We start from the raw sequence: 1153433 nt of genomic DNA, 5'->3' as shown, positions 1-1153433 counted from the left end.
TTCATATGAGAAGCCTGAATGTATCAGAACTGAGTAACTGAAGCAGATCTGTAAGAGTATCTCATTCATTTTCCCTCTTACATCACATTTTATCACTGATCCATATCCCTATGTATATTTTATTTTCTGAAATACTTGAGAATGGTTGTTTTTTTTTTTTTGACAGGCAGAGTGGACAGTGTGAGAGAGAGACAGAGAGAAAGGTCTTCCTTTTCCGTTGGTTCACCCCCCAATGGCTGCTGCAGCCGGTGAAGCCCGCTGATCTGAAGCCAGACGCCAGGTGCTTCTCCTGGTCTCCCATGGGGTGCAGGGCCCAAGCACTTGGGCCATCCTCCACTGTACTCCCTGGCCACAGCAGAGAGCTGGACAGGAAGAGGGGCGACTGGGACAGAATCCATTTTCTTCATCCTTTCCACTTGTGCATGCATCCTCTAAGAAGAAATTCTCAAACATAGTGTGGTTACAGACTTCAAAATATGTGAGGTTGATGTGATATTTGATCAACCCACATGGCATGCTTTAATCATTTCTCAAATGGAATCATTTCTGGTGTTCTACTACTCTGAGATCTTTTCTGGTGTTGCTTTTTCATTTCTCTTTAGTCTCTTTTGGTTTGCCAGACTATTGTCTCTTAACTAATATTTTGAATATAGGTATTTTATAAGATTCTTGCTAATTTGAGTTAATATGTCCTCATGATCTGTTTCAATTCATGCTTTCCAGATGGATTAGACATGATATGCCTGCAAAATGGTATCCATCACTCCTGCCGGTGATAGATTTTGACTATCTGTTTGAGGTTTTTACCTGCTTCACTCTAAACTTACTCTTTTCCCCTTAAGACAGCCACAGTGGGAATCTTAATGTCAAATGTCATTATCACAGGTACATATTCAATTCTACCATATGTGCAAAATATCTCAGAATCACTATACTACCAGGATTACAAGAAGAAAATGATAGGAGGGAGGGTCAATATATGTGTGATTCAAGTGATCAGAGATGACTGACACTTTTTCAGCAATTCTGATAATTAAAAGCTGATACAAGCTTTCGTGATACAAATAGTACATACAGCTCATTTTATTGATTATTTTCTAGAATATTCCTCTAAATGAGTAAGCTGGCTGTCTCTGTGTAACAAATCACTTAATGATTTCCTGATTCTGTGAGTGGAACGGTTAGGTGTGGCTCAGCCTGGTGGTTCTATGGAGCTAGGCTGGCTCGCAGCTTTGTGTTCAGGGAGAGAGATGGCCATAATACTGGCAGGTCTCAATGATCCCATTCACATGCTTGGCAGTTGTCTGGCTGTTGGCTGGGACAGGAGGCGACTGGGTCGTGTGTTCTCATCATCCAGCTATGTCAGCAGTGGTTATTCACGTGGGAGCAGAAGCTTCCAAAGGATCAGGTACAGTGGACATGAACTCTTGAAATCTGTGTTTGGAGTAAGCTCACCTTCATGCTATTGCATTCCATTAGCTGAATCAAGGCATTAGACTAGGGAAATGCAGAAAGTGGAGCAGCACACTCTACCCTTTGAAGAAGGCTATGATGGGTTGCATTGTAATGGGCATAGCAGTAAAGAAATAGAGAATTGTGTCTGGTTTTGCAAACTACCATGGATTTATTAAGTTTTAGGAGAAAGTTTTAGGATTCATTAAGTTTAAAAACCAAATCAAACAAAAAAGCAAATTTTGTATGTTAATATAGATTCATGGGTGCTTATGAAAATCCACCTTTCTTGGTCACTGCTTTGTCTCTCCAAGTATGTATTGCCAATACCAAAATGGCTTACATCTTCTGGGAGGGATTATCTGAGGGATGAAGGCACTAGGAAAAGACAATTTCTTTCTGACATTCTCCTCATATTAATGATCACAAGAATTTGTCATTATTTTACTATGTGAACACTAACACTTGAATGACCTTTCTGTGATAACTGCATGAGATATGGGAAGAGACTGAAAATCTCTAGTTTTCAAAAACAAATGTTAACCTCATTAATTCCTTCTCAATGTTTGACATATTGTTTGACATTGACAAAGGTTGCTTTTAGTAATAGAGTTTTAACCTTTTCTTTATAGGATTATTTTCATATCACCAGCACATTCAAAGGCAGTTAAAATAAAGAAATGTCTTTAATATTTGAGGCAAGTCTATTGTAACTAGCATATAATTTGTCAGTGATATTTGTCATCTTTTGCTATGCTTTCAGTGTTTAAGCAATCCAGACATCCCTAGCTCAAGTCCAAACTAAAGTGCCTTTGTAAGGAGTATTTGCTTTTACTAAATTAACTCCTGTCTGAAATATCTCAAATCTAAAGCCACTAAAGGAAGGTTAGAGCACAAGAGCCTGCTGTCATAGGTCACCTTCAGATCTGCTGGGCGGTGTTTCCACTTGAGCTAACCCAGTCTCCCTCAGGGGACACATTCCTCACACTGCACCTGCTCTAGAGAATGCTGCTCATCCTCATTAGTACCTGGTCTCTACCCTTGCACACCGCCCCCTCCCCACCCCCACCAGTGTTCACTTAGCAGATATCTTTACTGTTCATACACTAATCACCCCCTTTCACACTACCTGAGATGCCACACCATAGTTGTTTTGGTTTTTTTTTCTGATAAGTGCTACGTTTGTTGGGACTCTGACAGGAAGGAGATAGCCCCCAACAGGGCTCACCCTGAGAATGTTTAATGAACAGACTCTGGAGTGAATTTCCTGGGAACACCCAAGGAGTGGGGAAAAACTGGAAACTGAGGGAAGGCATTAGTGTCCTTATGCTTAGAAGGGAGAATCCAGGTTACAGAAGGCAAGGGGACTGTATCCAGCAAAGAACTCATTCAAGACAGGAGCTGCGGTGGACGGTGGAAGATTGCAGCCACTTCTCAAGACTGGCACGGAAGGTGGGAGGAGGTGCCTAAGGAGTGTCCACATGGTGCTTTTCCCTCCTTGCTCTCCAATTTCCAAATCCAAACAGAACTAAGGTTAAAAAGTCTGGAGTAATGCAGTTAATAGAGGTCAGCCTTCCAGGACACGGCAGAACAGAGAAGCTCAGAAAAATCATTCCAGGGTTGCAAATAGAAAATAACTGGCAGTGTAACCTCAATGAACGTCTGTTTCTTCCTGAATAAAATGAGAAAAATGTGCAAAACTTTGGTCCTGACCAGATCTTTAAAAATACTGGGAAAGGAATCGGGCAGCATTGTATACAACATTGGATTCATAAACTGAGCTAATGTAATTTTTTATTTATGTGTTTAAAAATCAGTACAGGGAGAAAGGGGGAAGAGGAGGGTAGAGAGAGATGGTGAGAGATCTTCCATCCACTGGTTTACTCCTGGAATGGCCACAACAGCCAGGGCTGGGCCAGGTTGAAGCCAAAAGAACCCCTTCCGAGTGTCCCACATGGGTGGTAGGGGCCCCCACGCTCAGGCTCTCTTCCACTGACGTCCCAGGCACACTAACAGGACTGATTCAGAAGTGAAGCAGCCGTGACTTGAACAGGTGCTCAAGTGGGTTGCTGGCATGGCAGGTTGCAACTTAACTCTACACACTGCACTGCCCACTCCTAGTGTAACTTGTTTAAAAACGTTTGTGAAAGGCAGGGTTTGTGTTCCATTCGAATGCAGCAGTTCAGGTGCAAAGAAAAATTTTGAGGAAAAAAACCCTAAATTTTGATAAATGACCATATTCAAATGCTTTGAATGTTATTGCTCTAGCTCTTCCCTCCTTCCTGCATTTGTCAGGGAAAAGAGTATAATTATTTTTTGAAGGGAAGGTTAACCCATAAGAAAAGACTTTAGAAATCTATCCTTTTGGGGGCCGGCACAGTGGCTCAATTGGTTAATCCTCCACCTTGCGGCACAGGCATCCCATATGAGCGCTGAGTTCTAGTCCCGGTTCCTCCTCTTCCAATCCAGCTCTCTGCTGTGGCCCAGGAGGGCAGTGGAGGATGGCCCAAGTCCTTGGGTCCCTGCACCCGCAAGGGAGACCAGGAAGAGGCACCTGGCTCCTGGCTTTGAATGGACGAAGAGCCGGCCATAGCGGCCATTTGGGGAGTGAACCAACAGAAGGAAGACCTTTCTCTCTGTCTCTCTCACTGTCTGTAACTCTACCTGTCAAAAAAAAGAAATCTATCCTGTTGAAGGATAATTTCATAAAAGAAGGCTTTACAGTGGTAAGTGTGGCTTTGGCAAAGGGAACATTATAAAATATTTGAAGAACTTACAACATGTCTTAGCCTGCTTGGATTGCCACAACAAAATACCATAGGCTCAGTGGTTGAAGCAACAGATTTTTCTTAGAGCTCTGGAAGCAGAGATCCAAGCTCAAAGTTCCAGCATGGTTTGGTTTCTGGTGAGGGCTCTCTTCCTGGTGTGTAAACTGCTATGTTCTCCACTGTGTCCTCCAACAACAGATGGGAAGTTCTGATAGCTCTCTGCTTAAATGGCACAGATCTGTTGGCTCAGGGCCTATGTTTATGACCTCAAATCAATTTCTTAAAGGCTCTAGATCTTTAAACCAGACACACTGAAGGGTAAGTCTTCAAGATATGATATTTTGAGAGACAATTCAGAGAGCGATACCTTGCATCTGCTGGTTCACCCCCTCCCGCCCCCTCCCCCCACCCCCCGGTAGTTGCAATGGCCAAGTCTGGGCCAGGTGGAACCCAGGAGCCAAGAAGGGTCTCCCATATGGGTGGCAGGGGCCTAATCATTTGGGTCACTTTCCGCTGATTTTCCCAGGTGCATTAACAGAGAGATAGATTGGAAGTGAAGTAGTCGGGACACAAACCAGAGCCCATATGGGATCCTAGCATTGCAAAGGCCTTACCTGCTACCTCACAATGCCAGTCCCTCAAATAAACACATTTTAAAAGAAATGGTGTGGTTGAACAGAGTTCAAAGGAGTATGCCAACCCAATAGCCCGTCTCAAGCGTGTTGCTTCTGCCTGTCATGTTGGCCCCAACACACGTGCAGAAATCTCAGAGTTGAACAGTAACTCACGGTACCTCTTACAACTTAGGCTCCAGGATAGTGTGCTATTTCAGTGTTCAGATATGGACATTTGCATCTTGTAGAGAGCCGTATAATCCAATTGCTTTACTGATTATTAGGTAATTTTGTGAGGATAGTGTTAGTAAAAGGCAAACAACTCATCAGAGTTCATTAACAACCATATACCTGGCATTTGCTTGGTCGACATATCAAGAGTCAACATATATGAAACATGCTCTAGTTAGTTTGGAAGACTGTGTGCTACAGTTGGATTTCGGTATACCTTGGGTTTCCAACAGTACCTGATCTGTAGTAGCTTTACTGGACACTGGCCAGTGTGATAGATTTGATTGAGCAGGATAATTAGAGCTGCCTTGCTACATAAATTCTCAGTTACTGTTGCCTCGTTTGCGAGAAGAGGGATGGTACCAGCACAGGTGAGGACATGGTAAGTAGTTCATGAAGTCGCTCCTCCAAAACAGTACCTGATTTTAGTTGTTTTCTCAAATTCATTAAAAATACTTAACTGTGACCACAAGAAAATTGTATTAATCAGTCAACTAATTAATTTGAGAGGCACAGAGGAGAACACACATTTTCATCTGCTGGCTTGCTTCCTAAATGATTACAATGCCTGGGCCTGAACCATGACCAAATCTGGGAGCCAGGAACACAACGCAGGTCTGCCACATGGGCAGCAGGGACCTAATTACTTCAGCCATCACCACTACTTTCCAAGGACTGCATAGGGAAGAAGCTAGAATGATAGCTGGAGGAGAGAACCAAACTCACGTGTTCCAGTGTGGCATGTGAGCTCCTGAACTACCTAGGTAAATGCCTACGTAGCGATTCTTAACTGTCTGTGTTTACCAAGAGATAGCTTTGCACTGAACAAAAGTTTAGAGAGCATATTACTATTGTTGGCTCTACTATCCTCTGCACCAAAATGCCTAGAGCAGATAATAAGAAAAGCTAATAGGTAACTAACGTGTCTCTCATTGCTCATACCTTCCATATTATATTCTAGAAGTAGTAGACGAGAGGCACGGGGGGGGGGGGGCAGAACACAATGGTAGCAAACCCTAGATGATTTCCAGTCTGAATGAAAACACCAGATGATTTCATTTAGTTTAATATTATCTCTCTGAGATAGAGATCTGATGGCTAGTGTTTTCAACCAAATGAGTCAGCTCTGTGTGAATCCAGGGGCTGCCTTAATATTGAGGGGACGCAAACTTTTACAGGTAGGAAAAATTCACAGCACCATGTCCGTCCCGTGTGAGACTGTTCAGAGCAGAATTCAACGTCTGTCTGACTATTGGAGGTAAGGTATTTTTTCTATTCACAGTAAAAAAACTTGAACTAATTTTCAGTATTTTTGAAGACTAAATAATTATATTTTCTTGTATCAGACTGGTGTAGTGCTGTCTAGTACTAGAACTGCTGAATACTGTCACAGAAGAAGTCGCCTCTGACAAATTGCTGGGTCATACACAGACGACTTCACATACCAAAAAAGAAACACATAAGTGATTGATGAGTCTTGCTTCTTGCCTTAAAATGGCATCATCAGCTGTCTTCAGGAATAATAAAAACAAACTGTGTGAATTATATATTTACATGTTTTGAAGAAGAAAAGGGGAGTTCTTTCTAAATTTTTAAATTTTACTCTAGGGGCCAGTGTTGTGGTATAGCAGGCTAAGCTGCTGCCTGAGACACTGCCACCCGTTATGGGTGGCCGTTTGTGTCCTGGCTGCTCCTCTTCCAATCCAGCTGACTGTCAATGACCTGAGAAAAACAGTGGAATATGGCCACCCATGTGGGAGACCTGGATGAAGCAACTGGCTCTTGGCTTCATTCAGCCTGGCGCAGCCCTTGACCATTGCAGCCATTTGGGGAATGAACCAGTAATGGAAAAATCCCTCTCTCCATGTCTCCGCCTCTTTCTCTGTAACTCTGACTTTTGAACAAGTAAAATTTCAAACGAAATTAACTGTAGAGAGAAGGATCTCACATCCACTGGTTTGTTGACAAAATAACTGCCGTGGCCAGGGATAGGCAGGGTCTGATGTCAAAATCCAAGAACTCAACGCAGGTCTCTCACATAGGCAATAAGCATCCAGTGAGCTACACCACCATTGCCGTCCCCAGGGTCTCCTTAATAGAAAGCTAGAATCAGGAGCCACAGCTGGGAATCAAATGCATGTACTGCAGTGTGAGATTCGGTCATCTAACTGATAGGATAAACATCTATCCCAGTAAACAAGGAATTCTGATCCGATGTTATCTTCAGTGTTCCGTGAAATTCCAAAGGAAGGCAATCAGGATGAAAGGGTGTGAGGAAGGAGGTTCAAGACGACAGGCAATAGTGCTAATCACTTACAGCCTTAAATCAGGCAGGAGGACGTCCTACAGACACATGCTGACTGTTCAGATTGTAGGAGTAAAAGAGTTGCTTTCTGGCCGGTGCTGTGGCGTAGCAGGTTAACACCTTGACCTGAAGCGCCGGCATCCCATATGGGCGCTGGTTCAAGTCCTGGCAGCTCCATTTCCAATCAGCTCTCTGCTATGGCCTGGGATAGCAGTAGAAGGTGGCCCAAGTCCTTGGGCCCCTGCACCTGCATGAGAGACCTGGAAGAAGCTCCTGGCTCCTGGCTTTGGATTGGTGCAGTTGTGGCCAATTGGGGAGTGAACCATCAGATGGAAGACCTCTCTCTCTGCCTCTGCTCTCTCTGTGTAACTCTTACTCTCAAGTAAAAAATAAATAAATCTTGAAAAGAGTTGCTTTCTGATTACTAAAGAATCAAAAATTAAGTAGAATTTGCCTATGACAAAGCTATACTGTGATCCAGTAAAATAACCGTCTTCAGGGATAATTATAAAAACGAATATAAGACTGCTACACACTCTTAATTCTTTTGAATTCTACATTGTGTCTTTCATTTTTTGTTCCCAGTCAAGGTTTGTTGTCTTTTGTTTTTCTCGTCTATGATAGCCTTTCATACTGTTTGTTTTTCTCTTTTAAAATGTCCATCAGTGAGATAATAATACCAAATACTGACAGTAGGCAAGGCTTTTTAAAAATATTTGACTCAGTAGCTGGAAACATTTTGAGTACTCTTGAAACCTGAAGTCATCTTTTGTAAATAGGTTTTTCATATGCTTTCTGGTCTTATTCCATGTTTTTCTTCACTAATGTATGAGGCATTCATAAGCGTTTTCTAAATACAAAATATTTTCTCTACTTACATTGGTAAACAATCATTGAATTTCTCCATAGTGCCCTATTAAACACAGCAATAAATAGCAACTGGATAAAATAACCATGTGTACCACACTACAGAAAAATAGAGTCCATGACAGTTTTAACATTCAGACACATCTTAATCTTTTCTCTAACTTCCTTTGTTTGTGTGTCTGCAGCTGAAAATTATATATCAAGAGTATTCGTTTAATATACTAGTTATATTCTAGTTTCCTGATAGTATACCTGTTTAGAAAATTAATTAAGACCTGATTTTAAAAGAATATTATCTTGGAAAATTTGCCCCTTTGAAGTTGGTAGTACTAAAAAGTCTTGCCCTCCAGGGACCAGTATTATGGCCTAGTGGGTTAAGCTGCCACCTGCAATGCCAGCATCCCATAGGGATACCTGTTCAAGTCCTTGTTGTGCCACTTCTGATTCAATTCCCTGCTAATATTCCTGGGAAAGCAGAGGAAGATGACCATCTGCTTGTGTCTTTGCCATCCAAGTAGGAGACCCTGATGGAGCTCCTGGTTTGGCCCTGGCCCAGCCCAAGACTTTGTGGCCGTTTGGGGAATGAACAAGTGGATAGAAGATCCATCAATCTATATAATCTCTCTCTCTCTCCTCTTTCTCTCCTTTCCCCTCCTCTCTCCTCCTCTCCCCTCCCCATCCACTCCCCCTCCTCTCTCTTCCCCTCCCTTTACTTCCCTTCCCTCTCTCTCTCTCTTGCTCTCTCGCTCTCGCTCTCTGTGTCCCTCTCCCTGTAATTCCACCTTTCAAATAAAAAGTGACACCAGGACACAGATACATATTGTTGAAATTTTAGGAGTTAACAGGTTGCTTTCTGAATTGCTATTTTAAGTACACTGTTTAGTGATGCCCCATTTTGAGAAATCCCTGCTGAAATAGACAAGCTTCTGTCCTGGGGGTGACTCACTGACATCACATACAAACCTTTCCTGAGGAATAGATTCTTTACATTGCAAAAATTGTCCATAATATTTGAGATACTAAGGCAATGTTAATTGTGTCTTAAAATTAAAAAATGCAGTTATCTCTGTATATTTGGGAAAACACCGCATGTTTTATAGTAGCATAAAAATCAGAGATACTAAAATATTGCAACGTACAGCAGTCCTGTTCACCTCCACTTAGACTCCCTCAAACTCACCATATTTTTTCAAAAAGATTTATTTACTTATTTGAAAGTCAGAGTTACACAGAGAAGGAGAGGCAGAAAGAGAGAGAGGGAGAGAGAGAGAGAGAGAGGGAGGGAAGGAGGGAAGGAGGGAAGGAGGGAGGGTGTCCTTCATCCACTGGTTCAATCCACACTTGGCCACACAGCCAGAGCAATGCAGATCTGAAGCCAGGAGCCTCCGCCAGGTCTCCCACACAGGTGCAAGGGCCCAAGGACATGGGCCATCTTCCACTGCTTTCCCAGGCCATGGCAGAGAGCTGTCTTGGAAGCAGAGCAGCCGTTACTCGAACCAGTGCCCATATGAGGGGCCACAGTGCCAGCCCCTCACCATAATTTTTTAAACTAAATACATTAAGCAAATGTCTGCATGTTATTATCACTTCGCAGTCTGACATGCAATCATATTATTGTTGAATACCCAGGTATGTGTGCAGTCCTCGCTCATTCCCGGTGTAGAATGTCTTAGCTTTGTAATGGAAGGACGGTGGCACCTGCTCTGCTAGCACACACTGTGCAGAGGATCCGGCAGGAGGGCAGATGGGAAAAGCAAATCTGTAATAGGGAATTATGCCAGGTGTTTTTCTCATTAGAGCCACCAACTTTAGGCCATCCATAAAGTCCATTTCTCTGGGTTAGTCACAGCAGTTTCTGAACTAGATTTCAAAGACATTTATAACCGAGCGGTCATTTCCCAGCATGGTCCTTTGCGTAATGTCATTGATTTTAATTCCTGCAGGTCAGTATCCCACTGAGCAAGTCTAAATTCCTCTTCTTTCGCCCAGCTGGTGCCTGGCATTCTGAGGCTTGCAGTATCCCAAGTCACCTATTGTGTTTCTGATTAGTGTGGAATGAGCAGTGGGTGTTTATGCACATATATCATGTGATTTCTTTAAATAGATTTCCTGCTGACTAATATATGTCTTCCAGAATAGACTGGTGCTGTTTCATGTTCTTCTAGGCCACCACTCCATCAGAGTGATTGAAGAAAATTCTAGGGCTCAAGTCACGGTGTCTATGATTCCCATATATAGACTCGTTCCCAGACAAATAAGAATTAAGTGATCATAGCAAAACTTATACTCAAGTATTTTGCTGTGAATATTTCTGCTTTTGTTACCTAAATAATTTTGTTTGGCTTATTTGGGCTAGGAAAAAGTGCACTTATCTGTCACTAATTTGCATCACTATGTACAACCTAGAAAAGAAAAGGACACTGGGAAAGGAGAAGAGGAGAAATCTGGTCCAAGATTCCAGTAGGGGATTCAGTAAGCAATGTTTCTTAGACAGTACCCATATCTGTTCTAGTTGATAGAGAAGATATCAAATGACTGTTAAGGCCGACAATGTTCTTATGATGAATTGTTGCTAAATAGAGTTAGCCAAACCAGAAATAATTTTCTACAGACTAAGATATTCATTCTAAATGATTTTAAATATAGCAAAAAATTGCACAATGTCACTATTGAAACTAAAATGCTAAAAGCGTTACAAGGCTAATTGTTTACATGAAATACAGCAAGTTTATCCTTTTCTAGATGGCTTTGTGTTACTGCTATTTCAGTTCTACAATGTGCGGAGAGTTATATACCTTGAAATCATGATGCATTTCCCATCAACCTTGGATTTACTGCCATTCTTTCCTGGATCTCACAGTCCAGGTCCTGAACTCTCCCTCTCCACATTACACTGAGTTCTCTAGTTATGACTTGCTTCTCAAATGATAACACTGGACAGATACTCATCAAACACAAATGCATACAATCAACCTTTACATGTGTTGCATTCTGATCTCATGTGACTGCTAACCATAGCCTTCTGTCTACAATGAATTACAGTGTAGAAGCTGGGGGTAGCTTAATGTTCTAGTCTGGGGTTCCCAGGAGAGATTAAGGCTGGGGATTTATGTTTAAAAGTTATCAAATGGGCCGGCGCCACAGCTCACTAGACTAATCCTCCACCTGCAGTGCCGGCACCCAGGGTTCTAGTCCCAGTTGGGGTGCCGGATTCTGTCCCAGTTGCTCCTCTTCCAGTCCAGCTCTCTGTTGTGGCCTGGGAGTGCAGTGGAGGATGGCCCAAGTGCTTGGGCCCTGCACCCGCATGGGAGACCAGGAGGAAGCACCTGGCTCCTGGCTTTGGATTGGCGCAGCGCTGGCCGTAGTGGCCATTTGGGGGTGAACCAATGGAAGGAAGACCTTTCTCTCTCTCTCTCTCACTGTCTAACTGCCTGTCAAAAAAAAAGTCATCAGTATGGAGATAGTATTTGCTGCCCATAAAGATTTATCATGTGATCCTCAGAAGTAATGGACCCAGGTAGGAACCTTGGACGACTCAACTATATTGAAGTTTTTACTGAAGGCTTCTTGCAGACAGAAGAGCCCCTCAGTGTATTGTCGGTGAGAATAAATGAAAGCCAGGAGAACAGGCCTCAGGAAAACCCAGACATGAAGCATCAGGGAAGAAGGAGATGTCAAATGTTGAAATGTCAGGGAAGAGTGGAAAAGAAACTATTGAGTTTGTTAAGATGGTGATCAATGATGACCTTGAAATGGGGATGAAAATCCACCTGGGTCTGGAGGAGGAGAGAAGAAGTAGATAATTAGGGATGGCAGTACAGACACACTGACTGCGTGTTGTTGACTCTGAATGGCAGGTGCAGGAGGCTATTGTGGTGAGGAATGTTGGCTTGTTTATCTTTTAGTTGTAATTGATGTGTGTACATGTCAAAGGCAATGAGGCCCCAGAGAAGGAAATACTGAGAAATGGGGTGGATAGGAAAAGCCTTTTGGACACAAATCTGAGCAGAAGAGAAGACTGGTAGTGCGGCTTCTGTGGGTCAGAGTTTGTCCCATAAAGCATATTTTTATAGACTATTTTAAAGCAGTTTTAAATTCATGTGAAAATCGAGCAGCAAGCACAAAGATTGAACACAGGCTCAGCCTCCCCCATTATCGTTGCCCTGTCACAGGGTCCACATGTTGAAACTGGCACATCATTACCACCCAGAGCCCATAGTTCACATTAGGGTTCACCCCTGCTGTTGTGTTTTCTTGAGTTTGGGCAGATGTATGATGATGTGTTTCCACCACAGTAGTGGAATTACTCTTGATTGCTCCATCAACAGTGAGTCCACTGTCCTAAAAAATCTGTGCCCTTCTAATCCCCCTGATTTTGCTTTTTACTGGATGTTTTATAATTTCAAGCTAGTCGAATTTTACCCAGGTAATGAGTATCAAATACCTTAAGGCCGTAAATGTATGTATCTATCAAAGCATCACATGGGGCAGCAGATATTTGGTACAGAGGTTAAGAAACCTGGAGCCCACATCACAATACCTAAATTCAAGTCTCAGCTCTGCTTTCCAGCCAACTTCCTGCTAATGCATACCCTTGGTGGTAACACCTGATGGCTCAAGTACTTGGGTTCCAGCCACCCTTGTGGGAAACCCACACTGAGTTGCTAGTTCCTGGCTTTGGCCTGGTCCAACCTTGATGGTTGTGGGTATTTGGGGAATAAACCAGTTTATGGATGATCTATCTTTGTCTTTCTCTTTGTCTATCATTCTGCCTTTCAGATTTAAAAAGCTACATGGAACCCCAGAAGAATGCATATTTTATGTCAATATAAATAAAAATAAAGTTAAAAGATTTTGAAGTCAAATATCATAGATCATATCCACTCACACAGAGCTTATAATAAAAAAGGCTTGACTTCCCTCACTGAGAACATTCCTAGTAATTGATGGGAAATAAGGCATCATTTCTTTGTGAACTGACACATAAAGAAATTGTACCTCTTTATGGTGATGTGATATGTTGATACATGTATACACTGTGTAATATCCAATCAGGGTATATACACACACACATCTTCAAACATTCCTTTATGGAGAAAAAGTTCCAAATTCTTTCTTTCAGCTACATTTTTATAAAAATATAAAGAAAATTACATTGACTATGGTCGCCCTAGTGTGCAACAGAACCCCAGAATTTGTGGCTGATGATGTGAAGGAAGGCGCCAAATCTCAATTAAAATTCCACCTTAGATAATAAACTATGTCATCTTGTTCATGTTTACATTGTGCTGTACTTCATGTAGCTTAGATTTTAAAATAAAATCATAAGAGGCCCTGTTTATTTCAATTTTTATAAGTGACATTGGCATAGAACAGCACGTGTAAAAGCAGAGAAAAAGAAGAAAGTGCCATCACATTCAATCCCCTTTTCCATAAGAAAAAGAAACTACTAACTCTTGTTAAATTTTGTTTCATATCTGTGAACATGGCATAATTGTGTATGTTCACATGAAATAATTATGTTCATACGGCATGCACATACAAACCTCAGGATATTCACACAACCCTAGAATTATATTTACTCATTCGTATATGCTATTTGCTGACTTCTTTCAAATATTTCTATCAGATTTGATCTTCTGTGTAAGTACTTACGTTCCAGTTACATGACAGCTTGTTCCTGCCATATTGGAGAATCTCTACGACAGTCAATTCATGTGACAACCTTTGCTGCCACCTCAGTGTAGGATCCACTGCATCCCACAGTCTACTCCCCATTTCACAACTTCCTTGCCTTGGGAAAGAAATGCCAGATTGCAATTGGAGTTTCGGATGTTTTGCCCATTGATTGCTTTGCAGGGTGAGAGTGATCAGAGGAAAAGACGCGTTCTGATCTGAAAAGGGATGTAAGTCACCTGTGCCCTGTTTCTACCCCTGGAGTGTATGCTTCAGAAAAGGAGAAATACACTGGTGACACTGAGGAGAAAAGCACAACTTGCCTTATTATTGGTATGAAACACAGAGGTTACACTCTGCATGCCTAAAGGGGCCACAGCTTTGGGCATTTTCCCATTGTCTGATAATATGTTTATTTAACCTTCCCAATACATACATAGATGAATAAAAGGAATATACTAAGAAAAAAGTTAATTCTCTCTTTATAAATTCTAATGGATAATTTTCAAAAAATTTGTAATAGTTTTCCTTTTTCTATATATGAATCCATGCATGTATAAATAGACTTTGAGTAAGGATAAACAAATAACTTAATATTTGAAAAATCTGGAATATCAATACAGGCATCAAATATGTAACCCTTCAATGAAGAAAGAACAAAAAAAAAAACTTCAAGAGTGCAGAGATGAGACTGTTGGTCCCTTGGTGAAGCATCTCACACTGTGGTGCTCTTGGAGTGACTGCGTTTCCTCTGTACTTTTTCCTTTCTGCTCTCACTGACGTATCTTCCTGTCAATTGGGTGCCTCCATCAAGGAGCCTTTTCAGTGCCAAATATGCTGTTCTGGCCCAGGAAGCTGCACAACCCCACAGAGCCACGAGGAGAAAGTCAGCGAAGACCTCAGCTATGAGAAGAGGACCAAGAGCCCGAGTATCTGTCGGCCAGAAGACAAGGATGTGCTCATAACAGAAGAACACATCGTCCAACGAGCACAGGTGCTCCCAATGGCCAAGGGCTGCGATGACTTGAGCAACATAATCAACAAGTAAGCACTGGATCACAACCCAAGGCAGAAAATAAACAATACATGGGGAGAAAGAGACGAATCCTCCTAGGCAGGAAGAAATCCAAAGAATGTGTGTGGATGTGTGCTGGCCTCCAGGAAGGAAGTCAAGCATCAATCCCCATTCCTGGGTGAGCTCTGCCTCAGGCTTCCCTTCCAAAGAGTGCAGTGTGGAAAAGGGGGAAGACAGTAATGACACAGACGCGAGCCCTGACCAGCCGCTCCTCAACTGGCTGTCCAAGATATTCTGTTGAAGAGCTGTGGTGAGAGGGGCAATTTGCTGTGGTATCTTCACCCCAAGAAGCCATAACCCCTGTCCAACCTTGAAGACAGTGTCAGGCCAACCCCAACTGAAGAATGGTTATCAACTACCTAATTGGAGCTGCTCACAGCTGCCAAATAAGCAAACAACATGTGAGAAAAGCTGTCTTGGTCAAGAGAGGACCAAGGAGTCAAAACAATTAAACGTAACGTGGTGTCCTAGATGGGATCCTGAGGCAGAGAATGATGATGTCAGATTAAAAACTGAAGAAAATCTTTAAGAATTGGTCCAATTACATAATAATTTTATTATTTGTAGTTAATGTCATATTATGTCATGTGGTTCCAAAGACTGCAAAACCAAGCTGGGAAGCTGGTGTTGTGGCTAGTGGGTTAAGCCACTGCCTGCAAACCAGCATGCCATACAGGGGCACTGGTTCAAGTCCCAGACCCTCACTTCCAGTGCAGCTCCCTGCTAATGCACCTGGGAAAGCAGAGAACCATGCCTCAAGTACTTGGGCCCCTGCTCCCCAGTGGGAGACCTTGATGGAGTTCCTGGCTTCAGCCTGGCCCAGCTCCTGCCATTGTATCTATTAGGAGTGAACCAGAGGATGGGAGATCTCCTCCCTCCACAACTCTGCCTTTCAAATAAATAAGTAAATCTTAAAAAAAAAAAAAAAGCAGATTTGGGGTATATGGAACTCTATGTACTATCTTTACAAGTTTTCTGCAAGTCAAAAGCAACCCTGAAATAAGAATATCGCCATAAAGCCTTGAGTGCCTCTTTGATAATCTGAGTGTAACGGACTTCACAACATTTACTGGGGATATTGTGCAATTTGTGGTTTAAATAAGTTTCAACCTGATGGAAAATTAGTGAAGTCCTCCGAAAATCTTAGAAGTAGTTAGGAGCCTTGCTGTGTGTAAGATTTCTTGAAAATAGCAGTTGACACCCAGATCCCACACAGTCCAAGTTGATTTCTCTGTGTGTACCTGTGTAACAAGATTTTTAAATGCACCTCGGGTTTGGAAGGGTTGGCAGGGTTCCCCACTGTACTTAAAATATGAATAATTGAACAATTATATTGGTGTCCTTAGAGAAGCTTGTTAAATATGTAACTTCCAGAAGTCAGAATGATCATCTTGCGGTTTGGAAGAAATTCAATTTTATCAGAAATAGCAGCAAATGGCACTCAGCTGAATCCAAATTTCAAGTGGCTGCTGGTGTTAGGACGAGGAATGAGGGAAGCAAGAAGGATAGACTGAGGTAGGGAAGGGACAGGTTGGGAGCCCCAGGAGGGAAAGACACCTTTAAAATGAGAGGAGAACAGGGGGGAATGGAACAAGGCAAAGGAACCAGAAAGGACAAATTGCTGATTTATGGATACCCATCCAGCTCACATATTTTCAACATTTGATCTTACTAAATTCTCACAGCAATCCTGCGAGTTGGGACTGTCTTTCCAGTTTCACAAGATGAGAATGGAGATAGGTGATGACTGCAAATTTGCTCTCTTGAACAGCTGGAAGATCTGGTGAGCTGGAGAACATACAAGGATGAGGCAGAGGGGAGGCTTCACACCAGTGCAGCGTGCACCCAGGCAGGAGCAGAGGGCTTTGATGATGTAACTGAAAACTTTGTGTCAATGACAAGATAAACTCATGGAAAACTCATAGCAACTCTGATCCCTGACTCCGTGCACCTGTAGAGCACTGCTCTTTTTAAGTCAATATGCCTGTGGAGATGGTTGATATGGAATTACTGGGTGGACTGATATAGTGTGTGTTTGTCTTGACCTTTTGCTGGTGTTTTCCTTTACTTGTTAAGTATTCACTCACTAAAACCATGGTTTGTTTCGTATAAGCCTTAAGGATTGTGAATAGCCACTGGGTGGTTCCAAGCTGTTGATGCTTCCCTCATTGGCAGGGCTTCTATGCAGTGGGGTGAAGAAGTCCTGAGCCAGGATGATGTGTGCATGTAGGAGTGGAATCCCCATGTGGGGTCTCCCACAGTGACACCTGAGGCTGTGGTGAGGTGATGGGGGATGGAGCAGGAATAGGTATGTGTGTGTACGTGTTTCAGATGCCAATATTGTGCAAATGACTAGAATAAAGTTTTGCTAGAGCAGGCAATCAACCCATTTGTGAAGAGGACCTTGTTCCACATGAATGTATCTGGGTTTTGTTCCCAACTCAAACTCCTTGCCATTGCATACGCTGGGAGGTAACTCTGTTCCCAGCACCCACACGGGAGTCCTGGATTGAGTTCCTGGCTCCTTCCTTCACCCTGGCCCAGCCTTAGGCATTTGGAAAGTAAACCAGGAAATAGAATCCATCTCTTCATTCATTCATGTCTCTCTATCTCTGGAAATAAAATAGTCTCCAAATGACTGAAAAGACAGGAAATCAGAAAGGTGGATGGTTAGGGAGAAAGTTAAGACAGAGGAAAATAAAATTTCATAAGAAAGGACATTTATATTTGTGGAGATATTTTCAATAGAGAATAGCTGCTGGAATGATATGATTTGCATTTTATTCATTTTGTAATTTTTAATAATTGTTTACTTTTTAATTGGCACATACTAATATATTTATAAATTTATGATTTACCACGTGATGTTTTCATTTACATTTACAATGTGAAATTAAATTAGATTTATTAACATATCCATCCCCTGGCATACTTATTAGTTGCAAACTAGGTGTTTTTGGTTCACTCCTTTGTGCACATTATTGCATTATGTAGATCTTGAAGCTCTAGGAGTGGATAACAAATGTCAACATCCATCTGCAGGCTATGAAAATATGAACTGTGCACCCATGAGCAGTTTCAGAGCGGTGAGATAATTTCCTCCAGTTAACCTGGTGCCCTGCAGAGGTGGGTTATGTGTATGACAGTTGGGCCCCACCTTCAGAGTTCCAATGTCATGGGCATGTGACATTTCACATTTCATCCCAGGACAGCTAATCCTGTGTCCAGAGATGACTAGCTTTTGGAAAAGACTAGGTTGGTGGAGTCTTCCAAACCTCAGATGCTGCAACTCTGAGTATGCGAGTGTCTTTGTGACTCTGTGATGAAATAGTATATGTATATGAGTGTGTGTGTGTGTGTGTGTGTGTGTGTGAGAGAGAGAGAGAGAGAGAGAGAGAAACGGAGGAAAAGGGAGAAAGGGAGATTGTTCCTATAAGAAATTGGCATTATATAATCCTCCTGTGTGACGGTAGGTGTTACATCTCAAGTTGACTGGCTAAGTGATGCCCGGATGGATGATAAAACATGTCTGGGCATATCTGCAAGGGTGTTGCTGAAGGAGATGAGCATTTGACTCAGTAACAGGCTTGAGCAAGGGAGACCCATACTCAACAAGACAGGCGTACAGCATTCAAGATGTTGGGGAACCAGTAGAACTACAAGTGGATTAAAGGTCAATTTTCTCTTTTCTTGACCTGAGCGGTCGATCTTCCCTGAGTATCACTGCTCATGGTTCCTGGGCCTAATGCTTTGGATTGCTATGCCACCAACTCCGCAGAGCCTCCGGCTGGCAGACGGTGGGACTTCTCAGACTCCGTGTGTATGTGGCACATCCCCTGATTGCATAGTTGTTATTTGGGCAAAGAAAGGTAAAGCCTGGGTATTGATTCTGATTTTCACACAAGTATTGGTGGAAAATAAAATCATTCACTAGAAAATAACTTTTTTCCCCCAAGCAACATGTATTAACCTTATAGTTCTCCAACTTCCTCATAATGGGATTGCTACTTCTACCACTGAGCCCCATCACTTATCAACAGGTGGAATTTCAGCCAGGAAATCCAAGCATATTTTCAGATCTAACAATCTGGCTCATCATCCACATGTCCATTTCTCCCCAGTTGTGCCTATTCATTTTCTACACAGCAGATTCTTCTTTCTTCCCAAGGACACATAAGATACAGTTTCTGATTCATGAAGGACAAGCACATCAGGAAGTGTTGTGGGACAGGATCCTTGGAAATGAAACCTGAATAAATTTGCAGCTAGAGTGGTCTCCATGTTAAATTTGGCCACTAGCATCTCCCTCGTAGCCACTTTGAGGACAAACATGGTGACTGGGTAGAACACAGAAGATGTTCCTCCCACTAGACAGACATCACAGAAGGCCAGCTGTCTGTCGACCCCCAGAATGGCAGGATCCATGTTTTCTCCAAACCACGTTATGTGAGGTCTCAGAAATCCCCCATAGCCCCACTGCATACCAGGGAAGTTTCTCTGGCTTCTTGAGTTTCAGGTTTTGGAGCAACTTCAGCTGATAAAGCTAGAACTGGACTCTTAGAGTTATTAGCCACAACTCCACAAGAGGTACATCAAATTTTAAATACGTTACCATGGATTTCCAGAAGGTTCTTGATGCCAGCCTTGCTGTATGGCTTGTCAACATTCTGAGTGATGGCCATGACACATCGGCTGCTGAGCCTCACACTCAGCAGTGGTGAGATGCCCAGCACTGGGGTCTTTGCTTTGCATGACCTCCCATACCCAACTTCCTACGAGTAGTGGTAAAACTCCAACACCCAGGTTGGATTGCTGGCAAAGGCTAAATTGGTGGCCAGGTCTCTTGAGCTTGCCATTTCTCCACCACTAATCTCTGGCTTCTTAGAATGTTAGAAGAACTCTACTTTCAGCTAACACCAGATGCTAAAATGATAGCTTTGTGTTTTGCTTCTGGAAAACACTTCTGAAAATCAGTATCTTGAACTTGGATGAACTGTCATTAGGAAAATCTTGGTCCCTGCAGAGACTGGAGGCTTCAGTCTGCAATGCAGCTGGGAAAATAATTGTCTGGGGACAGTCTGGGTAGGTCACATCAGGTTTTCTTTGTAGTGATAACTCTCAACATGGGCCCTGCTGGAGGTGAAACAGGAGGATACAGTGAAGTGTGGACCTCAGTCCTGGAAACTTAACCATGACATGTAATCTTTCTTACATTATTCACTGATGATAAGTGGGCATTCTTTAGAGGTTTTTCAAGTTTAGCAAACAAAAAATTTAGAAGTATCTCTGTGCTCCTAAATCTGTATACATGAAGTATATGAAATGTGTTCATCTTATGTTTTAGAAAACAAAAAACCGAGTCATGACTGTAAGGTCATCAAAATTCTTGAAAAATATCCTTGTTTGATGAGAGGAGTGATCAGGAGTATTGTTTCTGTGGTAGAGAGGACTGTCTGGGCAAGCTTTTGTGGGTGTTTTATCTGCTAAAGCATTAGCTGAGTTTCTACAAAAGCTCTCTTGATAAACAGATCCTGCTGCTGTTCGGCCTGTTAGAAATTCAGCAAGAAGAATGTGTGAGCGTCACCCCCCAAAAAGCTTGCATGTTGCTCCCCACTGAGCCACTTTGGCTTTCCGTGGGCCGCTTCCTCTTGAAAGCCATTGCTTTGCTTTTACTTTGTCTTCAGAATTATACTGGTAAAACCATGATTCACAATTTTGTAGTTCTTTAAAGAAATGCTTCAAGAACTTGAATCTGCTCATTTAATATTTCCACCGAATCTCTGCAGCTTCTCTGAACATAACAGTTGTACACGCACTTGGCAGAACGTGGTTCTGACAGAACCAGTGGAGGGGTCTGTGATGTTGACTGTTATCTCTGCGGTTAACCATAAGCCCTTTGCGATGAGGGCATGAATATGAGTGTTTTTTTTCCATCACAAATTGATGTGGATGGCTGGCTACACTCTTCATCTTCAACTTTGTCCCATTCCTACTAAAAACAAGTTAACTATTTGTATTCTAATGGTTTCTCTGGGGGAATTTCCCTCCAACTTTTCATAAAACATCAGTGATTTCACCATTCTTCTACCTCAGTGCCATCATAAATTTGATGTTTTTTTCTTGCTCCAGGTTGCTTAGATTGGGGCTGTTTTTAAATAGATATCTTATTCTTTGTGCTGCAAATTAGACCTTGTTACACCATGACGTGCCAAGTGGGAAAAATTGAGATTCATACATAATTTGACATGCTTTAATCAGTTAATGAGAGTTTATTTTGGTAGAAAAAATTAAGTTCATACATAGTATTTATTTATTTGAAAGTCAGAGTTACACAGAGAGAGAAGAGGCAGAGAGAGAGAGAGGAGAGAGGTCTTCCATCCACTGGTTCACTCCCCAATTGGCTGCAACGGCCGGAACTGCGCCGATCCAAAGCCAGGAGCCAGGAGCCTCCTCCAGGTCTCCCACATGAGTGCAGGGGCCCAAGGACTTGGGCCATCTTCCACTGCCCTCCCAGGCCATAGCAGGGATCTGGATGGGAAGTGGAGCAGCAGGGTCTCGAACTGGTGTCCATATGGGATGCTGGTGCTTCAGGCCAGGGCATTAACTTGCTGTGCTACAGCACCAGCCCCATACATAACATTTTCTTAAGATGGTAGAGTTAGAAATGTGCCAGGGCATTCCAATTCAATTCCATCAAGGTTGCATGTACCAATGCCATTTTACTAGTCAAAGTGATCAGTTTCAGTTCCCAGTTGATCATACTGATAGGTCTAAGAGTCAAAGGGATCACACAAACAAGACTAGTGTCTGCTAATACTAACTGATAGAATCAAAAAGGGAGAGAACGATCCCACATGGGAAGCGGGATACACAGCAGACTCATAGAATCGCAGATGTCCTAAACAGCACTCTGGCCTCAGAATCAGCCCTTAAGGCAGTCAGATCTGGCTGAAGAGCTCATGAGAGTATTTTAGGCATGGAAAGCCAAGACACTCTGGTTAAAAAAAAAAAAAACAAAATGAAAGATCTCTGTGAGTGAGATCCCAGTGGAAAGAATGGGGTCATCAAAGAAGGAGGTACCTTTCTCTCTCTCTTTTTTTTTTTTTTTTTTTTTACAGGCAGAGTGGACAGTGAGAGAGAGAGACAGAGAGAAAGGTCTTCCTTTGCCATTGGCTCACCCTCCAATGGCCGCCATGGCCTGCGCACTGTGGCTGGCGCACCACGCTGATCCGATGGCAGGAGCCAGGTACTTATCCTGGTCTCCTATGGGGTGCAGGGCCCAAGGACTTGGGCCATCCTCCACTGCACTCCCTGACCACAGCAGAGAGCTGGCCTGGAAGAGGGGCAACCGGGACAGAATCCGGCACCCCGACTGGGACTAGAACCTGGTGTGCCAGCGCTGCAAGGCAGAGGATTAGCCTGGTGAGCCGCAGCGCCAGCCTGGAGGTACCTTTCTCTAAAGGGAGGAGAGAACTTCCACTTTGACTATGACCTTGTCTAAGATCAAAGTTGGTGAACTCAAAAGGCTTCCATAGCCTTGGCAACTCATGACAAGAGCCTAGGGAGATTACTGACGCCATAAAGAAAAGTGTCAATTTGTTAAGTCAACAACAGGAGTCACTGCACTGACTCATGTAGGATCTCTGTCCTAAATGTGTTGTCCAATGTGAATTAATGCTATAACTAGTACTCAAACAGTATTTTACACTTTGTATTTCTGTGCGGGTGCAAATGGTTGAAATCTTTACTTAATATATTCTAAATTTATCTTCTGTATATAAAGATAATTGAAGATGAATATTGATGCAAATGGAATTGAGAGGAAGCGGGAGTTGGGAGGGTTGTGGGTGGGAGGGAAGTTATGGGGGGGGGGGAAGCCATTGTAATCCATAAGCTGTACTTTGGAAATTTATATTTATTAAATAAAAGTTTAAAAAAAAAGAAGAGGAAAGGAAACCAGAGCTTCCTCCCCCACCATGTCAGGACGCAGTGAGAAGATGGCTGCCTGACCTGGCAGGTTCTTACCAGACACCAAAACTTCTGACACCTTCATTCTGGACTTTCCAGCACCCAAAACTGTGCAAAATCGGTGTCTCTTCATTTAAGCAATCAGTTAATAGTCTTTTTGTTACAGAGCCCAGTTGAGACATTGCCACATCAGGTCAAAACATTCCACTCTCACAGGGTCACAGGCAAACCAGCTCCCAGAGAAGCCTCTTGTTGACATCTACCTGAACGCCTCTCGGATACCTCTGTCTCTGCTGCTTCCTGTCCTCCTCTAGTTCATTCCTCAGGGTACACCTTCGTTTCTTTCTCCTTCCTCCCTCCATGTCTCCTTTCTTTCCTTTTCAAAAGCTACGGTAACATCATGCCCTTTGACATTTTTTTTCTCTTGCCAGATGAAGGAAGAATTTTGCTACTGTTGAGTTTGCGGTTCCAAAGACAGACCTTCCAAGTGGGTAAGAAGCAGTTGTCTTTATTGTCCAAATCATGATGAGACCTTAGGGAACCTTGTCCCTGGCTGGGTTGACAGATCTTGGTTTGAACCTGGATCTACCACCTCACAAGCGTGCAACCTGAGACAAGGTACTTAACCCCTATAGTGTGAACAGAGGATGGAAACAGGCCTGTTCTCGTAGCACAGCTGAGATGAATGAGGCAATTATTGTTAAGATGCTGTCATTACCAATGTGTTAGAAGAATAATTCAATTAAAACTAAAATATATCACCTATGTATCATTTATGTTTATTAGGAAAATATGTTCTTTGTTCTAATTACCTTTGACAAAGAAAACTTTTCCCTGAGGGAAAATATTACTGCAGTAAGTTTTTTTTTTCTTTGCTTGTTTTCAGTTGAGATTCACTGATTGAAAGTCAATAGTTTCATATAACCATACGTGTCCTAGAGGCTTGACCAGGGGTTTTAATGTTTGAAGTAATCCCAGTTTAGCATCAATACTCAACCCTGTCTATAACACATACATGCAAAAAAATGTTTCCAAAGTCTAACATTATACTTCCTTTTGATAAATAGTAAATAAAAGCTTTGTAGGATGGATTTAAAGGGGCAGCAAGAGAGGTGAGAATCTAAATATTTTTGTACCAGTTAGGATCAAGGGGACAGAAATCACCCAATAATTTAAACAAGAAATGAGATTGTTGAGAAGGAGAGAGAGAGAGAGAGAGATTAGGTATTAAGAAGAGGTGGAAAGGACCTGTAGAGTTTGTAGATGTACAAATGAGGGGGAACAAGTCTGGTTTGAAGGTCACATCCCCACTATGCCCTCTGTGTTTGAGAGGTTGTGGTTTCAGTCCACTGGGTGCCATGGAAGTGACTTGGTGGCACCTGGTCACAGCCAGCCCCCCATCAGCTAGCTGAGCCTAGTGTTCAGGATTCCACTGGAAACACCGACGGCGACCCTGCTGGAGGGTAAGCATAGCGGCTCCCCTTGTCTGCCATAAAGCAGGCACAGTTATTTCTTCATGCAGTGTTCCTGTAGCGCCCTCTCCTGACCTAGTCCAGCATCCTGCAGCGGGAAATGGGGAGATCAGCAGTCCAGCCATCATAGATTAAGACAATGAGGTCACATTGGGCGAGAAGAGACACAACATTTACAACTAGTGTAACTGGTTCCCTGCTATCATCTAGGGTATGCTTTACTGACTCAGGCATTCTCATTTGGTAGTTTTAGTCTTCCGAGATGCTAAAACCTACCCTGAAGGGGATGATGCGTCTCTGTCCTTAAAGACTAAGAACTGATTCACGGAAGAGCTACTCGCAACATCTTGCAAGTGTGCTGATGCCCAGGGCAGGAAAGCGATTGAGGCATGCACATGGCAATGAGATCTTGGCCATGACAGGTCACTTGTTCAACAATACTTATGTGTGAATAACAGAGTCAGACTATCGGGAAGTATTAGCACCTTATTTTTTATAAAAGGAGTCACATATTTAAAAACAGGCTTTTCAAGAACCAGGAATAGAAACATATACTCAGCATTGGATTACAATCACCATGATTAGCTTGCAATTGCACTGGGGAGCTCATTAATGCAGGAGAAAACCTTCCACTCTGTCAAAATATGTATAATGTCTTAAAATTATTTTTATAAATTCAGAATTATAGCACTTGACTTTCATACAACTAGATGATAATGAAATTTGTTTGCCAAATATACTCAATATCATCATTCTGTCCTTTTGTAATTATGACTGATCTCAGGTCATTCTTCTCTGATAATGCCAGGCTGTTACCTTCGCAAAGTTATCCCTCCTGCCCAGGGAGGGCAGGATAAGAAATGACTTTAACTCAGGCCAGAGCAATGATCTGTTGTTGAGATGAGCTCACTACACAAGCCAGCGATTGTTTATCCAAAAACAGCCTGGGTCACAGCCTCTGAAAGTTTCCTGAAGGGTAGGTAGAGTTGCAGCGATCAATGTCGTGAGCTGTGCTTTTACACCCAAGAAAGGAGAGGCCTCCTGACTGGCATCCAGTGAATTGTTCTGTATCTTGGAATAAATCAATTGCCAAAGTATAACTGTTGGGAGATTTTGTGGGAGGAGATGGGAGTAGGGGAGGGTTTTGGGACCAAGGCATCAGTTGCATTGGTTCTGGGACCAAGGCAGTCACTCATTTATCCATTGAATGATTTCATTGGTGCTTCCAATTACTTGGGAAAATGATAAATCTTGAATAATGACCCTTCTTCTCAATGCTATTAACCCTTGGTGATGAAAGTAAATCAAGTTGGTTAAATTATTTTGTTTAAAATGGGGCAAGTAAGTTATTTCATGTCTTTATAAAGATGCTCCACTACTAAGGTATACATTGAGCTTGAATAAAATGCCAGTGAACATCATATATCAGGATAGCTGGCCCTTTACGATGCTTGAAGAATTCTGAATGATCTCAGACCTCCCTGTTCGTTTTATTCCCACGGCAGAAGTTCAGTAAATGCAGAGTAATTGTCAGAATCTGTGGACTGAGGCTCTAGACTGAAAATCAAATTCCAGGGGCAATATTCTCTCTTGGCTGGAGGATTCTTCCACGCTCTAGTTCCTGAATTGCAAGGAAGCTCTCGGGGGGGAAATGTCAGGGTCCTCTAGAGGATTATTTACATTTCCAATAGAGTGTGGGTTAAAAGTCCCTCAAAGAAAAATGGCATATAGAAGCTTGGGCCCTGGGCAGAGTGGGGACCTTAGGATGATGGGGCCAGAGTGAGTTATTTGAAGAATGTAAGGCAAATACCACCCTGCTATTAGTGCTTTCAGAAGACCAGTTCTGGGAGAATAAGTCATAAATAGCTTCGCAGGTGTCAGTCAGGAAATAAGCTATTACTTTGTCCAAAGTGAAGCAGTCAGGGACAGCAGACCCGAATATTGTGTGTCTGGATGCCTCTGTGAGCTCTGGGTACCATGACAACCAGGCCAGGAGTGGAACTGACCATCACTCCCAAGGGCAAATGCATCACAAAAGGTCTCGCTCCTTCTGCACAGGAATACAGAGGCTAAGAGATATAAATGGATAATTCCTTTCATTAGCTCCGTGGCTGACACTCCTGGGAACATCCAGCCCCCTGGGGATGGCTGGGCAGGTGCACGGTACTGAGAGAGCCTGACACAGCCCCTGCTCCAAGCTGCATCTGTCTCTGTCCTTGCAGTGAAACTCGGCAGCATCTCCTTTGCTCTCTGTAAAGCAGCTCTGGTCGCAATCTTTGCTGACTGCTTCTATGAAGACAAAATGAAGGGAATCAACGTGTTTGAAAATAATTTCAGGGAACTCATATTTTTACATACAATGGGAGCTGTTTGCTATCCTGGGATGATACTTTTGAAATTCCCAAAGCTTCCCTCAGCCAAGAGTTCTGTTGTCTTTGTGAAGAATAAGGATCTGTGTGGCAGGGGACAGAGCATTCTCCTTTTAGTTAGGTCTGTGCTTCTTCATTTTGAAGGGCATTTCTCTTAATAAAAATACATAGGATCTCGTATTTGGACCTGAATGAACAGGAGTGGGCCAAACTGAAGTATACCATGGAATCCAGCTGCAGTAAAACTTCACTGTATTATTGGCAGTCACCCTCCTATCATGGTTGACATGGAACTAGCAATCTGTCAGTTGAAAGTCAGATAACTAGTTTCAGATGCAGCTGGGTTACTGGGGACTCTACCAAAGCTGCCCTTGAATTGCCTTTTTTTTTTTTTTTACAGAGAGAGAGAGAAAGGTCTTCCTTCCATTGGTTCACCCCCAAAATGGCCACCATGGCAGGCACGCTGTGCTGATCTGAAGCGAGGAGCCAGGTGCTTCTCCTGGTCTCCCATGCGGGTGCAGGGCCCAAGCACTTGGGCCATCCTCCACTGCCCTACCATGCCACAGCAGAGAGCTGGCCTGGAAGAGGAGCAACCGGGACAGAATCCAGTGCCTCAACCGGGACTAGAACCCGGGGTGCTGGCACCGCAGGTGGAGGATTAGCCTAGTGAGCTGCAGCGCCGGCCCTGAATTCCTTTTTAGACCTTCTCAAGCTGTAACTTCTATGTTCTGTATGCACAAAGATCTTATGTCTAAGAATTCTATAAAACCTTTCTTCTTTAAAAAATATTTGGGTCAAGTATTGTGGTGCAGCACGGGATTTAGCTGTGGCCTGGGATGCCCACATCCATATTAGCGTACCTGGTTTCAGTACTAAATACTTTGTGCTTCTAATACAGTTTACTGCAAAAGGTAATGACTCAAGTACTTGGGCCTCTGCCACCCATATCAGAAACCTAGATGGAGGGGGAGTGCATGCCACACAGACAACAGCGGGGAGACTTGGGACGCTCAGGGCTCCGAGTCCACACATCGGCGCTGGAAGGGGAGGTGAGCTCAATAACCCGAGACATTGGTGGGGAAACGGGGGTCAGAATCTAGAGGGGGGCCGGAAAGTGCAGCAAACTCACTACCGGAAAGAAGGAAAAAAAAAAGCTTCGGGGTTTCTCTTCCCCCTAACCTTGCAAAGGTTACAAGGCTGCAAGGCTTGAAGAATTCCCAAGAGACAAAGAGCAGGCCTCCTCTCTGGATTTACATATCAATGGGGGAGAGCTAAGGAACTGAGTCACTACAATTCAGTAGCCTAGGCAACCCAGTGGGAGTCCAGAGGAGCCAAAGACTGGAAGCTAAATACCATCAATTCTGCACAGCCATGCCGTGTGGTGTTACTTACCCCCTGAATAAATAAAATAAATAAATAAATAAAAAGAGAGAGATTTACCACACATAACCTGAGGGTGTCACCTTTGCACACCCTTAACCAGGAAGAACCAGGCAGAGCTCTCAGGCCGCACCCATCTCAAGCCTCCAAGGCTCCTCCAACAGCAGGCAGTCCACTTAACACAGACACAGTATTAAAAAAAAAAAAAAAAGAAAAAAAAAACGCACAGTGATGCAAGAAGAATTAACTATGCCGAGTAACAAACACAGAAATAGAGGGAGCAAGATCAACGATGACACTATGATGCCTCCAAATAAGCAAAACACCCCAAGCCAAGAGTATGAAGATGATGAGATAGAAGAAATGCAAGATACAGATTTCAAAAAATTTATGATAAGAACATTTAGAAGTTTTCAAAAGCAAATCCTTGAACTACAGAAATCCTTAATGGACAAGATTGAAAATCTCTCTCGTGAAAACGAAATTTTAAGGAAGAGTCAAAATGAAACTCAGAAACTAGTAGAACAGGAAAGTGTTATAGTGAAGAGAAATCAAAATGAAATGAAGAGCTCAATAGATCAAATGACAAACACATTAGAAAGCCTTAAAAACAGAATGGGTGAAGCAGAAGAGAGAATATCGGACTTAGAAGATAGAGCACAGGAAAACATACAGTCAAACCAAAGAAAAGAAGAGGAAATTAGAAACCTAAAAAATATTGTTGGGAATCTACAGGATACTATTAAAAAAACCAACATTCGAGTTCTAGGAGTTCCTGAAGGCATGGAGAGAGAGAAAGGATTAGAAGGCCTTTTTAGTGAGATACTAGCAGAGAACTTTCCAGGTTTGGAGAAGGACAGAGATATCCTAGTACAGGAAGCTCATAGAACCCCCAATAAACATGACCAAAAGAGATCCTCACCACGACACGTGGTAATTAAACTTACCACAGTGAAACATAAAGAAAAGATCCTAAAATGTGCAAGAGAGAAACGTCAGATTACTCTCGGAGGATCTCCAATCAGACTCACAGCTGACTTCTCATCAGAAACCCTACAAGCTAGGAGGGAATGGCGAGACATAGCACAGGTGCTAAGAGAGAAAAATTGCCAGCCCAGAATATTATATCCTGCCAAGCTCTCATTTGTGAATGAAGGTGAAATAAAGACCTTTCATAGCAAACAGAAATTGAAAGACTTTGTGGCCACTCGTCCGGCCCTGCAAAAGATACTTAAAGATGTGCTACACTCAGAAACACAGAAACACGGCCATCAATATGAAAGAAGGGAAAGGAAGAACACCTACCAGTAAAAGAGCATGGGAAGCTCAAAGCATATACTAGAAAATATTTCCGGGAAAATGGCAGGGCAAAGTCACTACGTATCAATAGTCACATTGAACATTAATGGTCTGAATTCTTCAGTTAAAAGACACCGTTTGGCTGACTGGCTACAGAACACAACCCAACTATTTGTTGCCTACAAGAAACACATCTCTCTAACAAAGAGGCATGCAGACTGAAAGTGAAAGGTTGGAAAAAGATATTCCATGCCAACAGAAACCAAAAAAAAGCAGGTGTAGCCATATTAATATCAGACAAAATAAACTTTAATACAAAAACTGTTAAGAGAGACAAAGAGGGACACTATATAATGATTAAGGGTTCAATTCAACAGGAAGATGTAACTATTATAAATGTATATGCACCTAATTACAGGGCACCGGTCTATTTAAAAGATATGTTAAGGGACTTAAAGGGAGATTTAGATTCCAATACAATAGTACTGGGGGACTTCAATACTCCACTCTCAGAAATAGACAGATCATCCGGACAGAAGATCAACAAGGAAACAGCAGATTTAATTGACACTATTGCCCAAATGGATCTAACAGATATCTACAGAACTTTCAACCCTACATCTACAGACTTCACATTCTTCTCAGCAGCGCATGGAACCTTCTCTAGGATTGATCACATACTAGGCCATAAAGCAAGTCTCAGCAAATTTTAAAGAATTAGAATCATACCATGCAGCTTCTCAGACCACAGCGGAATGAAGCTGGAAATTAGCAACTCAGGAAACCCCAGAAAGTATGCAAACACATGGAGACTGAACAACATGCTCGTGAATGAACACTGGGTCATTCAAGAAATCAAAAGAGAAATCAAAAACTTTCTGGAAGTAAATGAAGACAACAACACAACATATCAAAACTTATGGGATACAGCAAAAGCAGTATTGAGAGGCAAATTTATAGCAATAGGTGCCTATACCAAGAAATTGGAAAGGTACCAAATAAATGAGCTTTCAGCGCACCTCAAGGACCTAGAAAAACTGCAGCAAACCAAACCCAAATCTAGTAGGAGAAGAGAAATAATTAAAACCAGAGAAGAAATTAACAGGATTGAATCCAAAAAAACATTACAAAAAATCAGCCAAGCGAGAAGCTGGTTTTTTGAAAAAATAAACAAAATTGACACCCCATTGGCCCAACTAACTAAAAAAAGAAGAGAAAAGACCCAAATCAATAAAATCAGAGATGAAAAAGGAAACGTAACAACAGACACCACAGAAATAAAAAGAATCATCAGAAATTACTACAAGGACCTGTATACCAGCAAACAGGAAAACCTATCAGAAATGCATAGATTCCTGGACACATGCAATCTACCAAAATTGAACCATGAAGACATAGAAAACCTAAATAGACCCATAACTGAAACAGAAATTGAAACAGTAATAAAGGCCCTCCCAACAAAGAAAAGCCCAGGACCAGATGGATTCACTGCTGAATTCTACCAGACATTTAAAGAAGAACTAATCCCATTTCTTCTCAAACTATTCAGAACAATCGAAGAAGAGGGAATCCTCCCAAATTCTTTCTATGAAGCCAGCATCACCTTAATCCCTAAGCCAGAGAAAGATGCAGCACTGAAAGAAAATTACAGACCAATATCCCTGATGAACATAGACGCAAAAATCCTCAATAAAATTCTGGCCAATAGAATACAACAACACATCAGGAAAATCATCCACCCAGACCAAGTGGGATTCATCCCTGGTATGCAGGGGTGGTTCAACATTCGCAAATCAATCAATGTGATTCACCACATTAACAGACTGCAGAAGAAAAACCATATGATTATCTCAATTGATGCAGAGAAAGCATTTGATAAAATTCAACACCCTTTCATGATGAAAACTCTAAGCAAATTGGGTATAGAAGGAACATTCCTCAATACAATCAAAGCAATTTATAAAAAACCCACGGCCAGCATCCTATTGAATGGGGAAAAGTTGGAAGCATTTCCACTGAAATCTGGCACCAGGCAGGGATGCCCACTCTCACCACTGCTATTTAACATAGTTCTGGAAGTTTTAGCCAGAGCCATCAGACAAGAAAAAGAAATCAAAGGAATACAAATTAAGAAGGAAGAAGTCAAACTATCCCTCTTTGCAGACGATATGATTCTGTACTTAGAGGATCCAAAGAACTCTACTAAGAGACTATTGGAACTCATAGAGGAGTTTGGCAAAGTGGCAGGATATAAAATCAATGCACAAAAATCAACAGCCTTTATATACACAAGCAATGCCATGACTGAGAAAGAACTGCTAAGATCAATCCCATTCACAATAGCTACAAAAACAATCAAATACCTTGGAATAAACTTAACCAAGGACGTTAAAGATCTCTACAATGAAAACTACAAAACCTTAAAGAAAGAAATAGAAGAGGATACCAAGAAATGGAAAAATCTTCCATGCTCATGGATTGGAAGAATCAATATCATCAAAATGTCCATTCTCCCAAAAGCAATTTATAGATTCAATGCAATCCCAATCAAGATACCAAAGACATTCTTCGCAGATCTAGAAAAAATGATGCTGAAATTCATATGGAGGCACAAGAGACCTCGAATAGCTAAAGCAGTCTTGTACAACAAAAACAAAGCCAGAGGCATCACAATACCAGATTTCAGGACATACTACAGGGCAGTTGTAATCAAAACAGCATGGTACTGGTACAGAAACAGATGGATAGACCAATGGAACAGAATTGAAACACCAGAAATCAATCCAAACATCTACAGCCAACTTATATTTGATCAAGGATCTAAAACTAATTCCTGGAGCAAGGACAGTCTATTCAATAAATGGTGCTGGGAAAACTGGATTTCCACGTGCAGAAGCATGAAGCAAGACCCCTACCTTACACCTTACACAAAAATCCACTCAACGTGGATTAAAGACCTAAATCTACGTCCTGACACCATTAAGTTATTAGAGAACATTGGAGAAACCCTTCAAGATATTGGCACAGGCAAAGAATTTCTGGAAAAGACCCGGGAGGCACAGACAGTCAAAGCCAAAATCAACTATTGGGATTGCATCAAATTGAGAAGTTTCTGTACTGCAAAAGAAACAGTCAGGAGAGTGAAGAGACAACCGACAGAATGGGAAAAAATATTTGCAAACTATGCAACAGATAAAGGGTTGATAACCAGAATCTACAAAGAGATCAAGAAACTCCACAAAAACAAAACCAACAACCCACTTAAGAGATGGGCCAAGGACTTCAATAGACATTTTTCAAAAGAGGAAATCCAAATGGCCAACAGGCACATGAAAAAATGTTCAAGGTCACTAGCAATCAGGGAAATGCAAATCAAAAGCACAATGAGGTTTCACCTCACCCCGGTTAGAATGGCTCACATACAGAAATCTACCAACAACAGATGCTGGCGAGGATGTGGGGAAAAAGGGACAGTAACCCACTGTTGGTGGGAATGCAAACTGGTCAAGCCACTATGGAAATCAGTCTGGAGATTCCTCAGAAACCTGAATATAACCCTACCGTTCGACCCAGCCATCCCACTCCTTGGAATTTACCCAAAGGAATTTAAATTGGCAAACAAAAAAGCGGTCTGCACCCTAATGTTTATTGCAGCACAATTCACAATAGCCAAGACCTGGAACCAACCTAAATGCCCATCAATGGTAGACTGGATAAAGAAATTATGGGATATGTATTCTTTAGAGTACGATACCGCAGTAAGAAACAACGAAATCCAGTCATTTGCAACAAAATGGAGGAATCTGGAACACATCATGCTGAGTGAAGTAAGCCAGTCCCAAAGGGACAAATACCATATGTTCTCCCTGATCGGTGACAACTGACTGAACACCAAAAAGGAAACTTCCTGAAGTGAAATGGACACTATGAGAAATGGTGACTTGATCAGCATAGCCCTGACTGCTAATGGACAACTTAATACATTATCCCTCATAGTATTTTTTTTTGTCTGTTCTACTTAATATGACTGGTTTAATTCTGTAATTATCACACAGTTATTCTTAAGTGTTGAAAATTAACTGAAATGTGATCCCTGTTAAACATAAGAGTGGGAATAAGAGAGGGAAGAGATGTATAATTTGGGGCATGCTCGGGCTGACTTGCCCCAATTGGTAGAGTTGGAAACATACCAGGGGATTCCAATTCAATCCCATCAAGGTGGCATGTGCCAATGCCATCTCACTATTCCAAGTGATCAATTTCAGTTCACAATTGATCATAATGAAAGGACTAAGAGTCAAAGGGAGCACATAAACAAGTCTAGTACCTGCTAACACTAACCGATAGAATAAATAAAGGGGAGAGTGATCCAACATGGGAAGTGAGATACTCAGCAGACTCATAGAATGGCGGATGTCCTAAATAGCACTCTGGCCTCAGAATCAGCCCTAAAGGCACTCGGATCTGGCTGAAAAGCCCATGAGAGTATTTCAGGCATGGAAAGCCAAGACACTCTGGCAAAAAGATCTCTGTGAGTGAGATCCCAGTGGAAAGAACAGGTCTTCAAAGAGGGAGGTGCCTTTCTCTGAAGGGAGGAGAGAACCTCCACTTTGACTATGACCGTGTCTAAACAAGATAAGAGTCGGAGAACTCAAGGGGCTTCCATAGCCTTGGAAACTCATAACTGGTGCATAGGGAGATTACTGATGCCATAAACAGGAGTGTCAATTTGTAAAGTCAACAACAGGAGTCACTGTGCACTTACTCCTCATGTAGGATCTCTGTCCTTAACGTGCTGTACACTGAGGCTTAATGCTATAACGAGTACTCAAACAATATATTTCACTTTGTGTTTCTATGGGGGTGCAAACGATTGAAATCTTTACTTAATGTACACTAAACTGATCTTCTGTAAAAAAAAAAAAAAAAAAAGAAATTATCAATTCCCAACTTGACTCTCACTGGGATTAAACATGACAATAGGTCTGATCTGATTTCATCATCATTTAAAAAAATCATCTATTATTTTTCACTTTATGTTTCTGTGTGGGAGCAAACTGTTGAAATACTTACTTAAGGTATACTAAGCTGATCTTCTGTATATTAAGATAATCGAAAATGAATCTTGATGTGAATGGAAGGGGAGAGGGAGTGGGAAAGGGGAGGGTTGTGGGTGGGAGGGACGGTATGGGGGGGGAAGCCATTGTAACACATGAGTCGTACTTTGGAAATTTATATTCATTAAATAAAAGATAAAAAAAAAAGAAACCTAGATGGAGTTTGAGACCCCCAGCTTGGCCTGGCTGTTGGGGGCATATAGGGAGTGAACCAGTGGCTGAAAGACAGTCATTTATATTCTCATTCCTTCTCTCCCTCCCTCCCTCTCTTTCTCTCTCTCTCTGAAGCAAATGAAAAGAAATAAACATTTTTTTAAAGATTTATTTATTTTACTTGGAAGAGTTACAGAGAGAGAGAAGGAGAGGCAGAGAGAGAGAGAGGTTTTCCATCCGCTGGTTCACTCCCCAGTTGGCTGCAACAGCCAGAGCTGCACCGATCCGGAGCCAGGAGCCTCCTCTGGGTCTCCTACACAGGTGTAGGGGCCCAAGGGCTTGGGTCATCCTCCACTGCCTTTCCAGGTCATAGCAGAGAGCTGGACTGGAAGTGGAGCAGTTGGGACTCGAACCAGCACCCATATGGGATGCTGGCACTGCAGGCAGCAGCTTTACCCACTATGGCACAGCACCAACTCCCGAAATAAACATTTTTTAAAGTATTTTATTTGGCCTAACAAGAACAAAGTGATCAAGACAGACACAGAAACAGAGGGCTCCCATTCACTGGGCCCCCAATAGACAGTCTTTCCCTCCAACCAAGGAGTCGGCACACTTACTGCCTATTATAACACCCAAGTTCTTGTGCTCAGAGTTCCCTTTCTCCAATGCAGCCTATTGCTCATGCAGACATTATCTCATCTAGCATTCCTTGTGCCTGCCCGTGCAAGCGGAAAATACATACTTGAGATTACTTAGACAAAAGCCAGGGAATTCCAGATTAGAAATATAGCTGTGGAATTCAGCTAATGAAAGTGGATGCAGGCACTCCGATTCCAAAGTCAGGCCTGGAAACTGAGAAGGAGCTATAGAAAAGCCGATCTCAGGCCACAGGTTTGGGACCGTTGGAGCTGACGGACACTGACTTGATTACTTCCCAAGGAAACATGTTCCTGGTTCTTCAGGGAGAGATGGTGTTGCCTGCAGGAACCCCGGCAGCAAGTGAGCTCCATGCATCATCCTCACGTTGCTTTGTTCAGTGGCTGAAGGACCAAAGCCTCAACACTGAGACTGATTGACTCACACACTTCACATTACAGCACTGAAAGCGTCCCAAGAATGTAAAGCCGTAAAGGTGTTGAGGATGCGTCTGTTTTTGCACCTTTCCCCAGACCATCCCCAATCTCCTTTGTTTAATCATCTTCTGGGGAAATGGCAGAAAACATCCATATTGAGAAAAATACAGTTTGTCACAGAAACGTGTCATATACCATTTGTCTAAGTTCTGCCTGTAGGGGTGATGCCAGCACCCTTTGTGGTGGTTGTGCATCTAAATGCAGTTGTCAAAACTTGGGTGGTTGTCAAAAAGCTGAATTTTGAGTGTTAATTAGAGCAAAATATTTTAGAAGCTGACTTCTGAAAATTTTTTGGTACGAACAATCTTTTGAAAAGGGAGATTTTTACCTCCCAGAAATTCTTTCAAACCTTCTAACAAAGCATGCCTTCAGAGCTTGCCTTAGCGGGATCCTGCCTCACACAGGCGATCTTACTGCTATTCAGAGAAGTGAGCACAACATTCATGTTGCACTGAGAAGAATGCCAACCTTCAAGTAGGCATGAAATTGGATTTTTCAAGGAATGGGGTCACTTACTAGTTGAAACATCAGTGCTGGAAATAGGAAGACTGCAATGAGCCTGGAGTAGCAACTAAGAATCATTGCAAAATTATAGACATTGACAATAAGTCCTGGTGTCAACCAGGAACTGCAAAATGTCTCCTGCATTCACATAATTAGTATTTCCAAGAGCGCCTACAGCCCCCACAGGTGAGTTTGCTGGGAGTGGACCCGGCCTGGGCTCCATTAGAAACACAGGGGAAGTGGGTGTAGAAACAAGGCAAAGTAGGAAATGCCACTGACGGCAGCTGAGGGGAACCTCCCCGCCACGGAATCGCACCAGGAGTGTGGAGAGCATTGCGGGGGAGTGGTGCCCCGTGGTGGGGGCCCGAGCCTCGAGCCCTGGCTGTTGCGGAGGACAGGGTCCCTCTGACTCAGGTGCGGAAGCCTTAGTGGGCAGGACTCTCACCAATCCTAACGGCCCCAGTGCCCAAGCGCTGCTCCCACCTCAGGTCTCCCTCGAGAGAATCCTAGTGAAGCTCCTGCCTCCCCAGAGCCTGCTCTCCACTGTCCAGAGGTGACTCTTCTCCTGCTGTCAGAAGCCAGTCTTCAACACTGTTGCTCCCCCTCTTCGTGGAGGAACGACACAGGACCCTGCGCTGTTCTTTTGTCTGCTCGGCCCTCCCCGGGTTTGCTGCTGGTTCTTCCCGGGTTGGCTGCCGTCCCTTCCACCTCCGTGGAAGGGCGGTTCCCCCTGCCACATACCCCACTTCCGCAGGGGAGCGGCACACCGCCGGCCGGCTCTCTCGGGGGCTGCTCAGGTGTTATTCAGATAGATGTTCCCCTTAGATGTTCCTGGTGCATGCCGTCTCTCTCCTCCTTTATAGTCCTCTTCCACCAATCCCAACTCTGCTGCCCACACGCCGAGTACGCTGCTCTCCTCCAATCAGGAGCAGCTCCTGCTGCTTATTGGTTGAACTGGAGGCAGCTGCGTAGAAGCTGTTTCCTCCTCTCCCAGCGCCATATTGTGGGAGAACAGATGCATAGAATAAGTCTTAATTCCAGTAACTTAGTCTAGTCCGAGTTGCTCCCCACAAACACACAGCGGAAAGTTATGGGGAAGGCATCGGAGAAGAACGGCAGTGTGCGTGCTGAGCACAGCCCGCTCTGTGACAGCACCTGGATCCTCGGCTCCGGGTTGAGGAGCATCAGAGACGCATTTTGCGAGCTGGGCACCAAGCCTTCAATTGGACTGCTGTGAGTTACTGGCCTCATCCTCAACCTGCCTTTCCTGGCTTGTTACTCCAGACGTGGCCAGGTCGCTCACCACGTCCCTGTGTCAGAGGCACCCAAGACCTTTGTGATGGAATCCCTCAGGTCATGTAAGACCTGGTATCTGTGCATTAAAACTCTCCACTGAGGGTTAGCCACAGGACGAGGAATAGTGGAAAGCACTGGCCACCAGCTCCGTAAGAAAGCAGACACTGAGAGGCCCAAGAGCTGCAGTCACTCTGCTGATGGGAACATGCCAGTGGCACAAAGACGGCCCTGCACCGGGAGACGTGGAGAGGACCCGGACCTTGGAGCAGACCCTGGAGTTGTGATTTGATTGACAACAAAAGCAGTGCACACTGCGAGAGGAGCAGACCGTTGGAAGAGATGGAGTGTGTAAAACCCTTAAGGCGGAACAGCAGAGCATGGCGTGGCTTTCTAGAAAGTGTTTGGAAGGCAGAGGCAGAAAGGGGGAGAGACTGAGTAACCTCTCATTCACCGGTTCACTCCTCAAATACCTGCCTGTGGTGGGGAGGGGGAGGTGAAACCAGGAATTGGAACTCAATCTAGTCTCCTGCATGGGTGACAGGGACCCAACTGCTTGAACCTTGCAAGGTGTGTGCTAGCAGGAAGCTGGAGATGGGAACAGAGCCAGGAGTCTATCCCAGACACGGGTATGGGCTGTGGATGTCTCAACCACTGCACCAAACGTCCACCCCCCAGGCATAAGCTACTCACAGAAGGTAAACCAGCATGGCTGGCAGGTAATGACCAGCGGGAGGGTGGTCCGAGAAAAGCAGACAGAGGCAGTCCACGTGGGCCCTTTTACACCACACAGAGAAGTTGCTCCTGAACAACCTGAAATGTGAAATGACAGTTGCTTGTTGGTTTTGATTTACAATTTTGGCAGAATTGCTTCTTAGGTAAACAGTGGTGGAATGGAGAGACAGGCTCTGGGAAGCTGTAACAAGGTCCAGAAATGATGCCGTACTGGCGTGGCCTGTGTCATTAGTCCTCGGAACGTGTGAAGTAGAAGGACGATGGGCACACACTGATGGGACCTGTCTAGGTGTCCCATGAAGCAGAGAGCAGCAGTGAAGCTAAAGCACCATGAAGGCATCAGGACAGCTACCGGGTGTCTGCTTAGAGCCGTGAACGAGGTGGGAAAGGCTTTGGAGGGACAGGTGTGTGTGTGCAAGGTTTGGCGTGGAGGAGGGAAGGAAGCCTTCAGCACTGTAGTTAGGCGAGAGTAAGGGGTTATGCCTGATTTCATGTCCCCTCCCTCCTCCTCTCCCTGGTTCATCCACGAGGAGGTTTAGGTGACACCATTTCCAATTCGTGTCCTGGTTTTCCCACATGCCCCTGCTGTAGCTGTTTCCCATGTAACCACCCTCAGCTGGGTGTCCGTCCCATTTTCCACGTGACAGTGGTGATCCTCCCAAATGCAAACCTTGCTGCTCAAAACCCGTGAGGTAAATAGCCAATCCTGGCTCACTGAGGATCTCTGTGTCTGGCCCTGTGCCTTTCATGCCTAGCCACACCTGCCTCCCTCTCCTGCCACTCTGGGTGACAGTCTTCTTGTGCCTTCTCCCTGAGCTCCAGTCTTTGCCAGACCATGGAACTAGCGGTTATGTTGGCTTGCAATCCAGTAGCTGGGTTCTTTCTATTACTCAGATCCCAAAGGAAATGTCATTCTTCAGAGAAATTTGCTCTGCCCCCCATGACTTTCCATCAGAAAACTGCACAGAAATTCTCATTATTGCTATTGTGACTGGGGTTGTTAATTTGTTTATAGACCATCTCCTGAAAGTGAAATTAAGTTCCATGAAAGGGGGTTGCGTCTCTCATGGTGCAAGCTGAACCACACCTGACACCTAAGAAAGCAAATAGCATCTGAAAGAAGTAATCGTTATTTCCCTCGCACCCCACATCTGCTCTTGGAAGAAAACAGAAGCTCAGCGAAGGCTTTAAAAGTGTTGTTGTTCTAATAAAGGAATCCAAGAAGAGGGAACCTGAGGGACACTTGAGAATCACGCGTGTGTTTCATTTGTCTTCACTGTGTCACTTGAGTATGCACTATCAAGTAATTGTCCTAATCTTTGAATCAAAATGCCACGTGCCATCTGTCTGCTAAGTACTCCGATTTACCTATATTTTCCTTCCATTTAGGAAAAGCATTGTTTCAGAGTTTCCAAACCCAGCTTGTCTTGCACTGTTAAAAATAGTCACTAAGCACACCATCCATCATGGGTAGGACTCTGTCCTCACGGCTTCAGGTGTGGGCTGGTACGCCTGTCAGCATACAAACGGAGCCTCAGCCTCCTTAACTAGGGACGTTTCACTCTCAACCGAAGGGTCTAATTCGTTTCAGAGTAAGGAAATGAAAGAGCTAACATTCTTGTACTTCCCCTAGTGAAAGACAAGAGCTAATTCAAGCTGAATGATTATCGGAATCAGGTCTTGCTAGACCAGCCAATTATCAAATTGACTCCGTTGCACTCAGGTCCCAGTTGACCCACATACAATTAGCTTGACTTGGACGCATTGCCAGTGTTGGGGGAGGGGTGAAGGAGGGAGAAAACAGTGCTGAAAACCATCACCTGCCTGGAGCCTATACCCCCCGAGTGCAGTGAGGTGGCCAGCAGGCTGGAGGTAGCATGGTTTTTCACACTAGAGCATAGATTTACCTCAGAATGTGGAGAAATGTTAGACAATTACACTTAAAAGTATGAAAAATAAGCATCTTTTTTTAAGTTAACACCATGCTAGGAAATGAAACAGAATTAACCTTGACGTGAACTAATGTGATAAAAGATGGAACTAAAGGGAGATGTCTCAGGTAGAAGGACTGCCTAGGCTATGTAAGCAGAGCTCGTGGACTCTCCCACTGCCAGAAAGGTTTCACAGAAAACATTTACGTGTTCAGCCGTGAATACAACCTCCCCTCTGTTGCCCCCATTGGCGATCCCAACACACACAACCCTACCCACCTACCTCTCGTGAGGCTGTCCTTTTTCACAAAACGCCAACTAATGCTTTTGTGACCCACTGATGAGCACCCCAGAAGGAAATATTCCCAGAAAGAACAGGTGGTGCCTGCCCTGCCTTCCATGAGCACCTGAGACTCACCCACTCCAATGCCTGGGAGCTCCTTGACTCTGGAAGCTGACTCTCGTCTCTCCCGTACCACCTGGGCTTAATAAACACGTGCAGATTTCATGGACTGGCTTTTCCGCTTTGGCTAATTTGCTGATCTTAAAGAACGGTGGGCAGGGAAGTCATAGGATCAAGAAGAGGTGAAACTAGAGGGTAGGGAATGAGGGGGCGTGTTGAGAGATGCATCTGAGTTGATAAGCAAGAGCCAGACTGTGCAGACCTCAGAGGTCAGGGTGAGGAATTTGCTTCTGGAGTAAGTGCAATGAGAAGTCCTGAGAGTTTTCACAGGAACACTCATAAATTAGGGAGTTACCGTGATTTGCATGTTACAGCTGAAGGGTATTTTAGAAAGTACTGTTGAATCTGAAATTTTTATGTAAAATACTCTAAATGCAGCCTTCATTATAGTGTGGTAACAATGTCTTCCATGAGTAACTAACTGAAATTTGAATTTTAGAATTGGGAATGGTTTTATTAAAATATTTAATAAGATTTTAATTAAAGCTAAATCAATGGCAGTATTTAGATAATTTGACAAAATCCTATGTTCATTGTTTCCATTATCAATTTTCAAATATACCTTTTGATATTTAAGCCAAATTTTAAAAACATGTGACAATTTTAACTTGTTAAGTTTTGTTACATTTAATTTAAATGTTTGAGGAAAATTTAATCTTATGTACTTCAAATACAATGGAATTTTACTTTTAGCCTTTTAAGCCACTAGTATCAATAGTATAAAAATGTGAATTTGTGTTACACAAACATGATTTTCATACAATGATATGAAAATTTTTTTAATTTTTATTTATTTGATGAGAAGTTAGCACAAGCACTCCCATTCGCTCCCAAAATGAGCAGCTGGGTGGGGCCAAAGCTGGGAGACAGGGGCTCCATCCAGTCTCCCACGTGTCTGGCAGGAACCCAAGTACTTGAGCCATTCCCAGTGCCTCCCAGTCTGCATCAGTAGGAAGCTGGAGTCAGGAGCTGGAGCTGAGTGGTAGACTCTGGGACTCTAACATGGGAAGCAGACTTTTAAACCACTCTGCTATATGCCCGCTCCTTTTTTTTATTTTTAGCATTCTTTTTTTTTTCTTTTTTCAACTTTTATTTAATACATATAAATTTCCAAAGTACTACTTTTGAATTATAATGGCTTCTCCCCCCATAACCTCCCACCCACCCGCAACCATCCCATCTCCCACTCCCTCTCCCATCCCATTCTTCATCAAGATTCATTTTCAATTATCTTTATATACAGAAGATCAACTTAGTATATAATAAGTAAAGATTTCAACAGTTTGCACCCACACAGATACACAAAGTATAAAGTACTGTCTGAGTAGTAGTTTTACCATGAATTTGCCAAATGCAACACATTAAGGACAGAGATTCTACATGGGGTTAAGTGCACAGTGACTCCCGTTGTTGATTTAACAATTGACACTCTTGTTTACGACATCAGTAATCACCCAAGGCTATGGACGCCTCCCGAGTTCACAAACTCCATTCTTAGACAAGGCCATAATCAAAGTGGAAGTTCTCTCTTCCCTTCAGAGAAAGGTTCTCTCTTCCCTTCAGAGAAAGGTACCTCCTTCATTGATGGTCCGTTCTTTCCACTGGGATCTCACTCACAGGGATCTTTCATTTAGGTGGTGCTGTGTGTTTGTTTGTTTGTTTTGTTTGTTTGTTTGTTTGTTTTTGCCACAGTGTCTTGGCTTTCCATGCCTGAGAAACTCTCATGGACTTTTTAGCCAGATCCGAATGCCTTAAGGGCTGATTCTGAGGCCCAAGTACTGTTTAGGACATCTGCCATTCTATGAGTCTGCTGTGTATCTTGCTTCCCATGTTGGATCATTCACTCCTTTTTAATTCTATCAGTTATTATTAGCAGACACTAGTCTTGTTTATATGATCCCTTTGACACTGAATCCTATCATTATGATCAATTATGAACTGAAACTGATCACTTTGACTAGTAAGATGACATTGGTACATGCCACCTTGATGGGATTGAATTGGAATCTCCTAGCACGTTTCTAACTCTACCATTAGGGGTAAGTCCTAGTGAGCATGTCCCACTCCTAATAATGCAATCTTGGTAATAAAAACATGATTAATGATTTTATCTTAATATCACTTCCATTCAAATAATTGAATACCTGGATATAGGAAATACTTTAACAAATTAATATTTTGCCTACTTCATGTAAAATCATACTGTGTTAGTACAAAACACTACAAACCAGGTGATTTGTAAACAACGATTGTGTATTTTTTATTTTTTGACAGGCAGAGTGGACAGTGAGAGAGAGAGACAGAGAGAAAGGTCTTCCTTTTGCCGTTGGTTCACCCTCCAATGGCCGCCACGGCTGGCGCGCTGCAGCCGGCGCACCGCGCTGATCTGAAGGCAGGAGCCAGGTGCTTCTCCTGGTCTCCCATGCGGGTGCAGGGCCCAAGCACTTGGGCCATCCTCCACTGCACTCCCGGGCCACAGCAGAGAGCTGGCCTGGAAGAGGGGCAACCAGGACAGAATCCGGCGCCCCGACTGGGACTAGAACCTGGTGTGCTGGTGCCGCTATGTGGAGGATTAGCCTATTGAGCTGCGGCACCAGCCAACGATTGTGTATTTATAACTGTTCTGGGTGCTGGGGAGACCACAACTGGGATGTGGTGAACTCTGTCACAGACAATGCTTCTCACTGTGTTCTCATGATGGCCGGCTCTCTGGGGTCCCTTTGATAAAACCAATAATTCAAACCACGAGAGTTCTGCCCTCTTGGATTCTTCCTGCCCTGGCTGTTATAAAGGCCTGCCCATCTTGCTTTCACTGAGTATACTCCCTCACCCAACTGCAGCTCCGTTGTATCTGTCCACTGGCTCTACCTATCAGCTTTTAAACCAATTTATAAGGCTTGTAATCCAACAAGTTCACAAAAGCAAACCCAACTAGCTCTCTGTTCTGAAGCATTTCACCTCCCTATCCTGTCTTTCTATGATTTTAATGTGGTAATTTTTACTAAGGTGTCTGCCATAGAAGTGAATAAGAGGGGTTTTTCTTTGATTCATCAAACCAAGCTTTGTACTGTTTGGTGTGGCCTCATGTTTGGATTCCTGTCTATTCAGGTAATGCAAATTCAGACCCCTTACTCCTGTGTGGTAGAGATGTAGTTTCTCCACCATTCTGCAAACACTGATCGTGGGTGAATGATAGCAGAGTGAACCAGTCAAATGCCTGTCCTTGTGCAGCTCCCATGTTCAGAGCACAGGAAAACATCATCTCCCATGTGAGATCACAGTGAAAAGCATCATCTGTGACGGAGTTCACCAGCTCTCACGCCACTCTGGCTGGTGTGGTTTTCCTTGCATACTTAGATGGGTGGCATTGAAAGGCTCCCAGCTCTGTGAAAGTGAGTATATCTGTTTCCCCTTGGTTAGACTCAAGTCCACAGGGCCTGCTCTTCAATGGAACTGACATGCTATGTTCATGTAAAAGATTCAGCCTGAATCCCTGATTTCCTGGGCCGGAAACTGAATGCTGTACCCTCACCCCCCAAACTCCTGTGTTGAAATCCTGACCCCATGTGAGGGTATTAGGAGGCGGGGCTTCTCTTAGGTCATTAGGCCAGGAGCACAGAGCCTTCCTGAGTAGAGTCATCACCCTCCTAGGGAGCTGGCTGGCCTTCTTGCCATGTGAGGATACAGTCAAGGCATCAGGAAGCAGGGCCTCACCAGACACCACCTCTGCCAGTGCCTTGATTTTGAACTTCTGGGCCCCAGAACTGTAAGAAGGAAAGAAAATCCATTGCATACGAGCCAGTCCGGGCCATCTGTCAGAGCAGCCTGAGCAGCTAGGAGACTCCTTGACAACAGCAATCCCCTTGCTTCTGAGCTAAACAACTGACTGAGGCCATTCCTACCATTTTCCATTGAGCACATGTCAGGGTGTCCATGAAGCCTGGAAACTTCTGGTTGAAGATGACCTAGTTAATTTTCTGTTTTATAAAGCTGTGCTGCCTGACACTGCAGACATACCTGTCCTTAGGATGTGTGAGGGAGGACCTTTCTTCCTGACTCAGCCGTGTCCGACAGCAAGATGTGGCATGAAAGAACCTACACTCTGCTCACTCTGCTGCTCTTTCCAGCCTCATCCCCTACCTCAGCCTCGCCTGCTCTCACCCCTGTGCTCCCAGGCTTCACCCATGCTGCTGTTGTCTCCTTTATCTAAATGTGCCGCATTTTCTTCAGTTATGGGATTTGTGGGCTTCTCCCTGGGTTCCCTCCTGTGTTTTAGTCTAATCTCCATTGCCACCCTTCACCAGAGTGACTTGTATCCAAGAGAGTTTTGTTAAAGTTGGAAAAGCTAGAAGGAAGGAAATCATGGGATGAATATTAATATAAATATGCACTTACTGTTAATTTAAAAATTACATTGCTAGGCACTTCATAGAAAATGCTCAGCTCACTAGGCTAATCCTCCGCCTGCAGCTCCAGCACCCCGGGTTCTAGTCCCCGTTGGGGCACTGGTTCCTTCCCTGTTGCTCCTCTTCCAGTCCAGCTCTCTGCTGTGGCCCCGGAAGGCAGTGGAGGATGGCCCAAGTGCTTGGGCCCTGCACCCGCATGGGAGACCAGCAGGAAGCACCTGGCTCCTGGCTTTGGATTGGTGCAGTGCGCCGGCCGTAGTGGCCATTTTGGGGGTGAACCAATGGAAGGAGGACCTTTCTCTCTGTCTCTCTCTCTCACTGTCTAACTCTGCCTGACTAAAAAAACAAAAAACAAAAAACAAAAAACAAAAAACAAAAGTATTCCAACATGATTGCACTCCCAGATTATAAACAGGTATCAAAATGACATGGTGCTGCATAAATGTGTAATATATATGATTATTTTTAAATTAAAATGTATTTTATATTACAGAAAAAAAACGGAAAGGACATAAATGTTTGTTCACAAGAGACTTATCATGAAATGTTTTGTAAATCCATGCAGTGGAGTAGAAGGCTCCTGCTAGTGAGTGGGAAATTCCATTATTAAAGCGCGTGAAAAAGAGGCAAGACTGGAGTGGCGTGGAACACTGCTTCCTAGAAAGACTTCCATGTTGATTGCAATTTTATTACTTGTTATCAGAAAAGCATATCTGTCACCTTTGGAATGTGGACTAGTGTAGGGAGCAACTGAGACTAGACTAAATTACTGGAACTAGGACTAATTCTATGCATCTGCTCTCCCACAATATGGCGCTGGGGAGGAGCAAACAACTACGCAGCTGCCTCATCAGTTTGATAAGCTGCAGGAGCTGATCCTGCTCCTGACTGGAGGAGAGCAGTGTACTCGGCGTGTGGGTAGCAGAGTTGGGATTGGTGGAAGAGGACTATAAAGGAGGAGAGAGACAGCATGCACCAGGAACATCTGAAGGAACCCCTGAGAGCTGGCCGGCGGTGTGCCGCTCCTCCGCGGAAGTGGGGAAAGTGGCGGGGGGTGCCGCCCCTCCACGGAGGTGGAGTGGCTGGCAGCTAACCTGGGACAGTGTCGTTCCTCCACAAGTGAGGAACTGGCAGCTAACCCGGGAAGAGCCGGGCAGAAAGAACAGCGCAGGGTCCAGTGCCGTTCCTCCGCGAATGGGGGAGCAACAGACTAGATGTGAGGTTAGAAGGTTCAGTCAATCTCAACTTCTAGTTCAGAGGTAGAAATGTCTCATCTGTGGTCAAAGAGACTCATTTTTTCCCCTTGGCTGTGCTCTTATTTTTTCTTTGCTTTATGTTGCTAAGATGCGAGAAAGAGCCATAGACTACAATTAGCTGTGTTTGAGGAGTTACTTCCATGTGAAACTCTTGTTATTTGCCACTTATAACTTATTTTAAAAGTTAGCCCTCGACTTAAAATGTCTCTAGCTGTTTCCAAGCCAAGAGTAAATTTTGTTTGGAAAGCTGAGGGGTAGGAGAAGATTTAGCGCTTTCAACAGTTAGTGCTTACTCCATTGTGGTCCTTAAGGCACTGATGAGAGAAACAAAGCGACATTTGAACGTTTTTGTTTATCAGTTACCTGAACAGTTTTCCATTAAATTGTCTTAAAGTCGCAATAAATGCAGACTGAATTAAAAAAAAAATACTTTTTCTACCCCTACCTGTGTGCAGGTGAGCAGAAATGAACAGCAGCAACTGAATCGCCTTTGCCTTCGTAGCCTCTCTGGGCAAACATCCATTTCCACATGGACCCACTCAGATGGACACACTGCTTCCTGGATGCAGTTTTGCCTCTGTGTTTAATTATGACAGCAAACCATTGTGACATCTCTTTGGGGTTTCCCTGTAGTCTCTGTCTTCCTCCATTCTGTGTCTGTCTCAATTTGGAGTATCTGCTTTTCGAACCCAGGAGTATTCATTATTCAGCTTAAAATTGTGATCTTCGCTTATCTTTTATAAAACGCCATTTGTCACAGTCACAAGATTTGCTTTCTTTTCTTTATCCCTTTTTATACTCTCTTGTGAGATACCTAAGAGTGCCAATTTTGAGCCATTTAAGGAATCTGCCATGTGGATGGATGGAATTCCCAGCATATCTCACTATGAGCTGAGAGCTCTTACCTTCTACTTCAAAGCACAGGAAAAGTTGGCCTCCGATGTCACATGTCAGTCATTAACATCTTTTTCCAGTATCCAAAAGCTGTTGCTGTCCTCACCTCTCTTGTTCTCACACATTTGAGCTTTGTATCTTCTACGCGAGGTTCCGATGCTGGTTTCTGGAGAAGCATATATACTTTTTAGAATTTGAATTCTGCTTGATGACTTTCCAAGAAACTGTATAATTTTTAATGCAAGCACAATGTAATTCTTTGTTAACTGACCCTGGAAAGCTGAAAAGAGCAAAGAAAACCTAACCATGACTGCTGCTTTTATTCCTTATTATTTTAGGTAGAAAATGGGCCTGAACTACTCAGAGCCATGTGTAATGGGCAGAATAGCATCTTATACAACAAACTACCCATACCCCCAAACAGCAGTACAAATGGTTTTAAGTCCTTGTGTTATTGAACTTAATCTATTACATATCAAAATACAGTTAAGAGCTAACCTATAAAATATACAAATCAAGTTAAAATAAACTTGAAGAGGATAATTATTGATAACTTCCCAGTTCTAAGGTATTTATGTTTTAAACCATGAACTAGAGGAACTTTTGAAGTGAGTTTTGTAATCTATTTTTTATTATCCAATTTAACTTCTCTAAAAGAAATTTATGAGTAAGGAATCAGAAATCATTAAAGAGTCAAGTGGATATCAAATTTCTAATTCATGGACTTTCAAACTTTTAGCCTTTTGCCCTTTTCATTGATTAAAACTCCTCCTGACTAATCCCCATAAACAAACAATTGAGCTCTAATTTGTCACTGCCAAATGCATGCAGAATCCTTCCACATGTCAATGTCACAATGTAAGTGAAGCCAAACAACACTCTAAAAGACTTTGTGTTAAATGTATCCGTCTATATAGAGAAAGACACGTAACTGGGCCCATATGTATATCATCCAGAGCCATGTGTGATGATTCCTTTGGCTCTCTGCTTCCAGCAATGTGACAGACTGAGCACAATACAACTAGGTCTTGCGTGAATTCAAACAAACACTCTTTAAATGTATATGACGATCCTAGACATAGGGCAATTAGCTAAAGAGAAAAGGGAAAACAAAAAATTTTCAGGGAAAAGATAGATGAAGGGTCTTCAGAAAATTTAAAAAAAAATATATTATGAAAAATTATGCATGCATTTAAAAATAGACCAAGTAAGCCAGCAGTTAGTTCCAATCTCCATGATTTTTTTAAGTACTCGTGTATTATAAAATCTAACATCCTGGGAAAATGTCAACCTTGGGGCTGGTATTAAGGAACTGAACCAAACAACTGTGAAAGCTGGAAACCTAATCACATGACTTTCTTTAAGCCTTGACACTTTGGAGGCCCTCAGAATTTCTGTGATTCAGTTTAATCAGTGGGGGAAAACTTTGGCTACATCAGTTGCAAAAGGAAATAAGTCACCAATGAATGAGAATTGGATTGGCAGAAATAATCCGAAGTGCATAAAAATCTCTCCAAACTGTCAGATCTTAAAATTATAGAATGGAAGTGCTATATGTAAAATATCTTAAATAAAATGCGAACTCAAATGTTAAGCACTGGTATGTTATCAGAAGTGGCGAGGAAGCTTTGGAAAAGGCTAAATAAAGCATGTGGAGATGAAAATGCAATCACTAGTGATAAGCCTCAGTTGGTAAGTTTAATGTCAATTAGGCATGGGCTGCTGGGGTAACTGGTGTCCTTGGAGAGGGAATGGAAGAAAGTGTGCAGAACATGGTGAGGCAACTCATACCAGAGGATGAACAGACTTATTCCAGACTCAATTTCGGGGTTAGCAACCTATCCCGAACTAAACAGCTTATGCCAACAATGATGTCGTTATGCTAAAGGAGTCTGAAAGTGAGCTGTTCCTTCAGGCCACAACTCTAAGCAAAGCTGGCTTGTCTCTGCTCAGTGCTGTCGGGAGCCTTCCATCCCAGGGATGAAGCTGAACTCATCTGGGTGGCATGTGCCCACATGTGTCTGATGATTGATGCTAGTTGTCAGCTTGTGCCTTAGTTGAGTTGCCTACAAGAACAACTACACATGGACACTACAATGGGGTTTTAGCTGTGTACCACATGGGGTTTCTCATACTATGGGACTGGCCCCCCAGAACAGGTGTCCCAAAAAGAATGTGATATGGTAGTAACTTAGTCTTGGAAGTCAGAATCACATCAGCTATACTCTGTTGGTTGAGACAGTCATAAAGAGTCAAAAAGTCGGGGCCAGTGGTATGGCAGAGTGGGTATAGCTGCTGCCTGCAGGGCTGGCATCCCATATGGGTGCCAGTTAGAGACCTGGCTGCCCCACTTCCTATCCAGCTCTCTGCTATGGCCTGGAAAAGCAGTAGAAGATGGTCCAAGTCCTTGGGCCCCTATGTGGGGGAACTGGAGGAAGCTCCTGGCTCCTGGCTCTGGATGGGCTCAGCTCCATCTGGGGAGTGAATCAGCAGATGGAAGACTCACACTCACTCACACTCTCCCTCCCTCTCCCCCTCCCCCCATCTCACCCTCTCCCCCTCGCCCTCCCTCCCTCCCTCCCCTCTCTCTTCCTTTCCCTCTCTCCCTCTCTTTCCTTCTTCTCTCCTTCCCTCCCTCCACCTTTGCCTCTCTCTAGCTCTGCCTTTCAAATAAATAAATAGATCTTTTTTTAAAAAAAAAAAGACCTTCATTAAAAAAGTCAAAATTCAGAAAACAAGAACTCAGTCCTCCTGTTGAGCCCGACTACTTTATCCACCAGCTGTTGCCACCCAGGTCCTGCATTAGCAGGAAGCCAGAGTCAAGAGCCAGAGCTGGGAGTCAATCTCAGATGCCGCTGTGTGAGATGGAAGCATCCTAGCCAGCACTTCAACCACTGTAGGCTGTTCTTGAGAGACATGGGCTGGAGTCGGGCATTTGATGTAGCAGCTGAACCACCACGTTGTAAAGCGGTTGAGAACCATGACATGAACATGGGATGCTAGCCACCCATGTAAGACTACCTGGATTTGAGTCCCAGCTCCACTCCCAATCCCAGCTTCTTGTTAATGCCCTGGGAAGCAGCAGTTGATGCCCAAATAGTCAGGTTCCTGCCACCCACATGAGAAATGCACATTGAGTTCCCAGTTCCTGGTTTAGCCTGGTCCAGCCTCTGCTGTAATGGGCATTTGTGGAGTCAACCAGTGGATGGAGATAGCTCACTCTTTCTCCATCCATCTCCATTTCTGTGTACGTGTCTGTCTCTACCTCTGTATCTCTCTGTCAAATAATTAGATAAGAAGAATAAATAATTAAATCATGGGTCTGTCTGGTGCCAGGGATCTAAAAACAGCAGTCTTGGCCAACAGAATTGGTGGAAAATGCCCTTTAACCAAAGATTTAATTTCTAAGGACTGAAGGAGTTAGGATACTTTTGTTTGGCATGTTACTAAATATAACTGGAGTATTATCTGGAATTCTGAGTACAACGTTTAGAAGTGTGCCAGTTCTACAGTAAGCAGAGATCCCACTGGGGGAAAGGGGGTCCGGGGTGGGCCACTCGCACTCAGCCGTTCCCCAGCACTTCCTGAATGCCCAGCCTCGCAGTGGTTTTGGGCAGGGAGAGCCCTTGCCACCATGCCTGAGGCTGTCTTCTTGTCCATCTCCTGTGGACTGGCAAGGTCGTGAGTTCCAGATACCACAGACACCACGGAGAACCTTGACGTGGGTAAAACATGCTGTCGAGGTGCCGAGATCTGGGATCCTGTCTGTCATGGCGCTAACACTGCCCACCCTGAGACACAACCCAATGCAGAGTAACAGCTGCACCTGCTGCACATGGAAACCGCTGACAGCGCTGAACCACCGTGAACCAGTCTGCACCGGCGTTTTCCAAGGGAGTTAGCCATATTTGCACACAATGTCATTCAACAGAAAACGTGTCTGGTTTTTGTGTTGGAAGTCAGAGGAACTTTGCACAGAACCTCTGAGTGGCCATTCTCACAGGAACGTGCAGGCCTGGTAGGTCTGACCCCAGCCCACCCCTCAGGCCCCGTGCACCTGCCCCAGGGACTGGGGACCATGCTTCCCGCCGGCCATCCATCTCGCTCCCAGCAAGCCTCTCTGCCGGCAGCTCTAGGCCCTTGCTTGCACCCAAACCTTCCCGCTCCATCCCAGCCATGACCCATGCCCGGGGCACCTGCTTCACTGGCTCCTGTGGCTTCCTTCCACTGGGAAAAGAGGACGTAAGAAGCACTTATGGGGGGCTCACTGTAGAGAATAAAACTGGAATCCCGTCAGGACTGGAAACACAGGGGAAGAAAACAAGAAAGACACCCCCTCCAGGGAAACAAATCAGACTCAAGCCCCTGATACCCCCTTTCCGCACCGAGGGCTGCCTGCCCTGCGTGGCCACAGCTGCGGACCACAGGGAGCTGGGCACCTGTGGTCAGTGGTGGTGAGGACATCGCAGGTGGATCCTGGAACTCGGTCAGCCGAGGTCGCCTGCACGCTCTCCTTGTGAACCCCGCTCATGGCCTTGCCTCCAGGTGCGACCTTGGCCGCAGGGATGGGCCAGAGTCCAGGGCCTGCAGACGGCTCTGCCGCATGGCGGGTGCCAGCTGCAGGTGCGGGGCACGAGGAGCGATTGAAGGAAGAGGGAGGACAAGCGAGGGTGCTCCCATGCCAAGGTTCCCCGGGGGGCTGCGGGCATAGCTGGTCCCGGTACCCCGGTTGCCGACCTCGACGCTCATGAAGGAGCATCTGGGAGAGGCCGTTCAGAGTGATGGTTAGCGCCACTCTGGGGGTGTCTCACAGCGCAGGCCAGGCGACTCTCATTCCTCTTCTGCCTCCTGCTTGCCTGAATAGGCGCCAGGTACGAAAGACCTGGGCGGGTCACCTGTAGAGGAGCCGCGCGGGTTAATTCTGTGCTTGGTGTTATTGACGACGAAACAGAATCAAATCCATCTTCCCTTTTCCCCTGGTGGAGGCGTTAAGTTGTTACCGTGGCAACGCGGCCCACCAATTTAGTAATAATTAAAAACCAAATAGAAGAGCAGTCTTGCCGACCTGAAATAGGAAATGAATCCTCTCAAGCACAGACAAGAAAGGTAAATACTGAGCCAGGACCCACAAGAAATAAAGCCCCTGGGCATCCCATGGGAGTCAACCATGATTTTTTTTAAGCATTTCATGATTAACGCTGCAGAAATAAAAGCTTGTCAATCACAACAGGAATTCATGAAATATTTTTACAACAATATCACGTGGGGGTGTGTTCTTCAGAGAAACCGAACCGTTAAGATATGACTTCAGGAAGTTGGTGGAAAATGGATGTGATAAAAACGCTGTCCATGGACTTCAAAAATTTTCACACCAGCATAATCGTTTAATTCCATTTCTGTTAACTGTTTTTGAACGCTTGTGTGTGAGAGAGAGAGAGAGAAAGGGAGGGAGAGAGAGAGGGAGGGAGGGAGCGAGGGATTGGGAAGAAAGATTAATTTACTGTAAAAATTAGCCCACATGGTTCTGGGGGCTGAGAAATAGAAAAGTTGTGCAGGGAACAAGCTAGAGACCCAGGGGACCGTGGTAGAGTCCAGTCCAAACGTGAGTGAAGTCAGGTCAAGGTCAGTGTCCCAGCTTAGAGTGAGTTCTCCCTGCCATCACTTTTTTGTTCTGTTCGGCCTGCAGTGGGTGGCAGAGAGTGCACTCACACCAGGGAGGGCTCTGTTTTACTCAGACTATAAATTCACATTTTCATCTCATCCAGAAATTTTCTCAGAGACACAACTGTAATATTGTTTAGCCAGATATCTGGAGACCCTGTGCTTGGTCCAGGAACACAAAAAATTAACCATCACATGATATATTTATGATTTGCTGTATCTTGTTTTATATATACATATGCATATGCATGTATAGATAGATAGACAGACAGACAGACAGACTTCGAAGGCAGAGTTACAGAAAGAGGGAGAGAGATCTTTGATCTGCTGCTATAGTCCCCAGATGACTGCCACAGCCAGGGCTGAGCCAAACCAAACCAAAGCCAGGAGCATCATCTGGACCTCCCACATGGGTAGCAGGTGCCTAAACACGTGGGCCATCCTCCACTGCTTTTCCCAGGCCATTAACAGAGAGCTGGATCAGAAGTTGAGCAGCTGGGACACAAACCAATGCCCATATGGGATGCCAGTGTCACAAGCTTTACCCTCTATGCCACATGCCAGCCCCATTATAGTATGTATTTAAGGAATTCTACCGGACGTTTTGATATAGATGAATATGTAACCATTGAAATGGTCAGTCTACTCAAACGTACACACCCAGTATCTTGCACAGTTACCTTTGTGTGTGTGTCAAGATCACCTGAAATCTCTTTTAGCAACACCCCCAAGTACAATACAATGAAGTATAGTCAAGTTGGACATTAGATCTCTGGACTGTATTTATGCAGCTTGTATCCTTTGATGTCCACCTCCCCATATTCTCCTCATTCTCATGTCTAATAATCACCATTTTATTCTTTGAGTATTCAGCTTTTTTATATAAAAAGTCCATATATAAGTAGGATCATGCAGTATTTTTCACTGTGTATTTGGCATATTTTATTTTGCGCAATCCTCTCCAGGTTCATCCGTGTTAGGGCAAATGGCAAGGTCCTCTTTTTGAAGACTGAATAATATTCCACACTGTGCAGATACCACAGTCCCTTAATCTGTTCATCCATCAATGGTCTCTTCAGCCATGTCCATGTCTTGGCTGTTGTGAATGTGCTGCACATGAACTTAGGACTGCAGATCTCTTTGTAAGGTGGTGATTTAATTTCCTTTGGGTTTATGGCCAGAAGATTCACTGGATCAGATGGTGTTTCTATTCTTAATGTCTTCAGGAACCTTCAAGTGGTTTTTCACAATGGCTGCACCATCTTCAGTCCTACCTGCAGTGCACAAGAGCCCCTTTCTCTACACCTGCCAACACTTGTCATACAATCTCAATTAATGCATAAAAAGCATTTGAAGGGGGCCGGCACCGTGTGCACTAGGTTAATCCTCTGCCTGCGGCGCCAGTATCCCATATGGGCACCAGGTCTAGTCCAGATTGTTCTTCTAGTCCAGCTCTCTGTTGTGGCCTGGGATGGTAGTAAGAAGATGGCCCAAGTGCTTGGGCCCCTGCACGCGCATGGGAGACCAGGAGGAAGCACCTGGCTCCTGGCTTTGGATCGTCACAGCTCCACCCGTTGCAGCCACTTGGGGAGTGAACCAACGGAAGGAAGACTCTCTCTCTCTTTCTCTCACTGTCTGTAACTCTGCCTGTCAAATAAATAAATACAATCTTTAAAAAAAGCATTTGAAGAAGTTCAACATCCTTTGTAGACAAAAACTTTACAGAAATAAATTTCTTTGTGATAAAGTTCTCAATGAAATCATAATCAGTGGAGAATAAGGGAAAACTTTTCCTCTAAGATGCAGGACAAAATAAGGATATATACTCCCATTAATTTCATTCAACATAGTACTGGAAGTAATCAGAGGCAAACAAATTAGAAAAGAATGTGTAAACTGATCTCTATTTTCAGATGATGTGATTTTATGTTTGTTTTTTACTTAAAAAATCAATATGATAGGGCCAACATTATGGCCAAACAAATAGAGCCTCCACTTGCAATGCCAACATTCCGTGTGAGCACTAGTTTCAAGTCCCTGCTGCTCAGTTTCTGATCCAGCTCCATGTTAATGCACCTGAAAACAAAGCTGAAGATGGCCAAGGTTTTTGGGCCCCTGCCACCTGTGTGGGAGATCAGAATGGGATGCCCAGCTCCAGGCTTTGACCTGGCCCAGCCCTGGCCTTTGAGACCATCAGGGAAGTGAAACAGCAGATGGAAGGTCCGTGTCTGTTTGTCTGTCTCTCTCCAACTCTGTCTTTCAAGTAAATAAATCTTTTTAAAAAATACTGTAGGAAACATGCAGTAATATATTCTATAAACTATGTGACATTATGTTTACACTGTAGATTTTTTTGAACAAGCTATTTTTTCTTTTACTTATTTGACAGGCAGAGTTAGACAGTGAGAGAGAGAGAGAGAGAGAGAGAGAGAGAGAGAGAGTCCTCTTTCCATTGGTTCACTCCCCAAATGGCCGTCACAGCCAGTGCGCTGTGCCGATCTGAAGCCAGGAGCCAGGTGCCTCTTCCTGGTCTCCCATGTGGGTGCAGGGGCCCAAGAAATTGGGCCATCCTCCACTGCCCTCCTGGGCCACAGCAGAGAGCTGGACTGGAAGAGGAGCAACCGGGACTAGAATCCAGCACCCATATGGGATTCTGGTGCCGCAGGTGGAGGATTAGCCAAGTGAGCCACGGCACCAGCCCCTACACTGTAGATATTTGAATATTCTGTTAAAGTTTTAGGAAAAGTCCAGGCTCATGCTGCTTCTACATCTTGTATCTTTGGTATCTTGGGCCACATCTTTCTTTGTGTCCAGGTAATGTCCCATACACCACCTGGGTTGTTATAGCCCCATTCTTGGCCTCTACCTAGTAGATGCTAACAGTTATGTCACTATAGTGAGTTATGTCACTCAGAAACGCTTCCAGATACTGCCGACTGACATAACTGCCCTGGAAAGTGCTTCTTTGACTTCATTTTCCTTCTTCTCCATTTATACTTCAATGAGCAAGGACAACACCAGGCTCCCTCAAAGAGACTCTGAATTCACCTCACAGCTGTGGCAACTGGTCCTGAGGAACCTTCTTGGTACCAGACTGGTGGGGACGTGATGACTCCTGGGGACAATTCAAAAATTTCTGGTCTATCGCCTTGGGGTTGGCTCTCTGTGCCTTCCTCCCAGCATCTTGGCATCCACCACAAAGCTAAAAGTTGCCCCTCCATGACCTGAGTTTGCTATAGTCTGCTGGAAGTGAGGAATGGCAGAAAAGTGAGATTAAAACATTTAAAATAAACTAAGCCAGTCTCTCATACATGGCTGATAAAAACGAAAATTGGTACAGCATTTATTGAAGATGTTTTGGAAACACCTACCAGAATTGCAAGTGCATATACACTTTGATCTAACGAATTCTGTATGTATTCCATCCATAGTCTTGCACAAGTATTGAACGATACTATGCATAAATATTCTCCATGAGACACTCATTGTGATAGCAAAATGTAGAGGCCAATTCGTGAGTAAGATTGTCTACATAAACAGGCCATACTCATAAAACATAGCAACAAAATCACTTATCATTATTTACTCATTTGTATGTCACTAATACAAGAAAGAACTATAATGCAATAAGCTAATATCCTCCAAAAATGAAAATCTGTAGAGCAAAATCCCATGAATATTGCCATCATTATCATCTATAATATATTTTAGATGTGTTAGTTAGAATATAAAATTATTTTATACATAAACATACTATGGTACAATTTTGATGCTTTTTTTCCTATTTTCCCATTTGTGCTATTACTCTATGAAACAGAAGTTTTGCTAGTAATGACCTCAGAAAATCAGCTACGTAGCACAGCTCCGATTACTCTCTCTTTGCTAGAAGTTATTTTTTTGTGGGAGTGGAAATCACGGGGATGTATTAATATATCATATGGTTTTAACTTGCACATCCCTGGCATGGTGTTAAGCAACTTTATTTATTACCGATAACCACTTTTTTGTTTTCAATTTTGCTTCAACTATTTTGTTTTGACCTTTCTCTTTGTTCCTTTGTCATTTTTAAGTTGGTTGTCAATTCATTGTTAGGAATATGTTTGTGAGATATTCTCTACCAGTTGTGACTTTTTTTTTCATTTCCATAAAACTATCTTCCTAAAAAGCAGACATTAAAACAAAGGAATACATGTTTTAGAAATTTTAATGATTCCAATTTATTTCCATTAATGTTTCATTTGTATAATATCCTACATAAGAAATCTTGTTTAACCCAAAGCCCTCAATATTGTGTCCAATGCTTTTCTAGAAATTTTGTAATTTTAGTTTTACATTTAGGTCTCTGGTCTACTTTGTGTCCATTCTTTCTTAGGCTGGCCTGGGTATGGCTATCCATTGACTGTTTAGCTCCATATCTTTGTATTATATTTTGTAATGATTGTTCATAGTAGTGGAAATATACATACTCAATTCTTCATGGTCTACTTAAAGTTTATATTGAACTCTTTTTGTAAAATATAACAACCTAGGAACAGAAAGTATTAACATCTGATTTTTTATGCTATAGTTGACATATCTATTTATTTCACATAAACTACACCTAAAATATCAGTTTTTGCTTTTATAGTCATCTACTTTAGAATAAACAATAGATGACTTCTTATGTATTTTAGTTTCCTGTTTCCAGTATTACCATACATTCTGGAAAATTCAAATTTTTAGCTGTCTCAACTTTTCCTCAGCCTGATAAAATTACTTTCAGCGTGACTTTGTGGAAATGTTTGCTAACAGTTTTCCCACTGCTTTGAGTGATGCCTAAGCTGCCTTTCATATTTCTGCTCCTTGGTATCCTTTGTGGTTTTTTTTTTCTAATTTCTAGATTTACTTTTCATCTTAGATTTCCTTCAGATTAACTATTTTGTGTCCAGGATGGTGAGTTCCTACTTGTATATATCTTTTTTTAAAGAATTTATTTATTTATTAGAAAGAGTTACACAAAGAGAGAAGGAGAGGCAGAGAGAGAGAGAGGTCTTCCATCCGCTGGTTCACTCCCCAGTTGGCAGCAATGGCCGGAGCTGTGCCGATCCAAAGCCAGGAGCCAGGAGCTTCTTCTGGTTCTCCCACGCAGGTACAGGGGCCCAGGGACTTGAGCCATCCTCTACTGTTTTCCCAGGCCATACCAGAGAGCTGGATTGGCAGTGGAGCAGCCAGGTCTCGAACTGGCACCCATATAGGATGCCGGCACTACAGGCGGAGGCTTTACCCACTACACCACAGCACTGGCCTCTGTATCTATCTTGATTTGGGATTGCTTAATGTCTTCAGTATATATACACTTAAATATTTTGAAAATATAAGTTTTTATTTCCTCAATTTTATTTTCTACTTCAGCATTTCATTTCTTTCAGGAATTACACTTTTACTGTTCCATAGATAATGGATGCTCTATTCATTATTCACTTTTTGTCCTGCTTTCTGTCTTCAGATTGAATAATTTATTTGTATTGCTCTTATTTATAGTTCATTATTTTTAACTATTCTTAGATCTGTGGTTAAATCCATCTAATGAACATATTTTATAAGCAATTATTTTATTGTTATTTGTTTGAAAATCAAAGACACATGCAGATGGAAATCACCCATCCACTTGTTTACTGGTCAAATGCCTCTAATTGGCCAAAGTCAGGAGCTGGGAACTCAACCTGATTGTCCCACACTGATGGCAGGAATGCAACCACTGAGTCATCACCTGCTCCCCACCCCCCAGGGGGGATGCCTTAGCAGGAAGCTGGAATCAGGAGCAGAGCCCAGACTTGAACAACTAAGCATTCAAATACTGGATAAGAGTGTCCCAAGTAGTGTTTTAACCACTATGTTAAAGGCTCATCCCTTGGCCGGCGCCACGGCTCACTAGGCTAATCCTCCGCCTTGCGGCACCGGCACACCGGGTTCTTGTCCCAGTTGGAGCGCTGGATTCTGTCCCAATTGCCCCTCTTCCAGGCCAGCTCTCTGCTGTGGCCCGGGAAGGCAGTGGAGGATGGCCCAAGTGCTTGGGCCCTGCACCCCATGGAAGACCAGGAGAAGCACCTGGCTCCTGCCATCAGATCAGCGCAGCGCTGGCCATACGGCCCCTTGGGGGGTGAACCAACCGAAGGAAGATCTTTCTCTCTGTCTCTCTCTCTCTCTCTCTCTCACTGTCTTAAATCTGCCTGTCCAAAAAAAAAAAAAGCTTATCCAAGCTTATCCCCAGTGAACCAGTGAATACATTACCACATTATTCACTCCTCAAATTTCATAAAATTTGCATTTGTTACACAATAAAATTATAATACCAATTTTATACAAATTATTTGTATTTGTTGTCTTCAGAAGCATGTGCTGTTTAATAAAATCATTACAACTAACAAAAATTTTATATATCTTGCATTATTTTCCTCTGTCAAAGTTTCCTATTTGTTACCTCACTAAGGCTGTATTTTTCCTTCTTTCACATTTTTCCTTTAAGTCTTTGAACAAATTTGAAAAACTGCTTTCTAGCTTCCACGTCTCTACTTAGATTTCCTGTCCAGTCATTTCAAATATATTTTTCTTGATGTGCTTGATATCTGAAGATTTATATTTGATAAATCCATTTCCAGGTAATTCTCTATTAACATTTCTCTATTGACATTTCTCTTTCCCATGAATTACATTTTTCTCTCATTGTATAGCTATTAATTTTTATTGCATCCTGAAAACTGTGAATATTAGCTTATAGAGACTTCTGTTTTATTTCTTGTAAAGAACTGAAGAATATTGATTTTTCTCCACTTAACAAGCCTTTAATTTCACTAATCACAGACTCCAAAATTTCTCCTTACTATTTTCAAAATCTGACAAATGTTATTTCAGAATGTCCTGGGTTTCTTGGAGTCTGTTCTACACATGCATGTGTAAGGGGCAGTCAATGATTTGGGCAAGTTTATACAGAATCTATGGTTCCCTCTCTTTGACTTGTTCTTCGTAGGACTCACTCTGTCAATTTCCAGCTTACTTTGTCTTCTGGTTAATCCACTGGTATCACACAGGGTTTGCTCAGTATTCTTGGCCAGTACATTGGGGCTGCCTTCAGGCCGTGAGCCCCAAAGTAAGAAAATCACCCAGTGTTGCTACCGTCTAGCTAACACCAACTCTCTCTGTGCTTCCTGTGGATTTTTCTCCATCATTTGGATTTTCTTTCTTCCTTCCCCAACATTTATTATTGTCATCATAATCCCATATGAGCTGTGCTTCTCTTACCTAAAGCAGAAATTCGCATAGTGGTTTATATTTTAGGAATGAAGATTCTCCCACCAAAAGTGTTGAGAAGAGTTTGCTAGGAGAAAGATAGAAGGCAATAATAGAATGGACTTGTTAGTGGCAAACGATGCAATATTGGAGTGCAGTCATAGCTTTTTAAGAAGCATTGACTTTTTGTTTATCTAAATTTACTTTTGCAAAACATATTTCATTTCAGCTGTGTTTTTTTTTTTTTTTTTAGGAGGAAGGGGTTGGTTGTTTTCAATAAAGGGTATGAACTCCTTAAAAGTACATTGAGGGAGAGACTATTGCTGGGGAAAGTTGTGGAAAATGAACCAGGAATGAAGGTAAGTAGAAATTAAAAAAGGAGGATTAAAGAAAATAATTTTTATTTCATCTCTCCGTTGAATGTGTCATTTTGCATAAGCAGTCAAATAGAAAATTAATTTAATACATGATCAAAAATTTTAAATGTTCTTAATTGCTTTATTCATTGATTTCTAAAATGCTTAATGATAGTAAAATTCATGGTTATAACTATTATTACTATGCAAAGCTGAAACAAGGTATGCTTTTTTCAATATCCAGAGAATACAGAAACTATTTCTAGTCCTTGCAAGGCACTGCCGAAGAGCCTCTGCCTTACTGTGTCTATGCTTCTCTCCTCCTAAAATAGTTTTAAATATATCCATTTGGGTCTCAATGTGAAATCGTCCAGATTTTTCCTACTGAATGAAGACTGTATTTGGAAATCTCTGAGGCTTATAGTCAGTACAAATACCATTTATTTCAGGAGAATGACAAATTCTTTTACTTTCAAAAATAGGAAGGCATAATTAATGTATACATTTTATCTCAGAAAAATAATCTGTTGGGGGCTGTAGTAAATTTCTATTATATAAAAACATATTATTAAAAATTAGGGGCTATTCCATGACATTTGATATTCAGGGTGATGTTTATGAGACCTCATAAAGTCTTGACTTTTAGGCAAATCAATACTTAACAACCTTCCAAGTTCCTCCCCCAGGATCCCAATAAATAAGAGTCCTGAAAATGGGACTCAGACATCAATATTTTTTAATTTTTTCCTGAAGATAATGTACAGGCAAGATTGATAGTTACTGACAGATTTCATCAAATTGAGATGAGTATATGCTAAGTTGTCTGGTAATATTTATATGATATACACAGCAACCATTAATCAGAACTTAATTCTAAGTCAGGAAAGTTTATATTTAATACTTGCTTGTTAAATAAAGTCTATCAGCATAAAAAACACTCAAAATTTGAGATTTAATAGGGGATAATAGAGTAAAATAAGAATGCCTAGAGGGGTAAAGAAAAAAGATAATAAATATGCTTTTATTTAATCCTTACAACAAGCTGATAAGATATCATCATCATTTTCATTTTACTGGTGAGGAAGCCCAGGAACTAAATAGCAAAGTTATTGCCCTGGAAAATGGAGGAGCTGATAAATGGACCCAAGAAAACTGGCTTCAGAATGTCTTCCCCTACCTGATACTTCTTTTCTGCTCTTCTTTATCCTATGGAAAAACCCTTCCTGGAACAGCCATTCTGTCCCTGTGTGAGTGAGGACTCTATTAATACCTCTCAGCATTACCAAGGGGACTGGTTTTACTCATGTTTTCTTCCCTATATCTAAGAATCCCTTGCCCTATTTGCCGTGTACATATAGTTCAATAGCTCTTTAAAATACTGCCTGCTCTTGGCCAGCATGCAATTGGCAGAGGCTTCAGGCCCCTGTCCACAGCCCCTCAGCATCCCCAGATCCTACCTGCATCACTGGAGGAAACTGATAAACACATCTGTGTCATCATTCCTCTCGCACACATGTCCCCCTTCCTGAGGGACAGCCTGGGGTGTGGGAATGTACAAGAGTGTGAAAGAGGTGGACCAGGTGTAATGGAGCTAATGCATCAGAGAGCAGATCTATACCATGCAGTGATTGGCAATAGTGGAAATCGCGGATTTCTTTCTTAGTTATATTTTATTTATTTTAAAAATATTAAAAATAATTTGTTTAATAATGGTCATACCTGTTTATTAAGTGCAGTGTGGTATTTCTATTTCTTCAAGTGTTTGTTTATATGAAAGGCAGAGACAAGAGAGGGAATGAGATGAAGGCAGGCAGAGAGAGATCCTTCATCTGTCGGTTCACTTCCCCAGTGCCCAAAACAACCAGGGAGGGTGTATAGGAAAACATTGGTTTGTGTTTATCAACCTTTTAACCTGCAAACTTACCATCACTGTAATTAGTTCAAAAGTTTTTTGCAGATACTATAAGATTTTATGGATATTTGTAAACAAAGACAATTTTATTTCTTCCTTCACAATTTTTTTAAAGATTTTATTTATTTATTTGAGAGGTAGAGTTCCAGACAATGAGAGGAAGACAGAAAGGTTCTCCCCAGATGGCCACAACAGCTGGAGCTGTGCTGATCCGAAGCCAAGAACCAGGTGCTTCTTCCTGGTCTCCCATGCGGGTGCAAGGGCCCAAGGACTTGGGCCATCCTCTACTGCCTTCCCAGGCCATAGCAGAGAGCTGGATTGGAAGAGGGGCAGCCGGAACTAGAACTGGTGCCCATATGGGATGCCAGTGCCACAGGCGGAGGATTAACTTACTGTGCCATGGTGCCGGCCCTCTTCCTTCACAATCTATATACCTTTGATTCCCTGGTATGTCTTCTTGCATTAGCTAAGACATTCATTTGGAAAGTAGTAGTGAAAAGGAACATCCTTGCTTTTTCCTGATGATAGTGAAACAAATGATTCTTGTTCTTCACCATTGAGTATGATGTTAGCTGTGTGGAAATTGTATATAGCCTTTAGCTATACTGTATATGGCTAATTGTATATAGCCTTTAGCTATATTGTATATGGCTAATTGTATATAGCCTATTAAAATATTCCTTCTATCCTAGTTTGCTGATTTTTTTATCCTACATGAGTGTTAGATATTTTTCAAGTGTTTTTTCCACATCTATTGATATGATGGTATGATTTTATTTTAGCTTATTGGTACAATGGAGCATATAATTAATTTTCAAATTTTGACCCAGCATTGCATGCTCAGAACAAATTCCACTTGATCATGGTTTTTAATTCTTTTTATACATTATTGGATTCAGTCCACTAATATGGGGGCCAGTGCTGTGGCATAGTAGGTTGGGCCTCTGCCTGCAGCACCAGGATCCTATATGGATGCTGGCTTGAGTCCCTGCCACTCCACTTCCAATGTAGCTCCCTGCCAAGGGCCTGAGAAAGCAGTAGAAGGCGGCCTAACTGCTCGGGCCCCTGCACCCATGTGGGAGACCTGGAAGAAGCTCCTGGTTCCTGGCTTCAGATGGGCCCAGCTTCCAGCTGTTGTGGCCATTTAGGGAGTGAACCAGTAGATGGAAGATCTCTGTCTCTCCCTCTCTCTGTCTATAACTCTGCCTCTCAAATAAATAAGTGAATCTTTTAAAAAACCACTGATATGCTGTGGAAGTTTTTGCATTTATCTAAATTCTTGAAGAATATTGATATACAGATTCCTTTATTGCAACACCTTTGGTGCTTGATATCACAGTTCTGTGGCCTCACAGAATGAGTTAGGAAGCCTTTCCCCTGACTATCTTCAGGTGGAACTCCAGGTATGCAATTGGTTTCATTTCTTTTTCTCACTTTGGTTTTGCTTTGTTTTTCTTTTTTCTAGTATCCTAGAAAAAAGCTTAGTTTATTGATTTATGATGCTTCTTATTTCTTTGTATCTGTATTCAAAACTAAAAATTTTCTTGCAAGCATTGCTTGCATTTCATCCCACAAATTTTGATAAATTGCATTTTCATTGTAATTCAACTCAAAATTACTCTTGAGATTTCTTCTTTGATTTATGTGCTACTAAGAAGTATCTTGTTGAGTCTGCAAGTATTTGGATTTTTTCCAGTTATCTTTTGGAACTTTAGTTTAAATGTATTGTATTCTGAAAGCATACATGGTGTTATTTTTATTTTCTTAAATTTATTAAGAAAATTTTATTTATGTACAGATATATGATTTATCTTGATGGCTGTTTCACATGAGAATTAGAGAATAGCTAGATGAAGTAGTCAAATGCATGGCAATTATTTCCAATTGGTTGAGGATACCATTGAGCTCTGCTTTGTCCTTATTAACCCTGCCTGCTAGATCTGTCCAGTTCTAATACAGTGGTGTGTAAATCACCCACTGTAAGAGTGAATCCATCTCTCCTTCCTTGAGTTCTACCAGTTCTTACTTCATGTGCTTTGATACTCTGTTGTTAGGCAATACTTAAGAAGGATCATTATGTCTTCTTGGAGACTGACCTCTTTGTTAACATATCATTCCCCTATTTTATATATATATATATGTGTGTGTGTGTGTGTGTGTGTGTGTTCTGTCTGAGTCTTAAATTCTCAGAGTATAACAGGTGCCCAATAAGTGTTTGCTGAATTGTTGAGCCCAGCATTGCCCTCTTTTTAAAAAGATTTATTAGAAAGCAGGAGAACATCTTCCATCCACTGGCCCACTACCCAAGATAGCAGCAATGGCCAGGGCTGGGCTAAGACTAAGCCAGGAGCCAGGGACTTCATCCAGGTCTCCCACAAAGGTGGCACTGGCCCAAGGACTTGAGCCATCTTCCACTGCTTTTCCCAGGTCATTAACAGGGAATTGAATTGGAAGTGGAGCAGCCAGGACTTGAACCAATGCCCATATGGGTTGCAAGCATTGCAGGTGGCAATCTCTTTACTTTCCTCTGCTATTCACTAGTCACTACTTCGTATAATATAGTCTATTTACTCAGAATATTTAGACCATTGTCATCTAAAGTGATTAATTACTTAGTGGGATTAATATCAACCATCCTATTTGTTGCCATTCTTGTGTTTAGTTCAGTTCCTTTGTATCTCTTTTTTCTTTGTATGCTTTTGCTACCTTAGTGTGTAGTTGAGCATTTTACATGATGGTGTTTTCTTCCTTTAACATGTCAATCAACCTAAATTAGTTTTTTTTTTTTTGCTTTCTTGTAGTGAATGATCTAGAGTTTGCAATATACATTTTCAACTAATTCAAGATAACTTTCAGATATCACTAGACCACTCACAATTAGTTGAAATATAACAAAATATTCTGAATTCTTCCCTCTCATAACCCGTAGCATCGCTATCATTCATTTTACTTTTACTAAGGTACCATAAGCAGATCAAGGGAAATTTTCTCTGATCTTTAATATGAAAGCCTTGCAGAGCTCCAGGAAATAAAACTCACAAAGCTGTGGGGGCTTCCCTAAGAATGGGTCCCCATGGCATTTTTTGTAAAGAATTATGTAGGGGCCAGAGCTGTGGTATCAGAGGCTAAGCCTTGGCCTGAGGCTCCAGTGTCCCGTATGTTTGCTGGTTTGAATCCCAGCAGCTCCTCTTCTGATCCAGCTCTCTGTTATGGCCCAGATGCATGGGGCCCTGCACCTGCGTGGGAGACCCAGAGGAAGCTCCTGGCTCTTGCTTTGGATCAGCCCAGCTCCAGCCATGCCTGCCATCTAGGGAGTGAAACCGCAGGTGGAAGAGCTTTCTCTCTGTCTCTCCCTCTATCTGTAACTCTACATCTTTTTTGAATTATTTATTTATTTATTTGAAAGAGTTACAGAAAGGGAGGAAGAGGCAGAGAGAGAGAGAGAGAGAGAGAGAGATCTTCCATCTGTGGGTTTGCATGATGATGTGACAGCATCAACCAAGACTGGGCCAGCTGAAGCCAGGAGCTGGCTTCCAGATCTCTCACATGGATACAGGGACCCACAGGCTTGGGCCATCTTTTGCTGCTTTCCCAGCATCATTGGCAGGAAGCTGAATCAGAAGAGGAGCAGCTAGGACTTGAACCAGTGCCCATATGGGATGCTTGCACTGCAGGCAGAGGTTTAACCTGCTGCCCCACAGCAACCCCTCACCTCCCACTCCCATCCCCCACAATTTGTCTACAATGGGCCTCTCAGAATGATGATTTTTGGTAAAGTTTTCCCACCCTGATGCTAGTTCCTGCAGAAGTTTCTGCTCATGAGATTTTGGTCTAGTAGACTGTGACTCTCGTGTCTGTTTCTCTGTCTCTCGTACTGGGGATGGCACTTTGCCTTGTGACTTCACGACTCTGAAGGATTTAAGAATAGTTGTTGGCTTTTCAATTTCTTCAGTATTTTACTTGTTCTTAGGATGGAGTGAAGACTTTGAAGTTCCTTAAGAACAGGCTAGAAACCAGAAGTCTACTGTTCAGTATTAATTTTTACACTGTTTCATTGTTTCAACTACCTACAAGTAAATAAATAGCAGGCTATTTAAAGTATGAACTAGTGGTGCTTTTAAGTATTATCAGTAAAGAGCAATGAAATGAAGGTATAGATGACTTGTTGTATTTATTTTATTTTACTTTACTTTTCTGGTATCACACATATGGTTTGGAAGAAAAACTATAGCAATAGAAACTATACAATTTAATATCTATCAACCGTGGTATTAAATAGATGCTCCACTGGACACTATACATTATGTGTAGCAAACCCTGAAGACAAACACATAGGTAATTCCTGGTACCATGTTATAAATGTCTGCGAAATACCTATTTCATACTGTTTTGAATCATAGCAGTAATGGGAGATAAAAATCTGAATCCCTTGTGATTCTTGGCATGTCTTTAAGAGACAATTTTTTAAATTGTGCATCATGTACATAATTGGAAATATTAATGGATAATACACTAATACACTATATAAGAAGTGGCTTAGGAAAGGGAGAAGATACCCCTCATTGATGAGGGAAATGCTCTATCTATATATGGAATGCTGCTGTAGAGCCGACTGTCCAGGAAAACCATCTCTCACACCAGGTCACTTTAGCTTTGGATTTAATCCAATTCTAACGAACTTCTCTGTAAAGGCTTTTCCTCAGTTGCACCGGCTCTTCGGAAGTTCTTCTCAAATTTAGCCACAGCTTGACTTTAAGTAACGTATTGAAGCGAAAAATGTTTTAAAATTTTAAATTAAAAAAGAAATTGGTGCAGAATAAAAAGAAATCTAATATTTTACTTACATTGTTATTATAATGGGCACATCCTTACTGACTCATCTCAAAACATATTTACATTGGGGCTGGCACTGTGGCATAAGGGTAAGCCGCTGCCTGCAATGCAGGCATCCCATGTGGGCGCCGGATCAAGTCCCAGCTGCTCCTCTTCAATCCAGCTCTCTGCTATGGCCTGGGAAAGCAGTGGAAGGCTGCCCAACTGCTTGGGCCACTGCACCCGTGTGGGAGACCGAGAGGAAGCTCCTGGCTCCTGGCTTTGGATTGGCCAAGCTCTGGTCGTTGCGGCCACTTGGGGAGTGAACCAGCAAATGGAAGACCTTGCTCTCTCTCTGTCCCTGCCTCTGCCTCTCTGTAACTCTGCCTTTCAAATAAATAAATAAATAAATATTTTTTAAAAATTTACATTTAAGAGATAAAATGCGTGTAACCACCTCCCATTATCTCTTAATCTTGAAATTCTCTCTCACACGAACACACATGCAAACAGATACACTTATATATACACATCAAGAAGCCTCTATAAAAACATTTTCCCAACTGCATGTTAATTCTTCATAAAATTTAAAGAAAATTTAAAAGATAATTATTGAGTTGATTTATGATAATGTAAATACAAATAATTTTAATTATGCTATACTATGTCCAAAACAATTTAATACTTTGTATTCATATGATGCTAAAACAGCTTTATATTTTAATATTGTGTTACAGGAGGGGAGGGAGACCTGGCCACAGACTCTATTAGGCCCACAAAATCATTTGATCTGGTTCAGTGAAGACCAGCACTGGTGGGACTTGAAATTCAATAAATCTATAGCAGGCTAATTTTTTAAAAGAATTTTTATTTATTTATTTGAGAGAGAGATTTACAGACAGTGAGAGAGAAAGGGAGAGAGAGGTCTTCCATCCACTGGTTCACCCCACAAATGGCCAAATGGCAGAAGCTGAGCTGATCCGAAGCCAGGAGCTGGGAGCCTCCTCCTGATCTCTTGCATGGGTGCAGGAGCCCAAGGACTTGGGCTATCTTCTGCTTTCCCGGGCCACAACAGAGAGCTGGATCAGAAGAGGAGCACCTGGGAATAGAACCGGCGCCCATATGGGATGCCGGTGCCACAGGCAGAGGATTAATCCACTGCACCACAACACCGGCCCCAGCAGGCTAATTTTTCAGTTGATAATTTTTATGGCCAATGAATGATTTCATAAATATACAAATGACCCTTGGTGTAAAAAGTGATTCTCCCACCTCTAGATGGATATATAAGATAAATGCAACCATTGATTTCTACTTCAGTTTGATCCTTTGTGGAGTGAATAAATATGAAATGTGACTTTTAAATTCTTTATGCTTGCATTATCTAAAAAATTATTGACTTATTTAAAATGTAGAAACATTGAGATATGCAAATAAATTGAGCTGATATCTCACCTAGAATTAACATTGGGAATAAAAATAGCTGTTATATCATCATATGGACAAAATAGACAAAACTAGGATAAATTTCTTGTTATTAATACTGCATAATTTTATAGTAAGAATATGATTTCACTAAAATGTATAAAGGATAAATTATCACTCTGCTTAGACTGCTCTTTGGTGTATAGACTTAAAATGTCAGTGCTATTTAATATACAAAGCAAAACTTAACCAAAAGATTAATGTACCCCAATTTATATATGTTTAGAGCTCAGATGAGCTTCTGCACCTAATTATATTTACATTTTGTTTTAAGCTATGAAGTCTTAGTAATGAAATCACTTTAAAATACTATAAAGTAATTATTGTTATAATAGAAACATTTTCCCATTAATAAAAATTATTGCAGAAAATAATTTTACATGAAAGTATAGCTTTAGCCTTACAATATAGCCTTCTTCATAAATTATAACTTATAATAGAGGAACAAAAACAGAAAATTCTTCCTGTGTGGTTTTCCCCCACGAATTGATGACAAAGCAGAATGCAGATACTGATGCGATTAGAATGTTACCTATTTTAAGTTTCCCATGAGAGTAGCTTGGCAATGGCAATGCATACCCTTCTCTCATAAATACACTTGTAGCTCCAAGAATTCAGATTCAAACAAGACACACTGACTTGCCCACTGTCTGTAATTGTGATTGACTGATTGACTAACACTCAGATGCTCTGAAGAGTGAGTGAGCTGTTCACGTGAGCACCTCCACCTACACCTCAATATAGCTACAGTGTTAGTCAAACACTCATGCTTTGCGAAAAGAAAAAGAACTGTAGCCATGAAGAGAGTGCAGTCTACCTAGCCATCTGGTGTTGAATGCTCTAGTAATTCACATTCACCTGTGGGAATTCTGACCTTCCATACATTTGCAATTTGCACAATTATACAGCTAGTAGACACATTTTACATGAGATCATGTGGCCATTCTCCTATAATTCCTCTTTGTAGACTCTTAACTTTGATTTTCAAGGTAGAGACAAGCCCACACAGGAAAAAGAAGAAACAGCATTTATGCTTCTACCATCATAGAATCTGAGGAACTGCTGACAAAATACTGAAAACACTCCCTGGTGTGGGCGTAGCATGTACCTGTCATATAAGACAAATGGCTGCAGTATCAGAAACAATGAGGGTAAAAAGCCCACAGCTTGGGCCATGCCCCTGCCACATTTATTCCGTTGTTCTAAGGGAACAGATCCAGTTGGAGCCTGGTCAGAGGAAATTTATGACTACACACAACCTCTTGATTGGCTCTGTTTGGGAGCTTTTCAAATTATATCCAATGGTATTATAGCTAAAACATATTTTTATGAAATTCTCCATTACTTTGCAAATTCACTTGCTCTATAAATGAGTAAATTTTATTCCAGCTCTCTAAACCAAGGTAAAGTAAAAAATTTTCAGAGGACAAAAATTGTCCTTTTTGATAAATAGGTGCTTTATCTTTCTCTTTCTCAAAATTGGCCTTTCTCCTTCTCAGAATTGATAGGGTGCATGAAGGCTAGAACGTTCCACTAAACCTTTGCTTTGGCCAAATTCTCTGCAGCACTTCATTCACTTGGCCTCCTAGCTGACTGGTTACCCCCTCATGCTAAAAATACGCTGGATGAGATGAGATGGGGCGCATTCAGGGTTGTAACTATACAATCATTAAGTAAACTGAAAATAGTTCTTTGTAAAAAGAGTGGAAATGGGAGTGGGAGGAGGAGGAAGGTACGGAGTATGGGTGGGAGGGAAGGTTGGGGGGAAGTATTCATGAAACTTGTATAGCTTAAATAAAATTTAAAAAGTAATAATAAATTTAAAATATGTTGGATGTGCTACATTCCAAAGACCTCAAAACTACAGGGTCAACTGACTTGCAGGACTAGGTCACTTTAGGGACATTCGGTAAATAAGGCAATAGGGAAGGAATTACGAACTGCGATGTCTAATAAAGGGTGCCAAGATGGGGAGCATGATGAGAGTGCTAAGCTGGCACTGGAAGGAGCCGCAAGCTTCCTGAAATGATGAGTTACACTGGGCTCCCAAGAGAAAAGGAAACCAGAGGTAAGAGATCAAGGTTTTAGGAACAAATTGTGAATTCTAACTCCAGGACCCTGGGTCCATAACCTCCTGTCTGTATTATTGCACCGTGGACAATAAGCCTGTACTAGAGCATTGTAGGAGGTGTTAACACTACATCTATTACACTTTCCTTTTCTTTGTTCTTTTACAATGTACTTATTCTCATTTCTACATGGATTCTGGAAGAATTCTTTGGGTCTCCCAGGAGTTTTTATACTCTTTTAGAAAACTGTGTAAAGAATAATTGAAATCTATCTTACTAACAAATTTTAAGTGCAAAATAAAGAATTTATAGGCATAATTTTGCACACTAGATTTTTAGACCTTATTCACCTTACATAATTGCAACCTCATACCCATTGCACAGTATTCTACTTTCTGAGTCCTTTCAGATGGAATCACCCAGGGTAGCACATATGTGAGCCCACCTAATAGAGGAGATAAGCTCTGTGTTAACGAAAACCTCAGGCAAGCCTCCCCTATGTCAGTGTCACAGGAGTTCAACATACTGAGCATGGAACTAGGGAGTCACAAAGACATTCCCACTCACAATTCCAGAATAACAAACCAGAACTATGGACAGCAGCATTAGTGGCGAATATTACTGTACTGATACATCATTACCCTCTGAGGATTGGCCACCTAGTTTCCAATCACGGAGCAGTTCAGGGTCACCAGGTCACATAATTCGTGTCCTCAAATTTTAGGTGTAGTACAGACACTTATCAGGGCAGGTTTTTGGACTAGTTGTTAAGAAACCGGCTGGCACACCTGCATTCCACACCAGAGTGACTGGCTTCAACCTGGCTCTGCTCCTGATTTCAGCTTCCTGCTGATGGACACCCTAGGAGACAGCTGTTGATAGCTCAATTAGCTGAGTCCTAGTCATCCATGGTAGAGACCCAGGTTGAGTTCTCAGCTCCTGGCTTTGGCCTGGCTCAGTCTTGGCTGTTTCAGCATTTGGAGAATGCACCAGTGAATGGGTCCATGGGTTGTCAATCTCCCCCTTCTCCCCTCCTCTCCATGCTCCTCTCTTCCTCTCCCCCAACTCTCAACTAAATGAATAATTCCTAAAAAGTTCAAAGGACTGACTTCTACCATGTTCTACTTTGACCATGAGTCTGTGTTGTAGGTAGAATAGCAGCTCACAAAGCTGTACACTCACTAATCCTGGGAACTTAGGAATGTTACATTACAGGACAAACCAGGAACACTGTGGGTGTGATTAGCCAAGGGCTTTGAGAGGAAGATATTGTCCCTACTTTCTGGATGAGCCCAGTCTGGTGAAGTGGATCCTTGAAAGCAGGTGACTTTTCTGGCTCTGCTCGGAGAGATAGGTGGGCATGGGTGAAGGGTCTGGGAGCTACGATGTTGATGGCTTTGAAGACAAAAGTCAGGAATGCTGGTGACCTCTGGAAGGTAGAAAAGGTGCTGAAAGGGCTTCTTTCCTACAGCCTCCACAAGGAGCCAACCCTGACAAGACCTTGACTTTCGTCCAGCGTGGTCCATTTTGGACTTCACCTCCAGATCTATGAAATCATTTTGAGGATTTTTTTAAGCCACTAAGATTATGATTATGTATTATACAGCAAGTGGAAGCTCTTACAGTCTGTGATTAAAGGGAAATATTAGCCTATTTTTTCAGTCTCAAAGGGGAGGACAGTGACTGGAAGAGGGAAAAAACAGTTTATAAGACACATAGTCATGCATATGAGGAGTACCATGAAAGGCTCATGGAAAATTGATTTTACAGACAAGTTTACTTTGGTGCAAAAAAAATTTTTTAAATGTCTGCATTCAAGGGATCTCAAAAAGTTTATGGAAATGCATGTTATAAAAAATGCATAGATTTCAAATTTCAAATTTTTGCACAAAAGCTTATTCTTTTTTTTTCCTAGTGCATTTCTTTTTTTTTTAAACTTTTATTTAATGAATATAAATTTCCAAAGTACGACTTATGGATTACAATGGCTTCCCCCCATAACGTCCCTCCCACCCACAACCCTCCCCTTTCCCACTCCCTCTCCCCTTCCATTCACATCAAGATTCATTTTCGATTATCTTAATATACAGAAGATCAGCTTAGTATACATTAAGTAAGGATTTCATCAGTTTGCTCCCACACAGAAACGTAAAGTGAAAAATAATAGATGATTTTTTTAAATGATGATGAAATCATATCAGACCTATTGTCATGTTTAATCCCAGTGAGAGTCAAGTTGGGAATTGATAATTTCTTTTTTTTTTACAGAAGATCAGTTTAGTATGCATTAAGTAAAGATTTCAACAGTTTGCACCCCCATAGAAACACAAAGTGAAATATATTGTTTGAGTACTCGTTATAGCATTAAATCTCAATGCACAGCACATTAAGGACAGAGATCCTACATGAGGAGTAAGTGCACAGTGATTCCTGTTGTTGACTTTACCAATTGACACTCCTGTCTATGGCATCAGTAATCTCCCTATGCTCCAGTCATGAGTTTCCAAGGCTATGGAAGCCCTCTGAGTTCTCCGACTCTTATCTTGTTTAGACAAGGTCATAGTCAAAGTGGAGGTTCTCTCCTCCCTTCAGAGAAAGGTACCTCCTTCTTTGAAGACCTGTTCTTTCCACTGGGATCTCACTCACAGAGATCTTTTGCCAGAGTGTCTTGGCTTTCCATGCCTGAAATACTCTCATGGGCTTTTCAGCCAGATCCGAATGCCTTTAGGGCTGATTCTGAGGCCAGAGTGCTATTTAGGACATCCGCCATTCTATGAGTCTGCTGAGTATCTCACTTCCCATGTTGGATCACTCTCCCCTTTATTTATTCTATCGGTTAGTGTTAGCAGGTACTAGACTTGTTTATGTGCTCCCTTTGACTCTTAGTCCTTTCATTATGATCAATTGTGAACTGAAATTGATCACTTGGACTAGTGAGATGGCATTGGTACATGCCACCTTGATGGGATTGAATTGGAATCCCCTGGTATGTTTCTAACTCTACCATTTGGGGCAAGTCAGCTTGAGCATGTCCCAAATTATACATCTCTTCCCTCTCTTATTCCCACTCTTATGTTTAACAGGGATCACATTTCAGTTAATTTTCAACACTTAAGAATAACTGTGTATTAATTACAGAATTAAACCAGTCATATTGAGTAGAACAGACAAAAAAACTACTAAGAGGGATAATGTATTAAGTTGTTCATTAACAGTCAGGGCTATGCTGATCAAGTCACCGTTTCCCATAGTGTCCATTTCACTTCAACAGGTTTCCTTTTTGGTGTTCAGTCAGTTGTCACCGATCAGGGAGAACATATGATATTTGTCCCTTTGGGACTGGCTTATTTCACTCAGCATGATGTGTTCCAGATTCCTCCATTTTGTTGCAAATGACCGGGTTTCGTTGTTACTTACTGCGGTATAGTATTCTAAAGAGTACATATCCCATAATTTCTTTATCCAGTCTACCGTTGATGGGCATTTAGGTTGGTTCCAGGTCTTAGCTATTGTGAATTGAGCTGCAATAAACATTAGGCTGCAGACCGCTTTTTTGTTTGCCAATTTAAATTCCTTTGGGTAAATTCCAAGGGGTTATCTTCAGTTTTCTGAGGAATCTCCAGACTGACTTCCATAGTGGCTTGACCAGTTTGCATTCCCACCAACAGTGGGTTAGTGTCCCTTTTCCCCACATCCTCGCCAGCATCTGTTGTTGGTAGATTTCTGTATGTGAGCCATTCTAACCGGGGTGAGGTGAAACCTCATTGTGCTTTTGATTTGCATTTCCCTGATTGCTAATGACCTTGAACATTTTTTCATGTGCCTGTTGGCCATTTGGATTTCCTCTTTTGAAAAATGTCTAGTGAGGTCCTTGGCCCATCTCTTAAGTGGGTTGTTGGTTTTGTTTTTGTGGAGTTTCTTGATCTCTTTGTAGATTCTGGTTATTAACCCTTTATCTGTTGCATAGTTTGCAAATATTTTTTCCCATTCTGTCGGTTGTCTCGTCACTCTCCTGACTGTTTCTTTTGCAGTACAGAAACTTCTCAATTTGATGCAATCCCAATAGTTGATTTTGGCTTTGACTGCCTGTGCCTCCTGGGTCTTTTCCAGAAACTCTTTGCCTGTGCCAATATCTTGAAGGGTTTCTCCAATGTTCTCTAGTAACTTGATGGTGTCAGGTCGTAGATTTAGGTCTTTAATCCATGTTGAGTGGATTTTTGTTTAAGGTGTAAGGTAGGGGTCTTGCTTCATGCTTCTGCACATGGAAATCCAATTTTCCCAGCACCATTTATTGAATAGACTGTCCTTGCTCCAGGAATTCGTTTTAGATCCTTGATCAAATATAAGTTGGCTGTAGATGTTTGGGTTGATTTCTGGTGTTTCAATTCTGTTCCATTGGTCTATCCATCTGTTTCTGTACCAGTACCATGCTGTTTTGATTACAACTGCCCTGTAGTATGTCCTGAAATCTGATATTGTGATGCCTCCAGCTTTGTTTTTGTTGTACAAGATTGCTTTAGCTATTCGAGGTCTCTTGTGCCTCCATATAAATTTCAGCACCATTTTTTCCAGATCTGAGAAGAAGGTCTTCGGTGTCTTGATTGGTATTGCATTGAATCTATAAATTGCTTTTGGGAGAATGGACATTTTGATGATATTGATTCTTCCAATCCATGAGCATGGAAGATTTTTCCATTTCTTGGTATCCTCTTCTATTTCTTTCTTTAAGGTTTTGTAATTTTCATTGTAGAGATCTTTAACATCCTTAGTTAAGTTTATTCCAAGGTATTTGATTGTTTTTGTAGCTATTGTGAATGGGATTGATCTTAGAAGTTCTTCCTCAGCCATGGCATTGTCTGTGTATACAAAGGCTGTTGATTTTTGTGCATTGATTTTATACCCTGCTACTTTGCCAAACTCTTCTATGAGTTCCAATAGTCTCTTCGTAGAGTTCTTTGGGTCTCCCTAAATAAAGAATCATGTCATCTGCAAAGAGGGATAGTTTGAGTTCTTCCTTCCCAATTTGTATCCCTTTAATTTCTTTTTCTTGTCTGATGGCTCTGGCTAGAACCACCAGAACTATATTTAATAGCAGTGGTGAGAGTGGACATCCCTGTCTGGTACCAGATCTCAGTGGAAATGCTTCCAACTTTTCCCCATTCAATAGGATGTTGGCTGTGGGTTTTTCATAGATTGCTTTGATTGTATTGAGGAATGTTTCTTCCAAACCCAGTTTGCTTAGAGTTTTCATCATGAATGGGTGTTGAATTTTATCAAATGCTTTCACTTTGTGTTTCTATGGGGGTGCAAACTGTTGAAATCTTTACTTAATGCATACTAAACTGATCCTCTGTAAAAAAAAAAAAAAAAAAAAAGAAAAGAAAAGAAACTATCAACTCCCAACTTGACTCTTGACTCTCACTGGGATTAAACATGACAATAGGTCTGATCTGATTTCATCATCATTAAAAAAAATCATCTATTATTTTTCACTTTATGTTTCTGTGTGGGAGCAAACTGTTGAAATCCTTACTTAATGTATACTAAGCTGATCTTCTGTATATTAAGATAATCGAAAATGAATCTTGATGTGAATGGAAGGGGAGAGGGAGTGGGAAAGGGGAGGGTTGTGGGTGGGACGGTATGGGGGGGAAGCCATAGTAATCCATTATTCGTACTTTGGAAACGTATATTCATTAAATAAAAGTTAAAAAAAAAAAAAAAAAGAATTTTATCAAATGCTTTCTTGGCATCTATTGAGATAATCATATGGTTTTTCTTCTGCAGTCTGTTAATGTGGTGTATCACATTGATTGTCTTGCGCACATTAAACCATCCCTGCATACCAGGGATAAATCCCACTTGGTCTGGGTGGATGATCTTTCTGATGTGTTGTTGCATTCTATTGGCGAGAATTTTATTGAGGATTTTTGCATCTATGTTCATCAGGGATATTGGTCTGTAATTCTCTTTCAGTGCTGCATCTTTTTCTGGCTTAGGAATTAAGGTGATGCTGGCTTCATAGAAAGAATTTGGGAGGATTCCCTCTTCTTCGATTGTTCTGAATAGTTTGAGAAGAATTGGAGTTAGTTCTTCTTTAAATGTCTGGTAGAATTCAGCAGTGAATCCATCTGGTCCTGGGCTTTTCTTTGTTGGGAGGGCCTTTATTACTGTTTCAATTTCTGTCTCAGTTATGGGTCTGTTTAGATTTTCTATGTCTTCATGGTTCAATTTAGGTAGGTTGCATGTGTCCAGGAATCTATCCATTTCTGATAGGTTTCCCTGTTTGCTGGCATACAAGTCCTTGTAGTAAATTCTGATGATTCTTTTTATTTCTGTGGTGTCTGTTGTTACGTTTCCTTTTTCATCTCTGATTTTATTGATTTGGGTCTTTTCTCTTCTTTTTTTAGTTAGTTGGGCCAATGGGCTGTCAATTTTGTGTATTTTTTCAAAAAAACCAGCTCCTCGTTTGGCTGATTTTTTGGAATGTTTTTTTTTTTTTTTTTTGGATTCAATCCTGTTGATTTCTTCTCTGATTTTAATTATTTCTCTTCTCCTACTAGATTTGGGTCTGGTTTGCTGTAGGTTTTCTAGATCCTTGAGGTGAATTGAAAGCTCATCTATTTGGTGCCTTTCCAATTTCTTGATGTAGGCACCTATTGATATAAACTTTCCTCTTAACACTGCTTTTGCTGCGTCCCATAAGTTTTGGTATGTTGTGCTGTTATCCTCATTTACTTCCAGAAAGTTTTTGATTTCTCTTTTGATTTCTTCTATGACCCAGTGTTCATTCAGGAGCATGTTGTTCAATCTCCATGTGTTTGCGTATGCTCTAGGGATTCCTGAGTTGCTAATTTCCAACTTGATTCCTTTATGGTCTGAGAAGCTGCATGGTATGATTCTAATTCTTTTGAATTTGCTGAGACTTGCTTTATGGCCTAGTATGTGGTCAATCCTAGAGAAGGTTCCATGTACTGCTGAGAAGAATGTAAAATCTTTAGCTGTAGGATTGAAAGTTCTCTATATATCTGTTAGATCCATTTGGGCTATAGTGTCGTTTAAATCTACTGTATCCTTGTTGATCTTCTGTCCTATTGATCTGTCTATTTCTGAGAGTGGAGTATTGAAGTCCCCCAGTACTATTGTATTGGGGTCTAAGTCTCCCTTTAAGTCCGTTAATAAATCTTTTAGATAAACTGGTGCCCTGTAGTTAGGTGCATATACATTGATAATTGTTATATCTTCTTGTTGTATTGATCCTTTAATCATTATATAGTGCCCCTCTTTGTCTCTCTTAACAGTTTTTGTGGTAAAGTTTATGTTGTCCGATATTAAGATGGCTACGCCCGCTCTTTTGTCATTTCTGTTGGCATGGTATATCTTTTTCCAGCCTTTCACTTTCAGTCTGTATGGATCTTTGTTGGAAAGATGTGTTTCTTGTAAGCAGCAAATAGATGGGTTTTGTTCCTTAACCCAATCAGCCAATCGGTGTCTTTTAACTGGACAGTTCAGGCCATTCACATTCAATGTGACTAATGATAAGTGGTAACTTTGCCCTGCCACTTGCCAAAGATAAGTTCTAATATATGCTTTGAATTCCCTGCGATCTTTTGCTGTGAGCTTTCCTTCCTTGGTTTCCTTCCTTTACTTTCTTTCATATTGATGACCGTGTTTCTGTGTTTCTGTGTGTAACACATCTTTAAGCATCTTTTGCAGGGCTGGACGAGTGGCAACAAATTCTTTCAATTTCTGTTTGCTATGAAAAGTCTTTATTTCACCTTCATTCACAAATGAGAGGTTGGCAGGATATAATATTCTGGGCTGGCAGTTTTTCTCTCTTAGTACCTGGGCTATATCTCGCCATTCCCTCCTAGCTTGTAGAGTTTCTGATGAGAAGTCAGCTGTGAGTCTGATTGGAGATCCTCTGAGAGTAATCTGACGTTTCTCTCTTGCACATTTTAGGATCTTTTCTTTATGTTTCACTGTGGAGAGTTTAATTACAACGTGTCGTGGTGAGGATCTCTTTTGGTTGTGTTTATTAGGGGTTCTGTGAGCTTCCTGTACTAGGATTTCTCTGTCCTTCTCCAAACCTGGGAAATTTTCTGCTAATATCTCACTAAAAAGGCCTTCTAATCCTTTCTCCCTCTCCATGCCTTCAGGAACTCCTAGAACCCGAATGTTGGGTTTTTTAATAGTATCCTTAAGATTCCCGACAATATGTTTCAGATTTCTAATTTCCTTGTCTTTTCTTTGGTCCGACTGTATCCTTTCCTGTTCTCTGTCTTCTAAGTCCAATATTCTCTCTTCTGCTTCACCCATTCTGTTTGTAAGGCTCTCTATTGTGTTTTTCATTTGATCTATTGAATTCTTCACTTCAGTCACTATCACAGTTTCCTGTTGTACTAGTTGTTTCGTTTCATTTTGATTCCTCCTTAATATTTCATTTTCACGAGAGAGATTTTCTACCTTGTCCATTAAGGATTTCTGTAGTTCAAGAATTTGTTTTCGAGAACTTCTTAATGTTCTTATCAATTTTTTGAGATCTGCTTCTTGCATTTCTTCTATGTCATCATCTTCATAATCTTGAATTGGGGTGTCTTTTTCATTTGAGGGCGTCATGGTGGCTTCCTTGTTTTTATTACCTCGGTTTTTGCGTTTGTTATTTGGCATATTGGAGATATTTGGTTTCTTCACTGTGGTGCTTTTTCTTGCTATACTATGACTCTAGATTAAGTGGACTATCTGTTTTTGATGGAGCCTTAGGGCTTGAGATGGGTGTGGCCTGAGAGCTCTGTTTGGTGTGCCAAAGGTGACACTCCCAGGTTAGGCGTGGTAAATCTCTCTCTCTCTCTCTCTCTCTTTCTTTCTTTTTTTGATTCAAAAGGGAAGTAATTCCGCACAGCTGAACGAAGTTGGAGGTAGTTAGCAGGCAAATGATATACCCACAGGAGCCAGAGATCAGAAGCTCTTTCCCAAGGACCACACAGGGAATCTGTTTGGCCCTCAGAGTGGGCTCAAATTCTCCTTCAGTCTCCCACTGGGTTGCCAAAGTTACGGAATTGTTGCATCTCTGGAGAGTGCTCACGTCAATTCCATGAGTTCTCTCCCCCACTGTCTCTTTTTTCACAGTCTCAGTTCAGTAGCACCACAAATTTACTAGGTCCTAATCTCCTGTTAATTCGCCCCTCCCAGAGTCAGGTTTTTCTGCTAGGCTCAGGGCCGGTGCAGACCTGAGGTCGCTCTTCTTATGACGTATGTCCAATATGGCGCCTGCTCTTTGTCTTGCTCGCCCTTGAGAGGTGAGCAGAGAGAGAGAAACCCGTGTCCATACCAGTCACCTTTTTCTCTCTCTCTCTCTCTCTCTCTCTCTTCCAGTTAGCCTGGTGAACTTTCCCCCCCGCCGGGGGTCGTTCCCTCTAGTCTCCTCTCTCCGCTTGCCTGCCGGTGTCTCGGGCTATTGAGGTCCAGCTCACCTCACATTCCAGCGCTGGTGTGTTGAGTCTGCCGCTGGTGTCCCGAACTGTGGGCTCCCATGCTCTCCACGCAGGTCCGCTGTGAATCACACGTTCCGGAAGATTTTCTTCTGCTGTTTCCTCCCCTACTCTTCCTTGAACCTGCAGTATCTCCACTTTCATTAAACTATCTCTCCCCGGACTATCAGTGTGCTCCCTTCCTATTCCGCCATCTTGCCTCCTCTCACAAAAGCTTATTCTTTAATTCTTTTTTTCCAAGAACCTTTTGAAGTATCTTCAAATGCCTCTATGAAGAAATGTGTGTGAGGGAGAGGAGAGAATGTGCTCATAGGACAAATTCTCCCTATCTCCCACGTGGACCCTGGTATGTATTGGAGCAAGGTCAAGTTCAAATCAGCAGTGGGGAAGTGTTGTAACTAATGACCATCCGATGCTGATATATCAGCTGGGGCACTCTCCTCATCACAGTCCATCTCATGCTGTAGAAGCTGGAAGTTCAGAGTCCCCACACAGGCTCGGGAACTACCCTGGGGTTGACATCTCTGCTAATCACTCCTCTACGTGACCCTGGGCAATTTACTGAGTCTCCCTGTGCCTCAGCTTTGACATCACCAGGTGAGCACAATAAACATTACCTTCTCAGGTGACCTTGAAGATTAAGTGAGTTATTGTATTTAAATATTAGGACAATAGTGGGAATATAATTAGGACCAGTAAACCATTGCTACTAATTTTTTCCCATGACATTTACTTTAAAGAGGAAAATTTGCAAAAAAAAAAAAAAAGGCAGTTAGACTCAGATGTTGACTTAGCACACAATTTTAAGACCAAAAGGACTATGAGTCCAATATGCTCCAAATTCCTCATTTTCTGAAATAAGCAGAGATATTTTTATCTTGTGTTGGATGCACTTAGAGCATGACCAGACTAGAAAAAAAGTCTGAGTGCTGGGTCAATGGGATTCCTGTGCTCTAATCCCATTCTATAGGATCTCCTCCCAGAATGCAAGGTGGGAATTTATCTGAAAACCAAGAAAAGTCAGGTGATAGACCAGGTTTGCAGCATGCACATTTTCATGAGATTTTCTGGCTTGTTTGTCACTCCTGTAACTCCCCTCTCCTTTTTTCTACTTACAAAACAAGGAAAATTACTCATTATTGACTGTTCTACACTGTGAAGAGATACAAAACTACCTGTACACATCTTATAATCTCAGCCCAGGAAAGAAAGGCCATCTATGTTATCAATCATCAAAGTTGCCACTCTTCACAGCATATCCTGTGTGATGTACCTTCAGATGTCACAAGACATAAATTTCTAGTTTTGCCCCTTTGGCTCAACAGGTCTTTGAACACTTCAGATAAGAAAGGACTTTAAAAAAAAAAAAACATCTTGAACGTGAAGATACACACAAAAACAATTACACCAAGAAAATAGATGAAATTGGAAAACCTAGTTCATATTTTGGCCATTTATCAAGAGAGTTCTACATAAAACTGGCAAGTGTTTACACAATGAGTGTTGACAGGTGCATCAGTATTCCCTCCAGGACCCAGAAAGCTGTGCCCTTTAAAAGTCACAGAATTCCTTTGGCCTCCAAGCAAATGAAATGTTATTCACGAATGCCTAGGGGCAGAAGACTAAAGTGACTAGAGAAAAGGAGTGGATATGTGTATACCTGGATTTCCTGAGTTTGAATCACTGAAATAAACTTGAGCTATTAACCAAGATATGCATACCCTGAGCTTTTTAACTGCCCACATTTCCAGGGCATGGGAATCCTTGGCTGGCCAGGATGCTGCCCACCGTTGCTGGGTGCCCATGCATACACTGCCCCATGGCTCTGTTCCTCCTTCCTCACCCCAGTTGAGACTGGCTCATTACTGTTTTTCTTCCAAGATCAAGTTCATGTTTTTCTTCTGAAGTACCTTTGTTGACGTCCCCTAGAGCAAGTTGGAGATGCTCCAATGTGAAACTCTATTCACCTCGGTCTTCCTTGTCTATTCTGTGTATCCCTCTCAGTTGTGAAACTCCTGAGACACAGGATATGAGTTTAACCTCCATCTCTCTGACACCGAGCATGACACCTAGGAAATAACTGGTCTTCAGTGGATGCCCAGGGATGTCTCCAATTAATTATTTAAACCCCAGACCTTTCTGCCATCTGTTAGGGGTTTGTGCTCTCATAGTCTCAAGGGTTTACACTCTCATACTGCTCCTAGATAAGGATTAAACCACTAAAATGTTATGGGGAGTTGGCAGCTTAAATATAATACTAGAAAAAGGGTCAGAGTTACGTCACAGCAGGTTAAGCCACCTCTTGAAACGCCTGCATGTGATATCCAAGTGCTGTTTTGCATCCTGGCTATTCTGTTTCTGATCCAAGCATTTCCTACTAACGCATACTGAGAGGCAGCAGGTGGCTCAAGTATGTGCGTCACTACCACAGACACGGAACATAAGTTACAGATAGAGGTATGGAGAGAGAAAGATCTGCCATCTGCTGGTTCACCCCCAAAATGACACCACTGGCCAGGGCTGGGGCAGGCTGAAGCCATGATCCAGGAGCTTCATCCAGGTCTTCCACGTTGGTGACGGGGACCCAAGAACTTAGGTCATGTTCTCATACTTTGCTAGGAATGTTATCAGAGAGTTGGATAGGAAGTAGAATGGTGCTCCAGTGGCGCAATGGTAGCGTGCGGTACTTATAGGAAGTAGAATGGCAGGGACTTGAACCGGCACCTGTATGTGATGCCAGAATGACAGGCAGCAGCTTAACCAACTGTGCAACAGCACCGCCTTCTCCTCCCCTAGCACATACACTTACACATGCTTGCCTTGCTCTGCTGACTCATTGGGTGAGGTAGTGTTTTTGAAAACCCAGCTGGTTGGGGCAGCATGAGTCTGAGTTCCTGAAGGCATGGCACTAATTCCCAGTGGAAAACCCCTTTGTCCTCCCTAGCACCCTATGCCTGGCTTTTTCACCCATCAGTTGGAACAGTAATGTTTAAGAATGATGCTGACATGGCTTTTGAAGGTCCTCAAGGAAGATCTGTTCTCCGTGTTGGGCTCAATATTTCTCACAAGGGCAGGGTCACTTGAAATTTAAGGCTGAAGATTGACATGAGACTAAATAGCACAAGCCACTTAATTCCCAAGTGTCCCAACACATGCACATCCCAAGTGCTGCATATCACAAACTGGACGTATGCATATGCACTGATGTATGCTCTCTCTCACCCGTGTTGCTCTAGTCATAATGAGGGAAGCTAAATGTAATAATTATGGTAAAAAGGAAATAGAGGAATCTCCACTTCCAACAGCTTCTGGTTGGCTAGTCCTGCACCAGGCAGAACAGAGGCTGATGACGGAGGGAGGGAGGGAGGGAGGGAGGGAAGGAGGGAGGGAGGGAAGGAGGAAGGGAGGAAGGGAGGAAGGGAGGAAGGGAGGGTGGGAGAGAGGGAGGGAGATTGATTAGAGCATGCATGCTGGTCAGATTGGTAGTGTGTGTTTGTGAATGTGAGTCAGTATAAATGCAGCTAGTGATTGTGTTCTCTGAGAGTGAGAGGAGTGTTGGCTAAAAGCTGTGTAGGTATGAATGTCTGTGTTAGTGTGTGCTGGGGCATCTGAGGTGTTGCTGCAATATGGGGGTGGAGGGAACCTGTCAGCCACTTAGGCAAGACACTGGACTTCATCCAGTTGAGTGTTCCTGCCTTTCTGAAGCTGCTTGCCCACTAAAAGCCCAGGAATTGCATGGGATGACCCCACAGAGTGGAGGGGCCCTGTGGCCGACACACTCCCGTTCTTCACTGTGCGGTGCCCTTGTCTTGCCAGCCCCTCGGAATTGGCCCCGTGGATTCTCCTGACCTATAGAGGCAGCTGGAAACGGCCATGTGGGTCTTCCCTCCTTCCTTCCTCCATTTCTCATCTTGTATTTTTAACCGCTTCATTGCTTCAAAGCATATGATGCTGAGTACTACGAGTTAGAAAGTTCTCTGTTTAAGGAAATGACAGGGAAATGTCTGTTCATTCTACTTTCTGCTTCTATCCATCTATTAGAGCATCTCAAGTAATAAGATCAGCACAAGAGCCTCAGGGATTTTGAATTCGGGGTTTCTGTTTTGCCCTGAAGAAACCCCACCCCCATCACTGGGCACTGGGAGCTCTCAGCAGGGGGCTGGCTGCAGGATGTTGCCCTCAGAGGAAGAACCTTCCTCCTCCTGCTCTGGGGAGCTCACTTTCACTGGGGGCTCTGAAGGGCTGGTGGAGCCAGGGCAGGAGGGGCCATCTCAGCCAGCTCTTCTGCTGTCCACGTTACCCCAAACGGCTTCTTCCAATCCAAGACTTCTTATAGAAGACAGAAGTGTATTCACTTAGGGAGCACACAATGACGCAGGCACAAGAAAAACAGGCACATGAAAAAATGTTCAAGGTCATTAGCAATCAGGGAAATGCAAATCAAAACCACAATGAGGTTTCACCTCACCCCGGTTAGAATGGCTCACATTCAGAAATCTACCAACAACAGATGCTGGCGAGGATGTGGGGAAAAAGGGACACTAACCCACTGTTGGTGGGAATGCAAATTGTTTAAGCCACTATGGAAGTCAATTTGGAGATTCCTCAGAAACCTGAATATAACACTACCATTCAACCCAGCCATCCCACTCCTTGGAATGAACCCAAAGGAAATCAAATTGGCAAACAAAAAAGCTGTCTGCACCTTAATGTTTATTGCAGCTCAATTCACAATAGCTAAGACCTGGAACCAACCCAAATGCCCATCAACATAAAGAAATTATGGGACATTTACTCTATAGAATACTATACAGCAGTCAAAAACAATGAAACCCGGTCATTTGCAACAAGATGGAGGAATTTGGAAAACATCATGCTGAGTGAATTAAGCCAGTCCCAAAGGGACAAATATCATATATTCTCCCTTATAGGGGACAACTAACTGAGCACCAAAGGGGAAACTTGTTGAAGTGAAATTGACACTATGAGAAACAATGACTTGATCAAGCTCTTGTACTGACTGTTGATGTACAATGTAATACTTTATCCATTTTAGTATTTTTGTTTTGTTCTAGTACTATTGGTTGAACTCTGTAATTCACACACAATTATTCTTAGGGGTTGAAATTTTAAATGAAAAGTGATCCCTGTTAGGAATTTGGAAAACATCATGCTGAGTGAAATAAGCCAATCCCACAGGGACAAATACCATGTGTTCTCCCTGATCGGTGACAACTAACTGAGCACCAAAAAGGAAACCTGTTAAAGTGAAATGGACACTATGAGAAATGGTGACTTGATCAGCCCTCACCCTGACTGTTGATGAACAACTTAATACGTTATCCCTCTTAGTATTTTTTTGTTTGTTCTACTTAATACTTTTGGTGGAATACTGTAATCAATACACAGTTATTCTCAAGTGTTGAAACTTAACTGAAAAGTGATCGCTGTTAAATATAAGAGTGGTAATAAGAGAGGGAAGAGATGTGCAATTCGGGACATGCTCAAGCTGACTTACCTCAAACGGTAGAGTTAGAAACATACCAGGGGATTCCAATTCAATCCCATCAAGGTGGCATGTACCAATGCCATCTCACTAGTCCCAGTGATCAATTTCTGTTCACAATTGATCATAATGATAGGACTAAGAGCCAAAGGGATCACATAAACAAGAATAGTGTCTGCAAATACTAGCTGATAGAATAAAAAAGGGAGAGAACATGGGAAGTGAGATACACAGCAGACCCATAGAATGGCAGATGTCCTAAACAGCACTCTGGCCTCAGAATCAGCCCTTAAGGCACACGGATCTGGCTGAAAAGCCCATGAGAGTATTACAGGCATGGAAAGCAAAAAAAAAAAAAAAACACTCTGGCAAAAACAAACAAACAAACAAACAAAAAAAAAACAAAAAACAACAACTAAATGAAAGATCTCCGTGAGTGAGATCCCAGTGGAAAGAACGGGTCATCAAAGAAGGAGGTACCTTTCTCTGAAGGGAGGAGAGAACTTCCACTTTGATTACAACCTTGTCTAAATATGATCAGAGTCGGTGAACTCAAAAGGCTTCCATAGTCTTGGCAACTCATGACAAGAGCCTAGGGTGATTACTGAGTCCATAAACAAGAGTGTCAATTTGTTAAGTCAACAACAGGAGTCACTGTGTACTTACTCCTCATGTAGGATCTTTGTCTTTAGTGTGCTGTACATTGAGATTTAATGCTATAACTAGTACTCAAACAGTATTTTTCACTTTATGTTTCTGTGTGGGAGCAAACTGTTGAAATCTTTACTTAATGTATGCTAAACTGATCTTCCGTATATAAAGAGAATTGAAAATGAATCTTGATGTGAATGGAAGGGGGGAGGGAGAGGGAAAGGGGAGGGTTGCGGGTGGGAGGGAAGTTATGGGGGGGGAAGCCATTGTATTCCATAAGCTGTATTTTGGAAATTTATATTCATTAAATAAAAGTTGTTTTTTTAGGCCAGCGCCGCAGCTCACTAGGCTAATCCTCCGCCTTGCGGCGCCGGCACACCGGGTTCTAGTCCCGGTCGGGGCGCCGGATTCTGTCCCAGATGCCCCTCTTCCAGGCCAGCCCTCTGCTGTGGCCAGGGAGTGCAGTGGAGGATGGCCCAGGTGCTTGGGCCCTGCACCCCATGGGAGACCAGGAAAAGCACCTGGCTCCTGGCTCCTGCCATCAGATCAGCGCGGTGCGCCGGCCGCGGCAGCCATTGGAGGGTGAACCAACGGCAAAGGAAGACCTTTCTCTCTGTCTCTCTCTCTCTCTCTCACTGTCCACTCTGCCTGTCAAAAAAAAAAAAGTTTTTTTTTTTTTTTTAAAAGAGGAACATTGGAACTCTGCACACATGATATCTGCAGGCAGGTGGCCAAGACTGGAAGGTCCACCTTCAGGATTCTGTCTTGAAATGTCTGAGTTTTAAAATATTGACAGTCCCAATTGGAAGTGTTTATGATTAATTTTGAAGAAACTTGGGCCGGCGCCGCGGCTCACTAGGCTAATCCTCCGCCTAGCGGCGCCGGCACACCGGGTTCTAGTCCCGGTCGGGGTGCAGGATTCTGTCCCGGTTGCCCCTCTTCCAGGCCAGCCCTCTGCTGTGGCCAGGGAGTGCAGTGGAGGATGGCCCAGGTGCTTGGGCCCTGCACCCCATGGGAGACCAGGAGAAGCACCTGGCTCCTGCCATCGGATCAGCGCGGTGCGCCGGCCGCGGCAGCCATTGGAGGGTGAACCAACGGCAAAGGAAGACCTTTCTCTCTGTCTCTCTCTCTCACTGTCCACTCTGCCTGTCAAAAAAAAATTTTTTTGAAGAAACTTGCCTTATTCCGTGAGCATGAAAGCCCATATTAGAAAGGTTATTTACTAAAGTAAATAAGCAGCATCTTAACCACTGTGCTAAATGCCCCACCCCCTACCACAGAGTTTGAGACCAAAACCATGAGCTGTCAGGGGAGGAACTTCATGCATGAGTTCCCAGGACAATCCAGGCAGCCCCAAGCAACAAGGCACAGGGACCATCTCACCCTCATCTGGCCAGTGTCTTTGGTCCATTCTGCAGCTTACACAGTGGCCACCACCCTTGCACTGCTAGGAGTCAACCTCCCCAGAGCAGGGGCAGAATCATATCCCTCTGACAGGTTGTGTTAGTACTGTTCTATCATGTGGTGGTGGCTGCATTGTCTTTTAGAGAAAAGGAAAATAACATCTATCTTTCCTTCATGAATTTCAGATATAGTGTATGTTTAGTACAATCTGTGTTGATGTCATCGAGCCTATCAGAAGAATGTTGCTTGTGAATTGCTTCTGTGTGGGTTTTCATTTTTTGTGATCTCTGTGACTTTGAGAGTAAATCCAGAGCCAAAGATAAAGTCCCCAGTAATATTGTGAAATGCCTCTTCGTGTCATTTGTAGCACTTTAGATAACTAAGATATTTTCATTTCCATGAAAGATATCACTTGCAGCAGGGATCTTCACCTTGAACTTTTCTTGCCAACTTAAGATAGGAGCCCAGAAGAATTTTTCAAACCTCATGGCTGAAGAATGCAGGGATGAGGCCAGTTCCACAAACTAACGAGAGCTCTGGAAAGTTTTCCAGGTCACCTGTCAGAGCTCTTTCCTCTTCACGCTGCCCCAACACCCCTGGGCATGCAGTAGGGTTTCTCAGCCACAGAAAGGCAGCCTAACAATCTCCATTGTTAGCATGCGCTGATGAGAATGGAGAGGGGAGAAAAAGACGACAAACTCGAGATTCTACCTAGAACAGCAGAGTGATTTTTATTATGAGGTCAAGTACATTCAGATGTTGGCAGTCCCTGTCTTGCTGTGTGATGACAGCACTTTCTACCCAGGGACAAGTGCAATTCTGTCAGTGAAGCTGAGGACAAGGGTTTTAGTCTAGGCAGCTTTGCTCTTTTTATTCATTGATGAGAAACGAGGTTGCAATCTCTGAGCTGATGCTGAAAATTATCAGTAATTATTATGTTTGGAGGTAAAAAACATACAAGTCAGAATTCTGAAAGGGATTCTCAGGATTCACGGAATTTGGAGGAATGAAGTGCTTTTAGGGAGACCTCAAGCTGAATTTTTAAATGTGCATCCTGACATAGTTGAAAAGAGTTTGCTTTTAGAATGTATGGAAAATACAAAAATAGCTCTGTGTTATGCTACCAAAACAGGCCCAGGAAAAGGTGGAAAACACAAAGATTTAATTCAGATCACTGTGGAGACTGGGAGAGGACACACTGCAGAAAACCAAGCAACCCAATTGCTAATCTATGAATTTTAAATGAAATCCCCATCTAAAGAAGGATGTGTTTCAACGCAACTAAAATAGGAGTGCTTATTATATTGCCCTACCACATCCATTTCAGGTTTAAATGCACTCACTTCATATTGCTTAGGACAACTTGGTGTTGATTCCCTAAATTCTGAAAGAAGAAGGTGACTTGGAAGCTTGTGGGAGAATATTGCATCCCTGACTAACTCGGGAAATCTATTCTGCTACTCCTTAGCATACCTTCTTGGGGCTGCATATTTAGCCAGGAATATAAGATTGCTTAGTGCAAGGTGAACCACAGTGCTTACGTATTTCTAATGCTGTGGAAGAAATAAAAAAATAAAACACATGTAGGTATGACGTTCATTTTACTTTTGCTGCCATGATAATTTACACACACTTTGAGCCTTAAAACAACAAATGTGTTCTGGCATAATTCTTTAATCTCTCTTTTAAAAATATTTAATTGACATATAAATGTACATATATGTATATGTATATGAGGTTCAATGCCATGATTCAATGCATATATGCAATGTGTAATGAACAAATCAGTGTAATGAGTGTTTTGGTGCATTTAATTTGAGAACCTTCAAACCGCCTCTTCTTATTTCTGGAGGACAGAAATTCAGGCAGCTTATTTATTTGATTTCTCTGCTCTTGACCTCAAGGTCTGAAGTCAAGGCTTCTGCAGGGCTGTTTTCCTCACTGGAATCAGCGGAGCATCCACTTCGAGGACCGCCTGGATTCCCTGTCTGCTGCTCTCCTGCATCTTCAGTGCTAAAATCAAGCCTCTCTCCCACCTCTCTGCTGTTCTGTGCTGCATGTCTCCATCTCAGCTGGAGAAGGCTCTCTGCTCTGAAGGGCTTCTGTGATCTGATTGGGTTGACCACCTGGTGACTGCAGAATAAATCACCTCTTCAGGTCCACACATTTAATTACATCTGCTAAATCTCTCTCATGCAGTGGAAGCAATTTCGAGGTCTCAGGGACTTGGGCATTGATATCTTTGAGGAGTCATTATTCTTCCTAACTGCTACTGTTTTTAAGTAATACAGAAGATGTAACAATTATTCAAACGTAAGCATGTGCGATTTGGAATGAATATTAGAACTTTGTGATTAAGTTATTTGGAGTTAGTTAATATCAAATTATAGCATTTAAGACATTGGTAGGTACATAGTTTTCATTTGATTCTATTTAGTTAGGCTCTTTACTTTCCATATGTGTATGTCTTATATATTTATTTTGTTGAAACTATACACTGATAAATTGCATATATGTATATACAAGTGTGTGCATGCTAAAGATATGAAATAATGCTCACTGAATCTTTTATCTATATTGAATCAACTTCTGATGATTCATTACGTTCTACTTTTGCTTGCTCTTTGATGTTTGCTTGCTGTTATTCTTGTTGTCATTCATTTTTATGGCTGGCATTCATTATTCAAATCATCAGCAAAACTGTTCAAGGTAGTTTTGCTGGAGAGACAAATAAGTGCCTGATAAACATGAAGCCGATCTCGCTGTCTTCAGCGCATTTCCCTCTATAATCAGGAGACTGCCTTAGGAGTCTTACAATGCAGTGCTTATATCTCAACTCAAGTTATATTTTTTATTATTTTAAATTGAAAGAAGCTAAAACAATAATGGTTTTTACCTTCCTTGTAGAGATCTGCTTTATTTTTTAAGGCCATAAAGTTTTTGTATTCATATTTTTTTCAGATAGCAAATGAGGGTGATATCTTCATTATTTATGGACATATGGTTGACATGCAACAGGTGCACATAGTAAATGTTTACAGTTTGGAGAGCTTGGTGATAGGTGTACACCCATGAAACCTTCCTGCAGCCTATACTATACAGCTCCCTTTCACCTTCTGCCTTCTTCACTTATTATGACTATTTTTCTACACAGTCCTGCCTGCCCACCTGCAGGTTACTTTCTTAGAGACATTTTCCCATAAGGTTCCGAGGCCATACATAGTACAAAATCCAGGCCAGTCGCTAATCTGTGGTGCTTCAGACATCTCGATTCCCACTCACTGACTGAGGAAGGTGAAGGCTTCCACATACCTGCATTCATAGGGTAACTTTGAAAATACACAAAAATGCTGGGGGAGTTTCATTGCCCTTATAATTTGTCATAGTTAACTTGTCTGTCCTAGTTTCTGAAACAGCCCTGAGAAGCAGTCACAATATTACCAGCACTGGCTACCTTCTTTTCCTCTTTTAAGAAAATGTAATTCTTTTTCTCACAACACCTTGCAATTTCTGATCAAAATAAAACACATATTTTAACTTATTTACTACAGAAAATTTCTAGTGAAAGATAAATTCAGAGTAAAACAAATTGGATTCAATTTCTTCTACTGTATTGCTTCTTGAAGGCAAAGATTTTGCAAGAAGAAAATTACAGTGATAAAGGTCCATGAAAAGAAATGATGAAAAGAAAGCGACAGAAAGGAAATATTAAATACAAGAAAACCTGCCCTGAGCAAACGTTGTACATTGATGTTTGATTCCATAGTGTTTCCAATATCAATTGTAAAATTGTTCTGCAAATAGCCTGTAATGTTTTGAAAGGGATTTGAAGGGTTCAGGCAAAATGGAGAGAAAAATCCACCCATGGATGCAGTTTCCCTTGGCTTTGGAGACAAACCAACATAGCCACCTGGCTTGGGTGGAGTGAAGGTGGAACCAGCCCCACGTTGGTACCAGCCTCACTTGTAGGAATGAGGGGATGTGAACCAGACTGTGCCACCTCATGTGTAGGCAGTGGGGTGCCAGGGAGACGAAGGCGGTGGGTGTCAGGGGCCCCCAGTACAGTCCACTGCCCCGCATGGGCTCAGCATCAGTGTGGAGATGAGCAGACGCCCCATCAGAGTGTCAACCCCATTCCTGACAAAGGCTGCTGGGAGAGAAGAAAGAGCACTCAGGGAGCAGTGACTCTGCAGATCCTCCTCTTCTCGCCTGGCCACAAGCAGGACCTGCAGGACAGCCACATGCAGGCAGGCAGGTGCCCCCAGAGAGGGTTAGGGCGTGAGGGTAGGGCAAGGGTTAGGGCCAGGGCCAGGGTCCAGCTCTCAGCCTTCCCAGAACCCCTCTATGTCTTGCATAGAGGCCCTGAGTCACAGGACCCTTCTCTCATGTCAGATTCAGCGTGACCCAAGGCCTTTCCCCCTTACACAGGGTGGCTAGACTCCAGAGCCATGACTGACAGCTGCCAAACAGGGGAAATTTACCTGCTTCCCACAAGTTGTGTTCATTCTCCTTGCTCACTCACCTGCTCGCCCTCACACACACACAATGGGAAGACAGTGAAATATATAGATGAAAAAACAGGAGTTCAAATAATGTGAAAAATCTAGTAGATGCCTAATGATTGAAGTAGAAATTGCCCCTGTGAACCAAACACATATTTAGTCACTGGTGTTTAATTGGTAGATATTCATGGATAAACACTGGACTGGCCACGGTCACCAACACACTGTCACACAGGCATCTATTCGAGCTTATTCCAATAGTTGTCTTAGAATCCTGGCCCTGGGTAGCCCTGTGGCTTCAGCGAAGTACAGGCAAGTGACAGTCGGTGGTAGCCAGGGCTTCCAGAAAGAGGCCTGTTGCCATTCTATCTGCTTAATGTGCCACATGGACTTACCTTTCTCCACCTTCGCAGACACAGCTGTGGAGCAGACCCCTCCCGCCTGTCCTCCCAAATAGTCTTGGTCACTGGTCCCCTCCCATCTCTACGCAAACAAATCGCCAGCATTTCTTATAAAGCTGCAAATCATTGCAACAATTTCCATCTATTTCTTTTTTTATATTTATATTTTATTTTATTTAATGAACATAAATTTCCAAAGTACAGCTTATGGATTACAATAGCTCCCCCCCATAACTTCCCTCCCACCCACAACACTCCCCTCTCCCACTCCATCTATTTCTTGTCAAATTCTAAGCCCTGCTTTGTTCTATACCTATGTCAGATGCAGTCACCTCCTGGAATCCTGGGCGCCTTGTGTTCTGCCTGGACCAGTTGTCCACTGGGTCCTCCCTTGGGCACTGGCATTCTCATTTACACCTCATTCTCCTCTTCTGGCTTGGTTCATTTGTACTAGTTTTTGTTTTGTTTTGTCTACCCTCAGATTAGAAAGACTAGGAAACCTTTCCCTGATCTCTCAGCCTGGAATAAGCACCTCCAAGGGTGGAAAACCCAAGGCATCACCCTACAAGCTCACCGGTTACCCTATTATCATCATTTAGAGTTTCCTGTCCCCCTAGACCAGTTGCCCCCTGAGAACACTGAAGGCGGCATTTCATGAATCTTCTCACTGTGCAGCACGGTGAGTCTACCCCAGATCTGGGCCCAGTTCTCTCTGTAAGTGAGTGAATGGGAGGCAAGTATGTAACTTTACTTCCGTGACTCTTTTTTACCCCTATTCAATATTTCCATCGCCCCCATTATTGCCTTTCCCATCCCACCAATGAGCTGTTATAATCCTTTGCAGGACCCTACCCCTGGTGTAACTAGTGGCACTGCTCTCAGTTCTTTACTGCGATGGCTGGGATTATAATCAAGGTCAGATCCACCATTCGAACACTGTAGTGTGAGCAGTAGAATTCCCATTATAATGACTGAAAGCAGAATCTACTTGGTGAGTTAACTGTGAGAAGCTTTTTCTCTTGGGACTTCTTCCTCTTTGATTTCTCCTCTTTCAGACCCTGCTCTTGCACTTTCTTCCTTTGCTTCTGTCTTGTTGGCCTGGTCCCCTCTGACTGTTCTTTTGACTTTCAAATCGTAAGTTTTCAGCAACTTCCTGCTTCCTGTGCTAGAATTAACAATGAACAACTCCAGAAGGAACACGGAAAGATCTAGAAAAAGTGAGGAAGTAAGTCAGCGCTTACTCAGTCCATTCTTCAGGAAGAATGTATTTCATTCCCACATGGCATTTTCCCCATTCTTTTCCTCATTCAAATGAGAAAACTATTGAGTAGCAAGAGGGCAAATGTAAGACACTAGACACAGGTGAAAGACACTGAACCAAGTGGCTTTCATTTCAGGTGATCTGATCATCCTGTCCAGGTCAGAAATAAGATTTTGCAAGTATAGCCATCCAGAATGGTTGATCAGGTGCCATATGCCCCCCCCATTAGAATCCTGCCTCAAAGGATAAAATAATTAAATATTGATTTGTTCTACTTGTCTCTCATGCATGCCTCCTCCAGCTCCTGTAGAAATGGATGGTAGATAACTAGGGGGAGTGTTACAAACCTTGTATCCAAGCCATCTCTCAATATTGTTCGACCCTGGACAATGAGAGTGTCTCCCGGGCCGATGAAAGCCAATCCCTTTCCTTGTGTCTTCGACTGTAACTTACTTTGCACCATTAAGCACAATGGCCGGTTGCTTCCTTCCCTGAGAATAAAACAGGCTTAGCTGTTATCAAACCTAAAAGACATTTGTTCTCAATTTTCTCATCATTTCTCCCTCTAGTGGAGTTGAATATTTTCTATGCTTCCCTTTATTTCCAAACTTATACAAGCTGTCATCACACTTGTACAAAGGGCCACTGTCTCTACTTTCTTCCCATTTATTGACCAAGTTGTACATCTGTTACTTCCTGGAAATCAATTCTTGAAATTGCATAGGCCGTGGCCAACAGTGGCCCATCATTTGCCAATGGGATTTTTTCATTTAAGAGATATTTTCTGATATGTCTTATAGGCTTCCTTTGGTTTGGACATTGCCCTCCCTCCCTGACATCCTGTACTGATTTCACCTCATAGCTTCTCTCTCAGTCTTTTTCACCTGCCCTTCCTCCTCCACTGTCTTCCATTATGTGCTGTTACTCATGCTGAGTCTGGCATGAGCCCCAATTTCTCTCTCTCCTTCTTGTTTTCAGACAATAGTATCCGCTGCCATGTCTTTAGTTACCACTGATAGCATCTAAGTATCTTTCTATTTTTTTTTTATTTTTATTTTTTGACAGGCAGAGTGGACAGTGAGAGAGAGAGACAGAGAGAAAGGTCTTCCTTTGCCATTGGTTCACCCTCCAATAGCCACTGCGGCCGGCGCACTGCGCTGATCCGAATCCAGGAGCCAGGTACTTATCCTGGTCTCCCATGGGGTGCAGGGCCCAAGCACTTGGGCCATCCTCCACTGCACTCCTGGGCCACAGCAGAGAGCTGGCCTGGAAGAGGGGCAACCGGGACAGAATCTGGTGCCCCGACCAGGACTAGAACCCGGTGTGCTGGCGCCGCAAGGCGGAGGATTAGCCTAGTGAGCCGTGGCGCCAGCTGTTAAGTATCTTTCAAAACCTTGATTTCATCCTGAGATTTAGGTCCATATTTCTAAACTCATACAGAATATTTCATCAAAATATCCTAAGGCAATTGAAATTAAAACTTTTCAAACTTAATCTCATTGTCTGCCCCTAAACACTCTCTACATTACCAAATCCTTTATGGAACTAATATGATTTACTATTGTTATTTGATAACTACTGAAAATTTTACAGTTTACCACCAGGTCCTATAGAGGGGGTAAGGAATCCTGGTTGAACTGTGAAACATTTTCAGGTGAGTGTGGAGCTTAGTTCATCAATGGAAGCTGGAGTAAGTGAAGGTTCAACATAAACAGAGCATCTGGGTTCTATCCAGGAGGAGTGAGGCATCGACACAGCATTAGGAAGGAAAGAAGGAACCACAGGTAGAATAAGGACCTGGGCTATAAATTGGTGGAGAGGACTTAGTGAGAGACAGTCAGGGTCAGGTAGCTGAAACAGATCAGGTCATTGCAAATTCACCTCATGCGTGATGCAAGGTGAGCCCTCCTAGCTCTCAGTAAAGTCTTCTACCAAATTTAGCAACTGCCCTAGATAACAGAAATAAAATAGGAAAATTATTCATTGGACCTAGGATGGTATCAGGGCAGTGATGTAAGGACCACTTCAATGTACACAAAAGGCAATCAAGTGCGTAGAGGTAGTTTATTGACAGCAAAGCTACGTTCCGTGTGTGGAAAGATGTGGGAGATATTTTCACTGTTCCACAGTTGTTGGAATCAAGATTGAAATCGATCAGTCTTGCATGTCATGTGGTCAGGAAAGCTCCACTGGCCAGGGTTTCCTTTATCTGAGTTGCAGCTTGTTCTCAGTAAACTGCCCAAGCCACATCAGACGCAGGGAGACTCACCACCAACTTCTGCTCCCTCAGCCTGGGCTGCTCATGGACCTGTTGCTGCTCATCCCATTCTTCACCCTTCTCTGCCCTGTCTCCGTCACACACCTGATCACTGTGGACTGCATTTCCCATCCTCCCAAGACAGTTTTGTTCTGGCAGAACCCATGTAGCAGAAAGCCAGCAGGAAGTGGGAGGGTGAGGGAAGGGAGCAACCATGCATTTCTATCCCTCCTCCTTTCTTTGGGGGAGTCAGCAGAGGCCAGATCCCCCTCTGTCTTGCAGTGGAATTTCATATTTGCGCTTACCACTGGGGGACCCAGTGCGCTGGCTTCCAGTGACTGACGCTATATCCTAGGGTGGCAGCAGCTGCCTGCTGTGGTTCATCTCTAGGTGGTCTCATCAACTCCAGTTTGGATTCCAAACATTTGCTGGATACATTCAACAACACAGTTCACTTTTTCCTTGTTTAAAAACACACAAAAGAGTCATGTTTGTCTTATTTAGACCCTCACTGAAAAACTACTTTTACCTAGAATTTCCCTGTAAGCCCAAATGAGAAATGCATGCTTGTGTTTCACTTTAGATGTTATATTTCAATAAATATCATCCTTGTATTTAATGTTAAAAGGATATCTGAAGCTTAAGTGTAAAATGTCTTCCAAACATGTCAAGGATAAAATAGATAGTGAATATAAATGTTTTATTTAACACTCTGAGTAAACAGGGAAAGGCAATAAAGTCTTTCATTCATCCATCGTTACTGCATCCACCCACTTATTTAACAAACACCTACTAGCACCTTTCATGAAACAGAAAATCCCCCCTTTGGGAGGTACACAGGGCCAGAGACCACTGCATACCTGTGACCCAGAGCAGCCGGCAGAGGTGAATAGCTCTTCAAGTCTGCAATAAAAAATGGCTTCGAATAAAACTATATTGCAAAAAATGGGAACAAAAAAAATGGGATGGAAAGTGTAAAAAGGTCGAAGAGGCAAAGACTGAAAAAGCTGTGTTCTAGAAAACACTGGACCGAGGTGTAGTGAGTGGGAAGGTAAAATATTTCCTGAAGTGGGAGATGGAGAATTTCCTGAAGATGCTGACAACACTTGGGAACCTGAAGAAAATTAAACTGTCCAGAGTTCATTGAAATATTTCTTAATTCTCAAAAAGCTGTAAAGGAAAAGATGGTACAAAAAAAGAAAATTTTTGTCTCACGGTTGAATCTGTTGATAGCAAATAAAGAAGAAAAGAGATACTACTGACAAACAAAGAGGCTTTGCCAGAGGTCTTGATCCTGAACAAATAATTGGTTCCACGGACAGCAGTGGAGAATTGATGTTTCTCAGAAATGGGAAGATTCAGATGAGGCTGAGGTAGTGCTGGAAAAACAGGCAAATATGCAGTGTCTTCAGGTTGTAATTGCTTTTTATGAAGAGAGCCTAACATGGCATTGTTGTCTAGAAGATGAAGGTCAGTAATTGTTTTGCATATAAAATCAGGGTCTTGGTTTTTTATTTACTAGCGTGAATAAACAACTGTGTTCTAATGAAAATCAAATTTGATACATTGGTTTGATACATTGATATATTGGTTTCAGGGGAGTTGTGGAATTATTTTTGTTTCTTTTATACCAGTAGCATTGGCTACTTCTAACAAAAGCTGTCTATAGTTCTTCCTTTATCAGAACATTCCTGCCCTAGACAGCAGCTTTGGTGAATATTGGGAAAAATTTCCACAGTCAATATTCAACCAGAACTTGATTTTTAAATGCCTAAGGACCATTTTGGGTTTTTTTTTAATTGTTTACATAAAGTACATATATAAATGGTTTTCATTTCTTTGTTTTTAAACATTCACCATAAGAAGAATCATAGGAAGATTCATGTTTCTGAGATGTCACCATTTTTGAGCAATCTAAGAAATTAGGCCCTTCAAGTTAAACTGAAAATTTTCCTGAAGCCATAAACTTTCTAATTAAATAATGATTATAAGTCATTTGGACAGGTTAATTTAGATAATTTAAAATAAGGCATATCAGCATTCATATCTAAATCTATAGTCATAAATGCAATGACTTATTATATAGTCAAAAACCTTATTGTACTAACAATCTCCACACCCCGGTGAGAAAAGTAGATGTCCTGGTGTGCTGAAATAAGCTTAACAAGTTAAGTGGACATTTGAGAATCTCTTCTGGCGAGTCTTTTTTTTTTTTTTTAAGATTTATTTATGTATATGAAAGTCAGAGTTACACAGAGAGAGAGGTCTTCCATCCAGTGGTTCACTCAGTTGGCCAAAATGGCCGATCCAAAGCCAGGAGCCGGAGCTTCTTCTGGGTCTCCCATGTGGGTGCAGGGGCCCAAGGACTTGTGCCATCTTCTACTGCTTTCCCAGGCCATAGCAGAGAGCTGGACTGGAAGAGGAGCAGGCGGGTCTCGAATGGGCACCCATATGGGATGCTGACGCTTCAGGCCAGGGTGTTAACCCGCTGAGCCATCAGCGCTGGCCCCATTCTGGTGAGTCTACTAAAGTAAAAAAATCCCTGTGCTATATTGAGTAAAAGACATGACTCATGGAATGTCTAAGCCTTGGCTCATGAAAACTTGCTCAGATGGTTAGAGACATGAGAAGTTGAGGGCCTGCTGGCAAAGAGGGTAAACAAGCTATTGTGATCTAAATTGTGGACTTCATGTTCTTTTTTCTTTGTCTTACTTCGTCCCTTACATGTAGACTCCATTTTTGTGGTATTTGGGTTACTGTTAGCAGATGCCAGGAAGAGCAATAACTCCGCAGTAATCAGAATGTTACCCAACTGCATGTTGTTTACTTTATTGTAAATATTGTTGAATAGTAGTCAATAAATAGTTTTATATTTAATTTTTTTTACTTTGGTGAAAGGATTAGAGGATCCATGCTCAGGGATAGGTGATAGTTAAAAAGCACCCCATGGGAGACCAGGATAAGTACCTGGCTCCTGCCATCAGATCAGCGCGGTGCGCTGGCCACAGTGCACCAGCTGTGCAGGCCATTGGAGGGTGAACCAACGGCAAAGGAAGACCTTTCTCTCTGTCTCTCTCTCTCACTGTCCACTCTGCCTGTCAAAAAAAATAAATAAATAAAAGCAAACACATGCAATCAGTTCCTGCCTCTGAGGAGTTCCCATTCAAGTGCAGGAAACATAAATAAGTAATTTCTATGACTTGTGTATCCCATAGACAGCCATCTGGAAAAGAAAGGGGCCCCCAAGCCATTCCTCATTGCAGAGACAGACATGGAATTTTAAATAAATATTTACTATCTCAGGATGTTTACTGAAACTCCATTTTCTGCATCTTCTCTTTGGCTTGCTTAAGCCTGTGTGATGTTGACACCCCCTCCAGGGTAAGCCCTGAATGCTCATGGCCTTTGAAGGAGTGGGGTCTATGTTTCTATGTTTTTGTGTTAATTTCTCTGATCCTACAACAGATAAATGTGTGCTCTGGCAAAGTAGCAAAGCATCCACATCGTGAGACTTTTTCTTAATTGACTACATCATTTTTTTCCCTCCAATTTACTGTATATTTCCCAGAACAGATCTACATTTAAATTTGATGTTTCACAGACTTATCTGTGAATCACCAAACACACCATTTCATCTGATTTAAAAAACCCACTGCAATCTAAGATGCAACCACATCTTTCTTTTTAAAGACTTACATATTTATTTAAAAGGCAAAGTTACAGAGGCAGACACACACACACACAGAGAGAGAGAGAGAGAGAGAGAGAGAGAGAGAGAGAGAAAATCTTCCCACCAATTCACTCCTCAATGGCCACAAAGGCCAGAGCTGGGCTAATCCAAAGCCAGGATCTAGGAGCCTCCTCCTGGTCCCCCATATGGGTGCAGGGGCCCAAGCACCTGGGCTATCTTCAACTGCTATCCCAAGCCACAGCAGAGAGCAGGATAGGAACCAGTGCCCATATGGGATGCCAGCACCGCAGGCAGTGACTTCACCCACCATGCCACAGTGCCGGCCCCATAACCACATCTTTGATGTAAGTGCTGCAGCATGAGGCAAGCCTTCAAGAAGCACAGACTCGGTGATGTTGGTGGCTCTCCCCAGCACAGAAGGACACTGGAGAGCCAGAGAGGTCCCCATGTTCTGCCGCTCTGAGCGTAATTTTCAAAAGGGGAACTCAGTGCATTTATAAAAATCAACTTTTAAAGCAAATGAAGAATGGTCAGGCCATCTGTAAAAGTAGAAATCTGGCTACAATCCAGAGCACTGAGCCTGGGAGATGCAGCCCTTACCTATGGTAACCAGCCCAGGATGCTGGCTTGCTTGTAGGCTGGCAGAAAGACCACCTAGCAATGACCCAGAAACCAAACCATGGCTTTAAAAAATGGGCCCAATATATCCAGGAATTGGTTAATAACTGACAGTTTCCTGAATATCTCCATTTCCATTGAGGGGCCAAACATAGAGAGCCAGATACACTCTCCTAACCAGTCCCACAGGAGGCCCTGCTTGTAGTTGGCCCACCTGCAGCTTCTGCAGGCCATCAGCCTCCATGCCCAGTCAGGCTTACTTGGGACTTCCCTCTTGTCTGCCGTGAAGCTCCTACTCCCCACGTGCCATTGAGCATCCACCAAGCACAAGTGACAGGGACCGACAGTTTGCTCTAACAAACTCAGAACAGTTTTTAACTTTTGTGTTAGTTAGTTCTTCCTTGATGTCCAACTATGCTTTCTCTGCTTTCTCTTTCCATATTCATTAAATTTGCTAGATGCACATTCACTCTTGTGAACTGGGAACTCAGGTTGCTAAGACCCCTATATGAGAGCTTCAGTGAGCCACTTCTAAAAGAGGCTGTGACACTACTTGTTGTGCGATCTGAGCTCTAAATCTGAATACTTAGTAAGCCCAGTGCGGTTGCAAACAGACTGTGGTATGAGCCATCTGGGCTAGGAAGAAATGAAGGTTCTTGTAAGAACACAAGCTAAGGGGGTGTAATTGGAATGAACCAAAGAGCCACTATGCCATACAAGAGAGCATCAACCACGTTGGTATCTAAAGAGAGAGTGACCAGGATACCGGAATGGGTCTGGAAACCTCAACAGAATGGGCCAGTTACAGCAAGAATCAGTAAACCTATTGCAGAATTCAGAAAAGAATTTCTTTTTTTAAAAAGATTTATTTATTTATTCGAAAGAGTTTCGCAGGGGGGGGGGGGTCTTCCATCCTCTGGCTCATTTCCCAGATGGCTGCAGTGGCCGGAGCTGTGCCAATCCGAAGCCAGGAGCCAAGCGCTTCTTCCAGGTCTCCCACACAGGTGCAGGGACTCAAGGACTTGGGCCATCTTCTTCTGCTTTCCCAAGCCAGAGCAGAGAGCTGGGTTGGAAGTGGAGCAGCCGGGTCTTGAATTGGCACCCATATGGGATGCCGGTGCTTCAGGCCAGGACGTTAACCCACTGCGCCACAGTGCCAGCCCCTCAAAAAAAGAATTTCATTAGGAGCCTCCATCGCAGATTTAAAGGGATCTATGGTGAAAAGGCAAAGCTATTTGTTGTGATGTTCAAAAATAAAGATCAAGGTAATGTAAACCTTGATGGAGAAAAAATATCCTTAACTCGATATAGCAAAATATTTCAAATGCATGACTTTTTAAGACATTAGGCTGGCACTTAAGACATTCAGATCTGGCTAAGAAGCCCATGCGAGTTTCTCAGGCAAGGAAAGCTGAGACACTGTGGCAAAAATGACCTAAATGAAAGATCTCTGTGAGTGAGATCCTGGAGGAAATGGGGGCCATCAAAGAAGAAGGTAGCTTTCTCTGAAGGGAGGAGAGAACTTCCATTTTGATTATGGCCGTGTCTAAATAAGGTGAGAGTTTGTGAACTCAAGAGGCTTCCATAGCCTTGGCAGCTCAGACAAGAGCCTCAGGTGATTACTGATACCATAAACAAGAGTGTCAATTGTTAAATCAACAACAGGAGTCACTGTGCACCTACTCCCCATGTAGGACCTCTGTCCTTAATGTGTTGTACTATGTGAATTCATGGTAAAACCAATCTTCAAACAGTACTTTATACTTTGTGTGTCTGTGTGGGTGCAAACTGTCGAAGTCTTTACTTAGCATGGAGTTGATCTTCTGTATATAAAGGATTAAAAATGAATCTTAATGAAGAATGGGATGGGAGAGAAAGTACGAGATGGGATGGTTTGCAGGTGGGAGGGTGGTTATGGGGGGAAGAACAGCTGTATTCCAAAAGTTGTACTTTTGAAATTTATATTTATAAAATCAAAGGCTGGACTGTTTTAAAGAATCTTGTGAGTCAACTTCAGTTATTATACTGAGATGATAAGATTACCAGGAATTATAGGGGGAAGTTCAGATGTGATGTTTTAAAACAGACTATATTGCAAGTTAGTTTGACTGTTAGCACACTCCAAAGCTACTGCTCTAACTTATCTTCCAGTGTGCATGGCCTCAAAAAGCTCAGGAGTCCTGTCAAAGCAGGTGGCAGGCTCCCTGCAGAGCCTGCTTAGCACCACAAAGAACATGGTCAGAACAACAGGTTCAGTTTCCAGGTTGTCCCTGACCACACCAGGGAGTGGGCTCAGGAGACTCATAAGCCTGGCCACAGGCAGCATTGCCACGTGAGGTGCAAGGAAACTGAAAGATGGGAGGGATCAGCACGTTTAGCATCAGGAATAGATTCAACTTTCAGCGGAATCTCAAGTTTGGAGACTCTCGTATGAAATTGTAAACCATCAAGTATGGACGGCTCCACTGAGCAAGATTTGCACTTCAGGGGGAGCATTGTCCCTCAGAACAGGCTTTGTAAGTAGATGAAGAAATCTGATGTCATACTCCAGGTGATATCTGGGGCAGCAAAAGGATATTGGAGAAAAACTAAGACATTATCCAAGTCAAGTCCTGAGTGAGTTAGTACTAATAGATCTAATTAGTTCATTAGTTGTAACAATCATGCCACAAGACTCAGGATGTTAACACTGGGAAAACTAAAGTGTAGGAATATGAGGATTCTCCAAACTATCTTTTCACCACTTATGTAAATAGACTATTAAAAATTCAATGTTTATTTTAAAAAACTAGAGCTCCTTAAGCACAAAATGGCTGATGGGCTATGTATTTTTATTTCATTTCCACTAAGGATATTCATGTAAAAATATTGTCAAGGATATGAAGGTATCAGATAATATCATACTACATTCTAATCTAAAGTGGGGACTTTGTGAATATAAATAATGTTGGAATAGCTCATCTTATATGGATAACTAACTCACACTGGTCTTCAGTATTTTTTTTTTTTTTTTGACAGGCAGAGTGGACAGTGAGAGAGAGAGAGACAGAGAGAAAGGTCTTCCTTTGCCGTTGGTTCACCCTCCAATGGCCACCGCGGCTGGCGCGCTGCGGCCAGCGCACTGCGCTGATCCGATGGCAGGAGCCAGGTACTTCTCCTGGTCTCCCATGGGGTACAGGGCCCAAGCACTTGGGCCATCCTCCACTGCACTCCCTGGCCACAGCAGAGAGCTGGCCTGGAAGAGGGGCAACCGGGACAGAATCCGGGTCTTCAGTATTTTTTAAAGTGTTTGGTGCTGTTAGTTGATTTCTGCATGTAAGCCATTCTAACCGGGGTAAGGTGAAACCTCATTATGGTTTTGATTTGCATTTCCCTGATGGCTAGTGATCTTGAACATTTTTTCATGTGTCTGTTGGCCATTTGGATTTCCTGCTTTGAAAAATGTCTATTGAGGTCCTTGGCCCAACTCTTAAGTGGGTTGTTTGTTTTGTTGTTGTGGAGTTTCTTGATCTCTTTGTAGATTCTGGTTATTAACCCTTTATCAGTTGCATAATTTGCAAATATTTTTTCCCATTCTGTCGGTTGTCTCCTCACTTTTTTGACTGTTTCTTTTGCAGTACAGAAAATTCTCAATTTGATGTAATCCCAATTGTTAATTCTGGCTTTGACTGCCTGTGCCTCTGGGGTCTTTTCCAAGAAATCTTTGCCTGTGCCACTATCCTACAGGGTTTCTCCAATGTTCTCTAATAATTTGATGGTGTTGGGTCATAGGTTTAGATCTTTAATCCATGTTGAGTGGATTTTGTGTGAGGTGTAAGGCCTTGTCTAAATAAGGTTGGAGTTTATGAACTCAAGAGGCTTCCATAGCCTTGGCAGCTCATGACAAGAGCCTCGGGTGATCACTGACATCATAAATAAGATTGTCAATTGTTAAATCAACAACGGGAGTCACTGTGCACCTGCTCCCATGTAGCATCTCTGTCCTTAATATGTTGTACTATGCAAATTAATGGTAAAACTAGTACTCACACAGTACTTTATACTTTGTGTATCTGCGTGGGTGCAAACTGTTGAAATCTTTACTTAGTATATACTAAGTTGATCTTGTATATAAAGATAATTGAAAATGAATCTTAATGAAGAATGTGATGGGAGAGGGAGTGGGAGATGGGATGGTTAAGGGTGGGAGGGAGGTTATGGGGGGAAAAGCCGCTATAATCCAAAAGTTGTACTTTCAAAATTTATATTTATTAAATAAATTAAAAAACAAAAAGTGTTTGGTGTCAGTTATTACCATAGTTACAACCTTGAATAATTTTTATTTTAAAATGAAATCATTATTATAAAATGTATAAAATATTACAAAATGGGAAAGGTTTGAATGCTATTTTACTGATAGATCCACTTTCTAAATAGAGTGAGAATTTACGCTCTTGGTCACAATACTAAGTAAATTCTTTTACCCAAAGACTCTAGATAAAATCATGTTCTTTAATAAAAAACTCCTAATGATATTAATTATCTAGAGGGAGGATGCAGCAAAGCCTACCACCTGCAGGCTGCTCTAGATGTGGTGCTCAGCAGGATACTACTCCAAGCAATTAGTTATCTTTCATGACCCAAGCTTAATTAAAGGCAAAGAAGCCAGAAGCTCAGAACCCAATCCAGATCTCCCATGTGGGTGGCAGGGACCCAACTACTTGCACCATCAATTGCTGCTCCCAGGATGCACATGACAGGAAGCCTGAATCAGAAGCAGAGCCCGAACTCCAACCCAGGCAATCTGACACAGGACACAGGTATTCCAGGTGGCATCTTGCGTCCAATTCCCACTTATGTAAAAAATGTTTTAAAGAATAATGTCTTAGTTTTGTTTTCTGAAATATGTATATGATGTTGGAGGCTTAAAAAGCTTCACTGAGATAAAATTGACATAAAATAAACCACATAAATAGAAGTTGTAAAATACATGCAGAAACATCCACCCACCACCACAATCAAGACGTCAGTCTCATCACAACTCTGTGCCCTTTGCTTCTTCCCTCCCTTCAGTATTCCCATCCATAGGCAAACACTGTTCTACTTTCTGAATTTTCCATAATTTAAAATGTAGGAGACAGAAAGATAGATGGATGAATACACGTACGTTCAAGGAACATTCTCCACTTACTGAATGCATTTTGTGATTTGTTCATGTTGCTATGCATATAAATAAACTAGCTGATTCTTTACCATTGCTGAGTAATATCTTAAATAGTTCACGGTGTGGATATGCTTCAGTTTATCCTCTCAATACAAATATTAGAAAGATTCACCTTTTTCTCTTAAGAGAGTATCTTCTCTTGCCTTCAGTATTGGTGCCTATAATGACTTTGTTCTAAGGGATATTGTCTGGGAAGAGAAAAAAAAAAAAACAACTTTATGGTGGAGACACCTGCCAAACACTAGCCAATCTAGATGAATCAGGTAACATCAGTAGGGATTAGTTATGTTGACAGCATGTATCCTTGATAAAGTGTGATATAAATGGCATTTTTATCTCTTATAATATTCTACCAAAACAAACATAGTCCTGGTCCAATCAAGAGAAACAAATCAAACCCCAGTGAAGGGATTTTCTACAATAAACCTGATTGACCCACCTCAAAACCTTCAAAGTCATTAAAAAAAAAAAATCAAAGTCTAAGAAAATATCATGGTCAACCAGAACCTAAAGAAACATGACTACTAAATTTGGCGTGGTATTCTGGATGGGGTGCTGGAACAGAATAAAAAAGACATTTGGTAAAAACTAAGAAAACTGAACTTAAAATAATCAATATCATTCATTAATAGCAGTATATGCACCATAGTAATATAAGATGTCAATGATGGGACAATGGTGTAAGATATATGAATGATCCCTGCACTGTCTTTCAAGTTGTTCCTTAATTCTATCAGACTTCCATTATAGAAAATATATTCAAAAGTAAGAAAAAGAACCTAAGGACACGAATTTATGTGATATCATTCAGCTCCTCTTTGAATGTAGATGTTACAAACTGAAAGGTCATTTTCTGTATTTGTTGTAATATATCTTGATAATCCAGGGCCATAAGAGTGCTGATCACATCCTTGTAAGACATCAAAAGTTCCCTTGGCCACTGCTTTGGGCGCAAGTGTGTGACTGTTCTGAGAAGTCACTCCCATGATTTAAAAGCATAGATGACCTTTCACTTCAAGAGTCTCCATGACTTATAGACTTTTCCCTGTTTCTGAAGTTGAAATTAAAAATGTAACAAATATGATCATAAAATCATCACAAATTTTGAAGGCATCTGAAGAATTGAAAGCATTTAGTAAAACAGAAAAAATAGATCACTCTTCTTCTACAGTATAGTCCCTTTACTTCTAAACAGGACTAAACCTTACTTCCCAGTGCTATTTCACACTTTCTTTTAAATTAATTACAGGAAGAAAGAACATACTGTATTTTGTAGTTAATCACTTATGATTCTCATCATTACTGCTCTTAGATCCAAGTTTCCAACTGACTTCATTTTTCTTCAGTCCCAGGACAGCTATTAGCACTTCCTGTACTGCACATCTGCTGGCAGAAATTCATCTCCACGTCTGTTAACATGAAGATATTTTAAGTTCATCCTCATTTTTGAAGGGTACTTTTGCTGATAACAGTGGATTTTTTAAACCTCCACACTTTAAGAAAATATAAGTCATTTATCTTCTGAAACATCGAGCTATTCATATTCTTATTCCACTATACATAATAGCTCTGTTTTCTCTGGATACTTACCAAGTCTGTTTTCCTCTTCTTTAACTTTGGTGTGTAGTACTTTAACTATGATTTGTCTAAGTGCAAACATTTTGATTTATTTATTTACTTATTTATTTTTAATTTTTATTTAGTAAATATAAATTTCCAAAGAACAGCTTTTGGATTACAGTGGCTTCCCCCCCCCCACAACTTCCCTCCCACTCACACCCCTCCCATCTCCCACTCCCTCTCCCATTCCATTCACATCAAGATTCATTTTCAATTCTCTTTATATACAGAAGATCAATTTAGTATATACTAAGTAAAGATTTCAACAGTTTGCACCCACACAGAAACACTAAGTGTAAATAAGTACAGACATTTTAATAATTATTTTGTATGGATTTCCCTGAGATTCTTGAATGCATAAGTAACTTCTTGTAGTTGTTACATTTATTTATAAATATATAAAGAACAAATTCCATGAATTTCATAGATATATTTTCAAGAATACAAAGATACATTCCTCCGTTCCTCCTTTCTTCCTTCCTTCCCTCCATGCTTTATTTATTATTTTTCAAATATTTTGTGTTGCTCTACTTTTACCTCTTCTCCTGAGGAACTAACAGCAAGTACCCTAGATGATTTGATATTGTCTACAGGTTCCTGAAGAACTAACCAATCATTTGTTTCGAAATGGTTCTCTTTGTTATCTACATAGGATACTTTGTATTTTATGTCTTCTAGGTTACTGACACTTTAAATCCAGTCTACTGTTAAATAATACCATATGTTTTTCAATCATGTTGTTGAAAGTTTAACTTTCAGAATTTCTATTTTTTTTTTTTGATATACAGTACAAATAGACAACAGAACCAAATCTTGGTAATAAGTTTACTACTTGACACCCAAATTGTCCACAAAAGGCCTCACTATATTTACACACATATGTAGAGTAATTCTATCAAAAGTAAAGAGAATGGTTTTGCTTCTATTTTTAAAATAATTTGCATATTTTGTGAGATTTTTGACTTGTTCTATCAGTAAGACCACAAAGTACTTCAGACAGCCAAAGCAATCTTGAACAAGAGCACTCTCACTCTGTAACTCTGCTTTTCAAATAAATAAATCTAAAAAATATAGATAAAAATGAGACATATAGACCAGTGAAATGGAATAAAGAGCCCAAGAAATAAATCCACACATTTACAGGGGAAGGATAAAATCTTCAATAAATGATGTTGTGGTATCCACATGTGGAAAAATAAAATTGGACCATTATCTGATATGATACACAAAAGTGAACTGAAACTAGGCTAAAGATTTAAATGTAAGACCAAAAACTACTAAAAGAAAACATGGGGAGAAATCTTTTGACATTGGCCTGGCAATGATATTTTGAAGGTTATACCCAAACTGCCGCAACCAAAGCAAAGATAGACAAATGGAATCTCATCATACAATATTCTGCACATCAAAGAAAACAATTAGCAGCTTGAAGAGACAGTCTACAATGTGGGAGAAGACATCTGAAAACCACATACGGGCCGGCACTGTGGCACAGCAGGTTAATCCTCTGCCTGCAGTGCCGGCAACCCATATGGGCATCAGTTTGAGTCCTGACTGTTCCTCTTCCGATCCAGCTCTCTTCTATGTGCTGGGAAACCAGTAGAAGATGGCCCAAGTGTTTGGGCCCCTGCACCCATGTGGGAGACCTGGAAGAAGCTCCTGGCTTCAGATTGGCGCAGCTCCAGACGTTGTAACCATTGGGGAGTGAACCAGCGGAAGGAAGACCTTTCTCTCTGTCTCTCCCTGTCACTGTCTGTAACTCTACCTCTCAAATAAATAAATATAATCTTTCAATTAAGAAAACCACATATCTGATATATGGTTACTATCTAAAATGTAGGAAACTTGCATAACCCAATAAATCCATAAGCAAAATAAATGAGTAATGTGGCTTAAAGATGGTAAAAGGGCCTGAGTATTTTTGAAAAAGAATATATACACATGGAAAATGGCTGTGTTAAATGGTGTTCAGCACAGTCATTGGTGGAGTTCCAATCAGACCACAACGTAGTATCACATCATCCCTGTGAGAAAGATAACTCTCAAAAAGGAGGAAAAGTGCTCATGAAGATGTGAAGTAGAGGATCACTTGTAGACAACTAATGGGAGTGTAGACTGGTACAGACATTATAGAAAATAGTATGGCAGTTCCTCAAAAGGTGAAAAATAGTTAGCTTATGATCCAGCAATTCTCCTTTGATATAAATATTCAAAGGAAATGAAATCAGTGCCTCCCAGTTATCCGCACTTCCACGTTCGCTGCAGCATGGTCCACAGTCACCAAGATACAAAAGCAAACCAAATGTCCACTGATGCATGAACATAAAAAGAAATAATGGTATATTATTCAGCCTTTCAACACTTCCAATAGGATGAACCAGCATGACATTATATTAAGAGGAATAAGCCAGACACAGAAAGGAAAATTCTGCATTATCTAACTTACAGGTGGAATCTAAAAGATTTGAACTCAGAGAAGTAGAGGTAGGTTGGTGGTTTCCAGGAAGTGGGAGATGGACAAGAGGGGAGAAATATTGTGAGATATCTAAGTTCTGGAGATCTGTACAGCAATCTCACTACAGGTGACAGCACTTATTAAATATCTTCAGGGCCTCCAGAATTTATTCCCTGCTTATAAAAATGCATAATCTATAATATGCAAAAATTTTATATGCATTTTATTCTAGTAATTTATTTTTATATTCAATGTTGGGTATTTTTAAAATTTATTTAATTTTTTAATTTTTTGACAGGCAGTTAGACAGTGAGAGAGAGAGAGGTAGAGAGAAAGGTCTTCCTTCTGTTGGTTCACCCCCCAAATGGCTGCTACAGCCTGCGCACTGCACTGATCCAAAGCCAGAAGCCAGGTGCTTCCTCCTGGTCTCCCATGTGGGTGCAGGGCCCAAGCACCTGAGCCATCCTCCACTGCCTTCCCGGGCCACAGCAGAGAGCTGGACTGGAAGAGGAGCAATTGGGACAGAACCTGGGCCCCAACCGGGACTAGAACCTGGAGTACCGGCACCGCAGGCGGAGGATTAGCCTAGTGAGTCACGGCTCCAGCCCAGTGTTGGGTATATTTAAGGCATGGATCCACCTACACTATATTCTAAATGACTGGCTATTTCCCTCATTAGTATTTGCTTCAAAGTTTATATTTCTATCACTTATTTAAATGGTTTATTATCATAAGGTATCTCCATAAATGTAAGCGTTATTGAAGAGCAATATGCATGTACCTATTTTGGACATCCTATTTTTGCTTCAAATAGCATAAATTCACATGCATTTTGTCCAGGAGGTTTAGTTCGTCCCTTGCTTCCGTCCATCTTTCCTTCCTTTTTTGGAGACTAAAATTCTGCAGCAGTTTAGTTGAACTTGAGTAGAATCGTCCTTGATTTCCTGAACTCATGCTCTGTACTGCAGCTTGCTTTGGTTGATAGAGTGAGTGAAAACACGGTGTGGCACTCAAAGGCACTGCTGTCAGAGACAACAGATCCTTCATCGGGTTCACATCCTCTTTTCTCTTTGCCTTGTTCCAGTCGAGTTCTCCTCGTACTGAGACTGGCATGAAAATGACAGTTATGCAAGGCAAAAATTTGTAATAATCTGAGCAAGGACTTAAGTTCTGTAGTCTTAGTTACTCAGAGGTAGGTGTCACCTATTACTGGAGCAAAAGTAAGTGTGTCCTGGCTTACCCCAAAGTTCAAATGTGTGTTTATTCACTAAGGTTTTAGAATATCTTCTGCCTATCCTTCTCTCTGTGTCTAACACTGACTTTTAAGTAAATAAATAAAATCTTAAAAGGGGGGGGGGGGGGGACGGTGGCTGGCACTGTGGTGTAGCAGGTAAAGCCACCGCCTGCAGTGTTGCATCCCATATGGGTTGGTTTGAGTTCCGGCTGCTCCACTTCCGATCCAGCTCTCTGCTATGGCCTGGGAAAGCAGTGGAGAATGGCCCAGGTCCTTGGGCCCCTGTGCCTGCTTAGAGACCCGGAGGAAGCTCTTGACTCCTGCCTTTGGATCAGCTAGGCTCCGGCTCGGTTACAGCCAATTGCGGAGTGAATCAGCGGATGGAAGACCTTCCTTCCCTCCCTCCCTCCCTCCCTCCCTCTCTCTCTCTCTCTCTCTCTCTCTGCCCCTCCTCTTCTCTGTGTCTAACTCTGACTTTCAAGTAAATAAATAAAATCTCAAAAAATATCTTGTCAGGTTTAAACATGTTTCACTACATTAATTTGGGGAGGGAAGCTTATTAATCACATAGAATAACTCAAAAGAATAGACGTATTTAGAATACTAAATCTCTCTGTTCAAGAGCATAATGTGTCTTTCCATTTATATAAATATTCTCATGCCATTAAGGGGCATTTTAATGTCAGTTATAGCATAATTTATTTCAACCTTTTCGTAATGAAGAGCATGTAATTATTTTTATCTTCAATGTATTATGGTAGTGTAATGAAAACATTTTACATAAATATTTGACTTCTAATTAATTCCTCATCATAAATGCATAGAGCAGGACTACTAAATGAAAGATAATAATGATCATGAACTTCTATTATTATCAAATAATATCTTTCTAGACTACATAAATTTAAACTCCCACTAGCAGTGTTATCTACTTTGATATTTTAATACAAGCTTAGTGTTACTCAATTTTATCTTCTTCTTGGTAAGGCATTTAGATGGAGAGGTAGACAGACACTGAGAGAGATTACATGTGCAAGTATGTGTGTGTTGGTAACGATTCCCAATGAATAAAAACGTATGAAATGTGTGTGTCATGGCAGGCTTTGTGGCGTGTTCTACTCCACATCCGGCTTCTTGCCCATGCAGTAGATTATGGCTCAAGTACCTGGGGCCTTGTCACCTGCATGGGACACCCATGATGGAGTTCTTAGCTTCTGACTTCAGCCTTGCACATCCCTGGCTATTGTGGAAATTTGGGGAGAGAACTAGAGATTGGAAGATCTCTCCTGCTCTTGCTGTGTCTGTCTATCTGTCTCTCTCACTCTCACCCAGTCTTTCAAATAAATCAGTAAGTGTATGTCCATATACAAACATTTTAACCCTACAAAGTGAAATATACAGACATACATTTAGATACATATTCACATATATATGTATTTGCCTTTACATATTGTTTTATTGTTGATGTCTCAGAGGGCTAAAAACCACTATTTGGCAAATTTGGTTCCATTTGTACTTTCCTGTACTCATACTCACTAATCCAGTGGAGCACTTGAAAGCAAATCGCAACCATCACACCCACAAATTCTCCACCACGAATCTGCAGCAGATGAGGATGTAATACCAGTATAAAATAATAGCATTCCCTTAATTCCAGCTAATATTCACTCACCATCCAGATTCTTTCAAGTATCTCATTAATTTTGGGGGTGTGAAATTGTTTCCAGTTCCTTCTGTGTTTCTCTGGCCCTGTATTACTTGTAGGAACCCAGGGTATTTGTTTTACACAATTTTCCATTACTCGGGCGCCATCCCTCCCCTCTGTTCCCAGAGCACTGGTTCTTAGATGCACAGGCTTGGCCAGGCAGGTCCCCGCAAAGGTGCCCCTGCAGACAAGCACACAGGTGGGGACGTCCTGCTTGCTGCTAGCCCACTCAGGGGGGTGCACGTGTATTCTTCCTTCGTGTGATGTGGTTATTGGTCAGTTACTAAGTAGCAGACATTGTAAAAATCACTTTGCACTCATTCCACATCCTTTTCCTCCCTTGCCTGACAGTAACACACTCCAATTCAATAGAGATGTGTATCTGAGAAAAATTTAATGAATTTTTACATTTTTAATTGTGAAAGCAATACCATACAATGCCCACACTTTGGTGGCAGGATTTTAATTCAATCCTTTTTTAGATTTACCAACATATATAAATAATACAAATTATTCATGAGAAAATATTGTGTTAGTCATCCATTACTCTACCAATAAAGTTTTAAAAATTATTACAAATAAAGCTGCAATTAACATACTTGAGCATATATCCTTGTTAACATGTGATCCTTTACAAAAAAGAGTTATTTATTTATTTATTTATTTGAAAGCCAGAGTCACACAGAGAGAGGAAGAGAGAGAGAGAGATCTTCCATCTGCTGGTTCACTCCCCAGATGGCCACATAGGATGGGGCTGGCAGGCCAAAGCCAGGAGCCAGGAGCTTCTTCTGAATCTACCATGAGGGTGGTAGGGGCCCAAGTACTTGAACCATCTTCAGCTGCTTTCCCCAGGCCACTAGCAGGGAGCTGGATCTGAAGTAGAGTAGTTGGGACGTGAACCAGCTCCCATATGGGATGCCAGCATCAGTGGGCGGCTTTGCCCGCTACACCTCAATGCCAGCCTCAGTATGTGATCCATTTTACTTATGGTGTGTACCTAGAACTGGAATTGTGTGATCATGAACAGAAGTATCTCCTTCCCTCCCTCCCTCCCTTTCTCCCTTCCTCCCTCCTCACTCCCTCCTCCTCCCTCCCTCTCGGGTGGTGGTAAATTGACTCTTACAAGAGTTTATACTTAACTCTCAGATCTGCAATAGTGTTTGATAATTGTTATTGACCTGCTTCCCAGCCGGAATGTAGCTGTGTCAGACTGCTTTCTACCTGTGTTGAATTTCCCATTAGTGGTGGAATTGAGAATCATTTCACGTTATTAACATGTTACTAATGATTTGGAGTTCTCCTTTGATTTTTTGCTCAGATACTTTGCCTGTGTTTTTCTAATAATAAACTTCTTTTTATAAGGCATCCATATATTTACTGTGAATATGAATCTCTTTTAATTGACAACGATAATCTTTTCTTCTAATTTGTGGTTTGACTTAACCAAGGGTTTGGTGTCATACAGAGCTTTTACATTGTAACAAACCCCATCTTCTTCTTTATGATGCATGCTCTATGATTCCTGTAGAGAAAGTACTTCACATTACAAGATTTCATATCCATATATATTATATAACTATACATGTTCTCTTTCTATTTCCTTTTATTTATTTTTTTAACTTTTATTTAATAAATATAAATTTCCAAAGTACAGTTTATGGATTACAATGGCTTCCCCCCCCCATAACTTCCCTCTCACTCGCATCCCTCCCATCTCCCGCTCCCTCTCCCATTCCATTCACATCAAGATTCATTTTCAATTATCTTTATATACAGAAGATCGATTCAGTATATATTAAGTAAAGATTTCATCAGTTTGCACCCACACAGAAACACAAAGTGTAAAATACTGTTTCAGTACTAGTTATAGCATTACTTCACATTGGACAACACATTAAGGACAGATCCCACATGAGAAGTAAGCACACAGTGACTCCTGTTGTTGACTTAACAATTTGACACTCTTGTTTATAGCGTCAGTAATCTCCCTAGGCTCTAGTCACGAGTTGCCAAGGCTATGGAAGCCTTTTGAGTTCACCGACTTCGATATTATTCCGACAGGGTCATAGTCAGAGTGGAAGTTCTCTCCTCCCTTCAGAGAAAGGTACCTCCTTCTTTGATGGCCCCGTTCTTTCCACTGGGCGAGCACTCTTACCACTGACTCACTCCCCAGACGCCTGCACTGACAGGGAGGGGCTGAGGACCTGAGCTGGGTGGGAACTGAACCCACACCTTTCACGTGTGTTGCAGGAGCCCAGCTCCTTGAGCGGCCGTTGGCTTCAGGAAGCTCGAGTCAGAAGCTGGAGCTGAAGATGGGACGTGGGCCCCTAACGTAGGACTGGAGCATCTTAACCATTAGACCAAACGCCTGCCCTTATGTATCTACGTTCCTAGGCATTGTAGTTTGCACTTATTTCTTCTCATTATTTTATCTAGAAAACAGAGCATTTTAAGCATTTAAAATGTTGTTCTCACGTTGGAGTTTTCCCCATTTCTTTTTTTTTTTTTTATCTTTTATTTAATGAATATAAATTTCCAAAGTACGACTCATGGGTTACAATGGCTTCCCCCCCCATACCGTCCCTCCCACCAACAACCCTCCCCTTTCCCACTCCCTCTCCCCTTCCATTCACATCAAGATTCATTTTCGATTATCTTAATATACAGAAGATCAGCTTAGTATACCTTAAGTAAGTATTTCAACAGTTTGCTCCCACACAGAAACATAAAGTGAAAAATAATAGATGATTTTTTTAAAATGATGATGAAATCAGATCAGACCTATTGTCATGTTTAATCCCAGTGAGAGTCAAGTTGGGAATTGAAAATTTCTTTCTTTTTTTTTTTTTTTTATACAGAAGATCAGTTTAGTGTACATTAAGTAAAGATTTCAGTCGTTTGCACCCCCATAGAAACACAAAGTGAAATATACTGTTTGAGTACTCGTTATAGCATTAAGCCTCAGTGTACAGCACGTTAAGGACCGAGATCCTACATGAGGAGTAAGTGCACAGTGACTCCTGTTGTTGACTTTACCAATTGACACTCCTGTTTATGGCATCAGTAATCTCCCTATGCACCAGTTATGAGTTTCCAAGGCTATGGAAGCCCCTTGAGTTCTCCGACTCTTATCTTGTTTAGACACGGTCATAGTCAAAGTGGAGGTTCTCTCCTCCCTTCAGAGAAAGGCACCTCCCTCTTTGAAGACCTGTTCTTTCCACTGGGATCTCACTCACAGAGATCTTTTTGCCAGAGTGTCTTGGCTTTCCATGCCTGAAATACTCTCATGGGCTTTTCAGCCAGATCCGAGTGCCTTTAGGGCTGATTCTGAGGCCAGAGTGCTATTTAGGACATCCGCCATTCTATGAGTCTGCTGAGTATCTCACTTCCCATGTTGGATCACTCTCCCCTTTATTTATTCTATCGGTTGGTGTTAGCAGATACTAGACTTGTTTATGTGCTCCCTTTGACTCTTAGTCCTTTCATTATGATCAATTGTGAACTGAAATTGATCACTTGGAGTAGTGAGATGGCATTGGCACATGCCACCTTGATGGGATTGAATTGGAATCCCCTGGTATGTTTCCAACTCTACCAATTGGGGCAAGTCAGCCCGAGCATGTCCCAAATTATACATCTCTTCCCTCTCTTATTCCCACTCTTATGTTTAACAGGGATCACATTTCGGTTAATTTTCAACACTTAAGAATAACTGTGTGATAATTACAGAATTAAACCAGTCATATTAAGTAGAACAGACAAAAAAAAAATACTATGAGGGATAATGTATTAAGTTGTCCATTAGCAGTCAGAGCTATGCTGATCAAGTCACCATTTCTCATAGTGTCCATTTCACTTCAGGAGGTTTCCTTTTTGGTGTTGAGTCAGTTGTCACCGATCAGGGAGAACATATGGTATTTGTCCCTTTGGGACTGGCTTACTTCACTCAGCATGATGTGTTCCAGATTCCTCCATTTTGTTGCAAATGACTGGATTTCGTTGTTTCTTACTGCGGTATAGTACTCTAAAGAATACATATCCCATAATTTCTTTATCCAGTCTACCGTTGCAATAATCACTTTTCTCATTGCATGTTTTTCTCCTGTGTTTCCCCAATATTTGTGCCATTCCTAAGCTTTATGGTTTCATGTTCCTGTTTCTTTTGTCTCCATTTTCCCCTTTTAGAAATATATACTTCTCCCTGAAGAAATGTCAAAACTGATTCAAGATAAACGTGTTATCCAGATGGGACAAATATTATTGCTCTTTTTCCTCCAAATTTATTCTTGTTTTTCCCAGCATTTTGTTCTTCCATATAAAATTTTAAATCAGCTTATAAAATTTGATTCATGATTTAATTATTTTAATTAGTGAATTACTGAATATACTAATTTCTATTTCTAATTTCATTTATTTTCCAAATTTGTATCCATTTCTTTGTTTTAATAACTTTTCTTTTTGTTCTGTTTAAATATTCTTATCTTTAACATCCAAAGTGACAATTTCTTTCCAAAAAGTGTTTTAAGAATTAAGACAAATAATAATATAAGGTAGTTAACACAGAAATCAGTCCATTTTAAATGCTTATTATCATAACTGTAGTTTTATCTAATTATTTTTGATTTATTTTTATTTTTATATTATGATTCTTTTTATTTTATACAATTTTATAAACATTTCTGGATTAAAACATACATCAGGTATTTATATAAACTAATTTATATGTAGTATATAATATTGATATGAAATACATCAATATATGATAAGGAACTTCAAAATAAGAGAAGCTTATGTTTATTTTTTAACCTTTTACTTAATGAGTATAAATGTCATACGTACATCTTTGGGAATATAGTGATTCTTCCCACCATATCTGCCCTCCCACCTCCACTCCCTCCTCACTTCCCCTCCCTCTCCCACTCTCAGTTCCATTCCCCACTAAGATTCATTTTCAGTTAACTTTATACAGGGAAGACTAACTCTGTACTAAATAAAGATTACAACTTTTGCACATCTGTACACACCAAGTATAAAAACTGTTTGAGAGCAAGTTTTACAGTTAAATCCCATAGTACAGCTCATTTAGGACAGAGGTTCTGCATGGGAAGTAAGTGCACAGTGACTCTGGGTGTTAATTTAAGAATTAGCACTCTTTGTATGACGTCAGTGGCCACCAGAGGTTCTTGACATGAGCTGCCAAGGCTACGGAAGCTGTGTGAGTCCACAGTCTCCATCAGTATTTGGACAAGGCCATAAGCAAAGTGGAAATTCTCTCCTAACTTCAGAGAAACGTACATCCTTCTTTGATGACCTCTTCTTTCCACTGGGGTCTCATTCATGGAGATCCTTTATTTAGGACTTTTTTTTTTGCCACAGTATCTTGGCTTTCCATGCCTGAAATGCTCTAAAGGGCTTTTCAGACAGACTAGAATGCCTTAAGGAATGATTCTGAGGTCAGAGTGCTTTTTAAAGTGATTGTCATTCTATGAGTCTGCTGTGTGTACTGCTTCCCATGTTGGAACATTCTCTCATTTTTAATTCAATATTATTATTACCAGACACTTCATCCTATTTATATGACCCCTTTACCTTATTCTTTCTGATCACTTTAACACTTAATATGGTCACTTTAACACTTAAGGTGGCATTTTTACCACCCAGCTTAATGGGATTTGGGGTCCAATGGCAAGTTTTTAAACTGTACACATGGTAGTAAATCCATGGAAACATATGCAGAATTATGTGATTTTATGGTTGTAATCTTCCTCCTCCCTCTTTTGTTCCCACTCTTATTGTTAACTGAGATCTATTTTGTCAACTGACTTTATACACATATGATTAATCCTATGTTGGGTAAAGAGTTCAACCAATGGTATTAAAAAAGAAAAATAAATAAATAAATAATAAATAAATAAATAGAAACTGTCCCTCAACAGACAGGACAGGGCTGCTCAAGTCATTGTTTTTAAAGTGTCAATTTCACTTTCAAAGGTTTCCTTTTAGCACTCTGTTAGTAATCACAGATCAGGGAGATCATACAGTATTTCTCCCTTTGGGACTGGCTTATTTCACTAAGTATGATGTTTCCTAGATTCATCCATTTTGTTGCAAATGACCGGATTTCATTTTTTTTACCACTGTGTAGTATTCCATGGAGTACATATCCCATAATTTCTTTATCCAGTCTTCAGTTGCTGGGCATTTAGATTGATTCCATGGTTTACCTATTGTAAATTGAGCTGCAATCAACATAGGGGTGCATATAGTTCTTTTATCTCTTTATTTCATTTCCCTTGGGTAAATTCTGAGGAGTGGGATGGCTGGGTCATACAGTAGGTCTATATTCAGATTTCTATGGTATCTCCAAACTGTCTTCCATAGTGGTTTTTCTGGTTTACATTTCCACCAACAGTGGGTTAGGGCACCTCTTCCCCTACATCCTCACCAGTATTTTTTGTTTGTTGATTTCTGTATGTGAGCCTTTCTAACCGGGGTGAAGTGAAACCTCATTGTAGTTTTGATTTGCATTTCTCTGATGGCTAGTGATCCCGAGCATTTTTTCATGTGTCTGTTGGTCATTTGGATTTCCTCTTTTGAAAAATGTCTGTTTAATCCTTTAACTCTTAACTGGGTTATTTGTTTTATTTCTGTGGAGTTTCTGGATCTCTCTGTAGAGTCAGATTATTAATCCTTTATCTGTTGCATCATTTGCAAATAGTTTCTCCCATTCTATCAGTTGCCTCTTTACTTTCCTGAGTATTTCTTCTGCAGTACAGAAGCTTCTCAATTTGATGTGATCCCATTTGTGAATTGTAGCTTTGATTGCTTGTGCTTCTAGGGTCTTTTCCAAGAAGTCTAGGCCTATGTCAGTGTCTTGCAGGGTTTCTCCAATGTTCTCTAATTATTTGATGCTATCAGGTCATAGATTTAGGGTATTTAATCCATTTGAGTGAATTTTGTGTTAGGTGTAAGGTAGGGGTCCTGATTCATACTTCTGCATGTGGACATCCAGTTTTCCCAGCACCATTCGTTGAAGAGACTGTCTGCTCTAGGGATTGGTTCTAGCTTATCAGCCAAATATAAATTGGTTATTGATGTTTGGATTGATTTCTGGTGTTTCTATTCTGTTCCATTGGTCTATCTGTCTGTTTTATACCAGTAACAGGCTATTTTGACTATAATTGCCCTGTAGTATATCTTGAAATTCGGTATCATGATGCCGCTGGCTTTATTTTTCTGGTATAACATTGTTTTAGCCATTCGAGGTCTCCTGTGTTTCCAAATGAATTTCAGCATCATTTTTTCTAAGTCTGAGAAGAATGTCTTTTGTATTTTGATTGGTGTTGTATTGAATCTGTAAATTGCTCTCAGAAGAATGAACATTTTGATGATATTAATTCTTCTAATCCATTGAACATGGTAGTTTTTCCATTTTTTTCTTTCTTCTTCTTTTTCCACTTTTTGGTATCCTCTTCTATTTCTTTCTTTAATGTTTTGTAATTTTCATTGTAGAGATCTTTGACTTTTTTGGATAAATTTTTCCCAAGGTATTTGGTTTTTTTTTGTAGCTATTGTGATTGGGATTGACCTTAGAAGTTCTTTCTCAGCTGTGGCATTGTCAGTGTATACAAACGCCATTGTTTTTTTGTGCATTGATTTTGCATCCTGCTACTTTGCCAAACTCTTCTATGAGTTCCAGTAGTCTCTTAGTGGAGTCTTTTGGATCCCCTATATATAGAATCATGTCATCTGCAAAGAAGGATAGTTTGACTTCCTTCTTCCCAATTTGTATCCCTTTGATTTCTTTTTCTTGCCTACTGGCTCTGGCTGGAACTTCCAGGACTACATTGAATAGCAATGGTGAGAGTGGGCAACCCTGTCTGGTACTGGATCTCACTGGGAATGCTTCCAACATTTCCTCATTAAATAGGAAGCTGGCCATGGGTTTGTCATGAATTGCCTTGACTATGTTGAGGAATGTTCCTTCTATACCTAATTTGCTTAGAGTTTTCATGATGAAAGGGTGTTGTATTTTATCAAATGCTTTCTCTGCATCTACTAAGACAATCATATGGTTTTTGTTCAGCAGTTTGTTGATGTGATTATCACATTAATTGATTTGCAAATATTGAACCATTCTCACATACCAAAGATAAATCCCACTTGGTCCAGGTGGATGATCTTTCTGATGTATTGTTCGATTAAAGTAGCCAGAATTTTGTTGAGGTTTTTTTGTCTGTGTTATTCAGGGAAATTGGTCTGTAGTTCTCTTTCTCTGTTGCATCTTTTCTGGGTTTAGGAATTAAGTTGATAGTGGCTTTATAGAAAGAATTTGGGAAGATTTCCTCTCTTTCAATTGTTTTGAATAGTTTGAGGAGAATTGGAGTTACTTCTTTAAATGTCTGGTAGAATTCAACAGTGAAGCCATTTGGTCCTGGGCTTTTTGTTGTTGTTGTTGTTGGTAGGGCCTTTACTACTGATTCAATTTCTGTCTTGGTAATGGGTCTGTTTAGGTTTTCTATGTCTTCATGACTCAATTTAGGTAGGTTGTATGTGTCCAGGAATCTCCATTTCTTCTAGGTTTCCCAGTTTGTTGGCATATGGCTCTTTGTAGCAGTTTTGGATGATTCTTTTTATTTCTGTGATGTCTGTTGTTACATTTCCTTTTTCATCTCTAATTTTATTGATTTGGGTCTTCTCCTTTTTTTGGTTACTTGGGCCAATGGTGAATCAATTTTGTTAAATTTTTTTTAAAAAAACAGCTCTTCATTTTGCAGATCTTTTGTATTTTTTTGTTTAAATTTTGTTGATTCCTTCTCTAATTGTTTCTTTTTTCCTACTGGTTTTGGGTTTGGTTTGTTGTTGTTTTTCTAGATCCTTGAGGTGCATTGATAGCTCCTTTATTCAGTGCCTTTCCAATTTCTTGGTGTGGCACCAATTACTATAAACGTTTCTTAACATTGCTTTTGCTGTATCTCATGTTTTGATGTGTTGTCATCATCATTTGTTTCCAGAAATTTTTTGATTGCTCTTTTGATTTCTTCTGTGACACATTGTTCAGGCAGGAGCATGTTGTTCAGTATCCCTGTGTTTGTGTGTGTTCTAGAGATTCCTGAGTTGCTGATTTCCAGTTTCATGGCATTGTGGTCCAAGAAGATGCATGGTATAATTTTTATTTTTTTTAATTTGCTGAGACTTGTTTTATGATGCAGCATGTAATCAATCCTAAAGAAAGTCCAGGCATGGGTGAGAAAAATGTGTATTCAGTGTCTGTAGGGTGGAAGGCTCTGTAGATATTTGTTAGGTATATTTGGTCAATAGTGTCAATTAACTCTGTTGTTTCCTTGCTGATTTTCTGTGTTATCTGTCCATTGCTGACAGTTGGATATTGAATTTCCCCATTACTATTGTATTTGAGTCTGTCTCTCCCTTTAAATCTTTAACATTTCTTTTAGATAGCCTGGTGCTCTGTAATTAGGTACATAAACATTTATAATAGTTATATCTTCCTGTTGAATTGATCCTTTAATCATTACATAGTATCCTTCTTTTGTCTCTTTTAATAGTTTCTGTGTTAAAGTCTATTTTGTCTGATATTAGGATGGCCACACCAGCTCTTTTTTGGTTTCTGTTGGCATGGATTATCTTTTTCCATCTTTTCACTTTCAGTCTGTGTGCATCTTTTTTGGTGAGATGTATTTCTTGTAGGCAGCAGATAAATGGATTTTCTTAATCCCTTCAGCCAGTCTGTGTCTTTTAACTGGGAAGTTGAGACCACATTCAGGGTGACTGTTTTGAAGTACCAAGTTTGTGCTACCATGTTTCCATAAATAGTCTTAATTATGTATTTCTGAGTTTCCTTTGTGCTTTTACTGGGTCCTTTTCTGCGTTCATCTTCTTTTGTAGTGATGTTCCTGTCTCTGTGTTTCTGTGTGTAGCACATCCTTGAGCATCTTTTGTAGGGCTGGGCGAGTAGTTATGAATTCTTTCAGTTTCTATTTGTTGTTGAAGATCTTTACTTCTCCTTCATTCATAAATGAGAGCTTTGCAGGGTACAGTATTCTGGGTTGACAGCTTTTTTCTCTTAGGACTTAGAATATATCTCACCATTCTCTCCCTTTCTGTAGAGAATCTGATGAGAAGTCTGGAGTGAATCTAATTGGTTTTCCTCTGATTGTGATTTGGCATTTCTCTCATGCAAATTTTAAGATCTTTTCTTTATGTTTTACTGTGGGGAGTTTTATTACAATGTGTCATAGTGAAGATCTTTTCTGATCATGTCTTCTGGGAGTTCCTGTACTTGGATGTCTCTTTCTTTCTCCAGCTGTTAGTATTTCATTAAGAAGGTCTTCTAATCCTTTCTATCTTTCCAGACCTTTTGGAATTCCTATGTTCCATATGTTGGGTTGCTTGATTGTGTCTTGTAGATCTCCAATTGTGTTTTTTAGTTTTCTAATTTCTTCTTCTTTTTTCTGGTCTGCCTGTAATATTTCCAGAAATTTGTCTTCTAGTTCTGATATTCTTTCTTCTGTCTCACCTATTCTGTTGTTAAGGCTTTCCACTGCATTTTTTATTTGGTCTATTAAATTCTTCATTTCTAGTATTATGTTCTGACTTCTCTTTAATATCTCAATTTCTTGGGAGCATTTTTCATTTAGATCATGAATTTGTTTCTGATTGCTTTTAAGAAATCTGACAATTAGTTTTCTGAATTCTGTTTCTGGACTATCCTCCCTCTCTTTTTCACGTCCTATTATTGGGGAGTTGTAGTGCTACTTTCGGAGGCTCATAGTGTCTTCCTTATTCTTATGTAGGATTTTTCCTTTGCTTTTCAGCATTTGTGTATATATGTGTGTGTATATACATTTATATTTATCTGGGGAAATTCTCTTGGGAGGCTTCTGTCTGTTATGAGGTGCTGTGTTTGTGCCTTTCAAGTAGAAGCACGTATCGCCATCTACTGGAGCCCTTCTAACTTGTCAGTCATGGTGGAAGCAGGTATGAGCTCTGGTTTACTTAGCCCCGAATACTGGGACCTGGCTGGCTTCTCAGTGTTTGATGGAACAGGTTCAAGTTTCCAATATTCAGGACTTTTCCTTGTTTGGCTTGCATAGCAGAGAAAAAATCCTTCTGAAATGTTGTGGACCTCATTCCTGGGTTGGGGGGTGTGGTAGGGTAGCCCCTGCAACTGATGGGTGTTTGCTCAGGATATGTTATATTGGGTTATGTAGAGAATCAAGATGGCTTCCCTCAGCCAGCTGTAGGTCTGGGTGGGGTGGGGTGGGGGGAAGGAGGAGAGAATGCCCGACCTCTCTGTTTGCTTTCTGTACCTTCTCTTTCCACCCCTCAGCGTGAAACTTCAAAAGCAGTTCGCAATCTCCCCCTCCCGCTGCTATTTGCAGCTCTGTGGGCCACAATTTCCTATCCAACCTGGTCTGCGGGGGGCTGGCACCAGCCACCCGATCTGCACCTCTGCCCTACCACTGCTTCCCTTTCCTATTTGCTCTTTCATTGTGGGCCTGACCAGTCCATGTTGGCCTCCTGGGCTTCCCATCATGAATTTCCCATGGCTCTATCTCTGGCGTGTCATCTTCTCTTTTTAACTATTTTTGTCCTGCATGACTTGGATTATCCTGTTGCTATGCCACCATCTTGAAGCCCCCTTATGTTTGATTTTTAAAAGATTTGTTTATTTGAAGGCAGAGTAAGAGAAGGAGAGGGAGAGGGACAGGGACAGGGGGAGAGAGAGAGAGAGAGAGAGAGAGAGAGAGAGAGAGAGAGATCCATCTTCCATCAGCTGGTTCATTCCCTAAATGACTGCACTGTGCGATGGCTGGGTCTGGTGCAAGCCAAATGCAGGACCCAGGAGCTCCATCCATATCTCCCATGTGACTGACAGGCCCAAGGGGCTATCCTCCACTGCTTTCCCAAGGGCATCAGCAGGGAGCTGGATTGGAAGCAGGGCAGCCAGAACTTGATCGATGCTCAAAAGGGATACTAGCATTGCTCCCAGCAGCTTAGCCCACTGCGCCACAGTGCCAGCCCCTAACTGTTTCGTTCTGTTTTGTTTTTAAGCTAAAATCAGACAGCGGTTATTTCTGGTCACCCACCTCCTCCTGTTTGGACTTCCCCCCTCTCCCTGTGTGGCCGGAGATGCCTCCCCTGCCAGGTCTCGCATCTCACCACGTCTCCTTCCAGGGCCCTGTCCCCAGTGCTTACCAGCCACTCACCTCCTCATGAGGATTCCTGCTCTCACTTTTCTGGGTCCTTTTATTTCCCTTATCTAAACAGCAGATGTGTTTTCTGCTATTATTTCAGCCAAGCTAAATTATTATTTGAACTTTAAAATTCTATAAAAATTTTAGATAGTGTGATTTTCTTGTAATAAAATTTTAAAGTTGATTTATTTCCATTCATACTATAGGCCTTGGAAAATGGAATTGTGTATCCTCTACTGAACCTAATAATTTGTTTACTGTCCCTCCCTACTGTCATCTACCCTGAGATCACTGCCTTTGTGGCCATTAGTCAGCAGGTCTCCAGGGAAGATGCAGATGTCTAATCAATTAATCCTCAGTGATAAGTCAACTCTGTGTCAAATCTGCTAGCTGAATGAACTTTTGGAATCAGGTCCTTACGTCCGCTCTGAGTTCTGGGGCTTGCTTTCTTCCTTGTCTGTATACAGGATGGAGCTCTCCAGAAATGCCATCCTCAAGGGCAAGGCACCTCTCTGCTGTTAGAGGCTCTCCTAGTTGAGCAGGGACCTCCCACATGCCAGCATCTTCAAAGAACAGGCACCGTCCTTTTAGCCACACAGCCACCTGGGAAGGAGGAAGTGCAGGTTTACCAATCCTCACTCCTCTCTCTGTCTTGTGGGTCCTAAGTCACCCTACTCCTGTGGCTACACTGCAGAGCGGCTGGCAGGCAAGAACAATTAAGGCCAGCTCTGCACGCTTGAGCCTGGTTCTCCTCCACTTTCCCATGTTTCTCAGCACCCAGGAAGAGGGGAAGAAAACCCTGCGGATGGATCATCACCTCCCCTGAAACACACAGCTTCTGCCCAGATCCCCTGGGCTGTGCATCCCCTCAACTCTGTATTTGCAGCAGGCGGTGGGCACTTGGAACACTGGCACATTTAAAGCAAAGCAGTGTGTTTGGACCCAGAGTCTCCACCCTCCTCAGCAAGGATGGAAGAAGGAGCAGGTGCCCTGGGTCCTGAGCAAGGAGACACCAATGCCCTCTCAGGAAACAAGGCCCCCACGACAGCTGCTTCCCGATGAGTCAGAGAATCAGGCTGTGCTTTGGGTTAGATGTTTAAATACAGAACCCAGAACTGAAGCCAGTTTGAAGGAGCCAGCCCATTGCCTTCAAGGAGAGGCTCTGCCCTCTCCAAGTGAAGGGGTGCCCTTCCCCAGCTGGGGTGGCAGCGCAGGGAAGCGTCCCAGCAGCCACAAGCAAGGAAGGGAAACGAGGAACATTGCAAAACCCCTCAGCAAAATTGGGAGCAAAGCATTCAGACCCTTCACTCTTCTACCTAGACCTTCCCCAAGGTGGGCCAAGAGGAGGTCCAGGATGCGAGGATTGCTTCAAAATGCATTCCCACTCGGGAGTGTACTTCACATCCCGGGGGCCAAGAATGACCTGTGAAAGGTTTCAGTGCTCCACGTCCAGCAGCAGAGCCCAGGGCTGCCAGGTGGAGCAGCAAGTCCCTTCATGGGTCATGGCCCCTTAAGTCTGCCCTCAGCCACACATGAGTTACAGTAATGTAACATTGTTGCATTGATTAATTAGACACTAACACCCCTATCAAAAACAATCTTCAAAGGTAATAGAAATTGTTTTCTAACTTTTTATCTTATCTTCATGGTGGTGTCTTTGACAGTCTTTTTTTCTTTTTAAATGTAAATTAGAAATGAAGCTTGCTTCCTCCTGTGCTGCCAAATCATGACCATCTGTGTGGCCAGGAATAAGGCGCAGGGACACTAGGCTACACTGACAAAGTGCATGTCCCTCCTTCACCTGCAGAAAACCTGGTTGGAACTCTGAGATGATCGTTGGCAAGGACTAGTGCCTTCCTGAGAAAGCTGCTGCCGTTCTCGGCCTCTGCCTGGGACAAGAAAGGGGCACTCTCACCTTGCGTGAGACAGGCGGTGAGGAAGCCAGGGCCACCCTTTGATCGGGAAAGTGACACTGTCCAACTGAAGTCCAGCAGAAGAACTTCCCAGTGGCAGTGTGCATTAGAAGCTGCAGAAAGGGAGGGTGGGAATGGAACAATTTAGGAGACTGCAGCCAGGAGCAGGAGCTGGGTGAGAAAGCGGAGCCTATCAGAAATCTGGAAGGCTCGCTGTAGCTGCAGGCGATGGTGCGGGTGACGTGTTACTCCCTAGCTCACTCTCTGTCACAGGCATCACGCTTCTCTGTGTGAAGATTCATTGTGCAGTCATCGGCTGCTGACCCCAGCTCACCTGAAGTCTCTCCTGCTGCCTGAGGGCCCGGATCCCATTACCAGCGCCTGGGCCTGTCACAGGTTCCTCATTGTGCCAGTGACAGCTGAAGTCCAGGAGCTCTTCCTTCCTCCTGCTGCTAGAGGCAGCTGTTCCATGGCGGCTTGTACATGTCTTAAATCAATGTGGAAAGACATGCCAACTTACCTGTTTCTGGCTTGTCTCACCTGAGCACCCTCCCTGTTTATAGTGACAGAAAGCTGGACAGCAGCCCTCACTTCCTGTGAAGTGCCTGCCCTGCCTTTTTCTGTGTCGTTTCTGTCTTTTCTAGAGACTGTAGCCCAGCAGGAGCCGCAGCAGTAACTGATGAGGTTGTGAATAATCCCCAGTAGTCTGATTTTGCTTTGGAATGCTTTGAATGTAGCCATTGGGAACCAACAGCAGGTTTGGGGACTTACTCTGAGAAGGATCTCTTCTTTAAAAAAAAAAAAGATGTATTTATTTATTTGAAAGGCAGAGTTACAGAGAGACAGAAGCAGAGAGAGAGACAGGGAGAGAGGAGAGGGAGGGAGGGGGGAAGAGAGGGAGGGAAAGAGAGAGAGAGAGAGGTCTTCCATCTACTGGTTCACTCCCCAACTTGCCGCAATGGCCAGAGATGAGCTGATCAGAAGCCAGGAGCTTCTTCCAGGTCTCCCACATGGGTGCAGGGGCCCAAGTGCTTGGGCCATCTTCTGCTGCTTTCCCAGGAGCATTGGCAGGGAGCTGGATCAGAAGTGGAGCAGTCAGAATGCGAACCCATATGGGATGCCAGCCCTGCAGGTAGTAGCTTTACCTGCTATGCCACAGTGCCAGCCCTGGAAGGATCTCTTCTAAGTGGGTGGTTTAAGCCCTTTTCAATAAGTTAAATGAAATGCTAGGGAAAATGGTATGCATATGTGTGTGGGGGCGGGGAGAGAGACACAGAGACAGAGACAGAGACAGGGAGAGAGAGAGAGAGAGAGTAAGAGAGAAAGAGAGAGAAGCAATGCTTTCTTATTAGTTTGTGAATTGAGGAAAATAACTGGTGTTTCCTTAGGGCAGGAATGCATATGAGGCAGGAGGACTATGAGATGCCACCCTTGAAGTCAGAGCCAGGGACTCAGTTATCATGAAAATTAGCCACCTAGGGTGCATTTGTGACAGCTTCACTGTTGCCACTGCACTTTTGGTCCCTGGATCTCTATCACTGAGAATCTGTGTTCAGGAATTTGCACAGAAAATCCTTGGGATAAGGTATTCCCATAGCCCAGGAGATTTCTGTCTACTTGTTCTGTGATCATCCTGGACATCCAAATGTTGAAAATGTTCAGCCAGGATCAGGAATCCCTAATTTCGAGTCATGTGCTTATTGAATGTCAGACATTCTTTTCCAAAACTTCTTTTTCCCTTCCAGTATTTAGTATGGATTGGGAAAGAAAGAAGTAAACCTGTTTATTTGCAGGTGACATGATTCAGTACGAGGAGAATTTCAAATGTTACACATGTACATATCCTGGAGACTAATAAGAGTTTAGAAAGATCAAAAAGTATAAAATCCATGTGCAAATCTCAATTTTGTTTTCAAATATCAGTACTTTGAAAGTTGACTCAAATATAGGATTAGTGAGGCAATTCTATTCACACAGACTCTATCAGTTTCCAAAGAGCTTTCAGTAAATGAGTTTTCTGGTATCAGTGAAATGTCAATTGAGGTGTAGCACAGTTCTTCCTGGGAGAGTCCTTCCTTTGCCAAGCCCAGAAGCAGAACTCCAAGGGCTGGCCCAGAAGCTCAAGTTCTCTTTACCACCTACAGATTTTTTGACTTGCCAATCCTCAGGGTTAAGATGGGTACCATGTGGACCTGCATCCTCTACCAAGAGATTATCCACATCACACTCATGAGAGGGGTGTGTCTTCCTCCTTCACAGTGCATGAAGACAGGGACCTCCTTCCCCTTTTGAAAGTGGTCTAAGTGTGACTTGATTTGGCACTGGAAATGTGAATAGAAGCAAAATGCAGTGCATAGCTGCAGGATAGAAGCTGCAAGAGCCAGTTCACGATTTGCTACATCCCCATTCACCTGCTGAAGTAATTGTTGTCAGGTGCGCTGAGTGAAGAGTTTGTTACTCTGGAATTTGATTATCACTGGCAAAGTGTGTTTGACAACCATTTTATAACATAGAAACATACCGTAGCCACTTTAAACCACCAAAATTGTGGCATTGTTTGTTATTGCAACACCACGTAGTTGTTTCTGATAGATACGGTGTAACCTAACTTCTGAGATTTTAAACTCACATTAGTTCAGTATCGCATCATCCAGAGAAGGAACCTGTGTTCCTCTGTAAAACAACCAGGGATGTCGCAGCCATAAACTTTCTGAAACCATTATGCTGCAAATGTTTTATGTCTTACAGACTCAAATAGATTATGATGATGAATATTCTGATAATGTGTTTTTGTGTTTACTATGACAGAAAAAAGATCAGAGTTCATGTGCAACTGCCATAAAGCATGCTTCTGACTTTATTTGGCAATTTTAGTTATTAGACAAATGTGATTTATAGCCTTCAGTCTGTTCCATCATTTTCTGATTGTGAGACCCAGAATTAACAATTATGAAATATAATCAAAATTATATTTTCTAAATGACAATCATCAAAGAAACAGCAGGAGCAACTTTTGTAATTTAATGCCAATGATTTGGACATCAAAGTCCACAGAAGTTATGTAACAGAAGCTTCTATAGAAGCTCATTTCCCTTCTCTGAGATCTCTTTTTATTGGACTTAACATTCCATACTTGAGATGTGTTATTAGTTTATACATGTGGCAATGAACTGGGGTGGGAGGTATTCAGTTGAGATCAAAAGCACAGAATTACAATGGAAAATTAAACTAGTAAGTTTCATTTGCCACAGCTGCTTGCTAATGAAGAGATGTTACTAATGAAAAGGCTTACCCAGTGCCAGGAACTTGCACCTGAGGCTGCAAAAGTAAAGAAGAGCCGGGCAAGCTAAGACCAGACGGAGTCCTGGGGAGTGGTTCCTCCATAAACATCAATCCCGAATTTGCTGAACCTCACACACTGCCGTGGAAACATCTCTGGCTGTATAGCAGGGGAATAGACTTTCCTCTTCTGGATGATGCAGACCTAAACTAACTTGAGTTTGAAATCTCAGTGCACTTTTTCCGGTGCTCCTGTCATTTAAAAAGGCAATTCTTTGTGTCTCTACTCTTGGCTATGCATTCCAAAGTAACGCAGTGGAATACCAAACAGAACTCAAAAATTTTAATTAGCAGCTGTGATAGCAACAAATGCATCCTTTATTTGTTTTATTCTTCTACTGAAGATACTGAAATGCCATTACCTATCAGAGTCAAAGTGAAGTCTGTCTGGTAACGTCTTTCTCTTAAACACAACCCACAGTGTGTAGTTGCTTTATAGAAGTGGATGGTAAAATTGAAGGGAAAAATTATCTCATCTGGATATTTGCAGGGGTGCTTGGGGAACTAGTAAAGCATTAAAAGCAATGAAATGATCATCGCTAAGATTGTTAGGTTGGACACAGTATTATGCAATACAGCAAGGCCAGATGAACTAATGAGGGGGTGACTGAAAGATATGAAGGCTGAAGGACCATATAGCCCCCAGCCCAAGCACGGCTGACTGTGAAGGCTTACCTGTTAGTAGACAGCTTGATATTTTTACCTGTTGAGTTGTTGTTCAAGATGTCTTGGGAAACCCAAAAGGGAATCTGGTAAAACATTCAGGTGAAAGTTTATGTCGAAGATTTCTTTATAATAAACTTAAACATTAGCCAAGACTTTGTTTTGCATGCAAGATTCTCCTGTGTACAGCAGTAGACTGTAAATGATCCCTGGGTATTCAGGTCCACTCAACACATAAAGGTCATCTACTGTGTTTCTGTATGGTAGAACCGAGGATATAAAAATGAATATGATGGAGACCTACTTTTTCAGTGGCACAAATGTGAAGACGAGTTCTCCTTTCATTTAGGAGCTCGACAGAGAAGTGGTTCAGCTCCTCAGAGTTAACTCAATAGAAGGGCAGGCTCACACCAGACCAGACACAGCTCAGCTTTGCTACAAAAGCCACTTCTCAAGCCAAGGAGTACCTACTGGTAGTAGTCACACAGGTATCTCTCTCTGACCCTATCAATGGGTGCTAAGATGTGGGTGCTGAGAGTTCAGAGATGTGGACATCCTCCTTCTTGGCTCCTAAGATTGTCCCCAGTGGACTACACATTCTGTCTGTATGGCAGGCCAGTGGTGTCTGACCACTTTTCACGGCTCAGGAAGTTACAGACAAATGAACAATTAAGGTGGTGCTGAATTGAACATTCAGATTGCACAGTAGCAAGCGCTAATTCCATCTGGAGTTGAATGGACAGCTTTGTGAAGTCACTGGTTGTTAGTTTGGGCCCTAAAGACCGACTATAGTTTGGACCAAGGCAGGGCAAGAGACAAATGAAGGACATGCAGGGGTCTGGATGGGTGAGATGTGCGTGGGTTGTGAGAGGCTCTTCAGGGTTTGGGCATCTGTGTCCTCAGCAGATAGCAAAGGGCCCATGAGGTAAAACCTTCATTGCTCATACCATAGCCCTCCTAGGAATAACCACACCAATAGAACAGTTACCGACAGGGAATCCTAGAACATGGAGCTGAAATGGTCCTGAGAACCATTAGAATATTTTTTTCTATCCATCCTGATTTCCACATCCTCTTCAAGGCTCTGCTTCCTTTAAAGGGGGCAGTCTTGAGCTTATAAACGCAGCACACATTGAATTAAGTGGTTCCTGTAATTTTTGTTTAGTATTCAAGAGTATTAGGCACCACTTCTCTGCCAGCACGTGGATTCGTGGTGTTTTTCTTCTGAAAAATCTGCAGTTTCCATTTTCAGCTAAAATAGACTCAAAGTTGCGAGTATCGGAGGAGAAAAGATCAGTCCCTTTTGAAATGTCTGAGAAAACAGAAACTCAAGACCCACAGAAATTATACAATATGTGATATGCCATGAAGAGTTGTCATTGTCTAGTAAAGCATTTTAATATTACTGTAGCGAAAGACATACCAAGAAAAGTATAAAAGTTATATTACTACTTTTTCATATCTTTCTCTCAAAAACATACAATTCCATTGACCTAAAGTAAGATTTTTAATTGAACTAAAAATTCCTTTGAATTGTTGAAAAAAGCTTTGAAAGATTTGAGGTTGAGTGAAGATTATAAATCTAATAATGCAACTCAACTTGAAATACCCTAGCATCTGCTAATAGTCCATGAATTGATAAATAAATATTAATACCTGCAATGTGCAGTATTTTAAAAGGAGGCCAAAAAATTTTAACTGTACTTTTTTAAGCCCAGTGTTTCTCAATTCCCAAAACCATACAAACACAGGTAAATAAAGCTCCTATTTCCAAGAACATATATGCAAAATCATTTACAAATCTGTGTTGTTTAGCAAAACAAGTGCAATAATACATTAAAAAACTTAATGCTTCAAGGTCATGCGACATTGCTCCAGATATACAAAGTTGGTTTATCATTCAACATACAGTCATATCAATTCTCCACATGAAGAGACTTTAGAAGAACTACACAGTTACCTCAATAGTAGATAAACACTTGTCAGAATTCTGTAACCATTCATAACATTTTTTAAACCCTCATTCTTTTGCATATGAAAAATTTGCATTTTCCCAGCAGCATTTATTAAAGATATCTTTTCATTGTGTCCCCTTGGTGCCCTTGAAGACAATTTTTTGACCATATATGTTTGGGTTTATTTCTGGGTTCACTATTCTGCTTCCTTGGTTTATGTATCTTTCTGTTTTAATTACCTTAACTTTTTAAGACTATCTTAAATCAGGAAATGTGATGCCTCCAACCTTGTAGATCTTTCTTAGTGCAGCTTTGACCACTGGGGTTTTCACATGCAAAGAGTACAATGAGACCTTGCAGCACACACAAAACTCAACTCATAATGGTTAAAAGACCTAAATCTAAGACCTGAGAACATGAGCAAAAGCAAATCAGCATTGTCCTGGGCCATGATTTCTTTTAACATCACACCAAAATCTCAAGCCATAAAAACAAAAATAAATGAGATTATATAAAACTAAAAAGCTCTGCTGGGTAAAGAAAATAATAAGCACATTGAAAAGCAACCTATCGGTTGAGGAAAAAAATACTTGTAAACCACATGGGATTAACACCCCAAAGTTATAAAGAACTTTTACAAACCAATAGCAGACAAACAACCTGTTTATGAGGGCAAAGGATCAAAGGACATTTCTTGAAGAAACATGAAAATGAGCAACATGTAAGTGAAAAGGTGCTCAACACATCAGAGGCATGCAGATTACACCACTAGAGAACACGTCACGCCTGTAATGCCTGTAATAGAGAGTGGGGTGTTGGTTACCAGAGGCTGGGTGCTTATGGATAACAGGGGCTGGGGAGAAGCTGGTCATAGAATATAGAATCAAGTTCAATAGGAAGAATGCATTTCAGGAGATCTATTGTAGGGCGGCTATAGTTAGTGATGATATATTGTATTACTGGAAAAAGTAGACGGGGTTTCAAGCATTCTCACCACAAAAATATAACTATATGAGGTAATGTATTTGTGAATTAGCCAGCTTTAACCATTTCACAAGTTATAAATACTTCAAAGCATCACATTGCACATGATAAAACCATTCACTGTCATCAATTTAAAAATAAAAATAATAAAACTTTCAAACATAAAATAATATATCAGGATAAAAGATTCTTTTTTCTTGGGCTGGTGAATAAAAATGCATACTGTTGTATCATTGATTTTCAGTATGCATTATCTTATGTGCCAGCCACCTAGGGCCAGTTCATGCAAGGATGGCATTTAATTCTCATGTGTTTCACCACCATTAGAGGAAAACAGTGATAAAAACTTGTGTTTTTCAAGAACCTATCACATCAGAAGAATAGGAAGCAAAGAATCTCTTGGAAGCAGCGTGTTCTTGTACAGGTACAGCTCCTTAAGGTCCTATTTGAGCCCAAATCCTAGTGCATGTGGTCTCAGAGCACCGCTCACCACCCCACCTTGTCACACAATCACAGAAGCTGTTATGCAGTCGTACAGTGGATGAGGACTAAGCAGGAACCAGCCAGCAGCACCGTGCTCCCCTCTGAAAGCTACAAAATCGAATCAGGTACGGTGTCTCCTGGTAGGTGTTCCTGTGCTTTCACTGACAGCCCAAACATCACTTGCTGTTTTCCGGATGCCATTTACTTGAGATCAATGGGTTTAAGTTGGGAACTTTCCAGGCAGAGTTGCTCTGATAATCATCTCGGTAAACCCAGGATCGTGAAGTTGGTTTTTTTGCTAAAGCAATCAGCCAGGAGCAGGCAGTCACATTGCTGGTTCCACCCCTGGAGCTTGTTCATGCTCTGATAGTTTTATTGACCACTCTCAGGCTGTGCTTCACACAACTGCTGGCCATACTATAAATTGTTGAGCAATTACCCCAAATAACACTCCACTGGGAAAATGTCTTGAGTCCCCCTATTAAAGTGACCATGGTGAAGAGATTAAAGCTACTCATAAATACAGCAACTCAAACAAATGAAACACTAAGATAATTTAAAGATGAAATTTTTTTGTAAATATGAGTACACTCTCTATATGCTTCCCTCAATGAAAAAAAGTACAAGACAAAGTTTGGGAGGATGTATTTCCTTGGCTATGTTAACAGCATGTAAAATGGAATTTACAAATACTTCAATGTCCCGTCAGACTATTTCCTCTTTTAAATAGATCTAAAGCAAGTCGGGATGAGGAGCAAGCAGGCTTTGTTTAACCGTAGAGCTCACTCATCACGGGGGATCCAACTTAAAGAGCGGGGAATACAGTCATTTCCCACCAATAACAGTCCCCGCCACGTAGGGGCTGCAGATCCCCTGTAAGGCACGGAAACTTCCCGCTGAAGCCTCAAGCAACAAGCTCGAAAGCACGCTGTGCCCATCCTGTTCCTGACGGCACACACAACGTCGTAGCAGAAGACCCCACTTCACACAGGCATCCCAAATAAAGGTTACACCTGCTGCCAGGTTATTAATTACCAAACCACGGTGAGTCACGAAACCATTTGTAGGCTAATTCCCTGTATGAGGCTTGCCAATCCTCAATCTTTCACTTTCTTCTGATACTGTATCAAAAGAAAAAAGGTAAAGCAATCACGAATGAAGGGAAACCAAGTCGGGACCACTGCCAGGCTCTCTGTCCAGGAGGACTCTGTTCTCTGTACACAAGACAATGATGGACCTGTTAACCATGTGGGCAGATTCTAATACTATTGCAGACTGCAATACTGACTTGAGGATAAGCTACGGAGCTGGTGCTGGAATCCAGGGTTATAAATACTGCACATTTCCTGTAATCATGTAGGACAAATTGCAGAATTTACAATTATTATAAGAAAGATAAGTCTAACGTTAATGGGCAGAACAGATAAGCCTGGAATCTGTGACTCAACACAATAGAAAAATACTTCTGGCTCCCACGAAGCAAAGTTACACTTTCTGTGGTCTTTCAAGAGCCTATGCCAGTGGAAGCTCACATACAGCAACCAGCCACTAGGCCATGTGCATCCTAATGACCTCTTCGGCTGCTGCATAGACACAGTGGAGACTCTGGCTGGTGGCTTTAAGATCAGATTTGGAAGCAGCATCAATAACATCTGCCACACCCGTTTGTTAAGAAGTCAATACTGGCTACATCTAGATAAAAAGTGACAGAAAAGGCAGCAGCATTATTGAAAAGATGCCCTTGTCTTTGATGGCCGTAGAGCTCATTCCTACAGATACAAAACTACTCTTTGAAAATTACTTTCAAGACCATTAATGCAACAAGTTATATTTATGAGTCAAAACTAGAACATGCTTGCCTTGGACACAAACATCCAAAATAATTAGATTTGATTATCTAAAAATTATCTGCTAGAAAGACTTGCCTTTGGGTTAAATAATGCCCACTTCAGCGGAACAAAAATGAGCAAAATTTAATAGGACATGAATATATGAGGAACCTTCCAAAATTCATGAAAAATAAGTATTATAAAAACACAACATGGATTTCAAAGATTTTGGCTCCCAAATAATCTTATCTTTATTTTATTATGTGGGAGGCAGAGCAAGAGAGACAGAGAGACAGAGTGACAGAGAGACAGAGTGACAGAGAGGGAGGGGGGAGGGGGAGGGGAAGGGGGAGAGAGAGAGGGAGAGGGAGAGGGAAGAGGGAGAGGGAGAGGGAGAGGGAGAGGGAGAGGGAGAGGGAGAGGGAGAGGGAGAGGGAGAGGGAGAGTTCTTCTCTAGCAGTTCACTCCCCAGACACTCACAGTGGTCTGAGCTGGGCCTACACTGAAGCCTGAAGCCATAAACTCCACTCAGGTATCCCATAATAGTCTTATGTTTACTTGTGTTTGAGATAGTATGCAAACCTTTTGGGTTCTTTTCAGATAAATGAACAGGTCCACTCTGTTCATTACAGCAGCTAGAGTCACCTTAACAAGTATACGGAGCTGCTGTCCACTGATACCTTCCTTGCAGATTTCACAGGACTCTAGAGCCCATATGGGATGCCGGGACTGCAGGCTGTGGCCTTACCCACTATGCCACAGCACCGGCCCCATCCCACCATTTAAATTGATTCGTCCCCAGTAGTTCTTCTCCCATCTCCTCTCACATACAGCCACCATTGCCCAGTTCATATTCATATTATCTCTCATCTGAACTTAACAACATTTCTGCTTCCAGATAGCTCTCTGAATTCTCTTTCTATAACAGAAATCTTTAAAACTGTCCCAACCCTCTAAGCCCTCCAACTGTCCTGAATTTCTACAAAATGTCCAGACATTTACGACTGTGGAGGAAAAGGGGGAAAGCTATCCTGAGAATTCCCCCAGTCATGCGCCATGAGTGCTCCCAAGCAAAACTAGTGATCTTATTCAGTGAGTCTGCCATGTTCCTGAAATTCTGAGGATGTCACCATGTGCTCTGCTGCGAGGTTCACTTTGTTTTCTTTTTTTTAAAAGATTTTATTTATTTATTTTAGAGGCAGAGTTACAGACAGTAAGAGGAAGAGACAGAGAAACAAGTCTTCCTTCCGTTGGTTCACTCCCCAAATGGCCCCAATGGCCAGAGCTGCGCCACTCCGAAGCCAGGAGCCAGGTACTTTTTCCCAGTCTCCCATATGGCTGCAGGGGCCCAAGGACATGGGCAATCTGCTATTGCTTTCCCAGGCCATAGGAGAGAGCTGGATTAGGAGAGGGGCAGCCGGGACTAGAACCAGTGCCCATATGGAATGCCGGTGCTGCAGACAGAGGATTAACCTACTGCGCCGGCCCCGGGAGGTTTCGCTTTGTGTTCTCTGCCTGGCACATTCTGTATTGTTCTGGGGACTTCTGGGAACTCTACAAAGAGCTACCTATGATTCTCCTTCTTTAAAGGGAAGCCAAGACTCCAGTGATAGCATTGTAACCCCTTTACTAATTCATATGGTGAAGCCCTAACTTCCAAAGTGAAGATTTGTAGGTAAGGTCTTGGAGAATTCACTGGGGATAGAGGAGCTTATGAGGTTGGAGAATTCCATGATGGTATTTGTGTCCTTTTAAGAAAAGAAAGAGATGACAAAACTCACTCTTTATGACTTGTTGAACTACAGCAGGAAGGCTACGTCTGCAAGCCAGGAAGAGAGCCCTCACCGGGAACTCCCCATGTCAGATCTTGCTGTCAGATTCCCAGCCCCCAGCCCTGTGGAACATCAACTTCTTCCTTAATGCCCAGTCTGTAGTATGTTACTACACAGTTCAAGTTGACCAAGACCCTAACCCTCGTATTCCAGGGCTCAGCAATAGGATATGAAGTCTTTAAAGACATGCGATTTTATCTCTCTTAAGCACATATATTCTATTTGTTGCTAAACCTTCCTGTTAGAATTTGAAACAATATAAAAGTAAAGCTAGGAAAACTTGTTTTATGCCATTATTAACTTGGAGAAAATAGTTCTTTCCATAAAAATTAGTTTATATGTTTATTTTTCATGTACGTAAAAGGTGGAGAGACAGAGAGAGAACTTCATCTTCCATCAACTGGTTCACTTTCCAAATGCCTGTAACAGCCAGGGCTGGACCAGGCCAAAATCGGGAGCCCAGAACTCTATCCAGGTCTCTCACTTGGGCGGCAGGGGCCCAGCACCTGAACCACTATCTGCTACATCCAAGAATGTATTAGCAGGAAGCTGCATCAGAAGCAGAGCAACCAGGACTTGAGTGGGGCACTGTGATGTGGTCTGTGAGCTTCCCCAGCAGCACCCGAAGCTTCTGCACCACAATGTCCAGCCTGGAGAAAGTGTTCTTTGTTTCATGTTTTTTTTTTTTTCAAGACTTCATTTTCTCTTTTGAATTTATTTATTTTGAGAGGCAGAGAGCTCCCATTCTCTGATTCACTCTCCAAATGCCCACAACAGCTCAGGTTTGGCCCAGACCAAAACTGGGCACCAAGAATGCAACCCATGTCTCTCCAATTGATAGCAGGAAACCAATTACTTAAGCTACCACTGTTGCCTCCAAGGGTTTGCATCGGCACAAAATTGAAATCAGGAACTGGAGCTGGGATACAAATTCAGCCACTCCCAGGAGTGAGATGGGCATCCTACCCTCTAGGCGAGACACTGCACCAGGGTCTCCTCTTCTTACAGTGATTGTCAACATACAGCACAACCCCAATTGCTGAGAACTCTTGAGTTAATAAGCCCTGAGTGAGACATTGGTGTTTTCTGCCCTGAAAAACATGCTTGGCATTTTAATAGCATATGTACACCATTTGAAGTTAAGCATCTGAGTCAAGTTAATTGTTTAAAAGACCCAGGAACTTAACCTATGGAAAAACAATGACTTTGGTAATAGCAGTCTTAAATAGAGTTTGCTTACTTTAACTCTTTAGATACCGTAACCCACCCAAGGAGAAGGAAGCACATGACAAACACAACAGCTGTGAAGATTACACAGCAGCAAAATACAGAAGCACTATGGCCAACTAATCAGATTCATGAGAAATCCAGCTATATATTCTGCCAAAAAAATATGGAGGTAATATCATGGATTTAAGAAATAATAAGCAGTTGCTTGCATCCCATCTATAAAACCAAAAACAACTCCATGGGAATTCAGATGCAGTTTCTGTACCAAAGACAATGATTGCAAGAAAACTAGAATCAGTCACAAAATCTAACCCTTAGAAAGGTACCCAAGGGGCATGTACCAAAGGTACCCAACTGGAAACCATCAGGCATCACTGTGTGTGCACAGACACACACACACACACACACACACACACACACACATCCAGAATTACACCAAGCAGTCTGACCCAGAGATATCAAACCTATTCAAGCCTCCAAGGAGCCTGCCTTACAGAATCCAGAGCTTCATCAAGTCCCTCTGTTTCTCTAACAAAAATAGAAGAATAACCCTATGAAAATGATAAATAGCAAGATTCTCCATGTGGAGATCTTCTGTACTCTTTTCCTGGTTTTGTTTTTAATTGTGCACCCTGCTTCCAAAAGGGTTACATTTGCCTCCTAATCCAGGGCGTGAGCACGCCTTCTCATGATTCTCTAATGGGGCAGGATAGCTGGATGGCCCATGTCTTCCCTCTGTGCCCGGTGCTGGAGCACTTGTCCTGTGTGGGAAATCTCTGATATGCCACGAGCCAGGCTTGGAAGGCTCTTCAAACAGCACTTTGATCTGTGATCATCCTTTGTGCCTTCGTGCAGCAGAATCAGATCTTCTACAAGTGTTCTCAGGTCACGGTGCTCTCAGCACCCGTGGGGCAACATGAAACGAAGGACCCGCCCTACAGATGAGAAAAAGTGTGCATTTCTTCTCTGCCCTTGAAGTTTTCGCTTGGCTGGATTGGTGATTGAAAATAGACTTTGAAACTAATGAACCTTTTATTTCATAAAAGAAAGGTTTCATTTTTACATGATTCATCTGGACTCAGATTAATTAACTGAGATCAGTATAATGTGTTTATACTTCTTTATGAGGTTTATTTAGGTAAATTTCAAAGAGAACTGGTTTTGTGAAGGCTAGTTTAACTCCATTTTAAATGGACCTCAAAATTTCTTGTTTCTTTTTTATCTTAAATGGCAGAACATTCTACAGAATTCTCACCAATGAGTTACCATGATTTTCTGTAACAAATATTCTCAATTATTTTGTTCCACAAGGAGATGGCTCAAAATTCTTCATCACTGAGTCTGTGGCATTGTGTCCTCCCCCTCAGTTTTTTCCTGCAGCTTCTGGGGAACCCCTTATGACAATTTGAGAAAACAAAAACTCAAACCAGGTTCACAGTGGATCTACAGAGTATGTGGGTTGTCCTTGAATGTTGATGGCTGTAATATCACAGAGGCACTTGGAGAATCTGCTTTGATCACCATTCTCTTGGCGTTACCTGCTGGTGCTGGGGTCAGCCCCTTTTCCCTCTTGACTGCTGTGCAGAACCAGCCTGCAACCCCAAAGCCCAGACTCTCTGAGACCTTATCTACATCTGCAGTGTTCTTGTAAGGTGGAGGTGACCAAAGGGATTTCAAGGGGCTTTACAGACAGCTCAGTGAGAACTCAGAGAGAAGGGAAAAGTGGCAGGCTAGATGAGTACGTGCACACACAGGGTGAGCTCTGAGGACTTCTAGGAATAACCAGGTGCCCTTGGGGAAAAAACTAGCATGCTATCTTAATACAGAAGCAGTTTGTCAATGCGATGGTTGCAGATTACATCCTTATTTCACTCTATACCCCACAAGCAATCCTTGTGCTCTCCTGGTTGAGGTGGTTTTCACCACCGTACAGCTGGCCTCATCGTCTAATTAAATGCATGCATTTATAGCATCCCTGACTATTATAAAAGGATTCTGCTATGCAGGGCCGGCGCCGTGGCTCACCAGGTTAATCCTCCACCTGCGGTGCTGGCATCTCATATGGGCGCCAGGTTCTAGTCCCAGCTGCTCCTCTTCCAGTCCAGCTCTCTGCTGTGCCCGGGAGGGCAGTGGAGGATGGCCCAGGTGCTTGGGCGCCTGCACCTGAGTCGGAGACCAGGGAGAGGCACCTGGCTCCTGGCTTCGAATCAGCGTAGCTCCAGCCATTGCGACCATCTGGGGGGTGAACCATTGGGTGGAAGACCTTTCTCTCTGTCTCTCACTGTCTGTAGCTCTACCTGTCAAATAAATAAAAAAAGAAATAAATAAATGAAAAGATAAACTATTCTGCTATAAAACTGGCAAAGATTTTTATACTAAAAAATAAAATAAGATGAGTCCCCTGGACTAGTGAGGGATTTGGGAAGAGGGTGGGCATTTAACTCAGGTAACCCATCCGAAGAATAATTCAGCCGTCAAATTAAAAGCCTCACAAATGGCCAAATTCTGATCCCGTGACTTCAGTTACCAGAAATGTCTGCAGCTTAGAGTCTTCCCAGATTTGTTTGCAACAAATACACTTGGAAACCACCTAACTTTCCGTAGGCAGGGACTCCCAGTATGGAAACAATAGAGTCATTAAGTATGATGGAGAAAGACTGAACTGCTTGTTGTACAGAACACATCCCTGAGTAATATAGAAAAGGAGGGAAGTAGATCAAAGAGAATTCAGTGCTGTATTGTAAAAATATGTATAAGTGCCTAATAATACAAATACCTTTACTCAAATAGACACATATTGGATACTGATTTGCCTTGTCAGAACCACCTCTCCGAGGCTCACAGAATCCTTATTATTATCATGGTATTCCATAAACAATACTTCTGAGCAGGAACTAACTTCACTAATGCACACAATATTGGGCTTGCAAGTATGGGATCAACTGTCTTATCCTATATCCTGTCACCTGGAAACAGATGGCGTTAGTGTCCTATTTGCCAACCCCAGCCTGTGGCATCACAGCAACCTTCACTGCTGGTGGACAGTGGTTGATGCTGTTGATGGATTGGGGAGGGTGGATAGTGGGCCATGGATATATTCTCCTCAACAAGGTTTGACTCTCAGTTTCAGGGCTTGGGTGCTTCAACTGTACCATTAGTTCCTTCTTTAGCTATGTTCCCTTAGCCGTCAATACCAATGTCAATAACGTGCAGAACAAGTAGACAGAAAATCACCAAGGAAATAGGAGGCTTGAAAAACCTGATAAACCAACTAGATACAGTAACACCTGCAGGACATTCTGCCCAACAACAGCAGAATGCACACTCATCCCAAGTGCCCTGGAGCAGTCTGCAGCACAGGCAAGGCTGTGCCATAAAACAAGCCTGCACATACTGAAAAGGATTGAAACTATACTTCAAACATCAAAATCACACATAGCTTATTTTCCGATCATTTTGGTTTGAAATTATAAATCGAGTACAGAGTAAGTGTATGTGTGTGTATGAGAGACAGAGAGAGAGGATGAGTTAGATAAGATACTTCAAAATAATCAATAGATTAAAGTTGTAATCACAATTTATATTTAATTTTTGATCTAGAGTTGATAATTTTATACAGTGTGAGAAAATACTAATTTTATTTTTCATGCAGATGTACAGTTATCTGAATCATCTTTTGCTAAAGAGACTTTTTCCCAACATTGCTTGTAATGCTACTGACATCGGATATCATAGTGCTGGTTCTAGTCCTGGTTGCTCTATTTGCAGTCCAGCTCCCCACTAATATGCCTGGAAAAATACAAGGAGGTTGGCCCAAGTACTAGTCCCTGCTACACACATGGAGACCCAGATGGAGTTCCAGGGTCCTGGCTTCAACCTGGCTCAGCTTTGGCTATTGCTGCCATTTGGGTAGTGAACCAGCAGATGGAAGACTCTCATTTTCTCTCTCTCTCTCTCTCTCTCTCTGCTTTCAAATAAATAAAATTGGAAAAGTAACTACATAAATATTTTTAAAAGGAACTTACACAAAAGAAAAATGCAGGAGCAGATGGTCTTATTTTGAATTCTATCAGACACTTAAGAACTAAGATCAATCCTTTATGAAATCTACCAAAAGACAGAAGGAACATTTTCTTACTCATTCTATGAACCCAATATTATCCTGACAAAAAATAAAAGACATCACAAATAAAGATGCTATACTCCAATATGCCAAATAAATACGTGGGGAAAAGACACAAATCTCCAATGCAGGATCTCAAATAAGTAAGTACACACTTCACTCCAACAAAAGGAAATCATGACTGACTCCACACTCAAGTCTGGACTGAAAACAGTAACTTCCTCCCAAAGACTGCAGTGGGGAACGAAGGAACAGAAACATGGCCTAGACAATGGGGACACTTGTAAACACTGTGTCAGCCTGGTGAGGCAGCAAAAATTGAAAATCGTGTTTAACATATGCACCCTTTCTATGATGAAAATGCTCATAACACTACTCTAACCATGGGAAAACTACCAAACAAATTTCAATAGAAGGACTTCCCACAAGATACTGAAGCTGTACCCCTTTGTGCTGTAAAGGTCATCAAATACAGAGAAAACCTGAGAAAACTGTCATATTCAAGAAGCTGAAAAAGACAATCACTAAATGAACGCTGCATCCTGGATCTTGGAAAAGTAAAGACTTTAGATAAGAACTAAGGAAACCTGAATAATTTATACACTTTAGTTTGATAATTGTAGAAATATGCACCATGCCAGCATAACATGTTTATTATAGCGTGCAAGGCTGTATGAAAAGATATATATGGAGATTTTATTAGCTGCTCAATTTTTCTGTAAGTAGAAAATTATTCTGAGAAATGAAATCTCTTAACATTTAATCATTTGGGATAGGCATTGAGATCCATTGAGTTAAACCGTTGTTTGGGATGTCTGCATCCCGTATCTGAGAGCCTGGCTTTTAGGCCTGCTTCTGCTTTGGATCCAGCTTCCTGCTCATGTGTACCTGGAAGGCGGTAGGGGATGGCTCAAGTGCTTGGTCCCTGCTACTCACATGGTAGCTTTATTTTGGACCAACCCCAGTTGCTGTGGATATTTGGCTTGTGAACCAGCGGATGCAAGATCTCTCTATGTATCTATTGCTCTACCTTTCAAATAAATAAACTTTAAAAATTAATTTAAACATTTTAAAATTGGGTAAAGATTTGAGTAGATATCTGCAGCAAAGGTATTAGCTCATGAGAAGATGTTCACCCTCATTAGTCAGCAGAGAAGTACAATCAAAACTATAAGGAGATACAAGTCCTCATGCACTAAGATGGCTAAAATATGTTTAAAGGAAAAATAACGAATGTTCGGCAAAAGTGTGAGGAAATTATGGCCATATCCCTTTGCTGGTGGGAGTGCAGAGTGGTGTGGCCTCTGTGGAACAATTTGGCAGTTCCTCTGAAACTTAAACACAAAGTTACCACCTGACCCAGCAGTTACACTTCTGTGTGCTCCAGCGGATTGAAAACATATGTTCGTACTAAAACTTGTGCATGAGCAGTCAAAACATTAAAACAACTCAGGGTCATCAACTAAGAAAAACAAGAATTTCAGATATGTGGTCTAGCTATACAATAGAAAATAATTCAGCCAAAAAGATGAATGAAGCACACGTATATACTACAACATGACTGAATCTTGAAAACATGATTAGTGAAAGAAGCCAGGTATATAAAGCTGCAAATTGTATGAGTCCAGTCCATTGATGTGAAGTGACAAAAACAGGGAGATTCACAGAGACAGTGAGCAGATTAGTGTTTGTGCCCAATGAGGGAAGAATAGAAAGTGATTGTTAATAAATGCAAATTTTGTTGGGTGGAGTAATAATGTTGTGCAAACAGACTATAGTGGTGGCAGCTGAACCTTGTGAATATACTGAAATTGTTTTGTGTATGGTTTACGGAGGAGAATTTTGGTTTTTGTTTGTTTGTTTTAAGATTTATTTATTTGAAAGACAGAGTCACAGAGAGAGGTAGAGACAAAGACAGAGAGAGAGAGGTCCTCCATCTGCTGGTTCACTCCCCAGTTGGCCACAATGGCTGGAGCTATGCCAATCCGAAGCCAGGAGCCAGGAGCCAGGAGCCTCTTCTGGGTCTCCCACGTGGGTGCAGGGGCCCAAGGACCTGGGCCAACCTCCACTGCTTTCCCAGGCCACAGCAGAGAGCTGGATCTGAAGAGGAGCAGCTGGGATTAGAACTGGTGCCCATATGGGGTGCTGGTGCTTCAGGCCAGGGCGTCAACCCACACTGCGCCAGAGCGCTGGCCCTGGAGGAGAATTTTGAAGACATGTGAACTACATCTCAATTAAAACACAAAGTAAAAGTGGGAATGGAGTATCAGAAACCCATCAGCAAATCTGTGGAGAGAAGTGGGGATTAGACCAAGGAGGTTGACTTATAACAGATTGTAGGAAGGCTTTAGATGTCCCACTAAACCAAAATCTTACACTAAAGCCTAGGAGAACTATTTTAAACAGGAGACTGATTTCTTAATGCTCCCTGAGATGAGATACAGATTGGATCCTGCTACGGCGGTGCAGGGGACAGTGTGTACTAAGACACAGCAATACAATGTAGAAAACATGACCATGGAAACAGACCCCAAGACAAAGTGACTGTTGTGCCTATTAGAAAGAATCAAAGATCCCTATAAGTTGCTGCCTAAGCTCTGAATATAAGGTGAATGAAGGTGCCATTATTCAAAGAAAGGCTTAAGAAGGGGGAATTCTTCGGATGGGGAAGCCGGGAGATATTTTTGATGTGCTCCACTGAGGAGCTTCTGGTATGAATACTTATTTCTGAATTTCAATAAAGGGATCTAAGCTGGAGATACGATTCTGTGTAATTATATCATTATACTTTTATATCTGAATCATAACTTTATACCTATAAGTATAATGATAATTAAAACCAGTGAAGCCCTTCGACTCACTAGTTGAGTCCTTTAATTTGGAACAAGTTGTGTCAGTTCCAAACACATTAAAATGAACTAAAAATGTAGACAAGTATTACGGAATTGAGAGACAAAAACGCTAACAGAGAACCCCAGAGAAGACATTATCTTGAGGTGATTTCAGTGCTGTCCCCAAGTCTGTAATTTAATTGCATCCTAGGTCTCTCATTACCACATGTTCTAGAAAGAAATCTTCATAATGATTTATAGCATTTTTTTATGGTAGCAAATTCATCAGCTTTGATGCCAAAGCTTCTAGTTTTGTTGTCCCCTAAAGACCTCTGTGTTAACAGCTCAGTCCCCAAAGTCTTATGTTGACAGTTGGTGGATTATAAGTAATGGTTAATGGATTAAGGGTGAGGACCTAATCCAGTCGTGCTGTGTGAAGCTGCCATCTTTGGAAGTGATTCCAGTGGGCCAGCTTGCTGGGGTGGAGCCCCATGACCAAATCAGAGCGACGTCATAAAGAAAAGCTGCAGAGGCAGAGATGGTGCTGTCACCAGGCGATCCTTACCCTGCATGTGCTCCCCATTGTCCTGGCTCACCAGTGGAGCTACACTCTTGGACTGTGAACCTACAAATCTGCGGGCAGAAATAAGCCCATTTCCTTCAGAAGTGGCCGGTGCCAGGTGTTTTCAGTGATGAAAAGTTAACTAATACGATAGATATACCTGACATGACCTAGATGTACTGGTAAGTGTTTGAATCTATTACTTTTCAATAACATGTATACTCATTATACAATAAATATATGGCAATATATAATTATGCATTATTACATAATCTTCAAAAGCAAGGCAATCCCATGATAAGATCATTTATTTTGCTGTCTCCAGGTGTGAGATGAAACTTCCTCTAACCAGTTAGTGAGGTGATGTTTACATTGTCCATGTCCACAGAGTGTCCAGCATGGGTGTATGGTTGTGTGGGGAGGAAGGGCTGGGAGAGTTGTTTTCTTCTGCTTAATTGTTGTCATCTAACTTGTGTGCCTCTATGTACTACTATTGTTGCTGTCGTTATATAATTCTATAACAGGCCACTGGATAATGAATTACCCTGGAATCATGGTATGAGTATTTTTAAAATTTTTATTAATATAAAGGAACACGTTTTCATGTATTTCAGGGATACAGTTCTAAGAAGATAACCATACCTCCCCTCCTCTTCCCTCCCTCACTCACTCTCCTTTCCTTTTTTTCTTTAATTTACTTTATAATCACAGGCTTATTATACCACTAACCATCATGTTCAACAAGTGAAAAGTAGAACATTGTTCCACAGGAATATAGGCTAGGGCTATAAACAATAATTAAATCATAAGTTATCGGCTGGTGCCATGGCTCACTTGGCTAATCCTCTGCCTGCAGCACCGGCACCCCAGGTTCTAGTCTCGGTTGCTCCTCTTCCAGTCCAGCTCTCTGCTGTGGCCCGGGAGTGCAGTGGAGGATGGCCCAAGTGCTTGGGTCCCTGCACCCGCATGGGAGACCAGGAGGAAGCACCTGGCTCCTGGCTTCGGATCGGCTCAGCGCCGGCCATAGTGGCCATTAGGGGAGTGAACCAATGGAAGGAAGACCCTTCTCTCTGTCTCTCTCTCACTGTCTATAACCCTTTTTCTGTCTCCCTCTCATTGTCTAACTCTGCCTGGCAAAAAAAAAAAAATTGTAAGATATCAGTATGACTCCTATACATTGATATTTTGTTTTCTATATTAACTGCCAAGTATCAAAGAAAACATAACATTTGTTTTTGAGGATTGTCTTATTTTACTGAGGATTATCTTATTTTACTGAGCAAAACGTTCTCCAATTGCATTCATTTTGTTGCAGAAGACAGGATTTTATTATTCTCTTATGTCTGAGTAATATTCCATTGTGTGTATTTACCACATTTTCTTTATCCAGTCATCAGTTGATGGGTATCTGGGTTGAATCTCTATCTTAGCTATTGTGAATTGAGCTGCAATAAACATGAGTATACAAATAACTCTTTCACATGCTGATTTCATTTTATTTAGGTAGATTCCCAGGAGTGGGATGGCTGGGTTATATGGTAGACCAATTTTCAGATATCCAAGGAATCTCCATAATGTCTGCCATATGGTTGCACTAGTCTACATTTTCATGAAGTGTATTAGGATAACCTTCCTCCACATCCCTGCTGGAACATACTGTGTTTTTTTTATGATAGTCATAATTGGGATGAGGTGAAACCTCAATGTGGTTTTTTGTTTGCATTTCCATGATGGACAGTGATCCTGTTCATTTTTTCATGTGCCTCTTGGCTATTTGAATTTCATCACTTGAAAAATGCCTGTTCATGCCCTTTGCCATTTCTTAACTGGATTGTTTGTTTTGTTGTTGTTCAGCTTTTTGATCTGTTTATAGATCCTGGATATTAATCCTTTATCAGTTGCATAATTTGCAAATATTTTCTCCCATTCTTTTGGCTGCTTTTTCACTTTGTTGCGTTTTCCTTTGCAATACAGAAGCCTCTAAGCTTGATATAATTCCACGTGTCTATTTGTGCTTTCATTGCCTGTGCTTCTGGGGTCTTTTCCAAGAAGTCTTTACCTATTGCCAATACTTTATAAAGTTCTCCAGTAATTTTATTTTATTAGGTAATAGATTTAAATCCTTGATCCATTTTGAGTTGTGTGGGCTCACCACGCAAGGCTGCACACTGTTGGCATGGGTGGGGCGGTGGCGCTCTTCAACAAGAAGTGCCGGAGACAAGCTTTGGTGAGCATGTCTGTGTATCAAGGATCAAGCATAGACTTTTCAAAGGCAGGCAGAGGGGGTATAGCTAATTCAGGGCAGCACTGATTCTACAGGATGAAGCCAGTGTTGGCACGGCCACGTTTTTCCAATCAGCTCGAAGATCACGTAGCTAGGATAGATTTCCAGGTGGTCCTAATGGGCCTGAGCTACACCCGGGAGCTGTTTACCTGATTGGCAGAAGGTAGGGGTAGGGAGAAATGTGCCCAGGGCTCCCACTGCCTGCCAGCAGTTGGGCTAACCTTCTGCATGGGCTATGCAGGCAGACTCGGGATCACCCACAGAGTTAATTTTTGTATGAGGTGTAAAGTATGGGCCTTGTTTCATACTCCGCACATGGAGATCCAATTTTTCCAGCAACAATTTGTTAAAGAGTGGCATTTCTCCAGGGATTGATTTTAGCTTGTTTGTCAAAAAGTAGTCGGTTGTAGATATGTGGATTAATTTCTGGGATTGCTATTCTGTTCCATTGGTCTACATCTCTATTTTTGTGCCAGTATCATACTTTTCTGATTATAACTGTCCTGTAGTATGTCTTGAAATCCGGTATCGTGTGCCTTAGGTTCACTTGTGTTCTTTAAGATTGCCTTAGGTTTTTACAGTCTCTTGTGTTTCCATAGAATTTTAGGATCACCTTCTAGATCTGAGAAGAATATCCTTGGTGTTTTGATTGGGATCACACTGAATTTGTAAATTGTTTTGGTTAGTATGGACATTTTGATTATAGTAATTCTTCCAATCAGCAAAAATCAAAGATTTTTCAATTTTTTTGTGTGTCTTCTCTATTTCTTTCCTTATGTTTTTTAATTTTCATTGAAGAAATCTTTTACATCCTCATTTAAATTTATTCCAAAGTATTTAAATTTTTGTAACTATTGTGAATGGTACTGATTTTATAATTTCTTTCTCAGGCATGTCATTGTTTGTATATTATAATCTCAACGGAGACTGTTGAACTCTTATGAATTCCAATAGTCTCCGTTTGTTTCTCCTTATATAAAGAATTATGTTATTTGCAAACAGGGATAATTTTACAACTTGTATTCCTTTGATTTCTTTTTGTGCCTTCCAGAACTATATTGAATAGCAGTGGTGAAAGTGAGCATCTTTGTCTGGTTCTGGATCATAATGAAATGCATCTAACTTTTCCCCATTCAATATGATTTCTAGCCGTGCACTTGTCATACATTGCCTTGATTGTGTTGAGGAATGTTCTTTCTATACCCAATTTGCTTAAGCCTTCTTTTTTATCATAAAAGGATCTTGTATTTCATCAAATGCTTTCTCTGCATCTGCTGAAATAATCATGTGATTTTTATTCTTCAATTTGTTATTGTGGTGTATTACATTTATTGATTTCCATATGTTGAAGCATCCCTACATCCCTGGAATAAATCTGACTTGGTCCGCGTGAATGATCTTTTTTTATATTTTTCATTTGATTAGCCAGTATCTTGTTGAGGATTTTTGCACTTCTGTTCATCAGGGATATTGGTCTTTAGTTCTCTTTCTTTGTGGTATCTTTTTCTGGTTTTAGGAATAATGTGATACTGGCCTCATTGAAGGAATCTGGGTGGATTTCTTCCCTTTTATATAGTTCAAGAAAAATTAATGTTAGGTCTTCCTTAAAAGTTTGGTAGAATTGAGCAGCAAAGCCATCTGGTCATTTTCTTTATTGGGAGGGTCTTTATTGTTAATCCAATCCCTATATTGGTTATGGGTCTATTTAGGTTTTCTAAGTCTTTGGGCCTCATTTTTGGTAAATTGTATATCCAGAAATCAATCCATTTCTTATGCATTTTCCAATTTGTTGGTGTATAGCTTTTGTAACAGTTCCTAATGATTCTTTTTATTTCAGTGGCATCATTTGTAGCATTTCCTTTTTCATCTCTGATTTTATTAATTTTGGACTTCTCCCTTTTTTGCTTAGTTAGGCCAATGGTTTATCAATTTTGTTTATTTTTTCACAAAACCAGCTCTCATTTTACTGAATTTTTGTATGATTTTTATTTCAATTTTGCTTATTTTAATTAATCCCTATCCTACTAATTTCAGGTTTACAAATGATAGCTAAGGATACACTACATGTGGAAATAGAAAAGATAATCAGCATCAAAGAATGTGAAGACGAAAATCTTCCTAATAATTGTTCAACGGATATCCAAAACAAACAATAGGAATATTTATGGAAAAATGGCAGGGCCAGGTAATTACTTATCAATAATAACCTTAAATGTAAATGGACTAAAGTCCCAAATTAAAAGATACAGACTGGCTGAATGGATTAAAAAGCAAGATCCAGGCCGGCGCCGCGGCTCACTAGGCTAATCCTCCGCCTAGCGGCGCCGGCACACCGGGTTCTAGTCCCGGTCGGGGTGCCGGATTCTGTCCCGGTTACCCCTCTTCCAGGCCAGCTCTCTGCTGTGGCCAGGGAGTGCAGTGGAGGATGGCCCAGGTGCTTGGGCCCTGCACCCCATGGGAGACCAGGAAAAGCACCTGGCTCCTGGCTCCTGCCATCGGATCAGCGCGGTGCGCCGGCCGCAGCGTGCCTTCCGTGGCGGCCATTGGAGGGTGAACCAACGGCAAAGGAAGACCTTTCTCTCTGTCTCTCTCTCTCACTGTCCACTCTGCCTGTCAAAAAAAAAAAAAAAAAAAAAAAAAAAAAAAAGCAAGATCCATCTATATGCTGACTGTGAGAAACACAACTCACCTACAAGATACATACAGACTGAATGTGAAAGAATAGAAAAAGAGATTCCATGCAAATGGAAAGCAAAAAGGGCAGGAGGGGCCAGCACCCATATGGGTGACAGTCCAAGCCCTGGCTGCACTACTTCCAATCCTGCTCCCTGCTAATGTACCTGGGAAAGCTACAGAACAAGGCCCAAGTCACTGAGCCTCTGACAGCCATGTGGGAGACCTGTAATAACCTCCTGGCTTCTGGATTTGGCCTGGCCCAGCCCTGGTCATTGAGGCCATTTAGGGAGTGAATCTGTGGATAGATCTTTTTCTTACCCTCTGTCCTGTGTGCGTGTGTGTGTGTGTGTGTGCTTTTCTCTTTCTATAACTCTGCCTTTTAAATAACTAAATAAATCTTTTTAAAAACCAAACAGTATGGGGCCAGCATTGTGGCACAGTGGGTTAACCTGAGAGCATCCTGTATGGGAGTTGGTTTGACTCCTGGCTGCTCCACTTCCAGTCCAGCTCTCTGCTAATTAGCCTGGAAAGCAAGATGGCCTAAGTTCCTGGGCCCCTGAATCCACCTGGGAGACCTGGAAGAAGTTCCTGGTTTCTAGCTTCAGCCTAGCGCAGCCCCAGCTGTTGTGGTCATTTAGGGAGTATACAAGTGCATTGAAGACCTCATTCTCTCTATTCTCTCTCTCTCCCTCTCTCTCTCTCTCTCTCTAATTCTGCCTTTCAAATAAATTTTTTTTTTAAAAGATGAGCAGGAGTAGCTATCTTAATACCAGAAAAAACGGACTTTAAGACAAAAACTGTTAAAACAAAGAAAGGCATTATATAATGATTAAGGGATCAACTCAACAGGAGGATGTGACTATAGTGATTGTACATGAACCCAATGATAGAGTATCCAGCTATCTAAAACATATGTTAATAAATCAAAGGGAGATACATCCTCCAGTTCAATAATTATGGGAGACTTCAACACCCTATTTTCATCAATGGACAGATTAGGCAAAACTCAGTAACAACAGAGTTAATCTACACCATTGACCAAATGGATCTAATCAGTATTTCGTCAGTGCATGGAACATTCTCTAGGATAGACCACATGCTAGGCCATAAAACAAGTCTCAACAAGTTAAAAAAAAATGAAATCATAGCATGAAGCTGGAAATTGACAATATAAGAAACTCTAGAAAATATACAAACACATAGAGACTGAACAACATGCTCCTGAATGAACAGTGGCTCATAGAAGTCAAAAAGAAAATTTAAAAATTCCTTAAAACAAACAAAGATGACAGAATAACATATCAAAACTTAAGGGATATAGCAAAAACATTGTTCAGAGGAAAGTTTAAAGCAATTAATTGTGCCTGCGTCAAGAAATTGGAAAGGCATCAAATAAATTATCTAAAAATGCACCTCAAGGACATATAAAAATGAGAACTTTAAAAATATATTTTTATCTGTGTAAGACAATAAGTTATCTTCATCTGATACAAATGATGAAGAAAATACAAGGGTGAGTAAAATATATTCTAAAAGCTTTTTATCCCCATACTGATGAATGTATGGAAAATAAAGGTGGAGGCCGGCGCCGCGGCTCACTAGGCTAATCCTCCACCTTGTGGCACCGGCACACCGGGTTCTAGTCCCGGTCAGGGTGCTGGATTCTGTCCTGGTTGCCCCTCTTCCAGGCCAGCTCTCTGCTGTGGCCAGGGAGTGCAGTGGAGGATGGCCCAAGTGCTTGGGCCCTGCACCCCATGGGAGACCAGGAGAAGTACCTGGCTCCTGCCATCGGATCAGCGCGGTGCGCCGGCCACGGCGGCCATTGGAGGGTGAACCAACGGCAAAAGGAAGATCTTTCTCTCTGTCTCTCTCTCTCTCTCTCACTGTCCACTCTGCCTGTCCAAAAAAAAAAAAAAAAAAAAAGAAAAGAAAGGTGGAAAGAAAAACTAGTGGATGTAAGATCTATGCCTCCCTTCCTCCCTGTTTCCTTCCCTCCCTTCCTCCTCTCTCTCCACATCCTCCCTCCCTCCCTCCCTCTCTCTCTCCCTCTCTCTCTCTTCCCCCTCCTTATCTCCTTCCCCCTCAAACAAATAAATAAATCTTAAAAATAAAGACAATGATGCTTTTAGAAAAAAGCATCTAGTATTTCATGCTATGAATATGTGAAATATTTATTGAAAGAACTATTATTGGTATAAAATAAAAATTACATTAAAGGCTAAAAACTGTGAAAGCTGACTTGTGTGGTTGTAGGTCAGCTATTAATTCTTCTTTCAAAAGATCTTTGTATGTATTTGGGACATACTCAAGCTGACTTGCCCCAAATGGTAGCGTTAGAAACATACCAGGGGATTCCAATTCAATCCCATCAAGGTGGCATGTACCAATGCCATCTCACTAGTCCAAGTGATCAATTTCAGTTCACAATTGATCATAATGAAAGGACTAAGAGTCAAAGGGATCACACAAACAAGTCTAGTGCCTGCTAATACTAACTGATAGAATAAATAAAGGGGAGAGTGATCCAACATGGGAAGCGAGATACACAGCAGACTCATAGAATGGCAGATGTCCTAAACAGCACTCTGGCCTCAGAATCAGCCCTAAAGGCATTCAGATCTGGCTGAAAAGCCTATGAGAGTATTTCAGGCATGGAAAGCCAAGACACTCTGGCAAAACACACACACACACACACACACACACACACAAAACCTAAATGAAAGATCTCTGTGAGTGAGATCCCAGTGGAAAGAACAGGTCTTCAAAGAAAGAGGTACCTTTCTCTGAAGGGAGGAGAGAACCTCCACTGTGACTATGACCTTGTCTAAACAAGATAGGAGTCGGAGAACTCAAGGGGCTTCCATAGCCTTGGAAACTCATGACTGGAGCACAGGGAGATTACTGATGCCATAAACAGGAGTATCAATTTGTAAAGTCAACAACAGGAGTCACTGTGCACTTACTCCTCATGTAGGATCTCTGTCCTTAATGTGCTGTACATTGAGATTTAATGCTATAACGAGTACTCAAACAGTATTTTTCACTTTGTGTTTCTATGTGGGTGCAAACTGTTGAAATCTTTACTTAATGTATACTAAACTGATCTTCTGTATATAAAGAGAATTGAAAATGAATCTTGATATGAATGGAAGGGGAGAGAGAGCGGGAAAGGGGAGGGTTGCGGGTGGGAGGGAAGTCCTCGGGGGGGAGCCAATGTAGTCCATAAGCTGTACTTTGGAAATCTATATTCATTAAATAAAAGTTAAAAAAACAGATCTTTGTATGTAACACATCTAGGTTTTATCAATAATAAATAAATAAAATGTAACATTTTCAACTATTGAAAGTTGAAATTGGTACATCTGGAGAGTCAGATGTAACAAGATAATTAATATCAGTTTTAAAACAATAAAAATGAATATTCTAAGGTAGGTGTTTGGCCTAGTAGTTAAGACACCAGTTGGAAAACCCATGTCCCACATGAAATTCCCTGGGTTTGGTTCCTGGCTCCAAACACTGACCCACAACTTCCTGGTAATGCAGACTCTAGGAGGCATCATTAATGGTCCACGTGGTCAGATTCTTGCCACCCACTTGGGAGACTTAGATATTGAGTTCCTAGATCCTGGCTTTTGAGGGCATTTGGGGAGTGTGCCAGCAGGTGGGGTTCACTCTCACTCTCACTCTCTACCTTTATCTCTCTGTGTCTCTCAAATGAATTAATTAAGAAAAAAAAAGGTATGAATGGTCTTTGAAAAGAATCTCCAATTTTATTTCTGTAAATTCATTGTTTTATGTTAGAATTGAAGATGAATTTGCAGAGTTGAATATACCAGTGAGCAATGACTAACCTTGGAATTCAAAAGCCTGAGCTCAAATCTCAACTTTGCTAATCTCACAGATTACTCAAGTGGAGAGTGACTTTTCTCTTCCTAAAAACAGGTTTAATATCCTTTGCCATAATACTCCCTAAGGGTTGTTTTGAAAATTAAATAAGTTAATGTACTGCACTGAAATTCTTGTGAAATACGGAGCTCTCACTATTAACCTAGTGGTCAAAAAACAGATGTTGAGGTCCACCCAACACTCAAGACCTTCATTTCTAGCACTGGGTATAAATCTACCAAGAATAAAATAAGGCATGTGTATATTTTGTCATGAAACACATGGAATGTCAGAAGAACTCACATTGCCCTGTTGTACATATTTTAAATCTGCTATCTCATCTTCCTGGTGATTGACAAATTCAATATCAGTCAGAAACTGTTAGTGTCCTCTGTCTCCTGCTCCTGCTCTATACAGGTTCCGCTAAATACCTGGTTGGTGCTGCTGTGAACTTCTTGGAGATACAGGCATAGGTGGAGTCCACATGTTCTGGTACTGGAGATACAGGCGTAGGTGGAGTCCACTTGTTCTGGTACTAGAGATACAGGCATAGATGACATCCACGTGTTCTGTTACTGGAGATACAGGCGTAGGTGGAGTCCACATGTTCTGTTTTGTAGATACAGGTGTAGATGGAGTCCACGTGTTCTGGTACTGGAGATACAGGTGTAGATGGAGTCTACATGTTCTGGTACTGGAGATACAGGCGTAGATGGAGTCCACATGTTCTGGTACTGGAGATACAGGCGTAGGTGGAGTCCACATGTTCTGTTTTGTAGATACAGGTGTAGATGGAGTCCACATGTTATTGTACTGGAGATACAGGCGTAGATGGAGTCCACATGTTCTGGTACTGGAGATACAGGTGTAGATGGAGTCCACATGTTATGGTACTGGAGATACAGGCGTAGATGGAGTCCACATGTTCTGTTTTGTAGATACAGGCATAGATGGAGTCCACGTGTTCTGGTACTGGAGATACAGGCGTAGATGGAGTCCACGTTTTCTGGTACTGGAGTTACAGACATATATGGTGTCCACATCTTCTGTTCTTTTAGATGCAGGCATAGATGGAGTCCACATAATCTGTTAGAATTTAGGGTTTCACTCCTAGGTTCCAGTCATGGATTTCATCACCCTCAGGGTTCAGCCTCCAGATTTTCTCCCCTCCACTGCAGTGCATTTCAAATCAGCACATCCCAGAACGTTCAGAATCCACCTCCTATCTGGTGTCCCAGGTTCAGAGACAGTCACTTTCCCTGTCTTGAGCTGGGGTCACTTTGGCTCCCTCTACTCCTAGCACTTCATTCCTAGAAATCCCAGGGTTTGGTTTTCAATGAACCATAAGCATAGAAACTATTCTTCCAGCACTCACCCTGCAATGTTGAAGCCAAATGAGAGTTGTTAAATCTTAAGTTAGGACATAGGATAGCTGATGTTGCTTGCTCTTTCCTGGTACCCTCCCTCTACAACCAACATGACAACAGTTCACTAACAGCACCAGTTGGTTTACTTTCTCTGTAACGACTCATGAGACAAACATACATATTTACACTTAATTTATTGTGTACATAGCATCTGTTTCATCATTTCTTCCTTCTATCAGAGCTCTAATTTTATTCAGGCATCATTGAAATGGAATGATTCATCAGAAGCTATTTCTGACCTCTAGAACATCCATCCTTCACTCATTGACCAACCTCTTTCACAGCTCTTATTTTTTCCTGACATTTAGTTTTAAATATTAATTAGGAACTCATCTCCTGTTGCAGGCATGTCTCTAATATAATCTAAGCTCATAAGCTTCAGTCCAAGCCTGTTGTCAGTGCTCAGACATGGAGTGAAACCCAGGTCCTATCTCAGCCCATGAAGCATAAGGAGAGATTTGCCATTGCCCTCAGTTGAATTCTTTGTGGCTCTCCTAGAGAAGTGACCAGGGGGAGCCTTCTTCATTCTTAGGGGTGAAGGGGAAGCCATGAGCTGAAGGTCCTGGTAAGTCTACCCTCATGAAACCAGGCCTGGGAGGAGCTGAAAGGGCGCTAAGTCTGCATCCCTCAAGACCCAACTAAGTAACATATCCCATCAGCACCATGGCCAGCTGCCTCTGGGAGGTCCAGGCTGTGACTCCAGGGGTTTCTTCTTTCCTTCCTAAGCAGTTAGGTGTAGAGGTTCTGTCTCCCAGCCTCTGGAAGTACATGCTTCCTAAATGCTGTGGCCTGCGAGAATCAAGTTGTTTCTAACTATATGGTCAGTCTACATGAATAAAGAGAAGCGCCCAGTGGACTATGCCTTGCAAGTTTACTCTAAATAGGAAACCAAGTCACAAAAGGCAGATGCCTTTTAATTATAGTCAAATGTTTATTTTCTCTTTCCTTGCTTTAAGCCTTCCTCAATCTTAACACTCAAGTAAGTGAGAAAAATTATTCCATGGGACTTGGTGAATATGCAAATAACCAACACAAGTTCATATCCACACAAAGTCAATTATAATTAAATTTATCATGCTTTTAGCTTGGTCTGATTCATTATGGAAAGGTGATTTTTTTCAGACAGCTTTGAATTAACTTTAGAATAGAATTTTGCCCGCCAGTTCTTTCCCTTGAAGCCCTATTAACAGTCAGCTAGTGGCTGTGATTTAAAATGCATTCCATCTGGAAGCCTGCTGGAAGAACTCCCCTACAGAAGTACAAGGAAATGAAATAGCTTGGCATTTTCATAGGCCTCTTTCAAATTGCATCTCAAAAAATTTCCTTGAAAATGTGTTTAAAATTCAGGTCCCCAATCTGTTGATTCTTGTATGGTCATATTTCCAGGGAACTGTTAAACACACACTACTTCCCAGAGTCATGGATGAAATTTCCAGTAGTACAAGAAGTCAAGTATCAGTGGAGCTCAAAATGTGTGACTTTTATAAATTGGCAAGTACCAGGGTCAAGTTAATTATTGTATTTGTTTTCTTTTTTGTAAAATGGGAATAAACTCATCTGTTTCAAAATTTGTGAACCTTAAATGAGATCATCTGTGTTATGCTCTGGACCATGAGTGTCTCATAGTAGGTGCGCAATGGCTGTTTGTGTTCTCAATACCAACTCAGCCTCATATTCAACTTCCTCGTCAACTAGGCTCCAGTTTAACCTTTAACCTTGTCTTCCACTTTTCTCTTACTCTGTCCTCTCTCTGGAACCCTCCACATACCACTGTCCAGTCAGGATGCGTCACTGTCACAGCTGAGCCTTGTGTTCCATACCTCCCCTTCCAGGCCAATTCCCCTCCCTTTAGCCTCCCCATGCCATGGCTTCCCACAAAATCCTTGCCCTACTGCAGATTCTAGGGACTCTGCCTTCACTGATGAACTCTGTCTGCTCCTGCTACTCTTCCTCAGAGGCTGCCTTGGCCACAAACCTGCTGTCCACAGTGTGGCTCAGCCTTGGGCATTTCACTCCTCACCAGCTAGACACGGGGTTCCCTGAGGGCAGGGATCTGGACACAATACCTCTGCCATGTGGCCCGAAGCTTGGGGAACAACACAGTCAAGTCAATATATGATAAACCCATACCAGCATCATATGGAATGGGGAAAATTTGTAAGCATTTTCACTAACACCTAGAACCAGACAAGAATGCCTGTTTTCACCACTGGTACTCAATATAGTTCTGGACATTTTAGCCAGAGCCATTAGGCAAGAAAAATAAATCAAAGGGATACAAATTGGAAGGGAGAACATCAAAGTATCCCTGTTTGCAGATGACATGATCATATATATATAGGGAAGCCAAAAGACTCCACTAAGAGGCTATTGGAACGCATAAGAGAATTTCATGAAGTTGCAGAAAATAAATCAATACACAAAAACAACCCTTTTCATATACAAACAATGCCATGGCTGAGAAAAACTTGTGAAAATTATAAAACATTAAGGAAAGAATAGAAGATGACACAAGAAATGGAAAAATCTTCCATGTTTGTGGGTTGGAAGAATTAATATTATCAAACTGTCCATATTACCCAAAGCAATTTACAGATTCAGTGTGATCCCAATCTCAATATGAAAGACATTCTTCTCAGATGCAGAATCAGCTATGCTAGAATGCATAAGGAAACACAAGAGACCCCAAATCGCTAAAGCAATCGTAAACAACAAAAACAAATCTGGAGGAATCACAATACCAGATTTCAATCCCTGGAGCAGTCTCTTCAACAAATGGTGCTTGGGAAATCAGATCCATGCATACAAAATATGAAAAAAAAAACCCTACAAGATACCTTATCAAAAGTAAATTTTAAATGGATCAAGGATCCAAATCTGAGATGACTTATCATCAAATTACTAGAGGAAAGCATTGGGGAATGTCTGCAAGACACTGGCATAGGCAAAGAGTTCTTGCTTAAGATCCCAGAAGCACAGATGATTAAAGAAAAAATAGATAGATGGGATTATACCAAGCGAAGAAGCTTCTGTACTGCAAAAGAAATGCTTGGCAAAATGAAGAGGTAACTGACAGAATGGGAGAAAATATTTGCAAACTATGCAACTGATAAAGGATTAATATCCAGGATTTATAAAGAGCCCAAGAAATTCAACAAAACAACCCAGTTAAGAAATGGCAAAGGACATGAACAGACATTTTTCAAAGACTGAAATTCAAATGCCCAACAGACACATGAAAAAATATTCAGATCACTAGTCATCAGGGAATTGCAATGAGGTTTCACCTCACCCCAGTTAGAATGCTCTCATACAGAAATCAAAAATACAATAGATGCTGGCAAGGATGTGGGAGAAAAGTATCCTAATCCACTGTTGGTGGGAATGTTAACTAGCAAAACCACAAGAAAGACAGTATGGATATTCCTCAGAAATTTGAAAATAGAGCTACCATATTACCCAGCCACCCCACCCCTGAGAATTTACCCAAATGAAATGAAGTCAGCATATGAAAGAATTATCTCTAGCCCCACGTTTATTGCAGCTCAGTTCACTTTACGGAAGATGTGGAATCAACCCAGATGTCCAGAACTGATGATTGCATAAAGAAAATGTGGTACAAATACACTATGGAATACCACTCAGCCATAAAAAGGAATGAAATCCTGTATTTTGCAACAAAATGGATGAAACTGTAAATGATTATGCTCAGTGAAAAAGCCAGTTCCAAAAAGGCAAATACCATAATTTTTCCCTGATACATGGCAGTTAAACTAGAACACAAAAATATATAGGAATGAAATGGACATCCTGTGATATATTTGTGGGTTTTAACCCTTGTTTACACTCTTGGAGAAACTGTGGCCTTCCTACTTTTTACTTGTTGAATATTATGGTTAGTGACGAATTAAGCCTATGATTATAGGGTGGATTGAAAGTATGTCCTTCTGGGCCAAGCAATGAGGTGTAGCTGGTAAAGCCACCACCTGCAGTGCTGGCATGCCATGCGGGCAATGGTTTGAGCCCCAGCAGCTCCACTTCTGATCCAGCTCTCTGTTGTGGCCTAGGAAAGCAGTAGAAGATGGCCCAAGTCTTCAGGCCCCTGCACTAGTGTGGGAGACCCAGAAGAAGCTCCTGGCTCCTGGCTCCTGGCTTCAGATCGACTCAGCTCCAGCTGTTGTGGCCAACTGGGGAGTGAACCAGCAGATGGAAGATCTTTCTCTCTCTCTCTCTGCCTCTCCTTCTCTCTGTGTAACTCTGCTTTCAAATAAATAAATAAATCTTTTTTTAAAAAAAGAAAAGAAATTATGTCTCTGCAAAAATTAAAGGAAAAGGAGAAGGAAAGGGAAGGGTGAGTATGAGGGAGGGAGAGGTGGAAGGGGAGTAGTGTGGTTGTCTTCTTAGAACTCTAGTGTAAAATACACAAAATCAGTTCTCTTTATATTGATAAGAATTAAAGGAAAAAATATTGACCTGGTTTCTAAATTGAACAAAAAAAATTACTGACCTTAGAATAAACGATTTCCCTTTAATATCCTCATTGCCTTTTTTTTTAAACAACAATACAAATGAAACACCTGCCTTCACTGATTAATGCATTTATTGAGAGTTTGGATCGAAATGATGGACAGGAAATACATGTAGGAACTTCGAGCCAGGATAGAAGTGAAAAGGGCCTGTCACGAAGCTGAAGCCAGACACTGTGCTTAAATAAAATCTTGCTGGTGACCGGCAGTCACCATGTCAACTATTCAAAGTTGACACAAAGCAAGAGGTTGTTACGTGAGTCTAGTTGTGGGGCTGGCTTCTTGGAATTCACATTCAAATCAAACTGGAGAGGAGAAAGTGTGGACCTCTACATTTCAAATCTCCTTTTTGTTATTAAGCTGTATTGATTTGTGGGTTCCTGTGTAAGGACAAACCACATAGCCATACATGTTCATTTCTATGCTCCCTGGAAAAGCCATGATAAAAGCCAGGTGATTCTGCAGACAAAAGCTAGTCAACAGTTGCATGAAAGACAGTAAGAAAGCACGTGGAGGGGCAGGGGTGTGGCAGGGTGGTTTAGAAGCTCCTTGGGACACCCATGCCCCATATCAGAGTCCCTGTTTTCATGCTAGTTCCACTTCAGTTCCCAGCTTTCTGCATTAGCACCCGGGAAGGCAGCAGGTGATGGCTCCAGTACTTGGATTCTGGCCACCCATAGGGGAGACCAGGATGGGGTTCCTGGCTCCTGGCTTGGACTCTGGCCCAACCGGGACAATTGTAGGCATTTGGGGTGTGAACCAGAGAATGGAAAATTCATATTCATTCATGTTGTCTCTCTCTCCCTCTCTCTCTCTCTCTCTCTCACTCTCTCGTATAAATAGATAAATTTTTTTAGTGAGCAATGCCATGTTTACCTCAAGCTGTTTTCTCCATAGGACAGGCAAATTGACAGGCAAACCATAGTCATTCAAGTACCGACACTTGGCACATGTTTTCTTGAAAATGAATGTAAAGTGCATCACTAGCACCAAGGGAAACGGCTGACAATGTTTGTTTCCAGTGCTAAAATCTGAGCTTTCAGATGAAAATTCAAACTCCGGAGAACTTGTGTCTTCCGCTGTAAGCTTGACAGCTTCTGATGTTTAAACACTGCTTCTTGTGAGGTTGGAAATCATATACACGAATCTGATATGTGTGAGCGTGATATATTTATCATATTTATCATATATCTGTGTACCCACAGGTATAAGCAAAGGAAAATATTTTTCAGAAGACCCATTCTTTTTTAAAAAAGAATAACGACATCCAGAAACCTATTGGAAAATTTGGGGAGTGCATGTGTCAGAGACAGATGAAGTGAAAAGTCAATCATAATCATCAATCAAAACAGAGGTGCTTCTCTTACTTAAATGTAGCTATTGGTTTTAAACTGTGCTTTAGTGAGGAGGGAAATTTGTACAATAATCAAAGTATTTTTTATGTGGAGCCATTTTAACCCACATGTGATTGAACCAGTGGCTCATAAGCTGTGTCTGAGGAAACTCAGGCCTCACAGTGAGGCTATAAAGCCCTTTGTCATGTTTGTCTTGTTATATACAAACATTTGACACATAGATGACATTCTAAGAACTTTATTCCAAATTGATGGGAGATTTGCTCATAAGGAGGTGTATCATTAAGCGAGATAAAGATAAAATGATCGCGGAAGCCGAGCCGCGGGACCGAGCTGCGCAAGCTGCAGGGTCTGCGCGCAAGTGCTCGAAGGGGAGTGCGTGCCACACAGACAACAGCGGAGAGACTTGGGACGTCCAGGGCTCCGAGTCCACACATCGGCGCTGGAAGGGGAGCGGACCTGCGTGGAGAGCATGGGAGCCCACAGTTCGGGACACCAGCGGCAGACTCAACACACCAGCGCTGGAACGCGAGGTGAGCCGAACCTCAATAACCCGAGACACCGGCAGGCAAGCAGAGAGAGGAGACTAGAGGGAACGACCCCCCCGGGGGGGGGGGGGGACTTCACCAAGCTAACTGGAAGAGAGAGAGAGGAAAAAAAAAAGGTGACTGGTACGGACACGGGTTTCTCTCTCTCCGCTAACCTCTCAAGGGCGAGCAAGACAAAGAGCAGGCGCCATCTTGGACATATGTCATAAGCAGAGCGACCTCAGGTCTGCACCGGCCCTGAGCCTAGCAGAAAAACCTGACTCTGGGCAGGGCGAATTAACAGGAGATTAGGACCTAGTAAATTTGTGGTGCTACTGAACTGAGACTGTGAAAAAAGAGACGGTGGGGGAGAGATCTCACGGAATTCACGTGAGCACTCTCCAGAGATGCTACAATTCCGTAACTTTGGCAACCCAGTGGGAGACTGAAGGAGAATTTGAGCCCACTCCGAGGGCCGAACAGATTCCCTGTGTGGTCCTTGGGAAAGAGCTTCCGATCTCTGGCTCCTGCAGGTATATCATTTGCCTGCTAACTACCTCCAACTTCATTCAGCTGTGCAGAATAACTTCCCTTTTGAATCAAAAAAAAAAGAGAGAGAGAGAGAGAGAGAGAGAGAGAGGTTTACCACGCCTAACCTGGGAGTGTCACCTTTGGCAAACCAAAGAGAGCTCTCAGGCCACACCCATCTCAAGCCCTAAGGCTCCATCAAAAACAGATAGTCCACTTAATCTAGAGTCATAGTATAGCAAGAAAAAGCACCACAGTGAAGAAACCAAATATCTCCAATATGACAAATAACAAATGCAAAAACCAAGGTAATAAAAACAAGGAAGTCACCATGAAGCCCTCAACTGAAAAAGACACCCCAATTCAAGATTATGAGGATGATGACATAGAAGAAATGCAAGAAGCAGATCTCAAAAAATTAATAAGAACATTAAGAAGTTCTCAAAAACAAATTCTTGAACTACAGAAATCCTTAATGGACAAGATAGAAAATCTCTCTCGTGAAAATGAAATATTAAGGAGGAATCAAAATGAAACGAAACAACTAGTACAACAGGAAACTGGGATAGTGACTGAAGTGAAGAATTCAATAGATCAAATGAAAAACACAATAGAGAGCCTTACAAACAGAATGGGTGAAGCAGAAGAGAGAATATCGGACTTAGAAGACAGAGAACAGGAAAGGATACAGTCAAACCAAAGAAAAGACAAGGCAATTAGAAATCTGAAACATATTGTCGGGAATCTTAAGGATACTATTAAAAAACCCAACATTCGGGTTCTAGGAGTTCCTGAAGGCATGGAGAGGGAGAAAGGATTAGAAGGCCTTTTTAGTGAGATATTAGCAGAAAATTTCCCAGGTTTGGAGAAGGACAGAGAAATCCTGGTACAGGAAGCTCACAGAACCCCTAATAAACACGACCAAAAGAGATCCTCACCACGACACGTTGTAATTAAACTCTCCACAGTGAAACATAAAGAAAAGATCCTAAAATGTGCAAGAGAGAAACGTCAGATTACTCTCAGAGGATCTCCAATCAGACTCACAGCTGACTTCTCATCAGAAACTCTACAAGCTAGGAGGGAATGGCGAGATATAGCCCAGGTACTAAGAGAGAACAACTGCCAGCCCAGAATATTATATCCTGCAAAGCTATCATTTGTGAATGAAGGTGAAATAAAGACTTTTCATAACAAACAGAAATTGAAAGAATTTGTTGCCACTCCTCCAGCCCTGCAAAAGATGCTTAAAGATGTGTTACACACAGAAACAAAGAAACACGGTCATCAATATGAAAGAAGGTAAAGGAAGGAAACCAAGGAAGGAAAGCTCACAGCAAAAGATCACAGGGAATTCAAAGCATATATTAGATCTTATCTTTGGCAAATGGCAGGGCAAAGTTACCACTTATCATTAGTCACATTGAACGTGAATGGCCTGAACTGTCCAGTTAAAAGACACCGATTGGCTGATTGGGTTAAGGAACAAAACCCATCTATTTGCTGCTTACAAGAAACACATCTTTCCAACAAAGATCCATACAGACTGAAAGTGAAAGGCTGGAAAAAGATATACCATGCCAACAGAAATGAAAAAAGAGCGGGCGTAGCCATCTTAATATCAGACACCATAAACTTTACCACAAAAACTGTTAAGAGAGACAAAGAGGGACACTACATAATGATTAAGGGATCAATTCAACAGGAAGATATAACAATTATCAATGTATACGCACCTAACTACAGGGCACCGGTTTATCTAAAAGATTTGTTAACGGACTTAAAGGGAGACTTAGACCCCAATACAATAGTACTGGGGGACTTCAATACTCCACTCTCAGAAATAGACAGATCAATAGGACAGAAGATCAACAAGGATACAGTAGATTTAAACGACACTATAGCCCAAATGGATCTAACAGATATATACAGAACTTTCAATCCTACAGCTAAAGATTTTACATTCTTCTCAGCAGTACATGGAACCTTCTCTAGGATTGACCACATACTAGGCCATAAAGCAAGTCTCAGCAAATTCAAAAGAATTAGAATCATACCATGCAGCTTCTCAGACCATAAAGGAATCAAGTTGGAAATTAGCAACTCAGGAATCCCTAGAGCATATGCAAACACATGGAGATTGAACAACATGCTCCTGAATGAACAATGGGTCATAGAAGAAATCAAAAGAGAAATCAAAAACTTTCTGGAAGTAAATGAGGATAACAGCACAACATACCAAAACTTATGGGACGCAGCAAAAGCAGTGTTAAGAGGAAAGTTTATATCAATAGGTGCCTACATCAAGAAATTGGAAAGGCACCAAATAGATGAGCTTTCAATTCACCTCAAGGATCTAGAAAACCTACAGCAAACCAGACCCAAATTTAGTAGGAGAAGAGAAATAATTAAAATCAGAGAAGAAATCAACAGGATTGAATCAAGAAAAACATTCCAAAATACCAGCAAAACGAGGAGCTGGTTTTTTGAAAAAATAAACAAAATTGACACCCCATTGGCCCAACTAACTAAAAAAAGAAGAGAAAAGACCCAAATCAATAAAATCATAGATGAAAAAGGAAATGTAACAACAGACACCACAGAAATAAAAAGAATCATCAGAAATTACTACAAGGACTTGTATGCCAGCAAACAGGGAAACCTATCAGAAATGGATAGATTCCTGGACACATGCAACCTACCTCAATTGAACCAGGAAGACATCGAAAACCTAAACAGACCCATAACTGAGACAGAAATTGAAACAGTAATAAAGGCCCTCCCAACAAAGAAAAGCCCAGGACCAGATGGATTCACTGCTGAATTCTACCAGACATTTAAAGAAGAACTAACTCCAATTCTTCTCAAACTATTCAGAACAATCGAAAAAGAGGGAATCCTCCCAAATTCTTTCTATGAAGCCAGCATCACCTTAATTCCTAAGCCGGAAAAAGATGCAGCACTGAAAGAGAATTACAGACCAATATCCCTGATGAACATAGATGCAAAAATCCTCAATAAAATTCTCGCCAATAGAATGCAACAACACATCAGAAAGATCATCCACCCAGACCAAGTGGGATTTATCCCTGGTATGCAGGGATGGTTTAATGTGCGCAAGACAATCAATGTGATACACCACATTAACAGACTGCAGAAGAAAAACCATATGATTATCTCAATAGATGCTGAGAAAGCATTTGATAAAATATAACACCCGTTCATGATGAAAACTCTAAGCAAACTGGGTTTGGAAGGAACATTCCTCGATACAATCAAAGCAAGCTATGAAAAACCCACAGCCAACATCCTATTGAATGGGGAAAAGTTGGAAGCAATTCCACTGAGATCTGGGACCAGACAGGGATGTCCACTCTCACCACTGCTATTCAATATAGTTCTGGAGGTTCTAGCCAGAGCTATTAGGTAAGAAAAAGAAATTAAAGGGATACAAATTGGGAAGGAAGAACTCAAACTATCCCTCTTTGCAGATGACATGATTCTTTATTTAGGGGACCCAAAGAACTCTACTAAGAGACTATTGGAACTCATAGAAGAGTTTGGCAAAGTAGCAGGGTATAAAATCAATGCACAAAAATCAACAGCCTTTGTATACACAGACAATGCCATGGCTGAGGAAGAACTTCTAAGATCAATCCCATTCACAATAGCTACAAAAACAGTCAAATACCTTGGAATAAACTTAACCAAGGACGTTAACGATCTCTACGATGAAAATTACAAAACCTTAAAGAAAGAAATAGAAAAGGATACCAAGAAATGGAAAAATCTTCCATGCTCATGGATTGGAAGAATCAATATCATCAAAATGTCCATTCTCCCAAAAGCAATTTATAAATTCAATGCAATACCAATCAAGATACCGAAGACCTTCTTCTCAGATCTGGAAAAATTGGTGCTGAAATTTATATGGAGGCACAAGAGACCTCGAATAGCTAAAGCAATCTTGTACAACAAAAACAAAGCTGGAGGCATCACAATACCAGATTTCAGGACATACTACAGGGCAGTTGTAATCAAAACAGCATGGTACTGGTACAGAAACAGATGTATAGACCAATGGAACAGAATTGAAACACCAGAAATCAACCCAAACATCTACAGCCAACTTATATTTGATCAAGGATCTAAAACTAATTCCTGGAGCAAGGACAGTCTATTCAATAAATGGTGCTGGGAAAATTGGATTTCCACGTGCAGAAGCATGAAGCAAGACCCCTACCTTACACCTTACACAAAAATCCACTCAACATGGATTAAAGACCTAAATCTACGACCTGACACCATCAAGTTACTAGAGAACATTGGAGAAACCCTTCAAGATATTGGCACAGGCAAAGAGTTTCTGGAAAAGACCCTGGAGGCACAGGCAGTCAAAGCCAAAATTAACTATTGGGATTGCATCAAATTGAGAAGTTTCTGTACTGCAAAAGAAACAGTCAGGAGAGTGAAGAGACAACCGACAGAATGGGAAAAATATTTGCAAACTATGCAACAGATAAAGGGTTAATAACCAGAATCTACAAAGAGATCAAGAAACTCCACAAAAACAAAACCAACAACCCAATTAAGAGATGGGCCAAGGACCTCAATAGACATCTTTCAAAAGAGGAAATCCAAATGGCCAACAGGCACATGAAAAAATGTTCAAGGTCATTAGCAATCAGGGAAATGCAAATCAAAACCACAATGAGGTTCCACCTCACCCCGGTTAGAATGGCTCACATACAGAAATCTACCAACAACAGATGCTGGCGAGGATGTGGGGAAAAAGGGACACTAACCCACTGTTGGTGAGAATGCAAACTGGTCAAGCCACTATGGAAGTCAGTCTGGAGATTCCTCAGAAACCTGAAGATAACCCTACCGTTCGACCCAGCCATCCCACTCCTTGGAATTTACCCAAAGGAATTTAAATTGGCAAACAAAAAAGCGGTCTGCAGCCTAATGTTTATTGCAGCTCAATTCACAATAGCTAAGACCTGGAACCAACCTAAATGCCCATCAACGGTAGACTGGATAAAGAAGTTATGGGATATGTACTCTTTAGAATACTATACTGCAGTAAGAAACAACGAAATCCAGTCATTTGCAACAAAATGGAGGAATCTGGAACACATCATGCTGAGTGAAGTAAGCCAGTCCCAAAGGGACAAATACCATATGTTCTCCCTGATCGGTGACAACTGACTGAACACCAAAAAGGAAACCTGTTGAAGTGGAATGGACACTATGGGAAACGGTGACTTGATCAGCATAGCCCTGACTGTTAATGAACAACTTAATACATTATCCTTCTTAGTAGTTTTTTTGTCTGTTCTACTTAATATGACTGGTTTAATTCTGTAATTAATACACAGTTATTCTTAAGTGTTGAAATTTAACTGAAATGTGATCCCTGTTAAACATAAGAGTAGGAATAAGAGAGGGAAGAGATATATAATTTGGGACATGCTCAAGCTGACTTGCCCCAAATGGTAGAGTTAGAAACATACCAGGGGACTCCAAGTTAATCCCATCAAGGTGGCATGTACCAATGCCATCTCACTAGTCCAAGTGATCAATTTCAGTTCACAATTGATCATAATGAAAGGACTAAGAGTCAAAGGGAGCACATAAACGAGTCTAGTACCTGCTAACACTAACCGATAGAATAAATAAAGGGGAGAGTGATCCAACATGGGAAGTGAGATACTCAGCAGACTCATAGAATGGCAGATGTCCTAAATAGCACTCTGGCCTCAGAATCAGCCCTAAAGGCATTCGGATCTGGCTGAAAAGCCCATGAGAGTATTTCAGGCATGGAAAGCCAAGACACTCTGGCAAAAGATCTCTGTGAGTGAGATCCCAGTGGAAAGAACAGGTCTTCAAAGAAGGAGGTACCTTTCTCTGAAGGGAGGAGAGAACCTCCACTTTGACTATGACCTTGTCTAAACAAGATAAGAATCGGAGAACTCAGAGGGCTTCCATAGCCTTGGAAACTCATGACTGGCGCATAGGGAGATTACTGATGCCATAGACAGGAGTGTCAATTGGTAAAGTCAACAACAGGAGTCACTGTGCACTTACTCCTCATGTAGGATCTCTGTCCTTAATGTGCTGTGCATTGAGATTTAATGCTATAACGAGTACTCAAACAATATATTTCACTTTGTGTTTCTATGTGGGTGCAAACTGTTGAAATCTTTACTTAACGCATACTAAACTGATCCTCTGTAAAAAAAAAAAAAAAGAAAAGAAAAAAAAGAAATTATCAACTCCCAACTTGACTCTCACTGGGATTAAACATGACAATAGGTCCGATCTGATTTCATCATCATTTAAAAAAAATCATCTATTATTTTTCACTTTATGTTTCTGTGTGGGAGCAAATTGTTGAAATCCTTACTTAATGTATACTAAGCTGATCTTCTGTATATTAAGATAATCGAAAATGAATCTTGATGTGAATGGAAGGGGAGAGGGAGTGGGAAAGGGGAGGGTTGTGGGTGGGAGGGACGGTATGGGGGGGAAGCCATTGTAATCCATAAATCGTACTTTGAAAATTTATATTCATTAAATAAAAGTTAAAAAAAAGATAAAATGATCTTCCCATTATTGTTATATCAAAGCATTATACTGAAAGTGATTAAGACATTGCAATAACATGTACTTCTTTAAATAATGTGGGAAAATATTTGAATAAGGAATCAATCTTTGATGCAAGTTCAATGTAAAGACAGGAGAGATCACTAACCAATGTATTCTTAAAATATTAATGAATAATAATCTATGTTTACGTAAGTTCTTAGTAAGCACTTTCTGGACTTTTGTTAACCTACGATGCTATCAGGTCATGTCCAGGACCTGGTCATTGAGGCAATCCTACCAAGTCTGGTACCTGTAGAAAGGCAAACACAGTCCACTGAAAGCACTACCTGGTTGCTTTTTTAAAGCTGACTTTGCATCACAACAGGGTTGATCACTCTTTTTAGTCAAAGATCATCATAGACATGGAGTAGGAGGATACCATCAGGCACTGACAGAACATCCAGTGGCGTGGTGTGTACAGAAACTGGGGGTCTTGTGTGATACAGTTTTCGATTCACTGCAAATGCATTCTTCCCCTTGAATGTTAGGAGGCATGAAAGATTTCCATCCATCCCACCCTGCACTTATTGGATCCCATCTGGACTTTGGACCAAGTCACACACAGTGGGCTTCAAATTCGAACCTTGTGTGTGAAGTCTGTGTGGTTGTAACCAATTTCTGTCATTTCTCAGAGTCTGCAGTGTTCTCACCGCTATAGGGAGAAGGATGTTTTTCCCTCTGTGCATCATCAAGGGCACCGGACTCAGAGTGCTCAGCAGAGAAATCTGTATTTTACCATTTGGTCTTTGGAATGTTACAGACTCTAGGCTCCCAGATATTGCAGGGCCTTATGGGAAACCCCACTTTCTTACATAACATACTGCACTGGTGTTAGGGCCAAAGAATGACTTAAATAATAACCAATATTTAATTTACAAAGGTCATTGCTGTAAAGAAAATTACTAGACATAAACACAGTAAAACTGGGTTTTAGACATCTGCAAAATAGGCTTAATGATCTCTTTCTGGTCCCACATATTTTTGTAAAATTCAGATGCAATAAATGAGAGTCATTGAATTACACAAAAACATAGGGGAGTGATTTAATTGAGAATTGAAGAGAAAACACTGCATTAGTCAACTTTTCATCACTGTAACAAGCACTTGAGAGAAGGCATTTGTGAAGGAAGAATGTTCATTTTGGCACACAGCTTTGTGGTTCACAGTCCACAGTTGGGTTGCCCATTGGTCAGGTCTCTAATAACGGCAGTGATTGGCAGAACAAGTTCAGAGGAGAAATGGCATGGCCAGCAGGATGCAGAGAGAGGAGAACACTAGTGTTTCTTTACAAAGCAAGGTCTCCCTTGGTAAAGCCCTCACGACTGAGCCATAGGCAGCTCCATCCCACCTACTTAATCTGATACAATCACTTCCCAAAGGGTTTGCCTTCAGACACCACCGTCAGGATTGAGTTTCCATGCGTAATCCAGTCACCATTAACCTTAATCCACTGACCACAAGCCTAAGACTCTGAGGATAAAACTCCTAAATGCACAAGTCATTGGAGGACACCCAAGATAATATGCAAGCTACAATAAACACATGGAAAATACGACAACACAGGATAAAATATTTCACTGTTTTCACTATACTGGGAAAATTAGAATAGTTATCAAAGAGCCCATATCATGTATTCTTTTCCAACAGTTATTTATCAAACTCTCTTCTGGACTCTGACAGGCAGGGCATCTGCCTTTACAAATAAAAAGGATATTTGGTTTTCAGAAAAAAAGGTACATCAGTCAAACAGTCTAATAATTAAGCTGTTTTAAGTCCCATAATTGAAAGCAATGAGTACAGATTAAAAAGGATACCTAGGGTGGGGCATCCACTCTGCCTGGGGCAGGGCCAGTCCCCTGCAAGCTGATTTGTGAGCTTACAGGAGCAGGAGGGATGGCAGTGGGGCATGTGCAGTGGCAATTCGAGAGAGCAAAATCCTCAGATCAGATAAGGGGCTGTGGGGATGAAAAATATGGAGTGACATGGGAGAGAGTCAGGAGTTGGGAGTCTGAGAAAGGGCTAAACCTCGGTCATGCAGGGGCTCAAAGGGCCCATTAGGGAGTATTGACTTGAATTCACATGCAACGGAATCTGTCCCATGGAGGGGCTTCAACAGGTGAATGGCAGGATCTAGGATCTGCACAAAGCATGAAAAAGCCAATGTAGTTGTAGTGCACAGAGTTCACAGAGGGGTGAAGTAACACCAGGTGGATCCATGAGGATAGCATTCCAGCCAGCTGCAGGTTAGGATGAAATATTGGACCTGATGAGACGGAAGGAGGTGGTCAAGACAAGACAGACTTTGCAGGTAGAAGAGCCAGGTGAGTGCTAAGAGAGAACAGTCAGGCAGCAGCAACATCCCCTGTGCAGAAGAAAATGGTAAACAGTAGGAAGTAACACGACTCTGGTTGAATAAACACTTCTGCTGGACGAACGACTTGGAGATTATTTGTAAATACGATTTTCAATATTTGGATCACTCTTTTCCTCAGAAAAAATTCTAGCAACTTCTCAAAAGTAAATAAAAGCTAGATATAGGCCTATGCTAAGAGAGATCATCAATTTTGTTCTATTCAATATTATCATTTCATTTATCCAAAAATGAATTTCTATCATGATGACTGCTCTCATGATAAGGTTTCATGAGCATACTTTAGCAGCAATATCATACATTTTATTTGACATCTCTACTTTTCTAAAGTTTCCTTACATATGCTTTTTATAGAGGTATTTATATGTTAATACCTTCACTATGTAAGTTTTCCATAATTATATTACCAACACCTCTACTTACATTTTCATCCAATTTTCTTTTATTTGCTTTTATGGGGAGAATAAAAAATGGCAAGTTTCTCACAACCATTTCAAAATATGCAGGATGATATTTCTAGATAACTTTGTCACCGTAAAAAACATCATTGTGACTGATTTTCAAGGAAAGGAGTAAGGAACGAGAAGTTTTCACTACATATGCATACATAAAATCATGTAGAATTCTATAGTCAACCATCCAGCCAACAGCATCTGCAAGAAATGTGCCCAGGTTCCCAACACCACTGTATCCAAGCTGCTTATCTCCTCTGCATTATGAACAAGCACAGAATTATCTCTGACCCAGCGTGGCTGCTCTCGGGGATCCTTCTGAGACAAGCAGGCAAGGAGGGTGCCCATTCTGTCCCGTGAGGTACTTAAAGTGTCCATAATTTCTCATCCCCTCAGCGATTTTCTCACAGTAAATGTTTTCCTATACTCCTTCCTTTTCACCTTATCTAGTGATTGATTCTTTCCGTAATGCATCTTTCATTCGCCCAAGCACATATAAAAATAAATTACAGTTTACTCGGGGCATCAATAATAGGGCAGCACTATTGCTTTTTGCTGGAACTGAAGATGCTGTCTGTCAGCAAATTCCTGTGAAATGCATAGATGGGAAGAGCAACACTCATAAAGTTGTACATCAGCCTCGCGTGTCTGAGAATTGTGAAGTATGGCCAAAGCAGTAAATAATTAAGAATCAGGCAGCAAGCATTTAGCTTAGTGGTTAGAACGCCCTTAAAATGGTAACAGTAGAAATCAAGATTCACAATGCAGAACAATATTTTTCAACCAGGGAGGACTTTCCCTCTCAAAGGATGTGAATTTCTGTAGGTATCTGTGGTTGTCACAACAAGGGTGGGGCTTTGCTACTGACACCTGTTGAGTAGAATACGAAGATGGCTGGTGACATTCTACAGTGCAAAGGACAGGAACCTCCAACAGGTGTTTTTTCAGCCTCTAATGTCAGTAGGGCTGAAGTTGAGAAACCTGCTCTACAGTACCCAATATTAGAACAAAACCCTGAGCATATGCACATAGGATCACCTAGCAAGTTTACACCTAGCGTAAAGTGCATGCAAAATCCAAGAGAATTGACAAGAATTCCAAACATCATTTGGAATCAAAAACATCAACTGGAAATTGCTCTAATGATCAGTGACAGTGGACTGTCTAAACAAATTATGTTTCACTATTCATACAGTGGAACTATATACAGGGATAAGAATGGACATACAGGGGACATACACACCATTCATATAGTGGAACAATATACAGGGATAAGAATGGACACACAGGGAGTGGGTGTTTAGTCAAGAGGTTAAGATGCCTGCATCCCATGTCAGAATATCTTGCTTTGATTCCTGGCTCTGGTTCTTGACTTATTCACCACCAATGAAGACCTTGGAGGCAGCAGTGATGACTCAACTACCTGGGTTCCTGCCATCCACATGGGAGACCTGGATTGAGTTTCCAGCCCCCAGCATCAGTGCTCACCACCCCCCTCCCCTGCTATTGCAGGCATTTGTGGAGTAAGATAGCAGATGGGAGGGCCCTCTGCGGTCCCTCCCAAATAGTAATAAAAGGATGGACATATGACAACATGAATGGTCCTCAGAAACACACAAGTAGCAAGGCACAGCACAGTACATGCTTCATGATCTTCTTCACCAAAAAATTTCAAAAGCAGTCAAAGTCATCCATGATTTCTGGAATGAAGATGGTGTTTTATATTTCAAGGAAGAGGAAGAACTGATGGGGAAGAGAGTTTTCTGTGTGCTAGGAATGCTCTCTTTCTAGATGTAGGCGATGGTTACATACAATGTTCACTCTGTAATGTATGCAATGTTCACTCTAACAGTTCATCAAATTCAACACCTATGATTTCTACACTTTTCTGTATATATGGTTATTCCAGTTTTAAAGAAAACATGCCATTTTAAACTAGCAGCAATGAAAGTTCTTGGCGTCTTATATCCAGAGTAAAATCTGATGCCCTGTTCTAGGAGGCATCAAGATTTTTACCAGGGTGGAAATTCTGCAGAACCAAAACACTTTAATTTGCAAAACACATGTTGGAAATTGTCCTGTATTCCTACCAGGTTGAAATGTCAGGTTTTTGTGGGATTCTGGAAGGAAGAAAGAATAGGGTAAAAGAGGAACAGCAGTCACCTGTGTACAATGCATGAAGGTGAGCCTGCACAGTGTGTGGGATACACAAGTGTGAGTTGTGAGTTTGTACAGAGTGTGGCACGGATAGGGTGAGCCTGTACAGAGTGTGGGATACACAAGTGTGAGTTGTGAGTTTGTACAGAGTGTGGCACGGATAGGGTGAGCCTGCACAGTGTGTGGGATACACAAGTGTGAGTTGTGAGTTTGTACAGAGTGTGGCACGGATTGGGTGAGCCTGCACAGTGTGTGGGATACACAAGTGTGAGTTGTGAGTTTGTACAGAGTGTGGCACGGATAGGGTGAGCCTACACAGTGTGTGGGATACACAAGTGTGAGTTGTGAGTTTGTACAGAGTGTGGCACGGATTGGGTGAGCCTGCACAGTGTGTGGATACACAAGTGTGAGTTGTGAGTTTGTACAGAGTGTGGCATGGATTGGGTGAGCCTGCACAGTGTGTGGATACACAAGTGTGAGTTGTGAGTTTGTACAGAGTGTGGCATGGATTGGGTGAGCCTGCACAGTGTGTGGATACACAAGTGTGAGTTGTGAGTTTGTACAGAGTGTGGCACGGATTGGGTGAGCCTGCACAGTGTGTGGATACACAAGTGTGAGTTGTGAGTTTGTACAGAGTGTGGCACGGATTGGTGAGCCTGCACAGTGTGCAGGGTGCAGAAGTGTGGACTTGGAAAAGGTGCCCTCCCTACCGTCTGAGGTAGAGCTATGCTTACAGAGCCATTAAGTTATAATACATTTTGTAATTGTTATATAAAATTCCTCGGAATTAAGTGTAAAAATTAGGATAGTATCATTCCCATTTATAACAATATCATCATTATTCATTTTAAGATCCTCTATAGACAATATCCACATGGTATAAGACTAGGTTGAAATGTGTTTAATGTTCATGAGTAATGAGATTATTTCCAGTAAAATATTAAATAGGCAACCTGTGGAAGTCCCAATACTCTTCATTAGATTGGAAGTAATGCTTTTATAAAGTTAGCTTTTAAGCCAGCATTGTGGCATAGCAGGTAAAGCCACTGCCTATGACGCCCCCATCACATATGTGAGCCAGTTCCATTCAAGTCTTGGCTGTCCCACCTCTAATCTAGCTCCCTGGTAGCTTGGAAAAGCAGCAAAGGATGGCCCAAGTCCTTGGGCCCCTGCACCCATGTGGATGACCCAGAAGAAGCTCCTGGATCTTGGCTTAGGACAAGCCCAGCCATTGCTGATTTGAGCAGTGAACCAGCAGATGGGAGATCTCTATCTCTCTCTCTCTCTCTCTCTCTCTCTCTCTCAATTTTACTTTCAAATAAAGTGACCTATTTCTTTTGGGGTTATATTTATTCATTTATTTTTCATTTTATTTGAGAGACAGATGGAGAAACAGAGATCTTTGATCTGGTGGTTCACTCAGCAAATGTCTGACATACCCAGGAGCTGGAAACTCAGCCAGGGTACACAGTAGCAGGAGGTGGACTAGGAAGCAGAGGAAGTGGGGCTCAACCCACGCCTTCCACTATGGAACGTGGACATCTCAAGTAAAGGATGCACAGAATGCCCACCTAAGTTGTTACTTACTCTTTAAAAATCCTTCTGTCATTCGTAAAAATAGGGAGTGATGTGAAATTAAAATGACTGAAAAGCTTTTCTTCCACATCAAAACTAGCAATTGAACAACGCTATTCATTTTTTAACTTTTTGTTTCTTACGTATATGTCTATGAAACCCATGGGCTTTATGAGCTGAGAGAAAAGTCACACTCTACCAGGCCCTTCCAAAAATGGACGTGGGGTGAGATGGAACCAGTCAGGAACACACTGAGTTCAGACTGTTTTCATCCTCATTCAAACTTGTACTGAATTTACTGATTTTTTTCAAAGTTTATTTCACAGTAAAAATGGCGAGTATGCCAAAGATCTCTTTACAACGACATCCCAGAACGGAATAAGAATGTATTCTGTTTTAATCCATCTGAGTCTCTGTACTACAACCAACTCATTTTCCCGTTCTCTCTAGATGATGACAAATGTTTTCCAACTTTTGAAACCGCTGCCTCCATTTCCACAGAAGCCATCATTTTTGCCCTCTCTGGGCGTTCAGCTGCTACTTGAACTCAGATTTCTGCACCATTTGTGCACATCTCCCTTCATTTGTTTTCATCTTCTCTTTCTTCCCTCCTGTCAGTTGGGAGCAGGTGCTCCTGGCTATAGTCCAGCTCCTCTCCAGGTAATGTAGGACTCCCCTACTCCTCATCCCCTCAGTTCTCAGGAGCCCTGATCTTGTAAGTCTTCTGTCTGCTCTATATTCAACTTCACCTTCTTCGTCTCCTCCGAACAACACATTTTTAAAAATGTATATTTATTTTGAAAGAGTTACAGGGAAGGGGCAGGGGGAGAGATTTTCCATCCAGAGGCTGATTCACTCACCAGATAACCACAACGGCCAGTGCTGGGTCAGGCCAAAGCCAGGAGCCAGGAGCTTCATTCTGAATATGTAAGCCATCTTCCACTGCCTTTCCCAGGCCATCATCAGGGAGCTGGATGGGAAGTGGAGCAGCTGGGACACGTACCTAGTGTCCATATCGGATGCCAGGGTCCCTGGCTGTGGCTTTGCCTGATATGCCACAACACTAGTCCCATCCTCAACAGAATTTTAAAATGTTCACAAATTAGGGCCAGCACTGGTTAAGCTGCCATCTGCTATGCCAGCATCCCATGTAGGCACAGTTTAAGTCCTGGCTGTTCTACTTCTGATCCAGCTCCCTGCTAATGCACCTGGGAAAGCAGCAGGAGGTGGCCCAAGAGCTTGGGCTTCTGCAGCCACATGGGAGACCTGGAAGAAGCTCCTGGCTTTGGTCTAGCCCAGCCCTAGTTGTTGCAGCCATCTGGGGAGTGAACCAATAGGTAGAAGATTTTCTCTCTCTCTCTCTCTCTCTCTCTCTCTCATTCTGCCTTTCAAATAAATAAACCTTCAGAAAAAATGTTCACAAATCTCCCATCTTTAAAATATACAACATTTAAAATCTCTTTATAAATCCCTCCAATTAACCACATGTCTCTTCTTTCCCCTTGAAAACTTCCTGGAAACCTGGCTGCACCCCTTACCTGTACTTCTTCACCACCACTCCCCAACCCACTCATCTTTTTTGTCTTGCAAGCAGCAGTTCAAACCGCTGAGAGCAAGGCACCTGCAACTACCTGTAGCTCCACCCACTGAATGGTTTCATGGCTCCCCAGGCCTGTCTTCCCCAGTCCCAAGTTTCTCGGAGTCACCGGGTAACTGTCCTGAACCTTGGCTTTGGCTCTGCCCCTCTCTCCACTCCTCTGTGTGCTTGAGTGAGTCAGGTTCCCTGGCTGGCAGTGAGAGCAGAAGGGGCCTTGTTCCTTTTCCAGACCTTCCAAGGCAGCGACAACCCCACGAGTGCATCCAGAGGTTCAGTGCCCAGTGTCATTGCTGCCTCCTGTGCACGCGTCATGTGCCTGCACTGTGGGATCCACAGACCAAGTACCCGCACTCATCAGGGTTCTGACTCCTCACATGACCCCACTGTGGCTCAGCTTAGAATCCTGTCTGTCCCTGTGCCGTGTCTCACATGCCTCACTGTCCCTCAGGGCTGGCTCTCCTGTGGCAGGACGTGCAGGACGCAGCCCTGCGGGATGGGTCCAAACGTCTGCAGGCCACCTAGCTCCTTACTGTCTTAGAAGTCTAAGTGTCACTACACATATAAACTGCATCTCTGCCTGTTGTGGTATTGCATTGCCAAATGCAGACCTGTGCGGTCACCTTCCTCTTGTCCCTGGATACTCCCATTGGCAATGGTCACAAATCCAAACAGGGACCCTGTCCCGGGTTCCTCAGCCTCACCACCTTGCAGAACGGGGCCCTGCACTCTCACCTGGAGCTCCAGTTGACACGGGTGGGCCTGCTGCCTCCTACCTGGGTGCCCTGAGGTCCCACTGTGTGCAGAAGGCACAGTATTCTGAGGCTCATCCACACCAGGCTGGACCTGTCAGGCCTGGGGCTGACCTCTCTGCAGGTGGTCCGCAGCACCCACGGGGCCCTCACCTGATCTCCCTGGAGGTAGGAGCCCAGTTGCAGGTTTGTGAGGCTCCCAGTGAGGACAGGATTTCCCTGGGGCTGCCTGCCCTCACTGAGCACTGTGTGCCACTGTGGAGAAGTAGAAATCATAGGAGCACCACGAGAGGAGACGCCTTCTACCAGACAAGGCAAATGAGAAAGGCAACTGGGAACTAAGCTTTTGTTATAGTTGGGAGAACGGTCCCTTTCCCAAAAGCTTTCTCTGGTGATGCAAATTTCACCACCTGTTCCCAGTGAGCGGTATGCAGAGCAGGCATATCGTCATTATTCTCACCAAAATTCCCAGCCCTGACACAAGCACATTTGGATTTACTTTCATCAAACTGTAAGAAATCTGGGTATGCAGTCAGCTGCAGTGCAAGGTGCCCAGGTGTTGGGACTGCACATGCCAGCGTGTGGCTTCCAGACTCAGTCTTGGGGTGGCTGCTGGTCCACATTCCAGGCAAGGGAGGGGCAGAAGGGTTTCTTCCCGTGAGTACTGGGGCTCCCTCGGGGCCTGCCTGCCTCAAGGTTCAAGCCTGTCTCGGGCTTTCCCACACTCCCTGGAGGGATGGCTGGGTATTTTCAACTGGGAATATTTTACCACCAAAGAAAAGAGAGTCTGGGTTACTAAGAACAAATGGAGACAGGTACATGAGGTAGGCAACAAGCCCTGGCTACCACAATGGGAGTACTTTCCTCACCCAAGTAGAGGACAATGGAGCTCACGCTGCTGCCACGTTTGACATTGTTAGCAGCTGTATTTTACGCAAGTACTCATATTCCTTGTCTCTTTATGTCTGTGTCAAACACCTTTTCCCATCTCCAAGCTTTCTGTTCCATCAACAGTATGCATGTAAGGAAGTGGACAGGGCCAGCATTGTGACATAATGGGTTAAGTGGCCTCCTGCAACCCTGGCATCCCATATGGGCAACTGGCTCAAGCCCCAGCTGCACCGCTTCCAATCCATCTCCCTGTTAGTGTGCCTAGGAAGGCAGCAGAAGATGGCCCGGATGGCCCCTGCACTCATGGGAGACCTGGATGAAGCCCCTGGTTCCTGGCTTTGGCCTGGCCTAAGGTTGCTGAGGCCATTTAGGGAGTGAACCAGCGAAAGGAGGATCCCCCCTCCCTGTAACTCTGACCTTGAAACAAATAAATGAATCTTTAAAAAAAAAATGTAAACACTCCACACGTGCAATGTGTGTGACCTAGCGTGACCCAGGCATTTCATTTTTGTTGTGCTTTGGCAGTTTGTCTGTTTCAATCTGTAAGTTTCTTATTCTATTTGTCTTTCCTGTGAACAGGATTTGAATCTCCAGGGGTAGAACTCCACTTTGCTGTTCCACATCCTGCCTCCTCAACCCTCAAGATGAACCCCGGAAAAGAGAGAGGAATGAATGAAAAGGAAAGGCCAAACGCCAAGAGGTCATTCAGGCCAGATTCACGTGGTCTTCAGATGGTAAGATGTCCATAAACGGAAGACTGGATAAAGACAGTGTGTCAAATACCTGATAGAATACTACCAGCCACAAAAAAGAATAAAGTCCTGGCATCTGCAACAAAACAGCTGCAACCGGGGATTCTTAGCTAAGAGAAATAAACCAGACCCAGAAAGAGAAACATCGTATGTCTTCCCTGACGTGTGGAAGTGTGTGTGTGATGTGTGTAGAGAGAGAATAGAAAGGTTGTGGATGTCGTGTTACTTGGTGTGTGATCATAAATGCTGCTTTACTGGGTTACGCCACTCACATGACAACATGCCTTCTTTCCTCACTTTATGACCATAGTCACACATCCTGTATTTGTGCTATTAATATCAATACCCCTGTTTTCAAGAAAAAAGAATATATGTTTATATGTAATATCTACATATAAAGTGGATAAGGAAAATGTTAAAAATGGTTAAATCTTTAACAAAGAAAGAAAAACTTAAAATTAAAAACAGAATTGCTTAATACATCGGAACTGAGAAACCGTGGCAGTTAGTCCCTCTGTAATTGCAGCACATAGAACATCAATAAAACATTTGGTTGGTGACTTAAGACACAGAAACTTAGAAAGGTTTATATTCATGCAGATCAATTCATATCGACTTCTCACAGAGTCTGATTACCTAGGTCAAATTGAGGAGGAAATGTCATAATTATTCCATTCGTGTCAAATATGGTAATTTGCAAAATAGCCTTATTTCATGTCTTGCTTATTAATGGTCACTCATCCTTGCTATTTTCCCACAAGGGGGCAAAATAGATGATCATTCAGTCTAGTGACTTCAGAAAAAATATAAATACTAAGAAAACTAGTGGTTTTTTTCTAATTCTGACATAAATAGCAAATTTTAGTGTTGTTTCTTTGATTTCCCTAAAAAGCAAATAGAGAGGAAAGTCTGCTAACAATCCTACCCTTTTACCAAAACAATAATAATGACCAACAAAACATGTTATGACTATTATATCAACAAAAATAAGTGGGTGTGGGTGTGTGTGTGTGTGTGTGAGAGAGAGAGAGAGAGAGAGGAGGAGGAGGAGGGGAGGGGGAGGGAGAGGGGGAGGGAGAGGAGGGGAGGAGGAAGAACAGGAGAAAGAAGAGAAAGAAAGAGGAAGAATGAGATGGAGAGGAGGAGAGGAGAGGAGAGGGAGGAAGACGTCAGAAAGGTCCAATGAGGGCCGGGGAAGTCACGTGGGTCGCAGCTGCCTTCTGTCCGTCCAGCTCTGTGTCTCCTCCCTGTGTACCTTCCAGGAAAGACCTGAGGTAGCACCTGGCTGTTTTGCCCTGGCGAAGAGCACCAAGATGGGAACGCGAGGAAGAAAACGTGAGGAAATTTACTTTATTCCTAAAAAGAGGGCAAAGGTTTCCGAATCACGACTTCAAGTCAGCCACGCAGAGCCCCGTGGGGACAGGTCTCTGAGGGCTGGGGCTGTGTGTCAGTGCACTCGTGTGCATCCGATTTCTCCGTGACAGCTGCCTTTTACCTGCCCCTTTCTCCACAGTGAGGATGGACCCAGTACAATGAACCCAGAACTGCTCAGCGGATTCATGGACCTACGGAGCTTGTTGAATGTAGCTGGAAGGATTTTTCCCCTGGAGAGAAACCCAGGCCAAGGTAACTTACTGGAGAATAACGACTGAACGGCTTCCAGGGCAAATCCTCAGCCGCAGGTGGATCAAGTGTCTCACAGAGGTCAGAGGGCACCTCTGTCTCCCCCGTCTGTCCACCACCCTACAGGCGTCGCCCTCAGCACTGCTCACTCCATGCATGTGACGCTGGGTTTCATGAGTCAATCTGGGCTGTAAGTCACAGTTTTTGGTTAAAACTTACTCCTCATGTAGGATCTCTGTCCTTAGTGTGCTGTACATTGTGATTTAATGCTATAACTAGTACTAAAACAGTATTTTTCACTTTATGTTTCTGTGTGGGAGCAAACTGTTGAAATCTTTACTTAATGTATGCTAAACTGATCTTCTGTATAGAAAGAGAAATGAAAATGAATCTTGATGTGAATGGAAGGGGAGAGGGAGTGGGAAAGGGGAGGGTTGCGGGTGGGAGGGACGTTATGGGGGGGAAGCCATTGTAGTCCATAAGCTGTACTTTGGAAATTTATATTCATTAAATAAAAGTTTAAAAAAAAAAAAAACAGCAGTCTGGATGCTGCTGTGAAAGTGTTATGTCGATGTGTTATTAAGATGTGCCTAACACTGGAGGACCCTGGAATCCGTGTGGATATATATAAAGACATAGTATATGCAGCTAACATATACTATATGATGTGAGAGACACCTGCTCACCGACTGCTCACTGCACCTTGTCTCTCCATCCCTGTGAAGCAACTCAGGGTCCTTGGAAGGAGAGTGGATATTCCCAGCTCACATTAAGGAGTTCTGACAGGAAGGGAACCGATTAATAGTGATAGCACACATGCTGTGTCTCCCAGCCGTGGTGACACAGTCGGGTCGGATCACACCGTCCTCTGGCCCACCACTGCGGCAGAGACAGCAGCCTGCAGGAGGCCCGTTCTCTCCCCAGGAGCCCCCACGCTCTCTGCTGCAAACTCAGCTTTCTCAGCATGTCTTTTCATAGAGTCACTTTAAAATACAACCAATTTATTCTCTCTTTAAAATATCCATTTAGAAAGCCTGATAACTCCTGGGACTCACTGGCCATGTTTCATGTTGACAAGAAAATCACCTGTTTATATGCATAGTCTACATTCCATACACAAAGAGCCAGTCTGATTCTCTAGAAGGTAATTTAGTAGCATAAATTGGGAGCAAGTGAATTTACACATCTAGAAATAGATGCTGAGGTCTTTTATTCCTTGACTAATTTTCAAAAATTATTTTCCTCATGTCCCAGAACTTTAAATTTGATGAAATATGTTTCCTCCACTCTCTTCCTTTTCATACCTGCATTTACCAGAGACAAAGACAAGGCTCTAAGTATTGTCACCACTGCCCCTGGCGTCTCCTTCTGACGGGATTTCTTCCCCCAACAGACGTCTGCCCCAGCACGTAGCACCTCTTCAGTCCAAAGGCAACAGCTAGTTTATAGGCCACAGTGTGAAGCACCACTCTAACTGGCTCTGTGCCAGGCTGTTAAGAACCATGATGGGTCCTCTGTGCCTCTGATCCAGCTTCTTACTACTGTACCTGGGTAGCAGCACATGCTAGCTCACATACTTGGGCCTCTCCCAGCCTATGTGTGCAGCCTGGATGAAGCTCCTGGCTCCAGGCTTCTGTCTGGCCTAGCCCTGGCTGTTGCAGGCATTTGGTGTATGAACCAGCAGCTGGAAGACTCTCTTTCTCCCTTTCAAATAAACAGGTAATGAAATTGTTGTCATCAATTATCAACATTAAGTTGACATTAATAGAACCAATGATTAAGAGATGATTTTTTTAACCTTCCTTGGGACTTTGGGACATATAAAGTTGTGTATCAGATTACATTGTAACCAAATTATTCTTTAGTCTTCTCTCCCCACGGTGGTGATGGCTACTGGGGAATGGTCCTGTGTCAGAGGCTTGGACATATTGATTGTGAGCTGGGAGGTCACTTTGATACAGGGGAAACCTGGAACCGGTAGCATTTAGGGGAGGGGCACAATCCTAGGACACTGGACTGTATCTGTCATGGTTTCACCTGCACGAGATAAAGCAGTAGACTCATGGAGCTCCATGGAGTATTTATTGGTGGACCTGCCAAGAATCGTGTCTACAAAGATACAATTCTGAGGACCCTGGCTGTTATCTTTTAATTTTTAAGATGTATTGAAAGGTGAAGATACAGCAAGACAGGGGGAGACAGACAGACAGAGAGAAGGGGGGAGGAGGGAGGGAGGGAGAGAGAAAGAGGGAGGGAGGGAGGGAAGGAGGGAGAGAGAGAGAGAGAGGTCTTACATCTGCTGGTTCACTCCCCAAAATGGCTGCAATAGCCAGGGTTACGCCAGGTGACAGTCAAGAGCCTGGGAAATCCAGCTGAGTCTCCCACGTGGGAGCAGGGGCCCAAGCACTTGGGCCTTCCTCTGCTGGTGTCCCGAGTGCATTAGCAGGGAGCAGGATCAGACATGGAGCAGCCGGGACACAAAGAGGTGCCCATGGGGGATGCTGGTGTTGTAGGCAGTGCTACAATGTCAGCTCCACAGGCCATTATCTTTTAAAAAAATCTGTAACAGGATCTGTGAGATTACTAGGCATGCAAAATATGTATGTTTTCATAAACGAAAAAATGTTTAAAAGGAAATTAATTTTAAAATCTAGGTATAGGGGCCAGCATTGTGGCGTAGTAGGTAACACTGCTGCATCTGATGCCTGCATCCCATATGGACACCAGTTCCAGTCTCAGCTGCTCCCTGATAATGGCCTGGGAAAACAATGGAAAAGGCCCAAGTGCTTGGGCCCTGCAAACATGTGGGAGACCTGGAAGAAGCTTCTGGCTCCTGGCTGTGGTCTAGCCCAACCCTAGCCATCACAGCCGTCTGGGGAGTGAACCACAGGAAGGCAGTTCTCTGTCCCTACCTCTCACTCTGTAACTCTGCCTTCCAAATAGATATTAAAAACAAGGTCTAGTGGGAAAGGGGAGGGTTGTGGGTGGGAGGGATGGTATGGGGGGGAAGCCATTGTAATCCATAAGTCGTACTTTGGAAATTTATATGCATTAAATAAAAGTTTAAAAAAAAAAAAAACAAGGTCTAGGTATAGTCAAAGTCAGCCCATTCTATGTACTGCCACAGTCAGGGGCAACTTGTGAAGAAATCCACAGGCCTTTTCAAATAAAACATTCAAAAGTTGAGACCACTTTTCTGCAGCACTGGCAAGAGGCATGAAGGATTAGGGGAAGCAACAGAGAGGATCCCATCTGTCCTGAGCCACTGGTCTCTCCTGTGGCTCCCTCAGGCACCCAGTTAGAAAGCTCAAGCCAGCTGGTGCCGCGGCTCACTAGGCTAATCCTCTGCCTGTGGCTCTGGCACCCCGGGTTCTAGTCCCGGTCGGGGCGCCGGATGCAGTCCCGGTTGCCCCTCTTCCAGGCCAGCTCTCTGCTGTGGCCCGGGAGTGCAGTGGAGGATGGCCTAAGTGCTTGGGCCCTGCACCCCATGGAAGACCAGGAGAAGCGCCTGGCTCCTGGCTTCGGATCAGTGCAGCGTGCAGGCTGTAGCAGCCACTTGGGGAGTGAACCAATGGAAAAAGGAAGACCTTTCTGTCTCTCTCTCTCACTGTCTAACTCTGCCTGTCAAAAAAAAAAAAAAATAGAAAGCTCAAGCCTTAGGAACCGAGAGGAGAAATGCAAATTCACCGTAAAACTAGCCGGCACTTCAAGACAATAAACTCCTAATGTAAACCCATCAAATATTTACTAAGGAAATCAATACTGGGAAAGATAGCACGAATTTGAGCAGCTATCAACAAAGATTATAATGAGATCACATAAAATAGAAATCGTGCTGCATTTCTAAAACCCTGACATAGCTTTGAATTCCGGGTCCTTAGTTACTTACTCACCTTCATTTATCCTATCATTATTCAATAATTGTGTTATTGTTATGAATAGTATTGGAAGAATACTGCTGTATGCTCTTCCATGTGCAACTTCTCAGTTAATTGCAGTGACAGTGTTACCATTTCTGATTTTACAGAGGAAGAACCAGAGGCTCCATCAGCTCACGTCATGTCCACCCCACACACGCAGGGTGGTGGAGCCAGCCATCAGAGTCTGTTCAGCTGGCCCCAGAGCCAACCAAACACCTCCAAGTCCCTGCCACGCAAATCCCCATTGCTAACGGCCTGCAATTTAAACAGAGAAGTTCCTTTTAACCCAAGTTTCTAATTCCACCCCAGAAAATCCTCCCTCTGAGAGTGACTTACTTTGAAGATGTTTAAGTCAACTTTTGTAGAAGGACATAAAGAGCACGTCCCCAGGACCAGGTAGGCATCCAGAGTGTGAAAAGTCCTTGAGTCTGAGAGAAGAGAGCTGTGATGTCCATACACCCTCCTGCATGCCAGCCACGCATTCAAACTGACACTGTGCTGACAAGAGAGAAGCCCTCCATAGCCACAGTGCACCTGTGGCCCTCGTTATAACATCTGCATTCAAACCAAGCAGGATAAGTGCTCAGTTAAATCTTCACTCAAAGTCCAGCTTGTTAAATGGAGACTTAGAGATGCTTTGATGCAGCTTCTCAATGCGGAGGCTGAGCATGGGTCTTCTCTTACAAGATTGGAAAAGAAAACCACTGGGATGAGCTAATAAAATTATGCTGTCATATTGAACAGTAGTGGGATAGAACAATTGAGTAGCATGAATATTCTAATGGGATGCATCTTTGAATGCTGTTAGTGTCTCAGGATTCTGAGCTTTCAAGGGTTAACATCCTTTGCTCTCATCAGGTATGAAAAGTCCGTGATTATTACAAAACTTGGGATGCCAAAATGGACTATGTAACTTATGCAAAATACTTTATTTTTTTTAGCTAAACAATGATTTTATTGCTTGAGTACACAAACTTATGCCACCAGGGCAGAAGCTGTGGATGACTCATATTTGGTTTTATATTATGGAGCCAATCGGCTATCAGAATCAGGGGGAATTTAGCATCCTTATCCTTTGTGTTCCTCCCAAAGTGCTTTCAAACAGCAACAGATTTATGAATTAAATGATAAAGATCCACAGGAAGACCAGAGCAAGACCTTTGGACTTCAGGATTCTCAAGATTTTATTACCTGTCAGAAAACACACTTGTAGGACGCCATGGGAGTCCCTCGGGATCACATGGAGAGGTGGCCAGTTTGTAAATCTACTCCTACATGTCGTCATATGTGAGCCTCAGCCAGGTGGAGGCGCTCTGGCGATAGGGCAGAGCCATGGGACAGGCCCTATCCCAAAGCATGCATGCCACGGACCCTACTCTCTTCTGCACCACATTCACTAAGAAAACTAAGGACTTGCACTTCTCCAGTCCATCTGTTTGAGTTGGTATAAAATGTGCTGCCAGTGAATCAAAGATACTAGAGATTGCATTGAACAGGGTGGGAGAATATTGATGTTCATTGTAGGGAAGGCAGAGCCAGACGGTGGCCGTGTAACATGCTCCAGTGATCGCCTCTGCCCAGAGAGAGCAGTTGGGACAGCTCCCCACACACCGAGCCACTTTCCCAAGAGCTCAGGAAGTCGGGTAGGCGCCACAGTGCCTGGACTTGCAGTCCCCAGCAGAAAGGCATCGTCAACCAGGTGAGGTATGGTCACATGACTCTCACGTGGATCCTGTGAAGTGGAGATCAGTGGTTCCAGACCCGCAGAATCTGTGGTCATCACAAATGTTTGCTTCACATTGCCGAGCATTAGGCTAGGGTGTTTATTGCACAGCTTTAAGGACCATTCCCTCTTTATCCCTTTACAGTGTTCCCAGCATTGATTATTCTTGTCTCCAGAGCTCAGGACAACAGTATAATTCAGTACTTTTCTCCCAAGAATTTCATTAGGGAATAACGCAAGTATAGGTGCACCAGCTCTGCTCTGCCAATGTTTGTCTTTGGTGCCTGTTGTTAATATTCACTTGCTATCCAGCTGTATGTAAATAAATTGGAGGTGTTTTTCAAATTCAGGGTTGTGGGGGATAATTTTTCATTAAATTTACGGTAACAATTAGGTGCCAGCAGGGTGGGGAGAGTCTCATCTCACACCTGTTCCCACGTTCTTCGCAAGCCCAAGGTTCAGTTGGCCTCTGCTTTCTGAAGTTAGGGGAAAAGCACTTGCACAGTGCTTGTCCTCATTACAATAATGTTCCACCACCAGCCACATGTAAAGTGTTCTCTTCTATTTATGTACAAAATAAGTACATTTCTAAGACCAAATCTAAGTGCTTTCCACATCAACTAGAAATTAGATGTGTGAAAAGTGAAGTCCAGTCTGAATATATAAATACTCTTAATATTTCTGTGAAAGTTTTACTATAAATTCTGCAGTCAGATAAAATGACACAGCATAGGCTGTTCTTTAGCCCGTCTTATTTCTATGTTAATATTATTTGAGTCACTTAGCATTTTTGCTATTATGCCCTTATTCCTGAAGCCAGCATCACAGAGGCAGTCATTCAAGTGGCAACACAAACTGCGAGTACCACGGCTGCTGTCAGGATCAGGTATTCTCATCATTTTCCTTGTAAGAGACCCAGACTCTGCTCAAGTTCATCGACTCCGTGCACCCAGTGAGCTTGATTTCCCCAGTGGAGCTGTGAAGTGTGCATTTTCATAGACGGTGACACAAGCCCTACACAGACCCTGTCAGGGCGGACTTCAGGGGTAAATGCTACTGTTGTGCTGAAATGGTTCTTACAGGTCCTGCTCAGGCCAGTTTAAATTCACTGTAACATCATACACTAGAAACAGTGAAAAAAGGTAGCAGCTGATTAAACAGCTGGGTGTCTAAACAGGGTAGCAAAGATAGAGTAAGAGTAGAGATGTCTTTGGTGTTAGGGAAGCCTGGGCATTTAATTCCCCAAGACTTATGATCAAGTCTTCTACGATGCCCAGCGGTGCCCTTCTGCTTGTGAATAATGACGTCACATTCAGTGTGGCCAGAGCCACAGTTTCCTCCCTTAAGTCTCTATGTAGTTATATAGTTCTAATCTCTTGACAAATGGGCTAATGGTGATCCAAAGCTGTCTATTCTCATTATCTGTTTTCTGCTGCCATTTTTCTCTAATGAGGCTTAAAATATAACTATGTGCACTCTTTTTTACACAGAGGCAGGACACTGCCCATTGCTGGTTGTGTCACTGGTAATTCAGTACCACACATCTGTAACATGCTGACTTCCAGAGTCTGCAACAAACCAGAGACCTGCACCTTGTGTTCAGTTCAAGTTATGTGGAGTTAGGAACTCTTACAACATGACTATAATACATCAAATACTCCCCTACCAAAACTGAAAAAGTTGATGGCTCCCTTATTAACTTGTTTATTCACTTTTTTGTTTTGAATTTTTCATGTATCTGCTGTATGCCAGACTACATTACATGTAGCAGACATGAGAAATGATAAAAATCATTTATGAATAACAGAGCCTACATTATGAGAAAGTAGATGCTAACTAGGTAGAAAATAATCTACAAGCTGAAGTCACATTGCATCATCTCCTTTCCTGAGTTATCCATTTTTCTAAATTAAGCAGTGAAGTTGTTCCTTAGATCTAATGTCACAGTTATCTATCATGGGAATGGAATAAATAACATCATAGGAGGTCAAGGAAAATACAATTTGTGGTTACAGATGGAAGAAGCAAAACCAAGGGCATTGTTTCTACATCCTTAAAATTTTAAATCTTAAAACTAAAAATTTCCTAAACCTGTTAAAATATACCTCCAAATTTTAATGATAAAGTTTCAAGTTCAAACTACTCAATTTCACACTCCCATAAAGGATGCCCATGGGTAGCCTCATTTTTGAGGCAAGGAGAGTGCCTTTGAACGTTCGGAGCTGGAATGCACAGGCAAAGCTTGCCCCCACCCGGAGACGCAGGAGCTTCCTGTGTGCACTCAGCCCCTCCTGCAAGCCGCCTCCTCACGTGCTGCCATCTTCATTTCCTCCTTCTGCAGCCCCCACGGGAAGCCGACTTCCCCTCTCCTGAGCTGGTGTTTCACTCTTTACCACTTTTTGGAACTTACCAAATGTCTCCCTTGTGTTCTTAGAGAAAGATGAATTATGAACCCCTGGAGGACACCATCTATGACTCTGTTGAATGCTTTACTCATGGTAGATCCTGTGCTGGCTTCCAGGTATGAAAAGATCAATGTCAGCGTCCCTGAGGGTGCTTGCCATCCCCACCCCGCCCCCCAGCAAGGCAACAGCAGCCTGCAGATGCCTCCATTGAGGTTAAGAAAGAGAATTCTTCCCCAATATGAAAAGCAATCTTGTATTTTCACTTGTCTCAATACACAAGTTTTCACTGAAGGTCTGCTTTCTGCTTAGTTTATAAAATACACTTGACCTAGACTACCAGCTTTTATCAATGGTCTCTTCAGCACCTCTGATTCATTCTCTCTCACACTCTCTCTCTCTCTCCACATGCTTCAAAAACCCATATTACATAGACATAAAAATAAAAGTGTAAACATTATTTCTCAGTGCAGGGAACTGGTAACAGTAATAACAGAAGAGTACAGGTCTTGGAACTCAACCACATCAATGCAGTCTTTTCTGTTATTAAGAAATGCGATGTCCTGTAAATATTGTTTAAGACTAGAAAACAAAGAGATTTCTGGATTAGAATGATTTCCCATCAAATGCACATAAAATTGCCCTGGTTTGATTAAAAGGATGAGTAGGAGTATGACAGGACACTCTGGAGAAGCTGTCCTGCCTGGTTTTTGTTTGTTTGTTTGTTTGTTTGTTTTTGTTTTTGTTTTTTTGCTAAAGTTTTGGCAGACTTTCTCAAAACATCCTCAGAACAAGTCGACTTCCTCCTTGTCTGGCCCTCCAGAAAGTCAGCAACCAAGTGCCTTGGGCATCCCCAAAACACGGTGGCGATGACCTCTACTCTGGACCACTGTGGTTTTGCTTTGACCAAAGCACTCGCATCTCTTGGTAGACATTGCTGGATGCTTTCTCTTCAAGAGCCATGCTGGGAAACCCGTGTTTTATCCTCTGCTGCAATTCTTCAAAGAAATGCTTCAGGATCTTGATGCCACTTGTTGAAAATTACCATGGAAAACTCCACCCGTGTTTGCAGCTAGTCCAGGTGTAGCTGTTTTTTTTTTTTTTTTTTTTTACATTTATTTATTTATTAATTAAAGATTGATTTATTTATTTGAAAGGCAGAGTTACAGAGAGGCAGAGGCAGAGGGAGAGATAGGTCTTTAATCTACTGGTTCACTCCCCAAATGGCTGCAATGGCCGGAGCTGTGCTGATTCGAAGCCAGGAACCAGGAGACTCCTCCAAGTCCCCTACATGGGTGCAGAGGTCCAAGGGCTTGGGCCATCCTCTACTGCTTTCCCAGGCCGTAGCAGGGAGCTGGATCAGAAGTGGAGCAGCTGTGACTCGCACCCAGATTTACCCGCTTTGCCACAGCGCTGGCCCCTATTTATTTTTAAATGTTTATTTGGGAGGCAGAAAGAGTGAGTGAGAGCGAGCGAGCGAGCATGCTCCTGTCTATTGATTGACACCCCAGATGCCTACAACAGTTGGGGTTATACTAATCTGAAACTAGGAGCTGAGAGGTCAATCCAAGTGTCCCATACGTGGCAGAAGCCCACTTACTTGAGCCATCACCAGTGCTTCTCACAGTCTGTACTTGGCAGGAAGCTGAAGTCAGGAGCTGGTATTAGGTATGCTAATGTGACATGTGACAGCCGCTCTACTACTACTGTGACAGCTACTCTAATGTGAGATATGGATGACTTCACTGGCATCCTAACTGCCAGACTAAGTGCCTGCCCCAACTTACACTGTTTAAAGTTCTTTTTTTTTTTTTTTTTTTAACTTTTATTTAATGCATATAATTTTCCAAAGTACGACTTATGGATTACAATGGCTTCCCCCCCATACCGTCCCTCCCACCCACAACCCTCCCCTTTCCCACTCCCTCTCCCCTTCCATTCACATCATGATTCATTTTCGATTATCTTAATATACAGAAGATCAGCTTAGTATACATTAAGTATGGATTTCAACAGTTTGCTCCCACACAAAACATAAAGTGAAAAATAATAGATGATTTTTTTAAATGATGATGAAATCAGAGCAGACCTATTGTCATGTTTAATCCCAGTGAGAGTCAAGTTGGGAATTGATAATTTCTTTTTTTTTTTTCTTTTTTCTTTTTTTTTTTTTTTTACAGAGGATCAGTTTAGTATGCATTAAGTAAGGATTTCAACAGTTTGCACCCCCATAGAAACACAAAGTGAAATATATTGTTTGAGTACTCGTTATAGCATTAAATCTCAATGTACAGCACATTAAGGATAGAGATCCTACATGAGGAGTAAGTGCACAGTGACTCCTGTTGTTGACTTTACCAATTGACACTCCTGTCTATGGCATCAGTAATCTCCCTATGCTCCAGTCATGAGTTTCCAAGGCTATGGAAGCCCTCTGAGTTCTCCGACTCTTATCTTGTTTAGACAAGGTCATAGTCAAAGTGGAGGTTCTCTCCTCCCTTCAGAGAAAGGTACCTCCTTCTTTGATGACCTGTTCTTTCCACTGGGATCTCACTCGCAGAGATCTTTTGCCAGAGTGTCTTGGCTTTCCATGCCTGAAATACTCTCATGAGCTTTTCAGCCAGATCCGAATGCCTTTAGGGCTGATTCTGAGGCCAGAGTGCTATTTAGGACATCTGCCATTCTATGAGTCTGCTGAGTATCTCACTTCCCATGTTGGATCACTCTCCCCTTTATTTACTCCATCGGTTAGCGTTAGCAGGTACTAGACTTGTCTATGTGTTCCCTTTGACTCCCAGTCCCTTCACCATGACCAACTGTGAACTGAAACTGATCACCTGGAACAGTGAGATGGCATTGGTACATGCCACCTCGATGGGATTGAATTGGAATCCCCTGGTATGCTTCCAACTCCACCACTTGGGGCAAGTCAGCCTGAGCATGTCCCAAATTATACATCTCTTCCCTCTCCCATTCCCACCACCATGTTCAACAGGGATCACATTTCAGTTAATTTTCAACACTTAAGAATAACTGTGCATCAATTACAGATCTAAACCAGTCATATTAAGTAGAACAGATAAAAAAAACTACTAAGAGGGATAATGTATTAAGTTGTTCATTAACAGTCAGGGCTATGCTGATCAAGCCACCATTTCCCATAGTGTCCACCTCACTCCAACAGGTTTCCCTCTTGGTGTTCAGTCAGTCGTCACCGATCAGGGAGAACATATGGTATTTGTCCCTTTGGGACTGGCTTATTTCACTCAGCATGATGTGTTCCAGATTCCTCCATTTTGTTGCAAATGACTGGATTTCGTTGTTTCTTACTGTGGTATAGTATTCTAAAGAGTACATATCCCATAATTTCTTTATCCAATCTACCGTTGATGGGCATTTAGGTTGGTTCCAGGTCTTAGCTATTGTGAATTGAGCTGCAATAAACATTAGGGTGCAGACCGCTTTTTTGTTTGCCAATTTAAATTCCTTTGGGTAAATTCCAAGGAGTGGGATGGCTGGGTCGAACGGTAGGGTTATCTTCAGGTTTCTGAGGAATCTCCAGACTGACTTCCATAGTGGCTTGACCAGTTTGCATTCCCACCAACAGTGGGTTAGTGTCCCTTTTTCCCCACATCCTCGCCAGCATCTGTTGTTGGTAGATTTCTGCATGTGAGCCATTCTAACCGGGGTGAGGTGAAACCTCATTGTGGTTTTGATTTGCATTTCCCTGATTGCTAATGACCTTGAACATTTTTTCATGTGCCTGTTGGCCATTTGGATTTCCTCTTTTGAAAAATGTCTATTGAGGTCCTTGGCCCATCTCTTAAGTGGGTTGTTGGTTTTGTTTTTGTGGAGTTTCTTGATCTCTTTGTAGATTCTGGTTATTAACCCTTTATCTGTTGCATAGTTTGCAAATATTTTTTCCCATTCTGTCGGTTGCCTCTTCACTCTCCTGACTGTTTCTTTTGCAGTACAGAAACTTCTCAATCTAATGCAATCCCAATAGTTGATTTTGGCTTTGACTGCCTGTGCCTCCCGGGTCTTTTCCAGAAATTCTTTGCCTGTGCCAATATCTTGAAGGGTTTCTCCAATGTTCTCTAGTAACTTGATGGTGTCAGGTCGTAGATTTAGGTCTTTAATCCATGTTGAGTGGATTTTTGTGTAAGGTGTAAGGTAGGGGTCTTGCTTCACGATTCTGCACGTGGAAATCCAATTTTCCCAGCACCATTTATTGAATAGACTGTCCTTGCTCCAGGAATTAGTTTTAGTGTTAAGAGGAAAGTTTATATCAATAGGTGCCTACATCAAGAAATTGGAAAGACACCAAATAGATGAGCTTTCAATTCACCTCAAGGATCTAGAAAACCTACAGCAAATCAGACCCAAATCTAGTAGGAGAAGAGAAATCATTAAAATCAGAGAAGAAATCAACAGGATTGAATCAAGAAAAACATTCCAAAAAATCAGCCAAACGAGGAGCTGGTTTTTTGAAAAAATAAACAAAATTGACACCCCATTGGCCCAACTAACTAAAAAAAGAAGAGAAAAGACCCAAATCAATAAAATCAGAGATGAAAAAGGAAATGTAACAACAGACACCACAGAAATAAAAAGAATCATCAGAAATTACTACAAGGACTTGTATGCCAGCAAACAGGGAAACCTATCAGAAATGGATAGATTCCTGGACACATGCAACCTGCCTAAATTGAACCAGGAAGACATCGAAAACCTAAACAGACCCATAACTGAGACAGAAATTGAAACAGTAATAAAGGCCCTCCCAACAAAGAAAAGCCCAGGACCAGATGGATTCACTGCTGAATTCTACCAGACGTTTAAAGAAGAACTAACTCCAATTCTTCTCAAACTATTCAGAACAATCGAAGAAGAGGGAGTCCTCCCAAATTCTTTCTATGAAGCCAGCATCACCTTAATTCCTAAGCCAGAGAAAGATGCAGCACTGAAAGAGAATTACAGACCAATATCCCTGATGAACATAGATGCAAAAATCCTCAATAAAATTCTGGCCAATAGAATGCAACAACACATCAGAAAGATCATCCACCCAGACCAAGTGGGATTTATCCCTGGTATGCAGGGATGGTTTAATGTGCGCAAGACAATCAATGTGATACACCACATTAACAGACTGCAGAAGAAAAACCATATGATTATCTCAATAGATGCCGAGAAAGCATTTGATAAAATACAACACCCGTTCATGATGAAAACTCTAAGCAAACTGGGTTTGGAAGGAACATTCCTCAATACAATCAAAGCAATCTATGAAAAACCCACAGCCAACATCCTATTGAATGGGGAAAAGTTGGAAGCATTTCCACTGAAATCTGGAACCAGACAGGGATGCCCACTCTCACCACTGCTATTCAATATAGTTCTGGAAGTTCTAGCCAGAGCTATTAGGCAAGAAAAAGTAATTAAAGGGATACAAATTGGGAAGGAAGAACTCAAACTATCCCTCTTTGCAGATGACATGATTCTGTATTTAGGGGACCCAAAGAACTCTACTAAGAGACTATTGGAACTCATAGAAGAGTTTGGCAAAGTAGCAGGGTATAAAATCAATGCACAAAAATCAACAGCCTTTGTATACACAGACAATGCCATGGCTGAGGAAGAACTTCTAAGATCAATCCCATTCACAATAGCTACAAAAACAATCAAATACCTTGGAATAAACTTAACCAAAGACGTTAAAGATCTCTACGATGAAAATTACAAAACCTTAAAGAAAGAAATAGAAGAGGATACCAAGAAATGGAAAAATCTTCCATGCTCATGGATTGGAAGAATCAATATCATCAAAATGTCCATTCTCCCAAAAACAATTTACAGATTCAATGCAATACCAATCAAGATACCGAAGACCTTCTTCTCAGATCTGGAAAAAATGGTGCTGAAATTTATATGGAGGCACAAGAGACCTCGAATAGCTAAAGCAATCTTGTACAACAAAAACAAAGCCGGAGGCATCACAATACCAGATTTCAGGACATACTACAGGGCAGTTGTAATTAAAACAGCATGGTACTGGTACAGAAACAGATGGATAGATCAATGGAACAGAATTGAAACACCAGAAATCAACCCAAACATCTACAGCCAACTTATATTTGATCAAGGATCTAAAACTAATTCCAGGTGTAGCTGTTTTGGCACCCATCAAGCAGAAAGTTTACTCCACTTTTTCAGTAGAATTGTATCAGCTGAACAGATTGAAGTGTCTAGGGTGTTGCTGTCATCAGGCAAAAACAAGTTTAATTTTTTTCCTTGAAACTTGATAATGGATGCTGTGCCACTGTGGGCTGCATTGTCACAGTGGTCTCATCCTGTCTTAAAACAGCCTCTCCATTTGTAAACTGATTATTTCTTTGGGGCATTGTCCCCATGTGCATTTGGTACAGGAGCGCTTAATTCCCAATTCTTTCCTCCCAACTTCTGATGTTTGTTCTTGTTTCAGTTTTAGAATCCTTATTGCCCTATTCATACTTCTTTTCAAACAGCTGTCTCATCTTTCTTAGTGCCTCAAACTAGATCCATTCAGATGTGTTATAAAAATTATATTTTTGGTTTATTTTGGTATAAAATGTAGTTTTTTTTTTAATTTCCCATGCACTTTTTGAAGAGCTCTTGTTTAACAGTCTTATACCAACAACCAGCACAGCAGTCCTCCATGAACTCATGCATGCCTCTCCTTCATCCAGACAGAAGGCGGTCATCCATACATAGCCAGGGGTAAGGATGAGGACCATGCAAGCCCAGGTTACGGCAATGAGCATCTGCACCTTCAAACAGCACAAGGAACTTCATCCCCTTTGGTTGGCCAAGCTGACAAGAGAGATGGTAGGGTCCTAAGTGAGCCTGATAGGAAGGGACAGTCCCATGGGCTTCCTTACACAGGTTGCTACAATGTGTTAGGACAAATGCATACTCAGCAGACTCCATCCCAGGACTCTGTATGCAAGAGAAACAAGGAACATTCATTCATTTGGGTGAAAATCAGAAGGTAGGGTCCCAACCCTGCTACTTTCCCAGTGTGACCTGGGAAGTCACATAGCCACTGCTACCTCCACGTCCTCAAGGGTCAGAGGACACGGCAGTGACTATATCAGCTCCAAGGGCAAGTTGACCTGTTACTCTGTTCATTCAAAAGGTTGGGGACAAAGAACGGTTATCCTCAGGTCTACCAGATGTCGATGAGTTTTATGCTTTTAAACAACTCAAGAAAATTGTCTCTGTCTAGGACAAGGGCTAAAATAAGATTGTGCTGTTTGCTGTGACTGATGAGCACCTGAAGATCATCAATGGTCCTGTAACTGGGAGGAAACACAGGGCACACAGTGTTCCAAGAACTCCAAGCCTAACCCAAGCATTCATAGAAGCCAAGGGCTATAGATCCTATTCTGAGAAGAGACAATAGGAAGAGGTAAGCCCAAGCATCGAACTGTGTGAGGTGCCAAGCAGTTAGTGGGAAAGAATTGTGAACCCAATTTTTGGCCAGTTTGGGGGTTTGAGGGTTTTTTTTTAATAAGAACTTTTTCATAAAAGTGATTTAAATTTTAGTACTGTGAAACACACCAGGACAAACATGAGGTGATAGAAATCAAACAAGTATTAGGAAAACCATTTTATATTATATGTTGCCACTTAATGCTTAGAACTGTCTTGTACAGACTTTGCTACAGATGTAACTCTTTTGTTCCTAAGGGTGCAAGTTTCGTAAACTTCAATTTGGAATTGAGTTTTCTTTAAAGAAACACGTTTCTAAAACCTATTGTGTGCAAAACATAAGTGCTCTTTGGTGCAAGATGTAGCAATTTTCTGTCGTATGTATTTCTAATTCCATTACTGATGCAGAAGATTGTAACAAGGCACAATTGTGTCCCAGATGCTGCTCTTGAGAGTGATTTAAACACGCCTGCCACCTCTACTCTTCCCCCTGAGAAGTGACAATCTGTGAGGGATAAAGCACACACAACCACCCACAGGACACAGCACTGCGAGCTCAGGCCACTTGATGTGCTTCTTGTCTCCATCGCTCATTCTTAAGCATTAACTTTGTGGCTCCTCTGCACAAATCTGTGGAATACAAATGGGTGGATAGTGTTGCTGTGAGTTTACCAATAAAGATGTAAACTCAAATCACCCAATTACACATTCAGCCACTGAGAAAGGTGGATTTTTACTTCCTCCCAATACACAAAGTATAGTTACAATGCAGGTTTGAGAATAGCTATGATATGCACTTGTCAATGTTAGTAATCAGAGAAAGCTTTAGATTTAAGTCAGGAAGCACAGGGGTGAAATTTCTTCATGGAATTCAGAGTGTTGAGACATTTAGATGAAAAGGAACCCAGGCAAAAATACCAACATAATAAATCACAAAGGATATTCAGATTACTTACGGGCAATGCACAATGGCCAATGTGTGCAGTCCTATGCAAGAATAGGGCAGGGCAGCATGGGAAGGAAGGCATCATGTGTCCAGTCCTCTTTGATTTAGAAACAGAAATCATGAATCCCTGGCAATGTTTAACCAACATGGTGAAAGATTGATAATAGGGAGGAGTAATTTGGAGGACCCCCACATACTAACCTTGAGATAACCTAGCTGGGAATGTGAAAGAGGGGAGCTGGCTACTGGAGGGAAGTGAGAATAAATGGGGTATGAGATTATGAACTCACTTGAGATTATTTAACCATAAAAGAGAGGTCAATGTTTTACAGAACTAAAATGCTGAGATGTGCTGAGTTTGAGTCTGGATACTGTAACTTCGTCCTTATATGGCTGCCCCTCCTGTTCATCTCCTGGTTCTGCTTTCTCCGCGTTGACTTCTTTGTCAGGAACACTTTTTCCAGCCTGTGGACAAGGAAACACCCAGAGTGTTTGTGAGAAGCATACAGCACGCACAGCCTGGCATCCCAAAGGAAAGATATAGTCCCTGCCCAACATCACTTTCTATCCGTGAGAAAGGAGACAGATCGGCTTCTTATAGCATCTCCTGCTCTCAGCTCAACAAGTCCTTTGGGAAAGGGGCAATCAGATTAGTCAGTTAGGCCTCCCACCCTATGATCAGGTTGAGATATACAGAAATAGCAAGACAATCCAGACAGTAGGGGTTTAAATCAGCAGTCTGGGTTCTGCTCACTCTGCATATGCCAAGACTCAGCTTGGGCTCTGCCCTGGCTCATCTTCATCGCTAGAACCTGCCATGTCAAGAATAACGAGCAACCACCAGAACTGGTGCCAAAGCCGTTGAATCAGTAGGCAGCAGCTCAACAGTAACCCACTGTCACAGCTGCAGGATCACAAACCTCCAAATTCTCCCCACATTAAAGCCCACCAATCTCAGTAGGGGGACTGGGTTTAAAAGTCTTTCTCTTCCTTGCTTAAGCAACTAAGAAATTCTGGTATCTATATTGGAATTTGCATGGTAGCCCCTTCCCTAGACAAAGTCCACAAGGTTCCTTTTAAGACCCTTCTTTGTTGTCATTCTAAGAAGTCTTCAAACAATAGGAAAGCTCAGAGGCCGCTTTGAGCCTCAGGCTGTGATAGGCCTTTTGAACTGCTGCCCAGGAATCTCCCAACTATCATATCAGCTCTGGCTGTTTGCATTGCTGAATTTGTACCAGTATTGTATGATTTGATCTTTTTAAAAATGCCATTTTATAAAGGAATGTGACCTCTTTTGGAGAAATGCATTATTAGGTAAATATTCTCATCAATTGTATTCTGTTACTACTCGTCTCACTTTCACGTTTATTCATCTGTACAGAGTCTTCTTATGTGCTTCCACTTCTTTCAAATGTTATGCCCTTTGAGTACATAAGTTAGACATGGAATTGTAGAACAAACAAGTTCCATCAAGCCAGTGGAACATTTGGGGGTCTGGTAATGTAGCAGTCCCTTTGTACGGTGACTTCTCATTAGTGCTGGAGTTTCCATGCCCAATTACCCCTAACAAAATCCATGTGAGGTCATTTTTTTGTATTAGTAAATCATGAAATAGGTCATTTTGCTAACTACATATTCTGGGGTCAGATTTCCAGGTTGTCTATCGACTGGCTTATTCCTTGCCTTAATTTTTCAATCACCCAGGGCAGTATATGTTAGCTTAGACCTGTAACCAAGTGTACCCTTTTTGTGTTTGCAATGGGCTTGTCCACATCAAAGCTACAACCTCCTTGCATACAACCCCTGACTGATAGATAGGCCCTCAAAATAATACTGTGATTAGCTTGATGATTCGCAAGAGTTTCTAGGGAAGATTTAGAATTATGATGGCCATTAGGAACATATTTTGATATATAAAAGATACATTTAAAAGAAACTCTAGGGCCAGCGCCACGGCTCAATAGGCTAATCACCTGCGGTGCCGGTACACCAGGTTCTAGTCCCGGTCAGGGCGCTGGATTCTGTCCCGGTTGCCCCTCTTCCAGGCCAGCTCTCTGCTGTGGCCCAGGAATGCAGTGGAGGATGGCCCAAGTCCTTAGGCCCTGCACCAGCATGGGAGACCAGGAGAAGCACCTGGCTCCTGCCTTCAGATTGGCGCGCTGCGCTGGCGCACTGCGGCCAGCGCAGCGGCCATTGGAGGGTGAACCAACAGTAAAGGAAGACTTTTCTCTCTGTCTGTCTGTCTGTCTCTCTCTCTCTCTCTCACTGTCCACTCTGCCTGTCAAAAAATAAATAAATAAATAAATAAAAGAAACTCTAGAAGAGAAATAAAATATCAAATGTTATGATATGCTGTCTTTGACTACATGCTAAAGTGTCAACAAGAATCAAGACTCAAAGACTATACAGAGAAAGCAAAGAAAAAATGTCTATTGCCTCTCAAGCCCTCTGAAACTCACATTCTTTGCAAGTCTCTATATAACTGGCCTTTTCCACACTGCCCTCCCCAACTAATCCTTTCCATTGCTTCTGCTCCTCCACCTCTCTTAAGATACTGCATGTTCCTTGGGGGTCCTGCTTGTATTTTTACTTTTAAACAGGAAAAAATATTGCATTGAACAATTACCCTGTACAGTGCCTAGTTCTGTTGATGATGAAAGCTGAAGATTCAAAGATTTAAACCCTGGTCTTAAGATTACTTGAGGACTTCACCATAACTTTTAAAAACATTCAGAGACAGAAGACAATGACAGAATTCAGGGCTTTGTTAGATAATTATTGTCCTGGAGCCTCACATCCACACCACACAGTTCCTTTAATCCATAGGCTGTTAAGATGAAAACACTGTTAAAGCAGCCAGTGAGGAACTCCTGTGATGTTTTGTTTGGTCATGCACAGTTCAGAAAGGGCTGTAAGGGGTCATTTTTAAGGGAAACGCATTATCCAAGGCCCTTTATGAAGGCTTTCCCTTAACTTAAGATTGGGCAAGTATACAAAATTATAGACAAAGTAAGATGAGTAAGATATCAATATTTCAAATAATGTTCCGTGGTACATGAAGAGCTGAAGTACAGATAATCTCTTTCCTCTTCCAAATGGGTTCAAGTACACAAAAGAATTGTAAAAAGTGGAACTGCAGATTGCCAAGTTAGAGGATTTTAACTCTATGAAGACATTTTCACCTATCCCTAGAAAGTACTTCTAAATCATCGAATTGATAAGGAATTACAATCAACACACATAAGAATTCCTAAAACCAAACAACAAAATGATAAACAACCCAATTCAACAGTGAGCAAGGGACTTGAATAGATATTTCTCCAAAGAGGTACCCATAACCCACAGGCACTCAAACAATGCTCAGCTTCACTAATCTTCAGGGAAATGCCAACCAAAACTCTAATGAGACACCATGGCACACTCATAAGAATATCCATCATCCCCAGAAGCATAAAATAACAAGTGTCTGCAAGGATCTGGAGAAATTGAGAACCCTGTGCATTGGTGGGAGGAATATAAATGTGCATTTTCTAAGGAAGACAGTGTGGTACTCGAAAATTCAGCAAAGAATCACTACATAACCCAGCAGTTTTACTTCTAATTATATACTCAAAAGAACTGAAAGGAAGCATGCAAATAAGTGTGCACCAAAGGTATTAGCAGTACTGTTCCCAATAGCCGAAAGATGGAAATAACCCAAACGTCCACTGAGAAGTAAAAAGATAAGCAATGTGTAGAATGAAATTCTAATACATGTGACAAAACAGATGCGTATTACACACAGTATGCCTTGTGAAATGAGCCAGATAGAAAAGGGTTAGTACAATTTGATTTACATAAATATTTACAAATTATATGGAGTATGCACAATAGTCCATTTCATAGAGGATGAAGGCAGAATAGTGGTTTCCAGGGAACCAGGAAGGACCAAAGAGTTAGTGTCTAATGGGCACAGAATTTCAGTTTGGGAGGGTGAATTATTCCAGAGATAGGTAGCAGTGACAGCTGCATAGCAACACAAATGCGCTTAATGCCATTGGATTTAACATTCAAATGGGGTTACAATAGTACGTTTTGTGTCATGTATAGTATATTTCACCATCATAAAAACAGCCCTAGAAAGTAAACAAGCTAGGAAACACCACAAATGTGTAGCCCTCAGACTAAGAAACAAACCAAGGCCAGACTCTAAAATAGAAACAAGACCAGGAGGAGCTTTGCTGTTTGAAAATTAGGAGTCCAGGGGTCAGGACACTCGGGTATACTCAAAGCACATACACGTTCACCTGCTGGAAGGACCAGTTCCCTATGTTGCCCAAGAAACAAAAAATGACCTTGTAAATCTCTCTGTAGACAAAGGAAACATCAGCAACTCCAGAAACTTTACATACACCTGAGTGTTAAATGACATGTCTTCCTTCTTGTCATGGTATCTGTAGTTTCCATCAACCTTGAACTATGACAATTTGAGTATCAGTGATTTGTGCCCAGGTGACTGAGAGATGATGTAGACAGGTCAAAGTCACTGAAAGAAAAATTTAATGTGACTCACAATAACTAGAACTTTACTAGTTCAACTGGCAAAAAGTGGTGGACCATGCAACGTAGGAGCACATGAAGGACACCAGTGTCGGTGACGAAGCAGGAGTGCAGAGAAGGCAAAGACCACAGGGGTTTCCTGGAGAAGGCAAGGCAGGATAGGGAGACAACTTTAGATGGGCTCCAATAGGCTTTGTTGCATAGAGGCTGTCTGCCTGGGTTGATGTAGGACAAGAGCAATGTGGACGTGTTGTATGAGAGTTACATCAAGGATGGAGCCAGGAGTATGAACTTGAATTGCTTGGTTTGTATGTGAAATCAGACATGCATTGTTTACTATCTCAGGAATTATCTAGTCTACAGGGAAGTAAAGTAAACTGGGGCCCATCAAATTTGTCTAAACATTATGAATATAGGACATTTAAAGACAGGATTAAGACAATTAAATCCTTTGAAATTCTAAAATCACTCAAGTAGTAGAAATGTTTTCTTCACTATATAAACTGTGATTGTTATTTGGGGACTGTATTAGCCAGCTTTTCATTACTGTAACAAACATTGGAGAAAGTAAATGTTTAAAGATAGGGAGCTTGTTTAGCTCACAGCTCTGGAGGTTCACAGTCAAAGACCCGCTGGTTCCACTGGTTCAGCATCCACCGCTGGCATTCTTGCTGGCAGAGCCCTGGGGCAGTGCAGAGCATCAGCAGGGAGAGGGAGTGCCTATGTCTGTGAATGTGTGTGTCCACACTGCTTATGAAGCCACCAGGATTTCACCTAATGACACAAGCCAATCCAGTCACTTCCTAAAGGCCTCACCTTTAGACTATCTAACTGGATTAAGTTCCCACTCTCTTAGTACCATGCACATAGGACTGGAGACCAAATACTTCAGGGACATAAAACGTCCAAGCTAATATCCTAACAAAATCGGGGGCTATTACCAGAACAGAGATTTCTGAAGCCCAGCCTCTGCAAAACGTAACAGGTGGAGATACACTCTGCCGAAGGACCACAACGGAAATGTCCCACAGAGTGAGTGATTCTAGAAAAGCCTGAAACTTCTGTACTCGCTCAGATTATGGCTGACCTAGATGTTAATAAAACTGATCCAAAATAGAAATTATCACTAATTCTATTCCAAGCAACCTTGAAACCAAAGACTCCCCAGATGTAGGCAGAGTGGTTGGAGAAGAGCTCTTTACACATCAGACTGATTTCCCCCAGCATATCACAGCTGTCCTCATGTGGCACATGAAATACCACACTGGGCTTTGGTCATAGCTTCCTCATGTGGCACATGAAATGTCACCCTGGGCTTTGGTTATGTCAACCTGACAACAGGGAAAGCTTATGATTGTGACTGTTTTTGAAATCTGAGATGCACCTATCCCTAAGGTGTTATGCACAATGTAACAGAAGTGTTAGGCATTTCCATAGAAAATTCTAATCAAATGTTGTTATGCTATGGGTTTCATCTGAAAAAATAAAAAAAGAAAAAAATGAAAATGATAAAATCAGTTTTGTTTATAATAATACTCCACAGTCCCATGTAGAATCAATCTCTCACCAGATGGAAACTTATTTCAAAGGACTGAACTTGTGACCTTAGCTGAGGCACATTAGCTTGGTAAAAATTAAGTGGTAAATACGTCCACTTAGAACTGATGGCTTTCATAGTAGTGCATGACTTCAGAATGCTATGGGAACACAGTGTTCTTCTGTAGGCTATCCTATGAAAATGGACAAAAGAAAAAAAGAAGAAATAATTTAGCAGACTTTTGCACAAAACACTTTGCTCTGGCTGAAGGAATTTTTATAGAATAGAAAGATAACTTCATGAAAAAAAAAACTTCACAGCTAACAGAACTCTGTCAACATATCCAAATGGATTTTATACAATTGCCTGCTTCTATGGGCTATAGATGTGAAGTGCCTATAGTACATTTGTTTTATACATTGTGTGAAGCAATCCTGTTTTTAAGCCTTACCACTCAGAGTGGCTTTAAAATGATCACATCTTATGTTCCCTAGTGAGGGAGTTCCAACTTATCGTGGAGTGACAGAAGAAATACTTTACTGGGCAAATAAATCAGAAGTGTGCCTGTTCTTTGCAAGAGTGGAATGAGTAAATAGGATATTGGATCAAAAATGATTTGAGCTAAGAGGTATCAGCTATCACACAGCCTAAATTACTACCCTAAGTTTTCATGACCCTGCGTGTTCCCCCTCAAGAACTTACATCCCTCCGAATTGTCAGGACCACATGTGAACAAAAAATATCCACTGATTTTACACACACACACACACACACATTCCCAGGCAGACCTGGCTGAATACTGCAAAGGATTGATCCAGCACACTCAGTTCTGCCATGAACATGCACACAACGCTCATCTCCACCAGTCCTCTCATCATCCCCTAACTGACCTAAAGCCAGAAGAGCCAAAGTCCTCAAAAAGACACCAACAACCACCTTCAGCCTCTCTGAGACCAGCTCATCCAGGACACCCAATTAGTCTAATGGCATTAAATGGCAGGAATTGGCCTTCAAATGCATATTTCTCAATTAAAACCACATTGCTCATTTCCAAATAAAAAACAACTGGAATGTTACAGAAATCAAAGATGTTAGCCTGAGGTTCTCCAAGGAATCCTGGGAGCAGACAGTACATGGAAGTTGAATGATGATTCAAGTTCATCAGCACAAGCAGGAAACTGCACAGAACAGCTTCTCTCCCAGACGACAGAGCAAGATTGTCTTCCCTCCCTGGGACATCCCCTCTGTAAACTCTTCTGGTTGCCCAGAGTCCTGCATCTATTGGTCATCTTCTTCTCACAAGAGATACTGTATACTTCTCTGGTAATACCTCATGTTTCTCTAAGTAAGAATAATTAACTCGTCTATTTTTTCTACAACCACAGTGTGAATTTTATAATACAGATCTTATAAGCTATTGCTAAAACTAAGTTTTAAAAATTATCAACTGTATTACCACTCACTAATTCTTAGGAACTCACAAATAATGGCCACTACAGCAATTAATGCATTTAAAGTATGAAGGAGTTTTCAGAGTTCATGGGAAGTGCATATGATGAAAAAGTTAGGCATAGATTTCAAAATCACTTTGCACCAAAATAAATTGATCTTTTATTTCATTTTATATGAAATTTTATACCTTCTATTTAAGGTATACAAACTTCATGCATTTCATAAACAGAACTTCAGGAACATAGTGATTCTTTTTGAAGTCTCCTCAGAAAGACTCAACACATTAGAAACCACATCCATCACTGTAAAAGGTCAGAAACTCAACATGTCAGGCCTATACAAAATAGAGAGCAAAGCAAAGATCTGTTATACCAGACTGCCCAGTAATAATTCAATGGCAAACATGGGTAAAATACCGACACTCAGCGTATACATCCATCCATTCTGTAATTAAATCATTCTGGGAATTAAGTCCTAACATTGAAGACAACCAGTATCTTTGGTAAGAGATGGCTAAAAGGGAGATTCTGGGTAAGAATTTCCTCACTTTTGAGAAATGGTGGCTGTTCCTGTAATCACAGTGACAGTGAACCACCAGAATCAGTTCTAAATCGCGTCTAATGAATGAACCCATGACAACTCCCCTCAACGACATTGCTTCTGAAAGCCAGCCACTGCGATAGGACATGCTCAGAAAATGCACCGATGGGCAGCAAAACATGTTAGGAGCCTGGTGGGGCCAGCCGCATGCACACCAATAGCAAGAAGGACCCAAGTAGCAGTAATAAATGCCCTTACACTGCTATCTCTCAACGTCCACCCACGGTGTTCACTGCACACTTCTCGAATCCTGTGCAAACACCTGCTCTGCTAGGAGAGATTGTTCTTGCACATGTAGCTCTCTTTGATTTGGGCATGTAATAAGTTCAGCTCTATTTAGTAATGGCCTCCTCCTTTGGCAATATAATGAAAAGTTTCCAATTATTAATTGTTTTCTGCTGATCTTGTTTCTTTTTTTCTCTAAAATATTAAGAAAATTAACGTAGGAAATAGTAGAGGACATGCTGTCACCAGTGGAGAAAGCCATCAAATCTTTTGAATTCTGTCAAGGAAAAATTTTTGGCTATTTTTTAAAAATGAATTAAAAGATAATAGTTTTATTATGGAAGGCTAAAAGACACTTAACTGGGTTTCTTTTAAGAGAAACAAACAAGCAAACAAACAAAAAGCAGATTTCTCTCAATAGTGCTGCCTTTAAAGAATATTAGAGCTGGCGCCGCGGCTCACTAGGCTAATCCTCTGCCTTGTGGCGCCGGCACACCGGATTCTGTCCCGGTTGCCCCTCTTCCAGGCCAGCTCTCTGCTGTGGCCAGGGAGTGCAGTGGAGGATGGCCCAGGTGCTTGGGCCCTGCACCCCATGGGAGACCAGGAAAAGCACCTGGCTCCTGGCTCCTGCCATCGGATCAGCGCGGTGCGCCGGCCGCAGCACGCTGGCCGCGGCGGCCATTGGAGGGTGAACCAACGGCAAAGGAAGACCTTTCTCTCTGTCTCTCTCTCTCACTGTCCACTCTGCCTGTCAAAAAAAAATTTTTTTTTAATTAATTTTGTTTGAGAGGGGAGCGAGAAAGAGAGAGATTGCTTGATTCAACAAGACTGTGGGATAGACCAAGCTCCCCCCTGCTGGTTCATGCCACACATGCTGCTACAGCAGGGGTTGGGCCAAGCTCGAAGCTGGCATCAGAAGCAGACCTGGAATTGGAATCCAGGCACTATGGTATAAGATGTAGATGTCCCAAATGGGATCTGAACTGTGAACCAAATGTCCACCCCTCAATTGTTAATACTGATGCTGTGAAAGGATTTCTGACGGAGTGGGGAGGAAATCTGTTGGAACCCAATTTTCCAGACATGCCGCTCGCACTTTGACTTTAGCTATCATTCTCTTTTTTCCTAAGTCCAGTTTCGTGGAGCTTACCGAACACCACATTTCCTGTGTTCATGAGTCTCATATCCATCAGCGGCGATACCCTGATCCATCCTGGAGCTTCCTGTGTCCCCTGCAGTGCTTGTCTTTTGACCCTGGTCCAGCGATGTGCCTCCCACTCACCTCCAAACACAGAGCCAAGTTTTCAATGGCTGCTCGATTCACTTCCACCAGTCTTTCTAGATCAATCTAAGACTAGAGCTGTATTTGCGTTCAATTCCCTAAACAAACAGTTTAGCACCCAAGTCCGTTTTCCTCATTTTCACCTCCAGCAGTTTTTCTAGCTAGGCTGTGCCCTCTCAGACTGCTCTCTGGCTCCTGGCTTCCCTTCTGCACTTCTCCCAGAGAAAGTCAGATCCCTCACCCCTTCTTGCCCCTCCTCCCTGAGCACAACTCAGGAGTCCCACTCACAGCTTTTCCCTTGAAATGGCTTGTATTGTTTTAATCAAAATATTACTTTCTGACATAGCACAGGAAGAAGCTTGTCCCACTGCAATTGTCAACAAATGCTTATTTGCAGCAGAAGTCACAGGTGACATAGGACTTGGACCAAGTTCTGTCTCTCCATTAACTCCGTTAACCAGTGAGGTCCCCTCCCGGCAATCACCCACAATGCCTGGCCCAGCCTGAATCAATCCTCACCATGAGGCTGACCCCCAGCACTTTGCCTTATCAGAACCTTAACCCTAACCTTCCTCACCGTGAAAACCGCCTCGCACTGGAGAGTGAAGGAGGGTGAGGAATGTTGAGGAAGGGGTAGGAGGTGTGATGGGAGAGTGCTCCAGGGTCCTGCCCACCTCGGGCGGGGCACAGCCTTCAGGCCACTGCTCACTGACCGACCGTGCAGCTCCCAGAGTGTTCCAGAGTGTTCCAGAGGCCCTGTTCTTCACCTCTAAGCAGGGTGCTAACAATCTGCCTCGGCCGCCAAGCAGCAGGAAGTAAATGAGCTAAGGCGCCTTAATACTGGCGGCACATGCAGCCCGGCCTGCGCTAGGTCCCCAGCTGCGCTTTATTTACCAAACACGGAGGTTTCCCCGCAGGTTCAGGCGGGGAAGAGCTGCCCCTACTCCCACATTTTAGGGGTAATTCTTCTCGCGGATGGGCGAAAAGCGAACAGGTGGCCCTGGCAGCCTGGTGAGAGTGAGGTCAGCGGCCAGGCCGGTCTTCTCCCACAGAGGAGCCCGCTGCCCTTACACAGGCTCTCGTTTCAGACTTGCACACGGGAGGTGGACGTGCAATTTTTTTTTTTTTTTTGACAGGCAGAGTGGACAGTGTGAGAGAGAGACAGAGAGAAAGGTCTTCCTTTGCCGTTGGTTCACCCTCCAATGGCCGCCGCGGCCGGCGCGCTGCGGCCGGCGCACCGCGCTGATCCGATGGCAGGAGCCAGGAGCCAGGTGCTTTTCCTGGTCTCCCATGGGGTGCAGGGCCCAAGCACCTGGGCCATCCTCCACTGCACTCCTGGGCCACAGCAGAGAGCTGACCTGGAAGAGGGGCAACCGGGACAGAATCCGGCGCCCCGACCGGGACTAGAACCCGGTGTGCCGGCGCCGCTAGGCGGAGGATTAGCCTATTGAGCCGCGGCGCCGGCCCTGGACGTGCAATTTTACGTTGCCTTGCATGCACTGGGAGTCCAGCAGCAGGCCCCGTGCCCACTGGCAGGGTTTCCGGCTCTGCTGGAGGAGGTGGGTCCAGGTATTGGCCTCCTTCCACCGCTTCCCTAAGGGGCAGCTGCGCGCAGCCTGCGGACACGCCCGGGGAATTCAGCGCGCTGCGCGGCCGGACCCTGGGGGCTCCCTGGGGGCCCCTGGGCCGTGCCTGAGTCCTGGAGCGTGGAGCCGCCACTGGAACTCCCTGCAGGGAGCCTTTAGGCTGACGGGGCCTCTCTCTCCGGTCTGTAAGGAGCTGCGGGTGTTTTGTTTCCTGCCCCGTCTTCCTGCAGCCTTCATTCCCCTGCCCTGTGACCTGGCCCACTACCGGGTCTGGGGGATCGGGATGCGGAGCTCTGTGCAGGGCTTGGGGTCACTCCGTCCACCACATCTGGCCTCTGATACAAACGACTGCTTTGCTGACTCAAACCCACTGTGAAGGTAGTTTGAATTTCCTTTGGTAAGAAATTACAAACATGTTGAAGAGATTTTTAAATTTCACCTGTCTTTGCTACAATTAGGGCCGAAATCGTTAATTAGCCCAAGGAAAGCCACTCTCACACTCCTCTTTTTGAGTGTTGGGTTGACAGTAACTGTACGTGTGTCTGGGCCAGAGTGCGTTTCCGTTCTTGTACAGTGAGTTCTGATCAAATCGAGGTGGCGACATTGCTGCTGCTTTGACTGGAGGCTGGGGGCAGAGTCGGGGGTCACTGGTGATTTGTCCACAGAAGTGGTGGCTGGTTTAGGAGGACACGTAGGGCTGGGAGGAGGCCTTAGGGAAAAGCTCTGATTCTCCTTCAGAGACCGGGGACTACAGTGGGGATCACTACCTGCAGCTCCCCCGTAATCCCGGAGGGCTGGTTCCGGAAATCTCCATGGGCACCCAAATCTGCACACTCTGAAGTCCCTTACAGAAAGTGGTGTGGGCTCTGCATAAAGTCCACACTGTTCTCCTGTAGACTTCAAATCATCTTTACCCGACTTAAACTACCCACTGCAGTGCTCACTGTATAAATCATTGTTACTCTGCGCGTTTTAGGGAATAATGACACGGAAAATAAAATCTCTGTATGTGTTCTGTACAGACACAGTTCTTAGTATTTTTGGTCCTCAGTTGACTCTGCAGGTGCACACCTGCCAAAGATTTTGCATTCAAGCTTAGCAAGCTTAGCGCTGCCCCGTGAGCAGGTCAGGTGATCTCAGCTGGGCGGGTTGGTGCCGTCCACACAGCTGAGCCTCGCCTCCTTGAGTGTCTGCTTTGTGCCAGCGCCCCCTCACAACTCCTGAAGAATTTTATCAAAGATTTAAAAAAAATAAAATTCCCCTAGTGCTGGCGAGATTCCCAGAAGTAGGGTGGAAATATGATTTGGGGATAAACTTTTCAAAGGGCACTTGAGCAATCCAATTAAAAGCCTCAAGTATGTTCATAATTTTGATATAATAATTTACAGGAAATATTCTAAGATGTACTTACAAATATACTCATTATAACCCTGTTTGTAATAATGACATTGGAAACCACCTAACTTCCCCCTGCAGGGATTGCACACTTCTTTTTGAAAAATATTTATTGATTTTTTTTTTTATTAAATGGTGACACAGAGAGAAAGATCTTCCATCTGCTCGTTCATTCCCCAAATGGCCCCAACACTTGGGCTGGGCCAGGCTGAAGCCAGGACACAGGAACTCCTTCCAGGTCCCCCACATGAGTGGCAGGAACTCCAGTATTTGGGGCATCATCTACTGCGTCCCAGGTGCATAAGAAGGGAGCTGGATCAGAAGCAGAGTAGCCGGGACTCAAACCAGACACTCAAATAACGGATGCAAAGGTCCCAAGCAGTGGCTTAACTGTCCGTACCACGATGCCGGCCCCGAGATGTCATCTCAGCTGCAGAGTATGTGACAGGATGGGCGTGGACACCTGACTGCTGGTTGCAGGGAGATATTTTCTGTCAGACTAACAGGAAACACAAACGTAAACAGTATTGAAACCCATGTTGTACTGGAATATTCCCATGTGATTGTCCTCTTGGAACTGGACATTTGGGATGCATAAAATCTGTTCTCTTTAAAAAAAAAAAAAAGATGGCCGGCGCTGCGACTCACTAGGCTAATCCTCCACCTTGCGGCGCCGGCACACGGGGTTCTAGTCCCGGTCGGGGCGCCGGATTCTGTCCCGGTTGCCCCTCTTCCAGGCCAGCTCTCTGCTGTGGCCAGGGAGTGCAGTGGAGGATGGCCCAAGTGCTTGGGCCCTGCACCCCATGGGAGACCAGGAGAAGCACCTGGCTCCTGGCTTTGGATGAGCGCAGTGTGCCAGCTGCAGCGCACCGGCTGTGGCGGCCATTGGAGGGTGAACCAACGGCAAAAGGAAGACCTTTCTCTCTGTCTCTCTCTCTCACTGTCCACTCTGCCTGTCAAAAAAAAAAAAAATGACATAAACGGCAGCCATCATCTCTTGGTGCAACTTCACGTGGCAGCAACTACTTTTCTTCCATAAAGGAAGCCCCCTGCCCTTGTTCCTGAGAATCTTTGGAGCTGCATGTTTGCAGCGGGCACATCTGAGCCTGCAGGAGTAACCACGGGAGGGGTGCAGAAGTCCTCCCCAGTTTCTAGGACAGCTTGCTGGGTCCAGTTCCCTTGGCTTTCTTCTGTGCCCTGACTGACAATTGCAGAACACCTTGACCACTCTGGCCAGGCCAGCTAAAGGTTTTTCCCAGCAGGCTTGAGCCCAAGCTGGGACCTTAGACATGCTCAGGCCCTGATAAAGACACTGAGATTCTTGGCCCAGATCCTGGGAGAAACTGCCCTGGCCCTGAGCCAGATTGCCCAAGCCCTCGCAGATGTTCCATATGTTGACCACATGGCTATGGACACTCCTCGCTAGATCCTCCCTTCTCTCTCCTTGTCCATTGTGAGGACACGTGCCACACTCTGTGCAGAAGCTACCCTAATAAAACGCTTGGGACTGTTCACTGTGGCGTTTACTGCATCCTTATTGGTCCTGTTGGGATGGCTTGGAGCAGTCGGCTATGCGAACTTCCTGCTGCTGCTTTTGGGGCGACTCCAGCCATGCTGTAGTGTGAAGCAACACTGCCCTACTGCCCGGCCTGCCTCTCCCTCTCATCTGGGATAGAGGAGACAAAGGCCAGTGGCTAGGAAGAACACAGCCTAGAGTGAAGGAGTCCTTGCCCCAGAAGCCCTGGACAATCCACCTTGCTAGTCCCAGATGCCAGCCTTCCACCTGCCCATCAGACAGGCAGCCTCCTGTGGTCTCCTTGGTTGTCTGGGGTGACCTGCTATTCATACCTGATAGAAATGTTTCTGTCCATTTTAAAATGTAGGCCAAATAATCCATTTGAAAACATTTTAAACACATTTAGGCAAAGAGTATTTTAAATCACATCAGCAGTGAGAGACTGTGTCTGGACACCCCCAGTAGGTGAGGGAGGGGCCTGGCGCCTCTTCTAGTCGGGTGTGGCCCTCGATGGGCTCTTTGGAGACTCCCACCTCCTGCCCTTCTAAAAAATAATGGAAGGGATGAGATTCAGTGCTCCCGCCTGTGAAATCTCCCTTCACTTTGACTTTCTAGCTTCCTTCTCTTGTCTTTATTCTTTTTTTTATTTATTTTTTTATTTTTTGACAGGCAGAGTGGACAGTGAGAGAGAGAGACAGAGAGAAAGGTCTTCCTTTTTCTGTTGGTTCACCCCTCAGTGGCCACTGAGGCCGGCGCACTGCACCAATCTGAAGCCAGGAGCCAGGTGCTTCTCGTGGTCACCCTTGCGGGTGCCCGGGCCACAGCAGAGAGCTGGCCTGGAAGAGGGGCAACTGGGACAGAATCTGGTGCCCTGACCGGAACTAGAACCCGGGGTGCCAGCGCTGCAGGCGGAGGATTAGCCTATTGAGCCACGGTGCCGGCCTCTTGTCTTTATTCTTCATAAGTCCAATTTATTCATCAAAACACCACTCTTTGGTGTATAAGAACACTATTGATTTTTGTGTTGTCTTTATAGCATGCAGCTTTGCCAAATTCTTCTGCAAGTCCTAATAGTCTTTTAGTGGAGTCTTTTGAATCTTCTGTATAAAGGATCATGTCATCAGGGCCGGCGCTGTGGCACAGTGGATTAACGCCCTGGCCTGATGCGCCGGCGTCCCATATGGGTGCTGGTTCTAGTCCTGGCTGCTCTTCTTCCGATCCAGCTCTCTGCTATGGCATGGGGAAGCAGTGGAAGATGACCCAAGTCCTTGCGGCCCTGCACCCATGTGGGCGACCAGGAAGAAGCGCCTGGTTCCTGGCTTCAGATCAGCGCAGCTCTGGCCGTTGGAGCCATCTGGGGAGTGAACCAGTGGATGGAAGACCTCTCTCTCTCTCTGCCTCCCTTCTGTGTGTAATTCAGACCTTCAAATAAATAAATACATCTTTTAAAAAAAAGGGTCATTTCATCTGCAAACAGGGATAATTTGACTTCATTCAAAACAACAACAAAAAGCAAAACAAAACACAGCAGTTAGCCTTACATAGCATACAGAGTGCACCTTGTTCTGTTTTATACCTTATCTTCCTGGACTTGAGCCTCCTCTCATCAAGCTACCTGTATTTGCCTTTTTTCTAACTTTTTCCATCTGATTTCTGGCACCAACAGCATCCTGGAGGCTGGGCCACCACTCAGGTGCAGGACTTGGCCTTCTCCATCACTTCCACCTTAACCATGCCTCTGTTCCACATTGTCATGTCTTCACTCCTAAAGTATTTGTTAAAACCAGTGTCCCGGGGCCAGCGCTGTGGCATAGTGAGTAAAGCTGCTGCCTGCAGTGCCAGCATCCCATATGGATGCCAGTTCGAGACCTGGATGCTGTACTTCCAATATAGCACTCTGTTATGGCCTGGGAAAGCAGTAGAAGCTGGCCCAAATCCTTGGGCCCCTGCACCCATGTGGGAGACCTGGAAGAAGCTCCTGGCTCCTGGCTTCAGATTGGCATAGCTTCAGCCCTTGTGGCCAGTTGTGGAGGTGAGCCAGCAGATGGAAGACCTTTCTCTCTCACTCTCTCTCCTTTTCTCTTTGTAAACCTGACTTGCAAAAAAAAAAAAAAATCTTAAAAAAAAAACAGTGTCCAAATAAAACTATAAAAAGTCCTTCAATATCCTCTTTAAATAAACTTTGAAAGAATTTTTGACATTTTTTTAACCTAAAATCTCTCTGCTTAGGTTTATTTTAACTTTTAAGCACATCATTTTTTCTCGTTGGCAGCATAGTGGATTGGGACTACAAACATGCATTTTTGTCCCTTGTTAATTATGCGCACTGTTTGCAGGTGTGGTGTCCGCCTAAGGCTTGGGAAGTGAAGCTGTAACCTCTTTGAATGGGTCAGCAGCAGTCTTTGCTAGGAAAGCAGTGCTATTTCAGGAAATGCTGCACAATTGCCCTAAAAAAAAACACCTAGAATTCTCCTCTGATTAAACAAATTCTCTCTGTCCCTTGTCCGGCTGTCCTGTTGCACACGTTTCTGAGCTCTGGGCTCGCCAGGATGCCTTCTCTCTGCCAAGCTGACCTCCCTACAGGCATAGCTGTAGTCCAGTCCTCCTAAGGCATCCTCCATCCCAGCAAAGCGATGGTCAGTCACCTCCAGAAGGTCTGCCAGTGTGTTTCACCTTCGTGGCTAATCCATCCTGGGCAGTGGCCACTTGCCTGATGCTTGGATGGCCTGGGAGCCTTCTGTGTGGGTCAGGGTTGGTGCTCTGCTCTGACACGTGGAGCCTGAGAGCCTGTATTTGTGTCCACTTTATCTGCTGAAGTTTGACAGAAAAGACAGGGCCACCTGGAACTTCAGCTCTTTCAAGATCAAAGAACCAAGTGCATGGAAGTGGTGCCCGCTGCCAGCCAGAAGGGTTCCAGGCATCATGGCTAGAAGACTAGTTTTACCATTAATTCTCATAGTACAACACATTAAGGACAGAGATCCTACATGGGGAGTAAGTGCACAGTGACTCCTGTTGTTGATTTAACAATTGACACTCTTGTTTATGGCATCAGTAATCACCCTAGGCTCTTGTCATGAGCTGCCAAGGCTATAGAAGCCCCCTGAGTTCACCGACTCTGATCATATTTAGACAAGGCCATAATCAAAGTGGAAGTTCTCTCCTCCCTTCAGAGAAAGGTACCTCCTTCTTTGATGGCCCGTTCTTTCCACCAAGATCTCACTCACAGAGATCTTTCATTTACCTGAAACATTTTTAGTCAGTTATACATGCAGCAATTTTCACCTCAATGTAATTCAACGGAAGACTGTAATGTCCAAATTATTCCAGCAGATTAATAGTACTGAAAATAAGTTCTAACTCACGTCTGTTTTATCTAATGTTACCCATTCCTCTACATTTCACTTTTTTGTCATTAAATTTGCATAAGTGACATTGCCTTTGTTTGGATGAACTAAGTTTTAGAGCATGTGTGGAACTGTCACCAGTACCACAATCAAGGATTCCAAATTTTCACCCCCAGAACTCCTTAGAGAGGCTCTTGTTTGGTTACACTGTCCCCCCAAACTAACCCCTGGCAACCACCACTTTAATTCTCTGTCCCCCCGAGTGTTCCTCTGGCAGAGTGTCCTATGAATGTGATCCTACAATATAACCTTCCAGACCAGTCTCTCCATGGGACTCTGAGATGCATCTGTGTTGGGCTCATGTGCTAACTGTTCGGTCCTTCTTACTCATAAGTTATATTCAGTGGTTGGACCATGGAAGGCTTATCCATTCACACACTGAGAAACCTTTGAGTTATTCAGGGGAATTTTAAGAGAGCTGCTATCAACATGCATATGCAGGTCCTTGAACATAAAACTGCAGTTCTTTTTAAGTGAAATCACTAAATTACGTATAAATATGTATGCAATTTTTAAGAAAAAGCTTTATTCTTTGACGTTCTACCACTTTGTGCTTCAGTATTGCAATGATTGATCAAGGATGGAGCTGCACGCTGGCACCGTGGCTCACTAGGCTAATCCTTCGCCTGTGGCACCAGAACCCCAGGTTCTAGACCTGGTTGGGGTGCTGGATTCTGCCCCGGTTGTTCCTCTTCCAGTCCAGCTCTCTGCTGTGGCCCAGGAGTGCAGTGGAGGATGGCCCAAGTGCTTGGGCCCTGCACCTGCATGGGAGACCAGGAGAAGCACCTGGCTCCTGCCTTCGGATCAGTGCGGTGCACCGGCCATAGCGGACATTTGGGGGGTGAACCAACGGAAAAAGGAAGACCTTTCTCTCTGTCTCTCTCTCTCTCTCTCTCTCTGTCCACTCTGCCTGTCAAAAAAAAAAAATGGAGCTGCACCTGCTTACTTCTAGTTCCAGGGTCTTTTTCAAGATGACTCCTTCTAATTTCCTTTTTGGCATCTTCGTATTCAATCCAATGCTTTAATATAACTCTACAGAAGGAATGGTATGAAATCACTATGCAACTGCTTCTTATGCTAGTATATTTCCACACTGCTTCAACATTGTCTCCCCCAAAACTGACTTTGCATCATTTCTATCTTGTCTAAGTCAGAGGAATAAGGCAAGCGAGTAGATACAACAAGGACTCCGTGGCCATCAGCTGCTGGATTTGTTGGCCTCTATAAGCTTAGTAATTAAAATTTCTAAAAACACAAATCATAGCTTCATTCATTAAAAGGTTTTCTTTTCCTCTTTGAGGAGTATTTAAAATATCATATAAAGAATGCTAGAAACTTATTTTTAATTTCTCTTCAATGAATAATTTTCATGAATCCAACAGTGATTTTCAACAGAGGCTTAACATAAAAGGTACTGAAATTCTCTGTAGACTGTGACCTTCAGGAATTCAAAACCATAACATATAACCTGTCTCTTCAAGATAATAACATCGATCTTGTAATAAAATCCTTTCATTATTTGGAAAAATATATATTGTATAAAGTCGAGGTGTTTTTAGAAAATGGAGTCATTTTAGCACTATTTATTTCTGATGACACAGTAGAAGGAACTTAGCAAAAAATCATCTTGAAAGACCCAGCAGTGATCTTGATACAAAATTAAAGCTGTTGCATTCCTAGCATGTGAATCTGGTTCTGTAGATACACAGAAACATTTCAACTGATGTTTTGGGAACTGGATAAGCTGACTCATTTAACATTTAGACCCAAAATTGCATAAATGCTAAAGCAACATAAAAGTTTCTTACATCCACATTTATGCTTCCGTGTCAATGAGAGAAGAATGAACTGTAGATAGAGCAGCAACAGAAGTGAATCTCAAAATAATGATGTTGAATCCCCTAGGGTCCCCAGCTGGAGTGCTGATGCTCTGATCAGTGTGGGGCCAGTGATTCTCTGGGCTTCTACAGCTGGCCCTGAGCGGAGGCTGGGGGCTGCTCACACCAGAGGAGAAGTACATCGTTTCCCATTGCTCATATCCCATTGGCTAGAATGGGTTACCTGGCCCTACCTGGAAGCACTGAGATACGGAAATCAAGTCTGAGGTTGGGCAGCCACCTCCCAGAAACAATTCTAACCTATGAATAGGGGAACAGCCATGTTCAATGGACGGTAAACTTTGAATAACTGAGTGTTATTCAAATAATTTGTTATTCTATTTATTTACAGACTACAGTGGGATGTTGAGACAGGTCCTATTATTTTCTCCTAAATATTTTCTCTCTTTCCAAGTATGTCATTGTTTTATTTCTGTTAATAGCATTAAGTCTAGGAGAGAATGTCAGCTGGTATCTAACACTGATTTGAGTAATGCTTACCTTGTTCCTTGCTTCTCATTTTCAGCCTTAGCTGGATCTTAGATCCTGTCATTCCCTTTGTCCTGATTCTTCTTAGATACATCTGTGGTGCTGTTTTGGCTTGTTTTTTTTTTTTTTCTTTCAGTTCTGTCTTGTGATTATTTATGTCAGTAATACACAATTTACCACTTGCAAATTTTTGGAGATATTTTTCAATGTTAATAGTTTTTTTCCCCCCTAGAACTTTGATGGGTTTTTGGAATTTCTGGTTTGAGTGCCAGCTACACTAAATGTGCTTGGAGTCTCTACTTTTTTTTTTTTTTTTTTTTTTTTTTTGACAGGCAGAGTGGACAGTGAGAGAGAGAGACAAAGAGAAAAGAGACAGAGAGAAAGGTCTTCCTTTGCCGTTGGTTCACCCTCCAATGGCCACCATGGCCAGCGCGCTGCGGCCGGTGCACCACGCTGATCCGAAGGCAGGAGCCAGGTACTTCTCCTGGTCTCCCATGGAGTGCAGGGCCCAAGGACTTGGGCCATCCTCCACTGCACTCCCTGGCCACAGCAGAGAGCTGGCCTGGAAGAGGGACAACCAGGACTAGAACCCGGTGTGCCCTGCGCCACAAGGCGGAGGATTAGCCTAGTGAGCCACGGCAACGGCTGGAGTCTCTACTTCTGATCCACCTTCCCCCTGATGCACCTGGGGGCACAATGATGGCTCAGTTACTTGGGTTCCTGCCACCCATGAGGGAGAACTGGATGGAGCTCCTGGCTCTTGTGGCCATTTGGGGAGTGCCACAGCTTATGGAAGATCTCTCTCTTTCTCCCTCTCTGCCTTTCACATAAACAATAAGCATTTTTAAAAGTTACTAATATAGAAAGAACAGGTTTCATGAATTTCATATCTATAATTCTAAGACGCTGGCCACACTCTCTTCCCCCAACTCCCCTTCCTTTTTTCCCCTTTAATTTTTGCAATAACAATTTTAATTTACTTCACAATCACAGGCTCAATGTATACTAAAAATAACGTTCAACAAATAAAAAGTAGAAATACCAGTATTCCTCAGGAATATGGACAAGGGCTATAAACAAAATTGAATCATAAGATGTCAGTTTCTTTCTCATACATTGTCTTTTTGTATTCTATGTTAACTACCACATATCAGAGAAAACACAATGCGTGTCTTTTGGAGAGTAGCTTATTTCACTGTGCATAATGGTCTCCAGTTGCATCCATTTTGGTGCAAAACACAGGACTTCTTTCCTTTATTATGGCTGAGTAGTAGTCCATAATCTTTTAAAAAATAACTTCCCTATTTGTATCATATCCTCTTCTTTCTCAATGTATAGACTGTTTTATTTTAAATTTTTAATATCTCAAACATACAGTTTTAAACAGAGCCAAATGAGGCAGACCATGGTCTGTTCCCACTGTATGTGGGGGCTGTCAAAGGACAGCTACTTTGCCCTCCCCCCTTAGTGGAAACCTATTAATGGGAGGGTTTTTATGTTTGTCTCTGCTTGGCCTACATCAGTTCTAAACCAATTTGTTTCATCAGTGTTACTGAAATCAATAACGCAAGATGAATTTTAAAGGTAAAATTTTAGAAAATTGTGAAACATGTACATTCATAGGTGTGTACTATGACCACAGCAGTCACTGACATTTCCTTTTTTTTTTTTTTTAAGATTTATTTTATTTATTTGAAAGTAAGAGTTACACAGAGAGCGAAAGAGAGTCAGAGAGAGAGAGAGAGGTCTTCCATCTGCTGGTTCACTCCCTAGGTGGCCGCAATGGCTGGAGTTGCGCCGATCTGAAGCCAGGAGCCAGGAGCTTCTTCCGGGTCTCCCATGTGGGTGTAGGAGCCCGAGGACTTGGGCCATCTTCTACTGCTTTCCCAGGCCATAGCAGAGAGCTGGATGGGAAGTGGAGCAGCGGACTAGAATTGGTGCCCATATGGGATGCCAGAGCTTCAGGCCAGGGCTTTAACCCGCTGTGCCACAGCACGGGCCCCTCACTGACATTTCTATCTGGCTCCACTATAGAGAACACGTTCTCCCTCCCACCCAGCCCCAGGCAACCCAATTCTTTCTCTCGGTCACCTCCACTTGGCCTTTGTCAGAATTTCATGTAAATGGACTCGGAGCATGCTGTTTGTTTGGATGTGACCGGCTTTCAGTGTGTTACTCTTAATGCTCACTTGTGTCAGTGGCTGATTCCTGTTTATCGCTGAGTCATTTTCCTTCTTACGGCCATGTCACATTTGTTTCTTCATTCACTGGTCGCTGGACATCAGTGTGAATTTGTGTGCCATAAAATTTGCATAAAGATCTTCCTGTGAATATATTGTTTTCATTCTGTTGAGTAAATATCTAGAGGGGACTGCTCGATTACATCGTAAACACACGGCTGACTTTGTAAGAAACTGATAAGTTACTTTCCAATGTGGCCATACCATTTTGCATTATCACCAGTATGTGCAAGAATTTTCTTTGCTCTGTATCTTTCCAACTCATAGTCAATGTTCTTCGTTTTATCTATGTGGTGGAATCTCGGGCTTCAATTTACAATTCTCTACTGACCAATGATGTCAACTTTTTTGCCGTGTGCTAATCATACGTATTCCTTTTTGAATGTTCAGATCTTGAATCCTATTTGTTGCATTTTTAAGTTGTAACTATTTTTTTGTATTTTCTGGATGTAAATTAGCAGATTTGATTTTACAAATATGTTCTCCCAGAATATAAGCAATCTTTTTATTAATATCTTTCATAAGGTAAAATTGCTTATATTTCATGAAGTAGAATTTGTATCTTTTCTTTATAGGTTGTGCATTTCGTGTTTCGGGAAATGTTTGCCTAACACAAGATCACAAAGGATTTACTTAGAGAGTATTACAGTTTTAGCTTTCACCTTTCAGTGTACTCAATTTTGAGTTAATTTATATTTAATGTGCACTGTAATTGAGATTACCCTTTATGAGTATACCCAATTATTCCAGAATTATATTTGAAAATATCATTTTAGCAATTAATTACTTTGACTTTATTTCATATATGTCCTCCAATATATTGATCTATTTCTGGATGTCTATGTCCCACCCTTCTTCAAATGTGCTATTCTTGATGATGCTACACATAACTCTACACATGCAATGAATATATAATATATGGTTTTTTTTTTTACTTTAGACAGTCATTTATATTTTAGGATGATAAACTGAGAAAAATATATGTTTACATATTCACTATTTCTAGCATTCAGTATTCCTTTATTTTAAAACCATTTTCCCATCTGGTGCAAATTTAAAACCATTTTTCCATCTGGTATAAATTTTTCTTTCTATATAATTTTCTTCAACACCTGCTGTACAGAAAGTCTGTTGGTGATGAATTTCCTCCTATTTTGATTGTGTGAAAAATCTTCCTTTTAAGACATGTTTTCACTAAACAGAATTCTGAATTCACAGGATTTATTTTTCAGCGCAGACAATTCCCTTGTTGTTACGGTTCAACTTGAGGATTGTTCAGCTCTATAGGTGGTGTGAAAGTGATAGTCACTCAGCAGAAATTACACTTCAGACTGAATTCTGATCCAGCCCTGGGCGACTGGCCTGCAGCGCCCTCCTCCTGCGCGCTGTGGGCTGGCATCAGGGCGCCCTGCTCCGCGAGGGGAAGGAACTACACGCGGAGTGCACCTGCGGCTCCTGGTGCTCTCAGCTGGCAACGGGTTTATCCGGGCATAAGCCCACCGGAAGCCATCCCGTTTCCCTGTCTGCACAGTCAGGAGGACGCTTTCCTCGTAGCTTTGTTCCTCTGTGCAGTGTCATTTTTCTGTCGGTGTTCTTATGATTGATTTCGGTTTTCAGGTATTTGGTTACACTTTGGTGTAATTTTCTTTCTTTCTTTCTTTTTCTTTTTCTTTCTTTTTTTTTTTTTTTTTTGACAGGTACCGCGCTGATCTGAAGACAGGAGCCAGGTGCTTATCCTGGTCTCCCATGGGGTGCAGGGCCCAAGCACCTGGGCCATCCTCCACTGCATTCCCGGGCCACAGCAGAGAGCTGGCCTGGAAGAGGAGCAACCGGGACAGAATCCGGTGCCCTGGCTGGGACTAGAACCCCAGAGGATTAGCCTAGTGAGCCGCGGCACCGGCCTGGTGTAATTTTCTTCATGTATCTCTGAGAAGTTTGTTGACCTTCTTGAATGTGTGGATTTAAAGTTTCCCACAAATTTGTGAAATGTTTGGCCCCTATTTCTTCAAATGCTCTTTCCCATGCTCCTGTGAGCTGGAATGCTTGACGTTGCCCGGCAGGCCACGAGTACTCTGCTCTGCGTGTGCTCTCTGCCCGCTTGCTTCATTTGGAATCTTCATTGTAACACCGTTAAGCTTACTGATGTTTTGAGGTGCTGCATTTCAGTTGTTGCGTTTAAACCTTCAGAAGTTTTCCTTCCACTTTATATCTCAGTTTACTTTCTGTATCATGTCCATGTTTTGCTTCGTATTCCTGAGTGTCAATGGCAAGTTGATAGTCAATGTCTGAATTTCCTTGTATGTTGATTTGTCTGTCACTCTCTCAATTCCTAGTGAATTTGAATAGCTGATTCCTTTCCCTGCTAGGAGTCATGCAAGGTGATTCAAGAACAGATGGTGTAACATTCAGTTGTATTCTTGTGTAAAATGTTGATTTGTTCTGGTGATCAATTATATTGCTTTAGATTGCCTAGAGTGTTTTAAGGTTGACTCTTAAGTTATTTTTTTAAAGTTGGAGTAGAGCTTATTTTAATCATTACAGACTAATTTTCTTTCTTTCCCTTTTCTATTTTTGATATATTTTAATTCACATTATAGTCGAAGGTTTAATGCTCCACTAAATAAAAGAATCCAAGTAAAAAGGAAAAAAATACTTCAGCAGGAATATAGGACAGGCCTATAAACAATAATGAAATAAAGAAAACATGTCTCTTTCATATGCAGTAAATTTTTAAATAGCCACAGATCATTAAAACTATAGTATATTATTCTTAATTCTCTCAACAAAAATTTAAAATAAAGTTTGGATAGAACATTTTTCAGCAAAACTGATACAGACATTTTTTTTCCTTTATTTTAGCTCCCACATGTAAGGGAAAACATGTGGTGTTTGTCTTTCTGAGTCCTGATTATTTCACTCAACATGAATCTCCTGCAGTTGCAACAGTTTTGATGCAAATGATCAAATTTCATTTTTACAGCTGAATAATATTCCCGTGTGTGTATCATATTTTTTTTATCCATTCATCTAATGATTAACACTTTGGTTGATTCCCTATTTTGGTTATTGTGAACAGTAATGCTGCTATAAACATGGTGGTGCATGAATCTCTGATACAATGTGTTCATGTCTTTGGTTGTATACCCAGTAGTGGCACTGTAGAATCAGAGGGCAAGTCTATTTCTAGTTTCTTAAGAAATCTCCATACTGTTTTCCACAGTGGCTGCACTAATTTACTTTCCAACCAACAATGGTTGGCCATTTGTATTACTTCATTTGAAACCTATCTATTTATTTATTTGACAGGCAGACTGATGGAGGGAGGGAGCAAGAGATCTTCCAACTGTTGGCCCACTCCTCAAATGGCTGAGGCTGATCCCGGAGCCTGGTGCTCCATCTGGGTCTACCTTTGGGTGGCAGGGGCCCATGTATTGGGCCATCCTTTGCTGCTTTTCTAGGTGCATTAGCAGGGACCTGGATCCAAAGCAGAGTAGCTGGGACTTGAACTGGCGCTCGGGAATGGGATATTGGTGTCACAGGTGGTGAATTAACCCACTAAGCTGGCCCCTAGACCTCTTATCTCTCTATGACAAACCAGCTACAAATCAGAGATTACTAAGGTTAAGTAATTTGGTAAAATGGCTCGCAAAAACTCAGGGAAACTTTATCTGAGTTTACAACTCAAAAACAACCCAATGAAAGAGATGCACCGGGCAGGGAATGAGAAAGAGTGCAGAGTTTGCTCCCACCCTGCAGCTCAGTTGAGGTCCTTTGCCCATGTCCTTTGGAAAGCACTTTACCCTGCTGATTGTTTGATTTGACGTGCAGAGCTTCTGAGTTTGGTACAATCCCATTTGTTTCATTTTGGTTTTGTTGCTTGCACTTTGGGTGTGTGAGGTTCTTATCCAAGAAGTCATCTCCTATACCCATGTCTTGAAGTGTTTCCCCTACATTTTCTTCCAGCAACTTCATAGTCCCAGGTCTTCAATTTAGGTTTTTGATCTATTGTGAGTTGATTTTTGTCTATGGTAAGAGGTAGGGATCTTAATTCATTCTGCATATATGCATCCAGTTTTGCCAGCATCATTTATTGAAGAATTTATTCTTCATCCACTGTATGGTCTGAGCAATTCTGTCAAAAATTAGTTGGCTGTAAATATGTGGATTAATGTCTGGTCTCTCAGTTTCATTGGTTGGGATTTTAGGACAGCCATGCTGTTTTAATTGCTATGACTTTATTGTATGCTTTGAAGTCAGGCATTGTGCTGGTTCCAGCTGGCTTTTTTGTTTGGTTCGTGTGTGCGTGTGCATACACATACATGCTCAGGATGCCTTTGGCTATTCTGGGTCTTCTATGATTCTGTGTGAATTTTAGAATTTTTTTTCAAATTGTGTTCAAAATATCATTGGTGTTTTGATACATATTGCTTTGAATCTGTAGATTGCTTTAGGTAATATAGACATTTTAATTTTATTTTGCCAATCTGTGGGCAAGGAATATCTTTCCAGTTTTTTGTGTTCTTGATGATTTCTTTCATCAGTGTTTTATAATTTTCTTTGTAGAGGTCTTTGACTTCTTTGGTTAAGCTTGTTCCTAAATTTTTGATTTTTCTGTCTGGATGATCTGCCATTGATGAGAGTGGGGTGTTGAAGTCCCCCACTATCACTGTTTTGGAATCTAGCTCTCCCTTTAGGTATAATCATATTTGCTGCATATATCTCGGTGGTCTTGTATTGGGGACATATATATTTATGATTGTTAGATATTCTAGCTGAATTGATCCTTTATGAGAATATAATGTCTGCATTTGTCTATTTTTACAGGTTTTGATTTGAAGTCTGTTTTATCTGATACCAGGATAGCTATTCCAGCTCATCTGTTATTTTCATTTGCCTTGTATATCTTTCTCCAGCCCTTCTCTTCGAGTCTGTGTGTATCCTGACTTGTGAAATGAGTTTCTTGTAGGCAACATATAGAGGGGTCTTTGTTTTTATCCATTCAGCTAACTGAAATCTTTTGGCTGGGGATTTAATCCATTTGCATTCAAGGTTAGTATTGATAAAATCTAGCCTTGTCATTTTGTTGATTGGCTGCTGATTTTACCTGCTCTGTTAGTAAATTTGGTAATGTTATGTAGTTCATGATGTTTATTTCTCATGTAAAACTCCCTTTGGAATTTATCACAAGGCTGGTCTGGTGGTAGTGAATTCTCAGTTTTTGTTTATCTGAGAAATACCTTACTTCTCCCACACTTTTAAACATGGCTTTGCTGGATATAATACTTATTGTTGGAAGTTTTCTTTTTTATTTTTATTTTAAAACCTTGAATGTATTATTCCACTGTTTTCTGGCCTGTAGGGTTTTTGATGAAGTCTGCTGTTAGTCTTATTGGTTTTCCTTTATATGTAATTTGATTGTTTTCTCTTACTGTCTTTAGGATTCTCTCCTTGTTCTTAATTTTGGATGGTATGTAGTAGAGAAGATCTTTTTTGGTTAAGTCTGCTTGTGGTCCTTTGAACTTCTTATAACTGGGTGTCCACGTTTTTGTCAAGACATAGAAAGTTTTCAACTGTTATTTCATTTAGTAGGTCGTCAATGCCTTTTTCCTTCTCTTCTTCATGAATCCCTACAATATGAATATTTTTGTGCTTAGAAGTATCTCATGTTTCACCTAGGTTTCTTCATTCTTCTTAAAATTCTTTTTATTTTTGTCAGACTGGGTTGTTTAGAGGGTCTTTTCCTCAAGGCCAGGAATTTCTTTCTCTACTTGGTCTATTCTGCTTTTTAAGTGCTCAGTCATATTTTTATTTCATTGTTTGAGGATTTCATCTCAATTTTCTGGTTGTTCTTAATGATTTCTTTCTCCCTAGTGTTTCATCTATGTTACTCATTAATTTTCTCATTCCTTTCAGCTGTCTACTAATAGTCTCTTGCATTTTGTTGTTTCCTTACAATTTTGAATTCTATTCCTGACTTCAGATCAGGATCTATTTCTGGAGAATTGTAGTGTTCTTTTAGGAATGTCGTGGTACCTTTCTTCCTTATGTTTCCTGTGTCCCAGCACTGACATATGTGCATCTGTTGTAACAGTCTCTTCTTTTTTGAAGAGTTTGTGATTAAGATGGAATGCAGGGTATCAGTTGGCTTGTTTTATTTGAAGAGAGTTTATGATTAAGATGGAATGCATGGTATCAGTTGGCTTGTTGCTTTGGCTTTGGTTCTACGTGAGCCCAGATATGTAACATCAGAGTGATTTGTGTTTATCAGTGTCAGCAGTGTGATACAGAGGTCTCTTCTATAGCAGGTCATAGAAGTATAACTTTGAGGTGAATGTGGGCTTCCTAGGACATGTATCTTTTGTCCCCAGAGAGTTGGATATCAGTTACACTAGGAATTGTAATAGTCAGGGCTTTGTTCCTGGTGATAAGGCACACGAAGTGGGATGTTCCTTTTCCCACTGGTAAGCCTGAGTGAAGCTGGGGCTTGTGGAGCCAATAGCCATGGCTCTGGATGGGACCTTCTCCATGTCCTACTGGGAGAATGCAACTGTTGCTGGGGCTGATAACACAAGTAGCCCTAGTTCAAGGACTTTAGGATGTGAAATGTGACTACAAGGTATTCAGGAGACTGTAATGGCAGGTATGTGTCTGGGGAGCTGGCATGCAGACAACTTCTTCCCTAATTCCCACTAGGTAGATCCCAGTAGGTTTGAGGAAATTGGTACTGATTACTACAGTCCTGATGTTGCAGGATACAGTAGGGTTCTTATTCAGGTTTCCTAGGTTTGAAGCCAGGTCGGGGATGGTATTAGCCACCTGCCTGAAGCAGAGTGATGCAGATAGAATGAATCCACAGCAACAATGCTCGAGAGGAGGAGCACAGTGAGGGCAAGAGGCGTGGAGTCACCACACAGACCCCAGGAGTTGGGTGAAAGTGGGCCAGAGGCGAGCAGCCAGCAGACTGATTTATTTCAGTTGGTACAGCAGTTTATATAGCCGAAGCATCCAATCCAGTCAAGGGGTGGTTTATGCCCTAACCAATCACAGCCTATTGCCAGGCAGTATCCAAAGCCATCCAATCGCAGCCTATTGCCAGGCAGGCTCCGTTGCCAGGTGGGTTCTGAAGCCATTCCTGAGTAACCGAGGCTCGTTTGCCAGCGGCCATCTTGGCATGGCCATCTCATTCCACCACAGAGCATTCCGGACCTCAGAGAGTGCATCACTCCAGAGACTGCACACCTGGAACTTCTATGTTGGTATTACAAGACACAGATGAAACTGCCCCTAGTTCTCATGCGACATGCAAGATTGGTGCTGGGGCTCGTGCACAGGGCTCCCAGCACCATGAGCTATAGGGTACAGATGGTTCTATCCCTAAGCAGCTAAAGGGAAACCCCTGGGTCACCTAGAGTGAGTGAGTGCTGCTCCTGGGTTCACACCCAGAACTCTCATAGCTACAGGATACCGTGGGTCCACTCTCCACCTTCTAAATTGCCCTAACTCTGGTTCCGGTCACTTCTAGTGGCAGCATGATTATTTGCTGTCCGCTGATGCAGAACAGAGTTCAGCCACGACTTTCCCATCATCAGTTGAGTCTGGTGTTTTGGTAGAGTGGGGGTGAGGAAGGAAAGGCAGACAATGTCTCTTCCATTTTCAGATCTCGTGAACTCCACCGCTGGCCTTGAAGCCAGGGGATATGGAATTCCTCCTGGGTTAAAGCTGCCACTGGCAGGGGACCACCACAACTTGTTCCTACCTCATCTTCACAAGAAGGCATTTCCTGGCCAGAAGCCAGCTGAAGGGGTGGCAGGAAGCATAACCAGCTATGGCGGCATGTCTGTCTCCATTGTGTCTGTTCTGTCACTTCTCTGCTGACAGTCAGTCCCCAGGGAATGTAGTCCTGCTTTTGTTTCTGTGGTGTCTATGTCTGGGGTCAGGGTGGCTTCTCACTGTTCAGTCATCTCGGATGTCTCAGGACACAACCTTTTGCAGTGCCACAGACAGCAGGATGTGGCGTGCTTCTGCCGCCTGGCTCCAGAAGTGTCCGGCTCCCATGATGAGGGAAGGTCAGAAACACCGTAGACTGACTTACCGGGGGTCTCACAGCAGCAGAGCTGCCTCCTAGGATCTCTCTCCACGGCAGAACCGGACAATGACTCCAAACTAATTGTCCATCTCTGTTTCTGTACTGGATTCTTCTCTACCACAGGCCATGGTGTCTGTCTCTCTTGGGCCAGTCTTTTTCAATTATAGCTCAGGATTGGTTCCTGCATAAGCCTTGGAGTCCCATCCTGTGTTACCAAGGAGATGATTCCCAGTTTATAACCCCATAGTGGAAGGAGGGGAGTTCTGGTTCTGCCCAGCACAGAAGAATTTTGTAACTGTAGAACCATGGTCTGACTCCACCTGAGCCCTTCTCTTCCCTATAGGGATGCCCACCTCAATTCTCATGTGTACACTCCTGCTTTAATAAACCAGTGTAAGGGGCAGTAGGCATTTTTGGTAGTGCTTTTTGGGTGGTAATGACTTGAATAGCATAGTGTTTTCTGTAAGTGTATTTGCTTGAAGCCACTCTGAGTATGTGCACAAGGGACCACAGGGATGTAGGTGACCTTGTTCTAGATTATGTTGGCAGTACCATCTCCCAGATGGTATTAGAACAATGTAGACCTCTTCCAAATATATCCAGTGTATCAAACTACTAAATAGAAAATCCAAGCTAATGTGGCAGATATGACAGTTTTTTTCCTAGAGAGGACAGAAACTGGCAGTGTTCTGTGATGGATCCATTTGTGGGTAATGTGTGTTGACTTGCTTTTTGCTTTAGGCTGCCAAAATTTTGAAAATGGTAATGCCCAGGTCTGGAGGGATCGTTGTGGAATTGAGACATGCCCTGGATTTTCTCCCTACAGCCCTTCCTCTCCATGTTTTCAAGCATGTAATCCTTTCCTTTCCTGTAGCCACATTAAACTTGGAAGGCAGGTGTGCTGTCACCCCTCAGGGTACTAGAAACGGAATCAAAGGGCATTTCCAAGGAGGTTTGGTGAAATCTCATTGTTTCGCAAAGGATGACCTTCACAAGCTCAAAACACTTATTATGCGGTTCAACAATAGGTTTATTGTTACCTGGGTCCCATTTTAATTTTATTACACTCTTTGAACTTGTTTTCTGAAAGGCTTCCAGAAAATAACCTGACTGAATTGGGAAGTTAGGAGTGATGGATGTAAAGATAAACAAGGCAGCTGGCTCCTGTCAAGCACTCAACACGCACCCCTGTGTCCTGATCTCCAGGCTTAGTGAGCGGGCATTTGCTGGCTGCCAACAACAAAGAGCCCATCCCAACCAAAGCTCCGTGCCACCTCCCGCCCCCAACACATACACACAGAAGGGTCTTCTCTGAACACACGGCTCGTCAGCGCTGCTCTCGCTGTCATCACAAAGCTGTGTCCTCCTGGCTGTGCTGCCTTCAGTGCCTCTGGCTCAGTGATGGGCTCTCGGGCCCCAGTGACGTCTCCCAGCTGCTGGCTCTTCCCGGAGCAGCCGTGTGATCTGCGACACAGGCCTGCAGGGGAGGTGCTCAGGACGGCGTCTCTCTCTCGCATGCAGCTCCAGCTCTGCCCTTAACGCCGCCGTATGTGGGTCCTTCACACAGGGTTGCACTATCACTTTCCAAAGAACCTAACACCATAAAGCAATTAGTGCCACTCAGGAGTGAGGTTTTCTGTATGTTTCTGGTTTTTGGCAAAGGCACCCAGAACCTGTGAGAAGGGCTCATCAGGATCTCTCTCTCCTCTCTCTCCTCTTCCTCTCCCCACAGAAATGCCCTGTGCCTGTCCAGCCACGCCAGGAAGCAGCCCTAATACCTTTCCCGTGCCTGCAGTGTGCAGCCACTGACCCTCAGGCCCTGCTCCACCCCGTCAATCATTCCCACCTCACAGGTCCCACCGAGATCGCCGCAGCAGCCACACAGCACGGCCTGGAGGATGCTGCTCCCTCGTGGACCCCACAGGTGTCCATGGGCGACTCGGCCATCCCTGCCCTGTGGCTCTCAGCTAGTCCTGCAGCTGGGGGACACTCAGCAAGGAGTGTCCACAGTTGAAACTTCCTTCCAGGAATTAATGAAGCCGCTCAGTCTTGCTGTTCAAGTGATTTTAGTTGAAGATCCGAGTCACCAGAGATGTGTCTTCCTGCATTTGCCCTGCCTAAGCTGCATATTTAAATCCAGCTGCTTGCTGAGAAAGATGGAATTCTGTGAAATTCTGCATTGGTACCAGTCCCTCCCCAGCACGGAGACGTTTGGATGCAGTAGGCTGACGTGCTCTGACAAGGGGCCTCCGTCTTTTGCCAGGAAGGCACCGATGATCAGTGAGCAGGAGAGAAGTGTGCTTGACCAGGGCATTCCTTCCCAAATGCCGGTCACTTCCTGGCCTAGGCCTCATTACACTCACTCGACTCCCCCTGTTGGTCACACTGGTCTCATCATGCCGTCCTGTCCCCTGTCGCCTTGATAATTATGAAGACTGCCACAGCACGTGCAGGCACCTGAGAGTGTGCTCAGAGACAGACCACCCACATCCTACAGACTGCACGTGGTCATGGGCGATGGCCCTTGCACCAATCCAGGCCCACCGCCATACTCGGCTCTCCTGCTTGGTGTCATTCTCCAACATATTCTTATGATAGAACGTGGTAGTTTACTGCAGGTTCTCCTCTGCACTGAGGACGCCAGCAGGTGCAGCTCTCTGCACCCACCTGCCCCCCCAGAGCCCCAGCCCTGCTGCCTGGCTCTCTGGTGTCCATGGGCAGGAGCCTGACCCACAGCCACACCTCAGGAAGACTTCTGCTCCCTTCACCTGGGCCCACTTCCCTGCCTCCACTCTGTAGCTGCCTCACCTTCATCCGCTGGCAGTTGCCACCCTTGGTGAGAAAGCCGGAGCCTCCACAGAGCTGCCTCGTGTTCGCAAGTCGGTGATGTCTCAGGCCAGGGTACTGGGACCCCCACAGAGACCCCCACAGAGCTGGGAGTCAGCCTCACCAGCACGACGGATCTCTGCTTCCCCAAGACGCTCAGCTCTGCCTTCCGAGAGCCTGGCCCAGCAGGGTTTCCTGTTACGATGGGAAGACGACAGCCCAACCCTGGGTCAGCTCTGCCTGTGGCCCAGCCCTCTGCATCCTACCTTACAGGGACCCAGATTCCTCTCAACATCTGCCTCCCCTTAGGACTCTCACAGCAGCACACACAAAATAGCTGCTACATACAAGCCGCTTGTGTATCCGCGGCCTCTGATCTCGAAATGCCTGCTCCGAGACTCATGGCCGTCGCCCCTCTCACTGCACTCTGTCCCTCACCACCCCTACCCACCGGCCAAGCCACACCTTAGCCCTCCTGGCCTCCTGGCTTGTCCTGTCCCCAGTTAGCTCATCTCGCGTGTCTCCCATCATGGCGCAACAAGCACCTCCACTTCTGCATCAGAAGAGATCGGGGACGTCTGTGTCACCTTGGCCATGTCAGATACAAGGAAGACCTGAGCTTCCCCTGGCCTCTTGCTGCAGCGTACACAGACTCTGCTGGAGCCATGGGACTCCCAGTACAACCGTGGTCAACAGGGACAGGCGGTAAGGAAAAAACCAGGTAACTGGGAGGAGAAATGCAAACTAAGTTATTGCAAGTTTTGTCCCTGGGCATTTTCCTTCCAGGGCAATCACTGGGCCTCTGACTCCCTGTGCTGATCTGCTCCAAGCTAGTGCAGTGGATTCCCTCACCCTCGTTTCACAGAATCTCATCTCGCAGTTACTGGTCATCTTCCTGAGGCCCCGCCATTGGGGGCTGGGGTGCACGGGCAACGGGCATGGCTGCCCTGGAGCTGGTACTGCTCCTGGTTACCCAGGAGGGTCTGCACGTGGCTCTGTCCTTGGGTTGGAGGGAATTGATGCTGTGAGCTTCCAAGTGCTGGGCTACCCACGAAGTTCTAGACTGAATTCTTTAATCGGCAGCTCTCCCGTTGGACTGAGTCACAGCAGGTAAAAATCAGGTTTACATTTATTTTTGTTTTCTACAAAGTTGTCTTTTTTCTTTCTCTCCACTCCCAGAATTTGGCAGGGCTGTTGTGTATTTGTGTATGCAATTCATATCTTACTAAGTGGTTTTGGGTTTTATTGTGAATGAAGTTCACATGCTCCCGTTTTAGCTGGCTTCACTTTTTCGTACATTGTCCTCTCACTGGTGTCCCTCTCTCCCAGTAAAATACTCCTGGGAAATTGTGCACTCGGCGGGTGCCGTCAGAATCTTGGTGTACTTCACAAACTTCTCTAATTGCTGTAAAGCTTTTGAAAAATGTGAGGCAGGGAAAACTCAAAGATCAAATGAGAGCAGTATATGCGCTCAGAAAGTGAGCTCGCGTTGGTAGTCTTCCCTTGAGCAGCTTGTGCGGTTTGGCAGAGACTTTCCTGAGGGGGAGGGTCAGAGGTTGGATTCTCATTCTTTTTACTCCTTATAGCTTTCCAACAGCATCCGTGTTGACTGAAGAAAACTAGACCAGACAAACAGCCAACTGAAACCGCCCTGCCTTTAAAAAACAAAATGTCGCTCCCCCATTCGCGGAGGAACGACACTGGACCCTGCCCTGTTCTTTTTGCCCGGCTCTTCCCGGGTTAGCTGCCGCTCCCTCACTCGCGGAGGAACGATGCCACCCCGGGTTAGCTGCCAGCCCCCAGCCTCCGCGAAGGGGTGGCACCCCCGCCGCTTTCCCCACTTCCGCGGGGGAGCGGCACACCGCCAGCCGGCTCTCTCGGGGGCTGCTCAGGTGTTCCTCAGGTGTTCCTGGTGCATGTTGTTTCTCTCCTCCTTTATAGTCCTCTTCCACCAATCCCAACTCTGCTGCCCACACGGCGAGCACGCTGCTCTCCTCCAATCAGGAGCAGGTCCTGCAGGTTATTGGTCGAACTGGAGGCAGCTGTGTAGAAGCTGTTTCCTCCTCTCTCAGCGCCATATTGTGGGAGAGCAGATGCATAGAATAAGTCTTAATTCCAGTAACTTAGTCTACTCTCAGTTGCTCCCCACAACAAAACAACAAACAAACAAACAAAAACACCTTCTTTCTCTGATTCGATGAAGAGGAGGGAGTCTATGATAGCTGGCACCTTTGACTACTGGCCAACAAAGCAAAACCTACGTCGCTCATCACTCTTAAGACTTATTTATTTGAAAGGCAGAGTTATAGAAAGAAGGGAAGAAACAGAGAGGGAGGGGGAGGGAGGGAGGGAGGAGGAGAGAGAGAGATTGAGAGAGATCATCCATCCAGTTGTTCACTCCCCCAAACAGCCCCAACTGCCAGGGCTGGGCCAGGCCAATGCCAGGAACTGGAACTCCATGCTGGTCTCCTGTCATGAGTGGCAGGGATGCAAGTACGTGACCCATTCTCCACTGCTTTCCTAGGTGCATTAGCAGGGAGCTGGATTAGAAGTGGAGCAGTCAGAACCGGTGCCATGGCTCAATAGGCTAATCCTCTGCCTGCAGCGCCGGCACACTGGGTTCTAGTCCCGGTAGGGGCACCGGATTCTGTCCCAGTTGCCCCTCTTCCTGTCCAGCTCTCTGCTGTTGCCCGGGAGTGCAGTGGAGGATGGCCCAAGTGCTTGGGCCCTGCACCTCATGGGAGACCAGGAGAAGCACCTGGCTCCTGCCTTTGAATTAGCGCAGTGCACTGGCCGCAGTGCGCCGGCCGCGGCGGCCATTGGAGGGTGAACCAATGGCAAAAGGAAGACCTTTGTCTCTGTCTCTCTCTCTCACTGTCCACTCTGCCTGTCAAAAAAAAAAAAAAAAAAAAAGAAAGAAGTCGAGCAGCCAGTGCTTATATGGGATGCCAGCATCCCAGGAGGTGGTTTAACTTGTGCCAGAAGACTGACTCTTCACTCATTATTCTTGATTAAGTTAAAGAACCTCCCACCCTGATAGTGGTGCATCACCCAGATGAACAGATGGTCTTTCTCCCTGAGATGTGGAAATTTCTTGTGTTTGAGGGAGTCCTTCCAAGTTCAGGTGAGGACACAAAACTGCTCTGACAGGTGAGTTACTCGTATTTCAGAGAAGAGTGGAGTATCTGAACATTGCCCCCCACTGTGGCACCTTTGTTATGGTTAAACACAGCTGTTTATGTTTGACTGAACTCTTAGTGTCCTCAGAATGTACTTCTAAGCAATCTTAGCCACGCTTCTTTGTTAGGTAGACATAACCACTTGGATTTTCACTCCATTTGTAAGTGAAATTCACTTCTTCAAACATGGTGGGATTTAAAAAAAATTAACCAAACATGGGGCTGGCACTGTGGTATAGCAGGTAAAGCCACCACCTGCAGTGCTGGCATTCCCTATGGGCACTGGTTGGGGTCCTGGCTGCTCCATTTCCCATCCAGCTCTCTGCTATGGCCTGGGAAAGCAGTGGAAGATGGCCCACGTGCTTGGGCCCCTACACTCATGTAGAATACCTGGAAGAAGCTCCTGGCTTTGGATTGGTGCAGCTCTGACCGTTGAGGCCATCTGGGGAGTGAACCAGCAGATGGAAGACCTCTCGCTCTCTCTCTGCCTCTGCCTCTAACTCTGCTTTTCAAATAAAATAAATTTTTTAAAAAATAACCAAACTTTCCAGTTGCCACAAGAAACATTTAATGAAACACTAAATTTTTTTAGAATTTATTTTTAATGTATATTATAGTCAAAAGCATAATGCTCCATTGAAGAGTTCAGCAAGTAAAAGGACGATAGATCAGCAGGAGTATAGGCAGGGGCTACAAACAGAAATCAAATGAAAGCATGGTAATTTCACTTATAAACAGTGAATTTATTTATTTATTTATTTGACAGAGTTACAGACAGTGAGAGGGAGAGACAGAGAGAAAGGTCTTCCTTCTGTTGGTTCACCCCCCAAATGGCTGCTATGGCCGGAGCTATGCTGATCCGAAGGCAGGAGCCAGGTGCTTCTCCTGGTCTCCCATGGGGTGCAGGGCCCAAGCACTTGGGCCATCCTCCACTGCACTCCCGGGCCACAGCAGAGAGATGGCCTGGAAGAGGGGCAACCAGGACAGAATCCGGCGCCCATATGGGATTCCGGCGCCGAAGGCGGAGGATTAGCCAAGTGAGCCGTGGCGCCGGCCCAAATAGTAAATTTTTTAAATAATCATAGATCATTAAAACTATGATAGTATGTCATTCTTCACAGTTAGTTTGACAACAATTTAAGACAAACTTTGTCAAAAATATATCTACAGTTATGCTGTTACAGGCGTTTCTTGTTTTTGTTTTGATTTTGATTTTAAATTTTAACTCCCAAATATAAGGGAAAACACAAGTTTGTCTGTCTGTGTCTGGCTTATTTCACTCAACCTGATGTCCTTCAGTTGCAATCATTTTGATGCAAATGATAGAATCCCACTCTTTATTATGACTAATACTCCAAGGTGTGTCTATGCCACATTTTCTGTATCTGTTCATATGATGAACACTTTGGTTCACTCCCTGTTTGGCTGCTGTAAACATGGTGGTGCTGGTGTCTCTTTGGTGCAGTGTGTTCGGGTATTTTGGTGGTACACCCAGGAGTGGGGTTGCTAGATCGTATGGAGAGTCTATTTCTAGTAGGTTGAGAAATCTTGCTACTGTTTTTCACACTGACTGAAGTAACTGACCTTCCCACCAACAGTGTCTGAGAGTTCCCCTTCACCATGTCCTTGCTTCACTGTTTTGATTGTTTCCTTTGACGTGCAAAAGCTTCTGAGTTTGATACAATCCTGCTTGTCTAATGTTGCTCTTGTTGCCTTTGCTTTGTGTGGGGGGAGGGGGGGTGGGGGGGGGAGTGTCTAAAGAGCTGTTGGAATTGATAAGTGAGGTTGCAGCTTATAGGTTATATATACAAAGCAGTAGCTTTTTATATGCTAATGGTGAACTCACTGGTAAAGAAATTTTAAAATCTCATTATTATAGCCTCCAAAAACATCAAGTATTTAGGAATAAACTTAACCAAAGACGTGAAAGATGGGTGCAATGAAAATTATTCATCATTGATGAAAGAAATCAACAAGAAATCTACCCAAAAGTAGAGTGAGACTCCTTGCTCATGGACTGGAAGAATTGATATCATTAAAATATCTGTAATACCGAAAACAATCTACAGATTCAATTAATCCGTATCAAAATACCAAAGACATTCTTTACAGAATTAGAGAAAATAATCCTAAAATTCATACAGAAGCACAAAAGACCCAAAATAACCAAAGCAGTCCTGGACAAAAAAAAAATTAAGCTGGAGATATCATAATACCTGACATCAAAGCATATTGCAAAGCTATAGAAGTTAAAACAGCATGGTACTGGGATAAAACTGAATTACAGATCAATGGAACAGAGTAGACAGCCAAAAAGTTAATCCATATAGATACATCCAACTGATTTTCCACAAAAGTGCCCATTGGAGAGAGGATAATCTCTACAATAAATGGTACTGGCAAAACTGGATGTGTATATGTGGAAGAATGAAGTAAGATCCCTACCTCTTACCATATACAAAATTACCCAAGATGGATCAAAGACTTAAACTGAAGACCTGAGACTATGAAGTTGCTGGAAGAAAATGTAGGGGAAACACTTCAAGACATTCATATAGGTGATAATTTCTTGGATAGGAAACTGCTTCTTTATTATTTACATTATTCTCTAAGTTTTGTTAAAGATAATAATAGTAATTAACAAATTTGAGTACTTCCTATGTGACCAAGAATTTTTCTATGTGCATTGTGTGAGTTAACGAGTGATCAAAATAGCTGCACACATGAGTCTCTTACTAGTCCCATTTTACAGAAGAGAAACTGGAGCACAGAACAAGTCAACAGCCCCAAGACCACCAGCAAGGAAGGAACAGAGCCACTGTGGGACCCCAGCTCAGAGCCTCCCTTCTGCCATCAGGATTTCCAGGTCTTCCGGAAAGGAAACACAAGCACAGCTGTGTCAGGCACCTCTCCTCCCATGGTCCGGGAACAGAGTTGGACTGCCATGGAGAGGCTGGGTCCCAAGTGTCAGGGCCCTCACTTGCTCACTGCCTTGGTTTTCTAAAATATAATCAAGAATAACATATAATCTAAAATATAATCAAGAATAACATATAATCTAAAATATAATCAGACTTCTTCTCCCTTGAGTTAGGTGATATTGGAGCAACCATGGGCATTTATGGCAGGTTTTTAAGGAGAGGGTGAGATAAGGGTGTGTTTAATTTGGGTTTAGAGGAATAGATGGCTGAGGGTGCTTCAAAAAGTTCATGGGAAGGAATGCTAGCTTCATTTTGGTGCAATAATTTCCAATCCATGCAGATATTTCATATAATACATCATGTACTTTCCATAAACTTTTGGAAGAACCCTGTATTGTGTGGATTTTAATTTTTTTCTGCACCAAAATAAATGATTTCCCTTTCCCATGAGCCTTTGCAAGGACTGTCCTCTGGGGCTTGCAGAGTTGTTGCCAGCTGTCTTTCAGGCTGCTTCTGGGGCAGGCCATGCATGTGCCCCCGTGGGATGCAGGGTCCCAGGGGCTGTGTTCAGGGCATGGCCCAGGAAGGATCTGAGCACGGAAGCCAGTCTGTGGCGATCCTCCTCATCTCCCAGCTCAGATGTGAATGAAAGCTGATAGAAGTATACAAAATTTTATAAAAATACTAAAAATTTACACATAGCTAACAAAGATACATCAACCTTGGTGAACAATTATTTTCTATTGTTGCAAGAGAAAACATTACAGAAATAGCACATGATTCATAGCATACCTGGAAAGTAAATACAGGGAGGAAAATCACAGATGTGTGGCTGGCACTTAACATGAATATCTGGCGGTAGACATTTGTCCTGGCGGGTAAGACACTGGGTTAAAATGCCCAGCCCCCACATCAGTGCACACCGCCAGCCCCTGACTGAGCTTTCTGCTAATGCAGTCCATGGGAGGCAGCAGTGATGGCTCCAGCCATTGCATTCCCACCCCAGTGTGGGTGTCCTGGATTGATTTTCCAGCCCCTAGCTTCAGCCTCAGCTCAACCCTGGCGATGAGAGGCATCTGGGGAATGAATCAGCTGATGGGAGCCCTCTCCTCTTCCCCTTATGTCCTTGTTCTCTCTGCAGCTCACATGAATTCCTATACAGATAAAATAACAGCACACTGTTCTTGTTCATTAGATAGATGGTTTCTAGCTGAGGTTCTAAAATAGGAAGTTTGTAGTAATTTCTCCTTTAAGTATTTACATTCATACTTCACTTGTTGGTGTTAATTTTACAGTCCTGGTCTGGCTCTTGTGTTGTGTGCTCTGGCTGCCACAACAAACCCCACAGGTGGGTGATCTTTGTTATTGGGGTTCATTTCTTCACAGTTCTAGAGGCTGCAAGTCCATGATCTAGACGCTGGCGTTGGATCCTCGTGAGAGCTCTCCTGCTGGTTGGGGAAAAACCACGGGCTCTCTGCATCCTCACGTGGTCTTTCCCAACCTGGAGGGAATGAGTGAGCTCTCGGGTGTCAGGTAAGGGTCTACTTTCCTACTTCTGCACGCAGATCCAATTTTCCCAGTACCAGTTGTTGAAGAGACTGTCCTTGCTCCAGGAATTGATTTTAGCTCCTTTGTCAAAGATGAGTCGGCATGGATTGATTTCTATTCTGTTCTGTTGGTCTACACATCTATTTTTGTGCCAGACCAGACTCTTTTGATTATAACTGTCCTGTAGTATGTCTTGAAATCTGGTATTGTGATGCCTCTGGCTTCGTTTTTGTTGTATAAGGTTGCTTTAGCTTTTCGGGGTCTCTTGTGTTTCCATATGAATTTTAGCATTGCTTTTTTTTCTAGATCTGAGAAGAATATTGTTGGTATTTTGATTGGAATTGCATTGAATCTATAAATCGCTTTCGGTTGTATGGACAATTTGATGATATTTATTGTTCCGATGCACAAACATGGAAGATTTTTTCCATTTTTTTGATGTCTTCTATTTCTTGTTTTAATGTCTTGTAATTTTCTTCATAGAGATCTTTGACCTCCTTGGTTAAATTTATTCCAAGATACTGAAATTTTTTGTAGCTGTTGTGAATGGGACTGATCCTACAGGTGCTTTCTCAGCCATGGCATTGTCTGTGTATACTAAGGCTGTGGGTTTGTGTGTGTCCTCTCTTAGGGACATTGGTGCTGTTGGGTCCAGGCCTGACCTGTGACCTTGTTTAGCCTAGTGACTTCCTCAGAGGCCCTTTGTGCAAACACAGCCTCACTGGGGCACGAGGCCTTTGCTGTCTGAATTTGAAGGGGACACAAGCATTCAGTCTGTGACAGAGGAGTTTGCCTTCAAGTTGAGACGTGCATGTGTCTCCTCCACCACCACAGGCCCTCTGCAGTGGGTGTGGGTTTTCAAATTCCCCCAGATTTATTCAGGGTTAAAAAGCCACTGGGAAGCAGAGCCAGCTGTGTGCTGCATAACCGAGGAGGGCTGCCTTGCTCCAGGCATTTGGCCTTTCTTCTATATTACGTTTTCTCAATATGACCTCAGTTCCTCCTCCTGTCTCCAGTGACAGGTGCGCCTTTCCCGGGGGCTGATCTGCTGTTCCCAGTGAGGCCCACAGCTTCTCACGGAGGCTGAGCTGATGCCCGGGCTGGCCTGTAACTCAGGGGATGCCTCCTCCAGTGAACCAAACATGCGTGGTTCCTTGGCACTCACCTGGCCATCCCCTGGACTTTGGCCTACTGGGTTCCAGGGAGCCTTGTCATCCTTCTCCTTGTCCCCTCTGGCATAAACACCACTGTGTCCCCTGCAGGTCTGGCAGTGTGGCTTCTGCCCCATTCCCAGGCCATTGGTGAACACACTGGTATGCCAGTCCCACCAGCCCTGTCACCCCAACCATTCACCTTTCTGCGCTGGGAACTGGCCCTCTGTGCTTCCCCCAGAAGACTCTCTGAAAAACAAAAGGTTGGTCTCTCCTGTCTCTCTATGGACTGTACGTTCCTTATCCGTCTCTTGTGAAGGTGTTAACCCTAAGTCAAGGAAGTGTTGCCTCCCAAATAAGTTACACTGTGATTATTTAGGGAGCAAACCAGCAGATGGATGGATGGGTGGATAGATGACATGTGCGATCTTCTATCTGTTTTATCTCCCTCTGCTGCTCCCCCCTCCCCCCTCTCCCCTACCTCCTCCTTATTCTGCTTTTCAAATGAACAGATACATCTTTTTAAAAAGCATTTATGTCTCTCAAGCTTCTTTTTGCCACTATGAATTTCAAAAGTTCAGTGGTACATGAATTTTATAAGTGTTATCACTCTTTTCTGGTTTTATTAACTCTGTTGCTCAGGGGTTTAGTTGATTTTCCTTGCTAGCTTTGTCTAGCTTCCTCCTGATGTCAACATTCAAGATTAACTGTGTACACTGGACTCACACTCTGGGCAGGCCTTTTTTTTTTTAAGATTTATTTATTTGAAAGGCAGAGTCACAGGCAGAGAGAGAGAAAAAAGGTCATCCATCCACTGGTTCACTCCTTAAGTGGCTGCAATAGCTGGAGCTATGCTGATCTGAAGCCAGGAGCCAGGAGCTTCCTCCGGGTCTCCCGTGAGGGTGCAGGGGCCCAAGGACCTAGGCCATCTTCCACTGCTTTCCCAGGCCACAGCAGAGAGCTGGAGTGGAAGTGCAGCAGCCAGGACTTGAACTGGCGCCCATGTGAGATGCTGGCACTGTAGGCAGCGGCTTCACTGGCTATACCACCACAGTGCCAGCCCCATGGACAGTCCTTTTCAAAGCATTCCTCTCCTCACTGAATTTCCGGTTCTCCTGTAGCATCGGTCAGTAATATCTTTGGATGCCTTTGATCAGGATCTGTGGAGCAGCCACCAGGGCATTCTTATCCGATGTTAGCGTTTATTCATAAAGTAACACTTGTACTCCAGATCAACACCTCATCAGCCCAGCACACAGAGCCAGATGTCTCTCAGCCCTGCTCTGAGGCCACTCATGTCCACAGTGATGAGGACCACGCTGAGGTCTAACTAAGAAGTCCCCCACTGAACATTAGATCCAACTATGTGAAGTTGATTTTTCACCAAAGAAAGGAGAATGCTGAGCTATGAAGCAGACAAAATACCCATCACTTTTGAGAAAAGCCCGGATTACCTTCTCTCTGGCCTATGTGCCATGTGCTGTTCAGGGTTCAGAAAGTCTTGCATGGCGACTTAAGACAAACTTGGGGTGAGGATCATGGGATGTCAGCCCTCACTGTGCTGTTTCCGGAAGAATCTCAGCAGCATCTCTGCAGAAGTTAAAAATCTGATCCAAAAAATCACATGGAAATTTCAGCACCCAGAATAAGGGAAACAATTCTTACTACTCAACTCCAAAACTTCATATGAAGCTATAGGAATTAAGATGGCTGGATACTGACTTACAGGTAAACTGAAAGCTCCATGGAGTATATTTGAGAGTCCAGAAATCTTTACATTGACCATTGATTGACTTTTGACAAGGTGTTGTCACAGTTCAATGGAGAAAGATGTCTTTTAAGAAAAATCTGTCCTGGGAAACCACATAATCTCATGGAAAAGAATGAAACTGGACACCATAAGCTGTTTACACCATTTACAGCCTGAACTCACATGGTATAAGGACTTTAGGAGCTAAAACTGTAAAATTGTTGCAAGAAAACATGGGTATAAATCTTTATATGATCTTGAGTTAGGCAATGGTTTCTTAGGAATGACACTTAAAGAACAAACAGCCAAAGAAAATATGAAGATAAATTGGACCTCATGAAGTCTGAAAATGTGTGTCTCAAATGACAGTATCAATAAAGGGAAAAAATAAATTCCCAGGGCCGGTGTTGCTCTCAGTGGGTGAAGCCACCATTGGGACTCCTGCATCCCAGCTCCTCTGCTTCTGATCCGGCTTCCTCCTAGCACATCCCGGGAGTGCAGATGATAGCTAAAGTTCATGGATCCCTACCACCCAGGTGGAAGACTCAGCTGGAGTTGTGGATTTCCGCCTTCCGCCTGGCCCAGCCATGGTGTTGTAGGCATCTGGGCTCTGAACCGATTGGTGGGAGATCTTTCTCTGTCTCTCCATAAGCTCTGCCTTTCAAATGGATGTCAATAAGTAATAACCTTTTTAAAATCACCACATAATGAAAGAACCTGTTTGCAGGGGTCAAGCTGAGTTCTGGCTTAGTCCTTGCCGTTGTGAGCATTTGGCAAGTGAACCAGCGGATAGAAGGTTTCTCGTAATCTCTCTTCCTGTCTCTCCTTTGCTCTCTGTCACTCTGCCTTTCAAACAAGAATAAAATACCTTTTAGAAATATAAATCTGGCCGGCGCCGTGGCTCACTAGGCTAATCCTCCGCCTTGCGGCGCCGGCACACTGGGTTCTAGCCCTGGTCAGGGCGCCGGATTCTGTTCCAGTTGCCCCTCTTCCAGGCCAGCTCTCTGCTGTGGCCAGGGAGTGCAGTGGAGGATGGCCCAAGTGCTTGGGCCCTGCACCCCATGGGAGACCAGGAAAAGCACCTGGCTCCTGCCATCGGATCAGCGCGGTGCGCCGGCCGCAGCAGCCATTGGAGGGTGAACCAACGGCAAAGGAAGACCTTTCTCTCTGTCTCTCTCTCTCACTGTCCACTCTGCCTGTCAAAAAAATATATATATAAATCTGAACATTTAACAAAAAAGGTAATGATTGAATTCTAAGTCAGGTAAATGATTCAGTTTTTTCTACAAAGGTTGCATGCTAATGGAGAAGAAGCACGTGACAAAGTGCTCAACATCAGTCACTGGGGAAGTGCAAGTCAACACCACAATAGATGCCGCCTGCACCCACTAGGAAGGCAGTGATCAGTCAGTAACAAGCCCTGCTCAGGACAGAGAAAACCTGAAATGTTCATACACTGCTGGCATTGCTTTACAAAAGCGGGCAGTCTGTTGCAATGCTGGAGTTCCACGGAGGCTGGGATATGGCTTGTCTCACAGTCTGGAAGCTTGGTTTGCAGTGTAAGAGTGGTAGGGCCCAGTGGTGGTCATGAACTCGGGGGCATCACCCTTGGCAGGGGTTGATGCCTGTCTCCATCTGGGCCCATTCAGAGAGAGCAGGTTGAACATGAAAGAATGAGCTTGGCTTCTCGATGCGTCTGGCTGCGTCTCTTGCCATGTGATTTTGTCCACACACGCCACTCTCACACACATGTTCCCGCCTTGATCCCATGGCTGTGCTGTGCTGCAGGCCAGGGGCCCTCATCACATGCTGGCGCCATGCTGTTTGGACTTTGCAGCCACAGGAATTGCGAGCCACATAAATCTTTTTTTCTATATAAATAACCCAGCATCAGGTATTTTGTTAATCAACACAAAGTAGACCAAGTTCCCTTGTAGCTCAGCAACTCTATGCCTGGTTATGTACCAAAAATAACAGAAATAAGATTTTTAAAAAGTCAGTTTTCTGCTACTTAACAGAATGCTACAGATTGTGTAATTTATAAAGAAAAGAAATTCACCTCCTATAGTTCTAGAGACTGGAAGTATCCTAGCTTACTGGTCCAGACCACGGTAGAGGACATCCAATGGCAAAAGCAAGGAGTGTGCCGGTCCTGGTTGCTCCTCCTCTTCTTTCAAGCCACTAATCTCATCATCATGTCCCCATCTACCCTAAATAGCTCCCAAATGCCCTACCTCCAAATACTATCAACATACAAAGTTGGGGATTAAGTTTCAAACACATGAACTTTGGGGACACATTGAAACCATAGTGTATGTCCACACGAAAATACATTTACACAAGTCTGAAGCAACATTATCCAAGTAAATGTCTATCCACTCAGTTAATGCAAAATTTGGCATACACTTACAGTGATGTATAATCCAGTCCTAAACAGGAATTATTCAATCTACCATAAACATAAACTTTGAAAATGTATTAAGTGAAATAAGGAAGTTTGAAAAGGCCAATATGTATGCTTCAGTTCATAAGAACTATCAAGAATACTCAAATTTATAGGAACTAATAGATTAGTATTTGCTCAGGGCTAGGTAGGGGGCGATGGAGAGTGACTACGTTGTAGGTTCTCTTTCTGCTTTGAAGAAAATGTTCTGGAGTTAGATAGTGATGGTGCTTGTACAATCTTGTGGATATACCGGGAGGAATTGAATTATACACCAAGAAATTACATTTGAAAAGCAGATGTTCCCACTGGACTCAGAGGCGTGTGTCAGGATTCCCTGGAGGAGCAGAGAGAGATACGCCACTTTGTGTCTGTCGGTTGCAGAGGAGGCCTTCAGGGGCACTTTGTGCTCCTTGGAACATGAGACACAACTCAGCAGCCCCAGATGCATTGAATGACACTCGTTTCCTGAGCTGATAGAGTGATGTTGAAGGCATGAGGGAACCTTGAAAATCGGTGAGCAATATCACAGGGTCCCCAGTTCCCAGGCCCTGTGCATCTTTACACTACAGAGCCTTAGTGTCTGTTGGGGATAGGGACTGGGGAGAAAGTGAGAATAGCTGAAATTTGATTTTGCATCACATAAGGTATAACTGTAACTGGTTCAGAGACTCAAAATTAGTTAATTCTTATATATGTGAGTTTAGAGGACTGACAGTCATGTCTTATATGTATCATTGCATATTTAATTTCCTTCCTTAGAGTATTGTGAATAATTTCATTCTTTTTTCTTGTGCAGTATTCTATTGTTTGTATATATACCACATTATCTAGTCATTACTGATGGACACCTGAGTTGATTCCATGTCTTTGCTATTATGAATTGAGCTGCAATAAACATGTAGGTACAAATAACTCTTTCATATACTGATTTCATTTTGTTCGGGTAAATTTCCAAATTCCCAGGAGTGGGATTGTTGGGTCATATGGTTGATCCTCATTCAGCTTTATGAGGAATCTCCATACTGTCTTCGACAATGGTTGTACTAGTTTACATTCCCACCAGCAGTAGATAAGGGTGCCTTTTTTTCCATGTCTTCACCAGCATTTGAGGTTTTTAGCTTTTTGGAAGATAACCATTCTAATTGGGGTGAAATGAAACTTCATTATGATTTTGATTTGCATTTCCCTCATGGCTAGTGATCCTGAACATTTTCTCATGTGTTTGTTGGTCATTTGTATTTCATTGTTTCAAAAGTACCTGTTCATGTCCTTTGCCCATTTCTTTGTTGTTGTCGAGTTTAAGTGCTTTATATATCTTGGATGTTAATCCTTTATCAGATGTATAGTTTGAGAATATTTTCTCCCATTCTCTCTTGCCTCTTAACTTTGTTGAGTTCCCTTTGCAGTACAGAAGCTTCTTAGGTTGATATAATCCCATTTTTCTGCTTTTTTTTTTCTTTAATTGCCTGTATTTCTGGGATCTTAGCCAAGAAGTCTTTGCCTATGCCAACATCTTTCAGAATTTCCTCCAATGTTTTCCTCTTGTAATTTGATGTTATCAGTTTGTATATTTAGGTCCCTGATCCATTGTAAGTTGACTTTTGTATAAGGTGTAAGGTAGAGGCCTTGTTTTGTACTGCACATGGAGATCCAATTTTTCTCAGCACCATTTATTAAAGAGACTGTCCTTTCTCCAGGAACTGATTTTTAGCTTGTTTGTCAAAGATTAGTTGCATGTAGATAAGTGAATTTATTTCTGAGGTTTGTATTCTGTTCCATCAATGTACATGTGTGTTTTTGTGCTGCTTTGATTATAACTGCCCTAGTATGTGTTGAAATATGGGATTGTGCTACCTCTGACTTTGTTTTTGTAAGATTGCTGTAGCTATTCAGGGACTCTTGTGTTTCCATATGAATTTTAGCATTTTTTTTCTAGATCTGAGAAGAATGTCCTTGGTATTTTGATTAGGATTGCATTGAATCTGTAGTTTACTTTGGGTAGTATTGACATTTTGGTGAAATTAATTATTCCAATCAGTAGACATGAAAGATTTTTCCATTATTTTTGTGTGGCTTCTGTGTATTTCTTTAATGTTCTGTAATTTTCATTGTAGAGCTCTTTCACATTCTTGATTAAATTTACTCCAAGCTATTTAAATTTTTGTAGCTATTGTGAATGGTACTGATCTTACAAGTTCTTTCTCAGCCATGACATTGTTTGGGTACACAAAGGGTATTGATTTTTGTGTATTGATTGTATAACCTGCAATTTTGCCAGACTCTTATTAGTTCCCATAATCTCTTAGTGAAGTCTTTTAGTTGCCTACATATAGGATCATGTCATTTGCACATAGGGATGATTTGACTTCCTATTTCTAATTTGCATTCCTTTCTTTCTCTTGCCTGATAGCTCTGGCTAAAACTTCCAGGACTATACTGAAGAGCAATTGTGAAAGTAGGTATCCTTGTTTTGTTCCAGATCTTAGTGGAAATGCTTCCAGCTTTTCCCCATCCAATATAATGCTGACTTTGGGTTTGTAATATATTGCCTTGATTGTGTTGAGATAGGTTCCTTCTATACCCATTTTGCTTAAGGTTTTTTTTTTTTTATCATGAAGGGATTTTATATTTTATCAAATGTGTTCTCTCCCAACTATTGATCATCATGTGGTTTTTATTTGTCAGTTTGTTAATGTGATGTATCACGTTTATTGATTTGCATATGTTGAACCATCCCTGGGATAGATCTGCCTCTGGGCAATCTTTCTGATGTGTTGTTGGATTTGATTAGCTGGTATTTCTTATGGATTTTTGCATCTATATTCATCAGTGATAGTGGTCTATAATTCTCTTCGTTTTGTCTTTTTCTGGTTTTGGAATTAAGGTGATTTTGTCCTCATAGAAGGAGTTTGGGAAGACTTCCTCCCTTTCAGTTGTTTTGACTGTCTTAGAAAGAAAGAACTGGTTGTTCTTTAAAAGTCTGGTAGAATTTGGCAGTGGAGCTGTCAGGTCCTTGGCTTTTTTAATGGTGGAGGGGGAGTCTTTATTCCTGATTCAGTCTCTGTCTTATTGATCTGTTTAGGTTTTCTATGTCTTCATAACTCATCTTCTTTGTAGAGTGTAGGTGTCCAGGAATATCCATTCCTTCTAGATTTTCCAATTTGTTGGCGTATAGCTGGTCATAGTAATTCCTGATGATTCTTTTTATTTCTGTGACATCTATCGTTACCTTCTTATCTCTGATTTTTCTAATTTGGGTCCTGTCCCTCTGTATTTTGGTTTGTTGGGCCAATGATGTATCAATTTCCTTTATTTTTCAAAAAACCAGCTCTTCATTTCACTGATATTTTATATTTTTTCTGTTTCAGTTTTGTTGTTTCTTGTCAATTTTTATTATTTCTTTCCTCTACTAATTTTAGGCTTCATTTATTCTTTCTAGGTCCTTGAGATTCATTGTTGGATCATTTTTTGATATCTTTTCAAATTCTTGATGTATGCCATAATTGCTAAACTCTTTTAATGCTGCTTTTGCTGTATTCCATAATATTTATATGATATATTGTTATTTTAATTTGTTTTGAGGAAATTTTTAAATATCTCTTTTGAGTTCTTCTATGACCCACTGTTCATTCAGGAGCATGTTGTTAAGTCTCCATGTGTTCATATATTTTTTAGTTTCTTGAGTTATTAATTTACAGTTTCATTCTATTATGAACAGAAAACAATCTATGAATTAATTTTTTAATACTTTGTTGGGACTTGTTATATGGCATAACATATGTTCTATCTTCAAGAATATTCCAAGCACTGTAGAAAAGAATGTGTTTTCTGCAGCTGTGCAATGAAATGTTGGGTGGATATCAATTAGATCTATTTGGTTGATAGTGTAGATTAGCTCTGTTGTTTCATTGTTGATTTTTTGCCTAGTTGATCCGTCCATTGATGAAAATGAGATGTTGAACTCTCCTATTATGGTTGTATTGGAGCATAGTCTCCCTTTATATCCATTAACACTTGTTCTAAATAAATAGGTGCTCTAGCATAGAGTTTTTCTGATACATGATAGTTAAGATAGAATACAAAAAAGGTATAAAAATGAAACTGACATTTTAAGATTTGATTTTTGTTTTTATCCCTTGTCTCCTATGGAACAATGGTCTTTCTACTTTTTACTTATGAACATTAGGGCTAGTAGTACATTATGTTTGTGACTATAAAGTAAACTGAAATTATATTGCAAAAATTAAAAGATGGAAGAAAAGTTGGGAGAGGGATTGAAGGAGGAAGGGATGGAAGTATGGTTATCTTAAAGTTTTTTCTGTGAAATCTCTTCATTAATAAATAATAATAAAAATAGTATGAATGATGCATAAAAGTTTCTAGAAGACAATCTTCCATTGCATTTATAGCTACTAACACAAAGGAAAGAATAAAAATAAGGAAACTTTGACCAGAAAAATTCATTGACTCTGTTGTTGCCTTAACCAAATGGCTAGTTTAATCAACAGTCAAATAATTTAAATTGTATCTAGTGAGTTGCATTTCACCTGTTTCTTTGTATTTCTCCAACTTTACCCAGGGTACCCTTCCTGACCTCTCCTCCCTCACCCCAGACTCCTGATGGGTTTACTTCCAGCTCACCTTGTAAAGTGTCACCCAGGTTTGTTTCCTCTGCACTTGCCTGATGTTGATGAGTGTTAACAAAAGTTAGAGACAGCTCATGTCTGGCCACAGAAAATGCTATGAAATGATGAGAATTACTTGGCCAAATTGGCTTTCTGATATGTACATTCTTTGTGCCTGGGCCATGTCGTCCCACATGGAGAGTGTCACTGTTGTCAGAAACGGAAAGGCAGTTCTGGCCTTTTACGGCTTTTATGGCTACCTGATTCTCTTTAGCATTTTGTGTAAAGCAAATTCCAGTCAGAGAACTTGTCAATTAAGGTTCACCTTAAAAGTTGCACTTAAATGAAAACTATTTGCATTTAGTGGAAAAGATCTTCTCTGATATCTTTTTAAGTTTATTTGAAAGAGTTACAAAAACAGAGGGACAGACAGAGATCGTCCATGTGCTGGCTCACTCCACAAATGGCTGCAATGGCCAAGCCAGAGCCAGGAATTTCTTCCAGGTCTCCTACGTGGATGTCAGTGACCCAAGTACTTGGGCCATCTTCTACTGATTGCCCACTCCCATTAGTAGGGAACTGGATCATTAGTGGAGCAACCAGGACATGAACCAGCGCCCATATGTGATGCCAGCTTTTCAGGTGGTGGCTGAACCCTCTGTACCACAATGCTGGCTTCTCCCATATGTTATTGCATTGTTTCTTATCCATGGTGTCTGTATCCACAGCAGGATTTGATACACAAAGTCTCATCTCAAGAATATGTGAAGGAGGCCGGCGCCGCGGCTCACTAGGCTAATCCTCCGCCTAGCGGCGCCGGCACACCGGGTTCTAGTCCCGGTCGGGGCGCCGGATTCTGTCCCGGTTGCCCCTCTTCCAGGCCAGCCCTCTGCTGTGGCCCGGGAGTGCAGTGGAGGATGGCCCAGGAGCTTGGGCCCTGCACCCCATGGGAGACCAGGAAAAGCACCTGGCTCCTGGCTCCTGCCATCGGATCAGCGCGGTGCGCCGGCCGCAGCGCGCCGGCCGCGGCGGCCATTGGAGGGTGAACCAACGGCAAAGGAAGACCTTTCTCTCTGTCTCTCTCTCTCACTGTCCACTCTGCCTGTCAAAAAAAAATAAAAAAAATAAATAAAATAAATAAAAATAAAAAGAATATGTGAAGGAGAGTAGGTTAAATACTCAGAAATGGTCCTCATGAAGAAACAAATTAGCCTCTCATAGAAGACACTGGTGCTCTGGGTCTTTGACAGGTTGCTGGTTTCCAGTTCTTAGACCTGCATTTCCCCAGAAGTGACACAAGATAGTCATTATGCAAAGATGATGCTGTTACCCTCACCTGAGCAGGTGGCTGTAGAAACAAAGTAAAACCAGAGCTGGAATTAATCAGAGAATGGATCCACTTTTCTATAAGGGGATGGTCTCTTCCAGTCATGGATGTGTGACGCATTCAGCTATAGAATGTTAGAAGTTCTCATCTGGGCTGGTGATAACTGCTTCCCGAGCACATCGCTGCCTCTCTAATTGGTGACCTCAATAATGAATTACTCATGGGCCTCCCACCAATGCATCCTCATTTGTACAGAGCCTGGATTCCATTCAAGGCTCAATGCTTTTACAGTCTCTCCTTTACTTTGAAAAATTGGTTCCCCTATGACTTCAGAATCTCTTTTTCAGGGAAGAAAATTGGCCCACACTGCTCAGGTGTAGAAAAAATGAATACTAATGGAGTGAATTCCTGAGTGGTGAGTGACAGCCACCACCACCATTTATAAGGAATCTACTGTACATCAATCACAAAGGTGTTTTATCAATTTTGTTATCACATACACACATACTAGAGGCCACTGACTATGATGAGATTTAGGTTCAGGAAAGGGAAGTAAACAAGAGCTGTAGTTGAGGTTTATTTTTCATTTTATTTTCTTGAAAACAGATATTAATATCGCAAAGAGAGATTGATGACAATGATCATTCCATGGGCATATTGTCTTTTCTTTGTATGAGTCAATAAAGTAGTATTTTAAGTATATACCAAATTATATAGCATCTAATAATTTTATATTCTATGCTAACTTACACAGATAAGAGAGAACATGTTGTTTGTCTTTCTTAATCTGGATTATTTCACTTAGCAAAATGCTCTCCGGTAGCATCCGTTTTGTTGTAAATGTCAGAATTTCGTCCTTTTTTATGCTTGAGTTGTAGCCTGTCATGTATGTGTATATATTTTCTGTATCCAGTGCTCAGGTGGTAGATATGTAGGTTGATTTTCTATCTTTGCTGTTGTGAATTGAGCTGCAATAAACATATAAGTGCAGGTACCTTTCAGGTACTGACTTCATTTCCTTTGGGTGTATTCCCAGGAGTGTGAGAGCTGGTAGGTATCTTTCTAGTTTTCTAAGGAATCTCTATACTGTATTCCACAATGGTTGTAGGGTACCTTCTTCTCCACAGCTTCACCAGCATCTGTTATATTTTGATTTTTGAATTACAGCCATTTTAACTAGACTGAGGTGATACCTGTCTGTGGTTTTCATGTGCATTTTCCTGATGGCCAGTGAGACTGAGGGTTTATCACATGTCTGTCGGCATTTGTATTTCATCCTTTGAAAAATGCCTGTTCATGTCCTCTGCCCATTTCTTAACTGGATTGTCTGTTTTGACATTGAGATTCTTGAGCTCCTTATATGTTCTGAATATTAAGCCTTCATCAGATGCATAGTTTGCAAATATTTTCTCCCGTTCTGTAGATGGGCTCTCAGGGCATATGAGCTGCAACAGCCTGACTTGCCTTATTAACATGGTGCTTCCTCCCTGCTGGTTGCCAAGAGCCCTTGTAGGGGGATGGCAAGGAAGCAGGCCGTGTGCTCTCCCTCCACAGGGTTAGGTGGGCACCCTGCCCAGACTAGTGCTCCAAGCTGGACTCCCAAGTCGGTGTGGGCCACAAGGTTCTCCCTCAGGCGATTCAGCAGTGACATGGGTTGCCATAGACTCCTCTCACCTGTCTCTAGGAAGGTGGCATCCCCTCCTGATTCAGATTCTGATGCTGGAAGGAGAGGAGCAGAGGCACACTGCTGCTGAGCATGGTGCTCTGTGAGAGTAGGGGAAGAAAGGAAGCAAGCCAGGTTGTCTGCTTCAAACCTGGCAGTTGCTCAGACACCAGTCAGCTCCCCAGGCTGGAATAAAAGTCAGTGGGTGACCGTGGAATTCCTGCTGGCTAAAACTGTGGATGTGGGGTGCACAGCCGTTTCTTTCTGCCTTGATGTGGAATGATGGTGACTCACAGCCTGGGGCTCACTGCACAGCTGGCTGCAGTGAGGTCTGTGTCTTCTCCCTTGATCCATGGAGTCTTCAATGTGCTTTCACGTCTTTATTGAAAATCCCCACCAGTCAGAGCCCTGGAACGTGGTCCTTCCTTTGTTCTTTCATATCTCAGTGTAGCTATAGTGTACCTATGCCCTATTCAGCCATCTTAGATCCGTTTCAGTTTGTTGAGTTTTTCCTTCGCTGAACAGAAGTTTCCTAGTTTGATATAATATCACTTGATTATTTCTGCTTTTATTGCCTGTGCTTCTGTGGTGTTACCAAGCAAGTCTTTGCCTGTGCCAATGTCTTGCAGCATCTCCCCGAAGTTTTCCTCTTGTTATTTGATGGTTTCAGTTCTTAGGTTTAGATTTTTGCTATGTTGTGGGTTGAGTCCTATTTCATACTCCTGCATGTAGAAATCCCCCCCTTTTTTTTAAATACCATTTGTTGAAGAGGTTGTACATTCTCCAGCGAGTAATATTAGTTCATTTGTCAAAGACCAGTTCGTGGTCAACGCATGGATTCTTTTCTGGGGTTTCCGTTCTACTCCACTGGTCCACATGTTGATTTCTGTGCCAACACCAGGCTGTTTTCATTACCAGTTCTGTAGCTGGTCTTGAAATTTGGTATTGTGATACCTCCTGCTTTGTTTTTTATTGTTTAAGTTTGCTTTGGCTACTTGGGGTCTCTTGTGTTTACATATAGATTTATAACAATTTTTCTAGATGTGAGAAGACTGGCATTGATATCTTTATTGGGATTGCATTGAATATGTAAATTCCTTTGGATAGTGTGGTCATTTTGCTGATAATTATTCTAGTCCCTAACATGGAAGACTTCCTCATATTTAGTGCCTTCCTCTAGTCCTTTCAATAATGTTTTGTCATTTTCATTAAAGAGATAATTCACATCTTTGGTTAAGTTTATCCCAGGGCATTTAAATTTTTTAGTATCTATTGTGAATGGTACTAATCGTACAAATTTTTTCTCAGCCAGAGCAATGCTGGTCTATATGAATGCTATTGATTTTTGTCTGTTCATTTTAAAACTTGCAACTTTGCCAAATTCTCTCAAATACCAGTAATCTCTTAGTGGAATGATTTGGTTCCCTATATAAAAGGTATGTCATTGACTTTTCTTTGTTAAGAGATCTTTATTATTGATTCAATCTCAGCCATGGTGACTGGTCTATTAAGGTATTTCTTATTTTTGTGCCTCAATTATGGTAAATTATGTGTGTCCAGAAATCTATCAATTTTTTCTAGATTTTCAAATTTTATGCCATACAGTTTGTAATAATTCATGATGATTTTTTTATTTATGTGGTAGCAATTATAGGATCTCCTTGTTCATCTCTTATTTTGATAATTTAGGTCTAATCCCCTTTATGAGTTAGCTAGACCAATGGTCTATCAATTTTATTTTTCAAAAATCTTCATTATACTGATCTTTTGTAGTATTTTACTTCCATTTTCTTTATTAATTTGGGATTTCATTTGTTTTTGGTTTTCTAGAACCTTAAGATGTATTTTCAGATCTTGTATTTGATCTTTCCAATTTTTTGACGTAGGCACTAATTGTTGACTGTACACTTCCTTCTTAATACTGCTTTTTCTGTACCCCGTAAGCTTTGATATGTTATGTTAGAATTTTCATTCACTTCAAGGAACTTTTTGATTTCCCTTTCAATTTCTTCTGTGACCCACTGTTCATTCAAGAGCATGTTGTTCAGTCTCCATGTTTTGTATATTTTTCTAGAGGTTCTTTTGTTAATTTTCAGTTTCATTCTATTGTCAGAAAAGATGATACAATTTCAATTTTTGACATTTTTTGAGACTTGTTTAATGGCCTAGTATATGGTCTATACTCAAGAATGTTCCAGGCACTGAAATGAAAAGAATGTGTATTCTGCATTTGTGAGATGGAATTTTTTATAGGTATCAGTTGGGTTCATTTGGTTAATAGTATATGTGAGGTCTGCTTTTACTTTGCTGATTTTTGTGTATGGTTGATTGTTGCAAGTTGAAGTCCCCCATTATTACTTTACTGGAACTTTTGTCTCCTTTTAGATCCATTAACTTTCTTTTCTTAACAAAAGTTCTTTATTGAAAAAATTCTATCTTGTTTCTGTGCAAATTTAAAGACAACTCTTAGTGAGCAATTGAATGTCAGCAACATTTGTTTTAAGTAACTGGATGTCCCAAGATTGGGTGCATATACATTTATTATAGTTCCATCTTTCTGTTGAATTGACTTGTAAATTGTTATGTATTGGTCATCTTTATCTCTTTCAACAGTTTTTGTCTTAAAGGCTATTTTGTCTGATGTGAGTATTGCTACTCCTGCTTGTTTTTTTGTTTCCATTTGCATGGAATATCTTTTTCCATCTTTTCACTTTCAGTCTTTGTGTGTATTTGTTGGTAACATGTGGTTTTTATAGGCAGCACAAAGAAAGGTTTTGTTTTTTAATCCATTCAGCCTATCTGTACCTATTTTTAAGTGTCTAGCTCTTTTTTATTTGTTGACAGGTAGTCATAGAGACAGAGAGAAAGGTCTTCCCTCCACTGATTCACTCCCCCAATGGCTGCCACGGCTGGCGCCGCACCGAGCCAAAGCCAGGAGCCAGGTGCTTCTTCCTGGTCTCCCAGGCTGGTGCAGGGTCCAAGCACTTGGGCCATCCTCCACTGCACTCCCAGGCCACAGCAGAGAGCTGGACTGGAAGAGGAGCAACGGGACTAGAACCCGGCACCCATATGGGATGCCGACACCACAGGCAGAAGATTAACCAAGCGAGCCACGGTGCCGGCTCTGCAAGGTTATTATTAAGTAGTGACCTAATCCTGCCATTTCTCCATAAATATTCCTATTATTTTCTACATCTGCTTTGTTCTCTTACTAGGAGGGTACTTTTTTAAAGATGTATTTATTTATTTTAAAAGCAGAGATATGGCCGGCGCCGTGGCTCACTAGGCTAATCCTCCGCCTAGTGGCGCCGGCACACTAGGTTCTAGTCCCGGTTGGGGCACCGGATTCTGTCCCGGTTGCCCCTCTTCCAGGCCAGCTCTCTGCTGTGGCCAGGGAGTGCAGTGGAGGATGGCCCAAGTGCTTGGGCCCTGCACCCCATGGGAGACCAGGAGAAGCACCTGGCGCCTGCCTTCGGATCAGCGCGGTGCGCCGGCCGCAGTGTGCCGGCTGTGGCGGCCATTGGAGGGTGAACCAACGGCAAAGGAAGACCTTTCTCTCTGTCTCTCTCTCTCACTGTCCACTCTGCCTGTCAAAAAAAAAAAAAAAAAAAAAAAAAAAACACACAAAAAAACAGAGATACAGTGAGGGAGAAATCTTTGATCTTTTGGTTCATTCCTCAAATGGTGGCAAGGCCAGGGCTGGGCAGGCTAAAGTCAGCAACCTCTAACTCTATCCAGGTTCCCAAATGGGTGGAAGGGGTCTAAGCATTTCGGACATATCCACTGCTTTCCTAAGTGCACTGGCAGGGAGCTGGATCAGTAGTGGAGCAGCCAGGACTCCAGCCAGCATTCGTGTGGGATGCTGGCAGTACCCTAGTAGGACATTTTCCGCCTTCACATTTTTTACTGATGCTGCTTGTCTTTCTGTGTGTAGTGCACCCTTAAGCATCAAACTGTAAAGTTGGCTGGGTGAACTCTGTAATTAACACACAATTATTCTTAGGTGTTTAAATTTTAACTGAAAAGTGATCCCTGTTAGGAATTTGGAAAACATTATGCTGAGTGAAATAAGCCAACCCCAAAGGGACAAATACCACTTGTTCTCCTTGATAGGTGACAACTAACTGAGCACCAAAAAGGAAACCTGTTAAAGTGAAATGAACACTATGAGAAATGGTGACTTGATCAATCCACAGTATTTTTCTATACTGAATTCTTCATTTCTAGTATTTTGGTTTAATTTTTCTTCAATATCCCTAGCTCCTTGCAGAGTTTCTCATCCATGTCATGTACAGATTTATTTCATGTAACTGCTTCTCAATTTTTTGAGTGATCTTATATTCTTTTATATTTTTCATTAATACAAAGAGAACAGATTTCGTAAGTACGGTTCTAAGGAAAGAACCATATTTCTCCACCTCCTCCTTTCCCTCCCTCAATACCTCTCCTTCATTCCTTCCTTTTTTTTTTTTCCTTAAACTTTTGCAAAAACATGATTTTAACTCACTCTGCACTCACAGGCTTAACTCACCATTAACTATAATATTGAACAAGCAAAAAGTACTTCTGAATGGCTTCTCAGGCATTTCATCAGTCTCCCCTTCTTCACAGTCAAGCATGACCGTATTACTGTATTCCTTTTGGGGAGTCCTACTGCCTTCCTTGTTCATGTTTCTTGTATTTCTGCATTGATTTTTTTTTTTTTGACAGGCAGAGTGGACAGAGAGAGACAGAGAGAAAGGTCTTCCTTTGCCGTTGGTTCACCCTCCAGTGGCCGCTGCGGCCAGCGCACCACACTGATCTGAAGCCAGGAGCCAGGTACTTATCCTGGTCTCCCATGTGGGTGCAGGGCCCAAGGACCTGGGCCATCCTCCACTGCACTCCCAGGCTACAGCAGAGAGCTGGCCTGGAAGTGGGGCAACCGGGACAGAATCCGGTGCCCCGACCGGGACTAGAACCCAGTGTGCTGGTGCCACAGGCATAGGATTAGCCTAGTGAGCCGCAGCGCCGGCCTGCATTGATTTCTATGCATCTGGAGAAGCACTTGTACCTATATGCTTGGAAGGCTTTGATCTTAGAAATGCGTCTCTGTGGCTTGAGGAATGCCACCTTCTTGCATCAGAGATACAGAAGTGTGTGCTGATCGTGGCCAGGGAGCACTGGTGACCTCTGGTGGGTGGGCACGAGTCCAGAGTGACACTCATGTTGGGAATGGTGGTTCTCCTCTGATTATAATCAGCAGGGGAAGGGATGTTGATGCGGCTTGTGTGCTCAGCACCTCAGCCCTCCTCTGTGCCAAGGTAGACCAGCTGGTTCATGGCTTAGAGTGAACTGTGCATCCCACACACTCAGGCACAGAAACCACAGAGCACTTATGTGTTGCCTAGTGTGACCCCTGGGCCCTCTGTGGGGTTGATCCCCAACACTATAGGGATTCCAAGCTTCCCAGTCAGACGGGGCTGGTGCCCACACGCCTTGTTCTTCTCCGTTCCATGATCTACACCAAGGACTCCCAGTCACAGGGCTCAGGGGGTCTGCTCTCTGGCCTGCGACGTGCCCTGTCCCTGGAGGGAGCCATCCGCCACATCTGAGTTGATCGGGGTTAGTCGGAGTTCCACCTCAGCAAACAGTCTGCCCCCTTGGTGGCTGGCGTGCAGGGAAGCAGCATGGGCTCCTTCCTGGAGCTGAGTGCACGCCCTGCCCCTGAGAGCCCAGACTCAGAATCACAGGTCAGTGTGGGGTTCTCCCTGATTCAAAACCACCAGTGGTGCAGACCAGCACAACCTCTTCTCTCCTTGCCCTGGGAAGATGGCACTTCCCCACCGGCTGCCAGGCACACAGTCACTGGCAGTGTCTAGCTGCCTGTTGTGTGTCTGTCCATGTCCCTAGCTGCTTCATAGAGTCACTTTCTGTCCTATCCACCCTCCTCTGCACATTTCTTTCAATCAACCCCTTGGAATGTGGTCCTTTTTTTTTTTTTCTTTATGGTGTCTTCAGTGGCTAAAATACATCTCTCTGGTTAGCCATCCTGGATCCTCCTGTTTCAGACTTCTGAGACTGACATCCAGTTTTCCTGAACACTTGGTGAAGAGATTTTCCTTTCTCTGGGAAATTACTGTAACTCATTTCTCAAAAATTAGTTGGTTGTAGATGTATGGATTAATTTCCAGGGTTTCTATTTTGTTCCATTCATGTACATGCCTATTTTTATATCACTACCAGGCTGTTTATTTATATATATATATAGACACACACACACTATATATATATATATATATATAGTATATATACATATATATACAATACATATACAATATATGTAGTATACTACACATGTATAATATATGTATATGTATATATACATTTCTATATGTATATATGTAGTGTATATATATATATATACTATATATATATGTCTTGAATTCTGGTTTTGTGGTGCCTCTGGCTTTGTGTTTATTATTTAAGTCTGTTGTGGCTATTAAGGGTCTCTTGTGTTTCCATGAATTTTAGGTCTCTTTTCTACTTCTATGAAGAATGTCTTCTGAATTTTCATTGGAATTGCATTAAAGGTGTAACTGCTTTGTGTAGTATGGACATTTTGATTATATTAATTCTTCTAGTCATGAACACAGATTTTTCCATTTTTATGCCATCTTCTATTTCTTTCGTTAGTGTTTTGTAGTTTACACTGTAGAATTGCTCAGTATAGATTTCCACTGTATATGTCTTTTTCTTAACCTCTATAAAGGTTCACGTCACCTGCAACAGGCATAATGTGACTTCTTTCCTCCTGATTTTTAACCCTTTGATTTATTTTTCTTGCCTAGTGGCTCTGGCTAAAACATCCAGAATTATATTAAATAAGTGTTAAATGTGGGCCTTCCTTCCTGTTTCCAGATCTTAGTGGAAATGCTTGCATCTTTTCCCAATTCAATACGATACTAGCTGTAGATTCGTCATATATTACATTAATTGTATTGAGATATATTCCTTCTGTGTGGGGAGCAACCCGGACTGGACTGAGTTACTGGAATTAGGACTTATTCTATGCATCTGCTCTCCCACAATATGGCGCTGAGAAGGGAGAAACAGCTTCTACGCAGCTGCCTCCAGTTCAACTAATAAACTGTAGGACCTGCTCCTGATTGGAGGAGAGCAGCGTACTCGGCATGTGGGTAGCAGAGTTGGGATTGGCGGAGGAGGACTATAAAGGAGGAGAGAGACAACATGCACCAGGAACATCTAAGGGGAACATCTAAGAGGAACACCTGTGCAGCCCCCGAGAGAGCCGGCCTGCGGTGTGCCGCTCCCCCGCGGAAGTGGGGAATGTGGCAGGGGGAACCGCCCTTCCACGGAGGTGGAAGGGTCGGTAGCCAACCCGGGAAGAACCAGCAGCAAACCCAGGGAGGGCTGAGCAGACGAAAGAACAACGCAGGGTCCTGTGTCGTTCCTCCACGAAGAGGGGGAGCGACACTTCTGTATCAATTTTTTAAGGTTTTTGTCATGAAAGGATTTTATCAAATGCTTTCTCTCCATGTATTAAGATAATCTTATGGTTTTTATCTTTCATTTTTGCTAATGTAATACATCACATTTATTGATTTGCATATGTTGAACCATCCCTATATCCTTGGGATAAATTCAACTTGGTCTGAGTGAATGCTATTTTGATATGTTACTGGATTCAATTTGTTAGTATTTTGTTGAGGATTTTTGCATCTGTGTTTATCAGGGATATTGTTGCATAGTTCGTTTTGGTTTCATTTTTGCCTGGTTTTGAAATTAAGGCAATGTTGGCTGCATTTAATGATTTTGGAAGGGACCCCTCACTTTTAGTTGTTTTGAATAGTTGGGTAAGAATTGATATTAATCTTTCCTTAAAAATGTCGTTTTCAACAGTGAAGCCATCTGGTACTGGGCTTTTGTTTGTCAGGAGATTATTTACTGCTGATTCAATTTCAACCTTGGTTATTGGTCTAATCAGGTTTTCTATGTTTTCATTCCTCAATTTGGGTAAATTACATATGTCTAGAAATCTACGTCTTTTAGATTTTCCAATTTGATGGTGCATCTCTCTCTTTTTTTGATTCCTAATGGTTCTTTGTGTTTCTGTGGTATTAGTTGTAACATCTTATTGTTCATATCTGATTTTGTTAATTTGGGTCTTTCTTCCTCTTTTTTTTTTGGTTATTTAAGTTATTGGGTTGTCAATTTTATTTCTTCAAAAACCTCACTCATTATTTCACTGATCTTTTGTATAGCTTTGTTAAATTTCAAATTTGCTTATACTCTAATTTTAGTACTTCTTTCCTCTTTACTAATTTTGGGTTTTTTTCTCACTTTTCTAGTTCAGTGAGATGCATTTTTAGGTCATTTGATACTTTTCTAATTTTTTAATGTAGGTACTTACTGCTATTGACTTTCCTTTTAACACTGCTTTTGCTGTAAATTCAATATGTTTTCAAATGCTATGTTTTTGTTTTAATTTACTTCAAGGAATTTATTTCTTTTTTTGATTTCTTCTGTGACCTATTGCTCATGCAGGAGCGTGTTGTTCAGTTTCTATACAGTTGTCTGTGTCCTAGAGGTTCCTTTGTTGTTAATTTCTATCTTCTTCCCATTTTGGTCAGAAAAGATATGTGATGATGATGATGTGGTTTCAATGTTTTGAATTTGTTGAGACTCATTTTCTGGACCAGTATGTCTGTTCTAGAGAATGTTCCATGCACTGATGAAAGGAACAGGTATTATCTGACTGTGGGATGGGTGTTCTGCAGATGTCTATTATGTCCATTTGGTCTTCAGTTTCTTTGCTGGTTTTTGATTTGGTTGATCCTTCCATTGATGAAAGTGGGGTATTGAACTCCTTCAGTCTTATTGTATTGGAGTTTATGTCTCCCTTCAGATTCATAAACATTTGTTTTTAAAAGTTTGGTGCCCTAGTGTTTGTTGCATATGTATTTATTATATCATCTGGTTGATTTGACCCCTGATTCAGTGCATAATGACCTTCTTTGTCTCGGTTTACAGTTTTTGTCATTTTGGGATTTTTTTGAATTGGAATAAAAAGTATATTCAAGCTGCCTGGTGGAGGACCGCAAGTGAAATCATGGAAAACAGAGCCCTACCAATTATTCTCCACACTGAAATGTTCCCTCGGTTGCTGTTTAATCTTTGTTTTTTTTTTTAAATTTTTATTTATATAAAGAGAACCAAGTTCATGTATTTCATATGCAGTTTTAAGAACATAATGATACTGCCCCTTCCACTCCCTCCCTCCAGACCTCCCTCCTCCTTCCTTTCTTATGTTTCCTTTAATTTTTACAATGCCATACTTTGAATTTACTTCATAATCACAAACTCAACCCTCCACTAAATAAAGAATTTAATAAGTAGTAAGTAGAAAAACCACAGTTCCTCAAGAAAGACAAGGGTTATAAACATTAACCAAATCTCAAAATGTCAATTTCACTAATATACATTACAATTTTGTCCTGCTTGCTTTTGATTTCCATTTGCATGGGAATGTCTTTCTGTCTTCTGACTTTTGTCTGAGGATCTTTATTGATGAACTCTCTTGTAGTAGGCAGCATGCAGTTGGATCTTGTGTTTTTTTTTTTTTAATCCATTCAGCCAGTCTGTATCTTTTAGAACTTCATCTATTCATATGCAAGGTTATTATTGATAAGTAATGACTTGGTTCTGCCATTTTTCCATAAATATTCCTGTTGCTTATTTTGAATCCCCTTTGTTCTTTTACTAGGGTGCTTTCTGCCTTCCCTTTGTTTCTTGATGCTAATTGCTTTTCTATTTCTGTATGTAGTACATCCTAAAGTATCATTTGTAAGGCTGGCTGGGTGGTGACAAATTTTGGCATTTTTTACTTGTCTTGGAGAGTCTTTATTTCACTGTCACTTATGAATGAGAGATTCATTGGGCAAAGTATTCTGGGTTGGCAGGGTTTTTTATTATTATTATTTGTTGAGAATCTGTACTGTATCCTCCCAATCTCTCTTGGCCTGTAGGATTTCTTTTGAGAAATCTGCTACTCTTCAAAAGTGTATTTGAAAATTTTCTCTCCTACAAATTTCAGGATGTTCTCTGTTTTACTTTTGAGTTTGACTATACCATGTTGTGGTGAGGATCTTACATGACCATACCTTTTTGGGGTTGTCTGTGCTTTCTGTATTTGGATATACACTTTTTTTTTTTTTTTTTGTCTAACTGGGCTATTTCAACATACCTGTGTCCTAGATTGTATGTGCTTTCTTCTGCCTCATCTATTCTGTTGTTAAGACTTTCCAATGTAATTTTATTTGATTTATTGGGTACTTCAGTTCTTACATTCTTATTTGGTTATTTTTCCATATCTAAACCTCTTTGATGAATTTGTCATCCATGTCATTTTTCTGATTTCTAATTTCATGCAACTGCTTCTCTGTATTTTTGAGAAAACTTAGAATCATTCTTCTGAAATCTTTTTGAGGCATTTAGTTAATATCCCTTTGTTCACAGCCCAATATTAATGCATTATTATGTTCTTTTTTGGGGAGTCAGAGTGCCTTCTTTGTTCATGTTTCTTGTGTTTCTATGGTGATTTTTATGCATCTGGAAGATGTCATTTCTATCATTTCCGGAAGATTGCTTTTGTTGATTGTAGGCTTTTTGACTGTAGATGTGCCCCTTAGGAATTGGTTTAGTACAGTGATTTTTCTTTAGTTCATGTTAGATTTTGTAGTATTGTCTCTCTGTGCCTTTACTTGCTATAGTTGATGGCAGCTGTGATAGGGATCTGGGGTGTTCCCTTGGCTCATCGTCACCGTCATCACTGTCTCTAGGTATCTCTTGGGTGATGGACTGGCATGATGAGCTTCTCAGGAGTTGGGAGCCAGCCTTGCTGCTCTTGCGGGTGAGCCTGGCACGTGGATTCCCAGCTCGTGTCAAAGTCAGGCACTGGGGATGTGAAGCCAGTGCTGGCTCCAGAAGCTGAGTAGACTTAGAGACTCTTGGCTGTCACCCTGTTCCAGAGCTCCCAGCATTGCACTAAAAACAGGGGGAGGTGGGACCCTCAGGTGTCTGGGAGAGTAGATGGATCTGCAGGATAGACTTAGGCTCTGTGCCAGCAGGACGTGCTGTCTCGGGCAACTTTCTGTGTGCTACTTGTTTGAGTACAGCAACCTCAGGCTTGAGCACTGAGTGTATCGTGGGACCCAAACTGTGGCAGCGTCCATGGGAGGGGCTAGAGCCTGAAGCCCTGTGTCCCGTGCTGGGCTGGGGCAGAGTATGAATTCTGTAGACCAGAGAACCCAGAAAGATAATGTTTTATTGTGTTAGGTTTACTGCAAAGAGCCCTGTTGGGAATCCTGGACAGTGTGTTGTTGCTGGGCGAGGTAGAATGCCAAAGCAGTGCTTCAGCTCCAGGAGTCTGTCCTGGGTGGAGCCAGGGGGATGGACCACCGTTTTAGATTGGGGCAAGAGTCCAGAGTGACACTGGAGATGGTGTGCTGGAGTGCCTCTGGCTACCGTCAGTGTGGGGAGGTGATGTTGGAGCCCACTGGCGTATTCGGGGTCCCACATTTTCCCCATGCCAAGGGGAGCCAGCTGAGTGACAACTCAGAATGCGCACGTGGTACCAGTGCACTTCACCTGCATAGGTGTGTGCACAGACCAGAATTCTGACACCATGATGTATCCTCCATCCCTCCTGTGAGAGCCATCCACAGTGTGCAGGGAGCTCTGAGCCTCCACAGCCAGACTGGGCAGGTGTGTGGGAATACAACCTTGGGATTTTTGAAGTGGTTGGGGCGGATCCTAGTGGCTTTGCCAGCTGCCCTGCCCCCAGTGTCCAATGCCGCTCATAGTGCTATGTGGCCCTGGGCTCTGGGGTGGTAGCTTCTCTGCTGGGCCCAGATGGAGGTATAGGGCTCGCTCTGTCCTGCTAGAATGCAGGAATATCTCTGGGGCCCTTGGAAAGAAGAAAGCAAAAACTCAGCAAGGGTGAGTGTCCTCAAGATGGCGCCTCCCCGCCACAATCCCTGCCCTGAGTAGTGGGGGAGGGAAATAGTAGGTCCCCCCCCTGAAATCTGGGAGTCTCAGTTTTTCCAGGGAGTGCTCCCCGTGAGATTCTGGTCTGGGCAGGATTGCCCAGGTGAGAGTCTGCCCATGGGCTCTGCCTATGCTCTCTTGCTCACCTTCTCCCCAGCAAACTGGGACTCCCCTAGACGTGGGCCTCAGACACTGCATGATTGGCCTCGTTTTTCCTCTCGAAGCTGCTGTGCCAGTTTTAAATGTCCCCTTTCTTCCTACTTCTCTCCCACTACTCCCGGCGTTCTTCCAGCAGCTCTCACCTCCAGGCAGAGCTGCTTCGGAATATCGTGGAGGAGGAGGAGGCAGACACTGGGCTTCTCTAAATGGCCATCTTGAAACGCTTTAGTTGAGCCTTTTGTCATTTTCTGCATCCGCAGGCTTGGTCAAGGCCATCTGAGCTTCAAGTCCATCCCCATGGTTCCCTCCCTTCTCCATGTGTCCATCTGGAGATGCTGGGGAGCTTGAGGGAATTCCTCTATGACAAAGCCGTCTTCCTGGTTCCTGAGTTTATCAGGTGTTCAGGCAGAGCACAGCAGTCTTTGTGATGCACATACCTCTCCTCTGCCTCCGCCAAATGCCCAATTTAATGAACCCTTCCAAAGAATTATGGTCCAGTTTCAAGTACAAGTGACAGTACTGCCTACCAGAGAATGACAAGCCCAAATTTATGCCCTGTTATAAAACCTTGTTGGTGACTGGCAATGTTTAATTGTAATGGGCTTATTCCCTGCCTGCATAACTGCTGCTGAAAATCGTTTTCTTCAAACAAGATGAGCATTTTCCCTGTTTGGGGGATGAATTGGCATAACATGGTGGGTCTCAACCTCAGTCATCCAAGCTTAGGATATGTAGGACATGTGTCCATGATTACGTTGTTGAACTATAACAGCCAAGATGTGTGAGAGGACACCATCTAATAGGGACAAGTACTTCTCATTCTGAGAATGGCTCGCCAAGACTGGTTAGCATCACGTTTTCTGTTCTCAGGAAGCAGTGTAATTGATTCGTCTTTTTTTTTTTTTTTTTTGGTGGGGGGGAGATGGAAAATGAGGAATACGCAGCTGGGTGTGGAGAGATGAGGCTGAAAGCAAAGCTTGGCACCGTTTCTTAAACTGACACCAAATGGGGGGGGGGGGTTAGTTGACCTTCAGGTTAACTGAGTGTCTATTGGGAACTTTGTTACGCCCTCTCCCATCCTATGCATTTCTTCCATAAACTTCATCTTAGAAGCTGGAGATGCTGAGGGAACAGACACAGAGCATGAGCCGTGCCCTCCATCACCACGTCCCCATCTCTTAGCATAGCTGTGGAATACTGGAGGCTTTCCAGGTGTCTGTGAGCACACGGATGTCTTACTCTGCCTTATTTGCCTCCAAGTTATCTTCAGATCCCAGAAGAATGGTACAGCCTCCTAAATGCAGAACCAGGCACATACTGGAGCAGAGGGAGCTGGAACAGTGTATTCTTAGGGAACACTTTCTAAAGGCCTTGTCAAGACTGAAGATGTCACTGATTTTCTCAGGCAGGAATCTGAAGTTCACTTAGGTCTTCCAGGTGAGCAGAACTCTGCTGATAGGGAGTTGCCAAGCTGCCCCCATCCTTGCTTGTGGTCTTTAGGGTGTCCTTCCCTCCTCTGTAGAATAAGGGGACTTAAGATAACTGCATTATTCCATAAAACACAGAGTTCTGAGGGTCTAAGCTAGAAAGAAAAGAAAGGCAGGCAACCATTTGGGTGGTCAAAGGGAGGAGGGCACATGCTGTGACACTGGGTGAAGGAGCCCTGGGAGCTGTGGGGCTACGTCAGATCCAATCCCTGAATGCCCATTCCACCATGGTCACCATGGATCTGTTCCAGGGGACATGTTGCTCCCACCACCATCCTTCTCTCAGTGCAGCCTGCCCACTAGGGGGCAGCAGGCCTTAGAAGAGGCGCAAAGAGATGCATCTACTGGCAGGACACAGGAAGTGTCACAGAGCAGCTCTGGGTTGCAAGAGAGGAGACAGGAAAAGTAAGCTGATGTTGATGCCTTCACCATGCTTCATTTGGAAACATGGCCCATGAATTGATCACTGAAAGTCTGCCTTAATAGGCTTGAGCCACATAAAGACTAAGAAAAAAATCATAATTCAGCATTTTTCTCCATGTTCTATGGTAGGAGCCATTTTCCAAATATTAACAGCATTTTCTGAACCTAGAGACAGACTTACAGTTCCCGTGCACTGTGTGAGGAAGGATTGTTAAGGGTCATCTTGGAGCTTTCTTTTCTCCTGAGCTACGGTGATCTTGTTGGTTCCAGTTCTGACTCGCTGTGAGTACAGGGATGAGGCAAGGGCTTCAAGTGCTTCTGGGGAAAACGTACTTGGAGTAGATGAATCGGAGACCACGTCACAAAGGCAGGACGGGCTCCTGTTCCAGATACTTCAAGGACAATCTCCTACTGCAGTTGTGGAGTCAGAACACTCAATCACTGCTGCTCTACTTCATATACTGGGCTTGAGGGGATATTTTCAATGGACAGTTATATGTTTTAAATAGGTCTGGAAAGAAATTGTAATTTTAAAATTAATTTTATTTGAAATGAAGAAAGACAGACAAAGACAGGAGAGGCAGAGGTCTCCCATCTACTGGCTGGTTTACTCCCCGAATGCACACTTGTTACTCAGCCAGGTGGAAGCCAGGAGCCAGAAACTGACTCCAGTCTCCTGTTCTGGTGACAGGAACTCCACTACATGAGCCATCACTTGCTGACCCCCGGATACACATTAGCAAGAAGTTGGAATTGGAAGTAGAGTTGGGACTCAAACCCAGGCAGTCCAAAGTGAGATGTGGGTGTCCCATACCCCCTGTGCCAAATGCCTACTTCCAGAAAGAAAATCAACATTTCAATTTTATATTTTAGGAGCAAATAAAGGCTCCTAAAGAGTAAGACAACTGAGATATATGGGCATTGTGTGAGACTATCTAAAATTCGGAAGATATATTACCATGAACACAGAGATTCAGAAAAATATTAGAGAAAAAACATGGTACAAAACTTCATTTTTTGATTTTTGTTTTTGATCTGCTGGCATTTGTTTTTCCATGTCCTCCTCTTTTTTAAGATTTATTTTATTTGTTTCAATGACAGAGTTCCAGAGAGAGGGGGAGGGGGAGGGGAAGAGAGAGAGAGAGAGAGAGAGAGAGAGAGAGAGAGAGGGAGGGAGGGAGGGAGGAGACACAGAGAGGTCTTTCATCCACTGGTTCACTCCCAAAATGACTGCAATGGCCAGGGCTGAGCTGATCCACAGCCAGGAGCCAGGAGCTTCTTCCAGATCTCCCACATGGGTGCAGGGGCCTAAGGACTTGGGCTATTATCCACTGCTTTCCCAGGCAATTTTTTTTTCCTTTAGCAGGGAGCTGGATTGAAAGAGGAGCAGCCAGGACTAGAACTGGTGTCCATATGCAATGCTGGCAGTGCAGGCCATGGCTTTAACCCACTGTACCACAGTGCCAGATCCCTCATTTTCTTAACTAACAGGCACATAACATGTTCTTCTCAGAATACTTTGTTTAGTAATTCACCAGTTCGTAGTAAAAATTAGTTTGACCTTTATAACATGTTTTACTAGTGTACATATTTGCATACTTTAATTTCATTAATTTTTGGCCTCCATATTTAATGGACATTTTCAGCTTGTAGTCATATGTATATATATACACAAATGTATACACCAAAAATATATTTACACATATGCATGTGCCTGTAATGAAATCATGAATATTGAAATATGCCTTCATTCAGTAGATTGATTTTCCAGAGTTGTATTCATGCCCACTATACCCAGAAATTACTGGAATAGCTTTTATGTCTGCAAAGAATCAGATAAGGTGTGCTGAAGAGAATGTGGGTGTAGTACAACTAGAATAACATTCATCAACAGGACCTGACACCAACTCCTTGTAACTGGGTAGTTTAATGGGCTTTCCTTGCCATGCATTTCTGGTTACTTGTGGAGATGTTTCTAAAAGTTCTTTTCTTCATCATCCTGGAGCACTTTGGTCTTCTCTTTGCCACCACTCAAATGGTCCAAAGATCTTAAGATCAAACGAGTCTTCTGTATGTAGCTGAAAGTTGGTCCATGGTCTCACTCAGATGAAACCAACTCCTTCAGTGCAGCATGTCTTGGGAGACAGAACACTTGGAGGCTATGCTATGCAAAGAAAAATGCCACTAATTTGTTTCCTAAGTAGTAGGATTTATTTCAATGCTCACATACAACTGAAAGGGACAAACTATTTACATGAAACATAAGTACAAAAAATATAATACAATTTATACTGTACATAATCAAGGTTCTCTTATTTTGTTCTCCGAAGAATGTTGGCAGATAGAGATGGCGAGGAGGGTTCGCTCTGAGAGGATGAGTGTGGGGACTCTGAGCAGTTCTGTCAGTCTTGATGCACTGTGTACAGAAGATGAACAGGGTGGAGGCGGAGTCATTGGCAGTGCCTCAAGAGCAGTGGCTGAGCATGGTATTTTCACTTTCGTAATGATAACTAATGTCGTCTTCTAAATCTGTTTTCCCCAGAGTTGAGGTTAGGGACAGGTGTGATTTAGTTTGCACTGATGGATTGGTAACCCTACTGCCCATGGTTCCTCTGAACTTCCATAATTAACCCAACACAGCAGAAAAACAACCCCTTGCCCATGTTGCCATCATTAATGTCTTGAGCTGATCTCTGAAAACAAGGTTATCTGGCAGATTTCAGAACGCAATAATCTGAGACAAGGACTTGGACGGCTCTTGGGGAGCATTTGAGAGGACCATTACCAAGAGGACTTCAAAGGAAATCTTCACAAATACTGAGATCAACATGGCACACCCAGTGGCCCCTTGGGGAATTGCCCAGCAAAACATGAGGATCCCACTGAGCAAGGAGTGTTCCATGTTGTCATTAAAATGAGAGGGGAAAGGAAACTTGTATCATTGTAAAAAACACTCCAATTATGGTGCATTTGGAAAGTTATTTTGAGGTTCAGTAACTTTCTACAAGTTAACCAGGGTCAGAAGTTGGAGATGGTTCAATAAATTTAAAAATAGAAACAATCCCAAATAAGTTTATTTTGTATCACAAAACAAGCAACAGCAAATAAACACAGAATGAGGCATATAACATTTCGTAACATCAAAAGTGGTTTCGAGTGGCATAACGCAAAGTTTGCTACATGGTTTTGAGAAATCATTGGACCACAGGTGACAGTCTCATGGCTGGTCTAGGTGCATGGGCAGAAGGGTCATACTGTGCTTTCCAGGTGTGGAGGTTGAAGCTTGATTTCATCCCATAGTCATAGGGAAAGGCAGTTGGCTTTTCCAGAGAACACACTGTTGTATTTCCAGCCCACATTAAGATCAACACCTTTAGCGAACTTGTGGAGCAATTCAGTTTTTGACACTGACTTCTGAAGGTTAAAATAAGGTGATTTTGGTGGTTCTCCTCCCACACTCACCATACCTGCCATGTGTCATTTCTCTGCCTATGGACTTGCCTGAAGGGGAACAGAAACAAAACTCTCTAACTTCTACAGTGGTTCTTAATACGGAACTTGAGGGTATTTTGTGGAAGATGTAGGAACTAGAGTGATGCATTTCTGGAAGGCTGAGACTGGCCTAACGTCAATTCTAAACACACCTGTGCACCTGATCCATAGCTAGGTCCCCCGTGGGGGCAAAGTCACATGTGAAGGTGGTGTGCTTTTTGGTGATTCCTGAGTTCAGAGAGGCAAACAGAACACTTTTCTTTAGAGTGTAGCCAATCAATCCTCCGACTTTAATTGGACTTGGTAATACTCAGGTGAAATGGTACAGCATCATCTTCGGCAAGACACGGGGGACTTGTGCAGGAAACTAAACCATTCACATTCACATGGAGGGAAGCTAACAATGTTCTTTTTTGCAACAAAAGGATAGATTTCTCCAAATTTCTACTTGCACTAGGCACTTCAGATAGCTCATGGAACATGTGCGTTATCTTTGCATTCTATTTTTCTGTAAAAATTTTGAAGTCCCCACATACTTACCTAACATTTAAACTATTTTATTCCTATAATCCAGCTAACATTTGGGCCACTTTGGCACTAAGTTGTCAGAAAGCTGAGAAGGGAAAGGATAGTATCTGAACTGCTGGCCTCGCATTTCTGACTAAAGATGAAGAGGTGGCATACGTTTCCTTTCCTGACCTGTGATTTAGTGTAAGAAATGCCACCAGGCGATTTTCTCCTTCCAGCTCTCAAAGTGTCCTAGACTAGTTACGTTCTTTGTATCAACAGTACAATAGGTTTTCTTGAGCAAGAATGGCATTGACTCTGAGTAGAAGCTTGGCTGACTTCTAAGGGAGAATATGGTCTTTCTAAAAGACTGTAGGAGGCAGCTTTACTGGGGACTGTCCGCTTTGTGTCAGGCTCTGCATCTGGCATAAGTGATGTTGCAGTGGGAACTGAATTTTCAAAGAGAACAGGTCTCCACTCCTGATATTTTTTGAAATGTGACCACTGAGCAAAATTTTCACCCATCTGCCTAAAAATATATATGATGCCTCTTTAATGTAATTCCGTAATCATTTTTTAATCACTACCAATAATCGCATGTTTCATCTTTTTTTTTACTTTGCAATTTCCAAAAGAGAAAAGAAAGATTAAAGTAAAATATTTTTATTAGGTTATCTGGAGATAACCGGAATTCCTTGGCTCAGTATTTGTAGTTACAAAACATCTTTAAATCAGTGGCATCAGGAGAAGAAAATCAGACATGAAGTCCATACTGGCCCTGGTTTCTAAATATTTTATCTTACATGGTACTGTGTTGTGCCTGGCATTCTACTTTGTGCCTTTTTTGGGTCAAAGTGAGCGTTACTTTACAGTCTCCCCTCTCACACCGTTGTCCAAAGACGTAAAGTGCTCAGAATGGCTTTTAGTGTCTGAGTTCAGAGCACCCTAGGTAACTGAATACTGAAAAGCCAGCGTAAATTTCCTGGTGTGTCACGGCGCAGTGAGGAAGTGAGGATGACGGAAGCAGCTGGGCGTGACCAATGCTGTCTGTGAAAGAGAATGGCAAAGGTTTTGCCAGTGAGTTGGTTTAAAGTTAGCATTTTAATCTGATATCTCCATGGGAGTCGGTTGTTGAGGCTCTGAGACCTAGGCACAGTCCTGTCACTTGGAAAATGGCTGTTCTCACATGCACCTTGTGGTACCAAACATCGGTCTCTGTGGCTCTGGATAGCCCCTTTGGGAGAAACTCAATGGAGTCACCCTAAACTCCTCAAAGCCAAGCCCCACTGATGGGTAAAGGACGCACTGAGGCTAAAGACGGCTGCTTTCCCTGGAGCAGTGTTGAGGAAAAAGGAGCCTGGCAGTGTTGGGGAAACACTGATGATTTATTCTAAAACCAAGAAAAACGAAGACCAAGTAAAGCAGCATAAAGACCTCTGTAAATTCAAACAAGCTGTGTTCAGACGAAACAATTAGCTCGTGTAGAACTGATCTAGTCTTAAGGTAAAACTTCTTTTGATCTTCAATTATAATTTATCCCCTTAGGTGGGATCTTCGGGCCAGGGACACCCCCGAGCTTTGTCCAAGATTTTGAATGTGAGACCTGATAGTTCTGCCGAAGACTCTGATGTAACTACTCAAATAGGTTTTGACTCCCGTGATTTTTATTTTGGCAGAAAAATAAGGAAATAAGAACACCCTTGGCTACAAGTCTTGTATGCTGGAAGAGTCCAAGGGTCAGGCTCAGAGGACAGGGCATGAGGGTGATGGCCTGTGCCCCTGCCCCCCACACCCCACTTGCTTAGGCGTGACCACTTTGTCAAGTCACCTGCTTATCTGGCCATTTCACCCATTTTCTTCTCTCTGGTATCGTCCAGCCCAGACTCTGTGTTTACTCCAGTGCTTCCTAAGGACAGAGGCTTCTCCAGGGCAAAGATGCCCTCAGCCCGTTCACTGTGCCTGCTCTTCACTGCCTTTGGAATCCCACACGCACACGCACGCACACGCACACACACGAAGCCCTGGTTTACTCTGGCCCATGTTAATGCTTTTCGTTGTCTACTGGAGCAGGTTTTGAAACCTCCGGCAGCAGGGGAATTTCAGTGCCTTGTTTTGAAGGGGCAGTGACACAGAGATGTCCTGGAGTGAGAAGGGAGTCTGCGGACTGTGGCTTTTCCACCCAGCCAGTTCTAGTGCCCTCAGTTTCCTGGAGTTCACTGAATTTCATTCAGGAGGCATAAAGCAACCCCCCCCCCCCATCCAGATTCTTGTCCCTGGAGCCCTTGGGGAGGCCGTGCAGTGTCCACAGGTAGAATTCTGCTCTTCCTACAGGACTGATGGCGGAACAAGCACTGGAGAAACTGGGAGGCACTGACATCTACAAAGGAAGAAGGCTCCCTGATGGAAACCAAAGGTCAACTCTATTCAGGTTAAATCAGGTTCCAAGAGGTGCAGCCTAAAAATATTAGTGTCTCCTTGTGTTGCTTGTGCAGAAAGAGAGAGGGAATACAGAAACTCAGAAACGCTAAATGGGACTCACAGGTCCCATACAAGCAGGAAAGCCCCTGCTTTGTAGGTAGGCTTCTCTGGAGGGGGGCGTCCTGTGGCTGAGCCCATCATGGAGCTCACTGGGAGAGCCCCCATGAACCCGATCTGACCACGGTTTCCCCCAGGAGCCCCTGTGGTCCCACCACAGGAGGGTTCGTGTGCCAGGAAGTCTGCAGTATGAAGCAGATGCGTGGGAGTGAAAGCTTTGCAGTGGAAAACAGAAGTCATGCTGTTAAGCTAAGTAACCCACGTGGAGCATACATGAAATTATTCTAAACGAACTGCTATGCTGTGAGATAAAGAGAAACAATTCCCGTTTGAACACAGTGTTGGAGCACAAACACAGGTGAGGCCCCTGTTGTCATCATGAGGCAATTCTGCGCTGGGGTTGAGTGTTTGCCTCACTCACTGCAAACACTGCGTGAGATCCTTAGCCAGCATTTCCTACCAAGTCCCGTGACGCTATCCTTTCCCAGAGGAAACAAAACGACCTTTTCACTTACAGAATGCTGGGGGTGGGGGCGTAATTTCTACAACAGCTCAAATGCAGTACACGGTGAGGATGTTTCTTCCTCTAGGAAAGAAAGGGGCTGAAGCATGCGAAGTCCAGCCCAGGAACCAGGAGGAAGGCAGCTGCCGAGCCTTGGCCACCAAACGTGGCCCGGGAGTCCGTGGACGTGGCAGAGGTGGCTTCCACTGTGAGTAAGCCTTGCAGGAGGCGGACACGGAGACGCTGCGTGCCAGCCATCTGCCTCCCACACCCCACCTGCCGTTTTAATCTTTAAAGAGTCCTTTCTGCAAATTTGGGTAAATGTTGAACTATTCATTGGGGACAGGATTTTTCCAGCACTTTCTGATTTTTTTTTAATGGAACAGGGTGAAAACACAAATGCTGACAGAATCCTGCACTCCTCAGTGCTCCCACTACATGTGTTGGCAGGACTGCAGGTGCCAAACCGGTCAGGACGTGGTTTTGGTGATTCCCCAGGCCTCTATCAGAGCCCAGAGGCATCATGGGAACACTTACAATCTCATTCTCGCTTTTGATAATTATTGGACCAAATGTCTATTTGCTGAGTACCAGTTGTTTGGGAGTAATTTGTCTTTTGTTCTGAAGGCCTCTCTGAATGGCCTCACAACACCTGAAATGCTGATTAAGGTTCAAGGCTGAGACTTCTGGGACCATTAAACACCTCACTTCAGCATCTGCAGCTTCTCAGGTGTGTCTTGAACTTCTCTGGCCTCCTTGCAGGGAGAAGTGGGGTTGGACAGATTGGGTGGACAGCAGGTGGGGTTGGGAGGGACTGGATGGGCAGGAAGGCAGCGCTGAGATAAAGGAAAAGGCACCAGAGCTAAGCAGACTCCGCCCCTGGCCTGGAGGCAGCAAGTGGCCCCATGGCACGAGGGCAGTTTCAGTGTGGAAAACAACAGGCTCCAGAGAGCCGGCTTCATGTCTCATTAATGCTCCTGGAAGGGGCTGATTGCCACACATGAATTACATCCGGGAGATGGAAAACAAAACACTGCTTCTCATGAAATGTCCGTTCTTTCATACTTTCCATAGCTCGGAGAATTAATGTTTGGTTCTAGTTCGGTACTGGGATAGTTTCCCTCGTTGGTGTCACAAATGTGCCCGGTTTTTCTTTGCAGGGAGATTGGCGGCAAGGATGTATCGACGCAGTTATTTTGCAGACTGGCTCTTCGGGACGCCACTATAGCCCAGACAGGTGAGGTTCCTGGCAAGGAGCTCACACGAATGCCACGAAATCCACAGTCGCTGTGAGGCAGAGCATGGCTGTGTTGCACTGGGGCTGCACCTCTGCTCTGCACACACACCTCCTCCATGAAGGCACCGGCACTGCCTCCAGACCAAGGTGCAGGCCTCACAGGTGACCTTCACCTCTGCAGGTGCAGGTCCGGTGGAAACTCTGGGCTTCCCGGACCAGAATCATTCCAAGTCCAAATGCAAATGCTTCCAAGAATCCACAATACTGTCCCAGTGGGGGGAATGGGAGCTCCCTGGGAAAGAACTGTTGGGCCACACTGTCTTCATTGACTCAAACACCATGGCCCTGGTGGAGGGAAGGGGGCTCTCAGATAAAGTGCCTATTTTCTTGAACTAAAAAATCATGAAGGTTTACACTTAAAAGCAAGAGGACAATTGCATTTCATAAGATCCCTCCCCATCTCTGGAACAAAAACAAAGCCCAAGGAAACCATGGAGTTGTTTGGAGAAATGGGCAAACACAAGAAAATACTGCATACCATGGCTCAGCCAGCAGCAGACCAGACTTTCATGACGTCACAGCTGGTGAGGATGCGTATTTTTGGTAACAATGGGACACTTGTGGCTGGAAACGTACTTGAAATGTATCCAGACTTCATCTCTGAAGCCTCAGGATTAGGGGCAGTCATGGAGCACAGGCCTTTAGGAACTGGGGATTTACAAGAAGCCAAAAATATAAGAGCTATTAGTACTCATCATAATTGTTGAGATCTGTAAAGTAGGCATTAGAGTAGGTCTTCCCAGTGAGATGGGGGTTGAAGTACTTGTTTCTTTCCTCTAGGATCAAGTTGTTTTTGTTGAATGCCTGTAAAATATTAGGAAAAAAATTTGAGAATCCTCAGGGAGTAGTATTTCAGAAGGAATACGAGGAGGAGACTTCGGTTGAATCTGAGCTCTCTCCTGAGGTTCCCCTTTCTCTCTTTTTTAAATGATTTACTTATTTATTTGAAAGTCGGAGTTATACAGAGAAGGAGAGAGAGAGGTCTGCCTTCTTCCATTGCTTTCCCAGGCCACAGCAGAGAGCTGGAGCAGCTGGGACCCAAACCGGTGCCCATACGGGATGCCAGCACTGCAGGCAGCGGCTTTACCCACTATGCCACTGTGCTGGCCCCTCCCCTTTCTCTTAAATGTGTTGAGTCCTTTTCTTGCTTCCCCCCATTGATTGCCTCACATTAGAGTGAGGCTGGCTTTTCTGATGTCTCGGTCTACTCTTGAACTTTAGTCAAAGTTTCTGAGAGAAGCAGGTGGCTAGAAACCTACTCTGTGGTAGGTGTCTGGCTCAGGGTTAAGAAGACACTGCATGGGATATACACACACACGGCAGGGAGAAGACAAGACATACTAACCCCCTGAAGTCAGAGGGCTGAGAATATTCCCTATTCTTCCCAGGGAAGGAAATTTAATTCCAGAGTTCACCATCATAGCAGTGAAAGAACACATCACAATGCTAAGATTAGCTCAGGAGACCTTCCAGGGGCAGTAGCCAGCTACAAACCACCCTGACCTCTTGTGGGCACAATGAGAACAATAGTGGCTGTTGGCTGAGTGCTGGGCCTTATGTACCGCAAATCAGTACCCTGATGACAAATGCCATGGCACCAAGGTTCAAAGAAATGTAAATTTCCTCTTCTGATTCTCATTATCTCCAATTTACAAAGGAGAAAATGGGGTGGTAGTGTGGTGTAGCAGGTAAAGCCACCACCTGCAGTGCCAGCATCCCATGTGGGCACTGGTTTGAGTCCCAGCTGCTCCATTTCTGATCCAGCTCTCTGCTGTGGCCTGGGAAAGCAGTGAAAGATGGCCCAAGTCCTTGGGCCTCTGCACCTGCGTAGGAGACCTGGAAGAAGCTCAAGCCGTTGTGGCCTTTAGGGGAGTGAATCAATGTATGGAAGACCTCTCTCTCTGCCTCTCTGTAACTGTGCCTTATAAATAAATATTAAAAAAATCCACAAAATCCATCACCCTCCACCACTTGGAGCACGAGCCTTGACTATGCGTGAGGACAGTTGGATCATAATGCCAAGCTTCTTCTCTGGCTGTGATTTCTGGAATGAACCTGCCACCCCCTAATTCCTGCTGCCCAGCCATAGACAGCTTCTGGACAGGGAGTTCCACTCTGGCCAATGACCCAGTATATTCCAGAATTTTATTTCTTGGCGTTTTTGAGCCCCCTTTTAAACTCACATACGCAACATGCGACGCCGTCTTGTCTTAGGCAAAGCAAAGCTGTAAAGGCAGCTCATGCTGAGGGTCTACTTGCCTTGAGGGCACATCTGGCTGCAGCCGCCACTGCGAACCCCTTACCTTGATGGCTTCCACCGAGTCATACTTGTCCAGTTTGTTGATGTGGTTGGTGATGCTGGTGTTGAGAGGGGCAGGGGAGACTGGGTGGATGACGGTGGCGTCGTGGGACTGCTGCTGGTAGCGCTGGCAGTAGGTGTAGACGAGCAGGGTGAGGAGGCAGCCGAGGATGGAGCTGCTCAGCCCCACGGCGATCATGTGGAACATGTTGAACTCTGGAAGACAGGACCAGAGTGATGCACGCTTGAACCACGCTACGACCCGCGCTCAGAGCACGAGAGCCAAAATGAAACGTGCTTTGCCCACCCCAGAATGCAAGAACTCGGAGCAGTGCTTTGCTTGGCAGCGTCACGCACGGCGCAGTGTATTGCACGCTCATGCTTTTGTGGACTGCAATCCGTGGCCCTTCGTGCATGACCAGAAGCAGGCTTGTTTTCTTCAGCGGTCTATGCAGCACTGTCCTCCCTGGGTCTGAAGGGCTTCTCGGGACAGTGCGTTCACCGCCTCCAGTACTGCTCCCCGGCAGCCCAGCTCTGTTTGCCCCTGCTGTGGTTACTTCCTTTTATGTAGAAATGTTTTACATGTGTGACCATGAATACGCATGCATTACATAACACAGCAAAGTGCAAAAGGGAAAATAAGTCTTTGTTCCTTCGTGGAGGTAACTGGGATAGACAATTTCCTCTGTGCCCTGCCAGAGACACTCTGCTGCTCACTCTCCGTGGGAAAATAGAATTAGAAGTTGAGTTTGTTTTGACGCAAACAACTTTTGAAATCATAAAATCATGAAAACATGCATAGTTTCTTCCTAATACACATTTCCCATGAACTTTCTGAAGACCCCTGATGGGTGCGTGGGCATACATATTATCCTCTGTATTACTTTTCCACTGGCATTGTATTTTGGAGATTTTAATGAGAAAAAAGGGTTTGTGTTAAAGGAGTAAAATATCTTTTAAGTGGTCATAACATGACTCTCTTCTTTCTATTTGTTAGCATCTATTCTGTATCTTCCACTTATTTTCCTTGAGACAGGAACGCAAAACATTCAGACACTGCTGACACAGATGTCTGTCTGTGAAATAGGATTGGCTTGAGTGACACCAAGACCTGCAGGGTGTCTGAGAAACCGCAGCAGGAACAACAACCAGCGCACCATCCTGTGTTGGCAAAACACTGGTCAAACTAAGCCTTCTGGACCGAGGGCAGCACTCAGCACAGCCTTGCGGCTGCTGTGCCATTATGGCTCTGTGCCACGAGCCATTCCTGGACACCAGCTCTCTTCCATGGGTGCAAGCAGGTGCAGTGTCACCTGATGCCCTGTCCTCTTCTGTCAACCGTGACCCAAGCAGGAGCCTGCAGATGCTGTTGGGCTTCAGCACGGGCGCCGGGGGAGCTGGCCTGGCCCCGGGGAACAAACGGTCGAGGAGGATCCAGGTCTGTCCTGACCTCCCGTCCATTCCCTGCGGGGCTCTGACAGTCAGTCACTGTTCAGAGTGTGAGCCCAGGGCCTGGCCTGCAGGGAGAGGTGGCAGAGGCCAGGGAGATGCCAGCCCTCCTGCCATACTTGATGGGGTCGACCAGCCCCTCCTCGGCCCCTAAGCCCTGAGCTTTCCTTCCAGACACCGCATCCTGGGATTCCCGGGCTGTGGATGGATCCACCTCCCGGGCAGATGGACACTTTGATTAACAGCAATCCCGAGGCAGGTGGCTGTCAATCGATCAGAACCCTGACATTCCAAGTGAACATGGCAACTCCTCCTGTGGGGGTCCACTGTACCTCGCATTAAGGTCTGGACAGTCTAGATGGACATTACTAGAATATTCCATAACTATTTCCCTGAGATTCTAGCAGATTTGGTCATGCTATGAAAATATGGGTGGAAGGGGTTGTGGTGTAAAGGGTTAAGCTGCAGTTTGGAAGGCCTGCATCCCGGATCAGGGAGCCAGTGTGAGTTCTGGCTCCACTGACTCAATCCAGCTTGGTCTCTGCTTTTGTTTCATGTGGAATCTGGAGCTGTGTGTGTGTTATACGAATCACTGGCCGGTATGAACTGTACTGAGCTCTGCCTGATCCATTCTGTTTGATGAGCCATCTGTGAGTCTACCCATCCATTCATTCTTTCCTTCAGTAATCTTTGATGAACACTCACTCTGCACCTGTGTGTTTTGAAAGGCAGAGTGACAGGGAGGGAATGAAAGGGAGAGGGAGAAGGAGGTCTTCCATCTACTGATTCTCTCCCCAAATGCCTACAACAGCCAGGACTCAGAAACAGCGGGTGATGAACCAAATACCTGCCACCCCTGGGAGAGACCTGGATGGAGTCCCTGGCACTTGGCTATGGCTTGGCTCAGCCCCAGAAGTTGCTGTTCTTAGGGGGTGAATCAGTAGATGGGAGATCTCCTTCTCCCTGACTCTGTATTTCAAATAAGTCTTTAAACATCAGAAGTTTTTGTCATTTCCCAACTGTGACATTTGGACAAAGCGTCCTGGGGCCATTCCATCAGCAGCCACCAGGATCTGTTACTGTGACACTGGAGCTGCACTGAGATCCACCAGCACCGACCTCACACCAGTTCTCAACTCTGTACTGTGGCTGTGAGGACTCCCCAGGGTCAGCGCCACGCACTGATAAAAATACTTCCTGCTGCACTGATCACTCGTATTTTCACACAGGGAAGATATATGAAGGTCTCCATATGCAGATACTTTGTCATTAGTCAAATGAATCACTCCTGCAGGTGCCTGGGGAAGGCTGGGGCAGCTGACATCTTTATGACGGTTATATAGTCTTTGTGTCTCCCGCAACTAAAAATAGCTAAGTTGAAATTTTTCAGTGGGAGCACATTTTTCTACAGAGGAAAAAATACTGCCTGTTAGGTCTCATCAGAGTCGTCTTAGTGTGGCTCTTTCCTCTGCGTGTGCTTTGCTGCTGCTGTTTTGGTCAACAAGCTAGAATAGAGACTGCTTACCCAGGAGGGTTGTCTGATTTATTGTAGAAATTCTGATTCCTTGGCCGGCGCCACGGCTCACTAGGCTAATCCTCCACCTGCAGCGCCGGCACCCTGGGTTCTAGTCCTGGTCTGGGCGCCGGATTCTGTCCCGGTTGCCCCTCTTCCAGGCCAGCTCTCTGCTGTGGCCAGGGAGTGCAGTGGAGGATGGCCCAAGTGCCTGGGCCCTGCACCCCATGGGAGACCAGGAGGAAGCACCTGGCTCCTGGCTTTGGAGACCTTTCTCTCTCTCTCTAACTCTGCCTGTCCAAAAAAAAAAAAAAAAGAATGGGACTGGGCTTTGTACCTCTCCCAGCATAACCCAGGGCGGCCTTGAGGTGCCTTGAATGGTCAGCCTCTGGCAGAAGGCATGGATGGGCAGTCAGCTCTGCTGAGGCCCCCATCATCTGCCCCAGTTTCTGCCTTGGCCTCCACATGGATGCAGCACTCCTTACAAACACTGCTCCACTCCTGACCTCCACTGCCTCCACGCGTTCCAAGCCCTGGATACCCCGAGGGCAATGATTCCTAGCCAGGGCTGCTGGACGCAATCCCCAGATACTTTACTTCCAGAACCATTGCCTAGGGTGTTTGGGATTAAAATTTGCCTGGATTCCACCTCTAGAATCCCATCCCTGTCTGCATTTTGTAGGACCTGTGTGAACTTGGGCCAGGGATCACCCCTGAGTCTCTCAGTCCTCATTTCAAAAATGCACATTAAACTACACAGCCACCACTCCTTGTCTCCAAATGCAGAAGCCCTGAACAGTTAGTTTTCATCGATATCAGGCAGGAAAATGTGACCTGGACTGACCCACACTGCTGCCAAGCCTGAGCTGAGCTGGGGATCAGGACCACATCTTTACTTAGCTCACATCCCATGGCAGAGAGGAGAGCAGCCATGGAGCCTGCAGGTGTGTGATGCGATATAGAGCCTCACCGCACCTCTCTGATCTGAAAAACAAGCTGCAACCCCCTTCTCCCTCTCCAAGGAGTTCACGTAAAAATCTACAGACCTCCGCAGCTTTGTGAATGCTCTTTGTAAGGACCAGGTGGGACACAAAGCATTTAACAGTGACTGGTAAGTGACTGGATGAAAAACATTAACAGATTATCACTGATTAGCTACAGGATGAAAACACATGTGAAAAATAGAGTCTACAAAGCAACTGTGTCACTTAAGTCACTGAACTAAACCAAGTCAGGTCCTAGGTGCTGCCTCTCGGGTGCAAGGGTCTCTCCCCATGTGACTGTTGGGGCTGGGGCTGGAGGGGCCAAACTGGCAGGGGTTGGGTTGGGCACTGTGGCACAGTGAGCTGGGCGCTGCATCCCTTATCAGAGTGGGACAGAGTCCCACCATCCAGCTTCCTGCTAATGTGCTCAGGTCCCTGCCACCCACATGGCAGACCCAGGTGGAGTTCTAGGCTCCTGGCTTCATCCTGGTTTAGTCCTGGCTGTTGTAGGCATTGAGGGGAGAGAATCAGTAGATGGAAGACCTCCTCCCTCTCCCTCTCCCCCGTCCTGTCACTCCGCCTTTCAAAAACACACAGGTGCAGAGTGGGTGTTCAGCAAAGATTACTGAATGAAAGAATGGATGGATGGATGATGGATGGACTAACAGATGGCTCACCAAACAGAATGGATCAGGTAGAGCTCAGTGTAGTCACCCCGGTCAGTGATTATTAACACTCAGAGAACTCCAGGTTCCACATGAAACAAAGGTGGAGACCGAGATCTGTTGGACGGAGGTCTCTGGGACACCCTGGGGGGAAGGGTTATAGGAGGAGAGGGCTGTGGATCCTGGTTCACACCATGAAAAGTGGACATGACCGTGCTCTGGGCACTGCACAGGGAGCCCCTCCATCTGGGCATGTTCACAATTCAGCACAATTCAGGCAAGCACTTTATGGGCATACCTTTGGAAGGCAGACTGTAAAGTCTACATTTATCATGGACGGACGTGAACCATAGAACCAGACTTGTGATATCCAGGGTGGCAAAGCTGGAAACATCCCTGGCATGGTACAGACAGAACCTATGCCCAGGACAATGGAATCATTCCACGGGGCTGGAAACTGGAGCCTAGCTACCCAGTATTTGCATTGTAAGTCCAAACAAAATGATTTGCTGTCTGTTTTACTCATGGGATATCTACCTGGCACCAATACCAAGTCCTGGAATCTGACCACTGATTCACATAACAAATATGGACCGCTGCCATTTATCCCAAGGTGAATGCTGTTTGTGTATCACTCTCTGGGGACCCAGGAGTTTCCACAGTGCAGCATCCTTGGACAACAGAAATATAATGGAAAAGTGATTAGAATATATCAGGATAGCCATTAGAAATGACTTAAAAGGAAGAACTTACCTCCACATCTTTTCTCTTCTACACTGCTGGATCTAGCCACAGATACTTCTGGAAACACAAAATCCAATCAAAATTTGTAAAAGTCAATGGGAAGAAAGTTCACATTCATGATTAGTTCACCAAACATCTAATGATTTTGCATTTTATCAGAGTACAAATGTCAACATTTTAAACAGCCTGCCATGGATTTGGGTCAAGCCACCATGACTGGAAGAAGTGAAACTGGTTACCATAGAAGGAAGATGCTTTGGCTCACACTGTATCCTGCCATGGGCGGGGGGTGGGGGGTGGGGGCGGGGGGGACACGACCGTGTTTGCCTGTAGTTTCTGCCTCAGATACTTTGTTTCATCAAAGTCAGTACTGTCACATTCCCTGCAGCGGGGTGAGCCGTTCATCACAGCTCAAAGGAAATCACCCAGCAAACAGTCACCACCCAGGAGTCCATTCATGCTCCCTGCTGTGAGCACGAAAACCCCATGGAAGACGCTGTGAGGGCACACCTCTAAGTGTTGGACTCCTAAGGCTGAAATGCCATGCCAGGAGTCTGGAATCAGTGTTCTCTTCTGCTGTGAGTGCTCATTAGGAAACAAGAATTTAAAATGTGTCTATGGCTAAACAGAAACATTTACAAACACTGTTAAGGGCCCCATCATATATGAGCATGATGCCCCATAAGGCTCTAGCTGATATTTTCTCTAAAATATATTTTCAACAAATGGAGGAAAAGAAAGAAAGTATGGCTCATAGAACTGGACTCTGTATCACAGTCCTGAGGCACACAGTGGGCACGTGGTCTCTCCACTTGCAGAGCTGAGTCTGCAGTGGGCTGGACACGGTTCCCTAGCTGTCACTCACTGCTCAGCATTGACTTCACATGACAAAGCCAGAGGCAAGAGGGCCAACCAATCTCTTCTCGAAGGTAAGAATGATGATGGATTTTCATTTATCAGATATAATAAAAGTGCCTAAAGAAAATGATCCTTTATCACTGCGTGTAATAAAGCACATGTAGAGCATTGCCAAAACATTTAACCCAATATTAACACAGCCAAAGCAAAATCTTCTGACCATAATCGAGTCAACAGATTATCGAAGAAATTGTGCTTAAAAAATTTTGAAACTCCCTTTGACTCTTAGACCTATCAGTGTGATCAATTGTGAACTGAAATTGATCACTTGCACTAGTGAGATGGCATTGGTACATGCCACCTTGATGGGATTGTATTGGAATCCCCTGGCATGTTTCTAACTCCACCATTTGGGGCAAGTCCGATTGAGCATGTCCCAAATTGTACATCTCCTCCCTCTCTTATTCCCACTCTTATATTTAACAGGGATCACTTTCAGTTAAAATTTAAACACCTAAGAATAATTGTGTGTTAATTACAGAGTTCAACCAATAGTACTAGAACAAAAAAAAATACTAAAATGGATAAAGTATTACATTGTACATCAACAGTCAGAACAAGAGCTGATCAAGTCACTGTTTCTCATAGTGTCCATTTCATTTCAACAGGTTTCCCCTTTGGTGTTCAGTTAGTTGTCGCTGATCAGGGAGAACATATGATATTTGTCCCTTTGGGACTGGCTTAGTTCACTCAGCATGATGTTTTCCAGATTCCTCCATTTTGTTGCAAATGACCGGGTTTCATTGCTTTTGACTGCTGTATAGTATTCTATAGAGTACATGTCCCATAATTTCTTTATCCAGTCTACTGTTGATGGGCATTTGGGTTAGTTCCAGGTCTTAGCTATTGTGAATTGAGCTGCAATAAACATTAATGTGCAGACAGCTTGTTTGTTTGCCAATTTAATTTCCTTTGGGTAAATTCCAAGTAGTGGGATGGCTGGGTTGTATGGTAGGGTTACATTTAGGTTTCTGAGGAATCTCCAGACTGACTTCCATAGTGGCTTAACCAGTTTGCACTCCCACCAACAGTGGGTTAGTGTCCCTTTTTCCCCACATCCTCTCCAGCATCTATTGTTGATAGATTTCTGAATGTGAGCCATTCTAACTGGGGTGAGGTGAAACCTCAATGTGGTTTTGATTTGCATTTCCCTGATTGCTAGTGATCTTGAACATTTTTTCATGTGTCTGTTGGCCATCACACAAACAAGACTAGTGTCTGCTAATACTAACTGATAGAATCAAAAAGGGAGAGAACAATCCATCATGGGAAGCGGGATACACAGTAGACTCATAGAATGGCAGATGTCCTAAATAGCACTCTGGCCTCAGAATCAGCCCTTATGGCATTCGGATATGGCTGAAGAGCCCATGAGAGTATTTTAGGCATGGAACGCCAGGACACTCTGGGGGGGGGGGGGGGAAGAAGACCTAAATGAAAGATCTCTGCGAGTTAGATCCTAGTGGAAAGAACGGGGCCATTAAAGAAGGAAGTACCTTTCTCTGAAGGAAGGAGAGAACTTCCTCTTTGACTATGACCTTGTCAGAATAAGATCGAAGTTGGCGAACTCAAAAGGCTTCCATAGCCTTGGAAACTCATGACTAGAGTCTAGGGAGATTACTGACGCCATAAACAAGAGTGTCAAATTGTTAAGTCAACAACAGGAGTCACTGTGTACTTACTTCTCATGTGGGATCTGTCCTTAATGTGTTGTCCAATGTGAAGTAATGCTGTAACTAGTACTGAAACAGTATTTTACACTTTGTGTTTCTGTGTGGGTGCAAACAGATGAAATCTTTACTTAATATATACTGAATCGATCTTCTGTATATAAAGATAATTGAACATGAATCTTGATGTGAATGGAATGGGAGAGGGAGCGGGAGATGGGAGGGGTGCGAGTGGGAGGGAAATTATTGGGGGGGGGGAGCCATTGTAATCCATAAACTGTACTTTGGAAATTTATATTTACTAAATAAAAAAAAAAGAAGGCAGGGGAAACTACAGGATGATTTATCTGGAGCCTTATCAAACACACTTGTACTAACTTGACATACACTGTTTACACTTAGTCTCTTTTCCATATTTTTCTTGTATTTAAAGAGCTGATTGCTTGAAACTTAGGTAAAATATGAATGTTTAAAAGTGAAAAAAATTTTGAAACTCATGGGGGCTTGTGTTGTGGTGTAGCGGGTAAAGTTGCCCCCTGCAGTGTCAGCATCCCATATATGGGCAGTGGCTTGTGTTCCAGCTGCTTTACTTCTGGTCCTGCTCCCTGCAAAAGCACCTGGGAAAGCAGCAAAGGATGGCCCAAGTGCTTGGGCCCCTGCTGCCCACATGGGAGACCTGGAAGAAGCTCCTGGCTTTGGCCTGGCTGTCGAGGCTACCTGGAGAATGAACCAGCGGACAGAAGACCTCTCTCTCTTTTTCTTTCTCTCTCTCTCTCTGCAACTCATTCAAATAAATAAATATTTTAAAAATGTTTGAAACTCATAAAGTATAAAACTGCATCTACACTGTAATCACAACAAACCTGCAAGAGCTGCCAAACTCATCTCTATTTCACCTAATACAGCCTCAACTGACCTATGAGTCACTTTCTCTGTGCATGCTGGAAATGGTTTTGTTCACACTGATTAGCCTCTCTGCCTTACCTGGGATGAAATTGGAGTCAAAAACGCATGGCCGGCTCTCAGTAGCATTTCCCGAACACTGGCTGCCCACGGGGAATAGGAGGATGCACTGGCGGGCGCGGATCTGGATTCCGGACGCATCGCACATGGTCCAGTCTGACCACTCGGACCAGCTCTCTACAGTGACGAGAAAGGGGGAGATGGGAGATCACGGAGGCCAATCAGCCCGAGGCACTGCCAAGTTACAGGCACTGCTCCAAACTTCACGTTACGTGGTTAATGGCTCTGTACATAAATAAGGCATGGCTGTAGCTTCTGACCAGGCCAATAAGTAAAATACAGTTGAGGATGAATTAAAGTACTGGTGTATCTGATAATATACCAGTATATAACGTGCTTAAAATAAATTTTCTAAGAACCGTGTTATTTCAGTGCTATGAAGTATCCGTATTTAGACACCGAATGTTAGTCCATGAGGGCCAGCTGTGCATAGACCATCCGTCGTGGGGGCCAGAAACCATCCACGTGGACTGCATTTCTTACAGGGCAACACTTCCCTGGGCACGGCGGTGCTCTGTCATCGCTATCCCAGAAAGTCCCCACGGGCCTTCTGCCCAGACAAGAGAAAAAAGTGTGTGTTCATGTGAAGCAGGAGCCGGAAGCTACCCTCAGCACTTTCTCTTCCATCATCAGCACCGTTCTGCAGGCTGGATACCCCACAGTCGGGCAATCCATGGGGGACAGTTCATTTGCTCTCAGGGTGCAGTCACAGGAGCATAAGGTCAACACAGGGTGCAAAGTCACCTCACCCTGACGGGGAAGGCCACTGGGAAGTGTGACAGTCACCCAGGCACACAGATGCGTCAAAGGAAAGGAATAACCCTCAATTTTATTCATGAAATACTAGCCAACAGAGCAAAGATCCGTTTCTATGCAGTTTGCTTTCTGCCCCTTTTTAAGTTGATGCATCACTTTTGTAGGGGCAGGAAAAGTGGGAAAAGTTGGAAACTTTTGCCTATTTCCAGGTAAAGGGAGCATCTTTTCCTTGGGAATGTGTTAACCATCAGTTTAGGGGAATGACTTGGGGAATCTGGTTTCAAGTTCCTGCTCCATATGAATGGAACCTTCTAGAAAGATCTGCAGGAGAAAGTTTAACAAAAATGTAGGGGTTGTTCAATGTCAAAGCTAGACCCAGAAACGAATGGTTCATTTTTCTTCCAAATGGTCCCTCCATGCAGTAAACCAAGCTACTTCTTGGATGGGAAGCCTCCCGCCATGCATCCTTGGGGTTCATTAGTCCTGGAGTCTGGAGCTTGGAGCTCCCACACCTGCACCCTCAAACCTATCCCCCAAGGTGAAGTGCATTTTGCAAGGGTTGTCTGTGGTTCCCTGATTTTCAACAACAAAATCTCAGATGTTATCAGCTTATATATTTGCATATTTAAGGATGTTTTGTTAATAATCAGCTGCTGCGGCTTGCTTTGCCTTGCTCCTTTGCCTACTGATTGAATATCATGCTCCCTGCTCCCCCCTAATTTTTTTTTCTCCCTAATCACACAATCTCAGGATCGTAGCCCATTGACCTTGGAGGAAATATCCTCCAAGCATGCCTGGTGTTCCCATTTAAAAATGTGGAAGTCATTCCTGGCGCACAGCCTGGGGTGCTGTGGCTGAGTCTGGGTGGGCTGTGGGTGCTTCCCCTCATAGAGGCCCCAGACTTAAGCAGGAGGGCACAGATCCTTGTTTCTTCTTTCTCCCGCAACGCAGCAAGGGGTGGCCTGTGAGTCATTAGTGACAATCAGCAAGGTCGAGGCCAAAGCATCCTAATCAGGTAGTTTGGATATTACAATATAATATGTACTGTCTCTCACTGATGTGATAAAGGCAAGATGAGACCTATTTTATGGTACGGCATTGCGTTATGAAGCCGCATCGAGAGTGATACAGTGGGGGCTGGCTTCTTCCCCACTTTGAGTATTAACCATGATACGGTGTCCACGATTTCATATCACAAGTTAAGGAAAGAGCAAGTCTGTCCCAAAGCCCGGGAGAAGCCAGGCGCAGCTCACCTGGGCAGGGCTGTGTGTTGCAGAGGGCCTCTTCGGTGTGCAGCCCCAGGCAGATGTCTCCTCCGTAGGCAGGGGCTGGGTTTGTGCACGACCGGGTCCTCATGTAGTGTCCGCCGCCGCACGTTGCTGAGCACTGTGACCAGGAGGACCAGCAGGACCACATGCCGTCCACTGGGGGGGACACAAAGTCACAGCACTTATGAAATCCGGATGGAGCCAGTCTGGTGCAGCTGCAGATAGAACCTGCACTATGCAAATGCGTCGATGCCATCACAGCAGGGATACTGGCCAGGAAGGGGACACTGAGAACCAATTTTGCAGGTTCTCCACTCCACCTACTCAGTTACCTCTATTCAGTCTTTCAGAAAAGGCTTCTAAACACAAAGTACTCATGCACAAGGATAACGAGGAGTCTGATGTCCACATTTGATACAAACTCCCAGTCCCCGCGTCGTGTGGTTAACAGGGTGAAGCCCTGACCTAGCTCTCACTTTACTCCTGCACAGTCTAGTTGGCCAGGCAAGTCGTACACCCAGGACCAGTCAAGCCGCAGCCCTCCTTACCCCCGGACTACCGTCTCCTCCTCGGGACTCAGGAAAGCTCCTAAATTCTAGGAAACAGGTAATGATGCAAAGAATGTTGATGAATTCAGGCACAAACAAAGTACCAAATCAAAGCCTGGGTGGTGTTTCAACTAAAGAGAGGGATCTGATGACATCAGCCACACCCTGGGTTGACATTAAGGGTGCAGATTCCTGGACTAGGTGTTTCCATGAGGACCCCTGGCCCAGGGCACTCTCGGTCTACCCACATTGTCTGCCTCTCTTCAGTGCTGGGCTCCTGATGTTGGTGGCCCAGACTCCTGAGGGATGGAGTCGGCTTGCTCGCTTGGATGTGGGGCACCTCAGTGCTCTGGACTGTGTTAGCCGACACTGCTCAAACTTCGCTCTCACGTTGGTGGGGGTCTGTGACACTGTCCGGGCAGATTTGCTGTTTCACTGATGCCAGTCTGAGCTTTGCTGCTGCTGGCCAGCCCTGCTCTCCTACTGCTGAGGTCTAGAGCAACACTAGCAAGTGCTGTCAAAGGCGGCACTCCATCCTAACCAGGGGACAAAGCCAATCACAGCCATGGCTAAATTCAGCTGATGAGAAACTAATACTAAATGTAGGCAGTGGCATATTTAATTTTCTCTATGTCCCAAATAAAGAAAGAAAAGCAATCATGACAGGGAATGCCGGAATTGTTCAGGACACAAGGTTGCTTTGGTTCGAATAAGTTAGATCGCCTTGCAAACATCCGCCACGGTGTATCTTTGTGGAGTACTATTTCTCTTTAGAGAGCGGCACAGGTAAAAATAAGCCATTTTTGAGAAGTATGAGTAAAACCATCACCTTTATGATGATATCTGAATTTCCAAATAGGGAAAGCAAAATGCAACTATTTGAACCCAATGGAGAAATGAGCTTTAACTGGAAATTTTGTGATTTTATTTAAAAAGTTGTGATTTTATATAAACTTGCAGAATTTAAGAACATTTTCCCCAGTAGCTACAAAGTATGTCAGAAAGTTACAGGGATCAGTCAGGTATCTGACAGTGGTTGAAGTACCCACAATAAAAAGACAGGCGTGTGTTGGCCTAGAACTTTAAAATTCTCAGTGGGGGAAGCACTTGCTTTCTGTCTGTAATCTGAGTTGAAACCTGGGCCTTTTTTGGGTGTCTTTGTACACACACTGCTGGGCTTGGGGGGGCTAACATGTCCTCCAGAGGGTGTTGAAGCCTGATTCAGCAGGCCTGGTGCACATTCCGACAGCAAGCTCTGTGACACCTGCTGTTCTGAGGCAGGGAGTTGCCTGTGACTCAGTGTGTAACCCAGCCAGCCCACAGCTGGATCTGCATCCAGAAGGACTGAACTCAGGATCTGCAGAGACTCTGTGGCGTCCCCAAGTTCACTGCAGCAACATCGACCATAGCCAATACACAGAAACAACCCAAGTATCCACCGAGAGATGACAGGTCAAAGAAAAAACAAAGTGGAACATTATTCAGCCTTGGAGAAGGAGATCCTGACACTCGGAACAGCAGAGATAAACCTGGGGGAGAGTCTCTGCTAAATGAAATCAGCAGTCCCAGAGAGACAGATGCTGCATCATTCCACTTGCCTGAACTATCTCAAGTCAACAGATTCACAGAAACACAGTAGGATGGTGGCTGCCAGGCGCAGGGGAGGAGGAGATGGGGCTGGGTGTTCAGCTGGTGTCAAGGTCCCGTTACCCAACATGATTTTTTTTTTTTTTTTGACAGGCAGAGTGGACAGTGAGAGAGAGAGACAGAGAGAAAGGTCTTCCTTTGCCGTTGGTTCACCCTCCAATGGCCGCCGCGGCCGGCGCGCTGCGGCCCGCGCACCACGCTGATCCGATGGCAGGAGCCAGGAGCCAGGTGCTTCTCCTGGTCTCCCATGGGGTGCAGGGCCCAAGCACCTGGGCCATCCTCCACTGCACTCCCTGGCCACAGCAGAGGGCTGGCCTGGAAGAGGGGCAACCGGGACAGAATCTGGCGCCCCGACCGGGACTAGAACCCGGTGTGCCGGCGCCGCTAGGCAGAGGATTAGCCTAGTGAGCCGCGGCGCCGGCTGATCCAACATGATTAAGAGTTAAAGGTATGCACCAACAGCACTGTGCCTATAGTTAACAATCGTGCATTGTGCACTTAAACACCTGTGAAGAGAATTAATTCCTATTAAGTGTTCTTTCCACAGCAGAAACAAATGAACAAAACCAAACTGGAAAACTACAGATGCTTCTCTGCACTCATTCTGCTCTTCTGCATCCATGAGGCTCTGACGACGTCCATAACCCACTGCACGGCTCTTCAGACAGCGTGCCTTCCTCTCCACGTCTCAGCCAACACGCCGACTCACACCTCATTGAGCTTAGTAAGCCCCCCAAGCACCCACGATAAAGTCCCCTGGCACAGGATCGCGTGTCCTGTACCAGGAAGAATACAGCTCTTGTCTGAAATGTGGAGACTTGGGGGGACCATCTGTCACACAATCCCACTGCAGAAACCTTCCTACCTGTGCTCTAAGAATGGGGAAACAGAAGCTTCCAGTACAAAGAGAATGCCAAGGAGAATTTGAACCACATCACTGCTGTGCCAGGCAGGTGCATGGGTCCGTCCGTAACTGTCCCATGACCCCAGACAAGTTCTAATCCATCCCCATTCCCGTCCTAATAGTCTGATAGAAGGGAGGGGAGATGAGGGGAATGGTAGCTTGTTCCGGAGAAGTAAAGGATGCTAGGAATCATAAAACTGATAACATCCGGAAGACCCAAGTATTTGTGAGGGAGCAGACGTTGCAGGCTCCTGGGAACAAAAACTGAACTCCTGAGAGAGGCAAAGCCACCAGGGGATGAAGTCAGGCCAGTGTCTAAGTTTGCTCTTCTCTGCCATGTGAACTACGCTGGACAAATAAAATGGCATCAGTTACTATAAGAATAATAATTATCAGATTCATCTATATTCTGCCTTGTCCCCCCAGCCACCCTGGGGGAATGTTCTAGAGAGGAAGGACCCATAGCCCAGAGAGGTTGGGGGCAGAGTGGGGAATAGGACGCTGGCAGTCTGAATGCATCCCACAGCTCAGGGCTTCACATTACTCCTGCCATGCTGCTAAAAATCACACAGGGACCTCTTCTCAGCCTGAACCCCATCTAACTAAGCCTAAGCAAGAGCGGTTCATGGCAAGACCATGCAGACACACTGAGGCTCAGCCCCACGTCTCTCATGGACCACAGCAATTGTCGGTAGTCACTTCTGAGCAAATGAAATGCGCAGATTAAGTCACTAAAAGAGGCAAAAAAAAAAAAATTCTTGTCCTAGGAATTCTAGCTAAATACTCTGTCCATTAAAGTCCAACCAAGAAAATGACCGGAGATCTAAGGGACTAACTCTGTGTGTCAGGCATGCTGTGCACGGTCAGAGATGGAAGGGGCCACACTGGTCCTCCCCCAGGACAGGGGCACAGGTGGTGTCGATTCCACAGGCACTGAGGACGCTGCACTCTCTGCTTTTCCAAGGACCTCTGAGCAGCATTTTCCTGCATCAAATCCTCCCTCCAAGTGTGGACACCGGGATCCCACAGACAGAAAGGCCCACGGTGTTTTAGCACTGACAGCCGCCTGCTCTGTCTGAATGTGTCCTCCTCGGGCTCGATGCAACAGTGCTGCGAGGAGCGCTCTGAGAGGTGGACGGGGCAGGAGTGCTCAGGACAGCATTACTGTCATCGGGAGTGGGGTAGTCTGGGCAATAGATTTGTGACAAGAGGGAACTGGGCCCCCCCGGCCCCTCCACCTTCTGCCACATGATGATGCAGCACACGGGCTCTTGCCGGATGCTCACAGACTCCCTAAGCCCCAGGAGACACAGCAAAATCATTTTCTGTTCTGTATCCCTGACCCAGTCTCGGGCACTGAGACAGAGGGCATGGTGTCCAGCAGACCCGTGTGAACACAGCCCTGCCATAACCCCCTCTTTTTGATTCAGACGCTGCCCCTCCATGAGATTCTCAAGGTTCCTAATTCTTCATTACTGTTTGCAGAATCAAGAAATGGAGCCTCTTAGGTAAGAACTGATAAAAAAAAATTGTTTTCTGTGTTAGGTTTGATGCGGCCTAAGTAAAGCCTAAGACTGCCTGCATTTTATTTTATTTGGATGTTCCTTAACAACAAAGCCATCTGCTTTCTCTGCTGCTTCGGTCAAGGTCTAGAGTCTCCAGTGCTTAATCACACATGCAACGCGGAGGAGAGAAAACAACGGGTGTTTCCAATGCTGGAGGGACATTAGGAAGGTGAGGTACCAGTTAGATAAATATGAAGGAGAAGCAGAAACGCTTACTTCAGCATGGACTTGACTTTGACTCCTCACTGCAGTTTACAAAGCAGTTCAGAATGAGGGATCCAGTTGTTTCAGGGATTAACTGAAGGGAATTTCACATTTGTGTATTTTGTTTAGATTTTACATTATACATAACTGTAATGAAATATAAAAAGCCCACAGTGCCCATTTGTAATTGTCTACTGTGAACCCAACAGGGTTAAAAAGTGCAAATCCACAGTCCTAAAAGAGGTGAAAACAGCCCTCCTGATGGCTGTTCTGTCTGGCATCCAGGCACGGGTGGGCTTCCCACCCCCGCGTGCCGAGCTGCACTCTTATCTGTGCAGGAATCTTCCAGGAGGGGGGGGAGGGCTGGTATTTGTAGCCCTGAACACGCCCACTCCCTGGTGGAAAGTGCCATTGGCCACTCTGAATAATTCTCCAACACTCTATGGAATCTCGGCTTTCATCAAGAATGAGAATATTGCTATTTCAAGACGCTGAGGTTATGCATACACAGTCCTGCCCTGCTCACCAGATCAGCCAACATAAAAGCAATCAACAAGCTCATGACTGGGATGCCTCCGAGAGGGACAGTGGGTGACCTCCACACTCAGGGACCGGGGAAGCATCCTCACATCTGGGGAATCTGCACTTTCTCACAATGGCCACGAGGAACGGAGTCTGGAGCCAGGGCGGATGAGGGGGCGAGGGACCCTGAATTCCCATGGCTTCAGTTTAATCTAGCAATGTCGCCCACAGACTCCCTCCCACCCTCCAGGGGAAGAATCCTCCCACTGGGGCTGTGGGAAAGAACAGCTCCGTGACCTTTCCCAGCCTCGGCCGCAGCTTGACTGGGAAGGCTGGGTGGGCAGAGGAGGGTGGAGGAATTCAGGCAGGGATACAGGAGGAGGGTGGCTGTAAGAATGGGGACACTGTGCGGAGCATCAGTCACAGAGCAGGGAACTGTGTATTTTCACTCTTACGTACGTGCTTAGCCATCCATCCACACATCTGTCAGGCCATCCACCCACCTGACAAAATGCTTGTTGAGCACCTCCTGCAAGCCAGTTTCTTGGCCAAGGAAATTAGAAAGATGGTTGTGTCTGCTGGAAAAGATGCTAAGATCCCATGTTTTACAATACTGTGCCCAATGGGTGCAGTGTCTCCCATTTCCTGTCCCTGCTTGTCTACTTGACCAACTCTTGTCTGTCACTCAAGACACAACCCAGGGACAGGCAGTTTGGTGTGGCTGCCATGAGTGCAGAGGGCTGGCCCGATGGGTCCTTGGCCACTATGACCACTGTGCTTTACTGTCGACGACTCAGTAGTGAGTGAGTGGCCACACTGGATGCCTCTGAGGGATTTCATGCTACTTGCTGATCTGGACCCTGGCAATGCAGCTTTATTCACCCTGGAAACAGTGTGCAGTGAGATATCAAAAGATGTCTGCATGCATGGAAAGCCAAAACACTGTGGCAAAAAGTGTCCCCCATGAAGGACTTCAGTGGGTGAGACCCCAGTGGAAATAAGTGGTCATCAAAGAAGGAGGTACTTCTCTCTGAAGGGAGGACAGAACTCCCACTTTGCCCATGGCCCTGTCTAAATACGAAGGAGACAGTAGATTTAAAAGGCTTCCATAGCCTAGGCAGCTCAAGTCAAGAGCCTTGGGCGATCACTGACGTCATACACAGGAGTGTTAATTGTTTAATTAACGGCAGAAATCACTGTGCACTTACTCCCCATGCAGGACCTCTGTCCGCATAGCGTAGGATTAGGAGAGTTAACAGTAAAACTTAATGAATTAAAGCAAGGTAGATCTTTGCGATCAGGTGGAGGACATCGTCTGTGCATCATAAGCTACAGTAATGTCTAAGTGCTCGCAGAAGATGCACCATCCTGGGGTTCTTCTCCAAAGTTAACTCCCTCAAAAAATATATAGATAAGTCAAATCTAAGAAAGGTTTATTTTTTGAATTAAAAGAAGTACTTTCTTCCCTTATTGTAAAAACAACCCTGTTGGTGTTCTGTTGCACAGTGGGGTAATAACAGTTACCAATAACATACTGTACTTGTCTAAATGGCTAGACGAAAGACTTCTGAATGTACACACTACAAAGGAACCTTGAATGTATGAAGCGTTGGATGCTAATTATCCTAAAATCACTAAAATGTATGCATGTATCAAAAAATTACTTGACCATAACTATGTACAATTACTGTTTGTCAATAAAAATAAAAAAACAAAATAATATAAATATTTAAAAAAATGAAAAATTTTAAAAAGTTTGCTAAAAATGCAATGAAGGAAGGAAGATCAAGTAACTGCTTTATTCACCACTCAGGAAACAACTCGAATAGGGATTTCCATGCTAAGCCCTGCAGTGACACCACCTCAGGAGCCCGGCTCTCCTGGAACCTCTACGCAGACTGAAGTCCTGGGTAGGGGCTCCCTTAGCTCATCTTAATAACCCTCTGCTTGTCTGGGAAGTTGGGGGGATGGAAAGCAGGGTGTGAGGAGGCAGAGCCAGACCTTTTCCAGGCCTCCAGTGGAGATGAGGACATATCTTTGGAGGACTTAATTCATGAGCTGGACCCTAGGGACAGGACACACAGTAGGACTAGGGAAACAGCTTGGTGGGCTCCTGTGAGAGTCTCACTACACAGGTGACGCTGGAGGATGTGGTATGGATGGAGCCGGGTGAGGAGGGCTGCGTCCACTGGACTCCCGGGAAGCAGCAGCCCCCGGAAGGTAGTGGATGCTAATTTCAGGGATCCGCACATCGCTCCACACCAGGTCATGGGGGCTGACACCTTCTGGAGGCTCAGGGCGTAGTGCCTACAGTCCTTACACAGGCTCGTGGGAATGCTTCCATTTCTTTTAAACTCAGAATGGAATAGAATAGAATAGAATGGAACGGAATCAAATCGAATCCAACGCAATGCAATGCAATGCAATGCATGCAATGCAATCCAGGATAGATTGTGTCTGTCTCTACATCGAGCATTACAGAGGAAGGGGTTTCCAAGGCAAACATGCCCAGCACCCATGGAAGGCACAGTGTAGCCCAGCTATCAGACCTCTGCACACAGAAGACCGGGGCTGCCTGCCTGTCTGAACCGGCAGTTTCAATGCTGATTGGAGAGACTTGGGATGAGGCTTTCAGTCAGCTGCAGAGGGTGCGTTTCCAGCTCACACTCCCTCCATTCTTTCTTCTGTTCCTAGACCACACTGGGTTAAGCCAGCAGGGGAAGACACAACCCAGGATGTTTCTTAAGAACTCAGACCCCACACACAGAGCCAGGGAGCCAAGGGAAGCCAGTAAATCAGAAGACCTTGTGTGGCAGATTATACAATCCTCTTACCTGGACAGGGCAAAATGTTGCACTCCTGGTATTCCAGGGATGGGCCTAGGCAAGGCATCCCCCCATACTTGGGCTCAGGGTTGTTGCACACACGCTTCCGGTTCCGAATGCCCCTGCTGCAGTCCCGGCTGCACTGTGACCACGACGTCCAGGCTGACCACGCACCGTTGACAGTGTGGGCGGAGTACCTCCCAGCACGCAGGAAATCGCCAGAGAGCCCTGCAAGGCAACAGCCCACGTGTGATTCTGTTGGTTCTTAGTCTGACTGCAGGCCCTGCTCACGCTCACGGCGTCAGCCGCGTTGTGCTTGATTTCTAGAATTATCCTCTCAAGTTCAGGTGAGCGCTTTCCACACTTGAGAAGCCAAAACACACTGCCGCTGAGTGACAGTCTCTTACAATTCAAGCTTCTTTCCCGGAGTTGCTATTAAATAAGAGCATACAGATGAATTCCATTTGTGAATGTCATAAAGTCCCTACCCTCTTCAGTAAATCTTGTATTTGTAGCTTATTTTGGGAGAAATTTCTTTGTAAAAGTTTTTATTTATTTATTCCGAGAGGCAGACAAGGGGAGGGGAGAAGAGCGGATGAGACCGAGGAAGTCACCACCCCCCGCGCACACTCCCAACACCTGAAGTGGATCAGGGCCGAAGCCGAGGGCAGAGAAGCCAATCCAGGTCTCCCACACGGGCAGCAGAGATCCAACCACCTGCACCATCTCCTGCTGCCTCCCAGGGTCTGCACAGCAGGAAGCTGGCATCAGGAGCCAGAGCCAGGCTTGCACTCAGGCATGCCAGTGTGGAGTCCAGGTGCCCTAACCTCCCAACCGGATTCTCAACCACCAGGCCAAAGGCACACCGTGCAGAAACCTCCTTCACACAGGACATAACACCTGCCTCTTTCCTGTGGGAATTCTACAAGTTCCTCATGGGAATACAGTGGTGTTCACCAGGAAGGACGCACCCTGGGAAAAACGGGAACAGGATTCAGACATGTTCTACACTCGTTCGTGCACCTGTTTCCCTTTCAAGACTGAGCCGGCACTGATGCAAGACGCCCAGTTATCTGCTCCTGGGTCACAGGGCACGGAAGGCCCTGCCTGCCCCAGGACAGAACACACCCCTGAATGGCCTTGCCCAATGCCAAACACTCCCGTGATTTTCAGAGAACATACGCCAGCAAAATGCATTTTCCCAGGAATCCAAAGGATGAGGACTGCGGCCTGGGTGCTGGGGTGGGGTGGGGAGATGTGTCCTGGTAGCAACCACAGCCAACAGGCTTCCAACTTCTGCCTGGACCCTTGGACCTGCCCAGCTGTCACACCAACCGTAGTCAGACTCTGGGTTTGCTTAGAAGGAAATGCCTACCTTCTTTTATTTTTTTAATTAAAAAATTTTTAACAGATTTATTTATTTATTTGGAAGAGTTATACAGAGAAAGGAGGAGAGGCAGAAAGGCGGAGAGGGAGAGGGAGAGGGGGAGAAGGAGACAAATAGGTCTTGCATCTGCTGGTTCACTTCCAATTGGCTGCAATGGCCAGAGCTGCACTGATCCGAAGCCGGGAGCCAGAGCTTCTTCCAGGTCCCCAACATGGGTGCAGGGACTGAAGAACTTGGGCCATCTTCTACTGCTTTCCCAGGCCAAAGCAGAGAGCTGGATAGAAAGTGGAGCAGCTGGGACATAAACCAGCATCCATATGGGATGCTGGCACTGCAGGCGGCGGCTTTACCGGCTATACCACAGCGCCAGCCCATGCCTACCTTCTTCAGTGTTGGCAAAATCAGGAGTTGGCTCACAGGCAGTGAGGTGACATGAGCTTTACCAGACAACTCTCAGGTAGGGCTGGAAGTTCTGGGGAGGCATGGCTGTAGGAAAACAGCCCCAGCGGTGTGTGTAGTTAGGGCTACAGGGCTGTTCACTTGGAAACTCCGTCAGCTCCTCTAGAGAGAACAGGAAGTAGGTGTGTTCTGTGTGAAGCCATATTTTGCGGTCGTCAGTAAAGAGCAGCTATGTGTGATGAAGCCACGTTTCGGGTGGTCGGAGGCGAGCAAGTCTTCTTTGTGTTTTTAAGACATCAATCACCCAATGTGAGGGGGATCATTAGGCCTCAAGACGTAGGAAGGATGAAGTTCTTTTAAAGTCATGTCCACGATTTGCTTTTGGAGGGAACAGAAGACATCTCCTACAAATGTGCATCCAAGCTTTCCTAGTTTATATTATTAACTTTTAAAACATTTTATATAGAGACGAGGCTGGAAAGAGTACAAGTTATAGATTCAAAGAGACTAAAGTTAATGATGGAGAAAGAGCATCGTTTGTTCTCTCTTCTCTCCTTTGACGTCACTTAGGAAACAAGAGGGGACACAGCCTGCTATGAAACTGTAAGTCGTTAGGCCTGGTGTTGTGGAGCAGTAGGCTAAGCTGGCATCCCCAGTGTGTACTGGTTCAAGTCCTGGCTGCGCCCCTTCCAATCCAGCTACCTGCTAAAGTGTGTAGGAAAGCAGTGGAAGATGGTCCAAGAATAAGGGCCCCTATCACCTACATGGGAAACCCAGATGGAATTCCCAGCTCCTAGCTTAGGCCTGGCCCAGCCAAGGCTGTTGTGCATTTGTGGGGTCAACCAGCAGATGGAGCAGATGGTAGATCGATTCTCTTTCAAATAAAAAATAAATCTGAAAAAAAATAGTTATTATCAGTCTTTTCCTGTGCAAAATCTATCAATTACCCTTATCATGTATGCAATATAGATTACATATGGAGTTCAGTGATTCCTGTAGTTTTAGGCACCTGTTGGCACTCTAGGACAGTGTTCCCCATGGATAAAGGGAGATGCTGCATCCGACTCAATCCTGCAGGAAGGGCCTTTCCCTTCAGTCTGCTGCGAAGTCGGTCTTGCTCTCCAGGGATCACTGTTAGCAAGATGCCTGGCCCATACACCCTCAGGACAGATCCCCGTGCTCTTCTCCAGCCTCAGATGCGAGATCAAGGGCTCTCGGAAACGTGGCTCAGCCTCCAGGGCCACCACTCACCGTCTGTGGAGCAGCCGCTGGTCCCATCACTGGAGCAGTATCGCATTTCAATCCTCTGTCTCCCCACTTCCAGCAAGTTGGGGTCGGGCAGGCGGGCTTTGCACGTGTACCGGAAGCGCTGCTCGTAGTGGCCGCCATTATCAGAGATGTTGACAGGGGTCCAGGGGGTCCAGGGGGTGGTCTTCTTCAGCTCGGGGCATGCGTTGGTGTTACAAGGCTGGTACTCCTGGGAGAGGAAACACACAGCGTGCTTTACCCTAAGGCATACACTGGGCGACCTCACGGGGGGATCCCGACAACTTCAGATCCTGAGACATTCAACAGCTACTCCACAGAATGAAACATGCATTAACGTTAAGTGAGACACTGAACAGAATGCTGTGTGTGCCACTCCTACCCAACAGGGATCCACAAGGATTCTTGTGTGTAAGCAATGAGAACAAGACAGCAAACATTAAATGCAGGCGAAAACAACAGTGATTCCATGACAATCGTCTCGCTCTCATTCGAGATGTCACAGCAATGCTGATTCATTCTGATGCTCACACCAGCTGTTGCCTTTAAAAGATTAAAATTGAAATGACGGAAGCAGATTTGCTTTTCAGGCTACATAAAATCCAGCTTAAGATGAATGGATATGATAAGCCTCGGGATCAGACTCAGAGCCTTCAACTGGCTGAGACCCCTTGTGAAGACACAATGCACGGTACTGTGAGCCTGCAGCAGGTTCTCCCATCACTTCCCCGGTCTGTTTCTCCTTCCTTCCCTCACCCAGATCCGTCCCTTGAAACCACAGATGGGAGGGCCCCGAGCAGGTGCACGCAGAGTAGACGGGAACGTGGGGCACGTGTGTGTGGCCACTGAGGGTGGCGCCCAGGGGTAGGATGATGGAAATCTGCCTGCAGCTCTCCCTGACATATTTGACAAGAAGTCTAAAGGCTCGGACTTCAGAGAAAAAGCCTAATAGAAGCAATGCAAGGGTGTGCATCTTTCACCGCGTAGCAATGGCTGTTCCATTAGAAAGGAAACCCACAACGCTTAACACACCGAGTCATGGCCAACATTTTAGTGCCTTCTAAAAAAATGTTTATTTGAAAGGCAGACTTCGAGAGAGAGGCGGAGGGAGGGAAGGAGGGAGGGATGGAGGGAGAGAGAGGGAGAAAGATTTTCCATCTACAGGTTCACTCCCTAGATAGCTGTAACAGCCAGGGCTGGGATAGGCCAATGCCAGGAGCTTCTTCCAGGTCTCCCACGTGGGTGCAGGGCCCGAGCACTTGGGCCATCCTCTGCTGCTTTCCCAGGCCACAGCAGAGTGTGATTGGGTGTTGAGCATCCAGGACTCAAACCAACACCCGTATGGGATGCCGGCCCTGCAAGCGATGCCTTAACCCTCTACACCACAGAGCTGATCCCTTAATGTCCTTCATCAATGTTACGCATAGCAATAAAGTAAGAACTACGTCACTCTCTAAGCTTTATTTTTTTAAAGATTTATTTTTATTTATTTTAAATACAGAGTTATAGAGAGCAGTAGATGCAGAGAGAGGTCTTCCATCTGCTGGTTCACTCCCTAGATGGCTGCAACAGCCAGAGCTGCACCAATCTGAAGCCAGGAGCCTCCTCCGGGTCTTCCCTATCAGTGCAGGGGCCCAAGGACTTGGGCCATCTTCTACTGCTTTCCCAGGCCATAGCAGAGAGCTGGATTGGAAGAGGAGTAGCTGGGACTAGAATTGGTGCCCATATGGGATCCAGCACTTCAAGCCAGGGCTTTAATCCGCTGCACCACAGCGCTGCCCCTCTAAGCTTTATTATACGTTATTTATAATATAAGCTTATTATACAATAGAGACACATCCTGTTCCTATCACTTTGACCTGCTTTGATACTTCTCTCTGTGGAGCTCACAACTTGAAGTTTCTGGTAGTAGGGCTTGTTCACTCACTGTGCACCATGAGGACAGAGGACTCGGCTCTCTACTGCCCCCCAGTGTCCGCCCCATCACTGCAGGCTTCCCATCTCCCCTCACCCTAGTACTGCCATGCTGGGATTTGGTGACATTCGCTCTTGTCATTAGGGGAGAGGGAGGTGGTAGACTGTGAGCGATTTCTGACTACTGTGCATTTCCTTCCTGTGTACCTCACTGGCTCTCTTGTTCTTTCCTGGATGGTTATTGTTTGGTTTTTATGAACTTGTCGTTAATTCACCCCCATCATGTATTCAGACACAGTAGGAACTGTGCCAATTACACCTCCCTGAAGAAATCCATCTGAGAGTCCTCGGCTGTGCACCACCTGGCCTGGCTGTCCTCTGTGCTTGGTTAGAACACTGCTGTGTGTATCGCCCTGCACATCTACGCTCTTCTCTTTCTTCCTCTGTTTGGGCTGCTCCCTCCTTCCTGAGTGCCATTCTCAACAGGGTGCTCACAAGCAGATGAGTGACATTTTGCTATTAACCTAAAACATCTTTATGCTCCCTCAACTTTGATGAAAGGTTTCGTAGAAATATTAGGTTGGGGGTAATTTTCCTTTAGAACTGAGTGTAATGGCTCATGCATTGTATTTCCCAATCTTGTCACTGAGAAGTATAAACTTCAATTGATTTCTAATCCTTTATGTGCGACCTTCCAGAACAATCTCTCTGTAGCCTTTGGGATCTTCTCTCCCCCTTTCAGGGTTCTGAAATGGCATCACACGTTTGAGTCATTTTGGTGAACTCTTTTACCAGACAGACCCATGCCTTTTGTTTTGGAAATGTGCTTGAAGGCATTGTTGATGATTTCTTCTCCATTTCTCTTCTTTCTTGTTGGAACGTCTGTTGTCCTGCTATTGATGCAAACTTCTGTACCCATCTTTGAACTTTTTTGTCTCATATTTTCCCTGTCTTCAGCTTTTTTGCTCTGCTTTCTGGAAGATTTGCCAACATGATCTTCCAGAGCTGTTACTGGGATTTTCACCTCCTCTGTCACAGTCTACATTTCAACAGCCATTTTGTGCCTCTTGGTTCTCGATGATCTCATCATTCAAGCTACCCCTCTGTCCTGGCCGCAGCACCTCTCCGGCGGGAGTCTGCTGATGGTAATTAGTGCAGGGCTCGCTCTTCAGCGCTCTCTATCCCCCCACTTGCTGCTTTCTCTTGGCTCGTGTGGCTCTCTCTCGTGTGAGATGACTTCTTCCAATGCTGGCACATTCTTGGTGTGGTGCTCATTTTCGGAGTGGAGGGGTCAGAAGTTTAACTGCAAGTTCTGCTCATCCAGGAGGAATGTGTTGGCAATGGTGGGTCTTGCTGTGCTGTTCAGATGGAGGAAGCCATAAAGATCTGACACTTCTTCTGCTGGGCTCTGCGGGGACCAGGAGAGGATGCTCCAGGACTCTGCTCCTGGATGCTGGAGACTGGACCAGCAGGGATCACAGGGCCAAAGGAGCAAGGGGTTGGGCCCCTGGTATCCCGCAGACAGTCATTCTCTCACTCTGCCTCTTCCGTCCCCTGAGCCCCTTCCAGTGGAGTCCAGTACCCGGAGGTGTGGGGGCCTCTGTTTTGCTTTCCACGCAATGCACTTCCTGGCTTCCCTGGGCAAAGATTGGGTTGCCTGGGGCATGGGAGGGGGCCAGGGGCATCTGACAGTTTCTGGAGAAGTCCCTCTACTTCATTTTGTCGCTAGCAAAACGGGGCTGCTCATCCCAGAGGCCTCTGGGTCTAGGGTATGAATGAAATGATTCTTATCCTGCATGGGTTGGGGGGGTCCCAAGACCACTTCCTGTTTCCGTGAGTAGATGCAGGATTCATAGGATTACCTATGTGGTGCTACTCCCCACTGGGATTTATTGGAATGAAGAAACACAAAGCAAAATCAGCAATGGGAAAAGGACACAGAACACGTCCAGACAAAACCAGGCATGGGCAGAGTCCTCTCCCATCGCAGGCACACAGGATATACTTACCTGCCTCACCAACTAGCCGTGACAACATGTGTGCAGTAACGTCAACAAGGGGAGCCTGAGAGAGACCAGGTGCTCAGGGTTCTTTCTGGAGTCTGCTCACATGGGCACCTGGTCCTGCCAGTGCAGACTCCATGAAGGCAAGCAGGCCTTCAGTACCCACCATTGTCTGTGCACAGAGCTTAGGCACAGGGAACCACCCTTGTGAGTCTGGGATGGTGGAAATGAGCCTGAAATGCGAATCTCCAGAGAGGAGCAGACCCCCAGCCTCAACACAGGCCACCCTGCAGCTCACAGCAGGATCGTAGCTCTGCTAAGGTTTTCTATATGTTCTCTTCTACTAGTCTTGAATTCCCTTTTCTATGTTTCTAGATTCTGCTCCAACTAATGACATGGTTCTTTTGCTCTGTTTTTTCCTGTCCCTGTGGGTTTATGCCTCAAAAAGACTGCCCCTCAAATATTAAATTAGCAAATTTCAAAAAGTGCAGTGTGTCCAAGCCATCAGAATCTCTTGGGAGAACCAAGTGATCTTTATTTCACTGCTGTTCTAGTTATTCAAATCAGGTTTCCTTATTCATAGTCCATCTTAATATTTTTTTTTTACAATGGCCAGTACCCAGAGTTGTTCGTGTTTGCAACATCATAGGCTTTTAACTAGAAATACGTGGAGCAATCATCGCTGCCTGTGTGATTTAATCTCCTCCAGCCACTCCTCCTGGCCCACAGCATCTCCACGCCAACAAGTACTGGAAAGATGGATGGCTTCGTTTTCCTTTGTTTATATCATCTTCTGGATGCCTCCTAAAGGGAACAAAACATAGCCCCAGCGACTGCCCTGGATCCATGTGTGAGAAACTGCATGTAACATGCGTGTGCTCTTTATCACTAGGGATGGAGGCCACGTGGCCGGGATGCAGAAAATCCTTGATTGGATCTGTGCCTGCGGGAGGGGCACTGGAGATGCCACACACTGCTCTCCTCCTGGTCACTCTGTGCCAGCATCACTGGGCAGGGGTCCAGGAGCTGCTTGCAGAAATGGACTCAAAACACACTCAGCTATGGACCTGTGCTTTGCAGAGGTCTCCTGGCACTAGCCAGGTCGACCTTACGTGTGAAAGGTAAGCCCCTGGATCCTAACGAACAGACACAGCAGGTACTCCCCACGGTTCTTAGCTTCCTCCCGCTAGAAATGGCAGCTTCTCTATGGAGGTGAAGTTTAATTTTGGGAATCCACGCATGGCTAACATATCCGAGAGCTGTCTGCATTGCCACTGTGTGCAGGTCCTGGAAGGCCAGGTGTCACCTGTCCCAGAGGCAGTCACAGCTCGTGGTGGATGCAGATCAATCAGCTCACTGGACTGAGGCCTCCTTGGCTTAGCTGGCGTCTCTCGAAGAACACGGCTCCACGGGAGACTCGGGGTGACTCCCCCTTCCAGCTGCTTCGTGAGGCTGGACCATATGCCCCTCTGCTTACGCTTTCAAGACAGGAAAGGCTCAGAAGTGCTGCAGCCAATCTATCTCTTATACGGTGATTCAATTGTGGTCACTTAACTGGCTTAACCAAGTTTGGAATTTCCATGTGAACTGCAGGCACACCATATAGATTTGAACTTCAACAGCACCATGTTTATTTAATACCAAAAAATATTTTTTTAAAAAAAGAGAATTCAGCTATTATTGCCAGATACATTTGTTAATAGTCTGGTGGAAAATACTAGGTAAGAACAGTTCCTAAAGCGACTTACATAATTACAGCAGATACACCCCCTGCGGATTCTGCATCTCAGGCAACAGTGAGGAAAGCATTTGTTTACAGGAGCCATCCAGGTAGAGGCTCAGTCAGAGACCTGCTTCTCCTATGTCATCTCGTGTGCGCCTTCTCCCTGGCCTGAGTTATTACCGCTCGTCTCGCCCAGGCCCCCATGCCACAGGCCCGCATTTCACTGACGGTTAATTATCTGTTTGTAATTCTGCTTCCGCTGACACACTACAAGCTTGTCAGAAGAACCTGTTCATACTTACATTACATTACCTACCATGACACAGCACCAGTCTTTAGTTTATAAAGGATAAGTCATATTGATCCAGTCACAGATAAGCCTATTCAAGTGGAATTTGCATACACTCGGGAACAAATTTAGGCGTTAAGTGGGACCTCCTGTGTTGCTACTTATTTTTCCTTTGAAAAATCTAAAGTGGCTTAAATTCCATAGATGGAAGGCAGAACTGAGAGCTGGGGACAAGCAGACTTTTGCTACCTTATGCTGAGCACAAAATTTGAAAATTAACTTCAAAGTCATTTCATCAATAGCTGAGTATATAAACAGAATTTATTTCCATATGGAGTACTTGTGGTCTCCATGTGCATTTATCCAGCTCTCTTTCAGGAAGTAATCTTGGCATGCTGAGACAGAAGAAAGAAACAGTAAAGCAACGCAAATGTGCTTGCAAAGTGCACACACACAGAGGCACAGGCAGGGTAACCAAGCTGGGATTGCAGAAGCCAAGGGCTACCCGGAAAGATGGACAGGGAGCTCCGAGGGTCAAGGCAGGGCAACCAGTAAGCTGTGAAAGGAAGTACTGGACTCCCTCTAAGACGGAGTCACGGAAACACCAAAGTAACTAAAGATACGTGAGACCACAGCTCCTAGGACATGGACCTCAGGCAACCAGCACCCATTAGCACTGACTGATGGCGAACCAAGGGGTAACCCAGCAATGAAGACACACACGGCCTTGAGAGCCCGGGACGCCAATGCCACTGCGGCTCTCTCAGGGGAGACGGTTATACTGAAGAAAGCACACTCCCGAGACACGCGGACGTCACCGCTCGAGCTGAGAGTCAGCAGCTCTGAAAGAAGAAATTACACAGGGGAGGGAAAAGACCCGGAAGAGCTCCGAGGGACCTGTACACACGGGGCCAGGAAGAGTGCTTGCGGCCGGCGCCGCGGCTCACTAGGCTAATCCTCCGCCTGCGGCACCGGCACACCACGTTCTAGTCCCGGTCGGGGCGCCGGATCCTGTCCTGGTCACTCCTCTTCCAGGCCAGCTCTCTGCTGTGGCCCGGGAGTGCAGTGGAGGATGGCCCAAGTGCTTGGGCCCTGCACCTGCATAGGAGACCAGCAGGAAGCACCTGGTTCCTGGCTTTGGATCAGCGCAGCACGTCAGCCGTAGCGGCCACTTTGGGGGGTGAACCAACGGAAGGAAGACCTTTCTCTCCATCTCTCTCTCTCACTGTCTAACTCTGCCTGCCCTCCCCCCCCAAAAAAAGTGCTTGGTCTTGAGAAGTGAACAATCACACAGTTCACAAGTTCACGGTAAAATACACAAAAAAGCTTTGCCTCTGCAGTGGGGAAAACGTACCCTAGTCTAAATGCTTTCCTTTTTTCTTTTTAAAGGACTTATTTATTTGAAAGGCAGAGTTACAGAGAGGCAGAGGCAGAGGCAGAGGCAGAGGCAGAGGCAGAGGCAGAGGCAGAGGGAGAGAGAGAGAGAGAGAGAGAGAGAGAGAGACACAGAGACAGAGACAGAGACAGAGAAGGAGAGAGAAGTCTTCCACCCACTGGTTCATTCCCCAGATGGCTGCCAACAGCCAGAGCTGGGCTGATCTGCAGCCAGCAGCTTCTTCCAGGTCTCCCATGCGGTTACAGGGGCCCAAGAACCTGGGCCATCTTCTACTGCTTTCCCAGGCCATAGCAGAGAGTGGGATTGGAGTGGAGCTGCCAAGACTTGAACTGGCACCCATATGGGATGCCAGCACTGCAGGCAGCGGCTTTACCCGCTATGCCACAGTTCTGCCACCTAAATGCTTTTCTAATCCTAACTAACAAAGCCTAAACGTAAGAGCCAAAATCATCACTCTGGTTTACTGTAACTGACCACACCCTTAAATAGAACTCTACCATATTTTTAGGACAGCAAAGGTGTCCAGCACACAACATAATATTCATAGTGTCTTACACACAACCCAAAATTACCAGATAGGAAGAGACCAAAACCCATACATATTATGAGGCGAAAGATCAATCAGTTGAAACTTATGCATGAAAGACAGAGTTGACAGGATTTGTAGCCAAGAACATTGAGGCAGTTATTCTAACTGTATTACATACCTTCAGGGAACTAGAAGAAAAAGCAGCATATTAAATAGAGACCTGGACCCTGTAAGGAAGACATACCTGTAACACGCCAACCGTATATACCATTTCTGGGTAATTGCAAAGGAAAATGAAACCTAAGACATTCTAGAGGCCAACTTTAACCTGATATCAATCAAAGCCAAATATGTATCTGCACTCATTGTTAGTGCAAACATGCACACATAAAAAGTATAGTAATTTTTTCCTGGGATTAATGTTTGGATCTTTGAAAGTGAATCTAACCACTATTTGTAGATAAATACTTCATAAATACAATTCATGCAACATCAACTCTCATTTTACTTGTCATCATAATCATACACAGCTGAAATGTGATGCTACTTTCTATCAAGCAGCCAGCCAGTGTATCAGCAGCGTGTCGTAGCACGTGTACGAGTGTGAGTGTATGAGTGTGAGTGTAGCCTCTTTTTAAATTTTATTTTTTTAATTTTTATTTATTTTTTTGACAGGCAGAGTGGACAGTGAGAGAGAGAGAGAGACAAAGGTCTTCCTTTGCCGTTGGTTCACTCTCCAGTGGCCACTGCGGCCGGTGCACCGTGGCCAGCGCACTGCACTGATCCGAAGGCAGGAGCCAGGTGGTTCTCCTGGTCTCCATGGGGTGCAGGGCCCAAGCACTTGGGCCATCCTCCACTGTACTCCCTGGCCACAGCAGAGAGCTGGCCTGGAAGAGGGGCAACCGGGACAGAATCTGGCGCCCCGACTGGGACTAGAACCTGAGGTGCTGGTGCCAAAGGCGGAGGATTAGCCTATTGAGCCGTGGCGCCAGCCTGTGTGTAGCCTCTTACAAGTCCACTTATTTCCCTTATCATCAGTTCTTTGGCTGAGTGCCATTCTTTAATGCGGGCACAGGCCTTTGAACAAGACAGAGCCCTTGTTGTCTCCCCTGAGATGAGGAGAGTCTGCAAGTGGCCAGCAGGCTTGGGGAAAGGAGAACCCGGCCTTCAGGCCAGTTCTTCCTTCTTTGCTGTCCAAACCTCTGCAAATCATCTTTAAATGCTTGGAACATAGCCTGACAGTGCCAAAGGAAGGGTTAGACAGGAAGATCAAGAAGTGTTGTCAAGAAGTGATTGCAATCCACATCTTGCTTTAAATTTAGTCAGCTGTCCCAAATACATAGCCAGAGTGTGTGTGTGTGTGTGTGTGTGTGTATGTGTGTTTACATTTGGTTCATAGAAGGTGAAAACACACTGCGAATACAGCATAAGAGACACAGCTTACACTCATCATTCTGAAAATAGGTTGAAGACTGGGAGATTTTTAAAAATATGCCTGCTTTCTTTCCATTACTCTCACTTGCAAAAAAGCTCAATGGAATATAGCAGAAATGCTTTGGAAAAAATGTGAAAATGATATTATATCCAAAAAAGTGAGTATTTTTCAATAAAAAAAAATTGTGCACAATCCCAGTAAGTTATGCAGCTACTGCTTGCACGTTAGCAGATTTCTCCTCCGTAGCTGCTCCTCTTCATACCTTATGATGCCACTGTCATAAACCTTTATGATGTCACTTGTTTGCAGGGAGGTCCCTATGCCTCGGAGTTTCCCTGGGGAAAGACCTGCGAGGGATTTAATCTCTTATCACCCCTGAGTGATGGGTGTAATGGTTGCTCCAGAGGGGCTGCTGATCAGTCTGACATCTCAGGGGCTTCCAAATGGATGCATTACTTTCAACCCGCAGCCAGCCTGAATTTTTTTAAGTGCAGAAAAGCACACGAGTACTCCTTTGCCTTCTTACTAAAAAACAATGTGGGAAGTGTGTGTGTGTGTGTGTGTGTGTGCACGCTTGTATGCATAGCAAATGGAGTTGGCTTTCCTCCTCACACATTATTTTAAGCCTTCCTTTTTTATAACACTGTAGAAAGCTGAAAAGGGTAAGAAAATTGGTGCTATTGCTGGAAGTCATTTTTATTACAGAATCTGTGATTTGTGGGTGCTTTTGCCTCCATAAACTTACAACTCAAATGAGAAGATTCACCTATTTATTTTATTTTCTCACCATAATGCCCTTAAATTCTTACCCTCCGAGAGTGAAAGTCAAGAATTCACACATTTTATCTCTCTGGCATAGATCTTACAGGGAGAGGGGAAAGTTCTTGAAGTTGGAAGGGGATGCCTAGTGTGTGTGTGGGGGTGGGTTTACTTCTCAGTCTAACAACTGAAGTGGGTGACCTTGAGCAAAGACTCCAGGCTTATTGCTCTCCCTCCATTTGTAGAAGGAAAATGTTTCAGTGCAGCAAACCTTTGAGGACATTTGAATGTTTTCTCCAGAGTTTAGGGATTCTGGAAAAACACAAGCAAATAACACAAACCAGAGTGGGACTGTGTTACTTCTGACGGAGGCTTAAGCAGCACTGCTCACGGGACTTGGTTCTACCATAACATGCAGCTGCTTCAAAAAGTTTCTGGAAAATGGAATTAAAATACAAGTTTATTTCAGTGCCAACTCTTTTGTAATACATGCATGGGTTTTTCATAATTTGAATTTTTCTCGAGCTTTTAGAAGACTCTTAATCTAGGGGTAGTTACCTAGATTCTTTTAAAGACAAATAGAACAACAAATGCCCATGTGTTTTCTTCCTAGAAAAGTATGTCAGCCGTGCATATCTGCATACATATACAAACACAAGACATGTAAGAGTTGAGGACAGATTCCATAACCCTTGGATTCGGTGTCACGAGTGTAGCCACGTGATGACAATCGCTTCCACGTCTCTGCTTCTCTTCCAGCACTCTGAGGATTCAATGCATTTCATGAACAAAGTGAAGCTGAGTTTTCCTCTCTTTTCTCCTTTGCTTCTGGAATCTGTTCCAGTGGCAAGGAATTCTCTCTTGTGAGAAAGTTTTAACTTCAAATTCTTATAAAGACTGTTATTTGTAATTCAAAGGGTCTACAAAAGATTCTTGGAAAATTCCTGCTGTTGAAAAACTACACACGGACTTCAAACATTTTTACAGCAAAATAAGCTCGCACTACCTGGTTAGGACTTATCTGAACACAGCCTAGATTGACTGGGGCGGAAGCAAGGGTAGTTTAAGAGGGCCTCTACTGGAGAACATAAACGAAGCAGAAACAAAGTTCAAATTTATGATGAAACTTGGGTGGGAGAATGGTGAAATCACCGATAACTTGACAATAAAGTTTTGGGGGAAAAAGTCCAAAGAACATCAGCAGTTTACAAATACGTAATCCATTCTCAGAAGGAACGAGACCATCCTGAAAGTGAAACCCACACAGCAGTTCACAGCAGTCCGTGAGAAGCAAACTAATCCTGTTGGTCGCCTGCATGAAGAGGACCAGTGATGAGCAGCACAAACCACAGCCCACAGCACAGACATGTCCACTGATTCAGCTTGCACAATGCTGACAAGTTACAGTGGAAGCACAGATGGAAGCGTGGCCTAGCAGGTAAGAAGCCACTTAAGGGGCCCACAGCCCCTTATTATTCACTCCAGCCACAGATTTCCACTTCCCGCTGATGCAAACCCTGGGGAGCAACAGGTGCTAGCTGATGGGACCCCGTCTTTCACATGGGAGACCTGGACTGAGTTTCTGCTCCTGGGAAAAACTGGAAGACAGCTGTCTGTCATTCTCTCTTTCTCTGTGCACACACGTGTGTGTGTGTTTCTATTCCTCTCTCTCAAATAAAAATGTAAAGTACAAATGTTATGGTTGATGGCTGATAAAACTGTTGTTCCTAGATATGCTGCGGACAAGAGCAGAGCTCTCAATGGACATTTAGGCAAATGCAATCAAGATCCTGAAGCATTTCCTTGAAGAACTGGAGCATGGGACGAACCATGGCTTTACCAGTACAATCCCACAGACAAAGTAAAATCAAAGCAACGGCTACCAAGAACTGGTCCAGACAAAGCAACAGCAGAGTAGTTAAGAACAAAGGTCGGGGAGATAAATTTTGGGGGAGTATTTTCAAGGAATTTTGCTTGTTCACTTTCTGTGGTGCCAAAGATAGACAGTATGTACTTATTATGAAAGTGTTTTGGGAAATTTAGCCAAATCTTTAGCACAAATACTTCCAGAAAAATTTCCCTGAAGAGTTGCTACTCATTCCTCTTTTCAACAAGGGGGATTTTATGGGAATCCGATGCAAAAATCATTAGGCATTCATCTTATATGGTTCTGATTTGGCTCTTTCTGACTTCTTTTTGTTTCCTTAAACTGTTTCCTAATTTTTTTTTAAAGTGTCTTCACTGGACTCCCATTTTTCTTTAGTTAAGATTGTAAAAAAAATAAATTAATTAATTAAAAAAAGACTGCATTGAGGTTAAGTCTCTAGGTCTGTCCATTATTTATGGAGGGACTAGATGGCTGGTATTGCCACTTAAGTGGCAATGTATGTTGAGAAATAAAGCTTATATCTCATTACAATCTTTTTTCAACACCATTTTCCCACAAACTTGCTGAGATCCCTTCAAACATAGGACATTCCTGGTGTGGATGACTCCCCCATTCTTATTAAATTGCCTGGTAGTATTCACAGCTCATGCTTTTGGGTTCAACTGTACAGAATGGTGGGAAATATACACAGAATGACCATCAACTTGTACTCCACCTTCACCATTACATTCAAGCTGCAGGTTTTAGCCCACTGTGTTTGGGTACAATGGACTGGGCAAACCCCTTTATGTTTTAAAATGGTGTTCTGTTCATTCCATGACAGGGATTTTCCCAAGGAATGCTAATGGATGCTGCAGAAAAAGCAGCTGAGAAGTCCTGGGTGAAATAAGACTAAATGGGTTTCTTCAGATAAAAAGTGATCAGTCCAGCGCTGTGGCTCACTTGGCTAATCCTCTACCTGTGGCGCCGGCACACTGGGTTCTAGTCCCTGTTGGGGTGCTGGATTCTGTCCTGGCTGCTCCTCTTCCAGGCCAGCTCTCTGCTGTGGCCTGGGAGGGCAGCAGAGGATGGCCCAAGTACTTGGGTCCCTGCACCCTCATGGGAAACTGGGAGGAAACACCTGGCTCCTGGCTTTGGATCGGTGCAGCTCGGCTGTGGCGGCCATTTGGGGGGTGAACCAATGGAAGGAAGGCCTTTCTCTCTGTCTCTCTCTCTCACTGTCTAACTCTATCTGTCAAATAAAAAAAAAAAAAAAACGGATCAGAGCTGACTTGGGGGCCCTTTCCTCCTCAGGGCTTCTTGCAGACCCAGGACTGAGTAGAGAGCGCATGAACAAATGCTGCTAGGAGGGGTGTCGCATGCCGTCAAGTTCAGTTCTCCAGAGGTGAGGGCAATATCATTGCCAGGTGACTGATCCTGCAAGCAATTTCTCTGATGCAAGTCAGAAAACAGGGGTGCATCTCCACACTGGGATTTTACACAAGTTACCTCTCTTCTGCCAAATCTAATTAGAAATGGAAAGGCTGAGGAGGGTGGAGTCTGACGTTTATAAAACCCCTTTTCCAGGGAGTTCACGTTTCAATGGGGAGAGCCATCTAAAATATCCACCTCCTGCAAGACTGGCCTTCCAACAACTGTTCAGTGCACAGGCAGCTGGCTCTTCAGGAGCCCTCTTCTGCACTGATTCAAAACTAGGCAGATCCTTCTTGGCTGTGAAACTCTGCTCATTTCCCAGTCCAGGGTCCTATGTGACAGCCACAGGACCCATTGGTTTGTGTAGGAGCTCCACTGCCTTCGATCCTGTAACCTAGTGTTCGAGCTTTCTCACCCGTAAAACAGAGATATGCAAAAGCATTAACCTGATGACTGGGAAGTGTTAAATGAGACAATGTGTTTGCAGTGGTCAGCAGAGAGCCTGGTACCTGTAGCATCTTTGATTTACACAGAAGTCTGGACACAAAGACAGGAAATAGGCCATGAAAGAATCAAGGATTCTCTAAAGATTGCATCTGAAGAAATTATCCTTTTTCCCAAGAAAACAGGGATGGGGACATTAACCCATAACATTTGTAACAGGACTATACACAGCAGAGTGGATTTATCTAACTGGCAAAATGAAGCTAACTTGCCTTCCAGTTTCCACACATATCATTTCACTCCCTCTGTGATGTGATCATCTAGTGAAAATCACCATCTTCTAAATTTGCTCTTATCTGAGTTTATATAAAACTGTCTTTTTATCAGTTCCTAGCATAAACACAGATTTCATGCCCTAAAAGATATCAGTAGGAACATTTATTTAATCTAAAATCCTCGCATCATGAATGATGTATTTGGAGCAGTCCCAGCTAAGGTCAAAGTCTCTGTGACATTTCGCTTCATTGTATTGAAACATTTGGAACCGCGGAGCATTTTTTTGGCTCTCTGTGCTGGGATCACATAGTTTATGGGGCCTGGGAAATGAAAAGCATGTATGTTTTATCAACATCTTTTCCCGATTATAAAATCACAGGGGACTGCATGTTTTTGTTCTTCTTTTGGCTAATTTACTGTGGGAAATTAATTATGCCCCTCTTAAGTCAGAATCTTTAAATGACTTTCTTTTTATAACTCTCATTGTCTAATTGGATCCCTATCACCTCCGGAATGTTTCCTGTCAGAACTTACGGATAATGACCTCAATATTTTAATTTAAACATTTGTATTTTTGAAACTAAAAGTGCAAATAATATTTCCCAAATGCACTCTCTATTCACAGCACGATTAGGAAAACAGGAGCATCACGCTTTCATGCACACCTCACCCATCTGTCCACCCATCCATGCACCTGCCTTTCTTTCAGTGACGACCATGGGCAGGTTGCATTCTCAGGCTATCTTAGGACTGATCTGATTCACACAGGGCTGTCACATTCTCAAGCCTAGGACCAGAAGTGGGACAAAAACACCATGTAAGTTGACTTGAGAAACTGGCTAAACTATCCATGTCCCAATGGCAGAATTTCATTGCTAATAAAAACACAAAAGGAAAATTCTAGTGCAATCAGAGTCACTTTTAGAAAAGTTACGGGGCTGGTGCTGTGGTGCAGCAGGTTAAACCACAGCCTGAGGTGCCTGCTTCCCAGAGGGGTGCTGATTCGAGTCTCACTGCTCCACTTCTGATCCTGCTCCCTGCTAATGCACCTGGGAAGGCAGCGGAGGATGGCCCAAGTCCTTGGGCCCCTGTACCCATGTGGAAGACCTGGATGAAGCTCCTGGCTTTTGCCTGGCCCAGCGCTGGCCATTGTGGCCATTTGGGGAGTGAACCAGCAGATGGAAGACACTGCTCTCCCTACCTCTCCCTCTCTGCAACTCTTTCAAGTAAATAAATCAATCTTAAAAGGTGCAAACAGAGTGTCTTTACAGTAATCCAAATGAAGAAGGCCAAGGATGGGGTAGCTGGCCCAGGACGTGTGCTCGCAATGCTGGCCAAGGTCAGTTCCAAGTCCTCGGGCCTGGGTGGGGCTCCTGCTCCTCCCGCACCTCCCCCACATTTTAGTGCTTTCCTCCCAAAGCTGGAAGAAAGATTAACAAGAAGATCCCCAATCTGCCATCAGCAGAAGGGTGCTTTCTCACACAACCAAGCATTCTGACCGAATGAGGTGGCAGCATCTTAACACAGCAAACTGTACATGACCACTGCTGGTGGATTTCGAAGGTTTACAGCTTTTTCTCTCAGACGTAATTGCTGTCCTGGGGTTATAATTAAATTGCCTATCACAGCCGGCTCTCTATCCATGGGTTCCAAGCTTACACATTCAGCCAAGGATCAAAAATGCCTGAAACACCTCATGGCCACAGAGATGTTTTTCTTACCCCCACTCCTTAAACCCTACAGTTTGAGAACTACTAATGCAGCATTTATATTGTAGTAGATACTGTGGGTGATGCAGAGGTGATTTAACATATACGGGGGGCGGGTGTGGGCCAGCTCTGCAAACACTTGACCTTGGCTCCTGGAGTCAATCCCTCAGGGTCACCAAGAGACGACTTTACTGACCACATTACTGATGCATTAAATCTTTTTTTATTCCTTATTTGCCTCACTTAAACACATTTCTGGCACCTGCTTTGACTTTTTCTCCCTTATAACCTACAATTCGGTGTGTCAGGCCACAGCTGGGCTGCTTCCTGTGTGCCTGCATCTCCTGATCTTCCTTCTGTGTGACCAAGTGCAAACAGACGATTACGCTCATGCAAGCATGTATGGAGGAAACAGCTGGACACAGCCAGACGTGGGGACATCATGTCATTCTCTGTCCTGAGGCTGTGGTTAGCCAGGTCCCCGACCTGACGCTCAGCCTGGCTGCCACTGCTGAGGGGACTGCGTCCACCCCAGTGATGACTGCAGTGCAATCCAAATGTTCAGAACTCAGAAGTTACATGTGTTTCCAGACTTTAAAATATTGCAGACAGCAATGACATAGAATAGTCTATTTATCTTAAAGCTTCCCATGAAATAAATACATGTGCAAATGAATGTTGAGTCCCTGCTCAACACGATGGATTTTCATCTGCTGAAATAGGATTTGCAAGTTATCCTGGTATACTTTCCTCACATGTAAAACGGTGAATTAATTGAGTAACCTTGTTCCAGATCTGCACTTGTGCCCACAGATACTTACTTATTCTAATGCATCTTGTCCATATTTTTATCTCTACAGAGTTTCCCCTCCTCATCTTCAGTATCAGCACACACATTTTTATGTATTAAAATACAAATATTTACTGTGTAGGTCACTTAATTGGGAGTTCATGCATGGCAGAATCCAAACCCACAGGTGCAGGCGCAGGTATACATTCACTTTAGATTGTGGCTTCTGTAATAAAGTAGGTGTGTTTCTTATTCAAAGGCATCCTGCAGGCATACAGAAAGTGCCTCACTTGAAATACTTAGAATTCTGCACTGTGAATGACTTTTTGATTTATTTTTCTCTTCTGGGAAATGCTGCAAAATTTAAGCAGGAGTATCGACTGCTTTTTGCTTCAATTTCTATTCATTTAGAAAAAAAAATGCTATGAGGTGGCTGCAACAAGACTCTACCTTTCCAAAATATGGCCCAAGTATCTCTAAATTGTATATGTTTGCTATAAATGTAAGTACATAAAATACAAAATAAGTAATATGTTTGGATGATGATGGACATCCAAGCATTACACTATGACAGGAAAAATTTAGTTTTCATCTTGCAGAATGTTCCTCAGCATTAGGCACTATTTGCTTTTAGCTCACCATGAAATGTTTTAATGCACATTCAGATAGAACTGTGGAAAATGCCAGCGCAGTGAGAGACGAGGCTGATTCACACAAGAGATGGCATGACAAGCCCAGGAAGCCTCAGTGTTCATTTGAGAGCACCTCACCTTACAATGGAGTTCAGACCTGAGAGGTCCATGGCAAGCTGAACACATTGCAAGCAAAACTGCAGCTGAGACATTTAATTGCTGATCATGGTTTGGCTTTGCCTACTTAAAATACAACCAGAATGCTAACATTAGCCTACGGTTGGGAAAAATTATCTAACACGGAGCCTTTTCTATCAGAAAGCATGAAATATCTCACATAACAAGGCAATGGACGCTGCACTGAAAGCAAAAGGCGGAAGGCTCCTACAGTGCACTTTCCCCACCACTGTCAAGTCTAGAGAGCGTAAGCCGGATTGAATCCCGGACATACAGTCATTCGTGTGTTTATAGGAAATCCCCGAACTGTGTGGTCAAATGGTCTATGCGGCGGCTCCAGTACAAGAGCTTTTGCAGAGTGGGTTATGGAAGCAGTTTCATAGAGCACGGATTCACTGGATTAACTGCATTTCTGTGACTCCTCATTATCAAGTGCTTAGCTTCCCGTATATTCTGAACCACAGGGTTAACTCCACTGCCCCACCCCTCTCACGCCCTCGGCTTCTACATGGTCGATGTGGCACCGACTTGAAGATTCACAGACTGCACGGTGGCTTCGTGTCTCCACGCCTCTGCTGAAGCTGCTGCCTCTCCTGTGATGTCCCGGTCTCCTAAGTCTACCTGAACACGTTACTTCCCTCTGTGTGCCCCCACTGCATCCTAGAACTGAAAAAGGACGGATTAGCGAGCTGTCTGCACGGGGTCTCCCTACCAGACTGTGGGGTTTGTGAAGGCACTGATCACCTAGTTCTCTCTCTTGTGTCGCTAGCCAAGCGCTGAACTCTTGGTATTTCTCACTCAGCAGTGACTTGGCAAGGGAGGGACCTTGCTGCACGTCTGCAGTCAAACACGGCACGAATGTGGTCCACGCATCAGAAGAGAAGCCAAGTCCTGTGGATGATTTTTGATAATTTCTCCTCTCAACGGTGTCAAGGTCCTTAAAAAGAATGGCCAGCTCTTCATTTAATGCAGTATTACAGAGATTAAAGACCAGCAGCTATGGTTAAAGTGGGCATGGACCAGGATCCCATCCAGGCAAGCACCGCCTACCAACTGCCACCGGCAAAGGCTCCACATGGCGCCATCCATCCACCAAAGGCTGCCAAGAGGCAGCGTCACTGCATTGAATAGCCAGCCACTAACTAATGGTTTCTGACCTCAGAAATGAAGGTAAGAGAGCTGGGAGGATTCCCCGGGATAAATTGTTCCCACCCTTGACCTTACCACTCCTCCTTCTTCGCCTTTCTGTACTGAATTGGCTGTGATTGCCAGCACTGTACTGAATGCCAGAGAGGCTGGCAGGAGTCCCCGGCTTCTACTTGACGATGGCTGAAAGGATGCTGACCTTCACCACTAACTATGGTGACATTTGCTGTGTGATTTTTAATAGGTCTCCTTTATAAAGTCAAACAAGTACCTATTTACTCTTTGCCGAGTTTTTTTAAATATTATGAATGTGCTGAATTTTATCAAACACTTCTTCTACATCTATCAAAATAACTGTAACTCTCTCAATCTTACCAAGATCAAATGTATTACTGACAAGATTGTCATCATAAATATCATATTTTGAATGACTATGAATAAATGAATGTAAATGAATGTAACTACATGTCTATAATTTTATATTTAAGGCATGATTAATTTTCTTTGTATAGTACTGAAGAGGCTGTGTTCTGCACAAGAAGAGATTCTCATGTGGGATTGTGGAATGAGACCGAAATTCAGCCAGCAACATCATGAGAATAACTCCACCGAGAAGAAGGGGCACCGATTTTTGCCCAAGAATCTGCAGGCTGCCAAAGCTGTTCTAATGCACACAAGGGCACCTTATAGGTGAGTAGTGCTCCTGGGTCCGCTATTTCTATCTTTACAGCTTACACTATTTACCAAGCAACTCAAGCCCCAGACATCTTGGCTTGGGTGAACCTGCCATGGAGGTCCTCACCTTAAAATAAATGCCTCCTCCGCCTACCGCTCAGATGTTGCTGCCACTTCCACACAGTCAGCACTGCTGGCTCTGTAATGCCCTGTTTTGTTCCCTAGACCAAGAAGTGGCCAAGAGAAACAGCCTCCAAAAGTTTAAGTGATGGGGAGAGAAAAATCCAACTCACAGTGTTGAAAGAAGCCTTGTCTGTAGGTCTCCTTACAAATACTATGGCTATCGGGGACTTCTGTAAGCTGCGCTGCTGGCCCAAAGAGTGGACAGTTCTGCTGTAATCGGAATGCTGCCAATGCATTGCACTCAAGGCCCAAGAAACAACTGACTACACTGATGATGTGCTGTAGATTCAATGGTGAGAGAGACACGGCACCTGCAGCTGGGGAGCATGGAACCCCATGACACTGCACAAAGCCCCAGAGCTCCAGTGCACAACAGCACAGTCAGCTGTGGCCTCTGCCAGCTTTCTTGAACGTCATGTTCCCCCCAGACCCGATTCTGATGCAGTTACCAGGACATGACTTATGAATCAAAGCCATGCAAGCAACAACTTGAGATTTCTTCACTGAGATGGAAATAAAATGACTGCGAAGAGCCAGGTGCATAAAACCATAAACTATTCCTTTATAAATACAAATGCAGAAATCTTTCTTACCTTGAGTATTCAGGAGGTTAAGTAAGATTTAATTCAAACATCGGAGGCCAAAAACTCATAGTCAACTCAGAGCCACACCTTCTAAGGGGCCTCTTCAAAAAAGGGCAGTGACAAAGCAACAAAAGGAAACATTCTGCTAAGGAATAAGGAACAGTATCTACTTTCAAAAAGAAGTGCTTCATTTTTTTTTTTCAACAAAAATATCAAGTAAGAAGTAGAAGCTCATTGTCAGTTTTTAAAAACCTAAGCATTTGCTATGAGAAAGAAATAGGGTCTGGATTCCTTCCCTTATGCTGTGAGCCCCATGAGAGCCCAGGATGACAGACAAGGCAGTGGGAACAGCAGAGGCACTGAGATGTTACCAGGCGCCTGTACCCCAGACAAAGCCTGCTGAATCCTTTCAGGAAGACACACACATGGGAGGACAGCTTCTCCATAGCTCTGGGGATTGTGGTTTACAAAATTTATATCCACCCAATGCTTCAGAGGTATTTGTATTTCCAGCTTAAGATCCAGGCTAAAAAATAAATTTGTTATGCACTGTGGGTACATAGGCAAACTCTACGGTGTGAACTGTGAGGGTTCCTTAGTGGTTATAATGGGCACCCTTGGGGCCAGAAGCAAGTCACCCACCCCAAGACAAAACCCCAGAGCCTCAGCAAATCCAGTGCCAACTCATCTTGGTGGGGCAAATGGCAGGGCAACTCCCTGGGTATGAAAAGTCCCGAGAGCACTGCTCTCCTCAGTCTCAGTCACCACCCAACCAGGCACCTATGAGCTTAAAGTTCTGAGCGTCACTCCTTCCATGCTTGGAACACCTGCAGCCTGCATTCAACCATGACACCTGCTACCAGGTGCTACCCACTGCAAGACTGGGTCTTTGGTATTGTTTCTCTTCGCATGAGGGAAGTCCCTGAGGCCCAGCACCGTGGTGCAACCAGATGCATTTCTGACCACCTGCACCTATAGCCGTGGCTGATTCTCACTGTGGTGCAGGGCATGTTTGCTGAGGGACTCTGAGCTTCAAGAGGCTCCTGCCAAGGGGCACAAAATGCACCAGGGGAAATAAGATAACACGCGATGACCCGAAAAGGGCTCAAGGCCATAATGGTTAAAATTTGTATTTACAAAGATGAGCTCAAATATTAGAATCGGGCCCCTTTAAATTACTAAATGCTGATTTTCATTTCTAATTAGGAGCTCTGCCTTGGCTGTGTGTACTCAAGTCTTGCCAATGAGGGCTTGCTAAGGGCTGGAAAGGTCACAGCCAAGTATCTAAAAGCAACCCAATTTTTATGAATTCCACATACCATTACTTTAGGCATAGTGGTTTTCAGTGCTAAATTGTATCATTTGGGGCAGCCTTGTGAAGCTAATTAGGAAGAATCTGAAATGATTTAAGAATATGAACAAGAAATGAAATGTTCATAAGCAAATAGCATGGAGAGAAAAATTAAATGGGAGTGAAGAATCTCCGTGACAGGAAATCCAAAGACCCCGGAGTGTGTACAGTACCCCGGAGGTACTGTAAGGATGACCGCAAAGTACCTCCCCCAAATTTGAATGAAGGAATCACTCCATTCAAAAAGATGGTGGCAATATTTCCATAAATTGCTATTGTTTTTTAAAAAATTAATACATAAATTTAATGATTATGTTTATTTATTCGTTATCCTCACCACTGTTTGATACTGTGGAAACAAGAAAGTATTGTTTCTGATTTTAAAATATTAAAATATTCTTTGATAGTAGCAAAAGCTTTAAACCAAATGGTTCATCTAACGTTAGGGCGATGGAACTTTCCTCCTGACACAGGACTCAATTCAACTTTATAGAACACATTTTCAAGGACATTTTTCAGGTTTAGGAACACCTACTGAGTTAGATAAGTTGTGATAAAGAAAGCAGTTATAGCCGAAGTTGGAAGTCATGATGTGGGACAGCAGCATCTGCCCACCCATGCATAAACATTTCTGTATGTATATACAATTAGATGCTTATTTCCTTTAGACAGTAGAACCAAGAGGACTTTTTCCCTGAAAGAGAAAAATGATCCAAAATACAGTATGGCTTATAGCTTTTCACTCGCCACGGAGGTAGACTGTGGCACCAATAACCTAAGTGCAGCTCCAACGATGTCAGCGCAAGACCAGATTAAGGGGAGATGCTGACTACGTGTCCCTTAGCCTTCTGAGGCCTGTCAGGAGTGATGGCAATTTACATTCCAACTCTGCGCCTGCCTTACTCTTTCTGCCAATCCGGGGGTCTCACCACTGATGCTGCTGACGGTTCCTGGTGTGAATCACACAGCCTCCAGTCTGCAGCTTTCACGTCTTTCAGGGTGGCCCCTACTGCCATCTCACCTGGCCAAATCCCGGCACACTTGCTGGGGCCCTGCACCTACAAGTAGCTCTCTCTCTCTCCTCTCCCTTCTTGCCAGACCTGATTCAGTGGTTCTATGGGCATTTGTGACTCCTCTCTTGGTTCCTAGCCATTTGAATTCTATATTTTCTTGCAAGCTAGAACGTATGCTCTTGGAGGTTAGGAGTTTTACTGTGCCCATCTGCATCGCTCTTGTATCATCTGTTCTTTGTACTTGTAAATAGTCAACATTTTTGGCTGACCAAATACCTAGATGAACTATCTGAAGATGCAAAGATTGCAAAGTACAGAATGACAGGCACAAAACCCTTCATGTTTCCTGCATAAAAAAAAAAAACTATTCAGAAATGGACAGGATCGTGGGAGCTCACACCAAGCACCTGAGAAATTAATGCTCACATGGGATGGGCAGAGTTCTCTTCATCCCCAGATGTCAAGGCCTGATCACCAAAAGTTATGGGCAAAGAGGAAGAAATCAGCTCAATAAACTTCATACGGAACACTGCCTGGCGAATGCTAGGGACTCCTTTTGGTGTCTGGATTCCATCTGCTTGCTCCACTATTTCTGTCTCTTTCCAGTTCTAGGAGCTTACGCTTTGTAGGATTCTGGCTTCACGAGCTGAGCCTGGATAATTTTAGAAGCTGCCTTCCGCAGCTTCCTGACTTCGCAGACACTGCCAGTCCTCCCTCCCACACGAGCACACCAGCGTCCCTTCGAGGACTGCTTTCTAACAGTCTCCAACTGGGCAACTTCATGGGAGCAGGCCAGATCGGAACAGACACGAAGCTGCCACACTCGTGAGAGAGGCACTAAGCCGAGTGATGCTGTGCGGGCCGCGACTTTCTCACACAGCGACGCAAGAAGGTGACACGGTCTCAGTCTGTTCTGTCTTCCGGATTCCTCATGGCAACTACGTCTTTCAAAGTAGAATCTCACGGGATTCTGGAAGTCAAGCAGATCTTGAAAAAGATACAGCATGGAATAAAATGAAGAGACAACTGTTCTTAGAACACGTTATTGTGGCGTATCAATGGATCACAGATCAACATACCTACACATTTTTTTTTCTATTGAACAATCTTGAAGGCTTCTAACTATACCTTTGGATTGCTCCTACAAATATTACTGAAAAAATTAAATATAGCAAGGCTGCTTATATTCTATCCTGTACTTATGTAGAAGAGTTCTAAATTGGGCTCTAGTTCTTAGAAAAGGGAAAGCACTTGAGACAAAAGAAATCATGGAATCTGTGAAAAATATTTGATGTTTTGAAACATTTTTTTAATGCTCCAACATCTGGTGCTTCCGTCTTTAGTAAATTGGAAGTTGCTTTGAAAATTATTATGTATGTGAATTATTTTAACAACAGAAATTATACATGTTCAATAATACCACTGGAAGCACGCAGATGCAATAATGGAAAACAATGGGAAATGCACATCTTAAGCAAAATACAAATTAAAACATGTTGTTGATATAATTAAACATTTATACAGCTTCTCCAAAAGGAAGAATGGTCTGCCAGGAGCCAACATGCATGAGAAGTTTAGTGCGATCAGAACTTGTTGTTAAATTCTCTGCATGCTTTCTTAGGTGTGAACTCCTGTTACAGCACACCCAGTTCTTGGCACTTGAAAATCAGTACTAAAGGCTTAGTGTGCATCACCACCAGATCAGCCCTACAAGCAGTCCTGAAGGACGTCCTACGCTGCAACTGAAAAGGATTGTAACAACCATCATGAAAACACACTGAGTTCAAAACTCACTAACATAGCAGATATACAGAGGAGAAGGAGAAGGAATCAGATTTTGTCCTGACATAAGACTACCAGAACATAAAGAATTTGAGAGGCAGAAAGAAACAAATAACATATAGAACAACCAACAGACAATTAACAAGTGACATGAGGTTAATTCTTACCTATCAACATTAACCTTGAACATAAACAGGTGAAACTCCCTAGTAAAAAGACACAGGTTGGACACACGGATAAAAGCAAAAACGAAAACAAAAGCACAGTCCTTACCATATGCTGACTAAAAGAAACTCACTCCACGGGTAAGGCTACACACAGGCTGGAAGCAGTGAGAGAGACATCCACACAAATGGAAATCCAAAGCAAGCAGGAATGTCTACTCATACCAGATACAGTGCACTTCAGATCAACAACTGCACACAAGAGTCAAAAAGGACATCATATACAGATAAAAGGACCCATTTCATAAGCATATTTACATATAATGATGGTAAATATGAATGCATTCCACACCAGACCGCCCAAATATATAAAGCAAACATTATTATATCTGAAGGGAAAGTTAGATTCCAATGCAATAATAGTTGGGAACTTCAATACCTTACTGTCACCCATGGGCACACCATCGAGGTGGAAATCAACTGAGACACACTGGAACCGAGCCAGACAATAGAGTGAATGAACCTAACAGACATTCACACAGCCCTCGTCCAGCTGCTGCTCATCCAGGATATGATATGTGGCAGGCCACAAACCAAGTCTCACTGAACAGAAAGCAAAACAAATTCATGCCATGCATCTTTTCAGACTACAATGGAACAAAACTTGAAATCAACAAGAGCAATGGAAAATTTACAAACACATCAAAATTGAACAACACTCCCCTGAGTGACCGATGGCTCATCGAAGAAACTAAAAAATCAATGCCTGACTGCATTGGTTCTGCTGAAAATACAGTGCTGTCAAATTTTCTTTTAAATATTTATCAAGCAAACTGTTGAAGATTATATTCTGCTATAATTGTAATGAATTGTGACTATTTTAAAACTTAATCTATATGAGTGAAGTTGAACATCTTTTGATTATTTATTATTATTTATTTATGCCCATTGCCTATATTCATGGTGAACTATGGCCTTTTAATTTTTTATTTCTGAAACTCTTTATATAGTAGAGTATTAAGCCTTTGATTATAATATAAATTAAATATATGATGTCAAAAATAAAAAGTAAATATTAACAAATTCTGGAAACAATGAACATGAAAATAAAATATATCAAAATCTGTGAGATACAGCAAAAACAGGACTAAAAGGGAAGTTTATAGCAATAAATGCACACATTGAGAAAACAGAAATATTTCAAATAAACTATGTAATGAAGCACCTCAAGAACTTAGAAAAACCAGTAACAGGGGCTGGCACTGGTGCAGATGGCGAAGTCACCACCTGTGGCGCTGGCATTCCACGTGGGCTCCGAGTCCCGGCTGCTCCACTTCCGATCCAGCTCCCTGCTAATGCACCTGGGAGGCCAGTGAAGGATGGCCAAGTTCTTGGGCCACTGCCACTCATGTGGGAGACCCGGATGGAGTTCCAGGCTCCTGGTTTCAGCCTGGCCCAATCCCAGCCATTGCAGCCATTTGGGGAGTGAACCAGAAGATGGAAAATCTCTGTCTCTCTCCCCCTCTCTAACTTTCCTTTCAACTAAATAAAATAAATCTTAAAAAGCAATAATAAACAAAAATCCAAATTAGCAAGAGACAAGAAATATTAATAATCAGAAATAAATTAAGGTTTACTACAAAAGAAGAAAAAAATGAAAAGTTTTTTTAACAGATAAAGTAAACAAATCTATAGCCATCAGACTAACAAAGAGAAAAAACATAGGAAAAAAAAGCTCAAATAAACAAAATTAGAGATGAGAATGGAGATAGTACAGCTGATAATAAAGACAAATAATCACAAGAAACTGTCATGAATAACTATACACTAAACAAATGGAAAACCATGAAGAAATTGAAAAGTTTTTGGACACACACTACTCACCAAGAGTAAAACACTGAAAATAAGCAATGAGCCTGAAGCAGAAGTCTCCCAACAAAGAAAAGCTCAGAATTTGATGGTTTTATAGCTGACTTCTACAAACCATTTAAATAAGTAACCCCAACACTTCTCAAAATATTTCAAAAACTTGAAAATGATGGAACTCTGATACTAAAATGAAGCAAAGGCATAACAATAATAAAAAAAGAAAACTATATCTCTGATGAAAACAGATGTAAATTTTTTGAATAAAATATTAGTAAACTGACTTCAACTGCACATAAAAAGATTGTATACCATGATCCTGTGGGAGTTATTCCAGGGATGCAAGGATGGTTCCACATTCACAAATTGCTAAGTGGAACAGATCAACCAAATGAAGAACAAATACCATGGCTGTCTGTATAGATGCAGGGAAACCATTAGATAAGATTCAATATCTTATCATAAAAAAAACCCTTCAACGATTAGGACTAGAAGGAATAAATCTCAAAGTAATAAAGGATACTTATGAAAATCCCACAACTGTGCTGGGTGGGGAAAAGCTGGAAGTGTTTTCCCTAAGGTCTGGTATACAACAGAGGGTCCACTTCCACCCTTCCATATAGTAGTAGTCTTCTTAGCAAGAACAATTAGGGAAAAGAAAAAGAAAAACAACTAAACTACAAAGGATGAAATAAAAATATCCAGGCTTGCAGATCATGTGGAAAAAAAATTCCATGAAAAAACTGTTAGAACTGATGAAAAAACTCAGAAAAGCTGACAACACAAAATCAGCCCACAGAAGCCCACAGTTTCCTACACCAGTAAAAATCTTGCTGGAAGGGAATCAGGAAAGCAATTCTACTCACAAGAGCTACAGGAATATTTAAGAATAAACTTAACAAAAGCAAGATATCTCTGGAATAAAAATTATAGAATACTGATGAAAGAATCATGGAGGACAAGAAAAAAGGAAAAATACGTTTATGGGCTGGAAGAATTAATAGTACTAACATTTCCATATTACCCAAATGAATCTACAGTCACTGCAATCCCCATGAAAGTACCAATGGCACTCTTCACAGAAACAGAAAAAATAATCCAAAAGTTCATATAGATCGACAAAAGATCAGAAAAGCCAAAGTAGTCTTTAGCAAATGTAGAATGATAATAATTATAATAAAGCTAGTAGTATCACAGCACTTAACATCAAAGCATACTGTAATATATTAAATAAAATAGCAAGACACTGAATAAAATCCAATACAGAAATCAAGGGAGCAGAATAGAGAACCCAGTAATGAAGCAACACGCATATGGCCAACTGATTTTTAGGTTAAGATGCTATGGACAGACACTGGAGAAAGGACAATCTCTTTAATAAATAATGCTGGCAAAACTGGATGCACATGTGTTGAGAATGAAATTGGATTTCATTTTTCACACACCACAAACACAAAAAAAGAAAAACAACTCAGCATGGATCAAAGAACCAAATGTAAGACCCGGGACTATGAATTTGCTAGAAGAAAACATAGGAGAAGAACTTTAAAACATTTGGATAAGCAAAGATTTTTTGGATAAGACCCCAAAAGCACAAGCAAAAAAATAAAAAGTAGACGAGTGAGATCGTATCAAGATGCTTCTGGACAGCAAAGAAAATACTTATCCATTGAAGAGATAAATACCAACAGTAGAACATATTTGCAAGTTATTTACCTGACAAACGATTAATATCTAAAATACATCAGAAACTCAAAAAATAAACTTAACAGGAACAAAATAACCCATTTAATAAAGAAGCAAAGGACCACAAAACAACCCAGTTAATAAACACCCAAAGGACCACTAGCCACTAGAGAAATGCAAATCAAAACCACAATGAGATTTCACCTCATCCCAGTTACAAAGGCTGTTATCAAAGAGACAAAAAGTAACAAATGCTGGGGAGGATGTGGAGAAAGGAGAATGCTTACATACTGTTTGCTGGGTGGGAATGTAAATAAGTGCTGTCACTGTGGAAAACCACATGAAGATTCCCCCCCCCCAAAAACAAACAAACAAACAAACAAAAAAACTCAATAAACTAGAAATAGAACTGCTACATGATCCAGCCATCCCACTACTGGGTATAGATCCATGAGACTTGAAGCCATTCTATCAAAGAGACACCCGCTCTACCATGTTTATTGCAGCATTGTGCACAAGAGCCGAAATGCAGATTCAACCACGGTGTCCAACAGCAGACCCAGCGTAGGTGCAGGCACTGGGCAGACAGGCAGATCTCCACTTAGGACACCCACATTCTGTCCCAGAGAGTCTGTTGTCAGCTCTAGGTCCTCGACCTCCCTTCCAGCTTCCTGCTAACGCACCCAATACCATGCAGCAGGCGGTGGCTCCAGTACATGGGTCCCTGCCACCCACTAGCCAAATCAGAGTGGAATTCTGGGTCTAGTCCTGGCTCCTGTAGGCACCCAAGGGAGTGAATCAGCATATGGAAGATCTCTCTCTTTCTCCCCTCCTTCCTTCTCCCACCCTTTCAAACAAAATGAAAATAATTAGTTAAAAACAGACGAATAAATCTTAAAAATGTGGTGTGTATATATATATACACACACACACACACAGTGCATTATTATTCAGCCGTAAAATAATGAAAATCTGTCATTTTCCCCCAAACGGATGGAACTGGAGGACATGATATTAAGAGAAGGAAGCCAGCCACAGAAAGACAAATGCTGCTGTTCTCCCTCAGGTGTGGAAGCTTAGAAAACGCAATGTGAACACAGAATACTAATTACTAGAGACGGGGAGGCCTGGGGGAAGGAGGACTGGGAAACGGGTACCTGATCAGTCAGGCAGAGGGAGCAAGCGCCTAGAGCCACACGGCACAGTGGGCCGGCCGCAGTTCACAACAGCCTGTTCTGTAATTTCTTAGCAAATTTGAGAGGTGTTCAGGTTCCTGTCATGAATTAATACAAAGGTGAGAAAATGCCATTTACCTTGATTTGACCAGTACACATTATACTGAAATGTCACACTGCCCCTCAAAAGTACAATAATTTGTAATTCAAAATATTTCAATAAGCAAATGTTTCAAAAGCAAGTTGTGAATAACAGCGACAGCACGCAGAAACAATGCAATGAAGGGGCTGGCATTGTGGCAGAGAGACCGCTTGCCATATGGGCTGCTTCACTCTTTTTTTAAAAATTTTTTTATTTGACAGGTAGAGTTACAGAAACACAGAGAGAGGTCTTCCATCTGCTGGTTCACTCCCCAAATGGCTGCAACAGTAGAAGCTGGGCTGATCCAAAGCCAGAAGCCAGGAGCTTCTTCTGGGTCTCCTATGTGGGTGCAGGGGCCCAAGGATTTGGGCCATCTTCCACTGCTTTCCCAGGCCATAGCAGAGAGCTGGATCAGAAGAGGAGCAACCGAAACTAGAACCAGGGCCCATATGGGATGTTGGCACTGCAGGCAGAGGATCAACCTACTGCACCAGTGCCCTGAGCCCACATGCTCCATTTCTGACCCAGCTCACTCCGTGACAATGGTATGGGAAAGCAGTGGAAAATGGCCTGAGTGTTTGGGTCCCTGCGACCCACCCAGGAGACCAGGAAGAAGCTCCTGGCTCCTAGCTCCAGCTGTGCTGGCCCTGGCTTTGTGTCCAGCTAGGGAGTGAGCCAGTAGATGGGAGAATGTGCTCACTCGCTCTTTCGCTCCTCACTCGCTCGCTCTCTCTCTCCGTGCCATGGCTCTTTCAAATAAATAAATAAATCTTGGGAAAAAAGAAACCAAAGAAGGCAAGGCAGGAAAACAAACAGGGGCGAGGGACCATCTGGCCCTGGACCGCTCAGGCTCCTCCCTCCCACAGGAGCACTCCCTCTGCAGTGTCCAGCCTGCAGCCTGGTGTGCCCAGAGCCCATCACAGCGCCAGCTTCATTTTTTACTAAATAAACGGTGGATGGAAACGTGGCTGCTCAGAGGTAGGCACGGAAACGTGAGTCCAGGCACATCTGGGATGCCTGTGGAGGATGCCGCTCTTTGGCCCTGAGTGAGTCAAAGTAGGACCACACCACAGGGAGCACACGCAATTAGCAGAGGACAGTGTTCTGTGCAGGGTATGTCTGCAGGCTGTGGTTTAACTGTGCCTTCACTGGACTTCAGAGTTAGTCTGTTGGGGCAGAATGCCTCTCAGCGTGCTCACAGCTGCTTCCACCTCCCCGTAGGCTGGGGCAGCCACAGGTCTCAGACTGGGAGGTGAGGAGGAAAGAACGTTGTTTTCACGCAATCTCAGCCCAGGTTGCAGTAAGGGCTGTGCCTGCCTCCTGGAGCCATGGCCCAGCCTGCGCAGGGATCTGCTGCACTGAAGCAGTGATCCTTAAAGGTGAAGGAAGAAGGAGATACCGAAAGGTACAAATGAGACAGAGCCCATTCTGGAGCAGCGAGCTGCACACCTGGCAGAAGTCCTCAGATGCAGACACGACATCAGTGCACCTTCTAGTAGGGTGCGTTGTCTGTACACCTGAATTGCTTAAAAAAAAAAAAAAAAAAAAGAATTGGCAATGCTAATTCCAGAAGAGCACTGTCTTTTAATTTCGGTGGCCAGTGCACATGCAGCCACAGCAGAGGAGGTGAGCTACAGAAATCGACCAACAGTAAGTGCCTGATTTGGGAGAGGCATTAAATTGACTAAAAGGGCCAATGAATGTTCTCGATAGATAATGCATAATCAGTCAAAGCTGTCAGTAAGTCCACAACTGAAGATGATCAAAGATGCATTTGGAAAAGAGCACTCTCTGGATGTTTGTAAAGGAAGCCCTTTCCAAGTTTTAAACTTAGAAAGCTGCATTTCATTACTCATTGCTCAGTTAAGGCCCTGGCATTACCTGTTCACCTCCTTCTCCTGCGACACCCTCAGTGCAGAACAACCAGAAGAATTCCGAATGTAGTGGTAAATCTAAACACTTTTCTTCACCTTATCCATGCTGTGATATATTCTTAGGACATTTGGAGAGTATGCATTTGCATTCATTTCTATTTGAGTCACTTATATATTATCAATTAATGGCTAAGCATTCTATGTTCCACAACGTGGGCTTTAGATATGTTTTCTCAAGGGGAGTGGGGGTATTCTGTATGTTAACCATGCAGAATAAAAAATATTATGCATTGCAAAAACAAAAAGAATCAGTCATGTTTTTTAGAACAGAGACATAGATTTCCTATGGCTGTTAGTTACCCTACAGAATAATCTGTTCTGTGTGCATGTGTTCACTGATGTCTAAAAAGGCTTCGTACTCCTGTTTGTTATGTGGAAACTGTTACACTTGAGAACACTGTTACTATATTTCCATAAGGAAATCTTAGGTATTTTTGTTAGGTACTGCGGCATCTTTATCATGGAATTTATTAGTAAACTCTGAAAGCAATACTTGTGTAACACTTAAGTCACTTTTCCAGAAGAAAATCTCCCTTCATGAAAACCTCCTTTCACTTACTTTTTCAGTCACTATGTTTGAATTTAGGTAGGCAGGAAAAAAAAGCCTTAATTTTTTTTTTAAGTAAAATCAAAGAGCTGTCTGCAACAGAGCCTTCTAGCACTATAAATAACACATTTTGGTGAAATATTCCAGATCACCACACCAACTGCAATTTCTAGACAGTGTAGACCAGTATTTACGTGTCTTACACGTGGACTTTTGATGGATTAATTCCTATAATCCATCACTTCTCTGTTCTCTCCATCTACATCATGTGTCATGCTTAACCTTGATTGCCAAACCTGCGCTACTGAATCTGAGAAAACTTGCACTTTTGTGGCCATCTGCCCTCTCTCGCAATTGTTTTGTACCCACAACAACTTCTTCAAAACACTGAAAAATGTGGCATTTTTACTGACAACCTTGCATATCGCCAAGCTCTTCACAGATATTCCCTGACACAAGCCTGCAAGTCTGGTGTTCCCAAGCCCAGAGAGCGGTCACAGCAAATTTCAGGGGGAGAGAGCAATCGTCTGGTTTGGAGAAGAAAATCTAGAAGCATAAGCGAACACATTTTACAACCAAAGGTTCATCCTGTGACCCTCTTTGTGAAGATCAAGGTTGTTTGTTTCACTTTCAGGGAAATGGATTCTGTGAAAACCTCACATCTCCACCAGAAACAGAGGTTCTTAAGGAAGACCAGGACTCAAACTACCTGGAGCCACAGGGAGCTTCTGATCTCAGCCCCTAGCTTTGGCTGAGCTCTCCAGCCAGGGTGGCTCCTGGCAGCACAGCCCCCGGTATCCACAGCGCCATCTCCCTTGCTTCGCCCCGTCCCCGTCCTCCCTGACCCGGCACCCACCTCGGGCAGTAGCTCCAGCTGCTGTGCACAGAGGAAGAAGGGAGATTTCCCTTCCTATGTCTCTTGCAAAGGGACAAGGACACCTTTCCTAGGAACCCCAGCAGTTCCGCTCTCATGGGTCCAAGGCAAGAACTCGTCCACCTGATGGAGAATCACCGTGCTAAAGAAAGGGCCTGGCGGACCACAACACGTAACCGAGCTCAGGAGTCAGGGCCCACGGCTGTGTGACCGCAGGGATTCTGCGACAGCTCTACTCCTGTGGGCCACACAGGAGGGCCCCCGCTGGGCTGCGCCATCCTATCCTAATCTCTCTGCCCTTCTGCGGTCAGGGTGCGTTTTCAGGAAACAAGGGATAGCCAGCGCTTTGAGGGCTACACAGCCCTTCCTCCGTCCCACCTGCAGGCAAGGTGTGAGCAGCTCCCGCCAGGGAAGCAGCCGCACTTCTGGTGGCTTCTTGTGAATCTCCTCTAGGCTCCTGGAGACTGGGCACAGCCTCCCCTATGGGGGGTCATGGGCGTCAGGCATTTCCAGAAGCTTCTGCAGGCTTCCCCGTCTGCCAGCAGGCCATCAGCCTTACAGTCCACAGCAGCGGCTTCATGACCAGCCCAACAGGGCTCCCCTCGCTTTCCTGCTGAGGCAGAGTCATCGTAAAACTCTGTCCCTGGCCGGTGCCGCAGCTCACTAGGCTAATCCTCCACCTTGCGGCGCCGGCACACCGGGTTCTAGTCCCGGTCGGGGCGCCGGATTCTGTCCCGGTTGCCCCTCTTCCAGGCCAGCTCTCTGCTGTGGCCCAGGAGTGCAGTGGAGGATAGCTCAAGTGCTTGGGCCCTGCACCCCATGGGAGACCAGGAGAAGCACCTGGCTCCTGCCATTGGATCAGCGCGGTGCACCAGCCACGGCAGCCATTGGAGGGTGAACCAACGGCAAAGGAAGACCTTTCTCTCTGTCTCTCTCACTGTCCACTCTGCCTGTCAAAAAACAAACAAAAACAAACAAAACAACAACAAAAAAAACTCTGTCCCTGTCACTCTGCCTTTTAATAAAAAATCATCTTAAACAATTCTGTATGTTTTCACTGGACTAAGAATCAACCATTTGACTTAATTATACTTGATTTGAGAAAATTGACTTTTGGGGTGATAAAATGGTATTTTGTATTTAATAGATACAATTAGTTGTATCCAAACCAGAAAGGCCACAAGGCTCATGAAAGTAAGAGAAACTTCCAGCCATTCCCACAAACAGCACCAACAACAGCCCAGACCAGAGTCTGTGTCAGTGAGGTAAGGGCAGCAAACACACATTTGGAAATAGATCTCAACCCAAACTAAAACAGCGATCCTTTAACCAACACAGAGAATTTAATGAGGACTGGGTTTACACAGCACAAACAATGAAGCAAACAAAAGTAAACAAACCGAAAACTTTCTCTGCATCTCCCCATAAATTAGCCCACCCTCTGAGGACTATGAATCTCTAAGTGGATTTCAAAATGAAGACATACTAGGCAGGAACACAAAGGGAACTAACAACTGCAAGACAAGCCAGCAGACAAGCAACTTGCTCAAAGAAAACCTTGTCTCTCCCAGGTGACCTTTCCCCTCTATTTGATGACAAAAGGAGGTGTCTCTGTCCCTTTTATTTTAATTTTCTTTTTTACTTGACAGGTAGAGTTATAGACAGTGAGAGATAGAGAGAGAGGAAGGTCTTCCCTCCGTTGGTTCACTCCCCAAATGGCCACCATGGCCAGCGCTGCACCGATCCAAAGCCAGGTGCTTCTCCTGGTCTCCCATGTGGGTGCAGGACCCAAGGACTTGGGCCATCCTCCACTGCCCTCCCGGGCCACAGCAGAGAGCTGGTCTTGTCCGTTTTAAAGAAAAAGTAGAGACCACTGCAAGGAAGCTGTTTTTCTTAGTGCTAAAAAATTAGATGAGGTATTACGGATCATTTCAGTAATCTAGGTAGAAGGCAAATGAATCTTCTAAAACTAGAGGCATAAATTGTCCAAAGAGCATTCAACTATTGCTCACTTGCTACAGGCAAGACTGGGAATTAATAGACACTAGCGTCCCAGAAATCAACATTCTATCAAAGTCTATTGAGTTATACATCTGAACGTTCTGAAAATATTTTTGAAAATGCCTTGTAAAGCTATGCTTTTACTTCCTTAGATTATTCACACTCAGGGAAACCACACTGTCAGAAGCTGAGATGACATTATTTATTGAAATGAAAGTATAAAAATTGTCTATAGTGTGCTTTAAAAGATCACTCAATTAAGAAGACTATAATTACTTGCTATTTCTAAAGATCCAAGAAAGACATAGACCATTTATTGGAAAATACTGAAGATTGGTTCTGAACTGGAATTCCAAATAAGAATGGTAGGATTAAGCACAGAAAGTCACATGCAGCTCACACTTTAAAAAAAATGAACTTAAAATAATCCTCATCATCTTACTGGAGTCCTTTAAAACTGAGCTAACCCAGGTGTTACTGGCTGCAGGCAAATTCAGCTGAGACTAAAACAATACAAAACGTTCCTGTCGGGCCTTTAAATGGATCTAGTTTGGAGTGTGTGGGACACTATCTCTTGTCTGTGAATCTTACTGCATTTTCTGAAAGGGCCACAGGACCCTGGGTTTACCCAGGACCTCAGGGCACAAGACTTGGATCGGGGTCTTGCCCTTCTACCTGCAGGGTTTCAGGTGCCAAACTAGTTTTTCTATGGGTCTTGGTTTTCCCTCATGGAAAATCAGCAATAGGTGAGGTGACATTCCCCAAAGCATTTTGCAAACCCTAATGTGCTACATAAAACAAGGTATTTTATGATATTGCCAATAGTTTTTGTATGTCACGACCTATTTCAACTGCAAATTGCCAGGTTTCACTTGCTCTTAAATTTATCCATAGAACCGTTATTGGACACAAACAAATTTCAGTGTGTTGTATCAACTCTGATTAACCTCCACAGAGCCCCTCTGGATAGCATGTATTGATTGCAATGTCTTTTCTTCTTAACCCCACTGGGCCTTCTGTGGTCTGCTCCTTTTGTATCTAGGCAATAAATATCTACCATATGTTTCCCGTTGGTATCTTAAATCATAGCTTTTGGTCAACTGTGTTACACTTTGTGTGATATTTCAGTAAGAAATATAGAGCTGGCAATGCTAAGTCTGTTTCCCTTTTTAAATTATTTCTGCCATAACTGACACCATCTTTAGCTTTGTTCTTTTACACATTGGCTAAACCTGTGAGGGAATTCTGAGTTTCATTAAAGAAGCGGTCCTACTTACACAACACAGTGAAACATAGCTTTCTTCCGTTCATATATTGTAACGTTCAACCTAAACAGAAAATTAAGATTTGTGCTTTGAGTTTGTTTTCAAGTAATTTTCATGCTCAAGATAATCTCTTAATGGAAAGAAAAAGCTCATACTGTTATGAAAGCCAAGGGTGCTAATGGACAAGAGAAGTGCTACAGGAAGACACAAAACTCATTCTTTCAACGACTACACTGGGTCCTAAAAGGGGGTGAAGGAATGTCGGGCACATTTTCTCTCCAAATATATATGCCAATGGAGCTGAGCCATTAAATTTTACTTGTGCCCAGTTCTCAAATTCTGGTCCAGTCCCCCACTAGCAACTCACTACTGGACAGGTTCATTAATCTTCCTCAACTAAAGTTTTACCATCTTCAAGTAGAAGCAACATTGAAAAGTGCCTTGTGGGGATGTGTGGAGAAGGAACATGAAGCATTTTAATGACTCCCAGTAGAGTGCACGGCACACAGTAGGTCCCCGACAAAGGTGGTTTTATTGTGTAACACAGAACTTCAGGATGTCATAACAAGCCTAAATAATAAGTCCAGTTTGTATGGCTCTAATTTAATATATGCAATCATAATGAAAGTTTTAATTTGACAATACATTTTATGTCAGGATTTGTAAGACCCGATTTAACAAATACCATTGTGATTATTGGCTATTCTCAAAATAAGGTAAAAATGAAACCAATATTGAAAGATAATTAATATAAACATATTCTATTAATATATGTCAATATAATAGAAACAAAATTGTTACCATAATATCATTCTATCAACATATGTGTATTACTATAATTACTATACTTATTAATATAAATGTAACAATATAACATGCAATTGATTCATTTGACTTAATGAGGTATATTAATACAAAATAATATCTATACATTAATAAAAATATTAATGTAAAGAAATTTAAAATGTAATAAAATATGTAGCTTGTACTTGTTATTGTATTTAAGGGAAGAACTTTTATTTTTCTTAAAATCACTGATGCTAATAATGATGGTGATAATTTCTACTTTATGAACACTCAGATTTGACACTGGGCCAGGATAGAGCATGATGCATGGGTTTCAATTTCTTTCACAATAAAATATCTTTTAATTCCATTTCTCAAAAACTTTCTGAAGCACTCCCATATATGGACATCATGTATTATATGTTTTTTTTTTTTATTAATTTGACAGGTAGAGTTATAGACAGTGAGAGAGAGAGAGAGAGAGACAGAGAGAAAGGTCTTCCTTCCATTGGCTCACCCCCCAAATGGCTGCTATGGCCGGCGCTGCACCGATCCGAAGCCAGGAACCAGGTGCTTCTTCCTGGTTTCCCATGTGGGTACAGGGGCCCAAGCACTTGGGCCATCTTCAACTGCACTCCCGGGCCACAGCAGAGAGCTGGACTGCAAGAGGAGCAATCGGGACTAGAACCTGGCACCCATATGTAATGCCGGCACAGAATTAACCAAGTGAGCCACAGCGCCGGCCCCTATATATGGTCTTTCAAATGGCTTTGTCAGTCAGGTACTAGTGACCGTATGTCACTTGAAGACACCCACTGGAGGGGTGGAACAGCACCTCAGGTTTCCTGGTGGCTTGGAGGTACAGCCAGGAGGTGGGAGGGGGCTGTTGTTCCTGTGCACCTGTCTTATGGGGCCGCAGCCGTGCAGGGAACACTGGCAGACTTGGGGTGGAGCGAGCCCGGAGGACCCCAGGGGCTGCTATGGTTGTCCATGCACTTGGTTGGAATGCGGAGTCCACGGTTCGTTTTTTGTTTTTTTTTTTTTTTTTTTTTTTTTTTTTTGACAGGCAGAGCGGACAGTGAGAGAGAGAGACAGAGAGAAAGGTCTTCCTTTGCCGTTGGTTCACCCTCCAATGGCCGCCGTGGCCGGCGTGCTGCGGCCTGCACACCACACTGATCTGAAGGCAGGAGCCAGGTGCTTCTTCTGGTCTCCCATGGGGTGCAGGGCCCAAGCACTTGGGCCATCCTCCACTGCACTCCTGGGCCACAGCAGAGAGCTGGCCTGGAAGAGGGGCAACCGGGACAGAATCCGGCGCCCCGACCGGAACTAGAGCCCGGTGTGCCGGCGCCGCTAGGCGGAGGATTAGCCTAGTGAGCCGCGGCGCCAGCGACGTCTGGTTTTTGAGCACTGATGGATCTCCAGGCTCATCAGGGCCCTCTGCCCTCAGGGCGCGGTATTTGCTAACATGGTCCTCAGGCAGCTGGACTCTCACGGCCCAGTGACAGAACCACCAGTTTCAGTGCCCAGCCCTGTGCTTTGTGGAGGAAGAGACAGAAGCCCAGAAGGCAACAAGCAGCTCTCCACCTCACGCAATGAAAAGGCAGCACCAGGCCCAAGTCCTGCTGGGTCTGTCAGCCATGCCCACAAACTAAGCCAAGGCTGCAGGCTCCCGTGCCTTCGAGGTTTGGAATTTTATACTCAGGGTCTCCCGGAGAGAAGTGGCAACTCATGCCAAACGGCCGCCACTGTCTGCCCCGAACCTCGTATACAGAGATCCACAGAAGGCCTGATGACTACCCAAAGACAAGGAGATGCCAGGAAATCTTGGTGAGGATTCAGCTTCAAGTAGTGGAGACAACAGACTCCTGAGTTTACATAACCTGCTTGTACTTGAACATGAAGTCAGCAACTCTTAAGCTGCTGTAATAATCAGGAAATGCAGGTTCTTATACTTCGCACAGACGTAGCGCTTGCTGTGGAAACAGCACTGACTTTGTAGACTGCAGTTTTTAACAAGCAGGGGCTCAGCATACCGGGGAATGGCAATTAAGAAAAAAGAGTAGGACAGAAAACTTCAACACGAACCTGTTGCCAGAACCTGGCACAGTCGCACCGGGTGGGAGCGACCGTCACCCCTCCTCTAACGTGAGACTCACAAACCCACTGCTGCCATCCAGCTGGAGATGGCTCCTGATTCAATGAATTACCTACACTGACAGCTTCTATCCTGATGGGCACAAAAAAGAAAAACAAATCAGACCTTCTTCATGAACACATAGGCTTTGTAGCCAAAGATCTATGAACTGCAGGTGGACTACAAAGACCAAACACTCATGTTGCTTTTGCTAAATAAGCATCATTTTAAAACAATCTTCTCGGGAACTCAACTGAGAGGATACATTTCCCGAGTAACTCAACTGAGAGGATACATTTCCCGAGCAACCCAAAGAAGCCTTGTCTGCCCTGCCCTCAGCGATGGCCCTGGACTGGCATGTGCTGGTGCTCCTTCCTGTCTCCCAGGAGCGGCGACTGGGATGCACAGGAAAAGCCTCGTGGAGAGAAAAGCAGAAAAGCAGATGCTGGCTGCTACCATGCAGCGCCTGGCTGCCTCTGCGCCGTCACATCGCCTTCCTGGAAGCAGCCAGCCAGCAGATTCGGTGGGAAAAACAAAAACACCTAGAAACTGACATTAGCCTCATTGGAGACTAATGATATTTTTCTACAAGCTCAGGTGACATTTGGTTCATAAACCATAAAACTGTAATAAATGAAGCAACAAGTACACTGACATTTTAGAAAGACTTTCCAGTTTTGTGTTTATAATCAGATAGATTGCAAGCACACACATGCCCACACATTCCAATAACAACAGAAGAGACACATACACTCTCACGGTCATGCGGTTTTTCTTTCATTAAACTGATTTTTGAATATAATTATCGAGGTCAGTGCACAAGAAGGGAGCGAGTGATGTGAAGTCTCCCCTGGATTTTTGTGTTGCAAGGAAAGATGCAAGATGGGCTCAGGTCACCCCTCCCCAGGGTTCCCAGCAGGTGAGACAAACCTTCGTGTGGGTACACAGTCCCCAAGCCAGCAGGAGCAGCGGATGCAAAGAATGAAGGCAGCCCGTTTGAGTCGGCGTCCAAGAACACGTGAGCGCTCGCAGATTCACCTGTCACATCTTACTAAACAACCTCAAATGTCAGCATCTGCACTACAGCATCCTAAACTGCACACCAGGGTTTTTCATCGTCAAGTTCATTTAGTCAGACCAGGGAGGAACCGTAACGGATTTCATTAGTGCTATTCCAGCATCTTTGTCAGCATGAAGAGGAAGAAATCCAATTGCAAAGCCAGTAAGAAAAGTCTCCGTGGGCCTGGTGTGATAACTGACAAACCACCTCTTAGCCCCATTCCTCTGTCTGACCTCCCCAAGGCTATCTGGAGCGTGCGTCTCTCACATCTCACAGAGGCAGCTCTACAGCGGCACAGGAACACAGCTCAGCCCCGGGAACTGATGCAAGTGTCGCAGAGACCAGCGGGAAGCTCAGGGGAAGGAGGCTGAGCCAAGCCTCCTCTGCCAAGCTCATCCAGCAAACCCTCCCAGGCATGGGAGGCGAGAGCCCAGCAGGCCCAGGTCTCAGCTGTTCTTACAGAGGCAGCATGAGTGCAGCCGCAGGGCGCTGGGACAGAGCTACCCAAGTGGAATTATATGTGACGGGTAACAGAAATAGGAACTGCTGAGGCCACAGCAAAACAAAGCCGTATGTTGTCTGTGTCCCCTGAGTTGGTGCTGACCTGCTCTGACTTCAGCGAGTTACCTGACCCTCACAGCGTGACAGCTCCTCCCCAGACCTCTGCCTTAGTGGCGGCTTGGCCTGGACAGCTCCCTCCTTTTTGTCAAAGCAAACCGAGTGAGCAGAATTTGGCTGGCTCAAGTTCGTCAGAGCTGAAAAACTCCTGGGGCGGTTAGCTCATGTGAACACTACGTTCAGAAGGCTTCCGGCGACGTTCCACTTCCAGGACTTCCTCCAGACGGTCTCGATCCTCAGAGCCTGACTCACAGCGTCAGCGTGAGCTCGGCATTCCGTGTCCGGACACGTGATCACAGAACCCCGCGGATGCAGGAGACCCAGTGTGTGCAGAGCATCCAGTGCCCGGAACTGCCACGACCACAGAACATTTAGTCTCTGCAGGGCGTTTAGTGTGTGCCGAGCACCTACTGTGTGCACAGCTTCACAGGCATGTAGCATACCAAGCCTGCAGAACACCTAGTGTGTGCAAAACATTTAGTGCACATTGAGTCTGGACCCCTGCTCTGTGTTGTGGGCTGGGCATGAGGAGGAGGCTACTCACCACGCTGCAGCCTGTGCAGTCGGGCCCGTTCTCGCAGGTCCTGCGACGTGCTTGTATGCCGCCCCCGCACTGGGCTGTGCACCGTTCCCAAGGACCCCAGCCCGTCCAGAACATGTGGGGGGGGCACAGCAGATGCTCGTTGCAGTATCTGGAAGGAGGAAGCCAACAGGAGAAGGAAAGGGTTTAGTGCCCCAGGAGACTGCGGACTCCTCCACTCGCCGTCCCTGCCCGGATGCTGACCACATGGGCATGCTCAGGGTGGACGGGCTGTTTGTGTTTGGAGCGGTGGCGCCATTCAGGAGGCAGACGTGACGCTGGCCATGCTGTGTGTGCACAGACAATGGGGTGTGCGGCAGAGGACGAAAAAAAACTGCTAAACTCACAATGCAAGATGGATCTTCCTGTGCAGCCAATTAAAGGAGAAACAAAACAAAACAGAACCCTTCAAACAGACACCCAAAAATATGAGCATATACCAAGTATCAAGATGGGGCATTCATCTAAACATAAACAGGGAAAAACAAAGTAGGTTAAGAATACAAAGTCAGTGCAGTTTTACATCAAATTCAGTTCTCATTCGTGAATCACCGAAGTCCCATAATCTTATTAGGTCAAATTTTTAAAAAGTTAAAGCATGAGTTTAACACAAAGGTCCAAGCTATCTACTGCTTACTTTATAGTATCTTAAAACTAACTTGTAGGCTCTCAGAATGATGTTAATATTTAAAAGACCATCAGATACTCAAAAGGAATTCGGATACAACTCTACAAATATCTATGCTAATATTTGAAGTGATTGAATAAGCCTCTATACTTCTACAAATAGAGGGATTTCCCCAATCTCCTGCTCCATACCAAAGCATGCTTTAGCCCCATGGTGAGCCACATTTCCCTTCGATCTTGAATACTACACATGAAATGGAGCGAAACGAGGAAAACAAACAAACGAAGGAAACAGTCTCCATGTACAGGTTATAGGGAGGAAGAAATGACTGTGAACATGGTTAAATACAGCAGGACACACTGTGTAGATGAAAGGGCTGTTGAAAACCAATAGTCAGTCTACTAAGCCCAAATTTAGACTCTAGGATGAGAGGTTCCCCCCCACATCTTCCTCCCCTGCCAGTCCCTCTGCCAGAAGCAGAGCGTGAAGTTTCCCATTGGCCAGCCACCTTCAGGTATACCTGTGCTGGTACAGACTTGACCTTCAGGACACTATGCAAAGGGAGTCACTGGGCGCCTCCTGATACAGGTGCGCTCGCTTGAGTTGAACACAGGAAGAGAAACAAGCTCAGAATGCGCAGGACAGAAAACACCATCTTTTAGACCAACTTCCCTGAGAGGCAGGGAGTGGGGGTGGGGGGGAGAACATGTGCACACCCAGGAGAGCTAGTGCTCGCATCCATTGGTTTACTCCCCAAGTGCCTGCAATGGCCAGGGTTAGGCCACGCCGAAGCTGGATGCTGGGTACGCATTCCAGGTTTCCCATGTACACGGCAGGGACTCCACTACTGGAACCACTGCCTCCTGCCTCCCAGCATCTGCACCAACAGGAAGCTAGAGTCAGGTGCCGAGATGTGACTCAGGTTCATGCACGCTCATGTGGGACACAGGTGTTTCTACCCTAGACCAAATACCTATCCTTGGAAACACCATCTTACTGTATGGTGGCATCACCACACTCTACACACAGCAAAGGAGGTGTAAGAGTCAAAGAGGATGGCAAACAGTAGCCAACAATCCGGAAAAGGAATCTGGGGCTGTAGTTTCCGGAAAGCAAATGCAGGTCCGATTCCCGTGTTTTTGTTTTGTCTTTTCCTCCAAGCCTGAAAAACCTCCTGGAGATCGTGAGGGCTTCAGGAGCAGGGACACTAGGAACGAAGTAGGAAACAAGGCCTGGCTGACACTCAACACCTTCATGTGTTCATGAAAGGACGGAGGTAGAAACAGAAGAGTGAAGAAAGAAAGGTGACTGGGAAGCAGCGGGGAGCAAAGGTAGAAAGGAATGGAATGATCCATCGGTACTGATAGAGCGACAGAACTGGGACTCCAGAAGAACTGAGCAAGTCCCACAGAGCTCCAGGGACAGAGGCACCATGGCAGTCACACTGGAGACTCATCTCCAGGGACAGAGGCACCATGGGAGTCACACTGGAGACTCATCCCAGGGACGGAGGCATCATGGGAGTCACACTGGAGACTCATCCCAGGGACGGAGGCATCATGGCAGTCACACTGGAGACTCATCTCCAGGGACGGAGGCATCATGGGAGTCACACTGGAGACACCCCAGGGACGGAGGCATCATGGCAGTCACACTGGAGACTCATCCCAGGGATGGAGGCACCATGGCAGTCACACTGGAGACTCATCCCAGGGATGGAGGCACCATGGCAGTCACACTGGAGACTCATCCCAGGGATGGAGGCACCATGGCAGTCACACTGGAGACTCATCCCAGGGACGGAGGCATCATGGGAGTCACACTGGAGACTCATCCCAGGGACGGAGGCATCATGGGAGTCACACTGGAGACTCATCCCAGGGACGGAGGCACCATGGCAGTCACACTGGAGACTCATCCCAGGGACGGAGGCACCATGGCAGTCACACTGGAGACTCATCCCAGGGACTGCTGGCTCATCCTGATGAGAGGACGGTCCTCTGAGAGTCGATGAGCTGCTCTTGGTCTGTTAGGGGCTGTGCCATATGGGACAGGTGGATGGCGCTGATGCAGCAAATGCCCCCCAGCGGAAACTGAATCACAGCCCCAGCAAGAGCTGTCCCTACCTAGGCAAACACGATGGTGGAGGGAGGGGGAGGCAGGAAGAGAGAGGGGTTTGCTGCTGCAGATGGAGACGTGATATGGCATCTGTGCTTAACATGCAGAAAGACAAACACGAGTCCAAAGTCACGCTCTCACGTTAAGGTGGAAGGCAGTCTTCCTCCCGGAGAGACACAGCTGATGCGGAGCTCGGAGGGTCAAGGCCCACGCAGGCCAACAGCTTGGTTTCTTTACTTTTAAAAAATACTTATTTATTTACTTGAAAGGCAGAGACACAGACACAGAGACAGAGATATGGGGTGGAGAGGAGGGGAGAGGGAGAGAGAGAGAGAGAGAGAGGGAGGGAGGGAGGCAGGGCATATGGATCAACCCCTAACTGGCCACAAAAGCTGAGGCTGGGCCAGGCCTAAACCAGGAGCCAGAAACTCCATCCTGGTCTCCCATTTGGGTGGCAGGGACCCAGTTACTAGGGCCATCCTCTGTTGCTTTCCTAGGCACATTAGCAGGGAGCTGGGTTGGAAGTAGAGCAGCCAGGACTCAAACCATCTCTCCGATACGGGATGCTGATGTTGCAAACAGCAGCTTCTCCCACTACTTCACAACGCGGGGCCTAATGCAGCCAATGGAACTAAGAGGTTATCACTGTTCTTTGTCTTTCAGTCATTGAGAAAACAGAGACACGTCAGGTTTCCCTTTTGAGGTGGCACCATGGTCTCCCAGCATCCTGTCTCAGAGCTCAGAGTCCCACCCACATTGCTAAGTGTAATGGGGTGAGGGGAGAAGCCTCCTTAGTGAGAGAGCCTGGCCTCTCTACAGAAGACCCAAGATACATGGGGATACAGTAGGCTAAAAGGACCTGACTTTTGGAAGTATATGCAAACATATTGTCTTATAATAAATACATGTTAGCATTTGTGTTGGCGAATGGACTATCCTGGGAAGAAACTGCCATTTGTCTTCAGAACATGTTTTGAAGAAGTCAAGAAAACTCAGAATATGAGAACGCTCAGCTTTTAATTAAAAATATCCCTCTGCAGCTCCCTGTGCTCACCACGAGAAAGAGAAGAGCCCTTCCGATTTCAAAGTCGATTCACCAACACAGAGAAGAATGTATTTCTTGGACTCTTTAACCCTAACCTCAGCTTCAAAGCTCCCCCACCCCCAAACCAATGGATGGCAAGGGAAACTCTTACTAAAAGTGCTTAAAAAACCTTGACTGTTGACAAACAGTCCAGCAACTGAGCTACCATTTCCCCATAGCAACGTAAAGGACAGTGCATAAATACTTTCTCACCTCAGCCTACAGAGCAGTTGACCTGTGACAATGCTGGGCGTGCTACTGTGGCTGAAAATCTACTGCAGGCCAAGCTAGGGTACGCTTGTACACAGAGCTCTCAAACAGTGTTACCAAGTTGTCTACTGGGCTGCATTTTAAGATCAGTCCTCCCTCCCTCCCTGCCTCCCTCCCTCCCTTCCTTCCTCCCTCCCTCTCACTCTCCCTCCCTCTCACTCTCCCTCCCTCCCTCCCTCCCTCCCTCTCACTCTCCCTCCCTCTCTCCCTCACTCCCTCCCTCCATTCCTCTCTCCTTCTACAGTAGTCCTGTGACGTCACACCAAGCTTGGCTAAGGTGTCACCCTGTGGAACTGCAGCACCTCTAACAGGGGAGGTCGGGGGAAATGGAGGTGGCCAGATCAGCTCTGTCCTTTTGAGGATGGGTCTCCATTCAGGAATCCACGTCACAAGAGAATGCTCAGACTCATAGCACATAATACGCCATGAAGTCTGCATTCCGTAGAAAACTGTGAGAAAGCAAGACCCCCTCACCTTCACCCCCAATCTCTGCTCCCATCTCACTCAGCTACACAAACTCGGGTGGGTGTCTGGCCCAGCAAATACGATGCTGGTGAAGATGCCTGTGCCCCACATTAGAACGCCCTAGTTTGATGCCTGCCTCGGTTCCTGACTCTGGCTTCTTACTAATGTGAGACCTGGGAGGCAGAGGTGAGGCCTTAAGTAATTAGGTTTCTGCTACCCACTTGGGAGACTTAAAATGAGTTCCCAGACCCAGCTTTGGCTTGGCCCAGCCCTAGTCATCGAGAGCATTTGGAGAGTGAACCAGAGGACAGGAGCTCACTCACTCTCTATCTGCATCTTAAATAACTAAAAAAATTAAAATATATAAACTACACAGAGAAAAATGGGAGTGGGAAATCAGTTATGTGGGCATCCGTGCTTGTTTAAACCTTGACTAATTTCTGGATAAAACATCTGCACATGGCCAGCAGTGGGTTCTGCATTTCTCTGGTCCTCACCACAATGCTTTCTTTACCACATAACGAGCTAAATGTTTCTGGAATTTTATAGTTATGTTCGGGTTCCAGTATCTTTTTTAGATTTATTTATTTTAAAGGCATCGCATCAGTAGGCTTTAGTATCTTAAAGCGTAGAAAGTCACAGATAAATTTCATGATGTGTTAAATATTAATATTTTAATTTTGTCCATGAGGGCTTACTCTTATTTTGTACTTAAAAGCTAACTAATGACCAAGCATTATTTCTCCATAAGTTATCTACTTTTCCATAAACCTAGTCTCTTTGAAACAAATGGCCTGTCCTAGTACCACACAGATTAGAGTACCAAGCCTGCATCATGTTCTTTGCTCCACCATATCACTTTGGGCTACAAACTGTGTCCATTATGGCCGTAAGTCCATGCTAGCCTCTCACTGCTGCCTCTGTTAGCACGAATCAGTGAAGACCCTTTCAAAAACTATTTCCTCCTTGATTCATTGAAAGTAACCGTCCTTTTGTGGGCTTTACTGGAAGAATTAAACAGTTGATGGCACCCGAGACACTGTGTACCCATTAACTCCATCAAGACATTTGAGATGATTCTTGAGGCAAGAATAACGACCTGTGAAGAGCATCCTTTGGCTCATCCCAGGATGAAGCACACAAAGGTAACGGATGCAGACACAGGGCGGTTACATAATGAGCTCCCGGCCATCCCTGGGAGGCTCTTCCGTGGGCCCCATGATGCTCACTTCCCGGAATTCACACCAGGAACAATCCGCCCCCACTGAGTGCTTCCAACCAGGAGAAGATGTCAGGGAGGTCAGGGCTGTGACTGTCACGTGAGACAGCTGCGTCAGAAAATCTCTCTCTCCTTGACTTTGCGGAAGTAAAAGTTAAGCTCAGGAAGGGCCAGGTGTCAAAGAGTTGAGGACCAGCTCCAGCTAACAGGCAGCAAGAAACCAGGAGCCTTCGCCAGATACCGCAGTAGGAGGTGGCAATGACCACGTGATCCTGGAGCAGCTCCTGCTACCGCAGAGCCTGAGAAGAGAGGACTGCCGTGGCCTTGACCCTGTCTATACCTGTGCCTGAAATAAAAGACCCACGGAGTGGGGGCTAGGCTATGATCCCCCAGAAACTGTGAGCAAACAGACAGTGTTTTTCACAGGGTGGTGAATGGGGATATTGTGGTGAAGTGACTCTCAAAGACCCCTTCTGATACCTGGAAGTACGGTACTACTGTAAAAACACCCGAGAACGTGATAGTGGGTGTGGAGCTATCACGAATGGTTAGAGCAGTGATGGAAACCTAAACCATCTGATTCAGATTTCATTGGTAGTATTCTGGCCTTGGGGAAGCTGCCATGGAAGGTTTAGAAGGAAATAGAATAAAGAATTAAAATGGAGCCACAAAAATGACAAACAGCCTATTAGAAAATGGGCAAAGAACTAGAATAAAAACTTCCCCAAGTAAGATATGCAAATGGCCGATAAGCACATAAAGAAGACATTTCACAATGTGAGTTATGAGGGAAGTCAAACTCGCAGCTGAGCTGTCACTGCATACCTGCTAGGTGGCTAGAATTGAAAAAAGAAACAGAAAACAACAAGCATTGGCCACAATGTGGAGTAACTGCAATCCTCATTCAGTTTGTAGCCACTCTGGAAAGCAGGTTGGCAATTCCTCAAAAATCTAAGCACAGAATTAACAGACAACCCAGTGTTTTTACTCCTAGGTATATACAGAAAACAATCAGAATCCTCCACAGATCCTCAAGTGCCAAAGTCCATTACCATGTTACACAAAACAGCTGAAAGCTATCAAGAAGTGGTGCTTGCTGATAGAGAAATGGACAAGAAGATGCGGCAGAGCTACACACCTGGGTATTATCTAACCTTAAGAAAGGAATTCAGCTCTCTGCCATGGCCTGGGAAAGCAGTAGAAGAAGGCCTAAGTTCTTGGTCCCCTGCACCCATGTGGGAGACCTGGAAGAAGCTGCGGGCTCCTGCCTTTGGATCGGCACAGCTCTGGCTACTGTGGCCAACTGGGGAGTGAACCATCAGATGGAAGATCTCTCTCTCTCTCTCTCTGCCTCTCCTCTCTCTGTGAACTCTGACTTTCAAATAAATAAATAAATAAATAAACAAATCTAAAAGAAGGAAGGAAGGAAGGAAGGAAGGAAGGAAGGAGGGAGGGAGGGAGGGAGGGAGGGAGGGAGGGAGGGAGGGAGGGAATGGAGTCCAGATAGATGCTACAAGAAACCTTGAAAATACTATGCAGAGACACGTGAGATACAACAGGGCAAATACTGTAGGGTCCTATGTCTCTGAAGTATCTGTAAGAAGCAAATTAGTGGTGACTGAAAATAAATTAGGTCATAAACAGCTGAAAGGCTAGAATAAGTAGTGACTAGTTACTGGCTACAGTTTCTGTTTGCAGTGGCGAGAAAGTGTTTGAAACAGACAGTGTTCATGGTTGCACAATATGGTAAATGGAATTAATGCCACTAAACCGTACAAGTAAAATGGCTAAGTGGATAATATAAGTTACAGACGCTCTGCTCCAATAAAGAAAAGCTAAAAGGACCCAGGAGTGTATTCCTGGAAATTGGAGGAGGGGAGAAGGGAGAACTCTGTTACAGAATTGCAGAAAGCTTCCTGAACTATTGCCTGAAGTCATACAAAAGGTAGAATGTGGAAGCCTTGCAGGGAGTTACCCAGCTTAAGAAAGTTGGTAAGCCAAGTGCTGGCGGTGCTGCCTGGCTTACCATTGCTGCTCCCAGTAAAGTGCGGGATGGCAGAGAAACGGAGGGATGGGCCACTAAAGAAAGACACAAGAACTGGAGGAGTTTGGAGTTCAGCCTTTCCTTGCAGCCCACAATAGTGAAATGAAGAAATGAGTTCCAAGCACTGCCGGGCAGAGTGGGCATAACGCAGAAAGCTGGTGGTGTGACTGTGCCATCGCCTGGAGAAGCCTCGGGAAGAGCAAAGCATCCATGTGGCATTTTCAGGAGGCCGAGGCCAAGGCCAAGTGTGGGTCTCACGGGTCCTCTCAGCCACACCCGAGGGCCTGGAGCAAGTTAGAAGGTGTTGTCCCCCAGGCATCTCCCCATTCCCCTAGGTAGAGAGGCACCTGTTTCCAAAACACCTTTGAGTGTGGCTTTTCCTTAATGTAGTGAAATCCCAGGAAATCCTTGGAAGACCCAGAAAGTGTTTCAGAAAGTTTTTTCTCAGCAGAAGTTCCACCAGCTTAGACAGAAAGAAGAAAGAACCTGGTTATATAACAGCACAAAGCTTCCAAAACTCCTGCCCGGAGTAACAGAGAGAGAACATGTAAGTGTGAAGTGAGTCACACGGGTGAGGGCACTCTCAGTCTCAGTGCTGAAGGTGCGGCCTGGGGGATTCTTGCTGCTTCCAGCACAACGTGGGATGAAAGAGGAAACCCGAGGGTTTAACTGTTAGACAAAAGGACAGAGCACAAAAACCAGGTTGTTCAAAGTGCAACCCAGAGGCAGGAAGGAGGCCTAAATACTACTCAGCCAAGAGAAAGGCACCTTTGTGAGACAGGCAGGCGGTCTCAGAGCAGATCTAGATGCCAGGCAGGCAGAGCCAAGCACCCCAGGGCACCACGCTCAGCCTTGACACTTACAAGTCCCCACTCCTCTTGGCTGTGATTCCTTTGCAACTTCATTTCTCCACCCATGCTGAACAGACATCACCACAGCTGTCATCCTTTGCCTGGCCCACCGTTGTAGGTGAGGTGTGTCCGCGGCACGAACCTGTCCTCTGGTGGTGTGTCTGCGCATGGACCTGTCCTCTGGTGTTAGAAACTCATAGACCAGGAAGAACTAGAGCCAGTCAGCATCATCCGCTTCTGGGCCTGATGCAAGTGATAAGGTCCTGGGCTTTGGGTCTTAATGGGATTCAGACTTTTGGAGGAACTTGGAGACGCGCGTGATGCACTTTGCATGCACGGGGCGTGCGGATCATTGGGACCAGAGAATCAACTTAGGCAGACAGATTCTAAAGTGACTCCAATGGTCCCTGAGACCCCTGCCCCACGTCATCCCCTCCTCTTGCATGTGGACAAGGCCTGTGACCTACTTCTTTTTAAAAATGTATTTGAAAGGCAGGAAGGGGGGCCAGAGAGAGAGAGAGAGATAGAGAAAGAAGACAGAAAAAGGTCTTCCACCTGCCAGTTCACTTCGCAAATGCTGGTCCAGATTGAAGCCAGGAGCCTAGAACCGTCTGGGTCTCCCACATGGGCAGTAAGGACCTCCACATCCGAGCCATCACTGCTGCCTCCCAGCTGGAAGGCCAGCCAGGGCTTGAACCCAGGCGCTGTGATGGGGGTACAGGTGTCTCACGTGGGCTCTTAGTGCTGTGTCAAATATTTGCCCATGGCAAGTTACTTCTATAATCGTGCTGTAGAAGACTGCGATGGTTATCTCGCCAGGAGACTCTGTTCCTGGCTGGACTTGAGGAAGCAAGAAACTGAGGCAGTCTCTGGGTAACAACTCAGCAAGAAACCAAGTCCTCAGTCTGACAGCACGCAAGGCACTGAATGTTGATCACAACCGTGTGACCTTGGAAACGAGTCCTTCCCCAGCTGGGTATTAAATGAGACCACATCTCTGGCCGATGCCTTCGTCACAGCCCGCTGAGGACCCTGGTTAGCCATGAAGGAAGTCCTGACCCCTGGAGATTGTCAGATGGATAAAGGAGTGTGGCGCTGAGCCACTGTGTGTGGGACGACTGACACAGCACACGGGAACGCTGACACTGATAACAAGACTGCGTCTTTTTAATGTTTACCCAGAGGCCTGTTTCTTCCTATTTGTTGTGGCCTCTTTGGGAATCCCTGCTCTTACCCAACTCTTGCTACGCAAGAAATTTCAGAACACAACAACCAAATGTCTCTATATTCCAAAGCACATGGGAAAGTAATTTGGACAGCTGTTATTTCAGAAAACAATAATGGAAGTGCTGCTGAGGTTTCTGTAGCAGCTAAACTCTCACCAAATTGTTCTACACACGGGAGACTTTTTCCTGTCACAAAGTCACTAATTCTAATCCTGATATGCATTTACAGACTGCTGTGTGTGAACGGGTTCCTTCAGCTGTGACTCCTCTGAATTTCTGTAGGATTGATGGCAATGATTATATTCATCATCCCGAATGTCTGGCCCATGGTCTTTGGTATTCTCCTGTGAAGACCAAGGTCTGGTTCCTATATTCTTGTGTTTAGTCCTAACTGTCTACGTTGTTGGGATCAGGTTGGGTTCACCCTCTGTATCAGTAGGTGGCGAGAACTCCCACACAACATGGTAAGGAAATATAAGAACCTCCTGCTTGGGAAGACCAGTGAGGAGACATTGGGAAGCTCTATTTTCCTTAATCTCTTGGTAGCTATCAGAAAGACTATTGGATAGTGGCCGGTGCCGCAGCTCAATAGGCTAATCCTCCGCCTGTGGCGCCGGCACACCGGGTTCTAGTCCTGGTCGGGGCACTGGATTCTGTCCCGGTTGCCCCTCTTCCAGTCCAGCTCTCTGCTGCGGCCCGGGAGTGCAGTGGAGGATAGCCCAAGTGCTTGGGTCCTGTACCCGCATGGGAGACCAGGAGAAGCACCTGGCTCCTGGCTTCAGATCAGCGCAATGCGCCGGCCGCAGCGCGCCAACCGCAGCAGCCATTGGAGGGTGAACCAACGGCAAAAGGAAGACCTTTCTCTCTGTCTCTCTCTCTCTCTCACTGTCCACTCTGCCTGTCAAAAAAAATTTTTAAAAAATTAAAAAATTAAAAAAATTAGAAAGACTATTGGATAGTAAGGATTCAATTTTTTTTTTTTTTTTTGACAGGCAGAGTGGACAGTGAGAGAGAAAGAGACAGAGAGAAAGGTCTTCCTTTGCTGTTGGTTCACCCTTCAATGGCAGCGCACCACGCTGAACCAAAGGCTAGAGCCAGGTGCTTCTCCTGGTCTCCCATGGGGTGCAGGGCCCAAGCACTTGGGCCATCCTCCACTGCACTCCCTGGCCACAGCAGAGAGCTGGCCTGGAAGAGGGGCAACTGGGACAGAATATGGCGCCTTGACCGGGACTAGAACCTGGTGTACCGGTGCTGCAGGCAGAGGATTAGCCTATTGAGCCGCGGCGCTGGTGAGGAGTCAATTTTATATACACAAAAATCTCTCACAGTTTCTGTTCTTATCATCCATTTCTTTATTATTCAATTTCAATTATTTCTTCATTGTGAAAGGACTTAAGTAGTTCAAATTAATGCTTCCTCTGTCAAAAATAAATAAATACAATACACTTGAGTCCCCCAATGCTTTCGTCCTTTTCCCCCAAGCTTTTCCTGAAACTGTAGCTTTACAAACAATAGATGTGGGACACAGAGCCTATGTGTGGTAGCCACAAAGTCAAACAGCCTCTCCCTTCCTGGGTGCCCTGCCAGGGCAAGGCGGTGGTTTGTGGTAGTGACTCACGACTAGGAAGGCTTTGCACAGGGGAGAGTGACTTTGTCCGAATGACCCACATCACGTGACAGCACGCCACACTTACAAACTTCCAGCCGATTTAAAATCTTATAGGGCTTTGAAAAAGCAGGGAGACAATTCCTCCATAATCGGCTTCCCCGCTTTTCATCTGGTGGAGAGAGAAGATGACAGATCTGCACGAGGTTGTCTCAGGGGACCACTTCAAACATGACAAATCCTGCTTTGGACAAAGCATCTTCATTTCCCTCTTAGTCCAAAGGAATGGCATCTTAATTGGTAAGTGGGAAACACAGGCAAGGGGTGAGTCTCCCTCATTTCAGGTTGCACTAAATGCCTCTTACAGAACCATCCACACGGTCAGCCTGCCGGCTTTGCTTGCCTACATACTAATCACACGGCAAATACCTGCAACCAGTATTTTTATAAGAGGCTGCACTGAGCTTCTGCCAATGAACGTGTGCCTGTTACACTCCCATTAACAGGCACTGAAAGCTATTCAATAAGTTCAGGTCAATACAGTGAAAGCGTGGATCCTGAAACACCATGACATGGATCTACCACAGTTCTCTCCCAGTAGTGACAGACTGGAATACACATTAAACTGAAAAGATTTTAGATCTTTAGATCTTGAAATCAAAACCGTAAGTCTAATTCCACACAAAGAAACAAATCAGTAAATCCCAGACTACGGTGAAAAGCCACCATGTATGGAAAGCTTAAAAACCACACAGGGCAGAATCCCTACTCTGGATTGGGCTACAGCTTCCTGGAGAGTGTTTATCAACAGATTGGTGTAGAAATAGACGCAAAACCCTGAGCTTGTGCCTATGCACAACTCCTGCTGTCTCATTCAGTTCTGGTGGAAACCACAACTCCTGCCCAGTAGCATCCGGACCTAGGACCTCGGGGACTCTGGGGAACAGTGGCTCTCAAGAAAAACAACACCCATCCTCCAGCAGCCTCCCTTCCCAAGCCTACAGGTGCCAGCATAGGTGGCCTGGCGCCTTGGTCTCCGCATCTCAGTTGCTCGACTGAGCCAACCCAACCATGTGGCCCAGGATTCTGTCAACAGAGGCTTCGATCAAACTGAACAGATGTTAGAGACGAGGACGACCCAGCTCAGCGCAGAGGGATGCCGCAGATGAGCTAAGCTAAAGTCAGAGCTAAAACTGACAGCACTGGGATGAGAGTGCGCCTGTGGGCAGGGATGTGGGAGCTGGGCGGCACGCACCTTTCCTCGCGGTTCTGTCCCACGCACACGCGGCCCCCGTGCCGGGGAGTGGGGTTGCTGCAGGACCGCTGCCGCACCTGGAAGCCAATCCCACAGCTGGTGCTGCAGGGCGACCACGAGGTCCAGGGGGTCCAGCCGCCGTTCCTGGGAGAGGAAAGAAACGCCATCACTCGTCAAACCTGTCTGCACCTGCAGCCCGCACACACATGCACGTGGTCCCCAAGGCCGCCTGCTGAGGAGAGGGAACCCCCGACAAGGACTGGGCGCATTGGGCATGGAATCCCGATGGCTGTGGGCACCCCTTCCCATCCTAGGCACCTGATGTCAGAGCCAAGAAACTGGAGAATAAAGGTCCAGTGCACCATCAGACAGCATAAATGTGCTATATTAGAAATTACAGGTTGAGCATTGCTAACCCAAAAATCTGTAAGCCAAAATACTCCAGTATCAGAAATGTTCCAACTCATGTGATGAGTCCTGGCTAGACTGCAAAACACACTACGTTCCTCTCAGGCACGTGAAACATACCTGAAATTGAGGCACAGACCCCATCCCCAAGATACACAATTATGGATATGCAAATATCTCAGGCTGAGAACACCTAAATTCTGGTCCCTAGGATTTCAGGTAAGGAAGTACTCAGTTATTAAAATATTAAACGAATATAGAATATTATTTCGCTGAAAATCATCAGAAATGAATCTCGAAATCTCTAGAGTTTATGATTTTTTGACTTGTATCCATTATAAGCTCTAAAAAGTGTGCCTTTGAATAAGATAACCATCTAACACTGTACAAGCTGCTCTAAGATCTAAGTCACTCTCCTGAGGTGTTCACATCAGCAAAGTCTTCCCTAATGCAGGAAGCTCTACAACAAATTATATTACAAATGCAGGAAAGGCATTGAAGTTCAGATTCTCGCCTGTGTTCTTGGGAACTGGCAAAGCCATGTAAGAGCATGAATGAGGAGCTCAGAGTGTGTATACAAGTATAGATTTGTGCTACTGCACACGCACAATGTAGAAATAGTTAAAATGAACCGATTGCACCACAGTGCTTTATAAACTAAACTGCTACTCAAAGGTAGAGGGCTTCTTTCTTTTTAGTATTGTATTCGTTCCTTAAAAGGCCTGAATTCACAGCTTAGAAGTCAAATATCTTCTTTAGCAGTTTGTTCTTGCTGGTCAGAAATAAATTACGGGCCGTTTTAAAGGCATTAGGTATTAAAATAGCTATTGGAGGTAGATTCAAAAGGCCCACATAGATGGTGAATATTTATCTGCTTCAGAATTCACAAGTGAATTTCTAAGGATATCGGTACCTCCACTTACGGCATTTATATTTCTTTGAAAACAAGTTAACTCACTTTCATTCTCACATTTACTTTTTATATTCTTTTAAACAGGAAGAACCACCATACCACGGAAGATCTAGGTACAAATAACAAGTTGAATGTATAATTTCTAAAATAATTTAAATGTAAATCATTCTAAAAAGTTATCAGCATAATTTGCATTTCTCTATTTAATTTACTGAAACTTTGTAATAACATAAATAAGATGCACAGTGACAGCTTTGTGTGTGTTAATAAAGCTGCTTCAGATAATTTAGCCAAAATAATCGCAAAGTGAGACAGATCCTCCCACATTTCTCATGAAGGTGATTAACTAGTACCTTGTAACCTGCTACCTACAACCTTAAAAAAAATCATTCAATGTATCGAATTAATGAAAACCTTAAAAAGCAATGTTAGAATAAGCAAATAACATTTTTACTTTCAAAATTTCTTTATATATGAACAGAACTGTGAGATAATGCAGCAAATACTGATTTCAAAATTGTTTGGAAATTCTTCATTTCCCCAACTTTTAAACAGCTACAGAAGTTTATGATATACATTGGTTTTTTTTTTTACCATATATAGAACGTGTTGTATACTGGGCAGTAAATAAATACAAGAATACCAGGGAAACTCCTTTGCGAAACGGAACTATAGGATATGTTCATTTTAATGCACTGTTGAAATCCAAGCTTAATTTCTTCATAATATGCATTTCTATTAACTATTAAAGTGCCTATAATATGCCTAGATTCCAAAATGAACCTCAAAATAAGCCCCTCTTAATTCCATCTTTCACAAACATTTTGAAATATCTCATAAAATGATGTATAGTAATAGGTATACTCTAAGGAGTTACCTAGACGCAATCTAACACGCCATGTATTTATTATAAGGACCTGGGGCGACACACTCTCGAGCGTGACCAGAGGCAGACACAGCAGCCAGCAGTGCTGTACAAAGTGCCATCTTGACGTGGTATCATTACATGGGTCCCATGGATTTAAGTGGGCTCACAGCAATCCACTTATGCACCTGCAGCATTGCTGAAGTCGGCTCACTTGTTTGATTTTATCGGTCACCGCTGAGCAGCTCTGCTTGGAGAACGAGGCTCCGCCCAGCGCAAGAGCTGAAGAGGGATCAATGAGAAGCCCCCGGACTGCACCACATGGTCCTTTTTTCCCATTAAACGATATAGAAATGAGTCTGGGCTAATTATTGTCATCAATGAACAGTAACAGTTTGGTAGGTTCTTACAGCTTCTACCAGGCATGACGGAAACAGATGGAAAGCACTTAGCTGTGTGAGTTTGCAGTGTCTAACTCAACGGTGACACACCCGATTCTGATCGACCTCTGTGGTCCCAACAGGCTCCTCTCAACTTTGTGGTGCGATCCAGCCCACCTGAGGAGACAGACCGAGGGCACCCCGCCCCGCTCCGCCCAGCCCAGCCACCAGAGAGCAGGTGAGGCAGGAGCTGACGGCTGTTTAAGGAGCTACCTGGACGCCTGCTTTTGGGATATGCATCCACGTGGTGACGTGCGGAGGCTCTGGGATGCGGCAGGACCCGAGTACAGCGCTAACAGAAACACACAGACAGCACACTGCAGTGAGCAGAGGGACAGGCGACCTGCCCAGTGGGTCAAGTCCCCTGAGCTGTCCTGACTCCTCCATGTCTCTGCCGGCCGAGGGGTGGTGGGGTGAGCCCAGCAACACCACACAGTGGACTAACATGCTGTGTCCTCCCAGGCAGGCCTAGCAGCCTAATCTAGACAGAGTCTTCATGAACACGGGCATTCCCTCAACCAAGCCATCGTGCTGTGTGAGCTATAAGCATTTCCTACCCTAACGACGGCCTGGAGGTAGCGTCTCACTGGCAGGGTCCTTCTGTCCTCCCACAGCTCTGCTCATTTTACATGGTGAGTGCCCTGTCTTTAGGAGGGGAGGCATGCAGCAGGAGTGGCTGTCCAACCCCCTGGACACTCGAGTTGAACCCAGGGCAGTGCATGGCAGGGCCGGGGGTGGGGGGAGTCGCTCCGATGACCACACCTGGAGCAGTTGGCGATTTCCACGCTGGGGCCCTCGCAGGGCCAGCCGCCACACTGCGGGGCCGGGCTGTCGCAGGCACGGGACCGACACAGGCAGGGTCCGACAGCACCGCCGTCCGTGTGTGTGCAGGGCATCCACGAGGACCACGCGCCAAAGTGTCCATCCACGGTGAGGTTCCTGGTCTAGGAAGCAGACACAGATGAGGCGGTCAGACAGGGTTAAAGCTATCAACATGATACAGTGTAAGTGGGCGATCTCTTAGGATGCACTCAGAACCTCTTGACAATACTCTTAATTACGGTGAGCAAGGGGTGTGTGAGGGTGTATTTCAAAGAGCAGCAGAAACCACTGAGAGACCTTGAGGGAGGAGGAGGAGGGGGGAGATGATGAAGAGGAGGCAGTAGTGTGCAAAAGCAGGGAAGAGGAGGCAGCGAGGAGGGGGAGAACAGTGGGATGAGAGGAGAGAGAGGAGCAGTCAGAGGTGGGGCGCTGGCAGGAGGAGGCATGGAGGATTCTAGTGACCGGGCTCAGGTCATAGCAGAATCATCCAGCGATGTGGGAAACCTGAGGAATGGGAAGAGTTGGAGTGAGAAGTCATAGAAAGACCATTCTGTTCCATGTCCATGTCCCTTTAAAAATGAGATTGGGGAAGCTGCCATCACTTGAGATCTCGGCTGGCTCTGAAGTCACCCCAAGCTGACGACATTTAATTCAAAACATATTTAAAGAATGGCCAGCGCCACGGCTCACTAGGCTAATCCTCCGCCTTGCGGCGCCGGCACACCGGGTTCTAGTCCTGGTCGGGGCGCCAGATTCTGTCCCAGTTGCTCCTCTTCCTATCCAGCTCTCTGCTGTGGCCTGGGAAGGTAGTGGAGGATGGCTCAAGTGCTTGGGCCCTGCACCCACATGGGAGACCAGGAGGAAGCACCTGGCTCCTGGCTTCGGATTGGCACAGCGCACCAGTCGTAGTGGCCATTTGAGGGGTGAATCAACAGAAAAGGAAGACCTTTCTGACTTTCTCTCAGTGTCTAACTCTGTCAAAAAAAAAAAAAAAAAAAAAAAGAATGTTGAGCAACTGCGGCCTCACAGTGGACAGGTGTATCCTGGTCACACCTACACAATCACCACTCCCCTAAGTTTGTGGCCAGCAAGGAAGCGCTTGATGCACAACCATGAGCACTTGTAAGACGTGATGCCGGGGCCGTGGGCAGAGCTGTGGGTGCCGAGCAGCAGATGCTGGGCAAGCTCAGGGTTCCGGGGAGAACAAGGGCCCGTGTTGCATCTCACAGGATGACACAGGAGCTGTCAGGGGCTGTTGAGGCCGAGGGTGGCTGGAAGAGTGACAAAAAGGAAGGAAGCTGCGAGATGCCATGGGGCGTGGGGCTACTCCATCACCGGGGAGGGAGCAGGTGGTGGACGGGAAGCAACATCAAGGACTGGGAGTAGAGTGCCAGGAGGGGCAGCCTGGGGAGGGCCCAGGGTGCTGGGGGTGTGGCCTGAAGGAAGGAGGGCAGGTGCTGGCACTGCCCGGGCACAGGTGACTCGTTCTGGTGTGGACGGGCATCTGCTTTGGGCATCAACACCTGGCTGACTGCCTGCCAGCCAGATCTGACATGCAGATCCTAGGAGCTGGGGGCTGGCCCCAGGAGGAGAGACTTGGGGTCAAGCCTTGGGTGACGCTGTGACAAGTGGGAAGCTCCCTGACGAAGGGGATTAGGGAATGGTCTAAAGTCCAAACCTGCTGATTCCAATGCAGGGACCCGAGCACCTCTTAGAAAATCCGACACAGGACGAGTCCTTGTAAGCTTCCACCCTCCCCTCTGCTGCCTGCGGCACCCGTCTCTTGGCCAGCATTCCCTTCCTGCACTGCTCAGCATCTTCAGGATAAACAACTCCATGGATGAGGCCAGCAAGTCTCTCAAACCACGCTGGCACGCCTGCACTTTGTGCGAGAAAATACAGGTCGGCTGCACGTGGAGCCGTCGCTCCTCAAAGTCAGCTGCACATCCAGTGTGTTCTCCATTTCATCGCCATCCCCAACTGCCTCCATCACGACCAAGCCCTCCTACTTTGTAATCAACACCAACGTTCCAGGTCCACTAAGGGGGAAGAAGCTGTAAGCCACTCCGCCAGGTCATTGCCACAATCTTTATGGCAAAGCTGCCTCGACTGCTGGCACCCACCTGGGGTGTCAGGGTGCGGGGGACACCCAGAAGCAGATGTTTCCAAAAGAGAAAATACCCCCACTTCTAAGGACCCTGCAGCCCTCCGTCTGACCAATATAGGAATGCAGCTCCTGCTGTGACCACACGATTCTCTGGAGCACTGCAGGGTTTCTCAGAGCACTGAGCCCTGCAGGAGACAGGGACTCGGGACACTCACGGGATTCTGTTTCCATGGCAGCAAAGGTTCCACCACTTGGGATTTTCCATCTTTGTCCTATACGTTTCTAGCATTATTCTCTTTCCCCTGTCTGGAGGACGCTCCCACCAGCAGTTACTTCTCTGGGACACAACCCAGTAGCTGTGCTAACAACCCCCCCCCCACCTGCTCTCCCCCCATGCTCCTGCCTGCCACGTAAGCATCACTATTATGACATTCACGATAAAAAGCATGAGCCTCTCTCGTACTTGTGGACCCAACTCCAAGGAGCAGCACTGAGGCAGACTCTTAGTGTGCTATTTATGCAACGCAGGTGCACACTACGCCAGCGAATCACACGGGCCACTGCCGTCACGTTTCGGATGGCGGTGTGTCTGCAGCAGTGGACCCTGTAGAGCCGGCTGCCCTCCACTGTAGCAGATGTACTATGAGCAGGGCTGAGAGGACCATGACCCTACCACCCACTCACCCCTAGGGGGCGCCTTCCCCAGCGTCACAGAGGACAGCCAGGCGTTCTCTGCCTTCCAGTGTGCAGGGAGGCTAAAGAAAGGCCCCCTGCATACCTGCACAGTGGGGGCAGAAGGGCCTGAGAGTGGGCAAGAGTCAGGTGGGTTCTGCAGAAAGAGTACTGAGCTCCATTTTGGGTTCACAGCGCAGAGTTGAAGAGAGGGAGCCAGCCTCTAGAACATGCCCACAGTGTCAGGAGAGGGGGGCCCCACAAGTGAGAAAACGTGAAATAGCAAGACCCTCAGGACGGAGCTGTGGTCCCAAAGATGACAGCGACAAATGAACGAAGACCGAAATAAAACCGCTCAGAGTTCGAATCCACCTGCTTCCGCAAACATGCGTTTCCTCACCTGGAGGGAACCTCAGGACTCCAGCATCTGCAGTCCTACAGGCGGGGCTCCAGCCTGGGCAGACAGGTTTCTTTTTGTTTGCTTGCTTTTTGTTCTTTTACAAAAGAAATCCTTCGAATGGAAAGGGTTGTGTTCATTAGGGCAACTACTCCCAGAGAGAGCAGGCATCTATGGTGGGCTGAGCTGGCACCACCAGGCCCGTGAACAGGACAAGCCCAAGGCCAGGGGTTAAGTCCTGACTGGTCTGGGCCAGGGACAGCTGTACAGGTGGGAGGGCGATCCAGTTCTGGGCGCGGACGCTCCAGGTGCTGCCAGAGTTTCCACAAATCACTTTCCTCCACATACAAGGAGGAGACGCTTCTTCCACTCCTCGAGTCCATGGAGCTTTGGACATGTCATGTGAACATGTGATGTCTGGCATTCCTGTCGCCCTTTTGTGAGCAAGAGGAGAAGGCCAAGGGCGTCAGAGGCCTGCTCACCCAGCACCCTCCCCAAAACAGGCAGTGGAATAAGGCCTAGAACCGCTGCCGCCCAGTGCATCTAAGATGAAAATAGCCCTTTGCAAGGGGCTGTGTCTAGGGAATCCGAGTACTTTTAGGTAGATTCAGTATTAAGAACAACATCTTTATACTAGCTTTACAGAAAAAGCAAGTTAAAAGTTAAAGAAATGATGTCACTTGCCAAAGAAGACCACACTAGCGATTTGGAGGACAAACTAGCAATGCTGGTCTACCTGTGACACTAGGCTAGGATTTTACATCTTCGGTACTGCTGCTATCTGCCTGGAAATCACTTGCTATGGGGCTGTCTTGTGCATTTTACAGTCTGTAGTGACCTCCTTGGCCTCACTCCCTGGACGCCAGCACCCTCCCATGTCCAGTTGTCACAAGGACAAAGCTCTCCGGGCACTGCCCCCACCCCCACCCATCCCTGAGAGCCCTGGCAGGAGACTTTCCTTGCTTTTTGTTTTGGGCGCCTTTTATTCCTTTTGGTATGGGACACAGATACTATATATGTTGTCTTTCAAAATACAGATGAGCTGACATGAATGACACAAAAAAAAACAGAGAAAGAACTTAGAAATAAGGCTAATGAAAAAGAGAAGAACGAGGCTGATAACGTAGAGCAGTAATGGTAATAAAACACTAGAAATGCAAGAAAGTGCGTTGAGGAAGTCATTAGTGAGAGCACGTGGTGGCTGTAATTCTGCAAGGCGAGGGTGGAAGGGTCATTTCTGGCTGGTGGTGACGTGGAGGGCAGTTAGGACTTCCAGCCCAGGGCCACTGCTGTTCGTCCCCTGCATTTGAGAGCAAGAAGGAAAGTAAGGGAGAGGCTGGGTGAGGGCATACTGTGTTACATTTAACCACACCCTCATTTTGACCCTGCGTGAATTAATTTGAGAATCTGACTAGAACCACAGACTGTCGGCGTCATGGCTCAGTAGATAAAGCGGCCGCCGGCAACACCAGCATCCCACATAGGCACCAGTTCAAGTCCCGGCTGCTCCACTTCCAAGGTAGCTCCCTGCGATGGCCTGGGAAAAGCAGTGGAAGATGGCCCAGGTGTTAAGGCTCCAGCCATCCACGTGGGAGACCTGGAAGAAGCTCCTGGCTCCTGGCTTTGGCCTGGTCCAGCCCAGCCTTGGCTGTTGCAGGCATCTGGGAGATGAACCGGTGAATAACAGGAGATCCCTCTCAGTAACTCTAACTTTCAAATAAATAAATAAATCTTTGAAAGTTGAACCATAAATAATAGCATTAGGGTGTGTAGTCTCTGTTTTCATGTAAGTAGGTATTTTATACTTTCTTAGCTTCTTAAATAGACATCAGAGATAAATCTATCTAGAATAAGTTATTTGTAGCTGTACCATTATCCAGGTTTCTACCAGCTGACTTTCTCTTTGGGGCAAGTATATTATACTAATAAATATTAAACTATAGCAAAACATGATAATCACATGTCAGCAGCTTAGGATACACACAGCACTGCGGCTAACTCACAGAGCCCTCAACACATCCCTAGTATCTTCAACCCATTTTACAGATAGGAACACCATGGCTCGGGTTGGATAAGCAGTCACGCTCATTCTAAAAGACCCAAGAATCAGTCCAATGGAGCTGAGTCTACAGCCTTTGATGTCGGCCACCTTGACGGCCAGATCCTTTCCTGACGAGGAGCTCAAAGTCATCGTATGATTTTTGCTGCATTGTGTGGCATCCAGTTTTCCTTCACCTGGGAGATAACGGACATCCAAGTGATAACCAACTTATGATAAAAAGCATAATCCCAAATCCTGTGTTGAATTCATCTGTGTGCGATCCATGAAATCTCAATGGACTACAGACGTAGATGCGCTGGGGACATACAGAGGTAGCGAGAGCACATCTTTTGTGTCTTCCTGGACCCCAGCCAAGATTGGCTTAGGACTAAATTGAAGTTCTATATTTTCTATTCAGGGTTTTTTTTTTTTTTTTTTCAGAAGTTAAAATGCCTTCCTTTATTTTCAAAGTTCCATGTGCCTTTTGCCAGAAATTTTAACAAAACCAGATCTTGGATAAGCTTGTCTCCCTGTGATAACATCAACTTGATAATCATCCCTACCCTATCCGCACAAATGACTCACAAGACAAAGTATGACATTCAAGGGGAACAGAGCTGGGAGCTCTGTGGCCATGGATAGGGTGGGTAAATTGGGGTGATCTTCATCTGGGGCTGAGCCCTGGTCTCCTGATAAAATGGAAGCCATGAGGCCCATTTCTGAGGACACCATGAGCATAGATGAATTCACCCATCGAAAGTTGCCTCACATGGCCCTGAGCACACTTGAAAATCTCAGTCCCTTTCCTTCTCTCTCACAGGGGATTCCACCACAGCCTCCAGAAGTGAGGCTGCATCAGCTCTTGCAGTATAACGTGCGGAGTGGTGAGCGGGTGGCTGGTCTACCACCTGGACTCTGCCTTGAGGAGACTCAGATCTGGGAGTGGCATTGCCCTGCAGATTAGGGACGGTGTCTGAAACAGAGGGCTTCAATCCTGGGTTCGTTGCCAACACAGCTCTAGGACCTTGGGTAGATGCTTCTGACTCCACTCAGGTGCAGCTAGCTAAATGAGGGCCCTTGGCTCGGTCCCAGCTGCAGTGCTGTCCAGTCTAAACACACTAACTACAAGAGGAACCCCCTGGCTGGCAGGCCCCCGGTGTGTGCTGCGTCTACATATTTTGCTAGTATTTCTATTTGGAACAGGGGGTGTTCTGGGAGTCATGTGCCCACAAGTTGTAGGAAGAGATGTGTGCATTAATAAAGATGATATTGCCTTTGTGAAATCCCATTATAATCCAGGCAGGGCTCTCACATTATTCTAATCAGTCCAGATAAGACCACTTAGCTCTTACTCAAGTACTGAAATCCCTTCCACAGAGAACAGGAGAAGCTGTTGTGGTTCATTAATTGCGACAAATACTATTATGAGAAGGGAAGGTGGGGTCTCTGGGAATTTTTTATCACTAATGCATAATTTTTATTTGGTGAAAACTTTATCTAACGAGAATCTTAAAAAATTTCTTAAACGGGGCCTGCGCCGTGGCTCACTAGGCTAATCCTCCACTTTGCGGCGCCGGCACACCGGGTTCTAGTCCCGGTCAGGGCGCCGGATTCTGTCCTGGTTGCTCCTCTTCCAAGCCAGCTCTCTGCTGTGGCCAGGGAGTGCAGTGGAGGATGGCCCAAGTGCTTGGGCCCTGCACCCCATGGGAGACCAGGAGAAGTACCTGGCTCCTGCCATCGGATCAGCATGGTGCGCCGGCCGCAGCACACTGGCCGCGGCGGCCATTGGAGGGTGAACCAACGGCAAAGGAAGACCTTTCTCTGTGTCTCTCTCTCTCTCACTGTCCACTCTGCCTGTCAAAAAGAAAAAAAATCTCTTAAATGGAGAGTAATATTTCCAATTATAATTTTATAATTAAGCAAAATGTCTATCAACGTCAGTGACCCATTGCCCTACTTGTGAACTGCAGAAACCGATAAACAATTTTAAACAGGCATCTTTTAGGGGAAAATATGTCCTCTTTCAGTCTCTAAATTGGTGGGAGCTATGTGACACACTACTTTAAACAATGCCCTTAGGATGCCCCCATCCCACATCAGGGTGTCTGGGTTGAAGTCTCAGCTCCAGTTCAAACCCGAGCTTCCTGCCCGGGGCACCCTTGGAGGCAGGAGGTGATGGCTCAGGTCCTCAAATCCCTGCCACCCACGTGAGGATCCAGACTGAGTTCCTGGCTCCTGACTTCAACTTGGCCAGCCTGGCCTGTTGGGAGCACCCAGGGGACCAATGGAGGGTGGGAGATCTCTCTCTTCCCCTCTTTCCAAGTGGGTGCTTGTACATGTGTGCGTGTGCGTGCATGTACTGTGTGAAAATAAAATCAATAAACAGCTTAAATCGTTGAATCTCCAAATGCTTGGGGAGGTTTCTTGGGGCCCCCATCCCCCACGTGAGCGCTCAGGGTATAGTCTCTTAGCCACTGCTGTGGTGTGACTGTGCCTCCTACAAAACACAGGGGCTGCCAGTGGGATGGTTTCCAGGGCAGGGAACTGTCAGAGGGATGAGGCCGTGAGGACAGGGGCCTGCCCGAGGGAGCCACTTCTCTTGCCCTTCTGCCTTCCAGCAGGCGAGGCCACAGCAAAGAAGGCCCAACCCTGCTCCCTCGATCTTGGCCTTGCCAGCTCCATAACTGTAAGAACTAGATGTCTGCTGAAACTGCCCGGTCTCAGGCATTCCGCTATGGAAGCACAAAGGGATTGCACTGGTCTTTTAGCCCTAGCCTCCACCCCTTCAGACTCACAAGGGCAAGGACAGGATGCACGAACGTGTGGTCTATGCAGGCTAAAGAGCAGGTTCCCTGGTGGGAAACGGAGGCCGGGAGCACTTTCATGTAGGGGAGAGTCAGCAGGGACGTCACACAACTGAACACAACACTTGCCTTCCGCTCCCCACCACCTTCTGGCCGAGAGACCCAAAACTGACCGGCAGGGATCCACAGGTCTGTGATGGCAGAGTGAGCTCATGATGGTATGAAATGACGGATAATTTAGCTGTGGCTCATATGTTATGAGAACAGAAAATAGCCCTGAGAGTACTGGCTGGAGGACTGTGACCATGGACTCGTAAGAATCAATCCATCAAAACCGATTCCTTCAAATGAGGACCTCAACACACAGAGCAGCAAACGAAACTGACACCTGCTTTGCTCGGATTCAGGGTCTGGCTCCAGCGAAGCGCATGTCTCCTCACCCCTGAGGGCTCAGCGTAGGAACGCACATCTGGCTGTTTCTTCTAGCTGCTCTCATGGCCCTGGGGGAGGTCTAGAACTTTTAGAATATAGCTTCAGGGAGAAATGTATGGGTACAGAAATCCAATTTCATCAGTGCTACAGGGAACAAAGGAGTCCACACCAAATTCTGGAGGAAAAGCCCCAGGAACTAGAGACGGTGCCCTGTGTTATAAGACCAGCACTGTCTGCCCTTCCAACAGACACAGGACCATGCCCAGCCTCCTGCAAGCTAGGAGATGGGAGCACAGACGGTGTGAGAGTGGCTGTAGGCTGAACAGGGGCAGGCGCCATGGCACAGAGGGTGGGGGGTGGGAAGGGAGCAGAGGGCGGCTCCCCGGGCAGCGTTTCTGGAGGGCAGGGCTGCGGCACCTACCGGGCAGGCCGAGGTGCTCTGCTCCCACTGCGTCATGCTCAGGCTCTCCTCGAGACTTGTGCATTTCTTCATCGCCACGTCCCAGCCGCAGTAAGGATCCTGGGCCCCTATGCAGGTGCTGCAAACACACACTAAGGTCAGCTCAGCAGCAGGGTACAGGACGGCAAGGGGTGTGAGCCGGGCCAGCCTGTCCCCAAGAGTTGGCACTGGACCATCCATGAGTACTGCCGAGCCCTGGTTCAAGCTGCACATTGCAGACAAAGCATACCACATGTGCCTGAAAGCATCTAGTCAAAATGCAATTACTTGTTTGGGCTGAAATACCTGTATTTATGTATCATGCAGGAGAGATGACCGTACGTGCTAATGTGAACCTGTGTCATCAATTGACCTGAAGTCAGAATTCGGCAGTGCTCAATAGTAATACAGATGTTATCATTATCATCAACACCGCCATCATCCTTTTCATTCCCTGAACAGCAGGTGCATTAGCTGAGCACCCATTATAACATTAACTACGATACAAGACATGATCTGCCTTAGACACCCACACAACTGTCACTGACAGGTGTTCTGGTTGCACTATCTTTACCAGCCACACCACCACCATCAACATCACCACTTTGAAAAGATCACTGAAGCCCAGAAAATTTGAGACACTGCCCCAAGAATAAGCACGTACATGCAAAGTAGTTCAAGGTGGTTTTCTCACATTCAATAAATTAACATCTTCCTTTTGAGTGCTGTAGCTTAAAATGTATTAGCATCTCCATTTAACAATCGTTTCCTATGGCTATGTCAATAACATCCAACATATCACATCAGGAGTATCGCAATAGTGGAGATTTTAATTTCCCTCTAAATGGAAGCATTCATACACAATGTGGACATTATTAGGTGAAAGTTTGGGCTCTGCACTGCAAACGGAAGAAAAGGCCAATGTGGATGGGGGAAGGGGAAGAAGGAGCAATGACGGTGATGGAGCCGAGGAAGAAGAGGCCCCTGAACCACGGCACTGAGCATCAGGAATGCTCAGAGGGGCCAAGGGGTCGGTGTGCGGGACGTGGACGTGAGGCAGTGGAGGCACCACCAGCTAGAGGTAGCAACACCCTCACCTCCCGCTGTGGGTGAGGGACAATGTGGCGCAGAGCCGCTCATCCCACCAAGAAGTGCGCTGAAATCTCAACAATCAACAGAGAACCCTAGGCAGGTGGTGTAAGAAAGAGTCCTTGATAGGAACCACAGGACCTTGACCTGTATTGTGTCATCCAAATCCCACAACACCCTCAGAGGTGTGGCTTCTCCATCAGTGTGTATGTTCTCCCCATGGTAGGGGAAGAAGCAGGGAAGGGCCACCGTGAAGGCAGCCCAGCTACAGAAGATGCACTCCATTAGTATAAAATCAGGGTCACATATTCATTAAGAAACTCTAGTGGAAATGACTTTAAAAAGTTGCTTCTAGCAGACTCATAGAATGGCGGATGTCCTAAACAGCACTCTGACCTCAGAATCAGCCTTTAAGGCATTCAGATCCATGAGAGTATTTCAGGCATGGAAAGCCAAGAGACTGTAGAAAAAAAAAAAAATAACCTAAATGAAAGATCTCTGTGAGTGAGATTCCAGTGGGAAGAACGGGCTATCAGAGAAGGCAGTACCTTTCTTTGAAGGGAGCAGAGAACTTCCACTTTGACTATGGCCTTGTCTAAACAAGACTGGAGTTGGTGAACTCAAGAGGCTTCCACAGCCTTGGCAGCTCATGACAAGAGCCTCAGGTGATTACTGACGCCATAAACAAGAGTGTCAATTGTTAAATCAACAACGAGAGTCACTGTGCACCTGCTCCCCATGTAGGATCTCTGTCCTTAATGTGTTGTACTATGAGAATTAACGGTAAAACTACTACTCAGACAGTACTTTATACTTTGTGTATCTGTGTGGGTGCAAACTGTTGAAGTCTTTACTTAGTATATACTAAGTTGATCTTCTGTATATAAAGATAATTGAAAATGAATCTTGACTTAGAATGGGATGGGAGAGGGAGTGGGAGATGGGATGGTTGCGAGTGGGAGGGACGTTATGGGGGGAAAAGCTGCTATAATTCAAAAGTTGTACTTTGTATATTTATATTTATTAAATAAAAGTTAAAAATAAAAAGCTGCTTCTTCCCTGCTGTTGAGGAACAGTGTGCATGTTTTTTTTTTTCCTTCGAAGTATTTGTTGAACTTTTACTTACTGTAGGGTTAGCTTTAGGATCATTAAGTAAACTGGAAGTAGATCTCTGTAAAAATTCAGAGTGGAAACAGGAGAGGGAAGAGGAACAAGGGCTGCAGCATGGGCGGGCAGGCGGGAGGGGAGGGTAGGAAGCACCACTGTGTTCCTAAATAAAATTTTTTAAAAAAGCAGCTTCTTAGTAGGAGGGCGGGGTTGGGTGCAAGGAGGTGCACACAACTGCTCCCCACGATCGCCTCACACGGGACCAATGGGCACATTTTGCTTTACTTCTTACATTCAGACACGGGCGCTAGTAATGGCAATGTGACAGCGTTTCCTATCTTCTCTGCAGTAATTCCACTGTGACTGGGCACATTCAACGCTCCAGGCTTACTCTACATACTGACAATATTTCACCACATATTCTTATCAATAAATGGAGCTCTACCCTATTCCCTGATGCGCTTTCAAAAATTTATTTGAAAGACATAGAGACACGGAAACAAAGAATGAGCTCCAGCCTACTGGTTCACTTCCAAATGTCCACAGTAGTCAAGGCTGGGCTGGAGCCAAAATGCTGGGAGCTGAGAACCCAACTGGGGTATTCCATGTCGAAGGCGGGTACCCAATTACTTGAGACATAAGCACTGCAACCCAGAGTACGCATTAGCAGGAGGCTGGAGTCAGGCACTAGAAGTAGGAATCAAGCCCAGGTTCTCTAATACAGGACCAATGTGCTGTCCACCTCCCTATTCTTTTTACTATCTGTACACTACCCCAATTCCTTGATGAATCCACACACATTTAACACTTTCTTAAAAATATTTTTTTGAAAGGCAGAGTAAGAGAGAGGGAGAGAGGGAGAGGGGGAAGAAGGGAAGGAAGAAGGAGGAGATGACTCAAGTCCCTGGACCCCTGCACCTATGTGAGAGACCCGGATGAAGCTCTTGGCCTTGGCTTCGGCATGGCCCAGCCCTGGCTGTTGAGGCCATCTGGGGAGTGACCCAGTGGATGGAAAACTGTCTTTCTGTTTCTCTGTATCTCCTGCTCGCTGCAGCTCTGCCTTTCAAATAAAATAAATAAATCTTTAAAAACATTTTTAAAAAAGTTAAAAAAGGAAGATTCTCCTGGCTTGACGACTTACAGAAACCATTGTCCCTGACTCCTGATTCTTCTATGGCATCATTTTGTCTGCCTCCCTGTCTCTGGTCCATCTGAACTGTATTTCTGCAATTCACCTTCCCCTTCCTCAGAAAACACAGCACACACACACACACACACAAACACCACACACACGGTCTTCAACGCAACTGTGAAAATGCAGGGATGAAAATATTATGCATGAATTTGAAAAACTGCACCAAAATGAACTTACTTTTTAGTTCCACTGCCCATAAACTTTCTGATGCTGCCCTGTACATATCTGACAGCCCAAAGTCCTCAAGCCAACATCACCAGACCCCGGTGTTAGGAGAGGAACAGTCATTCTTCCTGTTATCTATCACATTCAGATAACAACATCCTTTTCAAATACAAGTTTGCAGCTGAGTGTCAGCATTGGCTTTGCAGTTCTGTACATAAACATATCTAAAATGTGTCAATTTTAACACACGCAATTTATTTGATATCTTTTTTGTTGGAGGGTGTGTGCAGCGGCTGGGAGAGAGGAGAATAAACCATCGCAACTGGACGCCACCCGAGGCCATGCAGACTCTGCGTGTCTGTGCCTATGAAATACGGCCAGGGCTTCTCCCTAGCTCTGCAGGTACAAAGCCGATCCACAGGAAAATACCCACAAGACTTCTCTAGAAATCTAGAGACTCTGCAAGTGTAACTTATGAGACTGAGCTGGGTGGGGACTCGGCCTCCTGCTGGGTTCTTACTTGCTGTGACAGAGTGAGATGGGCCCTGTGAGTGTCCCCAGGAAACTCGCCGGAAGCCCCACAATACTGTCTGCAGTGCAAGGCGAGCCACCGCGCCACGGCTGCTCAACAGAGCTGCACGGAGCACACAGCAGTAATCCCCACCCTGGTCCTCCTTCCGTCTTCTGGGGACACAGAGAAAAGCTGCACTTACGCAGTCATTCAAGGGCCTGCACTCCTTTCCCTGTTTCTTATTAAAGCAACCCAACCATTCCGTAAGATTAAACTTGCACAAGAGCGACCGCTCCACACACATGTGGACGTTCTGGGGGACTCCCGCTGTGCAGCAGCCTGGAGACTGAAACAATGCCGCTGTGCTGAAGGGAAGTATGCGGAGCCCTTGCAAATGAAAGCTGCCTGTGATACCATCTGTCTTCCGTTAACATGGATAGTTCTTAGGCTAATCCTCCGCCTAGCGGCGCCGGCACACCGGGTTCTAGTCCCGGTCGGGGCGCCGGATTCTGTCCCGGTTGCCCCTCTTCCAGGCCAGCTCTCTGCTGTGGCCCGGGAGTGCAGTGGAGGATGGCCCAAGTGCTTGGGCCCTACACCCCATGGGAGACCAGGAGAAGCACCTGGCTCCTGGCTCCTGCCATCGGATCAGCGTGGTGCGCCGGCTGCAGCACACCGGCCACGGCGGCCATTGGAGGGTGAACCAATGGCAAAGGAAGACCTTTATCTCTGTCTCTCTCTCTCTCACTGTCCACTCTGCCTGTCAAAAAAAAAAAAAACAAAAACAAAAACAAAAAAACATGGATAGTTCTGTGCATTCGCAACACTGCACTTATCCCTCAAATTTACAAACACCCCCATACAGACACACATACCCATTCACCAGGAATACCACGCATCTGTAATTTCCTCCTGTAAAATGCTGTACATCCTGGGGAAATTTCTGGGGTGCTCCTCTTTGTGCCAAGCTACACTTTAAGGAAACCATCGGTACAGGTTGTTATTTTTCGAAGTGGGTCTCTTAGCCGGCTTTCTGACAAACACAGCTATGGTGAGGGGGCTTTTCTTTATTCCACTTCAAAAACGTTTTCTTGTGTGATGAATGTCTTCAATAAATAGTTGAGCTCAGTTCAATCATCGTACTTTACGTGCATATATCACAATGTTAAGGCAGCTATGTAGATATCAGCTTGTGTGTATAAGACAGGCCGAGAAAAATGGGAATTTGTGCAGACAGATGAGGAAGGAATGTAGAGCTAAGCCTTGGGAGCTGACGAGCATTCGCACACCAAAAATCTTGTCTTTGTTCAATAACCTGGTTGGTGGGCTTGGCACTGCGGTATGGTATGCTGCCTGCAACGCTGGTATCCCATATGGCAACCGTTCATGTCCCCGCTGCTCCACTTCAGACCCACCTCCCCGATAACGGTCTGGGAAAAGCAGCGGAAGATGGTCCAAGGATTGAGCCACTGTCACCCACGTGGGAAACCTGCATGAAGTTCCTGGCTCTGGGATGTGGCCTGGCTCACCCTTGGCTGATGGGGGCATCTAGGGAGTGAACCAGTGGATGAAAGACCACTCTCTATATAACTGTTTCAAATAAATAAATTAAAAACATCTTTCACTAACAGAGCAGGTATAATCATTACCCAGTCAGCAAAATGACAGGTCTTAGTTCTTATCTATCAAGACTAACCATGAATATAAATGGATTAAATTCACCAACAAAAAAACTGAGGTTGGCTGAATGGATAAAAAAAAATCACAATCCCACTATATGTTGCCAACAAAAAACTCATTTCACAAAAATGCACACAGACTGAAAATGAAGGGTTGTAAAAAGATGCACCAGCAAATAGAAACAAAGTGGGCAGGTGTCGCTATCCTGCTATCTGATGAAACGAAGTTTAAATTAGAAATTGTAAAAAGAGATAAAGAAGGGCATTCTATTTCGATAAAAGTTCTATTCAGCCAGAAGACCTAACAGTCGTAAAAATATATGTACCCAACACAAGACCACCCAGATATACACAGCAAATACTATTAGACCTAAAGAGAGAGACAGACTCCAATTCAATACTAGTGGGTGACTTCAACACCCCACTCTCATCAATGGACAGCTCATCCAGATAGATAATCAATAAAGAAACATCAGAGTTGAGACATACTATCGAGTAAACGGACATAACAGACATTTACAGGACATTTCACCCAACAGCTACAGAACACACATCCTTTTCGTCAGCACGTGGAACATTCTCTAGGATACACCACATATTAGGCCACAAGTCAAGTCTCAGTAAATTTAAAAAGATTGAAATCAAATCATATATCTTCTTGGAAACCCATGACTGGTGCATAGGGAGATTACTGATGCCATAAACAGGAGTGTCAATTTGTAAAGTCAACAACAGGAGTCACTGTGCACTTACTCCTCATGTAGGATCTCTGTCCTTAATGTGCTGTACACTGAGGCTTAATGCTATAACGAGTACTCAAACAGTTTATTTCACTTTGTGTTTCTATGGGGGTGCAAACGATTGAAATCTTTACTTAATGTACACTAAACTGATCTTCTGTAAAAAAAAAAAAAAAAAAAAAAAAGAAAGAAATTATCAATTCCCAACTTGACTCTCACTGGGATTAAACATGACAATAGGTCTGATCTGATTTCATCATCATTTAAAAAAAATCATCTATTATTTTTCACTTTATGTTTCTGTGTGGGAGCAAACTGTTGAATCCTTACTTAAGGTATACTAAGCTGATCTGTATATTAAGATAATCGAAAATGAATCTTGATGTGAATGGAAGGGGAGAGGGAGTGGGAAAGGGGAGGGTTGTGGGTGGGAGGGACGGTATGGGGGGGGAAGCCATTGTAACCCATGAGTCGTACTTTGGAAATTTATATTCATTAAATAAAAGATAAAAAAAATCATATATCTTCTGCAACCACAAAGGAATCAAACTAGAAATCAACAAGAATAACAGAACACTCATAAATACTTGGAAACTAAACAACATGCTACTGAATGATCAATGGGTCTTTGAAGAAATTAAAAAGGAAATCAAAAATTTTCTTGAAATAAATAAAAACACAATATATCAAAATGTGTGGTATACACAAAAGCAATATTAAGAGGGAAGTTTTAAGCATTAAGTGCTTACATTTAAAAAAGAGAGACAAATATCTCAAATTAAATATCTAATAATGCCTCTTGAAGAACAAATGAAACCCAAATCAGCAGAAGGCAAGAAATCATAAGGATCAGAGCAGAAGTACATGAAATTAAAACTGAAACAAGGCCGGTGTGGCGGCTCACTAGGCTAATCCTCTGCCTGTGTCACAGGCACTCTGGGTTCTAGTCCTGGCTGAGGTGCCGGATTCTATCCCGGTTGCTCTTCTTCCAGTCCAGCTCTCTGCTGTGGCCTGGTAAGGCAGTAGAGGATGGCCCAAGTGCTTGGGCCCTGCACCTGCATGGGAGACCAGGAAGAAGCACCTGGCTGCTGGCTTCAGATTGGCGCAGTGCACTGGCTGTAGTAGCCATTTGGGGGGTGAACCAATGGAAGAAAGACCTTTCTTTCTCTGTCTCTCTTCACTGTCTAACCCTGCCTGTCAAACACACACACACACACACACACACACACACAAAAGATCAAGAAACAAGAAGCTGGCTTGCTTTTTTTTTTTTTTTTACAGGCAGAGTGGACAGTGAGAGAGAGACAGAGAGAAAAATCTTCCTTTGACCGCGGTCGGCGCGCTGCAGCCAGCGCATTGCACTGATCCGAAGCCAGGAGCCAGGTGCTTCTCCTGGTCTCCCATGGGGTGCAGGGCCCAAGCACTTGGGCCATCCTCCACTGCACTCCCTGGCCACAGCAGAGAGCTGGCCTGGAAGAGGGGCAACCGGGACAGAATCCGGCACCCCGACCGGGACTAGAACCTGTTGTGCCGGCGCCGCAAGGCGGAGGATTAGCCTAGTGAGCCATGGCGCCGGCCCTAGAAGCTGGCTTTTTAAGATAAAAAAAAAAAAAATAGATGAACCTCTAGCCAGTCTCATAAAGAAAAGAAAAAGAGAAAAAAATAAGGTTTGAGATGAAAAAGAAAATATTACAACAGATACCACTGAAATACAAAGGATCAAAAGAAACCACTATAAGAATTATATGCTAATAATCACAAAACATTGACAAAATGGATAAATTCCTAAATTCCTATAATCTACCAAGATTAACTCAAAAAAATATAGACAACACAAAGAGACCCTTCACAAGCAATGTGATTGAAGCAGTAATCAAAAGACTTCCATCCAGGAAAAGTCTGGGACCTGATGGCTTTACTATTTAATTTTACAAAACATATAGAGGAAGTAACTCCAATACTCTGCAAACTGTCTCAAACTATTGAATAGGATGGACCTCTGCCACTCTTTTGATGAGGCCAGCATTACCTTGATGCCCAAACCAAAGACACAACACGAAAAGGAAACTACAGCCCTATATTCTTAATGAACACAGACACAAATATTCTCAATAAAATACTAGCAAATCAAATCCAGAACCGCATCAAAAGGATCACACATCACAACCAGGTTGGATTTATCCCAGAAATGCAAGGGTGGTTCAACAATCTAAAATCAATAAATATATCATATCAGTAGAATGAAGAACAAAAAATCTTATGGTCATCTCAATAGATACAGAGAAAGCATTTGATAAGATTCCCTACCCCTTTATGATTAAAAAAAAAAAAACCCGCAGAAATTGGATATAGAGTGACCATTCCTCAAACTTATAAAGGTTGTATATCACAAGCCAGCTGCCTACATCGTACTGATTGGGGAAAAGCTGTGTTTTCCGTCAGAACTGGACTAAATAAGGATGGCCCACTATCAACACTCATTCGATACAGTACTTTTAGTGAGAGCAATCAGGGAGGAGAAAGAAAGAAAGGGCTTCAAAATTGGACAAGAGGAAGTTAAATTATCCATGTTTGCAGATGACATGACGTTGTACAAGGAACAATGGAAACACTTTACCCAAAAGGTGTTAGAGGGACCAGTACCATGGCACAGTAGGTTAATCCTCTGCCTGTGGCACCAGCATCCCATATGGGCGCTGGTTCTAGTCCTGGCTGCTCCTCTTCCAATCCAGCTCTCTGCTGTGGCCTGGAAACGCAGTAGAAGATGGCCCAAGTGCTTGGGCCCGTGCACCCACATGGGAGACCAGGGAGAAGCTTCTGGCTCCTGGCTTCGGATTGGTGCAGCTCCATCCATTGCGGCCATTTGGGGAGTGAATCAACGGAAAGGAAGACCTTTCTCTCTGTCTCTCCCTCTCACTGTCTGTAACTTTACCTTTCAAATAAATAAATAAAATCTTAAAAAAATTACAAAAAGGTGTTACAATTGGTAAACTAATTCAGTAAAGTTGCAGTTACAAGATAATAATCAAAAAAGTAGCTTTGTTGGATGCTAATGTTGAACTCACAGAAATAAAATCCTAGTCATAATACTGACAACAAAATCAAGTATTTAGGAATTAATTGAACCAAAAATTGAAAGATCTCTAAAATGAAAATTATCAAACACTGATGAAAGAAAGATAGAAAAGGACAAAAAATGAAGATATTCCTTGCTCGCATTTGGAAGAATCAATATAATTAAAATATCTATACTACCTAAAGCAATCTACAGATTCAATGCAATCCCTATCAAAATACCAATGACATTCTTTACAGAAATAGAAAAAACAATCCTAAAATTCATATAGAATCCCCAAAGACCTAGGATAGCCAAAGGGATCAGGAACAAGAACAACCAAGCTGGAGGCATCACAATGCCTGATTTCAAAGCACACTACAAACTATAGTAATTAAAACAGCATGGTACTGGCATAAAAACCAATATATAGGTTAGAATAGAGAGCCCAGAAATTAATGCAGGTACATACAGCCAAATGATTTTTGATAGAAGTACTTGTACCATACAGTGGAGTAAGGATAATCTCTTCAACAAATAGTTCTAATAAAACTACATATACATATACATACATATGTATATAATATGTAACATATATTATATACATATTAAATACACATTTATGTATATATAGGAAGAAAAATGAAATTAGATCCTTATCTTTCACCATATACAAAAATCAACTCAAGATGGATCAAAGACCTAAATTTAAGAGCTGAGACAATGAAGTTGCTGGAAGAAAAGGTAGGGGAAACACTTCAAGAGATCAGTGTAGAGTATGAATTCCTGGACAAGATAAGGTATTACCTCAGACTCCTATCTGAATGGCTAAAATCCAAAATACAGAGTAACAAGTGCTGGCGAGGATGTGGACAAAGGGGAACACTTATACACTAATGGTGGGAATTAGTGCAGCCACTGGGGAAAACAGTGTTGGGATTTCTTAAAAACAAAACAACAAAACCTGGAAATAGAATTTCCATATGACCCAGCAATCCCACTACATACATAGCCCAAAGACTTGAACACAGTGTACAAAGAGACACCTGTACCACCATGATCAGAGCAGCACTGTTCACAACAGCCGAACTTCAGAACCAACCAAGGAGCCCATCATCAGATGAATGGGTAAAGAAAATGTAGTACATATTCAAAATGGATTATTATGTCCATTTGCAGCAAAATGGACACAACTGGAAGATATCGTGCTGAGTGAAATAAGCCAGACCCAGAAAGACAAATATCACATGTTCTCCCTTAAATGCGTGAGCTAAAATTAAAAAAAAAAAGAAATGAATGTCCGTGTGTATCAGTCCTGCTGCAAATATAGTTGGGTAAAACTTTGTTTTGTACCTTTGAGGAACTAATAGCTAAAAATGTAACTATTATTGTTTAATGATCTGTGATTACTTTAAAATTTACTGGATACGGGTGAAACAGTCATCTTTCCATTCAGTTACTGTCTATAGTTGTTGTCTATATTTCCACTAAGCTGGGGGTCTTTTTACTTGTTAAACTTACTATTTGGTGAAGTAGTAAGCCTTTTTACCACAATATAAATTTAGAATATGTTATTTCAAAACTAAAAAAGAAATAAGAAAGGGAGAAGGCAGAGGATAGGAAGAGGGGGAGGGAAGAAGGGAATAAAGTTGTGTTCTTGGAATTGTCTCGACACCTTTCCTCTTTCCTTCTCACTGTACCTCTATCTCTCAAATAGGTAAAATCTTTTTTATTTTTAAAGATTGATTTATTTATTTGAAGGTCAGAGTTACACAGAGAGAAAAGGAGAGGCACAGAGAGAGAGAGGTCTTCCATCCGCTGGTTCACTCCCCAGTTGGCCGCAATGGCTAGAGCTGTGCAGATCCAAAGCCAAGAGCTTCCTCTGGGTCTCCGATGCGGATGCAGGGGCCCAAGGACCTGAGCCACCCTCCACTGCTTTCCCAGGCCATAGCAGAGAGCTGGGTCAGAAGTGAAGCAGCCAAGACTTGAACTGGTGCCCATATGGGATGCCGGCAATGTAGGAGGCAGCTTTATCTGCTATGCCACAGCACCGGCCCCTCAAATAAGTAAAATCTTAAAAGAAAAAAAAAAAAAGAAAACTGTATTTACACTGTCTCTGCAAATCCTCTTGAATCTGCTAAAAGCTAATTAAAAATCAAAATTTGAAATTAAAAAAATAAGTTAAAAGAACTTTGTTGGGTGGATTTTTTGTGTGGTTGAATGAGGGAAGAAATGTGGAAGCAAACCACGATTTTCGTATCACAAGTCTTGTTATTTTTCAACAATCACTTCTTAAAATCTGCTATTCTTATGTACTTGTTATCTTGTACTTCAGAATCCACATTTTAAGAGCTGCAATTAAAAACAAATCTTATTAGAAACAGGACTGAAAAGAATTCCCAGTAGACAATAACCTTCCCAAGGAATGCATTCTGGGGCATCTGCAAATCTCTCAACTGTGGTGTCCCCTTACACAAAACTGAAATAGTAAAAACCTCACCCCCCAGAGTGGTTTTGAGTCAAATTATACAGTGTTATGAATGAAAAAAATGGCCAGCGCCATAGCTCACTAGGCTAATCCTTCACCTGCGGCGCTGGCACACCAGGTTCTAGTCCCAATTGGGGCGCTGGATTCTGTCCCGGTTGCCCCTCTTCCAGGCCAGCTCTCTGCTGTGGCCCGGGAATGCAGTGGAGGATGGCCCATCCTGCACCCCATGGGAGACCAGGAAGAAGCACTGGCTCCTGGTTTCAGATCGGCGCAGCGCACTGGCCATAGCAGCCACTTGGAGGGTGAACCAACAGCGAAAGGAAGACCTTTCTTTCTGTCTAACTCTGTCAAAAATAAATAAATAAATAAATAAATACATGATATACATAGTTATTTTAATCCCTCCCTAAAGTTACTACATGCTGTGCACACCTGGTGTGCATGAAAATGTTTTGCATTGACAACACCGCGTCTGAGACTGCCACAGCTCTTCTGCAGAGCAACCTGAGAATACAGCACACTCATGACGGGATAGAGGTTCAACTGCACGCTTGGGCACAGAGCCTTGAAGACACCAAGTACACCAATGAATCTGGTGTAACGACAGACAAGCCAGAAAGAACGGCGTGGAAGGATGGACATGGAGTGCACACTCAGTAGGCAGAGGAGACGGGGTGGGCCCAGACTCAGGGAAGGCACTTCTCCTGGCTTCGAGTGGATATCAGGGTTTAGCTGAGTGAACATGACAACCCCAGACATGATGGCCCTAGGGAAGACAGCATGACCGGGTGAGCTGAACACCTGGGCCTGGTAGGACTCAGCTTAGCTAACTTCAGTCTGGTCATGATGGCCCTAGGGAAGACGGCATGAAGGTCATGGGCACACAGCATGATCGGGTAAGCCGAACACCTGGGCCTGGTAGGGCTCAGCTTAGCTAACTTCAGTCTGGTCATGATGGCCCTAGGGAAGACGGCATGAAGGTCATGGGCACACAGCATGATTGGGTGAGCTGAACACCTGGGCCTGGTAGGACTCAGCTTAGCTAACTTCAGTCTGGTCATGATGGCCCTAGGGAAGACGGCATGAAGGTCATGGGCACACAGCATGATCGGGTGAGCTGAACACCTGGGCCTGGTAGGGCTCAGCTTAGCTAACTTCAGTCTGGTCATGATGGCCCAAGGGAAGACGGCATGAAGGTCATGGGCACACAGCATGATTGGGTGAGCTGAACACCTGGGCCTAGTAGGGCTCAGCTTAGCTAACTTCAGTCTGGTCATGATGGCCCTAGGGAAGACGGCATGAAGGTCATGGGCACACAGCATGATCGGGTGAGCTGAACACCTGGGCCTGGTAGGGCTCAGCTTAGCTAACTTCAGTCTGGTCATGATGGCCCTAGGAAGATGAACTGAAAGTCAAGGGCACAGGGCATGCTCACGGGAGTCCAACACTTTTTTTTTATGCCTTCCTTAGGCTTTCAAAGAAATATGAATCACACAATGTGACTGAAATGCTGGAGGTTTGCTAAAGCATGGGAAATAGGATGTAGCACATGGGATAGAGAGCCAACTAGTTGATACCTCACTGTGGTTTTAATTTGCATTGTTGTGATGGCTACTGGTAGTGAGCACTTGTTCACTTATTTGTTGGCCATTTGTATTTTTTCTGAGAAAGGTCCATTCAGGTCCTTTGCCCATTTTTAATTTTGTTTTGTTGGAATTGGTGGTCTTCAGTTTTTTGTTTTTTATTTCCTTACAGATTTGATTATAAATCCTTTGCTAGATAAATAGTTTGCAGAATTGTTCTCCCATTCTGTCGTTTGTCTCTTTAGCTGTGCAGAAGATTTTTAGTTTGATATAATCTCATTTTGTTGATTTTTGCCTTTGTTGCCTGTGCCTTGGAGATCTTATCCAAAATATGTGCCTGTGCCTGCAAATCTTTCCTCTAGGGCTTTTTGTTGTGTGTGTATTGTGTGTGTGTGTGTGTGTGTGTGTGTGTAGTTTCTTAGTCTCCAGTCATACATTTAGGTCCTTGATCCATTTTGAGTGGCTGGGGTCTTGTGTCGACCTCGTGCTCACTGTTGCCCAGTTTTCCTAGCATCGTTTATTGAAGAAACAGTCTTTTCTCCAGGAGATGTTTGGGCCACTTTGCCATAGGTAAGTTGGCGGTAGATATATGGATTTACTCTTGTGGTTTCTTTTCTGTTTCATTGGTATATCTGCTTTTATTCCAGCATCATGCTGTTTCTGTTACAATAACTCTGCGGTATGTCTTAGAAATATGGTATCGTGATGTTTCCAGCTCTGGTCTTGCTGTTCAAGATTGCTTTGCTAGTCAGGTTCTTCTGTATTTCCATGTGGAATTTATAATTTTTTGCCAGTTCCTTTGCTAGTTCTGTGAAGAACGACATTTGTATTTTGATAGCAATTGTGTTGAATCTTTAAATCAACTGGGTAGCATGGACACTTTAATGATATTAACTTCTTCAAAACATGAACTTGAAAGATCTTTCCACTTTGTGCGTGTCTTCAAGTTCTTTCAGTGGAGTTATTTCCGTTGCAGAATTCTTTCACATCCAGCTATTCTTTTTCTTGGAGTTATTGTCAATGAGATTGGACTGTAAGTTACTGCTGAATGATCTGCTATTGGAGTACAAAAATGTTAATTTTTAAAATTTATTTATATATATTTATTTGCGGGCTAAAAGAAAGGTGGAAAGATCTTCATTCTGTTGGTTAACTTTCCAAATTCTTGCAATGGCTGGGCTGAAGTCTGGTGCCAAGAACTCAATGCAGGTCCTCCCATGTGGCTGTCAAGGACCTAACTATTTGAGCCATAACCTGTTTCCTCCCAGTGTGCACGTGGGTAGGAACCTAGAATTGGAAGTGGAGCCAGGATTTGACTCCAGTCACTCTGATATGGGATGCTTATGTCTTTTGAAAAACGTTTAATTAACTGAAAGAGTGGAGAGAGAAACTGAGGAATGAATGTGTGCATGTGTTAGAGAGAGAGAGAGAGAGAGAGAGAGAGAAAGAGAGAGAGAGAGATTGAGATCCCACCCACTGGTTTCCTCCCCAAATGTCTGCCACAGTTGGGGCTGGGTCCATCCAAAGCCAAGAACTCTATCAGGGTCTCCCACGTGGAGGGCAGGACAGGTACTTGTGTCTGCCAGGCACATCGGCAGGAAGCTGGATGAGAAGTGCACGCAGGACTCCATCCGATTCAGCATGCAGGCGTCCCCAGAGGCAGCTGAGCCCACTGCCGCACAGTGCCTTCCCGGGATGCTGGTGTCTTAACTGACCTGTTTATCAGGTCGAACTCCTGCACCAAGTACTTGTGTGCTGCCACCTACAACTTGACTGAATTCTTCCGTTAGCTCAAATATTCCCCAGTGGAGTCATTCAGTTCCTTTCTATGCAGAATCATGTACTCTGTAAACACAGTGACTTTAACTTCTCCTCTCCTCTCTGTGTGCCTTTCATTCTTTTCCGTTGCCTAACTGCTCTGGATAAAGCTTCCAGCTCCACAGTGAATAAGAGTGACAGAGTAGCCATCCTTGTCTCCTTCCAGGTCTTCGTGGAATGCTTTCAGCTTTTCTTTTGGGACAGCTCTCTGGTGTAGGCTTCCATTGCTATAAACCTTCCTCATAGTACTGCTCGTGCTGTATCCCTTACGTTTTAGTACGTTGTGTTTCCATTCCCATCACTTTCAGTGAATTTTTAAATCTCCCTTTTGATTTTCTGAATTACACATTGTTCATTCTGGAGCATTTTGTTCAGTCTCCATATATTTGTATAATCTCCAGAGTTTTGTTGTTCATTTCCAGTTTTATTCCATGTGATCTTACAATGCACACACTTTGGGTTTTTGTACATTTTTTGAGACTTGGTTTGTGGTCCAAAGCGTAGTCTGTCTTGGCGAATCCTCCATGGCTGATGAGAATGCGCCCTGTGCAGCTGGGATGGAATGATGTGGGGCAGCAGCAAGGGACCGGGGTGCTCCTGACACCCACGAAATTACCTGGATCCCGTCCAGGTGGTTCCCCTGCCACCCGAGGGAGGGAGTGGCCTGGTGCGGTGCGCAGGCCCTGGTAGCTCTGCGTGTGGACCTGGCATGCAGACTCCCAGCTGCTACTCAGGATAGGAGCCGGCGCTGTGAGGGCAGCAGCGGTGCTGAGATCATGCCCACCTCCGAGTCCCAGGAGCAGCACTGTGCTGGGATGGGCAGGAGGACGCCAGCAACTGCCCGAGCGAAAATATTTCAAATTCTTAACAGGTGGATTTAATACTGAAATTATCCTGAACACTGTTTCGAAAGTGAGCATGATTGACAGGTAATACAGTGAGGCATTATGGGGTACTTGATTTTTTTTTTTTTTTTTCAAAAAGAGCACATTTATATTAGCATGTCAAAATGCTTCCTGGACTGCAGCAACTGGGATTAGCCTGGGACAGCGGCTCTGAGCTGATCTGGTGCGCACATTCATTTTACCCCCACGATTACCTCGGCCTCCTCCCGGTTTCGATCATTCTGTACATCGCAGGAAAGGCCACGTCTACCACCAGGGGGAAGCTCTCCCAGACAGACAGCCTCAGCTCTGGCTAGAGCTGTGCCAGGACAAAGAGGGGCTCAGGGACGGTCGGCAGCCCACCAGGGACAATTAGACCCGTTATGGAGTCACAGTCAGCATGCCAGTGTATGACTTCCATCCTTCTAACAGTTACATTGGTGGTTTACACATAATGTTGTCTTGATTTTTTTTCAATTACTATTAGATCATGCAGCTGTCTTCATGGTCATCATTTAATGCCTGTAGAACCACCCACTGGGTGAATAAATCATTGAGTGTCTCAGAACTGATGATTTACGCCCTTACACTTGGAAATTAAAGATGAGAACACTAGCTATGATTCAGAAATTGTATTAAAAGTAACTGGACAGGAACATCAGGTGAGGATATTAGGTGAGACAGTGTAGGTAACTTCAGCTCCCCTTGGACTGACTCCAGTGTAGACACTCCGGCGATTGGGTCTATGCCCGGATTTCTCATTAGACTCTGAGCTCCCAGGGGGCAGGGGCAGGAACGCCTCATCTGTCATCCTATACTCAGGGCCAGGCTTTATACTTGGCACATCTTAAATTCATTAAATAGACTCTGAGTGGATTAAGTAAGCAAAATCATAGTCATTAGAGGCTAAACCAAAGCTAATGGCAGCAAATACTCCAGATATTGAAATCAGGAAACCAATGAATTCATTCTGAAGACAGAATACTTACTTTGCACCATGGGGACACGGCAAAACCTCCTTCTGAATGTCTGATTCAGAACTGAACGGTTGCAGTGGTCTTGCTGGGACCACGTGGGCATGGTGCAGTGTCTCTCGACACACTGTGCTTTCCTCCCAATCTGAAGAGCCCATCTTCAGTATTGAATACTTAATCAGTAGAAGTGCCAACCTATGAACTCCACCTTTAAAACTTTGCCCTTAAAAGCAATATTGTTCTGCAGTAACCCAATTTCCACACCAACTTTCTTAATAAGGTATTCACGTCTTTAACTACTTGGCACTATTTCAGCTTAACTAAATTAAGAATAATCAGGCAGCAGTGCATTCCAAGGGAGCCAGTCTCTCCAGCCAGCTTATGATAGGCACAATGCAGAAGGCACAATTGTTCTGTTTTATGTGCAGACTATGTTCTTCTGGTTTCCAGCTTAGAGTCTCTTCCTAATCAGTTCTTAAAGTAAAACTAAACAAAGAAAACTAAAGTCACTACTTGGGGCTGTTCTTAAGTTCCGCCTCCGTGCCTGATTCCAGCTTCCTGTTGATATACATCCTGGGAGGCGCTGGGCGGTGGTGGCACAGGTGTGTGGGTCTGTGACACACATGTGGGAGACCTGGGCTGATTTCTGGGCTCCTGGCTTCTGCTCGGTCCAGCTCTAGCTATTGCGGGCATTTGGGGAATGAACCAGCAGATGGAGGATCTTTCCATCCTTGCCTGCCTCTACCTCTCAAATAAAAAAAAATGCAAATTTTAAAAACATGAACACTGGAGGTCTAAAGGTTTATGATCCTTTCGTTTTGCATCACCCCACTATCCTATAAAGGGAATTTTACTTTTTCACATGCATTTTAGTTTTCAGTTTGCTCAGTTAAACAGCAGAGAGGAGGTAGGCAGGGTTTCCGTTTGCAGGGCTGTAGCAGGTGATCAGCGCCTGGGCAACACAGTGCCTTAGCCCCTGCCGCACCGTCCTCTGGCCCCTACGTGTTGGCGTCATCCTGCAGGACCAGCGACAAGGGCGTCAGACACCTTTTCCACTCTTACTTTCCCTGTCTGCATCTGCAAGTGAATGAGTGTTTCTTTACCTGGTGGATTTGTCTGCTGTACCATGCCGCTTCACTCTGGCCTGCAGCTGCCTTTGGCTAAGAGAGGATTGAGTGCTGGCCACAAAGGCCATGCACCTGCAAAGCCCCTAGTAGTTTCTACCTGGCTCTTTTCAGAGAAAAGAGGGACTGGGTGCAAATCTTTCTGCTGACTTTACAAGTCCAGAAGGAAAGGGCTCTGGGCACCCCTGTGTGCATTCCTCCACTTAGATGTCAACACACAACCCGGACGGTGATGATAACTTCTGGGGTAAGGGGGCGGGGTACCAGTCTCCTTTGCAGATGTGACTATTAAAGTCCGAGGCCTCTGCTTGATTTTTTTCTTCCTGAAATAGTAACGTGAGAATGCTATGACTGCTTTTCCTAGTTTGTTCCCTACATCACACAGGCTGCGTGTTTACATTGGAACTTAGAGCTGGTGGCTCTTCTCACAGCTCCATCCTTGGATGCTACCCTATGGAGACTTTTCCCCATGTTAAAGCCATATACTGCAACTCTGGGATGGTGACCATGTGACAGGTGCAGGTGAGCTGGCCCTGAGGCCAGCATCAGCTCCCTGCCTTCCATGGGCATACACTGACATCACCGTGGATCAGCTTCCTCAAAAATTAGATGAGGTTAGCTCACGATATGAAAAACATACAGATACATGGTCATTTAGAGGGAGTTCCAGGCTCCTGGCTTCAGCCTGGTCCAGCGGGTGGAAGACCTCCATTTCTCTTTCTTTTTGACTTTTAAATAAATAAATCTTAAAAAAAAAAAAAAAACCCAAGTGACATTTATAAAAAATAGTGAAAAAATCCAGCACTATGCCCAATATGTGAAGATATTTGAGAGATAGTATCAACAGCTGTAATTTATAAACAACTGAACAGATACAAGTGTACGTCTTTGGAAAGCATACACTCAAGGGATGGAAAATTGAACCCATGGTTTTGGAGGAGACATAATTTAGTTAAGCCTGAGGGTTTCTTTAATACTTCAAAATTCATTTACAAAATTGCCTTTCCAATAATAAATAAATTTACTGATATATTACCATGGGACCCAACTGTTACCCTATCACTATTCACTGTGCTTCTTCAAACATTCTTCTGGCCAATTAAAACTGCTTTTGTATGGGGTCAGTGTTGTGGTGTGTTACATCCCATATAGGAGCCAGCTCCTGTCCCAGCTGCTCTACTTCTGATTCAGCTCCCTGCTACTGGCCTGGGAAAAGCAGTAGAAGATGGCCCAGTTATTTGGGCCCCTGCAACTCGTGTGAGAGACCCAGATGAAGCTCCTAGTTCCCCGTTTTGGCATGGCCAAGCAGTGGCTGTTGTAGCCACGTGGAGAGTGAACCAACAGCTCTCGCTCTCTCCTCTCTTTCTCTCTCTGTATGTGTATATATGTATCTTTTTCTTTCAAATAAATAATTTTTTAAATTGCTTTTGTTAAAAAATAAAACCCAACATCTTTCCCTGTAACTTATTACACACACCACAGGATCTGGCCATGCAAATCCTAATTCTCAAAGGACAGCATGTTTTCTCCAGTGAGTGTTTAACTGGGAGTACTCTCTTGTCTTCCTGCAGAGGCCAACAGTGGAGAATCACATTGCAATGAATCCAGAGACGAGCCTGGTGGATGTCTTTAGATAGTCTGTATCCAGGTGGGGTATTTAAGGGTCAGACATGCTAAAGCTCTCAAGTGCAGCACGCAGGAGGCCCCAGCCCCTCAGCCTCCTGCCTCACACTGAGCCCGTGAACAGGCCACCAGTAGGGAGATCCAGCACAGGACACCTCTCCTCCCAGAAGCCAGGTGCAGAGAGACAAGTGACAGCACACAGGGGCAGTGGACTCTGCTGGCCTCTGTGCCTTGTGGCACCAACTCCTGTGGGTCTGAGATGGGCTTGAAGCTTACTTGCTCTGCGCCTCCCTCTGCTGATCTGAGGTGGGATTGGTTCTCGGAGTTGCATGTCTAAGGGATCCCAGGTCCGAGAAGCAAAGCAACGCAAAGAGGATGAATTGCCTCATGCTTTGTGAGCCGGCACCAGGAACCCACCGTGCATGGCACAGTCTTGTGGGTTATCCTTTGTCACCTAGAAGGAGTCATGTCGGGATCCAGAAGTCACCAGGCTGGCCAGGGAGGGCTATGCTCCCTTCCAGCTGAGTTCCCGGCTAAGCTACACCTGTGTCCTGGACCCCAACACCTGCTGCCACCCGTGACCCATCAGCAACTGGGGAAGAACAATCCTGCAGGCAACGCGGGCCAGAGCAAATTTCAAACAACTACTGAGTTGGCTGAACTTGGGAAGTAGACTTATCCTTTTATTGTTATCAATGCCTACAATGGCATTATTATCCTTGGGAAGGCTCCTAACGGTGTTCCTTAACGCTCTGATCCCAACAGAGGCCTGGTACAATAACTGTGTTGCCTACAATCCTCTCGAATAGAACACTACAACAATTACTGCCTTTCGCTTTCTAGAGTGCTGCAACATTTAAGACTTGACAGCTCATCGCATTGTATCCCACAGCAAATCACACATCAGATGAGAAAGTGAGTTTCAAAATACTTCTGTGACCTGGGTCATGAAATTGCAAAACCAGGCTTTTAATACAATCCCAGCAGCTCAGTCCCAAAGCTAGTGTTACCAGGAACTTTGTTTAGAGGAAGACTGGCCTGCAACTTGGAGCTGTTTGTCAAAAAAGGCCCTTTCTGTGGCATAGTGGGCTAAGCCTCTGCCTGTGGGGCCAGCATCCCATACGGGTGCTGGTTTTGTCCCGGCTGCTCCTCTTGCGAGCCAGGTCTCTGCTGTGGCCTGGGAAAGCAGTGAACACGGCCCAAGTGCTTGGTCCCCTGCATCCGCATGGGAGACTTGCAACAAGTTCCCGGCTTTGAATCGGCCTAGCTCTGGTCTTTGTGGCAGTTTGAGAGTGAACCAGCAGGTGGAAGACCTTTCTCTGTCTCTCCCTCTGTAACTCCACCTCTCAAATAAATAAATAAAAATAAGAAAGATCATTTCTACAGCAAACGTGCAATTCTGTACTGCTTTGAGAAATAAATTAAGAGAGCATATCACTCACCAAGGGTGTGTGAGATTGTAATTGCCCAGGGGCAAACTTTTGTCGAGGATCAGAGTGTACCCACAATCTCCAGCTGCCAAGTGCTGGACAAGTGCAAGGTGCACACGGTCATCTTCCATGCCCCCAAGCACCTGGCCCTGCCAAGGGAACTCCCAGCTCTGGTGTGGTCACAAGTGGGCATCCCATGGAAGAGGGGGAGACAAGCCTGGGGTGGGGGAAGGGGTGACGGCACTTGGGATTCCCTGGGCCTGCAGGGTCTCCATCCCCACCCCTCACAGGCTGTCCGTCCGACCCTGGAGCTCAGGAGAGAGGCAGCACCTGGGAGAGCTGGTGATGAGGGCCACACTGTGTGGGTGCTGCCAAGAGCTCTTTTTTAAGAGCATGCACATTCTATAGTGTTCTCTGTCTAGTTGCATCAAGACTATGTATTGAATAAAACATAAACTTACGACAGGTGAACAGGTCAGTGCAGGAACACCAAATATCAGCATTATCACGGAGAGTTATAATACAATGAATAATTCATTCTAACCCTGCCAACCGCCTGCAGGTGTCAGAACAGCGCTCCTGTCCCCGGATAAGTGGTGGGTTATCCTCGTCACAATCAGTTTGTGTGGGATCTGCCCCCCGGGAGGCAGGACTCCCACAGACACCGAGGTACATGCCCTCGGCACCGGCAGGCCTGTCCTACCTACGACCCTCCTGGGGACGCCCTACCTGCGCGTGCGGTAGAACTGGCACCGCTTCAGGGGCACCTTGGCCACGTGCTCGCGCAGGCCCACGAACAGCACGCTCTGGCTGTGCAGGATCTGCAGGCTCCGAATGTGCTCCTGCCGCCTCTCCGGGAACAGCTCGATCTCCTCCAGCAAGCAGCTGCCCGAACTCTGATTGAGCGGCGCCCGCACTTTCTTGATGGTGCCGTAGTCTGTGGAGACAAGAGTGGGAAGACAATGCTCAGGGCATCTCTGGAGACACTCTCTGGTTGAGCAGTGTGTGCAAGGCTGGCAGCTACAGTTCTCTGAGCGGTGGACACACGTGCAGAGGCCTGGGGCTCCTGCCACATCTACCCACTTGGCTGCACTGGATGTGGGGCCCAGACCTCAGCATTTTTCAAAGCGCTTCAATAACGCCCTAATGCAGCCAAGGATGAGACATCCTCCACGTGGCTCTTGCAGATGCAGGTCGAGAGACTCAGAGCACTCTGGTAGGGTCCCCAGTATCAAGCTTTGTGTCACCCCATAGAGAGCATCAGGACAGAGAAACGGTTGAAGGATGCCCTTGGACTCCGCGTGTCCAGAGTGTGGTGCTGCCCCAGCAGGGAGGACGCACCTTAACAGCCAACTGCACACACGCAGGGCAACAAGGCTGCAGACAACGCCGGGTGCACCTGCCTTCCACTCTTCCTCCTCCCTCTCACCCAGGGCAGTGCCTTCAGCCCAACATTCTCTCTCCTCTGGCTGCGTCATCTCCTTCCTTCCCTCTCTGGCACTGGCTCTCTGGGTCCCTTTTCTTGGTCTCAGCTCCTCCGGTCCTTCTTGTCTGTGCTCTCGCAATGTCCGCTCCTGGCCTGGCCCCAGTCCTCCCAGCTCCAGGTACACTCAGTCATGAGTCAGGCTCCCGACACTGCCCAAGGGTTGAAGTGCCCTGAACTGTGCAGGCTCCACTGCAAGGCTGTGAGCGGAGTGCAGCAGGGGCTTTAGCACACGCCTGCGAGGGGCACAGGGCAGCCAGCACCAGGAGATGCAGCCTTGGGCTCCTCAGAGCTCTCCCTGGTGCCCACTGGTGTGGATCCACTTCGGCCAGACTGGGCCCAAGCAAGGGAGGGGGCCTGGGAGGGAGAGAGGGGGCTGGTCTGGACAGAGAATGTCATTATTACGCCTTTATTTGCTAAGGAGTCTGCTTCTCCACTTTGACCTTTAGCAGGCGCTACGTCCATCAGAGTACAGGTGATGTAAGAAACGTGCACTTCTCCAACACGGCTGAGTTTCAACCCAAAGTGTCATAAGCTAAATATGAATGAAGGGAATCATTATAATTGGCTTCATCTGATAAAACATTAACGCTGAAAGCTTGCCATAGAAAATAAAACCATACGCATCTCCTATTCTGCTGAAATTCAGCACTCCAATAAAAGTCACTTGCAGGACACAATATATGACAGAAGCGCGTGAAACCCTCGTAATCATTCGTTCACGTCCTGAGACCTGCAAGAGAAGAAAGCCCTCATTTCCGGTGTACTGCAGCCCACGTCCGCGGCAGAGAGGAGCGGAGAGTGACCTGCAGCCACAGGAGACAGCAGGGTGCTCAGAGTGCGCCTGGCGTTGGTTAGGATTCTCAGATCATTTGCCACTTTGTGAAAACATCAACTGCACATTTTGCGATGAACACAGATGTGAGTACCACGTATTTGTAGTTTGTCCCTCAAATTGAAGACCATAGGTGCTCAGCACGGAAAAACAGAGCAACCGCGAGGCTTAGACTGCTCGACGCTGAGAGTACAGATGCTACTCCAGAGAGGGGAGGAGAGCTCCAGTCACACACAAACATTAAACACACTGAACACAAAGTTCTGTTTTGTCTTAGCAGAATATAAACAAGCTTGTACTGTAGGCTGAGAGATTAAATACACAGTGCCTGCTTAAATTTGAGTAATTCTTAGGATGTTCTACTCAATGCTGCTCCTGGTTTTTATCTGACACTCACACGTAAGTGGGCATCCTGTAGTTTTACTGGCTCCATCACGCTACCCTGTTACTGCCATTCCACCTGCTCACCTAGCAAGTGAGCAAAGCTGCAATGATTTCATGGCTGAGTATCCTCCCTCCACGGATGAGGAAACGGGGTTCCCGAGAGCGGAGCACGTGTTTCCTATGAGCTACGCTGGCAAAGTCCTGTAAAAGGACTTTTCATTCCAATGCTGATGAATGAGACGGAAGATTGTAACAATGACCTCCAAAGAAGAGGTGGATGAAAGCGCTAGCACCGGGAAGCAGCACGGTGCTGGGAAGAGGTGGCTCCGCTCAGACCGTGAGCACTCTCTTTGGATCCCTGCAGCCCTTCTAGGTGTCATGAAACGCTCTCCAGAAGTCACAGGACCGGGAAGTAGCACGCAGCTTAAACAGTAAAGTCTACAATAAAATAATATCCTTGAATTACGATTTGCTACATGTAACCTAAACTCTAATGTTTATACTTCAATTATTAACGGTAATATTTCTGGTTTTGGGGTAACCAGTTGGTATTTCTCAATTTTCAATGTGCTAGTGGCAAACATGGATTTAATAGTTCGAACAAGATTCTAGTTTGCATCTTAGCAAATGAATGCAAGTGTAGCTCCCTTCCATTTTGTATGTAAATATCCTTATAAGACAGGGGCTATGCAAGCTGAATGTGCCCGCCCAATACCTCAGCACGTGGCCATGTCTAGAGATGGGATCTTTTTTTTTTTTTAATTTGACAGGTAGAGTTTTAGACAGTGAGAGAGACAGAGAGAAAGGTCTTCCTTCTGTTGGTTCACTCCCCAAATGGCTGCTACGGCTGGTGCTGTGCTGATCTGAAGCCAGGAGCCAGGTGCTTCTTCCTGGTCTCCCATGTGGGTACAGGGGCCCAAGCACTTGGGCCATCCTCCACTGCCCTTCCGGGCCACAGCAGAGAGCTGGACTGGAAGAGGAGCAACCGGGACAGAACCCGGCGCCCATATGGGATGCCGGTGCCACGGGCCAAGGTTTAACCAAGTGAGGCACGGCGCCGGCCCCTGGAGATGGGGTCTTAAGGGGAACATTCAGGGACAAGGAGGTAATGAGTGCGGGCCTGCCTCTGCTGTGAAGGGTGTCCTTCTAAGACGGACGCAGAGAGGTGCAGCCATGGGCAGCCGACGGGGCGGCTTCAGGAGAGAGCAGCCTTCCTGGCACCTTGATCCTGGACCCGTCTCCAGGGCCCTAGGAAGCGAATGTCTGCTGCATCACGCCCAGTCCCTGTGACGTTGCCATGGCAGCCCAAGGACACTCACAGCAGGACACTGTGTCCAAAGCAGCCAATGTGACAGCTAGATAGTGTTCAAGTATCTTTACTTATCCTGCATCCCCTCTCTATACATGGTTCTCATCGAGAAAATGGGCTGAGGATGACACATGTCAGGTAGCGTTTTGCAAAACGGCAGCATTTCGATAAAACGTGCAGTGTTTCGTACAGATGGTGCTGCTGCTGCACACTCACATTAAGGCCCCTGGGGAGCTTTGGAGACAAGAGAGCAAAACACATGGACAACCCTCAGGTCTCTAACCCACGGGCAACCCTGAGGCCGCCAACCCAGCAGAAAACCTCAGAGCTCAGACTAAGAGGCAAAGCTCTGGATTTCTTATCAGAGGATTTCCCGGTTTTAGTCCCACCAACGCTTCAAAAATTTAAGGAAATAAATCTTTTGCAGGAAGGAAGGTGAGAAACACAGAGGGAAGAACAGAGAGAAGAAAGAGCTCAATCTGACATTTCCCGTTGCCACTGACAAAAGTACTGCTCACCATGCCAGATGGGAATGGGATCAGACAGTTCCGCCTGAAAGTTATTAAAGCTTGCCCATAAGAAAGACAACACCTACACAACACTTCCAGGAGGGTCCCTGCATCGTGGTGTGTGATGGCTTAAGCCCTGATACCCCTGAGGGTGCTGAGCCAAGCAGAACGACTCAGAGACACTCAATTGTCTTAGGAAGAGAACCCAGAATAAAGATCTCTCTCCACTAATGTAAAGAAACTCAGAGGGCAGAGTTGTACCCTAGTTGACCTGTACAAAAATGTGTACGAGAAAAGCGTCATATTAACAAAATGAGGTAGAATCATTCAAGAACAAGAGCTAGAAAGACAAAGGTTACTGCAAAGCATCGGGCAGTTAAATGTACTATTGGGACTCCATTCTTTTTGTTCTCTAACTTCTGTATTTTAAGGGAATGTTTATTATTCAGCCTTCTGCGTGTCAAATCCAGTACAGGGATTGACCCTCTGAAAGGGACAAGTGGCCCCTGTGACAGGGGACATCTGTGACAGAGCTGGGGCTTCCCCAAGAATGCCAAGGCTGCTAACCTGGGAAGCAAAGCTTTATTTCCAATTGAGCCTACTGGATTGGACTCCCCTGCCACTGTCTCCAAGAGGCATTTTCCTGTTCGTCTCGTTGACCTAAGGTCAAAGCAAATCCTCATGGTTTGCAGCTGCCTTGCTGCTCCAAGATTTTCTCCAGGAGGTAGAGGAAAAGTGCCCCTCACCCCACTGGTCAGCTCATCGCCATAGCAACGGGTCATTGCGTGGTCAGTCCTTATTCCAAAGCAGCAGACAACTGCTACATTACCAAAGATCTTTTTCTTGTAAAAGAGCAAACGAATTAAATTGGTCTTGGCAGTGGGAGCTCAGCATGGCATTTATGTAGCAAAGGGGAATTCAAGGAAGAAAACATGTCTTTAGGGGCCGGTGCTGTGGTGTGGCGGGTAAGCCACCACCTGCAGTGCCGGCATCCCATATGGGCGCTGGTTGAAGTCCTGGCTGCTCCACTTCCGATCCAGCTCTCTGTCATGGCCTGAGAAAGCAGAAGATGGCCCAAGTGCTTGGGCCCCTGCACCCGTGTAGGAGATCTGGAAGAAGCTCCTGGCTGCAGCCTGGCCCAGCCCTGGCTGTTGCAGCCATTTCGGGGAATGAATGAATAGATGGAAGATTCTCTCTCTCTGCCTCTGCCTCTCTGTAGTTCTGTCTTTCAAAGAAATAAATAAGTCAAAAAAAAAGAAAAGAAAATAAAAAGAAAACATGTATTTTTGGCTAGTGTCTGCCTGAAAAGGAGACTAATTAACTCAGCGATCAGAGTCCACTAACAGCTTATTTTTTTCCGTAAAAGGAAATGTTAGTTAACATGCCCCACCACAAATGGAATGCAAACGCTCTTTTTGTCTCCTACCCTCTGCCCTTGGCCTGTACATTCCAGAGTAAGGCTTGGTGTGGAGGGAGAGACACGGGCCGTTTTGTTCCTGTCATCTCCCTGGCTTCTGAGACAGAGCCCAGCACACAGTAAGTGCTCAAGCAGTGCACAGGACTGGCTGTGTAGACCCTGCGGCCCAAAAACCCAGGTTAGAGTCCCACTTGCAATACTTAGAGGCTGCGTGGCCCAGAGCAGGTCTCTCTGTCTCCCTCACCCTGTGCCCAGCTCACAGCACTGGGGCCCCTAAGTGTGTTTCTCCATACTGAGTGCCTGGATGGGTACTGTGGTCCCCAGAGGATAAGTCGACTCCAGTTTCGTCTAAGATCAGCAAGCTCCCTGTGTCCATTAGTCCTGGCCACACTTCAGCAGGAGGCGACGAGGCATCGCTCTGAAAACAGCCTCTACTGCCCAGCAGAACAAAACCTCAAACCTCGAAATCACAAGCTGGTGCTTATAGGAAATTTACCACCGGCTTCCTGTGAATAAAAACCATATTACGTTTAAAACAAGAGTGCAATTAATGAAGTCCTCTGGGTACCCTTGTAAAGCGCTCATCTAACCCCACAGCTGAAATCTAACTCCGATCATTCCGTTAAGGAAGCAATTCAAGTTTCTAAAAGGAAATTACTGGCCTTGAATTTATTGTATCTAAATTACAAAACAACCACCCAGCTGGCACCACCGGCAGTGCTGCTCCGACAGTCACCAGGCAGGAGTACAGGAGCTAAATTACCCCTCACCCCCAGAGGTGAAATTTACACTGTCTGCTCTCATCAGTTGTCAATTGAGAGGGCTGGAAAGAAATCTGCGCTAAGCACTTCTGTGCCATTAATTTACACGACAAAAGAGAGGGCTCTTTACTCAACGGAATTAAGAAGAGTTATTCTGTCATTTTCCAGAGCTGCTGTAGTACACTAATTATGAACCAGTGCCTGATGTTCCAAGTTGTTTGGTAGCTTGAATCTTTGATTCCTTGAGGCTTATGTTTCCATTCACATGGCTTCCAAGAGGACCTGAGGTCTCTGTAACTGCTCCAGACTCTTCTCTCTGGCTTCAAAAGAAGGATTTCCAACCCACTAGGAGACCTCCACATGCAGCTGGAACTCGGCGGATCTGAAAGCTGTACCTGGAACCCGAGATGCACCTGTCGGAGGCACTCAATCTGGCCACCCTCCGTTTCAGCTTCACACACCCCAGCCACAATGCCAGCTACGAGAAACGTCTCACCCCTCACCCGGGTCCTCCACACCTGCCTGTTCCGCACATGCCACGCCTGCTCCCAGGAAGGCCCTTACCTTCTCAGCCAGGCAGCCATCACGCCACCTCCCAGCCCCCACGCCGCTGCTCTGGGGACACTTTTCACCACGTACACTTCTCTTCTGATTCAAATCCCAGGCGGGCTATTCAGCCCTTTCTGACCTACTTCATTTCCTGTTCTGAGCTCCTAATGCAGGGACCATTATCTGAAGAGTCACATACAACACCCGGTGACGTCATTCCACAATGATGTCATAGGACCACGCCCCCCTGCCCAGACTGCAAACTCCCTATGGCCCAGGACAAAGTGTGACTGGCACAGGATGTGGTAGGCCTGTGCAGAAGTGGGCAGTGCCTAGGGCATGTGAGTGGGTGGGGGACACAGGGCAGCACCCTAGGGCGTGTGAGCAGGTGGGGGACACAGGGCAGCACCCTAGGGCATGTGAGCGGGTGGGAGACACAGGGCAGCAGCCTAGGGCATGTGAGCAGGTAGGGGACACAGGGCGCAGCCTAGGGCGTGTGAGCAGGTAGGGGACACAGGGCAGCACCCTCGGGCGTGTGAGCGGGTGGCGGACACAAGGCAGCACCCTCCTGCTCCTATGTATTAGTGGGTTCTCTTGCCAGAAGCAAGCGTGTGCAATGTGCAGGCTGGGCTTGGTCACCTGTCATTCTTCTGATCTCATGCAAATGAAGCCCTGGTGATGTCAGAAGCTATCCCTCCCTCGCCTCCACCTGACAGTGGACACGGTGGAGCAGCTGTGGCATGGCTCCTGACCTTGACTGCCCTCCTTCTAGGGATACAGCTGCTCTGTGCCTTGGACCGGCCCACAGTGGACACTGCCCTTCTGTTAATTCCCAGGTCAGGACCACCAGCTGTCTGCCTTTGGACACACACACACTCCATGGTCATTTCTTCATTCCGGGGGTGTTTTTGTGAGAACTTATCTGGGTCAGGGTCAGATTTTGATGTTCTGATTATCAGCTTCCAAGAGTTCTCCGTTTGGACCCTGGGCTGCTCTGTGTCCACAGACACCCTTGCCCCAGGGAAAGGCGACCCTTGAAGAACTCCTTTCCCCCTGCCGTGTTTGGTCCGGGACACGTGGACCGCAGATGATGCCTTCCCATCTGTGATCAGATGAATGTCTTTTGATGCGAGACGGGATCCTCTCCAGAAGCAGAGCTCTCTTTGCTGGCTGCAAGGTGCAGACAGCCACGCTACAGAAGACAACAGGGAAGGAGCTACACATGGCCCACAGGGTCATAGGAGAAGGATTCTGCCCACAACCACGTGAGCTTGGAGCAGACTCTCCCCCAGCCGAGCTTCTGGATGAGAACGCAGGCCCACCGGCCTCTTGACTGCAGTCTGGTGAGACCCCAGGCAGAGGACCTGGCTAAGCCGCCCTGGGGTCCTGACCCATGGAAATTCTGTGGGGTAAATGTGTGGCTTTAACTTGCTAAGATTACGACACTGTGATTTGTGGCAATCACAGCTGGTCCATCTTTGAATACTGATCTAATCCCTTGTTTAAAAAATGTGCGCAGCCCAAGGTCTCCTCGGAGGTCAGAGGTCCTGCTCCCGGGGGACGGAATGACCCTTAATTCTGGCACAGGGGACTCCATTGCCAGCCCCACAGATGGTGGCATCACAGGACCCTCTGCACCAAATGCAGTCGCTCTCCAGCCGAGCAGCAGTCTCCCAGCGGCCCAGCCTCGTGCGCTCGGCACATCCCTGAGGACAATGAGGCAGCAGAGGTCAGGTTCACTCTCGGGAAAGTGAACTGGGAAATGCAGAGATGGGAGACTACAGAGACGGCAGCCAGAACACGCACCTTCAAGTATTCCCATCACTGGAGTTACCCAAGCATCTTCTACCACCCAAAGAACCTAACTGAGCCCAACCAGAGGGAAGGAGCACAGGGAAGATCCTGCACATCAATGGCTGGGCACTCACGCGTTGACATGAACAGTCTGGGAGCAGCGGGGACAGCAGGGACCACCGCTGGTTCAGTAACAGTGTTAAACCTGCCATCAGAAGACCAGGGCAGTTACACAGGCTGCGGGTGTCTCGCAGCACAGGACGAAGTTCAAGGTGCGCATTACAGACAGTGGAGTCAGACGGAGAATGTGCTGAGTCACTCCAACCCTATTCCAACTGCAGCCTTCAGAGGACACAGGGAGACAATGAACCACAGGGGTTCGCGCAGGAGTGAGCTGTATGTTCCTGACATTTCGTTCATCAACACAGGGAGGGCTTTCTTCTGGGGAGTCTCCTGTGTTTCTTCTCATTGTGCACTTGCTGAAATCAGTGCCATGCTGTGGCCTTTGCTGATAACTAGCTTGTTCTCATTGTTCATAGCTGCAGAGCACATGCCCACAGCCTAAAGCCATGTCCTGGCAAGCCACGAGGCTCGTGGCTCCTTTTCCTACCCCCACACAGGCACCCTTGGGCTGAGCTCCCAACAAGAGGTGGGCCTGGGCCTTCTGCCAGGTGATCCTAAGAGATCTCCTCTGGTACACACCTTACCAAGGACTCTGGATTTTTAATTCAACACCCAGCCCCAGCCCCATATCGAACTCTGCAAATGAACTAAGCGACAACGCAAAAGGCCACGCAGCGCCCCAAGTCACGACAACTCATCCAGCAGAGGGAATATATTGTCTTTGTGAGTAATTGACTTTTAAATATTCATCCATCTAATTTTAGTTCCAGCTCCAGTATCCAGAAACACCCCCGGGGAGCCCCCACTGAATCTGAAATCCCATAAACTGAAACTCATCACCAGACTCGTAGAAATCTCACAAAATCCATGTTCTCATTGCAATGGAGATCTGTGCCTTAAGATCAACTTCTTCTACTTATTTAGTTGATAAATTCTTATGATAAAATAGAGGAAAAGCACCAGGAATCTTACTATAGTTGTTTAAATGCTGGTGGAATCTTCTCTCTTGAACGTTTGTTTAAAAGTAAAAAAATCTCATCACCATCTGAGTGGACACAGGAGGGACTGGCAGCTCTTTTCCATTTGGGCACTTCCCATGGTGACCAGCAGAGTTGGCGAAACGTGGTTTGGATGAACTCTTCTTTGAGGCAAGCCAGCAGTTTTATGGAGGGGACCAGTACACATGTGTTGGCGGTAACTGGAGAATGTGTCGAACCACAGCAAATGATACGCATGCGGAGAGAGGAGACGCTTCGTTGGAAGTCTTTGTTAGCCATGGAGACTTTGGTTCTTAAGATCAACTAGAAAAATCTTTTTATAATGACACCTGAAGATTCATCATTCAATAGCAGTCAAGGGCATTTTCTCCTAACTAAATTATCCAGCATAAAAATAGCTGCCCCAAGTCCTTGACACACTGCACAAGGACATGCGCCAGTCCCTGGGGCTCTGCATTAACCCTGCCCTGGGCAGCTCCTGCATAGGAAGAGGTGTGGACATTCTGTAGAACCAGAGGAACTTGGGAAACACGGAAGCCCGGGGCTTTGGGTGAACATTATTAAAACCCCCTGGAGTTACAACATCATCATCTCACAGGGAAACTCTAATTTTTGGATAAGCAGGAGGATAAAAGATTTGGGAACAAGAGACAGTTCTGGTTAAACTCCAGAAACTTCTATTAAGCCTAAAGGAATTCTACTGGAAGTCAGGCAAGATCTGTACAAAAAGGAGCACAGAGATACAGTGGTGTTCTCTTCTCATTTTCTTCCGTGTCCGCAGACCACAGTCTCTCCTACCTGGGGGCAGCTTTCCAGCAGCGCTCATCATGTGGAATGAGAAAGGAGCAGGCCTACGTGAATGTCAATCAGAGAGGGAGCACCAGAGAAATCAGGCGCTCCGCAGGGTGCAAGCTGACTGCGTCCTTTCCGGAATGAACTGGGATGCTTGCTAATTCATAGCTTACCGCTTCCTAGGATTTTAGGGCTGGAAAACTAGGCAGAGCCATTACGATTATTCAGAAAATATGTTTAAGAACAAAACATTGAAATATAAGAACTAATGTTCCTACATTAAATCAAATAAAATGAATAGTTCTTTTTACAGCCTTTTTAAGTGGCTTGGCATAGACTTGTTTTTTCACAGCTGACTTTTCATTTTAATTGGGTCTGACACGAATTGATACTGAATAACTATGTTGTTTCTCGAGTTTGGGATACTGAGGAGCGTCAGGGGAGCAGGAAGCCCAGTCAGCACCTTTAATCTGGCTGCAGGACCGGGTGCAGAGTGGACATGTCTACACAGGCATGTGTGTTCCAGCTGGCGTTGCTGCAGCAAAACAGCACGTTGTGGAGGGCGTCACGCAACAGGAACACAGTGTCTTACAGTTCTGCTGCTGAGTGACGAAACCCGGGCGTCAGCAGGGCCTTGCTCCCGTGAGTCTCTGGGCAGAATCTCTCCTTGTCTCAGGCGGCTTGCTCAGGGCAGCTGCCTGTGCCTGGCAGCCCTGGGGCTGCAGGCGCATCTCAGAGCCTCTGCCTGTGTTGTCCTCTGGCTGCTCCCTGACCTGTCTCTCCTCTTCTCAATCGGACATGAGAGTGGGGCGGCGGGTGAGCCACTGCCTGCAATGCCAGCATCCCAAAGGGGCTCAAGTCCACACTGCTGCACTTCTATATATATATACACATACATACATACATACATATATATACACATTCATATATACATACATACATATACATAAATATATATGTACACATATACATACATACATATACATACATACACATATACATATATACATACACATACATACATATATAATATATACATATATACATACATATATACACATACACACATATATACATGCATATACATAAATATATATGTACACACATAACATACATACATATATATAAAATGTCTCTCCCTCCTCCTCTCCCAACTCTGCTTTTCAAGTAAATATTTACACACCACACACACACACACACACACACACACAATCCATGGTGCTCCGGGCTCCAGTGTGACTTCATCTTGACTTAGCCCATCACATCTTTCAAGACCCTATTTCCAAATAAAGTCACATTCTACGGTAGCAGCGGATTGTAACTTCCAACAAATCTTCTTGGGAGACACAGATTAATCCACAGTGCCAGATAATTGTTTTATTTTCTACATCATTATTATTTAATGTAGTTGTTCAGTGAATAAACACAAAACATTATATTTTATCAAATAAGCACTCAAACTATGGGGACACTTTACAAGGAAGCTCATGAAACACATGCATTATGAAAAAAAAATGCATGGACTGAGAAACTTCCTTACGCCAAAGTAAACTTACTTAATTCCATTTTCCTACAACATTTTTGAAGGACCCTTATTCGTAAGCATACATAATCAAGTCTGAATGAGGTTGGGATTGACAATTTCTAATGAGAATCTGTGGTGAGTATAAACAAGTATTCCCAACGTGAGAACTGTTCATGACAGTTAGGTAGCTGCTTATAAACACCGAGAAAGATAACTGTTAGGCGTGCCGGCAACAGCAAATGTACGAACTGCTTTGTGGAACCTGGACGGTTCTCTGGGGTATCTCTCAAGGCTTCATGTTGGTGAATGGGAAGGCCAAGGCCTGCCTCTCACCCAGCAGCCACTTTCCTCAGAGAGGGAGCCGCAAGTCTTGAACCTCAGATAAAGGAAAATCAAGATAAGGAAATACGGGAAAATAAAGGAAGATAAGCAGGGCTGGGATTGCAGTACTGGCTGAGTGGGTTGGCAACAGTCACACTATCAGAAGTTCCCAGAGCACAAAGCTTGCTGTTTATTTCTGGAATATTCTACAAGCTCATTCTGGAAGTCCTACTGGTTTCCTGGCTTTAATACTGGTCAGGAATGAGAAGAAGCCATGACACGCATCTAACGTGGGTGTGGCCTGGAAGAGTGCGAGGGGTGGAAGTCCTGGGTTGTTTCCTACCTGGTCCCCCTGGGGTAACTAAGACCCCACCGGCCCCGAGGCTGCTCCTGGAGGTTGCAGAAGCTGCGGCCCTCAGGCCACTCAGAGTCTCAGTCAGCTGAGCCCCGCCTCTCTTGTTCCTGCTCTCTTTCTCTGTGAGATGACTCCCAGATGTGGCTGTAAACCTAACGGAAGCAGGTTCATGGGCTCTGGATTCTTTACCGGAATCAGTCAAGGCCAAGCTCCCTAAGAGCCAACATCACTAAAATGGAATCCTGACCCCACGCCTCCCAAAACCCATCACACACAAAGGATCTCGGTCGTTCTCTCAGAAACTCTTCCATCACTACTCCTTTCCTCTCTGCTGGCCAGTTTCTCATGTCACAATCTCTGACCACACGCATCCTCCCTCCCTCTCTCCACTGCCCTGGTGCCTCCCTGTGCTGATGACAGAATCTCTGCCTACTCCTCCCTTCCCCGGCCTCCCCACCGAGTCCTCTCTCTCCTTCACCTTCTCCACCCGGGCTCCAGGTCTGTATCTCAGAAGACCAAGGATAGGGCTGTTGGCAACCGGCCCTCCCCTGAGGCCTGGGGATAGATGCAACACTGGGCAGGTGGAGACAGGATGGGGTATAGCGGGGTGAAACTAGAAACATTTACGGGTGTGCTTCCTGTGCACATGAAACGGCTGAGGCTAACCGGCAGGTGCAGCTCAGCCCATGTTCCCCTCCACGGTGCTCCACGCCACCCAGACTCGAGGCTGCCCTGTAAGGAGAGCTACAGGAAAGACCTCACTCCTCGCCTCCTTCCCCTCCGCAGCCCACGCCTCTGCCCCACCTGCTCCATGGAAATCCCGTCTCAGTGTCACGCAACCTGCAAAAGTCATGGACTTGTTTCTCTGCCTCCTAACACTGAGGCCTCACCTCCCCGTTCCGGTTCCTGCTGGTCCTTTCCCTTCTAACATGCAATGGGACTGTTTACTGTGCTGCCTGCATCCTTCCAAAGATACAAGCTTCCCGAGGCCCGGGCATCTTCCTGCCCACTGCTGAATCCTCTCTGGGGGTTTAACTCGGACATCTCAGCTGCCTCTTCTCAGGAAACGTCGTCAGCACGTACTCGTCACCCAGCCAAGGAAACCAGCAGTCACCCTACTGCCCCACCTCCCGAGCCCCTGAAACCCTCTGGACAGCCTGAATCTCTGAGTTTCCCTCCATAAAACCAACCCAGGCTTTCTCCATGTGATGAGCTCTTCACTGTCACCCACAGAAATAATGTCACATGATTTCCCTGTCTTCTCATAAAACTGCTTCTACAGATACACTGTGTATTATGGGATGCACGCATGTCTGTGACTTACATTAATAGAAGGCATTTTTATTGCTCCCTAGTCCTGATGCTTGCCTCCTTGGGGGTGATACTGTCCTAGCTGGCACTGCACACTGTGGGCCGCACCACCATGTTTGTCTGCTGGCCATACCTGCTTCACTCTTGTTCTGCTGAAATAGCTCTGCCCACAGTCCACTCCCTGTCACTCAGTGACAAAGCAGTGACATCTACAATATGACCCGCTTTCGTATAATCTGCAAATATTACAGCACACTGTACTGGCAGTATAGGAAGAAACTGTACCCCAAATTTTACCCTATTTCTACTCTTGTCACCCCAATTAGTTCTCCAGGAATTATAGACAGTAATCTCTGAAAACATCAATTAAGTTCATTGCCTTTCTGTTCCAAGATTTTGAGTTATTATAATTCCAAAGTTTTGTTAAAATTTAAAAAAAATTTTTGAGACAGAGAGACAGAGAGAGAGAGAGAGAGAGAGAGAGAGAGATTGATTGACCCTATCCACTGGTTTACTCCACAAATGCAGACAGTGGTCCCTGGCTGAGGCTGAGGCTGAGGCTGAGAGCCAGGGACCCAATCACTTACGCCATCAGCCTTGCCTTCTAGGCTCTGCGTTATCAGAAAGCTGGAGCCACAGCCGGGTATTAAAGAGAAGCACTCTGCTATGAATGTGTCTGCTATGCAACTGCTTCACCACTAGGCCAAATGCCTGTCCCCGAAAACCCAAGTTTCCTAACATGAACATGAGGCATCCACTATCTATCCCTTCCTGTGTCTATCCCATACAACTCTACAGGGTTGAGTGAATTGTAGCCATTACTGAATCCTTTCTCATGACCGCCTAGAAAATAGACCGTGAGAAAATGGTGCAAATGCATCAGTGGAGGTTCCCTCTCCGGGCTGTGTGAGGGACAGAAAACGGAGTCACAGCAAGAGAGAACAGGAAGTGGTGCGCTAGGATTGGTCACCATGGGATCGCTCCTTTCTAGTGGGTGAGACCTGCTCAGCTACATGAGAGCCCTTGACTTGCACAGTGCACTGGAGAGAAAAAGTGCAAAGGAATTTTTCATCTAGTCCCTTGTTTCTCCAGCTCTGGGTGTACAGATCTCTATTTCAAGGACACTAATTGTTTTCATGCCTGGTCTTTGTGGGTCCTCCATATCTGGAATATTTTCTTACTTCAACACTTGAAATTGCAGCCACTGCAAACCTTGACTCGGTTACACACGTAATCCTGCTCTGTTTCTGTTCCCATGCAAGTTCTCCTTTGAGTATTGACTTGTGCGGTAGAATAAGAGAGTCGTTTCACTCAGAGACTCTGTCCCTTATGCTTAGGAGCTTCTTTTACCTCTCGCGCTGTTTCTTCTATTAATTCAATGTTGAGTGCTTTCACGATTCATAGTTTTTTAATAAGCAAATTGCATGTGTGGGGAATGGGCTTCTATTCCCTGTGTGATGCACAAGGGGCCGTTCAGAAGTTCATGAGAAATGCATATTATAAAAAATACCTATAGCTGAATTTCAAAGATGTTATACACTGACAGGAACTTATTTTTTGGCTACACTTTCCTCACATGTTTTGCAATATTCATATTCTTTTCAATCTGATTTTTTGTTGAAGGTCCTGAGCCTGCTCTATTTTCTGAGGTTTTTAATATATTTCATTGCAGTTACCATCCACCTTGCAGGTGAGGAAGAGAGAGCACACGGCTTATAAACGTGGCACAAGCCCCAGGCAGTTCTGTCAGCTGCGTTCTGACATCCCCACAGTAGCAGTCTATTATCTGCCCTGATTTTTCTCTGTGGATTTTACAAGTTCAAAATGAAGAGCAATGGTGCAAAACATGTGGGTGTGTGTGCCTGTGTACTCGCTCCTGATTCCCTTACATTTCTGTTCCCTCTGGAAATATTTTTATACGAATGTCTATGAATAATCTTTTAAGAACACATTTTATAAAAGTTGATTGAGAGTGTCAAAGGAAGAATGAATCTTTCCAAAATATCTTTATTGAGAGATAATTTCTATGCCATAAAATTCACCTGTTGGTCTTAAGCTCTGAGTTGCAGCACTATCACTATAATTGTAGGTTAGATCATTTTAAAGTTCTGCACAGTTTAAACCTACAACAGCTTTAGATCCACTAGAACTGAGGCAAATTGAGAATGGAAGGGCTACCTCTCCTCCTAGATAGAAGAGTAGGAAGCTTGCGGCCAACGGCATTTCCAGGGAGGGAACAAGGAAGGAGACAGCCATGGCCACAGGAGAGTCCAGCGCAACACACACCTGAGGTCCAGCAGAGGGTCGAGGCCCAGGCAGGAGGAAAGCCGAGACAGAGTCCTGGACATGACCCAGAATACAGGGCTGGCCAGCATCGCTTTAACTCTCCTCCGCAGAGAAGAATACAACAGCTACTCGATGTAGAACGCAGGCACATGTGGAAACCCCAGGCACAAATATGCTAAAGCAGCTACTAATTGCCATGTGCGCCTCCTGCTCAGAGACCTTCATGGAATATCAGCGGTCACTGCCCAGCTAAGTATCTAACCCTGGCTCCACCTCCCACGGCAGGGGCACAGGGGAGTAGCAAGAAAGCAAAGCCTGGGTGCACCTGGTAAAGGCTGTGCGCTCAGCAGGGTTGGGGGAGGCAGGCAAGGGCCAGGCAGGCAGCAGGCAGAGACCTGCGCCACTGCACTCACTGCATGACACCGCCTGAATAATCCGACCCGCAAATGGCGATGGCAGGTGCCATGGTTTGGCAAGATCTCAGCTCCCCCAGCCTTCATGTGCTAGAACTCAACCCCTGTTGTGAGGGACAAGGTGTGGGGAGACAGTGGGCCAAGGTGCTTAGCGGTGAGGCCATGGGCTGCATACGAGGATTAGATAAGGTCATTAGGGTCATTAGGGGAGCTCCCTTGATTGAATTCTGATACACACACATGCACGCCCAAACACGCACATGTGCCGTGTTACCCAGAGACAATATACACACACATGTACAGACACCTGCACACAGAGACCCACACACATGCGCACACACATATGCATACACATTCATAACACATGTGCAAAGTCACACCGATATATACACATATGCACACAAATGTGTACACAGATGCATGTGCACACTAACACAAATGTGTACAGACACACACACAGAGACAAACAGGTACATATACAAACACAAGCATGCACAGACACACACAGACACATGCACACACAGAGACTCGTATGCACATCCACATGCATACAATTCACAAACACATGTACAGAGTCAGAGACATACACATATGCACAGATATGTGTACACAGAGACACACTTGCACACCAAAACAGACACATACATAGGCTTGTATGCACACACACATGCATATAGTCACACACACATGTGCATACACTTGCACAGAGACACATACGCATGTGGACACACACACATGAATAGACAGTCCCAAACACACATGCAGAGTCACACAGGGACATGCACATACACATATGCACAGACAGATGCACACAGAGACACACGTGCACACAAACACAAGTGTACACAGAGACACATGCAGGCACATGCCCACACAGACACAGAGACACATACACACATGCATGCACACACACACACACACACACTCTTTCTCTTGCTATATGATGCGGTGTCACCTGAGGGATCTGCCAGCAAGAAGCCCCCTAGAACTTGTACCTGTAGAACCATCAGCAAAATGAGCCTCTTTTTTTTTTAATGCAATAATATGCTTGTAGTATTTCACTGTAATAATGAAAAACGGGCTAACAACACAGGTTTCCTCCAATTTTCATACATTCAGGTACAATCAGTGTGTGTGAAAATGTTTCTTGCCAAGCCCAGACGCTCAGCTCAGGCCATCAGGTGCACCTGTAAGGCAGGCAGGATCTCCCCGTGCACTCTAGGTGCGAGTGGTTTATCTACGCTCTCTCAGTTGAGTATTTATGCTCTCCTGCTTGCATAAGGCACAGCGGATGAACCCGGACCTCAGGGCCTCCAGCCCGGGAGTTCAATGCCAGCTCTAATCTCCGGGGAGATGAACGTCGCTGGCTTGCCTTGATGTAACTCAAGTGGGGCAAGCAATACATAAAAGACCAGCAAAACATCAGTCTCGAGAGTGTGAAAAGCCACAGTCTCCGATCTCCTGCATGCCTGCTTATCGGGAGCTCCAGAGCGCTTCACAGTTTTTGTTAAGATGGGTTGGAACGTCTGGACATTCTTTCTCACAGTCCCTTGAACGTACGAAGTCTACATAGTGGGTATCTAAAAACTGGTATCTTTGCAACTTAATGTAATGCTGATTTCAAATTTGCAGAGCAAGATACTTCTTCCAGAATATACAAACCAGTGCTGAAAAAGTAAAAAACAAAAACAAAAACAAAACAACAACAACAACAACAACAACAAGTTAGAGCAGACATAAGACAGAATTTATAGTGGTTCCAGGGCCAGCACTGTGGGGTAGCAGGTAAAGCCGCGGCCTCCAGGTCTGGCATCCCATACTGGTGCTGGTTCGAGTCCCTGGCTGCTCCACTTCTGATCCAGCTCTGTGCTCATGTGCCTAGGAGAGCAGCAGAGGATGGCCCAGGTCCTTGGGCCCCTGCAGCCACCTAGGAGACTCAGTTGAAACACCTGGTCCAGTCCTGGCTATAGCAGCCATTTGGGGAGTGAACCGGCAGATGGAAAATCAATCAATCAATCTTTCTCTCTCTCTCTCTCTGCTTCTGCTACTCCATACCTCTTACAAATCAAGTAAATAAATCCTCAGAAAGAGAATCTATAGAGGCTCCAAAGCCAGATGTGTCAAGCGAGTGTACACAGGCTGAAGTGCTGAGAACACAGCTTCCTGAGAAACCTGGCACACGGTTTGGAACCTGCGCTGAGTCACTGCATATGCTTGGAGTCAGATGCACCGCAGAACCCCCCGTACCCACGGGTGCTCCCTGCCAGGACGTGGCTCCCACACAAACTCACCCTCTGGAGTTGGACAAACAGCTGAGCAAGACAAACAGCAGAGGAGGCCCGTGTATGACAGCTTTGCCTGTCATCCCAACCCATGATTCACATTAGCATTATCCCGATGTACGCCATGCAATTTTCAAGCGGTCAGTACATTAAAACAAACAGAAACACTCAGGCCCATGAAATCGCAGAGTGGTGTGTTTGTCTAATGGCACGCAGTGCATCACAACCACAATCAGATCTGCAAACCTGCACAGGGAGTCAGCCAGCCTGGGATCCCTGCAGCCTGCAGGCTGGAGCCAACGCCCTCCTTGTGCAAGCACACCTTGGAAAGACGGGGGTTGGGTCCAGATCACTGAATAAAGTGAGTACTACAGTAGAGATAGCTGTATGAGCATTCCTGCTTCCCAGTGCACATCAAAGTTATGTTCACACTATGCTGTAACCCATTAAGTATGCAACATCCTTGTATCTGAAAACATGTGCATACCTTAATTAAAAGCTACTGTATTGCTAAAATACATTAACCATCGACTGAATTACTGGAAAAAATGGTATCAGGAAACTTGCTTGTTGTGGGGTTGCCACAAATGTTCAATTTGTAATAAAATGTAGTATCTAGGGATTCAGTAAAGTTGAAATGGAATAAAACAAATGTGCCTGTAGAGCAGGGGTGGGGACAGCAGCCCGGTCCCCACGAGCTCACTGAAGATGGATTTTTGCTGCACTGTTTAGAAAACAACAGATGCCGACTATAATTTCATCCCAGATCTATAATTTATCTAAGTTGGTCTGCTTTGACTTGATTTGGATTCTGCTCGAGCATACTGTTCATAACAAAAATCTTCAGATCTTTCACTGTTGCATTTGTGGTTTAAATAGTGTTGCTTGCGTCTCACTCACTCCCCCTACCCAATTCACAGAGTGAAGACTTCATCCCCAGTGCAATCTCCCTCACTCCCCCTACCCAGTTCACACGCAGAAGCCTTCATCCCCAGTGCAGTGCTATTAGGGCTGGGATCAGGTCAGCAGTGTCACTGTGAGAAGAGACACAGGGAGAAGACCCCTCCCCACATGGTAAGGATGCGAGGAGCAGGCAGCTCTTCACAAGCCAGCAAAGGAGCCCTCACCAGGAAACCAATGAGCAGTGACCTTGGTCCTGGACTTCCAGCTTCCAGAACAGTGAGAAATAAATTCAGTTGTTTGGACTCCCAGTGTGTGGCATTCCTCCTTACTGCAACCTGAACTAAGACAGTCCTTGACAATCTAAGACAGTCCTCAACAACCTACGACAGCCCTCGACAATCCGCGACAGTCAGCAACAACCTACGACAGTCCTCGACAATCTAAGACAGTCCTCGACAATCCACGACAGTCCTTGACAATCTGCGACAGTCCTCAACAACCTACGACAGTCCTCGACAATCTACAACAGTCCTCGACAATGAATGGGGAAGCAGAGACTTGTTAGGGATCATCAGAGCTCATATAAATCAACATCACCTTCCACGGCCTTGGGTGGAGACTAGGGCAGAAGGCTTGAGCCGAGACCTCACACTGCTCTGTATGGAGTCCTCTTCTGCCAGCCCCATCCCACTGCCACTGTTCCCCACCTGAACCCTACCCCATGCCCAGCTATTGAGGAGGATAGCAACTGCCTCCCCAGATGCTAAGGGCCTGGCTGTTTCCTGCAGTATTAACCTGAATCTTTACCATGAAGACCTAGGAACACGTCTGGAAAGGTTCAGTCCATTCAACCCACAAGCCTACCATGTGCCAGGCAGTCTTTGGGTGCACTAAGGATAAAAATGGCAGAAGAGAGACACTCCATGTTTGCAGCCTGGTGAGCAGGATGCACAATGCAATGGTGATTTCTTTTATTCTCTTCCAAAAAAAAAAAAAAAAAAAAAACAGCAAAATTCCCGTTTTTGACCTCCCATCCCCTCCAGATAGCTCAGCAAGCCCTTACGCAAGTTCTCACTTCCAGAAGAGCCACTCCAAGCAGCTGTCCCCACCCGACTTCCTCCCGCCTCTCCTCCTCACTCCTGCACAGACTGGCCTCTGGAGGCAGCCGTGACCCCCATTCGGAGATGCAGGGCTCAGAACTGTCCTCATTTTACTTGACCATTCAGTTGCACTGCCCGCGGCTGACCACTCCCCGCATCCTGGGTGCAGGGCTGGCTGCCCCTCCTCAGTCAGGCTCAGCTTACACACCCCTGCCTGGCAGAGGCAGAGCCTGGCCAGTCAAGCGCAGGAGCCTCTGCTGCACTCACCCCACAGCCCTCTATCTGCATCCCTGCACACTCTTGGGGGAACCTCCTGTGCTGCTTTACTCAATGGTCTGTTGATCACCTGCCGGTCCCCATTAGAATGGGGGCTCCAAGAGGCCAGGATGACGGCAGCTCATTCATCATTCATTCCCCAGCGCTTCACACAAGCTCGACAGACAGCAAAAACTCATTAACCTTACTGATTTCATAAATAAAAGCAACCGATGAACACATAATTATGAATTGAGAAGTTCCAACAAGAAAAGATAGAAGGTATTATTAACAACCACCACCACATCAGCGACTGTGCCGTGTGAGAACATGCCGATTGCAATGGACAAAGAAGTGTCCAGAGGGACAGACTACACGTAGAGTTTGCTCTGTCTCAGGGTTCCAGGAGCTGGGCAGGTGGCAGGGTTGAAAAATGGCTGGGCACCCGGGGGCTGGGCTGGGCACCCTGAACTCAGAGGGCCTCTGGCCTTCTCTATCCAGGCGCTTTGGAAACTGAACAGGTGTAGTGCTGCTCTTAAAATCTGGTAAGTACTGCAGCCTACATCTGCCACACAATGTTCTGTAATTCATGCCCAAAGCATTTTCTGCAGAACGCATTCCTGTGCCATGCAGGGTGACAGTGGCCGTGAGCAGTGTTTTGAACCAATCAGTAATCACCAGTGCAATCCCAGGCCAACTCAGCAAGGTCCCCTAACAAAGCATCCTGTTATCTAAGTATCAAGAGTACAGTGGTCTTGCCAAGATAAGGCTTATTCTAGGAACAGAAGTAAAAGAACAAGGCACTGTCTCCAAGGAACATGGCGATGCATGTGGTGACAGAGTTTAGGCAGGATTTCCACTAAGATGTGCAGAAGAGGAGGCTTTGGTGACATCCAGGGAAGCAGGCAGACTTAAAGGCTGAGAGCCAAATGGAATGCTTACATTTAAAACACAAAATCAGAAGGTGGGAAAACAACAACACAGCACCCCCCCCCAAGGGGGCAGGGCTCCTACCTGTGGCCAGATACATGATGTGGACAAGGGTGTCTCTGCCCTGCACCACGTCGACGGCCACGTGGGAGAAGCGGCTGTTGTCCTCCATGAAGGCCGGCACGGTGGTCACCGGCTGCACCACTTCGTGCATGAGAATGAACTTCTGAGCGTCCTGCAGGTTCCTCTCGGTCAGGTTCACGTACAGGCCCTGGTCCACGGTGCCGCACTGCAAGGGAGGACAGGCTGTGTCAGGAGAGCGGCCACCTGGACAGGCTCAGGCTGTCAAGGCCACCCAGGCTTCAGGGTGAACTGGAGAACACACAGAACTGAGGGCGCCAACCGACGGCTTCTTCCTTCCCCTGTCGATACGAACTCCCCAAACCTGTCGAGCTTTCCAACTCTGACAAATGTGGAGAAGATCATAAAGTGGACCTCACTGCTGATTTTAACTTGGACAGCAGATGCAAAGAAAGCACTTATTAGCTGTTGAGTCACTTGGGAGTTTTCCGGGAAATGCAAACCGTCACGTGTGTTCAATAAGTCAGGTACCCACGCGGAGGATGTGGAATGAGAACACCAGATGGATGGACTTTCCCATGACAGCTCTGCACCAGGCAGCAAGACATGGGCCACACAGTGAAAGGCCAAGGCCATCTGACGGGTAGACATTGGGCCCAGTGCTTAAGATGCCACTCAAGGCACTCCCCTGCCATACTGGAGCCCTGGGATCGTGTCCCCAGGCACTTCCCGCTAACGCACAGTGGGAGGCAGCAGGTGACGGATCACGGGGCTGGAGCCCTGCAACCTCAAGGGAGATCCGGGATGAGTCCCAGACTCTGGCTTCAGCCTGGCAGGCTAGTGTGAGCGTCCGGGGGGTGAACCAGAAGACAGAAGCTCGCTTCCCCCCCCACCCCGCCCTTCAAGTAAGTGAAATAACTAAATAATCTAAAAATTCAAAACAGAGTTATGTGTTTTCTTTTTTAAAAAAAGTTCATGGAGAATTGCAATTAAAAGATAGGTTTATATTGGTGCAAAAAATTTGAAATCCATGCATAGTTTTTCCTTTATATGTATTTCCATGAAACTATTATTTCATTTTTATTGTATTAATTTTTAACAGATTCAGTATGATTTGTAGATATACGTCTAACTAAGAACACACAATGAGGGGGCCGGTGCTGTGGCGCAGCAGGTTAACGACCTGGCCTGAAGCACCAGCATCGCATATGGGTGCCGGTTCAAGACCCGGCTGCTCCACTTCTGATCCAGCTCTGTGCTATGGCCTGGGAAAGCAGTGGAGGATGGCCCAGGTCCTTGGGCCCCTGCACCGGCATGGGAGACCTAGAAGAGGCTCCTGGCTCCTGGCTTCGGATCGGCCCAGCTCTGGCTGTTGCGGCCATCTGGGGAGTGAACCATTGGATGGAAGACTTTCTCCCCCCACCCCCTGCCTTTCCTCTCTCTGTGTGACTCTTTCAAATAAAATTAACAAATCTTAAAAAAAAAAAGAAACACACAATGATAGTCCTTTCCTCTCTCCCTCCCACCACCCTTCCTACCTTTCTTTTCTGTTTCTGAGATAGCATATTTTAAATTTACATTGCACTGAAAATACCACCAAATAAGAAGTTTAACAAGTAAAAAGCAAAAAAGCCCTGGTTGAGTGAGAATACAGACAATGGCTATAAACAATAAATTAATGGAAAAATGACCATTTCACCTGTATACAGTTTTTTGGTCAGTCATTCATAATTTCCTTCAATGAAACAGCCATTTTCCTCTGTAAACCATGTAATATCAGTTTATAATCATTCACACTGAATATAAAATACTGTGCTCTTGCACGGTTTTGTTCTTGTATTCCAAGCTTGGAGAAGCTTTAAAAAAACTGTTTAGCGCCTAGGGCTAAGAAACACAACAGGCGTATTTTCCAGAAGTGGCAAGCAGTATGGAAATCAGGGAGGGAGGAAGGGGACGGAGAGAGATTGGCAGGAAGAGGAAATTTCAGGACGCCAATCTGGGGTTCACGGAGGGAAAACCCGGCCTGGGACTGGCTGAGAATGAAATCCAGAGCCGTGCCGTGGGCAGGCTGGCAGGTGTCCTGCACAACGCTTCCAGGAAAGGATTCGGAAAAAAGAGGCGTGAGATGGAAGGCAGAGAATCAGAGAGCTGAGGAACCCTTCTGAAGTCTTTCATAAAACTCAAATCCTGGTGCAAACAGTGACTGATCCGCGGGAAAACCTCATATACACAGGCTGGATAGAAATGGATCTCGGGGCCCAGACGGCCGGAAACTCCTGTTTGTAACCTGTCATTTTCGAGACTTGGCTTTATAGCCGGCCAGCAGTGCAAGAGGGTAAGATGGAAATTGCTTTTTGCAAGTAGATGATATTTTTGTAGCATTTGACAAAATACCCTACGCACCATAAAACGACAGGTCGACTGTGCAGTTAGAGAAGTTGCCAGCTGAATGGATTTCACAGGTCTGGTCCCAGGCTTAATTTAATAGCATACCCTTTGCAGGGGCTCCCTGGGTACCACGTAAAGGACTGTGTGAGTTCAGGCAGAGGGCTCTGCCCTGCAACCCTGGCTCAGTGCTACTCTGGCTGCAGAACTGTTCTGTTGTGTCACCTGGGTTCAGCCACCTGGGTCCTCGCGCCACCTGGGCTCAGGCAAAGCCTTGCCTCTGAGCCTCTGCCACATCACCTGCTAAACCACTGGGAAACACCCCCTCTGCTGGCTCCCCACGGCTCTTGTGAGATAGCTAGTGGGACACATTTGTAAAGTAATTCCAAGTGCTTGTAAGAGCCCAAGAACAAGACGATGTGCCTGGCACAGAGACTCCATTCAACCAATGGCAAGGGCAAAGTACACTCCTAGCACGAGGTCAGTGATTCTGTGGCACATTGAGCTGTGCTGGCCGGAGAGAAATAAGTGACTGAAGGAACAGGGAAGTGATGAGCGTACACAGGCAGTTGTCATGGGGGGAGCCGGAGGCTGTGCCAGGAGACTGGCCTAACTACAGAATTCATAGCAATGTTTAGAGCCCAGGGGCATGGTCCGCCAGGTGTTTTTCAAAATGCAAAAGCACTTCCACGGGGCCTGGTCTGAAGTCGGTGCAGGTAAGCACTAGTTCCAAGAGTGAATTTCTCTTTGGTGCTTTACTCTTCCTGACAACCATGGCCGGTCTTAAGGCACAGGTGGCAGCTGGCTACCTGCTGGCCAAGAGAGGGCTGCATACAGGTCTTGTTTCCATGCATGGGATTTCTGAGAAGTGGCATCATAAAATCCAGCCGGCACAATATGCAAGGAGCATTCCTCTCTGCTGTTGAGGAACCCGAGAGGCAGGGAACCTGGAGTCGGCATGAACGGGGGCTGCCCAGAACAAGGCTTGCCACGCAGTGCTGTCTTCACGGCTGGAACCCATTTCTCACTGAAGTCACCTGCCAAGAACTGGTTGTGACAGATGCTCTATGACTTCTTGGTTTCCTCTGCCAGCCTATAATGAGTAAGCTACCCAAGGATTCTGCTCACTGTATTCTGGATGCTATTCAAAGGTACAGGACAGGTTTGTTGAACTGCTAGCAACTCACCGAGCTCTACAAGGGCTGGAGATTCTGGAATTGCGCCTTATCCACTGGTCTCCCACGGTGTCTGTGCCAGGGCACTGGGTGATGCGTGGCGAACACCATGCAAGAGGCCAACAGCAGCCAGAGTGCGAACACAGCCTCTGCCTACATGTGGCTTAAGCCTGCAAGGGTTGCCATTTTTTAAAGGTTCATTTTATGTATTTTACATTACAGAAAGAGAGAGAGAGGGAGAGAATGAATTTCCATTTGCTGATTCCTTCCCCAGAGGGCCACAATAGGGCCAGGCCAAAGCAAATAACCAGAAACTCTATCTGGGTCTCCCACATGGGTCTCAGGGGCCCAGGAACCTAGGCCATCTTCTACTGCTTTCCCAGGTGCACACACCTGGAGGGGAACAGGCGGGACTCAAACCAGCACTCACGGGGATGCTGGCACCCCAGGAGGCAGTTTACCCTGTGCCACTCTGTCAACCCCTCTACTCATTTAAAAAAACAATAATAGTTGCAATTTAAAAACTTCTTATTTAAGAACAGTTTTAAATTTACAAAACAAAAATTGAGAAGTAGTACAAAGAGTTCCTAAACACCCTGTAGGCAGCTTCCCCTATCATGAACGTCTTAAATTCTTGCATGTTTTTCTATGTCCTTGTTTTAAGGACAAGTCCACCCTTGTCCCAGTTACGCCAGCATTCGGTGGTCAAGCTGAAGCATTCACGTGGCCATGCTTGAAGGTCTATTGTTTGTATTTCAGCTGCACCCTTTCTGGTCGATGCATGCAAGATTCTGGAGCCTTTACCAGGCAGCTAAGCCACGGGGTCTGTCTGGATGGTGTTGTATTAGTGGCAGCCATTCTTCTCTCTGGAGCTCAGGGCAATGGGTGAGTTTGGAAAGGGCGCCTCTAACAGGGCAGACTTATGAGCATCACCTGGGGTTGTTTCCGATTGTAACTGATAAAAACAGGAAATACTATTGGTTTTCAATATGATTTGTATATTACATTTTGTAATGTGATGCAATGCCCCTGCCAACACATTCTTCTTGCTGAACCTGAATCTCCTTTCTGCTTCTCTTAGCTACTGCCGTTATCCAGGGGCTGCAAAAAATTCAAACGGTCATCAGGAAAAACACAAAAATCTAATCACCTATCACTGTTGCTTATTGGACATAGAAACTTTTCACCTCCACCTGATGGAGGGACCTTAGTCAACACAAATCCCCACCAGTCTAAATGGTTCCATGACGTAGGCCAGGTGCCAGTGTGGCCACTAAACGCACTCCAGGAAAAGGAACCACCCTGCTCCGTATGTGAACCTGGAGTTGTAACCTGTGACTTTAGCTCTCTCCAAGTCTGCAATTCTACCCAAGGCAGACATGCTCAGCCCAGCAAGCCTACTGCCAGCCTTCATTCATTATGTCGTGTGAACTTACTTCCATCTCATGAACGCCATAAGCCCTTGGCTGTGACAGTGGAATTATAAAACCGAAACCTCGTGGCCTTAGGAAATGAGGGGATTTTCTGTGTGCTGCAAATATATCCAGATAAGCAGGCTAAAAGTTATCCGCTGCCTGGAGGTGATAAGGGATTATCAAGGTTATTAAGTCCCTCTGCTCGTCGCGAAGACCTTTGCAATAGAAACATCAATATGTTGAAAGTGCACCATGAACGCAGCAGGCGTCTTTGTTAACTTTTTAACCTTCAGGATTTCACAAAGGCTTTTCTAAAAGGAGTGGTGTATTTCTCTTCTGTATGAGAGAGAAAATGAGACACAGCACACATTCGCTTGACAGGTGATGCCCAGAAGGCTCCCAACAAATGGTCTCTAAGAGTCATCTTTACTGGCTATATTACACAGGAAGCCCTGCACATGGATCAATGCTAGCAACACTTATCTTCAAAGTGTTCCTTTTCATTTCTGTCTGTCCTCCCCCACCTTAATGATGCAAATGCAAGACAGAAAATGCCATATAATTGCCCCAAAGGAAGCAACAAATACTACGGGGGACACGGAAACAAGGCTTCTCTCCTCAGTGCCACATTCTTTGAAAAATGCAGAAACAGCAATCAAATATAAAACTCCCTTAAAACCATTACACTTGAACAGTCCCAGCCCAAGGGAAAACAGGATCCAATCATCGCCATCCCCAGCCATCTCAGAAGACAATGGTTCTGTGCTTCAGCAAAGTGGAGTCACTGAAGCAGGTCCCAGTTCTACCACCCCCAAGTCACGGCGACCCAGGGTCACGAGCTTAGGATGCGGTGGGGTTCTGCATCTGAGGACGGAGTGTGGGAGCCCCCTTGGGCAGCGAATCAGCTGTAGGGGCGTCACCTGTTCTCCACTGAGGCTCAACGCCCCTCTCTGCAGGTGAAGGCGGCAATTACCCAGCATGCAAGCTGATCTAAGAGAAGCATCCGGCACAGGGCCTGGAACTCAGAGCTGCTGGAAATCCTACCCCCAAGGATGAAAGATGGCGTAAGAGGGGAGTTAGTGGCTGTAAAGGAAAGCTGCTGTCACACATCGAAAGCCAGGCCCCCTGTGTGACTATGTGGAGAAGGAGCCTCCACGGAAGGCATTGAGGTTAAACAAGGTCATTAGGACAGAGTCCTGGCTCATTGGAACTGGTGCCCTTATAAAAGAGGAGGACACCAGGGGCATCTCTGTCTACCGCGTGCAGACACAGTGAGACAGCAGTCGTCCGCAACCTAGGAAGAGGCTCTCACCAGAGATCACCTTGTCCACACCTTGAACCGTGAGAACACAAACGCTCCTGGGTAAGCCCCTCAGTCTGGGGAATTCTGGAGTCGTTCCCAGGCAGACTAGTGCACCTGCTGACTGATCCAATGTGATGCATCACTGCCTCTCTCTGGGGCTCAGCTCGTCCTGGACGTGGGGAGATGGGATGACGTATGGAGCCCTGCACAGCGCACCCACGCTGCAGCGTGCCTGAGAGACGAACGACCTTCACCTCTGCTTCTTTCTCCCCAGCTGTCCCCCACGTGGCCCATTGTCCCCAACAGGAACCTCGCCACATTTGCCCATCAGAGCTCCCATTCTGCGGTTGCGTCTCCACCACTCTGCGCCCTGGGACCCACTCATTAGAAGGCCATTCATTAGGGAGCAGCGGTTCCAGGGGCACAGAGTGCAGCATCATTAGTGCTAATTGGAGCCTGGATGCCTGCTCGCTGCAGAATGCTGGCCCTTTTCAGTTTAGCATCAGACATCAGAGTGACAAAGGCCCTTTCTCAGAGCAGGCGCCACGGCCGACAATGGAGCGAGGGCCACTGACATTCGTCCAGCTGACAGTCGGGCTGCTCCTGGGAGCCGGGGGACGGCAGCTGCACTGTGCAGCCCTGGGGCCTGTCTACACAGCTTTCTGCTCCTTGAAATTACCTGGAAGTTGGGGTTGGGGTTGGGATAAGGCAGCCAGGCAGAGCGGGAGTTCTCCTGGTACTTGAAGGGCCCGTTGAAAGCCTGCGAGATGGCGCTGAGGTTGAAGATGCACACGGCCGAGGCAGCGATGCTGTTCCTGCAGGGCGGGAGGAGAGAGAGGAAGGCAGGTCAGAGGGCCCCGCAGTGGGGCACGGGCGCCGCCGCCAGAGACCTCCGGGCCGGAACCATGAACACCCCACGAGTGTGAAGTCGGGTTCCCCTGAGGTTTCTTTGTGGAGGAACAAACACCTTGAAGGAGACAGTTAGCAACTCTGATGCCTGTGATCCCACCGTATGGGATGTGTTCACTCAGCCCCATGGGACTTGTAGCACTGTGCTCCTATGCCCTGCCTTTGAAATCCCGGAGGAGCAAATGTTCTCCTCCAGTGGACAGTCTCCCACCAGCCTCCCCTGGAGCCCACCTGTATACCTGGTTCCTTGCCCTGGTGGGAGGGTGAACTTGCTTTTTTTGATCCCCAGACATTTGTGCTCAGCTGTCATTTAGAAAAAAAAAATCAACTCAAAGTATTTTGCAAACACTGCCTGCCAGGTCTATTTTTCTTTCTTGCTTTTTTTTTTTTTTAACCTAAAAAGTGTTTTAAACTCACAGGGTCAGATAGAAAAACCTGTCATCACCCTGGCATTAAATCTTGAAGCCTTAATTCAGAATTCAAGCTCCACAGAGAAAGTTGTCCGTGACCTTGGACTAACCATCCAGACAGCACATGATCTCCGGTTAAATACGCGCGCACCGGAGCTCAGCTCTGGTTCTCAAGGGCGACGTGCGGAAAACAGCAGGGTGCTTCACAGTTTTCGGTACTGCTGCTCTGAGCCGGTGCCCGGCAGCTGTTCTTCCCTAGTCGAAGGCAGAGTCAGAGACACTCAGGTATTTATTTTATTTAACAAACAGCATTGCCTACGTGCTAGAAATGATTCTCCAGCACTCGTGAGTAACAGGGTGCACATTTGGGCCCGGTTCACTCGCAATGTTGTTTTCACCTTCTTTACTCTCAGAACAGAAAACCACGAGAACTCAAAACACCAGTGCAGGCCAGACAGCCTTTAGCATGTGGACCTGTTTTTAAGAATTATTTATTTGAGGGGCTGGCGCTGTGGCGCAGCGGGTTAACACTCTGGCATAAAGCGCCGGCATCCCATATGGGCGCCAGTTCTAGTCCTGGTTGCTCCTCTTCTGATCCAGCTCTGTGCTGTGGCCTGGGAAAGCAGAAGATGGCCCAGGTCCTTGGGCCCCTGCACCCATGTGGGAGACCTGGAAGAAGCTCCTGGCTCCTGGATTGGCACAGCTCTGGCTGTTGCAGCCAATTGGGGAGTGAACCATCGGATGGAAGACCCATCTCTCTCTCTCTCTCTCTCCCCCCTCCCCCCGCTTCTCCTTTCTCTGTGTAACTCTGACTTTCAAATAAATAAATAAATCTTTAAAAAAAGAATTATTTATTTGAAAGGCATAGTGTCCAAGAGAGGAAGAGATAGGAGGGGGTTTGGGGGGGGGGAGGGAAGGAGGGAGAGAGATTGATTCCATCTCCTGGTTCACTTGCCTAATGTATGCAACAGCTGGGACAACTTGGACTAGGCCAGGCCTAAGTTAGGAGCCATGAACTCCATCCAGTTCTCCGAGATGGGTGGCAGGGACTCAAGTACTTAGCATCTGCTGCCTCCCAGCAGGAAGCTGGATCAGAAGCGGAGCAGCCAGGTTTCGAACCAGCTACTATGAAATGGAACACGGGCTGCCCAAGCAGTGGTTTAACCCACTGCACCACAAGATCACCCACATGTGGACTCCAGTAAGAATGGCCAGAGAGGGGGTGCTGGGCAGGGGTGTGGATAAGAATGCTATCACCCAGAGCCCACGTGACCTCCCACCGAGAGCCTGCAAATCCTGAGCAGAGCTCCACTTCCCCAGGGAGCCAACAGCCGCAGAGAGCGCTCCCTCGGCGGAGTCACAGGCTACGGGAGACACAGAAGGACTGACACCTGCTTTGCATGCGGCCCCAGAGCCCAGGCCCTTGGCCCTTTGCCGTGTTGCCTCCTGGTAAAGGAAGAAACTTACCCTGTCCTCCTCCTTGGGGCATCACATTTCTATACCAATCACTCCATCCACAGGCTCTGACCGGAGATGGTCTGTATCTCTCGTGTCAGCCCAGGGATGCCCCTGGAAGTCCCAGCAGCTACTGGAGTGAGCATTCCACACCTGCTGAGGGAACACTTCTTCCCAGCTCCAGGCAAACGGAGCACAGCTGGTGCAGCGCCCATGCCATCTGCTGTCCCCTGGCTTCACTTTTGCTATGCTCAGGTAGGGGCCCGCCCACTTCCCTGCTCCATCCCATATCCCCAGGATGGGCCTGTCTGCAAGAAAGACTAACCCACCTTCTCCTCCAGGGTGTAAACTCCAGAGGGCAGGTGAATCCAGCCCAGGTCTGGACCACCATGACCTCATTAAGGAGTCAACTTAAAGTTGGAACCATTACTAACAAGCCCAGCTGGCTAACAGAACTGCAGCCATGTGTTCCAACCTGTTCCCTACCAGTAATTGAGATACAGTGTATCTGTGCTTTTCTGTTCAGAACCCGGCTTGAAAAAGGGGAATTAGGGTTCCCCTTGGGAAGGCCAACAATAGGAGAACTTAGAGTTTGCTTCTATTTCAAGTCCACTGATGCCACGGTAGAAACATAAAACCAAAGCCCTCTTGTTCTTAATCTCTTTAGGAGGGATGAGCGAGCCTTTCGCCTAGCAGTTAAGATGCCCGCGTCCCACATCTAATAAGAGTTTGATTACAGCTCCAGCTCCTGACTTGGGCTTCCTGCCGACGTAAACCCTAGGAGGCAATGGTGATCGCTCAGGAAATTGGCTTCCTGTCACCCACTGGGAGACCCAGATGGAGCTTCTGACTCCTGGCTCCCCCCTGGGTCTTTCTGGGTCACGTAGAGGCAGCATGTGCCTAGAGGTAAAGATGGCTGTGTCTCCCATTAGAGAACCTGGGCTGAGTCCCACGTCCAGCTCCTCACTCCAGCTTCCTGCTAATGCAGACCTCGGGAAACAATGGTGATGGCTCAAGCAGGTGGGTCCCTGCCACCTACAGGGATTCCTGGCTGCTGGCCCCTGCTTCAGCCTAGTCCTGGCTATTTGCAGGTTTTTGATGAGAAAACCAGAGGATGAGAGCTAGTGCCATCTGTCCTCCTGCCTCCTTTTCTCTCTCCACTTCTCAAATCAGTCATTAAAGAAACAAAACTTCTTCAACCTCTGCACCCTCCCACTTTACTATCTATAAGTGTAAGTCTATAGAAGTCTAGATAAACTCTACCACGCCTCTATTAGACAAGCATACTAAGTCTATATAAACTCTACCACGCCTCTATCAGACAAGCATACTCCACATAACTGTAACGTTGAGTCGCCATTCTGAGACATCTAGAATAAAAGGCAAACCCTTTGGAGACCCCTCTGCAGGGACACCAGGGACATCTCTGTCTACCGCATGCGGACACAGTGAGACAGCCCAGCTCATGCCTTGGTGTTTGAGAAACACCACGCAGTTTTGGGGAAAGAACAGGTCTGAAGAGTTCCGTCTCCTCCAACCCCCTACTGCTAAGAAACACTGACCATTGCCAGAGGTGAACTGGTTGTCGACCCACAACTCTCGGGCTGCCACTCTGCAGTCTCTACTTCAGAGGCAGGGACTCATTAGCTAGCTTTGATCCTCATTCTTCCTCTGCTTAAACTTGCAGACCAAAGAGTCTGGTCATCTGTTGGGGAGATCGAGGCAGAGCCGTGGAAGGGAGAGAGACGAGGCAGACCGTGGGATTAGAGACGGGTGAATTGTAAGACCAAGTGAGGATGAGCTCTACGGAGAGAAAAAGGGGATACGGCAATCCTACCCCTGACTACGCGGACTCCACCTGCTGGGGGCTCCTGGCATGACAGGCACTTGCAACACAAACTGCAGCATTTTTCAACTATCTAAATTTCCAGTCACCATCTGGAAATGGAGCAGGCACAGGACTTATGTGACTTCTGAAATTCAAGTGCTTTTGTTGTTGGTGGCAGAGGGTATTTTTTTTTTTCTCTTAGAACCAGGGGAATGAACAGCTAAGTAATTCAAGCTCCCATTGATGTCAACTGAACAACTTAACATCCATCTTGTGCTGCCTGGACTATTTCTTAAACAAGGTTTTAGAAAGTAAATCAACCTCAGAAACCACGAATTGATTTTTTTTAAAAGAAACTTATCAGGGTTGGAAAATAACTTTTGGGGTTGGAGACCAGATACACAACAATACAGATGGTCACGATGGAATGGGAGAGGGGGAAATCCATACAGCATTTGTTTCCCAACATCACATCAGAAATGAAGCTCTTGATGGAATAAATGTCATTATCAAGCCAATGTGAACACTTAAATACGGCAATGAAAAGCGCAGGAGGGAAAAGCTAACCAGAGAGAAGAGGCAGGTGAAGTAACTCTTTGAGAAATGCACGGGCAGGCTTCTGATGCTGGAGAGGTGAAAAAGTACAGGGAAAACACGCAGGGAGCAGAGCAACACTGCAGGGTGACGGACGTCCTGGTTTGCCCGAGACTAAGTTTTCTCAGGATGAGAGCGCTGCTGTGTTGACACCCGACAAAGCAGGAGTGCGCGCCCCACGCGGTTTATCAGCCTTTGCGACCCATCCATATTCCTACTGTCTACTTCAGATACAAATACTTGGCTTCTGTCCAAAGTGTGAGGTCACCAGGTTGGAGGTTTCCAAGGTTACCCAAGCTGGAGTCCACAGAGTGGATCACCCTCAGCATGGCCAGTGCAGCAGGAAGGGGATCCCACGGTCTCCACGGGCTCTGCAGTCTGGGGGTTGGAGGGGGCACTGTTGTCATCTCACCCCAGCCCACCAGCTAAGAGAGGGAAGGAACTGCCGGTCACGGGGTCTCCACCACACCAGGGGCAGACGGGAGACCGGGAAACGCCATATGCTTACCCAGGCCAAATCGTGTCTGTCCGGAAGTTAGGTGTACATTTCCATAAGGGGGAAATATTTTTCAAATATACTTTAGAAGTCTATCTGTCACGGAAGAAAGCTGTGCCCAAGTGAGCCATCATCCATAACGATGGGTTAAAGGATAGCAGTGGGAAATGCACATTTCACAGCTGAGCAGGGGGTGAGGCTAGAGCTGTATTGTCTGAAGGATGGAACTTGCCAGACAACATCGGCTTCTTGATGCACAAATGTACAAGTTCCGTGCAGAGAACTACATCTCATGTGTACCTGCGTTTCAGAAAGCACCCAGAACGCACTGGCAAAGCAGGTGGGAACAATGTATAACAGAATAACGAGTGAAATAAGCCAATCCCAAAGGGACAAATACCACTTGTTCTCCTTGATAGGTGACAACTAACTGAGCACCAAAAAGGAAACCTGTTAAAGTGAAATGAACACTATGAGAAACGGTGACTTGATCAGCCCTCACCCTGACTGTTGATGAGCAACTTGATATGTTATCCCTCTTAGTATTTTTTTTGTTTGTTCTACTTAATACTTTTGGTTGAATACTGTAATCAATACACAATTATTCTGAAGTGCTGAAACTTAACTGAAAAGTGACCGCTGTTAAATATAAGAGTGGGAATAAGAGAGGGAAGAGATGTGCGATTCGGAACATGCTCAAGCTGACTTACCTCAAACAGTAGAGTTAGAAACATACCAGGGGATTCCAATTCAATCCCATCAAGGTGGCATGTACCAATGCCATCTCACTAGTCCCAGTGATCAATTTCTGTTCACAATTGATCATAAAGATAGGAGTAAGAAGCAAAGGGATCACATAAACAAGAATAATGTCTGCAAATACTAGCTGATAGAATAAAAAAGGAAGAGAATGATCCAACATGGGAAGTGAGATACACAGCAGACCCATAGAATGGCAGATGTCCTAAACAGCACTCTGGCCTCAGAATCATCCCTTAAGGCATGCGGATCTGGCTGAAAAGCCCATGAGAGTATTTCAGGCATGGAAAGCCAAGACACTCTGGGGGGGGGGGGGGGAACAAAACTAAATGAAAGATCTCCACGAGTGAGATCCCAGTGGAAAGAACACGTCATCAAAGAAGGAGGTACCTTTCTCTGAAGGGAGGAGAGAACTTCCACTTTGACCATGGACTTGTCTAAATATGATCAGAGTCGGTGAACTCAGGGGGCTTCCATGGCCTTGGCAGCTCATGACAAGAGCCTAGGGTGATTACTGATGCCATAAACAAGAGTGTCCATTTGTTAAGTCAACAACAGGAGTCACTGTGCACTTACTCCTCATATAGGATCTTTGTCCTTAGTGTGCTGTACATTGAGATTTAATGCTATAACTAGTACTCAAACAGTATTTTTCACTTTACGTTTCTATGTGGGTGCAAACTGTTGAAATCTTTACTTAATGTATGCTAAACTGATCTTCTGTATATAAAGAGAATCGAAAATGAATCTTGATGTGAATGGAAGGGGAGAGGGAGTGGGAAAGGGGAGGGTTGTGGGTGGGAGGACGTTATGGGGGGGGAAGCCATTGTAACCCCTAAGCTGTACTTTGGAAATTTATATTCATTAAATAAAAGTTAAAAAAAAAATAACTGGATATGACCATCACCTAAAAGCAGATCGGAACTTGGCGGTTAGTTAGTTCCCTGACAGCTGTCTTCACGGAGCACGCGTATTTTTGCCTGACATTTAATTCTCACTGAACGGGATGTTCTCTCTTTGCAGCCTGGTAAACTAGGCGATGCTTCTTCAGGCTAACGGGAAGTCCCTTGTGAGACCACAGGCTCAGGGGCCGGGGAAGGGAGGGGTTACGCACACGTTGGTGGTGAAGATGCCGTAGATGAGGTCGAGCTCCGGCAGCAAGAAGGTGCTCTGGAGCTCGTGGTAGTAGAAGGGCACCTCGCCGGGGCGGGAGCAGTTCAGGCGCGCCTTCATGAACGTGGTCCACGTGTCCTCCAGCAGGAAGCGCCCGCCGATGTCGTTCTTGCACACCCGGGCCGCCCTGGAGAACACGGTCTTCCCACAGTCGTGCTCCACGGCGTTTTCCCGGAAGAAGAAGTAGGTGAAATTCCCGATGTCGTAGGACGACACGAAGTTTGGTTCTGGATGCAACAGGAAAGACGACAAGAAACCCAACTCAGTATCCACAGGCTGTCCCTTTCCTGTCTCCCCGGCTCATTTGTTCAGACAATGGCTGCTTCTTACAGGACAAAAGGGGGCCCTGGGCGAGCCTGATGATCTAAGATGCTGGGAAACTCGGGGTCACACCCAAGGCCTAAGTTACGGGAAGTCACCTGTGGTCCACACATCATTCTGCAGAGACAAATCAGCATCCAAGTTTTATTTATTTATTATTTATTTATTTTTGACAGGCAGAATGGACAGTGAGAGAGACAGAGAGACAGAGAGAAAGGTCTTCCTTTTGCCGTTGGTTCACCCCACAGTGGCCGCTGCGGCCAGTGTACTGTGCTGATCTGAAGCCAGGAGCCAGGTGCTTCTCCTGGTCTCCCATGCAGGTGCAGGGCCCAAGCACTTGGGCCATCCTCCACTGCACTCCCGGGCCACAGCAGAGAGCTGGCCTGGAAGAGGAGCAACCGGGACAGAATCCGGCGCCCTGACCGGGACTAGAACCCCGGGGTGCCAGTGCCGCAGGCAGAGGATTAGCCTATTGAGCCACGGCGCCGGCCAGCCTCCAAGTTAACGGGACATTCTCACTATCCAAAGTGGGCAGCAGGTTGCAGTACTCTGTACTGCAAGGTACAGCAGCGAGAGAGTTCATAGAGAGGAGGGAGAAAGATGGAGAAGAAACCGTTCAGAAGACAGGAGTTTCTACTGTGCTATTGTGACATTCACCACGTGCGTGAGTATGCCTTTGACATAACGTATGTGCTTTTCATCACGGTATTAAATATGTTTGTCATCGCTGAAAATGAAAAATAAAGACTCAGACTGTGAGGTTAGTGCTCTGAGTCAGCTTTCGCTACTCTGTTACTATGGTGACCTTGTGCCTCTGAGAATCAAGCTTATTTTCTTACTTCTGGGCTGCTGGCAAGCCATCTAGAGGAGGGGAAAGTGCTGAGTTAGAGCCCCTGCCTCGAGCTCTCTGGGCTCATGATTAGCTTCAAAACAGGGACCTGGAAATCACAAAAGCACGCCACGGCCTCTACTTAATCATCAGGCTTGTTAGGAGTTTAGAACAGAGATTATCAACTGAATTTCATATATGGGCCTAACATTTCAAATGCCATCTTCCTGGGGTGGGCATTTGGCCTAGTGGGTAAGACTGAGGTTAGGACGCCGAGGCCCACGGCCCACACTGGAGTCCCTGAGTTCAACACTCAGCCGCCCCCCCTGATTCCAGCTTCCTGCTCGTGTGAACCTGGGAGGCAGCAGGTGCTGGCTGGGTCAAGCAGCTGGACTCTTATCACCCATGCGGGAGACCGGGATGGGGTTCCCAGCTCTGGGTTTTGCCCCTTCCCCAGCCATTTAGGCAAAGGGTGAGTAAATTAGGGGGTGAGAGCCTCTCTGTCTAGCTGTCATACTCTGTCTCTAAATACATTTGAAATACATTTAGAGCCGGCGCCGCGGCTCACTAGGCTAATCCTCCGCCTTGCGGCGTCGGCACACCGGGTTCTAGTCCTGGTTGCCCCTCTTCCAGGCCAGCTCTCTGCTATGGCCCGGGAGTGCAGTGGAGGATGGCCCAAGTGCTTGGGCCCTGCACCCCATGGGAGACCAGGATAAGCACCTGGCTCCTGCCATCAGATCAGCGCGGTGCCGCGGCGGCCATTGGAGGGTGAACCAATGGCAAAGGAAGACCTTTCTCTCTGTCTCTCTCTCTCTCACTGTCCACTCTGCCTGTCAAAAAAAAAAAAAATACATTTAGAAAACCCACTGTCTTCCTAATTTCCCGTCTGACCTGACTGACAATAGAGATGGGACTTTCCTGGCACAGGTATGTCCTGACCTTTGTATTCTGAAACTCTAAAGCCAGGCTGATCCTCACTCTTATTTCTAGGACGTTTTACTCCACCAGGAATGGTTTGAATTTTGACACAATTAGGGTGATTATGGCATAACCTCGGTGTTGGAAAGCTACAGATAACAACTATACCCACAAGGACACAATTTCAGGGACGGTTAGTTCGCTGGGGCCTCTCCTTTACCAAATCTAATTGGACTGCAGCGATAACTAAGCTACTGGCACGACTCCTAAAAATGTCTGGCTACAAGATGAGCCATTAATGCGAAGAATAAAACACAAAACCTGAAGAGTACACACCGACTCCAGACTCCAGCCCAGAGTTGGCACTGCGTTCTGCCCGGAGAGAGTGTTGCCAGTTTCCAATCAATATACGTCTGCCATCAGCACAAAGTGCTTCATGCAACTTTACATGCTGACAACTGCACCAAATATTCTACACGGTTAGAGTGATTTTCCTTTTATATTGCTCTTGAGCCAGTTAAATACATCAAGCAAGACAGATTTTTGACAAGAACTAATAATTTCTGAATTATCAAACATCCTATAGATCACTATTGTATGAACCTGAAGGGGCAATAAAAAAAGATCAGAGTCTTCCTAAACCCATGAGATAGAATTAGATACATTTACTGCGACCCTGTGCTTTGACATCCTAGAGATGCTCACTATCGCAGGTTACTTATCTGCAAGTTGTGTTTCTGGCACATGAATCTGGGCGCAGAGGCTGATGAGTGCTCGTGTTGAGCCTCCAAAGGATAACTGCTTGCAGGAGCCGATTCCAAAAGCACGTGATACACAGAGCACTTAGGCTGTATCTGGTGTCTAAATGAAAGTCGCCTGTGTGTCTAATTCTAAACGTAAGGCTAAGTTATGTAATAGGTCCTCTACCAAGACTCACATATGAGAGGAGACATTCTCAATCCAGACAGTGTGACCCCAGAGCCGATACATTCACCACTGCACTACCCTGGAAAAATAAGGGTCAATAAGAGAACAGTCAACTCTACTATCAGTCATCAAGTTGGGATTCGGATTTCTGGACGATGCTTTAGAAACCAGACTGGTGAGTCACCACGTTCCGTCAAGGGTGGTAAACAGGTGCACTCAGGAACAAGCTGAGGAGGACTGGAGAGCTCAGCAGAGGGTGAAACAAATGACCGCAAGAGTCATCCCCAGCTGCAGGGACAGCAGGAGTGACGGCAAGAGAAGAAAAAGGCAGCATTTGCAGTACCCGCCATACAGGATACTGCTGGGAGAGTCCACCCAGTCCCGGGGACGAGGTCTCCAGCGTGTCCACCACAGCCTCAGGGTGCCGGCCAGTGGCTGTTACAGCATCCGCTCCTCACCCATCGTCCACACCACTGAACCTTCTCCCATTCTGACTCCCCAGGTTAGGAGGCATACGGAGCAGAGCCAAGCAGACTGGCTCCCCAGGTGCTGCCCACAGATGCCCCCCCATCTCCCCAAACCATGCCGGCCCCACTTCTCACGGGGCCTAGGTGCGTTTCTGATGGGAATGCTCAAGCAAGGACTTTCCTTCTGTGTAGATAAACAAGAGAAGGCCCTGGGGGCACAGTGCGCTGCCCTTGGGTTCACCACGCACCACCATTCACCTTGGAGGCACATCCTGCTGCCTTCTGCCAGCCCCCAGAGAGACCAGGGGTCCCTGACGGTGTGACCTGCTGGAACCTCTGGAAATCCAGCCAGCACCCTGCTCCCTTTCCAAAGACAGCCAGATAGCAGCAAGCACTGTTGAACGTGCAGTCGGGTGTCTCTCCCATTTACTGAAATGAATCTGAAGGCAGGGGACATGGGAGTCTCACTAGACAGGATAATAAGATGCATATTGTTTTCCTTCCATTGTTTAAGTTCTGTCTTTTGTTAAAATCCAATTCACCACAAACTAGGATCTGTCACTCCTGAGTGAACTGAGCCAGCTATAAATTAGGCATCGCCTTCTGGTCTGCAGTGGAGGGCAGTGCAGGAGATCTGAGAGGCCCTTTATAGATGATCATTACTAAAGTTACAAATGAATAGAAGGTGGGTCACTCGCGAGCACAGGACCGAAACAGGCATGGGGTACGCCGGCTTCTACATGAATCTATGCACAGAAAAGCCGCTTTTCCTCATGTTTGTAAAACAGGCTGAGTTGTGGATTACAGAGTATTCCATAAAATATGTCACAATAATAAGAATCATGCTCCACAATGGAGGAGTTTTCATTTTACATCTTCGCTTATGTAACAGCAGACATGCAGATGGGGTGCTGAGAACGGCTCATGATAGAAAGGAGTGATGACAAGAAGAAATGCATCAGCAATTCTGAGAAGACTTTGGTCACATGGACCCAAATGCTGACCATCCAAAGGCAGCCTTCCACTCCACTTGCCCTCTGCTCCCGTGTCCAATACAGCACTGTAGGGAGGCACCTTGTGCAGAGGGGCCAGATCACTGGCAGGCCCTACCACGGAGCCACCTGCCTGAATCAATGAGGATGGGTACTGCAGACCCAAAGGCACTCCAACTGCCCGACTCTACAGCAGCCTTACCAGGCTAAGTCTATCACACAAAGACCTTCTCATGATTTAGGTGCCAAAGGCAGCCTGGAGATGGGACCCATAGGGTGAGGCTCAGCCAGGGCTGCACCGGTGACATCACACAGGCTCTGCGGTCCTGCAGGACAATCGGTGGCCCTAACGACCGACTCTGTAGAGATTAAAGGAATGGTTCATGGGAGGGTCCTATTACCTCGTGGCTATTATTATCTTCTCATGATTTATTTTTATCTTTTAGAAGATTTTTTTAATTTGAAAGAGAGAGGGAGAGGGAGAGGGAAGGAGGGAAAGGGTGAGGAAAGGAGGGAGAGGGAAGGAGGGAGAGGGAAGGAGGGAGAGGGAAGGAGAGAGGGGGAGAGAGGGAGAGAGGGGGAGAGAGGGGGAGAGAGGGAGAGAGAGGGAGAGAGAGGGAGGGAGAGAGAGGGAGAGAGAGGGAGGGAGAGAGAGGGAGGGAGAGGGAGGGAGAGAGAGGGAGGTAGAGAGAGAGAGGGAGAGAGAGAGAGAGGGAGGGAGAGAGAGAGAGAGAGAGCTCTTCCATCCACTGGTTCACATATCAAATGGCCTCAACAGACAGGGCTGGGCCAGGCCAAAGCCAGGAGCTTCTTCCAGTCTCCCACATGGGTGGCAGGGGTCCAGGTGCTTGGATCATCTCGTATTACTTTTTCTCAGGCCATCAGTAGGGAGCTAGATGGGACGTAGAGCAGCTGGGACGTGAGCTGGCACCCACTACCTGCCAACGCCTGCTTCCTCAGGACTTTTTAATGTCTCTTAGAAGGATTTGTATCTAACATTACCTCTTTGAATGAGGAGGAATGATCAAACATACATATCTCAAGCTTCAAGGTGATCACATTTTGAGGAATAAAAAAGCAGCCCTGTTTGTTAAAGTAGCAAGGTGTTTCACAGAAAGAACTCATGTTCATAGAAACAGCCTTTAGACATGACACACAGTGAGGGCAGGTTTTGGGCTGCTACATAACCACTTCCGCATGCATCCTGAGATTCTAGACCCACTCTATTGTGAACATGGTTTCCTCGGTTATAGTAGCAGCAAAACGTGCTGCATAACTTCTGAGGAAAATCCAATTTCACATATTTAGTTAGACTGGATATTTCCACTAAACTTAAATGTAGGGCAGGCACTGTAGTAGAGTGAAGCCACGCTTGGGATGCCTGCGTCCTATCCAGCTTCTTGCTAACGCGAAGCTTGGGAGGCAGCAGATGATGGCTCAATGCTTGGGTTCCTACCCTACCTCTCGGGTGGAAGACCTGGATAGTGTCGGGCTTCTAGCTTCAGCTTGGCCCAGCCCTCGCTGTGGCAGCCATCTGGGGCAGAGAACAAGTGAACAGAAGACCAATCGATCTCTCTCTTTCTCTCCTGCCATTCAACTACATAAAAAATAAACTTCAAACAATAAAATGTGGTTAAAGGACCCCTGGGGAACTCATGTTCTTTCTCTGAGATTTCTAGTAACAGGCAGCCATGTTGATAGTAGACAGATACTTCTGCGGGTGTGTGTGTCACACATACGTAACATTGAGGGAGGTGTACGTACGTGTGTGTGTGTGTGTGTGTGTGAATACTCCCACCTACTGGCTGCATGAGCTTGGTCAGATTATTTAGCTGTGTATGGTGGTGTTTCAGTTTGACAAAGGTAGCAACAGTGCCCAACATTCAGTATCTCTGTAAGAATGAAATGACACTGTGTGTCATGTCTAAAGGTTGTTTCTATGAACGCATATCAAGGACCTAGCAGGTGGTTAGAAGTCATCAAAATATACATAATTTATCTAAAATAACTGCCTCACTTTTTAAATTAATATAAAAACACATTGGGAAACATACCAATATTACTTATCAAGCTAATTATTTATCCATCGTGTACAGCAACTTAGGGCCCTTTGTTCCTTTTTTCTTAGATTCATTTTTATTTATTTGAAACGCACAACTGGAGAGAGAAAGAGAGAGATCTTCCAGCCACTAGTTTACTCCCCAAATGGCTGCAACAACTGGGGCTGTGCCAGGGAGAAGCCAGGAGTCCAGAGCTTCTTCCAGGTCTCCCACATGGGTGCGGGGCCCAAGCACTCGTGCCACCTTTCACTGCTTTCCCAGGCTCATTAGCAGGGAGCTGGATTGGAGCTGGAGCAGACAGGACTCACCCATATGGGATGCCGGCGTCGAAGGTGGTGGCTCTACCTGCTATGCCATGACGCTGGCCCCAATCCCTTGTTTTTTTTTCTGCAAGTCTAAGACCAAACATGGTGCTGGGGACTCTGTTGTCTACTGTGCTCTGAATGACAGCCAAGCATGCCGGTATCCCCAAGGGATGCCATGATGAGCTCCCATCCTGGGCACAAGGTAGTTCCTTGGTGGACTGAAGGACACAGTCCGTGCCCTCAAACAGAGTGAGGGGACAAATGAGGCATAGGCCAGTGTGCAATGACATGAAGGGCAGTGAGGAAAGCGGCAGGGTCTGCCACTCACCGAGTCATCGTGGTGGCAAAGCCATTGTTGGAATCCTTGCTGTCGCGTGTGAAACACAGATCCAGCAAGCGTTTAGTGCTCCTTCTTCAAGAGAATTATAACCTGCTGAAAATGCGTGATGCTCCTGGATTTGCTGAATGGCACAGTCTACTTGAACGATGAGAACTTGCTGCCTTCTCCCTGATGAGAATTAGTGCTTCTGCACTAGCCTGGGTCCTGGCAGCCCCAAACTCCCACCTGAAATCATCCATCTGCTTGTCTACAGGAGCTTCATTAATCCGAAGCTTGTCTGAATGTTCCAGCCCAAGTGAGGTAGACTTGGATTTCTAGTCTGCTCTCCCCTCCATTCCAAGTACAGTCCCTGGCAGCACGTCCATGCTCCCACAAGGATTCTATCAAATCATCCATTCCTAAGCCCGATTTGTTATACATAAATTTCATGATTATTTGTGTACATTTTTAAAACAGAAAATTTCTATTTCTCATGCTTATTTCTTCCTGATAGTTTAAACATAGAGATTTGCTTATTAAGGATTAATAATTTGCAGAATTATTGATCAATGCTTAGGAGTTTTATAATGGGAATATTAACTTGGAATCAGATATTTTAAAAGACTACAATAAATACATGTAAGAACTGAAAGAAAATATTGAACTACATTACTCAGTTTTATCAAATTTGTTTCCCCAAAACTACAACAGCACAAGGTTACCTATGTGACGGATCCAGCTTTGTCTCCTGAATTGATCAGGGCCAGGGCAAAAGGCAAACAAAACCAGGAGAGAGCCAACTTCCCATCTCCAACTGTGAGTGACCAAGTGTGCACAATGACTGGGGTAAAATAAGCATTTCAATAGAGCAATATGGATACAATGGACTGAACAATGGAGAAGCAGGCATCTTATAAACAGGCCAGAAAAAATTACAGTCCAAATTTGGACACTTCTGGGAGGAAGAGGAAGCGGTGTTGAGAAACAGGCAGGACATGGGATGGGGCTGGGAGTGTCACCAGGAGGCTGCTAGAGTTCCAGAAAGCAAGCACAAAACCATCTACAGATACAGGAAAGGTCTACACTCCACATTTCTTCTGTGTGGTCACCCTGTGCAGATCTCCCTGTTACTCCAAGTACACTGTTGGCATCTCGGTCTGTAAGACGTGTTAAGAAAGGGCTCATTCAACCCCATCTTTGAAATGTGCAATGTGAATCCAAAGGTTCTCAGTGACGGACTGGCAAGTACACTACTTGCAGAACCTCCATCCAAGGCTGGAAGCGGTTCTGTGGCTCCAAAACTTTCAGGCACTCAGAGCTTCATGAACAGGAACAAGGACAGACACATCCTCAAAGAGCACCATAAGAAGTGATTCCCTGGGGCCAGAGCTGTGGCGTAGCGGGTGGAGCCGCGCCTGAAGTGCCAGCATCCCATATGGATGCTGGTTCGAGTCCTGCCTGCTCCACTTCCTATCCGGCATAAAAACACAGACATCAGGAGAGAGAGGCAGGCCAAGTATGGCATGAGCATTTGAATGACAGAGTGTGCAAGCTTTGGGACTGTATCTGTTTCCAAATCCTAGCTCAACTATGTATCAAGTGCGGCCCTTATACATGAAGGAATTCTTTTGAGCTCTAGAGTGCTGGTCTGTAAAGTCAGGACGATGTACTCTCCCCAGGAGGGCTGTGTGGAGGGTGTGGGATGGGGTGTACATGGAGTCTCCAATACACCTGCATGACCTAGACAGGTGCTGTGACTCATCATTGGTGCAAGAACTGGAGGCGAGAGAGTCAGTAATCGGTGCACTGACAAGCTAAGGACAGGCAGAGAAGTCATTCGTTTGAAATAACACCTGGACCTATGAAGGGCTATCAGATCAGTGCTCAACAGAATTTCCAAAGCACACCCATCCCAGATAGCATAGACAAGCGATGCGATGACTTCTGATGGGACTTATAGGCCTAAAAATTAGAAAACAGGGGCTCACTGTGCTGTTATCATATGCCACGTGTTTTAAGGCCATGTCTGGTCACCACAGTGAGTTGAGTCTTCATCAGCTAGACATCTGAAGAGAGACCACTGTTCACAACGATGCCACTTCCAGCATCTTCCAGGCATTTACTTGCTACAATACAAAGCTAGGTTGCTGACTATTCAATCTATCTTGGTTTTTATTCTGGTTTTAAACAGCTTCATCTTTTTTCAATAAACACTTTGTTTTTGCTACCAAAATATACTCCATTCTCAATTCCCACTTTCTCAAATTTGTAACTATTTATTTGAGAAAGAGAGAGACCTCACGCAAGCTCTCACGGTCCCCAGGACAGAGCCCACCCAAGTCACCCCAGCCCAGCGGTGCTGAGGCTGTTGACAACTCGCACCTGCTCCCAGGGAGTAGCTCCAAGTTCCAAAAACAACTCTCTTTTCCACAACCAGAAACGCTCTCTGCTTGAGCCACACATAGAAGGCGTTTCTGCCTCCAAGTCGATCATCTTAGGTCTTCGGAAGGAAGACAATCGCATTTTAAGGACCTGAAAGGGTCCAGCTACAGCTCAAGCAACACCAGTAATGCATCTTAAACCAGAGGAATTTACGCCTGTGAGCAAGAGTTTTCTTAACTAGAAACAGAACAGCTCATAAACAGTGACACGGGGACCATGACAACGCTTGTGGACCTCAAGGGCATTGGCTACACTCTCAGGAAGCTCTAGCGATGGCTGGGGTGGGCCAGTGGGACAGACAGACGTTCCGTCCAGAGGAGGAACCACAGCAGTGCCTGGGTGCTGGTGGGATTCTGTCCCTGCTGGGTTACTGGGGCTCGTTCAGCAGTCTGCTTGTCCAAGTTCCCAGCGAAGTTCTCCATATACAAGCACTCCGTCCCCTCTGCACTCACAAACCCAACTTCTTAACTTCTTAACCATATGCACTTGTTAACTTCTAAATGAAATGCATGATATTAACTTGCAAACACCATTTTTACTTCTCTTCATGGGTTTATTGTTTCAATAATTTGACTGCCAAGCTCTTCAAGGCAGGTTTTTACAGCTTCTCTATTTTCAGCATCGACCATTAAATATTTATTATCCTGCCTTACAGTAATCATTTAATAAGGGTTATTAACGATTAATATTTTAATGCATTAAAGCTGTTCAAGTATTTCTCTAAGTACATAAATTTGTTTTAAGAGTGATTTTGGCACAGGGGAGAAATCTGATTTGGAGACTTCTATTCATTACTACATAACTTAGTGTTACAAATCCTTCCAGAACGTTTTCCAGTCAATCACACGGCCACTGACGACTGATTAAACTGATAATGGGGTCCAAATGAGGTGGGGGCTCGAATGGAAGATTTTTTTCAAACATTTGGGCCTGAGTCGGTTTCAAACATACAGATCTGCGGAAAAACTGTCATTTGTTAGATGTTTAGTCTTGGGTTACAACTAATAGGACAGGTTCCCTTGTTGAACAACATTTTTCATGTTTCTGCTGTTCATGAGCTTTGCTTATCTCTTATGCATTCAACAAATATTGGCGGAGCATCCGTGGAGTCTCAGATCTGGGACGCTGAGCCCACCAAGGTGGCACCCACACACAAACCAGCGTGGAAAGCAAATACATGAGTGATTCACACACTGTGCTGTCCAGCAGGCTGTTGAAACAAAACACCACGGCCAGGCTCTGCTATGGAACAGCCCTTACTCCTCACAGCTCTGACCCCAGGAGCCTGTGGTCAAGGTACCAGCAGCCTCCATGTCAGTGGGGGCGGCTGTCTTGTTCTCAGACAGTACCTTCTCACCTTGTCCTTGGCACAGTGGAAGGGATGATGGGTGGGATCCCATTCACGAGCCCCCCCTCATGACCGAGCCACCTTCCAAAGGCCCCAGCTCCTAACACCATCACACAGGGACTGGGCCCACAGTCAGATCATAACATCCCTTCATTCACTGATTCAAGCAATGTTAATTGCGTGCTGACTGTATCCCCAACACTGCTGCAAGCAAAGGGGGTCCATCAGTGAATGAGACACAGCAGTTCAGCAATCAAGGTACTTCCATTTGACACTGAGCCAAGTGATCATGATGGCCAAGGTCAAAAACTAAGCATGGTGTTGGGGCTGCAGGGAGGCATGGCAGGGTCCCACGGGGAGAAGGACATGCAGGCAAAGGCTATGAGGCCCAGAGGCCGCAGTCCAGGAGGACTACCTGGGGGAAGAGCGTTCCAGGCAGGGCAGAGAAGTCCAGTTCACAGACCACATCCTGCCTGCTGCCTTTTTCATAAATAAACTTTATTAGCACACAGCCACCCCGAATGTTTGCTTACAAGATGGCAGAACTGAGAGGTAGCGACACACCATAGAGACTGCAAAGCCGGAAGCATTTTTTCTGCAGCCCTTTATAGAAAAAGTTTGCAGGCCTCTGAAGAGCAGTGGAGAGCAGTACAGAGGCTAACACAGGGGGAGGCCAGGAAGGGAGTGGGCAGCCAGCTCGCTGAGCTCTGGCTTCCTAGACAGGGGGCAATGGGGAGCTCTTGTAGGTTTGGAGCGAGAATGACCACGAACCCTGGTATCGCGGGTGTAGGTACAATCACACACCAAACCAAGAAGGGATAACAGAGACCCACTGGAGTCTCTGAGAAAATGAGAATTCATCTAAAGCCACAGAGGAGGCAGAATCAGCCAGGAAGCAAAAAACAAGGGAAGTGAGGATGGTCTACGGCAGAGGCACAGGGTGAGGAAGGCACAGTGCCCGAGACGACACCTTGCTCCTCCCGACACCTCGTGTGCACACAGGGAAAGCTGTAGGCACGGAGGAGGGCAGGTGGAGCAGAGCACTCGGGCTGGTGAAGACGACTCAGGAAGACAAGCGAAGGCAGCCAGAGCGACACCCAGCCCGGCTGCCCTCTCCACTCAGACTGGACTGAGAGCCGGCTGCCCCTCCCACCACCTGGGGCTCCTGGCACAGGTGCAGCTGTGCAGACGGGACACCTCCTCATCGCACATAACTGCAGGTACTCCTGGAACTCTGATACTGGGTCTAAGAGATGGAGCCCGCCACAGGCAGGCTTGTGAACAGTCCCTGTTGTGCATGCTGGCTTTCTGGGAAGTGGGGTGGCAAGACTAGAAGCTTGGTAGGCCCTTTGTCAGGGCTGATGCCACCCTAGACAGGGCTGAAACTGATCCTGGAAGTATGAGGGGTCCCAAGAGGCTGGGAACAGAGAAGGGCCACTCATGTCCTGAAGATGCTTCTAGTGTGTGTGGTGTCTGCCAAGCCTTCACCGCAGGACCCGGAGCGGGTAACGGAGCCGCTGCAGAACCTGGCACAGGAAAGAGTGCTGCTTCCCCGCGCACCACGCTCGCCGTGTGGGGAGGGAAGTGCAGGGTCAGAAGCAGCGTAACGGAACATACTGTGCTCTGCAGGGAGACAGGAAGAGACAGCACCCAGTGGTCTGTCTGAGGCAAGGCAGACACAAGGTCATCTGTTCTGGCCCGGATACTGTCTGATTCTCATCAGAAATCGGAAGGCTGCATTGTCTGCTATAAAAGACGGTGGCCGGCCTGGAGTGGGAAGCTCGTGATGCGGACGGGTTTGCCCACAACATGAGAAAGGGGGTTAAGATTGTGTCAGAGGCATCGTGTTTGGTGCGGCAGTAGACATCAGCTACGACGCCAGCATCCCCTATCAGAGTGTTTGGGTTCAACTCCTGGCTCCGGTGCTTGGATCACTGCCACCAACGTGGGTGACCCGGATTGAGCTCTTGGCTCCTGACTGACTACAGCTCAGCCTCCACTCAGGCGGGCGTTTGAGAAGTGCACCGTGCTAGGGAGCCATGGTGCCTGTGCTCTCTTGCTCTACCTCTCAAATTAAAAAAAAAAAAAAAAAAAAAAAAAGCAGAAGGAAGGATGGGGAGAGAGGGAGGCAGGGAGGGAGGATTGCTGCCAGAAAACAAGATGCATGACTTAAGAGTGCAACATTCGGGCCGGCACCACGGCTCACTAGGCTAATCCTCCGCCTTGCGGCACCGGCACATCAAGTTCTGGTCCCGGTCAGGGCACCAGATTCTGTCCCGGTTGCCCCTCTTCCAGGCCAGCTCTCTGCTATGGCCAGGGAGTGCAGTGGATGATGGCCCAAGTCCTTGGGCCCTGCACCCCATGGGAGACCAGGAGAAGCACCTGGCTCCTGCCTTCGGATAGGCGCGGTGCGCCGGCTGCAGCACGCTGGCCGCGGCGGCCATTGGAGGGTGAACCAACGGCAAAAGGAAGACCTTTCTCTCTCTCTCTCTCTCTCTCTCTCTCTCTCTGTCCACTCTGCCTGTCAAAAACAAACAAACAAACAAACAAACAAACAAACAAGAGTGCAACATTCGACATTTCTTGGTTAGAGCGGTATTGTGGGTTGAAATGTGTTCCCCAAAAGGCACGCTCATGCTGAAGACCTAAGCCCCAGTTCCCGTGAACGTGATATTTGGAAATACGGTCTTTGCTGGCGCTGGCCTTGTGTAGCAAGTTAAGCCTCTGCCTGCAATGTTGACATCCCATTTGGGCACTAGTTTGAGACCCGGCTGCTCCACTTCCAACCCAGCTCCCGGCTAGTGTGCGTGGAAAGCAGTGGAAGATGGCCCAAGTGCTTGGGCCCTTGTACCTACACAGGAAACCTAGAAGAACCTCCAGGCTCCTGGCTTCAGACCTGCCAGGCCCCAGCCATTGCAGCTATTTGGGAAATGAACTAGTGGATAGAAGCCCTCGCTCTCTGCCTCGACCTCTGTCACTCTACCTTTCAAATAATTAAAATAATCAAAACCTAAGAGGATAATTCACCTAAAACTGAATTAAATGTGGGGCGGCACTGCAGCACAGCAGGTTAAGCCACCACTTGGGATGCCTGCTTCCCATGAATGGGAATCTTGGGGGGCAGCAGATGATGGCTCAAGTATTTGGGTCCCCACCGTACTGCTCATGGGGAAGACCTGGACCGAGTTTCTCACTTCTTTCTGGCTTCAGCCTGGCCCATCCCCCGCCATTGTGGCCATTTGGGTAGTGAACCAGTGGATGGAGGATCTCTCTCTCCTACTCTCTCTGTAACTCTTTCAAATAAATAAAAATTAAATCTTTAAAAAAAAAGTAATAGGGTCTTCGCAGACATAACCAAGTAAAAATGAAGTCATAGGGATGGACTCAGGTCCATATGAACAACAAGGAAAAACATTCAAACTGAGATGCACGGGAACATGGGCGTGTACAGACAGAAGCAGAGCAAGGACTCGAGGAATGCCACGTGCCTCGAGAGCAGAAGAGCAGGAGGGTCCTCCCCTAGCACCCTCGAGGGTGCATGGCTTGCCTGGCTCTTTGATTTTGGAACTTTAGCCTCCAGAACTTAGAGAGAATAAATTTCCATTGTTTGGAGTGACCCAGTCTGTGACATTTTGTCCTGCAGCCCCAGGAAACAAACAGAGGCTCTGTCCACTACGCCCCTGCAGGTGCATCTGAGTGAAGCAGCCGTGGCCGGCAACTGACTGCTGGCCAGTGGCTGGATGTGTGGGAGATGGGGCCTGGCCCAGTGCCGTACAGAATACAAACCTCATCAGCTGGCCTCCCTAAATTAACAGTTCAAGTCCTGGAAAGGGACTTCCCCGGTGCACACACAAATCATCCCGCTCACAATGCAATCACCCAGCCAGAGTCCTGGCACCAACATCTGCCTGACCACGGTAGCTGCGCTGCCCGCTAGACCGCACCTGCTGAGACCATTTTCTCCACTCAACAGGGAAAGGTCAGAAAACCTGGACGGCGTCCAGAACAAAAGTGTGTGTACTGTTCAGCAGGGAGTTGAGTGGTGGCCTTCCGGAGGGTGCGCCCTGCTGACAGCCGGAGGCAGCACCACTGGGCAGCGACAGGCAGGTCCCGGATGTGCCTGGGAGCCAGGACGCTGCAGGACCAGGCAAGGCAGGATCTCCAGCAGCGATCAGCCCTGAAGGGCAGCAGGGGCTGTGCAGAAGAGCAGGGGGAGGCTTCTCAGCGCAGGGCAGAGGGTGAAAGAGGAGGCCGTTCAGCTAGCAATGCAGGAAGCACAATCCACAATGTTCGCTCAGTCAGTCAGTCCACAAACACTTATTAACCGTCTACTGCCCAGCACACCGTGCATCCGACTTGGAGGCGTTCATAGTAATAACATTTTTTCCCTGAATATTGATTAGAGGATGGACTCTAAAATCCATAACTGTTTCTGTAATTGTCCTATTCTATTCTCCCAACTGCTGGGCCAGGCTGTTAGGTATGTCCAGTTTGCATTGGTTAAGTCATGAATCCCTTCAGGCAAGTCAGAACCCTGAGGGCTGAGCCTGGACTTGGCCCCAGATCTGCCCGAGTCCTGCCTCTGGCTCCAAGCTCTCGCCACTCAGAGAATGAACAGAGCACAGCCCTCCACCATGAAGGGTCGGCAGTGCAGCCAGGACACTGCGCTACAAGGAGCGAGGGAAGTGGGGAGGGCAAGGGACAGGGGGCCACAGGCTGGGGAAGCCTTGGTGGGGGGACAGCAGGGGGGCTGGCAGAGGTCACAGGGGCTTCTGATCAGAGCCAGGGTCTCCGGAGGGAGGCAGGGGATCACAGTGCCTGGGGGTGACGGGAAGCAGAAGGCGCAGAAGGAGGGAGAAGACCCGGGAAGATGAACGGCATCCACAGGCCAGGAAGCAGCGGTGGAGGCTGGGAGGAGGCCGGCAGCCCTGGCTGGCCAGGTCCAGGCCCTACAGGTCAGGTATCCGCCCGTTTCTGCAGGTTCACACGCTCATCGTGAGGACCGAGCTGCCGGCACCACGAAACCAGAGATTGCACAGGAAACTCCACATCTCTGACTTCTTGATAAACGACAGATGCGACGCCGAAGCTGGGGCACGAGGACCGAAGGCGGCAGCTCCCAGGCCCTGGAGAAGCTGGAGGCAGTAGAGGGGGAGTGGGCGGTGGTCCAGAGCAGCAGGGACGCGGGTGAGGCTTCGCTGAATGAGGCACAGGTGGGAGGAGGGAAGTGATGTGGTTCCCACGGCCACGGGCAAGGCGTGCAGAGCCGTGGAGGCCCCTGCAGGAGTGGGCATTCTCCTCTCTGAGCAGCGGAAGACACAGAAACGCATTTAGGTTTGGGCATGACAAAACCTGGGTGATAATTTTTAAAAAGTCACCCCAGGTAGTCTGTGGAGCTGGCCCAGAAGGGCTTTTGTGGCACTTCTGATGGTAACTGAGCACCCCTTGTGCACGGGGTGTGAGGAGCAGGTCTGGGGGTCCTCCCCGACTTGGGCAGGGCAGGACTGGGGTTGAACAGGTCTGGGGCGCAGGGGCAGGGATCCTCTGAGGTGAGCAGGTGCCCCTCTCATGAATGGCCGAATCACCGAACCTGTTCCGGGCTGAAGTGTTGAGATCTGAAGTCCCAAACCCAGGATGTGGCTGTCCTAGGAGCCTGGATATTGAAACAGGTGATCAGGTCAAAAAAGGTCCCTAGAGGGAGCCATCATCCAGTCCCCTCAGGGTCCTTTCAGGAAGATGACAGACAGGCACTCACAGGGGAGAGACCCAGGGAGGAGACAGCACCCACCAGCCAAGCAGGCAGGCCGCTGGGGAAGCCGGCACACTGATGCCCCACCTTGCACTTGCAGCCCCAGAGGTGTGAGTGCGGGCTGTGGTTTAGGCCACCCAATCTGCGCTGCTCTGTGATAGCAGCCATAGCAGGTTAGTGCAGGGCCACACCCAGAACAGGAAAACCAAGCGACAGAAAAGAGTGGGGCTCGCTGACCCTGGGGCACACAGCTGACAGTGACCACTGTCGATCTGGACTCTCAAAGACCTGGATGTGCTCTTAAGTGGGCAGGGGCTCCGTGGGGCAGGATGGTTGGGAATCCAGGAAGACCGTCCAGTGAGCAGGATGGGGAGGAGGGTGGGACTGAGGCCAGAAAGCCTTGGAGCAGTTCAGGGATGGGGCTGGACCTGAAGGGGCACTGGTGGAGAGAGTCAACACACAAGACTGAAAAGACATGGGGGGGCCGTGATGGCCACCCTCAGGAAGTGGTGAAGGCCATGGCCGCTCCTCACGTGGATGCTGTGGGGAGCGTAGCTGCGGCAGGTGCAGTGGGACCGGGGGGTGGGGATGAGCAGCACTGGAGGGCTGGATTCAGACCACCTTCCTGTTTCTCCACAATGTGGGGCAGTCACAGAGGTGCTGGATGGGGGGGGGGCATCCCCCACTCCCCAGGTTCTTCCTAAAGAAGCAGGAAGCCCTGCCCCGGGGCAGCCCTCCACAGATGCCTCTTTCCTACTCCCCAGGGAGCTCGGTCCAGAACAGACTCAGCTCTCATCTCTGCAGTGTATGCCTCGATTCTCAATGCTCTCAAGGCAGAAGGGCTTATTCAGTGGGTCCCTGGAGACGCAGCGGGGGACAGAGACTTTCCTGGACACTGCAGGACTAAGGGTACTTTGTCTTTAGCTTGCTTAGCTTCCTTTGTTTGTTCTTATTTAAGAGCAAGGCAGTTCTCACAATGAGAGAAGAAACACAAGACCATGGCAAAAATGGATAAGGGCATGATTTTGAGCAAGAAAATTACTGCAGGACACAGACATGAACCAGCTGTGAGTCACAAATGAAAAGAACGGGTGCATTTAATAGGCTGGGGGCAGGAGACCCCTGAGGTCCACCACTTCCTTGTGAATTCTGCTGGGCCTGCAGGGGCTGGGTGAGGTCTGGGGTGGGCGGGAGAGGCAGTGAGTGGGAAAGAATGGGGGTCGCGGGAGCACCTTCCCAGGCCACGGCTGTTCCTCCCACAGCAGGGCGCCTGGGCAGCATCCTCCTGCCGTAGATCTATGGGGGCCCAGAAGTGGAATCCCCCGGGGGTGAGCTTCCTGGGGGGCCGGGTGAGGGTCAACCGAGTGGAAAGAGGAGAGGAAGGGCCTGAGACAAGAGGGACTGCAAATGAGCAGAGGAGACACCAAGCGTGGATTCCAGGTAGGTCAGGGAGCGTCACCATCCCTGTGTCCAGGCCTGCCAGGGGCCAGAAGCAGAGCTCCAGGGACTCCGGAGGCCAGAGTCTGTCCTGGGTGGAGGAGGAGGCAGAGAAGAAGCCCAGGGCCAGCATGGCGGAAGCCGTTTCTGAAGGCTCAGCGGTGGAGAAGGTGCCAGGACCACAGGGAGGGGAAATGAAGAAGACACATCGCCTGCAAGCCCCAGGGAGCCCACAGGTGGGCGTGCTGCTCCCTGCTCTTCTGGGAGGGTCTGCCCCACGTCGGCGGGCAGGGGAGGGGGTGATGCCCTCCAGGGAATGGCCAGTTAGGCTGACACCATGGGCTGAGCCCCAGGCCACCAGAGTTGCCTCCACAATGATTCCTGATCTCTGCAGCTCTCAGACGTTTTCTGTTAATAGTGGCGTATTTCAGGAACCCAACACATGAACTTCTTTGTGCAACAAAGAACAGCATGTTGGGTGGCATCTGGGCACAGCTGGCTGAGCCAGCACTTACGAGGCTGGCAGCCCCTATCTGAAGGCTGGTTTGGATCTCAGCCCCATTAGCTTTCTGTTAAGCAGAAAATGGCCCAAGTACTCGGGCCGCTGCCTCCCACATGGGCGGCCCAGATGGAGTCCTGGCTTCAGCACGGCCCAGACCTGGCTGTTGCAGCCTTTTGGGCAGTGAACCAATGGGCAGAAGATCTTTCTCTCCATATTGCCCACTCTGTCTGTTACTCTGCCTTTCAAATACATAAATAAATCTTGATATATAGGGGTGTGCATGTGTGTGTACATGTGTGTGCATGTGTGTGTACACATGTATGTATACGTGTGTGTGTGTGTGTCCCACCACAACCACAACCACAACCAGCTTGGGTCTCCTCCTTTGCGCAGGACAGCACCCAGGTCTCAAGTGGGAAGGGTCCCACCCAGGAAGCTAAGGAAGCCTCACCCTGGAACAGCCAGGGTCCACCGAGTCACAAGGAAGGAAACACGCAGCATTGCTAACCCTGCTAGGATCCAAACCACGTTTGGGCACTCTCCTGGTGTCACTTTTGGGAAAAGCTATCACAATCCTGATTATTTTCTATGTTGCTTTGGCAAACACTCATTGCAAAGTCTTTGGTTGGCAGGGGAAGGAGGTGAAATCTATTTAGATTTCCGCTGGACCCTTTGCTCAGTAGAAAAAATAGATAAATAAATAAATAAAACCATTCAATAGAAAAAATGTATTAAGCTACACAGATAGAGTTTCTGGGCCCAGAAGGGACCATCATGGAGAGCAGATGGGTTCGGGGAAACCAGTTCAACAGTGGAGATGCCAGTGGGAAGAATCCGGTTACGGCTTCCACCAGGGGAGAAATCCACACCGCCCTCTGGAAACCACAGTCACACACTTGCTGGAGAGTCTGGACCAGGAGCCGATCTCGGGGCCCCAGAGGAGTCCTTTAAAGGCAAACAGCGCTCCTTGGGTTGACTAGGTTGTTTGCAAAACACTTGCACTGTGTATATTTACACAGACATGTGAGTGCGCATAGCTGATGAGCCTAAGCCAGGGTGCTCACTAGGGGAGATTTTCTCCCCCAGGGATATCTGAGAATATTTTTGTTGTTGCAACTAAGTAAAAGGGGCGTGCTTCTGGCATCCACTGGTATAGGTCAGGGTGCTGTTAAACATCTTGCAATGCCAAGGATATCCCTCCCCCAACTAAAGACCGATCCAGTCCAAAACGTCAACAGTGCTGAGGCTGAGAAAACTCTACATAATTAGCTTATACTGGGCAAAAGGCCACCAAATCTTTGCAGAACTTGAAATACCAAAATAATAAACTTTAATACATCTACCGCAAGATTTTATTATCTGTAAGAGCTCTCAATTAAATGCTTGCAGGCACAGATTACACTTGGCATATCTGCGCTGCCTTCGTGAGCCTGCACCTGCGGAGGCATGCACGTGTGTGTGTGTGGTCGCACTCACACGTGCATACACACACACGCAGATGGCGGATGTCAGCCGGCACACACCAGGACTTGTATGAAGTCAACCCCAAAGTGACGGTTGGACTCTCACTGCTTAGCTGTCAGGTGCTGGACCAGAAAAGAAAGAAGCCTTAGGAGGGTTTCTAATTGCTTAGGAAAATCAAGAAGGACACAAGAAATGTGGCTCTCCTTCCAGGGGATATTGCCCCATCTGAGTGTAACACTGGAGGTTACAGCAGGTTCACGTCCATGAGCAGCGTGGCCCAAGTTCCAACCTTACTGACTGCAGAATAAAACACTGAACATTCTCAACATTTATTTTTGGGCTGGTGAACTGATAATTTTTTTTAAAAAAAATTAATTTATTGAAGAGGCAGAGAAGCACAGAGAGAGAGAGACAGAAAGAGAGAGAGAGAGAGACAGAAAGAGAGAGCGAGCTCCCACCGGCGCTTTCACTCCCCACATGGCTGCAATGGCTGGGGCTGGAGCCAGGAGCTACAAATCCAGCTCTCCCACATGATGTCAAGAACTCAGCCAGCCACTCGGGCCACAGTGGCTGCCTTCCAGGGAATCCATTAGCAGAAAGCCAGACTCATGAGCTGGAGCTAGGAATCAAACCAGGGTACTCTGATATGGGTGGGATGCAGGCCCATAAATCTGTCTTAACTGCTAGGCTAAATGCCATCTCCCACACATATTTTTTTTAATTGTTAAGTTATTCAGGGTTACCATCAGCCAAACATATTATACACAGGGTCTGCAAATTTCACAAAATGTTGGTAATTTCCATTTATGGCTATATAATAAAAAAGAATGCATGCAAGTTCATACACATCTATGACACAAAAAATATTCCCAAGGCCTCAAACAGTAATCGAGAGAAACAGAACCCAAGCTTCGCTTTAATCGGGGATCACGTCGACATCAGCCCTGTCTGCACAGGTCATCACCTCCTGGGTCTTCCCCTCACCACCACTCAGCAGGATACCCCTGCACCGCCTTAGAAAGTGAAGAACACATTTGTCTGCGTAAAGTGGGCCACAGCACCGACTGCAAACCAACAAGACGGAAAACTGGGAGCAACCGGGTTCTTACCATTGAGCCACTTGGAGTTGTACTGCGCCGTACGGAGAGGTGGCAAAACGCCCAGGCTTCGGTAAATGGCGGGATCGCGTCCCGGGAAGTCCATGGCCGTGGCAGCGTACAGCTCCCCGTTGGCCGTGAGCAGCGCCGTGGAGTTGTGCTGGGGGCTGTAGGGACAGCGGGCCATGCCACTGATCTGGTCGTGGATCTCCGTCAGGTTACTCAACTGTGGGCGAAGATGAGGGAGACCCCAATTATCCTGCTGAAAGCCCCTTTCCTGGTGCTGATGGTCACAGCAACCCCGATGCCAAGGGACATCTGTGCCCCAAGCTCCCGGGGCTCAGGACAGACAGTGACGTGCCCTGCACGCTTCGCCTGCTGAGTGCAGCCTCCTGTGCACGCGGTCAGAGAATCCCTCAGCCAGTCTGTCTCTCATCCCATTAGTTACGGAACCTCACAGCGGTGAACACTCACAGAACAGGAAGACTACTGCAGGTACGGCTGTGATGTGTGCACAAGTGCTGCACACTGTCGCACTCTAACACAGAAATCACTGTGACCTCACCATTTATAGACATAGAAATGATAGAAGCCACAGTGCGGAAGGAGCCATCAGTGCCTCGATACAGGTGGGTAAAGCTACCTGGGACAGCCACAGCAAGGGATATGCACGTTCAGCACAACACAGCCCCGTTTCCAGCACTTTTATTCTGTTCCAGATCCAGGAAGCCACCAGGGTGGCTTGCAGCTTCCCCACTGCTCATGAGACAAAGCCTTTGAGTACTGAGGGCACCTTAAGAGAAATGGCTTTGGTGGGTGTGAGCATTTAGTGTAGCAGTTAAGTCGCCCGGGTCCCTCAAGGCACTGGGTTAAGCCACCACTTGCAACAGCAGCTTCCCATTTGGGAGTGTCCATGAATCCCAGCTGCTCTGGTTCTAATCTAGCTCCTTGCTAACGTACCTGGGAAAGCAGGGGGAGACGGCCATGGGTTGCGGGCCCTTGCCACTCACATGGGAGACCAGAATGAGACGCCTGACTCCTGGCTCTGGACTGGGCCTGCCCCAGGTGTGGTGGCCACTTGGGAAGTGATCCAGCAGATCTTCCCCCACCCCTGGCTTTCAAACACATAGATGCATATATAGATCTTTTTCAGAAAAGATACCTGCGTCTCTCATTGAACTACCCTGCTTCAATTCCCAGCTCCATGTCCCTACTCCAGCTCCCTGCCCAGGCACGCCCAGGAGGCAGCGATGATGTCTCCAGCCCTGGACTCCTGGCACCTGCGTGGGACCCTGGGCTTTGCCTGGTGCAGCACCAGCTGCTGTAGATATTTAGGGGGTAAAGCGAGGGACAGGAGCTCACTCCGGGTTTGCGTGTTTCACTCACTCTCTTCTCTGTCTCTCACTTCCTGTGTGTGTGTGTGTGTGTGTGTGTGTGTGTGTGTGTTTCCCTCTTCTGTCCCTCAAATGCATTAATTGATTGTGAAACAAGAACATATTTAGTTCTTGACTCCTACGTTAGGGAGAGCAGTGCCAGAGGGTCAGACAGCTGAAGGTGGACACCTGCTTGCTGTGCGGCAGTGACCCAATCTCTGTGTGTGTCAGGTTCCTCATGGATAAAACACAAGCCCAGCGCTTCTCGGCCTTTCGGCTAAGATCAAGTGTAGAACACAGGCCCAGGGGAGACCCTCACGGGGCACACCAGGGGCTGCTTGCCTGCACTGTTCTCCAGCCAGAGCAGGACGTGGGGCTGAGCTGCCCTCTGAGCACTGCCCCCACCCTCCTCCTCCTCTCCTGACAGCCAGTGGCCGGCTGTTAACTTGATACCAGGGAAAAGTAAACATAAGATTTTCAACAGGAAATCAACATAATAGTATTTCCTCATTATATTCCTCCAGGAAGATTAAATTAAGATCCTGGATTAGAGGAGTCCACCCAATGACCCCGCCAGGCCACTGCGGAGGGACATGCACACTGACAGTTCCTCTGCCGGTTACAGCAGGAAATCAAAGGACGCGGGTGACTCTGCCTTGCCTGGGGCTCCATTCATTTTATTTCTCTGGCACGCTTCTTATCCAATTTGTTATATTTTCTTCCTCTAGATTGTGATTCGAGACCCTTTTAATATTTAACAGTATCTCTACCACAAAGCAGAATAGGAAGAGAGATGTTTATGATTAATATTTTGGGATATGGAAGGGGAGGAATTCCAGTTTAAATGGTTCAGAACATATTTAAATATAATTACGTAAGCTGCAACTCTTGCCTATTCTTTATATAATTGACATTCCTACTAGAAATAAATCAATTACTTATTCAATTTGACAATGAAATGTGTCTAAACCTAGGGCTTTATTGCGATGTTTGAAGACCCATCGATGTGCAGACAAAGCCATACCGAGCGGCTGGTGCAGACAGGTGTGAAAGCGTTGGTCCCACAGGTGAACAACCGGTCACCGCCCACCAAAAGCACCCGGATGTAGTTCTGACATTCCTCCTAGGGAAAAAAAAAGTGCGGAACATGGTCACAGGCCCTGGGCCAACAGGAATGGTGAGTGTGTATACTTTCTAAAAAAAATTAATTATCGATTTATTTGGCCAAACAACTATTTTCTGTTCTAGTGATTCCAATTTTCAATGGTATGAACTATCATTTTTTAAAATTTTTTCTCAAAATGGATTTTTGAGATAACATTTTAAATTGATATTATAGTCAGAGGTATAAGGTTACCCTAAATAAAGAGTTCAGGAAATAAGAAGCCAAAGGACTAGAGACCAGCACTAGATGGGCAAGGGCTATAAACAACATTTGGCTAATAGATCAGACATTGACCACTTTATAAAAATAAAGTCTCCAATATTAACCAAGAAACGCACAGCACGTGGGGTCTGGCCAGCCAGGTGGGTGTAGCCCATGCTGCAAGGTGCACAGCGACTTGGCTCTCAGGGCACATGAAGTCTGCAGACCTGGATGCCTTGGTACACAGTCCCCTCCTCCAACACAGGGAGCCCCACTCTTGAGGAAACATTGAGTTTTCCACGCCCAGCGCAGCCGCACGGCCTGACCGCGACAGTGAAAAGTGACAAGATATTTGGATTTGCTTCCTACACACAAAGGGCAACATCGAGGGTAGTAAAACCTCCCAACTCTAGCACTAACAGTAACTCTCCATCATGGCGGCCAGAAAGATTGAAGCGAACTCTGCCAAGACGCAAGGCAGGCGTGTAAGCAGGAGATGGATTCGGGAAACAGGGAAAGGCCCAGGGTGGATGAGAGGCTTGTTTTCTCTTGATCTCCTGTGGTTTTGTAGCTGGGGAAAGGGCAAGGGGTTCTGAGTGGAGAGAGCACAACAAACTTCAAAGAGTCTGAGTCTCCCCTCCCCCCACAGGGAAGGCCCCGGGGAGGGGTGGCCAGGAACCCAAACCCCAGGGCAGAGAGAGGCGCAGCAGTTTGCCAAGTCCGGATCCTTATGGGGATGAATCAAAGTGGGGATTAAGATAGGAAAGCCCAGCAGGACTGAGGGGCACCGCACAGGGACATCTTCCAGAACACCGGGCTGAGTCTGCCCGCAGGCCCTGGGGTGGGGGTGGGGGAGCAGGCGCAGTAATGACCCCACAGTGAATCCTGGGATGGAAAATCACAACCAGCGGAGGGGGTGGGGAGGAGTGGAGGTTTGCTCTGTTTTCTTGTGCTGCTGTCAAAACTCTCTGAAGAACCAGACAAGATGCAAAATAACTTCACATAAAACATGTAAGCCAGATCCCACACAATGTAGACGGAGCAGAGGCTGTCACCTAACATGAACAGGGCCAAGGACGAGTTCCTCCAAAAGAATCGTCTGTGATCTCTCGGCTGAGCTCTATGGACCTGGGGAAGAGACCCAGGCTCCTGCGGGAGAGTAGGGATAAAACAGTCAGGAAATCAAACGGATCCCCCACTCCGTGCAGGACAAACTGCTCTGACACCCCCGCAGGCCCAGCACCAGCCTGATGGAGGCCCAGAAAGCTCCCTGGCCTGTGTGACGATCGGGACGCAGGAGCTTTGGTCCACATTTAATCAGCACCACTGGCAAGGACCAAGCTGTCAGTAATAATCAAAGAGGCTATGCAGAATCTTCCAAAATGATGGAGGATGGACACAGGCCTCCAGGATCCAAAGGAGCTTATGATAAATAGAACCCAACAAAGGTAACGTTCTTGTTAAGCTCAAAGTGATGGACAATGGAAATGGATGGAGGGGGTGGAGGGGGTGGAGGAGGAAGAGTGGGGCTGAATTATCACCAGTGAGGCCAGGTTAAGGTGTGATCAATCCCAGTGTTCTACAGGATCAACCCCTGGAGGCAGATGGCACCTGTGCCTCTTCTCTATCAAGAGTTAGCTCTGGGCCGGTACTGCAGTGTAGTAGGCTGAGCTACCATCTGCAGCACCAGCATCCCATATGGGCACTGGTTCGTGTCCAAGCTGATCCTCTCTAATCCAGCTCCTTGCTATGGCCTGTGAAAGCAGTGGAAGATGGCCCTAGTGCTTCGGTCCCTACAGCCGAGTGGGAGACCTGGAGGAAGCTCTTGGATCTGATCGGCCCAGCTCCGGCCACTGTGGCCATTTAAGAGTGAACCAGTAGATGAAAGACCTCTCTCCCAGTCTCTCCCTCTGTCTGAAACTCTGCCTCTCAAATAAATAAATCTTTAAGAGAGTGAGAGTGAGAGAGAGAGAGAGAGTGAGAGAGCGAGCGAGAGTTGAGCTCACCCAACTGCCCACTGAGCTCAGCTCAGCCCACATTCCTGTCCCTACTCCTGTGATGGTTCACCATGTTTAATTCACAAACTGTTTCATCTGATGTAGCAGCACATTGGAAGTGAAACCTAAAACAACTTCTTAAAAAAAAAAAAAAAAGAGTGTGGCAAGTTCAAGGAAAGCAAATAAAAACAAAGAAAAAGAAAAAAAGTGGGGGTATTTAGCAGGGGGGCAGAAGATAAATTTAGGAACCAGAGAGTGGAAATTAAGAACTGGAAGGCATGGCATAGGCAGGCTGTGCTGCAGTTCATCGTCTTTGGCTGGTGACTCCTGAGACTCACCCTCTGTAGAAGATCTACCGAAGGCTTTGTCCATCTCGGCTACACATGGGGCCTTTCCTGATTTATCCAAATCTGTGTGGTATCATCTCTTAAAATAACATAGAAATACCCACAGGAAATTCTCTTATTGATTTCTCCTACACAGCAGATTATTTAAATGCCCATGGCTTTCTTTTCTCATTAAACAATCTTTTACTTCTAACCCATATCTGTACCTGGCAAATGAGGATTTAACGAATTCTGCTTCTCTGTGTCACAGTGCATATCTGCAGGGCCCCTAGCAGCCTGCTGCCACGTGGGTTTTATCCTTGGCAATGAGACTCACCTGTCCACACTGCCAGAACACCATTGATCAATGAAACCACCCAGGTGCACCTGCAGTCCATAGGCTGGTCAGCCTGTCACTCACATCGAGGCGACTCTTGTTTAATGGATGGCCAGCATGCAGTAGTTACTGACGAGACCAACCAATGCCCACTGGATCTCAAGAACTCAAGGCGCTAACATCAGGACAGAAAACACATCCTAGGGCTCTCTTCTTAGGGATTTAACTGCTTTTGCTTTACGGGGTTTCTTCTTCTTTCTATTTTCCATACAAGTATGTCCTGCCAGAAAAAAGATTGTGTGACTGTGCACAGATGGCCAGCAGCCAGGCACGCGCCTCCCCAGCCCATCATCTCTCAGCCCAGCCACTTGGGAGAGGAGGGATGAGGGCGGGAAGCCCGGCTGCCTCTGTGTGAATCACAGCGCTCCTGGTGAAGGCACTGCGTCTTCCTCCATCACCTCTGTGCACATGCAAGGTGCTACAGAGGAGCGACTTACAGGGACTGCCTGAGCCTTCAAAAGTTGAATGGACACAGCCCAAGTTACGATTACCAGGTGACCCTTGAAAAACCATAGCATTCAATCAGAGTGTGTCTGCGTGTGTGTGTGTGTGTAGAATATGTACATACAATTATATATATATGTATGTATGTATTTCCACACTGCAGATGCAATGTGCAGTTGTTCATGGGTATTCATGGGGGGATCGGTTCCAGGATCCTCCAAGGATACCAGAGTGCACAGATGTTCAAGTCCTTTACATAAATGGTATAATGTTTGCACAGTGCTATGTCAACTGTCCAGTGCACTTGAAGTCGTGTCTAGATCATTTACAAACCTAATGCAATGCAAATGTTAGGTACACAGTCTTCAGACTGAGTTGTTGAAGGAAAGATCACAACAGCTGACGTCTGTGCGTGGCCTGTGTGTGCAGACGCAACTCTCAGAGGCCTAATGATAGCATCCATGATGCATGGTTGATGGAGTCCTCTCCGATGCAGGACCCACGACACGAAGAGCCAGCTATACATAAATACATAGGGATAGTACACACACATATACAAGTATGCATTGTATGCTATACGATGTATGAGCTCAGAGAATGGATACATTAAAGTAAACTATCTGCATACTCTCACTATATATTTTCAACTGAGCTGATTCTATGGGAATCTTACTTGAAGAGCTCAATTAAAAACAAAAACTGGCATTCATAATCTGCGCAGGTTCCTCACCTTTTCAAGCAATTACACAGAGCAGAGGCAGGGCTAGAGCATGCTGCACACACTGATTGACACACAACTTCCAAAGCACCAGGCACTTTCAGGGACAACACCAGTTTCCGAGGCACCGTGCTGCCATGTTTGCTCCTCTTCATCACCCTCTACCAGCACAATTTGACAAGCTGGGAAGGAGGACCACGGGATACAGCAGGAAGAACAATACACAGAGCCCTGGAGTCCAATCAAAACTCTCCCACTAACTAGCAAAGTAATTCTAGGAACGTGGCACCAAAACCCCTCAAATGAGATCATGAACAAGGACCTTTTGACAGCTACAAACCATAATACCAGAATAAGGCAGCTCTTTCACCCCGCGAGGAACCAGCTGTGTGGCTTGTGTTAAGACTCCTAAATGTCATGGAGGGAGGGCGTCACTTAGACACAATCACAGACAAGGGACTCTTGTTAGATGATGAGAGAGCTGACTATTTGTGTTTAAAATAATATTTGTATAAAGGACTTTTAAATGGTTCTAGAATCCTATTGCTATAATGCCTTTTCAGAAAGAACTCAATACAACAGAGTTCAGTATACTAAGCTTGCAAATGTATAAACTGTCTTTACCCCTTTTACGCAGGATGCTTAAGTCACTGCAAGCAATGTAATAACCTCACTCCAGTGTGAGAACTGAATTTTCATAACCAAAATGCAACGGGGGGGGGGGGGGCGCTTTGCAAAGACTTGGCGGGTTCAGTCCCCATCATCTTTCTGAACCCTGTCCAAATCAAAGCTTTAAGTAACTTTTCTTGTAACTCCAACAGGCTACATATGAAACGATGTTTGTGTCTGTCAAAGCAATAGCAGGCACATAAGAGAAAACTCTGACATCTTTGCACCCCTCGGAGAAGCAAGTGGGTGCAGGCAGCGGGCCCTGTGCAGGTCTGGCCGCCCACATCCGTGCATGGCCTGCGACTTTGCTGGGCACGAAGAGGCCGCACGTGGGGGTGGCTAGCACTGCCCATTTTTCTTAGGCTAGGAACACAACAAGTTCAGTTAACATGCCTGGCATTTTTCTCATTTTTGAAATGTCATATTGTGTATTTTTCTTTTGATTCCATGGAGAAGGGGAAACTTTGTAATTCTGAGTTTTCATAATACTGCAGCACAAACACTATAAAATAGTGGAAGAACTTGAATTCTCCTTAGGGAAGTCTAAACTCCATTCCCCCAAAGAGAGTATATTTTGGTCAAATTTACCATGAGAAGGTTATCTGGTATGGCCCAAGGAACTGTCAGATGAGGGAAATTTGGGTTGCATAATTCCAGAATTCCAAGGCCAGCCTTCCAGTGGGCTGTGCATGGACCCCACCTGAGGGTTACTGGGCCAATTACCATTTTAAGAAAGCAAGACAGACACCAAATAAGTAAAGAGACCTTGCCCAGGAGCACAGAGAACACTGTTATCACCCACCATGGGCCAGGTTACAGCACCACCATGATCAGCCCCCTGCTGAAGCCACTGCATCACCACCACTAACATCATCACAATCCTCATCACCATCACCACCATCACCACCACCATCATCACCATCATCACCATCACCACCACCATCACCACCATCATCACCACCATCACCACCACCACCATCACCATCACCACCATCACCACCACCATCACCACCACCACCATCACTACCACCACCATCATCACCACCATCATCACCATCGCCACCACCATCATCACCAAACACCATCATCACCATCATCGTCATCACCACCATCATCACCACCATCATCACCACCACCACCATCACCACCATCACCATCACCACCACCATCACCATCACCACCACCATCATCATCACCACCACCATCATCATCACCACCATCATCATCATCATCACCATCACCACCACCATCACCACCATCATCACCACCATCATCACCACCATCACCACCACCATCACCACCACCACCATCACCATCATCACCATCACCACCACCATCATCACCATCACCACCATCACCACCACCATCATCACCATCATCACCATCACCATCCTGTGCACAAGAACTTGGACTTCACGCAGCCCTGCTACATAAACCAGTTCTATTCCAAAGGCAGAGACTATTTAAAACTCTGGGTGAGTTTATCTGTATAGTGAAGGCATCTTAAAAGAATATGTGATACATTTTTCTCAGAACACACGGTGCTTGAAATTCACCTTCATCTGTTATATTAGTCCAAAACAATTCAACCCACAAACACAGGGTGAATCAACTTATAATTACTAAGATTTGCCATGATTCATAACCCAGTAAAACCCAAAGGTTTGATTTCATCTCAGCCATAAAGGTGCGATTTTATCTGACAATGTCTGCTTCCCTCTTTTATTTCTGGGTATCAGAGAAGTGGTATTTGCTGTGCTAACAAGTGGGCCCTTCCATGAATCGAGGGTACACGGCTGGCATGAATGATTATGGCCCTTTGCCTATTTGTCTTGTGGTTTGTACTCGTTTGATTGCTAAGCACCCAACAAGTGCTGGCCACAAGGGAAGGCCAAACGTGGACCAGCTGTGACTCAGCAGAGACAATTTTCCACCCCAGTCACAATCATCTGTTGGTATAAGGCAACCACACTGATTCTGTTAAAACTACAGACTCACGGGCTACAAGAAGAATCCCCTGGCTAAGGCAAAGCATCCATACTTTGTCTCAATGCAAGGAGCCAAAAAAGGCTTAATTTTAGAACAGAAGGGAACTATTAGTTTTTTAAAAGTTGGAGAGACCAATATACAGGTGCAATCCAAATGAAATACAAAAGCACTCCTAGGAGGACAAAAATCAAAATGAACAATGAAGGGGCAGGCATTTTGCCCAGCAGTTAAGACACATCCCATATCCAAGTGCCTTGGTTCAATGCCCAGCTCTGCTCCGATCTCCAGCTTCCTGCTAAAGCGGACCCAAGTGACTAGCTCCCTGTTCCCTACATGGGAGACCGGGACGGAGTTCCTGGCTCTGGTTTTGGCCATAACCACAGGTCATTGTGGGCATTTGCGGAGTGAACCAGCACATAAGAAACACTTTCCTGCACCCCCCCCCACCCCGTGTATATGTCTATTTGCCTCTGTGTCTCTGCCTCTCAAATAAAATAATTAAAAAAAACAAACAATATAAAGTGGCTGAAGCAGTGAGTCCTGATCAACGTTCCAACACGGGATGGCTTCCGTGCTCACCCAGTTCAAAAGTGCATTGTCACACGCCCACGCGGGCTGTGCCTTCACCCAAGGAGGGCTGGGAGATCAACAAGAAGCCACTCTGAGCAGGGTAAGTAAAGTGTGGCAGGGCGAGGACACACAAGCACTGGGCGAGGGCACACGGGCACTGGGTGACGACATGCGGGCGTTGGGATTTCACGAGACTGATCCTGGAGGGAAACAGACGGCAGGACACACAAGTGAATGGGCACGGGGGCAGAAGGGTGGGCAAGGCGGGTGGTGAAGACTCAGATGGGAAGAGGGAAGCCGTGTAGGCTCAAGACAGGGAAGAGGCTGGGATCTCTCAGGCCCGAGGTGTTCTATGAAAACACCCCCAGAGACAGACACTAGGTTTGTGATGGGTGTCCACAAGCTCAGTCGCTGGGTGTCCACATGGTGCTCCCGGGTGGACCCCTAAGAGGTGGGAAGGAGGAAGGGGAGAAGACGAGAGAGACCTGTGAGGGCATGAACATTGCAAGGCCAGCGAATGCATCAGTGCTAAAACCTGGAGCAGAGGCCAGTGCTGTGCATAAGGGACTCCTGCCTGTCGCTCCCCCTCTTCGTGGAGGAACGACACAGGACCCTGCGCTGTTCTTTTCGTCTGCTCGGCCCTCCCCGGGTTTGCTGCTGGTTCTTCCCGGGTTGGCTACTATCCCTTCCACCTCCGTGGAAGGGCAGTTCCCCCTGGCCGCATTCCCCACTTCCGCAGGGGAGCGGCACACCGCCGGCCGGCTCTCTGGGGGGCTGCACGGGTTCCCTTAGATGTTCCCCATAGATGTTCCCGGTGCATGCCGTCTCTCTCCTCCTTTATAGTCCTCCTCCGCCAATCCTAACTCGGCTGCCCACACGCCGAGTACGCTGCTCTCCAATCAGGAGCAAGTCCTACAGTTTATTGGTTGAACTGGAGGCAGCTGGGTAGAAGCTGTTTTCTCCTCTCCCAGCGCCATATTGTAGGAGAGCAGATGCATAGAATAAGTCTTAATTCCAGTAACAGTCTAGTCCGAGCTGCTCCCCACAGAGGAGAGCAGATGCATAGAATAAGTCTTAATTCCAGTAACTTAGTCTAGTCCGAGCTGCTCCCCACACCTGCCTGCTGGAAGAAAATGGCTTTTATTTCAGTCTCCCACAGCTCACCGTTGGAGACAGGGGTCGCCCAGAAAGGACAGCAGCTGCTCCCCACACTGTAACAAGGGCTAAGACTATAGCTATCTACCCACCTCACCAAGACTCACGCATGGCAGGCAAGAGAAAGAAAACCACTGGAAAGCTGTCCAATGCATAATTTCTACAAACACTAAGGATGTTAGAGAGGTCTGGTGGGCATTCGCTTCCATTATTACTTAGTCATGTGTGCGTGGGGGAGGGGCAGTATTCGAAGTCACCATGTCATGACTCCTTGCAACCTGGCGACATCTTTAAATTCTACTGAGTCTCTACAGGTATTTCGTGAGGTTAAATACCATTTGGCAAAGAGCCCTCAGCAACCTCTGCTTTATTTATCTTCGTCTCCAAGAGTTTCCCCAGAAGAGTACAGATTCTCTCTTCTCCTCTTCCTTCTTCCAAGTTCCCTGTTCAGTTTTGGCAAAGCCATTGACAGCTGGCTGTGACTCATCCTCGTGTTTGCCTCAGAGTTGTTCAGATAAGAGGCAGGGAAGCAGCCTATGGAACTGGGCGGGATAAAGAGCATGGCGCTCTTGTCTAAACACAGATTACTGCATTCTCTAAAAGCAAGGGTAGGAAGCATAACTTGGACCACTGATCACTCCAACTCCATACAGCAAGCCCTCACAGCCGCTCAGTGTGCACCTGTCTTCTTCCATCATTCAAAGAATAAGTCACCATTGGAAATGTCCAGACACCAATGAAGTAAGAAGATCACCAGGCAAGTAAGACATAGTGTGCTTGTGCACCAGCCATGATAAAGCTCCTAGAACAATCAACTATAATTCTCTGAAAGATATAGACTTCCTCCAAAGGAAGCCAGCTGACACTATGAAAACAGACACAACATGCACAGTTGCTCAAGAAGTACATTCCAAACTTCGCGATACACTGCTCTCCCCACAGGGTCATGCAGATGTGGATTTGGCAAGAGGGAGAGTGAATGATAATTGTACGTTGAGATAAACCATCGAGAGTGAATCTCCAACTACTGTTGATGTGATATTTTATTCAGTATGTGGTTACATTCTGGAGCCAGCTATAAAGTCTGAAAGAGGGAAATTAAAAGGCAACTTTTAAATTCAAGCCCATACTTTTTCAAATGATATCATAGTCAATTAATTTCACATCTTTGTCTAATGACTGAAAGTGCAAATTAGACCTGATTGTCTTTATGTTCTGAAGCTGAACAATGATTCACTGCTCTGTTCATTTTACTGTAACACTGAAACTGGAGGTTCACCGTATGCACATTTTGAAACTGGCATTTTCCACTGGACAGAGCATCAGGGAATCTCCTCTCCCCCCAGGACTGTCTTAGGTCCAAGGCAAGGTGCTGATGGCTCAGGACTGGGCCCTCCTTACCTGCGACTTGCCCTTGCTGTAACAGGCCTTCCTGGTAGCTTCGTCACACTCCCACTCCACGGCCTGCAGAAAACACCAGAACAGCAACCGTTAGGGAGGCTTCGATTCAATCAACAGGATGGGAGAGCAAGGCACCAGCCGTCAGGTTAGCAAACATGGCGCATCCTGGCATCAGCGTTTCCATAGCAACAGAATTAATACCAATACCTAGAAGTAAGTCTGACACTTGTATTCAGCTTTAAAATCGAGGCATTCTGAATGACTGGGAACCGTGGGGGCCACAAAGCCACAGGATACATCCAGAGGGGGCTTCAATCAAAGTGGGTTGAACATTCACTGCAACCTTCACAGTTCACTTCAATATACGCCACTTATCCAGGTTCACAGCGAGGAAGTGAGGAGGACTTGCCATACCCACCCTATCAACATGCATACAGCCACGACAACTAGACAAACAGGATCCCGATCTGCTCCAAACCCCGCGCTCTATATTCTCTCGGCTCTGACCAAACAGAGCCAGAGTTAAGGCTTAGTTAAGGAAATAAGCTTGCTTCTTAGAAAGGGCAGCTCCATTTCATAAACAAGTTTAAGCATCTCAGTGGGAGTGGACTTGCACAGGGTAAAGGTATTTTTCCATTTCCTCAACTGTTCTTACAACCATTTGCTATCTCACTCTTAGAATTGGATTTCTGAGGAATCCAGGATGTACACCGGTCAAGTCATTACCTGAAAAACGTCTGAATGAGGCGCATTATTTTGGTTAATTCGGGCTAATGTCAAATAATAAAATGAACAAAACTGAAACCAAAAATAGAGGAAGTCAAATAACTTGAAGGAGCGTAATGGCTTTCCTCTGAGGGCCGGGGAGACAAATTTTCCTGATTCTCCTAGACATGAGAATGAACAAGTCAGGCCGACACCACTATCCACTATCTCCTGTCCTGCAAGGAATGCTAGAGCCGAGACGAAGTCCTAGAACACTGCTTCCTGAAGAACTTCTAGTTGCCAAGTGTGAGCCTAGAAGAACATGACTGTGCAGAGGACTCCTCCGGGGTCCACACTCACACTATCTCCCCTGTGGAGATGCAGAGCGGCTGTCAGGGTCCACAGCTGACAAGCGGATTCTTCCTGTTCATCATGTTTGATGGCAACGATAAAGTCACAGCAATTCGGCCTCTGACGTAGACGCTGAGCTGGATCTCACTCCAGCATGGCAAACGCTTCCAGGGAAAGCAACGGCATGTGCCAAGAAGAAGGGAGAGCCTAACGCAGGACCACAGAACGCTATAGGCCTGCGACGCACAATGAAAACAATGAAAACAAGGTGACTGCAGTTCACTGTTTGACCTGTAGTGTATTTCATGCTTAGGTATTTCCAGGCAAGCTCACTCGGTTGTTTTTGGTCTAGAGATACCTGTCTTTTTACATAAGACTGGGTTGATACACAATGTCCTAGTATTTTAGCAGAGTACACATATCCTAACTTTGATATTTTTGTTTTTTTAACCAGAGGCTTAGTGTTTTACATGAGGAGTCTGTCTTTCTAAACCTCCTAGAAAATACACATGAACTTCCTAAAGTTCTTAAAGGCCCTCATAGTAAGAGGGGGATTTGGTGTTATTTATTACAGAGAGGAATTAATGTTATGTAATAAGGAGAAAAACTATACAATGGAATACTTGGGCTCTTGTTGGTGTGGTGATTTTGTTAAGCGTTAAACCGGATGCTCTCTTCAGTTAGCAGGAGAAATAGGGCGGAGGTTAGTGCCAGGGTTAAGGGAAAGAAATAATTATCAAAAGCCATCAAAACTGTTCAGATCCTGCTAACAAAACAGCGAACAAGCCAACTTCACAAGCCCACCTAATTCTTACGCAGCTTTTGCATGTTCAAGACAAATATTGATCAAGGATTAGAAGGGAAAAGTAACTGCAAAAAGAATGACTTTTCAGAACTTAATCGCTTTATCCAGGACACCAAAACAGAACCTCCCACACAAGTTTATTAGGGCTACAAGATATCAGAAAAGTCTGATGGATTTTTCTGGAGACAGTTACTAAAAGTAGAAACGTTACAGTATCACCAGCATGCCAATGGTATTCAAACCAAAAGTAAAAACCCCGACTGAATCGCTGTCTACCTGAACGGAGGAGAAGATCACGGGACGACAGTGGATCAGTTATCACTGCATCTGAAAACAAGTAGGCAAGCGGAGTGGTGACGTTTCCAGATTACACTAGAACTGAGCACTCCAGATAATTCCCAGGGTCTTTGTTCACTCACTAAACTAGAATTTGTCCACTGAATCATGTGGTAGCTATGGGGGAAAATAAACTCATTTATACAGGAGACAAATCCATGTATCACCGGAACTTTCCTGAATTATATCTGTTTCTCAAAGTTACCAATTCTTCTGTTGGAACTCAGGTCGTATTTTATCCTGGTCATAACTTCCTTCCTTCCTTCCATTAGATCCATTCTAACAAATTAAATACCTTTTAAGCCTTTTTGTTCTATTCTCAATGAAGATTTTATTTTCTCATGCCACTTGAATTTGGAATAAATCTTACTATTGATTTGAGAAGCCCCCTCTCTACTTGTGTTCAAATTTATGATACTTTTCTACTTAACCAAATTTATATTTAAACCAATCAAAATGAATGCTCAGCCATTCTACATTCCAGTTATCTATACAAATCTTATGGTCTTCTTTCAAGACATGCCTGGTATTTGTCTTTTTGTATTGCATAATAGCCTGAGAGGAAAGGAATATAAATTCTCTATTCCGTTCCGTGTGTAATCCTCATTTGTGTTTCAGCAGCAGGTGCATGGCAGTAATAACGTGGGTGTGCTGCATATTCAAAGACTTCAGCAGAGGGGCTTTCCAGAAGTTCATGGGAGATGTATTATTAAAAATATATATTTAAATTTCAAAATTTTCTGCACCAAAATAAATCTGTCCTTTAATTTCATCTTCCACAAACTTTTCCATGAATTTTTCAAAGTCTACCAGCAGTGTAGGCAATGAGTTTGAAGCCTTTACATTAAATTAAAATTTGTTATTGTTGAGAGGCAAAGAGACAGAGAGAGACAGAGGGAGCTCCTAGCCACTGGTTCATTCCTAAATGCCTGCAGCGTCCACCCGAGTCTCCCACGGGGGTGGCAGGGATCCAAGTATTTGACCCCTTCCTGCTTCATCTGAGGGTCTGCGTTTGGACGAAGCTGGATGCGGAAGCCGGAGCCAGGTCTTAAACCTGGGTACTCCAGTGTGGAATGCGAATCTTATCCTCTAGGCCAAATGCTAGGCCCATGTTTACCTTTTAAAAGACACGGTGATCCCTGTTGGAGACGCTGTTCTGTTCTGTAAACTCATACAAGTTGGCATCTGTGCTGCTTAACAAGCTGGAGTTTTATCTGTGTACATGCACTCACTCTCCTTCATTTAATACACTCTGGTAGATAATGACTGACGGAAGGAAAAACAGACTTCTAGATAATATCAGCACATATCAGACTTGAATTTACAACAAAATGTACGTGTATTCCATCAGCCTCCACGGCACCATGTTAAATCGGAGAATGAGCAGTGCTCATTTTCATTGTTACAGCTGCCACACACGGGTTCAGCTCAGACCCAGTGCTGCATTCGGACTTAGAACATGATCAACTTTCAGAGGGGACGGAGCTACAAACAGACCGAAAAAGAAGCTGAGTAGGCTTTGAGAAAAACACTTTACATCTGCACAAACCCTGGGGAAGCTAGGAGGTCCTCACCCCTTCATGATATAGCACATACCTCACCGTTCAACACACGCACACGTTCCAGACATGAAAAATGGAGCCGTGATCTCAGGGGCCAATCGGATGCAGGAAGGAAAAAAAGAGATTGGCTCTTTTTATGTACGTGTTCTGCACACATAAATCCACAGTTCTCAGAAGTATACAAACAAAGCTGTGCGTTATCACATTCTGCAGCGAGAGAAGTTAATTAGACAGGGACCGGCGAAGGCAGGCACTTTTCATAAAAATGAAGAGAACAACATTCCAGGCAGATGGGCACTAGTCTTTCAGCAGATGGCTTTGCTAATTAGATCCTGGCAAAAGATAACATTTAAAAAACTAGTTTAATTACACGGCGCCCACAATTAACAACCACCTGAGGGCATTTTTTTTCCTATGTTTGCATTCATATTCTTCTGTCTTGTGTTTCCGTGACACACTGGAGAACGTTACAGTGTCATGGCGATTATAAACACACTGCGAGGGAGGAGCAGACCGTATCTCCATTCAGGAGAAGCAAGTGGTAAACAAGTGGGAGTGTGAGACAGTTGTGATGTGTATGCGGACGTGGGTAAAACACCAGCTGAGCTGGCCTCGCACGTGGACATTTCTGCTCATTACTTTAGTGGGCACACATGTCAAGTGCACAACGAGCGACACTTGCAGTAGAAGACACACACACCACACGCACTCTGGAAGGGTCTGTCCAACATTCCTCTCTGCCTTTGCTCCTTAGTGTATGCCAAGTGTGCTCATTTTTCACATTTGTTCTGCATACACCTGCCATTCTTCCAATGACAAACATAGGCAAGTGTATTTCTTTTCCACCAGTGAGCTTTTGAGTCCAAAGACTGGAAGCAGCCTTTCATCATATCCTCTACCTACTGCTTTCTGATTCTCATTATACTGACGTCATCCGCCGTCGGGAGAGAGACTGTAACCTTAGAGATCCCCACAGAAGGGTGTTAGACTATTTTTAAACTCCTCTATCAAAACCCACGTACCAGCAGACCAAACCTGCCATCATAACTGCAGAGCAGTTGACCTGGTTTGTTGACTGTTCACTGGCATTTTCTTCCTGAGAACTGTAGTAGGCAAAGTGTTTGTTTCCTAGGGTTAATGGGACAAAATACTCATTGGGTGGCATTCATGGCAGAAATGGATTCGTATACTTGGGAGCTAGAAGTCTAGAATCCAGGTGATAGCACAGGTAATTCCTTCCAGAAACTCGGGGGGGGGGATCCGTGTCAGGATGCTCTCCTAGCATCTGCTGGCTGCGGGCCATCCTTGCTGATCTGAGGCTGGTAGGGGCATCACGCCACACGGACTTCTCCCAGTGAGCCTCCCTGTGCCCAAATGCCCCTCGTCTTATAAGGACGCTGTTGTTGGGGGCAGCCTTATCTTAACTAATCATATCTTCAGAGACTATTTCCAAAGGAGGTGACATTCTGAGGATCTGAGTGGTTGTGGATTCTGGGAGGATACTATTCAACCCAACACAAACACTATGGCATCAAAATACAAGCTTGGGATTGCCTGTACTGTAAAATTTATGGTAATGATTCTGATGTAAATTAGTTGCCAAATGTAAGGCAAAATAGTAAGTAACTCAATAAACTTGCAACATGCTACCCTCTGTGCTAAATGCTTTCTATACCTTTATCTCATTTAAGTCTAAAGTATAGAAGTTTGTGCATGTCTCAGTTCAGAGCTGCCGGCATTCTGTAAATATTAATCATACAAGCCACTGATCTCCTTGGCATGCAATGTATTCATTTTTAAAGCCCCTGGATTTATTCACAGCCCTTGTATTGATTTTAAGGGGGATGTGATTCATCAATGAAACCCTGCAGACAACAACTGCATGGCCAGGGTGCCATCTAAGAACCTGGGGTTGGTTTTGTGAAAGTAAACATCTTGGCTTGGAGAATGTGGCGTATTCATGACACAGCAGCAAGGGTGGCTTTTAGAACGAGTGTCAAGGTCCCATCACTCCTCTGCTAAGTCCCCCAGAGGCTCCCTTTCCACTGGCGATAGAAACTGAAGCCATCTGGAAAGTTCTGCTGCATCCAGACCCTTATTTTCTAATGCCCACCCCCGCCATTCCTGGGGAGATGGGTTCCTTGGTGTGGACTCTAAACTTCGCACGTGGCCTGCCGCAGGGCCTGTGGACTAGCTGGTCCCGCTTCCTGGAATACCTTTCCTCCATGTACCTCCCTAGCTAATGCCAACATCACCAGCATGCCTCTGCTCAGCTCATATCAGCTCACTGGGCCCTCTACAGGCATAAACGCAAAACTGGAATCTGCCTCCCTGTTCCCACTAGAAATCAAAGGACACCTGAGCAGGCCGCTTGGTCACTTGGTTCAGGCAGGCATCCACAGCACCTACGACCATGCCTCCCCCACGAAAGCACCCAGTCTACAGTTGGTGAGTAAATGCATGCATATAGGATGCCTTATAGCGATGCCTCTGCTGGTGGCCTCGCGGTGTCTGTCCAGGGAACATGAGGTGATGGAGCCCAGGGGCTGGCTGGGAGAGCCTCCACACACCAGACCATGGCACACACACCCCAACTGCCCTTCCCATCACGCCAACTTCCCTGGCAACTGGACAGGAACGTGAAGGCAGCCGCTGTGGGAGGACCGGCAGGGAAGCACCAGAGTGGGGATCTTCATCATTGGCAGTAATAGATGCCTTCCATACGTGGCTTATTAAGCAGAGTCACATACAAACAGACTGACCTGACGGGTATCAACGTCACAATGTAAGTGAAAAATCATAACAATGAGGGACATCTGAGGTCAAGCGACTGCTGAATCCGAGCATTCTCCTGCCCAGTCATTCCTATATGCACTTCAGATGCCCACGTCTAAAAGAATACAAATCCAGTACATAAGGCCATGTTGAATCTTTAGCCAACCTTGATGCGAGCAGACAACGTATCCGTGATCCACAATAAACCAGATGATCCAGGGAATGTCACAGTAAAAGTTCATTTACCGAACAATTCCGCAGTCTTAAAACTATGAAGTGACATATGTGTAAATGATTCTTAAAAAATGCCTGAGATTCTTGGAGCATTTCTAGATTCCCAGAAACAGTTGGTAAGTCATTGTCTTAAGGGGCCAAATGTCTCTGACAAGCAATGGATGGGGGGACACGGAACAGCAGAGCAATGGAGAACGGGCCATAATGACTACCTGGACATGACTTAGTCCAGCTGCTTTAGAAAGCAGTCTGATACCCAAAGACATTAGAATACCTGGCATAGAATCAAAAATCACCATTATCAGAAACCAAGGCCTCAAGCAATTGTTCGACTTCAAAAATGCTGCTGTTAATCGAAGCCATGCGTGAAGAAGGTAAGGCTGAGACAAGCAGCTGCCCCAGGATCCCAGTAAGATCGCTTTGAAAACAGCACACTGTCCAATTGTAGGTTCTAAATGTAGTGGAAGAAATCCAATTATTAGGGGAATGATTATTTTTATACATGAATTTCCTAAACGTATCAGGATGTAAGACCCAACTCACAGCCAGTCAAGCATGGGACCTGTCGCTCCCCCTCTTCGTGGAGGAACGACACTAAGCCCTGCCTAGGCTTCATATCCGAGTCACGGCACCATTATGTCGCTCCCCCTCTTCGTGGAGGAACGACACAGGACCCTGCGCTGTTCTTTCATCTGCTCGGCCCTCCCCGGGTTTGCTGCTGGTTCTTCCCGGGTTGGCTACTATCCCTTCCACCTCCGTGGAAGGGCAGTTCCCCCTGGCCACATTCCCCACTTCCGCAGGGGAGCGGCACACTGCCGGCCGACTTTCTCGGGGGCTGCACAGGTGTTCCCCTTAGATGTTCCCCTTAGATGTTCCTGGTGCATGCCGTCTCTCTCCTCCTTTATAGTCCTCCTCCGCCAATCCTAACTCGGCTGCCCACACGCCGAGTACGCTGCTCTCCAATCAGGAGCAAGTCCTACAGTTTATTGGTTGAACTGGAGGCAGCTGTGTAAAAGCTGTTTACTTCTCTCCCAGCGCCATATTGTGGGAGAGCAGATGCATAGAATAAGTCTTAATTCCAGTAACTCAGTCCAGTCCGGGCTGCTCCCCACAGGACCGAAGCACGGACACCAGAGTGGACTGACGTTCCGAGAACCAGCTCTCCTGGTTTAGTATTTCCAAACCACACCCGGTGTCAGAGCCATCACGTCTAATGATTTATAAGCATTTTCCCTCTTTAAAAACACACACTTCTCTCTTGTATCACATTGATGATGCTATCTAGGCTTTAAAGAGATGTATCATGACCAAATTAGAATTCGATGCTTTATCTGATGAAGCATTTATTCTGCGCATGCAAAGATTGCTGAAAGTCACAAAAAGCATCCGATGGAACTGAGCTGCTGTTGCTTCTCTTGGAAAAAGATTTACTGACTTGAAAGGCAGAGAGAGAGGGAGAGTTAGAGAGAAGGCGAGAGAAAGAGCGCTCTCTTCCATCTGCTGGTTCACTCCTAAAATGGCTGCAAGGCTGAGACCGCTCCAAGCCGATGCCAGGAGCTGCTTCCGAGTCTCCCACGTGGGTGCTAGGGTGCAAGCACCTGGCCATCCTCTGCTGCCTCCCCAGGCACATTAGCAGGGAGCTGGATTGGATGCAGACAGCCAGGACTCAAACCGGCGCCCATACGGGATGCTGGCATTGCAGGCAGCGGCTTTACAATGCCGGCCCCAGCTGAACTTCTCGTGACTGCTGGGAGACTTTCTGGGACACAGGCAGTGTGGTTAGCAGCAAAGCTTTCGCCCACTGACCACTGGCACTCGTATTCTGTTGCCAGTGGGGAAAGGGAAGATAAACCACCCTGGCACGGCCACAGGCACGCATTTCCCAGACGCAGGATGAGAGTTCATCCGGGAAGCCGGTTTAAGCGTTCCAAGGGGACTGCACCTAACAGACAGCACGAAGGACAAGGGTTTCATCTGGCAGCGGCGTGAAGTGGATGTAAAAAAGACCCCAGCAATCACGGCATAGATGCAAACGAGGATGCAGCAACCCCGCACATCTCTGTTTGTTTGGCTTAGAATTTTATTGATGCTAATAAAATATTTTATGTTTTCAAGAGGAAAATCCCATTTGTGACTCTGTGTTAGATGTCTCTGGCTTGGGATAGAGAGCCAGCTATATTGGGGTCATTTGTTTGAGTTTTATTGTTATTGTATACCCTGGCTAAATCCTAATGAAGACATTCTACATGAAATGCCAGCTTCCCTAGCCAATGTGGATGTAAACAGACGGATGGTTGCTTTCAGCTTTTCCATTTTCCGATTCTTCTGAAAGCAAACCACACTTCACCCCTGCTAGCTCTTCTCCACAGCTGTGAGTCAGGGTACACACCAGGCACTGGCGCTTCGGGAGCCCAGACGGGCATGCATCCCAGGAGCTGTCTCGTGCTCACTGAATTACTCCGAACCCGCTTATCGGTCACGTCACCACACCGCTTTCCCGAGATGCACCTTCTCTCTTCAGAGCCTGACTTCACTTCCAGGTTGGAAACACACTGATCGCTTTGCCCGACCTCAAGATCCACCAAAAGGCCTTTGTAGATGCCTTATGCAGCACTGTCTCCATAGACTTGTGTTTTCTGCTAAGATCAATGCACATTAAAGTGTGTTTGCTGGTGTACATTTGAGCAACCATATTTCATGCTTTCTTTAAATAAAATGTGTAACCGGATGATAGACTTCTGTTCAAAAAACTCATTATTTACATTATTACCAGAACGTTAAATTTGAAGTTAATGAAAATTATCTATAAATTCATTTCCCAGTTGATATTTAAACTCATAACTTTATGAATATGTGGTAGGATGTATGAAATAATTTAGCATTAAACCGAAACTGTGTGATTCTGCTGTTTATTTCTTCAACATTTGTTTCTCTCTTCTACAGCACAATCTGTTTATTTACATGTCCAAGGAGCTCTAAAATATTATGATTACTAGTAGCAAATCTTAGATGAAAAAAAGAAAATGTACAAAAGTATGTTGACTGCGAGAATAAAGAGTTGATTTTTTCATATTTGTAATATCAAAGATACCTTGATTGAAAATACATACTTAGTGGCCGGCGCCGCGGCTCACTAGGCTAATCCTCCGCCTAGCGGCGCCGGCACCCCGGGTTCTAGTCCCGGTCGGGGCGCCGGATTCTGTCCCGGTTGCCCCTCTTCCAGGCCAGCCCTCTGCTGTGGCCAGGGAGTGCAGTGGAGGATGGCCCAGGTGCTTGGGCCCTACACCCCATGGGAGACCAGGAAAAGCACCTGGCTCCTGGCTCCTGCCATCGGATCAGCGCGCTGCGCCGGCCGCAGCACACCGGCCGCGGCGGCCATTGGAGGGTGAACCAACGGCAAAGGAAGACCTTTCTCTCTGTCTCTCTCTCTCACTGTCCACTCTGCCTGTCAAAATAAAAAAAAAAAAAAAAGAAAAAGAAAAAAAGAAAATACATACTTAGTTATAATTTTACAACACTTCCCTCTCCTTCCAATGCCTCTTTTGTTATGTGATTAGCCAAGGTTGTCAGTTAATTGCCAAATGTTGCCACTTCACACAGTTTGCCAAGAAGGGCATCCGACTTTGAAGTAAACAAATGACTTAACAACAGTAGATTCTGCTCTCCGGCTCTGAGTGCACTCCAGAAACACAAACACAGTGCATGTGAGGGGACCCTCGCCAAGAACAAGACGGCCACCAGCACCCCTGGACCGTGTGGCTGTTCCTTCACAGCGAGGAAAGACCAGCAATGTGACACAGCTCAGGCTCTGGAGACGGGGAGAGCGCTGGGGTACCTGGGGTACCCAGGGCGGGGAGGCCGCGGGGGCTGTGACATCCCTGGAGGGGCGGGGAGGCCGCAGGGGCTGCGTCAGCCACAAGCTGGGAGAGACCACGGATACAGTCACCCCCAGAATCACTGCACGGAGCCCAGCTCAGCCAACACCTTGGTTTCAGTCCCCAGGAATCCTTGTGGACTGTAGGGAACACATTCCTGCCGCTTTAAGGTGATTTGTCACAGCCGCTGCAGGAGATGGATGCAGCCACACACAAGTGACCAGAGGAACTCACTCACACACACGCGACCACTCACATGTACACGAATCACTGCAGGAACACACTTACACATGTGTATGGTCTACTCACACGCACACGAATCACTGCAGGGACACACCCATGCGTGTGCTCCACTCACACGGACACAGAACACTGCAGGGACACACACATGCGTGTGCTCCACTCACACAGACACAGATCACCGCAGGGACACACACACGCGTGTGCTCCACTCACACGGACACAGATCACCGCAGGGACACACACATGCGTGTGCTCTGCTCACACATGCACAGAACACTGCAGGGACACACACATGTGTGTGCTCCACTCACACGCTCACAGAACACGGCAGGGACACACACATGCGTGTGCTCCACTCACATGGACACAAAACATGGCAGGGACACACCCATGTGTGTGCTCCACTCACACGTTCACAGAACACTGCAGGGACACACTTACATAAACATGTGCTCCTTGCACACAGATCACCAGAGGGATACACACACTCTCACACACATAACCCACTGTGTATCTAGCAGGTGTGTTCACCTCTGTGTATCGGCTGAATATCTGAGCTCGCGACATCGTAGGAGACTGGCCTGTTACCCAAAGTGCAAGATCATAGTGTGTTACCCACACAGACCTCCAAGGCAGGAAGGGTGTTTGCTGCGGATTATCACCAACAAGAGCTGGCACAAGACAGGCTGAGAAATGGCAGACGTCATCTTTGGAAGAAGACTTCCATTTACAAAGGAAATCTCCATTCGCTCCACGCTCCGGCTCCTTCTCCCTCTCCTCTCCTCGGCCACACCACAAGAGATGACTCCCTGACCACCTAAGAGCATCCTGGCGACGGGGAGGGCGCGGCAGTCACTCTGCCTAGGAAGCCCCAGCCTTGTTTCCCCAGCTTCTCCCGGTCGCCTTCCCAGAGCTGACCCCACTCACACCTTTCACCTAAAGGTGGCACTGAAGCCTGAACTTAGGCACCCGTGGGATCTGCTCATTCCTCTGGGCCTCTCTCACGCCTACGTCCTGTGTACACACACTAATATTTTCGGGTGCTTCGCTCTCATCATAAGCTGTAATTTGATATTTGTTTCTCTGCAGATGAGAAATTTCAAGGGTAGAGGAGAATTGTATCCTCCCCTGGACCATGAATAGGAAGGAGGCAGTCAGATGTCCAAGAGCTCTCAGGAGAGACACAGTGTGATCCTGGGAGCAGTGAGGGTGGCACCTGACCTTAGCGTGAGGAGCTAGCCTGCATCAAGCAAAGATTCGCAGTGCAGTGGGGCCACAGAGGAAGGAACTGGTGCGTGAGGGAGTGGGGAGGGGTGGCATTCAGGAAGAGCAAAGGGGACAGGCAGGGAAAAGGCTGGAGAGGGGAAGCAAGGGCATCTAGGACGCAGGATGGAGAGGGCTGTGTCTGACGGAGGCCCACAGCTCAGGACAGGCCCCAAGCAGGGCCAAGCAGGGCAGGTTTCACTCTCCCCACGACCACCACATGTATAAAAGGCCTTGTGGACTTTTCGTAAGATACCTGCAGGGTGCGGTGGATAATCGAGAAAGCACTCTGGCGGATGAGAAATCCTGGCTGCAGAATGGGTTTCGGAGTGAAAACCGGGAAGTGGGCAGAGTGCTGGCGGCCAGCGGGCAGGGCTGACGGCCTGCAGAAGGCAAGGGTGACCCGGGACAGGAGGGAGGCACGGTTACCGCGCACTCGGCAGTGGGAAGGGCATGGTCTTGCTGAAAAGGCAGATGAGTGCGTGGACAGATGCAGCTCCAGTCTGCGCCACAGTAAGAACCGAATTCCCAGCTGCTTCTCTGTCCACAGTAGGACTCCTGTCCCAGGAAAACGAAGACAGCCTGCTTGAAGAAACACATCACAGGTCAGAGCACCTGCCTCCAACCCATCACGTCTGTGAATCAGATCTACTTTAGCTCATTGCTAATAAATTGACTTTTCAAAACAAATGAAAAAAAAAAAAACCCACATTAATCACAGGAAAGGTATCTCTCACATCGAAGAATATAAAGTAGTTCCCCTCAAGAACTTCGTTTTCCACACCAAATGATAATGATTTATTTGCTTGGGATTTTATTCACATCCCCGGACACACAAATGAGTTAGATATGACACCAACTGAAACAAAAACCGAGCGAAAACTTAGAATTTTCGACTTCCAGGAGATCTGGCCAAATTGAAATCTACAAGAGGAGAAAACGAAGAAAAACAGGATTGCACATTAACTTCTTCCTATCTGTTAGTATTACATTTCTCCTAGGCTGTCACCTACATAGAAGAATTCTGAAAAGAAATATGCTAATAAGAGCTAATATTTACTTTGCCTTCAACCTACACAAGAGAGGGCTTTTCCTCCTTAACCAATTCACTTCCGAAGCCACAGTGAGTTTCAGCTACACCGTCTCAACTACAGCTCCAACAGTGGCAGTGAAAGCCCAATGCTATTTCCAAGGAATATTTCGGGTCTGACTTCGCTTTTGAGTGTGAGCAGGACTCACCACTTGCAACCTTTAGATCAGTGTGGTGAGTTTAACTACAGCCTCTCTGTAAGCGCATCTGGCTGAGAGGCATCAGTCGCACTGAGCTGACATCGCGTTCCAGGTGTAACTGGTTACATAGGCGGAGGAGCAGAGCGACAACAGAAACGACACTGGACCGTGTGCCGTAGGGAACACCCTACCAGGGCTGCCAGGAAGACCGTGGGGGGAGTGTGACCGGGGCAGCACACGCATGCAGAGAAATGAGAGTGAACCAGCTCATGCCCTGCATGGTGTCGGTATCTTCCCGCCCCTCTGGACCCCCAAGATTCCACCTGCCCTTTCGAAAAATGAGACGCAGGCACTAGTATTCCATTTGCCTTACACACACAGCAGGTAGACAGGTGCCAACACTGTCAAACTATTAGGTATAGGTGACCTGGGATTTGAACTCAGGCCACCCTGGGCCAGGGCTCTGTGGTCCTCACCCAGGGCCTCTCACTTCTAGATCCCGTCCTGCCTCGAGCATCCGTCCTACTCAATGACTGGGTCTCCCTGCTTTGAACTTGCCAGAGGAAATAACAAGTGCTGCTTTCTATGTCTAATGAAAGGGGAAGAGATCCTGGTCGGGAAATGGACTCAGAGAGAATGCCTCCTCATGGCCTCATTCCTGAGATGTCCACATTACTGATCTTTCATCCTGATTTTAATGCAGACTCTCCACATACCTCCCATTTGAAAGTACTGGCTGTAATCTCAACATGCATGGAAAACCCTAATGCAGTCTTAACAGAGAATAGTCCTATAACTCTGCATTTCTGTGTCATTACCCATATCCACTTGAAATAACAGCAAATGGCCAAAGAGCATGGATGCACATGTGCGTGGCTGAGTGTGGACAGAACGCGGAGAGAATCCCACTGGGAGTCTTTCTACAGGGCTACAGATGACTGCACTATGCTATAAGCGGGTTTATACACCCAAAGTGAGTGCATGTGTTGCATTAGGGCAAACAGAGTCAAGACTAACCCCCAGAGACACTGTGCAAGCTGACCGCACCGACTAAAAGGTGGCACCATCGTCAACGCACTACGCGGGCATGGCGAGGTTCCGAGATCCCTGTCTCTCCTGTGTGGTGAAAGGCAGGTCTCTGCCTCCCCACATGGAGCTGGGAAGCTAACCTGTGTCCCCCCCATAGCAAGGGCACCCCACAAAGTGCATGGGAAGCAGGCCAGGGTGAGGAAGCATGGGGCCTGGCACATGCCTGGCTCCTCTACTTCTGCAGGGCTCACCTCCCGGCTTCTCCACTTAAACCTGCCATGACCCTCGCATGACCCTAGACAGACTCATGAGGTGGTCCCCCTACTGCTGTATCCAGCCCAGTGGTGCCTCCCAAAATGGTCTCAGGGCTGATACTCACGTGACAAGACGGAGCTAAACCCTCTCCCCAGAGCTACCACACAGAAGATGGCTAGGTGCTACATATATTATTAATTCAGCACTTTCGAGGACAACCACACCCTCAAAGCACGCTAACAGCTCTGAGATAAGTAATGCTCACAGTCGTCCACCTAATTTCCTAGGACCTATGACAAGTCTGATTAGGTTGAATAATTAGGAAAAGCTATTTTTTTTCTTCTTTGTTATGACAACTTTCTTCCATATACTTTTCATGTGTGTTCTCACTCAGGGCAATTGATTTAATGAATTATGATGATAGATAATTAGGCCTCTTAATTACTCTCTTAGGATTATTGTAGCTGTGAAAATCAAGCCCCCTACACACACTTTCAAACAGCAATTATAAAAGATTTAATTGCTTTTTAATTTGGTAATGATTCCTGATTTTGAATATTATCTCTGATCCCAATACATTCATTACTTCCTTTGCACATCCAAAGACTTTATCAGTCTATTTATAACTGTTTTGACTGGTCTGCCTTCTATGGCGCGTTGGCATATACCGTTATCATCTGTTACATTTGTGTTCCAGCTAATACACAATCCAGGTGACTTGAAAAACTCATAATGCTGAATTATCCAAGTTTAACAGAACTTATAAAAATATGAGGTAGCAAATCCAAGTGTGTCTCAAAAAAAGCTGAGGATCTCACCTTTTCCTGACATCTGACCCTGGCTGTTTCCCAAAGAACTCTTCCATGGACCATTCTAGTCGATCCCCACTCTTCCTCTAAACCGTGAGAGGCCTCAGAAGAAAGACTCTTGGTATGAGGAAGTAGTTTCTATAATGTTTTTCCATGATGATAAACAAAATTACAAGAGCTCCTCCAAAAAGCAAAAAAGTTTGCTCCTCCTGGCCCAGCAGCACTAGGAGCGCTCACTGAGATCTCTGTGTTGAAAGCTGATGTGCTCACAACAAGACCTGGGATGAAACCTTGTGCCACTTCATGGAGTCATTCGACCCCTTCTGTGCCAGGAAAACAGCAGAAAGCACGCAGTTAGCGATGCAGTCCTAGTTCCATGTAGTCCGGTTCAACGTGTCAACGTGTTCCACTAACACTCCCTGAGCTCCATCACTGACAGAGGAGAGATACCACAGAGCCGTTCTCAAGCCTCCTGGCTTTCAGAAACCCTCACCTACCGAGCCAACAGAGAAAGTGACTTGTAAACAAGTAATTACCACACAAAGTAAGAAGCACAGATATATGCCAGGGGACTTCAAACGTTAATTAAAAATGATATTAAAATATGAGTTTATCTGTGCTACCATTTTTTAAATTTGTACATAGTTTTTGCTCATAATACCCTTCTCTGTATCTTGTGAAACCCCTTGGTGTCCTTGAAGGATTGGTTCCAGGACCCCAGAGACACCAAAATCTGCAAGTTCCTTGTAGAAAATAGCACAGTATTTGCAAATACCCTACAGGTAGCCTCCCTAACACTTTTCAAGCATTCCTCATACATATGTAACACAATGTAAATGCTACACTAACAATTGTTCATCTGTGCCACTCAGTGAACAAGGACAAGAAAAACGTCGGTTTGTGTTCAATAAAGAAGCAATTTTTTCCTTTCCCCATCAGCAGTTAGTTGAGTCAGTGGAAGTGGAACCCACTGGGGTGGAGGGCTGGTGCTCCGTGAGAGTGCAAGGAGGGGCACCCTCGGGAAGGGAGAGGGAGGAATGCCGGAAGTTCTTCAACAGACAAGAGAGGCAGAGGCTTGCAGGGAGCAGGGGAGTGAGCACTCAACATCTGGGGGAAGTGGGCCAGCATCCAGTGCTCAGGGAACCGCAGGGGTCCGTGTGGGTGAAGGCCACGAGGAACGGCAGTGAGCTGAAGCTGGGCAGACAGAGCCCACCAGACGGTGATGCTTCCCACACCATGCGAGGGTGCGAAGCAGGAAGGTAACAGCATAAACATACATGATGACAATACGGCCCGACGTGCAATTCAGAAAGAGAACTAGAGGAACAGGGACGGAATGCATGAGGGAGCAGAAAACGATGCACAGAGGACACGAGCTGGTCTGGGCTAAGCACTCGGCAGTAAAGCAACAAGGCTGGATTCCGGGAGCCTGGGGAAGGTGTGCCAGCTGCAGACTGAGCAGACTGGCACAGCCACAGGGCTGTGTACCATTATCCAAGGTGGGGACTACTGCACGCATCCACCGCTGTGGACGCAAGTCCTCAATCTGATCTCTGAGCTGAGTTGCGAGCTGCACATCCACAGGGCGCCGCAGCTGTGCAGAGTTAAGGAGCTGCAGTGGAAGAAAAACAAAACACTGCTCATCTTGGACCTTCTGCTCGTCTTTGGTCAGGAGCGATGGGACTGTAGGTGTGACTCTGACATTTTATTAATTTTAGTTTTTGGTTTTGTTGTTTTGGGGAGGTGGAGAATGGAATACGAAATCACTCACACCAGCTCACACAACCAGAAAACTGCATTCTGCGTCCACATCACGGTGCTGCTGTGCTGTGGGGGTAAGGATAAGCCAAGGGCTTGCTCAGAGAGCGAAACCATCCACTGGACCGCAGACACATGCGTGAGCCCCACCACACTGACACGGAGACACTCACCAGAGTCCTTGCTCCTGGAATACACTGCCAGACTCCGAGCATGACAATCTGAGCATCCTGATATTAACTCTTCAGTCACATCAGAAAGGGGTGGGGCTGGCTGTGGGGTAGCGGGTAAGGCCACTGCCTGCAGTGCCGGCATCCCATATGGGTGCTGACTCGGGTCCCGGCTGCTCCACTTCTGATCCAGCTCTCTGCTATGGCACCTGGGCCCCTGTACCCACACGGAGTCCTGGAAGAAGCTCCTGGCTTCAGAAGGACCTCAGGTCCAGGCACTGCGGCCATTTGGGGAGTGAACCAGTGGATGGACGACCTCCCTCTCTCTGCCTCTCTGTAACTCTGCCTTTCAAATAAATAAGGAAATGTTTAAAAAAAAGAAAAAAGAGCTGGCCCCTCTTCCCACGGTCTACAACCCAGCCTACCCAGCTTTGCCCTTGTCCTTGAACTCTCCTGCCCGGTCTCCTTGACTAGTTCCTCCTTGGCTATGTTTCCTGCATGATCAAACAGCCTCACCTCCCTTGCCATCACCGCCTTTCCTCCCTGGAGAGCCTCACCTGGTCTCACGATGGTAAAAATCCCTGGCAGACCCGCCTACCTGCCTGCCTGTAATTGCCGAGCCATGAATTCTTCCAGCTCTCTCCTTGGCACACCCTGGGGGATACCCAAAGGCATCTCAGACACAACCCAAATCACCACACGTGGTTTTCCTTGCTGCTTGATGAGCAGCTTCCCCCCTAAGGTGGCCCATGTCACCGCCCACCTCACTGCTCTGGTCAAAAATACATGAGTCACCCAGAATTCTTCCTCTTCCCCACTGCCAACCTCCAATCCACCCACAAACCCTATTGCGTCTAAAAGAAGTGAACCAAAATCCCAAATGCATCCATTTCTCCAGGAGAAACTCTTACCTAAATATTAAGACAACAATTTCCTAATTCTGTTCTTTCTCCAACTTAGCCCCATTACAACCCTTTTCTCTCTACCTCATTGGAAGTAACTTTATTAATATTATTATTATTTTTTTTGTTTTTATTTATTTATTTATTTATTTTTTTGACAGGCAGAGTGGACAGTGAGAGAGAGAGACAGAGAGAAAGGTCTTCCCTTGCCGTTGGTTCACCCTCCAATGGCCGCCGCGGCCGGCGCGCTGCGGCCGGCGCACTGTGCTGATCCGATGGCAGGAGCCAGGAGCCAGGTGCTTTTCCTGGTCTCCCATGGGGTGCAGGGCCCAAGCACCTGGGCCATCCTCCACTGCACTCCCTAGCCACAGCAGAGGGCTGGCCTGGAAGAGGGGCAACCGGGACAGAATCCGGCGCCCCGACCGGGACTAGAACCCGGTGTGCCAGCGCCGCTAGGCGGAGGATTAGCCTAGTGAGCCGCGGCGCCGGCCTATTAATATTATTATTATTATTTTTAACAGGCAAAGTTAGACAGTGAAAGAGAGACAGAGAGAAAGGTCTTCCTTTCCGTTGGTTCACCCCCCAGGTAGCCGCTACGGTCAGTGCATTGTAGCTGGCGCGCTGCGCCAATCCGAAGCCAGGAGCCAGGTGCTTCTCCTGGTCTCCCATGGGGTGCAGGGCCCAAGCACTTGGGCCATCCTCCACTGTACTCCCTGGCCACAGCAGAGAGCTGGCCTGGGAGAGGGGCAATCAGAACAGAATCCGGCGCCCCGACCAGGACTAGAACCCTGGTGTGCCGGCGCCGCAGGCAGAGGATTAGCCAAGTGAGCTGTGAAGCCGGCCCTATTATTATTATTATTATTATTATTATTATTAATTTGAAAGATACAAAGAGAGCCTTCATCTACTTATTTCCTGCCCAAACTCAATCTCACAGGGATTTCCAGGACCCAAGCGCATGAGTCATCATCTGCTGCCTCCCAGCTCAAAGGCAGAATCAGGAGCTGGAGCCAGGCACTGAATGCAGACACTCCAGTGTGGGATGCCAGTGTCCCAACCAGCGTCTCTCCACTGACCAAACACACAGCCCCAAAGTATCTTTCTACTGTGAAGACAGATAGCATTGAACACCTGTCAGTGGTTTTCCACTGTACTTAAATAAAAACTGGATCCCTCAGCCTGGGTCACACAGCCTGATGACGTAACTGTAAGTCGAGCAGTTCTCAACTTCTTTCCACTGCTTCAGCCTACCAAGCTCTCCCCTCTTCTGCACCACCTCTGCCTGACTCCCGTCAACCAGACGTTAGCTCAAGTCAGCCCTCAGAGCTGAGCTCCTCGGAGAGCTGTGCAGACCTGCTACATCACCACTCGAGTCCCTGACAGCACACCTGCCACTGTCCAATACGTGATGCAATGTCTGCCTCCTCCAGCTACAATGAAACCTCCAAAAGAACAAAGTCCATTTCTTTGGTTCAGCGCTTTATTTCTTGCTATTGGAAATCCAGCCATCCCATAGGACTTTCGAACTATGTGTGTACTGAAAGACGGAATAATGCAGGAGTTCTTCTGAACACAAGGAATTCATCTGTAGCAACTTTAAGGGTAGAGCCTCACTCCTGGTGCTATCAGGTGAGTGTGGTCTTCCACGCTCAAGGCTCAAGATCAGTATGAAATTTTGGCAAATCATTTAGCATTTAGGGAACTCACTGTGTGCATTTCTTTTTTTTTTTTTTTTTTTTTTGACAGGCAGAGTGGATAGTGAGAGAAAGAGACAGAGAGAAAGGTCTTCCTTTTGCCGTTGGTTCACCCTCCAGTGGCCGCCACAGCTGGCGCGCTGCGGCCGGCGCACCGCACTGATCCGAAGGCAGGAGCCAGGTGCTTCTCCTGGTCTCCCATGGGGTGCAGGGCCCAAGCACTTGGGCCATCCTCCACTGCCTTCCCGGGCCACAGCAGAGAGCTGGCCTGGAAGAGGGGCAACCGGGAAAGAATCCGGCGCCCCAACCAGGTCTAGAACCTGGTGTGCCGGCGCCGCAGGCGGAGGATTAGCCTAGTGAGCCATGGCGTTTGCCCTAGAGTTGCCAACTGTGTGCATTTCAATAAAGGGGATCACAACCACAGCTCTTCCTGGAATGGCCCTGGGAGTTCACCTGATGGGTGTGTGGAGGCACTCCACCAACTCTGGGGCAAGGGAACGCAGCGGGCTTTAGACCTGGAGCCCTCTGCCCTCATGAGAAACTGGAAAGCTCCTTCATGTCAGTGAGAAGTGGGCGTGACTCCACCAGGCAGTGGGAGCTGCCACGTGGCCCTGAGAGCTTTGCATCTGGTAACACTCCAGCGCGTGAATTCTGATCTGGGTAACAGACACAGAGAATGTCCTCTGCCGTCATGGCCAGCACCTCCTCCTAGCAGCCTGCACTAAACAGAGACTTCAGAGCAGGGCCAACTTGCCTTTTGCTCTGAACGGGACCCATGCACGCACCTGCACCGCCACCCTGCAGAAAACAAGAGGCTCAGCCCAGAAGGCAAAAGACAGTTTTTACACTGTCCGTCATCTTTTTCATTCCACATTGATTTTTACTTAAAGTGCATCAGATGAAACAAAAGTGCCCGTGTCATCCCTAACAGTATCCATCAGGACAGCTGGGCACTGGATTTCTCCTGGGACTGGTGCGGTCAGTGAACGGTGGCCCAAAGAAACAAAACCCAGGCTCATTTCCCCTCCCTCTCTGGGTCACAGGCCACTGGTGATTCAGAATCCTGGCACTACAATCACCCAGCCATCACCAGTGGTGCTGGGCATGGTTTCCAGATGCCTTACAATGGCTTGGTCAAGGGACACGCAAGGGAATCTCAGCAAGGAGAAGGAAGAAGCCGAACACGAGCGAGTAGAGCCAGGCAGCCCCAGCCAGGTCTGCACCAGCAGTGGAAGCCCTGGGAGCCAGCAAGAAGCCCAGACAGGTTCAGGCCAGGGGGTTTGCTGCTGCTTCGGAGGGCTGTGGACGATTCCAGTGCTGATCATAAACAGCCATCAGCTGTCGGCCAGGGCCAAAGGGCTGCAGCTGTGACCTGCCCCATGCACCTGGGACCGAACACTGACACCCAGAGGAGGGGTGCTGGGGTGGGGGCCATCAAAGGTCAGGTCCAGTTGCTGAAGTCAAATAGAAATAGTCCACTGATTGAGAGAGCAGAGCAAGAGACCTGGTAAGTCTCAAAGTCCTGCCTTCAAACAGGTTCTCCAAATGCTTCTGTGAGATATCTCTACATTTTCGTGATAGTATGTAAACTGCAGTCTTGGAACCAAAGGTTACTATGCAATAGGAAACCTGGCAGCTGGGTTAAAAAGTGCACTGGTCAAACTTACTCAGTCTTGGGATTAGTTTCATGTTCCCTAAAGCAGATGAGCTGCTGGTAAGGGGGCAGGAACAGCCCACAGGTCTCTTAGTCTGCCTTCTCTCTTGTTGCCAGGCTCAAGGCCAAGCTCTCAATGTCCCTGGTCCTCTCCTGCACATCTGTGAGACAAGAGAAGGAAGTCCTGCTCCAGCCAACCTTGGGAACGCTGGAGATTCGGAGCGCAGGGCTGAACCCTGGCCATGAGATTCAGCCAAGTCTCTGTTTCTCTCACCCTCACTTTTCCTGGTAGATTCCTGGATGAAACCTACTACAACAATCCTCGATGGTACTCAGTAGAATTTATACGCGACATTCATTGTTTCTAATGTGTATTTATTTTCATCTATTTGAAAGGCAAAGCAACAGAGAGGTCTTCCATCTGTTTGTTCACTCCCCAAATACCCACAACGACCAGGGTGGGAACAGGTTGAAGTTAGGAGATCAAAACTCCATCCCTGTCTTCTACATGGATGGCAGGGCCCCAACAACTCCAGCCTTGACCTGCTGTTCCCCAGGTTGCAATAGCAGGAAGCTGGATGGGAAGGGGAGTGTTGGAAGCGGAGCAGCAGGGACTCAACAGGTAGTCTTATACAGGACATCAATGTGAAAGCAGCTTAACCTTTTTTACCACAACACCAACCCATATATATGACATTTAATATAGTACCCGCACACAGTATGTCTGCATAATTATTAACTACACAATCGCTTAATTATTTAAATACATCTGCAATGGAAGGGAGAATGGTAAACTGCCCCTGGATTTGATTTCTTTATAATATTCTCAAGAGGTCCACAGTGCCAAATATTCCCACACATGTTCACAAGAAATTATTCTTTGGCTTAGGTAAGATTGCAACTAAAATTTCAAATATATGCTTAAGGAATTCCAAATGATTTTAAAAGCTAAATCCAATAAGTAGTGAAAAAAAAAAGAGATATGTCCACCAAGAAAAAAAAATCTGTTCAGAATATCAAGTTGCTTACTGCAATATCTGGAGAAAGCTGGAATAATGCTATGCATTAACATCTTGCAAAATTTGTTACCAATGAAAAGAACAATGCTTTTTATGCCAACTCCTAGGTTCATCAAAGTCACTCAGGTACTTGTATTTTGCCATTCAACTATTACCCACAACCTGAATTTAGGTTCTTGGAAAACCAAAGACTGGACTTCAAGGCTCGTGATCTCAGCCAAGTGTACTGTGTGACTGCATGGTAGAGGTCAAGTTATTCTCACTGATCACACGTGGACTTCTAGCATCTCAGCTGCTCTAAAATGAGGGTCCCCTGGCCCAGGGTTTCCCTCCTCCTGGTGGGAAGTTCTCAATGTGTTCTCCTTTTAGAGAGCAGTCTCAAGGCACTATGCTGATTTATCTTTTCTCAAACACATTTGCATCATATCTCTCCCCACCTCCCCCGTACAGACTGATAAGAAGTGGAGTGAGCCAGTAAATCTATTTTTGTTTTTGCTGTTGAACTAATTTTAGGATTGCAAACTCACAAATGATGGCTAGGCACCCGCTTTCTTCTTGGGAAGTATGAGTCTGTAATAAAAGATATAAATGAACTCAAATTCATGTTTATTTTGGGGACTGATGTAATAAGATAGGAATAGAACATAATAGCACTGAAACAGACCACATTAGTTTTAGGTCTAATATTTTCTATTTAGGAACTCTTCACATTTGCTGAACATATTTGTATAAGAGGGACAAGACTGGTGCAGTAGGACTGAAGACAGTGCAAGACAGAAATGGGAAGAGGGGAGGAGGGGCAGAAGGGAAGAGAAGGCAGGATGCGGAGGAATGAGGATGGCCAGGAGGACTACACTGCCTCAAGACAACCACACATTCTGTGTCAGTGTTTGCAGCACATCCTAGAACAACCTCCCAAGCATCAAAATACAGCCGGGCACCCAGAGGCTCTTTAGAAACAAAGTCACAACTGATGCTAAGTGAATGACCCCAGTAGAAAACGTTCTGTAAGTGCCCTGTTTTGAGGTTCCAGGTTGCTGGGAGCGTGGCATCAGCACACTAACCGATGCAAGTTCATGTATGGGCAAGATGCAGTGTGTCCTCAATGGACACCAGAAAGTATGCCACTGGGTCTGTTATTTTATACACTCGTGTCAGAGGACAAAGAAAACTATCTTTCCCCTAAATAATGCATGCAGCTTTTAAATAACAACGACAAGAAGAAACGTCCATCACCATCAAATGCTTGACCTGTTTCTCAGATTTGCTGTACTGGCAGAGGGGTAGGAAACTGCAAGGGGAGTGGCATGGGGCCAGGAGTCCAGTATCTCTACCTACTAAGTCCAGCATCCCAGACCTTGAGGCCCAAAGAAGTGAACAAAGACAGTCATGGATATGAAATCACATCTAGTCTAGTTCTGGGGACTTCTGATTATAATGCGGATGCGCTTCCATACTTGGGAATAAGATGCTAGGGCAAGGATTAACAGGTGACCTGAGTGATTTCAGCAGGGTCTGTTGTGAAGGCAAATGAGAGCATGCCCTTCCCAGGCATTGTGGGTGAGCTGTCCCTACACCTGGGAGAGACTGGGAGTGTCTTGATTGGCCAAACCACCTGCTCCCTTCCAGTACTGCTTTCCTGGACAAACAACCCCCACCCCTGAAACGGACCAGGCACAGTCTCTGCTGACTTCTCAGTAGAGGGCTTCAGCTCTCCACAACTCCTGGAATTCAAACAAATCAATCACACCCTCCTGGGAGACCCTGGGCATCCCACCACCCCCCTACTACAAAGCCCCTGGTGGTTCACTGGAGCAGGACTCCCAGGTGGACTCGTGCGGGTGGGCTATGAGTAAATGGACCGATGAACTGCTGCCCACCTCACCTGTGCAGTGCTGGTGACCCATGTTTCTCTGTCCTTGTAACCCAAAGGCAAGGGACAACTTCCTAACCAACAGAAGCTAAGACAGGGATCAGCCTAGGTGATGCTAACCCAAGTTCAAGTGAGCAGCCACTTGGCTTCTGTCCAGGGTGCTGCCAGGCTTTCTCCCCACACCCACACTGCATGTCGAGGTCCACACACAACACCTCTAGCTTGCACTTGGGGAATGTCAAGTGCTTGGCCTGCATGCCTTCTGCTCATGTTGAATGCCAGGAATCTGAAAAATGGCAGGAGGAGAAAGGCAGTATTTGCAGAGGAACACCCAAGAATTGCTGGGTTTCAGCATTCCTCGCCCTCTGTGTTATGCTTGCTTCCAATCCTCTCCCACAGCTTCTCCCACATCTCACAAGAATCCACTTATCTCACATGTCCCAATCGGTGTGTGAACAAAAGGCATCAGTCCTCAAAGCCCGACTGTGCGAGCTCCAAGCATTGCCGGCTCCACGCCTGCCCTGAGGGCACTGCAGGAAAACATGGCTGGCTCGGACCTCGAAGGCCGAGGTGTCTACAGGACAGCACAGACTCGTCCGCAGCAACATGCTACTCTCTGAGAGCAGGAGACGACAGAGCACGTTTCAAAACACAAGCGGGTGTCTGTACTTTCTGGGTATCCTATAAATAGAACCTATTGGCCAACCTCTCCTTTTAAATCCTATTCACAAAGACGACGCAGAGGAACATGATTTGGGGGGACGGGTGTGTGGCACAGTGTAAACACTTGGCATACCCGCATGCCATATCCAGGTGTCTGCTCTGAGTCCCTTCTACACCAATCCAGCTTCCTGCCGACTACACCCTGGGAGACAGCAGTTGAAGGCTCAAGTCCATAGGTCCCTGCAACCCATGTGGGACATCCAGACTGTGCCAGGCTCCAGGCTTTGGCCTGGCCCAGACCTGGCTCTTCTGGGTGTTTGGGTAGTGAAGAAGCAGACGGAAGACCTCCCGTCTTAATCTCTGTCTACCTTTCAAATGAAATGAAAATAAATGAACTAAAATTTTTAAAAAGGGGACATAAGATTTGGGAGAGGGCATACATAGCCTGCTATCTGAGACAATCTCTGGGGGTCACAGCTCCAAAAATGAACATTACATACTTTTTAAGTCTCCATCAGTACAATAATGTAATGCTTGCATGAATTATCCATTACTATACAGTGTAATTTTGGGCTAAGTAGAGATTTTTATCAGGTCCCATAAGACAAGATTAGGAAACAATATTTTATCTTTTCTGCAATTTCTTCCCACCCCATGAGAAAGAGTGCAGTAGGATTAAAGAAAAGCAGCCAGTTCAGCTGCTATCTTTCCACAGGAAGAAGTAGGGAGTTGAAATGACTCCTCCCAGAGCAATGCAGAGTCTGAGCCATCCCACAATGCCCGCCAAACTACAGCCAACTCCCTGGCAGAGCCCAGTTCAACGGGGAACAGAGACCCTCGTCAAGGACAGTATCTGAGGGCGATGATAGCACAGGCCGTCTGGGAGGAGGACCTGCCCACTTGACCAGAAGGGCAGACATGACCACTAATGCCTAACTGAACACAGAATAAAGACTCTAATTACAGTCTTTAAGTTAACCCTTAAGAAACACCTTACAGTTCCATTTTAGAGATGAGGAAACCAGGTTCAGCAAGGGTGTGCACTTCACTGAGCTCTGCCCAGTTGGAAAGTGGGGGAATCGATGTTGGTGGCCAGGCTGTGGCTCAAAACACCAGGCTCCTTCCCACAGCCCTCTGCGTCTTCCCAGCAAAGGGGCGGAGGCGGCTCCTACCTGCCTTTCATATTCAGAAACCAGGAGATTCTTGTTTCAAATAAAAATGAGGAGGCTGAGCTGAGACCCCAGCCATCCTTCTAGGGCTTCTGGGATTGAAAGAGCCACACAGCATAGACTCTCACTTTGATCCCCTCCACCCTCCTGTTGCCCTGTGTACTTGAAGACCCCAGTTAGCTGAACACATCGATCCCTTGTGACTGCCCTGCCTTTTGAGCCCACTTAACTTCAGAGAATTCTTTCTGAAGCCGAGCTGACATCCATCACCCTATGGCTTTACTCATTAGTTCTGGTTCTGTGCCTTGGAGACACAGATAAATTCTCTACCTCCTTTCATGTTATTATTCTGTGCTTGTTTCTGGATCCCGAAATTGCCCCCCTGGGTCTCCCGTCCTCCAGCCTGGTGCGCCTGCTTCCTCGGCTCATTTCTCAGGTAATAGGGCATCTGACTCCTCCTCTCACTGCCCCGCCCCCTCTTCTCTCTTCTTCATCAGCTGTAACTCCAAAGAACAGCACTCAGCTGTGGTTAAAGATGAAAGAACAGGTTGCCTGAGATTTGCTTCAGGATAATCTGCAGCTAAGGCTGGGCACAGGGGATGTGGGTAAGGAAAACTGGGCTGATAAATTTTTCAACTGGCTGCTGGGTGTGGTGCCTGGTGATATTGGAGAGCCCTTCTACTGGGTTTCCCCCGACGCCCCAAACTCCAAACCACCTTAATATTTCCTGCATTCCTTTCCTCAAAGCTCCCCATCTTGTGCTTTAACAACGGGTCTGAACACAGTTAGAAAGCTCATGGTCTCCAAGGACAGCTGCCCTACCTTACTATGCTGGCCTGATGCCGAGCCCTTCAGTCAGACCCAGCCTGGCCAGCACGTCCGCACACAGCTTTCTCCTCCCTCACCCTCAGAACTCTCCAGGACCCCAGGTCAGGAAGCGGAGTTGAGCCATGCCCTCCTGCCTCTCTGCTGGACACTAAGAAAGCTGTCTCCTCTCCAAAGACCAGCGTCACATCAGGCAGTGGCCTTGCCTTGGTCAGGAACCACGGGCCTTTATGATACTCTGATTATTCTCTTTGTCTACATCTGTAATTTTCCAAACTTAAAAAGTTATTTTTAAAGCAGACGACCCAAAACATGCCCAATGATACAGACAAGCCAGGATCAACATTCTGTAACACAGTAGTGTACGCTGAAGGGTGAAACCATGACCCAGCGTTTTAGAGCCACATAAATCAATCGATTTGTGCTTTCTGCAACCACCGTGCTATTTCCCATTCGTGATAAATGCAGTGGGTCTGAGTATTGCTGGCGATGGAGCTAGCCCAAGATGCTCAGCTTATTATCTGTCCTGGGAAATTTCATATTGGTAGATTGTATCTGTGAAGAATTGATGGACAGTAAAGCTGTCAGCGGACTGATTGACTTGGGACAATCCACAAATATGTTTTGCGCCTTGATAAAAACGTTGAGAAAGTCTGAGGTTAGATTCTAAGGGATAAACTTAGAAAAGATTTTCTGTGGGTGGGAGAGACGGACAGCTAGCAATTCCGTCTGGATGCATGTTTGCACACACAGTGATAAGACCACCCATCCAGCCAGCAAACCAAGAAATGGGGTCAGGAGACTCCCAGGAAAAGAAGCAGAAAGCTTGTTCTCTTTAGCTTTCTTTTTGCACGAAAGTTCTGATTTTGTCTATAAGTGGTAATGTGGTTAACACTGATCTGAAATTTGAATACAACTTAATTATCCTGCAACTAAAAATGCCACCTTAATAAATACTATTTTCCCTGGCAGTAAAAACTGGTGCAGAGGCACGACATATGGAATCCAGAAGTGAGAGAAAGATAATTGGATGTTAATAAAGAATGTATTTCCTTGACACTCTGGCAAATTTCATTTATATCACACTTGATAAATAATCACCTTCAACACTTCAACAGATTGCTGCAATTTATCATGAATTTTAAATGCTGCTCTGTATACAGATAATCAGCACCAACTGTTTGATTTGTAATTGCTTAATAATTTGGGATAATTTTATTTATCTGGGTTTTAAACATACTAATTTATTTCTGAAATAGTTACATTGCCATTTGTTTTAGAAATGGTGGCAATGTCAAGATAAATAAGTGTGTAAGACATACAGTGTCTACAAAACACAATTATCCTGCAGGCTGCTAAGGAAAGACACATTTCTCTCTTTTTTCTTTCTCCAAGTTGTAAGATGCTTAGATTCAAGGGACCACCAGAAACGCATCCCTGAGAAGTGACATATACAGCTGGCAGGGGGATGGGCCAGAGGGAACCCTGGGCGGAGACTGAGAGCCGCTCATTCGTTCACACACAGAATCAACCAAAGCTTCCATCTGCCCTCAGCTAGTGCGACTAGAATGCCCGCTGCCCCCTCCCCCAGCTCTATCAGAGACTCCTTGGTGCCAGGCAGCGGGGTGGAGGTCGGAGGTTCTCAAGAAGGTAACATACGAGGGGATGTTTAATATAGTGGCCTCTCAGCAGTGGCAGGAGGTGGTTCCAGGAACCTGCAGATACCAAAATGTGAGTCCTTTACATGAAATTCCACATACCTGTGTGTAATGCATACACGTCCTCCCCTTGTTTAAACGCTCTCGAGATTACTCCCAACAACCAGCACAATGGAAATGCTGTGCAGATAGCTGCTATGCTGTGTTGCTTAGAGGACAATCCCAGCACTCAGTACAGACGCGATTTTTTGACAGTACTTTCCATCTGAGGTTGAATATGCAAAGGCAGATATGGACAGTCGACTGGGCTAGCCCTGTAGCCATGAAAACAGTAAAAGTAGACATTGATAACCACACTCATTGTCCACTTGGCTCAAAGTGTCTGACTCAGTGAAAACAGACTGCAGATGGCTGTAGAATATGTAAGGAAATCCAGGACAGAATTTCTGTTCTGGTTTTGCTATTAGCTATGCAACCTTGAGCAAACTGCCTGACTTGTGTGAGCTCACCTGAAAACACAGAAGTGACAATAAATGCCCGAACTACCAAATGTGCTGATACAGGGTTCAAAGGAAACAATGTTCATTAGTGAGAATCTTCTTTACACTCAAATAGACACACTGTATTATAATTTGCCCTGTAACAGTCACAAAGGGAGGCACAGGAATAGACCACAAGATATTGTATGATAAAGAGATCAAAAGGAGTCTACCCATTTTTATAACATTTATCTATACCTGTACTCTGCTTCTACATAGAGGATCAAAAACTAAAGATTACTGAGGAAGAAATAAGGAACTGTGGGTCATTTCTTTTGAAAGATACATTGATTGAATGATTGATTTGAAAGTTGGAGTGAGACAGACAGATGCATCTTCCATCCACTGGTGCATTCCCCAAATGTCCACAACAGCTGGGGCTGGGGCAGGCTGACCCCAGGAGCCTAGAGCCTAGAATTCCATCCACGCCTCCCGCAGGCGTGGCAGGAGCTCGGGTATTTGAATCAGCCTCCTCTGTTTCCCAGGTGCATTAGCAGGGAGCTGGACTGGAAGCGGAGTAGCCACACTCAGGCCAGCACTCTGATGCGGGAATCCAGACAATGGCTCCAGTCACTACACCACAACATCCCAGCCCCTCGAAGGTCATTTCTGTCTCAGGAAACCAGTGCTGTTCAATTCTACTGACAATGAACTCTGGTCTCCTTTTAGTAACTGCAGAGAGAAGGGGTGAGCACAGCAGGCTTGCGACTGTGACCCTGGGAAGTGCTGCTCCCTAAGGCGGCCTTCAGCTGCTGTCCAGAAGCTCGGATCTCAGTAGGGTTACTACCCCTCCCTGTTAAGAACGGCTCCCTTTGTCTAACAGGCAAACAACAACATGGTTCGTATAGAACACCTGCTTTATACAGGAAGTATGGATTTTGTTTTATTATTTTTCTTAACCTGAGAGAAGGAAGGAGGGAGAGAGAGAGGAGAGATAGAGAAATACAGAAATTCTCATGGAGTGGTTCATTCCCTAAATGCCCACAATGTCCCGATGGCCAGGACGAGGCTGGGCCAGAGCTGGGAGTGCAGTCCAGATCTGGGATGTGGGTAGCAGGAACCCAATTAACTGAGCCGTCATCACCACCTCCAAGGATCTATACTGGCAAACGGAGTCAGGAGCCAGAGTGGGGGATGAAACCTGGGCATGCCACCATGGCGTGTGATCTGCCTAACCCTGAGGCTACATGCATGGGAGTTTGATGTGTTCCAGGCAGAGGGGACCCAGGTGACCTGCCCCCAGTGAAAACCCTGGCTCTGGGCTGCCCTGGTAGACACCATTCCCCATGTGCTCTAGGGGGAGGAACAAAGAACACTGTGTGACCTGAGCCGGGCTTCCTCCACACCCCAGCCTGGCGCTTCTGCCCCAGCTGCTTTGCGCTGTCCCCTCCGTAATAATAAATCATTGCCCATGGTATGACGGTGCACTGAATCACTGTGTTCTGATAGACAATTGCTGAGCCTGAGGGTGGTCTTTCAAGCTCCGGACACACTCACAACACGTTCCTACGTGGGAGTGGACACATGAAGAAGCTGACGGCCCAGACCACGAGCAATGCCGTCAGGAGCTGATGGGCAGAAGTCCTCAGTGTAGACCAGTGCCACTGCACCAAATCTACCCCATGAGCTGAGCATGGCTTTGTAAGGTATTTTTACAGGGTCACCCAGGACTTTGTGGCCTTTTGTTTTCTCTTTTGATATACAAGGGGCCACAAAATAACGTTGACTTTACCTCTTGGCCTTTAAAGACCAAAACATTTACTATCCGACCCTTTACAGAGTAGGTGCTGGAACCCTAACATGGCATTTTGGAATAGATTCTATGAAAAGGTATCCCTTCTTGGAGAAATTCACCTTAGGAAAAGGGAATAGAATAAATGTGTCAAAAGCCAAACTTCTAGGGAGGCTCTGTGTCCTGACACATCCAGGACACTTAGATGTTGAGTCTGATTTCTACTTTATATTCACCACAGCTGATAGCTCGCACTTGGATAAATTCAATCGAATTGTCAACAGATGCACCGAACACGGAGAAGTGCACTCAGTGTGTCCATCTTGCTCCATGAGGAACAGTGCAAAGGCACAGACTCAACCCTGAGAAGGGATCTTGAAGACACAGCAATCGTGAGCAGGATCCGTCTACACAGGCGTGAAAGCTACGCACACCTGATGCCGGCTCACACATGCAGAGACAGGGCTCTCTCGGCCTGACCCTCAGCTTGTGCCCATGTCGCTGGTCTGAGCCTCTCCCCACAACAGCTCCTGTGTTTGTACCAGGAAAAAAAATTCTCACTTACCCACTTGTGCTGTGCTGACCTCAGATGGTAGCAAGAATGACATGACACACTCCAGTTGCTTACGTTCAAAATCGTGCAGTGTTCAAGAATTCAGTTAATCGGCACTATGCAAATTAGATATTTGTGAAATGAACAGAAATAATAATTTGCAAAGCACCATAAGATTTGCCAGTGAAGAACACACAAGTTAATCGGGCTGCTAAGAATAAAAACAGCGCTGAAAGCAGTCTTCCTTGGATCTGGAAAAACATTCTTCGTGTTACTTAAAAATGAGAAGCTCTTTAAAAATAAGTAACTAATGATATGTAGATATGTATCTGTATGTGTATAATTTAAATAATTCCTTTGTTAATGTACCCCAATTCTTCATCAAGAATTGAGAGCTTCTAGCTACAGAATTAAAAAATAAACCACACACTTTCAAAGTCTCATTTGAGCCTTACGATAACACTCATGAGTGAGGCATCTTTATCATCTGTTTTACATATGAAAAGCTAAGTATATTAATAGTACTGAACGAATGAGTTATCAAAATGTACACTATTTAATGATCCTGGCAACATTAAAATATGCAAAAATAGAACCATCACTGTGCTTTGATAATGTTTCCTTACTTCTATAGGAAGAAAATTTCCATTTCCGTCTAGCATAGCATTTTTCCCTACTGGAATGAAAATACTTTGGGGACAGTGCTGACATCCCAATGGGTGCCAGTTCGAGTCCTGGCTGCTCCACTTCCAATCCATTTAGCTCTCTGCTATGGCCTGGGGAAGCAGTAGAAGATGTTCCAAGTCTTTGGGCCCCTGCTGCAGCGTGAGGGGTCCAGATAAGGCTCCTGTCTCCTGGCTTCAGGTGGGTGTAGCTCCGGCCATTGCAGCCATCTGGGGAGTGAACCAGTGGGTGGAAGACCCCTCTCTTTCTCCCTCTCTCTCGGCCCTGCCTCTCTGTAACTCTGTCTTTCAAATAAATAAATCTGTCCCAGATACAGAGGTCCACAAATGAGGAAGATTTTGCCACCTGGAGAACACTGGGCATTATCTGGAGGCCTCTTTGGTTATCTCCATGGGCAGCCCCTCAACAGAGAACCACACAGCCTGAAATGTCAACTCTGCCAAGGCTGAGAACGCCCAGCTTATATGAAAAGTAAATCTCCCGACCATACTATTTCATTGATTATCTATTGGACTATTAACTAGATTACTGAGGAATAAAAAGAAAAATATGGATTCTTACAGACTTCCTCATGACTAAACAGAGCACGGCACCTAGATCCATGAAACACTGAGATCCGCCGTCCCAGACATGGGGAGGCAGTTGACACCTACTAAGCACCCGACCTCTGTGGAATACAGGAGCCTGTTACGTAGAGTGAGAGATGTGCAATCACACCTCAGTGCTCTCCAACTCTCTTTTTTTAAAGATGTATTTTATTTATTTGAAAGACAGAGTTACAGAGAGAGGTAGAGACAGAGAGAGAGGTCTTCCATCCGCTGGTTCACTCCCCAGATGGCTGTAACGGCTGGAGCTGCGCCAACCTGAAGCCAGGAGCCAGGAGCTTCCCCTGGGTCTCCCAAGTGGGTTCAGGGGCCCAAGGACTTGGTCCATCTTCCACTGCTTTCCCAGGCCACAGCAGAGAGCTGGATCAGAAGTGGAGCACCGGGATTAAAACCGGCGCCCATATGGGATGCTAGCACTTCAGGCCAGGGCATTAACCTGCTGTGCCACAGCGCCAGCCCTGTACTCCAACTCTTAACACAAGCATTCCACCTGGATTCAGGCCAAACGAGGTTCCCTCTCCAGAGCGAGTAGGTAAATGCCAACACATCTTGAAAAACGCAAATTCAAATTATATTACCAAGATGTATACCAAATGCAGCAAAGTCAATGAAAAGAAAAAGGATTCAGAGAAGCAAAGCTGGGAGGAAGCCGAGGCTGAAAAGGCCGAGAGCCAGGGCTGAGCCGAGCTGTGAGGACTGTGAAGGTGGGGTGGGGTGGGGTGGGGCCCCCGCTTCTCCCTGTGGCTCTCAATCATCAACTGATCAGGGCACAGGGCCTTCCAAAGGCAGAAACGGAAAAGCAGAAACTGTGCCATTCACAACATCTTTAATCCAAATGATGCACAGGTACAGAACGACCCAGAACCGAGGTTAAGGAAAATCACCATTACACAGCAGACTGCGCAGCCAAATCCATGAATTAACTTCTTACCATTTCTCAAAAATAAGCACAAAGTAGTGCCACATACACCCACTTACCAGCAGTCACAGCTCACCAGATGGCAAAAGGGACCCCCAACTTGGCCTCCCACCATATAACCAGAACACTTTCTAAAATACATATTCCGCCCTGTCACATGCCCCACTCCATCTCTCAACACAAAACCTAAACTCCCAGTAGTTGGCAGAACAGAGATCCACGTCCTGATTCTTGGAATCAGGGATGACCTTGAATTTCATGGCAAGAAGGAAGTTGAGGTTGAAGACAGAATTCAGGTTTCTGGGGGCCGGCATAGTGGGTAAAGCCACCAACTGTGGCACCAGCACCCCATATGGGTGCCGGTTCGAATCCCAGCTACTCCACTTCCAATCCAGCTCCCTGCTAATGTGCCTAGGAAAGCAGTGGAAGATGGACCAAGCAACAAGAGGAAACTAACACACTCCTTGCTCTAGTATTCCACTGCTATCTAATAACTGCCACCCATGCACAGGCCCAGTGCAACATCAACCTTGAACTTCCCAGTTCTCATGGATGTGGAGTCTGCACTCGGCTCACTGGCTCCTCTCTGTGGGATCTCACCAGCCTGAGACTTCCTCTGAGGCTTGAGAGCTTCTTCCAAATTCATTGGCTCTTGGCAAAAATCAGTTCCCTGGGGCTGTAGGACCGGCGACCCCACAAGGCTGCCGACCCTGCAATGGGCATGTTTCCTGCTTCAAGGGTATAGTGGAGTACTCCCACTGACCTTCTGAAAAACTCACATGGTCAGGTCATATCCACCCAGGATAATCTCAATATGCCCACCTAATTATGGTTCTTAATAGCATCTGAAAAGTCTCTTCACCACAGCCTAATACAGTAACCTAATCCTAGATGTGATGTCAAATCCAACTCCTAGGCCCTGCCCACACTCAAGGAGGGAGGACTATACACAGGATGTCCCAAGGGGGCAGAGCCCTGTCCAGCATACTCCTTGGCTGGGGAAACAAGCCTGTTTGTCAAGTTACCCTTGCTGCCAATCTCTCACCAAATCCCCCAAGCCAGGTCAGCCTCCACACGGCCTCGACTCCTTTACCCCCAGAACATGTGGAGATGCAGGCCCGTCCCTCTCTCTCCAGGGACTGCCCCAGCTCTCTGTAACCAACATTAAATAATGCTCAGGCCTTCCCTCATCTTTGTGGTCACAGCAGGTAACACTAACCCTGGAACAAGGAATTTATCACTGTTTATCTCACTCACTGCACACAATCCTTGGTTTCAGTAACCTACACACATGTATATGCATACATACCTACATAGACACGTATACACACATATAAACACACATAATACATATATACGCATACCTATGTACACACCACACACACACACACACACACACACACACAGATTTTTCTCGTGCCAAGTGTATCCTCCCGGCTGCATACCGCAATTCTAACTGAAAGCACACGGTAATGAATGTCTAACACTGTGGGGATTTTCAGCTGACTGTAAAACAGTAGCTAATATAGAATCTGCAAAGCAACTAACATTGACCAGGGGAAAGCAACAGTTCTCCCTTGTCATCATGGGAACTCAAACCCGGATTTGCTTGCCTGAAAAGCATCAACATAGACACATGCTGAATGAGTTATATAGACAAAGTGCCTGCTTGGGAGTCAACAAAGAGCTAGTGAAAGAGGAAAGACGAGAATCTAATTACTTCCATGCCTGTGTAGTAATGGATTAGAGTGATTCAAAGTCCACACCATTTATCAATTATTTTTAACAATCGCCAGCAATGGAATTTTGGTCCCCTTTAGTTTTCAAATTCACTACTTCTTTCTCGGGTACATTTTTTGAGGAAATCACAAATGGATCAGAGTTCCTGGTTGAGAGCAACTGCAGACTTGCAGAATTTTTATGTAAAAGAACCTCCTCATTTGTTCTCAGCTGGAGGGAGCGCACCAGCATGGAAAGGATAAGCTTCAACAAAGAGCTCTCCTGCACAGGGCACCACACACTGCTCCAGTTATAGCTCTTTTCCCATATCGGGGTGGAAGGATCCGTCCTCAGAGCCAGGTCCCTGCTCCAGGAAATGGGATGACAGCCCAGCAATTGGGGATCTGGGCACACCCACAGCCCTGATGAACTCTGTAAGTATGGGGCAGAGGGCCCACCAGGCCACCCTTACATCCTCCAACTCTAATAATAACACCAAAGTAAAGGAAGGGAGGAAGAGACATCCGAGTTGTGTGCTGCATTCCTCACGCCCCCAACACTTCTTAAGTCCCCTCCCTTTAATTAGAAGCATTTCCACATCATTCCACAGGCTTTTCCCTCCAAACTTCTGTCTAGGATGCTTCCCGCTCCAGAAAGGACTTCTAACATTTCTTGTGAGAAAATATCCCTGCCCACAAAATGCCGGCCTGGTGCACCTAAATCCACGGTGCAGCGCAGGCTCCTGCAAAGCATGCTGACATCTTCCATAAATACCTTTCCTTTCTTATTCTACAGGGATCCAGCTTTGGGTTGCTGGGCTGAGAACCAGCCAAGACAGCCGCCTCTGTGCGTGAGCTCCAAGGGACAAAATGCCTAGAACTCTTCCTCCCAAAAGAAACATGGGATTAACAAGGAAGTCCTTGGACCCTGAACATAGTATCCTACTCATTCAATCTACTGTTTAACTTGAACCATAGTTGTCCTGTTAAAGCCGTGACTCATACGCCCAAGACCACTCAGGTTGTTCTTTGCTCAGCCAGACTTAACCACCAGCTTGCAAGTTCCCACAACAGCAGTTTCCAGATGCCGGATCCATCTCCCTGCTGACCCCTCTCCCTTAGGTGGGTAGCAGGACCTCTTTTAGCATCCAGGACTGATCCCAGGAGAACGGGTGAAGGGCACGCTCTCCTCCTCCACCCACACAGGCAGAGTCCCATCCAGTATCTGGACCCAAGTGCTCTCCTATGGCTGCTTCTTGGTTGCAGAATTACTACTGAAAACCACATATGGGCAGGGCAGGCATTTGGCTTAGAAGTGGAGTTCTGCTTAGGACATGGACATCCTATCTCAGAGAGCCAGAGTCCTGGCTCTGCTCTCGATTCCAGCTTCCTGCTAATGAGCATAGCAGTGATGGCTCAAGTACTTGGGTCCATGACACCCATTAGAAGACCCAGTTTGCCATGATAAATAGCACTCTGACCTCAGAACCAGCCCTTAATGGATTCTGGTCCGAGTGAAAAGCCCATGAGAGCATTTTAAGCACAGAAAGCCAAGACACTGTAGCAAAATAAATGTTCTACATGAAGGACCTCTGTGAGTGAGACCCCAGTGGAAAGAAGTTGTCATGAAAGAAGGATGTACTTTTCTCTGTAGGGAGGAGAGAGCTTCCAACTTGCTTATAGCCTTGTCTAAATACTGAAGGAGACGGTGAACTTCAAAGGCTTCCATAGCCTTGGCAGCTCGTGTCACGAGCCTTGGGTAATTACTGAAGTCATACATAAGAGTGTTAATTGTTAAATTAACAACAGGAGTCACTGTGCACTTGCTCCCCAGGTAGTATCTCTGTCCTGAATGAGCTGTATTGAGAGTTAACCATAAAACTGTTCTCCATTTTTATATTTTGTGTGTATGTGTACAATTTGTTGAAATCTTTATTTAGTATAGAGTTGGTCGTCTGTGTATAAAGTTAATTGAAAATGAATCTTAATGGAGAATGGGACTGGGAATGGGAGAGGGAGGAGGAGGTGGGGTGGGAGTGGTGGGGCAGGAAAGGTATGGTGGGAAGAATCACTAGATTCCTAAACTTATACTTATGAAATCTATACTCATTAAATAAAAGGTTTCTTTGGAGAGAGAGGAAAAAAAAAAAAAGACCCAGATTGCATTCTGGTCCCAGGCTTGGGCATGGCCCAAGTGTGGCTTTTCCAAGAATTTGGGGAATGAACCAGCAGATGGAGGCTCTGTCTTTCTCTCCAACTCTCTGCCTCTCAAAGAATACATTTAAAAGCAATGGGTGTTTTCAAGAGAACTCAGGCAGGCAGGATGCACAAGCCTTGAGGAACGTTACCACAGTACTGTGCCAAACAACATGCATCTCTTTGCATAACGTTTCCAAGAGCAGGAGACAGGTAATCCGAAAAACACTGTCTGCACCAACACGTGGAAGGGCTCCCTAAGCACCTCTTTAGAGGTTTTGGTGTCAGTGAAAGTATCGATCCAGGTTTAGGTGCTGCACGCGTTAACACACTGTTACTCAATTCAACCAGAGTTCACACGCAGATCCTTTTGTACATATGCAATTTTTTTAAAAGATTTATTTTATTTATTTGAAGGACAGAGTTACAGAGAGAGGTAGAGACAGAGAGAGAGGTCAGCCATCCACTGGTTCACTCTCCAGATGGCTGCAACAGCTGCAGCTGCGCCAATCTAAAGCCAGGAGCTTTTTCCGGGTCCCCTACATGGGCGCAGGGGCCCAAGGACTTGGGCCATCTTCTTCTTCTTCCTCCTCTTTTTTTTTTTTTTTTTTTTTTTGGCTCCTTTTCCATAGTTTTTGTTTTTAGGTTTTATTTAATGAATATAATTTCCAAAGTACATCTTATGGATTACAATGGCTTTTTCCCCCCATAACTTCCCTTCCACCCCCCCACTCTCTCTCCCCTTCCACTCACATCAAGCTTCATTTTCAATTCTCTTTATATACAGAAGATCAGTTTAGTATATATTAAGTAAAGATTTCAACAGTTTGCACCCACATAGAAACACTAAGTGAAAAATATTGTTTCAGTACTAGTTATAGCATTAAATCACAATGTATAGCACATTAAGGACAGAGATCCTACATGAGGAGTCAGTGCACAGTGACTCCTGTTGTTGACTTAACAAATTGACACTCTTGTTTATGGCATCAGTAATCACCCTAGGCTCTTGTCATGAGTTGCCAAGGCTATGGAACCCTTTTGAGTTTGCCAACTCCTATCTTATTTAGACAAGGCCATGGTCAAAGTGGAAGTTCTCTCCTCCCTTCAGAGAAAGGTACCTCCTTCTTTGATGACCTGTTCTTTCCACTGGGATCTCACTTCCGGAGATCTTTCATTTAGTTTTTTGTTTGTTTGTTTGTTTTTTGTTATTTGTTTGTTCTGCCAGAGTGTTTTGGCTTTCCATGCCTGTAATATTCTCATGGGCTTTTCAGCTGGATCTGAATGCCTTAAGGGCTGATTCTGAGGCCAGAGTGCTGTTTAGGACATCTGCCATTCTATGAGTCTGCTGTGTATCCCGCTTCCCATGTTGGATCGTTCTCTCCCTTTTTTATTCTATCGATTAGTATTAGCAGACACTAGTATTGTTTGTGTGATCCCTTTGACTCTTAGTCCTATCATTATGATCAATTGTGAACTGAAACTGACCACTTGGACTAGTGAGATGGCATTGGTACATGCCACCTTGATGGGATTGTATTGGAATCCCCTAGTATGTTTCTAACGCCACCATTTGGTGCAAGTCCAATTGAGCATGTCCCAAATTGTACATTTCTTCCCTCTCTTATTCCCACTCTTATATTTAACAGGGAGGGCCATCTTCTTACTGTTTTCCCAGGCCATAGCAGAGAGCTGGATCAGAAGTGGAGCAGCCAGGACCCAAACCGGTACCCATATGGGATGCCAGCACTGCAGGCCAGGGCTTTAACCCACTGTGCTACAGCACCGGCCCCTCATATGCAGTTCTTACAATGAAGCAGTACTGTATATGATGGAATTATTTTTAAAGGAATACTACTAGTTTTCCCTAACTCAATTTAAATAATTTAAGTATCCGGCATTTTATAATTTCATCCATTATAGAGATTTATAATTTGCATAACTGTAAAATTCTTTATTTTTGCAATAAATTTTATCCATTTTTTTAAATGCTGTGTGACTCTAGTATACAAGTTGGCAAACTACAGCCAGCAGGTAAAATCTGGCCCACAATGTATCATGAAAATTAGAGTTTTACTGGGCCTTATCCATCTCTAGTCACTTACATATTGCCTATGGCTGCTTTTGTGCACCAAGTTAGAGCTGAGAAGTTACAGTCTGCCAGCTTCAAAATTTACCATTATCACTTTACAGAAAAAATTTGTCAAACCTTACCCCAAATATTGCAAAGTGCTTTGAAAATTTTGTTTCCTAAAACTCTAATACACACACACACACACACACACACACAGACGCTATTCAACCAAACAAACGGTAAGAATCAGGAAGATTTTAAAAATCTCTCTCTTGAAAAGCATTGATGCAATGGGCGCTGGCTTAGCAGTTAACATGCCAGTTAAGATTCCCATGCCCCTTACCAGAGTGCCTAGGTTCAATTCCCAGCTCCATTCCGGATTCAGCTTCCTGCTTAGGCATACTCCTAGAGGAAGCAGGTGCCGGCTCGCGTGGGGGAGTCCTTGCCTCCTACCTGGGAGATCGAGGTTGCATTCCAGGCTCCTGGCTTGGGCCTGGCCCACCTCCAGCCACTGAGGGCATTTCAGGAGTGAACAGGTGGACAGGAACTTACTTTTGCATAATCATTCATTCTGTCTCTCTGCCTCTCAAATAAACAAACATTTTAAAATTGAGGGATGAAGAGAAAAACAAGCAGTATAAGACAAATTTAAAAGAAACATGTGACATATATACTGTGACTAAAATAGAATTAAAAACACTTCCAAATACTGAAATCCTTTACATACATTATTAGGGGGGCCGGCACTGTGGCATAGTGGGCTAATCCTCCACTTTTGGCTCCAGCATCCCATATGAGCGCCGGTTCTAGTCCCGGCTGCTCCTCTTCTGATCCAGCTCTCTGCCATGGGCTGGGAAAGCAGTAGAGAATGGCCCAAGTCCTTGGGCCCCTGCATCTGCGTGGGGGAATCTGGAGGAAGCTCCTGGCTCCTGGATTTGGATCAGCCCAGTTGCAGCCCTTGCAGCCATATGGGGAGTGAACCAGCGGATGGAAGACCTTTCTCTGTCTCTGTCCCTCTCTCTGTCTGTAACTCCATCTCTCAAATAAATCAATAAAATCTTTAAAAACATTTATAGGCTACTTCATTCATCAAGGGCCCGGAGGGAACTATGTGACACCATCACATAGATAATGTGGAGAAGGCTCCAAGGGAAGACGGTAAGCAAAAGGACAGGTGTGGGGGGGGGGGCACAAGGTCTCTAGGTGGGCATTAAGGGGACACCTGGGGAAGCCAGACGCTGTGCAGAGAGAGGCAGTCAGTCAGGGCTTGCGGTGAGTGCTCACTTTAGCCAGAGGCCACAGCCTGTCCAAAGTGACCCTACGAGGTAAGTGGAGAGAACCATGAACCTGCTGCTCCTCCTCCCCCCGGCCCCGTTCTAAGGATCTTCGCCCCGGCCCTGTCCGCTGACCACATAGCAGCAAGCAGTCCTGCAGACATTCCTTGGGGACAGGAAAAAAGCAGTGGGGGAACAGAGCAGGGCCTCTCCAACGTGAGAAAATAAACAGAAAATGGTAACGTGTTTACATGTCTACCCACACAAATCCAAGTCATTCTCAACCAGTTTCCCACAACAAAAGAAAGTCGGCAGAAACCAGCTGCAGGAGGAAGTCGCTGCTTCCAAGAGGCATCGGGCTGGGCTGAACCCGGGCAGCTAGCGCCGTTAAACCTGCTCCGATTGCCGTCAGCAGATGCTTCAAGGTGGAAACGCGCAAACAAAACGTATGAAAAGCAGCCAAACATTCAATCTCATACTCCAAAGAAGGCAAAAGTATTTTCCTCTAAATACTATTTGGAAATGAGAAGTCTTTTTGCCAGGAACAAAATCCCAGCCTAGTGACCCCCGAAATCAATTGTTTAAGCTTCCCACAGCTCTGCGGTGCTCACAACACATCCTGAATATGATCCTAGTGGCACTTCCCAAAATGCTTTGCTCCTCTATCCCTGGCAGCAAGACTCAGCCTTCACTCCCAATCAATGTATGCTTCTTCATTTATATAGTCAACACACAGACAACAACGCACAGAGACACACACACATCACACAGATACGAACAGAGAAGAAACGGAGCTGGAGTTGGAGCCACACACACATGCACATGGACACACATGCACACAGAGACACAGAAGGATCAAATGATCCAAGCCACAGCGTGCCCCACAAGTATAGATGGCCCATCTTGCACATGGAACTTCCAGTCCCAGCCACCTCATCTAATGCTGTGATGAGCATAAACAAACTCCCAGCCAAGACTATATGGAATTCCTGGTCCACAAAATACAATGCCTGCTTTAAGCCATGATACACTGTGGTACTTAGTTAGGCAGCGACCAATGCTGTAAACAAGCAGTAGTCACTCTGCCAGAACTGTAGGTTCTGGTGGAGACGCCTTCCCTGCCCACCACATGGACACAAATGAAGCCCCCGCCTCTGACCCAGGATTGGTGCTTGGTCACAGTGTTAACACAAGGCTTGGAAGCAAGGCCAGCTGAGGTGGTCAGAGGACGCCAGATATTGAAACGATGACTTCTTGAACCTGGCAAGTGTTGAAGCCTCCTGCTCACTTCCCAGATGGCTGTCATCTCACATGTACAAATCAGTTCTGTGTGCGCCCCCACCCCCTTCATGGTCCTTATCTTAAATTGTACCAGATGACTCCAAACACAGGAGTCACTAGAATATAACTGATTTGCAAAATTCACATGACATTAACTCATTTACCCATCCTAAGACGAACCTTAGATGCCCTGAGCTTCACCTGCCCACACCACGCCCAGGAAGTGGGGGCAGAGGGCACCAGGAAACACGCCTTCAGCCCTGCCCTAAGGCTCTCCAGTTACACACACAATCTGCAGGCTGAAGGCCAAACAAACCTTGCTGCATTTTCACAAATCAGAAGACATTTACAGAGGGGTGAACTGTTCAAGAATCCCTTCCAGGTTTAAGTAATCAGTTTTCATGGTGAGTTATTAAACAAAAGCTACCAAATAAAACTCTTATTTCAAAATGCACACTCAATTCCATACAAAGATAAAGTGAGTCATACTGGTGATTCAAAGGTAAAGCAACTGCTGCTGGTGTAGACAAGAGATTCTCAACCTGGTGTGATTTGGGCCCCTAGGAATGCTGCAAAGGGTCTGGAGGCATCTTCAGTTTCCATGACAAATGTCTGTGGGTACTACTGGCACCCAGTGGGTAGAGACCAGGGAGGCTGCTCAGTGTTCTCCAACTTGCAGGACTCCCCCAAGGCAAGAAATGACCTGGCCTGAGACACCTGCAGTGCCCAGGCTTAGAACCCCAGGCAGACAGGAGCAAGCCTCAGCTGCCCGTGGTCGTCTTCCGTTCCCGCTGAGCTCCCCAGCCTCATTTCATATCCCACACACTAATTAATCACCGGGTGCCCTATGACCGCACAACCACTGTCACTATTAGCTTTTCAGGCACATACATCTTGCCTTGTCACCAAGAACAGAAGCTTCCAGTGAGTGCTCAGCTCAGGTCTTTCTCTCCTGGCAGAATGCAGTGTGCGATGTCTATTTGTCAATATGACTTACCTTCTAATTCCTAATTTCTCAAATACTTGAAATGAATGACTCAGAGCAACTCAAATTGCTTCCTTCTGAGAAAAATTGTGTTCATTAAATGTCTTTCACTTCATACAGGCTTAGAAAGTCATCTATCTCATCTCCTACTCCAGGGGCACATGAAAAACAAACTTCCCCTCATTTTAAATAGCAAGAGAAAGAAAATAGCAAGAGAAAGGAAACAAAAACATGAAGTTTTAAACATATGATCGTCGACATTGAACTCTGTAGAATAATCAGTAATTTCTGCTTCCTAGCCAAAGTAACGAACCCAATGCAAACCATTAAACTCTATGTTGTTCTGTGTCTGTCGCAGTAATCATTTACGTATTTTCTTCCATGCCTGCCTCTCTTGTGTTATTCAGTCACCTGATACCTCTTGTTGCTCTTCCTCCTCCTCCTTCTCCTCAAGAATTGAGACTCCTGTTTAGACCCACCATATTTTTTTTTTTTTGACAGGCAGAGTGGACGGTGAGAGAGAGAGAGACAGAGAGAAAGGTCTTCCTTTTTCCATTGGTTCACCCCGCAATGGCCACTGTGGCCGCTGTGCTGTGGCTGCCCGCACTGCGCTGATCCGATGGCAGGAGCCAGGTGCTTATCCTGGTCTCCCATGCAAGTGCAGGGCCCAAGCACTTGGGCCATCCTCCACTGCACTCCGGGACCACAGCTGAGAGCTGGCCGGGAAGAGGAGCAACTGGGACAGAATCCGGCGCCCCGACCGGGACTAGAACCCAGTGTGCCGGCGCTGCAGGCGGAGGATTAGCCTAGTGAGCCATGGTGCCGGCCTAGATCCACCATATTCTACATTAGCCCTACATCCAGCGTTGAGAGTTCAGAAACCATCAACTCGAATTAGTAGTGATGCTCAGGTTATAGGTGGAGGGAATAACTAAGTAAATGACAAGACTGATGCTGTCAGTGGCTATGTTAGTTCTCCACTTACAGAAAAGGAGTGATGAGACACAGGTTCCTTTACTTGCAATCTCACAACCACATTGTGAAATTTGATCAATCCTGTGTCTCATCACAAGTGATCTGAACATGAGCTGAAACACGCTGGATTTTAATGACATAACTGAAGAGATTGGAGCGACATAAACATGGAACGTGGAATAAAAGTTCATATCACGTCCAACAATGGATGATCCTGAAATCTTGTCTCTGATATGTGGTCAGACGGTATTTGGGCTTCAGGCCACACATCTGCAATGCAAGGGCTCCAAGCATATAATCAGCTCCCAGCTCAGCTCAACCACAAGAACTGAGGCTTTGACATGAGGAGTGTCATGGCTCTTGGGAGGCACCATGCCTGGAGCAGAAGCCTTAGCGACTGCAACCTGCACTGCTTGGCAGAGTTTCTACACACTCATGAGACATTCTGTATCTGCATCCGCAAGTCCATCCATTACCAGGCGGGTGACCCTGGCCTTGGGCTCAAAGGCACAATTCCATTCCATCCACTCCCTCCTGAATTCCTCTCCCCGTTTTTCCATAAGGATTGATGCTATGCCTCCTTCCTGTCCACACCTACGGTGCCAACCCCCTCACTAGGAATCTCAGTACCCAGTGCTACCCTTGTGCTTTGACAAAAACTCTCCAGAGATCCACTGAGCCCTCCATCTGCTCCACCTCTCAACTCTAAACACTGCCTGTCATCTGCCATTGGCCTTGTCCAGAGATCCTGAACTTTCTTTTTTTTTTTTTTTTTGACAGGCAGAGTGGACAGTGAGAGAGAGAGACAGAGAGAAAGGTCTTCCTTTCCCGTTGGCTCACCCTCCAATGTCCGTCGCGGCCGGCGCACCGCGCTGATCCGAAGGCAGGAGCCAGGTGCTTCTCCTGGTCTCCCATGGGGTGCAGGGCCCAAGCACTTGGGCCATCCTCCACTGCACTCCCGGGCCACAGCAGAGAGCTGGCCTGGAAGAGGGGCAACCGGGACAGAATCTGGCGTCCCGACCAGGACTAGAACCCAGTGTGCCGGCGCCGCAAGGCGGAGGATTAGCCTAGTGAGCCACAGCGCTGGCCTCAGAGATCATGAACTCTTGAACACTAGCCATGGAGCAGACAACCTCCTTATCCTCTGCACCGAGAGCTCTCAGAGACAGTGTGGACTCCCACACAGCTAGCTACCTGGCCCCGCTCCCAGATCTACAAGGTTCTACGGTTCACTCATCATCACTCTTCTACTCGCTCTGTTTCCCTCCCTGCTCCCTCTCCTTCTCTTCCCCCACCAGGACTCTAAACTGCTCTTTCAGATATCCACTGGGCAGCTTGGATATCTCACCCTCCACGAAGAAACTAAGGATAAAGCAGAACTTAGGCTGCACCTCTTCACCTAGCCTCTCAAGCCCCACTCTGGGCTACATGCCAGCATTTCTGTGGCTGGCTACACTACTTTCACAGCCCACCTGTGGGTCCACCCCCACAAAACACAACTGACACCAGGCAACAGTGCTCTAGGGACCATGAGTTCATGTTTAGAGCAGGAGTTCTCATTACCCGAAGTCCTTATTCAGTAGATCTGGACAGGATTTGGGAATGGCATTATTATTCAAAGTCCATTCAAGTGAATCTGATGATCAACAAATTCTAGAGCCACTGTGGTCCAAAGGCAGTAAGCCACTTGTTCTCCCTATCATTTGTAGCCCCTATTTTACTGGGAGAGACAGTACATAGAAATAAGCTTCCCTTTGTGAGCTGCGAATGTCTGATTTGCAAATTCCATCTACTTTTCACAATTAGGTGAACAGAGAGAGAGGTAGGAGACCACATAATCCAGAGTGAGTGTTTCTATGTTAGGCCTGGCAGGTGTTCATAATGGTTAAGGAGGAACATGGGAGTTATGGGCAAGATGGACCACCGATGGAGATGAAGGACTTGAATTCGTGGTGGCCCAATTTTGCTCCTTAATATTTGTGGTATAAAGATAAGGGCATGGGTGTTGGAGCCAGGTGATCTGATAACTAATCTGGAATGCATGAAAGATAGATGCCCATGGTACTGAGAAGACAGTGCCTGTTCAAAAGAGCGTGGTGAGACTAAATGATAATACGTTCCCAGTTCGTAGTAAACAGCTGGAAATTAAAAGTGACTCAATACTAGCTGTTATTCCCCTTGTATCCATAAGACCCTTCAGAGAACAACATCACACATATCTGGAAGGTCTGGGTGGAAGTCAGTGTTCACACCGAAATATCATTCAGTGCTTTCTTAAACTCTAGATAGAAACGGCAGAAAATACCACTTTTTTCCATTTCCCAAGTAGCAGCCTTGATCAACCAGTGAAACAAACAAATGACTGCTTACAATCCAAAGGGTATTTAGATAAGATGAATGACATGCACTTAATACCATACACGCTACCATGAAGATTTGAACAGAGCGTGTAATCAGGACAAGGGAATCGAGAACCAAATTCCACATGTGGAAAGGTATAGGCTTAAAAACACCAGTTATTGTAAAAGATCAGAAGAAGCCTACAAGTGTGAAAGCTTCATGATTAATTACTCGTTAGACATCCATTTATATCTTTTCTTGAGGATGACTGCATTTAATCAGCTACGTGAAAAAGAGAATTGTCAAAACTGGGAAAAACACCATTTACCCTTTATTTCTGTGTTCTCTTTAAAATAGCTGAGTCAAATTTATAATGAGCTGCACTGGCATAATGCTGTATATATATATATGATGTGACAAACTCCGTAACTATGAAACACAGTTTGCATCAGGAGAGCCCACGTGTTTCCTTTGAAAAGCGTGCTTTTTCCAAACATGTTTCTTATTGAGTCACGGGCTTTTTCTGGCAGAATTCACTTCTACTTCAAATACTTTATAAAAAATTACAACAACAGTAACCTGGGCCTACAATTTCACTTACAACTTAATAAAAAGTTTTCTAAAAAATTAAGCAAAATTTACACTAAGAGAACAAATTTCTGGGAAGATCTTAGAAAATTTCAGTGGCAACTGACCTGCTTACGTGAGCTACCCGCTCTAGGTGGTTACACTACAACTGAACCACCTATTTTTGCTTCTTCCCCATCTACTTTAAGCACACATCACCCTCTCGAGCGCACTGTTCCCAGTTGCTGCGTCTCCCTTATATAAACCCCTCCTATGTCCTTGACCATGAGCAATGAGTTTAAAATTGCATGTATTTATCTCAATTATGCTTCCAATGGTAAGAGGAGTTTAATTACAATCACCTTGAAAAATAAATCACCTATAAATAACCCATTCATACATCTAAGACTGATTTTTAAAACCCTCAGTGTTTAAATTCTCTATTGACCAAGGTAAATAAATGACAGACTCTTCTCACTTAGGGAACACATTCACATTTATAGTCACCTGTGATTCTGTTATCTCTCCTTGCGATTGGTCAGATCTTACAATGCCTAACCATTCTTGAACTCTTTTTTTGCTGTTGTCTTGTTTTTTTAACTGTTTACATCTAAGCTTACTTTGTGGCTCCCTGTTTTCATCCTATAATTTAAGTAAGGAATCTGCGTTTTAGAAAGTCTTGAACCAAGTTTAAAATATCAATCAGAGAGTAATCTAATCCGGAAGTAATATATTGCACTTCTCAAATGTCAGCCTTAGTTTATAAAATAATGCTTTCTGTGATCTTTTATGATTTTTAAATTCCAGCATGCAACCAGACAATAACGATAGTAGACAGGTAAACAATGTGTGGGGGGGGGGGTTAGAAAGAGAGCATTTCTTATTTGCTTACACATAAGACGTTATATTCCAAACCATGCAGGCTCAAAACAGAACAGGAGGAGATGCAAAGCATGATCTCCCTCAAGGAGCGTCTTCAGCTGAGTCGTGGAGAAGCCTGGAGATTCCCTTCGGGAGACAGCAGAAGCAGTGCTTGACGGAGAACAGCAGAGGTGCAGCCAGAGCTCAGTGAACACAGCCACCATTTCCAAAGATCCGTGATGAGAAACATGACCGGGTGGGGAACAGGGTGAAAATCAACGTGCTGTAGCAGATACCTCAGAAATTCAGTGATACCCGAATGCTACAAAGTGACAAGTTCAAGAAGAAAAAAGCCTTTACCCTAGGGTCCACACCATCAGCTCCCGATTCCACTTTGCAAGCAAAGAACTCACTGACTGCTGCCCCCATCACCCACTCCTGTGCTGAAATCCTAATCTCTCAGGTGATGGTGTTAAGGCGAGGTTTTGGGGAAGGTAACAGGTCATGAAAGCAGCATCCTCATGACTGGGATCAGTGCCCTTATAACAGAGACCCTTGAAAACTCCCTTACCCCTTCCTTGATGTGAGGACAATGGTGGGCCAGGGAGCAGGCCCTCGACAGACACCTGATCTGCTTTGTTCTTGGACTTGGCAGCCTGCAGCACCACGAGAAACCTCCTGCTGTTTGTACCCAGCCTGGGCTACTGCACCATAGGAGCCCACATGAACTCACATACATGCATACAGAATCAAAGAATAGATAGCAATGAAGTTAGGTGACCAACATGCCCTGTACTCAGGAAGCATGTTGGGGGTGGGCATTTGACAAGGTGTTAAGTTGCTGCTGGGTTACCCACATCCACGCTAAAGTGCCTGGGTTCAAGTCCTGGCTCTGCTCCCAAATCCAGTTTCTTGCTAACGCGGGAGGCAGGAGCTCAGGGCTCAAACAGTTGAGTTCCTGCCACCAATGTGGAAGACTTGAACTAAATCCCCAGGTCCTGGTTTCTGCCTAGCCCTGCCCTAGTTGTTGCAAGCATTTGGGGAGTGAACCAGCAAATGAGAGATTTCTCTATCAGTCAGTCTGCCTTCCAAATAAACAAAATATATAAATGAATAAATAATATTGATGGCATTACAGTTTGAATTGTAACCCATACAAAAGATATGGGAGGCGGTGGTATGGTGCAGGTTAGGCCACCACCTATAATGCGGACATCCAACATGGGTGCTGGTTCATGTCCCAGCAGCTCCACTTCAGATCCAGGCCTTGCTAATGCACCCGGAAAGGCAGAGGAAGATGTACACGCATGTGGGACACCCGGATGAAGCTCCAGCCTCCCGGCTTCCGTCTGTACAGCCCTGGCCAGCCGCTGCAGCCATCTGAAGACTGAACCAGTGAAAGGAAAATCTCTCCCTCCCTCTCTTTCAAACAAAAACATTAAAAAACAAACAAACAAACAAACAAAGAGATGTTAAAGTCCTGCCCCCTACTACCACAGAATGTGACCTTCCAGAAATAATGTCTCTTTTGAGGCAATCAAGTTACAACGATGGCATTAGGATAGACCCAACCTGGTACACCTAGTGTCCTTATCAAAAGGGGAGACAATATGAAAACACAGGGAGAGATAACCACACAGCTGGGTTAAAGAACTCCAAGGAACACCTGGAAGTGATGGACGCTTCCCCTTGAGCCTTCAGGGAAAACCTGGCCCTGCCAACATTTTGATTCGAAACTTCTGGCCCCAGAACTGTAAGACAATACATTTCATCCAGCCAGGCATTGTTTCTGTTGCAGCTGGTCTGGGGAACATACAGATGGGTAGAATAAAAGCATCACAACCTGATCTGTTTTTTATCTTCAAGGTTTCTGAATAGTTCTTTCCTCAATAAAAAAGAATAATGAAAAAAATAGACTAATTTTCCAGTCCTGCACCAGTTGGTTCATTTAAAAAAAAATTCAACATACAGTGTGCTTTCTGTTAAGCATTTGAACAAGGGGTTGAAGGAACCCAGTGATATTTTTCAAGACTGTGAGAGCAACTGCCTTTTTGAGCTGTAAATACAGAGCGCGACATCTTCAGTGAAGACAGACTGCAATATTCAAATGCTTTGGAATGGCCCCATGGATGCAGGGTCATCAACTATCATCACCACAATATTTCAGTAATGAACCTGCAGGGGCATCAGCTCTACCCAATGCTGAACGAAGACCATCAGCCTAGGTAAATACTTCCCTGATGGGACTTTCAGGAATGTGGGATCCAGCCAGCCAGCCATTTGGACAGGCTTGATAAACCAAGCCCACAGCCAACCTTCTACTAAAGGCACAGGGCGAGTTGGATTTGCTGCACCCTCAACGTTAATTAACTCTTCAGAAGAAAGGGGCATCCATACAACTGGGCATGCTAATCACAGTGCTTTGGAGCCAAAAGGTCCTTCAGGGACCATCTGCCCATCTGGTCCAATCCTGCTGGGAGGGGGATGGGGGGAGCAGATTCGACAGGGCACAAGAGTTGTTGAAGAAACAGCCTTGCACTGCGGGGGGGACAATTACTACACACCTGACAAGGAGCTGATGCATGGGAGGGTGTGGACAGAAGACTCCGCAGGGTCAGAGCAGAAGTAGAATACACGAGAAAGTCTGAATTCAGCTGCAGGTGGTCAGGCAAACTCCCAGTGGACAGCAGTCTGGGGAGTGATTAGTTCACGCCCATCCTGCCCTGGGCCTTCCTCAGAGCTGGGGTCCAGTGCTGCCCAGAGGAGGAGTGTGCTGGTTAACTCTACAGTGTCAACCTCACAGGATTAAACAACAGCTAGAAACCTGGAAAAGCATTATCTTGGGTGTGTCTGTGCGCGTGTTTCCAAAGGAGATTAGCAGGGGAGCCCGGGTGCGCTAGGCAGGAAGAGCAGGCCTTGACGGGGGCAGACACCGTCAGTGGGCAGGCAGTCTGCAGAGGCTCCGGGGGAAGAGGACACGGCTCTTTCAGAGACAGAGCTGGGGCACACTGGACACCCCATCCCAGACGTCAGCTGCTGGACTTCAGGACGACAGCGCAGCCCCACGCCTGGCACTCGGGCTCCCTGGCCTGGAACTGAGTGCAGGACCTGTGGCTTCTCTGACACTGAGGTCCTTGGACTGGGACTGAGCCACGCTCACTGGCACCCCCGCTCTCCAGTCTGACGATGTTCTCTCGCGAGGCTTCTCATCGGCCGCTACCGTGTAAGCCAAACTCCTTAATAAGTTCTTCATATGCTTGCATGCATATCCCATCAATCCTGTGTCTTTTCAGAATCCTAATGCGGATTTTGGTGCCCAGAGTGGAGAGGAACAGAATTTTAAGAAGAATTTGTTTAACTGGCTTTGGGGTTTCCAGAAGAGGCTCTCTGGTCTCATTAAGCTGAAAAATGCTACAGACTCCACTGGTAAGAGCAGAAAGAGCGCCACGACAACCCTGACTAATGCAAGTGGTAAGGGGTTAGCAAGGGAAGAGAGGTAGAACAAGAGTTCTGCCAGTGACGCAGATGTCAACTCGAGGCGTCCCTTTAAGCACAGCCTTGGGCAGAACTTCAGCATTTGCAAACAACTGTCAGTTGAACAGGTTTCGGGAAGAGCCTAAAGGTGAAACACCTTTAATAATAGAAAGTCACCAATCATGGGGAAAAGTGGACAGCGATTTCTATGAATGGCACAGGCAACAGCAATGCCTTTTCTCCCATGGAGCCAGGCCATGGCCACCCACATCTGTGAAATACAACAGGGAGGAGCCTTGGGGTCTGTCAGGGGCCCAGCTCAGGAAAGAACCGGAATTCCCAATACTGCCACCGCCACATTATCGCAACACTGAAGTGACATGCAAGGTGAACAGCAAGAACACTGGGCTTCATCCCCATCCTCCCACTCCGCCCCACGGCACGCCCTGGACGCTGCACCCTCACACCTGACTCACGGACCGGGGGATACTGTGTAGCACCTACTGCTGCGGCAGGGCAAGCCCAGCTGTGACCACCTTGGGAGGCCCTTCAGGGAGGCACTGGAATGGACACTGGGACAGAATGCCCCTGGTATTCACAGCCCCACAGTCTGCCTCAGTTATGAAAACAGTCCAGGAAAGGTCACACCAGTAGTCCTGGCTCCTGTTCAGGCGCCACAGTCCATGTCTATGCCAGAGGAAAGCCATGCCTTCCCTCACAAGTCTGGGAAAAGCAGAATTTGCATGTGTGTGCTCTCTGCTCCATCATCACACAGCTTCCCCTCTGTGTGTGCACTATCCCCTTCCACCTGTCTCTCATAAAGACACTGTGACTGCATCGAAGGGCCACTCAGATAATCCAGGGTGATCTCCCGTCTCAACATTCCTAACACAACCACCTCTTTGCCACAAAAGATCACATTCGCGGGTTGTAAGGGTCTGAACAGGGACGCACTTGGAGGAATACTTTTCAGTCTACCATAGCATGTCCTTGGGGCTACTGCCCAAACCACGGGGATTAGAGACCTTAATCCCAGAAGGAAATAAACAAGGCAGCCACGAGTGCTTCCTAGAAGCTACAGCATGGGCACTGTCCGTTAGCTAATCCACCTGCTGTTCTCAGTACAATGGAGTTGTGCTAGATTTGAACTCTCCCCCTCCCCCAAGCCAAACATATTCTGGCACATGCTTTGCCTTATGTAGCACTGGGAAACAGCCAGTGACGGAAAAGCACATGCTTCATTTTATTTCGTAGCTCATGGGCCCAGCTTACTGGGGCTACTGCTCAGCAAAGCTATGCAACCAGCATCATCAAGGTGTGGCCTCAGAGCAGAACATCAGTACCACCACGATGCCAACATAAGACACATCTCGACACCAGCACACCTTTGAAAACTGAGAAAGAAGTAAGTGCTGTGAGGCTTGGAAGTCTGAAGTCCACAAGTCAGCACAGCAGAAAACTATCTGGTAAGAGAGAAGACGGGGAGGGGCTTCATAGAGTTTGTAGGAAAATGGAATTTTCAGTTTGCAGGAAAATGGAATCCAAAGACAAGTTTATTTGGTACAAAAAGATTTTGAAACGCATGCATACTTTCTTTCTTCCATACTCTCGCAAATCCTTTTCGCTCTGAAAAAATCCTTTCAATGAATTTTTATGAATATAAAGAGAAAAGATTCCAAATAGTTCATAGATACCATAAGGATGTAGTGACATATCATAGTTTTCCTCATAACACACATTTTCCATGAGCTTTTTTGAAAACCCCATATATGCACGGATATCAGAGTTCTTCCATCAGAACAAACCTATCTTTTAACGCCATTTCCCATCAGTTTTTAAAGGCACCTTGGTACATATCCGTTAGTTCATCACGTCTTCCTCACTCCCAGGCTGTCGCTGAGATGGAGAGACCAGAACCCTTCAATAAACTCTGATTATCATAGAGAAAGATGTCTAAAATGAGTACACTGCTTTCAGATTTTGCATTTTGCCTAATGCTATGAGTCTATTTAAATTTGTTACCTTTTGCTGATATAAATTTTATGGCAGGCAATCGGGAAGTTACAATAAAGCATAAAAAGGAAGATTCAAACCACTTACCATGTGCAGATGGCTACTAAGTTACTTATTTCAAGTAGTATAATTTAAAGAGAAAAAAGAACAAGGTCAAATGGAAGCAATGTCTGAACTTTAAGTATCTAAATCATACTTTTCAACTATTCCTAAAGAGTTTCTAAATGTTATCATTGAGCTAAAAAAAAAAAAAGAAAGAAAGAAACAACAATAACAAAAGTATAAAGGTTATTTTTTAACCACTGTTTCCAAAGAGCACATATTTCTGTTTCCAGGTATAAAACATAGATCAGTCATTTAATAGCAATCAGAGTAAACAAACAAGGAACAATTCGTCTGGGCTGGGTGTTTGGTGCCACTTGAGATACCCACACCGGACGTGGGAATGCAGGGATTCCAGTCCCAGCTCCCATCCTGTTTTCAGCTTCCTGATAATGTGCACCCTAGGAAACAGCAGGTAGTTGGATCTCTCACCCACAAGGAGACATGAATGGAGTTATCAGTCCCTGGCTAGCCCCTGGCCCAGCTCTCACTACTGCAGGGTTTTTGGGGAGTGAGCCAGCAGACCCAAGATTTCCATCTGTCTGTCTTCCAAATAAATAAAAATAGATAAAAATTTCCAACAACTTTACGACCACAAAAACTTTTTTAAATCCTGTATGAAATATTTTGAAATGAACAAACATTGAAGTGGAAGTGTGGTATCACTATGATTTCCAAAGAAATACAGAAAGCAAACATGAGCAATTCTCAGGCAAAATATTCCATTCATAGCAGACAAATCACTTATTGGGGAGAAGTAAAATGACAAAAATGGGAAATTGATTGGATCATGAATGACAATAAAGCACAGGAAATTATACACAAATAAAGTTTTAGTTCTTATGTTCCATCCATATTTGCTGTTTCTAATCTCACACTGAAATAGCTGCTCAAATCATCCAGTTTTGTATCTGGAGCACAATCTTCTTTTATATATTCTTTCTCCTGTATGTTTCATCTTTGTTTTCTCATAGAGTTTCTAATTGTGTTTCTATTTTTCTTGTTGTTCAAGGAAATCTGCACTTAATTAACCATTTGTTAACCTGTTAGTTCTGAAAAAAAAAAACTACTTCCTGCAGAAAGTTATTTTTAGGGAAACCTCTGTTTTCATAATTTTTGATGCATTGTATATAGGAGATACCACTTATTTATTTTCTGTGAATTCTTAATTTTTTGTGTGTTTTCACTTGTTGGCCTTTTCTTGCTTTAGGGACATATTATCATTCTGTTTTTTAAATGATGCTTTAAACATGTACTGATATCTAAAGAAATCTACAAGACTTAAAAAAGAAGGCCTCCTGTGTTCTTTCTACAAGCTATTTTTTTTGAGAGGCGGAGTGGACAGTGAGAGAAACAGAGAGAAAGGTGTTCCTTCAGTTGGTTCACCCCCCAAATGGCTGCTACGGCCAGAGTGCTGCACCGATCCGAAGCCAAGAGCCAGGTACTTCCTCCTGGTCTCCCATGGGGTGCAGGGCCCAAGCACTTGGGCCATCCTCCACTGCACTCCCGGGCCACAGCAGAGAGCTGGCCTGGAAGAGGGGCAACCGGGACAGAATCCGGTGCCCCCACCAGGCCTAGAACCTGGGGTGCCAGCACCGCAGGCGGAGGATTAGCCTAGTGAGCCGCAGCGCCAGCCTCTATTTTTTTCAAAGTAAGGTCTTTCAACTGTTTTCGGGTTTATTCTGGCATTTCCCCCCAACATCTCTATGTAACAGTTTGCTACTGTTCCCTGGGTTTTGCAGTTATGAATCTATCACTCAGTGGCTGTGTTTACACCTAACCCTCTCTTCCCCAGTCTTTCAGCACTGATTTACCACAATTCTGCTGGGCGTATACGCCACGCTGACATGTCCATGACCATGCAGATACAACTCACAGTCAGACCAGGAAGTAAGACAGGGCTACGGTTTGCTTCTCAAAACTTTGTTTTCTGGAGTTAATGCTGATCTCTTGCTGGTTTCTTTTTCTACGTAGTTATTATTAATTGTTCTCCCAATGGCCAACTATAAGCCTCAGTTTCTCCAAACATGAGTGCCTAAAGCCCACGGAAAATGCATATTATGGAAAATTTTAAAAAAAGTGCATGGATTTCAAAAATGTTTGAAACAAAATAAACTGATCTTTGAACTTCTTTCTCCTTGAACTTTGACAGGTACCCTCATACACTCAAACATTTGAAGTACTGTTACTCTGCTGGAAACTGTGTCACCTGCTCCCACCTGGGCTAGCTCCCAAGTCCCACAGCACCGTCATCGCACAGTCCTCTCCCCACGCCCTCCCCTGGGCAGAGCTGTCTTCCTTCCTCTTGGGTTGGGGCCTCAGTTTCCCGGGCCTGGCACATTCATCATACACCATGCACACACCTCCCTTCATTTTCCATTTCTTTATTCAACTGCCCAGGAGATTTTATGTTTACTTTCCACTTTCGCATTGGCATTGACATGTTTACAATCATTTTACAATCACATATCTTACAATAGTTTCTGTAACCTGAACATCTTGCTTTCCTTTTGTCATGGATGCAGTAACTTCTATTCTTCTGGAAGACATCAGTGATAACATCTTGTCTCTGTTTCCTCCAAGGGTCTTGTCCAGTGTTGGTCACTGTTTTTGACAGCAGAGATTGTAATTGGAACTAGCCACCAGTGCTTGTTCTTTTGGGTGTAATATTTTAGTGTAGGAGTGACTATCAACAGCAAAATGCCTAGTAGCAGGCTGGTCCTATACCCCCAAGGCATGCTCTAAAACCCACGTACAGTATCTCAGCGTGAACACCCAACACTGAGAAGATGGGCCGAGGCTTCCACATTCACTACGTATGCTCAGACCTAATCCCCCGATATTCAGTTTTAATGGGAGCTCTTCAGCGATTTCTGAGTAACTTAGTCCAATGGACTTCCCATTTTGTCAGCTTCCATAATGAAGCCTCTGTCTTCCTTCAGCTTGATGTAGGAACAGGTGTGCCACCACACAATGTGAGGAAGACCAGCAGATCCGCCTCCTCTTCCCCCGTCTCCTAGTTCCATAGATTCCTTGCAAATTCTGCTGCAAATCTCACTGGTGCTCCCATGAAGGTCGTGTCTTTTTTCCTCCCTCTTTTTTCTCTTGCTCACTCATTTTTAGCAGGTTAACTACATAGTACACACAGGTGCAGATTTAACGCATCCATCATACTTGTGGTTTCCTGAGCTTCATCAGTCTGTTAGGGCACTGATCCTTTTAGAAACCCCAGCAATAATTACCATGCACAGCCCCTGCCTTGTTATCCCTCTCTCCTCCCGAGACTCACACTGCGAGTTATAGTTCCAAATGTGCCGTGTATGCCTCTAACTCTGATAATTTCCCTTGGATTTCTCCATAGTTTGGATATTTTCCACTGTTTGTTTTCCAGTCCATTAATTCAGAATTCTGAATGTAGATCATATATATATATATAAGAAATTTTATAATTTTTTAATCAAATTGTTTGTTTTGTAGTGAAATTTTCCATTTACTTAATTCTGTCCAAGTTTCCTTAACTGTGTTGAACCTATTTATCAAAGCTTTTTCTGCTTAGATACCAGGATCATCTGTGGGTTTAACTCTATTGCCTGTTTTTATCTAGTGTATCTGTCATGAGAGCCTACATTTTCTTGTGTCTAGAGTACTGTATGACACACTGGCAACTGCGAACAAAAGAACTTTAGATGCCACGCATTATACTTCTACCAGAGAGAGAGGGTTACTTGAGCAGATTAGGGCAGCTGTGAGGGGCTGAAGTCAAGGCTGGGTGAGCTCGATCAGCTCAGTCTGGTGAAGTTCAGTACAGATGAACTTCGGATTCGTCCTGCTTTCCAGGTCACAGCCTTTCAATCAACCGCCTGCAGAGCATTCGTTCCAGGTGACTCAGAGATCCACCTGCCCCGCTTTAGCTTAGAACATCAGCTCAGTGACTCCCACAACATAAACATCTGGAAAATCTCTGCTTCTGAAGATTGGTCATTTGTTCAAAGCCCATCAACTACCCATCATAAAGACTGTCCGCATACTCACTGGATTCACTTTCTGATTGGCAGTAATGTGTTGGAGGTGTAACTTCTGGTTAAACTCAAAACAGTTTATCTTCTCTATTTTATTTGTCCTTGTGAATTTAGGACTTAAAATAATTGTCTTCTCCACTCACAATGGTGTATCGCATAAGAGTGCGAGTAATCACAAGTATTCAACCTTGCATCTCTTACTGATACATTTTAGAATCTAATTCAACACAGTAATGTCACGCTGTATTCCTCTGACTAGGACTGTTTCATACATAGTAATTAATTCTTGTTAGATTGTGATTTTCCCTGTGCTTGTATCCTTTCAAATTTCCAAAGAAAGGGTCTTTCTGTACTTCAAAAAGTCCTCAAATTTTGGGACCTATCTGTGATTCCCTTTTTTTCATTCATAAATATTTTCCTTTTATATCCCATTATTGTCACATAACTGCTTTCATCCCATGAATGGAACATCAGGATGTGGGTTCTCTCCACCCTCAGGAAATGAAACCAACAGGTGCATGAACTACACTTTACTATTGACTTCAATGCTCCTATATTAAAATGGAGATCGAATATTTTTAGACAAAGAGCTGTATGAGGTCTTTTGACTGCAAATATTAACATAATTCATGGTGGTACCCATTTTGTTAAGAACTAGATCGCTCATGGGGCTAGTGTTGTCGCAAAGTGGGTTCAACTATTGCCTGTAACGCAAGCATGACGTATGAGCACGATTCAAGTCATAGCTGCTCACTTCCAATCCAGCTTCCTGCTAATGCACCTGCGATAGCAGCAGAACATGGTGTAAGTGCTTGGAACCTGCCACTCATGTGGGAAACCTGGATCTAATTCCTGGCCTTTGGTCTCAGCCTAGCACAATCCTGGCCATTGCAGCCATTTGAGGAGTGAACCAGCAGATGGAAGATCAATCGATCGATCGATCGATCTCTCTCTCTCACTTTGCCTTTCAAATAAGCAAATTTAAAAAAAAAAAAACACAACTAGACTTCTCTCAATAGGAAACATGAGCTTATATAACAACACATGTAAATAGAAATGAGAAACCTCCCTAAACTGAAAACAGTGTTGAACTTCCAAAATTAAACTGTACAACCTGCCGATGGAAAATCACTGCCAGACTCGTGCTATCACTGGGAAAAGCTGGGAAGCTTCCAGGGACAGTGGGAACTGAAGGGAACAGATTCAACATCGTGATCTGCTGTAGAAGTCACTCTGAAAGGATCGTGATGAGAGCTTAGCATAGCAGCGTGTGCCAGCCACACATCAGGCACAGGCAGTGCCTGTCACAGCGACCCTGTACGGCTCCAGAAGGTAGGAACACATCCATGACGACAAACAGCTCCTATGTCAAAGAGCCCCTGAACCAAGAGTTCCACAGCCTTCATTCTGGAGCGAATGGCCGGGCAGCGTGACGGTTTTCTTCTCTTGCTTTCCATTTGCCTGAGGCCCAAAGGCAGCAGAGGGCTTCAGCTTCCATAGCAGATCACCTCTTACCCAAACAGGGAATCCACTACTTAAATTTGAAACAATGGGCTGCTCCGATTTGGTGGCTTGGCTCCTTGTGTCCCATATGAGGAGGGGGCCATGCGTAAAGAGAAAGAAAGCTGAGCAGCTAACTCCAAACACGCTATGCCAGAGTCAGGGCCATTTCTGAATCAGAAGGAGAAATGCATTTCAGACGACATGAACATGTCCACTTAGCTAGCAGTCTGTCAGGCAGTGTTTGCTACTGGCTTACAGAACTCTCCGGACCTCATTTCACAACATGAAATGACAGACTCAACTATGAAAAGCAGGCATACGTCTCCAGTTTCATTTTTGAGTCTGCAAGTGAAGCAGTTCACTTATAAATGGATAGAGACCATTATAAAAACTTAGGGATATACAATACAATGGAAGGCACTCAATCCTAACGCATGTGTTACTTCTTACCAAGAATAGAAGATGTTTACTTCTGCAGCAGGGACAGTCTGTGAATTCAGGGTGCAGAACCTCAGGACAAGCCTAAGGGAGACACCTGAACATACGGGTGATGCATGTTAGAGTGGGTGCTAATGGGACCCTACCCCGTTCTCCTTCTTGTCACCAGATACTGTCACTGTCGGCTGTCCCCTTCTCTGCAGAATTGGTCTTGGCTGCGAAGAGCCAGGCTGCAACGTGCCCACACTTGGCAGTCCAAAGCTAATACGTGAAGGGCAGGGAGTGGGGAGGGGAGAACTGGGTGGGTAAAAGTCACCACGCTCTTTGCCTCAAACAGGACTGACTGCCATCCTGCTCAAGCTCCAGTGCCGTCTGTGGGTCAGGTGGAGGCTCTGCTCCAGCTGAGGGTAAACCCTTGCCTCCTTCCTTTCTCCGCTGCCCACCTCACTCCCCACCCCTTGGAACATGCCCTCAATACATCACATGATCGTGAAACCCCTTCTGAAACTGTGTTTCTAGGTAACCAGACATTGAACCCCCATACACACAAGGACAAGTTAACCTTTATAGTCACTGTAAGCCAGGGGTCCACTGTGGGTGGTACGGAAGCCAGAGCAAATGAGTATAATAAAGTCCCATATTGGTTACTGATTAAGCAACACTTGTCCTCTGCAGCTCTGTAACCGTCTAAATCTTAGCTCTACCACAAACCAGTTACGTAATCTTGGTTAAATCACATCAATTCTATAAACCTCAACTGCTCCTCCATGAAATATTGAACAGAATACCTGTGAGTTAGGGCTGCTAAGTAACTGAGAAAATGCCAGCGAAGAGAGGAGCTTTGACAAAGACACAAAAATAAATGCTGTCTGGTATGAATGTTGTCATTATTCCATGACAAATTAGCCCATTAATAGGACATCAAATAAGTATAACGTCAAGGTTTGAAGGAGTACACTTCTCCTTAAAGGAATAAGAACCCAGGAACAGTTTTTTGTGGTTGTTATTTTTGTGCAAACTGCTGAACTCTTTACTTAGTATAGATTTGGTCTTCTGTGTTATAAAGTGAATGGGACTGGGGATGGGGGAGGGAGGAGGTGGAGGGGTGAGAGAACAGGTGGGAGAGAGGGTATGGCGGGAATGAACACTATATTCCTAAAGTTGTACTTCTGAAATTCATGAAGTTTGTATTCCTTAAAACAAAGTTTTTTTTTTTTTGGGGGGGGGGTTAAAAATAAACAAACACACAAATAAAAGAGATAGGAACACAGGCATCATATAAGCAATCATAGAAAAAAAAAAATGAAGAGAAGGTTGATACCCATAAAATTTTAATGCTAACAGAGACTTTAGGAAGAATCCAATCTATGCTTCCTTCTTAATCTCCCCTCCAGAATGTACCATGGAGAAAATGGAGGTGCAGAGAGGGTACGTGGTTGGTTCAAAGTATCCCTGCCTGTCATTTATAGAAATCTTCGAATTGTAAATGAATCTGTTTCTTGTTGTATAAAATGGGCATGGTGGGGAATGAAGAGAGGGAACAGGGGACCTTCCTATGACCACCTCTTGTTCCCAGCCCTGACTGCAAGAAAATATCAAACTTGGGGCTGGCGCTGTGTCGCAGTGGGTTAACGCCCTGGCCTGAAGCTCCAGCATCCCATATGGGCGCCGGTTCAAATCCTGAGTGCTCTACTTCCAATCCAGCTCTCTGCTATGGCCTGGGAAAGCAGTAGAAGATGGCCCAGTCCTTGGGCCCCTGCACCCACATGGGAGACACAGAAGAAGTTCCTGGTTCCTGGCTTTGGATCCACGCAGCTCTGGCCGTTACAGCCAATTGGGGAGCGAACCATCGGATGGAAGATCCCTCCCTCTCTCTCTCTCTCTGCCTCTCCTCTCTGTGTAACTCTTTCAAATAAATAAATCTTTAAAAAAAGAGAGAGAGAAAATATTAAACTCAACTCACCCATGTTTGAAGACCTACTGGGTATGCAAACTCCCGTTCCAGTTCTGCCTTGCAGCTGATGGAGGCCATGTCACTGAGTTACGGCCAGTCGAATATGGGCAGAAGGAATGGGCAAATTCTTGGCATGGCCCAACTATCTCCTCTGCACAATCTCCCCATACCACCCACGGAGGGGAGGTTTGAAGGCAGAAATATCATAAGGAAGAATATCTCGGGCTCCCAAACAGCAGCTCAGAAGACAGCCCCGGCAGACTGCACACGGGACGGCTGTGCCAATGAGAAGTGAGTCTTTTCTGTGTGTTTTACCCGTGGGGGCACAGGGTTGTCCGTTAGTGACAGTTAACACAGCTTGATAACACTCTCTGAAACCCGAAAAATCTCAGTCCTCATCTTTGTAAAATACACCTCGGCGACTGTAAATCCTCCAGCAAGGCATGGGAAAAGGAGGCACAAGTGTGTGTAAATGAATGAGCAGGCGACACAGGATTTGGCAGGAATCTTTACCAGGGAGCAAGATCTAAGAGGCCAGGAGCAGAGAGGCAAAGGTTGCACTGTCTTACGGCGCTACCCACAGGTCAAGGTCCACAGGGTGCCATGCAATTACTGTACAAGCAGTGGAAATTAACTTGTCAACCAGACATTGCCTGATAAACTTTAACAAAATACACCCCATCATCCTGCATTAACTCAACCATTAAGGAAATATCTTTGACAACTATGTACTAGGTACCATAAATACACATTCTTAAAAGGGTCAGACAGTAAATAATTAAGGCTTTGTAAGTTACAATTGAGGCCATATCACCAACTTTCATACTTGGCAGCCACAGAGGAATAGATGCCTGTGTACCAATAAAACTTTATTTGCTATGTTCATATACTGACAATATGCAAATGATTGGATGTGGCAGTATCCTAATGAAACTATTATCTGCATGTCTTAGTGTGCTAACCCTTGAAAGGTTATAATAAAGACAATCTAAGATCCTTCCACTTTGATAATGCTGTAATTTTTAATATGCTAAATTAAGGCAAAAATACAGAATACAATCATGATTTTTGAGCTCTACAGGGGAGACAAGCCTCTCCTTGCCCAATTAAAAAAAAGCATAATTTCAAAAAGAAACCAATGTGAATATCTCATTGGAATAATTATTCTGAATTATTAATTGGTATATCATCCTTTAAATTATAGAGAAGATTTCCAACAGAGGGAAGTCATATTACAGTGTTATGACCCATTAGAGAGGGTATTATAAATGACTCAATTTATTTTTAAATTTGATTTCATATTAATAAAAGGAAGCAATTTAAACAAGAATTCCAGCAGCTTCTTCAGAAATGGTCACTAAGGATTCATACATGTGTCGGGTTCTATAGATGAAATCTAAAGACAGAAGTTCTGTGAATTTCCAGAATTTTTGGGATGCTAATCAAGTGACCTTCTCATTGTAGACTGGAAAAACGGCTTCTTCAGAATGCTAGGGCTGAGGCAGAGCCCTCTACCACAGGGCTCTCGACACGGGCACGGAGAGCAATTCTCTTACATAGGCAGGGGCTGACGTGTACACTGCAGGACGCCCAACTACCCGAGTCTCTACCCACTAGATGCCAGCACCAGCCTCCCCGGCCAGCTGTCACAATGGAAAATCTCCCCAGACTGCCAAATGTCCACAGCAGGTAAAACTGACCCTGCTGAGAACAGACACTGCCTAAACCAGAAACCCAATTCCCGAAATCAAATATACAGACAGAGGAGTCCACACCCACCTTGACAAGGGTCAGAGTTCTCTCCGGATATGGATCATGCAGCAAGATTTGCCAGCTTTCCAGTTAGAACCCAGAGGGAGGCAGGTGGCACATTAGTGTACAGATTTCAATCTTTGTGCTTATTCCAGCAGTTGCAAGTGAGAAACAGGCAGCGAATCCCCTTGCCACAGCAACAAAACAATATAAAACCGGATTCCGAGATATTTCCCAAAAGAGCGTATGAAAGACAGCAAGGTTAAATGAACCGCAGTCCCTGGTGTTCGTCTGACTCCGTTCAACAAGCTCTCACCTCGGGCCATCCGCGCCGCACCCCACATGGGCGAGTGTCAGTAATTAGTCTGGGGCCCAGCTGCATTTTTATATTTTTCTAAAAGCTTTGTTCTTGTAAAATAGCCACCACAATTGAGGCAAGAAGCAAAGGGATTTAGACAACGTGACTCTTACCATGCCAGGGAGTGGAGAAGCACCACAGCCATTGGTCACTAGGCCTGGACACAAGAAGTGGTCTTCACGCTGCAGCTAAACTCCCCCAGGAGGTGGGCTACAGGGAGATTCACAGCCCACAGTGGCACGGTGCCTCATCAATGACTTCAATATTCCTCTCCTCATTGGTGAAAAATCAGTTTCCTTCCTTCAATTACAAGCAAGTCTTTCTCTCTGACATACTAAGACATGCCTGTCTGAAGGCCTGAGCCAATCTTCCACGGAAAACCATTTGGCTTCCTGGCACGTTTCTCTGTGAACATTCTTATGGTGGTGCCTGGAGACTGACCTCAGACAACTCAAGTATGAGAGTCACTGCACCCCACTGCCCACTCGAGTCTTCACTGCTAGCAAAAGTGTGCCAGTGTAGTTTACTGGGGAGCAAGCAGTCTCCCGTGGGGAAGGCAAACCCAACCCTCGGCCTTGGAATCGCGGCCTCCAGTACCGGTCTCCCGTACCAGGGTCACCAGGCGACGTCCCCTCCCAGCACCCTGGTCCCCACAGTCCGTGTTTCTCACTGGCGGATGGCAGCAAGGTTCCACAAAGGCGAGCACTCCGCACGGTGATGTTTTTAGGGGCAGTGGCGGTGGGGGGGTGGGGGGGACCACCCTGACCTGAGGACAGGGAGCTGGGCAGGAGGCACCCAGGGGTGTCCCCAGTGTTCCCGCTGCAGCCAAGAAGGGCTCCGGGTGCACAAGGGAGGAGAGCTGGGAACTCCAGGGTGGGGGATGGGGGTGCCCTGGGGCCTCCCGGATCCTGTGAAGGTCGTGAAACAGAAGGGGCAGGAACTCCGCTGAGCATCCACTGTTCATTACTGATGCCAAAGCAGCGTCAAGGTGGGAGAAGAATCTGGGGAAGAGAAATGTAAGACAATACCCAGAGGACGAGACTGGGGCGCAAGGAATGGATGGATGAGCGCCAGGAGCTGCTGCACGGCCCAGAGTCAGCCTCTGGGCTGAGAGACCCCACACGAAAATACGAAGCCTACCCCATGTGCCACCAACGTCATGATGATTAAGACTGCTAAATTCCAAAGGGCTGAAATCTTCACAGGTGTGTGTTTGGACTCGACCACCTAGCAGGCAGCAATCTAACGGCGGCCTGGAATCTAACATGGAGAAATAAGACAGCCCTCCCGGCACACAGAGTGAATTCCAGTGTGCGGTGGGGAGTGCTAGGGAGAGGCAGAGGCTGTGAGATGCTTCAGGGGGAGTCAGCCAACCACACCCAAGAGGGGCTGCCTAGAGGAGACGCCCTGGGTGCAGCTCGGAGGACAAATTAGAGGAGAAGGCTCAGCTATCTGAGAGGGCGCAGCAGGAGCAAATGCTCACAGCTGGGAGACAGCCTACTGGGGTGCAGCTTGTCTTAACCAGACAAGGACGGATGCACACCTACCTGACAGGGAGAGACAGCAGGAGGGGGACCCCGGCACCGCCCAGAGGGGCCGAGATCAGAGGAAGCCCTTTCAGTACTAACCCACTTCCCCCCTTCTGTTCCAGGGGGGGTTCTTCTTTAGTCTGTTTCCCCATTTGTCCACATTTAAAACATGATTTCCTATCTGTGCATAGTCAGAGGGAGGGAGGGGAGAAGGAAATTATCAGCCTGAGATACAGAAATCAATCCAGACGAACCCTGATAAAGAGTAACAGTTCTGTCAAACAGCAGAAGACATACAAGTCACAAACTGCCTCTCCCTCATAGCTCCGACCACACTGCCCAGTGTGGCCGCTCCAGGCACCAGGAAAACTGGGATTCTGCTTAGCCTGGCTGGAGACACACTGGAAGGGCAGTATACACACAGGGGTTGGAAAACTCAGGAACCAAAGCCGGGACAGTAAGTGTAACATGTGTCATTAGTTTCTTGTAATGGGTCGCACGTAGAAATGGTAATATTGTGGACATAATGAAGCAAAATGCCTCACTAAAAATAATCGCTCCTCTCGGTACTTTTTTCACTGACTACCAGATAACCTTAAATGACCAGTGCAGCTCCATCTGCATCTGTTGGGCAGCACGCACACAGCCCTTTCTTTCCCTCTCTTGTTCAACCCTTGGACATATTAAAATGAAAATAAAGTCCTCATAGAAACCAACAAGACCTCTTTCTTGGAGAAACATACAAAAAAATGGTGCCCCGAAGAATTGCTGGCTTCATCCCGGCCCACGCCAAGTGCAGCAGCTGCAGAACTGTGTGCACAGCTGTAGAGGGAGGGAAAGACAGCGCGGGGCACTGCCCTGCAGCAGTGGTACAGTGAGCCCTGTTATCTGCTGGCAGGGTTGCGTCTGCAAAGCCATCATTCAGAAATCCACAGTCTTCTTGCTCAGCTTCTCACCTCAGCAGCTGGCGATTCCGATGAGCTTCCATTCTGCAGGAAGTAACCTTCCACCCCAACTGTACCCCGAGCCGGATCGCCAGCACCGGCGGCCAGGACACAGAGAAGCAGGGGTGGGGAAGCACAGTGAGCTCCCTGGCCCTCGGCGCTGCATCACGTGCCCCTGCAGAGGCCAAGGCATCGGTGACTGTTTGCATCTGTGATACTGACACATGGTCAGCAAGAGATGCAAGAACATCACAACAGACTCCACAACCTTTCACCCAGATTCCCTGTTCACGTCTTACCACCCTGGCCGCCTCACCGCTTCTCTCTGCTTCTGTGCGAGATCCTTCTATGTGTGCTGCAATCTTAGACAAGAGTGCTTCAAAGTTGGTGCACAAATGAAATGGAAAGATAATGAGCATTTCTAGGGCCTTTTACAAGACCCTTCATATGGTAAATTTTAAAACCATTTGCGGATAAGTTGCAGAAATGATACACTTCACACCGACATGTTTTCATCATTTAAAAAAAAAGACATAACCTCTATTATAATCACCAAAATCAGTACATTAAGAGCAATATATTTGTACTTTCTTGTCTACAGACATTGAAATTTTTCCAGTTGTTCCAATGATGTCTTTCATAGAAGGAAGGAGGGGGAGGGGAGGGAGGCAGGTAGGAGGGAAAGGAGGGGGGGGGGACTTTTTTTCTGTTCCAAGATTTCATGTGGACCAGTAACAGCACTTGCGTGTCACGGGCGTTTGTGGTCTTCATGATGGAACAACTCTTCACTCTTTTCTAACTTCTATGACCTGGTAGCCTTTAAAGAGCAGAGGCCAACTTTTTGTGGAAGGTCCCTGAGATGCGGTCTGAGTGCTCCTCATGATGTGACTGTTTCAAGTCCAGGCTGAGACGTCAGGGAGTCTCGCTGTGTCCTCCAGGGCAACAGAACACTGGCCTCATTGTCCCGCCACAGGTGCAGTTTCTTGACTGCTTGGTTAGGACGAGCATTTGCTAGGTTTCTTCCCAGCAAGTCCTACGATTTTCCTCTCGTAACTAGCAAGCATTACGTAGGTAATTACTCTGAAACTACACAAATGTCCTGGCTATCATCAAACTCAGGCTCATCAATGTCAGTATGCAGTGTTCATTTTTGCCTAAATTAATTTTTGTTTGATGCTCGCCAAATCATTTTTCTAATTAAATCATTCCTAAATATTTATTAGGAGACATTATATAGTAAGAAAGAGAAGGACCTTCTGCCCTACTTAATTTATTTTAATGTTAACATATACTCATGGAATCTTATTTAATATAGTGTTTGATAATCTGCCACTATGACTTCTTACTTTGACAAACAAATCATCCCACATTTTTTTCAGTGAGCCCACATCAAGCTTGCTCCTGGGTCCTTCTGAGACACTCTCACCAGATCTGGAATAACGCCTTCATTTCTAGAACAAGCTTTCCCAGGGCTATCTGGGACGTGCCCTGCGCAGCGCTGCAGTCAGCTCCTTCTCCACTGAACGTCAATTCTTTGAGGTGAGTGGCAATTCATATTTAGAAACCAAGTGCGTGTCACATGTGTGCTTGTTACTACTGGGAAGGCAATGCTTCTCGACCCTTGCGGCCACCAGGGCTGAGAACTCAGGAGACAGACGAATGTGTTCACATGTGCCCGCACAGAGCTGTTCTTCACAGCCCAACCGAGATCACACACAGCATGCCCAGTGCTCCCGTCTCCCATGAAATTCAGAGTGAGTGTGTCACGTGGCTCCTATCTGCTGAGAGGTCTACATTTTTATTTAAGATCATTAGAGATAATTTTCAAACAGCATTTGATTAAATTGCTGAGGTTCCCCATAGACCACATACATGTCAGTACAGAAGCCTGATATATGTATACACTGTAGAACGGCTGAATCGAGCTAAGGAGCATACACATTACCACGGTACTCTGTCTTCCACCCCTGTGTCCCAGCAGATTCTTCACGCACAAAAGCTCAGGTGCTATTTGTCTTTCTGTACCTGGCTTCTTTCCCACGACACAATGCCCCTATTATTCTGTTTCCTTATTAATAAATCCCTAATTGTACCAACCAACCAGTTCATTGAAAAGCTTCAGTCATGCCCCAAACTGTGATGGAAAGATAATGGATCTCCAACAATGAAGAAACCATCATGACAGTGATTACCTATGGTTTATACTTTCAAAGAACGAAAGCAAGAAACATGTGCTGAGAAATCCCTACACTTTATCTCCTTCAAATGTCTTAACTGTCACAGAACATACTAGGCTGTACAGGGCTGGCAGGGATTTGTGCCACTCATAGGTGAGTAAACCCACAATTCCTGGGAGTCATGGAGCTGCCCCACAGATCCATGTCTTCAAAGTCCTTGCATTTTACCAATATTTGCATTCACTGGGATACAGCCTTATTTTAAGACCCCGGTGAAGAAAATTTAGTTTAGTATTAACATCCAGCTCTGAAGCCTCCTGACTGTTCACACCACCAGCATCAGAGAGAATGCGATGATATAAATGCTGTCCCGGTCATGCTGTAGGTCTACTACGACCTGAAGAGGATATTAAAATGGCTGCACAGTTTTTTCCAAACCATTTACAGCCCAGGGCTCCTGGCACAGCCCACAAGGAGTTTGCAAATATCAGAGAGGGGCTTGTTTGAGTCACATTCCTTTCTTCTCCAGCAGAGTTTGCTTGCCAGATCTCCCTTACAGACTGGGGGAAGGCGGGGTCGGGGGAGGCTTTTGTGACACAGATCTGCTGCTGAAATGACTACCCATGGTCCACTGTGAGTATCTCAGGCCCACTCCCCACACTGCAGTAGCAGAAGCAGGTGCATCGCATATTTAACTATTACCACTCTTGGCTGTGTGGCTTTCCACCATAATTCATGTTTATGCAATTAGAAATACTGGAGAGGAAGCAAGTATGTCTCCCAGGAGAATGCTGGCTGACTACCAGCAACAAACAATCAATGATGGCTCTAACCTGGGGAGGGGAGCCTCCCAGGCTTTGAGGGAGTTGTCTGTTATCTGAGAATAAGTCAGAATGATACCCAGGAACAGAGAGGGCCACCCAACTGGAGGAAGAGGCTAATTGGGAATTTAGAAGGTGGTGGCTCCCATCTCTTAGGGCAGCTTAGCAGTCCTGCAGCCTGACCAAAGGAGGAGATGAAACCATGCCCTCGTCTCCTTGATTAATACCTTCCCACGCATCCGTCTCCATTGCCCCAAAGACCGAGTTAGTTAACTGCTATGGAAGAGGAAAGCGTCAGAACAAGCAACTGCACTTACCTGGATCAGAGACAGGTCTTCCAGTTGCAACCTGAAGAGGTAGTTTCTAGAAAATACAAAAAGAGAGCAGTTTTAATCAAACAAACAAACACAAAATCCAGTTCACAGAAATTATTAGAACAAATGAGGGAAAAATACTTAATGATTTCAACTTCAGAACCCTTGTCCAGTTAAGAATATGTGCAGGGGCCAGTGCTGTGGCATAGTAGGCTAAGCCTCCACCTGCAATGCGGGCATCCCACAGGGGCACCACGTCCAGCTCCAGCTGCTCCTCTTCCAATCCAGCTCTCTGCTGATGGCCTGGGAAAGGCAGTATAGGTGGCCCAAGTGCTTGGGCCCCTGCACCTACGTGGGAGACCCTTTAGAAGCTCCTGTCTCCTGGCTTTGGATCAGCCCAGCTCCGGCCATGGCAGCCACTTGAGTAGTGAACCAGTGGATGGAGACCTCTCCCTCCCTATCTTCCCCTCTCTCTATCTGTAACTCTCCCTCTCAAATAAATAAAATTTTAAGAAAATAAAAGAATATGTACAGGAATTTTCCTTGAACCCTAGAAACTAGACATGCATTATGTCAACAAGAAAGCTAAGAAACGAGAGGATGTCTGTATGTGTAGGTGTGTGTGCGTGTGCATGTGAGTGTGGGTGGGTGTGTGTGAGCCTAAGTCAGTACTGGCTCTCCCGAGCTCCAATGAAAGAGACCAAGAACCTAGGGTATCATTTGATTCTGACACTGAGTTTAGCATAGGAGGTGACAGAAAACTCTCCGTGCATCTTTACTCTTCCTCATCACCTGAGCTCCCCGTCTTCTCATCTACATTATGAATACAACCCTTGCTGAGTGCTGCAGTACGCGAGCGTGTGGACAGACTTCATGTACAGCAAACTCAGAGACATGAACTTGTCAGTGAGCCCACATGAAATCAATACCAGACACAGCTCTGCTGCCCAAGTGTGAAACAGGAAATCAGAGAAAAGAAAACTACCTTTAGTCAGCAGGGGAGGGGAATGACAGTGGAGATCAGCCGAGCACAGAGAGAAGGAAAAACAGACACTGCTTGCATTAGGCTTCGGCTACAAACCAGCACAGCCTTTGGAAACAACTAAGGGGCTGCCCTCTCAGGATGATGTGTTGGCCTCTCTGAGGCCAGGGACTCCTCCTGGGGTGGCAGCATCCAGGGACAAGGGAGGAGAGGGGCCAGGTCTGGAACAAGCATGGCAGGAAGAAATTGGCGTAGGGCAGAACACCGACCCTAAGTCATGAGTGAGTGTGGGGAGGCGCCTGCGAGAAGCTGACAATGGCTCAGTCTGCGGCTGTGTCTACCACACTTAGAGACCATTTGCACGACCACTAAGAAGCACAGGTGACTTCCTCTCTGATGGAAGGGATAAGTATCGCAGGCTGGACATGCTAACCCAGCAGAAGTTGACAAGCAATGGCTCAGTGAGGTCAAGGGCACAGGCTTTGCAAAGACGAAGCAAGAGGCCTGTGGTTGTGGATGGACATGGGCAGATCAGGACGGAAGCAGATACTCAGTGGCATGTGTACACACACCATGGGGGACGAAAGGGATGACACGCACTCGTAGCGGTCTCGTGACTCCAGACATCCCCCCGTGTCCTCCACACTGGGATCCTGTGCTCAGTGAAAACTGCTTCCCCTAAGCCTTTGCTTGGAGCCTCTCGACCACAGAGTCACCAGCGTCGCTTCTAGAAGCATGGCTTAGCTCAGACCACGCCCTCCACAATGCCACTTGGGGAAACCCCTCCCTTTCCTTTATCAGGACTGAGTGACAGCTCTGTTTGTGGAGCCAGATATAGAACCCTGGGGGAGGAGGGAGGGTATGGCAGGAGAGCAGGGCACCACGAATGTGCAAAGCTCCCAGCAGCAATGCCACTGGCGGGGTGGCAGCATGGACTCGGTGCCCATGTGGGAGAGCATGATCAAGACGCCATGGTAAACCTGCACAGGCTGGCTGGCTGGCACCTCCAGGCTCGCCAAGCACTCAAATGTTGGGAAACGGAAACCAGCACACACGTCCTCAACACATACACACACAGCTACATCCTTGAAGTGGGAGGCTCCAAGTGGCACGAGAGTCAACTACCGGCCATAACACACCAACGGCCTGTGTAAGCACCTCAACTTCTGCCTACACACCATGACCCACATGGCTTGCCGGCTGCAAGAAGTCTCTCCTCACAACAGGAGACATCACCGCCTCGTGGTTAAGACTAAAGTGTGCAAAAGCTACAGCTCTACCACCATGACCTTGAGAAGGAAGGTCAACCACTCTATGTCTACTGTTTACCTGTTACAAAATGGAGTTAGTAATCATATCTATCCCCTTGGGTCATTGTGGGGTGTAAATCCAAGGAAAACAGATACTATGGTATATGACCATTTTAAGCAACAATAGCAACTTCCAGTTCATTTATGGAACAGGATTAAAATTTCTAGCTGGTGCCATGGCTCACTAGGCTAATCCTCCGCCTTGCGGCGCCGGCACACCAGGTTCTAGTCCGTCGGGGCGCTGGATTCTGTCCCGGTTACTCCTCTTCCAGGCCAGCTCTCTGCTATGGCCCGGGAGTGCAGCAGAGGATGGCCCAAGTCCTTGGACCCTGTACCCCATGGGAGACCAGGATAAGTACCTGGCTCCTGCCATCGGATCAGTGCAGCGCACCGGCCACAGCGGCCATTGGAGGGTGAACCAACGGCAAAGGAAGACCTTTCTCTCTGTCTCTCTCTCTCTCACTGACCACTCTGTCAAAAAAAAAAAAAAAATTTCCAAGCACGCTGAAATTCACGGCATTTTCCCCATTGCCCAGGGAAAGGAAGAGAGGCCGTGCCTTCAGCAATGACCAGTTAAGAAGGAATATGAAGCAGTTCTTCCTGCCTGTTCTTTGTTGGGGTTGTTGTCTACAGGGACTGCAGTGGAGCTACTGGGCTTTTAGAAAAGTGAACAGTAGGGGGGCCACCTGCAACCCCAGTATCCCACGCAGGTGCCAGTTCAAGTCCCAGCTGCTGCACTTTCCATCCCGCTCCCTGCTAATGTGCTTGGGAAAGCAGAAGTTGGTCAAAGTCCTTGGGCCCCTGCACCCATACGGGAGGACCCAGATGAAGCTCTTGGCTCTGGCTGTGGCCGGCCCCAGCCCTGGCTACTGCAGTCATTTGGGAAGTGAAACAGGGGTTCAAAGACCTCTCTCTGCCTCTCCCTCTCTTTGTAACTCTGCCTTTCAAATAAATGAATCTTTTATTGAGGGTAGAGTTACAAGCAGTGAAAGGTAGAGCCAGAGAGAGAGGTCTTCCATCTACTGGTTCATTCCCCAAGGGGCCAAAACAGGCGGAGCTGAGCCAACATGAAGCCATGAGCTTCTTCTGGGTCTCCCATGCAGATGCAGGAGCACCAAGGACTTGGGCCATCTTCTACGCTTTCCCAGGCCATAGCAGAGAGCTGGATCAGAAGTGGAGCAGCTGGGACTCGAACTGGCGCCCATATGGGATGCCAGCACTGCAACCAGTGGCTTTACCTGCTATGCCACAGCACCGGCTCCTACCATATTTATTACAGTTTTCAAAGGTTTAAAACATACTTTGGGGTGGGCACTGGTGCAGTTAAGATACCACTTTAAAATATGCCCTTTGGTATATCCACATCCCAACTCAGAGTGCTTGGGTTTAAGTCTCCCCTCCACCGTCAATTCCAGCTTCTTATTAATCTACAGCCCAGGAGGCAACATGTTACGGGTAGGAGGCTGAGTCCCAGACATGCATATGGGAGACGTGGATTGTGTTCCCAGCTCCTGGACTTTTGGGAGGTGAACGAGCAAACAAATGGAGTATGTGAGTCTTTCTCTCTTCTTCCCTCTCCTACCCTCTCATTCTTCCTCTCAAATAAAATAAATAAATTATGTCCCTGGAATGACCAGTATTGTGGTACAGCAGGATATGCTAATGATGCTGGCAACCCATATGCCAGTGCCAGTTTGAGGTCCAGCTGCTCCTCTTCCAATCCAGGTCCCTGCTAATGCACCTGGGAGAGCAGCAGAGGATGGCCCAAGTATCTGGGCTCCTGCCACCCACATGGGTGCCCTGATGCGCTTTTATGTTCCTGGCTTTGGCCTGCTCCAGCCCAGGCCTTTTAGGAATTTAGGGAGTGAGTGAACCAGTGGATGGAAGATTCTGTCTCTCTCCCTCTCTCTCCCTCCCTTTGTCACTCTGCCTTTCAAATAAAAAAGTCTTTTTAAAAACTGAAAAAGGTGACATCAGAAATGAAACACTTGTGGAACTCTACCCAGCTTCCCGGATCCTAAGCATCGGACAGAACAAAGTGTGGATTTTGCTATTCTCAAACTCCTTTCTTCAAATGATTTTGTTCCAAGTACAAACCCAAGCTCATTTTGCTCTAAGAAAAATTCCAAACCCGCCAGCAACTCGAGAGATCTGAAATCTCTCAAGACAGCTTGATCCATCACAGTTTAGTTCCACGACCTGCAAAGTTAAAGGTTACAAAAAGAAAAGAAAATCCTCTCTAACGGGAACAACAAAATTGATATTCCCAGATGTTGAGCCACTCACACACTAAAGTAAGATCTATGGTCCCCTACAAGTGGCCATTCTCCAGGGCATTAGAGAAGAGGCAACCACTTTATCTTGCAATTGTGAGAGCACAGAGGAGGGGGAACAATATACGTGAGGCTCAAGAGAAAAGCCACCAACCCTCCCAACGGGAATGAGGAAGGCACCTGGCTCCTAGCCAGCCCAGAATGCTAACCAAATGTTGCTCAGAGGGTGCGATTCTCCAGCAGGGCAACGCTTCGAGCGACCCCAAGCATTTAAGTGGTCTCATTAATCTTCCTAACACCCTAGATGTAAATAGGTAGGAATAAGGAATTTTGCCTTTCTCCAGGGAGAAAAGCAGTGGTGCAAGAGACCGAGAGAATAGATTCTTCGAGTGCACGACTTGCACAGCTTGGGGGAGCTGGGCTGCCATTCCATTTTTCTGCTCTTATGGAAGTACAAAGCAAGAGTTTACCCAGTTAGAAACGTTCAGGTTTACAACTGAAGTAAATAGAAATATGAATTTCCCATTCCTTAGAAGGGACCTACTTGCTTCAAACGTCTTGAAATAAAAATTGAAACTGCATTCAAATGCAATAGACCATATTACTTCTGGAGTCGTGACATACGGGCAATACACAGATCCAATGGACTGAATAATTCAAACCGCGCACCTATTAAAGGTAGCACATCAGAACGACAATACCAAAGCCCAGTGAGCCTTTTTACCACTCAGTACTGAGTGGGTTTTCTCCCTCTTCACAGGAGTTTATTTCTTATTGACTCTAGGATCAAATCACTCATTCCTGGGTCCCTTTAAGAGCCCCCATGGTCCACAAGGACAAACTGTCAAGCACAACCATGTATTCCCAGAGGGAGCAGTACGGGCCCCAGTAGACCAAGTTCAACTGTGTCTCCATGTAAAGTAATAAAATTCAGCCAGCATTAAAGAAAAGGTTGGACCTTCATGAGCATGTTAACTAAATGACTTTTGTCTAGAGACACTATAAAATTTAACTCTGACCTCTGTTAATTATGAAAGACACAGTCGTTTTAAAACGACAATCTCTTAGAATAACTCAATTGGTCTCTGATGAATACGACTATAAAATCAAAGAGAAAATTTCAAGTTCTTACTCAACATGTAAGGCAGAAGCTTGCTTGTCAGTGGAGACAGAATTAGTAAGGGAAGTGGACCTGTGTTCTGCGCTGACAAAACAGAGATACAAAGTAAGCAGATCTCATAAAAACATTGTAGCAATGGTGATAAACACTTGTTGCTCCTGAAGTTCAGATTCAAGTTGATCACCAATCTGAAGTCGGAATCACTGCACATCAGTTAGCACCTTATAAGTTCAAGAGCTGACATCCACTGAGAATCGTTCTCGCCTATACCTCTCAGCTTTACTGTGCCCATGGCTTCCTCACTGCAGTCTTCCAACCTATGACTTAGGACCCAACTGTCACAAGGCAGGAACAGTGACGACACCCAACCTGATGCCCAAATGGTCAACTGAAGTTTTAAAAAAAAATCTGCTTGTGACTTTGAAGCTGAGAAAAAAACAGTAACTGTCTTTTAAAACAATGTTTTGGCTGGCACCGCGGCTCACTAGGCTAATCCTCCACCTTGCAGAGCCGGCACACCAGGTTCTAGTCCCGGTCGGGGCACCGGATTCTGTCCCGGTTGCCCCTCTTCCAGGCCAGCTCTCTGCTGTGGCCAGGGAGTGCAGTGGAGGATGGCCCAAGTCCTTGGGCCCTGCACCCCATGGGAGACCAGGAGAAGTACCTGGCTCCTGCCATCGGATCAGCGCGGTGCGCCGGCCGCGGCGGCCATTGGAGGGTGAACCAACGGCAAAGGAAGACCTTTCTCTCTGTCTCTCTCTCTCTCACTGTCCACTCTGCCTGTCAAAAAAAAAAAAAAATGTTTTTATAAAAAAAAGTTTCAATTATCCAAAAGTAAATATGGTGCTGTGTCACTTAACAAACAGAAATGCCTTCTGGGACACCCATCCGTTGTGACTGAGCTGTAGGGACATCATAGAGTGAGCTTACGCCAGCTAAACAGGCAACGTAAGCCTAGGGGAACAGCATCGTATTATGTGGCCCACAGAGCTCACTGTGAAGTCATGTTGTTCCACCTGGCTGGGCTGAACATCTCAACTGCACCCCGAGCTTGAAAGGATGTGAAGACCTGAGCTCATCACATGGCTGACTTGTGCAGCTCACCATCCCACCCGGAACTGCTGTTCCCAATGATTTTCTTGATGCTTGTTCATTGTGAGCAAACTTCTGGATTCTTTTTTTTTTTTTTTTAATGGTAATCAGCATCCTAAAAATTATCTTTTTCATCTGCTTCTTCACAGACTTTTCAAGGGTTAGATTTCAAAATTTCAAGGCTGTCTCAACCATTTCAGCACTGTATTTAAATAGAACACACTTAGTTCAAAGTTTTAGAATTCTAATGGTTTATTTTAATGACACATATTTAAATATAACAAATAAAATCATTTATTAGCTACCACCTCAGTCAAAAAAGTATATACTCTTTGTGCCAAAAAAAAGTCTAACTTCACTGTGATTTTACTGTTGTCCTATGAGCCCAGTAGTCACTCTCCCAGAATCATACTGATTTATTCCACCTCTCTTTTTCTTATTCTAACACTGGAAATTCATTGTTGTTAAAGTAAATGATTGAATGCAGTCTTATTTTTGCTCTTATCCACAGGCAGAAATTCTGATAGGAACAAACTTGCATTGGATGAAAAGTTCCCATTATCACAAAATCAATAGAAAGTAGTAGGAGTGTAACATTAACTAAATCAGGGTGCTTAAGTTTTCAAAAAAAAAACCTCACAATACCACCATAGTTCTAAATTTACAAAACAAAAATTGTGATGTTGTGCAAATCTCCCATACACACACCCAGAGAACTCTATTGTTCAAACCTTATATTAGGGTAGTATTTTTGTATTTTTAAAGTGTACTTATTTATTCTTATTTATTGAAATGGAGAGAGAGAGCTGGATCTTCTATCTGCTGGTTCACTCCCCCGATACCTTGCAAGAGCCAGCACTGTGCCAGGCTGAAGCAGGAGCCAGCAGCTCCATCTGAGTCCCCCCAGTGGGTGGCAGGAAGCCAAGTTCTTATTCACCATCTGCTGCCTCCCGCAGGGCACATTAGCAAAAAGCAGCATCAGAAGCAGAAGTGGCACTGGATCTGGGGCATCCTAAGTGGCAGCTAAACAGGCTATGCCACACACCCACCCCATGGCCTTCTATTCATGTCAAACCTCTTAAGAGCACTCATTACTAGAAATAAGGTTCAAAGAATACATCAAAATTGACATCCAAGGGTGCTATTAACATTTAAATACCAAGAGTAAAAGGTGCAGAAATGGATGGATAGCCTTTTGTTCTGCAGTAGAATGACATACTCACAACAAGGATGGATTTTTAATGGCATGCAATAAATTATGACCAATGCTGTCAGCAAATCTTAGCGACACAAAATCACAAAAACCTTTTCCCATAAGTGTACTTAGGCAAACGTTATTTTTCAATGTGTTAATAATTGCACTGATAGTTTTAATTTTTCTATGCTTTAATGATTACTTGGAAATCTCAAAGTGCTTTCAGGATTCTGGATGATGAGTAAGTCTGCCAGGTATGTGATATATTCTTTTCTATGTTTTACTTAATTGAGATATTTTTTTCATTTGAAAAAACAGCAAGTGAATATTCTGATTCATCTAGCCAGTTATCTTTCTAGAACATTTAAAAGGAAGATCTCTAAATACAACTATTTTTCTTGGTTATCTTCAGAGTTAGTAAAGCTAAGATATTTTTTCTCACGTATCTTCAAGTAATAAAATAATTGCAGCTCATTCTCCCATATGCTCAACCCCAAGTCTTGCTGAAGTGACCTTTGGCCCTTTGGCCCACCCCTTTCCACTAGTATCCATCACTGCCAACCCGCTCTGAAATGTCTCAAGTCTGGCTCCTCGTCCCCATTTCCAACATCACTGGTCTAAGTTTGAGGTTTCTCTCTTACTGACCCCCAACCTCTAGCTGCCATTCCTGCCTCCAAACTCTCCAAACACGAGCAGTTCTGCACAGAGAGTGGTACAACCATCTTCCTGCGGCAAATCTGAGCGTGGAAGCCGGAGACGTAGAAACAGCCTGGACTCCTCGATGCCTCCTGCACAGGTTCTCAGATCTGCCAAGCCAACAGCTGATGGGCAGCTTGACTAAACCAAAAACTGGAAGGACTTCCAAAAACTGATCAAAATGATCGGCGTTGGGGTCTTCATCTGTGCACCCCTGAAAAGCCTCAAGGTGACTCCTATGAGGACCCGTGTTGGGGACTCACAGTGAGGCTCCCGGGCCTCTGACAGTGACTTTCCCTTCTCCGTCTCTAGGAAGTCCCACCACGCAGTCAGGATCTCTGGCTCTCCCCATGTGGCTCTCTCTGGCTTGTCAGATTGCCAACACAGGCCAAAGCCCAACTGGAACCTTTGACCTTGTCATTTTAGGGCTCTTAACTCAGGCCTCCACTGGAGAACTTAATTGCTTGTGTCTCTGTCAGATCACTTGGCCCGTGAGTTGATATTTCACCTTGCGCTCTCTGCTCCAAGTCCCACTTCTGCCGTGACAGCTCAGAGCACCCACAGACACTGCACAGACAAATGGAGATGGCTGTGTTCCAACAGAACTTCACTGACAGGAGCAGGTGGCCAAGCCCGGAGCTGCAGCTTGCTGGCCTTGCACTAGACCTCAGTGTGGTCATCAGGTTGAGAACACGAATTATCTTTGTTTCCTTGATACCTTCAATGCTTTCTGGCATAAAGTCGGCCTAATGAATACTTGAGGAAGGCAAAGTCGTGAAAGACTCACTACATAAACTAATAAATTCTGGTGGAGCCCAAGGGGACTGGCTAGAAGCAAAGCTGTCTAGACTCAAAACCTGTAGCACACACATCCACACAAACTGAAGTGATGGCTGAATTATTATCCTTAGTTGTCGGCTCAGTCCTGTGCTTTGCAGGGCGGGGGAGATGATCAATTCATTCACTAAAAACTAAATAACTTTTCTTCTAGGTTTATCTTCTTGCAACTCAAAGAGAAAACAAGAGGACTTTTTTTTCTGCCAAAGGCTACCCTATGCCCTTTGCTGGTTATAACACACAATCCTTACTCACCTGGACCATGGGAGTGGACCCTGGACCTGTGGGAGTGGCCAGCTTAGGAATCCTAATTTTGAATGGCCCCCTGAGCTGATACTTAGGTGCACAGATGTTTGGAACATACTGGATCAAAGGTAACAAAGCCAGGAGAGAGGGGACTTTCTACCCCGATGAAACGTTGCAGGAAAGCAGAGAACAGATAGGAGGCCAAGCCCAGACAATCTTAAGAGAAAACTCCCACCCATGCATCCAGTGCCAGCGCTGAGGACAAAAGGGGTGCAGAGGAGAAAATATTTAAGCCCTCAAGGAGAGGCCTGAACACAACTGGGGACGGGGAGAGAAGCAGGGATGAAAAGCAGGCTCCTCCCACCAGCAATTCCTCCTCTCAGGCCACAGTTAAGGGAGACACAGCTCAGCAGCCTCAGCACCCCAGGTCTCTGCACCACAGGGCCAACTGATCTGGGGAGTCACTCATCACTGACACACAGAACACGCCATCTTCAATTGTGCAAACTGGGCTGTTAGGTAACCTTTGGAGAGGAGGTAGGAAAGTGGTTAGCGGAAGCAGAATGCTCATCTCTTAAGCAGTTTCAGTTTTCCCTTCAATTATATTTTGCTTCCAACAGACTGATTCTAGAACGTGAGTTAAAAGCAGAAAGATACTGGCCACTTTTTAAGAAGTGGATTTTACCTGAGCCCCAACGTTCGTCTGTTGTTTAGAACACGTGGCCAAGTCGTATGAAAGGAGAAGCCTGTCCGTTTATTCACAGTGATCTCACAAGAAGATGCTTTGCTAAAATCATTAATTGGGGGGTCAGAGGCTGGGTTCTTTTTAAGCAAACCAAAACCCAAGTCAGTGTAACTGGAAAAGGAAACTTAAGCAGAACCAGTCTGAAACCACCAACTAACCTCTAACGGGAGACTTCACCAATAACCTCTAACTAGGAACTTTCCACGTGACCAAATCCATTTTCTCAGTTGCTTCCTCAAAAAACACCTTGTAACACTTTCCTCTCTCACTGCTACCTCAACTCCAAGTGCAGAACTGAACTCTTTGTGGTCTGGTGCTGCCTAACTCACAAGTCACTGAATATTCGAATGCACCTGCTACAATTTCAATGACTAAGCTTATCTCTGAACAGTTCCCAATACTCCAGGCAAAGTCAACCCCACAAAAACAAAAGGCTTGTTTGTCTTTAGTTTTCTGGATTCAAACCACGGAAAAAAGAAATGGTTCAAAACAATATACCAGAAAATTTCAACCAATCAGCTGATTGTTACTTTAAAGGAGACCAAACTCTGCCTTGGAAGCACTCAGATTTTAGTTAAGTTTTGCTTTGTTTTGTTTTCATGTTTTGATAATAAACAAGCTGAACAGAAATCTACCCTATTTGCTGTACAGACAGATTCAGAAGTACTTTCTGCTATATAGATACAATCTATTGACTCCAATGTCCTCAAGGTATTTTTTTTTTTTTTTTTTTGACAGGCAGTTAGACAGTGAGAGAGAGACAGAGAGAAAGGTCTTCCTTTTTCCATTGGTTCACCCCTCAAGTGGCCGCTACGGCTGGCGCGCTGCACCAATCCAAAGCCAGGAGCCAGGTGCTTCCTCCTGGTCTCCCATGCAAGCACACGGCCCAAGCACTTGGGCCATCCTCTACTGCCTTCCCGGGCCACAGCAGAGAGCTGGACTGGAAGAGGAGCAACCAGGACAGAACCAGTGCCCCAACCAGGACTAGAACCTGGGGTATCGGTGCCATAGGCGGAGGTTTAGCCAACTGAGCCGCAGGGCCGGCCAAGTCAAGGTATTCTTATAGGATGCTCAGGTATGGGCTGGTACTCATGTTGGGTCACAAATGCAAGGGGATTCATCAATCCCCTTGTTATCTTTATAATATTCTTATTTTGCTATGTAACTTTGACAGAATTTGAATCAAACATTTCCGAGGATACAAATCATCATATTTATCATCAGTTACGATTATGAGCCAGGTGAGTCTTCAGATGTCCACGTTATTCACGGCGTACAGTTTAACCACATGGACACTCAAGTGCATATGCGAGAGCTTCAGGTAAAGCCTTCTGATAAAGCACCCCGTGCCCTTCAGTTTACATGTTGTCACACAGAAGCATGTCAGTGAAGAATAAGAGTCAGAAGTGAAGTTCTGGAAGGAGAGTAACTGAAATAAATGAAACTGAAGAAAGTTCACAAATCGAGATGCAGGTTAAAAACTCTTTTTACCCAGAAAGTCAAAAAGTAAAGCAAAATCCTTAACAACCACAAAGAGTGCCTCAAACATCTCCATGGTCCATTGGCAAAGATTCCTCCTACAGTTGCTTGGATAATAAATTCTGGTTCATTACCACTGCCGGGCTTTATGTGTTACTGAAACATGGCCAACTGTAAATTCCTAGGCACCAAACACTGGGTCATATGTGGACCAAGTTAGTTGCATTTTGGAATAAAATTTTGAATGTTGCAGAGAACACATATCAGAGTGATTCAGGATGGAACCCTTGGAATGAACCTGAAACACTCAAGAAAAACAAACGCACTCGGAAAATAAAAACGCAATTGCGCTCTCTTACATCTGTTGCTTACAGCTCTATCAAGTTGCTAGAGGGTTATTACTGTCATTACTTCTATAATGATCTCTACAAAAACTCTAAACTGGGGCGGGCATTTGGTACAGGAGTTAAGAATCTGCTTGTGATGCACACAACCCCCACTGACTGCCTGGGTTTGAGTCCTGGACAGGATCCTGGACCTTGGCTCCTGCTCCTCGCCAATGAGTACCCTGGGAGCCTGGGGAAGGCTGAGTTAGGAGGTCACTGCCGACCACGTGGGAGATCTGCATTGCATTCCCAACTCCCAGCGGGGCCTGGCGCAGGACTGGCCGCTGCAGAGATGCACGGAGGCAAACAGTGCCTGAGATCTGTCTCTGTCTCAATCTGCCTTCAAACAAATAAAGGTAAATTCCATTAAAATAAAATTCTAAGCCAACATATTCTTTCACCTTGTTTTTCATATTTTTTATACCATGGAAACTGGCTTAGCAGGTTTTATAACAAAAACGTCTACATTCATTCAAAAACTGTTTTCTCAAGAGTAGATACAAAGAGAACCCCAGTAATTTATGGAAGTAACTGAAGAGGTTAACAGTGATTATCTTCGAACCTGTGCTTCTCCTTTATGCTCTGTTATTTTGTACATTTTCTAAAATGAAGATGCCCAAGTTTGATCACTGAAAACACAAACATTATTAACTTTTAAGGAGGCTGGGTGAAACAAGATACGAGTGTCAATGCATTTAAAATAACATAAAAGATAGTGAGCAGCTGGAAAACAGGAAAATGTCCAGGTTCTTCCAGGAATGGCATGAATTCAGATCCGAGAACCCACAGGTCCCCTAAAGAGAAAGTTTTCCTTTGCAGCACAATGGGCTCCCCTTATCAAAGAGCGCACGGACTCCTTGGCTGAATTCAGCTTCATGAGCACACAGCATCATGGGTATAAAGTGAAACCATCCAATCGCTGGCTCGCAATGCCCAGTGCTATGAAACCATGAAATGCATCATTCTGGTTTCCCACAGCTCAGCTTTTTAAAGCATTGCAAATTTCTGAAACTTACACCTGTTATCTAAACTTCTCTTGCTAGGTCAAGCCTTCTCAAACAGGAATCTGAGGGCTGGGCTATTTTTAAAGTGTTGCGGCTGGCTGACACCCCCTCTCAAACTTTGTGATCTTAATCACACCACATCTCCTAGGTGGAAATGCTACACTCTTCCCTCAGCAATATCTGCCTGAATGCATACGCACACAGACGACAAGACTGTCGTTCCCCCTCTTCACAGAGGAACGACACAGGACCCTGCGCTGTTCTTTCATCTGCTCGGCCCTCCCCGGGTTTGCTGCTGGTCCTTCCCGGGTTGGCTACCGACCCCTCCACCTCCGTGGAGGGGCGGCTCCCCCTGCCACTTTCCCCACTTCCGCGGAGGAGCGGCACACCGCCGGCCGGCTCTCTCGGGGGCTGCTCAGATGTTATCCGGATGTTCCTGGTGCATGTTGTCTCTCTCCTCCTTTATAGTCCTCTTCCGCCAATCCCAACTCTGCTACCCACATGCCGATCACGCTGCTCTCCTCCAATCAGGAGCAAGATCAGCTCCTGCAGCTCATCAGTCAAACTGGCGAGAGGCAGCTGTGTAGAAGTTGTTTACTCCTCTCCCAGCGCCATATTGTGGGAGAGCAGATGCACAGAATAAGTCTTAATTCCAGTAACTTAGTCTAGTCCGAGTTGCTCCCCACACAAGACCCTCAGAGATCCTCTGGATTTCGCTAGCACTAACTGCTGGTGGTGCCTGCTCACGTGGCCATCGCTTGTTCTGGGTAATTCCATTTAATCCTGGCACCAGCTGAAAGGGTGGACATGCTCATACCGACCTCAAACATGAGAAAAGTGGGCTCTGTGCCTCAGCGTCCATCAGCTAAGCAGGCATGCTCTTCCTTTCCTGACACATTCAGCAGGTGTCTGCAACACATCCCCCACTGTGTGAGAACAGAAACTGCAGTGCACGCCAGCGGGGCCTTAGGTGCCTGAGACATAATCATGACACGGTGCTCTACACTGCTTATCTGAGATTCAAAGCGAACTGGGCACCCTGCACTGTTATTCGCTAAGTCTGGCAATCTCACATGTTCCCCCCTGGACACAACGTTATACTGCAGCTAGGTTGACACAGGGCTGGCCCAATCCCTCCCAGCATGGAGGAGCTGGGACCCTCGATGAGAGGAGATGGATGGAAACTCTAGGGGGTGTTGGGGTGATGTCTTCACAGACAGTGGGAAGCAGACCTCCAGGGACAATGGGGTGGAGGCTCCCGGCACCCCGAGAGACCTGGAGGAAAAAGGCATTCCCATGGGAGCACCTTCCAGTCGCTGTTTCCAACGTGGGCAGGAACGTATCTCTGCACAGTCCCCAGAGTTCTCCACGCTTTCTCACACCCCTGGGAGAATACTGAGCCACTGACAAGTAGGTCACCTCCTGCCAGGTACGAGACGCAGGTCTATTCCCACACACCACAGAGCTCCAGAGACAATGAGGGTCTGCTGAGTCAAGGCCACGCGGAAGCCCTTTGCAAAGCTCCTTAGCAATGAACGAGGAGTGGCAGGTGCGGCTCGACTAGGTGGATCGCACTTCTCTCTGCTCCCCTAGCAGGGCGGCTTGTTCCCTCGGCTCAGGGTGAGAGGTCATGGTCCCCAAGGGTGAGCTCTAGGGTATAGAGCCTGCCACATCCTATCTTTTCCCAAATGTAGGCATCTGGAGTAAACATGCCACAATACTGACCATTTTCCCCTGCTACAAACAAGCAGAGGGACACACACCCTGTAAATAAAATATGTTCAGTCCACAGACATTGTAGAGCTTCCCTGAGGAGGAAAAAACATGCTACCTTCTGGAGAAATGAAGAGCTCAACACGTGTCCTACCACCTACGAGCAAGTAATGCAGTGCCCTGCAGTGAGTACTGTAGCGCACTAAAGGCTCAGGGAGCCAGCAGGGCTGGAGGTGAGCAGTGGCCTTCCAGAAAACAGAAGAGAGGTCACAAGCACCAGAGTCAAGACAAAGGAACATGTGCTTTTGAGCAACATAAATAATGCCATGTGCTTTTAAAAAAAGTAAATTGATAAAAAGTCAATCTAAGGAATGCGGTACCTCATTCAAAGGCACTGGTGGGCCACACCCAGGAGCCAGTGTTTACCCAGTGGGGGCTACAGGGAGCAGGCACTGTGAAAATGCCATGCTGACTGTGCTATGCAGGAGGAGGAGAGAATCCAGAGGACACATCGAGCTTAACACCTGATGCAGTCCCTGGGCTGTCAGCATCTGAAACCCCCAGCAAGGCTCTTAGAAGGACCCCAAGTAACACCGCCAATGCACACAGGCTTTCGCTTCACAAGACCAAATGAAGCTTAGTTGATTTCTTCCATGCCAGAAGCAAAGCCAACTTCTATTTATTCACTAATTTTATATCTATATCTATATCTATCTATACAAACAGATATATCTGTTTGCTTGAAGGGCAGAGTTACAGAGAGAGCAGTAGGAGAGAGAGACAGACAGATTGACAGGCCTCTTCCATCTACTGGTTAACTTCTCCATTGTCTGCAATAGCCATGGCTGGGCCAGGAGAAGCCAGGAGCCAGAAACTCCACCCTAGTCTCCCACAGGGCTGGCAGGGACACAAGGACTTGGGCCATTTTCTGCTGCTTTCCCAGGCACCTTAGCAGGGAGCTGGATTGGAAGTAGAGCAGCTGGGACTCAAACCGGTGCCCATGCAGGACGCTGGCACTGCACGTGGCAGCCTAACCCACGGCACCACGATGCTGGTCCCTACTTATTCATTTGACGTTCAACCATGCATCACAACATCATCAAGAACCGGGTAGATGGACAAGAACTCCATAAGACCGGAGAGCAAAGGCAACGATTCTAGAAACTGCCCAGTGTCTCGAGTGCCTGGAGCAGAGACTCGGGCAGCTTGTCAGCTGTGTGGGCATCGCACACCCTCCGCAGCCATGCACGCGTATTCCTAGGAAACCCAAGTGCTGCACTGCTCACGGTGCTTCCGGAAAACCCGAAGAATCCAAAGCTTTACAGGGTCTCCTTCTTCAAGCCAACTGTCCCAGAAGGTGGAAATAGCTTTTTCATGACTCTCATCGCCAGGATGCAGTGGCAGCTCCGGTGACTGGAGGCAGGGACTATGCGTGTTTGCATGGGGAGGAAATAAGAGGCAAACAACCCAACATCTGTTCTGACTGTGTCCCAAGGGCCTCAGTGCCAAGCTGGGAAGCAGATGTTGACTGGGACACAGGCCCACGCGCATTCCGAAGAGACGGAGATGCAAAAGAGCACTCCCTCTCTCTCATTCTCAATTCACTGGTGGATGGCTTGGCCAAGGTCACAAAGAGGTAAGGATGAGTGTGGGACCGTGCATCAAGTCACCAGCATGTTCCTAAGAAACAGAGGGAGAAGATAAGCACACAGCTTCTGCAATCGACCTTCCTCAGTCTGAAGCCTGGGCTCCTCTTGTATGAGGCACCTGCTTTTGGACAAAGTATTTCTCCACATTCTGCCTCTGTCGTCATTTCTAAAATGGAGATGATAGTACCCGCTTTGTGGGGTTGATGGGAGCAGGAAATAAGTCGGTTCCATTACAACAGCTCCTAGCCCCTGGTGAGGGCCCCGCCAATGCTTGCTACCAAGCCTATCAATGATCCTGTTATCAGTCATGTACCTCACACTGTGTTGCATTCTTACAACAAACAGCAATATTCACACCCTCCAATCGTGACACAGAAGCTCACGTGTACCTGCTCAGATGCAAAATGAAATGTGACAACATCTCCAGCGGCAAAACGCAGTATCTCTCACCTTGCTCCTACAACAAGTTCTTTCTGTCCTGGATCAAATGTTAACTGCGAGAAATCCACAGCATTCTTCGCTCTGAACTCGCGCAACCAGGGGCCAATTTCTAAACAGAAGAAATAAAAAGACAACAATGAGTGAATTTTCCTCTGCGGACCAGAGAGCGTGCACATCAGTAGCAAACATTACACTTCAGAGAGGATCGGCAGGGCCGCCGATGCGAGCGTTCCAGGGCCACAGGAGGCTGTCACCAGGATGTCACGTAACCCTCGCTGAGAAGGTGTGAAACACAGGGTGGTCATCCAGGGAAGAGCAGGCGGGTGATTCACCAGGCTCACGTGCATTTCTCCTTTTGGCTCTGGGCTGGGCCGAAAATATAACAGCACCCGCAGGTCTCATCAGAGGACCGCTGAATGCAACCAAGACCATTTCCTGTGCAAGCGACTGGAAAGCGCTCAAGACTGCAGAATCGCGAAGGACAAAGCACACGCACCATGTGCCCGTCCGTTGGGTTTCTAGTTTGCACCGACGATTGGGTTCTTAAACACATTCAGTCTTTCTAGATGAGAAATCCAGTCACTTCTAGGTCTCATTTACATCTTTTCTAAGGGACATCAGGAACGGCCACTCTACAGTGACGGTTTTTTTTATAAGCCTTGTTAATTCCTATTAGACGGCCCCCAGCTCAGAGACCAGTTATGAAATGACAATATATGGAGAGTGCTAGCAGGTGCTTCAGCAGCCATTTCTGCAACTTTCGCTAGCTCACGGCTGGCAAAGAAAGCAGACCGATGAGCTGTGTGCCACTGTGGGATATGGGACCGCATCTTGGACCGTCAACCATGTTCTCTGTTGTCTTTTCTTTGCTTGGATTCAGTATCTGAAGGATATAGCATATTGAACCAAACAGGCACAAGACAACGCTCAAAATAAAGTTACTGGCTTGGGGAAAAAGCATGCAGGCCAGGACGTAATCTCTTCAACAACAAATGCTGATGCTAGAAACAGGTCGAACATGGAAAGATTCCCGCAGCCCACAGCACGTCCTGTAGAAAGTTTTATGATATGAATGACATCCTTTTAGGACGAAAGATCTCTGTAATAAGCACGTCTTTACTATAGGATTGTGGGGGGGAAATAATATCAGCTGAAAGTTATTTTCTCTTAAAGGAAACCATAGCTGAGCCCTAAGGAGACCTGTATGTGGTTTTTAAATTTTAATATACATGATAACTTGATTTTTTAGTATTTTATATAAACTTTATAAACATCATTTTTATAAGAAAGTCCATTAAAACAAAAATTAGAGCCTTAAAAAGTACTAACAGGGAAACATTAATATCCTCTTTAAGCAGCACACCTGTAAATGCAATGTGATCACAGGTAAGGCTACAGGAATTGCAGAAGAGAGAGAGATGATTGGAAGCACAGGTAAAACAGAAGGGACAATCTGATGACAGGCCTACAGGATAACTGTGCTAGTGGAGGAACCAAGAGGGCGACATGGACGACCATGGCAGCCCTCTGGCCCTGACAGGTGTAACTCATCTCCACTCCATCAAGTTATCTCTGTGAGGCTCACTGAAGTGCCTTAAATGCAGGAGGCAGTAATACACGTGGGAAAGGAATGAGCCAGCCCAAGAGTAGCCGAATTAAGGAGAATTCGCACAGTCTGCATTGATCAATGCACAACATACGAATGTGTCAAAATATTAGGGTACCCCGTAAAGATGTACAACTAATATCTACTGATAGAAAAAGTTAACTGAAAAGAAAAGGGAGAAAAGAAAAAATGTGCCAGCAACCTAAGAAACTATGGGAAGGCGTGTTTAGATATGCACTGGAAAAAATCTACATCCAGAGTAAGAAGTTTGGACTGATTTCATTTTTGGAAAATTTTTTTAAGCACTTGACCCATTGGAAGCAAGTATCTTAGGAATACGGATGCGCCACTGATAGGAAGGATGGTTTAGAAAAAGTAGACAATGGGTCGGTGCCGCGGCTCACTAGGCTAATCCTCCGCCTTACCGCACCAGCACACCAGGTTCTAGTCCCGGTCGGGGCGCCGGATTCTCTCCCGGTTGCCCCTCTTCCAGGCCAGCTCTCTGCTGTGGCCCGGGAGTGCAGTGGAGGATGGCCCAAGTGCTTGGGCCCTGCACCCACATGGGAGACCAGGAGAAGCGCCTGGCTCCTGCCATCGGATCAGCGCGGTGCGCCGGCCGCGGCAGCCATTGGAGGGTGAACCAACGGCAAAGGAAGACCTTTCTCTCTGTCTCTCTCTCTCTCACTGTCCACTCTGCCTGTCCAAAAAAAAAAAAAGAAAGAAAGAAAGAAAAAGAAAAAGTAGACAATGCAGATGAGAACGTTAGATTTAAGAAAACCAAGCCCTGAAAACCATAAAATTCAGGAAGCGGCTATGAAGATGGTAAAGACGACACAGTGGCCAGGTCACTGACCACAGATGAAACCAGGGGCACAAATTAACAGAGTTTCCAGATGAAATGAAGAGAAAAGTGATAACTGAGTCTCAGATGTAAGGAGGTAAGGCTGGCATCAGGGAAAGACACTGGGCTCAGAGTCCTGCCCAAGAAACATCCCCAGTGGCAGGCTGGCCCCAGAGCCATGGGTAAATGTCACTGAGACCTAAAAGTACCCATAAAGATGCTCAAGTTCAAGACTTCCATCACTCACACAGGAAATCATAGGCAGAGAGCCCCACCAGAGCCAGAGTCCTGGGCTCCTGAGTGGGGGCCTCCTGCTCTGTGCACAGCTCACAGCCTCGAGAGCTGGGCACTCCTGCTGGGGCCTTCAAATCATGTACAGAGGGCTGAGGGCTGAGCTTCCTGCAAGGGGAGAAACGGTTACAGAAAAATATCAGGGGCTGGGTACTTGGCACAGTGGTTTAGACAGGTCACCACTTGGGGTGCCTGCATTGGAGTGTCCCCTTCAGGTCCTGACTCCTCTGCTTTCGATCCTGTTTCCTGCGCATGCACTCCACGGGGGGCAGAGGATGGCTCCAGTAACCAGGTCCCTGGCACTGGCATGGGAATTCATGGAGTTTTGGAAAACAGGTTTCTTCCAGGCCAGACCTTGCTGTTGTTGCAAGCATCTGAATTGTGAACCAGCAGATGTTAGATCTCTCTCTCTCTCCTCCTTTCAAATAAAAGTAAAAATAAATAAAAATTTCAAAAAGGTAAAAAGTAACAAACCAGTTAACTGACTTCACATGGCATTCACCTTTCATTTCAGTTAGAAGGGGAAGAGGGCAGCCACGAGGAAGCAAGGTGAGTGCTGTATTCCAGGCTTGTGTCCAGGGCTGAGTGACAGCAAGGCAGTTCCCTGCTTCCTAAAACACCCTCAGGTGTGAAGAGGGGAAAATGAAGCAACAGTGTGGAAGTCTCTAAGGGTCCTCAGAATTTCCTTCTCCAAAAGTCTAATGACCTTCTCTAACACAATGGGGCCTGCGTACAGCTAACACCAGCTGGGCTCAAGCTGGTACCCTGCTTGCTGGCGCATCACTGCAGGCTTTCTGCCTACCTCTCCTTCCCCTACTGCTGCACCTTCCACCTCCCTGCATTCCACAAGGGCCTGGGATAAAGTGCCTGCCCCAGCCCATCTCTCCACGTGCAAACGGGGCACCAGGCCCTCTCCTCTCAAGGGCCCCTGGTGGTCACAGCAAAAGCAACCTACTCTCTTTTCAATGCTTCAATCCCAAGCCACTGCTCCTCTTTGACCCCTTCCCTAAATCAGTGCTTTTTTCTCCGACATCTCCAGTGCTATCAAGTTCCCTCCCCTCTCCCTCTGCACACATCACACGTCTATCTGTATCAATTTTAAAAATACATTTTGTCACATTGAGTTGTTGCTACAGTTTCAAACACCTAAAAGGATGCATAATGAGCTCCCAGGTACAGGACGCCAGAAACAACAGCCTCAGTGGCACATGCAAATTTCCCCAAATCCTTCGGGACACACAACCCCAAGCATACAGACACCATTCAGGCACAGAGCCAACCTCCTCAACTCAGTTTGAGGCAATTAGGATGTTTCTAAGTTTCACACCGAGGCTGAAAGAATATGAGAAAAGAAACTCATAGGCCAACTTTATTTATAAGAAGGTGGTTGAAAATTCATTTCTGTTTATCTCTGCCCCTCCCTCCCTCTCTCACTTTCTCCCTCAACCCCCGCTTTCATATGGGTTAGGGCTTATCCCCAAAACATAAGATTGACTCAACTTTCAGATCAGAAAATCTGCCTATGTATTTCACCATCCCAAGAACAGATTTCAATACTGGTAGGGAGAAATTATCAAATCACCTTCAAAGGAATCAAGAAATGAATGGTTACAGAGAGAGAAGTGCCAGGGAATGTCAGGGTCAAATGAAGTAGAGATGAAAGGGTCTAAACACAGGGCCTTTGCTGGCCAGCATCACACCAGAGGCCACAGAAGTCCCAGGAGAGAGGATACAGTTTCCGAAAGCAGTGACAGGTTCACTGCCCCCACGGTCGGATTTACAGCTTTCCTCCCATGTTTTTCTTGTTTCTTTTTTTTTCCTGATATTACTGAAAAAAACCCTAGGATGAAATGCAACTTAAATAGGCAGCTAACAGGAATGCTATTTGAAAATTCTGTAATAACATAAAACTGGTCAATTTGAATATTCTGTAAATAATTTGTAATATTTGGCAATATAATCCAATTTTTTCACAAGCATTATTGTTGAAATATGGTCTCTGGTAACAGTTTTCTAATGCAAAATTAGGTGCACCGATTCTTCTTACTACCCCTACCTAATTGCTTTGTGGATATTTTATCAAAGTATAGTGATTCCATTTTTAAAAGAACTTGGTCTTACAGCATCAAAAAGAATTACACTTAAGTACATGAATGAGAATGAATAAATTCAGTCTAAATAGGAAGCACTGAGACAAACTAGACAGCAACCACATTCAAGTGCCACTCCCCCACAGAAAGGAAAGAGGAAATAAGGCAAAAAAAGAGTAAAAGTTACTTTTACAAACATAAATCACTCTAAAGGAAGCCAAAGTAATGACGTTCTCACGCCAAGTCTCGTGGAGCCTGATGAACAAGAATCCAGGAAGGCTCTGCTGTTGGAGAGGAACTCTGGTCCAAAACAGATCAGCCAGTCCCAACCCTGCATGGATGGCTCCTCCCCGCGCTGAAGCCTGCGGAACCACCTGGCCAGGAACCAGATGCCCAGCCAGCACGGCAGCCACCCAGGTAGAATGGGAACGGCTCTATCAGCTCCCGTTCTGTCCCTCACTCCTTCAAACTTTAATCAGTTAAAGAGCTGGGAAAGCAGAATTTCCCAACTGTTCTGGAGACTTGAAAACCACATTGCAAAATGAGCCCCAGGCCAGTCTGCATTTGGGTCCAGGGGATGAAGGTGGGAAAGATTGTGAAAGCATTGACAACACATGTAAGTACACAGACGTACAATGGCAAATCCCAGCCTACTCCTTCTAATCCTCACGAATCTTCCTAATTCGTTTAATCTGCATCGAACAGTGCACAAAGACATAATACTAATAATATGATTATCAGCAAAGCAGCTCAAACCAACTAACATTCCCATAGTGTATGTCACGTGTGAGGTGTGGCTGTATCCCCCTACACTCGTCAATCCCTGTATCTCTCACACCTGCCCTATTCTAGACGAGGAAACAGGGCACACCGGGGTTGAGCTGTGCCAAGCTAAGTAAGACACAGACCCAACCAGTCTTGATATTTCCCACCACTATATCTTTAAACCTCAGCAAATATAAAATTTAACTTCCTACACAGTCCATGTGGAGAGTAACAGGAAGCAAGAAAATCAATGGCCTCCTCACTTTGAAGGTGAGTTGATTCCCACTGATACGTACTATTAAATAAAACTGCCATCCACTCAGCTTTCAATTATGGACCAAAGAAAAGTGAAACACCACAACGCACTCTCCCAAAGTTAGGTACACATCAACTTATACAAACAAGATTGACTGTTTTGCTATTGCTAATATTAGTACAATTTGTTATTTTCAAATTATTTGGAAGGCATAGAGACAAAGAGAGAAACACAGACAGTGATCTTGTCTCTACTGGTTCAATCCCCAGTTGCTCACACCCAGCAGGGTTGGGCAAAGCCACAGTGAGAAGCCAGCAACTCAATCCAGATGGGCAGTGGGGACCCACGTACTGGAGCCTCAGTAAAGATCTATAGGAGAAACATTTCACTAGCTCGGTTTTATGAACCAGGTGTCTTCAAGTAAGGCTACAGAGGAAAAGCGACACACATGTGCTAACTGCTCTATTGGCGTGAAGAACTTTCTAGAACAAGAAGGCAGGGACAATCAGAGCGGCATGAAAATGGCTTTCTAATCACTCTAGACCACACAGCTCTGGATGGCCGGGACCAGACCCTGCCCTGTCCCCAAGAGCTGGGTGTTCACCTGCTCTGGGAAGGTGCTTCCACTGGTAGGACAGGAACAGAGGTGGAGGCAGGACTCTGAGCAGAAGTGGTTCACCCCTGCCCTCGTCCCAGATTGTGAGGGGCATCGTCCCAACTCAAAGATACCAACTGGTCCTGCAGGCTGGGGGGTCTCTCTCTCTCATGGACTTCGTACGCAGTTTCAGCGTATTACACAGCCGTCCAACTGATGTAATCAGAACTAGAACTATGATTAGAAAGCAAAGGAGTGGAGTTTGTGAAGCCATGACAGGAACAGCAGGGCAGGCCTGCACTGGTTCCCTCCACTGTGCCTTGCCCACTACTACTTTCCTACCCCTCCCTTTCCTGACTGCTTTTCCCAAACACTCAGAAGCAAGCAAGCAAGCTCACTTTGGGCACTAAGTCAGCAGCACCCCACGCCAGGTTTCTCCCCTAGGATGAGTCAGGCTCCCAGATGGCGGGTCCTCCCTCAAATTCTTCTAAGTGATTATAATGGGTTTCAGATGGTTTTCCAGAAGGAACAGGAACATTCCAGCCCAGGCTGCCCACTGGGCTGGGCACAGCTGGCAGGAGGAGAATCCCAGAGAAAAACTGAAAGCAACCAGGTCCACCACAAGCAACAAAGTATCCAGAGGAAGGTTTCCAAGGCAACAAATGCATCCCCCATCATAATTCCTTGCAAGAGGAGCACTTTGTAGAAAGACTGGAAACTCTCAGGCCAGTTTTCTCCTCTACATTTGAGGGCCTCAATTATTTTCAATCCAACTGGGTCACAGTCGGACATGGCACTGTGCATCCTAGTGACAAAACTGAGGGCAGAGAAATCATATTAACTGCCGAAGGCCATGCAGGGATGAGTGTCAAGGTGGAAAATCCCAAGCCCCACACTCCTTAGCCAACCTAGCTTCTTCCCATCACAGCACCAATGGACCGCAAAAGAACCTCTTGCGTTAGGTTCTACCAGACTTACCTGAGTACACCAAACGTGCCCACAGTGCCAACACTATCTACACATGCATACAGGTATGAACATATATGCACACACATATATAATACACAGGCACATAAATATGTACTGACACCTACAAGGGTACTTAAGAAAGTTTGTGCAAAATAAGAGTCATAAGGTACATATATTTGGGGGAAAAATCAATTTGAGGGGTGAGAAGTATGGCATTGTGGGTTAAGCCAGCACTCAGGATGCCCCCATTCTGTATCAGAGTTTTGGTTCAGAACTCAGCTGCTCAGCTTCAGAACCAGCTTCCTGCTAAAGCACACCCTGAGAGGCAGCAAATGATGGCTCAAGTACTTGGGCCCCTCCCACCACACAGGAGACCTGGGGAGAGTTCCAGGCCCCCGCTCTGGCTACTGTGGGCATCTGGGGAATGGATCAGCAGCTCAAAGCACTTCTCTGGCTCTCGCTCACTGCCTTTCCCGTAGATGAAAATAAACATTAAACACTTCTGAAATCCATGAACCATATTTTACAATATGCAATTTCCATGAACTTTGATTATTGATTATGTATATTTATATTTACAGATGCATGTTCATTCATACACGCACACATAATATGTACATAAGGATACAGATCAGGAAAAACATGAATCATGAAAAAAATATACCTGGACATCAGTTTTTATACCAAAATAAACTCTTTCAATTCTATTTTTCCATGAACTTTAAATTCCCCTCTTATCTGTAAAAATGAGAGAAAATAATACCTCAAAAATTTATTACAGAAAATGATCAAAATGTCCCTTTGTGATTTGTTTCAAATAAAACAAAAATATTCAACAGTCAAGGATTAGAAAAAATAGAAAGTATCAGCTAAAAGAAAAGCATAAAGCATTTAGTGTTTACATTATTTGTAAACATGACACATAAAACACATTTGAAATTTAAAAAATTTTAAATTCAAAAATGGAAACAGTGCTTCTTCAAATGCTTTATGATTTGGGTCACACGGGCTTAGAGTGACTCAGGTATTATGCAAAGTCTTCACGTTTGTGCTGTATTCACATAGAATATATGTAACCCATTTGTCATACATTCATCGCAGAAAAAAAATCTACAAACTTTGTTTTGCAAAAGAACTGTACTCGTTTCTTAAGACTTATTTATTTGACATGAACACAGGCAGAGAGAGAGAGAAAGAGAGAGAGAGAAATGTCTTCCATCCACTGGTTCACTCCCCAGATGGCCGCAGCTGTGCCGATCCAAAGCCAGGAGCCAGGAGCTTCTTCCCAGTCTCCCACGTGGAAGCAGGGGCCTGAGAACTTGGGCCATCTTCTACTGCTTTCCCAGGCCATAGCAGAGAGCTGGATAGGAAGTGGAGCAGCCGGGACTTGAACAGCCACCCAGTTGGGATGCCGGCACTGCAGGAGGCAGCTTTACCCACTACACCACAGTGCCCGGCCCCAAGATATGCACTCTTGAAATGGGTTTGCATAAAGTTCTATGCTTCAGCCTGGGCCAGCTGACCTGGTAACTCTCTGAGAAAGCAGGAAGCGTTGATGGTTCACCTGCACATGGAGACTTTGTGATCTGGTTCAGGAAAGTTTATCTATTTCTTTTCACTTCATTCGGGAGGCAGAAAGAAACACAGAGAGATCTTCCATCCTCATCCTGATCCTCCTCAAACGCCAGAGCAGCCACGCTCAGGCCAAGCCAAAGGCAGGACACAAACTTCAGTGAGGGTCTCCCCACTGAATGGCAGGGACCCGAGTACTCGAGCCATCCTCTGCTGTCTCCCAGGGTGCACATGAGCAAGAAGCTAGAATCGGGAGTGAAGCGAAGACTCAAACCCAGGCTCTCTATGCAGGTTCTTAACTTTCCAAGTGCCTGTCCTGTGTGTCTAATTTTTATGCTGGTTTTTTGCAGCCTGTGATCCTTGGTATACCCTATGTCCATAACTAAGGAGTAAGAGTTCCAAATATGGCCAGCATCGCGGCTCAATAGGCTAATCCGCCACCTAGCGGCGCCGGCACACTGGGTTCTAGTCCCGGTCGGGGCGCCGGATTCTGTCCTGGTTGCCCCTCTTCCAGGCCAGCTCTCTGCTGTGGCCAGCACCCCATGGGAGACCAGGAAAAGCACCTGGCTCCTGCCATCGGATCAGCGCCGTGTGCCGGGCGCAGCGCGCCGGGCGCAGCGGCCATTGGAGGGTGAACCAACGGCAAAAGGAAGACCTTTCTCTCTGTCTCTCTCATTATCCACTCTGTCTGTCAAAAAAAAAAAAAAAAAGAGTTCCAAATACGTCAAACTGTAGGAAGACACACTCCTCCAGTGCAGCACGAAGAAGTCTACATGTGGAGGTGGCTGTGGACACAGTCTCCCTGGGCTGAGTGCAGGAATCACGCCTGGGGGGATTCAAGTGTGACTCTGGACCTGTCATTTCTACAAGTCAGGTTATCATAGAGCAGGGCAGAACAAAGGCATTGTTTGATATTTTCCCTGGGTAGGTATTTTACGAGAAATTTTAGGAAAGATAGCTTCATCAGAACCAACTAGTATCCCATACCATTGAAATACACTACCTTTCTGAAACAAGAGATGGAATTCCACTGCTGCCCCGCATTTTATTTGCATGATTTTCTGGCCATCCCAGAAAATCTCAGGATCTCACCATCAGTGTTAGGTGATGCCCAGCCTTCCCGGGACCAAGCAGCTCCGCATCCTTCAAGGTTATCACAGACATACCTGGCTCTGTACCCGGCCAGGGGTAAAGAGACACTCGTGGAAAACCGCCTGTAAGCTAGGTTCAAACATCTGGCTTGTGGGCTGGAGCTGTCTTCCCTTTTGTTTATAACTTTTAAGATCTCTATAACTTCCTATTTCATAGAACCATCTGGAGCATTCAATTAAGATAAGAACCAAGGTGATCAGTGGCTGGTTTTTATTGGTGGAAAACTCACCCAAGAAGCAATTTCTACTCATCCATCAACAAAGACAGGTTTTTGGTTTTTTTTTTCTACAAGATAATGCAAACTCACATGCAAGCTAAGACTCTCAAACTCCTGACTGCCCAGCTTCCCACTCCGGGCTGTGGAGCTGGTGCCCAGCCTGTCCTGGCTTGAACCCTGGGTGCTTTAGAAGTGAATACGTCACTTCTAGGAACCTACCTAATGCGCAGGGTCTTCATTCTTGACTCACAACCTGCAGCGTATGACTGTAGCCTATAAAATCTAATTGCAAAATCTTAATGTTGTGTCAGGGGACATTAAAAAGTAATTTCCCTTAGATTTATAAGTTCAGAATTACAAATGATGTCAATATGACTAAAATTGTAAAAATGACGAATTTCTGTTCAACAGGTACTTAGATTACTCTAGGAGTGGCCAAACAGGCTTGCTGTGTAAGCAGCAATAACCAGAAAGGTGATGTGGACAAAATACAGCCATCCACACCAGCTGTCTGCAGAGAGGTTCAGGGGAGAGCTTCGAGATCTCTTAGTACAGTTACAGTACTTGGGTTTAAACAAGCTAGATTCAAGTCTGCCACATACTCAAGAAGTCCCTAACTTTAGCTCTAAGGAAATACATCATCTGCTTAAGTTATTATCCCCGTCTGTCCCATCCTCATAATTTGCACTGTTTCTTTTCTGTCTCTTTGCTATCGTGAAGCCCTGTGTGCTAATACAATGCACCACCTCCACAGGATTCAGAATTCAGGAGAAATGAGACAGGACAGCTTAAGAGAAAATCTAGGGTTGTATAAGGAAGTCTCCTCACCCAAAGAAAGGTCTAATAAGTGCCAAGGTGGCCTCTTGCAAGAAGCCAGACTTTCTGCACATTAGAGCCAAAATACGTTTTCCAAGACGGCCAGATTACTCTGGGAGCTTTAGGGTTAAGCATCAGAGAGAGGTCCAGCAAGACGCTGGGGCAACACAATGGTTCATTTGCACAGTGAGCATCTAACGGTTACCCCGCATCTGCTACACGGAAGAACCGACCGCAGGTACCAGGACACAGAGCACTGAAGGCACATCTCTGGCTTCAAGATTCAGTCTTCAGGGGAGAAGGTGAGACACGCACAGAAGAGAGCAACACTCAAGAAGATAAACACTATCTGTCCCCACGGAAAAGCTCCAAGATGATACGTGCTCTAAGGCAGTCCTGTCTGGTGAAAATACGAGCTACACACGCAGCTGAAGCTTCCAGTGGCTGCACTAAAAAACTGGTAAGAAACTAGAAAAATAACTGTAAACTATGGTAGAATTTATGTAGCCCACTATATCCAAAATATTTCAATACATGATCAAAATAAAAGTTATTGAGATATTTTCATTGTGTGTGTGCGTGTGTCCTATGACTTTGAAATCTAGAACATACCTCACTCTTACCTCGCTTCTCAATTTGGACTGGACACATCCCCAAGAGCACAACCACATGTGGCTAGTAGCCACCCTATTAGACAGGACATGTATAAAATATTAAGAACAGGCTTCCGTGGAAACACAGAAACTTTGTTCTAATAGATCCAGTACTGGAAAACAAATTCACTTGGGGTCTTATCTGCCCTGCGCTCCCGCACAACTGAACCCTGGGTTGACTCAAACAGAACTGCCATACACTCAGGATACTACCTTGGTCTTGAAGCATTTGGCCCACTGGGCTTTGGACCTCAGATGCAGAACTTTTTATCTGTGGGATTGGATGAAGCGAGTGGCAGGCTGTTTAGTAACAGGTTGAGTCAGCAGGTCGGGGGCATATTTCCAAAGAAGTGTGCCCTTTACCCATTCCAGCGTCTAACTCCCTGCAACATTCTGCCTGCCAAAAACACCTTTCTTTAGCTGAGGCGGCTGAGCCAAGCCAGATTCTCTCTGCAACCCACTTGACTTACGACAGCGACCTCGGGCCATGCAGCAAACAAATGCAATTCTGTGAAGCTTTGATGGGAAATCTCTGAGCACCCAACTCAGAGCTCTTCTATGGCTCCTTCCGACTTCTTGTTTCTTCAATTAATAATGTAAACACGATTGCATTGAGATGTTTATATGCTCAGAACCATTAATTATTTATAAAAAGACAAAAGGGATTAAACTTGATGGCATTAAACTTTAAAAATAAATTTTGGGGGCCAGTGCCATGGCGCACTAGGTTAATCCTCCACCTGCGGTGCCAGCATCCCATATGGGTGCTGGTTCTAGTCCTGGTTGCTCCTCTTCCAGTCCAGCTCTCTGCTGTGGCCCAGGAGGGCAGTGGAGGATGGCCCAAGTGCTTGGGCCCCTGCACCCTCGTGGGAGACCAGGAGAAGCACCTGGATCCTGATTTTGGATCAGTGCAGCTCCAGCCGTTGTGGCCACTTGGGGAGTGAACCAACAGAAGGAAGACCTTTCTCTCTCTCTCTGTCTATAACCCTACCTGTCAAATAAATAAATCTTTTTTTAAAAAAATAAATTTGTTATTTTTTATTATTTAATTCCATTTCCATTAATGTTCTGAAGTGTCTTCATATATCTTGATGGTGATTATGTTTAAGCAGCATTCATAAACTATTCCCTATCATAGCTCTAATTGTTGTTGATACCCCTAGTTGTTGATATCTACCTACTATTCTGAACTAACTTATTAACGATGATAAAAGTGCTGGTGTTAGGGTGCAGGCTCTAAAAAAGTAATCTGCAAACCATGGACCAGGGACCATACCCAGCTCCCCACCTGCTTGTATGAGAAAAGTTGTAGTGTAACACACCCATGTCCGTTTCTTTAGATACAATCTACAGCTGCACGTGTGCAGTACTGACAGCATACAGATTGACTTGTAGACCAAAAATGTCTACTGTCTTGGGAAAATCTTTACCAACGCTTTTCCTATATGATCACAGAGTTATAAGGTCAATAAATATGCATTATAGATAATTAAAACACATTAAGTACAATGTTTTCTAACAGAGACCCACAAAATGACACACAACACTGGACAGAGGAGGATGCTCTGGGTCCATCTACTCACACTCCTTGATTAAGAATCAGGGAGCGCAGAGGGACCAGCTGAGACACATCGAGCTAGACCTCAAGACAGACTGGTCTGAAAGTAACCCTGGCCACTTCTTCCACATGATTTATTACACAATTGGTGCTTCACAAGTTTGTGTAAAATTCAATTACAAACTACGTTTGGGCTGGCGCCGCGGTTCTCCTTTCGCCAAGCCTGCTGGCCACTTGCAGGCTCTCCTCATCTCAGGGGAGGCAACAGGGGCTCTGTCTTGCTCAAAGGCCTGTGCCCGCATTAAAGAATGGCACTCAGCCAAGGAACTGATGATGAGGGAAATAAGTGGACTTGTAAGAGGCTACACATAGGCCAGCGCCACGGCTCACTAGGCTAATCCTCCGCCATGCGGCGCCGGCACACCGGGTTCTAGTCCCGGTCGGGGCGCCAGATTCTGTCCCGGTTGCCCCTCTTCCAGGCCAGCTCTCTGCTGTGGCCAGGGAGTGCAGTGGAGGATGGCTCAGGTCCTTGGGCCCTGCACCCCATGGGAGACCAGGATAAGTACCTGGCTCCTGCCTTCCGATCAGCACGGTGCGCCGGCTGCGGCAGCCATTGGAGGTGAACCAACGGTAAAGGAAGACCTTTCTCTCTGTCTTTCTCTCTCACTGTCCACTCTGCCGGTCCAAGTTTGGGGAGGGCACTATGGCACAGTGAGTTAATTCGCCACTCGGGATGCCTGCATCCCCATCGCCATTCTGAGCCCTGGCTCCTGGGCTTCTAATTGAGTTTCCTGATAATGCGCTTGAGAAGGCAATAGTTGATGGCCCAAGTGCATGGGTTCCTGCCACCCATGTGGGAGAGCAAGATGGAATCCTAGCTCCTGGCTTCACTCTGTTCCAGTCCTGGCCATCATGGGCATTTGGGAAGTGAACCAGCAGGTGGAAAATCAGTCAGTCAATCAATCTCTCTCCACCCCACCCCCTTCCAAGTCACTGTGCCTTTCAAAAAGGCAAATAAAAAAAAATGCATATATTTTGGTAAAAAATGAATTTGAAACCCAGTCTTTATATAATATGCATTTTCCATGAACCTTGTTAAAACCCCTCATATATGATTTCAAAATCTTTGTACCCAAATAAACTTATCTTTTCACTTTCCATGAACTTTTTGAAGTAAGTTTACATCTTACCTGACATCAATAAGTAGTACTATTTTACTCTATTTCGTTTATTTGGCATTTAATATCGTGAAAGAAAATTGAGAAGTCATACAGAAAACCACTACACTTTTCATATATAAAAGTTGAGTATTTTCTATACTTTCACAAAAAGTCATTTTGAAACCCCACTTAATTATTATATTTCCATTTTCTGAGAAAAACACAAACTTTCTGGAATTCCTAGACAGCCCACTAGCTAATGTTATCCCATAAAAGCTACCACACCACACTTCCAGGCTTGCTTAGGCACCAGAAGCCTGAAGTCAGTCACCAAATATGCTAGACTGGGGAAAAACAAAGTACAGCTTTTAAATAGAAAAGCAGGGCTGGCACCAGCCTGCAACGCTGGCATCCCATACGGGCACTGGTTCGAGTCCCGGCTGCTCCACTTCTGATCCAGCTCATTGCTGTGGCCTAGGAAAGCAGTGGGAAAGCAGTGAGGATGGCCCATGTCCATGGGCCCCTGCACCCACATAGAAGACCTGGAAGAGGCTCCTGGTTCCTGGCTTTGGATTGGCACAGCTCCAGCTGTGGCGGCCATCTGGGGAGTGAACCAGCAGATGGAAGACCGACCTCTCCACCCCCCCCCCCCCGGCTCTACCTCTTTCTGTAACTCTTATAAATAAATAAAAAATAAATCTTTAAAAAAAGGAAAGTGGGTCTCTGCAACTTCCAGCAGAGATGGCTGGATGCCTGCCACGTCCAGCATCTCCTAGAAGGCTTTGCACACCACACCTTCAATCACGCACCTCCGTCAAGATGGGTTTGCAGGAGACATGGAAAATAACGGGGATCGATCCTTCCTTTTGCCGTGGCCCCCTTGGTTCCTCGTGGTGAGTCGGCGCTGTTTGCATTCTGAGCTACAACACGACACCATCCACAAGCCTGACTGTGCAGCATCTCCTCTCATTTCCGGCACACAGCAAGGCCGTTACAGGCAAAGCACAGCTTGTGCTACGGCTCCACTGAGTCCCTTGGAGAGAGCCGGGAATTCAACGTCTCAGTCCCATTTCTAATCTTGTTTTCCATTTCTCTCGACACGTCCGTACACTCATTTCCTGATGTCTCCCAAATGGCCTCAGGGACCCTTCCCTCTGCGCCCAATTTTCATGCATGTGTCATGAGCAACTCTAATTATGTGCTTGGTCCCTGATGCTTCCTCCCCACAACACCCCCTCCCAGGCACACGTGGGTGTGTTCATTCAAGTCTCCCAGGGACAGACTCTTGCCAATCTGGGCCTGACCCTGCTCTGGAACTAGAAAGTCTGCAGGAAAAATAAGCAGAGGAGGCCCTTCCTCCCACTGGACGCACATCCTGCTAAGAGACACAGACAGATTAAATATGTGCCGTGACATTAAGAAACAAGAACAGCCAGCGCCACGGCTCAATAGGCTAATCCTCCCCCTGTGGTGCTGGTACACCGGGTTCTAGTTCCAGTAGGGGCACCGGATTCTGTCCCGGTTGCCCCTGTTCCAGGCCAGCTCTCTGCTGTGGCCCGGGAGTGCAGTGGAGGATGGCCCAGTGCTTGGGCCCTGCACCCCATGGGAGACCAGGAGAAGCACCTGGCTTCAGATCAGTGCAGCGCACCGGCCACAGCGGCCATTGGAGGGTGAACCAACAGCAAAGGAAGACCTTTCTCTCTTGTCTATCTACTCTGCCTATCAAAAAAAGGAAGGGAGGGAGGGAGAGAGGAAGAAATCCATGCTGGGAAGGAGGAAAGGGGCAACCCTCTGGGCATGATCCGGGGGTAATGAGTTACAGAAGCAAAGTCAGCGGTGTGAGAGAGGAGGAGGAGAGAGCCCAGAGGGAGGCGGGGCCAGCGCACCATGACCTTGCAACTTAGGGTAAGGTTCCATTCCCCAGGCAGACACATGCTACAAAGGGCTAGGTAGCATCTCAGGTTTTGTGGGGATGTGGTCTCTGAGCCAACAGCTCCACGCTGCTGTTGCTGCCGTAGGCACATTGAAGGGCGCAGGCCTGGCATGGCTGGGTGCCAACAAGCCAGGATTACAAGAACGAGCAGCGGCCAGCCTTGGCCTGCAGCCCAAGTCTGTCCCATGGCACTGGAGAGCCGGGATGTGCGTAAGGCAGGGGGTGGGTGAGATGTAAGCGTCTTCGCATTTTGTAAGACATGAAGGGCAAGCATGTGGAGCATGGCCACGGAGGACACAGACGCGGGAAGCAGCACAGACCACAGCAGCCCTTGCACAGGGGTTTTGACCTTGCACATGGGTTTTGACCTAGGTGACTGGGAAAATAAGAAAAGGCAAAGAAGTAAGGATGCCACTCAAACTGTCCATTATGGCGACTCAATCTAGAGACCATTTCTGAGATGGGAAAGCTGCAGAAACCAAGAATCGTAGGCAACATTCCCAGAGTTGTCTCCTGGACATCAAAGTGAAGCTGCCACTGGAAACCCCGAGGGAGATGGAATAAGGCAGGTGCGGGGTGGGGCTGTAGCTCAGGCGCGGCTGCACACAACAGAGAGATGTGGGAGCTCTCCATATCAGCCGGCATTTAATAAGGTGACGGATGGGACAATACGGGGTCAGAACAGAACCTGAAGAGAAAGGATCTCTCACGTGAGAACCAGAGTTTGTGGGACGTGCAGCAAAGGAACAAATGATTCACTCAGGAATGAGTGAATGAACCCAACACCCTGCACAGCACAGTCATTTCATCATTCGTTAACCAGCCACATCGCTCAGAGTTCACCAGAGAATCTCAGAGCCAACAGCCAGGACGGTATCAACCTGCGAATTAACTTGATTATTCAACCCCTCCCTGAGACCAGTAGACCATTTATCTTCATATATGCATGGCCTTGCCTCCCATGGGATACTATTTCTAGCGACATGGGTAGAAATTCTAGCCTGCTCCCATACCCCAATTCTTTCCCGAGAAGTGACAGCTCACAGCCCTTGGGAAGACCCCAGCCATGGCAGCAGGGGAATTATTTCCTGTGGGCTGCCTTGAGACACACAGGAACCCCTGGTGGGCAGTCAATGGATCAGTAACACTCTTCACGACCCAGCTACGAGATACTGCTCTGATGCACTCTGTCCTCCAGTAAATCCATCTTCTGGATATGGGAGGAGGCAAAACGGGCGGGTGGGTGGGTGGGTGGGAGGGAGAGGGAGAGAGGGAGAGGGAGAGAGAGAGAGAGAGAGAGAGAGAGAGAGAGAGAGAATGTTCAGTGCTGCCTGCCTGTGCCTCAGGGTATGGAATGGAACAGATGTTACAGTAACAAAATTTTTATGCTGTAAGAAAAGGATGAAGGAGGTGGAGTGGGCTGACTTGTAGACACTTTAAATTCCAAATCAAACCAAAAAAGAAAAAAAAGTACTTTGCACACAGTTACAAGAAAGTGCAAGCGGAAATGCACCCCCGTGGAGTTCAAAGGGACTTGTGTTTAATCAGACAAAAACAATTTTTATGGCCTCAGGAGCCCACGTGGTGCGTGAGGGGGCTGTGCAGCAGGATGCTAAGAGGCACTGTAGCTGGCAGGCACTTGTGTTATTTTGTTCTTTCTTTGTTTGCAACCAGTGTTCAAAGAAATTCACAGTGCAAAACAGATATTGAAGTCGATGAGACCCACGAATTAACGTTGTGATGAAAAGCAGCTTTGTATAATGAGCGAGATGATAAGTGGCCCCTGGAGTAAAGCAGTCATGAAAGAAACACAGAACTCTCTCTCCCCAGGGAGCCACCCTGGTACATGCTTTGGCTCTTCCGGCCACGATCCCATGCACCTGACGTGACCCCCAAGTGGCCTCCCGAACCCACCGTCCGAGCCGGACATCAGGAGAAAGTCCTAACGGATGAAAAGGCAGAAGCTGGCGAGGCACAGAGCCTCCTGCTCCCAAAACCATTCTTCCTGAGCCCACTCGCACGCAGCTTGGTCTATTCCCTATCTGAAGGTCACATGTGTGGCCAAATCTCCATCTCATTAATTAAAACTCTTGGCAAGCCATTAAAAATCTCATTTCATTTTGCCGTCCACCCTCCTTTTAACTCACTTTCCATAATTATAATTCTATTTTTGATATACTAGCCCTATTAAATTTACTGCCATCCAGAGATTTTAGAACTCTCGAAGACTAAAGCCAGACTGTGCCCACCAAAGACGAGCAGCTCTTGCCCGGCTAAGGAACAGGAGAGACGGCAGAGCATTCCCCTTTCCAAGGCAGAGGAGAAGTCACGCTAATTGCATAGGGTCAGTAGAATAACCCTGCCATTCTAGAAGGGCTATAATTAGCAAGAACTGTTTGCACAGGCAGGGCCAGCCAAGCTGATGACTCCAGCTTGCGTTCAGTTTTCTTTCTCTTCCCCCACCCCAGTTATAAACATTCCTATTTTTGTTCTTCCAAAAACATAAACATTACTACGTTAGAAAACCCCAGGGATTATAGATCCTGACAATATCTCTATACACGTCGGGAATAAAGATAAATCTCTTTTAAATGTTGAGTCTGTTGAAAGGATTAGTGTCGAGAGAGGCTTAGAGGAAGTGGTACCCAAGGAGGTTCGTGCCACTGGCAGCTTTGAGAGGCGAGGGCTAGGTGAGGCACCTCTCCTGGCCATGTGAGTGGCAGTGCCCGGAGGAGCCCCACAGGGGAAAAACCTCGGGTTCAGTGGGAAGAGAAGGCCATCGTTTCGTTCTTTCATGCTTGATGATATGAGACACAAAGCTGTTCAGCCCTAGGTATCCTAATTAGCCATGCACATGCACTCATCATGAATAGCACTAATGATGACTTACAGGTAAAATCACCACCTCACTTTTTAAACTGAAGTTGATACTTGACACTTTTTACACTCAGGATTAACAAGACTATCAACTGTGACATTACAAGTCAGCTGTGCCCTGGTAGTCTTCCGAGTATTTCAACAAACTAGTCCCCAGATGAACCAACTTTGCCGAGGGGTCATCCCAATGCATCAGCACAGCTGGTGTGCTGATAATGAGCTAGCATCAAGTGTGCACACACCCTTAGAGACAATGGAACCAGCATGGGCAATAATGAGGATACTTATTTAATGAGAGAGAGAAGGAGAGCACACATGAGCCAGCATGAAGGCACGTGTACATACACGTGTGCTTCTATCTACTGGATCACTCCCAAAATGGCCAAAGCTGGATCAGGCAGAAGCCAGGAAAGCCAGCAACTCAATCCAGGTCTCCACGAGGGTGGAAGTAACCCAGTCCTCCCACGGTTTGCATCAGCAGGAAGCTGGAGTCAAGAGTCAGAGGTGGTTATTCAACACAGGTATCCCAATGGGGGATGTAGGCATCCAAACAGGTATCTTAATCAACAGGCTGAATGACCACGCCAGGTATAGATTTGACCATCTGAGTAACACTGACAGACTACAGCAGGAACTCAAGAAATTTGAAAGATAACATATTTCAAATGAGAAAATATTTTAATCATCTTAAAATCGGTAATGTTTTTCAAAATACACAGAACTGAGAAAATATTCAAAATCACTCAAAATAGCAGGAGCTAGAACACAGTAATGATTTCAATAGTGTCCCTCCAAACTAATTTTTATTAAGCACCATACCTTGATCTTCATAACGAGAAAACAGCTTCTTGGTATACACACTTGGGGAACAAAATTTCAGATGGCAAAAACAGTAGAACCACAACAAAAATAGCAGCTCCTCGATCAGATTCCTGGCCCAGGTTTTGGCCTGGCCCAGCCCTGGAAGCAGATAGGGTTAGGAGAGGGGGTGAGAGCAGGGGTGAGGGTGCCCTCTCCCCCTCCTTGCCTCTGAATTAAAAATCTTAAAACTGAAACCCAAATCTATGCAGTATCACATAACTTTGCTCCTTGAAACTAAGGAAACAAGTGGGCCTGTGTTTAAAACTGCACCATCCCAACCCCCATTTCTTTTTGTGAGGACTTTCTAATGAGTTTCCTCTCTATGCACCTCATTCTCAGGTATTTCCTCAGAAATTTTTTTCCCAACTCATAATACTCCTTTGCACCACGTCTATTCTCTCTTCTGTCGTAACTAGTCATGATCTCTTTCCCTTGCCATTCTACCTATTTGTTAAACACTGTCTAAGTCTGTTGGGGCTAGTCGGTCCTGCAGACTTGCGGCACAACCTGTGTCCCTGGCTTGTGCCTCCTGGGTCTCTGAGAGCCACCACTGGTTCTTCTGATGCACGCTCTTTGTTCTGAGCTCTGCCTCACCAGGAGGTGTACCTCCAGGAGCTGAGATCCAGGAACCACAGAAACACTGCAGCAGAAACAGGCTCTAGGGGGCTCTGCGAGGTTCTAAGACCTCCCAGCTGGGTGCAGGTGAACCCCACAGAGCAGGCCTGGTGTTCCAAGCGACTCCCAGGTAGTCAACTCCCTGCCCTCTTCCCAGGGGGCCCACAGGCAGCTGGTGAACTGGCTTGCAGGTCAAACAGCCCAGTGAGCTTTGTAAAGGGAGTTGAGTCTTTGCTCCCCAGTCCACGAGTCCCCTTCTGCCATCTTGAAGAGCATCGGAAAGCCCCAGCACGGAACCTGCCAAGTCGGGTTCCTAGCGAGGACTCCTCTTCCTGTCTGTCCCTGGAGACACTTCTTGTCTTGTTGAGGACTGAAGTGGCAATTGTCAATTTCCTGGCTTAGGGCTCAGCCCTGAAAGAGACAGTACTTGTTTGGGTGCCGTCACCATATAAGGGTGATTGATTTCTCCCATCAGCTCAGCCCACTGTTTTGCTGGAACCAGTTTGTTTATGTTTTTATGCCAATTCCGGAATAACTAAGACTGATACTCCAAATGGAGAGAATCAGTGTAAAGCTGTCTCAACATTTACATGTGGATAAATACTAACATTTAAACCTTCAGGAAAAAAGATGTGGTTTGAAGTCCCTACTCTTTATTATACATCTGCCTCTTTAAAATAGAATTAAAACTACTAGACCAAATCTCATTTAGTTGCTAATTATATCCAAACAGCAGAACTTAAAAGCTCAGGTGAACACAAAGTTAATCTACTTTCCCAGTGGCTGGGAGATCCAAGCCCAGCCATATCCCAGTACACTTGTGTGCTAAGGAACTATCCAATACAAGAGGATTTCAGCGGTTAGCAGCTAAGACTAAGGCAGGAACTCTTTCGTCTCTAACCAAAGCGTAATTTTTATTCCGAGAGCATCTCTGAGTGCCCAGAGGAGAAATGACCACTGCCTGGAAACCATCGCCGCTCCTGGGCCCTGGGGATTCCTCCAGGCTCTCTCCCCAACCCCCTCATCATCTCAGCATGACATTCTCGTGAACACATCTCGCTCTCTGGTTTGGAGTTTTTACTCCTTTTAAAATGGGAGGGGGGGGGGAAGCCCCCACTCACTAAAGATTCCAGGAATGCAAAGAACATTTCATAAAAGCAGAATTTTTCATGAGACCTGCTAAGCACACTAGGGACGTGGGACATTGCTCTGTGGGGTTTATGCGGCTGGAGGAGCTCGGTCTCAGCCCACCAAGGGCATCAGTCCTTGCGACCTGGGCTTGCACAAACAGCTCACAGGAAGTCACCACCAAGTGCTAACAGAGCCTGTATCTGAAGACGGCTCCGCTCCGCCCAGGCACACCATTGGGTTAACGTTCTACAGACGATACAAACACGCCAGGCAGTGCGTGCCGGGTCTGCCCTCAGCACCGTCGGTGCTGTCATCCCCACCTACCGCAGTTAGGAAGGAGAGGTCCCGATTCTACGGCAGGGCACGAGCAGGCCAAAAGCAAACCGTGAGGAAGAGCAAAGTTCTAGATGGTCACTTGGTGAGACGGAGAAACAGCTCCAGAACGAGCAAATGTTTTCGCTTGGCTTGAAGTCACGGAAAGAGCTGCTGCCGCACGACGGAACTAGGCATCCTTTGGGAGACATCCCTCTCTCACCCGGGGTGTGAAATTCTGGGTGCTATCAACTGCAGCTTCGCACAGGCGTGGCAGCAGAGGAAACGGGAGACTTTGAGAATTACAAAACATACCACAGATGGAACATTATCCAACTGTACTTCTCCCTCCACCCCCACCCCGAGCAATAGTTACGGGGCTCTGGCCAAGAGCTGTCTTGCTGCAAATGGTCACTTGCTCAGCTGCAGCAAAAACTATTTTTATTTCATGCAATGAGATGGCTAAATCAAAGGAAAGTTCAAAAAAGAAAAAAAGGCATCTCATGGGGCCAGGAAAAAAAAAAAAAACAGGCATATGGTAGAAGGCAGGCAATGAGGCAAGATATAACTAGAAGAAAAACAGTATTTCCTCGGTTACTTTAAAAAACAAAGTTGCTAAAAAAAAACCTGGAGTGTCCGAGTTTGGCTCAGGAGGAAGAGGATGTCTTGAATAAGAACTGTAATGATAAACATATGCAGAACTCACTACAATCTTCCCACTCTGTCTCTCACTGCTCTGGACGTTAATTCTTCTCAAAGCAGGCATCTTTAACAAGCAACTATGTAAATTTATTATTTCCATATGCCCTTCCTCTTTTCTCCTAAATTCCAAACGTTGCCCTCAAGAGCCTTCAAAAGCTGAATTAAATCAGAGAAGACGTTGCATAATTTTGTTCAGATACCATTCAGGGTAGAAAAGATACATCGTATAAAAGGTGTGAATAATGTACTTGGCCCTTCATATAAACTTAGTTTATAGACTTAGCTGTAGAATGCTCCGTGTCTACATTAGTCAGGCTTCCCAGGCCCTGATGGATTTTTTTGCATATAAAACTTTGACTAGAGGAGCACGTTTGTATGCACAGGCACATCCAAATAGAATTTTAAAGTTTTCCCAACGGAGAGCTCGCTTGCTTTGTTCACGCCCCTTGGGGAGATGGAGTAGGGGAAGAGTTTCAGAGGTCTCAACACAGCTTATCAGCTTCAAATAGTGTTTAATCAGACCAAAGACGTAGTGAGATTAAAATCATAGGAAGAGTGAATTATTGTGAGCAGCTTCATATTGTATAATTACAGTCTCCACGGTTTCACGACATGAATTCTTCCAAAACATTCTTGTCCATTCTCCAAGAGTCAGATTGCGCTTGCCCATACAGAAAAGGCACTAAAAATTACCAACAGATCATCTCAGCCTCTCTGACCTTTCAGGAAGGCCTTCGGGCTCTAAGTCACTCTCTTCTTCAAACAGAAAATCTCTAAAGGAGAATGTATTCCTGGACCCCATGGCATCTCACAGCTAGTTGGGAATACACTGCTAGGTTTACGTTTTCTGTTTCTTGTCAAGACAATGTCTGGTCAGTTATGCAACTAGAAACAGGCCTTGAGGCCTCAGTGTGCAGGAAGCGGCCCGTGTGAAGCACCAGACATCGGCTGCACTGAATTTACCCACGAGGATCTTAAAAATAGAAAAGAAGAGGCAGCAGACCTATTCCACGTGGCACATAAAAAGACATGCATTTATGAGATTTGTGGGGCCCATGCACTGGAGTGCGCACACACACACACACACACCCAGCAGCTGTAGCTCAGCTGCACCGGAGAGCATTCCCCTTGCTAAGAGAACCCAATTTTCTTAACCAACCGGGGCCGGGAGAAGAGCATGGGTAGTGAAAACCGCACCCAGAGTGAAACACTAGAGAGGGTACCAACACCGATATTATCTATCAGCAATCAAGAAGACTTTCCTGCAATATTGTTAAAGGTCCAAACGAAAGCCAAAACAATCCACGAGAAGGAAATGATTAAGATTTTAAATTGAGACTTCGGAGCTCAAGAGATTGGCAGGAGAGCACACTGATGCCTGTTTGTTTAAGTCCGGAGGCAGTGTCCAGGGAACTCCTTTTGCGCTAGCATCAGCTTTTGGAAACACCCCCTTAACACACTGTTTTGTGGTGGCCTGTTTGGGCCCTGTAAGCACTGCACCAGAGGGGTGCTCCTCACCTGCCCTTGCTGGTCCCAGGCCTGCTCAGCTCAGGAGTACAAAGGTGATTTTCCCATCTGCCCTTGCCAGACACTTCTACTCTGCTTATACCTGGGGCAGCCATGACACAGCGCTGGCCACTTGCAAGTATGTTGATTTCTAGTATGAAACCGTTGAGTAAGAAGTCGGTGAGGCCCCAACCTTCAACGGCTGCCTGCCTTCGAATGACGCCAGCAGCCATCCAAACAGGAAACAGAAAGCCCAAGTCACAACCATGAGGAGGACAGAGTGAAATGACAGCACGTGGGTCCTCACCAACGCTCCGAGTTTCAGACCCAGCAGGGACTAATTAAGCTTTAATACTGAGTTGGGGAATGAGAGGGTCAGTTTACCTGTCAACGGCCGCCCCAAGCACTTCTAATGGGTGCTGCAGCTCACTAGCCAGTGAGCCTTCAACATCTGAGTTTCTCTAAGAGTCCCTGGACTGATAGCTAAAACACATTTCTACTTCTTTTCTAAAGTAGTTGCTTAAAGGTAGGGGGAAAAAAAAAGTCCTAAGCCTCAAGTGGAACAAGACTGATTTCCTTAGATGGTAATTAACTACAGAAATATTTACAAGTAAAAGGTTGAGCTATCCTTCATAAAAATAATTTCTCCAACTAAACATTTGTGATAAAAGTATTTCCACTGTCAACACTCAGTAGAAATCTCAACTTCATTTGGCTTTTACAGTTCAATTTTATTGCGGTAACATTTGAGGATCAAGAGAAGAGGAACTTCTTTGAAGTGACAAAGACTGTCCCAAATGTCGCTCATCTTTTCCCTAGTTTCAAGAGTGTTAGAGGAGCCAGTGCTGTGGTGCAGTGGGTAAAGCCGCTGCCTGCAACAAGGGCATCCCATATGGACACTGGTTCGAGTCCCTGCTGCTCCACTTCTGATCCAGCTCTCTGCTATGGCCTGGGAAAGCAGTAGAAGATGGCCCAAGTCCTTGGGTCCCGGCACCCACATGGGAGACCCAGAACAAGCTCCTGGCTCCTGGCTTTGGATTGGCACAGCTCCAGTTTTTGCAGCCACCTGGGGAGTGAACAAGCAGATGGAAGATCTCTCTCTCTCTCTGTAATTCTGCCTTTCAAATAAATAAATAAATCTCAAAAAAGAGTATTAGAACCATCAACATGCCAAAACCTTTGATATAACAGTCCAACAATTATTTCTCACTAAAAGAAATTGAGACCAAAAGGGAAGGCAATAAGCAATTTCCATTATATCAAGAAAGTAGATAGAAGATGCAGAACAATTAACAGAGAGTCATGATTCATTCCAAAACTCTGGCTCACAGGAGAGGCCAGAACACAAAAGCACCAGGATAAATCAGCAAGGATGAATGGGCTCCACCAAGGTTAACACACGGAGCTGGTGGACGAAAGCCCACACTGCTACACGATACAGCCACCAACAGAAACTGACTCCATTTTAAATTAAAACAATTAAAGTGAAATAAAATTGAAATTCATGACTTCAGCAGCAACTTTTCAGTCGTCCACAGCTGCCGTATTTATCAGCATGGAATATGAGAGTTTTGGTATCACAGAAAGAGCTACTTTATAGCAAGGAACCCTCTACCGCTCTAATTGACAGGTCAGAAAAAGTGGAGACCCGTCCATAGAAAGACAGTCTGGAAAATGAAAAAGAATCATATACAACACCACAAAAGGGACTGTAGCTAAAAATATACCTGCCTCACTTTCTCCCTAAGATATTCACAGCTACCAAAACCAAGATCATTGTTATCACTTCAATTCAGAAGTAATTTATTGGGGCCGGGCTGCGGCATAATGGGTAAAGCTGCCGCCTGCTGTGCCAGCATCCCACATGGGCACTGGTTCAAGTCTCAGCTGCTCCACTTCTGATCCAGCTCTCTGCTATGGCCTGGGAACGCGGAAGATGGCCCAAGTCCTTGAGTCCCTGCACCCATGTGGGAGATCCAGAAGAAGCTCCTGGCTCCTGACTTCAGATTGGTGCAGCTCTAGCTATTGCAGTTGATTGGGGAATGAAACAGCAGATGGAAGACTGACCTCTCTCTCTGCTACTCTGTAGCAACTATGCCTTTCAAATAAATAAGTACTTTTTTTTTTTTTTGACAGGCAGAGTGGACAGTGAGAGAGAAAGAGACAGAAAGCTCTTCCTTTACCGTTGGTTCACCCCCCAATGGCCTCCACTGCCGGCACGCTGCTGCGGGCGCACCGCAATGATCCAAAGCCAGGAGCCAGGTGCTTCTCCTGGGCTCCCATGGGGTGCAGGGACCAAGCACTTGGGCCATCCTCCACTGCACTCCCGGGCCACAGCAGAGAGCTGGCCTGGAAGAGGGGCAACCAGGACAGAATCCGGTGCCCTGACCAGGACTAGAACCCGGGGTGCCAGTGCTATAGGTGGAGGATTAGCTTATTGAGCCACAACGCCGGCCTAAGTACATCTTTGAAAGAGAAAAAATAACAATCTACAAATCAGCAATTCTCAGATGTGACATCACCTTCTCCAAGCACAAATGAGTCAAACATCTTCTCGTAATGACTACTGTTGGGTGAGGACAGTGTTTAGGGTAGAGGCTGTCTATATAATCTCTTTTGTATCTAGTTAACCTGAACCATACAGTTGTTGGCTTACTTAGAATTCTGTGATGGGTTTGCATTAACCACTGAGAACCTTGGATTTTAAGTAGCATTGCTAAAACATGAAGACATACACACATTTAATAAACATTACATAACACATTACTCATAATTAGCTTTCTCAATGTAAAGTTCACAAATAATACTTAGCCTTTGTGCCAAAGAAATATGGCATTGTGTTTTGACGAACTCAGACTATTTCCCAAACAATTTAATTACTCGATTGTAAATTGTTGACAAGTCTATGCTATGCAGGCACAGGGACTTTACATGATTTTAAAGTCAGCTGCCCTGGGGCAGGCATTGTGTCACAGAAAGCTAAGCTGACATCAGTGAGGCCCTTGTGCACGAGAGATGTCCTGGGATCCAGTCCTGCTCCCATTTCCAATATGCTTTTCTTGCTAATATAGACCCAGAAAGGCAGCAGGTGAGGCCCTGGCAGAGGTGGGGAAACCTAGCTGGAGTTTCAGAACCCTGGCATCATGGCGCCCAGTGCCGGCTTTCCCAGGCATTTGAGGAGTAAACCAGCCCAAGCAATCACTCTCTCACTCTGTCCCTCTCTGCCTTTCAAGTACATAAATAACTTTTTAAAATATGTTTCAGAGGCCGGCGCTTGGCATGGCGGGTTAACACCCTGGCCTGAAGCGCCAGCATCCCATATGGGCACTGGTTCGAGACCTGGCTGTTCCACTTCCGATCCAGCTCTCTGCTGTGGCCTGGGAAAGCAGAAGATGGCCCGAGTCCTTGGGCCCCTGCACCTGTGTGGGAGACCCGGAGGAGGCTCCTGTCTCCTGGCTTTGGATCCACATACCTCCGGCCATTGAGGCTAATTGGGGAGTGAACCAGCGGATGGAAGACCCCACCCCTCTCTCTGCCTCTCCTCTCTCTGTGTAGCTCTGACTTTCAAATAAATAAATAAATCTTTAAAAAAATGAAAATAAAATAAAAATACTTTCAAAATAAAATACTTTCAAACTGATAGGGACTCAACCACCACCACTACCCCTCCCCAATGAAAGAAAAACATAGGAAGAAAAAAAAAATGCATGGTGCAACTCTCCAGGAACCCTGAGGGAAGCAAGAAGAGAAAGGAAATATATCCATATCTATCCATCCACCCATATTTATCTATATATTATATATATTATATATACCTATATCTATCCATCCACCCATATATATCTATATCTATATTATATATTATATATCTATATTATATATAGATATATAAGGTGACTTTCAGATGTTGTTGAGGCTCTGCAGATGATAAAGCACTCTGCACACTTCTCTGCAAAACCAGCTACTCCAATGTCAGTCCCCAGACTGGTTCATGTAGCACGTCTCATGAGCACACACGTTCATGTTCTTGATTGGTTGTTATCCCCGCCTTCTGATTGGGTGTTATTCTGGCCCCTGCTTGTTATCCCGGTCTTGTGATTGGTTGATAATCTGCCCTTCCCCTGGATTGGTTAAATCTGTACTCCCTTCTCGGGGACCAGAGAGCGCCACTTTGTGTCTCACGGAGCCAACAATGGCCAGCCTCTTGCACAACTCCTCCTTGGGAGTTCCCCTCCTGGCTGCTGCAGCAGGAGGATTCTCGCTTTCAGTCTCACCTGGCTAACGGTCCCTGCCCGCATAGGGATTCTTCATCAATGTGGTACAAGAACAGACTGTGCTCACCATCCACAACAAAATTAGCTGTGCTGACATAGAATTAAGATAAAACAAATCACTCATAAATGCAAACTTCCATGGCTCTTGACAAATGCATGGATCCTGTCACCATCACCTCTTCATGATATAAAGGATCTGCGTCCACATTTCCTAAGGGACTTCTGTGGATCATTCCTTTCCACACCCTGACTCAGCATCAGTACATACCCCATCACTACGTTTTTCTCTTGCAGAGAGTCCCACATGATGGCAGAATACAGTATGTGCCGTCCTCTGTATCTGGAGTCTTTCGCGTTTGAGACGTCGGAGATGCACTCCGTTTGTTGAATACAGAAGTAGCCTATTACCCAACAGCCTTGCATCATACACACTCTGGCCATGCCCACTGATAAGCTTTGGGGTGTTTTCACTTGGGGCCGTTAAATAAGGCTGCTCGGAACCTACGGGTACAAATCCTCCTACAGACATCATTCAACATGTCTTTAATCTTAGGATTGGATTAGCTGAGACATACAATTAAGACTATAAATTTTATATTATTTAAACATCATATGACAATATGTAAAAACAAATGCATGTATGTACACAGATAAATGAATGTTGTCCCCTCAGTGCAATCATCACCAACACCCAAATTAAGAACTATACATTATGGCCAGCACCGCGGCTCAATAGGCTAATCCTCCACCTGCGGCACCGGCACACCGGGTTCTAGTCCCGGTCGGGGCACCAGATTCTGTCCCGGTTGCCCCTCTTCCAGTCCAGCTCTCTGCTGTGGCCCGGGAGTGCAGTGGAGGATGGCTCAGGTCCTTGGGCCCTGCACCCACATGGGAGACCAGGAGAAGCACCTGGCTCCTGCCTTCCAATCAGCGCGGTGCACTGGCTGCAGCGGCCATTGGCGGGTGAACCAACGGCAAAGGAAGACCTTTCTCTCTCTCTCTCTCTCACTGTCCACTCTGCCTGTCAAAAAAAAAAAAAAAAAAAAAAAAAAAAGAACTATACATTATTAGTAACCCAAAGATCTTCACTACTCTATCCTCTCCATTTTTTAAAAAATGTTTAAAGGTATAATTTAATAAAGGGCTCCTAAGCAGCTGCGCAATATTGTATTATAAACAACAAAACCCAAGAGGTGCAGCTGACCGCACGCTTGTCAACACTTGATACAGCCGGTCTTCCTCATCCTGGTCACTGTGCCTGTGTAGAGGTATCCCCCTAGAGTCAACGTGTTTGGCAAACTGCCCAAATTTCTAAATCACCATTTGTTCAAAAATGGGATGTTTGTTCCTTACGTTGAAAGAATTTTTAATATATGTTAGACATACATCAGGTTTTTAGTAGATACAGGGTTTGCAAATATTGTCAGTGGCTAGCTTGCTTGCCCATTTTTAACGGTATATTAGAAGAACAATTTTTTTAATGTGGCATACTTTATCAACTGCCTTGCATGTTCCTTCTGTATCGTAGCTGGGAACTATCTCACTAACCCAAAGTTTTTAAATTTTTTCCTCCTATATTTCATTCCAGGGGTTGGATAATTTTAACTCTATGTTCTCTATCAGTTAATTTGTACATACTGTGTGAAGTAACATTCAGGGCACATTTTTTGCACACATTATGTACATGTTGAAAAGACTGGTATTTCTTCATTCAATTAGTCTGGCTTAGTTATTGAAAATCAGTGGACAATACATGGATCTACTTCCTGTCCCTGCTCTCTGTGACAATGCCTCGTCCTCGTGCAGTTATCACACCATCTTGAGTTCCAGCCGTGTTAAATCTATAACCAATGCTATTTTTTTCCTCAGAATTACTTCACCTATTCTAAGTCCTTTGCATTTTCATTTAGGTTTTAGAATCAAGTTTTCAACGTCTACAATAGAAGCGTAAGCTGTGATTTGCACCCATCTAGAGATTACAGTGCTTACAGGACACACGCAATGTCACTGTCTGAACCGCTTCTACTGCAGCAGTTGTTAGTCTCCTCATTCTGAACACTCTCATTATTCATTTTGGTCATTTTAATTTTCTCAGTAATGTTTTATAGTTTTCACTGGTCACCTCCTGCACATGTTTCATTTAATAAAGCCATATTTCATATTTTTGATGCTACTATAAATGATACATTTTAATTTCCAGTTCCAGTTATTAGTTGATAGGACATAGCAGTGAAATTGAATTTTTATGTACCGTATGTATCCTGCAATCATGAAAAGTTCACCTACTAGTTTTAACAGTTCTTTGTAAAAATGTTTACTGAGATATACCACACAGATGATCATCTTTTTATAAAAACATCTTCAACTTTTCATTTCTCATCCACACGCCATTTATTTAATTACTTTCATTATATTATTATTTTGTGCACTGACTAGTGCAGTAACAACCAACAGCTCTATAAGAGGTAAAAATACACACTTTGTTGGGAAAGCTTTGTGAAGTATGTTAGATTCCAATTTCTTAAAAGATATCTTTGGTTTTGCAGAGTTAATGCCTCAGTGTGTGTGTTGAATTTTTTTTAATACCACTTATGATAATGAATTTCTTGATAATTCCCTGAGAATTCATCAATTCTTGCTTCTATGTATTTCTGTAAGATTTACTTACTTGAGAGACACAGTTACAGACGAGAGGTCTTCCATCTGCTAGTTCACTCTCCGAATGGCCACAATGGCCAGAGCTGAGCTGATCCAAAGCCAGGAATTTCTTCCAAGTTTCCAATGCAAGAACAGGGGCCCAAGCACTTGGGACATCTTCCACTGCTTTCCCAGCTCATCAGCAAGGATACTGGATCAGAAGTGGAGCAGCCAGGGCTCAAACCAGCACCCATATGGGATGCAGGCTCCACAGGCAGATGCTTAACTACTACACCACAGTGCCAGCCCTGTGAACTTCATATGATTTTCCCCTTATCTACCGAAACTCTTGTTAAAATAGTTAATCAGGTACAAAACTGATTGACACTGATTTTGAAATGTTAAGCTTTTAAAATCCCATGTAACTCTGCATTTATGAGCTAACTCACTTGAATCCAACATATCACGCTTTTTTAAAAATTGCTGGATTCAATTACTAAAATTGCATGAAGGAGCTCTGAGGCTACACTGGATATTGGTCTGTGGCTTTAGATTCTGGAAAGTCATCTCACCTTGACACCAGGACAATTCTGACCTCTTAAATTGAGAAGTGTTCTGCCATCTCACGTTGCCTGGAAACATACATGGTATTGCTGTCGTTTTTCTCTCAAATATCCGGCAAAATTTATAATTGAAGCCACCTGGGCTGGAGGCTTTCATTGTTGGAAGCTTTAACGATGAATTTACTTTACTGGATATAGAGTAAATCAGGTTGTCTGTTTCTTAGTGAGTTTTCAAAGATTTTATTCTTCAAGAAATTTCTTTAATTCATCTGAGTTGTAAAATTCTGCATGGAGTTGTTCACTCTTTTCTAGTACTGTTGTCTTTTTGGTTCTGTAGTGATGTCTCCTCATTCAATCCTAATACAGATAAACTGTGCCTTCTCTTGTCATTAGGGTTATTGATTGTTGGGCTTGTGGAAGAACTTTTCAGTGTCACCATCTTCACTGCAAGTCTTCCACTTAACCAACTCACACAGTCTTCATTTCTCTTTCAGTTTATCATAAGCTCCACCTGCCTTTTCTTCTGCTTCCCAAAGAAAAACCCCCAAATCATTGCTAACCGCTTTTTCCATTTCTAAATTAAAAACACCAGAAGTCCTCCCTACGCAGTAGTATGCTTCAGCTACTTATCACAAACGTGGACTAGTCTTTTGATAAACACATTCTAGACTTTCCCTTGAGATCTAGTTCGGGAGCCAGAGTTATTTAGAACTATATTGCTATATTCATTAGCTCCCATTCTACTGCGAATCTTTGGTTGGATTCTGATGTGTTCACAGATCACACAGGCAGGATTTCAGTTTCTGTAAATGTAATCAGAGTTTGCTGCTATCCACGGTGAGCCAAGTACTGACAGACAGCTCCTCCAGCAAATGCCCGCCCTGCTCAGGTGGATCCCAGGCCAGGCCTGGAGACTCGCAGCCGCCAGCGCTTTCATGTTCTTCTCCCGCTGGGAAAGGAGCATTGGTCTTCAGGGCTTCTGGGGTCTGGAACCAGCTCTCTGCTGCCAGCCTGCCAGGACACTGCAGGATCACTTTCCAAGATCAGAGGAGATTGGGCGCGCTCTGGGTGGTACCACCATAGCCTGGGGATCCCTTCCTTCGCTCGGCTCTGTTGGCTCCCAGCACAGTGCTCTGCCTAGAAAGGACTTCAGTGAGGAAGGCCATAACACAGCCCCTCTTGTTTACCCACCGTGCCCAAGTAACCAGAATCCTGCTTCGTCCTGTGCCTGCTGACCGCTGCCTTAGAAAATCACCGTCCAGAGTTCTGTCCAGTTTTGTTATTTGAAGCACGGGGATAAATCAGGTCCCGTTATTCATCACAGGCAGATGGTAGTCTTCTAGGTAATTTTTCAAATCAAAATGCTTAAAATCATCTGTTTTCCAGATCTTGGGTGAATGATGTATATACGATGGAGTTACCTGGCAATCTGCATGCAATTTCCAAAATCAATTAGATGTTATAATTAAAAACTATCACACACACCCACAAAAATCCACGCAGTCACGTATTGTGTTCAGGTTTGCACTGGTATTCCCAAAGCTCATTACTCCGGGTTTTAGATTTAGGCTCTGACCAGGGATTTATCATCCAAGATTCTGCTTCCCCACCACAGAATGTGGATGTATGATTCACATGCAAGAGCTTTGTAGAGATGCTTTTGTAAAAGTAGGAATGGCACTTTATTAAGAAGTACTCAAGTGAACTTGAAATTTGAATTGCTGTGTGTATTATTCCAGTCCCTTTTTTGATTTCAGAAAATATTTAAATCTGGCTTGAACCATCCATGCAATGCTGTGTGTGTGTGTGTGTGTGTGTGTATTCCCTTTAACCCATAAATGAGTAATTCCCAACACACCTTTGTATTTTAGAGGGATTAACATTAAAACCCAGAAACAAAATCAATGAAGTCTGGATACTTAGATTTCTTTTTCTCTACATCCCTGCTAGTTTCTTAAATTACTGTTTCCCAGTTTTCACAGTTAATAGAAGTGACTACATTTACGCTCAAAGCCAGTGATTACTCATGTTTAGCATATCTGCCGTTGTAGATCTCCCTCCTGTCTACACATGTGCACACACACCTCCACAATAATCCGACAGAGGTGATGTTATCGTCTCCGTTTGTCTAAGCACGAATGGACACTGAGTAACTTACCTAAGCCCACACTTCTACCAAGTTACAGGATATAAACCCAACACTTCGTCTGCTCACCATACTTTGCTTTCTTTCCTCAACAGCTGACCAATAATGGCCTCAGTTAAGAGTCCAGAACAACCTCAGAGATGTGTGTTTTTATATCCAGCAACGGGTTCGCAAAGATCACTTGGGTAATTCCTTTGCTGTCCATTATTCAAGGGATATTTCAATTTGAAGTAAGTGATACGAAAAGAGGGAAATGTGGTGGAATGAGAAGGCCATGCCAAGATGGCCACTGGCAAGCGAGTGTCAGTTACTCAGGAATGGCTTTAAAACCCACCTGGTAACGGAGCCTGCTTGGCAACAGGCTGTGATTGGATGGCTTCAGGTACTGCCTGGCAACAGGCTGTGATTGGTTAGGGCATAAACCACCCCTTGACCAGATTGGCTGCCTTGGCTATATAAGCTGCTGTACCAACTGAAATAAATGAGTCTGCGGGTTGCTCGCCTCAGGCCTGCTTTCACCCAACTCCTGGGGTCTGTGTGGTGACTCCATGCCTCTTGCCCCCACCACACTCCTCCTCCCAGAAACAAATCCACTGCAACAGTGACCTACACATCTAACAGGCACTCCTCTACCAAATGGTTCACTGCTTAGGGGGATCCCCAACCAGGCTCAGAGACTCTGGGGCCCAAGATACTTCAGTCTCCCTCTCCTACTACGAAATGAGCGTTGGCCTCGGGGTTTCTGGAGTGCAGAGCCAGCTTTCTGCTGTGAGCCTGTTCGGACACTGCGAAATGAACATCTCCTCCCCGTGATGTGCAGGATCTCTCGATCATCCCTTGCCATCTCATTTCTCTTTCATCTCTGCACCCTCTGGACTGAGTTGCTGCACTGGTCGAGGCCTCACGCACCGCACCTGTTCTCTCGAGCACCTGCATTCCTTCCCCTGCAGGACTCACCCTGCCCCACAGCTTTCAATGACATCTGCACACCGGTGACTCTCAATGTTTACCTTCAACATCCAAGGTCATTCAAATCAAGGGAATTTAATACAGGGAAATGCCTGAAAACAGCTGCAAGAGCTGAAAAAGCAAACCAATCAAGGACTGGTCCTGGGAGAGCCGAGGAAGAAACTGACGCACAGAGATGGAGCCCACGAAACTGTCCCTGTTGTAAGGGTGCTACAGCAGCCAAGATGCAGGTGGGACTTCCCAAGCACAGTGGCCGCCCCTAGGCTGCTGGAATCTGCCATGTCCCCCTCCTCAGGCATGCTGTTGGGGACATACAGGAGACCCCTTCAGTGCCTCTATCCCCGGAATCCCACAGGAACCAGCTGGGAGAGGAGCCTCAGAAACACGGGTGACTCCAGAACAGGTCCTCCAGTACAGAACCACTAGGCCAACGACTCATGCTGCATGTTATCAAGAACCGGAAGAGAGGACCCCTGAGCTTCCTGACATGAAGAAACGATACATGCTCAAGCATAAGAAAATGTAAAACCCTAAACATGTATTATACACAGGTGTGGAATTCCCACACTGTGCCCCACAAATTTAATTATTGTATGTCAATTTAAGAAAACATGAATCAAAAGGAAAAAAAGGGGCTCGTGCAGGATTGAGAATCAACAGGTCAGCGTCATCCGTGGTACCCTGTGAAAACCACAAACTCCTCCCCTCAAGCAACCCATTCCCGACTTTCTACGCTAGCTCAGCCCGATCACCGTGCAACACACGCTCCATCACTGCACCTGCTCATCTACCTGTCTCCCTGGCGGAATGTAAACTCAGTGTGGGCCAGGATTTGTATCTGTATTGCTTATCAGAGTGACCTCAGGACCTAAAACAATTTCCCACATATAATAGGTGCTCAATAAATATTGACTGAATCCATAATGAACTGGACCTCTGCTTTTATTTTCAAACAAGCAGAAGCTAAAATGTTGTATGTGCTGAAGCTGGGGAGTCAAGTGGTCCAAAAATCAGAAACACAGATGACAATGACCATTGTTAATCACCTTCGGAGAGCTACCAGGAGCACGCTACACTGGTGTTCCCGGCCTCAGGGTCTCAACTCTCGAATTAGTGATGGAGGTTTGCAGTCCATGTGGCATGCAGCCCAAAGGTACGCTGAAGGTGGGAACGGCCACATGTCCTTGGCAGGACTCACCTGGGCTGCAAGGGATCCACTGGTCTGGTACCTAAGCATGCGGGGCCCCGTGCATGACACGGCAAGCCCAGCAGTGCTCTCAGTTGTGAACACGAAGAATGCTTTGTGCCGAATGCCACGTGTGCCGTCAAACTGGCCCCTGGGAGCACAGAGCCACTAAAGAGTAATTCTTCTGAAAGCAGGAAGCCACCTCCTGGCACTTTTCACTCAGAACTGAAAAGATTTGGGGAAACAAAGAAGGTAATTTGTGCTGAATAAATCAAAAGACAAACTAAATAAAAAATTTAGGAACCTCAAAGTCGTCTTTGCTTGGCACTGTTGGGAACACACATTTCAGCGCCGCTGTCTCAGCCGTTACCGTCGCTGCTCCCCTTGCTCCAATATTGGCCGACAGAGGACGAAACCCCGGGAAAATTCACCTGATTGAAGTGTGCTCACCCTGCGCCATCGACAACTCCTCCTCCATGCAGAAAACAAGCATGACGACTTTTACCTGTCTCAGTGTGACAGACCAGCATCTACAGCACGTTTAAAGATCAATAAAATAATCTTTTGAGGTGAAATAAAATCACTGCTTTGCATCAGAATCCTGACAAAAACCTTGCAAAGTGTGATTTCCAGTCCTAATTTGATCACATGGAATGACTTCACTTACAAAGCAATCCATGTGAAGTCTTAAAATAATAAAAATTGCTTCTCAACTGAGACACATCAACCAAAAACCAATGGGAAATTTATCTGTTGGTAACGATGTTCACTCCATCAATGACCCTAGAACTCAAAAGTGACAGGAAAACTACTAGCAATTTTCAAATGCCAACAAATCATTGACATTAGCATAATCACTGTTTATTAAAAAAAATGTATGGGGGAAGCTCAGGTTCTATCAGGCAAGGATCAAGAACAACACAAGAGCACAAAGTATTACAACCAATCCATCAGTGAATAACTTGAGGGGACTTCAAAAAGTCCGTGAAAAAAAAAATGGAATTAAAAGGTAGTTTATTTTGGTGCCCAAAATATTTGCAATCAATTCACAGTTTGATAACTACTTTCCATGAAACTTGTGACAACCCTTTGTATTGAAATTTTGTGCTTTTTCTTCTAAAAACTCTGTGTACTAATGAATAATTACGATATGCCTATATTGGAGGGTTGAAAAGTCCGGTACTTTTGAAAATTCCATTTCTCCAGAAAGAAAACCAGCAACATTCACTAAAATCAGAAAAGTATCTCCCAAATGCACGAGCACCATTGTTTGCCATCAGAAAAAATATCTCCCAAATACACTTTTTTTGACAGGCAGAGTGGACAGTGAGAGAGAGAGACAGAACTTGCCGTTGGTTCACCTCCCAGTGGCCGCTGTGGCTGGCGCGCTGCAGCCGGTGCACTGCGCTGATCCGATGGCAGGAGCCAGGTACTTCTCCTGGTCCCCAATGGGGTGCAGGGCCCAAGCACTTGGGCCATCCTCCACTGCACTCCCGGGCCACAGCAGAGAGCTGGACTGGAAGAGGGGCAACCAGGACAGAATCCAGTACCCCGACTGGGACTAGAACCTGGGGTGCTGGTGCCACAGGTGGAGGATTAGCCTAGTGAGCCGTGGCGCCGGCCCCGAATACACTTTTAAGGTAAAAGAGTTGCTCCATTTGGGAGTGGGCTTGCATATTTAGCCCATGTGATTGACACTTGATTGTAGAAAACATTCAGTCATGTGCGTGGTAACCAGAGAGATTCTTGAAGGAACAAAGGATTTTTTTTAAAGATCTGTAACAACTCTCTTGCTCCCCTAGGACACTCTTAGGAGAGCTCACAGCCACTGTGAAACAGGAGAGACGCACACTGGGTTCATGCAAGTTTTAGTGTCTACAAAGAAAACTGTTTTCAAGACAGTTTTCAACAGTCAGCTGTGTCTTCCTGTTTCACTCAGACTCACATGAAAATATTCGCACAGTATTGCAATCCAGTTGACATCATCTATTTTTAATCAAAATAAGTTCTCCTAAATCCTCCTTGGAGAGCGCAGGACATTCTCACACCATCACACACACATACACACACACGTGGTTTCCACAGGTCAACATGGCAGGCCTGAGTCCAGGTGAACAGAGACAAATGCCGGAAGTCAGTTCCTCCCAGGTGCATACATGTCAAGACCTGGAATCTCTGAGGGCTCACAGGAACCCCCGAAACGGTTTCCTGGAGCCCCTCCCAGGGCAGTGAGGGTCCTGGGTCTTAGAGAAGTGACACCTGCCTTGGCCAGACACAGGCCAAGAGCTACCGGGCACTGTGGGATGTGTCCAGGCCCATGGAACACGCACGGAGCCTGTGGCAGAAACCACTGTCTTTGCCTCCCAGCATTCCCACTGTTTTCTTTTCTTTTTAAAATTTATTTATTTACTTGAGAGGCAGAGCTACAGAGAGGAGAGAAAAGATCTTCCATTTGTTAGTTCACTCCCGAAATGGCCGCAACAGCCAGAGCTGGGCTGGTACAAAGCCAGGAGCTTCTTCCAGGTCTCTCACCTGGGTGTAGGAGTCCAAGCACTTGGGCCATCTTCTACTGCCTTCCCAGGCCATCAGCAGGGAGCTGGATCGGAAGTAGAGCAGCCGGGAATCGAACGGGTGCCCATATGGGATGCCAGCGCGGCAGGCGGATGCTTAACCTACTACGCCACAGCCCCAGCCCCTGCACTGCTGCTTTCTAAGAACTTGCAACTGGTAACTGGGTCTGCCCAGGCTGTGTCTTCTCCAGCCTCAAGGGCAGCTGGTGGTAGCCAAGCAGAGCGAGAGGCCCAGAGGACCATGTGGAAGGCAAGCGAGGAGGGGCAGGAGCAAGCACAGGAATGGTGGCTAGCAAAGCCGCAGGACCACAGCCGCAGCCGCAGCCGCAGCCGCAGGACCACAGCCGCAGCCGCAGGACCACAGCCACAGGACCACAGCCGCAGGACCACAGCCGCAGCCGCAGCCGCAGCCGCGGGGCGTGGGCAATGACGCTCTCGAAGAGGGCAAGTCTCCCAGCAAGTCACCAAGACCAAGAGACAGCAGAGGGTTGCGGTGTATTTTCACTGTCGACACTGACCAAAGCAAATGCTTCCAACACACACACAACCGTCCAGTAATAGGATTATACAACTCAACAGAATCACACAGGATCCCTGGAAAACCTTCATACTGAGAATGGCATTGGAACCCACATTTAAAATCCAACATGGGGGGTCAGCGCTGTGACACAGTGAGTAAAACCGCCGCCTGCAGAGGCGGCATCCCCTATGGGTGCCAGTTCAAGTCCCGGCTGCTCCACTTCCGATTCAGCTCTCTGCTGTGGCCTGGGAAAGCAGTGGAGGATGGCCCAAGTCCTTGGGCCCCTGCACCCACATGGGAGACCTGGAAGAAGCTCCTGTCTCTGGATCGCTGAAGCTCTGGCCATTGTGGCCAACTGGGGAGTGAATCAGCAGATGGAAGACCCTCCCCCGCCCCCAGCCCTTTTTCTCTATAACTCTCTCAAAAAAATAAATAAATAAATCTTAAAATAAAAAGAAAAAATCCAACATGGGGTATTTTCAAGCCAGGTACTTTCAATCATTTAAGAACACACGTAGCAAGATAGGCAGAGGTTTCAACCTGAGGTACTCACCGGGGCAACCGAGAGCCACGTGCAAGGCACAGCCCCGTCTCAGGGCACTGCCCGCTCTGGCAAGGCCATGTCCAATGCCTCAGGGCCCTTCCCAAGCTGCAGGCACCAAAGACACTAAAGCTCAAACCAGGCGTCCCTGTGGCTCTTCCCTACTTTCCCAAACAAGTTTCAGGTCAATCAATGCACTGGTGAGTAGGAAGACATTGTGGGAACACCAAGCAGTTAAGATAAAGATCTCGGGAAGCTGGAGTGGCAATCAATAATGCCCTGATTCTACAGGCAGCAGGAATCTGGGGCACTAATACTAAAGGCCTCCAGATTAGTCACACCAAGGCGCCAAGACAAAGGAGGCCTGAGGGTGGCAGGACCCACCCCACTGGTGGGCTCTCTCTGGGCAGAATGTGCAATTGCTCCCCATAAACCAAGTCCTGTCCCTGCAGCAGGCTCTCTCCACAGCCGGCATGCTGGGTAAACTGTAATCAATAGGCAAACAAAAGCAGAATACGGCACTATCGCCTTAAGTAGGCATTAAACATTTAAAACTAATTTCAGAGATGGATATGAGACGCGGCAAGCGCGCTGGGAAGCGTGCTATTTGGAAGGGTCACTACCTCCCCTCTTTAAGGGAACAGACAGTTGGGCAAATGACAAGGACAGAAGTGTGATCCATGCATCTGTAACCGGTCAGGGTATTTCAGCAGCCACCGCACAGTCAGGGATAAATATTCCAGAACACGCAGTCAAGGAAGGAACCTGCAAACTGAGCAAGCTGTGAAAGCGAGTTAGCAATGAACTCCGCTCCACAGGCGGAGCCCTCAGTGGCAAATATTTTACCAAGGCTTGAGAGCAAAGGACGCTGCCAGCATGTTCCACCTAGCCAGGTAAATCGAACTCAAATGTCGACCCCACGTGCTCAGCGGCGTGCAGAAGCGACTTCCACATTCCAGTGGCCTCATTAGCAGCCTCTTGTGCACCATGCCTGCCGCGTGCAGCACTAGGTTTTGACGGTTTAAACGCACGTGGAAATTGAGGTTCGGGATGTCAGGACCGCCCTGCTTTTTGTTTACTTCGCCTGTATCAGCATTTCGTCCTGCTTCCTCCAATTTTCTTGCAGATCCCGCCTGGCAAAGAAAAGAGCATTCACGTGGAGTAGCCGCGGCACCTGCTCAGCTGTTGGGAGTCATTTCAGGGCCTGCCTGGGCTCCTCACACCCTGGGAGGCCAGGTTGGGGGCGTGTGTGCATGAGTGTGTGAGAGAGACACCAGCAGTTGTGTAAGCCTTCTCTGGACAAGCACTTCCTTCCTAGAGCCCCCATGCCCTTGGCCTGGGGCCTGCCCCCCCTCCTCATCCAAGTCTGAGGTCCTCAGGGGCTCCGTGCCCTTCCACCCCCAGCTTCCCACTCACCTCCCTGCCTGCAGGGTGCCCTGGCCTCCTTCCCTCTGGCTCCCTGCAGGGGGAATCTGCTTCCTACAAGCTAACCCCCCACCTGTTCCCAGTATCCTATTCCCTCTCACAGCCTGCCGCCTGATCAATTAACTCCCCCTCTCCTCCCCCTGGCTCCTGCTCATCACCAGTGAAGCATACGTCCTTGCTGCCCCTTTGAAGCCACTGCCCAAGGCTGAGACTGCCCGCCCCTCCTTTCCTCCAGCCCACATGCATCCCTGCGCCGGCCACCATCTGCATCCTCTGCCTAGCGCTGCCCAGAAATGGCTCGGATCAGCGCTGTTGGTTATGGGCTGCATCAGACCCCCTGCAAGCCTACACTGGTGTCATAGCCCCAGGCACCTGAGACGGTGAAATTAAAATGAACTAAGAAGAGGCCACAGTACACTAGGGTTAGCACTAAATCGAATATGGCTCGTGTCCTGGTGAAAAGGGGAGAAGGCAGAGACAACTGGGGGAGCGCTATGAGACCACCGACTAGCGGATCAGGACATGGAGCTAACAAGTCAAGGCCAAGAAGCTACGAGGAGGCAAAGGGGTGTCCCCCAGAGCTTTCGCAGAGCGTGTGGCCCTGCCAACTCCTCGGCTGACCTCCCGACCTCCAGCCCCCACAGAGAGGACAGTTCTGCTGTTCCGAGCCACCACGTGAGGCACTTTGGGACGGCAGTCCCAGGAAGCCAAGACCCCACTGCTGGAAGTACAGGGAACTGACCAAGTGTCCTGGTTTTCCCAAACCTACAGAGGGAAGTCTCAGACAAACCAGGACAAGTGTGCCACTGCACGCGCTGCCCACGCCTGCCCTGGCCTCCCCTGGACACCAGGTACTCCGACAGCCTCCTCTCAGCAAACGCTCACCTTCTTGGCTCCTTGATGCCTTGCTCTCAACGAGGTAACGCCACCTGATGGCTCCTAGCGACTCAGCCCTTTGTATCTAAGGCATCAGACCCCTCACACCTGCCTCCCTTCTTCATCCTAAATGGAGTCAACAGCCATGAAGGGGGGCAGGAGGAGGGGCTCGCGCTTCCTCCTCCCTGCTGTCCGACCGCCATTCAGCCACCAGCAACACCTGCTTCTGATTTCCAGAACTCAGCCACCTGTGCAGGTGCTGCCACTCCTCCCTGCTCCCCTTGGTCTCAGCAGGGGCTCCCTGCCACCTGCCACCTCCTCCCGACCTCCAGAGAGGACAACCTGCTTCAGGTGATTTCCAATGGCCGGCCTCAGCCCCTCCACTCTCTCCTCACTGCCACACTAACTCTACCTGGTCCCTGCCAGCACCTGCCATGCCTGCCTCCCTCACGCAGGACCTCTGGGTCGCTCTCCTCCGCTCGCAGGAACCCCTCTCCCTTCAGCAGTTTCCTCAACACCTTCCAACAATCGTGCGGGACTCGACTCTGGCCTGGCCGCCTCCTAGAACCTTCGGCCGCCCTCCGGCTTTGATGCCCCTCAAATGGGCACCATGGCGCCCAACAGAGACCAGAGGAGGGCCCTTCACAGCGCGGAGAGCAATGGCCTGCTTGGTGCACGCTCCTCAAAGTTTTCTCAACTCCTTTCACGAGAACTCTGCCTTTTGCTTCTGCCGCCAGAACAGTGAGCGTAGACCTCCGTAACGGGCACCTACTAAATGTCCGTGGAATGTCCACTCACGTGCAACCTGCACACTAAGAATACGCTGGGATGTCACTTGTGAGCCGCTGTCTCGGTGCCAACGCCAAAGCCCAGCAGTGCACTCTGCTGGAATGGCCGCCGGGAAACTAAAACTTGTCTCGTAGCCAAGGTGACAGACATGCAAAGCGGTGCAATCCAAGGAATGACAACATGCAGCAAAGCCACGCATGCATGGGCCCTTCGACCCCCAAATCCCAGCTACTGGAATCGATGCAAGGGTACCCTTGCAAAGCTCTCATAGGCTGCTTGCAGGAGGCAGCACGGCCCAAACACCATCCGTGGGCTCCAACGACAGACGGTAGACCAAGCATTTCTCAGGACCCGGTCATGAGGAGCCTGGGGCCCATCTCATAGGACAGCCGCCTCTTAATCACGTGAGCGCATCTCAAAATGTGGCTATCTACAAAAATGACAAAAAAAATCTGTATATTCTAATAAGAGGAGGTCTCCAGGATATATCATTATGGCAAAAAAAAAAAAAATAGTGATAAAGACAAGTTAATATGCATGCTACCCTTTATCTACTGAGTATAAACATACACTTGTATGCATGTGAGTATCTATATTGCTCAGTTTATGTTACAGAAGAAGTATAAATGCAGAATTCAAACAAAAGATCCACGGAATGCAGAGAGGGAACCCGGGGAACAGGGAGCCAGGCTGTGTCTCTGAACTGCGTGAGCTTCATTAATCCGACTCTGCGATACCACACAGTAACTACAGGCATTGTAGGAATCTCTAAAAATTCACAATGAAAATTAAGCAAATGGAATCAGCGGGGTTCGGGGAAGGAAACTTTCACCGAGGACAGCGGCTGGGAAGCTGTGCAGAAAGAGATTGTTCCAAAGAACTTCAGAGCACTAAGCCTGCTGGAACACTCCAGAAAAACATACCCTGAGGGCCAAACAAAAACAAAATCATCTTAGAAGATTTCCAATAACCAAAACAACGGGATGGCAAGGAGTGGTTATTGTGAAATGATGAATGTGACTGGGAAAAGGCAAACGAAGACCTCTGCTGGCCCCCAGCACTCAGGATTCCACAAAAGGCACACACGGAGGTTAGCAGAGGCGTCAGACAGCCCTGGTCCTGAGATGCACCAGGAGCATCGGGAGGTGCCGGCGATGGGTTTAGTTTTTTAAGGGTTTTCTAGTACTGTCCACTAGGAAGACCTGTGAGCACCTTTAGTGCTTGAAGCAGCCAAAGGGATGCCCAGATCTCCAGGAAGCAATGGGACAAAGAAGTGGGAGCAGCGTGGGGCCCCAGAGAGCGCCGGAGCCCCCGGGATTCCTCGGGCACAGGGAGGAGAACTCAGCCCCTCTGAGCTTGCAGTGCCACGGCCTCACCATCCCCAAGGATCAAAGCTGCAGTGGACTGCAGTGCATCAAATCCATTCAAATCCATACACTCAGAGTCTACTCATCAGAACAGGGCGGGGCACGCCCAACATCTCATTAACCCCCTGGGATGGCCAATGGATGTCAAGGAACCACCTACTAGTTTGGGAAAAATATAAAAACTAGTTGGGAAGGAAAAAAAAAAAAAAAAAAAAAAAAAAAAAAAAAAAAAAAAAAAAACCTAGTAGGGAAGGCATTTATTCTGCCTTCCCTAAAGGAGCTGTAGCTTCAGGATATTCAAACAGGAGCTGAAGGAAAGTCAGTTTATACAAAAATATTCTAACCATGCAAGGAAGAAAGAAAAATAGTCAACCTCAGCTATGCTCCCACAAACGCATCAGCAAAGGCTGTTCATTTCCCACAGGGACGTTCTCTATGCCCGGAGGGAAGCAGAGCGCCACCCACCCCGCCGTCCAGACAAGGAGCGGAGCCTGAGTCCCATCGGGCATCCTGATGTCACGCTGAGTCTACAGAGCTACTCGGGATAGAAGAGTGCTTGACCAACACAGACAGGACGGAATGGGCAAAGTCCAGACTGCAGCGGACTCTGCCAGGACGAAGGACTTGGCTTCTCCTTCAATTGATTTGCATGGGAATTTTGACACACAGTGAGAGCGGACAGACTCAGAAACAGACCGCCGCCCGCCATGCCCAGCCTCACCTTTGTAGGAGATGACCGGGTGCTCAGCCCTCTGGCACCGCGCGGCGTCCCGGGGCTCGGGCTGGGCGAGTCTCCACACCCCCAGGCTCGAGAGCAGCCAGGCGACCATGCAGGCTCCCTTCATGGTGCGCAGCGGGTCTCCGACACGGGGTGCTCGTCTTCTAGCCGGAGGCTGGTCCTCCCCTCATGTGTGAAAAGGGCCTAAGGCACAGAAAGAGAGCAGCTGCATGAGCCGAGCCCAGGGTGCTGACGGGGGCCTGAGCCCCACACTGACTTCACCGCGATGCACTGCGAAGACAGCCTGGCGCGCACAGGCACATCTGTGTGTGCGTGCGTGTGCACATGTGTGCATGAGCACGGACCACTCCTCCGCTCTCTAATTTTAGGAGATAACTCATTTGTTATAAAAGAGAAATTTCCAGCTTGAGTTCCAACGACTCATCCGTCGCTGCTAAGCACATCCCTCCCCCCCCCTTGGGAGATACATCCCTAGACCCCAGCGGGTGCATGAAATCAAATCGGACTGAAGCCGCTACATGCTGTGTGCTTCTCCGCACACGCTCACACAAACCCACGACAGGTTAATTTCTAAGTCACACACAGCGAGAGAATAAAAACCATGATGCACTTCAGATCTCAACAACCCCAACGTACAATGGTTTTTCATCTTTTCACTGAAAGAAAGCACTGGATGGCTTTTCTTTCCCATTTCAGACTGGGCCAGCATCACTGCTTCTGTGCTTTGGAGCCACTGCTGAGTACAGTAAGTGTCACTTGAACACAAGCACCGTGAGACCATGAAAGCCAGTCTCATCATCAAGCCAGCTACTAAATGACTAACGGGCAGGCAGCATATACAGCGTGGAAACGGTGGATAGAAGGAGGATGCGTATCCCAGGCAAGATGCAGCAGGATGGCACAAGATGGAACAACATGCAATTTAAAAATTCTAAGCTGTTTATTTCTGGAATCTTCCATTTAATATTTCAGACTGTAGATGACCTCAGGTGAGTGAAACACTAGAGAACCAAACTGTGCAAACAATGAACACTATGATAACAATAAGTAACTGACGATCACCTGGTGTTCCCTCAGAGGAATATCCTCACCTACTGGAGCAAACGCAGGTCTGTATGTGGAAATCCTACAGCCACCCACCCCCATTTTTTTTTTTTTTTTGACAGGCAGAGTGGACAGTGAGAGAGAGAGACAGAGAGAAAGGTCTTCCTTTACCATTGGTTCACCCTCCAATGGCCGCCACGGCTGGCGCGCTGTGGTTGGCGCACCGCGCTAATCCGAAGCCAGGAGCCAGGTGCTTCTCCTGGTCTCCCATGGGGTGCAGGACCCAAGCACTTGGACCATCCTCCACTGCACTCCCTGGCCACAGCAGAGAGCTGGCCTGGAAGAGGGGCAACCGGGACAGAATCCGGCGCCCCGACCGGGACTAGAACCCGGTGTGCAGGCGCCACATGCGGAGGATTAGCCTAGTGAGCAGCAGCGTCGGCCCACCCACCCCCATTTTAACACCTAGAAATATCCTACTACTCAATCAGACCATAAGCACTGGAGTGCACCTAACACCTGACTGGTGCCTCACATAACTCTTAAAGCACCTCTATTTATTGAGTGTATCCTTGTAAATTTATAGGTCATTTGCCTGTAAGAATTAAAAAACTGGCTACAGAGGAGTGTGAATCAAGTAAAATCCACACGGAGCACCTACTGGGTAAAGTCAAAGTACTACGTCGGGTACTGGGAGAGTTGAACGATGTAAAAGATTAACAAGCTTTAAAGCGGAGAGGACTGTAAAAGTAAGTGTGGTTCCGGCTGGGAATCCAGACCTTGCAAAGAAACGAAGGTGTCGAGGGAGTGAGCGGAGGGCCAAGCACAGGGCCCGGGGCAGGAAGAAGTAAGAGGGTCTCGGCCACCAGAGGCCTCTGGAAGGACAGGCTCCCCTGGAGGAAGAAGCCAGGAAGGCAGACTGGAGGCACGGGAGGGACGAGGACCCAACACGCGTCCACTGGGATGTGTCGCTGCACTTGACCCAGGCCCGGGGTATACAAAGGGCCCTGTCAGAAGCACTCAGACAACGGGTCCAGACGTGGAAGGAAACCTACAGTCGGGTGGGAGGCCTGCTTTTTAGGCAACAAAGGACCACAGCGTGTTAACCTTACAATAACTATTAATCAGATTATTCTCAGAAGATGCAGTGTGGAGAGGCTCATCAGAAGCTACCACAGTTGTTTCAAAAAAGAGGTGAATCTGTGACTTCAGGTGAGGTCAGTGTGAATAAAATGCAAAGGCAAGGAGCAAACACAATTGTGGTGGGAGAAGGAAGGAACCGCCAATCAAAGACAGATCGGCCACCCCCTCCCCAGGGACAGGATCACTTAACTGGGGTGGCTCTGTGACTGCTCTGTGCAGTAATGGAATGCAACAAGGACGAGGTGCTAGTTGCTAAGCCCAAGCCCTGCGAGACTACAGTTTCTTCTTCTGGTCTCTCAGAACACATTGTTAGGGCACTGAGACACAAACTCAGAAGTCCGTGGTCAGAAGCTCTGGCTGGCAGTGCCCACTGAGTCCAGCTCCCAGACCTCCCTGCCAGGACACCAAATACGAGTTCAGTGGAAACCCTCTGAGTGGTTTTAGTAAGTATCACCAGGGCAAAAGAACCACCTAGCTGAGCCCTGATGAAATTCCTGACCCCAAAAATGTAAAATATAACAACTGTTGCTCTACTCAGATAAATTTTGGGAAGACACAGAAAAGATAATGTAGGTGACTTCAGGAATAGTGATGGTATTTATCTATACCCAAGAATCAACAGAAAGATGGTATAGAGATGAGAATATCATCCTTCAGTTTTGTTGGGTTTTAAGATACTGAAAGAAAACATAGGGAGATGTGGTGAAGTGCTGACAACTCAGCTTGGGTGCTCAGAAAAAAAAAAAAATCATTCAAAAATAGCCTAGAAAGTTTGGGATGATTAAAAGCATGAAGCGGTGGAGATTCTCCAAGAGACAATATGAGGATACATTGCAGAAACAGCTCAAGAGCTGTTTGTTAAAAGGTAGTAATCAGAGAAGTAGCCACACAAGCCCAAGAGAACAGAACACACAGGAGTACCCAGGAATGTGGCAACATGAAGGTCACGTGAGGTTGGAGTACAGTCACACGGAGAAAAGATGGAGTGGCCACCTGCACCCCCAAGAGGCAGAGCCAAGGTCTCTGGTGGCAGCCGGCAAGCAGTGGTCAACTAGGAGCAACAGCAGAACAGGAGCCATTTTTGCTTGGCACACATGGTGGGGGTGATGTCTCCAGGCATTGCCAGAGTGCCCTGGTGGAGAACCTCGCGTTTAGATGCCTGAGCAGTCCTCTCTGGCTTTGGACTTAAATAAGCTATCAACACTTGAAAGAGTCTTTAAAACATACTTATATAAATCACCCACCTGAATCTGGATTGAGCCAATTCAGCCAAATTTCAATAAAAATGAAAGTCGTGTTAATTACAACTAGCTGCTCCATGTGGGAAATACGCTATGGAGGAACTTTCAAAGGATCGATTGCAATCAAAGTTGTTCTAATGTCATCCGATTGCCTCTGGATAATTAAAAATACATTAGGTGAGTTAATAAGAAACAAATGATTTTGCCAGCATGCAGATTTATTACAGAAGGCCAACTAGGGCTATAAAATAAAAGCATTTTCATTGCAAAATTCCTGGAGCTTCCAGTTTAGAGTCTTGATGGGGGGGGGGGGGGGTCTCTCTACCCTTGACCTAAATGAGTACAACTCTGCACATATTCGTGTTTGTGCAGTAACTGACATTTCTCACGCACACCCACACTGCAACTCAATAAACCCTGGGGACAGACAATAAGTGTTCCTATTAGAAACCACTAAGCTGTCAGATAAAAAAAACAAGCCAAAGGGATGAAAGCCTGTAGAGGAGCCGTGCTTAAGGAACAGTGCCCGAGCAGTCATTCATAAAAGCAGATCCCACACTAGCGCAGCAGATGGCTTCCCAGGGGAGGGTGGCTTCCTCTGGGCAACACTGTACAACTGGACACGGCCAGCTCGGCTGGTACAATGCAGAGGCCACGAAGCCCTCCCGGGCCCATCCCAGACCCCAAGTCCTCAAGGACCTCCACTGATCAGAGGACAAAGTCGGGTGAGCGAGCTAACCCAGTGCAGTGGCCACAGAGAGGTCTCAGGAAGCCACACGCCCCCACCCCCACCCCACCTGCCCCCAGCAGAACCGCTGAAAGCAATGAAGGCCCCAAGGCAGTGTTGGAAGCCACTGCTGCGCGTGTGTCTCTTACTTAGACAAGTTATCGTTGATGGTCACAGCAGAAACACAAAAGGCAAGATGTGTATGAAGAAGCAATCAGCGGTGCTTCTGACGCACTGATAGCTGCATCTCACTTTCCCATGCTTGGCCTTTTGCCAAAGGATCCGATCATTCAGACTGAAGTCCCCGCCCGTACAGAAAGCAGAACCAAGGAGGAATCAGGCCACCCCAAGTGACCCTGTCTACACCCCACACCCCCTGGCACAGATGGGGGTCCTCTGCATGACTGCCAGCTGCTGCCAGGTGAACAACCCACCTTAGCCCACACTCCTCAGGACCCTTGCTCTGCTGCACAGAGAGCCGTCTGCCCCTCACCAGAACCCCAGCTCTGCCTAAACCCGTCTCCGCTCCTTGCCCTGCCTGTCCTGCCTTCAGCCTGCGGCACACTCACTTGCTGATGCTGGGCCCCCATTGCCCACAAGGTTCAGACCACCTTCCCTGTCCATAGGCAGACGCTGCCCGGTCCAGCCCAGGGTGGCCACTCTGTCAGTGCCTGCAGTGCAGTGCAGTGCAGTGCCTGCCACGACATGGCTCTCGCATCAAAGGTGGCCCTGTATGTTCACATAGCCTTTGTGTATCTAACTCTGGCTTCTCCTTTCAAACGCATACAACCTACATATTGAACACACAGTGCCAAGTTCATGTGCTCCAACATGCTGAACTGGCTGCTGAAGGAATCAGAAATCACAGCACCAATGTCTTATTTAGCATTTCTGATTCACTCATCCTTTGCCACAGGGCAGGCCCCATTGTTAGCTGGCTTAGTCCCTTGGCACATCTAAGACAAGAAACCAGTCAATTAGCCTTAGGGTTTGGGAGTGGAAGGAGAGGTCAAAAACAGGCGGGTGGGGGGTTTGGTGGAGCAGCTGCATTGCCCACAGCAGGGTGCCTGGGTTGGAGTCTTGGCTCTGCTTCTCAGTCCAGCTTCCTGTAATGTGCACCCTGGGAGAGAGCAGGTGATGGTCTAATACCTGGGACCCTGCCACCCACATGGGAATGGGAATTGACTTCCCACCGCCAGTCTTTAAATTGACCCAGTCCAGGCTGTTTCATGCTTTTAGGCACGTGAACCAGCAAATGGAAGATCCCACTCTCTCCCTCTCTCTCCCTCTCTCTCCTTCTCTCTCCCTCTCTCTCCCTCTCTCTCCCTCTCTCTCCTTCTCTCTCCTTCTCTCTCCTTCTCTCTCCCCTCCTCTTCCCTCCCCTTGCCCCTCTCTCCCTCTCTCCCTTTCGAATACATAAATTAAGTAAGAAACCACCCCTCTCCTCCCTTTACAGCTGAGAAAGCTCAGCTCCAGCAGTTAAATCACGTGTGTAAAATCAAGTCAGAATGGCAGCCCTCGGCAAAAGGGTCCCACTAGGCCTGGCTCTTTGTAGTGTGCAACTTCCCTCCCCGCTCAAGATGGCAAAATCACACACAATCCCATGGCCTGACTCACCTCCCCCAGCAACTTGGTCCTGACTCTGGAACAAATAATGAGGCAGGAACCAACGCTCAGGAGCAGGCAGTTCCTGGGTGTGCTAGGAACCCAGCCAGCCAGATGGAAAGACCCCGGGGATGGGAAGGGCAGAGCCTGGGCTCCTGGACAGGGAGTGACTGTCTGAGGATTTCGGAGCCGTCACCCACGTGGAGATCTACCTGCTGATACTACTGAAATGGAAGATGGAGGCCTCCCAACGCAGGAGACGAGGGATGCTGCGGGTTTTGGAGTTCAAGAAGGTCCACAGTGGGAGTACACGGTGCAGGAGAATCCCAGCCCAGGGTGTGTTCTGGGCTGCAAGAAAGGTACTGAGCGAGTCTGGGCTTTGTCCTTCAGTCGTGTCTGATTTTCTGGGTTCTGAACAGGTCATTGATCAAATGAAGAATCAATAAACCAGTAAAGTTAATGCACAGTGTTCAAGCAAACAGAGACTGCTTTTTCAGAAACAGTAACAACATTTTATTCCTTGGGAAATAGTGAAATTGAAGTTTGCTGGTTTTACTGAGTCTACAAGGGGAATCCAGATGTCCGTGAAACATGGCATCTTCAATTTTATGTATAATGGTTTTTTTAAAAAGTGGGTCCTTTCCATATTATTTTAACCCATGTGCCTTGATTGCCAAATTTCAGCCAAAAAAAGGTCTATCATAAATGAATCTGTGCAACGTGTTTAGAAAAACATTAATGAAAACACTCATCATCCTTGAGTACAGAAATGCAGATGGTCGCTAAGTTCAGGTACCTAAAGAAGTCATCGAATAGGCCAACCATAGATATTCATCCTATCTGAACGCAGATGGGAAGGAATTTTATGGCTATATAAAATGACCTCATGTTATAAAATGGGAAAAAGCAAACATTAAACTATTTTATACATTTCAATAATGGTTCGGCACCAGTGACCTTCTCTAATATCTCACTTCAAAGGGAATTGTTATTACACTCTTGCCTCCTTCCCCTTGTTTGGCTCCAGATTGCCTGGAGGAATGATAAAAATAAATGAAATCCATTAGATAAAATTATTATTTACACTAAGGCAATATTAATTTTATCTGTCAGCAGGTTATAAACTTAAGTGAAAGCTCATTCAATCTACTTCTGTGCTAAACCAACAAGAGCCCTTTCGAAGAAAGAAAGAGGAAAACAGCTCAGTAACAGGGCCTTTGATACACCAACAGAACTACACGTGCAATTTCTAGAGGATTCACTTAGAGATCTTCATCGACGCGGCAACATACGGATACGACAAACAATCGAGCCGTCAGTGACTCTCAGGCCGCACAGCTACCCCCTGCTCTCGTTTGTTTGTGGCTGCGATGCAAGTGTCCTTTTCTCTCTTCTCGGCCACAATGTGTGCAACCTATGCTAGCATCGAAAAGCAGGCCATCCTGGCTAGCAGAAAAGATGGGAACAAAGAACACCTCCTTCCAATGTTCTTACCCTGGCCACCTCGTGCTGCCAACTCCACCCAGACTCCCAAGGGCACTCACGAAACCCTCCCCGCCCCGGCTAACACAGCTCCCTCCCAGGTTTCTACCACGCGCACAACTCAGAACCACAAGCAGAAGGTACTGCGCAGCCTTCCCCACACGCAGCTTCCAATCTCTTCCGAACACTGCTTCTGCCTCCGTCCCCCCACTCTCGGTGGCTTACCTCTTCAACCTCCCATGAGCTTTACAGCCTTACTTTCCAGCAACCCGGGCCTCTCAGATGGAGAACCCTCCTGCAGAACTCTCTGATCCAGACCCAAATCACCATTGCTGTGCCCACGTCTGCTCCACTGGGGGCCTCATTATCTGTCTTCGCCTCCTGTGCCAGCTCCCTCTCAGAGTCACTGCACTGTTTACTAAAACAGACCCAAAGCCCAAAGACCCGCCTACCACGTCCCCCTCCACCTGTGCATCCTGTCCCTCCTTTTGTCCCTGGGCCCCAACAACTCCTCCTGCACCCATCCCTTGAACCCAGGTCCTCCTCTCCACCCTGATCTTGCTGCTCTGTTTCTCATCCCTGCAACTTCTGCTGCCGTGCGCCAGTTCCCCCGCTGCTAGGCCCATCCCCTAAGTACCACCTCTGATTGCTTCCCCAGCACTGCCCTCCCCTAAGCGGCCCCATGTATGCTCATACTCATTTCCACGGTACCCTCCATCACCACGAACTCCAGTTACATGTGTATCTGCCTCACTCCAAACACGGCTGTGAAAACCTCTCTGGACACAGTGCAGAGAATCCACGCCACAGAAATAAACAATGAAGAAAAATAAAGCAAGCCCACAGTTACCTCCCCACCTTCTCTGCAAGAGCCACGCTCCCATCACAATGCCATCCACGTTCCCTCCTTGTCTATGACTGCCACTCATTGTCACAGATGGTTTACCCGTCTATTAACATTCTCTTAACATCTGGTGCAAATACATGGATTCCCATGGTTTTGAGAGATGTCCTTTCTAAATGTCATAATTTTCCAATTAATGGTCAAAGGGATGAAGGGATTACTACAGGCAAACAAGCTACAAAGGGGTATTCTGGGCCCAGAAAGATGAAAGCAGACGGAAGACATCACCAATGTGTGAGCCCTGAAGGGTCGGGGAGCTATTCTTGTACAATGACTCACTGGAACCCCTTGAAGCACCAAAGGACAAAGAGAGAGAGTACATTACGGCCAGAGCTAAAATGGATGCAGTAAAATAATACTTAAATCAAGACATTAAATACCTATTAAATAATTAATGTATTAGTTTGATAGCCTTGAAATGCTACCAAATAAATTTACAGATCACACACTGCTAACGCACATAGAAAAACCAGACAGTGTAACACAGAAACTCCTGATCTGGGCGCAAGCCCACGTCTGTCTGATGATATGTTTCAGGTTCAGAGCAAAGTGAAAAGACTTGAGCTCATTTAAATCTGTCAAAGCTTGGTTCTCAAAAAAAAAAAAAAAAAAAAAAACTGACCTCAGGAGCACTGATTATTCTGGTGAGTATATGAGTATATGAAAAACAGGAACACAAATCTACAGGCAAATGAAAATGACTAAGCTTTCTATCAAAATCAAATGCTCAAACTATTATTCTCAAGAATAATAGGAACTCGGCAAAGCAGCCTGTGTGCAGGGCTCACTCGCCTCTCACTTCTCTGGTGTCTGAGACAGACACCATCATCCCTTCCTCTTCCGCAGATGTGGGGCAAGATCATCCCATTACCACCTGGAGGAAGTAACAGTTTAAGAGCAGTCTCCGGTCCCCCACCCAGCATCCTTTTGCTGTCCCTTGTATTGGCAATGATTGCTTATTAACTGGGGAGTGGGCAATGTGTTACACACACGGTTCATCTGGCTCAAGAAACAAACTGGTGAATTATTTCCACCAACTGACTTCCCACCGGGCCAGAATATGGACTTCAACGGGGCCAAAGCATCCCCAGGTCACTGGCCACAGCACCACTAGCGGATCCTGGAGCCGGAGCCTTCGCTGACCAAACACTGAGAAACCTCATGCGGCCGTCACCGTACAGCCGCGCCCCCTCCTCTGTCCACTTTCTATACACCCTCCCGGGAGGGCCCACTCAGTCCCAGAACAATGAACATCTGTTGACCGCCAGACAGAGATTCACGCCTCAGCCTGTGCCAGAAACCGCGACTCCCACCTGCTGCCTCACTTCCCTGTCCAGCAAAGAACGGTCCCAGACCGGCATGGACTCAGTGAGCCACCGGCCTCCCGCTCTGCAGCTGTGCTCCCTGCCCACGCCCTCTGGGCTACAGCTGGGCTCATGTTTAGTTCTCTCATTTCCCGTGGGACACTCAAGTCATCTGTGCACCCTGCCGTCTCTTCCCCACGATATGCAGTACACATGTGTCCTCTTCCTTCCACCCCACAGCCGCAAACCCCCTCCGAGCCACTTCCGGTCTCATCTGGACACAGCAAAGGCTTTTCTCCTTGGCCGTAGTGGTTTCCAGTTTTGTCCCAAAAGTCCATTTTCCACGTGCCAACGACAGCGGTCTTTGCAAAGAGCTAATCTGATTGAGCATTCTCTCTCTGCTTAAAAAAACCCAACGACAGTTCTCTCTTTAACCTCCCGAAATGCAAACCCTTTGTCCCCAGCCAACAAACTCTCCTGTGTGGCCAGCACACTCACTTCTGCACCGTCTTGGGACTTCCACTGACTGTACTCAAACTTCATGTCACATGCGCACGTGTGCATGGAGGCACACACACACGGACACATGTGGCCTTCCCCCTGGTCTTTACACGCACCCAACTCTTCACCCTCAAGAGGGCACTGGCTGGTCCTTGGCCCCCAAGTCGTCTTAGGTCCATATTACTCAGACTCCACTCAAATGTCACCGTCTCAGAAAGGCCTCCCAGCAAGGTAAGGCCATGCACAGGGGCCAGAATCCATTACCTTTCTTCTTCCTATCACCTGAAATGACTTGAACTTGCTCAACTGATGTACTCACGGATTCCGTGTCGCTTTCACATAGTCTATCGTTTGAGGTTTATGCACAAAGGAAGCACAGGGGTGTTTGGCCATCGGTTAAGATGCCACATCCCATCTAGGAGGGCCGGGGTAGGAGTCTCAGCTTGGCCTCCTGCTGAGACACACCCCAGGGAACAGAAGGCGAGGGTTCCCTGAGTTGGGTCCCTGCCACCGTGAGGGAGACCTGGACCGCATTCCCAGGCCTTGGCTTCAGCCTGGCCCAGCTTGGGCTACTGTGGGCCTTTGAGGAGCAAACCAGCTAATGCCTGTTTATTTGTCACTCTCTTTCTGCCTTTCAAACAAAATAAAATAAAATTTTAAAGAGACTCAAAATCCCCAAAACTTCTGTTTATGTACATCTCCATCAAAACATCATGTTGTATATCTTACTCCACAAAAGTAAAAGGTAAAAATACCCCATGGGCAAACAGGAAAAGGCACACTCCGTCCCATTACAGGGGGAGTTATGGTAGAGAAGCACCAGGAAAAGGGACAGCAGCAAATCCACTGGTAAGGTCAAAGGCAGAAAAACACTGGGGGGGGGGGGGGGGTTATTCTCAGCCACCTCCATGACACAGGGGATGGATGCTTGGACAGGAGGAACCACAGGACGCAGGTTATGATACCAATGTGTGCACGTCCTGCCTAGCCCGCTACAATAGAAGCAACCAGGGAACAGAACTTTCTTCTGTTCTCATGATACCCTAGGACCTAGGAGCTGGTGTGACACGTCCAAATATCACGGACCAACGGGCTATGCATTAGAGGAGACGGCAATGAAAATCACCTTTGTCCAAGTGACGCGTAAAGACCTTGTAAAGACCTAGACCATTTCTCCAGATAGATGCACTCTCATCCACTTCATCCTGCCCACTGACCAGGGCCTCCAGTGACGTTCGCAGAGATTCTGTGGACAACCACACGTCAGCTCAGCCGGCAGGTGAGACTCCAGGCGAGCAAGTCAGTACAGAGCTTGGATAAGCTGCCGCAGGACATCTAGGAGTGAGCACACAACGCGACGCTCCGACAGCTACAAGGAGCATCTAGGAGTGCGCACACAACGCGACGCTCCGACTGCTACAAGGCTATGGGGACCTCGTCGCTTGCTCTTCAGTTCCTTAGCTTGGAATGTGGAAAGGTCACAGAGGACATTTCAATAAAGGTCTTCGTGGCTGAAACGGAATCCTCCAGCGTTTTAACTTCTGTATGTCAAAACAGCAACACGATGTGATGGTACAGATGTTAAAAAAGGAGTAATTCCAGGGCTGGCGCCGTGGCACAGCGGATAAAGCTGCCGCCTGCACTGCCAACATCCCATATGGGCACCGGTTCAAATCCCAGCTGCTCCAACTCCCATCCAGCTCTCTGCTATGACCTGGAAAAGCAGGAGAAGATGGCCCAAGTCCTTGGGCCCCTGCATCCATGTGGAAGAAGCTCCTGGCTCCTGGCTTCAGATCAGCACTGCTCTGTCTGTTGTGGCCATCTGGGGAGTGAACCAGTGGATCGAAGACCTCGCTCTCTCTCTCTCTCTCTCTCTCTCTCTCTCTCTCTTTCTGCTTCTGCCTCTCTGTAACTCTGCCTTTCAAATAAATAAATATTTTTTTTAAAGGAGCAATTCCTAAATATACATCTAGAAAAAAAGGAGTGACAGACTGCATCAATATCACATGCAAATACCATCGCAATGAAAGAGTTTCAGGACTTCTGCAGGAAATCCGAATATTGTTTCTGCAGACAAGGCATTGAGAACTGTCTACAGTAGATTTCAGGGAGTGCCTTGCCTGCCAGCATTGATGTCGGAGACGCAGAGCTGCACAGATATTAAGACCACAGACTTCAGACCCAAAGATTTTGGGTTCAAATTTTAGCTTCACCTTTAACTTTATGCCTCCACTTCCATCACCCGTAATATGGAGACTAAAGCAAAAAAACAAAAAAACTATAGCCTAAAACTATATGAGCTATTTTGAAGAAATGTGTACTACTTTTTAGCAGTTAGGAAGTGCTACAGAAATTTTGATAAATAAACAAGGACTATGAAAAGAAAAAAAATGCTTCATCAATCTGGAAGGAAATTAATGTTATTGGAAAGAAAGGGCTTTCCCCAAAAAAGAGACGGTCAAAGCAGTTCCCCAGTTCTGTTTAAGAGCTGTGAGGATGACACAGCCCTAGAAAATCCTGCAGCTGCCCAGGAGTCATGCAAAGGAACGCTCATCACAGCACTGTGGACATCAGCAAAAAATGAGAAATAACTCAGGTGTCTACTGAGAGATTAGGAGTCTCCATGGTGAATTATATCACAGTGAGGAAAATGACACACAGATAAATATCAGAAACAGTGTTGAGAGAGAGAGAATCGAGAATAATACATAACATGGTAAGTCAATACTTATTACAAATAAAACAAGCAAAACAATCTATCAAATGTAACAAAACTACAGTAAAAAGTATGACAACACCAACTCCACAACAGTGCTAATGTGAGAATGAGTGAATGTTGCATCTGCCAAGATCAGAACACCCTGATACACTCAGACGACACCCTGCTCTCCGCAGGCCCACGCACTCCGGTTTCAAGAACACACTCTGCTGTGTCTACAGGACACAGGATCTTCTCCATCCCCGGAGGGCAGACCCAACAGCAGCTCCCCACTGCAGGGGCCATTTCCCCAGCAAGAAGAAGGTCCCCTCCCGGGAGCCTGCTGCAAGTCACAGGTGTCTCTGTGGCCCTCCGCAGGCTGAACCCGACAGCTGGGCTTCTTGTGACAGGATGTGCCCTTGAAGGCCACGGGAAAACAGCCTGTGCTCCGTTTGCCCTGCCCTGTGATCCACAGAGCTCCTTGCAAGGACAAAGCACCCAGCACTCTCTAAATGAATGAATCAGGCGGCAAACCAGTAGCAAATGGTGGACGGAAGTGCCAAGCTAACAAGGAAGGCAGTTGCAAGAGAAAAGTTTTCAAGATGTAGATGTCAATGGCCTGGAAATCAAAAAATGCACTTTTGGCAGGGAAATGTAAAAAAAGTCTAGGGTACAATATATTCCGAGTGGAGGCAGCAAACACATTTACTTGTTTGAAATGGAAAAACTAAAGTTGCATGTAATGAGATCCAATAAATTGTGGCACATCCATACTATTAAATATTATGCAGCTTATAAAATCAATGTAGTAAAACTCTATATACTGACATATAAATCCAATAATGATGTTGAGTGAAGAAAAATAAAATGTAGACATTCATTTATTTATGGAGAGATAAGGGAGAAAAAGAAAAATCCAATTTTTGACCAAAATAAACCAGACAAATGATTTCTACTTTTTATGTTTGAGGTACAAAGAAAAAGGTGGCTACTCCTAGGTAGCAGATGCGCTTTTAAAAATACTCCTGTCTGTTGTTTGAATTCTCAACAACATCTAGTATTTCCAACTTAAAATGAGTAAAAATTTAGGCATGAAGTAGGTGAGGTTAGTTTTACAGATTAACTAATGAGACCAGGTTTGAACGTCCACATTTAGATTCAGTTCAGACCTGACTGCCGAGTATAAGGCAAAGCAAAATATCCTCTTATATCGCTGCAAGGAAGAACAGAAACCAGAACAGGCCTGAAGAGAGAACAGCCGGAAGGTACAAACTGGGAAAGAGTCGAGTCCGGCTTCCCACAAGGGCTCTCCAGGAAGAGCTGTGATGAGAACACACAGCATACAGTGGAAACCACGCGTCTACGATGGACATCGCTACAACCCGAACCTCCTAGGCCTTCCTTCCCACTCAGTTTACCTGGGGGGAGGCGGGTGTGGGATTTTCACTGTTACGGAAGGAAATGGAATGGGCTGCTTCAGCCTTGTCAGACAAACCGAATTATGCAAAGCTCTCAGCTTACACTAAGAAGAAACGCTTAGGCACACAGGTACCGACAAGTGTTTTCCATTCCGACACTGCCATCTTGTAGTTACCCCTCAAGCCTAGTAAACAGCAGATACCTGTGAATTCCTTATAGGTAAAGCAGCAAGTGTGTTTATTTTCTCACTGAGATGTTTCTGGTTGAGTGAGAAAAGTGATGTACCTTTTTCAGCATCATATGTGGGAGGCAAAATGGTGTGCTTAGTCTCACTGTTCAGGAAAATTCCTGCAGTTTTCTCTGATTACAACCACCGTGACATAAGGAACAGCTCATTAACCACAGGGACAACACCGGAGGTGATGGGCTGTGCTTTTACAAAGAAACTCCTATTCTGCAAGGCCAGGGGTTCCCTAGGCACAAGCATCACCGTTGCGGGCACCTCTGGGCAGCACCACACACCTATCTCGTTAGGTGACTGACCCCGTGATCACAGGAGATTCCCCAGCGGTGGCAAAGCTTGCTACATCACAAGTCCACACACAAGTCTGCCTGCAGCCTACAGAGCCCAGTATGGCTTTATTTATTTTATTTTATTTTTTTGACAGGCAGAGTGGACAGTGAGAGAGAAAGAGACAGAAAGGTCTTCCTTTGCCATTGGTTCACCCTCCAATGGCCGCCACAGCCGGCACACCACGCTGATCCGATGGCAGGAGCCAGGTGCTTTTCCTGGTCTCCCATGGGGTGCAGGGCCCAAGCACTTGGGCCATCCTCCACTGCACTCCCGGGCCACAGCAGAGAGCTGGCCTGGAAGAGGGGCAACCGGGACAGAATCCGGCGCCCCGACCGGGACTAGAACCCGGTGTGCCGGCGCCACTAGGCGGAGGATTAGCCTAGTGAGCTGCGGCGCCGGCCCCAGTATGGCTTTAATAACTGTGAGTTTTAAAGCACAAACAAGAGAGAGCGGCCACTCTTCTGATGTGATACACACATACAAACTCAAACACACAGCAAGGATGCAAAATACACTACGCCTTACTGGTTTCATCTCAAGGACATTCACTATAGGAATTCATCGGGAGACGCTGTATTGATTGCATTTTCTTAGTTTCTTTGTTCCTGGTGCTTTCTCAGTTGATTCGGGAGAGACCAGCCCTTGCCTGGAGAGTGCAGATGGCTTGAGTGTGAAGACAGCCCTGACATACCAGCCAGCCAGCCGGAGCCCACACACGAGTCACCTGCCTCGTCAAACTCACACACCAGCCAACAGCCCCTGCCTCTGACACCCCAGGGCCAGCAACACACAGCTAGCGGCCACCCCATCACAAGAGCTCATTCCCTCAGTGGCCCTCCCTGCCTCACCCCTTCCTCCAAGAGAGCCCCAACAAGGCTCTGAGCCCGGCTCTGTCCCTTCCCTGACGACCTTGCGTCGCACGCCTCCTGATTCCGGGATCCGAGAGTATCAACCTTTTTTGGTCATGATCAGCGCTTCTGTGTCTGCTCTCTTATCACCCTTGATTACAACAAAACCCGTGTATACGTCTAACACAATTGTCAACAAACATTTATACTGAAATACAGTCATCCTTGTGAGATCAGTATGTGTTACAAGCATGATTTAGAAGTTTCTCCCGATGGACTCTGCTAATGATGGTTCAGCTTAAGCCTGTTCGTGGCTCACAATGACTCCAAAGCAATGCGCATTCAATAGAAATCACACTTAGAATTTTGATTTGGTGTCAGAGATTCTCCCAGGCTAAGGATGTGAAGTGAAACCTCTCTCATGACGCTGGGCAGGTGCACCTCCCAGTCAGCCCCATGACCACAAGGGGAACCACTGATACCAGAGAGTGTGCTGTGTTCAGAGCTGGGACCATGAGTAGGTTAAGCTTACTAAAAACATTGTCAACCTTGGTATTTTCAATATGCAATGGGTTTATAAGGAGCTAACCTTACCATGAGTTGAGAAGCATCTGTACAAGTGAGTGTATCAGGAAGATGAGACAATATTGTAATAGAAATTTTAACCACACGCTCAAGATCTAACACTAAATGGATCAACAGGACACTACACACTGTGTACCGCACATAAGCAAACACTGATACGTACACACTCACGTATACGCACCCACACACAGGCACATAACAAATGTGTACTCGTGGGCATGCATGCACATAGACCTCCTCCTAGCGAATGCCGCCCCACAAATACCAGGCTCCCACACGACTTCAAGGGTGCAGATTCCAACACAGCAACCTGCTGATATACACTTTCTACTTGCACCCACCAACGGGGCTAGCCTGTGTGTCTTTCTTAAATGGTTTATAAGGGTTTAATCAATACAGCACACTGACAACGACGGGGCCACTGCAACTACCAATAACTGCTGGACGTGACAACGTGGACCTTCATGTTTAAGATCAACATCTGGGGAAAATACACCCAATCCTTAGAATGAGCTGAGATATGCGGTTCTGTGTCGTTTGAATACTTCTGGTGGGCTGCCTTTATAAGTTTGCTGCACATAAGCATGTATGATTATGATCATCAGAAAACATTGTTTTCTGTTGCTGAGAACATGCGGCAGACACAGTTAAGATGAAGTGGGAATATGATTGTCCTTTCCAGCTAACTCCTGTCCCATGGGACTGACGTGGCCCAGGTAAACCCTGGCTCTGTAATCTGTTCCCCACGGGCACGCTGGGAGACACCATCAAGAACAGAGGTAGGGTGTCAAAGGCAACCCGAAATTAGTTTTCAAAGGACCATGGTTTTTTTTTATCTTGTCAGAACTGGATCACCGCCAACAGGCCTCACCCTACTCAACAGCACCAAGGTGCTCAATCCCCGCCCTACAGCCTGTTGTCTGTGTGGGCCTGTTCAGAGAGGGAGAGCTAATCCACACCATCACCTTCAGAGGAAAACACAGGAGACCAGAGGCAGACCCAGCTTCTCTACAGGAAATCCACAGGGCTGAGGATTTTAGTCACAGTAAAAAACTTAAATTTAAATGAGTCTTTTTTTTTTAACCTAAACAGTGAACTGAAAAATGAGGGAAGAGCAGGGAAACACGCAAGAAGAAAAACACTAGGATGTTCAAAAGCCTAAAGATATCAATAAAGAAGCATCCGGCACTAAACTCCAGATGAAATTCAGTACACTGGTGGTGGCCATCCATAACTCCCTAAATGGAAGTCAGAGCGAAAGTGTGCACCTACCTTGTGACTTTCTCTACATATCATACAGACGGGAAGACACAATGAGATCATGGCCCTTTCAAAGTGTAGTTTATTGTCCAATATTTTCTCCAGTGTACTCGTGATTCTCACTGATTAGAACCAGGAAGGTCAGAGACAGAGGCAAGACCGCAAGAGCAGGGAGCAAACAGGTGCCTAACCGACTAGACGCGGCGCAGTGGAGGCTAGCGTGGCTTGAAGAACTGTGTCGCAGGTGCGCCAGCCAGCAGAGGAGTTGTCCCCCAGCTGAGCTGTGGCCTCCCACTCACAAACCCACCCACACAGACATTTACATTTGCTGCCTGTACTGACAGGAAAAACTCCAGGAGAAGAAGTGAGAGTCTGTACATCAGAGACTCGGATTTAATCAGGAAAATAACGGTGATTCTGAGAAGCCAACATTGCAGCCACCGGTCATCAGTCATGAAGAGAGCCACAGCGCCAGATCTTGAGGAGCTCACATGGGTCTGATTGAAAAACCACCACGACAGCAACGGGAAAAAGTTCCTACTGCCTTAGAGAACTGGACAACTCTGCAAAAAGAATGCACCTCCACTACTGGAGAAGACAGTACACTTTAATACTTTGGGGGCCGTAGTGGGTAAAGATGCCACCTGGGGTGCCGGCATCCCATACAGGCACTAGTTCAAGTCCAGGCTGCTCCACTACCAATCCAACTCTCTGCTGTGGCCTGGAAAAGCAGCAGTCCTTGGGCCCCTGAACTACCACGGGAGACCCGGAAGACACACCTGGCTCCTGGCTTCGGATCAGCCCAGCTCCAGCCATTGTGGCCATCTGGGAAGTGAACCAGCAGGTGGAAGACCTCTCTCTCTCTCTCTCTCTCTCTCTCTCTCCCTCTCTCCCTCTCTCCCTCTCTCCCTCTCTCCCTCTCTCCCTCTCTCCGCCTCTCTCTGCCTCTGCCTCTCTGTAACTCTGCTTTTCCAAAAATAAATAAATCAATCTTAAAGAAAAAGACTTTGTACAAGGCATATTGCTTTTCAAATATAAGATATGTGTCTGTTTGCAAAAATAAATTCCAAGACACATCCACTCAAAAATGTGTACATGAAGGTCTGTAGCAGAACTATTCATGAAAGTACAAAATACGGAAATGATCTAAATGAGCTTCCACCAACCAATGAACGGTGAACAGATGAAGAAAATGTGATAAGGCCACAATGGAACATCGCTAGCCAGGAAAAGGAATACAGCACCGTACAGGCCACAACAGGAATGCACCTGGAGAAAAAGCTCAGGGAAAGAAACCGCTCTCAGAGCTGCAAGGCTGATGATTCCACTCACATGGAATCTCTTGAGTGGGCAAATCCATAGACACAGAAAACATCAGTGGTCAACGAGAAGAGCAATGGGTATCAGGCTTCTGGGGAGTGCCAGCAAAATACTCTAAACTTAGATAGTGAGGCTGCCATGCAATTCTGTGAGCACATGAAAAATGCTGGAAACCTTAAAAGAGTGCATTTTATGGGATGTTAACATATCTTGGGTCAGGCTGTAATAAAAAGAGAAAGGACAGAAGGATTTCAAATGTTAACTCGGGCTATGGGATTCTTCGTGATGCTGGATCCCACAGCAGCAGGAGCTGGGGGAAGAGAAGGCAGGAAGCAGTACAGCCAGCCCCCACGGGGGACACGGAGGGGATCTTCTCAATCTAGGGGCAAAGAGGCATCCTTAGTGTCATCTGGGGAAGCCCAACAGGAAGGGGAGAGACCTCCTACACGGAGCCTTTTCCTTCCTCCAGGGTCTCAAGAGTCTGGTATCAAGGGGACCAGGAGATAAGACTGATATTTATAAAAAGTAGAAGACCCACATAAAAACCAATGGAAAGTTGACATTCTTATTCAACAGTTCGAGCCCAGAGCAAATTTTTTTTGACTGAGATGCCCCAGCTATCTAGACAGCTTGTTCCCATCTATGAGGACTTTAAAAAGTCAGGAGGGTCCGATGGAGTGCCTGGCTCCTGGCTTTGGCTTGACCCAGCCCCGGCTGCTGTGGCGCCTTAGGGAATAAAGCAGCAGATGGAAGATCTCTCTCTCCCTCTCTCTGTAGCTTTGTGGGTCAAATAAATAAATAGTTTTCTGAAAAGTTCAACAAAACACATATTATAAAGAAACTATTCATGCATTTCCAAACTGTTCTGCATCAAAATAAACTTTTTAAATTTAATTTTTCCATGAACTTTTTTGAGGTTCCCCTAGTACATATTAAAGAAGCAATCGACTCCACAATTACTTTAGAGAGCTTACATTATTTATGATTATAGATGATTTTATGATGGATACTATGTATCATCATAAATTACTCCATAATTGATATTACTTACTTCCACCATTTGTTTAATAATTACATTGGCATAAATCTGGCTGCAAGCCCAAGAACTCACTCTGGTCTCCAAAACGCATGCCACGCAAACCCTGAGACATCCCAGCGCCTGTGAGCACAATTCTTCACGCACGTATTTAACTTAGGAGACACTTCCATTCTTTTCCAGGATTTCTTCCAAGAGTGAAGCAATTAAGGTAGCTGGAGCGAACGATTTCCATCATCATTCTCTGGCAGGGGAGCAGGACAGAGGGGCCGACAGGCAGAAAGGTGCCCAGCGCAGTGCCCAGGCACTGCACATGTAGCTTCCAGTACTCACCCCTGCTCTGGTATTCTATGCATAGACGACTACGTTTCGGTCAGCACAAAGGGTTTAGTGCCATACGTCAGCCAAGGAGAATGTTTCTGGCCACGTCCACCCTTGATTGGTAAACATGTTCTTCTGGAATCTCAGAACTATGCCAGAGAGCACTTACTCTGCCTGTAACAACGCAGCCTCAATCACAGAACACCCTCCTGCCCCTTCTCAGCCCCCACGTACCAGAACCCCCTGTCCGTCCACTGCTCCCACACACGAGGTCACAGCATGGTGCCATCAAGACAGCCTGCAGATCACCAGTCACGCCCCCCTCCCCATCACAATTCTCTAAATTTTCAGCAATTGTCTCTTTACAGATGAATTCCTTGACCACTGGGCAAGATTCTCACTCATCCTGTCATCCAGGAGAGTTTTCCTACGGAATTTCCAGGGTGAGAGTTGGCCCAGGGTTGCGAGCTAAGCCCAACATAGGGATAACCAACAGCTGCCTCTTCTCCCGACTCTCACCACTCCCTCCATACCAGGGTCTCTGAGCAGGCCAGCACACTGCCTGCAGCACGCTCCAACGAATCACACACAAGCTTGTCCCTGGGCCCCACACACACATCGCTACGGACCGCTGCCCCCACAGATGTATAGCACGTAGAATCACGTGGTCAATGGCTACAACCACGTGCTTACACACACTGATTAACTCTGCACACAAGCTGGACTCAGATGTGGAAACCATATCTGAATCACGCTGTTTTGGTCTATTCTCTTCTCTTAATGTCAATCCACAGAGGAGGATCCACAAAGCACCTCATGATTAACGAGGTGACATTGGCCATAGCCAAGGACTAATTAGGTCTACTGTAAACGCACAAGCACAGAGCTGGAAGGGGCTTTGACAATTTATCTCGTCTATCAACACTTATCTCCAGGATTTTTAGAAGTGGCATGTCTCAATCTCCCCATCAATTTCAGAAAAGTTGCTAAGATGTTATCTCTGATCAGTCATGCAAATATAACTCCTACGGGGGTCCTACAAGCAGTTTCTGGTATCACACAAATGTGACTTTGAAACGTGCCTCCCCTGCTAACTTTAGGATTTTGGAGAGTTACTAAGCATTGCCAATCCTAATTCTTTGTCTAAAAATATTAGCATCATATACTTGTCAAAGCTTTTTTTTTTTTTTAAGTTGAAAGGCAGAGTTATAGAACAAGAGCGGAAGAGGCAGAGAGAGAGAGAGAGAGAGAGAGAGATCTTCCATCCGCTGGTTCACTCCCCAGATGGCTGCAATGGCCGGGGCTGGGCCAAGCCAAAGTCAGGAGTCAGGAGCCTCTGCCAGGTCTCCCACGTGTAGAATCCCAAGGACTTGGGCCATCCTCTGCTGCTTTCCCATGCTCATTAGCAGAGAGCTGGATCAGAGGTGGAGCAGTGGGGACTTGAACTGGCGCCCGTATGCGATGCTAGTACTGTAGGCAGCGGCTTAAGCCGCTAACCCACAGTGCCAAGCCCTTGTCAGAGTCCTCTGAGAGGACCAAATAAGAGAACGCATTTCATGCTCCCATCACTCTAGCAAGCCTGTACTAAGTCACCAATAAAAAGCACCCTGCTTAGTGCCCTCTCTCCCTGCCCCAACACCACCCTGTGTGAACCATCCCTGGTTCTCTTCTTTATCCTTCTACCTAGAACATGACATAAATCCCTCTGCCAGGTGCCTCCGGACTTGATCCTGCGACAGTCCCACAGCATGGCCAGCGATGTGCAACACAGTCTCGCTCCATGCTCCTTCCCTCCCTCGTTGTCCACCACACATCCACGACTCACTTGCACTTTGGTTTCTACATACCTTTTGTTTTTATGCTATGAACATCATCTGAAAACAACAACTTCTCCTCATCTCCTCCTGGTCTGTGAAGGTCAACCCCAAACATTTGCATCAAAGCTGTGTGATTTTCCTACTGACATCGCCCATAAGAATTGATTCTTGTACTCAAACCCACTATACAGATTCACTCATTATTCTACTTGCCAAGTGACATCACTCTTTATGAACTTAATTCACCCAGTGCAAGTCCAAGAGCGAAGACACTGGTGTTGGTATACCGTTTTAGCACAACAGAGCTTAGTGCTTAGAAGTCGTCAATGTCTGTGAATTAGAAGAAGTTCAAGGGAAGATTAGGAAACCCAGCTCCCCCATCAGGCATCTTAGGTTTGAGCCCCTACACTGCCCTTGCCAGCTGGGTGAGCTGGGCATGCTACTCCACTTCCCTGAGGCCCAGCATTCCATTCTGGAACTAGGATATTATTGTACTGTCCCTGTCGGTTGCTGTGAAGATCAGGATATTGAGTTCTCTACATGCATCATCTCACACTGACTAGCATGCAAGGATTAACACGTATCTGCTGTCACATTATAATGAAAATTGGAACCTTTAAGCCCTCTCATACTCTGTTGAGAAATGGGCCAATCCTCTCTGCTGAAGACTGCTTGTTAGTGCTCAGAGGTTGAAGCCTTAGAACCAATCAACTTTATGAAACACAAGAAGAGAACAGGAAAAAAGAGAACGAGGAACTGCGCACACACAGCTGTCCCGGCTGTGGTGCCGACTAGAGACCCAGTGAAGAACTGGGTACAAAATTCCACAGAGTTTACAGCCAAGGACTAGGCCACACTCAGCATCCGACTGTGAATCTCCTTCAAAACAAGTATGTGTGATGCCTATGTTGATTTTCCCATCTATGAAATCCAGAGGCGTCATGTTCCCCTGAACCATGGTGATCCATGCTTTCATTAGATGCTTGCCATGAGGTTAAACTAAGCGGAAGATAGAAATGACTTTTCCTAATCAAAGTCATAAAGTCAAGTGGCTGAAAACAGCCCTCTACACTGTATTTATGTGAAACAGAAAAATAGGACCCGAACGGTAGCCTGGTTGCCCATAACCTTCTAATACAGGCAATAAATCTTCCCACCAAGGCCAAACAAGTCACAGACGTGGTTACACAGCTCAAGTCTATAACGGTAGATCGCTGAATTCCTTATTTCATCCAATCATTTTGAAGTATACACTTACAAAGATGAATGAGTAGAGAGTCTCCCTTTTAAAGGACCACGCCAGCCTCCCATGGCACACACAATTTCCCCCAGGTCTTGAGAAGACGTCAGGAAGGAAACAGCCACTAACGAATGAGCAAACACTAAGACCCTCCAGGTGCTCTGTCTCGGGTTAACTTGCACAAGAAGGACACCGCATGAAGAGCATCAGCTCACAGGTGGTGAGCCACTGGGCTGCCTCCCTCCTTTTGAACAGCTTTTAGATTCCAGAACGGATTATCCAGCCACCCAAAGAGAGGCCAAATACAAGGTAACCAGGTCTCCAGAGCAGGTTCTCTCACTCAGTTAATGAGGAGCCATGTGGTTTGGAAGCAACGTGTAGAGTTACAGAATGTTAAGCAAGAAATTCATGATTGTATCCCACCATGCAACAACAGGCCCAAGCAGCGGACTCCAGGAATGTTCCTTGAGACTGTGTTTGTACACGTCAGGAAACACAACAGGGTATTCAAAGTACTCTGCTCCTTACAGCTTTCTGTCCTGAGAATGGGAATAACAATGAGAAATGGCTTCACACAAAAACAGACCCCTCCCCAGAGATCCAAGAGATCCCAAGAATCCCACTCCATGGACTAGCCCAGGTTCCCTTGTAAAAACTATTTCTAGCATCTAGGAGACAGGAATGCTCTCTAATGCCACCTTCCAAGGCAGCATCCTTCTGAAGTGTAAGCAATATTCGAAGTCCAGTATCTGGAAGTCTCGAGACAACACGTCTCCACTGACTGAACGATAAACGATCAAGGAGGCTCTGTATCCTGAAAGAGCTGATTCATTCACAAGAGGAAAACCCTGGGCTCAGTGACGTCCGATCTGCAAGGCACCTTTGCCTGTGAGTAAAGTAAGAGCACCTGCAGCCCCTCGGGGGCTACAACAGAGGCGGCGCTGACAGACGTGTGCCTAGGCCAGAGGGCATCGCGCTGCTGCTGTCACACTGAGTTTCTGTGACCCTCTAACAGAGGGGACTTCCAGTAGCTAGGCACGACTGGCTTCCATTTCATGCATTAAACCCTGCTTTTGAATCAGCCATGGGGAAGACGTGTGTAGGTCGAAAGTGTCTGCAGCAGAGGTCACCAACTCCCCCATGGGAAGCGGGCTCCACCAAGTGCTTCTTCCATAACTGCACGAGAGTCCAGCAAGGCAAGGCACGCGCTGGCCAGCACAAATGACCAAAACTGGTCAATATCCGAGGCCTCTCTTGACCGAGCAGGAAGCAAAGCATTTGGGATTTCCAATCCCTCATGAATGACAATGCTACGACATATCCACTGCCTGATGTGGTCAGAGAAATAGGATAGGACTTGTTAGAAGCAGCAGAGCGTGTTAACAAGGAGTCACTCAAGACCTCCACATCAACAACAGCAGGATCTGTCCAAACACAAAAGCTTTCCTAATGACAAAGAGTCCAGCAGAAGGATTGGTGTTGATATGCTAAATCAAGACAACATGGGCTTTTAAAAGGTTACCCAGTAGTAACAGTCTCCTAAAGACCCTACCCTAGACGGAGGGTTCAAAATTTCCTCCCTTCCCACTGAGAACTGCTGCTCTAGACAAATCACAATCTCAAAACAGACACATCGCATGAACTGAACACAAAAAGAGAGCCTTCTGACGGCATTTTCCACATTTCAATTTTCTTTGCTCACTATGCTAATGTGCTCTCACAGACAGTGCCACACATACTAATCAAAACTGCACTCTGTATCGCAACAACACACAGTATCACCACACGGCAAACGTGGGTTTCACTCAGCAGTTAAATGATGGCAACCAGATAACTGTGCTTCCGTTGCCACAGTAACGACCAGCACGCGTTGCTAAAAGAAATGTACACTGCTGAAATTTATAAGCAAAGTCTTCATCTAATAACCATCTCCAAAACCTGAGCAGGAACCATAAGCCTCCCAGAGAAGCATATCTTGGTCCCACGCTTTAGCTACCTGGCTGCTTTGTTTAGCTTTGCAGATGGCAACAGATTACAAACCAAGCGTGCACCTGTGAACAGAGGCAGCTCTTCATAGCCTCCAGCAACGAAGAACAGAAAGAAAACCTTCTCAGTCCCCACTTAGCCCCCGTGTCTCTTCCAAGATCAGACGAGATCGGGCGCGTTCAGGGTGGTATGGACGTAGACAGCCCCCGCATCTCTTCAACACTTGCTACCAAGTCCATGAGCCATTTCTTTCCCATGGCTTTAAGGTGTGGGTGATAAGCACTCAGCAAGGAAGTCCCTTGATAAAAGAGGAAGAGCGTTTACAGTTCCCCCTAGCTACCATCACCACTGTCACCACACCACCACCAGAACCATCACCACCATTACCACCACCATCATTTACACCACGGCCATCATCAGCACCTCCACTCCCATTTCATCACCATCACAGCACCCCACAGTAGCTGCACGTGCCCCCCGACCCAACGGCACCAAATCCTCTGACCCTTTACTGGGCTCCGGCACTACCAATCCCAGCTTTGAACAGAAGCCCATGCAACTGCCCATGTTTCTTAACTACGTGACACTTTTGTGCTTCCGGAATCTCTACATGTAGAACTCGGTCAAGTTGTTCCTTTGATCTGATGTCCCATCCACACAAATTCCTGGGTTACCAATTTATTGAGTCAGGTTTTAAACACACTGGACATGCAGGAAATACTGAAACTGCCTACAAATTACAGTAATCTCCTCCATGTTCTTACAGACCAAGTTTCCCAAAGGATGAGTAGGGATTTACTTAATTCCTACATGGTGCTTAATAGATGCCAGGCATGACTCTGTTCTATAAGTATAAACTAATTTCCTCGTAACACAAAAAGTAGGTGACTATTAACATCACTCTCACTTTATAGACGAGGAAAATGAGGTCTGGGGACATGGAGAAGCATGAAGGAGGGAAGGAAGAGAGGGAGGGAATGAAAGAGAGAGGGTGACAGGGGAGGGAAAGGGAGGGGAAAGAAGGAAGAGGAGGAAGACAAGAAGAAAGGAGAAGGAGGGAGGGAGGGAAAGAAAGGGAGAGGGAGAGATGTGAACTCTCAGTTGTCTTTCCTACTTCTCTGAGCCACGCCCCTAGATGGCTACTCTAAACCCAAAACACTTACAAAGTAAAATGCACATTTCAATTAAATCTTTAAAATAAACACCATAGAGTCAGAAGAGCTCCAGGAACCTTTAGTCTGATTTGCAACCTCTCACCTAACCAGGAAACCCTAATTCCAGAAGCTTGGAGCCCAGCCCTCCCTCCCCAGGCATTATTTTGAACAAAATCGGGGGCCATTTCAAGCACAGCTTGAAAACCACCGATTCTACTGCAACCTTCTCTTTCCACACACATGGAAACCGAGGCCACGAGGGGAGAAGCCACGTGCCTGGCAGAGCCACAGGACCAGCTGGAAGTGGAGCTGACACTCAACCTGGAGTCTCTGTGTGGACTTGTCCACTGGCTGCCCTTCCATGATCCCTTGGCACCCTGGTTTTGCATACAAAGAGTGGTTTCTCATCTGTCCGTTAAGAAGCGCGGCTGACAACACATGAAAACGACTCCTCGAGAAAGCCAAGCCAGTCACGCAGCACATCTGATTCCATGACCCCAGTGACAATTTGGGATCCAGGTGACACCTGGATTCGTCAGTGCCGACCAAAGCCCTCCCCAGGCACACCTGCTCAACTGAGTGACTGGCCCAGGTCGGGCGAAAGCTTGGGACAACCACTTTAGGGCCTGGATACTGAAGCTCAGGGCTGGGCAAGAACTGAGACCCCGCGGCCCTCCATCTCTCCCTGTGTGCTCTGGGGCACACCCCCAGTCCCAGCGCTGGCTCTCGCTCTCTCCCTCTCTCTTTCCATCTCTCTCCTTTAAGAGATGATTAAATGCATCTGGCTACAGAGCAGCTCAGCCCTGATGCATTACAATGGGGCTGTGTCAGGATCAGGAAGGAGCAGGTGATACCACACGAAGCTCCCCAAACCAAATCCACCAGGCTTTCCAAAGGGCTTTGAAAACCTGTGCTTTCAACAGACGAGTGCATCCCTTCGGGTCACCAGTTTCTGAATTCAGACAGCCCTGCAGAGTAGTGACAATGGCCCCAGGGACTGGGTTGCCACCACATCCATGAGAGACGTGGATTGAGTCCCTGGCACCCAGCTTTGATCCCAACCAGTTGTGGGTATTTGGGAACTGAATCACCAGGTGGAGGGACTTGCTCACACTCTCATAATTAAAAAATTTTTTTTAAAAAATAGGTGTGATATATTCTCCTTTACTTTCTATTCAGGCACAATTCAATCCTGCTTTAAAACAATTATGTAACTCCTTGTGAAAATACCCATAAAAATACTTAGCTGAGAAAAACAAATTCAGTTTTGCTTTTGGTTTCTTGATTTTGGAGCTGGTGCTGTGGCATAGCAGGTTAAGCTACCACCTGCAATGTCAGCATCCCACATGGGCACAGGTTCAAGTCCCAGCTGCTCCACTTATGATCCCGCTCCCTGCCAGTGAGCCTGCGAAGGCATCAGAGGATGGCCCAAGTGCTGGGGCCCCTGCACCCACATGGGAGACCTGGAAGAAGTTCCTGGCCCTGGCTTCAGCTTGGCCCGGCCCTAGCCATTTAGAAAGTGAAGCAGCAGATGGAAGACCTCCCTCTCTCTCTGTAACTCTGCATTTCAAATAGATAAAATAAATATTTTTAAAAATACAGCTCCAAAAAATATTTTAAATAAAAATAAAAATATAACTCAATTAAAAGCTAATGCTAGAAATTTTATTTTCTACTATCTTTATTTTATTAAATAAAAGAAAGTAGGTGAATAACAGATTCACATGCACCTCCATCTATAATAACTGGACAAAAGAAACCATCTGATCTTGTCGGGCTACTATTAAGAAAGTAAAAAATTACATCATCATGATGCACTCTAGAAGGATATCAGGATCGCATTAAGAATATGATATGTGGAGTAGATTTTCTTTGGTGTTACATAAGCTGCAGAGAACCGGGTCCTTTCCTGATTCACCTTTCTAAATCATTCCGCTCCACTTCCTGGGGCTGTTTTACTGTCTGATTTCCCTGGGCGTTCAGCAGTCAATCTTGCCAGGCTTGGGATTTTCATTGCATTTGTCTTTAATCTTGCAGAAGCATCCAGGCTACTCTTTCACCAATTATAAATAAGTAAATAAAACAATCTGCAAGTAAGACACAGCCGAGCTGCCAGCATTGCCACGCAGCCTGTTCTCGACCTACTCATTATATTTATTTTTGAATAACAGCAAATCACAGTTCCCATCTGGACTCTTTCAAAAAGACTTTTCTCATCTCATCCTGTGATAACTTGAAAAACTATATACACTATGTAACCGTAAATAAACTAGCTCACAACAACACTCTGAAACTTGCTTTCAACGTTCACACATACTAAGCTAGTTATTCTAGTCCAACACCACCGCCCCCACAACAAAAAATGCAGGTCGATGACTGCAGGGTGGAAAGGTAGAAATCAAACTCCGCCACGCCATGGACAAATCTCCAGGGCTCTGGAGTTGTCTTCATAACTGGACACCACCGAGCTCAGGCACTGGGTTAAAGCAGACGGCTGCAAGGCAAGCTTTGTGTGTGTGTTCTACGCCTTATCCATGCTGTCTGAATTCAGGCGCTTCAAGCCATGAAACTCAACCCACACCCTCACAGCACAAACTTCGCGAGGAAGCGGAAGTACACACCCGGCCGCGTGCCCAGAAGGCACCTGCGTGTCACTTACACAGTCCCAAATCAGCTCGGGCTCAGCATCTCTGATGTCATCCATTCACTGAAAACCAAATGGCATCACTAGGGCATCTCACCCACTGCCAGGAGGATGGCTCATCACTGGTTCAAGGAACGAAAGCAATTACCAACCAGGAAGGAATGGGAAGAGAAGAAAAAAGGATGAAGCCTGCTACCAGCACACAGGAAAACCGACACTGAATGTGTGGCCATGACTAGAACGTATCCCCACTTACAGCAGGGCACACGGAGGCCAGCTAAGGCCAAGCACTTGCTGTGACTGTCAGCCAGGACTTTACCTCGAGCGTCTACACCGGATCCATGCAGGATGGTCTCCTGCAGGAGGGGCTGTTCTGTCCCCCTAAATGAGGAACAGAAACTCCCCCATGCTGGGGATTCCAGGTGCCCCTTCCCTCACTCCTCTCCTGCTTGTCCTAGTTAAGTCTATAGAAGTCTTTCTGCAAAACTCAAGTAGAGTCCCTCACCTCCCAGATTATCCTGCTACTTAGAGCCTATCCATGAAGATCTTTGGAAGCGTTATCTTGATCATTGCATTACACTCTTTAGACTACAGAGGTATATATCAAATAAAAAGCATTGAATTGCTTTCACTGTGATGCCTCTACCACATTTTTCTACATCAAACAGTTTCCAATTCTATTATTTTTTCCTAGAAAGAGGCTTCATTACCATAGCAATGCACTCGCAAATGGTCCATCAGCAGTCCATGGTGCTTCACCTGTAACCTCTACCAATGCATACAACCCACGCAGATGGGCACTGCCAAAGGGCAAAAAAAAACCTGCACCCCCAGGTAGGGTATGAGGTCAGGCATTGGGCTCCTCTGAGTCAAGAATGCAGGAGACATTGGAAATGACGGGCATTTCCCAGTGAAATGGGGAATAAAATTATCCACTGACACTACAATGGAAAATAACATTTTTGAAATTGCCCTGAGAAATCCCTGGGAAAGCAGTAAGGGCGTCACTTACCACCCAACACCTCTGAAGACAAGGTGCCATATGCATATAGAGTCAACTAGGAAGACTAAGGAGATCAGGAGGAAAATAGAACTCAGTTGGCTCTGGAAGCCTTAGACAGAAACAGCAAGGTTTAAAGGGCACACTCACAGCAGAAGACAGGGCGGCACACACTGATAACCTGGGACAAAGCCGTGTGGCACGTGCCAGTGGGACTCTCTAAAGGAAGGAGCTTAATCCTCAAAGTCCTGTGCATTGAAGGAGTGGCAGAGCCTGCAGGGCTGTGTGGCTGACAGGGGGTAGGGGAGAGGAGGTTAGAGCAGAGGGGAGGAATGAATGCTGGAAGTCACTGAGTTAAGTGGAGAATAAATCACTATGTATTCAGTCTGGTGAGTGCCCACAGCTACAGACTCACGAAAGCAATGTTTCCCAACGTTCTTGTTACATATGGGCAACAAAAGCTGTTTATGTTTAATAGAAGTCAGATTTAATAGCCACGATAATTTTAATGTTTCTGAAATATTCCTGTTTCCTGAAACTCCCTGACAACAAAGCCTTCGCAAGTTCATTGGTCCTTTTGATGAATTCCACTGAACACAAACAAGATGTGTATCCAAATAGGTATGTACAATCTCTGAAACTCAAAGATGAAACTCATCTGAAAAAAGCTGGGAGAGAAAATTCTCTAACATTTTTTCTTTCTAGGAGTACCTGATTCCTAATTATCATCTCTCGTGTTTCTTGCTTAACCGGGTGAGAGCTAAAAGGACACCCAGCTCTTTGTCACTGTAAAATGAAAATTTATTATGCAATTATTTTAGGAAAACACATATTACATGCATAAACAGATGTTATTATCATCATATTTCATTTTAATAATATTTGGGGCTTTAAAGGACACCACTGAACAACACTAATTTTGCTCAAAATAAATGAAGCATAATATATGGAAAACTACTCAGCTGTATTCAAGATCTAGCAACTCAACGACATGTAAAAAGAAATCACTTTCATCTAAGATAACTGTTTTTCTCTAGCTCTTTCAACTGATGGCTATGCAATATAGTTTCACTAAATGAGCGTGGATGCTGCTTGGATTAAATTTGATGACACAGATCTGTATTCAGCACGCTAAATATCACAAACCTTGCATAAATATCAACAGATGAAAATGGGTCCATTTTCAAATGGGTAGGAGTCACTGGCTCAAGTGATGTTTCTACTTTCTACCAATCATTACAGGAAAACATTGGTAACACTCTCTACTAGAAATCTTCATACAAATGCAATAAGACACTTATCCAAAACCTTAGCAAAACCTGCCAGATGCAATCATCACAAGAAAATACCAGCCACAGACATCATTCACAATCAAGAGAAGCAAAATGTTAGTCATCTTCCCCAGTACTACAGCATGAGCTGTTGAGTTAGCAGAGACGGGAATGAATCCCAGCTTCGTAATTCTACCTCTGGAAAATTGTCTCTCAGCTGTATCTACTACACAGAATCAAGATCCCCTTACCTTACAGAGTTCCTATCACGACTAAAATAAAATACCCAGGACTGTTCCTACATGTTGCAGGCCCATTATAAATAGTATGCATTTCATAGATGATTGCTCTATAATCATTTCACATTTCAGGATACGTCTCAGTTTCCATAAGACTTGGACCTTCCCAAAGTCCAGGATACGTGACCCAGAAGAAAGGGATGATCTGATCAGCCCAAGACAGGATGGATGTTTAAGCAGAGAGACATCTGACTCCGATTAATCAGAGCACAGCGTATTTCCAAGACATCAACTATGACCACATGATTCCTGGGTGTAGCTACCACCAAGACACAGCTTTGCAAACACTGCCCCTTTTAAGGATTCCATTCCAGAAAGCAGAAAAGCCTTGGGCCAGAGTGAAAGAAGGCTTGCACCATGCCCCAGGACTGACCTGCGCAGCCTCTGGGCCGCTCAGCTGTAAGATGGCATTCTCCTTGCTAAGGCAGCGACTCAACACAGACACGTGTAAGGTGTGCTGGGCCCCAGCGGGGTCTCGGAAGTAAAGCGATAGGCCAAGGAAGGAAGGAAACCAAGGGCTCCGCCACATGCCAGAGGACAGTTAATTCCAAAGAGGGCGTAGGGGAGCCTGATGCAGCTCTATGCCTGTGCTGGAAGACCAAGATTAGCGTTCCCTTTAACACTCGTCATATTAAAGTCAGCCCTCTTCCAATTTTCTCATCCTTTTTTTTCTTTCAGGTTTGGCAAAGTGTCAAGAGGCAATAAAGAGAAAAAGTACTTCCAGATGGTTCGTCTAAGCAAATTAGGTGGGATTTTCCTTCAAATAAAATGGAAAATATATGCAAGACAGGCCCGGCGGGACACCTATGAAATCAGAGTGACTTCTGTCTGCCTCGCTGTAATTCACTCACTCACTGATGGCCTCGCGCTCCTTCCAAGGGTTTCCCATGTTCACGTAACGTGTGGCAAGGCCACAAGTCTCTCACTTAGCTGAGAGACACAGACTGTGGGAGCGTCCACTGCTGGACAACTTTCTTCATCGGGACATGCTCAGAAAGCAGCGCAGCATGAAACAGGGAAAGTTTAACAACTGTGCTCTCAAAAGCAGCTTTAACCTACCCTCTGCTCCAGGAACTCTGAGTTTCAGAGGTAAAACCAAGAACACTTTTCCCTCATTATTCCAAGGACACTTTTCACACTAACACTTGGATATTGTGGAGAGATGCTGGGAAAAGAAGACAGGCAAAGGAAAGAACAGCAGGCGATCATTGGGCCACACATTAACTCTCAAAACTCTTTTGGAAAAATTTCTAATTCCTCCACCGCTCATCAACAGATTGGATCTGTTCCATTCTTTGACCTTAAAACCCATTGGTACTTAAGTGAGAGGGGAAAGTGTTGGAGTGGGGGTCAAGGAAGATAGACGCTAACTGGGGGCAGCGTGTCACCCGCTCTCACCCATGCTGACCATGGTAAGTGTGAGATGAACCCCAAAGTCATCCCCCATCGAAAGTCAGGTCCCGCACGTCCCAGCAATCGCATCTCGGTGGAGGTGTGAGTTGTGGGAGGCAGAGAAAGCAGTCTTGCTCACGCCAGGACCCGCTGGCCTCACTTCCATCCCAGGGCTCTCTCGCCCACACACTAGGTGCAAGCTACTGCTCTAAGGTCAGGAATAAGGTTAAAGTCACCACGAAAATGCAACACACCAAGTGCGAGAGCTTCCTTTCCAAGATTTACGACTACAGAAGCGCACACCCAGTGCCTTTTAATTTAGTAAGGTGCATTTAGGCAAGCAGTTCAAAACCACAGGTGACTTTTACTCCCCTTCTACAGGAATATTTAGCACTGTCTGGGGACAGTTTTGACTGTCACAGCCCAAGGATGCTACTGGTATCCAGTGGGCAGAGGCCAGGAGCTAACAAATACCCTACAGCCCCCCCAAAATGGAGAAACTACCCAACCCAAAAGGGCAGGTGTGCCAAGGCTGAAAGCCTCCAGACTTAAGAAAAGAGCAACCGAGGTCACACCACGCACGGTGAGCAGGAAGGAAACTGCTCCGGCCAGAATCTCTGCGCGTGCAAGTGTTTTTCAGCTACTAAAATAGGAAGCCTGGACAGGCGCTGGACAGCTTTCTAACGACTTTTTATATCCCATGCAGAGTCTCTCTTTATCTTACCAGGCAAAAAATAAGAGAGGTTAATTTATAGTCTGCATTTGAATTCCCCACGGTATTATTTTAGCATGCTGCTGCTTGGACGTTTCACACATAAGAATTTTCACTACAAGAAATACAACATCGGGGCTATAATTCAGGGGCAACTGCCCATCAAAGACTATTTGAACATTACCTGCTACAGCTTCTAATTAAATATATGATCCCTCTGGACTCCGCCTACAGACTGCACTGGCCACTCCTCCTTATGCACAGCACCTGCCTTGCTACAACTTTTTGCTTAATTTCTCACCTCAATCAGTATTTGCCAAGCCTCCCACAGGATCCCAGTTTGTGCATTTTTCTTCCCAACTACCCATATAATCTGACACCTGACAGACAGGGCCCAGTTACCCCTTGCCTCTGTGTGCAACGTGCAAAGCAGGAACCGGCCGCCACACCTGGTAGATTTTAAAGTCACAGACACAAGCGTGGTCACGAAGCTCAATGCACCTGCTTCCATGCTTACAGTCCTTGCTCTTGAGACATGCCCCCTCCCACTCTGTGCCGTCTCTTTGCCACCACAGCCCCTCAGGTCCTCACTCCTTTGCCCACCAGCCATTCTTTGTGATCATCCCACTGCTCACCAAGTTCAGGCTGCGGGAGACCACCACGGAGGGGTTTAAACCCAGCAATGGATTTTTTTTTTTTTTTTTTTTGGACAGGCAGAGTGGACAGTGAGAGAGAGAGAGAGACAGAGAGAAAGGTCTTCCTTTGCCGCTGGTTCACCCTCCAATGGCCGCCACGGCCGGCGCACCGCGCTGATCCGATGGCAGGAGCCAGGTACTTCTCCTGGTCTCCCATGGGGTGCAGGGCCCAAGCACCTGGGCCATCCTCCACTGCACTCCCTGGCCACAGCAGAGAGCTGGCCTGGAAGAGGGGCAACCGGGACAGAATACGGCGCCCCGACCGGGACTAGAACCCGGTGTGCCAGCGCCGCAAGGTGGAGGATTAGCCTAGTGAGCCGCGGCACCGGCCCAGCAATGGATCTCACACAGCTGCAGAGGCTGCACCATCCAAGGTCAAGGCAGAGCAGTGGCTGGTGAAGACCGGCTTCCTGGGTGGGAGGTGGTCACACCTCCGTGTGTCCTTACAGGGTGGACATCTCATCAGGGCACTGATGCCACCATGGGAGCCCCACCATACTGACCTGATCAGCTCACAATACCCCCATCTCCTGGTTCTATCGAATTGGGTAGAAGGATTTCATCACTGGACGTTTCCATGGCAACACTTCCTCCATGCGGGACAGACAGTAAGGACCCGCGCTCCGTGTCCCGAGCCGCTGACGAGGTTTCGGCTGTAACTCAGGGCCCCTCTGTGGACTGCAGTCAAAACCTCGCCATTGGCTGACAATTGCTGCCACCCCACAAGACGGCCCTTCCTCCTCCTCCACAGCTGCCAACACCTGCCTTCCGCAGCTCACAAATGCAGAGAGCACGCCGAGCCCCAAGCGCCTGAAGGAGTCACCCTGGCCCACGTGTGCTACGATAGCAGAGCAGTAACACTGGACCAAACACGCCCCAATGCTGAGGAGGACAGGCCCCGGGGCAGCACGTGCCCAGAGGCACCTGTCAGCCCCAAGCAGGGCTCAGACGAAAAACAACACGTGAAACGTGCAGGACACAGCGCAGGAATGTGTCCTGACCAGGGCGTGTGCCCCTCGGGGGCGGAAGGGCAGACGTAGAGGCCCGGGAGCACACAGCGTCGCAGGCAGCGGGACGCCAGGCTGCCCTCTGAGCTCGGGCCAGCAGGGCGAGGTGAGGACACTCGCACACTGACCCCCAGCCGCTGCCTCTCCTGAGTCCGGATCTGAAACGTGCACACCCCTGAGCAACTTCTTCCGGCAGCGTCCAGATGGAAGGAATCGCAGAGGGACCTGGGCAGAGGCCTTCTCTCCCATGGCTGACAAGCACACGCAAGCACACACAAGCACACAGCGGGTTTAACATTTCAGGAAGAACACCCAATGGCTCTGCTCACTTGGCGGTGCAGCTCTGCTCTCTCTCGATACGACACGCTACACCCCAACAAAATCAGCACCTAACTAGCAAAACAAATCACCTGCCTACGAGGAAATGAAGAATGGCTTGGGATTGCTGGTGAGGCTGCAGAGAGAGAAGTCACATCATCGGACGTGCATCCCAAAACCCTATTGGTACATCTGCAGCCAGAACACTGCACAGGGGTGTGCTCTGTGGGCCCAGGGCAGCCACTCTGGCTCCAGAAGGGCCTTGCTTCCGGGGCCACGTCCTTGTTCCCTTGTGTTACACAGGAGACAGAGTGTTCCACCAAGAGCCGCACAGAGTGCCCAGGAGGTTTGCAACCCTGACCCAGAGGGCCTGCTGGGACTCAATGAAGCTTCAGGACGTCGGTGCCCGCACCTCTGACCAGCAGGCGAGCACCAGGGGCGGCGTCAGATTCTATCTTTCTGTTTATACCACACCTTTTGCACAAAGGGCTAGGCATCCACTATTATAATTTACTTTAATTATAGTACTTGTCCCGACCCATAATCACAAGAAAATCATGGCAGCTGCCTGCAGAGGAGAGGAAAATGAGACATGGGGAGAACTCCTGACTTGCCCAGCTTACTCAGGGGGATATTAAACACCTCACAGCAGACACCTAAGGGCGCACTGGAGGGTTCTAACGCCCTGCTGGTGATGCCCATCTCCTAAGAAGGGCACTTTCCGGGGAGAATGAACCTTGGCAGAAACAAGATTCCCAAAGTAAGGATGCAACAGCTCGGGGCCGCGGGAGAACCTGCATCCAGCCCTTCCAGGGAACAGGGAGCCTCCTGGACACTCTTCCTGGTAATCAAACCTCCTCTACAACAATGGGGTCAGGATCCAGGGCCCCAGTTTCCCGAATCTTTACACTTTCCAAGTTCACTGCCTACGGCAGGGCCATCTATTCAAGCTCACTTCTCTTCCTACCCACAAACCCAGTGGTTAGCGCCCAGTGGACACCACTCTAGAACTTTCTCCCTGCTCAAGCAGTGACATAGAAACAGATGGCGAGAAACAAAAATGTAGTTATTGGATTTGATTTTTCCCAAGCATCTTCCAGGGTGCTTGTTATCACCACACTATATTTTTATCAGATTATTACTCTTGTTGACAATAAAGAGATGTTCTCTGATGTTGTAATCCCCAAAATAGAATAAAATGAAATAAATTAATCTTCTCCCTCACTGGCCCCATCTGCTAGCCTGGATCTGCTGTAAAATCAGATCTGAAGCCATACTATGGTAGAGTTTTTGCATAGGCAGCTCACGAAATCATAACAAGGCCTGATCAGCTGGGGCAAACTCTAGCTTTCACTTTCACTGCCCTCGGCGAGCTCCAGGTCCTTCCTTTAATACTGTGTTATCTGAGACCAGTGTAATGCCACAGTGCATTAAGCTGCCATTGGGGTGCCCATATGCCATACTGGAGGGCCAGTGTGTATCCTGGCCATTCCACTTTCAATCCAGTTCCCGGGTAGTGTGGCTGGAAAGGTGGCGGAGGACGGCCCAAGTAGCTGGATCCCTTCCACCCAGCTGGGGGATCTAGAAAGAGTTCCTGGTTCCTGGCTTCTACCTGGCTCAGCTTAGGCTGCTCCCAGCACTGGGGACTAAACTACAGATGGAAGATCTCCATCTCTCTCTGTCTCTCTTTCTTCATCACTCTGCCTTCTTGAATAACTGAATAAATATTTTTTTTAAAAAAAGAAGGTATTATCTTATTACTATCATGCAGCAGAAATGAGAAAACATAGAATTTTAAAAATCAGGCTGAGTGCCACTCAAGGCACTTAAGGTTGTCACTGACCTACTCACTTGATTTGTTCCAATTAATTCTCAATTTCTCAGCAACCATGAGTTCTTTTTTAAAGACCTTATTTATTTGTTTGAGAGGTAGAGTTACAGACCGAGAGAGGGAGAGACAGAGAGAAAGGTCTTCCATCTGCTGGTTTACTCCCCAAAGGGTTGCAAGGGCCAGACCCGGGCCAATCCAAAGCCAGGAGCTTCTTCCAGGTCTCCCACTTGGGTGCAGGGGCCCAAATACTTGGGCCATCTTCTACTGCTTCCCCAAGCCATAGCAGAGAGCTGGGAAAAGGAGCAGCCGGGACACAAACAGGCACCTATATGGGACGCCAGTGCTGTAGGCAGAGTCCTAGCCCGCTATGCCAAGGCGCCAGCCCCAGCAGTCATGAATGTTAGGAATGAGATCCTGTGGAACACTTGCAAACTACTTTCTGTAATTGTATACCACCAATGAGATGATCGACTAGAAAAACATAACTCAGCCCTTGGCCGTCTGTTACTCCTAAGCCCCTTGTTTGAACACGTCCGTGATCACTATGCATGACTTACAAATTGTGTGCGTGTGTGTGCACATGTGTGCGCACAAGTGTGTGTGTGTGTGTGAGTCCATTCTTTTCTCAACTTCCTCGTGTGGATTCTGGGAGCTCACAATGCATTACATCTCAACACCCAGCCCTAAGTCCTGATTTAGTGCCGAATCCATCAGCCTTGGGGAATTTTAGTGGACGGTGACAGATCTTGTTTTCACTAACTATGAGAAATGTGAGCCTTCAACTTGTATTAATAGACCCCATGCATTTCCCTTTGATAGCAAAGCAACCCTCCAAGCCACCGATAAAGCCCTGGTGACGTCCTGAGCTTCCCGGGTTTGATCTTCTTACAAAAGGTGTTAATAATGCAAGTGGGGTGAACTAGAATCCTCGCAGGAAATCAGGCTCCTGGCCCTGCATCACTAACTGCTGTGTCACATTAACATGTCACTGTGTCCATTCCCGTCACAGGGCAAATGCTCAGCGATTCACACAGTCCACAGGGATGCCCACGGCTGCCAGCCTGGCATTCTTCACATGCTGCAGTGACAAGGACACTCCGTGGGCCTCTGAAACACTGAGCCTTCCCACCCCAAGACCCCCAGGGAAAAGTGCAACAATTAAAAGAGCAGTGGGGTGAGAAAACAGCAGGGAAGACTTCTGATGTCAAAACGTATCTACTAGGCTGGCGCCGCGGCTCACTAGGCTAATCCTCCGCCTAGCGGCGCCGGCACACTGGGTTCTAGTCCCGGTCGGGGCACCGGATTCTGTCCCGGTTGCCCCTCTTCCAGGCCAGCTCTCTGCTGTGGCCAGGGAGTGCAGTGGAGGATGGCCCAGGTGCTTGGGCCCTGCACCCCATGGGAGACCAGGAGAAGCACCTGGCTCCTGCCATCGGATCAGCGAGGTGCGCCGGCCGCAGCGCGCCGGCCACGGCGGCCATTGGAGGGTGAACCAACGGCAAAGGAAGACCTTTCTCTCTGTCTCTCTCTCTCACTGTCCACTCTGCCTGTCAAAAAAAAAAAAAAAAAAAACGTATCTACTTGGGAACCAAGAAAGTTAGGAAAATCATTAAAACGCATGCCTTACCTTGCCCAGTGGCTCCCCACACCCCAAGAAAAAAACCATGTAAGCCTCAACTGCTGACTGAGAGAAGAACACACATAAATACTGCAGAGAATCCACATCAAATTCTTCATCGTAAGAGTCTGACCTCGTTCCTTGTCGTCAGAATGTCAACTATGTTTCAAGTGTGGAAAATATTGCCCTAAGATGTTGAAAGAAATCTTTTTGGGACTTTTTGTCACATATAAACATGGCTTCTCTTTCTTAAAGATTATTATTCCTAATTTGAGAGTCCGAGAGACAGAGCCAGTGCCCATCAGCCACTTCACTTCCCAAAGGCTGTGGCCAGGGCCGGAGCCAGCCGCTGGGAACACAATCCTAGTCTCCCACGTGGGTGGCAGAGACACAGTTATGTAAGCCATCTCCACTGCCTCCCAGGAGCTGGAGCCATGAATTAAACCAAAGTACTCCAAAAACTGACCCCTGTCAGTTTTAAAACTAGGCTACACGTCCACTCTTAAGATCACTTCAGAAATATTAAAGTATCACCACAGCAAATAAAATATTATGAAGAGGTTTCAACAGAGAGCATCACTCTACTGAAACAGTCCAGCACCGTGATTCTGTCTGCGCCCTGTCCTCTGTGGTCTCCCCAGAGTGAGCACCGTGATTCTGTCTGTGCACCTGTCCTTCATGGTCTCCCCAGAGTGAGCACCGTGATTCTGTCTGCGCCCCTGTCCTCTGTGGTCTCCCAGAGTGAGCACCGTGATTCTGTCTGCGCCCTGTCCTCTGTGGTCTCCCAGAGTGAGCACCGTGATTCTGCACCCCTGTCCTCTGTGGTCTCCCCAGAGTGAGCACCGTGATCTGAGCACCTGTCCTCTGTGGTCTCCCAGAGTGAGCACCGTGATTCTGTCTGCACACCTGTCCTCTGTGGTCTCCCAGAGCGAGCACCAGTGATTCTGTCTGCGCCCCTGTCCTCTGTGGTCTCCCCAGAGTGAGCACCGTGATTCTGCACCCCTGTCCTCTGTGGTCTCCCAGAGTGAGCACCGTGATTCTGTCTGCGCCCCTGTCCTCTGTGGTCTCCCAGAGTGAGCACCGTGATTCTGTCTGCACACCTGTCCTCTGTGGTCTCCCAGAGTGAGCACCAGTGATTCTGTCTGTGCACCTGTCCTCTGTGGTCTCCCCAGAGCAAGCACTGTGATTCTGTCTGCGCCCCTGTCCTCTGTGGTCTCCCAGAGTGAGCACCGTGATTCTGTCTGCGCCCCTGTCCTCTGTGGTCTCCCAGAGTGAGCACCATGATTCTGTCTGTGCACCTGTCCTCTGTGGTCTCCCACAGTAAGCACCAGTGATTCTGTCTGCACCTGTCCTCTGTGGTCTCCCAGAGCGAGCACCAGTGATTCTGTCTGCACACCTGTCCTCTGTGGTCTCCCAGAGTGAGCACCAGTGATTCTGTCTGTGCACCTGTCCTCTGTGGTCTCCCAGAGTGAGCACCAGTGATTCTGTCTGTGCACCTGTCCTCTGTGGTCTCCCCAGAGCGAGCACCGTGATTCTGTCTGCGCCCCTGTCCTCTGTGGTCTCCCAGAGTGAGCACCATGATTCTGCACCCCTGTCCTCTGTGGTCTCCCAGAGTGAGCACCGTGATTCTGTCTGTGCACCTGTCCTCTGTGGTCTCCCCAGAGCGAGCACCAGTGATTCTGTCTGCGCCCCTGTCCTCTGTGGTCTCCCAGAGTGAGCACCGTGATTCTGTCTGCACACCTGTCCTCTGTGGTCTCCCAGAGTGAGCACCAGTGATTCTGTCTGTGCACCTGTCCTCTGTGGTCTCCCCAGAGTGAGCACCGTGATTCTGTCTGCGCCCCTGTCCTCTGTGGTCTCCCAGAGTGAGCACCGTGATTCTGTCTGCACACCTGTCCTCTGTGGTCTCCCAGAGTGAGCACCATGATTCTGTCTGTGCACCTGTCCTCTGTGGTCTCCCAGAGCGAGCACCAGTGATTCTGTCTGTGTACCTGTCCTCTGTGGTCTCCCAGAGTGAGCACCATGATTCTGTCTGTGCCCCTGTCCTCTGTGGTCTCCCAGAGTGAGCACCGTGATTCTGTCTGCACACCTGTCCTCTGTGGTCTCCCAGAGTGAGCACCAGTGATTCTGTCTGTGCACCTGTCCTCTGTGGTCTCCCCAGAGCGAGCACCGTGATTCTGTCTGCGCCCCTGTCCTCTGTGGTCTCCCAGAGTGAGCACCATGATTCTGCACCCCTGTCCTCTGTGGTCTCCCAGAGTGAGCACCGTGATTCTGTCTGTGCACCTGTCCTCTGTGGTCTCCCACAGTGAGCACCAGTGATTCTGTCTGTGCACCTGTCCTCTGTGGTCTCCCCAGAGCGAGCACCAGTGATTCTGTCTGCGCCCCTGTCCTCTGTGGTCTCCCAGAGCGAGCACCGTGATTCTGTCTGCACACCTGTCCTCTGTGGTCTCCCAGAGTGAGCACCAGTGATTCTGTCTGCGCCCCTGTCCTCTGTGGTCTCCCAGAGTGAGCACCGTGATTCTGTCTGCACACCTGTCCTCTGTGGTCTCCCAGAGTGAGCACCAGTGATTCTGTCTGTGCACCTGTCCTCTGTGGTCTCCCCAGAGTGAGCACCGTGATTCTGTCTGCGCCCCTGTCCTCTGTGGTCTCCCAGAGTGAGCACCGTGATTCTGTCTGCACACCTGTCCTCTGTGGTCTCCCAGAGTGAGCACCATGATTCTGTCTGTGCACCTGTCCTCTGTGGTCTCCCACAGTAAGCACCAGTGATTCTGTCTGCACCTGTCCTCTGTGGTCTCCCAGAGCGAGCACCAGTGATTCTGTCTGTGTACCTGTCCTCTGTGGTCTCCCCAGAGTGAGCACCGTGATTGAACACCTCGTCCTCTATGGTCTCCCCAGAGTGAGGGGCCTGACTTACATACAAGCATTCACAAAATGTCAATGACTCCCAAACACTTAGAAGCTCTACTCACTCCCCAATAGTCCAGGCTCACATATATCACTTCCTACTCTCTGCTTAGCTAAGAAATGGAAGCTTTCAACTCAAATCAAAATCAAGACTACATCCAGATCCTGTTATCTCCCAAACCTCAACACCTCAGGGCTTCTCTGTCTCAGAAGGCTGGGTGCCATCCTCCATTCCCTTATGATAGCCGCACACAGGCTCTACCTATCAAAGGTTACATCCACCCCTCTCGTCCATCTCCACCCACACCACACGAGGTCATGCCACCATCTTGCCTTACCCAGTCGCCTGTGACAACCTTCTAGCTGAGCTTTCTGCTTCTTCCTGGCTTCCCCACAATCCATTCTCCCAACAGTGACCACGAGGACATAAATGATGATACAGAAACGCTAATAAATCCTCTCCCATTACTGCCTGAACAAAAGCCTCGCTTTCCCATAATAAACACTGAAGTTCCAAGTCCCAGCCTACGAGCCGTCCTGTGGTCCCGATTCACACCACTGTCACATGGTTCACCACACTGAAGCCACTCCAATGCTGCCTTCTATTCACTTTTTTTCATTTAATCCTATCTGATTTTAATTTTGTGCAGCACTTAGAATGGCATGGCATCTTTCTTACTTACTGTGAACATAAATAATGATTATCTTAACCACCAAAAATGTATGCGCAGGCTGGAGGTGTGGCACAGCCAGTTGGGCTGCTGTGGACAATCCTGGTGCCCCATGTTAGAGCTGCTGGCTCAGGTTCTTGCTACTCTGCTTCCATTCCAGCTTCCTGCTAGTGCGCCTGGGAAGGCAGTGAAGACGGCCCAAATACTGAGGCCCCTGCCATAGATGTGGGAGACCCAGATGAGTTCTCGGCTCCTGGATTCAGCCTGGCTCAGAGCTGGCTGCTGTGGCCATTTGGAGAGTAAAATAGCAGACGGAAGATCTCTTTTCTCTCTGCTTCTCTGAGTGTGTGTGAGTGTGAGTGTGTGTGTGTGTGTGTTATCTCCTTCTGTCAGTCTGTCTTTAAAGTAAATAAATAAATCTTTAAGAAGCATGTATGGCCCAATACCAGTACAATCCCAATGCCTCACACAGGGTCTCTCATTCTGCAGGTGCCCAAAAGTGTCTGTCTGGGAAGGAGAGGAAATCCAGGTTACTTCTCACTGTCACTCTGCCTGCAATTTTCAAGAGAATTGGTTAGTGGGTTCCACCAAGAAAGAAGCCCGATTTCCAACCACACAGTCATCGGGATGCCCGGAGGTCCTGGGTGATCCCCACGTACAGGACGCAGTGCTGCAGAGGCATCAGTGTTGACACAGATGTTCATCCACGGGGAACTCTCGGCTGAGATCAACCACAAGCATGTGTTTTCTGCAAGAAAATCCCACAGTGAGGGCGGGTGCCAACCCTCCAAATATGTGCTAGCTCAGTAAAATAAAACCAGAACACTATCTGTAGAAACCTACAGCTACTGAACGTGGCCATAACATCTAAAATAGGTGGGTTAATTAGTCCGCAATCCATTTATGTAATATCTGGCCCTAGGGGCTCCCTTAGGGAATTGTGGAAAGTAAAGGGGGTGAAACAAACATTGGATTAAGACATTGTAGCACCTCATTCACTGGGCTTGGTCAGCCAGGTGACCCTGGAGAGACCTTCATGAGTTTCTTAACCTCTCTGTATGTAGTTCACTCATCTGTAAACTAGTCATGATGAGAGCCTTCCTCGTATGATGGTAAAGAAGACAACACGATATAAGGAAAGCCGTTGTCCAGTGCCTGGGATGCAGGGAGCCCAAATAATTTGAGCCATTATTATGGATTATTACTAGGTTATTACCAGAGGTTATAAAATGTTTAGAAATCTGTCTTCTTTAAAATATTTATTTATTCATTTGAAAGGTAAAGCTACAGAGAGAGAAAGAGCAAGACAGAGCGAGAGGTTCTCCATCCACTGGTTCACTCCCCAAAAGGCTGCAATGGCCAGAACTACGCCGATCCAAAGTCAGGAGCCAAGAGTTTCTTCCAGGTCTCCCACATGAGTGCAGGGCCCCAAGCGCTAGCGCCATCTTCCACTGCTTTCCCAGGCACATCAGCAGGGAGCAGGACTAGAAGTGGAGCAGCCAGGACTGGAACTGGCACCGCAAGTGGAGGTTTAACCTACTACACCACATGCCAGGGCCGGAAATCTTCCTTAAGTTGCACTGTCATGGTGACATCACAAGGCTGTTCAATGACTTCAGCGATGAATTCATCTAAGTCCTCCTTCAAAGGCAAACACGATGCAAGTGGACCTGACCCAAGGGCAACTATATGAAGCTTGTACACTTAAGTAACTGCATAGCCTCAAAGAAAGAAGCTACTTGAAATCAGTAGTCTTCGCAAATCACGCCCATCGGGTTAGAACTATTACTTTTAGGTATACTCGACCATTTAGAACTTGCTCAAGAAAACAATTACGTGAAAATGCTCTGCCGCGGAGCTCGCATCAGTGGGTTGAGCCACCACCTGGCATGCGGGCATCCCATGTGAGCACTGGTTCAAGTCCCAGCTGTTCTACCTGTGATCCAGCTTCCTGTTCATGCACCTGCTAATGTAGCAAAAGATGCCCCAAGTCCACGGGCCCCTACCACCCATGGGAGACCTGGATGAAGCTCCAGGCTCCTTGCTTCAGCCTGGCGCAGCCCTGGCAGTTGCAGCCATTTGAGGAGTGAACCAGCGAATCGAAGATCTCTCACTCTCTTTCTTCTTCTCTCTGGAACTCCACCTTTCTAGTAAAGAAATGAATCTTTTAAAAAAGTGAAAGCCAAAACAAATATGAGACACTGACATTATAATCAAAGAACTGAGACAGTGATAATTCACTTTCCTATTGTTGCTGCTTTTACCATGCTCCAAAAGAAACTTCCAAGCCCTTTCTGTAGACATTTTTATACCTGGATTATATTATCATATTAAAGCAATATAACAGCATATGAAACAGAAGGTTATGAAAAGATTTGTAATCAACTCTTAGAAAATATGGCAACAGAATGATAAAGTTACAAAACAACTATGTATCAAACTGAGTAAGAGGAAGAGAACTCCAGAACAATATAGAAAAGAGATGATTCCAGGATTCCTAAAGGCATGCGTGGTTCTGTGGTGGTATTTCAGTGTGGGCACTAAGAAAGGAGCCGTGTTGCCTTTCACCTGCTTCACTCATGCTGCTCCTTGTCGTCTGGCACCTGCTGTATACCTGCTATATACCTGCTGTAACCTGCTATACACCTGCTGTATACCTGCTGTACACCTGCTGTATACCTGCTGTATACCTGCTGTACACCTGCTATACACCTGCTATACACTTGCTGTACACCTGCTATACACCTGCTGTATACCTGCTATACACCTGCTATACACTTGCTGTATACCTGCTATACACCTGCTGTATACCTGCTGTATACCTGCTATACACCTGCTGTATACCTGCTATACACCTGCTGTACACCTGCTATATACCTGCTATACACCTGCTATACACTTGCTGTATACCTGCTATACACCTGCTGTATACCTGCTGTATACCTGCTATACACCTGCTGTATACCTGCTATACACCTGCTGTACACCTGCTATATACCTGCTATACACCTGCCATACACCTGCTGTATACCTGCTGTATACCTGCTAGACACCTGCTAGACACCTGCTGTATACCTGCAATACAACTGCTGTACACCTGCTATACACCTGCTGTATACCTGCTATACACTTGCTGTACACCTGCTGTATACCTGCTGTATACCTGCTGTATACCTGCTATACACCTGCCATACACCTGCTGTATACCTGCTGTACACCTGCTATACACCTGCTATACACTTGCTGTACACCTGCTATACACCTGCTGTATACCTGCTATACACCTGCTATACACTTGCTGTATACCTGCTATACACCTGCTGTATACCTGCTGTATACCTGCTATACACCTGCTGTATACCTGCTATACACCTGCTGTACACCTGCTATATACCTGCTATACACCTGCCATACACCTGCTGTATACCTGCTGTATACCTGCTATACACCTGCTAGACACCTGCTGTATACCTGCAATACAACTGCTGTACACCTGCTATACACCTGCTGTATACCTGCTATACACTTGCTGTACACCTGCTGTATACCTGCTGTATACCTGCTGTATACCTGCTATACACCTGCCATACACCTGCTGTATACCTGCTGTACACCTGCTATACACCTGCTATACACTTGCTGTACACCTGCTATACACCTGCTGTATACCTGCTATACAACTGCTGTACACCTGCTATACACTTGCTGTACACCTGCTATACACCTGCTATACACTTCACCTGCTATACACTTGCTGTACATCTGCTATACACCTGCTATACACTTCACCTGCTATACACTTGCTGTACACCTGCTGTATACCTGCTATACAACTGCTGTACACCTGCTATACAACTGCTGTACACCTGCTATACACCTGCTGTATACCTGCTGTACACCAAGCCAGTGAATGCATCACCTCTGCTGCTCAGTCATGGGAACAACCAGCAGCATGGCACAATCACACGTGCCAGGAGGGCTGACATAGCAGGGCAGTTACTGTACCTACAGCAGGTGTGCATGGAGCACAAAGCTAGTGAAAGGCACTGATGGACTGATTTTGGGTGAAAGGCGGCCATGCAAAGAGCAAGGAGTCAGGCATCACTCACTCAATTCGCCAACTCTTTAAAAGGTGCTACATAGCTGTGTTTTCTGCTATTAGGCAGAACTGCCTGTAGCCAACCCATCAATTTAGCAGAAATTCACAATTAAGCTAATTATATTGATGTGAGCACACTGTTTCAGACATTGATTTCACTGACTGCACCCCTCCCCTAATGCGCATCATGCATCCCAATGAGTGCTGTATCTAGCTCTCCCTCAGTCTCTGCGTCTACAGTATCTACTTCTAGATCTCCAGGATAAATATCTGCCTATGCTTACCCAGGTTTCTATTCCCTATATAAACTCTATATCTATAGTTAATTATCTATATTCAAGTCTATCTTCAAAATGTTTGTGTATAAGTGGACTTAAAAGACAACTTTATTTTGATGCAAAAAAAAAAAACTGAAATCCATGCATAAAAAAGGCTTTTGGAAATTTTACGAAAAACATGAATTAGGAAAACATGCATAGATTTCAAGATTTCTACCAAAAAAAAAAAAACTTACCTTTTAATTCTATTCCACTGATTTTTCTGAAGTATCCTGTGTGTGTGTGTTTTCAATTCTATCTATCTGTGTGAATGAGTGGTAGGGATGGGTAGGTACGTAAGTAAACAGGCAGACAGACAGACACGCTCTGTAGATATCCTATCTATTCAACTGGCCCAGAAATTTCTCACAGCATAGCAGGTAGCAAGTACTCTTAGGCACCGACACTGTTCTCTGAACATGGGGAGCCAGAGAACTAGGTTACAGCAAATAGAACTTGAGAATTCTGTGCTTGGCTCGCTCCTTGACCTGACAGCCATGCCACGCTGTGCTGTGTTTATGTTGAGCAATACGTACTCCTGCAGATGAAACTGATAGAATGTCCCTGTGACACTGAGAGTAGCCCAAATGCTCAGCTGAGGAAATGTTCAATGCCAGAAGGAACTGAGATCTGATCCTACAGCGCAGGAGAGGAGCGGCCTAGGCTTTGGCCTATGTGCTACCTGAACATCTCATTTTCCATTCTCTTCGCAACTCATAGACAACCATTAGCAAGAAAACAGACTTCGGAAGGATCGCACATCTTGCCTTTCTTTGGTAAACTATGAATGTTGTCCCTTGTGCTGGAAGATAGTGAAGACCAATTGGGAAGGCATTAAACCAAACGACCCCAGATGGACAGTATGGGAATTGTCTGTAATGGCCACAGCAAACCTAATTATTTAATGATTGTAATCTCATGTAATAAGCAACTGAAATCAAATGGAGCACAATCAGAAGGCAATAGGAGCACATTTGATCACACACTTAAGGACCATTAGAAAGTCATATGTTACAACAATTTCCATTTGAACGACTTCATTAAGTAAGACGTATGCTTTTGGCTGTGAGGTGCCCGAGAGTTAAGTCGGAGATGAGGACAAACGCAGTAAGCAAGCAGGGGACTCACAGCTTGTGAAGAAGGACTGGGACTACACATCAGCTCTCTCAATGAGCCCAACAGCAAACCCCCGTTGTGCAGATTTGCAATGAGCGAGCACACAGAGCCGCTCATTCATCTGGTCGTGGAGAGGGAAGGTGGAGGTCCATTAAGGAGGAGACCAAGGAGCTAAGATTGGGAAACAAGCGACTATCCGCCTGCTGGACAATACGTGAGAAATGATACCCACGTGCCAGACGACAGCTGCCAGCAGAGAGGCAGAATCCCATCGCTCCTCTCACAGACAAGGTCAGAGGCTACGAGCTCTGTGTCCAAATTACAACTGGGGTTTTCTTCACCCAGTCTGGAAAAGCAAAGTGATCCATTTCCACACACATCATCTGTTCAATAAATCCACTGATCAACAACCAAACCATTCATTCTGCTAATAATAATAGACTAATAGTCTACTATGTCTAATGTTCTTTTCTATGCCTAGGGTTGGAGCGGTGACTGAACAAAATACGCAACAGTTGCTTTAGGGCCGGCATGGTGGCACAGTGGGTTAAGCCTCCACCTGCAGCACCAGCATCCTGTATGGGCACAGGTTGGGCCCCAGCTGCTCTATGCCCAATCCAGCTCCCTGCTGATGCACGTGGGAAAGCAGCAGACGACGGTTCAAGTGCTTGGGACCCTGCACCCACATGAGAGACCCAGAAGAAGCTTCTGGCTCCTGGCTTTGGCCTAGTCTAGCCCCAGCCATTGCAGTCATTTGGGTAGTGAACCACAGATAGCAGATCTCTCTGTCTCTCGCTGTCGCTCCCCGTCTTCGTGGAGGAACGACACAGGACCCTGCGCTGTTCTTTCGTCTGCTCGGCCCTCCCCGGGTTTGCTGCTGGTTCTTCCCGGGTTGGCTACTATCCCTTCCACCTCCGTGGAAGGGCAGTTCCCCCTGGCCACATTCCCCACTTCCGCAGGGGAGCGGCACACCGCCGGCCGGTTCTCTCGGGGTCTGCACAGGTGTTCCTTCAGATAGATGTTCCCCATAGATGTTCCTGGTGCATGCCGTCTCTCTCCTCCTTTATAGTCCTCCTCCGCCAATCCCAACTCGGCTGCCCACACGCCGAGTACGCTGCTCTCCAATCAGGAGCAAGTCCTACAGTTTATTGGTTGAACTGGAGGCAGCTGTGTAAAAGCTGTTTTCTTCTCTCCCAGCGCCATATTGTGGGAGAGCAGATGCATAGAATAAGTCTTAATTCCAGTAACTCAGTCTAGTCCGGATTGCTCCCCACACTCGCTCTCTCTCCAACTCTATTGTTCAAATAAATAAAATACACCTTTGAAAATAAAAAAAAAAAAATTGCCTCAGTTACTTTGTAATATCAATAAAAAGCTAAGCACCAAAGGAGTGAACAAACACCACCCAGCCTGGCTAAACTTGGGTCGTGGACCTCAGCCCCAATGAACCAGAGTGACCACCAGGCAGGACGCTGCGACTGGCCAGTCTGGGCAGGTGCTTTGCCTTCAAACCACCACTGGAGCTAGAAGTGCTGTGTGCAGGGCAAAAAGGAGGCGCCGTTCCCGAAGTCCGTGGTTGCTGAGCTGTGAGCAGAGCAGATACCCCAACCGAACTGCACTAAAAATAAATCTGAACTCTGGTGAACGGCCAGGGCCACCCGCCTAAGTCCTCAGGCCTGGAAACCCAGGGCCCGTCACTATTCTTAGACACAGCTGTAGAAAATACAGTGGAATTCACTTCCCAGCATCTCCCGACCATCTTTCCAACCGTTGCTTTTCCTTCTTTGGCTGAGCCAATCCTGGTTATTGCTCAGCTTCAAGCAAAAAGCCAAGGAAGCAGAATGCCCCAACCCCGCGGAGGCCTGGGAGTCACCAGCACGCCACATGAAAAGCCACCGTCGCTGAGTGTGCACTGACCAGGCTGCCTGGGGTCTCTCACACGCCCTGACCAGGGCTCTAACACACGGACACACCGAGTCCCATGAAATCCAAAGAGCCAAACACAGGGTCATTTTTATGCCCTAAGCAAAGTCCTGCCAGAAAGCATCTCACCCACGGTTTAGCCCAGGGACCGTCTCTTTACACCCATGTCAATCATCCAATCCAAGCAACTAGCCCCACACGCATCTGGCCCTCTAACGGGAATCTGAGAATAAACAGGACACAGACACAAGCCCCCGCCTGACCCAACCATGAAGCCAAACAAAGAAAATGGACGTGAACTTCACCACACAGTGGTGACTCGCAAGTATTTATAACCGTCATAAAGCTGGCGACCTTCAAGTCGCTGGTGTATCTGGCAGGCCCTCGCCCAAACAAAAGAGGAAAAGGGCCAGGATCCCACATGGAAAGAACCCAGGGAGAGGCAAGGTCTCCCCAGTCCCACAGCGTGAATTCCAGTGCATTCTCACGTGGACAAAGGGAGCAGACAATTCTCTCCCATCAGTGAACTGTGGTGCTGCAAGGTAGAACCAGTGCGTGTGACAACACCATTCAGGTCTGCACAGCCCTGCTGGGTCTCTCAGGGATGTCCTGTTACGCTGACTAGACAACAGGGCAGGGACCCCGAGCAGCAGTACCCACAGCTTTGGGACCTCGAACATCATGAAGAATGACAGATTAAGTCTTTATCACAACATGCGACCCCTCGGCACGCACAAGCCGCAGATGCGCCTTGTAGTAACAGCAGATGCAAAACCTGCAGTGAGCCCTGAGCGGGAGAGGGCCATGCAGAGACACTGCCAGCAATGCAGGAGGCAAGTCCTGTCGTCACATCTCGCTGTCCCCAGACACTCAGTCTGCCTTGAGCACCTAGTCCCCTGCGTCACTACTCCCAGAACACCCCCCTCTCACTTTCCTTGTTTTATGCTCCTGAAATCCAAACACCCAAGAAAAGTAAGGGGTGAAGGCCGAGTGGTGTTTCTCTCTGTCCACAGCCAGGCTAAAGCATAGCTCAGAAAGCACCAGGTTCACTGGGAGTTTACAAACATAGGAAGCCATACCACAAGCACATCCTAACAAATGAATATGGTAGACACACGCTAACCCCCCAAGTGAGGACATCAGCACCCACACTGTGTGACAGACACGACCAGCCTTCCTCTGCCCCCACTGCCATCTAAAGCAAACACCAGAAGTCAGGTACAAGAATGAGATGAGTGGCCAAGCACTGCTTCAATGACTTCATGACACTCAACACAAAGGTCAAGTTCTATCAATGGACACCTGCTGAAACCCCGCTGTTACACACAAAGGCCAGGGCCCCAACGCAGCTCAGAAGGCAGAAGCCGCCCTTTCCCTTGCCAGGAAGACTGAAAAAAGAAGAAAAGAATTCCAGTTGTTTGGCTGCGAACCATGCAGCTGAGGTCTTCTGGTTGTCTGCACGTCCTCATTAAACTAAAATGTGGGACAGATTTGTGTCGGTGGGGAACAGAGGTAGAGTAACACTACAGGGGGAATTCAGGAAGAAAAATATATTCAAAGAGTTCAAAATTTTTTAAAGATGTTTTTTCTTTGTTTGAAAGGCAGAGTTACAGAGAGAGAAGGGGAGAGGAGAAGGAATCTTCCATCCACTGTTTCATTCTGCAAATGGCTGCGATGGCCAGGGCTGGGCCGGGTCAAAGTCAGGAACCAGGAGCTTCATCTGGGTCTCCCACGTGGGTGCAGGGGCCCAAGGGCTTGAGCCATCCTCTGCTGCTTCCCCAGGTGCATTAGCACATACCTGGATTGGACTCGGTGCAGCCCAGACAGGAACCGGCGCCCACATGGGATGCAGACATAGCAAGCAGTGCTTAACCTACTACGCTGCAACACCCACCCAAAGAGTTCAATATTTTTAATGACAAAAGGAAAGTGTCTATTAAATGTCTAACCATTGACTGAAATGATTATGAGGAAGAAATCTGACATCGCTGAAATAAACTTCTTTGAAAGCACAGAGGCCAGCATTGTGGCATAGCGGGTGAAGCCACTGCCTGTGACACCAGCATCCCATGTGAGCACCAGCTCCTGTCCCAGCTGCTCCACATCTGATCCAGCTCCCTACTTACAGCCTGGGAAAAGCACTGGAAGACGTCCCAAATGGTTGGGCCACTGGCGCCCATGCCGGGCACCTGGGTAAAGCTCCTGTCTCCTGGCTTTGGCCTAGCCCAGCCCTAGCTGTTATGTCCATCTGGGGAGTGACCAGTGGATGGAAGATCTCTCACACTTTCAAAATAAAAAACAAATATGACATTAATGAACAAATGGCAAGAATAATATTTGAAAAAAACCAAGTCTGAAAATCTGAAATAAAAATATTCAGCCTGAAAACCAGCTCATAGTATAAAATATGGACAAATAATTCTCACACTCATCTTTCTGTCGTCCCCTGTTCTCTCCCTCGGTCACTTCCCTTCCTCCTCCCCTACTGAGAGTAAAGGCTAATGACCACTTGGAAAAGAAGTCCATCAAATATCATAATGACAATGAAGCACATAAAAGGGAATGAATGCTATCAAGTTTAACACAATTTAAGGAAGATGCCCAATGACAAGTTTTAGCAAAACACATTTTCTAATGAAGTATAAACATCTACGATCCCTTCACAAAGCCAGCTGGAACTGTTCTTCAAACTCCTGGGTTTTGAAGTAGGAAATCACCTACAGCTCTTCTGATCTAATGAGGTAGCCCTCCCATAAAGGACAGTTTTAGGAAAACAATGGTTACTGAGCAGCACGAATGCTTTACCAGGCTTCTGTTCTTCCCAGGAGACACAACACTGTGACGTACAGCAGGCTACAAAGGAGGCCTGGAACCCAAGCTTGTGAGCTCTGTGCCATCAGCCCTTTCACGCCCTACTCCACCACATCTGTGACTTTTGTAACCTGGAAACACATACACCCAGCAAAAGAGATGCAGGAACTTACATTACGGTGTGTGTACAGGTGCCCTGGGGCTGCCACTGTGGTACAGCAGGTTAAAGCCCTGGCCTGTAGCACCCGCATCCCATGTGGGCATAGGTTCTAGTACCGGCTGCTCCACTTTCAATCCAGCTCCCCACTAATGCATCTGGGAAAGCAGTATAAGATGGCCCAAGTCCATGGGCCCCTGCACCCATGTGGGAGACCTGGAAGAAGCTCCAGGCTCCTGGCTTCGGAACGGCTCAACTCCGGCTGTCATGGTCATCTGGGGAGTGAACCAGCCAGCAGATGGAAGACCTCTCTCTCTGTGTCTCCCTACCCCTCTCTATAACTGTCTCTCAAATAAATAAAATAAATCTTAATTAGAATAACAAAATGAGGTACATTAATAACTTTAATAATGTGATGAAGTATATGTTATCACAAATAAAAACTAATATGCAAAAATTGATGCTAAGCATTGTTTCAGCTCCATAAATTGCTATCAGGACCGTACTACAGAAGACTACAGTCAATGCCAAAGGCACAAGGGATGGATTTTTCCCTTCTTTTCCACATTTTCCATCATCAGCTTTCCCTGTATCAACCCATTTAATCATTCATATTTAAATTTCAAAACATTATTTGAAAACAGTACTCCTGAAATTTTTAAGCAATGACTAGAAATCTGTTAAGATGCAAACACCATCAACCCCAGAGGTGACGTCCACTGAAAGGCTGCTGTGTGTGAATGTATATGCCGGCAGGCTTTGCCGTCCGCAGGAGGCGCGTGTGCACACGGTATGCGTCTGAGTACTTCCAGAAGAACGAGCTTCTGTGATATGTATTTTTCCACAACTTTCTTTTTTCAATTAGCAAGGTATCCCACATCGTTTTATAATACTTTCCTAATCAAAATTTATTTTTCATATCATTGCTATTAACATGAAAGAACTTTCCAGCTATCCATGGAGTAAGTATGCAGGGACCACAGACTCATTGCGAAAGACAAGTTTCCAAAAGTTTTGCTAAAGCAGACTCAGGACTTACTATAAGCACTTATTTTTTAAGAATGAATGGATGAACAAAATAGGTTAGTTTCCTGAACTCCATCAACAAAAATAAAACACAAAATAATTGGTCCCTTCAAGCTGTTTGCCCCTTTTTCAGAGGCTAGAATAGTAATGATCCAAATACACCATGAGGTGTCAGAGCACTTTTGGTAAGAAAAAAAGCCTAATTTTTTTTTAAAGTGACACACACCCTTGGATGTGTGTGGCAGAAGTAACATCGTGCTATCTTACAATGTTAAATGCATCAATCCTGTTCAAACTTGACTCCTGCACATGTCTGTGCTCATAATAAAAAAAAAAAAAAGATTATTTCATACCAGAACATCTTTGGTCAGCATCATTGTCAGACAGTCCAAGATAATTACAAGCATGCCCCCAACATAAACAAGGAGCCGTACGTACAAGGCTACAGAACCCCAACGTCACACGCAGAAACGATTTGACAAGCCCTACCTGAGCCATCTCACAAGTGACCTGTACGTTCTGGGTTAGCCAAACACAGCCACGGATCACACCTCTCCGGCTGTACAGGGAGCACAGCTCGCGGCTCGATGCTGCTTAGACAAATGCACTCGGGCACACGGACTGTGTCCAGGAATGGAAAAGTCCTCCTGCTCCCCAGGGTTTCTGCAGTTCCAGCAGAGTCTGCTAAAATTCCTCTGTGCTCACCTTCCACATAGCCATGAAAATTCCTACCTGCTGGCCACTGAACGGTCACTCGCTACAGTGAGCTGTGATTTGGATGGGAAGGAGAACTGTGCAAAAAACGAGGTGGCAGCATCTCAGTGACTAATGCCCTGTCCTTCTCCCTCTCTCTGCTTGCTGTTCCTTGTGTCATGGACTCCCCATCTTGTCCCCATCTTGTCCCATCCCCCACCCTTCCAGCTCCACCAACAGACGGGGGAGGGAGAGAAGACCTAGGTGCGAGGTGCTTACATGTGCAGACTGCGCGTCTGAGCCGGCCTTGGGAAGGTGCAATCACCCCTCGGGTGGGCAGGAGCGCACCCCGGCGTGGGACAGTCCCCACTGTGCGCAGAGGCCAGACGCAGAGGCCAGAGCAGGCGGATCCCTGAGGACACACCAGGCGTCCAGGCCTTGTCCAGCAGGAGGGGCATGGCTGGGCCGGGACAGCAAGATGATGGTGCCGCACACCACGAAGGCAATCGGGGCGCAGTACAGAAGGCACCGTCTCAGAGACAGAACGCTCAGCAGGGGGGCAACTGCACTGTCTCCACTGGTTCCTGGCACCCTCAGGCCTTCGGGGCTCCTGAGGGATTTCACAGTGGGGTCTGCCCCAGAGCGATGCACACGGATACTGCTCTCTCTAAAAGCGAGCTCACTCAGCACCGTTCAGAGAGCCAATCCCCATTCAGAGGCGGCCAACATACCTCGACCTAGAAACCATCTGGACGCCTTACTTCCCGAGCAGACGTCGTCCTTACCAAGGAGAGACACGGTGGGGGCCACGCTTCTTCAGTCATGAATCACACGGAGACGCCACGGCCGCATGGGCACGCCAGCCCAACTCGCACACGCCAACGCTTCAAAACAGGACAGACAGAGAGATCCTGTTAACTCATTTTAAAAGGCTCAGTGGTCAATGCTGAACAATTCTAGAAGGTTCTATCCACAGCTTGCCCACGCAGCGCGCGATGCAGAGTGACACAGAACGGCTCGGTCACCCCCACCAATGCAGCTCCTCGCAGGCCCCTGTGGGCCAACAGGTTACCTCCCTCAGAAAACCTGAGAAGTAGAAGTTTGAGTGCTATTAACGTATGAATGATGTGGATAAAATATGATGCAAAGCCTTCATAATTAAGCAGTTTGGAAAAGGCATGCAGATTGGTGTGTGCATTTACACATTACACATTCATTGTTCTTTTAGAATACTCAGTCCCTTAAGCCGCGCATTGCAGAAACAGGAGGTAAAGGCAGGAGGGGAACAAACTATACCCAAATTTTGAGTTTGCACTTTAGTTGCCTATGGATTTCTTTGATGCACAATTATGAAACTTCTATAGGAAACAGAATTGTGAATCATAAAAACAATGAAATTTGCCAAAACCAAACCTGTTCAATTTCCTCATATAATAATAAAAATCCTGAAAACTAAATGCCCCCAAAACACCAGCCTACACAGAGACTCGGATTCCAGAATGTGGAAGGAATGGCTAACTTCCACCCATCACCCATGAAGGAGCAGAGCCACTGTCAAAGGCTGATCCCTCCACCTCCAGGCTCATGGGTTTCCTGTTCCCCTCGGAGCCTGTGCTGGGAAGAACACTGAAGCCAGCTCCACCCCTACCAAGCTTCCTAGGGAGCAGCTGGGGGTGGTGAAAGGAAAAGCAAGAGAAGAACTGTCCAGAACATTCTGGCTCTATCTCTAGGTAACGAGTCCCTCATGGTCTACGCCAGCGATGATCGAAAGGCCATCTGCTTACAGAAAATAAACAGCAGCTGGAAATGTATAAAACTTTGTGTCTACTGAAATGCCATTTTAGAAGTCCTAGGTTCAGAGGTCAGAGAGCAACGACAAGGTGGCGCTGCCTGAGGTTCCCCCGCCCCCAGAAACTGTCCTTGCTCAGTTTACGGAAGCCAGGGGGTGACCCAGGCAACACCACTGGAGTGGCCCAGGGACATGCACAGTGCAGCGTGGCCAAGTCCAAGGTCCCAGTGGGATCTTAGAGGGGAGTGACATCATCCTTGGAAAAAGACCAGGTGCAGATGCAAGTCCTTGAGACAGAAAGAGGAGCCAGGGAGCCCCCCCCAGGTCAGCAGCAGGCTCACTCCGGGAGGAATTCCTAAGAGCAGCCAACTTCCTTTTCCCAACACCAGTAATATCTCCACTGGGCGTGGCAACAAAAGATGTCAGTGAGTTAGGATTTCTCTACTAAAGCATGTTTCTATCACGAGCTTCAAGTCCTAAAACCTCTGTACCACAGTGGTTACTAAAATGGCCCTTGTATCTGTTTAGCTCAAAATCAGAATTGAAGTAAGGAAGTTGGACAGCTCCGCAGATTCGTGCCAATTTTGACGAAACCCTAGGTGTCGGAATTAAACTACAAACAAGGCTGATGGGTCCCTGACCGTCCCTAGGGAGGTCACAGTTTTATGCAGGTGGCCCCTTACCTGGACATAGAGCCCTGACTGTAGGATGCGAGACATTTTCTTAAACAGAAGGCCCATAGGAGCACATGGTGAGAATACGCTATCAGGAGAAGATCCACGCTGAAGCCAGGCAGGGGCAGCCCCAGCCTGCACAGTGGCACCGGCCCCACCTTCCCCAGACGTCAAGACGCAGTGCCCACACAGCAACTCCGGCGACGGAGCTCAGGTGACTCGGTCTGGGGCACAGAACCTCTTCAGAACCTCAAGTCTACCAAGCAAGTCAGCCCAGCAGCAGGCTTCAGCAGTTACTCCTATGCCTGAGTTTACATCAACGGGGAAAAACAGACATCAGCAGCAGCCTGGCCTGGACAGTCTGGGGAGCAGCATCAGGACCCGCGATGGCCGAGCTTCAGCCCTCGCCCAGCACAGGCGGCTCCAGAGGACTCGCACAGGTGCCAAGGAGAACAGACGGGGCGCCAACGGCACAGCCTCGATGCAGCAGGACAGGATTGCGAGCCAAGCCAAAGGAAGAGACAGCGGCCCTGCAGGTCTGGAAGCTGCGCTCCTGGGTCCTCTCCCGAGGAAGTCCCAGATAGCTCGTGTAGAAGTCACCAGTTACTGACCTGCCTTCTAGAAAACCCAGAAGAAAGCCCCAAGGCTCACCCCAGCCGAGAAGTCCGGGTGTTTTAAAGCAGACACATCACAGCCCGCCTAGTAAGAAGGGCTTGTGTTTTATCAACATGTAAATTTATTTTTCTAACTTCTTAGAAACTTTTTTTATTTAAGTTATACAAGGGTCATGAATTTCCTACACAGATTTAGGAACACAGCGATACTTCCCACCCTACTTTCTGTCCCACCCAAGCTCCAACCTTTTTTTTTTTTTTTAAAGATTTCTTTTATTTATTTGAAAGAGTTACAGGAAGAGGTAGAGACAGAGATAGAGATCTTTCATCCACTGGTTCACTCCCCAGATGGCCACAACGGCTGGAGCTGCGCTGATCTGAAGCCAGGAGCCAGGAGCTTCTTCCGGATTTCCCACATAGGTACAGGGTTCCAAGTACTTTGACTATCTTTCACTGCTTTTCCAGGCCATAGCAGAGTTGGATTGGAAATGGAGCAGCCAGGTCCCGAACCGGTGCCCATATGAGAAGCGGGCATTGTAGGCTGTGGCTTTACCTGCTATGCTACAGCACTGCCCACCTCCCACTCAAAATGTTTAGAAAGATCTATTTTCAGTTTACTTAATGATCATAAAGTTAACCCTATACTAAGGAAAAGTGTTCAACAAATAGTATGAAGAAAAATACACTGTTCCTCAACAGCAGAGACGAGGGCTGTAAACAGTCACAGATCTCGGAAAGTCCATTTCACTCCAGTACAGTACATTTCAGGTGTTCTATTAGGGACCAGCGAAAACATATGGTATCTGGGTTTTGGGGACTGGCTTATTTTGCCATTTTGTGGCAAAAGACAGGATTTCATTTTTTGACAGCTGAGTAGTATTTCACAGTGTACATACACCATAATTTCTTTATCCAGTCAACAGCTGATGGACATCTGGGTTGATTCCGTATCTTAGCTATAGTGAATCATGTTGCAGTGGACACACGGGTACAGACCACTGTTTCATATGCTGATCCCTTTAGGTCTGGGTAACTTCCCAGGAGAGAGGTGGCTGGATCATACGGTAAATTTCTTGACTTGACTCAATTCTGTTTCAGGACAAACCTATTCTTTTCTTTAGCTTAGCGTCCACCCTGGTACAAACAAGCCCGCAGTCCTCGGTGTCACAATTCCTGAGAAACACCCTGAAGAAGAGCAGCCACCCGGAGCAGCAGGGTGTGAGGGCTCTGCAAACCAACCAGCGCTGGAGTCGAGACTCCCCCAGAGGCCTGACTCGGCGACTCCTAACGTTGTCTCCACAGGGAAATGCGGCAGTAAAATCCTACACATCAATTATGACTAAGTGCCCGTCAGCACCTGGCCTTCTGCTCAAATTCACCCCCCGCCCCCGCCCAGCCACTCAGAATGAGTAGCACTGTTGCAGCACCCAAAGGTCAGCCTGCCCTACAAACACCGGAGAGAAATTACCGCGTGAGGCCTGTCTTAACCGCTCAGCTTGGAAACTGGACAACAGCATAATCATACTGCAAATAAAACAGAGATGGACAAGACCACCAAGTGTCATCAAGTTTGGTGGAGAGATAAAAAGACACCTCACCAGATATAAGCTTAGGAAATCTATAAACCACTGAGCCAGTTTCTCTACTTGCAAGAACTTTCCAGTGGCTGTTGGGGTTCAATGGACACACACCCTGGTACCCGTCTGTCAGTCAGCTAACCGCCATGCACAACCCACGGCCATGCACGGAAGGTGAAGAGGACAACAGCAGAATCAACTCTGCTCTCAGGAGCTCCCACGGACACGGCTATGTTTCTGCTGCCTACTTCAGTAAATACCACGGCACGGGAGGAAAGAAACGGTTTCCACGTAGAACAAGCATCATCTCCCTGAAAGAGGGGGAATCTGATTTTGGCTTTGGGGGATGAGTAGGAGACAGGGAGGATACTAATGAGAAGGTGGAGTAAGTCTGAGTGAGTTACAGAATAAACAAAGGGCAGGAATACCTGGGAGTCGACAGGTGTTACGTGAGGAGCTGCTCTGGCCACAGCCGTGCCAGGTTGGAGCCTCAGAGTCTGGTACTCCCCCAGCCTCCTTGAACGATGGAAATCCCACCTTGCAGGCCACCCGCGACAGGAGCTTGCCGGAATGCAGACTGAACAGGGCCGGGTACAACTGGGCAATTCTACTAGGTGGAAAATCAGGACTACAGATCAGCAGGATCACAGACACAAAGTGGGGTTTGTGCTCACGTCTGCAAGGGAAAGAGTCAGCAGGAGACTGGAAGTAGGTGGGCGGTCAAGGGGTAGAGGGGAGGGAGCAGAGCACCCCCCCGCAGAGGTCCTGCCACATCTGGGGCAGTGGGAAGAAGGTTCAAATGACACACTCGGGCCGCAGGACAGGAGAAGTAGGGGACACATGGACTGCAGGCAATGTCACCATGAGAAAGAGCAGAGACGCCACCCAAAGGGAGACAGGGTCCGTCCCTGGGGGCTCAGGGGAAGGTAGGATGAGAGCCATAGCTGGGACATGGCTACAGCAGCCCTGCAGGGAGAGGAAAGACAAGCCAGGGAGACACAGGCCAGGCCCTCATCAGCTTCTGGAGGTAAGCTCTCAACCCTTGAACGTCCTGCCTGGGGAGTGCCTCTGCTGTCCCAGGGCACAACAGACAGCCTATCTGACAATGCTGTTTGTGGGCGGCGCCTTGGGCCATGCTCTCTCTTCTGATTCTGGAGAGGGCTGGAGACCACAGACAGACACAGGGCCACTGGCCCTGTCTCTGTTCAACTCCAGCTGGCAACCCCAGACACCAAGGTCCGGTGCACTTCCATACTTCCCTATCTGTGAGTTCAACTCCCAAGGTCCAGTGCACCTCCTCACCTCCACATCTGTGTGCTCAAACCCCAAGGTCTGGTGGACCTCCTCACTTCCACGGCTGTGTGTTCAACCCCCAAGGGCAACCCAAGCTCAGGTGACTTCCCTCATCTGTGTTTTCACACATCCCTGTTGGGGGAATTCATCACCGTCCGTGTGACCACATAGAAGAGCACGACGGGAAGACGGTGCCCAGCCTCCCCGTCTCCAGCCCACCACCTATCCCACTGCTGGCTCAAATCCATAGCCTTTGACGGAAGTCAGTCACATCAATAGAAAGAACCACTCTCCTAAGTTCTGTGAGTCCTACTAGAACATCACAAGCCCTGTGCAGAGTCTCGGGCCTCCCTGAACAAGAGAAAAGCAAGAATCGAATTCAAGGATCTCATTACAGCTGTGAAAGGATGGGTGGAACTCCTCGACAAGATAGAAATGAAGGAAGCACACAGAAACTCAGAGCTGAAGCTCCCGTGGTGACCCACAGGTCTCGGAGGACCTGCTCCAGGCTTCACTGCAGAGTCCAGGGCCCCAAGTGCAGGTGGGGCCAAAAAATCAACATTGAAACCCAGGAGCTACAACTGGCACATTGCTTTGGGATTATTCACAAACAAATCACAGCCGACACTCCCATAGATACATTCAGTATCCAAGATAGATTTTTGTTGACTTTTTTAAAAGATTTTATTTATTTGAAAGGCAGAGTAACACAGAGAGAAACAGACAGAAAGAGGAGAAAGATATGGTTCAACCACTGGGTCGCTCTCCAAATGGCCACAGTGTTCAGGGCTGGGCTAGACCACAGGCAGGAGCCGGGAACCCCATTCCGGGTCTCCTTGTGGGCGGCAGGGGCCCACTGCCTTCCCAGGTGCATTAGCAGGGACCTGGATTGGAAGTGCAGCTGCTGGGTCTCGAACAGCACTGGGATACAGGATACCATCGTCAAACAGCAGCTTAACTTTATGCAAATGAAGGCCCCAAAGTCTTAAATACTTTGAATAAGTGGGCTATGCATCACAGCCCACTTTTGAAAAACATCTGTTGTGGGGCGGGTGGTGTGGCATAGCAGGTAAAGCCACCGCCTGCAGTTCCAGCTACTCCACTTCTGATCCAGCTCTCTGCCATGCCTGGGGAAGCAGCAGCAGATGACCCATGTCCTTGGGCCCCTGCATCTGCATGGGAGACTTGGAAGATGCTCCTGGCTCTTGGCTTCAGATTGGCACAGCTCCAGCCATGGCAGCCAACTGGGGAGTGAACCAGCAGATGGAAGACTCCTCTCTCTCCCTCTCCCTCTCTCCCTCTCCCTCTCTCTGTAATTCTGCCTTTCAAATAAACAAATAAATCATAAAAAAAAATCCATTGTACAGAAACATCAGTCTACAAAATCAGGAGGCAAAAAAGGAGGAATGAATGTCGTCAAGTTTAAGACCAAAATATAAGGAGAATCAGAATTTTCCACGCAGGAATGAAAATACAACATGAACACAGAACATTACTGGTGAGAGCCCATCACGCTGTCCACAGGCTTAGCTGGGAAGAGCTCTCTGGAGACTCCAGCACGTGGAGGTAGGGGTATGAAGAAAATCCACTCACTCTTGCTGTCCCCTCCAGCCCCTGTTAGTCCTTGTGCCCAAGCTGACTGTCCAGGCCTCAAGGGGCCACCTCTGGGACATCTGTGCTGGACACTGAGGGTGAGAGCAACACTGCCTCTGGGGACCTGGGGACCAGGGCGTCCCAGTCACTCAGAGGAGAAGGGAAGAACTGGCAGCAGAGAGGAGGATGGACACAACAATGAAGAGAGGAAGCAGCAGAGGGGGAGGGGAGAAGGAAGGAGGGGAGAGGAGGGAGGGAGGGAGGAGAGAGACTGACTGGGAGCAGCGACAGAAATACGCAGACGCTGCAAAGCAGCGGGGCCTTGTCTCAAATATCATAGACTGGATCCTTATAAAACTCACTTTACTTATCAAAATAAGCCTGACTGTATGCAATTCAGGGTTACAACAGGTGCAGGGGAATGCATGTGGATAGTAAAACGCTTACTATAGCAAAGCAAATAAGGCTACTTGGCTGGTGCTGTGGCTCACTTGGCTAATCCTCCGCCTGCGGTGCCGGCACCCCAGGTTCTAGTCCCAGTTGGGGCGCCAGTTCTGTCCCAGTTGCTCCTCATCCAGTCCAGCTCTCTGCTGTGGCCTGGGAGGGCAGTGGAAGATGGCCCAAGTGCTTGGGTCCTGCACCCGCATGGGAGACCAGAAAGAAGCACCTGGCTTTGGATCAGCACAGTACGCTGGCCGTAGTGGCCATTTTGGGGGTGAACCAATGGAAAAGGAAGACCTTTCTCTCTCTCTCTCAACTCTGCCTGTCAAAAATAAAAAAAATAATAATAATAAGCATACCTGACATCTGAGGGAGTCACTTTTTGCTTTTTTTGTGACGAGAGCAGCTATCATCTACTCACTTAAGGAAAATCCCAACTCCCATGCATTTTATTAACAGCTTTCCAGATGCTGCCCCTTAGCTCCGCCTTAGCAAGGTAACAGAGAACTGCAGGCAGGGAGGAAGGCAGGCTCCTGGTCACCTCCACCGCCAGCAGCCCCCACATTCCTAAGCAAATATTCCAGCATTCCAGAAGGCTTTCTGGAAGGGAAAAGCAGAATGCGTGTGCAAGGCGTGAGGTGAAGAAGAAGCTGACTGTAACAGGCAGCAGCCCGTCCCACGCCATTCCAGGAATGCTCTGAGCCGCAACTGCCCAGCCTTCCCTCTCTGGGTTGGACACCGCTGGCGTCAGACGCTGCTCCCTGCAGCAGGTTCCTCTTAACCCCACCCCCCCAAACAAGATTGCTGAGCGCACAGTGCCAAGACAGGCTGGGAAGCAAAGGGAACACCTAGAATTTTTAAAGACAGATCCCTGGATTTGCTGTGTTCTGTCCACTGCGCATCTCTGAGTGATACGAGGTTTACGTGCTGGAAGCGGAGTTGGACAGCTTGCACTGGAACGGGCTCGGGTTTTTCTTTCTCAAAGGCGTGTGTTTGCCTCTGGCCAGCACACACAAGGTCTGCAGAGAGGAGCAGCGTCAGAAAGATGTAGCGTTTCCTCTGGGAACGATATCAGTGCGTACAGCGTGGCTTCCAGAAGCTGGAGAGGCCACACGAAAAGGTGACACACGGAATATATGGGGAGAAGAGACGTTCAAAACAGAGTCTTGAGAAGGCGTAACGACACAATAGCACACACCCACAGCAGCCTACCTGTCCCTCAGTACTGTGTCCTGGTCCCCAGCTCAGGACAGGAGGTAGAGCAAGGTGGCATCGCACCAGCACCCTGCCACAGGTCTCTGCCCTCCGGACGCACCATTTGGAGCCACTTCCCCAAAGCCACAGGTGACCACAATAGTGGACAGCTAATATTTTTCTCGAGAAACAACTCCACACAATAACCAAGAAAAGTTAGTAGGGGCTGGCACCATGGCGCAGTAGATTAATCCTCTGCCTGCAGAGCCAGCATCCCATATGGTCGCAGGTTCTAGTCCTGGCTGCTCCTCTTCCAGTCCAGCTCTCTGCTGTGGCCTGGGAGAGCAGTGGAGGATGGCTCCTTGTGCCCCTGCACCCTCCTGGAAGACCGGGAGGAAGCACCTGGCTTCGGATCAAGCGCAGCTTCAGTTGTTGTGGCCATTTAGGGGGAGTGAACCAACAGACGGAAGACCTTTCTCTCTGTCTCTCCCTCTCATTGTCTGTAACTGTACCTGTCAAATAAATGAAAAGAAAGAAAAGAAAGGAAAAGAAAAGAAAGGAAAGGAAAAGAAAAGAAAAGAAAGGAAAGGAAAGGAAAAGAAAAGAAAGGAAAGGAAAAGAAAAGAAAGGAAAGGAAAAGAAAAGAAAGGAAAGGAAAAGAAAAGAAAGGAAAAGAAGAGAAAAGAAAAGAGGGAGGGAGGGAGGGAGGGAGGGAGGGAGGGAAGTTAGTGAGCTGAGTAGCCCACGTGTCTTTAAAACAGACAAGCAGCTGCTGCTGCTGTGGTACAGGGGGTTAAGTCGCGACCTGCGAGGCCGGTTCAAGTGCCAGCTGCCCCCCTTCCCATCCAGTTCCATCATAATGCGCCTGAGAAAGCAACAGAAGATGGCCTAAGTCCTTGGGTCACTGCCACTCGTGGGAGACCTGGATGGAGTTCCAGGCTCCTGGCTTCATCCTGCCCAGCCCTGGTTATTGAGGTCATTTGGGGAGTGAACCAGTTAATGGAAGATTTCTCTCTCTCAAATAAACAAATAAATCTTTAAAAAAAAAAAAAAAAAAAGCCAAGTAGTGGACGTTGAGGTTTCCCTCCCCCAAATCTCCTGCTGTCTTAGGGCTAAAGCAGGCGCACCCAGGCCAGCCCCAGAGGTGCCCCAGGCCCCATAAGCAGGCGTGCCCCATGTGAGGACACCTGACCTCGTGCCTGGGTCACTTACTGACCTAAGAGCCCCAGAGGGAAACCCCGCATGCCGGGACCAGGGCAGGCCCATCTAAGGTGGCAGCCAGCAAGCAAGTGCGTATGCAGAGATGCACGTCTACCTGGAGCCAGCCCACGCTGACCCAGCTGCAGGCCCTCCCCCGACCTGTAAGAGCACAGTGCCCCAGAGGGCACAGCCGAGAGACGTGGACAACAGAAGGCAGAAGAGGGGGACTGCACGCTTCAAAGTGCCAACAAACCCCACCCCGTGGGAAGAAAACGACCCAGCTGGTTTGATTCATCACGCAGGCTTCTCTGAGCATTTATTTTAAGGTGGTGTTAACTAATGACCCTGGAGCCCCCACACTGTCCCAGTGACTGGGAAGAAGCTGGAGAAAGGTGCCTCCTACTGCACTATTCCCACAGGGGACAAGAAGGAGTGTTCTAAACGAGTTGCCCAAAATTTAGCAACTAACTGCTTGGAAAGAACGGTTTCTAAAACGGGCTCATGAGGTCACCAAGGTCTCCTGCAGCTGCCATGTGCCAAGGTCTCAAGGGCAAGCCTGCCCTCTGTGCCGGCAGTTTGGAAGGGTCTGCCCGGTGGGTAACTGCATGGACAACCGGCTTCTCAGCTTTCGTTCTGACGGCTGCACAGGTCCAGCTTTGTAGCCCAAACTCTCACTGCCCAGGAAAGGAAGGGCACCTGAGCCCCTTTCAACAGTGCAGCCTCTCAATGTCTGTTTATCCAGAATAGTGCATCCGACAAGCCTGGTGCTGAGAGCAGCCATGTGCCCACAGACAGGAGAAATCAAGAGTTAACCCCAAGGGCCTATGCTGTGGCACACCTGGGTATGCCACGATATATGCGATGCCAGCATCCCCTGCCAGAGCACAGGTTCGAGTCCCAGCTGCTCCACTTCCAATCCGGCTCCCTGCTCGTGCACCTGAGAAAGCAGTAGGAGATGGCTCAAGTACTTGGGTCCCTGTCACCTGCATGGGAGACCCACATGGAGTGTCAAGCTCTTGGCTTCAGCCTGGCTCAGCCACGGTCACAGGGGCCAGTTGGGAAGTGAACAGGTTAGAAAATGTCTCTCTCACCCTCAAGATATTATCCTAAGATCAATGTGTAACTCATAAAAAATTATTTAGTGATCACTGTTACCTGTTAAAGGTCTGTTAAAAGAAGAAAGAAAGGGGTTGGGTGAGTTCTGAGGTTAGCCCACTGGGCATTGCCCAGGAAGAGGGAAACACACACCTGCTATCCAACAAACCCAGCAGGGGCACCAAACCCTCAGTGAGCAAGGCTGAGCCAAGCACAAAAGAGGGGGCAAGCGTGAAGAGGAGGGGGGCTCACAAGGAACCCAGGCAGAACAGCATGAAGAGGAAGAAATCTGGGCCAGTTCCCAGCCATGAACTCAGTAGACCCACATGAGTCTCCTTTCACCCAGTAGGCAACACAGGTAGGGCAAACCCACAGGAGCCAACCCAAAGTACACCCTGGGCAGTGTCGTGTCTGGGCCACCTGAGCCACCCGTGGGCATCGTGCTAGAGGACACACATGCTCCGAGCCCGGCCAACCACGTTGCACTTCGCAAGACAAAGTATGATGTTATCCTCTGGCTTAAACCTAGCACAGGCTCTGCAGTCAGTATGTTCTCTCCAGAGAGGGCAGACACAAAAGACTTGCAAATCCTTTGGAGAGCAGCCCTAGCGACCTCCGGATCTCTCACCAGCAGCAGGCACACCAAGGCCTCAAGCAAGGAAACACCTCCTTCTCCCCTCTCTGCAGGCAGGGGATTTGCTCTGGGGGTGGGGTCATGCCACGTACATGTCTGTTTCACCTGTTCTAGAGGACTTAGCACTAGGAATCCCTGGGTGTGTTGCAGAACCAAAAATGTAACTCCTTTCTATTTGTCATGCACTTGACATAAATTAGAGATAAAAATAAGAAGCCGGCTACTGCGCGGTGAAGCAGATGGCATCCCACCTTCCTGTAAATGTTGCTGTGTTTAGAGTGTTTACACAGGCAGGGGGATAACAAGGCTGTGTTTTTCACACTTGGCAATGAGTCACGTAATCCATTCCGGCACAAAGCGTACTGCAACCTCCTCCATGCGAGGGGGCAGCGCAGCCCGGATCCTATGGAAAAGCGGCCCGCACCAGCCCCCCCGGGTTACTCGGTGAGGCTCCACCCGCCCCGCCAAGCAAACTGGACGCTCTGAGCGGGAGGCCAGGCGAGTCCTGATCCAAGCCTGTTGGGGAAATGGATGCTCTTCAGACACCACCTTCATTTCCTTCATGACACGACCGCAAAAACTGAGCCCTGGAACAGCCACAGCGGAACTGGGACGGAAGTCCCTCATACAACTACATGCACAACCACCACGTGACCCAGCAATGGGCCGAGGTCCAAGGGAAAGGACACCAACAGGTCCAAGAGACACCTGCCTCCCAGCCACACTCACCACACCCCTGTTCACAGTCGCTGGATGGTGGAGTCAGCCTCGGTGCCCAACCTCAGACGAATGGACAAAGAGAACGTCCCGCAGGTGCACAAAGCAATACCACTGAGCTGCCCAGAAGAAAGAAATCCTGTGACGAGGGGCAACACGCATAGAACTGGGACAGGAAGAGAAATGCGCAGAGAAACACAACCAACAGACGTTGTCACTCGTGTCCAGTCTAAAAAGTTGGTCAGGGCAAGCGCTGTGGCGTAGGGGGTAAAGCCACCGCCTGCAGTGCCGGCATCCCATATGGGCCTGATTCAAGTCCCGGCTGCTCCACTTCCTATCCAGCTCTCTGCTATGGCCTGGGAAAGCAGTATTAGATGCCCCAAGTCCTTGGGCCCCTGCACCCACGTGGGAGACCCGGAAGAAGCTCTAGACTCCTGGCTTCAGATCGGCGGCCATCTGGGGAGTAAACCAGCAGATGGAAGACTGACTCTCACTCTCTCTCTCTCTCTCTCTTTCTCTCTGCCTCTCCTCATCTCTCTGTGTAACTCTGACCTTCAAATACATAAATAAATCTTTTTAAAAAAATTAAAAATAAGAAAGCTGGTCTTGGAGTGAGTGGCACAGTAGTTATTAGAGTCTGGGAAGACATGCGGTGGGGAGGGGGGGAGGGGATTAGTTAATTCGAAATAGCTAGATGAAAGGATTTCCAAAGGTCCCAACACAAAGAAACAATAAATGTTTGAGTGGGTGGATAGGCTAACTGTCCCGATTTGATCAATATACAGCATATATGTATTTCAAATGATCATAATGTTCCCTGGAAAAAAAGTACAACCATCCATCATTTGTCAATTAGAAACAAAGTCAGAGCAGAAACTTTATTCAACAGTGAACCCCCTACCTTTCCCCTCTCCCCAGCCTTGCTGAGATACACTGTGGACGTGATACAGCAAACTTGCGAGAGGAACCATGAAAAGTCTCGGGAAATTGCTGGGCTGACCGGCCACGAGAGGGGCCAGCATCAACCCCTAACTTCCTACGAGAGGGGCCAGCATCAACCCATAACTTCCTACGAGAGGGGCCAGCATCAACCCCTAACTTCCTACGAGAGGGGCCAGCATCAATCCCTAACTTCCTACGAGAGGGGCCAGCATCAATCCCTAACTTTCACACGCAGAAGCCCACACCATTGAACTCAATAGGAAGACACCGGGACCACCGTGAAACGCAGCCGTGTTTTACAAAATTATGTTCCATTATTTCCCACTGAAATAGTGCTCAGGACGCGGCCTGGCCCAAGGTACCCCCTGTGGAAGAGCCGGGCAGCACCCCAACAACAGGGCTCGGCTTGAGTCCGCTCTTCGCAAACTCTCTGGAAGGCGACTCCCCTGCTCCCTGGGTAGTCTGGCCAGCAGCGCTGGGTTTGCTTTCCCTTTTGATCTGATAAACCCTTGGGACAGTCACGCCCCTCGCTGTGGGAGGGGATCCTATTTATGAATCTAAATCCAGAACTCGGCAGCTCTTCACGTCTTGTCTTACGGGCTTGACCTCTTCATGGAAACCACTCATCCCCAAACCCGCACACCCCAGCACCCTGCTGCGATGTGCACGCCTCTCCACTGGGGCTGCTCTGTCAGCCCACCTCACCCTCTGCAGCTTCCTGCTCTGCCTCCCCTGGAAGGCAGGAGACACGTCCAGCTCAAGCTTGAACCCCGCAGGCCGGGCCTAAAGGAGCGAGCACGCCAAGAACCCCAGTGGATGAGAACCGCTCAATTCTATCTCAGGGTGGCTCAGAGTGCGCAGACCAGGGCGCGCCCACAAAACCAGCCACTAGCGGCTCAGATCCCGCTGGGCGTCCTCTCCTCCCATCCAGGCATCGACCAAAGTCAGCGAGAAATACCGAGAAAACCCAGGTGGACCCCGGAAGTTACCCGGTCGTCACCCAGGTCTGGAGCTCCCCTGGCACAGTGAGTATCCGGGTAAAGCTCTGTGACAGCCACTGTCCTGTCACTGAGTAGAGAGAACAGCAGCTGGCTGGCCCAGAGACCCTGGCCTTGCGTCCATCCCACCTCTGCTGAAGGGGAAATCCCCTCCCCGACCCCCGGCCCTCGGCAGGTTTCCAAGTCTCAGGAGCAGCTTTCCCTGCATCCGCGTGGGCCCAGGCCCCTTTTCTTAACCGGCCAGCAGCCCATCTATCCCGAGTCCCAACCTCTCACAGAAGCCCCCAGACACGCCTCCCTCCTCTGTTCTAATCCCTGAGAGTAACATCCGTGCGGATCCCACTGCAGGCTCCGTCGGGGGAACCAGCCTCCTCTGGTCTGGAGAAGCGCTCCAACCAGAGACGTCCCCAGGGAGAGCGCGGGCACAGTGTGAAAGGCAGAGAACAAGGCCAGTGCAGGGCCGTGGAGACCGGCAAGGAAACCATCTTCCCTTGGCACGCAAACATCAGCATGGCGGATCTCGTGCCCCACTGGTCACCCCTCAGGAAATCACGTTTCATCGCGAGCAGGCCAGCTGCTGGGTACCACTCAGCACCATCTCTGAATCGGTGATACTCAGATCCACGGGAGTAGAGTTCCTACACACAGCAGTTCTGCGGGCACTGATTAAGACAAAACCTTCACTTCTGCCTCCTGGGATCCCACTCTCCTCCTCCAAGGGCACCTGGGGCCTTCCCACATCTGTGCCCTGAAAACCCTTGGTCCTGGTCCAGCTGCTGCCCCACCCATCCACTCCCAAATTATGCCTCCCACTCGTCTCCCCGGGCAGCCGCAGAGAAAAGAAACGGGGGAAGAACTCCCTTCGCACTGTCCAGCTTTGTTCCACATGCCATTCTAGAAAACACGTAGGTGCTCTGGTGGGAACAGCAATGAAGTCATGACAAGATTCACCACGTCAAAAAACCTGAAAAGCTCTTTCGTTAATCCAGCTACAGGAAATCAGACCCGGATTCTAAATGGATATTTTAATCTGGACTGGCTGATGTGTTCCGCATGGTCAGTTCACACGGGCAAATCTCATCCGCCGCTTTGTGGGTCTACAGAACGGGGAAGGTGCAGAGCCCGACCTCAGAACCGAACCCCGAGTGCGACACAGAGGCTGTGTGGCTCTGGTGAGCAGCACGGGACAGCGATGCAGCGATCAAGTGAGACTGCAGCGGTCCAGGACCTGTCCTTGCTCCGAGAGTGTCTTTGCAAGCTGCATATACCGCTGCACCCAACTAGGACACGCCTGGCACCGCTCACTTCTCATCCGTCTCTTCCTTGCCCAGCACACGGCTTGTTGCAAAGACCCCAAGGCCGGCCACACAGCCACCACTTGATGCGATATACAGTGCCTGTCGACAGACGCAAACCAGCAGCACTGCTTCTGATCAGGCCGCTGGCGTGTTCCTGCTCTCCAGCACACGGGGGTCTTCTACCAGAAGCCCGCAGAACGCAAACCTGGGGCTGCTGCCACAGTGCGCTGGGTTAAGCCACTGTCTGTGACACCTGCACCCCACATCCAAGCAATCTGTTCAACTCCCAGCTGCTCTGCTTCCAGTCCGGCTTCTTCCCAAGCTGCCTAAGAAGACTGGACGGTGGCCCGAGTGCTTGCATCCCTGCCACCCACGTGGGAGACCCAGATGGAGTTCAAGACTCCTGGCCCAGCCCTGGCCGCTGTGGCCATCTGAGGAGTGACCAGCAGACCGAAGATCTCTTCACCTCTCTGTCATTCTGCCTTTCAAATAAATAAAATAAATCTTCTAACACGCAAATGGACCAACCATCCAGAAATGAGAAAGGGGAGGGCCAGAAATGGCCCAGGTTTCCTGAGCTCGCTCTGCCGTGAACCAGGACAACTTCCTCACTTGGCCGGGGAGCACGGCAGAAACTCTCCTGTGCAGACAAAGCACGTTTCCCCAGGCACCTGCGACCAGAAGTAACAGTGATGACTCTCCCGGAGAGGAGAAGACAGAAAAACGACTACTCCCGAAGGAAGCATGAACACGGGCCGGGTGTCAATGCTGTGTCTCTGGTGGACCAGGACGAACCCCATCCAAACACCAGGCTTCCCTCACCTTCTCCGCTAGCGTCCTTCCATCTGCCCCCCATACGGCTCAGCGTTGGCCTGCCAAGTCCCCTACAGCGCTGATAGACCTTTGGAGAAGAGACAGGCAGAGAAGTTGCAATGACAGGAGCTTTGCTCCCCGCAAGGATGTTCACTCACTCTGGAAACTGTCACTGCTCACGAGACATCTTCATTCTGAATGAACTCGCCAGAGGGAGCCTCCCCCCCACCTCCTCTTCTCCCTCCTCCTCCTCCTCCTCCACTCCAATTTGTTCTGACAGACACACGGCTGTCAAGGAAGGGCTCGCTTCCCAGAGTGAGACGCAACGCAGGAGCCACACAGCTGTCCCAGCTTTGTCAACAGAAGTCAGCCGCTCACGGGGAGGCTGCCGCGGGATCAGCCAGCGCTCCACAGCACTCGACAACACGGCCCCCGCAAGCAGAACGCACCCCATCTCAGGCACTTCCGGCCCGGCCCCTCGGTGCTCACTGGGACAGAGGCTGGCACTGTGCTTCCAAAGGAAGTTCAAGGCCAAGTTCAACTAAAAGCCCTGGTGGATTCCCACAAGTCGGGCTGCATTCTTTAACCCAGACAAAACTTTCTTTCGATTCTAGCCACACTCTCTCTAAACAGAATCCTAAAAGGAGAAAGCAGAGGAGCAGGGTTCAACAGTTTACCACCAGTGAGCCTGGTTTCCGCACCCAGTTGTTAGGGAAGACACCATTTATTACTCAAGCTGCAGGATCCCAGCTCTCCTCCTGGTCACTGCAGAAGCAATGAAGTGCAGGTGCCCTGAGGTCACAGAGGCAGGAGAGCTCCTGGTAGGTCCCCTGTAACTCACTAGCCCAGAAAGGGGGGGGGGGGATGTTGGCTGAGAGCCACTGCAGAGGGGGAAGTCCATCCAGGGATGCAATCCTCCGAAGCCCACACTGTTACAGACACGAAAGTCAGCTTCATTATTATCCCAAGTCTACGGGACTCGCGTAGGAAAGCAGAAAGGAGCCGACCCATCGGAGTCCACTAACTCCGAACACGGTTCTTTTACATGGGACCCGAGATACACAAAAGAAGAAAAGACGGTTGACCTGCTCATCCGCAGAGTCCACATTCGCAACTTCATTTACCAGCAGGAATTCTTCTGTAATCTGAAAATCAACCTTAGTGGGCCACTTCCCAGGCTTGCACAGACATGCATGGGACAGGAGGGAAACTGAGTCTCCCAGGGCACACACGCCCAGCTGAGGTCTAACAGGACAAGTCTCTGCTTTCCTGTCTCAGCTATCGGCGCCTGCATGGTCTCAGAAGCACTACCTTTCTTGTTCTTGTTGCTTCTGTTGGTGATTTCTCTGTTGACAACAGCCTTACGCACAGTGCTGGGATGCTGTCTCAGGCTTCTGAGGACAAGAAAGCTGTGTGGAGCCTTCCAAAGAAAATCCATGTATTCCACAAGCCTTGTTCAGGCATCAGTTACAGAGCAACTGGCCGTGAGTTCAATGTTAATTACCCAACAGTATGCATTGATCAACCAAGTGTCTTTGACAAAAAACGCACATTCAGAACAAGGTTGACAACAATGCTGTGTCAAGTTCACGGCACCCAGGAGCACCACTCAGCATTTGCGAATTCAGCACTTGCAGCGACTTTGCGAAGCAGAAGCACCATGGACAAGAAGCATGGCGGAGAACACCGAAGGGCAGGAGCAGCAGGTGTCCCCACTGGAGCCGGACAGCAAGACCACAGGACGGCGTAAACAGAGCGTGAACGACACAGCGGCATCACCAGCTACACTCAAGGAGCTCACGGGCCAGCATCAGAAACCGGACACACACCATGTCCCTCTGGAAGCAGAACCCTGGCCTGCAGCATGGCACAGAATTCACCCTGCCACCTGCAAGCCGGGGGTACCCCGGGCCTGGCCGTCTGCCACTAACCACCGTGGGCAGACCATTCTGGTGCTATCTTAGGTTGAAAACCAGACCTCTCAGAAACCAAAATCTGGACAATCTATGGGAGAGGGACGGGATGACAGGCTGGTGGCCAAGGTCACGGGCTGCATGGAGCCCCAGCTTCGGCTCTCATGACACCACGTGCACGGGAACATTGCCTTCTCATTGGGGGTGACTGCAGTCCACCTACTCCACTGTGCCCATTACACCTGGATAACACACTGCTGCCCAGGGCTACTGGCTTGTGGCTGCAAATGTGAACGCAGCTCCTATTTGCCCCTCTCACATATTCTCATCTAGGAAAGAGATGTCTTGCTTCCCGCGTGCACGGGGACAGAGGAGAAAACATTAAACTGGTGAAATTGAACGTAACAGCAAGTTCTGACTTTTCCAGTCTAGGATGGGCTTCTCTTCACTGAGCAAAGCGAAACAGCAAAGCAGGTTGCAAACGTCCCGGAATAAGCAGAGCCAAAGCTCTCGCTGTGTTGTTCCCGACGGCTTTCCAAACTTCTCCAGCCACATCCACCGCACCCCTCCCCCAGCCCACAGTAAATCTGCAGAAGTCTCACCACGCCCCTCTGGGAGGGAACTGGCTTTCTTTCTACATTTCCCTCATTATGAGGACAAAACACTGGTCTCTTTCTCCGCCTCCACTCTACATCGTCAGCTGTCAAAACAGAAAAATAAGACAGAGGGCTCGAGGCGTGCTCACATTAACAGGTTGCACGGGTAAAGGAACACACACGCAGCTTCCAAACCCAGCAAGAGCAGTGTCCATTGTGATCCGCAAAGTCCAAGTCGGTGGGCTCCGTACCCGCACTCACGAGAAGCAGGACCACTGGTAAGAGTAACAAACCCGAGAGCCGGACAGGAATCAAGTGCCAGTCTCCACGCCACCATCAGCAGCCGGGCTTCACCTGGCCCAGGCCCTGAGGCTACCATTTCTGCCACCTAACCACAGTTCTGCCAGGGTTCCCCGGTGAGTCAGCTCATCGCCTGAGGTTCTCTAGAGAAAGCATCATCACCATCACGACCAGGAGGCAGTGAACCACCAGGAATGGGCCGGGACAAGCTGCCTTGTCTCCAGAAAACATGAGAATTTAAAAATACGGTAACAGGGGTCAGCACTGTGGCGTAGCGGGTAAAGCCGCCACCTGCAGTACCAGCATCCCATGTGGGCGTCAGTTCAAGTCCCGGCTATTCCACTTCCCATCCAGCTCTCTGCTATGGCCTGGGAAAGCAGAAGATGACCCAAGTGCTTGGGCGCCTGCACACATGTGGGAGACCCGGAAGAAGCTCCTGGCTCCTGGCTTCAGATCGGCGAAGCTCCATCCGTTGCAGCCAACTGGGGAGTGAACCAGCGGATGGAAGACCTCTCTCTCTCTCTGCCTCTCCTCTCACTGTGTAACTCTAATTTTCAAAAAAATAAATAAATCTTTTAAAAAAATACAGTAACATTTTCCGTTGGACTGTTCAACTACAGTTGGCTCTAACTAACCCTGATTTCTTGGGGCACGGGCTGCTGAGAAAGCTTGTATATGGATGCAAGATAACCCGGAGCTTCAGTGAGACCCAGTGGCAGCAGGAAAGAGGACTCAAGCTACACTAAATTTCTGAACTGGAAAGCAGAGAAACAGCTGCTCTTTCCTTCAAACTTGCACAAGACCCCTGTTCAGGGAAGCAAGCAAGGGCCCGCACGAGACACGCCCTGAGGGCTGGAACACAGGGGCAGACAGAACCGCCCAGAAGAGGGGCCTAGAAAGAACCCCACCTCTGCCACCCACAGCAGGACCAGCTCCGTGCTCCAGGAAGGCAGGCAGTTAGGTCAGAGCATCCACTCTACGTAAAGGCAGTCTCTGCAGGTTCCCTGCGCAATCCCCACTCGCTGGCTTCATCTTTCAGGGGGCCCAAGCTCCCTGTCACACAGCTGGACAGCGGGCTGCTCCGTCCCCAGCCCAGGCGCACAGAGGAGCATCTATTACCGTCACACTCTGCATTCTGGGGAGTTCAATCTCTTTCCTGCACCTGGCTGCCAGCAATGGCTTCTGCGCAAACAGGCATCCGGGCTCCGGGTGCAGGTGAGGCCCAGCACTGGGCAGGGGAAGATGCTGGGGGCGCTTGGAAGCACAAGACAAAGCACAACAGGAGGAGGATGACCCTGAACCTTCGATGGCGTTGGAGGAGAAAGCGGAGACAAGCGGGAGAGGGGAAGAGCAAGGGGCGTTGCTGGGGGAGCAGGAGAGCAGAAGCGAGGACACCTGTGACTTCAGGCGCTGACACGAAGCAGACACAGCCATGGTGCCCGACTCCTGTCCCAACTGGACGCCAAACCACTTGGGGGCTGGAGGAGAGAGAGGTCTGAGCCGGGCCAGCTGCAATAACAAAGCAGACGGCTGGAACCACGACCGCCTTTAAAAATAAACACGGTGACTCAAGACCAGGGGGAGGACCCAGCCCCGAGAGGAGTTCAGCAAGCCCTGGGCCGCCCCCGACTCCGCTGTAAAACATGTTGGAAACTGCCATTCAACGAGGTGTGTCAATGACACTGCAGAGGCAGACCTCACCTAGAGAGACCAGGACCCCAGGGCCCCTCTGCACGGGCTGGGAGCACCTCGTCACCGGCACCCTCCCCCAGCCCGAGGACGCCTCCTCCAGAACAGGGCAACGCGCCCAGAGTCCAAACACTGCCACCCCGTGCACTGTGCGGCACAGACACGTCTGTCTGTCTGTCTGTCTGTCTGAACTTGACTGCGCTTCTTCCTCTGCGATACAGGGGTAACAGCAACCAGCTGACGTTTCAAATATACACAGGCCAAGCTCCTGGCTCAGAGCTGGTGCCCAACACATCTTCAATGTGAGGATTATTTAACAAAGTGGAATCGTTTCAGACCCCAACGGGTGAGGGCCGAGAGGACTGGAGTTCACTACTCCACGAGCTGTACAGACTACGACTGCAGGCCAGGGTAGGTAGCTGCACGCTGCTCTGGGCCATACGAGGGGCTCACACACTGACAGGACGCCGAGAACTGGGTCTGCGTGTGCCGGGAGACTCGTCACGGAGCCCTGAGTCCCGAGTCCCGGGAGACTCGTCACGGAGCCCTGAGTCCCGAGTCCCGGGAGACTCGTCACGGGAGCCCGAGTCCCGAGTCCCAGGTCTGCGTGTGCCAGGAGACTCGTCACGGAGCCCGAGTCCTGAGTCCCGGGTCTGCGTGTGCCGGGAGACTCGTCACGGGAGCCCGAGTCCCGAGTCCCAGGTCTGTGTGTGCCGGGAGACTCATCATGGGAGCCCTGAGTCCTGAGTCCCGGGTCTGCGTGTGCCGGGAGACTCGTCACGGGAGCCCTGAATCGCTGGGCAAGTCTGTGAGCAAGTGCGACATCAACACCCAGGGCACCCCTGGCAGGTGTGAGAAGCGGAGAGGCTCCTGCTCCGGAGGTTTGCGCAGGTGCATGGTCTGGGAAGCCATGTGCATCACGGACATCCCCTGGAGGTCCCACAGACAACGCTCAGCCCCAGGTAGGAGAATCTATTATATGCTGTACATAGGACACAAAGTTAATTGTTAAAATCCCATTTTTTTAAAATGTACTCATCATTCCATTGTACACTGTCTAATTTACGTGTTATTTGCCCATGAATGCATTGTTCAAAACTTAGATATGGAAAGCCAGGATTTATCCTAGTGGCTGGGATGCCAGAGTCCTATGTTGGTGTTCCTGGGTTCAATTTCTGACTCCAACTTCCTGCTACCACAGACTGAATTCAGTTCCCAGCTCCAGGCTCCATTACAGGCACCTGGGGAGTGAAGTGGCTGAAGGGAGCTTGCTGGCTTACTAGCTTGCTCTCTCTCCCTAACTAAATTTTAATTTGTTTTGCAAATAAGGCATGTGCCCTGGAAAGCTCAGATGCACCATGCTTCTGACATACTTGATGGTGGACAGCACAACTCCTGTGCACATCCTCTGCTGGAGGGCTGGGGTTGGGGGCAGGTCCATGACTTCTCCTACGCATAGAACCCAGCAAAGATGACGTGTGCGTCTGTGTCCGTGTGTGCGTGCATGTATGTGTGTGTGTAATTATATTATATGGCATACTCACCTTGCTGGGGTCTCTTTCTCCCTGGCTGGCTTTTGCAATCAAATGGATGTGAATGTCAACAAAGAAATTCACATGACAACAAAGTACCAGCAGCTTCTAAGAGTGTAAGGAGGCCTCCAGCAAAAAAAAATCAAGCCCTTATTCCCAAAACCAAACCAGTAGGTTTCCAACGGCCCAAGAGGACTCTGAAGCAGCTGCCGCCCCAGCCCCCATCAAGCGCCCTTGACTGCCAAGGCCCCAGTCTCGCCATGCGCAGACCTCCACCCCAGGAATGGTCAGGTCGCAAAGAGTGATCTGTAAGTCATCAAGTGTGTCGTCACATTTTTCCATATTAACAGACACCTGACACAGAGGAATAAATCTCAGTTGTTAAACGTGAAGGGACACAAATAATTTCATTTAAAATAAGTCAATGACCCAGTCTGTTATAATTTATAAATGTACATCTCAAATGCCAGGTTTTAGGGGCTGCTACTGTGGCGCAAAAGGTAAAGCTGCTGCTTACGGTGCCAGCATCCCATATGGGCACTGGTTCAAGTCCCGGCTGCCCCACTTCCGATCCAGCTCCCTGCTAATGGTCTGGGAAAGCAGCAGAAGATGGCCCAAGTCCTCAGGCCCCTGCACCCAAACAGGTGACCCGGAAGAAGCTTCTGACTCCAGGTTTCAGCCCGGCCCAGTCCCAGCCACTGGGACCATTGTGGGGTGAACCAGTGGATGAAAAAGATCTCTCTCTGTCTGTCTCTCCCTCTCTCTCTAACTCTGCCTTTCAAATAAATAAATAATCTTTTAAAATTCCTGATTTTCATAAGACTCTTCGTAATTACAACCCACAGTAGGCACTACAGGCAACACTCATGATTCTTCAGAGGCTCCAAGGACAGCGAATTCTTAATCAAATAAGGGAAACAATAAATTAACATTTGATCATGAATTACCACCCATGGAGATTTCATTTTTAAAACTGACATGTGAGGGAGTGGCCATTGCACCTGACCGTCAGCTGGTGGAAGAGACACCCACACCACGCATCAGAGTGCCTGGGTTTGAGTTCTGGCTCTTGCTTGTTTCCAGCTTCCGGTCCACATACACCCTGGGGGGCAGCAGGTGATGGCTCAAGTAGTTGGTTCCTGCTGCCCACACAGGAGACCTGAACTGGGTTCCTGACTCCTGGCTTCCACCTGACCTAGTCCCGGCTGATGTGGGCCTTTGGGGTGTACACCATCAGATGTCTCTCAAATTATAAAAATAAGACGCGTGATTACATAATACCACATAAACTACCATCAAAATTCATTTTTAATACTCTGATGGTTCATGGAAGCCACCCCTGAGAACACTTAACGTGTTTTGATTTGACCAACAGTATAAATGGAAAATCTGACCAGGCGTAAACAATGTAGTATTAAATTGATTGTCACGAGCAGCTCATGGGTTAAAACTATCACTGAACCCACAGGGATGAATGCTAATATTGCCACAAATGTGGACTTCATATTATTACACAGGACAAAACAATTTGAACAAAACAAAACATTTAAAGCAAGACATGACAGTGCGTTTCAGAAGACCCCCACAACATCAAAGTCTGTGTCGGGGCTAAAAGTATTGCTTTAAGCAAGGGCACTAACAGGAGAGCTCTGTGCCTTCCTCTGAGTTATGCTGTAATTTACAAATGCTCCACAAAATAGTCTATTTAAAACAGGGGGAAAAAAAGTTTATCAGTTATTGTAAACAGGACTGCTATGTTTAAATGCATTTTTTTCAACCTGCCAGCTATGAAAGACTCTCAAAAGGCATGAAACAAAGTATAACATGCTAGATGGCCCAGTAATAAACTTCGCTACTCACTCAAAGAAAATCATTTGCAATCACGTCTCCACTTGTTGAGGGAGAAAGAAAAATACTTTCCTCATTTTTGATAAGTTTATCAATCTGAAACTGAACTGAATGTTCCAAATTTTCGAGCTCCAAGACATTCAAGGATGGCTGCCTCATAAAATGCATTCTCCTTCTGTTATTGCTAGCATGTAACGCAATCGAATGAAAACAAGTACTATAGTCATATACAAGGCAAGTACTCAGGTCCTCAGAAGAAACAAGGATAACCTTATTTGTTGCTTTATGACTTCAAGTTGGGTAATTTGTTATCTTTTTTGTCCTTTTTTTAAAGTGTAAGCTGCTCTCTGGCTTTCTTCTTTTCCTCCGTTTGCTTCCTTGGTTTCCTGAAACCTCGCTAAGCGAGTACCGTTATCACTTCTCTTTGAACCTAACCCCAAGGACTACTGACAAAGCTGAATACAGACCAGCTCTCTGTCACTCCCATCTCTCATGAAGTGACCACCTCACGCTATTAGCATGGAGATGCCCTTGCACAGGAATGAGGTTCAAAGCTCACAGGTGAAGGTCACATAGGGCTGCGGTCTCAAAGTCCGGTCTCTCCAGACCTGGGCCCCCTCTCACAGCAGTGACAGGGACCTTTGGGAGTTACAGGGCCATGCCCAGAGGAGCTGGCTTGTTGCTCCCAGCCAGCAGGGACCCAGGAAAAGGTGCCACCACAAGCCTGCCCGGACACTGGGCCAGCTGGTCACTCCTGCTGTGACCCAGGCTGGAGTTTTATTCTAGCAGTCTGTATGGGCTCAGACAGGTCAAGAGTATTTTGGGAAAGCAGCAAAGTGGAAACGCCTAATTCCAGATATTATTTCAGACTTGGCTTTGTTCAACTCAAGGTCATATAATGAATGGTCACTAACCTGGAGAGGTTCTCTCTCAGTGGGAGAACCTGTGATTACCACTTAGGACGCCCACGCTGCCTTAGCTGACACCCAGTGGAAAGTTACAGCAGCAACAATCAGCAAGTCACACCTTACAGAATAAGGCAAAGTCTTTAATGAGAAACGAAAAATCTATTCTTATCTGCCAGACCATGGTGGCTCGATAGGAGAATGGAACCTCCCATCCTGTGTGCTCAGGAGGGACTTCCACTCTGAAAACCTGTAAGGTAGTCTTCCCAACCAGGAATTTGAGCACCAGAAATACAGGAATAAAATACCACCAGAGTTGTTAGCATTGTCCAACATATTTGCATTGTTATGATGGTTGCATAGCTACCTACAATCTTCACTTAAAAATTGAAATCTGATTAAGGCACAGCTACTTCGGACATCCGCACCCGTACTGCAATGTGTCGCTCCCCGTCTTCGTGGAGGAACGACACAGGACCCTGCGTTGTTCTTTCGTCTGCTCGGCCCTCCCCGGGTTTGCTGCTGGTTCTTCCCGGGTTGGCTACCGACCCTTCCACCTCCGTGGAAGGGCGGTTCCCCCTGCCACATTCCCCACTTCCGCGGGGGAGCAGCACACCTCCGGCCGGCTCTCTCGGGGGCTGCACAGGTGTTCCTCAGGTGTTCCCCTTAGATGTTCCTGGTGCATGTTGTCTCTCTCCTCCTTTATAGTCCTCTTCCGCCAATCCCAACTCGGCCGCCCACACGCCGAGTACGCTGCTCTCCTCCAATCAGGAGCAGGATCAGCTCCTGGAGGTCATCACTCAAGTTGGCAAGAGGCAGCTGCGTAGAAGCTGCTTTCTCCTCTCCCAGTGCCATATTGTGGGAGAGCAGATGCATAGAATAAGTCTTAATTCCAGTAACTTAGTCTAGTCCGAGTTGCTCCCCACAGCAATGCCTGGGTTCAAGTTCCGGCTCTGCTCCTGTTCCCAGCCTCCTGCTAATGCACAGCCTTCTAAGCAGCCGTGATGGCGCAAGCAGCTGGATCCTGCCATCCACACGGAAGACTCAGGATGAATATCTGGCCATTAACCTTGGCCTGGCCAAACCCCAGCTGTTGGGGGCACGTGGCAGTGAGCCAGAGGATGGAAGACGGCTCTGCCTCTCTGCCTGTTGGTTTTTTGTCAGTGAAGATTGCTAGGAACAACCTTAGCCTCTAGACTTTTTCTACCCTTGGTCTAGGAGCACCTGTATCCCAAATCTGGGCAAGATATTCATGAGTCTTCCCCAACCAACTCTTGAAAAACAGGATACACCTCGTATCTGAGCTCTCATAAAGACTCATATGGTAGAAAACGCAATTTGTTTTGAAAGAATTAAAGAAAACTCTTACTGGAAAAGATATTAAAAAAAAAAAAACAGAAAAGGGATTCTCAGATGGGAAGTCAGGACGGCACAACAAAAATGGTCACTGAACACAAAGAGGGAAGGATTTAGTGATGGAGAAATAAATGTGACATGCACTCACAGGGCTGTCAAAAAAATAAAGTCCTCCTCAGCCTCTCGGGGAGCGCAGGAAGTCAGAACAACATCACTAATAATTATTACCTTCTGAGCAAGTCAGTGCTTCATTTTTGCTTTTGTTTTAATTTTTCCTAACTTGGTTGCACTCACTCTTTAAAGGCAGTATCCTAGCCAGCACTGCGGCTCACTAGGCTAATCCTCCGCCTTGTGGCGCCGGCACACTGGGTTCTAGTCCCAGTCGGGGCGCTGGATTCTGTCCCGGTTGCCCCTCTTCCAGGCCAGCTCTCTGCTGTGGCCTGGGAGTGCAGTGGAGGATGGCCCAAGTGCTTGGGCCCTGCACCCCATGGGAGACCAGGATAAGCACCTGGCTCCTGCCATTGGATCAGCACCGTGCGCCAGCCAAAGCGCGCCAGCCGCGGGGGCCATTGGAGGGTGAACCAAAGGCAAAGGAAGACCTTTACTCTCTGTCTCTCTCACTGTCCACTCTGCCTGTCAAAAAATAAAAAATAAAAAAAATTAAAAAAAAAAGCAGGATCCTTTATCCTGCGCCTGAAATAAACACAGTAGTCTCAACAAAAATAAAAGAGCCAAAATATAAACCACGGGGGAAGAAAATAACAACCCTGCGGCTAAAAATGGATACTCTCATTTTGCTGCAAAATTATAGGTTCAGCAGGTGCTCCAAGCCACCACAACTTCCACTGCCAACGCGGCTTTCCTCTGTCCCAGAGGAGCTCACTCTACTGCAAGGAAGCTAAGTGACAGTCAGTGGCCAGACACACGTAATATCCTGGGAGCAGATGCCGAGACCACCAAAACTCTTCCAAACCTACAGAGGTAACCATCAAACCTAAACTGGAATCTGTTCCCCGTAGCTCTGTTTGAAAAGGAGTTCTCCCCACCACAAAGGGGTTTGTGTGTGTGTGTGTGTATAAGTATCTACAGCATTGCTACTGATTGGTAAGCTACACTGCAAAATAAAAATCTACGGGAGTGTGAAATCGGGATGCCACAGCAGGTGTGGGAAACTGCCTGTCAGCATCCCTGGTCCCTACCTGCTGGGCGCCAGCAGCACCTCACCCAACCCTGAACCATGACAACACAACTACCAGACAGGCTCCTAACACAGAGCCCCTGCGCTGGGTCCATAGGATGGTACCGACTTGCAAATGCAACCCCTGAAAAGCATAGGACAAATCTATTTGCTGCTCCGGAACTGCCTGGGAGACAAACAGTTAAAGGGGGACGGAGGGGGGCAACAGGAGCTCCAGTAGCATATAAAGAGGAAGTAGGCACACGAGCAAGCTTGCACCTGCTCGGCAGAGTTCATCAGAGAAACCTTAGAACTTCTCATGGTGTGTGCCTCTTTGTACTTCTCTACGGTTTTAACCGTGTGCCCTACTCAGGCACCCACTGAAACCATTTATAAAACAACTTTAATAACTTTTCCATGTGTGCAAAAGTAATGATTAATACAGTTTCCAGTAACACCAGGTGTGCTGCCGGTGTTGCGATGCAGTGGTTGGGCTAAGGCACCGCCTGCGAAGCCGGCATCGCAGATCAGAGCGGCAGACGAGTGCCAGCCACTCGACTTCCAACCCAGCTCCCCGCGAGTGAACCCGAGAAGGCCACAGAGGTTGGTCCAAGTGCTCGGGACCCTGCCACCCATGTGGGCAACCCGGATGGAGATCTGGGCACCTGGCTTTGGCCTGGCCAAGCCCTGACCATGGCAGCCATTCTGGGAGTAATCAGTGGATGGAAGATCTCTCTCTCTCTCTCTCTCTCTCCCCCTGTCTTTCAAATAAATAAAATAAATCTCCAATCTAAACGGGTGTTCTGTTCTGCTTTTTTTTTTCCAAATTAGATTAAAACGGGGTTTTCCAGCCCCCTTCAAAGCATCCATCAAAGGCCCAGATGCCAGCCCGCAGCAGCCTCGGCGCTGGCATTGAAGCCTTGACCACCACCACCTCCCGTGAGTGGACACAAGAAGACGTGAGTGAGAGCTGCCAGTGCCCGCGAATGCTTGCCGTGCTGCCCCCATCCCTGGAACTGGGTCCCAGGTGTCCCCTAAAACAAACACTGGCAGCACGTCCCACCCATGAGTACGCGGCCACCCATGACAGGAGGTCAGTGCATCAGTCCTGCACAGGTGGCCCAGGTGGGTGTCCACGTTGCATGAGCGTCCCAGCAACCCCCACACATGCCTGGCTGCACTGCCAGTCTCAGCTCGGGAGCCCCAGTCCCCTCATCCACAATGAGCTCTAAGCTTTCTGGAAGACGCCGTTTACTGTTTAGCTCCAGGCTCTGACTCCCGTCAGAATCTCCAAGCAAACACCCACATGCAGAGCCCAGCCCTGCCCAGGTTCCCCGAATGAGGATTTCTGGAAACAGCCCAAGAGTCACATTGTGCACTGTAACCCCGGGCCCTCCTGACAACGGCCTAAGAGTCATGTTGTACACAGTAACCCCGGGCCCTCCTGACAACGGCCCAAGAGTCATGGCGGCGCGCACAGTAACCCCGGGCCCTCCTGACAACGTTGCTTCTCTGAGTCAGCATTTGAGGAGGTCTTTAATTTGCAGGTTCAGCTCAGAATCTTACACAAAAGGCAAAGACTGTCCCAAGGGCTGACATTTAAGGACTTTCCCGAAAGAGACTCAACGTGTCCACCTCCAAACAGTTGTGAGAAACTTCTTTACCAAAAAGAAGGGTTGGAAGCACCCACTGTGTGTGCCAGCGCACACTTACTGGACTCAGTTACAGTCCCCTGGGCTGACTGCCAAGCAGGCATCTCATGACCCTGCACCACTCCACGTCCTTGAACAAAAAAACCAGCCATGGCCTGGAGTGACAAGGTGACAGGTGAGGTCAGAACAGGTTCTCACAGCAGGAAGAAGGGGCACGCACGATACTGAAATGCAGGGGCAAGCGCAGAGCTTCTGGGAGATTCTAGAGGCTGAAACATGGGGGACACTGGTGGGAATTCAGAGGAAAGTCGCAGGTTGGAAGGACAATGGTCACTGACCAAGAGGTCCCCAGATTCCCGCAGCTGCACTGAGCTTCAGTGTCCACCTCCGACATCCCTGTCTTCCAGCATTGGCTTCAGAAACCCTAATATCTGAAATCTTTTCTCTGCCCTTTACAGATGTAAATCTTCCCCCAACCTCAAGACAGAACCACACACTTCCATCTGTCTCAAGGACCTGGGAACCTCCTCTTTGAAATGTAACCATCAAGGAGGAAGGGGCTCCTCCCCTCCCAGGCTCTGGAGGAGGGCACGCCCTGACTCTGGTTAGCACAGACTAGCAAATACCGGAGGCCTGATCACATTCACCAGCCTGCCCACCAACATCCTCCAGCGGATTTCCACTCCACTCCCGCACTTACAACGCTCCTGATGGGGCCAGTGATGTGGTGTAGCAGGTAAAGCCACCACTTGCAACACAGGCAGCCCACATGAGCACAGTTCCAATTCCGGCTGCTCCACTTCTGATCCAGCTCCCTGCTAATGCACCTGGGAAAAGATGGCCCAAGTCCTTGGGCCCCTGCACCTGTGTGAGAGACCCAGAAGAAGCTCCTGGCTCCTGACTTTGGCCTGGCCCAGCTCTGGTCATTGGGGAATGAACCAGTGGATGGAAGATCTCTCTCTCTCTCTCTATCTGACTTCCAAATGAATAAACATTTTTTTAATGCGCTTCATTTCCATTGCAGTGACATGGAGCTCAGTATCTCATCCTCCCCTATAGCAACAGTCTTGCCCCGTCACTCTTGAGTGAAGTCTTCCTGTTTGATTCACCCAGTGCAAGTTTTTCGTTGACACTGTGGAAGAGATTTGCATATAAGTCTGTTTCTTACTTTCTCTCAAGTTAGGAGAGCTGGAGGTGCAAGGATTTGAGTGGAGACCAGTGTGGGGAACTAGGAAACAGGACTCAAAGAATACAAGTGAAACGAGTTACCAGGGCCAGCACTGTGGCATAGCGGGTAAAACTACCACCTGCAGTGCCGGCATCCCATATGGGCAACAGTTCGAGTCCCGGCTGCTCTACTTCCGATCCAGCTCTCTGCTGTGGCCTGGGAAAGCAGTAGAAGGTGGCCCAAGTGCTCGGACCCCTGCACCCACGTGGGAGACCTGGAAGAAGCTCCTGGCTCCTGGTTTCAGATCAGCACAGCTCCGGCCGTTGTGGCCATCTGGGGAGTGAACCAGTGGATGGAAGACCTCTCTCTGCCTCTCCTTTTCTAACTCTGACTTTCCAAATAAAAAAAAAAAAAAGGGCCCCTGAAGGAACTCTGCCTCACTCTATCAATCTTGACGAAGATGGAGAAAAAGGAACAGAATATTTAGTGGTGAGGGTTACTTATGAGACGGGATGTTGGACTAGCGGAGATGGCACTGGAACAAAGTGGAGTTTAGAATGATCCTGAGATTCGGAGCTTGGATTACTAGGGACGTCTACTTATGGAGAAAGATGGGGAAATCCAATCGCCCCAGAGTCCGCTCTTGTTGATATCAGCATTTACCACATGACTCAGAGCTGATGATCTGGGATGGGTTTCACCTGGTGGTGGGCTGACTATCCTCATCTGCCTCTTCCCACTCAGCCTGAAACAATCCACTCCCAAGGAGTATTTCTGACACTCTGCAAAGTCACTGCCCAAGGCGAGAATGCGTGTTCAGGGTGGGGTGTCTCCGCGTCATAGGAGGGGGCAGATGGGAGGGAAGAGGAGACAGGGGCTGGGTAAACAGAATACTGTCCTCATTCCCAGCAAAGACAAAAGGCCAACAAGCCGAGGCAGCCCCCCAAGCCACCATCCAAACCAACTTCCTTCCCCAGAGACAAAATCCCAGCCTTGTATCTCACATGCACTGGGCTCCCAGTGCCAGGAACTGCTCTGGGGCTGCCGGAGCACGGATCTCCCCAGGCTGTGACTCCAGCCACTCTCCATGTCCCTAGCTGGGGGCTCTGGGACGTGTGCCAGAAGATTCCCAGGTTCTTTTTGGCCATGCCGCCCGGAGGCCCTGCAGGCCTGGCCAGGAGGGTGTACCTGGAAGAAGTCTTTGTTTCCAGTAAGCATGGGTGGCTCTCCGCCTTGACAGAAGTGGGAAAATACGCCCAGGAGCCACTAAGCCAGAATCAAGCCGAGGCAGGCAGCCGCAGCTCTATGCCTGGAGGTGGGAGCCAGGGTGGGTGGAGGGTCTAGGCAAGCCCCAGCCGGCCCCGGCCCAGCGTGAGGCTGGCGTCCTGCCCGAGAGAAGCGGGTTCCTAATGAAGAATTACTAAATGCTACAAATAAGGGAAACCTGCAGATGAAAAGTTTCACAGCTTTATTAGTAACAGCGCCATTCAGGGCATGAAGACTTGCAAGTTCTTAGCTAATGTAGCTTCATAACAGCCAGATGGGGTCAGCAAGCAAACAGGTGCGATTACCCCCACTTTAGGGGGAGCAGAGAGGGCCAGTGGCATTGCTCAGGGCTCCCAGAGGGTCAGTGCCGCTCACATCTGGGCAAGAGCCCAGCGCAGACTCGGGGCAGCAGGCTGCCCCTGCTCCACTGACTCAGGCCGCTCCTCAAAGAGCAGGGAGGACCAGGAAAAGAACCTTTCATTACTCAGAATGGAACTCACGAAAAAAGCAAACACTGCTCTCTGGTGCAGCTTTAATAACAGTAATGACAGTAATTTTGCCAAATTAGAAAGGCCTGCCTCGCGATGCCGATCAGACGCCTGCAGGACTGGGAGGGAGACGGTGCGATTTCCGTCAGTCGCATCCCGAGTTGCCTGGCCCAGCCCTGGCTGTTGCAACCATCTGGGGAGAGAACCAAAGGATGGAAGATCCCAACCTCAATCTCAATCTCTCTCTGCCTCTCCCTCTCTCTCTCTTTCAAATAAGTAAACAAATCTTTTAAAAAATAGAAGTTAATTTTTCTGACACCTATAAAATTTCTACCTTGCTGGGACCTAGGAGTTACAGTGGCCTGTCATTTGTGGCCAGGGCATCTGACAAGGCAATGTTTAAAGGAAGCAGAAGTTTAATTAGGAGAAACAGTTATTTGGGGTAGGCAGTGGCAACTTCCAGACAAGAGAGGAGAGAAATTCAACGTTTCCTTAAACGGGCCATCACCACCCATTAAGCATCTATAAGAAAACACACACACACACACACACACACACATATGTAAGAGCCTTGTCACCATTTCACAGTTGCGGAAAATGAGGCTCCGAGGCACTGAAGAACTTGCCCAAGGTCCCTGTTCCGAAGTGCCAGAGCCGGGATACCACACACGGCTGCCTGCTCCATCCCCCCGGGGAGATAGACGGGAGCCCTAAAAGTGCTGGGTACCCCCAAGCATGCTGGACAAGAGACCTTCAGCTCATGACTGTTTCTCCTGTTCCTCTCACAAATCATCCACAGCAGGAAAATGTTCAATGCTGGACACACAGCCATCTCCAGCCTACAACCAATTCCCCACAGGCTTGCCCTGAAAGAACCGTGTAAGAACCTTGGGTATTTGGAGAACTTTCAATTAAATCCCGGAGCAAGGATGGTTAGGAGGGCAAGCACTAAGTCCTGACTTTGCAACTCGGGCTGTGTGTGAACTTGAGCAGCCCACCCATTACTCATCTGTGAACCAGAGGTGAGAATTCGCGATGAATGCAGAGGGATTATCCCCAAATCTGAATGCAGCAAAACCCCCAAGAAATGGCAGCTCTTGAGTTGGGCATGTCAGGAGATTAGAGACACTGCACGGGTGTTGACTCGGGAGGAACTGGGATGAAACCTGGCTTGCACATACAGTACATTCTATCCCCATGGATTTAGGGCATCTGACCGGGCTGCATTAACCAGGTAGGCACAACGAGAAATTTCAGGAGTGGCAAATCCTCTGTCTCTGAGCTTGTGCAACAGCTAAGAGCTTTGGTGCCCGGGGAAGCCAAAAACAAGATTCCACATCCAACTCTGCCCAAACTATTGTGAGGCCCTGAGCATGCACTCACCCTCCATAAGACATGTGTGCCAAACGGGGACCATCGTAGTTCCAATCTGCCATGAGAAGTAGATGAGAAAATACCAGGACTCCGATGGCAAGGGCAGCCATGCTTGTCACCAAAAACCCAGAAATCTAATTGTGGGCGTCATGGTTACCAAGAGCTCCAGTCACTGTCGGCCTGCCCCTCCCCTCCTCTCTGAATGTGGTCACAGTCACATGATTTCTCTGCCCCATGGGATCCAAGTGGAAGGGACTGGTGCCCCCTGCTGGAAGCCCTGTGAACCAAAGGGCCACGTCCCATGTTCTTTCTCCCTCCCAAGGAGCGGCCACACTCCAGGTGACAGTGGCCAGGCATCAGCTCCACCCAGAGCCCCGACCACTGGCAGCAGTACCTCGGGCAACCCCAGGGTACACAGGCATTGGGGGGCAGTTTGTTACGTAACCTGGCCCATGGTGAATGACGCTGCTGTTTTGAGAGATGGGTCTGCGAAGCTAGACAAGGGATACCAGGTTCTGATGCAAACATTAATTATTACGATTATGAAGCCATTCTCAGTGAAAGCAGGTGGCTAAAGAGAACATCAGCGGAAAGATGAAGACAAAATCTGTGTCCCGGTTCCTTGGGGACCGACTCTGCTTTCTCCCTTGCATAAGAGAAGGACCTTCGTGAGCCAAGTTTGATTTATGAGCCAGGAGGACACCATCCATCACAAACTCATGCATTAATCACACCCCTGAATCCACAGGAAGAGTGACATGTGTGGTGTGAGGACAAATGAAGAGTGACGTGTGTGGTCTGAGCATGAGCAGGGGTGAGGTCTAAAAGGGGCCGGCTGAGGCCTTGGTGCCTGCAGGACCTCCCCATGGGTCTCCCTGGGGACTGCCCCCCCCCCCGAGCACCTGAGGAGCAACCACCCAGAAGATGCACAGAGAACAGCACCTGCCCAGTGCCCACCCCCCACCCCCACCCCATCACCCTGCCCAGGCCTCCGCATCACTGAGGCCAAGGTCTGCCATCTTCCCACCAACTCAGAAGCCACAGAGACAAGGAAGTCCTCAGCACCAATCTAAGTAAGAATGCTTGATTTAGGACTGGAGATGGCTTTGTCAAACTCAAACAATCGGTGCTGAAGCAGCTGGCCTTTGGTTTGATCAGAAAAATAAAGAGAATTTTTAAACTACCCAAAACAACACATCATAAGTAAGTTTCATAAACCTCTGTTATTAGGTAGAATAACTGTTGCTATGAGCCAGCCTCTCAATGAGTCTGCACCCAAGCACTTTAATAAGATCCATCGCACTCCTAGCTGGGTGATACAGTTAGAAGCAAACTCATTCGCTCAACATGAAATGCTCTGTGGTAGGCTGTTATTTCGACTTTCACGTGAAGAGGGAAAAGAAAATCCATCTAGAAAGGGAGAAAAGTAACAACTGTTGCTCCTAATGAAATGGTTGGAGGCTCTTTACAGGGTGAAACCTCTAATGTAGATTGTAAAGGAAGGACTATACATTTCAACTCCCTGCCTTGGTCTCTCGAGATGCACACGGCCAGGCCACCATGCTCTGGGAAGCGTCCCTCCACTTTCTCTCTAAACGCTTGTGTTTGATTTTGTCTTTCCTTGTGTTTTTCTTCCCACTGCCTCCTGCTACTCCTGAGCACGGAAACGACTCCACTTGCGCTCGGGGAGATTTTTTTGCTTTGATTTTCTGTTCTTTGGAGGCACCCCCGCCAACAGCATTGTGGGACTCTGCGCTGGGAGGACACGGCGTCCACTTCCAAGGGCTCCTGCTCGCTGACCCTGATGAGGCTCCACTCGGTGTGTTTTCGCCAGTTCTCTTCTGCAGTCACAGGAGCCCTCCCCAGTGCAGCCCGAGACAGCAGCCAGAGGAGCAAAGAGCAGACATTGAAGGGGCAGGGGCTGCGAGGGCTGGGGAGAGCAGCCCAAAACCTAACAGTTGCTTCGCTCACTCCCAGATGTTGTCTTAACGTTTCCACTTTTCTGCATTGCGCAAACTGCACACATTCATGTAGCGAAGTTAGAAAAATACAAAAGAAAGGGAAAACAAATCATTCCTAATCCGACCGCCAGGACAATCACTGCATCACTTCGGTGCGTTTCTTTCATGTCTTTTATATCTGCTCATAATTGAGAAATACAAGATCCCTTCAACAAGCTCATGGGAAATGTACAGTATGCAAAATCTGAGCCTGGCTTTATAAGTTGTTTTCTTAAATAACGAACTTATCTATTGATTCCATTCTTCCCCATGACCTTGCTGAAGTACCCTGCCTATAACACACGAAATGCATACATGTATATAGGGTGATGTTTATGGAGGAAGAGGTGGACCAGGGGATATCGCGACATACACAAAGTGAAATCTCAGGGCAGGGTTTTAACAGCTGCATCACACTCACATATGCACCACTGCTCACTTCCACACTCCCTTCCTGGGGGCCACTGCTCTGCTCGTATTTTAATTTGCTCACTTTTTTTCCACCTTGCATCAATGATTAAAGTCCTCAGGAGGAAGAACTACCAGAGGAGGTATCCATGTGGATGATTGAAAATAACAGAAAGAAACGAAGGCTCTACTTGCAAGATACAGTTTCACTGGTGAGTTACCTGTGTTCCTTAGCAGGACCTACTGGCTGGACATGGAAGTCGGGTATGACAACCAGGAACAGCAGTTGACAAGAAGGCCAGAGACGGAGCAAATCGCACGCTGCTGTGGCCTCGGGCTGAGCCCAGGGGATCAGCTGCCAAGACCACGCAGCCTCTACAAGGACAGAGCGCACAGGGCAGAGACTGTCCCCCAGGGGTGGGCGTGTGGCCTAGCGGTTAAGATGCCTGTGACCCACACTGGGGTTACTTGTGTTTGATTCCTGGCCCCAGAGAACACCAGGTGGTCATGCGGATGACTGAAATAATGCAGGCCAAGACGACAGCAGTGATGGCTCCAGTACTCGGGTCCCTGTCATATACATGGGAGACTGGACTGAGTGCCCAGCTGCTGGCTTCGGTACCGGCCCAGCCCCAGCTGTTGCAGGCATTTGGGAAACAAACCAAGAGACTTGGAGACAGCTGTGTGTGTACGTGTGTGTGTCTCTGTGGCACACACACACTCCCTGTCTGGTGCATACACATGCTTGTCTCTGACACACACACACACACACACACACACTCCCTCTCTTGTGCACACACATGCATGTCTGACACACACACACACACACTCCCTCTCTTGTGCACACACATGCGTGTCTCTCTGACACACACACACTCCCTCTCTTGTGCACACACATGCATGTCTGACACACACACACACACTCCCTCTCTTGTGCACACACATGCATGTCTCTCTCTCTCTCTGACACACACACACACACACACACACACACTCCCTCTCTCAAATAAGACTGTACCCTGAGATGGTTGCCAAATCTAGAGCTCAGTATATTAACCAGGGAAAGGCTGAGGAGGCAGAGAAGGGGAGAAGACACAAGAGAGAATGGGGACTGGGGGCACAATTCAAGGAGCAGAGCGAAGCCCAGGGAGAGACAGACTTGGGCAGGTGGAGAGCATGGCCAGATGGGGGTGGGGGAGGGCTGGCCTAAGAGATCCGGAGAAGGCCCAGCCCTGCAAGCAGGTGGGGCAGGCACACAAGAGCTCGGGCCACAAGGGTACCAGCCCATCAGCATCCACGTACCAGAGAATGGATGCGATCCCATGAGCTGGGAGCAGGCTGGGTGCACAGGACAGGGGTCTGAATGCTAGAAGCTGTAGGAGCAGAGGATTGGTGCCCACAGGACAGGGGGACCGGGGTGATAAGCCCCTCAGTGACACCCTAGAGGCCACCCCTTGCTGCTACAGCAAGGTCATTCAACTAATGGGAATTCAACGCCGCTCCACACAGCAAGCTGTTGGTTATGAGGCGTGTCAGATGGGTGCATACCATGAATACCTACCCTCCAAACAAGGCCCAAGTGTTAACACCACAACGATGCTGGAGAATGCAATGAAGCAGGTGCTAACAGGTGCTGTGGATGCTGAAAGAAAGGGGAGCTCTCCAGGGTGAAGTCTGCAGCCCCAGGAGGCTAGTCTGACCACTCACGCCATCGCCAGGGCCAGACAGTTCTTCACACCCAGTCCTGACTGCGAGGCCCCTGTGTCCATCTGGACGAGACAAGGCATGTGCACAGCGCGTAGAGTCAGAGAGGGGCTGAGCCAGAGGCCAAGGCCACACTGAAACATCTGTGGGGTTAGAGGCCCCAGGGAGGGAGCCAGGCCCATACTCAAGGACACCAGCAGTGAGGGACGCAGACCAGAACAAGGACAGAACCTTCTCCGCAGAGGGCAGGCTGCCCCGCCACGGACGGAGTCATCAGACACTTACAAGAAGCATGCTGCATCTTCTGCTCTTAGGGCATGCCGAGGTCTCATCTAAAAGCATCTACGCGGCCGGCGCCGCGGCTCACTAGGCTAATCCTCCGCCTGCGGCGCGGGCACACCAGGTTCTAGTCCCGGTCGGGGCGCCGGATTCTGTCCCAGTTGCCCCTCTTCCAGGCCAGCTCTCTGCTGTGGCCAGGGAGTGCAGTGGAGGATGGCCCAAGTGCTTGGGCCCTGCACCCCATGGGAGACCAGGAGAAGCACCTGGCTCCTGCCATCGGATCAGTGCGGTGCGCCGGCTGCAGCGCACCGGCCATGGCGGCCATTGGAGGGTGAACCAACGGCAAAGGAAGACCTTTCTCTCTGTCTCTCTCTCACTGTCCACTCTGCCTGTCAAAAAAATAAAAAATAATTATAAAAAAGTAAAAAAAATAGAAACTGCTGAAGCCAGGAGTTCCCGGCCCCAGCACCACTGACATTGGGGACCAGGTCTCCCTCTCTTGGAGGCTCTCTGTAGAGGTTGGGTGCAACCCTGGCCTCTACTCCAGAGACACCAGCAGCACACACACCCACAAGTGGTGGCAACCGAAGCTGTCCCTGGGTCTTGCCAATGTGCCCAGGGGAAGGATGCAAAACCGTCTCCATTAGGAAGCACCAGCTCAGACCATCTGGAAACCACCAAATAGTTTACGTGTTTATTAAAACACATACATAGAATGCTGAAAATAGCTTCATGTTTATTATGTGCCTGAACTCAAAGCGTTTTGGAAAGCTGGGCCAATAATAAAGGCTGCAAGGTGGCAGAGTAAGTCATCAGGGCAATTGCAAAGTGATGGGGGAGCATTAATCGCCTGAGGCGAAGCAGTCATTAGCTGCTGCTGATGTGCAGGGGCGGAGCCTTAATAATTCAGGAAAGGAAAGGCTGCAGGCAGTGTAGACTTGAGAGTTATTTATTTAGCCAATTAGATTCGTTTTTGGTGGTAACCCTGCTTTTGTGAGTAGAAAGAAGCCATGTGTATCCCTCAATTAGGAAAATTGGACGTTGCAAATCTGCCCTCACGGCTTTGCCCTGGAGGATGGGTGGGAGCAATGGCCCTCGAGCCTGCATAGGAGGGAGAAGAGGCTGGAGGGGCGGCAGACCCCTGACTCACCCGCCGTGCGCAGACAGAGCCCCGCGGGGCCAGCTGGAGGAATCAACCCAGTAGCCGAGTGTCCGCGGCCCCTCTCCTTTCTAACTCTCTAACCTCGATCCAGTGCAAGACCGCGAGGAAGCAGACCAGGTAACATTACAGCACTCAACATGCGGTCATGACGAGCAGTCAGATCCTAACCTCTAGGATAAGGAAGACAGCGTACAAACATAGACCCGAGAGGCCCACTCGGCACGTGTGATGCCACGTGGGACTCCCGCATCCCACAGCAGAGTGCCCGGGCCTGAGTCCAGCTTCCTGCTAATGTGCACCCCGGGGCAGCATTTGATGGCTCAACTACTGGAGTCCCTGCCACCCACATGGGAGACATGAATTCACTTCTAGGCTCTTGGCTTCAGCCTAGCCCAGCTGTGTGGTATCTGGTGAGTGAACCAGCAGATGGAAAGTCTCTCGCCTACTTCTTGCTCTCTCTCTGCCTTTCAAATAAAGCGATAAAAACTTGCAAGAAAAACAAACAAGACAAGACACACGCATTTGGTGCAGCAAATTCAAGAATGTCCCTGTTCAGACTTGGCTCCCCAGTCATGACAGGAGAATGACTGCAGGTCCCTGGTGTGGGCCCGGTGCAGGGAACTGACTGGGGTTCTTATAACAATAGGGGAAGCACCCCCTCAACGGGGAGTCAGCTCAGCCCCCAGACTGCAAGGGCCAAATGAGAGAAAACAAAGTCAGGATGAAGAAAAACATCTAAGTCTACTCGGTTCTTCTCACTGGGGCAAACCACAGAAACTCTAGTCACTACTGCCGAAGCTGTGAGAGAATTGTCGTCTAGTTAGAACCTTGCCTCGTCCGTTCTAGTCCAGATTTCACGTTCCTTCCTCTCTCTCTGTGGTTCCAGTTGTTCATTAAGGGGCCAGATGGTAGCCTACCTGGAGGTGCTCGGACGCCCTGTGCCACTGCCTTGTCCTCACTGTCTCAACACCGGGCACGGCCCCACCCTGAGACGGAGAACTGGATGCACGGAGCCATCTTGTTCAGCTCTGAAGGTCTTGGATCAGTTCAATCCCAATAAAAGCATAAAATGGAAACCACATCCCCAAACTGTTTTTGTCTCACTGAAATTAAACGGGTGGCTCAGTAAACACGACATGAAGACTCAGCTCCCCACGGAAACTCACTCTCCCCAAAACCACCTTTGTCGACCCACACACGCATTTCTGTTCTAGGCTTGTGTGGGTTTGGTTGTGTTGAGCGAGACCAGCAGGGCACAGGGCGGATGCCAGTGAGTCTGCCAGGAGCCAGGGGTGACAGCCCGAGACAGCCAACCCACTGATGTTGTGCACAGTCAGCAGGTCTTCCAGCAGTGGGAGGCTCCACTCACAGCCGCAGCTTATGGAAACAGAACTCGGCGCACATGAGTTTCGACTCCGGAAGGAGAGAAAACCCAAAACGCAAGATGTTTCTTAGAGTGGGTATCCCTGGAGGTTTGGGAGGCCAAGAGTGGGAGGGGAAACAACCCCTGTGGAAACCCAGAGAGAAATGATACTGATCCCGGTCACCACTTGGGAATGAGGGGTGCCCAGTGGCAGGTGGCTCAATGGGTCATCACCAGCACCCTGGGAGGAGAAGGGGCCACTGTGGAAGTCCATGGTGTAAACATCGCTCCCCCCAAACCCGCCATCTTAACTTCCTGCTACCAGCAGGCTCCCAGCAAACACAGAGGGGAGAAGAGGGACCCACAACTGCTCTCCATCGGTGGGAGGAGCCTCCACCACACCGCCTAGAGCTGGGAAGAACAGGCAGGGCTGAGACCCCCCCGCGCTGGGGGCTTGCATCTGGGACACAGCTGGGCTTTCTTGATCTCTTCTTCCGGGGAACCCCATGGAGCTTCTCCCCCTTTTCTAGCCCCAGTAGGCTTGGTGAAACACTGGATAATTTTAAAATTCAAGGGGCTGGTGCTGTGTGGCATAGCAGGTAAAGCCACCACCTGCAGTGCCGGCATTCCATAGGGGCGCCGGTTCTAGTCCTGGCTGCTCCACTTCAGATCCCGCTCTCTGTTACGGCCTGGAAAAGCAATGGAAGATGACCCCTGCATCTTGGGCCTCCGCACCCACATGGGTGACCCGGAAGAAGCTCCTGGCTCCTGGCTTCAGACCAGCCCAGCTCCTGTTGTTGCAGGCATTTGGGGAGTGAACCAGTGGATGGAAGACTTCTCTCTCTCTCTCTCTCTCTCTCTCTCTCTCTGTAACTCTACCTCTCAAATAAATAAATAAAATATTTTTTTAAAAAAAAGTATCTTCTCCTCCAGGAAGCCTACAATAGTCCACCCTTCTCAACCCAAGGGTGACGTCTGTGCATATCTAAAAAAATAAAATAAATTTAATAAATAAATACTTCAAGAAGAACGCACACACAGGGACTTCACTCCAAACCTTCAGACTGTTTTTCTCCTGCCCTAACTAAGTGTCACGCCAGCAGTTAGACTGGGGAGCACCGGGGTTCTGGAGGACGGCCCGCCACCAGGACATCGCAAGGCACAGGACTCTCTGACCACTCTCCCTTCGTCCCGCCCTCCTCTGTCCCAGCGGCTCTCGCTCTGCCGCACCTTCTCCCCCTCTCACGTCCTCTCCCTCCTCCTCTCCTTTTCCTTCCCCTCCTCTCGCTTCCCCTGCCCTACCCCTTCCTCTTCTCTCGACTTCTCAGTAAGGCAATGACTTCTAGCCTTATCCTCATGCAATACACGGAGCTGGCTTCCGATCACGCTAGAGAGTGCGGCGCTGGCATAAGGAGGAAACACATCCAACACCTCACAAGACCACAAATAACAAAGCTTGAACAAGCTCTGGGGGCAGAAACCCTTCGCACTGGCCATTGTAGACTGAATAGTAGATAGCACAAACAAGCGCAGCATGCAAAAAGAATGTGCAGACGTGGGGAGTGAGTGACTAACCACATAAACAGCCGAAAACCTGATAATCAGAGCTTCGAGATTTACTTCTCTTTATCCCCTGATTAGCACGCGCCCCGGTGCACGCTAGCCAGGCCCGTGAACTGCACACTCTTCAACATCAAACGGTGCAGAAACATAAATCAGATCCAAAGATTAATGCAGCTGAAGTTACAAAATGAGTGCAATTAAACAAAAACTAAAAATACCAAGCCCGAGGGGAGGGAAGACACAGCTGTGAAAAGGATCAAAGAACGAGAAACCCAGGAGAGATCCAGAGAGTGGCAGGGTCAGCGACTGCTCCGTGGTGCAGTCTGTGGCCCACATGTGCCTCCACAGAGAGGAGCGTGGGACTGCGATCGGGACAACGCCGGGGGGCTAATTCTGTACCCACAGAACCATACTCTGTAAGGCAGAGGTAACCAGGAAACTCCACATTCTCTCCACCACTGGACAACAATCAGGAAAGGAGAAATAGCTGCTATCCACGGATCTTCCAAAAGATTCCGACATGGAACCACTCAGACCTGGACCCCTGTGTCGGCAACTTTTCTCCAAAGACAAGGCAAAGTCTGTGCTCTGTGTCCCCTCTGGAAAAACACAGGAAACCTGTGTTTATCGCTCTCAGGATCCTTTGACAAAAATGCCAACGGTAATTAGCAGCTAAGGTGATTTCATTGGCGTCCCAGAGTCAGGACAATATAAAAAAAAGCCCTTAGCTGATCCCTTCATTAGAGCAAGCTGGCTCTTATTTAGCAGGTCCCCAGGAGGCTACAGGTAGGTAAGCAGCCAGCTAGCTGGCAGTCACAGTCAACATTACACATCTTTGAAGTTAATGACACTAAATGGAAATGCTGCAAGTGTAATTAACAGCAGAGTGTTTTAATAATGCCACAGAAGAACTGTTTCACTTTTCAAGCGCCGAGCCAGAAATAACTCGGTACACCACGGTGGCCCCTTCGAGGTGCAAGTCACTGCTACACATCTGTGTATTTATCACCTGAAACTCACTCACAGGGAAGTATTATTGGGATCACTGGGAGAGTTACTTGTGAAGTTGGTATCAGTAGGAGCCTGACCGGACGAGTGAGCATCGCCTCAGCTCGAGTTTCATTTGATCGGTTCTCAGATGGATGAAACCCCGTGTACCTCTGGTGCTGCCGTCCCCGGATTCCTCCAGTGAGAGCCCTGCCCCGCCCTGCCCCCACCACCCTGCACCACAAGCACCTCTAGAAGCTGCACAGAGTCTGAGGCACAGCTCCCCCTGGGTGGGGCTGCCAGATTTAGGAAATAAAAATGTAGGGTATGCAAGCGAATTTGAATTTCAGATAAACCACAGGCTCTTGTTGGGTTATTTGTGAATTCCAGACAAAGGGATTTTTTTAATTTAGCATAAATACAGGTCAGAGTTATCCTAACACAATTATTCCTTGTTTATCTGAGGTTTAAATTTAACTGAGTGCCCTGTATTGCATCTGGCAACCCTACCAGGGTGCCTGCCTAACCCAGACACCTGCCCTACCCCCTGGGGAGCAGGAGGCCACCATAGCCATCTGAGTTCATGACCTGCTCTGCCCTCACCTACAGGTCCTGGAAATGACACAACACATGGGTGTATCTAGAAGAGAAGGCTCATTCAGTGTTTTAAGACAGGAGAGGGGCCAGTGCTGTGACGCAGCAGGTAAAGCCGCTGCCTGCACTGCCGGCATCCCATATGGGCACTGGTTTGAACCTCTGCTGCTCCACTTCAATCCAGCTCTCTGCTATGGCCTGGAAAAGCAGTAGAAGATGACCCAAGTCCTCGGGCCCCTGCACCTGCGTGGGAGACCTGGAAGAAGCTCCTAGCTTCTGGCTTCAGATCAGCATAGCTCCAGCTGTTGGCGGCCATGTGGGGAGTGAACCAGCAGATGAAGACCTCTCTCTCTGCCTCTCCTCCTCTCTCTGTGTAACTCTGCCTTTCAAATAAATAAATAAATCTTAAAAAAAAAAAAAATACAAAGAGAAAGTGTAATGTGGCTCTGAAATCCTGAGAATCTGGAAGACACAAAAGACATCAGCCTGCCATACCAGAGTGAATCGCTCCTTCAAATATGGACATTAGAGGTTGCTGGGACGACTCCCAGTGCCTCTGGGGATGCTCCACGTTGCAAGCCAACAGAAAACAAGAGCAAGAGACCAGCTCAGCCAGGACAACTGCCACCCACCCTGTGCCAAGTGGCAGGAAACTCAGTCGTCTGGGTGGAGCCACCAGGGTGAGAAGTTGGGAAGAGGAGGCAGGAAGGGACCCAAATGACCCCTGGCACCCAGCAGACCGCAAAAGATGAGAGTCTTCGGTCATCCTCACTCAATGAGCTCCAGCTACATGGAAAGCAAAAACATCACCATAGAAAAACCACAAACCCTCAAGGTGAGCTCATGACCATGACTTCTAGGAAAACCTACAAAGCACTAACCCATGAGGAGACAGAGTTAACATAGCAAATACTAGACTTTAAAAGCAATGCAATCAATTCCCTAGAGGTTTAACATACTACATTATAAAAGCAAAACAGAACAGCCTGCACCAGCTAATGAGAAGGCTTTAGAAACGTAGAAAACGAGTATTGGCAATAAAATCATAAAACTAAACAGGCTGAATTGTAAAATGAACAGCTAAAATGATTGGCGGGAAGACACAAGTTAGACAGACAAGCAGGAGCGGAATGTGAGTTCCAGAATCCACCAACCGAAGGCCAGAGATGAGGAACAAAGGTCAAAGATGGGGAAAGAAACAAAAGCGGTAGAATCTGCAGGAGGAACTCTTACGACAGGGGAGGCGGACGCACGGGAAACACTGGGACTCCACACGTTCTTGTTAAGGCAATCCTCAGGTATTCTGTATTTTGCTGCCATAACGAATGGGATCACATTTTGCCATGTTCCTCCTGGAAAGCAGAAACTTGCTGATTTCTCACATTTTTATAACACATAACCTTTCAAAACCCTTATGTCTTCTAATATTTGCACTTGATCGTCTTGTACTTGGGGGCCAAAAATAAGGAATAATTTTTTTCCCTTACAACACGCATTTTTTTTTAACTTCCTTTTTTATCCAGTTGCATTGCTTAGAACATCCTTCCCAGCATCGCATCACAGCAGGACAGCCAACCTTTCAGGGCAAGAAACTGACCATGAAAGAAACTGACCATGACTGCACACCTGTCACACGGCCTGGGGCAGTTCAGATGCTGCCCCGGTAGGAGCTCAGAACGCTGTCAGAGGCGCACCTGGGAAGCCGTTCACAACCTCCTTTGGCTTCTTGATTTTCAGGTTGAATCACTCATCCTTTGATCCTTCCTTGAACAGGCAGAATCCCTAAGCCAGCCCGTCCATCCGTGCATGCATCGAGATGGGGGCAGAGCAGTAACACTCCAGGCTCACATCACTGGGCACGCGACATCCTACCTGGTGGTGGAGTGGCCCTCATCAAGTGACCCTGATGCCAAACAGGCTGCCTTGCTCAGGTTAGCTCCTTGTGAAAGATCTCTGGGCGCTCCCTCTGACTTGTCATACTCTAAGGTCACTCTACTTTCTGCCTGCAAGCCTCTAACTCATTACTGCCCCCAGGTCAGGAAAATCAACGACTCCTCTCAACCCCATATCTGTTGAAGATTGACATCAGCATCTGGTATCTGCCCAGACCAACACAAGACATTGTCCTCAGGTCCACCAGCTCCTAAACCGATCTGGGCCACTCTTTAGCATGGTGCTCCCGCGTCCCCAGATCTCCTCCACTCACAACGTTCACCTGCTACAGTCTGGAATAAAATACGCTCACTGGAGTTTTTTTCCAAAACCAAAAGGCATGTAAAGCCTACTCAGAATTTAACACTTGGTTACAAGATCATGGAAAGGGCAATGTTAGACACCCCTGACGTTTGTGTTAAACTGTGCACGTTTTAGTATGAACCGAGTGTCTGTTCATCTTCAGGCAGCCTTCTCCAAGCATGTGTTGAAACGCTCAGTGGCTGGCTGGTTGGGTTGGTTGGGTTGGTTGGGTTGGTTTCTGACTGTTGCTCACTGTGGGCTCAGCTCCAGAGAGAAATCCCGTTTTCATGACTGGGAGCCCTCTCTGAACCACCTGCAGTGCTGGGCAGAGCTGGCACAGGCAAGTAACACAGATCCCCTGACATCCAAAAGCCTCCATCAGCAGCTCTGGCACGAGCAGAAGAAACTAGATTTGAAGGCAGCATTTTGCGCTAACAGCGGGTTCCTTAATTTCTAATGAAAATTGTTCAAAGGAGAGCACACGTTACTTTTTTCATATAATCTGTGCTCAGAGTGCTTACTGAACAGCAGGTGCTAAGCCTGGGGTACAAGGATTTCTTTCATTCTAATTAAAAATGTGCAGGGGCCAGCATCTGGCCTAGCAGTTACAACGCCAGGCGGAGACACCTACAAGCCATAGGAGAGGACCTGGGTTCGAGTCAGGAGTGTAGCTCCCCATCCCAGCTTCCTGCTCATGTGCACCGTGAGAGCGGCAGAAAGTCACTCAGCTGCCTGGGTCCCTGCCACCCATGTGGGAGGCCTGGATGCAGTTCCAGGCTCCTGGCTTCCGCCTGGCCCAGCCAGAGCTGTTTCAAGCACGTGAGGAATGAATCAGTGGACGCGAGAACGCTGTCTCCTTTACAAAATTCAGAATTTTTAAAAATTGTGCCAAAGGGAACAAAGTGTCAGCCTCCCTAAGGCTTACCTTTAAAATCTCACCGAGGAGACAGGCCCTGCACCAGGCTAGGAATGCAAGGTGAGGAGGAGGAGGGTGACGAGAAGTGGGTCTGTTTTGCCAAAACTGGATGAACCAGGCCACGTAATGCGAATCTGTCTACTCCATCAAGTTCACTTTAAATGCCAGAAACGTTGAGGCAAACCGCTCTTCAAGCACGGTTAAAATGATTCAAACAGAATGTTAAAAAGTGAAGTGGGCATTTAGCACTCGGGAAGCTAAAGAGTTCTTGAAGTGCAGGCTGAGTGGGCCGAGGACCCGCTCGCAGAGGGAATGGCTGTTATCAGCTGTGGACGGGTGGGGACTCGATGGCTAGCATCACCATCCAGCCTCTCACAGCGCGCCTTCTCTCCGAGAGGTTACCTAGGTGAGCACTGCTTCGAGTGCGCTATCCCCAAGCAGCGCTCACAATGACTGCTTTTCGGCTGTGCAGTGCCAAAGGTTCACAGGCGCCACCCTACCCTCGCTGTCTGTGGCGTCTCTGCTGTTGCTATGGGGCCATGGGGAGGACACACAAGCCACTCAGCAGACCACCTGAGATAAACACGCCAGAGATCTGTCACTGGGGAAGGCAACGAGTCTCATCTGCCCCCAAACACACTGAATCCCTTGGTAAGACTGCGTAGGTAAGATAACCAAACACAGGGAAAAGGGGCAAATTTCTTCAAAATAATTGCACTTTATCAAGTAGGCTACCAATGTTTTCTTACTCATTTACTTTACAAGAAAGCAATGTTTGCCACTTGAGAACATTATAAGAGGCCCAATTTGGGGGCTGGCATTCTGGCACAGTGGGTTAAAGCCTTGACCTGCAGTGCCAGCATCCTGTATGAGCGCCAGTTCAAGTCCCGGCTGCTCCACTTCCGATCCAGCTCTCTGCTATGGCCTGGGAAAGCAGTAGAAGATGGCCCAAGTCCTTGGGCTCCTGCACTCATGTGAGAGGCCCAGAAGAAGCTCCTGGCTCCTGGCTTCAGATCAGCTCAGCTCTGGCCATTGCGGCGATTTGGGAAGTGAACCAGTGGATGGAAGACCTCTCTCTATGGCTCTACCTCTCTCTGTAATTCTTCCAAATAAATAAAATAAATCTTTAAAAAAAAAAAAAAGGCCTAACTTGACTTCACAAAAGGCCTCAGGAAGCAGAACCAGACCCAGAGGTGAGCGTAACGTATGGTATTTAAATTGGCACCGGCTTTGCTTTGGCACAGCCTCTCTTACAGGGCTGCAGCTTCCAGACTGCAGAGCTGATGGGGAGGAAGGACAAAGAGACGACCAGGAGACAGCTTCCCTCTTGCACGTGATCCACCTTGGCAAATCTGCGGTCTGTCTTCCTGGACGACGGACAGAAGCCACCCAACAGTGTCTACACAGTGCCCACAGCCCATGTGGGAAGTCCATTCCTTCAACAGCCCATCACGGAGCACCTGCTGTGCGCTGAGCACCTGTCGAGGCAAGGGGACCCACGGGTGGACAAGTCAGGGAAGTACCCGGCCCCAGGGGTCCCGGTCTCTGTGAGGGAGAAGACAGTCCACGACTTCCCTAAGCGCAGCGAATGCTGTCCGTCGCAGAGTGACGTCTCCTGGGGGATGACAGCCGCTTCCTGGCCGTTTTTCTACGCCAGGAAAACACACACGATCAGCACGGCATGACTGAGTCCCGTTCTACAAGAGGAGACGAACGCTCAGGAAGACTGAGAAATGAGCTTGTGCAGGTGTACACAGGGACTCTGTGTCACTTCAGAGTTGGCCAAGGCAGCGATCCAGAGAGGGACCTCAGGGGAACTCGGGCCCTACGTCCACTGCAGCTGGAGTCAGCGCGCAAGACCAAGGGAGCCAGACACAGATGACCTGACGTCCCGTAACCTCCATAACACGCAGCTCCTCCTCCTCACAGCCTCAATGGCTGTGACCCCCCAACTGGTGTTTCACTTTTACAGAAACCGTAACTAAGAAGGAATACCATCAAAGAAACTTTCTGGAAAAACAGTCTTATTCCTAACGGCCAAAACACGGGAAGGACCAAGACGTCCCTCGGTAGGTGCATGCTGGGTCAAGGGCAGTAGAGCCAAATGGTGGAAGACTGTTCAGTGCTAAAAAAGGGGAAGCCAGGAAGTAACCTCACATGCCGGCTGCCCAGGGAAAGAAGCCATCAGAAGAGGCTGCACGCTGTCTGGTTCCAGCTAGATGACGTTCTAGAAAAGGAGACGTATGGAGACAGACAAAAGATCAGCGGTTGCCAAGGGCTGGGGGTAAGGAGGGATGAACGGGCAGAACCCGGCAAAGCCACCCTGCATGGCCCTATAATGGGAGACCTGGGTCACTGCACATGTGTCAAAACCCACAGAACGTGTGACAAACACCAGAGTAAACTACAGACCCCGGTGACAGCTATGCGCCAGCACGGGTTCATCAGTTGTCACAAATGCACCACTGTGGTAGGGGACACGGATAATGGAGGAGGAATGAGGGTGTGGGAGAGAAAGGGGTACCATCTGAACTCCGGGTACTGTCTACTCAACTTTGCCATGGACCTAAAACAGCTTGGCAAATAACATCTAGTCATTAATAAACATACGAACGCAGATACCTGACAAGAAAAAACACACACACAGTCATGACCAAGTATCGATGTTTATTCAAACAGTTACACAAGCATGCTTCCCCCTATCACACGCATGCACACCTCCCTTCATTAGGACTGCAAAACTCCTCCGGAATGGCGCCTACTGACATTATTAATTATTAACTTCTTCAGTTCTATAGGGAGAATGCCAGTACAGTCTTTCTATTTATAGAACAGAATCGAAAACCATGGGACAAGGGAATACGAAGAGAAAAATCTCATTATGGCCTGACAGCCCTTGATAATAGGATTACAGTTATTTTCTTCCCAACCACACACATGCAAAGTTAAGTCAATATTGCTTTTCTCTTCCTAGAAATGTGCACTGAATCCCTGCAAGAAACTTTTCCATGACAGATTGTCTGCGATTCATCTCGGAATGCTCGGGGGAATAGGCTACGAAAGGCCACACGTGCTCAAGTCCCTTATAAAAAATGCCAGAGAACTACCATAGGCTTTCCACAGACCCTCTGGTAGACTAACTCATCTCTACACTGCTTATGGTACCTAACATAATGCAAATACTCTCAGTAAGCGGTGATCACACTGCAATGTTTAGGGGAAAACAACTAAAAAGTCTGTATCTGCACAGTATAGATCCAATTTTGATTCTTTTTAAATATTTTCAGCCTGAGGTTGGTTGAACTCTCAGATGATCAATCTCTGCTGTTATCGGCTGAGTAGGACTCGTGTAAGATACTGAAACTCTGGTGTCTTAAAGGTAATGGTTGCAGGATTAAGGGTCTTGATCTAATGATGGTAACTGAGAAATGGTCTCACGGGAGGTGTTTAGGTCACGGGGGGCATGCCCTCTGAGGGTAGCTCTCCAGAGAGAGCGGGCCAGTGTTTGAGTTCAAGTTGGCCTCGCTTCTCTCTGCATCCTGGCTCACTGCGGGGTCCTTCCTCCGCCCAGTCCTGAACTGCAGCCTGTAAGCTGCAAGCTGGCCCGAGTCTGCTCCTTCCCATCCAGCTCCCTCTGGGCAGCTGGGTCACGGAAAGGATGCTAACGCACAGGGACAGAGTGCCGACTGCACACGCCTCTGAGGCCAGCGGCAGGGTCGCGGCGTCACGTGAAGAACCACGGCCTTCACAGGAATGGAAATCACTGGATGTGCCCTAGAAGTGAGCCACCGAATCCTCTGTGATTTCACCTGCTAATATGTCCAGGTTCAATGCAACACGTAACCTACCACACACACCTGACAGTACCTCTTCCTGGCATGTGCTAAGTACTTATCATACCTCGTTCTAGCATATGCTAAATATTGCACCAATTTTTAGTTAACTTTCTTAAAATATGCTTTTCTATAAAAGTGAACCATGATCTCATGCAGAGCTAAAATTCCAAATCTTCTCCTTAAAGATTACTTATTTTTTTTGTAATAAAACTAAGCTAAATCAGCAACTATCCTTAAAGCTCTTTCTTTGGCACAAATAGCCTGATGCAATGGAAATAATCATAATTATTTTAAAGATTCATTTATCGATTTGAGAGGTAGAGTTACAGAGACAGAGAGGGAGAGACAGACAGAGCTTAGATCCACTCACTGGTTCATGCCCCAGACAGCCACCATGGCCTGGGCTGAGCCAATCCAAAGCCAGGAGCTTCCCCTGGGTCTCCCACACAGGTACAGGGCCCAAGCACCCGAGCCAGCCTCCACTACCTCCCCAGCAAACACAAGAACTACAGGAAAAGCCTACTTGTGGGAAAGCAAGCAAACAAAAGCTGAAACTGGACACAGTCTGAGCTGGAGAAGCAACTCCTGCAGGTAACTGGTCTGGCCTCACCTTCACCATGTTCCCAGCTCTGCAGACCTAGACCGTTCTGTAAGGACTGTGCCCAGAAACAGAGCTCCGGAGCCCCACAGCTAAATCCGGACTTACTGAGCCTTTACTAAGTGCCAAGCTTTCTCACAGGCCCTGGAATATGAGGCAACAAGACTGAACCTGACAGGGGGTAAGTTTACGAGACTGAGTGACCCTGGTCCCACCAAGGTCACCACAGTGACACAGGTGCCCCACAGCGATGTGTCCACAGGAAGGTGAAGAGGGGACTGTGGTGGGGTGGGGGACACCGGACCCAGACAGTCAAAGGATGGTCAGGAATTTTTAAAGTTCTTGACAAAGCAAACTCCTTTTCTTTTTTTTTTAACCATTCTAAAGTAGACAACAACACTTAATGTAAACCAGTCTACATGCAGTTTAATCTTAACTGTTCCATTTTAGTAATTTGTCCTTCTTACAAGAACAAGGAAATAAAAACTTTGGATGTCATCAGCTGAGCTTTTATTTCTAAATACATTTCCTTTGCTCTTTAGTTAATGAGCAGAAGATACATAACTTTTGGTGACTGAAATGCAATAGTTATTCCTTATTTTTAAAAAAATGCTAACAGATTTGATGTTTTACTTTTCTTTGATATTAGTATAAAGACTCGTAACATACACTGTTTGCTAAGGGCTGTAAAATTATGTAAAAGGAAGAAGAAATTGAGGATGAAAAGGAATTATTTCCCATCTCCTGGGCAACGCGATACCTTGTAGGTACAAGGAGAAATGTGGTTGACAAAGCGCTAAGCCACTGTGGACCTGGAACATCAGGCTTCAGTCTGTATGATGTTCCCCTGAAACCCAAGAGATCAGCATTGATAACCTGATCATTTGTGAGAAGCCCACAGGGCAGCCTTGGTTCTGCAACTGAAATGCAGGAACTGCAACACTGCTTCTAAACGCATCCTCCACAAGGGAGCCAGTTCACACAGCAGCACCCTTTTTTTAAATATCAGAGGACTCTGTCCAGGTTGAAGGAAATGGCTTTGTGTAAAAAGGAGAGAGGCCATCAAATACACACGTCCATCTTCTAAGGAAGTGTCCCATACAAGGGGGCCCTGGGCATCGCCTGCAGTGTTTCCATCCTTAACAAAGTCATGCTATAGGAACTCGTGAGAAAAGAATGAGCAAGTAAGAGCAGCTGTCACTCCAGGCGAGACTGTGCTGGTCAGGCGTTCTGAGAACAGGCGCAGCACAGACGTCTCCTTCAAACCACTCACCACCATAGGTCAGGAGGCGGGCAGGCTCCGCACAGTGCACGACCCAAAGCGGGGACTGCCCAACCTAACCCACACACGTCACCTCCCTGTGTACACCACACAGCCAGCAGCTAGCCAAAATGAAACTCTGCCAGTGTGTGAACCACGCTACACTTGGTAAAGGGAAGATAAAGCAGAAAATATGCACACAACATCTGTGGGAGTATTTCCAAGATATTTTCACCTAATGAAATCAAATTCATGAATGTGTTCAAAGGCTCCACTATGTTATGCATTTACAATAGGAAAAGCAAAAGAACGCATTTCGACATCATATTTGCTGCACTAGCTCAAATACATACCAAATACTAAACTCTGGTGAACGCTGGAGAGACAAATATAAAATACAATTACTCTAAACAATGGAAATATTTTGTCCACCAAAACTATTCATGATTCATTCCATTAAGCCCTCCCTTCCAATCCTATGCCAGGTTCTCAATGAAAACCGAATTCAGATCACAGTGCTGTCCAAGGTGTTGGCAGCATTAGAGGGGAGCGGGGCAAGGAGTCGGAACGTGCCCTGTTTCGCTTTTCCTGATGGGACGTGACCAGACGGGACCTGGTAGACCAGACTGATAGCAGGTGCCACCCACGGCTATCGGCACACACCAGAACCTAAGCCTCCTCAGCACAGGGACTTCGTCGCCACAGTGTCCCCGGTTTGCCTGGCGCATGACAGGCATTCGGCATCTTTTGAATGAACGCTGGCATAAGAGCTGTCAATGAAGAATGTGTAATTGCACATCCAGACAGATGCACTTCAAAAGAAGCTAAAAAACAAAATACACACATTCGTTCCAGAAGCCACAGAACTGCTACAGCAGCTGCCACTCACGGCGGAATCAGGATCAGTGCAATGAAAGAAACATCACTAGACCCACCTCTCAGATTATGACAGCAACATGTCTACTTGTACCCCCTGAGTCAGCAGCAGGGTCAAAATATGAAACTTGCAATTCAGAGCTGCAGAACCTGAGAGCTGTGTTCCATCCACTCAGCCACCAGTCCACCTGCCAGGAGCCACGGGAAATCATGGTCCCAGGGAACCAGGTCAGTGAGCTAAAGGCAGCTTTAGAAGAACTCCATCAGTCTGCATTTTTTTATTCTGGGTTTTCATTTCCATCAAGTACAGGAAAGTCTGAGAATATTTTTACATCTCACCAAACCACACACACGCACAACCTGCTACCAGCCACCAAGAGTGACAAAGCTCTCTGAGATCATCACTGTGCATTTGTGTTTTAATATGCAAGAACAAGAAGGTCTTAAAATAGCCTTGCAAATGAATCCAGTATTTGTCTTCTAAATTGGGTAATCTGGCACGTCTTCCAAATGCAATGCCTTATTGCAGGGAATATCACTGTGGTGGCATTTGTCTCTCCTCCTTTAGTATATCCGACACCTACAGGGGCATGGTGCTTCTCCTGGAAACTTGGGAGGGTGTGGAGACAACGACAGAGCAGGAGGACCTTCTCAGAGTAGCGAGAAGTTCAACTTGGTGGTTTCTCAGGTAATCTCCCCACTATTCATTCTGTCTCAGAAGTCATGCTCAGGTACCTTTTTATTTAACTAGCAAAGAAATCCTATGTAATTTCCCGTGCCTGTTATCTTTCCAAGATACCTACAAATTTAGAAGCCATGTTCAGACATGCCTGCTGGGGTCAGAGGTCACGATGGTGGAGACGTCAGTCTAGCTGGAGCGTCAGGCACCTGTTTTGCAGCTGTCAGCAGCTGGGCACACCTGGTGATGCCCAAGACTTGAGGAGGAGTATCACAGAGTGATCCAGTGCTGCAAGCTGGGCATTCGTTTTGGGCTCCACTAAACGCCCAGGTGTTATACGCTTGGTCCCCAAAATCTCTCATCCCTCTCCGGCACCAGGCTGGGCACCAGCACCCACCTGCATCAGAGACGTCCTGGGCACTGGGCACTGCCAGTCGGCTCTGTGTTTGCCTCTCTCCTGCAGGCTGGGTGGTCTTTTTTCTCGATGAGCCTTGCATCACCAGGGAAGGGATTTGGGAAGCGCAGACGGAAGTCTGCAGGGAAGCAGGTGAAGGATGGAAGGTGAGGAGGCACTGTCTGATTTCAGATTCCGGTCCTCCGGACCCCGCAAAGCATGCTCCTCCAGGGGGTCTTGTCTTGCTTTGGCTGCCGAAGGGGCAGAAGGAGAGGCAATGAGGGGTTAGGGAAGGGGGGCAGGGGCATTTCTGGGACTTGGGGAATGCCCTGGGAGTAACAGGGTGCTGCTCCGCCTCCCTGGGCATAGCGCTGGGACCCCACTTCCCTCCGGCCTGGCAGACAGGAGGTACCAAGCCAAGGGATTCAGTGCTCCTAAGCTGCCTGCCATCAACCACCAGATCTAACAATGGTGAGCAGAAAAGCAACCCTGGAGAAACACCTTCCCCATTCATCTGGAACGGAGAAACCATTTCTTGAAATCGGATGCCATCACTGCCCACAGAGTACAAATCCTGGGTCCTCTCTCAGTGATGATTTGCTTACAACAGTACCAAAGAGAGCTTCTTGAGTAACATTTATAACAGTTTACTTGAGCATATTATTATCGTAAATAAGCACAAAGAATCTTTTTCTTTTTTCCTAAATTTTTTTAATTTTTTTTTTAAAGATTCATGTATTTATTTGAGAGCCAGCAAAAGAAATACAGAGAGATCTTCCATCAGCTTAATTACTGCCCCCCAAATGGCTGCAATGGCAAATGCTGGGGCAGGCCAAAGCCAGGAGCCCGGAACTCCATCCAGTTCTCCCCTATGGGATGCAGAGGCCCAAGCACTGGACCATCATCCACTGCCTTCCCAGAAGCACTAACAGGAAGCTGGAGCAGAAGCGGAGCAGTGGGGATTTAAACCAGGGAAAAGGGCTGCCAGTGTTGCAAGTGGCAGGCTGACTCACTGTACCACAACGCCAACCCCAAACAATATTATATTCAAAACACAGTCTATTCCATATTTATCCCTTAGCTCCACGTTTTTAATTTTTAAGGTTTATTATTTTTTCTATTTGAAAGACACAATAATAAAAAGAGAGAGAAGTATCTTCCATCTGCTGGTTCACTCCTCCAACGCCAGCAAAACTGGGGCTTAGCCAGGCCAAAGCCAGGAGCCTGAAACTCTTCACAGATCGCCCACGTGGGCGACAGGGACCTAAGCACTTAGGTCATCACCCACTTCCTCCCAGGGTGCATTAGCAGGAAGCTGGATTGGAAGCCAAATAGCTGGAACTGTAACCGGCACTCCAACGTGGGACAACAGAAAAGCCCAAGGGGTGACCACAGTGCCCCGTCCTGCCACGTCTCTCTCTGTATTAACTTTGCTTGTTCTGCAGAGATGAGCAACACTCAGAGTTCACTCTGTCAGACAGATGTATTAGTTACTGCAAGCTGCAGCATAATGAAAAGCTGTGTATGCAGCAATTATGATAATGCCGCACCTGAAGGAGTAAATGCAAAGCAACAAGTGTGACAGAAGCACACAAAGGGCAGCTCGCTCATCCCCTCCAGGAGGAGAGCGGCCTGCTGCTGCGGTGCCACCTGGCGGGACAGGGGCCCAGGCGGAGCAGCGAGGAGTCCCACGGGGCTTGACCAGCCCCAACCGGAGTCTTCACAAAAACCCAAGGTGTTTTGCTCTTAAAATCTGACAAATCTTGGGGCCGGCACTGTGGTGCAGGGGGTTAACGCCCTGGCCTGAAGCGCCAGCATCCCATATGGGCGCCGGTTGGAGACCCGGCTGCTCTACTTCCGATCCAGATCTCTGCTGTGGCCTGGGAAAGCAGTAGAAGATGGCCCAAGTTCTTGGGCCCCTGAACCCACGTGGGAGACTGGGAAGAAGCTCCTGGCTCCTGGCTTCAGATCGGCGCAGCTCCGGCCATTGTGGCCATCTGGGGAGTGAACCAGCGGTTGGAAGACCTCTCTCTCTCTCTCTCTCTCTCTCTCTGCCTCTCCTTCTCTCTGTGTGTAACTCTGACTTTCAAATAAATAAATAAAATCTTAAAAAAAAATCTTACAAATCATTATGGCGCATGTGAAAAGCAATTATTTTAAGGGAAAACATCAACTAGTTCAGTGCCTTTTCTTTATTTTCTTTCTACTCAACCTGAGACATTTCCTCGCATAAAAAAAAGACATCAAATTTCAAATAAAGAGAAAAGCAAGGAATGGCTATGCGGCTGGTTTTACTAGGTAGTAGGTACATTCCAAAATCACAGGACCCACACCATTAATAATGGCAGCAAGAAGCTTGCCTCCTGTGGTATACGGAGAATGCCCCCGCTGACTTTATGTCTCCTGCCCACATTCAATCCAAGTCCCTAAGTCACAGAAAGGTCCTCCCATTGTCTACCCCTGCGTACAACGTACAATCTCAACGCTCTATGCACAGGGGAAGCTCCATCAATAAGTTCACGGGGGACCTCAAAGTCTGGCGATCGCATCTTTACTCACAGTCCAATTAGTGAACACTGGTCCTCCAACATTCCATTTTTCTGTTGAAACCACAGGAGACAGAGTGATAGTGGAACAGGGAGATAGCTTACTGCTCTAGTCGAGGGGAAGATAGTTAGAGAGAAGAGAAGACAGTTTGAGGGAAGAGCCAGGGAGAAACTGGCGGAGGAAACTCCGTGCAAATTAGAGGGGCACGGTGGGCCTACATGGAGGGTGTGGACGTGCACAACTCAGGACTCAGCACCCGAGAGCCTCAGCAACAGCTTTGGAGTGAGATGAGACCAGACTGCCGCAGCCCAAGCAACTGGCGATAAAGCTGTGTGAAGAGCCTGGCATGAGTCCAGCTTGGAGCCCAGTGGAGGACGTGTACCTGCCAACCTAGAGTTAAAGGGGGAGGGGGGCATTGCTCTCTCCCCGACCACCTGGCACCAGCATCCTGTAACTAGCCAAGAAAGGGCGGACACCATTTTGGACATATGTAGCAGCTACAACCTCTTGTCCAAACACCCAGCAACCAGCAGAGAAAAGACGCCTGAGTCTGGCTGGGAGAACTGACAGGGGAATGGGACACAAAAATCCACTCAACATGGATTGAAGATCTAAATCTATGACCAGACACCATTGAATTATTAGAGAACATTAGGGAAACCCTGCAAGACACCTCATAGGCATAGTATTCTTTGACACCAGAGGCACAGGTGGTCAAAACCAATACTGATGAATGGAATTACATCAAATTGAGAAGCTTCTGCACTGCAAAACAAACACTCACCAAAGTGAAAAGGCAACCAACAGAATGGGAGAAAGTATTTGCGAACTATGAAACCGATAAAGGATTAATAACCAGAATATATAAAGAGATCAAGAAATTCAACAACACCAACACAAACAACCCAGTTAAGAAATGGGAAAAGGACTTAAACAGACATTTCTCAAAAGAGGAAATCCAAACGGCCAACAGACACATGAAAAAATGCTCAGGATCACTAGCCGTCAGGAAAATGCAAATCAAAACCACAATGAGGTTTCACCTCACCCCTGTTAGAATGGCTCTCATACAGAAATTAACAAACAACAAATGCTGGCGAGGATGTAGGGGAAAAGGTACCTTAATCCACTGTTGGTAAGAATGTAAACTGGTATAGCCACTTGGAAGACAATATGGGGATACCTCAGAATTCTGAATATAGACCTACCACACGACCCAGTCATCCCACTCTTGGGAATTCACCCAAGGGAAATGAAATCAGCAAATGAAAGAGTTATCTGTACCCCATGTTTACTGCAGCTTAACTCGCAATAGCTAAGATAGGGAATAAACCCAAATGCCCCTCAACTTAAGACTCGATAAAGAAATTATGGGATATGTATACCATAGAATACTATAAAGCAGTTTTAAAAAAAAAATCATCATTTGGGCCGGCGCCACGGCTCACTAGGCTAATCCTCCACCTAGCGACGCCAGCAAACCGGGTTCTAGTCCCGGTTGTGGCGCCGGATTCTGTCCCGGTCTCCCCTCTTCCAGGCCAGCTCTCTGCTGTGGCCAGGGAGTGCAGTGGAGGATGGCCCAGGTGCTTGGACCCTGCACCCCATGGGAGACCAGGAAAAGCACCTGGCTCCTGGCTCCTGCCATCGGATCAGCGCGGTGCGCCGGCCGCGGTGGCCATTGGAGGGTGAACCAATGGCAAAGGAAGACCTTTCTCTCTGTCTCTCTCTCTCACTGTCCACTCTGCCTGTCAAAAAAAAAAAATCATCCATTTTGTTGCAAATGACGGAACTAGAAAACATCATACTTAGTGAAATAAGCAAGTCCCAAAGGACAAATACCATATGTTCTCCCTGATCTGTGATAACCAATAAAGCACCTGAAAGGTAATCTGTAGAAGTGAAATTAACACTTCCAGACGCAATGACTTTGAAAAGCCCTCATCCCAATTGTTGAGGAACAATTTTTTTCGTACTAGTTGTTAACTCTTTACTTAATATAGAGTTAATTGTATGTGTATAAAGTTAATTGAAAATAGATCTTGGTAAATCATAAGAATGGGAATCAGAGAGGGAGGAGGAAGAAGGGTGGGAGTGTGGGTGGAAGGGCAAGTATGGTGGGAAGAATCACTATGTTCCTAGTGTTGTATTTATGAAATGCAAATAAAAAATAATAATAAAGTGGAAAAAATAAAACACCAAGAAATCAGTGTTATAAAGTACTGGGTTGAGCCACTGTCATCCCACATGGGTGCTGGTTCCAGTTCTGGCCGCTCCACTTCCAATCCAGCTTTCTGCTAATGTGCCTGGGAAAGCAGCAGAGGATGGCCCAAGTGCTTAGGTCCATGCACACAGATGGGAGACCAGGATGGAATTCCCGGCTCCTGGCTTCAGCCTGGCCCGGCACTGGCCATTGCAGCCATTTGAGGGGTAAACCAGCAGATGGAAGATCTCTGTCTCTTTCTCTTTGTCTCTCTCTCTATATATAACTCTTTCAAATAAATAACAAATATTTTTAAAATAATGAAACTACAACCATAGCAGATAAATAATCCAATCCCAATAATCACACAACCTAGTTAAGTAGGGTTAACTTTAATTCACTAACAAGAAAAACCAAGCCCCAAACCTCATATGGATCCAAGAACAATAAAATTCCTTCACCATACAGCAATTCAACAAGAAATTGAGATACACAGGCATGGGGGAAAGAAGTCCGAAGCTAGTACTGTTGTGACAACAGCTTTATTTTACAGTAAGTTTATAAATAAACAATGCAGAAATGTATGGGTGTCATGCTCCCTTAGCAAGCACCCATCTGTGACTTCTAATTTTTTTCCATCGTATGCCACGGCACAATATACGCAACTAAGAAGAAAGGGTAATGCAGTCGGGGCTGGGGAGCATAAGCTGTTGTCAACAGCCCAGCAACACAGGGCCAGATGTCAGTCGCTAAGTCCACTTGGCACTGGTCTACCAGGTTCTGACTAATCCTCTGTTTCATCATGATAATGCATTACTAGGGGCAGCACATGGCTTGGCCACCTTCATTTATAAATCTGCTACACATTGATTGTGAAGGTGGGGCGGACATCAGCCCCACAGGGCCTCTGAAAATTCTTTCCCAAAGAAGAAGAAAATTTAGAAGATATGTGTGAAGGGTCGTCTGGCAAAACACCCAATCTTCCAAAGATTCTCATCATGTTAGCTCTTGACATGCGCGTCTTTTAACAAAACGTCTTGGGATGCAACCGAGACGATCAGTTCTCCCACTAATCCAGACCCCCTTCCTCTGGATCCCCAGGGACTGCTCCCAGCTGCTCCTGCTGGGGAGAACAACGGGGCCTGCACGAGGCGCCCCAAGGATAAGGCCCCATATGAAATGCAGAACATGCAGTTCAACGCGCATTTCAGATGAAAAGCCAATAACGTCTTAACATAACTGTATCTCATGCAGTCTATGGAGCACACTACACAAACTTCTAACTCTGGCAACCTGACACTCAGAGTGTCAGGCTATCGTCTCTGCCTGGCCCCCAACCACACTGTATTTATTTCAGGAGAGGAAAGAGCTGATAACAGAGTTCCAAGAACACCTGCCCCTCCCGAGGCTCCCCCACCTCCCCAGGGCTCGTCAGCAATCCCCTCTCAGTGGGCCCGTATTACTCCAGGAGACTCACTCATTACAATCTCCAGACGCTAAACTGTTAATTAAAGGTCAAACTAGGTTAATACCCTCGTGAAAGAATTAGCTCTTCCTGACTTTATGGGGAAAAAAAAAAAAAAGACAGACACTTATTTAATGGTCATTACATGGGGACAGAGTTCCTTATGCTGATTTCTTCATATTTATGCCTTAAAATGAAGACAACGAAAATATTAACATATTCAGAATAAGACTGCATTTTTTCAATTAAAACCTGCTTGAGTCACAAAATAACATCAGTGATTTCACGTAAACTGTGTCAAAATGGTTGCTCACCAACTTAATCCCTAATCTCTTACTGAAATTTTACTTTAACATAGAACATTAAAATCTATGCTTGCTTACACTTTTTAAATGTAGAAGGTTCAGAAGAAGCTAAATTGTCAATAAATCATCTTTGAAGACAAGTACAGAAACATGCACTCCTGTATCTGTAGATGTGGGTGTGCAAGTCTGTGGGCGTGCACATAAAATAGCCTACTGAGCACACAAAAACACACACTCATCTGGGTTTTTGTTTCCAAGTACAGAATTCTTCAAGACGATTAGGTGAGAAGGGGATGTGTCCAAAGCTACGTCAGCCATCTGAAGAGGACAGACACGGTGCTGCTGTTCAATCCCCTTCCCCCACGGCAGCAGAGGAAGCACAGGTCAGCATCCACAGCTCCTGCAATCCCCCCCCCAACACTGGGATACAGGCTGGCACTTGCCTGGATGGGGAGCAGCTCAGTTTGCAGCCTAGAACCTCCCCCGAAGGAGAAAAGTCACCCACCAGAGACTGAGCCAAAGAGCCCAGGAGCCTGGGTCCTAGGGTCGGCCCAGCATCACTGCACTGGCTCCAGACGTCACCTGTAGCCTGACAAAAACACAGGTGTCAGATTCACTAACTGGCCATAGCTTGTGTTTCAAGTACATGCAGTTAAACATTTTTGCTAACTTACAAAATGGGAAACTTAATACATTCATTAAACCATCAATAGAAAAATGTAACTTGTTCCATTTCTAGGTTGTTCCGCACGTAATTACTAAAGCTAAGATAGAACTTGGGTATTGACATGGTTTTTCCAGGGCATAGGGACAGTATCTAAAGTGATGAAGTCTACCACAGAAACCAAAATAGACAACTATGTATTTTATCACGATCACTCTGACTCAATGCTTGGTCCCCAAGTAATTTTTTTAAAGATCTATTTATTTTTACTTGCAAATCAGTTACACAGAGAGAGGAGAGGCAGAGCGAGAGCGAGAGAGAGAGAAAGAAATCTTCCATCTGCTGGTTCACTCCCCACTTGGCCACAATGCCCAGAGCTGCAACAATCCGAAGCCAGGAGCTTCCTCTGGGTCTCCCATGCAGGTGCAGGGACCCAAGGACTTGGGCCATCTTCTACTGCTTTCCCAGGCCACAGCAGAGAGCCAGATCGAAAGTGGAGCAGCTTGAACCAGTGCCCATATGGGATGCCAGCACTGCAGGCAACAGCTTTACCCGCCACGCCATAGCACCGGCCCCGTGTCCCCAGTTATTTTTTAGATAATAATGGGAACACTGAGGAAGGAGCTGAGGATCTGAGCTAAGACTGAGGAAACTCAACACATCTCTGCCCATGAATTCTCTCTCCTTGAGGGCACAGGTTAAGGCTCTGTGCATTTAAGTTGGAGGATGGGAATAATTTCCAAGCACAGTTGGAGTTTAAATAAAAGCAGAAGCAGGAGCTGGCACTGTGACACCAGCATCCCCCATCAGAGAGCCGGTCTGAGTCCCAGCAGTGGATTCTGACCCAGCTCCCTACTAAAGCGCCTGGGAAGCCGCAGACGACGGCTCAAAGGTTCAAGTCCTTGAGTTCCTGCCACTCACGCGGGAGACCCAGATGAAGCACCTGGCTCCTGGCTTCAGCCTGGCCCAGATCTGGCTGCTGTGACCCAGCAGAGGGAAGATCGCTCGCTCTCTCTCCCCTCCTTGCCCTCCTCCCCCTCATCTCTCTCAATCCCTCTCCCCCCTCTCCCTCTCTTCTCTCTCTGGTGCTTTGTCTTTCAAATACATAAACAAATCTTTACAGAAAAAAAAAGGGGGGGGGGAGGCAGCTGCACACTTGCAACATGGACCAAGCTGCCCTTATATCTGCGGAATCATCCCACGGATAAATGCACTTACCCCAGACACTGCTTGGTCCAAGTAAGAACTCAAACACCCATGTTTTGCACCCATGTGATTTGAACTAACAAGGAGCCCAGGACGAGACCGACAGATCCCAGCAAACCTCGTGCACAAGACAGAGGGCGGAGTCACTCTCAACCAGGCCATCTCTAAATACCCTGAGTCCTGGGCTTCCAGAGCTTGCCCTGGCTTCCTCGGGCGTCAGCCAGCCTTCTCCTGCCCAGGGCAACACGCGCTCAGCTTGGCACCTGGCACATTCCCAGAGAAACAGAGAGGGTGGCGGCTGAGGAGGGCGGCCCTTAGCACCACAGCCCTCAACCTGGAAGAGCAGGAGACAACTGAAATCCATCACCGAGGCCGGGGAAGACCAAGACCTCTACAAGACAGAACCCGGTCCCGAACACTATATGCTGAGAAACAGAAGCGAAACAAAGATGGCAGAGAAGCACCGAAGGTCGACAGGGTCTGTTCTGTTCCTGGATTCCCAGGAGAGTCTCCCAGAGGGGCACTGCAACATTGCACCCTGACTCAACCAGGCTCATAAAGTTTTATTCCACAGAAGACCTTCTCTTGATCACTTTGTTCCCAAACAACGATAGTATGGGGAATTCACGGATAACAGGAATAAAGCTGTCAGTGAAAGGGTACAGAGCCCCTCCAGCATTTTAAGCAAACAGAGGCAGGAAAGAGAACGAGTATGCAAAACACACGGGGAGCCCCAGGCCCACCTGCAGGACTGGGGGTGGCTAAGAGCAGCTCACGATCTGCCGCCCCCCCCCCTCCCGAGGGAGGAGACACTGGAGCACACACCGAGACGGGAGGCAGAAGGGAGGCCCTCAGCTGAGAACACTGAACAAGCCCCCTCATCCCAGACAGGAGCGAGCGCTTGGATACTCATCATGAACTGAGGCCTGTCCTGTACCCGAGAGCTAGTGTCACATGTGCCCAATGCCTATCTCCGTCCCATGACCATGCACTATTGGGCACACTTTTGCTACTGGGGCACAATGTGAATGGCTGGAAACGCATACGTGGTCATCTCCACGTGTGAACAGCACCTGAACGCTCTGTGCGTTCAGAATGTTAGAAACGGTTCCTCCATCAAACAGCTGGTGGTGGAGGCAAAGCGGGACACCCCCGGGAGTCAGGACAGAGTACACTGCCCAACTCTTTGTTGGAAAACCACAAACACAAAAGTCAGAGACGTCTTTCAGACCCCAACGCCGGGCACCACTTAAGACAGCAAGCGTCTAGAATTCTGCCAGGTATGGAGAAAGGACCCAGTGAACGGCAGCCAACCTTGGCCTTCCCTTCCATCGTGATTAAAGATCTTCCGGACCGGCGCTGCGGCTCACTAGGCTAATCCTCCGCCTGCGACGCCAGCACACCGGGTTCTAGTCCCGGTCGGGGCGCCGGATTCTGTCCCGGTTGCTCCTCTTCCAGGCCAGCTCTCCGCTGTGGCCCGGAGTGCAGTGAAGGATGGCCCAAGTGCTTGGGCCCTGCACCCCATGGGAGACCAGGAGAAGCACCTGGCTCCTGCCATCGGATCAGCGCGGTGTGCCAGCCGCTGCAGCCATTGGAGGGTGAACCAACGGCAAAGGAAGACCTTTCTCTCTGTCTCTCTCTCTCACTGTCCACTCTGCCTGTCAAAAAATAAAAAAGATCTTCTGACCCTGGTCACAGATTAGGCGTCGTAACCTCCTTCTCGCTCAGGATAGGAAACCAACAGAACCAATCTGTTTATTTTCACAAATACTTTCCACAAAACACAACCTGAATTCTTTCCGTCAAAACATTTCACAAGTGTTCAGCATCTGGTGCCTGTTAGAAGCCGCTGCCAGCCAGGCTGGGGGAGGGGGCGGGATGAAGTCTCCATGATGGTACAGGAGGGATTCGTGGGAGGGGTCAAAGATCCACCCGAGGGGACAGACAGCCACCAGGTAACGGGGTGACAGTAAACACTGCGCAGAACACAGCGCAGGGAGGAGGCAGAGGGATGCCCGACTTGCCCTCAGCTACAGCAGTCAGTAGAGCTGCCACGAGCAGGGGACAGGAAAGCAGAGGCCACGGGGACCACTCAGCAGCCAGGAGGCCAAGGGCCGAGGACGAGCTCGTCTGAGCGTGTGGCTGGAGGACACCCGGAGACGTCCACGAATGAGGGCAGGGAGGAAGCCGAGGGCCGGGGCACACGACGCTCTGCCACTGTGGGCCCCAAGCAGGGACGGCCCAGACGCTGCCTTCACGTCAGCGACGACGAGGGCCGATGCAGCCACTTCCCTGGACATCATGTCCTCGTCTGTCACCTCTTCCAACGGCTTCACCTGTGCCCTTTTCCCCATCACCACACTTGATTTATCAGATCATGTCCAATCAGCCTAGTGGTCCCAGAACATTTTAACAGAAAAAAAAATCCTCACTTAATAACGTCCCCTGACCACGAAGTGCAACCAGGGCTGGCGCTGCCGTCCAGGCGGTTAAGCTGCCCCTTGGGACGCCCACATCAGGGTGCCTGGCGCAAGTCCTGCCACTGTGCTTCCAGAACAGCTTCTTGCTAACGTGCACCCTGGAAGGCAGCAGATGATGGCGCCTGCACGTGGGTTCCTGCCACCCATGCAGAAGACCTAGTTCCTAGAAGACCTAGTTCCTAGTTCCCAACTGCCCAGGCCCAAGCCTGTCTGTTGTGGGCATTTGGGGAGTGAACCCATGGATGCCAGATGTCTCTCAGTCTCTCTTTGCTTTTCCAATAAATCAGCTTCAGAAACATAACTAATTTTAACAAGTGCAACCAAGTTCAGAACACTGAAAAAGTGAAAATCTAATTTGACTATTTATATCCCATGTAGGCTGAAAAATACAACTTTTGAGAAAAAAATCTAGCATTTCCACCGTCATGATTACAACCAGTTTCCCTTCAAGGGGACTGAGGACGTGACACTGAAGTTCCTCCTCCTGCCCTGTATCTAGCAGGCATCTTGCTTTCAACAGAGAGCTCGTCGGGGCCTGATTCAGCCAATCAGGAAATACGTTCAGTACAATGTTGAAAAAAATGCCTACAACGCAAGCTTTCAAACTACGGCCACCCTGCACCCATGCTCACTCATCAGCAGTGGCTGACTGTCAGGGAAGAGGATATGCTGTGCTGGGGCGGGGCCCACCAGCTGTCAATCAGAAGGTGTTAAATCGCCTCTAGTCCATCTACTTCTGAAAGTACTTGGAAGAGAGTTTGTCAAGCTCCCCTTCCAGAAGGAGTGCCAGTTCCTGAGACCTGGGGTCTCTGGGGAGAGAGAGGCTTGGCAGGGGGCACCCGGGGCACATGTGCCAGCAGCTCCTCTTGGAAGCAAATCCTGGAGGCTAAGGCAAAGACACGGTGCATTACTTTCTAACCGCAGCACAGGCGTCCAGGGCAGGCTCACGGGTTGGGAAGCAGGGTCTCTCTGAATCGTGTCGGGCCCTTGGTTTAAAATTCCAGTGATCAATGAGAAGAACTATCTCAATGAGAGCAACCAGAAATGTGCTCCGGCCCACGAGCTGACACCCAAGCAGCTGTTGTCTGTGTTTACCAGGGACCCAGCCAGGTGAAATCCACCAAAAATCAAGCCAGCCTGGGTCCGAAGAGATGTCGTCACTGATCCTCAACCTCAAGCGGAGGAGCTTTCAAGCGCAGTTAGATCCACACACCCGCCCGGGATAACCTGCGGGATGCCTTATCGTGCTCCCTACTGATAAAGGAGAATGATGACGTCAGAAACAGTCTTTAAAAGCCAAGGTCAACAGAGGGCACAGAGAGCAGACCCCAGTTAGGGCCCAGCACGCAATCAGCATGGCTTCCTCGAGTCTGCTCTCACGCGGCAGCCGGGCTGTGCTCCCCGTGTAATTACCCAGAAGTACGAACCAAGACCAGTTCTAAAGGTGAGAGTTACTGTTAGTCGAAGGCTGGTCTTATTTTACATTTGCTGCGATCAATAATATAATCAAATGGCTGTCAATTCTTCGCAGAACGATGTTTATTCTTGCTAGCAAAGACATGACGTTGGGGAGGGAGCATAGAGGTTATTCTGCTAGAAGTAAAAGAATCGTAACAAACGGCATGGGTGTGTCCCATCACAATATGAGTGAATCGCGTCTTAATGCTTGAGTCCACATAGAAGGAACAACTTCCACCATCGCCCTGAAGTAGCCGATCTCTCCCTCCATCTCTGCACGTCATCTTCAAGACAAAACCAACCCAGAACACGTGGTATAGATGTAGCTAGTTGCTCAGAACGAGGGAATATGAGCAGTCTTAGAAAGAATATGCCATCTGGCACCGTGTGACTTCAAGTTAACAGTTTCTATGAACGCTATCATCTTGTTTTTTCCACACATGTCTTCGTCACCTTCTTCAGGAATAAATCAGCTCCCTTGTCAAGTGACTTTTTCCCCGTCTTCCACACAGCGTGGTGCTAAATGCTGAGCGCTCTGTACAGAACACACTCCTGAGGTCCTCCCTTATGTCACGGCTTCCAGGGTTCACGCAACTTCCTGTAAATCCTTTGAGATAAACCCTCACCCAGGAAGGGAAGGAAGAGGCTGGCGCTGTGGCACAGAAGGTTAAGCCTCCACCTGCAGTGCTGGCATCCCATCCGGGCACTGGTTCACGTACCAGCTGCTCCATTTCCAATTTAGCTCCCTGCTAATGTGCCCAAATGCTTGGGAAAGCAGTGGAAAATGGCTCGAGTGCTTGGCCACCTACACCCATGTGGGAGACCCAAAAGAAGTTCTGGGACGCTGGCTTCAGTCTGGCCCAGCTCTGGCCATTGCAGCCATTTGGGGAGTGAACCAATGGATGGAAGACCTCTCTCAATCTCTCTCTCCTCTCTCACTGCCTGTCTCCATAACTCTGTCTTTCAAGTAAATAAAGAAATCTTTGTAAGATGGAAACAGATACCTGAAAATGTCAAATAGTGACTCATGAAGAAGTCAGTTCTACCCTGCCAGTGTGCAGCATGGAAGTCCAGTCTTAAGATACAAAGATGCGATATTCTATATGCTGTCATAAGCCACCAATGGCTCTTTAATTAATAATCCAGCCCTTATGAAATTTATTTACAGTGAATAGTTTTAATAGATTCCTTAACTCTTAAGGTGATAAACTGTATAGGTCTATTTCCCACCATGCAATATAGTCCCACAGGTTTTCAAAAGGGTATCTATCCCATTGAAAAGATTTCACGATACAAGGATGTAAATTTCCTCTGATCTCAATTATTCACTGGGATATAGAACTGGGATACAGTCTGTTCTTGGTTTATACTGACTTAAGTTTCAGAGATACACTCTTTTTACAACAGAGTCAAACTTTCTTATCTGGCTCAATCAGGAAGCAATTACAAGCATAAAAATTATCCCAAGTACAAGTATTTGTTCAATATCATTCCATATTACTTAAAATGTATCTGCTATTCTGGAAATGACAAATCCTGATTTAAAAACCCGAGAGCATACAACTCTCTCAGAGACCACTCTGGCCTGAAAATATTCGGCTGACTCTGTCCCATAACTGTGCCTCAGGCATAATCTACCAGTAAAGCCAAACACCCCACCAACAACCAGAAGACAAACCACAAGAAAATCACAGCAAACCCAGGCAAACAGCCCCATCCTGAGACAACAGCCTCCTCCCCCATTGCCTCCTCTTTCTACAGCCAGCCTCTTCCCTCCTGACCGCACAGCAAGGAAGACTCTTGGGAACACTCTGCAATCTGGGGGTGAAGAAGGCGGAACAGCACTCATCAGTCCTAGGTTCTTGGCATCCAAAGTCAGAGGAAGTCATAGCTGCGACTTCCGGAAGAGAGGGAAGCTGAAATGACGCTAGATCTCTCTCTCCCATGTCACAGCACGTGAGCAAGACTGACTCTCCCAGCCTCAAAGAATAAACAAGGGTGCAAAGAGGTTGCTCTGTGAGGACTTCAGCAATGGCCCAAACACGCAAATACCCCTTAGAGGGAAGGAACGCAGATGCTCCTCTATTGCACACGAGGGCAGGGGCTCCACGCAGTGCAGGCGGGATCTCAAGCAGTGTGTGTAGGCAGCAACGATGCAGAAGCGGAACTCCTGGCCTTCTGATACACGATCCAGTGCTATTTTCCTTTCTTTTAATTAGGTGTTTGTAGTAACTGAGTAATCCCATAATGCACACAGAGTGGTCTTCAAAAGGGACATTCATGCTCAATTCTGCTACACTGTGTAGAATATTCTGGAAAGACTTCAAGGAGCACCCAGCCCCTTCCAGTGGATGTTGGCACGCATCCGGCTTCTCCTTTTAAGGCATTTTAAAATGAGGGAAGCCTTAGAAACCATCTCTCTCGGCCCCACTGACAACCAAATCCTTTCAATAAAAACACCAATTTGGTTTAGCTGCGGAGTATTTTTATCTAATTTTGGGAAAGCCAGATAAACTTAACCTGCACAAATATGTTCTTTCACATGTTCTTCCTGAATTTCAGTCAAAGTTTTCTAGTAATTAAGCATTTTTCCTGGAGTGTTTGTGAACCAAAGATTGTTCCACGCCAAAGCAAGAAGAGCACTATTAAAAATGAATAAAATGAAGCCAAATTTCTCCTTGTTTTAAAACACATTCAAGTCCTACTTCAGACGAATTTTTTTTTATGTTTACACTTTTGAGGGGCAGAGGCAGAGAGAGACAGAGAGGCATAAACACACACACTCAGAGAGAGAGAGAGAGAGAGAGAATCTTTACTCCCCAAATGCCTGCACCTGGGGGTTGGCCAGACTGAAAGCCAGGAGTTCTGTCCAGAATTCCCGTGTGGGTGGCAGGGACCAAAGCATCTGAGCCATCGCCTGCGGCTCACAGGATGCACATTAGTAGAAGTCAGACTCAGACACAGGGCCAGGACTTGAATCCGGGTGCTGTGACCGTGAGTGCTGGCACCTCGAGCTGAGGCTTAATCGCTGCATCCAGTCCCTTCCTGGAGACCAAGTTCAAGTGGAACCAAGAGTTCTGCCTGGAGCTGGTGTTGTGGCACGGAGGTAAACCATCGCCTGAGATGCAGGCATTCCATTTGGGCCCACTTTGGGTCCCAGCTGCTCCACTTCCCAGCTAGCTCCCTGCTAATACATCTTGAAAGCAGAAGATGGCCCAAGTGCTTGGGCCCCTGCACCCAGGTGAGATACCCAGATGGAGTCCCAGGCTCCTGGCTGTGGCCTGGCCCAGCACTGGCTATTGTGGTCATGGGGAAAGTGAACCAGCAGATGGAGAATCTCTCTCTCTGAGTATCTTCCTCTCTGTAACTCTGCCTTTCAAATAAATGAATAAAATGAAAAAAAGAAAATGTTCTGCCTTATTTCATCAAAAAGAGATTAAAAAAAAAAAAAAAAACTAGGGTTAAAGTAGTCCAGCGCTGTCCATATGCATTCTACCAAAATCTGTCAAAATAAAGCTCTCAATCTCCTTTTTGTTCTTTTATTCACATGGACTAAAAGTCTCGGCAGGGCAGGCGCCACTGGTATAGTGCACTCAAAGGTTGATTGGAACACCCACATCCCACAGCAGAGCGCCTGGTTCAAGTCCAGGCTTCTCTGCTCTGACCCAGCTTCCGGTTAAACCACCTCAGATGCTCAGGTACTTGAGTCCCTGCCACCCACGCGGAGACCAGGAAAGAGTTCTTGGTTCCTGGCTTCAGCCTGGTCCAGCCCAACCCTGGCTGATGTGGGCATCCAGGGAGTGAACTAGCAGACAAAAAGTCCCTCTCCCTCCATCTCTGTCTCCACCTTTGAAAAAAAAAAATGTTTAAAGGTGAGTCTTGGTAAATGTAAGGGCTAATGACCAACACCATTAAACTAAACAACCTCACCAGTGAAAAGAAATTATCCAAGAGAAAATTTCTTCCAAAGAGGCATCAACTCTTCTAAATTCCTGCATTTCTTTAAAAAGAAAAGCATTTTTCCTAGGATGTCTTGTAAGTTTTCATTAAATCAAAAATATGCACAGAATTCATAAAAACACAGACTTTTTGGTACTGCAAGGTGTGACTATTAATGGTTCTCTAGTCCTGTTCTTGATCTGCGAAGCTCCCAGTCTCTCCACGTTGAGACTCACACAGGAGCAGCATGTGGACACTTTGATCTCAATGGCAGCAGGAGAGCTGATGGCGCAAATCCTCGCTGCAGATCACAGGGGACCTCTGCGCCACTCCCTGGGGCGCGGCGGGACAAGTCCACCATTTCCTTCTTCTCTCCTCCATCAGCCTTTCCCAGGTCAAGGGAGAAGAGGGCTCCCCTGGGACTCACACCCTGACAAGGGCAACTCCCACAGACCCAGGAGGGACCCAGCAGACACCACCTCTTCCCGGGCCCAGCCCAGCCCTGCAGAGGCGCCAGCCAGCCTGGGCGGGCGAAGTCTATGCATCAACTTGACCCAGCACAGGGATGCTCCCACAGCTTGTTGCACGCTGTCGCCGGGCAACAGGTGGTTTTGGCAAGAGACCGACACCTAACTGGGTGAGCTGAGTAAAGAGGCGTGATCCCCTCTGTTGGGGACTCACAGGGAAGACCGGACGAAGGCAGGGGGAGCGCACTCTGACTGCATGAGCCGGGACACGCATCTCCTGTCCTAGGACAGCAGCAGCCCTGGCTCTCGGGCCGTTGGCTCTCCCACTCCTCCAGTCTGCAGGCAACACACTGTGAGAGTTCTCACTCAACCCCTGAAGTCTGAATTCCTCGCTTAGCTCCGAGAGGACTTGAAAAAGCTCCTGGAAATGGATTTAGAAGACACACTTATTCCGGTGTAGAAATCTGGAGATTCATGTGTATTTTTCTCATAATATGCATTTCCTATGAACATTTTGCTTAGATTTTAAAATTTTTGCACCAAAACAAATTTATCTTATAACTTCATTTTTCCATGAACTTCTTGATGTGTCCAAGTATATGTGTATGTATATGTGTCTATACACGTGTGGATAGGCGTGTGTGTGTGTGTGTGTGTCCCTCTCCTCGGCTCTCTCTCTGGAGAAGCCCAAATACTCCTGTTTCCACTTGAGGACAACAGCCACAAGCCGGGAGGTCTCCTTCCACTCACAAAACACAATCCTTCCTCACTCGTGTCAGCCTCCTTCCCGCCCCCGAATTCTAAAGGGCGGACATCTAAAAATCGGTGTGATGGTGTGGAATATTGAGACACGTGCTACACGGGGCCTCCATCCCCCAAACCCATCATGTAGGAGGCCAGACTGTCCACACCCCACAATCCATCACGCAACCGAAGGTTTGAATCTCCTCCAGAGGCTGATACAGGGCAGCTTCCGTAAGGTGAGGCGTTGGTGGGGGGGGAGGACTTCCATCAAGATCCGTGATCAAGCATGAAAAATGCGCGTCTCCAGTGCCTGTGAGAAGCGAAGGCTCAGCGAAGAAACCTGGAGAAGGTGCAATGCTCCGATCAGTGGCAGACCACCTGGGGACGGCCGAGACAGGGGCCTGCGGCTCTCCCCACAGCACAGAGCCGCCTCTCCCAGCCCTGGCCGGTCACTTGAGGCACCCCAGGGCCAGCAGCTGATGAGACAGCAGGCTGCCCCTTTTCAAATGCAGCTCCTAAGAGCGACTCCACTCCTCTAAGAGGGAGGGGAAGGAAGCTGATCAGCATCAAACCTGAAATGTCCTCATTATATCATATTAATTTCTGACCTCCCCAAAGCAGCATTCTGCAACCCGACCACGATGCTCAGAGCAGATGGGGTGCCCACAGAGCACCTTCTTGCTCCGTCAGCAGCCATCTGGGCATCACAGGGACAAACCGGTGATGGGAACTCCTTCCTCAAATTACATCAGCAGTTTCTGAACAGATCCGACATACATGCGGGAAAGCCATGGGAAGCAATCATTTTATTCCATCTTGTAGCACTCATGCATACGGTACAAGTTAGTTGAACAAACTTACTGAGCACCTACTGTGTGCAAAGAACTCTGCAAGCAGCAAGGACGGACGCGACTTGAACCCTGCCTTTCTGCAGGTATGTACATAAACACTCATGTGTGCACAGAGATCCACACATACAACACACAAGAGACACGCAAACACCACAAAACACACACACACACACACACGGTGTCACCCATGAAAGCAAGAACTGCCTGCAGACCTACACGCACAGGGCCCCGGGAGCAGCAAGGCCTGGGACAACACTAGAATCTGCTCTCTGTACCTCTATGCCCTCCACGGTGCTCCAGCCCCGCACTCAGCTGTGTGGGTGACAGGCCCCAGGCGGCAAATTTTTCAAACTTAGGAATCTTAGTACAAACAAGCTGTAGCTTCATCACCTCACTCCGGGGGACCCTTGTGGTGAGGCCCGAGAGCTTACAGGGAGGGTGGGCACTCAGTTTGCAAGGAGTTAGCCGTTCCCCAAGACACTGCTTAGGGAGCCCCCAGGGAGGGCAGCCTCTGCGGGCACCCAGCTGCATGGTGTGAGGGCTGGGCCCCTGCCTGGGCAGTGGAAATCATCCTGAGTGGCAAAAGCAGCAAACACGGGCAGCACTGGAGCCACAGGAGGGCCTCACCGCTAGGGAGACCTGGAGGCAGTGAGGGCATTCAGCACCACGAGCCCCGGGCACACGGACTTGAAGGACGTACCCCCTCTAGCTAAGGTTTGCATCGTATCCCTACAGCGGCAAGACAGGGCCCACAGAGCAGCAAAGAATCTCTCACTCCTACCAAATCCAGGTGTCCAGGGCCAGCGTCGAGGTGTCGCAGGTAAAGCTGCTATTTGCAACGCTGGACTCCCATGTTCAAGTGCAAGTTCCAGTCCAGACTGCTACACTGTGGATTCAGCTCCCTGCTCGTCCATCTGGGAACGCAGGGGAGGGCGGTACAAACACTCGGGCCCCTGCTACCCACAAGGGAGACGGGAATGGAGACCCTGCCTCCCGGCTTTGGCCTGGCCCAGCCCTGGCCACTGCAGCCATTTGAGGAGTGAACCAGCAGACAGGTTTCTTTCTTCTCTCTCTGAAAGTTTTCAAATAATAAAGAAATCATGAAAAAAAAAAAAATCCTGCTACCTTCACATTGGCTTCCTTGGAAGGACGTACAAAAAATGCCAACATGCATACAATTCGCTCTACTGCTAGCATTTCGAGGCCTGATTACTTTACTCTCTTCTCAGGGTTCTTACCAAGGACCTCCATGTCAAGAGAATACAACCTGTTATCTTCAAAACAAAGCATCTCAACACCCACCACTGTTCCCACAACTCAGCTAGCAAAACTACTGATAATTAATGGCCACGCTTTCTCCAGGTAGAGAACCACGGATTAGGTTGAACTTTTGAGGATCCTGTTCACAAAATGTCTAGGCAGGAGGAAGGGGGAATTCTCCCCAAGGTTTTTAGCTGAAATTTTAGGTACCATTGGCCCCAGCTACCCAAGGTGGGGCCCCAGCAGCCTGGCCATGTGACAAATGCAGAACCCCAGGCCCCACCTCACCTGTCGGGTCAGGATCTGCATTTTCCTGGCATCTAAGATGCTGTCCACCTTCAGGTGGCAGAAACTGTGCAGTGAACTCCAGGAGAGCAGGCAAGGCCAGGAGAGTCCTTGCTGAAGTCATCCACTTTTCCTAACCAGCGACCGTCACTAGCTCCTCTCATGCAGGAAGCTATCGATGACCGGGAAGCCCTGGGCCAACAGGAAGGTTTGGGATGAAATGCCGCAGAGTTGACAAGGAGTGCTGTCCCAGCGTGTCCTAAAGCAAGTGTCACCCAGGAACACAAGGCCTGCACTTTACCCGGAGGCCATCGCCCTGCCGTCCGGTCTCCTGTAACCAAAGCAACTCAGTCCTCCCCATTTAGAACACGAGCAAGCGGCAAACTCGCAGAAACAACGCGGTTCGTGGCCGCGACGGGTGCGAGAGGGCATGAGAAGTTCCGACTGGCATCATCAAGTCAACATTCGCTGCCTCTTTGAAGAGCATCAGCAGTTACTATGGAAACTGGCCAAAAAAAAAAAAAACCCTCTGAAATGTCTTGCCATTTCTCAAGAGCAGGAAAATTCTATTTCACTCAAATAAAAAAGGTAATAATAATAAAATAATAATAATAAAAAAAAAAAACTACGAGAAATGTACCTAAACCGCTCCCAGGAATAAGTGCATCCACAGGAGACAGTAACAGAAGCACCACAGTCGAGCCCGTCTCTGACTTACTGGGGACTTGCTAAGCTGCACGTCCTGACGACAGGGTATGAGGCTGTGTCTCAATGGACACCACACCCCCGTGTACTCAGAAGACGCAAGGGGCCTGAGTCAGCCAGGTCCTCAGGGGAGAGGCGTACTGGAGGCCAGGGACCTCTGGAAGGCGAGAGAACCGCACCGCACCTGAGGGAGCAGGTGAGCAGCGCATGGCACGCCCACGGCGCACCCGCACACCTGAGGAGGACAAGAGACCTCAAGGCTGCTGGCTGGGGCACGCTGGTGCTCCACAGATTTCCAACGTCAAGATCAACCTGAATTGATGTGGTAGTTCCAGGAGCAGAGACAGCAGGGACGCTGCAGCCGTGGTGCCAACTCCCGGCCTGGAGTTCCAGCAAGGCCAGTGCCATCAGCAGCCTCCCCCGCATCCCTGGAGACGCCCCCGTGTCAGCCTGATTCTGTCTCCCTGACTGCAGCCTGTGCACAGCCTGATGCTTAGTGGAGGCCCAGAAGTAGCAAAGAGCCACTTTGTCCTGAAACAGAGGACACCGAGTCATGACACAAGGGAGCAGGGAATGTCTGTACATACGTATGGATCTCCAGGGAAGGCATTTGGCCCAGAGGTTGAGGTATTGCAAATGGGGCTGGCGCTGTGGCTTAAGAGGTAAAGCCTCCACCTGCGGCGCTGGCGTCCTATATGGGCACCAGTTCAAGTCCCGGCTGCTCTACTTCTGATCCTGCTCCCTGCTGATGTGCCTGGGAAGCAGTGGAGGATGGCCCAAGTGCTTGGGTCCCTGCACCTGCGTGGGAGACCCTGAGGAAGCTTCTGATTCCAGTCATTGTGGCCATTCGGGGAATGAACCAGCAGATGGAAGATCTCTCTCTCTCTCTCCCTCTCTCTCTCTCTCTCTCTGTATCTCTACCTTTCAAATAAATAATAAATGAATCTCTAAAAATTGGATGTTTTATGGCCCATTTTTTCATTCCACACCAGAGCAGAAAACATTTTTAAGTTTGACAAATAAGAGCTCAGTGAGAGACACCTGCTAGTTGAATTCCCACTACTGGGGTCACATTAGTAACTCTGGCATGTTATAAAGCCAATTACGAGTGCCACGCCTACACACAGCTATGTGTTTATCTCTCTATGGGTATCTACGCCAAGTTCTCCTCCTCTCTCTGTGTGTCACTGCTGATCATCACGGGCAGCGTGGGAACAGCTAAAGTTGTCAGCAGGGCCACCCTGCTTGTGACTCTGAGCCCACTTTCAACTAGACGCTAAACAGAATTCTAAAACTTTCCAAACTAAATGTTGGCAGTGGGGGCGGGCTGGCACTGGAGAACTGTGGGCTAAGCTGCCACTTGGGGTGCTGCCGTCCCACACCACTGTGCCAGCTGCTCTACTTCCGCTCCAGCTCCCCGCAAATGCGCCCGAGAGGGTGGCGGAGGATGGCCCAAGTGCTTAGGTCCCTGCCATGCACGTGGGAGGCCAAGATGGTATTCTGGGTTCCCGACTGCTGCAGCCATCTGGGGACTGAACCAGCAGATGAGAGATCAGCCCTCTCTCCCCCCATCTCTGTTCCTCTGCCTTTCAAATAAACAAATAAATAAATGGCTTTAAAAAAAAAAAAAACTGAAATGTTGGAATTCTACTTCACACACAGCAAAGTGATGGGCTGACCACTTTTTTAAAGAATGTTAATACTATTTTTCCTAACATGGCGTTAAAAGAGGAAAAGGCGCCTTTTCATCGTCCAACTCTGCCATGACAAAGTGAGAAAAAGCTTTTCATCACCAAAACGTCAGCAATCTGTGTCCGTTCCTGCCTCGCTTTAATTTGGTGCTAATTCTCTAATTCGCTCATCTATTTTCCCTGACCATGTAATTAATGCTGCAGGAAGCCTTTTACGAGCTTGCCACTCTGTGTCTCGGCAGAAGGAAAAACTCCTCAGATATGTTTGCAATCACCACGCCGGCATCGAAGCCAGGAACTGGAAACCCAGAGCTGCAAACTATTGCAAAATCCACCCCCGTGCCGTGCACCCACAGCTGGCAGAGCCAGCGAACCCACGCTCGGCCCAGCCAGCCCTCACCACACCCACTCCCGGCCTCGGAGGCAGAGGACGGCACTGGGAATGCCGTGACCATTCCTCCTGGGCATCAGTCACACACTCATTCGTTACTCTTAAGGCACCTACCTATGCCAGAGACATGGTCCAGGGCTGAGCGTTCAGTGAGCCAAGCAAGGTGTCCATCCTCCCGAGGACAAGGTGACCCAATAGACAAATAAACCTATACAGGACGCAGGGCAGAGGGGCAGTGGGACGAGGGGCAGGAGGTGGCAGAGAAGGGCACCTGAGGGGAGGGAACACTGGAGCACAGGATGAAGGGGAGGGGCCTGGAGAGGGCAGGGCTATGGCAAGCAGGTGCACTCACCTAGGGCCAGCGCTCCGTCAGGTGGGCGGCAGGCATGCACCCTGGACGGGACGCGGTAAGAGCGGCACTGCTGTGCCTCCCTCCACAGAACCAGTCAGCTGTGAGTAAACCCAGATCCACCCAACCTGAGGGGCAGCCTACGGAGAATCTGACCGCGCGCCTCAAAACCAGCCACGGCGTCAGAAACCAAGTCTGAGACAGCGCCATGGGCAAGAGCATACTAAGGAGACACCAGGAGGAGATGCCGCAGCACAGGTGGGTCCCAGGCCCAAGGAAAGGCAGAGGGACAGCTGGGGGTCTGAGCAGACAGCAGGCATCGGGGAGTGGTGATGAGTCGGGGTTCACCACGGAGAGCCTGCTCGTGGGATACAGCGGCGCGCTGCCAACCCTGCAACTCTCCCCTACACCCATGCTATCCAAACGTGTGTTCTCCTGGTTTTTCTGCAATGCAGATGTCTCTGTCTAGAAACAATCACTCCAGAATAAAAACTGCATCAAGCAGAAGAGACAGACACAGAGCCACTCCAGAGACGCCTCTTCAGAACCTCACGCAGCTCCCGGTAGGGGATGCGTGGAAGCCACTTGAGCCCTCGAAGATACTCATTCCACCTCCTTGAGGCGCTAAATTGCAATGTGCTCCTCCCTTGGCTCCTGACTGCGCCCCCTCGGGCCACAGATCACAAGCAAAACTCCAGTTCTCAGAGCATTCCTTTGAGTCAGCAGGAAGAGCTGTTCAACAAAGAACCTGTTCCCTCGAGGTGTCCGGGCCAGCTGCACCCACTGTGGGCAGCTCTAGGGCCTCCACGACACCTCCCATTCCCAGGGAGACAGTGGCACGGGACAGCACTCAGTTGATGACCTCACACCCGCTCCGGGTGGCTGCCACACCTGTCCGCAGACCCCTCCCCCTCCCCGTCCCCAGGGATGCAGCTGTCCCTGTTTCCTGGTCTCAGGCAGCCCCTCCGCTCTGTAAAGGACGTCCCCTATAGGACAGACCTCACGTCCCTTCCCCCCGGTCACCTCTGCAGCCCAACACAGCATTGATGCCCCCGGGTTACTCAATAAACGATGCCCACCACCTCCCCAGAGAGGAAGTGAGGAAAAGCCAGGGGAACCAACGCAAACGGAGGTTGTGCACAGAACACTCCTGCGCCCGCATGTGTCTAACCCCACACCCAGTAGTTTGAAGGAAGGGTCAGCCCCTGCTGAAGGCAAGTATAAGCTGGCACTAACAGCACCTAACAGAACAGAAGGGGCTCCCGGAACCTGGCCTCCAGGATGCTCTGGGCCCGTTCGCAGTCTCCCGCCCGCCTGCAGCTTGGGGGCTTCCTCTCCGGTCTCTGCTCTCACTTCCTGCGGGTTTCACCTGAAGCAGATCCCAGCAGCGCCATGCCCCCCGCCGGGTGCCAGGTCTCTGCAGTTTCTCTTTGCCTCTCCACGCATCTGGGGACAAGTGTATTTTGAGCCTTCGTGGGCTTTTTTTTTTTTTTAAACAAGATAAAGTGATTCGTGATGAGAGATTTGATTTACGTACCTAATGAAAGGGCTTAAAAATCTAATATCAGCTGAAGAAATTTGTTCTTTATGGAGATAAAAATGGGAATTCAAACACCAAGCAAGAAAAAAGGGCAATCGAGAACTGGAAGTTGCAGAGAGAGCCATGCAGCGGCCAGCTGGGCCCCCACCGGGTGTGTGGCCACAGGAAGACAGCAGGGACAAGCCCTCACCACTGGCTCCCTAGGCCACGTGTTGACACGTCCACTTCTCCCCCAGAGCCTCAGGAGACAAAAGCTTCCACACCAGTGTCCTTCTGAGAAGGTGGGTTCCAGCTTCTCCAGGGACGACACAATGAAGTTCACCAGTCCTCTGCAAATGCAGGGCTCCTAGGGCTGGCACTGTGACGCGGTTAAGCCACCGCGTGTGATGCTGGCATCCCATCTGAGTGCTCATTCGAGCTCCGGCTGCTCCACTTAAGATCCAGCTCCCTGCTAATGTGCCTGGGAAAGCAGCAAAGGACGGCCCAAGGGCTTGGGCTTCTGCACCCATGTGGGCGACCCAGATGGGGCTCCCGGCTCCTGGCCTCAGCCTGGCCCAGTCCTGGCTGCTGCAGCTGCGAGGGGAGCAAACCAGCAGATCTCTTTCCTTCCCTCTCACTCTGCAACTCTGCCTTTCAAATAAATAAATACATATTTGTTTTTTAAAAAATGCAGAGATGGTAAACATCTCACCCGTTGCAGCCACAAACCACATTGTTGTTGCGAGTTTGCTGCTTGCTTGTGTTCTAAATGCGTCTGGAGGAGGAGGCGCTCAGACACTCAATTCTCTGTACGGGGTCCAACGCAAATCCCCGGGCTTGGCGACAGCTCTGCCAGGACGCCGGCACGGTGCTGCCGCTGCCACCTCAGGCCCTCACAGAGGATGAACGGTACTCAATTGTGTCCCCCAGACACCCACAGGCAACGCCACGCCAACTCTGAGACGCCGCCACAAGCCAAAGGCCGCCAAAGCACGCCAGGGACTGCGGGCAACCCAGAGCAGCAAGGCCACAGCCTGCAAAGGCACTCCCAGGCTCAGGGCCCTTCCCACAAGGGCCCAAGCCCCAAGCACACCGGATCCCAGACCTCCGGCCTCCAAAAATACAAAAAAAAAAAAAAAAGAAAAAAAAATCACTGCTCCTTGAAGCCACCTACTGCAAGGAAAGGTGTCCCAGGACCCCTTGGACACACATGTACACGGTGACGATGCCAAGAACAAAAATCCCTTGGCTGAAGTCTAAGCGCCAACATCCTTCTAAATGCCCACATAAACACCTCCCTTCCCGGGGAGGGACTGGATTGTAGAGCCGCACGTGTCAGCCCGCACTCATCCTGTTACCAGATGCCCAGAAACACTGGACACTCTCATTGGGTTATCATGGGAGGCAGAAGACGAGCTAAGGAACAGGAAGGAGATGGAGCTGAGATGCAGAGACGGGACAGGTGCATGTCACAGTCACAGCACAGCCATCCGAGCAACGGTCAGTGAGCCTCGCTGAACTACGACATCGGCTGCTTCAACCATTTTCAGCCCGGGGTTCCAAACCACAGCCCAGGGGCAGAACCTGGCCGGCCGCTGCCGGCTCTGTCGGTGAAGCTCCACGCGGCCCCAGGCAGGGCCCGCACATCTGCATCTGCCAGTGGCTCCTTTCTCGCCACAAGAACAGCACTGAATAGCCATGACAGCAACCACGCGGGCCTCAAAGCCGAAAACATGGACGGTGTTCTAACCTCTGCTCACCCGCTCATTCACGTCGAGTCACTGGCGGCAGCAGTAAGGGCAACAGAACCTCAGCAGCAGGCGAGATCGGTGCTAAAATGAGTTCTGCGGCCGGCACGGCAGTGCGCCGGGGTAGGCGGCCTCCTGCAACGCCAGCACCCCAGGAGAGTGACAGCCTAAGTCCCTGCTGCTCTCCTCAATCTGCTCTCCGCTGATGTGTAGGACAGCAGAACATGGCGCAAGTACCTGCAGGGCCCCTGCCACCCACGTGGGAGACCAGAAAACAGAGCTCAGGGCCCTCGCTTCAGAGCAGCCCAGCCCAAGCCATTGTGGCCATCTGAGCAGTAAAGCAGCAAACAGAAGATCCCTCTCTCCTCTCTCCTCTCCCCTCTCTCTCTCTCTCTGTAATTCTGCCTTTCAAACAAATTAACAGAATCTTAAAAAAAAAAAAAAAAGAGTTCTGAGCAGCATTCGCCCGAGAGCCCAGGCGTGAACTGGAAGTGGAAAAAGGCTAGAATGTGACGGAGAGAACGAGCTCTCAAAGCAAGAATTCAGGCAGGCTAAGGCCAAAAGGGACAAGGATGCTTCCGGGACTGCCGAGGCCAGGAAGGGCAGCACTGGCCCCTGTCCAAGGGCGAGCAGCTCCCCCAGTCACCAGGACCACGAACGATGCCCACCCTGGCCACCAGGCGCTGGTCCTGCTGAGAGCTAGACGGAGAGGGGCTTCCCGAGGCTTCAGAGAGGTCAAAATCCCCTGGACATTGAGCTGAGAAACGGCACCTTCGTTCCTTAAGCACAAAGGAAGGGTGAGGTGAGACAACAGTGTGGCATGAGTGGTGTATCAGAAGATTAATTTCTGAGTCTAGAGAAAAATGGCATTATTTGGAATCTTTATCCCTGTGGCCCTTCATAGAGTCCTATCCTGAAGAGTAATTACTCCAACGATCACAGTAATTATATTTTAAAGAATTACGGAGAGTTCCAGAGAGGTGGGAACCCCCTGGGTCATCACGGAATACAAAGGTAATCAAGCAGCCTTTCTTCATCATTAATCAGCTGCACGTTCCATCGGAACCACGACCTGCTCTGCAGCTCCTGTGGGACACAGAGCTGCCAAGTCCCTGCTGGCCAGCGCTTCCCGCGGACAAATCAACAGCGGAAGGCAGAGGAGGAGCTGCCTGAGCCAGGACAGCCCCCTCTCGTGCACTCACTTTAGTCATCCAAGAAAACACATAAAAGCACTGATAAACATTGAACTTGAGGATTAAGCCAGAAAGCCAAGTGGGATGTGTGTATATAGACCGACATCTAAACAGATATTTGCAGGTTTATATATCCAGGATTAAAGATCTCTCAGAGCACACGGGCGAGGGCTATCCCGGGGCAATCCCAGTACAGTCTACTGATTTTAGCGAAACAGACTCACAGGTGCCTTTTGTTACGTAACAGCTGTCTGGGGCACAATGAAGCCTTCAGGGTACAAAGAACTATCTCCTGGGAGAGATGACTTGCACACAGCTGTTCCCGGCTTGCTAACGGAAACAGTGCCGTCCCTTCCTGGTGCAGCGACTTCTTCCCATGACTCCCAGCAGCGGAGCCGAGGGCCATCAGGGACTGACGTGCTGAGAAGCCCCGGGCAAGGGCAGCCTCACGCGGTGAGCTCAGGTCCCCGGTACCCTTGCTGGCAGCCAGCCAGGACTCATCAGCTCCCGGCCTCACCCCTCCCAAGTCCCGGGGGGACTACTCAGAGGCTGGGAAGGCTCCCCACCAACCACACCGGGACGAGATGCTGCATCCTTTTCAGACCCGGGACGAACCTGATGTTCACTGAAGGAGGACAGTTACAGAGTTGACACCACGTGGCTCACTCTTGGGTACAATCTAACAGGCTGATGGAACAGAAGACCTCAGAATCGTGCTTAGCAGAGGCCGGCCAGGGCGGGAGAGGAGGGCAAGAGGTGGGTGCAGGAGTGCGAAGTCGCAGCTAGAGAGGACGGTGGCGTCCTGGTGCTCTCTCGCACACTGGGGTGACAAGAATCAATGACACTGGACGGTCGATTTCAAAATAGCGAGAAGAAAGGATTGTGAATGTTCTCAGCATAAATAAATGACAAATCTTTAAGCTGACAACTGTGCTAGCTACCCGGACTCCATCTTTACACCACGCATACAAGGATCAAAACCTCGCACTGTGCCCCATAAATACACACGAGCATTGTGCCGTCCACAGCCCCCTTGGAGGCAGAGGGCAGGAGGCCTCGGATCCAGCCCAGCGCCTGGGGGAGGCCCCAGAGGCTCTGGCAGACAACCACAAGCTCCCCGGCACTACAGGGAAGCGAACACTTAGCTGCTCCTTCATATTTTCCCAGCATCCAAAGATGTAGCCAAGTGGAGCAACAATTCTGAGCTTTGGTTACATCCTTAACACAGTCAGCTTTTTCTTGCCCCTCCCCTCTCTGTGTGGGCATTTGAGTGCAGGTGACCTCAGAGGGGGGGCTCCCGCTGCAAGGTGCAAAGCGCTTCTGGGAGAGAGACGTCAAACCGCACCGCAGCCTGGAACGACAGTCTCCACCCACTGACCCATCGCACGGCTAAAGTCACAGAGCGCTCGCTACAGAACAGGCAACTGACATGTGACAGTAATTTTCAGAAGTGAAATTACAAATGCAAAAAAAAAATTGTTGAAGCCCATACACTTTCTTTTTCTTTTCCTTTTCTTTTTTTTTTTTTTTTTTTTTTTTACAGGCAGAGTGGACAGACAGTGAGACAGAGGGAAAGGTTTTCCTTTACCATTGGTTCACCCTCCAATGGCCACTGTGGCCGGTGCACAGCACTGATCCGAAGCCAGGAGCCAGGTGCTTCTCCTGGTCTCCCATGGGGTGCAGGGCCCAAGCACTTGGGCCATCCTCCACTGCACTCCCAGGCCACAGCAGAGAGCTGGACTGGAAGAGGAGCAAGCAGGACAGAATCCAGCGCCCCAACCAGGACTAGAACCCGGTGTGCCAGCGCCACAGGCGGAGGATTAGCCTAGTGAGCCGCGGCGCCGACCAGCCCATACTTTCTAAAGACCCCTCATCATACCCGTTTCTAACACTCACCAAGCCTGGCAGGTGGCAACTGCTGTCACCATGTTAGAATGGAGGCGAGTGCGACTGAACACATCTTCAGGTCCTTTTACACAGTCATCGTGAGGACGGGACCACAAATCCCCCAGCTCGGACCAGAGTGCCACTCTCACAACCACGACGTTTGCATTGCCTTGCAACGATGTTGGAAAGGCCCAGAAGACCTGGATGTTTAACGAAATCCTGCAACTCACCTTGACGCAGTCAAATGGCCCACCTGAGCGCACCCATTTGTGATGTGCAAACCTGACATCTGCGCATTGTTTGTCTAAGTGCCCAGTGTTGGCTCCCAAACCCTGTCCTCGTGGAAACGGAGTGGCGTGTGTCTGTCTGAAGGAAGTGGCTACGCACTGATTCTGCCGTTCCCAGCCACTGAGCGCGAGGAGTGACGCGGCAGACGCTGCTTTGCACAGCCTCCCCTCCCGCTCGCTCTGCACTGGGGGAGCTCTGTTTCTCCAAGCCTGAGGACGGGAGGCCGTGGGCCTGCTCAGGCCAGTGGGAGACGGCCGGAAGCAGCCTTGCCTTCGTCCTGGGCACAGCCTTTAAATGGACAGGCAGCTTCCATTTCCGAGACGCCCCTGCCTTCGCGTAAGAGAGAAGCCACTTGGTCGGGCATGAAACCCCAGACGTGAAGGCGCTCTCTGAAGCCCCTGAGGACTGCCCGAAGCCACCACGTGACTGCGACAGCAGAAGAGGCCCAAGGACAACCACCCAGCCGGACCTAGCCCTGTTTCAAGCCGACTGAGTTATGCAGTAATTTGCTGTGTAGCAACAGATCCCTGAAACAAGCTTACTAATTTAATGTGCTTCCTTGTGGTGCAGGAGTAAGAAGGCCTTAGCTAGAAGTAAAAGACCTACCTTGTGTGCCTACACTCCCAGGCGGAAAAATAGCTTCACCCAGGAGCCAAGAACTCAGAGATTCCAGGGGGACCTGGCAGTCCTTAGGCGTGGGTTGGCAGCTATGGAAAGTCCAGAGAGTTCTGATTCTGTGGCAACACTGTATCCAGAAGGTTCTGGTCATTACAGCAAACTACTGCTTCCAGTCTTGAAGGCCCAGCCGGCCATCAGCAACCTCCCGGACTTGGGAACCACTCCCCACCAACAGCCACGCACTCTAGGGATGGTAAGAAGGGCGGCCTCCCTCAGCCCGCGAACGTCGCTCTGCACCATTCCCGTCCGGTATCACTGAAGCCAACAGCCCCACACCCTCCTCCTTGCCTGCCAGGCCTGTCAGCACATCCCCCGGAGGTCAGCACCCCAGTTGGCCAGCTCTGGTGGGCAGCCTGCCGCTGCCTGGGAAGCTGCCAGTGGGCCCGGTTCCTGCCGGGTCACCCAGCAGGTGCACAGCTCCTCCTGGCAGCTTCGGGAGATGGCTGAGCTGCTGAGCCAAAACTACTACTAATAGAAAACATGGAGGGTGTCCTTTACGCCAGAAATACTTCCGATGTTAGCCTGGCGGCTACTGCCACCAGCATCACCACGTCGGCTGAGAGGGGAAATGCTTTCTCACATTATGAACCAGAAACATGCCTTCAACTGCTGCCCTCCTCCCAGCACTTAACTCCCTACAAAAGTCCGAGAACATATTGGAAGTTAACTTAGTTTCCTGTTACTCATGCATTCTGTTGAAAGCACCCCAGCGTGGGGCAGCAGGGTGTGCGGAGGTCAGGAGGGTGGAAGGAAACTCCTTCTGAGTAACCTGAGCTACAGCCAAGGTCTTGGTCCTGCTTCTTAAATACCCCAATCCCCTCCCTTTTATTCTCCCTTGCATGATTTGGAATCGCAATGCTGTGGCCCGCAGGTGACTTGTCCCTACCCAAACTCACTCTGGCCAAACTGACAACGCAAGGGTGCTGGGAGGGCGGAGGGCTTTAAGAGGAATCCGCATGGTTCCTAGGGGAGTGAGTGGCTCTGAAACACCCATCCCTCGGGGTCCCCTTCCCCCGTTTTTCCTGGGGTTAGGGGAGGGGGAGTTGAGCCAGCAAGAGGCAGGCTCTCAGCAGGGGCACAGCAATAGCAGTTGCTGGCACCATATTCCAGGACTTCCAGGTATCAGCCAAAACGGAACTTCCCTTCCATCTGAAACCCAAGCTCCGTAACTCCCCGAGGCGCCACATTCAGACTCCACAGCTAGGATCCCACACAGCTCAGCAGCCGGGGCCACCTGCAGAGAGGCAAACCCAGGAGGCCTGGGGGCATCTGTGGGGAGGAGCCACTCACCCCTAGCCCCACCTGCTGCTCCTCACGTCTGCACCCTCCACCCTTCACAGCCCTGAGTGTGCCCAGAGACGGGTATCAGAAGCAATGCTGCAGGTTCTTTGATGGGTTCTACCTCGAATGCACAGACCATGTGCTGAAAAGGGAAAAAAATATCCACCATGCTCACGCTGGCTGCTGGGGATGACAGGTCATGACGTCCCCATTTTGATGAACATCTGAATTTTTTTTTTTTTTTTTTTTGACAGGCAGAGTGGACAGTGAGAGAGAGAGACAGAGAGAAAGGTCTTCCTTTGCCGTTGGTTCACCCTCCAATGGCCGCTGTGGCCGGCGCACCGCACTGATCCGATGGCAGGAGCCAGGTGCTTCTCCTGGTCTCCCATGCGGGTGCAGGGCCCAAGCACTCGGGCCATCCTCCACTGCACTCCCGGGCCACAGCGAAGAGCTGGCCTGGAAGAGGGGCAACCGGGACAGAATCTGGCGCCCCAACCGGGACTAGAACCCGGTGTGCCAGCACTGCAAGGTGGAGGATTAGCCTAGGGAGCCGCGGCGCCGGCCCTGAATTTTTAAGTGTAGAGCTGCTCAAGAGTGAACCCAACTGGACGGATAATTAAAACAAATACATTTATCCAAACTGAACATCCCAAAAGAAGCTGCGTACGTAATGTATCACGAGCATCCTGAGAAACCCAAACTCCATGCCAAAGACCCGGGCCATCCGGCAGGAGAGGAGAGTGTGTGACCACTGGACAGGAAGGCTCATTAGGGTGACTTTTTTTTTTGTTTTTTAAGATTTATTCATTTATTTGAAAGTCAGAGCTACACAGATAGAGGAGAGGCAGAGAGAGGTCTTCCATCCGCTGGTTCACTCCCCAGTTGGCCACAACAGCCGGAGCTGCGCTGATCTGAAGCCAGGAGCCAGGAGCTTCTTCCGGGTCTCCCACGTGGGTGCAGGGGCACAAGGACTCGGGCCATCTTCTACTGCTTTCCCAGGCCACAGCAGAGAGCTGGATGGGAAGTGGAGCAGCTGGCACTCCCATATGGGGTGCCCATAGGGGATGCCGCACTGCAGGCAGTAGCTTTACCCACCACACCCCAGTGCTGGCCCCTAGAGTGACTTTTAAGCAGCTTTGTCATCTAACTCCTCATATCCTGAAACTTCTGGAAAGATCGGCCTCCCCTTCTTGATGACGAACGCCGGGAGCACTGCATTAGACACTGGAGGAGATCACCCCGCAGTGTGTGCGGACTGTGCGGGTTTGTCCCTAGAGGACCCCGGGAAACGTTATCACACGTTTGGGGCCCTGCGAGTGCATCACGTACTGAGGTCTCCACTTCCAGGACTCAGACCAGCAAGCAGAGAGTCATGGGGAGGCGACGGACTCCATGCTCCTCCAGGATCCCACAAAGGATGCCCGTGGTAGCGCAGGATTCACTCAGGGAGCCTGCAGCCAACTCCGCTCCAAGAGCTACGTCTGCTGATGCCTCGCCTCGGCCAGAGTGCCCTGCTGGCCAGGAGCCAGTGCCCAAGAGGGAAGGCCCTCCCCAGAGCCCTGGATAGGTGCCACGTGTGCATCCCTGCAGGCTGCGTGTGCACCCTCAAACCTCTCTGCTCCCTTAGGCCCCAGCAGGTGAGGGGGCTCTGCCCAGGCACGGAGACAGTGAGGACTGTTCCTATCTGTGACGGTCCACACACCCACGTCTTCCTCCCTCCCTCCTGCTCTGGCTGCAGGGAGCCTGGCCTGCAAGTCTAGGGATTCCTTGGCGTCGGATGGAAGCTGCATCGCTGGTTCAAGCTCCCAAGGGACACTGGAGAGAAAGAGCTTCCGTGCCCGGACGGGGAACATGCAGGTAGCTGCAAAGCAGGCACAGAGACAGCAGACAGCACCTCTGGCCTCTGCACCTTGTCTTCCAGCGCAAGTCCTGGGGTCCGGCCACAGCAAAGGTCAGCACCTCCCTGCCAGGCCAAGTGCTACCGTTTCCCCTGGGGTCTCCAGTGGGGCAGGACTGCAGTAACCAAGGCTCCAAACCACCACGGGCCCCGGATGTAAGCCCCATCTTAGAGCACGTCACAGCCCGCCAGCTCTCCGTGAAAGGTTACAGAAGGCCCTGCCTGGACACAAAGAGACACCTGGACAGAGTCACAGTGTCTTGCAGGGCCTGGAATTCTGTGGAACTGCGGGCGTCAACACAGGCACGTCGATGCTATGTCAGTGTAAATCAAGAGCCCAGAAGAGGTTCTGCTTTTTAAATAAAGCTATTAAAATTAGCCCATCCGTCTGTGAGCTATGCAGTACTCCCAAGCCAACGGCAGCAAAAACCTTTGGGGAACTGACACTTCGGCGTCAGTGGCCAGCGCAGGGGAAGACCGCACACCATGGGCGTGGTTAGTAACCCAGCACTGCTCCAGACTCGGGGAGCCGTCAACGCCTCTGTTCCCCCAGGAAAACGTGCTCTGTCCCCGGTCTCACTGGGAGCAACATGTGCACCGAGCGGCCGCACCACCCCCTGCTGAAAGCTGCCTGGGAGTTCCAAGCCCTTTCAGCCGGCCCGGGGCCTCCACCAGGCTTCTCCTTTGACCCTCTCTTCTTGGGAACAAAAGAGGAAAAAGGATCTCAGCTGTCCCTGGGAGGTGCGGAGGGGCCTGTCACGGGCTCCTGGCCAGGAACAGCCCCCCAAGTCACGCCAAGTCCACTTAGGGCAGCGCCTCATTCCAAAGCGTCTGACCACTCTGTGCACAGAGGTCACCCAATGTGCTGTGTGCCCAGAGCCATCAATCCCGGGTGACATTTGGGCTGACAACTCAGAGATGTGGGGCAGGAGGATTTCTCGGAGTCCTTGTCACGGAGGCGTCCAAGATACCACAACTAATTTTGGATCACTGGAAATCGGCCACCACAGGATGCATTTGAACTTGGTAAAAATAGCCCGGCTACCCCACGGACATTTCAGCCTCCTGGCCATCAACAGGGCTGTGCATTAGCTACGGAGTTGGCTTCCTCCCCTGGAATGCAGGAAAGGAGTAGGATTTTGTGACAGGGAATCGCTAAGGTTGTCCATAAGACTCTGTAAATAGATTTTTCACCCTAGAACTACAGGTTAAATATAAACGATTATAAATAGAGAACCTAATGTCTTTTTTTCCTAAGTATAAGCAGGCATATTGTTTATTTTAGCTATAAAATATCCATCTAAAATGTGCACACAGAATAGTCACTAGTATTTTCAGAATGCTACTGGAGCCCCCACTCAACTTAAATGTGAAGCAGTTAAACAAACCCAATTAATCATGTGGAAGTTAATGGTGGGGAAAGGAAACAGTCAACAAACTCCCAACCGCTCAGAAAAGCAAAGCATGTCAAACATGTGTATCTCACACGTTTTACGCATGCCTCAAAATCCATCTTTACACAAATTCCTTCGGTTTTCTACCAATTCCTAGAAGTGTGCCAAACTCCTTGATTACATAAATATACCTAAGCAATTTTTTTATCCCCACAGACAGGAAAGACATAGAGGTCCCCCTTCACCAGGGCCTTTTTAAATATTTGACATTAACCTGTTTGGGTCACACTGCAATTATCGGGCAAAACAGCCAACAGGCAGAAGCCCAACTCAAAGTCAGTGGGAACAGTGAGTTTTAAAAACAGCACAGGCACCCCCACCTGAAGAGGGGCAGAGATAAACAGGGGCAAGCCTATAAGCGTTCAAGGAAACAGCCTCCTAAATGCTTTTGATTTGCTTTCATAAGTTCAGCCCTGCAGGCTTAATTAAAGCCAGTAGCCAACTCTCTCTGTTCCCTCAAAAGTACAATTAAAGACGACTCCACAAAGGCCACTTGGCCCGAGGCCTCCCCCAGGGTCCCCCAGACACAGCTCACTAATTGCTTCCTTTGTCCAGGCCTCTGCCCAGCCGCCAACCCCGCCCTTCTTCTCCCCACTTCCAACAACCTCAAGGCAGGAAGTTTGGGCCTCATATACTTTTTAATTAAAAGACAAAAAATTAAAAGCCCATTGAAAGGTACTTAGCAAATTCAAAACTGCTTTAAGGTCAGTGAGTTACCACCACTAATGAAAGGGACTCTTAATTACAGATGGTGGGAGTGAACCCCTGACCTCCGCGCATGGACCACAAGGAAGACCGGAGACCGCGCTGCCCAGCCGCGGCCAGGGCAGAACTGCAGCTTCCTTCCTGGCGACCGGAAGATTCAGCACCACGGTCCCTCCCGCGGCAGGACTCGGAAGGCCAGCGTGGCCTTGATCTAAAGGCGAGCGAGAGACGCCTCAACAGGGCCGATGTTCTCTGGAGCGCAGTACCCTCCCCCAATTCAGCGAGATCCTCTGTCACGTGCATCCCAGCCGGCCCCCAAAGAAGCAGGCGCTGGCAGAGGGCGAGCACCCCCACCCCATGGCAAGGAGGTGGCACCCTGGAGACTCCCAAGCCCCACCACCCCCATCCACAGCTCTGGATAACCATCCTTCTCCCCTCTTGGGAGGAAAGGGTAAAGCAAGTCACACTAAGAGGAAAACAGATTTCCTGAAAGATTATCCAGGAATCCGGGGTCAGGAGGATCACATGCAGGATGCTTATCAGACTCTCTCCCTCCCAGGCTCACCCTAAAGCCTCTGCTAGTCCCCTTCACCAACCCAAACAACGACTCCACCCGGAATCGGGCCTGAAGCTGCGGCATGAGACAGGATTCCTGTCGGGACTGCGTGGACGCGGGTCACGCACTTCCTCCCCACCAGGAACTGGATGAAGAACGGCCCCTTCAGCACTGCCTTCCCCATGTGCAGGAAGCCCATCTTTCCCTCTAGCCGTGGACCAAGTTCAAGCACGAATTTTTTTGAGTCAACCTCCGCAAACCACGAACGCATCAATGATCCTCCTTTTAAAGCTGTCTTCCAGAGGCTTTGATGGACACGCGTGCGTGACTACAGCGCAGACAGACTGCCGCACTCGCTTGCCTGTTCGTAGCATCAAGAACTCAAGTCCAACCATTTACTGTAGTCCAGAAAGTTCTACAAAGAGATCTGACCAGGCAGGGCGAGGATGGCGACAGTGGCGGCCACTGCAAAGTCCTCCAGTTATCCCCACCTCTCAGACGCGTCCCAATAGATCCCCAAAGCCATACCCTCCACAGGCCTTCCTCTGCACCAAAATGAACCTGGGCAGAGAGCAGCTCAGCAGGTGGGCCTGGGAAATCACTCAAAGCTAAAGACCATTGGCGGGCGGGCGGGCGGGTGGGCAGGCAGGCAGGCGGACGGGCGAGAGCTTTCAAGTGAATGAGTCTGCAATCCTAACTTGCCAGCTTGCACTCCCCTGAATGATCTCTTTTCACAAGCTGGTGATAGGACCTAGGAATTCCATCACTGCTGGCAGATGGAAAGTAAATTTGGCTCAAGTCCTGACTCGGGCGTCTGCTTGGGGAAAGTCGCGACAGCCAAAATACACAGCCCGGACTCTCACCGTGCTCTCTCGGAGCCCCTCCCCCCACCCTCCAGCCCACCCCCATGGCCACTGCACAGATGACAGTGAGGATGGCAGCCGTGGGTATAGAAAGCACCGGAAGAGCACAGGCTTAAAGTGTGTGTGCTCACAGGAAATGGAGGGGAGAGCAGACAGGTGGAGTGGGAATGCTCTCGACACCTGGGTTCAGGTCTTGTCACCTGGCCTACAACACCGTTTATTACTATTATTTATTATTACTAAAGAGCTGTGGCTCACTTGGTTAATCCTCCACCTGCGGTGCCGTAATCCCATATGGGTGCCGGGTTCTAGTCCCAGCTGCCCCTCTTCCAGGCCAGCTCTCTGCTGTGGCCAGGGAGTGCAGTGGAGGATGGCCCAGGTCCTTGGGCCCTGCACCCCATGGGAGACCAGGAGGAAGCACCCGACTCCTGGCTTCGGATCGGCACAGTGCCGATGTAGTGGCCATTTGGGGAGTGAACCAAAGGAAGAAAGACCTTTCTCTCTGTCTGTAACTCTAACCTGTCAAATAAAAAACAAACCAGATTTCATGTAGTCCACAGACACACTTATAAGAAAATAACAAAACTTCCCTCCCTCCTCCTTTCTTTTCTAATTTTCATAAACATAAGTCAAAGGCTTAATGCTCACAAAATGAAGAGTTTAACAAAGAAGTAGACAGACATCAGCTCAGCAGGAAAACAGACCAGGGCGATAAACAAAGATCGATTCCCCAGATGTCAATTCCCCTCACTTACTTACTTTTTTCTATACGGACGTACCAGCTAGCACACATCAGACAAAACTTGTGATGTCTATATCGGCTCTTATTTCACTATACATTAATGATCTTGAATTGCATCCATTTGGTTGCAAAAGGCAGGGTTTCCTTCTTCTTCGTGGCTAAGGGGTATTCCATCATGTGTAAGTACCACATTTGCTTGATGCAGCCAACAGCTGATGGCCGTCCAGGTGGATCCCATATCTTACCTATTGTGGACGGAGCTGTTATAAACATGGCGGTAAGGGGAACTCTCTTGTCTTGCACCACCATTAGGGAGGGGAAGGTGGAGTCGGGCCGAGAAGCACAGCCCTACAGCTCCAGATCCCTCCCACCAGGAGGCAGACTGGAGAGCAGAGACTCCCCAGGGGCCCCGTAGCCAGGGCAGGGACAGCAGCCCCGGGAGCAGGCTGCAGTCGGAGAGCCGCTCTGTTCCTGCTGTGTCATCACCAACTCACAGGGGCCTGATGGGTAGGAGTCGACATGGAGCAGCCGGGAACAAGACAGCGGCACAAGAACTTGTCAATCCTGCCCTGGCAAAGCTCAGAACCCCACAGCCAAGGAGCCGGGTCCTAGAGACGGCAGACTGAGTCAGACCGAGTCAGACCCAGGACACACGGGGAAGATGGTATGGCCAGGCCTCTCTGATGAGGGAGGAGCCAAAGAGCAGAGGCCCTGCAGTGGGGAGGGGCTGTGCATGAACAATGCGAATTAAGGAAACCTTTGCCCGATTTCACAGGTTTTTGCACCACAATAACTCCATCTGTCCACAAGATTTTTGCAGGATCCCCATGATTAAGACTGTTTGATGGCCGGCACCACAGCTCACTAGGCTAATCCTCCACCTGCTGCACCGGCACCCCGGGTTCTAGTCCCAGTTGGGGCACCGGTTCTGTCCCAGTTTCTCCTCTTCCAGTCCAGCTCTCTGCTGTGGCCCGGGAGGGCAGTGGAGGATGACCCAAGTGCTTGGGCTCTGCACCTGCATGGGAGACCAGGAGGAAGCACCTGCCTCCTGCCTTTGGATTGGCACAGCGCTGGCCGTAGCAGCCATTTGGGGGGGTGAACCAACGGAAGGAAGACCTTTCTCTCTCTCTCTCTCTCTCTCTCTCTCTCAAACTATGCCTGTAAAAAAAAAAAAAAAAAAAAAAAAAAAAAAAAAAAAAAAAAAGGACTGTTTGCTGTTTGATTACCAGAGATGCTGACCTGAGGTGGACAATGATAAAGAGGGGAAAAGAAAAATTTCTCTGATAAAGGGAGGAAGAGTCACTGAAGAACAGTTAAGATGAACCGTCCCAAGGTCTGGAGACTGGAGTGCAGAGTTCCGCTGTCCGATTAGACATCTGGTCACCCAGCTTTGGGCAATGCCTCGACAACTGGGCACTGGACCCTGCTCTACGAGACACGGTTTCCCTTTTGTAATCACAGCATGGAAATATCACGCTTAAGGAACTAGGATGCCTTCCAACAATTTCTCGCTGGAAGTTGCAAGGTCTCCTGTGCTGACACATGAGCAAAGATGCTTCAATTTCAAACTTCAAAACAGAGACAGGAGACAGGCGGTGCCCACGGAGGCCAGGGGCTGAACACACTCACCCCGCCGGCCTGTGGCGTGATACTGAAGCCCCTCCTCTCCACAGCAGCCAGACACAATAAAGCTAAGATCTTACACAGTTGAGGGTGCCTAATATCAGTATCCGAAGATGCCAACATTTGGATGCTTTTCAGAAAAGAAAACAGGAAAAAAGCAAACATGAAAAATCATGGCCTAATGCATCTTCCCCACTGAGGACAAGGTCTGCCTGTAACTCCACGCATAGCATTGTATGTTACTGCAATTATGATCAACGCAGGTTCTCACATCCCACAGAAATTAAGATTAAACGAGATTTAAAATGCAAAGAGCATGTCTTTTTTTATTCCTTCTATTTCAAAACTCAGCTATCTGTCCTAGGGAACACAAGAGGTTGGTTCCCCACTCTGGAACTAGTCAGTAAGTTTTGCTGGATGCATAGCTGGCTAGCCTTGAAATCTGGAGAACATTAACTGATTGGGAAGGAAAGAAAACAAAGAGAAACCACAAAAATGTACCTACCTAAACCGTATTTTATGGACCAACCGAAACCAGCCAGCGAGGGATCAAAGATTTAAAGAAAAAAAAAATCGCCCATGCCTTTGCCATTTAATAAGGAGTAGGCAATATTAGCGAAATCTCATAAATAACTCGCCACACTCAGGAGGGGTGAGTAATAATTTAGGATCAGGACTAGGGAAACACAGTCATTTTATAACTGTTGCTCTCTATTTGCTTCCAGGCTGGGCTGCATGGTCGGGAGGAGGCAAATTCAGGAGGAGCTAGTCCAATTACTCCGGGAAGAGGTCCATGAAACCACTGCTCCAGGATTTAAAACTCCATCAACCTCAATTCTTGCCTCCACTACGAGGAATGAAGAAATGAGGTGCTGTGAAACACCTGCCCGAAACATCCCAGGACTGGATATAAATACTTCTTACGAACAGAGATGCAGGCTGCATCTGGAGCAGAGACAGCCTGTGCCAAAGCAAACACTCCCGTGGAGAGTCACCATGTGGAAGCCAACTGGTGTGGGGACAGCGAGGTGCCCACCAGGCAGCTGAGATGCACGGCATCAGGAGGCAGAGGCAGATGGACATCGCGATAAGCAAGAGGCGACCGCTAACAACACTCACTTCCACCAGGCGACAGCAGGCAGCGAGCGAGCGAATCAGGGGCGATTTCTGGGTCCCTTTAGCCCTAACCCACTCAGCTCTGCACTTCTGCAGGACGAGCCAAAGCAGGACAGAAAGAGCTAGAAGTGACCTGGATATGGCGCACCCATCATTAAGTCCTTAGACATGGGGTGTGGCTGGAACAAGTGTCCTAAGGAAGGGGACAAGAACTCAACAGCAGCCGTGGGAACTTTGCCGCCCGCGGGCAGCTGCCTGCTTTGCCCGGGAGTTGCAGATCTTGCAGCTCAGATGAGGCCACGAAATGATGTCCATGAGCTCAGCGCACAAACAACAAAGCTGGCAGAGACGCCGTGCACTCCCACGGGTGCCTGGGAATTGGGTTGCACCGAACACCGAGTCACTGGGCAGGCTGATTAGTTTAATTGCCCGGCTTGGTTTGGTCCTGTAGTCTCATCCGGAAACAACCTGGGTTGGCTGTGTTCACAACAGAGATGAGAGCTCTGATACGAGGCCCAGGAAGGAAGTCCCAGCATCAAAGAGTCGCTGCGCATCTCGGCAGCCGGGACCGGCACTCAGCTCGGTGTAGGCGCTGGAAAGGCAGAACGCAACCCCCAGCAGTGGAGCCGGATTTCTGAGTCGGTCCCTGGTGATTTCTTCAACTTTATAGAGATTATGTCCCAGATTCCCTTTTTAACACCTTGTTGGAAGTATAAAACACATATCGGAAAATTCACTCGTTGAAAGGGTACAGTTCAATGGTTTTTAGTAAACTTACAAAGCTACCAGAACATCTCCACAATCCAATTTTGTTTTTTGTTATTAATAGAATCTGAGAGGCAGACAGAGACAGAGAGGGGGCACTCACGGCCAACCACCGGTTCACTCCTCAAGCTGGGAGCCAGGAACACAATGCGCTTCTCCAACGTGGGTGGTGGGTTCCCAACGACTGGAGCCGGCACCTGCTGCCTCTCAGAGCACACATTCGCAGGCAGCTGGATTCAGGAGTGGAGCCAGGAGTGAAATCCCAGGACTCTGATATGGGATGCTGGCCATCCCCACTGCTAGATCAAACACTCGCCGGTCAACAGTACCATTTTAGACCTTTGCCGTCATCCCAAAAAGACCTAGCCTGCCCACCGCAGCCACTTGCGGTTCACACTGCTAGCCCAGGGCAACCATTGATCTCTCTATTGCTTTTCTATGAACGCAGTCATCCAACACGTGGGCTTTCCTGACTGGCTACACACATCAGGGCATGCAGCTGCTAAACAGTAGCCCATTGTATGGATATACCACATTCTGTTCATCCATTCATCTACTTCGGCTTATTAAATCCATAAATCTAAGCGACAAGGCTTATTGGCCTGACCTCACAAACAAAATAATAAAACCTGTCACATTTGGAAAATACCCCACTATGTCTAAGATCTGTAACAGGTGAAAATGTATAATAATGACACAGCTTGTTCCCTGGAATTTGGGGGCCATCCTTGAAATGCATGTCTGTGCTGTTCTCTTACACATTAAGTGCTTTTGTGCTAATTTCCAAGTCAAGCACAGTCATGGATTCATTTAACAAGCTTCTGAGTCTGTGTGCCAACAGCCCTGCGTTACAATATGTAAGGTACTCAACCTTCCTACACACACACACACAAACGCCGCTTACATAGCCATCTGTATTTCAAAACTGCTAATGAATCAGTTTGGAGGGAGGTGAGGCAGGTCTCTCCGGACGTGAACACAGGGTCTGAAGCATCCATGCGCAGCCCCGCGGGTCTGGTTTAAGCGCAGGCCTTTCGCCAGCACCCTGGATTGCAGTATACTGCACACAGGCACTTCCCTGTTCAGTCACTCATCTAGCACAGCCTGCGTGCCAGGCACCGTCCCAGGCGCTGCTGGGCACTGCCAACCCATCTGTCTGCTGAGACTGTAGGCATGAATACTGCAGACAGAGGGATATAAAATGCTGTGATGAGAAAACGGGAGGTTACGGGGAAGGGAGCCAGGATGCTAAGCAGACACGTGAAGACGCTGTGGAACACGGGACAGAAGAAGTCTGTTTTGGTGTAAAAAGCTTTGAAGTCCAGGCACACTAGGTGTTTCCAAACTGTCCAGGTGAAATCTACACCATGACAAAACGACAGGTGGGTCTCCAGCATGCACTGCACCAAGGCAAATACACCCGTTCATTCCACTCTTCAACAATTTTCTCCCAGCACTTGGTCCTTCACATAGTGCCATAGCCCTCTGAAGGGGGGGAATGTGAGCCCAGATCTCGGGGCAGCCAGCCCTGAGGCAGAGCCAGGAAGGAGGAGGAAGCCGGGCAAAGGCGCGGGCAGCTGGCAAGGATGCAGCAGCCAGGGGATGCTGGGGCCCTGGGTGGAGTCTGCTCGCAAAGCCATCGTCACACCTGACTCTCCCAGCCCACAGACCCATCCGGAACATAAGTGGCAGAACTGTGGCAGGTCAGGCACCCTCCCCGGGCGAGCAGCCAATCGTGCTCAGACCGCTGTGTCCAAACGCACAGACCTCTCTCTGGCTCCCTCGGCCTAGCGCAGAGATGTGTTGTTCAGGATCATTCCAGAAGCACTGCTCATGAACCGAAACCCTGTTCACTGTGCAGAGACTTCCTGTCCTCACCTCCCCCTGCTATGGGCTGGACAAGGAGCCACAGGCCTGGCGTGGGTGTGGGTTCTGATCCACAGCTGACTTCTGGCCATCTCCAAGTCCGTCAGGAGAGTCCAGTCGCACCAAGGATCTACGCAAGACCACGAGTCACACAGAGACACCTGCGCTACTGTCACCACGCCCACCACATAACCCATTCCAGTTCCAGCCTCTCTGGACGGCTGACTTGTCTCTAGCCCAGGACGCCAGCAAGCCCAAGGGGCAAGCATTCAGTTCAAGGAGGAAGCCGCTCCCGTGGCCATGCCACTGTGAAACCGTGGGCTCCTGGGCATGATTCCACCCAACTTTAGAAAGAAAGTCAAGTCTACAGCTAGAACACACAGAGCTTGATGTGAGAGCCCTCATAGAAACAAATTCTTACTTAGCTTATACGTCTAGGTCAACCAGCATGAACAATGTTTTTTTTTTTGTTTTTTTTTGTTTTTTTTTGTTTTTTTTGTTTTTTACAGCCAGAGTTAGACAGAGAAAGAGAGAAAGCTCTTCCTTTTTCCATTGGTTCACCCCCAAAGTGGCCGCTACGGGCAGCACGCCGGCCGCAACGCACAGCGCCAATCCGAAGCCAAGAGCCAGGTGCTTCCTCCTGGTCTCCCATGCTGGTGCAGGGCCCAAGCACCTGGGCCATCCTCCACTGCACTCCCTGGCCACAGCAGAGAGCTGGCCTGGAAGAGGGGCAACCGGGACAGAACTGGTGCCCCAACCAGGACTAGAACCTGGGGTGCTGCTGCCGCAGGCGGAGGATTAGCCTAGTGAGCCGCGGCGCTGGCCATGAACAATGTCTTAATGACAGTATCCATAGGACAGAGAACGCTTAACACGCAAGTCAACAATTTTCGCTTTATGCCCCCGGTTACAGACAACATCCTCAAGTTTCACAACCGAAACACTTGTACCCCAAATTTAAATCCAGGTCCCACAAAGGAATCACAGGGACGGGTATTGGGACAACAGAGGGCTCAGCCACCACTTGGAACGCTGCACCCCATACCAGAGTGCCTGGGATCGAGTCCCACCTGCGCTTCCAAACTAACGCACACCCCTGGAGGCAGCAGGGGACGGCTCAAGTACTTGGGTCCCTGCCATGCATGGAAAACAGGATGGAGCTTCTGGCTCCAGCCTGCCCCAGCCCTGGCTGTTGCAAGTATTTCAGGTGTATGAAAGACCTCTCTCTCTCTCTTCCTCTCCCTCTCCCTCCATGCCTCCTTCCCCTTCCACTTTCAATAAAAAATAAATTGAAAAAAGAAAGGCATCGTAGAAGCAAGGTATGACTCCAAAATCCACTTGGTCCAGGATCTCTGAGCACAAACGGCCCTGGTCTCTGACGTGCCCTCTCCACACCCAGTTTACGAGGTGCTCAGCGGCGGGCAGCTGTGACTCTGATGGCTGGCCTGGGCATCTGTGGGGGCCCTCCGGGAGACGTGATGAAGCTCCGGGCTGCAAGGAGCGCCTCTCTCCTATGAGTCACAAGAACCAGAGGCAGCCAAGCACTTGCTATTTTATGATTTTGCATGTAAATCATGGGAAATTGCTTAGTAGGATTTTTCCTCTGTTCTTCCTTGGCTCTGCTTTTCTCTCCACATGTGTCTCACGGATCCTTGCCAAACGTGGGGCAGACGTGAACTGACAGAGGCTCCGCTTCCTGTGCACGGGTAGTCCCCACGCAGTCCCGGCTGTCGCTTGCCTAGAACTTGCTTAATTTCACATCCCAGCAAATACGGCCTCCTTTCTCCAGTAGACGTGCTGTGACAGCATCGCTCTCCCAGGTACTCATCCCACGTATCCGACTGAATTACCTACTGCCGTAATGTAATTTACTCTCAAATGCACACAAGGACGCAACATGGAATGCAACTTCTCCAGTGAATAGCCCCTCAGCGTTCTCACGAACTCCAGGTTCGCCGATTTGTCAGAATCGCAGTGACCAAGAACGAAAGAAAGAAAAGATTCGCGAGTTCATGGCCAAAAAGGAAAAAAAAAATTCTTCCTCTAAAACTTTATTTTCTTTTTAACTAGACCCCCACCCCTCACAACCTTAATCAGGGAACCAATTTTAGTACCTGGATGGGAAAGGAGCTCAAAGTGGAATGGTTTTTACTTCTTTCAAATGGAGCCACTCGGAGGCCGACACCTTGTTAAAATGCAGCGGGAATAAAGAGTGGCCACCTTTGCTCTCCTCAACCAGCAACAGCAATTCCTTTGAAAAAAATGCCTGTTTTCTTGAGCCCACTGATGCATTGGTCCTATTTTAAATGCCATGCCCCAGGTGATGTATACCTTGACTTTGAAGATGTCTGGCTTCGCGGTACTCCGTGAAACGGTGGCAAAGACTGACTGCGGCCACGCTAGGCTGTCCTAAGGAAGCCCTGAGGATCCACCGTCTTTTCTGGCTCGGGTTCTCATTTTCTGTGTCCAGTTTGGCTTCAATTCCGAATCCAACAACCCTGGGGTAGGATCATTGAAGGTGAAGTTTATCTACATATGCTCTAGCTCACTTTCAATGTTTTTTATCTTCTCTCGCTATCTGAAATTGACTTTTGTATGTGGGTAACTGGTAGCCAAAAAATTCACCAAAGAAATAAACGATGCTTTACTGTGGATATCAGAAGTTTCTTCATCAAACTGCTGGTCCTTCCCTTGCTGAACCGATCTCCATGAAGCTACCGACGCAGGCAGGGGTCAGAAACAGCGGAAAGCCCCTACCTACAACAGAGCAACTCTGCAGGGCCGCAGAGAGATTAAAAACAAAGCAAAACCAAAACCCAGCCGCCTCCAGCCATACTTCTGCATCTCAATCAAGAAAGGCACTGGCAACATGGATCTGTGCTGTCTACCAAAGAACTCAGGACAGTTTACCACGCTCCAAACTCCGACGCTGTCATTTGAGAATTCCAGGAAATGGTTAACTTTCTCCATACAAATTAGGCACAAGGAGGCATTAGTGTACAAGGTTCTGCATCAGACACTTTGCCCTTTGTTGTAACTCAATTTGTTAGACACTGTAATTTACATTTTAAACATTATTTAGTACTGAACATAAAAACATGTCACCTTGGAATTATAATTTATACCCTAAGCCATGTGTCGGGGTTACTATAGCAACAATTTCAGAAGCATTTTTTTAAAGAAAAATTTGGTACAATTTTAGAATCAAGAATTATAGAGGACTTAATGTAGAATGTAGGACCGCTTTTCTCAGATATTTGCACATAATAGCATACAAAAATGGCATTTATTGCAAACTAATTAATTTGTTCTATGGTGCACATCATATGATTTGTAATCCAAACCTCTGCCTTGGGATTCGTTTCTGATCTTGGTTAGCCCTGGAGTGCGGGTTCAGTCGTTTATGTAACGGAATGCTGCCATCCCTTTGGCTGGAGCTGCAGCAAAGTCCTTCTGTTCCTCCTCCCCCAGTTTCCTGCATAGGTGTCAGAAGCAACGCCTCAACTTCAGTGACTTTACGGCCAATAAGAATGGACATTTGGAATCCCCACAAAGAGCCTCCCAGGTTAATTAAAACTGCGATCGCTCTGACACCAGCAACAGCCACCTAACTCCCAAGGAGCTGCCACGTCTGATTTTCTGGTACACAACACAGACAGAAGTTTGTTGGTTTGAATATGCGCCCCCGGGGGAAGAGGGGAAAGTGACTTTGGAGCAAAATGTCTTGTTGCAGATCCGCAGCCGGCTTCCCACGGCCCAGGAACCCTCCAACACGCATGCAAAAGTTTGCAGGAACCTGTTCTATTCATGGCATTCCCGAGGCCCACGCGTCCTCCCAGCCTCAGCGCTGCAACTGCCTCTGTTTCATTCTCTCCAGACGTGGGGAGGGAATCGCTTGCACAGGGGAGGAAGGACGCAGGTTTATTTTTACCAACTTCTGAACATCTCCAAAACTTCCTTTGGACAGAGGCGAGCTGTACCACCCAGGAGACCAAAGCCTTTGTGCGCAGCAGGGATCTTGCAGCTGTTTGCCATTAAAGCAACCAAATAAGCCACAGTGCAATTCGTAAAAAGCACACGCGGATTAGCCTCATCCATCTTGGCCGAGAGCACATAAAAGGAGACCCCAGTGGCACAGCCCCGCGGGTCCAAGCACAGGAACACATAGTGTGACCTCAGGCTGCGTCTACCTCCCCAGATTTCACAGGCTAGAAAGTTCAGGAAACAAATCTGTTTCCAGTAGACCAAACACACCCAGAACTGGGTTTCCTTTTTTAATGCAAAACTAACAAGGAAAAAGAAATCGTTGGGGGTTTAAAAAAAAAAAATCCATGTTCTCTTGGAGGCAAGCATCAGCACAAATACGAAGTTGCTGCGGTTGTAAAAAACTTAAGGTGCCTGGTTAAGTCGTAATGGTGAACTGGTGGCTCCAAGTTAGACCTACTAAGCTCCGCCCTCTCTTGCATAGAGGAACCGGCCTTAATTAACAATTCAACAACCCTGATTAGAGCCTGGAAAATCTCTCACTGTCTGCTCTTTCTGAGCCTCCTTACGAAAGACCAGAAGTCCACAACTATAACCGATCTGCCGTCTCCCAGCTGGGACACTGCCCTTCCTGGCCCACCGTGACACACAACTGCGTTTCTTAAACGTAGTCGCAACAATCATTTGCAGCTCCTGGCGTGTGGCTAAGGTGCTGCCAGGGAGAAGCGGGCGCCAGCAGCGCACACAGCTGCGCGGTCAGAGCGACAGTCACCCCTGGTGTTGGCACGCCCCGTCCCCTGTCCCTACTCCTGGCAAGGCGCCGCATCGGCCCCCAGCTCCCGCACTAGGGAATTCCTGCCAGACCGGCCGGGTGCCGCTCAGTGCAGCCTGGGACCCCCACCCACCCCAGCCAGCCAGCCAGCCAGCGCGGAGCCACAGCCGGTCGCCATCCTCTCGCCCTCCGAGCGCTCGCTCTCAGCGCCCCCTGCCGGGGGTCCCCGGAACGCCGCAGGCGCAGGAAAGTTAAATCCCAACTCCGGGCAGCCGCATCCAGGTACAAAGCGAGCGGGGCTGGGACCGCGAGGCGAAGGCGCTTCCCGCCAACGCCCCGCGAGCCCGCAGCGGACCGCGCTGGGCCGGGCGCCGCACCCTCCGGGGAGGAACGGTTCCTGCGCGGTCCGGATCTGCCTCGGGCCCCGAAACTCCGAGCCCCGGGAGTGCCAGCCGTGCAGCGGCGCAGACTCCCGCGACCGGCCTTGCCTGGCTGCAGCCCACCTGGCAGGCGGCTCCCCGGGATCCGCCTCCCGCGCCTGGGGCCCCCTCATTCACCAAAGCGCCCCCGCCGAGTTGCGCCCAAGTCCCACCGTCCCCCGACTTGCGCCGCGCGAAGCCCCCAGTCGCGAGAGCCTGCGAACCTGCCCAAGTCCTCAGGGCTGCGAGGAGGCCCCCCGCGCCCGGCCTCCAGCCCCAGGCTCCAGGCTGAGCGAGCCTGGCCGCGTGCGCGCGCGCGCGCAGGACCTCCGCCTGGAGCCTTTCGGGGGCGCCGGGCCGGGGGGCAGTCTCGTCCACCGCCCGTCGGCCACCAGGACACTCCTGCAGCTTACCTCTGCACGCTCGGAGCTCGCCACAGGCGGGGACGCAAACTTCCAGCTCGTGCAGTAGCCCAACTGCGGGCGCCCCCGCACAGACGGCGGCCCCGATCCTGCACGCGCAGCCACTGGGCTGTCCCCGGCCCAGGTGCCCGCAGCTGAGATCCACACCACCCCGCCCCCAGCCCACCGCGGCCGCCCCCGGCGCGGGCAGGACCGGGCAGGGAGGTCGCTCACCAGGTGCAGGGCGCGCTCGGGCATCCAGCGCCTGGGCGCCCTGAGCGTCCTCAGCTTCCGGCCGGACAAGCTTCAGAGCGGGCGAGAGAAGTCGAGGCAGCCGCCGCCGCCCCCTACCCGCGGCGCTCCGGGCTGGGGGCACGCGCGGGGCCGCCAGGCGCACGGTCCCCGGGCTCGCGGCCGGCCGGCGAGGGGGCAGGCTCGAACTGAGCGGGGACCGCAGCAGAGATGGCAAAGTTGGGTGCCCGAGCCAGCTCCACCGGAGAGCCGCGGCTGGGAGAAGGGAGCCACGCGCGCCGGTCAGCCTCCCGCCGGGGAGAGGCGCGGGGTCGCGGCTGCCGGCCGGGGGCTGCGGAGCCCACCCGCGGCGGGAGGCAGCGCGCGGGAGCGGGCGCAGCGAGAGCAGCCGCCGCCGGCGCCGCCTTCCCGGCGAGTAGAGCGGCGCGGGGCGCGCGGGCTGGAGCGCGGGGCGGGCAGCTCGGGGCCGCCTCGCCCCGCCCCCGGCCCGCCCCCGCCGCCGCGCCTCCTCCTCCTCCTCGTCCCCCTCCCCGCGCGAGTGAAACCCGAGCGCCCCACCCCGCGCCTGACCTCTGGGGCCCCTCCCCCGACCCGCCTCTGCCTGGGACGGGACCCCCTCCGCGGCGGGGGCGCCCCACTGCACCCCGGGGGCCCCACTGCCGCCTCGCTGGTTGGAGTTGGCCCCAGCGCGCGCTTCCCGGGGGCCCCCTCCCCGGCCCCGCAGAGGCCATCTGAGGCCCCCTGCCCCCGTCCCGCGGCTCAGACGTGGCCACACGGGGTGGGGGGCGGGGGCAGTATAAAGGGCTGCAGGCGGCGCGGGCCGAGCCCCGCGACGTGGCGCGTCCGCTCCGCCGGCCTCGGCTCCAGGTACGTGCGCGCCCCTCGGCCGAATCCAGCCGCGTGGAGGGTGGGCAGGGGCCATCCGGGTCTGGGGGCGCTCAGGGGTGGAGATGTTGTATTTAGGAGATTTCCCCACCCCGCTCCTTGCGTGCCGGGCAGGGAACTCCTTGGCGGGGGCTGGAGGAGAGACTTGGGGGTGAGGGTGCCGGGGACTTTGGGCCGATGTCGGCGAGGTTAAATCAGGGCGTTGGACACACGGGAGCTGCAGGTCCAGGGGTGCCCAGGAGGCCGAGCGGAGCCCCAGGGGCACGCAGTCAGTCCTGGGACTGATACTACTTGTTGCATTTTGCCGGGCTCTTGGGGCCTTGTTGAGGAAGTACTCAGATGGAAAAAACTGGAATTGGAAAGCAAATAAAGCATCATTGAAGACGCCTTTAATTTCATACTTTGTTACTTTGGCTCCCGCGCCTCTCAAGGAGACGGTGGGGAGGGGTCGGCCTCGCTGGGTTTTCAGTTGCGCAGACCGCGAGTGGGAAGATGAGGCGTGCGTAGAATTCGGGTCCAGTGCCCCGATGGCCGCGCGGGACCCTTTCCCTCTGCATGCGGGGATGCAGCGGTCTCTCGGGCCGTTTTCCCCCTCTGAGCCTCAGAGGGTGGCTTTCAGGAGCTCCTGCATAAGGAAACACATGAGTGCCCCCCCCTTAACCCGCCCCGAGGGTGCACCGATGCCCGCGCGCGCCACGCACGCGGGCGCCCCTGCAGCTTTGGGTGGGGCCCGCCGGCACCGCGAGGGTCCCTGGAGCTCGGGGTAGCTGCTGGCCTGAGTGTGTCAGAACTCATACAGGAGCCACGCAGCCCCAAGAGCAGGGCCGTGGAAACGCAAATGGCCTAGGTTTTGTATGAAGCAATTCAAAGTTCTGCAGGTTTCCACAAAAGCGCGGGCCTCCCCAAGTGCCCTGTCGGGGCACTGGTGCTCCAGCTGCCTCGGACGCTCAAGTCCTCACTGGGAGGAAGTCTCAGTAGCTGGGCCGGCCTCTCGGGGACACTTTGCTGGCAGCCAGGCTGGCGGGTGGCAGCTGCTGGCTTCTGGGGACTTGAATGGAAAACTTAGCGCGGCTCCCGTCTGAGCGTGGCCCGTGGGGCGCTCGCGCCATTCCTGACATTCTCCTTCTCTTGCCTACGTGGCACGGAGGCTCCTGGGAGAAAGAGGGCGGGCCCGGGGGAACACTGCCTTCGCTGGAACCTTGCAGCTCTGCCTTCCAGGACCTGTGCGGCCAGGGCAGGGGAGACAGAAATGAGGACCCAAATGTATTCAGCCAACCCTGTTCTTGCCTCCCAACGTGTGCTTAACAGTTAGCACTTCAAAAGAGTAAATAATAAATAACAACTCTTGGCATGCAAGGCAGAGCAGTGGGAAGAAAATAGCCTTCTGTGGCATAACCAAGGAGGGCTGATAAGGCATTTAACTGGATAAATTAAGTACCTGGGGGAAGGGGGGCTAGTGCTACTCTTTACAGCCGCATTGAAGCATCATTAAAAGACATTTTGCTGATAATGAGCCGCAAATTGCTAATAAGCAGGGAACGAAATCAAATAACAACTTAGAGCCCATCCTTAAAGTGCAGGGGACCCAAAACGAGGACGGGATTTTGCCCCCCGGATCTGGGGACCGTTTCTTGAGCGAGTCTGTTCATTTAGAGAGCTCCCACCCACCCCTGAAACCTGGCTGGCGGGGAGGAGTCAGGTGTGGGCGGTGAAGGAGACAGGCTGTGTGAAAGGGGAGACCCGCAGCCAGGAGCCAGCGCCTCGGTCAGCTCTCGTTAAATAAAATTATGCTAAAGTATTCACAAGTATTTCCTTTCCTAAATGATTTTTTCCTGTTAAAAAGGCTTTGCTCACTAAGGAGCTGCCCACATGAAAGGTTCTGCTGCTATCACAGGAAAATGGAAGAGGGTTGTTTTTAAACAGTGTTTAGTTCCTCTGCAAATAAAAACTCTGTCCCCGAAGTGCTCTAGGGAAAAGGGAGCTCACAAAGTGGCGGTGAAGATGATGACTCCTGGGGGGCTGATTCATGTGACTTGAAAAAGGCCATCCATTTCCTGATTCACCTCGGTTTCTGGCTGGAGGTACGGAGGGCGGCGTTGTCTCAGAACTCACCAGGCGCTGCCCTCTTGTCTTGTCTTCCCTCCCTAGAGCCTGAGGGTCAGCCACGTCCTAGAGAAGAGCCCAAGGGGCAGAGGCGAAGAAGCTCTGGCCGACCACGTGACCTTGGAGGGGACCCACCACCCGTGGCCTTTAAGAATGGGACCAGATGAGATTAACATTAGGAACAACCTCAGCTTCTTGACATGCACTCTAACTGACTGTTTCTACAAGTGAGCCGAGTGACGCATTAGTCATCACCCACGTGTGGTCTCTGCTTTTCCCTGGTGGTTTGCTTGTTTTAGACCCATGGCATTTAAGAACTTAAAAAACTGCCAGATCTTCTGATCAACCCTATCAGCTGTTTGTTTGTTTGTTTGTTTGTTATAAGATTTGATTTATTTATTTGAGAGGTAGAGTTACAGACAGGTGGAGAGAGGGAGCTCTTCCATCTGCTGGTTCACTCCCCAAATGGCCACAACGGCCACAGCTGGGCAGATCAGGAGCCAGGAGCTTCTTCCAGGTCTCCCATATGGGTGCAGGGGCCAGAGCACTTGGGCCACCCTCCATTGCTTTACCAGGCCACAACAGAGAGCTGGATAGGAAGAGGAGCAGCCTAGAAACTTAACCAGCTCAGATATGGGATGCCGGCGCCACAGGCAGAGGCTAAGCCTACTACACCACAGCACCAGCCCAGAGTTATTTTCCTAACACAGTAAAATACTGGCGTGAAGCTGTGGCGTTTGATTGAGGCGTGCCACTCACTGAGATGGCTGGTGTTGCTTTTCTTCCTTTAAAGTATTTGCAAGACCCACGATGGTGGCTACAGGTGACATTGTGATGGTTTCCAAAGACTGGGAGATGGAGAATCTTGAACTAGGGGTGGTTCCAGGCTAGCTCTCAGCTCCTACTTCGGTCACTTGAGTTTTGCCAAAGCTGCTTTAGGGTTCCTTTACCCCAGAGCCAGCCCCCTGTAGTCTACTTCCTTGGCAGAATAAGCAGACCAGCACTATTAAGTTAAAGAGGAAAAAAAAAAAAAAAAGCAATGCAGAGACAGATTGGATAAAGAGGTCGTGGCTAGGAGACCGAGCGGAAGTGGACATAGCACAAAGCACAGCAGGTGGCTGTCCTGAGCCTGCGGCCATCCTGTGTCCTGTAGGAACCCTCACTGGCCCTTCCTGGAAGCATGGGTTTCTACACAGGGCCCTCCAGGTCTGACCGAGAGGAGAGCTTTGCCACTGCAGGTGTCCCGTGCAGGCTGGCCAGTCCCCCCTGAGTTCCGAATGTCACACCTGAGATGCACATTCCCCACCTCACTGCCAAGGTCAAGGGAGCAGCCTGGTTAGAGCCCCAAGCTGCAGCACTAAATCAATGAGCAAGAAGATGGGCTCACTCAGGAACAGGGAGAGCAGGCAGGGTGCACTGTCCGTGGTGAACCCAGGAGAATTAGTGATTCTTCAGACTTCCAGTAAGGGCCTATTAATAAAACACTGTAATTTGCTTCAGCTGTCTTCCCAGAAAAACCAAAGTATTCCAGAAATCTGGAAGTAGTTTATCTTCTTGGTTAGGTTTCTGGATATATTTTCTAGCAATCCAATTTCCGTAAAATAAGATTGGTGTGTTCAAAATAAGCCAAGTTGTCTTATGTGCATGATAGGAGAGGGAAAAAGGCTAAGTTTAAGAGAGTTTTGGAATGCCTAGAGGAGACGCAGATGGTTTGTGGCACGGAGAGAGCGTCCACCTGCTCCGCTGGGTGTTATTTTCTGACTTGGAGGCTTGTGTGTGGCTTGAGTGTCTCTAAGCAAAGAACTGCCTGCACATGTAAACAAGGTATGTTTGGTACTTACTAAGCAATGTCCTTTTTTTAAAAAAAGATTTATTTCTTTTACTTGAAAGGTAGAGTTACAGAGAGGGAGAGAGAGCGAGAGGTCCTCCACCTGCTGGGTCACTCCCCAAATGGCCATGACCACTAGAGCTGGGCCAGTCCAAAGCCAGAAACCTCTTCTGGGTCTCCCAAGGGTGCAGGGGCCCAAAGACTTGGGCCATCTTCCACTGCTTCTCGGGGAGCTGGATTGGAAGTAGAACAGCTAGGACTCAAACAGGTGCCCATGTAGGATGCCAGGCTGCAGGCAGTGGCTTAACCCGCTACACCACAGCGATGACCCCTAAGCAATGTCTTCTATATGCTGCTATCTTAAACTTACAGCCGGGAGTGGGGCTGGGGAAGCACAGTATACACCTTTGGAAATATCTTTTCAAAAGTAATATTTGTCGCTGCTGTAGCATAGCGGGTAAAGCCACTGCCTGTAGAGCTGGCATCCCATATGAGCACCAGTTGGAGTCCCAGCTGCTCCACTTCCGATCCAGCTCTCTGCTCTGGCCTGGGAAAGCAGTGGAAGATGGCCCAAGTGCTTGGGCCCCTGCACCCAGATGGGAGACCCGGAAGAAGCTCTTGGCTCTTGGCTTTGGATCAGCCCAGCTCCAGCCATTGCAGCCATTTGGGGAGTGAACTAGAAGACGGAAGATCTCCTTCTCTCTCCCTCTCTCCCTCTGTAACTGTACATTTCAAATAAATAAAGCTTTTAAAAAATACTATGTGTCCTGCTTAGATGTGGAAGAATAAATTACTCTGCCTTAGTTTATTTCAAGGTGCACAAAGGAGATCAACTCACAGTGACGCTGAGCTCAATGAGAAGAATATTAAACAAGGGCCAAGCATGACGTCTGCCACATGCAGTGCTGGCATCACAGAAGGGTGCTGGTTCCTGTCCAGGTTGCTCCACTTCCGATCCAGCTCCCTGGGGATGGCCTAGGAAAAACAACGGAGGATGACACAAGTACCTGGGCCCCTTCAACCCAGGAGGGAGACCCAGCAGAAGGTTCTGGCTTTGGCCTGGCCCAACCTTGGCCAATGGATGATTCATTCAGTCATTCTATCTCTGTCTCTGTCTCTCTCTCTCTCCCTTCCTCTCTCCCCCTCCCTTACCCTCCCCCCTCCCTCCCTCCCTCCGTGTGTGTGTGTGTGTGTGTGTGTAACATTGCCTTACAAATAAATAAATCTAGGGACCAGTGCTGTGGCACAGCAGGTTAACGCTATAGCCTGAGGGACTGGCATCCCATATGGGCACCAGTTCAAGACCCAGCTGCTCCACTTCCGATCCAGCTCTCTGCCATGGCCTGGAAAGCAGTAGAAGATGGCCCCAGTCCCTCGGCGTGTGCACCCACATGGGAGACCTGGAAGAAGCTCCTGGCTTCGGATCAGCACAGCTCTGGCTGTTGTGGCCAATTGGGGTGTGAACTATCAGATGGAAGACCTCTCTCTCTCCCTGCCTCTCCTCTCTCTGTGTAACTCTGACTTTCAAATAAGTAAATCTTAAAAAAAAAATAAATATTTTTAAAAAAAAACTATTAAGTGACATTGGACCAGCAGGCACAGTGTCTGGAAGCACACCAGTAAGAAGAGTCCTCAAATTCCCTGTAGCCCCTCCCACGAGGACCCTTTGGCCCCTTCATCAAACCTCATGAGTTTTGTCTTAATCAGGAACCTCGGCATCTCCCAGCAAGGTGCCGACACCCCATTTCTGGTCTTCGTGTCTGCAGCAGTCATTCGTCACATGGCATCATCCCCACCACGTCGTCCAACTGCAAACTGCCCAGCATTAAGCCCCCCTCCCCTACACACACACGTCAGCAACTTCCAGCTGAGTGACGCCTGGAACTTAGCTATGACTCATAAATGTGGGGGCAGGTGGGAGTCCTTGAAAGGCTTCACAAAGGGGCTGACATCGTGGAGCACAGATCAAGGCCACATTTGAGACACCAGCATCCCCGGTGGGAGTGCCAGTCAGTCCCGGCTGCTCCACTTCCGATCCAGCACCCTACCAATGCACCTCGGAAAGCAGGTGCTCTCTCACTCTCTCACTCCACTCTGACTCTTCCTTTCAAACAAATATCCCTTTTGTTTAAGGCTTTGTAAAAGGAGACTTAACTACAAACGACAAGTGGGGCATGGGCTTCCTTGCCCTCCTGTCCGACCCCTGTGAGTTGAGATTCCAAGCACCATCTCAGATCTTGAGGATGTCAGCCATGAGCCAAGGATGGTGGTGGAAACAGACACCTAAATCCCTGGTCCGTGTGGGGCGCACGTCTCAGTCCACCCTTGCCCAACCCCAGACTTCACAGCCTGCGAGAGGGATGGCTGCATTGACCTTAGCCGTCATTCCCGCCCTCCAGAGTGCACTTCTGATGGGGGTATCCCGTCTGCAGAGCCGGCACATTCCTGAAGCCGCCTCCTCCTCGTGTTGGCCCCTGCAGCCCTCCTCACCCCCTCACCCCCTCACCCCGCTGTCCCTCCTTCCCCCAAGCTTGCTGCACACACGTGCCAGGCACACAGCTGCCTATCAAGCATGAACGCAGAGCAGCACAGAGGAGATGGGATGGCTGCCCAATCAGGAGATGCAGCCTGTGGAGGGCGGTGGGGATCCACTGTGGCGCACACAAGGACGTCATCGTGAGCCTTGTAAATGCCATCAGTGGACGTGCAGCATCTGGGGGGTCAGGAGAGGCATTTGAGCTGACACTTGCATAGAGAAGGGTCCAATGAGAAAGTGGGGGAACCAGGAAGAGGGTGAGACCCCAGGGCCTGGGGCTGTGGCACAGCAGGTTAAGCCGATGCCTGCAGCACGGCATCCTATATGGGCGCCAGTTCAAGTCCCCGCCGCTCCACTTCCCGTCCAGCTCCCTGCTGAGACGCCTGAGAGCGAGACCCCAGAGAAGCGTGGGAGTACTGACCCAACACAGACGTCGAGGGTGTGGTGCTCGTTCTTGCAAAAGAACAGCGATGGGTACTGTGTGAGACCTCTCGGGTCTGCTATCACAGAACACCTTCAACCCAGTCATCTGCACACAACACATACTTCAAGGCCCTGGCAGGCTATGGGAATGGGGAGGGCTCAGCCATGGCTTCCAAGCTGGCAACTTGCTGCCTCCCACAGCAGGGAGGCTGAAGGGTTAGGGTTAGGGTTAGGGTTAGGGTTAGGGTTAGGCAAGGAGGCTGACTGGTGACTGGTTCCCCCCCACCCCCGACCCTTTGATAAGGTTGCTGATCCCGCTCACGAGGGAACAGACCTCCCCCTAAGGGCCCCACCTCTTAACACTGTCGCCCTGTGGAAGTGCAAATCTTCACAGAGACACACTCATTGCGACGTTAGCACTCTCTTCCCCCGACCCCCAGAGTTCACATCTTCCTCACATACAGAATAAATTCGTTTCATCCCATGAGCCTCGCAAGTCATAAGTTGTGCAAGCAGACTTCAAAGTCTGGGTCTGGACTCTTCTGAGTCCCATCTGTGGCACAGATGGCTGAGGCCCGTGTGGTGCACGATTCATCCGGGGCAGACGCCCTCCAGCTGGGCGCCGGGAGCTCAGGCTGGGTAGGAGCTCCTGAGATCCAGCCACGGTCTGAAGACTTGGAGTGGCCCTGCCCCCGTAGCTCCTCAGAGCACGGCAGGAGGGGCACCTCTGTGTGGCAGGCCGCACTGCTCCCGACTCGCCTGCTGTGACAGCTCTGCCTGGCCCTGAGGCTCCCGGAGGCCGTCTTTGGTGCAAGCAGCCAGGCCTCCACGGGGCGTGCCCTCTGTGCACCTGCAGAGCTGTCACCTCTAGGATGCCACCAAGGTTCATCTCCAATACCTTCCAGACGGACAGCCCGCTGAAACCCCGGCTGCCCAGCTACAGTGGCTAAACGGTGGACCAGCAGATGGGAGTTCTTCGTCTCTCTGCTCCTCAAATAATTTTTTTTGACAGGAAGAGTTAGAGAGAGAGACAGAGAGAAAGGTCTTCCTTCCATTGGTCCCCCCCCCCCCCACAATGGCCGCTACGACCGGCGCACCGTGCTGATCTGATGGCAGGAGCCAGGTGCTTCTCCTGGTCTCCCATGGGGTGCAGGGCCCAAGCACTTGGGCCATCCTCCACTGTACTCCCGGGCCACAGCAGAGAGCTGGCCTGGAAGAGGAGCAACCGGGACAGAATCCGGTGCCCCAACAGGGACTAGAACCCGGTGTGCCGGTGCCGCAGGCGGAGGATTAGCCTAGTGAGCCGCGGCGCCAGCCTAACCTCAAATAATTTAAATATGGAAAATAAAATAAGAGGAAGACATCAATTAAAAGAAGCTGGGTGGGCAAGTGTTGTGGCACAGTGGGTTAAGCTCCTTCTTAGGATGCGCACATCACATATCAGAGTGCCTGGTTCAAATCCCACTATTCCACTTCCTGTCCAGGTTCCTTCTCATGAACTTTGGGAAGCAGCGGATAATGGCTCAAGCGCTTGGGCTCTTGTCACCCACGTGGTTGACCCAGATGGTTCCAGGCTGCTGGCTGAGGCCTGGCTGAGGCCTGGCTGTTGCAGGCATTTGAGGTGTGAACCAGTGGATGGAGTATCTCTCTGTTTCTCTCTCTCTCTCTCTCTCTCTCTCTCTCTCTCTCTTTGCCTTTCAAATAGATGAAAATAAACTTTTTTAAGAAATGAACTTGTTTTACAAATGCTACCATCGGAAAAGTAGATTTTTAAAACTAAAATCTTTTTACCTATAAGTATTCAGTATCTACAAGTGATTTGGTTCATCAGAAAATACAAATGTGAATTCAATTAAAAATAATTTCAAGATAAAAATTAAAATTTATGTAATTATTAGAAAAAATTACAACAAACCCACAATCATGTAGCTGGATCACTTTTCTCTTAGTAAGCAATGTCAACAGAAAAAAAAGTATTAATTTAGCTATCCTGAGAAAAGCAATTAACAACTATATTCTAATGAGTATATCAAATACTCGCAGATTTACAAAACGTAGCCAAGTCAGGGGTCATCAAACAAGACCCAGTGAATTGTGAATAATCTATACCATAAGACCAATTTATAGCATACTAAAAACCATTGTTTTAAATTTCAACAAATTTGTGGGGCCAGCACTGTGGCACAGCAGGTTAAAGCCCTGGCCTGAGGAGTGGGCATCCCACGTGGGCACCGGTTCTGGTCCCGGCTGTTCCACTTCCGATCCAGCTCTCTGATGTGGCGTGGGAGAGCAGTGGAGAATGGCCCGAGTCCTTGGGCCCCTGCACCTGTGTTGGGGATCCTGGGGAGGCTCCTGGCTCCTGGCTTTGGATCGGCACAGCTCCGGCCATTGCAGCCAACTGGGGAGTGAACCAGCGGATGGAAGACCTCTCTCTCTCTGTCTCTACCTCTCTCTGTAACTCTTTCAAATAAATAAAAATAAATCTTATAAATAAATTTCAAATTTGTAACTGGTAAAATGCATTTCTAGTAACTCAGACGACTAAGAAGACATGGTGGAAGTTCGGAAAACTCACGTGCCACATCAAAATATAAACATGATGCGGCTAAAGAATAGAGCAAAAGGAATCGATGCCGTTATTACACATGAATGGAACAGACTATAAGAACACTTCCGAAAGGGCCAACAATTCCGAAGCTTCTTAGAAAGGTTACTAAAGCAATCCAACTTCTGGAAAGTCCTGTAACCTCCGAGAAAACTCCAGCTTCAGAAAACTAAAGAAGTAATGAAAATCCAAATAAAACTATAGCCATTAAAGAAACCAAATCAGTAAATACTTGCCAGGTAAAGTACACAGAGACCTGGTGGGTTTTCTAGAAAAAGCCTTCCAAATAGTCAATGCTCAATTAGTCCATTTTGCAAAACATTTCAGTGAACAGAAAAATCATCAGCCAAACTTTCAAAAAACTCATCATTAGAGAATTTACTAATATAAATCACCTCATCAACACATCAAAGAACAAAGACCACATGATCATTTCAAGAGGTGCAGGACATACTTTGGTGTTTGCTTTCTATATATTCTATATTTCAACAGATGCAGAATACACTTTGAACTCAACTTGTATTATTTTTTGAAAGCCTCTTTACTAACTACTGGTAGAAGGTAAGTTGCTAATTTGATAGATCATCTACCAAGTAAATCAATAAAAAACTTGATCTTCAGTGGTGAAAAGTTGGAGACATTTGGTTGGAAACAGAAGATCCAAACATGCTCCTTTTGGACACTTTTCTTCGATGTTAAAACAATGATGGAAAAGGGAGAAATATGACCGGTGCCACAGCTCACGAGGCTAATCCTCCGCCTGTGGCACCCCAGGTTCTAGTCCCGGTTGGGGTACTGGATTCTGTCCTGGTTGCCCCTCTTCCAGTCCAGCTCTCTGCTGTGGCCCGGGGAGGCAGTGGAGGCTGGCCCAAGTGCTTGGGCCCTGCACCCACATGAGAGACCAGGAGGAAGCACCTGGCTCCCGGCTTCAGATCGGTGCAGCACGCTGACCGTGGCGGCCATTTGGGGGGTGAACCAACAGAAGGAAGACCTCTCTCTCTCTCTCTCTCTCTCTCTCTCTCTCTCCGTCTAAATCTGCCTGTCAAAAAAAAAATAGAGAGAAAAGGGAGAAATAAACTCTTAATTACAGATGATATAATTATCTCCAATAAAAACACTTGAAATCTACAGATCAGCAATTAGAATACAGAAAGTTCTGCCAATTCTGAAACACTTTAGTAAAAGTTTTATAACATGCGATTTAAATGCCCTGACACTACCCCACATCTGTGTGCGGAATGCTGCAGTTTCTGAGGTCTTGAACACTCCCCAAGGTCATTCCTGGATACACTGCCAGAGCTCATCAAATCTCAAGTGCCTTTTCTGAGGGACTTACGATTGCACAACTTGTACGCAAAGCGAGAGCAAATCTCCAAGAATGGTTAAGGGATTTCTGCAGAAGATGAACAAGACTGGTGGGAATCTGTCAGTGCTGCTCATAAAGCTATAAAGATCGAGACACTGAAACACTGGCCCAGGGACAGACAAAGAGAACAGCGCAGCAGAGAGCCCACAAACAGACCTGCCTGGTCTCCCCTTGACACCCAACAAAGGCAGCATGCGGCCAGTGAGGGAGGAGGAACTCAACCAGTAGTTGACCACCTCGATGTAGAGATATGGAGCTAGATACCTCCCTCAAGCCATTCATAGAAATAATTTCAAAGCAGATTAAGGCAAATGTGAGGAAGAACAAATGAACACACTTAGAGAAACATATAAATAAGCTGTCTGAATGACCTCTGGGTAGCGAAGCAGTTATTAAGATACACAGACCATCCGTGAAGGGAAAAAAATCAATACAGAGAAATACATTAAAGTTCGGAGTTTCCATATGACCATATACAACTTAAAAGCAAGCCCGGCCTAGAGGAATTCTCAGTGCATACAAATAACCCAAACTGGTAGGCAGCACCTATTCTCCAACTCCTACTGAGCCCCTAGAAAAGGAAAAGCAGTAGGCACATGTGCTGTGCAAATGAAGCGGGAAGCTCAATGGCCAATAACCATCAGAACATAATAGAACCTTCTGGATAATCATGGAAATTCAATTCAAACAAAGAGGCACCATTTCATATCAACCACAGTGACAATAATGAAAAGTCTGACCGCATCGACTCTGATCAAACGTTGGCAAGGGGCGCATAAGAGGTGTAAATTGGACTGATCACCTGGGAAAGCCCATTCGGAACGTGCATCCCACACAGTGGCTGCAGAAGGGACATGCGTCAGACTCCCAGTTTATGCAAAGTATTTAAACCGAAAAATTCTGTCTACCTACTTTATGGGTACATACACAGTAGTTAGCACAGAAATGATCAATATCAAATTCAGGGTTTTTACCTCCAGGAAGGAAGGGGGTGGGAGGAAAGAGGATATATAGATGAGGGCCACTAACTTTTCCTGTGATTCTGTTTTCATTAAAATAAAAAATAGGCCGGCGTTGCAGCTCACTAGGTTAATCCTCTGCCTGCGGCGCCAGCACCCCGGGCTCTAGTCCTGGTTGGGGCGCCAGATTCTGTCCCGGTTGCCCCTCTTCCAGTCCAGCTCTCTGCTGTGACCCGGGAGTGCAGTGGAGGATGGCCCAAGTGCTTGGGCCCTGCACCCCATGGGAGACCAGGAGAAGCACCTGGCTCCTGGCTTCGGATCAATGCAGTGCGCCAGCAGCAGCGGCCATTTGGGGAGTGAACCAACAGAAACGGAAGACCTTTCTCTGTGTCTCTCTCTCTCACTGTCTACTCTGCCTGTCATAATAAATAAATAAATAAACAAACAAATAAATAAAAATAAGCTAGGGAGCAAATACTGCAAAGCATTAGAATCAAACAGAGCTTGTTGGGTGGGTGTGCATCAGATGATTATCCCTTTCTGTATGCTGACAAGTTTTCCTAATTCAATAAGAGGGTTAATGGGAAGGAAGGAAGTACAGGCAGCAGGCAGAGGAAGCTCATTAGCGCTGTTTCATCCTGAAGAGAAACAAAGAAATGGGTAGTGGCAGGAAGGACGGGCGCGCAGAGCGCTGCTTTCTAAAGTGGGTCATTTGGAGCATGGTTTTCCTTTGGCTGCCACACCTCCATGGACAGGGAGAAATGCCTACTTAGTGGAAAACTGAGGTAATCCCTGGAACGAGGGCCTTGGGAAGGTAAGAGGTCCTAGGACTCGTGTTTAGAGAGAGCAGCGCCCTCCTAGAATTGTCACAGAGGGAGGACCAGGGGGAGACCAGGCACAGGAGGAATGGGACCGTTGTTGGTGCATATGGAGACCCACTCTCCCGGAACTGCTGTCTTCCTAATGAAGTACGAGGCCAGGTTTGCAGGGGTACAGAGAGAGGGGGCGTAAAAGTCAGAAGCTGGCATCTTGGAAATCAAGCAAGCACCCTTCCCGGGAAGCGCACCAGACTCTCCATGCTGGTGCAGTGCCAGCTGAAGCTCAGTCATCATCCTAAGATGAGCCCAGCAGTACCCTGTGGGGTTTCCTCCCGTGCAAGGGAGGATAAGACAGAGGACTGGTCCAACCAGAAGGCAGCTTCCTCCAGACAGCTGGAAGACATTCAGCTGAGACATCCAAAGACATGAGGATGATTGCCAGGACACGGCTTTAAGGAAGATCATACGATGTAAGCTAACTGAGGGGGACAGGGACAAAAAATGAGGATGGTGTCAGGGGATTGGAGGAACCACTGCAATGGAGCCTGCTGGGCTGAGGTGTCTCCGTGGCAGGGTGGCGGCGGTAGAGTTAATGTTTGCTGCAGGAGAAGACAGGTGGATCTCAGAAGAAACGGCAGCATCTTCAGTGTGTGATCAGAATGGATGCTGAAGTCTTCAAGAGGCGGGTGACCGGGGAGAGGCAGCAGACAGCCAGGCACCAAGTCATTGTGCAGGGATTTTAACACATGGTTCAGAGACAGTGAATCTCGGTGAGGTAAATCCCAAACTGGCAACCAGAGAAGCCCGACTCTATACTCTTTCCACTGCACAAAGCGCTGAGACAAGTTTCAACACAGTAGACTTCAACAACGACACCGTGGAATTCAGTGTTAATCTCTGGCACCTCGTCAGAGGAGACGGCGGTAACCCGTAACCAGCATGACGAATCAGGAGTATCCGGGGAGTTTTCCCACATGCTCAAGCCAAGGGTGACCCTACACCTAGTGAACCATGGCATCGCACCCCGGAGCTGTGATTTTGAAAAACACCCCAGGTCAGTCTGCAACACAATCGCAGCTAAGAACCGTGGGGCTCAGACCAAGTCAGTATTAGAGCTCAGTTCTCTTTAAAGCAAGAAAGAATTCATCGAAGAGAGCGAAGACCCAGCATGGACCCCCACGCACAGTGGGGCCTGGTTACGGCGCCTTGTCTACCTCTGGGATTCTGGAACCTGTTCCATCCCGGACTGTATTGCGAGACATATTTCTCTATTCAGAATCTCACACAATCACTAAAGAATCTTAATATTTGCTTATCTTGCTCGAAGAATCACAAAATATCAAGTATTATTAATCAGTTTTATAAAGTGTTTTGCTTATCAGTAATATCTTCTGCAAAAATGTTCATTTTCAAACATATTACTATAGGGACCGCCTATGCCATTGATTTCTCTCCCTTCCTGACCAACTCCCTGTGCTCTTCTGCCAAGATCAGCTTTTATGGCTTTGTACGTGGTGGCAGGGCCCTCCATGGGGTACGACCTGAGGAGGAAGTCCCCACTGGGTAATATCAGGACCCTGGATCACTGCTCACCCTGCCCCTCCCCAATGCCCAGCTGAACTAGCACAGACAGGATCCTTCCACCCTGCCAGCACTGAGCTACAATAATCCAGTCTTCACCTTCACCCACCACGGAAGATGATTATCATCCCAACTCACCCTGAGGAAATACGCCAGGATCCCGGGTAGGTGAGGAACAGGCCGACACCCAGAACATTCTGCGGCGCCTCCAGCCTCCACCATCTTCAGCGTTGCTCCCCAGTCCGGGCAGGCTGGGCTCTCTTCTCTTTCATCCCCTGAGAGCCTCCCAGGATTGAACGTTGCATGAGAGTCACCCACCTGCACTGGTGGCACAGTGCAGTCAGACCTACTGCCCTCTCACATTGTCTGTGCCGGGGACTATTACTGCCTCCACTTTATGGATGGGCACACTGAGGCCCAGAGCGGCGAGGTGGTTTCCCCCACCGTCACATAGTTAGAAGGCATTGATGGGATTGGGTGGTGGCACTGCTGGCTTTTGACTCAGCGCGCGATGCCAGGGGTTGGCAGCTTTCTCCTGGAAAGGCCTGAGGGTAGATGGCTTAGTCTTGCTGCGAGTCTAGACTGCACATAAATGCATTGTATTCCAATTGCCATTTATTTACAAAATCAGACCAGACTCGGCCCCTGGGCACCATGTGCCCATTCCTGCTCTCGGCCACTGATTCTCCAATGTGAGTAAGCTGTAAAACCACCAGGAGAGCTTGGTAAATTCAGGCTGATGTCCTTCAGCCGCCTGCATTTCTTACTCAGGCCATCCTGCACAGGAACGCCACGGCTTCAGCCGCCTCCACTGCTTTGGGGTCTGAGGACCACCCTTTGAGGGCCACTGGAAGTCCAGCAGCAAACAGCCTCTACGCTGTCTCCTGGGAACAAGCCAGCATCCACGGAGCCGCTCACGCACGCCCCCTCTCCTGATCCGCATCCTGCAGTCTGTGGCCTCGGGCACTGGGTGGAAAATGGTTTTCAGGAACGCCCACTCTGCAGACAAAACAGGGATGGTGTTTTGTCTTCGGCATTCACAGTGCCTGGTATACTGACTGCTGGGCACAAGGTGCTCCGAAATGTTTACTGATAGAAAGAAAATTCAAAGAGCCGCTAACTACACTGCTGGGCTGGACTGTTTCCGACTATTTAAAAATGTGACCGAAATACCAAGGGTTTGGACAGACTGCCCTCACTCGGAGAACGACACGACCTAGTGTTAGGAGCTCGCTTGTACTGGACAGCGGCTCATCTGCCCCAGCTCACGCGTGTAAAGGAAACCTGCCTTGAAACACAGGGCTGAGTTCTGTTCAAGTCACAGGAAATGCAGCTGCTCAGAGGACGAGGCCCCCTCAGAAGCAGCCATCGTCTGTCCCTGCGGACAGGGCACAGAAGGAGCTGAAGTTGACAGGATTTTACAGAAGGCTGCCCCAGACCAGGGGAAAACGGACAGGCAAGGTCAAAGACCGGGGTCAGACGGCCTGATCAGATTTGGAACAAGTGGGGCCGAGGCTAACAGCCTGGACCCATTTCCCCTCCTGGTGAGCAGCCCGAGGGGAGGCAAGGAGCTGCCTACCTCTCGGCTCTGGGCCACGGCCCAACCACGGAGGCGCCAGTGCCCTGGACTCCCCTCCATTGAGGAAAACACATAAGAAAACATCCTCTACCCTATTTTGAATTAGAAAAAAGGGGCCGGCGCAGCGGCTCACTAGGCTAATCCTCCGCCTAGCGGCGCCGGCACACCAGGTTCTAGTCCCGGTTGGGGCGCCGGATTCTGTCCCGGTTGCCCCTCTTCCAGGCCAGCTCTCTGTTGTGGCCAGGGAGTGCAGTGGAGGATGGCCCAGGTGCTTGGGCCCTGCACCCCATGGGAGACCAGGAAAAGTACCTGGCTCCTGCCATCGGATCAGCGCGGTGCGCCGGCCGCGGCGGCCATTGGAGGGTGAACCAACGGCAAAAGGAAGACTCTGCCTGTCAAAAAAAAAAAAAAAAAAAAAAAAAGAATTAGAAAAAAGGAAAGCCCATTGGGTTCCAAAGCGTGCCTTGTCTCCCCCGCCCCCCCCCCCCCGCCCCTGTAATTCTGGGACGAGGTGAAGGCGGCAGCAGAGTGAAAAGCGCACTTGCTGCCTCCTGCGCATGTGCATTGGGACCTTCCTGCGCTCGAATGCTAACGGGAACTGACAAAACACGCCCGCACTCTCGCTGTATTTCATCCCCAAAAAGCAAACTTCACTTCTAAGCGCTTGCATTGCAAGTGTGGAATGACTTACGTTCCTGAGGTCTTCAAGCAGAGGGAGCTGAAGACGAGAGTGAGTAATTGCAGACGATGAAGCTGAAAAATTAATATGACTTTGTTAATGCCAAGCTAGGATTTGAGAGCTAGAAGGGGTTTTCGAGAGCGTTGCTCCTCAGCCTCCTCGTACAGATGCAGACACCGAGCCGGGAATGATCCAGACTTTCTTGGCTTTAAAGACCCAGCTGGGGGCAGGGCTGCACCCGATGTCTGGTCTCTACCTCCTGTTCACTGCTTCATCTCCCTTGATCGGAGTGCTACAATTTTCTGCCTTGGATGACCCTCCGGCCACCCACCCAAAGGTCTGTCGCCATCCATCCTCTCACATAATTGGCCCACCCAGCCCTACCCCAGGTGGCGTCCCCATGTCTCATGTCGCTACTGCATCCACCGTCAAGTCTCTCCCTACGATACCCAGTGTTCTCCAGCCAGGTCCTCGCTGGCACCTACCAGTCTAGCAACCACAAACTAAAAGACCCATTTCCAGGCCACCCATCAGATCTGATGGCAGGAGTGGGAACAGAACTTCTGTTTAGGAAAATATCTGGTGAGTCCTGATGAGTCCTCGCCCTGGTGGTGTGGTCGGCTCCCTGGGCGTGGCAGCAGGCAGTCCCGGCAGAGCTGTCTGGACGGAGGGCCTCGTCCAGGATCCTGCATGGTCCCTCGGCACAGCCTTTATCTCGCACCTCCAGCAGGGTGGCAGGAGTCACCCAGCACAACCTCTCTCAGGGTCACCACGTGGCTTCTTTGCTAGCACAGTTTCCTCAACAACTTGGCAGGTGACGACTCTGAATGGGAAATCCAGCATCTGAACTTGGTATCTCCTGTGCACCACCCCCAGTCTCCTGGAGGTGGCTCCCCTGAGCATGCCAGGGACAGCAGCCCGGGGGCAGGGGGATGCCCTCTTTCTGATCTCCCACCTCCCGTTGCCTGGTAGGCAGAGGTTGAGGAAGACGGGATTGGCCAGCCCTACCTTCTGCCTTCGAGGTCTCCTCAGGGCCAGCTCTCAGCAACACTTCACATCAAGGTGAGGGTTTGGCTCCATCCAACTTGCAAAGTCCCAAGTAGGCTGTGCATCCAGGCAAGCTGGCTAAATGGGCCATGAACAAGTTCCTGCGAGAGAACCCAACCCAGCAGAGCTGCTCCCTGCTATTTTTGCCTGACGTCTGGCCAGCTCCGGTTTACATCTGCCTCTCATGAGGACTTTGCTCAAAGTGCCAACATCTGCCAGAACACAACACTGAATTTTCTGATCATTTCCCCCAGTGTTGGGCCACGCATGCATTCTCTCTTCCAAGACACCGCGCGTGACCATGCCATCAAGTGCTTTGTCCCTCCATAATGAGGGTCGTCATCTTTCTACCCACAAGTTGTGTCCAAATCAGTTCCTCTAGGCCAGTGACATCAGTCTGGCCAGCTGGATTCCAATGAGTGCAGAATGCCACATTGCACTTCCAGGTACCAACTTCTGCCATAAGGGCTCATCTGTGATCCAGACTTAGAGCAGCCTAAGCATGCAAGTATCTCTTTCCCCCATGATAATCTGGTAACTGCTCCCCCAGGTCATCAGGGACCCGCGGGTCGTGGCTGGGCGATTGTTCTGGTCTTCACAGGCCAGTATTTCTCACGCCATGTCTGCTTTCCAGCCCGAAGGAAGACACAGTTGGTGTGCTCTTCCTTGTTGAGGCCCAGCCTAGAGGTTTCATACACCAGCTCTTCCCCGTGCCATTATTCAGGGTTTCCCCTCAGGAATACACTCATGCGGAGAATGCCGTGGGGCCCGGACAAGGGTCTGTGCTGCCTTAGAAGCCCAGAAAGCCCACAGCCCAGGACGTGAGCTGTCTCTACAACACTGCAGAGCTAATGGGGTGTAGCTTTTTAATGGTCAGCATAAATATCCAGAAAACGTGCAGTGAATTTGTAGCTGGCTACAGTATTTACATCTTACCCTCCTTATCTGCCAACAAAAAATCCTGGGAAATTTCTCAGCGAAACCTTTAGGGCCATCTCGTTCTCTCCTGTGATTTCAGCGTCCCACAATTCCCAAGCAGTAAAGCATTCTCACTGGGTTGTATCTGGTTAGCATTTCCTTATATCCAAAACAGTATTAACTTGGTAAATAAGTCTTTGTGCGACTGCTGAAAGTTCACATTCTGGCTGTATCTGGTTTCACTTCTCACTTGAACTTGCCCCTTAAGCTTTTACCTTTAACGAACATCATTCTTACTGCTGGAATTTCCATGATATTTCTGTAAAGTATTGGATTTATTTCTGGTTCCTATTGTGCTGTTAGTCATCCCAGCTAGGCTGGTTTCGTAGTCAGCGTCCTATTCTAGCATCTGAATCCACCCTTTGTGTTTTCTGCTGACTCTTGCACATGGTGGATGGTTCTTTTTGCGATCTGTGAATATAGACTGTGAGTTTGTGATCTATAGAGCTTTATCTGTGAAAATCCTGAGTGTCCTGGGTCAAAATGCTTTGCCCCTTCCAGAAGGCGTTGGGTGTTTAGAAGTGGTGCCAGACGGCGGCTATGTGGCTGCTGCTGTTGACTTCTTTCACTGTGGGAACCCAGGAATAGTAACATCAAACTAAACCGTCCTGGCAGAAATATTGTTGCTGTAATTTTAAAGGAAGAGTTTTTCCCATCAAGAGCCCAGAAGAAGACATCTTTGTTATCTCTTGGCTGGGTGAGTGGATATTTCCCATACCATTCACTCAGGACAGTCAATCCATCGGACTGGCTTTACCGGGGGGAGGGGAGTGATTTCATCACCTTCTCTTGCAAGCCCTAAAGACTTTTTTCTACGACCACTAAAATCCAAGCCCCTTGGGTCACAGTTGCCAAGACAGGCACACTACTAACACCTCCCCCGATCCAAACCAACCAAATGGATTTCTACTTTCTCTTTATTTTTGGCCCTTGGAAGTTCTGTACTTTCATGTGAGCTCAGCTATGCATTTTAAAGCTGTTTATTTTTGCCCAGCTTTTTTAGGTATTCTGTAGTGGGAGTAGCTTCAGAATGCCTAGTGTAGCCTGTTTCCAGAAACAGAAGTCAACCTCCCAATTTCATTCATGAAGACGCAAGCCACCTCCCATACTTCAACAAGCAAGTACAGTGGAAGAAGCTGAATGTCTGCAGCATCTGTCAGGGATGGAGTGCAGTATGCTTGTGTAACAGGCCGTCTTTGGCGATGTGACCTGGATCCCAGATGCTCTTCCATCAGTCTTACGTGCAAATCCCTGAAATGAGATTTGCACCCTCTGCGGAGGCCAGCGAATGAGCATGAAATGAATGGCAGCATGAAAGGAGCCAAGACCACAGAAAGGGGCCCAGGTTTGTGCTCCTGTATTTCAGGCAAGAGGTCAGAAGCTGTGCTAGGCTGACTCCTGGCAGCTGGGCTGGTGGCCACTGAGCTCCCATAATTCACTGAGGTCCTGAGTAGAAGTACTTTACCCAGCCAAGATGTGGACCATCTGGGTGATGTTAAATGCATAGAGTGCTAAAGAAAAAGAGAATCTTAAACTACAAGATGATTGAAGGACTGTTCAGCGGAAGAGACCTGAAATAGATAACAAACGTGAAAACTAGCTTTGAAAAAAAATGGAAAGAGGGGCCAGAGCCCTGGTATAGCAGGTTAAAGCTGCAGCCTGCAGCACCGGCATCTCATATGGGCACCAGTTCCAGTCCCAGCTGCTCCAATCCAGCTCCTTGCTAATGTGCTCAGGAAAGCAGTAGAGGGTGGCCCAAGTGCTTGGGACCCTGCACCTGTGTGGGAGACTTGGAAGAAGCACCTGGCTCCTGGCTTTGGATTGGCTCAGCTCCAGCCATTGCAGCCCTTTTGGGGAGTGAACCAGTGGATGAAAGATCTCTCTCTGTCTCTACTTTGCTCTGCAACTCTTTCAAGTAAATAAAATAAATCTTTAAAATAAAAAATTTGAAAGAAGAAAATAAAAATGAGACATCAACTTCATCTACCAAATTGATGAAGACACTCAAATGTGTATTTTACCCATTTACTTGTGTGACTGTTGGGCATGTAAAATTTTCCAAATGTGATGAAGAAAAATTCTCAGCATGGGCTCTGAAAATATTTCTACCATTTTACTCCAAATTGATTCAAAGAAATAGACAAAGAAGTTTCCAGAAGTTGGCAACGGGGCCGGTGCTGTGGCATAGCGGGTAAAGCTGCCACCTGCAGCGCCAGCATCCCGTATGGGCAAGTCGCAGGTGCTCCACTTCCGATCCAGCTCTCTGCTATGGCCTGGGGCAGTGGAAGATGGTCAAAGACTTTGGGACCCTGCACTCATATGGGAGACCTGGAAGAAGCTCCTGGCTCCTGGCTTCGGATTGGTGCAGCTCTGGCCGATGCAGCCATCTGGGGAATGAACCATTGGATGGAAGACCTCTCTCTCTCTCTCTCTCTCTCTCTCTCTCTCTGCGTTTCTCCTTCTCTGTGTAACTCTGACTTTCAAATAAATAAATAAATCTTAAAAAATTAAGTTAGGAACAGAGTCTGTCACTGTGACACACTTACATGCAGTGAAAGATGGGAGTAACACAATTATCTCACAAGGGAGAAGAATCAAATACGTGATACTGGATTCATTATCTGGCTATAGTGGAGTCAGTTGAAGCTTACGCTCTTCTCAATTCTCTATTGCAATACATGGAAAAATGGAAAATCACCTATGACATACTCATAAAAGCTATTTACAACATAGTTATGACCTACCAGAACAGCACATATAAAACCATATGTAAAATATCCAATCCTGACATTGTCTATTTGTATAAGGGCACCTTGACAACTAACTGCAAGGATGCACACAGATGAGTATCACGTTCTCTGATAGGAACATCTCCAGTTTTTGCATTTTCACAGACGGCTATCTCTGGGTCCAGCACAAAAGACAAAATGCGGTTGCGCTGGTTACATTGTCTTCACCAGTTGATTTCCATGGCTACAGCGCTCCTGCTCCCATTGTCCCTGGCAGACGAATCACCCTCTGCCTGCTCGGCTCTGGGCTTGGAGGAGCCCCACTTGGGGCTGAGGGACCCCTTGATTTTTCCCCTTTTTTACAGACCACTGTGCTTCTCATCCCTTTTTATATATTCTGTTTTTCTTTCTCTTTGTTTTCCAGGATCCCCTTCTGGATTGTTCTGCTGGTCAGCGGTTTGATCACTCACTGCTTGCACTGAGTTTCCCAAACACGGTAGTGATTAATCAGACCGAAGAGCTCATAAAGAACCCTCACTGACTTCCCAGAAAACACGTCTGCTGCAACCTGCTTCTGGTCTACCTAAGAAACCGACTGGGTAGAAAAATTCTTCTCTCTAGTTGGTCAGAAATTCTAGCTAACTGTTCATCACACGTGGACAGTGGTGCTGGGCAGAGCTCCTGGGGCACTGAGCAACACTCTCATGTCAGCCCAGATTGGTGGACTGTTACTTGTGTATTTTTTGAATAATACTTTCTTACTACTCTAAGTTGTCAACCTAGAGGGTCAGGTTAGAGTACTGAAATTGAAATAAGCTTCACATACATAAATGGATCAGTTTCCTCCTGGCTTTAATTTAAAAGAATAAGCATGGAGAGAGGGAAAAAAAAAAGATGACTTTCATAAAATTTTGTGAGTTGAATGGATTCACGAGGTATTTTAAAATAAAATTTAATTTGACATGTAGAAAGCTACAGATGACTGGAAATAACATAGAAACAGAAAATGTAATTGGAAAATGTGCATTTCATGTGGAAATAGAAGAAAAATGAGTCTCGGATTTTTCCTGTGTTCTCAAAGTGGAAGAGTAACCCGAAATTCAGTTCAGCAACAAAAGCAGGTTGCTTCTAGCAGTTCTTGGGCATCAAATGGCAAACAGGCCAAGTAGATACTATTGGTGCAATTAGAATTCTCTTTATGATATTTTTCTGCCTTTCACTTTGGTTTAGGAAATGAGATTGTGTTGGTTTGAAAGGGATGAGGTAGCTGGGTGTCCCTGTCTAACTCAGGAGATGGTGTTCGGAGTTTTCTTTGAATGCCTGATGAGCCTGGGTGAGAACTGTGAGTGAGGATGACTGGGCCTGCGTCTCAGAAGCCAGGGAGAAAGGAGGCAGCAGCGATGGGATGGCCCGAGGAGCGTCCACGGAGGTGGGAGGAAAAGCAGGGAGCTCAGACAAGGACGCTCCAGAAAGAGACGGCAATGAACTCCACTCAGCTTTGTGAGTAAAACTCAGAGACGATGTGAGAAGAAAGAGAGAGGCAGAGTGCACCACTGTTTAAAGTTCTGCTGCGCAAGGTAGAGTCGGGGTGGGCGCTGTGGCGTAGCGGGTTAAGCCACATGGGCACCGGTATGAGTCCCGGTGCTCCACTTCTGATCCAGCTCCCTGCTATGGCCTGGGAAACAGTGGAGGGGTCCACTGCACTCACGTGGGAGACCTGGTGGGGCTCCAGAGCTCCTGGCCTCAGCGAGACCCCGCCCTGACTGTTGCAGCCATTTAAGGAGTGAATGGGAAGGTGAAAGGTCTCTCTCCATCTCTCTGTGTAACTCTGCCTTTCAAATAAATGGATACACCATTAAAAAATAAAAGAGTTGGTAGCTGGAATCCTAATAATTGCAGACCAGCTGAGCAGTAAAGAGGCCCACATCTCTAAACATCTAGGATACACACGAAAGACTCTGCTCATTCCTGAAAGAAGACACTTGGCAGTGAGATGTGGCCATTGGCAGAGAGAGAGAAGAATGTCCCGGAGTGCTCTAAAGCTTTTCTGTAACTCGAAAGTTGAAGAGGGGATGCCTTTGTTAACCTGGGAGTACACGTTTGCATTTTTTCTTTAAAGATTTATTAATTTATTTGAAAGGCAGAGTTACAGAGAGGCAGAGGCAGAGAGAGAGAAAGAGGTCTTTCATCTGCTGGTTCACTCCCCAGATGGCTGCAATGGCCGGAGCTGCACCAATCCAAAGCTGAGTGCCAGGAGCTTCCTCTGGGTCTCGCCCGTGGACTTGGGCCACCTTCCACTGCTTTCCCAGGCCATCACAGAGAGCTGTGGAGCAGCCAGGACTCAAACTGGTGGCCATATGGGATGCCGGCATTGCAGGCGGTGACTTTATCTGCTACGCCACAGTGCCAGCCGCCAAATTTGCATTTGATTTTAGGTCTTCTCAGACTTCTGCTTCCTCACTGTCTGTAGAATGTGCAGTGCTTGGGGTACTAGGCCTGGGCCCTTGTTCAAAAAGCATGAAAAATTTCAAAACGTCAACAGCAGTGCGTCAAGCTGAGTATTGAGATCATCTGAGCATGGGGCATGACGTGGGTGCACAGGCGCCACTTCGTCAGGACTCTGTCAGCTCACTCCCCGTGGGGCAGAGAGGGAGACACAGGTGGGCTTGAGAGCTGGCAGCAGGGCAGTAACAAAGCTGGAGAACCGCTTTGACCTCCTTCAATCTGTCCACACATCACTGTCCCAGTGACGCCAACCCAACAGTCTCGCTGACAAGTGCAGCATTTAAGACACTGCAGGGGATCCCACACCCCACGTTAGAGTGCCGGGGTTCCAGTCCCAGCTCGGCTTCTCATTCAGACTTCCTCCTAACGCACACGCTGGGGGACAACAGATGACGACTCAAACAGCTGGGTCCCTGCCACCCACATGGGAGGCTTGGACTGAGCTCTTGGCTACTGGCGTTGGCCTGGCCCAACACTGGCTCTTGAAGGCATCTGGGGAGTGAACCATTGGATGGAAGTTTCCTCTTCTCTTTCAAATAAATTTTTTAAAAAATAAGAAATATCCTGCTTTTAAAGAGAACCTCCCCATTCACCCAGTTCCTCTTACTGATCTGTACTTCGAATAGTCCATGGAAATGTGTATTATAAAAAACAATGCATAGGCCTCGATTATTTTGCATCAAGGTAATTTTATCTTTTAATTCTATGTTGTCATGAACTTTTGGAAGCACATTTGTATTTTTTCCAGAGCACATGTCACCTTTCAATGAATTATATACTTTTATTGCAGTGATTGTGGATATCTTCTCATAGTACGATTGTTGTCTGTTTTATCTTGAAGATAGTGCCACGCCCATAGTTAGTGATCAGTAATGTTTGTTGTGTAAACAAATAGGTGAATTGAGTAGGGCCTAATACGCCAGTCTTGATGTGAGGGCTTCCTGCAAAAAAATCCCAACTACAAAGTACCCCTTCTGGAATCTGATGCTTAAATTACAGAGGCAGGCCACGCCTTCCCCTGTCAAGTGAAAATATTGCCGGCACCTCCTGTTATTTAACACAAAAGTCAATCAGCGCCTTTGTCTTGGCGGGGAGACCACAGACCAAGGCAAGAATGATGGAAATGTCGCTTCTAAAACTGCGAACAGCGAAAGGCAGGTGCCTGCGGAGGACAGGCAACATTTTCAAGCTGAGTCCTACACACCACGGTGCCATCGTAGCTCAAGACTGCTCCTCCAGGACACCCCGGATTCCTGGATCCTCGGGAAGATACAGGGTGCTGGTGGATGATGGCAGATGGGTAAGTGCTTACGGGGGAAGAGCTCTCCCTAGAGAGAAAATGCCAGGGGTGCAAACAGGAGGAGGCAGGAGAGAGGAACGGAGAGTGGATGCCATCAGTTCCCAGGGCCAGGGCGGCCGCAGCTGCTCACCGGAGGCTAATGGAGAAGTCTGGACTTTGGGTCTCATTTCAGGTTTGTGGAGAGCATCAGTCGCGAGTCAGTTCCTCCTTACGCTGGCGCCTGTTGCTGGTGCTCCAGCTAAGGGGAGAGCCAGGTGAAGGGCTCCTTCCAGGAGACCCACATCTTGCTGTGTCTCTGCCCTTTGAGAGCCACGTGAGAAGGTTCTACTGGGAGCACTTAACCTTCTGTTTCTTTCATTATTGGGGTTCCAGAACAAGATTATGTCTGACTTTTGGGCTTTCCACTGGCTGCCTGCTGGAACAAGTTAAGAGAGGAAAAAGGAATTGGAAAGAAAAGAAAAGAAAAAAAAAAAAAGCAAAGCTCACGTGTCCAAATCCTACACTTTTTTGTAGTCCATATAAATTCCCACATCCTCATTGGATGGTGTTGATTCTGGAATCCAAATGTGGCCCCAGCTGGGAGAAGAGCCTTCTGTCCCCCACCCCTACTCTGGGTCACTCCCCTCAGTGTGGTGGCCACCTCTGTGGACCGGGGCTGGGGTGCCTCCCGGTCACTGCAGAAAGTGGGAAGGGAGGCACGGGGGGTTATTAATCCTTCCTTGGATGCCAAACTCTGTTAAAACAAAAAGCAAAAATCATTCATCATTGCTTGGAGATGATCGGGAAGTCTCACCATGGGAATTTGAAGTTACATAATTAGGAGTCAGGCTGTGCATAATATGTCAATCTTTGGGCTTCTGTATCAGTCACAACATTAGCAAGAGAAGAAAAATCTTCAGCAGAAAATTGGCAACATCTCAAAGTCAAATCAAGGGTTTTAAAAAATAGTTACAACGCTTGCTAAAGAACCCCTCTGTGTTCTAATAACGTTGAGAAGGATCAGAGTTCCAGCAGATTATAAACACCATCAAGCTCTGTAGAGGAGCAAAGACACAAAATCTCTTGCAAGGTAGAGAGACGTGGCCATTTCCGCCCATTGAGACCCCTGTGACTGCTGTGAGCGCCTCCCAGTCCCCTGCCTTTACTCATGGGGGTGCCTGCGCTGCCATTTTTCTTCAAAAAATGACGCTATTGTTTGTGGGTTTCCATGTGAAGGGGAGTCAGACAGGGACCAGAGAGAGGGACTTTAGCTGGGCTTTAGCTGGTGGGGATTTGGGAGGGTTTTACCCCCTAAGAGAGTGGCATGTGTGGCACACAGATGGAGGGACATGGGTATTTATGACCCAAAGGGTGTGCGGGGGAAGGGTGTGTTGTTCTTATCAATTCCCAGCTCTTCTTCCTGCAAGAGGACTGTCCCCTTCCTCCACACCATCACACTTGACCGTGTGACTCACCTTGACCTACACATGGGAGCTGGCAGCGTACCAGGCTACACCAGAGAGGAAGTCTGATGAACCACGAGCCGTCTGCTTCACCCTGTCTTCCTGTTATCATGACCATGGCATGGCCCAGGGATGGGCTGCTCCTCCGGCTTGGGTCCTGAAATGGAGATTCATGAGGCTGAGCCACAGAGAGCATCAAATGTGAGAGAAGTAAGCCAGAGATTTGGGGGGTGGTTCCTGCAGCAACATGTGGCAAAAATGGATATTTTCTGGAATTGAACCACTGCTCAGAGCACTAGGTCAATATGGGCAAAGATTTTTGTGTAAGTTTAAAGATTTTTGAAAACTGAAACACAGCATATAAACAAAACATGTGGATTATAGCCTAAAACTCGGACTGCGACGATGGCATGGCCTGTGCCCTGTTGGATTGTAATCATCATGCTGTGAGCATTCTTGATGCGTTCGAATCGAAGAGCAGCCTAGTAATTAGAACTCACTTGCATTCTGCATAACTGTAGCCATGTGCTGCATCTGATTCTCCTGGAAAATAATCAAAACTGACCTCTTCAAAGATGGAGCAAAATTCAGAAGTTTGGTTAGCTGAATATCTGCACTTAGAATGGGATGTCTAACCGTAACTGATTCAAATGTGATTTCATTTCTCTCCTGCTTGGTGAGCATTCGTGTTAGAGGAGCGTTGGCAGCCGGGTATTCCTTGTTCTAGTCCTTTCTTTTTACCTACTCTCCTAAAATATTAAGACTTCAGGAGTCTCCTCTCCTTAAAAAAAAATAAAAAACACCGCGGCATTAGACTCCTATGTTCAAAGTCATGTGAATAAATGGCATAGACTCCTACCGCCCTACTGCACTCAGTGGGCTCCAAACAGAAGCATGATACAGTGTGTGAATGCTATCAGCAGAGGGTCTGTAACCTTGGCCTTTGGGAAGGACGGCTGAATGAAGACGGATGGGCAGTGGGCTCCCGCCTGTCACACTGCCCCCTGCCAGTTGCGGCTGTCATCACCAAGTGCAACACACAGATGCCACGGCCAGGACAACTGTTCTTCATCTCACCCAAAACCACCAGGCTGACTGTGCTGCTGGCTTTAATCATTCTAATAATGGGACGTGCTGCTCTTTGCTTGCTTGTCTGATCCAGGCTGGAGCAACCTCATTTTTCAAAGAATTTTTCCAAAGGTGCTAGAATCCATAGCGTCCGCGTGTGTTCCGAGCATTTTTTGGTGCAGCCATTGAGGAAGTTGGCATGTTGGAGTGCAGCCCTGGAGTGAAGCAGGCACGTCCAGATGCACCTGACCAGAGGAGGAATTTACACACACATGTGCCTTCCTTTCCTTAGATATCAATATTTTACCTTGCCTCAAATACAGAACAGACAGCCACTGTCCATTAATGATCAGGAAACATAGAGCAAAGCCACAATGAGATAGTGGATTTGGGGTCTCTCTCTTTTTTCAATCTTCTACTTTTTTTTTTTACAGGGAAATACACAGTACCTTATCTCTTGTCATCTTGCTGTGCAGTGGAACCCCCAGAACCTCTTACTCCTATCTAGCTACAGCCTGGTACCTAGCAACCAACTTTTCCGCATCTCTGTCCTTCCCTACCCAATCTCTAGCAACCACCACTGCATTTTTAACTTCCACGGGATCACCCGCTTGTGAGGACTCACTTACGAGTGAGATCGTGTGATATCTAGCTTACTTCACGTCACATAATGACCTCCAATGCCATCCACACTGGTGCAGGTGACAAGACGTCATCCGCTGTTACAGCTCAGTGCACCCCACTGTGTGTGTGCACCACATTCTCGTTCACCGCTGGTGGGTGGGCACTTAGGCTGTTCCCACTTCTTGACTATGGTGAGCAGTCCTGCAATAAACACAGGAGTGGAGACGTCTCTGCAACGGATGGATTGCATTTCCCTTGGATGTATACCCAGGAGCGAGATTGCTGGATCATAGGGTCGTTCTATTTTAAGTTTTCTGAGGAACCTCCATACTGCTTTCCACAGTGTCTGTTGCTAATTTACCTTCCTGCCAGCAGTGTGCAAGGATTCCCTCCTCTCCACATTCTCTCCACCCCTGTTTTTGCTAATGCCCAATCCTGCAGGCGTGAGGTGGTATCTCACTGTGGTTTGATTTGCATTTACTGGATGATTAGTGAGAGTGAGCATTTTTATCATGTAGCTTTTGGCCATTTCGATGTCTCCTTTTGAGAAATATCTGTCTAGATCTATCACTCATTTTTAATTAGACTATGTTTTATTGGGAAATGCTAGTTGCTGTAACAAATCATATTTTGGTGGTTTAATATAACGGATCTTCGGTTGTTTTTCATGTAGCAATGCAATGAGAAATTCCTTTTCAGCAGGTAGTTTTCCCCAAAATAGGTTCAAAAATCCTAAAGCCTTCCACATTGTACCCGGGTGCAACTGTAGCCACCTCCTGGACTGCTGTTTCTAGCCAGCAGAAGGGAAAAAGACAGTGAACACCCAACTGCTTCTTAAATACACCAGCCCAGCAGTGACAAAATCACATCCTACCTCACTAGGAAGAACTGGTGTATGGCCAGACCCGGATATGAAATTGCGCTGGAAACTTTTGTCCTAAGATGGACCACCAGCTACCAGTAACTTCTCTATGTTAGGAAAAAGGAGTATCATGTGGGGTAAATATTTGTAAGTTTTAGTCTATATATTTTAAAATACTAGCCTTCATCTTACATCAATATTATGTTAATTCTATTTCACAATTCAAGGAGTAACTTCTACATACAGCACTGAATAATTAACCTTCTGTCTCTTTCAACATAAATAATCTTCATTCCAGTTCTTAAAATATTGCTGGGTGACACTTGTGAATATCCACCTATTGGGGCTGGCATTGTGGCATAGCAGATAAAGTCACTGCCTGCAAAGCCTGCATCCCACATGGAATTCAAGTCCTCGCTATTTCATTTCGGATCCAGGTCCCTGCTAATGGCCTGGGAAAAGCAGTGGAAGATGGCCCAAGTGTTTGGGCCCTGCCACCCACGTGGGAGACCCGGATGAAGCTCCTGGTCCTGGCTTTGGCCTGGCACAGCCCTGGCCGTTGAAGTCATATTCATATTCTCTCTCTCTCCTTCTCTAATTCTGACTTTCTAAATAAATACATGATTTTTTTTTTAAAAATTCACTTATTATTGCTGAGTCAGCTTGGAGAGTTTTAGTCTATGTCCATGATTTCAGGTTGAGGACAAACATACTATCATACAAATCCAAATTTTCTTGCTTCAGCTATCATAAAAATATCGCATATGGTGGCCCTAGACACGTCCCTCTCAGGAAGAATTCCAGATTTCCAGTAATGTCATTCATTCACTCACTCATTCATTCATTCAGAGATATTTATTATTCTACTAGATGCCAGTCATGAAGTTTCTATTGATATTCTTCATGTTCAAAACATTCCATCTCTATAGTAATCTAATCACCTGTAACTTCTCGTGTGAATGTGTGGAGGATTTTTCCACGAGGAAGCAACTGTGTTAGCTGATTCATTGCCCCTTTCCCCACCATATCCACCTGCTTACTCATTTCCCGGAAGTTCTCTGGCTTCTCACTGGTCACCCTGGAGCTGTTCTCCCACGGTGCTTTATGTAAAAAGTGTGAACATTTAGCTGCTGTGTTAATCCATTTCTCATTACTACTAAGGTAGGCAACTTTATAACGATAAGACGTTTATTTTGGCTCTTGTTCTGGAGGTCCAAAGTCAGGAGCTCATATCTGCCAGAGGCTGTCTTGTGTGGACAGCCCCTGGCAGTGCAGGCATCACATGGCAAGAGTCAAGGCAGGCGTAGGTGTACGAGTGTGTGTCTTCCGGTCTCTCTCTTCTTTCAAAGCTCAGTATGCAATCACTGGGGCTCTGTCCTGATAATCACATCTAATCCCAACCCTCTCAAAAGGTCTCACCTCTAAACACCACACTTAGATTCGGTTTCCATACTTAGATTAGGATTACATTTCAACACCCGAATCCGTAAGGGACACTCAAACCTTTCCGCGACCATAGCAGCCGGTTTTCCAGGTATGGAGCAGGGATTCACAGCTCCAGGGAGCACACACTTCACCCCCGTCCCCCAGCTCCTTCCACTGCTTCCCATCATTCATAGTATCCACCCCCTCCTTAGCCCTTCATGAGAAAGGTCACTTTTCTGAGCAAGGGACGCCTGTCGCCATGCCTTGATGGTTCCTGGTGCTCTGTCTCCAAGAGCACACTTCCAGACATGGGGGAAGAAGTCCATCCATACTGGTAAGAAGTTTGGTGATAAATGGGCTGGTGCCGTGGCTCAATAGGCTAATCCTCCGCCTGCGGCGCCGGCACACCAGGTTCTAGTCCCAGTAGGGGCGCTGGATTCTTTCCCGGTTGCCCCTCTTCCAGGCCAGCTCTCTGCTGTGGCCAGGGAGTGCAGTGGAGGATGGCCCAAGTGCTTGGGCCCTGCACCCCATGGGAGACCGGGAGAAGCACCTGGCTCCTGGCTTCGGATCAGCGCGGTGCACCAGCCGTAGCGGCCATTTGGGGGGTGAACCAACGGTAAAAGGAAGACCTTTCTCTCTGTCTCTCTCTCTCACTGTCCACTCTGCCTGTCAAAATAAAAATAAAGAAGTTTGGTGATAAAGTCATATTGGTTTCCAAGTCTTGGATCACATTATAGTGGTATTTGGTTGAATTATTGGATGAAATCATTGAAAGTAATCAATGTTGATGCACTGTGGTGGGGTCTTTGGAGTGTTGCTTGGAAGGAGTTAAAAAATGGATGCCATTTTATGAAAATTTTATTTTCCATTTACTTCTGTGTATGAATTTTCTAAGTGTTTGAACTTAGAAAAGTGGTTGAAAAATGGGAATAGAAGTGATGTTGAATTCCTTTTGATTGTAGCAACAGGAGTATTTATCCAGACATATGAATCAAAAGAAGAAAATTAGGAAATAAAAATGATATGAAAAAATAGAGAAGAAAATCATCCCTCTCACTTAGAATACATTTCCCATAAAGTGCTATGTTCTTATAATTACCAAAATTTGTGAGAAATTTTCATTTGTGTTCTATTATGCCATAGTAATTATTATAATGATGACTAAATCCAGAAGTAATTATTGAAAACATAGAGTGGGATATTTAAAACATCACATGATATTTTAGAAAATTAGATTTAAATATATATCCATATTTATATCGCAGAGAAGTATAACCGAAATACACATTTAATGAGGAAAAGAAATGATGTAAAACTGTCAAAGAAGAGTTTTTTCATGTAGTTTGAAAAATAGCAGATGGTGGATATCAAATTACTTTGAAATTCAGATATCATGTGGTATATATATTTTATTTAAAGTTTACAATGTCTATAGGACATTAGAAATTATATCCCTTGGGGCCAGCACTGTGGTGTAGCGGGTAAAGCTACCGCCTGCAGTGCTGGCATCCCATATGGGCTCCAGTTTGAGTCCCGGCTGCTCCACTTCTGATCTAGCTCTCTGCTATGGCCTGGGAAAGCAGTAGAAGATGGCCCGGGGCCTTGGGCCCCAGAACCCACATGGGAGACCCGAAAGAAGCTCTGGCCATTGTGGCCAATTGGGGAGTGAACCAGCAGATGCAAGACCTCTCTCTCTCTCTCTCTCTGCCTCTCCTTCTCTCTGTGTAACTCTGACTTTCAAATAAATAAATAAATAAATATTTTTTAAAGAAATTATATCCCTACAGTTACTTCAATTCAGGACAAGACATTTTGGCCCGTAGTGTAAAAGCGTGTGGAAGGACACATGGTTTTTCCACATTCTTTTAGGGAAAATGCTTGGCGATGCCCACCACGGTGTTGGTACCTCACCACATCGCCTTGCCCCAGTGTGGATTATGAGCACACAGTAAAATGACATACAGATCTTCCACTCTGACTCAAAGACCTTGAAGGGCTGGGCCATGCATATTAGTTCACAAAGGTCGTATGATGCCTCTGTGGCATAGTGTGTGACATCCTTTGGTGGGATAAAAATGGCCACATTCCTCCCACTGAGCAGGGATGTGCACTTCCCCTGTCCTGAGTCTGGGCTGGACTGAGTGTGCCTCCATGGGAAGGCAGTGGCAAGGACCTGTACACCTCCAGCCTGGGTCTCAGGAGAGCTGGGGCTTTTCTGCCATCTTCTTGGAGTTCACTCTCTCAGGATCCCCCTGCTGTCTCCCCAAGCACACGTTAGCTGGAATAGGGTAGACCCAGGCGCCCCAAGCTGGGACACAGGTGCCCCAAGCTGCGGCCTTACCACTGCCAAATACCCACCGTATTCCCTTTATAAAATTACTCTCATCCAAGAACCGTTCCTCCTCGTGAAAAGTTTGCATTTTATAACCCCGCCTTTTATAGAAGCCCGATTCTTTATCTTCTGAACATTTATAGGTTGGCGAAAATAGCCAAAGAGAGTAAGAACGATTCTTATCTATTTGAGAAGCAGAGAAATGCAGAGAAAAAGAGCTCCCATCCACTGGTTCACTACCCAAATGCCCACAACAGCTCGGGCTGGACTGAAGCTGGGTGCTAGGAACTCAGTCCAGGTCTCACACCACATGGGTGGCAAGAACCCAGTCACTTGGGCCATCACTGCTGCCTTCCAAGGTTTGCATCAACAAGCATCCTGGGTCAGGAGCAGAGCTGGAGCAGGGAGTGGGAGCCAGGCACTTAGATGTGAGATGCAGCTGTCTAAGCCACTAAGCTAGACATACTTAACACAACACATAAGTGGATGGATCCTGACAGGTGCATCCAATCAAGTTTAATAAGTCTGTTGTGCCTGGAAATTGTGACATATCACATTAAAAAGATGTATGATTTGGCCACATTTCCAGAATCTGTGAGCTTGAGACCTACAACAATCCATTGGCCTCTTTCTTTTGCAAGCAAACACTTTTGAAGAGAACCTGCATTCCACATGCTAAATCATGTAAAACAAGGTAGAAGAGAAAAAAGATTCAATTACACATAACTAAGATTTCAAAGAAAAATGATGCTAATCTCTGTCCCTATAAAACCCTGGAACCACAGTTGGGATGGACACGAATGATTAGCAGCGATCTGTCCAATTGGAAAAGCGAGACAGTTGAGTCACTGAGTTGGAACAATAGCCTCTTACTACTTAAATAAACTCTGTTAAAGATTGAGCGTTCAAGTTTATGGCTTTATAAATTAACATAAGTGGGTTAAAGGTTTGTATTTGTACATGGAGTCACACACATCTCGATTTTACCCTTTCTATGGTGAACATTGACAGCACCGTACTTAAACGTGTGCTAAGAGTCACACAGAGGTGATTAATTCAGGTGGTTTTGCTGATAATTTTTCCCTGAAAGATTGTAACTGAAATACAGAAAGTTTTCACATTTCAAAAGTAATGCAAACCTTCGCCCATTTGCCGCTCATTTTCACTGTACCAAGAACATTTGGAGGGCCGTGTGCCTTCAGGTGCCTGCATCGTAAAGGCAACCTGCGTGGCCACGAGAAGCATCCTGCGCTTTCCTGTGGCTCTGCATTTTTAACGGTTTTCACTCTGCATTGTTAAAAATGTCAACACTTCTTAAATTGGCATAACGGCATAGGCTTTTATCACGTACAACGTGAAGTTCTGAAGCACGCATGTGTTGTGAAGTGGTTAAACCCTTTAACCAATGTGACCACTTCACAGAGCTACCATTTTTGGGATGAGAGCCCGCAGCACCTTCTCCCATTTCACGTTTTCCAGGGACACATTCAGTACAGTCATCTCGATGCACCACACCTCTCTTGAAATGTGGTCCTCTGTAGGACCATCCCTGTACATCCTTTGGCCAACACCTCCCAACTGTCCACCCTGCTAGCTACTCCTTACCGCCATTCCACTCTCTACTTCTGTGAAATGGTCTTTTCTAGAACCTTCATGTTGGCTCTGGATTTCTGTGCACGGTGGACAGTGGAGTCTCGGCGCCCGGTACCATGAGGTATTCATGAAAGAAGAATAACACTGTCCCTTCCCGGGCAGTCACCTGCCTTTCTGCTCCAAGGTCAGCTAACAGCCGAGGGCTTAGGGGCTCCCACCTGCTCCAGGAAATGATCACATCCATGGCCACAGGCTCCCGGACAAAATTACTCAGGAAATTGAGGTCCTTTTGTAACTTGTTATCCAACAAAGGCAATGGCCGGCATTTCTCAAAATCTGTCAGTTCCTAAGAGCCAGGGCCGTGATGAGTTGCCCTCTGTGCTTGGCCTGCCCGGGCACTGTTCCGAGGAGGTGGACTCGGCTGAAATGAGCCGTGCTGAGGCAGAGGAGAAATGCATCAGCCTGTGCTCGCCGGATGTCGCCTGCTCACATTAGGCGGCTCGTTCTGTGGTTGTCTTAAAGCCGAGGTCAGTAATGATCATAAATTAATTGGACCAAGGTGCCGGGGGACGAAGGGCGAGATTGCTTCCCAGGCTGGAGACTGCACGTTGATGAAGTGGCTGGCCGTGCCCACGCTTCCTGGACAGCGAGCTGATTAGCAATACGTCTTTGTCATCAAATCGCAGAAAAGACCGCAAACTCCTCCTGCCCATTGCAAGAGTGAATGCCCCCGAGGGAGGCTGTGTGAGCCTCTGGTGAACTCTAGCAGGAGCTCTTGGACAACCTGCACGGTAGCAGGAGGGTGTGAAAAAGACCAGATGGACTGTTTTCTTCCTTTGTGCATGGAGAGTTAGATTTTACTAGAACAGTGCAAACAATACTGATGATACCATTTTACATGTTGCACCAGTTCTATTAGGTTGGGTTGTGTGACAGGAAGCCCTAAGCTGTACTGCCTTACACAGAATGGAAATGCATTGGTGCCTCCTGCAAAGACTGTCCAGACAGGCATCACAGACACTTAGCACCTGCTACCCTGAGTCTGGCTGACACGTCTGCTATCCTCAAAACCTGTCTCATGACCTCAGTTTCCCAGCTGGATACCAGAGCTCCAGCTGTCACAGCCATGGTCCAGAGTGGAAGAGGGTGGCCCTCCCGCATTTAGGAGTACTTCCTGGGAACTGCACAAAACACTCCTTACATTTCATTGACTGAAACATGAGGCCACAGTGAGCATGAGGGACATGGGAAGCAGGCATGTGGCTTGGTGGCGAGGAAACCAGGAAAAAGCTGGCCTCTTATTTGCAAGGAAAAGGAGGAGGGGCGGCTACATCTTCAGGGGATGCTCAAACATTCACGCAAAGCGCTCACTGTGGAAAAACGACGCGTGGGTTTCAGACTCTTTTTGCACCAAAATGAGCTCATCTTTTAATTGTATTTTCCATGATTTTTTATAAATTTGCAATTCTGACCTCTTACCAGGTGAGATTCTCAATTGGGAGTTACTTTTAGATAGAGTTTTCTTTTTCAAATGCACCACATCCTGTAATCCTAGAAACAAAGTAAGTGAGGGATGCGTGCCTGATCATGATGATGATACGCTGACTTACATCCCGGCCAGACATTATCTGAACTCCAATAAAATGCACAAGTTATATATTGAATCAAGTTCCTAAATTACCACAAATATTAGAAAGATAACCATAGAGTTAAAACATAGCATTAAAGCAGGGTTCTCACTAAACTCTACAGAGACACTCATTATTGACATTTGTTTTGTAAAAAAAAAAGAATTGAAAACATCAAAAACAACATCTACCAGAGAAATTCCATTTCCCAGTTTGAAGTTTTAAAACTGAAATCACTAAAGCTTTGTAGATTAGAGTTAGGATGAAGCCATAGACGAACTAAATGCTATTATTTTCTTGGAGGAAGGGTTATCACTCTGCAGTCTAGTCCCCTTCCAACACACACACACACACACACAATTTGTACTTTGAATTCTAAATCTGGTTGCTATGACAACTGCAACAATGACACTCACTTTCATTGGGTCCTGATGGCTGATGGCTTCATTTGTTTTTGAAGAAGAGGCTGTGGTTCAGTCCCAAGGAGACAAGGATGATGGATGGGGGCCCAGGGCCCAGGGCAGAAGACTGGTTTCTATTCTCAGCTTCCAGCATTGATCTGTGGGGCCACAGGCTAGCTACCTACAGTCTTCAGTTTAATACCCACTTTCTACAAAGCATAGCTGCTTGCATTCGATACCCACCCATCAAGAACAGTAGGAGACAGCTGGGGAACTGCTGTAGAAGCCCTGCAGGTGCGCATGTTTCTGGACTGCCCTTCTCAGTTCCCCATCACACAATCCTCTCCATCACACAATCCAGTGCCATACACCCAGAGAGGTCTTTGCAAGCCTCCCTGTCCAGACAGCAGAGGAATCAGACTCGGCGGCTTCAAGATGTCAAGGAATGGTCTGGATTCAGATGTACTTGAATTGTAAGAAACCCGTTTATAAGCCATTTGCAGACTGGGCATGGAGGGGCAGGTTTCTCTGGATACTTTTTTGTGGAATGAAGACTAGAGGAGAGAGTTCAACCAAAGCTATGCGTGGTCCAATTCCAAGTCCCAGAGGGGAGTGCAGCTATGAATGGGAGCATCTGTGATACAGACCAGACCTGTCATCTGCAACACCAATGTGCCAAATGAGCTTTTTCTTATCCCGAACGGATCTCTTGCCACATCTAACCATACCAGGCCATTGCTAACAGCTGCATTACCAAAAAGTTCTGAGATAAAACTCCTCGGGTCAAAATAAACCAGTTTACTAAGAATATTCTGGCTCACGAAGAAACTTAGAGACTGCCCACACTTCCACGCCTAGCAAATCAGGCCTTGCAGGAGAGGTGTTGGTGGTGTGCCCTGTTGAGACAACACCTTTCTGTTAGGACAGGAGGAATACACTTTAGCAGTGTATTGTACAGCCTGGTGACCGCAGCTAATGACAAAGTTTTGTATTTCTCAAAACTGCTCAACGAGTAGATTTTAAATGCTCTCAGCGTGCGCGCACACACACACACACATACACATAGGTGATATGCTCATCAGTTGATTCTGTCATCCACAATGTATCCATTTACCAGATCCCACATGTATCCCATCAACATTCACAATTGTTACGTATCAGTTCGAAATAAAAATTTTGAAAAGTGGATTTTCAAGCTGAAAAAAACTATTGCGGAGTAGAGCAAAGAACTTCCATATGCTCCACACCCAACTTCCCCTACTGTTAACGTCTCACATTAGCAGCATGCGTTTGTCACAATCTATAACCCATATCTAGCTTCCCCTATTATTAGCATCTTAAGTTAGCATCTTTGTCCAGCCTCCCATGTTTCTTTAATCCAAACTCCCTCCATCTCTGCTACCCTTCCCTACCCTCTAGTAATCAACATTCTAGGTTCAGACTGAGTTTTTTGTAGCTCCCACACATGAGAACACGCAGTGTTTGTCTGTCTGTGTCTTATTTCACTCAACAGGATGTCCTCCACACCCATCCATTTTGCTGCAAATGACAGCATTTCATGGTTTTGTTAAGGCTGAGTAGTATCAGCGCAGATACACTACGCTTTCTCTATCCATTCCCCTGATGATCAACTTTGGTTGATTCCACATCTTGGCTGCTGTCAACAGCACTGCTGTAAGTGGTGCAGGCATGGCTTTGATACAGTGTGTTCACGTCTTCTGGGGATATACCCAGTATCTGGATTGCTGCATCATGTGGCAAGTCCATTTCTAGTTTTTAAAGAGCTCTCTGTACTGGTTCCCCAGTGACTGCACTAATTTGCATTCCCACCAGCAGTGTTGAAGGCTTCTGCCTCCTCCATATCTTCCCCGGCATTTGTCACTCTGTCTTTGGGATGACAGCCATTCAGATAGGGGTGAGGTGAGATCTCACTGTGGTTTTGATTTGCATGATGGCTCCTGATAGCGAGTATTTTTTCATATAATTGTTGGCCAATTGTATTTCTTCTTTTGAGAACTGTCTGTTCTGTGTATTTTTCAAGAATGTGTTAGCCAGCGTAGCCAGTGTAGGGACACAGGACTCTGTAAGAAGCAGGCAAACATACCAGGTGCCTCTGGCTGATTCTGAGACATCTGTGGCACAGCACTGGTGGCCCGTCCACTCTCAGAGCTTCAGGACAGCACTGCCAGTCACGGAGAGCTCCCCAGACTTCCCGTCCTCCCGGGATCCTACAGCTTCTGTCCTTGTCCATCTGTGGACGCGAGGGCAAGGTCCAAGGAAGGTGGAGGAAGCTGAGCTACCCTGGCCACAGTAAAAGCCCCATGAGTCGCCTGAGGATTGAAGGGTTAACTAGCACGGTTCTGAGAGTCATGGATCCCAACAGGAGAAGCCATTGCAGTTGCCTCAAGAACAGTGGTTTATTCCCAATATTGTTCTTCCCAGATCTAGAAACCACACTTTCCATATTTTTAGCTACAAATTCCACTCACTACTCTTCTACAGATGACATGAATTCTGCTGGAGAGCATACACAAACCATGGTAATTACATAAGAAAGCAGCAGGTGGAAGAGGACACATCGCCTCCACCTATCTCCTTCTCCCGGTCCACCCTCGCCTGCCATTGCTCAGCGCTGTCCAACACGCGCACATCAGAGACAGTGGAAGGAGTGGCAGCCTGCTTTTGCCAGCACTGCTTTTAGAAGCCTGGCAATGATCTCAAACAGCAGTGTGCAGGGATGCATCAGGGAGGGCCCCGTGGGTGTAAGGGTGTGAGAGAGGAGGCTAGAGGAACAGGGTCATGTGGGGTTTGGGTCTGTTTCTAGGGCAGCAACAGAGCCTGCACCTTGCAGTCCATCTGGTGCCTCCCCATCGGAATGCTGTCCATTGAGAAGTCCCTCCTGGGTCATTCAACACTCCCCCCAAGCCAGCTCCTCCTGGAAGCTTTGGCAACTCCTGGGTTTATCCAACAGCTGCTCTCTTCCTGTGTTCCCAAATCAGCCTGCACTCAGACCACCCACCCTGCTTTCTCTTCGTCTGCACATGCAAATAGCAATCTAATCTCCAGTGAATGAGTCTTCTTCTGCATCTGGGCCTGACTAGCTCCCTGAGACCAGTGGCTCCCGGGGAACACCTACCTCCGACGAGGACATCATTATCCTCACTCTGTCCTGGCTGAGCTGGGGTAGGAATGCGGAGGGCAAACCACGCAGGATTCCTCCAGCCAGTGAGAAGCCACACATATTGCCACTCCTCTTGATCAAAGATAGGACAACAATAGGAGGGAACAGAGAACAAGGCTTTGAGGCCACAAGAGAAAGCAGTTGCATCTGCCTTTTAATTTAAAAATCAAACAGAGCTGTGCAGCAGAAAAAGGAAGTGAGTCTCCGACACTGACTATCTGGGTACCTTGAAGCCAGGACACAGCCCCGGGGAACAGGGAACATCAAACCAAGCGTGCCGATCTGCTGCGAGAAGACTACCACGCAATGGCTGGAAGGGCAGGTGGCAGGGTCCCTGGCGGTATTTGTCCATTAGGTGCTCTTTGTGTTTAAGCACTAGAACTAGACCTTGGCAAACTGGAGGTGAGCGGGTCCAGCCGTAAGCATGTGCACCCTTGGGTCTGTGTGATCGTTTGAGTGCATTTGGGAACTCTTGCTAAGGACTCCTCAAATATGATCTATGTTGCTTGATCCACCGCATCTTTCCCGGTGAACTGGTGATAAGAGAACCTGAAAGTGCACCGCGCCGTGATTATAAAACTAGGATAGATAAATGTAGAGTGGGAGGAGATGACCCTTTCCTATCCATTGTAAGCGCCCCCTGGTGGACACCGCTATAACAGATGGCAGGTTAGCAAGAGAATCTTAAATTGACTTAATTCTGCTTTCCATCACGTTGGGAGCCTTCAGAATAAAGACCTGCAGATGCCAGGGACACTGCAGGTGCTTGGGCAGCCAGGTAGAAAGGTGACCGACAACAAGGGTACAGGTTAATGGTGACAGACTGGGGGGAAGCCCAGTGAGGCCAGCTCGTGCAGTTGTCCCTGGTGCCCTGTGACAGCCTCCCTTCCTCCCAGGCGTGGAACACACCCTTTCCGGAATGGACTATGGCGAGCTCTGTTGGACAAGCTACGACAGAACATCTCCTTCAGGCCAGGTCTCAGACACAAAGGCAGGGCAGAGTTCACGCTCTGAGTCGTGTGGCTGGCTCTGGAAGGAGCTCCTGGCTTCTGTGAGCAGGAATTCTAGATCCTGTCATGCCTCCAGGGGAGACCAGCAACAAGGTCAGACAGAAACATTGCTTCTGTGGCCTCCGTGTTGCAGCGTTATGTTCCAAGCCCCAACATAACACAGAGCATTGTCAGATGAGCAGATCCATGCATCAGAGAGAGAGAGAGAGAGAGAGAGCGCGCTTAGACACAAGGCCCATGTATTCTCAGTGCCGGCAGCAGCACTGCCAGAGAGAGGAAGAGATGGTGGTGCTGACGGTGCTGTGCCCACCGACTATGCCTGTGAAAAATGCTCTGACCCTGCATCACACAAAGCAGTCACGGAGGCGTGTGGATCTGAACATGGAAGAGAAAACCAGAAGAGAAAACAGGAGATATATTCATGCCCATGGGATAAGCACAGATTCTTCAAATAAGACTCACAAATTGCTGACATACAAAAAATAAGTGATAAATTGGAGCTGCATTAAAATGAAGAAAATCCGCATATCCAAACACCATTGGCAGAGGCAGCCGTGTGGATGCCTCCTGGACACCTGTGATTCTGGCTTCCTGGTAAGGTGCATTCTGGGGGCACCTGTGATGGCTCCAGTGGCTGGGACCTGCCTCCAGTGTGGGAGAGTGGACTGGGTTCTTAGCTCCTGGCTTGGCCTGGCCTAGCTCTGGCCTTTATGGGCATTTGGGGAATGAAACAGAGGATGGAAGCTCTCTGTCTTTATGTCTGTATCATTCTCGCTTCTCTGTCTCTCAAATAAATGAAGAAATAAATCTTGAAAACACCACTAACAGTTTGAGAAAGAAACATAAAAAATTTTTAAATACAGGCTTGAAAAAATATCTATCTTAAAAAGTATCCAGAATATCTGAAAAACTTTGATAAATCATAAAAAAGGCAGGCGAAAGAGAGGCCCTTGGCAAAAAGAGATACTGTGTGCTGCAGATACACGTAAGATGCTCCAGGGTCCATAGGGGAGTGGGAATTAAACTCACAATTAGACATCACCTTGCGTCCACCAGGATGACAAAAGTGAAGAAGACAAAAGTACCAGGCAAGTGAGGATATGGGAGAAATGAGGCTCCCACACACTGCGGGCAGCAGCAAAACTACTTTGCAAAACCATCTGGCAGTAAAACTGACACTGAACACGCCGCAGACCCCACGGCCCAGCTAGTCCCGGCAAGAAGTTCATCCCCAACAGGACCGTACAAGTATGCTCATGAAAAGACACGTATAAAAATGTTCCCGGCACCTCAACTCTGCTTTTCATGGCCCCAAGCTGGAAGCACTCAGATGCCCACTGGCAGTAAAACGGATCAATTGCAGTGCACATAGACGTGGAGTTATTAACCATGGTGATGAGTGAAGTACAACTCTGCGCACCAACACGGATGAATGTCCCACACGCGGCACTGACAGAGCAGGCACAGGCAGCTCGCTGTAGGAGTCGGCAGGGGCGTGGTTGTCGGGGCATTCCCAGGTGCTGGAAATACTGTGCTGCTTCTTTTCGAGAAGATTCTTTGAGCTGTGAACTTTTGGTTTGCATGATCTGTGTATCCTCGGGATTTATGTTCTCCGTGTATACTGCAGACAAGTTCATCACACACACACAAGTTCATCAGTACGAGACTGAGAAAAAGAGTCCTCCCCGGCACCATTCTGGCTGCCAAGCCACACAAGGTTCTGTTGGGACACCCACGCCCCTACTCCATCCCTGTCTCATCATACACCAAATCTTGTCATGACCGTTTGCTTCTCACAAAGCCCACCGCTCCGCTTCTGTCTGAACTCGGGATTCTGCCCCTGGAAGTCTGCCAGCCTCGTTTGATTCCAAGCACTCCAGGGCCTCTTTCGGCTGAGTCAGGAGGTCAGGGATAATTACCGATGCCTCCGAAACTCCAAAGGCACTGGTTGTCATTGCTGTCCCATGGACTCCCAAGAGACTAATCAATATTTTCTATTGTGATTGGTGACATGGCACACAGGATAGATGACCACAGGGTACGGTTGTAAAAACAACCAGAAACCCATGTGACAAAATGACACGGGTGTTTGGTGCCTGCACTGCCCTTTATGGGTTCTGCTCATCTTCATGACCCAAGGACCTGGGTGGCTCGGGGCTCTGCTTCCATCATTGCAGACGGGGAAAGGAGCCGGTGCTGAGTCTTAGAGTTCTGTCCAGGACACCTGTTTCTCTCTGGGGAAGATAAGCTGCAGGTTCTGCTCAAGGATGGACTGCCAGCCACTGGGAGCAGCGCCGAGGACCCCGGCAGCTGCCGTGGTCTGCCCGTGGAAGGCCAGTGGCACCGATCGCATCTGTGTTCTGGGGTAGTCTGGAGAGAGCGGTACTTTGAGCAACGAGTGGGAAGATGCGCACAGCGACCTCAGCAGAGTCCACCTGGATCCTCTCTGAGTAGCTGTGCTCACACCTGGTAGCATGCTGTGTGGACAACTGTACACGCACTATCTTTAGGAAGCAAAGAAAAGACAAAAAAAGAAAGAGAGAAAATCAGCGATGCTTGTTAATACGTGATAGGAGACATTTCACAGGGGCCACAGTGGTGGTTCAGCAGGTTAATGGACTTCCTGGCTTCTGGCTTCAGCCTGTCCAGCTGTGGCTACTGTGGCCATTGAGGAATGAACCAGAGGATAGAAGACATCTCCCTCTCTCTCTCTCCCTCTCTCCCCCCCCCCTTCCTCCTCCCCTTGTTCTCTATCACTCTGCCTTTCAAATAAATAAAATAAATCTTTAAAATAAAAGAAGGACTTTATGGTGACCACCACCAGGATTACAGAGACCACTGCAATAGGAAAACTCTGCATATGGCATGGGCAAGGGATTCACGGCCAAGGAGCAGGAAGGGTGGGAGCGGATGGAAAACTCCCCAGAGGACATGTCAGGGGTGAGGGGACCCTGGCTCACTGACCTAGCAGGCTTCTCGCTGGACAAGGCTGGGGTGAGCAGACCCCCTGGGGGATGGTAGGGGATGAGGACCTGATTAGATACCCAGGGTGAGCAGACACCATGGGGGACGGTGGGGGGTGAGGGCCTGATTAGATGCCCAGGGTGAGCAGACACCATGGGGGGTGGGGGGGTGAGGACCTGATTAGTTACCCAGGGTGAGCAGACACCATGGGGGACGGTGGGGGGTGAGGGCCTGATTAGATGCCCAGGGTGAGCAGACACCATGGGGGGTGGGGGGGTGAGGACCTGATTAGTTACCCAGGGTGAGCAGACACCATGGGGGACGGTGGGGGGTGAGGGCCTGATTAGATGCCCAGGGTGAGCAGACACCATGGGGGGTGGGGGGGTGAGGACCTGATTAGTTACCCAGGGTGAGCAGACACCATGGGGGACGGTGGGGGGTGAGGACCTGATTAGATGCCCAGGGTGAGCAGACACCATGGGGGACGGTGGGGGGTGAGGATCTGATTAGATACCCAGGGTGAGCAGACGTCAAGGAGGGGATTCTGGCTGTGCTGGCCTAGCAAGCTTCTTGCTAACCTGCCTTTTACAGGGCGTGCACAGCTGAGCCTGGGAGAAGGTTCACAAGTTGGACTCAAGTTTGGTCAAGCAAAGAATCTTTGGCACTCCGCAAGTCCAGGGGAGTCTCAGGGTGATGATCCACAATTAACTTCCGTTTTCTTCTGTTGGTCCAAGGCTGCCCTTTAAAGAACATCAAGCGTCAAGCATCGCATGATCAAAACTTACGGAAACAGTCTCTCTATGGACATGAGGGGGGCCCTGCAGCTGTTTGGCTTAATGATGGGGAATGCGGGGAAACTGGCAGCGGCCGTTATGTAGGTCAGTTGACCATCCATAAGCACATTCCTCATTTTCTCCAGGGTTAGGAGACAAAAAGAAATTATTTCCTTAACAACAGAGTCAGATTGAACGTTTGGAAGGACTTACTGGGCTGCATTTTATTGTCTAGGGAGACTGCAAGGTGTTAAGGTGCTAGCAAATGTAATATCCTTCGATTAATTTCTGGATCCCCCCTTCCCCCCCATCAAATTGGGCAACATTCACTCAGCCCTTGCTCACTACATAATAAAAACAACCTCTTGTTCACAGAGTCTGATGGGCACGTGCATGGAGAACCAAGCCAAAGTGAAGTTTATGCTGCCGGTGGCCAGCCTCCATACATGTCGTTAATCGTATCAGGTGAATTATTTTATTTTGCCATTTTCTAGGAGCCATCGTTTTGCCTGGGGACTAATGGAGCTGCTTCTCACTACTCAGCTCTGCTTGCAAAGGGAGGGAACCTGATTGCAAATAGCTGTGCTCGTCCTCAAAGGCCGGCCAGACGGGCTTTGAAGCAGGGTCTGTAATGAAGCAGGGTCGCGGGCTCCTGACTCCAGGTGCAGAGCTGCTTCTGATAAGATGAAAAGGGTGTTTTTTCCTACCAGATATCATTCTCTCTGCAAGAATGTTTCCCAAGCAAAGCGATCGCTGGCCAAATGGTGCCATTTATCTCACAGAGGCACAGCTCCCTGCCTTTCAGTTCCTGATGAAACGTTGGCTCCGGAGTTCTCTTGGTGATTTCTGTACCTTTGTTTTCATCCCAATTTTAATATCCCTGCATCAGAAGACAAGCTCAGAGGCTACGGTTCTGAAAGAATTAGTTTGTGATCTGAATTTTCTTTTCTTGTCAAAGCCTACCAAGTAGGGAACTACTGTCTCAAAGTTGGTGCAATTCTGTTTCATTTTTCCCATTGATTTGAAACAAAGGTGTCTTGGTACCTTAATTGTTGCTACAACTTGTTTCACAATAAAGCTGACCAACTGCAATCTTTAGCGCTAAAATGTAGAAAAATAAAATGTATCATTTTCTGTTAGAGTGCATGATTCCACAGCATTCAGCACATTCAAAATATTGTACAAACATCAGCGGGACCTAGTCCCTAAACTTACTAAAATTAAACGTGTCTCGTAATTCAGAGAGATCTTGCTTCCCGTGGAAAATGAACACCTGTTGGCAAATGACTTTATCACGTAGCACTTTCTGACCAAAATGATTGGCTGAGGATTGGGACTGGACATAAAAGGATTTTCCCTTGGAAATTCCACTCCCTGCCCACTGCCCAGTACAGGGCCCTTGAGGGCCTCCTGCCCACAGCGGAAACGGTGCCTCTGGGATGTGTCAGAGTCTTTGATAAACCTTAAGTTCCTGAACCTTCTCCTGGGTTCATCTGTGAACATCCCTGTAGAGCCCACTTTTAGCAAAATCCCTGCTAAGTGAGGTTAGCCAGAGGCCCTCCTCTGCCACATCTGGTTACCTGGATATCCTGCCTGGTTCCTCATCCTCCAACCTCCCTCCCCCCGGGTCATGTCTGGTCACCCTGGCCTTTCTTTAGCAAGAATCCTGCCTGGTCAGTTTAGCCAGAATCTGCCTTATCCCTGAGTTTCCTCCTTGCAATTTTCCTGCCACTGACACCTCGCTCCTTGGCTACCAATTCCCATTTGCCCTGGTGGTGCTTGGAATTGAGCCTGTTTCCACCCCCCCAGGTCCCCGTTCACCCACGGCAATTATCTGGAATCTATTCTGTCATTCCTGGTTTTCTGTGACCGATGACACCAGCCTACTCCCCAGGGGATCCACCTCCCTGGCCCCAGAGGGACAGGCCCAGGGGCTCCTCCCTGCAGCACAGAGCCCGATGCCAGGGAAGTGACCTGTGTTATCTCCTGCCCAGCAGCTCCTTCTCTGGCTGAGCCCCCGACCCCCCAGCCGGTCCCAGGCACTCGGGGGGTGCTTGGCGTCCCTTTCAGAAAGAGAAGCCTGGCATTTTGATACGAGCAGTTGCGAGAGTTCAGAGCCAAGTCCCACTCTGTTATTTAACCTGGAGGTTCTTCTAATTCCAGGCACAACAGGGTGGATAATTCTGCTTTCTGAGACTCCACAGGACTAAGGAGACATCTGGATTTGATTTCAGAGGGAAGGAGAGAGTGAACAATGAAACGAGTGTGTTTCCAAAGGCGACCTTTAAATCGGTGCAATAACTTGGTCCTATTTCTCCCCAAAAGCACACCCCCACTTCCCCTCCTGGGTACATGGGGAGTCAAATCACAAACCCATTGGGCTGCTTTCAATTATAAGAGAAGATTTTAATTTAAGTCCCCAAACTGAGACTTCCTCAATGGGCCAAGCTAGCACTTTGAAACTTAACCTGCTCCTGCGGATGCAGAAGCTTAAGCAAGCTGTGATAAAACCATCCTTATTAAAATATAAGCCCGGGAATTTTGTAAAGAAAGAAACTGAGTTTTCCATTGGCAAAAGCCCTGTTGTCTGAGGCTGTCACAGCCCCGCTGTGGTTCCCAGAACCCAGTGCAGGAGCTGGGGGCGACACCAGCGCTAATTTGCAGGGCAAAGACCTGTGGATGGAGGTGGGCGGTGTCCTGGACAAGGTCTTAGGACTCCCAGGGAAGACAGCAGGGACAGGGAGAGGCAGTGCCAGGGAACCTGAGCACAGCTCCCACGGAGCTCTGTCGGCTCTTGTGTCCTGCCCCTGCCTCCTCCTCCTCCTCTCCCTGCTACCCTCTCCTCCCCACATGTTCTCCTTCCACCTAATTTCCACCTTCTCCGTCTGAGCCGCTCTGCCTTCTCCCTCTCATTTGCACTGCTCTCTGCCCGTGCCCGTCTTCTCCCTTACTTACTGTTAAGTGTGGAAATGGCCTGCGTTGTATCTTGCTATACTAATTGGTGATCTGCTGCTATTTTTAAGTTTTTTCATGGAGTATTGCAACTGTATGGATGTCTCTTCGGCAACAAGCAACACATCATTTTTTATGTTTGTGGCAAAAAGAAAGAGGTGGCCACACGCAGTGGCAGTGGTTCCTGGGAAGCAGGTGCCTGTGTGGGCAGTGGCAGCCCCACTGTCTGGAACAGGTGTGGCACCTGGTGGTTCTCCCTGTACCCTGAGCACTGGAACGCCAGAAAGATGGCCGTCCCCACAGGGGAGGCAGTGACCGCCTGCCCTCGGCTCCTGCTCTCAGAGGAAAACAGAGCACAGGGCCAAGGGGAGAGAAAATTCTTCTTGAGACCCAAGATGATTTTGTTCCTTTCATCAGGTCCCCCAAGGTGCTGCCTCTTCCACCCGCAGCTCCCCTGGGGTGCACTTGGGAAGTGCAGACTGTACAGGTTGAGCGTCCCTCATCAGAAAACGCAAAACCAGAAGTGCTCCCCAGACCGAAAGTGTTGAGTGAGAACATGACAGCACAAGCAGACAGCTCCACATCACGAAACTTCGTTTTGTGCACAAATCATTAAGAATGCTTATAGGGGCTGACGTGTGGCGCAGCAGATTAAGCTGCCACTCGCAACAGCGGCATCTCCTATCAGAGTGCCGATTCCAGAGCCGGCTGCTCTGCTCCTGGTCTGGCTCCCTGCTAAGGCATCTGGGAAGTAGTGGGAGATGACCCAAGTCCCTGGGCCCCTGACACCCACGTGGGAGGCCTGAATGGAGTTCCTGGCTCTTTGCTGCAACCTGGCCCAGTCCTGGCTGTTGTGGCCACTTGCGGAGTGAGCCAGCAGATAGAAGATATCTACCTCTCCGTCTCTCTCTCTGTCACTCTGCCTTTCAAATAAAAAAATCTTTTTTTAAAAACAGAACATTGTATAAAATTAGTTTCAGCTAATGTGCATAAGTTATATATATGAAATATAAATGAATTCTGTGTCTAGACCCAGGTCTTATCCCCAAGAGATCTCATTGAATATATGAAAATATTCCAAAATTTTAAAAAATCCAAACTCCAAATGCTTCTGGTTCCAAGCACTTCAAATACAGGTGCTTCAGTCTATAAATATTTATCCCGCACGATGTGATGTCTGCATGCATGGATCCTGTGTGACGTGATCCCACTCATGACACAGCCATCACCTCACAGGGTTATCTTCGTGTGGGTGGGGAGACCACTGAACGTCTACAGAGCAGCAGTTCTTCGGTGTGCAGTAAGTACAGCAGCCCGCTCTCAACTAGGGGAGCAGGTGGAGGCCTCGCGAGGACCGGATGTTAGTGAATATCTCGTGTCTGCTCTCCCAGCTTCTGATCAGCTGAAAGTTTGCATCACAGAGCGCGATTCCTGAGTTGGTGAGCTGCGAGTCTCTATTTCTTGAGTCAGCAAATGTCCATGTGAAACCTGTTTATGGTCGTCCCTGCAGAACAATCAATACTTCTTTTTCATCATCAAATAGCCTGCTCCTTGACTTAGAGAACTGACTGGCAGATGCTGACCAGCAGTGCCAGCGTGACCCCCCCAGATGTCCTGCTCTCATGTCATCTGAGGAAAAATTGTATCCCTGTGGAAGACAGGCGGAGAACCTGAGGAATCCAGCACATCTTCTTCCAGACACGGGCGTGTTCCACTTCTCCAGAAATATTCATAGAAATGGATTTCCGTGGAGAATGGGAGAGAAACCTTTCTCTGCTTGCACCATATAAATTTGTCTTGTTGCATTTGAAGATCTGCAGCACAGTTGGAAAGGAACCAGTTGTCATCCAGCGCCTGGATCTGCCTCCATGTGAGTGTCTGTGGTTTGCCTCCTTCCTCTTCCACCTTGAATCGCCCTGGGCTTTCCCCTTCTGGACACACAGGGAACAGGCTTTGGGATGGGGCTTGGGGTAAGATGCTCATGCCCAGGCCGGCGCCGCGGCTCACTAGGCTAATCCTCCGCCTAGCGGCGCCGGCACACCGGGTTCTAGTCCTGGTCGGGGCGCCGGATTCTGTCCCGGTTGCCCCTCTTCCAGGCCAGCCCTCTGCTGTGGCCAGGGAGTGCAGTGGAGGATGGCCCAGGTGCTTGGGCCCTGCACCCCATGGGAGACCAGGAAAAGCACCTGGCTCCTGGCTCCTGCCATCGGATCAGCGCGGTGCGCCGGCCGCAGCGCGCCGGCCGCGGCGGCCATTGGAGGGTGAACCAACGGCAAAGGAAGACCTTTCTCTCTGTCTCTCTCTCTCACTGTCCACTCTGCCTGTCAAAAAATAAAAAAAAATAAATAAATAAAAAAATAAATAAATAAAAAAAAAAAAAGATGCTCATGCCCATGTTGGAGTGTCTGCGTATGGCACCCATGCCCGCTCCCAACTCCAGCTTCCTGCTAATGCAGACCCTGGGGGGCAGCAATTGCTCAAGCAATTGAGGTCTTCCACAAACATGGGACACCTGAACCGATATCTGTCTCTCCGCCTCGCAAATTAAAACAGGAAAGAAAGACAGACAGTCACCAGAGGCCTGCATTCCCTCACGTTGGTTCCCAAGCTCTTGCCAGGGCCAGATGAACAAGTCCAGAGGCAAGGCCACTCAGTGTGTGCAAGATGGGGCCGGCTGAATAGACAGAAAACAAAAAGGAAGGAGAATTAACACGCTTTGCCACCTCCACACCTGTACTAGAAATGTTCTTCTGAGGCTAAAAATTCATTTTCTTAAAAAAAAATCCAAAATCTTGTTGCAAACAAATATTCTTAAAATTGCCCTTAAGTGCACCATTTTGCTCAAGATGAACCCATTAGACATCTTTATTGTAACTAAGCCCCACAAAGAGCAATTGGAAGCATTTGTCCAAATGCTAAAGATTAGCTATCAGCTGCGTGCGAGCCGGGGAAACCAACGAACAGATGTAGCTTCGCTGAGCCCGGGAGCTTGTTTGTGTTCTGCTTTGCTATAAAGGGAAGGCAGGTGGCTCAGGATGGTCCCCTGGTGTCCTCGGTATCAGCCTACTTAACTCCCTTTGTTTGTGTCTACAGATGCGATTCACTACTGGATCAGTAACTGTGGGGAATCCTCAAACCCGGCGGACGAACACATCCTCCAATCCAGCTGATGAGCTGTTAGAGCAGCAGACCAGGGTAAGGCCAAGTAGGGCACGAGGGGTCACCCAGACAGGGATCAACCTTGTGCATGGACTGTGACATAGGCAAAGCCGGTCACCCAGCCTCCCACCCTGGCTCTGAGAATTTCAGCTGCATTTTCCCATTACATTGCCCGCCATTCTGCTGTTCATCTCTAATGCTATCTCTGGGCTTCTTCAACTCATGACTTTTTTTAAAAAAGATTTTTGTTTTATGTATTTGAAAGGCAGAAAGAGACAGACACAGAGATTTCCCATCTTCTAGTTCTCTCCCTAAACAGCCTCAACAGCTGGGTCTGAGCCAGGCTGAATTCAGGAGCTGGGACTTGAGTCCAGGTCTCCCACATTGGTAGCAGGGACCCAACTCCTTGAGCCACCACATGCTGTCTCCCAGGGCAGGTGCCAGCAGTACGTTGGATTCAGCAGCATAGCCAGGACTTAACCTCAGGTTCTCTGACATGGGGTGTGGGGATCACAAGTAGCACGTTAGCTACAAAGCCAAAGGCTTGCCCAGACTTGTGACTTCTTTGACTAATGATGACTGAACATCCAGGGAGAATGAAAATCACCGAGAGTTTACTAAACAATAAACTGAAGTTAACCACATAGCCAACAGACGGTAAACGATACGCAAGTGCAGGGCAGCCTGAATGAGAGCATTAATTATTTCCCTGGCATCTCAGTCTCATTATGGATGGGAAAACAAACTCATGTCCTTTTCTCTTCAAGTGGAAAAGAGCCTGCTGGATGGTAAGAGCTGGGTTCTTGCAGGTGAAGAGGTGTGAAGGTGGTGAGACGCTGTGGGTGGATGAAACCACACAGGGCGGGAGTCACTGGGGTGGGAAGGTGTGTGGGTGGGTGTTCTGCCAGGGGCAAGACCTGGGCTCCCAAGGGGCACCTGTTAAGGTATAGTGTGGTGGTGTCAGACTTACGCTAAGAGCTGTGAACTTTGAAGGTGCGTGAAAGATCCAAGTCGTCATATTAGTAGTCATAGAGAGTGGATGTTGTAAGATGTGTGTTTGCCTAACCCTGGGCAGACTGTGGAAAAGTCCCAGAGAAGCCTGGCGGGCCAAAAGCAGCCTGCCATCTGTTCTGTAAATAAAGTTTGATTGGCACCCGGCAATATCCATGTGTCCATGAACTATCTACTGTGGTTTCATGCTACAGGAAGCAGGATTGGGGAGCTGTGACAGAGGCCACACCTGTAGTCCCTGAAGCCTAGGATAAATTTCAGCTTGTTATCTTTTTGTAAAAAAAAATCTTCTTGAGGCTGAGAGAGAGAGTGAGAGAGAGAGAGAGAGAGTGTGAGAGAGAGAGAGAGTGTGTGTGTGTGAGAGAGAGAGTGTGTGTGAGAGAGAGAGAGTGTGTGTGTGAAATGTATCTCCCATCCACTGGTTCACTCCTCAAATGCCTGCAACAGGCAGGGCTGGGACAAGATGAAACCCAAAGCCAAGAACACAATTCGCAGCTCCCACAAGAGTGAAACTCACAGCTGCCTCCCAGGGTGCACCTGAGCAGGAAGCTGGAGGGGGAAGACGGAGCCAGGTACTCGGAAGTGGGACAGGCTTCCTCACCAGCACCTTAACATCTAGACCAACACTGCCCCCGCCCCCGCCCCCGCCCCATTTCAAACTGGCTCTTTACTAAAACACTCGCTGGCCCTGGTGGTTACTTGGGGCTACGAACTCAGAGAGGACTGTGCTAGGGCTTCTCATGAGAGCCTGGAGCCTGTGTGTCTGGTCTGGCTCACGCCAGCACGCAAGGACGTGCCATCCTCAGCCAGCAGAAGGATCAGTCACGACACACTGCACAGGTCCTTGGCCTTCTTAGTTTCACACGTGAATATCAGATGGTATTTTATGTTTACATTGCTCTATGTGTGTGAGTGTGTGTGTGTGTGTGTGTATTAGAAATGAAATGATGTGCTGCTGTACCAAACCTTAACGTATTTATACCTGCTGTGTGCTGCGTTGTTTCCCATTGTTGCTATGACAAATTAGCATCATCTTAGGACTGAAAACAACATGGATGTTCTGTCTTGCACTTTGGAGGTCAGAGCCCATACTCACTCTATGTAGACCAACATCCAGGCACCAGCAGGGCACCTCTGGAGGGTCGGGGCATCCTACTATCTCCTCTCCTCTCCCACTCTCCGCCTGTCCTTGTAAAGACCCTAGAATGACACTGGACCCTGTGAATAATCCAAGACCAACTCCATATTGCAGAATCATTATCGTAATCCCACCTGCAAAGTCCCTTGTTGCCACATAAGGAAGCATTTGCCGTTGCTAGGCAATAGGACATGGACATCCTGGGGAGCTGTCACTCAGCTTCCAGTTGACCATTCACATGGAACCATGAGGCTTTGAGGCTGCCTTCAACCCTATGAAGAACTGCCAGAAGCCCCAGGGAGACTATGGGTAATGGGACTGTTTGGGTCCTGTCTGGAGTCTCCACCTCCCATTCATCCTCAACTCTCATCCAGGAAAGGAGGGAATGCAGGCAGTCACCGGTTCCCAGCACCTGCCAGCCCCCTGTGGGTGAGAGGGCCCGGCCAGGCAGCGGAATGAGCACCTGGACAACCTGGACCTGTGCCCCCGACCTCCACGCTCGTGCCTCTGCTCCTGGAAGAGGCTCCCTTGTCCACATCGTGGTCTTCCATGGCTACAACTTAGGTGGGCGATGAGAACGCCCCACCCTAGGGAAACGGGTGAGGGTCAGTAACTCAATTCTCCAGATAGCTTTAGAGAGAGTTTCCTTCCAATAAAACAAAAGGCTTATGGTCTGTCATGGGCTGAAGCGGGTTCTCTCAAAAATTCCTGAAGTTCGAATCCCCAGAAACTCAGATGTGACTTTATCTTTGAAGGGGGCAATAAAAGCTACAATGAGGTCCACCTGGCTGGGCCTTAATCCAGTGTGAGTGGTGACCTAATAAGAAGAAGGAAACAGAGAGGAGCCTCAGGAGAAGCCAACCCTGGGGTAGGCATTGGGGCACAGTGGGTTAAGCTGCTGCCTGGGACACTGCAGCCCATTTCAGAGTGCTCGTTCTAGTCCTGGCTCGGCCTCTGACCTAGCTTCCTGCTAACAAGCACCTGGGAAGCAGCAGATGATGGCTCAAATCCTGTCACCCACGTGGGGGACCTGGATGGAGCTCCTGGCTCCTGGCTTCATCCGGATGCAGCCCTGGCTACTGCGGCCACTGGGGGAGTCAATCAGTAGATGGAAGAATCTCTCTCTGCATTTCATATAAATTAAATCTTTTTTAAAAAGATTTATTTATTTATTCAAAAGTCAGAGTTACATAGAGAGAGGAGAGGCAGAGAGAAAGGGAGGTCTTCCATCCGCTGGTTCACTCCCCAATTGGCCGCAACAGCTAGAGCTGTGCCAATCTGAAGCCAAGAACCAGGAGCTTTTTCAGGTCTCCCACATGGGTGCAGGGGCCCAAGCACTTGCGCCATCTTCTACTGCTTTCCCAAGCCATAGCAGAGAGCTGGATTGGAAGTGGAGCAGCCAGGTCTCGAACCGCTGCCTATATGGGATGCCGGCGCTTCAGGCCAGCGCGTTAACCTGCTGTGCCACAGCGCTGGCTCCTAAATTAAATCTTAAAAAAAGACAAAGAAGAAGGAGCCAATCCTACCAATTTTTAACCTCCAGACCTGTGAGAAAATCAATATGTGGTTTAAATCCCATGCATGGAGCTACGGTGTGGCAGCCCCGACAATCGAACGTGGATTCTCAGGGGGCGGCGCCAGGGGGTGGGGGGGTGGGGGGGGTTGGGAGCAGCACTGATGCAACAGCTGGGAACAGCATGGGGCGGCCCCCTAGAACAGTGTCCCCCGCAGCAGGTGAGAGCCCAGGCATCAGACGGCAGTGCACATGCCGGGCATCAACCCACATACAAGCTTTTCAGCGCTCTGAGCTACGAGACGCGGAGCTGGGACAGGACCAGCGCCTTCCGAGTCTGGACCCTGGAACGTCTTTGCGGGCAGAACATGCTGTGCCTTAGACACGGACGTCACGCAGCCGCACTGCTGCACTGTCTGCTCACCACGGGCACCTGGCTTCCCTCGACGGCTACAGAGGGTCATTCCTGCCGTTGCCCGGCGTGGGGCCGGGAAGAGCCACTGAATTCATAAAGCAGCACAGAGACCTAGGCCACGTTTCCTTCCCCCTAAATCTAGAAGCTCGTGAGGGCCCTAGATCCTGTGTGCGTGCAAAGCATCCTATTTCTTTTGTACCTCAATCCACTCACATCCGGCTGCTGTCTCTTTCCTTTCTTTCTCTGCAGAACAGGGAGGTGGATTTCTGGGGTCTCCTCGCTCCCGCCTAAGTAGATGCACCTGTCCGTGGCAGACACAGCAAACACTGTCTTCCTCCTCCCTCCAGAGTTCTGTCCTGTGACATGTCTCTCCCCTCGCGACTCCCCTGACCACCGACTCTCGAGGCACGGGATCCGATTTCTCCTCTCTCCTGTGACATCGCGCCCTGTGTGGAGCAGAACGAATAACGGAGACAACACCCACCTTTATGTTCCACACTTAATAAAGCTGCAGCAGTGACGGCATCAAAAGTCGAAGGCACAGTGAGAAATTCGATTTAGTAGCCGAAGACGCGACTGAAACAAAGCGGAATGCCAAGTTGTGCACTAATTTTACACGCTGGCGTATCCCAGCCATGACCCAGGACAGGGTCCAAACAAGCTTGCATGTGTTCTGCCTCGAAGGATGTCAGACGGAGTAGCATCAATACGCGAGGACTGCTTAGTGCAGTCAAAGCTGGGAAAGGAAGAGGAAGAGGGCTGCGAGTCCGTGAGAACTTCCTCTGCAGGGACTTTACATGGCATTGCAATTCTTCCAACAACTGCTCAATTCACTTTTCAGAAATTGAAGGCAAATAAACCAAATGGACATCCACGAGGAGGCTGCAGTCAGCCCCCACACTGCTGAGTTCCGGAACTTTCTCGGTTCCTGGTGTGAGTACAATCGCATCTAGAAGTGGTCGGTGCTGGAAGTGTAGACCTGGCAGAGGCACAGGGCTGTGTCCACTGGCGGTGGCTTGAAGCACGCAGTGGATCAGCTGGTGAATCACTGAGGACTGTGACAATGTGCGCAGAGACGTCTGGAGGCACCTGCGAGGGCCCGGGTGGCTGGGTGTCCTCAGCGGAGTGGGGCCGCAGGAGGCTCCGAGCCCCATGGAGGAGACGAGGACGGAGAAGTTCTCGGCCATGCACAGGACCAAGGTGGAAGTCCTGAGGGGACAGTGAAGCTGCTGAGCTCAGTAGGGCCAGCCCAGGAGTGGCACAGATGGTTCCCAGGGGCCCAGTGGCCAACAAGTGCAGCTCTGTAAGGTACCAGGGGTCCACCCTTTGTCGTGGGTGTGGCTAAGGGAAGTGATGTCATTCATCCTGACCAAGGGGACTGGCTGCTAATAGAGCCCATCAGAGCACACCCAATGCAGGACCCAGCACAGCGAGCAGCAGGTGCAGGGCCCAGTACTTTGCTGAGGTTCATAGCAGCCCCGTAAGAACAGCAGCTGTGTCCCTGCTGTGGCCACACAGAAAGAAAGTGGCTGAATTTGGAATGAGACCCAGACTTGTGAGAGCAGGGGAGCCACAGCACTGCACTGTGTCGCAGGGAACATGGTGGAGGAGTGAGACTGACTCAGCACGAAGCCGCCACCATGGCTAGAAAAACAGCTGGAAAGAGGTGGGGTCCGAATGCCAAGTTCATCTGCATCCCTGAGTGCTGGAATCAGGAACTGGAGACCCCAGGACAGACTCTACCCCGGATCAGTTCACGGTCCACACAAAGGACTTAGAGCCTCTGGGATCTGCTGCTTCCCACGTGAGGCTGCTGAGCCAAGGACTCCACGGTGCTTTGAGCCCTCAGTGACCTGTGCTCTATGGAAGGGAAATAGAGGGCACTCTAAGCAGTACATGGAAAGTGGAACTAAAAGGAATTATTTTGGTATGGAAAAAAATTGAAATCCATGAATTGAAGGTTCTTCCCCAAGTTTGTGGAAAATGTAATTATGGAAACAGTATGAATAGATACATATATTCCTCCAGACATACATGCCAAGCGCACGTTTTCCCCAGCCACACCTGCACTGTGATGGATTCCCCAGCCACACCTGCACTGTGATGGGTTCCCCACAGCCACACCTGCACTGTGATGGGTTCCCCACAGCCACACCTGCACTGTGATGGGTTCCCCAGCCACACCTGCACTGTGATGGGTTCCCCAGCCACACCTGCACTGTGATGGGTTCCCCACAGCCACACCTGCACTGTGATGGATTCCCCAGCCACACCTGCACTGTGATGGGTTCCCCACAGCCACACCTGCACTGTGATGGATTCCCCAGCCACACCTGCACTGTGATGGGTTCCCCACAGCCACACCTGCACTGTGATGGGTTCCCCAGCCACACCTGCACTGTGATGGGTTCCCCAGCCACACCTGCACTGTGATGGGTTCCCCACAGCCACACCTGCACTGTGATGGATTCCCCAGCCACACCTGCACTGTGATGGGTTCCCCACAGCCACACCTGCACTGTGATGGGTTCCCCACAGCCACACCTGCACTGTGATGGGTTCCCCACAGCCACACCTGCACTGTGATGGATTCCCCAGCCACACCTGCATTGTGATGGGTTCCCCAGCCACACCTGCATTGTGATGGATTCCCCAGCCACACCTGCACTGTGATGGGTTCCCCACAGCCACACCTGCACGGTGATGGGTTCCCCAGCCACACCTGCACTGTGATGGGTTCCCCACAGCCACACCTGTACTGTGATGGATTCCCCAGCCACACCTGCACTGTGATGGATTCCCCAGCCACACCTGCACTGTGATGGGTTCCCCAGCCACACCTGCACTGTGATGGGTTCCCCACAGCCACACCTGCACTGTGATGGATTCCCCACAGCCACACCTGCACTGTGATGGATTCCCCAGCCACACCTGCACTGTGATGGGTTCCCCAGCCACACCTGCACTGTGATGGGTTCCCCAGCCACACCTGCACGGTGCACATGTGCCTCCAGCCAGGAGCATCCTAGAACTGTAAACCCCACCACATGCGATCAGCACTCCCTGGAGTTCCTCCACAGAACTCTGGGCGCCAGAACCCCTCTGACACCATGGTCAGTGGCAGTCTCTGTCCAGAAGAGGTGAGAGGCTGTCTCTTGCAGGACTTTCTGCCTTTTTTGGCGTCTCAGCATCTTTGAATACACCTGCTATGTGTGGGGGATTGCTAGCTTTGTGAGTCCTGCGTCACCAGGTTGAGTTCCAGAGGACTTGGAGTCACAGCTCTTGGCAGGAAATAGGAATTTCCAGTTTCCCCAAGCTGGCCCTCACCCACAAGACTCTGCTCTGGGAAAGATCAGCCAAAAAGAAGGTTCCACAGGAAAATATTTTATCTGAATTTTATTTATGGTTATCTTCCACTACAGAAACATTTTATTCCACACTTAACGGAATGGATCAACCTTAGAGACTCTAGCCATATAACTAAGCATATTAATACATAATTTGAGTAAAGGACAATCATAATCCAGGAAAAAATTCTAATTGATAAGAGAACTTTAATGAAAAAATGTTAAATAAAACAACATACCTTATTAAATGCCTTAGATAAAATCTAAAGCAAACTTCTTAAATTTTTTTTAATAAAATGGAATCAGAAGTCATTCTAAAATATCACACTCATTGTAAAATCCTGAAGGCATGTCTACTGCAGTTTGGAAGTGGGATAAGGTGCAGGGTGTCTCCCCAGCATCAATCAATCTTGCTTGGAGGTTTTGGCTAATGCAGTAAAACAGAATCGAGGACTGGCATAAATACTGCCAAGAGGTGGAAGCAGTGTTGCCCTTTGTGGATAATCCCATCTTATGTCTATAACATTCTGGAGGAATGGCTAAAAGAAAACCTTTTAGAATGAATTTTCTTTATGGGATACCCCAGGAAGGTGTCACTATGTAAGATGATTATTTGAAAAATTCAACAGCCTTTCTCTACACTAGTAAAAACCATTTAAAAATTGACATGGTTAAAGATCCCATTCATGACAGCTACCATAACTACAAACAGCTAAATATAAATTTACCAATGAAGTATAGGACTGGAGTATATATTTCAATATTCCTCAATTAGTGGAGACAAAACACAGGACTCCAGCACAGGATATGTCACTTGCCTGGATCAGAAGACTCCACATCGGAAAGAAGTGGCCATCAAAGAAGGAGGTACCTTTCTCTGAACGGAGGAGAGAACTTCAACTTTGCTTATGGCCCTGTCTTAATGACAGAGTTTGTGGACTCAGAAGGCTTCCATAGCCTTGGCAGCTCATGACAAGAGCCTTGGGTGATCACTGACATTATAAATAAGGTGTCAGTTGTTAAATCAACAACAGGAGTCACTGTGCACTTACTCCCCATGTAGGATCTCTGTCCTTAATGTGTTGTACTATGAGAATTAATGATAAAACTTGTCTTCAAACTGTGCTTTATACTTTGTGTGTCTGTGTGTGTGCAAAACTGTGGACATCTTCACTTAGTATAGAGTTGATATTCTATATATAAAGATAATTCAAAATGAATCTTAATGAAGAATGGGATGGGAGAGGGAGTAGAGGGTGGGAGGGTGGGTATGGAGGGAAGAACCACTATATTCCTAAAGCTGTACCTATGAAATTTGTATTTATTAAATACAAGTTTTCTTTAAAAAAAAAAAAAAAGGAAGACTCCACATCAGAACAGCTTCTCAGTACAGGTGTGGAGCTAAAGCAACTCCAGCCCGAATTCAAATGGGTTCTTTATGTCCTCTGGTCTTGCTTGTGAAACTGGACAAATTGATTATAAGTTTCACAGGGCAGAATAAACTTGCTAATTTCTAAGAATTTTTTTGGAAAAGATGAGACTAGGGGATTTGTTTTCCATATATTTGAATGCATATTAGAATTACTCTAATCAGAACAATATAATACTGGTATAGGAATGGACAAATTGATATGTAATATGAAACATAGAATCCAGATACCAATACAAATATACTTGAATTTTTAACATATAATAAATGATAGTTGCACAAATATCTACTAATTTAGAGGGAAAATATATTCATTTATATAAAAATTATTTTTGCATAGATTGAAGATCTGGACGACAGGTAAGCTACATTCAATGTTATAATAAAATATGGAGTTATGGGCTTGTTTTTAACTATTGACTGTGGAAGGTACTTCTAGGTAAAACAAGAAGCAGAAGGGGAGAAAGAGAAAAGGAAGAAGAGGAGGAAGGAAAAGAATAAGAGGAGGAAGAGGAGGAGGAAGAAGAAGATGAAGAAGAGGAGGAGGGGGAGGAAGGAAGAGAAGAGGAGAGGGAGGGAGAAGAAGAAGAAGAGGAAGAAGAGGGAGGATGAAGAGGGAGGAAGAGGAGGAGGAAGAGGAAGAGAGAAGGGAGAAGGAAGAAGAAGAAAAGACAAGACAAAAATCTGCCCCTGATATCTTTGACTCATATAAACATATTACATTTTACAGGTTAGAATATAAAAACTAAACACGAGAATAAGTAACCCATCCAAGATCCCTGAATTTGGTGGCGACACAGACTAATTAGGGCTTCTTAGATAATTAGAATAGTTAATCCATGTAAATTATACACTTTCCCCTTAGCATCATTATTATCTGGAGTGCTTGTTCCAACAGCTACCTTGGCCCCACTTCTAGTTCCTGATTTGATGGGTCAGGTTAGAACCTGCAGTTTTGCATTTCTTGTCGGTCGACTGGCAGTCTCGCTGCTGATTGTAGATTCACACGGAGCAACATCTTGCTCTGTAACTTCTCTATGCAAAAAGTCCTGGTGTTGATACACATGCCAGTTGGGAAGCCACCAATGAACACACATTTGATTCCCACGCACTGTAGTGATGCACCCATGGTTTGGGGCAGGGGAAACAGACCGGAGAGAGGAGCAGGCACCAGGAGTCAGGATCAAGCTCCTTCAGAAGCAGGTCAGGGTGAGGTTCAGTGAAAGCAGCTTAATTGAAGGCATTTCATTTATCAAAACAAAGTTAAGTGACATCCATGAAACAGCAGTGCAAAGAGCCCTTGAGAGTTTTCTTCTCCATAAAAGCAACGAGAAAGTGGCCAGCACCCACTTTTTCAGAACTCTGAAAATTAACCAAAGACTTTGAAGTGTTTATTCAAGAATAAATGCCTGAATTTCAGTCAGGCCAGTGAGCTCAGTGAACTTGCCTTAATCCCACTCCCTGCTCCCCAGCTCCGCAGTAATCTTATAACAACAGAAGCCAGCATCCCCACTGCAGCCTGGCAGCCATGAGAGGCTGCAGGATGCAAAGCCTCCCTCTGGCTCCCAAGGAGTTGCTGCACTTTGACCTTTCTCACAGTCCCCTGGAGCTTTCCCACTTGTCAGACTATCTGTATATGACCAGACGTAGCCTGCCCACCCAAAACCCTCCTCCCCAAGGGGCATCTGCTGAGAACAATTAGAGGCAGGTGTTTCAATTTTGCAGCTGCCTGCTGTGGTGGCTGAAACCTGGGGAAATAATGCACTAAGAAAAACCTTCAAAGGGAAAACTAGGACACAAGCTATTCATAGGAGCCTAGAAAATCCCGGATACACTCCCGGGAATCAAGAAGGGCAGCTGACACTGTGCGCACGCTCCTGGTCAGGGTGCATGGCCCCACCTTCCGTCCTGCGCCCGTGATGCTGGCCACTTAGGGACACACGGAGCATTCTGACCCTGTCACTGCACTCACGGAGACTGATCTGCTCTCTCTGCTCAGGGCGGGTCAGCCCTGCTAAGGGAGCTCGGTGGGAAACCGCACCCGCCACTGAGGCTACGGCTGTGGGTGGCCATGTCCAGACACTGGTGGATTAGAGACCCTGAGGGCGTGGCTTAGTTCTGCAGTCACTCCAGTCCCCAAGGAAGCCCAGGGTTTCCAAGGACTTCCTTAGTCTCTGCAACCCCTCTGCGGTGCTTAAAGAATGACCCACTGAGCAAGGATGTGCAGCATTGTGGCTCTACCAGAGAGGCCAGGGACTCGGAAGGAAGTTCTATCAGTGATGGTAATAATAAAATTCCACCAACCCTGATAGAGGAGAGATGGATTCAGGTTTCAATTCTCTCTACAGAAAGTAGTATTGCAAAATTGTTATCAGAAGAGGCAGTGGGGCCGGCTCAGTGGTGCTGTAGGTTAATCCTCTGCTTGAGGTGCCGGCACCCCATATGGGCGCCAGTTGTAGTCCCAGCTGCTCCTCTTCCAGTCCAGCTCTCTGCTGTGGCCTGGGGAAGCAGCAGAAGATGGCCCAAGGCCTTGGGACCCTGCACCCACATGGGAGACCAGGACGAAGCTCTTGGCTCCTGGCTTCAGATCGGCGCAGCTCCAGCCATGCGGCCATTTGGGGAATGAACCAGCGGATGAAAGACCTTTCTGTCTGTCTCTTCCTCTCACTGTCTGTAATTCATTCTACCTGTTAAATAAATAAATAAAATCTTAAAAAAAAAAAAAAAAGAAGGGGCAGTGTCCTGGTTGCTCCACTTCTGATCCAGTTCCCTGCCAATGGCATGGGAAGGCAACAGAAGATGGCCCAAGTCCTTGGGTCTCTGCCACCCGCAGGGGAGACCTGGGAGAAGCTCCTGGCTCCGGGCTTTGGTCTGGTCCAGCCCTGGCCGTTTGGGGCATGAGTCAGCAGACTGAAAATCTCTCTTTCTCTCTCTGTCCTCTGTAACTTTGCCTTTCAAATAAATAAAAAATAAATCTTTAAACAATTTTTTAAAAAAGATTTATTTATTTGAAAGGCAGAGTTACAGAGAGGTAGAGGTAGAGGTAGAGAGAGAGAGAGAGAGAGGTCTTTCATCCTCTGGTTCATTCCCCAAATGTCTGCTGGAGCTGGACCAATCTGAAGCCAGGAGCCAGGAGCTTCTTCCAGGTCCCCCACACAGGTGCAGGGGCCCAAGCACTTGGGCCATCTTCTATTGCTTTCCCAGGCCATAGCAGAGAGCTGGATGGGATTTGGAGCAGCTGGGACTTGAACCGGCGCCCATATGGGATGCTGGCACTTCAGGAGGTGGCTTCACAGTTATGCCACAGTGTTGGCCCCCCAAAATAAATCTTTTTTAAAAAAGATCAAGATTTACATTTGGGACTAATTGGCAACAGTAGTCCGACGAGCATTCAGATGAGAAAAACATGAAAAACAAAGTCACCTACTGAACAGGCATCACTGTTACTTTTGTACTCTTTGTATACTATAGATCCTTGTATGCTAATGATCCTTGTAGAGTAGCGCTCCTTATACCCTAGCACTCCTGGTACACTAATGAGCCTGTACACTAGCGATACTTGTACACTAGAAGTCCTGGCACTTAGCACTCCTCTTTTTCTTTTATTTATTTATTTATTTATTTGACAGATAGAGCTAGTGAGAGAGAGAGAGACAGAGAGCTTCCTTCCGTTGGTTCACTCCCCAAATGGCCGCCATGGCCAGTGCTGAGCCAATCCGAAGCCAAGAGCCAGGTGCTTCCTCCTGGTCTCCCATGGGGTGCAGGGCCCAAGCACTTGGGCCATCCTCCACTGCCCTCCTGGGCCACAGCAGAGAGCTGGCCTGGAAGAGGAGCGACTGGGACTAGAACCGGCATCCATATGGGATGCTGGCGCTGCAGGCAGAGGATTAACCAAGTGAGCCATGGCACTGGCCCCAGCACTCCTATTTACACTATACTTATTATGCTAGCCATCTTTTATTAAAAATAGTTTATTTATTTATTTGAGAGGTAGAGAAAGAGACAAACAGCCTGAGAGATCTATTTGGCTGGGTCATTCCCCAGATACCCACAACAACCGGGACTACACCAGAGGCAGAAGTCAGGAGTCAGGGGCTCAATCCATGCGTCTCCTGTGGGTGGCAGGGACTCACGGGAGCGAGGTGTAGCCTTGAGCTGTCGCCATTGCCTCCCAGGGTCTACACTGGCAGGAAGCTTGAAGCAGCAGTCAGAGCCAAGTGTCATACCGAGGTACTCCCACGTGGGATGTGCGTGTCTTCAGGGCTGGTCTGAACACCTGGCCTACACACGCAGTGCTCCGTGCACTGGCATCCCCTGCACTCGCACCCCAGCACTGCGCACTCATTACTCTAGTGGTGCTGTGGGGTCAAAGTCTTTCGACTCTGGGCACAGAGGAGACGTAGCAAGCTCCCATCAGATAAGGCACGGGCCCCAAGACGCCTTTGCTGCAAGCTGTCCTCAACGGGAGGGGCCGTGCGTGGCTTCTCACACGCACAGGGAGGAAGCATGGGCTCCTGCTTGCCTCTCATTTTCCCTGCGTGTTGACTACAGCAGGGACACACGGCAGGGCTGGAGCACCCTGGGGCTATCCCAAAGACCGGCTGGGTTGCCAGTGACCCTCCCTGCACACAAGGACAGCTGGGCGAGAGGGGCTCCTAGCCCTGTCCCCTTCCTCCACAGCCATCTCTGGGGGCCAGAAAGCCACCCAGAGCACGGAGCCTTTGGTGCACACAGCACTCCCCTTTGGCGCAGCCACAGTGAAGGGAAGACGGACACTTCCTCATCCCCAGAGGACTTTCATCTTCGCCTGTGATTTCTGTCCAAGCATCACTGTGAGTTTTGTACCCATGAATTTATGAAGCCCAACAACATTCCCAGAACACATGTAACCGCTCAGTGCCACTGAAATACTGTCAGTTCCGGACACGGCAGCCGTTTGTTCATGGCAATAAACAATGATTTGGAACAGGAAGGAAGGGAGAGCGTGTCCAGGCGAGGCCTTCCAGGAGAAAGACAGAAATTGACTGCGCTTGGTTCTGGTTCAAATGACACAGTTCTGAGTTTTATCTGGAAGTGCACATTCACAGAGACTCCGTGTTCTGCTATTTAATGATATGATTAATGCAACGGTCATGGATTATGTGCGAGTTACACAATTGTTAGTCTGTTAGTCCTTTTAGAGTAAAATCAGCGAGTTCCCACTGCAGTTGTTCTCAACTAGGGGAGGGCGTGGTGGTGGGTTCTGCCTCTCTGGGACATTTGGCAGCAACTGGAGGGGGTGCTGCTGGCATGCATGGGGAGACACCAGGGGTGCTGCTCTGCACCCCGCAGAGACGGACCACCCAGCCCCTAATGTCCCTGTGTGGAAGTTCAGAAAACTGATCCCGAGCCATGAGGAAAAGGGTCAGCTCCCCACGACCTCTGATTTTCTCCTAATTTAACCCAAAGAGAAAACCTGGACCCTTGCCCAGAAAAGCTCGCATGCTACAGGGGAAATGTAGGACAAAGAGGCAGAGCCAACGCCGTGCTGGGGGGGGGGGCGGGAAATCAAGCACACTTCTAGCCCTGGGCCAGTCCCCTGCCTGGGTCTGGCCAGCTCTGAGGTGTGGCCTGTGTCCGCCTCGCTGTGACACTCATCAGCAAATGCCTTGGGCTGTCCTTCCCACAGCTCCCGTCTCAGCCCCTCAGCCTCTCTCTTCCTCCCCTCCTCTCCTGATCAAGGTGAACATGTTGTTCACCGTGCACCTGCCCCATCCACCCCTGCTCCAGGAAGGCCAGAGCAACACCTCCCGGGTTTCTCAGCCTCTCCCACGATCAAGCGTTCCCAGAGCCCATCTTCCAACCGTAGCCCTCCCTGCACAGGTGGGCTCTGCGTGCTGTCCCCTCTGTCGAAGATAACCGCCTGTGCCACACTGCACTACGCACTGGCCCTCCACACCCTGAGGGGTCCGTGTGGATAGTCAGTCTCTTGGTGAGTTAGAGGACCTGGGTTGAATCGGGGTGGCACCAGTCACTCACTCGCTGAGTCTCGGGTTCCTACGGGATCAATCACGCTTGACTTGGGTCTCACATTTCACAACATCAGGATCAAGGCAGCTGATGCAAATCATCACGGCTACTCTAACACACTGATTAGTAAATATTAATTTCTTGTAACCAGCTAACAGATGTTACGTTGACCCTGTGATGTGTCTATCTCCCTGCACGCCAGCCCCACAGGCAGCAGCCCGCACAGCAGGCGCTGCACGCCTGCATCACCTGAACAGGCACCTTGTGTTCAAACAGCGACTTCCTCCAGTGCCTGCTTGCTGATCTGGAAGCTGAGGATGAAAGCAGGGGTGCCGTCCATGCCGCTGGGAGGAGAGCTGACTTATCACTGTGTGTGCTAGGGCAGAGCCCAGCCCGTATCCAGCGCCAGGTGTGCTGCCAGCCTCACCACGGCTCCAGGAAGGACCAGCAGGAGCATCATCACGACTGTGACACACACACGTCCTGTGAGCCTCCTCTGCCTGAAGTCTCTGGCCTCTGCCCTGCCTCTTGGAGCGTTCATGTTACAGCAGGCACTGACAGCCCCGCTGTGCCACACAGGGCAGCCCAGGTGAGCGCGCACCTGCAGGACAGAGCAGGCCCGGGTGCTCCACATGCTGGCTTGAAGGTCTCTAACTTGCCAGACTCGAGCTTATGGAGAAAACCCAAAAGCTAACAAGGTTCCGCACACACCACGAGGAAAATACTAATAAAATGAAAAGCAAAAGCTACCGGATAATTATTTTTAAAGAGAGATTTGCAAGTTAAAGTCTCTCTCTTTGCACCTCTAGAATTAGCACACGGTTAAAGGAAAACAAGACATTTACCCAGCAGTGCTGGCCGAGATGTGAAGCCCAGCACACGGAGCCTCACTAGTGGAGATGAGAGCCCAGAGGACCCCTAGGAAAGGATTTGCTGACGCATTTCACGTCCCCAGACCTAGTCATGCTAGTTCTCAGAAATTTTCTTAGGGAAATTGTTAAGATTAAGGAAAAACACACAAAGGAGCCCATAAACTCTTATTTATAATGCAAAGAGAGACTCAAACGCAATGCCCCAATAAGGAAGTCAATAAGTAAACATGCGACTTTATCTTTTAAGCAAGTATTTGCTAAACGCCTCTACTTCTGGGTACCGTGCTAGGCAAGCTCAGTGAGCTATTTGCAGTCATCAAAATGATCAACAGAAAAAAAAAAGCACAAGAAGTGGAATGAAGTGTATATAATATACCTTTGTCATGATTATAATGATGCGAAGATTAAATATTTATATGTGCAGCATTTGAATGGGAAGGTGATTTATTAGGACGGTGGGTGCTGGGTGATTATCTTCATCACTATTTGTTATTCATTATTACATTATTTACAGTGGAGAAAATCTAATTAAAATGGCCAAATCCCCACTCTTGCAGCCCACTTGACCTGCCTTGGCACTCATGCTCCCCATCGTCATTCTCTGCACATACAAGGCAGGGACCTCCGGGGTCTCACTTGACCTTGGCCATTGGAAAACTCAGCCCTGTGGGCCGGAGTCCACTTTCCCAGGGGGTCCTTGGTTGTTTGGACCATTCTGCTTTGTTTTATTTTTGCTTTCTCAGTAGGCCAAGGAGAACACATCGGGGGATCATTTCACAAGAACTCCATGCATTGTCTTCCTGTACAAACAGGGACAGAGAGAACTTTCCATCCTTGGGGGCTCTCTGGGGACTTTCCAGGAGGAGGGACTCCCAGCCTGTCACTGACAGCCTCACCTCACAGACAACAACAGCGGATCTGAGTGCGAAGGCTGATGGCGCAGCTGTGAAACCAGGAGTGCCCCAAGAACAGAGCCTGATGGAAAGGAAAACGTATCACATTTTCACAGGAAATTGCCCAGCTGGGCTGGCTGAACCAGACCCTGGCACGACTCCTTTTGGGGCCAGGGCAGCCATGCCCGAAGATAAGCTCACACAGGGAGGTCCTTTGCAGGGCTCACCCAGGGAGGTTTTCCCTCCAACGTTCTGGAAGCATGCCATCTGTAATCAGAGTTGGTTCCCTCTGAATGAGCTACAGATGATCAAATCAGTCTCTAGCATTCCTTGCTACAACCAATGAAGCACCGCTGAGGCTCCAAGGGCTAGACTCCCCGCTCCCCGCACACTGGTCCTCAGCTCCCTCAGGACATCCAGAAAAAGAAATATTCTTTGCAGGTTTGAGATGAGTTTCAAACTAAACCCCTTCTTAGAGATGACATCAGAAACCTTGATTTTTCCTTGCTGTAATGTCAACAACCACTGCTCATTTTCGAGGTCAAGGGCCGGTGAAAGGTCTTGTGTGCTTTGAAGGAGGCTGAGTCCACATGGGAACAGCAGTTGTCTATTTGGATTCTAGAAGCGTGTGGGTGTACACCACGTACCCTTTAGCCCAAACTCAAGCTGATTCTGGCCGGGGAGGCTCATTGTGGTTTATTGAGGAGTTAATTCACATGGAGATTCACCTGTTTCCTCCCTAAACAGAACCAGAATACAATGACAGCTGTCCACCGAGCCCCTGCCCTCTTACTTTCACAATATAATTTGATTTTTGGGAATATATACATAACATTTACCTTTGTAACCATTCAGCAGTGGTAAGTACATTCACAGTGTTGTGCAACCATCACACTGCTTCCAGAACTTTCTAACAGTCCAGAAACTCTGTACCAGTGAAATAGCACCTCCTCCCCATTTCCCAACAGCCACCAGCCCCAGCAACTTCGATTCTACCTTCTATGAATTGGCTTGCTCTAAGTCCTTCATGTGAGCAACATCGTACAATGTTTGGAATTTTTGTGTCAACGTGACAACACATTGTCTTCAAGTTCTTCTGTGTTGTCACATGGATTGGAACTTCCTTGCTTTTGAAGTTGAATAATACTCTACTGTATGCGCAGACCACGTTTCATTGGCTCATGTCTGAGGGACATGTGGGTTGTTCCCAGCTAGGGTGAGCAATGCTGCTCTGAATCTGAGTGTACAACTATCCAGCTGGTTCTTCTTTTACCCAGGAGAGGAACTGCTGGATCGCACGATGATTCCTATGGGCAATAACAGCCATATCACACGTCCACGTGCTTTAGTTGTCCTTACTCTCCATGTTGACTGCCATCTCTGAGATTTCCGATATCTCTCTTCTTTACATTGGACTTTGATGGTTGACACACAAGGCCACATGGTCTTCCCACTCTTCCCTGGAGAAAGCCTGCCCCACCGGGGGCTGCAGCTCCAGGGCTGAGGATAGCCACAGGGCTGCTGCAAACCTGCAGCCACCATGTGACTAAGTGACAATAAGCCTGTGTCTGTGCATCCGTCGTCCTGTGGCCGAGCAGCTCCTGACATCCTCAGCCTCCCTTTCACATCTGCATGATTCTGCATGTTTTTTTTCTTTCTTTGCAAGGCACTTTTTCACAGTCTAATTTCTCCCAAATCGGTCCTCCTTCAAGACCTATGATTGACTGATTGACTATTAGGGTGAATCACACAAAACTGTCATTACTGCAGGTCAAAACTCATCAAAGAGCAGTAGTTTCATGTGGTTAATGCAACTAAAAACAATTTCAGTTACCAGACAAATGTCAGGTCCACTACCTCTTCTACTCCCCCCATTAAACTTGGAATCACTCCCATGCCCATTTTAAAGATGGGGAAATGTGAGGTTCAGGGTCATCGAGTCACTTAGCTCATCAATGGTGGCTATAGGTTTCTACTCAGCCTCCTGCTTATGGCCTTCTGCTACCCAACATTTTCTTCCCCACGCACTCTGCTGTTCTCCCAGTGTGTTGATGGGGGTTACCTGTGACAGGAGCTATTCCATCCCCATCACCTGAGGGTTTCATTCATCAGCTCACAGTTATCTCCATGAAGCTTTGCTAAGCATGCGGTGTGCATCATTCTTATTGTCCCCATTGGATAGATGAAGAAACCGAGACCTGGTACACTGTAGTGCTGACTGCACTGCACAAGAGTTATCTACATGACCAAAGCAAGTCGAGGCAGGTCTAATGAGGCAAGTGGAGGAGACTGTGTTATGGACTTTGCTAGCACGATGGTTTGGCTTGCCTGTGGACTAAAGATCTAGCTTTCTACAGCAGTATGCAAATATACCCAGCACCCTAATCTAAAACGTGATGTTCAAGTTTCCCTCTCGCACTTCATAGAGCCAATTCTTCAGACCTATCACCTACCAGCACCACTGAGAAAACCATGCCCTGTGATCCAAGGTGCAAGTCCTTGCTTCAAGACTTTCCCATATTTTAGCAAGCAGTGGTGAACATTCTCTGGAATATTTATCATGAAACTGGACTTGCTGGCCAAATATCACATCAGGTCAATGTTTCTGGGAGCCAATGGGCTGGCTTTTCAGTGAAGTAAGACTTAATAATTTACGACCACAAGAACAGCATCTGCCATACAAATGGATGGGTTTATGGCCAGAGGACATTCCAGAAAGCAATATTAGGTCTTTCCCATAATTAACACTTATTTATTGCCTACCTCCTTTGCCACCCACTCATCTTCAGAAGAATCTGTAGTGGTTCTAGATTTTATCATCCAGGTGGTGCTTACCAAGTCCAAGGACTACCTAGCAATAGGACTTTGAGCTCTACCTGTCCCAGATTTGCACTAGTCACGCATTAGTGTGTGCTTATATTGTTCTATAGAAATCTGTAGGAAGAGGGGAGTTTAATTAATTGAAGCTAAAGCTCTCTGAAGAACATGTTCCCAACCTCAGAAACAGAAATAAACTTACAATGTATCTTTTCTTCTCAGGAATGTTGAATTTGAAATAAAATGAATCTTAGGTCATTTTAAGAAATGGAAATGTATTCAAAGATTTAAGTAGATATTTGATTCAATATTATGGTATGTTGAGGGTGTCCTGAAGGAACATTGAAAATAGAAACAAATAAAACACTAAAAAAAGGAAATCCATATTTCATTGATTTAATATGTTTAAATTATAGGATAAAATCACCAACTCCTGATCCCCAGCCAAAAATATTAAGCAGATCCAGATGTCATATATAGGAATCCAAATGGTTACATCACATCTGAAAACCAATCATTATTTCATCTTTCAAAGGTACAGGGTAATGGATCAGATGCTCTAACCTCCAATGCATTGAGGAGAGAGAGAAAGATGTTAGATTTGTATAGAATGAAGGCAGTGAAATAAATGCCCACAAGTGATCTCCAATTTGTATTGACTCCCCAACAGCTTAATGTTGTCAGTTCCGTGAGCAGATCTCCCTGGTACAAACCCTTTTCCCCAACATAAAGGTTTCCAATGAGAATCTACATCTATTAGGTAGCAAATAGTGATAAATATAATGAAAGGGATACAATACTGATCTTAAGTTTACGTTAATACAACACCTAACTTGACTATAAACTCATTTCCTAGCAAGACCATTTTAAACCATGTGGGTCTCCTCATGTTGGCCGTTTGGATTTTTCTCCAACATTGATGCCATCTGTCAGTAACATCTGTCAGCCTGTCGACTGCCAACATCAATCTGGATGATCTGGCTGATTTCATTCTCTCTTAGATATTTTTGACTACTCGCTTCTCTTCTCATCCAAGGAGGTAGAGCTCTACGCAGACAAAAGTTAGGGAAACCACATTTCTCAAGCCCAAAAGGGAATATTCATAGGCTGAGAAGTGTGGTGGTCCTTATGCTTTCAACGAAGCATAATCTTTCACTGAAGTAACCAGCATGGGTGGTTCTGGCCTGAGGAAGGCATCGCTTCTCAGCCCTTTGGGCAAGACCAAGTGTAGCCTGAAGAAAGCCAATGACAGACACTAACTGTCGGGTTTTTCTAGGACCTTCTGGTCCAGATCATTCTATCTGCAAGCAACTGTGACATCCTAATAAGTGACTGAGAACTTAAAGGGCATTTACAAATGGTGAGACAGTTACAACTGTGTTTATTATTTACAATTCAAGTGGTTACTTGAATGCTCATACTTATAAAAGGCTGTGTCTATAAGCATGCAGGATTAATTTTCTCAATTGATATCACAACCTTAAGTCCCTGTGATGAACCCTGGATTGGAAACTGAGGGAGCCCTTTGTCACGATGGAGAGTACTCAGGGAGACAACACTCGTCTTCTGGGTTGGGGCTGCTCATTGGTCCCCCATCTGCAGTGGAAACAAACATCCCTGCTGAGTGTCTGTTCAGTAAGAGCCTGCCTCATATCCCAGATTCCCTTTTTGGAAGTATTAGCCAGAGTGGTATTGACAGAGCCATGGATTCTGAGTCTTATGGGAAGCCTCAGCATGTGGGGGTGGGGGTGGGGGTGGGGTCCACATGTGCTCCCATAGCCCAGGTTCTCAGAGGCCACATGTCTAGGTGGGGAAAGGAAGATGGGGCATTACAATAGGTCAGCTCACCACTGAACAAGAAGGACGTATGTAGTTAGCCAAGGCTGGCAAGTCCAGCTAAAGCTGGCTCCAGAGAGAAAAAGGACTGGGTACGTTTTGCTTCTGAAATCAAGTTATTGGTATCCTATACAATACCCATCGACATGATAGCCAGGTAGCATTTTTGGAAGAAAGGTATTTCTAGGAAAGCAGGCTGTGAAAATGTTTTAAAAATAGTTTCCTTTACTATGCCCTTGTTTTTTTTTTTTTCTGATTTTATTTTCAATAACTCTTGGTATCATTCAGTATAGAAACTTAGTCATACCTTAATTTTCATTGCATTAACTAGCACTACTGAGGCAGGAGTTGAGTTAAACAGAATCAGAATTGAGTGTCTGAAAAACAACCACACACAAGAGTTGTGTGATTACACATTTTTCCTTGAATGTTTGCAAGTGCAACCACTCCCGTCTATGCACCTGCAGGTACACACAGCATAGATGCATGGAGCAGGTAGTGCCTGAATCCGAGATGTGAGAAAAAGGAAAGTGGTTCTTCATTGTCCTCCCCAGAGCAGAGCAAGCGTGCTCCCCAGGGATGCCCACCTGCGTGCACCATTAGAACAACTTCCCACTCAGCCGGCTGGGGGAAAATGAAACAGCAGGAAGATGGAGGCTGTGGACTTGCTCCTTGGAGAAGGAAGCATGAGGCCCGTCTGGAGGCATCTACAGAGCTTAATTCCGACACCCAAGAAGATAACAGACCTCTGCACCTTCTGAGACGAAGTCTTCACTCCGTTGCACATCTTGCATCAGAACATCGGCATTTGAATCCATAGTACTGTGATGGGCAAATCTAACCCAGAATGGACATTGTCTCATCACACCTGGACTACCAAGGGAAGTTCAAAAAGTTCGTGGAAAAGTAGAGTTAAAAGATAAGTGTATTCTGGTGCCAAAAAAAAAAAAAAATTGAAATTCATGCATTTTTTTTCACAATGCATTTTCCATTAACTTTGTGAAGGTCCCCCATGCAAATTATAACTATATTTAAGAATATCCTTTCCTTTTTTTTACTTGCCTGAAAGCAAAAGGGTTTTGTAAAAGGGTTCTGAAGTGGTTTTAGAAATGTACATATATATCTTAGTTTCCTAAATCATCAACCAAACAGAAAATGCATTTGTGACTTCAAGCAGATGGAGACACCCCCAACGCCACCCACCCACTGATGTTGCTTCATTGGGAACACAGGCGAGGTAGTGGGAGTTCCAAATTGCCACCATCATTTGAAAGGGTCCCAAAGCCGAGTGTACCAGTGTAAACGAAGCATCTCTGCTAGCTGTTGTCTATTCAGGGTGCCCAATTAGGAGCAGCGGGAAATGAGTGTTCAGCCCCAATCCTCCTCCTCCTCTTCCTCCATCTGCCTGCCTTTTTCCCAGTTCATGGGACGCATCACCATGGCATCTAGGTTCTCTGCAGGACGGAGGAGGCGACCATGCACACAGAGACTAAGGCTTCCCGTCCTCAGCTTCCTTTCTGATCTGCAGAGGAAGAATGGCTCCGTTGTCTGTGACGCTGACAAACAGGAGAAACAATACCCAGCCAGACACGGGCTGAGCGGTCAGCCCTTCCTCCCAGGACAAACGCTGTAAGACAAAACACCAAACACACAGGGACCCCACACCATCCGTGCATCTTTCTGACATGGAGGTTCACATAGATGCATCTCTTTTTCTTAATATGTTTTGAGATTATTGTAGATTTGCATGCAGTTGTAGGAAATGATATGGAATGATGCCTACGGCACTTGCCTGGTTTTCCCCGATGGTACTATCTTGCAAGGTGCTAGCACAATATCACAACCCCGATATTGACGTGGGTATGATCCACCAGCGTGTGTTGTGCTTTGAAAATTGATGAGTCCTTTTGAAAAAGCGCCACATGCCTGAGGCTGGACAAAGAGTCTTTAGATGACGTCTTGGGTGTGTATGAAAAGGCTGCTTGGCTTGGCCGAGGGAGCCATGGCAGGCGCCGGTAACTCACGGGGTCACGGGTTCTCGGAACCGATCACAGGGCAAGAGGAGCCTCTTGGCATTTTGTTTCAGTTTTGAATTTCCTAAAATCAAGATGACAGAGTGCCCAGAGGGGTACGCTCCGGAAATCAAGAGGCACAACATGAACATGAGGCTTCCAGGCGGGAAAACTTGAGAAGAGAGCAGAAGAGCAACCACGAGGTGGGAGAAGTAGAGGAAGAGGAAGGAGAGGACTGACAGCAGTGCCCTGACGTGGGCACTCCTGCTGGGGAACCTGGCGCCCGCTGTGGGGCTTCTCAGCTGCCAGGTGTGTCTCCCCAGGGACAAAATCAAGAGCAGAGCAGCAACCAGGAAGACAAGGAACGGGAATGGGAAACCACTGAACACAAAGAAAGATGACAAAGCAGATGTTTCCTTGATTGGACTTGTTGCATTTCTGGAGAAAAAGGTCTGAAGTGCTTTTTGGAAGCTCATCCATGATTCTGTGCTGCAGGTCCCAGAAGAGATGGCTGCGCAGAGCAGGGATCCCAGGACCAGCCATGGCAGCAGCCGGGAAATCCTCATCTTTAGCCACAGGAAGAGCGGGTGATGGAAGGTGGCGATCTTGATGCAGTAGAAGACGCCAAGCCATGTGGCCAACCAGAGTCCCACCTCATTTGTAAACAGGACAATCACAAAACTCTCAAGAGACGTAGACACTTGTATCAAGGACAGAAAAAACAGGTTCATAAAGAAGAACAACAGCTGCAGGCAAATCCTAGAAACTGCCAGGCACGAGAGGAGGAGAGCCAATGGAGCCATTTTTCTCTCCTTGACCAAGTCAATGCCATTCCCCACCAAAATGATGCCATTGGCAAAAATCCCCAAGAGAAGTTGTAACACTGCAAAAAATAGAAAGAAAATGAACTGAGACTTGGGCATTGTCACAACAAAAAGCTCAGTTCCTCTCAAAAACGATGTAAAGATGTTTGGTGGTTTGGATCACAGGCATCCTGATTTCTTCAACTGGATCACTCCAACAGCGAAGGCAGGGGGCTAGGAGGTGGCATGCTTCTGCTGCTGTCACTGCTGTCTCAACTTAGTTCCGAGACAATCAAATAAGAAAGAGATACCCTAGCAGCAATTTGCCTCCATGTGATAGCTTTTGCATTTTTCCAGGTAAATGTGACTTCCAAAGGCATCATAAGCAAATAGTGGGACCTGACACCTTCAGATTGTGGGGAGAAAGGCTTGTTCACCAGACAATCAGCTGAGGCTATTAAATCTTTCCTTTCTCCTACAAATAACTAATCATATCTACAAATGTGATTCTACTTAGCATCATGGAGGTATTCTTTTCAAAAACATTTTTTTGAAATGATCACTTCTACTATAAGATACAACCAGCAGTGTTGAACTGTTAAGTAATTGTTCTCCTATGTGCATTGGTTGAATACTTCAGAATCACCTAAAATGTAAAATAGTCATATAATAAAATATACCCGATAAAGCACAAAGTGTCACAAGACACAATGGGAAAGTAATGAGGCTCACAGGGATCTGTGTGCACTAACTCAAAAGCTCAGAGGAAGGTAATGTGTGACATAATGAAGAGTCAGTCGGCACCATTCTTCCCAGCGAGCTCCTGCAGGATAATTCTGTCATTGTGACGTTTTCCTGTCATTTTTCTAAAGTCATGAGAATTTTATGCTATGAGCTGGCTGATTGGAAAGTAAAGAGAAATATGAATAGTACATGATTCACTTTGCTGCTATAACTGATTACAGAGAAATTAAATGAACACTTATTCACATGTATACTGTGCCATGTATTAGGCTATATCAGGTGATCTCAACCTTATTGATGTTTGGCTTGGACAATTTTTTGGTTTTTTTTTGGGGGGGTGGGGCAGGGTGGGTCATCCCCGGCCTTTACCAACCAGATACCCTTAACACACCCCGTCTCCCTAGGCTGTGATGACCAAAAGTGTACCCAGACAATGCCAGGTGTTCTGGTTGGCACAGTCACTCCCAGCCGAGAAGCACGTTTCTAAACTCTAGGGGCAAATGCGGATGGAATGTGCTCTCTGCTCTCAGATATTTGGAGAGTAAAGGCAGAGTGAGCCGTGTATGTAAGGTGAGATCACCCTAAGTTCTGCAGGCAGTTCACACGCAGAACACAAACGGGACAATTCACAGACTCTGAAGGAGCTGAAGCTCTTCCATCCCGCCACGTGATCAAAATGTGCTCAGCAGATCCCTGCCCTAATGGACAGGACACGTGGTCGAAAGCGTGGGATGAATCTTATGTGTGGAAAACCGGAGGGGAAACCATAGGAAAAAGCAGTTAGCGTGGAGAGGAAATCTCTAGGCTCTTTCCCTGAAATCGTACCATCTGTGCCATGAAGGACTCTGCTTCCTCCCGTCGCAACTCCAGTGAGATAAAGGGAGGGGTTAGGGACAACTTCATGGCCGTGTCCAGGAAGGCAGGTCATGCGCAGCCCCCATCGAAACAGATGCCAATTCAAGCACAACAAGGGACAGGCGTCAACCAATGAAATAATGAAACTCAGAGCTCTCCAAAGAGCAGTTATCACTTCTTCCTCGGTTTCTCAATCAGTGGTCTCTCACTGCACCTGTTCCTTCCATTGCAACTACTGCATACCTGCCTGTGCCCCGGGGGACTCGGTTCTGGGAGGGCAGATCTGGGCTTTCTCATCCTCAGATCCACCTATTCATCTGATGCGTGGCTGCTGGTGGGTTTGTTAAGGAGCATCCAAGTCAGTTATGCAAAGGCTTCATTACAGAGGAAAGACAGACTACAAAGTCGCTTTGAAAGAGAGCCTTTGTTTTCTAAGCAACTCTGCTCCTAGGAGCCAGGTCATCCCAGCGGCATGCAGGTCACCACGTTTGCTCAATATTGCCACGGCTTTTACGTCCTGCGTCCTCAGTGTGCCAATACTGAGGGAGGAAGTGGAAAAAGAAAATGTTCGATATCCAGTCTAGAATAACAACACACGCTTTCAGCTCAGACAGAACATCAGAGCTGAAAGGCTGCGTTGTTATTCCAGCTGTGAACTGCAGAGATAACGAGATAACGCACAGGACACCAACAATTTAGAACAAATAACCATGTCCAGTCCTATTGATTCACCTGCTATTTGTCTTTTGAATTCCAGCTTCTTGAGAGGGAATTGGTTCTCAGATATTCTATTTCAATTTTTTAAAATATATTTGTTGTTTGAGAGACAGAGACAGACTAACATACAGAGAACTTCTCATTCCCCCAAATGCCCACAGTCACTGGGGCTGGACCAGCCCCAAACCAGATGTCAAGAACTCATTCCAGGAGTCCCACATGGGCGGCAGGAACCTGATTACTGGAGCCATCACTGCTGCTTCCTAACGTCTGCTTTAGCAGGAGGCTAGAGCCAGCAGCTGGGGCTAAGCATTGAACCCAGCTATTCCAGGATAGGATGCAGGCAGCCCCACTGCTGCTTGATCTGCTGGACTTTGTTAGAACTAGCTTGTGGAGGAGAGGCGATCCTACACAGGGAACACTGTTTGATGTGGACAGTCTTCTGCTGTGGAAACTCCATGAATAAAAATTCATGGAGCTTAAGCTGCATTTTTGTTTTGTTACAGAACGTTTGCCACCTGTCTCTTCATGTGCACACACACACAGCCATGGGAAACATACCTTTCTGGGCCAAGTGCCACCTGCTAGCCCGACTCTTGCCATCTTGCACTGAAGGGTGGCGACTGTGCATTCCTTCAATTGCTGCACTAAGGCCCCATTCTGCCCCTGCCCCTCCCCACCCTGGCAGCTGCTCTGCAGGGCTCAGGTAAAGACCTCCCAGGACGCGGCCTCCTGGATGCTGCCACCTCGGCTAAGGTAGCCAGGGGCACTGGCTGTGTTCCTGGTGCTGAGCGACCCTGACACAAATATTTTAATGACCAACAAACTACATCAAATCAAGTAAAAGCATCCTTACGTATAGAGTCCTTCTGGGTCTTTCAGCCAATTTGCTTTGGTGAGAAGGAAACATCTGAGAATTTCTGGCTCTAAGATGAAAAACATGCACGTCTGGCCTCACCTGTCAGTCAGTGGCTCGGAACGGTGACAGCTTTCCATGGGCAAATGGCTCGGAACAGATGGAACAAGACCCGGAGTGGAGACATTCACATGATCATTACCCCGAATTACCCTGATTAAATCCCTTCCCTCACATTCATCTGTAACGAGCAATCAGGAGAGGAGACAACACCAAAGGTTCTTGAAGTAACTGACAGGCGGAGAGACTTGCTTATTTATATTCAAATCGTTCAGCTCCCCTAAAGAAAGTGCAACTTTTTCACACGCAATTAGATTGACGTGGGCAAGCTTTTCAGCAGGTAGCAGGCTGCCATGTTCCTCTGTCTGCTCTGTGGCACCACACAGAGGTTCACTTTGGGATCAGAGTTGCCATGAAAGTGACAGATGCTTCGAATGCATTTCCCAATGGATCTCCCCACGCGATTCCCCAGCAGACAACTCCTGCTTTAAAGATATGAGTGTGTACTCATATACATAGGCATTCAGTAAGATCCTTCAAACAGGGAAGAAATAGACTTTGGGCAAACCAACACAGGTGTCCTTTTTGAACCATCCCCGGAACAGAGCCCAATCCTTGCAAAACCTATGTGGAATTTATTCCATTGAAAATTTACAACATCTTGGTTAAAAAGCACCAGGCTCTTTCTGACTAATCGTTTGAATGCATTCATTTGCTTCTCTCCACTTGAATTTGCAGTTGGTATCTTGGACTACAATTTTTGTCTTTAATATTCAGGTCAGTTCCAGATACTTGTCCCTTTTCCTCCTCTGTTTATCCAAGTAATATATTTCTGTGCTTTTCCTTACCTCACTCAATATTCTGAAATTTATTTGCATTGCAGCAAATAGAATAATGGAGCAATGCCATACACTGAATTTACATCTTACACAGAAAGAATGAAGAGGGATTTGCAAATGAGACTCTCTTGTTAGCGACGAGGAGGAAACAGAAGTCAGTGACAGTGCACTTTCCTAACAGCTTCCAGTGCTCACAATTTCATCTTCAGCACTGAACTGAGCTCTCCCACAAAATTCCCAATCATTCCTTGCTTCTTTCTCCCTGAACCCTTCCCACTGCCTTCCTTCCTGTGTGCCTTCCTTTCCCTCTCTACCCTCTTTCTCTCTCAATTCCTCCTTCCCTCCCAACCTTCAACAGGGGCTTACGACATGCGTCGTAGACGAGCCATGCTCCTAAGCATGGGACATCCTGCACGAAGAAGAAAAAGGCTGACTCATTTTGGAAATGGCATTGTGTTGAACACATGAGACTTAGACAGGTGAAGACCTAGGTCATTGCAGGGAAGTAGCAAGAGGCAGTACTTCAGACTCCTCCAGAGGGGAGGTGCCGATGGACCTGCATCAGAGATCTGATAATCACTGTAGACAGATGGAGCGGAGGTAGAAATCTCCCCAACCCATAGAAAGAGGGCAGCCCATTCCAGAGAGAACAAAAGCCACAACGCTGTGATATCCGGTGCAGCATGAACAAGAAGATGTAAGGAGGTAAAGTCAGAGGGGCAGGAGCAGGTCATGGGGGCCTTTGGGCCCCCGGAAGCCAGGGGTCTCATCTTCCATGTGATCGGAGTCCATTGCAAAGTGTGGGTCAAGGGGAAGCGTGGGCGTGATCAGATCTGCACTCCTAAACACTTACTCTGGCTGCTGTTGTAAATGAAGGGCATTTATTCCGGGAAAATACTTTGGAGTCTTGGGAATCAGAAGAGGGCAAGAGTGGAAACAGAAGGACACGAGCTGAAGGCAGCTGTGGCAGCCTAGGCAAAGGATGCCATGGCTGAAATTGGGTTGATGGTAATGGGAAGAAGAGGATGGGCTTATTTTGAAGGTGGAACCAACAGGAATTTCAGATGGCATTGGTGGGGGAGTAAGGAAATGAGAAAAATCACAAACTTCTCTTGGGTTAGTGGCATGATCCCTGGTGAGTGACTGTCATTGTGCAGAGAGGAAGACTGGAGGAAGGTGATATGAAGACACCTGTGGTGGACGTGTTGTCTGAGACGCCCACGCCCATGCAGGTAGAAACCCTGTTCAACAACAGATGGTGACTCTGACATTCGTGGGAGCCTCAGAAGTTGGATACGTGCATTTGGAATTCACTAGCATATAGATAATGCTTAAAGCTGCAAGACTGGTAAGATTATGTAAGGAATAGATTGCCTAGCAATGTGAAAAAGAAATGGGACATTTTGCGCATTCACGTCACCCCGACTGTCCCACGTGATGCCACTTCTGTATGGAAAGATGTCCCAGTGAGAGTGGGTAGATGAGTCACACGTAAGTACCTGCAAGCAACCATACCAACCGTGGCATCCTAATCTCTTTATGTACGGCAGATTCTATTTGCTCTTTCATTTAGAGATTTTGCTCCCTATTTCATAAGGAAGATAGGTCTGTAGATTATTCTGGTGCCTTATTTGATAATTTGATTACTCATGTTCTGCTGAATTTATCAAAAAATTGTTAAGCTTTTTATTAAATTTTACATGCAGCAGAAGAATTTAAATAGCATTAGGAATTATCTGTGTCGTGGGGGATGGAAAAACTTCATAGTGAAAACATCCAGCCCCACAGGCTCTGGGGATGATATAGAATACTGGCCATTGGCTCAGTGCCTAAATAATGAACAATTAGAAGAGATAGTACCGACTTTGCCTCTTAACAACTCCATGCGGTCCATGAGGTCCATGTGGTCCATATTCTCTCCACTTCGGAGGCTGGGAGTTGCTCTCAGTCACTCCAGTAGCATTTGCAGGATGTGGGTGACAAACTGACTTCAAATCCCAAGGGTATGCTGAACTATGTCTCCCATGCTGACCTCCAACATGATGCTAACGATAGACTTCAATGGTCCAGGCCTGCAGGTTATGCCTTCCCGTTTCTCCCCTGCCTTTCTTTGGAGGAACCACCTGTCCTGCACTTGGTTTTGGGTCTCATCTGGGTCCAGCTGCATTGCTGAATCCAGGAGGCTGCACATGACCCCAGTGTGGCTGTTAACAAGCCCACTCATGTGACCAGGGGACAGCCCCTCAAGGATGACTGGGAGGCCCAAACTTGGGAAGTCGGCATTTACCCCAGATCTTGTCGTGGAGCTAGCTGCTAAGAACAGATGCCCCACAGCTTCTGGCAACTGAATGGCCAGCAGCAAAGAGAGACAGGAACCTGTTCAAGTGTGCATTCCACCCAGAGGACAGAGGCGCCAGAGCAGCAAGAACAAGGCTGGGACTGTCAGGACATTTCTGCCCTGGAACCAGCCCTCACCTGTGGCTGGCCTTGACCTTAGGTGAATTCACAGATCTCCAGTTTCTATCGAAGCTGCCTTGTGAGTTTTTCCCCAAATCAAGTGTATTCTCACAGCTGTGATTTGTATAGAGAAGCAAGGATGTGCTTTCTTTCTTTCTTTCTTTTTTTTTTTTTTTTTTTTTTTTTTTTTTTTTTAAGACAGAGGAGAGATCTTCCATCTGTTGGTTCACTCCACAAACAGCCACAATGACCAGGGCTGGCCAGATCAAGGCCAGGAGCCAGGAACTTCTTCTGGGTCTCCCACCTTGTTGCAGGTGCTCAAACACTTGGGCCATTCTCTGTCCCCCTCCCCGGCACATCCGCAGAGAGCTGGATGGGAAGTGGAGCATCTGGTACATGAACCAGTACCCATATGGGATGCCAGCGCTGCCTAACCCGCTGTGCCGTGGCTCGAGCCCTGGGCTGTGCTTTCTCCTTTCCACATCTAGGAGGTGGAGCCAGAGGAGTCATCTGTCCAAAGTCTGTCCATGAGCCACACACGCAGGGGCCATGTCCATGATCTCCGAACTGGAGTTCAATGCTCTACCCCCTGAACTCACCGGGTTTTCTCAAATACAATGATATTTTAATGGAGCTAAAAGATACCTTTGTTTTGGTGTCAACAAATTATAAAATCCATGTCTCTGTGTATCTGTAGAAGAATTATTTAGAAAAAGGAATGCAAATTTCTGTTTGGAATTTTCCTCTATACTTAATTATTCCGTTTGCATCACCTACTTCCTCTGACAGCTCAGATTTTTATCATGCTACAAGCAGAGTTTATAAAGCATAAGGTTACCATATGGGCACCAAAGTTCTACTCACTCCAAACGGCACAGAATATCCTTGGCACTGAAGGGCTGTCCCTTGTCCAGAAGATGCACAGGTTTTATACACATATCTGCATACCTGCTGCTTGCAGCCACTAAATTGGGCACATGGAAGAGAATGATGCACACGCTGCCTTGAAGGCTGTACCATCATTTCTGCTCTGATCCAGTAGCATATGGTCCTAGGAACCAGAGTGAGGTCTCCTGCCTCTTAGGGATGGAGCCGTGACCCTGCAATCACAAAAACGCTAGAACGGGGCACGCCAGTGTTCTCGTGCCTGGAGGTTGCCCTGAGCAGCCTTCTGCAACCCGGTGAGCCCTGGGAGATCCAGAAGTTTGCACCTGCTTTGCTTGCCAGGAAGCGAACGCCACACTTTGAGGTTGCTCCCTCGTGTAGTTGAGGGGCTGTGATGCCACCCCTGGCAACCAGGAACAGACGTGTACGTGGGATGAACAACAATGAGAAGAAGGAATCAAACTTCTCATTGGTGGCCAGGCTTCAGCAGTACCTGAACATCGCAACACTCCCCGCTCCCCTGGGTATACAGTGTGATTCCATCGCCAGTGTCACGATGGTGAGACGTGGTGGGGACCTTAAGAGGTGATGGCTGTTAAGGGGGACCCAGGGCTTTCTCGGGGGAGTGGGTTCCTTCTTGAGAGGCTGAGTTGCGGTGGTACCAGCCCAGCCCCTCCGCTTGTCCCTCTTCCACCCACACCTGCAGTCCTTCTGCTTGTCCAGCATGACGTGGGGAGCCCTGGCCAGACTCAGCTGCCTGACCTCGGACCCTCCCTCTAGAGCCAGGGGATAAAGCGACGTCTCCCCCACATAAATGGCCCAGCACCAGGGCTTCCATCACAGCGACAGAAACCAGGCTAACGCGCCACCTTCTGTGGGCATCTGTGGCCACAGAGTGGCGAGAAGGAAAACCGGGTGACGAACGTCCAGACCAGGTCTCAATGATTCCGAGGGAGCGGGAATCCTGCATTTGGCCATCTGAGTGAGCTCAGGAAACTTCACACAGAGCCACACCGCACCAGATCTGTGGGGGAGGCTGAATCCGGAGAGGCCTAGAGCAACTTCCTGAGCCTGCCTCCAATTGGAAAACCTGTCTTTAAGTTTCAAATCCCTGGTGGCAAACACCCCAGCCCTAGGGTGCTTTTGCCTAAGGATCATTAAGGTGATGTAATAGGAGTGGCTAGGACCTTTTGCATCACAACACCCCACCCCTTGCCCGCATCCGCTCTGTACCTCAGCTATGTGTACACCTCCCTTTTACAATAAAGTGAGACCCTGCTTCCACTGGGCTCCACACCGCGCCTGATTGTCCCCTGGGGTTGGGGAAGGCTGAGTGGCGGGTGGCGCACTTCCCCTCCTCCGTCAAGGCAAGCTGCGGGCAGCCTGCCTAATTCTGCAGCGGTGGCGAGGAACAGTCACCACAGCCATCCGAGTGAGCTCAGGAAACGTCACACAGAGCCACACCACGCCAGATCTATAACGATTGTGAGTGCTGACTGCGCCCACTCCTCATTGTCTATAAAGAGAATTCCAGAAAAATTTGTGATACGCTCACGCTGTTTCAGCAATCATTCAGAAGCCATGTGTTCTAGAACAGGGACTACTATGTGCATCTGTCACCGAGTCATGGCCAGTACATCTCTCCAGAGAGGCACGCTGGGTGGCTGGGACAGAGGCACCTGCTGGCCTCCCAAGGCCCCTGGGAGGAGCTGTGCTCACACCCGCCCCCTCAGATCTGTATCTCACCACTGTTGACTTCACATCTAGACACGGAAGTCTGCAACCCTTCCTGAGACTGTGAGAAAGCAAAATAAGGTCCCACATGGTACCCAGGGCCTTCCAGCTATTCCCATGGCGTGAAATCAGCTCCACACATTTTAAATTGCAACAGTAACATATCAGAAATGGAAATAGACAGGAAACCTTTCCTTGTGATTTTTTGTAGTCATTGGTACTTATTATATACTTTCAGCCCCCTGAATACTCAGATGTATTCCATGATAATATCCAAGAATCAATTTATAAAAATATCCTTTTTCGATTACTCACAAATCTGAATGTTGTCTTGTCACAGCTAAGTAGATAATACCAATTTTTGTAATCTATTCTCCCTACCTGGCACAAAACACAATTTAGATAATCACAGATTCTACTGTAGAACTTTGGATAATGTTAGCAATTAAGCAATCAAGCATTCATTTTTTCTCTGCTTACGACTTACCATAGTCATTTGCAAAGCTTACTTCCTGCTAAGGAGTCTCACAACCATGAAATAAGTATTCTGGGCCCTAAAAACAGGATGAGATCAAATATATTTCAAAAGTAATTATTGTCAGATAAGTACAAAGTGCATCGTTCTTTGATCTAAACCAGAGAAAGTAAATACGGCTGTGGATAGAGAGCAGTATGGAGTAGGGACAAGAGCAGTCCACCACACTGGAGGAAAATGTGATCTTAATCACTATAATTAATGCAATGCAAACCTCTTGTGTTGACCCAGATTGATGGGAAAACACATTTAGGCCACTTTTTAGTTTCTAACCATTTTAAAAACTGATTTAAGGAAACTGTTTCTATGTCTTTTTTTGTTAAAGATTTATTTATTTATTTATTTATTTGAAAGGCAGAGTTGCAGAGAGGAGAGGGAGAGGGAGAAGGAGGGAGGGAGGGAGAGGGAGAGGGAGAGGGAGAGGGAGAGGGAGAAGGAGGGAGGGAGGGAGAGGGAGAGGGAGAGGGGGAGGGAGAGGGAGAAGGAGGGAGGGAGGGAGAGGGAGAGGGAGAGGGGGAGGGAGAAGGAGGGAGGGAGGGAGGGAGAGGGAGAGGGAGAGATCTTCCATGCGCTGGTACACACCCCAAATAGCTACCACATCCCTGGTTGGGCCAGGCGGAGGCCAGGAGCCAGAATTTTTCCCGGCTCTCCCACGTGGGTGGTGGGGGCCCAAGCGCTTGGACCATCTCCGGATGCTTTTCCAGGTCCATTACAGGGACCTGGATCGGAAGTAGAGCAGCCAGGACTTGAACTGGTGCCCAAATGGGATGCTGGCATGGCAGGTGGCTAAACCTGCTGTACCACAGCACTGGCCTCTATTTTTTTTAAAACATTTTTTAATTTATTTGCAAGGGTGGGAGGAAGGGAGGGAGGGAGAGAGAGACAGAGAGAGAGGGAATATGAGTCAGACAGAGCTCCTGGTTCACTCCCCAAATGCCCACACCACCTGCGGCTGGACCAGGTCAGTCAGAAGGCACAGCTCAGTCTGGGTCTCCCAGGCACGGCAGGAACACAGGCAGCAGCCGTCACCGGCTGTTTCCTAGGTTGCACATTGGCAAGAAGCTGAATTGTGAAGCAGAGGAGCCAAGACTCGAACCCGGCGCCATGATGTGGATGCAGGCATCCCAAGCCATGACTCCACTGCTTTGCCAAAGCCCACCGCTCACACCTTTTTCTGCTCTCCACATTATCCATGGGGCCTGCCGTCCGACGGATCTGCATGGCTCCTGTTTCCTTGAGGACCAGCCTGAGCATCTGCAGGGATGGATAAAGAGCCCAAGGCACTGAGCCAAGGCCTCGGATGCTGGGGGCTGTGCCCAGCTGCCCCGAGTAGGAGCAGGGGCTTCAGGCATCAGCTGAATCTCCAGTGTTCCCACACCTGCTAACCCCGGGGGAACAGCAGCAAGGACAGGATGGGTCCTGCGAGGAGAAAACCTCATCCTGACAGTATTTCTGTGCTGCTCTTTGTAGGGACTTGGCTCATGACATGAGAACAGTCCACACCACCAGCCTTTGCTCTTAGTTGGATGTCATCACCAGCCAGGGGCATCCTGGACGCATTTGGATCTCAGGCCAGATTCCTTCCTAGCAAGGCCACACGCTCGTGCAGAACAAGGAGGCAGCAGCTCAGCCTCCAACTTCTCCCATCTGGAAATTCCCTCTTCCTTTAGCTCATTGCTAAATCTGATTTAACACTCTGCTTCTCTGGCAGTTGTTATAGTGAGCTAGAAACATTTGCTTAATTCTAAGGGTCGACATGAAAAACTTGACCTAACCAAAGGGGTGTAGGAATGATTTTATAATTGAAAACAGCCTTAAAAGTCTGCTAGTTCATTTAGCAGCTGTCCTAAGCCTTATTGTGCACCCGGATCTTTGGCACCGCATTTATCTATGTGTCCAATGAACAAAAGCACCAGGCAGCTGCCAGCTGCCATGCATGGCACACACATGCACGCCTGGCAACACGGCAAGCAGCAGAAGGACCCGGGAGGTTCGTGTATCTATTCAAAGAACTGGTGGAAATTGCATCTGAAACAACTTTTCGGTCACTGTTACCGGGTGGGGGGAGAGTAATACGGCCACCGCTATGCAGACAAGAGCAGCACTCAGCAGGAACGGGGGAGCGTTTGCAGAAGCTGCGCCCAACTATTTGCTGAGTATAATTGCTGCCCTCATCCTCGTTCCTCAGGGAGACTCGTGCTGGTTTATCTTTCCAAAATGCGCCTGGGAGGACAGCACCTCCCTAGAGTGTAACTGCCTGCATTTGCTTTTCCCAGTTTCCTTTAATGCAATCCCAAGTCGCCAATCCCAAGTATTGCAAGTGCAGGCCAAGCTTCGTCTCAAACACAGGTTTCCAAAACCACAAACGTGCCCGTGTGTGCTCTGGCTAGTCGTTCCGCACCACCCAAATGTGTAGGAAAAGTGGAACCACATTTCCATTTGTTTTGCATTTTTTATTTAAGAGGTCATAATATTCAAACTGCATCCACTCTTGTCAATACCTTCAAGCAGGAGAAAATTTCATTAAAGTGGAGTCAGATTCACGGCCGACACAGGGGCTAACATCCTCCATTTTGGGAGAAAGGTTTTCAAAGACTGCGTTTTTTAAAAAGTAATAGGCATTTATTTCTTATCAAAAAAAGAGAGAATGCTTAACAAATGTGCCTGTTTGTTTTAAACTAGGTATAATAGCCTGCATATAAATATGCAATTAAAAAGCAAACCTAATTATAAGCAGTGTGCAGGCCAAATGGAGATAGTTATACCGTCTGCAATTGGCCCTGACAATGTTACATGAAAAATAAAATTAGTGATAGCGGGAAAAAAAGACTTTTTATGATTTCTAAGAAGCAGTTTCAGAAACAGCCAATTCTTGCTCAAGATCTACGAATACAGAGTACAACAGTAAGAAAATATCTACATTCTAAGTTAAGATGACAGGAACAATAAATCTGTTCTAGCACTGCTTTAGAATTATCTTAAACACATGCTACGCTAGTTTATGGCTGCCTCCACCAAAGGAAACTTTGTCCAAATTAAAGCAGTTATTTTTTATCTCTATCAGCATCTGATTGTGCATCTGAAAACACTGAATAAAAAGTAGAGAGGAATGAAGGAAATATGAAATTGCCTGCGTGAGGCGCATTTTCCACATATTTCCAGCCATGCAGAGGGATGGAGCCACTTCCGCAGCCTGGCCTTGGTCTTCCATGGAGCAACAGGCACATCCCCCCGGGGGCCACACCACTCTGAGCTCTGACTTCATGGTGGGCTTGGGTGGGGGCAGGGCACTGAACAGCCCCTCGGAGTGACTGGTGTGCATGTCAGTCTGTGTGTGATGCCTGAAGTCTAGTTCTCTGGAACCTTCCTTCTCCACACTCAGGAGATCCTCTCCCAGTTCACACCTGCTCAGCTGTCACTCATCCTCAAGCCCCGCCCCGTGTCACCTGCACCCTTCATCCCATTCCCTCTTGTAGCCTCCCTTTGTGTCGGTGCTTACCACTATTTTTTATAATCTGTCCCTCTTCTTAGAATAGCAAATTCCCTTAGAACAGAGGCCAATATTATTCCCCGACAGATCCTCAATATATGGTCCGTGGAACATGGAAGGTGAAAACTAATTAATTAACTTGTTAATTAACTGAATAATTAAATGACCAAAATAAAAATGCATCTTCTCGTAAGTGGCATTGCCCAATGGGCCGCTAGAGAACATGGCCTGGGAAACGGTTTGTGCAACACCTATCATTTTGAACACTTGGGAAATATCCACGTTTGTCCCGTGCACCGCTGATGGACTCGTGGTGTGCAAAGCCCTAAAAGCCTGAGCCGGGAAGTCACAGACGGAAACACCAAACACACTCCACCCTCAGAGCCTGTCGGGAGGATGCTTTGCAGATGGTCCAGGTGCCGTCCTGGAGGAGAGATGTCATCAGGGTTTCAATGACAATGCATTCTCCATGAGCCTTTTGGAAGCCCCTTGGACATCACTGAACTGATCCTCCTTGCATCTGTTAAATCTAAACAATGTAAATCCCTTTAGTAACTTTTGCTCAAAGTAGAGGGTTAAACAATTCTTCAGAGAGACACCTGCGTGGAGGGAAAGAATTTGGGCTGATGAAGGATGCCCACACCAGAAACAGGCAATGCAGGAGTCTCTAGCAGAAAAATGAGGCGTGATCCGATAACGGGAGCGTGACTGGAGAACACCCAGTATGCTAAATTCTGTTCTGACAAAGACGATAAATTGGGAAGTGAGGATTCACATTCCTAAGGGTTTTTCATGTTAATGCAAGCATATTTAAAGGAGCAAGCTGCAACATATTTTAAAGGTTTTACCTTTTCTAAAGATCACAACTCAACGCCACATTTTTTTGAATATCTGGATGATGGCCGTACAAGGAACTGCAGAAGTCACTCCGTCAGAGTGAGCGCGAATCAGCTCTGTGCAGGGAGGTGCTTCCTCACCCCACCACGGGGAAGGCTTAAGAACAGAGAGCTCTCCTGAGGCCAGCGGCTGGCTGAGGGCTCCTTGGAGCCCTATGCTGCCCACGCATTCCCACTCCACTTCCGTGTCAGAGATCCCAGCGTGCACATGGATTCCCATCTGTCCACATCCTAGCCACACGTGTAGTTTTCTGATAGGATTTCCTAGGATGCTGGAAGACATCATGCGGAGAGGTCACCAAAATGTATTTTAAAAACAATTGTGCTTTCTCAAAAAATAAGAAAATAACATAACAATAAAAGAAGCCACACGATACTACATCGATTACTGTCTTGGATTTTAACCAACATCCCTAAAAATGAGCGCCACACCAGGAACTATTTCCTAATGTTCAGGCTACTATTCTGCCCTGCACGTGAGCCACACCAGTTCTCTCTCCTAAAACCACGCTCTCGGACCACGACGTGATGGCTGTGTGTGAGGGCAACAGAGCAGCCACTCTGGTTAGGAAATGATTTCTTGGGAACCAACTTGCATCATTGCATGTGCCTTGTGAGGTCAGTTGAGGTCAGAGGGCCACAGCCCAGCTGAGGAGGTTTGCTGGGGGCACTTGAGCGTATCATGGCTGTGTCTAGAGCAGCTTAACACGAAATAAAAATTCTCCCCCAAAAGCAGATTCCAGGAAGTTGAGAGCTTTTACAATGACGTTCTACAGGAATTTTGATGGTACTTGAAGTGCTAATTAAAAAGACTTCTGAACTCCAGCTAGGTATTTTGAAAAATGCTTCCTGTATGTGCTGTGCAAGAATAATACTTAATGCCGTTTTTTAAAAAGACTTAATGTATTTAATTTAGAGAGAATTCCTAAAAACTGAAAAAAAATAATAACCTGAGCACCTCAAGAGAGAAACGAACAAAGGTTAGACAGCTGGGAATTTTTATTTTTATTTTTATTTATTTTTTGACAGGCAGAGTGGATTTTCAAAAGATGTATACAGGGCCACATTTTATTCTTAAATGTACGGTGGACCATCTCTAAGATAAGCACGTACCTAGAAATACAAAAGAAAAACACGCGGAGCATTGGGATGAAGAAACGGAGGATTTGAATGCAGAATTCACAAGAAAATAGAGACGGCCAATAAGCATCTCAGAGGCCCAGCCCCTCTAGAAATCACGGAAACGCAGACACAACTGCCCGCCTCCTTGGCCCTGCCCAGCCGGCTCCCTAGCACCGTGCTCACCGCGTGCCCTGCTGTCCGGCTTTCTTCTTCTCCCCCCTCACAGACAGGGGCCCTGTCAGGGGCAGCTGCAGTCAGAGAGCGGCACACGCGGGGGCTGCAGACACGCCCGGAGTGCCTGCCACACGTGGGGGGTGCACACACGCCCAGAGTGCCTGCCACACGTGGGGGCTGCACACACGCCCAGAGTGCCTGCCACACGGCTGCAGACACGCCCGGAGTGCCTGCCACACATGGGGGCTGCACACACGCCCGGAGTGCCTGCCACATGCGGGGGCTGCACACACGCCCGGAGTGCCTGCCAAACGCGGGGGCTGCACACACGCCCGGAGTGCCTGCCACACGTGGGGGCTGCACACACGCCCGGAGTGCCTGCCACACGTGGGGGCTGCACACACGCCCGGAGTGCCTGCCACACGCGGGGGCTGCAGACACACCTGGAGTGCCCGCCACACGCGGGGGCTGCACACACGCCCTGAGTGCCTGCCACACGTGGGGGCTGCACACACGCCCGGAGTGCCTGCCACACGTGGGGGCTGCACACACGCCCGGAGTGCCTGCCACACGTGGGGGGTGCAGACACGCCTGGAGTGCCTGCCACATGTGGGGGCTGCACAGACACGCCCAGAGTGCCTGCCACATGTGGGGGCTGCACAGACACGTCCAGAGTGCCTGCCACACGTGGGGGCTGCACACACGCCCGGAGTGCCTGCCACACGTGGGGGGTGCACAGACACGCCCGGAGTGCCCGCCACACGTGGGGGCTGCACAGACACACCAGGAGTGCCTGCCACACGTGGGGGCTGCACAGACACGCCCGGAGAGCCTGCCACACGTGGGGGCTGCACAGACACGCCCGGAGTGCCTGCCACACGTGGGGGGTGCACACACGCCCGGAGTGCCTGCCACACGTGGGGGCTGCACAGACACGTCCAGAGTGCCCGCCACACGTGGGGGCTGCACACACGCCTGGAGTGCCCGCCACATGTGGGGGCTGCACACATGCCCGGAGTGCCTGCCACACGTGGGGGCTGCACAGACACGTTCAGAGTGCCTGCCACACGTGGGGGGTGCAGACACTCCCGGAGTCCCTGCCACACATGGGGGCTGCACAGACACTCCTGGAGTGCCCGCCACACGTGGGGGCTGCACACACACCCGGAGTGCCTGCCACACGTGGGGGCTGCACAGACACGTCTAGAGTGCCTGCCACACGTGGGGGCTGCAGACACGCCCGGAGTGCCTGCCACATGTGGGGGCTGCACACACGCCTGGAGTGCCTGCCACACGTGGGGGCTGCACACACGCCCGGAGTGCCTGCCACACGTGGGGGCTGCACACACGCCCGGAGTGCCTGCCACACGCGGGGGCTGCACACACGCACAGAGTGCCTACCACACGTGGGGGCTGCACACACGCCCGGAGTGCCTGCCACACGTGGGGGCTGCACACACGCCCGGAGTGCCTGCCACACGCGGGGGCTGCAGACACGCCCGGAGTGCCTGCCACACGTGGGGGCTGCACACACGCCCTGAGTGCCTGCCACATGTGGGGGCTGCACACACGCCCGGAGTGCCTGCCACACGTGGGGGCTGCACACACGCCCGGAGTCCCTGCCACACGTGGGGGGTGCAGACACGCCTGGAGTGCCTGCCACATGTGGGGGCTGCACAGACACGCCCAGAGTGCCTGCCACATGTGGGGGCTGCACACACACCCGGAGTGCCTGCCACACGCGGGGGCTGCACACACGCCCGGAGTGCCTGCCACACGTGGGGGGTGCACAGACACGCCCGGAGTGCCCGCCACATGTGGGGGCTGCACAGACACGTCCAGAGTGCCCGCCACACGTGGGGGCTGCACAGACACGTCCAGAGTGCCCGCCACACGTGGGGGCTGCACACACGCCTGGAGTGCCCGCCACACGTGGGGGCTGCACACATGCCCGGAGTGCCTGCCACATGTGGGGGCTGCAGACGCCCGGAGTGCCTGCCACACGTGGGGGCTGCACAGACACGTCCAGAGTGCCTGCCACACGTGGGGGCTGCAGACACTCCCGGAGTCCCTGCCACACATGGGGGCTGCACAGACACTCCTGGAGTGCCCGCCACACGTGGGGGCTGCACACACACCTGGAGTGCCTGCCACACGTGGGGGCTGCACAGACACGTCTAGAGTGCCTGCCACACGTGGGGGCTGCAGACACGCCCGGAGTGCCTGCCACACGTGGGGGCTGCACAGACACGCCCAGAGTGCCTGCCACACGCGGGGGCTGCAGACACGCCCGGAGTCCCTGCCACACGTGGGGGCTGCACAGACACTCCTGGAGTGCCCGCCACACGTGGGGGCTGCACACATGGCCGGAGTGCCTGCCACACGTGGGGGCTGCACAGACACGTCCAGAGTGCCTGCCACACGTGGGGGCTGCAGACACGCCCGGAGTGCCCGCCACACGTGGGGGCTGCACAGACACTCCTGGAGTGCCCGCCACACGTGGGGGCTGCACACACGCCTGGAGTGCCCGCCACATGTGGGGGCTGCACACATGGCCGGAGTGCCTGCCACACGTGGGGGCTGCAGACACACCTGGGCTGTCTCACTGAGATCACAATTTTTAAAGAAATGTTTCTTTATAAAAAAGGAACAAATTTCACATTTTCAGCTTTAGGAGCATAATGGTACTTCCCTCCCTGTCTCCCTCCCACCCTCGATCCTTCCTTTCTTATTTGTCTTTCAGTTTTTACAATGACATGCTTTCAATTTACTTGATAATCACAAACTTAACCCTCTACCAAATAAAGAATTCCACAAGCAGCTGAGGAAGGTTAAATTGAATAAACACAGCCAGGACTGGCAAGTTTTTTAATTGTGGTGTTTTTACCCGCCACTGGCAGAAACATAAACAGGTATGATTTTTAGTGGGTGTATTAGCTTGCCTTTGCCAGAGAAACCAGACCAATCGGTTATTTGTAGAGAAAGAGATTTTCTGAAAGGGATGGGTACACGTGGTTACGTCCAAGGTTTGTTCCTGGTGAGCTGGGGTTTCCAGAGAGCTGATGGTGTGAGTTTCAGTGCAAGGACAAGCCTTTGTCCAATGGCAAGAGAACAGTGGGCACAGAAAGAGAATTCTTAGGCAGCCCTTTATTTTGCTTGGGTCTTCGGTGCACGGGAAAAGTCTCCTCTCCCCACCACCACACCCACAGATGGAAAGGGCAGTCTGACCCAGTCCTGATCCCCATGGGACTCTTACCCACAAGCACCAGCGCAGATGGACCCAAAAACAATGCTAACCAGACCCCTGGGCACCCTGCAGCCCAGTCAGACTGACACGAGATTAACCACTGCAGAAAGCCACTTCCAACATTTCCCAGATGCCATTGCAAAACTTAACCCTTTCCATCTAGCAGTTCAGTCTTTAAGAAGAAGCATTCTAAGGAAATCATCAGAAAAGTGTCCACTGCTCATTGGTTAGGAAAGAATCTAAGGGAATCATTAAGGAAATCCTGAGCTGGGTGATTCTCTCTCTCGGCAGGCCTGCTGGGTGATTCTCCCTGGAGCTTCCTGGCTGAGCCCTCTTGGATTTCAGGCTCCTGTGGGCACCACAGCAGCTCTGGCCCAGTTTTAGGTGAGAGGGCATTTCACAGTCACCCACTGACCGGGGACCCGATGGGGGCTGAGCTACTGCCAGGCGTGGAGCAGGGAAGCCGACCCGCTTCTTCCCGGCCCCCCACTCCTGCAGAGTGCCGTACTCAGCAGGGAACAGCTGGCCGCTGCTCTGCTCTGTTCCTACAACATCAGAACGGGCATCAGGAGGAGACGCCATCTTCTTAAAGAGAGAGGAGAGGAGACGGCGGCAGCCAGTGTCACTGGGGCTAGCGGCAGGGGAGAACTTTGCAGATCACACAGATCTTGAGTGTGGCCTGGGGTGCTAGAGGGCACAGGGTGCCCACCTAAAGCTGTGAAGCAAGAGTACACTGCCTGCTTCCCATCCCCCAATAAGGGCTCCCAGCGAATACCAGGCAAGAAGTGCCACCTTCAAAGGTGGGTACTGCGCTGCGGCACATGCACGTGGCTAGAGGGTTTTATCTCAGGGTAAATCCATGGTCCCTGCGGACTCTGAGTCTGGCCTGGAGGGTTGGCAGGGGCGGGGCACCCTCTGAAGCCTGTGAGGCACTCTCCTTCCCTCTATATTGCTGGCAGCTCTACTCAAACTGCCACAGCGGAACACTGATGGCAGCTGGCTCTGGGGATGCCACTGCTCTCTCAATGGGCAGAGCAGCCCCGTGAGGCTGAGACTGGGTCCCCTGCTCTCTGTGACTGTGGGAGCCCTGCACACTACAACAGTGGAGATTCCATGACTGTACAACAGGGCATGGATTGTAGCTGGGTCTCTGGGCAATCGCTGTGTCTGGTTTCATAGGCTTAGAATTCCTTAGTGCCTGGGGTAGGTCAATGCCAAGGGCTTTGTGCTCACACTGAGGACCGCACAGATCCTTTGTGTGGTTCTTGTGAATGTGTGGGTGGGATGTGTAGCCACTGTGGGCTCGCCCTGGGAATTGATCACCTTGCCAGAGAAGAGATGAGGTGGTGATCACACCAGATGATGTGATCATACCCTCCTCCCTGCTGACAACAGAGGGGATCTACCATGCCCAGTGTGGGTGTCACCCTGGACTCTCAAACCCAAGCACTGACTGGAGCTCCCTGGCCCCACCCAGCACACACCTCTGAATATCCACTAAATGACCAGACACTCCACTAAGCCACAGAGGCATAATTCAAAGATGAAATAAATCATAGCAGAAAATCAACAAGTAGTTCCAGAATTCCTAAAAATAAACATAGAAACATGAACAAGAAAGAAAATAGGACTCCCCCAAAGGAAAACAACAGCACTTCAATATTAGAATGTGAAGACAGATGAAGAGATGGATGAGATGCCTGAAAAGGAACTCAAGAGAATGGTCATAAGATTACTCAAACGCAATGAGAAGCAAATTCATGAGTTAAGTCAATACATGACATGGATGAAAAAATTTCCCATGAGAGAGATACTGAAGAGAAATCAAACTGAAATATTAGAAATGAAGAATTCAATGTCAGACAAAAATGCAGTAGGAAGCCTAAATGACAGGCAGAAGAAAGAATATCTGACCCGAAAGATATAACAATGCATCTTTGGAAATACCTCAGTCAGACCAAACAAAGAAGGAGAAATTAGAGAAACTAAAAAAAGTGTTGGATACTTATGGGATAGTATCAAGCAACCCAATAAACAGGTCTTAGGAGTTTCTGAAGGTGTGGAAAGAGAACGGATTAGAAGGCCTATTCAGTGAAATAATCACAGAAAACTTCTCTAATTTGGAGAAAGAAAAGGACATCCAAGCACAGAAAGCACATAGAACTCTTAATAGACATGATCAGAAAAGATCTTCACCATGACACACTGTAGTCAAACTTTCAACAGTAAAGAAAAGATCTCACCACTGCTATTCAATATAGTACTGGAAGTTTTAGCCAGAGCCATTAGGCAAGACAAAGAAACCAAAGCGATACAAATTGGGAAAGAGGAAGTCAAACTATCCCTATTTGCAGGTGACATGACTCTCTATATAGGGGATCCAAAAGATTCCACCAAGACTATTGGAACTCATAGTCGAGCTTGGTAAAGTAGCAGGATATAAAATAAATACACAAAAATCGATAGCCTTTGTATACAAGGACAATGCCATGGCTGAAAAAGGACTTCTAAGATCAATCTCACTCACAATAGCTACAAAAATACTTTGGAATAAATTTAACTGGGGATGTCAAAGACTTTTACAATGAGAATTATAAAACATTAAGGAAAGAAAAAGAGGAATACATTAAAAAATGGAAAAATCTTCCATGTTCATGGAGGACCCAAGATAGTGTTTGAAGAATCAACATCATCAAAATGCCCATTCTTCCAAAAGCAATTTACAGATTCAATGTGATACTGTTCAAAATACCAAAGACATTCTACTCAGATCTGGAAAAAAAAATGAGGCTGAAATTCATATGGGGGCACAGGAGACTTCAAATAGCTAAAGCAATCTTATATAACAAAAACAAAGCTGGAGGCATCACAATTCCAGATTTTAAGACCTACTACAAGGCAGTTATAATCAAAACAGCCTGGTACTGGTACAGAAACAGATGGATAGACCAATGGAACAGAATAGAAACACCGGAAATCAATCCAAGCATCGACAACCAACTTAGATTTGACCAAGGAACTAAAATCAATGCCTGGAACAAAGACAGTGTCTTCAACAAATGGCGCTGGGAAAACTGGATTTCCATATGCAGGAATATGAAGCAGGACCCCTACCTTATACCTTACACAAAAATCCATTCCAAATGGATTAAAGACCTAAATCTATGACCTGATACCAACAAGTTATTAGAGAACATTGGCGAAAACCTCCATGACATTGGCACAGACACAGGATTCTTGGAAAAGACATCAGAGGCACAGGTGATCAAAGCCAAAATTGACAAATGAGATCATATCAAATTGAGAAGCTTATGTACTGCAAAAGAAATAATCAGGAAAGTGAAGAAGCAATCAACATAATGGGAGAAATTACTTGCAAAATATGCAATTGATAAAGCATTAATAACCAGAATATATGAAGAGATCAAGAAACTCCACAACACCAAAACAAACTACCCAGTTAAGAAATGGGCAAAGGACTGAAACAGACATTTTTCAAAAGAGGAAATGCAAATGGTCAACAGACACATAAAAAAAAAGTTCAGGATCACTAGCTGTCAGGGAAATGCATATCAAAACTGCAATAAGGTTTCACCTTACCAGGTTAGAATGGCTCACATACAGAAATCAACAAACAGCAAATGCTGGTGAGGATGTGGGGCAAACTGTACCCCAATGCACTGTTGGTGGGAATGTGAACTGGTAAAGCCACTATGGAGGACATTTTGGAGATACCTGAGAAATCTGAATATAGACCCACCATATGACCCAGCCACCCCACTCCTCAGAATTTACCCAAGGGAAATGAAATTAGCAAATAAAAGGGTTATCTGCACCCTCATGTTTATTGCAACTCAGTTCACAATAGCTTAGACATGGAATCAACCTAAATGCCTGTCAACAGAAGACTAGATAAAGAAATGAAGGGATACGTACTCAATGGAATACTACACAGCAGTAAAAAAATGAAATCTGGTCATTTGCAACAAAATGGATGAATCTGGAAAACATCATACTTAGTGAAATAAACCAGTCCCCAAATGGACAAATACCATATGTTCTTCTCCCTGATCTGTGATCACTAACAGAGCACCTAACAGGAAATCTGAAGAAGTGAGATGGACACTTTGAGAAGCAATGACTTGAACAGCCCTTGTCTTGACTTTCGAGGAACAGGTTTCTTTTTTATCTCTTCTTTATACTATTTGTTGAACTCTACTTAACATAGATTTAATCATATGTGTATAAAATCAATTGAAAATAGATCTCAGTAAAAATAAGTGGGAATAAGAGAGGGATGAGAAAGTTTGTAACTGTAAAGCTGTATAGTTCTGCATACATTCCTATGGACTTACTTTTAAGGGTACAGTTTAAAAACTTGCCATGGGACCCCAAATCCCATTAAGCTGGATGGTAAAAATGCCATCCTACATGTTAAAGTAATCATATTAAGTGTTAAAGTGATCATATAAATAAGATCAAATGTCTGATAATAATAATAGAATTAAAAAGGAGAGAATGTTTCAACATGGGAAGCAGCCCACACAGCAGACTCATAAAATGACGTTTGAGCACTCTGACCTCAGAATGAGCCCTTAAGGCATTTTGGTCTGGCTGAAAAGCCCATGAGAGCATTTTAGGCATGGAAAGCCAAGACACTGTGGCAAAAAAATTCCTACATGAAGGATCTCTGTGAATGAGATACCAGTGGAAAGAGGTGGCCATCAGAGAAGGATGTACTTTTCTCCAAAGGGAAGAAAGAACTTCCACTTTGCTTATGGCCTTGTCTAAATACTGACAGAGATTTTGGTTTCAAAAGGCATTCATAGACTCGACAGCTCTTGTTAAGAGCTTTGGCGGATCACTGACATCATACATAAGAGTGTTATCTGTTACATTAACAAGAGGAGTCACTGTGCACCAACTTCCCACACAGGACTTCTATCCTCAGTGAGTTGTATTATGAGAATTAACCATAAAACTTATTCTCCATTTGTGTGTGTGTGTGTGTGTGTATGTGTATACAAGTTGTTGACATCTTTTCTTAGTATAGAAATATAGTATAGTATAGTATATTGGTCTTCTGTGTACAAAGTTAATTGAAAATTAATCTTAATGGAGAATGGGACTGGGAATGGTAGCAGGAAGGGGAGGTGGGATGGGAGTAGGGGTGGGAGGGTGGGTATGATGAGAAGAATCACTATATTCCTAAAGATGTACTGTTGAAATTTGTACTCATTAAATAAAAGGTTTCTTTGCGGGGGGGGGGGGGGAGAGAAAGACTTTGTCATCACTCATCCAGCCTTACAAATGATGCTTAACAATGTACTACACACAGAAACACAGAACGATAGTCATCATTATGAATGAATGGGAAGGCAGAAAATCTCCTAATAAAAGCACAAAGGAAATCCAAAGCAATCAATAGGAATATTTACGGAAAAATGGCAGGACTAAGATGTCACTTATCAATGATAACCTTGAATGCAAATAGCCTAAATTCTCCCATTAAAATACACAGGCTGGCTGAGTGGATTGAAAAACTAAATCCATCTATTTCCTGCCTGCAAGAAACACACTTCACCAACAAAGATACACTCAGACTGAAAGTGAGAGGATGGAAAAGGGTATTCCATGCTAATGGAAAGCAAAAAGGAACACACAGGGCAATCCTGATAACAGAGAAAATACACTTCAACACAAAAGCTGTTAAAAGAGACAAATAAGGGTATTATGTAATGATTGAGGGATCAATTCAGCAGGAAGATGTGACTATAGGAAATGTATATGTATCCAAAGCCAGGCCAGGCCCCTGGCTATTTAAATCAAATGTTAACAGATCTAAAGGGAGACATGCACTCTAATACAATAGTAATGGAGGACTTCAATACTCTACTTTCATCAGTAGACAGATCAACTTGACAGAAAATCAACAAAGAAACAACAGAACTAATCTACACTACAGACCAAATGGACCTAACTGACATCTACATAACATTTTACCCCACAGTTGAAAAACACATATTCTTTTCATTAGTGCATGGAACTTTTTCTAGGATAGACCATATGCTAGGTCATAAAGCAAGCCTCAGCAAATTCAAAAAAATTGAAATCATTCCATGTATCTGTTCTGACCACAATGGAAAGAAGCTGGAAATTAACAACATAATGAACCCCAGAAAATATGCAAACACATGGAGACTGAAAAACATGTTCCTGAATGAAAAGTTGGTAGCAGAAGAAACCAAAAGGGAAATAACAAATTTCCTGAAAATGAATGAAGATGACAACACAACATATCAAAACCTATGGGATACAGCAAAAGCAATGTTAAGAGGAAAGTTTATAGCAATTAGTGCCTATATCAAGAAATTGGATCCTAAAGCTGTACCTATGAAAAATGCATTCATTAAATAAAAGCTTTTAAAAAAAAGAAAAAAAAAGAAATTGGAAAGTCATCAAGTAAATGATGTAACAATGCATCCCAAGAACCTACAAAAACAAGAGAAGCCAAACCTCAAATTAGTAGGAGGAAAAGAATAATTAAAATTAGGTAAGAAATAAACAAAACTGAGACAAAAAATACAAATATCAGCTAAATGAAGATATTTTTTGAAAAAATACACAAAATTGATACATCACTGGCCCAACTAATGAAAAAAGGGAGAAGATCCAAATTAATACAGAGATGGAAAAGGAGATGTTACAACAGATACCATGGAAATAAAAGAATCAGCTATATATTAATTAACTGGAAAAATCTAGAAGAAATGGATAGATTTCTGGACACATACAGTCAACCAAAATTGAATCATAAGACATAGGAAACCTTAACAGTCCAATAACCAAGATGGAGATTGAATCAGTAAAAAGACCCTCCCAAGAAAGAAAAGTCCAGCACCAGATGGTTTCACTGCTGAATTCTACCAAACTTCTAAAGAACTAACTCAAATTCTTCTCAAACTGTTCAAAACAAACAGCACAGTCACCCAGGCCAAGTGGGATTTCTCCCCAGTGTGCAGGGGTGATTCAACATATGCAAATCAATAAATGTGATATATCACATTAGCAAATTGAAGAATAACAACCCTATGATTATCTCAGTAGATACAGAGAATAAATCTGAAAAAAATACAATACCTTTTCATGATTAAAAAAAACACTTAAACCAATTGATTACAGAAGAAACATTCCTTAGTGTAAGGCAAACCCACAACCAGCATCATATTGAATGGGGGGAAGCTGGAAGCATTCCCACTAATACCCAGAACCAGACAAAGATGTCCATTTTCATCACTGCTATTCAATATAGTTCTGGAAGTTTTGACCAGAGTCTTCAGGCAATAAAAAGAAACCAATGGTACACAAATTGGAAAGGAGGATGTCAAATTATCCCTGTTTGCAAATGACATGATCCTCTATGTAGGGAAACCAAAAGATTTCATTAACAAACTATTGGGAGTTTAGTAAAGTTGCAGGTTATAAAATCAACACCCAAATCAATAGCCTTTGTATACACAGATAGTGCCATGGCTGAGAAAGAACTTCTAAGATCACTTCCATTTACAATAGCTACAAAAAAAAGTAAATACCTTGGAATAAATTTGACCAAGGGGGTGAAAATCCTTTACGATGAAAATTACAAAACATTAAAGAAAGAAATAAAAGGAGACACACACACAAAAATGGAAGAATCTTCCATGTTCATGAATTGGAAGAATTAATATCATCAAAATGTCCATGCTATCCAAAATAATCTACAGACTCATTGAAATTCCAATCAAAACGCCAATTACATTGTTCTCAGATCTCAAAGGAATGATGTCAAAATTCATGTGGAAACACAAGACACCCTGAATAACTAAAGGAAACAAACAACAAAAACAAAGCCAGAGGCATCACAATACCAGATTTCAAGACATAATACAGGGCAGTTATAATCCAAACAGGCTGGTACTGGCACAAAAATATACATATAGACCAATGGAACAGAATAGAAATGCCAGAAATCAATCCACACACATACAACCACCTAATCTTTGAAAAACAAGCTAAAGTCAATTCCTGGAGAAAGGACAGTCACTTTAACAAATGGTGCTGGGAAAATAGGATCTATGCATACAGAAGTATGAAACTAGATTTCCAATGTACACCTTACAAAAAAATCAACTCTAAATGGATCAAAGATCTAAATCTACTTAGGTTTAAATCAAAGCAATTAAATCAGATTTACTCTTTTCCTAAAAGTCCCATTTGCCATCTAATTCAAATATACCAGCTCTATTTGGTTTGGTCACGGTCTACACTTCTCCACCTGATGGGACTTCAGCAGCACAAGACTGGGGTGCTGTTTGGGAATGGAACAGAAAGAAATGTGACATTAAAAGCCCACAGGGCTGGTATTTCCATACAGTGGAATAGTATGTGGCTTCAAAATGAAATAAAATTCCAATATTCTACAATACGGATGAACCCTAAGAACTTTATGCTAAGTGAAATCAACCAGGCACACAAAGACAAAAATGTGATGACTTCACTAATAAGAATCATTGGGAGTAGTCGAATCCCTATAGGTAGAAAATACTGGGGCCGGTGTGGCGTAGCAAGCAAAGCTGCTGCCTGTGATGCCGGCATCCCATATGGGTGCCAGTTTGATTCCCAGCTGCTCCACTTTGGATCCAGCTCCCTGCTAATGCACCTGGGATCAGTAGAGGATGGCCCAAATAACTGGCTCCTGTACCCACATGGGAGACCTGGATGAAATGCTTGGTTCCTGGCTTTGCACTGGCCCAGCTCTGGCTGTTGTGGCCATCTGGGGAGTGAACCAGCAGATAGAAGACCTCACTCTCTCTTTCTTGCAACCTCCCCCCATAACTCTGCCTTTCAAATAAATAAATGTTTAAAAATAAAATAGAATGGTGGCTTTCGGGGACTGGGGAAGGGAAGGGAAATAAGAAGTGATAATTTAATGCAGACAGAGTTTAAGCTTTGCAAGATGATAAGAATTCTGAGATTGGTTGTGCAACAGTGTGAGTGTACTTAGCAACACTGAATAATGTACTTAGAAATTATGAAAATGGTCCATTTTATGTTAAGTGCATTTTTCTAAAAATTAAAGAAATAAAAGTCAACCCATCTGATTCAGTGAAGGGATCAGATAGACTAGACTTGCTCAGGGTCATGAGCTGATGCATGGCTGAGACACTAGCCCTGACTGCCTGGTGGCAAGTCCAGGGCTCCTCCCCTCCACCCCATAGCCATTCAGAGGCTGAGCTCTGGGTATACCACATCCATGAACACAGATACTTCTGTCTCACTCTCCCACCTGTAGCATGAGAGCAAGAAAAGCAGCAAACACCTAGAAGGTGCTTTCTCTTTGCCAGCAACTGTTCAGAGCTCACCTTGCATGTATGGGCTCAGCTACACCTCACAGTAACTCAGTTAAAATACTTATTTAAGAACAAATAAAGGGGCCAGCACTATGGTGTCATGGATAAGGCCACTGCCTGCAGGGCTGACATCCCATACGGGTGCAGGTTTGAGTCCTGGCTTCTCCACTTCCAATCCATCTCTTTCCTATGGCCGGGGAGAGCAGCAGAGGGTGGCCCAAGACCATGGGCCCCTGCACCCACATCGGAGACCCGGGACAAGCTCCTGGCTCCTGGCTTCAGATTGGCTCCACTCTGGCCATTGCAGCCATTTGGGGAGTGAACCAGCAGATGGAAGACTTCTCTCTGCCTCTGCCTCTGTGTCACTCTGTCTTTCAAATAAATAAAATATTTTTTTTTAAAAAAGAATAAATGAGAGGTGTGATAGAAAATTCTGTGATTGCTAACCTCCCTTTGTAGATGAACCTGAGCTTCAGTGAGGCTTGGTCACTTGTCGTCATTTCCCAAGGGCAGCCAGCCAGCAATGGCATAGCCGGGACATAAGCCCAGGCAATCTGACCAGCAAGAATCACTCAAAAGCTCTCTTTAACCTGCTCCCTGGACCACGGTCCCTGAGATTCTGACTCAGCAGTTTTTGGTCACACCCTCGGCTTGGGGTGGGGGGGAACTCTACCAGCTCACAGGCGTTGCCAGCGCTGCTGGTCTGAGAAGCACATGTTAAGGACCACTGCAGGATACTGAAAGTGTTGCAACGAAGTACACCAGCCACTGGAACTAAATCTACTAAACAATCAATGATGGATGAGTTACCCACAGATCAAATTAATTTACCCCAAATGACTTGCTATTGATATTCAAGTAATTGGTAGCAACACTGGTTGATAATCCAATTTAAAAGCTGTTACTTATTCAACTCTGTGGCAGTCAGCGTAAGGCAATGTGTTCGCACAACAAGCCTGCTGGGAATTGACAGGAATGCAGATCCGAGGAAGTCTTTGGCTGTAAAACCACCCTAACAGCAGCGCAGTCTTCTAATCACCGGAGCGTCATTTTCAGAAGTTGCAGCGGACGCAGTAGGACGGTAGCATTCCCCTGAGCCCTCCTTCTCGCCTTACTCTCAGTCCACACTGCTTTCCCGGGAGAGGCTGCCTAGGATGTTAGAATCATGTTGCCTCCAGAGTCTGTCCTCCCAGCAAATTAGCAAATTGGCATCCAGGACCGACAGATCTGCCTGTTATTAGTTTCCTAACACGGCTCATGCCCCCAGAGTCTGATGTCTGATGCCGTCTGAGTAGCTTCTGGACTCAGAAGTGAAATCTAGACTCGTGTGAGTCAGGGGAGCACTGGGACTCCAAGAACTCCAGCCCCAGAGGAGCAGGGAGCAGCCCCCTCTTGGGAGACAATGAGGCTTCCATGAGTGAGGATGAGTTCTGAAAAAGCTACCTCAACCTCGCTCATTCTGACTTTTATTCCAGACCTACAGCAGCTGGCCCTGGAGAGGGATGGCAGTGCCACACTTAGGGGTGGGTCTGCACCCTAATCTTCCCACCTGGAGGTACCAGCCCAGCTCTGAGAGTCTTCCAGCTTTCAGAGCCCACCTGCAGAGCACCCACATGGCAGCTGCCACTGGACATAGGCACCTGCCAGCACTCAGCTCCTCTGTCAGGTCTACTGAAGACTGAGAAAGCGAGAAGAGGGTGGGGCACACGCTGGCATGGTCCCACTGCCTGAAAATAGCAGAAGGAGAACCCAAGCTGTGGATATTCCCACGAGGTCTTAGGGATCAGGCTCAGCACTCAGATCTGCACTGTGTAAGCCGCTTCCCTTTGATCCCACCTTGCCTCTGAATGAGAACAGGATCACATCTGGGCTGGGCTTGACTGAAGCCTCCTGTCGTTAGCACTCCCCAGCCACCTGTGCTGGCCCAGACAGAAGCCTCTCTCAGGCCAGGACCATTCCCCAGGAAGAGCCAAGAAACAAGGCCACAGGTAGAGCCTTGGAGTCTCTGCAGTGAAGAGCCCCACCCCCTGGATCCGGGTTCCCCCTGCGTCTCTCAGGCAGGAGACGAAGGACGGTGAGCACTCATTCATGGAAGAATTGTAAGAGAGGAGGCAGTTAAGATACTTTTTAAAAAACAAAGGAAAGGTATGATAGAGAATTCTGAAATAGTTCTAAAGGAGAAAAAATAAGGCTAAAATACAAACTGTGTCTTCCCTTGCACAGGGCACATCTGGGTGACCACTGAGAACCTGGCTTCCCCGATCTTTTCCTGCTTAAAATGCAAACCACACACTGACCCAACTCAAAGTGAGACCCAGAGGTCACGACATCCTTTAGATGTCACCTGTCCTTCTTGTCCTCTCAGGCCTCCCTGTAGTCCACGGAAGGCTGAGTGATGGACGCCAGGACATCCATGCCTTAATCCCCGGGAGCTGTGACGGTGCCATCTTACTGGGCCAAAAGGACTTTGCAGGCTGCATACTCTGAGACTGGAAAATCACCCTGCATTCCCCTGGAGGGCCCGAACTCATAGAACGAGTCCTTAACACTGGAACAGGAAGGTGGGAAGCTGGGTCAGGGGTGGCAGCAGAGTTAGGGGTCAGCTCCGGCCACTGGTTCTGAGATGTACGGGAAATATGCCAGGATCTCGGAGGGCTACAGGAGCTGAGCCCAGATGATGGCCAGCGAGGACGTGGGGCCTTCAGGTCTTCAACACTCAGGCACTGACCCACACGTGGCCCAGTGAGCAAGAAAGTAGCTTTCTTCTAAGAGCCCTGGACAAGGCCAGAGCTTTGCCAGCACCTTGATTTCAGCCTGGTGATGCTGGCACCTGACTTCTGACATACAGAGCTCTAAGATAATACATTTCTGTTGTATTAAACTGCAGAGTTCTTGGCCATCTGGTATGACAGCAACAAAAAACCAGCACATCATTTTCACTCAAATTTCCCTCTTAATCCAAACCTTTCTGTGTTAGCCTACCCCAGCCCTCTCGCAATCACCTCTAATCAGCATTGAATTCTACATTCTTCCCCCTTCTCAGATGGAATAATCTAGAAGATTCTTCACGAGTTTTTATACACTAAGCCTTCTTTATTAAAAGCACCTGTGGAATTCCAGGCTGCATTTCAGCCCCGATCAGTTGGGTTTGACTAATCCCAGAAGGGTCAGCTAGGAGTGAGGAAACCCTAAACTCCCAAGAGAAAGTGGGTGCTCTCTTCTCTGACCCCAAAGGGTCTGGTCACATCTGGCACTGACTGGGTTAGGTATTCTGGAACACATCAGGGCAAGGAAGGGAAAGCAAAGACGTTGATGCCCTGGCCTCACAATCTGGCTTCAATACCACTTGTCTGCAGAAGAATTAGCTATCAGCAAATGACAGCCGTCTGTCTGTTTTTTAAGACCTCTTTAACATAGCCATAGCTAACCTTATCTTGATATAAATGAAGGAGATTTCAGTAACATCTGATTTCCTTGTTTAGAAAATGGAAAGTGGATCACATTTCTGACCCGACCTGCTGATGCAAGCAAATTTGGTATGTACATCCCTCCGTATGGGTCTGTATCAATAACATCTACAGATGAGTATCACACACACTCTCATATGCACGCAGCTCTAGGAGAGCTGGGTTTTGCCGCACTCTCATTCACTGCCACATACTAGCCATCCAAGGGCAGTTCTTACTCACAGTTTCTGGGTCGGAAGTTGAACAGGGCTCAGCTGGAGGGTTTTTCTCAGGGTCACTCATGTCACCGCAGTTATCAGGTGGCCCAGCTGGGGCTCAGAGATCCAGGGCAGGCCCATTCACACCCTGGAAGCGGGCGCTGTGGTCAGTGGCCTCCCTCTTCATGTGGCCTTCATCTAAGTGTGCCCCACGTGGTGGTCTGCAGGCCACAGGGCAGTTGAGGATCCAGTAGGTATTTGCCCAGGACTGCACCCATGTCATTTCTCTGTCCCTTGATTGAAGCAAGTCCCAGATCCAGCCTAGTTTCGAGGGACTTGGGATTGAGAACTCGCCCTTGCAGGAAGCCATGGGGTTGGAAGGCACTGGTGCCCACTTGTGCATCCATCCATCCTCAACTCTCAAAGGTTTACTTCTACACCTGCTGTGTGTCCACCATCATCCACTGGGAGCTTGATCCCCGTTATTCCTCCTCCAGAAATGCAGGATGATGGACGCCTCCCTCCACACACTGTGCTGCGTTTGTGTCAGAGCCAAGGGAGCGACGGCAGCGATGTGTTCTACAGAAAGTGAGACGCTGTGATCCAGAAGCGATGCACGTTACAGCCAACCAGGTCACTGACCACGTAAGTCACAAGGTCACACACAGCTTCAGGGAACAAGAGGGGACTTGTCTTGAGTCTAAGAAAAAAAAACTCAAGTGTTAGTTATCAGTCCAAATATGTAGCACAACATATACACCCACACATATAGACACATATACAACATCAATTTACTAGTTTGGCTTAGTCACATCTAATATTTGAGATGACCAAATATTTGTTTGGAAATATTACCGTTTCTATATTTGAAGTTATATTTTCTATTTAAATATGTTAAGAAAGAAAAAGATTTATAATGGTTTTTTCACTTCCATAAGATATTTTGATATGAAGTCCTCTATTTTTCGAGAGAGAATGATGTAAATAGAAGTTACATGTAAACACCCAATTACCTTTGATCAAACATAGAGAGATTTTTATCTTTAAATTAATTTAAAATCTATTTCTATCATGTAATTATTGCATTATTATTTGCATATAGAATTTGAAATTCCAAGTTGTGGAAGTTAGGGCTATTCCCAAATTATCTAGTGTTTTTCCTCCTTATGGCCCTAGTTATACCTTCAAGCACTTGAAATTACATGGGATAAAGTGACTTCATTGGTCAGCAAAATTCTACTTTATATTTGCATGCTAGTCTACATTATAAAGTATTATTACATATATTAACTCATAACAAAATTATCAAGATATTAAAAATGATTTTTTAAAAAAGGTTTATTTGAATGTCTTAGAGAGAGAGAGAGAAAGAGAGAGCAAGATCTTCCATCTGCTGGTTCACTCCCTACATGACTGCAGTAGCCTGGGCTGGACCAGGCCAAAGCCAGAAGCCTGGAACTCCATCCCTGTCTCCCACATGAGTGGTAGGGACCCAAGTGCATGGACTGTCTTCTGCTGCTTTTCCAGGTGTGTTAGCAGGAAGCTGAATTGGAAGTGGAGCAGCCGAGACTCCAGCCGCGGCCCATAAGGCATGCTGGTGTTGCAGGTGGCAGCTCAACCCACTATGCCGTAAGCCTGGCTCCAGAAATCATCTTAACCTCAGGGAATCCCTGCTGAATTAAAGTGATTCTACAAACAACCATGAACTGAAAAAAGAAAAACAAATAACACCGAATCACCAGAGCCGCCAGCTGGAACTTCTGGATCCAACTAATGGCAATCATTTTTAAGATTTAGAATCAAGGGAGAAAAACAACATACTTCTATTGTATTTTTTGATATGTTCTTATTTTTCTTGTTGGAATCCTTGCAAGTCTACAATGTAGAAAGAAGAGGGGTTTATAAATTCCAGCTGCCTAAGATGGATCAGATTTCCAGAGATTTAACTCTTTTTCTTCCAAAGAATGAGCTTTTCTCTTCAGGTAGAATGTTACACAAGCATTTATCTGAAACCCAAATTTCAGAAGGCTTTTGGGCCGGCGCCGCGGCTCACTAAGCTAATCCTCTGCCTTGCAGTGCCGGCACACCGGGTTCTAGTCCCGGTCGGGGCGCCGGATTCTGTCCCGGTTGCCCCTCTTCCAGGCCAGTTCTCTGCTGTGGCCCGGGAAGGCAGTGGAGGATGGTGCAGGTGCTTGGGCCCTGCACCCACATGGGAGACCAGGAGAAGTACCTGGCTCCTGCCATCGGATCAGCGCAGTGTGCCAGCTGCAGGGCGCCGGCCGCGGCAGCCATTGGAGGGTGAACCAAAGGCAAAGGAAGACCTTTCTCTCTGTCTCTCTCTCTCACTGTCCACTCTGCCCGTCAAAAAATAAAAAAATAAATAAAATAAATTAAAAAAAGGAAGGCTTTTGGTGGTGGTTGTTTCATTTAATTTGCTAGCCACAGAAATGAGTCATACTGAGCTTGGTTTCTTATTTCCCCATCTAATCCTGTAGTGAGAAAGGTCTGTGCCATTTCTCAATAGTTTCTAGGTTGACCACCCCGTAGAGAGTGGAAGGTGACATCAGGAAGGCTATGTCTCAGTCTTGACCTCAGGAACCCCGGCAATGTGACTTTGCGTGGATCAGGCTTTTTTTCAAGTGTAATTAAGCTGGGGACTTTGAGATGCGATCCCGAGGGGACCCTGGACTATCCGTGTCCACTGACAGGGTCCTGACTAGAGAGAGAAGAGAGGAGAAGGAGAAGTGAAGATGGGAACAGTGCACTCGTAAACCAAGAGGCACTGGAGATCCCAGCAGGCACGGGCACCAAGGGGGTCGCATGGGTCAGATTTCCCTCGGAGCCTCCCTCAGGAGCCGAGCCTGCCCACGCTCACCTCGGCTGGCCACGAGAGAAGACATCTCTGTGTTTGTACACTTGCTGGCGGCCACCCTGGGAACCTCAGCGGCCCCTCCACGCTGAGCTCCCCCTTCAGGACTATCTGACGGTAGTGCCTCCGCAGCATCTCTGGCCTCCCTGCTCCTTCTTCTCCAGCATTTCCCAGGGAGCCAGCAGAGCTGCAATCTCTGAGTGAGCAGAACTGGAAATTTTAGTGGCTTCACTACACAGTCTGGCTCCCTTTGAGTTTGGTAGGAAGGCAGAGGTTGCTATGTCAAATAACTCAATGTCGATTACGAGTGTGAGTTTGTAATCCATGCTCTCCACAGCGACATCCCAGCTCCCAGCTGCACACACAGAGGATGCGGCACAGCCGAGAGACAGGAGCACCGTGCACTTGTGGTGCCCAGTCAGCAGGTGCATGAATATAAGGTGCAACCCCCTGTGTGTCTCCTGTGCTGGTTGCCATTCTCTACCCTCCTGTTTCCCTTTCCAGGATCAAAAATTGCTCCTGGAAGAGGTGTTGGCAGGTATCAGTCATTTTCTTCCACCCATTAAAATGCAAATTCATGTTTCTATGAAATGGGTGATAGATTTGGATAAACCACGGGTTTCCTCCTCTCAGTATTTTGCTGGTGACTTTTAGTCTGGATTGTCCATCAGAAGTCAGCCTATTCCTTGAGGTTCAGATAACATACTGATTCCCTCGGTCAGAGTTTTCTTGTTTCCCTCCTCTTTGCGTTTATAAAACATTTCTCATGGCTGCAACAGGTGATTACGTGCATGGAACCCTCACTATGTTCCAGGAACCCTGCCAGTAATGTCCTGCGGATTTCATTTAATTTTCCGAGAATGCTCTGACCAGTGGCCCTTCTTTACCGATGAGAAAACAAGCCAGTTGGTGTACTGCTGATGTGTCCTGACGTCCTACACAGGCGACAGCTGAAAACATCAGTGTGTTGTCTCTCAGTGTACAGGCCACACACCCAGGTGCTCAGGATCCCACAGGGCGTCGGCTGGGCGTGCCTTCTTTGCTGGAAGGTTTGGGGGAGGAGCTGCTTCCAAGCTTGTATAGTCCATTCTCCTTTACTGTAAGGAAGCCCCTGAGGCAGACTACTTTGTTCGGAAAAGAGGTTTATTTTGGCTCTTGGCCCTGCAGGTGCAAGGTCTTTGACCTCCCCTGGTGATGGCCTTCGTGCTGGCAGAGTCTCGAGGAGCTGCGGAGCACCCGGAGTGCAGCAGGTGTGTCTGCCGGGTCTGACTCCCTGGTGCTAGGGAGCCACCAGCACTCCTATCACAGGGGCTCCTCCCTAATGACGTCATCTAACGCTAATCACCTCCTAAGACCATCACTGAATTAGGTTCCCATCCTTGAACACCATGATCATAATGACTTTGGAAATTAGACCCCTGCAAGGGTTCAGGATGGGGGTCGAGTGGGGTGGGGCGAAAGGGAGCATGGCGGAGGGGCCTTCTCATTCCAGCCACAGCACAGGGCATTCTCGCCACGCACAGGAAGCTCTTCCTCACAGCGGTGGGACTGAGGTCCCCTTGAGCACCGTCAGCCAGCAAGGGCGCTTGACGGAACCCCGGGTCTGGATCTCACTGGCTGCCTCTGCGATGAACTGATCCCTCGGGGAGAGCCAGGGTAATCTCATCATATTAAAAGTAATGCAATAGTAGGCAGGCGTCGCGGCTCACTAGGCTAATCCTCTGCCTGCGGCGCCAGCACACCGGGTTCTAGTCCCGGTCGGGGCGCCGGATTCTGTCCCGGTTGCCCCTCTTCCAGGCCAGCTCTCTGCTGTGGCCAGGGAGTGCAGTGGAGGATGGCCCAAGTGCTTGGGCCCTGCACCCCGTGGGAGACCAGGAGAAGCACCTGGCTCCTGCCATCGGATCAGCGGCGGCCATTGGAGGGTGAACCAATGGCAAAGGAAGACCTTTCTCTGTCTCTCACTGTCCACTCTGCCTGTCAAAAAAAAAAAAAAAAAAAAAAAAAAAGTAACGCATTAGTAACCCGAACTAGATCTGCCACGTCTCTTCTGGCCCCATAAGGAAACACGTCCCGCAGGGTGGCGTCTCGCCCTGTTCCTGGCCCCCTGATGCGGGTGTGGAGTGTTCCTCCCACCACAGTCACTCATGCTTACTAAGAGGCAGGCGAAGGCCTTAAACGCAAAGCTGTTTTAGTGTTTGCACGATGTGCTGCTTTATGGATGCTGGTGAGATGCTGGGGTGTGCTGTCTAACGCCGCAGCCTCTAGTAACCCTGATGGAGTCAAAGCCTCACCCTTCTCACCTGTAGAATGGACATAACATCAAGTCAATACTCTCATGGGGCTTCAGAAACAAATACATACATCCCACAGCATCCGAGGACACCAGATATGCAGAACGAATTACTCTTCTCCAGGATCCAATATCCACTCATGAGAATCACGTATGGTTAGGAACCTTGACCCTGGGCCAGATGATCTGGGTTGGAATCTTGTCTCTAATACACAGGAAGAAAACCTCAAAGCCGTTACTTAACCACAGCATGCCTCTGGCCTCACCCATAACCTGAGGCTGATAATAGGGTGAACCTCATAAAGCCTACGAATATCCTAAGTCATATATATATGTGCGTGTATGCATGTATCCGTCCTGAGTAATTCCTAGCTCCTGAAAGGGTCCCAGCCTTCATGAGTGAGGCCATCTCACTGTTCACTGCCCAAGCCTAGTGCTCAGAGCCATCTGGGTCTTCAATGTGTCTCCTCATCGTTGTCCCAGTGGTCACCAGGTCCTGCAGATCTGTCATTTCTTGTGAGTCCACCTCCTTCTTTCCATTCTTCATTCTATAAGGAGCACGGTGGTGCAGCACACTAAGCCACCACAGCATTCCATGTCGGAGGGCCAGTTTGAGTTCTGGCTGTTCCACTTCCCAGCTAGCTTCCTGCTAATGCACTCGGGAGGATAGCAGAAGTGCCTGGGCCCCTGGCTGGCTCTTGGCTTCTGTTTGCCCAAGCCCTGTCAGTTGAAGCCATTTGCAGAGTGAATTAACAGAAAGACACTCTCTGTCTCTGTCACTCTACCTTTTAAGTAAACAAATAAGTCTAAAAAAATATTCTCCATTCTACAGTTCTGGACATTATTTCTCAGTGTATTGAATAACGCTTCTTTTCCCATTTCCATTCCAGTTTGCACATAACCCAGACATCCATCATTTAAAAATTAAATTACAGAAACAAGGGAAAGGAATTCCTCTCACCATCCCTTTCCAAGATCATACTGGGGCTCCTAGCTAGGGCAGTAATACAAGAAAGGGGAACGAAAGGATGAGAGCTGGGAAAGAGGACATGGTTTGTCTCTGTTCACAGCTGACATGGTTATTATCCACGCAGAAAAGCACGAAGCATCAACAACAAAAACTACAAAAATTCCTGGAACTTAAAAGCAATTATGGTGAAGCTGTAGGATGCAAGGCTAATATTCAAAAGTCAATTGCTTTAATAACAACGTATACCAGCAATGAATGATTGAAATCTGGAACCACAAACAAATTCTAATTATAATAATACCATAAATGACACACACACACACATCCATATCACCACCATCACCGATGAAAGAAATCAAAGAATCTAAATAAATGGATGTTCATGGGTTAGAAGACCTAATATTGCTAAGATGCCAATATTTCCCAACATGATCTACAGATTCAGCCTAATCCCAATCAAAATGCCAGAAAGCTATTTGGTAGACATCAATAAAGTTATTCATATACACTTAATATGTATATATAATTATATGCATCCGATTTTTTATGTTGACTCGTATCCTTCAACTTCACTGCATTTGCGTGTGTGTGTGTGTAGTTCTTGAGGTTTTCCACATATAAGATCATGTCACCTGTGAACAGAAATAATTCTACTTCCTCCTTAACAGTTTATATTCTTTTTATTTCTTTTTCTTCCTCCATGGCATCCAGTATCTGTTGAATAGAAGTGGCAAGAGTGGGCATCCTTGCCTTGCTTCTGACTTGAAAGGAAAGTTTTTGTTTTTCCCACTGAGATGATGTTGCTGTGGGTTTCTCATTCTCATGGATGGTTTGAAACATGTTGAGGTAGATTCCTTTCACATCTAGTTTGTTAAGTTTTTAACATGAAAATGTTTTAAATTTTGTCAAATGCATTTTCTACATCTATTGAGATGGTCATATCATTTTTATCATTCATTCAGTGAATGCAACGTATTGCATTAATTGATATGCATTTGTTGAAACAGCCTTGCGTCCCAGGGATAAATCCCACATGGTCATGGCTGTGATTCTTACAGTGGGCTGTTTAATTCAATTTGCTAGCATTTTGTTCAGGAGGGGAAATGCATATACAGAATGGCCAAGACACAGAGTACTCTATAAAATCCTGCAGAAAAACAAAGTTGGAGAATTGACACTAACTGACGTATAACTTAAAATAACAAACCAAGGTAGAGTGGGATTAATGAATAACAGACACAAAAATTAATGGACATAACAGGTCAGAGATAGACCCCTACAAACATATTCAGTGAATTTGATGAGGAGCCAGGGTGCATCAGGATGGTCTTTTCAACCAATGGTGTTGGAACCATTTTTGAAAATGAGCAACCATGTGCAAAAAATCAGCCTAGACACTGACCTCACAATTTTTAAATTAAAGGGATCATCAACCTGAATATAAAATGCAATTCTATAAAACCTCCAGAAGAAAACTTAGCAGAAAAGTCGACCTTGGATTTGGTGATGAGATTTCAGATACGACATCAGAAGTATGATCTATGGAAGAAAAAAATGAGACAATACACTTTATGACAATTAAAAACTTTGGCTTTGCAGAAAGTTAAAAGTATCAAAACAAGTTGCAAACACAGAAAAATATCTCATGTGTTATAAAGTTCTTATATTCAACCATACAATTAATTCTTAAAATTCAATAATAAGAAGATGAACAATTTGATTTAAAAATGAGTAGAGAGTTGGGGCCGGTGCCGTGGCTCACTTGGTTAATCCTCCACCTGTGACGCCGGCATCCCATATGGGCACCGGGTTCTAGTCCTGGTTGCCCCTCTTCCAGTCCAGCCCTCTGCTGTGGCCTGGGAGGGCAGTGGAGGAGGGCCCAAGTGCTTTGGCCTCTGCACCCACATGGGAGACCAGGAGGAAACACCTGGCTCCTGGCTTCGGATCGGCACAGTGCTGGCCATAGCGGCTGTTGGGGAGTGAACCAACGGAAGAAAGACCTTTCTCTCTGTCTCTCTCTCTCACTGTCTATATAACTCTGTCAAATCAAAAAAAAAAAAAATGAGTAGAGAGGCCAGCATTGTGGGGCAGTGGGTTGAGCAGCCACTTGTGATGGCAATGTCCCATATGAGAGTGCAAGTCAAGTTCCAGCTGCTCTGTTTCCAATCTAGCTTCCTGCTGATGTGCCTGGGAAGGCAGGCGATGGCCCACGTGATTGGGCCACCCATATGGGTGACTCAAATAGAGTTTTAGACTCTTAGTTTTGGTCTGGCCAACCCCTGGCTATTAAGGCCATTTGGGGTATGAACCAACAGATCCCTCCCTCTCTGTCAACTGCCTTTCAAATAAATAAATAAATACAAAATAAAAATGAGTAGAAAATCTGAACCAACACGTCAGTGAAGACATACAGATAACGAACAAGCACATATAAAGATGCTCCACATCACACGCCATTAGGAAATTGCAAGTTAAAACAACGAGTGAGCAGCACACACCTATTAGAATGGCTAAAATTCACAGCACTGACACTAATTACTCACCATGATGTGGAACAAAAGGAATTCTTATTCATTTCTGATGGGAATACAAGTGGTACAGACACTTCAGAGATAGCTTGATAGGTTTTTTTTTTTTAAATATATTTATTATTTGAAAGAGAATGACAGAGAGAGAGGGAGGGAGGGAGGGAGAGAGAGAGAGAGAGAGAGAGAGAATCTTCCATTGACTGGCTCACTCCCCAAGTGGCTAACAATGGCCAGGGCTGAGTCGAGCCAAAGCTATGAGCCAGGAGCTTCATCCAGGTCTCCCACAAGGGTGGCAGGAGCCCAAGTACTTGGACCATCTTCTGCTGGTTTTCCCAGGCCATTAGCAGGAAGGTGAGTTGAAAGTGCAGCAGCCGGGACTTGGGCTGGAGTCTCTACTGGGATGCCGGTGTCATGGGTACCAGGTTAACCTGCCATGCCACAGTGCTGGCTGTGATGGCTTCTTACAAAGCTAAACATAGTCTCTTCATGACCCCACAGTATTGGTCCTAGGCAGTCACCCAGTTGATTACAAAACTTAAGTCCATATGAAAACATTTATGCAAATGTTTATAACTGCTTTATTCATAATCATCAAAAATGAGATGCAAGCAAGATGTGTTTTAACTGGTGCATGGATAAATCAAGGAGCATCAGAAATAGAATATTATTCAAAAACAAAAATAAATGAGCTACTAAGCCACAAAAGACATGATACTCAATATACACTTCTAAGTGAGGTGTGAAAAGGTAATATACTGTATGATCACAGACATATGACATTCTGTAAAAAGTAAAACTAAAGACAATAAAGATATCAGTAGAGCAAGAGGAGGAAGAAAGTATGAAATCTGGTGGGTTTTTAGGGCTTTGAAACTATTTTGTATGATATTATCCTGGCAAATAAATGGCACTGTGCATTTGTCAAAACTCAGAATTTTATAGCTCGAAAAATGAAGCTTAGGGTTCACAAAATTTTAAAGATCGCTTAGGAGTTTAGGCAATCTCAGGAAAGAATTTAACTGTCCTACAAATGTATTAAACTGCCACCCAGATGGGAATACGGAAAAAGTTTCTGATTGTAGGAACTTTGAAAATAAGTCTGTTAAACTACAGGCAACAAGGACTGGACGTGAGCACTGTACTCCAGTTAATAAAGTTACCTGCAAAGGGTATGGGATAACAATGCTGACGCCCCTATACACACTCACTGGGATTCAACAATTACATCAACAACTGGCAGCTGATGGGACCCAGGGTTCTCACTGCAGGTGTGGACATCCAGAGACGAGCAAGGGTACCAGGCTAGAGTGACGCATGGACAGGGGTTAGAGTTAGAGACATTGGTACCAACTCAGTTTAGCGATATAAAGATGTAGAGAGTTCCTACAGAAATACTCACAAATATGTGGACCTAGGAAGGCTAGTGCATGTTTCTATACTTCCCGGCCCTATCAGCTGAGAAGGGTGAAGACTGACAGCACCCCAGCAGCAGTGGGCACACCTAGTGCCAAGATTGCTCCAGGAAAGGACCCAGAGGTCCTTGGAGAAGTGGCTGACTCCAGGACTGGAGATGGAGATCCCTGGATGAGCCTGGAGCACCTGCAGAGCCCAGTGGTGAGGAGGTGCTGAAGAGAGAGCCCCTTGGAGGTCTGTCAGAGGAACCCCGGGGCCACTGCCTGGGCTCCCAGCTTAAAAACTGCATCTACCAGAAGAGATCCCAAAGGCTAATCATCTACAGAATCAATAGAATCATACTGGGTTATTACCAGAAGTATAAAATTAACATCCATGAGTCCACAAAGATACAAACAATGAAACAAATGCATAAATGAGGAGAAATCTCCTGCGCAGAAAAATTCCTCTAAAAGTTATGTAGAAACTCCTGCCTCAGGGTCGGGGTATGAGGACTTAAGTCCCAGTCCTTAAGAGTGAGGTGTGCATAGTAATGGCATCTGGGAAGCATAGTATGAAAAGAGTAGTATGAAAAAGAGTGCAGAGAAGCAATCTGGAAAATGCTGCCTAAGTCAGGTGGTCAAGGTCACCCTCCACAGCCATGCCCCTGTCAGGTGGTCAAGGTCACCCTCCACAGCCATGCACCTGTCAGTGATCAAGGCCACAGCCATGCCCCTCAGTCAGGTGGTCAAGGTCAGTCTCCACAGCCATGCCCCTGTCAGGTGGTCAAGGTCACCCTCCACAGCCATGCACCTGTCAGTGATCAAGGCCACAGCCATGCCCCTCAGTCAGGTGGTCAAGGTCACCCTCCATAGCCATGCACCTGTCAGGTGATCAAGGTCAACCTCCACAGCCATGCACCTGTCAGGTGGTCAAGGTCAACCTCCACAGCCATGCACCTGTCAGGTGATCAAGGTCAACCTCCACAGCCATGCACCTGTCAGGTGGTCAAGGTCAACCTCCACAGCCATGCCCCTGTCAGGTGGTCAAGGTCACTCTCCACAGCCATGCCCCTGTCAGGTGGTCAAGGTCAGTCTCCACAGCCATGCCCCTGTCAGGTGGTCAAGGTCACCCTCCACAGCCATGCACCTGTCAGGTGGTCAAGGTCACCCTCCACAGCCATGCACCTGTCAGGTGATCAAAGTCAAGCTCCACAGCCATGCCCCTCAGTCACGATTTTAATAAACAATGTTAAGATTTGTTCAGTAACTGCCACACATACACTATTCCAATCTAAGATGTTAACCAGTAAGGGGACATGTACGTGGAGTACATGATGACCTCTCTGTAATATCTGAATTATTCTGTAAACCTAAAACTGTTCCAAGAACTAAGACGACTACAGTGTGAAGTTAGATGGTGACAACCTTCCTCAAGTCCTCTAATCTCTTCTACTCCATGGGGTAAGAGCAAAACTCTATTGCTAGCCTGGAGCACCCTCCCTGCCTCTCTCCCCTTCCCAATGCACACCCACTTCCATTCTTGCAGGGGCTCCTAGCACCCTCAGAACATGAACACACTAACGCCCTCCCACAACCCTTCCCTTTCAATGTCGCTCTTCTGCCCCAGAGCCTTGCTGGCCAATCGGTCATCTTTGAAGATCATAGTAGCAGTCCCCTCTTTAGATGGCTCTTGTCCGAGGGTCCTTGTCTGCACAGTGCCCACTGGGCAGTGCCGTGAGCCTTTTACCCTGCTGCTCAGTGTGGTCCATGGACCCACGGCACAGGCATCCGCCTACAGAACCCAAACCAATCCCCAGATGCTTTGGAGCCACCACGCAACTTGAAATGCTGCCGCCATCTAAAATTAGTTCTCCCCAAGCCCTCCCACGTGGCTCTCTGAATTCTTTTAATCATCTCTGTCCTCGCCACATTATGAACTGGCTGAACACAGGGGCTGTTTCTTTTCTTGTGTTTTCCTTCATCTCCTGTATGACCACGGTCTCTGGGACATTCACAGGAACAGCACTGAGTTAACGGCTGGCTCGAGGACACATTCAGCTCAAGGCTACATGCAAAATTTTCCAGTTTTTGAGAACAACTGAGAAACGGGCAAGGACCAGGCAGATGATGTGCGAAACATCAAGTTTATTGCTGACAAGGCCGATTTGGTGGAACACGGGTTTTCTGCACAGCTTCAGCCTCTTTGTAATTTTTGCAGAAGGAGGTGGACAAAACGTTTCCCCCAGGCTGCCCCTGGGGAGTGGGCTGTGCTGCTCCAAAGGCAGGAACAGTCATATGTTCGCTCTCTGCAGGCCGCGTGCAGAGAACAGAAGCAGAGGGCCTTCCCCTGCTCATGGCCCTGTGCCCAGCCTCCCGTGATGCTGTCCTGATGACCTGGCCCCCACCCAGGGGACAATCAGAGGAAGGAGAATGCAGAAGGACAGAGCAAGAAGAGAGAAAGGCGACACGGCATTTATGATCTGCAGGATGGGAATCTCATGGGGAAGCTCAGGCACTGACACTGAGACCGAGGGCACCAGTGCCCTTGACCGGACGGGGTTCTGCCCACCCCCAGAGGAGACCTTCAGACCCACTGTGGACCAGAGCGTCCAGGTCCTCAGAAGAGCCAGCCTCAGCCCAGAGCCCCAGTTAGACCGCCCCACAGTTAGACTGTCCCACTGGTGGCAGCCAGCACCGCGTCTTCTCTTTTCCATGGACTCATTGATGTCCAGCAAGCTCTGCCCCTTTGCCTACAACACTGCAAGACATGAGACCTGATGGCACCCCTAACCCGTTCAGTGTGAGTGCTAAGCAACCCACAGAAGGGGCGAGGAAGGCGAGAGGACCCTCTAACACAGGGGCAGGCATTCAACACCGAGGTTCCCCATGGGAGTGCCTGGGTGCAAGTGTCAGCTCCACTCCCAATTCCAGCTACCTGCTAATGGGCACACTGGGAAGGGGCGACTCAGGGAGCTGGGGCCCTGACGCCCATGCGGGAGGCTTGGATTGAGTTCATGACTCCTAGATTCTCTGGCAGTTGCGGGCATTTTCAGAGTGGAAATCTCTTCCTCCTGTCTCTCTCCATCTCTCCCTCTCTCTCTCCCACTCCCACCCACATTCTCTCCCTTAGTAGTAGTAATAAACTTGAATTACTCAAAGAATCTGGCCCCTTAATAAGAATTTACTTTTACAAAACTAGGGGGTGGCCTTGTGGTATGGTGGGGTCAGCCATTTCTTGTGACACCAGCACCTGTATCTGAGTGCCAGTTTGAGTCCTGGCTGCTCTGCTTCTGATCCAGCTTCCTGCTCGTGTGCCTGGGAGGGCAGTGGGAGATGGTTCAAGGACCTGGGCCCCAGCCACCAATGTGGGAGAAAGGCAGTTCCTGGCTCCTGGCTTCTGCCTGACCCAGACCTGGATGTTGTGGCCATCTGGGGAGTGAAGAAGCAGATGGGACGATGTCTTTCCCTTTCTGTCACTCTGCCTTTCAGATAAATAATAAAAATTAATCAATGCAATATAATACAAAATTACCAGGGCTCAGAACAACATTATTTAAAGTAGTATGTATTCTTTGCCTTTTGTGTACCAATGAATATAGAAAAGTTGTCTTTCTCACCAAAATGCTTGGATCTGTTATGTATGTATTTGATTTTCTAAATTCATTGACCTGTCCCTAAACATCAAGGACCCCGACTGCCTGTGTGTCACCATTACAAAGCTGTTGTTATTGGGAAAATGTAACTTCCAAAGAAAGTATTACTATGGAGGAAGAGAAGACTGATGCTGGGACAAGACGGAGGCATCCGCAGGCATCTCAGAGGGGCTGGATGGCCAGGTGGGAGCCCCGGCCCCTGGCGAGTCTTTCCTGGTAGCGGTGAATCTCAGGGATCTCCTTGGGACTTGGCTTTGTCAGCTGATTAATCACACCCAAGGCCTGCAGCCTGGTGCTCAGTGCAGCTTCCCAGAGTAGGAGAGAGACAGGGAGAGGGAGGGGAGGGCAGGGGAGGGCAAGGGAGGGGAGGGCAGGGGAGTGGAGAGGAGGGGAGGGAAGAGAAGGGGAGGAAAGAGGAGGGGAGGGGAGGGGAGGGGAAGGGAGGGGAGGGGAGACAAGGGGAGGGCAGGGGAGACAAGGGGAGGGAAGGGGAGGGGAGGGAGGGGAGGGCAAGGGAGGGGAGGGCAGGGGAGGCGAGAGGAGGGGAGGGAAGAGAAGTGGAGGGAAGAGGAGGGGAGGGGAGCGGAGAGTAGGAAAGGGGAGGAGAGAAGAGAGGAGGGGAGGGGAAGGGAGGGGAGGGGAGGGGAGACCAGGGGAGGGGAGAACAGGGAGGAGGGGGGAGGGGAGGGGAGGGGAGGGAAGGGAGGGGAGGGGAGGCGAGAAGAGGGGAGGGAAGAGAAGTGGAGGGAAGAGGAGGGGAGGGGAACGGAGAGTAGGAAAGGGGAGGAGAGAAGAGAGGAGGGGAGGGGAGGGGAGACAAGGGGAGGGGAAGGGAGGGGAGGGGAGGGGAGACCAGGGGAGGGGAGAACAGGGAGGAGGGGGGAGGGGAGGGGAGAGAGCAGCAAGTAAAAAAATAAAACAGAGAGGAGTAAAAGACGTCCTCGAAAGAGCCAATTGATGGGGAGAAGGCTGCATTATATTAAATCCACAAGGTAGAAACTACGTTCCTGCCAATATTTGCTTTTCAAAAAAGTTAGCATTACAAAGAAAGCCTTCTGATAAAATATTAATTTTTACTTGTTAATATTAATTTTTAAAGCAGAATTTAAAGTGGTATATATCAGATAATTGAAATTTTAGCTTAAAATATTTAATATACAGAAGACAACTGTAAGAATGAGATAATGGAATTACATCTTTAATAGTATTTATGGATTATTTTTATTTCTTTGTGTCTTTCTGAACGTATTATTCTGTATTACTTGCCAAATAAATGTCTTACTTTACAAAGTAAAATAACAAATGTTATATATTCTTAAAATATCTGATTATCTGGTGTGCGTGCTAAACAAATATTCAAGATTAAAAATCAGTGTTTCTTTGATCCCCAAGAAGAAGAGAACTTGAATTGTTAATATATAATTCAAAAATATCCTAATATACATGATTATCTTCTAATTGAGACTTAATATATCCGATCTATTTTAAACACTCTTCTCAAAGAACCCAGAGTTTGCCAAGAGCCCAGCATTTGTTACTCTCTCTCAGAATCTAGCGTAGTAAGAGCAATAACAGTAAACATCACTGAGTGTTTAAAAAGTGAACACCCACAGGTCCCCCACAGTCGCTTTGATGCGTTTGTCATTGTAGCAAACTATCGCCATGTACAGCAACAGCCACAAAGGGCTGACCCTGGAGAGGAAAGAGACCCTAAAGCCACCAGGCAAATGTCTGACTCTGGGGTGAGGCCGGCGTGCATCCTGCGCTTCTGTTTCATTCCCCTGCGGGAAGCAGCCTCAGACCGGGCAGACTGATGGATGGGAGCGGTGGATAGCAGGAGGATCAGAGAAAGCCTTGCTGTGCCTCAAAGACATGAGGGTCCTCAGGTGCCTGCTCTCCGTCATCCCCAGAGGCCCGGGGGCCCAGCCTTGTCCCTAGGGAGCCGGGAGCAGGGTGGCGGCGCAGGTCTGAGGATGGGCATTTGAGAGCCGCCTTTTCAGAGACGCTGCCCTGCCCCTCACACCCTCTGGAGCACTGAGAAGGCCGAGGCTGTGTCACGACTCCTGCTCTGTTCCCCTGGGCACGTGCCTGCCACAGGAGCCTCCAGCTGGTGTCTGCTCTGTACAGCTCCGATGGAATGAAGCCCTGATGAGTAGAAGGTGGGAGCCCAGGGATCAGCAGGTGCCATCCAGGGAGCGTGCTGCAGGGAAGTCCCGGGGCTTAGTGGAACCCGTGCTTCCAGTGAGCAGGAGGCAACCAAAGTGCAGAAAGTGGTGACCTGGACGCTGCCCTACCCACTGGAGCTCAGAGAGCTGGAACTCCCCAAAGAAGAAAAAGTTCTCATTCTACGTTTCCATATCCATGCTAAGTTGGATTAATTACATATCGACACATATCTGGGCGCCCCAGGCCACAGAGGGAGTGACTTTATTATGCTGCAGTGGTGTGGTTAGCAGAAGCCTTTACTCTTCACTTCCGCAGCTTAAATGAAGTCCTACAGGGCTAGATGGAAATGTGTCTTTTTCAGAAGCAAAAATCCTTCAAGTCTACCGAATTTAAGGAACACCTGTTGGGCTTGTGGAGCGACAAGAGACAGAGGAGAGAGATACACAGCTCTCCTTCAGAGATTCTAAGTACACCTGGACTGGAACAGGGCTTGGATTGGCATTTTTAACAAGTCCCACAGGTTAGCTGGGTGAGGGCAGCCTGGACGTGCCTTGAGAAATCCAGACTGACTTTGATATCCAGCAGGTGCCTGTCTCCCCACGCAGCTGGTAGCAGGGGTGAGTCAGCTGGGCTCTGGAAGGTGCAGCGTCCGCACCTTTTGATGGGGATAATATGAACCACTGTGCAGTTCTGAACCCCAGGCAGGCTTTGCAATGGAAGATCCTGGCTCGGGTGGATGCGCGGGGGGTTACCATGCTCCTGGTCCCAGAGGGCCCATATGTGTCACCACTTGGTGAACCACAAGGCTGCAGCAGGCTAATAGAAGGTATCAGGGAGAGGGTGGAGAAATGGGGACCTCACCCGTGTTGGTGGTACACACTTGGGGACTGGCTGCTTTGGCACTGGACACAAATCACTTAGTGGGGAAAAAAAAGTCCTCAACAAAGATAGCCCTGATCACATGACACAGCACCACCTCCATCATCTGTTCACTTGGGTACTTATTTATTTATTAATTCATTTGCGAGGGGCTAGGGGGGGAGAGACAGAGACAGAGACAGAGACAGAGAGAGCAAGCGAGCCAAAGCCCGGAGTCAGGAACTCGATCCAGGTCTCCCACGTAGGAGGCAGGACTGCAGTCACTTGGGCCATCACTGCTGCCTCCGGGGCCTCCATCAGCAGACAGCTGCAGTCAGGAGCTAGAGCTTGAACTGAACTCAGGCATCTGGCGCAGGACGTGGGCATCTCTCAGCCACCAGGCCGAGCAACCACCTGCTGCAGGGCATTGGAAACCTCCAGCTAACCAGGTGCTCCAAGAAGCTGTTCCAGCACGGCTCTGAACCGTGGGCTGCTGGCTTTTATATACCCACGGCTCTGCTCTGATGTGGACAGTCAACTCTCCACCCCCCGGCCCTCGCCCTCGCCCTCTCCCTCTCCCTCTCCCTCTTCTTCTCTCTCCCTCTCTGGTAAAAACACCCTCTGGATTCCTAATACCATGGGCCAGTCCTTCTCCACATCAAGTGTCACCTGAACCATGAGTTAGAACCTCCAGGAAGTTTTCACAACCCACCGAGCTGAAGCTGACTTGTGCTTAAGATTGAGAACTACTGCCACAGGGATGTAACACCCACCAGACATGTCTATCCATGAATGTACATGTGGATATGTGTGTATGTATGTATATATGTGTGTATATATGTATAATGTGTGTATCTATGTGTGTATAGATATGTATATGTGTGTATATGTATGTATATATGTGTATATATGTATATATATGTGCATATATGTATATATAAACCTTGGTCATATATATATATCTTTTTTAACCACTGGAAGATTTGTATTTTTTACTCCTTAGAGTCTTCTACATATTTTATCATAATGTAAAACATACTTCAGGCTTAAGTATTTTTAGTGGTTACCCTACCACACTTTTCTAGAATGAAGCCATATACACAAAGGTACTTCAGAAAAGTTGTAGAAAATAGAATTAAAGGATGAGTCCACCTTAGTGCAGACATTTGAAATACATGCATAGCAGAGGTCTCCCAAAAGTTCGCGGAAATGCGTACCATCAAAAACTTGTGTGGAGTGTGAAACTTTTTGTGGCAAAATAAAATCTTTTAATTCTATTTTCTACAAACTTTCTGAATCACCCTTGGGTATAAATTGTCATTTAGAATGATTTCCTCTATGTGTATGTTCTAAATATTGACCATTTCGTCAAGCTGAGTTAATACAGTTGCATGATTACAATAAATTGATAAAAATAGCATGACAGGAGGATAACATGACAAATTCATCCAAGGAGCTGAGTGAGGGCCTTTCTTCTCTCAGTAGTCCACATAACCCCGTGGTGAGCTAGACACCTGTGTGCTTTTACACGAGGGAGGAGTCAGCACCAATCCCCTTCCTGTTGACTGCTGTCGAAAAATCAGGTTTGCATAAACAGGTAGATGGGAGTAGAACAAGTTCCGTTAGACATTTTCTACTCAGTTCATCCAAGTTTTCTTCTAAATTATGTGACCAAAATCACTTAGTAATCAAGCAAGAAAAATGAAAATTTTTTTTTTTTTTTTTGACAGGCAGAGTGGATAGTGAGAGAGAGAGACAGAGAGAAAGGTCTTCCTTTGCCGTTGGTTCACCCTCCAATGGCCGCCGCGGCCGGCGCGCTGCGGCCGGCGCACCGTGCTGATCCGATGGCAGGAGCCAGGAGCTAGGTGCTTTTCCTGGTCTCCCATGGGGTGCAGGGCCCAAGCACCTGGGCCATCCTCCACTGCACTCCCTGGCCACAGCAGAGGGCTGGCCTGGAAGAGGGGCAACCGGGACAGAATCTGGCGCCCCGACCGGGACTAGAACCCGGTGTGCCGGCGCCGCTAGGCGGAGGATTAGCCTAGTGAGCCGCGGCGCCGGCCTAAAAATGAAATTTTTTTGACAGGCAGAGTGGATAGTGAGAGAGAGAGAGACAGAGAGAAAGGTCTTCCTTTGCCATTGGTTCACCCTCCAATGGCTGCCACCGCTGGTGCACCGCGCTGATCCGAAGCCAGGAGCCAGGTGCTTCCTCCTGGTCTCCCATGGGGTGCAGGGCCCAAGCACCTGGGCCATCCTCCACTGCACTCCCTGGCCACAGCAGAGAGCTGGCCTGGAAGAGGGGCAACCAGGACAGAATCCGCGCCCTGACGGGGACTAGAACCCGGTGTGCCGGCGCTGCAGGCAGAGGATTAGCCTAGTGTCCTCAGTGGGGGCCTCATGCTAACCCCATTCCGGCGATGGCCAAGGCTATGTTGGTGTCAAGGACGTCTGCATTCCAGGCACCTATCAGCGCACACCTGGAACCTATTAGCAGCCCAGGGCCCCCAGGTGTCAGTTCAGCCTTGCTCCAGGTTGGTGACTCCTAACAAGTGGGGGAGCGGGGGGTCACACTTTCAGAGCCTCGTGAAGCCGTGAACTTTCAATGGTGGCCTACACAGCCACATTTTTATTTTTGGTACAATGTTCTGGGGGTTCACGCCCAACCTGTTGCATAAGAACAGCTTTTGCAGGCTGCTCCTCCTCACTGGCTGAACCTCTGGGCATGAGCAAAATGCTCCACAGAGAGGCACGGCACAGCAGAGACAGCTGGGGGCCTCCAGCCCCCGAAATGAAACTCCGATAAACAGATGTAGAGCAGAGGGACTAAGAACTGCATTCGGACAGGCACTCTTGTAAGTCTCTCCAAATTCTTTTTTCCAATACAAAGCTATTGGCATGAGCATTTGGTACAGGGATAAGGCACCACTTGAGATGCCGGCAGCCCGTATTATAGGGCCAGAGGTGAAATCCCTGCTCACTCTAAGTTCCAGCTTCCTGCTCATGCACACTCTGGGTGGCAGCCGGATCCAGCTGTTTGGGCCATGTGGTTGGAGTCCTGCCATTCATACTGCAGGCCTCTGGGGAATGAACCACTGGATGAGCACGCTCTCTCTCTCTCTCTCTCTCTCTCTCTCCAAATAAATATTTTTAAAAATAAATAAAAGAGTGAAGTATACTAATCTAATCTATTTCTTCAATTTCCTCTTCTGTGTATTCCTTACTCAATAATTCTATGATTGCCACCATGATGCCTCCGTCCCTGGACTGAGTTTTCCAACAGCACTGCTGTTTCAGTTTTTATTTTAGCACACAACCAGAGGTGAGCCAGTCTTGGGTCCACTTGGAGACTGGTTTGTGTATCATGTGGGCTGTTACACAGCAGTTTAAATAACACGGCCAGTTGTTGCCATTCTCAACAACAATTTAGAATGCAATATATTTCAATAGAATTACACCGGCTGTTATACCTCAATAATCCTCACCTCCAAGTGCATCTTCAAAGAAATGAAAAATGGTAAATTGAGAAGAATGAGCTTTTTCCCCCAAAAGGCATTCAGTGTTAACAAAGCTATTAGGAGTCTGCTGTGTGCACACAGGGAGACTGCTTCTTAGAAATTCACAAAGGAAGATTCGTAACGAAGTCCCCTTTGCCAAAATTCAGACAAAATGAATCACAACTGACCCTTTTAAGTGTAGCATCAAAGACGTCTAACGCTGGTGACAACAAGAAAGCAGATGATAAGTTAAAATAATCAGAGCAAACAAAACGAAGCATGGTTTTAATGCGTGCAAATATGGAAGAAGTGAGGACGATATCAAAGGGAACTTAATTTCAGTGGTTGCAAATTAAATGAGGATGAACCCAACGTGACTTCTTATCTCCAGCTTAAGGGATATCAAACCAGGGCTTTGAAAAAAAGTTATTTGCTTCCATAGTAAAGGTTAAAGAATAAGAAAATGAGATTTTGTTACTCCACTTACAAAACAATGGTTTTCTTAATTTTGACTTCAAACAACTTAATACGTGTCACTTTGTGTGTGAAGTATGTTGCCTCCTTCTTCTACCTAAATCTGTGAAAGGAAAATGGTAAAGGGTAATTTCTTTCTTTATTAAAATACTTCATTTATGTATTTTATTTTAAAGGGAGAGAGAGAGAGAGAGAGAGAGAGAGCGAGAGAGCATTCCTATGTTGGTTCACTTGCCAGAGGCCTGTTACAGCTGGAGCTGAGCTGGGCCAAAGCCAGGAGCCAGGAGCGTCACCCAGTTCCCCAGGGTGGGTGGCAGGGACCCAGTACTGCGGTATCACCGGCTGTCTCCCATGTGTACATTGGCACGGAGCTGGAATCAGGAGAACAGCCAGGGTTCAACCCAGGTACTCTGGTGTGAGTTGTGTGATCCAAGTGGCGTCTCATCCTCTTCATTAAACGCCCTCAAGGGCCATTTTCTTTCCAATGGATTTCTCTTGGCTGATCTTAATTCTAGATATTTTACATTACCTTATTTTAAATCTAGTTTTCTAAGTTATAATACTTAAGAGGAAAAGTTACGTCCATTACAACACAGACATTGCAGAGGCTGGCAGGTGAAAATTAACTTGAAAACCGCTGAAACAATTATTCCTGAGCTTTGGCTCCCCTATTAGTTAATTAGCTTAATTCTGATCAATAATATTCCATGGGAGTCACCACTGAGCCCCGCCTCCTTTTTGAGCACATTTCTGTAGAATTCACCGAGTGTTTAGCTCACCATTAAAGGACTTTCGTCCTCCAATCAGTGTCGTGATCCCGAGTTGTAGCTCCTGAGCTTCGGGAGCAGATGAAGAGTTCCACAAAACCGTTTCTCATGCCGGTTCATGGCTAGCAGCAGCCTGGATTCTAGCGCTGTTGCCGGGTCAAACCCTCCTGCCGTGGTTTACCTGCTGTGTGAATTGGCAAGGCCACTCGCAGCCCGTGACTTTTCCTATCCGAAGAATGGCGGGCATCATGTCATCTATCACACAGAGGGGACGAAACAAAACAATTCAGTAACTCACGCCTCGTGCTGAGTCTGTGGAAAGCCCACTCGTAACAAAATTGCTGCGATCACTGCTGGTGTTGCTGTAATTAGCACTAACACGATGATTGCTTGTGTAGCTGTTGTTGTCATCTTGCTGTGGTCCCAAGAAAGCCTTGATTCTTTCTCATTAAAATTGACTTTGAGAGGCAGGCGCTGTGGTGTAGTGGGTAAAGCTGCTGCCTGCAGTGCCAGCATCCCCTATGGGAGCCAGTGTGAGTCCCAGCTGTTCCAATTTTTTTTTTTTTTTTTTTTTTTTTTTTTTTTTTTTTGACAGGCAGAGTGGATAGTGAGAGAGAGAGAGACAGAGAGAAAGGTCTTCCTTTTGCCGTTGGTTCACCCTCCAATGGCCACCACGGCTGGCGCACCGTGCTGATCCGAAGCCAGGAGCCAGGTACTTCTCCTGGTCTCCCATGGGGTGCGGGGCCCAAGCACTTGGGCCATCATCCACTGCACTCCCGGGCCACAGCAGAGAGCTGGCCTGGAAGAGGGGCAACCGGGACAGAATCCGGCGCCCCGACCGGGACTAGAACCCGGTGTGCCGGCGCCGCTAGGTGGAGGATTAGCCTGTTGAGCCGCGGCGCCGGCCTTGTTCCACTTCTGATCCAGCTCCCTGCTAATGTGCCTGATGATCCAAGTCCTTGGGCCCCTGCACCCATGTGGGAGACCCAGAAGAAGCTCCAGGCTCATGGCTTCAGATCTGCCCCGCTCCAGCCATTGCAGCCATCTGGGGAGTGAACCAGAAGATGGAAGATATATCTGCCTCTGCCTCTCTGTAACTCTGCCTTTCAAATAAATAAATACATCTTGAAAAAAAAAAAAAAGACTCTGAACACACAGGAAAACCTGAAAATTCCTAGAGACACCAAGGACTAAGTTTGACCAAGTTACGCTTTTGGGAGGAGTCTGTACCCACTCCAGGGCAGTTGGCCCTAGATTGAGATAAACAGGGAGTAAGGCAGGGTTGCATGGCATTTGGTGGCCCCCTCAGAGTGCACTAAGAGGGCGGGGGCAGGGCGGCCTGGATGCTGGCTCTGGCAGCTCTGAGGACTGCCCGGCGAGTCTGCCTCTGGTGATGGACTAAGTGCCTTGGAACACGGGGGGATGGCGGCCAAGGCTTGGTGGTAGGAGAGACACGAGGGCAGGGGCAGGTGTGATGTTTCGGATGTGTTTTGTCCCCTAAGGTTCATGTGCCGGAAGCGTGGCCCTCAGTGTGGCGATGTGGGGGATGCCATGAGGCTGGGCCCAGAGGGAAGTAAACATCATGGAGGGTACTGCCCTGAGAAGGGATTCTGGCAGCTTTGCTCGGACCCTGGGTAGCTCTTGCCGGTGGCTTTTACAGACCTGGCCCATCCCTGCTCTCCACCTTCCTGGACACCTTGAGCTGTCTACCGCTGTCACACTCCCGGCGTGGTGCCATCCACATTCGGCACTCACCAGAAGCCCAACCAGGGGGGTCTGCCTGGTCTTGGACTTGAGCCACAGGAACCTCTCCTCTTCGGGAGCTGTGCAGCCTCAGGCATCGTGTTGTAATGAATACCACAGCCTGAGGACCACACCCCAACAAGGCCTGGAGGAGGAGCCAGGGGACATTGTGCAGTCAGATGTCCCCCTCCCCTCCAGGAGACAGGGTCGTGATGCCTGGGTGGGGCACGAGGAGGCCAGAGGGCTCAAGAACGCCCCCCACCACCACCACCACAAAAGACTTCTGCCCAAAGCAAGCTGAGTGGCACGAGGAGAGAATGTGAAAAGTGTGTGAGCGGTGGATGAAGACATCATGGAAGAAGGAAGAGCTACATCGATGGGATGGAAAATGAACTCCACGGCAGATCAACCTCAGGGCTACTGACAGTGTTAAGGGAAAGCCGGACACCACCCGGCAAGGACTCGCGGAGTCACCTATTTGGGAAGCCTGATGACACTGGCAGAGCCAGAAGAGCTTCTCCCAGGACCTGGTGGGGTCAAGAGGAAGGGTGGATTTTAGCCTTCCCTTTAAGTAAGAGGCTAAGTAGCTTTTGGAGAAACTTCAAGTTTATCCATCAGACCTGGCATCCCAGGAAGGTGACGCCACCGAAGCAGAGGGCAGCAGAGTGGGTGCCAGAGGCTGGCCTGGGGGTGGGGGGTGGGGGAGATGGATCAGCAAGCTCCGTGTCATAGTGAGACATCGGGTGCTGTGGTTCTGTGCAGAGTGGGGTGACTAGGGTTAGCAACAGCGTGTTATACAGTTCAAAACCGCGAGAAGAGAAGGATTTTTAATAAGGTGAGGGATCTTCTCATTTCTCTGTGTATTATACAACATATACATGCATCCCATCTCATCCCATAACCGCCTGCAATTATGACATGCGGATTAAAAACAAATAACGAGACTCAAGCCAGCCACTACTGTGCTCCATTCTGAAATGTTTCACATTCTGGTTAAAAATAAGGAATAAAGTAACACTGTTATTTTAGATCACTCTGCATTGTGCAGTAAGACATGGGGCAAAAATTAACCATTAGGAAAGTTCAATACAAAAGATTTTAGCTGGTGGGAATGCAAACTGGTACAACCATCATAGAAAACAGTATGGAGGTTCCTCAGAAAACTAAAGACAGATCTACCACCATATGACCCAGCCATTCCTGGGAATACATCCAAAGGAAATTATATCCGCATATGAAAGAGATACCTGCTTTCCCGTGTTTATGGGAGCTCAATTCACAATAGGAAAATATGGAATCAACTTAGATGCCTGCCAACTGATGACTGGATAAAGAAAATGTAATAATTATACACGAATGTAAACCATTACTCAGCCATAAGAAAACAATGAAAGGTGCAGCAAAATGGATGGAACTGGAGACCAATATGCTAAGCGAAACAAGCCAGACCCAGAAAGACAAATACCACATTTTCTTTTTATGTTTTAGCCTTATTTCACATTCTTAAAAACACTTTGCCACATTCACTTCAAAGGTAGGCATTGTACACATACACTTGCAGCTACTTTCTCTTGAAGACACAGACATTCATATCACGGAGAGGGATTCCTGACAGTGACCACACGTGGGGAGAGAAGAGTAGGTTGTCTTTTGCGCGGTATGATTCAGCGAGCCCATGTTTTTAAATAACAAATGATATCACATCCACACAGTTTTTATACTCTGTTATTAAATTCCCCCAATAAAAGAAAACACGTGATATTTGCAGAAGATGGCCCAACTATGTGGGCGACAGCCACCCATGTGGGAGACCCATGTGGAACTTCCGGCTCCTGGCTTCAGCCTGACCCAGACCTGGCCACTGTGGCCGTTTGTGGTATAGACTGGAGGATGGAGGTTCTCCCTCTGTCTTTCCATTTAGCTTGTTCCTAGCTAATATGGTTAACGTTGTGGTAAAAGCCTTCCCAAGGTGAGAAGAGAAAGGGAGGAACCTGTGCTGGGAATTAACTGTGGCTGCTGTCTGCTTGCCTGCGGAGTTGCTGTCTGCTTCGTTTTGCCTCTTAGCACCAAGCAATGATGTCAACCCTTGCTAGGCAGTGTACAGGCCAGCAGGTGTGGAAAAGAAACATCAGTGAATATGTGACCATCATGGGACTGTATCAGTTCCTGTGGCAGCCATGGAACATGAGAATATCCAAGCAAATATAGGCATGCGACCATATAAGGAAGACAAAGAAGCTGAAACCATGTGTAAGGAAATGCCCCTCTTTGTTTGGGGCTCAGGCTTTTGGATACAAAATTCCCCATGAGCCTTACACTGGCACAAATAAGAGAAGACAACTTCCTGTTAGAAGACCTTGGTGTCTTGTCTCTGGATACAATTCTGCTACACTTTCTCCATCACTCTGCCTTTTAAACAAGTAAATGACTCTTTTTGAAAAAAGACTTCATACAGCAGTGTTTAAAAGGTTTTCAACAGGCACATATGGGTCCCAGTTTGGGTCCGAGCTGCCCTACTTCCAATCCAGCTCCCTGCTAATGTGCTCAGGAAAGCAGTAGAGGATGGCCCCAGTCCTTGGTTACCTGCACCCATGTTGGTGACCCGAATGGAGTCCCAGGCTCCTGACTTTGGTCTGGCTCAGACCCGGCCCTTATGGCCATTTATAGAGTGAATCAGTGGATGGAAGACTCTCTCTCCCTCTCCTTTCCTCCCTTTGTCCCTTCCTCTTTCAAATGAATAAATCAATCTTCTAAAAAGAAATGTTTTCAAGGGAAATAACTTTGAACGCCTTCTTTCTCTGTGTTTCACAATTGTGTTTCTTTCCCCGCAGTATTACACAATCACACACATGCACAATCATGCATACACACAATCTCACACCCACACACTCACCCATGCACAGCCATGTTATGTTCAATGACAGGCTGTGCTCTGAACACTGGGCACAGAGTTCACTTTCACAAACCCGCGTGGTGTGGCTCCGTCACCCGGAGGGGCAAGAAGTGCCAGATAGTTGGGGTGGGGCCCACAGCACATGGAAGACTGGTCCATAGCAAGCTTGCTTTATGACTAAAAGGAGTGCACTCTGAATCCATGACAAACCTCCCGCTAAACACACAGAGCAGTGGATGGTCATTCCGGTCATGGTCAAGTGCTACACAGTGCTGTGATTACACTGTTCTCTCACATGACTGACAGCACAGCTTTGTTTCCAACAGCGTCACCACAGACACATCACTGAGGTGCTGCCCATGATGTCATGATGGCTACAGTGCCCCTGGGGTATGGGGTGTTTTCAGCTCCATCTAATCTTCCGGGGCCACCATTGGTCTGTCTACTGAAACACCTCTGTGCGCACATGACCGCAGTGAGAAAGCAGGGACACCACTACTGTTTTCATAAGGAGGGGGTTTCACAGTAAAGGAGGCTGCTCACGGAACTCAGCTGCTGCGGGTCCTGGTTGGCTTCCGAGCACCTGGCACCTAAATGGAGAATATCCATGCCTGCTGGCACAAAACAAGAGAATCGAAGGTGATGGTGAAGCCAGAGAGAAAAGAGCAAGCACACGAACAGAACTTTGTCTTCGGTTCCTTGCCGACCACACCACAAACCATGAGTAGAAGTGTCGCGTTCATGCAAACACACCAAACGCTCTAACCTGTAAGTCCAGCCAGAGACGCCGTGAACTCTGCGGAGAGAATCGAAGAGATGAAGCTGGCTTCCTGGACTCAATCACTCCCTCTGATGCCTTCATGCTCCCGTTAGTATGTGGCTCGTACAGCTTTCTGACTTCTGAGGATGGCTATTCCTCTGGGGGAGCTTTATGGGAGCCGGAATGATACAACCCTGTTTCATTACTGGTGCTGAGAGTCCTTGATCCCCTACCAAATCACAGAGATTCACATCAAAAGCCAAAGTCAGATTCTATCACCGAAATTCACATGGTCTCAGAATTGCAGGATTTCTTTTTTTATGTCCTGGCATTTAAAACGCTCAAAATACGCTTTCCCTGTGGACTCTAATTTCTCCTGGGGGCCAGGGCTGGCTTCGTAACGTCTCTGAAGTTTGTGCCAACGGTGGACAGTCGTGGTAGGGCCCCGATGTGCTCCGAGCAGACTGCCCACTGGCCTCTCGCCTTTCTTCTTTCTCTAAGCCTGCATTCTTTTAATTGCAATATGCTGCTCCTGATTCTTAACTACTTGGCTCTCGACAAAGACATTATTAGCTAAAGGCCTGCAGCATCTTTGAAGTCATAATTCGTTTTATTCTTAATCTCAACAAAAAGTGAACAGAGTCCAGGGGCAACACCAGCCCAGCAAAGAACCGAAACTGCGTCCTTCACAGCAAAGAACCAAGGCCATTTCTTCAAAGTTTGTCTGAGGGAAGGTATGCACGATTTCTCAGGTGCCCTGCTCGTCCCAGGGTCTTCATGGGCTCCCAAGAACTTCCGGCATTTCACCAAATCCTAATGTGTGAAAAACAACACTTCGGGAATTCATCCTGTCTTCCATAAAGTCCTCCAAACACGATCAGCTGTTTTTCTCATTCTTTTCGCCACTGTCTTCTCATCACGGTTCTGAGCGGATTTTGAGAATGACCCTGATTCAGTATCCAGCTTACGCTTCCTCCCGCTGAAATGCAATCATTCATCAAGTTCCCAATTTCAGAATAATGAGATTTCCAGACTACAAACTCTGTGTCAATGTCGTTCCATTCCAAGTCCGATTGGACAGACGGGGAAAGCTGAGATCCCAGGCAGCGGAGGGTTCTGCGACAGACCACACATAAATTAAGGGAGCGTGTCCATGCCTCCACGGAGGTGCCTTTCATGTCTGTGTCCTTATTTTTCACTCATGCACTTGGCTGGAAAGCAGCTCAGAAGACAGCCTGGGAGGCCTAAGCTGCTCAGGAGACCTGGAATGCATTGTCTTAGTTTGCTAGGGCAGCTTTAGCAAGATGCGGTAAATCCAAGATTAAGGTGTTAATTTCTCCCGAGGCCTCTCTTCTTGGCTTTGCTTATTTATGTATTTGATTTGTTTATTTGAAAGGCAGAGTTACAGAGAGAGACAGGGAGGCATACAGAGCCATCTTCCATCACTGGTTCACTCCACAAATGGCCACAATGGCCAGGGATGGGCCAGGCTGCAGCCAAGAGCCTGGAACCCCATCCAGGTCTCCCCCCAAGTGGGAGGCAGGGTCCCAAGTACTTGAACCATCTTCCACTACTTTCTCAGGTGCCTTAGCAGGGAGCTGGGTTGAAAGGAGAAGAGCCAGGACTTGAACTGGTGCCCATATGAGGTGCTGGTGTGCGGCTCATCTCCACTGCCCCGCGATGCCAGCCCCTCCCCTCTCTGCATCTTCACAGGGTCTGTCCTGGGTTCTAATCTCTTTTTACAAAGAAGAGAGCAGTCAGACCGGATAGAGGCCCACCCTAATGACCTCATTTTTAGCTTGCTTACCTTTAGTACCGCTGGTCACATTCTAAGGTTTTGGCAGCTGGAATGCCAGCCCATGAACCTGGGGTGGGCCCACGGTTCAGCCATAAGGAACAGGAAGCCAGAGCATTGCAACATTTCTCCAAGGAACGAGGGGCCTGCTGCAACACTCCCGACATGATCAACGCCACGGGCCAGTGCAGACCAAGTGTGGGAATGGGGAAGACACTGGGTGCGTGGGTGAGCAATTGAGAGAGAGGTTCCCACTGCAGCGGCAGCGGGGCAGCCATACACGCACCCGGGGAGTCCCCTAACGACTTTCATCTATCTTTGCCCGAGCTCGTCTTTTCCTCTCTGTTTCTGGCAACAAGATGAATGGCCGCGCTTCTAGCTGGGACCTGGTTGAGTAACTGTGAGTTACTGCGTGGAGCAAACTGACAAGAACAACGGAAGGGGAAGGGGTGGCACTAGGGACTTCAGGAGTGCTCCTCGGGGTCTGTGTGTCGTTGCACACAGGTGCGACCTGGAGCCATGACAAGGGGGAAAAGACGCCTGCTTCTCCGAGGATCAAGCAACCGGTGAGCGATAGATCGACGCGCACTAAAGGAAATCTAAACACTATGACCTAAGATCGATGACCGTTTGTCAAATACGCATTTTGGAGTGTACCCGCGTAGGAACTGCAAATGTTTTCATGAAGTTGTTTCTTCACAAACTGACAAATTTTCTCTGATTCTTATTCAGACAGTTCCTCACATGTTATGCATGTTTTAAAGGATCATTGGACTTTTCCAAAATCCAATTTATACATCAAGGTTAGCACCCCGCTTCTTTCTTGCAGTCATACTGTTAGCATTCAGGATCAAATATGTCACAAAAATTAAAGGGAATCCTGTTTTTTAAAAATGGACTCTGGGGCTGATGTTGTGACATAGTGGATATAGCCGCCGCCTACAATGCCAGCTTCCCATTTGGGTACCAGTTCATGTCCTGGCTGCTCCACGTCCAATCAGGCTCCCTGCTAATGGCTTGGGAAAAGCAGTGGAAGATGGCCCAAGTGCTTAGGCCCCTGCCACCCACGTGGGAGACCCAGATGAAGCTCCTGGTCCTGGCTTTGGCTTGGCACAGCACTGGCTGTTGTGGCCATCTGGGGAGAGAATGAGTCGAGGGAAGATCTCTCACTATCTCTGCCTCTGTCTCTGTAACTCTGACTTAGAGGCTGTTTCTCAGTTTAATGTCAAGTCTCTGCCAGGGAAAGATGGACCTGACCTGTGAGCACGAAACCATCTACTTTACGCAGACAAAAATAGCAAACGCAGGTTCCCATGTCAAAAGCAACTCAGAGGCAGTAGTGAGCAGCAAGTCTCTCCTAGGTTCTCTCATTTCTCCAAGTCAGCCCATTTCAAAGCCTTCCTTTTTCCTTACATCTGGAAACATTAAACCTGGTTAAAAAAAAAAAAAAAAAAACCCAGACCTGTCCAGTAAAAAGCTTTCAATGGGCGGGGATTCAATAACTTCATTCATTAATTAACTATGCATTTATTAAGCTTTTCCTCTTCCAGGCATTGCACTAAATCAGTGCTTCTCAACCAGAGGCACATTTGCTCTCCTCTCCCAATTCCTGAGACATTTACAATGTCTGGAGACATTCTGGTCACACTCAGGCAGAGGCTAGCCACCGGCATGCAGTAGGCAGAAACCCTGGATGCCTGGATGCCGCTAAACACCTAACAAGACACAGCACAGCGCTTCCAGCAAAGAATTATCTGGTCCAAACTGACAGAGGTGCTAGGGGTGGAAAATCTGTGTGTGAATCCCTGGAAATAAGGAAAAGTCACAGATGGAGACCCCAAATGGATGGAAGCCCACTCAGCTAAGCCCAGCCTGCATTGTCAACCAGAGAACCATCGTTACTGCAAACCACAAAGAGCTGATTGACACACATGGTAAACAGTTCATCTACAGGAGGGCCCCAAATGGTCCTGCCCAGTTAGAGGAGGTGAGAGCAGAAGCAGAGGACACTGGTGAGGCAGGTGTCAGAGCAGTGGTGGAGAAACAAGCCAGCGGAGTGACAGAGGGGAGGGAGCTGACACAGCCAGCGGCTCAAGGAAGGAGGAGAAAGCGAACAGGTGCAAGGGAGAGGCCAGAAAGAAAGGACTGGGAAGGGCCTCTTACACAAGGAACACCTCCTTTCACATCATCCCCAAGACGGGATGAAACCAGACCCCAGGAGTCTGTCCACGGGGACGTGGACCAGGACAGGACTGGCACTTCACTGGCCTCCTGTGAGAATAAGTGCACAGATGGCCAGGACGCTGGTTGGTACCCATCATACCTCATACCAGAGCTGAGGGCAGAGCCCTGTGCCCACAGGTGCTTGACCTTATACAGGAGGGACGATGGCTCGTGATTTCTTACTGTATGGTTTGAAAACGTCCCCCAAAGTTCATGTATTAGGAATATGATCCCCAAAGTCCTACGTTAAATGTAATTGGAGGTAGGGCACTGGGGAGGTGATGAGGATTAGGTGACCTCAGGAGGGAGGGGCCCCGTGACGGCACCCGTGGCATTGGAAGAAGAGGAAGAGAGATGGGAGGTGACACACTGGCCCTATGTCGTCCTGTGACACCTTCTGCCGCGTCGTGGTGCAGCACAAAGGCGTTCACACGATGCCACCATCATGTCATGTCATGTTGGAATCCCCAGCTTCCAGAACCGTGAGCCACTTCAATGTCTTTCTAAATCACCCAGGCTCAGGGGCTTTGTTACAGCCACAGAAAGCAAAGGAATGTAGCCATCGAGGTCTCACTGGGGCCACAGCCCGTCGGGGCAGCAGGGCTTCCGGGTGGGGGGCTATTAGGAGGGGCTACACACTCCAGAACGTTAAAACCAGTATCTCCTAAATAGAAGGCTGTAAGAAACCGATAACTAAACTTACAGTATCAGCAGGTGCTCCGACCGAAGCCTGACGTGTACAGAACAAGAGAACACTTGCTGGTGGGGACAGGAACAAGGACCCCTGGGGACAAGACGGGGGGCTAGTCAGGGGGGTCTTCACAGGCGAACTTGCTCAGCAGGCGGCGACTGCAGGAATGCACCTGACCCATTCTTGGTGGCCACAGGGCTGGCCGTTGAGTCGAACCTGAGTGGCCATCAGGAAACCATGTGCCCTTTCTTGGATCAATGGAAAAATGAGATGTGGGGCAAAGTTGGCACTCCCAGCACACGCCAGGGGAAGACTCGGAGCCTTGCTGGCTTTGCCTCAGTGCCCACTGCCAGCCCAGTACAGCTGGAGAGGCTGAGTAGCCAAGACTGGGTGTTAGAAGAGGGCTTTGCTGGGGCCGGCGCTGTGGCACAGTCAAACCACTGCTGGCATCTGATATGGGTGCAGGTGCAGGTTCCAGCAGGTTCCCTTCCAATCCAGCTCCCTGCTAACGCACCAGGGAGAGCAGCAGAGCATGGCCCAAGTGCTTGGGCCCCACACCCATGTGAGAGGCCTGGATGGAGTTCTAGGATCCTGGCTTCACCTTCGCTCAGCCCCAGCCACTGTGGCCATTTGGGGAGTGAATCAGTGGACAGAACATTTACGCTGTCTCCCTCTGTAACTTTGCCTTTCTAATAAATAAATCAACTTTTTAAAATGATCTTGTTTCTGTGCTTCTAAGAGGAACACGTTTATTTGCTCTTTAGCTGCTACACCTACCACATCCATACTCAGGAATTAACATCCCTTCAGACCAAGAGCTTATCTAGGACCGAGAGTTTCAACTTTATAGTAATGGAAACTGATTCAAAACAGTCAAAGTTATAAAGCTGAATTGTAGTTAAATTTTTTTCTTTTTTTTCTTTTTTTTACAGGCAAAGTGGACAGTGAGGGAGAGAGACAGAGAGAAAGGTCTTCCTTTGCCGTTGGTTCACCCTCCAATGGCCGCCGCGGCCGGTGCGCTGTGGCCAGCGCACCGCGCTGATCCAATGGCACGAGCCAGGTACTTATCCTGGTCTCCCATGGGGTGCAGGGCCCAAGTACTTGGGCCATCCTCCACTGCACTCCCTGGCCACAGCAGAGAGCTGGCCTGGAAGAGGGGCAACCGGGACAGAATCCGGTGGCCAGACCGGGACTAGAACCCGGTGTGCCGGCGCTGCAAGGCGGAGGATTAGCCTAGTGAGCCGCAGGGCCCGCCTAGTAGTTAAATTATACAAAGTACCCATTTACCCTAAGTCCCTAGTCTGGAGAATATCTGAATGGACTACATTCTACTTTAACAGGAAATATTAATCAACACTCTGATAGAAAAATGAAGGGATCAAAACTGAGGTGTAGTGGTTTCCCTATCCCCAGAAAATCAAGGACAAAATTCAAATTCAGATCCTAGGTGTTATTGCCCATGAACTTCAGTATGTCTTAATTTGTGTTTTATGCTATGTTGATCCCAGTCTCTGCGTGACAATGTCTTCCCTCACCAGAGTACCTTCTTTTTTATTGACCCACGTTCCTTGTCAGTTTCCTAAAGCAACAGCTCTGCTGAGAAGAAAATTCAGATATTAAAAATTAACTCAGTATCGTGAAATAGGTCCCACAGTAGCAGGCTGGCTGCTTAAGAGACCGAAGTATTTAAGTAATGAGATTGAAGTATTGAAATGTGCATGGTTAGTATCAGCAAAGCACAACAGAAGGCTATTTGTGATGCAGAAACTAAATAAAGTTATCCTAAACCTGTGATATTCTTAAGAATCAGGAGCATGAAGATTTCAAAAGGGATGCGGAAAACATACAGAGGACATGAAAAATTAGCTCATGCAAAGCACTAGGTAAGTGGCCAATTAACATACCACTGATGTTCACGCTACATGACTAAAACAATGAAATAAATTCTAGATCCTCATTTTCACTATCAGATTGCAAAGACTGAGAAGTCTGATAATATTCAGGTGTGGTAGGAGCAGTCATTCTCAGAGTGTGAGTAGCAGGCAAACCGACACAAACTTGTGGAAGAATCTGGAAGTAACTAAGTGTGAAATGACGTCGCCAGCAATATGCTCATCTCACTTTCAGAAATGCATCCAACAGGTTCATGTGCACACGTGAGCTACAACTCCATTCACTGCAGGTTTATTTGTAGCAGTGGAAAATTAAGCACGAGCTAAATGCTTATTGGTGGCCAACTGGACATTCTTCTTCAGTGGAAGAATCCTACATGGTCATTTTTTAAAACATTTTAGACAAACGTAGGTTTGTTCATAAGGTTAGAACTGCACAAATAGAAGGCCTGCAGAAAGTCCCACTGTTTGGAAACTGGTTTGCAACCCATGCAGGCTTCTGTCTAAAGAGGATTCTATGTGTACAGAACACTAAGACTCACCAGAGAAAGACTATGAGGGGCTACACTGCTTATAAGTTCTGGGGAAGGTGGGAGGTGATAATTTTTAATTTTTGCACTGTGCTCCTTTTTCCTGCCTAAATGTTTCTTGTGAACATGCATCTATATTGCTTTCATAATGACTGAACTTTTCAATAAAATTGTATACTTCATAGAAGCAAACTAAAAACAAAATTCAGGGGGTGGTGCTGTGACGCAACAGTTTAAAGCCACAGCCTGCAGTGCTGGCATCCCATATAGGTGCCTGTTGGAGTCCCAGCTGCTCCACTTCCAATCCATCTCCCTGCTAATGCACCTGGGAATGCAGCTGAGGATGACCCAAGTCCTTGGGCCCCTGCACCCACATGGGAGACCCGGAAGAAGCTCCTGGCTTCAGATCAGCTCAGCTCTGGCCATTATGGTCATTGGGGAGCGAACCAGCAGATGGAAGACACCTCTCTCTCTCTCTCTCTCTCTCTCTCTCTCTCTCTCCTCTCTCTGCCTCTGCCATTCAAATAAATAAAATAAATTTAAAAAATCAGTGCTACTTGATTGTGTCAAATTGCAAGTGTCATTTCCATCAACTTACTTCTGAGTTCGGGGGAGGGTAGAGACCTACTGTCGTGGTATGTACAGAGGGAAGGTTTTCTGGGATGTAAGAGACTCAGTGTTAAAACCAAGACATTCCCCAGAGAAGGAGGCCACTGCAGTGGGCCCAGTTAGAAGCAGGACCCTGGTGAGTGAGTCTCCTCTTGGGTGGGCTTCCCTAAGGGACAGTCCTTATTGGGGTTGGAGGAGAGAGCAGCAAGTCCCTTTGGCCCTTACATGTAGGCCATGTTCTCCAAAATCAACTGTGTTAGAAACGAGTATACTGCTTTGGATCCTATCAGAAAGTAGACCCAGAAAGATGGGTGTTATCATTTAAGTCTTCCTCAAAACCCCGACAATTCATTCAGGGCCCTGCACAGCAAGCTAGCTCCACTTCTCATGGCAATAATTCCAATGTCCTCACCCCAACTTCAGGGATGCAGAGGCCACCTTGGACCTCTAGGGGGAGGGAAGGAGCGAGGCTATGATCTTCCTCAGGGCCAGGGGAATTGGTGTGGACTTCAGTGCCAGCAACTCAAACCCAGAAGCACAAATCAGGCTCCACTGAGGCCAAGACACCCACGAGGAGGAGCCATCTAGGGGGTAGGAGTGGCAGTGGGCGGCAGGGGACGGCGCAGCAATTCCTGGGGTCACAGAGGCCACACCGCCATTCACAGTTCCGGTTGTTCTACCACATTCTGAGCAAAACCCAATGTGTTAGAGGGGGCGTGGCCAGGTCCAGCCTCACGGGAGGTGCGCGCTCTGAGTTACTGCATGAGGGTTTGGGGAGAATCATCCTTCCCATCCAGAAAGAAACACCTTTGCAGACCAAAGCAGATGCTGAGTTGTGGCGACGATGAGTTGACCAGACGCTGGGCTGTTCAGTGGTGCAAACCCAGGTGTGTTTGAATTGATGAGAAGGCAATGAGAACTTCAAGCTAAAACTTAGAGCTCAGAGGATGCAGTGTGCTCCGCACTCCCCCACACCACCGCACCACCGCAGGGAGAGCGGAGCTCCACACCTTGGCTACCGCTCAGCAGGGGGCGTCCTGTGCCATGAGCCCTGGCTTGGGAACCAGGAGGTGAAATCTTGCATCCTGCCAAGCAGGGCTGGGAAAGCAGCAGGCCCCGACACCCTGACACCGAGGGGATCTTTGCAAACACTCTGACGTTTTTGCTGCGTGTCTGCCTAGTTTTCTTCCCCTTAGTTCCCTGTGTCCCAGTCTCCCCCTGCAGGCAGATTTCAGTTCTCCTGCTTACAACTGACTCGGGCAAGGGAAGAGGCCACAGGACAGAAGGACGCTGAAGACACTGAGGTTCCGATTTCTAAAGGCAGTGGCTGCCCCAGAGCCCAGAGAGGGCTCCAGGCTGAGACAAAAAGCCTGAAACCCAAATGGTAATTTTGGCTTTGACTGCCTGTGCCTCTGAGGTCTTTTCCAAGAAGTCTTTGCCGGTGCCTATATCTTGCAGGGTTTCTCCAATGTTCTCTAATAATTTGATGGTGTCGGGTTGTAGATTTAGATCTTTAATCCACGTTGAGTGGATTTTTGTGTAAAGTGTAAGGTAGGGGTCTTGTTTCATGCTTTGCATGTGGAAATCCAGTTTTCCCAGCACCATTTATTGAATAGACTGTCCTTGCTCCAGGAATTGGTTTTAGATTCTTGATCAAATATAAGTTGGCTGTAGATGTTTGGGTTGATTTCTGGTGTTTCTATTCTGTTCCATTGGTCTGTCCATCTGTTTCTGTACCAGTACCATGCTGTTTTGATTACAACTGCCCTGTAGAATGTCCTGAAATCTGGGCCGGTGCCGCGGCTCACTAGGCTAATCCTCCGCCTAGTGGCGCCGGCACACCGGGTTCTAGTCCCGGTCGGGGCGCCGGATTCTGTCCCGGTTGCCCCTCTTCCAGGCCAGCTCTCTGCTGTGGCCAGGGAGTGCAGTGGAGGATGGCCCAAGTGCTTGGGCCCTGCACCCCATGGGAGACCAGGAAAAGCACCTGGCTCCTGCCATTGGATCAGCGCGGTGCGCCGGGCGCAGCGCGCCAGCCGTGGCGGCCATTGGAGGGTGAACCAACGGCAAAGGAAGACCTTTCTCTCTGTCTCTCTCTCTCACTGTCCACTCTGCCTGTCAAAAAAAAAAAAAAAATGTCCTGAAATCTGGTATTGTGATGCCTCTGGCTTTGTTTTTGTTGTGCAAGATCGCTTTAGCTATTCGAGGTCTCCTGTGTCTCCATATGAATTTCAGCATCATTTTTTCCAGATCTGAGAAGAATGTCTTTGGTATTTTGATTGGTATTGCATTGAATCTATAAATTGCTTTTGAGAGAATAGACATTTTGATGATATTGATTCTGTACTGCAAAAGAAACAGTCAGGAAAGTGAAGAGGCAACCGACAGAATGGGAAAAATATTTGCAAATTATGCAACTGATAAAGGATTAATAACCAGAATCTACAAAGAGATCAAGAAACTCCACAACAACCAAACAACCCACTTAAGAGATGGGCCAAGGACCTCAATAGACATTTTTCAAAAGAGGAAATCCAAACAGCCAACAGACACATGAAAAAAATGTTCAAGATCACTAGCAATCAGGGAAATGCAAATCAAAACCACAATGAGGTTTCACCTCACCCCAGTCAGAATGGCTCACATTCAGAAATCTACCAACAACAGATGCTGGTGAGGATGTGGGGAAAAAGGGACACTAACCCACTGCTGGTGGGAATGCAAACTGGTAAAGCCACTATGGCAGATGGTTTGGAGATTCCTCAGAAACTTGAATATAGCACTACCACAGGACCCAGCCATCCCACTCCTTGGAATTTACCCAAAGGAAATTAAATTGGTAAATAAAAGAGCTGTCTTCACCTCAATGTTTATTGCAGCTCAATTCATAATAGCTAAGACATGGAATCAACCTAAATACCTTCAGCAGAAGACTGGATAAAGAAATTATGGGACATGTACTCTATAGAATACTATACAGCAGTAAAAAAAAATGAAATCCGGTCATTTGCAACAAAATGGAGGACTCTGGAACACATCATGCTGAGTGAAATAAGCCAGTCCCAAAGGGACAAATATATGTTCTCCCTGATCTGTGACAACTAATCGAGCACCTAAAAGGAAACCTGTAGAAGTGAAATGGACACTGTGAGAAACAATGATTTCATCAGCCCTTGTCCTGACAGTCGAGGAACAACTTACTATTTTATTCCTTTTAGTATTTTTTTTTGTTCTACTTAATACCATTGGTTGAACTCTTTAATTAACACACAATTATTCATGGGTGTTTAAATTTAACTGAAAAGTGATCTCTGTTAAATACAAGAGTGGGAATAAGAGAGGGAGGAGATGTACAGTTCATCACATGCTCAATCGGACTTACCCCTAGTGGTAGAGCTAGAAACGTGCCAGGGGATTCCAATTCAATCCCATCAAGGTGGCATGTACCAATGCCATCTCACTAGTCAAAGTGATCAGTTTCAGTTCATAAGTGATCATAATGATAGGATTAAGTGTCAAAGGGATCACATAAACAAGACTAGTGTCTGCTAATACTAACTGATAGAATTAAAAAGGAGAGAATGATCCAACATGGGAAGCTGGATACACAGCAGACTCACAGAATGACAGATGTCCTAAACAACACTCTGACCTCAGAATCAGTCCTAAAGGCATTCAGATCTGGCTAAAAAGCCCATGAGAGTCTCACAGGCATGGAAAGCCAAGACACTGTGGCAAATAAACAATGACCTGGCCGGCGCCACAGCTCAATAGGCTAATCCTCCACCTAGCGGCGCCGGCACACCAGGTTCTAGCCCCAGTTGGGGTGCCAGATTCTGTCCCGGTTGCCCCTCTTCCAGGCCAGCTCTCCGCTGTGGCCCAGGAGTGCAGTGGAGGATGGCCCAAGTGCTTGGGCCCTGCGCCCCATGGGAGACCAGGAGAAGCACCTGGCTCCTGCCTTCGGATCAGCGTGGTGCGCAGGCCGTAGCACGCCAGCCGTGGCGGCCATTGGAGGGTGAACCAACGGCAAAAGGAAGACCTTTCTCTCTGTCTCTCTCTCTCACTGTCCACTCTGCCTGTAAAAAAAAAAAAATGACCTAAATCAAAGATCTCTGTGAGTGAGATCTCAGTGGAAAGAACGGGACCATCAAAGAAGGGAGGAGAGAACTTCCACTTTGATTATGGCCTTGTCTAAATAAGGTCAGAACTTGTGAACTCAAGAGGCGTCCATAGCCTTGGCAGCTCATGACAAGAGCCTCAGGTGATCACTGACATCATAAATAAGAGGTCAATTGTTAAATCAACAACAGGAGTGCACTCACTCCCATGTAGGATGTCTGTCATTAATGTGTTGTACTATGTGAATTAATTAATGGTAAAACTAGTACTCAAACAGTATTTTATATTATGTGTGTCTTTGTGGGTGCAAACTGTTGAAATCTTTACTTAGTATACACTAAGTTGATCATCTGTATATAAATATAATTGAAAATGAATCTTGATGAAGAATGGGATTGGAGAGGGAGTAGGAGATGGGATGGTTGCAGGTGGGAGGGAGGTTATGGGGGAAAAACGCCAAGAGAGGGAGGAGATGTACAATTTGGGACATGCTCAATCGGACTTGCCCCAAATGGAGGAGTTAGAAACGTGCCAGGGGATTCCAATACAATCCCATCAAGGTGGCATGTACCAATGCCATCTCACCAGTCCAAGTGATCAATTTCAGTTCACAATTGATCATACTGATAGGTCTAAGAGTCAAAGGGATCACACAAAAAAAACTAGTGTCTGCTAATACTAACTGATAGAATAAAAAAGGGAGAGAACGATCCAACATGGGAAGCGGGAAAAACAGCAGACTCATAGAATGGCCGATGTCCTAAACAGAATCAGCCCTTGAGGCATTCGGATCTGGCTGAAGAGCCCATGAGGGTATTTTAGGCATGGAAAGCCAAGACACTCTGGCAAAAAAAAAAAAAAAAAAAAAAAAAAAAAAAAAAAAAACCTAAACGAATGATCTCTGCGAGTGAGATCCCAGTAGAAAGAATGGGACATCAAAGAAGGAGGTACCTTTCTCTGAAGGGAGGAGAGAACTTCCACTTTGACTCTGACCTTGTCTAAATAAGATTGAAGTCGGCGAACTCAAAAGGATTCCATAGCCTTGGCAACTCATGACAAGAGCCTAGGGAGATTACTGACGCCATAAACAAGAGTGTCAAATTGTTAAGTCAACAACAGGAGTCACTGTGCACTTACTCCTCATGTAGGATCTCTGTCCTTAATGTGTTGTACATTGTGAATTAATGCTATAACTAGTACTCAAACAGTATTTTACACTTTATGTTCTGTGTGGGTGCAAACTGATGAAATCTTTACTTAATATATACTAAATCGATCTTCTATATAAAAAGATAATTGAAAATGAATCTTGATGTGAATGAAATGGGAGAGGGAGTGGGAGATGGGAGGGGTGTGAGTGGGAGGGAAGTTATGGGGGGGAAAAGCCATTATAATCTATAAACTGTACTTTGGAAATTTATATTTACTAAATAAAAGTTTAAAAAAAGTTGTACTTTCAAAATTTATATTTATTAAATAAAAGTTAAATAAAATAAAATTAAAATAAAGACAAAAAAATACTGAAACCTCAACAGGAGAAGGATTCCCCTTGCCAGCAGGGAGAGCTGAAAAGAGGAGACCCAAGGTAAGACGGACAGAGTACACACACACACCTGCACGTAGCCTCACTCTCCCCTGCATGCCCACAGTCCCCAGCTGAGCTGCCATTCCCCCAGCAGGACACAGGGCAGGGCCTGTCTATCCTCACAGGTACTTCCACGCCCACGTGTTCTTAAAAGACCGGAGAACCACTTGGCCTGAAGGTGTCCATCAGCAGAGCCAACCAATGTCTCCACAGCCTCCTGTTCAGTTCTTGGCCCTGGTCCTCCCCTGACCTTTGACACTATGTTACATTCTGGAACATTCTGCCACAACTCAAGGAGGGATGTGGTGCAAAATAACTAAGTTTGACTGGCGCAGGGATTGTAAAATATTCTTTGAATGAAATTAACTGATCAATGGGTGCTTGGCATCTTCCAAGCCATGCTGCTGAAGTGAGCATGAGCCTGTGCAATAGCAGGCACACACTGTCTAGTGTGGACAGACTGTCCTCTTCCTTCGGTTCTCAGACAAGAATCCCTGAGATGCTGTATCACACGGCACACTCAGAATTGTTCACTCGTCCTACATGGTGTCCTTTGCAAAACTGGACACACCATTCTTTTCAAGGCCAACTTACTATGTGCAGAAATACAGACAAAAGAGGTAAAGGAAAAATTATGGAATCACAAAGCAATGGAGTCTTGCTTTTAGTCTTCTCTCTCTGTACAGTCTAACTGTCACACACATTGATTAAAAGCTCTACCTGGGGGCCAGTGTTGTGGCTCGGTGGGTTAAGCCACCACCTATGATATCTGCATCCCATATCAGAGTGCCAGCTTGAGTCCCAGCTGTTCCACGTCCAATTCAGTTCCCTGCTAAAGCACCTGGGAAAGTAGTGGGCCAAAGTCCTTGGGCCCTTGCCACCCACCTGGGACACCCTAATGGAGTTCCAAGCTACTGGCTTCAGCCCGGCCCAGCTCCAGTCACTGCAGCCATGTGGGGAGTCAGCCAGCTGATGCAAGATCTTTCTCTTGCTCTTCCTCTCTTTCTTTCCCTCTCTATCACTTGTCCTTGCAAATAAATACAAATAAAATCTTTAAAACAAACTGGGCTCTGCCACATGCTACCCTCAGTGCCGTGATACTTGACTAGAGAGTCCAGGTGGTCTGGGCTCCAACCTCAGACCACTGACTCATTGCCCATTGTGACGGTTAGACTTGTGTCAACGTGGCTAGGCCGCAGTGTCCAGCTGTGTGGTCAGACCCCAGTCTAGTTGTTGCTCTGAAGGCATTTCTGGGTAAAAGTAACACATATGTATATCAGCAGAACCTGAGTCTGTCTGTCTAATGTAACTTGGGGTTCATCCAAGCAGGCAAAGGCCTGGAGAGCACACAGAGGCTCTCCTACGAAAAAGGAGTCAGAGGCCTCAACACTGCAGCACTCAAACCCCACTTGAATTGCCAGCCTCCTGGCCCGCCCAGTGGATTTTGGACTTCCCAGCCCACAAATCATGTGAGTGAACTCCTAAAATAAATATCCTCTTTATGTGTGTGTGCACATACATGTACACGTGTGTGCATCTGCAGGTACACACATGCACACACGCAATCACACACACACATCGTTCCTCCATGTGCTGCTGGTTCTGCTTCAGGAGAAGCCTGCTCAGGGTGAACACTCAGGGTCTTTCATTCCATTTGTTCCAGAACTTTCTGAAGCCCCTGCGTGCCCAGCTCCAGCATTCTTCACACTTCCTATTTTTTTTATAAAGATTTATTTTATTTATTTGAAAGACAGAGTTACAGAGAGAGGTAGAGACAGAGAAAGAGAGGTCTTCCATCTGCTGGTTCACTCTCCAGATGGCCGCAATGGCCAGAGCTGCACCGAACCAAAGCCAGGAGCCAGGTGTTTCTTCCCAGTCTCCCACATGCGTGCAGGGGCCCAAGCACTTGGGCCATCTTCTACTGCTTTCCCAGGCCACAGCAGAGACCTGGATAGGAAGTGGAGCAGCCAGGACTAGAACTGGCGCCCATATGGGATGTCAGCGCATTAGGCCAGGGCTTTAACCTGTTGTGCCACAGCGCCGGCCCCACACTTCCTATTTCTGACCTCCTTGTCCTTGGTCATGCCCTTGGTCTAGCCCTACCCCCTTCTACCAGGACCTCCCCCCGCCCCCCTCCCCATCATCCCCACTCCTGTCAGACTCAGCCATCACCTGCCCCAGTCACCCCCTCCTCCAGGAAGCTCCCTGTGATTGTGCAGACTGGAATATGAGACTCTCCCCAGTGATGCTGCTCCCGGACCTGTCTCAACCCTCACCCAAACGGGAATAAAGCGACTCCTGGAGCAGGCCTCTGTGCTTCTGTGCTGTATGGATGAATAAATAGATGGATGAATCCTAACGTATTATTAGCAGGGAGGACAAACAGAGCGCAGCCTCAGACAAAAGTAGTTTTATAGAATTATCATGTAAATCACCGTCGAATAGAATAAATGCCTGGTAATTTAGGGTGGAACAGAAGGATTTTCTGGGCTTCTGGCAAAGCTTTTTCCCAACTAAATCATTCCAGGCACAGCTTTTGCAAATGCGTCTTCTGCTGGCCATAATTATGTGCCTCCCACCCCCCACCGCGCTGAATTACTTTGTGCTAACACCAAAATCGCTCCACAGAGACTGGGATTTATTTGCTGCAATGTGACAGGGAGAAGTGGGATAAGAGACATTCTTCACGTGGACTGCCCGTGGCCAGCACAGCTGCATTTCAGAGAAATATATTTTCGTCCTTTTGCTCCATTTCTTTTGTAATTTAATAACTGAAGTACAAAGCTCATGAAAGCTGGGAACGCGTTAGAAGGTCAGGGAGGGAAAACACACGTGGTTCGGTCAGGAGGAATGGAGGAATTCAAAGCAGAGGGGTCATTGATAACCTCTCCGGCCAGCGACTATCGCTAAAGTCTGCTGTAGCTAAAGACCAAGCACAGCTCAGAGCCACAGGAAGTGGGACTAATTAACAAACTGTGTGAACAGAATCCCTTTTGTGTCTCTGCTGTAAACCTAATTATTTGCTTAAAATTATTTCTCCGAGGTCCCAGAGAGCCATACTTTGATGTGCATGTGTGAAAGCAGTGGTGTTGGCTGGCGCTGCCCGCTGAGTGGCGACCCACACCCTGACCACCTCCGCTCACCTTGCCTGGAGCCCTGCCTGCAGCGGTCACCAGCCCCTACAGCATCCTCCTCCTGTGCACCAGCGGCTCCAGGTCAACTGTCCACACCCACAGAGGCTCTGGAAATCTGAACAGGTCCCTCAGGACAAGTTGACAGGTTTCCCTCCCTCCCGGTGGGGGAGGAGATCTCGCAGTCTTTGTTTGGTACTGCGTCTCTAAGTGGGGCGGAGATAACATCTCAGCTTCCCCGGACTAGAGTCATCCGCATCAGCGTTCACTAACAAACACAACGGGCCAACTGAACTTTGGCATCGGTGCTTTGGGGAGAACCGAGTCTGTCTCAGTGTAACAGCTTGCTGGATGTCATCGAGCCGTGCAGGGCTGCGATGAAGCCCGGAACACAACTACCGCATCCCCAGTATCCAGGGTCGGCCGCGCCATGTGGTGAGATCCTGGGAAATCTGGCCTCACTGAACCCTGAATCCCCTCCTCTCCAAGGAGGCAAATCCCAGTCTCCTTGGAGTCTCCATCTGGAGATCAGATACGGTGAGCTCAAGCCCTGTGAATACGGATTGGCACAGGAGAGATGACTGGCAAGGCCAGAAGGTGTTTAACAGAGAATGCGGACCATACCAGCCCTGTTGGTTTGGGAGTCTGGCTGCAATTTGCAACTAAGAATGGAACAAAAGCCCCTTGTGTTTCCACAATAAAGTGCTAAACATGGACTTCCCAGGAGACCGCAGGGCCACAAAAGTCATTTGTCACGCAGCGACTGTGCCCCTGAGGTGCCTGAGGTAGAATCCCAGCTCCACTCCCAACCCAGCTCCCCGCTAGTGCACATCCAGGAGCGCTTGGCTCCCTCCCACCCCCGTGAGGTCTGGGCACCTGGCTTCAGCCTGGCCAGTCCTGACTGCTGTGGCCATTTGGGGAATAAACCAATGGATGGGAGACACCTCTGTTTTCTCTCTCTTCCTCTCTGCCTTAAAAAAAAAAAAAAAAAAAAAAAAAACAAAACAAAACAAAACAAAACAAAAAAAAAACAAAAACAAAAACAAGATTAAGAAGAAACTAGGCACATTTTAAGAAGGTGAGATAGGTGTTTAGCTGCACCACATGCTATGTAGTGGAGAAAACAGCTCCTTCGGACCCGAGAGGTGTGTCCCCCAGAGCCCAGGGCCCCCAGGAGCACCGTGGCCTCGTCCTCTCCTGGAGACCTCTGAAGATGACAGGCTGCCTGGAGCAGTGCACAGCAAGAGCTGAGGAGAGGACCCACTCGGGGATGCAAGAGAAAGTGACCACACCCAGTGCCCAACCAGGCAGTCAAGGGGCGTGAGCTCCCAGCATGGCGGGCAGTGGTCACACCACCCCCAGCAACAAGAGAGGAGACTGCGGAAGATCCCCCTCCAGTGCACTGACCCGCTTGTAGAGGCCTCTGTGGGGCCACCAGACAACCACAGAGATGCTCTTAAGAGGGTGCCAGCTCTGGGGGCCCAGCCACACACAGAGGGGACGGGGGCCTCTCGCAGCATCGAGCCCTGAACACGTGTCCCTTCTCCTCCGGCTGCTGTGCCTCGAGCCGGAGAGCAGGACGGCTCTGAACCGAGCGTGAGCTCGAGGCGCTCACTCTATGAAAACTTTTTTTTCTTTTTTTTATTTATTTATTTTTTTGACAGGCAGAGTTAGACAGTGAGAGAGAGAGACAGAGAGAAAGGTCTTCCATTTCTGTTGGTTCACTCCCCAAGTGGCCGCTATGGCCGACGCGCTGCGGCCAGTGCGATGCGCAGATCTGAAGCCAGGAGAGAGGTGCTTCTCCTGGTCTCCCATGGGGTGCAGGGCCCAAGCACTTGGGCCATCCTCCACTGCACTCCCGGGCCACAGCAGAGAACTGGCCTGGAAGAGGGGCAACTGGGACTAGAACCCGGGGTGCCGGTGCTGCAGGCAGAGGATTAGCTTAGTGAGCCGTGGCGCCGGCCATCTAAGCAGAGTTTCAACACCTGACACTGAATCCACTCTGGAAGCTCCTCTGTGAACAGGGAAGGGAAATCTAGAGCAAGGCTGAAATCGGAACGGGATGAAAATAAAGCCATTTCTTACTTTATAGGTGAGAGGTCAGAGTCTACGCTGAACTAACCATACACCACCAGGTTATTATAGAGGCTCCAAATGAGGCGTGCACACCCCATTCTGCAAGCCAGATTCTCCCTCCCAGCCAACTAGCAAGGCGTGGTGGGGGTGGGGTCTCTGCAGGGCCTCTACCATTCTACTGGTGACCATCACACTTACTTCAGAACAGCCCGAGGGAGGCGTGCGCACTGCTACAGTAGAGCGGGACAAGGCTCCAGGGATAGTCAGAGCAAGTCAACCCAGGTCCCCACCAGCTCTGTGTTGTACAGTTTTTTATTTCAGTGACTTCCAAACTCTTTTTCCTCCGAAGCCCCCACACATGAGCTGATGGATTCCCAAGTTTACACCTCAAACTATGAGCACCCACGGTCTTTCTCTCAGTAAAGACAGTGTTTCACCTGAAATCCACTTGAGAGTTCCCTGGAAGTCAACCTTGCTAAAACATGGCCCTCAGGTTTGGGGAACAATGGGAAGGGGTCTCCGGGACCCTATCCTCCCTCCCTACACAGCCACGGAATCATGTGGGCACGGAGACGGGACTCAGGGAAGAGCTGTGACAGGTGCACAGGGAGCAAGGGGCCAAGACAAGCACACACACAGTCACCCCAGGAGAGGAACTGACACAGGAAATACAGCATCAGCCCCGTGCATTGTGTGCCCTAACCTCCGCCCATCCTCTTGCAGACTTTAAATCACCTGTAGATCACCGTAATGCCTATCACAGTGCTAAATGCCACATAAATAGCTGGTACGCCTTATGGTGTAGGGAATAGCGACGTGAAAGAAGTCCATGCACACGTTCATTGATTTTTAGCATTTTGACCCACGGATGGCTGACTCTGCAGATGCTGAGCCGGCAGAGCCAGAGGGCCGATTGTGTAATGAAACAACGGGTGCCCCTTGGAGATGAGGTAGCCAAGGGAAAGGAGGGCATTAAAGGAGAGAGATACGGACCCTGCAGCAGCACAAACGCAGGCTTGAACAAGCGCTCTTGATTCGGATGCCTCAGTGCTGCCAGGATGTCAGCTGCCCCCAAGTTAATCTGTGAATGTAACGCAATCCCAGTAACAAGTCTAAGGAGCTTTTTATGGAGATAGACAAGAAAACAACACACAGAAGAGCTAGGAAGAGGCTAAAGAGGAATAGCCTGGGGAAGGGTGGAGAGGGGGACTAGCCCACCAGATACTAAACACAACACAAATCCTCCACAATTAACACCCAGTGAAGCTGGCCCATGAAGGGATGGTGGATCAAAGGAACAGAGAGCAATGTCAAGGAAAAGATGAAAACAGGAAATTTCCATTTGGGAAAAGATACCAGCAGACGCATTCCTGAAACCACACAGCAGTGTGAACTCCAAGTGGACCGAGGGCATAACTGTAAACAAGAAAGGTATACACACTAGAAGAAAACACAGGTGATGTCTCCTACAACCTGAGGACTTAGCAAAAGCTACTTCTGACTTAAAATCCAAATACAATAAAAGATTAACACGTTAACTGCATGAAAGCAGTAATTTTTAAAGTCTGGCATAACCGCTCAATAAGTAAAGATTTTTAAATGACAAAAGAAATTCCTTATAATATATAATATATATTGCAAGTAAAAGGCTTAATGTCACTAATGTATAAAGGACTTGGCCACATCAATGGTTAAAATGCCAAAACCCTATAGAAAGATGGGCAAGGACACAAACGAACTACTCACAAAAGGAAATACATAACGGCCTGGACCATATGCAATGATGCCCAGCGTCACTCGTGCTAGAAGACACGCACATTAACCCACACTGAGCAATCACTGCTCCATTGCCAAGCTCTCACAATGCAGAGGCTTGATGACCCCACGACGATGGGAGAACAGGCACTCTTCACTGCTGGTGGGAATGACCTTGGCACAAACCCCTCTGGAAGCGAATTAGGCAGTACCAAAACATTGCAATCCCACTTACCCCAAAATAATCCAGCAAAACAGAAGTTTGCATGCACAAGGTTATTCATTGCAGCATCACTTACAATTCTAAAATACAAGGACCTACCAAAAGCCCAAACACAGGAGGTCAGCTGGAGTCACACAGGGGAGTCCTACACAGTTATAGAAAGTGAGGAGCAGGCTCTCTGTGACCTGGTCAGGAGAAACACAGGAGATCTCAATGAGTTAAAAAAAATGTGAAATCCATGGGGCTTATACAAGAAACAAGGGAAAATAAAAAAATACACAGATCTTAGTGCAAAGATAAACCAGGACATCATGGAATTGATGACCTACCAAGGATGGGGGACTGGGCCAGTCCTAAATTCAGAGTTAAATAAAAGGGAACAAAATCCTGGATGAAGAGCCCCACGTGTCCTGAGCAACCCTCGTGGGCACTGAGCAAGTAGAACCTATAAAACGTGTCACACAAAAGCTCTGTCCTCACCCACCTTTGAGAGCTGCTGGAGGTTTTCCCTTTCCATCTCATCTCCTAGAGGAATTCCACTCCGTGTTGACTAATTGTCTCACTACACATCATAGCGAACACCTGAAATTAGAGGAAAAAAAGCTTTTAACTAACCAGGGGGAGACTTCCCTTGCTCTGGGTAATGGGAAATACCGCACAAAGGGTCTTCAAAATTTCGTGGAAAATACATATAAAAAACCAGGTAGAGATTTCAAGCTTTTGAGCCCCCAAATACACTTGTCTTTCTTAATGGTTTTGTTTATTCATTTGAAAGGCACACAAACAGTCACAGAGCGAGCTCCTATCTGTTGGTTCCCTCTCCAAATGCCCTCAGTGACTGGAAGGTGACGCCAGGAGCAAAGAACATACTCTAGGTCTTCCAGGTGGGTGCCAGAAACCCAACTACTTTATCCATCAAGCTTATTTTTAATTCCATTTTCCATGAACTCTTTGAAATACCCTCAGAGGAAATTGAAAGAGAAGCAAACATGGTATTACTTGAGTTTATCAAATAGGCACAAAATTTCATTTCTAGAAGGTTTCATATATTTTCCAGGAAAAATCCATTGCTAGTTTTTCTGCTATGCTGCCTTCAACTTACCCAAAATATTACCAGATCAGGGATGATAGTAGTCACAGGCAGACATGCCTAGTCGCCGTGCGAGGCAGCTTCTGAAATGCCCGTGGCTGGACCAATAACTTCCTGTCTCTGAGATGAGCTTATTAAAAAGTTTGGCTTCCTCCCTGTTCTCTTCCTCTCTCCCTCTCTGTCTTGCTTGTTTGCTCTGAGCTGAACTCAAGCGCGAGACGGTGATGGAGAGCAGAAGAGGAGCTGAGACCCTCAGCCCCACAACCCCAAGCCCAGCAGCATCTGCTAACTTCCAGGAGGACCCTCAGTGGCCTGGAGCTCAGGGCGATCCTGTGGAGAACTGGATTGCAAGACCTCACGGAAGACTCAGTGCCGCTGGACCTAACCTCACTGTGCCGACTCCCGATCCACAGACACGAAACGCTCATAAATGCTTTCCTGTTAAGTGACTCAGGGTAATCTCACATGCACCACATAAATAGATATAGATATACATATACATATACATATACATCATATACATATAGATAACTAATACATCTACACTGTACCAAGTACTCTGGGAAAGTGTGGATTTAATCAAGGGGTGAAAAGGAGAAACCCAGTGAATCTCTTTTTCGTCCAGATATCTGTCCCTTGGACCCTGATGATTGTGGTGGAGCACTCGTCACAAATAGGAAGGCTCAGCATCAGAAGCAGGGCAAAGCAGAAGTTTAAATCCCTAGGTTCTTTCTACTTGTATTCAGCACCCACGGATCCAGCATCTTCCCTCCTGTGGCCTGGACTGTCTTCTAAATTACCCGTCCTTGCATTGCACCATGGCTGCCTAGCACAGGAAAAACTCCTCCTGGTATCCAGAATGCCAGCACACTGAATGCCATCCTCACCACTTACGCTGATGCCAATGCTGGATAATTGGTGCTTGGACTATGCCCGGCTCCGTCTTTACAGAGGAAGCCCCAGACAGCTGCTGCTGGCTCCTGTCTATGTAGCCTGCTGCACAACAGTGGACATTCACACTGCAAAATGGCCAGACAGAGCAGCCCACCACCAGGAAGCCCTCTGCTGTGTGACCAAGACCCCTCGCGTACAGACTGTGCCCAGTTCTTGAATGGGCAACCTGCCTCCAACGCAGATGGCCCAGGCCAGGAATGAGCACAGAAATGTTTCGTTCTCAGGTTGAGTGGGGTTTTGGGAGCATGCTTATAAAATCCCTAGAGTTACACGTTCGCTAATCCGGCTTGCAGAGGGATTGATGCTTTTCAGTTTCTTAGGCTGTGGGAAGTTTTGATGGTTTTGTCTTGGTGCCGGTTACCTGTCAAAAGGCTATAAGGCACCAAGATCCTGCCACTTAATCACAATGGCTTTGTGTCTTCTCCTAAGGGGAGAGGGACTTGTCATTGTGGACCCTGAAGGACAATGTCTTATCACCCATCTTCCTGTTGTGTTACGGAGGGTCAGCATCACGTCTCTACGAACAGAAGATGACAAAATGGAAGAGATGAGACCACCTTCAACTCCTGCCTGCACTGTTCTGCAGAGGCCAGTCATGGATGATGTTCACAGCTACAGCCTCCTCTGCCCAGCGCCCTCTTCCTCAGGACCACTCCTGGGAGAGGGAAAACGCCTACCTCCACTGCCACAAAGAGGCAGAAGTCTGCTGCGAGGGCTTGGGTGCAGGGAGCAGCGACTGTCTGCAACCCCGATGCTCCTGCAAGCCATGTCCTCACAGGCTCCCCCAGCAGTGTGTCTCCCCAAGTGACACTGTGTGGTGTCACAGCCAGTTGGACTGCACATGCTGGGCTCTTAGTTCAACCTGGCTCTCTTAGTCCTGGGAAGAGCTTTCCCCCAGGTCTAAGGATAAAAGAAGAAAGCACTGGAACCTTGACACTGGGGATAGTATCACGGGAACAAAGCCACCTCTCTTGGTTCTTCTGGGCCTTCCCTTGGCACTGACCCTGTGCCCCATGGAAAATGGGCACACCTGTCTTTCTTCTGTAGAGATGCGGCTGAGAATTACATCCACTATCTCGCAGAGTGGCCTCCACGTGAAGACCTCTCTCGGCCTCAGGGTGAGCAGTTTCCTGAAGAGCTGGCCAGCGTGTGTTTTATCGAAATGCCAGCTTGGGCTTCATTCCATTCGTTCCTTCGCATTGGACCTGGAAGCAGGTCTGCGGCCCACTCCTCACCGTGTGCAAGACTGGACGGCTCTTCTTCCGGATTTATTTTCATTTCTGACCTCTAATCCTTTGTGAGGCTTTTTGAAAATGACTCTGAGATTTCTAGATTGTGTATCATGTTGAAATATCATATCACTGAGTCATTTTACAATCTCCCTTTGCAATGAGACTTGTAGAAAATAAATTACTTAATATGCTACAAGAAACTTTTCCTCCAATTGTTATCTCCAAGGGGAAAAACATTTATTTTATTTTTAAATCCCACTCCACTACATTTGACTACAAATGGTAGTCTTTGGGTTGTCCCTGAGTCCATCTATCAATAGGTAAACCATTTCCTGATCTGCTGTTAAGGCAAATTCTATCCTTGAACAGAATGCAAGCAGTAACTGACCAGTGCCTGGCATCACAGGCTCAGGCTGAGTACAACACTGACTTTATTGCTTCAATAAACATGAATTTCCCTCAAGTGACTTTTGTGGGCAAGTCTTCCCTGTGGGTGTGGCTTGAGGGACATAGTTCTGTGTGACCATTTAGCCAATGCCAGGCACAGAGTTGGAACGTGGACATGTAGGGGAATCTCAAAGGACTTTATAATTTTGAAAAACAGCCAAGGGCAATGTAATTCTCCAATAAGCAATGGGAAACTCAAATCGAATCAGAATCAATAGGACTGTACTTTGGGAATAAGGCAGGTGTTTCATGGGGCAGCCCATGGTGGTGCCTCTGTGGTTTCATAACCAGCAGTGGCATGGGTCACCGAGTCACTGGGATGCCTACCACAAGGAGTGGTCCCGGGGACAGCAGGGACTTAGGAGAGAAAGAGGGGACTTGAGTGATGGAGTCCCAGAATCTGTGGGGGCTGGGCTCTTGTGGGTCTTCTGAAGTCAACACTGGGGCTTCTAAACAGAGCAACTGAACAGCAAGGCTTCAGCAAGGCATGTCTGTGTTGATAGCAAAGCACAAGTCAGCATGAGACACCCTCTATAAAAGACCTGTCATCTCACGAGTTTCCCTTCAGAGGAGGTTTTTATGTAAACCGTGAGCAGCTGAGGGGCACATCTTCAATGCTGGAAATGCTATCTGCACACGACTATGCTCAGACTCTGGGAAGTTGGCCGGCGCCGCGGCTCAATAGGCTAATCCTCCACCTTGCGGCGCCGGCACACCGGGTTCTAGTCCCGGTCGGGGCGCCGGATTCTGTCCCGGTTGCCCCTCTTCCAGGCCAGCTCTCTGCTGTGGCCAGGGAGTGCAGTGGAGGATGGCCCAAGTACTTGGGTCCTGCACCCCATGGGAGACCAGGATAAGTACCTGGCTCCTGTCATCGGATCAGCGCGGTGTGCCGGCTGCAGCGCACCGGCCATGGCGGCCATTGGAGGGTGAACCAACGGCAAAGGAAGACCTTTCTCTCTCTCTCTCTATCTCTCTCTCTCTCACTGTCCTCTCTGCCTGTAAAAAAAAAAAAAAAAAAAAAAAAAAAAAAAAACTCTGGGAAGTGTGGCCCTGTTGCTTCATGTCAGTGGGACAGGCAGTCATTTCAGATTCTGGACAGGGATCCCTGGGCACCAAACATGCCCAAGAAACACCACGGATGCTCAAGTACCCAGCGTGTGATCGCGCCTGCATGGCAGTGTCATTTGTTCACACGCAGGCACTAAGCTTTTCATGATGGAGGCAGGTCATTTCTCCTTCATTCCGTCCTTGAATTGTTGGGGTGGAAGGAGACAAGATGTTGTGCTGATAGTCATCGTGGCTTCCTGAGATCTCAGTACATTTACACAAGGAAGCAGACATTCAAGAAATGGTTCTTTAATAAATAGAGGGCATGGAAGAGAAAAAAATCTGTCTCGGATAAGACTTCTGCAAATTAACTGGTATTACCCCTCCATCCTCGCTTTTATTCTATTTGAGAAACAATTGCATGCAGAATCCCGAGCTCAGGGCAAGGCACTGACCATGCCTCAGGAGCTCACGGTCGAGGTCCCCAGGAAGAGGCTGTCAGCCCTGGATCCTCCCACGAGGAAGGAAAGGATTATCCCAACTGGAGGGAGGAGAAAACATTAGACTGGAAAACGGGAGCTGGGATGCAGGGCCAGGGCTGGGATGCAGGAAGACAGCACCAGTGCCCCGCACAGACAAGCTGGAGGGGGACGAGCCAGGCTGCAGGGCCACTGGGCCTGTCAGACTCCTGGGGACCAGGCCCCGGGTGGCAGGAAGGAAGCAGCAAGACCCACAGTAGTGACAGCTGTGTCGGGTGCCCCACTGCAGGGCCGAAGGCAACCGTGCAGCATCCCCAGGGTCCCAGGGAGGTGCAGGAGGAGCTAATGGTGCATGTGTGCAAGTGCCTGGCCCTGGCCCAGTGGGTATCAAAAGGAAGAGGCAGAATGAATCCTGGGTCAAGCACTAGATCTATGGATGAGCCAACCAGGAACCGGAGATGATGGACACGCACAGGAAGGTCTGGAAATCAAAGACCAAGGAAGCAGGCAAGGTGGATGCAGAATTCTGAACAGGCAGCCAAGTCCCAGCAGGGCCCTCCATCTTATGTTGCAATCTCCCTAGCACTCAAAAGCAGATCCCAGAGAGACTGGGAAAATCCAGTCTGGTGGACTCCAGTTCTAACACCCCAAAGCCAGGGTTTCAAAGTTGAGGCAAAGAAAACAAAGCAAAGCAAAACTAATTTCTTGCATGTGGAGGTGGTGCAGATTGATACCCGCTCCTGGGACTGGCACTGTGCTACAGCAAATTAAACCGCCACTTGCAATGCCTGCATTCCATGCTGCAGAGCCGGTTCTGGTCCTGGCTGCTCTGCTTCCGATCCAGTTATCCTGTTAGCGCTGCCGGAAAGCAGCAGAAGATGGTCCAAGTACCGGAGTCCTTGTCACCCACATGAGAAACCCTGCTGGTTTCTGGGTGTTTGGCTTTGGCTTGGCCCAACACCAGCTGTTGCAGCCGTTTGGGGAGCAAGCCAATGGATGGAACATCTCTCTCTTTGTATCTCTCCTCCTCTCTGTCACTCTGCCTTTCAAATCAATCAATCTTTTAAAATAAGGAAATTCACCACCATGCCAATAAAAAGGATGCTTCCTGCAATGCAAACGGAGGGGCATCAACCTGAGTTTAGCACAGCTTTTGTTAGTTTCATAACTGAGACATTCTAAAAATAAGAGAACAAAAGGCAAAGCTCCAACACAGCGTTCTGTTTCCACAGCGTCATGCCTACTTGAAATCCAACAGCTTTTTAGACAAAATAGTCCAAGAATGCTACCCTGTGTTTTGTGTTCTCAAATATTCAAGGTGGAGGAAGAGGTCAGGACTCTAAGAAGCCTGGTAGAAGTCAAGTTTGTAAAACCTAACTTACCCAAATTTATGGAAGCTGGCCCTACCAGGGGGACCCATTCTGAGTGGCTGTAAACAGTAATTAGTAATGGGAGCTGGGAATAGGGAAGTCCATTCGCAGGTGAGCCCCAGAGAAGGCGAGAGGCATCCAAGGGCCAGCAGCACATCCATGAGTGGTGCTTGCCTTCTCTCCTTGTCTCCTTCATCCTCCTCAAAGCAGATCCAGCAACTGGGAGTTTGGAGGATTCAGCGCACTCCCTTTCAGGAGAAAACCAGAGGCTCCCGGAGTTCCCAGAAGGGAGACCCCATGATGCTGCCCCAGCAGGGAAGACTGAGCCCCCAGGAGCTCTGATCTGCTGTCTGGTTTGGGATACAGGCAGTTGCCCTGATGAAGGCAAGAAGCAGCTCGGTGTCTGCCCACAGGGTCAGCCCGAGGCTTCCTTTGGGTTCAGAGAGGAAGAAGAGGCAGGAAGCCAAATAAGCATCTCCTGTGCCAGAGGTGCCTCCAGCCCTGCCCTCCCCTCTGATCCTCACCTCTTACCCCCATTTTATAAAATTCCCAGTTGCAGATAAAGCCAGGGTGGACCCAGGCCAGGCTGAGCACAGGTGCATGTGTGTGTGGCAGGAGGAGGCAGGGGGAGGCAGGGGCACAGCTGGGGACTGCAAAGAAGTCCGTAAAGAAGAAGTGCGTTCCCACCTCTAGGGACAGCCTCTCCCAGGGGAGGAGCCCGCTCTCTGATGTCACAGGCCGTGCACTCAAGGGTGAGGGTCTTTCACAGGGTAGGGCTGGCAGCCGGGCTGGTCTGGGCCCTCCACAGAGCTGGCTGTATCTTCAGTTGTTGGAGAGTGGAGGGACAACCTTGGGTCACACACAGCTCCTGCCTCACTCCATTCCCAAGGCCTTGAATTCGGCCTCATCACCAAGCATCAGTTTGGCAAAAGCAACATTCATAGCCAGATTGAATATTGTCCTTCTGCACTTTGCCTCTGCTCCGTGGCCCTGTTGATTCCTAGACACACCCCCTACTACATGCTACCACTGCTCTCCCTGCCCAAGAATTACATCTGGAAAGTTCCAGAAGCTTCTAGAAACAGAAAGCTGGAAACGACCCTGTCTTAATTTGAAAGGAGACAACCGGTTTGCAGTAGGCATACACAAAACCAGAGGCAGTGCTTAGCTACTGGGCGCCCATGTTTCTTCAAACATTTCTTTAAAGTCTACCTTGGCCTGCAATCCTTCGGAAAGGTTAGTGATTAATGACCAGTGGCCTGTGATTTCAGAGCTGCATTAGCACTTTCATCCTCAATGACTTTCTCAACATAAAGAACAAGAGCAGATGCCTACACGTGGACCGATCCAGTGACCCGTCTTCAGGAGAGTAGCAAGTGCATCACATTTTGAGTTACAGTTTATTGAGTGTTAAGCTTTATTTTTCCTTGCTTTTTTTCCTCATTTTCCAAGAGATACCCACAGGCATTTTCCTATAATTTTGTGTACTATAACCAAGTGAAATGTGAGAATGATAAGCAGGTGGATAAAGGAGGCAAGGATTCAGGAGAGGCAATGCTGGGAGAGGCAATTCAGTTTATAAATATATGAACACCAACTCCTTGATTTTATTTTTGGAAAAGCACTCTGTCTAATACACCCACATAAAGTCAGGGAGTAGGCTGGCAATTACTCCTATTTGTCCACATATATCATTAGGTAACCATTTTGCAAGACACAAACATGGCTTTGATGCATTCGGATTGCCCATGGGCTCAGACAGAACTGAGGGGAGAATTACCCATTGGGCTGTATGGTGAGCCCTGCAAGGAGGCCACTGGAGCTGTGAACACCTTGGCTTGAAATAGAGCAAAACTGAGACAAAAGTATCATCTTCACAAAGCTCAGCAGGAGAAAGGTTTTACACCTGGCTACAAAGCAGCAAGCAAAGGCAGGCGTACTCCACCTGTGCAGGTGGACCGACTGGGCGTAGCAAACCATCAGGAGTCCAGCAGGAACCCTGGTGGCGTGAGCACATCCCAGAGCATCCGGGTACAACAGAGGTTCACTGCTCTAGTGGAGTGGGCTTCTGGGACTCAAAGACACAGAGGGCTCTGGTTGTCCCTGTAGCAATGTCCAGCTGCCAGGTGAGACCCGGTGGCCTGACAGATGACACACAGACCAACTGGAACGTGCTGCTCCCCATGCATGTCCACGAGTGCCTCGTGCCCTCCTCCAGCTGAGCAAACTGGGAGTCCTATCCCTTCCCTCTCATGCTCTGCTCGCAGCCAGTGCACGTGCAAGGCCTCAACTCTCTGCTTCTCTACCTTAGTCTGACAACTCGGCTCCCTCCCCACCTCCACGCACTCAAAGCAATGCCTTCGCTCACTGAATCTCCTCACTGGTGTCTCTGCCTCCTCTTCCTCTCTCCCATCTGTATCTACCTGCACACTGCAGTGAGACTCAACTCCAGCAAATATAAATTTGATCACGGTGCTTCCTGCTCAATGCCCTTCTTCTCATGTCTCTCATTGCTCTTATGGTGGGGTTTCCACCCTACATGTGGCCCACAAGCCCCCAGGGTCTGTCCCTCCACGCCCCTGCTCCATCAGCGTCATACACCACCTTCCTGGCTGCACTTCTGCCACGTCAACCAGACTCTGTGCCTTGTGCATTCCACGTTTCCTCTGCCACCAGACTTTCCTCTTTCTGGAATGTTCCCTCAACACTCTTAATAAATCGCTACTCATCATTCTAATCCTATCAAACTATCCATCTTAGTGAACGCTGTCCTTGACTCCTCACAAGGTCATAGCTTCCATTATATTCTCCATGTCTGCCCCCTGCAGAACTTCCATGTTTCCTTTATGTGTGTCATTTTTTGGTAATTGAGTGCCATCTCGTTAGACCAGAACCTTGTAGTGGGCAAGACCTGTTTGTTTGTTTGTTTTTTTGACAGGCAGAATGGACAGTGAGAGAGAGAGAGACAGAGAGAGATGTCTTCCTTTACCATTGGTTCACCCTCCAATGGCCGTCGCAGTTGGCGCACTGTGCTGATCCGATGGCAGGAGCCAGGTGCTTCTCCTGGTCTCCCATGGGGTGCAGGGCCCAAGCACTTGGGCCATCCTCCACTGCACTCTCTGGCCACAGCAGAGAGCTGGCCTGGAAGAGGGGCAACCGGGACAGAATCCAGCACCCCAACCGGGACTAGAACCCGGTGTGCCGGCACCGCAAGGCGGAGGATTAGCCTAGTGAGCCACAGCGCCGGCTAAAACCTGTTCTTACAAACCACAGTAACCCTGGTGCTTAGTTCAGTTGCTGACATATAGTTGGCATTTTTTAATTCATTTACCAAGGTGTGGTTGACATTGTGCCAAGTTCCAGAGCTTACATAGAGAACCAGCCAGACACGGCCCTTGCCTTAGAGGAGTTTGAATTTTAGTGCAAGAGACAGATTGCAAGACAAAAAAACCCTGATTAGGGGCTTTGATGTTGGAGGAAGGCTATGATGCAGAACAATCAAAGGACATACAGAGTCCCTAGCAAGTGGCATGCTTAAACAAGTGGTAGGGAAGGCAAAGTCTGAGAGATGAGAAAAGATTAGCTATGCAGGGCCAGGGAAGACTGCTCCCAACACCAGAGCAACAAGAACGGAGACCCTAAGGCAAGGAGGCTGGTGGCCTCCGGGGATGTGGCCAGAGGGCTGGTGCTCCCAGGGCTCCCAGGGCAGTGGAGGGAAGGGTGATAGGTGACACCCCTGGAAAGAGCTGCAGAGACCAGCATGAGAAGGAAGCATCTGGATGTCATTCAGAGTGAACCAGGCGCTGCTGAGAGATTGCGGCAGAAGAATTACAACATCTGATTCATATTTTCTCAAGCTCTGTAGCCGGGCTATGCGGAGAACTGATCGGAGGGGACCAAGGGCAGGAGCCCAGAGTGGGAACTCGGAATGGGGAGGAGCTGTGGAAACAGGATGGGATGGGAGGAGAGGTGTCTCAGCGGCAAAGACAACAGGGAGCCAGAGAGTCTGGTTTTAATCACTGGGTGGAAGTGGCACCATTTACTGAGCTCGGGAGGACGGCTGAAAGAGTGAATACCTGGATGGATGGATGGATGGATGGATGGATGGATGGACGGATGGACGGATGGGTGGACGGAAGGATGGACAGACGGATGGATGGACAGACGGGTGGATGGATGGATGCAAGGGTGGATGGAAGGATGGATGGAAGGACGGATGAATATGCAAATGAACATTATGTAAAGATGATAATACAACAAAGTAGATTCAGCATTCGGGTGAGAAAATGTGCTGGGCACAGTGGCTCCTGTACTGGTCAGGAGTTCTCCAGAGAAACAGGAAAAAGAAAACAAGTACATGAAGGGATGAGCCCGTGGGATCGTTTGAAGTGCGTAGGGCAGGCTCGCGGGCTGGAAACTCAGGCAGCAGCCAACGCTGCAGTACGGAGGGGGAGACCAGGGAAAACCTGTTTTTTTCTCCCTTAGTCTTCTAGTGACTGCATGAGCCACGCCCACCACTACCACTACCACGTGATTGAGGGCCCTCCTCTTTGTGCACAGGCAGCTGATCGCCGATGTCAACCACACTAGAAACCACTCTTTCCAGAAATCTGATTAAATACCTGGATGCTACAGCCCAGCCAAGAAGACACATGAAATAACTCTCGCAACTCCAAACAGCAGTTCCACGGAAACTTAGACTTCCTCAATGACGGAGCTCAGGGAGAAAGCAAACTGTCACTCGCAGGCAAAATTCTGCCAGTGTCTTGTTTTTAGCAACAAGATTTATTGGAACATGGCCACGCCCATTCATTTGTGCATCGGCAATGGCTGTTCTTGCATGACGACCACAGAGCTGAGCAATGATGATGAAAGTGGATGTCCCACAAAGCATAAAGGGCTTACTCTCTGTGTCTTTATAGGAAACGTCCTCTGAGCCCTGATATAGCTTCCTCTTGTGGAGTTACTCGAGCAAGGCAACCGCTGGTACTCAGTGGAAGAGTCAGGATTGAAAACAGTTAACAGCGCTGAGCCCAGGAAGATCTGGGGGAGTATTAGAGGAAAGACCAGCAGGACACGAGCATCGCTGGGGAGAAGAACCTTTCGCACTTGGCTCCAGAGCCGCCCGTTTTCTGGCATTAGCACGCCATGACCTCACTGCTCAGAAATGCAGGTCTGGAGCCTCTGGAATGAAACACGGCCCTCCTAATAAATCGCACACAGCACATGCAGCCATCTGCACGCACGCTCGGTCAAACAGCGCCGGGACGGCAAAGCACCACCAACCTGCTTAACAGTCTAAGTAGCAATTGGGCCCAGTTGAATTTTCTTATTGCTTATTTGTTTATTACTTCAGATTACTTGAAAGGTAGTGTGTGGGGGGGGGGGGGGATTTTTCATCCACAGGTTCACTCTCCAGCTGCCTCCAACAGCCAGGGCAGGGCCAGGCTGAATCCTGGAGCCAAGAACACCATCCAGGTCTTCCGCGTAGGCAGCAAGGGCCCAAGTACTGAGCCATCAGCCGCTGGCCCCTGGATGTGCCACAGCAGGACACTGGTTGAGATGCTAAGTAGCTGAGACCTGAAGCAGGCACTCTGATGTGGGCCGCAGGCATTGGAAGCGCAGCTGAGCCCCTTGGCCACAACAGCCACCCGCACCTAATCTTAAGCAGCCCATCATCACCCCCCAAAAGGGGAAATAGCCTTTGAAAAGCTGCACTGCCCTCCTTGGAGAAGAGCTTATTATGAAGCTCTCAGTGCTAATGAAGTAGTTTTCTCACATAATTATCTCTAAGCTTTGTGTGCTGCTGGATATCTTGAAATACTTTGCCACTTCAGCAGAATCACCCCTTTGTTTTTCTTTTTTGGAAATAAACTTAACTAAAACAAATTGATAGAAGCATCTCAATTCATCAACCAAAATAATGTTTCTCTGAGAATCTACTTTGAGAACTGACTGAGTGGAAAATTATAAGGTATTTATAACCTTTTTAAAGATTCAGTTTGATTTGTTCACAGGTGAGAAAACATAATAGCACAGAGACAAGGCAAAATAAAACTATTCTAGAAGGCGAGAAAACCTACAATGCTTGGCCAAAGACAATTGATCTTGCTGATTCGCCAACCATATGTTGACCCTTTCTGTTTACCAAGCGCTGTGCCAAGGGCTCAGCACCCTAGATGCTCTGCAAACCCCACAGGATCCCAGCAGGTGCATCCCCTTTAGCCTCAGGGTCACAGACAAGAAGCCAAGCCAAGCCAGGCCCAGCCGACTCCACAGCCCAGGTCCTCAACCACCGCCGGCAGCTACGTCCCTAATTTGGAGAGAACAAAAAATGTCTGCTCTGACTTCATAAATTATTGTCCTGCCTCACATAACAACGAGAGCACATGCTGAGAAGTGCACCATTAGGTGATGTTCCCGTTGTGCGAATCTCGTAGAGCACGCTGGGACGAACTCGATGGGAGGGGTCAGCTGCTCCCTGCAGCTCTCCCGGGATCAGGGGAAGCGGCACACGGGACATGGCCGAGGCCACTGCACTGGAACATGGCACACAGCACCCCGTTCACAGTACCTGTTCTTCAGTGTGTGATTGTCTTCGTCTACTTCACTGATTGACAGAGAGTGAGAGATACACAGACAGATTTCCCCATCAGCTGGTTCATTCCCCCAAACACCTACAATAGCCAGGGCTGGCCAGGCTCAAATCAGAAGCCCAGAACTCCATTGGGATTGCCCACATGGGTGGCAGGGGCCACTGTCTGCTGCCTCCCAGGACACATTAGCAGGAGGCTGGGTGAAAAACAGGGGAACTGATACGGGATGCTGGTATCCTAAGCAGCAGCTAAACCCCCTGCACCACAACACCCACCCAAGCCACTTGTTTTTATTAATAGTAAAGAGTATATTTTAAAATAACAGGAGTATAGTTAATTCGTAAGCCAATACCACAGCCGCTTGCTGCCATTATCACGTAGTATACACTAACCCTAACTGTACTATGCTCTAACACACCTGTAGCTCGGCGAGTTTGGTAAGAGCATCATCGCAGACACGTGCGCGATGCTGGTGCTGTGACCTCAGGACAGCTAGCACGGCAGGGACCCCCATCGTGTGCATGGCCCACCGCTGACCAAACCAGCGTTCTGCAAGGCACCGTTGTCTATGAGCTCCATACCTTGACCCACATGAACAGTGCTAAGCTGTCGCTGGAAACTTTTTAAAGGAAGTGAGATTTTGAGAGGCCCTGCAAAAGGTGCCTTCCACGAATGTGATGTCACTGTGTTCACACTCAGTATGGAGACCCCTGCACCAATCATTGTCCCACCCCTCATCCCCCAGACAGAAGCAAATTAGGGCCTAAGCAGCCACTTTCCTTGTCACCCTTGACAGGGCCCCATTTATCCCAATTAGCAGCCTTGCGGCTTCTTTGTTTTGCTCACTGAGGGCAATTCATAAAGCGCCTTGTGCTGCTGTTTGCAGTTTTTGCAAAACTGCTTTCAGCCTATTCTGGGATTTTATTTATTGCTCAGCTTTTCATGAGGGGTCTTCAAAAAAGTTCTTGGAAAATGTGTGTTACGAAAAAACTGTATGTGGATTTCAATTTTTTGCACCAAAAATAAATGTATCTTTCGTTCCATTTTCCCATGAACACCCTGAAGCCCCTTTGTATTAAAGCAGTCAGAGATCCCACTGCTCCTTGCAACGTATTATCCAGGTGCTGCTGAGAACGGAACCCTGCCACCATTCCTCTTGGGCTTGTTCTCTTGCCGTGGCCAAACCAGAAATTATCGAGAGACCCTCACCCTTTCAAAAGGACTTGCTTTTTGCTTCCCTGGCTCAGGGGCCAACCGAGACGGCTTTCTGTTCTGTAACAAAGACCTGAGGCTCAGTAGGGATGGCACAGGAATGTCCAGTCCATGAATCATCTGTTCTGGCCCTGCCAGAGCAGCTGCAGGTAGAACTTGAACTTCAACAAATCTACGGTGGGCTAATTTTTAAGCTGATAATTTTGTATGGCCACCAAATGATGCTGTAAATATACAGATGACCTGGCAGGAACAGGTTTCCCCACCCCTGTAAGAGGTCTATACGGCCCACAATTCTGGGACAGGCAGGTGCAGACATGGAGCACCAGTGAGGGACCCCTGGCTGTGTCACAACACAGCAGGTCAACAGAAAGAGAAGGAACTGGCCACATGCAGCAGGGGCTGAGGGCCTGGGGGGCCTCACTTTATCACAGCCTGCTCACCCCAGAATTCCCTGAAGAGTGAGAACCCACTCGATGATAGCCCCCACCTGCTGTCCTGTGGAGCAGATCCAAAGTATCCATGAATCATAGTCCTTTGGACAGAGGCGGTGGATCAACTACCCCCCTCCGTCCCCCTTCAAGTGGGTGACCACAGTGGGAACCCACTTGGCGAGGCCCCACTCTCTCTGCTGTGTCTGGAACAGCCCATTCCTGACTGCTATTTCCTGGGATGACCTTCCCAACGAAGAACCTGCGTTGGTCCCTCAAGATCCGCTGGGGGTGCAAACTCAGTTACTATGACACAAGAAGCAACACAATATCTCTTCTGAACTGCATCGTATGCCAGCCCTGTGTTCTACCCCGCCAAGCCTCAAGAGGGCCTGGCAGAGGAGCCAGGAACGCCCCCCTGCACAGCCATGTGCAGGGTCACCGGCAGGGGCAGAAACAGCCCCGCCCACCTCACTCGGGCCCCCACTCTCCATCTGGTTTTCCCTGCACTCTGTTCACACCTTATTTTAAATGTTTTGAGACCTGGGTTGATTTCAGCAACACTACTCTGTGTTTCCCACCCTGTTTCATTGTTCTAGAGTCTTCCTAAGGCTGTGCAAATGGGCAAATCACAACGGAGCAGGGAATGCTCTGACCTCCACGGCTTGTGAAAATGTACAACCTGCACCCCTGCACAGAGCAGGTGCAGCCTGCACCCCTGCACAGAGCAGCCCCGGACCATCCTGCCTGGGGACGTACGATGTAGTCCTGCCAGGACACACCCTCGTCTCCTCTAACAGAGGGGCTGTTGATTTACATGGCAAGTCCAGGTAGCTACAAGGGGTTCTAGAATCTAGCCAACTTCCTGGCTGAATAACCTTGGGCAAGTTATTTAACTTCCGACTGTTTTCTCACCTGGAAATTGGGGTTACTTGCAATACCGCTGTCACAAGGTCTTCGTGAGTGTTAGGAATAATGGCAGCACCTTGCAGCTGAAATTCTGAGTGCCCCAGTTAAAAGCCCAGCCTTGCGGGGTTAAGATGATGAGGGTGCGACAGACAGGAGCCCCAGGCTGCTGAGACAGGTGCAGCCACTCCATTCCCTGGCTTCTCCCGGATGGCAGTGTGGACAAAGAGAACCGGTGGACACCGTGGATGGGGAGCCACGTGACTCATTATCCACATCGATTGAACCAGAGTCAATTAGCCATGGTCCAAAGCTCTGACCCGCAGAGGCGCAATGAACCCCTGATACACAAGTCAAACCCCTCCCCTTCATGGCTTCATTCTTCACGGGCCAAAGCCCCAAGCCCCTCCCAGACCTTTGGCCAAGGTGGGGCCGAGCTCTGTCATCAGCAGGGCTGCCCCCTCTCATGTCATGTTGTCCACTGGGATGCAGCCCCCAGAGAGGGCGCTGCCCCGCCAGGGCGACCCAGCGCAGGACACGCAGCCTGCAGGCCTGCAACCTGACCTTTCGCATGGTGCTCAGGCCGCCCTTGCGCTGTGGTTAAAAGAATATCAAGTTCAGGCCGGCGCCGCGGCTCACTAGGCTAATCCTCCACCTTGCGGCACCGGCACACCGGGTTCTAGTCCCGGTTGGCGCACCGGATTCTGTCCCGGCTGCCCCTCTTCCAGGCCAGCTCTCTGCTGTGGCCAGAGAAGTGCAGTGGAGGATGGCCCAAGTGCTTGGGCCCTGCACCCCATGGGAGACCAGGAGAAGCACCTGGCTCCTGCCATCGGATCAGTGCGGTGTGCCAGCCGCAGCGCGCTGGCCGCGGGGGCCATTGGAGGGTGAACCAACGGCAAAGGAAGACCTTTCTCTCTGTCTCTCTCTCTCACTGTCCACTCTGCCTGTCAAAAAAAAAAAAAAAAGAATATCAAGTTCTTTCACAATTCTCACTCTCTCTCACACATAACATTTGAATCTTTTCTCTTCGAGTCTGGCTGGGTAATACATTTTTTTCACTTTCCTGGAAATCACCACTTCTTCAAGGATGATTGCCACCCCATTTTTGGAGTTTCTAAGTCTGAGGACAAGGACCTCAATCAACTGGGGCCAGGCTGACGCTGCTGCAGACAATGAGATACCCCTGGGATGCTGCAGATAAACCCCCGACCAGGTGGCTGTCCCATTTCCTGACAAGTGAACAAGAGGATTGGAGGAAGCAGATGGGGAGACAGGAGCCCCAGAAAAAGTGGCCCCCTGCAGAACGCTGGCCCTGAAACCCAGCAGAGTCCTTCCTCTGGGTGCCCAAAGTCAACCAGCACTGAACCGCCGTGTTCAGTCTGCTCTGCCTTAGCTGCTGTCTCCAGCCAGCCTAGCAGGACTATTACACTGTTTGCAGCTGCCACCCTCTTCCGTTTCTCCAGGCCGATGTGCTCGGGGATGGACTGATTCTTGCTACCATGGTGAGGGAGTAATAGGTACCACCGCATGTCTCAGGACACCAGCTCTGTCTTGACATCCAACATCCAACATGCTGAATCAAATAATGATGGATAAACCACACGTGGGCAGACACCAGGGCCCTGAAGAATGGCTTCCAGGCCAACAGTTCTTTAGGTGAACCTCAACTAGTCTCTCCCAATGTTCACCTATGACAAAGGCCTGGCTGTAAGGTCGTGTGTCCTCAGACTGGAGACCATGGGACTCCACTCTCAAGCTGCTGGAAACAGTTCAACGTCACCACATTTTTCTGGCTATTTTAACTCAGTTTGGGGCTTTTTCCCCCAGGCTGCCTCTGTCTCGGGAAAGCTACCCAGCCACCAGAGACAAAGCAGTCAGCTTTTAACTGCTTCTGAAGCAAGAACTTGGTCACGTTGCTTCCCTGTTCTTTCCCGGAGAGATCCCATGTGTGATTTCTCATCTGAGTGGCACCTGCTAAGCAGCGTGCCGCCTCACCTGGTCCAGCCCTCGTCCCCTCTCTGCCGGTCCGGTGGGTCCACCGTGTCCAGGAGAGGTATAGTGATGGGTAGTGGGGCACGCAAACTTGATTACAGACTCACTCACTTGAAAGTGGAATTAGTAACATGAAGGATTAGTGACGGATTAGTGAAAAATGCTAATTTTGGGTGGTTGCAATTGTAATATGCCACGCAAACCCAAACCGACAAAACCGCTGAAATGCACTCTGTCATCCTTGGCAATGAACTAGCATCTTGGTTGCTTAATCTGTAAAAGGCGGATATAATGCCAAGTAATTCCTTAGAGTTATGGTGGAAGTTATAAGCACAAAAATTATGCTTGTTAAGAGATTCAAGCATAAAGGTCTTTTAATGCTCAGAATCTCTTCCTAATGCCATTCCCATGCTCCAGTCAGGGTCTGGGAGCAAAAGCGTTTCAGACTCAGAACACAGGAGTACTTCTTGAATTCAGGAAATTTAAGGCCATCTCTAAATCAGGATGAGTGTTACAATTTAAGCTGTGTCATAGTTTAACCAGCAATGGTTTTTTTTTTTTTCATGCAAGCATGTAAAGTAATGGTGTATTTTATAATCAGTCTCATTTTAGAATCAATGAAATACAGCAGCTAAATTAGGCCTTCCAGAATTCAAGGTCTTCTTGAAGCAAGTTAACTTTGATACTGAGTTTAACTCACAGTTCAGGAGCTTTTCCCAAAGTCCGCAGAACTTGCACCATGCCAGCCTCTTCATGGAGCTGGAAGTGATGGGAAACCGTCTCCCAAATGCAGAGACATCCAAAAGCATGGGACAAAGGATCTGTGAACCATTCATTGGACAAAGGATTCATGTCCTCAAGGAACTAAGAAATCTCTACAACAAACAACGCCATTGGGAAAGGAACAAAGGATCTGAGTAGACATTCTTCTAAAAAAGAAACACAAATGACCAACAAATATTTGGAAAAAATGCTCAATATTACTAGCCACTAGGGAAATGCCAATAAAAACTGTGGAGGCCATCTTGTGCCATATTCTCCACGGTGTTCCTTGGTGACACACATTTCTCATGTTTAATAAGTTTGGGAAGTGTGTCAAAGTTGACTCAGAGCCTCTTGTACATAGTAGAAGTGATGTTTTTGTCCAGATGGTGTTCTAGTTTAGGATTTCTCTCCCTTACTTGACCGTAAATGTTTTCTCTTAAGACAAATTTGTAGGAAGCAGTGAAGCCCCAAGAAATGACATGATTTTCCCCAAAGACCCAGCTAATAAACATGAAAGCAAAGAACACATTCTGGGACTTCTGTATCTGGTTCCAGTTCTACAACACAGCACCATTTCAGGCTTCATTTTTTCAACGGAAGGAGGAAGGCAGGCACCATGGTCCAATGCATATTCCTAACATTCTCCAAACTACCAACTCAATGCAACTTAATTAAATGCAGATTTACCCTGGAAATCAATGCCACCTAAATTGTGGGATTTTTTTGTTCACTGTGATATCCATCAGAATCTGTCACCCAGGTGCCTTCCAAGACCATGGTGCAGCTACTGGACCACACAAGCAGCCCAGTCGGGTTGAGGGGCAGAAAGCAAGAGAGGATCAGAGCTACGTCCCAGGGCCATGTTGCATCTGACAGAGCTCGAGGGCAGGCAGGACCAGGAGCAGGGCCATTGCTGCTGGCTTTGCAGCTCCTTCACTTCTGATTATGAAAATATCCTTATTACATTGCATCGCATCGTAACCATTTGCATTTTTATTGTTTTCACTCAAAAGCTCCTAAGCTATTTAGATAAGCACCATTAAACAAAAATCTGAGTAATTAGTTCTTCTGATGCATCCTGGTGGCAGCGGAGGAACTCAAAGACATTTATTAACAATACAATCAGTCCCAAGTGGGACTTATTATACACAGAGCTTAGCCCCAGAGCACCCGCTCATTAAATCCTGAACAGGCATCAGGTATTTCTCCCTTCCCATGCAGCCTCTGCCACTTGGGTAGGATCATTCTATCTATTATACTATGAAAATGCCACAATTCATTACCAAGGCAGAGTCCCAGAGGGCGGCCAGACAACAATGACACCCTCCCTCAGAGACCTGGGAACTGGAAGATCAGGACATTCAGTTCATCCGCTGAATCTGTACAACTCAGATTCAGAACGCAAAGTTGCCATAGTATACTGTGCTGCCCTCTCACTTGGCAGGTCAGGGAGATGCAAGCAAATTCAGAGTTCCTCAAGGCACATAGCTGGCCAGTGGGTGCCAGACCTCCTTCCTCTCGCTCTGTAAACTTCCTGCCCCACCCACACACTCCAGCATCCCCTGGGACCAGCGCCTGCCAGTTGCCTCTGGATTCTAGATATTCTGTTACTCACCAAGGGCAAACACCCACCCTCTCCCTAGAATAACAAATGTCTCTGGTGCAGGATGTGTTAATATGCAGAAACTTGCGGGATGAGAGAAAACGACACAAAGAGAAATGTACATGGGGGAAAAAAGAGTGGTTGGATCTTGTGCCTAGTGGAGGACAGAACTGTGGGGTTGGTCAGCACCTACGGCAGACAGGAGACCTGGATTCACATCTGTTCTTACTGCTCCAGGACACCCAGTGAGTGCCTGAGTTCTCCAGTCTGTCAACAGGTCCCTGGCTGGACCACAGAGGCGGAGGGTGAGCTGCTGCTGCTGAACCCAAAGGTTCCTTCCCACGGGCTTCTGGCGCTCCGCTGTGATCAAGTGCTGTCATGCTTCCCTCTGCGAGGCGCGATTTCTCCAGAGTGCAGGTGCCTCTGACACTGAGGTCACACAACCCACAGCAGCACAATCAAGATTTTCCAGAAAAATTTGTTTCTCTCCCAATTGCTAACAGATGATTTCCAGAGTCATCATAGCAAGAGACTCTCACCTGCTGAGAAGTAGCTGCCCGACAACTCCAGGTGCAGGGGTGGGGGGATTAGAAATCTATTTCCACCTGCATCCCCACCCCCATGCATCACGCAAACCCTCGCTGGAATCCTTAGCGCCACCCCGACTCCCCCTCAATGATTTAACGCAGCAGCCTCTGTCTCCCTAACAGAACATCTGTCAGCGTTGCCACCCATGGGGAAACACACACAAAACAGCAAGTCTATAGGGCAAATTCAGTGTCTTTGGATTTATCCCTAGCTTTCTATTTTCCTCCCTTCTATATATGCGAAAAACCATGCAAGCTTTAGTGTGGATTTGCTTAACGAAAGAAAATGCTTGGGTTTCCACCCCCCCACACCCTGCCCCCGCCATAGATGCACTTTATTTCAACTCAAATTCCCGCTATCACCCATGCACCGCCTTAGCAACCCCTAAGTGCCACGAAGAAACGAGAAGTTTAATTTGTTAGACAAGGGTCAGCCGCATCTAATTCAGCATCATTTTCAAGGGAAGCTGAATGTCTTTATCTGCTTGAAGACTGTAACAGCAGCAGAGAAAGAAACTAGAAAGGGAAGTGAATGACTCATGGCAGGCTCAGACCTGGACCTGCAGAGGAGACGGCAGAGACGGAGAGGGACGGACAGGGCAGGGGCAACTTCAAGGATGAGGAATGGCTGGGCCACACTTGCAGCAAAAGCAGACTCCCAGTGAGAAGCAGTCAGAGCGACACCCAGAATGTGCCAACAGGTGACGCAGCCAACCCGAGTTTGTTTCTGTGCCGTCCTGTCCAGCCAGTCACCCCCAGAAGACAGGGAGGGAGTGCCAGACCACCTTCTCCATTGCTGTGGGTCCCCTGTGCCTTCCTTGCTCCTGGATTCCCATCTGGATGCTGACGGATGGGAGCAATTGTAAGTTCCACAGTCTCACTTGAGCCGTGTTATTCTTTTCTACCGGCAATAAGGAAAAAAATAAATTAACTTGGAGGATTTCTTGATGGAAACAGTTTACAACCAAACGCCCCACTGTTGACAAAATCCACATAACTGTCACTTGATGCCTCTCTGCCAACTACATAATTAGTGTCATTACCAGGAAGTCATGGAAATATAGATGAGTGTGGCTTTTACACCATGGAGTTGCATAAATATGAATATTTTATGGCACCTAAGTGATGTCGCAAATTGTACAAGACATGGACTTGGCACCTGCCTCCAGCGGATCTTAAGATCTCTCGCCCAGACGAGCTGCCGTCTGATGAGATGGTTTTAGAACGAGGTTTCGGGGCGGATGTCACCGGAGGCAAGTGATGAGGCGAGGAGGGGAAAACATTCCATTTGGGCTGGTTTTAACATACATTAAATTGTCAGCACATTTTTCAGTTTGGGACATGCAATTTCATTTTTTACATTTTCCTAAGTGGAATATAATTTCAGAAGAAAACATTCTTTAAATAGCAGAGTTTAATGATCAATGCATCTAATTGCGCATCACCTACTCTACCGGATCATTCACACTAACACGTTGGCAAAGCTGCGAATGTTGAGATGGTGGCTCTGCATTCAAGCTGCCTGTACTCTGTTCCCCAGGGGACCTCCTCCCGGGCTCAGGACCAGCTCCAGCCACCCTGCTCTCCTTTCCTTGAGTCTCTAAAGGCTCTGTAAAGTACCCACATCTCACTCTGTTGGAGTTAAAGTTGCCATGTCCTTTTTGGTTTTGGTTACACCTTTGGAATTGCCAATATCGGATGGAGAGGTCATAGGCATTCCTTAAATATGTAAGGAAAGTCATCAAATTAAATGTGCATGTCTGTTAATCTCCATAGAAGATAAATTGGGAATAGAAAACCATTGGATGAAGCCCAGACATTCTTTTCTGCAGAGTGACAGTGTGGCCATGTCAATCAGAAACACCCATACAGCGAAAGTTGGACAGCATCTCCTTAAGATGTGGCAGTGGGGGCTGTAATATACCTTCCTGACCAAGGAGATTATTCATGGCAAGCTTAGATGCACTGTAAGGAGTGGCTGACTCATACATGGCATCATTAGATATTAAGCTCCATGAAGGGCCGGCGCTGCGGCTCAACAGGCTAATCCTCCACCTAGCAGCGCCAGCATACCGGGTTCTAGTCCCGGTCGGGGCGCCGGATTCTGTCCCAGTTGCCCCTCTTCCAGGCCAGCCCTCTGCTGTGGCCAGGGAGTGCAGTGGAGGATGGCCCAAGTGCTTGGGCCCTGCACCCCATGGGAGACCAGGAGAAGCCCCTGGCTCCTGCCATGGGATCAGCGCGGTGCGCCGGCCGCGGCGGCCATTGGAGGGTGAACCAATGGCAAAGGAAGACCTTCCCCTCTGTCTCTCTCTCTCTCACTGTCCACTCTGCCTGTCAAAAAAAAAAAAAAAGTTCCATGAAGGATGAGAGTTGTGTGTGGTTTGTTTGCAGCTGTGGTAGCAGTGTAACAGCTCCCAAAAATGTCTGCATTCTAACCTCTGAAGCCTGTTAGGCTATAAAACAGGCAAAAATAAAATAGTCTTCCACCCTTTTCTTCCTATCAAGGTCCAGAACGTGTTTATCTAAATAGATTTTTCACCTTGGCTCAGTTATTATGTCTTTTGAATATTGATACCAGAAAATCTCTGAAATCTATGGCTGCACAAGACAAAGGCTAAATCTACCCATTCAAAGTTCAAAATAGAGATTTCTGCTGGAGAGATGAGGGGCAGAAGGCTGGAATCCCGTTTTACAGGGTTTACAGGACACAAAGCAATTGACAAGACGACATCTGTGCTTGTGAAAACCCAGTCCAGGGACGGCACAGAGAATGACTGACTGAAAGGCGAAGGCAGAGCAGGTAGGAAGTTGTTGCATCATGGATGGCGGCAGTGGGGATGGGGGGAAGTGGACACATTCCAGGGGACTTAGGAGGTCATACTGGAGGAGAGAGAGGAAGAAGTCACAGGGATTGCAGGTGTTGGGTCTGGACAACAGGATGGCTGACAATGACGTAGCAGAGTGTGGGTCCTGACGCTGAGTACGAGGTACACTGTGGTTGGGCGGGAGACCTGGTTTACACCCCTGTTTCTAAAGAGGGAGGAGATAGAACTAGCCACGGGAGGTAATGAATAACTGATATGTCAATCTGAAAGGAGATATCTTGTTAGAAAAACAGATGGGAGTCTCTGACACGTGAAGGCGGATGGAGATCTTCGAGTTGATAATGCCCATGGTTAAGTGTACTGACTTAGACCTGGGGGAAACCTCAGGGGAACACCATTTTTAAAGGTGAGGACAGAAGAGAAACAGACACAGAGATTAAGCTCATGGCCAGAGCTAAAGAAAACCAGGAGAATTTTACACTGGGAGGGCTGGCAGGGCTTTAAGGTGATGGGCATCTCCCAGGGTACCGGATGCTGCCGGGAGATGAAGCAAGGTGGGAGGGTGAGCGCTGGGTTTTGCAGTGCGGGTATCGACAGAGACCTGGGTGAGAGGTTTTGATAGAATATGGGGGACAGAGATCAGCTTACAGGGGTGAAGAAGAGGTCACATAAGTGCAAGGGGAGAAAGCAGAGAAAACAAATGGGAGGCCTCTTGCCAGAAGTTCCTAAAACAAGCAAAGTAAGAAACAGGAGAGTCAAGTTTTCCAAAGAGAAAAGTGCTGCTCCAGTGAGGCTGGTGGAGAGGGCAAGGCTGATGCTTGAGGTGAAGAAGGTGTGACTGGTGTCCCGAGGTCCTTGAGGAGCTAGGCGGTACCCTTGCAGAGATGCAGGGACGTGTCAACAGAGGGACGAGGGACGGGACGCGTTTGTTGTCCTGGGATGGAATGAAGAAAGGCGGATGGGGTCAGGGGTCACAGGTGAGTTTCCAAGCTTGATGGAATTGCCATCTGCTTGCTGGCTTTTATTTTTCTGTTACATGGAAGAGGATGGCACCTGCATGCTTTATCTTGAAAAGAGGCCTTCTAGCATTTAACCCAAATGCTTCATACACATCAAGCCATTATTTTCTACTGCTCCCAGCCGACATGGCCTGGAGTTTTCAAAAACAAGAGCCCATTGGTTTACAGTCGTTCAAAAGGGGCTTCAACTGTATTTGGTGCCAACCATGGACGTGTGGAAGAGCTCGTTTGTAACACAGAAAGAACGGTCAGTTCCTCTGTTCTGGCACTCGCCTCTCACTCCCGACACTCATCCAGACCATGCACCATCCACACCCACCTCTGCCCACGCGCCCTTCCCACTTCTTGGGACATGCTCTTCAGCTCTCCACTAGGAAGGAAAATGGAAACTCAGGCACTAAACCCTTCCTTCTGCCTATCTGCTCTCCAGCTTCAAAGGGTCACATCACAAAAGACCCAGGAACAGGCCAGGCCAAGGCAGGATTGTACTCAGAAGACTATCCCAGGAACACAGCAAGAACAAACGGGGTAAAGAACTCATGCATCAGTAAGACGGGGCTGCCCTTGCAGAATGCGATGTTAACACGGAGAATGGCCCAGCGTGGCCATCACCATTGCAGCGCAGCTCTCAAATGCCGAGGGCTGCCTCCACCAGGGGACAGAGGTTAAGTGGATAAAAGGGTGATCAATAACTCTGAAAAATTGACCATGGCACAGCGCACTGGCTGATACTAGACAAAATTTAAATTATTGATCATGTGTGGCATGTGCACACTTTAGGCATTAAATCTTTAGATACTAAAAGATTCCAGATAGGATGAAGAGAAATGTGGACCACAGGACGTGCTGGAGAGCAGAGGGTAGGTAGAGCCAGTAACAGAATCCCCTCAGGCACTGATAAAGCTTGGTAAGCCCACCGCGAAATGCACAGTGCACTTAGCTCCCCCACGGAGCTGCTGCTGGAATTGCTATCTCTGCACACAAATGAAAGGAACAACCGAACTCCTCCCCCACAAAGCGACAGTTCACTGAAGCTGTTTTATCAGTCAAGTATGAACCACAACTAAGTCCCACCGGCTTCACACAACAAAATTGGTTCCTGCTTATACCCAGTCTTTTGTGGATCCATTAACCATCAAGACAGGTGGCCACCAAGCAGTGGCCAAGAATCCCAGGCCACTCTGATAGCGCACCTCCTGCAACTGAGCTCTCAGCCACCCAGAACGGCCGCCAAGGGCAGGAGAGCGCTGATGGGGTTCTGTGCTGGACATGTCCCTCTGTCCTTCCACAGGCTACCACCAGCTTCCTCCAGCCTGCTGGGGGACAGGAGGCCGATGTCAGAAAAATACACAAGGAATCTGCTACCCACTGCGTTAGACCAGTGGACTGCACCAGCAGGAGACCTACGGGCAGAAGCTGGGTGAGTTCAGTGTTATTCTTCCCTTCAATTTCTATGAGTTCATGGTGGCTGGGCTGCATCCCTCTCCTAAGGGGCAGCCCACGCTTGCACACTACCCACTTCTCTCTTTGTATTCTCATCAAGGGCTCCACACCTTCCCAAGTCCGGGTGCTGCACCCAGAGTATACCACCATCCTGGTTGCACCATGTGTTAGTCCATTTTTTGTTACAGTGTGAAAAGTCCTGAGGCAGGCTACTTGATAAACAAGGGAGGTTTATTTTGGCCGACAGTTCTGGGGGTGCAAGTGACCTCATTTGGTGAGGGCATTCTTGCTGGCAGAAAGCACCCCAGTCTGTGTGTCTCCACCCCTCTGATCCTAGTCACCAGGATTCAGCCTTGAGGGCTCCACCTCAGGCAGCTTTGTCTAATTCCAATCACTTCTCAAAGCCCCACTCCTTAGACCAGACTCATTAGGTTTCCATTCCAGTCCCACAGTGGGGATTAAATTTCAGCCTATAAAGCCTTGGAGGACACTCGAACCGTAGCACGTCCCTGAAACCTAGTTCACACCGTTGCCGACGCCCTCACAGACTCACACCAGCCTGGCCCCTTTCGTCAACTCATTCCCCAGGATTTAGATGCTTTGGTGTGGAGGTGGCACACATCGCTTTCACTGGCCATCACTGACCACGGTTAGTGACCTGCCTTGCTTAACTGCAGCAGAACTGGGGGGTTCAGTCCTCTCAAGGATACGAGAGAAAGGAGAAGCCCATGTTGGTGAAGACCAGCAGTCTGCGGCAAAGGCCCGTCCACAGCTGTAATGGGATGCGCGTGGTAGTCACAGGGGGCCCTGTCCCTCTGCCACTTCCACCATTAGAAACAGCACGCGACTTCATCGCAATTCCTTCTGTGTACTCGCAGGCAGTTGGAGCACTTCCAGGAGCAGGGATCAGGTACAAAAGTAGCGAGTTGACCCCAAATGGGCATCAGATTGAGAAAGCAGTTTCCGCTCAGGTTGGAGATGCCCCATGCGCACCTCGGAAGAACGAGCTGGTGAGTAGCACCGCTGGGGAGATGCGTCCACACACGCTATCCCGTGGACGGGCTCTCAGGGAGCAATCACACCGCTGTCACAGAAGGAACCCACGTACGCTGCTGTTACGTCAACAGCCAGACAGAGGGAGACCCAAAGCCCAGCACAGCACCGATGGGTCCAGAAGAGACAAGTGTATACAGAATCAGTACAGGGCTGGAGTTGGGGTCACAGACCGGGCTCATGCAGAACAAGCCCAAGTGCTTGGTTCACATCTCTAGTCTGGGTCCTTGTGAGTGAACTGAGACTGCTGGATTGAGGGCTTTTAATCTGTGACACCTGAGACCTGCTAAAACTATGCAAACTTTGGGATATATTTGCATGTATTATTTTTGTTTTTGACAGGCAGAGTTAGACAGTGAGAGAGAGAGACAGAGAGAAAGGTCTTCCTTTTTCCGTTGGTTCATCCCCCAAGTGGCCACTACAGCCAGTGTGCCGTGGCCAGTGCTGCACTGATCTGAAACCAGGAGCCAGGTGCTTCCTCCTGGTCTCCCATGGGGTGCAGGGCCCGAGGACCTGGGCCATCCTCCACTGCCTTCCTGGGCCACAGCAGAGAGCTGGACTGGAAGAGGAGCAACTGGGATAGAATCCGGCACCCCAACTGGGACTAGAACCTGGGGTGCCGGCACCGTAGGCGGAGGATTAGCCTAGTGAGCCACGGCACTGGCCTTGCATGTATTATTTTTAACATATATTTGTTTTATTTGAATGGCAGACAGACAGACAGGAATCTCTGACCCACTGAGTGGTTTATTCCCCAACTGCATGCTACATCCAGGGCTGGAGAGAGCCGAACCACAAGCCAGGAACTCAATCTGTGCCTCCCATGTGGGTTGCAGAGACCCAACTACTTGAGTTGTCACTTGCTGCTCCCAGGGTACGCAAGAGCAGGAAGCTAGAGTCAAGAGCAGAGCTGGGGCCTGAATCCGGGAATTCTGATACGGAATGTGGGCGTCCGAGCAGTGGTTTAGCTGATGCACCAACAGCCAGCCCTTTGATTTCTTTTTCCTATGGAAAGGAGTCACAGTTTTCGTGAGAAACAAAGTTGAGAACATGAGACTACATGATGTCCTATGATTGCTTTAGCTCTAACATTTGATGGCTCTATTGCAACTTCTTGTCAATATAATGGTGTGATGAGAAGAATGTATAACATAGTCTCATAAAACAATGAAAGTTTTTTAGTGTGAGTATTACTATATAGTTGGTCTTCAATAAAAATATATGAATCTGAGCTGTATCTTCTTCCCTAGTCTTTGGATAAGTTATTTTTAGAAGGTCATAAAAACACCTATTATAAAGGCTGTTTTTGGTTTCTTTTTCCATTTACTCAAGAATAATGAGCTCCTCACTTGCTTTCCATTCCAGATTGCTGCTTCACTCTCAACGACTGCAAAATAAGAGGTGGACAATAACTTCCTCCAAACAAGTCAGGGGACACATTTTAGCTAAACTGCTCAGCTTTGAACGAAGATTCCAAAATACCTGCTTAAGTACCCAGTAATTGTTCTGCACAAACTCTTGTCCAGAGAAAAAGAGTTGGAACTCCTATGAGCAACTCTTAATGGACCAAATTTTCCAACTTAAATGCCCTAGCATTCCTAAAAGGCCAGCTTTCAGCCTCGCTGTCCAGTTCCTTTAATTAACCAAAGCTTCACTTCTCCTTGCCTTCTAATTGACTCCTTGACTAATTACGCATTAAATATGTGGCCGTGCCCTGCAGATCATCTTATAAAGTCTCCATCTCTCTCAGCTTGAATATGCAAAGAGAAACCAACCTGGGAAGGCTTCAGAATACTGTGCTTGGTGGTTTCTATGGAAACAAAAGGAGGAGGAAAAGATTTAAACGGACTCCGAAACATGATCCATATCCACGGGCATACATCAGAGATTGGAAACATTTAAAATAAAGTTTGTCTCAAGTTAGGTGCACTTTTCATTTTGGCATTTTTAGAGTGCACTTGGGTTTAGGCGGAATACATTTTCAGGCTCAAGAGAGAGGTGGAACATGCAGATTCCCACAAGAACAGGTGAGACCGGGTTCCTGGTATCTACCATTCTGTCAGCCAAGGTTAGCCTTGGCAGGGGCAGAAGATAAGTCTACAGGATCTCTGTACACCAGACTGCACGCACCCTGCCGACTGCTGGCTTTCCCTCTGCATGCTTGTCCCTCCACCCCAGCCCCTAACACCTGAGCCCCTGAGGTCTCCTGTCTTCCCGGGCGTACTGTGACTGTGAGTGTTGCCCAGTGTTCCAGCTCAAGCCACTCAACCACACTCTTTGGGGGCCGTGCACAGAGAATTCCTACGTGTGGATCCTTAATGCAGACATCATCTTTCAAACTTTGTTGAGCACGGGCTTCCTGTAATTTCACGTCAGGCTTTGCATTTGCTTTTTGGTAAGACACAGAATTCGTCAAGTTCATTCCAGTTTATGGTTCAATACCCCAACTCTAAATACCCCTAAAGGCAGAGCTATGGAAAGAATGTTCTAAGCATGGACCCAGCAACAGGAAAATCCTAGGAGCTGCATGGAGCTGGGTGAGCATCAGGCACTGGACCAAATCTGGTTATGGTTTGGAATACCAGGGTTTTCTGGCCTAGCCTCTGATTCCCTGGACAACACAACCCTTTACCCACCTGCCCTATTTTACTCATAAACCGTTAACAGGAAATTTTTCAAAAGGCTTATTTTCAAATTCACAGTATCATAACTATTGTGCAAATATCAAATGAGGGGCTGGTATTGTGGCATAGCAGGTTAAGCCACCACCTGCAATACCAGCATCCCGTATAGGCAATGGTTCAAGTCCTGGCTGCTTCATTTTTGATCCAGCTCCCTGCTGGTGTCCTGAGAAACAGAGGAAGATGGCCCACTTGCTTGGGCCCTGCATCCGTGCAGTAGACTCAAATGAAACTCCAGCTCCTGGCTTGGGCCTGTCCCAACCCTAGCCTTTGTGGACATTTGGGGAGTGAACCAGTAGATGAAAGATCTATCCCTTCTCTTCCCTCCCTCTCTATAATTCCACCTTTCAAATAAATAAAAATAAATCTTTAAATACATATGTTTATATATACATTATATATGGAATGTAGGTCACTGATTCAAAGAAGAATCTGAAAAACAGACATATCTAGACACCACCAACGCTACTGAAATGAATATGCTGATAGATGTGAAGTAACCCACAACATAATATCTGCAATGATACTTGTACCACCTTTTCTACATAATAGAAATCAATCGTCTCTCTATCAGATCAAACACATTTGCATTCCTGTAGACAAGAATCACTTTGATTTCTACCAGTTTTCTCCAACTAACAGAGCTGTAACATAGTCCAGTGATGACCGAAGGATCAGACCACTGTAGATGAACCTGACCCTGGAGAATCTTTTAGACAACTCAAGCATTCCATAACCTGCAAACTTCTGCCCATTTCAAAATCTTTCAAGGTATTTCCCAAAAAGTTTACCTCATGAGTCATAAATACATCTCCTAATTCCATGCTTGGTCCCCAAAACGTTGGTCTTATGAGATGTAACCTCCTTATTTCCAGGGTGTTAATTTACCACTTATTTGCTGTGTCGATTGAGGACCATGCATTACTAAGCTACTAATGAGGCCACAGAATTAACTTCTCCCTGGGGGTTTTCCTAAGGAGATTGAATTGTATTTTTAAAGCCTCTGGGACTTACTGTCCAGAGGTTAGGAAACCAAGTCCGGAAACTCTCTCCACCAGATCTCGTTTGCAGAATGAATAACTGAGCGATTTCCTCCCTTCCCAAAGTCCCCAGGACTCCTCAGGCTCTTCTCCGGCCAGGCAGTGGCTTCCTCTCCAAGTGTAAGGCCACAACCTAACCCCTCACCAGGGTGTACCTTCTCTGTGTAAAGCAGCACACCATTCCGGATTAAACAAGAATCATTTTCAAACATGGCAATCCTTAGAAAACCTTGGTTGCACAATTCACTGATAGTCTGGTAAGAAGACAGGCAGACTTGTATTAAACCTATGTGATAACTACATTGCCATAAAACTAGACACTCGGTAAGAGCTGGCGAATTCCGGGGAATCTATAAGAATGGACAATTATTCAAAAACGTTCCCTGTCCTGTACAAGGGCAGAGTTGGCGGGTGGAGATGACTCAGAAAGAACGAGAAAGGGCTTCCTAATATACACTTGAAAAAAATAGAACATTCACAAACACCAACAAAATGAAGCAACCAATCACAGCATTTTCCCCATGGTTCCTTACCTCTCCTGCCTTGATCATGAAGCCATCTGCCCCCAGACTGAGAACAGACCTGGAGCTCTTGCCCAGTACAGGGGTACAGATTCCCTGCATCTGAATGGCACCACTCGGAAGCCTGAAGCTGGGAGCCTGCCCTGGCAGCACCCATAGGTCACAGCCCTGTGACCGTCCTTTCCGAGAGAGGTAAGACTACAGGCCAAACTGCAGGCCTGCTCCTTACGGTAGGGCCTCAGGGAAGCAGCTGAGGGAAACACAAGGATCTGCAGGTGACAAAGACTTACTGGCTGTAGTGGATGTATTACTACCGTCGATAACACTAGAAAGCAGAATAGAACTCCCCACTGGAAAGCGATACATGATTGTTTCCTAAGGGTTTGATCAGTGCTTCCCTTGAGAGCAGGACAAACCCTGGGGTTCTCCTAAGGCCCCGGAGATTCTGAAATCTTTGTATTCTTCGTGTTGTATCTCGACAAATGCAAGAGAAGCGCAAGCCCTCTTCTCGACGACTCTTCCTGCACAGCTCTTGCCGCAGCACCGTTGGGCTGATCTGGGAAATGCCTGGCACATCAGATTTCCCTGTTTCCAGTGTTCCTCTGTTTATAGGATGACAAAGGAAGCCTGATGATGACTCTGGAGCCTTGGGGAAATCTCAATGAGAGTTTTGCGTGTGAAAAAGACAGCCTGACATTTATCGCGCTTTTTCTAAACACAGCACCCAAGCTTGGGAAGGCAAAGTCAAAGCAGTCATCAGAGGAGGGGGGCACCCGACTTCCGCAGGAGCACAGGCGTCTGAGAGGCACCTGCGCAGTGATCGATCAAAGTGGCAGAAGATTCTGAACCACACATAAAAGGCAGCACACTCAAAAGGCACCTGAGCGCTTTCACACAAGGGAGGAAACTTTGTGCTTTGGATTTTTTTTTTTTTTCAAGTCAAAGACACAATCAAGTCAACGTAGAGATCATAGAAAAAGTACAGACACTGTTCGTGTCAGCACAGGCTCTGCGCTACCCAGACAGATTTCACAGAACTTAAAGAATCTTCTGTCTTATAGATGAAGGCGTGAGTCAGTAAACACATCAGAGCAAGTCAGCCTATCAGGCATGAGCGGCTCGCTAAGACTTTCACAAGTGGTATGCCTTCTTTCCAGATTACATTATCATAAACCAAAGGAAACAAAACTCATTGGGACTCACAATTACTCCTCTTTTCCTTGCAAAACAAAGGCACGGCCCCCCTTGCATTCCTCTTGTCATCCAGACTCCAAGGATAGTCTCAAGCATGTATATTGATTATAATCCTCACCAAGCTGAGACATCACTTCAGAGAGAAGATGGAGCGTGCATAATTGAGAACTGTCATTCTGCAGTGTTTTAACAAAGTAACAGTTTGTGAATACATTTAACACAGCTTTCTACAGGCACACTCTCCCGTTTATATTGTCTTTTATGTTTCTAATGATTCATTTATTTATTTGAAAGGCAGAGTTACAGAAAGAAGGAGGGAGAGGGAGAGAGAGGGGGAGGGGAAGAGGGAGAGAGAGGGAGAGGGAGAGAGGAAGAGAAAAGAAGAGAGAGGAAGAGAGGGGGAGAGAGAGAGGGAGGGAGGGAGGGAGGGAAGAAGGGAGAGAGGGAGGGAGGGAGGGAGAGAGAGAGAAAGAGAGAGAGATCTTCAATTTACTGGTTCACTCCCCAAATGACTGCAACAGGCAAGATTGAGCCAGGCTGAAGCCAGGAGCCAGGAGCTTCTTTCAGGTCTCCTGTGTGGGTGCAGGGGCCCAGGCACTTGGGCCATCCTCTGTTGCTTTCCCAGGCACATTAGAAGGGAGTTGAATTGGAAGTGGAGCAGCTGGGACTTGAACCATTGTCTATATGGGATGCTGGCGCTGCAAGCCGGGGCTTTAATCTGCTGAGCCACAGCCACCACACCCCTATGTTGTGGCAAAAATGAGTACAGCCAGTAGCATGGCCCAAAGATACAGACTCTAACAGCAAAAAGGAATATGAAACCTAAAATTATGCCTAGTAATCAATATTTCAGAATTCTACATTACTTACAAAATAGTAATATAGCCGAGAATTATCATTTAATTAACTTAGTTAACATTAGTTCAAGGCTTTAAATAACCTAATGACCTTGGAAATTATGCTAAAGATGGCATACTACAAAATATAATTATTATTAGAATTAAAAGTTTGCTAGAGGGACCAGCACACTGTGCATAGAGGGTAAAGCCACTACCTGCAGTGCCGGCATCCCATATGGGTGTTGGTTCGAGTCCTGGCTGCTCTACTTCTGATCCACCTCTCTGCTATGGCCTAGGAAAGCAGAAGATGGTCCAAATCCTTGGGCCCCTGCACCCACGTAAGAGACCTGGAAGAAGCTCCTGGCTCCTGGCTTCGGATCGGTGCAGCTCTGGCTGTTGTGGCCATCTGGGGAGTGAACCAGCAGATGGAAGACCTCTCTCTCTACCTCTCTGTAACTCTGTTTTTCAAATAAATAAAAATAAATCTTAAAAAAAAAAGCTTTCTCTCAGCATTCTATTCACCACCACACTAGAAATACTCACTCACGCAATGAGACAAGGAAGATAAGCGAGTGTTTTACAGGTTGGAAAGGAAGAAATAAAACTGCCTTCATCCAAGATGACATAATTGCCTATGTAGAAAATCTCAGAGACCTACAAAATAACCCCTGGAACTGATAAGTGCCTATAACGAGGCAAAGAACACAAAGCTAGTAACAAAAGGCAATTTCTTCGTATCTGAGGGGTCTGCATTAAAATGTCCAGGGAAAGCCTGTGTGATGAACATCTATGCATGGATTTCAAAAATTTTGCACTGAAGTCAACTTTTTTTCCCACAAATTTTTGAAGTGTCCTGGCAAAGAATTGCTCTTTCCTTGTGGGACAAAGCTAATCCAAATAAGCAGGCATTGGCACTCTGAGCAAGTCGTGGCCAAATGAAGGAGAAAGCTCACCTTCTCTGGGGAATCAAACTTTTTATTTGCAAGGAGGGGCATAACATACAGTCCTTGCAAATACTGCAGATACATAGTATTCCTCACGTTTAATTTTCTTTGGTATTCCAGGATAGGAGGTATGCAAGCTACGAGCCAGGTGTTAAGGGCAAATGTCCAGCCTGGTTACACCTCAGCCTCAGAAAGAAGAGAACCATGCTATCTAGTTTCATGAAGGAAAACGGAGACTTAAGACACATCTCTGAGACACTTTGGAGACCGGAGGGTGGGGGAGAGTGTGCTATGGGTAAAAAAAAACAAAAATTAGATAATTTTGTTTCATTGCATGCTGATTGCACGAGGGCTCTCTGTCATGCTCTTTAAACGCCACCCGGCCTACTTTGACACCTTGAATGTGGACCATGATGACTTTGCTCAGTTACCCAACAGGCTGTGACCCTCTACGTCTCTTCTCCAAAATCCTGTGTGTGCCATCAGATGCGAGGGTTGCCACAGTAATCACCACACGCGACGGAACGGCCCTGTGATCCCGAGTGCTAAGCCCGGCATCACCGCGCAGACCACACCTCAGCCCAGCTCTGGACAGGGCTCCTGGGTGAAGCTCATTTTCCACATCTTTGGGTGAATCCCCCAGAATGCATTGCCAGAACGCCAATATGGCGACATTTCCCCAGCCCAGGGCTCCTCGGCAGAGGCAGCTGGGTCCCGGGGGTCCCCTCCTTCCTGGCTGCTTCCAAGCCCTCACCAGCCCAGAGTCCGTGGGGCACCACACCTCCTCACTACAGGACGTGGGGGCCTCCGCCCCAGCCTCAGGCTGGAAGGGATCAGCGGCCACCTGTGTACCTCTGCGGCCAGGCCCCAGTCTTCCTCCGGCCAGCACTCTCTTCACCAGGCCCCTCCCATAACCACAAGGAGCAAAGCACCTGTCCCAAGGCATTTCTCCACATAGAGGCACAAAACCGGATGCTGTGCCTTTCATATCTTTTGAGAGTGTCAAAGACTCAAGTCTTGAATCATCAAAATCACCCACACCTGGTTCATATCACCAGCCTCACCAGGGGGGAAAGGTGTGAGGTTTTACAGCATTCCGAAGTAAAATGCATCCCTGGTGACGCATCGTTCCCCACCACCCAGCCGCTCCCGGCATCACCGTGTGGGTACGTGTCCCAGGACATGGCAGTGGAGACCCGCGAGTGCTCTAGGGAACGTTCACTTTTCCAGAATGGGCTTCGGTGTGAAAGTTTACCAAGATCTGCATCATGCCCTTGCAGCCCCATTCTCAGAAGCTAACACAGAAGCTGCTAAGAAATCTAGGCCTGACGCCTCCTGGTTAGCATCGCGCAGGGAGGGCGTGAGGGGTCCAGGGCACTGGAGGAGGGCAGCTGCAATCTGCAGGAGCCCCTTATCTCCAGCACCACACAGGAGCACTCCTCTGGGGTGCTCAGCTTTGCCTGAATTAGAAACAGAAAGAACTCCCTTCAGGGATTCCTACCCTACATGACCATTGCTATTTCTCAATGGAATTCTCATCTACACACATAAAAAAAGATAAAAAAGATGCTATACCAGGAAGCTTCTCCACACACAGCCCATTCAGAGAAAAATAAATCTATGAATTTGTAAATACAGAAACTGAGCAATGGACCACAAGTATGAATTAACTTTTTGCTCTTTCTATAATATCATCAATATTAAAACCTGGCTGAAGCCTAACCTTTGCAGAATTCATTTTGACGGACTGGACATTAGCTGAAGCCGTAGAATCCAGGAAGCCCCACAAAAGAAGTGTTAGAAATCATATGGTTGAGCAGACAGCAGTGCCAGCACTCCTTCTGACTCAGGAATCGGAACAAAAGCCTAAAAGAAGAAACACTCCACGAGGAGTTATGGTGCATAAATGGGCCAGATGTGCCACGGCAGCAGCACACCTGCTCTGCCCAGAAGAGGGAGAACAAGGCTGGTGAACCCGCACACAATGACGCCTGCAAGCCATGAAACCCCAGCAACTGGGCATTCGGCTCTGTGGAGACAAGAAGCAGGACACAAACATAAAACAGATCCTTTTCCAGCAAATCCCTGCATGCTCCTTGCCCGTCTGCAGCGCCAACAACATGGAGAATAAAAGCCAAGGTGTGTCGAAATGAAAAAGTGAAATAATGTAAAAATCTAAGGACATCCCAGTCTAGGGAGGATGAAGCCAGAAGGCACAAAGGCCGGTAGGGAAGACCCAGAGGACCTCCTAAGCCTTTATGCTCCCCAGATTTCCACGGGGTTGTGCTTAAATCCAAATTCAAGGTTGTGCGACTGACCCACAGCCTGCGGAGGACGACAAGGGTCTGAGGGACAGAGGGGTGATTTCAGTTCTGTTTGGGAAAATTGAACGCAAATGCATAAGGATCACCACTGCATCTGAAATCCTCACAAACGTGAACCAATCCGCTCTCCCCTCTCCACTCACCCGCCTGAGCCAGGGCCACGCAGGACGTTTCAGCAAACTTACTGCCACACAACTTCAAAGAGTGCTTTGGAAGGCTGGTATCTTCCAGATTAGAGTCTCCTTGTAGGGTTGGGATGCTTAAGATTAAAATCATCTCTGGCTAGCATCATCATATTGAAATACCTGCAAAGACTAAAACTCATATTTTCAACAGACTCAGCATCCGTCAGCTTGCAACTTAGACTGGGGAGGAATTTTTGCTACGGAAAAGGCAAATCCAGGAATTAGAACGAGTTCACTAACACAAATGCACCTCCACTTACAAGCACACAGCAAACATTCTCAGCTTCCAAGAAGGTAGGAAAGCCCCAGGTCCTTCATGATGATTGTGTCCTGTCTCAGACGCACTTTTCGTATAGAAGTCTCCAGATGCACCAAAGAGAAAGAGGGGCAAGGCCCAGCATCCAGAAAGTCCAGCTCTAAGACCTCCGCCTGGTCCTGGCCAAGACCTAAGCATGGAGTTGCTTATGGTATCTTTACAGTTGCAAATGGGGGCCGGTGCTGTGGCACAGCGGGTTAACACCCTGGCACGAAGCAGCAGCATCCCATATGGGCGCTGGTTCGAGACCCCGTTGCTCCACTTCTGATCCAGCTCTCCACTATGGACTGGGACAGTGCTGTAGGATGGCCCAAGTCCTTGGGCCCCTGCACCTGCGTGGGAGACCCAAAGAAGTTCCAGGCTCCTGGCTTCGGATTGGCATAGCTCCAGCCATTGTGGCCAGTTGGGAAGTGAACCATCAGATGGAAGACCTCTCTTTCTCTCTGCCTCTCCTCTCTCTGTGTAACTCTGACTTTCAAATAAATAAATAAATCTTTAAATAAAATAAAATTGCAAATGAAGAAACTGGCAACATCATGAGAACAGCTACCTAGATGGCAAAGATTAAATAAATTATGATTTTACTTATCATGAGATTACTTACAAAAACTACAGAGAAAATTTAACAACATGGAACATACTCACTATACATTGTCAAGTTATAAAAATAGAATATAAAATATATTTATAGTATGTACCACCCAAATATATATTTACAGTATGAGCCAACAATATTAAAATCACACACATACACGTCTAGAAAAATCCTGGAAGTTAATAAACAAAGAAGTTCCTAGTGGTTGCTTCTAGGTGGAGGGAACAGTGAGTGATACTACTAGGATTTCTCTGTTGTGAGCATGGCTCTTTTCTAATAATAAAAATAGTATAAATATTATTGCATGACTGAAAAATACATGCAGTGCCTGTGGAGACTTTGACTAAGACTATCACATTTCTGTTAACAGAGACAAGTTCATTATACTTTTCTCAGTCCTAGATGATACCATCTGCTCCCTGGACTGGGACGGGACACAATGAAACAATTTAACTAAAACAATATATTTCAGCGCCAACTACAACTCCAGCACACAGGAGGTTTCACTAAGTGCCAGCACATCTGAACACATGTGATGGAAGTCACCAGGGATCTGTCTGGAAATAGAGTTCTCAGCTACAAAACAGAATGAAATCCTGTTTCTAGCAACTACAGTAGGGGGAGTCTCGGGGGCATTAAGGAAGAAAAATGAGCCAGGCACAGAAAGACAACTGCCTCGTGTCCTCACTCGAAGGTGGAAGCCAGAATAGCACATACCCAGTAGAAACACAGAGTAGGATACCAATCAGTTACCAGGGGCAGAGAAGGGTAGAGAGAGCATGGGGAATGGGTAACAAAACACAGTTTGAGAAGAAGAATTGGGGCAGGTGCTTAGCCAGCGGTGAAGATGTTGGCTAAGACTCACATGTCCCAGGTCAGAGGATCCTGCTCCAGCTTCTGACTCCAGCTGCCGGCTCAGGTGCACCCCGGGAGCAGCAGCAATGGCTCAAGTGCTTAGGTTCCTGCCACCCCCGTGAGAGACCCAGAGTGAGTTTGTGGCTCCTGGCTTCAGCCTGGCCCAGTTCTGGCCACTGTCGGCATCTGGGGAGTGAGCCTGCAGTTGGGAGTACTCTGCCTCTCAAATAAATAAGTGGATACCTTTTAACAACAAAAGCGAACAGAAGGTGTAGACATTAGACTTTATGGTTAAGATGCAGCTCAAGATGTGAACATCCTGTATCAGAGTGCCTGAGTCTTGGCTGTGTTCCTGATTCCAGCTTCCTGCAAAATAGACACTCGGGGAGGTAGCAGGTGATGGCTACACAGTTGGGTGACCTGCATGATGTTTCTAGCTCCAGTCTTCAGCCTGGCCCAGCCCCAGTTGTTGTGGGCATTTGGGGAGTAAACCAGCCGATGGGAGCTCTATATGATATTCTCACTCTCTCCCTCTGTGTCTCTCATATAAAATTAATGAATTCCAACAAGCAAGGAGGAATAAGTCCTACTGTTCTATATCACTGTGGGGTGAGTACAGCTTGCCACTATTATCCATTTTGAAGAAGCTAGAAGAGAGCATTTGAGGGGGTGGGGGTGCTAATTACTCTGATTTGATAAATATACATTATACTCATATTATCAAGTTATCTCACAGTGCACTAGAAACACATACAATTAAAAATAAAAGGGAAAAAAGCTCATTGCAAATCCATTTCCCCTGCCACCCCTGCCAGGCCTGGCAGCACAACATACCCATTCTGAGGGTGCCCAGAGCCTTCCACCTTCTGAAGAGGCTTCCAAGCACAGGAAGCGACCCTGCCTCTGATGGGTGCCAGGTGGCTTGGAAGGCAACAAGGAGATCTCCCACAACTCGAGCAGCAAGACACAGGGAGATGAGAACCGGAAGACCTAACACAGGACTAAATGATTCAGCACCAAACTCTACAGCAAGTCCTTGCATCAGTGCCCCTGGAATAAATTTAGAATGTGGAGCTAAAACTCTGTGTTCACGTCCCACAAGGACAGGGACTAGATTACCCAAAGACATAAGCATCAACGTGTGCACGGCACACATAGGTGGCCTAAGGCAATGAGAAATAGGTTTTCATTTCACTGCATTAATATTTTATCTGAACTGCATTTCTCCTTGTCTGGTGTTCCATGATATCCTTGGCAGTTATTCATAGCCAAGATGCAACTTGGCCTTTTCAGATGTATTTTTCATTGTCTCTAAATAAAATAGTTAAATTGTATGCAGCGTAAAAGCCCAAGAAACTCTCATGTATTTTTTAAAGGAAATCAGTGTCCTGCAGCCAGAGATACAACAGCAGGGAGTATTTACATTGTGTCAGGGAAAGTCTTCCACAAACCTGGATAATCCTGAACATGCAGGTGTTTAATCTTTGCAGTGCACACAAATGTTACACACATGTTTACAAATTCTCACTTTAAATTCAACATCAGGTCCTAGGAGAAGCCAAAAGGTGTGGGAAAGAGGAGTCTAGAACACTTTTTTTAAAATTTCAAGCTGGCTGAAGATCAAAACTAGAACAGCCTTTGGGCTCTCCTCGGGGAAAGAAGGAAAGAAAACAGAAGTGGCAGGAGAAGCCAGGAGGCGGGCGGGAGGGTGCGTGCAGTGCAGCCCAGCGTGTGCGTGCAGAGCAGTCCAGGATGTGCACCTGTCGTGGGCTGCGGGCTCCCTGCTGGGCTCTACTGCAGGTCCCTCCCTCCACGTGTGCTGAAGCACAAGATGTAGAGAACAGGGTTTATTTGGAGCAACACAGAAGTGCAAGCTCAAGAACCAAGTAGAGCATGAACAACTAGCCAAAGCCACAAAAACGCCCCAAAGAGAAACTCCTCAAAATGTCCACAGTGAGCAAGCCTCCCACAAAGGAAAAAGTACCCCCCACCCCACCAACAAGGTCAGGCCTTCCCTTTGTACCTTGCAGTGCCATGGAGGGTGATATCTGGGGTGGAGCCCAACTGAATATTCAAAAGGGGGTGGACTTTTGGACAAGGCTTGAGCACCACCCGTAGCTTTGCCCTTTTGATGAACTATCGGAAGTGTCAATGGTGTCTGATGTACGACGGGAGTGGGTACACTTACCATCATAATTTTATTGTAACAACATCATAATGACCTAAAGGTCATGGCTGTTGTGGGGGTGGGGACATATCTTGCATTGTGTTGGATATTCCCAGGTAGCACATGGAATTTTAGCTGTGAAACTTGGGACTTCCACTACTTGGAAAGGGGTAGGGGCTTACTTTGGGCATGGGTGGTAGGCCTGCACCATGCATAGAAAGGCAGGCATGGGCTGTCCATAGAAGGGGACTTGTCACGTGGGCTGGGCTTGCAGCCACAGCTGTCAAACTCTAGGTCACTGGAGCTGTCAATCACCGACCCAGAGTCAACAAGGAACTGTCCAGCAGCAGTTCAGCAGGAACTGTCAGATCTCAGTCCTCTCCCCTAGCTACCTACGCTCCCATAACAAGATTTCCTACAGGCACGCCAGACTCCCTCAAAGGATCCCAGGAGCCACCTTGGTGGGTTGAGCCTCCTAAACCCTGCTGAGGCTATGCTCCCAAGCCAGCATCCATCTTCCAGCCTGTGATGTCAACTGGACAGAACCTCAGTGTGGTGTTGGGATCATGGGCTAGACCTCGCACTAGGTTGGCCAATGCCTCTACCTGGGCAAGTTTGGGTTTCCATTATCCCATCCAAGACAAAGCTTCCCCAGTTTGACTTGGATCAATGACTACTCAATGCCTGTTGACAAATTCAGACAAGTTGGAGCACACAAAGAGGAAGCAAGTTAATGAGTCACTGGGCAGGGATAATTAAGTTATGAACCTCAAACAGGGAGCCCACAGAATCCTCTGGTGCTTTCCTCCACCTGCTGTGTCTCCAGTCCTTATAGGCTCCTGGGAGTGGTATGCCTCAGGCCAGCTCCTAAGCTCCCCACTCTCTCTTCTTTCTTTTTTTTATTATTTTTTATTTATTTTACAAGTAGAGTTATAGACAGTGAGAGAGAGAGAGACAGAGAGAAAGGTCTTCCTTCCAGTGGTTTACTTCCCAAATGGCCGCTATGGCCGGTGCTATGCCGATCCGAAGCCAGGAGCCAGGTGCTTCTTCCTGGTCTCCCATGCGGGTGCAGGGCCTAAGCACTTGGGCCATCCTCCACTGCCCTCCTGGGCCACAGCAGAGAGCTGGACTGGAAGAGGGGCAGCCAGGACTAGAACCCAGCGCCCATATGGGATGCCGGCGCCACAGGCAGAGGATTAACCAAGTGAGCCACGGTGCCGGCCCCTCACTCTCTTTTTTCACATATTCTTTCCAGGGGTTGACACATAGATGGAGCCCTGACCACCTCGCCAGCCTCCACCTGCCCATGGCTTCCATGAACGCATCCACTTGCCCACCCCAAGATCCACAACAGCTTCTGGAAGGCATCTATAACTTAACATATTCAAGGTTTCTTTTTCCTCCTCCAGATTTCCTCCCTTCCCCAGTCTGCCCAACTCAGCAAACGGCTGAGCTCAGGCTCCTAGCTGGGAGTCTCGCTTCATGTTCTCCTCAGTTGCTGCTCTCACACCAGCTAAGCTCCTACACAAGCTTACAGCTCTCCTGCTTCTCCCTCTGACTCCCCAGATCTCTCGCCCATAAGTAGCCTCACCCCTGGTGCAGAGCCTCTAGGTCAGTACCTGGATTGCTGGGACTGAGTCCTGACCCTGCACTCCCAGCTCAGTCAAAGGTGTGTGTGTCCATTTCCCTGGCTGTAAAATGACTCACGGGGCTGGTGGGTAGCACTGGCCACAGGAAGCATCCTTCCCAGAGTCATGCTTCTCAGCAGGCCCCCTGATCAATTCTGCTGCCACTTCCTGCCCCATCACCGTCCACCGTGTAGGTGGCAGCCACCATAAACCAGCATAAACAGGATCCCATCACTTGCTTGCTTAAAACCCAGCATCAGCTTCCTCCTTTTTTTTTTTAATTTATTTGACAGGTAGAGTTATAGATAGTGTGAAAGAGAGACAGAGAGAAAGGTCTTCCTTCTGTTGGTTCACTCCCCAAATGACCGCTATGGCCAGCGCTGTGCTGATCTGAAGCCAGAAGCCAGATGCTTTCTCCTGGTCTCCCATGCAGGTGCAGGGCCCAAGCACTTGGGCCATCCTCCACTGCACTCCTGGGCCACAGCAGAGGGCTGGCCTGGAAGAGGAGCAACCAGGACAGATTCTGGCACCCCGACCGGGACTAGAACCCGTGTGCCGGTGCCGCAGGAGGAGGATTAGCCAAGTGAGCCACGGTGCCGGCACCAGCTTCCTCCTTTTTAAAAGACTCAACCCATGGCTCTCTCCTGCCCCTCTTGTGACTGCATCTGCCTTCACCACCCATCTGACACACTCACCACCCATCCACCTGCGTGTTCCCCACACCCTAAGGTGGTACTCTCAGAATCTCAGTCTCAGTCTCTGTCTCTCTGTCCCTCTCCCTCCCTCCCTCCCTGCAGTCTTCATGTAGCTGGTTTCTTCCTGACCCCTGGAGCTCACCCAGATTCAAGTGGTCAGAGACACCTGCCTTGACCGCCCTATTCTGCAGGGCTCCCAGCCACTCTTTGGTGTTTCACTGTGCCCACAACACCCACCACTCCTCTTCTCTCCTCCCCAGTGCCTCCCAGCATGGAACCGCATGGCCACAAGCAGTATCCAGCCAGCCAAGGACATTAATGAGGCTGTCAGCTCTGCCTCATTTCCAGAGACTTTATTTCGCAGGGCAGCATCACTCGCCCTACAGCACTCCCATTTCATCCTTGGCCAGCTCATCGCCTCCCGGTTCCCTCCAGTCCTCTCCTCCACCAGCCTCAGCTGCTCCACTTTCCTTACCCCATCAAGTGCTGGATGTCCTCTCTCCCTTTGTTATACACTTCCCATTCCTTTGTCAGTCGTTACCATTTCCCCTGCTTATGCCCTGAAATCGCTCGGTTCTCATACTTTGTCACATTCATCTGGCAAAACCACTACCCTGAAATCCACCTCTCTCCCAGTTGAATGCAGCTGGATAAAACCAACCTTTGACTGCTCCCTTTTGAAATTCATGATGGGGAGACTCAAGCTGGCCTCAGCACTGCAGGTGTGCCAGACCTGAGAGCCTGGGTCACTCTCTTCCCGTTTCCCCTTGATGACTATTTCAAGTTTCTCCTCTTCCCCTAAGTTCCTGAAACCTCTCTCCCCTGTTGCCTGCCGTTTGGCCCGGCCTTCCCTCTGTAGGACAATGCAAACCCTCAGGGAAGGTGACTGGAGTTGCTCCCACACACCCCACCTGACAGGCATCTGTGTTCTCTCTTCACAGTTCTACCTTTTATCCAGTGACCCTCCAGTGGCTTCAGATGCACTCTCTTGATCACTGCTAGAGAGAAGCCCACATCAAAGGCCATTCTGTGCCCTACATCCCCTCTGACCTCAGACGCAGTACTGCAAGGGGCCCTTCTTCCCTACACTGTCCATTCCCCTCTCTGCGCAGTCATCCCCAGCAGCATAGAAACCTACCGCTAACCAGCCCATCTCAGAGAGAGAAAAAAAAAAGACGGACTCTCACCACCTCTAATGGTTACTTGACCCCCAGTTCTCTGCCCCCTATACAGAGATGTTCCTGGAAAGAGCTACCTTTGCCTAAGCCTTCTTAACTCCCTGCTTGAATTCTCTGATAGATCCACTCCCAGGAGAGTCCACTTCTCCACCCCCCACTGCACCCCAGGGAGCCTTGTCACAGTCATCCAGGACATCTGTGTGAAATCCAGAGATCAAGTTCACAGTCTGGGTCTCTGGGTTACTTGGACATCAGCTGCACTTGACACAGCTGCTTCTGCTCACTGAGGCATGGTCTTGATCTGCAAGATTCCCTGCTCCTCATTGGCCACTCCTGCTCCATCTCCATGTCCTTGTGCTCCAACATAAAGAGGCTGGGAGGAGCGACTCTTCCTCATTTCCTAACTACAGCTGCTGTCTTGGTAAATTCAATCAGTTTGTAGCTTTAATGCCATCTGTGTCAGTCAGGGTTCTCCAGAGAAATAGAACACACACACACACAAGTACCCAATGACTTAATCAAACTTGAATCTAGGTATTTTGTAGATGTGATTGCCATCTATAAGGTCATTTACTTGACCTTGATGACACAAGCTCAATCATGTGAGTTGACTTCATCAAATCACTTGAAAGCCTTGAAAGCAAAAATTGAAGTTTCCAGGAGAAAAAAGAATGTTGCCTAAAGACAGCAGCATCAAGTCCTGTTCAAGTGTCCAGCCTGCTGGCTTGCTCTACAAGTGTCCCACACTTGATGGATGACTCCTTGATCCAATCTGTTCAAACATAATAGACCTGTGGCCTAGCTAGGAGAAACCATAAAACTCACCATCATACCATCCAAGTACATGGCCACCAATTCGTGTTTTTAGTACAAATTGCCTTGTGCATTTGCCTGCCCACTCAGTGTCTCCACCTAGGGAGTCAGGACAATTGTTGCTTGAACTTGATCTTCAGTCACCTCTGTGTGGCTGCAACTCCATCCCCCCATCCCAGTCTTGTAAATTCTGAACCATCCTTAGCTCCACATTGAAATCCCACTGGCTCAGCTTTCCCACTCCCACCATCCTTCTCCCAGCACATCAACTCCCACCCTGCCTGCTGCAGTGGTCTCTGAACCTGCTCCAGCCTTGCTGGCTCAGGTCTGATCCAATCCAGCAGCCTGAGCCACACCCTGTATCTCAGCCTGTGCAAGGAGTTCCTCGCTAGACCACACTGAGTCTGTAGTGGAACTCAGAACACAAGCCAGTCCTTTGGTGCCCTGGGGCCCTGATCTGCCCCATTCTCCTTGCTGACCTGACCCTCTATTCTGCCCTTTACATGGACCATTGATTACACGGTGCTCCCATCGGAAGCTCTCTGCTACCTCTGCTCGGGATGGTTCCTCCAGACCCACACAGGCCAGCCCTGCCTTGCTTGAGTAATTACTTGAATGTCCCTTCCCAGCAAGTCCCCCAGAGCATGTTATATGAACCTGACCATCCTCAGCCTGCTCTGGCCTGTTCCTGTGTCCCCACCTTCTATTTCATTGCATTTACTGTCTCGCTCTTCTCTCCCGCCGAGGAGGGGGCAGATGTCTCTCTCTGTTTCTCAGTGATGTTTCCCAAGCACGGAGGACGGTGCCTGGCTTGTGGGGGCCTGCAGGACCTCTCTGTGGCATGATGAGCCCTTTAGTGAGTGCACCTTCTCCTGTGCCCTCCCAACATCTCTCCTTGCATAGGACTGTGAGCTCCATGGGGACCAGGACTCGCCTCTTAGGTGCTTCTGACAGTCTGCGGCATAGGACAGGCCCAGCAAATCTTGCATGGGCTTGTCAATCAAAGTGTTTGGAGATGAAAGAGGAGGCCAGTTCCTACTAGTGACAGGCTCTCATGGGCCTCTTCTCCCGGGGCTCAGTGGGCTTGGCTTTGCAGGTTCTGGGAGATCGTCCAAGGAATACTCCCAAAGTCTCCAACCTACAGATGCCCTTGCTCTGTCCTTTCCCCTCCCTACTCTGCTGCTTAGACCAAGGTGACCTCACTGGGAGGGCACGCGGAGGTCCCTCCTACTCCATAAGCCCCGACCTTGCCGCAGCTGACCTGAATGTTTGAGCCTTCGCACAAGTCAGAGCGAGACCTGTCTGTCCATGCCCGGTGTGATTTAAGAACTCGGGCTCCTTCTGCTGCTCCGCTCTGCTGCCAGAGCCCTTGTCTTTCCATCATCAATGAACACTTTAACCAGCAAGTACAAGTTGTACATTTGAGAAGCCAAGTCCTCTTCGTCTGGGATTTAGAAACCCTTTTAAAGGCAATAAACTTCGTCTTTCCCATCTAATCTGGAACTAAATGTTGCATTGTCAAGTAAAAAAATTCCTACTTATAAAAAAGTCCTTTGGGGGAAAGAGGGTGCGATGCTTATCTGGAAACTGATGGGGTGAAAGGGCTAGCATTTTACAGCCGCTGTAAAAGCCAGGAAGACCTATCAGGAAGAGGACGTTAGGGAGGACAGAAACTCACTGTGCACCGGGAGGTCGGAGCCCTGCCTCTTCCGTGGGTGTTGCTGAGCTGACAAACGGCAGGCTCTGCGTGGCAGGCAGCCTCTCTGTCCTCTGCCTCCCCGGGCTCAGGAAGAGCCTGTCTCCTGTCTTCATCAAAGCCTTACAGTCCTCTCCATTCCTTTCTCTACTGCACTTCATTAGCTTTGAAATCCACCCACTGAGAGCCTTGCATAGATGAGTCCCACTTTGCCTAACAGAACCACTGCATCATTGGGTCTCTCCTCTTCCATGGAAACCATCTCACTCAGCCACCTGGAGAGATAACCTCAGTGATTCTGCTTTAACTCCTTAGCTGTTAAGAACGATAATGAGCACCACAGGCCAAGCTGGCCATGGAGCAGGGCTGCTCCTACAGCATATGCCCAGTGTAGCAGATGCATTTGCCTGGCTGGCCCTGAGGACAGCGCAGCCAGAGTCGCCCATCCAGAACCAGATGGCCTCACCAGCGTGTCCATCTGGACCTGGCTACAGGGGCCAGGTTCTATGCATACGGTTCTGCCAGGATAGCCTTCCTTGGGTCCAGCTGGAGCTGGACCTATGTCCTTTTCTTTTCATAACCACACTGCAAATGCCTGAACAGGTTTGGCCTGGCGTCCTCTGGAGTAAGAGAATCTGGGGTCTTAACAGAATGAGACTATTTTTTCTATTTCTCTCTTAGTTCTAGAGCTTCAAAATATGAACATCAAAACTGTGTGCTATCATCTCAAAAAGGCCAAGTACTCTTAGATATAGAACTCATAGTTTACCAGCTCGGTTTAAGAAGATACCGTGCCCAGTGGATGAACCAATGAGAGTGAGGCTCATAGAACAGCAACGTGCCCAGCACTTGAATGCCCTGAGGGCGGCGCCACCTCCAGGTCACCAGCCCAGCCACCAAAGGAGCTACCCGGATTCAGATCCCAGTTGCACTCTTGCGGGCTCTGAGGCCTTGGGCAAACGACTTGACCTCTCTGTTCAGTCTTCCATGGACAACACCTGGATGACAACAGCACCAGGCACCAGGAGGATATGAGATTCAAACAAACTATAAATGTGTAGGACATAGGATAAAACGGACATGCCAGATGGCCGAATAGGGAGAATCTGCACTGATCTCAGCCAGAGAGAGATACCAGAGAAGCAGAGGAAACACCACGTTCCCGGGGTGCTGACTGAGCAGGGTGGACAGAACATTAGAGACCCCACGGGGCAGTGAGGAGAGAGAACAGACACACTGCTCCTGACTGTGCTGCTGGCCACTCCTGCACCTACAGTGGCTGGCTCCTGGCTGGGAAGCACCAGCTTGCCCAGGTACCGTGGAAGGACGTCACCGTGGCCCTTGCCACTGACAGCTTTTTCCAAAGGGGAATTGCACAGACCCCACTGGCTTAGAGTCTGGCCTGGTGAGCTGGTGGGGTCTAGACGAGTTCTTTGCTCCAGGAAGGAAGGCCATGTGGAGTCCCTCCTGCTTTCCCACTGCAGCACCAGGCTCAATTTGCCAGCTGTGGTGGGATCACAGTTGAGCTCTGTTCCACCTCAGGGAACAGCAGGCAGTCTCGCTGCTGCCACAGGCTGCTGGGGCTGGGGACAGGGCAGCCTGCAGTGTGCAGAGTGACACCTGCACCATGTGGGAGTTCTGGCCACTGGCCGCAGAGCTGAGAGGCGTGCAGGTTGTGGCTGGGTTCCTGTGCACCCACTCAGTCTGGCTGTGGAGACTCAGAGATGCCTGGACACTGGCAACAGATTTCTGCCGAGTAGGTCGGTGCTCTGGGCGATGTGCATGCCTGGGTAGGTGAGGTGTGCTGGCACCCTGAGCTCACCCTAGGCTGTGAATCACGGCACAGAGAATGGTTGGAACGGAGCACACTAGCTGGCTCCAACATCCCCTCTCCTCACTGTAGCCAGAGGCACTCTACCATGCTCATCTTGGGGGTCACTCTGGACTCCTGCCCCACCCACACAAGTCAGCCAGAGTGCACTGGCCCTACCCAGTGCACATGCCTGGAACTCAGCTGTAAACTTTCGGCCCTACACCGAGTCCCAGAGGAACGGCTCTAGGAATAAAGCCTTCAATTAAAAAAAATCCTTCAAAAGAGTAACAAGAGATCCTCTAGATGTGTAAAAATCAACATAGAAACCTAGGAAACATCAACAAAGAAGAAATATGGCTTCAAAATGAAGACCACTATACATTAATATTAGACTGTAAATAAGAGAGACTGACAAAATGCCCGAAGAAAAATTCAAAACAATAATTGTAAGGGTGCTCAAAAATACAGAGTAACAACGGAATGAAATGAGGAAGTCAGTACGTGACATGGACAATGAATTCAGCAAAGAGATAGAGATATGGAAGAAAAACAATAGAAATATTAGAAATCAAGTACCCAACAAGTCAACTAAAAAACATAGTGGAAAGCCATAACAGGAGACTTGGTGAGGCAGAGGAAAGAATGTCTGATCTATAACACAGGTCTTTTGAAATATCTCAATCACACCCACAGAAAGGAGAAAAATTAGAAAGATTAAAGACTGTTTGGGACCCATGGGCTATCATCAGCTGACCAAATACACGAGTCTTAGAAGTTCCTGAAGTTATGGGAGAAAAAAAGTATTAGAAAATTTATTCAGTGAAATAAATAGCAGAAGTGTTCCCTAATTGGGAGGATGATAGGACATCCAAATACAGGAAGCATACAGAACTCCAAATAGACTCCGCCAGGAAAGATCTTCCACACAACACACTATAGTCAACATTTCAAAAGTAAAATATAAAGACAATATCCTAAAATGTGTGAGAGAAACTCCAGATCATCTTTAAAGGATCTCCCATCAGCCTGACAGCAGACTTCTCAAGAGAAATGCTGCAGGACCTGAGAGAATGGAAATACACAGTCCAAGTCCTAAAAGAAAACAACAAAAACCTGGAATATTTTACACAGCTAAGCACTCATTCATAAATGAAGGTGGAAGAAAGGCCTTTGAAGACAAGCAAAAATTGGAAGAATCTCTCACAACCCAGCCTGCCTCACAAATGATACTTAAGGACGTACAACACACAGAAAACAGGGAAAGACAAGCAGCATCGGGATAGAATGTGCAGCAGCAAAATCTCCTTTAAAAGGACAAAGAAGATGCAAAACAAACAACAGGAATATTTATGGGAAAATGGCAGAATCAAGTCATTACTTATAAATAATAATATTTAATATAATGGACTAAATTTTCCAATCAAAAGATAGACTGAAGAGATTTTAAAAAAGACCCATCTATGTGCTGCCTAGAAGAGACACTACATAATTAATGTGCATACAGACTGAAACTAAAAGCATGGAAAAAGATATTCCATGCAAATGGAAATCAAAAGTGAGCAGGGGCAGCTATATTCATATCAAACAAAATATAATTTAAGAAAAAAGTTGTTAAAAGAGATAAAGAATGTCATTACCCTAATGCTAGGGTAACCAGTTTAAAGGACAAATGTTAATGGATCTGAAAGAAGACATAAGCTCCAATACAATAATAATGGAGAACTTCAATACCCTACTTACATCAATGGGCAGATCAACTAGGCAAAAAAAATCAGCAAAGAAAGAACAGAGCTAATCTACACTATGTGCCAAGTGTACCCAATAACTAGCTACAGAACATTCTTTCCCACATATGTAGAAAACACATTCTTTTCTTCAGTGCATGGAATATGCTGTAGGCTAGACCATATACTAGGTCATAAAACAAGTCTAAACGAATTCAAAAAAACTGAAATCATATCATGTATCTCTTTTGAACACAGTGGGGTAAAGCTGGGAATTAACAACAAAAGAAATTCTAGAAAATATGCAAACACACGGAGACAGAACAATTTACTTCTTAATGAATAGTGGGTGACTAACAAATATCAAAAAGTAAAACAAAGACTTCCTTCAGAGATGAATGAAAATGAAAACATATCAAAACTTAAGAGATACAGCAAAAGCAGTGTCACATTGAGAGTTTATAGCAATTAGTGCCTGAATCAAGGTATTGGAATGATATCAAACAAAATTTCAAGGACCCAGAAAAATACAAACAAATCAAAACCCAAATTAGCAGAGGGAAAGAAATAATAAAAATTAGACTATAAATAAAATTGATAGGGGCCGGGGCTGTGGCATAGCAGGTAAAGCCACCACCTGCAGTGCCAGAATCCCATATCGGCGCTTGTTCAAGTTCCGGCTGCTTCACTTCTGATCCAGCTCTCTGCTATGGCCTGGGAAAGCAGTGGAAGGTGGCCCACGTCCTTAGGCACCTGCACCCACATGGGAGACCCGGAGGAGGTTCCTGGCTCCTGGCTTCAGATCAGCGTAGCCCCGGCTGTTGCAGCCGATTGGGGAGTGAACCGGTGGATGGAACTCACTCACTTGTGCGCTCTCTCTCTCTCTCTCTCTCTCTCTCTCTCTCTCTGCCTCTCCTCTCTCTGTGTAACTCTGATTTTCTGGTAAATGAATAAATCTTTAAAAAAATTTGATAAACCATTTTCCCAACTAACAAAAAAGGGGAAGAAGATCCAAATTAATAAAATCATAGCTGAAGAAAGGAGATTTGCAACTGATAATAGAAAAATAAAAATAATAATCAGGAATTAATACAAACAGCTATGTCCAACAAACTGGCAAAACCAGAAGAAATGGATAGATTTCTGGACACATACAATTTACAAAAACTGAGGTAAGAAGACATGGAAAACCTAAACAGATCAATAACAAAGACAGAGATTGAATCAGTAATAAATACTCTTCCAGCAAAGAAAAGCCCAGGACCAGGTGACTTCCTTGCTGAATTCTACCAAACTTATAAAGAACTAATTCCAATTCTTCTCAAGCTATTCAAAACAAGTGAAAGGGAGGAAGTCCTCCAAAACTCCTTCTATGATGCTAGCATCACCTTAATTCCTAAATCAGAAAAAGATACAACAAAGAAAGAAAAATATAGACCAATATCCCTGATGACACAGATGCAAAAATCCTCACCAAAATACTAGCTAATTGAATCCAATGACACATCAGAAGGATCATTCAACTGGACCAAGTGGGATTTATCCCTGGCATACAAGGATGGTTCAACTTATGCAAATCAATAAACATGCTATATCACATTAATAAATTGAAGAATAAAAGCCATATGACTATCTCAATAGATACAGAGAAACATTCATTAAAATAAAGCATCGTTTCATGATAAAAACCTTAAGCAAATGGTCTATAGAAGGAACATATCTCAACAGTAGTATATGACAAACCCACATCCAATATCATATTGAATGGGGAAAAGTTGGAAGCATTCCTACTAAGATCCAGAACCAGATAAGGATGCCCCCTCTCACCATTACTATTCAATGTAGTTTTGGAAGTGTTATCCAGAGCCATTCGACTAGAAAAAGGAATCAAAGGGATATAAATGAGAAAGTAAGAAGTCAAATTATTATTGTTTGTGATGACATGAGAACAAAAAGATTCCAATAAGAGACTACTAGAATTCATAAGAGAATTCAGCAAAGTTTCAGGATATGAATCCAACACAAAAACTTCATTAGCATTCTTATACATCAAAAATGTTTTGAATGAGAACTTATAAGTTCAGTCCTATTCATAAAAGCCACAAAAATTTAAATTATTTGGTATAAATTTAAACAAGGATGTGAAAGATCTCTACAATAAAAATTACAAAGTCTTAATTAAAGAAATAGAAGAAAACAGAAAAAAAAAGTAAAACATCTATGTTTACAGATTGGAAGAATTAATATCATCAAAAAGTATATATTACACAAAGCAATTTATAGATTCAGTGTGATCCCAATAAAAATACTCAGGGCTTCCTTCAAAGATCTAGAAAAAAATAATTCTAAAATTAGAATAGAAACACAAAAAAGCTCAAATAGCCAAAGCGAATTTTATTTTTTTTTACGATTTATTTTATTTATTTGAGTTACAGAGAGAGGTAGAGACAGAGAGAGAGAGGTCTTCCATCCGCTGGTTCACTCCCCAGATGGGTGCAACGGCCAGAGTTGTGCCGATGCGAAGCCAGGAGCCAGGAGCTTCTTCCTGGTCTCCCACATGGGTGCAGGGGCCCAAAGACTTGGGCCTTTTTCTATTGCTTTCCCAGGCCATAGCAGAGAACTGGATCAGAAGAGGAGCAGCCAGGACAAGAACTGGCGTCCATATGGGATGCTGGCACTTCAGGCCAGGACTTTAACCTGCTGCGCCACAGGGCTGGCCCCCAAAGTAATCTTAAACAATAAAAATAAGGCTGGAGGCATCCCAACACCAGATTTCAAGATATATTACATGGTTATTATAATGAAAATAGCCTGACACTGAAAAAAAAATAAACATGTAGACCAATGGAACAACATAGAAACCCCAGAAATTAAACCACAAATCTATAACCAACAAAGGGGGTACTATCATTCCCTGGAGAAATGACAGTTTCTTCAACAAATGGTGCTGGGAAAATTGAATCTCCACATGCAGAAGTTTGAAATAAGACCACTACCTTACACCCTACACAAAAATCAACAGAAAATTGATTAAGGATCTAAACTTCAGACCTGAAACCATTACTAGAGGAACCAATTCCTAGAGGAAAAGAGGGGAAATGCTGCAAGACACTGACATAGGTAAATACTTCTTGGGTAAGACCCCAAATGCACAGGCAATAAAAGCAAAAATAGACAAATGAGATTAGAACAAGTAATAGGCATCTGTGCAGCAAAGAAAACAATTAACAAAGTGAAGAGACAAGTAAAAGAATGAGAGACAATATTTGCCAATTATGAATACTATAAAGGATTACTATCCAGACAGAATATCTAAGGATCTCAAGTGGGGCCAGTGCTGTGGCATAGTGGGTAAAGCCGCTGCCTTCACTGCCAGCATCCCATATGGGCACCAGTTTGAGTCCTGGCTGCTCCACTTCTGACCCAGCTCTCTGCTATGGCCTGGGAAAGCAGTGGAAGATGACCCAAGTCCTTGGGCCCCTGCACCCACATGAGAAGACCCAGAGGAAGCTCCTGGCTTCTGGATTCAGATCGGCACAGCTCCAGTCATTGCAGCCAACTGGGGAGTAAACCAGCGGATGGAAGATTCTCTCTCTCTCTCTCTCTCTCTCTCTCTCTCTCTCTCTTTCTCTCTGCCTCTCCTTCTCTCTATGTGTAACTCTGACTTTCAAATAAATAAATAATTTGTTTTAAAAAAAGAAATTTAACAACAACAAAATAAACAATCCAGTTAAGAAATGGGCAAAGGACATGAACAGGCATTTTTCAAAAGATAAAATACAAATAGCCAACAGATATATGAAAAAATGCTCAGGATCACTAGCCATCAGGGAAATGCAAATCAAAACCACAATGAGGTTTAATTTCACCCCAGACAGAACAGCTCTCATACAGAAATTAACAAGTAAAAAATACTGGCAAGGATGTGGGGGAAAAGGTACCCTGATTCACTTTGATGGGAATATATACTGGTGAAACCATTGTGGAAGACAGTATGAAGATAACTCAGAAAACTCAAAATACATCTATCATATACCATTTGACCCAGCAATCCCACACCTAGGAATTTACCCAAACAAAAAGAAATCAGCATATGAAAGAATTATCTGTACTCCCATGTTTATTGCAGCTCAATTCACAATAGCTAAGATATAGAATCAACCCAGATGTCCACCAACTGATGACTGGGTAAAGAAATTATGGTACATGTACACTATGGAATACTACATACACAATGGTAAAAAAAAAAAAATAATGAAATCCTGTTGTTTGCAACAAAATGGATGCAATTGGAAACCATTATACTTAATGAAATAATCCAGTCCCAAAAAGACAGATACCATGTGATTTCCCTGATCTGTGGTAACTCACAGAGCATTTAAAACATAATGTATTTGACTGAAATGGACATTTTGAGATTTGATGATCTATAGCCCTTGTCTATACTGTTGCGGAACAGTGTTTTTTTCTTCATACTATTTGTTGAACTCTTTACTTGGTATAGAGTTAATCTTGTGAGTATAAAGTAAATTGAAAATAGATCTTTGTAAAAATTAAGAGTAGGAATAGGAAAGGGAGGAGGGAGAAGGGTGGGAGTGAGGGCAGGAAAGATCACTATGACCCTAAATCTGCATATACGAAATACATGAAATTTTTATATCTTAACTGAATTTTTTAAAAGTTAAATTATATAAATTTTGGAAGGCAAAAAAGAGATACTTGCACTCACATGTTTTTAGTAGCTCAATTCACAATAGTTAGGATATGGAATTAAACTGTATGTCTACCAACTGATGATTGGATAAAGAAAATGTGATATATATACATGATAGAGTATTACTCAGTCACAAAAAAGAATGAAGTCCTTATATTTGCAACAAAATGATGCAACTGGAGATAATTATGCTAAGTAAAATAAACCCAAAAAGACAAATATCATGTTTTATGTTATTGTAGCTGGTGGTTAATATACAGAGATAGTATAAAACTGTATAGATAACATAGCACAGGAGCACATTCTTGGGGAAGATGCTTGCAAGCCTTTGACAATGGGCCCCTGTGAAAGTTCCATCACAGTGTGTTTTCCCCTTGATTGCCTCCACATTGGCTGTGACTTTGACACTGGTACCATGAAGTCTCAGTGCATATCCAGTTACAAATACTGCTCCACTGAGTCACATCATATAAATCACAATGGACTCTTCTTTCCCACTTTAAAGACAGAGATGGGGTGGGAATAGTAAGGGCTCCTGAGGTACTAGTAATGTTTTGTTATTAATTTGGGTGTTGGTTGAGTGTGGTCAGAGGAAAAACCTCATTCATCTGCATACTTATGGGCCTTTCTTGGTGTGTGTACTGCGTCTCAATAAAATGGTTTTTTTTTTTTTTTAGAAAAGAACATAGACTGGTGCTGGACATTCGTGTCACAGAAGGGCTCACTGTGAACGTTAGTTCTTAATTTCCTACAAATGAACAAATTTTTGATTCTGGTTATCAGATCCAATCAGGCTAGCAGAAAACCTATTTCTAGTCCTTGGGAGTTCTGTCTAAGGGAGTGTCCCCAATTCCCCAGGCCAGCACCAGGCCCAGGTCTGTGCCTACAGGACCCTACTGAGACTCCATGGGCTCCCCTAGTTCGAGGACTGGCCATGTACCTGGGTCCCCCAAAGGTGCACCTGCCTGAACATGCGGCTCAGACACCTCTACACCGGCAGTGCTCAGTGCCTGGCACGTAGCAGTGACACTCAGCTGGCAAAGGCACATGAACAGACGGCCATGGAGACAGCACAGGGTCTCAGCCCCGGATCCCAACATGTCCCCAGGAAGCTGACTGGAGTATAAAGGTTCAGAATTCACTTTATGAGGTCAGCTGACTTGACACAAGATGCTTTCATATTTGGGGAGTCCAGACAAAATGTAATATGGTCTGTCCTAGCAGAAGCTGTGACGACATGGAAAATCTGACAATATTATGTTTGAAAATAATATTAAGATTTTAAAAAGAATCAGGCATTGTTCCTTGGTATCCTGGAGACATTTACTAAAGTCCCACAAACACTGTAGCTTACAACATCAGAGCGTGTTGCCCCACACTCTGGGGGAGGCAAGTATGAAACCCAGATATCAGCCAGGGTCTGCTCACTATGATGCCCAAGAGGACCCCCCCCCAAAAGAATCTTCTGGATCCAGACACTGGCAGAGCTTGCATTCCAGGCCTGTGGTAGCATCACACCAAACTTCGCTGTTGATGTCACCTGGCTTCTGCCCCGTTGCCTCCATCTTCATGTGGTCATCTCACGGGGATGCCAGTCCCACTGGATTTGGGGTCATCCCAATGTGGTGTGACACCAGCTCTACATAAATAATTACATGTGTCATGGAATCATGAAATCACAGGAGTCACCGCATCTTTCTGTGAAACAAAATTCCACCTGGAACAGCAACCCATGTTAGATTAAAAAGGCTGCACAAGAGAAGTCTTCAAAAAGTCCAGGGATAATGTGTGTGACAAAAACAACCGTGCATGGATTTCAATTTTTTGCACCAAAATAAACCTATATTTTAATTTCATCTTTCCATAAATGTTTAAGGTATCTTCCTATTTTCCAGGGAAAAGAACTCAATGCAATTCTTTATAAAGACTTAGATACGTAGTTTTATCTGAATGCCATTCCCGACACAGCTTCCCTCTTCTCCTCCCACCAGGTGAGCCTCGTTGCCACTCTGAGTGCATCCTGCTGTGTGCCCCCACTGTTCAGATGTTCTTCGCACACCTGTGGAGGCAGACTTCTGCTGTGTAAAGATGAATCTTCACTGGAGATTTTGGTCGCCATTTTACAAAAATAGTCAATCATTTTAAGTGCATTTCCTTATTCTTGCTCTTCTCACACAATAATATCTGGTAGATGTCCTGCCACTCCACTGAAGCAGTCTCTAAAGCATTGTTTTTAGTGATGGCTTTACATGTCCTCAGTACAGGCATTAGCCAAAAATTCACCATGATTGCCTTAAGATACTTGGGGACAGGATCTCTCCTCTTTGATATTTGTTTACACACAGAGGCTAGCACATGCCTGGGATATGATAACTGTTCAAAATGCCCAAATGTCTTTGAACTGAAGCGGAAAGGTTTTTCAGAAATCTCAGCTCACACTCTGGTAGCATTGATGTCACAGACAGCATCTTATTCCCACTCGAGAAGCACATGAACTTTTAGGGTTCCAGGGACCATGGGTAACATTCTGCATAAGCCTCCATGTTCAGCCAGCCCCACCAGATCAAAGCCTTCTCTTGTAGACGAGGGAGAAGGCTCAGGGGGAGGAAGGGGTGCACAGTGGTGATCAGAAACAACGTTCAAACTCTGCACTCCTGGTCTCCAAGCCCATCACTACCTGTTACGTCAGGTGTCAGAAGCTCACCACCTCCCTGGCTAGAATTGGAAGCTAAACTTAGAAAGTCTAATTTCAGAGGCCAGAGTTATGGCATAGAAGGTTACCATCACCTGTGATGCCTGTATCCCTGTGAAAACTGGTTTAAGTCCTGGCTGCTCCACATTCAATCCAGCTCCCTGTTAATGTGCCTGGGAAGACAGCGGAAGATGGCCCAAGTGCTTGGGCCCCTGCACCACATGGAGTTCCCAGCTTCTGACTTTGCTCTGGCCCATCTGGGGAGTAAACCAATGAATGGGGAAAAAAAGTCTTGCTTTGGTCATTTCAAAACCAACTTTCTAGTTTACAACCATTAAAAATGTACAGCATCAGAGGTTACACAGAAATAATCTAAGAGCAGAAGAGGAACATTACATCACTGCTGACTGGGCAGGGGTCACCAGGAACTGGTGAGATAGGTGTGGAGCTGGGCTTTCAGGCACTGAACTGAGGGAGGGCAGTGGTGGCCCTGAGACCACAGCATGGCTTAGGTGACCATGTGCACTCACTGTCTCTAGGAGCACATTCTTGGAGAAGATGCTTGCAAGCCTTTGACAATGGGCCCCTATGGAAGTTCCATCACAGTGTGTTTTCCCCTTGATTGCCTCCACATTGGCTGTGACTTTGACACTGGTACCATGAAGTCTCAGTGCATGCAGTGACTAAGCATCGTCACAGTAAGGCATTGTCGTGAATTTCAAAGGTAAAAGATGCTTAGGGTCTCCTTCCATCCTTCCCTTGGACAGCACAAACAGTACCAGGGTTCTCAGCCTTACTGTACCCACCTAGGGGACTTCAAAGAGGCTGATGCCAGTGCCTCAGCGAACTCATGTAGTTGGTTCAGCTGAAACCCACACTCCTGGGAGATTCAACTGGGAAAGACTAAAACTACCGAAAATGAGAAGGGCTGTTTGTCAAATAACAGGAGAAATAACCTGCGCTTAACAACAGGACCTTCCAAGCTCTGCCCCTGGCCTTGCTCCACTTCCACCCTTTCCTGCACTTTCTTGCTATAGCTGAAGTGGACATTCCCAGTGTAAACCACACCACTGCTCTCCTCTGGCACCTGGGTGCCCCTCCCCGGGAAAGCATCCTCTAAATGCCCCCTGCTCTTTCTTGGTGTACCAACCTGGGCAATCCATCATGGTGAGGCTTTCCTCGGAACTTTCTGCTGTGGACTCATTCCACTGCATTCAATTGCCTGTTTTGGTACAGGTTTCTGCACTTGACCTCAGCAAACCCCAGAAAACCAGAGCTGCTTCCCTATTCACTCGGGTTCCCATCACCTCGTCCAGAGGCCAACATTGTTGACAGTCAACCATGGTCGCAGAAGGGATGGTGAGCACAGACTGTTTATTCCCCAGTTGTAGCAATGACAAGTGTATGGCCTCGACAGCCACTCACGTGTAGGACAATGACAACTTGGTAGATGACATCCCCTGAAAAGTGCAAAAGAAAAGCTAATAAAAGAAGGGCAAAGGAGAACCTGCTGCATCTTATTTAGTGCTTCTCCATTTTTTCTTTTGTCCTGATTTTGAAAAAGCAAGTAACTCAAAGGTACTTAATAGGCACATTATTTATCTTCAGCCTGATGGAAGTGGAAGATACTTAATTTCTACAAATGATCTTGCAGAAGGAATCCCTTTCCATTGGAAGATCTAAGCATCCTGTAACACACAGTTGTGAATGTTTGCTGACCTTGCTCATTAATCCCCCGCGAGCTCATTCAGAAATGACAGCGCCACTTCAGAAATGTCTGCACCTGCTAATTTATTCTTTGACTGTCTTCCCAGAAAATTAAGGACCTCACATTTCTCCCACGTGCTGTGCAACCCTGGGGCTACTCTTTCCAACAACTTTGTAGGAGACCTGTCAGAACTCCTTTAAAACAAGCCTGAAAGAAAGGACCCTGGAGAGTCTACAGTAGAGCAAATGGTGCCAACTTGTGGGCAGACTTATGCCAAATGCAACGTCTGGTTCTAAAGATGAAGTTCTTGTCCAGCGTTCCTGGCAAGCATGTGGTGAACTGAATGACAGCAACTGGACCAATAGCTTCTGAGTGGCAGATGCTTGGTGTACGCTGTCAATCTCAGTGTAGCACACAGTGAGCCTGGTGAGGGCTGGGGACAGTCACATGGGCAAGGGGCACACACAGAGTCATGATGGTCGGCCATCACAGAGCTGGAGACCAGCCTGGGCAGCCCCTTCATGCTCCTCACCCTCCGAGAGAGCTGCAAGAGCTACTGATTTCCTACTAAAGCACCATACAGGTAGGAGCAGTTATCATCGGGTCCAGTCCCAGTCTGTGGGCTTACACTGGAGCCTCTCCCTACCTAATCCAACTGGGCTATTTGCACTGTCCAAATGCACCAGTTGATTCTTGGAACTTTGTTTCTGCGTTCATCCGATGGGCAGCTTGAGGATGACTGACTGCAACAATAGGAGCAAGTCAAGTTGGGGCTGTATGGAACAGTCCCTATCCAGTTCCCCTGTGCATCACTAAAACGGCTCAAAGCCACCACGTCACCCCTGCTGGCATGCAGTTATTTCGCTGTCACTCAACATGGCTGGCAACCCTTATCTTTGACCTAAAAATCCTTGAAAGCTAATTCTAGAAAGTTAAAGAGCTTCCAACAGGTATGTGAGAGGAGAAGCACTTCTATTAAGATCTTTGTCTCTTTTTTAAAAAAATGAGAATAAAGGAGGAGATAGGAAGCCAATTGGAAATAAATGCGAGTACAGTCCTATTTGCCTTGCTTTTGATCTCGGAGAGCACTTGGGAGTCTCGTGTAGCATTTGTGTTGATCTCCACCGAACAATAGTAAACCTATCAGAAGCTATTCAATGGGACAGTTTAGAAAAGAATGCAGAGAGGAAGTTGCAAGTGAAATGAAAATGTCTTTATTCTAAAATGAGATAAATTTTTCTATGGGAGTTTCTTCATAATATTGAGACAAAATTGAGAGAAAAGGAAACAATGAAAGATGGTATGACATGAAATATTGGCCTCCCAGCCAAAAAAACACGGGCTATGCACAGATAATGCATGCATTTAGACACAGCTGCATACCCCTAGTATTCACTTTCTTATCTGCATTATATTTTCACGATGAAAACACCTGTTCCCATCTCCTTACCAATCTCTAAAGCAAACAAACCCAACAGAAACGAGCTGGCATCACCTACTCCCTTTCTCCACCCCTACCCCCAACTTACCCATTGTTTGAAAAGCAAAAAGAACATCAAACCAAAAGCCGGGGAGAGATGCTGATACAAAGCATGGACTCCTCTGGGCCGTGGATACAAAGTGACAGCTTCAAAGGCAAGGTGACCATGGGAGGCCTCAGATCCTGCTCTCCAGGAAGAGTTTGACTTTGGCCTTAAAAGTGGCACAATTTATTCCTTATTTGGAGGATGCATATACACAATCCTTTGTTCATGAGCCTCCTTGAAATGAATGAAGCCCTTGACAGATTTTTAATCAAAACGCTTAGGAGATGTGCACAGGGATGCAGCGTGTGGAACAGAATATGATTTTCCACCCAAGTGAAATGCATAAATTCGCAGTAGAACTTGTGACGATGTTTCATGGATTCCAAGGCAGCCCTGGGGACAGTCACACCTTTCTTCTTCAAATGACTAAGAAAAATATTCATAAACTAAGCTACTGCAGGATGCCTCAGTGCAGTCTCTGTACAAGACACCTGCATGGGTCATACCAGTGTCTCCTGTGCTCTCCTTGGGGATTTGCCAACCCCCCTGTCTTGGGCTGCACTGGTTACCCTGAGGGAGGCAACGCTTCCACAGTGATCACATAGCAATTCGTGTTCACCTGCTGCTTGTCTTAGGTGCCCTCATTAGTCAAGTTTTGAGAAGTTATGTTGTGGTAACAAACACTGCCCAAATCCCAGGGATTTAGGACAACAAAAGTTGAGTCCTCACGTGTGTTATGTGTGTTTGAGAGCTGGCAGTGACCTGTCCCACAAGTCCTTATTCCTGGGCCAGGCCATAGGAACAGAGCCTTTTGGGACCTGGTGTCCCCAAGGCAGAGGTGAAGAAGAACAGGAGAACAGTGTGATGGCTCCTGAAGTTTCTCTCATGAGGACCATTTAGGAGGATATTTCAACAGTTTGTAAAGAATGGAATTCTTGGGGCCAGCACTGTGGCACAGCGGCTTAACACCCTGGCCTGAAGCGCCAGCATCCCATATGGGCGCCGGTTCTAGACCCAGCTGCTCCACTTCTGATCCAGCTCTCTGCTATAGCCTGGGAAAGCAGTAGAAGATGTCCTAAGCCCTTGGGCCCCTGCACCCGTGGAGACCCAGAGGAAGCTCATGGCTTCTGGCTTTGGATCAGCACAGCTCTGGCCATTGCGGCCAATTGGGGAGTGAACCATAGGATGGAAGACCTCTCTCTCTCTCTCTCTCTCTCTGCCTCTCCTCTCTGTGTAATTCTGACTTTCAAATAAATGAATCTTAAAAAAAAAGAATGGAATTCTTGAAATTCATGCTTATGTTTTTTGCAATACATATTTTCCATAAGCTCTGTAAAGACCCAGCATATCACTCCTTTTGCACCACCTTACTCACAATCTGTTGCCAAAGAATTGACAAGGCTAAGCATGCCACCACAGGAGGTGATGCATGCTCCTGCCACAGGCAGGTGCACACAGGTGGGGCCCTGGAGGGAGGGGTCCAGTACACAGGGGCAGTGAATATTTGAACAAGAACCCCCATCTCCCATTAAGTCTTTAGCAATCATTTGCAGTAAAATGGAGAATATGGTTATTCTAGCAAAGATCAGTATTTGCTCCAGTAGCAAGGCATGGATAGCCTGCTTCTTGGTTTTCATACTTTTTGTCCAAATCTTTCCTTTAAATGCCAAATAATCGGTAATTTTTGGAAATACTTGAAACATCAATTAAATTCAACTATAGAGTCATCAACGACACACATGACTCAACTGAAATAATGTTGTTGTGACAACAGGACCAATTGTAGCCATACATAGGTGTCTGGCCATATACAGGTATTTAGCCACACACAGGTATCTGGCCATACAGAGGCAATGTCAACTGTGTCACAACTGCTGTCAACAGCAACCACAAAATCTCATTGTAGGATGCGTATCAATTACACATTCCCTGAAATGCAGAAAAGAAACAAGTATTATAATAAATGAAATACAATGTTTGTGTGTGTGACATAAGATTTGTTGATTTGTCTTTAAATGCCTCCCAGCACTACTGATGCCACCTGGGAGCTGCTTAGAAATGCAACATCTCAGGTCCCTACAAAAACCCCTGACTTGGAAGACTGGCAAGGTCCACAGGTGGTCATGCTCCGAAGGGAGATGAGCAGTATTCCACATGGCATCAGCCCCAGCATGCGTGCACTGGAGCAGTGGGGACCACACACACATGGCTCATGGCACAGTCAGAAGACTTCCCCCCACCCCAACCCCTGGAGCTGCGCCATTGTTGCTATAACGTAACAACTGAAGCTAGGTGCTAATACAGAAGAGAGGCTTATTTAGCTCAAAGTTTGGAAAAACAATGTGCAAGTTTGTAAGCCCCATCAGTTCTGGCTCTGATGAAGGCTTTGTGGCCAGTGGCACTGTGATGGCAGCAGTGGCTGTCTAGGACATCACAGGGCAAGGTTGGAAAGCAGACCAAGCAGGGGCCAGGCTTTCTCTTTTTCTAACCATCCACTCTTGCAGGAGCTAACCAGAGCTCAAGGTAACTACATGAATCCCTTGTGAGGGCAACACCCCAGTCACCTCCCACTGACTCCCTCTCTTAAAGGTTCTAGCACCTTCCACATCACAACCCTGGGGACCAAGCTTCCAGCACAGGAACTCTCAGGGGGAAAACCAGATCCAAGCACAGCTCTGGGCACAGGTGCGAAGCGGAGAGAGCATCAGAGCAGCCCAAGCATGACGACGGGGCAGGTGGAACATCTCTACCCTGGCTGGACCACAGAATCACCTGCACTAGCTTCTTTTAAAAGTGCTCCATCTGGGCCCTGTCCTCTGAGGGTCACATGATATAAATCAGCTGAGTGCTTACAAACAGCTGTGACAGGTGACTCAAAAGTCTAAGTTGTCTACAAGGGATAGCACGCCTGGGTGGTTATAGACTAGAGCTTATTTTGTTCGGTTGTTTTAAAAGCAGGACCAGTTCTTCATAAAAATAAAGGATGCTTTATAACTAGCCTATTTCTGGCTTCTGTACCTCTGCTTGTTTGATAATGGCCAACGCCACCAGACTTGCCTTCTCCTGGCTGCAGCCACAGGATAACACAAGGTCAGGGACGCCATGCCTGACCCCCGCCAGGAACTACTGAATAGTCACATTTTTCAAAGAAATAAAGTTTAAAAGAAACTGGCTGATTGGCTAACTGCTTCTCGCTTCTGTATGCCTGCTTTCTGCTTGCAGAAGCCCACATACATGATTAAATGACTGGTAAGAAGAGGTTTTGCCTTTAAACCCCACCACCACCACCACTGCAACGCGGGGCTGTCTTCAATGGACTTGCTCTGTGAGAAGGCGGTCGCCAGCTCGTTATAAAGACTCCTAATTCGACCTCAGAAGTCTCACTGTGTTTTTAATCTGTGCGCCCCACAACAATCTGACAGCTGTGTGGCTGGGGGGGTGCTTTGCATGCAGGGGGGCCACGCTGAAGGGGATGCAAGGTCTGCTTGTGAGCTGTTTGTGGCCCGGGAGCAGAGCTGTCAAAGCGCTCCTGGGAGCAGATAACTCTACTTCGCTCCCAGAGTCACTGTGGAAACACCACCTGAGGGCACAGGAAAAGGGCTAGAGTTGCCATAGTTAAGACTCAAGTAGCGGCCGGCACCACGGCTCACTAGGCTAATCCTCCTCCTTGCAGCGCTGGAACACCGGGTTCTAGTCCCAGTCGGGGCACCGGATTCTGTCCCGGTTGCCCCTCTTCCAGGCCAGCTCTCTGCTGTGGCCAGGGAGTGCAGTGGAGGATGGCCCAAGTGCTTGGGCCCTGCACCCCATGGGAGACCAGGAGAAGCACCTGGCTCCTGCCATCGGATCAGCGTGGTGCGCCAGCCGCAGCGCAAGCTGCGGCGGCCATTGGAGGGTGAACCAACGGCAAAGGAAGACCTTTCTCTCTCTGTCTCTCTCTCTCTCACCGTCCACTCTGCCTGTCAAAAAAAAAAAAAAAAGACTCAAGTAGCGTCCAGATTTGACTTAACTGCAAACCCATGTGTAAAGATGCAGTGTGCACCCAATGGGAGGAGTGGGGGAGGGGGCTGCACAAGCTTGCCAATCTCATCTCCTCTTTACCACTGAATTGCTAATCTACACTCCCTCTCGGCCAGCTGTCACACTGTCTCAAAGAGGCGTCCATGGAATGTAGCTTATGTAGCTGCTCCTGTTAGCCTGCACTTCATTACTGCAACAAAATGCCCGAGGCAAGCTACCTTACCAACAAAAGAAGTTCACTTTGGCTCAGAGGTCTGGAGCCTCCACCTCCAAGCGGCAGGACTCAGGCCTTGGTGAGGGGCCCTGGGCTACTTCACACTCTGGTGAGAGTGACTTGGTCTCTGTGTGCTCTGCTCCACCAGGAGCCAACCACAGGGCTCCACCCCTTCCAAAAACCCCACCAGTGAGCACCAAGGTCAGATTAAGCCCCCGCCCCGTCATCCCATTCAGCTTGAGGATTAAATTACTGCCTGAGTTCCCGGGGACCAGTCACTAGCAGAGCACAACAGTACTATACAGACACGAGGGGAGCTCATTTCTATAACCTCAGATACGTGTTCTTAGATTAGCTCTCTACAGAGTGACTACCTGTGAGTACAAAGAGATCTCCTCCTACCTTCTTACCATTTGAATCTAAGCTGAGGAGCTAAACTCCTGAGTTTTCACACTGTGTTTCTTGAGGCACTGGGGCTTCCTATATTTAGATTCCACTGAATATTTTCCATGTACAACTAGGTTTTAGCTTTTCTTGGTGAGGTAATTGATTTTTTTCTCCACATTGAAATTTTCTGAGAGCATATATATATATATATACATATATATTTTTTTATCTCAATTTGGTTTGTCTTCTACCTCCAGCCTATGTTTCCATCTTACCGTAGCATCATGTGGTTCTAGTTAAGAAAAGCTCAAGATTACATCAGAAAATAAGCAGTAAAAATATTATCCCTGAGTGGAAGACTATTTGGAAGAATATTTGACTCTTTGAGTATTATTATCTTTATTTCTGATCTAATCTCAGTACTTTTTGTGATATACATATGTATATAAATAACACTTGCTTTTATAGATAATTAAAGCAGTATATTTTCAGAGTTTCAAATATGCGCACATATATACATACATACATATGTGGATAGATATATTTGGTACATACTGTGGGTAGATACAGCATATATGTAAAGTGTGTAGTATACATTCATACTCACAGGTAGCAATACTGTAGCATGGTGATTCTCTGCCCTGGGTTGCCAGGGGTCATAGATTCACAGGGAACCCAACTGTTCCACCCAGTAACCTATAAACACAACCCGGGACTGACGGCATAGTTAAGGAGGAAGCACACTTTCCTTCTGTGTTTTAACTTCGAGGTGTCTAACCCATCTTGAACCGGGTTACAGCACTGGCGACAGTCACCCAGACGTCTGAAGTGGAAATATCACTTGTTCTGCAGCTACTGACAACAGGCCTTTCATCCCAGAAGGATATAAAATTCAAAAGCGAATGTGGATGCCGGCGGTCCTATATTTCTTTGCTCAGGTGTCAATGCTACCTCTCTGGGAAGTTCCCAAATGACTACTCCTGCTTGACAGCTTACGGGGAGACACGGCAGCATCATTAATCTCCCAGGGAGAGTGGTGTGTGCAGTGAGAAAAGAATTCTATATGAATCTTGACTTCTACTCTAGGAGACAAAAAATAGGACTCCACGGGGGGCGGGGAGACCAAGGCCTCTACGATCTTCTTCCTCCACCCAGTTCTGCGCTGCATCCTTAAATTGGTGTGAGGCTGGCCAACATGCTCACTTCCACCCAGACCCTAGCCTATGCCCTTGCGGGTGGAGATGACCACACAATTACAAGGCAAGATCTTGTCATTGCACTACTAGATCATTTCATTGAGTAAAAGACGCACATTTCTAGAAAGTCCACTCGTGAAACAGACTTCTCTTGGGGCTGTCTACAAACAGAGGGCGAAAGCCAATGAGACTACACCTCAGGAAACCACTTCTAACACACCAAGAACACCATGATCTTGATAAGGAAGAAGAGTCACTCAAAATGAACTTGGCATTTTTCTCCCATGTGAGTTTTTTTTTTTTTTTAAGGGAGTGGGACATAATAGGATGAAAAAGACTGGATTGGGTTGAAGAATATTCTAGAAATTAGGAGTGCATAGAGAGTACTGAAGATGAAAGGAAATAAAACTCTCGTGTTAGGGGATTTTTCTTTTCAAAATAACTCATTGTTAAGGGTAGTTCTTTCTACGCAAGTAACAAAGTAAAAACCAAGCCTTGATCATTTCAAAGGCAATCAAACACAGCAAGTGGGAAAATGTTAAGCAGAGAGAGGGAAGCCGAGTATCAGTTTGTAAGAGTATAATATAGAGCAGTCCTTGGAAGATCCAGTAAAATACATCCGTGCACCTGACGTGAAGCCAGGGTCAGGGGCTCGGCTGCAGGCCCAGCCAAGGATGCCCCCAGTCCTGCTGTCCACAGGTGATGGCCTGCGGCCTTGGACCTGAGGATGACCTGAGGCCTGTGGTCCAGAGGTGGTGAGCCTGTGGCCCTGGAGGCGGTGTGTTGAAGCAATCCTGAAAGCATTCATCGGTTCAAGTGAGGGAATTAGGAGTTGTGAATGACCGGGTGTCTGTCGTAACAAGTGAGTAAGGCCACAGCAAAGCCACAGGGAGGCATGAAGACCGAGGCTCCAAGGGGCCCTGTCACCCTGTGAGCAGCCCGTTCCGGAGTTGGTTCCAGAGCCTGTGTCCCGACACAGACTCGGGCCACACTGCCGACCTCAAGCCACATTCCATAGCTGGACCTCAGGTATACCTCAGCTCTTCCTGGATGATTAAGCAACTTTGTAATCAGGAAGGGGAGAAATATTTCAGAGTTAATGAAGCAGGCCTCCCCCACAGCGTTAATACTTCTGTGCTGAGTTTAGGCATGACTGTGCAACCATTATTTTAAAAACATGCACACAATTTCCATGTCATTTAAGTCATGTCCAACACCTGTGGGATTTCAGCAAATTAGAGCATGTGACATATTGGCCCTGCTTGTTTAAGTTAATTTATTTATTTGAAAGTCATAGTTACAGAGAAGAGGAGAGACATAGAGGGAGAAATCTTCCATCCACTGGTTACTCCCCAGAGGGCCACAATGGCTAAGGCTGGGTCATGCCAAAGCTAAGTGCCAGGGTTTTCATATGGGTCTCCCACATGGGTGGCAAGGGCCCAAGCAATTGGGCCATCTTTCACTGCCTTTCCCAGGCCATTAGCAAGGAGCTGGACCAGAAGTGGAGCAGCTGGGACATGAACCGGGATCCGTAAGGGATGCCAGCATTGCAGGTGGCAGCTGTGCCCACTATGCCCTGGCCTTGGGTTTTGATTAGAATTTTTAGCTCATTCTAAACTTGTAGACTTAGTTTCAAAGGAATAAGAGAGATTAAGTTTGTAAACTGTGTATAAGAGAACTGGTTTTATCTGTTTATTATATTTATATGAGCTAGAGAACTGTTTAGGAGAAATATTCCCATTGGGTTTATAAGTATGCCTCTCAGATATATGTATATCTATCTATATCTACCTATCGATAGATATCTATAGATATCGATAGATAGATATAGATATGTGTGTATACATACATATATGTCTATTTCAGATACATTAAATTTTGAAAATACTTTTTAAATACTTTAGGAGTTTAATTAAGTGTCCAAGTTTGGTTGATTGTTTAGGTGAATCTTTTATGTCCAATCTATGATTCTATGATTCAATAAATATTAATAAATAAGTTCAAGTGCCTATTCTTATTTTTATACTAAAATTACTGAATATATTCATGTAAAATGTTTTATCTTAGCAGCCTAGAAGTAGATTTTCAACTTCAAAAACTGAGCCTTGACTTACACAAAACTTATTGTAGTCATCTCTCACCTGTGATTTTAGTTAACTGCAGGTCAGCTACAATCCAAAAATATTACATGAAAAATTCCAGAAACAAATGTCCCTTAAGTGTGGAATGAAGCACACCCTGCGTGGCACGTGAAATTCCGTGCTGTCTTGCCCCTTCCTTCCCTGGAAGGGAAGCGTCCGTTTGCCCAGCATATCCACACCACACACCTGTTAACCACTGAGCCGTGGGCCCCCCTCCCAGACTGCCGGCCATGTGCGGCTGTACTGTGTTCACGGAGCCCTGGCTTCACGGAAGGACGGCCCCAGAGCACGGGAGTAGTGGTGCTGGTGATCTGGATATGCCCGAGGGAAGCTGTAAAGCACTCTCTGCAGACAAAAAGGTAAACACTCTCAACTTAATAAGGAAAGGGGCAGAAGTGAGTACAGTTAAGAAGGCATTCTGAGAGAGAAGCTACATTACACTGCAGCTTTAAAAGTCTTCTATGTTATTAACAGTTACTGTGAATCCGTTACTGGGTCTAATTCATAAAATAAATGTTATCACAGTTATGCAAGCACAGGAAGAACAAATAGAGCTGCATCCGCTTTGGCACCATTGGCAGGCAGAGTCCCGGGGAGCGACTGGGTACTGGATGACACGCTTGGCAGAGGAGAGACTATTACAGTCTTTCCTGAGTCAAAATCCTTCCTAGGACGTTCACATGGAATCTTAACCATGATATACCTCAAACGGACTCAGGAAGGTATCACAGTTTTTTCTTCGAAATATCAGTAGGATTCTTTTGCTTTCTTCATTAACCATATGGGGGGGGGGGTGGAAATGGCCACAGTATTTCAGCTGGTGTCAGAGCCCCTGCCGCACTGAATATGATCTTTTCTATTGTAACCGTTCAGCTTACACTCAGTAGTAATAACGTAACAATGATCATTTTAGCACCTTGGTTTTTAAAGCATGTTCCTTGGCTTGTCTAAGCAGAGTTTTCTGTACAGCAACCAGAGTCTACATTTTGGCTGTTCTCTGTGTCCTAGAAACCTGAAGGCAGGTGCGCTTTTCCAACGTCATTGTGAAGTGTCCTTGGAATTGACAGCTAAGGCTACTTTGTTTCCAGATTTTTTTCCCCTTAAGTCTGCAGAGAAAAGCAACGGCTTCCAAAACTAGAAGCTCTTTAACATGAGAAGGCCCAGCCCTGGACCCAGCACACAACAGGGGCCCGACATACCTGGGTCCCCTTCCCAGCTCCCTAACATCAAGCCTTAATTGCCCTGTTATTTTCTCCGGGAGATAAAAAGTAACCAAGTCTAGGGGCCTACACTGTGGCCTAGCCGCCCCTGTGGTGCCAGCATCCCATGTGGGCATCGATTCTATTCCTGGCTGCTCTACTTCCAGCCCAGCTCTCTGCTGTGGCCTGGGAAAGCAGTGGAAGACGGCCCAAGTGCTTGGGCCCCTGCATCCATGTGGGAGACCAGGAAGAAGCTCCTGGCTCCTGGCTTTGGATCAGCGCAGCTCCAGCTCCTTTCTCTTTCTCTCTCTCTCTCACTCTCTCTCACTCTTATTTTCTCTCTCTAACTCTGCCTTTCACATAACTAAATAATTTTTTTTAAGAAAGTAACCTAGTCTGGAAGCCAGGAAGCCCTGGAGGATTTCAGAAGGCTCCAGGACCCAGAAGACACAGCTGCGCTGGGACGCAGGCACGGCCTCTCTGCCCTGGGCACACTCAGCCCTGGGAGGACCCATCCCAGGCAGAGCAGGACCCACGATCCTGAGCACAGGCTCAGCTCCTTCTCCCCGGTTCCTCCACTCCTGCTCCTCATTGTGCTTTTGAGAGTCCCAGTTCAAGGTCTGTGTCCTGACCCCTATACCCGGAAGACCATGGATGAGTGTGAACAGGAGTCTTTGGATCTGTGTGCTAACTGTGGAGAGGGTATGGCAATGGTCACTTTATAGAGAGAAAATCCTTTTCCTTCAAGGGTCCCACAGCCAGAAAAGGTAAGATCAGTCCTTCCAGATGCTCCACAGCCCCCACCACCACCCAAACCTGCTAACTCTCACCTCTAGCAGGTGGATAAGTCAGTGCCAGTGCCGATGGTTATGTGACCTCGGGATTACTCTTGAAGAACCAACATCAGTTGACTTTGTCAATCAAGGAGTCGGTGACATGGCTTGCCAGACACACTGACAGATGGGAAAGATGCTTTAGATTATAAGCTAAAGATTACAATACAGGGGAGCACTTTCTCTGGGCTGATGCCGGCAGGAGATACACAGATGATTGCTGATGAGTGTGTGTTCTGTAGCTCTCCACTGTGGCCACTCCTGTGGACCCTCTGCCCACGCCTGCCCTCCTGTGTGTCATGAACCAGCCCCAGCAGGGAGGCCAGGACCCTGTCACCCCAACCAATGTCTCAGAGAAGAACCTGCAGCTTTGAGTGGTGGGGACAGGGAGGTCACTCTTCAAGGTGGGACATCACACATGCAACTGCCTCTCCCGCATCAGGAGACCAACCATCCGGTTTCAGCATTGCAAGTCCTGTGTCTTGGGAAATCTCTCCATCCTGGCAATTGGAATCTTTGGTTGCCCTGCCAACCAAGAGCCCTGAGTTCCCTGTCTTGGAAAGCGTGTGGGGCCCTCTGCTGAGCCAGTGCCACAAGGGAGCTGCCCAGGAATCTTGAAGACATGTCAGTTAGAAAGCACGCAGGAACTTCTGTTGGGGAGAGGGGTGGAGAATTGTTCTTTTCCACCAAAGAGCAAGGGTCCACCTGGTACAGACAAATCCCACCACTTCCTTGCTGAGTAGCTGGCGTGGCCAGTGCTGGGAAGCTGTTTTTGACTCAATCAGCACTCCACATTAAGTCGGAGTTAAATGAAAGGGTTTTCCGCCTTCCGACTGTCGTGTTTCCAGCCACTTGTTTTCTGAAACAACCTCCTAGCAGCACAAACACATTTCCCTTCACAGGACTTCTCTGATTTAGTTGGCAGGCACTGCATTTTATTTATTTGTTTATTGTAATTTTAAAAATATTTGAGAGGCAGAGACAGAGAGAGCTCCATTCATTCCCCCCAAATGTCCACAAGGGCCAGGACTGGGATAAGCTAGCTCCAGGTGGGAGGAACTCAATCCAGGCCTCCCATGTTGGGGGCAGGGACCCCACTATTGAGCTATCCCTGCTGCTTAGCAGAATGTGCAGTAGCAGGAAGCTGCAGTCAGGAGACAGAGCTGGGTACCGAACCCCGGTACCTGATGTGGGACAGGCAGGCACTTAACCACCAGACTAAACACCCATCTCTCAGTGAAGATGATGTCACTGCAGTCCTTGGGAATTATTGCCACATTACTCTAGGCTGCCTGGATCCAGAGAACGTAGTCCGCTCTCCCGCTGCCTCCTGGGATTCTCCTGGTCCTGGGCGGGGCTTTTCTGGCTGACCTATCCTCAGCTCCTCTACATAAAGAGCAGGGTGAAGGGCAGGGGAGTTCATAGCTGTCCCCTAACCCAGTTCTTCCAACCAAGACGATCTTGCTCCCCAGACTCCTGGGACACTGACAATGTTTGGAGACATCAGGGTGTCACAACTGGAAGAGTTGCTGTTGGCCTCTAGTGGGTAGCAGCCAGGGACGCTGCTGCTACCTCTGCAACGCACAGGGAACCCAGCTCCCTGCACCCCCACCCCCACACAAAGGATCCAAGGTCAATGTCAATAGGCTAGTGCCTTTCTCAGGGCATTTTGAAGATCAGGCAGCCAAAGCTCACACACTTATCACCTTCTCTGAGACATTTCCCCACTGTTGCTGAAAATGAGAGAAGCACCTTCCTTTTGGAGGGAGACAGCAGAGTGTGAATTAATCACAAAAAATTCTAGTCTAGAATAAAAATCATCTCCTACCCATCTCAAGTATTAAGAATAACTAGTGCCTGATAAAGGTTGCTGACTATGATACCATTGATGTCAATCATGCTGCCAATCATTTTGCAACCCACCTCTCTGCTGCATTGTGTGGGGTGCTGTTTTTAGCTTACTATTGAACTCAAATAATAAATTGGGAACATGTTGAAAATTCACTTTTTAAATACCTACTGATATAGGGGCCAGCACTGTGGCACAGTGAGTAAAGCCACTGTCTTTGGAGCCAGCATCCCATATGGGCACTAGTTCGAGTCCTGGCTGCTCCACTTCTGATCCAGTTCCATGCTAATGTGCCTGGGAAAGCAGCAGAAGATGGCCCAAGTGCTTTGGCCTCTGCATCCACATGAGAGACCCAGAAGAAGCTCCTGACTCCTGGCTTCAGATCGGCCCAGCTCTAGCTGTTGCAGCCATTTGAGGAGTGAATCAGCAGATGGACGGTCTCTCTGTCTTTGTCTCCTCTCTCTCTCTCGCTATACCTCTTTCAAATAAATAAATAAATCTTTAATTTATTCACAATGGCAAAAAAGAGGAAACAATCCACTCGCCCATCAGCTGGTGAACAGGTAATCAAAGGCGCATATTGCACAATGGAACATTACTGGGTAATAAAGGAGAATAAGGTGCCGATACATGCCACAACATGTGTAAACCTCCAAAATGTGCCAAGTGAAAGAGAAGAGGAAACACCGCATGTGGTATGGTTCCACTAACATGAAATGTCTTCTCTAGAAAAGGCATATCATCTAGGAAGAGCAGCCCGCGGTGGCCTACAGCTGGCGGGGGTGGGGGTTGGGGGGGGACCTCCTAGGGCTGGAATGGAGGCTGGCAGCAAACAGGCACAAGGGGCCTTGTGGGAGTGACAGGAAGCTCTGCACGTGGACTGTGCACTAAAGTTAATACAAATTCATCAAAGTGTATACTTACAGAGGTGAATTTATGATATGCAAATTATTCCTCAATAAATCTACTGGACTTGGAAAAAAATCTCTGGACTTAGAAGGATTCTTTTCCTGAAATTTGATAAGCAATGTTATAGGAAGAAGACTTAATTGGAAAAAATTTTATCTATATCCTAGCCCGGATTCTACCCTTAATCAACCATGTTACTAAAGGCAACACGCTGGTTCTCTCCTGACTTCAGTAATCCTCCTATATGGTGATTGCAGCCTTGAGGTGGTGCTCATCTGTCAAGCTGTGACCTTTGGTCAACTGACTCCTCCATTACAGTAGGAAGAGAGGAAGACTACAACTCAACTCAAACGCCCGCGTCAGGTCCTTACAGCAATTAAACTGCGCTTGGCTCCAATAAGTAAGGCTCAGGACATGCGACAGCTGCAGCCAGCGCTCTCCCTAACCCAGCCTCCAGCAGTGAAAAGGGGGCTACCTTCCCATCATCCGAGTCACAGAGGCTGTCTGCCATTGGTCATGCAGATCCCGCGAAGGGTTAGAGCAAGGCGTGTCATTTTATTTCCTTCCTCTCAGGCAGGTACGCACACACCCAAGGAAATCCGCCCTCTCCTCCCAAGACTGGCCATGGTGCCACTTTATCCATTCTGTATGAGAGCCGGACCCCCAGTGTGAACCCAGAGCCTAGCGCCTTCTCACCCTCCCCGTGCCTCTCAAGTTTGTCTCTGGCTCACTGTGTATCACTGTGTGGGCAGCAGGCATTGACCTCACCGTGTACCACATTTAGGCTATCAAGACACTAGCAAGAACAAAACAAGGGTTTCCTAAAATACAGTCACTTTGCCACTCACGAATGCACCACCCATGTCACGTAGAGTGAAGATTAATTAAAACCAAGTATCAGTGATAATCCCAAACCTCCATTTATCTACCAAGGAGGATTCCCTTAGGAAAAAAGTAGCCAGGCTGCCTTAGATCAGGGAGATGAGCTGAGAAAGCCAAAATCGAAGGAATCACCCCCGCCCCATTTTCCAGCTGGTGGCCAATATTTGTGACAGAGCATGCTGTGTCAATAACAGCAGCCTGAGAAACACAGCCATCCATAAATATCTAATTATTTCTCCTACTAAAACTGTCCAGCTGTGTCTTTTCCCATAATGTTGTTCCACTGATCCTCTGAAATCATTTGCAACTGTCACTGTATTGCTAAATTAGGGAGCGTAATTCTCCCAATTAAGCACGCAAGTCAAGAAGAAGAGGAGAAAGTTACATCTTCCGGCATATTTTGCTAAACTTAAAGACACTGAAGACTTGATTCTGCCAAGCGGTAAATGCTAAGTGCTGAGGACCGTCATGGCTTCCAACAAGCTAACAGATGTTTGCTCTCAAGCACGCTTCCCTCTCAATGGCATAAACTTCCCGACACGGTATTCCAGCGGAAATGTTTTTTGAGGTTATTTTATTATAAAAAAAAAAAAAAGCCAACCAGCATTTCTGAATAGATGTTGGCCCATATGAGCAGCAGATGAGATTTGCAACATAGGAGAAGCTAGCAAGGACGAGATCAAATTCATTCTCACAAACACTTAGACCTCGCTGGGCCCTGATATCCCCAGCATCGACCAGAAGTGCAGAACCAGGTCAGATTTTGTCCCCCAAATCTTACACTTCTGAGAAGACAACAGTTGGCAATGGCTGAAGATTTTCCTTTTGTTACAGCTGGGGATGCTACCGGCGTCCTGAGGGTAGAGGTCAGGGATGCCACTCAAAGTCCTATGATGCACAGGACAGACCCCCAGTACTATTACCCAGTCCCCGCATGGCAACAGCTGTAGGGGTGGAGTGACAGTATCAGGAGGTGGAACCTTGGAAGCTATGTGTAGATGAGGTCATTAAGGCAAAATGCCCATGATGGGATTAGTGTCCTTATAAGGAGAGACACCAGATAATGCTTTATCGTGCATGGATACAGCAAGAAGACCAGGAAGAAGGCCCTCACCAGAACCCAGCCATGCTGACAACCTGACTTTAGGATCCCAGGTATCTGAGAAATAAATGTCTATTGCTTAAGTCAGCCAGTCTATGAGTATAGAAAGCTTAGATAATTAAGACATAAGTTGGTACCGAGAAGTGAGATGATGCCAGAACAAACCCTAAAAACACAAAAGTAGCTCTGGAACTCGTGATGGGTAGAAGATGGAAGAATTCTGAGGCCCATGCTAGGAAAATCCAAGACTGTTGTGCAGGGGTGCTAAAGGTGATCCTAATGGGGGCTCAGAATAAGAGAAAGCTTCTATCTTCTTAGTGCATAAAAAATCCTGAGCAGAACCTTGATAGAAACATGGATGACAAAGCCCTCTGGGCTGACATCCCAGACAGCAGTAAGGAACATGTTACAAGGGCATGGAGGAAAGCCAGACCTATGTTAAGTGGCAGAGAACCTAACTAACCTGTGTTCTGATTCCAGTGTTTTGTGGAAGGTAGAACTTGTGAGCAACGAAATTGGATATTTAGCTGACAAGACTTCTAAGCAATGTGTTGAAAGGTCAGCTTGGTTCTTCCTAACTACTTGTTATTAAATGTCAGTAGAGATAAATCTATTGAAGAAGGATTGTTAGACAAACAGAAAACAGAACTTAAAGACCTGGAAAATATTTTTTTGAAATGTTTATTAATATATAGTGAACAGATTTCATGTATTTCATAGGTAAACCCACATTTCCCTCCCTCTCCTTTTCCTTCCTTCTATCCCCTCCTTCCTTCCTTTTCTTTTTCTCTAATTTTTGCAAAAACATAATTTCAATCCACACTATAATCACGGGTTTAAGGCACAACTAATGATACTATTCAACAAGTAAAAAGTAGAAAATTCTTGGCCTACTCACACTGAGAGAGAAAGAGGCTGGTGCTGTGGTGTAGCTGGTAGACCGGCCACCTGTGGTGCCAGAATCCTATATAGGCACCGGTTCAAGTCCTAGCTTCTCCACTTCCAACTCAGCTCCCTTATAATGTGCCTGGGAAAGCAGTGGAAGATGGCCCAAGTGCTTGGGCCCCTGCACCATGTGGGAGACCCCAAAGAAGCTCCTGGCTCCTGGCTTCCAATCAACCCCACTCGGGCTGTTTTGGGCATTTAGGGAGTGTACCAACAGATGGAAGATCTCTCTTTTTGTCTCTCTCTCTGCAACTTCATCTTTCAAATAAATACATCTTGGGGAGGGGGGAGAAGAGAGGAGGAAGAGAAAACAGGGCGTGGGAAGGAGGGTGAGTTTGAATGACAACATTGAACTGAATGATCATTTAATAAAGAGAACTACATAGTGTAAACCACAGAGCCAATCAGCCATCTCAGTAGGGGCCAGAAGCAGAAATGGGATTATACTGACAAAAACTGTTGCTGGCTGGGACCAAAGGAAACACAGAAAAGGGAGAGAATGAAGGAAACCTTCAAACATGTCAACTCTCACGAAAAGGGGGGAATGATGTGAAAAGGGATTCAGACAACACCAGGGCTGCCACTGCCCCCAGCCCCAGGGGTGGGGCCGCCGCAGAGAGGCTGGGAGTGGGGCCCCATGGAGCTGGCAGAGCAGGGTCACACTGCCAAGCCATGGACGCACAGTGGTCCTGGACGGCAGAGCACTGGATCAGACGATTATTCTACAGTCTTAATGCCCAGTGGAATCGCTCCTTTGGCCCATCACCGCTTCCTTCTGTCCTACTTCTCCCTTTTGGAATGAGAATGTGTATCCTAGACCAGTGCCACTGCCATATTTCGGTAACAAATGATCTGTCTGGCGTCACAGATTCGAAGCTGGAGAAGAGTTTTGTCTCCAGATGAATCACACCTCAAGTTTCACCCTCATCTGACTCGGGTGAAATGTCTCTTTGACTTTGGAGTTTGAACTTCAGAGTGGATTCTGGATCAAGTGAAGACTTTTAGGCTGTTGGGATGGGACCGATGCATTTTATAAGTGGGAAAGATTTGAATTTGGGGGGCAAAGTATGGAAATGGTACGGGTTGAACCTTGGTGTTTCCCCAACATTCGTATGGCAGAACTCCAGCTGGAAATGTGAGGGTATCAGCAGGAAGTGCTTTGGGGAGGAAATCAGGTTCAGATGAGCCTCCGTGACGGCATTAGTGCCCCTGAGGGAAACGTCAGACAGGCAGAGGGCCATCACCAGATCCTAACCTTGCCGCAGGTCTTCAGAACTTTGAGAAGCAAACACCTGTTGTTAGGCCAACCGGTCTACGCTGTTTTATTAGAGCAGTCTGCAAAGACTAAGCCAGACCCTCGCCATTTTTCTCCGTGTTCACCTTGGAACCCTTGAGCCAATAAAACTCACCAGCTCTGTCACACTCTCAACTCTGTCCTCTCTCTTCCTTTATCTTCAATTACTATCAAGACTGCCTTTCTCACAGGGGATCCTTCTACGCTCCTTCTCAGAGCTGCATGGGAATCTATACTTATCTCAAGAAAAAAGGATAAATCTGAAAAGCATGCCTTAGTCTTGAATGACTCCAACTATCTGATGTGCCCATGGTGAACACCTAAAGTTCCTGGACAATCAGGCTGGTCTGTGACCAAAAACTTTGCCTGGAAACTCTCCCCTCCATACTTCAATTATTTTCAAATTTTTTATTAATATAAACAGAACAGACTTCATGTGTTTCGTAGAGACAATTCTAAGAAGATATCTATAGTTCCCAAATTCCCTCCTCCCCCTCCATCTCCCTCCTTCCTTCCTTTCTTTTTTCCTTTAATTTTTGCAATAACATAATTCCAATTCACTTTATAATCCCAGGCTTAATGTACCACTTTATTTGAAAGGCAGAGCAGTGGGGAGGGAGGGGATCAGTACAGAGGAGAAGCAGAGAGAGAGAGAGAGAGAAAGAGAGAGAGAGAGAGAGAGAAAGGGAGGGAGGGAGGAAGGGGGGAGGATTTTCCATCCACTGGTTCATTCCCCCAAAGCCCACAACAGCCAGAGCTGCATCAGGCCAATGCCAGGATCCCAGGACTCCATCCAATGTTCCCACGGGGGCAGCAGGGACACAAGCACTTGGCCTTCATCCTCTCACTACCTCCCCATGTACATTAGCATGGAACTGGATCAGACACAGAGGGGCCAGGACTCAAACAGTACGGTGACGTGGGATGCTGGCATCCAAAGCAGTAGGTTAACCCACTGCACCACAACGTCTGCCCTCACATTTTCATTCTTTGTCACTTAGCCTTTTAGCTTTATTACTGATTCTCAGGAGTGTGGAATGTGTGTAGTCCAGGGCCTCGACTTTGCCTTGGTCTCTGGGGGCCAGGCAAGCTCACTTCCAGCTCATGTACCAGAGGAAGGTACACTCCGCTTCCTTTTCAGTGGACCTCACACGGTCTTCTTCCTCACTAGCCAACGAAGTCGCCCTGGACAAGGTCACGGATGTCTCCATCTGCCGAATCCAGATGTGAGTGAGATATTACACGACCTCCGTTACCACCTGCACATTCCCTTCGCTGAACACAATCCGCTCTCCTGGCTGAGTCTCCCGGGGCAGGAAAGGAAAGTTTAGACAGCACGACCACAGAAACCTAGCAGTGCTGTGTTCCCTTCTGCTCATTCGGGCACCATGAGAAGGATGAAGTACAAACGTCTCCCCATACTTCCTGGCAAGGCTGGAATTCTAGGGCCTCCTGGTGCTCCACGGAAAAGAAAAAAAAAAAAACAGCTTCATTTGTTCTGAGTTTAATGGCCCACGACTAGTGAGAAGGAAGTGGATCTCAGGGCTGTTGCGGGTGAAAGGATCAAGATGAAGACACACAAGAGAGCGGGTGGGAGAATAAAAAGCAGGAAGCCATGGCTCCAGATGTGTCCCTGGAAGCCCAGAGCTGACACCTGGGAAACGCCTGGGAAGCAGAGGAGCCACAAGCAGGTGGCACTGGGGGAGTGGACAGAGACAGAACCATGTCCAGGGGCATCGCGAGAGCCCAGGAGACGGAGAGGGCAGCCTTGCCCGTCAGCCTCCAGGCCTTCCTTCCACAGAGGAGTTTCCACTCTCTGCTCGAGGATGCCTTCCCCGGTCTCTCTCCTCAACAGAAAGAGCTCCCCTCCTCCCAGACCAGCAGCCCGGCCGTCTACTAACCAGCAGTAGGGCCCCCAGCTCTGTCCCAAGGCTCTGGGCCGTGTCACTTGATGGGGTCTCTGGGATGATGGTAGTGGGAGTGGGGCCTTGGAGAGACAGTTGGATTCTGTGGGTCCACGCAGGCTGCCTTGAGTGACACTACTGAGAGAAGACCCCAGCCCAGGAAGCAGAAAGTGGCCCTCACCAGCCACCAGATCTGCTGGCATCTTTCTCTCCAACTCGCCAGCCTCCCGCCTGCAGGAGATAAATGATTCTGGCTCATAAGCCACCCAGTCTAGCGTATTTCATTACAGCAGCACAGACTAAGACTCTCCTGAACATGTCTGAAAGCTCCATGAGCCCAGGGAGCAGGCTGCAGTCACGGTGGGCATCTTCCGCCCCCTAAACTTGATGGGGAGAGGGACCCAGGCTAGGGCAGTGGGCAGGGAGCTCTTCCTCTGATCTCACTGGAGGGTTTTGCTGGTTCTTCCTCCTCACATAAGCCTAAATGAGGAGTCCCTCCAGACCCTTCCTTCCCTACCTGGGTGATCATACCCATCACCATGGCTGTAGCATCTAAACTCTGATAACTCCAAACTGACACCCCAGTGTAGGCATCCAGCAATGGCTTCACGGCCACACTTACTTATCCCTTGACACCTCAGGTTAACTACGGAAGTTTAAGGGCCCTGTGATTTGTTCTTGCCTGTCTCTCCAGCCAAACGCCAATGTGACAACACAGCAGCACCTGGGGCGCTCTTTGAATTTAGACACAACACACCTCTTCCACCACAGGGCCTTTGCACATGATACTGCTGCTGCCTAGTGGTTCCCCCCCCCCCACATATCTCTTCAGAGACTTGTGATGCCACTGTGCCTGAATAAATCTGCTTACTAATTTCTTTCTTTCTTTTTTTTTTTTTTTTTTTTTTGACAGGCAGAGTGGACAGTGAAAGAGAGAGAGACAGAGAGAAAGGTCTTCCTTTGCCGTTGGTTCACCCTCCAATGGCCACCGCAGCCGGGGCACTGCGCTGATCTGAAGCCAGGATCCAGGTGCTTCTCCTGGTCTCCCATGGGGTGCAGGCCCCAAGCACTTGGACCATCCTCCACTGTACTCCCAGACCACAGCAGAGAGCTGGCCTGGAAGAGGGGCAACCGGGACAGAATCCAGCGCCCCGACCAGGACTAGAACCCAGTGTGCCGGCGCTGCAAGGAGGAGGATTAGCCTAGTGAGCCACGGCACCGTCCTTACTAATTTCTTTTTTTTTTTTTTTTTTTGACAGGCAGAGTGGACAGTGAGAGAGAGAGACAGAGAGAAAGGTCTTCCTTTGCCGTTGGTTCACCCTCCAATGGCCGCCGCTGCAGCCGGCGCACCGCGCTGATCCTGGCAGGAGCCAGGAGCCAGGTGCTTTTCCTGGTCTCCCATGGGGTGCAGGGCCCAAGCACCTGGGCCATCCTCCACTGCACTCCCTGGCCATAGCAGAGAGCTGGCCTGGAAGAGGGGCAACCGGGACAGAATCCGGCGCCCCAACCGGGACTAGAACCCGGTGTGCCGGCGCCGCAAGGTGGAGGATTAGCCTATTGAGCCACGGCGCCGGCCCCGTCCTTACTAATTTCTATAACTTCACCCTTGATAGCACTGATCACCATGGGTATTTAACTGTATTATCCCTTGCCCCACCTAACCCATAACTTCCACATTCTCAGCAACTGGAACACTGCCTGGTCTATAGAAAACATCTGACACATACTCACTGAATGAATGAATGAATGTGGAGACTGCAGCCAAGATGGATAAACAAGAGGAGAAATTGGAGAGGCGTCACAAGGCAGACACAGCTATGAACTTGCATTCAGCTTAGAGAATCCAGAGCACAAATGAATGGAGAAATCCAGGAGGTGACTGGACACACATGCACAAGGGTAAGAGAGGCCAAGGATAAAGACCAGGAGCCAGTGGGTTTCCAACACCGGGGCTGGAACCCTGAGTGAGGCTGAAATGCACTAAGCAAAGCCAGTAGAGAGAGGAGGAAGCCAAGCACCACTCTTCCAGGTCTTTCCCAAGTCCTGCTGCCCAGACGGCCTTGTCCAGCAGGCAGGGCCAGAAGTTCTACACTTGGAAGAGAAGCTGACAGCAGGACCTTCCCTGGACTCCTGTTCACAGCTGTGAGCACCCACTCACCTGCCCGGGAGCCTCCACTGACAACTTATCAGAGCAGGTGAGGTTATCTCCCACCAAGGCACCGAGGCTGCTTGCTACTGTCGGCTGGTCATCAAAACCTGAGGACCCCTCAGTTAGCAGTCACCACAGTAGCTGCAGGAAAGAGCAGTGGCAGGACAGGCAGAGCCCCACCGGCAGACAGCTCAGAGTTAGCGAGAGCAGCCAGGTAGACAACGGCTGGGAGGTGGAGATGGTGCTGCCTAGTACATTTCTTTCTCCTGTATCACAGCTGGGTGTATATATGGGTGCCAAGAGAGAAGCTGTATCTCTCAGCCTCCCTTGCAGTTCTGCATGAATGTGGACTAAGTTTTAGCTGCAGGATGTGAGCTGCAGGAGAGAGACTCTTAGGGGCTGAAGTGTGTACTCCCCGCCCGTTCATATGTTGAAGTTCTAAGCCCTAGTAGCTCACAGTGTGGACTTATTAGGAAACACAGTCCTCCCTCACAGAGGCAGTCCAGTGAAAATGAGAGTATTGGGGTGGCTCCTAAAACAATGCGGTTGGTGTCCTTATCAAAAGGGGAGATTTGGACCCTGATAGGCCCACAGGAGGAAGAGAATGTGGAGACGCACAGGAGAAGACGGCAACTTGCAAGCCACGGAGACAGCCTTGGAACAGGGCCTCCTCTACAGCTGCCTCCAAAGAACCATCCCAGCTGACACCTTGGCCTTGGTCACACAGCTTCCACACTTGCAGGATTTGACCTTGGTCACACAGCTTCCACACTTGCAGGATTTGACCTTGGTCGCACAGCTTCCACACTTGCAGGATTTGACCTTGGTCGCACAGCTTCCACACTTGCAGGATCTTGACCTTGGTCGCACAGCTTCCACACTTGCAGGATTTGACCTTGGTCACACAGCTTCCACACTTGCAGGATTTGACCTTGGTCACACAGCTTCCACACTTGCAGGATTTGACCTTGGTCGCACAGCTTCCACACTTGCAGGATTTGACCTTGGTCGCACAGCTTCCACACTTGCAGGATCTTGACCTTGGTCGCACAGCTTCCACACTTGCAGGATTTGACCTTGGTCACACAGCTTCCACACTTGCAGGATTTGACCTTGGTCACACAGCTTCCACACTTGCAGGATCTTGACCTTGGTCGCACAGCTTCCACACTTGCAGGATTTGACCTTGGTCGCACAGCTTCCACACTTGCAGGATCTTGACCTTGGTCGCACAGCTTCCACACTTGCAGGATTTGACCTTGGTCACACAGCTTCCACACTTGCAGGATTTGACCTTGGTCACACAGCTTCCACACTTGCAGGATGATAGGTTTTTGTTGTCCAGGCCATGAGTGTGTGGCACTTTGCTACAGCAACACTAGCAAACTAATACAGAAACCACTCCCTGGTCGTGACCCTGCAGAGGGTTGGGCATGAACTTCCTGATGCTCCTGCCTCTCTGCTCACCCTGGGATGAGGGTCCTGAAGTGGCCATCTTGGATCCAGGGGGGAAGCCATGAGGTGAGCTCGGCGGAGCCATGCTACTGTTGACAGAGCACCGTGGACTACACCCCTCCTGACTGTCGGAGCAAAGAGAAAGCTCTACTGCGTCCAAGTCACTATGCTTTGGGTCTCTGCCACGGTAACTTCATCTGCATCCTAACAGATAGATCTTGCACATAGGCCATAAATAGACTCACACTTTCAAAGAAAGCTTGAGAGAGAACTGCACTGACCTCTATCATTTGTATACCTTCCACACTGCATTTACAGAACTTTTAGTGCATCCCACCCACCCCTGAGCCATCCAGTTCTAACTTGGATTTTGTTGTCAACCTCACTTCCCTTTTCCTTGACAACCACTCAGAACAACTCTTCCAAGATTTCTCCTTCTTACCCCTCAGCCAATCTGATTTGCAAGTTCACATACCTCCTGGATTACAAGATGGGCACCACACCATTCTTTGCAACCCAAACATGACTGACAGTGACTTCCCCAAAACACTCATCCAGCATGGCTCTTGTGTCGTGGCTTGGATGAGCCATCCCCTGGAGATCATTATGCTAAATCAAATAGCCAGACTCAAAATGAAGAATATCACGTATTTTCTCTCATTTGTAGTAGTTAATATAGAGAGAAAATAAAAGTTATGTGGACGTCAGATCATTTGATACATAGTATAAGTATCACCTCATTGAATCACAGCCCATAAATGACAATACACTCTTATTTTATGTGTTTTAAAAAAAGGAGAGGGAGAGAAATAGCGAGGACTCTTTGGGTACTAGTATCATTTTTAATTTGGGTTTTGGTTATGACTGTGATCAGATGATCCAAAAAACTCAGTGATCTGGATACTTAAGTGCATTTTTTGGTAAGTATATGATATTTTAACAAAACAGTTGTTAAAAAATGAAAATGTCTTCTCCCTCTGATAGAGTTCAAAAACACTGGGATTTGGCTGGTCATTTTTGGCCTTTTTAAAAACGTCACCATGAGACTACAGATTGCTTGTTAATTGATATCTACACGCTTTCTTAACATATGGAAAAGAAAAGAGGCCAACAAATCCTAGCACAAAATGCTAGCTAATTTCTGTCTCACTTTAACAGAAGTCCACAGCAAGAACGTTCTCTCAACCTAACTGGAACACCTAGAGTGAGAATGCTACACGTCACACGTAGGTTGCTTCAGTTTCCAGGATGATCTGCTTGGCTGTTCCTGAGCCACTTTCCCAGGGAGATATTCCACAGCCTGCAAGGAGGGGGTCCAGTCCACACTCCAGATCAAAACGAGAAACCACGAAAGCTCTTGTCTACAAATGCAGACTACTCCGTCTCACCACTTTTTCCCTGTAGAACAAACAGCAACATGGACACATTTTTTCACTCAACAATGAGGTAACTTACTTCTCTATGACCACTTTTTTTCTTGCAAAATTTCAGCAGCTCCGTGGACTAAAGCAGAGGATAAAATATGGAAAAATCCTCTTTCTTTCCTGGACTGTGTCAGAGAAAGACTGTTTGACCTGGGGGAGAACATGTTTTCTCTGGCTTTGCTTCCTCCTTTGCAAAACAGGAAAAGCAAAGTCCTCCCTAATTTAGCAATAAGTTATCTCATTACTGCGCATAAACACTGTTATTGTTCAGCATTTCTTTCTGCTGTGTCAGGACACTTTGAAATTTCTGCACGAAACAGACCAGCTAATGCACCCCTTCTCCTTCTCTCACACGGCATGTCGGTGGAGGCACGGCAGAATGGCGAACACATGAGCGATATAAATGAAACGCTATTTAACTTATTTTCCAACGGATAAAAGGCAATGTAATTAAGCTCTCTTAAAGCCTTCCAAAGGAACTTCCCCTGAAGGAGTAGAAAGTAGGTCGTCATTGATCAAAGCGGTTCAGCCAGCCTCTTTGACACTGGAAGATGAGGACCAGATTGGGGCACCAGGACAGAACGGTCTGTGATGGAGACCACAGACCTCACAGGATGGAGGGAAGGCCCCCGAAATGCTGACCTGATGCTGGTCAGCGCCGAGCAGCAACGCCCTCCACATTGGAGGCCGCGCACCCAGGTTTGCAGTTGCTGGAAGGGAACTCACTCACTCTCCCTTCCTCCCCTCTTCAGGCACACACAGCAAATGTGTATTATTTCATGGTGAAAATCAAGAAATCACAAACCCGCACAAAGCAGAGAGCAAGAAAGCTGCAGGGATATTCAGGCCCCTTGAGAAATGTCTCCTTTTGCTATGCCTGCTACCAGGAGGGCAGAGGAGGAGCCACACAAAACCATGACCACTGAAGAGTCTGTGCTGGGGTGGCTGTTGTAGCGTAGTGGGTAAAGCCACCGCCTGCAACATTGGCATCCCATAGGGGTCCCGGTTCAAGTCCTGGCTGCTCCACTTCTTATCCAGCTCCCTGCTAATGCACCTGGGAAAGCAGCAGAGGATGGCTCAAGTGCTTGGGCCCCTGCACCCACGTGGGAGACCTGGAGGAGGCTCCTGGCTCCTGGCTTCAGCCTGGCCCAGCCCTAGCTGTTGGGGCCATATGGTGAGTAAACCAGCAAACTGAAGACCTCTCTCGCTCTCCCTCTCTATCCTTCTCTCTGTAATTCAGACATATAAAAAAAAATAATGAATTTTTAAAAAGGAGTCTGTACTGTCTGTTTGCTAAATGCTGAACTAACACTTTAGAAAAAAGACCTCATTGGGACAAGGCCGCCTCTAGATAGAAACACTCAACACCCACATGTGTTTTTAGCTACGGCCAGGTTAGGTGTGCCAGTGAGTGTGGACTGCACGAAGACCACATGCTTTGTATCTGTTCCACAGTTATTCCCCTTCAGCATGTGTGTTCAGCTGACAGCAAAACCACACTCACTTCCCAGAACTCTGAAAGCAAGTACAAGAAATGGTCACTGTTAGGGTCTTTCATGTGCCTGAAATGCACCTGTCCCAGAAACTGGCATTTTTATCCTTTTTTAAGTATAAGTGCATCTCCTGACTAATCAATAGCCTGGGCACACAGAGGCACCTAACTTTGGATTGGTCATGGGATTAATTCTTATGTATGAGCAGGGGAAAAGCTATCAAGATACAAATGTCCTCCCTGAGAGTTTATATGTCTTCATCCTAAAAATCATATAATCACTCATTTCCATCAAAGAGTAAATATTTTGTGAACTATAGTTTATCAATTGTGACATACACCTTGGATTATTATTTTAAAAAAAAAATTATTTGAAAGGCAGAATTAAAAAGAGACAGGGAGAGAGAGAGAGAGAGAGAGAGAGAGAGAGAGAGAGAGAGTCCTCTATCTGCTGGTTCACTCCCCAAATGGCTGCAATGGCTGTAGCTGGACTAAGCTGAAGCCAGGAGCCAGGAGCTTCATTCACGTCTCCCACATGGGTGCACTTGGGCCACCTGCTTTTCCCGGTTGCATTAGCAGGGAGTGCAGTGGACAGGAAGCGGAGCAGCTGGGACTCCAAATGGCCCCATATGCTACCCCAGAGTTGCAGGCAACGGCTTCACCAGCTGCGCTGCAGCACTGGCCCCCAACATTGTATTATGCAAGTTTCTCTCTCTTTCTCAATGTGATCACATAAACACACAATTAAATCTTACTTCAGCACATTGTTTTTGAAAATTTAATATCCAGTGTTAATCTGCCATAAAGTAACATATTAGCAGGCATAGTAATTGATTATAGTTGATCATAGTTGAATTTTTTTGGCTCATTGTCTTTTAAACAAAGACAGTAAGTATCTGAAACATTCGGTGGTTGAAACAAGGTTTTAAAACTGAAATAAAAAGTGTGAAACAATGACCAGAAATGGAGCAAAATTTAAGCACAATGTAACGTCTCTGTAAGAAACCCAGTCTTTGAGTCACAGATGAGCATGAGCTGAAAAAATCTTGGCTTTCTCCGGTAGACAGTCCTCAAGGCAGTGCCACTCTCCCACTTTTGAGAGGGAGATGCTTATGGAAACAGTCAGAGAAAATGTGTCTCGGGGAGAAGCATCTTGTTACCAGTGATAAATCAGCCGGTCTAACCAGCCAGTTCTCCCGGTCTGTTTCGAAGAAGTCTGTAGCAAAAGGAATCCCCAAGAATGCACAAGAACCATGAAACACTGAAGTCCATGATTCTAATAACAGCATAATTGATAACCTACACATTTTAAATATAATTTCCTAGCAAATTCGTTGCAATTCTTTAAGAGAGCACAAAATAAAAGCTTAAATGAATTACACTAAGATAACGGTGGTTAACTTAGGAAAGGGTTAATCAAGGATCAGTTTTATTTCACTCTCTTCAGCTTATGAATTATCTGAAATACATAGCAGGTATTTTATAATAACAATTTCTATATTATGTTTAATTTTTCTCAAATGTATGTATTATCCTAGTTACCTACAGAGCATCTCCCAAAATATAGCACTCACTGGATCATGTGAGCCAAGGGCTTCAATAAGACTCAGAGGTCTAGGATAGTAAGGAGAATATCATGAAAATCAGTGTCTTTTTAAAAAAGTTTTATCTTCTTAAAATTTTTTGTTTGAGAGGTAGAAAGAAGAGAAAGAGAGCTCCCACCTACAAGTTCACTTTCCCAATGCTACAACCACTGGGTGACCAAAGCTGGGAGCTGGGAGCTCAATCCAGGTCTCCCATGTGGTTCTTAGAAACCCAATGACTTCCGCTGTCACTGCTGCCTCCTAGGGTCTACACCAGAGAAAGCCTGAATCGGGCATAGAACCCAGGTTCCCGGATGTAGGACATGAGCATCTCAGTCATAGCTCGAGCTGTCCGCTAAATGCCTGACCCTGAAAATTAATCCTGAAGCACCTGTCACAAGGCAAAGAACAGGAGCTAGTTACACTCCATGTAGATGAGTGTGAGTATCTGCGAAATACCCTCTTCTCCCAGAAAAATGGCCCCCAAACTGAAAAGGCTGGTAGACTTTTTTTTTTTTAACACTATTGTATTTATGTGAAAGGCAGAGAATTACAGAGAGAGGGAGAGAAAGAGAGACCTTCCATCGACTGGTTCATTCCCCAAATGGCTGTAACAGCAGGGCTGGACCAGGCCAAAACCAAGAGCTTTATCTGGGTCTCCACATGGACACAGAGACCCAAAGACTTGGACCATCTTCCACTGCCTTCCCAAGCACAATAGCAAGGAGCTGGATCAGAAGTGGAGCATCTGGGACTCCAACCAGCACCCATATGGGTTGTTGCGTCACAGCAATGGCTTTATGCATTGTGCCACAGTGCCAGCCCTGAAGATGGGAGTGACAGTGGATTTTACTTTGTATTTTGCATACATCTTTAAAAATTTTTTTCTGCATTTCTTTCATTTCTATATTTTATTTGATAAAAACTCCTTTTTTAAAGAAAAAAAGATATACTTTTTAGTGAAAGCCCTACAAACTTTGAGATGCCCTCCTGTTTGGCTATGGGAAGGGGAGGTTCAGAGTTGGCGACATCGGCAAGATGATGTCTCAAGTATGTGCTTCCATGTGGGTAGCCAAGTTCTCACCCACTCTGTGTCCCATGGTGGCGGCTGCCCTGTCTAGCTTTTGTTACATAATCAGTCATTGCTGATTGCCGTTGGTGCACCTCATGATCCTGCAGGTTGGCCATCTTGGCTGAGATTTTCTGGGCTCCACAGCTGGTGGCCAGGCCATTAGGCTGGTTATGAGCTGGGTTGACCAAGGGGCTGGGGCACATCTTTCAGGTAAATTTGGGCTTTTTGGTATCATGTAGCAGGCTGCCAAGAAGACAAGTCAGTGTGTGAGGTTTCCTGAGCCCAGACTCAGAACTGCCACGGGCCACCTCATGCACAGTGTGGCTGGTCTAGCCTGGACTCCCGGGCTGGGAAAACCATCTCACCCGTGGATGGCAGGAAGCTCGGGGTTCCACTGCAAGATGGACAGCACAGGGAGGAGATAACTGTGGTCTCTTCTTGAAAACAAGGAGACAGACTCCAAAACTGTAAACACAAGGAAACAGACATGCCAGGGCTCTCCATTCACAGAGCTAATCCTCTCAGTGGGGCACAAAGAACACAAGGATTCATGACTTCAAAGCTGGGTGTTTCTCAATCAAAGAGGAAGAGTTTTCAGCAGTCTCCCGACGTGACCCGTGATGCTCATCGCCACTCTCCCGACAGCCCCCAAGAGCTCCTCAGCCACCACTTATCACAGACAACAGAAGGGGAGCTGCAGCTCATGCCTGGTCCTAGCTAAGGATGGCTGGGAGCCGTCCAGGGTGGCAAATGGAGAGTTAAGGACTCAACAAGTCCGAGCCCAGGGAAGGTGCCTGGTCAGTGATTCTTAAAGCCGTGGACCATCCATGTGCTTGAGTTCAACCTCCTCAAAGCTGAGACCATCTGGTCATGTCACAGCCCTCAGAACATTTTCAAGTGGGCTCAATTTTACAGCGAGAAGGTGAGCACCACCAGGAAACAGAGTCGCAATCTCAACGTGCAGTAAATGAGGCAGAAGTTTGTAAGTATCTCTGCACATCAGAAACCATCAGTCAACATTAACAATATTGCTTCCTGGGTTCCACCGTCAAACAGTATGATCCAGTATATTGGAAGCTAAATGGACAAAGCTGTAATTTTAGCAAGCATCCCAGTTTTTCTGGGGAGTTTGCTTAGGGTCATTGTATCATTCAATAGATGCTCGAGTAGACATGATTGGATTGAGGTAAGCAGATCATTTAAGCCAGACTAAGTACAGATACACCCTCTAGGGCAGACATATTGCCACCTTACTCACTGGAACCCTGTTTTAGTCTCTTGTCATCTACTAATGATTATTTATTAAACACCTTTGCTCTTACTCCAGGTATGTGACAAAAAAAAAAAAAACAGTACTTAAACTTAAACAAGATAGGGGTTTATTTATTCCCATCTAACTAACCCAGCACTGGCCTGCCCAGTCAGCTCCAGGAAACCATAGACACAGAGGTATAAGGCAGAGGTGGGCTCCAACCATTACATCCACGTCCAGGCAGAAGACTGAAGGATTGGGAAAAGACAACGCCAACAGCCCCTCCCTTGAAAGAAACTTCCAAGTTTTCACACACCACTTGCACGCACATTCGATTGGTCAGACTCATCATGACATCAAAAGAAGGGAAATCACTAGAAGAGAAGACAGAAAGAATCAATCTCTACATGGACATGGGGCTGAATTTCTGTGGAAGAAAGAGAAACAGAAGTGGTAGGACAAGAAATCCCTGCATAACTGGGCTACGTGGGAAAATCTGCAACTATTTACAACCTACAGGAAGTGTTACGCACAAAGTTATGCATTGTAGAATGACCAAAAGAACAGTAAGACTTGAAAACACATTAAATGGCCAATAATAGGGAAATAATTGTTAAATGTGGGGAATCAATTTAGTAAAACGGTGTAGAATGACCAGAGAGATTGGTTACCAAGAGGACACAATCATTTTCAGCTTGAAATGCACGGTGGGAATTTCCACCTTCTCCCTCCAACACCTACAGGGCAGAGACCCTCATAGCACTGAGACCTGGGACAAGAGAATGAGCCTGGGAGGAACACCCACAGGTGGCACAGGGTCCGAGGAAGGTAGACCCACCCGGCTTCAATTCATGGCAGACTCGAACTTTCTGTTATGAAACAAATGCCTCTTGCAAACAAAAACAGAAGAACAAAGACAAGAAGAGTTTCCATCCCCTAAACATCTGGCCTGAGGCCCTGGTCTCTGGCCCACAACCTCAGGCCCCCGTTCCACAATGGGGGTAAGCAGTTTACCCTTCTACCAACATCAGTGAGCCCTCCTGCACCTGCACAGAAACATAGACCCCAAGGAGGACTTGGCAGGAAGTGAAGAGAAGAGGCCAGGAGAATCGTGTTGGTTTCTGGTTGATGATGTCTCAGGCATAAGGCTTTAAAGGTGGAGAGAGAGAGAGAGAGAGAGAGAGAGAGAGAGAGAGAGAGAGAGAGAACCTAGACAATAGTGCCCAGGCTAGGAAGAGCCATTTTGCATTGCTTCACGTGTTCTGAGAACGGCAGAACCACACAGAGAGGGCAGGTGCACCCCTCACTGAGCGCCCTGGAGCCTGGAATCACAGCAGCTGCTCTGCACAGCAGACACCCCCTTCCAATTGCAGATTCCAGAAGAGTTCACCCCGCACCATGAGTGGCCAGAGAGAAGACTCGGGAACCCTCCCCTTGCCCTCCGTCTCCACCATCTCTGCACGGGAATAGTTTCCTAGTCTGCCAATGCATAGGAGTGAAACACCGCTTCGCACCTGGAAAGATCAGCGGAGGCACAGAGCTTGGAAGGTCTGCTGAGTTAGACAGGTGATTTGGTATCTTTTGTAGAATGCGAGAAGGTTGGGCAATGCTGAAACACCCTCAGAGAACTCACAGGGCAAGAACGGGCTGGGATGTGGAAGGTCGAGCGTGAGCGTCTATGGGAGATGTCAGGGTGCAGTTGCAAGGAGACACAAGATGCCCCTGCAGATGGGGCTCATCTGGGAGGACCCAGGACAAGTTGATGATAGTGACAGCCTTTAGGGCAGGGATGTGCAGACTGGCTTTAGAGGGAATGTTACTTCGCACTGAAATCTAAGTGTATTCATTATACTTTTAACGTATTAAGTGTTATATACTAAGTGCATTAAGTGTAATGTTTAATAATATTTAATTACTAAGTGTAATATTTAATGTATTAAGTACATTATGCATCAAGTGTATTCATTATATTTTTAATTAAAAAGAAGAGATGAGATTAAACGTTTTCATTCTGATTCTTCCCTCATTAATTTCTAGCCTTTCTATCTGAGAAAATATGAAAATCACTCCAAGTGTCAGTTTCTTGTATATAAACTGCAGCACCCAGTGCCTCCTGCAAGAAGGAAGTAAAGAAAGAACAGGAAGTATGGCAGGTGTCACCTGAGACCCCGGACCTGCAGGTGTGGGGGTGGGGACACGCGCTGCGGTGGACCACTGCCCTTGCTGCCCGACACCTGTGGCCACGCCAGATTTGTGTCAGATCGCCTGCTCCTCTCTTCTCTGATACGCCGCTCGCTCGCCTTGGGAACGTCACACGGGTCAGTCGTGTGCTTTTCCTGGTTTTCCTCCTGATTTCCACTGGGTTAATTCCTATGCTGTGTTCTGATTCCTTTCCATCACGTCCTCCATCAGAAAGGACTTTTTTGAATCAGCTGACACATTTCTTGTCTCAGAAAACTACTCTGCTTCATATTACACATGTGCATATTTTATATATATATAACGCTTATTTTATAAAACACGCAATTATGTGATGCATATGTGCATCCTTCACCTTGCTTTCTTACATAAAACTGCATCAAGTTAATATAATCCCTGTTCATTGTGCTTCAAAGAAAAATCTGCAATTTTCAATCCGTCCCTGGATATTGAAATTAAGGTGATTTTCCCAGCCTTCTGCTGTTAAAAGTTGTACTACAATTTTAAAAGCTGCTATATATTTTTTTTTTTTTTACAAAGATAAGATTCGCTGGTAAGGCGAGAGCTGCAAGGAGTGGCCACCGTAGCTCCTGCAGAAGGCACAGCCGGCCATGCTGGGTTGGCCAATGCGGACTCCTAGCCAAGTGGGAAGATTTCCCCTCAAGAAGTCTGGGCTTGGACGAACGCAGGACTTCTGTTCCACCAACAAAAGGGGAAACGCGAACACGCATGGAAGCAGATTTCCCATTTGTCTGCGCCAGGACTCAAGAAAGACAAGAAGGCGCCCCCTGTTGGCGGAGTGTGAAATGCTACATGGGGAGCTTTTAGGCCGTGTTGGCTCTCTCAGCTGTGGTCCTGGTCACACACGGGGTCTGGTCATGGGCTGCGCGCGTGGCTGCGCCGTCCACCCACCCCGAAAACCATTTTCACCGTCTGGGGTACCACTCGGCCCCGCCTGAGAATGCAGCCTGATGACTGCTTGGCCTCGCGGGTCGCGGCGACGCTGTGTTCCGCCGAGCGCATCCCCGCTGGCAGCCGCGACACCCACCTCGCCTGGGTAAGGCAGACGCTGGCACGCGCCAGAGGGAGATGAGGGCAGCCAGGCCTCCCCCTGCAAGACACAGAAACCCGCTGGTGGGCGTGGGTTGGGCACCACGGAGGGGCTCTCCGACCTCTCGCCTGGAGGTTTTCATCCAGGTGAGGCTGCTGTGGGCCAGTGTCCCCCTCCACAGCGCCTTCCCGCCCCCGGGGTGGGGGTGGGGGGAGCAGGCTGCCCGAGATGAACTGTCCCTCAGCTAGTGACACCCTCTGGGCACCTACAAGTGGCTTTGTCTTCAAGAAAGGCAAGGAAATGCCCACTTCCCCCTTCTCTAAGGTTCACATAAGGGTTTCACTGCACTGCTGTCTCAAACAGCACCACTGAGTTCTTTGTGGAAACAGTGTTTCTCTTTGGTGAACACGTTATAGACTCACAATTTTCACATGTGACCCACTGAAATCAACAAAAATCACTTTCATGAGCAAATGGTCGACTGTGACCAACGTAAGCGTCAGTCTGTGTCCTATGCCGTGATTCCTTTTACGGAAGAATTATATTAAAGACCAAAATCTGGTGGCTGGAGGTGCTCAGACATAGAAGATGCAACTATTAAGAGGTGAGTTATAGGGGCCAGCACTGTGGTGTAGCAGCTGAGCCTCTGCCTGAGGTGCCGGCACCCCTGTGGATGCCAGGTTGTGTCCTGAGTGCTCCTCTTCCGACCCACTCTCTGCTGATGCTTCTGGGAAAGCAGGGGGAGACGGCCCACATGCTTGAGCCCCTGCAGCCGTGTCGGGGACCCAGAAGCAGCTCCTGGCTCCTGGCTCTGGACTGGCTCAGCTCCAGCCGTCGTAGCCATTTGGGGAGTGAACCAGCAGATGGAAGACCTTTATCTCTGTCTCTCTCTCTCTCTGTAACTCTACCTCTCAAATAAATAAAATCTTTAGAGAAGTGAATTATAAGATCCTTTGGTTTTAATCTCATAATGACAACATCCTTGGCTTTATTCTATTGTATAAAATAATTTTTAAACATTATCCATATTATTACTAATAATAAGTTTTATAATCTCTTTTGTCTTCAGGGACATCAAATTAAAGACTTTCAGTGCTGTATACTACAGTGGCTTGAAATAAGTCCTTCTCTCTGTTATGTTGCCAATTTGATCTACCATTATATCTGTTTCAATTTACTTTAAAAATCAACCATACCTATGTAACTCAAAAGTTAAAACAATATAAAAAGAAACATATTGAGATGGCTCTAGATGCAACTATCTCATTGGTTTCTTGCTTTTTCTTTTATTGTTTCTTTCTACAAATACAGTATATACATAGGAAATAAAAATGTATTTCTCTTACAAAAATTAGCATACTCAAATACACGTTAGTAAGTTTTTCATTTAATGTGTGTTGGAGATTTCCTAGTATCTTTTTAAAAGTTGTACAAGATGTCTTCTTTATAGGTACATATTTTTAAAGTCTTTCTTTCAGAAATCAGGTACTCCTTCTGCCTTGAGGCATTAAAAAAAAAAAAAAAAGGAAAAGGGGCCATTGTTGCAGAGTAGGTTAAGAAAGCTGGTTCAAGCCCCAGCCATGCTGCTTCCCAGCCAGCTACCTGCTGATGTGCCCAGAAGGCAGCAGAAAGTGACTCGAGTCCTTGGGTACCAGGATGGAGTTCAGCCTGGCCCAGCCCCGGCTGATGCAGCCACATGGGAAGTGAACCAGTGGATGGAAGACCTCTCTTTCTCTCCTCTCTCCTCATTCTCCACTCTCACTCTCCCTCTCCTTCTGCCGCTCTTTCAAATTAATTTAAAAAGAAAAAACTATTTAGGGACACAATTTAACCCTAACCTGGCAGCATTTGGCACGTGCAGATCTGTCTCTTTCTGGGAATATTCTCACTTTTTACGTTTCCATAGGTCCCCAGCCCTTTTGATTTTCTGCCTCCCAATTCTCAGGTTCCTGACACCTCTCCTTCTCATCACCTGTGAAAAGCTGGCATCGCTTCAGACCTCCCACACCTCTCACTCTGCAGAAACTCCATTTATCCACCTCCTGAATTCAATTTCCATCTATCTGAAACAATCTCAGTTCTACCACTTCACCCATGACCTAACTTCTGGGCTGGAAGCACAGAGCTGACCATTCACAGCTCCCTCTGCCGTCTCCCACGGGCACCACACATACAGTCACGGCAGGTGGACGGCGGCATCTTGCCCTCCTCTGCCACCTGTGTCCAATCTTCTGGTGTTAGAAATGACACCGACCTAAGGGCCCAAGCGTCAGGCTTCTTAACCTCCTCATCTCTGCCTTCCTTTGGCACCAAGAGACCCCAAGTGCTCCCAGATCCACCTGCAATGTAGCACTCTGCCTGCCACACTCACTTGTCCTAGCCCCGTCAAGTCTCCTGGGTCAGGTGAGCACTGTCTCCTGTCAGGGCTGTTCTGACACCCCCTGCTGCCTGATTCATCCTCTCTGGCCCACTCTCCACACTGTTTTCAGGATGATCGCTTTAAAACACAACTTAAACCTGCACATTTCTCTGAAGAAAATCCAACAGCCTCTGATCAACCTCACATGAAAGTCCAAACTCCACCTCCGTACATTCCAAAACAACACATCTATTTATAAACCTTGCATGATAAAGAAGCCCTTCATTAGCGACCTGGAGTAAATGCAGTTTTGCTAAACTTTCTTCTCATTCCCAGAATTCCAAATATTTCTTCTAGTGCCTCAATGTTGTTCCAAAACTGTTTTCTCTATTAGAATTTCACTCTTCTCCCTACTCCCCTTTCAAATACTTAGCACATACTCATTCTTTAATTAATTTATAATTAATTTTATTATAATTATTATATATTATATATATAAAATGTATTAATCATAATTATATTATATAAAATATATTATATAATAATATATTATAATGTAATATATAATTGTGTAATTATAATTATTATAAAATTTATTGTTATTTATTATAATTATTAATTTTTAATGATGAATAAAATGAATTTTTATTAATAATTTAATTTCAAATACTTAGCATGTACTCAACTTCATTACTGCAACTAGGAACCAGTGTATTGTAAGTGTAACAGACAATACTTCTAATGTACCAAATACAGGATCTGACACGAGACAGACTTCTATACATGCTCACTACTAATATTTCGGGAGTTCCCTGACAGGAAGGTAAACCCCAAACTGAATTTGTTGTTGAGATACACTAATGCATCAGATTTCATTCACATCCCTGTTATTCTGTACTCAAAGCTAAAAATGTGTGATTTTTCTAATTTGTGAAGTCATGAAGCCTTAGTGGAAGTAGCATTCTGCACAGTGCGGTTGGATTCCAGACCTTTGTAAACAACTGTTCGTTCTCAACTGCATGTTATAAATCATGCTTCCATCATATGTATTTTTTCCATCATATATATTTTTAAAAGATTTATTCACTTATTTGAAAGTCAGAGTTACACAGAGAGAGAAGGAGAGACAAAGACAGAGAGGTCTTCCATCTGCTGATTCACTCCCCAATTGGCCACAAAGGACAGAGCTGTGCCTATTCGAAGCCAGGAGCTTCTTCCAGGTCTCCCACGTGGGTGCAGGAGCCCAAGGTCTTGGGCTGTCTTTCACTGCTTTCTCAGGCCCTGGCAGAGACCTGGATCGGAAGTAGAGCAGCCGGGACTCGAACTGGTGCCCACAGGGGATGCCGGCACTGCAGGCGGCAGCCTCATCAGCTACGCCACAGTGCTGGCCCGCCATCATATATTCTTATGCCAGAACTGCTTCAAATCAGAGAGATGATGCATCAAACTTGAGACATCACTCTCTAACAAAAACAAAACTCCAAAATAGGGCACAGCTTTTTATTTGACTCCAGGTTAGTGGAAAATAGTATCGCTACCTCTACTTGGAATACAGACCTTTCTCTGCAGGAACACTCACTGTAAGGCTGAGCTTACAGCAAGTGCAATGTCACAGCACAGACGAGATGTGTGTCTGCATAGTGTGAGTGATAATTAGCGATTGATAAAGAACCTCGGCTGTGCTGAGAACTTGAAATAAATGGAGTGAAGCTGGGAAGGAAACCAATGAATTCAAAGCCATATGGTGCTAGGGAGAAAAATTACTGCAAAGTAATGATTATTTAGCCAGAGGCCAACATTTCTCCAAGAGCTCTGAGATAAGAATTGTGAATAATCGAAGGCATCAAAATTTTAACCTCACTAGCTCTTGTTTTATTAATACATAGCCCTAATAATTCTCACAAAAATAATAAAAAAGTTTTCATTATTAAAGGGCAAATGGGTGACACGGAAAAAAGATCAGAATCGCGGAAGGGGAGAGGGACGCAGAGATGTCACCTGGTGGTTCCTCTGAAAACCTCTCAGGATGTTGAGACTTTATGCTTGAAGTCAGAGATGAGGAAATATTTTTAGTGAACAGAGATTTGCTTAAAGCAAAAGTCCGCACTCAGAAACAAGCATGGGCAAGCTCGGGAGATTAAGAGCATCCATAGACAAGGACATTTACTTTCCTTCAAGATCATTTTTGTGTCTGCATCCCCTCTTGAGGCCCAAACTTTTGGCGATGGTTCTTGCAATCAGAATGCAGGCGTCTCCCTTCCTCGCTCTGTGATTGCCACACAACGAGTTCCCTACTTTCTGCCTCAGCTCCCTGCTGGAAAGGCTGGGACCTGGTCTGCTAAACCCCAGCTGAGAACACAACCCACAGGCTGAGGAGCAGCCAGGAGCCACCCCCTCTGTGCCAGGACAGCGACAGTGGTCTAGGTAACCCAGCTAAGGTGCTCCTCCAAAGGTCAGGACGGAGAGGGAAAGCTGAAGCACAAACGGACCCTGCCTGTAGTACACCACCGGAAAAAGATAGATGGCTTTCGTGCAAACCATCTACAGCTTTGGCTGTGGAAGGCAGTAACTGCAAGGGGCTCTATGCCTGCTCAAAGAGTGACTGGATAAAGACAAACAGGAGAAAGGCAGATAAAACACATTTAGATAGATGGATACACGCATGCCTATGCAAAGATAGATACGGCAGATTACTGACTGATAGATGCATAGACAGACAGATGACAGAGAGCTATATATGCACACATATCGGGATAGATATGACAGATAGATACATATATGGACAGGTGGTAGGAAGGCTGGACAATGGTGTGAAACCATTGAAATTTTTCATGGAAAGGATCTTAGGATACATGTCTGATATCAGAGTCAGAACCACTTCTCTGCTATCCCTAACTAACAGGATACCACTCTGAGTTCTCCTCTCTGTCTCCCTTCTTTTCCAAGAGCATAGCTTCATGGCCATAAAGATCGCCGGGTTCAATGGTTTTTAACGAGTTGAACACACAGGTAGAGAAGCTGAGGCATTTTTCCCGAGCTTCCATTCACCCAGGGTTTTAATCTTTCTGGAGAATGTCTACGCTTGTGGGTTTCCTTGACCCATCCCATGCTTGTAGGTGCTTGGGAAAGTCTTGAGGCTTAGTGACAAGTCCAAGTTCATTCTGGGGTTGGGGAACACAGTGAGATGTCAACAACTCAGTGGACAAGGTCGATGAAGAGAAGCAGCAAACATAATGCGATCACCGTGTAACAGCTGGAGACCGTGCTGGTGGGAATGGGAGCACACTGAGGTTCTGCTGAGAATTTTCTGGAAGGCAACTCGACAACCTCATCAACAACCTCCGATATTTCCATTTCTATCAGTCCAGACAGCTCAGGATTAGTATTCTGAGAATATAGAGCTAAAATATGGAGCCAATTGTCACACATGTTTTCCACAGGGTAACAACGAAAGCAACAAGGTATACAGTGATAGAAGCCAAGAAGCCATGGTATTATCCCACGAAAGAATCAAATTTGGAAATTAAAGTCCTCCTGCTAATTTACATTTAAAATAATAGGACACCCATCCGGCGCTGCGGCTCAATAGGCTAATCCTCCACCTTGCAGCGCCGACACCCCGGGTTCTAGTCCCTGTCGGGGTGCTGGTCCTGTCCCGGTTGCCCCTCTTCCAGGCCAGCTCTCTGCTGTGGCCTGGGAGGGCAGTGGAGGATGGCCCAAGTGCTTGGGCCCTGCACCCGCATGGGAGACCAGGAGAAACACCTGGCTCCTGGCTTCAGATCAGCGCAGTGCGCTGGCCGCAGCAGCCATTGGAGGGTGAACCAATGGTAAAGGAAGACCTCTCTCTCTGTCTCTCTCTCTCACTGTCCATTCTGCCTGTCAAAAACATAAAAAAAATAAAATAATAGGACACTGAACTATATAAAATCCAACATTGTCTAGACTTTTTAAAGTTTCTTATTTATTTATTTGAGAACCAGAGAGCAAGCTCCAATTTACTGGTTCACTTCCCAAATGCCAACAGTGGCCAGGGCTGAGTCAGGTGGAAGCTGAGAGCCAGGAATGACATCCAGGTCCCCACATGGGTGGCAGAACCCAACCACCTGAGCCATGGCTGCTGCCCCTCAGGGTCTGCATCATCTGGAAGGTGGAGTCGGAAGCTGAAGGTGGGTACCAAGGTATCCCAGGTACTGCGACGCCGGAGACGGGATCCCTCCAATAAGCTAAATGCTGGTCCCTAGGCGTTTCACCTAGAGAAAAATGCTGGAAGAAAATCCAGTGAAGCCCTGAAGCTGGGGGTGATGCTGTGTTTGTTTCTCTATGTGCAAACTTTCTGGACTCTCAGATTCCTCTAATGAGCATATTTCATTTTTTTTCCAAATCATAACATATTTGTTTCAAATGAAAGCTAGGCTTCTTTACTAAGCTGATTTTATTATCAATTTCTATACTATTGTAAAGTTACTGCCACTCCTTTGTCTTGTCCCTTCCAAGACAAAATGGTTTTTGATTTTAAAATTTTGCTGTGGGGGCCAGCGCTGTGGCACAGGGGTTGAGCCTCTGCCTGCGATACTGGCCCTTTGAGTCCCGGCTGCTCCACTTGACCCAGCTCCTTGCTAATGCAGCTGGGGAAGCCGTGGAAGATGGCCCAAGTCCCTGGACTCCTGGCACCCATGTGGGAGACCCAGATGAAGTGCAGGACCCTAGCTTTGGCCTAGCCCAGCCCAAGCTGTTGCTCTCATTTGGGGAGTGAACCAGCTGATGTAAGATCTCTGTGCATGTTTCTTCCTGCCTTTCAAGTAAATAAATCTTCTAAAAAAACAAAACAAAACAAAAAAACACTTTTCTATGTAAGTCCCAGGTACCAACTCCTTAACTGTATTTGTTATTCTCTGAAAAAGACTCTAGGTCCTTCTTTGACAGCATTTTAGAGAAAATTCTACCATATAAGAGAGCTCACAAGGTTACTGTGGCGTTGACATTCTCAGAGACACTGCAGTTTAGCTCAAACGTGCTCAAAGTTGTGGGTGGGGGAGGGGGAAACGAGCCGAGCACAACCGCGTGGCCCTGGCAGTTTCGGAGCCGGGCAGCACCCTGGGCAGCTCCTTACTTACGTTCTCTTATTTACCGCCCCTGCCATGGAGCCCAGCCGTCTGCAGCCGGGTCCTCATTCCCTCCCTGGCCGCAGCCCACTCTGGCTTTCAGTCTCACGTTTGCTTATTCATTAAACATAAGAACAGTAAAAACATGCACCCCCCTGACAACGCTGTGTTTCACCAGTTCTCAAACAAATGGGAACATTTTTCTTCCTTTTTTCCCAGACAGGCTCAGACCCTCCTTACTCAGACACTGGAATTCAGCAGTGGTGAGGCTTAGCACAACACAATTGATTCATCTACAGTATGTTTATGCTTGTCCTGAGCTACAGTCATACACTTGTGATTACAAACAGGTGCGAAGGGCAGGGTTTGGCCCAGTGGTCAACATGCCCCTGTCTTGTACAACATGACTGCATCTTCTACCACATACCCATGTCCTGTACAACAAACCCCACCTCCACAACACACCCACATCCTCTACAACACACCCCATCCTCTACAACACACCCACTCCTCTAAAACACACCCACTCCTCTACAACACACCCACATCCTCTACAACACACCCACTCCTCTACAACACACCCACTCCTCTACAACACACTCACGTCCTCTACAACACACCCCTCCTCTACAACAAACCCACTCCTCTACAACACACGCATGTCCTCTACAACACACCCACTCCTCTACAACACACCCACATCCTCTATAACACACCCACATCATCTACAACACACCCACTCCTCGACAACACACCCGCATCATCTACAACACACCCACATCCTCTACAACACACCCACATCCTCTACAACACACCCACTCCTCTACAACACACCCACTCCTCTACAACACACCCACATCCTCTATAACACACCCACATCATCTACAACACACCCACTCCTCGACAACACACCCGCATCATCTACAACACACACACATCCTCTACACACATCCACTCCTCTACAACACACCCACATCCTCTACAGACATCCACTCCTCTACAACACACCCACATCCTCTACAACACACCCACTCCTCTACAACACACCCACATCCTCTACAACACACCCACATCCTCTACAACACACTCACGTCCTCTACAACACACCCACTCCTCTACAACACACCCTTCCTCTACAACACACTCACTCCTCTACAACACCCACATCATCTACAACACACCCACATCCTCTACAAACATCCACTCCTCTACAACACAACCAAATCCTCTACAGACATCCACTCCTCTACAACACACCCACATCCTCTACAACACACCCACTCCTCTACAACACACCCACATCCTCTACAACACACCCACGCTTCTACAACACACTCACGTCCTCTACAACACACCCACTCCTCTACAACACACCCACTCCTCTACAAAACACTCACTCCTCTACAACACCCACATCATCTACAACACACCCACTCCTCTACAACACACACACATGCTCTACAACACACCCACATCCTCTATAACACACACGCATCCTCTACAACATACCCACTCCTCTACAACACACCCACATCCTCTACAACACACCCACATCATCTACAACACACCCCATCCTCTACAACACACCCACATCCTCTACAACACACCCACATCCTCTACAACACAACCACATCCTCTACAACACACCCACATCCTCTACAACACACCCACTCCTCTACAACACACCCACATCCTCTACAACACACCCGCATCATCTACAACACACCCACATCATCTACAACACACCCACATCCTCTACAACACACCCACATCCTCTACACACATCCACTCCTCTAAAACAAACCAACATCATCTACAACACACCCACTCCTCTACAACACACTCACATCCTCTACACCACACCCACTCCTCTACAACACACCCACATCCTCTACAACACACTCACGTCCTCTACAACACACCCACTCCTCTACAACACACCCACATCCTCTACAACACACCCACTCCTCTACAACCCACACACTCCTCTACAACACACCCACTCCTCTACAACACACCCACTCCTCTACAACACACCCACTCCTCTACAACACACTCACGTCCTCTACAACACACCCACTCCTTGACAAACCACCCGCATCCTCTATAAAACACCCACATCATCTACAACACACCCACTCCTCGACAAACCACCCGCATCATCTACAACACACCCACATCATCTACACACATCCACTCCTCTACAACACACCCACATCCTCTACACACATCCACTCCTCTAAAACACACCCACATCCTCTACAACACACCCACTCTTCCACAACACACCCACATCCTCTACAACACACCCACATCCTCTACAACACACCCACTCCTCTACAACACACACACTCCTCTACAACACACCCACTACTCTACAACACACCCAATCCTCTACAACACACCCACATCCTCTACAACACACCCACTCCTCTACAACACACACACTCCTCTACAACACACCCACTACTCTACAACACACCCACTCCTCTACAACACACCCAATCCTCTACAACACACTCACGTCCTCTACAACACACCCACTCCTCTACAACACACCCACATCCTCTACACACATCCACTCCTCTAAAACAAACCAACATCATCTACAACACACCCACTCCTCTACAACACACTCACATCCTCTACACCACACCCACTCCTCTACAACACACCCACATCCTCTACAACACACTCACGTCCTCTACAACACACCCACTCCTCTACAACATACCCACATCATCTACAACACACTCACATCCTCTACAACACACTCACGTCCTCTACAACACACCCACTCCTTGACAAACCACCCGCATCCTCTATAAAACACCCACATCATCTACAACACACCCACTCCTCGACAAACCACCCGCATCATCTACAACACACCCACATCATCTACACACATCCACTCCTCTACAACACACCCACATCCTCTACACACATCCACTCCTCTAAAACACACCCACATCCTCTACAACACACCCACTCTTCCACAACACACCCACATCCTCTACAACACACCCACATCCTCTACAACACACCCACTCCTCTACAACACACTCACGTCCTCTACAACACACCCACATCCTCTACAACACACCCACATCCTCTACAACACACCCACTCCTCTACAACCCACACACTCCTCTACAACACACCCACTCCTCTACAACACACCCAATCCTCTACAACACACTCACGTCCTCTACAACACACCCACTCCTCTACAACACACCCACATCCTCTACAACACACCCACATCCTCTACACACATCCACTCCTCTACAACAACCCACATCCTCTACACACATCCACTCCTCTACAACACACCAACATCCTCTACAACACACCCACATCCTCTATAACACACACACTCCTCTACAACACACCCACTCCTCTACAACACACCCACTCCTCTACAACACACTCACGTCCTCTACAACACACCCACTCCTCTACAACACACCCACATGCTCTACAACACACCCACATCCTCTATACACACCCACTCCTCTACAACACACCCACATCCTCTACAACACACTCACGTCCTCTACAACACACCCGCATCCTCTACAACACACCCACGTCCTCTACAACACACCCACTCCTCTACAACACACCCACTCCTCTACAACACACCCACATCCTCTACAACACACCCACATCCTCTACAACACACCCACATCCTCTACAACACACCCACTACTCTACAACACACACACTCCTCTACAACACACCCACTACTCTACAACACACTCACGTCCTCTACAACACACCCACTCCTCTACAACACACCCACTCCTCTACAACACATCCACTCCTCTACAACACACCCACTCCTCTACAACACACCCACATCCTCTACAACACACTCACGTCCTCTACAACACACCCACTCCTCTACAACACACACACTCCTCTACAACACACCCACTACTCTACAACACACACACTCCTCTACAACACACCCACTACTCTACAACACACTCACGTCCTCTACAACACACCCACATCCTCTACAACACACCCACTACTCTACAACACACACACTCCTCTACAACACACCCACTACTCTACAACACACTCACGTCCTCTACAACACACCCACTCCTCTACAACACACCCACTCCTCTACAACACATCCACTCCTCTACAACACACCCACTCCTCTACAACACACCCACATCCTCTACAACACACTCACGTCCTCTACAACACACCCACTCCTCTACAACACACCCACTCCTCTACAACACACCCACTCCTCTACAACACACCCACATCCTCTACAACACACCCACTCCTCTACAACACACTCATGTCCTCTACAACACACCCACTCCTCTACGACACACCCGCATCATCTACAACACACCCACATCCTCTACAACACACCCATGTCCTCTACAACACACCCACATCCTCTACACCATGCCCATATCATTGTATCCTTTACGACACAAGATTTCTCTTGGTCAGTTGTGAATAGACACAGTGAAATCGGAGAATGACCAAGAACGAATGAAAATGAAAGGATGGCCCCATCTTCATGGACAAATGCAAACTAAAAGACAGTGAGGAGACATTTACATCAGGCAAAAAAAAAAAAAAAGGATGCTATGGTGTCACTCAAAAAAAAAAAGAGGGGGGCTGATGAAAGATAAATATCCACAAAAGATGGAAAATGTGCACATGGTGCAAGGGAAAAATCATCCCACCCACTAGGACAACCTGACTATGGCTGAACCCATCTGTAGTTACAAACATGATTTAAATATAAAACCACATCACCATGTGGAATTGTGGTTTTAGTGGGTCAAGAAGTTTGAAGTGGTTTAGCCCAACGCATTCACATACAAGGTGCATAATCTCCCCTTGAGAGGGAGAACTGGGTTTCCCCAAGCCTATCCTTTTGCTACAGCTTGAAAATTCCCAACTTAAGGGAGCCCCTCAGTCCTCAGTGTTGGCTCCTCTGGGATCCCAAGAGTGTGAAAGTGGACAGCAGGACACCGCAAGGCAAGGGAATCCTGCCCTCCCTTAATCTCACCTCTCCACTTGCCTAGCCCTGGACCCGGCCCTCGAATCCCAGAGCAGAATGGGTTTCCCAGGCATGGAAGGGCAGGGAAGGAAACTCTGAGCTCAGAATCTGCCTCAGGAGCAGATTATGGGGCCAGCATTGTGGTGCAATGGGTCAGGCTGTGACGCCAGCATCCCTTATGAGCAATGGTTCAAGTCCTGCCTGCTCTACTTCCCACCCAGCTTCCTGCTAATGTGCTTGGGAAAGCAGCAGATGATGGGTGCTTGGGCCCCTGCCACCCATAAGGAGACCTAGATGGAGTTCCTGACTCCTGGTTTTAGCCTAGCCCACCCTGGCTGTTGCAGCCATTTGGAGAGTGAATCAGCAGACGGAAGATCTCTCCTCCCTGGCCCCCATCTTTCTTTCCCTCTCTCCCTGTAATTCTGACTTTCAAATAAATAAATAAATCTTTAAAAAAAAGTAGGAGCCATCTCAGCCATGCTGCTTCCAAGCATGTCTATGGTATCCTGTTTCCTAATTAGGGAATTAGAGCCACAGAAAGCCTGCCTCAGAGGGTAATGACTTGTCTGGGTCATGACCCATACAAGGTGCCTAGAGCAAATAGTGCCCAGTGCATTAAAAAATGCACACACAATAAATACTAGTGGTTGTTGGTAATTTAATATTTCATGTGGATATGTACAATTCTAGAAAAGAAAAGCTGTGCACACACATACAAATATAAGGGGCAGCGGTTGAGATGCCCACATCCTACATAGGAGTGCCTGGGCTGAGCCTGGCTCACCTCCAATTCCAACTTCCTGCTAATGCACAGCCTGGGAGGCAGCAGGTGCTGGCTCTAGTGCTTAGGTTCCTGCCACCCACATGGGAGCCATGGATTGACTTCCTAGCTCCTGGCCTTGGGCTGATTCAGCATGGAGTGTGGTGGGCATCTGGGAGGTGAATCCAAGGATGGACAATCTGTGTGTGTGTGTGTGTGTCCATTTGTCTTTCAAATAAAAATAAATAAATATATATTTAAAACATTCCCCCAATACAGAATTATATATGCTAATGAAGCCATGCCTATAGATAAATGTTTGTAGAATGAGAAAAACTTTAAAATCAAATACAGCAAAGCAACCCTAGCGAATCCTTGCATTTGTCTAGTCCCATCTTGAGATACTCCCCAGGGAAGTAGGCAATATCTCCCTCCCGTGCATTATAAAGACGGCTGTCAAAATTAATCTGCAGTATTGGGGGCAGTGCTGACAGCTTCATCTCTGTAAATGTTATTACTGTTTTTGAAAAACCCACAAACCTCTGCCCATCGCTCTCTGTCCATGCACTCAGAGAAGTCTTAGGGAGAGAAGCACTTCTCATCGATAGAAATTCAATCTGCCGCTCAAGTTAAGATGCAGTAAACTTCTCTCCCCCTTGCTTTACTGCTGCTTGCACAATCATAAAAACGAGCCTAATGTGGAGATGTTGGAAAGCACTTAATGTTTAATCGTTGGAGATTAAGTCTTTTTCACGATGCCTGAGCTGCCCAGCAACAGGTTAGAAATTGACGGTCCACCTGCTCCCAGGGCCATGGCTGCCGCCCAGAGAAACATCTGTCCTCTGCATTCCAAGGCTCATAAATGACAAAGGAAATTAAAAGTCTCCTTTTCCAAAGTAACTGGAAGTTCTGAGCGGTCAGCACATGACAGCATTTGGACCAGGGGAGAGGAGACGGGTGCACGCAGGTGGGGCTCCAAAGTCCGGCCACAGGGGCAAGCTGCACCTTCCACGGGGGCCAGGAAGAGCCTCTCCGTCCCCGTGGGCACGGGGTGGAATGGCAGACGGGCCTCCCGGGAGAGCCGCCTCTCCATCACCTGCCTGCTGGGTATTCATTCTGCCCCAGGTGGCTGAGACCCGTTCCGGCGATCAGCAGGCACTGCATGCCACAGACGGGTTTTTCCTTTGTGCCTCTGAATAAAGAATGGGGAACGCAGGCAGAAGGAAGAAAGGGATAATTGCTTGCTGTCGCTCATTCAGCCTCCAACACAGCCGATTTTGGAAGAAAAAGAATTCAGCGCTCCCTCCTGGCAGGACGCTGACCCCGTGAATGACATCATGCACGCCCCCTGTAACCATGGAGGCCTGGAGAAAGAGGAAAGGACCCCACGGTGCCCCGACCGCCGCTCCCCGCCACGCCTGCAACGTGGCACTGGCAGAGGAAACCCGGAGGCAGGGGGCTTGGTTTCAAATCCCGACTCACCTCCTCGCACATGCGTGTCATTGAGCATGAGCCCCCTTCCCTCCAAGTTGGTTTTCTCCTATAAGCACAAGCCCAGGACGCCTGGATCCCAGTGTGTCTGAGGTGCCTATGCAGGAAAAGCCATTCAGTAGGAACCCAGGAAGTGTTCGTTGATACTGGATCTGAGACAAGCCCGTCATCAGAGCCCAGATGAAGTCACTTCTTGGTCTGTGCTATTGGGTCTCAACATCAAATCCGCTGTCCCCATCCGATCTCCTGTTACCACAGTGTCTCCACCTCAACAGGACCAGGCTTGAGGTCAATTACGTCTCTGTTGCCACGGCCCCTCGCGTGAAGTGTGGGTTTGAGCAGCATCCCTGGTTGCCACTCTGTAGGCATCAGCAGCCACCCCTCACTCCTCCCAGGAGAGACTTCGGCACATGTTGCCCTGACGTTGGGGACAGAATCCGCCCAGGCACGACCCACAGTGCATTATGTGCTGGAATGCTAGGAGATGGAGCTGCAAAAATAATTCTACTGGGAATTCTACTGGGAAATCAGTAGAAGATGGCACAACTGCTTGGGCCCCTGCACCCACGTAGGAGACCCACATGAAGCTCCTGCCTCCTGGTTGTTGTAGCCATTCGGGGAGTGAACCAGCAGATGAAAGATCTCTTTTTCTCTCTGCCTTTCAAAGAAATAAATCTTTTATTTGAAAGGCAGAGATACAGAGGTAGAGGGAAAGAAAGAAGGTGGGAGGGAGAGAGAGAGAGAGAGAGATCATCCATCTGCTGATTCACTCCCCAGATGGCTGCAATGGTCAGAGTTGCACCAAGCTGAAGCCAGGATCCAGGAGCTGCTTCTGGGTCTCCCACGTGGGTGCAGGGGCCCAAAGATTTGGGCCATTTTCTACTGCTTTCCTAGGCCACAGCAGAGGGCCGGATCAGAAGTGGAACAGCAGGGACTCAAACTGGCGCCCATATGAGATACTGACACTGCAGACCAGGACTTTAACCTGCTGCACTACAAGTGCCAGCCCCATAAATAAATCTTTAAAAAAAATTTCAAGGCTTTGTCCATTTACAGCAGCAGAGCCTGGAATGTACATGAGAAGAGATACTAATGGCATTAGACTAAAGAGCATGGAGTGTGACTCTTGAGTTGGTCCTAATATTAAAACCAGAATATGCCACTGAAACATTCTGGAATAAAGATGTCAGTTTATGCAGTTGGAAATGGCTCTAACACTTGGTCGATCAGTTGATTGATTGGTTGGCAAGCTGGCTGAAATGTGAACTCGACATTGACCTACTTTTAATGAGGCAGAAATGCCAGAGCTCTTCCGGAACACTGTAGAGCTGAATCCAAGGGCTTAGGAAAAGAAAAATACTGGAGCAGAACACACACATCATCATCACCATCACCATCACCATCACCATCACCCATTCACCCATTCACCCATTCACCCATTTACCCATGCATCCAACCAGAGAGAGCTCCAAAGACTCTCACCCAGGCACTGAACACCGAGAAGGCACCACATCCTCACACAGTTCAGCAGTGTCTGTGCTCTGTGGTCCGAGGTGGCAACCACATTGGGCTCCCTGACATCAGTGGGGATGATGGAACTCCCAGAAGAGCAGAGGCCAGCAAGTGTTTAACTAGGAGACAGCTTGGGCATGTCGGACACATGGAAAGCAGGGATTAGGTGGAAATCCAATTTTTTGGACCTACAGGAGTCTCTGGCGGTGACTAATTAATCAGAGTGTCCACAGGAAGGGAACGGATGGGTGGTCTCCTACATTGTTCCTTGGTCCATAATCACAGAAATGAATTCAGTTCTGGCAGCCAGAATGGAGACGAGGCCTCTCACCTGCTTCCCAGCTCGGGACCTGTACCTTCCTACAACCTGACCCTGCCCAAGCTCCTCACTCCAGATGCTTAGCCTCCTTCTTTGCTGGGTGTTCCCCACAGTTTATATGCATCTGCATCAGAAATGCCTTCTTCATTCATTAACGAACGCCTCACACACGTGGGCTGGTTCTGGGATATGGAGATGAACGCAACAAAGATCCCTGCCTCGTGGAACAGCACCGTATTTCTCTCATCTGTGGTGTATCTCTCCACGTGATCGCAATGTCCTAGAGAGAGATGACACGTTGTTGTAACATCTGGGGTGTTGAGCATCCTATTCACTGCTCTGTGACTAGCAACTAGAAAAGTGCCTGGCATGCTACGGGTGCAAAATAAATACAGGCGTTCTGCACCCGCTGCTTCCTGTCGAGCAAGACCATCTGTGGCTCCTTCGTGGCCTCTCATTTCTCAGTTACCTTGAGTCCCAGCCTCGCTTCCTCAATCTGGTCACAAGGTTGAGCAAGGCTCAGCTCCAGCGAGCATCTCTGCCAACTCCATGGGTGAACGCAGGGACACCTGCCCCCAGGGCAGCAGGTTTTGGTCTAGGATGATTAACAGAGTCGCTCTGGAAGCCCTGAAAAAAATCACAGATCCCTGGGTACAGACCTTTGAAACTGTAATTTTCTAAGTCTGGGATTGGGTCTGGAAATCTGGCAAAGTGCCTGGGAAGACGTGGGCGGCTCTGCCCCAACCCACCCATCCTCTGCATCCATGCCCTAGCCTCACCTTGTTCCCGGAACATCACTGGGCTCCTGTGCCTTCCTAGAATCCAAAGGACTGGGAGTTTGTGGGAAACAGGGGACTGCATATGGCATAGAACACCCCCCTTTGGAACATGGTGGCCCCGCCTAAGTACTCTGGGAAGACACGTGTCCACTCTGCCTCCTGAGCTGCCTCCTGAGATGCATGGTGCCATTTCCAAGGCACGAAAACAAAAGCTGCAGACAGAACCTGTGGCAGTGACAGCCACACGTCAGTATTGTGCAGTGATGGCCGAGACACAGATTCCGTGCTCCAGCAACCAGCGGCCATTGCTGACATTCGACTCTGACTTTAATGAGCACAGCTATGAAGATGGAACAAACCAGAGGTTCTGTGAGTTTTAAATGCTGAGCGACTCTTAGCTCTCCTGGGCATCACGTCCTAGCAAGCCCAGAGGAGAGGATTCTTTGATATAAATTGTTTTAGGAAGACAGTAAGAGGCAATGATCTCATTGTGAGGGAAGCTCGGTGCCTTAAGGTCATCTTCCAAGCTGGAAGTGAGTCACGTTGAGAACGCTGACCTACAGCGCTAGCTCTGTTGTGTGCTTAAATGTCAGAAGCTCGAGCAGACATGCGTGGTGCCAGGGGAGCCGGGAGGTGGAAGGCTGGGCTTCCAGACTGGGACTAGGTGAATGGGTAAGTCTAGCCCAGAAAGCTAATTACAGAAGCCCAGGGACAATGTGATTCCTGACTCAAGATCGTCACAGTCTGCATCTGACAGGTCTGTATTATTCCTGCCACGACGAAGCCGAGGCTGAGCAGCCACTGGGGAATAGAGAACTCTGCACTTGGCAATGGAAATCCAAGCAATCAGACCTCAAGAGCTCAGAGCTTTGCTACAGCACAAAGCAAGCTAGGGGCACATGTAGCAGACAGGGGTGGGGTGGCAGCAGACACACAGAAAAGAGAAAAATAATTTAGGCTGACTGTGTTCCCAGGTTTCTTATTCAAACTCTCGTGCAAACAGTGAGCAGGAAGAACGCATGCATAATACCAGCAATAAAGCAGCACCCTGTGTTGGAAGACGACGAGACGCACTGACGGCAAACCTTGGAGTTGCACAAAGACAGGCAGACTCACGAGCAAGTGAAAACTGACGCCATCACTCTTTTCTCCCTTATGACAAAATAAGGACCAGAAGCTTTCAACAGCATGATGAAACTCCTCAAAATGACTATCACAGCATCCCTGGCAAGCTCAAGATGAGGGAGGTGGGCTTCACACTGCAGCATGAGGAATTGCGCTTGGGGAGCCCAATGAGCGAAAATGACTCGGAGCCCCATCACAGCTGACAATAAAGAATGAGTTAAACTCTCCCAGCCTGAACACCACGGGTACTAAGCGTTTTACAGGGCTGAACAACAGATGGGTACCTGTTGTTACGTGCAGCGCAGTCAGAGGTTGTCAGAAGAGCACACCTTTGCAAAAATCAAAAACTACATCCACTGCAGGTGACTTGATTCTCAAAATCATCACCATTTTTCCTGCCTTCCAATATCAAACATTGGACTGTCACACCTTGGCCATTTTAACATCTTATCTAATGTGATATGTTGTGGTATTTCTAAGGGGGAGGGAATTTCACCGCCTTATCATGTCAGCCCTGTTCTACTCAATATTCAAGACGTGGCCGGCGCCGCGGCTCACTAGGCTAATCCTCCGCCTTGTGGCGCCGGCACACTGGGTTCTAGTCCCGGTCAGGGCGCCTGATTCTGTCCCGGTTGCCCCTCTTCCAGGCCAGCTCTCTGCTGTGGCCAGGGAGTGCAGTGGAGGATGGCCCAAGTGCTTGGGCCCTGCACCCCATGGGAGACCAGGAGAAGTACCTGGCTCCTGCCATCGGATCAGTGCAGTGCGCCGGCTGCAGCGTGCCGGCCGCGGCGGCCATTGTAGGGTGAACCAACGGCAAAGGAAGACCTTTCTCTCTGTCTCTCTCTCTCACTGTCCACTCTGCCTGTCAAAAAAAAAAAAAAAAAAAAATTCCAAGACGTACGTCCTGCTGAGAGAGTTCTGGATGCAGCCCGTTAGGACAATGACTTTGGCGGGGCTGTGGTTACAAGAGAGCTGACTACGTGATAAAGGATCCGGACTCCTGTTCCCTCTGTGCCCCATATTTCAGCTGCACTTTGTTTCTGCCTGAGGTTTTGCCACCAGCTCCGTGCCTGAATCACGTCGTTGGAACCAGTGAGGCAGGGCTGACCTGCCCACACGAGATATTCTTCACTCTGATTTTCCCAGCGAGCAGGTGCCTCAGTGCAGTTGATGTCTAGCTCAGACATCTCCTCTGTGATCCATCCAACACCAAGTAGACGTCTCCTCTTCAAACTTGTCCAGAGTTCTCTGCCTGAACAAACGGCACCAATATTCATCCTGTTTGAAATCTTTTCCATTTTTGTTCCCTCTTTCTCCACTCCTGTCTATTTTTAGTTGCACATCATCTTACTGTCTTTTCCTGCTGACTAAAGATTTGAACATGCATCTTTCACTTATCAACTCCAGCATGAAGGTTTTTAACACTACCCAATGTTACAGAACTTTAACTCCATTTACCTTGTCATGTTTTTTGAATACTTGTTCTAATTCTACATACTCTGCATATACTCACATCAAAATGTTTTATTATTTTACCCAGTCAATATTCACTTGGGTTGTGATCAATCATTGTTCATTTCTTACAATATTTCTGTGTTCTGATGGGATCATTTTGCTTTCATCTGAGGAACTTAAGAAAGTTTTTAGAGTCATACAGAGCTCTTTTATTTATTTATTTTTTTTGACAGGCAGAGTGGACAGTGAGAGAGAGACAGAGAGAAAGGTCTTCCTTTGCTGTTGGTTCACCCTCCAATGGCCGCCACGGCCGGCACGCTGCGGCCAGCGCACTGCGCTGATCCAATGGCAGGAGCCAGGTGCTTTTCCTGGTCTCCCATGGGGTGCAGGGCCCAAGCACTTGGGCCATCCTCCACTGCACTCCCTGGCCACAGCAGAGAGCTGGCCTGGAAGAGGGGCAACCGGGACAGAATCCGGCGCCCCGACCGGGACTAGTACCTGATGTGCAGGCGCCGCTAGGCGGAGGATTAGCCTAGTGAGCCGCGGCACTGGCCTGAGAGCTCTTGAATATGAGACCTAACATCTTCCAACTGTCATTTTCTCTTGAAATATTACTTATGCCCCTTTCACTTTTTCTTCTCACTTGGGACAACTGTAAATTGATTACTGTCTCTCACCATATTTTACGTTTCCTTATTCATGCATATTCAACTTCTTGCCTTGCTGTATTTCCATCTGGCTATCTCCTACATTCAGTTTCCAGTTCACAAATCGTGATGGGTTGAATTTGCTATTAAATGTCTATAAAGACTTTTTAATTTTATTTATTCAACTTTCCACCTCCAGAGTTTCCATTTATAGATTTCAGTTCTTGGGGACATTTCCCACTCTGTCATCAACTTTAATAACACATTGCAAGAGGCAGTCTCCTTTGGCCCTAAGAATCCCTCTGTGTCCCTTCCAGATGTGCCAACCATGACAGGTCCCAGACACTCTTTTTGTGAGCCATTTCTAAAGTATGCTTGCAGCCAGAAATTTTGAGGGATGATGTAACGTCTCCTTCTGGGTCAAAGAGCAGGGTGGTTACAAGAGCAGAGAATTCTCCCAGGTAATAGTCTCAGCTGTGATGTAAACCTACTGTGTGAGCAGCCTGACTGTGAGTCCCAGTGAATTGCCTGCTGAAACTTGGCCCACAGAGGCAATGCAGATGTCCTGCTGCTCACGTTTCTTGCTGAGCCATAAGTCACAAAGTCCTTTCTCTGGCCCGGGAGCCTCATGTTCTCTGCCAGCAACTATGAAATGGTAGCATGCTAACTTATTTTCTTTTAAGTAAGTCAAGCTCCAGACCGTTCCATCAAGAACAGTTATTTTAATGTGCAAGTGTAAAAATTTCATTATCTTTGAGCCTGTTTCTGGTTTGTTCCTTGACTTCCTGCCCCTCTCCCCTCCCCCCTGCCTTTTTGCCTTTTTTTTTTTTTTTTTTTTTTTTGTGCTTCTGGTGACTTTTTATTAAGAGTCCAATGTTATCTACTAAAAGTAGCATAGGCAAAGCTGACACTGTGCCAAAGTGGGTAGTGGGATGCAGTGCTGGCATCCCATGTGGGCGCTGGTTCTAGTCCCAGCTGCTCCACTTCTGATCCAGCTCTCGACTATGGCCTGGGAAAGCAGTGAAAGATGGACCAAGTCCTTGGGTGCCTGCACCCATGTGGGAGACCCAGAAGAAACTCCTGGCTCCTGGCTTCGGGTCTGCCCAGCTTTGGTTGTTGTGGCCATTTAGGGAGTGAACAAGTAGATGGAAGACCTCTCTCTCTGTCTCTCTGCCTCTGCCTTTCCGTAGCTCTGACTTTCAAATAAATAAATAAACCTTCAAAAAGTAGCATAGGTTAGGGCTGGCCCTGTGGCATAGCAGGTAAAGCTGCCACCTGCAGTGCCAGCAACCCATAAGGACGCCTGTTAGTATCCTAGCCGCTCCACTTCCAATCCAGCTCTCTGCTATGGCCTGTGAAAGTGGTAGAAGATGGCTCAAGTCCTGGGCCCCTGCACCTGTGTGGGAGAACCAGAAGTTGTTCCTGGCTCCTGGCTTCAGATCGGCCCATCTCCAGCCATTGCTGCCATTTGGGCAGTGAACCATCAGACGGAAGACCTCTCTCTGCCTCTGCCTTCCTGTAACTCTGCCTTTCAAATAAACAGATAAATCTTTAAAGAAATAGCCCAGGCTGTAGAGCATGTTGTCTTCTTCCCAGGAAGATCCTGTCTAAGTTCCTGTTGCAGTCTATATTCTAGAAGCAGATGAACTTAATCCAACAAGATACTGAGCTGATTGGAGCCAACATTGCAGTTTATAACATCTGTCTATCTGTGGTTCTTGTGTACTCCTGGGCCGTAGCTTCCAGGGGTCCCCAGTGGGAGCCTGCAGCATCTGCTGTTTACCAGAGCCCCTCCTCCTTGGCCAGTCCTGACCTGCGAATTTTATGGCTTAAGCACCTTGCAGTCACCAAAACCTTCCCCTGCTTCTCTGTAGCTCTAGTCAGCTCCGTAGCTTCTTTCCCAGTGCGGTGTAAGTCAGACAAACACCTCGAGGAGAACAAGGCACTGAAGGCTGGACCTACTTCCGTGTGCCATGCTTATCTCCAAGGATTTGGCCTCTCCTCTTCTGCCTGTCTTGGTAACTTTACTCTCCAATTCTAGGATAAAAATTCAGCTGGCTCCCCTGCCTTTTATCTAGGGCTCTCTGCCTGGCTTCTCAACCCCTTGCCTGCAGTATCTCCAGGGGACACAAGTAGCTCTCTAACATTCTATCCCCTCTCTAACGTTCTATCCCCTCTCTAACATTCTATCACCTCTCTGTAACTCTCTTGTCTCTCCGTTACATGCCCTTTGAGTCTTGGCTGCTTCGGCAGTTCCTCAATATCTTTGATCAGATTGCTAAAAACAGTTTAATCTTTTTCTTATTTTACGGGGAAGCCTTTGGTCTTTCGCCTTCCAGAATCCAAGGAGCCATTTCTGACAAGTCCTGCTCCTTGGCCTCCCATAAGCCCCACTTTCTAAATGCGTCTCGACCCATTCCACTGCTCCCTCCCCAGCCACTATCAACATCCCATCTCTTCTGTATGTCAGGGAGCATTCTTCAACTGGTCTACCCTCACCCACTCTTCTCTCTGGGAATCCATTCCCTAAAACCAAAATGTTATCCTAACACATAGGTGTTGATTTTCTACTGCTATAACAATGTATCACACATTAAGGAGCTTAACCCAATGTTCATGTATTTCACCTTCATTTCTGCGGGCCAGGAGTCCAAACACAGGTCGGTTCCATTGCCTGCACAGGGTCTCACCAGCCTGGTGAGCAGTCTCCTCTGTCTTCTCCCAACCCAGCCAGTGTGTGGGCAGACTTCATTTTCTCACAGCTGTAAGCCTGAAGGCCTCAGCTGTCTGTTGTCTGGGCACCAGAAGTGTCCCTCAAGCCCCAGAGGTCTCACTCAGTACCCGGCCGTGGGAACGCTCCCACTACACATGGTGTCTTCATCAACAGAGCAAGGATAATTGCTTGTCTATTGCAGTCTTCTATAATGCCAGGTCTCCATAGCACTGACACTGCCCCACCTTTGCCATATTCTGCTGGCTAGAAGCGGCAAGTTGCATATTCTCTTCACAGACAAGTAAAGGGGAGATACACATGTAACAAGGGGCTGAGATCATGGGGACAGTCTTAGAATTCGACCTCCTATTACAATAGCCTTGTCAGAGTAAAACCCTTCTAGGACTTCACATCGCTATTAGGGAAAAGCAAATCCTTACAAAGACTTCTAAATTCCAGCATGTCCTGAACCCTAGCTCTCTATCTTCATCTTACTCTAAGCCAGGCCTGATTTATATTCTCTAACCATATCTTCCAGTCTATTTTCCATATTCCGTCTTCTCCTAGGGCCCTTGCACAGGCAGTTCTTCTAGCACACTTCAATTCTTACCTAGGTAATGTCTATTAATTCTTGACATTTTAGTTTAAGCTTAATTTCCTCTAGAAGTTTTCGTTGGCATTCATAATCAAGAAAAGTCCCTTTCAAATAGCCCCAAATGTCTCCCCTTTGTGATTTCAGATACAGCATCCAGTTACTGCGTGATGAGCTGCTTGTCAGTCTGCCCCGCCCCCTTCTCCTGTCAGTCAGGTGCTCTGCTGGGACCTGCTCCATAGTGTTCCCTTTGGCTATGATTTCTGTACTTTCCTTGGAGTCTCTCAGCATTTTGTTTTGCAGTGAAAATTTTTTCCTTCAAAAAAGCCACGTAGTCAAAGGCCTTCGTAAGCCAGTCGATTCTTAAAGACTACGACAGGATTTAAAAAAAAAAAAAAAAAAAAAAGCGTGCGAATGAAGCCATTGCTGCCGGCAAGTCTTCCTAAAGTGGAGGTCTAATAATGACCTCCACGTGACTGATGTCTGCAGCAGCCGCGGGACGCCAACATTTTTCTGCACTCCTTACTTGACGTGAAAGGTTCTTTGTAATCTGGGCCCAGCCAAGATTTCCCAACCTGCTTCCTAACACACTGTGCTAGGAACTAAATGTGTGTCTCTCTGCCAAGTTCATCTTTTGAAGCCACAATCTGCTTGCAGATGAGGCATCGGACAGCTAGAATCAGATGGGCTGAAGAGGGTGGAACCCCATTAAGGGTTACGAGCGAAGGTACCAGTGACATCACAGAAAGAGAGCAATCTCCCACTCCCTACTCTGCAGGCACAGGGAACGGCCGGTAGGCACACAGCGAGATGGCTGTGTTCAGGCCGGAAGCAGTCGCTCAGCCGGAGCCGCATCTCCTGTGTCTCCATCTTCTACTTCCAGCCTCCAAAACGGTGAGAAATGGGTTTCCATTGTTTAAACCAGCCAGTCTCCAGTCTACGGCATTGGGGGTGCCCCAAGGGACTAAGATGTGTTCCCCCCACGGGCATTTCTGCTTCTCCGCGCACAGAACCCGGGCCTCCCCTCTTGTCGCCTCACTCACTCTCATCTCTACCCACTGGTGTCCATGTTGCAAGAACTTTTTTCACTATTAAAACCATATAGACCGAATCTAAAAGTTGAACTACATGAAGTGTGAGGATGTTTGGAAAGGTATAAAAATAGCAGCAACTGAAAACAAACCAAAGCACATAAATATATTCTTCATAAATAGCACTTAGACTGTATGATATATCAAAGTCAAAATAGGCTGCCATGAGACATTCATAGTGAGAATTTAACGTGAATTCTTGTTTTATCCATTGCTAAACATAAAACAAAGGTGTGTAGAATGAACAATAATAAATATTGTCCATTTTTCATAGTGGCCAATATCAAACCTTATCTAGGCCCCTACTGAACACTAGAGTTTAGAGTTATCACCAGCTGTCACACACGGCATGGATGTGTTTCTTCCCAGAGGCCCAAGGACCTCAAAATTCATTCTATTAATCTCACTTCTTTTTCTCCAGCCCAGCCCAGTCCACCTGTCAGGATAGAAGGTGATAAATCAAATCCAGCGGCAAAATGAGGTCTTTCTCCGGTCCTTTGGTCCCACAAAAACCATGTGGTCCCCTTTCTTTTTACAACTATGTACCTGTGGGTCCCTACAGAAAAAAAATGTGTATAAAAGACTTAAGAAAATGTTAAATATTCTATTAGTGATTATTTCAGACCACCAGTAGCCATTCGCAGTACCTCCAGAGAATCACTAATGTCCATTTCTTCCCAACTGGACACTCAGTAACATCATGTTGCTGGCTTGGAATCAGCCATTCTGGGAGTGTTTACACAGCGGAAATGGACAAACACTGCAAAGAATGACCTTCTCCAGCCCCTCCCCACCCCCCGCCTCCAGGGAGCCAGTTGCTAAATCACCCACCAGCATACGGCTGTCTGAACTGAAATATAACTTCGGCTAGGTCTGCTGACTCGGAAAGTCAGAGAGCTAAACTCCTCCGCTGTTTGCTGAGAAACATTTCCACTGAACCCCACAGTTCCCTCCTCTGCATACTCTGCCATCATGGAATCTGTACACCTCGTGTCGTCTTGATCCTCAGCTTGTCTTGTAGAGGGCATTGGTGGTAAATTTGCCCAATGGCTTAAAGTGTCATTAAGTCAAAAACTACTCTGTTCTGCTTTATCTCCCCCATAGAGCCTAAACCTGTATTTTGTATGAAGTAAGCATTTAAAATACTGTTGAAGAAATTAAGTGCAAGTGAAATTAGCTTCCAGGCAAGCATAGAAATGAAAGGCAGAAAAAAAAAATCAGTGTTCTCTAGGGGTCAGCTCAGTGTGTTTTAGCTGTCAGGTCTGAGAAAGTTGCAAGGTACCAAGAGGATGCCTCATTCAAATGCAACTGGACCCCACGTACTTCAGACACGCGACGCATGAGAGCTGGACGTCCCCTCAGGGAAGCAAACAAGGAAAGGAGAGAGAACGGAAGCTGAAGCCAGAATCCTACGAGGCTGTCTGCAGGTGCAGGGTGAATTAAGGACCAAGGAAGACAGGACACGGGAAAACGCCTGGGAAGCATCCCCCACGTGCCTGGATTACTGGCGCTGTTCTTCGTAGCTCGGTGACTGATGGACATAATGGTGATTGACGATGCAGGCAAGAGCATCCTGGGAGACAAAGAGGAGCATTCTGGGTAAATAATCCAAAGCAAGAGCAAAAATCCACCCGACCAAACCAAACCAAGTGCAGCAAAGTCAAATACTAAATAAAATGGAAGATAAGAAGTGAAAAAATATTATCCCTACATTAGCATGAGCTGGGGAGAATAATGTCTCACTCTGGGACCAATTACCACAAAGCAGCAGCTAGGAAACGGGAGCAGTAAACTATTCTTTAAATAGAAAAAAAAAAAACGTGTAACAAGCATCATTAGACGAGATTTATACGAACCAAGAAGGTGATTTCCAGTGGAGGGCCAGAGAACAAAGAAGGTCTTTGAAGGCAGAATCGGAAACTTCGAAGGGAAAAGTGAGCAGCACGCACAAGCTGACAAGGTCCTGGGACTCTGGGTGCTACAGACCCATTGCTGTGTGTCGTTTCCATAGATAGCACCCTGTCTTTCGGGCAAAAGAAAGCAAGTCCCTGGAGGGCATCAAGGAGGTCTTATCCATTCTGGTCTCCTCAACGGTCTGGAACAATGCCCAACACACAGGAAGCGTCCAATACACCCGAGCCATGCTGGCTGTGCCTCCCCTTCCCTCACCTTGCTCCGAATCAGCACAATGGCTAGAGCAAAGAAGGTTAGAGATCCCTCCTGTCTCCTTCCAGAAGGGCATGCACTCGTGCCCTCTAACAATGCCCAGTGCTTACCTTTTCTGGATACTTTTATTTACCCTTGGGAGAAACAGCACTTGGGTGGAAAAGTTTGCTCGAGTTGAAATCAATCACTAGACACATTCGCATGCACCCACACGAACCCAGGCAACCACACTGAAGGCCGCCTGTAGAACCCGAAATTTCTTGAGGCTCAGAAATTCAGAAAGCTGATATTGCAATAGGAGCCAAACCATGCTGAGTGTTAAAAACACCGCTGGCCATGTATTTTCCCGCTTCACTGATCCTTTTAAAGCTTCCAACTTCTCCCCATTTCCCCCTCCTCTTATTTCCTCCAGAGGCCTGCACTCCTCTCTGGTAGGACCAAGGACAGACTCCAAGTTCCAGTCCCAGGCCATCTGCTCTTGGCTGCTCTCGCTGACGCCGCTCTCTAACCACAGTCTGTGAACGCGAGTCCCAGAGCTTCAGCCTGCTGTGACATCTCGTCCTCTCACAAGTCCTGTCCAGAGAGGAGCTTACAGGAAACCTTCACAGACGTCCCTGAAACTCTTAACACTCACCAGCTCCATCCAAGCTGGTCCCTGCCCTCCCACACCAGCCTTGACCTATGCCCAGTCTTGCATAAAACAATACTCTGGACAGAAGGGTCTGCTCAGAATCTTCTTTTAAGCAAGTTCTTTGGGTCCTCCCATTTGGGCTTCCATAAAATGATGCTCTCGATACCTACTGTGTAGACCCCTGAGACAGGGCACAATGGGAAGGGGTCCCTTTCCCCAGGGTTCTCCCAGCCCTGTACCATCTGTCTTTCACCAGCTTTGTAAGAGGCAGCACGTGACATGATAGCTCTGCTTCACCTGCTCTGCGAAGCAGGTGCTCTCGGGAGAAGGGAAGCGACGGCAGCAGGCTGCAGCAGGCTGCAGCAGGACACAGCAGGACCCAGCGTGCTCTCGGCTGGGTGTCGCAGAGAAGTGAGGTGTACCAATGACAGCACAGAGGTGGTTCTACCTTGAGACAGGGCACCTGCCATTTGTCAGCCTTTGACAGTGAGTATGCCGGGCACGCGGGGGCATCACCTCTCAGAGGGTTCTAGTAGCCAGGGCCAGCTCTCCAGAGACAGGCAGCTGAGAGGTGCAGCCACACTCAGAGCAGCTGGGGCAGGAGTGTACCTGGGTATAGATCTCCCGAGCAGGGCATCAGCAACACCCTCAACACTGGGAATTCTCCAAGTGTGGGCCCCGGACCTGCGGTGGCAGCACTGGCCAGGAATCTGTTAGACACGCAAACTCCCATGCCCCACCCCAGGCCTCCTGAACCAGAAACTCGGAGAGGGACCAAATCCCAATTGCTATGTCTGAGCCATCTCTCTCCATGCGATTCTGATGTGCACTGAGAGTCATGCACACCACCGACCAACAAAGAGCTCCAGAAGATTTCTTAATTCCTGAATTACTGTTTCTCCACCCATCAGCAACTCCTACCTCACTGTTGCCCATGTCAAACAAAACTCCCCGGGTCAACAGTACATGCTTTTCATCAAATCAGACCCCTGCCGATCGCCCCAGGCACATCTCAGCAACCTGCTTCTCTGGGCTGTCGGTCACCAGGGAATCACAGGACATTGGAAAAGAACTTGGAGGGTAACTCATCTGGATCTCACCTTGTGCAAATGAAACAACAGAAACTCCCATGTTCTAAGTATCTCAGCCAAGATTATACAGCTAACATTTGGGACTCCTGACTTCAAGTTTAACATTATAGTTGCATTCCTTGCCAATTTCAGAAGGGTACGAAATTTCAGTTAGACGGGATGAGTGAGTCCCGACATCTATTATTCAGCTTGGAGACTAACGTGTATTTGGAAATTACTAAGAAGAGTAAATCTAGTTGTTCTTTTTTTTAAGATTTATTTATTTACTTGAGAGGCACAGTGAGAGAGAGAGACAGAGAGAGAGATCTTCTACCCCCTGGTTCACTCCCCAGATGGCCACAACAGCTGGAGCTGGGCCGATCCAAAGCCAGAAGCCAGGAACTTCTTCCAGGTCTCCCATGGGGGTATAGCGGCCCAAGGACTTGGGCCATCTTCTACTGCTTTCCCAGGCCATAGCAGAGAGTTGGATCAGAAGCGGAGCAGCTGGGACTTAAACCAGTGCCATATGGGATACCAGCACCATAGGCAGATGTTTAACCCGCCACACCACAGCGCTGGCCCAATCTAAATGTTCTTACCACACACACAAAAAAAATCAGTGTGTGAGCCAATGGAGACGTTAATTAGTTGATTTAACTATTTCACAATGTATGCCTATATCAAAGCATCTCAGTGTATACTCCATACATGTATACACAGTATATATAAATTATTTATTAGATATATAAATTATATATTTTGATAAATTTTTGTTAATTATACCTTACTAAGGTTAGGGACTTCTTTTTAAGAAAAATAAACTTAAAAAATTATTACATCAGAGCTGGCATTGTGGCACAGTGGGTTAAGATGCTGCCTGCAACACAGACATCCCTATCAGAGTACTGGTTTGAGTCCCAGCTGCTCTGATTCCAACCCAGCTCCCTGCTAATGCACCTGGGAAAGCAACAGAAGGTGACCTAAGTGCTAGGGCCCTTGTCACTCACATGGGAGACCCAACAGAGTTCCAGTCTCCTGGCTTCATCCTGGCCTAGCCTCGGCAGTTGCAGCCATTTGAAGAATGAACCAACAAATATTAACCTCTCTCTCTGTCTCCCTTTCTTTGTCACTCTGCCTTTCAAATAAATAAAATAAATCCTTCTAAAAATTATTCCATCACTTAGCTACAACTTGGCCAGTCTACCTCTTTACATTTATTTTTGTGTTTTTACCTCCAGTGGATATCCCTGCCCAATGTCTCTGTTTTGTTACCTTCTTTGGAAAACCCTCCATAAGAGACGTGGTGCAATATGTCATTGTTCAGCAAACACCTATGGTCCCCTCCACCTCTCCACGCTGTTTCCTTCCCCAGTGACCTCGGTCTTGGCCACGCAACATGAGAAGCTGTGATGTCCCTTGAGGGAGGCACCAGGTTTGCTCTGTGTTATGACACACCCTCTTTGGAGAGGTTTCTGGGAGACTTGTGGATGCGGATCTGCCCCTCAATCCTGAATCAAGCAGGTGACACCACCCAGCAGAGTTCCCCCGGTGCCAGGCCCATAAGAGAAAGACAAGTGTTTTTTTGGATGCTACCCCGGATGCTCTGCTAGGCAGCACAGCCACAGCCACAAAAATGCTGGTGCACTGACCAGAGTTGGGGCCAGGCGTGTTCTACACATGGCACACACATTAATCCTTGCCACTGTGGTAGCAACCCCATGGAGTGGATGCGGTAACAAGGCCCATTTCCCAAAGGAGAAACTAAGGCAAGAGAAATAGTATAATTTACCCAAGCAATGCAGCTGGGACACAGCTAACTCGGCTCTGAGGGTCCCACTGCCCTCTGCTGTGCGGGTGGCCTGCCAGGTGTCTGAGTCAGCATCTCGCTTCTCTGTGTTCCTAGCCTTCCTGTAGCCTTGCCTTTCTCCCACTGCACTGAGCTGTAAGGGTCTTCCCTCCTAGGTGGGGTGGTTGAAGGTTACCTGGTCCACGTGAACAGCATTTAGCCAGGTACAATAGTCAGATTTTCATCACTGTGAGATAAGAAGATTGATCAGGGATGGACTCTGAGGGGCCAGGGTACAGGGACATGGCTTTGGCCTTGGAGAGCTGGCCAAGATGAGGACAGAGTTGTGCTGCCCTGGATTCAGGAAGGGGCATGATGCTACAAAGGGAAGCCAGAGGCAAGCTGCTTTATAACAAAAAGAGGTTTAGTTTGGCTCACAGTTCTGAAGGGACAGAGTCTAAAGACCTCTGTTGGTGATGATCTTCTTGCTGTCAGAATCCCAAAGTGTCACAGAGCATCACCTGGCAAGACAGGGAGTGCACACGTTTCTCCACGCACCTGTATCCCTCTGCTTACAAAGCCACCGAGATAAAACCATGGGGTCTCTACCCTGACGATCTTATCTTCACAAGGGTCCCACCAGCAAACACGACTCTCAGACTGTTTCTACCCTCTGAAGACTTCATCACGGGGATGAGATTCCAATGCATGAAGCCGTTTTGGACACTCAAACCATATCCAAACCATAGCACTAGGCCTATGGAGGCATAGGTGTCGATCAGTTGGCAAATTACAACACCCCCAACTTCGCACTTGACACCAAGGGCTGGTGCAGATGCCATTGTCTCCTAACCAAGGCCCCACTTCCTGCCATGCCCCATCCTGAATCCAGGGCAGCACAAATCTGTCCACATCTTAGCCAGCTCTCCAACACCAAAGCCATGTCCCTGTACCCTGGCCCCTCAGAGCCCATCCTTGATCTTATCTCTTCTTCCGCTTCTCCTTCAGCTAAGCCAGCATTGCACTCTGCCCCTTGTCCCTACCTGAATAGGAATTCCCTGAATCTTCCTTCATCCTTCTAACCCTCACTGCAGGTGCAAATCCTTTATATTCTCATGCCCACCCCACCTACTGCTCCCCCAGGTACCCATAAGCTAAGGATCTTCTTCCCGCGTCTAGGATGGAGAGCAGATTTCTGGGGCTATGAAGTATACTTCTCTAAGCCTAGGGCATTCCCTATTTACCAACTATCTATGTCATGTCTATTTCTGTTACTGCTGGAAGCCCCTAAAGGCTACAGTCAGGTCAAATCCACCTACATCACTACAAATCAACCAGCACAATGTCTTGCACATAGTAGGCATTCAATAAACATTTCCACAATGAACCTCTGCTGTTAAACTGGCTTGCTTTTGTAAGCATTCACTGTTGGTTGGTGATAAAGGGAGTTGGGTGACAGTGCACAGGGGAGTCCATCACAGAGGGGACACCCCCGCCTGCTCTCCGTCTGCAGATGTCGCCTGTCGCAGAGCAGCACGCCACCCTGTCCGGGCGCTGCTACCAAACAGAAGGTTCTCTTGGCAGGCCTGTTAGCACATGCTGTGCACAGCGGGCTGCGCTCCTGAACCCACTCTTGCCTTGGCAAATGGGCTTTCTCAGATTTGGCTTGCCTCATCCTTCGCCGGCCACCCGCCTCCCAAACAGATGGGTATGAGTGCAAATATGTCGGGGAGCGCTCGTGCACATCAGTCTGGAGAGCTTGATAAAAGATGTGTCTCTTGTACATGGTGTCAGCCCTGTCCAAACAGCCGAGGCACACTGCTGTGTCATGGGAGGTGCTACACAGGAATTGCTGTCATGTTCTAATTTTGGCATGCATAATTAAATCCCAGCCTGGAGGTGGAGGGTGAGATGAGAAAGAGCTCGGAGCAAACACTCCGGCTCCTGTTGGTAGGCGGCACCCATGGAGCCAGGGAGGGATGCTTTCTCTCCCCAGGTGGAGCTCGGATTGAAGACTTGTCTTTAAGCAATAGCTAAATCCATGACCTGGGACTTCTATGACTGCCAGGGACGCAGCAGATAAAAGACAGTCCTCCCAGGGCCGAGGAAGGCTGCACACACAGAGAGGAATAAAAGTTTAAACTCTTCCCATTGGAGCCACATCTATAAACCACGCTCCAACAGAAGAGGCTCGGAGAGAAGAAGAATACACTCACCATCCCGCCTTATTGATGACCTGGTTGCAGTAATGTCCGACCCTAAGCTGAAAACTTCTATTGATTCACAGCCTGTCTCGGCCGGCGGGCGGCACACGACGGCTAGACAACAGATCAGCGGTGGGAGCGGCCAGCGTGGCCTTTGGTGTGCATTACAAATTTAAAAGCCTACAATTGACAAAGAGATAATACCATCCACAACTCTAAAGCACTTTAATTCTCGTTTTTTTTTTTTTTTTTTTTTTTTTTGAGGCACTAAAGACAAATAGGAACCGCATTGATCCACTTGGTCTATAGATCTCACAAGTAATTTCTTCTGCTGGGACTTGTTTTTGGCTCATACTTTCCAAACTCTCAAATACCCATGACTCACTCGGAACACAAGGAAGCACAGCAGGAGCATCCCAGCTGGTCATCTGCAGAATACGCCAAACAGAACAGCTCATCTGGTGGAGCAACTGTCCGGCAGCCAGCAGGTGCCCGAGTTGCTGGACCGATATACTGCCCAGTCCTGGAAGGTGCCCAGTCTCAGAAATGGGCTGTAAACATTCACTCGGGGCTGTGACATTTGGAAGCCAAGAGCCTTGAAGACCTCAAGCTTTGCTGGTCACACCAGGGGAGTCAGGTGCTTCTCTGTAGATAAAACTCCTTGCAGTCTGTTTATTGTTTGCCTTTGAAAAGTCACCCTTGTTTCCACACAGCTCCAGAGAGAAGCTTGACTGGGGATTAAGACTCCATGGTGAATGTGGTGAACAGATGCCAACAAGGAGCACGGAAGAAGAGGAGCTTAAATTCCTGCTGCACACGGAATGTCTCATGCTGACAGCTCCAGACGCTGTGTTCATGCAACAGTGAAAAGTGCTGTGTAACATCTCAGCTGTGCCTGAGACATCACATGGAAGGGAGAACTCGATTTATTTCTAATAATGAGTCAAGTGCTGTTATCTGGGAGGTTGCACACCCAGTTAGAGAGCTCCCAGAAGTAGCCAAGCCTACCGATTTTCCCAAGTTAGGAAGAGTCCACGAGTTTGACTTTATCATCCTTGGATGACTTCACTGTGGATTGGAAGGGTGTCCAGACTCATTTCTGCTGCTCAGAATTCTTTCCACTCCCTACTCTCGGTGGCAGGAAGTCACTACAATGTTCATTTGTCTGGTGGCAGGATGAATGGGCAACTCCTGGCATGTACAAGTTGAGGAAGCTGTAATTTGCTCCCAGTTTTCCTTGAAGGTCACTAAATTTAATACTGTGATGGAAACTCAACGCCTCCTATAAATCTCCCCAGAAGTGTGATTCCTAAGAAGGCAGATAATTTGGAGGTGGGACATGTTGACCTGTGCGCGTGTGTTAAACAATTACAAATTGTTTCCTTTCATCTGTCTCAGAAGTAATCTATAGTAAGGCTCTGAAGTATAAATCCTCTGCAAAATGAGACAGCCAGGAAATAGGCTGCAAGGATTGGTGGGTCCATCCACGGCGCTGACACCCTTGTGCGGCTTCAGATGGTGACAAATGACACTGATTTTCAGCACTGGCTTGACTTGAACCGGTGGCTTCTATCTCTGGCTTCCTTCTTGCAGAGTAAAAAAAATATGTCTCATTTATCCGCTTGGCATCACTCCCAGCCAGGGCAAGGAGTATGACACTTCTCCCAGGTAACTATCAAAAGTTTTCTAGCTGAGCTAGTTAATGCAGAAAAGGCTTTGGCACTGCAAAAGAGGTGATAAAAATTCTCTTACTTTATGCCTGGGAGGACAAAGTAGTTTGCCTTTGCCTCTCCTAGCCCTTGGACCTTCTGATACCCCGAAATGGAAAGTGGATTTATCATTGGATACACATGGCTGGAGACCTCTAGGTCCTGGAATTGAAGGTACAAGGGGTGCAATGAGGAATAAAATAGCACAAGAACCCAACGGCGGCTCCTGGGGGAGTGGGAACAAGTGTACAAGGGTATTTGAGGCGGAATGACTGCTGACCGAGCACCACCACAAGAAAGGGAGCACCCGAGAGTGTGGCATCCACCGTGACCACAGCTGTTCTGGCTGAGTGCCACCTTGCCCTCTAGTGACCCTGCTGGCTGTCCCCACCTGGCGGGACAGACAGTCCCTGAGGAAACCTGCCGGCTGGAGCCGGAACCCCATTATCTGGTGCCTGTAAGGGGACTATTTCTTGAGGAAGCCCAGGTGTTCCTCGGGGAGCCGCGTGGTACCTACATGTAGCTTACCTACATGTATGATTATCTTATTATATGATACCTAAATGTATCATACAAATGTATCCTATAAACCCCGTGCTACTGAAGGGGGTGTGAAGATCCACATGCTGCAGCAGTGAGACCCTGAAACTATGCTTCTGCCCACGATTCCCCCAACAAGCCAGGAACTTCTAATCCAGGGTTTGCCCAAGTCTTTCTTCGGTCGTTCCACAACTTCTGCCTTTAGTAGTTTCTTCCCATACACTAGGTGTTTTTTTTTTTCCCCAAAGATGGGAAGCAATGAGAAAATCAATGACATTGCCAAACACTGAACCCTCAACCCAGCCCTCCATCCACATTGGTCTAGATGAAAAGGCCTCCCTCTGATTTTAATCACTCATCATTTCAATCTCACTTGCCCTGTCTCCCTCTGTGATACTGGAGCTGTCACGACCCAACACCAAAATCGGGTGATGTAAGAAACAGAAATGGGTTGTCCCACAGTTCTGGAGTCCACAAGTCCAAGACCAAGGCACCAGCACGGCTGCTTCCTTGTGACGACTGTGAGGGCGTCTATTTCAGACCTCTCTCTGTAGCTCCCATCAAGTTGCTGGCTGGAATTTCTGGTGTATGTGGCTTGTCGACACATGACCCTGGCCTCTGCCTTCATGTCCATGTGCCATTCTCCGTGTGTGTGTGTGTGTGCGTGTGTGTGTGTGTGTGTGTGTGTGTACGTAAAGTCTTCCTCTTAACAAGGACCCCAATCATAGTGGCCTAGGGGTCCACCTTGACCAATTACCTGCACAGTAACTCATTTTCCAATTAAGGTCAAGTTCTGAGGTACAGGGGATCATGACTCCAGCATATGAATGGGGGGCAGTCATATTCAACCCAGAACAGTCCCTAATGCCGTATTTCTGTAGCAGTTCGCATCTTCTTTCTTAGGCTGTGAGAAGCTGGCCTTGTCCACCAGACATTTATGAGAAAGGACAAAGACCAAGGACAGTAAGATGATATTCTACATTCAAAGATATTAGAAAACAGTCTAGATGAAAACTGTAGCACCAAAGAGAGAATCAGAGACCAGTGACCTAAAAGAAGAAAGTCAGGGGTTGGGACAGAGGGCTTGCATTTAGCCCGGTGGTTAAGGTGCCAGTTCTCATGTCCCCGTCCCACATCCTGTCCCCGGCTCCCACACTTGATCCAGGTCCCTGCTAATGAAAACCCCAGGAGGAAGTGGTGGTGGCTCGAGTAACTGGGTCCCTGCCCACCACAGGGAAGGCCAAGGTTGAGTCTGCACCTCCTGGCTTCAGTGCCAAGCCAGTCCCAGGCTGCTGGGGATGTGAACCAATGGAGAGAGGATCCCTCCCTCCCTCCCTCCCTCCTTCTCTCTCTCTCCCCCTCTCTACCTCCCTCTTTCCCTCCCTCTCTCTCTCTCTCTTTCTCACCCACTCTCACTCTCATACTCTCTCCTGCTCAGATTTTTTAAAAAGAAAACCTGATGGATTGCAAAATTAAAAGTGTCAAAAAGAAACATGAAAATTAAGATAAAAATATAGGGAACTGTAAAAACAGAATCTACCATAAAACAGGAAATAGCCAATAAATTGTGCTGCAACTATCAAAACTAAAGTTTGAATAATACTTTCTCATGCCAAAATGTATTCATGCTTTTGTGGAAGGGTGAGCAGCCCATCTGAAGCAGGCCTGTGAGTCCCAGGTAGAGTCTCTCAGATAACGCCCTGGGGCCTTGCTGTCCTGGGGCGATGTTAGATGCCTGGAAGAAGCTCACTCCTCCCCTTTATTGGATTCTGCAGGTTCTGGGGCCATTTTTTCTAAGCAAAGAAACTAAAAGATAGAGGCCTACCTTCTGGGAGGTATTAAGGGCAGCTTTTACTTTTTATTTTATTTTATTTTATTTTTTGACAGGTAGAGATAGACAGTGAGAGAGAGAGACAGAGAGAAAGGTCTTCCTTCTGTTGATTTACTCACCAAATGGCTGCCACGGCCAGTGCTGTGCCGATCCGAAGCCAGGAGCCAGGTGCTTCCTCCTGGTCTCCCATGGGGTGCAGGGCCCAAGCACTTGGGCCATCCTCCACTGCCTTCCCGGGCCACAGCAGAGAGCTGGACTGGAAGAGGAGCAACCAGGACTAGAACCTGTGCCTATATGGGATGCGGGCGCTGCAGGCAGAGGATTAACCAAGTGAGCCACAGCACCCGCCCCAGCTTTTCCTTTTTAAAAATGATGTTTTCTAGTTTGGGTTTGCTTGTTTGTTTTTATGAAAAACACAAAATAAGAAAAGATTTCACTGATCAATAAAAAAGAATTGGATTTTCATTTTTTTTAAAGAAATCAATGACTTCCATTTCAAATAAAAGCAGCCTCCAGATGAAAGCAAAAATGCTGGATAAGATATTTAAAATATTTCCTTACAAACTATTTGAAAACCAATGAGAGAGTCAACCCAAAACAGGTAAAACAAAATCTTAAAAAATAAAAAAGCCAAAATCCAGAGATCGAGCAAAAAAGATTCAGTCTACTTTGATCTGAGGGCACTCACCTAACTGAGAAACTCTGCTTTGGTTTCACAAGCTGCACTGGGCAGCACAGGAGACAGACCCACCCAATGCAGATGCCAGCAGAGGACAGACCCTCCTCTGCCCTGCCCAAGCCGGGGTGAAAGGGACTGTAACTTCTGGGCACAGGTGCAAGACGCTGTCCAAGCACAGCCCTCAAAACATAGCTGGCCTCTTCATGGCAATCATTACAGCTAAACTGCAGTGAAATAATGTGTGTAATTACACTGAAAGGAAATAATCAGTGACCATCAAAATCTAACTCAGAAATGAGAGTGAACTACATTTGTAGTAAACATAAGTGGAGATAATTCTCCAGCAGCAGACTTTCAGAAAGAAAATGTGAAATATGTGCTTCAGGCAGAAGGGAACTATTCATGAAAGGAAAACATGAGATTGGGGAAAAAATAAAAGAAATGAAATCATTTTTAAAAAGAGATAACTATAATACTGGCTAATAAAACAACAATATAAATACAAACAAATCAGGCATGCGAAATAAAGTTAAACTACTATACCTTCCAAGAGAAAAAGAAAGATGCTCAGATATCCAGACTGTGAGAAGTGTTAAGAGAATGACTCAGAAGATACATAACTTTGAGAAGATGGAAAGAATATATGGGTAAGAAATATTCAATCACATGAAACTAAGACAAAAAAAGAAAAGAAAAAGAAGCATAAATATGAAAGAGCAAATTGCAAATGCAATCAAATGATGGCACATTTCAACTCCAACTTAGAGGCCATTACACAAAACATAAATGGATCAAATGTTGCTAATAAGAACAAGCAGATTTCTAAAATTCCAGGTATCTGTATGAACAACATTCAAACATAACATTCAAAACATAAGGATCCAGAAAAGTTGGATAAAAGGATCAAAGTCATATATATGCAGATATATGCATATTATATATTATATACAAATGTAAACACTAGCAAAAAAGATTTTATTTTTTTCCTTTTTTGAATTTTATTTTTTAAACTTTAGGATGTGACAGTTTTTAAAATTTCACCATATTTGTTTCATATGTAAATATTATGTACATACACATATATCCTATTTGGGGAAAGAAGGGTCTTTTTTTCTAAGATTTATTTATTTGAAAGTTACTGTTGGGGCCGGCACTATGGTATAGTGTGTAAAACGTCTGCCTGCAGTGCCGGCATCCCATATGGGCACAGGTTCAAGTCCCAGCTGCTCCACTTCTGATCTAGCTCTCTGCCAAGGCCTGGGAAAGCAGTAGAAGATGGCCCAAGTCCTTGGGCCCCTGCACCCGCGTGGGAGACCCAGAAGAAGCTCCCAGCTCCTGGCTTAGGATTGGCACAGCTCTGGCCATTGCAGCTGTCCAGGGAGTGAACCAGCAGATGGAAGACCTCTCCCTCTCTCTCTCTCTGCCTCTGCCTCTCTGCAACTCTGACTTTCAAGTAAAATAAAAGATGTAACTTTTTATAAAATTATATTTATTTGTTGATTTATTATTTATTTTAAAAGTCAGAAACACAAACAAGCAGGAAGAAATTTTCCATTCACTGGTTACTCCCAAATACCCACAATAGCTGGGGTTGGATCAGCCAAAGCAGAAGCCTGGAACTTGAATCAAGTTTCTCACATGGATGTCAGGTACTCAAGTACTTGGGCCATCATTTGTTGCCTCCCGGGGTACACAATATCAGAAAGCTGGAATTAGAAGCAGAGCCTGGACTCAAACCGGGCACTCCAATGTGGGATGTGGGCATCGACAGCAGTATCTTTATTTTTAAAGATTTATTTATTTATTTGAGAGAGTTACACAGAGAAGGAGAGGCAGGGTGGGGAGGGAGGGAGGGAGTTGGTTCACTCCCCAGTTGGCGGCAACGGCCGGAGCTGCACCGATCCAAAGCCAGGAGCCAGGAGCTTCTTCCGGGTCTCCCACGTGGGTGCAGGGGCCCAAGGACTTGGACCATCCTCCACTGCTTTCCCAGGCCACAGCAGAGAGCTGGGTCAGAAACGGAGCAGCCAGGATTTGAACTGATGCCCATATAGGATGCTGGCACTGCAGGTGGCAACTTTACCTGCTACGCCACAGCACAGGCCCCTACAGTGATACCTTAGCAGCTGTGCCAAATTCTCATCCCCAAGATGTGGTTTTTAATGTAAGAGAAGTAGCTGTTGAGGAAATAAATATTCCTAGAGATAAAGTGGATTACTTCATAGTAACAAAGGATATAACTCATTAGAAAGATACAGATTTTAATTTATAATATTTTTTAAATTATATTTATAAATTATCATGGGCTGACTGGTGTCTTCCAAAATACTTCCCTACTCCGATGCCCAGAATCTGTGAATATTACATTATTTGGGAAAATTATCCAGAGGTTGATTAAAAATAAATAAAAAGCAAACTACCAATATGAAGAATTAAAAATCCTAAACAAATCTTAGCACACTGGTTCAGAAACTTATTTTAAAAGCAGAGAGTACATAAAACCAAGGCGGGTTCATTCCAGGAATGTGGACTTAATTACCATTAGATATTAAACTAACGTGCCTCCCCTTCAATGGGTGTACATTATCTGTTCCGACACATCCTGTAGAAGCTAATGCACAAAACATGGAAGAGGACTTCCTCGATGTGGGAAAGGAAATGCAAAAGCCATTCCTGTTTTCCTTTCGTAGTTTCACGGTTCCACTCTCACATTCAGATCCTCAGTCTGTTTTGAGTTGATTTTTGTGAGACACGGGCACAGGCAGCATCGCTCGGGCTGACTCCAAAAGCACGAGGCAACAAAAACAAAACGAGACAAATGGGACTCTATCAAGCAGAGAAGATTCTGTGCAGCAAAGGAGACAATAAACAGCTTAAAGATGCAACCAACAGAATGGGAGAAAATATTTGCAAACCACACACCTGATAAAGTATTCACTCCAGAAGACATAAGGAGCTCAAAAAGTTTAACAACGGAACAAACCAGCCAGTTAAGAAATGGAGAATAGGGCCAGCACTGTGGCACAGCAGGGAGAGCCCCCACCTGTGATGCCAGCATCCCATGTGGGCGCCAGTTCCAGTCCTGGCTGCTCCACTTCCGATCCAGCTCTCTGCTAATGGCCTGGAAAAGCAGCAGAAGATGGCCCAAGTGCTTGGGCCCCTGCACCCACGTGGGAGACCTGGAAGAAGCTCCTGGCTCCTAGTTTCAGCCTGGCCCAGCCCTGGCTACTGCAGCCATCTGGGGAGTGAACCAATATGTGGAAGCTCGCTCGTGCTCTCTCTTTCTCTCTCTCTCTCTCCTTAATTCTGACATTTAAATAAATAAGTAAATCTTGAAAAAAAGACAAAGTACTTGAATAAACATTTTTTCAAATGGCCAACATAGACACAAATGGCCAATGAACACCTTAAAAAAATCCTCAAGATGGCTGGCCACCAGGGAAATGCAAATCAAAGCCACAGTAAAGGAGCACCTCACTCCGTTAGAATGGCTATTACTCGAAAGTCAAAAAATACCAAGTAGAGGATAGCAGGTGGAGAGGTGGGTACACTAAGACAGTCTTAGTGGTAATGCAAATTAGTATGGTGGTTACGGAAGGTAATATGAAGATGCCACAAAAACTAAAAACAGATCCACCACGCGACCCCGCTATCCCATTGATGCATTTCTAAGAAGAAAAAAATACTTTAAAAAAGTAATGACATGATTATGGAAAATATCGGTTCAAGGGTCACCTCCTGGGAGAGTAACAAGCTGAGAAGGAAACTGGGGTCTGACAAGTCTGTTATTCTTGTACCGTGTGGTTGTTAGGGAGCGCTTGCTCCAGGTGCCCACTAAACAACTTATGTAGATTGTGCGCGATTTTCTGTTCGCATGATACATTTCAAATTCAAACAAGGAGATAACGTGCTAAAGAAAATGTCTCCTGGGGACCTAAGACATAGAAGGCAAAAGCAAGAATGGGTAGGTAGCAGACGAACTGTGGGCGACCTTGCACGACTGGGCATTCACAGTGGTGTCGGCTGCGGGTTTGCATGTCCAGAGGTGGATGGGCTTAATAGCTGTGTTTAAAGTGTCAGATGCAAGAATAATAACAGTCTTCCTTAAACAATTTCTTGACTAATTCCCTCAGTTCGAGAAGCTTTTCATTAAAATGCCCCTTTCCCATCAAACAGGACAATTAAACCCCCACCAAATGGCAGCCCGGGTCTTAAGTCAGACACTCCCCATGGCCTCCAAAATGCATCAGATCTCCGCACAGTCCAGGCAGCAAAGGAAGGAAGCCCTGGAGGAAATCAAGCAACAGCAGAGATACAGAAAGCTGGGGCTGTTAGCCTGCAGGAAGGGCTCAAGGCATTAAGCCACAAGAGCTTCCCGTGAGCCAACAGGTCCTCCATTTGCAGCCGGCGTTGGGTTTCCCGTAGAGTGCGCTCATTGTTACTTAGAACTGAAAATTCAGCATTCCTTCTAAGGGGCCTTTTTTTTCACATTGATGGAAACGCCCCGGATGGTTTCGTTTATAGTTTCCCATTGATTACTGCGGTCTGCTCCTGCAACCCATAGGCCGGCCATCATCAGACTGGCTGGGGGTATCCATTGTTCTGGTCTCTAATGCATTCTGTCCTGAGTCACACACGTCCAGTGCAGAGGGCCAGAGGAAAGCCGCCCGTCACAAGCTCAGCTGCTGCTTCTCTGCTACTCAGCACTGCACCTGCCACTCCAGCCGCAGTCAACACACGCCCACCGACAACAGCACCCTGTTTGTGTTCAGTCCCCTAGAACAGGAGCAAGTGGGCCCGAGTCTGGGTCACACCATTGAAACTGCAAGGACAGTAAGTCTCACCTCCCTCCCAGGAGTCAACAAAAAACTAAAGGAGTACGAATGAATGGAAAACATTAGCGTAAAGGAGCTAAACGCACCTCAAACATCCTTGTAGAACTTACAGTCAGCAACTCCGTCTCTGCTTGCCACTCAAAGGTCAGGTTGTGAACCATGGAGACCTGATCATGTGTGTGTGTGTGTGTGTGTGAAGTTCTAAGAGAGAGAGTGGTGATCAGGACAAGGAAGGTGGGTAGAAAAGCAATCCAAAGAAGACACCGTGACCCAACAAGCACACAGTTGCATTGAGTCTTTGAGGAGTTGGATCTGCTGGACAATCAGACGTACGTGGACAGGGGCAGAAGACAGGAAGAAAATTCAGACTGGGACACAGGTCTGACACTGAGGGAAGAGGGAGGGATGGGAGACTGGCCAGCAAGAGTCTCGGGCTGCAGGAAGAACCGTGTGGGCTGTGCCCAGCCAGGGGCCAGTTGCAGCCTCCGGAAAGGATGGGCTTGGTAAAACATGGGTGCGGTTAGGAAGGGGCAGACAATGAGGCTACTGGCCAGCTGTGCCTCCCACAGCAAGACGATCTGAGCAGATCCCCACGAGCACTGTGGCTTCACCTGTGGGTCCCTGAAGACAAAGGCCCATGTTTCCTGCTTAACCCAGGGCATAGGAGTTGCAAACTCTATTATAGGCAGAATCTGACAAAGATGGAATTTTTTGCCTTTGTTCTTTGTCTGTTTTGGGATTTGGGTATTGAACAACTTTTTTTTTTAACTTTTGAGCTAGTTACCAATATTTTAAAAATCCACACTTCCAGCTTTTCTGGAACTGAAAAGCACAGGGCAGCACTACTTCAAGGTGGAACAGCCATGTCTCCCGCAGTGGGCACTCACACTCCAGCTGGTCACAGTCCCAACACTCCCCGAGGCTCACACCAGCCCCTGCAACTGGACACCGACTGGCCCCTCCCGTAACTGAACTTTTGGCTTCCTTACATCTGTGCCCAAGCCACGAGCCCAAGTCGCTATTAGCATATGATATTCCTGTAGGCCGTGATTTTGTCCGTATGGATCCTCAACATCAAAGTACAGGGCCCAGAAGAGTGGCAGGTGCCAAGCAGCTGCTCAAGAAATCTTTGTTCAACCAAGGGTGGCGCGATCAGCCCAGAGTGCTGGGAGAAACCACTGGGGTGGACAGTGGCAAAGAACAAGCAGTGGTTTCCGGGTTTTGTCTGGGGCCGGCCGGGTGCAATCCTACCCAACCAAGCTGGCACCTTTGGAAGAGGCAGGACTCCAGGTGCAGCCGCGGAGTGTGTTTTTCTCAGGAAGATGTTGACTGGTGCAGGGTCAGACTAGAACAGAACGGGTGTGCATAAAGCAAAACTCTACCAGGGCATGCCCTGCCCTTCTGCACAAGGACCCCTCCCTTCCCCTGCCTTACCTCGGGTCAGGGGGCAGCTTTGCACAGGAAAATGCTGCTTCCCTCAGCTCCTTCCTTGGCTCCAGCTCAGCCCAAAACACGACCACAACATGCCCCCTGGGCCACATTCCAGGGCGGCCGGGTGTGAGGGGTCCTCGCCCTAGAGCTGACACACACCAAGGCATAATGGGAAGAACTGAGTTCAGCGATGTGGTGTGCGATTCGCAAATGGCACAAAACTGCACACGGACAAGTGTTGCAAATCAAACAGGGGGACTGCCTGCCAGAGGCAAGTCCCCCGTGGTGTCTCACTCACTCTGCAAATGACTACCAGATGACAAAGCAGAGCAGGCCCCGTGCAATCTGATTACCGGGAGGGACTGGCAAATCCATTAGGAGCAAACAGGTCGCCTTCAAGTCCATCTTACTTGCTGAAAACAAGCAACGTCAAGGTGCAAAAAAAGAGAGCGAGAGTGAGCCAATTTTTCATCTCGTTTCTCACTGTCTTAATATTCGTGGTATCCATTTCCAGCTGAAAGAGTAGGGAAGATCTGATTTGGGGCCAGACTGTTGCTATTAAAATTCAAAGTTGGAGCTAGGCTCCGCAGAGCAGAGGCTGCTTCCTTTAGTTTGTGGCCCACTTGCTCTGCTGGCCTCAGAAGCCCCCGAAAAGCAGGCGTGGGAGAGGACGCAGCTCCGAAGGTCGCCTTGCAGGCAGCACGCTGCACAGAGTCCCGTACGCAGCGCTGTCACGTCATCGCCTGGCTCCAGAGATAGGGAAGTTTACAAAGAACCCACTGTGGGAACAGGAAGAGATCCTGGCAGGTGGCTGAGTCAGCCTCTCATCACTGTCACAGAACACCCAAGGCAGCTAACTGTACGAAGAGATTTATTTGGCTCATAGTTCGGGAGGTTGGAAGTCCAAGGTCGGCTGGGGTCCCATTGGTTTGGGCTCTGGTGTGGGTGGTGGATGACAGCACATGTGTGTGCTGAACCGGAGCAAAGACAAGGACAGTGGGGCCCCACGATCCCCTCAGAGGGCTCACAAGTTCCCAGTGAGCTAAGCACCTCCCATTAGGTCCCACCTTGGAAAGGGACCACAGCACCTCCCAACCCTAGCCCTCCAGAGAACAAGGCTTTACATATGGACCCATGGGGAACACTCACCACCCAAACCTCAGCAGCAGGTGCACAGCCCCTCCTCCTCCTAGACTTATTCTAAACCACATCCCGTTGCTGTAAGCACAGAATCTGCATCCACAAGATTCCAACTCTACCTCGATCTTACAGGAGCTTGCTCACTGCACACTCTCATATTACCTGACTCATATAGGCTGCTCTCCAAGTACTCAATTCTTTGCTTGCAAAACAAGACATCAAACTCAAGAGTCCCAAAACAACAGCAGACTGTGAAGTGCTTCTTCGAGGATGGTCGTTTACATAGCAGTCATTTATCTTGGTGTCATTCTGATAGGGCTGTTGATGCTCCTGGCCGACACAGACTCCGCTCCAGGAGTTCTTGCCAATGGAAAGCAACCTCCTGGGGCAGTTAGCCCGGGGAAGTTCAAGATGTGGACTCCACGAATGGCTGTGCAGGCTTCCAACAATCTCCAGAGGACAGAGCTCTCTGGTAAAATCTGGATTAGAGAACAGGACCCGGAACGGAGGTCCACCAGGGATCTTCTGTTCGGAACCCTATTCCAGACACCCCCACAACTGGGCCAACTGAAACAGGAAAACGGAGACCTCTCCTGCAAGCAGGAAGAAGGACCCTGCTCCACTGTGCTTTTCCCAGGAGAACAAGAGCGCAGGTGGGTTGTTCTTCTTGAACACACACATACGGGAAGCCACGCTGTGCCCGAGACAACGTGAACCCCATGGGCATAACAGGAAGAGGAGAGAGCCATGAGTTATTTCATGCTGACTTTCCCACCCCACAGGAAAACGTGACCCTAACAGGGGTTTCCCCTTTCTCTTCTTGGAAGGTGAAGTAGCCTGTGCTATAGTGCACACACCATCATTCAGTTTCCGTGAATGTAACTACTTGGACCTACTAAGGGCATTCCATAACGAACCAGCAACTGAGGAGTCTGAGAAAGATGACAATGAGCAGGGTGCAGACAGAAGGCGACTGCAGCCTGAGACACGCAGGAGGGCCCTCTGTGAAGTGACAGGTGGCACCAAGCTGCCTGTGACCACAGGAGGGTACCTGCTTGGAGCTGTGGTCCCAAGGGCACCAGCCAGGTGACAAGCTGTGGCCACTCAGGAGGTTGGATTTTTGGCCTCATCACACTTTCCCTCTTCCTTGGGTCAGGAGACGTTCCAGGAACAAAGTCTTCTGAGAGGGTGAGTGGAGGGAGTCGGGAGAAGCCGTACTTTGAGATGCGATCATGGAGACTGTCAGCAAACAGTCTATATGAGGTGCAGTGGGGAAGCAGGAGGCTGGTGGGCGTCTTGCAGGCTTCCCGGAGGAAGCTGATGGTGGTCTGGACCATGGATTCAGTGGAGGAATGGACAGAATGACCCAGGTTCAAGGGGCAGACAGCTTGTGGCAGCAACCAAACAAGGTCCTGGGTTGAACATGGCGCTGTATCCCCCATGCGATGACTTTAATAACATCACCTCCAGTCACTCACCTCCCAGAGTCTGTGCCCTTCTCCTCGTGTTTGTAGTCACCAGTATGTGAGGCATTTGAACACACACCATGCAGCAACTTCCCGTTGTCTGCTGGTTGCACTCTCTGCATTCTGTGTTTCCATCTGGGATCATCTTCCTCCCAAGTGGAGAGCTCCCTGTGTGGCTTCCGCTGGTGCAGAAAGCTCTTGTGGCTTTCCTGTCTCTGTGTGTCACTGTCAATTCTGACGAATATTCTGCTAAGTAAAGAGGTCTGGGTTCTCAGTTGATGTTCCTCCATCACTTTGAGGAGATCATTCAATTGCACTGTGGCTCCCAGTGCTTCCCCCTCAGAAATCAGTTGTCAGTCTGTCTGCTTTCTTTCAAGGTGATCTGTGTTTCCAACATCTCTGACTGCTTTTAATGTTTCTATTTGTCTTTCAGTTCAGAAACTACAGAGATATGTCTCAGGCATAGTTTTCTTTTTCATTTTACCTTGTTAAGATTCATAGGCTTTGATTCTTAGCCAATTCAGTAAAGTTTCAGCTTATAAAATAAACATACAAAAACAGTAGCTTTTTATACACTAACAATGAACTTGCCAAAAGAGAAATCAAAAAGAAAAACCCTAATCAAAATAGCCACAAAAAAATCAAATATTTAGGAGAACATCTAACCAAAGAAGTGAAAGATCTCTACAGTAAAAGTAATAAAACATTAATGAAAAAATCTTAAAGGACATGCACAAAAAATTGGAAAGATATTCCTTGCACATGGATAGGAAGAATTAATATCATTAAAATGTTTATACTATCTAAAGCAATCTACAGATACAATGTAATCCCTATGAAAATATCAGTGATATTCTTTACAGAATTATTAAACAATAATCCTAAAATTCATATGGAATCACAAAAGAGCTAGAGGCATCCTGATACCTGATTTCAAAGCATACAACAAATCTATAGTAAATAAAACAGCATGGTCCTGGCAAAAAAGCAATACATAGATCCATGGAACAGAATAGACAGCCCAGACATTAATCCATGTAGATGCAACCACCTGATTTTTTACAAAAGTGCCCAGACCATACAGTGGAGTAAGAATAATCTATTCAATAAGTGGTGCTGGCAAACTGGATGTGTATATGTGGAAGAATGAAATTAGATCCCCTACCTCTTACCATACACAAAAATCAACTCAAGATGGATTAAAGACCTAAGACTGTGAAGTCACTGGAACAAAAATGTAGGGAAAGCACTCGAGGACACTGGTATAGACGACGACTTCTTGAATGAGACCACCAAAGCACCAGTCACAAAAGGATAAGTAGATGAATGGGATTGCACCAGACTCGGGAGTTTCTGCACAGCAAAGGAAACAAGACATAGAACAGAGACGGCCCACAGAATGGGAAAAACACAGAATTTATCAGCAACCCAGACAACTCAACAATAAAAAACCACCAATCCTGCGGGGAAAAAATGGGCAAAGGACCTCAATAGACAGTTCTCAAAAGAAGAAATACAAATGCTCAACAGATATATTAACAAACACTCAACATCAGCAGCCATCAGAGAATGAAAATCAAAACCACAAAGTTTAAAAAAAAACACAAAGTTTTGAAACCTTATTTTTAAAATTTTGTAATGACATGAAATAAAGTATTTATATTTTATAACTCTTTGGATATATTCTACACATTTACTTCCAATTCAGTTCTCTCCATAGCAAACTTCAATGGTCTTATCCATTGTTTGATATTTCAGTTTCACTTATTTCTCTTTTTCCATTGTAGTATTTCTATTGCAATTCTTTTTATGGTTTCTAGTTCTCTGCAGAAACTTATCCTATACTGTACTGATTATCTTATAAATTTATAATTTATTTACTCTAGATATTTAATGCTCTTATAGAAACTCCAATGGTTGTCTTGTCTATGGGTCACTTTCCTTGACCTGCTTTCTCTCTTATTCTTGGTCAAGTCTTACAGCTTTGTATGTTCAGTGTTTGATTTAGCTGTGTGCCAAAAGCTGAGCATGAAAACTTTAGAGGTAAGCTGAGGCTTTGGATAAGGTCACCAGTCTCCAAACAGGAATCAATTTTTCCTCTGGGAAGTTACTTTGTTCCTGTCTGGGACCCAGCTATTTGGAAGTTGCCTTTCATTGTTGGTGAATAACCGGACATTTCAGTTCCCCCTTATTCAGAGGGTACAGGCATTTATCTTCACAGCCAAAAACCATGGCAACCTCCTTAGAACGTCCATCATCACAAGTTTTGCCACTCCAGCTTTGTGAGATAGGAGGAATTTTCCCATCACCTTAACCTCTCAGATGCCACCTTTGTTATCTGAGTTTGCATTTTCCTTGTGGTCAAAGGCATCCCCAAGTTCCAGATACCTTTCTTCATTTCCCAACTTTTCTGTATCACGGCCCCAGAAATGCCCACAGTGTGGATCGTTCCTTACAGCCTTCAAGCATACGTGAGTGCAGCTGTGTGCTGGCTTTTCTTATTCCCCTTTCTACATCCAAAATCACCTGCTTAGCCAAACACAGGAAGCGGCAAAGGATGATGCTTGCATCTCTGACTTGTAGAACTGATACTCTCATCACCTGGACGGAGAATTCTAAAACAGAGTCCTGTGCGGAAAACAGTAACAAAGCAGGCCTGACTTCTGCCGTCTGAAAGATCCACTTACAAGGCTGGCATCTGGGAACTTACATTTCTGGATGATTCTTGCCATTAACTAATAGGTGTGGATTTATGGAAGCAGCTGGCTTACGCCAAACAACGGCTTTCCTCTGGGTGTCTGGAATGCGTGCACAAGTCAGATACAGGGGAGCACCTGAGACCAGCCCCCCGTAAAAACGTGGAACACCGAGAGTCTGAGGGCTCCTCCGACGGCCACCTTTCATATGTGTAGCGACACACTGACAGGACGCTCAGTGCACCTTACGTGACTCCGCTGGGAAAGGACTCTCCAAAGCTTTCCCCTAGCTTCTCCCAAGTGCCGTTCCTGTTGCTGGTTGCGGCTGGAATCCTCTCCCCACATCAATCACAGCCACGCCTGCGAGGAGAAGCTAGCCTTGGACGTCCTTCCAGCGAACCCCAGACCTGGGGTGACCCTGGGAACTTCCCAACACAGAACAACTCAGAAGGGAAAATCATGGTTTCGGATTTCTACATACCGAGTTTTAGTGTGATTTTGCACGACCTCTCTTTTTCCCAAACACCCTTTCCATTCTCCATTGGCCTTTCAGCAGCATTCACTTCATTGCCCACCCTGAAACCACGGCTGCCTTGGCCTGTTACGACACAGCCCTCGCCTGGTTTACTTCTTGCTGCTCCTCGTCTGCCTTCCTCGTAAGTGGCTGACTCCAGTCTCCTGGGCCTCCTTCTCACACCACGCTGTACTGCTGTTCAAGCCCTTCCCCCCACAGTCACAACTTCCAGCACCTCCTACGTACAGAGGACGCGCACGTTCCCCACCCTGGTCCTCCTTTAAAGACAAATATTAATACCCTACTTACCTCACACGCCGTTCAGAGTAGCACCCAATGCTGGGCCACGCTAAGACCCCAACAAGTGCCTTATTGCATCCTTTGTCTCTCTCTTCTTAGCTGTTACACGGTGTGCCTCCTCCCCCTCACAGGTTCAGACCTTACTGAACATCTAGTACATACACGTAGGAGGCCAAGAAGCTCCTGGATCCTAATTTTGGTCTGGCCCAGCCCTGGCTGTTGTGGCCATCTGGGGAGTAAACCAATGAGTGAAAGATTGATCTCTCTCTCTCTCTCTTTTCCTCTCTCTTCCCCTCTCCATAACTCTGTCTTTCAAATAAATAAAATAATATTCTTAAATGTGATTACAGAGCACAGTTAGAATATAATGTGAGTCCATGAAAGCAGATGTGATCCTATTCCCTGAGAGATGCAGAGGAAAATTCTTGGGCTGCATTTGGAAGTAACTTTAGGGTGGGTGAGAGGACAAAACACACACAGCAGGGAAGGATGTGCCAAAGTCACCATGCCGTGGAAGCCCACAACCAGAATATCACACAGATTAAGCCAGCTTAAAAGGCAGGGTAGTGATTGTTTAAAAACAGCCAGAGAATGTGAGAGAATGACACAGAAGGTGCCTTTCTGGGGTTCTGCTGAATGATGTAGGGCTTTACCGTGAAGGCTCTGGACACGGCTTCTCTGGATCTCAAGAGCGGTTAGTAGGTGCCTCCCTTTCCGTGAGGGCAGGAGACAAGGCAGAGTCAATCTCCAGGACAGAGACAGGAGAAGGGGGCCAAAAGGACCATCGGAGGAGATGTGTAAAGAGAACTGGGAAAAAGAAGCCAATCAAAGATCAAAACCGGGGGCTGGGCTGATGCTGCGCCGTAGCGCGTTAAGATGCCACCAGCCACCAGCATTCCATACAGGTGCAAGTTAGAGTCCCAGATCCTCCACTTCTGATCCAGCTCCCTGCTAATGGTGTGCAAAAGTGGTGAGGGTCACTTGGACCCCTGCACCCCCATGGGAGACCTGTAAGAAGCTGCTGGCTCCCGGCTTCCGCCTGGCCAGCCCTGGCCGTTGTGGCCAATTGGGGGTTGAACAAACAGATGGAATACCTCTCTCTCTAACTCTACCTTTCAAATAAATAAAATGAAACTTAAGGGACAGGACCCCTTCCCTAGACAATTCTTGATGACAACTGCCACATTTGACCATGTCCCTTCCAAGGCCAACCTGAGAACAAGTGTCATTCCAGAGGTTTGATGCGTTTGTAACCAGCATCATGGTTTCCCTTAGCTAATGCTACAATTACTACTCACAGGAAGGTCTGGCTAAAAATGACTTGGAAGCACCCAAGTCAGTCTGCAGCATCCATTCTGTCTGACTTACTGCCATCTCCAGCCCTGGCCCAGCAAAGCCAAAGGTTCCTCCTCATCCAGCATCGCTCAGACTCAGACTGGAGGAGCCTGACCACCAGACCCACCATATCCTTGGACGAATTCTATCCTAGAATTTCCACTCTTCGTGTGGGAAAAAGCGTCATCTGAAACCCTCTTGTCTGCCCATATGGTGCCCGGATAACGGGAGAGGCATCAATTGAGAGCTGTCACTCAGTTCAAGTATCAAGTGTTTTCCACGAATAAGTGTCTCTGCCAGCTGCCACTGAGCACTTTTGTAAGTGCAGGACAGGGTTCTATCCACAAAGGAATACATCCTGGGAAACAGACGACCCAATCAAAGTGCCACTTCATCCATCACCAGCAAACACGATGACCAAAGAGTGGATCTCTAACACGGATTTGTACACAGGGCAGCGAAAGATCTCCAGAAAAAGTGATTGCAAATAACTTTGACTCATTGCTGACTTCAACGTGTAGATTTTATTATACAATAAAGTGGTCTATGTATCTGGTTAGCATATTACAATCTATAGCTATTTTCTCTAGTTCAACAAAAGGAAATTTATTTGTGCAGACATATTTTTGCTACCAGGCTTATAAACACTTTTTTTAGTATGGTGGCCTTCAAAATCAAGACAGGAAAAACTTGCTGAAATTTTCCCCAAAAGGTCCCATGTAATTCAGAGAGCTCAGCATTGACAGAGCTCGGGGCAGCGAGACACGGCGATGCAATTCACAGCCAGCTGCTTCGCTTTTTATTTTCCAGACAGTTAGCAATTATCTGGGCTGGAGGATGGGTTCCCCAGAGCAGGGCACACCAACAAAGAGAGAATCACATCGATGGCCACAGGTTCTAATTTTTATAATCATTTTTCCCGTTGGAAAAGCCCTTTGTCCAAGCCAATGCAAATAATAAGCATTCAAAACTCAAAACCCGTATTCTAATCTCCGCCCTCCCATCACTGTGGGCAGCAGAACGAATGAACTGGAATTAGATACCCAATTAGGTGTTTCCAAACAGCACTAGTGCATTTTCTCTCCCACTGCCTTCACAGCAACCGTGGGAATTTCTACCAAAGTTGGAAGATGATACATGAGTGCAAATAAACCCAGATACATCCAGAAATTACATTTCGTTGGTGAATTTATCCCACCCTCACACCACTCACCAGAGATTATTCAGGTAGACTAATCAAATAGTTTAATTCTAGCCCAGGAAGAAGTGATTTGTTAATTAAATATGGGGAAGTAATATAACAGGCAAAAGATAATAGTCACACCGTCAGGTGCAACAGAACGGACTTGAAGACAGCACATCCGACCCGGGCCCTTGCTGGTGTCCTGTTACCACTAAGTCCTCCATTAATTCCACAAACCATTAAACCGTCAGACATGGGCTGGCCTAGGAAGAGTTGCAACCGTTATTTTGAAGGCTTAGGCATGACAGGGATGGTGCTGAGTATCTCACAGTCAACTTGGAGGGAATCTTCCCAGCAACCAGTGACATGGAACTACTCGGATTTACATTTTACCAATGAGGAAGCACAGAGTTAGAGACGAGGAAACTCGTCCTGAGTTTGACCCTAACAAGCGGAGCTCACGGAACCAAGCCTCATCCAGGCCCAGGCTTGTGTGGTCTGCTGACAACTGTCCCTGGGCCCTGGTGTCCCTGCAGAGGTGGGGACCGTCCAGCTGGTGGGCTGTCCGCGGCCTGCAAAATCATTTGGTCTGGCCCTGCGGAGTCAACCACAGGCAGGATGCGAAATTCAGGCTAATTTTTGGTCATGACCCTAAGCAGAAAAAAGGGTCCCTGCACCTGCCCAGCAACTTCTCCTTCCCCACAGGGTGCCGCTCTTCAGGAGCCCTGCCACTCCTCAAAGGCTCCTGGAAGTTCAGGCAACGCATGTGGCCTTCTCCCTGCCCCACGCGAGAGGGCACTCACAGGACCAGACACAGAATATTCCAAATATTCGAAATATCACTGCAACACCGACATCGACCCTATTCTCAACAGTGAGTATGATAAACACCCAGTACCTTACCCGCTGGGTGGGAGGCTGAGGATGAGAGTAGGGTGCCGAGAGAGAGAGACAAACACGGCAGGATTTGGGTAATCAAGGTTCATTTTACTTCACTGCATCAAATATATCTTCCGAAATTGACTACAGTGTTCTAAAGCAAAAATGCACAGCATAAAATTTGAAAATGTACTTTCTCTGCATTCATTGTTTTCAACTATTTTTTTTTTTACCTTGTTGGGAGAAATTTGCCAACTGGTTTTCTTTAGAAGAACTCTCCCTTTAAGATTTTATCTGTTGGGGCTGGCACTGTGGCGAAGCGGGCAAAACCATCGCCTGTAGTGCCGGCATCCCATATGGGCACCGTTTAGAATCCCAGCTGCTCCTTTCCCATCCAGCTCTCTGCTGTGGCCTGGGAAAGCAGTAGAAGATGGCCCAAGTGCTTGGGCCCCTGCACCTGCATGGGAGACCTGGAAGAAGCTTCTGGCTCCTGGCTCTGGATAGGCCCAGCTCCTGCCGTTGCAGCCAACAGGGGAATGAACCAGCAAATGGAAGACCTCTCTCTCTCTGTCTCTCTCTTTCTCTCTATGTAATTTGACTTTCAAATAAATAAATAAATATTTTTAAAAAGATTATATCTGTTCTACTCCTTTGAGTTCCGTTAATACATTACAGAGGTAATAGGTGGTAGTCTTGCATGGTTTTGTCTTCCGTGTCCTGTAGGAAAAAGTAAGATGTTAACAAGGCTATGCTACAATTGCAGTTGTCTATGAACACATATAAAATTCTAGAAACTACTGGATTGCTGTCACTGACCTCCCAACATCCACCTCCTGTGGGCAAGACTCTGGGAGCCTGGTTCACACTACAAGTCCAAACATCAGGGCCACAGGAGAATCCTAACGTCCTGCAAAGAGTTCACCCCTGCTGGCCCCGTCAGGCAGCAGGACATGCCTGCCTAGGGCTTCTCTCTTCTTCTTTCTTTTAAATTATTTGTATTCCAGGTCCAAAGTTCCAGTGGGGCTCAGGTTAGGCCTGATTCTCTCCACTAGCTGACCTTGATACAGAGCATGGAGCCCCAGACAAGGACTCAGAAGACCTGGGGAGACAGGCCCTCTTCATGCAGTCCAAGCAATAAAACCACCCCTGTAACTCTTCTTTTCCTACTTCCCAGTCAACTGAAACAGCTCTAGAGGCTGTATGTTGAGCTGAGCTTTTGTTTGGTTCCATTAACTTTGGATCTTCAAGTCCAACCACGTTCAAAGCTTCCCAGAGGTGATGCAGAAGAGTGCCGGGCCTCGGAGCTGGGCCTCCTGGTGTTCTCACGGTCACGGCCCTTCCAAACACAGCTCTTGGCCTTAGGAAGCCACCAGGAAGGTGGTGTGGCTCTCTGATTCTGCAAAGTCCAAACAGGCACAGGAAAAGGAAGAAAGCCTACTGGATATGCAACAATGCACACACAGACTGCACGGAAGAGAGGAATTCTTGGGAGGCAGCCAGTCTTCATTGTCTTCCTCCCGTGGATTGCAAACTCAAACAACTTTGAGAAACTCCAAGAAGGGGTACGCAGGAGCTATCTGGGGGTCAGGACATCTGGTGAGATGGAAAAGGGACATCCAGCCTCTACCTTGATGCCGGCCAAATCAAGTAAGGCTTTCTGGCGAGTCCAGGCCCTGCACTGCCTGCAGGCACCTTCGGGTTTAGCCTGTGCCATCAGTGAGGGAAGGCATTGGGTATTGGGAGGTACAATTTGTGAGCTTGGCTCAACCCGTGCCATGTGACAGGAGCAGCCCCAGGACACTCCCAGGAGGGGACACTCCCCCACCAGTCAGCATGCAGCATGATACCCCACTGCCTGCCCCACAAAGTGCTGAAGGCTTGGTATGGGAGCAGGTGGCTTGGTGTGCTGCTGGCCAGCACTGAGCGGCAGCTGTGATGCAGCGGCTCCATGCACTTGGAGGGGAAGAGGGACACAGGGAAGGGTCAGCAGGACCAGGAATCTCCTTTGCACCGAGGATTCAGCGACTGGCCACGGGTGCCAGGCGAGCCCTCGCTCGAGGTTGCTGTAGATTTCTGGGGAAGAATTTAACCCTATCTGAAGGCCCCTAGGGATTTTGCTATTTAGTAGCAAGGTTTAGTCTGTCCATGTCTACGCTGTAACTCCCATGTTTAATCAGAAAATACATTTACACAACGAGGTGTGGGGGTGCCTTGGAGACACAGGCTAGGCCTTGTCCTACCCCCAGCCATCAGGGAGCCCCAGAGGCAAAGCAGAAGCCCAGTGGTCACTGAGAGGCAGACACAGGCATAGAGGGACCCTGCTGGAGCTTGGGCGTGGCTGGAGCCGGTCCCCCAAGGCTCATTCATTGCAAGGCTGGTCTCAGCACACTGGGACATGGTGAGTTCTTACAGGGGCGGGGCCTGGTGGGAGGTCCTCACCGGTCCCTTCCTGTTGGTCCCCCAGCTTTCTGTCTCTTGCTATGAGCTCCACCTCCTGCACAGGCTTCTGCCTTTGTGACACCACTCATCATTAGGCCCTCCCCAGAGCAGAAACGGCGCTGGCATGGTGCCCTGGAACCTCCACACCTGTGAGCTAAAAAAAAAACTATTTTCTTTATACAGAACAGAGCCTCAGAAATCTCACTGTAGCAATGAAAAATGGCCCAATACAGACCCTCTCACACCCACGCCATTCCAGAAGGACCAGGGCCTGGGGTGCACAGGGCGCTGGAGGAAGCTGAGGAAGGACAGCAGGTGACCTGCAGGGCGGCTGCATTCTGTGAGCACCTGAGTTGAAGCTCAGAGTGGAGCGAGGAGCTTGTCCTGCCCTGGCTCCTTTGCAGCGTGGTTAAACTACAACTCCAGATCCGCCTCCTTTCCCTGTGCTGATGCCTGCTGAAGTCCATGATTGCTCTCTTGCAAATTTGGCTAGGAAATCCATCTTTCACAGGAGCCACAGGGAACATTCCATCTATTCCTAAAGCAAAATCTGTCACACCCGGCAGCACGGTCTTTCTCTCATTCTATTTTGTAATGAATATTGCCTTTGCTGGTAGGGTTTTTAAAAAATATTATTATTAAATAGAACCTTGCCAAATGTACTTTGCAGAAGTGTCTTTTATGGAAAACAGATGGAAAGAGCTAACCTAAAAACGCAAATCATAACATTGTAATGACTTCTTAATTTTAGAAATTATGGAGACCACATCCCAGGAGGGACTGAAAGAGACAGCGACAACAGCTGCAGAAGAAAATCAGAGGTAGGAGGTGACTGCAAATCCTAGGGAGCTGGGCAGCTGCAGAGAACACAAAAGGGAGTCCTTGGTCCTTCAAGACAGTGCGCTAAATGCTCACACGCGCTTCAATCCAGAGCACTCCTCCAGGAAAGGAAAGAAACAGAGAAACACCCATTACTCGGACACAGATTATTCCCACAAGTGTCCGCAGTGCCACGAGGAATACAAAGTTCTAGAATTGCGCATTTAAACTGCTTCCTCCTCATTTCCACAGGTCCCTTCAGACAGGAATACGAATCAGATGCTGGTGATTCAAATAGAAGGGAAACATGAAGAGGTTCATGGAAAAGTGGAATTAGCAAATATAAGTTTATTTTGCTGCAAAAAATAAGAAATCCAGGCCTGGTTTTTGGTTTTTTTTTTTTTTTCATATCATGCATTTTCCATGAACTTCTTGAGGATCCCTTGTATGAATCAGATTTGCAAGTCTCCCTGAAGTCAGCATTCTACACGGAGCTACCTTTTCCGTCCACAACCCGGGAGCCTCTCTTGGAACCCACAGTTCAAGAAGTTGAAACATTCCCTTATTTTTTAGAAAGTCACTGGGTTTTCTTCTCCAACTATGCCTCCTACCACCGATTAACCCTTCTCCTTCCCAGCTGTACAAGAGATTTCAGAAGCATTCTCAACTCACTAGCAAATTTTAATATCACCCCTGTGAATCCAAGCCAATATATATGCAAAGTACGCTTCTGTCTTCGCTTCATCTCTTGGTAAATTATGAATAGCAAGTCACCACAGGTGTTAAAATACACCGTCTCCCAGCTAACATTTAGAAGCTGCTCCAGGAGGCACTCCTGTCTCCAGCAGTGACGTGCCGTCTCCAGCACTCTGCCCCAGAGCTCTGTGGCCCACCACGGTCAGAGCAGCAACGCCTCCCTCCCAGGGAATTGCTGACATGCATATGCTCTGCAAAGCCCTCATCTCTATAGCAGCGATCGAAATTAAACAGCTGGAAGTATTTTCAAATTTCTGTTTGGGGACTACTTATGTATTGGAACTCAGCATGGATTTCCCATGGAGATGGAAGCAAAAAATCTGTTCTTATTCCTGTTCTTTTTTGTATATAAGGAGATATTTCTTTTCTTCCCCAAAGAGAACATCACAGGTCAGAGAGAAAGACAGGAGTGCTTAAGTCTGTGGTTGTTCACCGCCTAATGGGGAAATTGATCAGATCTCGCTGGGGCAGCCAGCAGGGGAGGAGCTGCTGTTTTACATTGTATCTGCTATTTCCCTCAGCCAGAATTAGGCATAATCCACTCAAGGTGGCTCCCCTGCAAGGCAGTAACTGAAGATGTTGATGGCCTTGTGTGGGGAGCAGGAGTGACACCGGTTCTCAGTGAATGCATGAGTCTGGAAGACAGTCACCTCCATGTCACACACTACAGCAGAAGGCAACACACAACAGCCCACCTTGAACACTCTCCAGGGTGCTGCAACACCGAGAGCACCTGCAACATTTCTTCCCCGCTGCACCCAGTCCCACCACCTGGGACCGTGTGATAAGGCAAGTTTCCGGGAGGGGATTTATCACATTCATCAGAATACTTCTGCTCACTAGACCCCCGAGCTAGCTAACAGATCCCACATGCATGAGCACTGCAAAACTGGCTACCTAACAGATAGAAGCCGACAGCACCGGCTGTGAACCAAGAGCCCCGCATCTCAGCAGCAGCCATCCATCACGCTTAGACAGAATGAGCCTTTTAAAGGCTACCTGTTGTCTTTAGATGGTTGCACCATGCTTCTTGGTCCACGGCCCTAACTGCATTCGTGACAATGGGTTTTGAACATGGTGACTGCCTAAGTGTAGGGATGAGACGATCCACAGGGCTTCCTGCAAGTGCAGTTAGAGAGAACACTGAGGATCTAGCGGCTCCCACCAACGCCTTCCACACCAGAGGGAAATTGAGCCAAACCGCGGGGTGCTCTAGCACCTCGGAACTGTGTCGCCCAAGCTAAGCTGAAAGTCCATCTCCCAGAGTTTGTTTCCTTGTGTGGAGCTGGGTGAGCCCCGGCCACAAGCGGATATTTCACATGAGATCTGGTTATGGATGTAAAATAGCAGCTCTTATCTTGCTCTGCAGGTCAAGGTCAGGAACCAGCACGGCAGAGCTCACACACAACGTCACTGACTCTCCAGCTCGCCTGGATGGTGCAGGCAATGCTCAAACCCTGAGCTCTGTCAGTGTCCATGAGCAGGGTAGTTCTAGGGAGAGGGGACTGCGGAATCTGCCTCAGGTTACGGTATTTAAGGGGCACTTAGCAGTCAGATAAATAATATTTTCATTTGATGCTTTTTAAAAATAAAAAAATAGAGAAATACAGGGCAAAGAAATTACCAAAACATTAAATAGACCGGGTGGGTAACTGCTGGGATGAGCTGCACTGGAGCTTGAAGTAAAAGGAAGAGAAAGAAATAGTGATCACGTGGCCTGCCAGACCGCCTCCTTCAGCTTCCCCAGGTCCTGGGTCTGGCACAGGCACATTTCCATGGCCATGGGCACCTGCTTCTCCTGCACGTCTCCCACAGCAGTGGATGGAGGTGCTAAGAGACACCTGCACGTTCCAGTCTCCCTCTCAGGATCCAGTTCCTTTAATGGGTCCCGGGCACGGGGGTCCCAGTCTGCCTGCGCTCTCATCAGCACCTAGCTCTCCTTGCTGTCACTCTGAAGACCCGCTGCAGCTTCCAGTCAGCACCAGATGCAGCCGCAAGGGGTCAGGTGGCTCTCGCAGCACCCACATCTGCAAGGCTAACCTCTCAGTTCCTAGAACAACTCCCACGTTCCTCACCATTTGTTGTGGTTCTGCCTACAGATGTGACTGCTGCACAGGGTCTAGAGTATGCCAGTGAGGCACAGAGCGCACAGCTTGGGAGTGCTAAGGTGAAAATGGGTGATGCCACGTCCACAGCTCGCTCTCTCTGCCCATCTGACCCAGCACTGTGGCACCAGCACCAGCCCAGACACAGCTGTCTAACGTAATTTACAGAGAACAGATCACCAACAGTCCCGGAGTCTGTGTCAGGACAGAGACTTGGGTCTTCATCAGCAATGAATACAATGACACAGTCCCCTAAGGAGTCATACAGTGCATTTGATATCTGAAAATTCCAGAAAGTTGAATTCCATTGGAGGAAGTTACTATTGTGGCTAAAGGCACCAGTTACTAACTCCAGCCACGCATGACATATATGAAGGGACTTCAAAAGGTTGGTGGAAAATGGAATTAAAAGAACTTTAGGGGCTGGTATTATGGTGTAGCGGTTTAAGCTGCCACCTGAGACACCAGCATCCCATAATCTGAGTGCCAGTTTGAGTCCTAGCTGCATCACTCTTGATCCAGCTCCCGCATAATGTGCTTGGGAAAGCAGCCAATGATGGCCCAAGTGCTTGGGCCCCTGCTGCCCATGTGGGAGACCAGGATGGAGCTCCAGGCTTCAGCCTGGCTCAGACCTGGCTGTTGCAGCCACCTGGGGCATGAGCCAGCCGATGGGAGTTCACGTTCTTTCTCTCTCTGTGAGTCTGTCTCTGTGTGTGTGTCTCTTTCTCTCTAACTTGGCCTTCCAAATAATAATAATTCTGTTCTTAAAAAAATAAATTTAGCTTGGTGCAAAATTTTTGAAATCGATGCAGACTTTTTTTTTATAATGCACATTTTTTTTTTTTTTTGACAGGCAGAGTGGACAGTGAGAGAGAGAGACAGAAAGGTCTTCCTTTACCATTGGTTCACCTTCCAGTGGCCACTGCGGCCAGCGCACCGCGCTGATCTGAAGCCGGGAGCCAGGTGCCTCTCCTGGTCTCCCATGCGGGTGCAGGGCCCAAGCACTTGGGCCATCCTCCACTGCACTCCCGGGCCACAGCAGAGAGCTGGCCTGGAAGAGGGGCAACCGGGACAGAATCTGGTGCCCCGACCGGGACTAGAATCTGGTGTGCCGGTGCCGCAGGCGGAGGATTAGCCTAGTGAACCGCGGCCACAATGCACAATTTCTATGAACTGGTTTAAGACCCCTCATACTTACAGGAAGGAAAGGTGGGTCTTTGTGAAAATCCCAGGCTCTGACATGTTGGATTTGACTCTGGGTAATCCTGGGTGTGTGATACACTCTGGAGCTGGCTAAGCTGGAGGCCGAGGCCCCCCCAGGGTCTTGGGGAAAGAAATCTGCTTCTTAGGCAATTCTGAGTCAGCCTGGATGAACTCCAGTGCCTAAGAAAGATGAAGCTTTGTTCTCCTGGAGGAGAACGCCTGGGCGATGGAACCCCACCTGCAGCTGTGGCAGATTAACAAGTTCACTGCCAAGGGAACCGTTCTCCGTGATAGATGGAGACCAGGCTTTCTCAGGAGCAACACTGCTGACAACTTTATGGGCTAATTCTATCCTGGGGTGTGTGGGGCTGTGGGCTTGCATGTTGGGGAAGGTGAAGCAGCACCCCAGCCACCACAGGGAGATGCCAACAGCACCACAGTCCCCATGGTGACACCAACAATGTCTCCAGACATTGTCAAATGACTCTGGAGTAGCAGAGCCGCCCCCGGATGAGAATTGCCAGTGTGGACAACAACACAGGCCCCTTCCGACCACCAGTGCAGGGGCTGGGGTAGTAAAGGCAGAAGTAGGAACCAATTCCAGGCCAGATTGGTAGAGTTTAGAGGCAGAGTCGCTGAAACCTTGTAGATAAAGTAAAGGCAGAGTTGGGGACAACGAGAGACCCAATTCCAAGTCAGTCATCAGAGGTGGCCCATGCCAGATCAGAGGTATTTGGTAACAGTGACTAGGGAAGTTTGAGACCCTAAGAACACGACACTAATATTTAAGGACTAAGATGCTAAGTCCCTACAGGCAAAACTGACTGCACTGGTCAGATGTTGCTGCATAATAAACAGCACCGAAACCCCACGACTTCAGCAGTGAGCCTTGCCCTCTGCCCTGGGCCTCTGGGCCTCCTGCAGTCCTGGCTGGGCTCGTGCACGCGGCTGTGGTCCCTTCAGGGCCTGGTGGGCAGCTCTAGGGCTCGGGGCTAGGACTTCTCATGTACTTAGGTTAGATGCAATGAAACAGGAAGCTTAGGTACCTTTGATCCCAGCTGTTCCATTATGAAACATAACTCACTGCTGTTGATGACCAAGGCATCATTCCACAGGGACCACCGTGGTTGGATTCTGGCTGTTCTGCCACGTGAACTATGACTACGCTGTAGGAATGGCACCCGCAGCAGTCACGTGTGCCTACGCTAGCATACTTTCCTCAGTTAGTAACTCTTATCTGAATGCTAGCTTGAACACTGACTTTTTTTCTAAAAACTTGCTGCATATATATATATAATCATTTCTTTTTATACACTGCCTGTCACTCAAATTGTCCTTCTGCTGTCACACAGACCCCTGCTACTTTTTTTTTTGGACAGGCAGAGTGGACAGTGAGAGAGAGACAGAGAGAAAGGTCTTTCTTTTGCCGTTGGTTCACCCTCCAATGGCCGCCGCGGCCTGCGCGCTGCGGCCGGCGCACCACGCTGATCCGATGGCAGGAGCCAGGTACTTATCCTGGTCTCCCATGGGGTGCAGGGCCCAAGCACTTGGGCCATCCTCCACTGCACTCCCTGGCCACAGCAGAGAGCTGGCCTGGAAGAGGGGCAACCGGGACAGAATCCGGCGCCCCGACCAGGACTAGAACCCGGTGTGCTGGTGCCGCAAGGCGGAGGATTAGCCTAGTGAGCCGCGGCGCTGGCCAGACCCCTGCTACTTTAAAAATGGCCTTATGTTCCAGATTGACATTCACTTTCCGTGCTAAGTAGGTCATCAAGCATAACAATGGCAATGACACCCAGCATTTCCCGAGTGTATCCTGCCTGGCAGGCACTGTGCCAGGCGCTATACTTCATCTCCACCGTGACCATTCTTAACAGACAAGGCCCTGAAGTGTCCAAAGTATAGCGACTCAGTCAAAGTCAGTTGAGTTAGGAGTGATCTGGGACGCAAACCCCAGGGCCCTCGCTTCTAATCGGCATGTGATTGCCTCTATAATGTTGACTGTGTTATAGTTCATGACGTTTTTGTGTTTTGCTAATCATTATGAGGTTGTGATCTTTGTAAAGGAAAGCTAACTGTAACAAGTACAGCCATCTGGTTTAAAAAAAAAAAACACACAAGATTTCTGCCCACTTAGAAATTCAAAGATTGCCGAGTGGGCTAACCCAACAGAAAATTAATTCCTTTCATTTGCTGTATGTAGCTATTACTGTAGGCAAAACACAAATTATTTAGTGTAATAGAACTCAATCTCTAGCTATAATATACCATAACTTTGTTCCTGCAACACTGCTCTAATTGACTCTGATCAAACATTTTTCAGTTATATAGTGTAGTTAACTACAGATGTTTTAAGAAATTAAAGTCGAAATGGTTATCAGGGGAAAAAAAGAAGTTAAGGTTTGAAGAGGAATAGTTTCATAGTTCTTTATCAATATTCGATCAACATGTAAATGTATCCCTGAAGAGAAAATGAATGAGTTAATCAACGGACAATGATGTGAGAGATGAGCAAGGGCCACTGAGTCAGGAAATTGGGGGTGAGGGGCACAGTGCATTGCAGTGAGTGAACCTGTGACAGAGACGTGTGAAAATATAACTCCAGTGGCCAGCGCCGCGGCTCACTAGGCTAATCCTCCACCTGCAGCGCCGGCACCCCGGGTTCTGGTCCCGGTCGGGGCACCGGATTCTGTCCCAGTTGCTCCTCTTCCAGGCCAGCTCTCTGCTGTGGCCCGGGAAGGCAGTGGAGGATGGCCCAAGTGCTTGGGCCCTGCACCCACATGGGAGACCAGGAGAAGCACCTGGCTCCTGGCTTTGGATCGGCGCAGTGCCAGCTGTAGCGGCCATTTGTGGGGTGAACCAACAGAAAAGGAAGATCTTTCTCTCCATCTCTTACTCTGCCTGTCAAAAAAAAAAAGTTAAAAAAAAAAATATATATATAACTCCATAAAGACAGCTGTTAACAAAACCAGCAAAATGGTCACTGGAAACTTCATTTGCAAATAAATGAGGATGGGGCCAGTGCTGTGGCATAGCAGGTAAAGCCGATGCCTGCAATGCCAGCATCCCATATTGTTGCCAGTTCAAGTCCCAGCTGCTCCACTTCCGATCCAGCTCTCTGCTATGGCCTGGGGAAGTAGAAGAAGATGGTTGGGCACCTAAACCTGCGTGGGAGACCTGGAAGAAGCTTCTGGCTCCTGGCTTCAGATCGGCGCAACTCCAGCCATTTCAGCCATTTGGGGAGTGAACCAGCGGATGGATGACTTTCTTTCTCTATCCCTCTCTCTCTGCCTCTCTATAACTCAGCTTTTCAAATAAATAAATAAATCTTTAAAAATAAATAAATAAGGAAAACCATTTGAGGAGAAAAATAGTAAAAAAAAAATAGTACATGAAAAAACTAGTTTCTCATACCTTGCTACCAACTTAATTGATTGCTTGCATTCCTAAAAGAGGAATTAGAGCCATTACAATTCCTCTGTACATCTTTCAATGAATGATCCAAAGGGGAAACACCCTCCTAACTACCATAGAGGTCAAGGGATAGGACATTTCTATGCCCAGAAGCCTGTCCAAGTCTCCCAAGTACTGTCCCCAAGTTCCCCCCAGAGGCAGTCGCTGTCCTGGCCTTGTACAGCACAGTACCGCTTCTCCTTTGTCCAAGTTGCAGACAGTCGGTGCTGCACCTCCCCGCACAGCACCCGCTCCTGGCTGGCTTCTCGCACTCGGCATACTTTGCGAACTCTACCAGGTGCTCCCTGTTCTGCCTCACTGCTTCCCACGGCTCACTAGGCGTCCACTGCAGCATGTCCCGAAGTGTGTTGCTTCCACTGCTGGTGAACACTGGGGTTGTCTGCAGCTTCAGGGGCCTTACAACCAAAATGCGCCTGGAGCACTCTCATGCCTGTCTTATTGTACAACACGTACCCATGTCCGCTGGAGATGGAATGGCTGGGTGTAGAAAGTCGATGGGTGTTCACCCAAATGGAGACTGTCAAAGTATTTTCCAAAACAATTAAACTAATTTCCACAGTCTCAGCAAACCCCAGGGTCTCTGTTGTCCTCATCCGGCCCTCACTTTAATTCTTATTAAGTTACAGCTTGATTCTACCACATACAAAACCCCGCATGCAATTGTTAATTCTAATTGTTCTGTAACAGTAGATATTGGTCAACTGGTGTGGAAATCTCTTATACTGTAACACCCCATACATCTATGTTAGTGCAAAGTCGCTGGCTATAAACCTTGTCTTCCAACACAAGGATTTCAAATGACTTTAAAACAGCCTTCGCATTTTAACTCTCCACCAGTCCCAAACCATCTTTCCCAGTTTCATGAGCACCTTCGTCTCACAGAATTTCAAATAGTTCCTTCTCCCCCTACCACCTTCACCCCATGGCCTCTAGTCATCCGTCTGTCCAGTCCATCTTCAACACTCACCATGCAGGACTTCTGTGCCACCTGTCCATCAGTCTGGGAGCCCACTGGATCATCTGGCATTCATTCACCCACAGGTTCCAGGGACGGCCGTTTGTACATTTCTATGTGCTTGATGCCAAGCTATCTCTAAGTTCACAGGTCAAAGAGACAAGGACTCTGGCCTCAAGGGGTTCACAGCCCACCAGGGAAAATGGGTGTAACAGTAAACAGATACACAATGTTATAATAACCACAACGAGAAAAAGAGAAGAGCAGTATAACACAGGCATTAGAAAGTCAGGCTCTGTCTTCCTGAAAGGGCAGTGGGTAGAATCTGGAGCAGGTTGTTGAAAGCTACATGGTTGCCCTGCAGGAAAGGGCGTGAGTCACAGGCAGCACGCCAAGGCTGCAAAGCATGAACCTGGCCCACCACAGCAGGAGGGCACGCTGAGGCTTAGATGGTGCCGGATGGCCCAGGGAGAGCCACGGGCCTGACCATAACCACTGAGCCTCCTACTCCTCAACCCCTCCACGACCTCTGCGATGGTTCATTTTAAGGCATAACCTTGAGTGCACTGAGCAATACCAAGAAACCTGGAAAAGCTTCATTCTGAGTGTGTCTGAGTGTGTGTGTGCATGCAACTCTGGGTGCACTAGGTGGGGAAGACCCACCCTCAACATGGCAGGCTCCCTCCAATCTGCCAGGGACCCAGAGATCCATCCAACGCAGCGGCAGGTGAACTGGGCTCTCCCCAGGAGAGCTGGGGCACCCTCACCTGCAGGCTGCCCGGCCTCAGGACTGCAGACTTACACCAGCAGTGCCTGCAACCAAGTGGCACCACTGGTTTCCCCAGTTCAGTGGCCTTCAGATTCGGACTGAGCCAGGCTTATCAGCATCTCAGAGTCACCCTCAGGTGAGCTTCCACAATGGCCACGTGGGTCTGAAACACCAGGACCCAACCTTCAGAGATCCCGTAACTCGTGGCCAAGTTGAGACGGGTGCATCCACACAGGAGTGAGGGGAGGCCGGAGGTAAAAAGAGCAGACTCTTTCGTGTTCCCTCCAAGAGGCAGCCCGTGCTGGGAGCAAGCACAAAGCTGGGCCAGCGTTGTGGGCAGCAGGCTAAGCTCTGCTTGCAACACCAGCACCCCACCTAGGAGTACCGTCTCCAGTCTCCACTGCTCCACTTTTGATCCAGCTCCGTGTTAAAGCACTTGCAAAAAGCAGTGAAGCATAGCCCGGGCACTTGGGCCCCTGCCTCCCACATGGAAGATACAGATGGAGTTCCTGGCTCCTGGCTGAAGCTTGGCGCAATCCTGGCCATTTCAGCCCTTCGGAGAGTGAACCAGATGCAAGACTGCTCACTCGCTCGCTCGCTCGCTCTCTCTCGCTGTCACTGTCTTTCAAATAAAAAATCATTAAGGAAAAAGAAAGAGCACAGACTCCTAATGTTCTGTAATTCACAGTTCAAACACCCCATTGTCGTACCTGCCTGGAAGCTCGTCACCAGTGGTTACACCTAACTCTCAAACTCCCCTGGCACCTGCCGCACCCTGAAGGACCCGTCATCCCCCACCTGACATCTCGGAGTCCAGTAACCAGCAGGTCCCCGTCTGAGCTCACGTGTGGATCAGTTATTATGATCTCCCTGGCCACTCCCCTCTCCACCTTCCAAACCACATTCTCTATCATTCTAGGGCTCATGTTGCCAACCCTACAACAACAGAGCATCACATAATTTCAGTGTCAGATTCTTTCTGAGTGAAAGAGAGGGGAAAACGTGTTTGAAATCAGAGAGACTGAAGGTGTCCTGGCATTTTAAACACAGAAGTGTCCATGTAGAGGAACCATTTCTAGAGGGCCTTGTCTTATAGGACTGTTTCTCTTTTTGCAATTCAATATCTAAGTGACTGACCTGGTGAATGTATCAACAGAATCACATGTCTGCTTTAATAGAGAATTCCAACAACCAGACACACACAGAGGGGAGACTGTACTCAAAGTTGAGTACGGGGGTTCCCTAAATGGACCCCTGTTTCAGGAGCAGCAGCACTGGGCTCCTTTCTGCTGCCTCAACCCTCAAATGGTCATCTGGGGACCAACAGGTCCCCATGGCCATTCAGTTGTATTCACAACATTCTGAAGTTGTCTCAATTTTGCACACCACAACAAAATACCACATACATAATTTATGAAGAACAGGAACTTATTTTCTCACAGTTCTGGAAGACTGGGATACCCAAGATGGAGGGCACCTGCTGTCCAGTGGGGGACTTCCTGTTGGGTTTTCACATGGTGGAAGGTGGAAGGGAAAGCAGGGATGAACACTGTATCCTCACTCAGGAGAAGTGCAAAAAAGAACCCAGAACCCATTCCCGTATGTCATATGTATGGTGGCATTAATCCCTTCCTGAACCAAATACCTCCCCACACCACTGCGTTGGGGACTGATTCAACACGAATTTTGGAGGTGACCAGGACACTCAAACAGCAGCCTGAGTCATTATTTGGCTGTTTGAGTCTCCTCCTCTCCCAAGTCCATAGTGGACTTCTGATGCCCTATCCAAGAAGAGCTCCAACTTCCTGGAAAAATAAAGAACGCTACAATAGCCTTCTATCTTTCAGCCCCACACCTGGAAAATAAATTGCAACAGACTGAACACAAAGGCCATTATGGGAAGACAGCTGCTTCTTGTACACAGATTGCAAAAAAGGCCAATCTCTCATTTCATATTTTTTGCTTTGAAAAACTGTAATCTCTCATTACATGATGGCTAACATATAATAAATGTACACTGTTGCCTTTCATGAACTCTTAAAGAAACATTTTAAAATTTTCATTCCTAATATGGCAAAGATCTACAGATGAAACCCACAAAGGCAAAGCTCTTTAGGACCAGGGGATGTGTGAATACTTTGGAGCCCATTCGCTGGGTGTGACTTCCGCTACATCACACTGACCCACCAGGGTGCTTGTTTTCACACATCTACCAAGGGCCCAGAACCCAGATACAAGTTGGACAAAATCCCCAAAGCCCACGGTGTCCCCTGTGCACACAGCACACACCTTGTGCCCTGCAGAAAGAAGCCCCGAGGCCGGTGCTGGACCCTGGTTTCTCTCCAGCCAGTACCCACCAGTGCAGTATCTGCACCTAGGTCTTCAGCGTGCTCTCAGGACCACTACAGCTCCTCCCAGAACCCAACAGCCATACCTGCCCTCATCCGCCAGTGAAAAGTGCAGAGCTTGGCTGCGTGACCCCAAAGTATTCTCCCCTGCCACCTCTGGCTTCCCCAGGACACCAAGCCCCGCCCACCTTCACAGCCACCCAGGCTCTATTGTTATTACGGTATCACTCTCCTCCATCAGAACCCAGGGTCCCGAGCCACAGCCCTGTCTCTACCCTCTCTCTCTCCCTCTTTCTACAACACCTCTGAACCAAAAGGAGCAGGTTCCACTCTTACAGGCTGTGGACATTCTGATATCTGTGTGCTGTGCCAGGCTTTAAAATGCTAAATGATTTCCAATCCACCCTCCTTGCCACACCACAGCCCAACAGCCTTGTTGCTGCACTTGCATCTTGATCTCTGGAGATCCCTCTCTCTAAGAGTTCCCAAGCTTTGCCGTGTTTTTTTCCCATTCCTTCCCTCCAGTTATATCGCTTTAGGCCAGCCAATGCTCATATTAAGTTGCACATTAGAATCCAGGACAAGCCCTATGGCAACTACAGGACAACCTCAGGAAGAGCCCAGAGGTGCCAGAGGTGTTTCAGGCTCCCCAAAGATGCCAGCGAGCAGCCAGGACTGAGAACCGGCGGTCCAGGCTAGACATGGGTATTTAGGACGCATCTCCTTAATTCCCTGCACCCAGGACCCCTCTGCCACCCACATCTAGAGATACTGGAGAATGTGCCGTCTCTGCCCATTCATCCCACTGCAGCGTGCCCAGGCTGGCTGGGTGGGTGGAAACAGGCTGTGGGAAAGGCCCTTCTCCTGAGAACTAACGGGGGCCCATTTCTATTCCTGTCTCTCCTTGGATAAGGAATAAAACGAGCAGGAGGTCACTGCATTCCTCTGTTCTGGGGTCACTCCCAGCAGTGAGCAGGACAGACCTGACTCTTGGTCACGCACCAGCAAAGGCCACATGCCCCACCACAGAACACCCTGTGCGGCTTTACAAACTACCGACATCTCCTCTCTCTGGAGACGGACGCAGCCAGGCTGTCTGGAATGGAGCTCAGGCCCCAGCATTGTTAACATTCCCCCAAACAGCTCTTAACTGCAGCCAGAGTTGAGACCCGTGGCACCTTTGCAAGTCTGCAAATATCTGGGCCATGCCGCGGTGGGCCTGGCCTTCCACATCGCATCTTCTGCTATCCATTGTCTCGCAGGTCCCCTGAGCACCTGTCTCCTGTCTGTGAGTCTCCTGTCTCCTGTCTGCAGAGCTCAGCCCATCTTCGAGCTCCCTAACTCAGTCACTCGATGGTCTTAAAACTTGAAGCTTGTAGAGCCCAAGGGCTGACAATGTTCCTTCAAATGTGGGTTTTCCAGTTGGCCTGGACAAAAAGGTCCACTGAAACACTGTATTCTATAACTAAAAATGCTTTTTTACTAAAAAAGCTATATATGCCTCTAATAAAAAAATTCACAAAGCATTGAAGTGTGTAAGGACCCAAAAGCCCCATTCCAGCTCCCCAGAGACAAACACTTCCACACAGATGCATCTTCGTATTTCCACACCCAGCCCGAGGGCTGGTCCCTTTTCAGAAAGCAATGCACACCCCTGAGATCTGTCCACTGAACAAGATTCTCTGGGAGGAAAATGCTCACAACCTTTGGGTTCGCAGGGAATCGCAAAATGCAAGAAAAAACAGGGAGTGTTGAATCTGAACGTTCACGTGATGAAGTGCTAAGCACCAGTACCTCGAAATGAAACCTCTCCTGAGGATAATGGGGGGGTTAAGTTAAAGAGAAGACTTGAGCATGGGCCCCGATCCAATCTGGTGTCTTTAAAAAAAAAGAGAGAGAGATTTGGATGTGCAAAGAGGGACAGTGGGGTGCACACAGCAGAGGAAAGACCACGTGACGGCACAGGGAGACGAATACCACTGCAAGCCGGGCCTCAGGAGAAACCAGCCCGCTAACACCTTCAGCCTGGACTCCCAGGCCCCAGAAATGCAAGGAAATCAATTTCTGTGGCTCCAGCGCCCAGTCCGAGGTATTTTGTCATGGCAGCTTGGCAGCCTGATTCAGTGAGCTACTGAATTCGCTCCTGGCCACCCAGACGAATAAAGGCGGCCTGCAAACAGGTCCTGGACAAGACAGACTCCTGCAGGGCCCCGGAGGTGGAACTCCGCCATAGCAGGTGTCTGCGTGTGGTCCACTTAGTAACTGTTGGCGGAGGCACAAAGCGAGCTTGTCTTACGCCGGCTTCCACCCAGGATACTGAGCATGAGATTTTCAGGTTTGCTAGAAGAGGGCCCATGCTTTTCAGACACTTAAAACACGAAGGCCAAAGGGTGACCCACATGCATCTAATGTATTAGAAAGACCATGCAACGCTAGAGATGTTTCCAGATGAGCCCAGGGCGACAACCACAGCTTATTCTCCACCTGTAGGCCAAAGCCCACAGCTAAGCCCACTCCCCTGTGTGTGGGTGTATGTGAGAGCGTGTGTGGGTGTGCATGCGTGTTTAAATGTGGGTATGTGTGTAGGTGTTACTGTGAGTAGTTGAAGGGGTTCAAGCACCATGGCTTATACAAACAGCTGTGACAGCAAAACCCAAGCCTTCTAATGGAAGGCCACGTCACGAGGAAGAGACTCCTGGCTTCCGCCTGCTTTGAAAGCAGACCTGGCTTTGATCAATAAGCTATTATAAATATGACGCCGAGCTCTGAGGATAATAACTTCTGTTTCAGAGGAAATGGCCCGGATGAAGGCAACACCATTGCTTTGGACGTCGGCACCCCCGCAGAGCCGGAGCAGCGGCAGCCCACGCGCCATCACGGCAGGTTTCTGGGCAGCAGGTGGCCTGCTGATTACGAACACCGCACAGCCTCGGAACGCCTGCAGGGGCACGGTTTTCTTTTGAATCAGTGCAGAGCCTGCGGTCTTGGGATTTGCTCTGGGGCTTTTTGCCTAAACCCTAGGAGGTGGACAATGACTACTACAGCTCTGTGCTCTTGAAAATCCAATCTATGCAGCCAGCGCCTCCAGGCACGCTCCCTGCAGGTCTGCCCCAGCCCATGAACCTATGACAATTACACTGTGAGAACTCTGTGAAGATGGTGTGACACTATATGCATGCCAGCTCATTTAAATTACAGCTTGAGAAGCATCAGTTGCCCTAAGAGTCCAGTGCGGGTTGGGGTCTGATGGGGTGACCATCAAGAAGCCAGGACCCCCAAGTACTGCTGTGGCTGCACCTGCAATCCGGGTCCCAACCTAGAACTTGCTCTTTGCCCATTAGCACACTCCATGTCAGGCGTGGCCTGCAAAACTCCCAGGATGAATGTGACAAATAGGCTCTCCCCATTCACATGCTGGCATGAATATTACAGAGACACCCCCATGCCACGCAGTGCGTGTGAACCCCGAGAGACCTGTCATCACCTTCCGCCTTAGAAGTGAGCAAGGGCTGGGGCCCTCCGCCTCCTGGGTCCGGCCGGTGTGGGAGTTCCTGCTCCTCTGAGGATGATCCCAAGACAGGGCCTGGTGAGGCTTCCTGCCTCTTGCTGTAGTTACACAGCAACACCTCAAAGCATTGCGACGCCCTCAATCGTACAAAACTGAACCATCTCCCTTGTGTCTTCTGCTCAACGGCCTTTGTGTAGCAAACATCCAAATAGGTGGCAGAATGCAGCCATTAAAACTGGGAGTTGAGGTTGCAGAAGCGTACCCACCCGTCAGCCACCTCCGCCTTCCTGCGGGCCACATTATCTCCCAAAAGGAACCTAACTGGCTTCGGTCCGTTTGCAAAGCACGTCCATCGTCCATCGTTACCCTGCAGGCCAGCAAACCTCTCCAAGCCCTGGGACGCTTCCTCAACTTCCTTCAACTAGCCACCCGCATTCTCCACGTCCCCCGGCTCAACCTCTCCAAAGTCCCCTACTTCTCCAGCTGGGCAGCCTCCCCTTTGCTTTGTGCCCTGAAGCAGAGACTGAAGAAGCCACACCGGACTTCAGCCTCTTGCCACGCCCCATTTGGCAATCTTACCTAGATCTGAACACTCACGCCTATTTGCTGGGCCCTCTGAAGGTAAGGGCCTTGTTATCCACACAAGCTGATCCTGATGGCTAACTTCAAGTGTCCACAGGACTGGATCAAGGACTACCTAGTACAGAACTGGAGAAGCAACACTGTGGGTGTGCCTGTGCCAATGTTTCCAGAAGAGAGTGGCGTGTGAGTGGAGGGCTGCATGGGGAAGAGACACCTGCACGTGAGCATGGGGGATCCGACCCCCTGGGGCCCCTGTGGAACAAAACGGGAAGAGAAAAGGCAACTTCCTCTCTCCGCCTCCACCTCCTACAATGGACGCTCTACTCCTCCTGCCCTGGGACATCCCAGCTCCAGGCTCTCTGATGGTTGGACCCCAGGACTTGCACCAGCGGCCCTGGGAGGGCCCTCAGGCCTCCAGCCTCCAACTGAGAACTGCAAGATCCTATGAGCAACTCCCCCTAACAAACTCCCTCCCCCCGCACTTTGCCTCTCTCCTAAGAACCCTACCTAAGACACTATTTGGGGTCTCCCTAAGCAATGAGCCCAATTGCTTGCTAAATGTGTCCACTGCCGCTGCCTCTACTGTGCTCATGACAACTTGGAGGCTCAAAAACGACACTGCAGCTCGGCTCTTGGCATCCCCAGGAACAGATGCGAGGAAAGAACCTGGTGGCCGGTGGCTCAGAAAGGCAGGTCTCCCGGTGAGCCCCCCTCACGCGCACTTTCCTGAAGCCACATCAGCACGGTGAGTTTCCAGGATCCCAGCGAAGGCGGCGACCTCCGCAGAAGGCTGAGCGTGAGTCCGGTGTTCCTTCCAGCTGGTTCTTTTAAGGGAGAGACTGGGTGTTTTCTTTTTTTTAAAAAACTATTATTTAGTAAATATAAATTTCCCAAGTACAGCTTATGGATTACAATGGCTCCCCCACACACACCCGTAACTTCCCTCCAACCTGCAACCCTCCCCTCTGAGACTGGGTGTTTTCTAAAGAAAACTAGATGTGCCATGGGCAGATTCAGGTTAACAATCCAGCACAGTATGTATAACAGTAGGCAGATTATTTAGTTTCTTTGAATTTCCAGATGCTCATATACAAAATGGAAATACTGTTCATTCAACAGGGTCCCTATATGGATTGAATAGGTAATGTGTTCTGTATAGTCTAAAATGCTACACAGGTGTAAGCCATTGTTCTTTTCAATTACTCACTTTTTTGGGCCCAAGATAATCTTGAAAATACTCATTTCAAACAGAAAAGCCTATTGAATTTACCTGAATAACCTATGAGAATTTCTAAAGAAGAAGAAAGGAATGTACTTAAAAAATGCCTACTTGAGTTAAAATTGCTGCATTTTTATAAATAGCACTCTGACCTCAGAATCAGCCCCTAAGTCTTCCTGGTCTGGCTGAAAAGCCAATAAGAATTTCAGGCATCCGCACAGGCACACCCACAGTATTGCTTCTCCAGTTCTGTACTAAGTAGTCCTTGATCCAGTCCTGTGGACACTTGAAGTGTCAAGAGCCTCGGGTGATCACTGACATCATACCTAAGTGCTGATTGTTAAATTAACAACAAGAGTCACTATGTGCAGGACCTCTGTCCTCAAGAGTTGTACCATGAGAATCACCTGTAAAACTTATTCTCAGTTTTTATATTTTGTGTGTATGTGTGCAAGTTGTTGAAATCTTTACTTAATATATAGTTGGTCTTCTGTGTATAAAGTTAATTGAAAATGAAACTTAATGAAGAATGGGACTGGGAATGGGAGAGGGAGAAGGAGGTGGGTGGGAGTGGTGGTGGGAGGGCAGGTATGGTGTGAAGAAGCTCTATCTTCCTAAAGTTGTACTTATGAAATTTGTACTCATTAAATAAAAGGTTTCTTTAAAAATGCTGCATTTTAGGAAATTTTTGGTTTTTTATTTAAAACTATGGTGAGTACACAACCTCTCACAGGCCTGCTATCTTGCACCTGCCACTTTTTCATTATTTCTCACGTAGAGATAAGGGTAATAAATGACAAGCAACAGACAGCCTTCTACCGTGGGCCGTCCAGGTAAATCTGGGAGTGTGAAATTCTGGACTCCAGCTACCTGCCAGCAGCCCCATCTGTGCTCCGTTGATCTGTTCAGACACAGGGTGCACCTCCATCCCCAGGACAAGGGCACTCATTGGCAGTTTTCAGCTTCAGTGAGACTTGTGGGGGAATGATGAAGAAGGCAAGTGTGGGGAGCAGCCCGGACTGGACTGAGTTACTGGAATTAAGACTTATTCTATGCATCTGCTCTCCCACAATATGGCGCTGGGAGAGAAGTAAACAGCTTCCGCACAGCTGCCTCCAGTTCAACCAATAAACTGTAGGACTTGCTCCTGATTGGAGAGCAGCGTACTCGGCGTGTGGGCAGCCGAGTTGGGATTGGCGGAGGAGGACTATAAAGGAGGAGAGAGACGGCATGCACCAGGAACATCTAAGGGGAACATCTAAGGGGAACGCCTGTGCAGCCCCCGAGAAAGCCGGCCGGCGGTGTGCCGCTCCCCTGCGGAAGTGGGGAATGTGGCCAGGGGGAACTGCCCTTCCACGGAGGTGGAAGGGATAGTAGCCAACCCGGGAAGAACCAGCAGCAAACCCGGGGAGGGCCGAGCAGACGAAAACAGCGCAGGGTCCTGTGTCGTTCCTCCACGAAGAGGGGGAGCGACAGGCAAGCACTATATTTGTGTCTAAAGACAAGGTTCATGAAAGCATGCATTCCCATTCTTAGCAGGCTCAGTTTTTACTGAATTAACATCAGAAAGAGGAAGTCACTTGGCTTGATTAAGCATTTTTTTCCCACTTTTGTAGACCAAGCAGTTCAAATGCGCTAGCAAGATGATGAAAGCCACTGAACAATTTATCTGAAAGGAGCCAGCGATGAAGTCGTAGCACCCCCAGATGAAATAGCCCTCTTTCTGTTTCAGATTGATACATAAACACAGCGCTTACAGACGAAACAAGGGCCAAGGACATATTTTAATACATGCCCTCAAATCTTAGCTTTAATTAATCCTCTGAAATTCACAGCAATGCATTTTCTAATTACACAGGGACTTGCTTCAGAATTCCAAGTAGGACTGGTACTGTTCTCAAGTCAGCTTTGTGTTGCCAACGACTACACTTTAAACTGTTAATACATAGCTTCAGTTAATTAAGTGGGCTCATTTTCCTTATCTGACAATTATTCATAATAATCTGATACTGTTTAAGCTCCAACATTACCATCTAGGGAAAAACTACAACCTCAGCAGTGGAGAAAATGTGCCAATAAATTGCTAAATAAATTTTTCACAAGAATACATCCTGAAAGTAAGAAACACACAATTCTCAGACATGAGGGGCTCAGATTCTAAAGCACCCTATTTCCCACTTTGGGTGATATAATCAAGTCTCATCCTCAAAAATCATCTTCATCGCCAGGCTCCAGAGAAGAGGGACCTGTTCAAGTATGAAGAGCAAGGCAGGAATGCTGGCTGCTTGCATACTGCAGGTGTCTGGGGACCAGAAAGAACAGGCCCCTCCCACATGGCTCTGCCACCACCAGGTGGCGTGTCACCGCGCTGGCAGACTCCAGCAGAACCCAGCCTCTCACATCAGTGCGTCTTGCAACTGGATGGGCGTGAAGCAACCTGCTCCTAGAGGCTCCAGGGCACACAGGAACTGCTCCAGGACCTCGTGCGGTCAGGACGTAGAGTTCTTAATTAATGGCAGGAAGTGAAATGGATCGAGGACGACACACAGCCTGATGGGCCTTCTAGGTGCCTGCACCCCCTGTCCGCGGAAGGGCAGAGGGACAGGGCAGGGTGTAAGCAACCCCCATGTGCAACCATCATGGACATGCACCATGCATTTCCCAGTAAAATACCTCTGAAAATGCTGACTCTAATCAACAAACCTCTAGTGCAGGAATTTGCAGGTGAAGGGGGCAGTGGATGCTGAACTGTGAATTCTTTTTGTTGTTGCTGCTCAGTGTTTTTAAAATGCTGACTGTGTCTTCTACTGGAGTGAGTACTCCTCTTTAGAACAATGATGGCGGCACAGGGAGTAATGTGAACACACACCTACAGCTATTTTACACCATCAATACTCTAATGTTTCTAAGGAAAATTCCAGACAGATAGCAGAAGCTAAAGAGTAAGAGTGGCACTCTGGACGCAGAACTTCAGGATGGGAGTGACCATTCTCTTCATTTTTCTCTTCCATTCCTTTTTACAAACATCCACGTTTTGTGAATTAGGACCCAAGGGGAAATTTTTTCCCCTACTTGTTGGAACACAAGACATCAGCGTGAAAAGTTGAAGTTAACAGATTCAGAGTAACAAGGCATGAAAACATGTCTGGTTTGGGTGCTTTTTTTCCTCTCCTGATAAGAGTTCTAGAAAACATTCATGCAATTGGCTCACTGTCTGGAAAGACACAGGACCTAAGAAAAGGAACTGCAGGGGACTGGAGAGGTCAAAAAACAAAAATAACACAGGAATCTAGCAGAATCGCCCTACTAAAGAGAGTGCATGGGCCAAAACACAGAGAGGGAAGGAGCATCCACCCTGATGGAAAATAACACAGCTAGAGGGGACGAGAAATGGAAATAATGTTGAGGAGACTGCAGACTCAATGCCAGGAGACGTAGACTACCGGGTGAAGTTTCCTCTTTGCCCCGCCTGTAATGGGGACCACCGGGAAGGATTTAAGAGGAGCGTACATCATAAACATGGTGTCTGGGGCAATGAGCCCTCCTGCAGGGAGAATGAGTCCAGGAGACAGAAAGCAGGGAACTGGGGGGAAACTATTTCAACTGTGCCAATGCGAAATGATGTGGGTCTGGACCAGGATGGGCCAGTGAGACCAGAAATCAAATGGTTCTATTTATTTTTCTGGAGGCATAAAGTACTACCCTAGAAAAATAGCCCTGGCGGGTACCCCACGTAACAGGTCGTCCGTCCTTCATTTATTTCACCCTGGTGCCTTTGTTTTAGCTGAACACGGAGCAACTGCCTCAGCGCCAGTGCGTTAATCATCCTTGCAAACCCAGCCCAGCAGCCCCAAGCTGGAAAAATTTCAGAAACAGCAGGTTCCCTTGACTGCAAGAGCCCATTCCTGCTCATCTCTCGCTACTATCTGACATTCCACCTGCCTCCTCCTCACCTCACATCACAGTTGGAGAGGAGAGAAGCCTTACACGCTACCCTGGTGTGCCACTGAATACCACACTCCACTCTCTCACCTCACCAAAGATCTCTGAGGCCGGAAACCCCTGTCGTAAAGTTCTTATTCAAGACTTTATCCTTTTACAGGATGCTGCCAAGGCATGAGATACCGAGTGCGGCACCCACCATGCCCGTGGCACACCCTAAAATCTCATGGTCTTGGGTCCTCCAGAGAGTCTCCTTCTCTCTAGCCTAGACGCAGGAGCCCTGTGTAGCACACAACACCTCAGAGCGACCCCAGCCATGGACGCCACTTGGATGCCAGCAACCAATGAGACAATTTCCTTTAAACCTGGCATCCATTTTCTGGTCCAGCCTGTATGGAGCTTGGAAGTCACCGCTTTATCCTGACGAGTGAAATGCTGAGCAACCTGAACAATCAACCGCTCTTCTAGACCCCTGAGAGCAGCAAGACCGAGGGGCAATCCCCACCCCCCAGCATTGGAGAAGCAGACAGGTGAACACAGGAAAAATCAGAACTTACTGAAGCAAAGAGCCACGCGCAGAGGCCTCTGAGAAGCCATGCTGAGACAGGAAACCCTGACTGCAAGTGACATCAGCTGCAGGCTCAGGGTGGCAAGGTCCGAGAGTTAAACCCCCCAGGGACACAGTCTTTGCCCTCCGACAGGTCCGAGAGTTAAACCCTCCAGGGACACAGTCTTTGCCCCCCCAACAGGTCCGAGAGTTAAACCCCCCCAGGGACAGTCTCTGCCCCCAACACACATTTTTATACATTCAGGAACGCTACCAGGTTCTCAAAATGAAGACAGGGAGAAAGCCATGCAAGAGAAAGGCAATAAGGCACTCCAGCCCCCACAGTCGCCCTGTCCCGTAGAAGGCTGAGACCCCATCATAGGTACAGAGAACACCCATGTTCACGGCCGTGTTTCACCAGCTCTGCCACCAAAGTCATACTTACCAGAGTTCCTTCCACGCAGCTCATCACGTCCACCTCTCACCAAAGGTAACAAGGCATTCCAAAACATAAAACATACAGTCTGAAGACAGCAAGCATCAGAACCAGTCCCAGACATGTCAGGGAATCTAAGGAATTATAAGGCCATGAATTCCAGACAACTACGATCAAAATCTATGGGAAAAGCAGACAACATGCGAGAACAGATGCCCAACACAGGCAGAAAGACATTCCAAGAAAGAGTAACATGAAATACCAGAGAGCAAAACCAGTCACAGAAATGAAGAATCCTTGGATGGCTCCTTAGCAGACCGGACACAGCTGAAGGAAGAATCTCTGAGCTCCGGAATATCTCACCAGAGACTTCAAACACTGAAAACTAAAGAGGAAAAAAGAAAGAAAAAGAGGGAAAAAAATCCCAGAACTGTGGGACAGCTACAAAGGTGTAACTTAGGTTCACAGGAATAACCACTGGAGAATAAAGAGGCAGAAGGGAAGAAAATCTAAAACAATAATGATTAAGGATTGCCCCTAATTTAATACCAGGCATCAGAAAAAACAGGTCCTGGAAACTCAGACAACAGCAGAAAGGATACACACACACACACACACCTGGACAATCACATTCAACCTGAACAAAATCAAAGATAAAGAACAAATATTGAGAGAAGCCAGGGTAAGGGGAAAATCGTGCTTCCAAAGAAGCAAGGTAAGAATTATATGCAACTTCTCCTCTGGACCCCGGCAGGTAGGAAAAGAGCAGAATGAAGTATTTAAAGAGAGAGAGACAATGAACCTGGAATTCTGTACCTTGCAAAGGCACCCTTCATTAGTGAAGAAGAAATACAGACATTCTCAGAACACAGACATGGCAAGAATCCGTTACCAGTAGACCTGTCTCGAAAGACATGTCAAAAGTTCTTCAGAAAGAAGGAACTTATTATAGGTCAGATGGCCACAATGGCCAGAGCTGGATCAATCCAAAGCCAGGAGCTTCCTCCAGGTCTCCCACACAGGTGCAGGGGCCTAAGGACTTGGGCCAGCCTCTGCTTCTTTCCCAGGCACATTAGCAGAGAGCTGGAAACCCAAGATTTGAACTGGTGCCTATATGGGATGCTAGCACTGCAGGTGGCGGCTTTATCAGCTACACCACAGTGCCAGCCCCCGGTTTTATTCTTAATTGATATAAATAACAATTTGCTCAAAATAGCAATGGGAGGGGCTGGCATTTTGGAGCAGCAGTTAAAGCCTCTGCCTGTGGTGCCAACATCCCATAAGAGCACCGGTTCAAGTTCAGGATGCTCCACTTCTGATGCAGGTCCCTACTGATGCTCCTGGGAAAGCAACTGAGGATGGCCCATGTGCTTGGGCCCCTGCACCCATGTGGGAGACCCTAAAGAAGCTCCTGGCTGCTGGCTCCAGGCTGGCTTGGCTCCAGGCTGTTATGGCCATTTGGAGAGTGAACCAGCGGATGAAAGATATTCATTCATTCATTCATTCATTCTCTCTCTCTCTCTCTCTCTCTCTCTCCCTCCCTCACTCCCTCCCTCCCCCCCCCCTTGTCTCTCTGTAACTCTTTCTTGTAAATAAGGAAATAAATTTTAAAAAAATGATGATGGGGTGATATATTCAATTATACATGCATACTGTATATATGTATTTTGTATATGTGAGTAGAACAGCAACAATGATACAAGAGGAACTAGGGATATTTTGTGATTACAAGACACATGAAGTACAGGTGAAATGATACATGTTATTTGAAAGTGGACTTGAACTGAACTATGTAAACTTTAGAGCAATCACTTTTAAAAGTGTAAATGGCACAATTAACATACTAAGAAAAAAGAGGAAATGGAAGTTGAAACTGTAAATGGCAGGAAAAGAAAAAAGTAGGAAAAAAGAACAAGGGCATGAACAGAAAACAGTAGCACGCACAGCAAATGTTAGTTTAATTGTCAATGATCACTCTGAATGCTAATAGTCTAAGTGAACCAAGTAAAAGACAGAAATTATCCACACAGACCAAAGCAAGCAAACAAACCAGACACAACATATATTACCACTAGTGGGAAGAAAGAGTAGCTGAATTAATTTCAGAAAGAACTGATTTCAGACAGAGGAAAATTATCAGAAATAAAGGGGTACATTACATAACGATAAATGGGTCAAAGATTCCATAACGTTCCTAGTATACAGTTTCAAAATACATGAGACAAAAACTGGTAGAACTTCAAGGAGAAGCAGAGGAATCTGCTACTATAGTTGGTGACTTCAACACACTTCCTTCATAAATGGACAGCCCCAGCAGGCAGAAAATCAATAACAATGTAGTTGAACTCAATAGTATCATAAATCAAATGGATACAATTGACAACTATAGACTACTTCACCAAACAACAGGATAATATAGATTTTTCTTAAGCTCACATAGGACATTCACCAAGATAGACTGCATTGAGGACCATAAACTCACTTTAATTTTTTAAAATAATAGTAAGTATGTAATGTCTTCTCTCACACCATAATGGAGTTGAGCTAGATACCAACAACAGGATGATAGGTGGGAGAATTCCAAAATAGTTGGAGATTAAGCAGTATCCCTCTAAATAACACATGGATCAAAGACAAGATTTGAGGAGAGATCAAAATGATCTTGAACTAAATGGAAATTAAAATACAGATTATCAAAATATATGTGATGCTATGAAAGAGGTATTTAGAAGAAAATATATTGCACTGAACGCATATTGCAGAAAAGAGCTCAAAACAAATTGTCTAAGTTTTTACTTTAGAAAACTATGAAAAGAAAAGTCAATCGGTTCTGAGACCAAAAAAAAAAAAAAAAAAAAAAAACAAACAGTAAGACTAAGAGTGGAGAGCCAGCACTGTGCGTAGCAGGTAAAGCCACCACCTGCAGTGCCAGCATCCCAATTGGGTGCTGGTTCTAGTTCCAGCTGCTCCACTTCTAGTCCAGCTCTCTGCTATGGCCTGGGAAAGCAGTGGAAGATGACCCAAGTCCTTGGGCCCCTGCACCCAGGAAGAAGCTCCTGGCTGCTGGCTTCAGATCAGCGCAGCTCCAGCCATTGCAGCCAATTGAGGAGTGAACTAGCAGATGGAAGATCTCTCTCTTTCTCTCTCTTGCGCCCGCCCTCTCTCTCTCTCTCTCTGCGTCTCCTTCTCTCTGTGTAACTCTGACTTTCAAATATATATATGAAAGAAATAAACAAACATCTCTCCAGTGGGAGAAGAAAAAATAAATAAACAACTCTGTTTGAGAACTGAGAATTTGATAACCTATATAAAATGAACAAGTTCCATAAAAGACTAAACCTGTCAAGACAGAAACAAAGAAATAAGCAATCTGGACAAGAAACTGAATGAGCAATGAACCTTTGAAAACAAAGCATTAGGTCTAGATGAGTTCCCTGGCAAATCCTACCAAATATCAATCATCTATATTTTCTTTCAGAAGATAAAAGCAGAATAAATACCTCCTAACCAAGTCTATGAGGCCAGAATTACCCTAATACACAAACCAAAGACAACACAACTCCCTCTCCCTCTTCCTCTCATGACATAGAATCAAAAATCCTCAAAAAAAAACTTAGCAGAGCCAATTCAGCTGTATATAAAAAGAATTACACAATGTGGCCAAATGGCATTTATCTGCATTATGCAAGGCTGACTTAATATTCAAAAATCATAGTAACATAATCCATCACATCAGGAAGCTAAACAAAAATTACATGGTCACACTAATAAATGCAGAAAAAGTATTTGACAAACTATAACACAAATTAATGATAAAACTCTTAGAAAAATATAGAGTAGTAAGGAAACTTCACAACTGAATATACAACATCTAAAAAATTAACAGTTCACATATTTAATGCAAGAACCTAGAAATTACTCTATTAAGTTCATGAACAAGGCAAAGATGCCCCCTTGGTGCTTTTCAGCATCATAGTGAACACTGCAGCTAATCAATAAGATAAAAAAGGAAATAAAAGGTGTGCAGATTGTGAAGGAATGAATAAAATAGTCTTTGTTTACAAATAACATGGTTACCTATGTATCAAATCTGAAAGAATCAACAAAACTTTCCTGGAACTAAGAAGTGATTAAGCAAGGTTGTAGAATGAAAGGTCAATATTGAAAAGTCAACTCCTTTCTTATATTCCAGCGATTAACAAGTGGAATTTGAATTTAAAAATGTTACCATTTGCATTAGCACCCCTCACCAAAATGCCACAGACTTCAGGGCTTCAAACAACTCGCAGCATCTGCGGATCCCAAGTCCAGGTGCCGTTTCACAGGCTCTCTCACAGACTGGAATCGAGTTGTGAGCCGGAGTGGGGGTCTCCAGTCTGACTGGAGAAGAATCCCCCTCCAGGCTCGGCTGTCGGCAGAAGTGGGTGACTCAAGGCTGCCTGTCAGCTGGAGGCCGGCCCGGGTGCTTGTCTCATGAGTTCCTCCAACATGGCTGCTGGCTTCCTCAAAGCAGGCAAACCAGGAAGGACTAGAGAGAACGCCACAACCTGGAAGGAGTTAGTGTCTCTGGTGATCTAACCACAGAAGTGAAGGTCCAGCACCTTGGCTACATCAGATGGGCTAGAAGCAAACCATAGGCTCTGCCCCTCTCAAGGGAGGAGGAGAATGACCCAGGGACAGGAATTCCAGAGGGCTGAGGTGGGTGTCAGCCACTGGGGAAATTGTCACCAGAGAAAGCATGCCTTCTTGCACACAGGAAGTGGTCCCAGGGCTGTCTCATTCTTGGGTTTCATGAAATTGTCCTTGAGATGTTGAGCAGAGTAAACAAAGCCCAATCCATCCTTTCAGCTGAGCCATGATGGCTTTGTTTCCCCCTTCAGAATGCAAAAAATTGAAACAAAAACTGAACAGAACTCCTTAGAGGTGAAATTGTCCTGGGCCCTTTCAGAGTGAGCTAGAACACACTCCCTGTTGCCTAGGTCGTACGGTGTAGCAGTGGTGGGAAAGGCCTTGGTTCCACAACTTCCCAGTGATCATCACTCGAGCACCTCGTGTGCCGTCTGAGCACCGGCGCTCCCTCTGCAAAGCCGGAATGCCCGCCTTGGAGTCGACACTTCTTCAAATGATACGAGATCTGATTAGAATAGATGTTGACTTCCCTATTCCATTCCTTTCTTCTTTTCTCTCCTCATCCCCAGACAACATTTTATTTGCTTGCTAGGGCTGCTATAACAAATACCATAGACCCAGTCTTAGCATGGCTGCCCTCATGTCCTCATGGCATTCTGCCTGCATCTCTGTGACCAAATTTCCCCTTCTTCTACGGACACCAGGAATTTGGGATTAGGACCCAGCCGGTGCCGCGGCTCAATAGGCTAATCCTCCGCCTTGCGGCGCCGGCACACCGGGTTCTAGTCCCAGTCGGGGTGCTGGATTCTGTCCCGGTTGCTCCTCTTCCAGGCCAGCTCTCTGCTGTGGCCAGGGAAGGCAGTGGAGGATGGCCCAAGTGCTTGGGCCCTGCACCCACATGGGAGACCAGGAGAAGCACCTGGCTCCTGATTGCTGGCTTCGGATCAGCATGATGCACTGGCCACAGCACGCCAGCCATAGTGGCCATTGGAGGGTGAACCAACGGAAAAAGGAAGACCTTTCTCTCTGTCTCTCTCTCTGTCTACTCTGCCTGTCAAAAAAAAAAAAAAAAAAACCACCTTGCTGCCTCTTATTAATCAATTACACCTGAAGTGACCTCACTGCCAAATCAGGTCATAGCCTTGGCGTTCTGACTTCAACCTGTGAAATGTTGAAGGCATTGATAACCATGACACAAATCAACCCATAGCAAACATACACAACACGTAAGGTAGATCAGGCCATTTTCCCAACCTATCTGTTTAATTCTATCAACGTCACTGTCTCTCCCACCTTCTAAGTGTAAACACAGCTATCATAAAACACCTTGTGAGAGTAACAGCAGCTCTCAGCCCAACGCTTACTGAGGTTCCCCAGGCCCCAGCCTGGTAAAATGAGAGCACTCCTTCAGGCCTCCCAACAACACCAGATTCCCTCTTAGCACCTCTACTCCAGTCCCTGAAATGGAGAATCGAGAGCATGCAGGAAAATCCGTACATGGAGAGAAGTTGAAAACAACTTAAAGCGTGCGAAGTGTTTTCAGGAATTTACGGAGTCTGGCTCAGGTCACCTTTTCTGATGATAAGTGGAGGATTTCCATAATTCTGACAGCACATATCAGTATTCTTGCTATTGCACACAAGAGGACACATTTTATCAGATGTTGTTCTCCCAAGCTGCTAAGCTCTGGACAAGGGGTCTTGGTGAAGCTGGATGGACAGATGGGGAGGGGTGGGGGGTGGGGAGAGAGAAGCTGCTGCCATCTCCATAGGATGAGGAATTGCTGTAGCTTGGAGTAATCCTATGCTCCTTAATTGACCCATATTCTGGTTTGGATCCAAGAGCTGGGTCAAGGATTTTCCCATAGTGCTGCACTTGCCATTCCATCCCCTGATAAAGATCAGGCACACCACACAAGATAACGGGCAAAGCATAGGAATTAGGGAAGGTGAGAAGGCGTAGGAGATGACCACAGATGAGAGCAACGACCGGATGAATGGGGACAATCAGGATCCCCCAGTACCAAACCACAGGGGATTTACACCCTGGACAGGAGCGGGCATGGCCCCCGTCTATGGCTTCCGTTTCCTCCCTGATTTCTGCTTTCGAAACTCATCCTTTACTTGTGATGACTTAGTCCAGGCTGGAACTGCACTGTGATTTCAAACATTCTCCAGCATAATTTTCTTCCCTTATCTCGGCTGGAAAATCAGATATCATATTAATATAATATATGACACTAGATTTTACCCAGAGCATGCAATAAAAGCTATTTTCCAACCTTTTCAGTCTGAGCTCAAATAAAGTTAATCTAATTTAATATGTCATCAATAAAAGTTTGTCTATGGACCAATAGTTATTTAGGGATGGGGATGAGGGAGTTAGAAGGATAATTTAAAAGTTGGTTTGCTTGAAGACAAGTTCAAGTTTACCAATGCAATTTTACTGCATATACTATACATCTCTATGATGAATGCAAGGCAGGAAAACCAACCTTGCCATTTTCTATCTATAATTGATGAGTGGCTTCCAGCAGGATTGGGGAGAAGAGAAAATTGTGATTACAGGAGACCAGCTCACTTGGGCAGCATCAAATCTTCTAGAGGCCAATTTAAACCAGTCCAGATATCCGCACTCTCACTTGCATGTTCTGGGGTTTTACAATTTTTTTATTAAAGTCATGATCAGATGAAACCTGATCAGAAAGGAATCACAGAACACCAATGATAAGATGATGGTTTAAATGATTAAAGCCAAAATGAATGACACCAGCTTCGGTCATGTGAGGTTGCTAAGGAAGTGCTAGAGGGGAATCAACTTCTCCTCATGCCTCTGACTCCACAAACTAGAATCTCCCAGGTGGTTTCTACCCAAAGACAAAATGCACTCCAATGGGGCAGTCATAGTGCGAAATTCCAAGAATAGAGGTGGCCTTAGCCCCTCTGGGCATTCAAAGCTCCGTCCTGCCTCTGGTCAGGTGAAGCCCAAACTCTGGGGGCTGCGATTAGCCCTCTCTGTCCCTCCTCCATGACTCCTGCGGGGTGGGAGGTGGGAGGTGGTGGTGAGCATACCCCCACTATATGTCACCCATCCCTTCCTGAAACCAATGTGCCTGGAGACTGCCTAGCTTCTGCACCTGCATCCAACGACAGGTATTGTTTGGAGTGGGCAGACAGTGAATGTCATCTATGACCTTGACTTTGCTCATTTTCCTGCCCTGCCTGCCAGGATGTTCAGCATCACTCCCGTGTACCCGCATCCCAAGGCAGAGACATGACTTCCCCACCCCCGGTCTCACCCTCAACAGACACCCTATTCTGCTTGTTTATTCCTTTAACAGAGTAATTTGAACAAAACAGTTTATTTTGTTAGGGACATAGGGTTCTCAGCACTGTGGTCAATAGTTGTCAATCCTAACAATGTACCTAAAAACTCAAAAAAATTAAAATTGAAAAATAATATATTAGAAGCTTAAATCCAGCCCCCCCCCCTTAGAGATTAGGATCACATTGGTTTGAAGGGGGCTAAGAAACCGACATTTTTTCTGTGAAGTGCAACCAAGAGTTAAAAAAAAAAAAATGTAGCGAACTAGTGGCTCATCTCTCTGTAAACCCTGACCCCACATGCTCAAGGCCAGCAGGGTCTCCTCGGCACCCTCCAGCCCCTGCCTGCTGTGTCTCCTGTTGAATGATAAGCTCGTGTGTCAATAGGGCGTCACCTGCCCAGAGAGAGGCACACACACGACAACAGCAGTGTTCCCTGCTGGAGCATGTGATGAGACCCCTTAAGCAATCAGGATGCCCAACTGGAAGGGTTTAGGTCTTGCCTTATGCCAGGAAAACCATGGTCAGAACTCATGGAATTTCGGTGGAGTCCTGGGAGGCCCCTCTGTCCACAGCAACTGTGCCACAGAGGAAGAGAAGCCCAGCTTTGCCCAGGGATTCTCCACAGGAAGGCCCATTACATGACCCAAGTGCAGCACCACTGCTGCCCAGAGCAGCATCTACTTAAGTCTCTTGGCAGAGGCAGTGGAGCTAGGTTCCTGCTAAGAGGTGAAGAAAGGGATTCTAAAGTCCAACCACTTCCCAGCAAATTACAACCTGCCATTAGCTAGAAGAAATCACATTTTGCTCATTTCTTTGTATTAATAAAATGCTGCCATGTTTAAAAGATCTCCCCAAAATAATGAAGCATTTTCAGGCTTTTTTATTGGAAAATGTTATGAGCTGACATAATATCTGACACTGTAATAACTGGAAACAACTATTAAAAAAAAAGGAAAAATTGAAGAAATGATAACCCGACCAAAAGATTCCAGACCACTAACACATCAGTTTCTTATTTTCCACCAGTGGCATTTCCACAGTGACATTCATTTAATCAAAGGACTGCTCTCAGGGTGACAGAGCGAAATGATGAAGACACGGGAAAGATGTCACTTCTAATCAATATGCTACAGATTTTCTTAGAGTTTTTCTGAAGATCAATAAATTGGGCATCAGTTTCTTGTTTTGGGTAATATCAGGGTCTTCAGAAAGTTTACAGAAAATGTGTGTTATGAAAAACCACGCATGGATCTCACATTTTTTGCATGAAAAAAATCATACTAACTTGTCATACTATGTCTAAGCAGGATCTAACTGAGGCACCAAGGAGCATAAGATGTCAGTTTGCAAAGAGCGCCTCTCAGAGTAACAAAAACTCCACTACAAATGCAGCTAAAAAACCAGAAAATCCACAATGAGGCTGGGCAAAAGAAGGTGCTATCACCGACACTTCAAAAGAAAGTTTGTGAGGACAACGCACCAGAGAAACCAGCAGTTTCCAAGTAGGTAATTTATTTCAAGAAGGGATAAGATGAGATTGAAGACAAAGCCCACAGCGACAGACCAGCCACATCAACCTGCAAGGATAAAACAGCAAAACCACAGCCACCACATAAACATCTCCATGCACTCAGCCTGTGCGATCCCAACTTTCAGCTCACTGGAGACCAACTGCAGCGCCCAGAACAGCTGCAGACCACAGCAGAGCTTTTAGCAGACAGGTCCAGCGAGTGCGCTCACGATCCTGAAGCACTTCTTCAAAGAGCTGTGACCAGAAATGAAACACAGCTGCACCAGTCTGATCCTGAGGCAAAGCACAAAGCAAGGGCGACCAAGAGGGGAGGCGGTCCTGTTACAGGCAAGAGCAGAGGTCGTGACAACAGCTTTTTCTTTGGTGTGTGATGGGGGAGCTCAAAGCATTTCCCTGGTTGACTTCCTAGAGAGCTAAGGACACCCCCAATTATTACGAGAGGATTGTGAGAAGTCAGCCAAAGTGTTGGCAGAAGAAAGCCCAGAAACCTCCACCAGGACACCCTTCTCCACCACAACAATGTCCCCGCCCATCCCCCTCACGAGACCAGGGCGACTTGGTGCCAGTTTCAACGGGAAATCAGTAGGCGTCCAACTTAGAGCTGGGGGCTGACTCCTTCTGACTTCTTTTTCTTCCCCAGTCTAAGGAAGCCTTTAAACAGCACCCATTCTTCTGCAGTTAATAATGTAAATGTGACTGCATTTACAAGGCTAAACTTCCAGAAACGTTAGCTCTTTAGAAATGGACTAAAAGGCTAAGATCATCACTTCCAAAGGGATTTCAACTTGATGGAGCTCGTGTTGAGAAACCAGGTTTATATTTTTTTGTGTCTTTAACTTCCATTTTCCACACACTTTTTGCAGTCCCTTCATATACACATGTGTATGCATGCACATGGGACATTGAACCGGCATCATACGGGCATCTCACATGTACAGAACACATGTACATATGTGTAGCACATACATAATACATTTATATAACCTATGTGTACACACACATGCACATACCTCCCCACAGTAAAAATGAAAGTTATAAACATAAAAGAATTGATTCTACCTTGATTTAAACCTGAAAGAAACCCCAATGTTGACTTTCCAGTTTTGATATTTTCACAGGTTAGGTTTTTTGATACCATAACAACACAACCTGAGGCAGCTAAATTATAAAGAGAAAAGGTTCCTTTTGGCTTGCGGTTTGGAGGTTCACAGTGTAAGACTGGGTGGGCCCCACGCGGGGGTCTCTGTGATGTGTTCTTGCTGGCAGAGTCCCAGGGTGGCACAGAGCATCGCACGGCGAGGGACAGGGAGCACCCACATCTGTCTCTGTCTGTTGACCTCTCTTTATGGAGCCAGCAGGCCTCCCTTGTGAGGGCTCTATCCCAACAGCCTAACCCGAGCTAACCACTTCCCCAAGGCCCCATCTCTAGCACTACCACTGGACTAAGTTTCTACCCGAGCAGTACCGTTAACTTCTGGTTTGCAGGCCCAAAGTCACATACAAGCTTGGGGACCAAATCATATCCCAACCACAGAATACTAGGCTGGTGTCATACAGGCATCGCCATCAGGGGACAGCAGGTGAAAGGTCCGCGGGTTCTCCCTCTACATTTGGGGAGGGGGAACCTACTTCCTGTGGATCTAGAATTATTGCAAAACTTTATAAACGAAAATGAGATAGCAAATGCTCCCCACAAAGGAGATGGAGCGAGGCCTTGGGAGGATACAAGCCAGCGGCAGACCTGCACAGACACTCCATGGTGGCTGCATAGATGTACACAGGAAGCACTTAGATTCCACACCCACTAGGGGGCAGTGAAGAAGGACCTGAGGTGCGTGGAGAGGACTATCTTGTTTAAATCCAAATTTACAATCTACGCAGGATCCTTGTCTCTCTCTCTCTCTCTCTTTTTTTTTTTTTTTTTTTTGGACAGGCAGAATTAGTGAGAGAGAGAGAGACAGAGAAAAAGGTCTTCCTTCCGCTGGTTCACCCCCCAAATGGCCACTATGGCCAGCACTGCGCCAATCCGAAGGCAGGAGCCAGGTGCTTCTCCTGGTCTCCCATGGGGTGCAGGGCCCAAGCACTTGGGCCATCCTCCACTGCACTCCCTGGCCACAGCGGAGAGCTGGCCTGGAAGAGGAGCAACCAGGACTAGAACCTGGCACCCAAATGGGATGCCGGCGCCATAAGGCAGAAGATTAACCAAGTGAGCCACGGCACCGGCCCCAGGATCCCTGTCTTCTAATGTTTACTGAGAGGAAGTAAAAAGCTTCCCAAGACAAATCAGTCCTAAATTATATTTTTTTCATTTAATTTCTCAAGCACTCAACCATCCATTTGGTGGTATGTGAACCGCTCAAAGCAGGCAACATAGCACATTGCTCATTAAGTCTATTGAATATGTTGATATGAGACAGGCAGTTTGTTTATTTAATTGAAAAATTAATTCCACGATCTGTATTACCTGTCCTGCCCTACAGAAGACACGCGGGTTCTTCTTTTCAGAGTCCTAGACTCTCTGGGCGGCAGCTTTCTCACTTCCGGACAGCTTGAAGGTAAATCACTACGGTCGCAGATCCAAGCCCAAATTCACTTCATTTGTGCCTTTGTGAAGCATCTCCCGCTGCCAATGCAATAGAGAGAGAGGGTGATGGGCACCAGCAAGAAACATTGCAACAAACCCAGGGGTGCTTAGGGTACAAAGCACCTACTGTGTGCCCAACGTCGCTCTCCACACAAAGGGCTCAGTGGTGAACACAATACTCGTGGAGGAAGGGAAGCCATCAGGACAAATCCAGGACATCAGAGGGGGCTAACAGCTACTGAAGGAAATCAGACAGGAGGGTATGATAGGGAACAGGTCCCACAGGGATCGTGGGCCAGGTAAAGTCTCCCCACGGGGGACACGAGAGTGGAGACCATCAGAGTAACAGGTGCGTCACTGAGCCTTCCCCGCGAGGCGTGCAGAAACCTCCCGGGAGGGCGCGGAGCTGAGACTCAGCGCTCACTGTCCGACGGTCCTGCCTGCTTTCCATACACAGAAGATTTGGTTTGACACTCGCGCTCCCCCAACTAGGAGCCAAGTTTGAGGGCCACAGCTGACCTTCACTCCCTCCAGGAGTGCCCGGGAGCCAGAGCCGGCCCCGGCACAGCAGCGCCCCCTCTGGTTCTCAGTGGCCATGCAGCCTTCAGTCCTCTCCTTGGTGTTTATGCTAAGTGGTCTCTCTCCCTCTAGAACGTGAGGGAGGGGTTAGAACCAGGCTCTGCCTTGCTGGCTGCCCTTATCTTAGTGCCTACAGCAGAAGTGGGCATGGAGTAGACGCCAGTAGGTGCAGGGTAAATAAAGCAACCCATTAGCAAAGTACATGCGTAAGTGCACACGTTGTTCCGTTTCCACAAAGTTTGTGTTGAAGGACATACGATGGTGCATTAAAAAAAAAAAAATCCCAGTGAATCCCAAACAATGATTTCATAACCGATAATTCACTGTAGTTCTTGGAACAGGCATCACAGCATGAATGTGTGAGTGAATGAATCAAAGAATTGAGTGAATGATTACGGAGGGGCTAAGGAGGAAGAAACGCACATTAATTTCTCTGTGATCTTTTCCCGTAAGTGAGGCATGTTCCAAGAGCTGGACTTGCAAATGCCCATCTGTCCCGGGGGAGATTCAGGGGACACGCACTGCACACACGCAGCAGCCCAGGGCCTGGCTCGCAGCGTAACTGGGCGATGCAAGCGTGCAGCTGTCATTTTTCATACGGTTCCCGAGACTCCCTCCGAGGGCGTATTTGTAAATCACGCGCGGCTGATGGAAAGTGACACTCCGCCGTAGCCTCTCATTTCCCTGACAAAGTGTCATCGAAACAAACGCAGTCCGTACGGTGCCCTTCCACATCAGCCCACGCTCCAGCTGCCCCCCGCAGGACCTGGGCTGTCTAATAGCGGAAATAGTCCAGGGAGGCTCTGTGTTTTATGCTACAGTGACAGCCACCGTGGGTCCCCAGTGAACGTCCCCCCGCACTGCAAGGTTCCTCCCTCTGGTGCCCACACGGGCAATCAGCACCCAGAGAGAGAAGTCTCCACCACCTCGCCCCTCGGAGGTCTCGCGCGGTCAAGAGGCAACCTTCTGATGAGTAACCGGTACAATAGTCGGTGCCACTGAGTGAGGGGCATGAAATTTGGTTCCGTGGGCAGGCCCCGTGACCCACAAGCCACTTTGCTAAATGGCTACTTTAGCCACGCGGGAACTGCTGGGCCTAAGCAGCCAGGAAGCAGTGTCGATAGCCATGGCTTAGAAATCACATTGAAGGATAAAGCGGAAAGAGGTGTCCAAATATGCAACTTCAATAAATTACGTCATCACTAGTGCCGGCCACTCAGCCTAACTCTTCTGTGCAAATCATAGTGGTCAGTGGGTAGCTGAGCCTGTCGCGCCCTTTTGCACCTGCTGCCTTCTCACACACTCAGGGTCCACGCTCTGAAAAGCCTCCACTGACAATAGCCTCTTTAATAATGCAGCCTGGAGGAGCAGGCTAGAAATTTGTTATCTTGTTATTCTGCCAGAAGCCAGTGACAGGAGAAAATATTTTCCAGCCCTCACATCCTTGAGATGCTAACACTTGATTTGCAATTAGCTTGCTGCTGAATACCGGCAGCCGATATGACGGCACGCAGCGAGGCTGGGGGCCACTGTGCAAGCCACACAGAACACTCTCATTCAAGACGCTTTCAATGCAGAACAAAAGGCACCCTGGAAAGGGCTGTCCGGCTAACCGAACTGCATTCCTGAGCAGCGAGGCCTGCATTTAATGAAACGACATGAAACGTGTGCTCCTGGCATCTAACGTGTTTGGAATGCTCTCCCTTGTTCTTGCTGGAATAGTTTGGGTTTGCATTGCTAATAATACATGGTCTTGGTGAAGCAGTATGTGTGTGTGTGTGTGTGTACACATGTACAAGTGTGCATGCTGTGTGCATAAGTCAACAGCAAACACCCACAGCAAACAGCTTGCTCTGAAAGGAACACTACTGAGTTTTATCACCCAGCATGCAAGACTTGGAGGTAAGCACCTGTATTAAGAGGCTGCTTTAGGGACTGGGATGGTCGTGATTCCATAATGATCACTTCCGTTCTGCCATAACCGCCTCGGCACGCAGACTTATCTATTCGAGGTCCACAGAGACTCATCTCGAAACAGGGAGACCACAGGGAGCTTTGGTACACAACCATTAAGACGTAAAAACAAACGCAGAAAGAAAAATTAAATTACCTCTCAAAGTGTTATGAAGCCAGATAGGAATGCTAAGGAAACCCTTGTAAGCCTTCTTCTAGCTATGTCTGCTCAGAGAATCTTAATTCTGGGTGATGGGCACACTCTCCGAATCCCTGAACACACAAAGGGGTGAGCTTTCAATGAAGACTCAGTGTGGAGTTCCCGCGTGTGACGGAAGGGAGTTGGAGGGGAGACAATGGCTAATGAACTAACAGCAGCGACTGCTTCCATTTGAAATTGGAGAGCTCCTGGTAAACAGTCGGCACAGATGTGACATTATTTACATGATCATTTCATGCCCCTCAGCACACAGAGGGAAATAAAACTTGTCATGTGCCACAATAGGGCCATTAATTCTATTAATCGATCATGGGTTTTTTCTAGAACATTTCCGTTGTTTCATTTTGTTGATGTCATCGAAAAATCTTGTTCTATCTGCATCCCATCACCTTCTGGGAAAGTCAAATCAGAAAGAAAACGTGGATGGCTGTTTTCCTGGGAAGAGAGTGTTTACCGGCGTCTGAAGTGTGTGAGGCACTACGTTTGTTCATTGAGACTGACCCCTTAGCCAAAGTACGAGGATATATTGCAGGACTACAAAGTTTCCACTCGCTCAGAGAAGAAACCTAAGAGCCTGCTCTACAGTGCTTATTCCAGAAGGCAGCGAAGAAACAAGCCCGGCTCAGCTCAAAGCATCGCAGCATCTTTGCCACAATGCTGCTACTGTTTGCTCAGACTCAGCTGAATCAGCTACATCTCAGTGGCAATACTTTGGAACCAAAAAGTGATAGATCACGGTGTGGCGCATCCATTTCTAACATGCAGGAGGAGTGCGCTTCCCGCTGCACTCACATTTCACCAGTTACTTGCAATTTCGGTGGAGTAGACGCCAAACCGGGAAATACGGGGTGGCCAAGGCACGACTTCACATCCGGGAGATTGGCGATGCACCCTACACCCTGAGAAATGCTCCTCGTGGTGGGTCTGGAGATAGAATTACTGCTCCACTACCAAGAAGCCCTCGTGCAAACGTGCCTGGGGGTCGAGGGAAATTAAATGCCTATGAAAAATACCTCCCTGCACAGCGACATCTCTCTGCTGGGGGCTTCCTCGACTTTGCGATTTAGAGCCACGCAGTAGGCTGCCTCTCGCTCAAGGCACACTCCCTCTCCCAGGCGCGGGTGGGTGTGTGATGTCCTTGTCACCCGTGGAGCTACATGGGGCAAAGAAATTACTTATTGATTTTCCTTTCTGTGGAACGCTGTCTCGGGATGGTTTCTCGAGCCGGGTCAGTAATGCGCAGACCTCTGCAGCGGGAACTCAGCCCTGTTGGGCTGTCCGGCTCCCTGTCAGCCCTTCTGTGTCCACCACTGCCAAGATCACCTGCTCCCAGCTCTTTTAATAAGGCGAAGAAGGGTACATGTGATAGAAGTATTCTCTTATCTAAGCAGGTGAGACAGCATGGGTTTCTTCTGTACTCTAAGATAGGCAGGATGTTGGGGGAGTTTTGCACAGTGGTTAGGACATTGCTTAGGATACCCACATCCCAATCAGAGAACCTGGTTCAAAGCCTGGCTCCACTTCCCACCCAGCTACCTGCTAATGAGCACCCTAGGAGGCAGCAGATGGCAGCTCACGTACTTGGGTCCTGGCACTCACGTGGGAGACCTGCACTGAGTTCTGGGGTCCTGAATTTGGCCTGGCCCAGCCCTGGCTGCTGCAGGCACCTGGGGAGTGAACCAGCAGATGGTAGATCTCGCTCTCTCTCTGCCTGTATGACTGTGTGTATATGTGCGTGCACACACACACACACACACATATGCATTTCAAGTAGAATGAAAAGAAGTAAACAAATTTTTCATAAAAAAGAAATTTTTTTCTCCCGATCCTGGAGGTAGGAGAGTCTAAGATTGAGTGGCTGGCATCCGGCAGAGGTCTTCTTGCTGTGTCCTTCCACAGTGAGGAAATCCAGAGTGCGAATTTGCTGTTACAACAAGCCCACTCTCGTTGTAATGAACCCACCCCCACGCTGATGGCGCTCACCCATTCCTGCAGGCAGAGCCCTCCTGGCCTCGTCATCTGCACTGGTCCCATCTGTCAACTCCACTGCATCGGGGGATTAAGTTTCCAACGTATGAACTTTGGGTGGGATACAATCCTACCGTAGCAGATGGCCCCCACCCCTACAAAGAAGAGAAGGCAAGACTGGACAAGCAGTAAACACAGATCACAGTCAGTTGGCCCACGCAAAGTGCAGGAGGAAATAAGCTAGGATTGGGAGGTACAACTCAAAGTTGAAGAGTCCTTTGCAGCAGGCTGAGGAGTTCGTGTTTTATCCAGGTGTTGGCAAACTGTGGCCCATGCATCAAATCTGTTGCAACAACAGTCACGCCCCTACGTATTGCTCTGGTGCTTCTGTACTATGGCCAAGTTGAGTCGTTACAGAGACTGGCTGGACCACAGAGCCTAGAAGGTTTTTCATCTGTCTCTGCACAAAGGAGTGTGCCAGCCCCTGTTTCAGGCTACACAGGGATGTGCTGACAGGTGCTCTCGATAAAAGATTCAGCAGCTGTCCTTGGTCACGCCTCCCTACCTGCCCACCACCTGCTGACCCCAACAAGCTGCCCATCTGGCCCAGCTTGGTAGGAGCATAGGGGCCCAACCCTATAGAAGTAAATAAAGACCAACCACATAAAAGCAATACAAGACTATTTATTCAGAGCTTGCTGGCTGAAGAGAGTCAGCCACCACCCCTTGTGGTGGGCAGAGACTCATGATGAAGCGGGGAACTTCACAGTGAGGAGAGAGAAGGGGCTGGATGACTGGAGGAGGTGTCCCCTGGGACCCTGCAGGTGGGTTAACCAGAAGCTGGACATCCTATGGATTGGTAAGGAGAGTGCGTTTGGTGTTTTTTCTGGTTGGTCCTAATCCCAAGTAGGAAGAAGTGAGAGAAACTGGCCAGTTGGGGCGCACTGTTACAGTAGCCACTGTGTGGCTTCCTGTATGGTTGCCACAGGTAGAGGGCCAACACCTTCGGGTCTGGCTCCCAGGGAGCAGGCAGGCTGGCGTCCTGTAGATAGCGGATTGGTTTCCTGGGCGGGTTGCTGCAGGCTGTGGTACAGCTGTGTTCGCCTACATGGCCTGGCCCTTGTCCAGTCATTGCTGGTATCTTCACACTCTCACTCCTTTCTCTGAGAAGGTTGAGCATGGCTTTGTGCTGAGCTGGAAGAGAATGTAGCACCCTGAGCAGCCCGACACCCCCCACTAGGGGATAGGTGGCTTTAACCGCCAGTCGGTGACAGCCCCATTCTGGAAGTCGCACACAAGCACGAGGGTGGGTGCCGTCATCTGCAGATGTCAAAGATCCCTGTGAGTGTGACTAAAACGTTTTCAACGCTGCAGCATAGCAGGTGAAGCTGCTGCCTGTGATCCCAGCATCCCACACGGGTGCCAACATGAGTCCCAACTGCTGTTTCCCGTCCAGCTCCCTGCTAATGCACCTGGGAAAGCAGCAGGAGTTGACCCACCTACCGGGGCCCCTGCACCCACGTGGGAGACCCAGATGAAGCTGCTGGCTCCTGGCTTTGGTCTGGCCCAGCCCCGGCCATAGCAGCCCTCTGGGGCATAAATCAGTGGATGGAAGACTTTTCTCCCTCTGCCTCTGCCTTTCAAGTAAGTAAATAAATCTTTTTAAAAATAGTTTTCTTCCATCTCACAGGAGACTGCGCATTGGTTCTTCAGTGCACACCTTGGAACGTGTCAAATCCTGTTATCACATGAGCCAATCCTCATGAGAATTCTTTTCTGTAACAATGTACACATTCTGCTAGTTCTGTCTCCCTGGAGAACCCTCACTGACACAGCACGTGTAGGAAGCCCTCATTTTATGATGATATCGTAACTCAGTAGGTCAAGTTTATGGGGGAGGGACTGTAGCAGAGTCCCCGGTTCGCTCGTGCTTCCTGGAGGCCTTTCTATAACTCCCTTCACGCTCATCCCAGGCTCAGCCTGTGGCTACCTGTTCACCAGGGACACAGCTGCCAAGGTGATGGAGGGCTTACAGACTGTTGCTGCCTTTTTGCTACTCATGAACCCGGAAGCCACCATACGAACCAACCCAGGTCAGCTGCTAGAGAACGAGGAGCCACATGCAAAGTCCTAAGTGTGGCACCCGTGCCGGTCAAGGCCACCGGACCTCCCCCACAAGGTCACCAGAGACTGGCTTGTCCCAGAATTGCACAACTCAGACCCAGTTACCAACCCAAGGTTAATCGGGAACTATGCAAATGGTATTTCAAGCAACAAAGTTTCAGGTGGCTTGTTAGGACACATTATTCAGAAGGTGGACTATGGCCTTGGCTTTCATTCCCCCACAAAACTCACGGGGAAGCTTCTCTCCGAGGCTAACATGGTCCTGGCATTTGGAGGTGGTGTCTTTGGGAGGTCGTTGGGGTTGGAAGGTGTCCTGAGGGGGTCAGTGTGGTGTTCAGCAGGTTAAGTTGCCCCTTGTGACTTCGGCATCCCTTATCAGATGCCAGTTCGAGTCCCAGCTGCTCCACTTCAAATATTGCTTCCTGCTAATGCACCTGGGAAGGCAGCAGAGGATAGACCAAATACCTGGGCCCCTGCCACCCATGTGGGAGACCAGCATGGAGTTCCTGGCACCTGGTTTCAAACTGGCCCAGATCTGGCTGTTGGAGCCTTTGGGTGAATCAGCCTTGCGTGAGGACTGAGCTACCTGAGCTGAAATACACTTGCATTTTCTCACATGTAACCTCTCTGCCTTGCTACAATGCATCAAGAAGGTCCTTTCCAGACACTGGCCCCACACTCGACTTCCCAGCCCCCAGAGCTGTTAACAAAATAAGGTTATACTCCTTAGAAGTGACCCAGGCAACAGGAAGTGTACTATGACAAGGCTGTATTAGAAATGATTAATAATGGTTATCCCTACTTAGAAATTAGAGACCACTTTTGGTTCATTTTTCTACCCATCTTTCCATGCTATCTATACAGAGTGCATATTATGTCTCTGAGTGCAAAAAATAAAAACGCATTTTCATTTCAGAGAAGATCATTTTTTACCAGTCATCTCTCCCTTCTCAGACTTCCTGCCATAATTACTGTTTGGGCAACTAATTCACCAATTAATCAGGAAGAGTTTTCATATACAGAATTGATATTTGAGAGCTTTATTGTTATTTGACTGTGGGAATAGAACCTGCAGTCATAGTTATAAAAAGTGTTTGTTATCATCCACAGTTATTAAACCTACCCCTGGAATACCGAACTAGGAAATACATACATTATGTACTTGATTTGGAGTCATTGTTTTGTGTTAACAGGTAGGGCAGAATAAAGAATCGAGTTTGTACAAGAAGAGAGGCCCTGGCTTATGGCAATGGCCAACGATGAGCGAGTTACCTAAAACCCCAGCATCAAAGCACTTAATGCCGCTTGTCACTGCCCCTGCCTTGTGTTGATGACAAGAATTCCTCAACACAGCTCTCTGCTTCAAGGTCTAATTTCAAGTTTAATTTGGATTCATTTTATCTATATACACACACACACACACACAACAAATCACAAAAAAAAAAACAAAATAGGCTATAAATGAAAATTACTGTTAGCTTATCTGGAAAGAGAATGGTTTTTAAAGAATAAAGAAAACAAATAATAGGATGGGAAAAATTGTTTAAGCAGGAGCTGGCATTGTGGTGTAGAAGGTTAAGCCACCTACAACACCGGCATCCCACATGGGAACAATGGTCTAAGTCCCAGCTGCCCCATTTCTGATCCGGTTTCCTGCTAATGGCATGGAAGGCAGCGGAAGAAGGCCCAGTACCTGGGCCCCTGCCATCCAGTGAGGGGACTCCTGGCTTCAGCCTGGTGCAGCCCCAGTTGTTGCAGCCATAAGGGGTGTGAACCAGAGGATGGGAGACCGCCCCTCTCTCTGTCACTCCACAGTTCAGATCAATTACATCAATCTTTAAATGAGTTGTTTAGACAAGAAGGACTCAGATGTGAAAGAGGTCATCCCCAACGAACTTCCTGGAGTTTGATTTTTAGAAGAAATGGCCAAAAAAGAGCCGTTCTCTTTGTTATGAAGTCTTTGAACCTGCAACCGGGTTAATAAAGAAAGGTAAGGAAACAGGCGTCTGCCAGCTGTCTCTGATTTTCTACAAAGACTTCGTGTCAAGTTTGGAGAGAGAGAGGACAGAGATGGAAAAGCAGACACTACGAGCAAGGTCCAAAGACTGGAGTGAGGCTGCCCCTGCTGTCAGCTTCCCTTCCCATCGGCCGCGAGGTCACCAGGCCCCAGCGAGAGGGGAGCCAGGAGCTCTGGGCCCAGGTGTGGGGGAATGTACATCATGCAGGTAACTGAGCCAGCAGCAAGCAAGTGCAGCCCGGCCCAGGAATCAGCCCAGGGCTCATCCAGAGATGACGACTCCCGTCACCTTTCACAAACACCTTCAGCGGAGTGGCCCCCCTACGCCTCCTGGCCGGTCACACACTTATCTTAAGGGACCAGCGACGGCCACACAGGAAGCACTCTCAGGGAAGGCAACGCACAGCAGGGACCCAGAGGAGAGGCTGGGCCAGGGAGATTCTGCAAACAGCAACGTCCTCCGCACACCCAGGAGAGGGATCTAAACCAGCAGAGTCAGCGACACAGTCCTGCACCAAGCCCTCTCCCAGCCACCTCAGTGCACACAGCATCCAGAACATTCTGCAGAGGGAGCCGGGCCAGCAGAAGGCACGAATCTGAAAGAGGACTCATAAGGGATGAGTCCTTGGGGTAAGATCATACATATAGCTATATTAGATGTAGTGGTTCATCTCCAAATAGGCTCAAAGAATGTAGCTTTATCTTCCTAAAATAAGGAAAGCAACTAAAATTCAAAAAAAAAATAACCTTTCTGTTGGCCAAATAAAAGCGTTCCCAGCTTTGTAGGCACTCAGGGTTAACAGGTGGCACAGCAGGCAGTGGCCCAAGGGAGAAAGGGACACCCCGCTGGCCTATCACAGGTGGCACTTGATGGCGACCGCAAGAAGCAAACCTTCCTCCCATCCATCTCTGCTCTCCCCTCCTCGTCAAGCTTAGCAGCACAGAGGACGTGGGATACAGCGCGATGGGGGTGCTCAGACACTGATGCCATGAGGAACCCCTCCAGCCACCCCAGGTGAGCATCCAGCTCCCAGAACATTCTCGGTCCGAATTTCCTACCCTCCTCAAGCAAGGTGCTATGTCCAACAGTACAGGGTGTGGTTTGCCTTGAGCTGGGAGTAAACCGACTGCTTCCCTGGGCAGCCCCGGCAGTTGGAAGCCTAGTGCACACGGAAGATGGGACTTGGCTTGCACAGCTTTACGAGCCTGAATTCCAACTTCCAGAAGCCCGACTGTTAGAAATGCTCTGTCTCGGCCGGCGCCGCAGCTCACTAGGCTAATCCTCCGCCTTGCAGTGCCGGCACACCGGGTTCTAGTCCCGGTCGGGGCGCCAGATTCTTTCCCGGTTGCCCCTCTTCCAGGCCAGCTCTCTGCTGTGGCCAGGGAGTGCAGTGGAGGATGGCCCAAGTGCTTGGGCCCTGCACCCCATGGGAGACCAGGAGAAGCACCTGGCTCCTGCCTTCAGATCAGCGCAGTGTGCTGGCCGTGGCAGCCATTGGAGGGTGAACCAACGGCAAAAGGAAGACCTTTCTCTCTCTCTCACTATCCACTCTGCCTGTCAAAAATAAATAAATAAAAATAAAAAAAGAAATACTCTGTCTCTTGGTTTGATCACTGAAGCAGTTGTTGACAATAACCATCCCTTCTGGGGACAGCGAGTGGGAGACAGCGCAGTTCAGCCACAGGTCAGAGTGCGTGAGAACCGGGAGACCCCTGCTGGACAGCGTGAGGAACCAGGGCGGAGGCGCTCAGTGATGCAGGCTCCCACCCACCACCCACCGGGGGCCTGCGTATGGCTGGAGGGTTGGGTCAAAGGCAGACCTCAGCCCCGCCCACAGTTCCCCTGAAAAGATGCTGAATTGTCAGTGTGAGACATCAGGTGCCTGGGACCCTCCACGCCCCCAAAGCCCTTCCCCCAGCTGCATTCAGGCTTCCCAGCATCCAATTCCAGGCATTGTATTTCAAGGGAGACAGTGACAAATGGGTGTCGCATTCCATTAGCTTGGCGAGTCCTCTGGAACCAGGTCATTGAAAGAGTTGTTTAAGGAATTTAAATTGGAAAACTTAATGATGTCCTAAAGTGGGCTGGCCTTGTGGATCCTGTAGATGGCTCCCATATGACTGCTGGTTGAGTCTCAGCTGCTCCACTTCCTATCCAGCTCTCTGCTAATGGCCTGGGAAAGCAGAAGATGGCTCAAGTGCTTTGGCCCCTGCACCCGTATGGGAGACCCGGAAGAAGCTGCTGGCTCCTGGCTTCGGAACAGCACAGCTCCGGCCGTTGCAGCCACCTGGGGAGTGAACGTGGGATGGAAGTCATGTCTCTCTCTCTAGCTCTGCCTCTCTGTAACTCTGCCTTTCAAATACTAAATAAATCTTAAAAAAAAAAAAAAAAAAAAAGAGTTGTTGGGCTATTTGATCGTCTTTGAAATCCAGCTGCATGCTGTGCAGTCCCCACCAGCCACATTTCAGGTGCTTACGAGCTACAGTGGCCGTGGCTGCCAAAGCCATCAGAGCAGCTCTGGAGCGATCGGGCTGTGGTGTCCTGGAAGAAGCATCAGGTGTGTCCAACGCCTGTGTGACCAGAGGCCCTTGCTTCCCTAAATCATTATAAGACCAAGGAATTTGCTGGTGATGTTCCTTTTGCAATTGGAAAAAAAAATTTAAATATCTGTTTTTCATCTGAAGAAAATCACAGCAGTTGGCTATCTTCTAGTCATCCCAACCAAAAACCACCTGTTCCCACTTCTCCCTGTAATAAACTACACCTTCCCTCCTCCTATGGCAAATGACCCATACCCCTCCACTGCCCTACCATCTTCCACTTCCCTCTCGCATTTCCAACAGGCACAGTACCTCGAGGGTGCCTCCTACAGCTCGCTGTTACCACCAAAACCCATGCACACCACGTGAACCACGTGCAGCTTCATGCCACCAAGGGACAGCTATAGGCAATCTGACCCAGGCAGGGGACGCACCTGGTCACAGTGCATCCATAATATCTTAGTGCCCTTTGTGTTTCTTATCTGCCTTGCAATTGTTGTTGTCATTGTTTTAACCCAGGCAACGAATTATTGTGAAAAATACCCCTGCCATGTCCTGTCTAATTTCAAGACTGAGACATTTTCTTATATAAATTTTGTTCCAGAAAAGCCTCAGTGTGTGTTCCCCCAGGAGTGCTCCCCATGGAGAAGCCCAAAGCTGGTGAGACGAGTGCGAGGTATCTGGAAACACACAGCCTCCATGGTTGCTACAGGGACGTTAGGGGATTTCTGGAACTGCAGGCGTGTGGTGCAGTGTCGCTCCCCCTCTTCGTGGAGGAACGACACAGGACCCTGCGCTGTTCTTTTGTCTGCTCGGCCCTCCCCGGGTTTGCTGCTGGTTCTTCCCGGGTTGGCTACTGTCCCTTCCACCTCCGTGGAAGGGCAGTTCCCCCTGGCCACATTCCCCACTTCCGCAGGGGAGTGGCACACCGCCGGCCGGCTCTCTGGGGGCTGCACAGGTGTTCCCCTTAGATGTTCCTGGTGCATGCCATCTCTCTCCTCCTTTATAGTCCTCCTCTGCCAATCCCAACTCGGCTGCCCACACGCCGAGTACGCTGCTCTCCTCCAATCAGGAGCAAGTCCTACAGTTTATTGGTTGAACTGGAGGCAGCTGTGTAGAAGCTGTTTTCTTCTCTCCCAGCGCCATATTGTGGGAGAGCAGGTGCATAGAATAAGTCTTAATTCCAGTAACAGTCTAGTCCGAGCTGCTCCCCACAGTGCAGGGTCTCTGCACAGATTCTTCCACAGATGGCAGTTGTATCATTTTTCCATCGCAACCAGGAGCTAATAAACGGGGCTCTGGCCTTGCTCTTCCTAACCTGACACCAGGAGGACACGGCCATTGGTACCCTCTCATTGTGCTGGGCACCGGGGATGCCAGCCAGTGCACGGTGCTAAGCACTCACTTCTAGAAAGAAAACAAAACGCATACAATAGGTCTCCCAGCTTGACTTAAGCCAAGTGCCAGGTTCAGTATTTTAAGAATATTCTTGCCATAGAAATGGAAGGGGGGAAAAAACAAAACAGTGTCAGGATAATCTGTAAATGCAAACTTTGCTGGTTTTTATGCAACTTCTGCACACCAAGAAGGAGCATGGACATTAGCTGATCTGACCCCTGCTAGCTGTCTCCATGGGCGCCAGGGCATGGGGAGACTGCACGGTGCAAGAATCGTCTCAGGACATTATTTAAGGTTCTCCTCAGCTGTCTGCACCGCACATTGACTTTCTGTCACAGCTCTGTGTCTGCAGGGCTGGAGCTGGCCATCGATCCAGAGGGAACATTTCTAGTGCCTCTCAGAGGACAGAAGGGGGGACGCACAGGGAAGGGCGGGACCGTGCTCTTAGGGCTGGACACACAGTGTCAAAGTCACATAAAATATTAAGCTGAAGTTGGAATTCTTCTAATGTTCTGAAATCTGTTGACATGTGAGACTCAACAGGACACGAGAAAGGGAAAGCATTAACACCTCTTTTTTTTTTTTTTTTTTTTTTTTTTTTTTTTTTTGACAGGCAGAGTGGACAGTGAGAGAGAGAGACAGAGAGAAAGGTCTTCCTTTGCCGTTGGTTCACCCTCCAATGGCCGCCACGGCCGGCGCACTGCGGCTGGTGCACCGCGCTGATCTGATGGCAGGAGCCAGGCACTTCTCCTGGTCCCCCATGGGGTGCAGGGCCCAAGCACCTGGGCCATCCTCCACTTTACTCCCTGGCCACAGCAGAGAGCTGGCCTGGAAGAGGGGCAACCGGGACAGAATCCGGCGCCCCGACCGGGACTAGAACCCGGTGTGCCGGCGCCGCAAGGCGGAGGATTAGCCTAGTGAGCCAAGGCGCCGGCGCATTAACACCTCTTCTAACGGAAGAAGTTCCCCCAGTGGGATAAAAGCCAGCCCTGGGACCTGATAACAGAACCCTGTGTTTATCTTTCCACGGAGGACTTCAGGCTGTAAATCACAGGTGTCTAGACCGGAAAGTTCAATCAGTCAAGATGCAATGATAACGGGTCAAGGTCACGAGTCCATCTAAGAACAGACAGATCAGCTTTGCCCCCTGGCAAAGGGCTGGGGTCATAAACCTTCATGCAAAGACCCGCGCTGTTCTGAGGAATAAGTGGCTGACTTCCTCTAGTCTGTCACAGCACAGGACAGAATTGCTGCCAAGGCAGAGCTGTCCACTGCCGTGGCCAGAGTACCAACCGCCCATGGCAATTCCAGAGCACTGCAGGGCTGGATCGGGCTCACCCTCAGTCTGCCCACATGGCCACACAAAATGCAATGGGCTGGGGGATCAACCAGCAGACATCGATGATCTCGTAGTTCTGCAGGCTGGAGGAGTGAGATCAGGGGGCAGCATGTTCAGATTCTGGTGAGGGTCTCTTCCCGGCTCCCGGCAGGCCTTACCTCAGTGTGCGGTGCATCTCACACACACAGGTGAGTGAGTGAGTGAGCTCTTCCTATTCTTGTAAGATCACCAACCCCGCTGGGTGAGATCCCACCCTTTTGGCTTCTTGTAACATTACTTCCTAAGGGCCCCATTTTCCAACAGTCCCACTGGGGGTTAGAGCTTCCACGTAGGAATTTAGGGGACACAGTTCAGTCTGCAACACTCACCTTCCACACAGAGCCTCTTTTCGCCTCCCTAATCAGAGCTGCTCTTCACTGAATAAAAGAAAAAAGGGATGAAAGAAGACGATGGCTCCTTGGACCGAGACAGCTGGGACCCCCTTTAATCTTTCCCTAGATACCAACAGAGTTGACCTAGTACGGGAGAAATGATAAAATAACTCACTCACAAAGGCAGTGAGGACAAAGCAGGCTGGAAGGAAGACAGCTCTCACAGGCTTCCACCGTGGGCTGCACAGCACCAGGTACTGCACGCCCTTTCCCTGTCTCTTGAATGAACACACGAATGTATGAATGGTGAATATGTTCTGTGAATGGAAGGAGGCCAAGATGAATTCACACCAAAGCCAGAAATGGCCTACTCAAGGCTAAAGTTGACCTAAATTGACTTTTCTTTTAAGTGAGGACTTCAAACTATAAAACTATGGCGTTTCAAACACTGATAATTGTATTTCTTATCAAATGCACAGATTCTTGTAAAATAATTCAGTTTAATATATACCCAGTTTAATTAAACTTTCTAAGTGGCTGTGGACGAAACCAAGTATATCTTAATTAAATCAGAACATGGCTCACAGATGTTAGGGTCGACCCCAATTTTAATAAAGGAAATGCAAATACAATCATTAGGGATTTGGCTGAGTAATTTTGGCAAGGTAGAAAACAAGATGAATGGGAGGCCAGGACAGTGTCTTCTACTCAAGGCTGAAAAACACAATTACTCACCGTGCAAGACAGGCAGAGAGATGGGTGGCGGCTGAGACATGGACACAGGAAGCTCCTATAGGAACACTCACTCCGTCCTGTACAGAACTTTCTCCAAAGTCAGGAAGGAGGAGGAAGTGTCTCTGACATTCGCACAACAAGGTCCTGGCCAGTTGCATCAGCATCAGCAGCTCAGAACGGAGACAGAGCAGTCTGAGCAGTCAGTGCTGAAGGCTGGGCGACGCCAGCAACAAGGCTGCCCGGCGAGTCGCAGGTGCCCACTTAGATTCGGATCTCAGACAGGCAACATTTTTTGTCCCATTCAAGACACACTCTGGAGTTTTTTCCCCTGTATTTGGCACCTATGCATGAACAGAGCCTGTGAGAAAAGGCTTGTAAAGGAGTTCCAGTAATCCCAACATGAGCAGTCGCCAAGAGTTATCATTCAGGGCTGCGTGGAGCCTTCGTGGGCGCGGAGCACCTACATTACGCCATAGGCTTTCCGCACGCCCTCGGCCGGCGAGGGGAGGCACAGCCACATTTCAGAGTTTGGGCCACTCCTCCCCACTGCCTGGGAGTCCTTCTTTGGAAATCAGCTTCTTCAGAACAGAGCAGATGGGAGGAAGCGGTCAGTCCCGGGGAGCTAGGTTAGAAAATCAACCCCTAAGTGTTTATTCCGGGTCTATTCGGTGGGTGGGACTGTCGGATTGCTCTTATATGAATCAAAGTCCAGCAGTGCCTCTGCACCACAGGGCACTCTGCAGGGAGATAAGAAACTGGGGCCCTGGTTAGCAAAGAGGCTTAGCTCGCTCCCAGGGCAGAGCTAGGACCAGCATTCGGATTTAACAAATTATCTTCCCCGTGAGAGTCCCAATACAGGATCAAATTCCCAAGGGCTCCTGAAGCTCAGAAATAAGCTCATTTCCCAGCTTTTGATGCTCAGGAAAGATCTGGATCAGTTAAGACACTGATTCACCCACTTATTCAACAATATTTAGTCATTGTCAACTCAGCACCCAGCACTGTGGTCAGTGCTGGGACCACAGAGGCAGTGCCTTCTGCCAGGAAACTGACCAGATGCTCACCTCACCCTCCCCACCTCTTGTCAGGCACAGCCAGACTGCATTTCCCAGCCTGCTTGCCCTGCAGGTAGGTAAGGTACCTTGTGGGTAAGGTACCTTGTGGGTAAGGTACCTTGTAGGTAAGGTACCTTGTGGGTAAGGTACCTTGTAGGTAAGGTACCTTGTGGGTAAGGTACCTTGTGGGTAAGGTACCATGGCCGTGGGGCTGAGCAGCCATCGAGAGAACATGGCCAGGAGTGATGTCACGTGTTCCCAGGCCAGGGCCCCCGGCAGCCTGTATCATTCACTGTTCTCCAGAGAAATGGAGTACGGGGAGAGCGGAGGAGAGAGGAAGAGCGAAGGAGAAAGAGACGTATTCTAAGGTATTGACTCAGGCAGTTCCCAAGGCTGAGAAGTCTCACTATCTGTTGCCTGCAAGCTGGAGATCCAGCAAAGCCAGGGGTGTAGTTCACAGGCCCGACGGCCAGCAGCTGAGCACACAGATTCCAGTCTGAGTCTGACGTCCTGAACCCAGGAGCACCAAGGGCAGGAGAAGACCCTGTCCCAGTGCGACCGTTGGGCAGAGAGCAAACTCACCTTCCTTCCATGTTTTGTTCTACTCAGGCCTCAGTGGACTGGATGATGCACACCCACCCTGGGGAGGGACGTCTGCCTCCATTAGCCCATCACTTAAAATGCCAAACTCTTGGAGATTTCCAGGCATCCAAGGACCCAGCCAAGTTGACACACAAATTAAGTATCGCAAGTAACCGTCACACCTTTCCCATGAAGGAGACAGAGTTGCAGTCACTAGAGGAAGCAGCAGCCACAAAATGGGTCCTTGACTCAAGACCTGGAAGGCTATGCACCATTGACTCAGACCTACCTGTGAAAATGATAGACAGATAATGGATGGATGGACAGATAATGGATGAATGGATGGATGGATGATTAGACAGATGATGGATGGATGGATGGATAATGGATGATAGATAATGGATAGATAGGTAGCTAAATAATAAAGAATGGATAGATTGATAGGTAGCTAAATAGATAGATAATGGATGAATGGGTGGATGGATGGATAATGCATGATAGATAATTGATGAATAGATAGGTAGCTAAATAGATAATAGATGAATGGATGGTTAGATAGATAGGTAAATGGATGGATGGATAGATAATTGGTGATAGATGATGGATGGATGATTAGATAGCTAAATAGATAGATAATAGATGGATGGAAGGATGGGTGGATAGATACAGGTAGATAGACAGATATCCCCTTTCTGTAAGAAATCACTGAGATGTAGGAGGTTCTTGTTACACTGACCTGGTGGAACTGTGAGGGATAGAGAAGAAAAGGGGAAATACACAGCCCCAGACAGACCCCAGAGAGAGATGACCACAGCAAACAGCTTGAGTAGCCAGAGGATAACTGAGACAGAGGGGGCTGCTTCCGTGTGTTTGTCACGACTGACAATGAGCTGACAGGGATGATGAGAGAGCAACAGCCAACACTTCTAGGGCTTCCCCTCTGTGACAGGACCTGGGATGGGCAGTTCACACCTTAACTCCTCCTCAGCAACCCTGCAAGGTGCACGTTATTATTCTCTTCATTTTACAGATCAAAGTAAGGCTGCCTGGGGTCAGCACACATTCTGACTGGTCGCAGCCAGAACTGTGTACCAGCTGCTAATTCTTTCCAATGTCACCCCCAGGCTGAGAGGTGCTGAGTGGCAGGGACCATTTCAGGTAGGACAATGGTTCTCAGCTGGGTGTGCCTGGCAGTGTCCCCACACATTTTTCATTGTCACAACTTGGAAGAGGGAGGGAGATGCTGTTGCCATCTGGTTGGTAGAAGCCAGGGATGCTATCAAACATTTTGTCATGCACAGTACAGTCTCCCACCCCGCCGCCCCAACAGAGAATCACCCAGCCCCAAACACCAGCAGTGTTGACAGGGAGAAAACCTGTAGGAGAGAAATGAACATCAGCAGTGACCCAAGATCGAAAGCCCATTTGATGTTTAGTGATGGAGAGGTGCCGGATGAGGTCAGCAAGCAGGGAAGCCCCAGGGGACACAGAAGAACTCTTGTGAGATACACTAAGGGTGCTTTATTTCAAATATAGAGGGGAGTGGCCAGCACCACGGCTCACTAGGCTAATCCTCCGCCAGTGGTGCCGGCACCCCGGGTTCTAGTCCAGGTTGGGGTGCCGGATTCTGTCCTGGTTGCTCCTCTTCCAGGCCAGCTCTCTGCTGTGGCCCAGAAAGGCAGTGGAGGATGGCCCAGGTGCTTGGGCCCTGCACCCACATGAGAGACCAGGAGGAAGGACCTGGATCCTGGCTTCAGATCAGCACAGCACACTGGCCTCAGCACACGGGCCGTGGCGGCCATTTGGGGGGTGAACCAACCAACAGAAAAAGGAAGACCTTTCTCTCTCTCTCTCTCTCTGTATAACTCTGCCTGTCACACACAAAAAAAAAAAAAAAAAAAAAAAGAAAAAGAAAAACAAATATACACCATTGATGGCTGCTAAAGACAACACAACATACAAGGGGTCAAGAGTTGTCAAGTTGGGGCCAGTGTTGTAGCACAGTAGTGTTGTGGCATAGCAGTGTAGCATCTCATATGGGTGCTGATTCATGTCCCAGCTCTCCACTTCTGATGCAGCTCCCTGCTAATGAGCCTGGGAAAGCAGCGGATGCTTGGGCCCCTCCACCACATGGGAGACCTGGAAGAAGCTCCTGGCTTCCCGCGGACCCAGCCCTAGCCATCATGGTCATTTGAGGGAGTGAACCAGTAGATGGAAGATCTCTCTCTGTTTCTCTAACTATGCCTTTCAAATAAACAAACAAAGCTTTTTAAAGAAAAGGTTGTCAAATTGAGATGGGAAGAGGGAGCGACAGCAGAGCTGGAAAAAAGCGATGGATTTGAACTACCTTAGAGCCGGAAACAGCAGGTTTTTGTTTTGTTTTGTTTTGACAGGCAGAGTGGACAGTGAGAGAGAGAGACAGAGAGAAAGGTCTTCCTTTGCCGTTGGTTCACCCTCCAATGGCTGCCACGGCTGGCGTGCTGCGGCCGGCGCACCACGCTGATCTGAAGCCAGGAGCCAGGTGCTTCTCCTGGTCTCCCATGGGGTGCAGGGCCCAAGCACTTGGGCCATCCTCCACTGCACTCCCGGGCCACAACAGAGAGCTGGCCTGGAAGAGGGGCAACCGGGACAGAATCCGGCGCCCCAACCAGGACTAGAACCTGGTGTGCCGGCGCCACTAGGCGGAGGATTAGCCTCGTGAGCCGCAGCGCCAGCTGGAAATGGCAGTTTCTTTATGGATGTTCATGGCTTGCAAGGACTGGGGAAGAGAGAAAAGGACGATGCTCGCAGCTCTGGTTCCAACAACTAGGTGAGCTGGGGAGAGGAACAGGAGGAGAAATCCGAGACGGCCATGAGCCAGTAAGCCAGAGACATGCCAGGGGTAGTTGGCCATAGGCGCCTCAGGCTCACGTAAAACATAAGGGCTGGAGACTCACACGTGGAAAACAGGAGGCTAAATCAGAGCTCCCGGGGACAGAAAGAGAAGGGGGCCACCAAGCGATCCCTGGGACCCTCAAATATCTCACAGGAAGAGGAGCAGAAAGCAGCATGGACAGAAAGAAGAGGCGAATGAGAGGACAGGCTGGACCGTGACGCCACAGGAGAGAGGACGTCTTCCGGACAACCAGATCATCGTCTGTCCCAGCTACACTGAGAAATCAAACGCCAGCTGGAAGCCATCGGTGACCTTGAAGAGGGCAGTTGAGACAAAGGCAGGGGTAGAAGGGGCCAAGAGAGTAAGCAGAGAGGGGAGGTGTGGACAATTTTTTTGAGAACCGATGATTTTTCCTGGGAAAGGGAGCACAGTGACAGGGTAGCAGATGGAGGAGGGAGGGGCTGAGGGAGCCTGAAGAGGATGGGGAGACCCAGCGACTGCTGCGCGTATGCTGTGAGCGGTGATCCAGCCCAGGGACGGGGAGCAGGAAGGAGGTAAACCTTTGGAAGACCGGAGGACAGGCAGCCCCTGCAGAACAGGAGCCCAGCCTGGGGGGGGGGGGGGCTCCTTCCCGTGCAGGGAGGTTCTGAATGTGTCCTCGCTGAACAGAGATGTTCCCGCCTGAATCCTTCTGTCCTCACCGCTAGCACACACTCAGCTATTGACTCGTTCCCAGAGGCACGGGAAGGAGTCACGTGACTGGGGATTTCAGGAGAAACCCTCAACCATTAGTCACCCTACAGAATGGAGAGCAAGTATCCCAGGGATCAAAGTCAAGGCAGTGGGCAATGCTGAAGTCCAGAGACCAGGAATTCGGAGTGAACTGAGTCAGCCAAGTTGTCTGACAAACCAGAGGCTATGTGCTTCCAAGATCGGGGTACAACTGACGTTACGAACCCTCTGGCACGCATCCAGACCCCTCCAGGGACGAGGTCCTCACTCTCCAAGCTGTCCAGAGTCTTGGCTGAAGGCCCACAGCTCAATACCCTGCCAGCATCCCTCATGGGACCCGCCCTTGGCTAAAGGGAGCTGTCCAATCCACGGTCACGGAGAAGCGTCCTCCTCGCCCCAGTGAAGAGACACGCAGCGGCATAACAAGGTTCAGACTGTCACCATCGGTGCAAAGAAAGCCACGCCCCCTCAGAGCAAGGAAAAGGAGGCTCAACGGCCACATTTTAAAGGCTATGTTTTATAGTAGTTTAAGGTTTGCAGAAAAAGTGAGAAGAAAGTACGGACAGTTCCCACATTCCCCGTGCTCCGCAGGCTCCTGCACCCGCCAACATCCCACACCAGAGCGCGACTTCACTGCACCCAAGCAACCCACACAGACACAGTCTAGGGCATGCATTAAAGTTCACTCTCAGCCGGCGCCGTGGCTCACGAGGCTAATCCTCCGCCTGGCGGCGCCGGCACACCGGGTTCTAGTCCCGGTCGGGGCGCCGGATTCTGTCCCGGTTGCCCCTCTTCCAGGCCAGCTCTCTGCTGTGGCCCGGGAGTGCAGTGGAGGATGGCCCAAGTGCTTGGGCCCTGCACCCCATGGGAGACCAGGAGAAGCACCTGGCTCCCGCCATCGGATCAGCGCAGTGCGCCTGCCGCAGCGCGCCGGTGGCGGCCATTGGAGGGTGAACCAACGGAAAAAGGAAGACCTTTCTCTCTGTCTCTCTCTCTCTCTCTCACTGTCCACTCTGCCTGTCCAAAAAAAAAAAAAAAAAGTTCACTCGCTCGCGACGCTGCGTGTTCTTCGATTCACGGTCCCCACTTCTAGCACTACACACAGCAGCTCCTAGGCTGCATCAGCCATTTCAAAATGGTTCCTGATCCATTTCTCGGGCCACCCTAGCAAATGACCACAAACCTGGTGGTTCAGGACAGTATTCTGTCCCAGCACTGGAGGCCAGAGCCAAGGGCAGGTGAGGCCATTCTGCCCTCGAGCCTCTGGGGAAGACCCTGCGTCTTGGCTCCCAGTGGCCACAGGGGACCCTGGATCTGCACTGGCGTGAGGGTCTCTGCCCCCACTTCTCCTGCTCATCTCCTCTCATTCCCTTCTCCCCTACACATCTCTGAAGGACACTTGTTCAGGCTCCATCCAGAGCTCAGAGAAATCGTCTCAATTCTTACCTTACACACATCTGCACAGGCCCTGGCCACGCTCACCGGGTTTCGAGGACCAGCAGGTGGACGTCACTTTTCAGAGGCCACCGTTCAAGCCACTGCAGTTCCTCAGACGTCACTTCCTCTGACTGGGGACAGAGCTGCCTGGAAATGCTTGTGGCTGCCTCCTCCTCCAGGAGACAGATGAGCATCCTGGGGTGAGGGCGCAGGTGGCCGCGACACCGTGCCAGGCTCCACTAGCTATGACGGAGCTGGTGGGAAGGGTACAGGCAGCCCGAAGGTGTCCATTCCAAGTCAGTATTCAAGAATTAAGATCCAGGCCTTGGGGCCAGTGTTGTTAATGCATAACGGGCTAAACCACCACCTGCAGGGCCGGCATCCCAGGTGGGCGCCTGTTAGAGTCCTGGCTGCTCCACTTCTTTGCTTTTTTAAGCAGCCAGTATCTTTTGTTTTTCCTTTTTAAGACTTATTTATTTATTTGAAAGGCAGAGTTACAGAGGGAGAGGGAGAAGGGTTAACAGAGGGAGAGAAAGACCTAGAGAGAGATCTTCGATCTGCTGGTTCACTCCCTAAATGGCCAAAATGGCCAGAGCTGAGCTGACCTGAAGTCAGAAGCTTCTTCCAGGTCTCCCAGATGGGTACAGAGATCCAAGCACTTAGACCATCTTCCACTGCTTTCCCAGACACCTTAGCAGGGAGCTGGATCAGAAGCAAGCAGTCAGGACTTGAACCAGTGCCCATATGGGATGCTGGTGCTACAGGCTATGTCGCAGCACTGGCCCCACTCCACTTCCTTTTTTTTTTTTTTTTTGACAGGCAGAGTGGACAGTGAGAGAGAGAGACAGAGAGAAAGGTCTTCTTTTGCCGTTGGTTCACCCTCCAATGGCCGCCGCGGCCTGCGCGCTGCAGCCGGCGCACCACGCTGATCTGAAGCCAGGAGCCAGGTGCTTCTCCTGGTCTCCCATGGGGTGCAGGGCCCAAGCACTTGGGCCATCCTCCACTGCACTCCCTGGCCACAGCAGAGAGTTGGCCTGGAAGAGGGGCAACCGGGACAGAATCCGGCGCCCTGACCAGGACTAGAACCCAGTGTGCCGGCACCGCAAGGTGGAGGATTAGCCTAGTGAGCCGTGGCGCCGGCCCCCACTCCACTTCTGATCCCTGCTAATGACCTGTCAAGAGCAGCAGGCGGTGGTCCAAGGGTTTGGGCCCGGGCCACCTACATTGGAGACTCAGATGAAGCTCCTGGCTCAGCTCTGGCCTTTGCAGCCATCTGGAGAGTAAACCAGTGGATGAAAGATATCTCTGTGTGAATGTGTGTTTATGTGTGTGTTTGTGTATCTGTCTCTCCCTCTCTTTCTGTAACTCCCTCAAATAAATCAATCTTTAAATAAAAAAGAAATCCAGTTACCACCATCACTTGGATGCTACCCTCAACAACTTGTATGAAACCAAACTGTTCTAAAATAAACAAGGCACAGCCAACCCCGGTGCCCTGTGTGCCCAGCAATGACTAGCACAGCCCAGAGCTGGAACGAGAAGAGAAGGGAAAGTCTGGCTTTCACAGAGGCACCTGGACTGCAGGGGTCCCCTGGGCCCCACGGAGCCTGACTATTCAACAACAGTTTATGTCAGCATCTACACCCACTCTGGGGCCAGGCAGGCATCAGGACATATTTACCTTAATAGAACAGTGGATTCATTTTCCCACAAAAATTCTTCCTTTAAAGGTTACTGCTTCCAAAAGAATGGAGCTGCACTGAGCCACCGCCACCCACTCACCCAATTTTTAATCAGATTCTTCTCCAAAGCACAGCTGGGCGCCTGCTGTGTGGACCCAGGGTGCGTCATCCCAGGGAGCAGCGCCAAAAACTGTACTGGCTCCCCAGGCTGGCCTCCAAGGTCATTATCTCAGAGTCGAATTACAAATGTTTTGAGATAAGGCAACTCTGCAATGGAAAACAAAATGATACAGAACACAATTCTGGCAGTGGTAATTAAAATATAAAAACAGTAATGTGTAAAGGAAAATACTTTGGGCAAGCATTCGGCACAGCAGTGAAGATGCCACTTGGGATGCCCATATCAGAGGGCCTGGGTTCAAGTCCCGACTCCACTGCTGATTCCAGCTTCCTGCTCATGTGCACCAGGTGATAGCTCGTGTCCTTGGGTCCCTGCCACCTTGTATGAGAGACTGCATTGATCCTGGTTTTAGCCTGGCCCAGGCCCAACTGTTATAGGAATTTGGAGAGCAAACCAAAGGACAGAAGTGTTTGTCCTCTCTTTCTCTCTCAAAAAACAGATTTCTTAAATAAATGAATGACTGAACACTGAAGGAAGATTTTTCTAGGTCCCCTGAAATGTGATGGAAGAAAGTGTTGTTGGAGGAGCCAGGGACAGGAGGAGGGGAGCAGAGATTCCACAGGGGGCGCTCAGCACCCCCAAGACCCCAGCAGCACCCAGCGCTTGCTCCCTGTATCTCCAGTCCACCTCCAGAACGGCCTGGTTCACGATTAACATCAGCAGGGACAGAGCCTGCCTGTCCCGCTCCTCCTTGGCCAGGGGCTGAGAGCGGCTTGCTGGTCTGGTTGTTGCTTTATGGTTTGGATTTGATTCCCCAAGCGAGTGAGAAGGGAGAGGGAAGATGAGCTTAGTGTGACTGAGCAGAGCACAGAGAGCAGAGTAGGAGCAGGGAGGGCGGGGAGCGCGGGTCTGAGCGCCATGGGGCCGAAGAGTGGGGGTGAGGAGTGGGGGTGAGCACCGTGGGGCTGAGGAGTGGGGGTGAACACTGTGGGCCGAGGAGTGGGGGTGAGCACCGTGGGGCCAGGAGTGGGGCCAAGGAGAGGGGGTGAGCACTGTGGGGCCCAGGAGTGGGGGTGAGCACCGTGGGGCCAGGAGTGGGGGTGAGCACTGTGGGGCCAGGAGTGGGGGTGAGCACTGTGGGCCGAGGAACGGGGATGAGCACTGTGGGGCCGAGGAGAGGGGGTGAGGAGTGGGGGTGAGCACCGTGGGGCCAGGAGTGGGGCCCAGGAGTTGGGGTGAGCACTGTGGGGCCGAGGAGTGGGGGTGAGCACCGTGGGGCCCAGGAGTGGGGGTGAGCACCGTGGGGCCGAGGAGAGGGGTGAGCACCGTGGGGCCAGGAGTGGGGGTGAGCACCATGGGGCCAGGAGTGGGAGTGAGCACCATGGGGCCAGGAGTGGGGGTGAGGAGTGGGGGTGAGCACCGTGGGGCCGAGGAGAGGGGGTGAGCACCGTGGGGCCCAGGAGTGGGGGTGAGCACTGTGGGGCCGAGGAGAGGGGTGAGCACCATGGGGCCGAGGAGAGGGGGTGAGGAGTGGGGATGAGCACTGTGGGGCCGAGGAGTGGGGATGAGCACCGTGGGGCCAGGAGTGGGGGTGAGCACCGTGGGGCCCAGGAGTGGGGGTGAGCACCGTGGGGCCAAGGAGAGGGGGTGAGCACCGTGGGGCCGAGGAACGGGGGTGAGCACCGTGGGGCCGAGGAGTGGGGGTGAGCACTGTGGGGCCAGGAGTGGGGGTGAGCACCATGGGGCCGAGGAACGGGGGTGAGCACTGTGGGGCCGAGGAGTGGGGCCCAGGAGTGGGGGTGAGCACCGTGGGGCCAGGAGTGGGGGTGAGCACTGTGGGCCGAGGAACGGGGATGAGCACCGTGGGGCCGAGGAGAGGGGCCGAGGAGTGGGGGTGAGCACCGTGGGGCCCAGGAGTGGGGGTGAGCACCGTGGGGCCGAGGAGAGGGGTGAGCACCGTGGGGCCGAGGAGAGGGGGTGAGCACTATGGGGCCAGGAGTGGGGGTGAGCACCATGGGGCCAGGAGTGGGGGTGAGGAGTGGGGGTGAGCACCGTGGGGCCAGGAGTGGGGGTGAGCACCGTGGGGCCGAGGAGAGGGGGTGAGCACCGTGGGGCCGAGGAGAGGGGGTGAGCACCGTGGGGCCCAGGAGTGGGGGTGAGCACCGTGGGCCAGGAGTGGGCGGCGGGGGTGAGGAGCAGGGGAGGGCTCTGCCTATCACAGCGCCCCCACCCAGGACCCGCACCCCGTCCTGCCAGCCCTGCAGGTTTTCTCAGCCTGCTCCCTGCTGCTGTAAAGAGCAGCACAGACTGGGGAACTTAGGACTCGTGGTGTGGAAGCTGGGGGGTGCAGCATTAAGACCCCAGCACCCAGCACCCAGCACCCAGCACCCAGCAGTGGCCTTCTTGCTACGTGATCACGCGGTGGAAGGACTGAGAGAGCCCCCTTCCAAACAACTTCCATAAAGCACTAAGCCAGCTCTCGAGGGTGGGGCCCTAATGACCTCTTAATGCACCCCCCACGCCCACTTCCTTGGCAATCGCATTTCTACCTAAGCCTGGGAGAGGACAACCATTCCAACCAGAGCACAGGTGTCCGCCCCTGACCACTGCTGGGACACATGGAACCCCTGTGTACAGGGAGCAGCCCTCCGTGGGGACTGGGGGGGACTGGAATTGTCAGGAAGGGCCACACGGTCGGAGCGGGGTGTGTGTTAGCGAGGCAGCTGGTGGGACGCTGGCCTCTCCCCGGGGGTGGATGCAAAGGCTCTGCCTTCCCGGAACCAGCACCCTCTGGGCCCCACCTTCCAATGGGATGGGGGTAAGAGGCCAAGAACAAGCCGGGCAGTCACTGGAAACACAGGCTGAGCACAAAGTGCCATGCAGGTGGGAGACGCCTGTCTCAGCGCTCAGACGGAGCTCACCCTGGAGCACAATCAGGTGGCATCAGAGGATGGTCAAAGACAAGAATCGGTTCCCAGCACGACCTAGGTGTGGGGCTCACAGAGGACTGCAAGGCTGGTGCTGCTCACGCGGGCTCACCCCCAATGCTCTGACTCCCACCCCTCCCACCCACGGTTCCCGCTGAGCCATGCCCTCTTCCCTGGACCCAGAACACCGAGATGCATTTCTGTTCCCACCCTCTCCATCCCCACTCCTGCACCTCCACCAGCCACTGAGCCTTGATCCCGTGGGATAACAAGGAAGTCTGTCTGCCCCTGCCCGCCCCCCAGGTCCATTCTTTATAACATACACATTAAGAATCTGCATGTGTGGATTCATTCGTCTTCTGACAGTTGAGGTTACTGAATCTCAAACACCATTTTCCCGTTCCAACAGCCCACCTGTTACAAGTCAACAGCTCTAGATCGGAAGATTACGGTCTTCACAAATTCCTAAAGCATCTAAGAAACTCCTCGTAAAACACAGCTTCTCCATTCTCCATCCGCTGCTGATGGCTTTGACGACAAGAGCACAGGGACACCGCCACATCCATGGGGTGGAGACCAAGGAAAGGAGTGTGAGACGCACTCAAGTGTGGCTGTCTGGAGTCGACTGCCCTGACTCACCACAGTTGAGTAACTACTCCTGCATGTGGATAGCCCAGCTGCCTAAACAGTGGTCCCGCGTGAGCATGCCTGGGCGATAACCATTGGAGAATACCGTAAACACTTGTGCAATGTCCCATGTGAGCAAGTGTCTCTGTTGTAACTGCGGCAGAATACTATACTTGCCTATGCAATTGTCCCACCTGAGCGTGTGTGTCTGTTGTAACTACTGCAGAAATTCATACATGCCCACCAACGGTCCCAGGTGAGTGTGTCTGTCATAACTACAACAGAATATCATGCATAACTACGAAATAGTCCCATGTCAGCATGTGTCTCTGTCCTAACTACTGTAGAATTCCGTATGTGCTTAAACAACAGTCCCATGCTTGGGCCAGCGCTGTGGCCTAGCAGGTGAAGCTGCTGCCTGCAGTGTCAGCATCCCTTCTAGGCACTGGTTCAAGTTCTGACTGCCCCACTTCCCATCCAGCTCCCTGCTAATGCGCCTGGGAAAGCAGCGGAAGATGCTTCAAGCTTCGGGCCCCTGCACCCACATGGGAGACTGGGAAGAAGCTTCTGGCTCCTGGCTTCAGAGGGCACAGATCCTGCCACTGTGGCCCTGTGGGGAGTGAACCAGCATATGGAAGATCTCTCTCTGCCTCTGCCTCTTTGTAACTTCACTTTTCAAGCAAATAAATAAATCTCTAAAAAAAATAATAAACAATGGTCTGCATGCAGTTGTGTCTGTGTGGTAACTACTGCAGAAAACCATACGTGCTTACGTAATGGTCCCAACCGTGTGCGTCTGTGCCGATCTGAACAGAGGGCATAACCTTTGAACAGTATATGACTGGGCAACGGGGTGCTGGTTAATGCATGGATTTCTGTGTTATTCAAATATTCTGCCCTGCATATGTGCTGTAACTATTATCAAAAATAAATGACAGGGGCGGACCTAGTAGTTAAGACAGACACAGCTATATTATGAACTCAATTCCCAAATGGCTGATGGTCCAGCTCCCCACCAGTGCACACCCCAGGAGGCAGCTGTGATGACTCAAGTCACTAGATTCCTGTTACCCACGTACAGCCCTGGGTCGAGCTCTCAGCCCCCACCTCTGGCCCCAGCCGAGCCGTGCCCATTGTGGGTTTTGGGGGGAACAAACCAGTAGGTAGGAGCTGCCTCTACCTTTGTCTCTCTGTCTCTGTAACAATATAATAGGTAAACTGTTTCAAAAGACATAAGTAAGATAAAATCATTGGGTGCTTTAAATCATAGTCCCATTGTCACCAGGGAAACCAAGGCTATGGGGCTTGACCTGAGGAGCAGCCCAGGCCCGCTCTCTGCCTGCGTTGTCTCCATGGCCCTGGGCACAGGGCACCGGACACCTCTGGACCTCTCTGGCTCTTTCCAGCTGGAGCTGATTCCTTGGGACTTTCCCCAGCCCAGGGCTTTTACCCTCTCCCTCCTCCATGCTCCAGTGATGGATGATGGGAAATTTTCAAAATCAAGACCATGAGATTCTTCACAGTGCTGTCAGAGCCCCAAAGGGTCGCCCTGTATCTAGCCTTGAATGGAAGATTCCAGAATATTTGCTCACCTCCCCCATGCTCCCAGAGAAGACGGAGCCTCGTCCAGCCTCAGTCAAGTCTTGGCCTGGATTCATCCTGAATTCTGCCCCCCTCTGGAAACTGTGGAATGGCAGGTTGAGAGATGGCCCCTCACGATGTCCACTCCCAGTGCCCCAGCCCTGTGACTGCGTGAGACGTCAAGAAGATACCGCAGCTGGCACAGCGTCTCAATAGGCTAATCCTCCACCTAGTGGCGCCGGCACACCGGGTTCTAGTCCCGGTCGGGGCACCAGATTCTGTCCCGGTTGCCCCTCTTCCAGGCCAGCTCTCTGCTGTGGCCCAAGAGTGCAGTGGAGGATGGCCCAAGTGCTTGGGCCCTGTACCCCATGGGAGACCAGGAGAAGCACCTGGCTCCTGGCTTCGGATCAGCGTGGTACGCCGGCCGCAGTGCGCCAGCCGCGGCGGCCATTGGAGGGTAAACCAACGGCAAAGGAAGACCTAGCTCTCTGTCTCTCTCTTTCTGTCCACTCTGCCTGTAAAAAAAAAAAAAAAAAAAAAAAAAAAAAAAAAAAGATACTGCAGGTTTGATCAAGGATCTTGGCGTGGGCGGATTACCCTGGCTGGATTTTGTAAGCACAGAGGTCCTCCTAAGAGACAGACAGATGTGAAATAGTGTCATGGAAGAGGAAGGGGATCACCACCACGCAGGCTGGACACCGCTCAGGAGGGAGCCGCCAGGAGCAGATTCCTGGGGGACCTCCAGAAGGAGCAGCCCTGCCAACCCCGGATTTCTCCATGGTCCCCAGAACTGGAAGACGGACAGTAATTTTGTGGGAATTTATTACAGCATTCCCAAAGACCCTTCCTTCCCTCCGACCACTGCCACCCCCTGGCCTAACGTGGCAGTGGTCGGAGTCTCACTGTGCTCTTACAAGCTCCAACGGCATGAATGCAGGGACCCTGGTGAAACACGGGTCGTTGAGGCTACACCGGCAGCAAACGCACCTGCAGGGATGGAGTCCATGGGGAACCAAGCAAGGACCACAGGCTCTGCATGCTTTTGCTTTCACTCAGCGCAGGGGCAGGGAGTTCAACGCGGATGCTCTATCATCTGTCTAAGGAAGTCCATGTAGTTGCCACTGCCCACAAGAAGTAGCAGTTAGTGGCCACCATCCTCCTGGTCAGAGGCAGCACACCAAAATCCAAGAGCCAGCTGTTCCAAGGGGGATCATGGGAGGTCAGAGGCTCGGGGCTCTAGTTCCAGGCTTGGCTGTCCCTGATGACCTGGCTGAGTGTCCTTTAAATAGACTGCCTGTCCAGTCTTTCATCACTGTGAACAGAATTAATTACGCCTTCTCTCCAGGGGTTGTACAAAATCAGTCCCTTTAAGCCTGAGCTAACTTTCACAGCATTTGTAACTAGCCAACGGTTTGAGCACAGCCTGATGTGTGGGGTTCAACCCCCTTGGAGCCAGATGAGAGCGGTAGCGTGGTTCACTTTTCCTGAAATGGGCCCATGTGGCACCCACCCTGGTGACGGAGCGAAGGCTGGAAACCAACACTGCTCTGGAAAAGACGGAACCTAAGTTACCAGGACTACATAAACTGGTCTCCCCAGAACACTCTGCTCCAAAGTTTGTGAAGTGTTGAGCTGGAAGACAATTACCTAAAGTGCAACCTAGTCGGAAACTCAACGTGTAAAACTGATAAATGTGGCCTCACTCAGATCAACATGGCGAGCAGATCTCAGTGCCCAGCCAGGCCCCCGTGGCCCTGCCCCAGGGAACTCTGGAAAACCTAGGCAGGACCCAGGGGAGCTCAGCCCAGAACCACTGTGCCGATGTGAGCTCAGGGCTGTTAGGGCCCCTTGCTCCCAGCGGCTCCAGAATGTTCTTAATGAAAACGGGACCTTTCACATGAGAACACAGAGGCCCAGAATTATCGTCTCATTGGGCAGATGCCAGGTGAGTACAGAGATGAGTTATGGAGCAGAAGGGAGCTATAAGGAGCCTATAAATCGGCTCCTTGTTTTACATCACCGGGTCACCTGACTCCCAGCCCTGTGTTGTTTATGTTAAACCCAAGACCCCCTCCCACCTTCTCCAGTGACTTCCTGCTCTCCTCTCTCACACCCCAACCAGTCCCTTTACAGCTTAACCCCTCCTGGCTTCTCATCCATTCTCCTTTCATAACCAGCTTCATACACTCATATATGCCCCCCGAATCTCTCCTACTCCTAAGTGTGCCTCCTGTGCCAGTTTTCTGCAATTACAGAGTACTGGTCTACCCACAGGCAACTCTGTTCAGTCACTGGGAACAGAGAAAGATAAAGAATCGTATAAAACAGCAGAACTTCTAAAATGCCAGGGTTGCACACAAAAGCGGCTTTAGTATGTGCAAGCTTCCACAGTTTCCGGGGTACATCCTGACATCTGTCACAGATTTTCTGGTTACACCCCCTGGTCCTGCCCTCCACCACCACCAAGGTCTGCCAGTGCCACAGGGCTCCGGCTCTGCAGCACAGCGACACGGACGCCGTGGAAAAGGTGGACAAAGGAGAACAGATCTCAGCCGTCAGAAGCAAGTGTGTGGGAAGTACACACAAACTGGCCAGAGAGCAAGCACGGCTCTCTTCTGAGCTTGCTGTAGCAAGGCAGGCAGCCACCTTTGCTTGCACGCGGGCAGGAACTCAGACAGGCAGAGCAGACGGGGCGCTCCACAGTGCAAGACAGGGAAGGCCCAGGTGTGCCCTGATTGGCGGCTGTTGGTGCAAGAAGCTGCAGGTGGGATAACCAGGGACAGGATCGGGAGTGGCATCCTTGACTTTGCCTGTTGGCCCCGAGTTGGAAGCAGGGGAAAACTAAAGCAGCTGCCTCTAAGCCTGGCCGCTGGGAGCTGACCCCTCCAGGCATTTTTGTTTAGCATCATTGGCTGGTTACTAGGATGTGATGGCTTGGATATGGAATACATGTCCCTCTGCCCCCTCCCACCCCATCCCCACCAAAGGTTCTTCCATCATCAATCACAGGTCTTTGCCTAAGCCTACACTTTGCTGTTTGGGCTTTCTTTCAGCCTCCGAAAGTAAACTTTGCAAAGTTTGCTTGCCTCTGGAATTTCATTCTAGTAACGAACACAGACTAATACAGAGAGACAGCAGGCGGACTTCCTGCACGTCTGATTTGTGCACAGTGGGCTGGTTTGCTGGGCTGATTCTGTGGACGCTGGTTGGCCCCCTGAGCAGATCTACGCAGATCATGGGTTAGAGCTGTTATTTATGGCCTGGCCATTGTCCACTTTCACATTCATCTTCTGGGCAAGTAAACCAAGCATTTACTGCCTACTCTGTCCACATCAGCCTCCTCAATGGGTTGAATGGTGACCCCCAGAATTATATGTCCACGTCCTAATGTCTGGAAGAATAGGTCATTTGGGGGTGTGCCCCTGAAAGACATTGGGGAACCCCAGTCTCTCTGCAGCTTCCTGTGTGGAGATATGAATATGACCTGCTGATCCTTAAAGGGCCTGGCCCTGTCAGCAGACTGTGGACTTCTGGCCTGCAGGACTGTGAGATAATAAACTGGGTCTTAATCTACCAAGCGTGTGGCCGTCAGCTGTGGCGATCTTGGGAGACTGACACAGGGGCACCTGTACCTGTGCACATTATAACTTTCTTGCTCACTGCCTGAGGGGAGAGACTTTGGGGAAAATGACGTGTTCTACACTTAGTTCAAATAACCAATGTATTTGGAAGAAAAAGGAAATATGAAAACATTAATGTATTTCAGGTTAACTTTTTTACTTTTTTTGTGATGTCATATGCTAATCTTGTTGACATAAAATCATTGTGATATCATATTTAATTTTGATATTGTAACAAACATTGTGATGTCACAAACCAGTATTTATGCCACACAATCCACCATTTTTGTTAAATATGTACCATTTTGATGCAACAATCATGACTCATTAAAATGGTGATACTTAAATATACACATTGTGCTATCATTTCTAATGATGTCATAAGCTACAATCACGTTGTAATTCACTTGATGTCATAACACCATTGCTGAATCAATCGTGATTTCCTGAACCACCATTATGAGTTGAGCTGTCATACAAATAATATTGAAGTCAAAAATCTAGTGCAGTGTCATAAAAATCTATTGCAACATCATGAAGCTACAACTGTTATATAATCAATTATGATATAAAATTTTTGTGATATAATCAATCAGGATGTGATAAAACACCATTGTCATATCATAAACCTAACATAGTAATGTACTCATTTATGAAACCACAAAACGTTGTGACATCACAACCCAACTGTGATGTCATAATCAATTTTAACAACTTGTGGTTTCATAAAGCAGTAATGTAATGACATAAAAACTTTGTGCTAACAGAAACCTACCATTTATATGTTACAATAAATTGTGAAGCCATCAAAACTTCTGGCTTCATACACATAACATTGTGATGTCATAATCAATTGTGACACCATATGCTAGCACTGTGATATCATAAACCACCATGGCAATGTCCCAATGAATAGTGATGTCATAAATCACCATTATGATTTAAATTGTGATCTCATAAAACCATTGTGATTTCATAAAGCAATATTTGATGCCATAAGCAAACCATTGTGATGTCATAATCCAACTGTTGTGATGTCATGATTAATTGTGAAGTTCTAAATCCATTGTGACATCAAACCTATTGTTCTGATATAATAAATTATAGCATCACAAAATTAATATAAAATGAGTAGTTATTTTGAAGGCATTACAAGCATAAATCTACTGTGATGTCATAATCAATTGTGATGTAGTAAGCACCCATGTGAGGTCAATATCAATTTTGTGATATGAGGTCAATATTAATATTATAATGTCATAAAAACCATTGTGATGTCATAAATCAACATTGGATGCTGTAACCCTACAATATTATATAGCACAAACATTGTGTTATCATAATCAACTGTGATTTCATAAACCTACCATTATAACATCACAATCAATTGTGATGTCATAAACCACTATTTCTGTAAAAACCTATTATTAAAACCATTGTGATGTTTTAAGCCTTCTGTTGTGATGTCAAAAATCAATGTTTATGATGTCATAAAGCAATTTACTTGCCATAAGTCTACCAAAGAGATTCATAAAACTACCATAGTGATAACATAATCCATCAGTGTGACATGATAATCAATTGTATTATTATGAACCACCATTATGATGTCATAAACCAACTACTGTGATAAGTAACCCCACAGACATTATTTTCATATTATATTGAATTCTGATGTCATAAAATAAATTTTGAAGTGATTACAGATGTGTTCTGCTGACCGGCGGAGACAGGTGGTGAGTGGTTCAGGATCTGCTTTCTGTGGTCTTTCTTTACTTCAGGACCTGGCAAGGAGGATGTCGGGACATGTTGGAAGCTGGGGAATGGTAGAGTTATAGACAGAGAGACAGACAGAGAGATTGGTCTTCCATCGGTTGGTTCACTCCCCAAATGGCCACTACAGCAGGTGCTTCTTCTTGGTCTCCCATGTGGGTGCAGGAGCCCAGGCACTTGGGCCATCCTCCACTGCCCTCCCAGGCTCAGCGGAGAGCTGGACTGGAGGAGCAGCAGCCTGGACTAGAACTCAGCGCCCATATCATCACCAGAGTTTTAATGTAAAATATTGGTTTATGACATCACAATGGATTTTATATCACTATTAATTATAATACAATGGTATTTTATGACAGCTCAATTGATTATGATGTCACAAGTTCAATTTATGATGTTATAATTGTTTGTGACTTCACAGTTGATTAGACATTAAAGGGTAGGTTTAGTATATCACAATGGTGGATTATTAAATATTCATTACAAATGTAATTTTACAAAATTACAATTAATTGTGAAATAACAATAGTAGCTTTATAACAGCATGATGGTTTTTATGTCATGAAATTTTGGGTTGTTACATCACAATGGTTTCTGTGACATCACAATTTATGATAACATCATAATAGTATTCTATGATATAACAATTGATAATAAAGTCACAATACTAAGTTTATGATCTCAAAGTGGTTTTAATGACCTCAGAATTGACTATATTATCACAATGAAAGATTTATTATATCAAAATGGTTTATCATGCCTGAGTTGATTATGACATGAGGTTTTTTTCAACAATCGCAATTGATTATAACAATGGTAACTTTATGATGTCATAACTTTTTTACTTCTCAATGAATTCATTAAAAGGCAGTGAGAGAGAGACAGATCTTCCATCTGCTGGTTCACTCCCCAAATGCCTACAACAGCCTGGGTTGCACCAAAAAAACACAGGAGCCAGGAACTCAATCCAGGTCTGCCACATGGGTAGAAAGACCCAAGAACTTAAGCTACCACCTGTGCCTTCCAGAGTGTACATCAGAGGAAGATGGAATTGGGAGCAGTGCGAGACTTGAACCCAGCACACGGATACGGGAGGGAAGCGAGACTTGAACCCAGCACACGGATATGGGATGGAAGCTCAAAGCAGCATTCTAATCACTGCACCAAATACCTGCCCCTCGGGGTAATTTTCCTGTAACACATCATGAAAATAAATATCTGGGTCTACTTTTTTTCTAGATATTTAGCCTTTTGAAGATAGAGACTTTCTTTGGTATGTGGTCTACAGTTCCTTGTGGGTCCACCTGGAGGTATGTCCTTAAATACGAACGGAGTCACAGATTAATAATTAATACAGTGGAACTTATTTATAGCACAGGTCTACTATGCAGACGCAGACAGGGCCATACATAGTCGGTTACCTGAGGAACTGCAGCCTCATTCAGCAGATCTCAGATGTTTGAAATGACCATCTGCCGACAGTCTCCCCGGCCCCGAAGTTTTTTCTCTTTTTCTCTTCCTTATCTCTTGCCACTGTTCTGCCCACTTCTGAGTTAGCCACCCTTGCATTTTAGAAACAAACAAAAATGTACGTGGCAAAACATATGTTGCACTGCTTTCCTAATTAAGGCCCCAAATTGTTAACTCTGGGTCCATTACCATTTTCCCCGATGCAGCGTTCTTGTCATGTTAATCCTTCGTCTGTGACTACCTGGGGTAGGGGTGGGTGTCTATGTTTTTAAACAGTAGAGCTTGGAGCTGTGATTAATATGCATAGCCAGTGCTCATGGAAATTCACAGCAGAGTATCCCCAGGTGTGGCATTCGGCTGTCACTGCGCCAAGCCCACAGAAGGCCACAGCAACCCAAAACACAGCCCCTGTGGCAGTGGGCACGATCACCTCCACGCAGCGGCAAACACGCTGGAGGCCAGTGTGGTGCAGGTGCACAGGGTGCACCTGTGTCAGCTCTGTTCCAGCCTGCCCGGCTCTATGGCGGGGATGGACTCCCGACAAGAAGCTGCCCTCCGACTTTCTGCAAAGCAACCAGCTCCCTGTGCTGGCCAGCTTCATCTCCCTTCTCTGCTCTCTGCTCAGAGCAGGGAGAAGAAACGGCTGAGTTCAAACAGGAGGGAAGGTGCTCTTTCTAGCGGACTTAGCTTTGTCGTAGTTCACAGAGAACTGATCGATTCACCTGGTCAGCCAGGAGTTTACACAGAAAGTGCCAACATCTCAAAATCAAATGTCAACATGTGTCACAAACCTTTAAAGTGTGCGTTCCCTGGAACTGCACTTCTAGATATTGATTCTCAGAAAATATCAGAAAAGGACAGAGGTCAAGGATACTCACCACAGCGGTGTTTACTATAGAAAAACCGAAACCCAAGCCCGGAGGCACTGTTGATGCCCAGCCACAGAAGATGACCAAAGACGGATGGCTTAGCTCTGTGGTGCAAAGTCAATGGGTCATTAAAACAGAGGCTCAAAGAACTTGCTTACGCACCTAGGAAATGTTCATGGCCCATCTAAGTGGAGTCTGTTTTAGTTTCCAGTGGCTGCTGTAACAAATCACCACCAATTTAGCACCTTAAAAATCACACAAATTGGGGCTGGTGCTGTGGTGTAGCAGTTAAAGCCATTGCCTGCAGTGCCGGCATCCCACATGGGCACCAGTTCAAGTTCCGGCTGCTTCACTTCCGATCCAGCTCTCTGCTGTGGCCTGGGAAAGCAGCAGCAGATGGCCCAAGTGCTTGGACCCCTGCACCCATGTGGGAGACCCAGAGGAAGCTCCTGGCTCCTGGCTTTGGAATGGTGCAACTCTGGCCATTGTAGCCACCTGGGAAATGAGCCAGTGGATGGAAGACCTCTCTCTCTCTCTCTCTCTCTCTCTCTTTCTCTATTCCTCCCTCCCTCTCTCCTCCCTCCTGTGGGGAGCAATCCGGACTGGACTGAGTTACTGGAATTAAGACTTATTCTATGCATCTGCTCTCCCACAATATGGCGCTGGGAGAGAAGTAAACAGCTTCCGCACAGCTGCCTCCAGTTCAACTAATAAACTGTAGGACTTGCTCCTGATTGGAGAGCAGTGTACTCGGCGTGTGGGCAGCCGAGTTGGGATTGGCGGAGGAGGACTATAAAGGAGGAGAGAGACGGCATGCACCAGGAACATCTATGGGGAACATCTAAGGGGAACATCTAAGGGAACGCCTGTGCAGCCCCCAGAGAGCCGGCCGGCGGTGTGCCGCTCCCCTGCGGAAGTGGGGAAAGCGGCCAGGGGGAACCGCCCTTCCACGGAGGTGGAAGGGATAGTAGCCAACCCGGGAAGAACCAGCAGCAAACCCGGGGAGGGCCGAGCAGATGAAAGAACAGCGCAGGGTCCTGTGTCGTTCCTCCACGAAGAGGGGGAGCGACACCTCCCTCCCTTCCTCTCTGCCTCTGCCTTTCAAATAAATACATATTTTTTAAAAATCCCATGAATTTATTGCCTTGCTGTCCTGGAGGTCAAAACTTCAATGGGCCTCTCTGGGTTGGTGTCAGGACTGGGTTCCTCCCGGAGGCTCAGGGAGAAGCTACTCCCTTGCATTTTCCAGTATTAACAGGCCACCTGCATTCCTTGGCTTCTGGCCCCTTCTTCCACCCACAAAGCCAGGAGCATGGCGCGGCCCAGCCTCCCTCCGACGGTGATCTCTGCTCCATGCTCTCCCCCTCTTACGAGGACCCATCGATTCTGCAGGGACACCTGATCAGTCCAGGCTAACCTCCTCATCTCAAGTTCCTTCACTTAATCAACTGGCAAAGTCACATTAGCCGTGTGATGTGTGACAATCACGAAGTCCAGAGGTGAGCACGCGGACATCTTCGGGAGCCTGTTATTCTGCCTGCTGTGAAAGCTCAAATCACAGACTAATAGGCATATGTAAGTGGATTCCATTTTCCTGGTCATGTCTGCCGAAAGGCATTCCTAGCACTGAGAAAACACCACGGGCGTTGGGAGCTCTGTGGCAGAACTGGGGAAAAGACAAGACAACTACACCACATCGGTTCTTACAACTCGCAGGTCAGAGAGAGACCTTGGTCCATCCGCAGCTGCAGTAACAAACTCCCCGAGACTGGATTTCTTTCTCGTACTCCTGGAGGGAAGTTCCAAGACTGAGGGGACCGCGGCCGGCAGGGCTGTCGTCTGCACAGTCACATGGTAGAAAGCAGAAGGGAAACAGGTGAAAGCAATGGAGGGGTCAAGTTCACGTTGGTAACAAGCCCCCCCCCCCACGAAGGAACGCACTCCCACAACACCAGCACTCACACCTCGCAACCTACTCACTTCTTCCAGGTCCCACCCATCAACACTGCTGCATCAGAAATGAAGTTTCCAAAGCACATTCAAACCAGAGCCAGCCCCTCCTGACTGTCTCTTCTTCCTGCACTTGGCACCCCTTTCCTTCCAGAATGATTGCAGAATAACTTGGGTATACCTAAGGGGAGAAGGGCACACTGAAGAAGAAATGAGATGGCTAACATACACTCACACAGTGACACAGCGCCTGCCCCTGGGGAGCTCACAGCCAAGTAGTGGAGACAGATTGCAAATAACCACACAGAGAATTATTCCATCACAATGGCGCATCAAAGAAAAAGGACCAGGCATTGTGTGAGCTGAGGCCAAGGACACCTAACACAGACTCCAGGATCAAGAAGACTGATCATGAATCAGTGTTACTGATCTCGTAGCACTGGAAATAGGACCACTACAGTGTCTAGCAGTGCCACTCCTGAGCACGTACCGAAAGGAAGGAAAATCCACGTGCCAGTTATCTGCACTCCTGTGTTTATCACACACAGTTCCCAGCAGCCAAGATACGGCATCCACACCAAGATGCCCACTGCAAGGTGAATTGGTAAAGGAAGTGCCGTGTATATATACAGAATGGGAGACTCTTCACCCACTAAAAATGAGATTCCGTCATTGACTGCAACATGGATGGAACTGGAGGAAGCGCAATTATTTCATTCCGTCATCTATAAGTAAAAGCTGAGCAGCTGACCCCATGGAAGTGGAGAGTGGAGCAATGGTTCCCAGAGTGGGGAAGGAGGAGTCATTATTCATGTTCTAGCGCACAGAAAGATAACTGGTTGACAACAGCTAAAAGACAGGATGTGGAATGTTCCCAGCACAAAGCAATGATAAATGCTTGAGCTGGCGGATTGCTAGTCCTCTGACTTGATCACTGCATATTGTATACATGTATCAAGATACCACAGTGTAGCCCAGACATCTGTACAACTTCCACATGTTCACTAGAAAGATAAAGAAGGGCTGTGCCGGGCATCTCCAGGCACTGAGAGGGCTGAGGCATGCGCAGGTGTTGGTAGCAGAGCTGGGGTTGGGGGTGGTGTCCAAGCCAGGAAATGTGTCTGAAGCCAGAGTTGGTAACCCTCTGTCCAAGGAACAGAATGTGGGGGTCGCATGGAGCCCAGAGGTCAAGGAGGTGGAGGAGGAGGAGGAAGAGGAAGAGGAAGAGGAGGGGTCCTGTGAGTCAGAGAGAGGGGTCTGTGATTTTCTGATGAGCAGCAGGGAGCGGCTGAACGATTAAGCAGGGAGAACCACACGATCAATGTTATGTTTTAGAGACAACTCCACCATGGTGGAGGGAACTGGGGGAGGTGAGTTTGCTTGCTGTTTATGTCCACGTGACATACAGCTGTGCCATTCACCCAGATGCTGGTGCAGAGACCGAGATGGCCCTGCAACAGGAAGGGGACATGTGTGATGCCAGATTTTTCTGCCTGAGCAACCAGGTGTTGCTTTGAACTGGTAAACAACAGGGAGCATCCAATTCGGGGACACGGTGGGAACCATCAGAGTAGAGAACGAATTTGGTTTCACAAATACAAGTGTAGTTTTGATGTCAATGTCCCTTTCTCCTGAAAAACTCTTGGTATCTCTCAGCGAATAGGCTCTTTTAGTAACCAAACTATATTTCCAGATTTCCTTCATTATAAAAGAATGCTTTTTTTTTAAATCAGGCCAAAAGCCTTTGGGTCCAAACATCAGACCCCTGCAGCTTAAGGAGTGATGTTAATTAAGCACTTCTCTAAAGCTTATATCCACCATAACTCGTAGCATGACGATTGTAATAAACACTGGTACACTCTTCTCTCTGGACAAAGCACTATTTGGAAACTGAATTCTGCAGGTCCCTCTGGGATGATTAGCATCCGCCAACCCACTCCATGTGCTGCATTTAACCTTGATTGAACAATGGGAAACACTTGGGGACAATGAGGCCTCTGCAAATGTCAACAGCCAAAGGACTTTTACCCTAGGTCCCTCCTGCAACGTGGCAAGTTTCCCTACTCCGCAGTTCCTAATTCACGGACATGGAGCTAATCTATAACCATGCTCCAGCCGAAACATTGAATACTGCTTGCTGTAACCAGGGAAGGATGGAGCATACTGAAATTGTTACTAACCGATTTTCATAATCAAAAAGGAGTGTTCACTATTGGCCAAACTATTAGTCATGGGATTAGAATCCATCCTCTTTGAATAGCCTAATCCTCTTAAAAATAGCTCAGAGTAATCAGGTTAGCTTCACAGCAAATTCTGGTAAACCCATCACTCTTATGTAGGAATTTCAGAACAGGAGAGATCAAACGGTTTTTAAAATCCTTGATGCTGATGAAACACTGGGCAAAATACATGTCTTACAAAGCACTTATGTAATTGATTTAAGCCAAAATATCCTAATAAAGATACACTTGCCATCACAAATGGATTGTACTACAAAGCCTTCCACCCTGGAAACAAAAAAATCTCAGCGCTTGTTTTCTGAACTGGCAACATAGTAACAAGACAGCCACAATAAATGGCTGAGGCAAAGGTCTCACCAAGCACCCTGCCTCCTAGAAATTTTTTCAAGACAGCAAGATACCCCAACCTTTTTTTTAAAGGGAAGCCCTTTGGGGGCAATGATACTCAAATATGCGATGACCTGGTAGCTGATTGTTCCGTGACGTTCTAGCAAAAAGAGCACCGTCTCCTCTCCCAGGAGGATAACGCCGATTCAACAAGCAAAACAGCTCAAGTTTCTGAAAGCATCCAGTCTGCTTTGAGGAACTCCCATCAAAAGCACTCACAGCTCCAGACACCCGAGTCTGTCTTCCACTTGCTGTGTTAACTAAGCCACAACCCTGCCTTCCTGCAGCTCCCGGAAATGCTTAAGCATCAAGAATGGAATCACAGCTGTGCTCCAGGTATTCGTCCCCTCAGCTCATCTCTCTGTGTCATACAGGACCTTACTCTGTTATCAAATATATCCTCTGTCCAATATGGACTCATAGAACTGAAAGAATCAAAATACTTTTATATATGTCTATCTGAATGCCAGTTACTGACAAAAATGTTGAAAAGGTCACAGATTCTAGGGCAATATCTTTTGTCAAGTTGAAGTTGAGGGGCAGGCAGCAGGCCTAGCGAGAGTCAGTCAGTACCCTCACATGCCGTGTCAGAGTGCCTGCATTCGAGTTCCGACTCTAACTCCCAAATTCCAGCTTCCTAACAAAGCAGAACCCAGCCGGCAGCATGGATGGCATGAGTGAGCGGGCTCCTGTCACCATGTAAGAAACTTGGATTGTGTTCCCGGCTCCCAGCCCTGGCCTGACCCAGCCCCGCCACTGCAGGCATATGGAGAGTGAACCAGTGTGTGTGTGGAGGGGTGAGTTCCTCCCTTCCTTTCCACTCCCCTCACTCTCTCTCTCTGTATATGTATGCACGTGTGTGTGTCAGCCTGCCTGTCTCTCTGTCTCTGAAAAGCAGCTGGGGTCCACGCTGACATGGGCCAGCACTGTCACTCCCTGGGTGGCACTTCCCAGTCAGTGCCCTTGCACCCAGCCCTTTTTCTAAAGGCTCGCCTGAGGCTGACCGCACGTGCAGGGCAGGTCTCAGGAGTGCCCACAGGACCCCTGCGCTCGGGTGGGCTGCAAGTTTCAGAGCCTGAATTGACAAATGAGCAGCGAGCAATCCCCTGACTCCTCCCCAGAGAAAGCAAGCTTCCACGACCATCTCCTCCTTGCCAGGAGACGCCACTACCAGCTAGCGGATTCCAGGTGCCTCTCTCTTCTGCCAGCACTGGTGGATGGCTAGCGTGGCCCGCCAGCCTGGTGCGGCCACTGTGCCCTTGACTTCCAGAGGGGTCAAATGTTACTTGCGGAGGTGTTCTGGAAGAGAATCACATCGGATCGGAGGGCTTGGAGTAGGCCAGACTGCCCTCCAATCTGTGCACAGGCCTCATTCCGTCAGCTGAAGGCCCGACTAGAACAAAAGGCTGACCTCCCCCGAGCAAGGGAGAAGCCCGCCAGCAAGTCCAAGTGCTCGGCAGCCCCTTCCTCCGTCTCCAGACTGAGCCCTTCAGGCCAGAAGGCAGGTCTGGACCTGGCCGGCCCCCACGACGGCAGGAGTCACTGTCTCAGAATGCTGGTCTCCCTGTGGGGGGGGGCTGGAAGGGTGTGCACACACACACACACACACACAGGTACGGATGCATAGATATGAGAGTGGGGAATTGCACACACACATGTGTGCATGTATGTACGTGTGTATGTATATATATGTAGGTGTGGATACGAGGGTACTCCAAACACGTCATGGATAAACGGATGTAGAGAGTGAAATGTTTTGGTACAAAAAAAATTTAAATCTCTGCAGCTTTTCAAAACAGCATTTCCCATGAATTTTCTGTAAAACACCCCCACCCCACCACACACACCTCCTATTTGGCTCTGTTTGTCTGTACAGCACTAATACAATTAGAAAGTACTTTAATGTAAAAAGTGCAAAAATTTCTTATTCCATAGCACGAAACAACTGCATACCGGCAGGTGCTCAAGCTAATCAGAAATGATACCATCATTACTCTCGTTCAGTGGCTCATGTCACAGCTCCACACATCTCGTGGGGTGCCTCTACCTGCTTATTCGTGCCTGAAATCCCAGGAGAAGGATGCGAACAGGTGGCCTCTGCGATCCCAGGTTTCCGCTCTTCAGAGGCCAAAGACGCAGCTGCTCTGTGGGGATTTCTGAAGACGGCAGTATAGCAACGGGACCATCCGAGTCACACAGGGCAAAACAGATCGTTAAAAAGCAGAGAAGACACACGCTGGAGATGGAGCCGTGGGAAACTCTTGAGAGGAAGCTCCGGAGAGCTACAGAGACTGGGCAGGTCCACGCTGAAAGAGCAAGTAAGAAAGGGAAGTGTGGAGGCTGGGACTGGGGAGGTTGGCGCCAGCCCCCAGCGGACCAGGTGAGACGGGAAATCACGGGTCCACAGAACTGCAAATAGCAGCAGGAAGAAGAGCGTGGTGAACTGCTCTGAAAGGTCCAGGTCGGGAGAAAGAGAAGGCATAGAGGAACAGAGAGGTGGGCACCTCCCTGCCCACCTCCCTCCCCCACACCCGGACCTGCAGCCAGCTGGGAGAAGTCATTTTGCTTGTTTATGTTTTTTAACACAAGCAGGGAGCTCCCGCCTTTGCCTCCCATACACACGCCCATCAATTGCGGGGGCCACCTCACTACGCCACCCACCCAGGAACAAGGACCACAGCATTTCAGAAGAATTTCTTCCCCACCACGCAAGCTGTACAACAAGGAGAAGTCCTGAATATCGAAAACTCAAGCCCGCTCCATCCCATTGGGAAGCAAGCTGGGCCCCAGTTGGCAGGGCTACAGGCACAGAGCTCATACCAGCCTCCACTACGATTGCGAAGTGAGCTGGGCTGCAGTAGACAGTAGACATGGCCCCATCCTTCGATTTGCAAGCACAGACACACAGCAGCTCATAACAAAGGGAAATAAGAAAATCTCCATAGATTCAAGCAAGGAGATCTAACCCTGAACATACCAGAGACAAGCACTGGGGCATTCCACAATGTGAGGAGAAGGGAGGGTCACATGGACAGAAGTGAACGACCTCCTCCAACCAAAAACCAGAGGAAAGCCGCAAAGCCCCATGGAGCCTCACACTGGATCCCTCCTCCACCCCGGAACACTGAACAGGGCACCCAGGCCACATCCAGAACACACCTCTTGGAACTCACTAAAGTACAGACATCCCACTAAATCACAAAGACACAATTAAAGAGAAAAGCAAAGCAACCAGGCCGAAGAGAAGAAGGAGGAGAGAAGGAGAAGGAGCACAAGGGGGAAAGAAGGAGATGAAGAAGACGAAGAGGAGAAGGAGAAGAAGGAGAAGAAGGAGGAGGAGAAGGAGAAGGAGGAGGAGGAGGAGGAGGAGAAGAAGAAGAAAGAAGAAGAAGAAGAAGAAAGGAGGAGAAAAAAGAAGGAGGAGGAGAAAAAAGGAGGAGGAGGAGGAGGAGAAGAAGGAGGAGGAGGAGGAGAAGAAGGAGGAGGAGGAGGAGAAGAAGGAGGAGGAGGAGGAGAAGAAGGAGGAGAAGAAGGAGAAGAAGAAAGGAGGAGAAGAAGAAAGGAGAAGAAGAAAGAAGAAGAAGAAGAAAGGAGGAGAAAAAAGGAGGAGGAGAAAAAAGAAGGAGGAGGAGGAGGAGGAGGAGAAGAAGGAGAAGAAGAAAGGAGGAGAAGAAGGAGAAGAAGAAAGGAGGAGAAGAAGAAAGAAGAAGAAGAAAGGAGGAGAAAAAAGGAGGAGAAAAAAGGAGGAGGAGAAAAAAGGAGGAGGAGAAAAAAGGAGGAGGAGGAGGAGGAGGAGGAGGAGGAGGAGAAGAAGAAGAAGAAGAAAGAAGGAGAAAAAAGAAGAAGAAAAAAGAAGAAGAAAAAAGAAAGAAGAAAAATACACAAATGCCAAAAAGAGAAAAAAACCTAAATCAGAATAAGGAAGACACTATGAGCCCGGAAAGGAACACTACAAATCTTTAATAAGAGAAGGTGAAGATGAAGAGATCGAGGATAGGCCAGAAACAAAATTCAGACAGTTAATCATCAGATTACTCGAAGTAATTAGAAGCAAATTCATGTTCTAAATGAAAAGTTCTCCCAAGAAATTGAGATATTAAAGAGAAGTCAGAATGAAATTCTAGAAATGCAGAATTCAATAGATCAAATTAAAAATACCATGGAAAGCCTTAACAACAGAATAGGTGAGAGAGAAGAAAGAATATCAGAACTAGAAGACAAATTTCTGGAAATATCTAAAAAAAGAAGAAGAAATTATAAAACTAAAACACACGGTTGGAGATCTGTAAGATATTATCAAAAGACCCAACATATGATATGAATCCTAAGAGTCCCTGAAGGTATGGAAGGAGAGCAAGGACTAGAAGGCCTTCCTAACAAAGGTCATAACAGAAACTTCCCCAATCTGTAGAAAGAGAGACGTCCAAGCACAGGAAGCACAAAGCATTCCCAATAGACACGACCAAAAAAGATCTTCACTGTGACACATTGTAGTAAACTCCCGACAGTAAAAAATAAAGATCCCAAAATGTGCAGGAGAGGAACACCAAATCACATTCAGAGGAGACCCAATCACACTCACGGCAGACTTCTCATCAGAAACTCTACAGGCAAGGAGAGAATGGGGAGATAGATTCAAGTCCTGGAGAAAGAACCACCAACCCAGAGTACTGTATCCTGTCAAGCTTTCATTGATGAATGAATGAGATCTTCCACAACAAACAGAAACTGAAAGAATTTATAATATCCACCCATCCCTACAAAAGATGCTCAAGGATGTGATACACACAGAAACAGGAAAATTACTATGAAAGAAGATGAACACATAAAAGGACGCAGTAAAAGTACAGAGGAAACCCAAAGTAAAAAATTAGGACTATTAATGGAAATATGGCGGGGCAAGTTGGTACTTAACAATAGTCACCTGAATGTAAATGATCTCAACTCCCCAGTTAAAAGACAGAGACTGGCTGAATGGATTTAAAAAAAAAAAAAACACATCTATTTGCTGCCTACAAGAAATACATCTTGCCAACAAAGATGTACACAGTCTGAAAGTGAAAGGATGGAAAAATATAACCCATGCTAAAAGAAACCAAAAAAGAACTGGTGTAGCCATCCTAATATCAGACAAAACAGAGTATAACACAAAAACTGTAAAAAGAGACAAAGACACTATATAATGATTAAAGGATCAATTCAACAGGAAGATGTAACTATTATAAACATATATGCACCTAATTATAGGGCACCTGGATATCTAAAAGAAACGTTAATGGATTTAAAGGGAGATATAAACTCAAATATATTAGTAATGGGGGACTTCAATACCCCATGTTCAGCAATGGACAAATCAACCACACAGCAAACCAACAAGGAAACACAGAGTTAATTGACTCTATAGACCAAATGGACCTAGCAGATACCCACAGAGACTTCCACCCTACATCCACAGAATATACATTTTTCTCAGCAGTGCATGGAACCTTCTATAGGATTGATCACATGCTAGGTCATAAGGCAAGAATCAACAAATTCAAAACAATTGAAATCATACCATGCATCTTCTTGGAGCACAATGGAATAAAGCTGGAAATCAGCAAATCAAGAAACCCTAGAGCACATGCAAACATATAGAGACTGAACCAAATGCTCCTGAGTGAACAGTGGGTCACAGAAGAAATCAAAAGAGAAATAAAAAAAAAATTTCTGAAAACAAATGAAGACCACACAACAAATCAAAACATGGATGGCCGGTGCCACGGCTCACTAGGCTAATCCTCCACCTAGCGGCGCCGGCACACTGGGTTCTAGTCCCGGTCGGGGCGCCAGATTCTGTCCCGGTTGCCCCTCTTCCAGGCCAGCTCTCTGCTGTGGCCAGGAAAGTGCAGTGGAGGATGGCCCAAGTCCTTGGGCCCTGCACCCCATGGGAGACCAGGAGAAGTACCTGGCTCCTGCCATCAGATCAGCGCGGTCCGCTGGCCGCAGCGCGCCGGCTGTGGCGGCCATTGGAGGGTGAACCAACGGCAAAGGAAGACCTTTCTCTGTCTCTCTCTCTCACTGTCCACTCTGCCTGTCAAAAAAAAAAAAAAAAAAAACTTATGGAATACAGCAAAAGCAGTGTTAAGAAGAAATTTTATAGCAATAGGTGTCTACATCAAGAAATTGGAAAGGAACCAAATAAATGAGCTCTCAATGAATCTAAAGGATCTAAAAATACAACAGTAAACCAAGCCCCAAATTAATAAGTGGAAAGAAATAATTAAAACTAGAGAAGAAATCAACAAAATTGAAACAAAAAATGCAAAGGATCAGCAAAACAAAGAGCTGGTTTTTTGAAAAAACAAACAAAACTGACACACCATTGGCCCAACTAACCAAAAAAAGCAGAGAGAAGACCCAAATTGATAAAATTAGAGATGAAAATGGAAATGTAACAACAGACAACACAGAAATAAAAAGAATCATCAGAAATTACTACAGAGAGCTATATGCCAACAAACTGGGAAACCCAGAAGATATGGATAGATTCTAAGCACATACAACCTACCTAAATTGAGCCATGAAGACACAGAAAACCTAAATAGACCCATTGCCAAGAAAGAAACTGAATCAGTAATAAAGATTCTCCCAACAAAGAAAAGCCCAGGACCAGATGGATTCACTGCTCAATTCTACCAGATATTTAAAGAAGAACTAACTCCAAGTCTTCTCAAGTTATTCAAAACAATTGAAAGGGATGGAATCTTCCCAAATTCTATGAGGCCAACATCACCTTAATTCCCAAACCAGGAAAAGACACAACAGATAAAGAGAACTATAGACCAGTATTCCTGAAGAACATAGATGCAAAATTCTAGCCTCAACAAAATTCTAGCCAATAGAATTCAACAACACATCAGAACGTGGAGTTTATCCCTGGTATGCAGGGATGGTTCAACATTTGCATATCAATGTTACATCACACTAACAAACTAAAAAACAAAAACCATATGATTATCTCAATAGATGCAAAGAAAGCATTTGATAAATTACAACACCCTTGCTTTTTTTTTTTTATTTGACAGGTAGAGTTATAGACAGAGAGAGACAGAAAAGTCTTCCTTCCATTGGTTTACCCCCCAAATGGTCACCATGGCCGGTGCACAGTGCCAATCCAAAGCCAGGATCCAGGTGCTTCCTCCTGGTCTCCCATGCGGGTGCAGGGCCCAAGCACTTGGGCCATCTTCTGCTGCCTTCCTGGGCCACAGCAGAGAGCTGGACTAGAAGAGGAGCAACTGGGACAGAATCCAGTGCCCATATGAGATGCCAGCACCGCAGGTGGAGGATTAACCAAGTGAGCCATGGCACCAGCCCCTACAATACCCTTTCATGATGAAAACTCTAAGTGAACTGGGTACAGAAGGACATTCCTCAACACAATCAAGTCAACTTATGACATACCCATAGCCACCATCCTACTGAATGGTGAAAGGTAGGAAGCATTCCCTCTGAGATCCAGAACCAGACAAGGATGACCACTCTCTCCATGGCTATTCAATATAGTACTGGAATTTTTAGCCAGAGCCATTAACCAAGAAAAAGAAACCAAAGGAATTCAAATTGGGAAAGAAGAAATCAGACTATCCCTAATTGCAGATGACATGATTCTATACATAGGGCATCCAAATGAATCCACCAAGACTATTGGAACTCATAGAAGAATTTGGTGAAGTAGCAGGATATAAAATCAGTACACAAAAAATAACAGCCTTTATATACACAGACAATACCATGGCTGAGAAAAAACTTCTAAGATCAATCCCACTCACAATAACTATAAATAAATCAAATATCTTGGAATAAATTTAACCAAAGATGTCAAAGATCTCTATGATGAGAACTACAAAACATTAAAGAAATAGAAGGAAATACCAAAAAATGGAAAAGTATTCCATGTTCATGGATTGCAAGAATCAGTATCATCAAAATATCCATTCTTCCAAAAGCAGTTTAGAGATTCAGTGTGATACCAATCAAAATACCAAAGATATTCTTCTCAGATCTAGAAAAAAATGATGCTGAAATTCATATGGAACACAGGAGACCTCTAAGAGTTAAAGAAATCTTATACAATAGGCCAGTGCCGCGGCTCAATAGGCTAATCCTCCGCCTTGCGGCGCCTGCACACCAGGATCTACTCCCGGTGGGGGTGTCGGATTCTGTCCCAGTTGCTCCTCTTCCAGGCCAGCTCTCTGCTGTGGCCCAGGAGTGCAGTGGAGGATGGCCCAAGTGCTTGTGCCCTGCACCCACACAGGAGACCAAGAGAAGCACCTGGCTCCTGGCTTCAGATCAGTGCAAAGCGCCGGCTGCAGCACGCTGGCCGCGGCGGCCATTGGAGGATGAACCAACAGCAAAGGAAGACCTTTCTCTCTGTCTGTCTGTCTCTCTCTCTCTCACTGTCCACTCTGCCTGTCAAAAAAATAGAAAAAAATAAAATAAAATAAAGAAATCTTATACAACAAAAACAAAACCTAAGGCATCACAATACCATATTTCAAGACATACTTTAGGGGCCAGCACTATGATGTACTGGAGTAACACACTGACTGAAGTGCTGGCATCCCATATAGGTGCCAGTTCGAGTCCCGGCTACTACACTTCTGATCCAGGTCTCTGCTATGGCCTGGGAAAGCAGTGGAAGATGGCACAAGCCCTTGGGCCCCTGCACCTGTGTGGGTGACCCAGAAGAAGCTCATGGCTCCTGGCTTCAGATCGGCGCAGCTCCAGCTGTTGCAGCTATCTGGGGAGTGAACCAGCAAATGGAAGACCTCTCTGTTTCTCTCTCTCTGCCTCTGCCTCTCTGTAACTCTGCCTTCAAATAAATAAATAAATAATTTTTTTAAAAAAAGACATACTACAGGGCAGCTAGAATCTAAACAGCCTAGTATTGGTACAAAAACAGATGGACAAACCAATGGAAGAGAATAGAAATGCCAGAAATTAATTCAAACATCTACAACAAACTAATATTTGACCAAGGAGCTAAAACCAATCCCTGGAGCAAGGACAGTCTCTTCAACAAATGGTGCTGAGAAAACTGGATTTGCACATGCAGAAGAATGAAGCAGGACCCCACCTTACACCTTACACAAAAATCCATTCAAAATAGATTAAAGACCTAAATCTATGATGTGATACCATCAAATTATTAGAGAGCATTGGGGAAACCCTGCAAGACATTGGCACAGACAAAGAGTGCTTGAAAAGAAGACCCCAGAGGGGCAGGCAATCAAACCTAAAACTGACAAATGGGATTACATCAAATTAAGAAGCTTCTGTACTGTAGAAGAAACACTCGGGAAAGTGAAGAGGCAACCAACAGAACAGGAGAAATTGTTTGCAAATTATGCAACTTTTAATGTATTAATAACCAGAATATATAAAGAGACCAAGAAACTCCACAACAACAAAACAAACAACCCACTTAAGAGATGGGCCAAGGACTTAAACAGATATTTTTCAAAAGAAGAAATCCAAATGGCCAACAGACACCTGAAAAAAATGTTCAGGATCACTAGCTGTCAGTGAAATCCAAATCAAAACCACAATGAGGTTTCCCTTCACCCTGGTTAGAATGGCTTCCATGTAGAAATCAATAAACAACAAATGCTGGTAAGGATGTGGGGAAAAAGGTACCCTAATCCACTGCTGATGAGAATGCAAACTGGTAAAACCACTATGGAAGACAGTTTGGAGATGCATCAGAAATATATAATACCTCAGAATCTGAATCTACCATATGACCCTGCCATCCCACTCCTGGGTTTTTACCCAAGGGAAATGAAATCAGTAAACAAAAGAGTTACCTGCACCTCCATGTCTATTGCAGCTCAATTCACAATAGCTAAGACATGGAATCAACCTAAATGCTCATCAACTGAAGACTGGAAAAAGAAATTATGGGATATGTACACTATAGAATACTACACAACAGCAAAAAAAAATGAAATCTGGTCATTTTCAACAAAATGGAAGAATCTGGAAAACATCATACTTAGTGAAATAAGCCAGTCCCAAAGGGACAAATACCATATGTTCTCTCTGATCTGTGGGAATGAATAGAGCACCTAAAATGAAATCTGTAGAAGTGAAATTGACACTTTGAGAAGGGATTATTTGAGCTGTCCTTGTCTTGACTGTCAAGGATAAGTTTTGTTTTTTGTTTGTTCAGTTTTTTCTTCATACTATTTGTTGAACTCTTTACTTAATCATATGTGTATGAAGTCAATTGAGGATGGATCTCAGTAAAAAATAAGAATGGGAGTAAGAGAGGAAGGAGGAAGTTAGTAACTGTGAAGCTGTATAGTTCTGCATATGTTCCTATGGACTTATATCTAAAAGTACAGTTTAAAAACTTGCCATGGGACCCAAAATCTCATTAAGCTGGGTGGTAAAAATGTCATATTAATTGTTAAAGTGGTCATATTAAGTGTATAATTGATCATATAGATAGGATTAGGTGTCAAAGGGATCACATAAATAAGACCAAGTATCTGGTGATAACAATAGACAGAATTAAAAAGGAGAGAATGATTCAACATGGGAAGCAGTCCACACAGCAGACTTAGAGAATAACAATCCATCTAAATAGCACTCTGACCTCAGAATCAGCCCTTAAGGCGTTCAGATCTGGCTAAAAAGCCCGGGAGAGCATTGCAGGCATGGAAAGCCAAGACACTATGGCAAAAAAAAAAAAAAAAAATCATTGTCCTACATGAAGCATCTCTTTGAGGGAGACCCCAGTGGAAAGAGGTGGCCATCAAAGCAGAATGTACTTTTCTTTGAAAGGAGGAGAGAAGTTCCACTTTGCTTATGGTCTTGTCTAAATACTGATGGAAATTGTGATCTCAAAAGGTTTCCATAGCCTCAGCAGCTCAAGTCAAGAGCTTCCAGTGGTCCCTGACATCATTTGTGTGTTAATTGTTAAATTAACAACAGGAGTCACTGTGCATTTACTTCCCATGCAGGACCTCTGTCATCAATGAGTTGTCTTATGAGAATTAACTGTAAAACTTGTTCTCAAGCAGTTTTGTATGAGCATGTCTGTGTGTGTATGCAAATTTTGGAAATCTTTACTTAGTATAGAGCTGGTCTTCTGTGTATAAAGTTAATTGAAAATGAATCTCAATGGAGAATGGGACAGGGAATGGGAGAGAGGAGGAGGTGGGGTGAGAGTGGGGGCAGGGAAACGGGTATGGTGGGAAGAATCACTATATTCTTAAAGTTGTATTTATGATATTTTTACTTGTTAAATAAAAGGTTTCTTTGGGGGAAAAGAGAGCACTAATGACCCCGCTGGATTTGAGTCAGGCTTCCTGAAGAGAAGAAACACAGGGCACAAATGCACCTGGAGGCAGATGAGAAAGGAAAACACAACAGGGAGACAGGGACTGGAGTCTCCCAGGCTGAGGGGCCCACAGCTCAGGCACTTCCATGGGAAGAGAAATGTCATCCTGGAGGGAGGCACTCCCGTGACAGCCACTCCCTGGCTGCAGCCAGAGAGGTCATGGTCTAATGAGAGGCCACCACGGAGAAACCAAACCACATCAGTTCCTAGAAAAGCCGAGAGACAGGCAGTGCCGGGCGACGCTGCCAAGCAGTCTTCCCATTTAAATTACTTGTGGCAGGAGCAGACAGCCAGAACACGAGTCACGAAAGCCAACAGTCATTCCAGCAAGTGGTCCGAAGTCTTCCCACCAGACCCTTTGCTACAGTGAATGACAGGTGTTGCAACTGCAGAGGAGAGCGGCAGAGCCTACCTGCAAAGGGAGGTGAGAACTGAGGGCCCCCAGGAGAGCAGGGCTGGCTGAGGTGCTGGCAGAGACTGGCTCCATCTGTCCTGAGATGCAGAAATGACAATTCTGGTCCCTAAATTCCCAAGAGAACTCTTTGTTCACCGTGATCCTTTTCACTTCTGGTCAGCACATTCCCTCCATTCTGAAAACTTCACCATGCACAGTGAGATGACAAAGGTTGTTTGATGAGCACGTAGCGCAGACAAGGGAAGCCTGTGGAGTAACTGCACAGCAGTGACATCAGGACAGGCCTTTCAAAGAGACCAAAGCTGGGTCAACTTCTCAGGGTATCCGCTCCATGTGCAGGAAAGTCCCGGCACCAGCTGCATCTGACTCACCAACTCCCCGCCCCTGACCCCTTGCTGGTGCTCTGCCTTCTGCTGGCAGGGTCCCGCGGACCATCCAGTTTAGGACAGGCAAGGGGTGGCTTCCAGCCTGCAAACGCAGCTCTAATTTCCTGAGATGGCCCTGACATCAGGATTAGATTCAAAGTTTCTAAGATCCCCCCAAATTCCAGAATGCAGATCACCCCACAGGATGGGTGTTGCGGTATGAACTGTGTCCCTCCAAATTCACATGTTTAAGTCCTAACCCCTCCCCAGTACCTCAGGATGTGACTGTACATGGGGGCAGGGTCTTTAAAGGGGGTAACTAAGTTAAAATTGGCTCACTGAAATGAGGCTTCAGCCAATATGACAGAGGAGGATAGGACACAGAGACAGGCACAAACAGGAAAAGTGATGTAAAGATATAAAGAGAAGACACCATCAGTGCCAAGGGGAGGGGTGGGTGTCTGGCACAGTGTTACGTCACTGCTTGGGGCACCCACATCCCACATCAGGGTGCCTGATTCAAGTCAGGGCCACTGCTTCCAAACCAGTTCCTGCTAATGCACACCCTGGGAGGCAACAGGTGATAGCTCAGGTAGACTGAGCTCCGAGCTCCTGTCTTCAGCCTGGCCCAGCCCTGGCTGCTGTAGGTATTTAAGTAGTGAACAAGCAGATGGAAAAATCTCTGCCCCTCTGCCTTTCACATAAAATGAACATAATTAAATACCCTTGAAAAAGAAAGCAGACCAGGGAGAGAGACTGGAACAGGGAGCAGGACCCTCCAACCCAGTACAGGAAGGATCCAGCCCTGCTGACACCTTGATCTTGAACCTGTGGCCTTGAGAACCATGAGACAATAAACTTGTGCTGCTGCAGCCCTCAGTGGGTGGTGCTTAACCATGGCAGCGGGTGAACACTGACACGATGGTTATACAGACCCCCCCACACACACACACACACACACGGGGTTATTCACAGTTTTGGGAAGTTTGGCTTCTTGTTTGCTTGTTTCCCCTACCTGCTACCACCATCAAACACAAAAGTTCCTACTCACACTTTAGCTAAGGGGCATAGAGACGCCTCTTGGGAAAGGAAAGAAGCTGGTGTAAAAGGGGGTGGGGATATTTGTATACCCCATGACAGCAGCTCAGAGTAGCTGCTGAGTGCATGCAGAGGTCGTGCGTGCATCCTCATTCATGCTGTAGAATACTTATGAAACAATGCTTCCAATATTCTCCCCCCCGCTTCCTCTCAACCACCTGCAACCTCCTCTCCCCCACTTCCAAATCATTTTCTCTCCATGGAAGGTCACAATCCGGTGAGTGGTTTTCTACTACAGTTTTCTGCCTTTAATCCCCTCCTCCTCTTTCAAGTGTCGATGTTTACTGGTACAGAAACAGATGGATAGACCAATGGGACAGATTAGAAACACCAGAAATCAATCCAAACATCTACAACCGGCCGGCACTGCGGCACAATCCTCCGCCTGCGGCGCCAGCACCCCAGGTTCTAGTCCTGGGCGGAGCGCCAGATTCTGTCCTGGTTGCTCCTCTTCCAGTCCAGCTCTCTGCTGTGGCCCGGGAAGGCAGTGGAGGATGGCCCAAGTGCTTGGGCCCTGCACCCGCATGGGAGACCAGGAGAGGCAACTGGCTCCTGGCTTCGGATCAGCTTGGTGCGCCAGCCGCAGCGTGCCTGCCGGAGTGGCCATTGGAGGGTGAACCAACAGCAAAGGAAGACCTTTCTCTCTGTCTCCCTCTGTCTCTCTCTCTCACTGTCCACTCTGCCTGTCAAAAAAAAAAAAAAAAACAAAAAAAACAAAACACACACACACACAAACATCTACAACCAACTTATATTTGATCAAGCAGCTAAAGCTAATCCCTGGAGCAAGGACAGTCTCTTCAACAAATGGTGCTGGGAAAACTGGATTTCCACGTACAGAAGCATGAATCAGGACCCCTACCTTACACCTTACACAAAAATCCATTCAACATGGATTAAAGATCTAAATCTACAACCCAATACCATGAAATTATTATCTAACATTGGAAAAACACTGCAAGATATAGACACAGGCAAAGACTTCTTGGAAAAGACCCTGGAGGCACAGGCAGTCAAAGCCAAAATTAACAATTGGGATTGCATCAAATTGAGAAGTTTCTGTACTGCAAAAGAAACAGTCAGGAAAGTGAAGAGGCAACTGACAGAATAGGAAAAAATATTTGCAAATTATACAACTGATAAAGGATTAATAACCAGAATCTACAAAGAGATCAAGAACTCCACAACAACAAAACAAAGAACCCACTTAAGAGATGGGCCAAGGACCTCAATAGACATTTTTCAAAAGAGGAAATACAAATGGCCAACAGACACATGAAAAAAAAAATGTTCAGGATCACTAGCCATCAGGGAAATGCAAATCAAAACCACAATGAGGTTTCACCTCACCCCAGTTAGAATGGCTCACATACAGATGTCTACCAACAACAGATGCTGGCAAGGATGTGGGGAAAAGGCACACTAACCCACTGTTGGTGGGAATGCAAACTGGTAAAGCCACTATGGAAGTCAGTCTGGAGATTCCTCAGAAACCTGAATATAACCCTACCACACGACCCAGCCATCCCACTCCTCATAATCTACCCAGGGGAAATTAAATTGGCAAATAAAAAAGCTGTTTGCACCTCAATGTTTATTGCAGCTCAATTCACAATAGCTAAGACATGGAATCAACCTAAAAACCTTCAGCAGAAGACTGGATAAAGAAATTATGGGATATGTACTCTATGGAATGCTACACGACAGTAAAAAAAAAAAATGAAATCCGGTCATTTGCAACAAAATGGAGGAATCTGGAAAACATCATGCTGAGTGAAATAAGCCAGTCCCAAAGGGACAAATATATGTTCTCCCTGATCTGTGACAACTAACTGAGCACCTAAAAGGAAACCTGTGGAAGTGAAATGGACACTGTGAGAAACAATGATTTCATCAGCCCTTGTCCTGACTGTCAAGGAACAACTTACTATTTTACTCTTTTTAGTATTTTCTTTTTCTACTTAATACCATTTGTTGAACTCTTTAATTAACACACAATTATTCTTAAATGTTTAAATCCAACTGAAAATTGATCCCTGTTAAAAATAAGAGTGGGAATAAGAGAGGGAGGAGATGTACAGTTTGGCACATGTTCCCTCGGACTTACCCCTAAGGGTAAAGCTAAAAAATTGCCATAGGACTCCAAATCCCATCAAGGTGGTATGTACCAATGCCATCTTACTAAAGTGATCAGTTTCAGTTCATAATTGATCATAATGATAGGATTAAGTGTCAAAGGGATCACATAAACAAGACCAGTGTTAGCTAATACTAACTGATAGAATTAAAAAGGAGAGAACGATCCAACATGGGAAGTGGGATACACAGCAGACTCATAGAATGGCAGATGTCCTAAACAGCACTCTGGCCTCAGAATCAGCTCTTAAGGCATTCGAATCTGGCTAAAAAGCCCATGAGAGTTTCTCAGGCATGGAAAGCCAAGACACTGTGGCAAAAAATGACCTAAATCAAAGATCTCTGTGAGTGAAATCCCAGTGGAAAGAATGGGCCATCAAAGAAGGAGGTACTTTTTTTCTGAAGGGAGGAGAGAACTTCCACTTTGACTATGGCCTTGTCTAAATAAGGTCTGAGTTGGTGAATTCAAGATGCTTCCATAGCCTTTGCAACTCATGACAAGAGCTCGGGTAATCACTGACACCATAAACAACAGTGTCAGTTGTTAAATCAACAACAGGAGTCACTGTGCACTTATTCCCCATGTAGGACCTCTGTCCTTAATGTGTTGTACTATGAGAATTAATGGTGAAAATAGTCTTCAAACAGTACGTTATACTTTGTGTGTCTGTGTGGGTACAAACTGTTGAAATCTTTACTTAGTATATACTAAGTTGATCTTCTGTATATAAAGATAATTAAAAATGTATCTTAATGAAGAATGGGATGGGAGAGGGAGTGGGAGATGGGTTTGCAATTGGGAGGGTGGTTACATGGGGAAGAACCAATATAATCCAAAAGTTGAACTTTTGAAATTTGTATTTATTAAATTTTTCTATTAAATAATAAAAAATAAAGTGCCCCTGGTCTACATTTCACCATGTCACAATGAACCCACTTGTCTTCTTGCATCTCTGACTGTCCTTCTCCGGGCCTCTGCCATGGAAATTACTCCTGCAACTGTCTCATAAATATGAGTAGTCCTTGAGCCTGTGTCAGCCCACTTCTATCAACAGAGAAATTTATCAATCACTTGTCTGCTGAAGACATCCACATCTAGGTCAAGAATCAGCCTCCTCCCGCTGTGTTCACCCTGGTAGGGCTCGTCCAGCTCTATGATAAGGAAACATGACACTAAGTCCACTCTTACTCCAGCAGAATCGTATCTGCCGAGCAGAGAGCTCCAATCTCCAGAAATCCCCCGAGCATCCTAGAGGCCACCTGAGGGAGCCAGGCACTGGAAGGGAGAGGGTTGAAATCACGTCACTTTGAGAATTAAAGGAAATGATTTCAACTGACACCTGTGGGCTGATGAGGGCTGGACCACCTTGTTACCAAGGCGACCGCAGCCTGGCACTCACCGGCGGTGCACCCCAACTAGCAGGCTGCAGAAGAGTGTGGTCACCACCATGTCCCATCACTTCCTATCCCACGTCCTCTCGGTTGTGAGATGCGTTGCCTGCTCTCAGGAGAACACGGGGAGTGTGGCACTCGGAGAACAAGAGCCAGCTGTGGAGACGGCAACTTCTCTGGCTGCTTGCTATCACCTCCCGCCATGTGAATTAAAAGTAAGAAATATGTGTGCCTGAGTGTGTCTGTTTATGGTTTATATGCAAAGTGATTGTACCATGTTAGAGAACTGGAACCTTATTTGGCAATTTTCTTCTTAATATTGTAAATTACTTCTTTAAAAATTTTTAAAGCCCTACATTTGGAAAAAAAAAGTTACAAGTGGAGAAGCACCATAAACATCTGGAATTATCAGCAAGAACATCTCATGCTTACCAACTGGTGCAGAAAGACCAGATCCCTTGGAACACCTCACTAAAGTTGAGAACGGGACTTTTATTTAGTCCATAATTAAATCTAGAAGACCAATCCTAGAAGTCACTGAATAACAGGGCTAATTGGAAGAGAAAATCCACACCAAATGTTCCCCCCAACATATACATTAACGCGCTTTTCTTTCCAGCAGAGGCTTTCGTACCCAATCACCTTGATTTATAGTACAGAACAGATCAAAATTCCTGATGGGGGAAACACTGATGAAGGGCAATGCTAAAAGAAGAGGAAGAGGAAGAAGAAGTCAACAGTAGCCAGCGCCGTGGCTCACTAGGCTAATCCTCCGCCTAGCAGCGCCGGCACACCGGGTTCTAGTCCCGGTCGGGGCACCGGATTCTGTCCCGGTTGCCCCTCTTCCAGGTCAGCTCTCTGCTGTGGCCCGGGAGTGCAGTGGAGGATGGCCCAAGTGCTTGGGCCCTGCACCCCATGGGAGACCAGGAGAAGTACCTGGCTCCTGCCATAGGATCAGCGCGGTGTGCCGGCCGCGGCAGCCATTGGAGGGTGAACCAACGGCAAAGGAAGACCTTTCTCTCTGTCTCTCTCTCACTGTCCACTCTGCCTGTCAAAGAAAAAAACAAAAAGTCAACAGTGTCGTCAGTCCTCAACATCACTCTTCCAACAACGTGATTTAGGAGACCACGGTCGCTTAGGACTCCCTGAAAACAGCACAGTGAAGACTCCTGGGACCGAGAACCGCGCATCCCCAGCCACTGTGGCCATGACTTAGCTCCACTTTGCCGTAAGGCAGGCCCCAACTGACCACTGAGCTGGGCTTACAGAGTTCTCTGGACATTAACCGTTCAGAACTCAGACCCCTCACCCAAGAAAATGAAGTCCAGAATGTGCTGGGTCTAACAACAGAGCACGGTGCACAGAGGGGCTCCAGCAGCAGGCACTCGTGGTTCCCCAGTTCCGGAAGCTGCCATTCATGGTCAAGAAGCCCACAGATGGCCGGCGCCGTGGCTCACTAGGCTAATCCAACACCTAGTGGTGCCGGCACACCAGGTTCTAGTCCCGGTCGGGGTGCTGGATTCTGTCCTGGTTGCCCCTCTTCCAGGCCAGCTCTCTGCTGTTGCCCGGGAGTGCAGTGGAGGATGGCCCAAGTGCTTGGGCCCTGCACCTGCATGGGAGACCAGGAGAAGCACCTGGCTCCTGCCTTCGGATCAACGCAGTGCGCAGGCGCAGCGCGCCAGCCACGGCAGCCATTGGAGAGTGAACCAACGGCAAAACGAAGACCTTTCTCTCTGTCTCTCTCTCCCACTGTCCACTCTGTCAGAAAAAAAAAAAAAAGAAGAAGAAGAAGCCCACAGAGCTGCTTCCTCCAGAGCACCTGTGCCACCCTCGCCCCTGCCTCCCGGGTTTGCTGCAGCCTTCAGCATCTGAGCTGCGCCTTTCTCTCCTCTCTGGTGTCTCTGTCTAAACTTCCTTTTTTTTTTTTTTTTTTTTTTTTCTGACAGGCAGAGTGGACAGTGAGAGAGAGAGAGAGAGACAGAGAGAAAGGTCTTCCTTTGCCGTTGGTTCACCCTCCAATGGCCGCTGTGGCCGGCGTGCTGCGGCCGGCGCACCACGCTGATCCGAAGGCAGGAGCCAGGTGCTTTTCCTGGTCTCCCATGCGGGTGCAGGGCCCAAGCACTTGGGCCATCCTCCACTGCACTCCCGGGCCACAGCAGAGAGCTGGCCTGGAAGAGGGGCAACCGGGACAGAATCCAGCGCCCCGACCAGGACTAGAACCCGGTGTGCCGGCACCGCAAGGCGGAGGATTAGCCTAGTGAGCCGCAGAGCCAGCCTAAACTTCCCTTTTATACAAGGCCCACCCTACTCCACTAAGACCTGATTTCAACTAATCCCATTTGCAACACTCCAAATGTAGCTACACTCTCAGATACTGGGGTCAGAGCTTCAACACAGAGATTTGGGGAAGACACAATTCAACCCCAAGCATTGGACTTGGCCCCTTGGGCAGCATCCCAGGGAACACCACTTCCGGCAGAGGCCACTTGGAGCCTGGGGTTCTCGGAGTGCGTGCTGTGCTGCACTTGGAAGCAGAGGAAAACAGCCCTGCGCACTAGTGAGCTGTGAACTCACCATCTGCGCGAGCCAATCTAGCACTGGAGGCCACAGTACAAGTCCCCTCCAGTGGCACTTGCCTCCCACAGTAGAGGACCTCAAACTTAAAGTGCATCCAGATCACACGGAGGGAGTGTGCCAAACAGGAGCCCCGAGTCTCCAATGTGGTACATCTAGGGCAGGGCCTGGGGGTCTGCATTGCCCCCCAGCCCCCAGTGAGGCTAATGTGCCTGGCCCTGGACCACACGTTGCGAGCCAGTGCCCTAAAGCACACATGATTGTGAAGAGTTGGTTTCTGATTAAATCACTGCTGCAGGAGGTAGGCGGTTCCTCCCCGGGAACACCATCAAGGAAGGGTAGCTGCTCCAGAGGTCCCGGCTCCAGGACCCCGTGACTGCGACTTTATTTGGAAAAAAGGACTTTTGCAGATGTAATTAAGGATCTCAAGATGAGATCATCCTGAATTAACCAGATAATCCCTGAATCCAATGACCCATGTCCTGATAAATGACAGAAGAGAATTCACAGATGTAGAGGGGTCGGCCCTAAGACAGAGGGCAGAGAGTACCAGGAACTCCTGGGATGGCCCTAAGACAGAGGGCAGAGAGTACCAGGAACTCCTGGGATCCGGGGGTGGGGGTGGGTGGGGGTGGGGTAGGATCTACTAGGAGCTGTAGACACTGGGGGCAGGGAGAGGGGAGGGGAGAGAAGGATCTACCAGGAGCTGCCCAAAGGAGCTACAGTGGAGTCCCCAGGGGAGCCTTCACCTCGATTTCTGACTCCTGGCCACTTAGACTGTGAGAAATAGATTTCTGCTGTTTTAAGCCAACCAGTTTATGCTAATTCGTTAGGTCAGCCCTAAGAAACTCATAGCAGGGCACTCGTTTACTAAGGGTTAAGTATGCACAAATTAACCCAGAGAACAATGCTATCGTCCTACATTGCCCAGAGATGGGAAGTCACAAATTAACATCCGTCAACCCCCCTTTATTGCTCATCAGAAAATTAACATGCTCGACTCAACAATGTCACGCTACACAGAAAAGTTGTGGAGTGTTTTTTCAGTAATAAAAACGTGGGAAAAGAATGATTGCCACTGTTGAGTGAATTATGTTCTGAAAATTGTGGCTACGAACAGGATGCTGTGAAACAATGAAAGATGCAGACAAAAGCCCCAACAGCTGCCAACTCCTCCGCAGCCCACACACAAGTCAGGCCCTGGCACACCCACGCCTCTCTCCACAGGACAAACAAGGGCACAGTGCAGCAGAAAAGCCATTCAGTCTCAGCCTTCAACAGAACAGACCACCAGGAGCAAATGGGGGCGTGGGCTTACAATACACATAACAAACACCCACAAGGTGCATGCATACTGATGCATTGTGTATCCAATTATCCTACACCCTGACAGTTCTCTAGGTTTGCGTCCTTAGATCTCACTCCAGAATGTGGACCTGGGGACTTTGACACACCCCTCTGCACACCTTCCCCAAGTGATGCACAGAGAATCTGTGCTGCTTTTGCAGGCTGAGGTCCTGAGCACACTTGGCAGCAGCTGAGCTGTGTGGCCGATGTGTGACGTCACTCGCTGTCCTGTGCTTGCAAGCTTGGAAAAGGCCCTCATGACTTCAGTGGCTGTTGGAGTTCAAAGCACCTCTGTCCCCACCCAAGGGTGTCGGAGCAGCCTCCTGACCACTCTGGGCACTTTCCAGGTGGGTGACTCCAACCTGCCATTTCATCCAACTTCTCTCTTGCTCCAGGTCTGCCTCGTCCCAGGAGCCAGCCGAGATGGGGTGTGCTCCCGCCCTGGTAGGACTGTGTCTTCCTGGTGCCTCTCCCTCCAGGCCTTGCGGCACACACAGAACACAGTGACACCATGGTGGACACAGTGAGCAAATAACCCGCCACCTGCTCTTGCCCAAGGGAATGTTTGACTTCCTTCTGCCAGTGCCCGGCCAGCAGCCAGACACTGCAAGCGCCCTCAGCTACTGGGGCTGAGCCCATCTCCAAGGGGTCTGAGCTCCCTTCCAGGAAAGGGGACAGAATCAGATCAGAAGCCGCTGTGCCAGTACAAACTACCACACGTCTGGTCCAAAACCCTGAGTGAGGAATGAGCAGTGCAGATATTTCCTTGTAACTCCACAGCTGAGTTCCACTGCTTGTTTCTCATGAGCATGATTTTTCCAATTAATTAAATATGATGACGCTGGATAGAGCCCACAGTCCTCATGATGGAGAGGGCTGATGTGTCTCATGTTTAGTAAACGCTATCAGAGCTCCCTGGCACCAAAGAAACTCAATTTACCAAGAGCAGCAGTAACCGCTTAGATGATAAACCCACTGGGACATTTTCCGCAGAACCATGTGCAATCCACTGTATCAGGGATGAAGAGTTCCTATTAAAAATATATCAACACTCTCATAAAGACCATTTTCCCCATGCAATCTATTCTGAGAAATAATAGCCAAGCCACAAATTTGCCAACAATCAATTTTTGCCTCCCCGTGCGATGCGGTGGAAGAATATCTGTTTTTAGTAACAGGACGGTTCACACGCACAGTAACATTCAATTACCAGGTGCAGTGACACTGCCCAGCTGCCAGTGTTTCCTCTTCTGTGCGGACGCAGCTACACATCTGTCATTGACCCCAAACCCTGCGTCACACCGAGGACGCGCTGTTTGTATCAGGATTCCTAAGTGGGCGTCGCTGACTCCAAGCTCGAATACCATCCATCTCAGACCTCAGCGACATCATGAACCAAGGCTCCTACGACAGAAAAGTTAAAAAGCCACTCGGGCAGGAAGTGGGTGAGTCGGGCAGCGTGTGTGAACCAGCCCAGGGATTCGGATACCTGAGGCCATCTGACGTGAGCACCGTGAGGCTCCTGGGACAGAGGGGATCGTGAGTTTCCATGCAAACCCCTCAGAGGAATGTCTGCCAACACATTCAAGGTAGACACCTTCCCCCGCGCCCGGAGAGGAAGCACGACTCAGCTTTGCTCGATCTGTCACGCCCCACCACAGCGGCTGCTGCAGGGACAAATGCCCACTTCAACCAGGGCGGAAGCCCCTCCCTGCCAAGGGGCTTTGCAGGAACCATCAAAGTGACACAGAGATCCAAGAAGACAGAACAGGATAAACCGCACTAACTTGATCTGCTCTGGGATACCGAGAGACCAAGGAAGGACTGTGCTTCCAGGGGGCTGACTGATGGAAATTTTCAGCAAAGAAGAAAAAATGACGAAGACCCCACAGGACAAGAGGAAAAGACAGAGACACCACCGCGGCCAGCCACGTGGTACAGCCCGTTGCCCGCTGTGCGCCTCCATCTTCACGCCAGTTAGAAGGACTCGCCATGACTTGCCAATCGCAGCTTTAGCTGATGGGATCCCACAGTCACCCACTGACTGCAGGGCTGACTGGGGTCTGAGCAACTGGCACACTTGGAGCAGGGAAGCCAACTTGCTCCTACACCTCCCCGACTCGCACAGAGCTCTCTGCTGTGGCCTGGGAAGGCAGTAGAAGGTGGCCCAAGTCCTTGGGCTCCAGCACCCATGTGGGAGACCCGGAAGAAGCTCCTGGCTCCGGGCATTGGATCAGCGCAGCTCCAGCTGTTGTGGCCAATTAGGGAGTGAACCAGCAGATGGAAGACCTCTCTCTCTCTCTTTCTGCCTCTCCTTCTCTCTCTGTGTAACTCTGACTTTCAAATAAATAAATAAATCTTTAAAAAAAAAAACCTGTGGGATACAGCAGAAGCAGTATTAAGAGGGATGTTTATAACATTAAGTGCTTACACTTTAAAAAAGAGACAAGTATCTCAAATTAAAGATCTAATGATGCACGTTGAAACTTAGAAAAACTAGAATAATCCAAACCCAAAATCAGCAGGAGGCAAGAAATAGTAAGGACCAGAGAAGAAATGAATGAAATTAAAACTAGAAAAACAATACAAAAGATCAACAAAACAGAAAGTTGGTTTCTTTGAGAGGATAAACAAACATCTAGTCAGACTAACAGAAAAAAAAAGAATAATGCAAATAAAATTAGATATTAAAAAGGAGACAGTACAACTGACACCACGGAAATACAAAGGATCATAAGAAACTACAATAAAGAACTATATGTGGCTGGCACTGTGGCTTAGTAGGCTAAGCCTCCACCTGTGGCACCAGCATCCCCTATGGTTGCCAGTTTGAGTCCCAGCTGCTCCACTTCCGATCCAGCTCCCTGCTAATGGCCTGTGAAAACATTGGAAGATGGCCCAAGTGCCTGGGCTCCTGTACCCATGTGGGAAACCCAGAAGAGGCTCCAGGCTCCTGAATTCAGATCAGCCCAGCTCCAGCCATTGCAGCCATCTGGGGAGTGAACCAGCAGATGGAAGTCTTCACTGTGTGTGTGTGTGTGTCTCTCTCTCTGTCTGCAACTCTGCCTCTTAAATAAATAAATAAATCTTATAAAAAGGAAAACCTTGAAGAAATAGACAAATTCCCGGATTCATATACCTACCAAGATTAAATCAAGAAGATACAGATGATCTAAACAGACCTATAACAAGGAATGAGATTGAAGCAGTAATCAAATGTCTTCCATCAAGGAAAAGTTCAGGACCTGAATTCTACAAAATATTCAATGAGGAATTAACTCCAAAACTCCTTAAAGTATTCCAAAATATTGAATGGGATAGAACTCTCCCAAATGCTTTTTATAAGGAAGGCCAGTGTTATTTTGATACTGAAACCAAACAAAGATAAGACATGAAAAGGAAGCTACAGCCCTGTTTCCTTAATAAACCTAGATGCAAAGAGTGTCAACCAGATACTAGCAAACTGAATCCAAAGTCACATCAAAAAGATCATATATCACAATCAAGTGGGATTTATCCCAGAAATGCAAAGGTGGTTCAATGTTCACAAATCAATAAACGTCATAAATCACACCAGAATGGAAAACAAAAACCATATGGTCATCTCAATAGATGCAAAGAAAGCATTTGGTAAGATCCAACACCCCTTCATGGTAAAAACGCTCCACCAACCAGGTACGAGAGGAACACTCCTAGGAATCACAAAGGTCATCTATCACAAATCAACAGCCAATGTCGCACTGAACGGAGAAGAACTGAAAGCATTTCCCCTCAGATCTGGAACAAGACAAGGATGTCCGCCTTCAGCACTCTTATTCAATACAGTACTGGGAGTGTTAGCGAGAGCAACTAGGCAGGACACAGAAACAAGGGGCATCCAAACTGGAAAAGAAGTCCAATCATCCTTGTTTGCAGACGACATGACGTTGTATGTGGAAAAACCTAAATGCTCCACCAAAAAGCTGTTAGAACTGATAAACCAATTCAGTAAAGTTGTAGGTTACAAAATAAACATACAAAACCCAGCTTTTTGTAGGCTAATGATGACCTCACAGAAAGAGAAATCAAGAAAGAAATCCCATTCGCAATAGCCACAAAATTTTTTAGGAATAAACTTAACAAAGAAGTAAAAGATCTCTGCAATGAATTTATCAAGCATTAATGAAAGAAATCACCAAGGACGGAAAAAGTGAAAAGGTATTCCTTGCTTATGGATCTGAAGACTCAATATAAACAAAATGTCTATATACCTAAAACAATTTATATGTTCAATGCCATCAACAGCAATAGCATTCTTTACAGTTAGAAAAAACAATCTTAAAATTCATGTGGAAACACAAAACACCCTGAATAGCCAAAGTGATCCTGAGCAACCAAAACCACGCTGGAGACGTCATAATACCCTATTTCAAAGCATACTACAAGCCTGTAGCAATTAAAACAGCATGATACCAGCATAAAAACTGATATAAAGATCAACAGAACAGAATAGAGAGCCCAGAAATTAATTCATGTACATATAGCCAACTGTTTTTGACCGAAGTGCTCAGACCATACAGTGGAGTAAGGATAATCTCTTCAACAAATGGTGCTGGCAAAACTGGATTTATACATGTAAAAGAATGAAATTAGATCCATGCCTCTCACTATCTACAAAAATCAACTCAAGATGGATCAAAGACCTAAATTTAAGACCT

General features: G+C 47.0%; 2 protein-coding genes, 2 long non-coding RNA genes, 1 other non-coding gene and 2 pseudogenes across 27 annotated transcripts; 2 read left to right on the top strand and 5 right to left on the bottom strand.

The window, feature by feature from the left end:
- Window positions 1–19119: 19119 nt before the first annotated feature.
- LOC149122436 (NAD-dependent protein deacylase sirtuin-5, mitochondrial pseudogene) lies at window positions 19120–20748 on the bottom strand (annotated as a pseudogene).
- A 498-nt stretch (window positions 20749–21246) lies between these two features.
- On the bottom strand, window positions 21247–41057 carry LOC149122435 (uncharacterized). Of its 3 annotated transcripts, none has more exons than XR_016220862.1 (3): window positions 40764–41057; window positions 38373–38492; window positions 21247–21516 (listed from the first exon to the last, which is right to left on the bottom strand). It is a non-coding gene; the product is annotated as an uncharacterized LOC149122435 (long non-coding RNA). The 3 variants fall into 3 exon arrangements; XR_016220860.1 differs by lacking the exon at window positions 21247–21516 and adding an exon at window positions 24920–26717 and having other exon boundaries at window positions 40764–41050; XR_016220861.1 differs by lacking the exons at window positions 21247–21516; window positions 40764–41057 and adding exons at window positions 24920–26717; window positions 40629–40755.
- Window positions 41058–97313: 56256 nt separating this feature from the next.
- On the top strand, window positions 97314–97876 carry LOC100341268 (chromobox protein homolog 3 pseudogene; annotated as a pseudogene).
- Window positions 97877–197605: 99729 nt separating this feature from the next.
- LOC149122434 (uncharacterized) lies at window positions 197606–209928 on the bottom strand. Of its 8 annotated transcripts, none has more exons than XR_016220301.1 (4): window positions 209686–209928; window positions 199578–199841; window positions 199387–199473; window positions 197606–197935 (listed from the first exon to the last, which is right to left on the bottom strand). It is a non-coding gene; the product is annotated as an uncharacterized LOC149122434 (long non-coding RNA). The 8 variants fall into 8 exon arrangements; XR_016220298.1 differs by having other exon boundaries at window positions 197615–197935; window positions 199387–199503; window positions 199667–199841; window positions 209686–209924; XR_016220299.1 differs by having other exon boundaries at window positions 197618–197935; window positions 199667–199841; window positions 209686–209923.
- Window positions 209929–269345: 59417 nt separating this feature from the next.
- On the bottom strand, window positions 269346–748397 carry SEMA5A (semaphorin 5A). 14 transcript variants are annotated; one of them, XM_070056841.2, is made up of 23 exons: window positions 748256–748397; window positions 644998–645150; window positions 589542–589742; window positions 544489–544588; window positions 527318–527363; window positions 457757–457819; window positions 447749–447847; window positions 445364–445577; window positions 424116–424401; window positions 417230–417365; window positions 410276–410480; window positions 388286–388493; window positions 366077–366194; window positions 357143–357324; window positions 353755–353898; window positions 340953–341100; window positions 300031–300256; window positions 297003–297221; window positions 288764–288934; window positions 286716–286871; window positions 283153–283200; window positions 277794–278005; window positions 269346–276294 (listed from the first exon to the last, which is right to left on the bottom strand). In XM_070056841.2, exons 3-23 carry the CDS (start codon window positions 589663–589665, stop codon window positions 276175–276177), a joined length of 3225 nt encoding a protein of 1074 aa, XP_069912942.1. In that variant the 5' UTR covers window positions 589666–589742; window positions 644998–645150; window positions 748256–748397; the 3' UTR covers window positions 269346–276174. The 14 variants fall into 14 exon arrangements, with proteins under 14 accessions (XP_069912942.1, XP_069912941.1, XP_069912944.1 ...); XM_070056840.2 differs by having other exon boundaries at window positions 645052–645150; XM_070056843.2 differs by lacking the exon at window positions 748256–748397 and adding an exon at window positions 748034–748188.
- Window positions 748398–751152: 2755 nt separating this feature from the next.
- On the top strand, window positions 751153–751222 carry LOC127492887 (small nucleolar RNA SNORD123). The gene has a single exon (XR_007922715.1). It is a non-coding gene; the product is annotated as a small nucleolar RNA SNORD123 (small nucleolar RNA).
- Window positions 751223–802430: 51208 nt separating this feature from the next.
- Window positions 802431–842893, bottom strand: TAS2R1 (taste 2 receptor member 1). Its single transcript, XM_002714020.5, has 6 exons — window positions 842723–842893; window positions 834549–834636; window positions 822910–823780; window positions 804772–804891; window positions 804074–804128; window positions 802431–802571 (listed from the first exon to the last, which is right to left on the bottom strand). The coding sequence occupies exons 1-6, from the start codon at window positions 842891–842893 to the stop codon at window positions 802431–802433; spliced, it is 1446 nt and encodes a 481-aa protein (XP_002714066.5).
- Window positions 842894–1153433: the final 310540 nt, after the last annotated feature.

Source organism: Oryctolagus cuniculus, chromosome 14 (genome assembly GCF_051225735.1).
Source record: "Oryctolagus cuniculus isolate XC-2025 breed Fujian yellow rabbit chromosome 14, ASM5122573v1, whole genome shotgun sequence".
In the NCBI taxonomy this organism is placed as follows: Eukaryota; Metazoa; Chordata; class Mammalia; order Lagomorpha; family Leporidae; genus Oryctolagus; species Oryctolagus cuniculus.
This window is presented reverse-complemented; position numbering and strand designations above follow the sequence as displayed.

What these genes read in the sequence shown, in the direction of transcription:
- TAS2R1 (XM_002714020.5), bottom strand. Translation starts at nt 842,893, where the DNA reads ATGGCGTCTCCTCCTGATGCCCGTTCTGATGTTGTAGGAACAGAGCAG. An exon ending in CCCCATCGGGTCCCCGGTCA is followed by an intron (nt 834,637 to 842,722) that starts GTGGGTGACTGT and finishes CCATCCCTGCAG; the next exon opens with ATGCTCAGGCTGGTCCTCAA. An exon ending in TGTGGAGAGCAGAAAAAGGT is followed by an intron (nt 823,781 to 834,548) that starts GTGAGCGGTGGG and finishes TATTTTTTGCAG; the next exon opens with TGTTACAACTTCTCTTGGGG.
- SEMA5A (XM_070056841.2), bottom strand. Translation starts at nt 589,665, where the DNA reads ATGAAGGGAGCCTGCATGGTCGCCTGGCTGCTCTCGAGCCTGGGGGTG. An exon ending in GAAATCGCCAACTGCTCCAG is followed by an intron (nt 353,899 to 357,142) that starts GTGTGGTCATCG and finishes TTCCTCTCCCAG; the next exon opens with GAACGGCGGCTGGACCCCCT. An exon ending in AGAAGAGAAAAGATGTGGAG is followed by an intron (nt 278,006 to 283,152) that starts GTAAGTTCTTCC and finishes CCTGTCTTCCAG; the next exon opens with AGTTCAACATGTTCCACATG.